Here is a 1,153,433-nt window from a genome sequence, read left to right as displayed (position 1 = left end):
CAGCTCTTGATCATTGGACCAGCTCAAACGAAAGAAGGAGGAAGAGTCAGCAGGACACGGCTGGCTCTGATTCTGGCCATTACAGAGACACTTAATGAATGTGAAAGATGCCTTGGCAAGCCTCTCTCATTCTGGGTGAATGTGCATTGTGCCTGCCGATAGATCAGTTGATCCACTTAAACAAGGGCACAGATTTAGACCAGGCCCCGCTGGCATGCCAGAACCTCTTCAGGCACTTGCTCCTCAGTGCACTGCCAAGGCCTCATGCTTTTTGACTTAACGAACCTGCAAGCACAGAATGTGCCTTCAGGAAATCTGACTGGATGTAAGGGAAAGAAAAAGAGGAAACTCACAAGGAAGGCAGAGAGAAGGAATCATGCTGCCATCAAAGCATCTTGGACCGGAGGGATATTTGCAATGAGAGTACAGTGTCTTTATTTAATCTGTTGAAAGGCGAGACAGGTGTCAACATACACACACAAAACAAGATTCTTCTATTGGCCTCAGGGGCCGTGACATCTGCTCTTGAAACCCAGGCAGAATTTTTCCTTGGACCTCTCACTGTGAAAGAAAAGGTTGCATTTAACAGTGGAGAAGATGTCTGAGAAATATGCATGCTGTTGGTCTTGGGTTTGAGACTTCTCAGTGGTTGAAAGAGCTTGCAATCCTTTGCAGGTGTTGTACAAGGGTGTTGCCTATTTTCACCCTTGAAACATGGGCTCTGCCTAACATTCCTCCCTCTTTGCTAGGTTGCTCCCTTCAATTCCCATGCGGAATTCCCACCCACAAAAAAGTTTGCTTAATCTTTCGCAAAACATAGCCTCTCTCAACTACCAAAGAGCATCTTCTTCATAGCAACACTTGAGGAAGGATGGGGTAGGGGCTGGAAGTATAGTTGACATGACATTATACAACACAAAACTGATCTGTTGTGCCTCAGGGGAACTAAGAAACATCTGCTTTATACAACTCTGATGTGAAAGACATCTTTAGCATCTGTCCACCTCTAATAATCTTGCTGATCAAGGCAAAAACAGACCCCTTACCTGATGAAGTTCACGGCATGTAATGCCTTAAGAGAGAATATTATGAAAATGATTTACAGGTGGTACATGACCCCAGTCAAGCTTGCAAAAAATTATCATTTGCCCGATAATAAATGTTGGAAATGCAAAGAAAATGAAGGTACATTCTTTCACCTTTGGTGGACGTGCCCAAGGATTAAGGCTTTCTGGGAAATGATTTATAATGAAATGAAAAAGGTGTTTAAATATACCTTCCTGAAGAAACCAGAGGCCTTTCTCCTGGGCATGGTCAGCCAATTGGTGTAAAAGAAGGATAGAACTTTCTTTATGTATGCTACAACAGCAGCAAGAATACTCATTGCAAAGTACTGGAAGACACAGGATCTACCCACTCTGGAAGAATGGCAGACGAAGGTGATGGACTATATGGGATTGGCAGAAATGACTGGCAGAATCCGAGACCAGGGAGAAGAGTCGGCGGAAGAAGATTGGAAGAAATTTAAAGGCTACCTACAGAAATATTGCAAAATTAATGAATGTTAGAATGATGTCGGATAGAAATTAAGTGGTTTCCAGCTGTAATGCTTTAAGAGAATATGGAAAAAAAGGTTTAGAAATAGGTTAAAATTTATTAATAAGGATTTGCTGAACTAATAATTTGAATTGGAATACAAAAAAGGGAGGTATGAGGAGGTCTGGGAAATAAGTTAATGAAAAATAAGTAATGGAAACTTTATGTGTTTTTAATTATTTTTATTTTTGTATTTTTGTTATTATTTTTGTCTTTTTACTTTTTGATTTTTATTGTATTATTATTAAAAACCTTAATAAATATTCTTGGGGGGGGGGAAACAGACCCCTTACCTGAATGGGGGTACAACCAAGAAGGATGGCAAGTATTAATGTTTGACCCAACATTTGAGGAATTTAACCTAGGGACAGATGAATTTGTCAATTTTTGTTTTTCTTCCTCCACCGCAACCCAGTCTTAAATTCAGTTCCTCATCTACACCTGTTTAAGATTGTTTACTTTCTTAAAAGCCCCTAGTGTGTGCAGATTTCCGAATGCATTTTTGCCTAGCATACAAACAAGAGATTGAGGAGGGATTTCATTCCGTTTTCGTTTTAATGAGAAACTACCTAATTTACACTACCAGAACCAATGCACAAACCAAAACACAATCATCCTTTGAAATTTGCGCTTGTCTAAATTTTGCAGTGCTGTTCTCCAATCAAATTACTATTATTCATTATGTTCATTAGTCCCCTTTTCCACACTAAAAAGGTGACTCAGTGCAACTTACAGAAATACAGAAACAAATGCTAAAAGCAAGTTGGACCCTGGCTGATACTATTTGTGATCAGTTGGCAGATTGCAGTACAACCATTACAATCAAGGTGACCACTGTTTGCGGTGACTGGCCCGAGGTCGCCCAGGGAGCTTCATGGCCAAGTAGGGAATGAAACTCTGGTCTCCCATGTCATAGACTGACACTAGCATGATTCCTGTTGTTATCAGTGATATGCTGTGTCCCTGCTTCTCTGTGTTTCTCCTAGCAAGAGTCTAGATCTGCTACTAATTTGTTATAGTAGGTACTTCTACTATTCCTTTTTGTTAGGGACGCGGGTGGCGCTGTGGGTAAAAGCCTCAGCGCCTAGGGCTTGCCGATCGAAAGGTCGGTGGTTCGAATCCCCACGGCGGGGTGCGCTCCCGTTGCTCGGTCCCAGCGCCTGCCAACCTAGCAGTTCAAAAGCACCTCCGGGTGCAAGTAGATAAATAGGGACCGCTTTCTAGCGGGAAGGTAAACGGTGTTTCCGTGTGCAGCTCTGGCTCGCCAGAGCAGCGATGTCACACTGGCCACGTGACCTGGAAGTGTCTTCGGACAGCGCTGGCCCCTGGCCTCTTGAGTGAGATGGGCGCGCAACCCCAGAGTCTGGCAAGACTGGCCCGTACGGGCAGGGGTACCTTTACCTTTACCTTTACTACTATTCCTTTGGGGGGGTAATGCACCACACATAAATCAAGTTGATACTGTACTATACACTAAAAACAAGATTAAAAGCAACCTAAGAAGGCCAGATATAGATGATAGATGATAGATAGATGATAGATAGATAGATAGATAGATAGATAGATAGATAGATAGATAGATAGATGATAGATAGATATACATAGATGATAGATAGATGATAGATAGATGATAGATGATAGATAGATGATAGATAGATAGATGATAGATAGATAGATAGATATAGATAGATGATAGATAGATGATAGATAGATAGATAGATAGATAGATAGATAGATAGATAGATAGATGATAGATAGATAGAGATAGATAGATAGATAGATAGATATAGATAGATAGATATAGATGATAGATAGATAAAATATAGAGCTGCTGTGGAAATATGGATAACTGAGTTTAAGATTAGAACAAGTAGAAACTGAGAGAAACCAGAATGAGCAGATTCATCCATTCCTAAGCACTAGATATATAATTATTCAACATGTAATTATTGTATTACTGGGCAAAAGTAATAGTCTAGACCAAGAGCAACCAATCTGGTGCCCTCCACCTGTTGTTGGAGCACAATTTCCATCTCCCCTGACCTGCTGGCTGGTGCCGTCTAGAGGGCACCACATTGACTACCTCTGACCTAAATTTCCCAAATCTATCCCTATCTAGATCTATTCATCCTATTACTCCAAATATAGACGTTCTGTATCCATATCTACCTATCTTTATCTAGTCCTATCCCAATCAACGTTTTCCATATTTATCCCTATCTAGAACCATCCAGACCTTTTGCCATTCTGCTACCCTGATCTAGACTTTCCATTTCCATCTATCCCTATCTCTACCTCCCCTGGTCAAAACTTTCCAAATCCATATCTATCTATCCCCATCTAGATCTACCCCTGTTCTACTGCCCCTGATCTAGACTTCCCCATATCTAGATATCCCTGTCTAGTTCTACCCCAACCAAGACTTTCCATATCCGTCCCTATCTAAAGGCATCTAGAGATATCCCTGTTCTGCTACTTCTGATCTAGACTTCCCCACCCTCTCTATCTATGTAGATCTACCCTTCACAAGACTTTCCATATTCATATCTATCTATATGCATATCAAACTAAATACATGAATCATCAGTTTGCGGGGTGGGGGGTGGGGTTAGGTGGGAAAGATAAATGATTCACAGCGCAAATATTCAGAGTGATTCATTGTTTAGCTTCTCACTCCAGCCTAAGTAGCTGAAGCTGTCACAACTGATGAGCATTGCTTTTAAAAAAAATGGTGCGTGACTCTAGAAGAAACCACAGATTAAATTGTGTACTTTGGCTGAGGCTGCAGAAAACAGTTCTCAAAAATTAAGACAGGTATAAAGAAGTTAATTACAAAAGCATACTTTTCCACAGCCCCTCGCCTCCATTTGCAAGTAGGCATTAGTTGCCCAGATTTCACTGTATCCAATGGACAGGATTTCCCTCTGTGCGATATTTGTTTTGCTGCCTAATGGATTAAAGCAGAGAAGCTGGTCCCTGAGTGAAAAGTTCTCCATCCTCTTTAGGGGGGAAAGCAAAGCTTTATGGTATAGCACAGGGGTCCCCAAACTAAGGCCCGAGGGACTCGATTATCTGGCCCACTGTGACCCCCGCCACCTGCCGCAACCGTCCGTTCTTACTGGCACTGCGCTGCGTGGCTGCCCACTTCTGGGCTGGAGGAGCACTGGAAATAGCTTGGTCACATGTGCAAGCGCAAGCATTATTTGCACATGCGCAAGCATTATTTCCGGTGCACATCCGGGTTGGAGGAGGCCTGGGCGCATGCACACAAGCTATTTCCAGTGCTCCTCCAACCCAGAAGTGTGCCGGAAATAGCGTGTGTGCACGCGTATGGGCACGTGCTCCCCCACCCTCTGGCCCGCCGCACGATCGGCACTGGAAACAGCGGCCTGAGGCACGGTAAGTTTGCTGACCCCTGGTATATCACGTGTGTGAGGCTACATGTCGGCATCTCCAGCTGAAGGAATGTCAACATCTGAAGCAAAATCTGACAAGGCTTGTGCCCGATCCCCCAGAAAGATGCTGTCAATCAAAATTAGACAGGTGGAACCGGCAACAATGTTGCAGTGTAGTGTTAAGGGGTTGCAACAGCTCAGACCAAGCAAGTGGGGCAGGGAAGGTACATTTGACCAAAACATAGAATGGGAGGGCTGGGAGACAGGGCTAGTCCAGCTGAAGATAAACCAGAGTAACTCGCTCCACTGGGGCTCCACTGACTAAGCCAATGCCCCTGTAAGTCCCCCAAAAGGGGGTGTTCCAAAGGTGGGGTGGTGGGACCAGAGAGTGTGAACCTAGCCACTGAATGGGATTTGGGGCTGGTGCAACTTCACACCATTTTACCTTACACCAGTTTGCTTTATGCCAGATTCCTCTGCGTAGAATTTGCTCCCTTAGAGGTTTGCTGTCAAGTAACCAGTGCATAATTTTTGTGAAATAAGCTCATGCCAACCACTCTATATAATGTGCCATTTCCTAAGAATGTATCATTCCCAGTGGCGTAGCGTGGGGGGTGCAAGGGGGGCCGGCCGCACCAGGCGCAACATCTGGGGGTTAGGGGCAAATCCACGGGTAAGGGGGCGCAAATTACTTGCCTTGCCCCGGGTGCTGACAACCCACGCTACGCCACTGTCGGGAGTAAAACGTAAGTAAGAGAAGCCTCACTGAAATAAACAAATCTGTGGAACAGCCGATTAGGGCTGTGCTTGGAGCACACGGTTGATTCGAATCGTAGCCTTTTACTGAGGAACATAGACGCGGGACCTCATCCCGGTAGATCTACTCACAGTCAAGGGATCCCCTCGGGGCAGAGAGCTGCGGAATGAGCCAGCTACCAACCACCCCACCAGTGGCATAGCGTGGGGGGTGCAGAGGGGCCGGCCGCACCGGGTGCAACATCTGGGGGTTAGGGTTAGGGGGCGCAAATCCACGGGTTAGGGGGCACAAATTACTTGCCTTGCCCCGGGTGCTGACAACCCACGCTACGCCACTGATCATTCCAATGTAAGAATGCATCAGACCAATGGTCCTTCTGGTTCAGCATCCATTTTCCCAGATAGGCCAATCAGATGCAGCAACAGCCATGGCTGCTTACCCTCAGGTGGCACCCAGCCACTGTGATGGTTCAGAATTTATCTGGTTAAATTCCCCTGGTGTGTGTCACCTGCTAACGTCAGCTTACAGAAGCTGGGCGGAGACAGAAGCTTTTAGAAGCTAAGAAGGAGGAGTTTTTCCCTGTACTTTCACTTCTCTCTGTGTATCTGAGAGAGAAAGACGTGCCTTTGGACATGGCTGAAAGAAGCCCTGGACTTTAATGCTGTAATGTATGAATAAAGAGCTGTAAATAGACAAACCTGTCTATGTGTGCTTACAAGAAGCAAGACTGCTTTACACGCTGTGCTTCTACTCTGCTAAAAAGCCGTGACTGAAAGGAGAGACAGCAGGAGTTATTGCGCAGCTTGAGAGGAAGCCTGCCGGACCGCTGTAGGTGATTGATGCTGATCGTAAAGCTGTCTGACGTCGCGGCTCTATCGATAAGGCAAGATCGATAGATATCTCCACAGGTTATGGAGTGTCAGAAAACGCTCGTAAAGCAGTCGGTGTGAGCCTCAGGAATGCTTTGAAGTCAGCGGTCTGCGGCTGAGGAGCGCAACGGGAGCTGACTGGGTGCCGGAGAGCAGATGATTAATTGCCTGCTTCCGAGAGACAGTGAGAGCCTCTGATACACAGAGAGCTGGAGCTGAAAAAGCAGCTAAAAGCTGGAAGCTGAGACGCAGCTGAAATATCGTTTCTCCACGGAAGGGAAGGCCGGAGGAAGCTGGTACTGAGTAAGTACAGCTTGGGGCACCTTGGGAGAACGGGAGAAGATGGCTGAAAGCCAGAATATACCGCTGGAAAAGCTCACTCTAAAGAGTTGGGCAACGTGGTCCAGACAAATAAGGGGATGGTTCCTGGTCGAAGGGCTCTGGGAAGCAAGCCAATGGGAGCCAAAAACACCCCTTAGCCGGCCAGCAGCTGGAGCAGGTGAAGCAAGCTGTGGGGCTGTGTTGGCTGAAAATAGCCAGAGGCTGCATCAAGAGCTAGAGATGCTCAGAGCATGCGTTGATGCATCACTGAGGCCTCATTTGGAGGGCGTAACGACAGCGTGGGCTGCCTGGAATTTGCTGAAGGGCTTGTGTGAGGCGTTAGCGAAAGGCCAGAGTCCTGGAGGAAGCCCTGGAGAGGCAGAAGGATGCCCAGAAAGCCCAATGGGGGCTGAGACAGTGTTGGGGAGCTGTTGCAATGCTTCTACACGTCTGTGTGATGGACTGAGTCCTGGAGAAGCTGGACTGGCAGGCCCTGTTCCCGATGTCTTAGCCTCTAGGAGCGCTAGTGAGCAGATCGGGGGGGCGAAGAGTTCCAAAGGCGAGTTTAAAGAGCTTTCGCTTTGTGCTGAAGCAGAGAAGAGCTTCAGGGGGGGCCAGACTGGTGGAAGGCACCGTTCCAGAAGGAGGAAGGCCAGACCAGCTGGGAGGAGCCCCGGGCAGTGTTTTTCCACTGGAGTTCAACGTCGGCGTGGCAGTTGCCCCCACCGGAGCAGAGAGCCGATGCAGAATGTTTGCAATGACTTTTCCCATGGGAATCAGGGAGGTTTCCATGGCAACAGGCCTGGGAAGACAGGCAGGCGTGGAACTGAGCCAGGTGGTCGTGGTAAACAACAGGAAGAGTCTTATCAGGTTTCTGCGAATATGGCAGTGTTTGAAGACGGCCGAGTGGAAAATTTCCAGCTCAGCCTTGTAATAGACTCTGCAGCTAACCGCAACATGGTTCCAGAGACCCCTGCAGTCGAGAGGTGGAATTGCACAGCAGTTCCGAAGGGACAAACTATTAAGTTCGCGAATGGACAGAAAACTAGAGTTCGCAAATGCACTAATGTCTATCTTTCTGTTTTACAGGAGACGGTGGATTTTTGTATTGTTCCGGAAATTCATCACTGTTTGTTATCTGTGCCTTATTTGTTAAGTAAGGGGTTCAAAGTTTGTTTTGAAAATGATGTCTGCACAATCTCCAGAGAGGGGAGGTTACTGGCCAAAGTGCAGAAGGGACAGAATGATCTTTTCATTCTTAAAACGTCTCTTGGAGGTGAGGGGAAGGTTGAGAAAGCACAAGCGTTGCGTGCTACAGTTCCCAACCAGCGTGCTACAATTCCCGCTCATAATGTTACATGTGCATGCGTATGGCATCAGAGAACAATTCATGGGTCGGTAGAGGACTTGCAGACTCTGCCCGAGGTTGCCACGGGGTGTAGGATTCAAAATTGTGGAAGTGCCATTGATTGTGACACTTGCAAGCAGGCAAAGGTGAGAGGGTGCAGTTACCCAAAGATGGAACGTGTGGCCACTGAACCTTTTGAGTTGGTACACATAGATTTGGCCGGTCCTGTCAAGGAACCAAGTCTAGGGGGGGCCAGGTTTCTCCTAACTTTTTTGGATAATTTCTCGCAGAGTTCCTGGGCTCACGGTCTCAAATCCAGGGAGGATGCAGCACAGCTGATCAAGAGCTGGATTGAGGGGGTGGAACAGAGGTTCTCCACCAGGGTTCAAGCGATCATCAGTGACAGAAATGCTGAGTACACTGGTTCTGCGTTGCAGAAGTTCTTGCAGAAAAGAGGGATACGCCACACAGTTAATTCACCCCAGCAAGGGGGGGGCAGAGCTGAGGAGTGGAGCTCTGGTTAAGGCTGCACAGGTGATGCTGAAAGAAGCCAGGTTGCCTCCTGAGTTTTGGGTGGAGGCTACTAGGGCTGTGTCATTTACCTGGAATCGTGTCTACAACTCACTGGTAGGTGACACACCGTTCTCTGTTAAATGGCCGCAAACCCCAGGTTCACTTTCTGCGGACTTTTGGGACTCCTGCGCTTGTCGCTTTGCCTAAGGCTTTGCAAGGGCCAGATGGAGCCAAAGTCCAGAAAATGATCTTCTGTGGGTATGAGCCAGATGCCCGTGCATGGCGTTTTGCTTACCCATCAGGTGATCAGAGTAAGGTGCTGATCAGTAAACACGCTGAGTTCTTAGAGGAGGAGGTAAAGTCAAAGACTCCTGTCAGGCGTGATGTTCTCTCAGATTGTCTCTCTGACCCAGAAGACAGTTCTGATGAGGCAGAGGAAGAAGGGGCTGAGGCTGCTGATGACGACCAGGTCACTGACCAGGGTCAAGAGCAGGATGTGGCATCTCCACAAGCTGTTATGAGACTGCCCAAGAGTGCGCCTAGTTCTCCTGTGAGTGTAATGGAGAGGATTCGAAGACGCTTTAAGTCAGAGAGTGAATCCCATGATGCAGAGGATACACCTGCTGATCAAAGTGAGTCAGAGGAAACACCTGAGTTTGTGCCTAGGAGGTCCAGTCGCACAACGAAAGGTATCCCACCAGAGAGGTATCAGGCCACAGGTGCGTGGGTAAGTTTCGCACAGTGCGATTCTGAGAGCTGTGAGGTGGTTCCACAAATGCCAAACAGGTTTGCCAAGGGAGGGCACAAGGCATTGGGGAAGGGATCGATCTCACAAGGTGTTACTGAAGATGTTGCACAGGTATCACGCAGGGACACAAGGGGGGGTGTGATGGTTCAGAATTTATCTGGTTAAATTCCCCTGGTGTGTGTCACCTGCTAACGTCAGCTTACAGAAGCTGGGCGGAGACAGAAGCTTTTAGAAGCTAAGAAGGAGGAGTTTTTCCCTGTACTTTCACTTTTCTCTGTGTATCTGAGAGAGAAAGACGTGCCTTTGGACATGGCTGAAAGAAGCCCTGGACTTTAATGCTGTAATGTATGAATAAAGAGCTGTAAATAGACAAACCTGTCTATGTGTGCTTACAAGAAGCAAGACTGCTTTACACGCTGTGCTTCTACTCTGCTAAAAAGCCGTGACTGAAAGGAGAGACAGCAGGAGTTATTGCGCAGCTTGAGAGGAAGCCTGCCGGACCGCTGTAGGTGATTGATGCGGATCGTAAAGCTGTCTGACGTCGCGGCTCTATCGATAAGGCAAGATCGATAGATATCTCCACAGCCACATCCTGCAATTAAAACTGTATGAGTAGCATTTGGTAAATGACTCTTGGTTAAGGAGTAGACTTTACTCGTTGCAATCACACACGGAGATGCTTGTAGAGTAAGAAAATAGCAAAACAGTGTATTGTGGGGAACACATCACTTGGATACAGGGCCCAATACATTTTGGCACCCAAGAGGACCCACAAAATGGTGCCCTCCCTTTCTGCCAGGGAAGAAGGGGTGATCTACATCAGGAACAAAGAGGGAATAAAAATCTTCATTGGGATCTGTTGCCCCTGTGGATCCTGCCGCCTAAAGCGGTCACCTCACCTTGGCTCATGGTGGGCCAACCCTGCTTGGATAGGAAAGTTTCTAGTTTTACTGTAACTAGACTGGAGAAGACAAAGTCAGCCATGCTTGCTCCTTGTTTTTCAGAAGCTGACTCCAAGGTGACCTCTCATCTTGAGGTCCAAAAGGAAGGTGTGAGGAAAAGGAAGTTGTAAAAGGAGTTGTAAGCTGTATCAGTTTAACATTAAAGAAATAGAAAGGCTGGTTCAAGAGGTTAAAGATACAAGGACAATCTGGGAATCTGAAGGCCCCTAACTCTGTGTCTTGGGACGCGGGTGGCACTGTGGGTTAAACCACAGAGCCTAGGACTTGCCGATCGGAAGATCAGCAGTTCGAATTCCCACGACGGGGTGAGCTCCCGTTGCTCGGTCCCTGACCCGGCCAACCTAGCAGTTTGAAAGCACATCAAAGTGCAAGTAGATAAATAGGCACCACACCGGCGGGAAGGTAAACGGCGTTTCCATGAGCTGCTCTGGTTCGCCAGAAGCGGTTAGTCATGCTGGCCACATGACCTGGAAGCTGTACGCCGGCTCCCTCGGCCAGTAAAGCAAGATGAGAGCCCCAACCCCAGAGTCGGTCACAACTGGACCTAATGGTCAGGGGTCCCTTTACCCTTTAACTCTATGTCTTAACCCATGAAAGACCCTCTTCAACCTGAGTTGCAAACTTCCAACAACAGTTCCCTCCCCCTTTACCAGAGCCCTGTACACTCTCAATATCTCTCTCCTCTCTCTCTCTCTCTCTCTCTCTCTCTCTCTCTCTCTCTCTCTCTCTCTCTCTCCATACAATGCCATCAGAGGTTGAGAGAAGAGAAGAGGTGCCTGGTAGCTGTTTAGCAGCTTTGCTCTCAATAAAAAGGGCAATAACTCTCACAGAGAACGAGAAATGGAGTACTGATGAAAATCACTTCAGATAACGTCTTATTCCGGTGCACCCTCAGGACAAACTAGCCTACAGCTTCTAAACTCTTCTTGAGACTGTCATGTTATTCTGAAGAGGAGCAGCAGAAGTTAACATCAATGGATGTTAGATTATCATAGCGGATATCAGTTGTAGCACAAAGGAAGGTGCCGTTAATATCATAGCTTAATCTTTTGAAGGGACATAACACAAATGCTCATAAGACAGGGCTGATAAAAAAGTGCCTCTCCACAGAGCTTAGATGTAGAGATGGCAACCAACTTGGATGGCTTTCAAAGAGGATTAGACAAATTCATGGAAGAACATGTGATCAGTGGCCACTAGTAAGGATTGCTATGTTCTCTCTCTGCTGTCAGAGGCGGGATGCCTCTTGGTACCTGTTGCAGGTGGGGAGAGCGCTCAGGTCCTTCTTACAGGCTTCCCATGGGTAACTGGCTGGCCACTTTGAGACAAGGATGCTAGACCAGATGGGCCATAGGTCTGCTCCAGCAGGGTTTTCCTTATGTTGTTGTACTTCAACACATGCATCCAGCCACTGGGTTCCATGCAGTCTTTTCTTTCAGTTAAGAGCAATCCATCAACAAGGGTTTCACTGAGATTAAGGGGTTTGCATCAAGTAACTAGTCTGGGTGCCTCATCTGCTGAAAATGAACCGAGCATGCTCAGAACATTATTTTACATCACTTTTTTGCCTGTTCAAAACACATTTACCCTTCTTCAACCTAGTAGCCATCAGACAGTGGAGGCTGGTTGATTAGGGCCAACTGCCCCACCAAGCACAGTTTGACCTCAGCCAGCACCACCTTCCTCCTTACTTGCAACCCATAACTGCCTGCTAGCTTCCTACTCCTTTAGACTCAGCAGAAGTGGTTGGCTCTGGTGCTCATTGTCTCTAGTGCCACCTACTGTTGGCCTCCCTGCCTTCTGCCCTGCAAGTCTCAGTGGGTGCTCTCCTCCACCACTCTCAGAGCAGCTAAAGCCACATGAGAGACGTTTAAAACTTCATCATTATAGGAACAATCCCATTGAAACTTGCAGAAGAACAGCTGTAAGAAATGTCCATAAGAAAAATGAAGGTCACAGTCGCATTAGGTTAGAGCTACAACCCAAAAATATTGTTGCATGCCACCCCTGTCTCTGAACAGTGTGAGATTTCAGGGGTTCCAGGCACTTACTCAGGATTCAGAAATTAGGCACAACAGAGGCTATGGTGCCTTTATGATATATGGTTTTATTTACATGTATCTGCAACATGAACCAAGATGGAGGGATTGCAAAGCATGCACATCCTATGAGTGTCTGGCTTCTCCCTTAAGGTCAAAAATGGATTCAAAGGACAGCAAAAATCCATACCCTGTGCCTCTTGAGTTCCAGCCTGTCACCCCCATCTCACATGGAGTTCTGCCCCTCCTTCTGCTTCTCGCTGCTAACCGACTCCAAGGACCTGCCTGCAACCTACATCATTCAAAGTTGAAGTCCTAAACCTGGCGTTTGCCTCTGCCCACTAGCACCCAGCCCTTGGATGGTTTTCTTGATGGACCACTGTTGGTTTTTGCCCACTGCTAATGGTCCATCCTGCTAGCTCTGCTAAACTGTCTTAGCTTCTTAGCATAACTAAATCCAGGAGGATTAATCAAACCTTGGTTAATTCTAACTTTTACTAAATTATGGGAAGGATCTGGCACCCGGGAATTCTGACTTCCCTCAAACCCGTTACAATATATGTAATATATTGGGGAAATCTAAAAAGATATTTGCTAATGCCTGCCAAAAAGACCTGTCAAAAAGGCATTGGTGTTGGCATCAGATGAGTTTCTTTAGAGAAGACATTCCAGAAACAGAGCACCACCACCAAGAAGGCCCTATCACAGGTCTCCCTCTGACTCACCCCTGAAGGCAGTGTGAGATCCCAACATAAGTCTCTGGGCAGGATTGCATGGGAGCATTCTGAGCCAGGAAGGTTGCCAGGGAATAGCTTTTCAGTTCAGAATAATCTATTAATTACAAACTGGACCAATTTGTATTCCAAATCAGGGGCTATCTATGAACTTCAGCAACAGCAATAATTCTCACTCTTTGGAAAGTGGCTGCGTATAAACCACACATTTAAAGCACATCCCCCGCCCCAAGACTCCTGAGAAGTATAGTTTACCCCCCTCACAGAGCTACAATTCCCAGCACCCTTAACAAACTACAGTTCCCAGGATTCTTTAGGGAGATGGGCTTCAAACGTATGGTGTGTAAACAACCATGCCTTCCCCCAAAGAATCATGGGAAGTACTGCTGCAATTCCCAACACTCTTTGGTTCCAAGGAGTCCTTGCAGAAGGGTGGCTGTGACCAACATCCTCTCAGCCCTGTATCAGAATGCAAGGCATACGTACGTGAAGTTCTGAGCTACTGAATCTTCTTGTGCAGGCAGCCTGTTGTAGAACACTGAGCCAGGAGAAGGCTTCTAATCCCACTTCTTATTTATTTTTATTACCCAGCAGAAAGCTCGGCTGATGAATGCCTCCCTAGCTCCTGCTGCTGTGAGATACAACAGCAGGTAAACTGCAGTCAGCAGCTCACTCTGACTTCATTCTGAGCTCTCCCTTTGCACAACCCACATGTCAATAAAAGTCCCCCCTAGCCATAAACCACACGGCAATCAAATGGAAGCCTCCCTTGCTTTATTAACCCCACAGGGCTTTAAAATGCCCCTGCAGGAGTGGAGATGAAGATGTGGGCAGAGAGAAAAGGAGAAGGAAGTGGATCTATGAAAGAGAGAACATATAATAACAGTATTTTTAAAATGGTGGCAAGGTTGCCAGCTTACCAAGGGGGGCAAAATGCACCCTGGTCTGCTCTTGTGCTTTTCACTGTAACTTGAATCTCAGCAGCCTCAGGAAATGTGGTTTTCATAGCATGGAAATTAATGCGGCCACCTGCCACAGCCTGTATGCTAAACTGCTATGAAAGGTGTAGCTGCAGAGGCTGGCACTCTTAGGCGGCGGTGGCAATAAATCCATCTCCTGCCTCTTCCTCTCACTCCCCCACCAACCCCACACAGAGAGAGGGGAGGCGTATGGAGAGGGAGAGAGACAGCATTGGGGTATTTGTCTGGAATCTTCCATGAATCTAGCATTTCATTCTATGGCTGATTCATCCCTTTCTGAAACACCCAAGCAGGTTTAGTAAACAAGCAAAAATGTAACACGCCATCTGTAGTGTGGTTTGCTTCTCTCACTGCCCCGCATTCCCAGCTATGCTTTTAGGAGGGTGAATTTGCTGTGCCCGCCAATAAAGAATCTGGCTTGGGCAATGTCACGCCAGTTTTCACTAGGGAAGGAGAAGCTGTCGTTCCTGGGAGTCTCATGCCATGCTCTTCGGAGATATTGACCAGGGTGCAGAGCCTAGAGAGAATTGCCTCGTAGGTGACAGCTTTCAGTTAAGAAGGAGTGCTTCATTACCCAGGGATCTCCAGGTTTCTTAAATTGCTTTAGACCAGAGCTGGAGAGCCCTTGAGCCCTTCAGCTGAAAATTGCCTTCCAAGGGTCAAATGCCAGTAGTAGATGGGGCCAAATGTAAACGTGTGCAGGACAATAGATGCAATGTAGACCTTTGTATCATAGCTTACCTTCCAACCATGCAAAGGTCAGAGGTTCCTACACATCTCTCCTTCCTCCTGCCAGGCCAGCAAGGGGCATTATCACAGGTCAAGGACAGACAGCCAGAAGCACGCAAGGAGGATGTGATCTCTAGGAAGATTTCAGAGGGCTAAATAGAAGGCTACATTTGGCCCTAGGGGTCTGAGTTTCCCAACTCTGCTGTAAGTGTTAAACCTGATTAATATGCCTCAGAAGGGTTTCAATAGGTAACTGAACCTGTTATCCTGTTCACAGGTTCATTGTGGGATGCTTTCTATATATATACACATACCGTATTTTTCACTCCATAAGATGCACTTTTTTCCTCCTAAAAGGTAAGGGGAAATGTCTGTGTGTCTTATGGAGCGAATGCCTACGTATGGCGGGGGGGCTCCTGCTGCAGTCGCGAGCAGAGGATCCATGGTTCTCCTTCCTTCCTACCTCCGTGGCTCGCTTTGAAGCAGCAAAGCAGGAGAGGTTTTGCTTACACGGGCCACAATGGCACAAAAACGTGGTTACAAAGCACGGATCCACATGGATTCTCAGGATTTTTGCATTGGGCTACCCCAAACTCACCAGCAAATCACATGTCTGTGGCCAAAGCATGTACCACAAAAATCATACATCCACTGTTTCGTTCAGAATTTTCTTTTTCTTGTTTTCCTCCTCTAAAAACTAGGTGCATCTTATGGTCAGGTGCGTCTAATGGAGCGAAAAATACTGTACATTCCATATTGGTCTAAATATAAGCCTCATTTTTTCCCCAAATTCTGACCATGGAAAGTGCGGCTTAAATTCACGACCTTACAAAAACGGGCTTTTATTATATCACTGCTGAAGCAGACACATAGTAAAATGGAAGAAGTATGAGTCCCTGCAGAATTTTAAGGGAGCGGTTTATATTCCAGTATTGTCTTTTTTCCCTTCCCCCTCCCCCTTGAATTTTAAAGGTGAGGCTTATATTCGGGCCAATACAGTATATCCATAATTTCCACAGCTCAACCCAAGCTCAGGGCAGCTTGCAACCTGAAAAAAATACATAATCGCAACATAAGCTAGGGCTGTCAAAAGCAACTTTCGGGGTGTCCTGGTTTTTACTTTTTGAAATATGGCAATCTTAAGTGTCAGAGCCACCCGAGGTCCCAGCTCACAAGAGACCCGACTCCAATCCAGTTTATATACAAAAGCCTTTATTGAAGAACATTGCTGGTTTCACATTCCATCTCCGTGGCTCTACGTCTGTGACATCAGACCGCCGAAGTACCCTCTGAATCAGTACCGCCCCTGCACCAGTTTAAGAGTCTTGTGCTGGACCACCTCTTCCTCTCTTTCCTTTTCCGCAGGGTCTTTCTGCCCCCCTGGGCTCCCTCCCGTCGGGACTCCTCAGAGGCTGACTCCTCTGACGCCTGTTTCCCCCCTCCTTCGTGCTTTGGGGCCAGGCTCCTCCCCCGGACTTTCCTCACTTCCGCGCGCCTCCACATTTGAACTTGGCGCGCGTACGTTGCTTCTGACCTTCCTCTCGACCGCTACACTGCTCCCGGTACTACTCTCCGCCCCTTCCGGCAGGACGTCTTGCCCCGATCTCCTTCCCCTGTCTGCTTCCTGTTCTGCTCCCTCTGACACACTAGCAACTCCACCCCCTTCACTCCGTTCCGGTGGGGAAGCCGATTCCGACCTCCAACTCCCCCTGGGGATTCCCCCTTCGCTCCCCTGCTCCTGACCGCCTCCCCCTTTGGCTCCCCTCGGTCTGATCAGGAGGGCTTCCTTCTGGGAGTCCTCTGACTCACTGGACAAACTCATGAACGACCTTGGGTCATTGTCATCCTCTTCCTCGTCGCTCTGGGATTCTTCCCCCTCGCTCTCTGTCTCCTCCCTCATCTGCTCTTCTCCCCCTGAACCCCTGACATCCATCCCCCCCTCGAAGCCCCCCCTTCCCCCCTCCCGCCCGTCGGGTGCAGGTTGTGGGAGCTGCGGCTCTTCGGAGGTGGATTCGGGATACAGGTTGTCTACTTCAATGTCCTCTGCTGGCAGTTCTGTGTATGTGTGTTCGAACTCGGGCTCTTCACCCAAAGTGTTCTCAGTCTCCGCTTCCATCGCTACTTCGTCTGGTGCTGCCTGCCAAGGCCCCATCATCCACCTCTTACGCCAGTCCTCCTCTGGTTGCTCCTCCCACCAATCCGAGGGTAGTGTGTCCACCCCCGAACACGATCCTCTGGGCGGGCTCGATTCTGCCGTTCCTTCCTCGGTGGAAGAAAAGCCCCGGAAAGTGCTATCTGAAAATGTGGGCGTGAAGAGCCAGTCATCAAAGTACTCGGCTGGCATGGGTCTATGTGGGAAAAGTGCATGGAACTCGTCCTTCAAAAGAGGTTCGTCTAAAGCGTAGCCCGGCACCCAACTATTGGCAGTGGCTGGGGTACCCTCTCTGGCGAGAAAGTATTCAACTCCCTCTGCCCCCCATCTTGAGTCCAGGATTTCTGTGACCTCGTTGAGTGATTCGGCCCTAGGTGACCCCCCCCCTTGGGTGACTCTTTGTGTGGGTATGGTACTGTGTCTGGCTCCTGAAACCTGTGCGGGGCTTTGTAGGGGGTGAGCACCGACCTATGAAAGACCGGGTGCACTCTGGAGCCTTCGGGGAGGGCCAGTCGAAACGCTACGGGATTGATCCTAGCCTCAACTTGGTATGGCCCTAGCTGCCTGTGTCCCAGCTTCTTCTTGGCTAACGACTTGGCTGGCATCGCTTGGGCTGCTAACCATACCCAGTCCCCCACCTGGATGTCCTCCCCCGCCCTTCTGTGTTTGTCCGCCTGCACCTTATAGGCTTGTTTGGCTAACTCCAAATGCCTCCGCAGCTCCTCGTGCACCTCTTGCAGCTCTGCTGCGAACTGGTCTGCTTCTTGCGGCACCCCCTCTCCCGCTGCTACAAGCCTCGGAAAGGTTCTGGGATGACGGCCATTGTTCGCGAAGAACGGCGTCACCCCCGTCGACGCGTGCTTCGTGTTGTTGTAGGCAAACTCAGCCATCGGCAGGTAGTCCACCCACGCTGCGGGTCGCTGATTGGCGTAACATCTCAGGTACTGCTGCATGATCGCGTTGACCCTCTCTGCTTGGCCGTTGGTCTGTGGATGTCTCGCCGACGCTAGGTTGATCTCGACGTGCAGGATACCGAGAAGCTTCTGCCAGAAACTGGAAACAAATTGGCGCCCCCTATCGGACAGGATGGACTGCGGCAGTCCATGCACTCTGAACACGTGGTCGATGAAGAGTTTGGCGGTCTGTTCAGCTGTCGCCACCTTGGCACAAGGAATGAAGTGCGCCATTTTGGTGAACAAGTCCACAACCACCAGTACCGCTGTCTTGCCCCTGGAGCTGGGCAGATCGGTAACAAAGTCCAGTGCTACCCTCTCCCACGGTTGCTGCGGCGTCTCCAGCGGTTCCAGCAACCCCGCTGGCTTCTGGTGCACTGGTTTGGACCTCTGACAGGTGTCACACCTGGCGACGTAATCCGCCACCTCTCCCCGCATCTGGGGCCACCAAAAGTCCCTGGCCACTAGTTCTATTGTCTTCTCCTTGCCGAAGTGGCCCGCACTGGGGGCGTCGTGCAACTGCTGCAGAACCTTCGCACGGAGCTCGTCGCTGGGGACGTAGATGGCACCTTTGCGAGTCAACAGCCCGTCTCATAACTGGAACTCATCGTCTCTCTGTGAACCCCTGCGCAGCTCCTCCATCTTGGATTGTGCAAACTGATCCACTTGCAACGCGCGTCGCACCGCGTCCAGGTCGACTGCGATGGCAGCGCACGCCCACGCCTGCGGTGCAAAAATGTGCTTGGCTGCTATTGGTGGCGACTCCTCAAGATACTGCGGTTTTCTGGAGAGCGCATCGGCTATAACGTTGGAATCCCCCGGGATGTATTCTATTCTGAAGTTGAAATCTGCGAAGAATTCCGCCCAGCGCATGTGTCTTTGGCTCTGGAGCTTCGCTGTTCGCCAATACTCTAAGTTCTTGTGATCCGTGCGGACCTGCACTGTGTGTTTGGCTCCTATGAGGAAGTGTCGCCACGCTTTGAAAGCTGCGTGAATGGCCAACAGCTCCCTGTCCCATATAGTGTAGTTTTGCTCCGTCTTGCTGAGCTTCCGGGAGTAAAAGGCACCAGGTCTCCAATTCCCTTGCGGATCTTCTTGCAGGAGGACGGCTCCAACCGCTCTATCAGACGCATCGGTTTCTACTCGCATGGGTCTGCCGGGATTCACGTGCAGCAGCTGCTCTTCTGAGGCGAAGAGGCTTTTGAGCTTCCGGAAAGAGCGCTCCGCCTGTTCCGTCCAAGCGAACTTCTTCTTCTTGGAACTAAGAGTGTCCGTGATTGCTGCCGTCTCCTTTGCAAAACCTCTGATGAATTTGCGGTAGAAATTGGCAAACCCGATGAATCTCTGGACTTCCTTCCTATTGCGTGGGCTCTTCCAGTCCAACACCGCGCGGACCTTGATGCTGTCCATGGCCAGTCCCTCGTCGGACAGCTTGTAGCCGAGGAAATCCACCTCCGTCACATCAAACTGGCATTTCTCCAACTTGGCGTAGAGCCTGTGTTTCCGTAGCCTCTGCAGGACCTCCTTTACGTCCCTGTCGTGGGCTTCCTGCGATTCCGAGAAGATTAGGATGTCGTCGAGGAAACACACACACTTCTTGTAGAGGAGCCCCACCAGCACGTGATGCATAAAGGCCTGGAAGACATGGGAGCCATTTTGGAGACCAAACGGCATAACTCTGTATTCATACGTGCCCAGAGGCGTGAACATGGCCGTCTTCCACTCATCGCCCTCCCGGATACGGATGAGGTTGTACGCTCCACGCAGATCCAACTTGGTGAAGATCTTCCCCTTATGTACGGTCGCTAGGAGGTCGTCAATCTTGGGCATGGGAAAGGCTTTGGGCTTAGTCATTCTGTTTATGGCCCGGTAGTCCACAATGAGCCTTTTTTGGGGCGTGTCCTTTTTCTTTACAAAGAAAACAGGACTGCCCCCCACTGCTTTGGATTCCCGGATGAATCCGCGCTTCAAATTGTGCTCTATGAACTCTCTGAGCTCTCGTATCTCGTCCTCAGACATGGAATACAGCTTTCCAGTCGGCAGCTGCGCCCCCGGCACCAGGTCGATCGCACAGTCGTAAGGCCTGTGGGGCGGCAACTTGTCCGCTTCCTTCTCGCAAAAAACCTCCAAGAATCCTTCGTACTTGCGAGGCACTGCCTGCACCATGCCAAGTTGCAGCTGCTGCTCAGGCCCCTCCTCCTGGCTGGACTGGATGCAATGTTGAGCACAGTACGATGAGCAGAAGATGATCTGCCTTTGGTACCACGCTACAGCTGGACTGTGCCTCTCCAGCCAACTCATGCCTAATACTATGGGCATGTCTGACAGGTGGGTGACATTGAAGCTAATGACTTCTCGATGATGGCCAATCCGCATCACCATGGGAGGCGTCTGTTGCACGACTTGCCCTCCTAGCAATTTCCTGCCATCCACCGTAACCACGTTCAGGGGCGTTGTCGCGGGCAGAAGTGCTATGCAATGCTGCTTGACAAATTGCAGCCCCATAAAATCCGCGTTGCTCCCCGAATCGATCGTGATGGGGACTTCCAGGGTGGTTCCATTCGGCAACTGAAGTGTTGCAGTGAGCTGCACCGCTGGCTTGGGTGGTAAAGGGTCTGTGCGTTGCAAAAACGCTGGGGACTGCTCTACAGATTCGCCTGGCTGAGCCCCAGCAGCTCTGTTTCCAGCCAGGCACTGTCATTTCCCTGAGGTTGTTCTTCTTGCATCACTTCTGCTGCCACTGTTGCTAAAGCTGCAGTATGCTTTTGGAGCCTCCGGGGGCACTCTTTCGCCATATGCTGTGCACTGTCACAGATGTAACATTTCCTGGTCCCTCTAGGAGGCTTCGCTTTTACTGCACCGGAAACAGGGGCTCTGGTTGGTGTCTGAGCCCTAGCACCACCAATTTCCATCGGCTCTTCTCCCTGTCTCCCCAAAGGCGAGGGATGTGCCTGGCCGAAATCTCTGGGGATAAAAGGGGGGGTCCTTGCCGGTGCACGCGCCTGGTGTCCTTCCCCCTCATGCCAAGGGCGTTCCTCGTGTCTTACTCCAATCGCAAGAGACCTCTGTACCACGTCTTCTAGGGTCTGAGGTCTGTCTCCCCTGGCCAGTTCATCTTTTATGGGGGGGCTGAGACCTTCCCAGTACAAATCTCTCACAGGTTTGCAATCTTTCTCCCAGCCTAATACAGTCAATAGCGCGAAGAATCTAGAATGATACTGACGTACTGTGGCTTTGCCTTGCCTCAGTCCATGCATCTCCTTGCGCGCAATATCAAGATCTACAGTTGACTGGAAACAAGCATCCATCGCTTTAATAAATTCATCAGAGTCTCGGCGGGCAGGGCCATCTTCGCGCCACAAATTGCGCAACCAAGCTCTGGCTTCCCCATGCAAATGCGAAATTATAAATCCCACTTTCTCTTCCTCATCTTTAAAATCATTGCGAAGCAAATGCAGTGCATACAAGACGTCTGCCCTGAAACTAGGGTAGTGCTTCAGGTTCCCATCGAAGTGGGTAACTAGGGTGCCCCCCCGCCTTCCAAGTCCAACTCCCTCCGATCTGGAGCCCGGGAACCCTGCCCTGCTTGCATGCTCCCACCTTGCTTGCAGGTCCTGGCAGCGCTTCTCCAGGTCGTCATTCTTCTTTTGAGATGCAATGACTGCAGCTGTGAGTTCGGTAACCTGGTTCCCCAGCACCTTCAGCTGTTCCTCCGCACTCATGGCTGCTACCGTTGGTGAGCTTTGCAAAAAAAAATTTTGCGTTCTTTGGGAGGGTACTTACTGTCAGAGCCACCCGAGGTCCCAGCTCACAAGAGACCCGAGTCCAATCCAGTTTATATACAAAAGCCTTTATTGAAGAACATTGCTGGTTTCACATTCCATCTCCGTGGCTCTACGTCTGTGACATCAGACCGCCGAAGTACCCTCTGAATCAGTACCGCCCCTGCACCAGTTTAAGAGTCTTGTGCTGGACCACCTCTTCCTCTCTTTCCTTTTCCGCAGGGTCTTTCTGCCCCCCTGGGCTCCCTCCCGTCGGGACTCCTCAGAGGCTGACTCCTCTGACGCCTGTTCCCCCCTCCTTCGTGCTTTGGGGCCAGGCTCCTCCCCTGGAATTTCCTCACTTCCGCGCGCCTCCACATTTGAACTTGGCGCGCGTACGTTGCTTCTGACCTTCCTCTCGACCGCTACACTGCTCCCGGTACTACTCTCCGCCCCTTCCGGCAGGACGTCTTGCCCCGATCTCCTTCCCCTGTCTGCTTCCTGTTCTGCTCCCTCTGACACACTAGCAACTCCACCCCCTTCACTCCGTTCCGGTGGGGAAGCCGACTCCGACCTCCAACTCCCCCTGGGGATTCCCCCTTCGCTCCCCTGCTCCTGACCGCCTCCCCCTTTGGCTCCCCTCGGTCTGATCAGGAGGGCTTCCTTCTGGGAGTCCTCTGACTCACTGGACAAACTCATGGACGACCTTGGGTCATTGTCATCCTCTTCCTCGTCGCTCTGGGATTCTTCCCCCTCGCTCTCTGTCTCCTCCCTCATCTGCTCTTCTCCCCCTGAACCCCTGACATTAAGCAATAAACAAAACATTTTAAAAATATATACAACCAGCCCAAAAATAAAAAGCAGTCCCAACGAAAGAAGAATGGATACAAAAACTTATGGAATATGCAGAAATGGTGAAACTTACCAGAAAAATAAGAGTTTATATTTAAAGTAGATGAATAAATGAGTAAGTGAATTTGGAATATGCAGAATTTTTTTAAAAAAAAAAAAATTAAGGAGCCACAGAAAGAGAGGGAAGGAAGTCGAGTTTCAAAATGATTGTAAAATTATTGAATTATATAGAATTGTAAATCATATTTTTTATAATAAAAAATACACAACCAAACCAAACAATTTCCACATAAATCACAAGATCTGAAATAAAAATACAAAAACCCAACAGCAACACACACACCCTCAAACATCATCCCATCCCAGGAGTCTGTGTAGCAGCCTTAGTTTTGTAGCTGGAGTCAGTCAGGGCTCCACTCTCCCAGGCCAGGTGGGAAAAAGCCTTCCAGGATTCACAGAATCACAATGAGATGATCTGAGACCTGGATTATGTGCTTTATATGTCCATCTCAAGCTCAGCAGTCCATTTCCTGCTCCCATGATTCAGTCTCTTCGGACAGATTTCAGAGCTAATTGCAGCACTGAGCCACTAGACTTGCACACTCTGACCTCTCTCTCCTGGTGGTTTTGCTGGGGGATCTGCACGCCCCACCAAGGAATATCCCCGTGCCCTTCGTATCACCTTTGCACATGTACATCTACCAAGGGGCAAATGGTAATTAAAAGAACTGGGGTCTATTTAATTACTTTCCAAGGTGAGATTGCCTGACAAATTGAACCTAATGGAAGGGAAGGAGTAGCTGGGGATTTGGCATCCTAGTAACACACGTTGTCTATATTAGAGAAAGACGAGAGAGAAAGAGGCTTGTTGTTCTAATTAGCTGGGGATTCTGCCAGCATTCAGATCAAAATGAAGTTGCATTTCAGATGGGAATGTAAATGTACAGGGTGGGGTTTGTGTAAATTTTACCACTTGTTCAGACACTTATCGTTCTGAGCATAGCCTTTTAATGCCTCTGCATTCTTTCAAACGATTGTGTAATGACACACTCAGAGTTGCATCCAAGGTTGGCTGCATTCGTACAACAGTTTATTCCATTTCCATAGTACAGTTGAGCTTTCACGTGATGAAGAAGACACTTTTGGAAACCTAGCAGAATCTAATGAAAGTTCAGCATTCATTTCTGCGTTAATTGCTTCCAGGAAATAATCATTTCCCAACCCCTTTAATCCCCAAAACTGGTGGAAGTAAAGTGACACAATTTGGGATGGCATGCAGTTGTTTTCTGATGTTTTCATGGGGGAATCTTGGGGGAACCAAATAATTCATGTGTGGAAAGGGCAGGGGAGTCGTAACATTGTCCAGTACTGTTCAGTGTTCCACACCATGCCCAATGGTGTGGATGAAATTAAGCATGACCTGATGGTATATTGGTCAAAAAGCCACAGCCCCACAATGCACGAATAAAGTAACAGAAGTCCCAACATTATAATCAGGGAAACTAACTCAGTATTTCCTACCTCTGAATTCATATTTGGTCCTACTCAGGCTAGACCCATTAAAATTAACTGACATGACTAATTTAGATCCCTTAATTTCACCGAGTATAATCTGAAGAGGACTTATATGTAAATAGCACTGCCCAGAATTCATATAAACTCCTTAAGCAGCCTTCCTCAAGATGCCTCCATCTGCTTTGGACTCCACCTTCCTGACCATTGGTATTGTTGGCTGTTGATGGTGGGAGCTTGTGTTCAACAACATCCTCAGTATACCAGTTTAGGGAAGGCTATTCTAGACCAGTAAGGTTGTTATCTGCCCCCAGTCAGAGGAAGGGCTGAACGTTGGTGGTAGAGCATCTGCTTTGCATGCAAAATAATGGCACCTTCATCGGCCACCATTGCCATCACAGAGAGAAGCTCCATGACTGAGACCTTTATTGAGAAGTGCAAGGATGCCTTTGATATCTGTTCTGAATGAGCCTCTGGCTTCTTCCGAGGGAGAACAGTTTGCATTTTACACCCTTACACCTTCCTGGCTACAGCAGACATGGATTTCCTGGGAGCAGAAGAAGACTTTGGCCCCATGACTGACGCCTGCAAGTTTTCCACCCTCAGTTTTCTCCTCCCGCCCCAGCCGTAATTGAGAAAATCACCAGCAATCAGAGGAAGTCAGCTGTGCTGAGACCATAATGAAAGAGGGCTGGAGCAGCTGTGCTACATCTCTGCACAATTATCCTCCCTCCGCCTCACTAACTAATAACAGTCCCCAAGAAGAATAAGCCTCGCCATGCCTGAAATGCCTCCGGAAAGGGGGTCCGGTTCCCCGCCAGGCCTGCTGCGGAAAGTGGATAGCACTGAAGCAAGAGGCTTTTCTTTCTTCCTTCCATCATCGATAACAGGTGTCAAAATATTGGGGGTGGGGGGGTGAGGGGGAAGAGGGCCAGCCCATGAGCCAAGGGCACTCATGTGGCAAATAGCAGGAGGGAAAGACTGTCTGAAAGGCGTGGAGGCCAGTCGAGGCAGCAACGCAGGCAGAGGGTGGAAGAGGAAAATGGCTATTCCCCCCAAAGCAGAAAAATATCAGATTTCGCACCACTGCCTCTCTCTCTGTTCCATTCCTTTATTGCAAGGGCTAGTCAGTGGGCCTTTGCCAGGCAATCTCTTTCACCCTGTACCCCAAAAAGCACACTCCAATTCAGGAAGGTTTGCACAACAAGCACCATTGTAATGATGGCTTGTGCATAGGTGAAGAACATTTTTTTCGGGGCAAGGGCCACATTCCCTTCTGAGAAACCTTCCAGGGGCCACATGCAGTGAGAGGCAAAAGTGGATGGAGGCCAAAGATGGGTGAGTGAGTGTGTGCAGAAATGAGCCCACTGTGCAAAGGTAAACTTTGCATCCTTTTGTGAGGGACTGGGCAGAGGAGTGGCGAAGACCGCCTCCCCTTCCTGACCCTTCCAGGGAGGAGGAAGAAGAAGTCAGTATAGATTTACAAAAGGGGTTTGCAGGAGGTCACAGCTCAGAGGCAGATGAGAGGGAAAGTTGGGAAATAATGGGAGAGGAGGAGCAGGCAGAGACAGAGCAGTAGCTGGCTGACATGTTGTCACTAGAAAGCATTCCAGACCCTCCATCTCCCAGTACCTAGCAAGCCTTAAAAGTAGGAGAGCAAAGAGCTCCAAGACAGAGGGCACGTAGCAGCACCCGTAGATGAGATGATAGACAGGGGTGGGGTGGAGATTCACTAGAGACAACACCTTTATCCAAGAGGCTGGGTTCTATAGCCTCTCTCTGTAAAGTTTGAAATAAAAAAGGTTGGTAAGAAACTTTCCCTTGTCTTTATATTTTCCTGGGCAATTCCTGACAGCAACCTGACACCATTGCTCTGTCCACTTTTGCCTCTGCCCCCACAAACCCCTGGCACATGACCTCTGGATGATTACCTAGAAATGTCCCTCAGGCCAAAAAAAAATGTCCCTCACCACTGCCCTAGGGTGTGCCTGTTCCTCTATGCTTAGCTCAGTGGAGCAGTTGGCTATTGCCATGGGCCTTGAGCAGGGAGAGCAGAAAAGATGCTTCCTTAAGAAGCTTAATTGCATGAGCGTTGATGGTGTCTGATGGCTGGTGGCTACTTAGCTGCCAGACACACATGCTTCTGTTTGCTTGGGGGCTGGCGAAACACAGTCTGGCAGCTGTGTGGAAGAGAGGGGCTGGTTTCAAAGCTGGCGAGTGAGAAGGAGCCTTGGGGCAGGAGATGCAGCAGTGTGCTGTTGTTTTCAGGGGACCTGAGGCTGCATATTTGGAAATAAGGAGCAATTATAACACACTGATAGGTCTTCTGCATTGTCTCCTTAGAAAGCAACTGACTCCAGACAGCTCTGCCCCAAGAACTGGAAATGTGGGAAGCCACGAAACAGTATATTGTCTCCCAATCAGGAGGTTAGTGCTTGTTAGCTTCCTCCTCCATCAATAACAAAAATCCCATTTACTCTAAAGAGATGCATCTCCGGTCTGTATTGGAGGCAGGAAGAAAAGCCTGTAGATGTACATCTGTATCAGCAGCGTGAAGCCTGTATAAATCACAGCGCTGTTATCAGGGGTAAAATTAGCTCCTGTTACTGACAGCATCTATCACTCATTCCTGCTCTAATCTCTACCATGGGAAAGATTTACAAGCAACTGATGAAAGAGAAAGGCGGGGGAATCAAAGGCATACAGAAGGGAGATGGGGGGAAATGTGGGGGGGGTTGGACAGAAAGCAGAGATAACAAAAGTATTTGCTAAGCCAGAAGAAACAAACAAGCGGGGAGGGGGGGCGATTACTAGAAAAGAGGGGATCGTTATCACACAAGATTATTTTCTCTTAACCTGTCAGGCCAACTGTCTTTGAAAGAACCTGTCAAAAAAGCATTAAATGATCAGACTGAGCACTCTTCCATTCCTCTGTGTGTGTGTGTGTGTGTGTGTGTGTGTGTACGTGTGTGTGCATGGAGAGGGGGTTTGTCCCACGAGATCTCACAAGTGTATTCCTACAAGTTCGCTCCTGTGCAATGCTATTCTCTAATGTGTACCGACCCCCCCAAAAAAAAAATTTATTTAAGAGAATGTTCATACAAATGCATGTATTAGTGAAAATAACATACAAGAATGCATTATGTTCGGGTAAACCACCTGCAAAAGATCTTAGCTGCATGCAAAAAATGCTGGCGAATCTTCAGAAATTTGCTGCAGAAATGTGAGGAACTGAATTTCAGATTGGGAAAATGAAAAAAGCAAAACAAAAAATGATGGATTTGTCCATCCTTATGTAAAAATTAAAAATTAAGGTCTTATATATATAACAAATGTTCATAAATGTACCAACCAAGCACGCACATAGATATGTGGACCACATGTCTGGTGCAGCACAGGAAGACCATCCTGAAAGCATTTTGACTCCCAAACTGACCAAATGTTTTCTCTGCAAGGAAGGAGGGGATGAGGGAACCTTCCCATTGTCTCAGGAATTGGGTAATCACCATCTCAAAGGAATGGCCAGACTACCAGGAAAGGCAATCAGATAAGGCATTATCAGTTAACCTGGCAGACAGGAAAAACAACGACATTCAAATTTCTATTGTAGACCACCTTTTCTGTGGTGTATGTATGATGTATGGAGGCGTGGTCTTGAGCTCCAGGGAAGGCAATTTAAAATGTCTATATAAGGGCAGACACACTTTTGTTCTGAGTCCTCCTCCATTCTCCTGGGTGTGGGGGGGGGCACACCTGTTGCAACAGTTAATAAAGATCAGGTTTACGAGCTGCTTTGCTTCTCAATATTCTCTGGTTGGCCTCTGATATTTTCTCCTACTGATGGAGAGCCTACAAAGGACTCTATAAGGGCTCTTGTGTCCCCCATAAGGGAATAAGGGCAGATTTTGTTTACAACACTTACCTTCTGTAAGAGTACTCAAGACTACCCAATACCAGCACCTTCCCCTCCACCCCATGTTCAAAGTGTGGCGCTTGCTATAACAACTTCAAGGTAAGTACCGACAGCTTTTTTCTTTTTTAAAAGCACTGATTAAAGTTAAAGGTAAAGCGACCCCTGACCATTAGGTCCAGTCATGGCTGACTCTGGGGTTGCGGCGCTCATCTCGCTTTATTGGCCGAGGGAGCCGGCGTACAGCTTCCGGGTCATGTGGCCAGCATGACTAAGCCGCTTCTGGCAAAGCAGAGCAGCACACGGAAACGCCGTTTACTTTACCGCCAGAAGGTAAACCTATTGAAGTAGACCTATTGATCTACTTGCACTTTGATGTGCTTTCAAACTGCTAGGTTGGCAGGAGCAGGGACCGAGCAATGGAAGCTCACACCGTCGTGGGGATTCAAACCGCCAACCTTCTGATCGACAAGCCCTGGGCTCTGTGGTTTAACCCACAGCGCCATTCGTGCCCCTGCTTACCTATGCCTACTTACCTATGCATAATTATTCAGAAGTAAGTCCCTGTAAGTTCAATGGCAAGTGGATATAGGATTACAGCCGAAATGACCAAGTTTCATGGGTTTATACATGTTTGAACAAGACATTGTAACACGCACGAGAGGGAGGGGGGGGGGAGAGAGAGAGAGAGAGAGAGAGATGCTGGGTGTATAATGAGATCATGTATGCTAATATCCAGTAATACAATTTTTAGGCAGATAATGCCATTTCAGCATTTTCCCCTTAACATCGTTATTGATGGACTGACTTTGCACGAGTCAGGCAGTGAATAACCTTCAAAGATTCTCTGGGAATGGCATGGAAATTAAGGTGATACTTGGACTCATGTATCCTCTGCTATGTGTGGTGTTGAAATGCTTCGCTGTCAGGTAACATATAGATCAGAGGCAAATGGAAGTGAAAATCAAACACATATCTCTCTGGTATAGGTTTTTTTTTTAACTGCTTTATTCCCAATGCCAAAGGAACTAGCAGTGGTGATTGGCATCCAATGGAACTGGTAGGGCAGAAAAGAGGGAGGCCACCAGTAGGTGGAGCCAAAGCCAATGACAGAGGGAGCCAACTAATTTCAGGTTTTATCCTCCTGCTCCCTGCTGAGTTCTAAAAGAAGCAACAGGAAGACTAAGGAGGAGGAAGCTGGCAGCCCAGGGCCACTCCCTGGACTGGTTTAAAGTGAGAAGGAAAGCAAGTGAAGACTGGTGAAGGGTAGACAGAGGCTGGTGGGGCTGGACCCCAGCTATGCAGATAAACCAGCCTTCACTGGGAAGCTAGCTACAGATGAGAAGGAAATGGAACAAGTACTGTAAATTTAAATTAATACGCAGCTTACGGATGCAATCCGCTCAAAATGGAACGCTTCAACATGCATTGGGAAATAATGTCTTGGCCCACCCTGTTCTGCTAGTTTTCTACTTTGGAGCATTTTAATGCAATATATTAAAATTTAAATAAATTCAATATGATTTAAACATGAGATACACCACACATTCTGCTGCATGTGATTAGATCAGGTCAGTGGCTCTTGGCATGCCAGTCTCAGTTGCCACAGAAATACAGTCATACCTTGGAAGCCGAACACCTTGCGGTTCAAATGCTTTGGCTCCCGAACGTCGCAAACCTGGAAGTGAGTGTTCTGGTTTGCAAATGTTCTTTAGAAGCTGAATGTCCGGCGTGGCTTCCGCAGCTTCCGATTGCATGCAGGAAGCTCCTGCAGCCAATCAGAAGCCACGCCATGGTTGCTGAACATTTTGGAAGTCGAACGGACTTCCAGAACGGATTCCATTTGGCTTCCAAGGTACGACTGTATAGGAAACTGCCATATACCAAGTCAGACCTGGACGTTCTGCATGCAAGGCAGATGCTCTACCACTGAGGTATAGTGGCAGTCCCTTATTCTGCACACACTAGCATTTATCTGTGTGCAGAATTACATTGAAACAAGGCAGTGGATTCTCCTAGACGTTCTCCTAGACCAGCATACAGACTGCCCTCTGCAAAGAGTGGCAGACCAAAAGGTCCACATTACTCTGCCCCCATCACAACTTGCTTGTCCTAAGCCAACCTTCCCCAATCTGGTCTTTTGGACTTCTACCTCCATCAGCCCCAATTAGTGTGGCTAATTATAAGAATAAGAATAATTTATTATTTGTACTCCACCCATCTGACTGGGTTGCCCCAGCCACTCTGGGCAGCTTCCAGCATACAGTATATAAAAACACAGTAAAACATTAAACCTTACAAAGCTTCCTATGCAGGGCTAATGGCCAGGGCTGGTGGGAATTGGAGCCCATGTCATTGGGAGGGTACCAAGTTGAGAAAAAGTTGCTCTAAACTACCATTGGCATTTCTGGACCTTCAAACAGGATTTAGAGTGAGCTACACGCAAATCACATTGGGACACGGGTGGCGCTGTGGGTTAAACCACAGAGCCTAGGACTTGCCGATCAGAAGGTTGCGGTTCAAAACTCCACAACGGGGTGAGCTTCCGTTGCTCAGTCCCTGCTCCTGCCCACCTAGCAGTTCGAAAGCATGTCAAAGTGCAAGTAGATAAGTAGGTACCACTCCGGCGGGAAGGTAAACGGCGTTTCCGTGCGCTGCTCTGGTTCGCCAGAAGCAGCTTAGTCATGCTGGCTGCATGACCCGGAAGCTGTACGCTGGCTCCCTCAGCCAGTAAAGCGAGATGAGCACTGCAACCCCAGAGTCAGCCACGACTGGACCTAATGGTGAGGGGTCCCTTTACCTTTACTTACACGCAAATCACACTCTTGGTTAATCAAAGCTCATAAATAGCTCTGATTGTGCGGATAGCTCGCCTTCAGCAGCCCCGACTTTTGTTGGAGGGCTCTGTGTTAATTCGAGAAGCCATTCATCAGGCACGGGAGCAGGATGGCGAGAAGAGTGATATTTGCCAAAAGTGGTTTGGAAATTTCTAAATGGAGCAGGCAGCATGGAGAGAGCCAAGATGGATCTCTCTGTTAGAAAGGGCTGTGTGCGTAGGCTCAGTGCCCACGTCTCGGTAATGGATGACTGATGTACTCATGGTACGGCAGTGACAATCAGAGAGGTAAGCTATGTGTCTCTTCTTTCCTATGTTTGTTTAAGGATACAGATTCACACAAGAATGTGGTTTTAATGGCTAATAGAAATTTTGCATGGATAGACTACATTTTGATTACAGCTGAGCTGAAGTGTTGTCTTGCAGAAAATTTGGGGCTTCACGGGAGGTGAAATACCCTCCCTTCCACTCCCCAAAAAAGTGCAACTGTTAGAGCTATACACACACACACCAATCTGAAGGATTTTTTTGGCATAGCATAAGTGTTCATGCTGACCGTTAAAGCTCTAAACGGCCTCGGCCCGATATACCTGAAGGAGCATCTCCACCCCCATCACTCAGCCCGGACACTGAGATCCAGCTCCGAAGGCCTTCTAGCAGTTCCCTCACTGTGAAAAGTGAGGTTACAGGGAACCAGACAGAGGGCCTTCTCGGTAGTGGCACCTGTCCTGTGGGACGCCCTCCCATCAGATGTCAAGGAAATAAGCAACTATCTTACTTTTAAAAGATATCTGAAGGCAGCCCTGTTTAGGGAAGTTTCTAATGTTTGATGTTTTATCATGTTCTTACTATCCTGTTGGAAGCTGCCCAGAGTGGCTGGGGAAACCCAGCCAGATGGGCGGGGTATAAATAATAAATTATTACTATCATCATCATCTAAACTGGGGAGTTTATATTCCCAAACCTGCTGATTTCCAGATGCTTCTCCAACATTAGACACCACATCAGGGCAGTGGGTTCCTCTTACTGCGACACTTAGGTCTAAGTTCCCGCCCCACTCTTCCTATAGAAGTCTCCTCTTGAATGGCAAACTATTCTATTCTCCATAGCTGATGAGAGTACGTCCAGTAAATCAATTCCTGGTCCTTCTGTTTTCAGAGGTAAAATTTCCATTTGCTCTGGCTGAGGAGTGCTGCAACCTGCACAACAGGTTTGTTTTCAAAATGCTTTAGTTCCACAGGACTAGAAAATCTAAATGAAAACAGATTAATATCTAGGGGGCCTATGGTGGCTCAGATACAGCATGAAGGGCCAAATAAAATAACAAATGTACATCAGAAGTGGGGAAGACCCAACCTATGAGCCCTGCCTCATCTTAGCCTGTGGGGTCTGGGGGGATAGTTTTGTCTGCTGGATCCAGTCTCCTGTTTTCATTTCATTTTATTTAAATTTATATATTACTGGCTTGCCAAGTGGGCATACACACACACATCTGCTGGGAAAATGGTGAGAGATTGTTGACTCATTGAGGAAGAAAGGAGCATTTTTCTTGAGCTCAACATTTTCACACTTTGGAGTTCAATTCATTTAGTTGTTTGTTTATTTTGTATCCCTTGCTTATAGCGTCTTGCATCAGTTTTCAAAAAATATATTAATTCTATCCCCTAGGGGCTCACAGTCTAAGGAACTTAAATGGATTTAGAGGACTCAAATAGACCAAACGAAATCAGAAAATGACATTGCATTTATTAAATGTCATTTAATAAACAAAGAGTAAACAAAAGATCTATTTTTTAAAACAATAATCCTAAACACCTATACTGCACTGTAAATAACCTGCCCAAATAGTTATCCAGGCAACAGTACCTTTTGAAGGCAACCACCATCTGAATGCCCTGTTATTATTAATTTTACTTATTTATCACTGCCTATGGATTATCTCAAAGCAATTTCACAATACAATGAAAACACATATAACAACTGAAGCTATAGAAACAGTTTACACAATAGCATACACAGAAACATTAAAAACCCATTCCATGTCTAGAAACACTTACAATTACTGCACATATAAAAATTATTTCAAATCCAACATAGACACTGTATGGGATAAGAATCTACACTTAGAAATCTTCCTGAAATAGGAAAGTCTTTAACATACATTCTGAGGACAGCAGGTACAGTGGTACCTCGGGTTAAGTACTTAATTCGTTCTGGAGGTCCGTTCTTAACCTGAAACTGTTCTTATCCTGAAGCACCAGTTTAGCTAATGGGGCCTCCCGCTGCTGCCGCACTACCGGAGCACGATTTCTGTTCTCATCCTGAAGCAAAGTTTTTAACCCAAGGTACTATTTCTGGGTTAGCGGAGTCTGTGACCTGAAGCGTATGTAACCCGAGGTACCACTCAACTGATATGTAATGGCACAGTTCCAAAGGTAGGTGTCGCTACACCAAAGACATGGTTCCAACACCTATATTTGTAAAAGAGGTGGGAACAGAGTTCAGTCTCAAGTGATCAAAGAAATGCCATCAAAGAGAGTGTATACCTGCACAAGGTGCTCTGTAAAAGGTTGCTGCTGTTCATGTGCAAATGTAGATCACGGAGGCCTAGTGCAGTTCTTCTTTTCTTAACAGCTTGGCAAGGGGGAGGGATTTTGTGCAAAGAAATAGCAAGGAGGAGGCATGCTTTTTGTTATTCTGAGTATATTTCACTTTTCCTGCTGAAAATACACATACCCAAATGTCTTCCCACAACACCATTTTAATTATGTATTGTTGAAGTTTTAGCTAAGTCACTCCTCCATTGCCTCTGTTATGCCTAGGGATGGGAGAATCTGCCGATTTTGATTTTGTTCAATTTCTCATTTCCCCCAATCAGTTCTCCCCTTTTTATGTCAGTTTGTGATTTTTTTTTAAGTCCTCATGAAAATTCAGCAGCATATTAATGCAAATTTCTTCCAAAACCCATTTGGCCCACTTTGCAGATTGATTTCCCCCTGCATAACGTGTTTTTGTATACTATTTATATGCACACTTTACCCTAGTATCTGTGTTTTTGTACATACTACTTGGCTGGAGTACTGCATCGCAAAATTCAGGGAAATGCAAATTTGGAAGGATGGCTGTATTTTTGTTTCAGAAAGGGTGGATTAGGTAGGTTCCTCTTAAACAGAGAACTGAATCTAATCTCTCCCCCCCCCCCCAAATCTCTAGCTATGCCTAACTGTGTGATAAATGGATCAGGTGCTGCAGATTCTCTCCCTTCGCCTGGCTTCCTTGCCTCTGTCATTTCTCTCCCCCCAGCCTTCCACATGCTCCCCAGCCTGGTTGGAAAGGAAATAATTGGTGGTGCTTTGCAATGGTGGCAGAAACAGTGACGGATGCTGCCCTCTCAGCAGATGAGTGCTTTGTCTATTGTTTCCTGAGGCTTCATAAACAAAGCCATTTAAAAAAAAATCTCATTGGAGAAAGCTCTGGTGGACCTAGCAAGGCAACCAACATAACTTCTTTAATGACCCTCATTTTGTCGGAATTAAATCAAACCTACTGAATAGTTATGCTTCACCGAAGAAATACACTTGGCTCTGTGGACACCTTCTACTTCTCCAGGATGCATGGCATTAGGGCCCCAGGTCGTGATCACAGCACAGGAATAAGGAACCGGCTTTAAGAAACCACTAAATACTGTACTAATTGGGTTCAGCCCATATGTGAGAGAATCATAGAATCATAGAGTTGGAAGAGACCACAAGGGCCATCGGGTCCAACCCCCTGCCAAGCAGGAAACACCACCAGAGCACTCCTGACATATGGTTGTCAAGCCTCTGCTTAAAGACCTCCAAAGAAGGAGACTCCACTACGCTCCTTGGCAGCAAATTCCACTGTCAAACAGCTCTTACTGTCAGGAAGTTCTTCCTAATGTTTAGGTGGAATCTTCTTTCTTGTAGTTTGGAACCATTGCTCCGTGTCCACTTCTCTGGAGCAGCAGAAAACAACCTTTCTCCCTCCTCTATGTGACATCCTTTTATATATTTGAACATGGCTATCATATCACCCCTTAACCTCCTCTTCTCCAGGCTAAACATGCCCAGCTCCCTTAGCCGTTCCTCATTAGGCATCGTTTCCAGGCCTTTGACCATTTTGGTTGCCCTCCTCTGGACACCTTCCAGTTTGTCAGTGTCCTTCTTGAACTGTGGTTCAAGAAGGAAGGAAGAGCAGATTGCCAGACTCAGAGGACTAATTTTGACTCGGGGAATAAGCTGTACCAGTCTGTAAATGGGAAGCATGAATATGACTGAGTACATCTCCAGTGCTAAAATAACCTTCACCTGCTCCCTGCTCCTTTTAAAAGTAAATATCTGTCTGTTGCACCTGCAACCTTAGCAAACATGGGACCAGGATAGTTTGAGGCAATTACACTTCTATAAATCTACCCACCATCCTCAGTTTTAATTCCTGCTGGAAACACTGATAAGTTTGGGGAGGAGTCACCATGGGCCAAATCACAGGGACTTAGACATCATGAGAATCTCCATTAGCAGTTATTCAACAAAGATGTAAACCAGGGGGGAGCTCCTGCTCATAGTTCATCCTTGATATTCCAGCAACCACTGCCAAGAGCAAGACAATGGTTCTCCATCTGTTCCTGCCTCCTCCAAGTAGATGGAGATCATCATTTATATACCTTGAGGTGCCCATCTGCCTTCACTTTTAAAAAGATGTGGGAGATGCAGTCACAGAGGGTTCAGAAGGTGTGTACACACAATATGTTGAATGAGTGTACAATTGATGTACACAAATAGTAAAGCGCTACACGCATGTAGTTATTCACATGTAACATGTGTGCAGTCTGTGTAGCTCTGTACACAAATAGTAAGGCTGTACACTCATACTTGTAACATTTAACAGATGTAGTGTGTGTATCTGTGTACACAATAGTGGAACTGTACCAAGTCAACAAGTGCACACTCTTTCACACAAAGACTTAGACATGTGCAAAGACTTCTTGCAATTATGTTCAGGGTACATGTGTATAAGCCTAGGATCTCTGCTTACAGCTGTCAGAAAAAGGGGCTTATTAATTATTACCCAGCAGGAGAATCCAGATAATTTCTTTTGCCTCAAAATAGTCAGACCAGTGACAATATAACCTCTGTCAGAAAAAAGTCAAGGAGGAAGAATATTTTCTTTTATAAAATAAATTAAACTTTCTCTCCATATTTTCTTTGTGATGAATGGAGACAGTTCAACTGGCAGCATTTTCCTAAGAGTTGAAAAATTAGACAGAAAAGCTCCGGAGACACAATTTGGTCATCGATCATCCTCTTTTCTCCCCTTCATCTTGAGAGAAGTCATCTAATAGCGACATCCTTGACTAAGATTTAAACAACAGTCATTCCATCAGAGATGGAGAGACCTGACTAGCTTCCTTAAAAAGTAGGGGAGACACACACACACACATTTAGGAGTCTGGCTTTCAGTCACCAATGGACATATTTTGAAAAGGGGGAGGCAATATTTTTTCCATAAGGTGAACTTCAAGAACTTCCACATATTTTGGGACGACAACTTCTATCTTTCCTAAGATAGGAAAGATGAGAAACCAACTTTAAAAAGTTTGCCCATCCTTTGGTGGTAGAATTGGTTAATGTAGTAGCCACCACGTGCAAGGATGGGAACCTCAGGCCCTGGGGGCTGAATGTGACACTCCAGTCTTCTCTATCATCCCCTCAGAATTCTTCCCTTCTCATAAACCTTGTGAGCTCCAGATGCCAGTGTTGCACAGGGCCAGAGCCAACAGTGGCCAGAGCAATCAATGTGAATGTTATCTTTGGAGATGTCGTGGTCCTCAAGGGGACTTCTCAACAGGGAAGCAGGAGGACTTGGTGGCAGAGCCACTTGGTGTGACTCTAACACCACTTTCCATCAGTGGAGTGCACTCCACCTCCAAGGAAACACCGGATTGGATAGTGAGTCAGCCATGTCAATGTCTTAGACTACACCTAACCATGTACCTTAGAACTCTGTCATGGCACAGCCTTGACCTGTAAGATAACCTGTAACCTCGCTCAACATCTCAAAGAGTGATCATGTGCCTGTTCAAAAAAAGACAACAAAATGACAATGTAAGTATGCAGGGGACTGGCAGGGCTCTGAGGGTTGTGTGGCAGAGGCAGGGGAGGCAGATGATGATCCAGGAGAAAGGCTTGGCAATTTATAGGGTTTTGTACTGTTGGGATATCCAGATAGAGCGGTCAAGTCCAACACTTCCTGTTTGCCAGACTGGGCACACAGAGGAATGTGGCTCCAACAAGGGAGTACTTCCTGTCAAACCTATGGGAGCCATATACACCCCTGGGTGCAACCAGGTAGATGGACGTGACCTAAATAGAAGGCTGGGCATGTAGCCATTCTCCTCTTGGCTCTCTTGATCTTCTCTCTTCTGCTGTTCATATGCTTCCTGCACATGGTTCATCCGTAACATCCATAACAAAAGATGTAGGCCCATGTTGTAAGCCTGAGGCTTAGCTCAGACTTCTGTTCTCTTCAATCTAATCTACAGAATGTGCCTGTTACTGCATCTTAAGCCTGCCTTCCGATTGCTACTGAATGTGAACTAACTGTGAGTAAACTTTATTCTTATTTTAAGAGGACTTTTGTGTTGTTATTGTTTGAAGAGGGAAATAAGGAAGAATCCAGGCTGCACTAAGGCATCCTGGATTGCTTCATCCGGGACTCAGCTACATTAGTCAAAAAGCAGTGTTTTGAATGCGTTATAAACATGCAACACCAGATGGCACTGCAGAGTAAAAAAATAAAATCTATGCTTTTTCCAATAGCATTTTTCTTTTGTTATAATGACTTAATTTCTGACTTATTTATAGCATTTTTCCTGTGTGTAGATCTGCCCCAAAAGGCTGAAACCAACTATCAACAGCTTCCTACTTGCTGCGAAGGAATGCGCTCTGCTCTACGCCCACTAATGTGAGTAAGGAAGAATAATATCTAACTAATATATCCTCTCCTGCCTTCCATATACATTCTTGCATGTACTACGTGGGAGGCAGGAGCCAGAGCTGGAGGAAGGGGAAGAGTCAGAGTAGTCAGAGATAGGGGAAGAAGCTGCAGGATGTGTCAGAAGTGGAGGAAGAGACTGTTTCTGAGAGGGGAGGGCTGGTAGAATCCCTTCCATCTCCTTCCCCGGGATGGTCTTGTAGAGATAGGCACAGTGGCAACTTCCTTGCAGGAGAAGTCACAGGTGGCTTGCACACACCCCACCAGGTGAGAGTACTTAAGTTCGGGTGGAGCCATTGTCACACTGTGGTTCCAACAGTCCAACACAGAGCAAAATCCTGGACAGGGGATGCCAGCTACTTAACCACCAGAAGCATGTGTTTGTGTGTGTGTGTGTGTGTGTGTGTGTGTTCTGGGCACCTTAGGAGCTACTATAAGTGTGTGCTTTGTCAATAAAGAATTAAACTAGCTGCCGTTTCTCCTCATTGGGCTGGGTGTGCTTAGGACAAGCACCAGACAGCGATCAGCTTCTAACGCAATTAACAAACCCTTGCCAAGTGAGTCAATAAGAGCACTTCGTCAGCCCATAATAACTCTGGAGAGTATAAGAGGAGCCTGCCACCGTAATGCCTTTAATTGTCTTTAATGTTTCATTAAACACAATTAGATGCAAAACGTCAACTGCGCCATTTGTTGTGGCTTTAATTACGCAAAGGGCAAGATATAAGAAGATTTGATTAACCCCCGTGTTTGTCGAACACTTAGGGGAGATACCCCCTGTTAAAACAAGGATTTTTTGAGGCTGGGGAAAATGACACAGGCAATGCCATCAATTTGCTAACGATTTCATGGCGTCCCCACTTTTCAGGAGGTGAACACCAGGACAAACTTTTAGCACCCAAAACCCCTCAGTGAGGTTCACTGCCCTCATTTTGTGATGGCTCCTTTTGTTACAGATATACTGGGGTGGGGGGGTTTCATGCATTCACCTAACTACCTGGAATAGATCCAATGGAATCAATGCGCCAGGCTAGCAGGTTCATTAATTTTGATGGGTCCACTCTGAGTAGGACTTAGTTGGCCATGGTCTTAGGTGTTGCATTCCAGATGTTGCAGACCACAGCTCCCTCATCACCCTTGACCATTGGCCATGCTGGTTGTGGCAGATGGGAGTAAGAGACCAGCAACATCAGGAGGGCACCATACCGACTGCCCAGGGATGCGGGGGGGGGGGTGAATTGAGAGGCTGCATGCTTCAATTATGCATTAGTCCCTAGGGACAGACAAATTAGTCTACTTCCATGTCATGTCAATTTTTTGTTCCCTGTAATAATATTTCCATCCTGTTTCTGCATTAATCTGCTCGTTTTAAATAAATAAATGCAATTTGATACAATTACACTGTTTAAAAATTGCATTTTTTAAAAAAATGTATTTGAAACTAAATACATGCAAATGTCCTTTAAAAAAAATTAAGTGTTAGCAGAGGTATTACATATTTTTCTTCCAAAATATTAATTCCTTCAAATATTTCAGTATATTTTATTTGAGCTGAAAATTGTGGCAGAACATTTGGGAAGAGAGAAAGCTGGTGGGCAATCAATTTCCAACCCACACTGTAGTCTGCAGGCGATGCATTCCTTGAGGGACAGATCTGCTGCTCCTGTGCATCCTGCCACCCGAGGTAGTTGCCTCACCTAGTAACCATGTCTCCACTGCCAGAGGAACGATGTCTCATGGGTGGGCAGAACACTGTTGTGCTCATGCTGTGCTCGTGAGTTTCCCATTAGAGCATCTTGTAGGCCACTGTAAGAACAGGATGCTGGACTAGATGGGCTATTGAACTGATCCACCAGGCTCTTTTTATGTTCATTAAGGGACATGCTATCATTGGCATTGACAAGATTTCCTCCATTCAGTGCTGGTGGGAGTCAGTGAGGTCTCTTTCAGTTCTGTGATTCTTCCATTCTCCAGGACATGTGGGGCAGGGATTCCACTGACCAGAAGGACCTATATACTGTATGCCTCTGTGTAAATTAATTGCCAGACATTGGCTGTGATGCCTGGCAGTTGCTGCTTATGTTCCTTCTCACCAAACAATTCTTGCCACCCACTTCTTGCTCACTTGCTGGGAACAGTGCCAGGCAGGCAAGCAAGGAAGTAGGTGTTCCTCCTCTTCACTGTCATTGCTTGCTTGCTCACTTTCCCTGGCTCAGAGGAAAATGGGAGGCTAGAGAGCAAGCAACAGTGGTGAGAATCAACAGGCATGTGAGTAAGGAAGAGGGAGAAATTCATTTAGTTCATCATTTAAGGTGAAATTCCCAAATTCACACTTAAGTGAGGCACAGACTGAAACCCAGCTCTCCTTTGAAATCTGCAGATTCTCCAGATCCTGTGGTTGCAGATCTCCAACCCAAAAATGTGTACCCCAAAAAATGGATAGATTAGTGAAAATAACATACAGAAGTGTATTATTTCAAGGAGAAATTGCCTGCAAATATGCATATACCTGCAAAATTGTGTCCTAAAACATTATGCATGCACACACACAATATACAGTAGTTATTCACTTGCTCCCTCTGAGCTTGACATATTTGGTTTCCCCTATCTCCCCAGAACCACGATGTTGTCATACACAGTGGACTAAACTTGGAGTGCGGGGAGAGGAGAGCACATGACAGGAAGTGAATCTGGCTGAGTCTGAGTCTGCCTCTCAGCAATGTGGCTCTGTGATCTTAACCCCTTCACATCATGCTAACCTGCAAAAATATACATTGTTAGATTTGGTGGCAAATCTCCCATGGAACTTCACTCACTCCTTCTTCCCTGGCGAAGAAGGGGCATTATTTTGTGGTTCACCTCAGGCACCAAAGTACCTTGGGCAGGCCCTGCCTTCTCTGCCCATTGCTCATATTCAGTTGAGACTGGTACCCATTGGGACTGGTGGAGCACATTCCAGGGAGCCCTGGAAGGAGGGAGGCTGATGGGGAGGTTGGTTGAGGGCAGACAGAGACTTACTTGCCTCACTTGCCCTAAAGGACTAGTCTCCACTGCTCATATCCTCCTTCTCCACCTCCTGCATTTAGCCTCTTTGGGTTTCCATCCCTTTCCCCCAGCAAGAGTGTTTTATATTCCCGAGTAGCAACGTTAAAGATTCTAGCCTAACTCAAAGTGACAAGAGTGTCTGTGCAGGCTGGGGACTCCGTGGTATTATTAAATGTGCACCTCAGAGCTATTTGGGGAGGGAGGAAGAGAAAACTCACCAGGGAAACATATCTTAATTTGTCTCCTTTCCAATTACATCATCAGTCTTTCAACATTCTGTTTTCCCAGAGATAACGCTCTAAATAGTTCCATTAAAGCAGATGGGTGTGGGATTTATCTCCGCCCCCCCTCGGTGACTCTTGTCACCATCCCTACTGTTCTATTGATCTTCCAAGAAATGAACTGCAGTATAAGCAGAACGCAGTAATCCAGGCAAAGATGGAAGGTGACTCCACACATTATGCGGCTGCAGACCTGTTTCCTGCAGCCACAAGGATGCTTGGCAGGGAGGGGCAGCCAATCCCAGTGGAGTCTAGTCCATAACGGCCAACAGGGCACTGCCACAACAACCTCAGCCTGCCCTTGGCCATGCAGAGGGTGGCACTGCCTGTGGGCTTCCTCCTCCTTGGTCTCAAGGATGCCCTTGCAGAACTCGGCAAGCAGGAGGATAGAGACAAAACTTGAATGTGTTAACTCTGCCTGTCATTGGCTGTGGGCCTGCATCATGGCTCCACCTACCGTTGGCCTTCTTGCCTTCCACCTTTGGCTGTCATTGGCTCTGGCTCCACTTACTGTCAGCCTCCCTGTCCCTACCAGTCCCAATGGACATCAATCACCACTGGCCAATCCTTTGGACCATTTCACACATTGCATTGCAACAAACCAATGTTTGCCATTAAGTGTGTTGTCAACTAGAGATACAGGAGGAATTGGTTTGGTTCACATTTCAATGTGAACCTGCCTAGTTCAATGGTTTCTGGATTAATTTACAGATTGGAAAGCAGCTATTCATCAGATCACACACTTCTCCAATTTTTTGCCGAGCAGTTCAGCCCCAACCCAAATGTGTGGAAAATGCATATTTCATGGGGAAATGCATGCAGAAACGTGTGTTTAAGGAGAAAATGCATTGAAGAAGTATAAGCAATTCATATTTTAGGAGGAGAATGCATACAAAATTCATATAATGTGCTTACCTTAAGGGAACGTGCATACAATTTAAATTTTTGTGCCTTAAAAAAAAATCCACCAGAAAAAGTGGGATGGAATGAGCATGTGCAAAACTGACCTGGAATGAAAACAGACTGCTCTGCCCATGTTGCCAAGCATTTACTCCTAAATGAGTGTCCATGGTTTGAAACACAAATGCCCCCTCCCAATTGTGTCCCCCATTCACGAGCAGCAAAATTGGAGGGAGGGATCTCACTAATTAATTCTTCTGAGGGAGGAAAACATTCTCCCATTTCTTTTAGGGGCAGGTTGGGACACTATCACAAACAAGTGGGAATACAAAGAAGGACTGGGTTGCCAACACAGCAGCTCTCTGAAGATACTGGAACCAACATTGGGGCCAGGAGGGTTAAAGAAAATGAAAGACGCCATCCCCCCACCCCCCAAAAAAACCCTGGTGTTGCCCATGGATCTGATCAAAACTCATAGAAATGATCTCAGGGTGATGGGTGAAAAATAACTAAGACTACAATCCTAGCCCCGTTGAATTCATTTGGAATTATTTCTGAGTAGACATGAGACTGTACTGAAAATGAATAGCTGATTTCTCAATACATGGTTTGGGCATGTATGATATTTCAGCATCTCTGTGGCATCCGTTCGGCTTGGTTGGTGCTTTCTGAACCTACCATGTGAAGGGCTCAGTTTTTGTCCAAGAGGTTATCACAGAAAGGCCAGCTAGAATATCCTTCAGTAATAAAGTGAATTACTATGATATTTGACCCATAAGACCAGAGATATTTTGAGCACCTATAAGATACGCTGTAAACTTAATTTGTCAGGCAGCAGCAGCTGCTAAAGATATCACTCCTGGTGAACTTAACTTGTGATCAGCCACAAAGGAACACTCAAACACTGTCAAAGTTCCCCCGCTGTTTCTAAAATATACAGGCGTGTTTTATGGACACAAGCTTTTCAAGCATCCTGAGTTAGCTGTTTGACTCACTTGTGCAAAATGTGTTTGTTTTCTGTCTCTAGAGAGGAGCAAAACAGATATGGGTCTCACTAGGAGGAAGGGTAAGAAATAAATTTAAAATACAGCAGGATCCTGAAAAAACATTATTTGAATTTCTGCTGAAATTAGGGAACATGAGGAATTGTTATATACAGTATTTGGCTTGTGGGTATAGGGCTGGAATTATTCAGTTTCAGGAATTTGGACAGCCCAGGAACAAAATCATTGAGCATGCTTAGAGCAGGATAACTGTTAAAAACTTGTGTTGTTTGTATGTGTGTGTGCTATTGTATTACCAACCTTACTGTATGCTTGTGAAACATGGACCACTTATAAACACCATCTCCAACTCCTTGAAAGATTCCATCAACGGTGTCTCTAAAAACATCAACGATTGTTGGACAGGCCATGTTGTGCGGATGCCTGATTATCATCTTCAAAGCAACTACTCTATTCCGAACTTTAAAATGGAAAGTGTAATGCTGGTGGTCAACAAAAGAGGTTTAAAGACTGTCTCAAGGCAAATCTAAAAAAATGCAGTATAAACACCAACAATTGCCTGTGAGTGCTCCAGTTGGAGAACAGCCTTTATCAAAGGTGTCATGGGCTTTGAAGACACTCAAACTCAGGACGCAAGGGAGAAACATGCTAAGAGGAAGGCACACCTTGCAAATCCACACCGTGATCAACTCCCACCCAGAAACCAATGTCCCCACTGTGGAAAGACATGTGGATCCAGAATTGGCCTTCACAGTCACTTACGGACTCATTGTTAAAACCATGTTTATGGAAGACAATCTTACTTGGCTATGAGTGATCGCCAAAGAAGAAAGTGTTCGTTCTACTTCAGTATCTTGAGCACAGTCCAGCTAGGACTCCTTGTTATTGCAATGACTCACACCAAAGGCTTGTCTAGTCCAGCATTCTGCTCCCACAGTGACCAATCAGATGCCTGTGGAAAGCCCACAAGCATGATCATAGAATCATAGAGTTGGAAGAGACCACAAGGGCCATCGAGTCCAACCCCCTGCCAAGCAGGAAGCACCATCAGAGCACTCCTGACATATGGTTGTCAAGCCTCTGCTTAAAGACCTCCAAAGAAGGAGACTCCACCACACTCCTTGGCAGCAAATTCCACTGTCGAACAGCTCTTACTCTCAGGAAGTTCTTCCTAATGTTTAGGTGGAATCTTCTTTCTTGTAGTTTGGAACCATTGCTCCGTGTTCCGCTTTTCTTCGTGCTAGTCAACGAGTTGAGTATCAGTTCAATTCATACTTAATTTCACACACACACACACACACAAAACCCCCAACCAACTTGCTCAAGCACCTCTACTTCCAGATGGCAGCTGGTGGATGGAGGGGAATCTGGTGGAGGTGGTCCCTCAGCAGAGCAGATGTAGTGGTCCTGCTTCCTTGCTCTCACTCTGCTGTTGCCTGATAGAATGCCTGCTGCCTAGTGATAGCTCATGGAAGGAGCCAGATGGAGCTGGTCCTTAGCAAACTAAGTCTAACTCTTCCTTCGATGCAGCCACATTGCGTCCTTCCTTGCTGGATTCTGCCCTACATTGCTGCCACAATCTCACAGACAGCATGCTTTGTATATCAACACCTTGGTGTCTGCACAGAGCTAGTAGATTGCAAAGTTACTGTGTTCCATTGTAGTCTCTAAACAGACTGAGAAACAGCACGTATGTGTCACACAAACTTTGTTTTTGCTTCTTCTGCTGTTGTTGTTTGCTCCCCTGCATATGGAGGAAAACCATCAATCCTCACCCCCTCCTCTTCACCCGATCACAGCTCTTTCAGTTGGTACTAGCCTATCAGTAACAACAGTCAACAGAGCCCCAAGGAGATCTTGCCAAGCCAGTTTCTGACAGCCAGTTTATTTTGGAGAGGAATCCATGAGCTTCTTTCCCCTCCACATGCAATCTTGCTTTCTTTCATGAAGTTCTTCCTCTTAGGTTTTTCTCCAGCTTAGAGATAATGGAAGTGCCAAAGCCTGGGGGAATGGAGAGAGGAGAGAGAAACTGCTTTTTAAAAAAATTCAGAGCATCAGTTAAATAGCTTTTTCTGAACTGCTTTGGTTAGCTGCAAAAATAACTTCAGAGGTTATTGGAGGTAATGATGTCAAGTGATTGGCACCCGGAATCAGCTGTTTCAGCAACCTCCTTTGAAGGTGCTGCCTAATGCAGATCCACTCTGATAAGTGCTGACAGAGAGCCTTGCTTGCAAATGAACCATCAGGATTCCCTTTAAGCTCCCAATTGTTCCTTTGCAGCCATGCCCATGCTTGCCTCATATATGCCTTCAGCTGTGGGGTCTGGAAAGCATGGCATGTGGGGACAAATCTGGACCTTTTCCGGATCTCATTGGGCCAAAGGTTCCTGTGCTGGTCCTGTGGGTTACCCGAGAGGCGAGGTCCAAGTCCGGTCTGTGGTCAAAGGTACAATGTGGAGGCAGTCTGTAGTAGCTGAAACTGGGTGCAGGGCAGGGAGTTGGGTTAAGTCAGGAGCAGGCATGCAAGCAGGGAGCCAAGGCGGGTCAGGAGCTCTGGCAGAAAAACAGGACAGGGTTCAAGCAGGAACTAGCAACCAACAATGTTGCTCCCCCAACTTGGGACCTGGGCTGGCCAGCTTTTATCTGCCCCGAGGCATAGGGCGGCCCTGATCCTCTGGTGACTCGCCTCTCCTGGCCTGGAGGCGAGCACTCCTCCTGTGGGAACTTAGTTCCCTCTGCCTCTCTGCCCTGAGCCTCTGCAGCTCAGGAGAGGCTGGAGGGTTACCGGACCCAGAGGCAACCTCGGCTTCCCCTGACGGGGCTGAGAGTGGAGCACCTGCAGGCAATGGGTCCTCCTCACCTCAGGGGCCAGAGCAGACTCAGCTGGTGCCTGCACCTGAGGATCCAGCACAGGTGAGGATCCTTCAGGCTCATGCCCCAGCCCCGGCTCAGCTGGTTCTGGAGGCGGGGAATCCTGTGCAGGCTGGGATCCCTCAGGTTCAGCATCCAAGTCCGAATCCCAGGCCATCACAGTTCCCCACCATTGACGTAGACGACACTGTGCTATCTATTAAATCATGGAATTATAGAGTTGGAAGGGACCATGAGGGTCATCTAAGCCAACCCCCTGCAATGCAGGAATCCTTTGCCCAACGTAGAGCTTGAACGCATGACCCTGAGACTAAGAGTCTCATGTTCTACCAACTGAGCTATCTTTGGATGGTCCATTGTTCTGATGTGGTACAATGGGTGTGGCCTGGGAAGGGGATGTGTTATTGACAATGCAAGAACTGGGACCACGTCAACAAACAACGGAACCTTCAGCAAACCTGGGAGAACAAGTGCTACTGTACTATTAAGGGCAGAAGTGGAGAAGCTCAGGCCCGAGGGATCCCACACACACACACCGGGCCCCAGCCCTGCCTCACACCCTCAGGTGCCTTTGCCTGGTTGGGCATACCATAGTGCCTCTCACTTGCCCAGATAGAGAAAGAAAGGGGTATGTGCAGGGACCTCTGTCTTTTGCTGGAGTGTCAGATCCTCCAAGTCTCCCTATTTTCCAGGGACAGTCACGGTTTCTGATTTGATCCTGGAATGTCCTGCTTTCCCTTAGGATGTCCCTATTTTAATCAGAGAAATTTTGGAGGGTATGGTAGGACAGCCCTATTTTCCTTGGAGAAATGCTGAAGGATATGGAGTTATGCGACTCCTGAGCCAAGGAGATAAGTAACTATACAACCTTTAGAAGACACCTTAAGGTAGCCCTGTATAAGGAAGTTTTGCTAAAATGTTTGATGTTTATTATGTTTTTATTTTGTAAGCCTTCCAGAGTGGCTGGGGCAAGCCATTCAGATGGGCAGGGTATAAATAATAAAATTACTATTATTACTATTATTATTATTATTATTATTACTACTACTACTACTACCACTACTACTACTACGGAATAGGGCATCACTATTTTCATCAGAGAAATGTTGGCGGGTATAGAACGTAAGCCAGTTTATACATGTAAACTTTTGCCTCTGGCCCCACCCACCACCAGCATGCGGCCCCTGGAAGGTTGCCTGTGAGGCAATGTGGCCCTTGAGCTTTAAAAAGTTTTTCTGCCCCTGACGCAGAACCAGCCTTTGGAGCAGAGAAGCACACCCAGCAGATAGCCCCAAGGTCATCATCTGTGCACATCAAAGAGAACAACAAAAGTCAAATGAGTCATTTGTGCTGCCGTGAGCTTGTTCCATTAACCCAAAAAATGTTGAATTGTGTGGGGTGGGAGTGGGGGAACCATGAATCTGATTCCTTTCCGAAAACGGAGCGTTTGCTTCACGTTTAAGTGGTAATAACTGAGTTTTCTATTCCCAGGGGTAGGCGCTTTACTTTGAAAGCAAAGATGTCAGAGTGAGTTCAGCCTCCCAGCTTGATAGATTTAAACGTGGCCGATGACTAACGAGGCCCGCTGCGGTACAGATTACTGGTGTTTATACAGCTTTACGGAGGAAACTCGTAAAGTGCTCTTTAGATGAAATCAGTACATATTTGCACATTAACGTAATTTAATCATAATACTCACATTATCACTTCACTCTCAGCAGGGGGGAGGGGGGGCCAAGCATGCATTAGCAAACACAGAGAGAATTCTGCTTCCATTTCTAGACTAATTGCAGGAATATACGTGTGTGTGTGTGTGTGTGTGTGTTTTCCCCCCTTCACGTGTTTGTTCCCAAAATATTTTTTAAAAAAATTAAATTTCAGAGACAACAGAAACATCTAATCAGGCTTTTACTCTAAGTGGGAATGGCTTCTCTACAAACTGGTTTCAAGCAAAAGAGTTTGCAGAAAGCCAGTTCTCTTAACAGCAATGTTTTCTGCCACCAAAGAATGAGTCAACCCAAGGAAGGGCTGCGTAGGACTATGTATCAGTTTCAGGCAACCCTTTTCACCCTGAGGCCCACATTCCTTTCAGGGTAAGCTTCTGAGAGCCATGTGCCTGTGGGGGGCATGGCCATTGGCAAAAGTGGGCAGTGAATATCAATCATACCTTTGTACAGTCGGCTAGTTTCTACACACTCAAGCCACCCCTCTCTATCTTCCCTCCAGGCATGCAAGAGGCCAGGCAAAACCACTGAGGGTGCGAGAAGGTGGGCTAGAGAAAGTTTTGAAGACCAGATTGTGAGACCTGGGGCACAACATTTTGCCCTCAGACCTGAGGTTCCCCATCCCTGCTAGGTATAAAGCGAGAGAAGATGCTTCCCTGGCCTAATTTCCCATCCTATGGCCCCCTAGACAGGCATCTCAGGGGCAGAGGATACATCAGAACTCACTCTCTGAAATTATTACTATTATTATTGTTGTTATTGTTATTGTTTTATTTGTAGCCCGCCCATCTGACTGGGTTGCCCCAACCACTCTGGGCAACTTTCAACATATATGAAAACATAATAAAACATTAAACCTTAAGAACTTCCCTATTATACAGGGCTGCCTTCAGATGTCTTCTAAAGGCTGCATAGTTACTTATCTCCTTGACCACGGATGGGAGGGCTTTCCACGGGGTGGGCACCATTACTGAGAAGGCTCTTTGCCTGGTTCCCTGCAAATTCACTTCTCACAGTGAGGGAACCTCCAGAAGACCCTCAAGGAGTGGAGGTGCTCCTTCAGGTATACAGGGAAAAGGCTTTCTAGGACATAAGACAGCCACCTCCAACTTCAGAGAAAATGGGCACTTCCATATTGTTGACTTCTTTGTGGGAGGGATTCACAAAATCCAGCAAATTCAACTTCAACAGCAGTTCTCTGGGAGGCCTTGCACAATGAACTCCCTTCCCCTTGCAACAAGGAAACTGATAGGGAAATGCATTGGAAAGTGTGGGGTGACATTTTATTTGACACAACACCATCTAACCTCCCCACAAACAAAACAGAAAGAACCCTGACCTAAATGCTTCTTTCACACCTCATGTAATGTGCAGAGCCTGGGGCATGGCTGCCAAGGGCCTTGGTCCTGCACCATCACACAATGATCATATGTGATGCACCCAGTGATTTATTTTTTTAAGGTGCCAGTACTCACCATGACATGGGTGGTGCTGTGGGTTAAACCACAGAGCCTAGGACTTGCTGATCAGAACGTTGGCGGTTCGAATCCCTGCGACAGGGTGAGCTCCCGTTGCTTGGTCCCTGCTCCTGCCAACCTAGCAGTTCGAAAGCACGCCAAAAGTGCAAGTAGATAAATAGGTACTGCTCTGGCGGGAAGGTAAACAGCGTTTACGTGTGCTGCTCTGGTTCGCCAGAAGCGGCTTAGTCATGTTGGCCACATGACCCGGAAGCTGTACACCGGCTCCCTCGGCCAATAAAGCGAGATGAGCACCGCAACCCCAGAGTCGGTCACGACTGGACCTAATGGTCAGGGGTCCCTTTACCTTACTCACCATGAAGCTGTTACAGTATGTGCCACACTTTTAACACGGGGCAGGGAGGTACGTACGCCAGCGGGGTACTGGGAGCACCCATGAAAATTGGCACAAGAACAGATCTGAATTTGAGAAAGTCTTTGAACTGACTGTCAGGTAAGAATAGAGGGTTGGCTGTGCAGTCCCTCTTGGCCCAAAGATAGACAGGGAAGGTGCCTGTTGTTTGCCTGGCATGGTGACTAATTGATCAGAACAAGTTGCAGAGCTGCTTGAAACATCAGGGTTTCAAACTGCAGTCTGGAGTCATTTGTGTGCAATCAGTATTTGTGACATGTTTCTCCTCCTCGGCGTGATTCGAAATGGGGCACAGGATAAATTTGTTGCACATGCACCAGAAGCCATCCTGAAGACAATAAAACAAGGTGAGGTTCAGGAACCCAAGACAAAGCATGCTGCTGAAATGAAATGCCACCATTTGTCATCTACAGGATAACAGGAACCATAGGGTGGGAGAAATGTAAGGTGGAAATTCAATCTGTCATTTCACAAGTATGCCTAGTAGGGCCGGCCCACACTCACTTTAGCCAAATCCAAGGTTCGGTTTCAGAGGTGGGGAATGTCATGCATAACCTTCCAGGGGCCACATGACGGTGTTGGGTGCAGCAACAGTGACTTTTATCTTTGTACAGTAGGCTACAGTCCAGCCGCACAAAAGCCAGAGGTTTCCACATTTACATCTTTCCATGCAAGCAAGAAAGAGGAAATAATTTAGTCCAAGAACACATTCCAGACACATTCCGGGGGGGGGGGGATATGGCCAGTGAAGGGTGTGGCCTGGGGAAGAAGTGTGGCCTGGGGTGACTTCCAAGGGCCAGATAAATAGTCTTGGAGGGGAGTTGCAGTCCAAAATATCTTGTTGGAGAAAGAAGAAGATTTTGGATTTGATATCCCGCTTTATCACTACCCAAAGGAGTCTCAAAGCAGCTCACATTCTCCTTTCCCTTCCTCCCCCACAATAAACACTCTGTGAGGTAAGTGGGGCTGAGAGACTTCAAAGAAGTGTGACTAGCCCAAGGTCACCCAGCAGCTGCATGTGGAGGAGCGGAGACACGAACCCGGTTCCCCAGATTACGAATCTACCGCTCTTAACCACTACACCACGCTGGCTCTCAGCTGGCCTAGACTATGAACTTTGACCAGGGAGACCTGTCTTCAAACCCCCACCAAGCCATGAAGCTTACCCTTATTATCTGATTATAGTTATATTTTATTGTATGGTTGAGTGGGTTTTTGTTTGGGCCTGGGCTTTTGTAGGGTGTCTTTATCCATAAGTGTTTCTGGGGTGGTTTTGTCATCTGCTGTGGAGACAGGTAGGGTTGCCATATTCTTTAAAAAAAGTGAAAAACCGCACACAAAGGTTGCTGAGCTTTGGGGGCGGGCAAAAAGAAATGAGTTTTTGAACTACTTTTAATGAAATCTGGATGGAGTCCGGATTTTCCCAGATGTTTCCGCATTTTCCGCCGTGACGCTGTTTACTTGATTTGAATACAGGCTGTGTCTAGGAAATTCCAGACATACGGCAAAGTGGAGTAGAGTTATAAACGTCCTGAACAGGGAAAGTGTCAGGGGTAGAGTTTTACCTGTATCTCCAGTTAAAAGAATCAGGTAGCCAGTGATGTGAAAGACCTGTGTCTGAAACCCTGGAGAGTTCCTAGCAGTCAGAATAAACATTGCAGAGCTAGGCCATTTCCTACGATCCTGAAATAATAAATTCATTTTAGTTATGCATGCAGGGCAGGGCCAAGACCTGGAATGGAATGTCAGGCCACTGACAATAGGTTAAGGCTTGGAGAACAAGCCCCTTGTGCACCCATAGCACTGTGCCTGAACCCCCCTCTTATAATACTAGTTATGGGGCATCCAATGAAGCATAGTCAAATTATAGTATCACACATTTTAAAGGAAGGAGGGTGGCGCTGTGGGTTAAACCACAGAGCCTAGGACTTGCTGATCAGAAGGTTGGTGGTTCGAATCCCCATGACGGGGTGAGCTCCCGTTGCTCAGTCCCTGGTCCTGCCAACCTAGCAGTTCGAAAGCACATCAAAGTGCAAGTAGATAAATAGGTACCACTCTAGCAGGAAGGTAAACAGCGTTTCCGTGCGCTGCTCTGGTTCGCCAGAAGCGGCTTAGTCATGCTGGCCACATGACCCAGAAGCTGTACGCTAGCTCCCTCGGCCAATAAAGCGAGATGAGTGCCGCAACCCCAGAGTCAGGGGTCCTTTACCTATCACACCTTTTGATGGCTTTAAAAGAGGATGGCACAAATCCCCAAAGCTATCAATTGCTACTGGTCATAATGGTGATTTTCTGCCTCCAGTGTTGGAGGAGACTGCAACTGCAGTCAGGTCTTGCCTTCTGGCTTCCCATAGGCATCAGATCAGCCACTGAGAGAACAGGATCATGGACTAGATAGGCCATTGCCCTGATTCAGCAGGGCTCTTCCTATGTTCTCTGGATTAAGAGGACTCATCCCATCTCTTAATCTGTACTCAGATATTTGGGGATGTTCCCTAAGGCACCAATGCAACTATTTTATAACAATATGAGAGAGAAACCCCAAAGTCTGTCTAGCTATCAAATGTCTTGCAAAGCAAATGTGGGCTGTTCCTTTGCTGTTCCTATTGTTTTTTCAAGTCCCAGCATCTTCTTTATTATTATTATTATTCTTTATGGTGGAAGGTGGGTGGAAGGGATGTAAAATACTACCCACTTTAGTCTTTCAAGGGCCTGGAAATCGAATTTGCCCTTTCATGCATCGGGTTCCATAAATTCCAGAAATACAAGGACAGAAAAATCAATGCTCAAAAGGGATGGATCATTCTCCTACCTACCCACTGGAAGAGATGGCTTGAGTTGTATCAGATCTGTCAATAAGGTTGGTGCAGCGTGTCAGTGTTTCAGGGAGAGCAATGCCTTTTGTTTTGGTGGGGGAAATAGAAGCACTTGTGCAGGGGAAACACTGTAGGAAGAACATGGCCGTTAAAAAAAATAATCCTATGGCAATGTCCACCATTATCTGATCCCCATCTCTTAGACCAGGGGTGGGAAACCTGTAGATCTCCAGATGTTGCTGCATTTCAGCTCCCACCACCCCCAACCCTTGGCCATGCTGTCTGGGGCTGATGGGAATTGGAGTCCCAAGAACCTTTGGAGGGGCCACAGACTCCCCATCTCTGCTGTCAACCTTATCAGACGTTCTTTCCTGTTGTAGTTTAATCCCAAATTGTGGTTGTTCAGTGTCTAGCATGGCCAAGAATAGAGATGGGGAATCTGTGGTCCTCAGGATGCTGTTGGAATCCTATTCCCAATCATTCCATCTAGCTTGGCCAAAGCTCAGGGATGATGGAAGTCATAGACCAACAAATTCTAGAGGGCCACAGATTCCATATCACTGTATTGAATTGTTATACTTCCTATCTTCAGGGAAGTTGCTTTCTCTGCTGATGCACCTGTCGAAGAGCTTAATTGCACTGTGGAGAAGGATTCTCAATGAGTTCTAGCTAAGGCAATGCTGGGGAACATGTGATCCTCCAAGTGTTGCTGAACTAGAGTTCCCATCAACCATGAGCATATGACAGGAGTGAACCAGCAGTAAATCACACTGTGCATGCTGGAGTTAACCCTTTATTATTAAGAACAGGATCTGCACAGACTTGGCAGAATATCAGGCTTAATGAGCACAGGAACTCATGTCCAGTAGGTCTTACCCCATGGATCAGTTGATGAGACTAAAAATCCCTGCCTCCCCACAGCTTCCTAAGTCCCCTCCTCCCCTGGGTCCTTCTCAAGCAATCTGAGACTATGCCAACGGACCTGACTTTGCTCCTCCAGCTTCGTACTTCTCCTGGTCCTGTATTCACACTTTCCGCAAACAGGAACATTTTTATAGACTTTATTTAGTTGGAGAATTCTGCATAGCCACATTTGAAGAAGTGAAAATTTTGAAAAATTGAAAATTTGGTTCTTATATTGGTTCAGGAATTGAAGATTGGGTATATTTGCATTAAAATGCAAACCAAAGCAAACTTCTCCCCCATCCCTACCAATGATTATGACCCTTGTCCAGGGCCCTTCATGCCACAAAGTCATCTAAGCGTAAGAACTTTGCCATGCTCAGATACTCCCTCTCCCTATCTCATGGGCCAGGAGGGTTTGCATCCAGTGGCAGCTGGATCCTTCAATCACTGAATTAATCTAGCCTCCCCCCACCCCAAAGTGAACACATTTGTATGGAGCAAGTCACTCTGCATTCATGTTTGAATGAAGGCCAGACTTTTTTCTCTTTTAAAGAGGGGGTAAAGAAAGATCAGCCTTTGAAATAAGCAGTCTCACTCTGAATAACACACACTGCCTCTTTCTAGCGACATGAATTGCAGATGAAACACTACAAGTGTCTCCTGGAAGTTCTGTTTCTGATCTCATCCGGGGCTGTTGTTCCAGCATGCTCGCCTTTGATATGCAAATTTCCTTTCCCCCTGCCCCCACTTCTCGACTGAAGCACTCGATGTAACTCATGAAATGGTAAACCTGGGAATTCGCCCAGGAGACACGGAGTGTAAAAATGCAAATCGACAACTCTAAAATTGATGAGCATGTACGCGGACTGCTTACAAGATGTGTAGTTTTGGTCTCCATGCACAATTCTAACGAAAGGATACCCACTCCATTTTGTTAATGCTCTTGTGGCAAATAAGTTTAAATGAGGGCTGGAAAGGGGACAAATCCTGGAATGTCCATTCTTATATTTTCTGATCCTTTTTCAGCATTTATAGGCAGGCCTGCCAAAGTATAATTTGCATTCACTTAGGAATGACCGGACTTCTTCTCTGAGAGAATCTTACAGAGATGGTTTCCTGACCCTGAGAGTCATGGTATAGGTATGGTATAGGTGGAGGGAGCGGGTAGCACTGTGGTCTAAACCACTGAGCCTCTTGGGCTTGCTCATCAGAAGGTTGGCGGTTCGAATCTGCATGGTGGGGTGAGCTCCCATTGCTCTGTCCTACCTCCTGCCAACCTAGAAGTTCGAAAGCATGCCAGTGCAAGTAGATAAATAGGTACCGCTGTGGCGAGAAGGTAAACTGCATTTCTGTGCGCTCTGGTTTCCGTCACAGTGTTCCATTGCACCAGAAGCGGTTTAGTCATGCTGGCCACATGACCAGTAAAGCTGTCTGCAAACAAACGCCGGCTCCCTCAGCCTGAAAGCAAGATGAGCACCACACCCCATAGTCGCCTTTGACTGAACTTAACTGTCCGGGGTCCTTTATCTTTATGATTCTGGGTCCCTTAGCAGGTTTTTGTCTATGATTAAACACCACTATATAACTGGTAGCTGAAGGTATGAACTGAATCTATTAAAAAACATTGCATTCAAAACCAGATAATACTGTATTCAACTTTGGTGGTTTCACTGGCGTGGTTTTGCAGTACCAAGTAACTCCCCTGGGGGAGTAGTTTATTTCATCCATATGGGATGTGGAACCTCAGGCTCAGAGGCCAAATGCATTCTCTATCTGGTCTATATGCCACATACATGCATAAATGGCTTCTAAGTGGTTTCCAAGTATAAAACCAATTATAAAATTGATACATAATGGAAATATGCACTAGAGCAATTCCATCAAAATCACTACAAATATCTTTAGTTAACATTTGCAATAAGACAAACTTGATTTAAAGAGTTAAAGGAGTTGAAAGAATGATTGGGGGGGGGAGATCAGGAAGGTCAAGTTCAGGGGAGTGCTGGCCTAAACAGAACCTGCAGAATGCCAGTACTGATGGGGCCTTGCTTTTTTCAGCAGAGAGGGCATTCCACAACACTGGTACCATTGGTGCTGTGGCTCCTTTAAGAGCCAACACTGGGTGCCCACCGGTAAGAGCTGCTTTATTCAGCTGGGCCATCATTAGCTTTATTAAACATGACCTGAATTCCCACAGGTCTTCCCCCTGCATTTCAAAGAGGTCATGCTTGAGCTCCTGAACAGATTATGGGCTGCTGGCCAGATATCTGTAGACTCAGGAGCTGCTCAAGCGCTGTCCTGCTCTCCAGCTAGATCCAGGCAGCAGCAGTGGTCAGCATCCCAAGGTTATTCTGCATTTCCCTAATGGATCTCCATGCATAATGAATTTGCTCATTAACAGATTGATTGGGAGGAAAGAGTTGGCTGCTAAAGCCAAGGGTAGGTCTTCAAGGTTCCTTAAGAGACTTGTGATTGATGACTTAATGGGACCCAGTCCTGCAGATATGGACTTCAGGAGGGTTACCTGGGTCAAACCCCATTCTGGTGCACTGGACGTTTTTGTGCAAGTCTCTCCACCTCCCCCCACCTATAAATTCATGTATTTGTGCTGAAATTAGAGCTACACCGAATATTTGCTGGGCCTGATTTTGGAGAAGAAATGAGCCACTTACATGAGGCAGACTTTTCTTTTTACTCTGGACACCTCATTTGCATCAAGATTCACTTTGTTTCACCATTATTTCACCCTATGGGTGTAGTGCTTCTATGCTGTCCCCCCTCCCCAGTAGCTGCTGCTTTGTCACTATTGTGTGGGTGACCCTATCATACCTAGCCAGGCAGCTTTCAATGAATGGGATGTTGTTGCAATGCTATATAGCTGACAGGATTCGGCGAAGGCAGAGATGGGGAACCTTTTCCAGTACATAGGCCACATTCTCTTCTTTCCAATGAAGGCAAAATTTACTTTTGCGAAGTATGCTAATTTCTACACACACACACACGCCCATCTACCTTTCCAACTGGGCAATTGAAAGGCATGATCAAAGTTCAAGGACATATTCCAGCCAGGCTAAAACCCTTGGGTCAGTGATGGGGAGGAAGGGAATATGGCCCAAGCAGAGTCTTGTGATTGGAAGAGAAATTCAATTCAGTTTGCATTCAAAAGTGATCCAACCTAATTCACGCTTTCTGTAACGATGCACTAACTGAAATGCATCCTTCCTTTGAAATTTGCAGTTCTCTGAATTTTGCAATGCAGTTCTCCAGTCAAGTAATGTGTACCCCCCCCCCAAAAAAAGAGCACACAGTGGGGCAAACTGCATACAAATGGTGAAAATAGGGGTGATTAGGACCATCAGAATGCAAGAGGAGCCCTGCTGGATACAGGCAGTGGACTATCTAATCTGGCATCCTGTTCTCTCAGCGGCAAAGCAAATTGCTGAAGGAAACTTTTAAGGAGGACCCAAACACAAGAACATTCTTCCTTCCTGTGGTTTCAGCAACAGCTTTGCAAAATAAAAAATTGCATGCAAAAATGTGTATAGCAGGAGAAATTTGCACTAAAATGCTGGTGAGTTTCCACGAGTCCTTAAAAAAATAAATCACAAATCAATGTGGGAATGTGGAGAACTGAATTGCCGTAGGGGAAAAGGAAAGCCAAAATTGACAGATTTTACCAACCCTACCTAAAGGCGGGATAGAGATGTTTGGTGGGATGCCCTTGGTCCCCAGTTCTGATGTTTGCCACTTGTGTATTAGGGGGCCCAATTGCTTCCATACTTTATTCTCCTCCTGCCCCCACCCTCAAACACAACACCCCCTTCCCTGCTGACACAAACCCCCCTCCAATCTTCCCTTCGTACCTCATAAGCTGAACAAACAACCCTTCTCCTGCAGGTCTGTGTGGGCAAAGTTAATTATCTCCAAAATAGCTTCCAGAAGCCTCAAATCAATTTATGAAAACAAAAATTAACTTTCCATATAAACATAATTACAAGGAAACAACAGTATCCCAAGCGCTGGTATGAGTGTTCTTCTGGAAGCCGGGAAGAGAGCCAAATGAGTTCATTAGGCAATGTAATTAATAACACTCTCCCCCTTGCTTTAGGAAGCTGTTTATGGTCCTCGGAGCAGTTTAAAAAAAAGCACTACACAATTGACAGGTTTTAAAGGTGTTTCAGTGATCAAGACAGTGGCTTTTCAAAGAGGCAGTGTTTTTTCGGGGGGGGGGTGCAGGGGTACACATACCCCTGAATATTTTGTGAATTTAGGTTTGGCCGCATTGAGGGGCAGTATTTCAATATGAGTAGGAAAATGAGAGTACCCCTAAACATTTTTAAAGAAAAAAAGCACTGGGTAGATGAGTTTTTGTAATTTGGAGATATCCAAGAGGCACTGTCAAGCTGAGACAGACATCCTGCCCTCTTCCATCTCTATTACAATATATTTCTTTATTATTAGCAGTATACCTACCCTGTCCTTTTGCACAAAAATTATGTCAGAGCAGCCTTCAAAAATCAGTCATTACCATCAGGTACACAGTCTAAAGGGGTCATGGCACAAAAAGAAAAAAGGAACAGGAGGGAGGAGGGAAAAGCAAGCTCAAGCACACAACCTCTTCAAGTTACGGTCAGTGCCAATGATGGCTTTGGCTTTTTAGCCTTGGATAAAGAGCAGCCCCTCCCCGGAAGCTCTCTTCCTCCCCCAGATCAGATCAAGAGAGGAGCAGGTGACAACATCCAGGCAAGAAAGATCAGGGCAGCTCCTGACACAAAGTTCTTCCTTCTGAATATTGCTAATTATGTAGTACATCAGGCACCATATAGCTCAGTGATATAGCACCATTCTATTCTCTCAACAACCCAGTAAGGAATAGGGATGGTTGGATTAGTCAATTTCCATATCTGATCTGTTCTGTTGCATTTTGGGCAGGGCTTGGGGGTGGAGGAATCAGAACTACACAAACACATAATTAATCTTATTTAAAGTATGTACTCTTCTCCTAGAGTACACATTATATGCATCATTGTACACTTAGCCATAATAATAATAATAATAATTTTTATTTATACCCTGCCCTCTGCAGCCAAGGCCGGCCTCAGGGCGGCTAACAAGTAATAATAAAAACAAGTTGAATGAATACAACTTAAAAACAAGATTAAAATACAACAATTAAAATACTGAAACATTAAAATATTAAAATGCAGCCTCATCACAGGGGGAGAAAGGAAAAATGAAAAAGAAAGAGGGGGAGGGAATCAAACTGGCTCCAAGCCAAAGGCCAGGCGGAACAACTCTGTCTTACAGGCCCTGTGGAAAGAAATCAGATCCTGCAGGGCCCTGGTCTCATGAGGCAGAGCGTTCCACCAGGCCGGAGCCAATGTTGAAAAGGCCCTGGCTCTGGTTGAAGCTAATCTAATTTCCTTAGGGCCTGGGACCTCTAGGGTGTTGCTATTTATGGACCTTGAGACTCTCCGTGGAGCATACTGGGAGAGGCGGTCCTGTAGGTACGAGGGTCCTAGGTCGTGAATGCACATCTCCCTATGTGTTTTTGGTATGGCATTGCCAAAATTGACAGAGTGGCAACCAAAGGTTCTGTGTTCCAATCCATGTGTTAGTCTGGGAGGTGCAAACCAAGGTGAGAACCAAATGAAATTCTCCTCCTTCCCTGGGGAGGAAAGATAAGCTGAGAGCATCAAATACGATGGGGCAAGGATTGTAGCTCCACGTCAAAACATCTGATTTGCATGCAAAATGCCCAAGGCTCTACCCATGGCATCTTCAGATAGGGCTGGGAGAGACTCTGACTGGAACCCTACACTAAGTCAGTGTAGACAATACCGAACCAAATGGGCCAATAGCTTGACTCAGTATAAAAGAACGTCCCATGTCACTAGGGTATGTGTTACCAAAGGTAAGCAAAGTGAGTATCTATAGCCCAGTGTTCCCCAACCTTGGGCCTCCAGCTGTTTTTGGACTACAACTCCCATCATCCCTCGCTAGCAAGACCAGTGGTCAAGGATGATGGGAGTTGTAGTCCAAAAACAGCTGGAGGCCCAAGGTTGGGGAACACTGCTATAGCCTAGCGAAAATTCAAACCCAAAATACCTGCTCAAACTCCAACATCCTCATAACTCCAACATCCTTTCCTATGTGTTCAGCAAGGCTGGATCAACATTGATCTCCTAAAAGTTTTTGTTTTGTTTTTGTCTTTTAAAAAATATATTCTATACAGTGGTACCTCAGGTTACATACGCTTCAGGTTACAGACTCCGCTAACCCATAAATAGTGCTTCAGGTTAAGAACTTTGCTTCAGGATGAGAACAGAAATCGTGCTCTGGCGGCGCAGCAGCAGCAGGAGGCCCCATTAGCTAAAGTGGTGCTTCAGGTTAAGAACAGTTTCAGGTTAAGAACGGACCTCCGGAACGAATTAAGTACTTAACCCGAGGTACCACTGTAATGCTTAATGGCAGTTTTCTGTTGCCAGTGGCTCACTGCTCTGCAGCGCTCCCCTGCTATTGCATTTTAATAACGCATTTTTAATGTTATAAGTGACAAGTGTAGATCCGCCCCAGCATGTGAAAACTAATGAATGGAAATGACTAAATTTTAATTATTTTGTATGCCACCCTTCATCTGAAGATCCCAGGGCAGTTCACAGCATAAAAACACAAAATAAAAAAACATAATACATAATAAAAACAAGAGCAAAACAAACCCATAACCCCCTCTTCCACAAACACATTATGTCCATTAAAAGCAGTGGGTGTGTTCCAAGTAGAACTTAGTTTGAGACTAAGTTGTTGCCCATGATGGCTCTGTTCTATGTCCACAGTATATTTTGGGTATCATTTTCTCAGAATCACAGGTGGGGAGAGTTTAGTTGCACCCCTTTTCTGCTTGGGGGCTTACCATAGGCATCTGTTGGGCTGCTGTGTTAACAGGATGCTTGGCTAGATGGACCATTGGCCTGATCCAGCAGAGCTCATCTAAGGTTCTTATGAATACAATCCTTGGCTTTGTTTGTTTTTCAACTGCTGAAGAAGCAGGGCATCAGAAGTGATTCCCTTTTTCACCCATCAGAGAGATGCAAGGTAGGAACAAATCTAGGTTCCTTTATCAACCCCCTGATAAGGAGCGCCTCTCAGGAAAGCATTTGTTAATTACCACTTTCATTTGCTGCATGGCCTACAGCTCCTCTGGAATACCCTCAATTAATTCCTTGCACCACTGGTATTGCATTTGCCAATAACGAAGGACACACCGAGTGAATAGCTAAGTAGCATGTGATGGAAAACAGGCAACTCTGCAGCTGAGTTAAAGATTCCCTCCCCCTTCACCCAAGTACACCACAGTAGAGCAAATTAATCAAAGCCAGTGTGGTGTAGTGGTTAAGAGCAGTAGTCTCGTAATCTGGTGAACTGGGTTCGCTTCCCCGCTCCTCCACATGCAGCTGCTGGGTGACCTTGGGCCAGTCACACTTCTCTGAAGTCTCTCAGCCCCACTCATCTCACAGAGTGTCTGTTCTGAGGAAGGGAAAGGAGAATGTTAGCCGCTTTGAGACTCCTTGTAGTGATAAAGCAGGATATCAAATCCAAACTCTTCTTCTTCTTTATAGGTGGTCAGTGGAAGCCAGAGATTGAATTAGAAAGGAAATATTTGATCAGGAAGGGATGTGTAGCTGCTTTTTCTAACACGCGCCAGAATGTTAGGGTAGGATGCTGACTTGGGTTTTATGTTTTCCCAGCTTCCCCATTGCCAAATGGTGTTGTCTAGTTGCTACCAACTCTGGTGTTGCCTGGTAGTGAGGCAAAGGAGCTGTCCAGCAGACAAGAAGTAAGATTCAGAGTTAGGTTGTTGAAACAGCAGCAGAAGCTGTGCACTCGATTAGCATTTATTTATTTAGTAAAGGTAAAGGTACCCCTGCCCATACGGGCCAGTCTTGACAGACTCTAGGGTTGTGCGCCCATCTCACTTAAGAGGCCAGGGGCCAGCGCTGTCCGAAGACACTTCCAGGTCACGTGGCCAGCGTGACGAAGCTGCATCTGGCAAGCCAGCGCAGCACACAGAAACGCCGTTTACCTTCCTGTCAGTAAGCAGTCCCTATTTATCTACTTGCACCCGGGGGTGCTTTTGAACTGCTAGGTTGGCAGGCGCTGGGACCGAGCAGCGGGAGCGCACCCCGCTGCGGGGATTCGAACCGCCGACCTTTCAATCGGCAAGCCCTAGGCGCTGAGGCTTTTACCCACAGCGCCACCCGCGTCCCGGGTTATTTATTTACTTACTTACTTATTCCCCCCCCCCCCACTTTCTTCCAAGTTAGTATTCAAGGTGGCTTACAACATTTCAAAAACCTAAATTATAAAATACAAACAAATGAAAACAAACCAGTTAAACACATAATTAAATTACATCAAACATGTTTAAAAGCAGCAATTAAAAGACAGTTTGCCCCGATTGTAGCCCAGTGATCAGCATTGTCTGCAACTCAATTGTCTTTTTTTTAAAAAAAAATGATATTTATTGAAGTTTTACAAACAAAGATAAAAAGTTACAGAACAAGGAAAAAGAAAATATAAAAAATAAAAAATAAAAAGACACAAAAATGCAAAGAAAAATACAAAATACATGGAAAATAAAAAGGACAGTTAAAAACAAATTCATCTTTTCATATCTTATATTTCATTTACTTATTTCCCTGACCTCCTCACACCTCCCTTTTCTGTATTCCAGTTCACATGGTTAGTTCAGCAAATCCTTTCCCTCTTTATTTTTATCCTACCTCTAAATCTTAACAAATTGTAACTTCGTATTTTCATCTAATTATCCATCCATTTTTACATATTCTCTTTAACCTTGTTACTAAAACCATTTCATTTCAATCCAACATCATTTTAAATTTCATTAATTTTACAGTGTTTCTGCAAATAGTCTTTAAATTTCTTCCAATCTTCTTCCACCAACTCTTCTCCCTGGTCTCGGATTCTGCCAGTCATTTCCGCCAATTCCATATAGTCTATCACTTTCATCTGCCATTCTTCCAAGGTGGGTAGATCTTGTCTCTTCCAATACTTTGCGATAAGTATTCTTGCTGCTGTTGTGGCATACATAAAAAGAGTTCTATTCTTCTTTGGCACCAATTGGCCGACCATGCCCAGGAGAAAGGCCTCTGGTTTCTTCAAGAAGGTATATTTAAATACCTTTTTCATTTCATTATAGATCATCTCCCAGAAAACCTTAATCCCTGGGCACGTCCACCAAAGGTGAAAGAATGTACCTTCAGTCTCTTTACATTTCCAACATTTATTATCAGGCAAATGATAGATTTTTGCAAGCTTGACTGGTGTTATGTACCACCTGTATATCATTTTCATTATATTCTCTCTTGAGGTATTACATGCCGTGAACTTCATACCTGTGGTCCATAACTGTTCCCAGTCAGCAAACATAATATTATGTCCAACATCTTGTGCCCATTTTATCATAGCAGATTTCACCGTTTCATCCTGAGTATTCCATTTCAACAGCAAGTTATACATTCTTGATAGTGTCTTAGTTTTAGGATCTAACAATTCTGTTTCCAATTTTGATTTTTCCACCTGGAAGCCAATTTTTTTATCCAAATTGTAAGCCTCCCTTATTTGATAATAGTGAAGCCAGACTCACACTTTGTATTTTAATTTCTCAAAACTCTGCAATTTCAGTTTGTCGCCCTCCTGTTCCATGCAACTCAGTTGTCAAAGACCCGTCTGAATAGGAAGGTCTCAGCCTGCCAGCAGAGGGACAGCAAAGAGAGTGCCAGTCTAACCTTTCTTGGGAGGCAATTCTACAATAAGGGAGCAGTCAATCTGAATCCATTGGTTTGGTTTCTACTCTCTGGAGCAGCAGAAAACAGGCTTGCTCCATCTTCCATGTGACAGCCCTTCAGATCTTTGAAGATGGCTGTCATAACATCTATTGGTCGTCTCTTCCCAGGCTAAACATACCCAACTCCTTCCACCATTTCTCATGAGGCTTGGTTTCCAGCCCTTCTCCACAGCTTGTCATTTTCCTCCTTAAACTGCAGTGGTCTTCTTACAGGCATAAGGCAACATGCTTGTTGGTGAACCAGAGAACACCACAAAGTACTGAAAACAGAACAAAGGTGCAAGCAAATTTCACAGCAAACTGTGACTCTGTTGATGGGGAAAGAGGAGAGAGAAGAAAACAAGTCAAAGAGCACAGGATGTTTGCAAAGATCATGCCTGATAGAGCAAGATTACAGTGTCCTTGAGGCCTATTGTGATTTGGGCTTGCAAAAGAAGATTACTGTGTATCTGATCCGCAAGAAGGATTAGCAGAGTTTGAAGCAGGAGGAACTGAAGTGCAATACACCCAAAGGTGAGAATGCAGGTGGAAGGTTACAGCCGATCTCTTACTAATGAGAGCTGAGATTTGTGTCAACTAGATATCGGTTCCAGCCAAATGTTCCCTTTTAGAAAGAGCCTTTTTGCAATCTGTGCAAAGAGGCTTCCCATTCCATAAGTATCACACCCCCCAAAAAAAATCAATATTGGTTGTGCAAATGCACATTCCAATTTGGTAATTCAAGCATCTGAAATAATTAGCGGCGGGAGGCCCCATTAGCTAAAGTGGTACCTCAGGTTAAGAACAGATTCAGGTTACGAACGAATCTCCATAACGAATTAAGTTCTTAACCTGAGGTACCGCTGTACAGTGGTACCTCGGGTTACATACGCTTCAGGTTACATATGCTTCAGGTTACAGACTCCGCTAACCCAGAAATAGTACCTCAGGTTAAGAACTTTGCTTCAGGGTGAGAACAGGAATCTGGTGCCAGCAGCGGCGGCAGCAGCGGGAGGCCCCATTAGCTAAAGTGGTGCTTCAGGTTAAGAACAGTTTCAGGTTAAGAAATGGAGAAAATGAAGGATAAAGTGCGAGACTGGTTACACTACGCTCAGATCAAGGAAATCTTTAAAAGTGACAAAAAGTTAGGATTCCAGGTGGAGAAATCGAAGTTGGAAACAGAACTGTTAGAACCTAAGACTAAGGTACTTTCAAGAATGTATAACTTGCTGTTGAAATGGAATACACAAGACGAAATGGTTAAGTCGGCTATGATAAAATGGGCACAGGACATTGGGCATAACATTATGTTTGAGGACTGGGAAAGGTTGTGGACCACTGGGTTGAATTTTACTGCATGTAATGCTTTGAAAGAAAATGTAATGAAAATGATATACAGATGGTACATGACCCCAGTTAAACTTGCCAAAATATACCATTCGTCAGATAACAAATGCTGGAAATGTAAGGAAAATGAAGGAACATTCTACCACCTCTGGTGGACCTGCCCTAAGGTGAAGGCCTTCTGGGAAATGATATATAATGAGTTGAAAAAGGTATTTAAGTATACCTTCACTAAGAAACCAGAGGCCTTCCTCCTGGGCATTGTCGACCAGAAGGTGTTAAAGAAAGATAGAACATTTTTCATGTATGCGACAACAGCAGCAAGGATACTACTTGCCAAGAATTGGAAAACTCAAGATCTACCCACACTGGAAGAATGGCAGATGCAACTGATGGACTATATGCAACTGGCGGAGATGACTGGCAGAATCCGAGACCTGGGAGAAGAAAGGATGGAAGAGGACTGGAAGAAATTTAAGACTTATTTACAAAAATATTGTGATTTAATGGAATGTTAAAAAAGATGCTTGGTTATAAATAATTGGCCATCACTAAAATAGATCAGGAAATGATGATAAGAGAGATTAAGAGAAACAAAGTTGAAGGAGAATTATTTTAATGTATTTTATTGGTATACAAGTTGGAAATAAGATGATAATTTGCTTGACAAAAATTTATTAATGATGTAAATGGGAGCGGGAGGCGTGAGGAAGTTCAAAGATGACATGAAACTTTGTTAAAGCAAAACAATACTGTTTATTATTAATGTACTTTTTTTTCTTTAAAAATCTTAATAAATATTTATTAAAAAAAAAAAAAAGAATGGACCTCCGGAACAAATTAAGTACGTAACCAGAGGTACCACTGTATTTTGAAGAAGAAGAAAAAAGATCGAATTCCTATGCCCCACAAACAACCCAGAGATGCATTTTAAATAAAAGGACACATTCTACTCATGTAAAAACACACTGATTCCCAGACCATCTGCAGGCCGGATTTAGAAGGTGATTGGGCTGGATCCTGCCCCCGGGCCTTAGTTTGCCTGCCTATGTTATACATCAGTCTTCCCTAACATGGTGTCCTCCAGGTCTTGCTGGAATCCAGTCCCCAACAGCTCCAGTCAACATGATCAATGGACAGGGAGGATGGCAGTTGTAGTCTAAAAAATCTGAAAGGGACAAGGGGAGGGAAGTGTGCCATATATACATGCATGTATGATGTTGTGATCAGATCCCCATCTCTTTTCCCATCAGTCTATGCTCCCAATTTCTAGTAAACAGCGTGGTGGTCATCCTGAAATGCGCCTGCGATCAGCCTTCGTTGGATTCCTCCCAGCTCTCCTGTGGATCTTGTGCTCCTCATTGTTGATACTCTAATATGATTCTCATTATGCCTTGTTATAGGAAAATTGAGTTTCCGCTGAAATCTGCAGTGCTGACTTATTAGTGCAAGTAACCATGCTGCAGAAGCCATTGCCGCCGCCCCGCCATTGCACAAATCAGGCAGCACCAGATGGCATTTATCAGGATATTGACCATAAATCTTTGCAGTGGAAACTGAAGAAGAAAAGGGAAAAGGCATAATTGCTCATTAGTATCGTACAGGCCCTTGCTTTGTATTTAGAAATTAGCCCGGCACAGGCTGGCATTTATTTTCATTAACTGTTAATGCTAAAACAAAACAAAACAAAAAAAAACCCTGCTCATTGTTCTCTGCGGTGTCCTTGTTACTTACCATCCCAAAGCAAGTAAACAGTGGGAGATCACAGTCTCATTTACATTGGGGCAAGGCAAGAGGAGCTGAGGGAGTAATGTTAAAATACACTATTCTATTTGGGACAGGAGTCACAACACACTCCAATAGTCCTATTTAACAGGGGTAGTCATTTTTAAAAGCTATTTTCTGTCCCTGGTAAGTGACTGCCCTATTTGCCCCACTTTTTTGCTCCTCCTTTTTAGATCCCTTGCTAATAATTTGGGAAGTGTGACTTCCTAGGTTCTGATCCAAGGTCCCGATCATAAAACCTATAATACATAAAAAGAACTTTGCTAAATCAGGCCAAAGGCCCATCTAGTCCAGATTCCTGTTCTCACAGTGGCCAAACAGATATTTACGGAAAGCCTGCAAGCAGGACCTGAATGCAACAGCAATCTTTTCACTTGCGACTCCCAGAAACTGGTACTCAGAGACACACTACCACCAACAATGGAGAAAAGCTATAGGCATTGTGGCTAGTAGCCATTGATAACTTTATCCCCCATGAAATTGTCCTATCCTCTAGGTTGGTGACCATCAATCCACATCATCAGTGTGTCCTGAATTTTCCAATATTCACCTTAACCGAATGCCCCTGAGTTCCAGTATTATGAAAGTAACACGAAAGGAGTTTTGCACAACTACAGGCCTTGGGCTTAATGGATTTTCTGAATCACATTAAGGCGCCACCAACATTGGAGGGGGGCAGTGTGCACTTGTGGAATGTTGAGGAAAGTGATGTAAGAAGTAAGAATATAGGTGTTGTTGGTTGGATGGCATAACAGTTTCAGTGTAGAAGAGGTTGAACCAATGCAAACATGATTTTACTGTAAAGAGCAGCCTCTTGGGTATTGTAGATTTTTGAAGGGATATTCACTGAGACCTCCCTGTGCGCACAAAAGGAGGTACTAGAAGGTCCCCGGGGCACCACATTGTTTACGCTTGCTTAGCAGATGATCCCATCAAGTTCAATAGGGCCTAAAGAAGCATGGTGACCATGATCTTCATCCACATGGGCTGCACACACAATGTCATGGACTGGTTGAAAGCAGAGGAATGCTGGGAGGCACCAGCTGGTGAACCCCCCAAGGGAAGAAGGCTAAGGGCCTGGGGATTGATGATGGGACAATGATGAGAGATCACAGGGAGTAGTCTGGGAGGAGGTACCAGAAGCTGAAGAAGTAACAGGGTTTAGTGAGCAGGGAGAGTCTATGGCAGAGAGAAGTCTAGAAGCAGAAGCGGAGGCAGAATCAGGAGACGAGGGAGGCCAAGAGGCAGAGATGAGTCAGGCTGGTGAAGAAGCCAGGGTGTGACAAGTTCTCCTCTCTTCTGGTCTCCCAGAACCAGGAGAGGCATGAGGAGGGAGGAGCAAAGACAAGTGCCCTGGCATAGTCTCAAATTGCATGGGGAGGGCCCAAGGAGGGAGGCTGTTGGAAGACCTTCAGTCTCCACAACTCTCTCATAAGGGAGAAGAGTTGCTACTGAGAAGAGTTGCTGTGCTCATTGGGCCTGGCACTCCTGAGCAGACCTTGTTTCTTCGAATAGAGGGTTAACTTCACTTACTCTGTATGATTTATTGCTGGCTCGCTCCTGACACACAAAAAGCAATTTTCAGAAGGTGGTGGTCTCTCCTTCACTGGAGGCTTTTAAAGAGATGTTGGATGGCCATCTCTCAGGAATTCTTTAGATGTGATTTGTGCATTGCAAGAGATTGGACTAGATGACCCTTCGGTTCTCTTCCATCCCGATGATTCTATTATTCTACCTCCAAAATCAACCAACTGAACCCATTTAAATAAAATAGTTTTTTCTTGGTATTGAAATGGCATCAAAGGAGAAGGCCAGGTGAATTTCCCAGGAAAGGTACTGCTAAAGTTTGGATGTCATTGCAGGAAGACCACTTCCCACCTAGCTACCAACCAGATTTCTGAGAGTGGTGGGACAAAAAGAAGATCTCATCTCCCCAATGACCTAAGAAAAAACTCTTATGGAAATGTATCATTTCCCACTTAGATGTTCCCGTGTTAGATACAGCTTCAGCATTCACTGTCAAACCTCCTTAGAAGCTGGGTGTAGACAGGATAGTGGTGCCTAGCACAGGACTTCTAGTCTGGATGCAGTTGCCAAGGAAACCACTTTCTTTGCCGTTGCATTTCCTGCATGTCAATGTCGCTTTGTGTCTGGCTTTTTCTCAGAAATGCAAAATAATCTGTCTCTCCGCAGAAGTGTTTTTAGAAAATACAACATGTTGGAGACATTTTTCTTTTACTATAAAAAAGAGAGAAATGGAGAGAGGAGGAGAAAGAAAAGAAAAGAAAGAAAAATGGGTCAATGAATGGGATGATGGAACAGCAGGATTCCTTCTGCAGAAATCACAAGTGTCAAAGCCTTGCTTAAATTCTGTTGATTTAACACGGCAGATTTATGCTTGTTAAATCCAACTTGGAAAGCGAAGTATTAGTAACATAGAAAGCTGTCTTATAACAGGGCAGAACATTGGTTCATTTAGTTCAGAATTGTCTACATTGACTAGTAGCAGCCTTCTGGCATTCCTAGGCTGGATCTACACTGACCTGTTTAACATTATTAGAACAATATAAAATACATCGTTCCAAAATGTCACAGGGCATACTTGTAAAATAAAACATTCCTTACCTTTTTTTTTTATCAAAACGACTATATCCCTGGTCGCTGGTGCCCTCTGGTGTCACATTTCAATAACACATTATGAATGTTAAAACTAGAACCACATGTGTCCATATGGTTATTAAAACCATTCCTTAACCCTTCCTTAATGTTAAAAACCATGAGTGTAGATGCGTCCCTAGACTTCATTCCTAGCCACACCTGGAGATTCTGGGAGCTGAATCTGGGGTGTTATGCAAACAAAACAGGTGCTCCTCCACCACAGAGTTACAGCCTTTCCTCTTACCAGGCCAACACTGAGGAATTCGCGTACCAGGTGCTCAAGGCATCCAATGGATTGAACCTGTGACCTGCTGCATACAAAGCCAATTGCCTTAACACTGAGCCACAGCCCTTTCTCCTAATCAACCACAAGGGGCAGCATCTCTAATACTGGCAATCCACCAATCAACTAGTATATTTATTATGAATTATCTCATTATTCTCCCAAGAAACATAAGGTAACATGTATCATTCTTCCCCTATTAAAAAGCCAGTCAACCACAGTTTCATCCAGAGTTGGAGTGATCAGCTTCTGAGCATGCACTGTCAACATCTGCCAGCTTTAAGTGTCTCATGCACTGAAAGTAGCCCACGCAGGTGCAAAATCAGTACACAATCTCATCACGGTCTCTGTTTCAAAATTCCAAGTCAAGGAAGCAAGCTCTCCTTGGAATCCATCTGGCCATTATGAGCTGGCAAATTGCACCCCAACCATATGTTCAATATATTTAATCTTAGGAAATCAGAACTATAGCTATAGCTATAGCTACACACACACACACACACAGTACAGCACAAATACAACAGGTGGAGAGAGAGAAAAGAATGTCCTTATGTGTTAACCATAAGACAATAAGAATGTTCCATCAATCCTAATATAAAGAGGTCCATCGATCCGCATATAAAGAGGTCTGAATGCCCAAACTGATGTCCAAACAAGATTGATGATTGTAAGATACACATTCCAATGTAGAAAGGGCAGTAAGATCTTCAGACCATTGAGAAATGGATGTGTTTTTCCTTCCAGCCTTGAAGTTTAAGTTTCATTGAGGCCATAAGGGCTTGAAGGATCCGCTACAATCCTGAATTTAGGAGGCTGAACTCACACCCCCGATTTACCCCTCTAGCCATGTTCCATCTCTGTATTTGTTGTGTTCAATTTCTGATTATAAAAGTGCTCTTGCATTTCGTAGAGCAGCAAGTGCATTGATGGTATGATAAAGGTTAATGTGAGGGATAGGCTGGTGATCTTTAAATATCTAAAGGACGATCATGGTTAAAAGGAGAATTGCTTGTCCTACCCACAGAGAATACAGAGAGCAAAAAATAACTGCTGTTAAAGGAAGGGCAGATTTAGGAAATTCCTCCCATTTGTATTGCGAGATTTCTATCCTACCTTTCCTCCAAAGAGCTCAAGGTGGCATCTATAACTCTCTTCCTCTCTATATTACCTCACAACAGCCCTCTGAGATAGGTTAGTCTGAGTGCTGGTGACTGGCCCAAAGCCAGTGAGCATCTTGCCCAAATGGAGATTTGAACCCTGGTCTCCTGGGTCCTTGTCCAGCACTCAGTCTAAACACTGCACCGTGCTGGCAGAACTCCATTGTGGAGCTACTAGTCAGCTAGAATCCAGACTCCAGCTTGGAGCTTCAAACTGCTCCCTCCTGGAATGTTTCACAATGTCATTCCTTGCCAGAACGTCCTCCTGCCAAGAGCGCTCCTTTCAAGAAGAGGTGGGGTGGAGAAGCAAGCGAGTGCAATATAACGGATGGAGGAAACTCCTATTTTGCACACTGGAAATGTAGGGAAGGGTGAACAGATTGGAACTCTGTGACAAGTGAGTCATTATCACACAAAGCAAATAGCTGGAGATCCTGAGGGTTTTGCCAACATCACCCACGCAAGTTGTCTTCCTTCCCAGGGAAGAGAGGCGGCACCAGCACATTTCCCAATGGGCTGTTTCTTATCTCTTCGAAAGCAAGGATGGAGAACCTTTTCCAGTCTTGAGGACCGCGTTCTCTTCTGGGCAGCCTTCCAGGGGCCACAAGCCAGTGGTGGGTGGGGCCAGAGGCAAAGGTTGGTAGAGAAACAGCTGCAGATGTTACCTTTGTACAGCACAATCGCAAACCCTTCTCTGTCATCCATCCTGGCAGTCAAGAGCTCAAGGACACATTCCAACCAGGCAAAAACACTCAAGGAGGGAGAAGGGTAAGGTTGGTGTAGGGTGCAGCCTGGGAAAGTGGCCCCAATGGCCAGAAAGAGAATTTGGCTCCTGAGCCTAAGATTCACCATCTCTGCTATAAAACACCCACATTATTTAGGAGGAAAGACACATACAGGGACCGCAATACTTGTATCCCAGTAGTGGGTGGGGGAAAGAGCTTTCAATGCATAATATGCAGCTGTGCCTCTGATCCTCTAGGATATAATTACCTCCGCTGAGCCTCCCCACCCCACCCCCCCACTACTTCCCCCTAGAGCTGCCTTTGTAGCTATTATGAAATTTCCAGCTTTTCACATCTCTGTCAATTAATGGGGAGCTATTTATCCTTCAAAAAAAAACCCACCATTTGGTCCTTCAGCTCGGGAAATAAAATCACACACAGAGTTGTTTGTGATGAGGTCAAAAATTTGTTTAGAAATAAAAAAGAGCATTTGAATGAAGGTGGGGAGTCAAGTCAGTAAGAGTGAATGGATTATGATGTATCATTTGCTTTGGTTTACGATATTTATCATTCCTTCCCAACACACACACACACACACACACACACACACTTTTAAACCAGTTAGCCTGCTCAACCCAAACTTCGTCCAATATAACATTGTGTTTTGGAGCTAATTATTACACTTCATCATAATCACCCCAGGAGTGTCTGGATGTCCAAATGGATTTTAGGGAATACCTTCCCATCCCTTTTATTTGCCCCCCCCCATCCTATGCTCAGGTTGTTTCTATGTCTAAATAAAACAAAAAAATCCTGGACACCACAATCTCTACTAACCTGAGAAACAATACAAAAGGAGCCGTCCTCGCTGACAGCTCTGAACATGGAGGTTTCTGATCTTCACATCAAGCATCTTGGGTAATTCCAGTGGCACCTGAAACAGAAATGGCAGTCTTGATTGGTAGCAGTGATAATTCTCCATAGGTAAAAAGATAAAAGGTAAAGGACCCCTGGAGGGTTAAGTCCAGTCAAAGGCGACTATGGGGTGCAACTCTCATCTCGCTTTCAGGCCGTTTGTCCACAGACAGCTTTCCGGATCACGTGGCCACCAGGTCTAAACCGCTTCTGGCGCAACAGGACACAGTGGCAGAAGGCAGAGCGCACAGAAATGCCATTTACCTTCCAGTTTCACTGCAGCCATTCGAAATAGTGCGGGATCAACTCTCCAGGGAGGTCCTGAGCTTTGCGAGGCAAAAAAGAGGTTATGCCAGGGCTCCGTGAACCTCAAAACCTGAGGAGGCGACTATGGGGTTGTGGCACTCATCTCGCTTTCAGGCCAAGGGAGCTGATGTTTGTCCACAGGCAGCTTTCGAGGTCACGTGGCCAGCAGGACTTAAACCGATTCTGGCGCAACGGGACACCGTGACAGAAGCCAGAGCGCATGGAAATGCCATTTACCTTCCTGCAGGAGCGGTACCTATTTATCTACTTGCACTGGCATACTTTCAAACTGCTAGGTTGGCAGGAGCTGGGACAGAGCAATGGGAAGTCACGGGAGCCTGCTACTAGTTAAATATACATAGACTTTCATGCCCATTCGTGTTCTGCACATGTGCTGTGGCGAGTATGTTCTGCAAACAGAAACTAGAAATCCTAAGTAGTTAGAAGCCCTGGAAGGATATTCTGAGAAACATATATAATTCATTTTCTGGGACACTTATAGCATTGCTAAATACACATTGTTGCCTTTGGATATGAATATGGCTTTGCATTCAGCAAACTAAAGGAAATCCTTTTCTTTCCCCCCCACCTCCTTCCTTTCCCCTCTCTCTCTCTCTCCTCTCTCTTTTTTTAAAAACATTTGCCCGAGGGACACATTCTTTGTTTTAATTTAACTGAACGCCCATTAATTTTATAATAGAGAGTGAGGAACTGGGCGGGGGGGTGGCAATATACAGAGGGAGGGTAATCTCTCAGCAACTTTATGACATATGGAAGCACCCTGAGAAGGATTCCCCCCTCAATACAATCACACAGCCTACCTCAAACACAAGGGTAGCTATGGAAGTAATATTCACCAAGAGAATCTGGAATCTGTGTTTGATGAGGGGCTTGTGGGAGTGGATGATAAGTTACTTGATTCTAATTTCACTTGTGCCCCCAATGCTGCAGCGGTGTGACTGGCCTCAACCAGATCATAGAGTTTGAAGGGACCCCAAGGATCATCTAGTCCAACATGACAGATGGTCACCCAACCTCTCCTTAAAAACCTCCAAGGAAGGAGAGTCCACAACCTCCAGAGGGAGACCATTCCACTGTCAAACAGCCCTTACTGTCAGAAAGTTTTTCCGTATGTTCAGTCAGAATCTACTTTCTTGCAACTTGAAGCCGTTGGTTTGAGTCCTTCCCTCCACAGCAGAAGAAAACAAGTTTGTTTTTTTTATTGATACAGCAAGAAAACAGAAAACACAAATACCAAATTACACACAGGAATAACAATAGATACTGAATTTTCTTAACAAACAATAAGACACGAATTGGTCTTAACACTAAAGACCCAACCTCCCGTCTATTCCATATTTCGATTTCATATAACTTATTGCCAGTAGACACTTTTATTATTAAACTTTTTCTTAATATATCTTAAGTCTTATATCTGCCTTGCAACTATTACTGAAGTTCCTCAAATGCTGCAACCGAATTTAAACTACTATATTTATATTTCAAATATTCTTTGAAAACCTCCCATTTTGAAACATTTTTTAAAAAAAAAGTTTATTCCCTCTTCCATGTGACAGACCTTAAGATATTTGGCTATCATATCTCCTCTCATTCTCCTCTTTTCCAGGCTAAACAAACCCAGCTCCCATGGGGATTTAGTGCTCTTCCAGCAGAGATTCAGCAGGCATCCTCACATTTGACTCTCAGGCATCTCTTGAATATCATTTTTATGCAGTCAAACATATGCAGCTATTTATATAACTATTTTTGAATAACCCAGTGGTTCCCAACCTTTTTTGGCCATGCGCCACCTAAGCATCTCTAAAACCCCGCTCTCTCTAAAACCCATGACATATAATTTTATTATTCAAAAAGTGAATTCCTATTCATGTGAAGGAAGCCTAAAAGGCCATTCACTGTTAAAAACTCATTCTCAAATTGCCCCCATTATAAATCAAATCGCCCCCTGTGGGGGGGGGTGCCCCACGTTTGGAACCATGGGAATAACCAGTCATTTCAATCATTCATTTGTCATGGTGTTTTGTGTTCTATAGTATACTTATGAGAAGTGCCTGGGATTTTTTAGAAACCAAAAAATATTGTGCTTTTTAACATGGACAGTGTAATTTGTGAGTTTGGTCCCATTATGCCAGGAAGTTGGGTGAAGTCATGCCGAACTTATTTTGGTCATCCATCTTGAGACAAAATGACCCCTAGCATTCAAATATCAACAAAGACTCCCACATTGGGAACCTCATGCTGAGGTGATATTTCGAGAGATAGCTGAACCTAGACCCCAAACCGGGTGCTGCACCACCCAATACTTCTCTTCCATCTCACAGTTCTATATCAAAACAGGCTTTTGCCTGGGGGTGATGAAGGTGGTTATAAATATGCTTCCATCTGCTCACTCCCAACCATGAATTCATTACATCCATCTTCTAGTGGGGTGGAGGTGAATCCATCCATTTTTATTTTATATATTTTGATTTAAATGATTGAGAAGTTGTTTTGTACTTTGAACCTTTGTAAGTTGCTTTCAATGGGACACGGGTGGCGCTGTGGGTTATACCACAGAGCCTAGGACTTGCTGATCAGAAGGTCGGTGGTTCAAATCCCCATGACGGGGTGAGCTCCCATTGCTCGGTCCCTGCTCCTGCCAACCTAGCAGTTCAAAAGCACGTCAAAGTGCAAGTAGATAAATAGGTACCACTCTGGCGGGAAGGTAAAGTGCGTTTCCGTGTGCTGCTCTGGTTTGCCAGAAGTGGCTTAGTCATGCTGGCCACATGACCCGGAAGCTGTACGCCAGCTCGCTTGGCCAGTAAAGCGAGATGAGCGCCGCAACCCCAGAGTTGGTCATGACTGGACCTAATGGTCAGGGGTCCCTTTACCTTTAAGTTGCTTTGAAAGTTTTATTGTAAAAAGCAATGAATTAAATGCAATAAATGGTGGTGATGGTGATGATGATAAGGAGGGACCTTCTGTCCACTGACATGGAGGGCACTGGGGGGGGGGAGCAGAGGGCCAAGGGCCATTTCATATCTTTGCATGTCTTTTAGAGATGCCACTGCTAATTGAACAGGTGACTATAAGCTTATCATGAAAGAAAGATGTGCAAGTGATGTTCTTCTTAAAGGTAAAGGGACCCCTGACCATTAGGTCCAATCATGGCAGACTTTGGGGTTGCGGCACTCATCTCGCTTTATTGGCCGAGGGAGCCAGCGTACAGCTTCCGGGTCATGTGGCTAGCATGACTAAGCCGCTTCTGGCGAACCAGAGAAGCGCACGGAAATGCCATTTACCTTCCTGCCAGAGCAGTACCTATTTATCTACTTGCACGTTGATGTGCTTTCAAACTGCTAGGTTGGCAGGAGCAGGGACCGAGCAATGGGAGTTCACCCCGTCGTGAGGATTCGAACCACCGACCTTCTGATTGGCAAGTCCTAGGCTCTGTGGTTTAACCCACAGCGCCACCCGCGTCCCGATGTTCTTCTTAATAACTAAAAAGGGGAGAGGAAATCTGTGCCACACCAGATGCTATTAGGCTACAACCAACAGTCATCCCCAATTGTTGCCTTTGCTGGCTGGGGCTGATAGAAATTGGAATCCAACAACATTTGGAGTTGCAATGTCCCACCACCAAAACAACAACAACATGCTCCTGGTTTAAATTTCCTTGATCAAATACTCTGTGATGCCGAGGATGCGATGTTGTGAAATCCTATCCAAGATAAAGTATTGGATGAAGTGGCACGTCAGCCTTGGAGACAGCTTCGGAGCAACAGTCCAGATGAACAGAAGTTGAATTGTAATGACAGGACCACACTGCAAAGAGAGCCATTTGGAATGTCTTTCCTGACCAAAAAATTAAGGCCAAAACAACCAATGCAACCCATGCCAAATAAAACTCCCAGAACACTTTGCGCATGCGAGTGTAACTTGAGATCTGGTTTCATGAGCTCGTTTTCTCTCCCTCTTTTCCTTCTTCTGGGATGACATCACCAGCTTCTGGATGAAGAAGTCTCAAGAGGGTAAGCAGTATACGCACTGCAAGTTTTTACGATCTGTCTGCTTTCATTTGTGGAGGAGGGGAGCCAGCCTCTCTACTCTCCAGAACAACAAGCTGAATTTCTCCTTTGGTGCTACTAAAGCTGAAGACAGAAACTGGAATCCATTTTTTAAAGATTGTGGAAATAGTACTGGGTGCCACTTTAGTGAAGGTGCCACATGTCTGGTATGGGCACAATAAACTTACCCCCCCCCCCAATGGTGTAGTGGGGCCAGTCTTGATTTCACCATGCCCAGTCCTACTAAATTCCTAGAGCAAACCATCTATGCATTCAACCGTAAAACAGGCAGGAGTTTTGCATTCCCGTCACTTCGGAGAGCTTAGAGTAAAAAGGCTGAAACAGGCACAATTCACAAGTTTTAACAACCTGAATATTGGATTCTTTATTCAAATTTCCATTAGCAACCCTTTGAGAACATTGCATCCAATTAGCTATCGTTTAATTTGCCTTAATTTGATTTGCCTTAATTTAGTGCGAGAACATGTACGGCTCTGCATTTAGGTCAGGTTGGCAGGTTATGCTAAATCCAATTCATTCTTGCTTAATTCAGTTTCTCTCCTTGATATTAAAATAGTGAAGGGGACAAAGAAGTCAAATCCAAGGACAGGCTGGCCCTAGCTAGAGTTGGTGCTCAGGTGCAGAGGTCTGAATATTGTTTGTTTGTTAAGCATTATGGATATTGATATTAGCCAGCCCCCCCTTGGTGATCATTATTTGCTCTTCAGCAGATTAGAATTTACAGATAGAGATAACTATATTTCTGGCACCACACTTTACAGGGCATTTCTGTGGATGTTTACTCAAAAATAAGAGCACATAGGGACGCGGGTGGTGCAGTGGGTTAAACCACAGAGCCTAGGACTTGCTGATCAGAAGGCCACAACCCCAGAGTCTGCCATGATTGGACCTAATGGTCAGGGGTCCCTTTACCTTTTAAGAGCACATAGGACTGAAGCCTTAAGTGAATTACCACTAAAACATATTGACTATAAGAACAGAAGAGGAGCGCTGCATATCAGGCCAACCTAGTCCAGCATCCTGCTTTCAGAATGGCCATTCAGATGGCCCAATGAAAAAGCCCAGAAGCAGGAATAGAGACCATTTGTCATTCCTAGCAGCAGGTATTCAGAGGACTGGGAAGTGGGTGGCGCTGTGGTCTAAACCCCTGAGCCTCTTGGGCTTGCTGATCAGAATGTTGGTGGTTTGAATCCCCACCATGGGGTGAGCTCCCATTGCTCTGCCCCAGCTCCTGACAACCTAGCAGTTCGAAAGCACACTAGTGCAAGTAGATAAATAGGTATCACTGTGGCGGGAAGGTAATGGCGTTACCTTGCATTCTGGCTTCCATCATGGTGTCCCGTTGTGCCAGAAGCAGTTTAGTCCTGCTGGCCACATGACCCGGAAAGCTGTCTGTGGACAAACGTCAGCTCCCTTGGCCTAAAAGCGAGATCAGCACCACACCCAATAGTCGCCTTTGACTGGACTTAACCGCACAGGGGTCCTTTAACTTTTACCTTTTTATTCAGAGGGATACCACCTTCCACAGTAGAGGGAGAACCTAGCCATCAGGAATTTGTCCTCTCTTGAAGCCATTCAAATCAGTGGTCATCATTGCTTCTAGTGGGAGCCAATTCCATTATTTAGCTATGTCATGTATCGGTACTATTATTAACAACGAAAACCACAAAAACTTTCGTTTCCTGCCCATCACCAGCAGGCCCTGGGGTGGGTTACAAAAAAAATTAAATTCAGAATTAAAAGTAGTTAGAAGAAATTACAGTCACAGGAACACATGCATCTCAGGTGTCAAAGGCTGGGGTAAAGGGGTGCATCCTCAGCATTTGCCAAAAGCAGTATAGTAGGAAAGCCAGACATACCCAGGTGCAGAAGGCATTCCACGACTTAGGGGCTGCCACAGGGCTGCCGCCACCACCATCCTGAACTTCTGAGGGATGTGGAGGTTTGTTAGATAGGCATATGATAGGAGCAGCTGCTGCTGTAAATTTGCTAGAGAGAACTCTGAGAGACACTCCCACTGTGCCCTGACAAGGGGAGGGCATTGCTACATACAGTGGTACCTCTGGATGCGAACAGGATCCATTCCGGAGCCCCGTTTGCATCCTGAGTAGAACATAACACGCGACTGAGTGTCTGCGCATGTGTAGGTTGCATTTCGCTGCTTCCACGCATGTGTGTGATGTCATTTTGAGCATCTGCGCATGCGTGAGCAGCGGAACCCGGAAGTAACACACTCCATTACTTCTGGGTTGCTGCGGAGCGCAACCTGAAAATACTTAACATGAAGCTACGTTAACCCGAGGTATGACTGTACAGTGCTTTTTTCCAAAAAAACCCCACAAAATTTAGGGGCACTCTCATTTTGACTTAAGAAAATCAGCATTTTATAGTTCAAATTGGGGGAAATAAATACAGTAAATGGACTAAAGTACAAAGAACATGCATTACCTCATATTACAAAGCTGACAGCTCACAGTAACTTCCACATTGGCATGAGGTTTTATGCACTAACATCTTCCCAATTCCACACATCCACATTCTACACTGCTTCACACATTAAACACTCGCTTTCGTCTGAGACTCAGGAACCACCGGGAAAGGAAAGGAAGCCGCCATCGGAGGTGGTAACAACAAAACTGACCAATCACCGTGCTAGATTCCAACTCCTACTTCACACAGTAAACGCTCGCTTCCATCTGAAACTCAGGAAACATTATGACAGAAAATGAGGCCACCATTGGGGGTAGCAATGGAACTGACGATTCACTGCGCTAGAGAAGAAACTAAACATGTTAACATTTTTAGTTTCTTCTTCCATTAGATTCACAAAATGTTTAGGGGTGTGCGTACCCCTGCATACCCCCAGAAAAAAAGCACTGGCCATATAGATATTCTCCTTACCTGCCTGGGCACATCCTCTTTTGCCTCTTACCTGTTCATCTCCTCAACAAGCCAGAAATGTGAGAATGATCTGCTAAGTCTGAGCTCAGACTCCATCCTAAACTAGACTTAAGCCTTTCTTTGTAACTGAATTACCATTTTAAGCCTGCCTGAACAAAGCTGCTGTTTCCGTTACTCTAAAACAGAACACTCTGCATGAGTAAATGTTATTTTTACCTTTTACAAGACTGTTTGTGTGATTATTGTTTTAAAGGGGGTAGAACCCACTCTGCCTTAAAGCATCCTGGAATACTTAAACTAAAAGGCTATAGTTACAGATAGGTAGCCGTGTTGGTCTGCCATAGTCAAAACAAAACAAATTCCTTCCAGTAGCACCTTAAAGACCAACTAAGTTAGTTCTTGGTATGAGCTTTCGTGTGCATGCACACTTCTTCAGATACCAGATAAAGGGCTATAATGAGCCTATCTAAGCTTCCTTTTAGGCTGCAAATGGATGTACCCTGCTGAACTCACAAACATGAGGAAGGACGGATAATATCTAATAAATATCTCCTCTCTTAGCATCTATGCACATCCCTACAGAAGGGCCCCTCTCCTGATCATCATACCTGGGATGGTCTGTAGGGATGGAAACTGCCTTTCAGATATTTGGGGCTGAAGTCGGTCAGTGCTTTAAACACTAGTGTGTAGGTAAAGGTAAAGGGACCCCTGACCATTAGGTCCAGTCGTGACCGATTCTGGGGTTGCAGCACTCATCTTGCTTTATTGGCCAAGGGAGCCAGTGTACAGCTTCCAGGTCATGTGGCCAGCATGACTAAGCCGCCTCTGGCAAACCAGAGCAGCGCACAGAAACGCCATTTACCTTCCCGTTGGAGCGGTACCTATTTATCTACTTTCACTTTGACGTGCTTTTGAACTGCTAGGTTGGCAGGAGCAGGGACCGAGCAACGGGAGCTCACCCTGTCGCGGGGATTCAAACCGCCAACCTTCTGATTGGCAAGCCCTAGGCTCTGTGGTTTAACCCACAGCACCACCCGCGTCCAAAAACACTAGTGTGAGCACTTACTTTTCTCTGTCCTGAGTCTTCCAACCATCAGCTTTGCTGGGTAGCCCAGAGTCTGTAGCATTATGAGAGAAGGAGTTCAGCTTAGACTGAGCAACAGACATCTATCACAGGCTTTCTTCAGTCCACCCTCTGGTCCTCGTTCTGATCCAAACCTCCCACAGGCAGCAGCAGGGTGAAATCAATGATGCTTGTGATTGAAGAACCAGGACACCATTCCCTTCAGCAAACAGGGAGTTAATTAAATTATGGCACCCTTGTCATCAGCTGTGAAATTTCTACCTGCAAATTGTGCCAGCTTTAAGGAACAGCAGACCTTGAGGCCTTGTTATTCATTTGGGGGGAAAGGAAGAAATTTAAGTCTGATTTATATGTGCCAAGGATCTCAATAGGGTACTCTTGGGTCTGGTGTACAGTCGCTTTCCTTCAATTAACCTCCTTGGCGTAGAGGGAGAGGAGAATGAGACATCTGTTGAAAACCCAACCCCAGCTCGAAAAAGACAGCATATTTCAGCTTGAAACCAGCTCTTGTCTCCGTTAACCCTTGGCCAGCAGGACCTGCCAAGTTCTCAGCATGAGATGCCTTGCGAATGACGGAGACAGGCTACAGAAGGAAACTTAATCACAGACAATATGGTGAGTCAAAGGAGCTTTTGTAGACTTCAATCATCGCCTTCATTCTGGGGGAGGATTTTGCAGCCAGCTTGCCCAGTGGTTTCTCAAATTGGACATCCTCCCCTCCATCAGTATGCAACAAAACTGGAGGCATAGGAACTCCGCCTCTAAGGCTGTTATATGTGAGGGAGCAAATCTGGTAGCTGCAATGGCAAAATGATATGAATAATGATACAAGATAACTATGGAGAAATGAATAAATGTTGGAAGTTTAGATAGTAAAGGGCTATGCATGGAGTTGAGAAAGACAGGGACCTCCAAATTCTCAGACTGTCTCTATATCTTTAACTTCTTGAGCTGACCTCTCCAACTTCTCATTCTTTAAACTGATAGGACTCAGCTATACAGCTGCAAATAAAACGTTTTAGGTGTGTTTTAGTGCAATATACAATGTGACACTAGATGGCGATGCTGAGCCTTATGGAAAATTCAATGTATTTTTAAAAAATGCTTTTTTTAAAAAAAAGCATTTTCAGAACAGTTTTGATATGTAACTCTGGATGTCCCTAACTTGTCTTAACCCATGCGAAAATCCTCTTCTGCAAGCTGAGTTGCACCTAAACCAGGCATAGGCAAACTCGGCCCTCTCCAGATGTTTTGGGACTACAACTCCCATCATCCCTGATCACTGGTCCTGTTAGCTAGGGATGATGGGAGTTGTAGTCCCAAAACATCTGGAGGGCCGAGTTTGCCTATACCTGATCTAAACATTCACTTAGGGCCTAGTGCATAAACATACAAATTTGCCTTACACCGAGACATACAATTAGTACATCTGCCTCAGCATTGTCTACTTTGACTGGCAGTGGCTCTCCAAGATTTTAGACAGCTGGGAACTGATCCTGAGACCTTCTGCATGGTCTGCTGCTGAGCTACAGTCCTACCACAAATGAGAACAGCATATATGCCATTATTTTAACAATACACACTATATTATCGACCCGAAAGCTATATTTAAGTTGAAGCAACCCCTCTTGAAAATTAAGACTGCACATTTATCAAATGTGACCTATTAATTTTTACAATGTGTTAAAAGGATCTTTTATGAGGTCTGGCGAGAACGATCGAAGAGGAATCGCCCACTTTGATGACTTTAAATGTCAGCAAGGATTAGCAGGGCTGGGTAGGAAACTCTCCCTCAAAATCGCAAATGGGTGAAGAGGCAAGTTCATTTCAGTTACTAATTCTGTTAAGCAACAGCTATAAAACAGTAGTGTGAGGGGGAGGAGAAACGGCGGAGAAATTGGCCTCAACATGTTACACAACATGAATGTTACCCATCAATGAAAGCGTTTGGAGAATTACGAAAGGATTTGTAAATGCCATTATAGGAGTTAATGCAGAAAGTTGCTGCTTTTTTTAGCATAGGGGAAATACGGTAACAGACATGGGCATGATAAGAAGTTTATAAACAAAAAAAATCTCCCTCTTGCTGATTTATTAATGTTTACACAGCTTACCAAATCTGAGTGGGAGCTCCCACTAAGATTTGGTAAGGTAAAGATAAAGGGGCCCCTGACCATTAGGTCTAGTCGTGGCCAACTCTGGGGTTGCTGCACTCATCTCGCTTTATTGGCCGAGGGAGCCGGCGTACAGCTTCTGGATCATGTGGCCAGCATGACTAAGCCACTTCTTGCAAACCAGAGCAGCACACGGAAACACTGTTTACCTTCCCACTGGAGCGGTACCTATTTATCTACTTGCACTTTGACGTGCTTTTGAACTGCTAGGTTGGCAGGAGCAGGGACTGAGCAACGGGAGCTCACGCCGCCGCGGGGATTCGAAACGCCGACCTTCTGATCGGCAAGTCCTAGGCTCTGTGGTTTAACCCACAGCGCCACCTGTGTCCCTCTTAAGATTTGGTAGCCATTCCCAAATCTCAGAATTTCCTCGATATTTTCCCATCTGCCTCTTGTTCCTTCTCTGTTTGTCTTCCCTCCCACAAAGCCTATACACCCCACCCACAACACCCAAAAGATGATCACACAAAATGCTTTTAGTGTTGTAGGTGCTTGATCCTGTACTTCAACTAAGGACCTATAAACATATCTAAGGTATCACATAACAGCATATAAATATTGTATTTTATATTTTAAAATATCATTATTTATCTTAGCTATATTCCTCGAAGGAGCTGGAGGTTGCATAGGACGTTCCTCTCCTCCATTTTATCTTCACAACAGCCCTGTGAGGTAGTCAGGCTGAGAAATGTTGACTGGCCCAAGGGCTTGGTGGCTGTGTGGGGATTTGAACCCTGGTTGCCTAGATCCTAGTCTGACACTAACCACTAGCTATGCAACATGCAACTTACCTATGTTCCATCTGTGATATATTCTATGCACCAGCTTAATGTCAATAGGGAGTTCCAGAAAATAGGAGCAGCTGCTCTAAAGCAGCGACTCCTTACAAATGCAGAATGGAAATTGTATAGCACTTTGCAAAAATGGAAGTTCTGCAGATTAAGTGTGTGTGTGTGTGTGTGTGTGTGTGTTCATTCATACCTTCCAACATCAAACAAAGTGCAACAGAAACATCCTTGCTTCTGTTAATTTTTTTTTTTAAGAAAGAAAAGAAGAAAGAAAGCAGAACCTATTATCGACACTAATAAGACAGCGGTGAAACTAGCATGTTCTAATTACTCGGGTCAGCAGTGGAAAACTGGAGACAAGGAGGATGTTTTTACAGGGAGACCTTGGCGTTGGAGCGTGTAATCAGCCAGGCATAGCGGCATATTTATGTCAAGATAAAAAGAGGAAAGACAGAGCAGACACCAGTCCTGGTACATGATGATAGTGACACAGGTTGTCAGCAGACAAGAGGAGAAAAGGTTCTGTTTGTTTGAAGCGGGACCCACCAGCCAAGATGACACAAAGGCTTTAATGTATTCTGCAGCTACCCCAACCTGCTTTGTCTAATTAAAACTGTGAGCCTTTGGGATATGTGTAGGAAACTGTGTTCCTCAAGCTCTGTTAAGCCTTCTGTTGATATTGCAAGATGCTGCAGTCAACACCGTAAAGTTGAGCTGTAGATAGAGTACAAATCTAAACCAGGGAAGAAATATAATCCCCTCCCTTCCTCTGCTCATTCTAAGCCAATTCCATTAAATTCTCACAACATTCCATCATGCCGTAGTGCAATGCATAAAGATAAACTAAAATGGAAGTACAATATTCAGCCTTTCCCAACCTGGAGCCTCCCAGATGTTGTTCGACTCTAGTTCTCATCAGCCCTAGTCAAGAATGGTGGGAGTTGGTGTCATAGCTGTCAACTTACAGATTTGAAAATAAGGGACCAGCAGCCTTGAAAATAAGGGACCTGCAGCCTCACCTGTTCCAGGCACTCCAGTCTTCCTGTCCTCCTGCAGTCTGGTCAAACTCATGCTGGTAGCTTCGAGAACACTGTCCAACCAACTTTGTAACCAGAGGTTCAACTGAATAGAATCTGAATCACATGCACTACAAGGCCTATGCAGCCTCAACCTAAGATGGCTCCCCAACCTGGCTTTGCACTGCAAAGTTTGCAGCAGCACGTGCAACAAAATGGCGTCCAGCATTCAAAAAATCCCTCAGCTTGCATTAACTAGCCACACATAAGGCATGCAAGCTCCACCCCCCAGTTGTTCTTAGACTTCTTATTGGGTGAGCAACACAGTCAAACAACACAGTTGGCCGGCAGGGAGGGAGGGAGAGGAGCTGCTTCCTTTGAAATTTAAGGGACATCATTTAAGGGACATTTAAGGGACATCCATCAATAAGGGACAGCAGCGGGACATGGAGCTGGAATAAGGGACTGTACCTTCAAATAAGGGACACTTGACAGCTATGGTTGGTGTCCAATGACATCTGTAAAAGCAAAGGCTAGCCAGACCCCTCACTGGCCTTGCATCATATCCTCTTTGGGTAGAATGTGTCCTTGAACTCTGATAATACCTCTTTGCTTGCAGGGATGGAAGATGCAAAGCATCCTGCTCACATACTGTGAGCATGTTGTTTTGGAAAGCGTGAATCAGGACCCCCTTTAAATGTCGGCTGAATCAAATTTCTCCCCCATCCCTAGGAGAAACTAGCCTCCTATACAAAGGTAATATTTACATGAATTGCTCCGCCTACTTTTGCCTCTGGGCCCCACCAAACATGTGTTACAAAAGAAGGGTCTTCACCCGGGTCTCTTTTTGGGACCCTGCTTTCCAAAATTATCTGGACACTATTCTTTGTTTACCCAACAAGGTTTTGGTTCCGTGTTTTTTTGTGTATGTGTGTTTTAAAGAATCAATAGCTGTTTACTCTGTAGATTATCTGGATTGAAGCATTTCAGCTGAATGGATAAATGTAGCAATTTCACATTTTCTGATCCAGCAGGCAATTTTCTGTTGCATTTTACTCCTCCCTAACCCTGCAATCATCGCCAGTGTATTAAAGCTGGGATTGGAGCTGAATTGATCCAGTGTCCTTCAGCAATCAAGCAGCATCTCTGGCATGTGTGGCTCTTCCATTAGTGCTCCTCATTACCCAAGCTTTCATTGGGGGGCTATTAAGGAATAAAATAATGCCGATCCCAGCTAACAAAATCTGTGCTTCCCACTTGCAGTGAAATATACCAGCAGGAAAGGAAATATACCAGGCAGCAAACATTAGTCAGCGTTTTCCATCCAACAGGGAAGCTTTGTAAGACTAGAGCTTGTGCCTATCCAATAAGTCTGAATGCAGAACAGACCAAAGGAAAGTTTCAGAAGTGGGTTTTGCATGGGATAAAACCACAGAGCCTAGGACTTGCCTATCGGAAGTTCGGCAGTTTGAATCCCTGCGACGGGGTGAGCTCCCGTTGCTCGGTCCCTGCTCCTGCCAACCTAGCAGTTTGAAAGCACGTCAAAGTACAGGTAGATAAATAGGTACCGCTCTGGCAGGAAGGTAAACGGCATTTCCGTGTGCTGCTCTGGTTCGCCAGAAGCGGCTTAGTCATGCTGGCCACAAGACCCGGAAGCTCCCTCTGCCAATAAAGCAAGATGAGCACCGCAACCCCAGAGTCAGTCACAGCTGGACCTTACGGTCAGGGGTCCCTTTACCTTTACCTTAAGGCAAATAGAGACCTCCAGATTCCCAGACCATCCCTGTATCTTTAACCTCTTGATCTGACCTCTCAGCTCCTCATTGCTTAGACTGAATCCTCTCTCTGGTTGAATTCTGCTTTACAGCTTTCACCTCCTCCTCACTCTTCTCTCTCTGACCTCAAAATGAGAGCTCATCTTTTAACTATCCTTGAGAGACAAAGGAGCAAGCATGGCTGCTTTGTTCATCTTTATATTAGTTAGTTCAGTGCCGTAGCTTTACGGTGGGGGGGGTCCTAGCCTGGTTTTTTTTTTGCCCTGGGTGAAGCTTCTAGAGGAGCACCATTGATGCTCCCAGCCTGTAAGTGTGTACAAAAATGCAAGGGGGTGCCAAACTGGGGCTGGATCTACACTGGTCAGCAAAAACACTTTTAAAACGGTAATATAGCTCTCAGTGCAATTGCCCATTGACAGCGGATCACTGCTCTACAGCGCCCTCTGGTGTCACATTTTTATAACATATTTTTAATGTTTTAACTGGCCAGTGTAGATTAGTGCCGGGTCTTTGACCCGCGTGAAATAAAGCCTAGTTTTGCCCCTGGTGAGTTAAACTCGAACCAGAAACAATTCTATCCAAGTTATGCATCTCCTACAATAAACAGCTTTGTTATTTATCCTACAAGCATCTCTGTGTGCATGTGATCACAGCAAGTGAAGTTGGTTCTCTAACCAAGATTCACTAGCTTAACTGCTGATTGCTCTGCGTACCAAATGGGATTCAATGGGTGATTGTGATCCCATTAAGGAAATATTTATTCACACAGCACCAACTTAAACTAGGTAACTTACTCCCACAGGGGGCAGTGATGGCCACCAAAATGTTGTTGTTGTTGTTTAGTCGTTTAGTCGTGTCCGACTCTTCGTGACCCCATGGACCAGAGCACGCCAGGCACTTCTGTCTTCCACTGCCTCCCGCAGTTTGGTCAGACTCATGTTTGTAGCTTTGAAGACACTATCCAACCATCTCGTCCTCTGTCGTCCCCTTCTCCTTGTGCCCTCCAACATAGAAGGCTTTAAAAAGAAAAAGGGATTTGACAAATTCATGAAGGACAATGAAGCTATCAGTGGCTCCTAGCCATGATGGCTATGGTCTGCCTTCACTGTTGGAGGCAGTTTGCTCCTGGGTACCAGTTGCTGGAAACCACAAGAGGGGAATTGCAGTTACATACAGATTATGCTTGCTGGCTTCCCATAGGCATCTGCTTGGCCACTGGGAGAAAAAGATGCTGAATTCAATGGGACTTTGGCCTGAACTAGAAGGCTCTTCTTATGTTTTTGAGTTCTTATGCTTCAGCAGAGGTGCTACATATCACTCAATGAAAAAAGAGGGGCACTACAGGCAGCAGACATTTTCATTTGCACTTGTTATAGGAAAAAGCTACTCCTTTTCCCTTATGGGGTACCCAAGAGCCCATATAGAGTCCTTTTGTAGGTTCTCTATTAGCAGGAGAAAATAACAGAGGCCAAGCAGAGAATGTTGCGAAGCAAAGCAGCTAGTAAGCCTGATCTTTATTAACTGTTGCAACAGGGTGTTCACAGCCACACACGGGAGGCAGGAGAGACCCAGAACAATGGTGTGCAATGCCTTATATAAGCTTTTTAAATTGCCGCCCTGCAGCCCAAGACCACCCCCCAATACATCATACATACATCACAGAAGAGGCGGTCTACAGCAGAAAACCTGTCTGCCAGGGTACCTGATAATGATCACTGATTGCATTACTTGGGCAGTCCCATTCCTTTGTGGTGGTAAATACTCAGTTCCTGAATCCAAGTCACAGGCTCACCCTTTTCATAAACAGATACCCCTTAAGACAGGATTTGTCAACAAAGAGACAATGGGGATGCTTTTCCATTTCCTTCCTCCTTGCAGAGAAATATTTGAGGGGACTGAAAGAGTCAAAATGGCTTTAGGACTGTTTTCCTGTACTGTTTCCAGACATGTGGTTTATATATTTATGTATGTGTTTGCCTTGTACAGTTATGAATATTTATTTTATATATAAGACCTTAAAATTGCTACAGCACACCTAAAAAGATATGCTCAAGTACCACAAATGTTCAAAAGAGAACACACATACCATTTCTACAAGTAGTGCCTAAAATCATTTATTCAGGTATATATTAAAATCTTTTTGTCTCACCATTTCTGTTTCTAGCAGGACCTGCAACTATTCATGATTTTAAATTAGAAAATGCCTCCTCACAAAAAAAGTTTAAAAAACCACATAGTCATACATAAGGCTGTAGCCAACAAATGTTTTCTTACAATAGACCCCCTGAAATTAATAATAATAATAATAATAATAATAATAATAATAATAATAATAATTTTTATTTATACCCCGCCCTCCCCAGCCAAGGCTGGGCTCAGGGTGGCTAACAAGCAATAATAAAAACAAGTTGAATGAATACAACTTAAAAACAAGATTAAAATACAACAATTAAAATACTGAAACATTAAAATATAAAAATGCAGCCTCATCACAGGAGGAGAAAGGAAAAAGGAAAAAGAAAGAGAGGGAGGGAGGGAGGGAATCAAATTGGCTCCAAGCCAAAGGCCAGGTGGAACACTCTGTCTTACAGGCCCTGCGGAAAGAAATCAGATCCCGCAGGATCCTGGTCTCATGAGGCAGAGCGTTCCACCAGGCCAGATCCAGTGTTGAAAAGGCCCTGGCTCTGGTTGAAGCTAATCTAACTTCCTTAGGGCCTGGGACCACTAGGGTGTTGCTATTTATGGACCTTGAGGTTCTCCGTGGGGCATACCGGGAGAGGCGGTCCCATAGGTACAAGGGTCCTAGGCCGTGAAGGGCTTTAAAGGTCAAAAGCAGCACCTTAAATCTGACCCTGTACTCCACCGGGAGCCAGTGCAGCTGGAAAAGCACTGGGTGAATATGCTCCCATGGCAGAGACCCCGTGAGGAGCCTCGCTGCTGCATTCTGCACCGGCTGGAGTTTCTGGGACAGCTTCAAGGGCAGCTTCAAGGGTAGAGCGAATTACAGTAGTCAAGCCTGGAGGTTACCGTCGCATGGATCACTGTGGCCAGGTCGGGGCGGGAAAGGTAAATTAAGACTGAAATATTTCCTCTTCATTAATTTCAAAATCCATTAATTTTACTTTGAGTAGATCTCACATTGGATACAATGCTGAATCTTTCTCTCTCTGAAGAATGACCCAGGAGGGTCTGGAACACATTGGATTAGTAAGTATCTATTGCCTACTCCATTGCTTTTTCCAATATATATATAAATAAGCCCAATGCTTTGTCAGTGTGTGAGAGACAGTACTCACTGATATAGAGTACCATCACCTCTTTATTTATTTTTTATTTTGTTGCCCATGGCAGCCTATTTGTGTTGGCACCCATGGTACAGTGGTACCTCAGGTTACATACGCTTTAGGTTACAGACTCCGCTAACCCAGAAATAGTACCTCGGGTTAAGAACTTTGCTTCAGGATGCGAACAGAAATCGTGTTCCAGCGGCGTGGCAGCAGTGGGAGGCCCCATCAGCTAAAGTGGTTAAGAACAGTTTCAGGTTAAGAACAGACCTCTGGAATGAAATAAGTACTTATCCCTAGGTACCACTGTACTGTTAAAGCTATGGTTTTCCCAGTAGTGATGTATGGAAGTGAGAGCTGGACCATAAAGAAGGCTGATCGCCGAAGAATTGATGCTTTTGAATTATGGTGCTGGAGGAGACTCTTGAGAGTCCCATGGACTGCAAGAAGATCCAACCTCTCCATTCTGAAGGAAATCAGCCCTGAGTGCTCACTGGAAGGACAGATTGTGAAGCTGAGGCTCCAGTACTTTGGCCACCTCATGAGAAGAGAAGACTCCCTGGAGAAGACCCTGATGTTGGGAAAGATGGAGGGCACAAGGAGAAGGGGACAACAGAGGACGAGATGGTTGGACAGTGTTCTCGAAGCTACCAGCATGAGTTTGACCAAACTGCGGGAGGCAGTGGAGGACAGAGGTGCCTGGCGTTCTCTGGTCCATGGGGTCACGAAGAGTCGGACACGACTAAACGACTAAACAACAACAAACCACTGTACTTTGATCAACACATGACTAAGAGGAATGCATATTGTACCACCACCACCTCGCCAGATCTGTATGCAGTCTTTTTGGTGATGCATCTATTGTTTCTTTATTGCATTTATATCCCATTTTTTTCTCCAAGGAGCTCAATGTGATGTACATAGTTCCTTGCCCCCCTCCTTATTCAATCCCCACAAACAACCCAGTGTGGCAAGTTAGGCTGAGAGGCAGTGACTTGCCCAAGGTGAGCTTGATGGGATTTGAACCGTGGTCTGCCAGGTCCCTAGTCCAACACTCTAACCACTATCCCACCACTGGCATTCCAGTGGATTGGAGCCAATTGGAGGCTAGATGAGCCTGACTCTTGCAGAATGCAGCAGTTTCCCATGTTTCTGTGCCTGCTATTGGCAAAGCAGTCTCTGTGATGGATTCTACAGCGTCAACACAGCAATAGCCTCGGGCGAAAGCATCTTCCTTTGACAGCACGGGAATGTTCTCCTCACATCCTGTCAACCCCCCCAACAGCAACAATCTGGCTAGGTAATAACTGCCAGAGTAAAACTGCATGGAACTATATGACCAATGCCTCCAAGGCAGTAGGCAGTTCCAAGGCAGTAGCTCTACAAAAGCAACTTGTGGTTCTTTTTAAAGAGCTGTGCATGTAAAAATTGCCTGGCAAACAGAGCATTGTTTTCCGAAAGAACAACAACAAAAGCCTGGTTAATAATTAACAGCCTGCCAGCTAATTAGCATTCCCTCAGGTAGTTGGCTACAAAATGCCTCTTCCCCCACCCCCTCCAAACTATATCCAAAAACCAAATGAAGGATGGAATTTGGTTCAGTGTACATTTAACGGGGAATCTACTTATTTCCCACTCCCCAACACAATAAGCAAACTGAAACTCGGACTCCCTTCAAAATCCGAGCATCCCTGAATTCTGCAGTGAAGTCCTCCAACCAAATCAAGGATACGAAAATGTGTATAATAGGGGAACTGTGTGGATATATAAATGCATATATTAGTGACAATAACATACAAAAATGCATTATATTAAGGTAAATTGCTTACATATTAGATTGAACGGCATGCAAACATTGAGAAATACTAAAATGGGAGGGGGCCACCAGGTGGCGTATTGGAAGATGGCCGACAATAACATATCTCCGACCCATACGTGGTAATTAAGAGTCTGCTATGGGAAGTATGCAGTCTTCCTACCCCCCCCCCCAAGGAGATGGGGGGCTGCCTTGCCAGCGGTGTCCACAATGCCCCCCGGATTCGAGAGAAGGGGGTGCCAGTCACTTGGCACGAGCCCTTGATGAGGTCGGCTCTTCCTGACGCTGGTTCCAATCAGTGTGTGCTGGTTCGCTTTAGCTCGGAATTATAATTGGAAACATATGATTGGAATGAAGCTAAAGCACATACATCAAGCAACGTTCGGGAGATAAGTCTGCTGATTAATGGATCTCTGTGACCGGAGTGACGCATGGATAAATAAGTCAAGTGAGGAACCACCATTAAGAGACTGGTATGTTTGGAATGAAAAAGAAGGGGGGGTGGAGGAAAAAACTTTTCTTTTCTTTACATTATGTGATATTAATAACCATCCACCCCAGAAAGATCGTTGCGTTTTATTAATCACAAGCAGGAATTCAAGAACTGTGTGGAGTGGATTATAGTTAAAGAGATGATTGGTAAACAACGAGAACGGAGGAAAATTTTATGACGCAGCTTAAAATGGCATCTCGCTAAGACAGGCTTGCCTGAGAAAGAAAGACAGGGTCGAGGAGAATCAGGACCATTGGAATGAGAAGGATGGTTGGAATGTGATCTTAACCTGACAGAGCTCTCCTGATATACTCGGCAAGCCTGAGAAAATTAAAGGACAGACCGAAGATAAAAATTTTATGGAAGCGTGGAATGGCGGCTGTCCCTGAGTGATATGATCTTTGGAGAGTGTAAAACCCACACAGAGGATGTCTGTCTCTAATCCGCTTGTGAAGATTATCAGAGATCGCAAAGAAAGGAATATATGATAACAACAAGAAGATGAAGAAAGTAATAAAGGACTATCTGGATTGAACTGGATAGAACTGTTTAATTAAAGCAGCAATATAAGTGATGTTTGGACTCGTTCGGAGCTTGATGTATGGGTACCCCCAATAAAATTTAAAATTTGGCTGTATAATTTGGAACTAATGTGATTTGGATAATATGATGTGATTGGCCTGTTAATAAAAAATATTTTTTTAAAAAAGAGAAATACTAAAATGGCTGTGCTTTTACAAAATAAATCACACAAAACAACGTGGAACGCTGAACTTAAGGCAGGAGAAATGAGAAGCTGAAAATGAGAATGAGAAGCTTAGACTGAGTGCTTACATAGCAGCTAGAAGCTCCACCCTGGTTCTCAACAAGACCTTGATCTGGGTAGGTCAGGGATGGAGAACCAGATGTTCTTGGACTCCAACTCCTATCAGCCCCAGCTAGCATGGCCCATGGTCAGGGATGGTGGGAGTTGTATTCTGGCAACATCTGGAGTGGTTGACCATCATTGGGGCAGGTGATTAGATGCATTTCCCCTTACTCCTGAGTAAACTCACACAGAGCTATCCAGACACATTGCCCAGGGCCCTGAAGCTGAGCATGGAATGTTGTTTGGTGCAGGAAAATGGAAAAGACTGGCAAAGGCATGACTGGGAAAGAACCCTGAGCTCAGCAGGAGCAATCCATGCTGCAACATCTTGTTACAGGCTCCCCTTTGTGTGATCTAATAATAATAATAATAATAATAATAATTTTTATTTCTGCCCCACCCACCTGGCTGGGTTTCCCCGGCCACTTTGGGTGGCTCCTATACGGCCCCTTCTCAAGTACAAACATGGTTATGTATCTTTGCACCAAAGGGAAACTGTGCACTTGGAGGAAGGGGCTCTTTCGCCCCACCTCTCCTTCAGCCATCACTCATGACAGCAGGCTTTGTCCCTCTTATTGCATCTTCCATCTTTCCTGCTGAGGGCTGCTTATTTGATCTTATTTGGAACTGTGTGCTGCCTTCTCAGGCTGGGGGGGATCCGTCAGTACTTATTTGCCTCAGCATGGTCTTCTCCATTTCAGGCGCGAGTGTAATTTGGTTAGGCTCTCAGGCAACTGTGTGTGTGAGAGAGAGAGAGAGAGAGAGAGAGAGAGAGAGAGAGAGCGTGTGCATATGCATTTTTGGTTCCTGTGCAGAACTGTGGAATGTCCCCTCTGCTTCCTACTATAGGGAAATGCTCAGTGGTTGAGCATTTTTTGCATGTAGTGATTTCCAGCCTCTGGCAACTCCAGGTAGAGGGAGGAGAGACCCCTGTTTGAAATCCTGGCGAACCATTGCCAGGAAGCATAGACACAGGTCTCTCTCATCCCTACCCGGTGTCAAGGCTTCAGGGAATCCTACCCCTCTCATGGTGAGATGCCAAGAAGCAGAAAAACAAGAAGACTTCTTTCTTGGTACAGTGGTACTTCGGGTTACATACACTTCAGGTAACATACGCTTCAGGTTACAGACTCCCACCCTGCACTCAGTCTCACCTGTGGCTCCTAGAAGCTGTCAACATGGAAGGTGATAGACGTTCCATCGCTAGAGGTTTTTAAACAGTGTTTGGATGGCCATCTGTCATGGATTCTTTAGCTGGGGTTCCTGTATTTCAGGGGGTTGGACTAGATGTCCCTTGGGGTCCCTTCCAACTCTGCAATTCTACCATTCTGTGAAATGGGAGCCCTGGCATCCTCTCTGCTCAGCCAGCCACCTGCGCTGCATACTGGATTGAGCCAGCCCTGGACAGCTCCGGAAAAAGAAGGAAATCCCCTATAATCACAGCCACTTACCCTTGAAATTCAACTTGACTCTACACCTTTTATGTAATCATGTAAGTAGTTCTTCCCACAGAGGCAGCTCCTAGGAGCTTAAATATTTTACAATTGCATGCAAAAGTGCAAATCTGGGGCAGACACTCTCCCTTTGAAGTGCACTTTATGCGCAGGTTTCGGCAGCATAATTTGCCGCGCGGTCCAACAGGTCAAAGGCAAGAGGGGGCCGTTTCTCTTCCACCACAACCATTCCCCCCCCCCCGGTCTGCTTTCAAATTATTTACACAGCTGCTCCCAGGTATTACTTTCTAAATTGCACCCCAACAGCCCATGTTGTGTCCATAGGTATGTGCTACTTATGTCCGCCTTTTATAAAAACATAAAAGGGAAATTGCCTTTTAAATGCGGAGACAAAGAAGAAGGTTTTTGTTTTTTTTTAATTTGCCTGGCCAGGAGACCCTAAAATGCAGCTTAAAAAGATTAGACTTATATATCAAAAGCACTTTTTAAATATACAGAAAGCGTTTACCGTATTTTTCGCTCTATAAGACGCACCAGACCACAAGACGCACCTAGTTTTTGGAGAAGTGATTTTTAAAAATTATTATTTGTATTTTATCTTTGTAAACCACTTAGAGGCTGTTGCAATTAAGCATGTTTTGGTTTTTTAAATCTTGTATCTTAATGTTGTGAACCACCCTGAGATCTGTGGATGAAGGGCTGTATACTAATTTAATAAATAAAATAAATCTGTTTTTATTTCTCTCCCTCTTACTAACACATTAACTGTTTCATTCACTTCCTGCTCTCTGTGGACTTGAGGGGGGGCACTGAGCCCAGGGCCGTACATAGGGGGTGGTGAGGAAGGCCCCTGCCAGAGGCACAGGCAAGGGGGGCACAAAATCGAGTAAAAGAATATGTCCATAAAAATGTCTATAAATAAAAATATTCATTATTGCCTCATAAGAAAAGGTTTTATCAAACTGAATGGGTGGAGAGGAAGGTTGAGGAGAAGAGGAAAGAAGAGCTAATTTGTCCATGGCTAGGGTCCGCAATCTGGGCAATTCTGCCAGGGGCGCAACATCATCTAGCTATGGCTCTGCCTGTGCCCACCTGTGGCTAAGAGACCCTGAGACCCTACCTATCTGCAGACTCTCTTGCCAGAGTGGTGCATGCTCTAGTTATTTCCCGCTTGGACTACTGCAACGCGCTCTACGTGGGGCTTCCTTTGAAGGTGATCTGGAAACTGCAATTAATCCAGAATGTGGCAGCTAGACTGGAGACTGGGAGTGGCCGCCAGGACCACATAACACCAGTCCTGAGAGATCTGCATTGGCTCCCAGTACGTTTCCAAGCACAATTCAAAGCGTTGGTGCTGAACTTTAAAGCCCTAAACGACCTCGGTCCTGTATACCTGAAGGAGCATCTCCCCCACCCCATTGTTCAGCCCACACATACAGATCCAGCGCCGAGGGTCTTCTGGTGGTTCCCTCATTGCAAGAAGTGAGGTTACAGGGAACCAGACAGAGGGCCTTCTCTGTAGTGGCGCCCACCCTGTGGAACACCCTCCCTTCAGATGTGAAGGAAATAAGCAGCTATCTTATCTTTAAAAGACATCTGAAGGCATTATTATTATTATTATTATTATTATTATTATTATTATTATTATTATTATTTTATTTTATTAAGTTTTAACAATAAAGAAATTATAGAGCAACAAATAGGAAAAAAACACAAGAAAAATACAAAAACACAAAAATACAAAGTTACAAAATACAAAAATACAAACATTTAACAAAAAGGGAAAAAACCCGCAAAAAAACAAAAATCCCTCTTTTTTAATTTCTCATCTTTGATTAACTTGTTTTCCTGACTTCCTCACGCCTCCCTTTTTTGTATCCCTTTTAAAAATTGGTTCAGCAAATTCATATCCTATTAGTTTATCCTTAATTGTTTTTCCTCACATATTATAGCTTCAAATTTTCATCTATTCTCAATCCAATCTTACATTTTACCTTGTTGCTAGAACCCCTTCATTTCATTTCAATGTCATCAACATTCAGAAATTTTACAATGTTTCTGTAAATTATTATTATTATTATTATTATTATTATTATTATTATTATTATTTATTATTAGCTGGCATCTACATTTCTTTTCCTTTCCTAGCTGCTGCCCACAAGCCAGCCATGTGGCTCCAGAAAACACGTGCACTCCAGGAACATAAACCATCTCGCCCAGAGAGATTTATGTGTTCTCTCCATTTCCAAGTAGGAAGGGAAGAGAGGCGGGGAACTCTCTTCAGGTGTAATGTTCTCAACAGCAGCTCAGACATAAAGCCTTGTAAATTACATGTTTGGAGTTCCTCGGGGGCTGCTTCTCTTTTTTCAGCGCATCAGGCTTTCAAGCTTATCCTTAAGATCTCTGTAATCATTTCCAGCTTCCCTTTGCAGTCTCTGACTAGATGAGGAGGGTGGGAAGGGTGCAATGCTCAAAGGCATCACCCTTGGCACTTGGGATCCAGGCCTTCATTTGCGTGCATCCCCATCTGTATCATTCCCAGAGCCTACATCATGGCAACTTCTTGACTTTCTCTCTGGGAAGCTCAGGTGTAAGCCAGCACCTCAAGATTTGATGGGAAGAACAGTGTACGAAATTAATATATGCAAGTCAAGTGGCCGCTGAGACCATATAACACCAGTCCTGAAAGACCTGCATTGGCTCCCGGTATGTTTCCGAGCACAATTCAAAGTGTTGGTGCTGATCTTTAAAGCCCTGAACAGCCTCAGCCCAGTAGACCTCAAGGAACGTCTCCACCCCCATTGTTCAGCCCAGACACTCAGGTCCAGCTTTGAGGGCCTTCTGGCGGTTCCCTCACTGCAAGAAGTAAGGTTACAGGGAACAAGGCAGAGGTAGTGGTGCCCGGCCTGTGAAACGCCCTCCCATCACATGTCAAGGAAATAAACAACTACAGTGGTACCTCTGGTTATGAACATAATTCGTTCTGGAGGTCCATTCTTAACCTGAAACCGTTCTTAACCTGAGGTACCACTTCTGGGTTAATGGAGTCTATAACCTGAAGTGTTTGTAACCTGAGGTGTTTGTAACCTGAGCAGTGGCGTAGCGTGGGTTGTCAGCACCCGGGGCAAGGCAAGTAATTTGCACCACCTAACCCGTGGATTTGCGCCCCCTAACCCCCAGATGTTGCGGCCGGTGCGGCCGGCCCCCCTGCACCCCCCACGCTACGCCACTGAACCTGAGGTACCACTGTATCTGATTTTAGAAGACATCTGAAGGCAACCCTGTTTAGAGAAGTTTTTAATGTTTGGTGTTTTAATTGTGTTTTTAATATTCTGTTGGAAGCTGCCCCGAGTGGCGGGGAAACCCAGCCAGATGGGCAGGGTATAAATAATAAATTAGTAGTAGTAGTAGTAGTAGTAGTAGTAGTATGCACACACATGTGCAACATGCATATGTCTTGCAGGGCCCCTAGCTCAGTGGGGGAGCTGGGACTGGGCAGGTCTCGGTTTCCATATTCTGCCCGTCCCTTGCAGCTGTCAAGTTAGATTCCATTCTATTTCCATAATGAGGATTATTGCAAGCACTCCATGGAGAGCAGGGTGGGGAACCTCAAGCCAGAGGGGCATAAACAATCCTCCAGTCCTCTTTGTCTGGCCCTTGTACTTTCCCCAGGCCATAGCCTGTCTTGCTAGGACATAACTCTCACTGGCACTGCTTTGCATGTTCCTTGGGTGTTTTTGCCTGGCTGGAATGTGTCGGGGAACTGATAGCACATCTTGCTTGCCAGAACAGAGTAAGAGGTGAGCCTAGCCAACTGCACAAAGCTAAGACTGTGAACTGCCCCAGGATCCTCAAATGTAGGGTAGTATAGAAATTTAATAAATAAAATTTAAAAATAAAGTAAGTAAGATGTACATTAATTGCTGTGCCTGCTTTAGCCCTGCCCACCATTGGAAGCATCCAGGGTAAAGGTGGTTGAATGCCCAAATGGGCAAATCTGAATGGAAATTCAGTTTGGGGACACTTCATTGCACTCAATGGCATTGAAATGTATGCACTTCCAAGTGTCCATCTCAGTAGTCAGAGGAGGGGTGCCTCTGTGATATCACATATGACACATCTTTTTCTGGGGCAAGCAGGTAGGGTAAGGCAAGTCCAGAAATTCAGCCTAAATAGTGGTCACCAGTCCAGGTAGCACAGGACCTTGGAGAGCTCCCTATGGACAAGCCTGGCATGAACTCTCTCAAAGTGACCCATTACCTCTGCAGCAGCCAGCAGTCTTCTGAAGACTGGCTGGCTTTTTGCTCCTCAGAGGAGGTGGAGCTACTAGAAGGTAGCTGTTATTTAAAGGGCCATTGTCCTGCTCTGTAGTCACGGGCTCCTACAGAACGGAGGTAGTGAGGGATGTAGAGGAAGGGGTGTCTTTTGAGCTGGAAGAGTTGGACAAGGCTGTATCCTCTGGCCTGGATGAACCAAGAGTTAAGGATTAAGGCTGCCCAGATACTGCTTCCTCTTCCTCTAAGTCTGCCTCTGAGTTGGGTTGGGAATCACGGGAACCTGACACAATGTTAGTAGACCACTCCCTACCCTCTGCACCATCCTATATCTTATCCGAACTCACTTACAGTCTTTGTCTGAGGCTCAATGTGGAATCTGACTCAGGTACGATGTCCAAAGGAAGCACAAGCCATACAAGAAGGTGCCACATAGAACAACTGTTTCCTTTCTATGTTCACTTTGTGAAGACTAGAAAGTTGGCAGACAGGCAGGTAGGCAGGAAGATGTCCTCTAAGCAATGCCATCCAAGATTATACAGAATCCAGGTTCAATTTGAGTAACTCTGTCTTCCTTTGCTTTGGAGCCAGGGTCACATACGCACTTGTTAACTCTTACTGTTTGTCTCTTCTGCTAGACTATTCTTCTGCCACAAGGAATTTGTCTAAATATATGAGATAGCAGACATAACTTATTACCAACAGATTTTCATGAATTATATATGCCTTGCTGGGGGCACTGATGATAGTATACACTGTTGGGGGGGCAACTATTTGCTCTCCAAACACTTTCATAGTTCCAAGGAAAGTGGAAATTAATGAAGGGCTATCTTATTCCCTCCCCTTTTCAGCTGCAAAGTGTATTTATTTAAGAGAAGGAGGGTCTTAATGCTTTTCAAGCTTGCAACAAGCGAGTCATCTAAAACTTACTTGCAGTTGTGGTTCAAATGATTTGTAATCAGTGGGGATTAAGAAGAAACGAGGTGGGATTTTCTTTTATTTTTATACCTGTCACTGCTAAAGAATGGAACTTGGGGAAATGGAAGTGACTGAGTCTCACTTTGGTGGGCCATCCTGCTGGGTGGAAGGCAAATCTATCCCAAAATCTTATTGCCCAGAGTTGATGTCAGAGGACTGTATCATTGGGCACCCGCTGTGGCCCACTACCCAATCAGGGGACTGTGGCCAATACCTGAAGGAGGATGGGCTTGATGGAAAGGGAGACCCTGGCAGCCTTTGTGTCTTCACACAACTGCTGAGACAATACCTGCCGTAACTCAGCCAACAGGGAGCTGTCCAGGGTCCTGGATGACCTTGTCTCGAGTGGAAGAGGTTCTGGTAATTGTCACCACTCCCCCCCCCCATGAGCTCCAAAGCCCAGCAGATCAGGATAAAAATCCAAGGGTGGGAGAACTGTGGAGTAATAGAGCATTCGTGTCACCTTGGGAACAAGCTCAGATAGTTTAGAAGTCTGAACTCCAAGAAAGAAATTCAGAGCAGATGAAATGCTGAAGCGACCCTGTTGCAGATGACAATGCAGGCCAGTGACAATCACATTGAAGCCAAACTCAATGCTTCTTCCATATTCAGTAAGGGACAGCTGAATCAGGGGCATGGAGAGTTGCCATGTGAGCAGGCCCTGAGACAGAAGGCATGTGCTGAGCCATTGCACTTGTAAAGGTTTCTGCCTGAAGAAAGTGCCGTCACTGTTGGCATGTATTAGGGGCTTGCGATGCCATCAACAATTCATTAATGTCTTCCTCTCCTCTATTCTGATTGTCTTTGTCTCTCCTGGATAACTGCAGGGGCTGAAGTGAGTCATCCAGCCAAGGAAGACAGCCCAGTGTGCTGTAGCCAAGTGACAGTTCAAACCTATGGGAAATCTAGTAGTGCATGGCGGCAAGGGATGCATTTTCCATGACACATTTCCCGGATGCGCATGCCACTCCAAGCCCATCTCTGCCATCTCTGGCAAAACATTATTGCGTTGACTAGCGGAGCAAAATGTTTTATGTCACTCTGAAAGGAACTGACACGGCTGGAGATTTAATCGCTTTGGATTCATCTTGGCATGACGCCACTTGTGCGTATAAATGGAGCATTTAATGTTTAATGTGATGCTGTGACTGCGCAGTGACCTTCTCGCTGCATTTGCATGTCGGGGATTTCTGACGCTCTGTCACTACAAGCAGCATTGAGAGATACAATATGTAGTGCGGATATCACCAAGACCCTTGCAACTTGGTGCGAGAAGGGGAAGGACTAGCTGCTTGGAACTTCCTAATAATGCATACACACATACACACATATCAAGACACTTTGTGTGCTCAGCATTTTTATTTTTTATTTTTTAAAATGCTTTTTATTAAATTTTCAAAAACAAAATCAAATAAAACATAAACTCTTACATTCAACATTTTCTTTTTTCTTTTTTTATAATAAGTTTTTATTAAATTTTCTTTTACAAATTGATCAACACAACCATGTTCTCAAATTTCCAATTTTTGTACTTCCACCAGCTCCTCCACCAATCATCGATATTTTCTATTTGTTACGCATTTTCGATATATTATATTGCCAATTAACATTCAACATTTTCGTATTTTCTTATTTACCCTGTGCTTTGTCACGTTCAGACTTCCTTCCTTCCCTGCTTCGGCTTTCACAAATTAATGTCCACTCTTGTTGTTGTTGTTTAGTCGTTTAGTCGTGTCCGACTCTTCGTGACCCCATGGACCAGGGAACGCCAGGCACCTCTGTCCACTCTTACAGATTCTTATTTACACTCCATCCACATCACAAGATTTATGTTAACCCTGCTACAGTTTTTAAGTTTCTACGATTATTCCATATATACACAACAAATTTACTCCACTCCTATTCAAACTTTGTTACTTTTTGGTGTCTAATCTTATAAGTCATTTTCGCCAACTCAACATATTCAAACATTTTTGTCTGCCACTCCATTAAAGTTCGAATCTCCTGGGTTTTCCATTTCTGGGCCACGAGAATTCTAGCGGCAATCGTGGCATACATAAATAACTTACAATCCTCTTTTCTTACTTCATCTCCTATTATCCCTAGCAAGAAAGCTAGGTTTCTTTGGGAATGTGTATTTAAACAGTTTTTTTCATTTTGTTACATATCATATCCCAATTTTTTCCCATTTTTTTGCATGTCCACCACATGTGGAAAATTCACCATCCTTTAATTTACACTTCCAGGCATGCTTTATTGCTCACTCTATACATTTTTGCTAATTTGACCAGGGTAATATACCACCGGTACATCGTTTTCTTTTGAGGTAGAGCATGCTCTGCATTTTTAAATGCTCTATGAGCATGAGGAATAGCATAAGGAAACAATGGAACCCTTTAAAGCCCTGCATTTTAAAAATGTTTTTCAGGTCCAAATGATGGCTCCATTTTCTGATGGTTTCCCCCCCCCCCCAATTAAGAGATTCATAAGCCTTGCCTGGAACTGCTTTCAGTGACATCATCATGTAGAGAAATCAGATTGGCTATGTGCCGTTTTGGCATTGTCTTCTCCCCCGCACATCTGTTTAGAAGGGATCACCAATGCGACCAATTCAGGAATAAGGAGCAGCAACCAGAGAAATCAATGATGCTGAGCAGAATCGAAAATACTGGAAAACAACCACACAACTGAAGGGTCAAGCTAGGCATAATGGGGTTGTCATTCATGTGTTCAGCCCATTCACATATAAAACAGGTGGTCTTACCATTAAATAAGCACATGGAAGAGGAGTGTCTCTCCCCTATTGCACCTGATGTCCTCTAATTGGTTGCTTTAGCTATTTTTTCCTCAGTTAGTTCTCTGTTTTGATAGCAGAAGTCAGCCAGGAACACAGAAAAGTGTCTGGAATATCTGATTTGGGGGCATTAAAGGCCCAGGAAGATGAGGGCTTAGCACCCATCTCCCAAATTATGAGGTTTGTTTGTTGTTGAGTTTTTTTGCTGGTGAAGACCTCAACTCTCACTTTTATATCATCCCAAATGGAATACAGGAAGCTGCCTTAAACTGAGAAGTTGAGAGGAACCAAAATAGATATTCCTAGCTGTCTGGCTTGTGGGTGTGATTCTTAGAAATGGGACCATGGGAAAAGATTTTCTCATGACGGACGTACTCCTATTCTGGCATTCTTGTGTACAAAAGCATGAATAGTCGGCCTGTAAAGAGAGATGAAATTGTAGGGCTAGACAAGACCTTGAGAAGATCAGATGAGAATGAGCAGCAAGAATATTATTGCCCCAGAAATGGAAACAAGAAGAACTACCTACGATTGAAGAATGGAGAATGAAATTAACGGAATACGCAGAACTGGATAAATTGACAGGAAGGATCCGGAACCGGCGAGACCAGAAATTCACTGAAGACTGGACTAAATTTACAGATTATATGAAAAATGTATGTAATGATCAGATAACGTTTGTAAGTTTTCAGGAAGTTTTGTGAAAATTAGTGGTAGGAATATTACATAAAAAATAAGATAGAATAAGTTACTATTATTGTGTAATATTAATAAAGGAATGTGAAAGAGGTGAATAAGACGGAGAATTATCAGACGTGCTGATGGAAGTCCAAAAGGTTGATGTTGGTGATAAATTGGATGTATTATTTGCATAATTTTATATTGGAAAATTAATAAAATATATATGAAAAAAAGAGAAGATCAGATGAGAATGATCAGAAGATCATTGCTGGATCAAGCCAATGACCCATCTAATTCAGCATCCTTTTCTCACAGTGACCACCCAGATTTCACTGGGAGGCACAAGAGCACTGTGTCTCCATGCAATTCCCAGAAACTGGCATTCAGAGGCATGATGTTTCAGGTTGGTTGTTGAGAATGGATTTAAATTACTGTATTTTTCGCTCTATAAGACGCACCAGACCAAAAGACGCATCTAGTTTTTGGAGGAGGAAAACAAGGGGGAAAATATTCTGAATCTCAGAAGCCAGAACAGCAAGAGGGATCGCTGCGCAGTGAAAGCAGCAATCCCTCTTGCTGTTCTGTCTTCTGGGATAGCTGTGCAGCCTGCATTTGCTCCATAAGACGCACACACATTTCCCCTTACTTTTTAGAAAGGAAAAAAGTGAGTCTTATACAGCAAAAAATACAGTAACTGCTGGAGGCTCCAGAGGATGTTACAGAGTTTGCTACTGGAGTGCAAAGCAGTTCCTAAATATAATGCATTTTGAGTATGATACTTTCACTAATACAGGCACACTTTACCTCCAATATATGCATTTATGTACAGATTACTTGGCTGGAAAATCTCCATTGCAAAATGTCGGAAAGTGGGAATTGAATTTCAAAGGATAGCTGTATTCCAGTTCTCCCATTGCTTCAGAAAGTGTGAATTAGTAGGTTCACCCTTAAATGCAAACAGAATCAAATTTTTTCCCTTACCATCCCCACTGGCAGCACCTCTTTAGTGTGTGACTCATGTTTGCACCTTTTCTGCATGGAAGTCTTGTTAAACACTGGGCCTGTGATGAATATTTAAAGTGACAGTAGGACCAATACAAGTGTTCCTGCAAATAGGAAGGCAGGAGGGAAGATATTTTAACCCTGGGAGTTTTCTGCTATTCGTGTTAAGCTTGACTAGAAAGATCTCTGTTCAGGGCACGTTCCGTTATGAAGCCTTTGAACTGTGGCACACACGACTTCGGTAAAATCTGTTGCAAGATTTTTCTTTCTGATCAAAGCCCTACATGCTCATATAGTTCTTTGCCTCCAAACGATGCCTACAGGACCTCTGGAGAATAGCTTTGTCCGCTTCTAGTTCAAAACAGGGGCTTATTGATGTGAAAACACATCTTCCACACATGAAACAGCAACTCCAAGATGTAAGGTGGTACATTTCATAAGCCTGCAGGTCCCTAATATTTATCAAGATCTTTTAGGCTGAACTAAGCAAACTTTGGAAGCATGCAAGAGGCAAGTATTTTGCCTAACAATAACTGTATCCTGTGGTTATTGAGCACTGCATTTGAGCATATGCCTCTCAAGTAGCATACATGAAACTCACAAAACTAATTCTATTTTGCAACCTGTTTTTCTACCACCTGGGCAAGAGGATCACTGTTCAAAGATCCATGTGCCCTTTTGACATTCAGCCATTTCTGATTCCCCCGCTGCATTTGGAATATTGTCAATTGCATCCTTCAATTAGAGGCACCAAATATATGTGAAGGTAGATGATAAATAGAGATGGTAGATTAGATGGATAGATAGATAGATAGATAGATAGATAGATAGATAGATAGATAGATCATCTTTATGCTGCATCATGGGTTTTGTAGTTTCAGGAACACACATGCCCTGGAAGTTATTCCCACTCATGCATGTTGACAGGAATTGGTTTGATTGTGAACAAGTACAAATGTTGTAAGAACAGAATATCAGAAAACAGAATAATATTGATCCTGGGACTATATGGAACTGGCGGAAATGACTGGCAGAATCCGAGACCAGGGAGAAGAGTTGGTGGAAGAAGATTGGAAGAAATTCAAAAACTATTTACAGAAACAATGTAAAATTAATGAATGTTAAAATGATGTTGGATTGAAATGAAACGGCTTTAGCAACAAAGCTAAGAAGAATATGTAAAAATGGATAGATAATCAGATGAAGATACGAAGTTAAGATATAGAATTAAGATAAAAACAAAGAGGGAAAGGATTTGCTGACTTAACTATGTGAACTGGAATACAAAAAAGGGAGGTGTGAGGAAGTCAGGAAACAAGTAAATGAAATATAAGACACTAAAAGATTGATCTGTTTTTAATTGTTTTTTTATTTTTCATGTATTTTGTATTTTTTCTTTGTATTTTTGTATCTTTTTTCTTTTTCTTTTTCTTTTCTTATTCTGTAACTTTCTTTTGTCTGTAAAATTTCAATAAATATCATTTTAAAAAAACAGAATAATATTGATCCTGGTATTGCATGAAAGACTGGGCATGTTACTGGCTCCATGTTATTCTTGGCAAGTCCTGGGTGATTTCAACCCTCAGTCAAAACCCTCGATCCCATGTGTAGCTTTGAATCCTAACCAAACTGACAACTTCCCCTTCCCTCACAGAAAGTTAAGCCACTAACTGTTTATTTCCTTAAACAGCCAAATACTTTGACTCATCACATCAGCTCAGCCAGTATCAAAAGCAGTATAGATACATTCTGTTTTCATCATGATCACAGGGGCAAAGAATCCAGTATGTCTACAACATTTGGAGAAAGGAAGAGAAGGAGAGTTCATTTTTAACGTGGAAAACTGTAACACTCTGGGATGAGACTGACAGCAATAAAGACTTTATTGGAGCTGAACCGCTTGTAAATGTTCGCGTCTGTTCCTCGTGGCAGATGTGCCAGCTTTTAAAGCTGTCTGGCATCTTCACTCACTTCCTCCTAAATGTTTTTCTTCCTCCTTGGCAGCGCTTTCAGGTCGGAGCAGGTGAGTTTTCCTTGCCAGCTGCTCAGATTTTAATACAAGCAAGGATGAAGGGAAACAGGTCAATAAAAGCATTTGGCTCAACTTGTAGCATGGAAGCTGGCACTGAATTACACTACAATCTTTCTAGAATAAAGTGATGCCCTACACAGCTTTCAGGTTCCGTTGCTTGCAGAACACATGTGATTTTTCTAACAGCAGTATTAATACCACCAACACAGCCATCACCATAAATCTTCCCAAACAAACAAAATGGGATAGTTCTGCCCCTAGGATCATACAATCAGAATTTTGACAGCGAAAGTCACATCAGTCATAACGTTTTCCAGTAGGGTTGCAGCAAGACCAACAAAGGGGAGTAAAAAAGAATCATTTCCCACTCGCTGTGGCTGAATTTATGTTATTCCACACCATTCATTTCAATGGGGGCACGTGGGATGTCATAAATAACATACTGAAAAAAATTGAGGACTGAAAAGAATGACAACAGCCCATCCTCTACCAGTTACCTATTTTTCTACTGCCATCTCTGCCCCCTATGATTCCTGTTGTAGAAACCTCAATATAAGTAAAGTCCATCCTTGTGAGAGAACCACTGAATTCTGAATTCTGGCAGAACCCATCCACTCAGAAGGAGATTTTCCCTTTGTTTTAAATATTCCAGCTCATCTGAGCGCTTCGTTTGCTGCCCAACTGGGAACGTGAATAAACTGAAAGTGTGGAGTGTAAATTAGGGAAATAAATATATTTCTCAAATGATTTTAGCTCTCTAAGGGGCAAAACAGGTTGAATTGCCAAGAGGAAAAGGCGCTCTCTGAAGCAAACCACAAGCCAGGCTCCACCTTCAGGCAAATAGACAAAATAATTCTGAAGCAAGCCTCATCTGCCAGCTCCACTGTGGTTTCCATTTATACATCTCATTCCCACCCACCTCTTCACCTCAAACACGTCCCTTCATTTCTCCCCTCTCTTCCTGATTTCCAGATATATAGAAATCCATATTGCCAAGCCACCCCACATCCCCCCCCCCTCAGTAATTTAGTTTCTCCGATAAAGAAATTCAGCTGTGATACTTATCCAAACACTCAGAATCTCATCCTGCCTGGCAGGCAGATATAGAAGCCCAGCTGCTCAAAAGGTAGTTCTTAATTCAACAGCTTTGAGTCCCAGCTGTGCTTTATCCAAATAGATAAGAGAGATTGTGGCCACTTCACAATCGCTGCTGCTGAAATACGGGATTGATGGGCTCTCTCTGATCTCCCATCCTTCACTGGAAGCTGCCTTATACGGAATCTGCAGTCTGCACTGACTGGTAGTGGCTCTCCAGGATTTCAGTAGCAGAAGATACTCCCAAGCCTACCTGGAGGTGCTAGGGAAGATTGAACATGGCGCCTTCTGCATGCAAAGCAGATGTTCCACCACTGAGCTATAGTCTTCCCCGGCTTTCAAGGCAAGGCCCGACTGACTGCATGGTTCGGTCCATGTCAGGGGCTGGCGGGACACTGTGGACTGGTGGCTGGGTGCTGAGGAGTGGGCACTGGGAAAAGGGGGGGGGGTTGGAGGCTGACTTGGAAGAAGGGATCAGTACAGGGCCGGATTTAGGTTTGATGAGGCCCTAAGCTACTGAAGATAATGGGGCCTTTATATGTCCAGCTGTGCTTTGTCAACAACAAATTGTCGCTGTTTTTTGTGTTGAATACATGTTATATGGTAATTTATGGACCTAATAAGTATCTTAAGGAAATCAGCCCTGAGTGCATTCTGAAGGAAATCAGCCCTGAGTGCTCACTGGAAGGACAGATCGTGAAGCTGAGGCTTCAATACTTTGGCCACCTCATGAGAAGAGAAGACTCCCTGGAAAAGACCCTGATGTTGGGAAAGATGGAGGGCACAAGGAGAAGGGGACGACAGAGGACAAGATGGTTGGATAGTGTTCTTGAAGCTACCAGCATGAGTTTAAAGAAACTGCTGGAGGCAGTGGAAGACAGAAGTGCCTGGCATGTTCTGGTCCATGGGGTCACGAAGAGTCGGACACGACTAAACAACAACAACAATAGGTATCTAGGGACGTGGGCGGCGCTGTGGGTTAAAACACAGAGCCTGGGACTTGCTGATCAGAAGGTCAGTGGTTCAAATCCCCGCCACAGGGTGGGCTCCTGTTGCTTGGTCCCAGCTCCTGCCCACCTAGCAGTTCGAAAGCACAAAGTGCAAGTAGATAAATAGGTACCTCATCAGCGGGAAGCTAAACAGTGTTTCCGTGCACTGGTCTGGTTTGCCAGTCATGCTGGCCACATGACCCGGAAGCTATATGCCCAATAAAGTGAGATGAACGCTGCAACCCCAGAGTCGTCCGTGACTGGACCTAATGCTCAGGAGTCCCTTTACCTTTAATAGGTATCTAAAGCCATTTGCACATAACAAATAGGAGCCTACACAACACAAAACACTGTTGCTGTATGTAGGTTTTATTGTATTTGTTTTTTATCTTATATTTTGGAAATGTACACCCAGGTTTTTTTCTTTAATTTTTTTGGGGACCCCCAAGAAAGTGGGGCCCTAAGCTATAGCTTGTTTAGCTTATATGTAAATCTGGCACTGGATCAGTGATCTGGAGGAGCCTGTAATAGCTGGGAGACGAGAGTCAGAGGCAGGAGATGCTGCAGGATGGGAGAGTGAAGAACAGGTACAGAAGGAGGCAGGGATAGCTTATGCTGGCACAGAGCCGAGGGCTTCCGCTCCTCCTCCTCCTGGCCCCACCTCTCCTGCCCCACTGTCTCCCAGAACCAGGAGTGAAGTGGGAGGAGCAGAAGCAGGTTACATGCAAGCGGGGTCTGCGCCTGCTTGTACACAGCTAAAATGGGGGAGATAAATAAGCCAAGGTCAGAGGCAATGTCTCTCTGATGCCTTAACTGCCTCATTGGGTGCACACCTAGAAGTAGCAGAGAAATATACTGTAGGACTGATGGACATGCCTTTCCCTAACTTGAAAGTGTATTTTTGACAATAAGTAGTTAATTTCTCACTCTGGACATTCTTGCCTTACAGCACTATGACAGTCCACCATCCAGGTGCTTCAAAAAATATTTGGGTTTCATGTCCCTGATACTTCAGACAGGAATTCTGAAGCACGGGAAATGTGCGCTTCAGTTGGACTCTGCCTTAGGGATCCCACAGACTTCAAGCCATCCTGGCATTTAGTCTGAGAAAGAGCAGTCTGCAGAATCCACTGCATAATTTTACCCCAAACCCCAGAGCACAGGAATGGCATGGTGGAGGAAGAAAAGTAGGGAAGCCCAGCTCCAATACATTTTTCATAGCAGGAGCACTATATATTTTTCAACAAAATATGTAAGATTCATGCTAAGGATCAGTGCTCACTAGTGTTCTGTTGAAAAATATCGGCTGATGAAGACTATTACGAAACAGTAGCATCATTCCAGAGGCAGGCTTTTGAGATGTCTTCCTTTGAAACTTTTGAAAGACTATTGAGAGACTTTACTTTTGAAACTTTTGAGACGTCTTCTGTTGAAACTTTTGAAAGACTATTGTGAGACTGTCCTCAGACATCTGTTTTGAACACATGGCTTGACGGTCCTCACTACCACTCTGTTATATTGTACATATGAACTTTGATTGGCTTAGTCCTATAATTTGAACAATATCATTATTCTATTATATATTTTCTACTAACTATTAGACTACGTGTTGTGTTTGTATTGTTGCGATTGGTTCTTATTGCAACACAGGGCTTTGTTTTTGGATTATAGGCTGGGGCTCCATTTCAGAAGTCACATAACCCCTGCTTGGTTGACAGCTGACAGCAGCAATAGTTGACAGTTTGTTTCTGGGCTGAGTAAAGGTGCCCACATTAGTGTTTAAGGTCCTGAACATCTGAAGGATCATCTCCTTTCCAACAGACCCTCTCAGATGTCACAATCAATGAAGGTCGGTCCCTCTTGGTAATTCTACCAACCTCAGAACCTCTGAGGCAGTGGCTTGGGGGACAGCATTTTCTGCAGCCCCTAAGCTGCGGAATTCCCTCCACATACCTTCATATGCTGATGGTGGACTTTCATCTTTCGAATTTCAGCAGCACCCTGTGCAAAGCCAAAATTTGGCACCTCCAAACTTCCATTCTCCATGTGCACTACAACATAGTTGCGGTGCCTTATGGCGCCCCCCTAGAGTTGGTGCCCAATACAAGGGAACTGGTCACATTGTCCTAAATTTCCCTCTGCCTCCTCCTCCTGTTTCTCCTCCTCCTCCTCCTCCTCCTCCTCCTCCTCCTCCTCCTCCTCCTCCTCTCATTGAAGCTGCAACCACTTTGGCATTTCTCTATTGCAAATGAAAATCTATATGAAAATCCTTTAGATAAACACACCTACCCAGTTGTGTTAGCAAAGTGGATCAATGGTGCTTAGAGCAAACCCTATGGGTTCTATACCCAATGTGGCTAAGAGTCACTTAGTGGTATAATTGTTTCGATAGCAAAATGCTTTGTGGCAGTGGAGCGTTGTGGTACAAGGGATCACAGAAGCAGGCTGCTGGTAACCTTTCCACACAACAGATTGCTCAATCCGTTGCCCCATGGTTTTCCCCTGGTGCAATTGTTGCATGGGATCCCTCTGTTGCCCAACATTCCATCATGCCTTGCACTAGCAGAGAATGTGGGGTGCAGCCCTCTGAAATCAATTACTATCTAAAATCCCCATGGGTCTCCTCTATGCATGATTAAGACTGGATCCATCCTAGCGAGCCTATGGCAACCCAGGCACAATCTGATTCCTCTCTTTCTTTCTTTTAGTCTGGGCTATCCAGCTTGCAAAATGGAACAAAGAAAAGAGATGATGATAGATTAGGTAAGAGATTTAGGACAAAATATAATGTTTGAGGACTGGGAAAGATTGTGGAAGAAAGGGGTGAAGTTCACCGCATGTACTTTGTTAAAGGAAAATATTATGAAGATGATGTGTAGATGGTATTTGACTCCCGTAAAATTAGCAAAGATGTATCATAACTGTGATAATACATGTTGGAAATGCAAAGAAAAGGAAGGAACATTCTTTCATATGTGGTGGACCTGCCCCAAGGTGAAAGACTTCTGGGGAAAGATTTATAATGAATTGAAAAAAATGTTGAAATATACATTTATAAAGAAACCAGAGGCCTTTCTTCTTGGAATAATAGGTTCGCAATTGCCCAATAAAGATGTTAATCTATTTTTGTATGCCACAACTGCAGCTCGTATTCTGTTAGCTAAAAAGTGGAAAACTCAAGAATTCCCAACAGTAGAAGAATGGCAGATGAAGATGATGGATTTTATGGAGCTAGCTGATCTAACCGGAAGAGTCCATGACCAGAAGGAGGAGGAACACCATGAAAAATGGAAGAAATTTAATGATTATTTAGCTAAACTTGTTAAGCTAAAATAACTGGAAATAGCGTCCAGATATTCAATGGGCTTAGGATTGTACTTATGTTAACTGACAAAATAATATGTTTAATACAAGAAGGAAAAGATTTAAAGATGTTAACGTTTACTCTAAAGGGTATTAAAATTGGGATTTGGAAAACCGTTATAAAGATATGCAGTGAAATTCAACTAAGGGGAAACGAGGAAGTCATTTTACAAAGTAAATAACTGTTATTTTCAATAAGGTTAGGATTTATGTTTGTTATGTTTTGTTTGTTTTATGTTTTTGTTTGTCATTGATATTGTAAAAACTAATAATTTTTTTGCAAATAAAAAGGAACAAAGAAAAGAGAAGCATCATCTAACAGGAGGCCTGCGGGAAAGAAATGTCTTTCTTGCCACATTTGCAAAAGTTTTCCATGAACACTTGGCCGCAAGAATAAGTAGGTATTCTGCGGTTTGGGTGGCTGTTGTTGTTTCTTGTAAGTGAGCGAGGAGATATGCACCTTGGCATGAGAGAGAAAAAGAGTGTATGTGCTGGAAGACCAGAGGGGGGTTTACATAACCCTGGGAAGGTGTTTAATCTGACTTGTTGACATTCAGATCTGGGGAAACAGCTAATGCTTATGACACTCGGGCAGAATAATACCTGGAGTAAGCATAGCAGAAGCTAAAGGGAGGTGGCAAAGTGACATCATGGGTCTAATTGTATTGGGGAAATGCTAGAAGAAGAATCTCTGCACACATAAAAGATTTCAAGTTCATCCCCCCTTCCTGGAGTGCCAGGGAATGTATGCTCATCTTTGCAAACACAATGTTCTTCGGAGAAGAGACCGTCAGAGACTTCCCTGTACAAATTTCTTTATTTACCAGTAGGGATGAATAAAGCATAGAATTATAGAATTGCAGAGTTGGACCCATGGGTCATCTCGTCCAACCCCCTGCAACCATCACAGCTAAAGAATATCTGGCAGGTGACCATCCAACCTCTGTTTAAAAACCGCCAAGGAAGGCTAATCCATCACCTTCCAAGGTAGCCCGTTTCACTGTTAAATAGCTCTCATGAATCTGCTGGTTTCAGTTTCTCATTTTTACACTTTTAAGTTCACTTTTCCACATTGCTTCATGTCTGTGATTTTTTTTTAAAAAAAAAGGTTCCCATGAAAATTCACCAGCATTTTAGTGCAAATTTCTTCTAACGTGTGAGTGTGTGTAGAAACTAGAGGTGAAATTGGTGATAGACTACATGGGACTGGCAGAAATGACTGACAGAATCCGAGACCAGGGAAGAGAGACAGCGGAAGAAGATTGGAAGAAATTTAAGGACTATCTTAGAAAACATTGCAAAATTAAAGAATCCTAGAATGACGTTGGTTTAGAAATTATGTGGTTTCCAGCTGTAATGGTTTAAGTAAATAGAAAAGAAAAGTTTAAAACTAGATGAAAAATAAGGGTGAGGATTTGCTGAATTAATAACTAGAAATTGGAATACAGAAAGGGGAGGTATGAGGAAGTCGGGGAAGTAAGGTACAAGAAAATAAGGGAATGAAATTATACTTGTTTTTTTTGTGTGTTTGTATTGCTGTTATGTTTTGTTTTTAATATAATTTTTGAAACCTTAATAAATATCTATTAAAAAAATAGAAACTAGAGGTGAAATTTACATTCGTCCCTCCTCCCAGTCTTGCCTCTGTCCCTGCCGACACTGGCACTTGAGCCCTGCCAGGTTGTCTAGAAGGAAATCAAAACAACTGGGAAGCTATCCTCCTCAAGCTCCACTGACCAAGAACCTGACCCTCCTAAGAAGAAAAACCTTGAAATGATGTCAGGTTTATTTTTACTTCCTAAGCAGTCAGTGGCTCACTTGCACGAAGTGCTAAGAGGCAGACATTCCCAACTGATGGCTGTGAAATTCTTTCTGTCTGCCCTTCCTGTAACCTCACACAGGGGGTCCCTTTCATTCCCTGCCTGACCTTTAGCCTGCAGGAGCCAGAAGAAGGCTCACAAAACATGTTGAACAACAGCAGCTCGTATTTTGGCAAAAAAAAAAAAAAACCACAACAGAGTACAGAGAACGATGCAGATCCCATCAAAGAAATGGAGCGATTGTTCTGCGTAGAGAAGGAAAGAAAGCGGTGAGATATTCTGAAGTTGTAAAGCGGAGCATGAAGAACACAAAGAACTTGTGTGCCGTTTGTCTGAGAAGTGAAGCAAAAAAAATGTGCCAGAGGATCTGGTAAGACCTGAGTTTAGGAACCTTTTCTAGCCTGGGGGCCATATTAGGAGTGGTAGGAGGGGTCAGAAGAATGTAAATTTTTATTGTGTGTAGTAGGCTGGTTTCTGCACATATCCCCATCCCCCTCTTTATTATAGACCCATTGTCTGGATAGCTCAGTTGGTTAGAGCGTAGTGCTGACAGTGCCAAGGTTGCAGGTTCAATCCCTGAACGGGACAACGGCATATTCCTGCACTGCAGGGGCTTAGACTAGATGATGTGATTCTATGAGACATCCTCAAGAGGCAAGAGGCATTATCAGAGTTCAAGGACACATTTCAGCCAGGGAGAAACACTCAAGGAAAAAAAGAATCAGGACCAGGAAGGGGTGTCACCTGTAGAGAAAGCATGTGACCTGACGTGTCCCAGGGGCCAGAGGGAGAGGTCTGGGGGGGGCTGCTTTTGGCCCCTGAGCCTGTTTTCCATTCCCGCGTTAGGCCTCAACTGCAGTGGCGTAGCGTGGGTTGTCAGCACCCGGGGCAAGGCAAGTAATTTGTGCCCCCTAACCCGTGGATTTGCGCCCCCTAACCCTAACCCCCAGATGTTGCGCCCGGTGCGGCCGGGCCCCCCTGCACCCCCCACGCTACGCCACTGCTCAACTGCAAAACTGCAATACCATCCTGGTTTAGAGGGGAAGGCAGGGAATCCTCCTTTCATCTCCACACTCTTCCTGTGCAGCTTTCAAGGCTGTTAGAATGGATATACAAGTTAATAGACACGAGCGCATTCCTAATTAGGACACGCTCCCCAGTTCCACACACTTGAGCAAGCAGCAGCAGTGATATTTTGCATCAATCATTTCTTTCAAACCAAGCACCTAGTAAGATGAGTAGGACTCTCCTTCTGGGTAACTGGAAGCAGATCAGGAGCTGCTATAGGATGATGGTGATGATGCATTAAGCCACATCCAGGCCACCATGCATTTAAAGCACTGTGATGCAACTTGAAATAATCCTGGATTTCCCCATAGAATTCTGGGAGCTGTAGTTTGAGTGATGATTTTCGGAGTGGTTTTAATATAAGTGGGGAGAGCAATGTTGCACTCAGGTCCTCCTTGCAGACTTCCCTCAGGCATCTACCTGTAGTTGGTCACTGTGAGAAAACAGGATGTTGGGCTAGATGAGCCATTGGCTTCAACCAGCAGGACTTTCTTTATGTTCTTATCAATGCACAGAGGAAAGTAGTGGGAAGACGGATTCTCCCACCAACCTTTCTTGATCACCTCTGCATGCCTTAATGGTTTCTTGCATGCAGAGCATCAGAAGATGGCTCAGCCCAACCTGCCTCTCAGGGCTTCCTTTAGTTATTTATGTAAGGAAAACCTCTAAAGGTCCTCAGAGTAATGGTGGAATACCAAAGTTTATTATTGTTCTTGATGTCTATGTATTTCAGTAGTGAGGAACCTGTGGTGAGTGAAGTGTATTTGCCTTTAAATGCAAGCTGGATTGAATTTTTTCCCTCCACCCCTAAACTGGAATTGGAGTACGAATTCAAATGTATAGCAGGCATCCGTAAGCCCAGAAAATATATTCACCATCAACATTCACAGAAGAGCTGTTGTGATCATGTCTGTCAATTTCATCCTGGTCCCATAATCCACTCTTCGCGTGGGCCTTGCCCTCTCTGTTAGAAGTGGGTTCAGTAGGCAGAAAAATAATTCAGATCTATAAAGCCCCCCCCCCCCCAAAAAGGAGTCAATCTATTGATCACATCCACCTGGCTCTTTTCTGACACACTGTTCTCAAGTCTGTTATTTACTTGGTTGAGGAGTTCCCATCATTTCAGCTGAGAGGGTTTTCCAAAAATAATAAAATAAAAAGTAGTTTTTAATGGGGGTTTTTCCACAGCATCCTGCCGATTGACGGCTTTCCGTGGAACCGTTCACACTGCAATTGCCTGGTCCCTAGTTACAAGCCATCTCTGCACGTTTACTTTGTCACAAGTAAACTCCCACACATAGCAATAAAGCTTAAGGTAATGACTTGTTCGGTACAAAGCTAGCAATTTCCTGTCAGCTCAGTTTACAAACGGCTACCTCTCGGGTTAATTTTCAACTGTGGCTTTGGTAGGGAAGCTCTTCAGGCACTGCTGTCATTGACGCTTACCCCCTGAAGCAAAATCTAAGCCCAAAGTTTCCTATGGGGAGAATGAAGGTGTCCATGTAACCTACTATACTGTAGGGAAGCCATCTATTGGAAGGGCCTGTCAACAGACAGTCCTCTATCCATAGGCATCCTCTGCATGCAGGGGCTGTCCATGCAAAGTCCGGCATAAAGATCAAGAACAATATGAAATTGCACATACCTGGACAGCAGACTGAGCAGGAACATTATTAGAGAGTGTAGGAAGGCGTCCATTTCCATTGCAAACCATGTTAATCGCATGCAGTGCTGCTTCTGTTCCATTGCAGTTCGACTTCCAACAAAAACTACATTGTTCATTCCACTCTGGTGGGATTTTATGTAATTAATAATGTAATTAAGGGACGTGGGTGGCGCTGTGGGTTAAACCACAGAGCCTAGGACTTGCCAATCAGAAGGTTGGTGGTTCGAATCCCCGCGATGGGGTGAGCTCCCGTTGCTTGGTCTCTGCTCCTGCCAACCTAGCAGTTTGAAAGCACATCAAAGTGCAAGTAAATAAATAGGTACCACTCCGGCAGGAAGGTAAACGGCGTTTCCGTGCACTGCTCTGGTTCGCCAGAAGCGGCTTAGTCATGCTGGCCACATGACCCGGAAGCTGTACGCCGGCTCCCTCGGCCAATAAAGCGAGATGAACACCTCAACCCCAGAGTCGGTCACAACTGGACCTAATGGTCAGGGGTCCCTTTACCTTTACCTAATAATGTAATTAATTACATTGCTCTGCACCATTCATATCAATACAAAGGAAATGCACTGCAAATGGGTGTGGTCAATTACTTGTCATTTGCTGACTGAAAACAACCACAGCAAATACCGATTGCTTTCACTGAATTGGTTTGTGTTCTGGACGTGGCACAAATATGCAAACGTTGCCAATATTCTCTCCAGATTCGTCAGGATTCTCTAACCTCCTTACACCCAAGTTAGCTGTTCACAGCCTTTGCCACTACAGTGAGATTTGTGGTGTTTTGATTTAATTGAGAGTAATTATTTCTAAACCTGCATCTATATAAATCAACACAGGCAAATGTTATGCAAATCGGTGTCCTCTCTTTTTTTTTAGGCAGATGTGGTCACCCTGGGTCTGAACTGCCTTTAAAGCAATCTAGATGGGCATCGTATGGCAGCTAATGCCATAGTTTAACCAGTGGAGGCTGGTCCATTATGGCAAAGCTGGTACTGCCCCACCAATTCTCCTTCACTCACCACCCCTGCCCCTGCCCACTCTCTTACTTTCAACCAATCAGTCTGTCAGCTTCCTTCTCTTGAGTCTCAGTGTTGCCCTTGTAACACAGGGAGGAGGATGGGAACCAAACGAGAATGTGTTGGGTCTGCTTTGCCTTTGGCTCTGATGTCTGACCCCATCTCCACTTGGTCTCTTGGCTTTCTCTCCCACTGGCCCCGAATGAATTATTTATTTATTTATTTATTTATTTATTTATTTATTTATACCCCGCCAATCTGGCTGAGTTTCCCCAGCCACTCTGGGCGGCTCCCAATCAAGTGTTAAAAACAATACAGCGTTACATATTAAAAACTTCCCTGAACAGGGCTGCCTTAAGATGTCTTCTGAATGTCAGGTAATTGTTTATCTCTTTGACATCTGATGGGAGGGCGTTCCACAGGGCGGGCGCCACTACCGAGAAGGCCCTCTGTCTGGTTCCCTGTAGCCTCACTTCTCGCAATGAGGGAACCGCCAGAAGGCCCTCGGTGCTGGATATCAGTTTTCAGGCTGAACGATGGGAGTGGAGACGCTCCTTCAGGTATACAGGACCAAGGCCGTTTATGAACACTAGACACCACAGTCTTTAGCTGTGTGCTGTTAGAAAAAGCCCTGTTTTTTTCTCTTCTGAGCTTTCTAACTCGCCCACTGCACATCTGAGGGGGGAAAGCCCTTTGATAGACATAACAAAGATTTCATCTGTTCGCCTTGGAAATGTGGTAAATTAAAAAAAAAAATCAAAGGCAGGGAAGTCTGGCAGGTGTTAACCTTCCCCCAAAAGGATTGGTAGGCCTGCACCACCACCTTACGGAATCAGTGAGTGCCGAATCTTCCAAACAGACTTCCTGTTATTTTTAAGGATGTGATAGAATTAAATCTTTGTAAAATGTCTGCCACCGCCAGGCAGGAGAGCCCATTAATCAAAAGACTGGGCCTCTCCCCAGTTGTCTAGGCCAGGGCAAGGCAGCAGTTGATAAATTACACCTGGAGGTAACTCATAAATCTGAGGAGTAATTTTCCTTTTATGAACAGGAGCCAGCGAGGAGAAGGATTCTGGCTGCCGAATGCATTTGGCTTGGAGAAGCATGACTGGACCTGGCTTCCAAGCCAAGGGCGGCCTCCCGAAAGCTCTCCCATACACATTTCCCAACTGAAGTGCCACACATTCCAGCAGTGTCACCTGCAAGAAAGACATAATGCATAAATGTGATGAGTGTGTGTGTGTGTGTGTGTGTGTGTGGTGTCAGGCGGTCGGTGTGTCCTACTTTAACAGATAACAGCAGGGCATCCCTCTGCTTGAAGGGTTGCCTTGTCCCAAGTCCAATTAGATAAAGGAAACTAAGAGGAGAAAGGCAGGAAGAGCCTTGAAACTGCCCATCAGCATTTAGCACCTGGGCAGCAGACTGAGCAGAGACGCAGATCAACTGGTACCCGTCTTAAATTAGGGCCGCATGAACTCAGAGCTATAATTTACAGCACCCTTAATAAGCTACAGTTCTGAAAATTATTTGTGGGGAGCCACGGGCTTCAAAGATGCTTCAAATGCATTGTGTGGGTGTGACCTTCAACTTTTGACTGCGTTTAAAGCCTGCTGGTATCCTCTTTCCTGACTCATGTGTTTGTTCCTGAACCAGGCTGCCTATTAAAGAGAGACAAAGTGGTACTTCCTGGTGCATCTCGCCAAGCGAGGTCAAGCCTAATGAGGTTTTAATTGTCTTGTTATATCTATTAAATCTCTATTATGCAAGCACAGGCTCTCTTCAGATTATCTGCATGTTATAATGTGCTTCATAAGAAATATCTCTTAAGAATTCATTAGCAGCGTTTCCGCTTGCAGAACATCTCTGGAAAGAGAGAGCTGCCCATAATCTCGGTTAGCAAATCTAGGGGTTTGGATCTAGGATTATCATCTGGCTAGAAAGAAAAGAAAAGAAAACAGGCACTAGTCTAATGCCTTTGAACATGCAGATCTGCCAAAATCAGTGAGTGAAGTTTTTCATAGGCACAGAGCTAAGCAGGATCACTGGCTGACTGCTGCAGATCAAAATAAAGAATACAGTAGTACCTCAGGTTACAGATGCTTCAGGTTACAGACGCTTTAGGTTACAGACTCCGCTAACCCAGAAATAGTACCTCGGGTTAAGAACTTTGCTTCAGGATGAGAACAGAAATCGCACGCTGGCAGCGTGGCAGCAGTGGGAGGCCCCATTAGCTAAAGTGGTACCTCAGGTTAAGAACAGTTTCAGGTTAAGAACGGACCTCCAGAAAGAATTAAGTTCGTAAACCAAGGTACCACTGTAGTAGTAAGTAGAAACAGAGATTCAGTAACAACAGGACCCAACCAAATACAGTGGTACCTTGGGTTACAGACGCTTCAGGTTACAGATGCTTCAGGTTACAGACTCTGCTAACCCAGAAATAGTACCTTGGGTTAAGAACTTTGCTTCAGGATGAGAACAGAAATTGCACGGTGGCAGCGCTGCAGCAGCAGGAGGCCCCATTAGCTAAAGCGGTACCTCAGGTTAAGAACAGTTTCAGGTTAAGAACAGACCTCCAGAATGAATTACGTTCTTAACCCAAGGTACCACTGTACATGTAAAAGCATAATAAAAACAATAATGCAGCCAATTACATGACAGCAGCAAGTACATTATCAAATACTATCCAGAAAATCAAGGTTTTAGCTTGCTGTTAAACCCCAGTTGTGAAGGATCCAGCTGAGCCTCCCGCAAGAACACAGAAATATAGGAAGCTCCATCTGGTTCAATATTGTCCACACTTACTGGCACCACCTCTCCAGAGTCCAAGGCAGGGTTCTTTCCTAGCCATATCTGGAGATGCCAGGGATTGAACCAGATACCTTCTGCATGCAAGGCAGATGTCTAACCACTGAACTATGGGCCATCCTCAAAGGAGTTCCATAATCTACGGTAGGTGCTACCCTGAAGAAGGACCTGCCTCTTGTAATAAAGGCTGAAGGCATACAGTGTAGCCTCTCAAGATCAGCAGAGTAAATATGGCCATATGACAGGTAGTGGCCCGTTCATATGGGAGTTGGTGGCCTTTCAGCTACTGTGGCCCTAGTCCACTGAGGTCAGAGACAGGGAACCTGTGCCCCCCCCAAATGGAGTTGATCTCCCATTAGCCCCAGCTAGCATAGTCAGTAGTCAAGTATGATGAGGAGCTATAGTCCAGCAACATCTTGAGGACTACAGCTTCTGCAACTCCAGCTGAAGCGTTATAAAAATCAAAAACAGCCTGGAAACCAAACAAGAGCCAATCAGGTTCTCACAAACTTGGAGATATGTGTTCCATAAAGCATATTCCTTTTTATTATTTATTTATGCATCTTCCGGTTTACAGTTTACATGCATTTAACATCTTAACATTTACAGTTTACATGCATTTAACACATGAGAGCCAGTGTGGTTAAGAGTGGTGGACTCATAATCTGGTGAACCGGGTTCACTTCCCTGCTCTTCCACATGCAGCTGCTGGGTGACCTTGGGCCAGTCACACTTCTCTGAAGTCTCTCAGTCTCACTCACCTTACAGAGTGTTTGTTGTGGGGGAGGAAGGGAAAGGAGATTGTTAGCCACTTTGAGACTCCTTAGGGTAGTGATAAAGCGGGTTATCAAATCCAAACAGCTGCTCTTCTTCTTCTTCTTCTTCTTCTTCTTCTTCTTCTTCTTCTTCTTCTTCTTCTTCTTCTTCTTCTTCTCATACTCCTATATCGACTTCCCAACCTATCCTTCACCGACATCCTATTTCCCTTTCTTTGGTTCTCTACATCTCCTTGGTTCTTCCATCCTTTTTCATCCCCTCAATTCACTTATCTTGTCTACTGCTGACCACAGGTTTATCCCCACTTGCATATTTACCATAATGCCATCTCTTTCTAAGCATTCTCCAAGACAATCCCACTCGCATCTTGTTTTCATTTCATCCCAGTTCCTTATTTTCATGCTCGCAAAGCTCCATAAATTCTATTAATTTATGCAGCCACTGCTCCTTGGTCGGGGTAGCCTTTTCTTTCCAGTTCTTTGCATAAACTAATCTTGCGGCCGCTGTTGCATATAGAAACAAACTCTTAACTTTCTTTGCTATCTCCTCTCCTCATACAGAATAGTCTAAGAACATAAGAAGAGCCAGTGGCCCATCTGCAAGCAAAGGAGATGATCTACCGCTGAGCTACACCCCTTCTCCAAACCTGATTCTGACATCTAAACCCACCATTGAATTCCAGAGCCCACCAATACAATCATACATGTACAGAGACTTCAGGTTGTGTTTTTCCAGGTTTCGGTAGTCGTGCATGTGCAGAAGTGCCAAATCGCAACCCGTGTGTGTGCAGATGCAGGTTGCGAACGTAATCCCTGCAGGATACACATTCACAACCCGAGTCTGCGCACGTGCGGGTTGCAAACGTGCATCCCGCACAGATCACGTTCACAACCCAAGCGTCCACTGCATATGGGGGCAAATGGCCACTCTTCAAAGCAAAGGAAGAACAGGTCCCATCTCTTGCCAAGGGCATTTCTCTTTCTCCCTCGTATACAAGCTTCCATGCAATAACCTGTTTTCGACTCTCTGTGTCCTCCGCTTGCAGCCTGCAGAGTGCCATCACACATCAGTGTGAACCGGCAAGGGAGAGGAGCCCTTTGGCAAGCCACTGTGAGATTTCATACGGCTTTCAACTCTTGCTCCCACTGCAGTAAGGAGCCATTCTGGCCTGCAAGCTGCCTCTTTATGCTTTAAAGGGCAGACTGGGGGGAGCTACAGACCTCCGCTGTGACTTCACACAGCGCAGGTAAAAGGAGCAGTTGAAGTGTGCTTTGCTACGAAAAAGCGAAGAACAGGGGAAACAGCCTCCTCTTTCCCCAGGAGTGCAATTAGCATTTTTTAGATTGGAATAGCTGGATAGCCTGTCTGCACCATTTGCCTAAGCAAAAGGGCTTGGCTCTCAAGGAACTTGCCATTTAAGTTTGGACAGAGGCAGAAGTGGGACATGGGCCTTTTGCCAAGTCAGACAATTGGTCTATCTAGATCAGTATCATCTACACTGACTGGTAGCAACCCTTCAGCATTTCAGACAGGGAGTCTCTCTCTGAGCCCTCCCTGAAGTGCCATTGGGGATTGAACATGGGACCTTCTTCCTCACAGGAACCAAATCCAGAGAACCGTGGGTTCTTGGGCACCCACAGTAATAGAAATGTGGGGGCCGGGCACCCACAAAGTCAGTGAGAAAAGTCAGCAGGTGGCAGCGGTGCTGCCTCCAAGAGAGAAGCAGTTCCGCTGAACCCTCCACAGTCAGCCAGTGAGGCACCCCCTTTTCCAGGGGGTGGGACCCAGACATGGAGGCAAAGTCTCTCTGCCTCTGAGTCTGAGTTGCTCACTGCAGAAAAGGGAGAGAAGGAGGAAGAGGAGCTGCCGCCGCTGCAACACAGACATGTGATATCACACACACATGCCTGTACATAGTATGTTTGATGTCACACACACTACGTGCTGGCGTGTGCATCTGCTGTCACACGCCCACATTGTGGTGGTGGGCACCCACAATCCTGAGGGCAAGATGGCACCCCTGTTCTGCATGCAAGGTAGATGCTCTACCAATGAGCTATGAGTCTTCCCCACGGAGGAGAGGAAGCTAAGGAAGGGTTGTGCCAGGGTGTTGAGATGAAGGTGAGAAATTACACCTAGGCTTGCCGATCAGAAGGTCGGCGGTTTGAATCCCCGCGATGGGGTGAGCTCCCATTGCTCTGTCCCAGCTCCTGCCAACCTAGCAGTTCGAAAGCACACCAAAAAGTGCAAGTAGATAAATAGGTACCACTCCAGCAGGAATGTAAACGGTGTTGCCATGCGCTGCTCTGGTTTTGCCAGAAGCGGCTTAGTCATGCTGGCCACATGACCCAGAAAAACTGTCTGTGGACAAACATCAGCCCCCTCGGCCAATAAACCCAGATGAGCGCCGCAACCCCAGAGTCGTTCACGACTGGACTTACTTAACTGTTAGGGGTCCTTTACCCTTTTTTATGTTGATGCTTGTGGGGAGAAGATTATGAAGAGAAGCTACAGGTCAGCATTCTCCACTATGGCGCCCATGGGCACCCATGTACTCACAGAGGTCTACCCTGGTGCCTGCAGGTTCCCTGGCCACAGGGCATGCTGTTTGGGGTTAATGAGGGTTGGAGCTCCACCACATTTGGAGGACCATGAGTTCCCCATCCCTGCTACTATAGGGTCTTCTGCCCCTTTGGCCTATATATGGCAGTGTGCACTTTGTGAGCAACCTGCACTGCTGGTCTTACATGCGGCTCGTCCTTTTCCTGTCTCTGTGGGTCTAAGCAGTCAATGTTCTAATTCTTTGTGACTTCTTCCAGAAGCCTTTCATCACACCCCTGCTGGCTCTTTGTTCGGTGCCCACAGAGACACCTACTGGCCATCAAACCTGCTGCAAGCAACAACAACAAGAAATCTCATTCTGAACCCAACGTCAAGATCTGAAGCTGGATTCCCAAGATATCTTAGAACGGTTCAGAGCAAATGTTCTGGCTCACTACAACACCGGTACTTTTAAAGGGGGTGGGGGTGGGAGGAAGCCTGTGCAGACTTTGCAGATGCAACTTGGCAGGCCTAGAGATTAAACCAACACCCCAGCAGGGCCCTTTTTATGCTACATCAATGCACTTCTGAAAAAGCTCCATAGCTGAAAGCTATTACAGCATGAAGTGGCTCCTTCATCTACCTGCTCCCTCCAGATGAAAAGACCTGGCAGTTTCTAGATCCTTTGGAGAGAAGGAGAAAATAATACTGTATCTAAAAAAATTAAAAATCCTAAACCAGATTAGCACTATAGTCATGCTGTTAATTACGGGTCATTTAGTTCTGTTAATCAATAGGCAGGCTTCTTTAACCAGCTAATTATGCTGAAGTGCTTCCACGCCAAACAGAGTGCACGGCTGATTATTAACTGAGAAAGGATAACACTTCTCTGTGTAATATAAGCCAAAGTCCCACTGCTTATGCAAATGCTACAGCCCAGGATCAGGGCATCTAGAGATGAGATAATTGCCCACACAACCAACCAAATGGGCAGATTATGTCCTTATGAGCTGAAAGCAATGCTCTGGAATTGTTAGAAATAGAAAGATACTGGTATTTATACATGGATATTGCAATTTGTTACTTTCTAGGGCTCTTCATGCCCCTCCAGACTTCCAGACAGAGGCAAAAACCTCCTGCTCAATCTCAGGAGCCACTATGCCAAATTTGGTGGCAATATCTTCAGAAGTGTCCAAATGAGCACAGTTTGGAACAGTTTGGTCCACCATCTTAATTTAAAAATGCATTAGACATTTTCCAAGCATAGGGCAAAACCAAATCCTCCATCTTGGCAGCCACCACTCTCCTTCCTTGGAGATTTTTAAGCAGAGGTTGGATGTCCATATGTCATGGATACTTTAGCTGAGATTCCTGCATTGCAGGGGGTTGGACTACAGTAGATGACTCTACAATTCTATTATTCTAAACTAGGCAACAATTAGGCATACTAATTGACACAGTTTGCAATGGTTTAATCCAGGCATAGGCAAAGTTGGCCCTCCAGATGTTTTGGGACTACAACTCCCATCATCCCTAGTTAACAGGACCAGTGGTCAGGGTGGGAGTTGTAGTCCCAAAACATCTGGAGGGCTGAGTTTGCCCATGCCTGGTTTAATCCACCATCTTGGTCCAAGATGGCAACCAACAATATCTGAACATAGACGAAAAATGGCTCCTCCATCTCAGGCACTGTTGTGCCAAGTTTGCCAATGATATCTCAAGAGGTACTGAAATGCATGCCCATGAGTTTTTATACCACAAATGCAAATGTAGATGTTTCAAAGTTTTCCATTGCTGGACTATTGAAATCCAAGCTGCAGCAAGCAAGCTTTGAAGTTATCAGTCCTCATATTCAGTGATGACAGTTGTGGGGAAGCCTGTACAGGTGATTTAATTGTTTTAGATATTTCTTGATATACCTGGGGTTTGCTAATAAAGCTATCAAAGGTAGTTACCATCAGCACATCCCCTGGCCGCAAATTCCATTCATTAATTACTCACTGTGCACAAAACTAATTCATCTGGTCCAAGGTAAGTCAAGATGGTATCTTCCAGATGTGGTTGCACTACAAGTCCTATGTGCAGACATTATCAGATCTCAAGGACACATTTCAGCCAGGCAATAACACCTGAGTATGGTCAATGTGGGGTGTGGCTTTCTGAGAGCTCCAAAGAAGTGTGGGGGCTGCACTGGACCAGAGCTTCCCCACTCCTGCCAGACGCGTTTGTAGACTTAGACACACTTAGATACATTCCCACCTAAGAATCAGGCTTTGGGATGCTTGCACATCCCACAGATTTGGTACGGTCTACATTTCATCACCATCCTAACCTGTCATGATCACTTGCTTGCATCCCACTGTTAATCATCTAATCTTCTTTAAATGCCTCCAGTACCTGGAGTAAACAGGTGCTAGAAAAGATCCCCTCACAGCCCATTAACCAATTAACGCTAATTGTTGCCATTCCAGTTAAAGACTAATGAGGATGCAGTTTTCCTTTCTTTGCGGGGAGAGGAAGTCCCTGGCAAATGAACACACACACATGCACACCCTATGCCTTGCTAAAAAAAAGCCACTGCCTGCAGAGGAGGCTGGGCCATTAGAGCAAATGGGGCACTGCCCCACCAGCCCCCACCTGCCCGCCTCCTTACTTACAAAGACCGTAAAGGTAAAGGTACCCCTGCCCGTACGGGCCAGTCGTGTCCGACTCTAGGGTTGTGCGCCCATCTCACTTAAGAGGCCGGGGGCCAGCGCTGTCCGGAGACACTTCCGGGTCACGTGGCCAGCGTGACGAAGCTGCACTGGCGAGCCAGCACCAGCGCAGCACACGGAAACGCCGTTTACCTTCCCACTATAAAGCGGTCCCTATTTATCTACTTGCACTTGGGGGTGCTTTCAAACTGCTAGGTGGGCAGGAGCTGGGACCGAAAGACGGGAGCTCACTCCACCGCGGGATTCAAACCGCCGACCATGCGATCGGCAAGTCCTAGGCACTGAGGTTTTACCCACAGCGCCACCCGCGTCCCCAAAGACCTTACTTACAAGGAATTTAGGGGTTGGCACTGCCTGCCAGCTTCCTCCTCCTTCGTCTGAGCATGGTCTCTCGTAGGAAGATGAGCACAGGATGAGTTGGCTCAACCTGTGGCTGGGCCACCCAGTGCATAGAACCCCAGTGTTTTTGCCTGTTTGGAATATGTCCTTGAACTCTGATAATGCCTCTTGCTTGTCTGGAGGGAGGCAAATTACTGTGCAAAGGTAATGTTCACATGCATTGCTCCACCCTCTGGCCCTGCTCACCACTGACATGTGGCCCTTGGAAGACAATGTCGCCCTCAGGGTGAAAAATGTTCCCCACCACTGTGACCCAGGAAAATCTGCTGCTAAAGCATTCTTGTTATAAAAAGGGGAGGAAGCAGGAAAGTGACACGTTTTTTAAAAAAAATGAATGAGAAAACAATATCCCAATCTACTCTTGATCACTTTTTCGGCTATTCTTAAACTGCTTGCTATGCAATCCAGCACCCGGTGGGGAGGCAGTGGGATTTCATTTCACCCAGGGCAGCAAAGCAAACAAACAAGCAACCTCAGAGTGGCCTGGATAATCACACTTCTGTCAGTTATGATCTGCTTTCCATCATGTTCATCCAGTTCATGTGGCAGGCCTGTACAAATTTAGCTGCGAGCTACTAGCTTCTGTTACTCGTGCACTGAGGCCCTCCATGCTGAACATATTGCTTTTCCACAACAGGAGCAGAGAGATGCACTCAGGGAAATGGAGACGGCGGTTGCCATTTGCACAGACATTCCATCTGAGGACGCGATGAAAAAAGCACTTTCGTGTTTTATTTTGTTTGGGGAATCGATAACGTTGGATGCCCACCCAGGTTGGTTTGATTTCAGCTCTCTTTTTCTCTGCAGGCCTAAGATGGCATGTAGTGAAAATTTCTGCAGTAATATTCCTGCCACGGTTTTCTAACACCATGAAGAGGGTAAATCTCTCGTGCCTGTTGAAAGCAATTGACAGCACCTTTTATTACCTTGCCCTGCATCCAAACATCAGTTCTGTTTACTTTCTGCCCTCCAGCAATGGTACTCCTAGTTCAGGGGTTGTGGTTGTTGTGGGTTCATTCCTCCCCCTCCATTTTTTTTAAGGAGAGGGGAAGGCAGAACCAATGGCATGGATCTAAGCAGCACCTGACTTTATGAAGCTTTATTTGCACTGCTGTGAACATGCACCATAATTCAACCAATGGTAAATGATGTTTTCCTCTCCAGTGACCACTCCTCCCAAAAGAAACAAAACAGGTTATAATTACACAGTTTTTTGCTAATGTTAGTCCAGAGGTAAATTCACACCGACAACATGTGTGATTACTTTGCAGTAGGAAGCATGGCTATCAGCTGAAGTGGGTTGGGTTCTAGCTCCCATCAATCCCAGCCAGCAAGCCAATGGTTGGGGATTATTGTAGTTCAACAACATCTGGAGTGCTCCCCATGAGCGACCCTGGTCTCTAGAGTCTGGTAGGTTGGCCTTTTGGTTCTCTAAGCAGGGAAGCAGAATCTGTTTCCTAGAGATAACTGGTGCACTGGTCCATCTCCTCAACTGTGTTGGACGCTTGGGTGCAACTCAGCTTGCATAAGAGGGGTTTCACCTGGAAGTAAAACAGAGTCAGGGACTTCCAGGTTTCCTAAACTATCCTGTATCCTTACTGCCTACCAGCGTGCCCCCCCCTCTTTCTTGTTGTTAGACTGATATATCAGGTAGCACTTCACTTTACAACTTCCTGCTACCCCTCACACTTCTCTCTCAGACCTCAAGATGACAGCTGTCATCTGAGAGAACTAAAGAGCAAGCATGGCTGCCTTGTTCTACTATAGACCTGTTAATTAGACAAGAACAAGGAAATTGTCTGCCCAGGCATAGATTTCCTTCAATAAACTGCTTGTGTCATTTTCTTACCTATAAGTATCTGTGGGTGTTATTGGAAAAGGTAAAAGTCTGCCCTCTAACCAATATTCACTTCCTTAATACAGCCATACCCTGCATACCAAAGGAGTTTCAGTAAGTATTCGGAACAAAATAACACAACAAGACACCTACAATGTCCTCTGCCTTCTGCCACAAGCGAAGAAAAAGCATGAGTCACATTTTCCAGCCCTCCCTTAACCATGAGCCACCAGAAATCTGCCAACCAATAGATGTCAGCACCTGTGGCCACCAGATGTTAAGGAGCTTTCAGCAGCCATTCTGACCCTGTTTAAAGGACCCCTGATGATTAAGTCTAGTCACAGACAACTCTGGGATTGCTGTGCTCATCTCGCTTTACTGGCCAAGGGAGCCGGCATTTGTCTGAACACAGTTTTTCCGGGTCATGTGGCCAGCATGATTAAACCACTTTTGGAACACTGAAACCAGAGGAGCACACAGAGACGCCATTTACCTTCCCACCGGAGTGGTACCTATTTATCTACTTGCACTTTTTGGTGTGCTTTTGAACTGCTAGGTTGGCAGGAGCTGGGACCGAGCAATGGGAGCTCACCCCATCATGGGGATTCAAACCGCAGACCTTCTGATTGGCAAGCCCAAGAGGCTCAGTGGTTTAGACCACAGCGCCACCTGCGTCCTCTGAAAAGGATATTACAGAGCTGGAAAACATTCAGAAAAGGGCAACCAAAATGATTAAGAGTCTGGAGCAACTTTCTAGTTGAGAAATCTAAAAGCTTTCAAGGCTTTTTAGTTTGGGGTCATTGGGCTAATCCAGCAGGGTCCTTGTGACGTTGCTATGACGGAGAGCGAGAGAGCAGGATGTCACAGTGACGCTCGCAGCCTGAATGGCAAAAAAAGAAAAAGGAAGGGAAGATGGTGCTTAGCAGTGTTTACCTGCTCCAATAGTTCTCCATCCCAGGACGGAACGCTGCAAATAAACCCCAGCCTTCATTAGACAGGGATGGAATTACGTGGGTTAACAAAGTAATGCTCCCAGTTTCCTTTTGCATTTTAAAAGTGGCTGGAGACCTATAAAATCCCTCTGAATCTTATTAAAAAGTCTCCTGCAATCATTTTTCATTCTGCAGACCCAGTTGAGCTGAACTAATAAATTAACATGTTATCTGCATGGGTATCCATTATAGCTTCAAAAGGAATGTTATTAGAGGCAAGAAACTGGCAGTGCAAGTCTCGAGGGCCACGAGAGCAAACACAAGGCAGAGATTGCGGGTTTGGGAAGCTCAGCCTTGACAGGTTAATTTGGATGTGCTTCCATTAGTATGGGAAGTACTTAGGGCTAAGGTCTTCAGCATGATGCTTGTGGGAACCACAGCACACTCAGAGGCACCTTTGGGGACCTGTCGAGGCCCTCTGGCCTTCCCAATTTGTCATTATTATTTTTTAAAGCCTTTTTTAAAAGGGGTTGTTTAATGGGGTGCCTGTTTTGAGGACAGTTTCCTGCTTTTTCCTCATTGTTTCTGGGGGGGGGTGTAAGTGTTTTGCCTGTGTTGAGCATCACAAGTTGTTCTTCCGTGAAAAGCATATTTTGTGGCACCCACAAAAGTTTATCAGATTTCCTTTTTTTAAAAAAAAAATATTTATTTGAAAATGTGTGTTTAAATCTATGTTTTGTAAGATAGCTTACAAAAGAGAACCATAAAACAAATATAAAAGGGATGAAAAACATCAGAAATAAAAGCAATTATCGTAGCAACAATAAAAAAAATGCAAAAAGCAGTAGATATAAAATCAATTAAAATCCTGGAAGGTCTTTTTTTAAAAAAAATGTCTACAAAGTGGCTCTCTGGGCAACTCAGGTGGCGGCATATAAATTATGATGATGATGATGATGATGATGATGATGATGATGATGATGATGATGAAAGCCTACAGAGTGGTAGGGATATTTAAAGAAGGACCTCTGCTGCCAGACTTTTCCAAATGTGCTCCCCTGGGCCCCCAAAACACCCAGATGGCATTGACTCATGACAGGGCCTCGTCAGTGGTGGTTCCCCATTTGTAGAATGCCCTCTTTGGTGAGCCATATATGACTTCCTCATTGTTGACTTTCAGGAGAAATTTAAAAACATTCCTGTTTACTCAGGCATATAAATGTCTGATGGATATTGCCTGTGACAATTGTGATATCAATAAGCATGAGGGCATGCTATTGCCTTTAAATGCATTTAGATGTTCTAAATATTTCTACACCCTTTTAGATGGTTTAAAATGGTTTTTTGACATGTTTAAATGAATATGTTTTATATAGCCTTCCTTTAAATTGTACTGTTTAAACATTTTTAAATTTTGTTTTTATTAGTTTTCACATTATTATGGAGCCACAAAGACAAGTAAACAATAACAAAAATTCAACAATATATCCAGTTAAAGTCAGGGCATAGAATATCTAAACATTAAATAATACACCCAGGGTAAAATTGGGACAGCCATATTTCTCTAGATGGCATGGGGGAAGATACCTGTAAATCTGAAACTAAACTATATGGAATAAAATTCCACCTTACTTTGTAGAAATGATCAGGATCTTCCTGTCCCTTAGACATTTGTAACACAATTCTTTTTTCCTGCAATTGCAGATATCTTTATAAGGGCATACTCAGATTTTTTAAAATGATGTCCACTGATATGCTATAGAGATCCTGGCAGCTGCCAATGTCCATGTTTTAACATTTTGATGTTTGCCAAACTGGACTCCTTGGGGAGGACGGGTGAAATACAAATAGGCATTCTGTGGCACCCACAAGTGGTTCTTTATAAAATGTTTTTTTGTTTTTTTAAAAAAATATATTTTTATTAGTTTTTTAACATATCATTTTCAACAATTATGAAACATACTTTTATATCTTATACAATTTTTTTAGACTTCTGTCAATCACATCGGAAAATTTTCCAATCTTTTCCACTTAATTTACATTTCTTACTTTCACTATTACTTTTAAGTATCATAACTAATGTCTCTCTTCTTTATCTTCTTTGCAATATTTCATATATTCCTCCTTACAAAACTTCTTGTAGTCCTACTAGCGTAATTTGTTGATTACAGTTGCTCTTCAAATTGTTGGTATATTTATTCCAATCTTCTGTGAATCTCTGCTCCCGCAGGTTTCGAATCCTTCCTGTCATCTTATCTAATTCTGCTAATGGACTAATTAGTCCATTAATTTTGTCTTTATAAAATAGTTTTTAATAAGGTTTGGAACCCCTGACTTAGCAAGCTACGTATATAAACAAGCAATTGCCTAATTTGTTGTTGTGGTTGTGACAACAGATGAAGCCTGGAGCTCTTGCAGACTAGGTTATTGGGCACCTTCTTTGGGAAATCAAGAACGGAAGTGTCAATAGTTCAATAGTCCAACTCAGAGCACTTTCAGTTTCAAGGTTCAAAGGGGCTTGATTGGACATTTTCTGAGTTTCAAAACTGATGTCCTCTTATTCCAACCCACTTCCACTGGAGGAGCAGCAGCTACAGCTGCAAACATGTCTGTAGGTTCATGGGAGTTCGGGAAATAATAGAGCTAACACTCACAACGGTGTGGGGAGCATTTTTTGCCTCTCATAATTGCTGGCCCTTTTCTGAAGCCTGGCGTTATTTGCCCATTGGTAGAAATGTCATGTGTGTTTTGCAATTTGGAGTGTTCTTCTCCCCCTCTCCTTCGCAGTGGGAGAGAAGCCCAGTTCTGAGTCTTGGAAGTGTGCCTGGAAAGCCTATGGCATGACCTTGGCAAAGGCAGGAAACAGATAGTTTGGCAGCCTCCTCTAGTGCTGCTTCTGGATAAGCAAGGATGTGTTCTGCCTTCCCCTTCTGTTCATCCATTCATGCATGCCTGCATGCATCCATGCTAAAATGTGTGCCCTGCCTCCTGGCTTTCCTATAGGCTTGGTGCAGAAACATTGACAGGGGTCATACAGTGCCAAACCTCATGATCTTCCATTGAGCGTATGACAATGAACTGCCAGCCCAGGACACAAGAAGAATGGCCAAAGGTTGCCATTCCCAGTCAAACCAACAGACCATCTCATCAGCACTCTCAGCCAACTTTGCCCTGCCAAGATCATTTGAGCAGACAACGTGTGCAGGAGATCAGCTTGTGTTTGCAAGCTCACATCAACAAGAAAGGCAGAAAGTTAGGTTACTTTGAAGTTAACTTCAGGAATCATTTTGTAAGAGAATCTGGAGAAGACAGAAGCATTTTTTTTTTCTGAGACAAGCACCTCTGCAGGCTCATTTCCACACTACCCACAAAGCTATAGCCTTTGCTGGCTCCACGCTAATGAGCTCCATCCATGTATTGTGTGGAACATCTGCAGGAGGAAGTCTGATCATGTATCAGCTCTTCCCTTCTGCTGAATGCATGCAGGATGGAGCAAGCATTCATAGAAAGCTGCCTTATCCCAGGTCAGACCACTGTCCATCCAGCTCAGTATTGTCTTATGCTTTCTGGTTGTAGCTCTGCAGGTTTTCATAAAGGGGACATTCCCAGTCCTACCTAGAGATGCCAGGGATTGAATCTGGGACCTTCTGTGCACAAGGCAGATTTTACTACTGAGCCATGTCTCTTCATGCATTCGTGAGTGTATGCAGGGAGACTTCTGAATCGAACTAGAGCAGGGGTGTGGCACCCCTAGTTAGACACCAAAGATGCATTTTATTTTCTCCAACAAACCACACAGTGGTGTGTACAGTGGTACCTCTGGTTGTGAACAGGATCTGTTCTGGAGGCCCATTCACAACATGAAAAGAACGCAACCTGCAGCGGCGCGTCTGCACACGTGCGGGTTGCAATTCGCCACTTCTGCACATGCACGTGATGTCATTTTGTGCGTCTGTGCATGCACGAGCGGCGAAACCCAGAAGCAAACCTTTCCAGTACTTCCGGGTTGCCACAGGACATAACCTGAAAGAATGTAACATGAAGCGGACATAACATGAGGTATGACTGTACTTAGTTGCAGCATGCCTATGACACTTCCTCTGGTTTTCAAATGTACCCTTAAGCCTGAAAAAGGTTGGTGACCTGTGAGCTAGAGTGTTTTCTCTCGGAGGTCAGTTTACCAAAGTTATTCAGGGAAAGAGAGTCTCTTCAAATCTAGATGGGGATAAGTTATTAGTGTGTGTTGGTGGTGTTCCTTTTAAGATCAAACTGCTTTCTAATAGTAATATATAGATATTTGTTGTTTCTTTCTATCATTTGTATCATTTCTGTTAATCACATTTGCTGTGCACTTTGGTTGTCTGTATCGACATGTTTTATCAATAAAGTCATTCTGCTTCATTTCATTATATTGCTATATATTTGACAGTGCCCCTGATAAAAAAATTAATTAAAAAGCATTAGGTAGAGTAAAGCATTTATTTGTAGGCCTACAGCTGCAGTGGGGAAGCTGTGGCCCACCAGATGTTGCTGGACTCCAACTCCCATTGCATCTCTGGTGTTATGGAGTGGTTAAAGTGACAGACTAGGAGCTGGAAGACCAGAGTTCAAATCCCCACTCAACTACGAAGCTCACTAGGTGACCTTAGGCCACTCGAACTCTCTTAGCCTGGGTGTCAGGCATAGACCAGCACAAAACAATAAGTCACTAGAGGCCAGGGGAATTAACTCTTTATTCAAGGAAACAATCTGCAGTTCCTGCCTAGCGGTCTCAGCAACTCTTTCTAGGTGGTCCTGCCCCGATGAAGCAGTTGCAGCAACTGGACTTCCCCACCTTTCCAAAGTGCCCACTAGTCCTCCTCCCCTCCAAGGTCTTTCCCACACAGTCTCAGGCTGTATCTGCACACCACCCCACTCTGGGGTTTCATTTCTCTGTGTGTTCTAGGAGACCAGAGGGAAGGGGAGCTGGTCATATCAGGAGGGTTGGAGACCCTGCTTTCTTCAGAAGCCTACCTCTCTGTCTTCTGGCTCCTCTCCTCTCCAGCCTCCACTTCCACCTCAAAGTCTGAACTGCCCTCTGCCACAGTCTCTTCCTGCTCACAAAACCCTGTTACCTCTTCTGCTTCTCACACCTCCTCCTCCCAGTCTGCTCCCTCTCCTCCTTCCTCCTCCTCCTCATCGTTGACCCTCCAACTCTCCTCGGGCTCTGAGCCTTCTTCTCCTTTGGGCTTCCACAGCTGGTGCCTCCCACCACTCCTCTGTATCCAGCCAGTCCATGACACTAAGCTACCTTATGGGCTTATTTTGAGGATAAAATGAGGCGTGGGGAGAACCATGCTTGCCCCTTGACCTCCTTGGATGGGAGGTGGGATATAAATGCAGGATATAAACGTAATAAATAAAATGAACCCCCCCCCTTGCAAGGTGTCAAACCTTTATTTTTATTTTTTAATGTATAATTTTAATTACATTTTCTGTTTTACAATTTAGAATACTCATTTAAACATCCTTAAAATATCAATGACTTCCCTTCTTCTCTTTCCATGGTTCATTTTGCATATCATAAATCCCTGCATACTTTACATAAACTAAACCATTCAGTATTCCATTACTACATCCATCAAAACTTATTTACACTGTTGAATTTTTCTTAACGCTGCCAACATTTTCAAGTGTACACAATTCCGCCCCCCCCCATATATTCAATAAACATTTTCCAATCTTCTCTAAACGTATGTTTTTCTTGTTCTCTTATTCTATATGTTACATCCACAAGCTGCGCATATTCTATCGGCTTAAATTGCCATTCTTCTTTAGTTGGGACCTCGCTCGTTTTCCATTTAGGGGCTAACAAAGCATGGGCCGCAGTAGTGGCATACATAAACAACCTTTTTTGACACCTGGGATTTTCCATCTGAATTATCCCCAACAAAAAGGACTACTGGGGGGAGGGTTTGGGAAAGTACGTTTAAACATTATTTTCAATTCATTATGGATTATTTCCCAATACTCGTTTACCCTTTTACAGGTCCACCACATATGAAAGAACATTCCCTCAAACTCTTTGCATCTCCAAGGTGTCAAACCTTTAGCGTAGCAGCACCTGTGCTGGCATCAGAACTCCCTGCTTATTGATGCTGGGCTGGCACCTTCACTATCCTGTTTTAGACACCTCCCAGCGAGGAGCCCCCTGCTTCAGGGGAGGCAACTGGAAATAAGCTGGGTGCTAAGCCAGCACCAACACTATCTCTACCTCCAAGGGCACAGAGACACCAAAGCCAAAGTGAGCAAGCTTCACAGAGCCAACCCACTCAAGTCAGTGTCCATTTGCTTGCCCACTCAAAGACTGGCAGCTAGCCATGCTAAGAGCTGTGCCTGCCTCATTCTTTGAAAGGAAGGGGAAGGGGCACATTGTTAGATCAACATCTTAGCTCACGTCTATTCTGCTTATGGGACGCAGTTGGCGCTGTGGGTTAAACCACAGAGCCTAGGGCTGGCCAATCAGAAGGTCGGTGGTTCGAATCCCCGTGACGGGGTGAGCTCCTGTTGCGCGGTCCCTGCTCCTACCAACCTAGCAGTTCGAAAGCACGTCAAAGTGCAAGTAGATAAATAGGTACCACTCCGGAAAGAAGGTAAACGTGTGCTGCTCTGGCTTGCCAGAAGCGGCTTAGTCATGCTGGCCACATGACCCGGAAGTTGTACGCCGGCTCCCTTGTAGCCTTATTGGAGTTCACTGATTGGGTCTGCGTTGCTCTGGGACAGGAGGAAGGAAGTCAAAATTACACCGAGTTGGTTCAAAGAGTTTATTCTGCTCTCCGGATAGCAGAAGGCACTTGCGTGATTAGTCCACAGCAAGTCCAAAGAAATGACAAGTTTCATGCAGTATTTATATCCTCCAGGCACCCTCTCCCTCCTTCCAACCACGTCAGCCTATGTATGCAGGTTGACATCACATATGTTCCTGCTCTGGTACTCTCAACCATAAAAGGGATTTCCTTCCTGCACTCCTGACCATAAAAGGATATTCCTGTTCCTACTCCTATCTTGGAGCAAAAGGTCATGCTCTGGCGTTAGTCCCAGACTTGGGTCTCCCCGTCATTTGTGGTCAGAACATAAGATATGTCTGTGTCTGTTCTACTGGTAAAGTCAAGGCCAGTCTTGCCGTCAAACTGATAAGGGAGAGAGCTGTGTTCTTGTTTTGCATTTGCTCAACGGCTAAAGTTTATGCATTTTAGCTAAGGAGAAATGGGGATTTTGGTGCAGTTTAAAAATGCCTGCACAGTCAGTTTTGGGTTTGGGAAACCCATTCCTTCACCCTCAGTCAATAAAGCGAGATGAGCGCCACAACCCCAGAGTTGGTCAGAACTGGAAATCATGGTCAGGGGTCCCTTTACCTTTACTTTTATTCTGCTTATGTACTTGCTGCTCTTTAAAACTTCTGCCTTGCCTATGTGCCAATCTGATACACACGCTAAATCCTTGGGCACAAACAGAGCTGGGTGTTCGAGTTCTTCCTCTGGCAGCAAGGGCCAGGACAAAACCTGCCACTGTGTAATCTATAATAACAGGCCCAAGTGTGTGGGAAGGGAACCTGTTCTTCTTCCTCAATTCCAGTTCATTTCAATACAGCCTGCGGAGGAGACATTCTCCACGGATGCCGCGCTAAGAGGCCAAATGTGGGCTTATTTGGTAAAAATTGATTAAATTTGTCAGGTGAATAAAACCCTTTATTGAATTTACCTCGTTGAGTACTGGCCCCATGTGTTTCTGGGTTTTTTCATTAGGGCACCACTGCATTTGTCGGAAGTCATTAAGCATATCATAAGTGAAACATCAGGAACAATTCGGCCAAACCGCAGTGGAGACCCTCCCCTGAGAGCAAGCAAGCGTTGCCTGTGAAGCCAGGGCCAGCTCAGCCTACTTTGGCTGGCTTGGATGAAGATTAATTTGGCCTCTCCCTCTCCTGTCGTGCTGAATGCAAGGGGAGGGTAATTACGTCGCCCGAGGGCAAGTCCTCTTTTGCATTTGCAGCTTTGCAACCAGCTTTCTCTTTTGCTGCACCTGCCTCTGCAAGGCATAGGAGAGGCATTTGATTGAGTTTGCCCTTAAAAACAAACCTACCCAATTCAAGCTATCCAAAAAAAGAACATGCACCAAAATGCAACCGACCTTTCGAAAAATTGCACTTCTCTGAATTTTGCAAGGCAGCTCTCTAGCCAAATTAATACGGACATAATCATGCATGTTGTTGCATGCCACCCCAATCTCTGAGTGGTGCAAGATTCCAGTAGTCCCAGGCACCTATCCAGGGTTTGTGCTTCATTGGGGAATGAGGGAAAGCAGAGAATGCCATTTCTTTAGGATATACAGTGGTGCCTCGCTAGACGAAAAGAATCTGTTCCGCGATTCTCTTCGTCTAGCGGTTTTTTGTCTTGCGAAGCAAGCCCATTGACAGCTTAGCGGATTAGCGCTACAGCGGTCTAGCGGCTTTCAGCGATCAGCTGTTAAGCGGCTTATCAGCGGAACAGCTGATAAGCAGCTTAGCGGCTTAGGAAAAGGGCAGAAAAAGTGGGGGGGTAACCCGCGGGGGGACGCAAGATTTTTTCATCTTGCGAAGCAACCCCATAGGGAAATTCGTTTTGCGAAGCGCCTCCAAAACAGAAAACCCTTTCGTCTAGCGGGTTTTCCGTCTTGCGAGGTGTTCGCCTTGCGGGGCACCACTGTATGTATACAACCTGAGCCTACGATGGAGGGGTTCTCAGCATTAACGCCCCAAGATAGTCTTGTTTCTCCCGTAGCCACAGCCTTGGATTTAAACCAAAATCAATCTCTCTCACTTCCCAGCTTTCTGCACTGCTTCTAGCCCACATCACTGCAACTCTAAACTCAGCCTTTGTCCTTCCAACTACCTATGAGTTGGGAGAAGGACTCTTCCCATTTGCCATCTCACACTTACTTTATTTATTTATTTATTTATTTAATAAATATACTGCCCTAAAACCGCAGGTCTCATGGTGGTTCACAGAACCCCTTTTGTTCTCCTAATGGCCCATCACTCAGGGAATCACCTCATTCGGAAACTAACCTGGCTTATATTTTAACACTTGCTGGATCCAGGAGTTAGAAGGGACTAGTCCATGGGTAGGCAAACTAAGGCCCAGGGGCTGGATCCGGCCCAATCGCCTTCTAAATCAGACCCGCAGACGATCCAGGAATCAGCATGTTTTTACATGAGTAGAATGTGTCCTTTTAAAATGCATATCTGGGTTATTTGTGGGGCATAGGAATTCATTCTTTTTCCCCAAAAAAATATAGTCTGGCCCCCCACAAGATCTGAGGGACAGTGGACCGGCCCCGTGCTGAAAAAAGTTTGCTGACACCTGGTCTAGTCATACAGCCTGCTCCCCCAAACTCAACAATATCTTCATGAAAGCAACATACAAAAATTCATTATTTTAAAGTAAATTGCTTTGCAAAAATGTGTACCGTCAGGCAAAAGTGCATATAGACATGCATATGAGAAATTTGCATTAAAATGTTGATGAACTTTTATGAGGACTTTAAAAAACCCCAACTACTAACAGATATGAATTTAAGACCGTAAAAAAGAGAAACTGTGAGAAACTGATCTTGACAGATATGCCCATTCCTCACCCAGGTCCACCCACTCTGAAGAGACAGCCGTACTCAGATTTTAGTTTGACATTTAAGGAAGGGTCCTCAGTCCTGGTCCTCAAGATTCGGGACAGATCAAATAAGGTACTTCTTCATGCATCACATAGTTACGGAACTCACTCTCACAGGAGGCAGTTGTAGTCAGCAACCAAGATGGCTCTAAAAGAGGATTAGACAAATTCATGAGAAGAGGCCTATGGAAGGTACCATGCTCTGCCTTGGCCTGATCCAGCAAGCCCTTCTTCTATTTCTTATATTTCTTTCCCCCCCATCTTTTTAATATTTATACCCCGCCCATCTGGCTGGGTTTCCACAGCTGGGCGGCTTCTCACAGAATACTAAAATACAATAACCTATTAAACATTAAAAGCTTCCCTAAACAGGGCTGCCTTCAAATGTCTTCTAAAAGTTTGGTAGTTGTTGTTCTCTTTGACATCTGGTGGGAGGGCGTTCCACAGGGCGGGTGCCACCACTGAGAAGGCCCTCTGCCTGGTTCCCTGTAGCTTTGCTTCTTGCAGTGAGGGAACAGGCAGAAGGCCCTTGGCGTTGGACCTCAGTGTCCGGGCAGAACGATGGGGGTGGAGACGCTTCTTCAGATATACTGGACCAACACTTTGAATTGTGCTCGGAATGTACTGGGAGCCAGTGTAGGTCTTTCAAGACTGGTGTTATATGGCCTCGGCAGCTGCTCCCAGTCACCAGTCTAGCTGCCGCATTCTGGATTAGTTGTAGTTTCCAGGTCCCCTTCAAAGGTAGCCCCACGTAGAGCGCATTGCAGTAGTCCAAGCGAGAGATAACTACAGTATGCACCACTCTGGCGAGACAGTCTGCAGGCAGGTAGGGTCTCAGCCTGCGTACCAGATGGAGCTGGTAAACAGCTGCCCTGGACACAGAATTGACCTGTGCCTCCATGGACAGGTGTGAGTCCAGAATGACTCCCAGGCTGCGCATCTGGCCCTTCAGGGGCACAGTTACCCCATTCAGGACCAGGGAGTCCGCCACACCCACCCACCTCCTGTCCCCCCAAAACTGTACATCTTGTCAGGATTCAATCTCAATCTGTTAGCCGCCATCCATCCTCCAACTGCCTCTATCATTTGCTCCAGTATCTTGGACCCTATTGTCCTAAGGTTGCCTGGCCCTGGTGGCTGGGATGATATCCTTCTCTAGAGGAACTCCCAACTAGCCAAAAGCCCCAGAATTCTGCCGCTCTAGACAGCCACATTTGTGGCTCTTTGGCTGGGCTGTTCATGTTCATGCACCTATCTGATTGAAGCGTCTTGAGATAGGAAAGGGAGGAGGAGAGAGAGAGGTGCCAAAGAGAAATTGGACTGCAAAATAATAAGGAACGCAATAAAATAAAAATAAGGAGAAGGGCTGTGAGGGCGGACAACAGCATCAATATTTCAAGCGCAGTCACAAAGTTGAGCAGCAAATATTTGCATCCGCAACATTTCTCATCATTGCATTCAAAGCAGCTCCCTCTCTAGATATATATTCAGATATAATTTCCCTCTTTTCTTCCATTCCCCTTCTCAGGGCTGAATGCAGCTGACATTTGGTGCTCGGGGAATTCATTTCAGCCGCCCCAGTCTGATTTCTAATTATGATGCAGGAGGCACAATTATGTCGTTCCTATGGGATGCTCATTATATAGCACATATCAATGTACCGCAATCAGGCACGTTTGTTGCTTGGGGTGGGGGCCAGAGCAAGCATGCACAGCCCTATTTGTGACATTTCCCGTGGACTCCCAACACCAGCTTCTTCCATGCATCAGCAAACCGAAGGCAGGGTGGCATTTCAATTGGCACGCAGTAGAATATAGGAGGACGTGGGTGGCGCTGTGGGTTAAACCACAGAGCCTAGGACTTGTTGATCAGAAGGTTGACGGTTCAAATCCCCACGACAGGGTGAGCTCCCGTTGCTTAGTCCCAGCTCCTGCCAACCTAGCAGTTTGAAAGCACATCAAAGTGCAAGTAGATAAATAGGTGCCCTTCTGGCGGGAAGGTAAACGGCATTTCCGTGCGCTGCTCTGGTTCGCCGGAAGCGGCTTAGTCATGCTGGCCACATGACCCAAAAGCTGTACGCCGGCTCCCTTGGCCAATAAAGCAAGATGAGCGCCGCAACCCCAGAGTCGGCCATGACTGGACCTAACGGTCAGGGGTCCCTTTACCTTTAGTATATAGGAAGCTATCTCAGAGCACTGATCCATCTAGCCCAGTTTTGTCTACACTAACCGGCAGGGGCTCTCCAGGCAGGAGTTTTCCCCAGCCCTACCTGGAGATGTTGTGGATTGGCCCTGTGGCCTTCTGCATGCAACACAGGTGCTATACCACTGAGATACAGCCCCTTCACCACAGAGGCAAGGGGGCGGGGAGAGGAGACAAAGAAAAAAGAAGCTTTGTGGATCTTTTGGGTCATAGTGAAAACCAGTTTCCAGAGAAGGAGAGGGGCTGAGCAATTGCCTTCCCACTGAGGCCAAATGTGACGCAGACCCTCTCCTACCACCTTCCTCACAATGTACCTCTGCATCTGCTTGCATCCATCCTTTGTTGTCTTGGCCTCTTTTCCTTATCTACATTTAGGGTCAAGTGTGAACATTATCAGAGGTGCACAACTGCAATGGTCAGGAGCGTCGTGTCCTGCTGGAATTCATGGGATCACGCAAGGAGTGTTTCTGACCCCCTGAACAGGGAGGACAGGACGTATTTATTTATTTTAAAGTATTTACAGTGGTACTTCGGGTTACATACACTTCAGGCTATATATGCTTCAGGTTACAGACTCCACTAACCAAGAAATAGTGCTCCAGGTTAAGAACTTTGCTTCAGGATGAGAACAGAAATCGTGCTCCAGCAGCGCGGCAGCAGCAGGAGGCCCCATTAGCTAAAGTGGTGCTTCAGGTTAAGAACAGTTTCAGGTTAAGTACAGACCTCTGGAACGAAATAAGTACTTATCCCTAGGTACCACTGTACTCATTTAAACAAATTATCTACTGCTTAACTTCAAAAGCCACTCAGCAGTTTACCAAGATAAAATACATTAAAACCAACTATAACAGGCTTCCTCAAACTCGGCCCTCCAGATGTTTTTGGCCTACAACTCACATGATCCCTAGCTAGCAGGACTGGTGGTCAGGGATGGTGGGAATTGTAGCCTCAAAACATCTGGAGGGACGGGTTTGAGGAAGCCTAAACTAAAACATCAAACTTTGGTTTGAATGTCTGCTGGAATTATTATTATTATTTAAATCTACTGTAGGTAGTGGAAGTTCAGTAGGGAAGGAAGGGGCCTGTCCAACCTCAACTAGAAGGAATTCCATAAAATTGGGCCTGCAATGCTAAATGCACAGCTCCTGGTGTATATAAGGCAAGCCATGGGGGGCCAAGGCCAGTGTCTCCCCTGAAGGTCTCAGTGACCAGGCAGGGGAATGAGAAATCAGATGGTTCTTGGGATATCCAAGACCCAAATTGTTAAGGTGACTTTGGGCTCCCCTTTTAGAAAGGATGCCCAAAGCCGTAAGCCGTGAAGAACACAGGAGAACCCCAAATATTTTCTGAGTGTCAAATGCAAAGCGCTTTTGCATACATGTTCTTGTGCCTGCTGCTGACTACTGGACTTGACCTGTGACAGCTGTTGTACCATCCAGGAGCTTTGAGTCACTCAGGCCCATTGGTTCTTATCTCCGCACTGAAAACTCTGAAGGCAGACATAAATCTGAGTCCTCCTTGGGATGGTTGAGATGATTTTAAATTGGTTTTGAATTCTGAATTCATTGTGACTGACAACAGCAGTGTTATGGGAAAGAGATGGAGGGCTGCCTAGGCTGGAGTTCAGCTTTCCATAGAGTTTTATGGGGGCCTTAAAGACAGGCAGACTGATCGCGGCCTGAGTCGATTTCAACAGATACAGGAGAGGAAGATGAGTGATAACTTGTGGGTGAGCAACTGTGCCTGGGGTTCATGTCTGACAGGAAGCAGGTAGCTGTTGTTACCTTGGGACAGGATTTTCCATCTTCAGGAGATGAGTCAGATGGGGAATAGCATCTGGGGTCACCCCCAGAAACATGGGGAAAGGGCCGTGGATCAGTGGCACAACATCCCTTTTACTTAAAACAATATCACTGCCTTCCGTTTAGCAGTGTGTTGAATAAACTGATCTGGGAAGCCACGGAAGATGTCTTGAAAAAGACTTTGCATGCTTGCTGTGGTCCCAACCCAAGCAAGACATAAGGCAGGAATGGGGAAGTTTTTTGGCCCAGTGGGTCAGATCTTTCATCTCCCCACCCCCACCCCATAGGCCAACTTTGACACCCCATAGGCCACTCACCTGCCAGTCACCTGGTGTCACTGTTAGCTTGTAGGCTGGAGGTTCCCTATTCCTGTCACAAGGGGGCAGCAAGAGAGAATGGAAGTGATCCAAGCATGAGGGGGTAGCAAGGGAGAGTGGGCGGAGTCCTTCAAAAAAGAGCAGAAGACCGTTGAGCATATCTGGGCAATAGTTCATATTTCAATTATAAAGTCATTAACCTTTTTCCTCGTCTCATGGGCACCTTGTCAATCCTGTGTAAGCCTGCTGCTATTTTCTGGTTATTTCAACATAGTCTACATGCAAATGAATGCAAAAATCTGGTTCACTTATTCTAGAAAGTAGTGAAGAAATGCTAGCGAAAAGCGGGGGGGTATTAAAAATGAGAGCAACAATCTCCTTTTGTGTCAATTGCAACTTCTTGGCTTCGCTGCTATGGTTACCACTTTGTTAATTTTATCTCTATTTAAAAGAAAACAATAACAAAACACCTTTTGAAATGTTTGAAGTGCTGAAATGTCATCTCGCCTGAATATGAAAAGATGCCTGTCTTTCTCTGAAAATAAAGGGCCCATCTAGGAAACCTGCAGCAGAACGGGAGGGGGGTATCTCTTTTCTGATGTGCTATTCTTCCCCTCTCTCCCGCCGCCCAATCACTGCTCTCTACCATGAGATGATCTACAAAACGGGCACAATGTCAAAAACCGGTATGTGAAATCAAATGAGATGCCAATCAATAATGCCACCCTCCCTGTTCTCCAAGGATATATGTGTGTGTTTTTCTCATTGGATTTTATGTTGTTTTTGCAGCCGTGGAATTGCTATTCTTCCTTAACATTGGTGGTATATAGTTTGCTGCAAATAACATAAAGAAAGGCAGGGGAGAATCTGGGTTGCATCCAACTAAGTACAGTGGTATGTTTGGATGTGAACGGGATCCGTTCCGGAGCCCCGTTTGCATCCTGAAGCATCTGTGCATGCCACAATTCACCACTTCTGTGCATGCGCGTGTCGTCATTTTGAGGGTCTGCGCATGCGCGAGCAGCAAAACCTGGAAGTAACACGCTCCGTTACTTCTGGGTCGCCGCGGAGCACAACCCGAAAATATTCATCCCAAAGCTGCTTCAACCCGAGGTATGACTGTATAGAACCGTTGAGATGAATGGACTTTGGTTAGACATGCCCATTCACTTCAGTGGGGCAACTCTACGTAGGACAGGCATTGGCAGGGCAGAACAACCCATGAAGCAAGATGAAGTTGCTGCCTGGGGCAGCGGAATTCACAAGGGCAGCAGATGCCACTGCCACCACAGAGCCAACAGCAGCTGCAACACACTCTTTCAAGGCCGGATCTGCCGTTTCCTCAGCAATCTCCCTACCCCACCCCAACAGCAGTCTCCGAGTGAATAGGAGACACTACTGGTGCCTTCCCAGCCCCTGTTTGCAAGACTGATCTTTATTTCATCCTCCCCCCTCTTTCTTGAGGTAGTTCTTCACACCCTGGCCAGGGAGGAGCCATTTTGTGATTTGCCTCAGGTGCCAAAATGTCTTTGGCCAGCCCTGAGCACTGGATACAACCCACAATCACCAAGTGCAGTGGTGCCCTCAATTTCCAGAAAGGAAGAGGTGGTGGTCAGACTCGGTTCTCACTTCTAACCCAAGCATGCTTTGGGGGTCCTATTTCTTAGTCTTTTACCATATTTTTGTGTGGTGGTAGCACTCCTGTTGCAACCCACCATGGATCAGGACTAGGCCTGGATGATGTATCAATACATCGCCCAGGACCGGCTTGAGGGCCAGAGCATAGTGACACATTCACCCAACAGTATATCACGGGGTGGTTTTGCTTGCAATATACTGCCGAGTGAAGGCACCATCATGCTCTGGTACTCAAACCAAGGGAGGAACGAGCAGTGAGGAACTGTGGTCAATGGAGTTCGTTCCTCCCTCAGCCTGCCACGTGCTGGCAGCAGAGGGAATCCCGCTGCCGCCAGCGCCCAGAGAACAAGCTCTATTGGCCCCCTTCCCACAAGGCTGCCACCACTCCCACCAAAGGGCTGGGCCCAATGCAGTTTGTTCCTCCCGCCATTTTTCAACATCATAATGTATCACTGTATCACAGTGTTTGGCTGGCGATACAATGCAATTTGGAAATGTTGATATCGCCCAGCCCTAATCAGGACACAACCCACCTGGGGTTATGACCCACCAGTTGAAGACCAGTAAATTAGACAAAATTCATGGAGGATCTGCTCTACCTTCACTGTTGGAGGCAGTATGGTTCTGAATACCAGTTGCCGAGAATAACAAGTTGGGAGAGTACTGTTACACTTAGCTCCTCCTTGTGGACTTTCCATCAGGATCTGTTTGGCCACTGTCAGAACATGATGATGGACTAGATGGGCCTTTGGCCTGATCCAGTAGGGCCCTTCTTATGTACTTATTCCAACCAGGCAAAGAACACTCAAGCAAGACTAGTGATGAGTATGTTCTGGAAAGATGCGGTGCAGTTGAGGATGGGGTTGCCCTGGGCCAAGTCCCAAGAGCCAGATAGAGTAAGTCTAGAGGGCCTTACTTGCTTCTCAAACTATAGATTCCATGCTCCTGGCTTTCACAATTGTGTGCCACACACACTCTCACCAACAGCTCACTCCCTAGGGAGCATGATCTGGTTAATTTTGTGATCACATGGTGGCAAATCCTCAGAAAAGCCTTGGGGTTCTCTATGAGTGACGAATTGAAGGTATCAGAACTCTCCAGGACCTTTGAGCTGCCACTGAGGGTGAGCCATTGGGATCCTGTCAGGATGAACGGGAGTTGTTTCTATACAGGACTATACCCTCCAACATTTCTCTAATGAAAATAGAGACGTCCTATTCAATAATAATAATATTAACAACAACAACAACACCCCACCCATCTGATTGGGTTGCCACTGTGTGTGGCTTCCAACATATATAAAAACATAATAAAACATTATACTTAAAAAAATAAATTTCCCTATACAGGGCTGCCTTCAGATGTTTTCTAAAGGATGAATAGACACTTATCTCCTTGACTCGGGGACTCGGGGGGGGTCACATAACTCCATACCCTCCAATATTTCTCTGATGAAAATAGGGACATCCTAGGGGAAAGCAGGACATCCCAGGATCAAGTCAGAAACCAGGATGGCTTCTGTAAATCTGGGGCTGTCCCTGGAAAATAGGGACACTTGGAGGGTCTACAGGACTCAGTTTTGAAGCAAATTTTGATCCACACAACAATGACCAAGGAGGGGGTCAGGATGGGAGAGCCATTTGTTCACAATTGTTATTCAAGGACACCATCGGCTTCCTCCTCCTCCTCTGTCTACTTTGCATGGAACAGGAGCCACACGTTAGGTCAGAGGCCTAGCAAGAGCCTGAGGCTAAACTAATTATTGTGATTTGCTCGTCTTCCGTAATTAATCGAGGGAAAGCTTAAGGCTGTTAGCAGCTTTAAAGAAAGTAAATCTGAAGGGCCAATTAATTAAAAGCAGCAGTGTTTAATGAGGACCTTTTGCTTCCCTCGTGTTGATTGTTATATTTGTCAAGAAAGTTACCATTTCCCACTGTCTGTCAAGATCTCGTCTGAGCTTGTAAAACAGATCTTCTTAATGCCTGGGCGCTTTAACCACTTGACACAGGGAACAAAAGCTTTCGATTACAAAGCAGTTTACAGAGATTATAATGGAATGAACTACGACCACACTCCTTTCCCCCTACCACATAGGCACACGGCACACTTTTTCAACAATCAATTGAAGGTAACAGTTGAGTTCAAATGGGAAGTGTTAAGATCAGAATGTCAGTCCTGCTGGCAGAGATAATGTCCTGCAGCAAATGACCCTGGAGATGGAGTTGCCAGAACTTCAGCATGCAGCTAAAATGACAGAAATGATTTCTTGGAAATAGGAGGCAATTTTCCTTCCTTCCCAAGTCTTACATACCATGAACACTCGATACAGGGAAAGAGATACACCCTGGAGTTATTTTGGCCCAGTGCATCTCAATCTTTTTAAACAAGAGCCATGGCCTTTTGGCAGAACCTAATACAGTGGTACCTCTGGTTACAAACTTAATTTGTTCCAGAGGTCCATTATTAACCTGAAACCGTTCTTAACCTGAGGTACCACTTTAGCTAATGGGGCCTCCCACTGCCACCAGCGCGCAATTTCTGTTCTCATCCTGAGATAATGTTCTTAACCTGAGGTACTACTTCCGTGTTAGCGGAGTCTGTAACCCAAAGTGTTTGTAACCCAAGGTACCACTGTACCTGCTGGGACCTACTGTTGAAGGATAGGTAATTTGTTGTTGTTTAGTCGTTTAGTCGTGTCCGACTCTTCGTGACCCCATGGACCACAGCACGCCAGGCACTCCTGTCTTCCACTGCCTCCCACAGTTTGGTTAAAATCATGCTCATAGCTTCAAGAACACTATCCAACCATCTTGTCCTCTGTCGTCCCCTTCTCCTTGTGCCCTCCATCTTTCCCAACATCAGGGTCTTTTCCAGGGAGTCTTCTCTTCTCATGAGGTGGCCAAAGTATTGGAGCCTCAGCTTCAGGATCTGTCCTTCCAGTGAGCACTCCAGTGAGGGCTGATTTCCTTCAGAATGGAGAGGTTTGATCTTCTTGCAGTCCATGGGACTCTCAAGAGTCTCCTCCAGCACCATAATTCAAAAGCATCAATTCTTCGGCGATCAGCCTTCTTTATGGTCCAGCTCTCACTTCCATACATCACTACTGGGAAAACCATAGCTTTTACTGTACGAACCTTTGTTGGCAAGGTGATGTCTCTACTTTTTAAGATGCTGTCTAGGTTTGTCATTGCTTTTCTCCCAAGAAGCAGGCATCTTTTAATTTCATGGCTGCTGTCACCATCTGCAGTGATCATGGAGCCCAAGAATGGGTAATAAAAGAAATAAATAAAAAAGGATGGGTAATAAATGTAATAATATTGGCACCGTTGAGGTACCTGTCGCTACCTCATTGAAAGGCGACACTGCAGGGGCCCTTGGACCAGCTCCTCCTCTTTGCTGTCACTTCCTGTTTACTTTCTTGGGTGGCTACTTACACATCACCAAAAAGGGAGGGAATGCATCATCGTAAGACAGGGACACAAATTTATGGAGAAAATGCTTGTGCTAATGTGTGTTTGCATGTAAATTAAGAAATAAGAGGCTGTATCCAGGCAGAGGGCCTTCTCGGTTGTGGCGCCCACCCTATGGAATGCCCTCCCATCAAAGAAATAAAAACTATCTGACTTTTAGAAGACATCTGAAGAAAGCTCTGCTTGAGGAAGTTTTTAATGTTTGATGTTTTATCGTGTTTTTAATATTCTGTTGGGAGCCACCCAGTATGGCTGGGGAAACCCAGCCAGATGGGCGGGGTATAAATAATAAAAATTATTATTATTATTATTATTATTATTATTATTATTATTATTATTAGTCTGCTCGCATTAAAGCTCACCTGTCTGCTGGCACAAAGACTTTTATGCCAGCAGACAGGTGAGCTTTAATGTTGAATGCGCAGCAGAGGAATCCAACACAACTGTTGTGCTAGCGCAGGGGTCAGCAAACATTTTCAGCAGGGGCCTGGCCCACTGTCCCTCAGACCTTGTGGGGGGTCAGACTATAAGCCATCCACCCCACCGACTCCCCCATCCCTTCTCCACAGCACCGGACAAGCCCCAGTGGCTGTGTCTTGCAAGCGACAGGGGCTGGCGGTGGCAGTGGCGGTGGCAGAGCTTGAGTACTGCTGCTGCTGGCACCAACAAAGCCCAGCCCCCTTCCTCCTCTAGGGAGGGCAGGGAGAAACTAGGAGGAGGGAGGGAGGAGGAGGCTCTGTGTGAGGGAGAGGGAGGGAGAGGGAAAGAACGGGCACACTGGCGATCCACGCAGCAATTCCCAGACTGTCTGCGGGCTGGATCTAGAAGGCAATTGGGCCTGATCTGGCCCACAGTCCATAGTTTGCCGATCCATGTGCTAGCGGAATATCACTGGTGCTGTTGATTGTGCAACAAAGTTACCAACAACCTGCCTATGCATTCTCTTGCACAACAACCTTCTGCTTAGCACAAAACATTTCACCAGCAGAACAACTATACCTACCGCTGAGTGGCTTTGAATATGTGTGATATTGGATACAACCCAATGATTGTGACTGAAGTCCATTGATTGTAATGGGTATACTCTGCATATGACATAGCTGGAGACAACCCAATGATTTCAACACATAAGCAATGTATCTCGCTACAGTGGGGGAGACTGTGGCCAGGTGCACCTGTTCAATGTGATGTCCAGGTGCTCACTGCTGCTGGACAAGCTGCCTCCTGCTCTTTATCTTTAAACCAAATTTTGACTGGGCAGCCCTGGGAAGGACTTCTTCCAATAGAGGCATGTGCTCTGCCAAGAAGGGTGCATGCTAAAGAAATATAGGTAAAGGTAAAGGGACCCCTGACCGTTAAGTCCAGTCATGGCCGACTCTGGGGTTGCGGCGCTCATCTCGCTTTATTGGCTGAGGGAGCCGGCGTACAGCTTCTGGGTCATGTGGCCAGCATAACTAAGCCACTTCTGGTGAACCAGAGCAGAGCACAGAAACACTGTTTACCTTCCCGCTGGAGCAGTACCTATTTATCTACTTGCACTTTGGCGTGCTTTCGAACTGCTAGGTTGGCAGGAGCAGGGACTGAGCAACAGGATCTCACCCCATCACGGGGATTCGAACCGCCGACCTTCTGATCAGCAAGTCCTAGGTTCTGTAGTTTAACCCACAGCGCCACCCTAGTAACATGTCAAACAGCTTCCAAAGGCTGCATTCCGAGGGCATTTCCCCACATCATTTCCTTAGCTGTTATTTTGTGTGATCTTTCACACAACATAAAAGACATTTCTGAAAACGTGGAAGTTTAGTGTGCATTTCTGGGTTAACTGTTCCCAGGAAAAAATCAATTTGCAACATTATTAACTCAGGAATTCATGGGTGTTTCATGCTGTAACATCATGTCACAAAATTGGAGGCAGTTTTCCAGTATAAAGTTCTTTTCCACAGCTTCAAATTTAGTGTGACTAGGTGGTCTATTGATCAAAACGCCATAACGCAACAGGTACTGCAGTGTCAAAGCAGTGTTAGAAAGCAAGAAGGAAGCACTGGCATTATAACCAGTAAAACTAACACAATAAAACCCACATCTAAATGAAGCCCAAGTTTTAACAAAGTACCCATTGAGGACAAAAAAATAGGGACTGCCCCTTGTAAACAGGGATACGTTTCAGCTCTCCCTTCCAAACACTGGAATCTCAACAGCCTTGCAGCACAGATCGCTTTGTGACACGACAGAATCAGCCAGGAATTGATGGGTTAGTTGACCTTATTTTAGCCTTCTGGTACTCCAAATTGCTTTAGAGTGCATTTTAATTATGGTGTGTTATTAATTATGGTATATTTTAATAACAGCATGCAATTGGTTTTTCAAAATGTTTTGTAAACTGCTTAGATGCTTATTTTTGCATTAAGCAGCATATAAATTACTAAATGAAAGCAACAGCAATAACAACTCTGGACAATGGCAACGACTGAAAAGTTGACGCACCAAAGAAAATGAGTGACCTGACAATCACTTGACATTGCAGAGCAATGATGATGATGATGATGATGATAGTAATAATAGCAACCTTCAGTTTAGCAGTGTAAAAATGAAACATAGCAGTGATACCCTGGCTGTTAATTAAGTTCAGAGATCATCTGTGCTATTGTACTGTTCAAAATAGGAAGATGCATTATGCTGAGTCAGACCGTTGGTCCATCTAACTTAATATTGCTGACACAAGCTGCGATATATTTTCTTATATATTTAGCAGGGTTGTAAAAAGCTTAGAAGCTGGAGCTACCCCAACCCCACCCATCGTCTGTCTCATTCTAGCACTAGCGTTTTATTTTGTTTTTTAAAGGTAAAACACGTGCGAGTCCCAAAGAAAAAAATGTTCCTTACTTACAGTTACTTCATATTCACAAGGTTGGCTTTGGGTTCTGATTCTACATCGTGGGAAGAGGTTTCATGGCTGATTCATGCAAGAGGGGAGAGGGAGAGCAGGAGGAACAGGCAGAACTTAGTGGGCAACCACAAAGTATATTTTCCATGACTAACTGTCTGTCTTAGCCCTGCCTTCTATTAACTAGAAGCATGCAAGGTTGCTTATACCCAACAGATGCTGGAGAATGAACCTAGGCCCATCTGTTTACAAAGCAGATGTTCTACCACTGAGCTACAGCCCTTCCCCCAAAATATTGCTTCTAACATTCAAAATGTATGTGGACCTTAGAAGATGGAGCAGCTGCAACCATGGCATGGCAGTTTTCCTTCTTCTCCAAGCCCCCTTGTAATATGCAGCCCATGTACTCTGAGACCAGCTTGCCCCTCATCTCTGAGCATCTCTTAATGGTCCCAGCATGTTCTCTTTCCACCTGCACTTTGCTGCTTTAACACAAGGCAATCGACATGTAAATCATAACCCTCCATCTGTTCCTAACTTGATCACATGTGGTGGGGGAATTATAATAAAATGGTGCTCCAGGGAGTTCAAGTGCCTGGCCCATGCTCTCTGGCGGAGAGTGGATCTTAATTGCATATCCAAATCCACTGTTTTCTTTGCCAAGGTCCTGTGGTTCAGGAGGGATCAATCCAGCTGTCAGAGTCCAGCAGCAGCTTTCTAATCCAGATTATCTAAGGCCTGGCTGTCTGCTCCTCTCCAGTTTGGAAGCACAATCAATGATGCAATGTTATTCCTTCCTTCCAGGCAGCAACATAAAAAAAAACACCCTCTGATGCAGAACAGATAAACAGAGCTTTTCACCCATCATTTTTAAATAATAAAGCAGGCAGACTAAGACTAAACTGTAAAGCAGACTGAATCTCTATACAGCAGAGCAAATCTGAAATGTTGGCCTTGATTTTCAATATGTGATGGGTGGAGAAAATGTTTTTATTTTATTTTCCAGTGTGTTTAATCCATTATTCAAATACAAACTCACTCCAGTTGAGAGACGGGGAGAAGTTCAGGGCCTTCCTGAAACATTGAGCAAACCAAAATTGCATATACAATATGTCTGTTAGGAGAAATGTGTGCTCAACTGCTCAAATTTTACAGAGACTGATTGGTTATTTAAGGGGTGAGGTGATCATCCAGGTATCCTGGTCCCAAGCTGTTTGGGCTTTAGACACCAGAACCAGCACCTTGGTAGCTAATTGGCACCCAATGCAATTAGGTGCAAATATATGAGTTTTGAGATCCTGTTTAACTATTAAGGCAACAACTGCTGTCAACAGATCTCTTCTTCTCTATTACTTTGTCTAAGCTGCTTTTCAGCCATCTAAGCTAATGACTATCACTGCATCTTGTGATAGAGAATTCCATAAATTAATTACTTCTGGGAAAAGCATGGAAGTCATGCTTTCAAATATCAGAGGTATCAGGGCAGGATGTGAATCCTAGGTTCAAGTGTGGGTTGGTTTTCTTAAGAAAGAGAAAGAAAGAAAGAAAGAAAGAAAGAAAGAAAGAAAGAAAGAAAGAAAGAAAGAAAGAAAGAAAGAAAGAAAATGTCTCTGTTAGTGGTCCCCCATGGCTCAACACAGGCCTTATAAGTACAGTGATACCTCAGGTTACAGACACTTCAGGTTACAGAAGCTTCAGGTTACAGACTCCGCTAACCCAGAAATAGTACCTCAGGTTAAGAACTTTGCTTCAGGATGAGAACAAAAATTGTGTGGCGGCGCAGCAGCGGCGGGAGGCCCCATTAGCTAAAGTGGTGCCTCAGGTTAAGAACAGACCTCCAGAACGAATTAAGTTCTTAACCCGAGGTACCACTGTACTAGAAGATGTGCATTCAATGTCGTGGGTTCAAGACTCCATAACTCCCTCCCAAATGAGAATAGATACATGACCTTCCAGGTACATGACTTAATACTTTCTAGTTCCAGCAGACATGTCAAGATAGGTACTCCTCTGCGTGAAGGAATAGAGAGAATCAAGAGTCATGATTAAATCACAAGACATATTCCAGCCAGGCAAAAAGGACAGTGAGTGGGATGTCTAGCAAGAGGTTGTGGCCCAGGGAGAATATCAAGGACCAGACAGAGAGGTTTGCAGGGCCACATGTGGCCCCTTGGGCTTGAGGTTCCCCACCTCATTGTAGGTCAAATGACATAGGGCGCATCCCATTCTTGAGAAGAAGAAACCATGCAAAAAGTAAATACCTTTGTGGGTTTTATGAATTGCCTATCAAGAGTGAATGCATTGCATGCATGGAGAATTAGAGGCAAACATCTCCGTCTCCCCTGCCATAAAACACACCCAGGAGATGCTCAGCAGCACGTTTGCAACTGTGTCAACACCGAATTCTTCATTGCTCTGCACAGTGAAGATAAGTGCCAGACTCAGGCATCATGTACTCTTTGCTGTACAATAGAGAATACTTTGAGAAGTACTCCCTGGGGCACTTCAGTCATCACCGTGCAATGAAGCACAATGAGACATGTGAAAAGCCTTGGCAGTTGTTTTATGTCTGATTGGTGCTTTCATGAATAGTGGCATCAGTAATTCTTCCTTTATGTTGATGGCTGAGAAAACTCCAGCGACTCTTAATATGCTCAAGAGGTTAACCCTTAATCTGCTCAGACATCTGGCAGTCTGCTCCAAGTCCCTGAAGAAATTAGGATAGAAGCTGGGCTGAATCCCCCTCCCCACAGATTTCTGCAAGGCTCTCTCCCACAGGACCCTCCATCTGCTAAAAGATGGGTTTTGCCTCTGCTCGTGAGTTTGCCCTCGTGGTATTTTTAAGTGGGGCAAATCTTTTCAAATCCCCAGGAGTGGGAATTCTGAGAAGGGAAGGGGGAAGGGGGGGAGAGATAAAAGAGAAAATAAAGGGAGAAAGATGCAGAAAAGGAGAGTGGGAGGGAAGGAATGTGGCAAATACACGTACTACACAAAGGCCCCACTATCCGAACACAATACATTCTCAGGAAATGGTTTGTTAGGCAAGTGTTCACATAATAAGCTGACGATTTCCATTTGTTCCTATGGGAAAATTTCTAATACGTTCCCAACCCAGTGGAATTTTGACCACAAAATGATGAAAAGATTGTGGAAAACTCAGGAAAACCCTCTGAAACCTTGCAAAAGGCAAACTAGGAGGGGGGGGAGACATATTATTTCTGACCTCTCCCCGTCTTCCATTCCTCTCTCCCACCATGGTTTCTGGCGAAACAGCTGCCACAGACCATCAAAGCACAAAAAAGTAAAGCTTATTTATGGCTGCTTATTTGTTTACAGTACTACACACAGGGCTGGCTGTTCGGATCTCTGACTCTGTGGTTTGTATTGCAAGGTTTGGGGTACTAATGTTTGGATAAGTGAATTTTTGTATAATGAGCATTTGGATAGCGGGACCTGTGTGAACAAGAACTCAGGGACATTCAATGAAACTAAAGGTTGGGAGATTCAAGATTCAGACCAGTGAAAGTACTTATTCACACAATGCATAGTTTTGCTATGGGATTCGCCCCCACAAGAAGCAGTGATGGCCGCCAACTTGGATGGCTTTAATTAGACAAAATCATGGAGGAGAAAGCTATCCATTGCTACTTGCCATGATGACCATGCTCTGGCTCCATGGTCAGAGACAGTTCCTGGAAACCACAGGAGAGGAGAGTGCTCCTGCGCTCAGGTTCTGCTTGTGGTCATGCCACAGGTATCAGGAGCAAGCTTGTTTTCTTCTGCTCCAGAGGGTAGGACCTGAACCCCCAGATCCAGATTACAACAAAGGAGATTCTGCCTTTCTGTCAGTTAGAGCTGCTCCACAGTGGAATGGGCTGCATTGGAAGATGGTGGACTCTCCATCATTGAGGGTTTTAAACAGAGGTTGGAGTGCCAACTGTCAGGAATCCTTCAGTTGTGATTCCTGCATTGCAAGGGGTTGGACCCTTGGGATCCCATCCAACTCTTTGTTGTTGTTGTTTTGTCGTTCAGTCGTGTCCAACTCTTTGTGACCCCCTGGACCAGAGCATGCCAGGCATGCCTGTCTTCCACTGCCTCCCGCAGTTTAGTCAAACTCATGCTGGTAGTTTCGAGAACACTGTCCAACCATCTCGTCCTCTGTCATCCCCTTCTCCTTGTGCCCTCCACTTTTCCCAACATCAGGGTCTTTTCCAGGGAGTCTTCTCTTCTCATGAGGTGGCCAAAGTATTGGAGCCTCAGCTTCAGGATCTGTCCTTCCAGTGAGCACTCAGGGCCGATTTCCTTCAGAATGGATAGGTTGGATCTTCTTGCAGTACATGGGACTCTCTAGAGTCTCCTCCAGCACCATAATTCAAAAGCATCAATTATTTGGCGATCAGCCTTCTTTATGGTCCAGTTCTCACTTCCATACATCACTACTGGGAAAACCATAGCTTTTACTATACGGACCTTTGTCAGCAAGGTGATGTCTCTGCTTTTTATGATGCTGTCTAGGTTTGTCATCGCTTTTCTCCCAAGAAGCAGGCGTCTTTTAATTTCGTGACTGCTGTCACCATCTGCAGTGATCATGGAGCCCAAGAAAGTAAAATATTTCACTGCCTCCATTTCTTCCCCTTCTATTTGCCAGGACGTGATGGGACCAGTGGCCATGATCTTAGGTTTTTTGATGTTGAGCTTCAGACCATATTTTGCACTCTCCTCTTCGACCCTCTACAATTCTATTATTCTCCAAGGCTCTTCCTAACAGGCTCTGTTGCAGACCTTTCGTCCATGAGAGTGTGTGTGTGTGTGTGTGTGTGTGTGTGTGTGTGTGTGTGTTTTAAATCCAGCCCAGAACATTTTGAAATTATTACAGTCCACTTGCTCTGTAATTATAAAAACCTGAAATTACTTTGAAGCTTCAGCTATGCAAGAGGAATGCTGCAATTACTCCACCAAGCCATTTGCAACCTAATTATCTGCGGGTGTCATATGCTTATATTTGCGCATAAATGGGAGCCGTTTAAGGGCGAGCCATGACCAAAAGTATACCTCCAGGCTCCTCCGTTAATATGCTTGGCCTCTTGAAACGATCTCCAATAAACTAAGAAAACAATAATCATACGTTACACACTGCTTTAATGGTTGGCTCTGCGGCAGGGGTGCTTCCAGTTGAAGGAAACCCAAAGAGGGGGAGGAAAGAAGGTTAGTGAGTTATAGCTCAGCAACACTGAAGTTATTAGCACTTGCATTCTGGTTCAAAGAGAGAGTAATATTCTGGCAAGTAGAACAGGCTCAGTGCTCTTGTATCTCCTGAGAGTTAACCTCTAATTATGACTAAGGGCATGTACTTGCCGAAAACTCACAACCAAAGGCAGGTCTTGGATGTGCTTATTTATGCCATCATATCCCTGACAACCCCAAAGGCCCCATGGAAAGATTACATGGATTCTTTGCCTAACCACAGAGCAGGTGTAAGTAACTAGCCATGCCAGAGAAGGGTTTTTGTTGGCATATAATACCCACAGAAACACTGGTTCACCTGTATGGGAAGGTCGCACCCAACCAATTCTAAATGGAGCTACACGCCCCTTAAAACAGAGGTGAGAAACCAGGGCTGGATCTACACTGATCTGTAAAAACACTATAAAAGGCTGTATTAAAAAGTTATATAACTCTCAATGTAATTTCCTATTGCCGACAGATCGCTGCTCTGCAGCGCCCTCTGGTGTCACATTTTTATAATGCATTTTTAACGTTATAACCAAGCCATGTAGATTCTCCTCAAATCTCTCTACCTAGTTCTCAGAACTTCTTCCAGGCCACACCCTTCAGTCACCCTGCTTAGCGCCCCAAATGCTTTTCCCTGGCCTGATCGTGTGTCTTGCTTGCCTGGATGGAGGTCAGAATGTGTGTGTAGAAACTAGCCTAACCATACAAAGGCAAAATTTACATGGATTGCCCCGCCTCTGGCCCTGCCCACCACTGACATGCAGCCTTTGGAAGGTTGCCTTGCAGGAAATGTGGTCTTCAGGATGAAAAAAGGTTCCTTATTCCTGTCTTTAAAGGATCAGGTTCATAGTTTGGGGATGCACATTGCTCCAGCTTTGTCCATTGAGGGACAGATGGCTTCTGAGGCAGAGTGTCTTCCACCAGTTGAGGCCAGTTGAGCTGCAACCTTTCCTGAACAGAGATAGTCAAAGATAAATGAGTCGAATGCATTTAGAACCAGGCACTATCCTCAACACCACACCACCCCTTTCTCAGCATTAAATCTAGGAGAAAGTACAGACTTTCAAAAAGAAGATCTTATCCATAGTTTTTATATTCTTGTACATAGGACTGGTATTTTAGGAGACAGCGGTATAGAAATACTTTTGTAAGGTAAAAAAGCAAATAAAATTTCTTCAAACTTCTTGTGCCATCCTTGAATCATATAACACTAACACCTCAAGGGCAACACGTTGGCTACTCCTGAGACAGAGCAAAAGCAGAGTCATTCGCTACAAAGCAGCATATTGGATGCCCACATAAGAACCCCAGAGAGAATCTCTGCACCCTCAAGGTGCCTCCAATCAATTATTATCTGCCCCTCCATAACAAGGGTCGTCAGTCACTTTTCCCAACTTTGACAGGCATCTCGAAAGACAGAGAGGTCCCTCCATATTTCCTAACCATTCAGTCCCATCAGCTGATTTTTCCAACAGGCTGATCAGGCAGGTTGCTGTTCTATCACCCAGCAATGTCATCAAAGAAAGGAGGGAGATATAGGAATTAGTCGTCATTGTGGACACACTCACACGTACACACCATCAGTACTCTCCTATATTATGTATACAGCTTGGAACCAGGAGACCTGAAAGATCATCTCTCCCATATGTATGAAACTGATCACCTAAGCTCTGCAGGTACCATTTTATCAGAAGCCCTGTTCTGCACAAAACAGGAATTGGGAACCTACCCTTTGGAATTCTCTCTGGTTAAATATTAGATTGGCACCTCGTTTGTGGTCCTTTTGGCACTGACTGAATACTTTCCTTTTCCAACAAGTGTTTCAAGTAGAGCTCTGTCCTAGTCTTCATCAGTATTGACATTTATTTTTAGATGTATTACTTGTTTTATCATTTGTGTGTCTGCTGCCCTGGGCTCCTTTGGAACATAGGGTGGAATTTCTATTGTTGTTGTTGTTGTTATTTGACCCCCTTATGAAAGCTGATGGCAAACAGTCTTTGGCAATGCTGTTTTTCTATTACACTTGAACGCTTTGGTTTTCCCAAGGGACAGGAAATGGGTGTGCTGTATTTCTTTAACAATATATGCCACTTGAGAAAGAATAAAAGTTAGTAATTGTTCCCACGGTGATACTCCTCTTTTAAAACTTAATTAAAACCCTTTAGTCGGCTTGCCCACCCCTGCCTCCTTCGTCTCTCTCCTCCCATCTCTGCTCTGCTCGCCGTAAGAACATGTTCCTTTCAGAGTGGGAAGATTAAATACACTTTCATGTTATCCAGAACAAATTAAAAATTAAACAAAGTCATTTAGCTGCTTTTGAAATACGCCTTTTGTGTTTCCACACTTTCTGTTGCCTGTCATTTGAATTGGAAAGCAAACAGATGTCCCGGCGTGCTTGAAGGCACAATCGGGCGGAGATACTGTTAAAAATAGCTTCAAATAAATCCTCAAATCTAAACAATAATGTTACAGGTAGCAACAAGGAAGGGAAGAACAATCTGGCATCCGGCTTCCCTATCCCAACCCTGTGTGGTATTGTTGTGCAAAACTGGAGATGAGAAAGAGGTTTGCACAACAGTTTATCTCAAGTTCATTTCAAAATCCTGTCATTTTGCCTGTTGATGCAACTTTGAACCAGAGAGAGAGAGGGAGGGAGATAAAGATAAGAGTATCACAACTGACATAAACAGAACTGGCGAGGGTTTGCAGGAGTCTTTGGATAAGGTGGCTGTGAAAGACAATGCAAACATGATAGCGTTACTCTTGTTACCTGGTAGAAATTCTCCCAGATTTGCCTGCTCTTTCAGTGCCTGGCAGCACAACCCAGTGTGTTTACTCAGAAATCGTTTCCAATCAAGTGGAACGCAATACCAATTCAACATAAAGTTCCATATAATAAAAATGTAAGACCGTCATCACGCAGCCCACACTGGAGCATTTGCAGTGCTCTTTTTCGGTGGGTGGGGTGGTACTCAAGGGTACGCAGTACTGGCACCTCCCCCTCCCCGCACCAATGTTAACTTATTACTGTAATAACTTCATGGTGAGTACCAGCACCATTTTTTCTTTTCTTTTTTTGTAGTACCACATCACAATCCTGGATTTGCATGAGGTCTAGGCAAGATAGGGGACCAAAGTGAAGACACATTGCACAAGAGCAGTTGGCATGGCACAGGATCAGGAAGGAAGGGACACTGAGAGGGGGAAAGTGGCTGATTAAAACAATGGCAGAAGTTTGAGCAAAGTACCTTCATTATTTACCGCACGGTGTAGTTAGGATTGCATTTGCAGAGTGGAGAAGCTGCCACAGGCATAACTCAGAGAAACTGCAATCAAGTATGTACTGGGTGCAGTGGAAGGCTTTTGTCAAGCCTGCTTTCAGCAGAGGAGAGCCCAGGGAGGAGACCCTCTGAGCACCAGAGAAGGTTTCTATGGATGCATGTGTGACCGTGGGCAGCACACTGGCAACCCCTGTTTCAGGGTCTGGGTCCGGATAGTTTGCCTCAATCCAGACTCTACCTTTCACCCCGTTTCAACGACCAGTCATGTAACAGAAACCATCGAACTCATTATTGGCCTGGGGAGAGAAGATCCAGTGTCAAGTCCAGGATTTTGGGAGAAGGGCCTTGGGCAAGGCACCAGAAACCAGAAGGAGCCAGTGTAGTGCCTATCAAATATTGTTTGATACCAACTCCCATCAGATCTAGTCAGTTTGGCCAACGGTTGGGTTTATAGGAGTTTGAGTCTAAGGTGTCATGCCTAGCCCTGGTGCCAGACATTGAGTCCTTGGAGGATGAACCAGACACGACACCGGTCATAAAACTTGAGGAGCAGGCATTGGTGTCCTGGAACCAACAGCGAAGATCCCCTTGAGGGACCTTCCCACTGATGGAGGGAGAGTTTTGCTAAAGAACCCTTAGAGCTATCTGAGGAAGGAGTGGAGCCACCCCTCAGTCCAAAAGGTCCTGGCCAGAGAGAGATAGCATAACACACATCTATGGACCTAGAGTCATTGCACAGCTAATATGTACGGGGTCTACTTGTGAATAGGGGTGGCTCTGTGACGTTAAACCACAAAGCCTAGGACTTGCTGATCAGAAGGTCAGCAGTTCGAATCCCCACCGTTTCTCGGTCCCTGCTCCTGCCAACCTAGCAGTTCGAAAGCATGTTAAAGTGCAAGTAGAGAAATAGGTAGCACTCTGGCAGGAAGGTAAATGGCGTTTCCGTGCGCTGCTCTGGTTTGCCAGAAGTGGCTTAGTCATGCTGACTAAGCATGACCCGGAAGCTGTACGCCGGATTTCTCGGCCAATAAAGCAAGATGAGCACTGCAACTCCAGAGTCGGACCTAATGGTCAGGGGTCCCTTTACCATTTACCTCCTTGTGAATAAACAATATCTAGAACTTCTTTGCTCTCCACCTCCTCTTACTTGGCAGAAATACTGGCTCAGGGCCTTCAAAGCATATCTGAAGGTTCAAGGAGACATATACAGGCATTCATCCAGGTAACCTACTTCCAAGGCATTCAGCCCTGCCTCAAACTGAGCTTACACATGCGATGAGAAAAATGAAGCAGAGAAGGAGGGGGAATTAAATTAATCTCCTGGGTTTCTCCACCCTCCCTCTCAGCAGTTTCTCCTCATCCTGTCAGGGCCCCCCACAACCACCCCCTCCAGCATGCTCACCAGGAGCCCAAAATCCCAGCAGGAGAAATGGAGTCATTGGGCATTAGCTAGCAGCTCTAAACTCATCAAGGGTGGGCGGTAAATAGATTTGATTAATATTTATCATTTGTGTGTTATAAATAAATGATGCTGGTAATGTGAAGCACAGTTCACTCCCTTAAGTCTTGGATGCTCAGAGATTCAGTATGTTCAGAGGAGCTGAGGAAGAGAAAAAGAAAGAGAGAATGTTTTGTTAATTCTCTGGAGCCTTATTTGGCCACTGCTCTGTTAGGTTGTTCATTATGCTGTTGGATTGTTGATTATGTTGTTGTGCATTTCACCACCAACACCCTGCCTGACCCCCCTAACTTCTGCTAAGTAGCCACTTCAGTCGTCTGATGAAGTTCCCAGAAAAAAAAGACAAAATCATGTTCTGCTTCCAAGCTGCATTCATAGAAAGAAAGATGCATGCCAGCAGGAATGTCCAGCCAGGGACATTATGGATTTTTCAGGCACTCGAGAAGGCTGCAGCGTGCAGGCTACAGGTTGTATCTAAGTGATTCATTTAGCAGTGCATTTTTTGCACTAGTGGAAGACGTTTGCTCAGTGGGAACCACAAGTACATTACCAAAGATGGTGTGGGATAACCAGCCTCATATAACCAACATGCTTCAGTCCAATTAATGCATGAAGGGGTTAAGACCATTGAGTAAACTACCCTGCCAGGTTCACCTCGCCTTGGGAGGAATTAGGTAATCAGGCCTATTATTCGCTCCCAGTCTAACTGAGAAGCTCAGTGTGTGAGGAGGTCTGAACTGGCTGCTTGAAGCCCAGACCACATGGCTATAACAAGCCACTCTTGAGTTCCTATACCAATTATTTAGGAGCTTTCAGCGCATTGCAACTAAGTCAGGTTTTATGGCCTGTGCAACTTTTATGACTGATGTATGGGAAAGCACATAAACCATTGAATAGTTTGTAAGTAAACCATTTTTAGCTTACCAAACATGTCATTTCCCCCATACACTCTGTAGGAGGGAAGTTATTTTAAAGGTCTATCAGCCTATATTTCCATGTTTTACTTGGCATCCAGGAATTCTCCTTTATACAGCTCTTTTTGCCTTGCTGCCAACAGATGGAAGTGCAATGGATTGCCTATCAATAATCAGCTGTTGCAACTGGAAGCCCCTGGACCCCAGGCCAGGGAACAGACAAACCACCAGCAGCTCCTCACAAAACCATTGATGGCCTGAGATAACTATTGAGGCAACTTCTCCCCTACCTTCCCTGGGGCTGCTGGAGAACTGCATGCCTTTTGTTTCTCCAAACATGACTCTACAGTGTTGTGTAAATTTATCAGTCAAAGCCAAGTACCCTGTCATACCACTTGTGGGTAGTACATCCTTCTGCATCTTTCCAGTGTAACCCCAGCTCCATGTGTGCTGCCTCAAGGAGGTGGTTTATCAGATTCTTGCAAGGGAGATCCTTGCTGTGCCTTCTAAATAAGGAGAGCAGTGCACTTTTGTCATGTGGAGTAGAGAAACATCAGTAACTATAAAAAAAAAATGTGAAAATGCCATAGCTCACCATCGCCATCTAGTGCCACATTTGTATAATGCACTTTACAACATTCTTAAAACGTTTTATTTGCAGCTGTATAGCTGAGTCCAGGGGATCCTCTTTAAACTTGGTTCCATTTCTGGGTTTTATCTGTTGACTTGAGACCAACAGCCAAACTGTTGTCTGCGGCTCTTTAGCTAGCTAAATTTGCTTATCTTCTCTTTGCTGAAGTATATGATATATTTGACTCCCCCCCCCCCACTGCTGCCCTCTTCTTCTTATGAAGCCAAGATAATAGCATATTCCCACTGATTAAACTGACATGGATGTCAGGTATGAAAAAGCTGGTTCATCAGATAGCAGCCAGACAGGTGTTTCAAGGATTTCCTATATAAATAATTCAATAGAAGGATTAGTATAAATCCATAATAAGAACATCGCTTGGTGAACCGTAGTTATGGGGATGAGTGTATGAAAGAGAGAGGGGGGGACTCTCCTTTTCACTGATATAACTTTGGTTTCTAGTGACAATAAAAAGCGGCCCCTGGATGGGTGCATTTGGGGCGCTCCATGGCTCAGTGGTGGGACATCTGCCTTGCATGCAGAAGGTCCCAGGTTCAATCACAGCCCTGGTGGGGCTGGGAGAGAACCCTGTCCAAAACCCCAGAAATCTGCTGCCAGTCAGTGTAGACAATACTCAGGGAATTGGTGTGAAGCAGCTTCGTTGAATTGCAGAGTTGGAAGGGACCCCAGGGGTCATCTAGTCCAAACCCCTGCAATACAGGAATCTCGACTGAAGCATCCATGACAGATGGCCATCCAACCTTTGGATAGAAACCTGAAGTGAGGCCACAACCTCCTGAGGGAGGTTCCTGTGCTCCATCTTAGCACAGATACGCCATGCATCTTAATCCCTTCTTATACTACTCAGTGGCCATCTGAGTAGGTGGAGCCAGAGCCAATAGAAGACATAGCCAGCCCCTGACTGGTTGCGAGGTTGGCTGAGGACAGACTGAGGTTGGTGGGCCATTTCCCCAAACAGACCAGCCTTCACTGTATCTCCCCATGATAACGCTTTGCTTAATTGCTGGTTGTAGTCTGGTATGCCACAATGGCAGCAGTGGGGAGAGGGAGAGATGGGGAGGAAGGAAGAACAGGCGACTTGCAAATATTTGTCTCCCAACCCAATCGTTACTGCATATTGCCATAAACCTTGGCATAATTTATTTTTATTTGACCCATGAAAAGCTTTGGAGAATGCTTTCCTCATAAATGGCTCGTAAAGTCTGACAGGAACTAGGCCTCCCACGGCTTTTTGTGACCAATATATAAACATGAAACCAACTCATTCAAGCCTCCTTTCCCAACTCCTTTAATGCACGCTTTATGAAAGGAGGAAATGCCTGTGCCTCCCTGAGGAAGGAAGGCAGTTTCTGGGCCTAGCCCTGTCTGGACCTGTGTGTGTGTGTGTGTGTGTTGCTTTCTGATGAACGCTTCTCAATAAACCTCTGCTTTCATGACAAATCCCTTTCACGTAGCCTGGATTTGTTTCCTGGATTTGCCGTATCCACAACATACATTTAAAACACTATGATACCACTTTAAACAGTCATGGCTTACCTCAAAGGATCCTGGGAACTGTAGTTTGTTGAGGTGCTGAGAGTTGTTAAAAAGGTAAAGGACCCCTGACAGTTAAGTCCAGTCATGAACGACTCTGGGGTTGCGGCGCTCATCTTTCTTTACTGAACAAGGGAGCAGACGTTTGTCCACAGACAGTTTTTCCAGATCATGTGGCCAGCATGACTAAGCCGCTTCTGGTGAAACCAGAGCAGCACATGGAAACATCATTTACCTTCCCGCTGGAGCAGTACCTATTTATCTACTTGCACATTGACGTGCTTTCGAACTGCTAGGTTGGCAGGAGCTGGGACCGAGCAACGGGAGCTCACCCCATCGCGGGGATTCAAACCGCCGACCTTCCGATCAGCAAGCCCTAGGCTCAGTGGTTTAGACCACAGTGCCACCCACGTCCCTGAGAGTTGTTAGGAGACCCCTATTCCCCTCAAAAATTGACAGTTACTAGTGGCTTAACAGTCAATCCCTCTTCGCAGGGAACTCACAGAACTGATAGGGGTCTCCTATCAACTCTCAACACCCCTCACAAGCTACAGTATGCAGGATTCGGGGGTCTGCTAGTTTAAAGTGGTATAATACTACTTTGAATGTAGTATAGTTTGGGCCCTAACAACAGGGGTGTAGCATGGGTTTCCAGTGCCCGGGGCTGCACAGAGGGGATGGGTGAGAGAAAGGGAAACATACGGAATGTACATGTACATTCAACAGCCTAAGGTGCCTGTGTCACCCAGGAGATCGCAACTACAGAGATAAGAAAAGAAGAGTTGTTCCGTTGTGCTGGAGAGGTCACTTCCTCGTTCGCATGGAGAAGCCATTGAGCACGTACCTGTATTCAGGCAGCACCGGGTGTTGAAATTTTGTGTCTGTAACAAATTTTGCTTCGGGGCAATTTCCCCTGTGCTCCCCTCCATGATACGCCACTTCCTAATACGCTGTTTCTTTACAATTCCACCTTTCTCAAAAAATGTGCTTCGCATGAAACAGACAGTTGCTTTGACATCCTTGAACAAAGGCAGAGTATGGAGTATGGAGAAGAAGAACTTTTGCATTCTCATATGCAAACAGACAAACATGGTTATTTTATCCAAGGGACAGCTCAGTTGGTAGAGCATGAGACAATCTCAGGGTCATGGGTTTGAGCCCTGCATTAGGCAAAAGATTCCTGCATTGCAAGGGTTGGACTTGTGGTCCCTTCTGACTTTACTAAGTTTCTAAGGATTGCTCATTGTCACACTGAGCGTCAATAGCTGCCGGAGCTGTCATCAGCTGCCCAGTGTGGTGAGCCACTGAACTACAAGTGACTCCTGCCTATATCCAAGCCCTGACAGTACAGGAGAAGCTTCTAGTATGGTCAGCAAGTCTCAAACAACAGTATTATGTTGGAGAACATGCTGGAGATTGGTGGCTCTGCTCAACTGTGTCCCAAGCACAAGGGATCCTTCAGACTATAGTTCTGAGGGTGCCTGGCATACATTCTAAGGATTTGAGCACCCTGGGAAAATCTTGCTTCCCATGGTCCCCCATACAAGAAATGCTGCCATTACCAGAGAGGGAGGGAGGTACAGCTTTCTGGAGAAATGCTGTTGCTTCATAATGCAGCCCAAGCATTATAAGTAGGAAAAATGGGTTTTATTCCAGGCCCAATATTCAGAGAATTTCAGTGGTGTTACTAAACGGGTTTTGTGGAACATAGGGGTCTCACTGTTGCAGAGACGTAGTTCCGATATTGCAACAGAAGTGAAGATAAAATAAAATGAAGGAAACAAATAAAATGATGGTGAAGAAGGAGGAGGAGGAGGAGGTGGGGACAGAGCTATAGACAATATGGGTAGAGCAGTGAATGTAAATTTGTGGCAGTAGGCAACTTCCTGTGCATACTCAGACACCCCTCTCTGCTCTCCATCCACAGAAGCAAGAGGCATGATCAGAATCCAGCGACATATTCCAGCCAGGCAGAATCACTAAAGAAGGGCAAGAGGTAGGACTGGAGTATGGTCTGAGCAAAGAGGATGTGACAGAGGATGGGGTGGCCTGGGAAGAGTCTAAGGGACCACAGAGAGAGCCCCGGGGGTCCATATTTGGCCCACAGGCCCGAGGTTCCTCACCTCTCATTTAAAGCATAGACGCCATGTGAGCTAACAGCAAAGTTTTGACAGGGAACGATTCTTGTTAGCAATGAGTAGTGCTGGTTTCTTTTTCTTTTTTAAAATGATGCTAGCAGGAGTACCACTAGTTTTTTTAATTTCCCAGTGTCGTTGGTTTTGGACAATGTGAGAATATGAGAGAGACACAAATTTCTCCATCTGTCCCTTAAAAAATATATCCTGTAGAAAAATCCCATCTGAATTTGTTTTCCATTGTAGTGACATATCTCCCTACTATTCACCTGGAAAATGGCCAAGAAAAATTGGTGGGTGTATTTTTAGCTTTACTTTAATCTTGCCCAAGCACAGTGGCAGATTGCAACCCTTCTTAGTTTTCCCCAAACCCGGCTGTGAGTTACGCTACTAAGAAAAACATACATATATATAAGTCAATGGCTTTGGATTGATTGCCACCCCGGAATGATATGGAGATGCTCTTAGCAGCTAACCCATTTCAGCTATAGGAAATTTGATCATATGCATTTCATTCTGGGTGTCGCGTGTAAATGGGAGATACATTTGTCACCGGGTAATACATTCAGAATTAACAATAAGTACTTGTCAAGTTTTGGCTGCAACCGCGAACGCAAAAAGCCTACAGCAAAATAAACTGTCAGATCAGAGTGTTGTTAAAAGGGATTAAACCTATTCGAGAAGGCGGAGCAGCAGCAAAGCTTTTAAGCTTTTTCCTTATACCTGAAAGATTTTAAAGGCAGATCCAGACAAAGGCTGACACCGCAAAACTTTTCTTTTTAAGCCGAGTGTTCCTACCTTGCTCATAGGATGGGTGAGCAACAGATCTGACAAAAAATAATAATAGCCTGGTTCCTTGAAATGCCGCAAGCTGAAAAACCTGTTTGCAATCACAGGTTAAGAGTTTGGGCATCCAGCCAAGTTAACACACACTGGAGATGGAGGAGAAATACAAACTGAGTTTGCATTTAAAGCAAACCTACCTAATTTGTGCTTTTCTGAACAGTATGCAATCCAAAACATAGCCATCTTTCAACATTCACACTTCTCTGAAATCTGCAAGGGAATTCTCTCCAGCAAAGCAATGTGTACAAAAATGCATGTATTAGGATATAGTGTGCATTAAAATGCATTGCGTTGGGGGAAATTACATACAAAAATGTGTTAGATTAGCGGAAAGCGCTTTATGAAAATGTGTACATTAGGCAAAATCATATGGGGGGGAATGTATTTAGTAGGAAAAATTGCTGATGAATTTTCGCGAGGAATTTTTAAAAATAATAATAATCACAAACTGAACTTAAGATCAGGAAATTGAGAAACGGAGTGAAGCCACAATGGACAGATTTACTCATTCCTCCAACTGTACAACAAAGTCAACAAATCAGAGTTGTGGATTCGAGCACTACATTGGGCAAAAGATTCCTACATTGCAGGGGATCAGACTAGATGATCTTTGTGGTCCCTTCCAACTCTAAAATTCTATGATTCTATGTGGTTTATTTGGCTGTTTTATAAAACCTGCAAAGCCAGTTCACTCCTGATTGGGCAAACTTCTCAGATTTAAAAATGGTTCAGCATCCCCCACCTCAAAAAAAAAAAAAGACAATCTTGATATGTTTCAACATGCATAGTTTCTTCCCGTTGACACCAATGTAGAGATGGAGGGGAAATTTAGCTACAACCAGATTTTAAAGTGAGTTGACCTAAAATGCACTTTCCTAAAAAATATATATGCAAACTGATGCACAGCTGCCTTTGAAAGTGCACTTGTCTGGATTTTGTGATATAGTTCTGCAACCAAATAATGAGTTTATTAGGGAAACGCAGGTACAGAAATGGATATATTAGAGGGGGGGGACATTAAATGCAACTCTAAGAGGTCTACTGAGGCTGCAGTTTTGTGTGTTTGTGTTTTTGTGTGTCTGTGTGTGTCTGTGTGTGTGTGTGTGTGTGTGTGTGCACGCACGCATATAACTTGATTTACTGGACGGTTGATTAAATTTGGATAGCTAATCACACTGCTGTCCTTAAAGACCCATTTTTGGTGGGCGGCAAAAAATTAAAAATTAAAAAATGAAACAGGTGGGGGGGAGATGCATCATTGTGTTTGCGAAAAATAGAATATGAAGCGAGCCCAGCGCCATTCTCGACTTTCACAATGATCCCGAGTTACATCAACAATGGCACAAGAACAAAGGCAGCCACTTCCCCCAGTTCCTGCTCCAATTAGGGATTTGAAGAAATGGAGATTGCACCTCTTTATCTCGTTCTTGTAACATAATCATTGTATTTTACATCTCACGAAAGAAAGGGGAGGGGGGGAGAGAGAGGGAAAGAGGCCTGCCAAAGGACATTATCTGGCTCTGGGGCATACATCAGAGGTGATAACATCGTTCTTCATGTCAAGAGGGATGATCAAGGCCTGCCTGTTTTATCAGCGATTAGCCAGGGAAGAAAAGCTGTAGCCAGGCTGCCGTTGGCAAGTGGCCAGGCCTTCTAGAAGTATTACCATCACAATCAAAAGGGGGAAGGCAGCGAATATTTCTCAGCCGGGTTAGAGAGCTTCACAGGTGTGCCTGAGGGACTCTTGCCTTTTGTTTTACCCAAGATCTGAAGATGGAAGACGGGAGCCCTTTTTTTACCTGAGGAACACAATCCCTTTGGGAGAGCTGCTGGAGGATTGGGGGGGGGCGAGCTCATAGAAGGTGGGGCCAGAGACAAAAGTGGACAGAGCAACACGAATCACTTTTTATCTTTGTACAGTAGGCTACTTTATGCTCACGCTCCGTCATCATCCACTCATGGAAAGCAAGAGGCATTCTCAGAGTTCAAGGACACGTTCCAGCCAGGCAAAAACACTCAAGGGCTGGTGCAAAGCAGGGCCAGTTAGATGGTGGCCTGGGAATAATAATAATAATAATAATAATAATAATAATAATAATAATAATTTAGGTTGGCAGGAGCTGGGACCAAACAACACAGCTGGCATGTAAGCCTATTGGAGAGAACAATGTTAAGAGTTATTGTTTTTTTAAGTGGCACCGGAAATATAATTGATTCACAAAAAGTAAGTAGATTTTGTCTTGACTTCTATGGGTTGTTTGAATCACAAGATGGGAATCAGCTTCATAGGGTTAGACTTTAGAGAAATATGGTCCAATTTGCACTTCAAAGCAAACTTACCTATTTTGTACTTACTGAAACAATATGCAAACTGGAGAAAAACAGCCATCCTTCAAAAATCAATTCTGAATTTTGCAATGTAGTTTTCCAGTCAGGTAATGTGTACAAAAGCTCATGTACTAGGATAACATGGGTAAAATGCATGTATTTCTGAGAGCAATATACAAAAGTGTTATATTAGAGGAAATTGCTTTTTCAACAATGTATTTATTAGGCAACATTGCATATAAAGAGGTGTATATTAAGGGAAATGGCTGGCAAAGTGCTTATGAATTTCCATGAGGAGAGTTTGCAAGCTGATGTGGAAATGTAGAGAACTGAAGATAAGAGGAGAAAAACCAAAAGCTGAGAGGAACCAAAATTGACAGACTCTCCCATCCCTAGTTCTGGGTACAAAAAGGTTTGGCTCCCATGAGAAAAGCAATGCGTTACATGACTCAGCAAGCAGTCAGGGAACTAAGTTCCCATCACTGCATTAGTAATTGAGACAACGGTGACAATCTGTGCGAAGGAGCTGAAGTGCACAGCATCATCACCCTTTGGAAGCCAGGAGCCTGTGAATCATCTGAAGGAGGTAGAATCAGAGAAGGAAGCTTCAGGCAGATCATCGTAATCGAACAAAGATCTTTCTTTCTTTTCAAATGGCTACTTCAAAAAAGTGTGTTTCTGTTCTGATGCATCACCCAGGGCAATGGTGACTCACCAAGTAGCCTCCTACAGGAATGATCACTTGCATCTAGTTTTGGTCAAAATCCAACCATTTCATTGGGGTGGATCAGAGGCCATCAACCTGTTGTGGACAGTGGACACATCTGGGATTTTGAGAAGGAGCCATGTTGCGTGTAGGGGTCGCATAACACAAAATGGCTGCCATGGAGTCAGTGCAAACAAGAACTAAGCAGGAAGATCAAACACTCTCTCGTTCATCATTGATTTTTGAGGGGATGTCTACTGAGAACTTTCATAGGTGCTATAGGAGCTAGTGGTGGGTACCACATTGCCGACCCCTGGGCTACATAATGTTCCCCCCTCCCTCAAAATACACATACATATAATACAAGGAGTCATCTGGTTGGATATTGCTTTAATGACACTGTTTTTCTTTTCATGGGCTTCGCTCCATGACAAGTCCCACTAATGATCACATATGCACAACACACACTCAGGAAATGAGAACAATCTCCTACATCTCTCTTTCAGTAATTTTTGGCACTCCTGATTAATGTGTTTGCTTAGTTGTTTAAATGGTAACAATCTGACGCGTCCTTGTTCTCTCTTGCCCTCGTTTGCCCTCAGTGATGCCACAAAACCAAATTGGATCAAGGCACATATCATTTCCACAGAATCTTGAAAAACCATTTGAGGGAACCTGGAAGCACATTTCATGGGTGACAAGAATGGTGGTGTGACTGAAACACAGTAGAAAGGAGATGGATTCCATCCGTAGAAAATTTTTGTCCTCAAGTTCTCATGGAGTCAGTCTCTTGTTACGGAAACTGCATCTCCCCTTTCCAGGGCTACACACCTTTAATCATGAGCCTGCCTAAGCTGATAAGCAGAAGGAGGAACATGGAGAGCTTCACTCCTCACAGTCCCATCAAGCCATCTAAAATTGGGCAGTGTCCAACAGTAAGCAGTAGGGTGGACTGAGACTTCCTCAGCCTGGCTTAAGGGTGGGTTAAACCACAGACTAGGACTTGCCGATCAGAAGGTCGGCGGTTCGAATCCCTGTGACAGGGTGAGCTCCCATTGCTCTGTCCCTGCTCCTGCCAACCTAGCAGTTCGAAAGCACATCAAAGTGCAAGTAGATAAATAGGTACCGCTCCTGCAGGAAGGTAAACGGCGTTTCCGTGAGCTGCTCTGGTTCGCCAGAAGCGGCTTAGTCATGCTGGCCACATGACCCAGAAGCTGTACGCCGGCTCCCTCAGCCAATAAAGTGAGATGAACGCCGCAACCCCAGAGTCGGCCACGGCTGGACCTAATGGTCAGGGGTCCTTAATTTGAATTCGGCCTCATTGCCGCTGCATTGCCTCCCCAACACCAGCCCACATCGTCAGCCACGCCACACCTTCCCAGGCTTACCTGCAAGGTAGGACTGTAGCAAGGTGAGTGATTAAACAGCAACCCTCAGCCTATTGTTTATGGTAGTGGTGGGGGAACAATTGCTGCCCTTCGTTGCAATCTTCCAGAGGCCATGTGCTAGTGGTGAATGTGGCCAGAGGAAAAAGTGCACAGAACAATGAATGTCACCTCTGAGGGTCTTCTGGCGGCTCCCTCACTGCAAGAAGTAAAGTTACAGGAAACAAGGCAGAGGTCCTTCTTGGCAGCAACTGTGGAACGCCCTCCCACCAGATATCAAGGAGATACAACTTTAGAAGACATCTGAAGGCAGCCCTGTATCAGGAAGTTTTTAATTTTTGACATTTTTTTATATTTTCATATCCCACGACTTCTCTCAGCTCATGAAAATTTCAGGCAGGACAGCAGCCCTACTTGCAAAATGGATGCTCTACCATCGAGCTAATATTCCTTTTATTAATTATTTCACAACATTTATACACTGTTTGATTGTGGGGCGACGGAACGCTCAAAGCAGTTTACAAAAAGGCAAAACAAGAAAATAGAGGGGGGAAATTGCAGCAATACTTTAAAACATGCAAAAGCTAAACTATGAAAACAGATTAAGATTATATCAGCTTTCTGAACACCTGGATAAAGGTAAAGGTAAAGGGACCCCTGAACATTAGGTCCAGTCATGACCAACTCTGTGGTTGCGGCGCTCATCTCGCTTTATTGGCCGAGGGAGCTGGCGTACAGCTTCCAGGTCATATGGCCAGCATGATTAAGCCGCTTCTGGCAAACCAGAGCAGCGCACAGAAATGCCACCCACGTCCCTTGAACACCTGGATAGGCTTGTCTAAATGAGAATGAATTTTGCAGGCACTGAAAAGAGTACAGTGAAGGTGCCTGCTTGATATCAATAGGCAGGGAGTTCCAAAGTGCTGTCACACTAAAAGACTTACCAATGCAGAACAGGTATTATGTGGCACATGCAACAGTCCCAGTTCCACAGATTGAAGCAGTTGAGGGAGTTATAATGGGAGAAAGTGATATTGTGGGTAAACTGGTCCCAAATTGTTATGGGCTAAATATGCTACCTTGAATTTGGCCCAGTAGCAAATTGGCAGCCCATGCAGATCTCTGAGCCCAGGTGTTTTTTATTATGCCCTCTCCCTGCCCCCTCTCCATGAAACCCAAATTTATCTTAGCAAGCAAGCCAGCAGGACACCATGCTAGCAGCCAGCATGGTATCAGCAAGCATAACACTCAAGAGTCCACAGAACAAACCCCAGGCAGCTATTATGCTGCAATGAGCCAGGCATAATAACTCTATGGCCCTTTATTTAAAAAGCATACCTAGCTGCCTAAATTAATAAAGACATCCTCCCCTCTTCTCAGTTAATATTATTGATTAGATCTGTGTAATGAGAACGGATAGGATTTCAATTTTGGCATGTTAACCTGATTGCTGGAATAATTCAATGCGGATAAGAAAACATCACCCAGAGTCAATTATGTTATGGCTTGTTAAGAAATGTTGACTTTGAAAATGCTTCAAGGGAATACGGAGCTTTGCATCAAGATGATTTCAAAGACATCCCTGACTTGCCATCAAATGAGGGTTTTTGTGTTTCTTTGTGCGTGTTTCTAATTTAAGCCGACTGGTTGATGCTGTGAAAATAAAATTAACCTCCAGCTTTGCTAATATAAAGACTAGCATAATTCCCTTTACTTCTGCTCCCTGCTGAACAAGGCCCCCGGGTATTCCGATCTGAGCTGGGGTCAGATCTGAATAACTGCTAGATACTCCATTTTCGAAATATGGGGAACGGGTGTTATTATTTTTTTGTCGCTCCTGCCTTTAGTACATCCTGAAACCATACAGAAATATCCTGAAAGGATAGTGACAAGCTGGAAGGTATGCAGAGGAGGGCAACCTAGTTGGTGAAGGGTCTGGAAACCAAGTCTTTTGAGAAATGGTTGAGGGAGCTGTGTCTGTTTAGCCTGGAGAAGAGAAGGCTGCTCCCTGCCTTGCAGGCCTTTATCCACTTGGCCTGGGAGGGCAGGGCCTTGACTGCGTCATGACAAATCTGAGGCTGTTGAAGAGGCCAAAGACCATCTTGGGTGTGAGTCCTGAAAGTCATGCTCTCTGCCTTGCAGGCTTTTCCCTACCTAGCCTGGGAGGGCAGGGCCCAGACTGACTCCAGCTACAAAAGCTGAGTCTGCTGAAAAGACTCTAGGGTTGGCGTCCTGTGGGGAGGGGGTATTGCTTTATCAATATTGATTTTTGTAGCTTTACTGTTTCTGCGGAAATTGTTCTATTTGGTTGCTCACTTTTTAATGTTTTATTTACTGCTTAGGACAACATTTGTTGTGTTTTGAATTGTGTGATTTTTCTTTCCCCGTGTTGGAAGCTGCCTTGAGCATGGTTTTAACTGTGGAAAGACAGCATACAAATAAAATGATGCATGCATGCCATTTTCAACTATCTGAACAGCAGCCACAAGAAAGATGGAGCAAGCTTGTTTTCTGCTGCTCCAGGGGGGAGGACCCTAATCAATGGATTCAAATTACAAAAAAGGAAATTCTAGCTAAACATTAGGAAGAACTTCCTGTGTTTTGGTTGGCATATTGTTCCAGAAACAGCATATCAGACAGCTTTACCTTTAAATGCAAACTGATCAAATTTATTCCCCTAACCCTAAACTGCATAGCTGGCTTACTGCAGTGTGAAGTGATGAATTTCAACATCTCAAGACTAGGGGCAGCGTCTAAGAACATTAAGGCCAGAATTTAAAATGGCACTGTAACTACACTACTGGTTCCACTTAACATCTAGCTAATAATAATAATATTAAAGCATTTGGTGAACTCAGAATATTCCTCTCTGTCATGTGATGTTTTAGCTGGTTGTGATGTTGGTCTTCCAGTATAGGAGAAGCCTTGGGGCAGGGAAGGCTTTGCCAGGGGTCCCCTCAAACACAGAGGTGACTCTTTCTTATCCAAAACTTCGCCATTTCCTCCTTTCTCCTTTTGCTAAAAGGACTGCCAGGAAACAAGAGAGCCTCTCACTTCCAAGAGAATTTGGCAAAAGATGGAGACGTAATTTCTTTTTAATAACCGTAGCAAACTTTAGCCAAAAAAGAAAAAAGAAACAGAGTGTGAACAGTCCTATTATGTCAGCAGTGAAGAATGAGGCCTCGTTTCAGTATGTTATTAAATTATTATTGTAGCTGAATCTTTTTACAAATGCCATAAAACCATTTATTCCAAGACCAGAATTGCTGTCTTATTGGGACTGGGCAATGTAGCGAATTCAATTATATATCTCAATGAGGGATTGAACAGACTTGCCTTTTGTGAAACTATACAGATTAGAAAGTCTTTAAGCCAAATCTATGAAGGAAGAATGCAAAAGCTATAGCGGGAACTGACATTTACTAGGTATCACTATAGTGCTCCCAAATTAAATTAGCTGCATTAAAAATTACGAATTTCTCAAAATGACGGTCATTGCTTTCCGTATTGCCTTTCCTCTTTGTTCATCCTTCTTCATATATATGTCCTTCTTTATCCTGACCCTTCTCCAGGAGTCCTCTGTAAAGTAAGACACTTGAACACGGTACCGATTCACATGTGTAAAAGCAAGTTCTTTGAGGCAGAAGAACTTCCTTGAGCTTTTTTGCCTGGCTGGAATGCACCCTGGTGCTCAGGTTCCAGCAGGGCCATCTTAAGCATATGCAGAGCAACAGCAGAGGTGCCAGAGGAGGAGGTGGCAGCAGTGGCATAGCGTGGGGGTGCAGGGGGGCTGGCTGCACCGGGTGCAACATCTGGGGGGGCACGCTCGCACTCGCAGCTCTCTGCCCCTACCTGGCTCACTCACTCTCTCTCACTGCAGTGCTGGCTGTGCGAATCCGATCCGAGCCGCCGGGTCGCCGCCCACTGTGGAGGGGGTGGGTGCCAGGCGTGTGGTGCGGAGAGAGAGCGAGGGACTATCTGGGGGAGGGACAGTGCAGCGGCCGCCCAGCGCAGCGCTGAGCGCAGGAGAGAACCACACCAGACCAGCCCAGGCAGCAGCAAGAAGAAGCTGGCAGTGGCGGCAGGTTAGGGGTTAGGGGGCGCAAATTACTTGCCTTGCCCCGGGTGCTGACAACCCATGCTACGCCACTGGGTGGCAGCAGGGCAGGGCTAGACCAGGCGCCTGGGGGTGGGCAAGCAGAGCCCAGTGCAACAACAGTCAAGCCTGAGGTGGTGGCTATGGCAACTGAGCAAAGCGGGGTGCCTCATGTGAGCAGCATGCATTGGGAGGGCCTCTCAACAGCCCACCAATCCCAGGTGTGCAGGAGGGCGGAGCCGGTTGGCTGCCTCAGCGCATCGCTTGCCTACAGCAGAAGAGCTGTGGTGCTCCAATGGGCTCGGCTCCGCTCGGCAGTGGCTGTCAGCTCTTCCCAATCCCCAGACTCCAAATCTCGGCCCCGGACTCTTGGCCTGGCGCCCCTGAGAGCTCGGCACCCGGATGCCTCACACCCCTAGCACCTATGGGTAAGACGGCCCTGTGTTCCAGTTTGAATTAGTAGGGTTCATCTAAATCTTTTGGACCAGCAGCACCAAGGAAAAGGTGCTGGAAACCAATCAGGTTCCGGCATCATGACTAGGCCTGAACCAGAGCCTGTGTACATTAGATGGACAAGGGCAGTCCCTCAGTGGTAGACCATCTGCTTTGCATGCAGAAGGTCCCGGGTTCAGTGCCTAGCATCTTCAGGAATGCCTGAGATAGCTTCCTATCTAAAATCCTGGAGAGCCACTGCTAGTCAGTGAAGGAAATCCTTTCAGGATAAGGCAGATTCCTATATACCTAAATTAGTGTTTCTCAATCCAGGGATGCCTGAAGTGCAACCTTTGGAGTCCATAACCTCAGAGCCTGTGCACCCCGAGGAACCAATCTTTTATTTTTTAAAAAAGATATTTATTAGAATTTTCAATATTAATACAATAAAAATCAAAAAGAAAAACAGAAAAAATAACAAAAATACAAAAAATACAAAAATAAAAATAATTAAAAACACACAAATTTTCCATAACTTATTTTCCTTTAACTTACTTCCCAGACCTCCTCATACCTCCCTTTTTTGTATTCCAATTCAAATTGTTAGTTCAGCAAATCCTTATCAATAAGCTTTAACCTACTTCTAAACCTTTTTTCCATATTCTCTTAAAACATTACAGCTGGAAACCACTTAATTTCTATCCGACATCATTCTAACATTCATTGATTTTGCAATATTTCTGTAAATAGTCTTTGAATTTCTTCCAATCTTCTTCTGCCGACTCTTCTCCCTGGTCTCAGATTCTGCCAGTCATTTCTGCCAATCCCATATAGTCCATCACCTTCATCTGCCATTCTTCCAGAGTGGGTAGATCCTGTGTCTTCCAATACTTTGCTATGAGTATTCTTGCTGCTGTTGTAGCATACATAAAGAAAGTTCTATCCTTCTTTGGCACCAATTGGCCTACCATGCCCAGGAGAAAAGCCTCTGGTTCCCCCCTGAGGAACCCATCTTTTAATGCCAGGAGTCCATACCCCTCCTGTTGATCCATCAGCGTTGGCAATGCTGTTGCAGGGTACCCACAGAGCGGAGTGCTAGGCTCCAGGCCAGAGTTCTGTTCCTTTCAAGTCTTCTACTTCTCAAGGAAGTGATGTGTTCTGAGAGGAGGAGCCAGACTGTGAAGGCTTTGGCCAAGTCTCACTTGGAGCTCCCCTTGGTTCTGAAACTCCTGGCCTACCTCACCACAGCCTTATTTCCCTAGGGCTCCAGGTCAAGAGCAGGACAAGACACTCACAATTTGTAACAGATAGTCTCAATACTTGCAGAGTAAATGGATACAGCAGAACAGTGGCTAGAGACCAAACATGTGGGGTGGTGAGTGCATCAGGCTAGGATTGGAGGGACCTGTGTTCAAACCCCACACAGCTATGAACCTCAATTGGTAGCCTCAGGCCACATTTTCTCTCTTATCCTAAACCAGAGGTGGGGAACTTATTTCAGCCCGGGGCCAACATTCCCTCTGGGTAGCTTTCCAAAGGCCACGTAAGGGTTGGAAGGGCAAGCGGCAAAAGCTAACAGAACAATGGATGAAAGTTTTACCTTTGTATTGTAGTCTACCCACTCAGATACCTCTCTGTATCCTCCATCAAGGAAGAAAGAGGCATGATGGGAGTTCAAGAGTGCATGATAGCCAGGCAAAACCACTCACAGAGGGTATAAAGTAGGGCTGGTGATGGGTGCAGACTGTCAGCTATGGAGACCTAGATGGCTGTGGCTCCCAGGCTAGAGGTAGACTAAACTACTTTGCAGTGTTGTTGTGAGAATACAGTGCAGACATAAAAGCATGCTTACTGCTGCACTGGGCTCATTGGAGGTAGAAATGTAATAAATACAGAAATGATAGCCAAGGAAGGCCTCAGGTACAGCTCCTAGGCATGAGACTAGGGGTGTTGCAAATGCACCTTTGTTTTCATCTGTGAAGCCATGGAGAGTAGGGAGGTATTTAAAGTTATGTGATAACAACAGAGATCTGACCCATCTTGTTTGCTGAATCCCCTTGAACAAAACATACTGGCTTTGTATGATTGAAACACCTTTTTAATATTCTACCCCACCACAAACAGAGAGAAAAAGACGTTCTATATACTTTGTGAAATTCCTCCAAAAGTCACTGTTGTTGCCGTTGCTTGAGATTTAAATATATGACCTGTAAGGAGAAGGAAATTTATTTGAAAAAAAGCATGTGGCAGATCTGACAAGGTGTTTGTGATAGAGGGGACTATGATAAATGAGGTGCATTTTGCAGCGTGAAAAATTTCTTTAGCAATGTATTGTGAAAGTGGATCTTTAAATGCTACGTGGCTTAGAAACTTCACATTGGTTTTATTCAAGACTCCTTCCACACTGTGCATAGAGCATAAGAGCCATTGAGATCTCAGGGCACATCAGAACATGAGCTGATGCCTCGTACCAACAGAACATTTCTTCATCTAGCTCACGGGTAGGCAAACTAAGGCCTGGGGGCCGGATCCAGCCCAATCGCCTTCTAAATCCGGCCCGCGGGTGGTCCGGGAATCAGCGTGTTTTTACATGAGTAGAATGTGTCCTTTTATTTAAAATGCATCTTTGGGTTATTTGAGGGGCATAGAATTTCATTCATTTATTTATTTTCCAAAATATAGTCCAGCCCCCCACAAAGTCCGAGGGACAGTGGATTAGCCCTCTGCTGAAAAAGTTTGCTGACCCCTGGACTAGCTCAACTTTACCCTATGCCTCTCTACAAGCTCTGTGGCTGCCCTCAGGTGGGGTGGAGAAGACATTCACATGGGTGGGTGTGTCCGTCAGTTCCAGTTTCTAATTTTTCCAAAGTTCCATGTCAGTTAAAAAAAAGTATTATTATAGAGTCCTCATGAAAGCCCAACAGTATTTCAATGTGCATTTCTCCTAATGCACATCTTTTTGTATGGGATTTTGCCTAACAGACATGCTTTTGCAAGCATCTCCCCGTACGCCATGTTTTTGGGTATGTTGTAAGAGCATAGGAAAGTAACAAGAACCTTCTGAATCAGGTTAGTGTTCCATCTAGTCAAACATCATGTTAAAACAGTGGCCAACCAGAGAAGGGATGACCATGGGGAGGAGCACAGAGTGGAGAAATGCCATGGAGCATCTGCAGCAGCACAAGCGGACGTCTTCATCTGCACCAACAAAGCATGGCTCTCCTGTAAGCTTCCAACAGTTTGACTTCACCTCTGAAGGTGCACTCCTCCGTTGTTTCCCAAGGCAGAGGGATGCCAACCAAGCAGATCCCTGTGGGATGCCTGCAAGCACAACAGCACTTTTGCTTCTGGCGGTTTCCCTTCTCATCCCTGTCTTCAGCATCTCCGACACGTGCTAAACTGTACATAACAAAAAACCAGGTGTTGTGGGGAGTGGGGGTTAAGGGAAAGGGAAACTGAGAATGTTCATTGGCTACAGAATGATGGCTGACAGTTGAAGGATGAGAGTGGAAAACCTGGGGGGGGGGGTTGGAAAGAAATGGAATGGGTGGAATTCTGAAAAGAACTCGGCTGCACTGCAACTTATAAATAACAATCCTGTTTCCCCCAAGAAATAGTTTATGAATACTTCCCACCAATGTGCTTTAAACCAAAGCCTATCCATCATGCTGTGAAGTCTTAAGAGAAAAGGGACAGAAAAAATGTTTGTACATCTAAGCCAAGCTACCAACAGCACCCAGTCCCACCAGCACCATCAAATCATCAGCATTTTAGATTCGTCATGCTTTCCTAAATGCCAGCATTTTTCTGGATCCATTCCCATTATCATGCAGGGACACGCAACCAAAATCGGTGTAATCTCCAACACAGCATATTGTCTCCCAAACATCCTTCCTTTGCCATGCAAAGGGGTTGCAATGAAGGTTTTTTTAAAAAAAGAAAAAAGTGTCTAGATGCCAAAACGAAGAGGAGGAGACTGAGTGAGCATCTGTAGCTTTTTGAGCTCTGAATACATAGATGCATTCGTGCTTACAGCTGTCTTCAAGTGGTGTTCGGGCAGAGGTTGGCAAATATTTCTTTAAAAACTCTTAAGAATGGTTTGAATGCATCCCTGCAGAAGCAAGTGATAAATCTTTGCTCAGAATGTACTGCGGAAAAACTGTCTGTTGAAGCGGACAAACGTCGGCTCCCTCGGCCAGTAAAGCAAGATGAGTACCGCAACCCCAGAGTCGTTTGCAACTGGACTTAACTGTCAGGGGTCCTTTACCTTTACCTTAAAACTACAAATTAATTTAAGGAGGATAAGACAACCCTTCCAAACAACCTGTTTATCAAGTATTCATCCTGATTTCTTTGCCCAAAGCTTGCAGGGAGTTTAGACAATGTTGGCCATTTCTTAATAATCCATTCTTATTTGTTTGCAGAGAGGTTAGATGATGTTGTGTCAACTGATGGTTTCCCCACATTTTCCAATGGATTTCCCCACAACTTTACTTATTGGAAATAATCTAATTTTGTGGGGAGGAGGAAAGCATGTTTGTTGCTCTCAGGTGGCTAGGAAGGCCTTTCTGATTCACTCAGTGGTGGTTGATGCCCATTGGACTGATGGGGTGAGATGCCAACAGGAGGGGGAGCCAGAGCTAATCACAGGCGGAGCCAACAAACTCCAGGTTTCTTCCCTCCTCCTCGTTGCAGAGTCCCACAAGGGCACCGCTGAGGATGAGGCTGACAGCCAGGGACACCCCCTTGAACTGGTTGTAAGAAAGAACGTGGGAAAGTGAGGGCTACCTGAAGGCAGACTGACCTTGGTGGGGCAGTGACACATTTGCCCGAAGGGACCAACCTTCACTGGGGGGGGGGTTGAAAGAGGTGCCCACTGAAGTCACCTTGCCGATCCCTGAAGCCACCAGCCCCTGCCCAGTGCAAAAGTGACAAGGTTGTGCTTTTTGTCAACTTAAAAAGATCTCAGGAAGGAGGAGGAGGAGGAGGAGTTTGGATTTGATATCCCGCTTTATCACTACCCTAAGGAGTCTCAAAGCGGCTAACAATCTCCTTTCCCTTCCTCCCCCACAACAAACACTCTGTGAGGTGAGTGGGGCTGAGAGACTTCAGAGAAGTGTGACTGGCCCAAGGTTACCCAGCAGCTGCATGTGGAGGAGCGGGGAATCGAACCTGGTTCACCAGATTACGAGTCCACCACTCTTAACCACTACACCACACTGGCTGTAAGATAAACTTGCAGGTGCTGGGCCTCCCCATCAGCCTTCCGCGATATAAATGCAGATTTGGAAAAAAACAAGAAAAAAGCAGGACAGAGAAATTGTCTACATCAGAATATTGAAGTGACAGGCTCTCTGCCCCCCCCCCAAAAAAATCCTCCAGTGCAGAGGGCTGCCAGCCACCCCCGCTGGTCAGCTCCAAGGACTTGCTTGGCTTTGCTCACTGCATCAGCTGTCACAGCAAATTTTTCACAGCGAACTTGCTCTTTGGGCAGTCCATTAATTTTGTTTTCTTGCTCTCTTTTTCGAGCTCGGACAAATGCGACGCAACACATCATTTCCCCGAACTCCCAAGCACAGATTTCTCCGTCCCCGCTTGAAATGTATCTCACATGTACCTCCCTCAAGGACCAGCCTATCGGACTACTAAATCTTGTAGAACAGCTTCTCTCTCTCTCTCTCTCTCTCTCTCTCCCCCCCCCCCTTTCCTTGCTGCAATATTGTTGTTGCAGATCTATGCTCCGAGAGCTGCCACCGCACTCTCCCTAGTGGGCAGCAATGAATAATGTATTCATTACTATTCAATACAAACTCAAAGCAACAGAGGAAGCAAGAGGGAGACCCCACGGGTCACGAAGAAATCATTTGCTTCACTGCCGCTAACCCTCAGGCCCTTTATTACATTTGAAAGCACAGTATTTTCCCCCTCTGAGCGTTAATTCCCTTTGCTCCTGCACAGCTTGCTTGCTTGCTTGCTTGGGTTGGTGTGTGTGTTTTTTTAACATTAGAATTGCCTGCACAATAGGCTAGGGAGCCAGTGTGAATGGGGACAAGTCTTGTAATAGTGAGGGCGGGGGAGGGCATTGAATGGCAGAGGGTGAAAGGGAAATGTAATTCATGGCAGCTAAGGATTTCAAGAAGGAAGGAGCTTCTGGTTTGAAGCAGGGTGTCCACTTATGCACAAAGAAGAAGAAGAAGATCTGCATAGCATCTGCATATGTTAATTTATGGGCATAGGTCAGCCGTGAGGAACCTCTGGCCCATGGGCCAAATGTGGCCAACCATCCTCTGCATCCATCTCTCAGACTTATAGCTGTGACAATGCCTCTTGCTTGCATAGGAACACAGGAAGTTGCCTCATACTGAGTCAGACCATTGATCCATCTAGCTCAGTATTCACCAGCAGCAGCTCTGCAGGACTGCAGACAGGGTTTCCTCTCCCAGTCCCACCTGGAGATGCCAGGGGTTGAATTTGGGACCTTCTGCATGCAGAGCAGATGTTCAGCCATGGAGCTATGGCCCTTCCCACAACTCTGTTGCCTAGATAGTGCTGGAGAGCCTCTGGCTTCTGTGTGGCTGGAATATTGTCTACTGTGCAAATATGAGAGTCACAGCCTTTGTCCCACCCACTTTTCCTTCTTGAGCTTGCAGATCAGAAGGTCGGTGGTTCAAATCCCCATGAGCTCCCATTGCTCTGTCCCTGTTCCTGCCAACCTAGCAATTTGAAAGCGCACCAGTGCAAGTAGATAAATAGGTGCTGCTGCAGTGGGAAGGTAAATGGCGTTCCCATGCGCTCTGATTTCCGTCATGGTGTTCCACTGTGTCAGAAGTGGTTTAGTCATGCTGGCCACATGACCTGGAAAGCTGTCTGTGAACAAACGCCAGCTCCCTCGGCCTGAAAGCAAGATGAGCGTCGCAACTCCATAGTCACCTTGGACTGGACTTAACTGTCTGGGGGTCCTTTACCTTTACCTACTGCCTGAGACTGTAAATCTCAGATTCCTGCATTGCTGGGGGTTGGACTACATGACACTGATGATCCCTTCCAACAACAATTTTATGATTCTGCGGTTCTATGCTGTCCAGGTAGGTCTGAAAATGACCCTTGCCTGAAACACTCATTGTAGACAACAGCTTCCTGTGTTTCTATGTGTGTTCATGAAAAGGACCCAAGTTCTAGAATACAAGTGTGGGAGAAAAATGCCTCTCTATCCGCATTCTCCACATGAGTTCCAGAGAACAAGGTCCAACGCCAGCAAACTTTCTGAGCTTAGTAATGTTGGATTTGTGAACTCAGCTCCTCCAAGGTTTCCCTGTAAAAATCAAAAATGCTTCGTCAGGACTAGAGTGCCAAATGTCACACAACCAGGAAGTCAGAAAGCAATGGTGGGTGGAGAGTGAAGGGGGAAATAAACTATTTAAAAATCCTGGAATTGTTGCTATCATGTAACTCTTCCCGTAGATTTAAATCACCCCAGCAGGGACCGCTTATACTTTCTCCTTAATGAAATAGCTGCCATCTATTATGCCAAGGAACGAATTTGTCAATGCAACTTACCAAATTACAAGCCCATAATTCTAGAAACATTAAGCACCTAACAGAAGATGCAATAATTTAGCAAGGAAACTCTGGCTCAGAAGAAGTCAGTCGGAGCTTTGCCAGGAATTTCAATGGAGCAGTCTCTCTCTCTCTCTCTCTCTCTCTCTCTCTCTCTCTCTCTCTCTCTCTCTCTCTCTCTCTCTCTCTCTTTTTTTTTTTTTTAACTGTCTTGATTGCTCAAGCTCCCATTGCCAAGTGCAGGCATGCCAGCTCTTTAAATTTAGCACAATTCTCATCTTTGTCAAGGCGTTCCTTAAAGCCCTAGCTCCTGAAATAATAAAAGTTCATCTCGCCTAACTGCCCTGTTCAAGGCTGAATACATCAGCGCTCAGGGTTGGTTGGAGTCACCAGGAAAGAAAAACAAAATTAGAGATAAGAAGTGGAAACTGCAGCAAACTATTGCAGAATGGAGTGCTCCTGTTCAGGATACTCCATTCCATTCCATTCCATTACACACACACACACACACACACACACACACACCAGCATTCCATGAATGCTGAACCTGAACCATCTTCATCAGCCTGTCTTGAGGGAAGTTACTACAGATTTTTGGGGGGACGCGGGTGGCGCTGTGGGTAAAACCTCAGTGCCTAGGACTTGCCGATCGTAAGGTCGGCGGTTCGAATCCCCGCGGTGGGGTGAGCTCCGGTCATTCGGTCCCAGCTCCTGTCAACCTAGCAGTTCGAAAGCACCCTTAAGTGCAAGTACATAAATAGGGACCGCTTTATAGCGGGAAGATAACGGCGTTTCCGTGTGCTGCGCTGGTGCTGGCTCGCCAGATACAGCTTCGTAATGCTGGCCACGTGACATGAGTAGATTTGGAGGGCAGAGAGAGAGGGGAAACCATATATATATATATATATATATATGCAGGTTTTGGTGTCCTCGGGTGTCTTCCCGTGTAAAAGTTGGGGTGTCTAGGCGACGTTTCGACGAGGTCTCACTCGTCATCTTCAGGCTGGTGCTTTCGGCTTCTTGTTACTGGAACAGAGCAGGATCTCAGTGTTTGAGTTCCTATAAATACTGTTGAGGGGGTGTGGTGTATAGCCTCCAATGTTCTGGGCAGAGAGGAAGTTCCCAGGCTAGTGTGCCTTTTCTTCTTTTGTTCCTTAATTACTTGAGGGATATCCTGAGTGATTTCTTGAGTGATATCCTGAGTACCACTTAGGTGGGTCATTAGGTGTGGATTAGTTGCTAATCCACACCTAATGACCCACCTAATCCACAACTAATCCACACCTAATGACCCACCTAAGTGGTACTCAGGATATCACTCAAGAAATCACTCAGGATATCCCTCAAGTAATTAAGGAACAAAAGAAGAAAAGGCACACTAGCCTGGGAACTTCCTCTCTGCCCAGAACATTGGAGGCTATACACCACACCCCCTCAACAGTATTTATAGGAACTCAAACACTGAGATCCTGCTCTGTTCCAGTAACAAGAAGCCGAAAGCACCAGCCTGAAGATGACGAGTGAGACCTCGTCGAAACGTCGCCTAGACACCCCAACTTTTACACGGGAAGACACCCGAGGACACCAAAACCTGCATTCCTGTACCCGTGAAAATCTACGAAAGCAAATATATATATATATATATATATATATATATATATATATATATATATATATATATTTGGATTGTGTGACCCAGTGGATACAATCCAATTATATGAGATGGAGATAGACAGAAGAAGAGAAAAATGGAGATGCCAATAGGGCACAGCCTTATTATAGATCTCCCTGTCCCTACATCGGAGCCCAAGCCACGGTCCTTCGGTCAAACACATCGCCTCTTTCGAAGATGGCAGGAAGCTATTAAAGTTTAAAATGCAATCAAGTGCATAGTGGAGAGGTCATTTTTCCCTTCCCCAACTATGTGGGAGCTTGAAGGCAGGGGGGAAGAAACTATTCCGCAGACTGGGACAAGATGACAGGAGGAGAATATATCCAGCTAACCAAAGGAAAGGTAACCCAGCAAGAAGCAGTTGGGTTTGGTGGTTAGAGGTAGATTTGCTCCAAATGTCCCTATTTCTCCAGGACACAGTCTATTCACCAGTCTCTGGATTGATTAAGTCACTTTTTAAAACCATTTTTGCCTTTTGGGAATGCCTTGTAAAACTGTTGCTAGCTGGAACCTTTCAGAGTCTTAAAGATACCACTAATGGGATTAAAGAAAAAAAAGGTAAAGGACCCCTGACAGTTAAGTCCAGTCGCAGATGACTCTGGGGTTGCAGCGCTCATCTCACTTTACAGGCCAAGGGAGCCAGCATTTGTCCGCAGGCAGTTTTTATTGGTAATGTGGCCAGCATAAGCCGCTTCTTGTGAAACCAGATAAGCGCACGGAAATGCCGTTTACCTTCCCGCCGGAGCGGTACCTATTTATCCTCTTGCACTTTGACGTGCTTTCGAACTGCTGGGTTGGCAGGAGCTGGGACAGAGCAACGGGAGCTCACCCCGTCGCAGGGATTCGAACCGCAGACCTTCTGATCGGCAAGCCCAGGAGGCTCAGTGGTTTAGTTAGTGGTATCACTAACAGGATTCCTGGATTTAAATAGTTATTCAGCAATGAAACTCATAGAGGGTACTTGAGCAGGTGACATCCTCCCCCCCTTTCTCCATTAACTTCTTCACATGGCTGTTGTGGGACTAAAATGAATAGTGGAGAATAACCATGTACATCCCCTGCCCCCAAGTTCCAGGAAGGACAGGCTGGATATTTTGTAATTTATATATAGATATATCAGTTAGAGTTGGGGTAAAAATGAATGAATAAAAAGCGGGGGGACACTGCAAGAAAAAAATGTTGTTCAAACCGTGTGAGTTATGACCTTCTTTCAGCCACTGATTGAATCACTGCAAACTTGGACACCGTTCTTATTTTTCCTGAACTGCAGCCCATCCGGCTCAGAAGTAAGGTAAACGCAGGATATTGTCGAAAGTTAAAGCTGTTTGTAGGAACAGTGTTTGTCTTGGCACCTTTGAGCTATGCTAGATCAAGTTTGTCTGGCTGCAAGAAAGAAGTCTGGGAGAGAGAGAGAGAGAGAGAGAGAGAGAGAGAGAGAGAGAGAGAGAGAGAGAGAGAGAGAGAGAGAGAGAAGTACAATTTGACATAAAGAGTCTCTTTACTGGAATTGCATTTGTCCTGCCCAAAAATTCTGGCAAACTGCCCTCCTTGAAAAGATGTCTCGAAAACTAAAAGTATTTAAAGGGCAGAGCTCAAATGACTGTGTGCCTTGATTTTATTTCTTATACCAGTGGTTTTCAACCTTTCTGAGTCCACGGCTCCCTTGACCAACCACATTTTTTCCACAGCTTCCCTGTGAAAGCCACTTACACCGAGGTTCCTATTACAGGCACTGGCGGACAAAGGTGGGGGTGGGGGCAGTCTGCCCTGGGTGACATCCAGGCGTGACATCAGGGCCGCTCCCACCCCCACCCTCCAGGACGCTCGGCACTCACAACTCATCCCTGGGACACTCAGCGCTTACCACACATCCCTGGGACGCTCGCCACTTGCCATGCACACCCCGGGACGTGTGCCGCTTGCCGCACGCCCCCTGATGCATTCCACGCCCCCTGGGACGTGCGCCATACACCCAGATGTACGCCACTCCCAGTGCCGGAGCAGGTAGCTTTGATGCTGATTACAGCATCCGTGTAAGTGTGGATTTGCCCCAGCCCCATTCTGCCCCACCTGTATCTGGTGCCAATTTTGTCATGCGTGTAAGTTAGGGTTACCAGACATCCCCAGTTCCCAGGGACAGTCCCTGGATTTGCAAATCTGTTCCCCGTCAAATTCCGTCCCTGGAATATCCCCAGATTTGCAAATCTGTCCCCGAGAAACATGGCAGCGGCACCCTCAGCCTCAGGAGGAACCAGCCTTGTAGTGCAGTTTGCTCTGGCTGGCTTCAGGAGCTGCTCACTGCCGTGGCGCCCACCATTTTTTCTGCGCCACGGCAGTAAGCAGCGAGCAGCTCCTGAAGCCAGCCAGAGCCAACTGCACTACAAGGCTGGTCCCTCCTGGGCAACAGCTGCCCGCCCGTGACTCCCGAGCCTCCCCTGATCTGTCAAAACAAAGGGAGAAGGAGATTGGGCCCAGGGTCTTTTGCCTCACCATCCCCTCTACTGACTCCCTGTTGCTACTCAGCTAAAAAAAAACACATAGTGTCCCCGATTTCATTGAAAAAAATCTGGTAACCATAGAAGTGGGAACGCATGTGTCGACGGGAACCCACTCAACACCACTGCTCTGCTGAGCTGATACACTCCACATGGCAGTCCCAGCCTGCCTTCCCCAAAATGAGTGTGCAGAGTTGGTTTGCCAACAGGCCTAGTGCCTAAAGCCAGCTCCCTGTAGAGCCCGTCCTTGGGGATCTTGCCATCTTCCACTCTGTGGACATGACCTAGCCAGCAAAGAGGTTGCTGTAGAAGTCTAGAAAGTTCTGTACTTCCAGAGATGCATTTGTATGAATGCATAGGCTAGCAGCTGCTCTGCTTGGGACTGAACCTGAGACCTTTGGTGTGTAACAGAGATACTCTACTACTACGTACACCTTGCATGCCCTAGCAGACACCCAAAGGGGGCTGTTCAGGCTTTGCCTTCCTTAGCAACTTCAAATGCTTTGAGGCAGAGAAGCAAGTTTCACCAGGGGCCAAGCTGGCGACCAGTTCAATCTCCGGCTCCTGCTTGATATTGAACAGATCTTTCTTTTTAAGGAGCCAGGCTGCCAAGCCAAGCTTAGCCAAGCCTTCTGCCTCCTTGCACAAAGCAGGAGCAGAGGCAAAATGAAGCAGAGTCGTTGAGCGCGCCGGTGTTCCACGCACCAAAGTGGGTCAATGCAAGTGGCACCTCGCCCTTTGAGGAGTATTAAGCCAATAAATTTCTGTAAGCAAGAGCACTTGTAGATAAAATGCTCATCCACCTTCCCTCTCTTGTGCAATAGAAAGCTTATTAGAACTGGGTCACCTTCCAAGTGTAGAAGGGAGCAGATTGCAAATTGGCAGGTAGTAGAATTCTTTCTAAAGGGCAGCTTCCGTGACCAGGCACCTTCTTTCAGAGAAATCCTTTCTCTCCCAGCCTTTCATATGCATACCCCTGCTGTCCGTCTGGCTCAAGGGCAGGGAGCCTTTTTCAGCCAGAGAGCTGCATTCGCTGGAGGGGGATTTCCTGGGGGCCACATACCAGTGGTTGGTAGAGCCAGGGGCAAAAGTGTCTGGGGAAGGGGCAAGGATACAGTTTGCTTTTGTAGAGCAGGCTGGTTCCTAGACACACTCATCCTCAATCTTCCACCTGGGTAAGCAGGAAGCAATATCAGAGCTCAATGACAAATTAAAGGTAAAGCTAAAGGTACCCCTGCCCGTACGGGCCAGTCTTGACAGACTCTGGGGTTGTGCGCCCATCTCACTTAAGAGGCCAGGGGCCAGCGCTGTCCGGAGATACTTCCGGGTCACGTGGCCAGCGTGACATCGCTGCTCTGGCGAGCCAGAGCCGCACACGGAAACGCCGTTTACCTTCCCGCTGGTAAGCGGTCCCTATTTATCTACTTGCACCCGGAGGTGCTTTCGAACTGCTAGGTTGGCAGGCGCTGGGACCGAGCAGCGGGAGCGCACCCCGCCGCAGGGATTCGAACCGCCGACCTTTCGATCGGCAAGTCCTAGGCGCTGAGGCTTTAACCCACAGCACCACCTGCGTCCCATTCAATGACAAATTACACCATGGCAAAAACATTCAAAGAGGATGCAATGTAAACTAGTGAGATGTGTTGCCTGAGGAGGGGGGGGTCCGAGAGAGAGTTTGACGCCCTCCCGTCAGATGTCAAGGAAATAAACAACTATCTGACTTTTAGAAAACATCTGAAGGCAGCCCTGTTCAAGGAAGTTTTTAATGTTTGATGTTTTATCGTGTTTTTAATACTCTGTTGAGAGCCACCCAGAGTGGCTGGGGAAACCCAGCCAGACGGGCGGGGTATAAACAATAAATTATTATAATAAATTATTGTTTCAAGGGCCAGGTAAAGAGGGATAGAGGGCTGCTTTTGGGCTCTGGGCCCTTTGAATTCCCACTGCACAGAGGTATGCTTGGCACCTTCATTGTAGAGCTTTCATCAAACTCAGAAGACACACTGTTTTATACTGGCTTTTGACACCTGAAATATATATGTCTTTAGGGCCCACCTGTTTCTTTTGATTCTAAGTTGTTCAAACCAATTTAAATGTTTTATTTTTACATTGTTGTAACCTGCTCTGGGACGTTGCAGCGAAGGGCGCATAAGGAACATCATCATCATCATGAACTTTTAAAGGCATTTATAAACCACTTAATACTTTTACAGTATTGTTATATTTTTAAAAATAACAGCCAGCCACTCCCCTGAGTGCAAATTCACCGGAAAATGCACACATCTCTCCAACATTGCAGATCTGTGTTATTTTAGGAACGACCCAGAAATGACAGAGAACTGTATCAAATGCTGTGTTGTTGGACTCCTGCAGTACCAGCCACATGGCAATTGGTTATGGGAAAACCGATCACTGTGAAAACAGGATGCTGAGCTAGCTCGTTCACTGGCCTGATCCAGCAGGCTCTCCTTCTGTTCTTATGAGTTGTAGCCCAACACCATCCGAAAGACAGCACATTTGACTTCCCTTGCTATATACTAATAGCAAACACATTCCCTGAGTGCACAACTGTTTGCGGCTAAGATGGTACCATACATGTACAAAAGGAAGATATCAGAAACCAGAGGCCTTTCTCCTGGGCATAGTTGGCCAATTGGTGGCAAAGAAGGATAGAACTTTCTTTATGTATGCTACAGCAGCAGCAAGAATACTCATCGCAAAGCATTGGAAGACACAAGACCTACCCACTCTGGAAGAATGGCAGATGCAAGTAATGGACTACATGGAAATGGCGGAAATGACTGGCAGAATCCGAGACCAGGGAGAAGAGTTGGTGGAAGAAGATTGGAGGAAATTTAAAATTTATTTACAGAAACACTGTAAAATTTCTGAATGTTGATGACACTGAAATGAAATGAAGGGGTTCTAGCAACAAGGTAAAATGTAAGATTGGATTGATAATAGATGAAAATTTGAAGCTATAATATGTGAGGAAAAACAATTAAGGATAAACTAATAGGATATGAATTTGCTGAACCAATTTTTAAAAGGGATACAAAAAAGGAAGTCAGGAAAATAAGTTAATCAAAGATGAAAAATTTAAAAAGAGGGATTTTTGGTTTTTGTGCTTTTTTCCTTTTTTTCTTTTTATGTTAAATGTTTGTATTTTTGTATTTTGTAACTTTGTATTTTTGTGTTTTTGTATTTTTCTTGTGTGTTTTTTCTATTTGTTGCTCTATAATTTCTTTATTGTTAAAACTTAATAAAATATTATTTTAAAAAAAACAAAGAAAAAAACAAACAAAAGGAAGATATCAACAGGCTTCCGAAGGTTTGCAGAAGTACAGCAAAAATCCGAAAAAGTGAAAAAAACCCGAAACAGCCCTATAAAGACCGAACAAGCTCAGGATGGGTTGGGGGCAAATGAAAGAGAAGAAATGGAATGGTGTATTTTGGAAAGGGGACTGTCTGGCTAGTGGGAGCCCTGAAGAGGAGCACTCCGCTCCACAGCATTTTGTTGCAGCTCCCCCTTGTTCTCCCACATTAATTGACAACCTTCCAGTGAACCTGTTGCAGTGTTTAGATTTTGTTTTATTTTTTGCCTTGGGGAGGGGACCTCTGACTTTCTAAAAAAGCAATGTTGGTGCCCAGCAGGGGTCCTGAAATACATTCTCTCTCCCTTATGCATACACAGACAGCCTTTCTTGAATGGGAGGAGGGAAAGCAAAAGGGAGAATGTGTGCTGGGTGGGTGAAAGGCTTGCTCCATAAACTGCTAACAGACTGGAACTGGCAGCTGGCAACGGGACACAGCGGGGAGCCCCACTGTCTAACGACATCAGAGGGAAGGTTGCCTGGCGGAGGCAGACAGAAGCCAGATTAGCTATGCAGCCCGGACAGCTAGCTCTCATTGTCTATGCAAGGGAAGCAAAGGAAGGCCGAGGGAAATGGCAGTTCAAAGGTGAAAGGCTTGGCGGTGAGTGGCAGGCCCAGAATAGCAACCTAGCAGGGGAGAAGGAGGGGTGGCGTTGCAAGGCTTTGCAATAAAGACAAGGCCCTCCACAGTTACAGGGGGTGCAAATTCAGCAGGTGGTGACACTTTTAGCTCTAATGCAGTCTTGGCAAAGGGATAAGCAGAACCGGTTGAACCTGCCTCCCTCTGAGGGCTGCCAGGGGGGAAAACATTTGATTCAGTTTGCATTTAAAGGCGAGTGTACTTGATTCAGGAAACACAGCAATCCTCTGAATTTTGCAGTGCAGCTATCCAGCCAGGTAATATCTACAGGGGGAAAAGCACCTTCCAGGGTCAAGTGTGCATTAAAATATGCCTAAATTTATGAAAAGAACATACCAAAAGGTGTGCTGCATTAAGGGAAATTGCTTTGCCGTCTTTGTTAGGGAAAGTTGCACATTAGACGAAATTTGCACCGAAATGGTGATGAATTTTTCAGGATGGCCTTCGGCAACGTTGTCTCAAGCAATTCTTCTCTCACGTTATCCCGTGTCTTTTCCCTTTGCTTTCCTTATGACACCAAGTCCCTATGGGGAGAGGATTTGTTGTGCAAGAGCACAACTTGAATCCTGGGGGAAAGGGGTCCCCAAGCAATTATCAGCATTCTTAGCAAACTACAGTTCTCAGAGAAAATCTGCATCAATGACGCAGGTGAGTTTTCAAAAAGACTTTAAGAAAAAAAAGATTGCTGCAGAAATGTGAAGAGCTGAATTTAAGACTGAGAAACAGAGAGAACCAAAACTGACAGGTTTATCCATCTGTAGTCCCATGGCGTTGGGCTTTAAAATCAGCATCTTCAATTTAAGCCTGGAAATGCCCTAGCCTGTCCATCTATGAACCTCACACCAAAAATTCGCCCCTGCTACAATTAGATATTTTTAAATAAAAAAATAACAATGATAGAGAAGAACTTATTAAACTCTTCATGAATTGTTGCTGAACAACTAGAAAGCCTTGCAATCCCTGCAGTCCTGACACTGCCTTCCCAAAACCAGGTAAGTAGGCATTGGGTTTTGGGAAGGAGGCATGAGGGCTCTAGGCCCCTGCCAGAGCCTTGCATCTCCTTCCCAAAGCCTGGCACCTCACTTAGCCAGCTTTGGGAAGGCAGCGCAAGAGCTGGTGCGTGTGTATCAAATTTGGGGCTCACTCATGCACACACTCAAGTGCATGCATGCACAATCCAGTATGCAGCCTGCAGGTTCCGTGTCAAAGTACTGCTGCAGCCCACTTGGTATGAAATGTTGGACCGCCTTGGGTTAGACGATAACCAGTCTTTATTGAGCATTTGTTCTGAATCATTTTCAGGGTGGCTATATGACAACATGCATTCAACTTGATTTGCTTGCACGGGGGCATAGGCCTTCCCATTAACCATTTGTACACTACACACTTTTCAATACATTTCCCCATCACGTTCCTAACGGCAAAAAGTCTGTTTTCTGCCTGTGTGTGTATCTCCGGTACCAGGAAGACAAAGCACTTTAGTCCACTTCAGTTGCACAAACCTAAATTCACATTATATGCTTGAATCCCTCCTGCAAAATAGTGACAGTGTGTGGGGATCCTCCGTCAGAAGTCAGTCTTCCAGTTTAATGCACCTGGAAAAAGCAAGTTAAACCGGCGAATGTGGGAGGTTATGACACCTATTTTCTTAGTAGTGGCTTGTTAAGATATAGGGAGATAGCGGGAGTACCATGCTGTTGTTGAGATCTGAAGAAGCATTACTGAGCCTTTAATACAGTCATGCTGGAGGTGGAAAGGGAGGGGCAAATCCCCATGCTTTTTGGCACTGAACACCACTGTGTCCCGCCAAACACTCTGTTAAAACTAAGTAAACGTCTTATGAAAACACCTGCCATTTGCATTATGTGTTAAGGAAGCTGCAGTAAAAGAACAAACACAATTACCAAAAATTCAGCACTCCCTCTCCTTCCCCTGCTCGCCCAAAAAAAGAGGGGGAATAGAGAAAATCCCTTCTTCTGTCAATCATCTCTTCCAGAGTCACACATGCAACACAATCCACAAGCTGGACCCGAATACACTGAAATTTCTGTGCTAAGCGGGAGTTGGGGCTGGATTGCCAGAGGATGGGTCAAGTTTTATGAACTTGAGAACAGCTTTGGGAGGCATGTAGGGATGGAGGAGAAACTTCGGCTCACATTTACCAAATTCACACTTCCCGAAGCTCAGCCCTCCTTCGAAATTTGCACACCTCTGAATTTTGCATTGCAGTTATCCAGCCAAGTGATATTTACAACAAAGCCTATCCTAGTGTGCATTGAAATTCATATATATTATATTAGGGGAAATTGCTTTGCAAATATGTGTGTGCTAGGCATACATCAATGTGAATATTAGGAGAAATTTGCACCCAAATGCTGATGAATTTTCATGTGGGCTTTAAAAGGGAAAAAAACGACAAAGTGATGTGGAAATGTGGAGAAGTGAATTTAAGATTGGAAAAATGAGAAACCAAAATCAACAGATTTGCTCAGCACGTACAGTGGTACCTCAGGTTAAGAACTTAATTTGTTCTGGAGGTCTGTTCTTAACCTGAAACTGTTCTTAGCCTGAAGCACCACTTTAGCTAATGGGGCCTCCCACTGCTGCTGCACCGCTGGAGCACGATTTCTGTTCTCATCCTGAAGCAAAGTTCTTAACCCGAGGTAATATTTCTGGGTTAGAGGAGTATGTAACCTGAAGCGTATGTAACCTGAAGCATATGTAACCCGAGGTACCACCGTACATGCGTAGCAATGGGGTCACTGAGTTTACTCTTGAGTCCCAACCAATATATTTCCTTTAACAGCCTCTCCTTGCCTTCCTTCATTATCCCCTCTAGCTTCAATGTTCAGACAGTGAGTGCCAATGCTAATTTACGCAAAATGGCACCAAACAGACACACTAACATGGAGGAGTCAGGTGGCTTGGGAGACCCGAAGATCTGCAAAGTGCCACCAAAAAAAGTCTTTAAGGAGGATTAAGGAGGGGGTAATCCAAACCAGTCCAATTTGGGGTGTGCTCAGTAGCCACAGCATGCTTAATGACTGACAGATGGAGGTGAGGCATGAAAAACCAGGTGGGAGGGGATGGGAGTGACTGGAAGGCTCCACACTGCAAAATTTTGTTCAGATCCCAACAGGCCATGGCCCTGATCCAGCAGGACACCTCTTGTGCTCTTAGATTGGAACCCAATATATCCCACCCCTCTGTCTCCTAAACACCACACAGGTCCTATAGGCTGTGGTTATTTTGACCATCTACTTGACAACACTGATGCATATCAGTATACTTAGCACAAAGATGCCATCTTCTCTAAGGCACAAGGTGTTTTCAGCAACCTATACTGACATGGGGACGGTGGCAGGAGGAAAGCCGATTGTGTGAATTGGCAGGCGGCCAAGAAGATTTATGTCAAAAGGATCTAACCACAAGTGAATTGATAATCCTGCCTGCGGTTGGAATTGTCATCCTCTTTATCAAGGTGAGGGGGAAAGCTAATACTGTTCTACTCGTCCTCTCCCACTCGCCCCCATTCATCTTTTAATTTCCAGCTTGGCAACTGTATCTGCTAGATTGAACATAGCCAAAGGAATGGTTTCTCCATCCGAGGCCAGCCTGAAAGTGAGCTATTAAAGGCTTTGCCTGTGTCCATAGCACAGAAGCTCATTGCCCCATTCTCCTTGTGGAAAACCATGCAAGCGTGAGTGAGCACTGCTGCTCTTTGCTATGCAAATGTTGGTGTTAATTGCACCAAAATGAGAAGCATATTACTTAAATCAGGGCACTCTCCTGAAGGGTATTGGTGTGTGTGTGTGTGTGATATTTTGCCAGATGTTGCTTTATGACTGTGGTTTAATACCTAGCCATCTGTTTGCTTCGTTATTCCATCTCAGCTTTTGAATTTTCACTGCATCTTATCCACCTCCTCTTCTTCTTTTTTAAATAATAATAATAATAATAATAATAATAATAATAATAATAATAATAATAATGCTGCACAGTCTTTTATCTCTTTTAGGCCTAAAGGATGCAGAGAAAAAGAAAAAGCAAGAACAGGGAAATAAAACTTCCAGGAAGCAGAGGGTACCATTGTATTTTAATATTCTGTTGGAAGCCACCCAGATTGGCTGGGAAAACCCAGACAGATGGGCGGGGTATAAATAATAAATTATTATTAGGTAAAAGTAAAGGGACCCCTGACCATTAGGTCCTGTCGCAGACGACTCTGGGGCTACAGCGCTCATCTCGCTTTATTGGCCGAGGGAGCTGGTGTACAGCTTCCGGGTCATGTGGCCAGCATGACTAAGCCACTTCTGGCGAATCAGAGCAGCACACAGAAACACTGTTTACCTTCCCGTCAGAGTGGTACGTATTTATCTACTTGCACTTTGATGTGCTTTCGAACTGCTAGGTTGGCAGGAGCAGAGACCGAGCAACGGGAGCTCACCCCATTGCGGGGATTCGAACCGCCGACCTTCTGATCAGCAAGTCCTAGGCTCTGTGGTTTAACCCACAGCGCCACCAGTGTCCCTTTAAATTGTTGTTGTTGTTGTTGTTGTTGTTTGCCGTGAGACAAAAAATGAAAACAAGAAAGAAAGAAAGAAAGAAAGAAAGAAAGAAAGAAAGAAAGAAAGAAAGAAAGAAAGAAAGAAATTCATTTTCTCCCCCACCCCACCCCTCTTTCCCACCCAGAGATGTAGGAGAATTCTGAGAGAAAGAGAAATGGAAGCAGAAATTTCCATTGCCTGGTTATTTGTCCCATGCCCTGAACAGAAATCAACCACCCCTGCAGAACCCCACCCTGAGTTATGTTTTCTTAGTCACACTAGCCTGTGACAGAATGTTGGAGTAGAGGAGCAGAATGTTTGGGAACTGGCAATTGGAGTAATGGGACCATCAGTGACATAGTACTTGGAACCAATTTCTGCTCTTCACTTGATTCCATTTAGGAATTCCTTGTTCGCAGAATGCAGCAGGGAGGGCAAGGGAGAGCAGTTGGCCAAGGTCAGCCCAGGGCATCTACCTTCCAGGCAAGACCTGAAGTAGATCTCTTGGGCCCAACACCCTGTTTCCCTCTATCAATCCCCCTCTGCTTCCTTGCCAGCATTAGAGCTGTCGGAACAAGAGCATCTGCTTCAGCTTAGTGTTAATTCACTTAGTTTGCTTGTTTAACTAAGTTGAACTGCTCCTTTGATTAGTTCCATTTTAAGCAAAGTTTAATCAAACATCTGAAAGTAAACAAAATCAAATTGAACTAATTGAAGTAAATGGGAGTCAAATTATGGCCTCGTTAAGCAAGTTAAAGCAAAAGTACGCAAAGCTGGGTTTTCCGCAAATGTCGAGTTGCGGCGCAGATTTAAAATTTGGGAACTAAAGAAACCAAAGCTAGAAGCCAAAGCTCAAAGAGAGATGGGTGCATTCATCCCAACCTCTGGCTGGCATATAGCACATAGCTGGAAATATCAGCCAAACTGAGCATGGAAGCTTTGGGAAAGAATGGGTTGCTTCTAACTCATTTTTGCTCTGAGTAGACCCACTGAAATCAATGGACCTAAGTAATGTCTGTTGTTTCAATGAATCTAACACTGGAAACAATCCTTTGCATGTAGGGTGATCATATGTACTATTTTACAGAGGACCATCCTCTGTTTGAAAGGATGCCAGAAGACTACCCTTTATTTGAAAGCATCATATTTAATGAAAGCATCATATTTGTCTAGTCCAAAACCAGCTTAAAATAAAGAAACCTACTCCTGCAATTGCCCATCAACAGTTAACACAAGACTGAACAGGCATGGAGGTGACGACCACAGTCTTCACCAATACAGTGAAATATATAGTATTACAGTAATTATTTCTAAATGGGTCTAAATCAGGCATCCCCAAACTCGGCCCTCCAGATGTGTTGGGACTACAGCTCCCATCATCCCTAGCTAACAGGACCAGTGGTCAGGGATGATGGGAACTGTAGTCCCAAAACATCTGGCGGGCCGAGTTTGAAGATGCCTGGTCTAAATGGTCTATGGCCCTACAGGTGCTGCTGGACTCCAACTCCCATCAACCCCAGCAATCATCATCAAGGTTGATGGGAGTTGGAGTCTACCAACATCTGGAGGGTCACAGGTTCCTCATCCTTACAAATCCTCTTTGGTCTTCTTTGTCTTGGTGATTTACAGGCAGCCACATTGCAACAGGCCCTATAAGATACACTCCCTGGGAAATCAATGCCCTTAATTAGGGGACACCCACTGCCTTGCGAGACATCTTCAGGAGAAGAAAAGGCTAAGGAGTTAACCCAACACAAATCCAGAGTAGAGTCCCTAAGAAGGTTGGATGGCGCCTTGCATGCCTCCTTCCAGCAACTCCTGCAGCCAAGCTGGGGCCAAACGTAATGCTCTGTTTCCTTTGGACCACATCAGCAAGGTTCTCCAGCAGTTTGACTTCACCCCTGGAGGTGAACTCCATTGTCTCTCAAGATGGACGGATACCAACAACAATTTGGGGGAAGTGGGAGAGATTTGTTAAAAGGTTGCAAGTTTTTGTTGTGCCTCTAGTGCACATCAATCTGTTTCCATGCACATGGAAATTAAGGATGGTGCGTTAAATTTGTGGCCCTCCAAAAGGAAGGCAACACATCGCCCCCAGTCTCTGATTTTGCACTGTTCACCTGCGGAGAGATGCTCTGAACTACTGATAGCCTATCATACAGCAACTATTATTTAGTAAATCATTTTAACCAAAAGACCCAGACCCTTTTGGATTTTGAATAACTGGATGATAAGGTTTTTGTAGAGTGGCTGAATGCAGCAGACATCAGGCTCCAAGGGGTCTGCAACAATTGTTCTATTCAGTTATACAGCATTCGTGAATACGGAGAGTGCGTTGTTCAAAGATTGCAAGCTCTAACACCAATCTGCGTGCGTTCGAACTCCTGAATGGAGGGAATGGAGTTCATTGCCTCTGCCTGTCGTTGGCCTCCTGCTTTAAACCCACCAGTTCCAATGGAAACCAGTCACCGCCCATTCCTACCTGTAGGCAGAGTGGAGGCTGAGCTAAGCATTCTCCTGTGATAAGTTTTGGCTTGCAAATCACAGGCAATGATTAGGGTTGGGTGAATCTGTCAATTTTAGTTTATATCCATTTCTTACTTTTCCAGCCTTACCTTAAGTTTGTGGGGTGAGAGTTTTTGTTTCGTTTTTTAAGGTGAAAATTCATTTGCATTACCCTATGCATTTCTCCATGGGACACGGGTGGCACTGTGGGTTAAACCACAGAGCCTAGGACTTGCCAATCAGAAGGTCGGTGGTTCAAATCCCTGCGACAGAGTGAGCTCCCGTTGATCGGTCCCTGCTCCTGCCAACCTAGCAGTTTGAAAGCACGTCAAAGTGCAAGTAGATAAAAAGGTACCGCTCCGGCAGGAAAGTAAACAGCGTTTTCATGCGCTGCTCTGGTTCGCCAGAAGCAGCTTAGTCATGCTAGCCACATGACCTGGAAGCTGTACGCCGGCTCCCTCGGCCAATAAAGCGAGATGAGCGTCGCAACCCCAGAGTCGGCCACGACTGGACCTAATGGTCAGGGGTCCCTTTACCTTCAGCTTTTATGCATTTCTCCTAATATATTGAAAGCAATCTCCCCTGATATAATGCATTTTGGTAAATTTTCACCCCTGCGTATATATACTTTCTTTCGGGGTACACTTTCCTCTGGTGTGCATAAATTGCAGAATTCGGAGAAGTGTGGATTTCAAGGGCTTTTTTTGGTTCAAGCATTGGTTTGGGAAGTGCAAGTCAGGTATTAGGCATTAAAATGTCAACAGGAAAAAAATGATCTCCCCTCCCTTGTGAGTAGTGGATTGGACACCTTCCCCTGTACCCGAAGGCACTAGGCTAGCTTAGGAGGCACAGAGTGGGTTAGTTTAAGGGGGATCAGGGGAAATGGTGGTGGAACACAGAAAGTTGCCTTATGTGCTGAGTCAAACCAATGGTCCCTCTTAACTCAGTACTGTCTACACTGGCTGGCAGTGGCTTTCCATGATTTCTGGCAGGGGTCCTTCTCAAATCTACTTGGAAGGGGGTTGAATTAGGGACCTTCTGCATGCAAAGCAGATGCTCTACTGAGCCATGGCCCTTCCCAAAGGAGAAGCTGGCTTCTACAGAGTCAACCTGTTGGTCCATCTAGCTCAGTATTGTCTCCACTGGCTGGCAGCAGCACTCTTGCATTTCAGGCATGGGACTCCCCCATCCCTACCTGGAGATTTCAGAGCTAGAACCTCAGACCTTCTACATGCACATCTACCTTCTACCACTTAGTGGCTCGTATTGCCATCTCTTGATGCAGCTGCCTGCATCATGAGTGAGCTGCTCCTGAGCAAACCCCGCTGCATAGGCAGAGGATGAGCATTTCCAGGTTGCAAAGTGTGTGGGATTCCTAGTTAGAAGAAATAAATTAACCTTCCATCGATTAGGAACCGAAGGCCTGTCAAGGAATCTGCCCCAGCCGCCCCGCGGAACGGACACTCAAATTCAATAGCAACAGCTCTCTGCAACCTTTTAAGTGCTGACAACAGCTTTTAACCCTGGCTCACCTATTCATTCCGTGTGTTAATTAAGGGCTCCGCAGCCGGGGAGGAGAGAGAAGTCAATTAATTAATTGCATCCACACTCACTGAAAGGCACACGGCAGAAAGCAAAAGGAACTGGTACCGTAAGAGGTGGTGGTGGTGGTGGTGGAGTCTCGCCTAGGTGACTCTCAGAGATATTACTATCAGTGGCTATCTTTCACAGCATCCAGATCTTCCGAGGCGGCAACTGGCCTCCTTTCACCAAATGCTGCAGGGAAAGCAAAAGAGGGTGGCTCTCTCTCAATCTGCTTTGGAGGTGCCCAGAGCCATACTGCTGGGAACTATGGGAAGCAGAGCTACGGACCAGAATCTTAGAGCAGGAAGGGAGCTTGAATGGCTGCCCAATGTCTGCATTAATACCTTGTGCTAGGTGGACCAATGAGCTAGGTGGACCTTGAGCTAAGTGGACTAATGGTCCAATCTGGTATAAGGCAGTTTCCTAAATCCCTCTCTGCTGCTGATGGCAGAGTAGCCTATAGTACAATACACAAGTCCAAAGTCCTATAACATTTGTCCACAGTCAAGGAATCAGCCTGTAAAGGCATTGCAGAGAATGGAGCCATCCTTTTGCTGTTTGATGTTATTTTTTTTTTGCGCCCCCCCCTTTCCCCCCTCCTTTGGTGGTTTCACTTTATTTATTTATTTATTTTCTCCAGGAAGCTTAAGTAACCTGCTGAAGTGCATTAAAACGCTCTTGCCAAGCCCTCGTTTATTGTAAATATAACAGCAAATCCATTGTAAACAGCAGCAAGAGGCTTGTGGGAACACATTCATCAAAATAAACGGCTCTTGGAAAGGAGAGAGAGAGAGAGAGAGAGAGAGAGAGAGAGAGAGAGAGAGAGAGAGAGAGAGAGAGAAGTCCTCTGCTCTGCTTGTTTAACTAGCATTGCAGCTCCTCACCACGTAGCTGATTTCCAAATACACAATTTATTGCCATGCCCAGATTTGCTTAGGAGCTAGGATGACACTCCTCTGGGGCTACTTTGAACATCCAGTTAATCAAAGCACAATGCCAACTCCGATCATATTTACAATCTGGCAGGCAATTAGTCGATAATAAATAAATAAAAGCGGGGATCAGCGGGGTGAAGACAAATGGCATTGTTGTGCCTGTATCAATGGGCTTATAGATTCCAAAAAGATGTGTCAGTAAGCGCTGCAGAGAATAAATATTTATCAATGGGAAGTGTCATTCATATAATATGATAAAGTATCTTTAGCCATGGCAGAAAGAAAAATTTAAAAAAACAAACCAACCCAACAGCACACTAGATTAACCACCTAATCATTCCCAGAGATGGGTGGAGTTTGGAGGCAATTTCGTTAGCCCTGCCAAGCTACCGCAGGAACTTAAGGTGAAATAGGTCTCTGCATTTGGTACAGGAAATCGATAATAAAATGTTTCAGCAGCCCAGAATAAAGGCATGTGGTGTAATCTGGATCCACTCAAAACCAACAGGATTTTTGTCGTAAGCTTCAGTGGGTGCAAAGTCACACCCCAGGATCTCCGTGGACCCATGGCCATTGTGACAACAGGATGTGGGACAAGATGGGCTAGGAGTCCTAGGATTGGTAGTGGGATGGTGGTGAATGGTAAGAGGGAGAAGATGGGGAGATATCAGAAGCTGAAGAGGTAACAGGGCTTAGTGAGCAGGGAGAGTCTGTGACAGAAGTCCAGAAGCAGAAGCAGAAGCTAAATCAGGAGAGGATGGAGGCCAATAGGCAGAGATGAGTCTAGCTGGTGAAGAGACACAGATGTCTCCCTCTTCTGCTGCAACAAGCTCCTCTCCCTCTGATCTCCCTAAACTAAGGGAAGCATGAAAAGGACAGAGGAGACATTAGTTTCACACAGGAGCAGTTTCAAATTGCTTGGGGAAAACCCTGGAGAAAAAGGAACTTGGGCACCTATAGGGAGGTAGGGACGTTCAGTCTCAGCAACAACTTCTTGGGGGCGAGAACTACCCACTAGAGATGTGTTGCTGGGCTCATTTGGCCTGACACTCCTGTGCAGATCCTGTTTTTGCTAATAAAGGGTCAACGCCAACTTTCACAGTGTGATTTACTGCTGTCTCGCTCCTGTCGGGACCTCTTGATGAGATAGCATCTGCTGGATGCAATGTGCAGTGATTCATCGGTTATATAAGGAATGGGTGATCTTTTAGATAAGGTAAAGGTAAAGGGACCCCTGACTATTAGGTCCAGTCATGGTCGACTCTGGGGTTGTGGCACTCATCTCGCTTTATTGGCCGAGGGAGCCGGCGTACAGCTCATGTGGTCATGTGGCCAGCAGGACTAAGCCGCTTCTGGTGAACCAGAGCAGCACACGGAAATGCCGTTTACCTTCCCGCCGGAGCGGTACCTAGTTATCTACTTGCACTTTGACATGCTTTCGAACGGCTAGGTTGGCAGGAGCAGGGACCGAGCAATGGGAGCTGACTCTGTCTCGGGGATTCGGACCACCGACCTTCTGATCAGCAAGTCCTAGGCTCTGTGGTTTAACCCACAGCACCACCCGCATCCTGGTCCTAATCTGTATAGGACTTTGCACATCTGTGCTAGCAACTTAAAGCTTAACCTAGAAGCTACCTGGGAGCCAGTGCAATTCTTTCAGAAGCTGCAAAACATGGTGGCAATAATGTGAGCAGGGTTTTTATTATTATTTACATTTGTATTCCACCTTTCCTGCAAGCTCAAGGTAGCATACATGGCTCTCCTCCTCCCTATGTCATCCTCACGACAACCCTATGAGGTAGGTTAGGCTGAGAGTGAGTGACTAACACAGAATCACGCAGTGGGGTCCATGGCTGAGCAGGGATCTGAACCCTGGTCTCTCGGGTCCTAGTCTAACAACCCAGGCACTGCACCACGCAAACACTCTGCGGTTGAATATTTTGCACTAGCTGAAGCATTCAGGCCAACCTCGAGTCTTTAAATGCAAAGCAGATGCTCTACCACCGAACATCTTATAAGAACTCCAAAGCCCACGGTTACACCACGGGGTGGGGGGAGACCCTGGCACTAGCTGAAGGAGGCAGGCAGATGTTCTCATGTTTACAGCGGCAGGCAGACACAGCTCCTCATTGGGCGGGAGCTTTCCTTCCCTCGGGGCCTGTGAGTGGGAAGATAGACAAGGAGTCTCCAAAAAGGGATCCTTCCTATGCTTGCACATCGCTACCCTGCTACTGAGACCTGATGAAAATTTAAATGCTCCCTTGGTGTAGAAACCCGCCACTGTCCTCCCACTTGTTGTTACATGGGCGTTTGGCAACATTCGATGCATCAGCATGGAAATGTGTCGAAGTACCTGGGAGCAGACACTCCCAGCTGCCTTACAAATTAAACCTCTGCAGGAAAGGCTGTGCCAATTCTTTGCAGTAGCTACGCAGCCAAGGCATTTGAGAGGAGAGAGAAAGAGAGAGCGCACATCTGAGCAGCAAACAGGAAGTCCTCAAATTTTGGTTTCCAGCACTTATTCCCATCACTGGGGCCATCAGGGCAGGACATTTGGGCACAAGTCCAATGGATTGTGCAATATTGTGCCTTGCATGCAGATGGTCCTTGGTTCAGCCCAGGAAGGGCCAGGATAGATTCCCTGTCTGAAACCTTGGAGAGTTGCTGCCAGTCTGTGTAGACAATACTGAGCCATATGGACCAATGATCTCCCTATTTGTTTTAATCTCATTTTGAGGGGTGCCTCATTTTATTTTATTTTATTTTATTTGCACCACATTGCTGCATGCCTGGCAATAGCATCTATAAATATATAGATGGTGAACTAATAATACACATTGCCATCTTTTAAAAAAAGAAAGCACTCTTTCCTGGCAAATCATTAAAACATTTGAAAGCATTCCTGTTTACCCAGACATTTGGTAGAATGTTTTTAACTGCAACGGTTTTAGTTGTTATTGCTTTTAAAATATTTTAATCAGCTTCAGAACGTTCTTGCTTTGTTTCTAAATTGAGTGCCTGTTTGCCACCCTGGGCTCCTTGGGTAGGAAGTGTGAGATTTAAATAAAATAAACAAATAAATAATAAGCCCAGCGTCTAAATTACCAAGGGACGTGGGTGGCGCTGTGGGTTAAACCACAGAGCCTAGGACTTGCCGATCAGAAGGTCGGCGGTTCGAATCCCCGCAACGGGGTAAGCTCCCATTGCTAGGTCCCAGCTCCTGCCAACCTAGCAGTTCAAAAGCACGTCAAAGTGCTAGTAGATAAATAGGTACCACTCCGGCGGGAAGGTAAATGGTGTTTCCGTGCGCTGCTCTGGTTTGCCAGAAGCAGCTTAGTCATGCTGGCCACATGACCCGGAAGCTGTCTGCGGACAAATGCCGGCTCCCTCAGCCAATAAAGCGAGATGAGCACCGCAACTCCAGAGTCGCTCATGACTGGGCCTAATAGTCAGGGGTCCCTTTACGTTTACCTTACCTAAATTACCTAAATGGCAACACCGATTTCCCCCTTCCACAGACCTGGAGCTGTATCTTGATAACTGGCTGGGCATTGCAAGTGGGTTGCGGCGCTCATCTCGCTTTATTGGCTGAGGGAGCCGGCGTACAGCTTCTGGTTCATGTGGCCAGCATGACTAAGCCGCTTCTGGCGAACCAGAGCAGCGCACGGAAACGCCGTTTACCTTCCCACTGGAGCGGTACCTATTTATCTACTTGCACTTTGATGTGCTTTTGAACTGCTAGATTGGCAGGAGCAGGGACCAGCAACGGGAGCTCACCCCGCCACAGGGATTCGAACCGCCGACCTTCTGATCGGCAAGTCCTAGGCTCTGTGGTTTAACCCACAGTGCAACCCGCTTCCCTGTATTAAGCATAAATGCATACAAAAATGTATAAATTCAGAAATTAACGTTAAGCAAACAGGAATGTCCTGCGCTCTCATTTAACTCATAAATTCAAACAGCAGTGGCACAAGACACCCAACTGGCATCAATGCAGGTGAATCAGAAAAAGAAATGCACCAGTTTGAACATGCCCTTCAAAGTACATACGGAGGAGATTTTTAAAAAGCAGAAGAGATAACCTCTGCTGAGGGTGGCAGACAGAAGGCACATCAGCAAACAACTCCAGAGCACTCTGAAGCAGCCAGCCAGACACCTGCCTATCTAGTGTAAATATCAATGGCATATTGTGGTGCATAACCCAGCTGTAAAATGTCCCCATGTGGTCTGGGAAATCCTGACAAGGTGCAGGTAGAAGTCTCCTTTTGTGAAGTGGCTTTAAAAAACCACAACAAAATCAGAGTGTGCCAAGTATTCCCTGGCTTTAGATGCTAGAAATCTAGGCAGGAAAAACAGATGTCTAACTCCCCCACAAAAAAGTAAGATTTTGCAAGTATTCACTCCTTTGAAAATCCCACTAAGCATCATTTTTACTCTGGTTGTTGCAGTCGCAGTGAGTGCTACTCCCTCGCCGCCTGCCCTGCCCCCCCCCCAAGCTGTTGATCTGCTTTCTTCTTGGATTAGTAACATAAGCCGATCCCACCCAATCAAGGATCACAGAGTGAATGGGCTAACCGTACGATGCTACATATTAGGGATGGAGGGGAAAAATGGTTTAGTTCACCTTTTAAAGAAAATCCACCCAAAGCTCACTTCTTGGAACAGTACACAGCTATCCTTTCGATAGTCACACTTCTCCAAATTTTGTGATACAGTTCCCCAACCCAAAAAGCCACAAGTTTTGTATTAGAGGAAAGTGTGCATAAAAATGTCTATATCAGCGAAGACACCTTCATCTGCTCTAGCCGCAACAAAACATGTCTCTCCTGTATCAGTCTCTATGGCCACAGCAGGTGCTGCAACCTTCCAACAGTATGACTTCACCCCCAAAGGCACACTCTCTCCTTTGTGTCACCCAGGAGAATGCAGCTGTGGCGATAAAGAAAGTAGAGTCATTCCGTTGTCTGGAGAGGTCGTTTCCTGATTCACATGGAGAAGCCGTTTTCAATGAAGCCCAGTGACAGAAGTGCACAGCTGTATTGAGGAAGCACTGGGTACTGAAATTTTGTACCTCCTAACAATTTTGTGTCCGGGGCAACCACTCCTATGCCCCTCCCATGCTATGCCACTGGACGGTCCTGCCACCAGCTCCTTGCTGCTGCTACTTGCCTGCCCCTGCCCCTTCACAAGCACACACATCAGCTGCCTCTCTGCCTGGTGGTGGAGCTTGCCCTAGGCAGCACTGAGAAAACACAATGTAGCTTAAATTCAGAGGACTCTAAGTAGCCCGGCTCAAGCCTGAGTGCAACTAGACAGAAACACACACACACACAGAGAGAGAGAGAGAGAGAGAGAGAGAGAGAGAGAGAGAGAGAGAGAGAGAGAGAGAATCATACACAGTTGAAAAGCAAATGCTCTTATTGAGAAAGGTTATTAGGGTGTTCGGGAAACAGCTGCAGGCCCAGATGTAGAAATGATTGCTCAGTTAAAGATTTCTCAGCAGAAGATGGCTGTTGAATAAACCAGTGCGGAGCTTCAGAAGGGCATTTGAAGGAGCTGGATTCCTTAAGGCAGAACACTGCACAGCCAACGTTTCATTTCTAGTAGCGGAACAAAATTGCAAACAGCTGGTGGAAGATTTTTTAACATTTCTTTCAGATGGGATGATATTGCTTTTTATTTTTATTTTTTTAGCAAACAAACAAAAAACCAGGCAGTCATACAAAAGGCATTCTTTTTTCTCCCCCACCCCTATAAATAGCTAGCACTGATAAACTCACATCCATTATGTGAAAACAACAGTGATCTAGATGCGGTAGTTCTTACTCATTTCTTAAAATTGTACTCTCTCCATGTTCCACAGTATGCTCTAGGGCAGCGGTTCTCAACCTGTGGGTCCCCAGGTGTTGTTGGACTACAACTCCCATCATCTCTGAGCCCTGGCCTTGCTAGCTAGGGGTGATGGGAGTTGTAGTTCAGCATCTGGGGACCCACAGGTTGAGAAAGGATGCTCTAGGGCTTAGGAACCTGTTGCCCACCAAATGTTGTTGGATTCCAACTCCCAACAGCCCCAGCCAGCATGGTCAATGGTCAGGGGATGCCAGGAGTTGCAGTCCAACAATATACTGTATTTCACCACGTAATGGTCACATTTTTCATGCTGATTTTTCTTTTCAGAAAGCTGAGGCGCAACCATTATGCGAGGAAACAATTTTTATTAATGAACATAGTTATGTTTATGTTGCTCATGGCAGCTTTGCCCACCCACCCACTCCCCTTGCACCTTCAGCTGGTACAGAGAATGCACACTGCGAATGCCCTGAGACAACTGTGTGGTAAATGTCTTGGGACTGATATTAGGGACCCAAAAAGGGGGGGAGCGACTATTATGCTAGTATTGAGGGCCGCAAGTTCTGTGCCCCTGATCTAAATCCATGCAGCTCTCTGGGATTTCAGGCAGGGGTTTCTCCCAGCCCCACATACAGATGCCAGGGATAGATCAAGGCATGCCTGCCCTCCCTAGCAGCTTGCAGAGGCTTCTCCGTTGATTTTACAGTGGGGATGGAACATAGCTCACTGGTAGGCCACCTGCTTTGCATGCAGAAAGTCCCAGATTCAATCCCTGGCATCTCTGAAATCCTGGAGTGATGCCTACAATTGATGGACCAGTAGTCTGTCTCTGTATAAAGCAGTTCCTATGTTCCTTTGGCAAACAGGGATAGGGTCAATGTCTACTCCAGGCTGAGGAGGATCCCAAGTCAAGACACTCTCCATGTCCCTCCTTCCTTCAGTGAGTTCTCATTGTAACAGATCCAGGGGGTTCTTGTAAGAGGACCTTTGTTTAGGGGTGGTGTGGCTCCTCAGCAGATGCCTGACATGTCTGCTCTTGACCCTGGTCCTAGATGTGGTGCTCTAAGGATCTGGATCCCAATAAATGCTTTCCATTTATTCCATTTCCATGGGAGAGTATACTTTCAGGAAAGGCCTTCCTAGACATTTCCACATAATTTAAAACAACAACAAGAACAAAACGATCACAACTGCATTCTCCATTCATGGGTATTCCCTTCCACAGAAGGGAAGCTTCATCGTCCGATTAATTATTCATTGCAAATTAGGCAGTCGGCTGTAGCAGTTTAAAAAATTTTGCAACAGACATTTGTTTTACCGACTCGTAGCCGGGATGCAAAATCATTCTACACAGTGGTTGTGTTTGGATGCATAAACACTTGGTAAAGATGAGTGAAAGTGGAACTCTGTTGGCATCTTGCAGACCAGCGAGGGGGGAAAAAATCAATGAGTTGGTCTTTAAAAGTACCATTTGCAACCCACTCCAATTATAACAACCTACATTCTTCATATCACAAAGATGTAAACCAATGAAGTGTTTATACTATTGTTATAATATGTTCTTCTATAACAACTCCCTTTGGAATCCTCATCCCACCCATCCTCTGCTTCATTTCTGCAGAATATCTATTTGTTTTCAGATGGGGGTCATAAAGACCCCCTGCAAGTTGCTCCACCCACTTTTGCTTCTGGACTTGCCCATCACTGGTTTGTGGTCCTTGGAAGGTTGCTCAGAATGGAATGTGGCCCTCAGGGTGGAAAAGTTTCCCCATCCCTGCCTCATAAGAGCAAGTTGCTCAGTTGGAGCTCTCCGTGGTGCTGTAGCATCTTACCTGCCTTTGCTCTGTGGGTTCCTCCATGGAACCTCAATAAGATTTTTTTAAAAAACACAACACCTTGTATTAAAATCATTCTTTAAAAAACAGCCTGGTGCACAATGAACTGGGTAACTTTTTAAATCTATCAAATGGTGGTTTAATTGACAAGTGCAACCCAGGAGTAGACAATGCGGTGCTCCGCAGATGTTGCCAGACCTGGACTTCCATCTGCCCCAATGTTCAGCTAAAGAATCCCCAACAGATGACCGACCAACCAACCTTTGTTTAAAAACTACCAAAGAAGGAGAGTACACCAACCGTCCAAGGTAGTCTGTTCCACTATCAAGCACCTCTTTCCCCCAGAAAGTTTCTCCTAACATTTCATCGGAATCTCCTTTGTTGTGGTTTGAATCCATTGGTTCGAGTCCTACCCTCTGGAGCAGCAGAAAACAAGTTTGTTCCATCTTCCATGAAACAGACCTTAAGAACTCTTGTTAGAAAGGCGAGGATTTACTGCAATGTATTGTTGTGCTTCTTGCCTGTATTTCCTAGAATGCTTGAAAGGAAGGGAGCCTTCGCTTCACCAGCAGCAATTGCATGCTGGAAGCCAAGCGAGACTGCCTTTTTAGAGGGACACTTCAGGCAGAAATGGAAACATATCATATGCTCTGATTGGACATGGTTTGCAGCTGTAATGCAGAAGTAGAGAGAAGCAAATATACCATTTCCTATCTCTCCCACCATTCGCTCCCACCTCAAGCCCCCGCCCTGGGCAAACACACAGGGTTTTCTTGATCTTATCTTTACCTTTCACAAAGCCTTTAAAAGCCATCTGTAGGGATTTGTAAAGGCTGTTTCTTGTTTCAAATAAACTGCAAAAGTGATCTGTATGGAACAGATGGAAACAAATAATAAAAAAAAGCTTATCAGGATGCCAGGGAGGGGAGGGTGTGTGTGTGGAGGTAACACTTGCTACATTTGGAAAATATCAGATATGAGTTAGCAGAAATGTTGCCTATGAGATGCACCAAGTTGGCGCTTGGCCAGCAATTTCCTCTCCCCCATAATAAGCCAGAGTGCTCCACAGCCACTTGAGATGGATGAAGCCATCAATTTTGCTTTCTCTCTTTCTCATTTCTGCACTCTTCATTTTTCTGCATCACTCGCCATTTCTTTTTAACATCCTCATTAAAACACATCTGCATTCCAGTGCAAACTTTCTCCCAATATATACATTTTTGCAAAGCACTTGCCCATAATACAGTGGTACCTAGGGTTACAGACGCTTCAGGTTACAGACTCTGCTAACCCGGAAGTAGTACCTTGGGTTAAGAACATTGCTTCAGGAGGAGAACAGAAATCACGCAGTGGTGGAGCGACAGCAGTGGGAGGCCCCCATTAGCTAAAATGGTACCTCAGGTTAAGAACAGTTTCAGGTTAAGAACGGACCTCCGGAACGAATTAAGTTCTTAACCAGAGGTACCACTGTATACTGCACGTTGCATATTATTTTTCACTAATATCTGTATTTTTATGGTGGCTTCACTGTACTGTAAGCATTTTTGCACACACTGTTTGCTTGAAGGACTGCATCTTATTATTGGGAGAAGTGCACATTTCCAAATATAACTTTTTTAAAAAAATTGCAAATAGTTTCAGAGAGTGCAAATTAGGTAGGTCGTGATTATTGGAAGAGTGTGCCCTAAGGTATCCAAAGTGTGCAGTATAAGGTTTGTAAATCTAGATACAGAGCAGACTTTACCTGTTGCAATCAGGCTCAGAGAGATGCTTGTAGAGTGAGTGAAATAACAAAGTCTTTTATTATATGAAGCACATAACTTGGACCGAAAAGTTTCCATTTCTAACCTACCTAACTAATCTAGAGAAGAACAAGGTAGCCGTTGCTTGCTCCTTTGTTCTCAGAGGATAGCTCCAGCTTGACCTGTCATCTTGAGATCCAAGAGAGGAGGAGGAGGAGGAGGTTGTAAACAGGATATATCAGTCTAAACAACAAAGAGATAGAGAGGTCAGCTCAAGAGCTTAAAGGTACATGTATATCCATAACCAAAATAACTTTATTGGCTTCTAAATTAGTTTCCAAAGACCAGAGCTGATGGGAATTGCAGCCTCCAACATCAGGCAGGCAACAGATTCCCCATACACATTGGGAAATGCCTTATACTGTATCAGACAATTTGGGCTCCAACTAGCTCAGTATAGCCTGCACTGACTGGCAGCAGCTCTCTGGGGGTTTCAAGCAGGGGAGATGTCCAGGATTGATCCTGGGATGTTTATGCAAAGCAGATGCTCTGCAGCCCTTCCCACAAGGCAAAGGTAGTGCTGACCCATTAGCACAAGTTTACTCCCTAAAAATTAAGCTGAGCCATTTACCAGACTACTTTGGATTGCCTTCGAGACGTTATTAGGGAGCTAATTAAAACAAAGAGACGTCTTTGGTATTCAGAACTCATAGTGCATTTATTCAGCAGCACTCAAGGCAAAAGCTGGAGAAAAAGCCATTGATGACAAAGCACCATTCTTCCTGGGATGGAGGAGGGATGTCCACTCTGCTCCTTGTTACACAAAGGATTCTCCTCTGATCTAAATATACTGGCAAAGATGAAAAGGGGTTGCTGTCTTTCCTTGCCTTAAAATGAATGGGAAAGAGAGGGAGGGGACTTGGGAACTGCTCATAAACCAAGGCAGCGGGGTGATGGGAGTGTCCTGGGAAATGATAATATAAACTATGAAATCAAAAGAAGCATCCCCCACAAAACACAAAATCTCTTAGGATTTACATAACACAAAAGGAAAAGCACACATCCAGCAGAGTTTCAGGGGCTACGTGGGATCAGGAAAATGCCTTTTTTCTTTTGTTTAACTAGCCTGAGGCTGCATAAACACTTTACATTTAAAGCACACATTCCAAGGATCCTGGGAACTGTAGTTTACCACTCAAAGTGCTGCAAATCCCACTTTTCACGATTCTTTGAAAAGGAATACTATATGCTTTGAATGTGTATGCAGACATAGCTTGAGTGTGTTGGGGAGTGTTATATACTGACTGTGCATCCCACCATCAGTCTACTGCATATTTCTAAATTACACCTATACATATTAACTGCATGCAGTTGAATGAAGCGGCAGAGGCAATGTGGTGTAGTGGTTAGCATGCTGGGATAGGGTAGAAAGACCCAGATTCAGTTCCTCTTTCACCCATGAAGCTCACTAGGTGACTTTGGGCCAGACAATACTGCCAGTTTAACCTACCTCACAGGGTTATTGTGAGGATAAACTGAAGGGGGGACGAAAGAGAAGCATGTATGCCACCTTCAGCTCTTTGGATGAAAGGTTTGTTGTGTCCAACTCTTTATGACCCCATGGACCAGAGCACGCCAGGCACTCCTGTCTTCCACTGCCTCCCGCAGCTTGGTCAAACTCATGTTAGTAGCTTTGAGAACACTGTCCAACCATCTCATCCCCTTCTCCTTGTGCTCTCAGTCTTTCCCAACATCAGGGTCTGATCCAGCAGGGTTCTTGTGTTTTTTTAAAATGTTCTTATGGACCTTATTTAAGGTCAGGGCTGTAGCTCAATGATAGAGCAACTGCTTTGCACGCGGAAGGTCCCATGTTGAACCCCCAGTGGCATCTTCAGGTGGGCTGGGAAACAAGCCCTCTTTGAAGCCTTGAAGAGCTGCTACCAGTCAGTGTTGACTATGTTGGGCTAGATCAGCCAATGGTCTAGAGAAGCTTCCTATGTCCCCACGTTTTATGGAGCCCCTAGAACTCCCCCTGGTGCCCCTGAACTCTCCTGCATCTTTGCTCTGGGCAAGATAGAAAGGTCACAAATAAAGATGTAGCACCAGGCACATCCTTTAAGTCCCAGTCTTGTTTCTCCAGGAGGCCATCTCAGCCCCCAGCCCATTATTCCAGAGCAGCCACCATCACCTCAACGGCCTTCTTCTTGCCTCTCTAAAGAGCACCGTTATTCTTGCATCCCTCAAGGTCATCCGAGTTTGTTTGCAAAAGGCTCCTGCATCATAAAGTGGCATTTTAAGTACACACGCAATCTCACCAGCACCCAAGGTCACCGTGCGGAGTCTGTCAAGGGGTGAAGAGGGCAAAGTGCCTGATTCCTCTCTGAAATTGAAAACGCTGCCCTTCCCGTTGGTTCCTTGAGGGCTGTCACGAGACATACAATTCAGCTGTTAACTGAGAGGGAGGAAGAGGAGTGTGTCTCGTATATGCACCGGCAGGTGGGTGGGTGTCTGGTGGAGGGAGGGAGGTTGTTTAAATAGCTGTGAAAAGCACGGGGTGTATGTTTTACCCAGAGATATATTACACTTGATTAGGCGATGCGCTGGAGCGCAAATGGTACAACGGGAGACGGACGTGCTTAACTAGCAGTTCCAGCCGGCTCTCCGGTATCAGGAGGTCAAGGGAAAGATTAACTGTATCTGACTGCCATGTCAAAACGCTCAATTGGAGTGTTTATAAAAATATTACAAAGCAGCAAACTAGATGCCACGGACAAGAAGGGTAGATTGATATACCACGATGCAGCTCCCTCCCCACCGAAAGCAACAACAAATCCATGGCGATTAGCAAGGCCTTGTTTGCAAGATGCTGCAGCCAAAAGGCCAGAGGAAACCCAGCTTCCCAGCAGGATTCTGCAGCAAATGGAACAGAGAGGGAGAAAAGCCATCTCCACTTTCAGTCTCTAACCTGGGCATGGTAGGAAAGAGACAGGATACCTGCAGCCCTCCAGAGGGCAGGATTCAAATTGCCAATTATAGTGGTACCTCGGGTTACATATGCTTCAGGTTACATATGCTTCAGGTTACAGACTCCGCTAACCCAGAAATAGCACTTCAGGTTAAGAACTTTACTTCAGGATAAGAACAGGAATCGTGCTCTGGCGGTGTAGCGGCAGCAGGAGGCCCCATTAGCTAAAGTGGTGCTTCATGTTAAGAACAGTTTCAGGTTAAGAACAGACCTCCAGAATGATAATACATTAAAACATCAGTCATTAAAGACTTCCCTAAAAAGGGCTGCCTTCAGATGTCTTCTAAATGTCAGATAGTTGTTTATTTCTTTGACATCCGATTGGAGGGCATTCCACGGGGCAGGCGCCACCACCGAGAAGGCCCTCTGCCTGGTTCCCTGTAACTTCACTTCTCGCAGTGAGGGAACTGCCAGAAGGCCCTTGGCGCTGGACCCCTGTGTCCAGGTTGAATGATGGGGGTGGAGACGCTCCTTCAGGTATACTGGGCCAAGGCCATTTAGGGCTTTAAATGTCAGCACCAACACTTTGAATTGTGCTCGGAAACGTACTGGGAGCCAATGGAGGTCTTTCAAGACTGGTGTTATGTGGTCTCGGCAGCCGCTCCCAGTCACCAGTCTAGCTGCCGCATTCTGGATTAGTTGTAGTTTCTGGGTCACCTTCATAGGTATCCCCATGTAGAGCGCATTGCTGGACTACAGCTCCTACCTGCCGCAGTCACCATGGCCAATAGCCAGAGATTATGGGAGTTGTTGTTCAACAAGATATAGAGGACCACATCCCTGCCATAGTGGCCAGGAGATTGACAGCACAATCCCATACACATTGATTCAGAAGTAAGCCCCAGTGGTGCATACTCCCAGGTATGCCACCATATGTTATAGACATAACATTGTTATAGACATAACATTGCCATTGGAGATGCTGGCTGGGAATTATGGGAGTTGGGGCCCAACAACATCTGGCAGGTCCCACATTGGGAATCCCTGGTTTAGGACTATGATGCAATAGCACAGAGAAAGAGAGACCTGGATCCCAATTGCAGAGTCGTCTGCCTCTGGAGCTAAGACAACCAGCTTTAGAAACAGCATACACATTAACTAGTTTTAGGGAGTTTTACCCAATACACAAGCATTGTTCCAATCACACAAAAATTGGAGAAATTAATTCCCCGCCTCCCCCCCCAAAAAAGCAAAGAATGTACAAAGAGAGACAGACTATAATTCTGGAATTGACAAGGCCTGACTCACCAGTATTAACTGGCCTATATAATTATGTCATGAGAGTGCTTTAGGGAACAGACAGTCTTAACACAGGAACCAGATCCTTTGAGTAGAACAATAAAAAGAAGGAGGGGAAACCTTGAGGGAGGTGACTTTCATTTTCTTTTTTTAAAAGAGAAAGAGAGAGAGGGGAAAGAAAAGAAGCCAGATTTAGTACTGTTCTAACTTGCAGGCTTCCCTTTCAAAAAGGTAATTGCAATGCATTAGTGTGCCAGAGAATGTTCCAAAGCATTTCGGTGAAATCTCTTTTGCTTTCACGGCCTCGGGACGCAGATGCCAAAACAACAAACAGCTGAAATCCAATTACAGTGGAATATTCTGAAGCCCATTTCCATCTGTAATTTGTTAGTCTGCTTAAACATGCAAAGTGATTTCGCTCTCATGCGTGGGGTGCCCGGCTTCATGCGTGCCGGAGCTCACACGGCAGACCACTTTAAATTTTAAATGGTGGCACCCGCCACAGATCAGGATGATCCTCTGCGGTTCCTATAATCAACTGTGAACTGTGTGCTCCAGTTTCAAGCATAAGTCCTGAGGGATAAAGCCAAAGGCCCATCATAGTCCAACATCCTGGTCTCTTGGCAGCCAACCAAGTACCTATAGGAAGCCCACAAACAAGACCTGAGCACAACAGCAACTTTCCCCACTTGCAATTTGCAGCAAGTGGTATTCAGAGAAATTTTGCCTCCAACAGAGGAGGGAGAACATACCCATCACAGCTACAGAGAGCCTTATCCTTCACGAACTTTTCTAATCCTCTTTTAAGGCCACCCAAGCTGGTGGCTATCGCTATGTCACAGAGCAAACCAAGAGGCAGGACAGTCACGACTTAAAGACAAAACCAGAATTACACCAGATCTCAGGTAGATGAAGGCAAGCCCAGGAAAGCTGGGGCCATTGCATGAGAACGTGAGAAGACTCCTGCTGGGTCAGGGCAAAGGCCTATCTAGTCCAACATCCTGTTCTCACAGTGGTCAGCCAGGTACTGACAGGAAGCTCACCAGCAGGATCCAAGCACAACAACACTCTTCCCATCAGGATCTTCAGGGCATTCAGAGAATTCACACTGTTTATAACTGTCATGGTCGAACATAGTCATCATATGCCATCCCCTCCCATTCTGTCCTTTTTGTAGTAGACATTGATAACCTTGTTGTTGTTGTTGCTGCTGCTGTTGTTGTTGTTTAGTCATTTAGTCGTGTCCGACTCTTTGTGATCCCCTGGACCAGAGCACGCCAGGCACTCTTGTTTTTCACTGCCTCCCGCAGTTTGGTCAGACTCATGTTAGTAGCTTCGAGAACACTGTCCAACCATCTCGTCCTCTGTCGTCCCCTTCTCCTTGTGCCTTCCATCTTTCCCAACATCAGGGTCTTTTCCAGGGAGTCTTCTCTTCTCATGAGGTGGCCAAAGTGTTGGAGCCTCAGTTTCAGGATCTGTCCTTCCAGTGAGCACTCAGAGCTGATTTCCTTCAGAATGGATAGGTTTGCAGTCCATGGGACTCTCAAGAGTCTCCTCCAGCACCATAATTCAAAAGCATCAATTCTTCAGCAATCAGCCTTCAGCTCTCACTTCCATACATCACTACTGGGAAAACCATAGCTTTAACTATACAGACCTTTGTCAGCAAGGTGATGTCTCTGCTTTTTAAGATGCTGTCTAGGTTTGTCATTGTGTTTCTCCCAAGAAGCAGGTGTCTTTTAATTTCGTGACTGCTGTCACCATCTGCAGTGATCCTTATCTCCCATCAATTTGCCCAACCCCCTTAAGAACATAAGAAGAGCTGGCTGGATCAGCCCAAAGGCCTATCATAGTCCAGCATCCTGCTTCAAAGTGGACAACCAGATATCCATGGGAGCCCATCATCAAGAACAGAGAACAAGAGCTTTCTCCCCGCTTCTGATCCCCAGAAGAGCAGCCCTCAAAGAAACCCCAAACCCTAAAAGGTGTTTGTTTGTTTTTTGGTCTCCAACTATATAATTAATTTCAAGAAACAAGAATCAATCAATTGGGAAATTCCTTAGTTGCCACTCAAGGTTGTTGGTTTTTTAAAAAATTATTAGAGTTTATAAATAAAAATGCAAATATTATTGTCAAATACCATTATTTTTAAAAAAACATTAATCCGGAGGCAGAAAAAGAGAAAGAAAGGAAGGAAGGAAGGAAGGAAGGAAGGAAGGAAGGAAGGAAGGAAGGAAGGAAGGAAGGAAGGAAGGAGACGCAATCCACTCAAAGTTTTCATTATGGGCCAAGCTGCCACTCGACATCAGCCACAAAGACATCAGAAGCCTAAAAGTGTTCTCTCTCGCTCTCGCTCTCTATTTCGAAATCCTGGTTTATTGATTGAACAGAAACATAACAGAGATGTGTGCCTGCTTCCAGAGACAGGCAGCAATGTAATTCCTTCAGCTCCCTGTCATTCAAAATTGGTCAGACTGAAGGTCACAAGAGTGAGAGGAGCAAATCCTGTTCTCGCGGAGTGCTTTGTTGAAAGGGAAAGTGCTGGTGCAGCATTGTGGTGAAGAGGCTGAACAGTGACTCAGGAAGCTGCCGGTTCAAATCCCACCTCAGCCAGTTTTCTTAGAAGAGCAGTTTTTTTCTCTCTCTCTCTCAGCCTGCAATATGGGGGAGGGGAGAGATAATTGTACTGACTTACAGTACAATTGTACTGTACTGACTTATCTTACAGAGTTGTTATAGGATTACAACCAGGTGGTGGCTTCTAAACATCTGAAACTCCCTAAACATATGTTGCATTATTTTGTTGCATGAATTAAAATAGGTGTGGTGAACATGCAGTCCTCAATCTAATTTAATGGGGACGGAAGGAGGGGAAATTGGGGAAATCCCAGACAAAAGGAGCAATGGAAAGAGGAAAGTTCTCTTCAAGCTATTGTTTCAGACCTCTGGTGTCACAGACTGGCTAGACGCAAAGGAATGATGGGAGGCACCAAAGGGATAAAGGTTCAGAGCTCGGGGAGTGGTGGTGGGACCACAACGCATGGTCAGAGGAAGAAGATGGGGAAGAGCAGGTGTCAGAATTTGAAGAGGTAGCAGGGCTTGGTAAGAAGGGAGTGTCTGTGGCAGAAGGAAGTGCTGAAGCGGAAGCAGGAGAGGAGGGAGGCCAAGAGGCAGAGATGAATCCGGCTGGTGAAGAAGCCAAGGTATCTCTCCCTCCTGCTGCAACAAGCTCCCCTTCCCACTGGTCTCCCAGGACCAGGAGAGATATGAAGTGGTAGGAGCAAAGACGCACTGCTATAGTCTCAGATTTCTTGAGAAGTACCCAGAAGAGGAGAAGACTTAGGTAGCTATGGGAAGGTGGGAACCTTGCCTCATAGGAGCAAGACCTACCTAGAAGAGTTGCTGTGCTCATTGTGCCTGGTGCTCCTGTTCAGACCTTGTTTCTTCCCATAAAGAGTTAACTTTGCATGCTTTGTTCAATCGGTGTGATTTATTGCTGGCCGGCTCCCTGACATTTGGCAAGAGCGATCGGTGGCATGGCATTTGCTTCTGGGTCCTGGTGTTGGCCTTGAGAGGACTTGGATTCAGACGCGGCATCAGTCACACCACCCAAGGAGAAACCCTCAGCCAGTGATAGCTGGTGTCCACCGAGACTGATGGGGCAGAAAGCCGGGAGCCCAATGAAAAGTGGAGGCAGAACCAATAACAGGCAGAGCCCAGGAATTGTTGTTTTGCCTTCCTCTTCCTCCTCCCTGCTGAGTTGAGACCAAGGAGGAGAAAGCTGACAGGCAGTGCCATCTGGACTGGGTTGGAAGGCAGGTAGGTGGGTGCTGGCCCAGGATGGGCAGAGCTTAGTGGGGCAGCACCCCAGTAGCCCTAACCCTCTGCTGCCCTCAACACACCCTTAAATGCTGCTCTGGTCTGGGGACATGGTTCTCCCATCATCCTCGGAGTCTAAGGAGGAATCTCTCACAGCCTGTCCCGCTTCCCAACCATGCAGCTTCATGAGACTACATCACTTTAAAGATCACAAATTTAACAGCAGGGCAAGAATTCTTCACATACAAGTCTGTGTGTCTCAAAGAGACACTGCTGGAGTTTTTCAGCTTTACTGCATTCAGAGTTCAACTATATGTGAGATATGGAGGCTAATGATGGCTACCAGGCATTATTTATTTATTGCATCTGTTCCCCACCTTTATTCCAAAGAGCACAAGTTGGAATACATAGTTCTCTTCCTTCCCATTTTATCCTCACAGTAACCCTGGGATGTGGGTTAGGCTGAGAGGCAGTGACTTGCCCAAGGACTTCATGGCCCAGTGGGGATTTCAACCCCCAGTCTCCCACGCCCTATTCTGACACAAATCAAAATGTTTATTCGGCTTTACGCCCATCATGAAACACAACACAACAAAACAAATCAAATAAAACAGCGGACTCGTTCTTTCACACAAACCGCTACACCACAGTGGCTCTGTTCTGCTTCCACTGTTGGATGGAGGGTGTTTCTGAATACCAATTCCTGGAAATTGCAAGCAGGGCAGAGCGCCTTTGAACTCGGGTCCTGCTTTCAGGATCTGGTCAGCCACTGTGAGAACAGGATACTGGACTACATTGGTTGTTGGCTTAATCCCACAGGGCTCTTCTTATGTGTGTGTGTGTGTGTGTGTGTGAGAGAGAGAGAGAGAGAGAGAGAGAGAGAGAGAGAGAGAGAGAGAGAGAGAGAAAGAGAGAGAGAGAGCTCACCTTCTTCTCCTCTCCCCGCCCCCTATCAGTGAGCAGGTAAACATTATCCATTTTATAACAATATAATAATAATAATAATAATAATAATAATAATAATAATAATAATAATTTATTATTTGTACCCCACCCATCTGGCTGGGTTTCCCCAGCCACTCTGGGCAGCTTCCATAGAAACCAAAAATACAGTAAAATATCACAGATTAAAAACTTCCCTGAACAGGGCTGCCTTAAGATGTCTTCTGAATGTCAGGTAGTTGTTTATCGCTTTGACATCTGCTGGAAGGGTGTTCCACAGGGTGGGTGCCACTACCGAGAAGGCCCTCTGCCTTGTTCCCTGTAGCTTTGCTTCTCGCAATGAGGGAACCGCCAGAAGGCCCTCGGCACTGGACCTCAGCGTCCGGGCAGAATGATGGGGGTGGAGACGCTCCTTCAGGTATACTGGGCTGAGGCCGTTTAGGGCTTTAAAGGTCAGCACCAGCACTTTGAATTGTGCTCGGAAACGTACTGGGAGCCAATGTAGGTCTTTCAAGACCGGTGTTATATGGTCTCGGCGGCCTCTCCCAGTCACCAGTCTAGCTGCCGCATTCTGGGTTAGAATTAAGGCAACTGGGTGCTGCAAGGGAAAGGAAAGACACCAGCATAGACTTCTCTCCAATAAAACCGACAGGGAGGGAGGGAGGGAGGGAAATTGCCATGGTTCACTTCCCAATGTAATCAGTCAAGTTCAAACACACAGCTGCGATGAATGGCAAGCATCCAAACCTTAATGCAGCAGAAAGCGGAACCAGTGTTTGAAGAGGCTGTCCCCCGGAGGAAGAGGGTAACAGAGTGCACGAGGGAGCGTAAACCATGAAGTCAGCAGTCTGAAGGCCCTGACTGGAATGGCTGCTAACTGGCAAGAAGAGAAAAAGAAAGAGAGAGGTCTGGGCAATAAAGATGCACAACTGTGACCTCCACATCTTTGGATGGGGGGAGTTTCCTGTTTCCCCACCAGGCTTGCAATTAAAGGAAGGAGCTCTCTAGCATACGTGCCAAATATTTCATAGGTTCTCCTGCAAGCAAGCAAGGAGCATCTTCTGTGCCCCTCTTCCATGTGTTCAACTTCTTGGAAGATATACTTGTCTCTTCCACTCTTTGTCCGAATGATTTATCCCTGCCATACACGACAATGCATCTGCATGTATGGCTCTGATCATAATCGTTCATGTGTTCACTTTTTGCACTGATGATGGAGATATTCCTACAGTTTTCTTGAACGAACAAACAGACATTCATACAAGAGTGGCTGCACTGTGGTGTGGTGTGGTGTGGTGTGGTGTGGTGTGGTGTGGTGTGGTGTTGCCAGCTTTAAAAGTGAAGATGGGTTGTTTGTACTAGTTGGTTCAGCTACTGACTCAATAGTTGAGTAGATAATTCATGGCATGTCTTCCCTACTTCCTTCAGGCGGAGGCTTAGATCACCTGCCCCTAAGGGTGGAAAGATCTGTCTATTTTGGTTCTCTCAGCTTTTCATATTTCCCATCTTGAATTATGCTCTCCACATTTTACAGCAGTTTGTGAATTAAAAAGAACAAAATCCTCAGGAAAATTAATCAGCATTTTAGGATGAATTTCTTCTAATAAACACACTTTTCTTTGTAGTTTTGACTAATGCATTTTTGCAAGCAACCTTCCTTAAGACAATGAGTTTCCCTCCATCCCTAGAACCATCAAGTTGAGTTTGGTGAAGGTATTTTGATAGGTAGCCACAAGCCTATGCCCCCAAAATGGGCAAATTCACATGGAAGTGATGTTTCAGTTCACCATCTTGATTCAAAACAGCATCTGATGTCCAAACAGCAACAAAATCCTCTACCGCCACCTCCTCAGGCCAAATTGGTGATCTTGAGAGGTATCTGTCCACATAGCGTACAAACATACAAACGGGCAAACCATTTCCCAAAATATATAGTACAGTAGATTGCAAACTGTTTCAAGATCTTTGATGATAAGCGGCCTGTAAGTGGAAATCATAATATAAATAGAGCATTTTCAGCCACTTTAATTGGGCAAACCTCAATTTCTGGTGGGTGGTTGGATCATTCCTAGGTATTGCTGACAGCCTGAAAGTCACCTTCCGCAGTTAACCTACCATGTCCAAATACAACATGACTCTGGTACGCTTGTATGTTCATAGGACCCTCTTCCCACTTTTCCATGGAAGGAGCAAAGACCAAGTTATGACCAGAAGAGAAGGAAGGATTCCACTGTCACTGTCCCCAGCCACCCTGCATTGACCTCATGGAAGACTCATGAAGACTGCTTAATCTTAAAACAGCATGAAAACAGCTGAACATAACCAGCAGTTATGGTTAGAAGACAGTCACACTGAGTCCAGCGCAACTTACTCCCAAGTATGCATGCCTAAGGGATCACAGCCTTCAGCACCAGTTGTTCACAACATGGATCGGGAACCTAACATTTTTGACTGCTAAAAAAAGTCTCCGTGCACATAAAATGTTTAGAGACTTCAGTATGTAGCTGCCGTTTTTTCTGATAGCCTTGTAAAAACTGACTCCCTCCAGGCAAATCCTCGTTTTGACAGACAGGGGCGGGGGGGGGGGGAATTACTCTCTTCTGTGCTGTTTGTGTTGCAGCAATATGTTGCTGTTTGGGTTTTTTGTTTTTTTTATCTAGAGCTATCAGCTGGAGACAAGCCCCTTTTGTGTTGAACAGGGAGCAAACGTCAGCCCAAAACGCACAGAGATAAAAGGCAGGGGCTTCATACAATCAAAGACGCTTTGCAAAATCTGGCAGGCAGAAACCTGGCCAAGAGCCCTGGAAAGTCAGTCATGAACTGCTGACAGCCAGACCTAGATTAACTTCGATGCTGAGTGTCAGTGGAGACTGGTCCTTTAGGACACATGGGGCACTGGCCCACCAACCTTGGTCTGCCCTCCGCCTGCCAGAACCTGCCTGCCTTCCTACTTGCATCCAGTCCTGGGGGAGAGAGTGATTTGAGGTAACTTCCAGGTCCATAGCTCACTTGGCACACAGACGGTGTCGGGTTTGGCTGCTGGCCTCTCCAGTTAGCAGGCAATGAACAAGCTGAGTTTGAGAGCCTGGAGGGCTGGTGGCAATTCTAGTAGACAACCCTGGGGTTAGATGCAGTGCTCTATTATGGCAGACAGGGTGTTGCCCTCTCTAATTTCAGCCTGCCTCCTGGAGGGTATCTGGGACGCGGGTGGCGCTGTGGGTTAACCACAGAGCCTAGGACTTGCTGATCAGAAGGTCGGCGGTTCGAATCCCCACTATGGGGTGAGCCCCCGTTGCTCAGTCCCTGCTCCTGCCAACCTAGCAGTTCAACAGCATGTCAAAGTGCAAGTAGATAAGTAAGTACCGCTCCAGCGGGAAGGTAAACGGCATTTCCGTGCGCTGCTCTGGTTCGCCAGAAGCGGCATAGTCATGCTGGCCACATTACCCGGAAGCTGTACTCCGGCTCCCTCGGCCAATAAAGCGAGATGAGTGACGCAACCCCAGAGTCAGCCACGGCTGGACCTAATGGTCAGGGGTCCCTTTACCCTTTACCTTTTACCTTGGAGGGTATAGACAGCAGTGGAGCAAGCCGATTGGGCGCCTGGGGTGGCGTGCATGCCCTGTGCCCAGGGGCAGGACCAGCTACCCGTGGGGTGGGGCAGGATGCTCTATGGGGCCTCTGAGGAGTCTGCCTGCCTCCTCCCACTCAGCCACCCTACAGCTGAAGACGAGAGAGTGGGCAGACTGTTTGGGGCAGCACGGAGCCTGCGGGCGCCCAAGCCACTGTGTCACTCCCAGGAGAGACACATGGCTAGGGCACACAGGCCCCGTGGTGAGTACCGCCCAGCATTTTGTCACCCCCCTGAGTGGTGACACCCGGGGTGACCCACCCAACCACACACACCCTTCTTCCACCCCTGGGTATAGAGTTACCCCTACCCCTAAACCCCGTGAAGGTAGCTCTGTATAGGGAAGTAGTGATTCCCAGCATCCGGTTTAAAAAAAGAGAGATGCATTATTCAAGGGTACATTCCAGCCAGGCCAGTCGCGGCCAATGGTGTGTGTGAACTGAGGAGAGTTCTGAGAACTATAATTGATTGTAGGCTTGTTCCTGTATTCAAAATTGATTTAAAAAAATAAATAAGGAAGAAACACAGACATACTTCAAAATTTGCGCTAATATGAATTTGCAGCGCAGTTTTCCAGCTAATATGTATATGACGAGAAAGCATGAATAAAAACAAATATAAAACCCAAACCACCAGAATGCCTGCATTATGCAAATCCAGTTGAAAAAAAAACACATAAATGTAATAGGCCTTATAGTAACAATTGCAAAGTTATTTACTAGAAACTACTTCTCAAAAATTAGATGCAGCTTCTTCTAATGTCAAAATCAACTTTGTGACATAATATATTGAAAAGTAGCTTTTCAGTTGATCACCAGGTCCAGTATGTAGAAAAGAATGTACCACGGGACTGACAAAATAGGATTTGTATTTTGTACATAATGAACTTGGTGATCAACTGAAAAGCTACTTTAATATATTATGTCACCAAGTTGATTTTGACATTAGAAGAAGCTGTATCTAATTTTTGAGAAGTAAATAACTTTGCAATTGTTACTATATGGCCTATTACGTTTATGTGGTTTTTTAAAAAAAAAATTGAATCTACTCATGAAAATAGCACACAAAGTGCATTATATTCGGAGGAATGTGCGTTAGTCAAAATGGCATACCAAAAAAACGTGCTCGTTAGGAGTAATTTGCATTAAAATGCTTAAGAATTTTCCTGAGATCTTTTTTTTATGATTATTTAAAAGAAATCGCAAATTGCTGTAAAATTTGGTAGAGAACCGAATTCAAGATGGTAAAAACGAGAAGCCGAGAGCACTGAAATGGACAGATCCTTCCATGCCAATTGACGGATGGGTTGCGCAACTGAGGCATCTTGCAGAGATCGTCCACAGATCCCTACGGAGACTATACTCCATAGCAACCGTGGACTTGCTGCCATGCAATCTGCAGAATCACCCTGAGGGTTCTAAGGTATAAATTTAGGAACAAAAGCTATTCATGCATAAGTGCAGCGGAAACCAGATCTGTCCTGTAGAAGTTAGCCTGTTGGCATAGCTTACACTTGATATACCCAGGGTAAGTTACAGAGGATATGGACTTGAATTTCCCCTGCTCTGCTCCAGGATGCTGGGGCCGGGGGGGGGGGGTGTTTCTAAGCCACCCAGGAAGGGTATTAAATTTCATCCAGCCCAGCCTCATTGTAAAAGCCCATTAAGAACAATTGATCAGCTGCTCAGCGCAACAAGCCCAGTGACAATAGAGAAACAGGGCCGCATTGTTAGGCTAATGGAATAAATAGGTTGGCGCTTCTCCCCTGCTCAGAGAGAGAGAGGGGCCGGGCGTGCCCAAGGGAATAGATATAAAACTCCGAGCAGCATAGATCCATAATTGATGTTCGCTGCTATAATAAATACAATTTAATGGCTAAGCTTCAGATGGTTTTAGAATAACAGCGTGCTAAGCTAAATCCTGTTGAGAGGGCAAGGAGGAAGTACTTGATCTCGGTACCGTAGGAGAGAAAAAGAAATGCATTCTCTTGTCATTAAGGGCTGGAAATATCTGATTAAAAGGGTTAGAGGGGAAACTCCCACTGTCACTGGAATACCCAACACAGCACCCTGAAGTCACCCAGCTGTTTACCAAAAGGAATTCCATTGGCGGAATGGACTCTTTCATCAACCACACACTATTAGTAGTAGTAGTAGTAGTAGTAGTAGTAGTAGTAGTAGTTTTTTAACCTTAAGGTCCCATGGTGGGTTGGAGCAATTTAAAAACAGTAAAATAATTTTAAATACAGATAAAAGAATATGATGTGATATATACTTGTGTGTGTTGCATAAAAGGTAAAGGGACCCCTGACCCTGTCAAAGAGAACAAAAACTACCAGACTTTCAGAAGACATCTGAAGGCAGCCCTGTTTAGGGAAGCTTTTAATGTTTGATGTATTACAGTATTTTAATATTTTTCTGGAAGCCGCCCAGAGTGGCTGGGGAAGCCCAGCCAGATGGGTGGGGTATAAATAATAAATTATTATTATATTATTATTATTATTATTTATTACCATTAGGTCTAGTTGTGGCTGACTTTAGGGTTGCGGCGCTCATCTCATTTTATTGGCCAAGGGAGCCAGCATACAGCTTCCAGGTCATGTGGCCAGCATGACTAAGCCGCTTCTGGCGAACCAGAGCAATGCAGGAAATGCCATTTACCTTCCCACCGGAGTAGTACCTACTTATCTACTTGCACTTTGATGTGCTTTCAAACTGCTAGGTTGGCAGGAGCAGGGACCGAACAACGGGAGCTCACCCCGTCGTAGGGATTCGAACCACCAACCTTCTGATTGGCAAGTCCTAGGCTCTGTGGTTTAACCCACAGCGCCACCTGCGTCCCATGTGTGTTTCATATTTGTGTGCATATTTGTGTGTGTGTTTATCAGGTATCAAAGGCAGGGCTGGATTTTGGTTTGATGAGGCCCTAAGCTACTGAAGGTAATGGGGCCCTTTATATGTCCAGCTGTCCTTTGTCAACAACAAATTGTCACTGTTTTTACCTATATACAGGTATCACTGTATATAGAAATGAGCAAACCAGTGATATTTTAGGGAGCAGGCTAGCAGGAGGGGCCCATTACTTACATCATAGGAGCCTACACAACACGAAACAATGTTGCTGTATGTAGGTTTTATTTTATTTGTTTTTTATGTTATATTTTGCAAATGTACATCCAATTGTTTTTTTCCTTTGAAAAGGAGAGAGTGGGGCCCTAAGCTATAACCTGTTTAGCTTATACATGAATCCAGCACTGATCAAAGGCCACAATAAAGAGGTACAGTGATACCTTGGGTTAAGAACTTAATTTGTTCCAGAGGTCTGTTCTTAACCTGAAACAGTTCTTAACCTGAAGCACCACTTTAGCTAATGGGGCCTCCCGTGCAGCTGCCACATGATTTCTGTTCTCATCCTGAAGCAAAGTTCTTAACCCAAGGTACTATTTCTGGGTTAGCGGAGTCTGTAACCTGAAGTGTCTGTAACCTGAAGCGTCTGTAACCTGAGGTACCACTGTACATCTTCAGCATACAATGGAAACTACATAATGAACTCACCAGGTGCACATTTGTAGGGAGGGAATTATACAACACAGCAGGCAGTGTGGGCACAACCCAGTACATATCAGTACATACTGTTACATACGAGTAGCAGCCAAAGGCTTCTCAGTGTGGAGGTCACTGCCAGTAACTGAAGCAGTTTACAATAAAATAGTATAATCTTACATACACACACACACACACAACCGTGTCAAATCATTTACATAAAAAACAAGAAAGCAAATGCACACACAATATTCATCTCCATAAAAACAATATAAAGTCAGAAAGCATTACTAAGCGGTGTGATGCAAAATCCCAACCGACATAAATGCCCTCTTTACCCACCCGCTCACCCAGTCTCACTGTCGCCATCCGTCCCACCCAACCGCTATGATGATAATAATTAATAATTTTATTATTTGTACCTCGCCCATCTGGCTGGGTTGCCCCTACCACTCTGGGCGGCTTCCAACACATAGAAAAACATATATAAAAGCATCAAGCATTAAAAACCTCCCGATACAGGCATCTTCTAAATGTCATAGATGGTCATTCACTGCTTCCTCCACTCTCTCCCTACCTACCAACCAAGCACTCCTGCACAAAGAACTTGCACTGAACAATATTGCAACCTGCACACACAGGATGGCTGCCAAGCACGCCTGCATAATGTCCTTTCCCCAGCTCTGAAGCACTAATGGTCTCCTGCCCTGCCCAAATGCTTCTCTCCCATTCCTCACTAAGGAATTACCAGAGCAGGCTCTTGCCCTGGCAGAGGGGGAATATAAAAATTATTCTGCCCATGCGCTCCCAGTGAGATGCAATACTTGGAGTGTTGGACTATGAGCTGGGAGACCGTGGTTTGAATCCGCACTCAGCCATAAAGCTGACTGGGGACTCAGCTACATTTGTAAAGATAAAGCGCTTTATATTTGTTATAACACTGTGACACCAGGTGGCGCTGTGGAGTCCCGTTTTTCGACCAACGGGATTTCCCTGTATGAAGTTTACAATGCGTTTAACTGAATCGCTTCTCTGATGTGTCTAGATCCAGCCTGGGCCAGTAACTGTCTCTCAGCCTAAACCTACCTCCTAGAGTTGTTGTGAGGAGGTGGTCTAAAATAAATTAATAATACAGTGGTACCTCGGGTTACAAACACTTCAGGTTACAAATGCTTCAGGTTACAGACTCCGCTAAACCGGAAGTAGTACCTTGGGTTAGGAACTTTACCTCAGGATGAGAACAGAAATCGTGCAACAGCGGCACGGCAGCAGCAGGAGGCCCCATTAGCTAAAGTGGTGTCTCAGGTTAAGAACAGTTTCAGGTTAAGAATGGACCTCTGGAACGAATTAAGTTCTTAACCAGAGCGCTGTGGGTTAAACCACAGAGCCTAGGACTTGCCGATCAGAAGGTCGGCAGTTCAAATCCCCGCGACGGGGTGAGCTCCCATTGCTCGGTCCCTGCTCCTGCCCACCTAGCAGTTCGAAAGCACCTCAAAGTGCAAGTAGATAAATACGTACCACTCTGGTGGGAAGGTAAATGGCGTTTCCGTGCACTGCTCTGGTTCTCCAGAAGCAGCTTAGTCATGCTGGCTACATTACCCGGAAGCTGTACGCCGGCTCCCTCGGGCAGTAAAGTGAGATGAGCGCCACAACCCCAGAGTCGGCCACGACTGGACCTAATGGTCAGGGGTCCCTTTACCTTTACCTTGATAAGCTGATGAGTGGATGACATAGCACTTTGTCCTCTAAGCAAAGTATTTCATTCATATATATATATGGGGAACACAAGATCATGGGCCTTGCAAAAGACCCCTGGGACACCCCTGGGCTATTCCCTAACAACCTCCTGCCCTAGGGGGGAAAAAGGCTTTTGTCTGTTTCACTTCTGGTGTGTGAACCAGCACGACTTCCTTATTCTGGGCAGTCAGTTATTCTATAAATCTCCCTCTCTTGTTCATGTTGACGTTGCATTGAAATCCAAGATTGGAAATTGAGGGATCGGGGAATATTTCCATGCACACTGTGTCATTGTGGCTCTGTTGCATTTTGACACACTTTGCTAGTATAGCATGGGGGTGTGAGTTTGTATGTGAGAGAGACGGTCTGGGGAGGAACAGGAGGAGGACGAAGCGCTGATTGCATCATGCAGAATTACGTCATAGCCTTATAGATTGTCTTCTGAGACAGGCTGTAAATCCCATCACAAAAGGGAGAGGACAAGAAAAAGAGAGAGGGTCTCTTCAGCACATGAAATAAAGGCTTTCATGTTCAATGGAAGTACAACCTTGTGGGTTTTCTCCAGCTGCGTTCACCAACAGCAAAGCCAATCAGGGAGCACACAAAAAGCTCCTTGTTTGAATCAAGATGAAAAGATGGGTGGCCCTCCGAGCCTGCTGAGGATTTGCAGGACTTAACTTATTTTTTCATGTTTTATAAATAAAAAGCACTTGAGGACTGGCTCAGCATCCTTTTCTTCCCCCCTCCCTCCCCCAGAAATAAAATAAGCATATGGCACTCCTGTATACCAAGTCAGATCATTGGTCCATCTTACATTGGTCCAAGTTACAGGGAACCAGGCAGAGGGCCTTCTCAGTAGTGGCACCAGTGGCGGAGCTTCATGCTCCGGCACCGGGGGCAGAGAGCAGGCAGGGGTGGGGCTGGTGTCCGTCCAGTGGGCAGGATGCGCCGCCAGCAGAGGCATGGCACATGTCCTGGGGGTGGGGCGTGCCGCCTGCGGGGACGGGGCGCCCAGCACAGGCGGGGGGGCAGCTGCGATGGCACCCTGGGGATCGCGCTACCCGGGGCGGTGCACTCCCGCCGCACTCCTCTTTGTCCGCCAGTGAGTGGCACCTGCCCTGTGGAACTCCAGATGTCAAAGAGAAAAACAACTACCAGACTTTTAGAAGACATCTGAAGGCAGCCCTGTTGAGGGAAGCTTTTAATGTTTGATGGACAATTGTATTTTAATATTTTGTTGGAGCGCCCAACTTATTTAAAGGGCTATGTTGTTGGACATGTAACACCATTGGTCTAATGGAAGTATGTGAAATGTAACCGATATGCTTTTGTGCCTAATTGAACCATTACATGTAGTGCTGTATATAAGGAAATCATTACGATTGTAACTAACGCCTTATCTCGGTGGGGAGGGGTGTTATGTACTGAAGTTCTCACCCTGGGCCAACAGGGGGATTCTGTAGATAGTTATGCAAATAAGGGATCAAAAGTGACGTTCAGTGATTGGATAGTTTTAGAAAATTGTTACAGTTACATTGTTCCGGGAGCTCTATATAAGCAGGCTGACTGAACCCTTCAGTTCAGTTCTGTCCTGGCCTGTGAATAAACAAGAGCTGTTTGAGGAATCGCTGTGTCGTCTGATATGTTCATCCACAACTTAACAAATATGGCTCTCCATGACTCTCTCCAGGCCACACCTCTTCCCCAAGTCATACCCCACACCAGTCGTGATTGCTGAATGTCTTTGTTTGGCTAGAACGTGTCTTTAAAGTGCATGGATACCTCCTGTTTGCTTGGGAGGGTTTGCTTACCAGGGAGGGTAGAAACCCCTGACTTTGGCCTAGCTGAAATGCAGTCTACTGTACAGAGGTAGGAGTCACACCCATTGCCCAGCCCACTATTGCATCTGGCCCTGCCCACCGCTCTCATGTGGCTACGGGAAGGTGCCCACCATGCCTTGTGGCCCTTGGTCTGCAAAAAGTTTCCCAACCCTGCTATAATATATAGGATTCTAGCAAACAATTGCCAAGAAAGAAGGGGGAGGGGAGAGGCCAGTTCTGTGGTCTTGCTGAATCTCAGGAAATGTTTTATTAGCAGACAAAAATGGACGCATTCCCAAGGAAGACTTCTGCGCCACTTGGAGCCGGAACGCACTGAAGTCTCTGGCTCAAGCATCTTGTCATCAGCTCTAATGAGCTAGCTGAGAGGCAATATTTTCCCCCCCTGAACTGAAAATGCACTGTGACAAATTCTGGATCAAGGACACTGACCATGTGACAGCGATTATCATCAGCCTGCAGAGTTGATTAGGCATGAAAGCCAGCATGCTTTGTGCATGGAAACATCAGGCTACGTCTACACCACAGAAAAAGAAGGGGAGGGGGCCCATTAGCGGGGCTGATTTCCGTATCACGAGGTGGAGAGGTTCTCCGCACTCCATCATGAATGGGCCAGGGGGAGCGGGGTGGGTGGGGGGGTGTATTCTGGATGACCCAGTAATTACAAAGCAGAGTATCAAAGCTATTCACTGAGAAAGACTGAAGAGTCATTCACAAGATCATAGCCTTTTTATCTGAGATTAATTCATCTGCTTTTTCAGCTCACCAGCACAGAAGAGGATCTTGCCACTCCAACTCTTAAAGGGGCATTCTCAAGTTCACTTACAAAAGGCTGAATTCACATGAATAAAGACGGTGTCAGGTACTTCCAGTTATTCAGAAGGCATTGCCTATAGCTACAGAAGAGCACAGCTACAAGTAGAGATGAGGGAGGTTTTGACTCCCTTCATGTTCTGAAACAATGTGTGAAGCAATAGGCAGCCATCCTTCAAAATCCACACTTCTCTGAATATTGTTACCATTATTATTATTATTATTATTATTATTATTATTATGATGATGATGATGTTCTGAAGTTCTCACCCTGGGCCAGCAGGGGGATACTGTAGATAGTTATGCAAATAAGGGATCGAAAGTGACGTTCAGTGATTGGATAGTTTTAGAAAATTGTTACAGTTACATTGTACTGGAGCTCTATATAAGCAGGCTGACTGAACCCCTCAGTTTAGTTCTGTTCTGGCCTCTGAATAAACAAGAGCTGTTTGAAGAATCACTGTGTCATCTGATATGTTCACCCACAACTTAACAATTATTATTATTAACCACCCTTCACAGTGGAGGTTGAAAAATTGGAATCTGTGCCCACCTGCTGAGAATCCTTGGTAAGATGGTAGATGGTTCAGGGATGCAGACTGAACTCAAAACAAAGAGTGCCCTCTCCACTGCTCTAACTTGCCCGGAGTTGTGAAATACCTTCAAGGCATCCCTGCCTTGTCTGGTGTGGAATGCATCACTCACTAGGAAGTCTTGAGATGCTCAATTATCAGAACCACACCTTGTGCCATCATCTGACAGACAGACATTCATCCTTCCTTCAGCACCTAATTTAATTTAGTCAAGGTGAATCCTGCTCTGCTGCTGAACTCTCTCCTGGGCTAATCTATTAACAATGTGTTACAGTCTGTGCAAATCTGTCTGGCATGTCTCTCAGCACACTTTTCCCTCCTTTTATTCCTTCCCTTCCGTTACCTCCTAATCACCCCTGGAAGGCAAACCAGCTCTCCAGCTATCCCCATAATAAATACCTATTAGGAGGATGTCAGCTCCAACCCACCCACCACCAGCGTCCCCTGGGAGTTCTCCTGCCTTTTGACATGGCAGAAATATAGCAAGTGGAGAGATTGGAGAGATAGAAAACGCGATGCCCTCCAGCTCCAGACATTGCTAGACTCCAACAAACTTACAGGTGTGTGGACTGCAAAGTGCATGCCCAAGATCAGCCTTCCCAAATACGGGGGGGGGGCAGGTGTTGTGGGGGGGATTCCCTTTCGGGTTTAAGTATGGAGGCTCACATCAAATTCCCAGTGGGTCAGACTTTATTCAATAATACATTACAGGACAAAGCCCAGAGAGTCTGCAAAAGCTTTCCATTAGGACACATACTGTACTGGTAAAATATACATCATCTTGGTTGTTTCTTGCTCTTTCCAGTCACCTCCTGCCATTCCCACCATCTCTCACCCAACCACATTCCTTGGAAACACTCAACTCAATTTTTTTAAATTTTATTTATTTATACTTTTCAAATTTATACATTTCACTAATTTTATACATTTCGACATTTCAAAACTTGACTTCCTTCCCCCTCTTTCTGCAGTTCCTTAAATTTATTTTTTATATCTTCTGCATATCCAAATTAACTTAGTTTGCTCATTTATTCATCTTCTTTAAATATATACTCTTATAAAGCTGCAGCTTATTACAATAATCCTGGCAATGTTTTTATCTGTTTATAATGCATCTGTAAATATTCAATAAACCATTTCTATTCCTTTATTTAAAAAAAAATTATTGATTTCTTATTATTCCAGTAAGTTTCGCCATTTCTGCATATTCCATAAGTTTTTGTATCCATTCTTCCTTTACTGGGACTTCTGCTTCTTTCCATTTTGGGGCAACTCAACTCAATTTTTTTTACTGTATGTGCAAAGCCCTCCTTGGACCTTATCTGGAGCTGGTTTTTCACTATAACATTCAGCTGTTTGGTCACCCCTTAACTGATTCCTACCAGTTTTGTAGTCAATTCATATTCTTTCCTATGTGACACTGGCCTCACCGATAACAGAAAATCCACCACAGTTTTGCTGGACTAGATCTTCCATCAACCCCGGTCAACATAGCTAATGGTTAGGGATGATGAAAGCTGTAGTCTAGCAACGTCGGGGGGGGGGGGAATACAGGATATTCTGCCCTAAATAATTTTTGAAAAGAGCCAGGTGAGTTTCCTTTTGGATGAAAATTCTCAGGGTGCAAGCGCACAGAATCTCTGCTCTCTGGTTGCTACCCATCTAACTCAGCCAGCAAGGACACCCAGAGAAGGACTTCTAAAGAAAGGTTCACCCACTAGCTGGGTTCCTTCAAAAGCAAGCACGTGATATCTGTGCCTTTACAAAAGCAACTTGGTCCCAGGAAATAGGGAGCGTTGCTAAACTGTGTTTAAAGGAAGAAGGAGAAGAAGAAGAAGAAGAAGAAGAAGAAGAAGAAGAAGAAGAAGAAGAAGAAGAAGAAGAAGAAGAAGAAGAGGGGGAGGAGTTTGGATTTGATATCCCGCCTTTCACTCCCTTTAAGGAGTCTCAAAGCGGCTAACATTCTCCTTTCCCTTCCTCCCCCACAACAAACACTCTGTAAGGTGAGTGGGGCTGAGAGACTTCCAAGAAGTGTGACTGGCCCAAGGTCACCCAGCAGCTGCATGTGGAGGAGCGGAGACGTGAACCCGGTTCCCCAGATTACGAGACTACTCTTAACCACTACACCACACTGGCTCTCCAAGTTGAAGCTTGGCTTGATATTTACAGTCCAGCATTTCTGGTGAAACAATTAAAAGTGGTGTACAGTAAAATAGTTCAGAACAAAAATAAAGCAAGCAAGAAGTCGCGAAATGAACAGCAGTAAAACAGCAGCTGTTGAAATATTTGGCAGATCAGACTGGCGGTGAGCTGTTCAATCATGGAAGAGGCTGCCTCAATGGCTTGTGGACTCTCCTCCCTGGGGGGTTTTTAAGCAGATATCAGGTGGCCATCTGTCAGGCATTCTTTAGCTCTGATTCCTGTATTGCAGGGGGTTGGACTAGATGACCCTTTTGGTCCCCTCCAACTCTCCAGTTCTGTATGATTCTGTCTTCTTAGGCAGCATGCTGTGCTTTTGTCCACACACACACACATGCCGCCGCTGCTGCCTCAGATCAGCTGACCACAAATACAGCTTCTACATTACCAAAATAATTCCACTGAGCTCTGGAACTAGCCCCTTGAACCAGACATTGAAATCCCCCACTAAGGCTACTGGGATACATACATACAGCCGGGTCTTAATTCTACTGGATCCGCAGCAAAGCGCCACAAGCTAAGCTTTCCTTGGAAAACTGAAAGAAATAAGTGCAGGTGGGGAGAAAAAAAGCCCAGGCTTGTGATTTCAAAAGGCAGGAGCTGAAAACACACGCCATTCTGCCAATCCTACCTTTTATCCTTGCTTGATACAAGTTAAACATACTTAAGCCTTCTCCACTTTCCTGCAGTCAAGCTCCCAGCGCAAAGTTCAATTACTCGAGCAGCATAGACCAGCCGGCAGCTAGAGGAAGAGAGGAACAGGAAAGGAGAGAGAGAGAGAGAGAGCACTAAGCCCAATTGCTCTCAAATAAGCATTTCACCCTTTGCCGACATCCTGCTTCCCCACGGTGCCGAATTAAAATGTAGAAAGCATCCATAAATTGCAAATGTAATTCACCCCTGTCAGAGACGCGGGTTTCCATTCACTCATCTGAGCTATCTTCCGCCAGAAAAAAAATTAATGCAGTTAACTTTTGCTGGATATTTCAGTTCATATAAAATGAGGTCAAAGCAACAGGCCCCACCACAGCTAAACCCAGCTCTGGCAGCAAGCATGGCACAAAATAACCCTTAACTGGGGGTCCAGCCAATGTTTCAGGGCTCATCCAGACTTCCCCTTGTCCCACTGCTTCCTCCCTCCCTGGGGGAAACCGCTCTTTAGCACTCAGTCGGAGCAAACGGCAATTAGGATTTTCTCCGGATTGACGTTTGCTCTGATTTAGCACTAAAGAGTGGGTTTTCCCTGGGAAAGGAGTAGGGCAAAGAGGAAACTGTTTCAGACCCATGTTTTCTAGGCACAGGGCAAGCCGGTGAATGAGGCAGTGTTGTTAGTGGGTCTCAGAGAAGACCCATTAATGGGCCCAAGTTAGTCATGGGTTTTTTTGTTTCAGTGGGCCTACTCTGACCCACACCTGGATACAACCCTTACATGCAGAGCCAACCCAAGGCATTTCTCTGCCAGAGGTGAAAAACAAGATGGCATCTCCTTCTATTCCATTTACAGAACCTGACTAGACTGACAGGGAAAACTTTGACACCTCACTGCACCTGAGGGCAACATGGGTTGCCAGTCAAATACCTAAAATACTACCTTCCATAATATCAACCATCTTGGGTCCTAAAATCAGGAGGGGAGGCTGGGTTTGTGGTGCTATAGCTAGTTGGGTGGTGTCCAGTGGTGCCAATTCATGACAGGGCCTTATCGGGGGAGGGACCCCGCTTGTGGAATGCCCTTCCCAGAAAGGTGCCCCTGTCTCCCTCCTTATTTAACATCCAGGAGAATTTCAAAACATTACTGTTCACCCAGACGTTTGATGGCTCAATGATACTGTTCCTAGTGCCAGTGAAATATTTGCTGTGAGGGTATTGTTTTCTTCAATTGTATTGCTTTGCTGCTCTATAGTGTGCTGCCAAGGGCTCCCTTGGGAGGAAAGGCAAGCTAAAAATATATATTATAACAGTGGTACCTCTGGTTATGTACTTAATTCGTTCCGGAGGTCTGTTCTTAACCTGAAACTGTTCTTAACCTGAAGCACCACTTTAGCTAATGGGGCCTCCTGCTGCTGCAGTGCCACCAGAGCATGATTTCTGTTCTCATCCTGAAGCAAAATTCTTAACCTGAGGTAAAATTTCTGGGTTAGCAGAGTTTGTAACCTGAAGCGTATGTAACCTGAAGCGTCTGTAACCCAAGGTGCCACTGTATTATTATTATTAATAATAATAATAATAATACAGGGGTCAGCAAAGTTTTTCAGCAGTGGGCCAGTCCACTGTCCCTCAGACCTTGGGGGGCAGACTATATTTTTTTTGGGGGGGAATGAATTCCTATGCCCCACAAATAACCCAGAGATGCATTTTAAATAAAAGGACACATTCTACTCATGTAAAAACACACTGATTCCCGGACCACCCATGGGCCGGATTTAGAAGGCAATTGAGCCACATCTGGCCCCTGGGCCATAGCTATCAACTTTCCCCTTTTCTTGCGAGGAATCCTATTTGGAATAAGGAATTTCCCTTTAAAAAAGGGAAACGTGGGCCTTAGTTTGCCTACCCATGGATAAGGGGGTGCAGAACAGGCTCTGTGGCACATATTTCTGCCTCCCATCATCCTTGCTGCTGTTTCTCACCACCAGCAGCATCTGCTGCCAGAGGCAACCACCTCACTCTGCCTAATGGTAGGATCAGTCCTACTTAAGAAGAGAACCAGTGGATTCCCCCCCATCCCCGGTGGTTTTAATCCCAAATCCCACCTCCGAAACAGGAAATGTGCCCCCATTTGGGGAGAAAACATCTTCCATTCGTAGTGGAGAACTGATGGGTGCAGAAAGCATCATAGGTGCCAACTCCCTGGGGCCCTGGGTGACCAAGCACCCACAAAATTCCCCATGAAGGGGCCAGGCACCCACAAATTTCAGGGCTGTGAACGCTGCACGGCACCCACGGCCCTAGGGACCCATGGTGGTGGGGCCAAGTTGGCACTCCTGGAAAGGGTTAAACATCCCAACCTTCGCTGCCCCACATGTTCCCATTTTATGGGAGTAGACAGGATAGAGATCATGATTTTGCTGGTTGTGAGGTCTAAATCTACTCTCAGGCAGCTGTAGGTTCAAGTCTGGTGTTTTGTTTTTTACAAAGAAAAAAGAAAAAGAAAGAAATTTAAACTACCACCTTTTGGGGAATGGAGGGAAAAGATAGGATTTATTACTTTTTAACAAGTGCTGTAGAAAATCCATTTCATGAATTTATAAGGGAGATGGGGAAGGGGAGAGGTGGCGGTGGAAGGGGGGGTGGAGTTGTCAGTTCAATAAATTCTCCCCGACTGCTCCTTTGAAGCGAGTGGATTTGGGCCTCTGGATGTCATCGCACAGGCTTTTATCCAAACGAGCTGTGTGTTTTCAATGGAATGACTTAAAAACACCTCAAGGCAAAAGAAGGGGGGGGGAGAGATGGATGGGAGAAGCAGAGCCTGACAAAAAGACAGGCGATCACGTTGACACTATTTTTTGAACTCCTCAGTTGAAGGGGTTTAAAATAAATAATTATTTTTCCATTTTTAAAAATTACATTCCCTCAAAAGCAGGCCCACAATTTTAGTATGCAGCATTTGCTAATTAAGACAACACTGATGGCAGACCAAATTGTATATGTATATTAAAATTGGCTAATGTATCACTTCATCTTGGTCCCTCCTAGGGATGAATGGATCGCCATATTCCCATCCTATAATGCTTTCATTTTTATTGCTGTTATTCATTCATTCTTTCTTTCTTTCATTAGCTGCTTACTACAAAAAGTGACACAGTTTTAAAAGCATGCGTAAGTTTTAAAATACCTCAACCTAACTGATTATTATTATTATTATTATTATTATTATTATTATTATTATGCTTACATGCCAAAATGGCTTCTAAGAGGTTTATCCTTTAGCCAAAAAAAGGCTCTCATAGGGGCTGACAAAAATGAGTTCTAATGCGACCCCTGTTCTCAGGCTCACAATCTAAGAAGCCATGGCACGCCAGGAAAAAACAATAGTTGGGAAGAAGGGAAAGCAAGTTCAAGCACATGTTCTTAAATATATAGTTCTACAAGTCACAGCCTGTGTCAGTGGTGGTTCTAGCCATCTTGCCTTTGATAAAGAGAAGTCCCTTCCCTAAAGCCCTCTTCCTCCCCCAGATCAGATTCAAGAGCAGAGTTGGGGACAACGTCCAGGCTAGGAAAAACCAAGGAAGTTCTCGCCATACATTACTTCCTTCAGGCAGCGAACAGCAGGGACAGCCCTGATTAAAGTAGAGTCTGGCCCCTGAGACACACTGCCCAATGGTAGGGCCGGCACTGATTGCAAAGGGTGCATTAGACACCCAAGCAAGCGCCTCCATCTTTTCTTTTGCTGCACAGACCATAAGTATCAACTAAACAAAACAGGCATCCATGACAATACCTGGTGAAATTACACCGATCTTGCCTTTCTCTCTTTCTCAACTTCCTTTACTATTTTGTCAGGAGAACAGCCTCCAAAAGCATCCCTCTCAATCACAACACAAATTTCGGAGCAATCAAAATATCAATCAATCACACACTGCATCTTTATCGCAGCTGTTAACGCGAACAATTGGAGAGCAGACTTGAGCAGACAGAGCGCTGGAGGGAATGATTGGAAAAGGAGCGCCTGTTATGTATTCAGTGGTCTGTGTTTGCCTGAGCTTGAGTCTAGATCAAGGATTCTGACCCCTTGTGTTCTGATTCAATACATGATATCCAACCAGAGAACATTTCAGGATTTGGGCCACTGCCATTGGCCCTTAAACTCTGATTCATGATTCGCAGCTTGGAAGTTTAGACAGCCAATCACGTTGGGAGTGGGAGTGGCCCAGGCCTTCAGAAATATACAGTGGTACCTTGGTTTGCATACGTCTTGGTTTGCATATTTTTGGATTACAAACACATCAAACCCGGAAGTGTGTGTCCCGGTTTGCAATTTTTTTGGGATTACAACCCTTTTTTTTTTTTTTTTTGGATTACGAACAAATTTTTTGGGGGGGGCCCATTGGCGAAAGTGCGCCTTGGGTTACAACCTGTTTTGGTTTACAAATGGACCTCTGGAACAGATTATGGTTGTAAAGGGACCCCTGACCGTTAAGTCCAGTCGTGGCCGACTCTGGGGTTGCAGCGCTCATCTCGCTTTATTGGCCAAGGGAGCTGGCATACAGCTTCTGGGTCATGTGGCCAGCATGACTAAGCCACTTCTGGTGAACCAGAGCAGCGCATGGAAACACCATTTACCTTCCCGCAGGAGCGGTACATATTTATCTACTTGCACTTTGACATGCTTTCAAACTGCTAGGTTGGCAGGAGCTGGGACCGAGCAATGGGAGCTCACCCCGTTGTGGGGATTCGAACCGCCGACCATCTGATCGGCAAGCCCTAGGCTCTGTGGTTTAACCCACAGCGCCACCCACGTTCCTCATAAACCAAGGTACCACTGTATATAAGCAGTTGCTTTGCCCCTGCTGTCCAGTTCTGTTAGTTCAATAAAGGTTCTTGCTGTTATCTCTGTGTCTTGCCTCCTGGGAACCCGCCTACATGTCAGCGCCCATCTCTGAGATTGTATCTTCCATTTCGTCCAGCATCTTGTCCTCACAGTGGCCAGATGACTATGGGAAGCCTGCCAAAAGGATCTTGCAACACACTTGTGGTTCCTAGCAACTGATATTCGGAGACATACTGCCTCCAAGAGTGGAGGAAGAACAAAACCACCATGACCAGTAGCCACTGATAGCCAATGTCTGGATATAACCTGCAGGCTTTCACTACTGCTGGATCCTTTTCACTGGAGTAAACCAAGGACCTTCTGCAGGGTATGCACATGCCCTGCAATTGAACTATGACTCATTCCCAAGCAAACAGCTGAACCCCAAGGCTTGCTGGGGCTCCATGCCAGAGGAGCAGATTTAGCCCTTCCCTGTCCTTGCCAAACAGCTGATTGGAACAACTGCTGATTGAGTGACAGGGTGACACAGATGCACGTCTGGATTGGGGCCAGCAGCTATAGCAAGTGGCAGATGGGGCTGAGTCTCCCATGTGCTTTACATCACTTGCAGATGGATACTCTGCATGGTTACTTGGAAGTAGGGGTGGACAGGTCAATGTTGGTCCTCTCTGTTTATTATTATTATTTATTGAATTTATATACCGCCCTATGCCCGAGGGTCTCAGGGCGGTTCACAGAATAAAATCAAGATATAAAACCGCAAAATACATAATGAAAATAAATACTACAACCCACTAACCCCCCCCACACACACACACAAACACATTTTTAAAGCGCATAGGATGTAAATCAGATCAACCCAAGGCCTGGTTAAAAAGGAACATTTTTGCCTGGCGTCTAAAGGTATATAATGAAGGCGCCAGGTGAACATACCTGAGGAGCCACTGCAGAGAAGGCCCATTCTCGTGTTGCCACAAAAGAAAGTTTATTGCTTTCTTTCTCCAGTCTTAAATTCAGTTCTCCACATTTCTGCAGCGAATTGCTAATATGTTCATTATGTAAATCCTCATGAAAATTTGTCCCAAGCCTTATGAGGAACAATTGGAGAGCATGATTAGCCGACGAGAAGACTGGAACGTGTTATGACAGTCACCTTCAAAGACCTGGAGTTCTGGCACAGGGAAGATGGGGCAAGCTTGTTTTCTGCTGTTCCAGAGGGCAGGGCCCAAACCAATGGCATCAGACGACAAGAAAGGAGATTCCAACTAAACATTGGACAGAACTTTCTGACAGTAAGAGCTGTTTGACAGTGAAATAAATGACCACAGAAAGCAGTGGCCTCTCCTTCACTGGCGGCTATAAACAGGACTGGATGGCCACCTGTCAGAAATTCTTTAGCTGTGATTCCTTCATTGGGGTCCCTTCCAACTCTACAGTTCTTACAGAAATGGGGAATATTTTTGGTCAGAGGGCAACATGCCCTTCTGAGCAACCTTTTGGAGACCATATGCCAGTAGTGGGTTGGGCCAAAGGCAACAGCAGGTGGGTCAATAGATATAAATTTTACATTTGTACCCGTAGGCTTGTTTCCACACACACTCTTTCTGTCCCCCACCAAAACACGAAAAAGGCAGAGCCAGTGAAGGAGCATGTCCTATGGAGAGTCCCAAGGCTCAGACAGAGACGTCTAGAGGGCCAAATTTGGCTTCTGCTTCTCCACCCCTACACGGACAAACAGTTGAACAAGGCAGTTTTCCAATGTCCTTGCATGCCCAGTCCCATTTTTTTCTACATGCACATTTTGCCTGAGCTGGATTGAGGAAGAGAAGAAAAAGAGGAGGAGGAGTTTGGATTTGATATCCCGCTTTATCACTACCCTAAGGAGTCTCAAAGTGGCTAACAATCTCCTTTCCCTTCCTCTCTCACAACAAACACTCTGTGAGGTGAGCGAGGCTGAGAGACTTCAGAGAAGTGTGACTAGCCCAGGGTCACCCAGCAGCTGCATGTGGAGGAGTGGGGACACGAACCCAGTTCACCAGATTACGAGTCCACCACTCTTAACCACTACACCACACTGGTGAGGAGGTCCCTGAACGAGTTGGCCCTTTGCAGATCTGCTCCTGCTTTCTCGGGCTATTAAAGCTGATGTTTTCCCCAACTTCCCACCCTCTGCTACATGGTGAGAAACTCCTCTTTGCAAATCCAACTTTCATCTGCAGAACCAGTTCCGTCAATGGAAATGTGGCTATGTGCCTTTTGTTTTGTTTTGTTTTTGCAAAGTAAGCCTGCTGCTAGCTACTTCCCAGCTCCCCCCCCCCCCCCGCACGCCGCCATCCCTCCACCTCCCCACCTCTATTTCCAAGTTTTAACTATCAGGTTGTTTCCATAATTAAATATTTATCTTGGCTTTTGCTACAGTGTCATGGAAACATTGGCTAACAATCAGCAGGAAAGGCAGAACACCCTAGATTTAACCCTCCCCCTTTCCCTTTTTCTCCTTCTTCTTTTTGTTTTGCTTTAAAAGACTTCTCGGGCACGAGGAGGAAGAGGGTCTCACCGGCATGGAACTCGCAGCCTTTCCTGGATTTATGGGGCTCTCTTTGGTATTTAATAAAGGTTTGTGTTTTCTGACAATAAAGAGAAGCAGCTGTCACGCTGTTCACACTTGGCGAGGTGGCAAGACAACTTATCTTTGTTTCCTCCAACGGCTTTCATGCGCTCCCGTCTCTCAGCCTCTATCCTTCAGCCAGGGAACAGAGAAACCAGCACTTTGCAATTGGAGGAGGAAAGAAAGCAGAACTCCACAGCCTGTTTCGATTAGTGCAAATTAAGCTGGTTTTGAAACACGCTCCAATGCTTATGGGGATTTTTGTAAGCCCTAGGGAGTCTAGTCCCAGGTGGGCATAGGATTGCAGCATTATTTAAAGGCAAGGGCATTAAGATTAATATTTTTGTTTGATCCACCACACGCACATCATATTGGTAATTACAGTGGAATTGTCTCTTCCAGTTATGTACACGTATTTGCTAAACCTCAGCAATATTCTCCTGCAATCATGTTCCATGTCTCTGTTGCTTCCCTTCTGGTATTCCTCTCCCTCTCCTCTCTTTCTTGTTTGCCTTCTGTAAAGAAAAAAAACCATTTTCTTCTCATTTTAAAACTTCTGTAAAAATGTATATGAAAAAATAAGGATTGCAACATTAGATTTTCTTGCTTCCTCTGAAACAGGGGTGAAGAGCCTTGAACCAAAGGCATTCCTCCTGACTTCTGTATCACAGAGAGAGAGAGAAAGATTTTCACTATACATTTAAGGCACTCTTATATCACTTTGGCGTTTCCGTGTGCTGCGCTGGTGCCGGCTCACCAGAGCAGCTTTGTCACGCTGGCCACGTGACCCGGAAGTGTCTCCGGACAGCGCTGGCCCTCGGGCTCTTAAGTGAGATGGGCGCACAACCCTAGAGTCGGACACGACTGGCCCGAACGGGCAGGGGTACCTTTACCTTTACCTTATATCACTTTAACAGTCAACAGTACCCTCAAAGAATCTTAGGAACTGTCATTTTTTAAAAGGCCCCTCCCAGACTTGGGACAATGCAGGTAATTTGACTAGATAGCTACCTCTCAGAGTCTATAAAATCCGTTCTAAGGCAGGAGGTGTGACAGATTTGAAATCCAGGGTTTTGCACGGCACCTGTGAGATGCAGGATTGTGTTCTTTGACTTGCCAGAAGAGCAGTTTTGGACCTGTGCTCTTTTCTTCCACAGTCAGCTGGCGGAGCTGGCTTCTTGCTCTCCAGCTGGCACTCGGGACACTTGCCCGGCCACATTCCTGACAGTGCTGCAAATCATAATGCAAATAGAATTTAAGTGTACGAGAAGAGCCGTACGGGATAAGATTCAAGCATCCCATTGCCCCCCGGTGGCCCCTTGGAGATGCCCATAAGCAGGGCATAAGGGCAATAGTCCCCATGGGAACATAGAAAGGGTACAACCAAGTCAGACTGCAGGTCCATCTAGCTCAGCTGGCAACATCTCTCCAGGGTTTTAGACATGGAGCCTTTTCCAGACCTATTTAGAGATGTTGGGGGTTGATCCTGGCACCTCCTGCATGAGAATCATATGCTCTTTCACTGAGGAAGGAACATAGGTAACCCTTTCTATACTGAGTCAGGTCTTGGTCCATCATACTGTCTGTCTACACCAGAGGTAGGCAACCTAAGGCCCGGGGGCCAGATGCGGCCCAATCACCTTCTCAGTCTGGCCCACAGATGGTCCGGGAATCAGCGTGTTTTTACATGAGTAGAATGTGTCTTTTTATTTAAAATGCATCTCTGGGTTATTTGTGGGGCCTGCCTGGTGTTTTTACATGAGCAGAATGTTTCCTTTGATTTAAAATGCATCTCTGGGTTATAGGAATTCGTTCTTCTTTTTTCAAAGTATAGTCCGGCCCACCACATGGTCTGAGGGACGGTGGACCAGCCCATGGCTGGAAAAGGTTGCTGACCCCTGGTCTACACTGACATGGCAGCAGCTGTCCCTTGATTCAGGTGGGGTCTCTGCCTGGAGATGCCAAGGACTGGGCTTGCGACCTTCTGCAGTGTGGGGGCTGTGGGTGCTGTGGCCCTTCCCCCATTGTTAACCCCCTGCAACCACTGCCCTGGGAGTTTCTGACACCTGAGGCGGCAGCTTCACCCCAACTTATGAGTGAGCCGGCCCTGCCAGCGGCTGGTATTCAGTGATATATTCGCCCGTCACATGGAGGTTCCACAGAGCCTCTTGCCAGCTTGTGCTGCTTCAACGATGCCAAGCCAAGACTGCTTCCTCGAGGGGAGAAATGAGCAACATGCACTTGTTGTGCTATGAAGTGATCCTGCAGGAAAGCCACAGGAGACTGGGGGGTCTCCCAAGGGATCTGGAACATTTATACAACCTGCTGCCTAGTAACATCCTCACCTTAGGGGACACAAATCACCTTGCCAACCACCAAGCACCAATATCAGTCGGCCTAGTTAGAACATAAAGCACCTCTCGCTCCTGTTTGCACCTCTGTGTTACTCTCTCTCACACACACCCAAATTCCCAGTCTGTAGGCGCATTGCTGAAGTTCAAGCGCATCTGGGTTTTAATCACTACCTGGATGCAGGGATTTGCCTAGGAATCCCATGCATACCTACTTAAGCTCTATAGAAGAAAGGTGAGGTATAGGGGGAATAAATTCATAAACCGCTAATTTGTTTGTGGGTGGGAAAACCTCTTTTTTACAATCAAGGGCTGCATTCCCTTTGGGGTAATCTGCCAGAAGGCATAAATGCAATGGGCTGAAGGCAACGATAGGCAGAGCCTCCCCTTTTCTCTCTCCGCTACCCCTCTCCCCCCCCACACACACACATAAGTTCCTTTTGGAAATGCTATCTCTCCCCTTCCTTCCCAGTGGGCTGTTGGTAAAAGGTAAAGGGACCCCTGACCATTAGGTCCAGTCGTGGCCCACTCTGGGGTTGCGGCGCTCATCTTGCTTTATTGGCTGAGGGAGCCGGCGTACAGCTTCCGGGTCATGTGGCCAGCATGACTAAGCCGCTTCTGGTGAACCAGAGCAGCACACGGAAACACCGTTTACCTTCCCGCCGGAATGGTACCTATTTATCTACTTGCACTTTGACGTGCTTTCAAACTGCTAGGTTGGCAGGAACAGGGACCGAACAACGGGTGCTCAGCCCGTCGCAGGGATTTGAACCGCCAACCTTCTGATCAGCAAGTCCTAGGCTCTGTGGTTTAACCCACAGTGCCACCCGCTTCCCTTTTCCCAGTGGGCTGTTGCAGGAGGGACAAATTGCTCTTGTCTGAGGTCTGAACTGAATGATTGCAGAGGATCCACCCCCTATCCTCCTCTTCCTCCTCCTTCCATTGTCAAGTCCATTACAGCTTCCCCACCCCATCCGTCCCCCGCCCCACCCCCATCTTCTCTCCTCTCCGGTTTGAAAGCTGCAGGTTGCCAACCCAGGCTTTAGAGGATCCTACAAGGCAGCCCCGTAAAAGCCGCAGATTTCCTTCCATGGCAATGGCAATCATTCCCTTGTGACCAGGCCAAAGTCAGCAATCAATCTTATAGCTAGACTCTGCAAAACTGGCTTATTAAGCAAATACAAGGGGAGCTGTTGGAGCAAATAATTGAAGGATAATATGATAAAAAGCCTCAGTATTAGTGATCAGAGGCTGTACAAATTGGCCCTGTGTAAGAGATTTGGTTGGTGCATGAATCACCTGCTCCATTCTCACATGGCTTTGGGATGATTTTGGTGATCATCTGTATCACGGGCGGGCAGACTTCAGACATCTCAGATAATTTTTTAGTAGACTTCTTCCCTTACGCCAAGAGGACAGCAGGGGCAAGGCAACTGCTTATATACATTTCTGAAGGCCTGAGCCACTGCCACTCCCAACATGATTGGCTGTCTAAACTTCCGAATCATAACTCAGAGTTTAAGGGCCAATAGCAGAGGCCCAAACTCTGAAATGTTCTGTGATTGGATATCATGTATCGAACCAAACACAGGGGCTCAGAATCCTTAGTCTAGACTCAAGCTCAGGCAAACATGGATCACTGAATATATAACAGAGACAACCCCCTCTCTAAAATCCCAGAGAGCTGGTCAGTAGACAGTATTGAGCAAGAAGGACCAATTCATTCTTCTCTGCTCTAGGAGACCAAGGAGGAGGGAAGTGGATCATAGCAGGAGGGGGAGATTCCCTGGCTTCTTCAGCAGCCCCTATGAGTCTAGACTGCTCTCTGCCACAGCCTCTTCCTGCTCACTAAACCCTGTGGCCTCTTCTGCTTCTGACACCTCCTCCTCCCAGTCCGCTCCCTCTTCTCCCTCTGACCACTCCTTGTTGTCCCTCCACCAATCCCCAGGCTCTGAGCCTTCATCCCAGGGGGTTCCCTTGGGGGGGTTCCCTCAGCACCCAGCCAGTCCATGACACCCACCACCTGATGTTGTTAACATGGTTAAAGTGGAAAGCCCTGAGTTAAAAACCTCACTCATGTAGTATGCATGGCATAACCCAGGCATAGGCAAACTTGGTCCTCCAGATGTTTTGAGACTACAACTCCCATCATCCCTGACCACTGGTCCTGTTAGCTAGGGATGATGGGAGTTGTAGTCCCCAAACATCTGGAGGGCCGAGTTTGCCTATGCCTGGCATAACCTATCCCACGGGATTGTTGTGAGGATTAAGATAAAGGGGGTGTGCAGGTGCCACTCTGAGCTAATAAGACTGCAGACCTATATAAGCTTACCTGGGAGCAAGCCCCATTGAATTTCATGCTGCTGTGTACTGAGCAGTCTGTGCTTCAGATTGCACTCTAAATGAATACATAGGATACGTTCCTCTGGACCTCTCCCTGCTCAGAAACACACGGCCAGAGTTATTGTTAATTCTGACATCTGGCTTTTCAGGAAGATGCATCTCTCGCTGCGCAAACGCATGCTGACAAACCAAGGTTCCTCTGTGTATTTTGGTAAATCGCAATCCATTATGAAATATATATCCTCCAATAATGAAATGCTACTCTCTATTCCCCCCCTCCACCCTCTTTTTTATTATTATTAAGAGTCATGACAGATGCTGTCCAAGCATCAAGGGAAATGTTTTCCAACTGCATTATTTTTCTGTAGATTACACAGCTACCTTGTTTATGCATTCCTAATGCTATCCTCTGAAGAATGAACACTTTATGAATGTAGACCTAACTGGTATTACTGTGTGCACTCAATCGTATGGATAACTAAAATAAAATAAACATAGCTGAATAAACCAGGCTGCATGACCCCTGCAGGCAAAAAAGCTGAATACTTAAACCTGCATAATATATGTTATTATTTTTATTATTAGTGCAATTATTATTATTTTCCATTTCCCCGCCCCCACTGCAGCCTTGTAAATAACTACCCACTATGATCAGTAGGGGACGCGGGTGGCACTGTGGGTTAAACCACAGAGCCTAGGACTTGCCAATCAGAAGGTCGGCGGTTTGAATCCCCGCAACGGGGTGAGCTCCCATTGCTCAGTCCCAGCTCCTGCCAACCTAGCAGTTCGAAAGCAGGAAGTGCAAGTAGATAAATAGGTACCGCTCCGGCAGGAAGGTAAACGGCGTTTCCGTGCACTGCTCTGGTTCGCCAGAAGCGGCGTAGTCATGCTGGCCACATGTATGCCGGCTCCCTCAGCCAATAAAGCAAGATGAGCACTGCAACCCCAGAGTCGGTCACGACTGGACCTAATGGTCAGGGGTCCCTTTACCTTTATGATCAGTAGATTTCCAAACCTCTAGAGAAGAGCTGGGGGGTGACTGCCGAGGGAGGGGGATGTTATGAGGGAGATTTTTTGAGGCTGAGAATTTGTTCATAAAGCAAATCATAAAATAGGCCCTGCTAGGTCATGTCAAAGGCCCATCTAGTCCAGCATCCTGTTCTCACAGTGGCCAACCTGATGCCTATAGGAAGCTCACAAGCAGGACCACTATGGTGGTGATAGTCAGCGACTGATATTCATACTGCCTCCAAGGGAGAACATAGTGATTGTGGAAAGAGCCACTTGATAGCCTTATTCTGCTCCATGGATTTGCCTAATCCTCTTTTGAAGCCATCCATGTTGGTAGCCACCAATCCCTCAAGTGGAAATGAGTTCCATAGTTTAACTATGCACTGTGTGGAGAAACCCTTCCTTTTGTCTGTCCCAAATCCATCCAACATGCAGCTTCACACGATGCCTGCGTGTTCCAGGTAAAGGTAAAGGGACCCCTGACCATTAGGTCCAGTCGCGGACGACTCTGGGGTTGCGGTGCTCATCTCGCTTTATTGGCCAAGAGAGCTGGCGTACAGCTTCCGGGTCATGTGGCCAGCATGACTAAGCCGCTTCTGGCGAACCAGAACAGCGCACAGAAACGCCGTTTACCTTACCGCTGCAGCGATACCTTGCACTTTGATGTGCTTTTGAACTGCTAGGTTGGCAGGAGCAGGGACCGAGCAACGGGAGCTCACCCCATTGCGGGGATTCAAACCACCAACCTTCTGATCGGCAAGTCCTAGGCTCTGTGGTTTAACCCACAGCGCCACCCGTGTCCCTTTTGTTTTCCAGAGAGAGGGATAAAAACTTCTTACGGCAATGTACACCCATATTCTCTTATACAATCTGCACGTATTATTACCTTAAACATCAGTGCTGCATTTTTATTATTATTATCATTCCATCTTTTCCCAATAAAAGGGTGGGGAACCATGAGAAACCAGGAGACCTATCATTTATAGCGTTTGAGAATGTTCAGCATCTATTGCAGACATTATCCCAATAATTATATAGCTGCAAGATTATACAAATTAAGCGCATTAGAATACATTCGCTTATTCTGCATAAAGAATGGCAATTCTCCGAGTCAAGAAGAGGGGCAAAGAGTGGGGCAGGGTGCTGACCACCCTGTCCCCTGCTCTTCTTTCCTAACTCACTTAACGGTAGATCCTGTGTCATCAGCAGCCAGCATGGCTGAGCATCTGCCGGGGTCCGTGTACCAACAGGGGGCCATGCACTGAGGCCCCGCAGACCAACTGTTGGTGCAGGTCTAGCCAGGCAGAGGCAGCGAAGGGCAGCACCCCAGCAATGCAAATCTTGTGCCTGCAGGCTGCCTGCAGTCTCCTCTTCTTTCTTTTTTCAAGTGAATTTTTATTGTTTTCCTTACATATTCTTTTCCAACAAATTGTAATGGCACCATACATTCCCTTTGACTCTGCCGAGTCCCCTCCCTCTCCACAACTGGTATATTTATCCTCTTTCCATCATGCACATCATTCTCATATTAGTACTATTATACACTGGAGGTATTATGTCAATCCTGCTAGTGTCTTGACCTCTTTACAATTCTTCTTTAAGTATTCAATAAATTTACTCCAGTTATTTTGGTATCTTTGATCTCCCTGGTCCCGGATCCTCCCTGACAGTTTGGCAAGTTCTGCATATTCTGTCAACTTCGCCTGCCACTCCTGAATAGTTGGTATATCTTGTACTTTCCATCTTTGGGCCAGAAGGGTCCTCGCGGCAGCTGTAGCATACATGAACAAATTTTGATCTTCTATTTTAATTTCTGTTCCTATTAAGCCTAATAGACACGCTTCCGGTCTTTTGGGGAAAGTATATCTAAATATTTTTTTGAGTTCATTATAAATTGATTCCCAACATTTTTTTACCTTATCGCAGGTCCACCACATATGGAAATAGTCGCCTGCAGTCTCTTCAAGGCAACCTGCTGGGTGCCACAAGCTGGCAGCGGGCAGAGCCGAGGGCACATGTGGGCAGAGCAATACATCTCAGTTTTCCACAGTAGGCTAATTTTCACACACATTCAAACACACACACACAGCCCATCCTCCACCCAGACAAGCACAAGGCATTGTCCAGCTCAAGCACACATTCCAGCCGGGCAAAAACACCTAAGAGTATAAAGCAGGGCTGGGGAAGGGTGCGGGCTGGGGAAAAGTCTCAAGGGCCAGGGAGAGGGCCACATTTGGCTCCCAGGTCTGAGGTTCTGCACCCCTGCTGTAACCGGGCACATGAGGGATGGGATGGCATTGCTTTGAAGCGCCCTCTCTCCATCTGGGCTCCGTCCTTCACAACAGGCCCTCGGGAGCAGCGGGGGGGGGACCACACATTGTGTGGGCTCAGGCTCGATTCCTGGCATCTCCAGGCAAAAGGGGGGGCACACAGGTAAGAGGGACACCAGAAGACCTGTGCTGGGAGAGTGAATGCTGCAGGACTCAATAGACCATGGGTAGGCAAACTAAGGCCTGGGGGGGGGGGCGTATCTGGTCCAATCGCCTTCTAAATCTGGCCCGCGGATGGTCTGGGAATCAGCATGTTTTACATGAGTAAAAAAAGGTAAAGGGACCCCTGACCGTTAAGTCCAGTCGTGGCCAACTCTGGGGTTGCGGCGCTCATCTCGCTTTATTGGCCGAGGGAGCCAGCGTACAGCTTCCAGGTCATGTGGCCAGCATGACTAAGCCGCTTCTGGTGAACCAGAGCAGTGCACGGAAACGGCGTTTACCTTCTCGCCGGAGCGGTACCTATTTATCTACTTGCACTTTGACGTGCTTTTGAACTGCTAGGTTGGCAGGAGCTGGGACCGAGCAACGGGAGCTCACCCCGTTGCGAGGATTCGAACCGCCGACCTTCTGATCAGCAAGTCCTAGGCTCTGTGGTTTAACCCACAGCGAATGTGTCTTTTTATTTAAAATGCATCTCTGGGTTATTTGTGGGGCCTGCCTGTTGTTTTTACATGAGTAGAATGTGTGCTTTTATTTAAAATGCATCTCTGGGTTATTTGTGGGGCATAGAAATTCATTCATATTTTTTTACCAAAATATAATCAGCCCCCCCCCACAAGGTCTGAGGGACAGTGAAAAAGTTTGCTGACCCCTGCAATAGACAAATAGTCTGACTGGGTACAAGAAAGTGGTCTGTGTTCCTCTGCCTCCTTGCAGCTGGGCAGCTAATGGCAGAAGTGGCAAGAAAAAGGCATGGAAGAATTGGAAGCTGCCTCACACGTGGTCAAACTGGACATCCATCTAGCCCGGTGGTTCTCAAATTCCTTTCCTCTTGGCCACACTTTACGAACAAAAATTTGCTTGCACCTCACCCAAAAAATGTATAGATAGGAAAAATAAGAGGAAACAAAAAGAAACAACTCCTAGCAGTGCTTGATTTATAACATAGAAGACTACTACTTTATAATATGATCATGTGACATCCTGAAAGTACTGTATAAGCCAATGCAGCTGCGTAAGAACATAAATTATTCCCTAAATGTAATGATCAACGAGCCTCTTTCATATGTACCTTATGTATATATACAAACTCAGTGATAGGTGAGAGCTTGCATGCTCACATGCTCTCATTTTGAAAAACTATCCAAATTCTGCAAATAATAATAATAATAATAATAAAAATTTGATACTATACTATACTACACTGAAATGTTTATTTGATTGTCCTTTGCTTTACCTTTGTGCACTGTGCTAGTTTCCATATAGCTCACACCCCCTTCTTCAGCCTTCATGCCAGCTATCAAAAGGCCTTACCAGAGTCCAATAATTTGTTCCAACCTGCAGAGGATGAGGGGGAGGGGATACTCAGTGAAGGTGTGAAGCCAGGCATGTGAGGGGTGGGGCCTGAGGAGAGTGTCATGGCCTGAATGGAGAGGCTCAGAGGCCTCAGGTTCCCCAACACACACCCCAAACCCAGCCCATTAGAGCCTGCATTGAGCAGCAGCCCACCTCTGTAACTGTGAGGACTAGCCACTTGCTCACATTTTTTACAAGTAGAAAGATAAAATGCTCAGGATGCAGCGCTCTGCTCCCAAGAACAGAGGGAAAAGTCCCTGACCAAATGGTATGGGTTAGGAAAGTGGGGGGGTGTCCTGCACCCCTCTCCCTTTATAGTTAAAGACCCCCCATACACACACACTGCTTAATATATGACCTGGACAGGTAGGGAAAACCTAGCCAACAGCATCGTATCTAGTTGGGCCTCTAGATGACAACTGCTGTTCAGGCTGCAACGTGATAGCAATCTGCCCTCTTGAGAGACTCTTAAGGAGAGGACAGTCCTTGAGGAAGGCAAGAGTCCTTGAGTTCCTTCTCCGCTCTCGCCATGCTCACCTTTCAACAGCATCTCTTTCCAGTGAAGCATGCCACTCCTGCATGCTTCAGTTTCCTTTCCCGTGTCCCGCTGGCCTAGCTGAAGAGCTGTTGATGGCAACAGATTAGCAGGGAATTCTGTAAGGGGGATCTGGTGTCAGGCAGGTCAGGGCTCCGTCCACTCTTGCGGAAAATGCTGCTCAACCGCTCTGCCCAACAACGTCATCCAAGTGCAATGGACCTTTACTGACGCTGGCTGGCTGGATAGGGCCACAAGATGGAATGAGTACAGGTAAGCAGAAAAGGGCACCCCGACTCCTCCCTGTGGCTGGCATGCATGGGAATCCACTTATGTAATGAGAGCCTACAAGGACACCCATTGGATGCTGCTTCATACTGAGTCATCTAGCTCAGTATTGCCTACACTGACTGGCAGCAGCTTGCCAGTGTTTCAGACAGGGGTCTCCCTCAGCCCTATCTAGAATGTCCAGGGCTGAACCAGAAGCCTTCTACATGCAAAGCAAATGTACTACCTCTGAGCTAAAGCTCTTCCCTGATTTAAGAGGGACACAGAAAGCTGTTTTAAACTGAGTCAGGACTTTGGTCCATCAGTGTTGTCTACACTGGCTGGCAGCTTCTCCAGGATTCCAGGCTAGGGATCAAATACGGCACCTTCTGCATGCAAAGCAAATGCTCTACCACTGACTTGTTCCCCATTTGAGTCAGCCTTGGAGTAGTGCAAGGAAGAAGTGTGAGATTGTTGATATCATCCTCACTATTTGTATTGGTACCACACAGTACCTGGGGATGGGAAAGAAATGTGCTCAGCTCACATTTTAATGTGAACCTACCTAAGTCACATTCCCTGAACCAACAAAACTCACGCCTTGAATTTTGTGAAACAGTTTTCCAACCAGAAAGCGTACACACACAAAATGCGTATCTTGGTGGCAAAAACCACATTAAGGTAAATTGCTTGCAAAAAAAAGAGAAAAGGTGTACATGTGGCAAGATTGTGCACCAAAAATGCATACAGCAGGAGGAACATACCCCCTGCCGAAAAGGCACGTGCATTTGCATTCAGACTTTTTAAAAGAAAAGCATTTGCAAAGCGATACAGGAATGAGGCATATATAAAACTTTAGGGTGGAAAAACGAGAAACTGAAACGGACAGATTTGCCATTCCCTGACTGTACCCACCGAGAACCGTTATAGGCTGCCAAGTGTTTCCACTTCCCTCCGCAGGAAATAGACAGAACATTCTCCTACACACAGGCTCTCACATTGAAAGGCATGGCTTGCCCCGGCCCTGCAGCCAGCATGAAAGGAGGAGGAGCACATGACTGAACAGCCCACATGCTTTTCCTGTCCATGGCAAACTGTTCTGAGGCCTACTGCGTAACACCGCTGAAGCACAAAGGAAATGGTTGGATGTGAGGGTATCTGACAAACTTCTTGGGAGAGGGTTAGGCAGACTCATACATTCATAAAAGTGCAAGTGGGAACTGCAAAAGAATTTTGCAATGTTGAGTTGTTGTTCGGAGTTCCAGCCAGCCAGCCTTGCCTTACCTGTCGGAGGCAACTTCCCTATGTAGAATGGTTGCAGCTTTTGGAGCCTTTTAGTTTAGAGGGAAAGCAGGTAGGAGGTGGCACGGTTGAAGTCTCTAAAACGATGCATGCAATAGAGAAAGTGGCTAGAGAAAAACGTTGCTCCCGCTCTCATGATGCTAAAACTCAGGGACATCCAATGAAAATTCAGGACAGGCAAAAGAACGTACTTCTTCATGCAGCGCACTGTTTAACTATGGAACTCGCTTCCACAAGAGGCGGTGATGGCCGCCAACCTGGGTGGCTTTCAAAGAGGATTTGACAAATTCGTGGAGGAGAGGGCTGTCAATGGCTGCTAGCCCTGATGGCTAAGTTCTACCTCCACAGTCAGAGACAGTATTGTTACAAAAGTTGGGTGCTGTCCCCCACTCTCTGCAAGACCCAAGGGGATTCCAGGCACTCACACAGGGTCTGTCTTCCTTTGGAGAATTGAGACACATAGCAGAGACTGCTGTAGCTTTAAGAAATACAGTTTATTCATCTATTTGACCTTCAGTCTGTGTGGAGGGGGCTTCAGATCTTACAGCAGTGTCATTTCAAGAGGAGCTTGTACCCCACAGCAGTGCAGCCATGGAGACGAAGACATCTCTCCCAGCCAGCCTTCAGCCAACCTGCCCAAGATGGACCCCAGTCTTTCTTCCTCCTTCTTCTTCCCAGAACACCCTGCTAAAAACTTTCCTTTCCTGTCCCCTCACACCCAGTTATCCTGGCAGCCTTTCAAACCCCCAGTCGCCATTCACAGGGCAAGGGCAGAGGGCGGTTCTCTTGCATTGCCAATGCGTCTCAATGGCCCTGTATTGATGGCCCAGGATTTTAAATCTACTGCTTTTTGTGTTTTTACTGTTGCTACTATAATTGCTTTTATTTCTAATGTTTTTGATCTATTTTATATTTTTTTATGGTTCTCTTTTGTAAGCTATCTTGAAGATCTAGATTTAAATACACATTTTCGTGTGTGTGTGTGTGTGTATGAATGAATGAATGAATGAATGAAATGTCTCAACAACAGTTGTTTTAAATTACTTTCCTTTGCCCCAAGTGCTCAGAAAAAAATCTGTCAAAATCTTCAGTCATTTTAAGACTAGCAGTAGCCCCCTAGGTTTTCAGACAGGGGTCTCTCCCCGATGTCTCATGATATCAAGAATTTAACATAAAAACATCTGCATGCACATTGTGAACTTCCATAAAATGGCCCAAAACAAAAGAATTAAGAGGAGAACTTGCTTTTGACAAAATGCATCTCCCAGCTGCCAGGGTCTGCGGCAAAACCCATGGCCTTTGAATAATCCTTGGACAATTTATTTCAAGCAGAAAACCCATTGCCTGTTTTGTTTTTTTGTTCTTGAGAGGTGCGGGAGGGGGAGCTTGAAATCACTTTCAAAAACAAGCTTTTGTAACCTCAAGTGCCTTCTTGTGTATTCTTCAGCGTTTCACACTTTTGACGACACTTAAACCTGATGTTTAATCAGAAGCCAAGCGAAGAAAATGGGAAAGCTCAGGAAAGGAAGCTCAGTTTCCATTCCCACAGGAGTATGAATTATATTTTTCTCCCGTCCTCACTCCAAGGAGCTCTGAGCTGTGTAAATGGAGACTCTCTGACCACCCACCTTTTTATTGTCAAAGCAACCCTCGCTGGGCAGTTAGGCTGAGAGGCAGTGGCTGTCCTTGGGAGGGACGACTCGGTCAATTTCAGCTTCACTCTGTTTCTCCTTTCCCCCTGACTTTATTTTGCTTTTCCACATTTCTGCACCAGTTTATGTGGGGGTTTTTCCAATTAAAAAAAACACACACATGAAAACTCATCAGCATCATAGGACATGTTTCTCATAATAAATGCATTTCTGTATGCAGTTCTGCCTAATAAGCGCATTTTTGCAAGCAATTTCTTATCACAGAATGCATGTTTAAATATTATCCCTAGTAATACGTGCATTGTATTTATGCTTTCCATTATCATGTAAATTTTACCTTCCATACAGTAGGATAGTTTCACCAGCTGGGGGAACCCCAAAGGAAGAAGTCTGATACCAGGGCATTGGTGGTGGGACAATGATGAGTGGTCAGAAGGAGAAGGAGGAGCAGACTGGGAGGAGGAGGTGTCAGAAGCTGAAGAAGTAACAGGGCTTAGTGAGCAGGGAGAGTCTGTGGCAGAGAGGAGTCCAGAAACAGAAGCAGAAACTGAAGCTGGAGAGGGTGTAAACTAAGAGGCAATGAGAAGCACAGCTGGTGAAGAAGCACAGGTATCTCCCCCTCCTGCTGTGACCAGCTTTCCTCCCTGTTGGTCTCCCAGAACCAGAAGAGGTATGAAGAGGGTAGGGCAAAGACAGACAAGATGAAGGAGCCTCAGATTGCTTGGGATGGGAGGAGGAGGAGGAGGAGGAGGAGGAGGAGTTTGGATTTGATATCCCACTTTATCACTACCCGAAGGAGTCTCAAAGCGGCTAACAATCTCCTTTCCCTTCCTCCCCCACAACAAACAGTCTGTGAGGTGAGCAAGGCTGAGAGACTTCAGAGAAGTGTGACTAGCCCAAGGTCACCCAGCAGCTGCATGTGGAGGAGCAGAGACACGAACCCGGTTCCCCAGATTACGAGTCCTCCGCTCTTATCCACTACACCACACTGGCTCCTCAGAAGGGGAGGAGGAGACTTAGAGGGCTGTGGGAAGGAGGGCACCTCCAGTCCTCACAACTGCATCATTGGGACAAGAACTACTGAGAAGAGTTGCGGTGCTCACTAGGCCTGAGCTGTTTTGTTTCATTGAATAAACTTCACTGATGCCTTGTTGGGAATTGCTGATCTGTTCGATACCCACCCTGACTATGAAGGTGCCAGAGCAGGGTGTGGCTGACCATGAGTGGTGCAATCTTGGAGAGAAGACCCAGACCTGGAAAGCTACATTTTAATTTTCCACCGCTGCTGGAGAACCACCCAGCTCTGTGGCACTAACCCTAAACTCATTCCATTTAGATACGTCTGTTCCTGCGCATGCCACTAGATACAAGGATGCAAGGCTTTCATTTGTTCACAAGAGGAGATGGCTTTGCCAAGACTAGTGTTCAATATTTGAAATATGGGCTCGAGAGAGAGAAATAATCTGTGTAAATGAAAAGTAACTCTATCAATGATTCACGTGCTCACCATCTATGCGAGCCCCAAATCTATTTATGACTACTCTGGGGAAACGTTCTCCTTCTTTCTGGGTGGCATTTCGTCCTGATCAGCCCCCATGGCACCCTCAGTCCAAATTAGTTTCTCGTTCCGCCTTCCAGCGTGTCTTCTTCTCATGCTGCCTGTAAATATCCCGGCCACCCCTGTCTGCAATAATTTCCCTGCTACCAAGAAAACATTTGCCACAGACAGATGTTTCCATAATGTTTTGAAATACTGATGAGGGTTCAACGTTAAGATTCACACTAGCAAGCCCTGGCCTTTTTCAGATCTACAAAGCCAGTGTGGTATTTTCTGGAGGGGAAAACTGGGGGGGGGGGTGGAACAGGGGTGGGGAAGCATCAATGGGGATATAAATAGCCACAGAGGATTCTTTTAATCGCTGGGAGGGCAGTGTAGATTTTTAAAAGATAAAAGAATCGAAAGCTCTGAACCATCTTTGCTGCCTCAAGACTTAAAATCCATTCATTTGCTGTGGTCTAATTGCAGCACATCTTCCCCATATTTTAGTGTGTCAGCTGACCCAGACTGGCCTAAGATACTCTGCACACCAGGGCAAAGGAGAGGGTCACAAACACACATATACAGAATCCAACCAGATTGGCAGCTGAATCTTAAACATTATTTTCAGTTATTTATTTACAGCGTTTATACCCCAGTCGTGAGCGAAAAAAGGCTGTCAGAGCAGCTTGCAAAACAAACAAACAAATAAGCCAGTATTAAGTCCTTCAGGCTTGTGTTTTTAAAAGACATGGCAGGCAAGGAAAAAGGAATAGGAGGGAAGAGGGACAAAGTGAGCTCAAGTTTTTAAGTTGTAGTTCTTATAGCGTAGGTAAGAGTAGCAGCTTCTTGCTGGTGTCAGTGGCAGTTCTGAGGCTTTCCTGTCTGTCACACCCGAGATCAGAACCCAGAGCACAGGAGACAATAGTGTCCAGGGCTAGGAAGGCAGGGCAGTTCCTACTGCACAGTCAGAGCTTTGAAGGCAGCATCCTCCCAGATGGGGGTCTGGTGGAGTGCTGCCTCTTCCCTTGCCAATGTCAGTGGTGAGTCTCACTGTTTTATTCTCTCCAGATGCACTTTTCAGATCCAGTGGCAGAGATGGTGACAACACCCAGGTCAGGAGGACCAGGCAGCTTCTACCACATGGGGAGGGACGATGGAGGCTGGTGACCTTTGGAACCAGTGGGGTGGAAGGCAAGGAGCTCAACAGCAGGTGAAGCCCGAGCCAATGACAGGCAGAGCTAACTCATTCTAGTTTTATCCCTATCCTCCTTTCCTGATGACTTCTACAAGTGCCATGCTGAAACCAGGAAGGTGACCAGGTGGTGTCACCCCTTGGACAGCTTGTAAGTAAGGTTACAGCAGACCCAAATAGGTGGGGCAGTGCCAGTGTTAGAAACTTAGGTATATCAGCTAGGTGCCAAATGGCACCTGAAATCTAAACGGAATGTCACCAGGGGCCTGGAATAGATGTCCCTTGTGAGCTCTTCCAATGCTACAATTCTATGATCCTATGATCTCAGCTACAAAGGTCCGTATAATAAAAGCTATGGTTTTCCCAGTAGTGATGTATGGAAGTGAGAGCTGGACCATAAAGAAGGCTGATCGCCGAAGAATTGATGCTTTTGAATTATGGTGCTGGAGGAGACTCTTGAGAGTCCCATGGACTGCAAGAAGAACAAACGCATCCATTCTGAAGGAAATCAGTCCTGAGTGCTCACTGGAAGGACAGATCGTGAAGCTGAGGCTCCAAGACTTTGGCCACCTCATGAGAAGAGAAGACTCCCTGGAAAAGACCCTGATGTTGGGAAAGGAGAAGGGGACGACAGAGGACGAGATGGTTGGACAGTGTTGTTGAAGCTACCACCATGACTTTGACCAAACTGCAGGAGGCAGTGGAAGACAGGAGTGCCTGGCGTGCTCTGGTCCATGGGGTCACGAAGAGTCGGACACGACTAAACGACTAAACAACAACAACATGATCTCAGCTACATGGCTTGACTGCAGCTAGCTTCTACAGCAATTCACTTGTTCCAGTATGCAAGGAGGAGAAACACACACAGTGGAAATGGAAATGGTATTAACCATGGACGAAGGCAGAGGCTTTTAATTTGTGGTCTGTGAGTTCCATTTGGGTGGCCTGTGGATTGGCTGCAGCACAGTCAAATATCTCTGTCATCAGCCCTGCACTTACTTTCCTTGATGTGATGATGGAGGACTAAGTTGCCCGGAAGGGGTCCATGATTTGCGCAGCAACACAAGACACATGTCTTTTTGCTGTGCACGAGTCAGCTGACCCGACAGAGATGTCAGGCGCTGTCAGGGGTTCAGGAGTGGAGGCACAGGGGAAGGAGGAAGCGGAGAGCGAAGGGGAACAATCCGAGGGCAGTGTAGGTGAGGAAGACAGTGGGGCAAGAGATTCCATGAGTCTGTCCAGTGAGTCGGAAGATTCACAGAAGGGGGCACCCATAGCCAGAGCAAGGGGGTTCCCGGGAGGGAGGCACCAGGAGCAAGGAACCAGCGGTGACTCCCAAAGCAGCAGCTGGAGATCGGGACCAGCTTCCCCACCGGAGCATAGCGGGGGGGGAAGGGTCCCACGTGTCAGGGCCGGCTTCCCCTTCAGGGGAAAGAGAAGATGAGTCAGGACTGACCACGCCCCTATCGCTGAGTGAGGGAACAGAGGGGAAGTCAGAGCCAGCTAGCCCCCCCCCCAAAGGGGGAAGCAGTGAAAGGAGCAGCGTAACGGTCAGGAGGAAGGTTACCGGATGGGCGCGCAAGCCAAGTTCAAATGCACAGGCGTGCGGGACAGCCGGGAGCGCAGACTGGGAGCCAGGTCCTAAAGCACGCCGGAGGGAGGGGGAAGAATCCGCGGACTCTTCAGCATCAGAAGAGTCCAGAAAGGGCAACACCCCAGCGGGCAGAAGGACCCAGAGGAGAAAGGAGCAAAGGAGGAGGTGGAGCAAGGCTAGGGTCTTGAACTGGTGTCTGGGGGGAGGAGATTCAGACGGAGCTTCAGTGGTCTAGGGTAGAGACGTAGAGCTGCGCGCCGCGGCTTTGGAATCGAAACTGAACCTTAATAAAGACTTTTGTATATAACAAGAATTGGCGTTGGTCCTCTGTGAGCTGGGACCTTGGGCAGCTCTGACAGGCGCCAACCAGATACCCAGAAATCTCGACGTAGTCGCAATTGGACCCGCACCTAATCCTCTACATTTCTTGTCAAGCTGGCACACTTACACAGCTAGCGATGTCACCTTGGGCTGCTGGAGGGAAAGGACTAAGGATGATGGAAGCTGTTTCTTTTTAAAATAAAAAAATAAAACATTTTTAAGGTCAGTATCATCCATCCACTTTGCAAACAGGCGATCTGACCTTTCAAATTGGTAATGTTTGTCAGTGTCCCCATTGAGAGTTTGACCCAGGTGGTTGTTTAAATGTCACTTATGGCAAAAACTAGGGGGCTGGAAGCTGTATAATTTATAATTCTGTGGGGGGAAACCTGCACTTTTTATTTGACAGGATAATGCACCATTCAGAACTGCTAATGAGACTTATGGATGCCTTGTTAGAAATGTAAAAACCTATCCGGTACATATCGTATCCGGTCCCCTCATATCGCAGCCCCAGCGGATAATTGTGCAGCAGGAGTCTTTGTGGTATTTAATTCATTTATTTATAAGAAATAACAAGAAGACCATGTTGGTCTCCTAGGCTAAAGGGAAATGTGTCTCGCGGCACCCTGTGGTGAACCTTTAATAAGCTGTTTATTACAAAGTGGTGTGAGCGATTGTGGGCGACAACCTACCGTATTTTTCACTCTATAAGATGCACCCGACCATAAGATGTACCTAGTTTTTAGGGAAGGAAAACAAGAAATAAGAAGCCTCCTGAGCGAAGAGGGAGTGCTTCTCCCTCTTCCCTCAGGAGGCTTTTCGGGGCTATCCCTGAAGCCAGGAGAGCAAGCCTCCTGGCTTTCCCCTGACCTCCCGCAAGAGCCACGTGCTCTTTAAAGGGAGCACAGCTCTTGGGGCATTTTAAGGGAGCACAGCTCTTGGGGCAAAAGCCAGTGATAGCTGAGCGAAGCCTCTGCAGGACAGCGGGATCAAGGCTCCCCGCTGCCCTGCGGAGGCTTCGCACGGCGAAGCTAGAACAGCGAGAGGGAGCGCTGCGCAGTGCTTCCTCTTGCTGTTCTAGCTTCTGGCTTAGCCCGCAAAGCCTGCATTCGCTCCATAAGATGCATACACATTTCCCCTTACTATTTAGGAGGGGGAAAGTGTGTCTTATAGAGTGAAAAATACGGTACTTCTTTAAATGCTGAGTTGGCATCGAAGAAACCAAGATGGAAAAGCTGATCAAGAGGAAATATCCCCCTCCCCCGTTTTCCTTCTCTGTTTTGCCCCCACCCCTTGCTTCACTGCAGTGAATAAGTGCAGTCAGACCTGCACCAGCAGCTGCTACTTGCAGGAGGTTGGGGAAGAGACTGACCACCATTTCCCTCCCCAACATTTGCCTTCTGCTGCTGCCAGCCTCCTGTGGAGCAAGAATATGGGAGCCAGCTGTATGTCATCTAGCCTGGCAAGAGGACTCCTTCTCTCTGAACTGTATTTAAGCCAGGCTCCTTTAAGTACAGGAAGACCTAGACTGGAAACTTTGTCAGTTAACTCTTGTTGTATTTAAACCTAGATTTTCTTCCTTTTTTGTAATATCAGATTTATATTTTGTTTGTTAAATTGTTGGTTTTTGTCATTTGGAAATTACTGGCATGCTCTGCAACTTGCATATTTATATTTGGGTGTTTTGGATGCTTGCTGTATGATGCTCTGGGCACAGCTCATTGTGGAGCCAGTGTGGTGTAGTGGTTAAGAGCAGTGGACTCGTAATCTGGTAAACTGGATTTGCTTCCACTCTCTTCCACATGCAGCTGCTGGGTGACCTTAGGCCAGTCACACTTCTTTGAAGTCTCTCAGCCCCACTCACCTCACAGAGTGTTTGTTGTGGGGGAGGAAGGGAAAGGAGAATGTTAACCGCTTTGAGACTCCTTCGGGTAGTGATAAAGCGGGATATCAAATCCAAACTACTCTTCTTCTTCTTCTTCTTCTTCTTCTTCTTCTTCTTCTTCTTCTTCTTCTTCTTCTTCTTTAGAAGTCAGCTCAATTGGTCACAGCATTTCTCCTCCCCGTTTCTTCATTTCTTCACCTCTGTCAAACCACTAACCCACAGAGTCACACTCAAGTACACCAGGGAGAAGGAGATTCCGGCGAAACACCAAGAATAACTTTCTGGCCGTGAGAGCTGTTCAACAGTGAAACAGTCTCCCTCAGGAAGTTGTGGACTCTCCTTCCTTGGAGGGTTTTAAGCAGAGATTCGATCACCATCTATCATGGATGCTTTAGTTGAGGTTCCTGCATTGTGGGAAGTTGGACTAGATGACCCTCGGGTCTCCCCCTTCCTAGGACTTGCCGATCAGAAGGTCGGCAGTTTGAATCACCACAACGGGGTGAGCTCCTGTTGCTCGGTCCATGCTCCCACCAACCTAGCAGTTCGAAAGCACGAAGTGCAAGTAAATAAATAGGTACCGCACTGGCGGGAAGGTAAACAGCGTTTCCGTGTGCTGCTCTGGTTCGCCAAAAGCGGCTTAGTCATGCTGGCCACATGACCCGGAAGCTGTACGCCGGCTCCCTCGGCCAGTAAAGCGAGATGAGCGCCACAACCCCAGAGTCGGTCTCTTTACCTTTTTATGATACCATGTTGCATGTACAGCTGCCTTGAGACAGGCAGGCTCCCATCTTTGCAAGAGAGCAATGTGAGTCTCCAGGCAGTAAGCTGTGGTGTAAAGGCAACAGAGCAATCGGTTGGCAGAATGGAAAGAGAGGAAGAGAGGGCAAGATGAGCACTCTGCCACCGCCACCACCAGAGCACCTTCTCTCCATCCAAAGATACATTTCAGTCAGTTAAAAAAAACTCAAAAGGGGTGCAAAGAGGGGGGCCTGAGCCCCAACAGAGGGACCCAGAGAGCTGCATTTGGTGCCTGAGCCTGTCTGTGCTCTTCTCTATCTGTGCTCTAACCCAGCACCCTTAACAAAGAACAATTCCCAGGGGATGCATTTTTTTCCCCTGGTCCGCCTCGGGCAGCAAAATGTATTGGGCCGGCCCCAGCATCAAGCTTCCAGGCTCCACAGAAATCTCATCCTTCCTTGCAAGTGATGCTGCAGTCACTTTAAGTAGTCTGCATGCTGGAATGAAATGAGAGAAGGCTGGGGGGAAGGAAGGAGGGAGTGAGGGAGGGAAGAGTAACCAATCTCCCCAAAGAATGAATGCTAAAAGCAAGAAAGCCATATACGCTGGGACGGGAGAATTATGGAGCCTCTTTGCCTCTCCTCAGAGGATCCAGAGAGCTCAGTTTCAAGCCCAATGTAGCAATCAAGGAGAGGAGAGGGAGCCATTATCATAATGCACAATAGTATTTGAGAGAGCTTTTGAAGTTTTCGACTGAGATGCTATAATTAAGGGGAAACAATCAAGGCTCGCCAGTTGCCATCTGAAGCAGAGAAAGGAAGACATCACTAGCTAAGCTTTCCTGGGAGATAATGAAGAGAGAGAGAGAGAGAGAGAGAGAGAGAGAGAGAGAGAGAGAGAGAGAGAGAGAGAGAGAGAGAGAGAGAGAGAGAGAGGCAGACAAAGCACAAGAACCTGGCTACAGCATTCTTTATTTTTTTCCTTCCTTGCAAAAAAAGTAAAAGAGAATGCCCAGGTTCCACAGAAGTGCAGAAACCTCTGCTACGTATCCACAGGAGGTTTTCGCATTTGGATTTCCATGCTCTCAAGGCAAATATTTTTTAAATGTAGTATAAGCACTGATAACTGGGAAACACTGGCCTGCAAGTGCATCAATTGGAGAATAGCCTTCACCAATGGTGTCATGGACTTTGAAGACGTTCAAACTCAGGAGGAATTGGAGAAACGACCTAAGAGGAAGGCATGCTTGGTAAATCATCACCATGATCAACTCCTGCCCGGAAACCTATGTCCCTACTGTGGAAGGACGTGTTGATCCAGAATTGGCCTCCACAGTCACTTACGGACTCACTGTTAAGACCATGTTCTTGGAAGACAATATTACTCAGCTATGGGTGATTGCCAAAAAAGAAGAAGAATGCCACGCAAGAAACACAGAACTGTATTCTCTATTCACTAACACAAGGGATTTTGCATGAGGTGACGGGGGGGTTTTAATGTTGGGCAACAGTGGAATTCAATGCAACAGTTGCACTAGGGGAAAGCTCAGCACACCACAAAGTTATGAGCAACCTGCTTGTGGATTCTCTTGTACAGGGGTCAGCAACCTTTTTCAGCCGTGGGCCGGTCCACCGTCCCTCAGACCATGTGGTGGGCCGGACTATATTTTGAAAAAAAAATAAATGAACAAATTCCTATGCCCTACAAATAACCCAGAGATGCATTTTAAATAAAAGCACACATTCTACTCATGTAAAAGCACACTGATTCCCAGACCGTCTGCAGGCCAGATTGAGAAGGTGATTGGGCTGCATCTGGCCCCCGGGCCTTAGGTTGCTTACTCCTGGTGTAGACAGTCCCCAGTAAGATAGACCAAGACCTGATTTAGTATAAAAAGGGGCTACCTATGTTCCTTCCTCAGGAAATGAGCCCCCAGGCCTTAGGCTCTTGTGCAACAATGTCCCCCTGGCTCAAAACATTTCGCTAGTGGAATGAGTATGCTATACATCAGGAAAATTCCCAACATGTCCTCGTTTTCAGCTGTAAAAATGGCATCAGGAGGGAATTTTGCTGAATTAGCAAAATTAAGGGAAAACCTGGATGTATGGCAACGTGATGGGAAAAGCTGCAGAAATGGCTACAAAAGCTTAAAAACACTATTTTGGGGGGAGGCTTCCTAAAACGAAGCTCAATAATTTTGGGGTCTTCCTAAAAACTTTGCAGGTGTCAGAAATTTTACTTTTTGAAATATGGCAAGCCTAGTATACAGCTATATTATTCACACAAACACTGCAAAGTGACTTTAACTCAGTGCCACACTGGATACAACCCATATTTTTGAATTATGCTGTTTCTTTTGGTCATTTGAACAAAAAAAGTGGGTCTGCTGTTCAAATCTGGGAGAGCTAGTGAATTGCATGGAGAAGACAGCAATGTCTGGCACCCAAAGCTCTGTCCCGTCCCCCCAAAACCTCCCCCCTACCTCTCTACCCCGCCCTCATCGATCTTACTCTGCCCCATGGTAAGTCTGGCCCTGTAAACAGATGCCTCTGCAAAGAAGGGTTCCTTGCATTCATAGATGGGACAGAGAGTCCAGTGAGGATCCTGCCAGATTCTAGAGGCTTTATTTATAACGCCCTCCCTTCTCCCTGTGCTGGGATGGTCTCCTGCTTGCACTCTTGGAGAACTTCAAAAACTGTGCATTTCTTTGTGCACAACCGCTGCTCAGCTCTTGCAAAAAGATTTTACCTAGCACCTCTCCTCTTGAAAAGCTGCTCCCAGTTCTCTCACCAGCCAATAATCCTGCTCAGGTGACCTCTGTAAAAGCTGATTGTTGTTGTTGTTTAGTTGTTTAGTCGTGTCCGACTCTTTGTGACCCCATGGACCAGAGCACGCCAGGCACTCCTGTCTTCCACTGCCTCCCGCAGTTTGGTCAAACTCATGTTTGTAGCTTCGAGAACACTGTCCAACCATCTCGTCCTCTGTCGTCCCCTTCTCCTTGCGCCCTCCATCTTTCCCAACATCAAGGTCTTTTCCAGGGAGTCTTCTCTTCTCATGAGGTGGCCAAAGTATTGGAGTCTCACCTTCAGGATCTGTCCTTCCAGTCAGCACTCAGGGCTGATTTCCTTCAGAATGGATAGGTTTGTTCTTCTTGCAGTCCATGGGACTGTCAAGAGTCTCCTCCAGCACCATAATTCAAAAGCATCAATTCTTTGGCGATGGTCCAGCTCTCACTTCCATACATCACTGCTGGGAAAACCATGGCTTTAACTATACGGACCTTTGTTGGTAAAGGACAAACTGATAGCCATTGAAATTAAGCTGTTTTCTCTGCAGGGCACATTGCTAACACACTGCTATATGTTTTATGCTGACAGTCGCTGCCTCTGCACCAAGGGATTCTGGGACGGCATGACATTCCCAACAGGCCGACAGAAGTATCGCCCCCACAAACACTTTGTGTGCTTATTTTAAAACACTCAAAGGCTATAGCTCCCCGCTGCAGGGAGAAGCCTTGCCCTGAGCCCTTTGTACTGAACTTTTGACCCTAGGCTAAATAAATCTTCATTACAAAGAAACATGCATCACTTTGCTTGGCTCTAGCTAGGAAATTCCTTGATGCTACTGTTTGGTCAACACAGAAACCACAGGGCAAGAGAGCAGGGACACATCTCTTCATTTATTTAATTTACTGCCATATATTTATGAGTTGCCATATGTCCAGAATTTCCCAGACATGGCCAGGAATTCATTGGCAAAATTAGTGTCTGGGGGAATTTCGAAAAATCAGAATTTGGGGGCGATTTCCCCCCAAAAAACTCAACAACTGTTGTGTCTGGATTTTTACTTCTTGAAATATGGCAACCCTATAGCGCTAGCTCAGTGCCCCACCTGGAATATTGTGTCCAGTTCTGGGCTCCACCATTTGAGAGGAACATTGACTGGCTGGAATGTGTGCAGATGAGGGCGACCAAGATGAGCAAGGGTCTGGGAACCAAGCCTTATGAGGAACAGTTGATGGGGCTGGGTATGTTCATCCTGGAGAAGAGACCACTGAGAGGTGATCTGATAGCTGTCTTCAAAGGGCTGTCACATGGAAGATGGAGCAAGCTTCTTTTCTGTTGCTCCAGAGGGTAGGGCCCAAACCAATGGCTTCAGACGACAAGAAATGAGATTCCAGCTAAACATTGGTAAGAACATAGAACATAGAATCACAGCATTGGAAGGATCATCTAGTCCAGCGGTTCTCAACCTGTGGGTCCCCAGATGTTGTTGGACTACAACTCCCATCATCCCTGAGCTCTGGCCTTGCTAGCTAGGGGTGATGGGAGTTGTAGTTCAACAACACCTGGGGACCCACAGGTTGAGAAAGGTTGATCTAGTCCAAGCCCCTGCGATGCTGAAAAATGCAGTTGTCCCTTACAGAAATCAAACCTGCAACCTTGGCGTCATCAGCACCATGCTGTAACCAACAGAGCTATCCAAACAGCAAGAGCTGTTTGACAGTGCAGTGGATTTCCTTGGAAAGTGGTGGACTCTCCTTCACTGAAGGTTGGGTACCCATCTATCAGGGGTTGTTAACTGCAGAGCCTGCATGGCAGGAGGGTTGGACTTGGGGTCCCTTTCAACTCTACAATTCTACAATTCTTTTATCATCAGAATGGCTAATTAATCAAGTAAATTTAAGTAGCAAAGGATGCCTGTTGAATCTCTGCTGGTAGATTGATATTCCACAGCATGGGGAGCCAGTGACACTAAATGCCCAACTTTAGGCTGAAGCCTCTAGAAAAGCTGTGTGGTCATGCTGCAACTGAAGCAACAGATAATTAACCCAGAAGTCTGGCAGCAAGCTGTGGCAAACCACAAGTCACTGGCATCACTTACATCAGCACAAATTGTTGACAGGCAGGCATGGATTGTGAGAAACAGCTGCGTGGGCTGTTAGGAGTGACCAGGAGGTGGGACTAATTCAGCCCATAGGTGAGAGTTCCCCCCATTGCTTTATTCAGCTCTTATGGCAAAATGGATCAAACATTGATCTTGAACAGAGATGTTGGGTCCTCCTGCCTGTTGGCTGCCTCTGCACAGCTGCATTTCAGGAGAGAAAATTGGGTAAGGTGCGACTTCTTCCTGGGCACTATTGGGGCAGGATCCCATTTAGCAGAACGAGCAGGGGGGGGCTCAAAATGCTGCAGAGATGGTTTCACCATGTTGGCCAACATAGTTAACCAAAGTAATGTGGTGCCTGCCAGATGGTGTCAGACTACAAATCCCCCCAACCCTAGACAGCACGACCAACAGACAGGGATGGATGGGAGTTGTAGTCCAACAGCATGGGGCAGGCACCACATTCCTTTGGTTAAGTAACAAACTATGTTGGCCATATTCCTGCCTTGCAGGGGGTGGATTAAATTATCTTCAGGGTTCCTTCCAACTCTATGATTCTATGAATTTAAGATTTGGGAAATGACAAACCAAGAAGCACGGATTTGCACATCCTTAGAAGTGTTAAATTCGACATCCGTTGCCTGTCCGGTCCGCCCCTCTATGTAGGATGCAAGGAGTGGTGCCATCTTGCCCTTTGCCTCAGGTAGTAAAATGACTTTGGCTGCTCGGAATAGGCTCCCAGGTTCTGCTGGGATTTTAACACTTCATGAGGGTCACGTGCAACACACTTCATCCCAGCTCTTTCAGTTTCAGAGGAAACAGTCAACGCCTTCTGCGGGTCAGAGGGATAACATCAATTATATCCTCGCGAAACCGAGTTGTCTGTCTGTGTGAAGCAATCTGACAGTTACCACCATTAACACAAAGCACACTTTCCCTGTAATGCCAGACACCTTGTAACTGACAAAAGACATCATTTTCAGTTTAAGTGCAACAGAGAGTGGGAGAGGGAGAGGGAAACGGAATTAGACCTGTGTAGCTAGCACAGAAGAGAGATTTAGACCACATATAACAGATCACACACTTTAGCGGCTAGTAAATATATAAAAGGATGTCACATAGAGAAGGGAGAAAGGTTGTTTTCTGCTGCTCCAGAGAAGTGGACACGGAGCAATGCATCCAAACTACAAGAAAGAAGATTCCACCTAAGCATTAGGAAGAACTTCCTGACAGTAAGAGCTGTTTGACAGTGGAATTTGCTGCCAAGGAGTGTGGTGGAGTCTCCTTCTTTGGAGGTCTTTAAGCAGAGGCTTGACAACCATATGTCAGGAGTGCTCTGGCGGTGTTTCCTGCTTGGCAGGGGATTGGACTCGATGGCCCTTGTGGTCTCTTCCAACTCTATGATTCTATGATTCTAACTAGTGAAGGAATGTGGCCCTCCATGCCTGTCTGCCTGGCCCTGGAGACCCTTCATGGCCCAGATCTTTTCCCAGAGGCCTCACCCTACAGTACCTCTGCTTTGGACCTACCAAAGTCCCATCAAGTCCAACACTCTCTTTCCACAGCGGCCGATCAGAAGCCCATGGGAATCCTTGCAAGCGGAAATCATTTGCCCTGAATTCATTCTCTTGTGGGGTGTTTTATACATCTTATTGATACACTTTAAGTCACATCACATTTTGGAATGCATTTCCCCATCACTTTTCTGACCTGGAAAAATAGAGTCGATTTATTACTGTTATTATCTTAAGCGGATTTGTTGCACTAGGGCAACAGAGCACTTCAATCCAGTATAAATTTGAGTACGTTGTTGTCAGCAATCTGCTGATGACACACAGCTCCACTTCTTTGCATCTGCAGGTGTGCTGGACCATTGTCTTGCCTCAGTAATGGAAGAAGAAGAAGAAGACGAAGAAGAGTTTGGATTTGATATCCCGCCTTTCACTCCCTTTAAGGAGTCTCAAAGCGGCTAACATTCTCCTTTCCCTTCCTCCCCCACAACAAACACTCTGTGAGGTGAGTGGGGCTGAGAGACTTCAAAGAAGTGTGACTGGCCCAAGGTCACCCAGCAGCTGCATGTGGAGGAGTGGAGGCGCGAACCCGGTTCCCCAGATTACGAGACTACCGCTCTTAACCACTACACCACACTGGCTCTCATGGACTGGATGACAGCCAATAAACAGGGGCTCTTCAGCCCTGTAGAGCATTCAATGTGGGGTTCCTCAGGGTTCAGTTTTATCCCCTTTGCTGTTTAACATCTACAGTTCTACTTCTCCTTTTCTTGTCTCTGTAGTGGGCTGGATGAGAGCCAACACACTGAAGCTCAATCCAGATATGACTGCACACTGTTAGTGGGAGGCTCCCTAGACCGGATAGATGGGAGGTTGCCTGCTCTTGATATCACCCAAGACGGTAAGGTCATAGGGAAGGAGCTAGACAAAGAATGATCCAAGAAGTCCTCAATTGCAGAACAGGCGGATGATAACAAGCAGTATGTTACAACGGCTGTGAAGGCGGATGAAGGCTGCAGCAGATAGGGATCTACCGGTTTGTTGTCACTACTTCATGCCATTGGAACAGAGCCCTACTGCAAAGACTGTGTGTTGGTCAGCATGCACTGATCCACACACATAAAAAAAATTCACGCACAGGCGTCTTCCAAAAACCCAACCGAAACCCCAAAAGTCCCATGGCAATCGGCAAATGGTAACGGGAGCAGGATCGTGAAATCTGGAAGCCCCTAGTCATGAACCAGCACATGGGCAGTGGATACAGATTCAGTCGTTCTGACTCAAGGAACGAGGCAGTTGAGCGGCTCAGCAGCTGTATCCATGACTGAACAGCCCTTTTTAGGATCCACTCTGCTCAGCCCGAAAAGGGGAAGGGGCTAGAAAAGGTGCCCTAAACATAGTGTGCCTCCCTTTTCCCCTAACTGGATTATCATGCCCAGTGGGGTCACCACCTAGCGGTCGTAAAAGATACTTGAACTTTGGAACATGGAATGTACGGACTTTGTCAGATAACACAGACAGCGAGCGCCCTGAACGCAGACACTGGCCTGTGAGAGCTCCAGTTGGAGAACAGCCTTTACCAAAGGTGTCATGGGCTTTGAAGACACTTGAACTCAGGGCGCAAGGGAGAAATGTGCTAAGAGGAAGGCATGCTTGGCAAACCCTCACCCCCAGCCCGGAAACCAATGTCCCCACTGTGGAAGGAAGTGTGGATCCAAAATTGGCCTCCACAGTCACTTATGGACTCATTGTTAAAACCGTGTTTATGGAAGACAATCTTACTCAGCTACGAGTGATCGCTGAAGAAGAAGAACACTCCCTCTGAAAAAGTGGGTACACAGCTTGGGGGTCACTTGAGCCTCAGGTCGCTTCAGTGGTGCAGAGTGCCTTTCATCAGCTTTGAACATATAACACCAATCCAGAAGGTAGCAAGGTGAGAACTAGCCTTTTCTGTGGTGGCCCCCTGTTTATGGAATTCTCTCCCCAGGGAGGCTCGCCTGGCACCTTTGTTACATATCTTTAGGTGCCAGGCAAAAAAATCATCGTCTCCCAGGCTTTCCGCTAATGAAGCAATATGTGGCCTTTTAAAACTGGGGGGTATTGTTTTTGTTTGTTACTATGTTGTGTATATTTGTTACAGGTAGGTAGCTGTGTTGGTCTGCCATAGTCGAAACAAAATTTAAAAATTCCGTCCAGTAGCACCTTAGAGACCAACTAAGTTAGTTCTTGGTATGAGCTTTTGTGTGCATGCACACTTCTTCAGATACGCTGAAACAGAAGTCACCAGACCCTTATATACAGTGAGAGGGTGGGAAGGGGTATTACTCAGAAGGGTGGTGGGAATGGGTGATTGGCTGATAGGTGTGGTAAACCTGTAGATGACTGTTAACAACTGCAGTTGGTCTTACAGGAAAAAGCAAGGGGTGAGATGGCTAAAAATAGCTTTATCGTGTATAATGAGATAAGAATCCAATGTCTCTGTTCAGACCAGGTCTCTCCATGGTTTTAGGTTTGGTAGTAAGTTGCAATTCAGTATATTTTTGTGTTTTTATACTGAAATCCCTGTGATCCTCGGATGAAAGGGTGCTGTATTATTATTATCTTTTAAATAATAATTGTGTAACCTTCTATTTATTGTACCCACTTGATTCCCTCCAACAAAACAGTGGCAGTCTGGAAGCAACTTGAAAAAGTGGGGTGAATGAATGAATAACAGGAAGGTGAATAAGCCCCCTGCAAGCAAATTGGGATGAATGCTCAATAAACAGGCCACCTAGAGAAACCCACCATCCCTGGACAACACATTCACACACCATGGAGGCATGCCCAGTGTTTAAGCCTGCGGATCCTACGACGTTTTAGCTTTATCCACTGGTTTTAGAGCTGCCTTGGATTTTATCCCAGATTTGTGAACTACAAAAAGAAGTGCCTTGCGGCAAAAGCTGTACTGGTCTCTATACAGTACAACGGTTTTGTTTTGACTGGCAGCTGCGGAGGATGACATCACACTATCATTCTGAACTCTGGCTAGCTGGGGAGCAGAGAGAGGGAGGGAAGGAAGGAAAAAACAGGTTTGTTAAATTGCCCAGGGAAAAGTGGAATGAGGAGGGGGAGGACTGCTATGTTCAGCAGCTAAAAATCAATGCTAACTACAGTTGATTCTCTTTCAAGTATTCCTCAATAGCTTATTTATTCAATGGAGAGAGCTTTTTACAATAAAAAAAAAATCGCTTAACAACATGGTTTGAACTATGTCTACTCAGAAGAATGTCCTGCTGAATTCTCTTACTCTTAGGTAAGTGTGATTAGGACTGCAGCCTAACTAAAAAGAAATTAATGCACTGGAGCTCTTTAAAGTAGGACCCCCTCCCATAGCTGTCAACTTTTCCCTTTTCTTGCGAGGAATCCTATTTGGAATAAGCGCATTTCCTCCTTTAAAAAGGGGAAATGTTGACAGCTATGCCCCCTCCCCTTTTGATCTCTCTGAAAAAGCAAGCCACATAAATTCCAGAGCAAACCACAAAAGTGGTGCAAACCTATAGCATGATATAAGCTTGTCAGATGTTTGGACTACAACTCCCATCATCCATTACTACTAGCCATGCTGGCTGGGGCTGATGGGTGCTGGAGTCCAACAACTTCCAGAAGGCACCAGGTTACAGGGAGGCTGCTGTGTACAGTACTGCTGGTGGTTGCTTTTACCAGAGCACAAATACATCTCCTCCAGGTTTTATAATGTAATGTTCTCAGTTAGCATGTTACAGCTGTGTAGACTAGGGGGCCACATTCACACCCTACATTTAAAGCACTATTGTAACACTTTAAACAGTCATAGAATCCCCCAATAGAATGGAAGGCACAGCAGAGACTGTTGTGGCTTTTAAGAAATATGGTTTATTGACCTACACCTTCAGTCTTCATGGAGGGAGTCCAGATCTTACTGCATGGTCATTTCAAGAGGCAGCAGCACAGGCTGCCTGCAGCCAGCCTGCCCAAGATGGATCTCAGCTCTTCTTCCTGCTTCTCCTTCCCAGCAACCCTTGCTGAAAAACTCCCTTTCCCTGTCCCCTCAAACACACATTCCATCTCCTTGGTAACATCTCACTCCCCAACTTTTCTGGGATGGCCCATCAACCCATTTTGTCATGTTAAGAGATATACTCTTTGCGAGGCCAGTCAGTCTGCTTTGCTTAAGCCAGCCCAGGGATTCCCCGTCTGGAACAGCTTTGGAACTTGTACTTTAATCCATATCCCAATTAATCAAAACCCTAGTCTTTATTCATTGCTAGGGGTGGGAGGGTGCCTCCCCCTAAATCTATAACACCTAGAGTAGAAAATTTTAAGTAAAGGCTGGGTGGGCACCTATCAGAGGTGCTGTACCAGTTTCCTGCATTGGCAAGGCGTTAGACTAGATGGAATTTGAGTCACCCTACGTAGGTGGCGCTGTGGTTTAAACCACCTCACCGCTTGGACTTGCCGATTGGAAGGCCGGCGGTTCGAATTCCCATGACGGGGTGAGTTCCTGTTGTTCTGTACCAGCTCCTGCCAACCCTAGCAGTTCAAAAGCATGCAGTGCAAGTAGATAAATAGGTACCACTCCAGCGGGAAGGTAAACGGTGTTTCTGTGCACTGCTCTGGTTTCACCAGAAGCGGCTTAGTCATGCTGGCCAATGACCTGGAAAAACTGTCTGCGGAAGCGGACAAATGCCGACTCCATTGGCCTGTAAAGCAAGATGAGCGCCGCAACCCCAGAGTCATTCGCAACGGGACTTAACTGTCAGGGGTACCTTTACCTTTACCTTTACAACCTTTTGTGATTCCAAATGACTTTGCAGGGGTATCTGGCTGGCCACCACTGAACTAAGCAGAGCCATGGTCTCATACAGCCTAAGCAGTCCTTAACCATGATTCCCCTGTCTATTAATCCCCTTATGTCCCAGCAAGTTGACAGTTATGCCACAGAGTAAGCTGCAGTTATCTAGTCAAATGATCATTTAATGGTCTTTATTTCACAATTTCTTTTTTCTGCCTAAAGAAAATTGATTCCTTGGTTTTCATGTTCGGGGTATTTCGTCGGGCTGTGATTATGAAGCAAACGGGATGCCGTTGCATTGATTCACTAGGCTGCACGGTTTATAATCTTTCCAGCGTATAAGGAGCCCTAAAAAAAAAAATCTTGGTGCCGAAGAAGAAGAAGAAAAAGAAGAAGAAGAAGAGAAAAGATGTATGCTTATTTGTTTTCTAAAGCACATTCCACAACATGATCTCTTGCTTGCACAAACTGAGCCTGCATCCAATCAGCTTCGTTATGACTTGAGGAGATGGTTCAGCGTGTAGAAAATGATCTTCTCCAGCCCATTAAACTTTAGTATTTGCAGATATTCAATGTTTTAATCCGAGGAAAGCTCTTCAAACCTGGTTTTGTGGAAATGATGTTCCTGTCTCAGTCCTGTCTGAACATTTCCAGCTCGTTAAACCCGGGGATTTGAATCCCAAATGCTCAGCATTTTGGTAACTCCTAGTGCCAATTCGGTGTTGGGGGTTGGGAAACCCTTGGAAAATGTACTCTCAGTGGGGAAGGCCCACCTTTCTTACCCATCCCCATTAGTTTCCTCGTCTCATAGAATCATAGAGTTGGAAGAGACCACAAGGGCCATCAGGTCCAACCCCCTGCCAAGCAGGAAACACCATCAGAGCACTCCTGACATATGGTTGTCAAGCCTCTGCTTAAAGACCTCCAAAGAAGGAGACTCCACCACACTCCTTGGCAGCAAATTTCACTGTCGAACAGCTCTTACTGTCAGGAAGTTCTTCCTAATGTTTAGGTGGAATCTTGGACTCAATCAGTATTATATCACCTTCAACAGAGATACAGGAGGATGCTATTAGGCATGGACCTGAGCTGGACCATGGACCATGGACCCATGAGGCTGAGTGAAGCAGTCACCTCAGGTGGCAAACTGGGAGGGGCAGCAGATTCAAGAGGTCCAGGAGCACACTGCCCACTGTCTCCTGCACTTGCTGCCCACCACAGTTCCTCTCCAGCCTCCTTTTTCTCCCCCGCTGCCTTCAGCATGCCGGGGCTCCCCCAGGCCAACTCCAGCACACCTGCCAAGTGCCTTGGAAAAAATTGCATTTTTAAAATACATTTTTACTGCTGCACGAGATCTGGAAAAGTGCAGGTGGGGCGAGAGGGAGGTTTTGGAGCACATCCCTGACTACGCCAAGCCCTGAATTTAAGACTGAAAAAATGAGGAATTGAAAGAAACCAAATGAACAGATTTCCCCCTGTCTACATTATGCTACTGAATTTCTTGGTGAAAGGACTGCTATTTTTGCAGTTTGAATATTTATATATTTTTGTCATTCAGTGGCATGTGAGATGCTAAGCATCTGCGTGCTTGACCAAAGTTTTGCTGATTCAGTTTGAGGTATTCACTGTGCATCCTACGCAGGTTTACTCGGAAGCAAGCCTGGTGCTTACTCCCAGGGATGGGTGTGGCGAGGGGTTGGCAGCAACAGGCCCATGATTCAAATGTGCATAGTATTTTCCTATGCTATTTTATATGTATAGAGGGCAAAGTAAGATGCTGAGTGGCTGTGATCTTACCAATACAGAGCAAAGTCAGGTGAATAGCTCAGTGACAGAACACTTGCTTTTCATGCAGAAGGTACCAGGTTCCATCTTTAGCATCTCCAAGCAGGGGTGTCGCAAGGGGGGGTTCAGAGGGTGCAGTCCGCCCCAGGTGTCATGCCTAGGGGGGTGACAAAATCCCCCTGGGCAGATTGGCATGGCGGCACTCACACCCCCGGCAGGTGGATTTTCGCAATTGGCATGATCGTGGTTGTCAAAATCCGCCCGCTGATCGTGCAAATACACTTGGCGATCAGCCTGGCACACACACATACCCCCGGCGGGCAGCGCTCGCATCCCCAGTGGGCGGTTTTATGAGATCGTAAGTCAGATTTATGCGATCGTTGGGCAGCGCTGGCACCCCTGATGGGCAGTGCGATCAGCAGGTGGATTTTCACAACGACACGATTAGCGGGCGGATTTTCACTGCAATCACAAAAATCTACCCGCCAGGCAAGCGCCACCTGCCAGGGGGTGCAAAAAAGCTCAGTAACCCTGGGGAACCTTCCCTAAAAAAAAACTCAACAACTTTGGGCAATATTCTCAAAAATTGCAATGTGAGGGGGAGTGACCAAAAAATTTCCACACCTTGCTATGCCTCTGTCTCCAAGGAGGTCAAAGAGATGCTCCTGTCTGAAATTCTGGAGAGCCACTGCCACTCAATATAGACAGTGCTGAGCTAGGTGGACCAATGGTCTGACAAGGTACCTTCTTATTAAGGGAAACAATCTGTGCTCCTAATAATTTTGAAAAGAGGAAGAGAAAAGAAGAAGAGGAGAGCTCAGGCTCATCACAAAAGACCCGTGAGTCCCCACAAATGTCCCTGCACCCAGAAAATTGCACAGAAAGGATTGCAACCTTATTGTCTGTTTGGAAGCTAAAAAGAATCATATTTCTTCCACCAATGATGTCTTATATATTTGCTTACTTGTGTGATTTTTTTTTAATTTTCATTTTACAAAATGGTACTATTCTTATATCAGTCAGCTGGTCTTATTGCAATGCAAAAAAAAAAAAACCCAGCCAGTACACACCAAATCACAAACAATTGGAAAGCGACAGTCAGCGCTGCTCCTTATGTTTTGTACAAAGTGTTGCAAATAAAATAAGTGGCGCTGCCTTTCCATGCTGATCGCATCAGGAAGCCATGGGGCATCGCCAGGATCAACACATTTATCAAGGCCCATAAACATTTGCGGACCAGAGTTCGTGTCCTGAGATGCATGAAATGTTATCCTCAGTTGCAGATGTGCACCTGAGGGGTGGCAGCGGTGGGACTGTAATCAGAGGGATACAGAATGTGAAAAGGTACAGGCAGTAGCAATTCAATTAGAACTACACTGTATGCAAGATTAGCACAGTGACCCTTTGCAACAGCAATGATAGGTGATAAAACAATCAGCTTGGTAATGCCGAGTTACAGTAATTAACATCTGTCAGAGGCTAGGAACACATTTCCAAGTTGATGCGCCTGCTGACGAAACCCTGCATGTCACAAAGGCTTCTGGGTAGTGGTTGCTTTCCAAAATAGTATTGTAATTTACATGGTAGTTTCTCTTCAAATTAAGTATTAACAAAAGGGGACAGGAAGTCAAACCTCCCCTCCCTTATTTTTAAAGTTAAACAGTGAATATGTAACCATGCGCCTCTGAAATTTTGGAAAGTCGTGAAACATGATCCAGCAGTTATCAAACCTTTCTGTCGTTTACCTCAATAGAAATACAGTGATACCTTGGGTTAAGAACTTAATTCGTTCTGGAGGTCCGTTCTTAACCTGAAACTGTTCTTAACCTGAAACGCCACTTTAACTAATGGGGCCTCCTGCTGCCACTGGGCCACCAGAGCACAATTTCTGTTCTCATCCCGAAGCAAAGTTCTTAACATGAAGCACTATTTCTGGGTTAGCGGAATCTGTAACCTGAAGCATATGTAACCCGAGGTACCACTGTAGTAGAATACACAGAGATTGCAACAATTCAAAGCCCAGGAAAGATTTCCAGTTTGATAGCTCAGCCCCATGTTGTTGACAACAATATTGCTTTTTTGTCTCAAATCTTTCTGATTTTCTTCTTGTTACACATGTGTTTGTGTGTATCTGTGTTTGTGACAGTAGTCTGTATGTTCCTTAGATTTCATTATTTTTCCTGAAAAGCTTTGGATGATGAAAAGGTATGTTTTATGGGCTGGATAAATAGACACAGGCAAGTGTCTTGCTGTGCTATGCCTTCCCACCTGGGAATAGAACTTGTTGCATCAGACTTACTTTCTTGTCTGTGCAGTGGGAGAATATTAGCCGGGGCTGTGTGCACCCTTGGCTTAAAAATCTGAACTCAGGACACGAAGGTAACCTGAATTCTCTGACCTGCACAGTTTTGCAAATTAAGTAAATATATATTTGTTTTGCATCGTTTATTATTCTGCAGCTTGTCATCAGGGGAGGGACAAAGTTCTCTGCAGATTCTCCTTCTGAGACTTCCCTGGGCATTGCTTACTCTCCAGGCAATCTTCCCTCCCTAGAAACGTGGTTTTTCCCCCTCTTCTTTCTTCACTGTAGATAGAGTTACTAGTGGATACTGAAAGGGACCAAATATGCAAAAAAATCAAAAAGAGGGAACTGAAAAGCATTGGGCATAATCCATGTTAAGGTGGTCACAAGAACAAATCTGTGCCAAATCTTCACCAGAGAAGGAAGCATTATGTCAGGGGTAGGCAACCTAAGGCCCAATCACCTTCTAATTCCAGCCCACAGACGGTCCTGGAATCAGCGTGTTTTTACATGAGTAGAATGTGTGCGTTTATTTAAAATGCATCTCTGGGTTATTTGGGGGGCATAGGAATTCATTCATTTCCCCCCAAAAAATATAGTCCAGCCCACCCACATGGTCTGAGGGATGGTGAACCAGCCCACGGCTGAAAAAGCAGTAGTGTAGGGTGGGTTGTCAGCACCCGGGGCAAGGCAAGTAATTTGCGCCCCCTAACCCATGGATTTGCGCCCCCTAACCCGTGGATTTGCGCCCCTAACCCTAACCCCATATGTTGCGCCCGGTGCGGCCAGCCCCCCTGCACCCCCCACGCTACGCCACTGTGAAAAAGGTTGCTGACCCCTGCATTATGTGCTTCTTTTAAACTTAATTCTCCCTCTCATGTCTACAACAATGTTTTACAGTGCAATCCTGTACATGTTTAATTGTTCTTAATGGTTGCTTTTTTATATGTGCTTAGCTTTTTCTGTTTTCGTTGTAAGTCGTCCAAGAAAAAGGCAGGAAATGACAACAACAGCAGCAACAATGGCAACAACAACAACTTCTATGAGAGAGGGATTGTTTCCAACTTTGCGGGTGGTGGGTTAGGCTGGCCTGCTTCTGTCATGCCTGGTCCCAAGCTTTTACCCCAGCCCAAGTTTAAATGTTGGTGCAAAATTGCTTGAAGATATTCAGTGGGAAGTGATCTACAAATAAACAGCAGTAATAGCACTAGTAATGGTAAAATATAGGTGTGGATATGGTTACATCATTTTCATATGTGCAATTGTTTTTTATTTTATGTACAGATTTTTATTGTATAGTTTTTATTTACTGTATAGTGTTTAATGCTGGTGCTTTTTCTATGAAGTCATTCCGATATATTTGAAGGGAAGCAATTCATGAATCAGATAAACAATTAGCACTAGTAAATGTATTAATGACCAATCAATGATTGCAATTGTAATAACCATAACTGCAGTTGTTGTTATGAGCAGCATTTGAAATAATAATATATAGTCAACCGTAATTATACTAGATACGGATATTACAAAAAAAAATAGCAGTCAGCCATGGTGCTGCCATAAACAGGTCTCTTCGCCCTGCTTTTTTGCAGAACAGGCTCCATCCCCAAGATTTGCACATGGGAGAGAAAATCACTGTTCACCCACATCTACCCCAACAAAGGGCACCCCTTTCCCTTGCGACAGCAGGTGTGGGAACAGGTGGCAGCAAATCTCCTTCTTTGACCAGGCACTGTGCTTCCTTTTCCTCCCATCTTTCATCCCTTCTGTGTGTCAAAGCAAGCACTCCTGCCAAACCTGCTGGCAGCCAAGGAATCTTCTGGAGGCTCTCGCCCGCAGCCAATCGAGTGCCAGGAAACTCTCTGGAACCTATTGCCAGGAGACTGGTTCACGGCTGACCTCAGCTTGAGTATTCACAAAGCACACTCGTGCTCCATTTAGAGATGACGAAGTGCAATTTCACCTTGATTAACATGTACATAATGTAGTGAGAAATGCGATAACAGAGCACATTTCTCTTTTTTTAAAAAAAAAAATATGGATTGGTTGTTAGGGCTCCAGTGCTTCAAACTACAAAAGGAGAGAGATCTAAATCCACCTGGCAGATTCTGCTACTCAACAGGCTTGGTGGGAAGACATAAGAGTAGCTGCCGCACTGAATCAGGCCGTTCCTCTGTCTAGCTTAGTACTGTCTGCACTGATTGGCAGCAGTTCTGCAGGACTTCAGGCAGGGGGTGTTCTTACCCAGAGATGCCAAGCAGTAAACTACAGTGGTACCTTGGGCTACATACGCTTCAGGTTACATACGCTTCAGGTTACAGACTCCGCTAACCCACAAATATTACCTTGGGTTAAGAACTTTGCTTCAGGATGAGAACAGAAATCGTGCAGCGGTGGCCTGGCGGCACCAGCAGGCCCCATTAGCTAAAGTGGTGCTTCAGGTTAAGAGCAGTTTCAGGTTAAGAACGGACCTCCAGAATGAAGTTCTTAACCTGAGGTACCACTGTAGTGGCCTTTTGCATGCTTTACCACTGTGTTATGAGTAGGGCTGGATGAGTCTGGCAATTTTAGCTGCAAGGAAACTCTGAACAGAGAGAACTAGCACAGACTGGCAGGACACATCTCAGGGGTTTTAAGAGTGTGCTAAGTTCAATTTCAGATTAAATTGAGTTTTACCATATTGCATCAAAGGTTTTATATAATCATTGTATTTCATGCATTCATTATTCATTGTTCATTTCTACTTTACTGCCAATATATCTGGATTTTTGGGGGGGGGGAGTGTATTTGAAAGTTGTCAAGGCTAGTACAATGAATTTGCTGGTGTTTATAATGACTATCAGACACCTTTCCCCAAAGTAATTTCCCCTAATGTAGTATATTTCATACATTGGTTTCACTAATACGTATTTTGATGTATATGTTTCCCCTAATGCTTGCATTTTGTTCACATTGGTTGAAGAACTGCACCACAGAAATTGGAAGAATGCAAACTTCAAAGGATAGTTATGTTTCGATTCATGTATTGGTTTTGAGAAGTGCAAATTAGATAGTTGTTGTTTAGTTGTTTAGTCGTGTCCGACTCTTCGTGACCCCATGGACCAGAGCACGCCAGGCACTTCTGTCTTCCACTGCCTCCCCCAGTTTGGTCAGACTCATGTTTGTAGCTTCGAGAACGCTGTCCAACCATCTCATCCTCTGTCGTCCCCTTCTCCTTGTTCCCTCAATCTTTCCCAACATCAGGGTCTTTTCCAGGGAGTCTCCTCTTCTCATGAGGTGGCCAAAGTACTGGAGCCTCAGCTTCATGATCTGTCCTTCCAGTGAGCACTCAGGGCTGATTTCCTTCAGAATGGATGTGTTTGATCTTCTTGCAGTCCATGGGACTCTCAAGAGTCTCCTCCAGCATCATAATTCAAAAGCATCAATTCTTCAGTGATCAGCCTTCTTTATGGTCCAGCTCTTACTTCCATACATCACTACTGGGAAAACCATGACTTTAACTATACAGACCTTTGTTGGCAAGGTGATGTCTCTGCTTTTTAAGATGCTGTCTAGGTTTGCCATCGCCTTTCTCCCAAGGAGCAGGTGTCTTTTAATTTCGTGACTGCTGTCACCATCTGCAGGGACCATCTGCAAATTAGGTAGTCTCTCACTAAAAGGCAGACATAGAGTAGAATTCAACATATGCATGCAGGGAACCAGGTCCTCATCAAAATTCATCAGCTTATTAGCATTAATTTCTCCAATACACACATTTTTGCATGTAATTTTACCTAATATCCAGAGTTTTGCAGAGCAATTTCCCCTCAATGTAATGCACTTACGTTATTTACACTTTAATGCACACTTACCCTAGTATATGCATTTCTGTATCAATTGGCCGGAGAACTGCATTGCAAAATTCAGGAAAGTGCAAATTCTGGCTGCACATTATTTTAGGAATTGTGAACTGGGTATGTCCGCCTTTAAATGTGAACTGAAACAAATTGTCCCCTTGAAGCATCTCTGAGGGAGCAGTGCTTTATGAACAGTAAACTAGCACTACAAGTTGCAAATGCAATCCTTCAGTCTAGAAACTGTTGGAAGTTTGGGTGCAACACAGCTTGCTAAAATGGGTTTGCACGGGTCATGAGAGACGAAGCAGCAGATTCCCAAACTCTTCCTGTAACTTCATCTCTATGCTGACATCTCTCTATCTCTTGGATGTTTAGACTGATGAATCTTGGGTTGCATCCAGTTTGACAACTTCCTGCTTCCAGTGAAGAGTCTTTCTCTGGACCTCACAGTCAAGCATGTCATCTTTGTTTCTCCAAATACAGTAGTACCTCGGGTTAAGTACTTAATTCGTTCCGGAGGTCCATTCTTAACCTGAAACTGTTCTTAACCTGAAGCACCACTTTAGCTAATGGAGCCTCCTGCTGCTGCCATGCCGCCGGAGCACGATTTCTGTTCTCATCCTGAAGCAAAGTTCTTAACCCGAGGTACTATTTCTGGGTTAGCGGAGTCTGTAACCTGAAGCGTATGTAACCCGAGGTACCACTATAGTACCACTATAGTACTAGATAGTTAACTATGACTATAGAACTCTTTCCTATCAAGAATTTGTTGTTGTTGTTTAGTCGTTTAGTCGTGTCCGACTCTTCATGACCCCCTGGACCAGAGCACGCCAGGCACTCCTGTCTTCTACTGCCTCCCGAAGTTTAGTCAGACTCATGTTTGTAGCTTCGAGAACACTGTCCAACCATCTCGTCCTCTGTCGTCCCCTTCTCCTTGTGCCCTCAATCTTTCCCAACATCAGTCTATCAAGAATATACCTCCTTTAATAAGCATACGCTTTCTTATCTTATACCTAGTCTCGGTCTAATTAACTTTCAACTAAAGGTGTGCTCTGAGTAAGGATTAATTTAATTCAAGTTTACCTCTACTGCTGCAAATAGACTCTATACCAGGCTTCCTCGAACCCAGCCCTCCAGATGTTTTGAGACTACAATTCCCATCATCCCTGACCACTGGTCCTAATAGCTGGGGATCATGGGAGTTGTAGGCCAAAAAACATCTGGAAGGCCGAGTTTGAGGAAGCCTACTCTATATGCTAGCACAGACCACCAGTAGCAAGCTAAGATTGTTGCTCATGAAGTCCAGTTTCACGCATGGCGGTGGTTGTTTTTTTCATCTGCCAGCTGCCAGAGTGGGGAGGGGAGGGGTCTTCATTCAGTAATTGAGAACATCTAGCAAACACAGCAGTTCAAAGAAATAAAAATTGTGGTGAATACGATACAAATGCCTTAGCACCTTTTATCATAAGAAGCTTGACCACTTATGAAATTATTTTCACACTCCATGGTCAAGTTCTCTGGAAATCTGTCTGGGGAAAAAAAATGCCTGCTACTAGAATTGCCTACTCTAAATTAATTTTTTTTTTACTAGCTCTCCTCTTTTTCTTTTTTAAAGCAACATCCACTAATAGAGTGGAAAAAGTTAATGTACAGCAAATACATCATTTTACAGTATATGCTTTCTAGGTCTCTAAAGGCTTAGGTTCTTTTTAAACACACAAGTACTACATACACACACTATTTCAAGCATCCAAGTTTAGCGGAGGAAAGAATATGAAGGTACTTATTTATAGGAGCAAGAATTTGGGGGGAAATTATGGTTGATCATTCAGCACTTAAGGTGAGCTCCTGCTCCCTTTTCTTAAGCCTGCTGAGTGGGTTTGCTCTTTTTAACTTTCTCATGCATTGAAGTGACGCAGTGTTGCCATTAATGATATCTCCGAACCCTTCTCTGGATGAAGGGTTTTGCAAGCAGAAATTCACAGCTGGATACAACCCAATTATTATTAATCACAAGATCAAAACTTTATAGTTATAAGGCTGTTCTTCCTCAGAGATGTCTGTGATGTCGACAGTTATGCTTAGGCTTACATGGATTGGGTGCAATATTGGTGCAAATCAAATCCCCATTCAGCCATGAAGCTCACTGGAAACCCTTGGAACAGTTTCCCTCTCTCAGCATTACCTACTTTGCAGGGTTGATGTGGTGACAAAATGAAGGAAGAACCAGGCATACCACCCTGTACACAGTCAAGCCTGGATAGGTCAGTATGGGACAGCTGCAAATTCCTCCATTGCAGGAGGTTGCTGATGTGGTCCACAGGGAAGCCGAGCAATATGTTTAGAGCAAGCTTGGCTGCAGGAGTTGCTGGAAGGAGGCATAAAAGGCACCATCCAACCGCCTTAGGGACTCCCTCTAGATTTGTGCAGGGTTTACTCCTTAGCCGTTTCTTCTCCTGAAGATACCCTGCAAAGCAGCGGAGGTTTAGGAACAGAGTTTTCCTTCTCCTAGATGAGCTACCTTCCCAGGTTGATGAGCCCCATCTGCTCCCCACTTCTCTCTATGGTGTTCACGGGCGATCGAAGTCCCGGCAGGGGACGTCAGGACCAGGGGCAAGATGGCGGGGTGGGAGCATAAACGGGGGTCTAGAAGCCAGGAGTCAGGAAACTAAGAGTCTGAGGGTCAGAGAGCCAGGAGTCAAGAAGCCGAGGGTCTGAGAGGCAGGGAGCAAGGAGTCACGAAGTCAGGGGTCCGAGGATCAAGAAGCAAGGAGTCAAGAAGCCGAGGTTCAAGGATCAGGAAGCAAGAAGCCAAAGGCAGTGTGTTGCTTTGGCAAAGAGCTGAAGGGAAATGCTGACCTTATATCCCTTCCCAGCTCTTGCCACCAGGTCCTGTGAGTTACCAATCGGCCTCACCTGTGAGGCCATGCCTTGCTTGTTCAGAACAAACTTAGGAAGGCCCCAGTCCTGCAAAGTCCTATTGGTCACAGGGCCTGACTCCTGCACGCACACCTGACATACAGCATGTGCAGAAACTGCCTTTTTGATTGCTGGTCTTGTCTGCTCAATCTGCCAGAGCTTGTCTTTGCATGCAGGGGAAGTCCCTAACTCCCCAAGGGTTTGAGACCTATCAGCTACCCTCCCCTTGCTTAGCTGGCCAGTTGAAGCCATTCCCAGGGGGTGGCGTTGTTGGATTCTGACTGCTTCTAGGAGCCACAGGTGAGAACTGAGTGCAGAGTGGGGACCAAAGGTGGACAAACTACCCCAGGAAGAGCACAACATGTCCCCCACCAGAGGTACTACCCCTCCACCTCCCCTACTCTCCATGAAGAGTACTCTCCCCCACCTTAATATCTCCTGTATACTGAAAGGTGCTTTATAATCCTTAATACCCATGAATGGTGTTCAACTATGCAGGAGTGCTCTGCATTTGCTTGCTTCCTTTTCCTCCTTAAACTGGTTAGCTTTCCTCATTATCTTTGATGGTAAGTTTTTTGACAGGGAATTAAACTTCGTTTAAGCTGCTTGTCGGATACCTTGCAAACATCAGCCTTGGCAATAACGTAACAGTAACAAATGAATTGCGCTTTGTTACTGTTGTTTAAGGTGGGGCGTGGGTGGTGCTGTAGTCTAAACCACTGAGCCTCTTGGGCTTGCTGATCAGAAGGTCGGCAGTTCGAATCCCCGCGACGGGGTGAGCTCCTGTTGCTCGGTCCCAGCTCCTGCCTACCTAGCAGTTCGAAAGCACGCCAGTGCAAGTAGATAAATAGGTATCGCTCTGGCAGGAAGGTAGAGGGCATTTCCATGCGCTGCTCTGGTTTTGGTCTTCAGTTGCACCAGAAGTGGTTTAGTCATGCTGGCCACATGACCCGGAAAAACTGTCTGCAGACAAATGCCAGCTCCCTCAGCCTGTAAAGCGAGATGAGCACCACAACCCCAGAGTCGTCTGCAACTGGACTTAACTGTCAGGGGTCCTTTACCTGTACCTTTTTACTCTTGTTTAAATATTAAGCATTAAGGACTAACAAAAAACAATAACTCCACACACAGTTAATTAATAGCAGGTTCTCCTCCAATCCAATCAATTTTTATTCTTTTGGTAGAAGACAAGGATTCTCTCTCCACCAAGCTTTTGTCCATCCATCAAATTGAGTTTACACAGTGATATCCATCATATTGTAATTCCAGGTGAATGGAAACAGATCAGAGGGAGTGGAAATGGACAAGGGTTTAAAACAGACAATCGCTGCCACAAACCTGTCACTCTTGGCTACTGCAAAGGCTGGTCATTCAGTTTCATAATGGCTACATTGTTGTTGTTGTTTAGTCGTTTAGTCGTGTCCGACTCTTCGTGACCCCCTGGACCAGAGCACGCCAGGCACTTCTGTCTTCCACTGCCTCCCGCAGTTTGGTCAGACTCATGTTTGTAGCTTCGAGAACACTGTCCAACCATCTCGTCCTCTGTCGTCCCCTTCTCCTTGTGCCCTCCATCTTTCCCAACATCAGGGTCTTTTCCAGGGAGTCTTCTCTTCTCATGAGGTGGCCAAAGTACTGGAGCCTCAGCTTCACGATCTGTCCTTCCAGTGAGCACTCAGGGCTAATTTCCTTAAGAATGGATGTGTTTGATCTTCTTGCAGTCCATGGGCCTCTCAAGAGTCTCCTCCAGCACCATAATTCAAAAGCATCAATTGTTCGGCGATCAGCCTTCTTTCCATACTCTCTTCCATACATCACTACTGGGAAAACCATGGCTTTAACTATACAGACCTTTGTTGGCAAGGTGATGTCTCTGCTTTTTAAGATGTTGTCTAGGTTTGCCATCGCCTTTCTCCCAAGGAGCAGGCGTCTTTTAATTTCGTGACTGCTGTCACCATCTGCAGTGATCATGGAGCCCAAGAAAGTAAAATCTCTTACTGCCTCCATTTCTTCCCCTTCTATTTGCCAGGAGGTGATGGGACCAGTGGCCATGATCTTCGTTTTTTTGATGTTGAGCTTCAGACCTTTTTTTGTGCTCTCCTCTTTCACCCTCATTAAAAGGTTCTTTAATTCCTCCTCACTTTCTGCCATCAAGGTTGTGTCATCTGCATATCTGAGGTTGTTGATATTTCTTCCGGCGATCTTAATTCCGGCTTGGGATTCATCCAGCCCAGCCTTTCACATGATGTATTCTGCATATAAGTTAAATAAGGAGGGAGACAATATACAGCCTTGCCGTACTCCTTTCCCAGTTTTGAACCAATCAGTTGTTCCATAACCAGTTCTGACTGTAGCTTCTTGTCCCACATAGAGATTTCTCAGGAACCAGATGAGGTGATCAGGCGCTCCCATTTCTTTAAGAACTTGCCATAGTTTGTTGTGGTCGACACAGTCAAAGGCTTATGCATAGTCAATGGAGCAGAAGTAGATGTCTTTCTGGAACTCTCTAGCTTTCTCCATAATCCAGCACATGTTTGCAATTTGGTCTCTGGTTCCTCTGCCTTTTTTAAATCCAGCTTGCACTTCTGGGAGTTCTCGGTCCACATACTGCTTGAGCCTTCCTTGTAGAATTTTAAGCATAACCTTGCTAGCATGTGAAATGAGTGCAATTGTGCGGTAGTTGGAGCATTCTTTGGCACTGCTTTGGGATTGGGATGTAGACTGATCTTCTGGCCACTGCTGAGTTTTCCAAACTTGCTGGCATATTGAATGTAGCACCTTAACAGCATCATCTTTTAAAAATTTAAATAGTTCAGCTCGAATGCCATCACTTCCACTGGCCTTGTTATTTGCAGTGCTTTCTAAGGCCCATTTGACTTCACTCTCCAGGATGTCTGGCTCAAGGTCAGCAACCACACTACCTGAGGTGTACGAGACATCCATTTCTTTCTGGTATAGTTCCTTTGTGTCCTCTTGCCACCTCTTCTTGATGTCTTCTGCTTCTGTTAGGTCCTTTCCACTTTTGTTATGGTAATCTTTGTACGAAATGTTCCTTTCATATCTCCAATTTTCTTGAACAGATCTCTGGTTTTTCCCATTCTATTGTTTTCCTCTATTTCTTTGCATTGCTTGTTTAAGAAGGCCTTCTTGTCTTTCCTTGCTATTTTTTTTGGAAATCAGCATTCAATTTCCTGTATCTTTCACCATCTCTCTCGCATTTTGCTTGCCTTCTCTCCCCCGCTGTTTGTAAGTCCTCGTTGGACAGCCACTTTGCTTTCCTGCATTTCGTTTTCGTTGGGATGGTTTTAGCCTCCATCCATAGTTCTTCAGGCACTCTGTCCACCAAATCTAAATCCTTAAACCTGTTCCTCACTTCCACTGTGTATTCATAAGGGATTTGACTTAGATTGTATCTTACTGGTCCAGTGGTTTTTCCTACTTTCTTCAGTTTAAGCTTGAATTTTGCTATAAGAAGCTGATGATCTGAGCCACAGTCAGCTCCAGGCCTTGTTTTTGCTGACTGTATAGAGCTTCTCCATCTTTGGCTGCAGAGAATATAATCAATCTGATTTCTATGCTGCCCATCTGGTGATGTCCATGTGTAGAGTCGTCTCTTGTGTTGTTGGAAAAGAGTGTTTGTGATGACCAGCTTGTTCTCTTGGCAGAACTCTATTAGCCTTTGCCCTGCTTCGTTTTGAACTCCAAGGCCAAACTTGCCAGTTGTTCCTTTTATCTCTTGACTCCCTACTTTAGCATTCCAATCCCCTATAATGAGAAGAACATCCTTCTTTGGTGTCATTTCTATAAGGTGTTGTACGTCTTCATAGAATTGGTCAATTTCAGATTCTTCAGCACCAGTGGTTGGTGCATAAACTTGGATTACTGTGATGTTAAAAGGTCTGCCTTGGATTCGTATCAAGATCATTCTATCACTTTTGAGATTGCATCCCAGTGCAGCTTTTGCCACTCTTTTGTTGACTATGAGGGCCACACCAGTTCTTTTACGGGATTCTTGCCCACAGTAGTAGATATGATGGTCATCCGAACTGAATTCACCCATTCCCGTCCATTTTAGTTCACTGATGCCCAGGATGTCAATATTTATTCTTGCCATCTCATTTTTGACCACATCCAACTTACCAAGGTTCATGGTTCTTACATTCCAGGTTCCTATGCAATATTGTTCTTTACAGCATTGGACTTTCCTTTCGCTTCCAGGCATATCCGCAACTGAGCGTCCTTTCGGCTTTGGCCCAACCGCTTCATCAGCTCTGAATCTACTTGTACTTGTCCTCCGCTCTTACTCCGCATGTTGGACGCCTTCTGACCTGAGGGGCTCATCTTCCAGTGTCATATCTTTTATATGCCTGTTGTCTTTGTCCATGGAGTTTTCTTGGCAGGGATACTGGAGTGGCTTGCCAGTTCCTGCTCCAGGTGGATCACGTTTGGTCAAAACTCTCCACTATGACCTGTCCATCTTGGGTGGCTCTGCACGGCATAGCTCATAGCTTCTCTGAGTTATTCAAGCCCCTTCGCCACGGCAAGGCAGTGATCCATGAAGAGGAATGGCTACATACATTTTGGTAAAAAAATAAATATATACATCTGAATTTCACAAAATAAGGAAGCTTTTTAGCCTACAGCTTTTCAAAACCTAGCAGCAGTCTTCTTGAGCAGTGACAATGAATGGGAAGTCTCTCTTTTTGAGACTGAAAAAGGCTGAAAGATGAGGAGTTCAGCGATGCAAGATAGATAATAATTGCAACTGCAATTTGGCTGGGTCAAAGTCTCCAGGCCTTGTTTGCGCTGTGGAGATTTGCAGTCATTCCTGTCAGTTCTCTAGCACATCTCACTTTCCGTCCAAAGAAAATGTGCAGATTTCTTACTGCAAATGGCCTGGAATATATCCAGGCACGGGTGTGAAGCTGTGGGATTTGGGTTAGGTTGATTCTTTTTGCCGTCTGCTTCCATGGGCCTTGGCACCTATCCTAAATGAGGAGCTTGATTTAGGGTCAACAGATAAACTGTGCCCCCAGAATGGAAGAAGAAGAAGAGTTTGGATTTGATATCCTGCCTTTCACTCCCTTTAAGGAGTCTCAAAGCGGCTAACATTCTCCTTTCCCTTCCTCCTCCACAACAAACACTCTGTGAGGTGAGCGGGGCTGAGAGACTTCAAAGAAGTGTGACTGACCCAAGGTCACCCAGCAGCTGCATGTGGAGGAGCGGAGACGCGAACCCGGTTCCCCAGATTACAAGACTACCACTCTTAACCACTACACCACACTGGCTCTCCAGGGGCATAGGAGGAGAAGAAACTGACCCCTGGGGGACTTCAGCCATTCAAAACTTGAGTTCATCCAGTGAAGCTGAATGATGGAAGATTATGCACAGACAAAAGAAAGGACTTCACACAGTGCATAGATTAACTATGGAATTTGCCACTGGAGGTAGTGATCGCTACCAACTTGGATGGCTTTAAAAGAGGATTAGACAAATTCATGGAGGACAAGGCGGTGAATGACTACTAACCATGATGACTATGTTCTCCCTCCACTGTGGGATTCAGAAGTGGGGAGTGCCCTCTTGTACTCAAGGACAGCTTATGGACTTCCCATTGGGGCACCACTGCTGTGAGCAGTGCCAGATTTACATATAAGCTAAACAAGCTATAGCTTAGGGCCCCACTCTCTTGGGGGCCCCAAAAAAAATTAAAGGAAAAAAAAGATGTACATTTCCAATATATAAGATAAAAAACAAATAAAATAAAAAATTTGTTATTGCCCAATGCCAATGTGTTTGCATTATTAGGTTTGTTATGAAAATAATAATAATTTTAATTTAGAGCTTAATAATTATTTCACTATTAATATACTACATCTTAATTGTATTTCACTTTTTTGTTATGCGCAAATGGCTTTAGATAAGTATTAGGACCATAAATTACCATATAGCAAAAAACAGTGACAATTTGTTGTTGACAAAGGACAGCTGGACATATAAAGGGCCCCATGACCTTCAGTAGCTTAGGACCTCATCAAACCTAAATCTGGACCTGGCTGAGAATTGGATGCCGGACTTGATGGGCCTTTGACCTGATAAACATACCTGTCAGGGATTGGACTCAAAAGGGCGATATGGAGGAGGAATGGTGGAGATCACACACACACATACCCCTTCTCCTGACACCGCAGAAGAGGGATGCAGCATAGATTTACAACAGGGACGTCCTAAGGAAAAGCGGAACATTCCAGGATCAAATCAGAAACCAGATTCTGTAAATCTGGGAGTCTCCCTGTAAAACAGGGACACTTGGAGGGTCTGGATACAGGAGGTTTCTCCTTGTGAAGTTGTGGACGACGTGATGCAACGCTATTGTAAATGTATGGTGCAAGTGTGACTTTAGATGTGACACAAGGAAATGGCTCACTGTTAAAAGCTAAGTGAAGTGGCCTCCCCAAATTCTCCACACCATTTATGGGCAGTAACAATGGGAGAGGGCATTTCCTTGAATATGAGAAGTGGAGCGACAATCTTCCAACAGTTTTCATCAGAAATCTTTATGCTGAAGCATTTTGTCTCACATGGGCTACGTACTCACCCTACATTTAAAGCACACTACTTCCTGTAAAGAATCCAGGAAACTGTAGTTTGTTACGGGTGCTGGGAATTATAGCATGGTAAATGACCGTGAGAGAGCCACATTCTTGGGCCTGAGATTTCCATCCATTTTAACTGGAACCTTCTGCATGCCAAGACCCCGTAATAATCATTTGAGGCCCTTCTTCGTGTGCCCCTTCCATGAGAGGCCCAGAGGCTGGCAACACGAGACCGGGCCTTTTCTGCAGTGGATCTCCATTTGTGGAATTCTCTCCCAAAGAAGGGGGGACGCAGGTGGCGCTGTGGGTTAAAGCCTCAGCACCTAGGACTTGCCGATCGAAAGGTCGGCGGTTCGAATCCCTGCGGCGGGGTGCGCTCCCGCTGCTCGGTCCCAGCGCCTGCCAACCTAGCAGTTCGAAAGCACCTCCGGGTGCAAGTAGATAAATAGGGACCGCTTACCAGTGGGAAGGTAAACGGCGTTTCCGTGTGCGGCTCTGGCTCGCCAGAGCAGCGATGTCACGCTGGCCACGTGACCCGGAAGTGTCTCCGGACAGCGCTGGCCCCTGGCCTCTTAAGTGAGATGGGCGCACAACCCCAGAGTCTGTCAAGACTGGCCCGTACGGGCAGGGGTACCTTTACCTTTACCTTTACCTCCCAAAGAAGGCTCGCCTGGCACCTTCACTACAAATATTTACGCACCAGACAAAAACTTTCCTTTATAAGCAGGCCTGTGGCCATTAACGAACTATGGACCTTTAGAAGCAGGTGGGATGTTTTTAATATATTTTAATGTTTTTAATGTATTTCCTCCCTTGGTTTTAATGATTCGCGGGGGGGGGGGTTGTGGTTTTGTTGCCATGGGTTGCCTTCGGCAAGATAAAGTGGCTAACAGATTTAATTCATGATAATGATTTAATTCATAATAGTGATAATAATTAAAAGGCCCCAGACTGCTCCATCAGCCTTCCGCTACAACACAAATTAAACAACTCTGTAAATCTGTGATTTATCTCTGTATTTCTTGGGCATGGCATTCTACTACAACACAAGAGGAGAGACTCTGATCTCACTGTGATGGAGCGCCTCAAATCAGAGGACGGCAATGCTGCCCCTCAAGATCTGCACATTGTGGGGTGTGCATGCCATTGTCTAAACAGCTGGTACCCTGCTACCATGGAGACACTGTTTAGTTTCTGAACAAGGAAGCAAAACCAGGCCATTAGACATGCCGGAGGATCTGGAACAGGGGCCAATTCAGTCCCCTCTATCTGGCCCTTGAGGCTCTCCCCCAGGCCACACCCCCTCCTAAACCACACCCCTCACCAGCTCTGCTTTGCAGCCTCCTCAAATGTCTTTGCCTGGCTGGAATCCGTCCTTGACATTGGCTGCATTTACCTGACAGTTTGTTCCATTTTCACAACGCTAGTCACTCATTTCCACATTGCACTTGAGCTTTCACACAAAGTAAAAACCACTTCTGGAACCGTAAGTGGAATATGGCACACGTTCCGCTCTCATTTCCGTTTTATTTGCTGACTGATGGGTGCTGGAAGTCCAGCAGCAACCGAGGGCCACGAGTTCCCTGCTCCGCGGCCTGTGCTTGCAAATATGCCTTGCGTTGCTAACACATTAAATGCAACACATTTAAGTGTGTGTCTAAAAATGGGATGTGTGACATGATCCTCATTGGCAAAGGAGAGGTGGACTGCGTGCCCAGGCTCTTTGCTCTTATTATTTCTCACACCCTCAGGTCTTTGGATGTCAAACAAAATGCACAGCAGCTGGCAATGTGGGAACCAAGGTGAACTGCCAAAATTACTGGAGCAGGAGAGCAGAGCACAGTTTGCGAGGAGAAGCAGGCAGGGGAGAAATGCTTCACCCTTCCCTATTGGTTCTCCCCTGCCAACTGTACCCTGGTCACTGCTGATGTCCCTAGACATTATTTGCAAGGGAGAAACAGTACTTAACTCTGGCTTTCTTAGTAGAAATCACTCTGGTGGAGGGTGTAATTTGCAGAGGGGAAAGGTAGCAGCAGGAGGTGAGGGTTTCTCAGTTCCTAACTGCATCCACCTCACTGTTTTGCAATTGGGACAACCTGTTTATTCAGCACTCACCCCAGTAATAATGATAATAATTTTATTATTTATACCCTGCCCATCTGACCGGGTTGCCCCAGACACACTTCCAGCACATAATAAAATGTCAAACATTAAAAACTTCACAATACAGGGCTGCCATCAGATGTCTTCTAAAGTTGAGTAGTTCTTTATCTCCTTGACATTTGATGGTAGGGCGTTCCAAAGGAAGGGCGTCACTACCAAAAAGGTCCTCTGCCGGGTTCCCTGTAATTTCACTTCTTACAGTGAGGGAACTGCCAGAAGGTCCTCAGAGTAGGACCTCGGTGTTCAGGCTGAACGATGGGTGTAGAGGCGCTCTTTCAGGTATACTGGGCCAAGTCCATTTAGGGCTTTAAAGGTCAGCATTAACACTTTTGACTTGTGCTTAGAAAAGTACTGGGAGCCAGCGTAGTCACCAGTCTAGCTGCCACATTCTGCAGTAGTTGTAGTTTCTGAGTCACCTTCAAAGGTAGCCCCACGTAGAGCACATTGCCATAGTCCAAGTTGGAGATAACTAGAGCATGTGCCACTCTGGCAAGACAGTGTGCAGGCAGGTAGGGTCTCAGCCGGCATACCAGATGGAGCAGATAGGCAGCTGTCCTGGACACAGAATTGACCTGTGCTTCTCAAATGACTCCTAGACTACACACCTGGTCCTTTGGGGACCAGAGAGTCCTCCACACCCAACCCCCCACCCCTGCCTCCGGACGCTCACACAAAATTTGCTTGCACAAAATTCACATGCTGGTTAGAATATGTCTTCATTGAATGTTTGTTACGATTGGTTTGCAGTCCTGACTTACCTGCAGGTTGTTTACGCGTCTTCCTGTTAATCATTTCTTCATTCTACACTTTGTGCAGTGCTGGAGAAATGCATTGGAAAATGAATCTGAAAGAAGTCCCCCTTTTAACGACGACAGCAAAAGTAGATTTGTTGTGACGGAACAACAGAGCAGCTTTAATCCACTTTGAAGGTGGAAACCTAAAGTTCTTGTGTTGGTCTCCTGCAAAATACTGAGTCAGGGGGCATCCTTATATAAACTGTATTATGCTGTGGCAATAATGAATGAAGTTTATTTTATGTCTTAAGTGCATGTAAAGATTCCCTACACTTTGGCTTCAAGGTCTAGTTCCTTCACCCTTTTGATGACCCTTCATAGCCTTTGCAGGTCAAGCATTGCAAACCTCACGGACTTTTCCTTAAAAAAAAAAAAAGCCTTCTGAGCCAAAACACTTCAAAGACACAGGCAGAAATGGTGACTGAGGAGGGAAGGGGGAGGAGGAAATCCCATCTCATCTGAGAGTCCAGCCAAGCCCATGAGCAGATAAATGGCCAGTTCCTGCTAGGCTGCAATTACCAAAGGAAGTGGTTAGAGAGTCAGTTGTCTTTCTTGCTTAATTGAGCCCGAAATGATTATAGGATTTGTTGCAGGACAGATGACATTGGAGGGCATGTGTGATTTTGGGCTAAGCTGCACACAAAACGCCGATATGCCCCCTAACAGACTGAGGAGCACAACTTCTGCCTCCGCTTTCAAATTAACACACTCAACGACACGTGCTTGTCGAGTGGCGAATACAACGAGACAGGATGGTGCGTTTCTCTAAGAAGGGCCTAGCGTTCAACACTCCAGAATTCCCAGCTTTTAAAAAAAAAAAAAAATCTTGAAGCATAGGGGTGAGGAAACCTTAAAGGGGGGGAGAGGGCAATACAGCCCTCAAGCTTTTCTATGTAGCCCCTGGGGCTCCCGCCAAACCAGCTCCCCAGGCTACATCCTCTACTAGCTCAGCTTGTAACTGGACAATTTAGTCTGGGGAAAATTATTTCCCAGCAGTCTCACATATGTGGTCAGAAGCAGCACAGAGAAGTGATATTTCCTCCCATGCTCTGGTTTGGAAAGCAAAACAGCAGTAATATTCTGAGCTTGCAAGTTTTGGTAATTCCAAGTGTATTTGGCCAGCGTAGCATAATTACTATAGGACCAATCAGCGAGTCAGTTGCTCCCAACTTCAGAAATGTACCTCTGCTGTTTTTGTTTTTGTTTTTGTCTCACCAAATGGAGGGAGGGTGCCTTAAAGCAAACTACTGACCCATAGCACACCAATTGCGGTGTGTGTGTGTGTGTGTAACAACACGCTGTCCTACCTTGCAAGTCTGTTTGGATTCCGAGACACCGCAAGACACTTTGAACACCCTGACATGCTGCACAAAGCTAAGTGCTACTATTTTTAAATATCAATCAATCAATCAATCAATCAAAGAGTGTTACTAATTGCCTAAGGCACCGTTAGCAGAAGTGAAATCTGTAAGGGTTTTTGAAACAAAACAAAACAAAACAGGAGCTCTTTTGTGTTTTTGAATAAAAATAGTTAAGAGCCTAGCATTCAAGTGGAGAGGGGAAAGGGAACCAACAAGAGATATTGACTGCTATCCCTTGGGTATGTTTTTCTAGATATCATCTTCCCCTGTTCCATTTCTTTTCTATAGATCTGGTTCTAGACATCCTCACCAACCTTATCTAGATTATAGGAGTTACTACTACAACATAGAAAGTCTCAAACCAAAACAGGCGCTATGTGACTGCTCCGGACGACAAATACTGGTGATGGCAGAGCTCTCCAAACATTTCCTGGGGTTAAGATGTACCAAATGCTTACACTCCAAATGAGTTAATGCAAAATAATTACAGCCCCGGGTCCAAACCCAACTGCCTGCATAAATTAGAATCCTAATTCTAATAAACATGTACCAACCAGGTACGGGGGGGGGGGTGTAATATTCACCCTTATTTTAACTACTTTTGTTATTTGCATGCTGTTTACAAGCAACTTGCCTAACAAGGACTTGAGAACAGCAGCAAAAACCAGCCTATGAACCTTGTGTCTTGAGTAAGGAAAGCCATTTTTAGTTCAAACACAACCATTGATCAAGATCTCAATGAGCAAGACTTTGACCTCTAAATAAACAGAAGCCACACACCTCAACTCAATCCAATTATAAGGAGAAATAGGTACACCTGTTGAACAGCTTGTCTTTATGCCTCAAGCCTAGCCCTTTTTACCCAGCATTCCTTATGGCTGCTACCCCACCCCCCTTTAAGCTATATAAAGGAAGAAGAAGAGTGCTTACATCTATAGCCAATGATTTGCTCCTTGCTTACTGGTTGGGAAGGGGAAGATTACTATAGGATGCTACTTTATACCAAGTCAGAATGGCAAGGTCCATTTAAATCAGCCTTTTCTATACCAACTAGTAGCAGGGAACAGGATTTCAGGTGGATTCTCTCCTAATCCTGGCAGGAGATCTCACAGATTGAACCCAAGACCAACTGTATGGAAAGCAGTTTCTAGACAATAGAGCCGCATTCCTTCCTTGGACTGGTAAGTCGTTACAACTGTATAGGACTCTGAAGTTGATCACAATCTAGGGATGGGGTGTTTTTGCAAACTAGCTATCTGCTATGCAGAAAGCTGCTTCTCTTTCATAATAGCCCCAAGCTTACTTTTTTAAGTCCCTGGGGTTTCAGAGGGGTTTATTTCCAAGGAAATGTGTATAACTCCCATCCACACCAAACATTTAAAGCACTATGATGCCCACTTTTAAGCAGTCATGGCTTCCCCCAAGAATCCTAAAAAGTGTAGTTTAAGAGTGCTGAGAGTTCTTAGGAGGCCCCTATTTTCCTTCACAAGGAATGTGGGTGGCGCTGTGGGTTAAAACACAGAGCCTAGGACTTGCCGATCAGAAGGTCGGCGGTTCGAATCCCCGTGATGCGGTAAGCTCCCATTGCCCGGTCCCTGCTCCTGCCAACGTAGCAGCTCGAAAGCACGTCAAAGTGCAAGTAGATAAATAGGTACCACTCTGGTGGGAAGCTAAATGGCGTTTCCATGCGCTGCTCTGGTTTGCCAGAAGCGGCTTAGTCGTGTCGGCCACATGACCCAGAAGCTGTACGCTGGCTCCCTCAACCAATAAAGTGAGATGAGCGCCGCAACCCCAGAATCGGCCACGACTGGACCTAATGGTCAGGGGTCCCTTTACCTTTACTAGAAGACGGGCTGCAGGACCCAAGGGACAAGGGCTCCACTCCACAGAAGGGTCTTACAAAGGAGAAGTTCTGTCTGAATGCATGAAGTCCCCCAAAGCGTAAAGGTGTCCTAAGGATAGAAGCAACCATACAAGGGCCCCAGACCCGTAACTCAAACCGTGAAGACAAGTCTCTTCAGTGGTGCCTAGTGCCCATTAGGACTGATAGAGTAGACAACAGGGAGCCCAACAAATATAGCCAATGACAGGCAGAGCCAACTAGTTGTATCCCCATTCTCCCTGCTGAATTCCATAGGGGCAGCACTATTTTAGACTGGGGTGGAAGCTGTTATGTAAACAAAATGAAACAAAACTACCACTCAGTGAAGGAATGAGCAAATTGCAAGGTAGTGGTTACCTCCCCATATGAATACTGACCTTAAATGCTCCTGTTCTTCCCCATGGAGTATTATTAATGACTACAGCTGAGCATTAGGTGTGCTTTTTACCCCTAACCTGACTGGAGACCTCTCCCTTACGAGAAAAATTGTGGAGTCTCCTATGCCCCCTTCCTTGTTGAGGTGGCTGTCAATGGCATATAAAAAAGATTTGCAGTGTGTCAGGGTTTGTGTAGTAGTATTATCTGTCCTCCCCAAATGCTTGCTTGCTTTTATTGTAGTTTGTTTTCCCCACCCCACTCCCCCATTTAGCTAGCTCCAGTATCCGCAATGGTTAGCTTGACGTCTTCTGAAACAAATGTGCCGCTCTATACAGTTGGCAAGGCGAGGAGGTTGTTACTTCTCTTCCCCCCCCTCAACATTTTAAATGTCTCCTTTATTGCAGAGGAGGGTGGGTGTAATCTTGACAACTCTCCCCATGAGGAAGGGAAGGAAAAGGGTAGTATTTCTCTCCCAGTTTCAGACACCTCTGTTATAGCAAAAAATTGCAATGGGTAGCTTGGTTGTGGATATCATCACCTCCATAGGATTTATTTTTTTTTTGCAAAGAATTTATTCTTCTAAATACCAGTTATCACCAATATTGTAGGCTGGGGTGTGTGTGTGTTTTGCTTTTACTCTCTTCTCCCCCTGCTCGCTTTTGTATTTTCTCAAATTGCAGCTAAATAAAAGAGGCAGGATTCTTCTCATTCTGCAATTCTGTAAGATGTACTTGGCTCCCGCAGCAATAAAACTGGTAGCACATTTGCAAAGCTAAGCAGTGTCAGTTATGGTTTCAAATTGGATGGGGAGCGAGTTGAGATTACAGGGGGTTGGACTTGATGACCCCTGGGAACCCTTCCAGCTCTACAATTCTGATTCCACTGACAGTGGTGTCCTCAGGGCAGGACACGGTGGGGCAGAAATCCAAGCTGCCCCCCCCAGCAGAGTAAGTAGGAGGGCCTCTCAATGGCCACACACCTATTGAAGCCAGTGAAAAGTCCAGGGTCCGCCTCTCCTGTAGAGACCCTCACAAGTGCAAAAGTCTAAAATGACATAACTGTCCTCTGAGTTCAGTGGGATTAAGACTCTCCGGTTAAGTGATGGCAGCCTGGGATCCTTCCAAGAATTGCAAGATGAAGGAAATGATTGCCATGAGGAACCTACAGAGATTGCAAAGGGGGTTCAACGTGTGTGCGTGTGTAGCTTGACACTTTCATTAATTCTTTCCCCTCTCCTAACGTGTTTTTTTTGGGGGGGGGGGATTCAATTTCCAGGAATTGCACGATTTTGCTTGCCTTCCCCTTTTGGATACAGAAACGATTGCAACCAGGGAGGATGCAGAAATGCTAAATGCAAGAGGCGTGTGTTTTGTGTGTGTGCGCGCGCTTGCCCTCCCCTCTTTTCACCCTCTTTCCCCAACCTGGGGACACACACACACACACACACACACACACACACACCAATTACCATTTCTCTTTTACCTTCCCCCCCCCCCGTCCGCCTTTTGACGCGGGTCCTCTTAACCTTTCCTCCCCTCCCCTCCTTGGGGAGTTGGTAAGGTCAGCGAGAGAGCGAGAGCCCGGGAGGTTTGTTGGAGGGGAGTTGGATTGGGGGGGGGGGCGGGTTGAAGAGAGAGGGAGTGCGTGCGTGCGAGTGGGAAGCGAGCGCGCGCGTGAGAGAGACACACAGAGCGAGCGAGCGAGGAGAGAGAAGCCGCCGGCTCGGGGCCTGCGCCGGGGAATGACGCGCAGCTGGCAGCCCTGCTCATGCGCGGCCGGCCGGGCGGTGCTTAAAGCCTGAGCCTGCTCGGGAGGTGGGGTGGGGTGGGTGGGGGGAGAAGAAGAGGAGGAAGGAAAAAAAAAGAGGAGCGAGAGGGAGAATGAGAATGGGGCGGAATGCGAGCAGGAGAAGCTTGAGGGAGAGCAGCAGCAGCAGCCGGCGCCGCGGCGCAGCAGCCTGAGAGAGAAAGAGAAGCGGGCGCGCGAGGGAAGGAGGAGGAGGCGGAGAGGCAGGCGCAGCTTCTCCGGGTGACAAGGCAGGCAGGCGGGCAGGGCGGCTGCTGCTGCTGGTGGCGGCGGCGGCGGCGGAGGGAGAGGGAGGAGGGTGGCCGGCTTAGGGAGAGGCGGAGAGGCTCGCCGGCCGCGGGTGGGAAAGTTGGGGAAGGAGGGGAGCAGCCGGGCCCGGCTGCAGGAGGAGGAGGAGGAGGGGGCGGCGAGCTGAAGGGGGGCGGCGGCGGCGGCGGCGGGAGGATCAGCAGCAGCAGCAGCAGCAGCCGCCGAAGAGGCGGAGGAGGCTGCGCCAGGGAATTTCTCTTCGCCTTCCTCGCAACAAAGTTGCGGCGCGCGCGTCAGCGCGGGATCCGGAACCCTCTTGTTGCCATTTTTCGTCTCTCGGCAGGATTCGAACCCGGGGCGGGGCGAGGGAGTTAAAAAAAAAGAGGGGGGAGGAGAAGGGGGGAGGGTTCGTCGCGGAGGAGCAGCCGCCGCCGCCGCCACTACCACCACCACCACCGCTGCTTCTGTTTCTTCACATCGGCTCTGCTGGTGTCCTGGATTTATTATTTTCCTGGATTCGACCTCCTGGATTTGTCTCTTGTGTTTCAGTTTTTTGGGGGGTGATTTTTTTTAAAATAATTTTTAATTTTTTTTGGACGGGGTGTGTGTGAGTGGGGGGGTAAAGCTTGGCTCGTTTCTCTCTCCCACCAGATCCGAACTGGAGATCAATTGCACTGTTTGGCTGCGTGGCTTGCCTCTCTTTAATTTTTAATTTTATTTTTGCAAGGGAGGGGGAAAAGATTTGTCAAGGTCACTTCGCCTGGATTTACATTTTTTTCTTTTCTTCTGGATCTCTTTTAATTCCCCCCACCCACCCCCTTCTTCCTTCTCTGCCCTCCATCGGATCACCCTTTCCTTTCCACCGAGGTCTGCTGGATTACATTTCTCTCTTCTATTCCCCCCCCCGCCCCCCCTCCCGCCCCCTTCCTTTGGATTTTATAAGCCTGAAGGAGAAGAGAAAAGAGAGAGAGAGAGACAGGCTGGATTATATTAGGGTGGTATTTTAGAGAGAAAAGACCCACCACACTTCGATCTGAAATAAATTTTTGAGGTGGTTTTTTTGTGTGTGTTTGTTTTTGCTTCTTTGAAATGGATGGGAAAATCAGACAGAGCAGGAAATCTCGGTCCCAAAGGGACCGCGTGAGGCGAAGGGATCCAAATGGCAGGGACCGCCCGAATCAGAGCCCTTCCTCGGCATCCGAGAGAGAACACAGCCCGGGCAAGGAGAATACCAGCCAAAATTGCCCAAATCCTAAGAGCCAGGCTTCTGCAGCCAGGAACGCCAGACCTCCGAGGCGGAGGAGGCGAGAATCCAGCTCTCAGGAAGAGGATTTAATTGATGGATTTGCGATCGCCAGCTTCAGCACGATGGAAGCCTTGGAGGTAAGGATCAGAACGGGTTGCTCTCTTTTCATGGGCTTATGTTATAGGGATTTGGGGGTGGGGTGGGGAGGGGGGAGAGAGCGAGGGAAGAGCTTGGGGTGTATCTGTTGGGTTTGGCTGGATCCAGCCATCCACCCCCTCCCCTTTTTGCTTCCTTGTCAATATCAATTAACTTCTGGCACATGAGCGATGAGTATTCAAGCCTGGAGGAATAAAAGGCAAGAGGCGTTGTTGGGTCTGGAAGCCTGTGCCTTGTTTGGGGTGTGCAGATGTGGTCCTAAGGTGCAGAGCCTCTGGCTGTATCCTGGGTGTACTTGTTGGGGCCGCTTCTCCTGAGTTGATGTGTAGGCCAAGGCATGTGGTCTTGTGCTTTACTTTCCATTTGAGCTGATAAACCAACTTGAGTTTGCTCAGAGCTGGTTTTCAATGTTTGTTTGGAATTCTAATTGGCTGGCGAGTCTGTGGGGAGAAGTACAAAAAGTTCTCGGTTTGTTTGGGTGGTCTTGTCCCTTTGGCATGTTGGAGGCAGGGTGTCACCAGGCGTGTTTCGAATTGCTTTAAATGTGTGTGCACTGCTGCCCAAGTAATTTTCTTTTTTGGAAATTGAAATCTCCCATCTTTTTGGTTTGGTGTTGTCATTTCCCCCAGATGTGTCTCTGGAGAATGTAAGAACCGAATGGTTAATGTTTTTGATTTTGTGTGGATGAGGAACAGTGGTGGAAGGGGAGATGTTCTACGAGACAATATAGATTGGTTTCTGATTTAAAAAAAATGTTTTAAAGACTTGCAGATATCAAATAGATTTCTAATCGCTGGTGAACTATATTTTCTTGGTGTTAATCAGTTGGCAAAAAAAGTAATTACATGTCTGACTTATTGTGAAAAACGTTTGCTGTGCCAGTACTGCTTGTTTTGTCTGAGTGAAGTTAAAGAGAGCAGAGAAAATTTTAATGTGTTCAACGAGACTGTGACAAGCTAGGGGATTTTGGGTGTTTCTTGGTGTTTTTTGTGTGTCCTCTTGATATGATGGGAAAGTCTGAGGCGATAAGAGACTTTCTGGTAAGTGTGTTGTTACCCTGTTAAAGTTAGTCATTTTGTCCACTCTTAATATGCTTTTCTAAAAAATTAAAAGTTGGCTGGTATGTTTACTCACGTTGGGTACCTGACTAATTCACAGGAGTGAAGAGTTGGTTTGGATGTCGGCAGGTTTACTGTTCATCAGTGAATATAACATGTTGGCTCCAAACTTTTTCAGCGATGCACTGTGAATATGTGTGGGAGTCCATGGGTTGCATCTTCCATCAGTCTTCTGGCTACTGTCTCTCGTTCTCTGGAACACAAGTTTCATTTATTGTACCAAGTTTTACTTACTTGTGAGGTGTCTCAAAGAAAATGCATATCCTAACTGCTATGGCTTCAGACTCATTTAAGTGTTTCATTTTTTTTGTTTTTAAATCCTTGGCTTTTTTGTTTGTTTGAAATCTGAAATTATTGGAGATTTAATGAATGCAGGAAAAGGCTATACAGTATTGTGAAGTTCATGCATGAGATTATCTGGCAAAAGATTATTCTTTGAAGAAGCAAGTTTCATTGTACATCATGTGGTCAAGACCCGGAGCCAAGACTTTTTTTGGAGAGCGATTCAGTTGCCTTTCCTTCTTAGTGGTGGCCCCAGACCTCATACCTACCTTTGTCACATTTGCTTCCATTTGCTATACCTGTTTTCTGCTAATGTCTCTCACTTTTTCCTGGGCATTGACATGAAACTTGTCAGGCTCTGAAGTTCAAAGCCAGCTGAGCCAATGAGCCTTCAGAATTGTCGTTGACGAATAGACAAATCTGTTACCTCTTTGGGGGATGAAGTATGTCTTGATGGTTGCTTCACTAAAACCTTCTCTCCCCCCCCCCCCCACTATGTTACAGTGATGGTCAATATCCCTCTGCTTGCTCCAGAGGAGAAACATACAAATGCAGAAGGAAGCCATGGAAAATAGTTTCCATCTGTCAATCATGAATAGCTGGAATACTGGTGGCCTTGCTTGTGGGGGTGGGGGACACAAAACCAGCTGGGGGAAAGATTCCCGCTAATGATTCTCTGTGAAGTACAAGGAGAAAAGCCATAAAACAGGCTTCCAAAACTGCTTCGCCATATGGTAATCTGTAGATGCTAGGTAGCTCTTCCAGGTGACTGGATATGGAAGCTCTGGTGGTGGTTGAAAACTGAGAGAGTTGGCTTTTTCTTTCAAAGTGGCTAATGCGTGTAGATGAACTAGTACCATTTAGGCCTTTCTAGCAAGACTGTCATAAGGTAGTGACCTAGATAAAACACCCCACTGTAAAAACAAGCAACTTCATGATTCCTTTTTAGCTAGTGTGATGGAGGGGCTTTGGATTGGGGAGGACAAATTTTGGTGTCTGCACAAGCCACCTTGTCTCTTGGGTGTTTAATCTTTGAGTCCTTTCAGTCCACGCCTGTTCTCTCTGCTCCTTCATCAGCCTTCCTTTAACCTGGAGCAAGAGTGAACATCTTCATTTTGGTTGAAGTCTTATTTCATTTTAGACATTCCTTCCCTGGTGGACTGTATTGAGGGCTACTAATTGGTGTCTCATCTGGGCCAGATCTGTTCAGTTTAAAGCAAGGCTGCCACACTTTCAGACTTGTCCTGGGACCAAAGTAATGTATGGGAAGGTTCTGTAGCACCACACAAAGTATGCTAACTATTCATCCTGTGACTTTTGACTAGAGAGTGATGCTCTTGCAATTGGCAAGTAAGAAAAAAAAGTTCCTGCCAACACAGAATCATTTTGTCCAATGACATAATCCCTTGGTGGCAGTTTCTCTATGTCAGGGGTCAGCAACCTTCTTCAGCGTGGGCCGGTCCACTGTCCCTCAGACCATGTGGTGGGCTGGACTATTGTTTGGGGGGGGGGAATGAACGAATTCCTATGCCCCACAAATAACCAGGAGATGCATTTTAAATAAAAGGACACATTCTATTCATGTAAAAACACGCTGATTCCTGGTCCGTCCACAGGCCAGATTGAGAAGGCGATTGGGCTGGATCCGGCCCACGGGCCTTAGGTTGCCTACCCCTGCTCTATGTAGATGCTGCTTCTGTTTAGTGTTTCAACGTTAGGATAGTTATTATTCCCATTTTAAAGATGAAAGCATCGACTCTTACAGAGCAGTTTGCATAAAGATGTCCCGCTGAGTTCAAAGGTCGAAGTTGTGTTAGTGATTCAGCTAATGTTGTTGTGTGCTAGCACACCTAGTCTGCTTCACTTGCATGCAGACACACACCTCTGGTGCGGTTATGGGTTCCAACTGGGGCTGGGTGGATGTAGGTTCCAATCTCCCCATGGCTATTTGTTTATGTATTTAACTCACTCACTTCCTGCCATGGAATTCAAGTTGATATATGTCAGTGTTGCCAGATAGGTACCCTTCCAAGCGCAGCCCAGACCTAGACCTCATTCTGTTCCCTGGAGCCACAGGGTGACCTTGGATCCAGTCACTTTTTCTCAGCCTACCCTACCATGCAAGGTTGTGAAGATAAAATGGGGCATGGCCTTGTGTGGTTCCCTGACATCTTTGGCAGAATAGTGGGATGAAAATGCAAGCAGTATAACCTCTTTGCCTTAAAGTCTGCCTCACAATGTATGAACCAACCCAGGCCACCTCCTTTGTGTGTTCTCTCCAAAAGGAGCTGCGGAGGGTGTCAACCCAGTCAGTTGGGCAGGATACAAATAATAAAGTTGTTGTTGTTATTGACACGAGAGTGGGCTTCTTCAGTGGTGCCTCCCCATTTGCAATCTCCATCTCTGGTTAGGGATCAGGCCAGGAACATTCCCATTTTCCCTGGCTCATTGGTTTTTAATTGGGAGGGGATCTCTATATGTCGGCAGCCCTTAATTGTGCTCAACCTTTGGGTTGTATGGGCTCTTGTCCCTTTTAGTTTTTTAGTTCTTGTTTGCTGCTTTTTAAAAAAAATCTGATTTTAATGCCTTGGTTTCGTTTTTACTGTGCAAGTAGTCTTAGGCACGCTTGAATGCAAAAACGTGACTGATGGATATCATTAAGAATAATAAATAAGCAATATTTTCTAGCTATGATAAGCGTGGACACATTTCCCTGTACCGTGGCAGAGTGGTTCATGGGTTGTGCAGAAACTGGGAAATTTGTGTGGGCAAGTAGCCTGGTGCGGAAGTGACCCTCTTAATCCACACGACAGTGGCTTTGTGAGCACTGTGTGCTTGTAGCTCACCTCTATCAACATTCAAGAGAGCACCTTCATTTGCAGCATCTTGGGTTTTTAATTGGCTCATCAGAATAAATAGGATAAGCAGAATTCGCTTGTTTCCTTTCATGTGTTGAGCGGGGGAAGAGTGTCTGCCGTACTCAAGGTGCTTTCAGAAGCCAAAGTGGCAATCTGTGTTTGTGTAAGATGTGCGTAGGTTTTCTTCGTCTTTTTAAATTCCAGTAACAAAGCAAAGCAAAAATCACCAGGGACACACCAGTGGGTTTTTCCTTACCAAGGAGCGCTGGTGCTTCTGAGTGGGGGAATTGCCAGCCAGGCTTCTGATGTTAACATTAGTAAAGGGGATTACCAAGACCAAAATCTCTTAAGCTAACATATGCCCAATTTACGTCATAGTCCACAATTTTGTTTCTTAAAAAAAAGAGAGACTTGGTGGGGCTCATATTGACAATGTAGAGATGTTTTCCTGCTATCCCTCTTAGCAAAAAAAAGTTAGCCACATTTCTCAGCAATAAGCAAGCCTTGTTCCACCTTAGAGACTAGTAAATTTATTGCATTCGCATTATGGGCCTGCCGTCCATTTTATATAGGATGCATGATTTATTTTGGTGTGCAGGTCAAAAGCAAATACGTACGTACACAAAAGTTTAGACTCCAAAGAAAGTTGAGAAATGGACCAATGTGTTTGTGTGGGGCGAGGTCCCCATTCCAGTCCTTGGCATCTCCAGCTAAAGTGTCTCCAATCTGCTGGTGATTGAAAAGGCCTCTCACTCCCTGCCTGGGACCCATGGAGAGCTGCTGCTGGCCAGAGTAGACAACACTAGCCTAAGTGGATAAAGACCCTCCTTTGGTATAATAAGGCAACTTCCTAAACTCTTGATAATGAATACTTGTAGACAGAGCAGAAAAGCTGAAGTCTCCAGCGCTCCTTTTTAAGTGGGTCTTCCCCATGTTCATGAGTTCGTGTCATAATTTTCTTTGGCAGCTGAGCTTGAATGGCTGTGCACATGGCAGTCTTTCGTGCTGTGTTCTAATCTTGTCTCTGTGCACCACTTTTTTAAAAGTTTGCTTCTAAGAACCAGCGATTAGGAAAACAGAGGAGCTGTATGGCTTGGGTTTCCCCTCTGTAAGTTCTAAATTGCTCTGTATGTGTGTGTTGAGATGGATATTTGTGGTGTTGTAAGGATGGAAGGTACGTTCTATTTTATCTCAAGTTCAGTATTGGGAATTTCCCTTGTCTCTGCAAAGTTACCACAGTAACCTTTAATGTTCTTGAAAGTACAGTGTTGTGTGCATTCCTTTTCACACAGCTATTCACCCTCGCAGATTTGAGAAATCCAGAGTCTTATAATTTTCTCAGGCTTCCTTGGGAGTTTACAGTATTTATCCTTCCCTCCCGGTGCTTTCAACCAACAGAGGTGACTAGACAATTAGGAACCAGAATCAAAGTGTAATCTTAAGTCTTGGTTCACTACATTGCGACACAGTTCATCCCACTCAAAAGACTGCAGCCTTAAAACCTTTAATTTGTGTAAGGTCCTGGCAGTTTGGCCATGCATGTGTGAATGCTTAGACAACTGCTCAGCATACAAGTAATTGGGGAGAGGGGGCCATTCTAGAGACATGGACATGCATATCACATACATACCTGCAAAGGAGTTTTGAGTGAATGGAGTTTCATGCAGCTAACTTTAACTGGCTTCTGCACACCTGTGTGTGCCTACCTGACATTCATCAGTGATCATCTCTTCTAAAAGATGGGAATGGCAAGACCTGAACTTGTTCATTCTAAATATATGTTCCTCACACCATGAAAGTAATTATCCTCCCAAATAACAGTGATCATGTCAGAGCTGGTTGGGCAAAATGCAGTTTTATAGTGTTTGGTGCCTTGGGAAAAAGCTATCCTTTGGGATTTCCACTTTGCAGGGAAGATTCTAGGCACTGGGACTAAGAAACCTGTCAAAAACCGAGAGAGAGAGCTTGCTTGCAGAGTCTGTGGGAAAGGAATTAAATTGTAGAGGGGAAACTTGCAGAAAAGAACAGTTAATGGCAGTGGGAGGAGTGAACACTGAGGATTTGCTCCAGGGACTTGCTTTTAAATGAAGAAGTAGCCTCCTGGGTTATGTGTAAACTTAAGTAGCCATTTTGAATTGCTGCATTTGAATGACTAGCAATAGGGTTGTGTGCACCTTAACTAGATCGTATGCCAGTTTGCCTTGGGGGCAACATCTTCAACATCTGTATCAGAGATTACCGAGTGAGTGTTGGTATGTAAAATTTAAGAGCTACAAAAAAACGATTCAGGCAGTACATTTTTGGTACTGCTTTTGGTGATAAGACTTCCTCTAGCTTTACAGCAGAATCCGTCAGGCTACATGGCCTAAGCTTAGCAGGAATACAAAGTTTTCCGCCACGCCAACAAGGCGCACCTCTTTCTGAATTATTGCAACCGGCCTCACAGCCATTCTCATAACTTAAGACTAGGTGCAATCATGGCGGTTCTGCCTCTCCCCTCCAAAAGTGTAAAAATAGCACTAAAAAAAGGAAGCTTGTCAGAATAATTAATTGGATGTTGGAAGGGAAAGCAGTAAGAGAGCTGTGGAACTGGTATAGCTTTGTACGGTGGTCTCTTGCAGTCAACTCAGCACATTTTAACAAAGCTCCGGATTGTTTTTGTTACAATTAAGTCGGGGAGTGGGTTTGTGTGTGTGCGTGCCTTGTGATTTGACCACAGGCCCTTGTGCAAACAGCTTTCTCCTTCTAACCGAGTGTTTCCTGTCTCCGCTGCTTGGGGTGATCAGGTTGTCTGTGGGATCCGCGCAGTGGTGTCTTCGTACAGCCAGGGTGTTTGGCAGAAATGACCACCACATAAATTAAAAATAAAAATGGAACAGGTCACCAGGGTGCCTGCAATGCTGTGGCCTATGATTTGAGGCAGGGCCGGCCAGCTGTCTCAAGCAGCAGTGGTTTCCAGTGAGAGATCACAAGAGTCCTGGGAGATGTTGCCAGCACTGCTTTGCCATGCAGCCCAGGTAAGGGAGACTTTGGTAGCAGGGCAGGGCGGCCGTTTCTCATTTAGTCTCGGGTGGCAAAACGAGACCCCCTGCCCCTGATTTGGGGAAGCTGTGTGTCAGAGTGGAGGAGAGCCCCAAGAGTCAGAAATACTGTACTTTTCTCTCCCAGCTTGTAGCTAAGGTTCCAAGATACAGACTTGGGAAATAGAATAGGAAAGAAAAATAGCCATGGAAGAAGCATTGTCCATTGGAGATGGTCAAAGGCCTGGAAACGATGCCTTATGAGGAACGGCTAAGGGAGCTGGGCATGTTTAGCCTGGAGAAGAGGAGGTTAAGGGGTGATATGATAGCCATGTTCAAATATATAAAAGGATGTCACATAGAGGAGGGAGAAAGGTTGTTTTCTGCTGCTCCAGAGAAGCGGACACGGAGCAATGGTTCCAAACTACAAGAAAGAAGATTCCACCTAAACATTAGGAAGAACTTCCTGACAGTAAGAGCTGTTCAACAGTGGAATTTGCTGCCAAGGAGTGTGGTGGAGTCTCCTTCTTTGAAGGTCTTTAAGCAGAGGCTTGACAACCATATGTCAGGAGTGCTCTGATGGTGTTTCCTGCTTGGCAGGGGGTTGGACCCGATGGCCCTTGTGGTCTCTTCCAACTCTATGATTCTATGATATTATGGAGATAGGTCTAGAATAGTGGTGCCCCCCATTCCCAGTTTTATCTTCTCAAAAACCCCGCAAAATTTAGCAGAGAGAAGGAGCAAGCATCATGAAGGTTATATCATCACGGAGCTTTTCAGTCTTCATTCAACGCTTTAATCCAGGGTTGGCTAACCCATGAGCCATATCTCCTTGCAAGAAATTTAGTTTGGGCCACAAGACACCCTAATATTTGTGTTTGTGTGTGTGTGTGACACTGAACGGTCACTCCCAGGAGTTGAACTTGAGTCAATGCAGCCCTCAGTCCAGAAGAGATTAGCTACCTCAGCTCTGATGCCACTCACTGCTACTGAATTTGATTTGGAGGGGGAAGTCTTACAATCGTAATGAACATTTTCAAGGTGAATTTGCTGCTCCTTCAGTAGCACATGCTGTTGCTGGCTAAACAGGTGTTTGTTGAGCCTCAGTAAAGTGCCTAAATTACCAACGGGATGCCTATTTTATTTTCCTAACCTCTGTGAGTCACTGGGCAGGCATACTCCATGACTGGAAGATGCATGGAATGAACATTAACTCGCTCAGAGATGCAGTGGGTGTCCTCCTTGCTGCATGGGGCTGCTGGTTTCAATATGGCATTTATTCATGGCTTGTGGCCTGCTAGCAGTTGTCTCATGGTACACAACCTGGTTGCTATGACTAGCACCTTTATCCGCATTGTGGCTTCCCCCAGAGATTTATGGGAGCTGTAGTTTTTAAGGGTGCTCAGAGTTGTTGGAAGAACCCTATTCCTCCCAGAAAACTTTCTGAGTTTTATGGTATTCAGAATACTTTGATAGACAGTCCCTCTCTCTGCCCAGGGACATCTGGGAGGTTTAGCTGTTTGTGAGGGGAACTGGTGTCTTCTGACAGCTCTGAGCTCCTTCAGCAGACTACAGTTCCCATAATTTTGCAGAGAAGGCCACATTTGCTTAAAGTGGTACAATATTGCTGTGAATGCAAAGTGCAGATGGGGCCTGAGGGTGCTTGGGATGCAATTCAGCGCTAGTGCTAAGTATCCCGCTACATAATCTAGAGCCTGTCCTGTTTCTTTATGGCAGCCGGGAAAGATCAGGACAGGGAAACATGCAGTGAACCTGCATGAGCTCATTTCTAAGGCCCTTTTGTTTATTTCTTCAACTTAGAGTTCGATTATCTTGTGCTTCACTTCCCAAAGAAGAGAAGCTTGTTGGGAAGAAAAAATAATAGAAACGTGCTCTTGAAGAGCAGAATTTCACCCAGTTTTAATGGCAAACCCATTGGGTAGGGCAGCATAGGCCTGTAGGTTTTTAAAAACGTGTATCCTACACTCAAGGTGACCTCCAAAGCAGCATGTGCTTTCCTTGTTCTCTTGGAATGTTTGCAGAACCCGTGATCTGTTGAAGCTGCCTCATAGCAAGTCCATTTAGCTCAGTATTGACTAAATTTGACTGGCAGTGGCTGCTGTAATCCAGCATCATCTGGAGGGCAGTTGGTTGGCCAGTCCTGCCATCTGTGCCCTTCCCAGCGCTCTCTGCTGATGCCAGGAATTGCCCCTGGTATCTTCTGCATGCAAAACACATGTTCTAGTCCTTGGGGCCACTGGTAACATGGCAACCTGGGAAGCTTTGTGTCGCTGGGTTTCAGTTTTCACGGAAATAGTTCTGTGCACGTTTCATGCATTCTTCTGTGGCTCTGCTCCATCTGATCTAGTATTGCCACCCACAATACACTCACCACTCCAGCGCTGCAGCCATTGAGTTAACTCTGTCCCTCATGATTGCTGCTGTTTGCCGTTTCCTGTCAGCCGGCCCGGTGGGCATAAGAAGTTGGAGCAGAGCCTGACCGCAGACCTTTGCAGCAAGCAGCTTCTAAAGGTGGCACAGTGTTCTAAATTAGCCAGGCGCCAATCGCATTTTGCACCTGGCTATCCACTACTTGCGACCAAGTGAAGATGCCTGGGTGCCAGGGAGGTGCCGGACATCTCTACCATCTGGAGGTGCATGCCTGGGAATTATTGGATCTGGACTGTTTTTGCACATGAACAACCCATCCTGTAGAATTCTATCCGTTGTATTTTATCTGCACAATCTGAATGAATGTCAGGAACCAAAATGCTTTTTCTGTGCAGCAGGAGCAGTGAACAACCTTATAGTTAATTGTTGTAGCTTGCCTTCATTTACCCTGCCTCACTGCCCTCTTCACAGTTGTGAAGAATATTCTTGCATTATGGACGGTCCATGTCACCATTAAGAAAAAGAGGTCGGAATAGGCCAATATAAATGTGGACTGTCCCTGGATCAAGTGACTTTTCTACTTTAAGTTCTCAAAGCTCTTAACCTAGCTCAAGGTTGTCATCTGAGCTAGCCAGATGTTTAACTGAGAATCAGTCACAGCCAGTCCATCCATTTGAAAACTCAGATCTTAGAGCAGTCTTGCCCCAAAATGGCAACTACATATTCTGTTTTGGTAACTGTAAGCTTGATTTAAGGAGGCGTTGGCGCACCAAAGGTGGGCAGCCCCTTGCTAATGCAAGGCTTCAGCTTAGTGGTAGAACATCTGGTTCACATGCTTGACAGTGCAAGATTCGATCCTTGCCTTCTCCAGCTAGGGCTGGGGAAAAGACTGCATTGCCTGAAACCCTAGAGAGTCTCTTGTTAGTCAGGGTAGGTGGGACCCCATGACTTTGTCGAAAACAACTTCCTGAGGTGACCCTGGCAGGACTAGCTGCTGGACCACTGCAAGTCCCAGTGGTGGAAAATGGGCTTACTGCAAATCTAATTATGCAGGGAGTTAGTAATGAGTAAGGATCAAGGCCGGCTGCCCGTATTGGGAATCTATATCTCATCAGCAAGACCTCCTCTTATGGCCTGAACACAGCAAATATCAATGGACATTGTTACATGAGAGTGAGCCATTGAACAGGAGTCCTTTTTTTAACGTCGTAATGAAGTGTAACTCTTCCATAGCGAAGAGCCTCTGTGTTACACAGTGCTAGTTGCAGGGCAATGTCAAGATGTATGTTAATTGCTACTTACCCTATAGCTAGAAGGGGAGGTTGCCCAGTGATGTGAGCACTGCCTTTATTCCATTCCTTGAAACATGCGCATCACCCTGGAAAACTCCTGATGCTGTCACACATTCCTTTCTAGCTTCCTATCATGGCAAGCAAGAAGCATTGTTGGAGTCCAGTGACACATTCCAGCCATGCAAAAACAGTTGTGGGGGGTGTTGCAAAGAAAGTCCAGTAAGAGTCCACATAGCCAAAAAAAGCCTAGAGGGACACATTTGGCCCCAGGGATTGATGTTTCCTATCACAGCTCTGAAGTCTCCATCTAAAGAGAGTCAGCTTCTAGTACCCTGTCACACTCATAACACGATCAAGGAATGGAGCCCACGTTGGGGCTATGCAGGTGACGAGGGCAAGGCTTTTTAAATGGGGAGCCGTGAGGTCCTAGTGAGGTTTACATAATAATAATAATTAATAATTATACACCGCCCTCCCCAGCCAAGGCCGGGCTCAGAGCGGCTTACAAGCAATAATAAAAACAGGTTGAATGATTACAACTTAAAAACAAAAGAGGTGCACCTCTTCCCTTCATGCCTTGATGTGGGAGATTAAGAACTTGAACATGGCCTTGTGGGCACTGTTGAACGTGCAGGGGAACGTTGCCCCATCTTACCAGCGACACTCCGTGGCTTGGTCCTTACTGACAGGTAATCCGTAGGTGCTATGTGTTCAATGAAAAGGGTACAAGAGCCCTGGAGGATCTGATGGAAGTCTTCTCCAGTCGAGCATCCTGTCTCCCATGGTGGCCAATCAGATGCCTATGGGAAGTCTGTAGGCAGGGCACAACGGCAATAAGTCTTGTGTTGTTCCCTAGCAACTAATTTTCAAAAGTCTCTGATATTGGAGGTAGGGTACAGTTGTCATGACCTGTAGTGACGGATAGCTTTGTCATTCCCCATGAATTCCTCTGTAAGGACAACTAGAATGGTGACCCTCACAGCTTGTGGCTCCAGATTCCATAATTTGGTAACGGTGTGTTTTGTCTGCAAGAATACATAAATGTGTGCACCCTGTTCTTCAAAATGACGGGCTTTTTTGCTAGTTAATTTTTATAAGCCCTCCTTGTTTGTTCTACTGACTGGCTGCTGAAAACTTGATGAGTCTTCCTGGTGTACTACTAAAGAGATATAATTGCGATAATGGCCCCTGCTGAATACTGCAGTATATTGTGGCTTGTTCAGAGAAGCCTACGGAAAAAAAAAAGGATAAAGTTGGCTCAGTTTTAAATTCAGTCACTTTAACTATTCATAATTAGGATGGTGAAGAATCTGCTTCTGAGTTTCGCTTAGTATTCTTGGCTGTGCTTGCCCAGTTGTGTGCACACTTGAGAGAGAGACAATTCCATTGGCAGCTGGACTGGGAGCAAGCAACAATTGCTTCCTAGTGAGAGACTTGCCAAGTCTTCTTTGGAGGTTGTACCTCCAATATGTAGATTCATGGGGTAGTGTGGAGAACATAGCATAGGAACATAGCAAGCTGACATTGGTCTATCTAGCTCAGTATTGTCCACCTTGACTGGCAGTGTGGTTCTCCTGTTCTCCTCTTCTTTTTTCAGTGTACTAGTGTTTAGGCCAGTGTTTGGTTCTCCAGCTATTTTTGAACTACAATTCCCACCATCCATGACCACTGGTCCTGCTAGCTAAGGGAGTTGTAGTCCAGAAGCAACTGGAGACCCAAGTTTGGGGAACACTGGTTTAGGCTGTCTGGGACTGCTTCATGACATAATAAGAGATAAAAATGTGGCTTTCAGGACTTTCTGGTTTAGGCAAAAGGAGAGTAAGAGGTGATGTGAGACAGGTTCCTAAAATTATACATGGCACGGAGAAAGGTGTATGGAAGTTTTCCTCACTCCCAACATGAGAACTTGGCAGACATCCAATGAATCTGCAGGTTGGAAGATTTGGGGCAGATAAAAGAAAGGACTTCTTTGCACAGTGCATAGTTAAATTTATGTAACTTGCTCGCACAGAAAGCAGCTTTGGCCACCAACTTGGATGGCTCCAAAAGGGGATCAGACCATTTCATGGAGGAGAATCCTGTCCGTGGCTGCGAGCCAATGGTTCCTGCAGGGATCTGGTTGTCTGGCACTGCACTGCATAGGCCATTTGCCTGATCCAACATGCTGCTCTTAATGTTCTTAGATCTTACGCATTTTATGTTTTGTCCTATGCACTGCATTTAAGTGACAAGTCACAACATCCTGTAAGCGGCGTTCAAAATTCACCAGGTGCCAGACACATTTTGCAGATGGGTATCAGCCAATTGCAACCAAGTGGAGATGCCCAGGTGCCAGGATGGTGACTGATGTCACTACCATCTGGAGGCGCATGCTTAGGGATCCTAGGATCTTGACTGTTTTCACACACTAACAACACATCCTGTAGAATTCTGTCTGTTATATTTTATCTGCACAAGCAAAATGAATTTCAGGAACCAAAAAGTCGTATTGAAAGAGCTGTGTGGTCCCCAAATGGCAACCAGGTATTCTGTTTTGGCGATTGTAACCCTGGTTTAAGGAGCCATTTGGCACCCAGCTTATCTGAGTTTCTAACATTGCCTGTTAAGTGTATGTTGGTTACAGTATTGTATGGTTTTGGGTTTTTTAAGCGCTAAAGTAGCAGGTGCTGGGAAAAGATTTTGGACCACTTCTGTGATGCCCCTATACTACTATCAGTTGCTAACAATTCACTCTAATCTCCTGTGTTCCTTCATTAACAAACCTGTCCAAGGCAGCCTTCCCTTCTGTCATTCCCTTAAGGGAACCTCTTTTGAGTACTGGCCCTCAGCTGCAAGCAAGCATGATTGCATGCGTCTCTTGAATTCCTGCTGTCAGTCCACCCTGTTCCCATTTTGTACTGTGTCCCAATTGTAATAGTGCCAGACTTGGGCACAAATGTTAAGTCACTATAAATTACATTTGAATGCCATTGCTGTTTCTCAGTTGTCGATTATTCTTTACCATGATCTTTAAGCAGCGTGCTTCCCTGTTTAATCTTCCAAAGGGTCCTGTTCATGATTTGCTACATTGCTTGTGCTGTATAAATGTGTTGGTATATGTTTGTACATTGCTGGTGAGCAATGAAGTCTTATTTTAAAAATTCTTTAACACCATAGGCACAGCCCATGCCTCAGTGTTCTGTGGTCAGTAACACCTGTTCCCCCTTGTAATTGCATGTTAATGTTCCTAGTTTATCATAGTCTAATGTATAAATGAGTTTTTTTATCTAGGTGAAATGGTTCTTGTAGTAGAACTGTTTTCTTTCTTTTTCTTTTAGTAGCAGAACATGAGAACATTTTTAGCAGTGCCTCCTTGCACAGAATGAGCCAGAACACTGGTTGACTGGGAACAGTCTATCTTTTGGGAGAACACCAGATCATTGTCTTAAACACAAATAAACAAAAAAAATATTCAGTGAGCAGACTTGCTATCCACACTTACAGTTCATTTTCTCTCTGTCTCTCTGGCAAAGTTATTCTAGGCTATTGTTAAAATCAGACTTCTCTCCTGGATGTTTATAAAAAGATCTAGATGCTATTTTTGCAACTGTGACCCAGCTTGCATGTAATGCTAAGCCATGGTTTCTCAAGCAAGTGTTTGGAGAGAAGGTCATGGCCATTGTACTTGTTCCCTTGTCCTGCTGCTGTCCACTCTACCCAGGGCTAAACTGTGGTTTGGCTTGTGTTGCTTCAAACTCTGACTCATGGTTTGCCTTGCTCCATACAAACTATGACCTGTGAATCAAAGTGTGTTTTTGGCTCACCAGTCTCTATTTATAGCAGGGATGAGAAATCTGTGGCTTTGCCAGTTTTGTTGGACTCCAGTTCCAATCAACTATAACCAGCATGGTCACTGGGCAGGGATGATTGGAATAGCACAACACTACATTTTAAAGCTTCAAAACACAAGCTCAGCATCACTCCTTTTGGGGGGGGGGATTGTGATTTGAGGAGAGGAAGGGAACATGCAAATAGCAGTGCACTTAAGCAGAGCTTTTTGAACAGTGTGGTTTACCAGGACTTAGTTTGAGACAATCAGATGGAAATGGGCTTGGCTAGAGTAAAAGTTGCATTGGTGAGGTTGCAACTTTAGAACAGGGGTCAGCAAACTTTTTCAGCAGGGGGCCGGTCCACTGTCCCTCAGACCTTGTGAGGGGCCGGATGATTTTTTGAAGGGAAAAAAATGAACGAATTCCTATGCCCCACAAATAACCCAGAAATGCATTTTAAATAAAAGCACACATTCTACTCATGTAAAAACACGCTGATTTCCCGACTGTCCACGGGCCAGATTTAGAAGGTGATTGGGCTGGATCCGGGCCCTGGGCCTCAGTTTGCCTACCCATGTGTTATGGTGGGGATCACAATGATTTCCAGAGATGCTGGCTGCGAAACAGGAATTTACGCCACCGTAAAATGCAGCTCGGGAATCTGCTTTACATGCAGAATGTCTCAGTTCAATTTCCAGCAACCGAAGGTGGAACTAGGAGAGATTCCCTGCCTGAAATCCTGGAGAGCTGTGGCAAGATGAGGTAGATGGACCAATGGTCTGACTCTGAGTAAGCCAGCTTGTTATATTCCTGCATGTAATGGTAGGGAGTTCCAAAAGGTAGCTACATCACACTAATGGTCCGCTTCTGACATTGTGCACATTGGTCTTTATTGGAAGTTGGCCCCTGCATGTTACCCTCTCCTGCAGAACAGTGATTGGCTGGGTATATAAAGGATGAGACTATTTTCTCAGGAATATTCCCACTTTGCACTGTGTGTGTTTGTCTATGCATGTACGCATGCATGGGAACAGAGTATTGCAGCCCTGCTTGCACAATAACTGCACATTTGAGTTGTGAACATTGATCCTATTGGGATCATGCCCAGTGTTCTGTCCCAAAGCTGGAAGTCTCAAGAGCTTTACTTTGCTTAAAAAAAAAATGTAGACAGCTCAGTGCTATCCTTATGCCTATAATCTAATGTGGGCTTCTGAAAATGGAATTGTTATGGCCACTTCTACTGGGCCCTTTCTGATATGGAGACACGGTGGTCTTCCTTCTCCTGATTTGTTAGAGGGCATAGAAGTTCCATTCTCACCCAGCTATTTGTTAAAGCTTGAGTAGTTCTATCTTTGCCCTCCCCCCCTTCTTATAAAAATGATGAGCTAAAATAAGACCCTTTACTTTCTTCAGCTGTTGGTGCCTTTGAAGGCAGACAGCTAAGCCTTGGCTAATGTGGTGTCTTTGACTTGGGAATCGACTGTGGCTTTAGTCTGGATGCCTAATAGGGGAAGGCAAACGCCCTTTAAATAGCCACCCCCTCCCCAGCCTTGTCCAAAGCACATGCCCACCACCGCGGTAATTGAAGGGGAAGATTGAAAGATGCTACAGAGTCAAAGAGATGGCTTATGGAATCAGTCAGACTTGGTATGAAATAATTATGGTGTTTTGACAGCCTGTTAATAACTCACAGCCATTGGAAGAAATATAATTGCAGCGTTGTGAGTTTCCTGGCGTTTTCTGTCAGATTTGTAAAATTAAATAAAGGCTGTTGAAATCCATTAAAAATAGTTGGGACATTGTGTCTTGGAGATGATGGGCCACTTAATTTTTTCCCCTTTTTAACCTTCCCATTCCGATTCAGGTTCACGGCATTTCATTCTGGGGCTGTTTTGAACATTTGTTAAAAGCCGTTGGGTCTTTCAGTTCAATCTTTGGAAATCTGTAGCTTCCAGGGGGGTTGCCTGGAGGTGGCCGAGAAGCTTGTCTAAGGGAATGCAGTGGACGTTAATCCTCTGGCACGTAATGTAAGAGAAGAACCTTGTCACCTGTAATGATTAAAATCCCCTGAAGTGTTGCCAGCATGTACTTTAGGAATTGTATAATTATATGATTATTGAAAGAGACATAAAAGGAAATCATGGCGCAAAGAGGGAGGGGGGACCCAAAGGGGGGGAAAGTTCAAATGTATAAAGAGGAGCTCAGGATTTTGCCTGCGCTTTCCAATTACTTTGTGCAGTGTCTAATAACAAAGAGGAATAAAAGGAGGTTAGTCCAATAATTGCTTTGTATCAACATCCATTTAATAAAAATTGTGGGTGGGTGTGGGGGGAGGAAATGATGAGCTGATAACACATGAGTTCCAGTGGCGACTTTCTGCTCATCGAACCGAGTGCAGGGTGATGCCTTTCTGGGGCAAAAATGAGTGGAGGAAAGAATGTGAATTTTGCTTAGTAGGCTAGTTTCTACACATGCTCAAGCATACCCTTCTCTGTCCTTTGTGTGAATGGGCAGGAGGCATTCTCAGAGTTTAAGGACCCATTTGAGCCAGGAGGAAACACTTGGGGTGCAAAGCAGGGATGCTGGATGTATGTGGCTTGGGGAGACTGCCAAAGGCCTTTGGACCTGCCCACCGCCCCTTCACAGAAGCAAACTTCCTATTAATGCAAATAGCAGGCAATTGAGACAAGTCACAGTAGTGGCAGAGAAATAGTTGCAAACGGAGTAGTATGGTTTCTGATTCTTTTTGAAACCCTCAGGATGCCAGCTGTTGGTGTAGAAAGGTGTTTTAAGAACTACTTGGCCATCCTTCTGATGCTCACTTTTTGGCTAATGGGTGGTGCCAGGGTGGTGCTCCTTTGTTTTGTGGTTAGTGGCAGAGCATCCTTCCACTCCCTTGGGCAACGTTGGGGCAAGATGTACGTGAATGGGATAGCAAAAACTTGAGCTGTAGCTTTTTCCGGTCCAAATTGCCCACATCTGCCTTGAGAAAAGGAGAACAGAAAGTTAATTAACACTTTTCTCTTTTGATTCTCTTGTCTGCCTTTCTGCCGTAACCTTGAGCAAGGATTTTTAATTTGCTGTTTGCTTTTATCTAGCTGTGAATAGCATGCCACGATGCATACATACATGACAGAATGAGAGCATTGCCCCCCTCCTCTTTACGGAGCAAAAAAGTTGGTTAGTTGTGAGCAGAAACTGACTTCCTGTTCAGCCACATGTGTGTGGTGTTGATTAGAGCATGTGGCCACTGGTTTTTTGTAGTTAGTTCTGCCCAGTTACGATTTAAACATTCAGGGTGCACTTGGACATTAGGAATAGCATTTCAGTTTTCCTGATTTTAATGCTAGCTCTCTTCTATCCTGTTTTCTAATTCCCCTTTCACTCAGCAGCACCTGTTACATTGTGGAACTGTGGCTTTTTGTCTGATGTGCGAGCATGTCACGCTATCTTTCATTCACACCAGTGGCTGTGGTGTGACACAGCAGTGAACACCATTGGGCAATGTTGCTGCTCCCACACCATTTCTGCACATGTGTGTTTCTGTTCCCCCATGAAAACTGCAGGAAGAAATTCTACCCAAATTTCATCACTTTACCCATGCGATTTTCTGGGTTGTAAGGGGGCTGCAAGCATTTTTTCCCCTAGAATCAAGTAACACGGACACGAACCATATTCCACCTGTTTTCCAGAAGTGGCTTCTACATCAGGTGAAAGATAAAATGCAATGCGGGTATTAATTGACAGGGAAATGGAATAAACTGTGGTGTGAATGCAGCCTGGATGGGGCCAACAAATGGCAACCGGAAGTGGCTCATTGGGTAGGCAGTGCTCGTAATTAGCCAGGCGCGTTTTGTGACTGGCGTAGGTCCAGTTGTGGCCACGTGGAGATCCTCTTTTGCCTCTGGTGCCACCCAACATTGGAATGTGGCCCACAGGAGGTTGCCCAGAATGGAGTGCGGCCCTCGGACTGAAAAAGGCTCCCTACCTCTGCTCTACACTGATTGGCAGCTTTCCAAGTTTTCAGACATTCTCCCTTCCCAACACTATGTGGCAGCGCATGGAGTGCAAAGCAAGTGTGCTCCGCTACTGAGCTTATGGCATCTATGACTTCCCAAAAATGGGAAGTCTGGAAACGGCCAGGAGAAGCTGGCTGCATGTTCTGTTTGTCATTGTGTCCTCGGCTAATGTAATTAGGCACCTGCAATTGGATTATTGGGCTTGTTTAATGGCTTGCGCAGGTATCCCTCAACAGTGCGCGCTCATCGTCTGCTCTTTACCTTGATGTACCCACTGGTGTGTTTACTGTTGCCAATTAGCATAGTTATTTTTAGAGGCAGCTTTTGCAACTGGTATCAGCTAGGGACTGAATGCAACAGTTTTTGTTTTTTCTTATAATTATTTAGGAGTGCAGAGAAGAGTTTGGTGGTGTTGTTTTTAAAATTGCATGATTGCTGTTGAAGCCTTGAACGTGGAGAAGAGTAATTTTGGTTTGAAGAGCTTCCACTTGTCAGCAGTAGGTCATGCAAGTAAGTCTTTCTAGTTTGTGTTCTTTGGGAGGTCTTGTCCATCTCCTTCCTGGCTGCCCTTGTTATAACACTGGTGGTATATTGTGAGGTTATACCATGACTCTAGTGAACTGGGTGGGGAAGAGAGACTTCAGCACATCCTGCTACCGTTTGAGGTGCACCAGCCCCAGGGCACAAGTGGTTTTTCTCCATTGCTGCACCAAGCCTGTAGAACTTGCTGGTGCAGCAGATCTGCTTGGTCACATCTTCACTGCCTCTCAGATATTTGGGTCTCAAGCTGTTTGGGGATTTAAAGCTCTCATGAGCATCTTGAATTGGGCCAGGATACGAACTGCGCTCTAGGCAGCTGCCTAGTTGTCCCAGTGATAGCACTGGCCCTCATCCCACCCCCAAAATAGCAACAGTTTGGAAGCAAACTGAATGAACTTGCATTTGCAATAGAAGACAACTCCCCCCTCCATTTAACTAGAGCTGATCTTGAAGGACCTTTATCTCTTGGAGAAGAGACTGAAATCAGAGAGACTTTTTTAATGTAAAAATCATATGGGGCTAGGGGGTTTTTTTGGGTTGTGGTGGTGGTGGGGAGAAACACTGTTAAGGACAAGTAAAAATATCTATCTAGTTGCAGAACCACACACATCCCTTGCCTGTACTTGCACAGCCTCAATTTAGCATGCTCAAGACTCTCGTGACCCACCCAGATCTGTAAATAGTCCTTAAGAAATATAGTTTGAGCCCCAACTGCAGTGTTTTATGATAGGCATCTGGCTGCCAAGAAAAAGATTTGGCCGAGTATTATTAACAACGAAGGTATTTAAACCATCGACAATTCTGATCCTGATGCTCATTACAAATACAAATTTCAAAAATTTCAAATGAAAACTGGCTGTGGTAGGTATTAACCTTGATGCAGACACCAAGGCTGATGCTGGTTGGCATCTGGGAGCTGTAGCCCTGGTGACTTCCAGTGACAGTCCTGCCGCTGTTGCAAGTTTCTACTGAGAAAGATATTTGAGCCAACAGCTTCAGGAATGAAGAGCCTGGAGGATATGAAATTGTGCTGTGAGATTTCATTCGTGCTGCTGTCGCAACAGGCTCACAGCAACCTGGCTGGAAGCTTTTAAGACTGTGGAGTAGAATTTTAACTGCTCTGAAAGCTATCTGTGCATCTCCAGTGCGTTTTTCAGAGTTCTTGTCTGGCGGGCTTGCAGCACCTTGATGCCTCGTGTCCTCCAGTTCTCTTGTGTTCAGCCACTGAGACGAGCTGGGAAGCCTCAACAGCAGAAGGAAGGAGGAGTGCATTGAGAGGCAACAGATAGTGTCTGCTAGTGCTTAAAAACCGTGTGATCTGTCACCATTGCTGGGTAATTCACAAGTTCTCATGAACAGAGGTGTGTTGACAGGCAGGAGCAAGCTGCTTTTAATACAAGAGTAGGTATATATTTGGATCCATTACTGCTCATGCTGGGGGTGTCTGTCTCTGGTAGCAGGTCCTGTCTTGGGGGACGCTCCACAGGGGCAGGCTTTGCACCCCGAGTGAGGATAAAATTTAGTGTTCTCAAAATGAGTAAGGTAAAGGTAAAGGGACCCCTGACCATTAGGTCCAGTCGTAGCCGACTCTGGGGTTGCAGCGCTCATCTCGCTTTATTGGCCGAGGGAGCCAGCGTACAGCTTCTGGGTCATGTGGCCAGCATGACTAAGCTGCTTCTGGCGAACCAGAGCAGCACATGGAAATGCCGTTTACCTTCCTGCCTGAGCGGTACCTATTTATCTACTTGCACTTTGATGTGCTTTTGAACTGCTAGGTTGGCAGAAGCTGGGACCGAGCAACGGGAGCTCACTCCGTCGCGGGGATTCGAACCACCGACCTTCTGATCTGTGGTTTAACCCACAGTGCCACCCGCATCCCTCAAAATGAGTAGGTACCCATATAAATATAGGAATATTGCTACTTTGTGTTCCCTCGGCTTGGTGTCCTGTGCACCACCCTTCAAATCTGGTGTTCCATTGTGTGTTTTTGACAACATAACTTGTGCATTTCTGGTGGATTTATTCTGCTTTCTCATTTGTCCTGTGAAATTTCCCAGTTCTGCCAGATTATTTCTCTCCACAAAAGTGGAAGGGAGAGGGGAAACAACATCTACCCCAGAATGTTGGTGGTATGAAAAGTTACAGGAAGGATGTGAATTGGTCAGAAATGAAGCTGAGTGACCTCCCCAAAATGCCTGCATGGCCCAAACAGTATTGGGAGCAGTAGGGGGTGGCCCAAGGTGTTTTGGCACTTGAGCCCGGACCCCAAGGAAAAAGGAGTGTGGGAAGAGCTACATCAGGGGAAATGGGGGCAAAGGAAGATCGGTATCTGCTCCCCCAGTGGATCCTGCCGCCCGAGGCAATTGCCTCACCTGGCCTGGAAACCAAGATTGCATATGACTGGCCCAATAGTATCAGGAGTACGAGTAATAAATGCACAAAAAGGGATGTATGGAAGAGCCCTTGATGTGCCAAGAAGAGCAGAATTCACCTCCTGCAGTTCTTCACGAGAGTTGTAGTAAATTTCTTGGAAAGAGCAAAGTAAAGGACGATTGCAACGGGGAAGGAGACCATTAAAGCAACGGATTTTGAAAGTGGTGGTGGTGGTTTTATTACAGCTTTGAGGGAAGGAGATTTCTTGGCCACCTTTGAGCCTAAGCCCACCCCCCCCACCCCTCCATTTTAACAAGCTTGCTGATGGAATCACTGCAAATTAAAAACAGTGATGTTGGTTTTTCCCTGTACACTTGGCTGCCTGTGGTTGTTTTGAGATTTTTCCAGCCTCCATTTGACAGTATTAGTTGTTTTTGCTCTTGCAGATCACTTGATGGGGAAGAGTTTCTTCCCCCCCCCCTCACGCCACATATTCAGTGTGGAATTTCTGCAAGATTTGGGGTGCAGGTTTGCTGCTTTTGTACTCCATGAGATTCAGGGTCCATTTCTGTACAACGAAACGGCTAGGTGAGCTCAAGACAAGTTGACTGTCCAGTTTACCAGGGTGTGTTGGGGCCTTCAAGCGTAACGCATCCTAAACTGAGATGGGTTGCACCGGTAGAATCCACAGTGCTTTGAGAGCTAGGGTGTAGGCAGTGGTTTCCAAACTTTTTTCAAAGAGGGCCAGATTTAATGAAATGAAGGGCTGCGAGGGCCGGCCAAGGTTGTTGACCTTTTTTTAGGATTGAAGTTTGAAGCTGTTGATGTAATGGCTGCAGGGCCAGATTAAGCAGGCCTGGATTACGCCCCCGAAACGGACCGGACATGCCTGGTGTAGTGGATAGGAGGTGGGATAAGAACTAGGGTGATCTAGGTTCAAATTCCTCCTCAGACTTGAGACGAGGGGACTTTGGCCCAGTCACAGTCTCTTAGCGTAACCCAGAAGTTTTCAACATTTTTGAGCCCACGGCTTCCATCACCAAGTACATTCTTTCTACGGCATCCCTCTGGGGCTCAGGAGCCTAGTTACGTCACCCCTTGCCTGCAGAGCCAGCAGCCCCTCACCCCTTTTCGAACACCTCCCTTGTGGAGTGTTCCCTCAGCCTCCTCTCCTCTCCCCTCTCCTTGGGAGTCCTCTGGGCAGCCACAGCCGCCGCCCCTGATCTCTGAGCTGCCTTCCCTGCCCCAAAGAGAGATGCTTTGTCACAACTGCCCCACAGGGGCCTGGGAAGCACCAATTGGCCAGTTCCAAAGACACCATCCACCAGGGAAGCTTGTAGCCAGGGCTGTTGCAACAAACAACTATGCAAGCCTTTGGGAGGCAGAGAGGTGAGAGGGCATCAGAGGAGGGAGGGAATGGCCATCATTCAAGGCACCCCAGGGTGCCACGGCACACTGGTAGAAAACAAATGGCTTAACCTATGTCACAGGGTTGTTGTGAGGACAAAATGCACCAAATCTCCATTATGCCCTTCCCTCCCTTGTCTTTTGCCTAACCTAAACAGACCCAAAGTTGTAACCTCCTCCCACTTTTCTTTCTTAAGAACTTGGATTCCCCCCCCCCCCATTTCTGCGTTAATGAGGAAAGCAAGCAGACCTCCAAACAACTGTAATTAAATGCATGCTTGAGATCACTGTTGCAAGCTTTTGTTCCCAATACCTGCCTTGCTCTGCTCTTAACACGCAGGGCGAGAGTGTGAACTGGTACCGCCCACAGACACCTCGGATGCTGACCTTGTCAGCATTTGCTTCTGGGTGTTGTGTGTGCAGTAAAGAGGGCTGCCACAAGAGATTACCACATCTGGGCAGAATGCATTTTTAATCCAAGCGTGTCTGTGCCAAATCCCGGCTCTGGCAACGCAGCTGCGTTCATCGGGTGACACAGAAAGGGAAACAGAACAGCTGGAGGCAAGCCAAGGTCTCGGGGAGGGGGGAAAACAAGTAGGAGGCTTGAGCTTTGATGATGCGAGGCAGGGTTTAACCCCAGAGCCTGCTGACTTATTTCCGAGCAAGCTCGCTAAAGGTTTACGGTACTCTCCTGAATGCAAGGCCCACTCCAGATTCAGCAATTCAACAGCGCTGGCAGTCTTTGCAGACCCGGTGCTCAGACTTTGCTAGATGCCAGATGCAGTTGTGCTCTTGAATGTGCGCACCGTGTTTTCCCTGAGCTGTGTTAGCCAGACCTTAATAGGTGGTTGAGCATGGATAACCAGGCATTTTCCCGTAATTGAGGCCTCTGAGAACTTGTACAAAACAGCTTATCATGGGCACAGGGAACCCCAGGAGTCCTAACTCCTAGAAGCTGTTTCTGGAGCATTCCCCCTCCGAGTGGCTGATGGAGAAAAAGAGAAGCTCTTCCTTTCGCCTCATTTAAAACCCTTTTTTGAACCTGCATTTTGTATGTTGTTCTTTTACGCACCTACAGACTCTTGCTGCCTCGTCTGTGCTAATACACTCATGGTAGGGGGAATTAAGGATCTTGGGAAGCTGCCTTTGTACCAAACCATAGCTGTCAACTTACAGATTTGAAAATAAGGGACCAGCAGCCAAAATAAGGGATTTTCAGCGCACAGGTATGTTCAACTTCTGAGCCCCTCTGAGCCAAAGGCAGAAAGCCCAGCCAGCAGCCAAACAAAGCCTCAAACAGTTGGTTCCCACAGCACAGCAACCCGGCAAAGGGGATGCAGCAAGGAAAACCACCGTCACCTCTCCGCTGGGAAGCGCTGAGCAAAGGTGAGCCCCCAGGCAACGCGGCCGATTTGATCGGCACAAGGCATGCAAGCTCCACCCCCCCAGTCGTTCTTAGACTCCTTATTGGGTGAGCAACGCAGCCAAGCAACACAGTTGGAGCCTCCCTCCTCCCTGGCCAGCAGGGAGGGAGGGAGAGGAGCTGCTTCCTTTGAAACCCAGGAAATTTAAGGGACATCCTCAATAAGGGACAGCAGCAGGTAACGGTACTGGGATAAGGGACTTTCCCGCCAAATAAGAGACAGTTGACAGCTATGTACCAAACCAGACCATTGGTCCATCTAGCTCAGCATTGCCTGCTCTGATTGGCAGAAGCTCTTCAGCAATTGACAGGGTTTATCCCAGAGCTACCTGGATATGCCATGGATTGGACTTGCAGGTAAAGAAGATGCTCTACCACTGAGCTACAGCCCCTTCCCCTTAATAGGGATTCCTGCTATTCAGAGAATAGCAGAATCCCTCTGCCTCATTTCCAGAAGCAGAGCAAAACTAAGGGGCCTCCCCTTTCTCAGTGGAGCAGTGATGGAGGACATGTGCCCCTCCAGATGCTGTTGGACTCCAGCTCCCCTTAGCTCCAGCCAGCATGGCCAATGGCAGGGGATGATGGGAGGTGTATTTTGACAGCCTCTGAAGGGCTGCAGGTTCCTTGCCATAGATGGACATTGGAGGGCAAGGTAGTGAGTGCACGATCTCATCTGGTCTGCCAGAGGCAGGTTTCAGAGTGTGTGTGTCTGTGTCAGTGTTAGAAACTCAGATATCTAAGCTTAATCATCAAATGGCACCTTAAACCTAGGTTGCGGTCGTCACAATGGAATGTCTAGGTGCCATTGATTATTGTTTTTGAAGTGGAATTTTTTATTATGATTACTTTTATGATTTATGATTATGATTAATTCATTTTTTATACTGATTTATATTTTAAAGAATAAACAAGTCAGAGCAGTTTATAATGCATTAATTCATCAAATAAAACTATCCAGAATATAACAAAATCAAGCTTCAAGGGAAACCTTTCAGATCCTCCTATAAGTGACGTTTTGTTTCCCCATATTTATTTACCTACTTAAATTTATATAGCTGCCCCATAGCAGGCGTAATCTAGGAAGCCATTGTGGTGGTGTGGTTGGAGTGACAGACTAGGACCTGGGAGATCAGGGTTCAAATCCCCACTCAGTCATGAAGCTCATTGGGTGACCTTGGGCCAGTCATAGACTCTTAACTGACCTCATGGGGTCATTGTAGGAATTAATTGAGGGGGGGAATGCTGAAAAATGCTGAAAAAAGGGGGGTGGGTGAATCATGTACTCCTTGCAGGAAAAGGTAAGCGATAAATGCAGGAAACAAGCTCTTCTGCTAACCTGCTTGAGAAAGCTGGAGGGGCCGACAGATGGAGAGGTCAGTTGTCCACCTGGCACCCAGAGATCTCCATGTGGTCACAGCTGGACCCGCGCCAGTTGCAAAACGTGCGTGGCACCTTGGGAATTTTGAACTCTGTTTAAATTTCTAAACACCAAGTGAGATCTATTGGTTAGAATGCATGCTATGTCAGCTTTTCAGTGGGATCATGGTGGGTTCCTCTGTAAGAACAGAGCTGGTCACATTGATCTGTTTTCGTTTTAGGGTTGCCCAGGAGTCTCCGATTTCTTTTCTTGGTTGGCGTTAGCTGTCATAATGAGCTAATTCCACAAGCAGGAAAGACCTAAGACTACTTTTAGAAAAGACTAATAGTTGCCACTATACGAAGACTTGACTATCTGTTGTTGGCATTGCAATGTGTTTGACCCTAGATTTGTTGATTTAGTTAGACTAGAATTCCTTATGTCTCCTTCCTGAATAGGGGAAGCTTTATTTGAAGCCAAGTTGCAATGTAACAGTTAATTGCTCAGGTATAACAAGCACTAGAGAAATAACTATATTTGTTTTTAATTAGTGAACATGGGTAATGAATTAATTGGTTAAACTGTTAAGTTGAATTTTGATCCCAAAACTACTGTGGCTTAGATAAATCAGTGGTAGTTAATTAATTTTACTCAAGTTGTGTGTATGGGCTGAGATTTGGCTGGCTTTGATTTGTAAGAAATTGTGGTTCAGATGGTCTTAATGAGTATTGGGGGTTAGCTGGTATAATCTTCATAATTTAAACAAGTTGAAAATGCAATAACATAAAAAAATTGTGTTTTATTGGAACCCATGGCCATGAATGCCAGAAGTATTAAGAACTAGAAACTAAATATAACTGAGAGAAGGAATAACACTAAGCTAAAGGAAATTCAGAATGTTATGGTAACTAAGCTAAACTAATGTAAGAGATGATTAAATCTGTAGTGAGGTAACAGGGAAAACTGCTTAAATGTCCAGCCACTCCAGAGGGGAATGTAGATGTTATGGACAAAGGCTGTTAAAAGTTAATATTAAATTAAAAGCTAGCAGGTTGGTTTCAGTAAAGATGGGCAAATTAAATAAGGAGTTTACTATCAGATTTTGAGTGTGAAGAAGTACAGTGGTGCCTTGGTTCCCAAATGACTTAGTTGTCGAACAATTCAGTTCCCGAACACTGCAAACCCGGAAGTAAGTGTTGCGGTTTGCAAACGTTTTTCGGAAGCCAAACGTCCAATGCGGCTTCCGATTGAGTTCAGGAAGTTCCTGCAGCCAATCAGAAGCTGTGCCTTGGAAAAAATGAAAGAAGGGGAAAAAAAATTGAGGTCTAAACCAAAGTCTCATGAGATCTTGAGAGAAATAAAGTATTACCAGATGCAATATATGGAACTGATGAATCAAGAGATAGAATGGAAGATAAAGCAAATGAGACAAAAGACATTTGAATCAGCAGACAAATGTGGGAAACGTCTATCATGGCAACTGAAAAAGAGGCAAAAAATGAACATCGTGACAAGTTTAGAAATGGATGGAAAGATTATCCACAAACCTAATGAGATAAGTAATTGTTTTCAAAGTTTTTTCAGGAAATTATACTCACAAGGGCCAGTTAACGAACAAGAAATAGAAGAATTTATTAAAAAATACGGATTACCAAAAATGTCAGAACAAAGTAAAATGATTTTAAATGAGAAAATAACAGAACAAGAAATAGGGGGTGCTATTCAGAACATGCAATTGGGAAAATCACCAGGACCAGATGGTTTGACCGCTAAATACTACAAAGCACTGAAGGAATAGATAGTACAACCACTGAAGGATGTCTGTAATGAAATTCTGGAGGGGAAAAAGGCACCTGAATCGTGGAAAGAGGCTTTTATTTCACTTATACCGAAAACTGAGACTGACAAGAACCAGGTTAGAAACTACCGCCCTATATCATTACTTAATGTGGATTACAAAATTTTTGCAGACATTTTGGCAAAAAGATTGAAGAGAGTGTTGTTAGGGGAGATTCATAAGGACCAAACTGGCTTTCTTCCAGGGAGACACATGTCAGACAATGTGAGGAACATTATAGACATTTTGGAACTGTTAGAAGTGGACATTAATAGGAAGGCTGTTTTAATTTTTGTGGACGCGGAGAAAGCCTTTGATAACATTTGCTGGAGCTTTATGAAGAAAAATCTCCAAGGGATGGGGGTAGGCCAAGGTTTTGAAAACGGTATAGGTGCAATATATTCTAAACAAAAAGCAAAGTTAATTGTAAATAATGTGGTAACGGAAGAAATATCTATAGAAAAAGGTACACGACAGGGATGCCCAATATCCCCTTTACTTTTCATATCAGTTCTGGAGGTTTTGTTAAACATGATTAGAAGGGACCAGTTGGTCAAAGGAGTTCAGGTCGGAGTTAGACACTACAAGCTAAGGGCATTTGCAGATGACCTAGTATTGACCTTACAACAGCCAGAAACTAGTACCAAAAGTGTATTAGAATTAATTGAGATGTTTGGTCAAGTAGCAGGATTTAAACTGAACAAACAGAAAACGAAAGTGCTGGAAAAAAATTTAACAATTGAGGAAAGAGAGAAGTTTCAGAGTGAAACAGGTTTGGTAATAACGAAAAAAGTGAAATACCTGGGGGTAAATTTAACATCTAAGAATGTGAATTTATTTAAGGATAATTATGAAAAATGTTGGACAGAAGTAAAGAAAGATCTAGAAATATGGTCAAGGTTGAGGTTTTCCTTGTTAGGCCGAATTGCTGTTATTAAGATGAATGTATTGCCCAGAATGTTATTTTTATTCCAGACGTTGCAGATTTTGGACAAGATGGACTGTTTCAAGAAGTGGCAGAAAGACATATCAAAATTTGTCTGGCAGGGCAAAAAGCCCAGAATAAATTTAAGATTTTAACTGATGCAAAAGATAGAGGGGGCTTTGTCCTGCCGGACTTAAGACTCTACTATGAATCGGCAGCTTTTTGCTGGTTGAAACACTGGCTACTTCTTGAGAACGCAGACATTTTGGATTTGGAAGGGTATGATAATAGCTTTGGTTGGCATGCATACTTATGGTACGACAAGGCAAAAGTGTATAAGGGTTTCAAAAACCATATTGTTAGGAAAGCATTATACAATGTTTGGATCCGATATAAAGATTTGTTGGAAAGTAAAACTCGCAGGTGGTTGTCACCAATGGAAGCTAAGGAGGTGAAAAAACTTAACATGGAGTCAAAATGGCCAAAATATTGTGAAATTCTAGAACAAGACGGTGAAAAGGTCAAACTTCAGAGTTATGAGAAATTAAAGTCCAAAGTACGAGATTGGTTGCATTACCATCAGATAAATGAGACATTTAAACAGGACAGGAAAATAGGATTTCAGAAGGAGAGGTCAAAATTAGAAACAGAATTGCTAGAACCCAATACTAAGAACTTGTCAAGAATGTATAATTTGCTGTTGAAATGGAATACACAGGATGAAACGGTGAAATCAGCTATGATTAAATGGGCACAGGATATCGGTCATGACATTATGTTTGCGGACTGGGAACAGTTATGGACCACTGGTGTTAAATTTACGGCATGTAATGCCTTAAAAGAGAACATAATGAAAATGATCTATAGGTGGTACATGACCCCAGTCAAGCTTGCAAAAATTTATCATTTGCCCAATAATAAATGTTGGAAATGTAATGAGACTGAAGGTACCTTTTACCACCTTTGGTGGACATGCCCGAAGATCAAAGCCTTTTGGGAAATGATCTATAATGAAATTAAGAAAGTCCTTAAATGGACTTTGACCTAAGAAACCTGAGGCTTTTCTCCTGGGCATGGTTGGCCAATTGGTGTTAAAGAAGGATAGGACGTTTTTTTTATGTACGCCACTACAGCAGCAAGAATCCTTTTGGCAAAGTATTGGAAGATGCAAGAACTACCTACTCTGGAAGAATGGCAGACAAAGGTGATCGATTTCATGGGATTGGCAGAGATGACCGGCAGAATCCGCGACCAGGGGAAAGAGACAGTGGAAGAGGACTGGAAGAAATTTAAAATATATCTTAAAAATTGTTGCAAAGTTGAGGACTGTTAAGATGTCAAGGAGTAAGAAACAGAGAATTACAGCTGTAACTAAGAAATTAAAGAAAATTTAATGAAAGGGAATTAAATAGTTAATTGACTGGAGGAGTTGCTAAAGAAATGTAAAACAAGGATGCAGTGAAAGGGAGGTATGGGGAAGTCAGGGGAAAGAAGGTATATGAAAATAAGAGTAAGAAATTATACATGTTTAAATGTTTGTTTGTTTCTATTTTGTGTTTTGTTTGTTTTTATTATGTGTTTGAAAAAGAAATAAAAATTTATTTATTTATTTTAAAAAACAGAAGCTGTGCCTTGGTTTTCGGACGGTTCTGGGAGTCAAATGGATTCCCAGAACGGATTAAGTTCGAGAACCAAGGTATCACTGTGGTTGAGAAAAATAAGTGACAGTTTAGAAGACACATATAATATGAGTAGGAAATACAACACCCACAGCAAATTGCAGCCAACTGTGTCATTGTCAAAAGCCTTTTTGGCAATGGCTAGCAAAATTGGGAATGGTGAGTATTTGATGTTCAAATCCAGAGTAAACAGGACACGTTTTTGATGCCCACGAGAGCAGCTATTCTGAGATCCTATTGTTCCTTCCAGAGACTGAACTTACCTTTGGTTTAATTCTTCTTTGCTCCATTGCCATTGCCTGTGGTTAATGAATGTTTGAGTGACGATGTCATAATCAAGCTGTATAGATACGCCATCATAAATGGTCCTTTGTTTGACTTATTCTACCAAACGCGATCTTTAAAAGTTTCCCTTTAGTGGCACTAAGTTCTATGCACTATTGGCAGGATGAATGTGGAATAGGAATGGGTTGGTGGAGCGATTTGAAGTTGGAATAATGTTTTCTTTTTACTCATGAAGGAAGCTATAGTTGGACGAATTTTCTGAAGGGTTCTGTTTTTCAATAGTGTTAAGTATATGCTGGGAAACATTTTAAGACCTGCATATGGTACGTATTGATATGTCACAAAAAGAGTAACAGATGCTCTTAAAAGAAATGTAAAGCTTAGAAAAACAGGATAAGCAAACAAGATAGAAATAAGGAGGGGGACACAGAGCCTACTATAGATAAGCTGAAGATTAGCAGATGCTATGAAAACACATTTTATTGAAATCAAGCTGGGTAGTGGATTGACAGAAGCAAAATATACCCCAGTACCCCCAAATTAAGGGAGAACATGTCATCGCTCCAGATGATGAGAGATCAGAATTTTGTAACTGTACTAGACTTGATGAGAAATCAAATTCAAGTAGACAAAACAAGATATTCCTGTCCTTTCCGAAGGATTTAAGAGAGTTGTGTCCTATTCAATGAACTTTGTAGAAAAAAACAAGGCATCAAATCCAGATAAAAGTATAATTTTTTTAAATAAAGAATTTAAAGATTGGACTTTTTATTGTTTAAATAGCAAAAAATGGGAAGTGTTGAATAGAGGTGGATAATAATACTGCTCATCCACCCATCACCCTAAGGTGGGTTATGGCAATTTAAAAATTCAAATCCTATCAAGGGTGCAACCTGTCCTCCTTTTGAACCTTGAACATTGCAATAAATGTAATAGATATAGCAAATTATGTGAAGTATTAGGTGATCTGTGACATAGTTTACTAACATCTCTCTTTACCCCAGGCCTTTGTCCGATAAATAATCTATAGCCTGTTAAAAGCAGGAGGAAGGGGGGAGGGGACTGTTATTATGGTTTTTTTTTTGGTATGCTATCTATTATTATGCTTTTATTATTATGGTCCATAATAGGCTTGCCATATGTCAGGGAAATTCCTTACATGTCCTGGTTATGGAGGAATTTTGCTGAATTGGCAAAATGTCATGGGAAACCCGGATGTATGGCAGCGTGATGGGAAAAGGCAGTGGAAACAGCTCAGAAAGCTTAACAACTTTGCGGGTGTCAGGAATTTAACTCTAGGCTCCGTAACATGTGTTCTAAATGTAAAGCACCCTGGAATCTTCTGATATAGGGTGCTATATAAATCATCATCATAATAATAAGATAATAAAGGTAAAGGGACCCCTGACCGTTAGGTCCAGTCGCAGATGACTCTGGGGTTGCGGCGCTCATCTTGCTTTACTGGCCGAGGGAGCTGGTGTACAGCTTCCGGGTCATGTGGCCAGCATGACTAAGCCACTTCTAGCGAACCAGAGCAGTGTGGTACCTATTTATCTACTTGCATTTTGACGTGCTTTTGAACTGCTAGGTTGGCAGGAGCAGGGACCGAACAACAGGAGCTCACCCTGTCATGGGGATTCGAACTGCCGACCTTCTGATCGGCAAGCCCCAGGCTCTGTGGTTTAGACCACAGCGCCACCCGCGTCCCTATATTAAGTTAATAAAGAATTGCCAAAAAATCTGTATATGTTTGCATTACTCTGTGGAAGACTAGAAACTGTTAAATTCAGGCATACATATTTTAGCAGAAAGCAGCTAGAAGGGACTTCATAGATTGTATGGTTATGAAAAATGATACCATTGGATGGAGAATAAAGCTCCCCGCCCCCTTCTAAGACATATCCAAGAAAGCTAACAGCAACATTAATGGAATTTGATTTTGTATCCAGCAATTACCCCAGTCGATTCAAATCAGATTATAGGTTTGGGTATAGTTGAGAAAATGAAAGATATAATTAAGAGGATATTTGTGGCACTGTAGAAGGACAAGGATATAAGACACCTCGGGGTAGAATTATTAAATGTTGCTGGTGGGTTTATTAAAGGCAGCATGGATCATTTAGGCAGAAATGGATGGTCAATACTGAATTCCTCAAGTTTGGGGAGAATTTTCATGGCAAAAATTAAAGAGACGACGGCACCACCGCCACCAAACCCCTTGGGTATTAATGTTAAGAAAAGAACGGGGGGGGGGGGGGAGTCTATTCTTCCTTAAACCATTTCATGTGGAATAATAAGGCACCAATAATCAGTTCATTACTCGAAGGTATGTTAGCTGCTCTCGATTATTGGGACTCCGACCAAAACATTGTGGTTTGTCTTCGCTTCCTAACAGGAGTGCTTCAGTTTGGGGTGCCAGACAGCAATGGTCCCCCTGATCCAGGATACTCCATTACATATCTCTTGCTCCTGCACATCAAATTTACTTTCTTTTCCTTTCCCCAATGGCGCTTGCCATTTCTTAGAGCAAAATTTCAATACCGCTGGATTGTAATTAGAACCTCTTAAGTGGTTTACAAAAAAAACACACCATTAAAACTTATCATTTAAAAATAGGTATATATTTTTTAATAACCCAGAGTATATTTAAAAACAACTGTTAAACTTTTTTAAAAAACAACAGCAACAACACATGCCAACTTTTACATGGCTTGTCTGAACAAGAAATTTAGCAGGTGCCTAAAACCGCCGGATGTCAATAGGCAGGGATTTCCAAAGTAGGGGGTCCTGCCATGCTAAAAGTTTAAATTTTGTACAATTGCGAAATGAATATTTTGTGGCATCTGTAACAGTTTCACAGATTGCAATGGCCGAGTATGCTAATATATGCCGGCCATCACTGGTGCTGATTAGGGTACAGTGGTACCTTGGGTTACATACGCTTCAGGTTACATACGCTTCAGGTTACAGACTCCACTAACCCAGAAATACTGCTTCAGGTTAAGAACTTTGCTTCAGGATGAGAACAGAAATCATGCTCCGGCGGCGCGGCGGCAGCAGGAGGTCCCATTAGCTAAAGTGGTGCTTCAGGTTAAGAACGGACCTCCGGAACGAATTAAGTACTTAACCCGAGGTACCACTGTATTTTACCCCAAACATGTGCAAACTTCAGGGGTTCCCCTTGGTACTAAAGCACATCTAGAGCACTGTAGTACCACTTTGGCAATTCCCCTCCCAGAGCTACAATTCCCAGATTTTGCTGGGGGAAAGGGTTGGTTGTTAAACCACTCTGGAATTTTAGATCTGGAATATAGTGCAGGATATTCCTCAAATAATTTGATTCAGGATCATGAAGGTTTGTTAAAATCCTCCAATTTAAGAATGCGGGATATAAATGCAAAAGCGATTTGGCAGCAGCACAGCTTCTGGCTTCTGGCTTCTTTAATATACTACATAGATTTCTCTCTCTCTCTTTTAGATGCCAGAGAGAAGTAAGTAATTTACCGACAGGGAAAAGGGCCAATTTAACAAGTTATTGATTTACATATTGTGAGCAGATTTATGACACATTCTGATGTGAGGAACAAAATTCGAAGCTTGTATCCTTTCTTCCTTCAATACTAGCAGACGAGAAATGTGATACCCACAGGGATTGTGACACACTGAGAGCGGATGGAGTTTGAAGTCCGGTTTGCTAAACTTTTAAATCTTGCAGAGGTCTCTATTTAAAGAGAGAGACGCTTGACTGATGCTCTGAAATGATAAATACAAGTAAGATGAGAGATTGCAAAAGTATTGTGTTGGTTGATTTATGGAAATACATGTGTAGGAGAGGTACCAGCTGTGTGGAAATAAAAACTTTAATAAAATAGTATTCAAAGGCAAAAAGGGGAAAAAAGAAAAAGTAATGCCAGAAGGGCTTATTGGAGATACCAAACAAAAGATACGGATTTTAACACTAGCTGGCGTTGTCAAAACTATAAGAGGGTGTTGGATGGAGATATTAAAAGATATCTGGGAATAGAATGGGACAGGGCAGTAGTCTAGTACTTAACGCACAACTAGGGGGGTTGTCGTTGATGATTTATTATCCACTCTTCACAACAATTTAAAATGCCACATTATATAGTGGAAAAATCATGTGTTATGTTCAGTGTATCACTAAAGTTAAAGGCACAAAGCATAGCAGTACGCTTGTCTGCTGACAAGATGTTTTGCTCAAATACAGCCGCAACACATGGCTAATGAATATGGTAAATGTATTATTAGTAGTAGTTAGAATATAATCCAAAATTTACAAATCATAAACATCATTATATAATGTATGTATAAGCCCATAAACAAGAAAGTCAACGTAATGAATTGCTGTCAGGGAACACCACGACGCAGGCAGAATGCTTTTTAGTAGATAATGTCCCACAGTATTGTATTTGTATTGCAACGCAGGGGTTTTGTTTTTGTCGCACGATAAGATGTTTTGCAGCAGCAGATCATGGTTGCACAAGAAAATGCACGAGCCGATTGTTGGTGACTCCATTGCATGAGTTTCTGCTAGTGCGGCTGCTAGACTGGATTCCTCTGAACAGATTCCTATGAATCTTTAAAATAAACAATTAAAAATAAAAGTAAGAAATGTGGTTATTGGGGGGGGCACACACGTTAGCAGTAGTCAAAATGGTTAAATGAAGTAGGAAAGAAGCCACCCATAGAATAGAATATGTTCAAACTTTTGTTTTGCCTTGTTCATGCATTAGATGGTTGAAGGACCAGATCCTTGAACTTGTTTGAAAGGCAGCTGGTAGCCATTTATTTCCTGTGCAAAAGGAAACAATTCCAAGGAGGAAATATGGGCTCAGTTGTTATGAACAATGCTTCATACTAGGGGTAGGAGTTTCTCTTGTGATCAGACCATCAATCATTCTGGTAGGGGCTGATGGGAGCCTGGAGTAAACTTCCGCCTGAAATGCTACAGTTTCCTTGTCCCTAGATTGGTAGATCGTCACGAATTCACACACTTGACGTCTTTGAAAGGGTGGATAGGAAGAAGCAATTGCTTACTTACATCAGCTGAAAACAACTTTTCTTGCGAATTAATGTACAGTATATGTAGTTGTTGGAGAGCCTGGAGTAAATCTGACCCAATGAATCTGGCCAGGATCAAACATCTATAAGAGATGCAATGAAGCTTGACTCTGTCGACAGTGGACCAGTGCTCTAAATGAGCCAGGAACCAGGTGTGTTTTGTGACTGGGATGGGTCTTGTTGTTACTACATGGAGATGCCAGGTTGGGAAACAAAATGTCACATAGGATGGGATCTGAAATATTTTCATTGAAGCTTGAATTTTTTGTATTTTGGTTTTATATGATGTTTTACTGTGTTGTAAACTGCTTTGGAATTTGTTCTTTAAAATATAAAGTGAAATGGAAACAACAATAACTACTACTAGTAGTAGTAATAATAATAATAATAATAATAATAATAATAATAATAATAATAATATCCCATCCAGGGGGGCCAGGACTTCACCTAGATACTATATTGTGGTGACTGCAGCCTAGGTTTAACGTGCCATTTGGTGATTAGATTATCTATCTGAGTTTCTAACACTGGTGAACCTAGTGGATTAGCACTGTTCTCTGGTAAAAGTCAAAATCTGAACATAAGGACATTGATGATGATGGTTTATGTTTCTTTATTACTCTCCCTTCGCTCTAAGGTCCCAGGACGAGTTATAACAGTAAAACACAATATAAGAAACAGTTTAGGACAAATTAACAATCATAAAAAATAAGGGTGGTGGTTGCTAAAAACATATACCTCAAGAGTCAAAACCCAGAGTAAAGAGGGCAAATCTTCAGCATTCTTTGGAAGCTGTACAGTGAAGATGCTGGGCGCACCTCTCTGAGGAGTTCTGCGACTTAGGGGCTGCCACAGAGAACGCCATGCCCCTTGGGTGGAGGAACTGCCAAGGAAACCTTTGCTGATCTTAGCACTTGAAAAGATCTATAGGGAAGAAGGCCAGCTTTCAGATGTTGGGGGCCTGGGTTATTTAGAGCTTTAAATGCTTAACGTGAGCACCTAGAATTGGGGCAGATGTTTTGAAACAGTAGCTATATGAGACCTAAACGGATTCGAAGCCAGGAATGTGGCTGCTGCATTTTGGACTGACTGAATTTTGCAGTTGCCTCCAAGGGCAGCCCCACATAAAAGCGCATTGCAGTAATCTAATATGGGAGTTAACAGAGCATGGAGTATGTGGCCGAGTTGTCTCTGTCCAGTTATTGCACCCATTAGGTTAGAAGCTCTCAGGCTGAAGCACACTCTCTCTTTCTCCTCCTTTCTGTGTGGCCTTTTTATTGAAATATATGCAGCCTATACAAATAAATGCCAGCACTCTAAGCTTTGTCCTGAGCGTTCTCCGGAAGCTAATTTGCTGCCCTTCAGCCAGTTCTTGGCTGTGCCTCTCTCTGGCTCCTAGCTGCCAGCTCCAAGTACTGCAGTGGGCAGCCAGACAAGCCGTCTCATTGACACAGTGAGGCCACTTGTGTATGTAGTGCTATACAGATTTCGAAGTGGATCTAGCGGGAAGATATGGGGCTGCAACTGCAGTCTAGCTTGTTGATGACTTGGGGCCACAGGGAGCTTACTGCCGCAACTGCACTGGCTATTGGGGACAATTCATGCTGTTTGGTTTTGCTCCCAAAAGTCCTGGAAAAAGGATGGGGAGCCCGTGGCCAGAGAAGATGGGAGCTTTAGTCCATGAACTTCAGGAGGGGCTGCAATTTCCCCTTCTCTAAAAGGTAGTGTTGTAACATAAGATGATAAAAATCCCTGCAGAATTAGACCCCAAAGGTCCATCTAAACTAGAATCCTGCTTCCCAGGGCAAACTTGATCGAATTTTCCATGACCAGCCTTTAACAAAACCTTTGGGGAGCAGCAGATTGGCCAAGGCTGGTCTTTAATTATCCCCCTTTTAAAGTGTGGCGTCGAGAACAAGACGGAAGTCAATCTTCCATGGCCCACCTGAAAGAACCTAATATAATCCTGCCATTTTCCTGTGATCTCTGCCTTAGCAGGTAAAATGTAAAGCATTTTTCACACTCTTGGTAGAGTCCTCATTTTCACCTGGGCATATCCCTCTTATCACGCTGTGAATCTTCACAGCAGTCTGAGATGCTAACTTTCCAAGGGGGGGGGGGGCTGAGGCTTAAAATGTTCCATGCTAGCGGCTGGTCTGCCTTTTTAACTTTACACATTCCGTTGCCCCACCACACACGTTAATTGGAAGCCACATAAATGTATTTCATGGCAATAAAGCAACTATGCAAAAAGATTCTTCGCATATGGTGTTGGTTTGAGTAGCTCTGATGGTCTCTGGCATGGAAAAAGAGCTGAGTGACTTCCTTTATAACATTGCATCAAATGAATATATCCGCAACCAGTGTTTCCTTTTGTTGTAGTGCTTGGTTTAAGCAATACAGTGGTACCTCGGGTTAAGTACTTTATTTGTTCCGGAGGTCCGTTCTTAACCTCAAACTGTTCTTAACCTCAAGCACCACTTTAGCTAACGGGGCCTCCTGCTGCTGCCGCGCCACTGCTGCCCGATTTCTGTTCTCATCCTGAAGCAAAGTTCTTAACCCGAGGTACTATTTCTGGGTTAGCAGAGTCTGTAACCTGAAGCGTATGTAACCTGAAGTGTATGTAACCCGAGGTACCACTGTAGATACTGCAGTTCACTCATACAGAAGGTTCAGAAGTACATTATTCTTATTATTTTAAAAAAGCTTGGGTGGCCCTGAATTCCTTTTAGTAAGAATATTCTGACTTTCCTCATTAAGAGCTTCTCCAGGTAGCAACCAGCAACAGAGCAGATAGATGGCTAAATTGCTGCATAGTGCAAATGGTAATCTTTGACTCAAAGACAGGGGGTAGGGAACTTGTGGCTCTCCCAGATGTCATTTGACACCAACACTCATCGGCCTGGGAGTTGTAGTCCAGTAACACCTGGAGGAGCACACTTTATCCATCACTGCTCACGGAGAAGAAGCATATCATAAGTACAGTGGTACCTCGGTTTACAAACCTAATCCGTTCCTGAAGTCCGTTCTTAAACCAAATCCATTCTTAAACCGAGGTGCGCTTTCCCTAATGAGGCCTCCCGCCACTGGTGGCCTTCCACCGTTCAGCTTCCGTTCGCAGACTGTAGTAAAGTTTTCAAACCGGAACACTACTTCTGGTTTTGCGGAGTTCGTAAACCGAGTAGTTCGTGAACAGGACTGTTCTGAAACTGAAGTACCACTGTAGTTGAATATGGTAGCTAGATGGCTCCAGTGTGCTATGCAGCCAGTGTGGCATAGTGGTTAGAGTGCCAGACCAGAACCTGGGAGACTACAGTTCAAATCCCCACTTAGCCATGAAGCTCATCTTGGGCCGGCCATTGTCTCATACACTGACCTACCAGTGAGGATTAAATAGGAAGTAAAGGTAAAGGTAAAGGTACCCCTGCCCGTACGGGCCAGTCTTGCCAGACTCTGGGGTTGTGCGCCCATCTCACTCAAGAGGCCAGGGGCCAGCGCTGTCCGGAGACACTTCCGGGTCACGTGGCCAGCGTGACATTGCTGCTCTGGCGAGCCAGAGCTGCACACGGAAACACCGTTTACCTTCCCGCTGGTAAGCGGTCCCTATTTATCTACTTGCACCCGGGGGTGCTTTCGAACTGCTAGGTTGGCAGGCGCTGGGACCGAGCAGAGGGAGCGCACCCCGCCGCAGGGATTCGAACCGCCGACCTTTCGATCGGCAAGTCCTAGGCGCTGAGGCTTTAACCCACAGCGCCACCTGCGTCCCAAATAGGAAGTAGAACTGTGTAAACCTTGAGCTCTTTGGAATAATAGGTAAAGGTAAAGGGACCCCTGACCGTTAGGTCCAGTCGCGAATGACTTTGGCGTTGAGGCGCTCATCTTGCTCTATTGGCCAAGGGAGCCAGCGTTTGTCCGCAGACAGTTTCTGGGTCATGTGGCCAGCATGACTAAGCCGCTTCTGGTGAACCAGAGCAGCTCACAGAAACGCCGCTTACCTTCCCGCCGGAGCGGTATCTATTTATCTACTTGCACTTTTGGCGTGCTTTCGAACTGCTAGGTTGGCAGGAGCAGGGACCGAGCAATGGGAGCTCACCCCGTTGTGGGGATTCGAACCGCTGACCTTCTGATCGGCAAGCCCTAGGCTCTGTGGTTTAGACCACAGCGCCACCCGTGCCTACCCCTTTGGAATAGTGGGATATAAATAACTAGGTAGTGTATTGTTTTGCATATCCTGCTCCTGGAGAAGGAGCAACACACTGGAGCAGCCAGCAACACCCAGAAATAGAGCATTAGGAGCAAGACTGAAACCATAATCTAATTTTAAAAAAATGGAGTTTGGAAGATGGGAAAAGGTAGCACAGTGACCAGTACGCATGGGGCAGTATAAATGCCAGACATATAGGATTGATTACAATGGCAGACTTGCAGAGTTAGCAACAACCTTCTTTAAACCTTGGAGAGAGATACCTAGTTGAGGAAAGTCTGTAATATTGAGATAACATACCTGTCAAGGCAGGTGTCAGGAGCCGATCGGCACTCACTCGCACAGTGCCCCGTGAAGTTAGCTCTCTTTATTCAGAGAAACAAAACAGCTCAGGAGGCCAGGCCTAGTGAGCAGAGCAGCTCTTCCTGGTAGATCTTTGCCCCAGTGAGGCCGCCGTGAGGACTGAATGTTGCGTTAGCCTGTTTAAATAATAAAATTACTATTATTTATTAAAAGCGCAACTTTTCAAGCCCTGTCGTACCAGTTTTGCATAGCTAACAATCAGTATAAACAAGAGCTAGATATAAAACTCTGTTATCATGAAATCCATATGGAAGTATAAACCTTAAGGCTGGGTGGGCCTTCCACTTTTCTCTGACAAAGTTAATAAAAGTTCCACTACTCTCTAGCAAAAGTGTCCTTGTGTTCTGTCCATCTTGCCTGCCAACAACTTGTGGGTTAGCTTTCCAGTGAGGACTATAGGCCATGCTCTTCCATGCAAAGATTTTTTCTAATAGTATTTTTATTAGTTTACACACACACACACACACACACACACACACACACTCTACATTAAAGAAAAAGAAACATAAAATGAAACATTTATATCAACTGCATACGCAATCAATATTAAATCTACATTGTGGGATTACTTCCCTCTACTCCTTCCCTTGGTTCCTTTGTATTATCTTCATTCTTGCATGTCAATAAAATCCATGCAAAGACTTTAAAGTTGAGACTTTTAAGTCCTTTCCTGAAGTTAGCAATGGCCTGATGTGTTGGGGGAAGAGTGGCAAATCGACTTTAGTTGCACAGCCTGAACTGGCTGCTGTGCGTTTGCATCCCACCTGAAAATGATGGCACCCTGGAAACCCTTCTGCTGTGGAGGGCTGGATAAGTTATGCGTGCAGCACATTCACAGGATAAGCAAGTTTCCATTTGCGTAAACAAAAGAGGATGCAAATGCCACCCAAGGAAAGTGGCTGGTGAGTCACCAGCGCTTCCTGCAAGCTACCCCCTTTCATTTGTGTTTCATGTTAATGAGGTAATTCATTACCTTTATATATAAAGGTTTGTGGCTACAATTGCTGCTTAAGTAGCTCTTCTCTCCAGGTGTTCAGTTGCAAGTGCCAAAGAGGCTCTGCTGATCAACGCTCTCTTGTTTTCCTCCCGAAGCCTCTCTTTCCGTGCCTTCTGTGATCTACTGTCATGCACCAGAATGATTAAAAAACAACAGCAACCCTTCCCTCATTAATTCATCAAGAGGAAAGTGGAGACAGCGGCAGAACAAAGCCAGTGTTTTGCCTTTGACGGGGGGGGGGGGGGCTTGATGTTCTTGTGACAACTTTCTCCCCTTTTGTGTGTATGAAAGCACTTCATATCACATTCCGTCTCCCTGCAAGGAAACTTCCACTCGCTTATGCATTCAGAATTCGGAAGAGAAGTCGGAGACTTGCACATCGCACAGCTTACTACCCAAAGCGGTGATTTCTCTTCCTCCTCCCTGGGTTCTGAATCGTGAAGAAGCACCAAAATGATGCTCCTTTTCATAGCTTGGGATTTATAGGCCCTTTGCCTTTTAAATCTATGACCTTTTAAATGGGGGTGGTATTGTTTTTGGTTTTTTTACCGTGCTATGTGGGTTAAACCACAGAGCCTAGGACTTGCCGATCAGAAGGTCGGCGGTTCGAATCCCTGTGACGGGGTGAGCTCCCATTGCTCAGTCCCAGCTCCTGCCAACCTAGCAGTTCGAAAGCACGTCAAAGTGCAAGTAGATAAATAGGTACCGCTCCGGCGGGAAGGTAAACGGCATTTCCGTGCACTGCTCTGGTTCGCCAGAAGCGGCTTAGTCATGCTGGCCACATGACCTGGAAGCTGTACCCCGGCTCCCTTGGCCAATAAAGCGAGATGAGCGCCGCAACCCCAGAGTCGGTCACGACTGGACCTAATGGTCAGGGGTCCCTTTACCTTTACCTTTTATGTATTTTTGTGCTTTTCTATACCAACCTTCATCCAAAGATCACAGGGTGGTTTACAATATAAATTAGTTAATTAAATAAAATATGCATAAAGCTTTTTTCAAAATATTCCCAAGCAAAGAGGGGGGAGATGGGAAGCAGGGCCGTTTCATCAGTTCTCTGCGAAGACTAGCATCATCTGTCACTAAATTGTTTCCATTCCAGCTGGTCTAGCTACTATTGAATACCAGAACTTGTTTCCTCCCTCCTCTACCCTCTCATCCCTTCTTCCTTTCGTGTCATGTCTTCTAGATTGTAATCCTGTTGCCATGAATTTGCCTTGGTTTTTATTTACCATGTGTAGGGAACATTGTGCACTTCAGTAATACTAGGCAGATCTCTGTCTTGGTTTTCTCAGCTTTAGCTAATATAGGTTTCTTGACTAAATAACCTGTTGCACAGAACTATGTTTTAAAGGCCTGACCCTGATTTAGAGGAATGCTTATCTATGATTTGATGAGTTCCACCTGAGAAGAGAATTCGCACTGTGATTCAAGATGATGCCGTGCATGTGTTTAGAAGGCACGTTTTGCTGTGTATTTTCTGTCTTTGCTGTTGTGGAGAAGTAGTTCAGTGGAACACTTTCCTTATCTGTTAGGCTGCCCATTTGTCAAATGGAGAAGTTACGTTCTGGAGATCGTTAACAAAAAGTAGGCGCTATTCCACCTCACAACTCTAAATAGGCGATGCTAGTTTATTTATTTCATTTGAAAAAAATTCTACGCTACCAATATTCAGGGAAAAGAAACTGATATGGTGTTAAAAGCATAAAATCAACCATAAATTTAGATCTATAAAACCAAGTTGTATGGCATTCCTGGAGGTAACCTAAAAGATCATCTCATTCCTTAAATACCCAACGGATCACTACACTTTGCAGGAGGAGGGCATAATGCAGGTACCATCCTATCAGGAGGTCTGTTCCATATTATGTCAGAACTGAGTCTTTAGTGTACAAAATCCCTTTGGAATTTCCTGCTGTTACATATCAAGCACCCATTGTGGTTGTGTTTTTGGTGCTTGTTGGAGAGTTTCCGCTATCCTAGTTGGTTATCAGCATTGTATTAGTTTGTTTCTGTGTGTAATTTTTAAAACTGTTTTATGCATGCAAGTGTTTTATATGCATGCCTATTGTATTGAAAAATTGCCTCAGGAAGCATCGTAGGAAAGGATTCATACATGCTATAAATAACAACCACCTGGTTCCCAAGCTGTTCAGGGCTTTGTATGTAATACCTAATAGGAAATACCTTAAACTTGGCTTGGTAGCAAACCTAGAGTTGCTTCATTTTCAATGACGTTGACAAGAGCTGAAGCTGTTGAGCGCCACATAATTGATTTTAATGTATAAAAGGTTTGATAGGGTTTTTGCATTCCCCCGGCATTATTGTATTTTGGATGCGGTGTTACGGCTTGAAACAACAATAGCTCTGCAAAACAAGCTAACGTGTAAGAAATGGAGCGTAAAACATTCAAGTGACACATCATGGGCGTCTTGTCCGATGCTTCCTGTGTGCCACTCTGCCGTTGAGTTGATTTGCAGAAAGAATCTTGTTTCAGAATCCCAATGAGCATTATGGATTAGCTGGTTAGTTACACTCGGCTGAAGCTGAATGTTGGAAGATTTGGGGACAGCCAAAAGAGACTTCGCGCAGCACAGAGTGGAACTTGGAGGTTCGCTCCCACAAGATGTAGCCATGGCCATCAACTTCGACGGCTTTGGACAAATGGATCAAGGATAAGTCTATTAACAGCTACTTGACGCAATGGCTATGTTCCTTCTCCACCATTGGGGACTGTTTGTCTCAGAATACCATTTGCTGGGAATCGCAGATGTTGTGCTCAGGTCATGCTTTTGGGCTTCCTCCAAACATCTGGTTGGCCACTGTGAGAACAGGATGATGGACTAGGTTAATTCAGCTAATTAAAACATCTTTGGCCTTATTTTTGTTTGTTACTATTTTATGGGCGTTTTAAAAATCGTAAACGCCTCCGTGATCCTCAGATGAAGGGTGGTATAGAAATTGAATGAATGAATGAATGAATGAATGGGACCTTGGCCTCATCCAGCAGGGCTCTTATGTTTTCCTAGTTCCACCAGGGCTATAGCAACAGTAGAACAGATCAGAGCACCCCAGTAAGAGCATCAGCTACTTCTAAAAGAAATAGCAAAACTAGTCAATCATCTCATGTGGTTCCTAAGTTTTATTCATTTACACATACTTAATGCTGACACGCTTTGGGGGTTGTTTGTAATGTGTGTTAACTGCTTTGGGCCTCTTTATTTTTACATGGAACGGTGGGATAGAAATGTTTGCAATAAATAAGCGCAATGCATTTTGAAAACACATATTTCGCCCCTTCAAGGCAAGTCTGAATAAATGCACTTCTTGCCTCGAGGGCATCCCTGAATCAAGCTGGAAAAAAAGCACCATAAAAGGGGGGGGTGGGCTTTCCAGGACAGGCACCACCTTAACACTTAATTGGTATACGTTGTGCGGGATGTCATGGCTCCTACCTTGTCTTGCCCCCTGATAATTCCCTCCTCCCTCTGGCTCCCGCCCCTTTCCTTCAAAAGTAATTCTCCATATCGCTCTGCTCATCACGCGGCGTCACAGCACAAGGGAAACTCACAAGCTGCCTTTTCTTGTCACATGAGATTTGAGCCGAAATGACAGCCAGATAGAAGCAGTTCTGACAGCGGGGAGGGGAAGGTGGTGGAATTCTCTTCCCGGCGCTGTAAGGCTTTTTGAGGCATCATGATAACACACAAGTACCTCCTAGTTGCGATCTATAGCAGCAATGCTTTTCAAAGTACAGATTCATCCCTCGCGTCAAGCAAGCTCTGGAAAGGGGGAGAATGAGGCAAGGCAAATTGCAAGCTGCTTTTTAACAGAGAGGGAAGGAGGAGGAATTGATTCTGGCTTTGTTTCTGCTACTGCTTGGGCAAGGGGGGGCCAAAGACCCCACATTTTCTACCCCCTCCCTTTAATTTCTTCGAAGTGGCATGTGGGCAGCCTCTCCCTGCAAGCTGGCTTAATTTACCCAGTGCTGCCTCCTTATCAGCCATCTCCAGCCAGATGTTGCTAAAGGGCAGCTGTGGGTCCTCTTGTTTGAATGAACCCAGGGACAGATATATATATATATATATATATATATATATATATATATGTATATATATATATATATATATATATATACGAAAGCAAATATATATATATATATATATACACCATGTTCTTGTACAGTAAGCCCGCAACTTGCACACATTTAACTTGAGTGCATTCAGCTTTACGTGTTTGGCAAATTTAAAAAAGGGGAGGTGGGATTAAAAGTGGTCTGGGTTCTGGAAAAAAAATGACTGGCAATCACATCTCCAGCCAGATGTTGCTAAAGGGCAGCTGTGGGTCCTCTTGTTTGAATGAACCCAGGGACAGATATATATATATATATATATATATATATATATATATATATATATATATACGAAAGCAAATATATATATATATATATATACACCATGTTCTTGTACAGTAAGCCCGCAACTTGCACACATTTAACTTGAGTGCATTCAGCTTTACGTGTTTGGCAAATTTAAAAAAGGGGAGGTGGGATTAAAAGTGGTCTGGGTTCTGGAAAAAAAATGACTGGCAATCACACCAACCGTGTGTTTTGACTATACGTCATTTTGGCCTTATGTGCAGCCCCTGGAACGTAACCTCCATGTAAGTTGAGGCTAACTGTGCTAAGGAAGGTAGAGAGTGGCTCGACTGGTTTTTAATTGTGCTGGTTTTTGTAGGTGAGACAGTGAGTTATATAGTGATTAGAGCAGGGGTCCCCAAACTAAGGCCCGTGGGCCGGATAAGGCCCAAGGGACTCGCTTATCTGGTCTGCGGCGACCCCTGCCGCTGCCTGCTCTTACCAGCACTGCACTGCGTGGCTGCCCACTTCTGGGTCGGAGGAGCACATGCGCAAGCGTTATTTACACATGAGCAAGTGTTATTTCCGGTGCACATCCGGGTCGGAGGAGGCCTGTGCACATGCGCAGAAGCTATTTCTGGTGCTCCTCCAACCCAGAAGTCTGCCGTAAATAGCATGTGTGCACACGTATGGGCACACGCTCCCCTGCACGATCGGCGCTGGAGACCCCTGGATTTGGTGACCCCTGGATTAGAGTGTTAGCCCTTGGAAACCACAGCTCAAATCCACACTTGGCCATGAAGCTCACTGAATGACCTTGGGCCAGCCACTGTCTCTCAGCCCTCTTAGTCACGATCAAATTCAGAAGGGTGGGTGGCAACCATGTATATGCTGCCTTGAGCCCCTTGGAGGAAACGCGTGATATAAATAAAGAAAAATGTGCCATAAAGATCTCTGATAAAGACTCAAGACGTGTTGGGAGCTTTGCAGCAAACTCATTTCAGTCTTTTGCTTCCTCTAAAGGGTGCATGAATAATAAAGCTCTGGCGTGCTGACCAAGTAGCGAGCTTTGCACTATCTGCTGCTCAAGCGGGGTAACACTATACCGGCCAAGACTTCTGCGCCAGCCGATCTCCCAACAGGACGCGCTCTGTGCTGAAGCTTACTTGGAACAAGCCGAGAGAATGGGGGGCATTGTTCTTCCAGCCACAAGACTTGCACAGTGTAATGTCAGGCGGAGCCTTTCTGCAAGAGGGTTTGCTCCGTACATAAACCCTCTACCCACCCACTCCCCCCAGAGTGCCTGGAACAAAAACTGAAATAGCTGTTCTCCACTAACATATTTTCTTAGGTCTCTAGATGGAGAAGCTTGATAGCAGTGAACCTTCATAAATTTCATCTCTCTATTTTTATTTTTTTTAAATTAATATAAATTAAGTGGAAGTTGTTCAATCCAAGTTCAATCCCCAGCGTCTTCAGGTATGGCTGGGAGATACCCCTGTCCAGAACCCTGGTAAGCACCTGACCCAATATAAAGCAGCTTCCAATGTTCCTGCCTTGAATAGGTAGATCCGTGATTGACAAATGCTAAGCGTGGCTAGAGGCTCCAAAGAGATCGCTCAGGAAGGTGCCGTCAGATGTCAGCTACAGATGACACCTAGGCAGCATAGAAACGAAAGGCACCCATGGGTGCAGCTGCTGGTTTAAATTAAGGTACTGAGAATTAAAGTTATTCTTCTCTATGCAAGTGGCTGGGAAACATGGGCTTGAAATGCCAGATGCAGCCATCAAGACCTGTCTGTTTAATCCTCAGAACTCTCACTCACTGCCCTGCCTTCACCCTTGGGATGTGTCCTGAACTCTACCAATGCTGCTTGCTCTACCAAGCGAGCCTGTTTTCTCCTTCTCCCAGAGGGTAGGACTCGAACCAGTGGCTTAAAGTTACAGGAGATTCCGACTAAATATCAGGAAGAACTTTCCAACAGTAAGAACTGTTCGGCAGTGAAACGGTCTCCCTTGGGAGATTGTGGACTCTCCTTCCTTGGAGGTTTTTAAGCAGAAGTTGGAGGGCCATCTCTCATGGATGCTATAGCTGAGATTCCTGCATTGCAGGGGGTTGGACTAGATGACCATTGGTTCCCTTCCGACTCTACTGTTCTATAATTCTTGGTTGCCTGCATGGAGGATAAAAAGGTAAAGGGACCCCTGACCATTAGGTCCAGTCGTGACCGACTCTGGGGTTGCGACGTTCATCTCACTTTATTGGCGGAGGTAGCAGGCGTACAGCTTCTGGGTCACATGGCTAGCATGACTAAGCCGCTTCTGGCGAACCAGAGCAGCACACGGAAACGTTGTTTACCTTCCCACTGGAGCGGTACCTATTTATCTACTTACACTTTGACATACTTTCGAACTGCTAGGTTGGCAAGAGCAGGGACCGAGCAACAGGAGCTCACCCCGTCGCAGGGATTCGAACCGCCGACCTTCTGATCGGCAAGTCCTAGGCTCTGTGGTTTAACCCAATGCGCCACCCGTGTCCCATCGGTATTTATGTGGAAACTAACCCTACTATAGTGAAATTTACATTCATTGCTCGGCACACCACTTCCATGCGGCCCCCTGGACGTTTGCCGAGATGGGAAGGTGGCCCTCAGATTGAAAACAGTTCCTCAGCCCTTCTTTCTGAGACTTGTGGTTAATCACGTTTTGTTTCCAGGATGTTCCAGCTTTTCTAGGAACTACTTGCAGAGTAAAAACCTAAAAAGATAAAAATACTGCCTGTTTTGCAAGCCCTCCTCTTACAGAACCTTCCGTGCTCATTTTTAGATTCCTGCTTTAGTACAGCGGATATCTAATCACTTAACCCGCAATGTCAACACCCTGTTATAAAAAGGGCAAGTTTTATCTCCAGTGAATGGTTATAACAGCTAATAAACTGGTCTACAGGGCTATAAGGAAGTGGAAAGGTTGTGTGTGTGGTAATGTTCATTCAAAGTTTCTTTAAGGTTTTGAAAATGCACATTCATGTGCCCGCAAGGTTGGCATCTGTCTGTCTTGCGAGGCAATGGAGGAGTTCTGCTTTGCGAGTGAGGTTCAAGCTGTTGGAAGGCTGCATCACCTGCTGTGTCTGTAGAGACCGATATGGGAGAGACACGTTTTGTTGCAGCTGGGGCAGTCGAAGGCATCCAGTTGTGCCAATGCAGATGCACCATGGCGTTTTTTCCCTCACTGTGCTCCTCCCAGCGGTCATTCCTCCTCTGGTCACTATTGTGGATACAAGACCTGACGGACTGTCTCCAGGCGCTGTGGTCATCTGCAAGGGATACCCACGCGGTGGGGTTGATGTAGCCGGCCATTATGTCATGTTTACAGACATTTTTGTAGCACAGAGCTGGCCTGCCAACAGGCCTGGGGCCTGTAACTAGCTCCTCGCATGCAAACAGATAAGAAAAAAGCCCCTACTCAAGGTTCCTCAAGGGTTACCCAGGACTGTGTCCTCTGTACAGTGATGATACCTCGGGTTAAGTACTTAATTCGTTCTGGAGGTCCGTTCTTAACCTGAAACTGTTCTTAACCTGAAGCACCACTGTAGCTAATAGGGCCTCCCGCTGCCACCGTGCTGCTGGAGCACGATTTCTATTCTCATCCTGAAGCAAAATTCTTAATCTGAGGTAATATTTCTGGGTTAGCGGAGTCTGTAACCTGAAGCGTCCGAGGTACCACTGTATATTGTTGGACTGTGACTCCCATCACTCCAGACTGTTGACCATGACATCTGGGGCTTATGGGAGCTGGACTCTAACCATGTTTGGAGGGCGCCATTTGGCTACCCCTTCTTTAGGGTGATCCCCGGACCTGATGATCCTCACCCGCAGCATAGCCCCCTCTTGAGCATCCCAAGGGACAGATAAGAGAGGCCTTTGGGCCACAGATTCCTCCACTCATGCTCTAAGCCATCTTCAGCAGGCGGTTGTTCATTCATTTGGTCATCTCAGATATAAGTTTAATCAATCAACTTGAATGACAATCAATCAGGCTAACTACAACCTTTTGCATTACACACATGCTCAGAATCCCATCATCCTTGGCCACTGGTCCTGCTAGCTATGGATTATTGGAGCTGTAGTCCAACAACAGCTGGAGACCCAAGTTTGAGAAACACTGCCTCAGATGCTCATCTGGCCTTTAGGCCAAGTCTCAGGAAAACAGGAGGAGGTGCATAGCAAAATCTCTTGACCGAGATTTAGTTTCATTCCATTCTGACCAAGGGAATGAAGCGCTTGTCTGAATGAGTTGGCGGAGCCAATGCATCTTGAACCTTCCTGCAGTGCAAAATGTGTCCAGTCTTCCACAAACTGAATAAGCAGATAAGGGAGTGGGGGAGGTTTAAGTTTTGATACCCAGCAGATGAAGATAATTTTTCTTGCAGAGCTTGGAAACGGGGCAGCAGGGCATTTTGTGCGACTGACCTAGTTGCTCAAAACAGGAGCGGCGGCTTTTGCCGTCTGTGAGTTAAAGAACACCCACAGAATCAGCCTGAACATCTGTCTCCGCTTTCATGGCGCAGTTTTTTTTTTTTTGCATTCCTTTCCTTTCCTTTCCTCTCCTCCGCTCTCAGCATCATAAGAAGCCTTAGTGCAAGGAGGGTAATTTAGAGCGCTGGAGGGGAAGAGGCATGGTGAAAAAGCCTATCTAACCACATGCCCCTACTGCCGGGTGTAGCAGGGTGGAAGAAGAATCCATTAGAGTCATCGTTTCCTTGAGCTAGCTAGTCAGAGCCTCCGTTTCCTCCTTTTTATATGAAAAAAGAAGCAGCGAGTGCAGGTTCGGCTAATATTTATGTCATCTGGGAGGACGAGACAGAAAGCGCTATGAATCTGCAGAACGCTTAACTGTAATGCCTGGAGGGGCAGTAAGGAAACTAAAGCACTAAATCAAAATCCTGCTGCAGCCGTAACCCAATAATGAAAATTTCATAACCACTGTTATGCAGTCTCCCAACTAGGCCGGCTCTGGGGCCTCTCCTAGGCGGCCCGTGGTTTCGTTGTTGTTGTTGACAGTCTGTTATATTATATGCTAGTAGTTTGCCGCTCACGTTAGTTTCCTGCCAGAAGTGTTTACGTGTCGACTATTCTGTTAACTTGTAGAGCACCATCTGGGTACGTGGAGCATTGGCCGTGGGCCACAAGTGCCGGAGGAAGTGCGGTGAGGCTCCTAGCCTTTTGGCCAGAGCATGCCGTTATTGGGACTTGTTACCAAGGACAGCATCTTATGCCAGCACTGGTATTGGGCACATGTATATTATTGCTTTTAGCAGGAAGCCACAGCTTCACCCATGGGGCGGGGACGCTTTTGCAGACCAAGGGCCACATGCCCACCTGGGCAAACATTCCAAAACTTGCATGCCAGCTCAAGGAGAAGACCCTGGCACCCCCAACTAAAAGGATTGGGTGATGAGACAGACCTCTGCCTGGTTCACCAGAGAGTAGATAACTCTCTGGACAACAGGAGCAGGCGTACAAACAGCCTTACCAGGTGTAAGGCTGTTTCCGTTGGGTTGTCTCTAGCTAAGTTATACACAGAGCAGACCCACTGAAATTAATGGGTCTATGTTGGTTGTTTCAATGGGTCTGCTCTGAGTAGGGCTAACACGGAGGCAGGGATGCGGGTGGCACTGTGGTCTAAACCACTGAGCCTTTTGGGCTTGCCGATCAGAAGGTTGGCAGTTCGAATCCCCGTGACGGGGTGAGCTCCTGTTGCTCGGTCCCAGCTCCTGCCAACCTAGCAGTTCGAAAGCACGCCAGTGCAAGTAGATAAATAGGTATCGCTCTGGCAGGAAGGTAGAGGGCATTTCCATGCGCTCTGGTTTCCTTCATGGTGTTCCATTGCACCAGAAGCAGTTTAGCCATGCTGGCCATGTGACCCTGTGGACAAACACCAGCTCCCTCGGCCTGAAAGCGAGATGAGTGCCACAACCCCATAGTCTCCTTTGACTGGACTTAACTATCCAAGGATCCTTTTCCTTTTCCTTTACCTGACACGGAGTACAACCCAAGAAGAGTACAATTTGCAATAGAACAGCTGTAACTCTGTGGCATGCTTAAACGCACACATACACGCCACCTCAAGCTGCACCTCACCCTTGCACTTTCACGAGCAGACAGATTTATGTGCCTAGTAAAAGCTCAGTCGAGGGGTGCGATATAAAGCGACCCATTATGGGAGTGTTTTTCCTACGTGCACCCTGATGCGAACTCTTCCAAGAAGCCAACCTGTCCGTGCCAAACGATGCATCTAAACTGGCCCTTGGGGAGTGTTACATCGGTGCAGAAGTTCCATCCATTTTAAAATCTTTCTCCCCTCCCCACTCCTTTAGCCTTGAAAGAATTCCTGTTGCGGATACCTGGTGCTCCATTGGCTGCTCCCAGTGAAAAATTCATATTGGGAATTTAATGGCTGTGAAACTAAGCTGTAGAGACCCTTGTACTCTAAAGACCACCACCCCCCCGTCCCCCAAGCTCAGGCCTCTTTTGCTTAGCTCTGCTTCATCTATTGAAAATAATAATCTAGTCGAGGCTGATTTCTCTTCCTCAACTCAAACAGCAACCGCTTTGCACAGGGTATATGATTACCCCTTCGCCCACTGAATAAGATGGTGATGAATAGTGATAAGGAGGAGGAAAGAGAGTAATCGTAATAAAATAATTATCAGAAAATAAAAATAAAATATGAAACAGCAATTCGTGGCATTTGTATGGAGCTTAATCTTCGTGTTGCATGTATTATATGTGCCATCCTTACTGACTGATTTTATTTTGCTTGCTGTTGCTCAAAGTGGCTTACAACAGACATCCACCTGCTACCAAATACAAATAATTTTTTTTTTAAAAGGAGCAGGGGTTGGGGGAGAGAAAGGCGTTTGCAAAACATGTTGAGGAATTCCAAGAACAATTTTAGCATTTTAGCGAAGACAGAGTAACACCAACATTGCAAAAGAAATGATATAGACTTGAATACGTAAGCACACAGCAGGAAGAAAGTTAACAGACAATAAGGTTCTCGCTGTCTTACGGTAGAGGAGACCCAACAGTCAGGAAGGTAGTTTCTGCATCTGCCGTAGGCAGGTGTGACGGGCAGATGGGGCTTATTAACCTGGGAAGGTAGCCCAACTAGGGGAAAGAAAACTCTGATCCTAAACCTCTGCTGCCTTGAGGGATATCTTCAGGAGAAGAAAAGGCTGAGGAGTAAACCCTACACAAATCCGGAATGGAGTCCCTAAGACTACCGTCTTGTTTGCCGCCTCCTGGCAACCCCTGAAGCCAAGCTGGTGCCAAACATATTGCTCTGCTTTCCTTTGGACCGCATGAGCGAGGCTGAGAGGGAGGGTCTTGTCGTTTGGGCAGCCCAGGATCTCTTTGACACTGATATGAGAGGCTCAGGGTCACTCCAGGCTAGTATTTCATTACAAGTCTATTCTGCCACAATAACAGTGATGGATTAATACAAGCTTTTAATTGTTCTGCTACCACATTGTTGCTGTCTGGAAGGGCTATGGCACAAGAAAAGTGGGGCAAAAACCCGAAACCAGAACTTTTGTTATACAGTATGGGAATTTATGAGTTGTCAACAGACTATGCACTGACTTGGATTGAAGTAGTAGTAGTAGTAGTTGTTGTTGGAAGCCAACTGTCTCAAGAGACAATGAAGTGTTCCTCTGGGGGTGAAGTCCGATGACTCCATTAGCAGTGACCTTCCCGGGGCACAAGCCTGGGCGGTGTGGATAGAGATGGTTGGCATGGTTTAAAGTGAACCAAGGCTGAAATCTCTCGCCCTGCTTCCCCTGCATTATTTAAAATGTGTATCCTCTTCCTTCCCTATTCTACACCATCCACTGGGCATCTAAATGTCAACATAAAGGTAAAGGACCCCTATTGTATAAATATATATATATATATTTTAAAAAAGGTAAAGGACCTCTGACAGTTAAGTCCAGTCGCAAACGACTCTGGGATTGCAGCGCTCATCTCACTTTACTGGCCGAAGACAGGTTTTCCGGGTCATGTGGCGAAACCAGAGCAGCTCACGGGAACGCCGTTTACCTTCCTGCCAGAGCAGTACCTATTTATCTACTATTTATCGACATGTTTTCGAACTGCTAGGTTGGCAGGAGCTGGGACCGAACGGGAGCTCACCTTGTTGCGCGCGGGGATTCGAACCACCGACCTTCTGATTGGAAAGCTGAGGGCTCAGTGGTTTAGACCACAGTGCCACCCATGTCCCAATGTCAGCATAATACAGATTTTTTTAAAAAAAATCTGATAATACAGATTTAAAAAATAATTGCATTGACAAAATCAGTGAAGAAACAGAGCAAGAGAAATTGGTATTTGGCTGTCATTCCCAACAGCCTCTGAAAGAAGAAATGTTCTTGTCTCCATTAATAGGGGGCAGTCAAGGGTCTTGTGGTAGGGGGCTCCAGAATTTGGGTGCAACTACCACAAAAGGCCCTGTTGCATGTAGCCTATCAGATGGGAGGGAGGAACTCTTTGGCTCACATGGGAGAAAGGGATGCTTCAGAGATCCTGCTGGCAGGACATTTCAAGCAACCCAAAGTCCTCCAAGTGATGTTGGGCTCACAGCTTCCATTAGCTCCAACTAACATGGCTATTGATCAGGGATTATGGGAGTTGCAGTCCAATAAACATCTAACAGGAATTCCCTGTCCCTGGGCTAGCAGCTCCCCAGTTTTAAAACCCTCTATGGATGTAATAAGTGGCTAACTCATTCAGTGGGTTTGTGCACAAAGTATCTGGACACGCAGAATGCCTCTAGTATATTTTTTCCCCTGGCTGAATGTGCACAATTTGCTTTGTTCTTAATCCCCTAGGATTCTTGGTTACATTTTTTATTATTATTCGCATTCTTGTTTTAGAACATTTCTTCCCCCTTTCTCTCCTCTCTCCTCCACTCCACCCACCCCAACTTGATATGCTAGTTCTGATGCTACTTAACATGCACTGTTTATTTTTAGAGCGAACGGCGTCAGGCAGATTTGTACTCATTGTCTGCAAAGGCACGTTTTGGCTCCTCCAGCACAGTCAGGGAGAAGACAATATTGGGTGATTGTGCCTGTGCAAACCTCAAAATGATTTTAATTAAACCATCGCAGCAGCTCTTGCAATGCCAAAGTTGTGTTCTGAGTGGCATGTTGCATGCACAAGCATTGTATTTTGTGTGTGTGTGTGTGTGTTTTGAAGCAACCCCCCCCCCAATATTCAAATAACAGTCAATCAAGCCACACACCCCCACCCCCTTTGGGGATTGCAGGTGTTCTGCAAGAAATCGAATCTGATGTTGTTTTGCCGCCTTTATTTATGGCCCCTGAAAAAAATGAGACGGAGAACAAAACTCTTGCTACCTTCATTAAAGTGAACCCTTTGCTCAGTCTCAATTTGTGTGTCAGGATTCCTGTCTCTCCCTTCCTTCCGCCAGACCTCCTTCTCTTCCCTTGTTTGTTTAGGTTTTTAATTTGTTCTGCTTGGTTAATCCGGTTTGTTTGTTGGTGGCACAAGGAGCTGCTTTTTAAAATTTATTTATCCCTGGGGGGGGGGGAGCGAGGCTTCTGTTCACTCTGGAACGCTTAGAAACAACTGGAATGCGGGTGGACGGATTTAGCATGAATATTGCAGAGCCTCACTGGTGTCAACCAAACGGGGTATTCCTGTCGTTTTGCATGACTGTTGCAGGTGTATCGATCTCCGGCTAGGGAAATCTTGCCTCTTCTGTGAATTTAGTAGGTGGATTTTGGTGAAGCTGCCCTCTCATAGTCTTGACCCACTGCTCTGGGTTGCATTCACTTGCCTGAGAGGGTGGGGGGTTAGGTTTCCAGAAAGACGATCAATACAAAGTGCTGTACAAATACAAAATGTGGGGTGCATGTGCAAATGCGTCACGCATTTGTTTCATTTATGAATCACTTCCCTTGAGGCCCCCCAAAGCCATTTACACTACAACAACATATGCAAAATGCATACATATGTAAGACAGTCAAAACAATTGCATATATAAAAGTGATGGTTAAATAAAACCCCAATTTTTTTTTATATATATATATATATATATATATATATATATATATATATATATATATATAATATATATATATATATAATATAATATATATAATGTATATAAACGGATTAGAACAGCAGCAGGATATACATAAAATCATTTCAAATCCAAGACAGATGCCAACTGGGAATAAAGATATTAGCTTATTGACAGAGGAACGCCTTGAGCAGGTGCTGAGAAAACCTGTCTGAAGTGCAGTGGCAGGGAGTTCCAAAGGCCCTAACCCAACACTGTGTGGAGCAGTTCTAGTGATAGGATGGTATCTGCAGGATGCTCTCCTGGCAGAATGTAGTGATTGGTTGGCTACGGAGGGGATATGGCAATCGTTTGGGTGTCCTGGTCCCGAGCTGAATAGGGTTTCGTACACCAGTGACGGCACCTTCAACCATGCAGCATAGAGGCTTTACACCCAGGGTGACTTATTTTGGGGGGGGCAAGGGCCACATTCACACTTGACTAACCTTCTGAGTTTTGCTATGCCAGCAGTGGCTGTCACCCACCCACCCCACTCAGGACACACACGGTTCAGCTGATCTATCTTCTGCCGTTTGACATCTCCGTCACGATTTTCTCTAAACTGAAAAGTCCTAAACACAGCAACCTTTCCTCCATCAGGGATTCACTCCATCTTCTTGATCCTTTCAGTGTTGCCCTTTTCTGAACCTTAATATTAGAAGATTAAGGCTGCAATCCTACCTACGATTGCGTAGGCGCAAGCTCTGTTGAACTTAGTGGGATGTTTGAGCAAGCATACCTACGACGGGGCACAGTATCTTTGGGAACATAGAAAGCAGCCTTACGCCAGCTTAATATTCTTCGTTTATCTAAGCACAGTATCATCTGTTCTTAGAGGCAGCAGTTCACCATGGTAAAAACTCATCCTGCCCACTAATTGCTTCCTGATCCCTCTAACCATTTATGGTGCCACTTTCTGACTTATCCTAGGGCTTTTCCCATGCAAAACTCCACCACTGAGATACAACCCTTTCCCCAGGATGGGGCACAATGCATTGTTTGCTGGTAGGACACTATCCAGATTATTCTTCAATAATCTGTCTTCTCCTGCCTGCTCCCCCATTATTCCTTGATGGTTCAAAGTCCAGGCATGGCCAAACTTGGCCCTCCAGCTGTTTGGGGACTACAGCTCCCATCATCCCTAGCTAACAGGACCAGTGGTCAGGGATGATGGGAATTGTAGTCCCGAAACAGCTGGAGGCCCAAGTTTGGCCATGTCTGGTTCAAACGTTTGAGTCTCCTCCTTGCCCAGGTGGAGATTGTTCCATGCCTTAGGCAAGTAGATGTCTATACTGCTCTCTCCACTGTTTAAGTCAGAAATAGCGCTTGTAAGTAATGCATCTGACCTCAGGGATTTCTCTTTCCTCATCCACCCTGTTCGTTGCAATCATGTTTGAACGATGAAATATTAATAAGAATTCATTTTCCTCCCCCTGTTCACTTCCTTGGCCTTTCTCGAAATCTCTGGATAACTTCGCTAAAACCTTGACACAGAGCCCTTGAGCTGCTGAGTTTGAAGCAGTTTCCGTTTGTGGCAAAAATGTGAATAGCAGAACAAGGGAGCCTGGCTGCTGAGGTTTCCTAGGTCTGGGCTTCTCCAAAGTTGAGAGATTTGCTGCAAGTCAAAGGGAGAAGTGCCTGCCCGCAGCTTTGACTTCTGAAATTCAGTACCTATTAATGTCCCTGTTACCTTCAACAAAAAATGCCCAGGTGTTGTTGTGTTTTTAACTCAGACGTGCAAGTTCTGATTTGAGCACGGACATTGTAAGATGCTACCTTTAACCAGGTTAGGGTATTGTTCATCTAGTCCAGGTTACTGAATCCCTTCCCCCATTCATATAGCTCCTATTTAACTGATTGGTATGGAAGGCTAAGGTTTGAATGTTTTCCTCTTGCCTCACACCGTGTATTCAGGATTGTCCCACACCAGTACAGTGGTACCTCGGGTTACATACGCTTCAGGTTACAGACTCTGCTAACCAAGAAATAGTACCTCAGGTTAGGAACTTTGCTTCAGGATGAGAACAGAAATCGTGCTTCAGCTGTGCAGCGGCAGCAGGAGGCCCCATTAGCTAAAGTGGTGCTTCAGGTTAAGAACAGTTTCAGGTTAAGAACGGACCTCCGGAACGAATTAAGTACTTAACCCAAGGTACCACTGTACTCAGAACTGAACTCTTGGAGTCCTGGGGTGCCTTTTGTCTATCTTCGACTCTGCCTGGGTCCACATGTCTAGAACATTTCAGCCTGAGGACCACATTATGCAAATTTTACCTTTTTGCAGTACGCTGGTTTCTATGCACGCACACACGCATAAAGACAAGAGTTTCAAGCACACATTCCATCCGAGCAAAAACCCTTCTTGGGTTGCGAAACAGGACCAGTGAGGGGCATGGCCTGGGGAGACTTCTGAGGGCCACATAGAGAGACCTAGAGGGCCGCATTCAAAACCCCAAGCCTGAGGATCCGCACTCCTGTTCTTATTTTCTGAACATTATTGCTTTGCTTCAGCCTTCCCCCAACCCTCTGCATCAGTACTGGAGGTGAGGGCTTAAGGTATAAAGAAGTGTTGCTGCTTTAAAAATATATATAAATCTGAAGATGCCCACTCTCTCCCCCTTCCCTTTTTCTGCTTTTCAGATATAACCTTTCAAGCCGACAGGATGTTATTCAAATATAAGCCTTTCCTTTAAACTGTTTGCAAAACTCCACAGGGTCTGCAGGATATTTGTTTAGCAACAATACATGGGAAAGCGTGTTTCTTTCATATATATATTTTTAAGCTGCTGGGTGAAATTCTCAGGTCATATTACAATAGCTGTTTTGATGTTTGTTTTCTGTCTTACCCTTTTTGCTAGCTAGGTAGAATGCCCTTTACTCGGGGGAATCTGACAGGGCTGTTTGGGCAAGGCAGCTGTGCTCTGAATTCCAGTAAGGAATGAATGAATGAATGAATGAATGATAGTGTTTGTTCCTTCTTAGGATGATGGACATTGGTGGACTCCAGTTCCCATCAGTCCCAGCTAGCCTGGCCAGTGGTCAGAGATAATTATCCAGCATCTGGAGGTCACCACATTGGCCAACCCTTCTTTAGCATACATTGCCAACTCTGTGCACAGAAGATCAGAAGGCTTATGTTCAATGTCACAGTGTCAGTTCCTGCTACCCAATCTGCATTGTCCTTGCTTTTGGGTCTTTCCCCCCTAAAAGAAAAGAGGCATGCAGGGAGACCAGACCATCTTTTTGAATAATGGCCAAGCACTGCTTGGCAACTGAAGTAAAGCTCTCTCTCTCTCTTTTAATCACATGGATTTCCTGCTATGAAACCAGTGAGATGGAGATAAGGGAGGAGATGTGTGGGGCTAAGGAGCTTGATGCAGGCAGTGACTAGCAGGCTTTAAAAGAAGCACAAGGGAAGGAAACCCATTAGCATGGGAAGAGAGGAAGAGAGAGCCCAGCAAACCACCAGAGATGCAGGCCCTGTTTGTGTTTTGGCAGGAGGAGCTGAATGGAAGCTGTTCCGAGTTAATGTTCTCAACAGCAAGACGCAGCCGAGGTCATGTTACAGTTGAGTCAATCACTGGGCGTAAAGAGCAGCTTTTGCTTTTTCCTCTGCCTCTTCTCCCGCCTGCCTCCTCCCCCCCCGGGGGGGGGGGCTTCTTCTTCTTCTGTGCTAGACCTTTGGCAGACTTCTGTTTTGCTCTGTGCCCAAACTTGGGAGGCAGACTCCAGAGATGTGATAGGATTACTAACCATTTTAAAAGGGACTTGGGAGATGCAAGATCTTTGTGTGCTGGTAATATTGCAAGACCTTGGTGAGTACCCACTAAAATTGGCCTGGGAGCTATCAAACTATCTATCTAAACAGTGGTATTTTTGGGTCAGCAGCATCCTACGTCCTAACTCTTAAGCAATGCTGGACAATGTGCCACCATGAGATTGACATGCGCATTTGTCTTGCGCGCATCTGCAGAATCTTTTATCGAACTGGACATATATCTTGAAGGGTGGTGTACAAATTTACCGGTAATTGATGAGGAAGATGAGGATAATAAGAATTTAAATATGTATAAGACAGTGAGGAGCATGGATGTGACTCTTAACCTTTGTTAAGCTATATCCCAGCCATGCAAACACCAGTGGTTTCACACATCCAGGCAAAGCAAGAGGCATTGTTGGACAGTTCTAGGACGCATTCCAGTTTGTCAAAGGGACCCAAGGAGGGAAGCGAGTGTGTTTTGTGCCAGGGGACGTGGCCTGGAAAAACGTAGTTGTCGCGTTGAGAGAGCTCAGAGGGCTCAAACTCCAAAGAGCCGTGCAGGGGGCTGCATTTGGTCCCTCTGGGCTTGACACTCCCCATGGCCGAAAAAATGCAAACCAACGAACTGGGAGGCTGTGAGATTGCCCTTCAGGCAAGGATTGCGCTCTTAATAACTGTGTCACAGCAGCTTGATCAATGTCTGCACTTAGCTGTTTTCTTCCAGGCTTCTGATCACATGGATCCTGCAACACTGATGGCAGCCTGACTGTTGGGTGGGGCTAATTGCCAGGGGGAAGGGTGTAAACTGCTGGCTAGGGGGGAGAGAGGAATGTGGCTTGCTTCAGCAGGACCCCGTGCCCGATTTTCATTTTTAATTGAATGGGGGGTGCTGCTATCTGGGAGAGGTTTGGGGAAAGAATTCATCAGCCAGCATCAATAAGAAAAGCCCAGACCAAAAGCTTACCTTCAGCCCAAGAGCCACGGTTGCTTTTGGGCAACCTAATGCGGGGGGGGGGGGCACACAACAGTGGGTGCAGATTTTACCTTTGCACAGGAGGCTAGTTTCTGCTCTCACGCAAACCCTTCTCTATCATTCATGTAAGTGAGCAAGAGGCATTGTCACAGCTTCAAGACGCATTCCTGCCAGGCAAAAACACTCAAGGGGTGTGTGTGTCAGTGCAGGGTCTGGTCCAGGAAGGAGGGCTTGGTCTGAGGAGATGCCCAAGGACCAGAAGGACCTTTGAAGAGCTGCCTTTGGGCCCTGAGCCCAAGGTGTCCTACACCATCTCCCAGTCAACCAGATAACGAGAAGCCAACCAGCAAGACATGAGTATAATAGCTCAGTTGGTGAGAGCGTGGTGCTGAAAACACCAAGGCTGCAGGTTCGATCTTCGTATGGGACAGTAGCATAGTCCTTCATTGCAAGAACTTAGACTTGATTGTCCTCAGGGTCCCTTCCAACTGTACAGATCTATGATTTTATGAATAGCCTCCCACTGCGGTTGTGATTGGCATTCACAGGCATTTAGTCTCTGATCCTGGAAGTAGCACATAGTGATAACAGCTTATTAGCCCCATGCTCTGTAAATTGTCAAATCTTGCTTTAAAGCCATCCAAACTGGCACCCAGTGTCACACCTTGGGGCAGCAAATTCCAGAGCTTATTAATATTGCCTGTTGATTTCGACAGGAAGGTAGTTGGGGATGGTGAGTTCCAATGGGTTGTCATATAATAGGGGTTGAGGAACCTGTTACTGAACTACAACTCCCACCATCCCTTGCAGTTGGCCACAGGCTCCTCACTCCTGATCTGGAAGGCAAAGTTTGGAGTGTGTGGGAGGGAATGGGTAGACATCATACGCAGGTTGTCATAAGTCTGTGGGAGCCATTTTTCAAAAGCCGCCCTCCAGCAGCAGCTATTTCCTGCCTCCATAAAATGGATGTCGAAGTGTAACTTTTCGCATGTTTTTATGATAGTGTATATTAACATACCTTAATATAGTAATGCCAATAATGGTCAAAATAAGCAGAAGTTAACAAGGAGCTGGGGTTGTGCAGCCCAAAATAATATTTGAGAAACCACAGAAAATATAGCCACAACCCTAGTTGACTGTCCCCTAAAAGACAGCGTTGAATTGCATCTGGCCCAATGCTTTATTTGGGCACGGGACATGGTGTATGATGGCTCCTTCGTGCCAGTACACACACAGCAGCAAAGGCCAAGTTTTAAACTCAACAGATGAACTCTGTGTGTGTGTTTCTGCATGTGCTGATCTGGCCCTACGTCTGTTCTGAGTGCCAGTTCTCTCTCTGTCAACCTAGACTACAAAAACACACTCTGTTCCCATAGGAGATTTTGTAAGTGCAAACTGTGGAACAGGGGCAGACAACGTGTTTGGCACTAACTGCCATGTGGGAAATCAATCATGAGCTCAAGGACAGCAGTTAATTGCACCTGTAATTCATGTCACTGTAATTTGCATTTCATTCCCTTTAACCTAGGGAATGCCAAACTAAGGTGGATGAAGTTCTGCACTCTATGCTTTGAAATAGTTGCCCCTTTTATGAATAGAACATTTTAAAAAGAAAACCGTCAGTGTCCTTGGAGATGGTCGGAGTAGGAGGTGGAGGGTGGAATATTTTGGGTTATTGTTTGCACTCGAGTGGGGGTGGGAGGGGCCCTTTAGACTTTTCCGTTCATTGTTTACTTGCAGTTTTCTGACCTCATCCCATATGTGACAATGCATTTAGGTTTAATAACATGAACACACAATTCCCTGAAATATTATATGCAGTGGATGCTCGGGTTGCGATCGTGATCAGTGTGGGATACACGTTCGCAACCTGTGCATGCGCGGGTTGGAATTCGGCACTTCTGCGCATGCGAGACCGCCGAAACCTGGAAGTAACCCGTTCTGGTACTTCTGGGTTTCCATGGACCACAACCCAAAAAAACGCAACCTGAAGCGGCTGTAACGCGAAGTATGACTGTACATTGGTATGTTAATGTATCTCAGTTAGCGTAGATGCAGCCATTAAATGTCTTTGCAGACAAGAAAGTCTTTAACTGCACTCTCACAAAATGTTTTGTTATCAGAAATTGTTAATACATGTTTAATTTGGTGTTTACAATAAAAAATGTTGGTGCCATACTTTAGTTTTCAAAACCAAAGCCAAACTTCAAAAAAGCAAAATTAAAAACATACATAGGCAAACAGTAATGACTGATAATTTAAAGAAGAGAAAACATTTACCAGCTCTTTAATTATTATTATTTTTAATAGCCCATTGTGTTGATATTGGGATTTTTTTTCCTCCAGAGGGCAGATTAAGGACAAACAAGCCACCTATACCTGTGATGTCCTGTTAATTACTGCTTAATTACTTTTTATGCTGCTCATGCTCTCAAAGTCTTGTAAGGAGATTATTGGAATTGACGTCCTGTTGGTTGTGCATCCTTTGCCTGGTTAAAGGTTTCCATGGTGATTGGCATAGTGGTGCTTCCAAATGTTACAGAAACAGGCTTGATAATTTAGGCAGGAGCAGGGGGGGTTTGGTTGCACAGGGGAGAGAACAAGATTAAAAGCTCAATTAAGGAATCCGATTCCAATATTTTGTGCTGATTTTCTTTTTGGGGGTGTGTGCTTCTTGTTGTTGTTTTTTTAAAAAAAGGAAGCTCACCTGAGCATGCATCCTATTAATAGACAATGGGGAGGGTTTCTTTAAAAGCAGACCCACAGATCCATAAAAGTATAGGTTTGAACAGACCTGAGAGCATTTGGATGGAGTTTGTCTTGTGTTTGATCTTCATATCTGTGTTCAGGGTTGGAGTGACATGAAAGAAAACATAACCACTGCCACCTCCTGCCAAATCCTTTCATTATGTGTCTCAGAGAGCAGGGTTTTTGGCTTGCACTGAGGTGCATTTGATTTTCAAAAGGTTTTAGTCAAAGGGGTCCAGGAGTTGGGTGAATGTGCAAGATGTCGCTGTGTATAGAACACATGGGTATTGCACTCACCCCTCCTTGTGGTACGCAGGTCCTTGATACACACACACACACACACACACACACACACACCCCACCCCACACTTTCTGTCACAGTAATAGCTAACTTGCTATCATGCATCTATATGAGTGTGTTTTTTTAAAAATGTTGAAATGCAGGTGCAGAAATAGAATAAAAATTCAAGATGATTAAGTACATCATTGAGAGAGAGAGAGAGAGAGAGAGAGAGAGAGAGAGAGAGAGAGAGATGCAAGGTTGTACCTTATCTTGAAAAGTACTGCTTCAGAACATTTTTTGCACAAAGTCGTCATTTGATTTGTGTAACGGCTCCTGAGGTGGGGGGAGAGAAAGATTTAGTTAATAACTTGGCATCCCAGGTGTTTCTGATCCATTTGAAGTTGATGGTACAGCAGATTTCTCCCAGTACTAAGTGGTGAAGCACATTCTGTCGGTTGCTAATGAATTCAATGCCAAGTCAAAAGTGTCCATCTGAATATCATCCTTTATGAATTCCTATGATGTTTTTTGGAGGATCGTGCAAGATAGGATAAATGGTCTCCTCATAAAAATCTTGAATTGATATCTCTCCAAATGATTGAATCAAAGGGCACAACCAGATCATGTATTAGAAAGCTGCAATGTGTGATAGCTTACATGCATATATTGTACGAGTTTGATACAAGATAAAATTCATGCATTATCTATGCTTGGCTCTGCGTGCAGGAGGTTCTAGGTTCAGTTGTCTCCAAGTATGGCTGAACAATATTGCTCCGTGAAATGCTGGAGATGCTTGAATGTAAGCCATTGTAGAGACTACTGAGCTACATGAAAGATGGTTCTCACTCGGTATAAGGCAGGTTCCTATGTTCCTATCAGATTCATTGTCCTTTAGTTCATTGGTAGAACATTTGGTTTGAATGTAGATGATCCCAAGTCCAATCTCTAGCACAGGAGTCAGCAAACTTTTTCATCAGGGGGCCTGTCCACTGTCCCTCAGACCTTGTGGGGGTCCGCTCCATTGGCTCGTCCCTGCGGAGGTCCCAGGTGGCACGCACCATGCAATGTGGCCCATTGTCAGAGGCCAGGTCGGCGGGCAGGCTGTGCACGTGGAGCGCCAGGCAGGCGGCGCGCAGCTCACCCTCCAGCTGCTCCAGCGCGGCTGCCGAGCACACCAGCAGCAGCAGCAGCGCCAAGCTGGGTGCCAGGTGCGGGGCCAGCAGACGTGCCCGTCACAATGCCCATGGCACAGCCCAGACCCGCTGCCCAGCCGCTGGCCTCTCCTTCCATGGCCATGCTGGGTTTACTTCCTGCAGCCAATCCGAAGGCGCGCCAGGGTTGCGGAAGTCAGTCTCCATGAGGTGAGGCGTCTGCGGCTTCTTTTCAAGGAAACGGTGCACTGGTTTAGCTCAGTGCGGGGACTGACCGAGTGGACGGCAGGGTCCGTGGGCTGGATTTATGAGCGTGGTGGGCCGTAGTTTGCCGACCTCTGCTCTAGCATCTCAAGGTAGGGCTGGGAAAGGCTATTTGAAATGCTGGAAAGTTGACTTGCATGGACCAATGACCTGATCCTGTATGAGACAAGTTCCTTTGTAGTTCACTGTGCCCTCCTTGCCAACAAGCCACCCATTGCATTAAAAATCAGGCATGCAAACATTCAGAGCTCATTGGAAGCTCTAGTACCAGGTATCTATAAGGACTCTCATATGAGACTGTCCAACTTTTTATATTATTTAATGGTTTTTCTATCCTGCTTTTTAGGGTATATATCAGCTGGGGTTTCTTCACTTCTCCCTCCCTTTTATTCCAACGCTGCTGCCGCTCCCATCTTCCGTAAGACCAAGAGCTCACTGCTTGAAAGTTGCAGGCAAAGTGAAGTTATTTGTATGGGTGCTTGTCAAGGAATGTCTGAGCATATTTCATTTTTCTTCTTTCCCCGCAATACAACTTGTTCTTGTTTTTTATGATCCTTTTGCCGGAAGCTGCCTGAGAGCTGGAGTATGAAATATAACAACATTTGCATTGCTTCATGAAAGCACCAAATTGAGATGCATTGACGCTTTTGCCAGGAAGCCTGGTAACATTTTTCACATTCCTACTTAGTGAGAGGCAAAAGCGCAGGAGAGAGACAGAGACAGAGGAAATGAGAAAGCGAGAGAGACAGAGACAGAGACAGAAAGTGTAGATGTAGCCTGTTGTAACATCTCAAATATTCACTAAAAATACCACTGGCCTAATCCAAAGCAAATGACTGGAGACGAAAGAGGATTTTTTAAAATACAAAGGTTGCAAATCTTGTTAAGAAATTACTAAATTTTGGTAGGGGTGGGTATAGTGATGGAGAATTAATCCAGAAAACTATGGGGTGCCTGCCTGCTATAGGATTGGCATCTGCCAGAGCCATGGGACAAGGGACATATTGTTGTATTAATGCAGAGATGTTATACTTCCAGCTTTTGGGGAAATTTAATATTTGACCGTGAAAATGGTAGTGTTGCTACTAAGATTTGCATGGCACTTGTGAATGTGTAAACTAGGTTGGCATCCTTCTGTCTCAGAAGATAATGGAGGAGGAACTGTTGGGAATGGATTAGTCTTCATCATATTATGAATGTTAGTAGCATGAGAAGGCAAGTATTTATTATCTGCAAGCTTCCTTGAGCTGGGGTTATTGTTATTATTATTAATCTGGAATCAACAATAGCACTTGACATTTGTGAGTTTACATTTCAACTTGGTGAGTGCAGTGTTGAGATATCCACTACTTCTCCTGAGCCAGCAGAAGAGCAGGAATTCTCCCTATCAGTGTGTTGAGCCTTGAAGACCTTTGGAAAGTACCAAGAGCTCCTGCTGCTTCCTGAGCATCTCTGAGGTTTAGCACAGGAGGGGTGAGTCTTCGCCTTTCCCAGCAGTCCCCCTCCCCACTCCTGTCTCCCTAGGCCTGGAGCACAGTATGACATTAAAGAAGTCCCTGACCTTCCTGTGCAAGGGATGTGGCGGCTGGGTTGTGCTGAGCAAACATCTTGGCTGGTTACCAAGGCCAGCCAAAGTTTGTGGACCTCCTGTTCATTAATAATAATAATAGAACATGCACAGCTTGTCAAGACACTGCTAATGAAACTTCCTCCTCCCCCAATCTGAGGATTGTATGGTGTAGTGAAAGGGGAAATCACATGTGTGTACAAGTCTGTCCCAATTTTTCAAACTCGTGTCCCTGCTTGCTACTGCAAATTCCCTATCCGCCTGCCAGCCCAAGGCTTGTTCAAAATCCCGATAGCTATAGCGTACCTTAACAGAATGTTGCTTTGTGGCTGGTGTTAAGAGGCAGAACACACCCCACAAAAATTCATGGATGTGTGTACATGCATGAATGTCCCCTTTTAGATCTCTCTCTCTCTCTCTCTCTCTCTCTCTCTCTCTCTCTCTCCCTCCCTCCCTCCCTCCCTCCCTCCCTCCCCACCCAGCCATGTTGGTCAACTTGTGTGAGCCAATTTTCAGCTATAAAACCACATTGAAACTCACAACAACAAAGAGCACCAGCTATTACAGACATTGATTGTTACCTTAATCGCCTGCATAAGCCTGGCAGCAAAAGCATTCATTAGCTGGTATGCTAATAAAGTTAGGCACAAAACATACTTTTACTCCCTGATCTACATCTTCAAAGGAACATAGGACACTGCCTTCTTCCAAGTCAGGCTGTTGGTCCATCTAGCTCACTATTGTGTATTTCAACTGGAAGCAGCTCTCCAGAGTTTCAGGCAAGGGTCATTCCCTGCCTAGGTTGGAAGGGTCCAACCCTTTGCAATGCAGGAATCTTTCGCCCAACATGGGACTTTAACCCACAACCCTGAGATTAAGAGGCTCATGCTGTACTGACTGAGCTACGCTTGGGATTGAACCTTGGATCTCCTGCCTACAAGACATGTTCTCTACTACTGAGCAATGGCCCTTCCTCTCCTGGCAGCAGTAGTAGTCAGCCGGATACTGTTGGTTGTTGGACTCCAGTTCCCATCATTCCCATCCAGCATGACCAGTGGTCAGGGATGATGGGAGTTGCAGTCCAGCAACATCTAGAGAGTGCCACTTTTGCTACCCAATGATCAGGATGGTGATATTTATGGCCCAGGCAGCATGATTTTGTCTGGTCAGCAATCCTAGTGAGAGAATCCTCCAATTTATCTGCTCTGCTTTTCCAGAGAAGAAGTAAGTTGTCGTCTTCGTAGGCGGAGACCTCCTGTGATTTGCTGGAACTGACCTTTTTCCTGGCAGTGTTAAAAGATCCTGGAGTATGCAGCACAAGGCTAAGATTCAAACCACCACACACACACCCAGTCCATCTCCTTTTATAAAAGTACCTCCTTTATTCTCTTTCACTTTTCTTGATAACGGGTATTAAATTGCATTGGGAGTTGTTAAGCTCCAATAATAACAAGCTCACATGAATGTGGTTTTAGGACACACTGTTCCTTAAAGAATCTCGACGGGTCTTGAAAGCTTATAATGTGTGTTAAACTTCTGTTTGGCCCACTGAAAGGAAGATCAGTTCGGCCTGTTCAGGCGAGATAATACATTCCGAAGTGTGCCTAAATTCCGAAAGTGGCATTTTTAATTGCTCCAAAGTGAGTTAGAGCTGGGAAGTAGTGTGCTGGTTCTTAAAACTCTTTCCTACTCACTGTTTTTCTCCCCCAAGCTGCTGTTTCAGGTTTTCTGACAGTTTGAATCTGCAGAGCACCCCAGAAAAGAATGCTGAGAACTATAGCTTATACCTTGCAGACCTACAGTTCCTGGTACCCTTAACAAATGACATTTCTCAGAATTCTTTGCTTGTGTGCGGGGCTGGAGAGAAATCTGATTTAAATGTTTGGTCTCTTTTTAAGATTGGATTGATAATAGATAAATTAATTGGATATGAATTTGCCCGAATTAATTTTCAAAAGGGATACAAAAAAGGGAGATGTGAGGAAGTCAGGAAAATAAGTGAATCAAAGATGAGGAATTAAAAAGAGGGATTTTTGTGGAGGTTTTTTAATGTGTTTTTTCTCTTTCCTTCTTTTTCTAAGTTAAACTTCTGTATTTTTTTGTATTTTATAACTTTATATTTTTGTGTATGTGTTTTTTTTCTTTTTCTGTTTGTTGTTATTCCTAAAATCTAATAAAATATCATTAAAAAAAAATTAAATGTTTGGTCTCTGCCCTACATCTCTACTCTAAATCATAACCTGGAGAAAGTCCTGCTGGATGAGAGTACAGAAGCAACAGCCCATCCTCAGCCCTTGGGTGTTCACCTAGTGTTCAGAGGTACATAGCCCTTTAGCCATTTGCGGTTCCTTTCCCAGGCCCCATCCAGTTTGTCCAATCCACTTTTTACAGCTGCTTAAGCTGGTGCTCATCCCTGTACTCTGTGACAGTGGAGCACCCAACATAGAATCATAGAATTGCAGGGTTGGGAGGGACCACGAGAGTCATCTGTTCCAACCCCCTGCAAGGCACGAATCTTTTGCCCAACATGGGGCTCAAACCTTCAACCCTGAGATTACCGACTGGGCTATCCCAGGTATGTTCTGCATTATGTCAGGGAGTGGGGAACTTCAGCCCTAGGGGACAACTGTGGCCCTCAAAGCCCATCTTTCTGGCCCTTGGGGCTATTGCTGCTCCACACTCCTCAGAGGCCCTGCTTTTCACCCTCCTTGAGTTTTTCTCCCTGGGTGGAATGTGTTGAACTCTGTTAATGCCTTTTGCTTGCCCAGATGGGGGGAGCAGAACTCTCTCTCTCCCCCCCCTCTCTCTTCCTCTCTCCCTCTCTCCCTCTCTCTCTCTCTCTCTGTGTGTAGAAACTGTACAAAGGAGAAGCTGTGCATTGCTGCTGTGTCCATGTTTGCCTTTGGCACCACTCACCACTGGAAGTGTGGCCCCCAGAAGGGAATACGGCCCTTTCTTATGAACGCAGCTGTTGTTGACATTTCAGTGTTCGTATCTGCAGGCCCCTTTGTTAGTAGGAAACAGAGACAGCTTTGCAGGAGTCCTTCAAAAGCCAGCAGTGTCAGCTGCCTCCTTATTCACAAAAGTTCCGAAGTGATTCCTCGCTTTGCGTTCTTGTTAATCTGTCAGAGTGCTGCTCTTGCTTCGAGGCTGCTAATGTAAACCATGTTAATAAGACAAAACAAGGAGTTGTGCTGTGCTGTAGGCAGCGGAGAGGGCTGGTCCTTGCGTTTCCTAGCAACGCCTAGTGTGGAGATCTGTCGCTCCTCCTTTCCAGGGGGGGCGGGTGGGGGGGACGGGACACACGCCATGCCTTGCCTAGGCCTCCCTCTCTCTTTTCTGTCGGGCAATTTCTGTGCAAATGGCGTTGGGAGAACTAGTAATTTGCATGGTGTGACTGCCACGAATCAAAAGTGTTCACAATATGTATCAGCAAAATCTAAATGCTGGCATGTTAATATTGCGTAAAATGCAAGTCTTTCAGCATAGTAGGGGACTCAGCAACTGGTATTTCAGAAGCATACTGTCTCTGTCTGCAGTTGGAACATACCTTTCTGGTTAGTAGCCATTAATAGCCCCATTTGCCATGCATTTTGCCTAATCCCCATTTAAAGCCAATCCAATTGGTGGGCGTTGCTAGCCCTCGGGGAATGAATGAAGTTTCACAGTTTAGCTACCTGAAGAAGTTGCTTCTGTTGTCCATCTCAACCTTCCAACGTTCAGCTTCGTTGGAAGTCCACAATTTCTAGTTGTTTGAGACAGGGTGAAAAATGCATGGTTTTTATCCATCGCTTCTGTCAGTGTATAAATGCTTGCCCTCTCCTCTCCACCTCTGTTCACAATAGCCCTTTCGTACGCTAGGCCTAGAGAGGGTGACCTTATGGCGATTGATCCAAGGTCACCCTGTAAGCTTTGTGGCTGAGTAGGCATTTGAAACCCCGATCCCAACAACTCCCATCAGCCCCAAGAAGCATGGCCAGTGGTCTGGGATGATGGGAGTTGTAGTCCAGCAACGTTGTGGGAAAGCAAGCTGGGATGATGGGAATTGTGGTCTGCCAGGTTGGTTCAAAGACACATTCAAGCCAGGCAAAAGCACTCAAGTAAGGTGTGGAACCAGACTGCAGAGGGTCAAGGCTTAGGGAGAGGGGACATGGCATGTCAATTTCCCCAAGGACCAAACAAAGAGGTCTCAAGTGATGTATTTGGCCCCTGGGTCTGAAATTCAGTACTTCTGAATTAGAGGGTGGATTCTTTTACAAAACACAAACACACACACATTTACACACACACACACACACACACACACACACACGTGTCTAGCATTTATCATGTAGTGCTTTTGAGTGTCCAGCACACTTTCTTGATCCTTACAACAGCCCTGAAAGGCAGGAAGACGATGGCGGAGGGCAGACTGAGGTTGGACCAACTCCCAGTGCAAGCCCAAGGCACACTGGCATTGTCTCCATATTGCAGATATATCAGCTTGTCTAAGAGTGCTTCTACAGAGTTGTGTGTTAGAGATGCAGATTGAACTGAGGACTTAACTGCCTTTATACTCTTGGTCACTACAGTATCCCAGCCAGCATATCCTGGATTGATAGGTCCTTTGTGTTTTGCACCATATGTGTTCAGAAGAGTAGGAATATCTCAATTTGCACTAGGTTTTGTATCTTTGCTTCAACAGCAGATTCCTTTGTGCATGTTTCATTACGTCATAGCTCCACATCTCCCGTTTGGCCAGGTGAACCCCTTTCTTCTTCCAACAGAATTTCAAATACACTTAGAACCTAAGGTGTCCTAATGGGCTGAGCTCTCTTCCTTTTCCCATCCCACCAACCATCTTCAAATATTTCAGCAGCTGTGCTTGGAGCTAAACAGTACTTTAGCTTCCCAAGGAATTCAAGATGGATCCCACAGGCTGAAATATTGCTTTGTCCAAGCACTCTGCTATGTACTACTGGTTTGAAACAGAGTACAGGGAGCTATTTTTCAAATGCTGTGGTTAAAAAAGAGCTTTTATAGTAGCTCAGACCTGCCAATAATTTATCTTTCCCTACCAGCAGCTTCTCAGGAGTATAATCATTAGAGTTTGTATGTGGTACTATCTGGATCCATATATAATATTTCCAGCTTCTGTTCCTACCCTGATAAACTCCATGCTTATGATGTGAACCCTCAGTATCAATATGACGTGGCACCGCTTGAGTTATAGCATGCATTGCAGCTTTTTCACCGTCTATGGCAGGCTTCCTCAACCTCTGCCCTCCAGATGTTTTTGGCCCACAATTCCCATGATCCCTAGCTAGCAGGACCAGTGGTCAGGGATGGTGGGAATTGTAGTCTCAAAACATCTGAAGGGCCAAGGTTGAGGAAGTCTGGTCTATGGCTAGAATGGGTTATTGTTTTTGGAAGTACAACAGTGGGGATCATTCAGTTTGTAAGTGAAAGGTTAATAGAGGAAGCTGACTTTCTGTTTGCTTGAGGACCAACCCTACCATTAGGCAGAGGGAGGGAGGGGACAGGCATGGTAGCTGGGTGATGGTGAATGTCTCACACAGTCTCTCCATAATCCCATAAATTAGCCTGTCCTCTGGTGCCATGGAGGACACTGTCTTGTCACCAGTGTTGGAAGTAAGATTCGACTTTAGGTTGTGTAAAGGTAAAGGGACCCCTGACCATTAGGTCCAGTCGTGGCTGACTCTGGGGTTGTGGGGCTCATCTCGCTTTATTGGCCGAGGGAGCCGGTGTACAGCTTCCGGGTCATGTGGCCAGCATGACTAAGCCGTTTCTGCTGAACCAGAGCAGCACACGAAAACGCCGTTTATCTTCCCGCCAGAGCGGTTCCTATTTATCTACTTGCACTTTGACGTGCTTTCGAACTGCTAGGTGGGCAGGAGCAGGGACCGAGCAACGGGAGCTCACCCCGTCACGGGGATTCGAACCGCCAACCTTCTGATCGGCAAGTCCTAGGCTCTGTGGTTTAACCCACAGTGCCACCCATGTCCCACTTAGGTTGTGTACCACCTTGCAATATTTTACATACAAATATAGTCTATGAATATGTTCATAAACCACCTGTTTCCTTGCTTCTTATTTGCTTCAAGCAGTAAAATGTCTCAGGTTGGCCCTGCAAAACTTACATCTCCCAAAAAACCTAAACCCATGCAACAGGCATGGGTAAACCTTTTTCAGCCTAAGGGTCACATTCCCTTCATGGCAACCCTTTGGGGGGCTAGCAGTGGGCAGGCGCAGTGGCAAAAGTGGGCGGTGCAGCAATTTTTAATTCAACCCTCTTGCGCAATAAGTGAATTTCCACACCCCTCACTGTCTTCTATTCAGGCAAGCTAGAAATGTTATCAGAGTTCAGGATCACATCCCAACAAGAAAGAAACACTCTAGGAATGTGCAAAGCACAATCAGAAATGAGCATTGCCTGGGAAGAAGGGCGGTCTAATGGTAGGGTGCTGTAGCATTTTCTTATGTCAGTCTTGGGACCTTACTGCATGTTGTAAACTTAGCTTCTCAATGAGAGAGCTTTAGGGCCCAATTTGTGAGAGCTTTGACCCTTTTTGTGCCTCATAACAGTGCCATTTTGAAAATCTGTTATAGTAGTAGTAGTAGTAATATAATTTCTTAAGAGCGGCGGCCTGGCCTATGAAACATGCATTGATGGCTGTGCTTTCAGAAATGGCGCACTTGCTTCTTGGTAAGGCTGTTGAGCTCCAAGCGCTTTCAATTAAATCCCTGTTCTGAAGGTTCCTGAACTCATTCCAAAGCTCATTTCCTACTTCATCAGGAAATTGTTTTGCTGCCTTATTGCCTGAGCTGCAAAATAATCCAGAGCTGGGGGAAAGGCTGGTGGAAGCACTTCTCTGCGGTGTCCTGAGCAGTCGGTACTGAAGGTGGACCTGTAAGATTTGAAGAGATGCTTCTTCTTGTTGCGTAGACACCCCTGTTTCTTGTTTCCAGTGAAAGAGTGAATTATGGATTTGAAATACTGCTATCCAAAGCAGATTTAAGTGCCTGTAGATGCACTCCTTAGAAAGCTTCCTGAGATTAAGTGATCAAATAAAACCATTGAAGCAGGAGAAATGCAATACCCATAAGATAAAATCTACTTCACCCCTCCCCCCCGGGCAACTCACGGCTGGTTGAATTCCATTTCAGAGGTCTTGAACAAAACGTACAGTGCTTAAAGTTCTCCTAAGTCCAAGTACACTGCTGCAAAATGAGTAGCAAATAGTTTTGCAAAGGAGTAAATTATTCAGATTTCGAGTTCAATCACTGGGGAGCAGGGATGGAGGAGAAATTCTAATTTAAATATGAACCTATGAAATTTGCATTTTTTAAAAGAGTGCATGAACCGAAATCCAGCCACCCTGTCGAATTCAAACATCTATGAATTTTGCAGTGCAATAAACTATGGTATGGTGTGCATAGAAAAATACATATTTCTAAAAAAACAGAATACAAAAATGCATTATCTTCAGGGAAATTGCTGTGCAAAAATGTGTCTATTAGGTAAAAGTACATTCAAACATGTGTGTTTGGATAAATTAGCAGTAAAACACTGATTAATTTGCATGAGGCCTGTGTTTTGAACCCTGAGTGGTATACTTCCTGGGGTGTTGCAGTGGAACAAGGAAGACTAGACTCAAAGCCACACTCAGCTATGAAACACTCTGATTGTCCTTAGGCCAGCTGCACACTCTTATCCTAGGATACCCCACAAGGCTGCTTCGATAATAAAATGAATGCAGTGGGGAGAAAACGTATGCTCTCTGCGGCCCCCCTTTCTTTGGAGAAAGGTGAAATAAGTGACATAACTGGTTGTGCAGACTGAAGAAAATAGCAGTCAATCCCCAGAGGTGCTAATAGGTGGAACTGGAAAATTACTGGAAAACTACTATTATTTTTCTTCTGGGACTCCACATTTAAATTCTTCCCTGGTCTCCTTGCTGGCCCTAGTAGGACCAACTTGGCCAGTTAGCCCTGTAATCATTTGATGTCTACTGACTGGGGTCCCCACCCCCCCATCACCCCTGAATTTTTGGATTTTATTGATATTGTTGCTGCATTTTATGTTGTATTTTATGCTGTTTTAAAGTCACATTTTAATCAATGCTTTATATTTGCTGTTAGCCGCCCTGAGCCCGGTTTTTAAACTGGGAAGGGCGGGGTATAAATAAAAAAAGTATTATTATTATTATTACTTCTTACAAATGCCAAAATGGGCTTCTAAGCAGTTTACAAAATATGAAAACGAGCTACAGAAACATTAAAATATGACCCTCCATAAATGGACAATAAAACAATCCTATTAAAACACAATCACTTGACTTTGCTGGTCTGAGGAGTTTACTCTACCTAACCTGAAATACCTGCAGCATCTCCCAGGGGTGCCCCAGGTATGGACCCCTCATTTTTACCTCCTTGTTTTAGCCTTCTAGCACTTGACTTAGGGACACTTCCACAGCTGGGTGGCAAGTTTATGAATTGTACGTTCCACGTCTGGAACTGGGCCCTAAGAATATGAGTGCTGCTGAATATTCAGAGGGTGTGTGGCTTTGTGGTAGAGCATGTGCTTTGCATGCAAAAAGTTCCATGTTCCATTTCCCAGTATATCCAAGTAGAGCTGGGAGAGATCCTTGCCTGAAACCCTGGACGGCCACTGCTGGTCATTATGCACAATACTAGATGAATCAGTAGCCTGACTCAGAATTAGGCAGTTTCCTTGTGTCCCTGAATTACTTAGGCAAAAGGCTCATGCCAGTCGAGCACTTTGCTTTCCACAGTGGGCATCCACGAAGCTCGCAAATAGTGCACAAAGGCAATAAACCTCTCCTGTGGCTGTTCATTGGCTGCCCCCTTGACAGGACTGAAGGGGGGCGGAAATGGGGAAGAAAGACACATATTTTGCAAGCCATTCTTTTGCTAGCTATTGCGTATGCTGTAATTGGACTCTTTCGAGCCAGGCTGTCTAGGCTTGGCTGCATCCGCTGCGAGCAGACAAGTGTCAGCCCTTAATTCTATTCTGTCTGTGTCACTGAGCTACGACATCTCATCTCATCCTGTTATATGGAGACTTAAGAAAAGATAGAGGCATCAGAAAGCTGCCAGGAAGCCACAAGGGCCTGAAGCCACTTTGCTACTGATAACCTTCATTTTGGATTCTTTGAGCAGGATGTGGAGATTTTTCTCTTCTGCATCCAGATAGAAGGAGGGTGTGTGTGTGTGTAAACTAGCCTACTGTGCAAATGTGAAATTTACATTCATTGCCCCACCAACTTTTGCTTCTAGCCCTGCCCCCTACTGGCATGTGGCCCCCAGAAGGGAATGTGGCCCTTTAGCTGGAAAAAATTGCCCAGCCCTGATTTAGGAACAGAGGTCATATTAGCCCGTCCAGTTCAGTATTGTCTATATTACAGGCACAGGCAAACTCGGCCCTCCAGATGTTTTGGGACTACAATTCCCATCATCCCTGACCACTGGTCCTGTTAGCTAGGGATCATGGGAGTTGTAGTCCCCAAACATCTGGAGGGCAGAGTAAGTGCAAAACACACACGTAAGAGATGAGGACTGTTTTGCAGGTAGATAAATGAAAGGCTGCCTGAGATCAGCTGCACAAATTGGATGTTCTTGTCTCTTGTTGAATCAAACGGCAGATCCATCCAATCCAACATCAAGCAGCATCTCTCTCATGCTGCTAAACCCAGCAACTTGTTGGCACACTGCCTCTGAACTTGTGGATGGAATTGAGGAAGTGCTATAGCATCTGCTTTGCCTGCAGCAGGTCCCGGGTTCAATCCCCGGCATCTCCAGATAGGACTGGGAGAGAACTGCTGCCTGAAACCCTGGAAAACTGCTGGAGATAATACTGAGCTAGAAGGAGCACTGTGGTCTGATTCAGCATAAGGCATCACCCCATGATTTCTACCATGGGGAGTCTGTGTTTAGCAACAACGGCTACTAGTGGTTGCAGACGCATCTTCTCATGAAGAAGGCTCTGGGCTGATTCCCCTTGTAAGGGTGAGTCTAGATCAGCCTTTCTCAATCTGTGGATCCCCAGATTATGTTGAACTACAACTCCCATCACCCCTAGCTAACAAGGCCAGAGCTCGGGGATGATGGGAGTTGTAGTCCAAGAACATCTAGGGACCCACAGGTTGAGAACCGCTGGTCTAGATTGTCACTCCTTTGTAGAAGGGATCCAAGTACATATTGTAAACTCAGATTAAAAGTGATTGCACAATTAAAAGTGGATTGTTGCCCTACAACAGGGTTATACAATGTAGTGCCCTCCAGATGTTTCTGGACTCCCAACTCCCATGAACTCCAGACAGCATGACCAGTGGTTAGGGATGATCTTCATCAGAGTCCCAACAACATCTGGAGGGCAACCCAGTTTGGCTTTTATTCCTGCAACCACACTTCCCCTGTGCCTGGAAGACTGCCAGGACATAGGTTTTAGCCTGGTAGCCTAAGTTTAATCACAGAGCCTCATTCGGAATCTGTGCCCCTTCCAAAAAGTTCACTTAGACTTCAGAGGATGGGGAGGAGGGGATGGTTTTGGTAGCCTATCTAGGTGGTTTTTTTCCTTCACTTATTTGTAGAGAAATTGCAGAGAAGACTCCTGGTTTTAAATGCTTACTTTGTTTTTAAATAGAACCCTGAGACCCACCAAACAGGGCCAGACGTGAAGTGGTGGCTCAGGAGATGGAGCCCCTTAGCTCCTGTACGTTTTGAGCGAAGTACTGAGATGACCTACTTAATCCAATACAAATCTACATTTGACTTCTTTTTTTAACAGATCGGAGATTCTAATATTCAGACTAGAGTTGAGTTACTGCAGATCAGAGATTCCAGGTCTCTAATTCAGAAGGGAGATAGCCTCTTTTGTTGCTATTTTTAAAACTCTTGCTGACCTGCTGCAAATCATGCAGGGATCTTCCTTGAGATCCTAATCTATCTTTTCCCTACCCCCAGTCTGAAAAGATCAGGTGAGAGCTTTAAAGGGCAAAGATTCATGACTAAAAATTGAAAGGGTGTGAACCCATACTTTTGGCTTCCCTGTGGCTCGAAACATACTGTATAGCAGTGCTAAATACACTTGCCTGCCAGCAAGTCCCATTAGACTTCGTTGGTGTTAAATCTGAGTAGACCTGCCTAGCATTGTGCTACAAGAGTTTTCCCAAGTATTGCCATGAAGGCGATAAACTCTGTCGTGCAGCAATTGTAAGAAAAGCCTCATGCTGATCTCTTAAAATACAAGCAGTAGCTCTCTCTAGCACGGCCCCCATCCCTTTCCTATGATTTTTGGCATGCATTTTAAAGAATAACAACCAAATTATTGGAAGACCAGTGTGAAACCTGGTGGTTTTGTTTCCCTGCTTCCCACCAGCATTGATAAGTGGTGGGGAGCTCTGTCTAAACTTCATCTGAAGGCTTAGATCAATACACCGTGGGCTTCTACAGGCATCGGCAGGAAGGAAAGGATACTTAACTTTAATCAGCCAACCAGGCATTTTGCTCTAGCTGCTCCCAGTTTCAGTTTTCTCAAAGTAAACACCAGCTAAATTTCTGGGCAAGTAACCACAGAGGCTGGGAGCTCCTAGCAGTGGTCTAATCTAATCTATATTAGGCCCTCTCTGTTTTCATTGTGGTTGGAGTAACTCTTCACATTTGGCACAATGCGCTTCCTTGCTAACACTTGAAAAATTATCCTGTTCTTTCCCCCCCTGCAAACTCCATCACTTTACAAGAGACACAGTAACTGATCTGGAAGAATATTCATTCTTGCAAAAAAAAAAAAAAAAGTGTTGCGTGAACCCCCACCCACCCAAAAAGAGAGCAAATACAGCTATGTAACTGAAATATTCCCTAAGCCATTTTTTTATCCCTTAGCGTGTCACAAACAATTCATACAGGGAAGGCAGGCAACTTACATGCATGTCAACCCTCATTCACTTTTCTGCTGCGAAAAGCCTCGTCTGTGTTTCATAAACATTTCACCGAAAAGGCTTTTGATTTTCTTATCCCAAAGGAACTGTCACTCCTCAAGTTGACTCCACTAGAGGTTGCCATCCAGTATACTGCCTGTAAGTGGTGGTATTTACCGTATTTTTCGCACGATTGGACGCACCGGACCATAGGACGCACCTAGTTTTCAGGGGGGGAAATCAAGGAAAAAATATGATCCCCCCCCCCCGCAGCTCTGGGAGCAGTGGACAGGTTGCACGCAGCCTGTGCGCTACTCCAAGACCTTCTCCCTGCTTTTGCGGGAGGTGGCGGAATTCCCCCACCTCCCGCAAAAGCCCACAGGAGCCCCGCTTGACTCCTGCAGGCTTTTCGACCAGGAGGGAGAAGGGACTGAAACGGCCAGTCAGTCCCTTCTCCCTCCTTGGGCAAAAGCCGCAAAGAGCTGTGCGCTCTTTAAAGGCTGCGCGGCTCTTGCAGGCTTTTCTGCGAGGTGGGGGAATTCCCCCACCTCCTGGAAAAGCCAGCAAAGCCGTGCAGCCCCTTTAAAGAGCGCACGGCTTTTGCCTGCTTTTGCGGGAGGTGGGGGAATTCCCCCATCTCCTGCAAAAGCCCGCAGGAGGGAGAAGGGACTGACTCGGCCAGTCAGTCCCTTCTCCCTCCTTGGGGAAAAGCCCCCAAGAGCTGCGCGCTCTTTAAAGGCTGCGCGGCTCTTGCAGGCTTTTCTGCGAGGTGGGGGAATTCCCCCATCTCCCGCAAAAGCCCACAGGAGGGTTGGAGAGTAGCGGGAAGGCGTCGCGCGCCTTCCTGCTGCCCCCATCCTCTGGGGCTGGCGATGGGGGAAGCGCTGCTTTCCCCCCCGCCAGCCTCAAAGCCGGGTTGGAGAGTAGCGGGAAGGCGTCGCGCGCCTTCCTGCTGCCCCCCATCCTCTGGGGCTGGCGATGGGGGAAGCGCTGCTTTCCCCCCCGCCAGCCTCAAAGCCGGGTTGGAGAGTAGCGGGAAGGCGTCGCGCGCCTTCCTGCTGCCCCCCATCCTCTGGGGCTGGCGATGGGGGAAGCGCTGCTTTCCCCCCCGCCAGCCTCAAAGCCGGGTTGGAGAGTAGCGGGAAGGCGTCGCGCGCCTTCCTGCTGCCCCCCATCCTCTGGGGCTGGCGATGGGGGAAGCGCTGCTTTCCCCCCCGCCAGCCTCAAAGCCGGGTTGGAGAGCAGCGGGAAGGCGTTGCGCGCCTTCCTGCTGCCCCCCATCCTCTGGGGCTGGCGATGGGGGAAGCGCTGCTTTCCCCCCCCCCCCCGCCAGCCTCAAAGCCGGGTTGGAGAGTAGCGGGAAGGCATCGCGCGCCTTCCTGCTGCCCCCCATCCTCTGGGGCTGGCGATGGGGGAAGCGCTGCTTTCCCCACCGCCAGCCTCAAAGAGCAGACTCTCCTGGCTTCAGCGGAAGCAACGCGAAGCCTCTTTAGCGCAGGCTTCGGAGGCTTTGCCTTGCTATCGCTGAAGCCAGGGAGCCTGCATTCGCTCCATAGGACGCACACACATTTCCCCTTCATTTTTGGAGGGGGAAAAGTGCGTCCTATAGAGCGAAAAATACGGTAATCAGAACTCCCCAGTGGCACCCTACACAATTTAAAATAAATACTCTGTTGGCCAACTCGTGCATTTAGCTTCTGCCTCTCCCTGAAGTCTTTCAGAGGGGTAGAAATATTTAAGGATTCCAAAAGCATTTTAATTTATCAGAGTCAAATCCAAAAATTCATTTTGGATTTTGTGTAAGATGCCTTTTGTACTTTTACAGAAAGGTGGAGTCATAAATTCAATTGTCGTGCTACTAATAATGGCACTTAAAAATCTCAAACATTGTGTATAGTGATGCTCACCAGAAAACACCAAGTAAAAAAGTTACTTACTCGTGAGACACTTCTCCAGGGTTCAAAGTAGGGAACAAAAGTTGAAACGATAAGGCATTAGCAACAGAAATGAAGCAAAATCATTCAGATGTTTGCCATGAAAACCACTGTAGTTTCTTGTAAACGGCAGCGAGAGATTTTCAAGCTTTTTTTGTCTCTTGAGTGAGGCCATTAGTCTGCCTAGTTCAGTGTTCTCTGCACGGACTGGCAGCAGCTCTCCAGCATTTCAGATGGTGTGCATTCCCTGGAGAATGCCAGGGATGGAACACAGGTGCTCTACTGCTGAGCTATGTCCTTTTAAGCTGGTGGTTTCCTCTGCTGGGGTCCTCAACAAAGTTTCCCCCACTTAGAAGTGGCCTTTTGTTCTTGGGAGCAGAACCTTGTGGCACATTTGCTTCCCCCGATGTGGGAGGTTGTCCATATGCCAAGTGGCGCTGCTGCTTTGCTTTATCGTTTTTCCCCTTCCTTGGGAAAATGATCTGGTAGAGGGTCTGAGAAAAGCAACCAGGCAAAAAGCCATGAAGTGCAGCTGGTGTCAATTTGCAATAGCATTTTGGGGAGGGGGGCAGGAAGGGGAGAGCGAGGAAGTTAAGAAAGCACTTGGAGTGGTATGTACATATATGTAGTTTGTGCTACATGCGTTTTTGCACCCAAAGAACACAGGACCATCCTGTACCCAGCAAGAACTATGCGGTCTCACTTGTCATTCATTCCTTGGGGAAAAAAAAACATTTTCTAGCAACTGAGCTTTTCTCTTTAACAAAGAAACACCAGCAACTAGGATCCGTGTTGCACAAGACTGTAATAATTGAGAAGGGATGCACTGATACAGGCCTTGCATTGATTTAATACAGCCATACCTCTGGTTAGGGGACACAGGTGACGCTGTGGGTAAAACCTCAGTGCCTAGGACTTGCTGATCGTATGGTCGGCGGTTCAAATCCCCACGGCGGGGTGAGCTCCCGTCTTTCGGTCCCAGCTCCTGCCCACCTAGCAGTTTAAAAGCACCCCTAAGTGCAAGTAGATAAATAGGTACCGCTTTATAGCAGGAAGGTAAACGGCGTTTCCGTGTGTTCCGCTGGTGCTGGCTCGCCAGAGCAGCTTCGTCACGCTGGCCACGTGACCTGGAAGTGTCTCTGGACAGCGCTGGCCCCCGGCCTCTTAAGTGACATGGGCGCACAACCCTAGAGTCGGACACGACTGGCCCGTATGGGCAGGGGTACCTTTAAGACCTTTACCTCCGGTTAAAGATGCTTCAGGTTGCATTTTTTCAGGTTACGGACGCTCCGAAACCTGGAAGTACCAGAAAGGGTTACTTCCAGGTTTCAGAGGTCGCGCATGCGCAGATGCGCCGCTGCGGGTTGTGAACGTGCATCCCGCACGGATCACGTTCGCAACCCGAGCGTCCACTGTAATCTGAACAAACACAAACCCCTGTGTTGCAAAATGTAACAATCTACAAAGATGCAAATTCAACATGCTGGCTAATAACTGTTAGTGAATATATAATTGGTTGTAATGTCATTCAAAATATACAAATAAGCCACTTCAAAATGATGTATATATCATACAACACATCTCACAAAATATACAAGTAACTACAAGTAGTTATATATATCAGAGTCAAACAAAGAACCAATCAAATCAATGAATAGCGAGGAACGCCAAGCCGTCTCTCAAAGGAAGACGTCTCACAAAAGTCTCAAAGGAAGACGTCTCTCAGAAGCCTCAAAAGGACAGTATATACTCTGCATATACTCTAATCTATATACAGTGGTACCTCGGGTTAAGAACTTAATTCGTTCTGGAGGTCCGTTCTTAACCTGAAACTGTTCTTAACCTGAGGTACCACTTTAGCTAATGGGGCCTCCCACTGCTGTTCTGCCGCCGCCGTGCGATTTCTGTTCTCATCCTGAAGCAAAGTTCTTAACCTGAGGTACTGTTTCTGGGTTAGCGGAGTCTGTAACCTGAAGTGTCTGTAACCTGAAGCGTCTGTAACCTGAGGTACCACTGTAACTACTCTATATAACTACTTGCAGTATATTTTGTGAGATGTGTTGTATGATATATACATCATTATATATTCACCAAAAGTTATTAGCCAGCGTGTTGTATTTGCTTTTTTGTAGATTTTTGCATTGATATAGGCTAGGGATGCCCTACATGGTGCTCTCCAGAGCTTGCTAGACTACAGCTCCCATCATCTCTGATCATTGTCCCTGCTGTTAATGGGCATCATGTTGGCTGCCCTTGATAAAGGCAATCCACTGTTTATTCAGGGTGCTGGCATCTCTCAAACCAGCTTTTTTCAGATGGAGATGGTAACGAGTAAGGCTGCTTGTCCTTGAGCTCTGCGGTCTGTCCTTGTTTTAATTTATTTTATCTTGAATGGTTTTAAAGCCAGTTGGACCAGCAGCTAATGATAATTGCCACATGCAAGCAAGGAACATATCTGTTTTTATCTGTATTACTTCTGCGTGGGCTTAAAAAACCACATATTTTAAATGGAGGACAGGCGATAGGGGGGCAGCTGTTTTGGCTCAGCTGCTGATGAGAAATGTTTAGACGTCCATCTTGACTGAAGGGTACTCCACAGTTTTCACATGGTTATTACATAAGCACAGGCCTACAGTACTTCAGATAAAGCGCCCAGAACTCCTTTGCCAGATTTAGTCCAGAAATCTGTGTTGGACTATTGTGACACATCAAGGAAGACGCTGGTATTGGCAAAGCAGTTGTGGGAAGATAAAGTTGATAATGTCTTACATGGACAGCCCTGGAGATGCCTTATCCCAACTAAGAGGTTTTGCTACATGCTCCTTTAATGAAAGCTTAGCTACCTGGTCAGTTGATCTGGACTTGCTAGGAAGTGATCTACCGTATTTTTTGCTCTCTAAGACTCACTTTTTCCCTCCTAAAAAGTAAGGGGAATTGTGTGTGCGTCTTATGAAGCGAATGCAGCCTGCGCAGCTATCCCAGGAGCCAGAACAGCAAGAGGGATCGCTGCTTTCGCTGCGCAGTGATCCCTCTTTTTGTTCTGGCTTCTGAGATTCAGAATATTTTTTTTCTTGTTTTCCTCCTCCAAAAACTAGGTGTGTCTTATAGAGCGAAAAATATGGTATATGCTCCCAGGCAACCCCAGCTTAATCCATATAACAAAGTGTCATCCATGTACATTGAGCATCTTGACATAAAAGACAGCAGAGACTGAAAGTTCCTCAATATGGGGACTTTTACATGACCAGTGTCTCCTGTTTAAACAAACAGCAGAGGGTATGTTTAGTAGAATTGACACATTAGAAAAGGAAGTTTTGGCTTTGAATGCCAAAATTGCTACACTGGTTTGGTTAGTGGAGACAGGAATTCTAACTGTAGCCCGTAGGTTGAGACCCTCCCATGCAGAAACTGAGTTTATTGATGGTTTGAAGGTACATCAGAGATGGAGATAGGTCTGAGTTCACCAAGTCCCTATCAAATTCAGCAACCAAACAATTAAATTACACCCATCAAGATTGGAACTTGAACTCAGAAACATTCTTTTACGCCAGTATGAATGTTCATGAGATGGACTTGGAGGAGTCCTTTTCCATTCATCTCTTTACTCCTTCAGATACAAGGCTACTGATAGGGGATGAGTATGCTAATAATCCACTTGCTACATTCCAAGGAAATGATCTGGGTCTGTCACCTAATCTAATTTGTACAAGCTGGCGTCTTTCGATGGAACTCTGAAGGCTTCAGGGCAGCTCTCCACATTTCCTGCCCTATAGCACAGATGGGAGGAAAAGGCAGCGAATGATGGCTTAATAAACATACTTTGAAAGCTTGTGAATGAGGGGGGTGGTCATTCATAACTGACCAGTGAAAAAACCCAGCAGAATAATTAAAACAGAATCTGAACTGCAAGCAGGAATTCAGTCCATTGTAGGGGTTTCCCTGGGTTTAGGAAATGGTTTACATTGTAAATACCTGTCTAATTTTGGCTAGAGAACTAACCTTTCAGGATCCTGATGTATGGGATAAATTTTGGTCTCTAATTCATATGTTCGCTGACAGGGAGCTGTTTTTCAAATTAAAAGGTGGTCCAAATAACCTGTACTTACTAGAGAAAAGGAATCACAGTCTGGAAAGGAGCAGAAAGTTCTTCAGCTATAAGACTCCTGCCTTTGTCACCTATCCAAATAATATCCAGATACATTCCAATAGACAAGAAAGGAATATCAATTACTGTATATTGGCCTGAATGCAGGTATTGGAAGAGACATCTCCAGGTTAGAGGCCTCAAACTCCTACCCTGCTAGCAATCTACTTTCCAGAGATCAAAGGGATTATCTGTTAACAAATGCTCAAGATAAGCCCAAGGACTCTAGGTAATTATAGAAAAGCAAATTATGATACCTTCCGCTCCCCTCTAAGGTACAGTAAATGACTAGAAAACATGTAGAAAGGTCTTAACATTCTTTCTTGGAACCCAGCAGGTTGGGATAATAAGGAGGCAGATAAGAATTTTATTAGGAATCTTTCTTTGCTATGTGATCATCTCTCAAACCTTCCCTTTTGGGGTAAGGTCATCATTATTATTTAAACAGTGACTTAAAATACAACTTTAAAACCAGGTTAAAACAATCTATGGTCGAAGTGGTAGATGAACCAGTTAGTGTCTCTTTCATGTTTGTGGTGTTATAGACTCTCTCTCTCTCTCTCTCTCTCTCTCTCTCTCTCTCTCTCTCTCTCTCTCTATCTCATGAATACATTCCATCGCTTGGATTTATTTTTTTTAATGGTTATTTTTAAACCACACATGAAAATTAGCATGCTTTAATATTTCCATATACAGTGGTACCTCGGGTTAAGTACTTAATTTGTTTTGGAGGTCTGTTCTTAGCCTGAAACTGTTCTTAACGTGAAGCACCACTTTAGCTAACGGGGCCTCCTGCTGCTGCTGCGCCGCTGGAGCACGATTTCTGTTCTCATCCTGAAGCAAAGTTCTTAACCTGAAGCAGTATTTCTGGGTTAGCGGAGTCTGTAACCTGAAGCGTATGTAACCTGAAGCGTCTGTAACCCGAGTTACCACTGTAATATGAACATATAAACAGCAAAAAAGTACATCTATTAGCTACATAAATTAGATAGGATACTTATCTACAATTTTTGTTGCCCAACCAGCAAAGCTCTCTTAGGTCAGGATAACCAGTGCTGGGGGCTGAAAATCTTACAAAACCCCATTTCTGCCTACTTGTGAGCCAAACTGAGATACCTAAAATTAGGATGTTTTGGTCACCGGGGTTTGGCAGAGGATGACGGGTGTGCCGTGTGTGATTAACAGAACTTCGTTTGGCTAATGATATATTTAACAGAATGATTCACATCAGGGTTGCTAGCATCTGTTTGCAGAAAGTAGAGGGCCCCCATTTCCTAACCATTTTACAAAAAAATAAATAAAAAAAGATCTCCTGCTATTAATGCCTTGGTTTTGATAACTTTTAAAAGCATAACTATTAAAACTAATTGGCTGATCACCACTTGGGATGCTGCTGCTAATAGTTTTCTCTTTTTTATTCTGCTGGAATGCCTGATGGCTGCTACGAAAGGAACGTGCACAGCTTGTAAAAAGCCCAAGTTACACACGCTGCATTAAAACACACACATAAACACACACACACACACAAAAAGGGGGTAGCCATGTTGCTCTATTAAGAAAACAACCAGCAACAGCTCTAAATTTCACAGCTGGGCAATCTAATACAGTGGTACCTTGGGTTACAAACACCTCGGGTTACCACCTGCTAACCCAGAAGTAGTACAGTGGTACCTTGGGTTAAGAACTTAATTTGTTCTGGAGGTCCGTTCTTAACCTGAAACTGTTCTTAACCTGACTTAACCTAACTTTAGCTAATGGGGCCTCCCTCTGCTGCCACACTGCCGCCGTGCAATTTCTGTTCTCATCCTGAAGCAAAGTTCTTAACCCGAGGTACTATTTCTGGGTTAGTGGAGTCTGTAACCTGAAGCTTATGTAACCCAAGGTACCACTGTACCTCGGGTTAAGAACTTTGTGCCAGGATGAGAACAGAAATCGTGTGTGGCAGCAGTGGGAGGCCCCATTTGCTAAAGTGGTTCCTCAGGTTAAGAACGGACCTCTGGAACGAATTAAGTTCGTAACCAGAGGTACCAATGTATATACTTTGGGAAGTTGTTGATTTGTTTGTTCTCTAAGCATTTGGACATCTTATAATGAATTGTGCATGATAGCTCCTGATGTCAATTTGAATCAATATGGCGGACAGAACATTTCAAAATGGCGCCATTTTGAACCACCAATTTCAAAAAACTTTTTTATTTATTAGCATTGCCAAGCAGTGTTTGGTACAGTACCTTTACCAGGGAAAACAAAAACATCACAAAATAGTGGCAGGGTCTTGAGTTTATTAAGCAAAGAAGAGAGGGGGAAAGACGGGGGGGGGGGTTTGAACAGAAAAAGGCACCAGTTAGGCTGAATGTCGTAGCGATAGGGTCAGTTTTTAGACACTGTTCCAAGATGGTAGGTTGCAGGCTGAATCAGTCCCTGACACATGCTACAGGTTACACACCTAGGATTTGGGCATAAAGAAGCAACAACTTCCCCTTCCCCCATTATTTTAAAACATAAAAATCCGCCCTACTCCTTAAGCAAAACAGGGAGGTCCCTGGTCAAGGTAGAGAACAGAAATTAAGAGAAAACTGCAGTCATTGGCCTGGTCTGCACATAATACTGTAGCACAGGGGTCAGCAAACTTTTTCTGCGGGGGGCAGGGCAGTTCACTGTCCCTCAGAATTTGTGGCGGGTCGGACGCATGTGCACGCGCCTATGCCTTCCCTCCCTCCTTCCCTCAGAGACAGAGCGGCTGAGATACCTCCACTCACCGCATTCAGATGGAGTGGGCTGGGCTGGGCTGGGCTGGGCTGGGGAGAGGGCGCCCCATCGGTGCTGGATCTTGGCTTGCGTGGAGGGGCTGCAGCCATCTCACCAGGAAGGGCCTCTACCCTGGGGTGTCCATGACAGTGGTGCTAATGTGTCATCGCTGAGCAGCACAGAAGAGTCCTCCTCTTTCTCTTCCTCCTCCTTCCTCCTTGCAGGCTCTCTGCTCCAGCTTCTTCCCTCCCCTTCGCTTCTCCTCCCTACCTGGAGCAAGATGTCAACAAGGCGCCCTTGCCCTGCGCCTCGCCCCAATTGGAGCAGCGAGTCTTGGGAAGGGTCGCCATTGACCACCGGCTCACGTCAAACCAGCCTATGGAGAGGAGGCCTGAGGTTGCTAAGGCTTCAGATTGGCCAGCATCACAGAAGTCTGAGCAACCTCACAGCATGCTAGGCGATGTAGTCCTGGGGGGAAATCGCAAAAAAAATGGCGCCCAATTTTTTTTGGAAAAAGGCGATCACACCGATCCAAGCAGCAATTGCAGAACCGTTCACGGGCCGGATCCAGAAGGCAATTGGGCCAAATCTGGCCTGTGGACTGTAGTTTGCCAACCCCTGCCTTAGCATGAACTTGCAGACTCTGGAACAGGAGATTGTACTCCTCCCATGCTGAGCTGCACTAAGCCAAGCCATGTCATGCCTTGTCCAAACCTGAGCTCGTGGTTTAGCTCTCTGTGGGCAAACTACAAACTGCAACTAGAGTTTCTCCTACAGGAGGACTAAGACACAAGCTCAGGTTTGGATGATGTGCCAAACACCATGACTTGGCCTAGTTTAACAGAGCAGCAGAACAGCTGGGATGGCACAAAGAGGCCAGAATCTCTTTTCCAAGAGTCCACATACACATAGCATGCACCTGCTAAACCATGGTTTGGCTTAACGTGACATGCAAACCAGGCCTACATATTAGCAGAGCCGGAGATTATTTGGGGTTGCGTACTGAATTACAAAGAGTTGATTCAGTATGATTTTTGTGTGTGTGGCTGATGCAGTTTTATTGGCTAGCCAACACCTCTCTAAGAAGGAAAGGGAAGCGAGCATCAGGGAGCTTGTAGGACTAAGGCTCCTTTGACTGGAAAGTTTTATTTGCCCATAATTGTAAGAATACGATTCTGAGTTACTTGTGCAAATTTTCCAGTTAGGCGTCTGTTTTAAGCAGATTAGGCAAAACCTATGGTGTATAGGTGTATCGGTGACTATTAGCAAGTGGCCCAGCTGGGTCCTTTTAGACCCTAGACATAATGATTACGCAGAAACACACTCCTTTGGAGTATGTATTACTTTAGCTGAGAAGCACACAGAACATTTCTCTTCCCCCTGCTATGCCATGCTCTAAAACTGTGTCTGCATCTCTCATGTTAAAGCAAAAACGACAACAACAATAGTTTGCCAAGCCTGTATTAAAAACAATAATTATTAGTAATGATAATATGTGTGCACGCACAGCTTTCTCTCAAATCATAGAAGCATCATGAAAGCAAGAATAATGTTGGGTTTGCTTCTGCTACCCTGATGCTAAACACATTGCCTTGGAAATAAGCACCATTTTGTTGTAGAGAATGATAATTGATTTGTTGCCTCTGTGACCATGTACATGCCTGATCAGGCACCCACTGCCTACAAAATGAATTCAAGAAAGAAAGGATGTTCTGGTGACTCGGACTTCGCTCTGCATGCCCATTCCTGACCAGACGCTTGATGAAGGGACTGTTAGTTGCAGCTCCATCATCTGCTCTTCTCTGGGTGGTGGGTTCTGGATTATTGAACCAGAGTCCAGCCTACTCCACCTACTATTAGTACTTGTGACTGTGGAGGGGCCACACAACAGTGGTACAACATCTGTTTTGCATGCAGAAGGCCGCAGGTTCAATCCCTGGCATCTCCAGGTGGGGCTGGGAGAGACCCTAGCCCCCAATGTGAAAACCTGGAGAACTTCTGAGCCAGATAGACCCAAGAGTTTGAGTTGTTAGAAGGCATCTTCCTATGTTTCCATGATGTCTCCATGTGTTTTAACAATATAGCTGTCAGACTGATGTAGAGATGGTGCACAACTGCATTCCTACCTGCTAAAGGCCCAGCTTCAGTCTCTCCCCCCATACATTGCCTCTGCATTCCACGCACCGCCTTCAAATACAAATTAAAGGGAGTCCCTCTTTCCTTTTCCTCATTCACGCTCGTTCGTTTGATCGCTAGATTTGGGAGAGATGAGCAGAAATCTCAAAGCTATTTAAAAGGATTAGAGCTGGCCTGTGGGGGTTTTAGCAGAAGAATTAGCCAGCGGAAATCATCTTTTAGTGCATGGGTCGGAAAGCAAATGGGTGGTATTTTAGCCTACATTTTGTAGGAAGCCCAAGACACTGTTTCCTTTGTCAGCGAGTCTGATTTGATGAGGCTGTGCCGCTCTTGAGTTCTGACCTGCTCTCGGGTATGATTGCTGCCAGCTTAGCAGCCTGCGTGTTTGGTGGAAAATGGAGAGAGACACAATATTCTTGGGAGGAGGGTAGATGGAGACTAGGAGGCATAACAAGGAAAGGGGACATTGTGCTCAAACTCCCTGTGGTGGGAAGCTCACTGCCTGGAGGCTGGTTTTAACATGCCCCAACCCAAGATGGCACAGACATCCCTGGGACAACAGCAGTTCACAAACCAGTGTGTGTTGAATGAAAGCGCCCATATGAAAAACTACACACCTTGTGCTGCAAAGGGTCTTTACACCCACCCACAACCCAGGGAGCATGTTCTGAAAGGGCATCTGTTCGCTGTGTAAACGGCAAGAACTGAAGCAAGGCCTTCACGTAATGGCATTTCCATACAACTTTTGGAGTGCATGTGTGTGTGTTTGTCCAACCCTCCTGCAATTAATTTCTGGTTTGCAGCCAATCTCATATGCTGGCCTCAGACAAGGCAAGGGGGGGGGCACACAAAAGCCCGGCCCATCCCCTGCTCAGGAACTTGGGTGGGGTGGGGGTGTCACCCATGCACATCTTCGCAGTTGCAGTTATAGCAAGGATCTTGGTTTAAGAAAAAGAAAGCAAAACGAACAACAGGATACCTGGGAACGAGACCATGGACACTGTGTGTGTGTGTGTGTGTGTGTGTGTGTGTGTGTGTGTGTGTGAGAGAGAGAGAGAGAGAGAGAGAGAGAGAGAGAGAGAGAATACTCACATCCCTGCTTTTGTCTTTCATGACATTAAGTTCATAGGCAGAAGTTGTGCCATATGGAGCTAAATCATTCATCATTCATCATGACTGGGAGCATTAGTATTCTTAACACAAAGGACCACATCCTCTGCCAAGAGACTGTCCTTTCTGTGTATGTATATTATATACTGTGGTGGTGGAATGCAGGCAGTTCCAGGAGGGGAAGAGCCCGTTTGCATCTGGTCCCAGCCAGGTCCCTGGAAGAGTCCTCACCTTTCGCTCTTGGGAAGTGAGGTAGCTTTTAGCAGCCTGTGCCAGGGATTCCATTGCAGTAGCAAACAGCTGAAGAGTGAGAGAGAGATCACCCTTTTGGCCACAGGAATACGATACTGAGAATGTCCCGCAGAGTTTGTTGCTACATGGGAAACTGCACAAAACATCTTGTTTGTTTATTAGATTTATAAACCGCTTGATTGAAAAGCTCTCTGAGCGATGTACAAATAACATGGATGCAAGACACTGTTAAAATGCACTGTCCAAGTGAAAACAAACGAACTTAAACCATGCATCAATCCAAATACATGTAGAACCATTGTGACAATATTTAAAAAGAGGAAAATCATTAATACAGCCAAGGTAGCAGGGTGCTGTTCATGAAAGCTAATCCCACAAAGCATTTATTAGCCTTGAGGTATGGTTTACTTTGGGCATGGCAGGTATAGCCTCACCTGTTCTCTACCTGCAAAGCGGGTTTTAGTTACCCTTCTGACATGGAAACTGCAGGCCCATTATATGACAGTGTACCTGGTGTTTTCCTCCCACCTCTTAATTTCTTTTTTAGAAACCTGACATGTATAACCATCATGTCAGGGCTTCACAGCACAGTAAATGCTTTTTCACATTGCCTAGGAACTTCCTGTGTTTGACTATGCGGTTCACGTTGCGGCTGCAATGGGATCGCCTTACTGTGATGCAGCGGTGTCTGCTGAAGCGGACAAAAGGAGCACGTTGCCTTTCTAAAAATAAAACGCTTTTCCCTGACTACTTCAATTGGGGGGTGGGGAGAGTGAGAGAGAGAGAGGAGAGGAAAAAAACTGGCACACAGGCATATTAAGAGACTGCTTTTTACCAGAATCAGAAACTCTTGCCTTAAAAAAAAAAGCCAAGGTTTTATTCTCACCTTCTGCCTTGCAAACTACTACTTCTTTTTGGTATAACAGCAGTTGCATTTCTTGGTTCTTGTCAAGCTGTAACTTCCACTTGCCTGCTCCCAGCTACCTCTTGTCTCCAGGTACTTAAGGGGGGTTGGGGAGCTGAGAATTGCTGAGCAATCTGTGGTGATGGAGGCAAAAGAAAAACCCATGAGAAGCGGAGGAGACAAAACCTTGAAATAAGCAGTTGTTGGGAAAGGCATTTAAGCCTCACACCAGTCAGTTCTGTTTTATTCTAGGTAGGATTGGCACCTGCCACTCATCTGTCTGGCTGCTCCTTTTTTTTCCAGCTTGCAAATATATCTCAGGGAGCTATCACAGTAAGAGTCATATCTCATGTTTGATGGGGCTGTATCTCAGTGGTGTAGAACACCTGCCTTTGAATTGCAGAAGGCTTCAGGTTCAGTCCCTCACTGTAGGGGCAATCTATCTGGAAGACAATTGTATTTTGAGGAGTTTAGTGATCTGATATGGTCATTTCTTCCTGCCAGGGACGCGGTTGGCACTGTGGTTCTAAACCACTGAGCCTCTTGGGCTTGCTGATTGGAAGGTCGGTGGTTCAAATCCTGGTTACGGAATGAGCTCCCATTGCTCTATTCCAGCTCCTGCCAACCTAGCAGTTCAAAAGCACACCAGTTCAAGTAGATAAATAGGTACCGCTGCAGTGGGAAGGCAAACGGCATTTCTGTGTGCTCTGGTTTCCGTCACAGTGTCCTGTTGCTCCAGAAGCAGTTTAGCCATGCTGCCACATGACCCGGAAAGCTGTCTGTGAACAAACGCCGGCTCCCTCGGCCTGAAATCTGAGTTCCACAACCCCATAATTGCTTTTGACTGGACTTAACCGTCCTGGGGTCCTTTACCATTACCTCTTCCTGCCTCTGTTTACTTCCCCTCTATCTCTTGTTCTGCTCTTTGATGGCTGAGAGCGGCCTTTAATGTATAATCTGGTGGACGGAATAAGTGATAATTGCAGGGTACCTTCTGACCTTCTTTTGTGCTAGACATTGTTTGGAAGAATGTGGGGTTTTGGAAGAGGGGGCTAGCTAATTAATAATCTGCACTAGCTAGTGGCACTGTGGGTTAAATCACAGAGCCTAAGACTTGCTGATCAGAAGGTCGACGGTTCGAATCCCCACAACAGGGTGAGCTCCCGTTGCTCTGTCTCTGCTCCTGCCAACCTAGCAGTTCAAAAGCACGTCAAAGTGCAAGTAGATAAATAGGTACTGCTCCAGTGGGAAGGTAAAGGACGTTTCCATGTGCTGCTTCGGTTCGCCAGAAGCGGCTTAGTCATGCTGGCCACATGACCCGGAAGCTGTACGCCGGCTCCCTCGGCCAATAAAGCGAGATGAGTGCCGCAACCCCAGAGTCAGTTATGACTGGACCTAATGGTCAGGGGTCCCTTTACCTTTACCTTTACTAGCTAGTCAGGCAAGACACGTAGGCTAACAGACTTAGTTAGCTATAAATCAGATGGTGTTGGGCAGGACTTCTGTGAAACTCATGTACAAACTCATGGCCAGAAGGTCCTGCAACCTGAGGCTGCCTGGTGGTGTTCCTTTGCCACTTCTTGACGGCTTCTCAGTGGCAGATCGAAGTCCTTGCTTGGTAATGTATATAATGCTTGCTGTTTAGAATAAAATCTTCAATCTTCTTGTGTTTGTATTGCTTCTGAATCTTATTAAAAAGAACCACCTTGCACCTCCAGGTAGGGGTGGGAGGGCTCCCTGCCTGAAACCCCAGAGAGCTGCTGCCAGTCAGTGTAGACTGTACTGAGCTAGATGGACCAATGTGCTGCCACTCGGTATAAGGCAGCATTTGGGACTCTTTAAGGAAAACGCGAATAAGAGGTGATATGCTAGAAAGTTATGAAACTATGCATTGCATGGAGAAAGTGGGGGGAGAGAGAGAAATATTAAAATCAGTTAAGATCAGTATTATTTTAAAAAAATCAAAACAAATTAAAATCATCACATAGCTAAAAACAGAAATTACTTGCAGTGCACTGCAGTTTGTGGGGGCTCCAGTTCTCTCTCCCCCCCACTGCCAAACTAGATGCTGAATAGCATTATATCTTGTTTTCGTAAGACATGTTTTCCCTGTGAAAACGACACTTCAACACAAGGAGAGTGTGCCAAGTGCATTACTTTGAACCTCTCATTATACTTGAACTTGGGACCATCCAACGAAGCCGAATGTTGGAAGTTGCAGGTTCTGACACCTGGGCACCCAAAACTGGGTCTGCTTCTTCTTCTTCTTCCCCTTGTCACGGAGGAGACTTTCAGCCAGAGAGGTAACATAGATGATAATTTGCATTCTCTTCCTGCTCGCTTCCTACCTCATCTGGCTAATGGAAATTGTATGGAAGGGAAGAACAGAAAGGGTGCTTTAAAAAGAGGAGGCTTAAAGCTGCGAAGGTAACATGCATTAGCTTGAAAGCACAGGTCACTGCCCAGGCTCATGCAAAAGCAGTAAAACGTTGCAGAGAAATGAAAGTTGACTTAGTGGGGTTAGAACATTTTAACGCAGCAGTGTTAATTTCCATGTTTAAACCTAAGGGAGCCCTTTTGATCTGAGCAGCCTTTGGACAAGCTCTCTGCCCCTCCTTCCACAATCATATCATATTGCTGTAAATGGATGAATGTGTAATTATCGGAGGTGGCATTTCCTAGTTACTGCAATAAAGCGTTTGCCCTCTCGTGTTAAAACACCTGCATTTTTGCTCCCTGTTCTCAGAATTGCATACTTTGGCACAGGTCCCTGATTTGAGACTCTTGGGTGACGAGGCGACGGCTTTGTGGTATCTTTGTTTTATTGTACTCTTAGCTGAGGGATTTTAAAAAAAATGAATCTCACACTGGCCTGTTTCACCCATTACTGTAAGCCATGGTTAGGAGTAGGAGCAGAGCCTGGGGGCTTAGCTGTAGTTCACCCCCAAGCTGAAGATCTGCAAAAAATGCAAACCACTCTCGAGGCTCATCTGTTCTTCCTGGAGCTTTTAACTATTTGGTAAATTAATAAACCAAAGTTTAAGCAGTTCTCTGCCAGACATTTCAGTGTTAACTATGGTTTGTGTTAACCATGGTTAAGCATTGCGTATGAACCACACCACTATCTCCAACCTGACCCCCTGAGCCTTTCCCCCTTTAGGGGCCTAAGATGAAGTTTGTTTTATATTCTTAAGAATATAAAAGAACTCTCCCCTGGCACTTCTCAGTGTGCAAAAAGAGAAAGGAACATGATATTGGTGAAGGGAAGCATTATTTCACTTCTTGGTCTTAAGGGAGGGGGTGTCCCTTTTTCACATCAAATGAACATTTTAACGATTAATAGCTAAGTCTTCTTTGGAGCTCTTGACCTGAGGCCAGAGAAAATGAGAGGCTAGAATCTAATCTCTCTCTCCTTTCCCACTCATCCACCCACCCCATCTGCTTCAAAAGAGGCGAAACTCAAAGCATTAAGGATTTGCTTCAACACCTGTTTGGCTACTCAAGAAAAAACAACCACAGAGCCTTTCCTCCTCCTCCTCCTCCTCTTCCTCCACCTCCACTCCTCCCGATGATTAAGAAGAAACATATGGCAATCCCAGGGAATGGAAACCGATGCCCATTTTGCCTGTCTAATCAATCAGACTTGTTAACAATCAGTGCCGTCGCCTGTGTGCTTGATAAATAATAGTGCCCATCGAGTTTGTGTGTGTGTGTGTGTTTAATGTAATAAGGTGCTCTTGCTTAATTAATGTGTGTGCATTGGCTAGGGTTGACTTTGAGAGCTGGGTGGTGTCGTGGTTAGAGTGTCCAGCCAGGGTGTGGCAGACCAGGGTTCAAAAACCCCACTAGGCCATGAAGCTCACTGGGTCACCTTGATATCTCTTGGGCTTCCAAACAGGACAGAGGGGTTGTGGGGCATGACAGCGAGCCACATTTGAACCCCTGAGCTAGCTTTTAACACTCCACTGCTGCTCAAAGCTATCCCAGCCTAACACGCCTGAAAAGGACTGGTGTCAGGACAAAATTTAGGAAAGGAGCGGTATGGACCTCTTGCCTGCCAGAAAGCAGTACAGTGGTACCTCAGGTTAAGTACTTAATTCGTTCTGGAGGTCTGTTCTTAACCTGAAACTATTCTTAACCTGAAGCACCACTTTAGCTGAAGCACCTCCTGCTGCCGCCGCGCCGCCGGAGCACGATTTCTGTTCTCATCTTGAAGCAAAGTTCTTAACCCGAGGTACTATTTCTGGGTTAGCGGAGTCTGTAACCTGAAGCAGCTGTAACCTGAAGCGTATGTAACCCAAGGTACCACTGTACCAATGTGGGGAATCTGAAGTATGTTCTCTGCTTTACTAGTAGTCTGCTGTTAAGAGAAGGGTGAAAAAAATACAAGTATCTTAAGTCTGAATTCAGCGTTCGTACCCTGCCAACACAACACTGCTTATCAGCTAAAACATATGTTAAGCTTGGCATTAGGTGTTTCACCTGGCCGCTCATTTAATTAAAAATGTTGTCCCTTTGAGGGAGGTGCTGGTGACCTGCTGTATATACATGCAGGTGTGGAAGCATACGCATAGGCAACACAGAACTTCAGTTTGAATAAAACAGCTTTGTGGAGCGAATGAGGCAGCTCAGAAGCCTATGTCGCCATCGTTCTTGGGACTGTGGGCGCATTTGCAAACTGGATAAACTCTCGTTGTCACAACCTGCACTGCAGCTAAATGCACCCTGCAAGCTGTTCTACTGGCTACAATAAAATTCTTCTTCCGAGCCTAATTTCAGAAAGGGGAGAAGATCTTGTAGGTGCTCCAAAAAGGCCTCTACAGTCCCACGTTGCAGCTGTGCAATCTAAAGGGAAGGGGAAAATGCTGGGCAGCTGAGATGGAAAGCAAAGATGAAGCGTCTTCTGTCTCTTGTGGAATTCTCTCAAGCTTTGGGCGGGGGTACAAGGGGAAGGAAGGAGGGGGGTGCTGTGATAGTGGGTTTTCTGCAGTGGCAAAGGACTGGGCTAGATTGTGAGATATCTTGAAACTCTTAATTGCAAGAATGGAGACTCGGTCAGACATGGGACAGATGCAAGATCAGAGACCCATCTGTAGGGAGCCTTCTTGTACTGAGCTCAGACCATTGGTTTCTCTTGTTCAGTATTATCTACAAGGGCATGAAGCAGTTCTCCAAGATTTCAGATAGAGTCTCTCCCAGGCCTAGCTGGAGATGCCAGGGATTGAACCTGGGACCTTCAGCATGCAAAGCAGATGCTCTGCCACTGAGCTACTGCCCTTCCCTAATCCATAGTGTACAGGCATCCTGGATGAGGTTCAGCTGCACAATTCTCTGTAGATGCTGCTTTTTGCTCCAGTTACAAATGCCTGCTCCCTATTTATTACCTTTATATTCCCCATACCCAACAGGGCTTAGAACCAAGAACTCGGTCTTGCTCAGATATGGCCAAACTCGGCCCTCCAGCTGTTTTGGGACTACAGCTCCCATCATCCCTGATCACTTGTCCTGTTAGCTAGGGATGATGGGTGTTGTAGTCCTAAAACAGCTGGAGGGCCAACTTTGGCCATGCCTGGCTCTGTCTAGTTGACTCAATTAAAAAATGCAACACAGTTTTGAGCACAGCCTCTGAAGTCCTGTAGTTGAACACTCCCAGGGCTCAGTCCCTCTTGTCCCCACAAAAAAGAGAGCTGAGAAGGATTTCAGTTTGAAGATGCCTTGTGTTTGGACTCATGCACCAAGTAGACACCCCAGTCCAAGAGGAAGCTTCCATTATATGGAGGCCATGGCCACATGCAAAACAGCTCCCTTCAAAGCTCTGTTCTTAGGGCACATGACGCATTGCTGCAATTTCAGAGTTTCTCTTAGTGGTAGGCATCTCTCATTGATGTGGCCACTTCTTCGCAAGCTTTTCCATAAGTAGCTGGTCAAGTGCTTTGACCAAAGCTTGAGGAACAGCCTTGTAGGCTTGTGGAGATTAATTCTCCTCCTTGAAACTAGATTGTCAGGTTATCCCAACAGCACTCAAGCCACTTGTGATTCCCAGCAACTGATAATTAAAAAGCCCAGTGCTTTTTTTCAGGGGGTACTCAACGGTGTGCAGTACCGGCACCTCATTTTGCTGTTGTTAAAAAGTATGGCACCTACTGTAACAACTTAATGGTGAGTACTGACACCTCTTTTTCTAGAAAAAAAGCATTGCTATTGCCTGTGACAGCATAAGTAGAAAATAGCCATGGTGCCCAGGATGCACATCTAATCTTTGTTTAAGTGACTTTTAATGAAACCAATTTTTCTTTTAAAAAATGCACAAAAGTACACCTTTCTAAAGGTTCTGCCATAGCCCTTACCTTGCTGAAAAGGCAAGCCTTCATTTTATACTGTAAATTGGCTTGCTTCTTAAGCAGCTGCTCCAAAAATACCAAGAAACCTCTTGTTCTTCCCCCATGCATGTAAGTTGGATGCTCAAGGCTATTGCAGCCACGTGTTTCCTGGATAGCAAGTGATTAGTTCCCTCTCCAACATAGGAATGTCAAATGCAGAAGTCTGGATAAACAAGGAAGGTCCCGGTCAGTGGTAATGCCAAACCGGTATTAATGGAGGGGCCATATTTACAAGCTACGTAGATGAAAGGATAGTCAAAATGGAATGGATGGTGATAATTTGGCGCTCCCTATGGGTGGTGTGAGAACTAGTTGAGCTTTCGCAATGGTGCCCTCCTTTAGCAACCCCAGTTAAAGAGGATTCCTGTTTGCCAAGTTATAATTACTTTTATCTCTCCATCCTCTGTTTACTGCAGCACAATTAGTCATTTTATTGGTACCGCATAGTGACAATGTTTAGTGAGGAGTATAAAAAATCTGCAATGCTAGGCGCCTTTCTTTATTCACAACATTCTGAAGAGCTGGGGGGGTATGCTAGGAAAATGTTTAGATTGAATTGCATTGAAGTGTTTTGGCTGGGTTCTTTAAAATGCATCTTTCTAGGCAGGCTGTATTAGGAGCAAAGTATCCTCCACCCTCCCCTCCCTTGCCATCACTCACTTGCATGCAGCTAAGGATTTGCAGAGAGCAAATGCTGGTATATCGGCAGCCATGCGTTGACAGTTTCAGAAGCCTCTTCATTTCTCTGAAGAGGAGATTAGTATTAGGCTATACTGGAATAATCCCAGGTACCAACAATTTCAGTGCTGGTACCTAACACAGGCCTGTGGCCCTTCCAGGTGTTACAGGATCACAAGTGACATCACCTCTAAATAATGGCTGATGACAGTTGTAGTCAAACAACATCTGGGTCAACGAAAGCTTTAGACAGTTGAGTTTCAGACAATGGCAGATACTACGGGAAAGCAGCATTAGGAACCTGCTGGATCAAGCTGAAGGCCCTTCTAGTCCAATGTCCTATTTTCACGGTGGCCAACCAGATGCCTATGGGAAGCCCACAAAAAGGAACCGATTACAAGAGTACTCTTCTCCCACTTGTGATTCCCATTGAGTGACATTCAGAGGCATGCTGCTTCCAACAGGAGAGGTAGAACAGAACTATTGTGGCTATTAGCCCTTGTTGGCTTTTTCCTCCTCCGCGAATTTCTCTGATCCTCTTTCAAAGCCTTCCAAGTTGGTTGTCATCGCTATATCTGGTGGGAGCCAACTCCACAGTTTAGCTCTTTGCTGTGTGAAGAAGTACAGTCATACCTTGGAAGTTGAACGGATTCCATTTTGGAAGTCTGTTTGATCTAAAACGTTCAGAAACCAGGGCGCACCTTCCAGTTGGTTGCAGGAAGCTCCTGAAGCCAATCAGAAGCTGCAGAACCAGTGTTGAACGTTCAGGTTCCAAAGAACATTTGCAAACTTCCGGGGTTGTGGCATTTGGGAACCAAAAGTTTCAAGTCACAAGGCGTTCGACGTCCGAGGTATGACTGTACTTTTAATTCAGAAAGTTCCAGGATGAGGAGGCTTCATTGAGTTTTTGCAATATGAGAGAGGGAGAAAAAAGCATTGTTTCAGCTGCAGCCCCTGCTTTATGCAGTGAGAGTCTGTTTCCGCTGGTGGCTGGGTGTTGACCAGGCTTGGGCATTGAGATTAAATGACACCGCTGCTCATTTGTCGTCGTCCCCCTCTCCTCCCCCCCTCCCCAAACCACAAAGCAAAACAACGAAAAAGTGCAACTCCTTCATCTGGCTGATAAATGTTTATGCAACAGGAACAGGCTTCCTGCCAGCGGGGGGAGTTGACAGGCAGGAGAGGCAGACAAATTGGAACAAGTCATTAAAAACATGCCACTCCAAAGCTGTTTAAATCATCATCATGCGAACTGTGAATTTATTACAATGCACGCTCCTCAGGGGACAGAGATCTGAAAGGGCTGTTTGTAAACATGTAAAACAATAAGCGTTTTTTCTCCTGCAGTGCTGGTGATGGAGATCTTGCTTGTCTAAACAAGACAGGGATGTGCACACAGGCTTGCCTCTCACCTGAGGCCAAAAGTCTCTCTCGGTGGGTCAGAGAACAGAACATTTAGCAAAGCAAGCTCTTCTTCCTTTGTTCTTCCCCAGCCATAAAACAACATAAACAACAGACTTGTGCGTCTCGGAAATAGCAAGGTGGATTTTCTTCCTTTCCAGAAGACCTGCCCCTGTCTCTTGTGTGCACACGATAATTGTGCCAACTGGTGGTCTACAGACCACAGGTGGTCCATGAAACCCACCCAGGGGGTCCGTGGCACTATTCCCATAACAAAAACTACAATAGAGATACCAAGATTTTCAAAAGCTTAATTGGGAACCACTGGTGTAAGGGAAAACTGGAAAAAGCAGGACAATTGACATTTTGGAACTGAGCAAACCTGGTGCAGTAAGACCTAGTGGTTAGCAACTGAGCCCCTCAGTCTCCAAGAGGAATTGTAATTGCCATACATTGTTAAAACGCAACCCCAATGGTTGCCTTGCCCATTAAAGATGCTTTGGAGAAGTATGTGGTAGCAGCTGCCCATTCACTTGCCTTTCCGGCTTGGCCCAATCCACACCATCTCCAGAGGGAGAAACATGCAACAGTTGACGCTTCTTCTCAGGTAAGGAGTATCTCAGGTGAATGGGTACCAGCAGCAAGGGAAAGGAGGAGCCATATCAAAAGGGAGCATCTTTCCCCATGGTGGGGAACCTCCAGAGCTCTGTGTCTGCCCCCCACAGTCTTCTCGGTCATGCCCTTGGTAGTCTTGCTTTGCACCCCATGTGCTTTCGCCTGGCTGGCACATGCCCTTGAACTCTGATCATGCCTCTTGCTTGTTTGGATGGAGGACAGAGAGGTATGTGGGTGAAAACTAGCCCTACAACACAAGGTTAACATTTGCATTTCCTGTTCCACCAACTTTTACCTCCAGCCCTTCCCACCATGGACATGTTGCAATGCTCAGAAGGGAATGTGGCCTTTGGTCTGCAAAAGGTTCCCCACCCCTGAGCCTTTCCATAAGGTGCTGGGTCAAGCCCAGAAGCCCTCGCAAGCTTTCAGAGTTCATGCGTTTCAAGTAAATTCTTGTTGACGCTTCTGCTGCTGAACAGAATGTCGGGCGAAGGAGCTGGTGACCTACAGATGAGCGGCTTTCATTCCCATTACCCTGCCCTTTTCATGCCTTGCGTGAAATATGAGTGGGGCAGGGCGACGCTTCATGACACCAGCTGGTCAGCCCTCCCTCCATGTTTTCTAGGCCAGGGCGAGGTCACACTTGGCAGCAACTTGAGATAAGCGTGCTGGAGAAGTCTCCGAAACGGACTGCATTGATTGGAAGGGAGGGGAATGATTTATATGAAATGGGAAGTCAAAACAATAGTTCTGTGCATACTGATGGCTTGTCCTAAAAAGCCTTCTCATTTAAAACTTCCAGTAATTATTTTTTTAAAAGATATTTAATTTTGATAATACAGTGGTACCTCTGGATACAAACGGGATCCATTCCGGAGCCCCATTTGCATCCAGAAGGGAACGCAACCCGCGTCTGCGCGTGTAACGATTCACCACTTCTGCGCATGCGCATGACGTCATTTTGACTGTGCATGCGCGAGCAGCGAAACCTGGAAGTACAGTGGTACCTCGGGTTAAGTATTTAATTCGTTCCGGAGGTCCGTACTTAACCTGAAACTGTTCTTAACCTGAAGCACCACTTTAGCTAATGGGACCTCCTGCTGCTGCCGGGCCGCCGGAGCACAATTTCTGTTCTCATCCTGAAGCAAAGTTCTTAACCTGAAGCACTATTTCTGGGTTAGTGGAGTCTGTAACCTGAAGCATATGTAACCCAAGGTACCACTGTAACGCATTCCGTTACTTCCGGGTCGCCGCGGAGCACAACCCAAAAGCGCTCAACCTAATGCAAGTTCAACCCGAGGTATGACTGTAAACTTAAAATAATAATCTGTACATGCCTGCAGTTTTTGCTTACAGAAGTAACAAGTAAGGAGCAATGCATTCCATACCAGAACAGCAGCAACAATAATTTATCTTGTGAGCAAATCCAACCAAAAATACATCTGAGAGCCCTGGGGGCCATGGTGCACTGCCGCTGCAGTCAAGAACATATGCAGTAACAGGAAACTGTATTTCAGAAGATTTATCCTTTTGCCTGCGGTAATTAATTAATGGGTATCAGAATTTTAAGCATGCAGGAGTTTGGGAAGCTTTGAGAAATACTTCACAGTGAGACACAATGAAAGATTTCACTAGGTCTCACATCACCCTCCAACGGATTAGTACAATACCTCTACTTTAGCCCTTTAGGCATCTCTCTTGACTCCTTTTTCTATACTAGGGAGGAAACTCTGTCTTAGTGGATAGCACCTGCTTTGCATGCAGAAGATCCCAAGTTCAATTCCTTGTTGTTGTTGGCATCTGTCTATCTCCAGCTAAACAGATGAGATCACTAGTGACAGGAAAGACCTGCCTCTACCTGAAAACATGGAGAGGTACTTCCAGAGTAGACATACTAACCTACCTGGACAAAGTGTGTGTGTGTAGAGAGAATCTTCTCATTCCTATCTATCATTCCAAAGTTTGGAAGGTGATTGCCAGGGAATGGTTGGACACAGAGGAATCATGGGAGAAACCAGCTGGAGAACCACCAAAGGAAGAAGGGTCAGAGCTCTGAGATTGGTGGTGGGATGATGATGAGTGGTCAGAAGGAGAAGACTGGGAAGAGGAGACGTCAGAAGCTGAAGAGGTAACAGAGCTTAGTACACCAGGAGAGTCTGTGGCAGAGAGGAGTCCAGGATCAGGGCAGAAGCTGAAGCAGGGGAGGAGTGAGGCCAAGAGGCAGAGATGAGTCTGGCTGGTGAAGAGTCACAGGTGCCTCCCCCACCTGCTGGAACAATCCCCTCTCCCCCTGGTCTCCCAGAACCAGAAGAGGCATGAGAAGGGCAGATGAGAGGTTGGTTTCACTCAGGCACAGCCTCTGGTTGCTTGGGGAAAACTCTGGAGGGGGACTTAAAAGACTGTGGGGAGGCAGGGACTCTGAGTCTCGGCAACTGATCTATGGGGTAAGACCTAGCGGGGATGAGATGCTGTTCTCAATAGGCCTGGCACTCCACCAAGTCTGTGCAGATTGTGTTCTTGTTAATAAAGTGTTAACTTCAACTTGAACAGTGTGATTTACTGCTGGCTTGCTCCTGTCAGTGACCATAACAGAGAGGGGCCTTTCAGTGGTGTCCCCTCAAGCAGTGAATTGCTCTCTGTAGGGGAGCTTCCTGGCAACCATGTTGTCCTTTTGGCATGAAGTGCTTTAAAAAAGAAACAAAAAAACTGGCAGGCATTTTGAGATTCTGTTTTTTCAGTTTCTGTGGTGTGGCTGGTGGCTTTAGCTTTCATATTTGCTACAAATTGTGAGCTTCTGCAATTTGGATAGTGCTGCATTAGATTGTGTAGGTCAGAGGTGGGGAAACCCCTTTCAGCCCTGGAGCCACATTGCCTTCTGGGCAGCATGCCAGTGCGTACATGTTTGTAGATCGTACTAAATATAGCAGAACACGAAGAGCCCTGCTCATTGCTCCCCCTTGTTTGTGCATGGGGGGGGGGGGCTGCCAAAAGCCCCTCTAGCCTAGCACAGTGTTCTCTAAGTGGCCAACCAGATACTTCTGGAAAGTTTGCAAACAGGGCCTGCCTGAGTGCAAGAGCGCTCTCTCGCCATTTGTGGTTCCCACAAAAAGACATCCAGAGGCATGCAGCTGCAGCAGTGGAGATAGAACATAGCCTTTGTGCAAAGCAGGTGTATTGATGGGTCATCGCGGACCATTATAAAGATTACATTCATGTTGTTCTTGTCTTGAACCAGTTTCCTGGTAGTCACCATTGGCAGCCAGGAATTCCATGCAAGCCAAGTGTGTGAATTTCCCTCTGGGTGAGGGATTGTGCTGTCAAAACAGACACAGAGCACTGAGCAACGTCCCTGATGCTGCCATCTGAGTCAGCCTTACCTGAGTCTGCCATATATCTCCATCTCTATCATCTCTATCTCTATCTCTATCATCTCTCTCTCTCTCTCTCTCTCTCTCTCTCTCTCTCTCTATCTCTATCTCTATCTCTATCTCTCTATATATATCTCTATCTATCTCTCTATATCTATCATCTATCTATCATCTATCTATCTATCATCTATCTCTATCTATCTATCATCTATCTATCTATCTATCTATCTATCTATCTATCTATCTATCTATCTATCTATCTATCTATCTATCTATCTATCTAATCTATCATCTATCTATCTATCTATCATCTATATCTATCTATCTATCATCTATCTATCATCTATATCTATCTATCTATCTATCTATCTATCTATCTATCTATCTATCATCTATCTATCTATCTATCTATCTATCATCTATCTATCTATCATCTCTCTGTCTCTATCTCTATCTCTATCTCTATCTCTATCTCTATCTCTATCTCTATCTCTCTATCTCTATCATCTCTAGCTCTATCTCTATCTCTATCTCTCTCTATCTCTATCTCTATCTCTATCTCTATCTCTATCTCTATCTCTATCTCTATCTCTATCTCTATCTCTATCCCAGAGTACTTCTGGGCCCAAAAGGACTTTGGCAGCACTTTCTAAAGGGGAGTGCTCTTGTAAATGTTTTAAAGGGAGGCGATGGGGAAAGGTTTGTTTCAGCTGGAGGGTGGGAGAGAAGAATTAAGTCAGGGGTCAACAAACTTTTTCAGCAGGGGGCCTGTCCACTGTCCCTCAGACCTTGTGGGGGGACAGACTATATTTTTTGGGGGGGATGAACAAATTTCTATGCCCCACAAATAACCTAGAGATGCATTTTAAATAAAAGCACACATTCCACTCATGTAAAAACACGCTGATTCCTGGACCTTCCGCAGGCCGGATTTAGAAGGCGATTGGGCCAGATCCGCCCCCTGGGCCTTAGTTTGCCTACCCATGAATTAAGTTATTAGGGCAGTGAGAGAGGAGTGGAAGCAGGGAACACAGCAGAGCTTATAGCTCGCAAATTGTTTTACTCATCTGTTTGATTTTCCTCACCTACTTTGTGTAAGTGGGTTCTGTCTTATGAATGAAAAAAGTGTGTGAGTAAAAACAGGCTAGCAACTCATGGAGCTTCATAACAAGGCTGTGTTGATTTCATGCTGATTTGGGGTGGGGGACAGGGACATCCCACTTGGTGCTATCAGTTGACAATGAAGCAAATAAAGAAACAGTCCAGTAGAGTCCATCTTCTTAACCAGAAGAAGAGCATGCCATTTCTCTGTTGAATGTCGGGGTGACCTGGAGCCATCTTGGCCTGACAATGATGGATAAGCATAATTCCAGCAAGTAAAATATAATTATGGATACAGAAGAACAAGACGCTGTGAGAAAGATATAAAACGATACTGTATGGCCATAAAATGTGCTATCTGCACGAAGGCCTGCCAGGATTTATAGGATAGGCAATAATTCTATCGTATATGATTTTTTTTGCCTAGGTTTTCTGCCTGCGGGTTTAGAAGTGTGTTAACTGGCTTCTCCGCTACAGTCGTACCTCGGAAGTCGACCGGAATCTGTCCCGGAAGTCCGTTTGACTTCCAAAACGTTCAGAAACTAAGGCGCCACTTCCGATTGGCTTTATAAATATGTAAAATATAAAGTCAGGGTTTAAAAAGTAAAGCCAAAATATTTTTATACCGCAAAGATACAAAAATTAATGCACGTGATAACTTTTTTTGGAATCAGTGTACAAATAAAAAGAATGCCCTAAGGCATTAAAATCAAACTGTAATATTTCAGTGCACAGAGGTTGTCTAACTTATAGCCTTCTAGAACTAGTTTGACTTCAGTTCCCATCATCTGTGACCACTGGTCATGTTCTGTGTGGCTGATGAGAGTAGTAGAACATCTGGTTGTCACAGGTTGGTCGCTCCTGCTTAAAAGCATGTCTTTTACTAAGCATTGATGGCAGGCATAAGAATTTAAGAAACGCCCTGGATCAGAAAAAAGCTCTGTCTGATCCAACCTCGTGCTCCCACAGTGGCCAACCAAATGCTTATGGGAATCCTGTGGGAAGACTCAAGTGCCCACATTCATGGACAGACTTGCCTTCAGTGGTGGAAGGAGAACATAGCCAGTAGTAGTCATTGACAGGCTTATTCTCCTCCATGATGTCGTCTGATCACCCAACTTGGTGGCCATAAACTAAACTGCTTCTCCCAAACAAATCGCAGGTGGGAAGCCAACAACCAACCTTGGCTTCCAGATATGACTGGAGATGCCAGAGACTTGAAAAACCTGTGCCCTGCCACTAAACCAGGAAGCTGGCTTCCTCCAGATGATGTTGGACTCCAGTTCCCATTGGCCCCAGCTAGCATAGTCAAGGATAATGGGATGGGAGCAACAGCTGAAGGCCACCATGTTGGCCAATCCAGCCCAAAGCTATAGTCCTCCTCCGTCTGTTTGCTGAGCTATGGTTCCATTTGATGGATGTGTTTTTTGAACCCTTGGGTCCTCTTCAGTGGTTTAGAAGTGATGGTTGTTAATTTTCCAGGAATGAAGTAAGTTGAACCAGACTCTTTCTATAAATGCATTCATCCACTCTGAGGCTCCGTGAAAGGAAGTCACCACTTTGAAAATGAATAAAGCTCCTTTTATCATATCTGAAGAACATGTGGGGAAAGAAGATCCTATTTCAATTCTTATGTCAAGAGAGAAAAAGAAAGAAAAAGGGTGCTCTTATCAGTAGCTAGAGCCTAACATCTTAAATCACGCTTTCTCTTGTGTTTCTCCTTGTTCTGTTTTGTCAGTCCAGCCCAAGTCTATTTGTCTTGGCTGTGAGCCATTACAAATGTCAGAGTCTACAAAATGCATTAAGCACAAGAAAGGCAACATTTACTGAAATAGAAATTCACTCAAGGAACGACCCAACAATGAAGCAGTTTTCTCAAAAACTCAATTAGCAGAACGCTAAGTGTTGACCTCAGGTGGCAAGTTTTCCATTCCCGTGTGTGGATGTGTAGAGTGTTTTGGTGAGATTTAAACGGCTGCCAAAGCAAAATAGGATAGCAAAATAGCCTCTTTTGTTACTGATTGTCAGGAAACGCTCCTGTTTTGGTGCAATAATCTTATTACGTGTTCCTCTCCCACACTTTTAGAAATTCAGATATATAATCTAATTGCCAAATGGCACCTGAAACCTAGGCTGCAGTCACCACAATGGCATGTCTAGGTGCCGCCCCCATGGGATTTTGTTTGTTGTTGTTGCTGCTGCTTCTATATTTACAGTGGTGCCTCGCAAGACGAAATTAATTCGTTCCGCAAGTCTCTTCGTCTTGCGAGTTTTTCGTCTTGCGATGCACGGTTTTCCATAGGAATGCATTGAAAATCAATTAATGCGTTCCTATGGAAACCGCCTTCCCCCGACCTCTTCTGGCGGGCGGCATTTTAAAATCGCCCGGGACAGCGGAGGACTTCTCCGCTGTCCGGGGCGATTTAAAAGCCCCTGGGAAGGCAGGCAGGGGGGACAAAGACTTTTGCCCCCCCCCCCCGCCTGCCTTCAGAAAAGGTCCAGGACAGGCGCGGACCTCTCCGCAAGCAGCGGGAGCGCTCCTTGCGGAGAGTTGCAAGCGCGCCCAGGCTTTCCCGCCCCGCCGCCGGGCTTCGGGACATCGTTCCGATGCCGGGCGGCGGGGGGAGGCTTTCCCGCCCCGCCGCCCGGCTTCGGGACATGGTTCCGATGCCAGGCGGCGGGGGAGGCTTTCTCGCCCCGCCGCCCGGCTTCGGGACATGGTTCCGATGCCAGGCGGCGGGGGGAGGCTTTCCCGCCCCGCCGCCCGGCTTCGGGACATGGTTCCGATGCCAGGCGGCGGGGGGAGGCTTTCCCGCCCCGCCGCCCGGCTTCGGGACATGGTTCCGATGTCAGGCGGCGGGGGGAGGCTTTCTCGCCCCGCCGCCCGGCATCGGGACGATGCCCCGAAGCCGGGCGGCGGGGGGAGGCGTTCCTGCCCCGCCGCCCGGCATCGGGACGATGCCCCGATGCCGGGCGGCGGGGGGAGGCTTCAAAAGCCGTCCGGGGGCTTTTAAATCGCCCCGGACAGTCCCGGGGCGATTTAAAAGCCCCCGGTTAGGCAGGCAGGGGGGGCAAAGACTTTTGCCCCCCGCCCGCCTTGGGAAGAGGTCCTGGACCTCTTCCCAAGGCGGGCGGGGGGCAAAAGTCTTTGCCCCCCCTGCCTGCCTTCAAAAGCCGTCCGGGATAGCGGGAAGCGCTTCCCTGCTATCCCGGACCGCTTTTAAAATGCTGGCGGTGGGGAGCAAAGCCTTTCGCCCCCGCCGGCCTTCCTGGACCTCTTCTGAAGTCCGGAGGGGGGAAAAAGGCTTTGCTCCCCACCGCCAGCATTTAAAAAAAGGTCCCCGAGATTTCCCTATGGGCTTTCGTCTTGCGATGCAAGCCCATAGGGAAAATCGTCTAGCGAAGCGTCGCAAAACCCGAAAAACCCTTTCGTCTTGCGGGTTTTTCGTCTTGCGAGGCATTCGTCTTGCGGGGCACCACTGTATTTCCTTTTTATACACTGCTTTATATTGTAAAGGACAAATCTCAGAGTGGTTTACAGCACATTAAAACATCAAATAAAACAATCCAGAATTGAACTAACTCAATAGAGAAGGCTCTGAAATATTCAAGAATTCAGTGAAGGCCACCAACTCAGATGGCTTTAAAAGAGGATTAGGTAATTGCTCTACCTCCACACTTGGAGGCAGCGACGCTTGTGAATACCAGTTGCTAGAAACCATGGGAGGGGAGAGGGCTATGGACTAGCTGGACTAGGTGGGCTATTTGCCTGATCCAGCTGTCTATTCTTATGTTCTTATACTCTGCCATTGAGCTGGAGAACAATCAATTGTGATGCAGTCCCAAAGGCTGGTGAAGCAGAAAGGTCTCTCTCCTGCTCTTCCAAGAGCCAGAAGGTAAAGGATAAGGTAAAGGGACCCCTGACCATTAGGTCCAGTTGTGACCGACTCTGGGGTTGCGGTGCTCATCTCGCTTTATTGGCCGAGGGAGCCGGCGTACAGCTTCCGGGTCATGTGGCCAGCATGACTAAGCCGCTTCTGGTGAACCAGAGCAGCACACGAAAATGCTGTTTACCTTCCCGCCGGAGCAGTACCTATTTATCTACTTGCACTTCGACATGTTTTCCAACTTCTAGGTTGGCAGGAGCAGGGACCGAGCAACGGGAGCTCACCCCGTCGTGGGGATTTAAACCGCTGACCTTCTGATCGGCAAGTCCTAGGCTCTGTGGTTTCACCCACAGCACCACCCGCGTCCCAAAGAGCCAGAAGAGAGGGAACCAAATCTTCCATCTGTCCTGGGTGTGGGCCCACCCCAGCCCCCATTCCTGAACTGTGCTGCTGCGCCGCTGAGGGGCATTTTAAGTCACTCTGGCGCCGCCAGAGCAAACATGTTCTATGGTTTTGTCTCCTTCCTCTCTCTCCCCCCCCCCCCTCGTTCTCAGCAGCCATAGGATATTACCGCAAGCTGGTTTCCATCTCCTGCTTTAGTCAGCCCGCAGTGCGATTCATTTCTGTGCTTGGATTTCAGTTTCTAAAGCACTTCAGGCCGATAAGCGTTCCATTTAGTGTGAGAAAGAGATGTTGCCGTGCTGCTAGCCAGCTGTGAAAATACTAAAGAAATGACAGTGTGGCTTTCCAAAAGCGAGGGAATCGGTAGGCAAAAGATGAGAGATTGGGTTTTCTCCCCCAGGGTTTCCAGCGAGAGAAGGAACCAGGGTAAGGCTTCCTAACCCCCAGCCCCTTTCCCTTTTGAACATGGGGACGAAAAAGGCCAAGACTCGAAGGGTTAAGCGGAAGGGATTCCGCCTAGAAGGCTATGACTGCTCATGGTCAGCAAGCCTTTTCTGAGCCACAGATAGGAGCCTAAGAGGCAGGGTAACCAGCGTAAAGTGCAAGCCATAAATTATGGAGGCACCGCAATAAATTGGAGAGATTGCAGGTGTGCTTTGGTGCTGAAGTCTATTAAATCCGTATGGCTGAACATTTTTCCTGTGCCTTCTCCGCTTCCCTTTTGAAACACACACACAGAGTGAAAAACACAAAGCCTTTTGGCTTGGCTTTCACCTCCCCGAATTCTTCGGAGTCTACATCACAGTGTTTTTAAACAATGTGGGATGTGGCAAGAGGCTGATGGTATTAACAGAGTGCTGGGATTTATTGGCAGATTGACAATCTGATACATTCTCTCTTCTCTTTTTATTCTTTCTGCCTCCCCCACCCCTTCTTTGCCACAATCTGACTCCCCTCCTCCTGTCTTTTTTTTTAAAAAAAAATCATTCATAATAAGGGATAGGGAAAGAAACTCCCAAAGTAACAATAAACCATTCTCAGGAATTTCTTTTGTGTGGAGCGCACTATCCGCTGCTAAATATGCTTTTAGAACAGGCTGCCATGTTCCACCTCTCCCTCTCTTTAAGTAATAGACTGTGTGTGTGAACTTCTAATTTTTAAAAAAAATATATAAATGGCTGTGGTGACTAGGTGTAAAACATGCTACTGCTTGGAACCCTTGGGTCCGTATGTTTACAGTAAGGTAAATGGGCATCTACAATGACAGTGGGTGCATTTAGGCATGGGGTATATTGTGTTAGTATTCCTGTCTTGCTTTCTAACATGACTTTCACACTGCAATTCCTGTCATGTTCTGGAACTGTGACTTTTTGAACAATTTAGCCTCTGGTGCTGGATTTCATTCACACCAGTGAGTGGGGTGTGACACAGCAACCAACATCATCGGACAACATCACTATTCTCCCACCCTTTTGCGCACATGTGTGCACTTCTATTCTCCCATGATTCCCATATGGAAACACCAGGAAAGAATTGTATGTCGGTATGTTGCTGCTTTACTTCCATGATTTTCTGGATTAAGGCGGCGGCAAACCGATTTTATCCGGAGTCAAATAGCACAGAAACGAGTACCAAACATGTACAACTTCCCATTCTTTTTATGGAAGTGGCCTTCCTGTCATGTGAAAGCTCAAATAGGTAAAGGTAAAGGGACTCCTGACCATTAGGTCCAGTTGTGGCCGACTCTGGGGTTGCAGCACTCATCTCACTTTATTCGCCGAGGGAGCCGGCGTACAGCTTCCAGGCCATGTGGCCAGCATGACTAAGCTGCTTCTGGCGAACCAGAGCAGCTCACGGAAACGCTGTTTACCTTCCCACCGGAGTGGTACCTATTTATCTACTTGCACTTTGACATGCTTTCGAGCTGCTAGGTTGGCAGGAGCTGGGACCAAGCAACAGGAGCTCACCCTGTCACAGGATTTGAACTGCCAACCTTCTGACCGGCAAGTCCTAGGCTCTGTGGTTTAACCCACAGCGCCACCCACGTCCCAGAAATCTCAAATAAAATGTGGAAATTAACAGAGAAACATTGAGCAAATGGAATAAACCGTCCCATGAATGCAGCTGTTGACTCCAAAACCATGTATTTGTGTGTGCCTCTCATAAAACCTTGTGGGGGGCACTTTCTCTTCACCATGCTGGGAGTCAAGAGTCTCCTCAATGCAGTGTTTCTCAAACTTGGGTCTCCAGCTGTTGTTGGACTACAACTCCCATCGTCCCTAGCTAGCAGGACTTGTAGAGATACAATCCATCTGGACAGGCAGCATCTCCAAGCAGGTGTGAGAAGGACTCCTGTATGAAATCCTGGAGAACTGCTTCCCATCAGTCTGAATACTTAACTAAATGGACAATAGTCCTACTGTTGCATTCATCTTCCAGAATGCTAGTTAGCTTTGCTGTCCCAGTTCCTTTAACACTGCATCTACCTGTGGCTTTTTGATGGATATCCCACCATGCCACTTGAGATATTCACTCAGCAGACATTGTTGGGGATGTTTCCACTCTTCATGCCCATGCATGATTCTGCTCCTCCATGATTCGCCCATGAAAATGGCAGGAAAGAACCATAGGCCTGGGATACCACTGCAGGTATACTCGGTCCAGTATACCTGAAGGAGCGTCTCTACCTCCATCATTCCGCCTGGACACTGAGGTCCAGCGCTGAGGGCCTTCTGGCAGTTCCCTCGCTATGAGAAGCCAGGGAACCAGGCAGAGGGCCTTCCCGGCAGTGGCACCCGCCCTGTAGAACACCCTCCCACCAGATGTCAAACAGAAAAATAACTACCAAACTTTTAGAAGACATCTGAAGGCAGCCCTGTTTAGGGAAGCTTTTAATGTTTAATAGGTTATTGTATTTTAGTGTTCTGTTGGAAGCTGCCCAGAGTGGCTGGGGAAACCCAGCCAGATGGGCGGGGTATAAATAACAAATTATTATTATTATTATTATTATTATTATTATTATTACTACTACTACTACTACTACTATTACTATTTGTCGCATGGTGTGATCCATGAAAACAGTGGGGAAATTGCAGTGCAAAGCTCTTTGGCATTTTCCAGGTGAGAAGGATTGCAGGAGGATCATCTCTGGAAATAACCAAAACACGGAAATGAGCACCTGAACCTCTGCTTGATTTCCAGAAGCAGCTTTTGCATTGTGTGAAAGATTTGCATAAAATAAGCAAAGGAGTGTTGGGGAGACAGAATAAAGTTCTGTGTGACTGCAGCCTTGGTGGGAGGCAGCTTCCTGCATTAAAGTGTCCCCCGACTCCCACCCCAACCTTAAAAAGCTGGTTGCAAACCAGGACCTATTGTTTGATTATCGCTGCTCCCTGTCTCCTGAACATAACGATTCTGCCTGCCCTTGCTCCCTGACTCCTCAGTAGAACGGCTTGTGCCAAGTGATCAGCCCATTAAAATTCTTCCCATCACCCCTCCACCCGCTCCAGTTCGTGCAGATTAAATGGTTGTAAGCAAGCTTGCTGCGATGACTGACTCTGCACTCATTCAGTCCCCCCCCCCCGACCCCCACGATGAAGTGTGGCACCATCTGGCAAATGGACAAGTTGGGAAAGATTGATTGGTTCATAGAGAGCCCCATTCATTTTCTCCCTCCCGGTTTTGGACAGGAAGCAAATGTTTTTAATCAAATCTATATGTTGCTAAAGCATATTGGATGCTGAAGGCATGCCAACAATTACGATTCTTCGCTCTCTTCCCCCCCCCCTTTTCTCTGCTTCCTGTGAAATAGAGTTATCTTCTGCCAAAGTCCCATTAGGTGGGCTTCTGGGAAAAACAGCATTGTGGTGGCCATTTCCTCAATTTCAAACACATGCTTAGATTGGGAATAAGGATCTGTGGGTTATGGGGATGTGTTTGCATGGATAAGGATGCATGGTTGGGCGTAAGGGGAAACATCTATTTGCAGGACCAAAATAGCTCTACTTTAGAACATTTGCATCCCCTGCCAAGACACACTCTGAATATTCTGAAGTGATGATATTTATATAACCTCAGTGTGTGTGTGTGTGTTTTGCAAGCACTTGGGGTGGTTTATAGAATCACAGAAATGTTGAGTTGGAAGGGGCCTCTTGTAATACAGGAAACTCAGCTAAAGCATCTATAACAGATGACCACCCAATCTCTGTTTAAAAACCTCCAATGAAGGAGAGCCTGCAACTTCCCGATGCAGACCGTTCCAACTGTTGTTTATACTAGGGGTTCTCCAAAGTGTGGTCTGTGCACCACCAGTGGTCCATGAGCTTCATTCAGGTGATCCATGGAAGTTACTGGGAGAGGAATAGGAACATAGGAAGCAGACCATCTAGCTCAGTGTTGTCTACTCTGACTGGGGGCAGCTCTCCAGAGTTTCAGGCAGGAGTTTCCCCCCACACCTATCTGGAGATGCCTGGGATTTAACCTTAAAGCCTTTTGCATTCAAAGCAGATGCTCCACCACAGAGCTATCTTCTTTGGCGATCACTCGTAGCCGAGTAAGATTGCCTTCCATAAATACGGTTTTAACAATGAGTCCGTAAGTGACTGTGGAGGCCAATTCTGGATCCACATGTCCTTCCACAGTGGGGACATTGGTTTCCAGGCAGGAGTTGATCACGATGTGGATTTGCCAAGCATGCCTTCCTCTTAGCACGTTTCTCCCTTGCGTACTGAGTTCGAGTGTCTTCAAAGCCCATGACACCTTTGGTAAACGCTGTTCTTCAACTGTGGCTCACAGGCCAGTGTTTCCCAGTTGTCAGTGTTTATACTACATTTTTAAAGATTTGCCTTGAGACAGTCTTTAAACCTCTTTCGTTGACCACCAGCATTACGCTTTCCATTTTTAAGTTCGGAATAGAGTAGTTGCTTTGGAAGACGATCATCAGGCATCCGCACAACATGACTGGTCCAACGAAGTTGATGAGAGCTATAGCACTCTGTTTCAGAGTACTAAAGCCATAGCTGGTGGCAAGACAGGGGGAATGAGTTGGGGGTGGGGGAAGAGGCTGACCAGCTGCCGCAACACCAGCATCATTTTATTTGGTTGCTGACTTCCCATAGCTAAAGCCATGCTCCAAGCAGCTTACAACATGAACCAACTTGTAAAAGTAGCCATAAACAATAAGTAAAACACGCCAAGAAGTACACAATTTCCACAACAACTCTAATAGGAGCTAAAAAATAAAGATACAAACAACAACAACAACCCACCCAAATGGTGCAATGCTCTGTTTCAGCATACGTCAGCTCCCTGTGGTCTCCCTCCCTCTCCATTTATCTTTCTGCATGCTGACCACTTTAAATTTCAGAAAGCTCTCAGGTATTTCCGCCACTTGGTGGATCCATTTCAAACTTGCTACCTGCCTCTCCCCACCCCCCAACTTTGTGTTTCAAGCACACTCAACAGCCCTGAGTAGTGTTGTTTCTGCATCTTGAGTGTCCGATCAGGTACTTGTGGTAAGCCACAGAACTTTAGTTGTGTTGTGGGGGTGGGGAGCAGGCTGGGAAAACCTAACAGGGGTTCAAGTGTGAGAGCTGAACATGTTCAAGTATTTGAAGCTGCAAAGAGAGAGGCGGTGGCAGCAGGGGGAGGCTTCTCTTACCTTTGCCTTTGAGAGAGAAAAAACAAACACTTCCATACTTGAAGGTCGTCTAGGCTGCGTGGAGAGCTCAAGATGTTAAGTGGTGGCACTGCAACGCTCTTCTCTCCTGCGTTTCTTCTTTTAATCGGAAGAGGTCTCGTTGCAAACAGAAATCATCTGGAAAAAAGCAGAGATGGAAGCTATGATACCATTAATTCAGAGGCTGTTGATTCCCCCCACCCCGGCTGCCTCTCCCGTTTGCTCCTTTTGCATTCTTTCCATTGACTTTTCCCCCACCCAAAAGAGAGTCAACCTGCCATGCTTTGTGTCACTAGCTTATGTGATTAGAAGCAGCCTGAATCATTTCGAAAAGCCGATAATTAGGCTTATTTTGAATGAGAGACCTGGCCTTGAGGCTGCCTTGGCACGTTGGGCATGAATTTTGAGGCTGTTAAACTTGATAATCCAGAGGGGAAACAGAAGCAAGGTCTCCAGAGGACACACCTGCCTGAACCAAACCTTTTATCAGCCCTGTTTTGCACCCTCCTTCAGCTTAACTAGAATGTTCCTTTGAACTTGGAAAATGCATCTTTCTAGCCTGACTGGAAGGTGAAAATGGGTGTGGAAGCCTGTGTAGAAAACAGCCAGCTTCTTGGCTTCTTCTGGCACCATAAAAGCACAGCAAAAATGCCAGACATTTAAAACTTCCCGATACAGGGCTACCTTCAAATGTTTTCGAAAAGTCGTATAATTGTTTATCTCGTTAACATCTGATGGGAGGGCGTTCCACAGGGTAGGCACCACTACCGAGAAGACCCTCAACCAGGTTCCCTGTAACTTCACTTCTTGCAATGAGGGGACCGCCAGAAGGCCCTCGGATCTGGACCTCAGTGTCCAAGCTGGATGATGGAGCTGGATACGCTCCTCCAGAGGAGGAGCCAGAACCAACATTGTGCTTGCAAACTGGGAGCCAACGTCAATCAGATTTTTATTGGTCAACCAAATGCAGATTATAGCCAAGAACAAAAGCATAATACAGCACATAGAATTAAAACATTATAAAGCATTTCACAGAAATTGCAGAAAACTCCAGGCACAAGGCAGGACTCTAGGCCTTTCCAGAACTGAGAGGCTTTTAGTGCAAACTTTGCTGTGTTAAACAGAACTGGTTTGTTTGAGCTAGACAGCCAATGTAGATCTTTTAGGGCAGATGTTATCAGGTCCCATCAGCCCCTCCCAGTCACCAGTCGAGCAGCCGCATTCTGGATTAGTTGTAGCTTCCGAGTTTTCCCTTCCTTGCAACACACCTTTAACATAAGGTAAAGGTAAAGGTACCCCTGCCCGTACGGGCCAGTCTTGACAGACTCTGGGGTTGTGCGCCCATCTCACTTAAGAGGCCAGGGGCCAGCGCTGTCCGGAGACACTTCCGGGTCACATGGCCAGTATGACATCGCTGCTCTGGCGAGCCAGAGCTGCACACGGAAACGCCGTTTACCTTCCCGCTGGTAAGCGGTCCCTATTTATCTACTTGCACCCGGAGGTGCTTTCGAACTGCTAGGTTGGCAGGCGCTGGGACCGAGCAGCGGGAGCGCACCCCGCAGCAGGGATTCGAACCGTCGACCTTTCGATCAGCAAGTCCTAGGCGCTGAGGCTTTAACCCACAGCGCCACCTGTGTCCCTATACACCTTTAACATACCTACACCTTTATTCAGGGTTGCAGAGTTTTGTTAACTGGGGGTGGCAAACTCCGCATTTCTCACCCCATCTCCGAGACTCTAAGCAAAATAAACCAGCCTTGCTTATAATGGTGATGCAGCCACAGACCTCTAGGAACCTTTCTCAGCGGTTAACGTTTTAAGATAAAGGTTTTGGAGGAGAGGACGGGAACCGCTGAACTGGCTGCTCGCCTGTAGGTAGGCATATTGCCCTTGCAGGGTTCCTCGCTGTTCTTTCTCTGTAATTTGACATAAGCGACGCAGCGTGGAATAGGTTTCGGAATGGTCCCAAAGTTGCTCCTTCCTGGTGGCCCATTAAGTGCTTAGACCTCAGACTAGCTGTTGGAGGAGAGGTCATCTTCCCCGCCACCCCCTTCCCCAGGGAAACATTCAATGCTCATCTCAAAAGGAACAAAACAAACCAATAAAGATGAGCCAGTGAAGCTCTGTGACAGAGTAGAAGTGGGTTCGAATCCCTGTTCATTCAACAGATGTGTATTAGGTGACTGAGCCAGCCATTCTCATTCTCTCTCTTTTAAACCTACCTCAAGGGGTTGTTTTGAGGGTAAAAATGGTGTGTGTGGGGGGGGTAAAAATGGTGTGTTTGAAAAACACTGATTTAAGCACTAACCTGGTAGCCATGGAAGCTTATAGGCCAGTAGTCAGGTTGGTGGGGGAAGCAAAAAGCACTTTGCTCTCTTTTCTATGCCCAAGTGAGTTTCTCGTAGAGGTGGATGCCCTTCTACAGGTCCAGCACTGAAATCTAGGGAGGAGTTGGTGGAGGGACAGAACTCTCCATCCCACTTTCCCTACCAGCCCTCTTAAAGGTAAAGGGAAAGGTACCCCTGACCGCTAGGTCCAGTTGTGGACGACTCTGGGGTTGCACACTCATCTCGCTCTAGAGGCTGAGGGAGCTGGTGTTTGTCTGCAGACAGCTTCCGGGTCACGTGGTCAGGAGCGGTACCTATTTATCTACTTGCACTTTGATGTGCTTTCAAACTGCTAGGTGGGCAGGAGCTGGGACTGAACAACAGGAGCTCACCCCGTCGCAGGGATTCAAACTGCCAACCTTCTGATCGGCAAGCCCTAGGCTCTGTGGTTTCGACCACTGCGCCACCCGCATCCCACCAGCCCTCTTGCAAGGCAGTAATATAGCTGTCTGCTTGTCTACCATTGCAGGGTAATAACTTTCATGAGCTTATTTACAAGGCTAGACTGAAGGTGGGTCCAGGGATCAAGAGGAAGCTGAAGACCACTATTTACCGTATTTTTTGCTCTATAAGACTCACTTTTTCCCTCCTAAAAAGTAAGGGGAAATGTGTGTGCGTCTTATGGAGCGAATGCAAGCTGCGCAGCTATCCCAGAAGCCAGAACAGCAAGAGGGATTGCTGCTTTCGCTGCGCAGCGATCCCTCTTGCTGTTCTGGCTTCTGAGATTCAGAATAATTTTTTCTTGTTTTCCTCCTCCAAAAACTAGGTGCGTCTTGTGGTCTGGTGCGTCTTATAGAGCGAAAAATACGGTAGATGAGTGTCGTATTAGCATGCAGTCTATTACCCCTTCCTAGTTTTTACCTTTTCCCTTTTGGGCTGCCTCCACTATTCCAGCCCTACAGAGCCTCATCATTTGAAAGAATGGTTTCCTGATCTTTATTGCTCTCCCATTCTTCACCTGTCTTCCAAGGCAGGCTAGAAAATGAGGATATTCTTTTTTATCCCTCGGCAGAAAGCTGTTATTAAGGTAACTATACTCTTGCCTTGCTTGGAGCCTCTGTGGAATCCCTAATTAGCTCCCACTTCATAATAGGCTCCTGGTGGTGCTGATGACTCAGAGGCATAATCTTTCTTGGCTTTGAATGTCTTCCTGAGCCCAGAAGGGAAGCTGCAAAAAACACGAATGTCGCAGGCTTTGGACTGAGCCGCAGCGAGCTGAGTGACAGCCTCCTCTTTCCAATTTCCTCCTAATGTAGTTCCATTGCGCATCCATCATGACATTATTCGCCTCCTTCGAGAGCAGAGTGGCCAATTGCTCACAGCCTCTTTTGTGGTGGTGTTTTTCTTCCTACAGGCTTCAGGTGGAATTTCAGAACCAAGACTCACTGTTTCTGGGGGAGGGCCCTAGGTCAGCGGTAGAGCTTTGAAGGCTCAATCCCTGCTATCTGCAGATAGGGCTGGGGGGGAAACACCTTTATGAAATGCTATAAAGTGCTGCTGCCAGTCAGTGCTGACAATATGGAGGAAATGGAACAATGGTCTGATGATATATGGGAGCTCCACTTCAGGTTCTGCTGCATGCATATCTGGTTGTCTTCCTTTTTTTGAAAAAGCACTGAATCCTGCTGCTGTTTTTTGTATAGCTGATTTGAGCATACTGTGAGCTGAAAAAATGAGTGAGTGACTAGCATTGACCCGTCACCGTTCCTCTAGTTCGCTGGAAAACTGGATTGGCTTCCTTGACAGCTCATTGACAGGACAGTACATCAGCGGAGAGGCCCTTGTTTTCACGCTCTCACTATTTTTAGTGCCTCTGCTGAGCTCATTCACAGAAGGGTTGCCTGCTTACATGCACATGCCACCTGTGAATGATTTCTCCCTTTACATTCTGTTTAAAAAAAGATGATTATAAAATGACACCATTGGGAGGGAGGAGCCATAGAACCGTAGTTGGGAGGGACTCCCAGGGTCATCTAGTCCAACCCCCTGCAGTGCCGGGATCATTTTGCCCAATGTGGGGCTGGAACCCACAGCGCTGATATTAAGAACTGCATGCTCTACCGACCAAGCCAATGTGGCACTGCTCAACCATTGTTGGACTCTAGCTTCCATCAGCCCTAGGTAACATGGCCGCCACCTGGGGATGATGGGAGCTGCAGTTCAGCATCATCCTCATCCCTGTGTTACCTTTCTCCTTTGTGATGTAATGAGCGGCTAGAATGCCCAGGAAATGGACATGAAAAAGGGAGCCCTCCGATTGAGGGCTACTCTAAAGGGAGTTCTGAACAGCCTTAGTTCCGATTACAACCTTCAAACTTGTTAAGAATCAGCACGTCGCAAAAGAGAATTGATAAGTTGCTGCTGTGCACCGTAAATGGGAATCTTAATTGTTACCTGTAGGAATAGGCAACTTTCGCAGAATGTTCCCAATAGTGACATGCTCTTGTTACGGTGGAACCTCTTTAAAGCAGAGGAAACCAGTTGGTGCCCTCCAGATGTTGATATGGACTACAACTCCCATCATCTCTGACGATTGGCCGTGCTGGCCGAGGATGATGAGAGTTGAAGACCTAAACATGTGCAGTGCCACATTGAGTACCCCTGCTTTAGAGTAATTCTCATTTGCACATGTGTGTACGGAAAAAAACCTGAAGAAACCTAAAGGCTAGTAACCATGGTTTACTTATTGACACAGACTTTCATACTCCTCCACCCTACTTCTTTCGTGTTTTAATTCTTCTCTTTCCTTCTTAACATGCCTCTGGGAATGTCTCTTATAAGCATCAAGCCCAGCCTGAAATATGGCACTGCCACTCACCCGAAGAGCTTAAGGAAAGCTCTGCATAGCCTTAACCATGGTTATTGTTCATTCTGGCAAGCTGGTAAACCGTGGTTGAAAAATAGACACTTTTCCCTATAGATTGGGTAGGGGGCACAGGAAAGGATCCCCAACTTGGCTTTTCAATAACCACAGTTAGTAGAGGACCAACACTACAGCTTTACCAGCTGATCAATGACAGGTGGATTTTTTATTATTATTATTATTATTATTATTATTATTATTATTATTGCAAGAGTTCAAATAGGGACATTGCTAACAACTGGAGGATTCTTAAGTTCCAGCAGGGTGGAAAAATGTACACTAATTCAAGACCAGGGAATGCACAAGAGAACTCTGCTATTGCAAAGGAACGAAGTCAGCTTTTTTGATATGTATTTGTTCCCTTGGCATCCGTTTAGCATTGAGCTTGTTAAATAAATCCCTGGAGATCTGAGGGATACTCTTAGCAGCAACAACAACAGGAAGAATATGCTATATAAGGATTCTTCCCCTTTTGCTCTCAGTGAGGTTATAATACCGGACTGAAACGGATAGGGGGGGGAGCAAAAACCATTCAATGGGGTGCAAAGATATACAAATCAAAATACACAACCAATACAAATATTATTTAAAACATTCATTTTACCATGGAACTGGTGTCATGTCAACATCTGACTTGGCTCGTTTGTCAAAGTTCTCTTTCTGTAATACTTTCCTTTTGAACAACTCATGCTGTTTGCATAAATAGCTTTTCATCTGGACAAGCAAGGAATAATAGAATCTTATAATTGTAAAGTTGGTTGGGTCCCCAAGGGTCATCTAGTCCAACCCCCTGCAATGCAGGAATCTCAACTAACGCAAACATGGCAGATGGCCATCCAAGCTCTGCTTAAAAACCTCCCAGGCAAGGAGAGTCCATCACCTCCCCAGATAAACTGTTCCACTGTCGAGCAGCTCTTACGGTCAGAAAGTCCATCTTGATGTTTAGTTGGGAATGTCTCGTTAACTAGACTGTACTCTTCTGGCTCAGTGGTGCAGATTTGCTCCATAATTTTCACACGTTTGCCAAAATGCGTCCTAATAACGAAAAAGGGAGTCATTATCTTGCAAAAGGGATGGGGTGGAGAGGCTGTTTCAGCTCAGGTGAACACCAGAGCATTTTTACAGGCTCACTGTGGGATGTGCAGGAACTCTTCAAAGATGTTGTGTTCCTTGTTTTGTTAGCTTGCCATCCCACTCCTTGACTATAATTGAGCAGATGTCTGTTAATCTTTGTGAGACGTTACCTTGCCGGTTTTATCAAGTGCAACGCAGAGGACAGATGTTTGTTTTCTTTGGTTTCCCTCCCCCTCCCCACTTTTCCTGTCTTGCTCTCACAATTGCTTGTGGTGCTTGTTACAAGATTTGCATATGCTTAACACAGACAGGTGGCTTCAGACTGAAAATAAACTTGCTGTTTTAACTTTGCTGCTTTGCTCACATGCAGAAAAGCGAAAGGCAGGCATGAAGGCATCAGGACACAATTTCTTTGCAAATCGGTTTGGCATGCATCTCAGACAAAGTGGGATCCATTAGCATAGCATTTTTTTAAAGAGAGCTGGATATGTTTGAATACAGTTTGTACCAGAAATCCCCTCCGTGCTTTTTGAAGCAGATGGTTTTGTGGAAAGGACCAAGGATTTCGGCAATCAAGACAGCAAACACAGCATTCATTGCCTTGGACTTTGAACTGTTGGGCTGGGACCCCCGACTGGGCTACTAGCTAATTTGCTGGGGTGGGGGAGGCACAATTCAGAGGTAAAGGGAAACCATGATTTCATAGAATCATAGAAATGAAAGGGACCCTGACGGTCATCTAGTTATTGTGCTTTTAATATTTTGTTGGGAGCCACCCAGTGTGGCTGGGGCAACCCAGCCAGATAGGCAGATGATGATGGTGGTGGTGGTGGTTGTCGTGGTGGTGGTGATCCAACCCCTGGGAATGCAAGGATCTCAAACAAAGCATCCATGACAGATGGGCATCCAACCTCTGCTTAAAAGCCTCCACCGCCTTTCTAGGGAGACTGTTCCACTGTTGAACAGTTCTTAACATCAGAAAGTTCTTCCTGATGTCTAGTCAGAACCTCTTTTCTTCTCATTTAGATCCACTACCCTCCAGAACAGGAGAAAACATGTGTGTTCCATCTTCCATGTGTCAGCCCTTTAGATAACTGAAGATGGCTATCACATCTCCTCTTTTCCAGGCTAAACGTACCCAGCTCTCTCAACCATTCCTCATAAGGCTTGGTTTCCAGTCCATGTGGGTAATACTGAGGTAGATGGACCAGAACTGGAGACAAGTTGCCTCTGAATACTAGTTGCTGGGGAAGAAAAGTGGACGAAGCCTATTGCTTTCATGTTCTGTTTGTGGGCTTCCCAGAGACAGCTGAGATGCACGTGTTTCTCCTTGTCGTCGGAGTTGGGCTAGGCTGTGCAGGTCTGGGACTAGTGTTTGGATGTAGCAGTGGACTGGACGAGAGCCAATAAACTGAGATTGAATCCCAACACGATAGGAGGAGGGGGTCACAGCTGCAGTTGCGGACTGCAACTTCCATCAGCTCCAACCAAGATGGTGAGCAGTCATGGATGATGATGGGAGTTGGAGTCCAATAGCATATGAAGGTCTGTAGATGCATCTCTGCATGTAGCAGCTGTGGTTTGGGCTCATTCGAACCTTCTGAGCATTCTTCAAAGTAGCCCCAAGTACAGTGGTGTTGCTTCATTACTGGGGCATGAATAACAGAGGCCAGGGTATATTTGTCAAGGAGAGGCTACCCTTAAGTGGTGAAAAGGCATTTTGTGCCATTTATGCTGCATATGAGGTAGTAGGGTGGATGGATGTCCCTGTCTGTTCGGTCATTCCAGATCCTATGATCATATTTTCCTCTTATTGGGAAATATTTTATGCACTGCAGTGCATTTCAACCAAGCGAGTGGAGTGGGGGGGGGTACCACTTCTAATTGATGCTTAATAAGGATTAATACTTGTAAAGTAATTAAAATGAGCTCTGGAAGCACTTCTGTCCCTTTGGTGCTGCCAGCTTAATGGGCCATTGTTTTCGGTCTGTTAGCTGTGCCCTTCAGCTCTTCTGCAAAGTGTGCTAAAGCCCTTTTTAATTTTATTTTTTTGGAATTCTGCTCCGAGATTAGTATTATTAAATACGCACGGATTTAATTTTCTTTAAAGTTTAGTTTTAGACATTATTTTCTCTTTTTCCTCCTCCTCCTCCTCTTCCTCCTGCTTCAGTGTTAACCATTATAGGATGTCGGCAGGAATTATTACAGCAAAGGAGTCAGCCTCACAGTTTCCTTTCTTCCTTGATAAGTAGAAAATTACAATGTCTAACTTTTTTTCCTGCCTGGAGATTAAGTGTCCTTTAGGCGAATTAGCCCACATGGGATTTCTTTCACTGCCATGGGAGGGACCACTTACTGGCTGGGAGCATCCGTTCAGCTAGTGCAGGGATGGGGAAACTTAGGCTGAATGTGGCCCTCTAGACCTCTTTATCTGGCCCAAGTGGGACTCTCTGAATGCCACACCCTCTGTCTCGAGACACACTCCTCACTGGTCCTCCTTTTATGTTTTTGCCTGGCCGAAATGTCCTGGGACTCTGAATGCCTCTTATTTACCTGCATGGAGGATAGAGAGATAGGTGTTCAAGTGTGTGTAGAAACTAGCCCAGGGGTCGGCAAGCTTTTTTTGGGGTGGGCCAGTTCACCGCACTACAAACCTCCTGGTGGGCCAGAGTGCCTGTGCGTGCATGTGCACAATGCAGAGGGGGCCTCTCCCCCCCCAGGCCCTCCTGTCCCCCTGCCTACCTGGGGTGCTTTTGGGCTGTTCGTTCCTCCTCCTCCACTGATGACAGCGGCAGAAGCGGAGGAGGAGGAATGAGCAGTCCTCCGTCGCCGAAGACAGCCTCTGCCGCTTGCAAGGGCAGACACAGGAGCTGCGCTTGGCAGAGCGGCGGTGGCACAAGCGGCGGGGGCAAACAGCTTGCTCCGATGAGGGGCTGCTGGATATGTGCTCGGCCAGCTCACCCCAGCCCCCTTCCTCCTCTCAGCCACACGCAGCAGCCGCTCACCCATTGACCAGGGCCTCAAACCTTAGCAGGCGATTGGCCGGCAATTTGCTACACCAGGAGGAGGGAGGAGGTTCTGCTGTGGTGAGGGGGGGATGTCGGCAGGAAAAAAATGGTGCCCGTGCCGCAACCCCCCCCCAACAGATTCCCCTCGTCGATCCACAGATCTGGCCCATGGGCCTTTGGTTGCTGACCTCTGAACTGGCCTATGTGAACATGTGTTTCTCTGTCCTCTTTTGTCTCTGGCCCTGCCCACCACTGGCATTTGACCCCCCCCCCCCTGAAGGGAATGTTAACCTCAGGCTCTAGTGAACGGAACCAGTCCTAGACCAAAAGGCACTCCATGCTCCCTCCATATGTCCACATCTTTACATTTTGAGCATCTCATTGTTGTTTTATTGCATTTTTAGTCTGGGTGTATCGACTGGAAGGCTATTACCTCTGGTGGGGGACATGCTGTGCCCCTTTGGGGTGTAGTTTGCCCACCTTTGCTTCCCACCTTGCACTCAGCTCTCACCAGTTGCTTCCAGACACTGTCTGTGTGCAGCAGTAGCCACATCACGGGAACAGCTAGCAAGTTACCGGCTAAACCAGGTGAGGATGGCTGGTGGGTCTCAAACCCTCAGTGAGTTAGGGGCTTGCCCTGCATGTGAAGACAGAGTCCGGCAGATTGAGTTGATGAGACCAATAGTGGGTCCAACCATCAAGAAGGAGGAACTGATCCTAAACTTCCTCTGCCTTCTTCTCTTTGAGAGAGGAAAGGGCTAAGGAGTAAAGCTTACACAGATCTGGAGCAGAATTCCTAAGACGGTTGAATGGCACCTTCTGGCAACTCCTGCAGCCAAGCTGGTGCCAAACATATTTCTGGGTTTTCCTTTGGACCACATCAGTGAGGTTGAGAGGGGGGTCTTGTCGTCTGAGCAACACAGGACCTCCACACATACTGCCCAGGCTTGTGCCCCAGGATGGTCACTTCAGTGCTGCTAACACAATAATTTGACTGCACCCCAGGAGGCACCCATCATTGTCTCTCAAGACAGATGGGTGCCAACAACAACAGTCTGGTTCACAAATCTGATGCACAGTCTGCATGCATGATTTATCCCTGTTCTATGAAAATGTTGTACATTTTTTCTGAGAAGAACAATGGGCAGGGGGAGAACATAAACACAGCACTGCTTAGGGAGTTGCTGGTATTGCCAGCTTTAAAAATTAAGAGGAGCAGCTTGTGCTGTTTCAACTGTGGAGCAGATAGTTGAGCCGACTGCAAGATTGTTAACCGGAACTGGATATTTTAGGGATCAAGCTGCAGAATAAGGAGCTCATTTGATCTAAATTGAGGCATCTTGGCAAGCTGTGGTTAAGGATGTGTGAACCATGGTTTGGCACAGGTCACATTTGACAAACCACGGTCTAAGAAGCCAGAAGAGAAAGCATGGTTTGAAGTGGGTCTGCACTTCTGGTTTGTTTTAACTTATCATTTCATATGATACCTGAAAGGGTAAATATGGGTTATAGCAGTAACACAGTCGGCAGAGACTGCAGCATCATAGGAATTAGAGTGCTGAGCATATGATAAATAATAGCAAACAAATTTAAATCACGCTAAAGAGAGTTCTCAGTCCATGGTGAGTTCTAAACTGTAGTGAATAGAAAACCATGGTTTGATGTGTTGTCTGAGTTGACCCTTAGGGTTGTATTCAGCCATGTCATAATCAGAGTGGACCCATTGAAATGAATGGATCCAATTTAGTCATGTGCATTAATTTTGGTGGGTCTGCTTCTATGGGTCACCAGCGAACTGGTGTTGGATACACCCTTAGTGGCGTTTTGTTAGCTCTGTCAACACATCCTTTTTCTGAGCACAGTCTAGGAAAGGCAATAAGAATAAATAGATGTTCTTATTTGTGAATAAAGCACCATTGCTTGCAATCTGTGCATTTCCTGCTCTTGAAATCCAAAACTCCTGCTGAGTGACATCATTGGGTCAAGGAAGGACAAGGGAGAATTAAAATGTCTCATGCCGAAGAAAACAGTTGATGGAATGGCTGTTTTTGCTTCTGGAAGTAGCTTCTGTGTCCACCTGGGAATGCATATTCTGCTAATGGGAAATCTGCCCCTAGTAGTTAAATGTTGAGCAGCAGAGAGGAATCAAGAGTTGCTGTTTCTATGCTATTGCAAATAGAGTTGACTTACAACTTATGCACATTTAATTGGTGCGAATTCAGCTCTATGCACTTGGCTAAAAAACATAAAAATATATTTAAAAATGGAGTGGGCATCTGGGAGTGGGGGGAAGTCTGCAATCCCACCCACCATTGCAGTCGCCTTGGGAGAACATTCGGAAGTGCAGGGAGAATGTATTCTGACTGTACACGAGTTTGGCTTTATCTGCTATTCCCGGAACATAACCCTGGCCTAAGTTGGGAGTCAGCTGTACACATTTGAAATACACTTGCGTGCACAAAATTGAAACCGGGCTGTTAATAAGAAGCTGTTTACCTGGGTACTGGCATAGATCAGAAGAAAAGAAAGGAAGATATAATGGCCAGACACAGAGGTGCCAACTTACAAGGGTGATGGGGGTGGGGGGTGTCATGTGTGACATCAGGACGTTCCGAGGAGCCTGGGGCAGAGCTAAACACAGTGGTCATGCAACTTTGATGGACAGAGGCTCCTCCTCTGCTTCCCCTTGGCCCAGCCACCAGGGGGAGGCTGCTTCCACCATTCCTTCCCCTCCATGGCACTGGAACCATGCCATGCTTGGCTCCATGTTCAGCTCTGTGCTCAGCCTCCACCGCCCCATCAACATTGGGGGGGGCAGCCCTTCCCGAAATATTTTTGGGGTTCCAAAACAGCCCAGCCCCCAGGACTTGGTGCCCCTGACCAGGCGGATCCAAGAGTAACCCTCCCCTTTTTTTCAACGATCCCACCTCTTTCCCCTTGCATTAACATATTTCGGAAAATAGAAAACTGCCTTACACCAAGTCGGTATTGTCTGTGCTAACTAGCAGCAGCCTTCCAGAATTTCAGGAAGGGATCTCTCCCAGCCCTACTTGGAGATGCCAGAAATTGAACCCGAGACCTTCTGTGTTCAAAGCAGTTGTTCTACCACTGAGCTGTGGCCCTTGGCTTTCATTAACCCAAGGAGTCTTGTAGTGTACTCCTTTAGGAGGGAATGAGATTTGTGAAGGCTCTCCTTTCTTGGCAGAGTGATGCCAGGCCAGTTTTCCCGGGATATCACTGTCAGAGTGCAACAGACATCAGTGCTCGCAAGGAATTGTATAAGGATAAGGTGAACCAAAAGGGCATAGCAAACATGGATGATGGGTAGCTAAGTTCGACTCACAGCTCAGCTGCCATTTTTATTTATTTCATCTGTCCGTAGTTGGGTCTTGCGAGGTAGGGAAAGCAGCAAGGTTGACTAGTGGCTACAGAACGGCGAGCATCTTCCTATGAAGAAGTCTGGAGATGAACAGAGGCCTTACTGAGCCTCTGGACCACTCCTCCTATGCTCTGGAAGACTGGAGAGTCTTAAGAGGCCAACTCCCTGGCCTGAAGATGGGCGCTTGACCAGTGATGTGGGGGTAACTTCTGAAATGCAGGTTCTCGTCATGAGACCCTTGCCCATATAACCCCCTCCCAAGCTGTGCCTCTTCTAAGACAACAGTCTCTCATCCGACCTCTCAGGGTTGTTGTGAAGATAAAATGGAGGAAAGGTGTGATATAAGCATATTCATACTAGTAACAAGCACTTGATCACTTTGTTGTGACATTTCGGTTGGGGATAATAAAAGTGCTTCCCGATTGTGCATTTTGACACACCCTCTCCCCAACCCTAAACACCCCCCACCCACCCCCCAACCAAACTAGCATTCTAGCCCTCCAGTGTCCGTGCTAATGTAATCTCTCCAACTGAGCTGGTAATGGGAATCCTATGAAGGACATTTCCGTTTACTTAATTAATACTCGCTTGCACTTTCCACACAAATTGCAATGGCTGGTGGCTGGTGCAAATAAATTATCTACCTTAATTAATTAATAATTAAGGAACAGCACTGCAGGTGGTGGTGGGGGAACCTCAACTTAGCAAGCAACCCAAGGTCGGATGGATGTTGGGCAGGTGGGGGGAGGTGTTTGTAGGTACACATTCTGTTTCTCTGGTCATGGCTGTTGTCACAACGGCTGCCTTGGGTAAGCTTTTTGGAATCCACATTCTGCCATTTTTTTTAGGGATGGGGGAAGTGGTGGATAACGGGTTAATGGGTTTCCCCGAGGGATTCCTGTGCATGGAAGTTGAGCTCATCAGGAGCTGTCCCAATGCATTTTCTGGTCAGGGTCACAGACCACTTGACTCCCCACTGCTGCCAAGAAAAGAAATAGCCCTGTGAAGTATTTCCATAGGGACTAATTTAGAACATCTCTCCCCCCACTCTATCTCTCCCTCGCTCTATCTTCCCCTTTGTTTGGCTTGTTGGATAGGTTTCTCTCTGAGAGAGGCTTATTTATTTGGCATGCACAGGCGTTGGCAAATAGCACTCCAGGAGATGATGTCACCACCCCTGCTGTGAAAAAATGTGTTGGAAAAAATGTTGATGCTTGCTGCTTCCCTCCTTCCCTCCCTCCTTCCCTCCCTGCCTGCTTGCCTGCCTGCTCTACACCACTGCAAGGAAGTCTCTCCTGGAAGAAGACCTCTGCATGTTCTCCTGCAAGTCCTGCCTCTGGCTCTCTGTGGGTTCAGGTTCTGCAAACCCTTATTCATCAGCTCCAGCATTGGCGATCTGCTGACCAACAACCTCTGGCTTAGGACCAGGAGCCCAGTCCAGTCCCCCCCCCCCCAGCCAGTTGCACAGCAGCCCTGGACTTGGCCAGCTCATCCTAGCTTGAGGCTGGGGCGATGACATAATGTGTGCTTTCCAACCCAGTACAGTGGTGCCTCGCAAGACGAAATTAATTCGTTCCGCAAGTCTCTTCGTCTTGCGAGTTTTTCGTCTTGCGATGCACGGTTTTCCATAGGAATGCATTGAAAATCAATTAATGCGTTCCTATGGAAAAAGCCTTCCCCCGACCTCTTCTGGCGGGCGGCATTTTAAAATCGCCCGGGACAGCGGAGGACTTCTCCGCTGTCCGGGGCGATTTAAAAGCCCCTGGGAAGGCAGGCAGGGGGGACAAAGGCTTTCCCGCCCGGCCGCCCGGCTTCGGGACATCGTTCCGATGCCGGGCGGCTGGGGGAGGCGTTCCTGCCCCACCGCCCGGCATCGGGACGATGCCCCGATGCCGGGCGGCTGGGGGAGGCTTTCCTGCCCCACCGCCCGGCATCGGGACGATGCCCCGAAGCCGGGCGGGGGGGGGAGGCTTTCCCGCCCGGCTTCGGGACATCGTTCCGATGCCGGGCGGCTGGGGGAGGCTTTCCTGCCCCACCGCCCGGCATCGGGATGATGCCCCGAAGCCGGGGGGGGGGAGGCTTTCCCGCCCGGCCGTCCGGCTTCGGGACATCGTTCCGATGCCGGGCGGCTGGGGGAGGCTTTCCTGCCCCACCGCCCGGCATCGGGACGATGCCCCGAAGCCGGGCGGCTGGGGGAGGCGTTCCTGCCCCACCGCCCGGCATCGGGATGATGCCCCGAAGCCGGGCGGGGGGGGGAGGCTTTCCCGCCCGGCCGCCCGGCTTCGGGACATCGTTCCGATGCCGGGCGGCTGGGGGAGGCGTTCCTGCCCCACCGCCCGGCATCGGGACGATGCCCCGAAGCCGGGCGGCTGGGGGAGGCGTTCCTGCCCCACCGCCCGGCATCGGGATGATGCCCCGAAGCCGGGCGGGGGGGGAGGCTTCAAAAGCCGTCCGGGGGCTTTTAAATCGCCCCGGACAGTCCCGGGGCGATTTAAAAGCCCCCGGTTAGGCAGGCAGGGGGGGCAAAAGTCTTTGCCCCCCCTGCCTGCCTTCAAAAGCCGTCCGGGATAGCGGGAAGCGCTTCCCTGCTATCCCGGACCGCTTTTAAAATGCTGGCGGTGGGGAGCAAAGCCTTTCGCCCCCGCCGGCCTTCCTGGACCTCTTCTGAAGTCCGGAGGGGGGGGAAGGCTTTGCTCCCCACCGCCAGCATTTAAAAAAAGGTCCCCGAGATTTCCCTATGGGCTTTCGTCTTGCGATGCAAGCCCATAGGGAAAATCGTCTAGCGAAGCGTCGCAAAAACCGAAAAACCCTTTCGTCTTGCGGGTTTTTCGTCTTGCGAGGCATTCGTCTAGCGGGGCACCACTGTACTGAAAATGCAAAAGTAATTTTAAATGGAAGCTAATTGGGGCAAATTTGCACACTCCGTTTTCGGCTCAGTAGAAGGCACTGTGTAACTGTGTCAATGGAACGGGATAATGCTGATAGTCTGGTAAATAAGATTACCTCCCGTCATTAATGTGCTATGCTTGGAGAGCAGGGGGGTTTTTTTGGTTTTTTAAAAAGCCACATGGCTGTTTCTGCAGCCCGTTGAGAAAATTCATGTGCTGCCTTGAATCTAAAAGCAAAGCTGCATTTGGATCTCGGGGAATACAAAACTAGTTGAGATATCGGTTCAGGATATAAATCTTATCTGGCCCATGAAATGCAAAGGGATTAGTCTTGTTCCGTATGAAGGATGACTTGCTGTGTCGGGGAATTACTTTAAAGCGTTAATTCAAGACTGGAAAATCTCAGTGAGATTTTGAGCTGTGCCAGGCAGACGAGCTAAATCAGCCTCCCCCCCCCTTTTGTGCTTCTTTGATTTAATTTAAACAGAAGCAGCCTTGGGCAGGGGCTATGATCCGTCTAAGCTGGTGGTTTCCAACATGGAATACTTGCTACCATTTGGGGGTACTCAAGTCCTCATCAGGGAGTAATTGAGAAGAATAATTGCATGGTGGCCTCCAGCATCACCACAAATAACTCCAGTGTGGCGAGTCTTCTAGCACTGGGAGGACTGCGGGGTATAAGTTGGAACAGGTGATGAGGAAAACGCAAGAAGGAATAGGAGCCAAAATACAGGGAAACTGAGAATACACTGAGCAGGGTAAGGAAGTCCTATGCTTATTTGAGATCGCCCTGACTCATAGCATGTGTTTAGGTTTCCCAGCTAAACAGAAGGGGGAGTCTGAGAATCAATTAAGTCCCAAGAAACCTTGGAAGAAGTAGAGCAAACCTGAAGGTGCAGGTACATAATTTTGGGGTGCTTTTGAACCATCATTGTCACTTAGGAGTGCCTTTTGAAAGCTTCAACTGTGGCCATTCCTGGGTAGAGAAAGCCTGAGCGCTGCAGTTCATGCTAAAAGATTGAATTTCTGTAGTGTGTTTTATGCAGGGTTGCCCTTGGGTCTGGTCTGGGAGTTAAAGCTAGCGCAGAATGTTGCACCTAGACTGGTGATGGGACGAGACTACCATCAACATAAGACACTGGTGTTTAAGACCTGCACTGTCTTGTAAGGTAAAGGTAAAGGGACCCCTGACCATTAGGTCCAGTTGTGACCGACTCTGGGGTTGTGGCGCTCATCTCGCTTTATTGGCCGAGGGAGCCGGCGTACAGCTTCTGGGTCATGTGGCCAGCATGACTAAGCCGCTTCTGGCAAACCAGAGCAGCACACAGAAACGCTGTTTACCTTCCTGCCAGAGCGGTACCTATTTATCTACTTGCACTTTGACGTGCTTTCAAGCTGATAGGTGGGCAGGAGCAGGGACCAAGCAACGGGAGCTCACCCCGTCACGGGGACTCGAACCGCTGACCTTCTGATTGGCAAGTCCTAGTCTCTGTGATTTAACCCACACCTAGTGTATAAATCCCTGGTTTAAAAAGCCTAGAATACCTTAAGGACCGCCTTAACCTGTATGCCCAAAGTGGGGAGCACTTATTAGTGGGTCTCTTAAGCGCAAGAAATTAGACAGATACCATCCCTATAGAGTTTCAGGTGCCTATTCAAACCTTGTTTGTTTCAGGGGACCTTAGCACCGTCGATGCTTCTCAGATGTTTCACTTTCTTTTTTTTTGAGATGTGGCATTCTTGAGGTTTTAAGTTTTGCAGGTTTTACAGTATTGTTGTACACCACTTAGAGACCTCCATGTTAAAAAGCAGGGTATAAATTTGTATTTAGTCCAGCATCCTGTTTTCCATAGAAGCCAATCAGATGCCTGCAAGAAGCCTAAAAACAGGACACTAAAGCAATAGGCCTATCCTTGCAACTGGCATTCGCAGGCATGGGTAGCGATTGATTGGCTTATCCTCCCTGAATTTGGCTAATCCTTGTTTAAAGCTACCTGTACTTGTGCCCATAAACCACATCTCATAGTAGAGAAATTAATCGTTTAACTATTAACTGCCCCTTTCTATAAGGATTTCCAGGCACCTCCTGTAGATTTATTTCCAATTTCTTACTCCTCTTAAAAATATTCTACCTTTTGGTGAGGTGAAGAGGTCAGTATTGTTTGTAGATTTTTATCTACTCCTTTGTACCTCTCTTTGAAGTTCATTTTCCATTGTCTTCTCCTTGTTTTTCACAAGCCTCACTTAAAAAGGTAAAGGACTCCTGACAGTTAAGTCCAGTCACAAACAACTCTAGGGTTGTGGCACGCATCTCATCTCGCTTTACTGGCCAAGGGAGCCGGCGTTTGTCCGCAGACAGTTTTTCTGGGTCATGTGGCCAGCATGACTAAGCCACTTCTGGCAAACCAGAGCAGCACTGGGAAACACCATTTACCTTCCCGCCGGAGCGATACCTATTTACTTGCCCTTTTTGGCGTGCTTTTGAACTGCTAGGTTGGCAGGAGCTGGGACCGAGCAACAGGAGCTCACCCCGTCGTGGGGATTCGAACTGCCAGCCTTCCGTTTGGCAAGCCCTAGGCTCAATGGTTTAAACCACCCTTTTTATAAACCTCACTTACTAACCCATAATTTACCAGCTGATACCTGAAGGTGATGGTGGTCTTGGTGTGTGTTCTTCTGTAGAGGAGGGGGTTATAAAAAGTGGAACAGGTGATGGAATCTCCACCTATTTTAATTTTTGTGACTGGCACCAAAGATTGCAAGCCATTGGCTTCTTAATGCAAGTATTTTTCACTTCACTCTCCCTGCCTCTGCCTCTGCCTCCCCTCACAAATGCTGTAATAGCTGCGGATCAGAGCACCGTCTAGTCCCCTCCGGCAGTTTGATGTAGGAGACGAGGAATAGCTTTCCTGCACTTGAAAGAGAAACGCATGAATCACTCTTAAGAACTATTCTCACTGAATTGTCATTTGAAGACTTTAAATCTTGTTTAATAACGTGGGACTGAAGGGAGAATTTATATGCATACAGAGTCTAAACCCTCATCCCATGGTCTTCGAGAGAATACCCTGATGGATGAACCCATAATTTCAGATGGCTGGAACCGAAGCGGTATGGGATTATTCCTGCACCAGGTGTCACAGTGCTTGCAGTATTGCTCATCAGTTGCTCACCTGGGGATTGGCTGTGGACCTCATTTTGGCATTGAATTAGAGGTGAAAGAGCTATGGACATGTGGCAAACCTTCCTCACAGCTTTTGTCATAACCTGAAGATGCACCTCTTTACTCCAGTATTTTGAAATCAACTGAAGGCTGCCATCCTGTTCCATAAGTGGAACTTAATGCAAAGGGAGCATCTAATCCATGGGTAGGCAAACTAAGGCCCAGGGGCAGGATCCGGCCCAATCACCTTCTAAATCTGGCCCGCAGACGGTCCGGGAATCATGTTTTTCCATGAGTAGAATGTGTACTTTTATTTAAAACACATCTCTGGGTTATTTGTGGGGCATAGAAATTGGTTCTCCGCCCCCCCCCCAAATATAGTCTGGCCCCCTACAAGGTCTGAGGGATAGTGGACCGGCTCCCTGCTGAAAAAGTTTTCTGACCCCTTATCTAATCAGAACCCGCTTGTCACATCCTACAGAATTTAAAAATAATTCCTAAGCTCTGTTCCACTTATCACACTAACGATTTTGTCTGTTCTTTTGTAATTGTAAATTGTATTGTTTTGACCCACCCTGGGAACTTAAGGTGAAGGGTAGGCAGGGCAGGTAGGAAATATTGCAAATAAATAAATGTGGGCTTGCTATCTGGGGGTAACAAAGAGCAGACGAGCCAAAATACTAGCTAAAAGCCAAAAAAGTGGGGGGCTGCACCTGTTGAACTGACTGACCTGACTCAGGAAATTTGGGTTCCCAGGCAGTCAGAAAGGGGAAGCTAGTCTAAGTTAAACTTGTATAATACCCCATCTAATTTGTGGTGGTAATGGAATGTTTTGCACACGTTCTTTTTGGGTTCTCTGAAAGCAGAGTATTGCCAAACATGTTTTGTGAATATATGATTCAGCTTACCTGCCTCAACAGTGTCCCAATATTTTGATCAAACATTCATTGACAGTATATTGTTGGGAGTTTCTTCGACAGCCTCTCAAAAGGTTACTCCTTGTGAGCAGCATATGATTTCTCATTACAGCAGGCATAGCCAACATGGTGCCCACAAGATGCTGTCAGAATATAGCGCCCATCAGCCCCGGCCAACATGGCCAAGGGTCAGGAATGATGGGAGCTGTAGGCTAGCAATATCTGGAGAGCATCGTCTTGGCTCCCCCTGCATTACAGGCATAAAAATACTCAAAATCTTTCTTGGCATACAGCTTGCTTTCCCCCTTCAGCAGCCCACAGGCTTTCCCTCTCAAAATGAATTTCATGGTTGCCCCTGGCAACCTTTGAGGCCTAAATTTCCTGCGCCATCCTTGGGCACTAGCGCTGAGTTAGGCTATTGGGCTTTCCCAATCCATTCTTAGTTCATGCCCTCTTATCCTTGCCCGTTTTTCTTTCCTCTTCTGACTGAATCATGAAGTCTTTTTCCTTGGCACGAAACCCACAATTGATGTCTCTGCAGAATGCGAGCTCAGACCAGCCGAGAGACTCCTGTTGTCGGTTCCAATTTGGAGAGAGGAGGGTTTTTTAATTTATTTATTTAGCTTGGTTACTGCAGCAAGGCAAAGCAATAGCTCGCCAGCCTACTGCATACTTGCTGTGTTGTGTTTAGAGTTGTCAAAGCCTGCTTTAATATTAACACAGCATATGTGTTTTGTTTAACCTCTGGTTTCTGAGAATGATCATAAACTGACTGCATTATTGGTGCATTGCCAGATAACCTTGGGAAACGGTCAGAGCCCGTAATTACCTCCCCATTTAACACAAGGCCCTTTCTCTCTCCAGACTTAGGATGGTTTAGGATTTTTATAGGGAATTTAAACTCTGGTTTGGAAGGGAATTCTTTCTGAATGCAGCCAGTAATTTCATAATTAGCTCTTAAAATTACAGAGTAATAAAAGTCTGAGCGTCATTAAAGATCAGAAGCAGCGGAGCATCTGTCTTGCATTCCTTCTTTACTGCTCCGAGTCTTGTTCCTTCTTGCTTCCATCAAAAAGAAAATTATTGGGAAAGCAAAAGAATGTTTTGAATTTATGCTTTTGTTCAGAAATATATTTTAATATTAAGATGGCTGCTAATCCAACCGCAAAGAGATCCTTCAGGGCAGTGGTCTTCAACCGGTCCACACCCAAGACCCACTTTTGAATGTCACTTTCGATTTATACTTAATAGTGCTAATATTGCACATTATTAATCCTAAAATGAAAGCTCACATAGCAATATACATAGTGTTATCTCAGCATTAATGAATACAGTGGTACCATGGGTTACATACGCTTCAGGTTACATACGCTTCAGGTTACACACTCCGCTAACCCAGAAATAGTGCTTCAGGCTAAGAACTTTGCTTCAGGATAAGAACAGAAATCGGGCTCCGGTGGCGTGGTGGCAGCAGGAGGCCCCATTAGCTAAAGTGGTGCTTCAGTCTAAGAACAGTTTCAGGTTAAGAACGGACCTCCGGAACGAATTAAGTACTTAACCTGAGGTACCACTGTACTAGTCTTTCAATGTGGCAGGAGAAAGACATGAGCATGCAGTTAATCCACAAATAGTTATCTTATTTAAAAAAAATGGTTTGTGCCTTTTTCCTGCCACATTGCAGCACTCGTGGAAATGGATAAAATGGGCATCTCATCAAAAGAATGCGGCCTAAAACTTTTTTTTTTTTAATGACTTCAGAAACATGACAAAAGGCATCCCAAGCGGAACAGGAGACTGTGTGCTCCCAAAACAGAATAAATCTGTATTTTAAAGGACAGGTAGCAACACTATTTGAGAAGCCTCTCTAGCTCCTGGCCCTCTTGAGAACATGAATGGGTGTGAATGTAAAACATTGGTCTCTGTCTTGATGCTCCTCCAGGATTCCTTTTTATTGCACACTCATTATGATTTGTGCTCATGATCACATGTGATCCTGCTTTTAAATACTGTTTGTGCCTACAAAACCTTTGGTGTGGTCCCACCGCTTCCGATCAATACATACCCCATAACTTCCTGTTGGAATTTACTAACGGTTTGTACCCCAAAACAAAAAAATTCCTTCCAGTAGCACCTTAAAGACCAACTAAGTTAGTTAGTTCTTGGTATGAGCTTTCGTGTGCATGTACACTTCTTCAGATACACTGAAACAGAAGTTTCCAGACCCTTCTATATAGTGAGAAGGTGGGGAGGGGTATTACTCAGAAGGGTGGTGGGAATGGGTGATTGGCAGATAGCTGTGATGAGCCTGTTGACGACTCTTAACGACTGCAATAGGTCTTACAGGAAAAAGCAAGAGGTGAGAAGGTGAAAAATGGCTTTGTCATGTATAATGAGATAAGAATCCAATGTCTTTGTTCAGGCCAGGTCTCTCCATGGTTTTAAGTTTGGTGATAAGTTGCAATTCAGCAGCTTCTCTTTCCAGTCTATTTCTGAAATTCCTTTGTAGTAACAGCTACTTTGAGATCTTGTATAGAATGTTTGTACCCCAAGCATTCTTGGTTTATTTTCGTCCCGCTTTTGATGTCCCGCTTTGGCCTTTCCAATCAGCGGCACTAATGCACTATAACCGTGTCAGGAACATGTTGCAGAATGCACCAGCAACAAAGCACCAGTCTGGATGGGCCCCTAGACAAGCATAGGGACTTTAATTTTGCTGGCAAGGGCAGCCCCTTGTTTTGTGCATTTCATTTTTCCTCCCCACCCCTGCCCCATGCCTGGAAAAGAGTTGTGATGTGTTGAGATGAGGTTTGTACTGGAAACGCACCACCCTGCAATTGGAGTGATCTCGTTACAAACGAACAGCCCAATTAAATACAGAGAAGCCAAGTTAAGTGGAAGCACTTGCCTTTCTTGGCCAATGGATCATTTACAAAGATGATCGTATTGTCAGGCTTGGAAATGCACAACCGCTTTGTCTGGCTTTCATTTTAAGTGTCACCCGATGATCTTCTGCAAATTTTCTTGAGAACGCGTAGTCTAATTCAGACTCACCTATGTGTTTTTATGACAACGTAATGGGAATGTGAGGGGGACGCAGGTGGCGCTGTGGGTTAAACCACAGAGCTTAGGGCTTGCCGATCAGAAGGTCGGTGGTTCGAATCCCCCGACAGGGTGAGCGCCCGTTGCTCGGTCCCTGCTCCTGCCAACCTAGCAGTTCGAAAGCAAGTCAAAGTGCAAGTAGATAAATAGGTACCGCTCCGGCGGGAAGGTAAATGGCGTTTCCGTGTGCTGCTCTGGTTTGCCAGAAGCGGCTTAGTCATGCTGGCCACATGACCCGGAAGCTGTATGCCAGCTCCATCGGCCTATAGAGCGAGATGAGCGCCGCAACCCCAGAGTTGTCCGTGTCACGGGTACCTTTACCTTTACCTAATGGGAATGTGAGATTTGGAGAATGATGCCTGGGCCATAGAATCTGCAAAACAGGATGAGACTTCAGTAACCTTGACAGATGGCTGTCAAGCTTCTGCTAAAATGCTTTCAGAGCCTGCCACCTCCTGAGACATGCTGCTCTATTGTCATGAAGCTCTTACCATCAGGCAGTTTCTTCTAGATGCGGGAATCATGTTTGTTGTTTCTCCCCACATAAAAAACTTCCTTCAGCCAGAAAACTAACAGAGCAGGAGGGAAAGCTTTGTCACAGCCCTTAGCCTACTGTGGTTATTTTTCTAGCCACAAGAGAGTTTTCACACCAGTAGCCATTAAAAAATGTTATTTCCGTTCTCCCTCCCATGCAGCCTGAAATGGGCAGTCCAACCTGCCAACCCTGTTCTTCCGCATGTGTGCATCGGGTTTACATTTGGGACTGCAGAGCCAACCCTTTTTGGCAGTGACCTGCCCTTTCTGGGCCAGTCTGCCTGAAAGATCCAGCCCAACCCTCTGCTCCTATGCAGTTTCCATTCATTTCAATGGAGCTTGTACATAGAGCTGGACTGCATACACTGTAAGCCTCCTATTTTTGAGGAAGGTGTAAGGCAGGGATGGGGAACTGTGTCTCTCCAGCGGGCTGGATCCTCCTACCCCACATCAGCCAAATTTTCCAGGTGGGCAGGGCCGCCCGCCCACCTGTCAATCAGTTAACCTCCAAGTGATGCCAGCTGATGATTGTCAGGATTTCAAAGCACCCATTCTTCCAAAGAGCCCTTCAGGCAATGACTTTGAGCCTGCTTTTTCTGGCTGTGCAATCGAGTTCCCCGTGGGGAACTGGGGTAAGATGGTCATGGGGCTGATCCAGCTGTCATAAGGTCACTGCCCATCAGGTGAATGGGCCAAATCTTGCGCATGGTTCAGAGTTCCCCCACCCCTGCTGTAGAGAGAGGGTCACAGCTCAATGGTAGCACACATGCTTTTCCTTCAAAAGGTTCTGAGTTCAGTTCGCATCATTCCTAGTCAAAGTGGATCAGGTAGCAGAGATCAGTTCTAGTGCTTTATTACAGAAAGGGGTAGACTCACAGCAAATAAGCCTGCCAGGTCTCCCAGCCTTTTCAGACACAGGGCAGACACTGCAGCAAGGAGATGGCTTGCCTGCACACAAGGGAGCATTTATACCTTCTTTGTACACAAACCAGCAAATGTCACTTCACCTGACCAGATGAGGGCATAGGTGGCAAATGCCCAAATCTTACAGGTAGCTCCCCTTTCTGGGCTCAGAGCCCAGCACCCCAAGCCCCCAGATAAGGATAGCATCAAAGCAAGCCAATTAAACCCACATCAAAGCAAGTGAATACCAACATATTTGGTTGTCGAGCTCATGGCTACGACAACTACCAATTATTTGCGGGGTTATCTTGACTACCAAGATGGTGTTTGCTTCTGGAACAGCTCACCTTTGTTTCAACACAGGCGTTGAGAAGGATCTTTCCCAAAGATGCTGCCAGCCAGTGCAATCTGTACTGACCTGGAATAAGGCAGTTTCTTAGCTGGTTGATTCATGGATTAAACTGATTAAAGCTTGCAGCCCTAATACCGCCATAGCTGGATAGTTTTTTTAGTTCATTTGATCCTGGTTTCACTGAAAATTCACATAAGATGTGCAGTAGCCCAGAAAATTACATCGGGTGATTGTGATTTCACATAATCAGGCCTTCCATGTCTCTCAAAAGCTGCCCCAGTGACATGTTTTTCTGGGGGAAGGGCTGTAGCTGAGTGGAAGAGTATTTGCTTTGTATAATAATAATAAATGATAATAAATTTTATTTATACCCCGCCCTCCCCAGGTTCAGGGCGGCTAACACCAAATATAAAACGATTGAAATACAACTTAAAAAACAAGATTAAAACACAACATTAAAATGCAGCCTCATTTCAGCAGGAACTCAAAAACTTTTGGGGGGATGAAAACGTCAAGTCTTCACATGTAGAAGGTCCCTGGCATAGGGCTGGGAGTGACATCTCTCCCAGAAATCTTGCAGAGCTTCTGCCAATCAGTGCAGACAGTGCTGAACAAAAAGGACCAATGGCCTGACAGTGTAAGGCAGCCTCCTACGTATGCCACTTAGAGCCGGAGTAGACTTGCTATGCCCTGGCTGCTGACATTGTAAAACTTGGCAGGCCCTTGACCTCCCCCCCAAATGAGAAGTACTCTCCTGGACTTCCTCTCCAAGCGGCTAAAAGAAAGCAGCGACACAGCAGATGTTCTCCATCTTACACTGTGCGGTCTGAGCAGACCCTGAAAGCCGAGCGGAAACATATATTAGTGTTAATTATTAATGATTATAATCTCACCACGGTTATTAGTGGTATTTATTATTTACTTTCAGCTGCTCTGCCTTTCTCTGTCTCTCTCTCCCAAGCTCGGCTGGTTCGCCTTGCGGTGCTCTGCAGAATTTATGCTATAGTAAGCATTATGAATGAAAGGGGCTCTCAAATATAAACAAATGGACAAGCTTCTTTGCAAGGCGAGGAGGAGGAGAGGGAATTTGTGTGTTGGGTAGATAATTCGAGAAACAGGCCAAGACTTGTTCTCGGTCGCCTCTGTTCTCAAGCAACCAATTCTGCTTGATGGAAGAATGATTTAAAAGCTGGGAATCTAATAATCAGTCTTTTGGCACCTCAAAGTCTTAAAAGTCTTTTGGCCGCCTAGAGTGGCTGGCTGGGGTATAAATAATAAAATTATTATTACTATTATTAAACAGATTTTTTTGGGGGGTGTTAGTAAAACATCTGGATGGTAGCAGGGTTAGGAAGACTGGCACCAGGCATGGTAAAGGAGCCCAGATTTGAGTTTCCTGAGAGGCTTAACATTCCAGTCTGTGTCTTTATTGGAACTACTGTATTCTAAACTGTGTGTTGTTGTTGTTGTTTTTTAATGGAATTGTTTTTATATTGTTTTGTTCTTATATATAATAATTAAGATCGTACTGACACCTCTGGATAGTCATTGCTTTTGCTGCACATTCCTGCCTGCTGAGCTGATTCATAAACTATTAAGACAGATTCACTTGTCAGATAATGCAGCATAACTCATTCTTGCCTTTGTTTATTTGGCGGGGCTCCTATATGTGTGTGCTTTCGCAATGTGCATACACTTTCGGGTTTTTATAAGCCAGCAATTTGTTAGCTGATCTCTTTGGAGACTGTTAACAAGGGTGGTGGGGGTGGAACCTTCAACTTTTTATCAGCCTCATGGCTGGTAAAACTTCATGGTTTATTATAGTTGTGGAGGTTGTGAGAAACTGGAGCTCCTCCCGGTTTCTGTAAGAGCTTAAGCACTGAGAATTCATCAAGAAGAAGAAGAAGACTCCTAGGTACATTTTGGTTTGTGATTAAGAGCTACATCTGATGGTTATCATACCTCCAGGTGCAATTTTCTCTAGGCATGTGGAGGCAGATTTCAGGGTTTCACCTGCATTTCCAGAGTGCCAGCTTCTTCTCCAGGATTTCCAGGTTAGAACCCAAACTGAGTGATCCAAATCAAGAGAGCAATACGGCTATTCTTCAGTATTTGTAGCGCCCACTCTGAGATGTCTATCTCTGTTCCTTGACCTACAGAGACTTCTTCTGCTCCGTGCTACTGGGCACTGCTCAAAGGATGGCTGCTGCTTGATAACTGTTGAAAGGGAGGGTATAAATATCTTAAAATAAATTAGAAGAGCTTGCCCCCGTAGCAAATATTACACAGTTGTGGCTTTTTTTGCTCTGTTAATCCTGGATTTGCTTTTTAAAAATCGGCTGTGCTTTTTCTTCTTTGCTCTTTGAGGGTCATAGAGCTAGCAGCCGAAAATGGAGCAAATGTTCAGCACACATGGAGGTGTTTTATCTGTGCAAGGTGACCACCTTAAAGGACAAATGAGGGCATATTTACATAAATACTGCACATCACATGCTAATTTATAGGTCTAGATGCAAATATAGAAGCAGTTTTTGTAATTTAAATTGCAATACAGTAGTGGGGAAAACTGTGACCAGGCGAGTTGTGTGTACCTGCTCAATCTGCTGTCCAGCTGCTCATCGTTGATGGGCAACTTCAAAGCATCTTCTCTCCCACCGTAGGGTTCTTCATCTTTAAACAGGACTGGCAAGCAGAACAGAAGTGGGGAACCTGGTTCCTCCCCCCCCCCCATGTCACTGAAATACAGTTCCCATCAAAAGCTGCAGTAAAACCACTAACACATTTTTGCAAAAGCTAAGCAGGGTCTGGTGTGGTTTCAAATTAGAGTGGGGGTCGTGTGTTGAGATTCCTAGATTGCCGGGGTTGGAATAGATGACCCTTGGAGGTCCCTTCCAGCTCTACAATTCTAAGATTCTATGGTCCCTTATCACTGGCCGTTTTGGCTGGGGCTGGTGTGTTTTGCGAGTCCAAAAACAACTAGAGATTCCCTATCCATGAAATAAAGAACTGTCCTCTGTTGTTTATTTATGGTATGGCCTCTCACAAAAGCTGCCAAGATGATCAATGGAACAAGGCAAGTTTTCCCAAACTTGAGTCTCCAGCCGTTTTTGGACAACAATTCCTATCATCCTTCACTGCTGGTCCTGCTAGCTAGAGACAATGGGAGTTGTAGTCGAAAAACAGCTGGAGACCAAAGTTCGGGGAACCCCGGAACAAGGAAAGCAGGCAAAGTCTGCCTTATGGGATGTTATTTTTGAGAATCGGGGAATTTTGTTCTTGTTGCTCTGTTTTTGTGTGTGAAACCGCTGCACCAAACTCTATTCTCCTTTTTTCCTTCTGCCACGTTGTCCAAATTGTTAAGGGGTTTCACATACCCATAAGCCTGGCTAGTAGCTAGTAGTTCTGTCCCAGCCAAAGAGATGGAGCAAAGGCTGGCTTGTAGAGGAGTAATGGAATACAGACCTTGTGGCTTATTTCTTCCTGCTCTCTGTTGCCTCATTCCCCTCATTCCCGCAGGCTTCGGCTCCTTTCCCTGGCCTGCTGTGATGTCTAGACATTAGGAGTTCAAAGTCTCCAGTGCTCCCCTCCTTCAGAGCCAGCTATTAACACATCCCCTACAGCCTTGGAGGAAACAGTTACGTGTAGTTGTATCTAGCAGGAGTTAAATTTCTTGGGTTCTGCTTCTTCAGTTGTGTTAGACTTGGAACTTCAGAAACGCCCCTTGTTTCTAGTTGTTCACAAGTCAATATACATGTACTGCTTTTTATCACACTGTGTCTCTTGTTAATCACACTGTGTCTCTTGTTATACCTCCTTCATCTCTTTGATTGTGAGAATTGCTCTGCTAGGATTGATTTAAAAAATTGGGTATTCACAGTCTGAGTTTAAGGGCTGCAATGAAAGTTGCAATGGAGTGAAACTTTTCTTTTTCGGCGGTGGAGAAATGTATCTTAAAAGGTGTCCACTGTGAGGAATATTTTATTTTATTTTATTTTAACCCACTAGAATGGCAGAAACATCGCTTTAAGGGCTTCCGGATAAAAGAAAACCCCCTCCTCTGCCGCCTTTCTGAATTGTTCTCCACATTTCACCATCTGTGAATGGGAGACTCCATTAAATATAAACAAGTTCAGATGGAGTTATCTAAAATAAAATTGCAATTTGATTGATTACAAATTCTTCTAAAATAATTATGCCTCTAGCATTTGACTTGATAGCCTCTGACTATTCTGTTTCCCATAAATACTTTATATTGTTGCTAGTTGCAACTTTCGCATTTAACATGAATTGACATATCTTTGATAGAAGGCTCTTCACTCATTCTGTCAGCTATCTATGTTTGTTTCATTTTCCAGTTGAGAGACAGACCCTCATAGCTATCCCACAGCCCTGTTTTGAGTGCTAGGGAACAAAAAGTGAGTCTCATGCTATTGGCTTTTGTTTATGTTCTGTAAATCAAGACACTTTCTTGACAGAAATAAGGTGGGAAAGGAACGGTATGCTTTTCTTTATCAAGTAATCTGCTACACTTAAAAATCTTTTTTACTGAGTACCAGGAGTTGCATCATATAGAGAGCGGTTTCCCAGATGTGGCTCTTGAAATAAGTGTGCAGATATATATACACAGCCTCTAATTAAGATTGAAGATGACGAGTGAGACCTCGTCGAAACGTCGCCTAGACACCCCAACTTTTACACGGGAAGACACCCGAGGACACCAAAACCTGCAGCCTCTAATTAAATATACATCATATAAGTTACTGACAGTTAATTATAATTCTCTGTAGGCCATTTGTCATTTATTTTACCCTTGAGGATACTGTTATTGCTCCAGAGTTTTGGAGACCCAGGAAAGGGAGCATTAGGATACTGTCTGGAGGAGAATTAATTTCCCACCCTGGAACTTTCCTTAAATGACCTGCAGCCATTAGTTGCAAAATTATTGTTTCAAAGAGGCGTGGGAAGAGATTTTTTGAGTTGTTAAACAACCTTTTCAAAGAAGCCAAGTAATTCGTTGTCCCCGAGAGGGGGCAATGACAATAAAGATATTATTATTATTATTATTATTATTATTATTATTATTATTATTATTAAGTTGCATTCTAATCCATGTTAGTTGGTGTGTGTACCAAAATGTGGTGATCACTCCTCTTTCATATGTGACTCCTCATATATTTGCATATTCAGATTCAAGAAAACATGGATAGGCCATTTCTGAACCCTTCTAGTTTAACCACTGGGGAGATACCACACACAAAATGAGACGCAAACTTGCATAAATGTTGCACATGCTAATTTATATGTATTGGATCAGACTTATAAATTGATGTTATTTAAACAGATAGACCATAAAGTGGCATGCCAGCTGCTAACTGTTGATAGACAGCGAGGGTATTTTTGCTATCGCTTTTTATGGTTCTTTATCTTTAAATTGGATTTGAAGTCTATCCACTGGGTGGTAGAGCCACTTTCTCGCAAGTTGGTCACTGTTGCTTACCTGGAGGAAGAGGGGCAAGGCAGCGGGGAGGTTGGTGTGGTGCGAACACAATCTGAAGCCCCCGCAAGTGTGTCTACACTGTTCCAAACGCCTTGCTGCCTTGCCTTTCCCCTCTCTTTCCCAGTAAGCAACAACGACTCACTTTATGGAAGGTGCTTGCCATGCCATCCAGCAAGCCACTTCTCAGCGGGTGCCTCCAAATAATGGCCATGAGCCTAATGGTTAGAACAAAATAATTAAAAAGAACTATAAAGAGAGTTAAAAAGAAGAGAAAAGGGAGCAGATTGTTATGGTTTATATTAGATGATGAAGGAAGTTATCAAAGAAAATGGATTTGAAACTTGGTTAAAATATATTGTATTTTTGAGGTATGTTTTTATTTTTGCTGTTCGTTTTGTTAATATTGTTACTTCTTTTCTGTTCTTTTTTATTATTTTCTTTTTTCTTTTTTATTTGTTATGTAATCTATATCTCTGTGTTATGTTTGTCTGTCAGCACATAAAATAAAATCATTAAAACAACAACAACAAATAATGGCCATGAGCTTGAAGACAGGGTAGAGGGGGAGAGAAAGTGCTTCTCTCTCACTCTCTCAAAATATTTTATTCTTTTTCCATATTGAAAATTACATTTTTACTCTACAGTTGTATCCCAGTTCAACAAAAGTCGTGACTTCGAGCTCGATGGTCATAACCCAAATTGCATGCAATTACCCAACTGCATCCTCTTTAACATGTTTCTTAATATATTCTGCCATTTTCTTACACTTCAAACCCTGCTATGGTCTTCGCATGTGGGGAATACAATTTTAAACAAGCCATAAAGGGTTTCCAGTCTTCTTTAAATGATTCTTAATTTGTGTCTCTTATCAGTACAGTCTTATCAGTTTTGCCATATTTGCGTACTCCAAGATTTTTATCAACTGTTCTTCCTTTGTGGGTGTCCTCCCTCCCTCCCATTTCTGTGCATAGAGAATCCTTGCTGCTGTAGTCTCATACATAAATATGTGAGGGATATAATGAAAATTATTGTTGTTGTTGTTGTTATATCGACTTTTCCCAAGAGGCCAGAATTCTTCCTGCTGGGGCTACTAGACAGAGAAATCCCAAATAAACTTTCTCGGTCTCTCTCTCTGTTGATTTTTAGTATTCCGTAATCTTTATTTGTGTGCACAACAAGGCGATTAAAGAGTGTTACAGAGCAAATAATCTCTGCTAAGTGATCTTGAGTTGCGGTTGGTATGAAGCGGACTTGGAACTGGAGGCAAATACCCCCCCCCCAGCTATTGAAGCAATGCCCACTGTTGAGAGAAAAGCCTCCCCCCCCCAAAGAAGAAACGAACAGGGGAAACTTCCCAAACCTGCCCTAGTTAGGAAGAACCAGGAGGGGAAAGGAACTTCCCTTCTGCAGTTGTCTGAAGGCTACAAGCTCTGCATTGTGGCCCAAGTTTTCACCCATCATTGACTCTATCCCGACAGCTGTCATAATGTTATTCTCCTCAACAGCCTCCTTTGTTTTGTTAGGAAATTATTTCAAACATTTCAGCTCTGATCCTTTGAGGAGGAATTAAAGTTTCGGCAGCTGGGCCGCGTTTCTCCTCTCCTCTCCTCCCTCTCCCCACCCCCCTCCTTTCTCAAATCCTCCACATTAGCTAGGACTTAATTACTTTCTAGGTCCTGAGGCCCAGCCAGCCCCGGAGAGGAGCAGGCCAGAGGCTTCCCTTTTCTCTGGCTGCCTGCTGAGTGATGTGCTAAGTAAGTGGAAATGATAATGCCATGGGACAAAGCAGCTGTAATAGACTTTCTGTGGTGTGAGCGAAGGAGCCTTTAATTAGAACTGAAGGTCATGCTTGCGGAGGGATATGGTTCAAGAGCCCATGCAGTTTGTCTTGAAGGCCTTGGGGTGTGTGTGTGTGTGTGTGTGCATTTTGTGTGTGAGTGAGAGAAAGAAAGAAAAGCAGTTGGCAATGATACAGAGGAATAATTGCTAATGAGGCGGCATTGCGGACTGGCTGGGAACAGGATTTTGGCTTGTGGCAATTTGGGGAGGGGGCTTCTATGGAGGCATTGCGTGCAGCGGCGATTCTTCCTGCCCTTTTATTTTTATGAATCGCACGAGCCCTTTCCGGAGGCTCTCCTCTTAGAATCATAGAATAATAGAGGATCGTCTAGTACAGGGGTCTGCAACCCGTGGCTCCGGAGCCGCATGTGGCTCTTTTACACCTTTGCCGCGGCTCTGGGGTGGATACTAGTGAGGGGAGGAGGCGCATTGTGCGCCCCGACACTCCCCACTGTGGCGGGCACTGTACTGGCTGTGACGTCGCATGGAGGCGGTGCGTGCGTTAGTCTCGCACCATCCCGACGTCACCTTCCCGCCCGCCCGCCCGCTACATTGTAAGGAGCATGTACGCTGGTCACTGCATTGAAAGGGGGCATGTACGCTGGTCACTGTTTTGAAGGGGAGTGAAGAACACACACACACAAAAAGGTAACTTGTTAATTTAACGTTTATTTCTATGAGGAGGAGTAATTCTGAGAGGTCAAACAAAGAAATAATTAAAAAGTGACAAAAAAGTTATTTTTATAATGACGAGTTTTGTGGCTCCCAGTTTTTTTTCCTTCGGAAATGGGTCCAAGTGGCTCTTTTTGTCTTAAAGGTTGCAGACCCCTGGTCTAGTACAACCGCCTGCAACTCAGGAATCTTTTGCCCAACACGGAATTCGAACCCACAACCCTGAGATGAAGAGTCTTTTGCTCTGCCAGCTGAGCTATTGCTCAGCTTGTTGTCCTGCTCTTGGGACATTCAGTGAGTGGGTGGTGGTGCACAGTTGCTGCAAAGGATTGCTTAGGAACTTAGAAAGCTGCCTTATTGTTGTTGTTCAGTCGTTTAGTCGTGTCCGACTCTTTGTGACCCCATGGACCAGAGCACGCCAGGCACTTCTGTCTTACACTGCCTCCCGCAGTTTGGTCAGACTCATGCTGGTAGCTTTGAGAACACTGTCCCACCATCTCGTCCTCTGTCGTCTCCTTCTCCTTGTGCCCTCCATCTTTCCCAACACCAGGGTCTTTTCCAGGGAGTCTTTTCTTCTCATGAGGTGGCCAAAGTATTGGAGCCTCAGCTTCAGGATCTGTCCTTCCAGTGAGCACTCAGGGCTAATTTCCTTCAGAATGGAGAGGTTTGATCTTCTTGCAGTCCATGGGACTCTCAAGAGTCTCCTCCAGCACCATAATTCAAAAGCATCAATTCTTCGGCGATCAGCCTTCTTTATGGTCTAGCTCTCACTTCCATACATCACTACTGGGAAAACCATGGCTTTAACTATACGGACCTTTGTTGGCAAGGTGATGTCTCTACTTTTTAAGATGCTGTCTAGGTTTGTCATTGCTTTTCTCCCAAGAAGGAGGCGTCTTTTAATTTCATGGCTGCTGTCACCATCTGTAGTGATCATGGAGCCCAAGAAAGTAAAATCTCTCACTGCCTCCATTTCTTCCCCTTCTATTTGCCAGGAGGTGATGGGACCAGTGGCCATGATCTTCGTTTTTTTGATGTTGAGCTTCAAACCATATTTTGCGCTCTCCTCTTTCACCCTCAATAAAAGGTTCTTTAATTCCTCCTCACTTTCTGCCATCAAGGTCATGTCATCTGCATATCTGAGGTTGTTGATATTTCTTTCGCCAATCTTAATTCCGGCTAGGGATTCATCCAGCCCAGCCTTTCGCATGATGAATTCTGCATATAAGTTAAATAAGCAGGGAGACAATATACAGCCTTGCCGTACTCCTTTCCCAATTTTGAACCAATCAGTTGTTCCATATCCATTTCTAACTGTAGCTTCTTGTCCCACATAGAGATTTCTCAGGAACCAGATGAGGTGATCAGGCACTCCCATTTCTTTAAGAACTTGCCATAGTTTGCTGTGGTCGACACAGTCAAAGGCTTTTGCATAGTCAATGAAGCAGAAGTAGATGTCTTTCTGGAACTCTCTAGCTTTCTCCATAATCCAGCACATGTTTGCAGTTTGGTCTCTGGTTCCTCTGCCTCTTCTAAATCCAGCTTGCACTTCAGAAAGCTGCCTTACACTGAGTATAAACATTGGCCTATCTCACACCAGCAATGTTTCTCCAAGGTTTCAGAAAGGGTTCTCTCCCAGTTCCTACCTGGGGATTGAACAAGGCACCTTCTGCATGCAAAGCAGGTGCTCTACCCACTTGAGATACGGCCACAACTTTATGTGCATCTGTGAAGAGCTGCTCATAAACTTAACACACACAACACTTTCCACCAGTGTTTCTTGCTCAAGACCTTTTCCCACTTTCAGTTTGGCTGCTGTTGACTCTTCATTGCACCAACCTAAAATTAATTTCCAGCTTTGTGTCCATGTAAGGACTTCCAAACTTTTGTTTTTACTTCAGCTGTCTGGCTTGCAAGGGTTATTCTGGTTATTCTGCTAAGCACTGGAGAAGTAGGTATACAAAACCACCAGCTTTATTTTTTCTAAAACATTGAAACTGGGACCCGCTGCTGGGACTGGGACCCCCTTCTGAGTCGTAGCCTGACTTGAGAAGGTTGCAACAGTAATATGACCACCACCGTACAAATAGTGTAAAATTAAAAACTGGATCTTCCAGTGCATGTTTGGGTGTTGGTCTGAAAAGCTTAAGGACTGTTGTTCTAAAGCACAGTGGCTATGAGGTTCTTCACCCCAGTAGTTCTGGATGCAGCCTAACATCTGTTTTGCACTCAGCACAATCTAACCTTAATGTTGGGATTCTCTCTGATCCAGACCCCAGTGAGGCCTCTGGAGAGGAAGAGGTTCAGGCCCTATGGAGAACCCCACTCCAAATGAAGACCTCCTCAGTAGTCCACAGGCAGCCTGAAGAGCCTTATCTCAGGAATGCCCCACTTCCCCATAACACCTCCAACTCCATCCTGGCTCTTGAATCGATCCTTCAGCACCCACTCACCCATGACCTCGAGAGCAAAAGTGGCAGTGGATCCGATGGGAAGCCCAATGTTTCTGGAGAAGTAATGTTTAGTTGCTAGAAAGCTCTATCACCAGGGATCTATTGGGGTGGAGGGAGAAGAGCCATCAAGCAATGACTCAGCAGAGGACCAGACAGACTAGATGTTTATTATTGTGCTCAGTCTAGACACACCACTGCTGCTCCAGAACTTCCCAATTCCGCTCCAGCTCTTCCTCACCTTGGGCTCTAGCTTTAACCCCTATGCCAGCTGCTGGTCATAGATACTTCTTCACTTTCTGCAGAATCTCGAGTTTTCCCCATCAAGTCAGGTTTGTTGTTGTTGTTGTTGTTCCTCTTTTTTTTTCCTTCCTTCCTTCCTTCCTTCCTTCCTTCCTTCCTTCCTTCCTTCCTTCCTTCCTTCCTTCCTTCCTTCCTTTTTTCTTTCTTTCTCTTTGCTTAATATCTGGCCTTAATATGTGGCACTCAAAAGCTTGCTCACTACTTTATGCCATTTTTGTTTCTCTATTAAAGATATTAATCTTTTAACTCATTGCTACTTGTGTCTTATGTCTGATCCGTGCCTCGTGTCAATTGACCTTTGCGTGCTGGAAACAATTTCAGACCTCTCCATTGTCTAACACAGACCGTGTGTGTACAGAGCCTATCTCATGGGATAATATTCTGTAAAGGGAGGCTTACTCTGTATAAAACTGTAGTCATTAACGCGTTGTTGAGTTTTCTGTTTGATCTGGAATGGAAGGATGAGAAAAACAGTTAACTTTATATTCATAAACCATGGTGTGTGTGTGTGTGTGTGTGTGTGTGTTGTGCTTCTGCACACATTTCTTATTTCTATGTTGAAAAAATAGCAATAAAACGTTTTTTCTAAATAAATAAATAATAGCAATAAACCCTAGTAGTAAGAACTGAGCAAGCAAATGCAGTATTTCTACATTCACAAGTGCAAATACTCTCTAGTGAATTACACCACTGATAGCCCAATGGTTACAGTTACATGTGTTTGTTATGGATGTACATAATCACAGCTGGTACTCTTAACCAAATCCATTCATACTGAGCACTATCCTGCAGCTACAACTGTTATTTTAACCCTCTTTTAAGAACTGCTGAGGCATGTCCTCCAACTGTACTGATTTAACTTAACAGGTGCAGCACCTATTTTCTAAGTTTTCAATTAACACCCCCTCCAAAAAACAACAACAACATTTCAGTTTAAGATATTGTGTTCAGGACTTCACTCAGGGTCCAAAATGCTGGGATATCACAGCCGTTAGGGCTAAATCCTTAAGAGACACTTTATTTAAGCAACAGATGTAAGGCATTGTATCCTATTCTTTACTTCTAGCTTAGCCCAACACCTTGGAGCTGGCTGTGGCAGAATAATGAACTTTAAGTCCCTGATTTGTCTGTTCACTGGAATAGACATGATTAGGATCTTCAGACGCATCTTCAGAAAAACAGCCCGAAAAGAGTTTTTCAAACCTTTTTTTTTAAAAAACAAAACAAAACAAAATACACACCCATGGCAGGAGCAGAAGTTATCATTCCATGTTGCAGGTATCCTGCTTGCATGTTCTCGAACGTCCCGGTAATCCAAACTGGAACATTTATTTTTGTGTGTGCTGAGCTCTCACAGGAGCCAGCTGACTCACACCAGAGCACAAGACCAAAAAACGCATGCTTCTTGACTTGTGCCAGACCCCTCCCCCCCAAAAGGAACATTCTAGGATCTAATCAGAAGCAGGGCATGGCCTCTGTAAGGTAAAAGGTAAAGGTAAAGGCCCCCTGGACGGTTAAGTCCAGCCAAAGGTGACTGTGGGGTGCAGCTTTTGGGCCAAGGGAGCTGGCGTTTGTCCACATACAGCTTTCCGGGTCATGTCACCAGCATGACTAAACCGCTTCTGGCACAACAGGACATCGTGATGGAAACAAGAGTGCACGGAAACGCCATTTACCTTTTCGCCACAGCGGTACCTTTTTATCTACTTGCACTGGTGTGCTTTTGAACTGCTAGGTTGGCAGGAGCTGGGACCAAGCAATGGGAGCTCACCCCGTTGCAGGGATTAGAACCGTCAGCTTTCTGATCGTCAAGCCCAAGAGGCTCAGTGGTTTAGACCACAGCTTCTGTAATTCCAGGATGCTCCGCTTAAATCGGGACGGGTGAGCAGTATGCAACTGATAACTAATACCATCCATGCAGAATGACGGAATGCAGTTTTCCTGCACGCCCCACTTGTAAAATCTCATTTTAAAACTTAAAGTCCATTCTTTAGCTTGTGTACCCAAAACTGGTTGAAGAGGCTTCCTTCAGTGAACACTGCCTCAGTATCTGTTACGTCTGTGGCAGCCCCTGACACTCATGTCTTTAGGTCCACAAATATGAAAGCCTCCACAGAAAGTTAAGAAACTCCTTCGGCTGTTCTCGCCAGCCCTAATTACGCCACCAACCTCAGAAACCCTTAACATTCAGAGTAATGTGAGAAATCCTGGCAGCTTGACAAAGTAATAAAACTATTAATCCTTGCTTGGAGCTATAGAGGCACCTAACTTTTTTTTCTTCTTTTAACGTCATCACTGGTGTTATTAACTTGTGGCACTAAAATACTGCAGAACGCTCTTCAACATCTGACAGTATTTAAGTTAAGGCAAGGCTCCGTGTTGGAATATATGAAATAATAAAGATGAGTGTGTCTTTACAGAGCTGCATGTTATCCTCCCTTCTTCATATAAATTGGTGTAGGGAGAAAGTTTCTCAATTAATGGTCAAGGCACTCCAAAAACTGGAAGCCAGATACCCCGCATTTTATAAAATAAGTAGTGCTTGCAAAGTATGATGCTATGAGTTGCTGTTTTCTGGAATGCACGTCCGTGGTCAATGGCTACCCATATTTGGAATCTATTTTTGTAGCGGTGTGTGTGGGGGGGTGCCTTTTGTTAGTGTGAACTGCAAAACTTTTGGTTTTTTCCATGCAGCACATTTTGTCTCTAGTGCACATCAGTGAGTGTGCAGGAGCAGTAAGGTACCACATAGTGCACAGTCTACCATTCCACTGGTGTTAGAAACTGAGATATGAAAGCTAGGAGCATCTTAAATCTAGGTTATGGGCGCAACAACGGAATGCCTACACACGCTTTTTTTAGAACGAGAATGCAAAGCTGAAAATGAATGAACTGCAGCTAAAATATTATGTTCATTTTTCACATGGTCTAGGCCTTTCCCCTGCCCACCCACTCCTAATATCTTCTCCAGTCTTCAGAGTAGCTGGAAGTGGGGAGGCAGAAAAAGGTCCCCCTTTCCTTCCACTCTGCAGCTTTAATCTGAAATCTTAGGCGCAGTACTGTGCCCAGAGCTCAGAAACTGCTCGCTTCTTGGCTTTGAAAATGCAACAGGCCAGGCCATGGCAGAACAAATGAGTGCACGGTGGAGCCGAGCCTTGCACAATGTGCCATCTGTTTATTTCTTTCACAGTGGCTTGCAACAGCGCTCTCTCTCTCTCTCTCTCATAATAATTAATTGGGGGCACTCATACGTGGAATGTTTTTTATTTTTGTTCCTTCAAGGAGCTCAGGGTGGCATACTTGGTTCTCTCCCCCCACCTGCAATTTTACCCTCACAACAACCCTGTGAGGTAGGCTAAGCTGAGAGAGAACATAGTTTCATCTCCAAAGGCTTGTCTACAGCGCAATTATCGCCTGTTGACTGGGTTGGTAACCAGATTGCCTAAATACATACTTCATATTGGCTTCTTGAAGCTTCATATTGGCTCTTGAAGTCTTCTTCATAGCTTGCTGCATCTCAAGCCTGCCATCTGGGGCTTGGGGCTTTATCCCACCTCCATGTCTTGACAGTCTACATGTTACAAAGGAAAATGTCCCTATGGGACAGCTGCCTATTCCTACATTGCAGGGGGTTGGACTAGATGACCCGCAGGTTCCCACCCAACTCCGTTGTGCTCTGCTGCATGTCCGTTGGATGTCCTCAGCCTTGTGTGCTTTGTGAATAGATGTTTCCGTGTGGAGTTGTGATGCTGTGCCTGCTTGCCCCCCCCCCCCAACTTAAGATAGAAAGAGACAAAAGTTGGAGGCAGCAGTTATGTGAAGCATCGGTGGTGTTTTTTTACAAAAACCATGCCCAATCCCCTCCTCAGTCAATGTAGTAAAAGGCACAGGGCAGGAATGTTTGAACTGGAGCTACCAAAAGAAAAAAAAAGATAAGTGATGCAGGCTGGTCTGTTAGGGCAAATGGGGCACTGCCCCACCAACACCAGTCTGCCGTCAGATAATGCCCATCTTCTTACTTGCATCTGATCTGAGGCATGGAACTTCCTTCTCCTTCGTCTCAAGTGTCGCCTTGGCAGAACCCATTTGGGAAGACGATGGAAACAAGATAAGAATTAGTAGGCCGTGCTTGCCGCTGGCTCCTCCTCCTCCTCCTCCTGTTCTTTCTGTCCTCCAGTCCCAACAGGCACCACAGTTCCTATAGTGCCTACATCCCCAGGAGATGCGGGTGGCGCTGTGGTCTAAACCACTGAGCCTCTTGGGCTTGCTGATCAGAAGACCTGCAGTTCAAATCCCTGCAACGGGGTGAGCTCCCGTTGTCCGTTCCCAGCTCCTGCCAACCTGGCAGTTCGAAAGCACGCCAGTGCAAGTAGATAAATAGGTACTGCTCTGGTGGGAAAGTAAACTGCGTTTCCGTGCGCTCTGGTTTCCATCACGGTGTTTTGTTGTGCCAGAAGCGGTTTAGTCCTGCTGGCCACATGACCCGGAAAGCTGTCTGTGGACAAATGCCCTCGGCCTGAAAGCGAGATGAGTGCCACAACCCCATAGTTGCCTTTGACTGGACTTAACCATCCAGGGGTCCTTTACCTTTTTACCTACATCCCCAGCATAAAGTTCATTGGCAGGCAGAAAACAGAGGAATTGGAAGCAAGTAGTCCTAAGATTGGCAAAGCTGGAGTTTTTGAAGATTCTTTTAAGCAAACCAGCGACCTCCTGGTTGCCATTTTGAACTTGGCCACCTGTGTAATTCATAACCTCGTTATTTCTTAGGCTGACACGTGTGTGTGTTTGTCAAAGACGAGTTTTCATCTAACGATATCTTCCTGCAGTTCTTCTTTTGATACAGATATCTCCCTCTTTCTTTCTGTCCCTCTCCCTGTCTCTCTCTCTCTCTCCCTTTGTTTCAAATTAGCACCGTAATTAAAGCCTGAGATCCTGCTGACTGCTAACCAGTAATTACTGTACAGTGAAAGGGAGAAACATCTGTCAAAGCTAGGATGAGATAACAGCTGTAATTGATTGCCACCTCACGGAGCCTGACCACCAACAGATGGTCGGGGCCAGTTTTTAATAAGCAAATGCAGCGGCAACTGTTGGGCCCACCGAGTCTCCTCGGAGGTGGCCCTGTGCGAATTACACCTGATCGGAAAGATGCTTTCATTGCATCTTTTCCAAAGCACTTTCCCTGGACTCCAGCGGTGTGTGTTGTGTTCACTTCGCAGGGAATGAGACAAGAAGGGGAGGTGCGAAGAATAGGACCTCAAGTGGTTTTTCAGTGGGAATGGACTTAGCATCACTGATGGTTCAGCAGTGACCGAGGCCCCTGATAAGGATCTGCTTGGCTTCAGGTCCACAGCAGAGGAAAGAAATTGTCACCAGAAAGGAAAACCCCTTCCTAAAAGGGTGTGCCACATCCCTGTGGCCTCCGTAGCAGAACCTTGTTCAGTGCATTTGTAGACTTGCCCCTGGGACTGAATTTCCTGCTGCATTTGAGAATTTTCAGTGCTGCGACTCAGTGGCAGAGAACCCATATGTGGCCCTGCAAGAGCCCCAAGGGCCAGATAGAGAGAGGCTGCTTTTGGCCTCCTGAGGCCTGAGATTTCCCATCCCTGCTGTTATAAACGCCCTGTGTTTCTGCATGGAACGCTTGAACGGTACACTGGTGTGGAAGGGGGGAGCGGTCAGGTGTTTCTTCATTGTCTCTGGTTTATTGGTTCACCATACACAGCAACCCCTGTGCCCTGACCTTGTTGGGAAGAGCTCCCTGCGATGCCACGTAAAACAGCAGCCTGCATTTAAGCTGTGCAATCCGTCATTAATGTGGCTAATAAATCACAGCGTAAGAACAAGAGTCTTGGAAGATTAACATCTACAATCAATTGGGAATTACAACATTGGCTCTCATAGCGCAAGCTGATCGTTAAGTCCTGGGAAATTTATTGCCTTACAAATCTGCTTCTTAAAAAAAAAAAAAACCACAAGAAACGAATTTGTTTGTTTTGAAGTCTCTGTAGATCGTCTATGTAGCTGTTGCTTTTTTTGGTTTGGGGCAAAGGGTCAAATAATAACAGTTCTCATCCCTGAGACTCTCTCTGCTGCGAGGTACGACATGAGTTTCTGTTGTTTTTGCTGTTGAATCCTACTTAAAGAGATACAGATTTCCTCTGATTCCTTCCTTCCTTCTGACTTTCAAAATCCTTTTAGCCTGTCAAAGGATATGTTAAACTTGTCAGGCGGTTTTACAGGAGGCGGGAGAATCATATCCCTGCAGATGGAATAAATTGCCTTTCAGTAGGTTTCGGCAGATAGGTTGTGTCATGGAGTCTCAGGGGTTATTTACTGTCCTCCTTGTGATGCTGTAAGTCAAGGATTTCCAAAAATTCTGCCAGTAGATGCCTAGAGGCTAAGCTTTCTCCCTCTTCCATCCAGCTACAGAAAGGAATGGTACCACTACTGTCATGTTAGAGGGGGCAGACCTTTTGTTAGTGGGGCAGAACCTCTGCTTTCTATGTATTTGTATTGATTTGGGGTGGGGCAGGTGCCGCTCCTTGCCCCCTGCCCAGTTACGCCCATGACTACTGTGCACTGTCAATCATTTCAGGCAGAGATTCCTGCATTGCAGGGGGTCGGACTAGATGACCCCTGGCGCCCCTCCCAACACTTCAGTTCTTTGATTCTGTGATCCTATACTGCTACGGATCTAAACATACCGTCCCCTCTACACATACTTACACCCCCTGGGTGGCAATGCAAGATAGTGGGGTGACTTCCCTCGGAGGGGGCAGGATTTGGCCCAGAAAGTGGCAATCACTGATTTGTGTCCAACCTTATAACTGCTGTAAAAATAATACTTCTGCCCCTTTGCCCCAATATATAAATGAGACAGAATCAGGGAGGAAGGTCCACCGGGCAGATTGGAAGACTGGGTTTTTTTTTTCTGATGATGCTTTCAGCTTCCCAGAAGGGAAACAAGAAAGCTTATTAAAACCAGGAGGTTTCTCCACCAATCCCCAGTACTGGCAGCTAACATGCAGAGCAGGGGTGGAGAGCCTTTTTTTCTGTCCGAGAGTCACATTTCTTTCTGGGCAAGGTTCCAAGGGAATGTTGTGAATGATGGGTGGAGCATGGCCTGTACATTTTACATTTAGCACAAAACCTCTTTGCACAAAACTAGACACGTGTCAGGCTCATTTCTGCACACACTCCTCTCTGTCCTCTGTCTAGGAACCATAATGCGTTGGTCAGAGTCCAAGGACATATTTCTGCCAGGCAAAAACGCTCAGGGATTTGAGCCAGTGAGGGCAGGGCTTTGAGGACCAGATAGAGGGGGCTGCATTCAGCCACTAGTCTTGAGGATCTTCGCCCCGGCACAGAGTGAGTCCAACGCCTTACTGAATTGCAGAAACCCGAAGGCATGCACTGTCTTTCAGCCTTGCGTTGCCATTCAGCTTCTCAGCTCTCCTGAGACTAAGCACCCTTCCCAGATAATCTGTTGGAATTGCCAGGCAACATGGCCAGCAGCAAGAAATGGTGGTCGTTGCAGTTCAACCGCCCCAGGAATGCCATAGTTCCCTTCCATGGTGTAGACCGAGCTGAACGGACTCTGCATAATTATTTTTACCCATTTATTTATTAAACTTGTAGGCTATTCTTGTACAGCACGAAATTGCAGTATTAAAAAACACAAAATAAAATGTAACAACAAGAAGAACAAACCAAGCAAACCAATAATTCTACCCCCTTCCCACAACACATTTAAAAGGGCATCAGATGTCAATCAAATCAAAGGCCTGGTTGAAGAGGAACTTTTTCATCTGGCACCTAAAGGCGTATAATGAAGGTGCCAGCCATAACTCCCTGAGCAGAGCATTCCACAAACGGGGAGCCACCACAGAAAAAGGCCCATTCTCATGTTGCCAACCTCTGGACATCTCTTGGAGGAGGCACACAAAGAAGAGCCTCAGATGAAGATCTCAGGGTCTGGGTAGGTTCATATGGAGAGAGATGGTTCTTGGGATATTGCAGTCCTGAGCTGTTTAAGGCTTTCTAGGACAAAGCCAACACTTTGAATTTAACCCAGAAACTGATTGGCAGTGCAGTGCAGTTGGGCCAGGATAAGTGTAATATACCCAAACTGTCTTGCCTTGCACCAGTTGCAGTTTCTGAAACGTCTTCAGAGGCAGCCCTACGTAGAACACGTTGCAGTAATCTAACCTAGAGGTTACCAGAGCGTAGACGACAGTAGTTAATCCGCCCCTGTCCAGATCGCGCATTAGGCAGATTCCTGCGAGAAACACTCACAGTCCTGCACGCCGGGCTGCAGATCTTCCAAGCGAGCAGCACCTCGGGGTTAATGTTCTGCTCCTTTTGGCATTTATATGCATGCCACAGTGGTGGCGGCAGCAACCGGCAGCGCGGTTGACATGGAGAGGGCCCTTTGTGCTCCCAACTCCCGCGTGAGCAGTAGGTCAGTGAGTGAGTGAGGCTTGAATAAGCAGCTCTTGTCGTCTTCTGTCGCTCTGATCCCTAGAACAAAACCGGCATGCGAAAGGCAGCGGGGCAAGGCGAAGGCCTTCTTAAATGTCACAGTAATGTCAGCAGCGGAGGGAGCCGAGCGGCTTCCAACTAGCAGGAAGCCTTTGTAATATTTATAGAAACAGAATTGGTTTAAAAATACATTTGCCTGTTAGGAGGTTTTTTGGAGCCTCTACAGAGCCTCCTCTGCTGTTGTGAGTTGTTGGTTTTTAAAAAAGTCTTCCTTCCCTTTTTCCAAGCATGGAAGGCAGGCAGGCAGGCAGGCAGGCAGGCAGGAAGGAAGGAAGGAAGGAAGGAAGGAAGGAAGGAAGGAAGGGCAATTTATGAATGCCATGCAACCGTGGTGCATTGATGCAATTGGTGCTGCCCATCTTGACGTAAATTATGGAAAGCAACCTCCCCAAAGTTCTCAACCAGCAGCTTATCTTAGTTGAATCCTCAGCATCTCCAATTAAAAGAAAGAACGTTAGGAGATGATGAGAAAGGCCCTTTCTGTCTACGATCCCAGAGAGCTGCTGCCCTTCAGGGTAGACATGATTGGGTCTGGTCAGAGGTAGAGAACCTGATACAGCTCAGCTGGAAAAGATCGCTAATAATGGAAGGTCTATGAGAGGCAAATCAAAACTCACGAAGCATTATGCAATTTGGCATCTGTTAATTTTGTCTGTGCAGCAAAAAAAAATTGACACATGATGGCGTCCACAAGATAATCTGATTCGCCTGGCTTTTCTTTTTCCTTTATGTTTGACGTGCTCTTTAATTAGCCAGAGCACCTTCTCATTGCAGCTTTTTAACCTGTAATGGTGATCAGAAAGAGCAGAATCTGTTATGAAACCTGATCTCAATTCTATTGCTTTGTTCCGTTTTTTTGATTGGCTTTTCTTTCAGTACTTCCTGATGTATATTACCTTTTGCTGTGGCATAGTAATCTGATGATAACCTTTTGTTGTTGTTGTTGTTGTTGTTATGGAAAAACCAAACACATTACTAGTTTCAAAAAGGGAGATAAAGAGACGGGGAACCTGGGGAGCTCCAGATGTTGGGCACTATTGCCCAATAGTAGTCAGGGGTGATGTGAGCTGAGGTCCAACAACATTTGGAAGCCGGCCTGGCCCAGGACATTTTGTCACTTCGTGCAAAACAGGAAATGACAGATGTGCACACTCCGTTGCCCTCCGTTACCCCTCTGCCCCCCTCCTCCCACCACCATCTCTGTGCAGGAGGCAGTGAGCAGTGTGGTCCTCAGAAGGCCAGATCTGCCGCCCCTTCGAACTGCTTCCTGCCTTACTGCCTGAGACAAATTCCTCACCAAGCCTTATGAGTGGGCCAGCCCTGTCTAGAGGCATCCCTAGCTTAGATGGACTCATCGTCTGACTTGGAGTAGAGCAGCGCCTGCGTGTTTTCTTCAACCATTTTTTGCCCTGCGACCTTAGAGGCCGCTTCCAGCGAGGGGCAGCTTCCCTTGTGACTTTTATTTGCCTTAATTTCAGTATTCACGCCCATTTATTCTACAAAATCTTCATGATCAGAACTAAGGGTGTTGCGCTAATAACTTGCCCTTTGCATCTGTGTCGGCTATTTGTGTTTCCGTCACAGTTTAATTAAGAACTTTGTGATTATAGAAAATAAAGTAAGGCAGAACAGAAAAGAGGGTGGTATCCAATGTAAGTTTAGTCTGAAATAAATGAACCCAAGCTAGTCAACTGCATTAATTTTAGATGTGTTTCCTCTAAGTAGTGCTAACACTGTATGCAACCCCCAAGCAATATTTATTTACGGTGGTACCTCTGGTTACTTAATTCGTTCTGGAGGTCCATTATTAACCTGAAACTGTTCTTAACCTGAGGTACCACTTTATGCTAATGGGGCCTCCTGCTGCTGCCGCCGCACGATTTCTGTTCTCATCCTGAGGTAAAGTTCTTAACCCGAGGTACTACTTCCAGGTTAGCGGAGTCTGTAAACTGAAGTGTTTGTAACCCAAGGTACCACTGTATTACATTTATATCCTACATTTCCCCCAAGGAGTTCAGTGTGGAGTAGAATTTTTTCCTCTTCCTCATTTTCCCCCTCACAGTAACCCTGTGAGGTAAGTTAGGCTGAGATGATGTGACTGGCCCTGTTCGCCAAGTTCCTAGTAATGAGACCCTAATTACCATGCCACTCTGGCAATCATAAAAAATCAAGTTATCAATAAAACTAACTGCAATCTTAAAAATGTGAAATTCTTTATTTTTTTAAAAAAGCAATAGGATCCTATATTCATAAGGAACCCCAAATGTCATCTGTTCCAACCCCCTGCAATGCAAAACTACAGCCAAGAAATCCCTTACAGATGGCCATCGAGTATTTTTTATAAACCTCCAAGGAAGGAGAGTCCACCACCTCCCAAGGGAGTCCGTTCCACTGTCAAACAGCTCTTACCATCAGAAAGTTATTCCTGGTGTTTAGTCAGAATCTCCTTTCTTACCGCTTAAATCCGTTGGTTTTGGTCCTACCCTCTGGAGCAGCAGATATCAAGCTTGCTGCATTTTCCATGTGACAGCCCTTCAGATTTTTGAAGATGGCTGTCATATCACCTCTCAGTCTTCTCAAGACTCCTTCAACTGTTCCTCATAAGGCTTGTTTTTCAGGCTCTTGGACTTCTTGGCTGCCCTCCTCTGCACACATTCCAGCTTGTCAATATCCTTCTTAAAGTGTGGAGCCCAGAACTGGACACAGGTGCTGTCCTGACCAAGGCAGAACAGAGAAGTACAGTTACTTCCCTTGAATGTTAAAGGAGCATTAAACTATTTGAAAACCATAGCCTACAAAAGATCTCTGAAGTAGAAATAATGTGCAGGTTACCCAAATGCTCACTGTCGTCAACATGTGGAAAGGCTTTCTAGCGGTTTTGCGCACAAGTGTGCTGAGAATCCTGGAAGAGCTTAGTGTGTCCAGAGCCAAGCTGCACACTGACATGCGAATACCTTCCTATGTTAACTGTATTTTTTCCAGGTTATTCATCCTGAGGCATGAGGTGCCAACCACTTCAGCTGGCGTAACTTCAACCAGCATTGCTTTCCCTCTGCCAGAAGTTTCCGAGGGTGTCCATCAAGCCCTGGCATCCATCAAATCAGGGGAAAGGCAGAATGGTGCTACATTCTGCTCAGTAATCCCATCTCATTCTACCTCCTGCACCACATAGTGCCAACTGGCTCCTCTGCCTGCTTGGAGTGCCATAGTTTTCACCCATCAGCGGGTGGCTAAAGCCATTAGCCTGAGCAGGCAGGCATAGGAAGCTTAGTTACTTAGAATCCCAGAGTGCCTTACACTGGTGAAATCCAGGGCCATTTGCATGCAAAGCAGACATTCTGGCACATGGCTATGACTCTTCCCCCCAAAATCTATCTTTAAGGACATAGGAAGCTGCTTTCTACCAATGGTCCATATAACTCAGTGTTGTCTACACTGCCAGTCAGTGTCTCTCCAGGGTTTCAGAGGGGGAACATTCTCAGCCTTCTTCCAGGAGTTAACCCTCATGGCCTCTTTTGCTTGTTGTTTTTCTGTGTACCCACACTGCTACACCCAGCACTTACAGGTGCATCCATATGTAGACTATTTCACTGGCAAACCCATGACAGGAGCGCACAGTTGTATTTGGGCTGCATGGTCCATTTCCTCACCCAGACTGGGAAGGAGGAGACTTTCTTCTGAGAAGAAACCATTGGCTGCCTTGTTGGGTCAGTCGTGGCACTGTGTTCCCTCCTCCCCTCTCTTCTCACCTTGCACCTTGTTAATAGGCTGCGCTTGGCGCTAGTCACAAAGCCCCTTCTTGGAACCGATTTGAAAGTATGCAAGTGTCCACATGTGAGATAGAGACAGCAAGAGAGGAAGAGGCTGTATAAGTTTGTTGGTGGCAAGGGGTGCCTTTCTCCAGATTCAGCGGGATTGTCAATAATGTCCCTTCCTAATAAAACGGGATCTTCATGTGGTCATTCATGTCTGTCTCACCTCTGGATTAGATTACGGCAGGGGTAGGCAACCTAAGGTCTGCAGGCTGGATGTGGCCCAATCACCTTCTCAATCCCGCCCACGGATGGTCTGGGAATCAGCATATTTTTACATGAGTAGTATGTGTCCTTTTATGTGATGGGATAATGAGCTGTTTGTGCGTAAAAGCTTGATCCCTCTGGTGTTTGGCTGGTCATCCAAACCGAGGCACTAACGGAGCCTCCCAAGGCGTGACTCCGTTAGTCGCTGGTAGTATCTGACAGTGGGCGTCTACGAAATTTACTCCAACATAAAAGTTGTTTCACGGACATGCACCTTCGTGACTCTCTACATGACAGCTTCCGGCGAAGGGTGGGAGTTGCCAACGGGGGTCTTGTTACCTCTGCACTATTCTCACTAGAAGTATCCCAGAGCCCTCCCTCCTCCGACTCCCCTTCTGCCGGAGCTTCTGCTCTCCCCCTGCTGGTTCCCTCCTCCGCTGCAGAATCTCTCCGAGTCTGCTGGAGCCCCGGCACCAACTCTCTTTCCGATGGCAGTTCCCTGACATTTTATTTAAAATGCATCTCTGGGTTATTTGTGGGGCATAGGAATTCGGCATAGGAATTCGTTCATTCCCCCCCCCTCCCAAATATAGTCCAACCCACCACATGGTCTGAGGGACGGTGGACCGGCCCATGGCTGAAAAAGGTTGCTGACCCCTAGATTATGGCAACGGGCTCTGCATGGGGTTGCCCTTGAAACGGGGATGAAAATTGCAACTCAGCACAAAATACTGTCGCTAGAGGCTGGTGTGTGTGTTCAGCCTTGTGAGGGCCCCTCTGAGCATTCTTTTCATTGTACATTCATAATTATTCATGTATCGGATGCTATTGGGGTGGTCATACGACATCACGATTTCAGTACTGTTTCCATCCGCAATAGTTTTGGGGCAATCATAGTGCTTTATTCCTAATCCATGAGCGTGCAATAGTTTCCTGCTAACATCACATTTCCCACTTTTTTCATTTTGCCAGTGTGTGTGTTTGCAAGGGGGGGGGGAGGTTTCCCTGCTTTTTGTGCGCTCTAGCCCCTCTGGATAGCAATAATGTGGAAGCACTGGGGAAGCATAGCAGAACGACTAATACTGCAGGTTAATATTATTATATTGTTGTTGTTGCCAAATACACTCACAGTAAAATAATGCCAGCCAGGGGGTGGGAACTGAGTCTTATCAGTTTGGTGTGATCTGCAGTCACTGCTGGTTTGTTTCATGAGCTAAATCCATGATACTGGTTTCAACCTTTAAAATGTTTTGTGTGTATGCACATGCGGATGTTTGTGTGTGTGTGTGTGTGTGTGTGTGTGTGTGTGTGTGTTCATATAGGTAACAGCAAGGAGGCTTGCGGCTTCAGTACCTTGCCACTGCAGGAATCACTCAGGTTTTTGTCAGCCTAGGAGGAGGCAAGACCCCATTCAAAAGCTGCAGCAGCTGCTGCCAAGGCCTGGATGCTGCGGCTACTAAATCATTTGGAGACGCGCTGCAGCCGAGGGGTGTCCGGATCAGCCTTTTGTTGCCATCGCTCAGCAGGCTCTGGACGGAAGCCAGGGCTGCAGGCGGCCATTGTGTGCATAGAGACGCACATCTGCAATGGAAGGCGGACGCTGCTCTCAGCTCCCTGAATGGAACTTTTGTAGCGGGTGTTTGTTCCGGGTTGCTGTTTTTCAAAAAATAAAATAAAAATAAATAAAAAGGGCCAACCAAAAGGGGGTGGGAGGAGTAGAAGGCTGGTGAGCTATTTTTATGATGCAAACAGGCTATTTAGGTTTCCGTCCGTGTTTTGTGCCCTGGCTTCTCCTGTGTTTAACTCGCCTACAAGCTTGGAAACTACCACCACTACCTACCCCCGATTTTAAGGCGGCGAGGGAAGCTTGAGTGGAACCCTTTAAAGAACATTTTAACAGTCTACATCATGGGTAGGCAAACGATGGGCCGGGGGCTGGATCCGGCCCAACCCCTTCTCAGTCCGGGAGTGGGAATCAGCGTGTTTTTACATGAGTAGAATGTGTCCTTTTATTTACAATGCATTTCTAGGTTCTTTGTGGGGCATAGAAATTCAGTCATTCCCCCCCCCAAAAAAATAGTCCGGCCCCCCACAAGGTCTGAGGGACAGTGGATCGGCCCCCTGCTGAAAAGGATTGCTGACCCCTGGTCTACATAGATGCTGTCTGTTTACAGGCCCAATGCAGCGGGTTAGAGCAGAGCCTGGGGGCCACATTCCATTCTGGCCATGACCTGGGGGGCCAGGTGGGTGGGTGCAGAGGCAAAAGTGGGCAGAACAACAGATATTACCTTCCTTTGTACCGTAGGCTTGTTTCTGCACCAGCTCCTGCCTTCCATGCAGGGAAGCAAGAGGCACATTCCAGCCAGGCACAAACACTTGGGAGACAGGTTGTGCTTGCAGACTTCCCCAAAGGCCACTGTGAGTAGAATGTTGCTGGACTAGATAGGCCTTTGGTCTGATCCAGCAGGCTCTTCTTATGTTCTTCGGGGAATTGGATAAATTCATAGGGCTATCATTAGCTTTGTTTAGTCGTTTAGTCGTGTCCGACTCTTCATGACCTCATGGACCAGAGCACGCCAGGCACTCCTGTCTTCCACTGCCTCCCGCAGTTTGGTCAAACTCATGCTGGTAGCTTCAAGAACACTGGCCAACCATTTCGTCCTCTGTCGTCCCCTTCCCCTTGTGCCCTCAATCTTTCCCAGCATCAGGGTCTTTTCCAGGGAGTCTTCTCTTCTCATGAGGTGGCCAAAGTATTGGAGCCTCAGCTTCAGGATCTGTCCTTCCAGTGAGCACTCAGGGCTGATTTCCTTCAGGCTGGAGAGGTTTGATCTTCTTGCAGTCCATGGGACTCTCAAGAGTCTCCTCCAGCACCATAATTCAAAAGCATCAATTCTTTGGCGATCAGCCTTCTTTATGGTCCAGCTCTCACTTCCATACATCACTACAGGGAAAACCATAGCTTTTACTATACTAGCTACAATTCTTCCTCCGCTGTTGCAGGTGGTTTGTCTCTGAATCCCCAGAGTTGCTGGGAATCACTGGTGTGGAGAACAGCTGGTGCTTGTGGGTTTCCCAGAAACATCTGGTTGGCCACTGTGAGAATGGGCTGCTAGTCTTTGGCCTGATCCAATCGCTAGGCTTGCTGGGATAGCTCCGTTGGTAGAGCATGAGGCTCTTATTCTCAGGGTTGTGGGTTGAGCCCTACGTTGGGCAAAATATTACTGCATTGCAGGAGGCTAGAGGTCCCCTTGTGGCCCCTTCCAACTTTGCCATTCTACGATTCTGTGATTCTTCTTATGTTCTTTAGCCACGGGCCTTTTGGGACCTGCTCCAGGTTGCCTTTTTTATGTCAACAACTTGTATCTCCCAGGATATCCTGTTTAGGGGTTTTCCCCTCTGCCCACAATTTGATTTATTCCTGCAATTCAGTTTATTCGACTCAGAGTTTGTCAAAACTGTTTCAGCCTCTCTCTCTTCCCCACCCCACCCCGCCTACCAATCATGTTTCTTTCCCTGAGGGCGTTTTGTGGACTTCCAGTGAAGAAGGATGAGACATTTATGAGTTCTGTGTTATTTTATCAAATGTTTACTTGTTCTAGCCATGGGCTGCTAACAATGATTTTGTCAGAAACAAAGATATATAAAAAAATAGGACTGGGGCCATATACTGTATTAAAAAGTAGCCAGTTCACCGATAAAACAAACAAACAAACAGAAACTACAGTGGTACCTTGGGTTACATACGCTTCAGGTTACAGACTCCGCTAACTGAGAAATAGTACCTCGAGTTAAGAACTTTGCTTCAGGATGAGAACAGAAATCCTGCTCCGGCGGCGGCAGGAGGCCCCATTAGCTGAAGTGGTGCTTCAGGTTAAGAACAGTTTCAGGTTAAGAACGGACCTCCGGAACGAATTAAGTACGTAACCAGAGGTACCACTGTACATACCTTTAAGCAGCACATGCCACGGGATCACAATAAAGGAAAGGATCACAATGAAGAGTGCAAAAGGATGTGTTTGTGTCTCACTTTGAATCCAAAAACATACAGGTCACACCAGCCAGAAAGCTAGACAGACTCTTCTAATAAATCCTGTTGCCTTCTAGACATTTCTGGACTCTGGCTCCCATCCCTCCCAGCAGCATGGGACACTGGGAACTGTAGGATACGTTCAGACACGTTTGACCGATATGCCAGCATGCCATTCTAAATGTCATTCATACCAGTGGGCGTGGTGTGACACAACAAAGGTCACTGGTCAGCAGTGCTACTCTGGGTCTAGGGATAGCTCAGACAGAAGAACATGAGACTCTTAATTTGGGTGTGGGTTTGAGCCCTATGTTGGGCAAAAGATTCTTGTATTCCTCGTAGTCCCTTCCAACTCTACAGTTCTACGGTTATCACCGTATTTTTCGCTCTGTAAGACGCACCAGACCACAAGACGCACCTAGTTTTTGGAGGAGGAAAACAAGAAAAAAAACATTCTGAATCTCAGAAGCCAGAACAGCAAGAGGGATTGCTGCGCAGTGAAAGCAACAATCCCTCTTGCTGTTCTGGCTTCTGTGATAGCTGCGCAGGCTGCATTCGCTCCATAAGATGCACACACATTTCCCCTTACTTTTTAGGAGGGGAAAAAATGAGTCTTAAAGAGCAAAAAATACTGTATCTCCTTTTCCACACATGTGCGCATCTATTCTCCTGTGAAAATAGCAGGAATACTGCCCCCAAAGTTTGTTGCTTTGCTCCTACAGTTTTCCAGGTTAAGGTAGCTGCAAATGGTTTGTTCCCACCCCACCCCACCCCACCCCTCCCCTCCCCACCCCTGGGGTGAGGTTGCACAGAAATGAATGCCAACCCATGCGCTGTGATCCATTAGTTTCCTGGGAGTGGCTTTTACATCACGCGAAAGCTCAAACGTAATGCAGAAATTAAACAGAGAAATAGCTGCGAAGTAGAATAAACTGCTGTGTGGATGCAGCCATTTTCCAGCAGCGTCTGGAAGGCACCAGTTTGGGGAAGCCTGTTGCAATGGAGCACAAGGTAAAACCATAGACCCTGGCAGTATCACAGGCAAGATGCATGTGTGTGTGTCAGCTTTATAGTATGCCTGTGCACTGAGCTGGTTCTGGGTTTGGAGGGAGGGCAACTCTTGGGGAAACAGGCCTCTGGTTCTGCCCAGATCTGTCAGGCTTGCAGTTGCAGTTGCGGGCCACAAGGTCTAACCACTCTAGATTGGAATGGGCGGGCATTGTGGATTGTTGAAATGGCGGGTGGGCTCAAACTGAGAAAAACAAAACGAAACTGAACAACCCCCCTCCCCCCGAACAACAATAAAATTATGTTTTTTAAGGGAATGGCAGTGGTAGCAATGTCTGTTTACATGTTTTCAAAGAAAGCCGTTCAGTGTCCTGCTCTAAGTCAATTTCCCCGCAACCTGGAGGATAAAACTATCAGTTGCTATGTTCCACCTCCTTTTTCTGAGGTGTTATGCTTCTGAATACCAGTTGGTTGGAAATCACAAGAGGTTGATTGCTGTCGTGTTCAGGTCCTGTTTCCAGGCTTCCCATGATCTTGTCCCATGGACAAGATGCTGATCTAGATCCATCAGGCTCTTCTGATGTTATGGTCTAATGCCCTCCAGGTGTCCTGGACTGCATTTCCCATCAGCCCCAGCCAGCACAGGTTTGGGAAGGTTGATCTAAGTTGACCCCTTCGTCTGCAGACCGTAAATTGGATCAATTATCTAATTTAATCTCCTTGACTAATGGCACTGCAGGCAGATTCCACTGGCATAAGGCAGCCTGGTTTCCCCCATATTAGCTCCGAAAAAACACTCCTGGTTCGCTGCCTTCAATTACCTTTTATCCAGCACACCCTTCGTAATGCTTTTTATTCTCCAGCTTGTCTAGCCCTGCAGTTTTTAAATCATACTTTCATGACCCATACAATATTTCACATAAAATCTATTGCCTGTAACTCAGTTCCTTGGTTTTTATTGGATTCCACCACCACCTGAACCCGAAACGTTTAAGCTTTCATATACCCATTCACGACTTTCTTTTCTTTTTTAAAATGTGTGAAGTTCCTGAGATCAGTTTTCACTAGAGGAGCCCACTTATTGTTAGTTCACTTGAAGGATTTGGATAATAGCAAGCAGGATATGCAGGCGATTCAATTAAGGGTGTAGCACTGCTTTTTTTTTTTTTGAGCCTTTGTGAAGACACTTCAGCTTGAGACTGAAAGGTGATAGAGCAGTATATCATGGATAGGGAGGGGGCCCGTTAAATTCATGTCATGTAGACATGCACTCTGGGACAGGGGTGTCCAGACTTTTTTCAAAGAGGGCCAGATTTGATGAAGTGAGGGCCGACAATTTTGCCTGACGTTCTTTGAACCGTTAAAATTAAATCCAAATTAAATTAAATGCAAATTAACTATTTTATGCAAAGTTTATTGCAAACGGCATACTTTTAATTTTGTCACATGGATGACAAATCTAAACAGGTGTTAAATCACTCTGCCTTTTATATCTGAAGGCCAGATTTTTTTTTGGGGGGGTGCAAATCCAGGAAGCTGAAATATATGTCAGGAACATTGTAAAGTACATTACATATTATTAGTAATAAAAGTTGTCTGTCAGCTTTTAAGTTTGAAAAATACAAACAGGAACATAACACCAAGTTGGCACAAACCTCTTGATGAGGATAGTAAACAAACCAGCAAAATATTGTTAAAGGAAGTTTGTGTGTGTGTGTGTTTGTCTCCCCCCTTTTCTTCCCTCTCTCCTAGGAGGTGGGAGAAGGCTGTTCAGCATCCCAAAGGGATGCAATTCCTATGTGATTTAGCTGCGATTCCTGCATTCCTAGGGGGTTGGACCACATGACCCTTTTAAATAATGTTATTTATAAATTTTTAACAAAGAAGCAATTCAACAACATTTCAGATTTGGCCATCAGTCATTCCACCTCCGACTTCCTCTCCCTCCCTTCATGGTCCCCCCCTCCTATTATAGTTACACTTATACCTTCTCCTTATCTCACAACAAAAACAAAAACCGGAAAAGTTCACCTGCACTGCTGTTCTTAATCAAATCCTATTTGCATTCTAACATTTTTACATGGAGTCTTCAAGTATTCTGCGAACATTTTTCGATCTTCTTTAAAAACCAGTTTCTTTCTGTTCTCTTAATTTTTAAATGTCAAACCCCTGCCAAACCTACCAATTTCAGCTGCCATCCTTCTTTGGTTGGTTCCACCTCATCACGCCCTTTTAGTGGGTATAATATTTGTTCTGCCATGTGGGCTAGATGACTTTTGAGGTCCCTTCCAACCTTAAAGTTCTACGATTCTATGAGAAGGGAGACTATATGGCAGAACTGAGGTTGGAGGAGACCCTTCTCGTTTTCTCCTCTTCATGCAACTGTTCAGGGTAAATCCTGAAGGGTTTATATTTATGTTTTCTGTAGACCTTTGCCCGTGTTCTCTGTAAAAGGGCAAAGAACAGTGCTGGAACGAGGAGAGCCTGGGCTGAGCTGAGAGGTGAAACATGAAACCAATTGTCTATTAGTCTAGTCTATCCTAGCGCTTCTCAGTGGTCTAATCCTAGTCTTCCCCTCTGCAGTGTACTGAGTGTACTTCCAGTACCTTCCCCCTTAGATGTTGGATTATCTTTGAGCGTTCCATGGTTTCACTGCATTTCAGGTAAGTGTAGCTGTTGGGACAGGAATAGATAGCTTATTCTAGGGGACACATTGGGTGGCCAGGGAGCTGCTGTACTGAAATAAACACAGTATATTCAAATAAGCAGAGTTTATAGCTTTCTGTCTGCGACAACAGAAGCAGCTTTCGTGTGGCTGAGCCTGGTATCCATCTCAAAATGTCTTAACCTGTCTCATTGCCTGAACCAACCTTCCCATTGTCTGATGTCCTCAGGGTAGACTCCAACTCCCACCAGCCCCAATCAGCATAACCAATGGCCATGGAAGTTGGAGTCCGACAATGTCTGGAGGACCTTGTGGAAGGTTGGGCTTGAATCACAGTAGGTGACCCCCCCATCCCATCCTCTGTGCTAGACACCGAATGCACAGAAGGATCTAGACAATCTTTTTCTAGATTGCTACTCTGAACTGGGTGGTTTGCCTTGTTGTGCCGTATAGTTAAATCATGGTGAGGGAGAGGGTGGGGTGAGCAATGGGACCCCCGTCCCCCAAAGGGGTTACTCACACCCTGGCCCTTCACCTCTGTAGCTCCTTGTCCTCTTCCTAACCCAAGAGCTTCCCCCAACCTCTCATTTTCACTGCCTTTCCGGCCACATCTGCTTCCTGCCTCACTTGCATTGCGCTTGTAGTGATGTATGGAAGTGAGAGCTGGACCGTAAAGAAGGCTGATCGCCGAAGAATTGATGCTTTTGAATTATGGTGCTGGAGGAGACTCTTGAGAGTCCCATGGACTGCAAGAAGATCAAACCTCTCCATTCTGAAGGAAATCAGCCCTGAGTGCTCACTGGAAGGACAGATCGTGAAGCTGAGGCTCCAATACTTTGGCCACCTCATGAGAAGAGAAGACTCCCTGGAAAAGACCCTGATGTTGGGAAAGATGGAGGGCACAAGGAGAAGGGGACGACAGAGGATGAGATGGTTGGACAGTGTTCTTGAAGCTACCAGCATGAATTTGACCAAACTGCGGGAGGCAGTGGAAGACAGGAGTGCCTGGCGTGCTCTGGTCCATGGGGTCACGAAGAGTCGGACACGACTAAACAACTAAACAACAACAACATAGAACACTGGAAGCTGCCTTCAATGCAATCAATAGAATAACAGAATCATAGTATTGAAAGGGACCATAAAGGGTCATTAAGTCCAAGAATCTTTTGCCCCACGCGGGGCTCGAACCCACAACCATGAGATTGAGTCTCATGCTCGACTGACTGAGCTATCCCTTCTTCTAGCTCAGCTTTGTCCACAGTGACTGGCTGTGACTTTCCAAGATTCCAGGAAGCCCTACTAAGAGATGGTGGGGATTCAAGCTGGGGCCGTCTGCATTGCAAGGCAGATGCCTCTCCACTGAGGTACGATAGCGCTTCGTCCCACATGGCCTGTGGCTTATAAGGAGGCCTCAATGGAATTGGCTGCCTGTGGGTGCCAGTTTGCAGCTGCATCTGTGGTTGGACTTCTGCTTCCCTTGTGGTTTCATCCCTGACTTAGACTTCCACCTTCTTCTTCCAGCAGAAGAACATAAGAAGGGCCTTCTGGATGTGGCCTGTCTAGTCCAGCATCCTCTTCTCACAATGACCATTCAGGTTCTTGTGGGAAATCTGCAAGCGGGACCTGAATTCAACAGCACTCTGCCCTCCTGCAGCTTCCAGCGACTGGCATTCAGGAACATAACTGCCTCAGACTGTGGAGTTGGAGCATAGTCAATGGGCTTCATAGCACCAGAATCCTGTGTTACTGCGGGGCTGTTGCCCCCAGTATCTCCAAATATATCTTTTTCTAAAATGCCCAGTGGTGGAGTGAACTGTTGAAAACATCTTTTACATTTTGACCCCCTTAGTTACAGCTTTACGAGGTGACGGGAGTTGCTGTTTTTTAATAGCGAGTAGCATTGTTCCGTTGCTCCCAAATTGCTAAAGCAATTTAGTGACTGCAAATGGAATAAAACTGCCTGTGTATATATATAAAATGTTTAAAGATCACCCTGACCTTGTAAATCCTGTTGGTTTCCACCCTTCCTTTGCCTCACTGCAAATGTGGAACAATGCAAACAGTGGTATTGGGGGTTTTTTGGGGGGTGGCGGCGAGAGATAAATAGCTCTAATTAGCAACTAGCAGCTATAAGACATGGGGGGAAGTGTTTGCTGCTGATGCCGAATTTGATTTAGCCTCTGTTGGGCATGGTACAGACATTTAGCTGTCTTATCTCGCCGCGTTATGAAGATGACATTAAGTAAAATATCTAAATGTCACGAGGGATCTCTGTGCTAACAGCCGCCGCCATTTGGTTTAAAGTACACGATGCACATTAGGAAGGCAAGCCGCATTTTGGGGGATTATTGCCGGTTGGAGGTTGAATGAATCTTCACATCAGAGGTATTGAATGTCAGAGTTCAGCATGTTGTAACAAGGAGCTCCTGATAAGTTCCTTAAAACTCATGTCAGCTTAAATGACGACAAGAGGAAGGGTAGTTTGACACAGGGCTGGATTTTATTTTTTGTTATTTTTGCACAAAGCGCAAGCAAGGTGGGCATGATGATAATGATTCAAGGGACAAAAGGTGTCAGTGGACAAGCGCTGTTCCTTTTTTGTGCATAATCTAGTAATTAATGTTATTTCTTTCTTGTTGTTTTTTTTAAATAAATATTTCTTAATTGACAATCATCTAAAGATTCCAGGGTGGTGCAGAGAAGTGTGAATTACAGTGGTACCTCGGGTTACATACGCTTCAGGTTACAGACTCTGCTAACCCAGAAATAGTACCTCAGGTTAAGAACTTTGCTTCAGGATGAGAACAAAAATCGTGCAGCAGTGGCGCAGCGGCAGCAGGAGGTGCCATTGGCTAAAGTGGTGCTTCAGGTTAAGAACAGTTTCAGGTTAAGAACAGACCTCTAGAACGAATTAAGTTGTTAACCCAAGGTACCACTGTTCATTAATTCTAACGGTGCTAAAGGGAGTTAGACTAGATGACTCTTGGAGTCCCATCCAACTCCATAATTCCATGTTTCTATAGTTTTAAAACTTCAAACCAAGGAATAAACATGCTGGAATGCAACAAGACCCTGATACTGAATAAATGCCCAGGATAGTTAGGAATAGAACATAATTGCAAATATCTAAAATCTCTTCATTTCTGATTGCTAGCTTTAGGTTATTCGTGGTATTACATTTTTTTGGTTCTTCATTATGTATTTTTCTTTTACGTTTTGAAGCAACAGCAGCTGCCCTTAGGGCAGACTGAGTTCCATGAAGAAATGTGCCGCAATAACTTTGTGAGTCTTTTAAATGAGAGTAAAGCAACAATGCTTGCAACAAGTTACCTGTACAGTGGTACCTCTGGTTACGAACACTTCTGGTTATGAACGATTCAGGTTATGAACTCCACTAACCCGGAAGTAGCTGCTCCTGATTGCGAACTTTGCCCCAGGATGCAAATGGAAATCACGCGCTGGAGGCCCCATTAGCGAAAGCACGCCTCAGGATAAGAACGGTTTCAGCTTAAGAACGAATTCAGTTTGTAAGCCATGGTACCACAGTACAGGGGTGGATAGAGAGAAAGATGCAACCAACTCTTCCCTCACTGATTCCTTCTTGTGTTGATTGTTGATTACACTTTATTTCCTTCCTGCTGCGTCTCTAGCTCAGTTAGACCTTTTCTGAACCTCATGACACCATTATACCACATGTACGCTTGTATACAGGGACGCAGGTGGCACTGTGGTCTAAACCACTGAGCCTCTTGGGCTTGCTGATCAAAAGGTCGGCGGTTCGAATCCCCGCGACGGGGTGAGCTCCTGTTGCTTGGTCCCTGCTCCTGCCAACCTAGCAGTTCGAAAGCACGCCAAAAGTGCAAGTAGATAAATAGGTACTGCTCCGGCGGGAAGGTAAACAGCGTTTCTGTGCGTTGCTCTGGTTTTGCCAGAAGCGGCTTAATTGTGCCGGCCACATGACCCGGAAAAACTGTCTGCAGACGAACGCCTGCTCCCTCGGCCTGTAAAGCGAGATGAGCACCGCAACCCCAGAGTCGTCTGTGACTGGACTTAACCGTCACGGGTCCTTTACCTTTAACTTTAAGCTTGTATACAGAATGGCTTTGTTTGCTAGGAGTAATAAAACTTATGCTTCTGTATTCTCAAAACCAACAGTTAATCAGACTATTTATTTTTTGCAACCCCCTGCTCCCTCCCTCCCTCCCTCTCTCTATCTACACACACACACACACACACACCAATCCCCAACATTTTAAAGGTGCTGTTAGACTTGTGCCCGGGGAGGGGGGGTGTCACTTAGGTGCTGCTGATGTAGCGATTTGACTTCACCTCCAGAGGCACACTCCATTGTCTCTCGAGACAAATGGGTGCCAACAACGCATACCCCAATCTTGAAGCAGTGGGAAATTTCAGTAGCACCAGTGCATGGTTTGGTTTCTTTGGTATGAAGGTTACCAGAGACTGTGATGCCTTTGTGATTGACGGCTTTATGCACACATATACACAGGCTGAGCATAAGATGGAGGGGCGCTGAGCAGCAACAGTCCAACAGATCTTGCTCCCCCCATTAGTTTTTGTTTTAGCACAGACAGCTAGTCAGGCATTTGCCGTCATTTCCAGATGAGCTGTTTAATGAGCGTTCAGCCTCATTTGTTTGTGGGTAGATTAAATGACTTTGCATCAAAGCCAGTGTTATCCCACACTTCCCTGATTGCAAGAAGGAGGAAGAGGAGGAAGAGGAGGAAGAGGCGGAGGTATGTTGTTCAGGAGCTCCAAATAAGCTTTAATTGTGTAGTCTGAATTTTCTGGGAGGTGATTGAATCCCACCCCAAAATTGCGACAGGTCTGGAGCATCTTCCCAGCTCTAGGTGAGACTAGCTCCTGGCCTGTTGCTCTCTGTACATGAGTGGTTCTTAAAGGGTGTGGCAGGAGAGGAAGGCAAGTGTGGTAGGAAGATTCAAAGAAACATTTAAACATTTCAGTGTAGTATAGTTAGTGTGTGTGTGTGTGTGTGTGTGTGTGTGTGTATGTGTATGTGTAAGAGACTTGTTTATACAGTGGTACCTCGGGTTAAGAACTTAAATTGTTCTGGAGGTCCGTTCTTAACCTGAAACTGTACTTAACCTGAGGTACCATTTTAGCTAACGAGGGCCTCCCACTGCTGTCATGCCACCGGAGCACGATTTCTATTCTCATCCTGAAGCAAAGTTCTTAACCCGAGGTACTATTTCTGGGTTAGCGGAGTCTGTAACCTGAAGTATCTGTAACCCGAGTTACCACTGTAATTATATTTTGAGAATGATTCAGATTCTTCTTCAGCTGCATTGTTTTATACTTTCTGAATGTCTCGTGATCATGTTATAAAGTGGTTGTGCTCCATGTTATAAATCAAGTGCTGCTAGGTGCTATTTCTTTTTTGCTTCCCGTTGTATTTCTTATCAATGAAAAATCCCGTGTGGTGCGAGCAAATTTTTATTCTGAAAGTGTGGCCCACCATCCTTATCCTATAAGTACAGTGGTACCTCAGGTTACATATGCTTCAGGTTACATACACTTCAGGTTACATACTCCGCTAACCCAGAAATAGTGCTTCAGGTTAAGAACTTTGCTTCAGGTTGAGAACAGAAATCGTGCTCCGCCGGCGCGGCAGCAGCAGGAGGCCCCATTAGCTAAAGTGGTGCTTCAGGTTAAGAACAGTTTCAGGTTAAGTACGGATCTCAGGAACAAATTAAGTACTTAACCTGAGGTACCACTGTAGTGCCAAGTTGCTACAACACCAAACTTAACACAGCTACTTCTCTAGAACAGTTCCTATTGGTAGAAGGCTGGAGTGCCAATAGCAGATTAATGCATTTTATCATTGTCATACAACATCTTGGGCTTTGATGACTGTGGAAAGGTGATCAGAAAACTACAAAACACAGAGCTCTTGGCCGGCTGTCAGGGTAAAAAAAAAGAGAGATAACAGCAATAACCGGAACTGCTGGCTGGCAGACAGGAAGGCGGGCAACACCGCTAAGGGTTGCTCAGACAAAAGGTTTGCAATTAGTCCTGATAAAAGCGCCACATACGCATTAGCAAGTCGCTTGGCTCTCTCTTGGCTTGATTCTATAATCTTTCCCAAGCATCTCAGAAGAACGCCACATCTTTTGTTTTGGTTCCCAGGGTGACTTGTAAATTCCATCTTGCCGAGACCCAAGCAGGCAGCTAAGCGCCCCTGGCTGCAGATTTCATTGCCTGCCCCTCCCCCCGCCCGGAATTAATTATTTCTGTGGCTTTATTGTGCTTAAGGAAGGGGGGGGAATCATTATGTCTGAATGGAAACTGTCTATTTTGTGTTCATTGGCGAGAAGAGCTTTTGTGGTGCAAACTGGTGTCTCTCTTTACCCTAGAGAGGAAGCCACCACACCGTGTTTCAGTCCATCAGGATTGGGACCCTCCTGCGTTTCTGCTTCTACCCTGCTCCCTTAAATCTTATCATAGATTGCTATCCTTATCCTGATGTAGAAAAGCCTTTGTACGTTATGAAAAGTGGTCCGTTAAAAAATAGCATTATTACTCATTCAATTCAGAGGGAAGCAGGGAGGAATCAATTAAGGAATTAGGCAAACCATACAGGAAACTAGGTGGCAATATTTTATTTTTTATTTTATTTTTTAAAAAGGTTCTCCCAACTTAATTGGTAATAATTAGGCTTTTGTTCGCAAGTAACTAAGGTGTAAGAAATATTAGCATCATCATTCTTTGAAGCAGAACGGTTTTGCTATTGAGAGCCTCCTATCTTTTTTCCTTTTTTTTAAGCACGTGTTTCTGGCTCGGATCAGAGGGACAATTATGAGATGCTCCTACCATATTTATTAGGTTTTTAAAGGGCTGTTGAGTGCAACACATTAATCAAATGGGAGCTGGCTGAAAAATACAATGACTTTGGGCACGAGGCTGAGCCAACTGGCTGGGGAATAAACAGAATTGGAGTTGCAGTTTCCACTGCACTGCTTCTCTCCAAATGTGTCAGGGTTGCAGACCCACGAAAAGCCCCGGGCAGTGACCTCCTGGGATGTTAGGAGTCCAGCAATGTGGTCTCTGGGCAAGGCCAGCATGGGATAAGACAGCATCCCAGGCGAGGAGCATCCTGTTGTTCACCTTTTTTCATGTTTTTGATGTGCCCTTTGAATGCAGAGTTTGTCCCTTCCATCTAAGACAGGGGTCAGCAAACTTTTTCAGCAGGGGGCTGGTCCACTGTCCCTCAGACCTTGTGGGGGGCCGGACTATATTTTGAAGGGGGGGGGATGAATGAATTCCTATGACCCACAAATAACCCAGGAATACATTTTAAATAAAAGAACACATTCTACTCATGTGGAAACACCAGGCAGGCCCCCACAGATAACTCAGAGATGCATTTTAAATAACATTCTACGCATGTAAAAACATGCACATGGGCCGGATTTAGAAGGCGATTGGGCCGGATCCGGCCACCGGAACTTAGTTTGCCTACCCATGGTCTAAGAAAACAAATTTGCACGCTAAGATCTGTAGATCTGCATTTATTCACCCCAAACGAACTCTTGCTGTTTGTTTCAGCTGTTGAGTGGGTAAATTAAGTAAATACAGCGGGTCTGTCAAGGCAGGACTTTGGGACAGAGGAGAAGGAGGGACTCCCAAGCTCTGCAGGCATGACTTACCACATTTTGAACTGGTTCAAGCCTATACACATTGCCAGCTAGAAAGTGGGGAGGTGCAGAAGTTGGAAGAATGGGGAAATGGCAACTCAGGAGAGGGTTTTCTCCCTTGGAGCACCTCGGTTCGGACACTCTCTTCCCTCTCAGTGCTGCGATTAAACACGAGGAAGAACTTTCTGATTGTAGGAGCTGTTCAACAGTGGAATGGACTACCTTAGAAGGTGGTGGAGTCTCCTTTGTTGGAGGTGTTTAAACAGAAGGTAGATGGCCTTCTGTCAGGGATCTGTGACTTCTGTGCTGTAGGGGCTTTCACTTGATGACCTGTTCAACTCTACAGTTCTATGATTCTGTGATTCAGTGTCAGGGGTCAGCAAACTTTTTCAGCAGGGGGCCAGTTCACTGTCCCTCAGACCTTGTGGGTGGACCGGGCTATATTGGGGGGGGGGAGTGAACAAATTCCTACGCCCCACAAATAACCCAGAGATGCATTTTAAATAAAAGGACACATTCTACTCATGTAAAAACATGCTGATTCCTGGACCACCCATGGGCCGGATTTAGAAAGCAACTGGGCCGGATCCGGTCCCTGGGCCTTAGTTTGCGTACCCATGTTCTATGTCCTCCCACCCCACCCTGAAACCTCTTCCAGTAAGCGGCTTGGAGAATGCAAGGCCTTTAGCCTTTGACTCGATAGCTCCCTTCCACAACATAGCGTGTCCGTGACATTCCCCGATGTGCGAAAGGTCAGCCTCTCCTGGCCTCCAGGACAAATCCAGCCCCCCCCATTACGTTTCAACTTTCGCATGGCTGAACCAGTTCCCTCCTGGATTCCAGCGCTAAGCTAGCAAATTGCTTCTTCACTTCTCTCTCCTTTTTTGTTTTTCTTTCCCTCATCTCTGGATTAGAAAGAGTATCATGTATTGCTGGCTGAAGTAAGGAATCGGATTACTGACATTTTAACCCCCCCCTCCCTTCCACCCCAATGTGAGCTCCAGATTGGCTCCAGAGTAAAGCACCTGTTGCAATAAGAATTAGAGAGGATTAAGTGAAAGGAACTTGAAGTTACAGCGGTTCGTTTTCCTTGAAGCCACATCATTCTTTTGCTTTCTGTTCTTTCGGTTCACTACCCCAGTGGGTCTTTAACTGCTGTCTTGGCCAGTCTCCTTATCTGCAACTGGGGAGGGGGGGAAGTCTGGCTGTTTGATCTGTGCATCATGTGGTTGTCGGCTGTGAGAAACGAATTCTGGACTTAGACAGGTCGGGAATGGGCCAGGGGTGAGCAGATCCAGAGGGGAAAGTGGTGTGTGTGTGTGTGTGTGTGTGTGTGTGTGTGTGTGGATGTGATTCATTCCAGCCACACACAAGTGAGAAGTTTCTTTGACTCTCCATCCAGGCAAGTAAAGAGGTTCAATGACACTGCTAGCCTGGCGAAATCTCTGGAGGAAGATGCACATTTGGCCCCTGGGCCTGAGGTTCCCCACTCCGACTCACCTCACAGAGCTACAATTCCCAAGAGCTTGCTGGGAAGAGGGATTTATTGTTCAGCCGTTCTGAGAATTGCAACCTAGTGAGGGGAATGGAGGCGGGGGGGGGGGACTCTCAGCACCATTAAGAAATCACAGTTCTCAGGATACTTTGGGGGAAAGCATTGCCCGTTACCAACAAGTGGTATAATAGTGCAGGTGTAAACCTAAATCTGGACGCAGGTGGCGCTGTGGGTTAAACCACAGAGCCTAGGACTTGCCGATCAGAAGGTCAGCGGTTCGAATCCCCACAACGGGGTGAGCTCCCGTTGCTCGGCCCCTGCTCCTGCCAACCTAGCAGTTCGAAAGCACATCAAAGTGCAAGTAGATAAATAGGTACCAGCAGGAAGGTAAACGGTGTTTCTGTGCACTGCTCTGGTTTGCCAGAAGTGGCTTAGTCATGCTGGCCACATGACCCGGAAGCTGCCAGAAGTGGCTTAGTCATGCTGGCCACATGACCCGGAAGCTGTACGCCGGCTCCCTCGGCCAGTAAAACGAGATGAGCGCCGCAACACCAGAGTCGGCCACGACTGGACCTAATGGTCAGGGGTCCCTTTACCTTTTTAAACCTAAATCTAAAAGCTGCTACCCATTTTGCTGCGAGGCCGGCCAGTTGATCTTGCATGTGTCACACATCTGAACAGGCCTTACAAAAGGGAATTACAAAAGGAAGAACCATGGCTAACATTGCAGCAAGAAGCACTGTCCCGAAATGAGTTATGGCCTTATTGGAACAGTTTTTATCTTCACCCCCCCCCCCCGGCTGCCCTCTGCATATCAGCCAAGCCAACTGTGTGCCATATAATAATTACAACATTGATAATGTTGTCAGGAGCAGCTGTGCCCGTTTTGCCATAGTTTCTAACCCTACATTATTTACTGCTGGGACTTGACACTATACTATGATGCCAAAAAGCACGGGGGGGGGGGGGGAGACTGCGTGAAGAGAAGAAAGTTTTATCACAGCAGCGGAGTGAACATGCAACACACCAGCTGTGTGTTATCAAGACGGTCTCCAAAGTGTGAGTGGAATTCTGAAGGGAAGGCCTTCCATTTGATGGTCTTTATCTACGGCTCCAGATTTCTGTTTTTCTTGCCATTTCTTATAAAAGCTTCCCCTGCAGAAAAAAAATCGTTCCCAGTAATTTAGCACCTTTGGTATCTCACATTGTTTGCTGCCTGATTACAGAAAACTCTCCGCGTGTGAGGTGTAGTTCTTTGGAAATATGAAGACTAAGCCAACATACATCTCCCACTCTGAGCATGGCTAGTCAGTTTGTAGGGCATGGCAGTGGAATCTCAGGTCCAGGCATAGCTGTCAACAATTGCCTTTTTTTAAGGGGAATTCCTTTATTCCGAATAGGATTCCTTACAAGAAAAGGGAAAAATTGACAGCTATGGGTCCAGGGGCCAAATACGGCCCGGCACATTTTTCTGTTTGGCCCTCTTATCTCTCCAGAGGTTTTGCCACTCATCAGGCCTGCTTTTAACCTTCTTCCTGTTTTTGCCAGAAACGAATCTTTGGACTCTGATAATGCTTCATGCTTGCCAGGATAGAGATCTGTGTGAAAACTATCCGACTGTATAAAGCTAAAATTCAGATTAATTGCTCCTGGCCCCACACACCACTAGCAGGCGGCCATTGGAGGTCTTGCAGGCTAAGATGTTTGCAGGCAGGCAGATATTGGTGGTGAACAGGGGCCAATTGTCCTACCGGCATCAACCATACTCCCAACTGCTGTTGGCACATTCCCTCTCTCATTCCCAGCAAGGCTTCAGAGCGAGTGAAGGGGGTGGGGAGTATACTTGTTCACAGTGCTTTGTTATGAGCCCACTTAATGCTCTCTCTGTGTGTTTTAACCACCATTTTGGGGGGCATATGCTGTGGAGAATTCCGAGGGCCCCCTGGCATGAGGTTCTCTGCCCAAAAAGAAACCATCCCAGAATGACTATCTGTTCCTAGCTTTTCTGGGCCTCTCGGGAAGAAAACTCACATTTTGTTCAAAGCCAGCTTTCATCTACAGATTAAACAATATTTAATTTTAATGAAGAGAATGAACTACAGAACCATCTATTGTTTAAAGAGGGAAGGGGGGGAGGAAACCCCGACGCTCTGGTTTTTTTGGCTGTTGCAATGTTAATAACTTGCTATTATGGACTGGTCCAGCCAAGCCATTGTTGGGACTTGTTCCAAGCCTTTTAATTTGATCCTGCATTTGCTGACAAATCAAAGTGAATTGGCTGTGTGCTTAACGCACTGTTGCCGCCATACAAATGATGATAGGAATCCCAACGATTTTTAATCAGGAAATACTGTTCCTGAATATGTTATTAAAATCTTCAAAACAAAGCCTCTCTAACGTTAATGGACAGGGCATGCAAGTAAGTGGTCAGAATCACAATCCTAAAACACAGCTACCCATTGAACTCAATGGAACTGGCTTCTGAGTAGGATCGCACTGCAGACCCCCCATTTCTGACATAAGGCTCTGTTACCTTTTCATCCAGCTGGCATGGACATAAGGATTTATTTATACTAGCATTTAAACCCCAGTTTTCCCGTACGAAAAAGGAGCCACTCAAAGCTGCCAACAAAATAGAGAAATAAGCATTAAAAATTATAAAAAGGTAAAGGTACCCCTGCCCGTACGGGCCAGTCGTGACCGACTCTAGAGTTGTGTGCTCATCTCACTCAAGAGGCTGGGAGCCAGCGCCGTCCGAAGACACTTCCGGGTCACGTGCCCAGCGTGACGAAGCTGCACTGGCGAGAGAGCACCAGAGCTGCACACGGAAACGCCGTTTACCTTTCCGCTATAAAGTGGTACCTATTTATCTACTTGCACTTAGGGGTGCTTTTGAACTGCTAGGTGGGCAGGAGCTGGGACCGAACAACGGGAGCTCACCCTGCCACGGGGATTCGAACCGCCGACCTTACGATCAGCAAGTCCTAGGCACTGAGGTTTTACCCACAGCGCCACACGCGTCGCCATTAAAAATTATAATCCACCATTAAAACACAACTATATAAGTGTGTCAGTTTGAAAGCACATCAAAGTGCAAGTAGATCAATAGGTACTGCTCTGGTGGGAAGGTAAACGGCGTTTCCGTGCACTGCTCTGGTTCGCCAGAAGTGGCTTAGTCACGGTGGCCACATGACCCGGAAGCTGTACGCCGGCTCCCTCGGCCAATAAGGTGAGATGAGCGCCGCAACCCCAGAGTCGGTCACGACTGGACCCAATGGTCAGGGGTCCCTTTACCTTTTATATAAGTGTATATGTTGAATATATTGGGTGTTGTTTACTCAGAGTAGACCCATTGAAATTAATACTCGTTGGTATTGTTTCTCTAATGGGCAAGCCTAAATATAGAATGCTTTTAAAAGATATGTGGCCTTGTGGTTTGTAGGCTGCTTAAAATTGAACACACCCCCCCCCCGAAAAGCTCATGTTATTTAAGCTAAAAAACAACAACCACCCACAAATTTGGTTAAATGAACCAATGAGTGACTGATAATGGCATCTCTAAATTCCTGTTTAATGGACCTTGATACATTGGAGTGGAGTGAGTGGGAATCTCACTCATGGAGCAAGGAGGAGCTGCATGTTCTTTATTAAGAACACCATAGTGCTCTCTCTCTCTCTCTGTGTGTGTGTGTGTGTGTTTTCTCCTTCTGCAAATCATTTCCCAGAAAATTAAGAGAGCTCAAATTGCTGCTAATTTAACCAAGTTAAGATTGCAAATGAACAATCCTTTTTTTAAAAAAAATAATATTATTATTATTTGACAAAGTGAATGGCTCACGAGTATTGTGCTATTCAGTTCTCCCTCCGCTCCCCAGCCTTTTTTGCACTGCATTATTATCCCAGTTGACAATAGCTTGTGCACTTCCAGAACAACAAAGGAGGAGAAAATGAAATAGATTTACATAACCAAGTTTACACTTAATCAAAGGCATGCAAAACCCCATTTGCGCCTAACTTGTTCTCATCATGCAAATTGTTTTTTTTCTTCCTCCACATTCTTAAGCTGGAAATCAAGCGCCAACATTTTACTAGGCAAATCTAAAATGTATTTTCTTCTGTTTTTGGCCTGCCGGTAGCTGACACACACTCCTGTCCTTGGCCTTCACAATAGCCTTGAGATGCAGAGAGTGACTGACTCAAGGTTAAAGGTAAAGGGACCCCTGACCATTAGGTCCAGTCGTGGCCGACTCTGGGGTTGCAGCACTCATCTCGCTTTACTGGCTGAGGGAGCCGGAGTACAGCTTCCAGGTCATGTGGCCAGCATGACTAAGCCACTTCTGGCGAACCAGAGCAGCACATGGAAACGCCATTTACCTTCCCGCTAGAGCAGTACCTATTTATCTACTTGCACTTTGACATGCTTTCGAACTGCTAGGTTGGCAGGAGCAGGGACCGATCGAGCAACGGGAGCTCACCCCGTCGCGGGGATTTGAACCACCGACCTTCTGATCGGCAAGTCCTAGGCTCTGTGGTTTAACCCACAGCGCCACCTGCGTCCCGACTCAAGGTTACCTGGTGACTAATCAAGATCTGAACCGGAGTCCAGCACCTTAATCACTGCATAACACTGACTCTAAAAGAACACTTGTTGCAAAATTGAGGAACCTCCAGACTAACCATGAGCTGTAACCAAGGTTTATCCCATGGTTTTTGACTTGTGGTTTATCCAGAGGGCTAAACTGCAAGCCCAGGTTTGGGTGATGAGCCAAGGCAAACCCTGGCTTAGTTTAATGCAGTGGAGCAACAGAATGGGTGGCGGAGCAGAAAGGTGGCCTCAATCTCCTCTCTGAGAGCTAGCACACTTGTGCTAACACATGTTTTGGCTTTGCATGCAGAAGTTCTCAGATTCGTTTCCTGGCATCCCCAGGCAGGGCTGGGAGAGACGCCTGTCTGAAATCCTGGAGAGTCGCTGCCTGCCAGTGCCAGCAGTACTGGTCTAAATGGGCCAGTGATGTGTCTCAGAATACAGGCGAGTGTCTCGTACTAAGAGAAAGCAGCTTGTGTGTGTCGGGGATCCACTTTCAGGCAATATTCTGGTATAACTTTTTTTACGCGACTGCTGTTTCTAAGTTTTGGAAGCTATCCAACCATCCAAGACACACACACTCTCTTAAATCAGCTTTAAGCCTTCCTTACAAATAGGCTTCTTAGTTTTGCTTTTCCTCTGAAGCAAGGGGAGTGCAGAGGCAACACCTTTCCAAAGCTCCTCTTCTCCAAATAGCATGGAGAAAGATGAACAGGCTAATTGCTGCAGGGACATAAAGAGCACAGCTCTAAGCCCCCTGCCAACACTAACCTCCAAGGAGGGGTGGTTAGTTGGGTTTTTTTGGTGCCAGGGAATATTCTGGGAATCAAACAGACCAAAATCCCCAATTGCAACTGCTGTATGTATGCACAGTTAACTTTACAAATTCAAGTCTGCAACAGAGCCATTAGCCATTGGCCATAGGAATTAGCAGTTGCCTGGAAGTGATGAATCACAGAAACAAAGAATTGTAGAGTTGGAAGGAACCACAAAGGTCCTTTGGGGATCATTGTTGGAGGGTGTCCTCCCTGGTGAAATATGAGAGGCCCCCCATCTGTACTGGCATTCCACCGGCTCTTGAAAACACACCTGTTTAGGCAAAACACTCCACCCAAACTGAACTTCTTGATCCGTTTTAATTGTCAATTGTACAGTATATTTTAATATGAGCATTCTTAAAGTTTTGTTGAAATTGAGAATATAATTTTAATTAAGGGTTTTATGATTGATTTTATGCTTGTAAAACACTTGGAAACCATTCTAGCGTGTGGGCAGTATATTAATTAATTAATGTCTACAAGGGAATGTGTGAATCGAAGACAAGAGTCTTTTTGAGGGTGCCGTAGAGGTCTATTTCCTTCTCTTGAGTTCACTAAGGGATTCTTTGTGGCAAAATTCCTTTCTCTTAAGAAATCCACCCTCCAGACCTCTTTGTCAAGAAATCCCATTCCTTAACCATCCATTCATATCCCCCAAATAATCCCTTCAAAAGGGAGTTATTACAAGCCATTCTTTTTCTGCCATCTTGTGTTAATGACTCTCCCTCTCTTGCAAACCATCATCTTAGTTCAAAGTACCTCTTGGAGGGCTTTTGATGAGCTGAACTCAATTTGCTCAGGGTTGGTAATGTTAAATTGGTATTTGGTTTCCATTAACCTGCGCTGTAATATCTTGTCGTTAGCAGGGGCCTTGTATGGGGGGAGGGTCTCACAATCGTTAATTCCTGAAAAGACTGTTTATCCTCTCTTTCCCCAGCTCGCTCTGTCCCCACCCCCACACCCACCCCAACACGCAAAGGTGGTTTTGTTTCCTGCTCCACGCATTTTTGCAGTAAGCAACCCAGAGCCCTTGTTCTGTGAGTAATGGGAGGTTTCCTGTCAGCCTGGTAGTACTGAATGGTGAATGCATTTAGCAAGAGTGTCTGTTCTGCTCTGCCTTTAATTAGAGTTAGCTCATTGGCAAGGTGTTTTCATCACTGTAATTGCTTGAGAGAGCAAGGCTCGATAATAGAAGCATAGCTGCAAAGTGGCATTTGAATGCAAACACTGAAATGTAGCAGCAATCAACTTTGCAGTGTGTGGGAAAGTGGGGGCACGGGCTGGAGAACAATACCAATTTCACAGGCTCCCAGCTTAGCCAGGGACCATTTCCTGTATTCCAGTACCTGCCCCATATAAATCTCAGCTCCTCGTTAACATTCGTAGTAGAAGGGCTCTCCCAGAAGTCCTGTCTATTGAGCATTCATCCTAATTTGCTTGCACAAAGGTTATACTACATCTAGTCTTTACTGACTATTCATTCTGATATGTGTGCAGGACGATTATGTGACAGTGAGCATTCATCCTGGTTTGTTGGTGGGGAGTTCATACGTCTTCCTATTATTCATTCAGCCCACACTTTTCAGAGCAGGTCCTCACCGCGTTCCGAACTGCAAAAGGTCTTGTAGGGTTTTTCTAAGTGGATTTGTTGCTCTAAGGTAGCCTTTATCAACCTTGGGTCTCCACATGGACTGCAACGCCCATCACCCCCTAGCTAACAAGACCAACACTCAGGGATGATGGGAGTTGTAGTCTACAACAGCATCTGGGGACCCAGAGTTGAGATGGGCTGCTCTAGGGTGACAAGAGTGTTTCAATCCACTTTAATTGTGCTACCCTAAATTTTTGGTGTGTGCTTGAATCCCTCTCTGAAACTCATGACAGTCCAGAGGCACCCCATGACTAGACTTGTTCTGCTGCTCCTTCCCCAAAGAACATAGGAAGCCAACTTACACAAAATCAGGCCACTGGTCCATCTAGCTCAGGGCTGCCACTGAGCTACGACCCTTCCCCATCTTATCTGATCATGATGCCCATGATCATTAAGGTGCCAATACAGGGCCCAGCCTGCCATTTCACATGTGGCAATTATGCCCTCTCCCCTTGATCTGATCTCTTAACTGAAAGGTCACAAAAACCTGAGGAAGGTACAAAGCAGGGCTGCTGAGATGTATGGCCCGGAAAGGTTTTAAGACCTGAGGAATGTTGCAAGGGCCAAATGGTGTTTTTGCCTGTGCCTTTTGAGATAGACTTGGTGGCAATTTGTGAGAGACACGAAAGTCCCTAAAGTAAGCCCCAAGAGTTTCTCTTCCTCTCTGTTTGTGTTCTGCTAGCAGCTGAACACATTTCTCTTTTAAACAAGCCTTTAATTCTCTCACTGCTTAATTTAATTTATTGATTGTTAGTCTTGGCTCCTTGTGCTCTTGCTCTTTGATGGTACTTTTAGTCTGGCAAAAGCTGTGTTTTAAAATGTATACACCAACTTGTTATATTCGTGCGAGAGTGAATGTCAGGGACAAAAACAAATTTGTTGAGAGATGGCTGCGTTTTACTTCTTTTTGGAACCAAAAATTTGCGGAAGATGGCAATACCATTTTCATTATTGTCTTTCGTTTAATTCTGAAGCATATTTGTTATCTCCTTCCTTTTTCATATGGCAGTGTAAGAATCCTTTTATCCTCAGTTAATTTTCTCTGCATATCTAAAGGGTGGTATACAACTAAGTTTTACTCAGCATAGAGCCATTAATTTCAATGTGAATCTTGTTGGAAAAAAGATTAGCATAGAGCAGGCCTAGGCAAACTCGGCCCTCCAGATGTTTTGGGACTGCAACTCCCATGATCCCTAGCTAATGGGACCAGTGGTCAGGGATGATGGGAGTTGTAGTCCCAAAACATCTGGAGGGCCGAGTTTGCCTATGCCTGGCCAAGAGAGGGGACATCAGCTTTCACTTCAGAAACAAAATTTCTTCAGTTGATAAAATGTGAATTAGCCTTCAGTTGAAATATTCCAGGACAATTTACAGTAGGTCATGAACAGTGTTTGAAATTTCCCAGTCACTAGGTGCAATTTGCGACTGGCGCGGGTTCAATTGCAACCACATGGAGATCTCTGGCCCCTTCAGCAGGTAAACCGAAGTGCTTATTTGCTGTATTTAAATCACACCTTTTTCTCCAAGGAAAACATGGTTCACCCCCACTTCTTATTTAACCCCTACAACAACCCTGTGAGGTGGGTTATGAGGCTCTGAATGGCCCAAGTTCACCCAGTGAGTTTCATGGCTGAGTAGGGATTTGAACCCTGGTCTGCCAGGTCCTAGTCTGACACACTAACCACTACACCACACTGGCTCATAGTTTCACACCCACCCAAACCACCCCTACCCCCAGTCCCCTTCTCAATTTCAGTGGCTTGGGTGCACAGACTTCGGGGCGAGCGTCATTTTAGCTTCTTGCCTAGTGTTCCAACTCGCCACTGCACCGTCCTCTCAACAATTCAGCTCCTATTTTTTGCTCTGTGGTGGAAACCATGTAAATAACATTCGGAGCCAAGTCGCTGACTCTGTTTCCAGATGACACCCTCCTGAGGGCTTAGTTACGTAAGGCACTTGGCTGTGAAGCTGCTTGCCCGTCTCTCTGAAGGAACAGGCATTCGATGACAGCCGAGCTGCATTCTTTGTAGCAAATTGATATTTTCTACACACCAGGTGCTGTGGAAGAGCCATCTATCTATCTGTGCACTTGACTTTTGAACAAGGAGCCTTAAAAAAAATTAAAAAATGGGGCCAGAGATTCCTTGCAGAGAAAAATTGTGGGATGGAGGGGCTGTTCTCAATTTCTGCCTTTTATCAGTTTACTCCAGTGGACATACAGAGAGTGGCTGTAAATGTACCAACAAGGAAGTCAACTGAAAGTTTATTAAAATAAGAGTCAAATAGTGGGAAATGTGTAAATCCTCATTAAGAACTGCAAAGGCACGATGTAATATAAACCGTGAATTATATATATTAAAGAAATTAGTACGCCATAAATTAGGGGGTTGTTAATGCAGCACACACAGGTGCCCACAAAAGGTTTTAGTAAATATCCTCTCAAAACTGCACAATGCATGAGAGACCTCTAGCTGAGTTCCTGCTTCCATGGCTCAGCCTCTACATAGAAAGCTTTGCATGAAATGCCCACATTTCATTGGAGGTCAGGACAGGACAGCCACCCTTCCTTCCATTCTGAGATGAGGCGAGGTATAGAAAGTTTATCTCTGTGAGCAAGCACACACATACCCCATACACCCACAGTCGATGGGATGTGCACCTGCACCATTTTGTTGCCCCATCTCTTTCTACTCTTTTCGATGTGGCAGCCATTTTGTGGAATGTCATGGGCTCCACAGCAGCCATATTGTGACTGGCGCTCACGGCACTTTCTTGCAGTTCCAAAATGTGTCCACTGGCCTAAAATGGGTGGCAAACCCTGCTAAGTCCCCTATTTTTGTCTCTGGTCTGTGCTTTACTTTTTTAAAAAAATAATATTTATTATTTTCCAACAATTTAAACACTACAAAAGTGTTTGTAATAGCCCTTTGTAATAGCAGTTTTTCAGAGCGGGGGGGACAACAAACATTACTTCTGCACACCTTGAGGTTCACCCTGAGTACGCTGGTTTCTCCTTATTTCAGTGTCTCTGTTTTGGATCTAGTCCTTTCAGTGATCAAAACTTGAATTTCCTATTGCAAGGAATGATAAATAAAGGGCCACAGAAGTCAAGGGAGAGAGACTGTGGCCGTCCAGAGGCTGCTGAACTACAACTTGCATCAACCCTGCCTATCGACCATATTGATTGGAGCTGTGGTCCAAAATATCTGGAGATTACCAGGTTGGGGATGTTTTCTATTCAGGTTCTCTGCCTCGGTGAGGTCCAGAGGCCAGAGGAGGAGGAGTTTGGATTTGATATCCTGCCTTTCACTCCCTTTAAGGAGTCTCAAAGCGGCTAACATTCTCCTTTCCCTTCCTCCCCCACAACAAACACTCTGTGAGGTGAGTGAGGCTGAGAGACTTCAAAGAAGTGTGACTAGCCCAAGGTCACCCAGCAGCTGCATGTGGAGGAGCGGAGATGCAAACCCGGTTCCCCAGATTACGAGACTACCGCTCTTAACCACTACACCACACTGGCTCTCTACACCACACTTTTGAATGTGTGTAGTCCAAAAAGATGGGAGCCTTTCTCTCTGTGCTATGGATTGATGAATATGTTGTTGTTGGACTAAAGCTGCCATAACCTCTGGCCGCTTGACATGCTACTTTTCTGGGAAAGTATTTCCATTTGCTAGCTGCTGGAAGCAATGCCGGAATTAAGACATTAGCAGCCAGGACCGAATCTTAAGGCACCTGCCCTGCATGGCCACGGAAAAGAACCTTTAGGTACACACGCCAAAACGTCCCCCGCCATTTATTGTCATTTTTGCAAGAACCGTTGAAAGGAAAATAAAAGCAGCACAAGGCTGCAGATCGATACAAAACGCAAGAGGCGACGTTAGCGAAACACAAAAGAACCAATAACAATAATTTTATGAAATTAAAAATTAACCGCTGGGTCATAATTTGCTAACCAAATCAATCCAGTAACAAGCTAATCATGAGCACCTTTGCGCAGGCGATAATTGAAAGATAGGTCATTAGTCTAATAACAGCAACAATTGGTCTAAAATTGTCTGTGATCAATAAACACTTTTCAAAGGATCTTCTGGTGGCTTTGTATGGGGTGAATCGGACTAATTGCCCGAGTTACAAAGCAGGAAAAGATTGCATGAATGCCTGTGGCTTAATGATTACTTAATTTCGCAAATCGTTGAAGGGTTAATTTATATATATATATAAAATATGTCTCCAAAACATCAGTTAACCTGCTATTTTCCAGCTTCCTCTACCCAAAACCTCTCCCCTCCTGCTAAATCCGTCTGTCAATCCTTCTATTAACCTCAGTTCACTGAGTCCTGCTCCATCGTTTATCATCCACACAACACGAGGGAGGTATGAGTCAGCTTATGGAGCAGAACCTGTAGAGGAGTATTTGAGACTGTTAGAAGAGAGGGTAAATGGACATGGAGTATTCCAGAGGAGGTCCTGGCTTCCAGCTAATCAATACTGCAGGTACAATTTTGCATTGCATGTTGCAAATTCTGTTTAGCAACCCTTGGACAGGAAGCGTGCTGAGTCTTTGCATTCCTTCTCTCCCTCTGTTCTTTCACCTCCCTGAAAAAGAGTTCTCACACTATTTATATTTTGTATATGTGTGCTAATTTCTTTTATTCTTTTAATGATGACAGAAGAGCCTTTCACGGCAGTCCAGAGAGTTTGTTCTAAATGATGTATTATTTATCCAGTGGATAATGAGCCCTCTGTCAATATGTCTTCTTTTTAAAGGGTGTGTGTGTATTTCTAGCTACCATTTAAATTCACACTCCAGGACTACTTAGAATGTGCAATACAGTGTACATATGTATTTAGGGACTTGTGTGTGTTTTCCTTAATAGGCAATCCATCTTCTTTCTGTGTATTTAGGGACACTTAAATCTGCTGTTGAGTATTCCACATTATGTCTATGGTCTGAGAGCAATATACAATTTTTATTGTGTTTTGGAGGGAATGTGTGATCAGCAAGCTGCTTGTTATAGGGGTAAATCTGAATGATCTTTGTGATGCAGCCAAATATAGCCCCGCTGTTTAGAATTAAGCCTGGCCAGGACATCAGTTTATATCTTGGGAATGGACCAAAGGGAAGGGGGGGTCTGTCTCCAGTCTGTTTTACGTGACTTCCAGTCAGGTTTTGGGCTGCAGCATGGTGGGATGGGTATCCCCAAACAGGCCATACCAGAATCAATCTTGCCTTCCCAGCACATACCTCCTCCCATGTGACTGGGCATGGCTAGTCAGTGGTGAACCATCTACAGAGGTACCTCGGGTTAAGAACTTAATTTGTTCTGGAGGTCCATTCTTAACCTGAAACTGCTCTTAACCTGAGGTACCACATGGGGCCTACCGCTGCCACCGCACGATTTCTGTTCTCATCCTGAAGCAAAGTTCTTAACCTGAGGTACTATTTTTGGGTTAGCGGAGTCTGCAACCTGAAGCGTCTGTAACCCGAGGTACCACTGTATTCTTGCTGCAGGCTAATACAGTTCTGCTGTTTTGGAATTATAGGGGTTCCTGCATATAGCGATTAGAATGGGAGAACCAGGATTCAAATCCTCACACAGTTATGAAAATCGCTGGGTAGTTGTGAAGGTAAGATGGGTGGAAGGAGAGTTATGTACCTAAGCTCTCGGAAGGGAAGGCTGTAGATCAGTGCAATGCAATGCAATGCAATGCAATGCAATGCAATGCAATGCAATGCAATGCAATGCAATGCAATGCAATACATACAGCAAGAACAACAACCACCCAAACTTTGGGATTATGGGTTGTTGTAGTGTGCATATGCAGCTTTTCATTTCATTATCTTCAGGTCTTCATAGCTGGGGTGGGTGGAAAACAGTTCTAAGATCCCCCTCTGGAAAGCAACTGGGGAGCATAATACAGTGGTACCTTGGTTCTCAAACGCCTTGATACTCAAACAACTTGGAACCCAAACGCTGCAAACCCGGAAGTTTGTGAACATTTTTTTGGAAGCTGAACATGCTCCATTTTGAGTATTACGCTTCCGATTTGAGTGCCACACTTCCGATTTGAGTGTTACGTTGAGGTCTGTCTGTTTTTTCTATTTAATTTGCGTTTTTGCTTTTGCAGCTCTTTTTTGTTTTGTTTTTGCAACTGTGTGGAACCCAGTTCAGCTACTGATTGATTGATTGATTGATTGATTGATTGTGTGACTGCAGTACATTGTTGATTGCTTTCATGGATCAATGGTCTCGTTAGATAGTAAAATCCGTGTTAAACTGCTGTTTTAGGGATTGTTTTTAAAAGTCTGGGATGGATTGATCCATTCTGCATTACTTTCTATGGGAAAGCGTGCCTTGGTTTTGGAAAGCTTTGTTTTTGAAATGGACTTCTGAATGGATTAAGTTTGAGAACCAAGGTACCACTGTAGTGTTCTGGTGTCAGTGCAGCTCTATTGGAAGATGGCAGGACCAAGATATGTCACTCCATTAAGACTTAATTTTCAGCCTTCTATCCTGTCACCCTTAGCTTAGAAGAACCACAGTGTCATGTGCTTGGTCTGAATGTGCTTTGGCTTCTATTCTTATTTATCTGGTATCAAAAAGGAAGTCATGATGTGTTGCTCTTCCTCTCCACTTTAGGAAAGATTGGCTTGCAGAGATTGGCATGCATTATTTTTCGGCATGTGGATTGTGTGTGTGTGTGTGTGTGTTGTTTTATCCCCAAGGTTACTTAAATGAAAACAAAGCCTCCTCTCTTCTTCTGGGGTTCATGTGTTCTTTGCCCTTGCCTGACATGCAGATAACCATCGACTTGCTGCTGTTGAGCAAATTAGAGGCCGCCGTCAAAGGCTTTGGGCTCAGATTCAATCTCGTGTCCTGGGTCATTCTCCTTTCTGCAAACGGGATGTGCATTGTTAAGAAAAGTATAGTTGAAATTACTTCTGGGAGGAACGTCGGAAGCCGCCTTTGTCACCCAGGCTTGCACTAGCTGGTTGTTGCTTGCAAAGCACAGGGTTGCAGGACTTTGCAAGCACCAATAATCAGTGGACTGGCAGGGCTTGCTAAGTGCTGTACAGAAGGACTTTGCAGGCCTCCTTTGGCCCAACCTTGCTTTTACCTGCTAACAGCTGGGCATATATCACATCAGGTGCAGAGCAGGTAGACCTGGATTGGTTAAAGTGGGCAGAGGAGTTGTGGTTCTCAGCAGCTGGTATTTAGAGATGTTCTGCATCCCAACAGTAGATGTGGAGCAAAAAAAAAAAGGGAGAGGGAGGAGACTCAGGGAAAGCATCACTGTGGGTTCTGATGGGGCCCTGGCATTCGACCAAGGTTCCCTAGTGCTGATTCTGGACCTCCTTTCTATTAAAACATCTGTCCCCCTTTGCAAGTTGTCATGCTTGCTCTTGCTATTTCAAAGAAAGAGAAAAGAAAATAGTGTGCTCTCCTCTGATGTTCTTGGTCCTGTCCCCAGTGCAAGAACTGTACACTAACTGGTTATGGGAGTCTGACTTTTTATTTATTTACTTGGGTTGCTTACAGCATTCATAACTTGCCCTTTAGCCAACAAGGTTCTCAGAGCAGCTTACAAAAAGAACCACTAGGGTGGTCCCTGCCCTCACAATCTAAAAGGACACAGCACTAGAGGAAGAGGGAAGGGGCAGGAGGAGGAAAAAGCAAACTCAGGCACTAGTTCTGGACAGCTGACGTCATTGGTGGTTCTAGCTACCTTTCCATTGAATAAAGAGCAGTCCTCCCCTTGAAGAACTCTGCCTACTCCAGATTTAGGTCTAGGATCAGAGCAGGCGATACCCTCCAGACAAGGAGGATCAGGGCAGTTTTTCCAACAGAGTTTCCCCTCACGGATTGCTGCAGCCTAAAATAATGTAAGGGCAGGGACGCGGGTGACGCTGTGGGTTAAACCACAGAGCCTAGGACTTGCCGATCAGAAGGTCGGAGGTTCGAATCCCCGCGACGGGGTGAGCTCCCGTTGCTCGGTCCCTGCTCCTGCCAACCTAGCAGTTCGAAAGCACGTCAAAGTGCAAGTAGATAAATAGGTACTGCTCCGGTGGGAAGGTAAATGGCGTTTCCATGCGCTGCTCTGGTTCGCCAGAAGCAGCTTAGTCACGCTGGCCACATGACCCGGAATCTGTACGCCGGCTCCCTCGGCCAATAAAGCGAGATGAGCGCCACAGCCCCAGAGTCCGCCACGACTGGACCTAATGGTCAGGGGTCCCTTTACTTTTACTTTACTAAAATAATGTAAAAGCCATTTGCCTAGGGGTAGATGTCACAGGGGACAAATATCGCACACACTGAGGTTGTCTGAACTGCAAACTGTGCAGTGCCTGCTTTCGACATAACTTAGGGCCGACGGCGACTGCTCTGGGACGCTTTCTAAACAGACAGTTGGCCTGCTCAGAAAGAACTGGATTGCTGCAGTGATTCCAGCCAGCAACAATGCATGCCAAGTTTTTTTCATTTGCAAAGGAAAGGGAAAGTTGGGAGGTATTGTAGCAGGGGAAACAGTAGGCTGCTCCTTGGCTACTCCAATTTGTGTTGAGCTCACAACCTGCATTTAAAGCAAGGCTTCTTCTGCTGGAGCCCTGAGATAGAAAGTGTTGGCAGTTCTGCAGGGTTGGCCCAAAACATTTTGGCACCTGAGGCAAGCCACAAAGTGCCAGGAACAAGGGTGGGAACAGACCCGCAGTGCCTCTGATTGGCCAAGAGGCTGCTGTAGAGGTGGCATTGGGTGGGGAGCTGCCAAAGAGATCTGGCCTCCAAGGAGTGCCACAAATGATGTTGCCATGGTGGCAGCGGGCGATGCATTTCTTGGAGGCTGGATCTGCTGCCCCTATGGATCCTGCTACCTGAGGCAGTTGCCTAACCTGCCTCATGGTTCGGCCGGCCCCGCAGTTGCACCAATTCGCTCAGTTCTGGCAGCAAAGGTTCATAAGACCAAATGGCTGGGCTGGTGTGGATGGTATGGTATTGCTCACAAACACTCCAGCTGTGCCACTGACATGCAAGGAGGGTTTGCAGACTTGTGAGCAAGAGAGGCAAGCGAGAGCAAGGCTCCTCCAACCCAGGACCATGGCAGGGCTGCTGTGGTTTTTCAGAACAGCAGACATGGTAAATCCTACCAGATGTGGCTTCCCTAGCAGGGGCATCAAGCCCTAAGCAGTAACGAGCAGGTGAGGGAGCTGAATTGTGACTGTACTGATTTGAGCTAACCAGCCAGTTCTTTGGCCTCAGGCTTCTAGTATATCTTGACTGCTCCACTGGGTACTCAGTGGGTTGGGGTGTTTATGCAGAGAGCATGCTGGAGTTCGGAGGAAAGGAAAGTCCAAAAGGTTTTTGCCTGCAACCAGCAGCTATAAAATGGGAGTTTAATGTTGTCATTTATCTCCCCTACTGCTTCACCCAGTGCTTCCTAAATCCCTAGTGCAAGAGTGGAAAACATTTTTTTTGCCGCATTGCACCCTGGGTGGCAGCGGGTGGGGGGCACATACTGGTACTAATGGTGGGTGGGGCTTTCATCCTTGCCTGGGCTGCTGCTTATCTGGTTGCCCAGACCTAGGACTGCTGGTTGACTATCCTGTGGCACTCATCCTGCCCTGTCCTTGCCCAAAACAGGACAACAGATTCCCCATCGCTGCAATACTCAAACCGCTTCCACCACTGAAATCCATTTGTGATGCACAGCATGCAACTAAACCTGCTCAGTTACAAATGGCGATAAGAGTAGGGTGGTTTTTTTAAGGAATGCCAAATAATGCTACCTCTCAGGCTGCAAAGTTCTGCTCCCACAGATGACTAAACACACAGATGAAAAGGGAAATGTAGAAGAAACCATTTGTCCGTTGGTTCATTCCCTCATGGGTTACAGAAAGCCAAGACGTGTTAGCTTGCGCTGATGTTGGGGGGGGGGGGAGAGGCTGGTTACCTTACTGATGGCTGAGCGTGTTCTCTTTATTTTTATCCTGACAAGCCTTTTTGTGCTCCAGGGCATGTGTAAGAAGAATTAAATGCAACCCGTCAGAGTCCTCTGCAGGTTAAGAGACAAGAAAGATAGTGCAAAGGGATTAAGGATTAAAAGGTGGCAGGGAAGCAAGCTACAAGCAAGGGTAGAATTGGTCTCTTCCGCCAGCTAAATATTTATGAGGGGCTGCCTTGGATGATTGCAAAGACTTCCTGAGGTTTGTGTGTGGGAAAACATCAGAGGTCTGATTTGCTGGCTTCCAGGGAGTTAGCCCAAAGGTACAGAAGAAGTGATTTCTGCCCAATTTACCACATTTGCAAATAGGCGGTAATAATATAGGGGAACTTGGGGCCCTAGGAGCCAAATTCACTCCTCCAAGTCTCTCGGTCTGTCCTGCAGGACTTTTCCCCAGGCCACACTCCCTACACACTTGACTGGCCCTGCTTCACACATACCTTGAGTGGTTTTCCCCACTTGGAATGCATCCTTGAACTCCGATAATGCCTCTTCCTTACCTGGATGGAGCCTAGAGGTGTGTGTGTGTGTGTGTGTGTGTGTGCGTGTGTGTGTGTGTAAACTAGCCTACTGTGCAAATGTGAAATTTACATTCATTGCTTCACCCACTTTTGCTTCTAGCCCTGCCCCCTACTGGCATGTGGACCCCAGAAGGGAATGTGGCCCTTTGGCTGAAAAAATTCCCCAGCCCTGATTTAGGAACAGAGGTCATATTGGCCCGTCCAGTTCAGTATTGTCTATATATTACAGGCATGGGCAAACTCGGCCCTCCAGATGTTTTGGGGCTACAATTCCCATCATCCCTGACCACTGGTCCTGTTAGCTAGGGATCATGGGAGTTGTAGTCCCAAAACATCTGGAGGGCAGAGTTTGCCTATGCCTGGTCTATAACAGAGTTCCCCATTCCTGCCGAATGGTATTCTTTATTAACATAAAATTTTTAAAATGCAGTAATAGTAATCAAAGTTAGAAAACATAGGAGCAATGCACAGGCTGTGTTTTCCAAACGGAGAGCATATAATGTAGAAGAAGAAGAAAACAACAAAGCTTATTGTGAATGCACCATTTGTGAATTATTTCTTTCTGCAGTAGTCAGAGACCACATATTCTTGTACCAGAATGAGCAGTTTTAAGTCCTGTAGTGTCTTCCATTTCTGGGCCAGCACCCACATACAAATTCCCTTAGACCAGAAGCTTACTGTTTGATCACCTCACAAGTTCAAAAGGACAAGTTGTGGGGAAACTTGAAAGGGGCATTTCGTTTTTCATTTTCACTTCTGCAAAAAAGTAATATAAAATAACTTTAAAATAAACAACATATCAAATAAAGTAATATTCAATAATCCATTGGAATATAATAACCCACATTAAAATTAATTCTTAAAATATTAGCATGTAATAATTAATTAGAAATTCACTCTTTGCAATTGCAATACTATATCTATCTATCTATCTATCTATCTATCTATCTATCTATCTATCTATCTTCAGAACCATCAGTCCAAAATGCATATTTAATTGCACAAGTGAAGTACTGGTAGCAGGAGGCAGACTGTAAAACTGTTCCCGTCAGCCCCGGACAACAAGGCTAATGGCCAAGGATATTGGGAATTGCAGCTCAGCAACATCTGGAGGGTCAAACGTTCTCCCACATCCGATTTACACTGCATAGGGGCCTGGCAAGAGGCTCTTCTGCTCCCAACACACTCCTGTGGGAGCCCTGGAAGTGAATCGGCCCTTGCGAGTAAAGGAGGGGTGGCCGTGCACTTTATATGAAAAGAACACTTCTCTTTTTAATGCGTTCTTATTTGTTCTGCCACTTAATTTAGCGAGGAAAGCTAGTCCCACCACGCATGGCTTGGCAGGCAGGGTTAGACAGAAGGCTCCCTAACCAAGCAGGATCAATAGAGACAAAGGCTGATTAAGACTATGCAAGTAATGGGGCATGCCTTGCGCGTTCCTTTAAACACTCCTGCCGTTCCCATTTGGCGGACATTGTTCCCTTTGCACTTAGATTATCTTTAATGTTAAAGGAATCCAATTCCATCATGTTAAGTTTGCCCTGCGGAGCGGAGTGCGAATGCAAGATGCCGACTGCTTCAAAGGCACAGGCACGCTTCAACCTCCTTGTGGCTTTTTTTGTTTTGTTTTGTTTTCAGTGGAGGTTTATTAGAAGGGCTGTTTGGTTTGCAGAGGGTCGAGAACTCCCAATTTAATTTGGAGGAGGATGCTGTTTGCCAGAAACAGAGAGAAGGAATAGGGTGGTGGGAGAGCACATGCCCTGGTTCAACGACCCCTGGAATATTCGGCTAAAAGATCTGCTGCTGGGAAAGGCCCTGCATAGCCACTGTGTCATGAGCCATGGAAGGGATGGCCCAATCCTGAGGATGGGTGGGAGGAGCTCAGAGAATTGGGGCTTGGCAACCCAGGAGGAAGATCCTAGTGGGTTGGGGAAGCCAAAGCAGAACCCCAAGAAATGTCTGGGCCTGAGGAGAGGACTGGTGAGGCAGGGCGTAAGGAGCTGGATCCAGAGGGTTGGTAGCGAATTGTTCTGCTCCTTAGATATTGGATTCCTCTAGCCAGGCATCTGTCCTGGACTGGCTGGATGCTGATGAGTGGTGGGAGGCACAGCCCGGGGAACCCCCAGGGGAAGAAGGCTCGGATCCAGGGGAGTTGTGAAGGGACGGCGATGAGTGGTCAGAGAGGGAAGAGGGAGCAGACTGGGAAGAGGATGTGTTGGAAGGAGAAGAGGTAACAGGGTTTTGTGAGCAGGGAGAGGCTGTGGCGGAGAGTGGTCCAGACTTAGAAGCACGAGAGGAGGTGGACCAGGAGACAGAGATGAGGCAGGCTGCTGTGAGCAGCTCCCCTCCCTGCAGAGGAATGATGTGGGTGGAGCAAAGAGAGACAAGATGAAAGAGCCTCAGGTTGCTGGGCAAGAAACCAAAGGAGGAGCCTTAGAGAGCAGTGGGAAGGAGGGACCTTCAGTCCTCGCAACTGCCTCATTGGAGCAAAACCTACTGGGAAGAGTTGCTGCTTTGGTTTCTTTGAATAAAGTGTTAACTTCACCAACCCCGGGTGTTTTATTGCTGATCTGCAGTGGACTCCAGACCTCCTGTCAGTGAAGGGCCTTGCCCTTATTGGGGAGGTCAGTCGGGTACCAGTCAACTCTGACTACACTGCTGTCAAACAGGAAATGGTAAGACCAGCATAAACAAACTCCACAGGTTCAACCCACTTGGAGGAACGCCTGTTCACTTGCCCAATCCCAAGACTCCAGCCAACTCCAAAGGAAGGACATGGCACTGTTGGATCAGCATCTTTCTTGCGCTCAGCCAATGCCATTCACCTGCTGGACCTTGCAACGCTTGCCTATGTATCCATCTGATTTACACATTAAAGATTTCATCAGAAACAGGACTGTGCATGCTAGGATGCCCTGCTTAGCAAGAGCAGGTGATACTGGGCTAGGCAAGGGGTGCAGAACCTCTGGCCTGTGGGCCAATCTTGAAACAATTCCCAAAGCTTCCAGGCAATAGGGATGCACTGTTAAACCACTCTGAGAATTGTAGCTCTGTGTAGGCAGTGGGGGTCTCCTATCAACTTTTCAGCGCCCTTAACAAACTGCAGTTCCCAGGATGCTTTGTGGGAAGCCATGTCTGTTTAAAGCAAAGTGGGTATACATTTTTAAATACAGTGGTACCTCGGGTTAAGTACTTAATTCTTTCCGGAGGTCTGTTCTTAGCCTGAAACTGTTCTTAACCTGAAGCACCACTTTAGCTAATGGGGCCTCCCGCTGCTGCCGCATCATCGGAGCACAATTTCTGTTCTCATCCTGAAGCAAAGTTCTTAACCCGAGGTACTATTTCTGGGTTAGCGGAGTCTGTAACCTGAAGCGTATGTAACCCGAGGTACCACTGTAAATAAAAAGTAGAAGGCAATGTTGTTATAGGATTGGAGGCATCCATAGCAATCGACTTAGCATCCCTTGCAGGCTAACCCTGGGTACTGCTCATCTAATAGGCCTGCCTTTTATTAATTTCCTTGGAGGGGCTGCTGATTGGCAGTAGACAGGTTGGATTTCCAGTTTACCAGGCAGTTTTGTTGATGCTGGAGCAAGGTCTTCAGCTGGTTATTTTTAGTGCTTTGAGGCTGACTGCCAAGAGGTCATTGCTGCTGCTGCTTAAAATGATTTGGAGTTATTATTATTACTATTATTAATGATTTTATTTTGCAAATTCCATTGCTGGCTGTGGAATTTCAAGTGCCAGCTGTCTGTCTTTGGGCTGGTGGATTGTCTTGACACATACTCCCTGTGATTTGTCACCACCAGCTCTAGCTTTGCCTTGGCTGTGACAGACATGCTTATCAGCATCTGACAGGGAGGGAGGGAGCGAGTGAGCAAAGTGACAGGGAAAGCCTCATTACTGGCAGCCTGGGAAACACTAAATTCACATTGAGATTGCTGGCTTCCTCCTCCCTCAGACCTCCACTCTCCGGTAAAGCTTATTTCCCCAGTGGCTGCGTCGGCTCTCAACTTCTTCCATCCTTCCTGTTAAAACTCTGACACAACATCCATGGGCACAGTTGTGCCCGCTGCTGCGTCCCATGGTGCTCACAGGAAGGTATCAATAAATATCCCCTCAATAAGTGCATGAGAGACTATTGGCTCTTCCTGCTTAGCTCCTGTTTGCATTATCTCGGCCTCTCCTGCATGAAATGTAACCCCTTAATCATGCCCACATTTCATTGGGTGCAAGGATTAGACACCCACGCTTCCTGAACAAAAGACAGTTCAAAGAGCTTCACTCTGTGAGCAAACACAGCGGTGGCTGATGTAGGAGCCTTTTGCCCAGGGGGCACGCCTTTACCCCATTTTGTGGTCCCATCTCTTTTTCTGTTCCTGTAGATGCGGCAGCCATGTTGTGTTGTGCCATGCCCAGCCAGCAAAATCTAAATGTGTTTGCTGGTTTTAAAAAGATTGGCAGCTCCTGCTGTCTAGCATTTCCCATCCTTCTCTTCTCTTAAGCCTTGGTGAAACTTATATGGTTTGGCTGTGCCCATGCAACGCATACCTGCAGTAAAAAGGTATAGGGACCCCTGACCATTAGGTCCAGTCGTGACCGACTCTGGGGTTGCGGCGCTCATCTCGCTTTATTGGCTGAGGGAGCCGGCGTACAGCTTCCGGGTCATGTGGCCAGCATGACTAAGCCACTTCTGGCAAATCAGAGCAGCGCTCGAAAAGGCTGTTTACCTTCCCGCCGGAGCGGTACCTATTTATCTACTTGCACTTTGACGTGCTTTCGAACTGCTAGGTTGGCAGGAGCTGGGACCGAGCAACAGGAGCTCACCCTGTCGTGGGGATTCGAACCACCAACCTTCTGATCGGCAAGTCCTAGGCTCTGTGGTTTAACCCACAGTGCCACCTGCGTCCCATACCTGCAGTAGCTTTCCACTAATAAAGGGTCCCTTTATTCCAGATGGAATCTCCCTTGTATAAGTACATAAGCTGGCATGAACCTTGCATGATGCAACCCTGATGTGACAAGTGCACATGCAACTTTCTCCCGCACGCATGCAAAAAATACACCACGGAAATCACCAAGCACCTGTGAGATTCACCAAATTTCCCTAGCCTACCCTGACGCAGCCTAGTCATTTCCCCAGTGAGTGTCATTTCCCAAAAAATTGGGGGGGGGGGAAACATGGGCAAGGTACTTCCAGTGAGACTCTCCCCCTGAGCGTACCCATTTTCTCCTTGCCACTATCCTTTTGCTTGTCTTTTTCTCTAGGCCCAGGGCAGCTCTAGATGTCCCATTCGTTCAGCATTCTTCCTGGTTTCTTACATAAAGCTTACGAGGAGGTTAGACTTATGTTTGGCATTTGCTGAGGTTTGATTTGTTTCTGAGGTGGTTATGAGCATGGTGTTTACATTCCTTACCGTGACACGAAGGGATGATGGCCGCCAATTTAGACAGCTTTAAAAGATTAAATGCATTTGTGGAGGTTGTGTGTGTCAATTGCAAATAACCGCGATGCTTATGTACTCCTGCAGGATTAACAGCAGCATGCCTCTATGAGTTGCTGGAGAACAACAGCAGGAAAGGGAATATGATTAGCTTGCAGGGCTGGGCTAGAGTAGAGAGGCCTTTGGTCTGATCTAGCAGGGATTCCTGCAGGCAACCTGTTGGTTGAGCATTCATCCTGAGTTGCTTGTACACAAGTTGGACTACATCTGGTTTTTACTGAGCGTTTGTTTGCGGGGTGGTTACCCAACAATGGACCTTCATCCTGATTTGCTTGTGGGGACGTTTACATGTTTTCCTGTTAATCATTTGTTCAGCCCATGCAGTTTCATTATATTTCCCCCCACTTTTCGATTGGATTTGTTCCACGAGGGCAACAAAGTGCTTTTAATCCACTTTCACTGCGCAAACCTAAAATGCTGGTATGCGATTGAATCCCTCCTGCGAAATAATGACAGTCTGGAGGCACCCTGGGTTGGCGCTGCCTCCCAGAGAGCAAGACAGAGAGAGAAAGAAAAGGAGGGGGAGGACAAGGGGTGTGGCGGTTGCTGCTCCTACAGATGGGTGAATATATCAATTTCAGCTTCTCATTTTTCCGTTCTTAAGTTCAGTTTCCCACATTTTCCCATCAGTGCATCGTTATTATTATTTTAAGACGTCCTCATGAAAATTCATCAGCATTTTAATGTACATTTATATTTTTCTGCATGCACTTTTGCCTCAAATAATACACTTTACATGCTGTTTTCATGAATGCACATTTTTTTAAAATGCACACTGATATATGCATTTTTGAACAGTGTGATTCAGCAGCAAAAAAAAAAGGTTACATCAACAGAAGTATGGTGTGCTAAGTGCCAGTACCACTCTGTTCTCCCTTGGTCAGACCCCAGCTGGAGTTCTGGGTCCTGTCCTAGGCTCCAACATTACAAGTTGGAATGTGTGCAGAAGTGGACAACCAAGATGGTTATGGGTCTGGAAGCCAAGAATTATGAGGAACGGTTGAGGGAGCTAGGTATGTTTAGCCTGGAAAATAGGAGGCTCAAAGTGGCATGGTAGCCATCTTCAAAGATCTGAAGAACTATTATCACATGGAATATGGAATTGGAATCCATCCGAACTGATGGATTCAAATTACAAAAAAGGTTGTTGTTGGTGGTGTTTTATATTTATTTATACCCCACCTTTTCCCCCTGACGGGCCGGCTACTTACAGATAAACATAAGAATTGCTAAAAACATATTGTAATGGTTATAGAGGTTGCTCGTGCGTAAGTTGCCGCCACTCTTGGCTGGGTTGCCTGGTTAAACCTTTTCTGTCTGGACAGCCCTTCACTTCGTGGCTGTTTCAGTCGCTAGCAGAATCCGTCAGTGGGCGTTTCTTGAACTTCTTCCAGCAAAGAAGTTCTTTGACGCCAAGTCTACGCCTACTTTCCCTCCGCGGAAGTCTTCTGCGCAGGGTGGGTGTGGGTAGCGGAGGACCCGTGCTCTCCCCGCTGGTCTCCGGCGAGGAGTCCTGGAGCCCCCTCACCGATTCCCCCATCTGCCCCCCTTTATCCCTGGTGTTACGCTGATTTCCTTCCCCAGCCGATGAGCTCCCTCTCTCCCTGCTGGGCCCTTCTCCAGCATCGCTTGGGAGCCTTGTCTCCACCTCTGACTCCAATGTCAGTTCCCTGACACATATATTCTGACTAAATATTAGGAAGAACTTTCTGAGGGAAAGAGCTGTTGGGCAGTGGAACAGAACACCTCAGAAGGTGATGGATTCTCCTTCATTGGAGGTTTTTAAACAGAGGTTGGGTGACCATCTGCCAGGGATAATTTAGCCATGATTCTGGCATTGGAGGGAGCTGGACTAGGTGACACTTGCGATCTCTTCCAGCTCGAAGGTTCTGTGGTTCTAAGTGCAAATTTGTCAGGATGGCTGGGTTTCAGTTCCTGCATTGTTTTGAAAAGTGCAAACCAATTCAGCTTTCTATCCCCACTCCTAGCTCCTCTTCTCCTTACACTCTCCTACTTGGGTGGGCTTTGGCGGGTGCCTGGTGATGCCTGCTCCCTGCAGCCCCACTTCTTATGCAAGGACTTGCTTGTCCCACCCCCACTCCCCATGTGAAAAATCATGCCCTGTGACATGTCAAGCTATTTCCCTACTGCTTTTCTTGTAACGTTGAAAGAAGTAAACAATATAACAACGCATCACCATTGAAATACAAATCAGCCCAGAAGACTTCAGGGAGAAGGCAGTCCACGTTCCCAGTGTGTCTCTTTGGATGCACAAATTCACTCTTAGCCTTGCTGTCCTGGGAAGGAAAATAAAATACTTCCCCCACCCCACAATGATAGATGCTTTATCGTAGCAGTAAACAAACCTATGAAGTCTTACATGGGTTTCTAACACTTTAGTTGGAGGTTGCATGCGGCTTCTGCAATGAATGTTCACAACTGTGCTCTTAATATTATTATTATTATTATTTGTTTAAATTTTCAATTGAATTGTCACAGGCTACACTTTTTTTGGCCTTCGATTGTCTTTTTAACCCACTGCTGACATTCTCTCTCTCTCTGCATATGCACAGACATCTCTCTCTGTATATATGCACACACATACACTCTTGCTGGGACGCGGGTGGCGCTGTGGGTTAAAGCCTCAGCGCCTAGGGCTTGCCGATCAAAAGGTCGGCGGTTCGAATCCCCGCGGCGGGGTGCGCTCCCGTTGTTCGGTCCCAGCGCCTGCCAACCTAGCAGTTCGAAAGCACCTCCGGGTGCAAGTAGATAAATAGGGACCGCTTACCAGCGGGAAGGTAAACGGTGTTTCCGTGTGCGGCTCTGGCTCACCAGAGCAGCTTCGTCACGCTGGCCACGTGACCCGGAAGTGTCTTCGGACAGCGCTGGCCCCTGGCCTCTTGAGTGAGATGGGCGCACAACCCCAGAGTCTGGCAAGACTGGCCCGTACGGGCAGGGGTACCTTTACCTTTACCTTTTACACTCTTGCTAGTTGAGGATAATATTTATTACATCTGATGTTTGTTTGTTTGTTTCTATACCACTTTATATTTTTAATAAAAATCTCAAAGCGGTTTACAGCATATTAATCAATCAGTCAATCAATCAAATCAATCAATCAATCGATCAATCAATCAATCAATAAAACAATAGCCGAGCGATTTTCCTCCAGCCTAATGAGGAGCCTCTTTTGTAGAGCTGGTGAGTGTGGGCCTCACCCCTAGGCCAGGTGGAAAGGGCCTTTCAGGGAGCAGCCTTCATGCCTTGCAGCCAGCCGATATTCCTCCCGGGTTGTTGTTGTTGTTGTTGTTGTTGTTATACCCCACCCATCTGGCTAGGTTTCCCCAGCCACTCTGGGCGGCTTGCAGCACATAAAAAATTGTAAAACATCAGGCATAAAAAAAATTCCTGATACAGGGCTGCCTTCAGATGATGTGAGTTCTAGTCAATGAAAGCTTATGCCATAGTAAAGTTGTTGGTCTTTAGGGTGCCACAATATCCTTTGTTATGTTTGCTGTAACATCCTATTACCACGACGACCCCCTCTACAACTTAGTCACGGCATACCATATATGGAAGACAAGATAAATCTGTGTCTGTTATACAGTAGACCCTCTACTTACAACTGCCTCCACTTGTGGACATTCCAAGTTGTGACCACGGCAAACCCGGAAGTAACTGGCAAGTTTGCTGCCATTCGCGCATGTGCAAGAGCAGGCAATCGCCGCCCGTGCCTGCGCACAACAGCGCCTCTCTCAGCGACCCATTTCGCCATAAGGACAGGCCTCCGGAATGGATTGTGGTCGTGAGTAGAGGTTCCACTGTATATAGCCCCATATCTGTTGAACTTCTAGGCACAACCCCATAGCCTTTTCCTCATGTTCATCTGTTATGGCAAAATGAACAGAGGGGCTTGAAATACCTTGAAAGCAGCAAGATGCTTTGTTGGTTTTCTTGTACGGTTACACTGGGATCTGCTTTTTTTACCTGCCAAGCTTTACTGCCTAGGACAGCTGCTGTATTGGCCCAAAGGAGCCATTTATCTCTTTCCAAATCAAACTGAAGCTTGCTGTTGCTGAAGATGAGGTTGAACATTTTTCAGCAGGGCATTTAGAAGATGTGCCAGTTGCTGGGAATCACAGGAGAGCGCTGTTGCGCTTGTGTGCTGCTTGCAGACTTCCCACAGGCACCTGATCGGCCCCTTGTGAGAACAGGATGCCGCAGTAGATGATAGGCCATTGGACTGATCCAGCGGGGATCTTTCTAGGTTCTTCCCAAATTGATCCCATTTCACTGGGCAGTGGAAGAATTCTGGCAGGCTGGTAATGCTCAGCTTTAAAAAAGCTAACAACCCACAAACCTTTATTTAAAAAAGAAAATCCACATCCAATTCTCAGGGGTTCTCTGCTGCTGTCTCCTAGTATGGAACTGCAACCTGCTCATCCTTACTCTCCACAATTGCCACAGGCTTTCCCACTCCTTTTGTGAAACAGGGCATTGATAGAAGACTCCTATGGCTTATAAGTCAGCTCCACGAAGGTACCCTTGCTAGAGTGAGACTTACTCCTGCGGGCGACCTCACTAATTTGATACCAATAAACAAGGGAGTGCGCCAAGGATGTATATTGGCTCCCTGTCTATTCAACCTATTCATCAGCAACATGCGAGCACCCCTAGTTAACTCATCTCCAAGTACACACGCACCTAGACTTGCGGATTACCGCTGCCCACTCCTTTTATATGCGGACGACGCGGTAATTCTATCTTATACACATGTTGGACTAACCAGAGCTTTGAAGATCTTTGCCACGTATTGTCAACTCAACCAATTAACCATCAACCATGCTAAATCCAAGATTCTGATTTTCTCCAGAAGCCGGAGATTATACGAATGGAAGCTTGGTGGAGCAAAAATAGAGCAAGTCCTAAAATTTCAATACCTAGGAGTTATTTTTCAACACAATTTGGGGTGGAAAGCTCAAATTCAACACCTTCTTAACAAGGCCAAAACTCTGTCATATGCGCTCCTCCGATTCTTTTTTTCGGATGGAGCTTTGCATGTTCCCTCGGCCCTAAAGGTGTTCAAGGCAAAAGTGGTTGCCGTGCTTGCTTATGCTGCCCCGCTTTGGGCCATGATGACAGATCTTGCTCCTCTTGAGACACTGCAAAATCAATTCCTACGTCGGCTCTTAATGCTCCCCCTGTGCGTAAGCAACGCAGCCATGCGACTAGAACTGAAGATCGCATCCTTAGAAACTTGCCTGTGGAAGCAAGTCTTCAATTATTGGTTATCATTGTGGCATAGATTACCAAACCACTACCTTGTCCAATGCTTATGGCGAGATGAATTCTCTAGCCTTTGGACTAGTAGAATTCATGCCAAACTCCTGAGCTATGGAATCTCTCCTTCAGATTCCTTAAAACTAGACCAAATTACTGCTCAAAGACTGATCCGCCAAAGACTGGATGACATCGATCTACAGCGAAATTATATGCTGGGGGGAGGTGTTTGTTTGCCCCAGAACATTGGTATCACTTTAACTTACTGCGTTCCATCATACCTCTCCTCCCTTTCGACTGTTGCCCATAGACTGGCCTTCACCAAAGCGAGGTTCAACGTTTTTCCCTCCAACGTCCTGAGACATAGATTCTCAAAGGGCCAAGCCCCCGCCACGTGCGAATGTGATAAGGAGACGCCGGAGTCGCTCCGGCACATCATATTCACTTGCCCCCTGTTCAATGTGCCACGGGCAAATTTGTTGGGATCAATCATACAGAAACTAGAAGGTACCCCACCAAAATTCCACCTTGCTCAAATCTTGCAGGCTAAGGAAACTCATACGACCCTGAAAGTGGCCAGGTTCCTGGTCGCTGTCCTTACCCAAAAGCGACGCCAAGGAGCACTACAAGCTAACTAAGGCGTAGTATGCCATTCTACTTTATAGTATTTTATTGTCATAGTGGTGTTTTAGCGGCTGTTTTTTTTTTTTCCCCACGTGCACAAGCTGTTATTTATGTGTTGTTTTTACCTGTATGGGCCTACGGCCGTAATAAATATTGTTGTTGTTGCCTTTCCCACTCCTTTCTATCAAACCATCTCTGGTTCTCATGCATTGGAACAGGACCCATGTGTGGTGGGCTTCCTCCTTCCTTTCTGCCAGTAGCAAGCGCTGATGCTAATCTTTTCTCTGTGTGCTGAAGGGGGATGGAAAATAAATAAATAAAAACCGTGCTTTGCATGGCAGGGGGATTTGATTTCAAAAGACAGGCACTGCTCCCTTTCCCTCTCGTTGGGAAAAGTCCAGATTGCTTCATCTTGTGCGGCATTAATACGAGAGTGCAGCTAATAGGCTTTCCCTTGGGGTGTATGTTACAGGCTGCACAAACGTTCCCTTCAGAGGCTGGCTTAAGAGAAATTCGGTAGCTGCTTCTTGTTAAGTGCATTCCAGCTTCCTTATTTGACTGTGCCACAATAGCAGGAGTTTGGATATCAGAGCGACCCTGCCAGAAAGTATTGGCGCCAAGGCTCGCATACGCAACCAAACAACCACAGTGAATAGTTTTATTATGCTCCAGGTGTTAAAGAGACCTGCTCCTGTGTTTCTTCTTCAGCTTTCACCATCACCTCACGTCTTCTCCCCTGTTTTGCAAAAGGCGGCAGTCCTCAGAGCCATTAAGTTACCTCATACAGATGCAGACTCTTTATCTCCTGAGCACAGTACTGTCTGCTCTAACTAGCAGTGACCCCCTTTGGCTGTTCCTCCCCTGAGCATCCTTAGAATGTTCCTATTTTCATCAGAGAAATGTTAGAGGGTATGGAATTATGTGATTCCCCCAGGGCAAAGAAATAAGACAAACTTTAGAAGACATCTGAAGGCGGCCCTGTATAGCGAAGCTTTTAATGTTTACTGTTTTATTATGTTTTTATTGAAAGCTGTCTGGAGTGGCTGGGGCAACCCAGTCAGATGGGTGGGATAATAATAATAATAATAATAATAATTAATAATAATAATTAATAATAATAATTAATAATAATTAATAATAGAATAGGATGTCCCTATTTTCATCAGAGAAATGTTGGAGGGTATTGCATACTCCCTACATCTACACGTTTAATATTATTTTAACATCTCTAATTTTAAACTGTCCGAGACTGATCAGTTTTAGCTTGCACTTAGACTTTTGAGGGGGCTAGCTTGGTTTGTGTTTTTCCTCCTTGCATTCTTTTGAATTTGCATATGTTTGTGTGTGTCTGTGTCATATATATTGCATAAATATATATCTATTTTTTTTTTAAATAATTTTTATTAAGGTTTTCCAAATTAAAACAAATAAAATCCAATTCATAAACTTTTTCCAATATCCAGGACTTCCCCTCCCCACCCCCTCTTGTGTTCCAAATCTTCCAAAAAAGCAATAATATTCAACAAATTCTTATTCCCAAAATACACTCATCATCAATAACTCAATTTATCCAAATTTCCATCCCCTAAGGTCGACCTATTCCCTTCCACGAGTTCCCCCCTTTCAAATATAGTACAGATGAAAATAGAATAAAAACAAACAATAATTTTACAACCTTTGGATTCCAAATTTCCCTCCCCTCTTTCCCTGTTGCGTTCCTCCTATCCCTCCACTTCTAATGTCTTCCTGATGAACCCACATTTCACTAAACCCACATCCCTCTGGTTCTTTACCGGTCTTTTTTTTTTTTAAATTACAGATGTCCAATCATAGAAGGAGTCTATCAAAGGGGGCCCATTTCTTCTATCCAGATTTTTATATCCAGGAGTATAAACTCCAATTTTATATCCATAAGCTTGTCAAATCTGGATATCCCAAATGTTCCCACTCCAGTTCTGTCCAGTTCTTGTTGTTTCCTTGTTCTTGTCAATCACTCTCCTCCTTTTTACTTCCCTGTTCCCTCGCAGAAATGTTCTTTTTCCAAAGGCTTCTAGTGTCTCTACAGAGGCTTGTTATTCAGGAGCAAAACATTACATCATGTTCCTTTCATTTTTCAACAGATTAATCCATTGTTTCCAGTAAAGTGTAGGCCTCTGTAGACAAAATAATGTTCCATTTCTGCAGTTTCCCAGGAGATTAAAAGTTCTATCCAACTGTTCAAGTTTCCCGTCGAAAACACATGCAATGTCCCTCAACTCCTCTAGGTGGATTACAATAACAAAGTTCCCTTCCAGATCACATCCGCCAGTCCAAATAACTTATAAATCCTTATTTGAAACAATTTATCTCCAATTTATAACAAATGTAACCGGCAAAGTCCTCATAACAAAGTCTCAATTTCATTCTTCCGTTTTGACAGCTCTTTGACAGCTGTCAAAACCTCCGTTATTCTTCTCCAGGCATTTTCACGAATCGCTCCAGGGATTCCGGGGGGGTTGCTTTTTAATACGAATTCCACTTTTCTCCTCCAGCTCAATCTTATAAATTTCCCTCGTGAAGTTGCTAGTTCGGCAAGATAAGGTTCCTCTCGATCTTAGTTATCCAGTCCTTTGTTTTGGCTCTTCTACAATTTGGGGGGGGGCTGACTTCCTTTTTTCCACCTCCCCCGTTCGCTCCAAATTCTAAAAATTTATCCCTCTTTTTAGTCCATATTCCAATTACTCACGGGTTCTTCTTTTGGGTCCAAATTTTCAATAGAAGAAGTCAGCGCTCTCCGCCGGATGGCATGCGGCTGCGCTCGGCAGGGATAGCAGAGGACTCAAAGCACCACGCTCCTCCCCGGCACCCGATCCGTAGCCTTTAAAAAGGCTCCTTCACGAATCGAGAGGGCGCTGACGGTGCCAGCCGAGTCTCCATGTCCACGGCCTCCGTGGCCGTGGTTTTTAAGGGTCCCCGCATCGCCGGTGCGGTAGGACCCAGCCCCTGCCGAGCAGGCTCCCTCCGGAGCTCGGAGGGAGCCCGCCATTCGGCGATGGCGCCGACCCGGAAGTCAATATATATCTATCTATATCGGCACTATGGGTGGCGTACCTGGGGTGAAATCACAGTAGCACCTTCTGCAGCTGTGTTATCATCATCCCTGTGTTTGATCCCACTTTTCCTCTAAGCAAGGTTGGTTGCATTGTCCCCGTCCCCCCCCCCCCAGCAATAATCCTGTGGTGTAAGTTAGGCTGAGAAACACTGACTGGCCCAAGGTCATCCAGTGAGCCCCATGGCTGGGTGGGGATTTGAACCCTGGTCTCCCAAATCCTAACCTAACACACTAACCACTACACCACATGCTCACAAGCTGTGCATCATAGTAGGCCGGCCGACAACAAAACCGTAGCTTGGGGTGGGGGGCAGAGGAACCCAAAACCTGGCAGGCCAATGTTGAGAGTTCTGATGGGCAGAACCATGACAGACTACAACAGCAAAAGCCTTTCAAAATCTGGATTTTACTAGCTCCCCCCCCCACCATATTGTTTACCCAAAAACCATATTGTTGACCTAAAACCATACTGTTTTCCTAAAACAGACTACAAGTCACACACATAGTAAACTTGCTCATTATATGAGCAAAACAATTTACTGGAATCTATTTTACAACGGTCCTTGTCATAATTTAAATACCAGCTGCGACCATGTACTGAGTCCTGGGCTCCGATTCTAGCCACAACATTGTTAATAGCAAGCTTAAATATGTTGGCTGCCTCAACGCTAATGGAGAAATTTGTCCAGAATGCGCCTTCCCTTTCCTGTCACTTATTTTTGGAGTTGCTTTGCGTTTGTGCCGTTGTTCTAGCTTGGATTTGCCCGATGTGTGGCTATCAGTAGAAGGAGCTTGCACCCTCCCGAATCTTGGAGAAGGAGAACACTTTGTCCTTTGTTTGCATACTGTCCTCCTGAGAACAAGCCAGTTCTGTGTTTTGGCATGCCTTTGTGCTTTAGTATTCATTGCTGCTGTTCCATGCATCAACAGAGAACAGAAACAGAAATTCCCTTTTTCCAGAACACTCGCCTTACAATCCGGAGGAGACGTTAACAGGAAATAGGAACATAGGAAGCTGCCTTATGCCGAGTCAAACCATCGGCTCACATTGCTTTGCATTATTTACGCTGACTTGACAGTGACTGTCCAGGATTTCGGACAGTGATCTCTCTCAGCCCTACCTGGAGATGCCGGGGATTGAACCTGGAATCTTCCACATGCAAAAGCTGCAGCCTTTCCCCCAAACTTTGAGAGGAAGAAAGTTGCAGTGTTTCCCCCCTCTCTGTAACAGAATCCTCAGATAGGGGACAAAGAGGGAAATAACCTTCCTCTATGTTAACGGCGTTTCCGTTAACGGCGTTTCCGTGTGCAGCTCTGGCTCGCCAGAGCAGCGATGTCACACTGGCCATGTGACCCGGAAGTGTCTCCGGACAGCGCTGGCCCCTGGCCTCTTAAGTGAGATGGGCGCACAACCCCAGAGTCTGTCAAGACTGGCCCGTATGGGCAGGGGTACCTTTACCTTTACCTTTTATGTTAATCAGACAGCAAAACAACAATGTTCAGGGACTGTGGAACTTTTGATCAAGTTCCCATTAAGGCAGAAAAGCTTGAGTCTGGGCTGCACCAATTTAGACTGCATGTGTCATCTCACATAATGGAATACCCTTCCATAGAAATAATAACCAAAGCACTCGCTGTATAGGGAATTATATATGCATAGGTAACAGTATGGTTTGGAAACAAAATAAAAAAATTCCTTTCAGTAGCACCAGCTATCACTGCCAGACTACTTTCCTGCTCTCTACATTGTCATCTTTATTCTTATTCTCTTTTCTTTATACATATTATATGTATTCTCTTTTCTTTATACATATTATATGGACTTTCATGTTTGTTCACCCTCTTGCTGCTGCATATCTTTCTGCCCAGGTCCTTTTCTCTATGTTCCTTCATGCTGTCTTCACCTCCCTGGTTCTCTTACTCTCCTTAACAGTGGTGTCCAAACTTTTTTTCAAAGAGGGCCAGATTTGATGAAATGGAGGGCTGACCAAAGGGCCAACTAAAGTTGTTAACTTTTTTTTAGGATTGAAATTCTTGAGCTTTTTTGTGCTTTTACCCCAAAGTTGTTGAGCTTTGATCAGGAGTGCCCAAACCTTTCCCAAAGAGTGCCAAATTTGATGAAGTGAACATGCATGAGGGCCGATCAAAATTGCTGAGCTTTTTTTTAGGACTGAAATTACAATTTTACCCAAAGTTGTTATTAAGCTTTTTGTTTTTTAGGATTGAAGCCGTTTAACCTTATTTTTAGGATTTAACCCCAAAGTTTTTGAGGTTTTCTTAGAATTGATTGCTGAGCTTTTTTTTAGGATTTTACCCCAGGACATATACTGCCACAGGGGCCAGATTAGGCCCCCGAAACAGTCTTTGGACATAACTTCCTTAAGCCCTAAATTACTTTCTCATGGTACAGTTCTATATGTCTCTACTCAGAAGCTGAGTTTAATGGGACTTTCTTCCAGGTATGCAAGACAAGTGTAGCCTAATTTTCCTGAAGTTCACCAGCATAGCTCCCTACCATTGGAGTGCATTCCTTCCGCTCCTTCTGCTGGTGCATCTGATAAAAAAAAGACTTGCCTCTTCCCTCTTTCAATTAACTGAGCTCACCTTTGCACCATACCACTTTCAACTAGCAGATCTGCAAGTCCCAGAGCAGTTTAACATAACCATCAATCCCTCTTCCCAGGGAATGCTGTGAACTGTAACTCTGCGAGAGGTGTCTTCTACCGACTCTCAGAACCCTTAACAAACTACAGCTCCCAGAATTCTTTGGGTGAAGCCATGACTGTTTACAGTGGCATGGCACTGCTTTAAAGGTATAGTGCAGTTATAACTTGATTTCCTCTCTCCCCACCTTCCTTTTGGGGCTGCAGTAGCTAGATACCTTTACTTGGTAAGTCTCGCTGAGCTTGGTGAGACTTGTTTCTGAACACATATGCATAGGGTTGAGCTGCTCTTTAGACTGTAAACCTGAGGACAGGGCATGTGCCCCATTTTCCCTTTAGATACACCACCTAGTTCTTTGCAGGCACTCCAATAGGGCTTTCTCAAGAGTACCCACTTTATTGATCGTGGATATGTTCTTAGACTACAGTTTCCTTCCACCCTGGTCAGCATGGCCAGGGGCCACGGATTATGGGAGTTGTAGTCCAAGAACCACCTGGAAGGCAACACGTTGGCTGTCTCTGGTCTACCCTGTTGCGTCCCTTCCTAATCTTACAGATTCCTTCCTTTGGTCCTCTAACAAGAAGAAGCAGCAGCAGCAGCAGCAGCGATAAAAGCCCACAAACCTCCTCCCCTGTTAAGCGGCAGATTAAAGTCTAGTTTGAGGTTCTGTTGGGAAAGGGGAGGGGATGAGAGGAAGGAAATACCTTTTGATTCATGTATTTATCATGCTGCCTCCAGCCTCTCTCTCCTCTCTGCTTACAAAGAGCAGGCTGGCTTTAAAAAGAAAAGTTGGCCTTGGTGTGTGTGTGTGTGTGTGTGTGTGTGTGTGTGTGTGTTTAAGCCTTTAAGAGCATAGTCTCTGGCTGCTGATAAAGCAGAGACGCTCCTTTGAACTTCACAGTGCATGGTGGTATTTGTACTCACACGCCTTCGTGTTTACATGGCCCCTGGCCAATCGTTCATAGATACCCTCAGATTCTATCCCTGATGCCCCCTATCTCCATTTAAAGCAGCTCTATAAACTTCCCTTGTTCAAAGGGATCCTTTAATCTCTCCATATTTGACCCTGACACAGACCGGGCCACCCCCCTTCTCCCCCTCCTCCTCTGCTTTTGCAGGGTTTATTTTTTATTGTTTGGAACCGGCGGGCTCCTCCCAGTCGTAATCATTGCGCCCCAGTGTCCACTCGGAAGTTGGTGGCTCCTTGTGCGTCAAGTGATTAAGATTCACAGAAATTAGAAGCCTTGTCCTGGGGGGAGGGGGAGGAACCTGCACTTGGAAATACTCAAGCCAGCTCTCCTAGCCTGTTAGCAAAGGGAGGGATGCATTTGCCAGATAAGGCCCACTTAGTTGCTTAGCAACAGGCTCTGGCGAGATGGAGATTGGAGAAGGAAGGCCTGCTGGGCCCACTTATGGAGATTCTCCTTGGACTGTCAATCTGGAGAGGCAAACTTGGGCAAGTTTATTATTACTATTATTATTTCCCAATTTCATTTGCCCTCCTTGAGGTGATATAATAATAATAATAATAATAATAATAATAATAATAATAATAATAATACCTCATCAGGCCCAGGCAGAGAGAGAGAGAGAGCAAGAGAAGGAGCTCGTTATTCACATTTTTAAAAAGGTGTTTAAGAGGGCTAATGCTCTCTGAAGGGAGTTGGTGTGCCGGTAGTTGCGATGTGGGCCCTCCTGAGCACCCACATTCTGCCCTCCAAGAATGTCAGAATGGGGCAATGAAAAAGCCCTCCGTGGTTTTTTGGTAAGTGGTGTTCCTTGTGTGAGGGGGTTTGGAGGTTTGGGGGTGTTTTTTTTGGTGTGTGTATGTGGACCTGAGCCACGGGCTCCATCCCCCAAATTATGTTGTTGTTGTTGTTGTATATTTAATTATATCCCACCTTTTCCCCTTGGTGGGACTCAGGACACCTTGCAGATAAAAATAAGAACTACTGAAAAACAACTGGTAGAGTTAGAACTGTGTGTGTGTCTGTATCGGCATCCGACTGTCTCGGGAGACAATGCAGGAGTGTGCCTTTGGGGGTGAAGTCAAGCTGTAGGAAGGTTGCAGCACCGGCTGTAGAGACAGAGACATGTTTTGTTGCAGCTGCTGCAGATGAAGTTGCGCTGCTGCAGATGCACCATGGCGTTTCTTCTCTCTGCACTCCTCCCAGCGGTCATTTATTCTCTGGTCCAGTTCTGGGTGCCTCAATTTAAAAAGGATATTGACAAGCTGGAACACGTGCAGAGGAGGACAACTAAGATGATCAAGGGTCTGGAAACCAAGGCTTACAAGGAACAGCTGAGGGAATTGGGTATGTTTAGCCTGGAAAAGAGGAGGCTGAGAATTCATAGGATATTAACCATCTCCAAATATCTAAAGGGCTGTCACATGGAGGATGGGGCAAGCTTGTTTCCTCCTGCTCTGGAGTTTAGGACCTGAACCAATAGATTCAAGTTACATGAAAGGAGATCCTAATTAAACATCAGCGGGGGGGGGGGCAACTTTCTGATAATAAGAGCTGTTTGACAATGGAATAAACTCCCTCAGAAGGTGGCTGATTGTCCTTCCTTGGAGGTTTTAAGCAGAGGTTGGGTGACCATCTGTCATGGATGCTTTAACCAAGATTCCTGTATTGCAAGGGGTTGGACTAGATGACCCTTGGAGTTCCTTCCAATTACAATTCTATGGGTTTATGATTCTGTGACAGCGCTCTCCCTGTGATTCCCAGCAAGTGGTATTCAGACGCATACTGCCTGTGACAAGCTCAGCTTCACTTACCACAGGAATGAGGGACCTCTGGTCCTCTTGACTTTTATGAGACTACAACTCCCATCATCCTTGAACATTGGTCTTGCTGGCTGAGGCTGATGATGGTTGAAGTTGAACAATACTTTGAGGAACCAAAGTTCCCCATCCCTTCCTTACAGGAGTGTAGGTGTTGTTTTTTAAAGGATTACATGAGTGATATAATTAACCGCACATTTGCCATCCTGAAGGTAGGGCAGGACACAAATGGGAAAGAGAATCAAAAGGAAAGCTATTGATTCTTCTTCTTCTTCTTCTTCTTCTTCTTCTTCTTCTTCTTCTTCTTCTTCTTCTTCTTCTTCTATACCGTAAATCATCCTTCTATCACATGAGTCCCGAGGCGATTTCCAAATATACCATAAAATAACTAAACATAGTTTCTAAAGCAGTGCAAAAAGACCTAATGGCAGATTTTTAAAGCAATAAAAAGTTAACAGCTGAGGCCTTTTTGTCCAGCTGCAAGAGGTTGCCCAAACAAAAATGTCTCCAACTGTTTCCAGAAAGAACAAATAGCAGGTTCCTGCCGTTCCGCAAAGGTTTCACCAAATGGGTAGAGCAGCCACACTGAAATCCCTGCTCAGAGTCGTTGTGAAATTGTCTTCTGATATTTAGGGACTTCAAGCAGAACCTTGCATGAAGTATGCACTGGTGTTGGCAAAGGCCAGTTTCTCAGTGGTTGCATATTTTGATTATTTAGTATACTTGTATCTTACACTTCCTCAAACAAGCCCGGGAGAGGGTAGGTGGTTTTCTATCTCCTCCTACCCACCCCGCTTTTAGCGGTTGGCCCAGAGCAGGCTTCCTCAACCTTGGCCCTCCAGATGTTTTTGGCTTACAACTCCCTTGATCCCTAGGTAGCAGGACCAGTGGTCAGGGATGATGGGAATTGTAGTCTCAAAGCATCTGGAGGGCCGAGGTTGAGGAAGCCTGGACCAGGGTCATCAGGTAAATGCATTCTCTGCTTAGTGCATCAGCCCATAATACTGTGCTTTTACATTGGGATTCTAGTGAACTTGACATACAAAAAAGTCCTCCTGCTGCCACGGAAAATGTAGCCCGTTGCTAGTGCCTGTACCATTTTACAGGGTCCTTCTTTTGCTACTTCTCAATGCGATCCTATATCTGGGTCTGGTCCATCTTGCGTGGCCCTAGGAGTTTGTGTAACGCATGACATTCTCAGGTGGAGAATGGAGTCCTTATACGCAAACACACACACACACACACACAATTTCGTTGGAGATGTCTGGCCAAAATCACAATCTTTAATTCCCTAATTAAAGATTGTGATTTTGGCCAGACATCGCCAACGAAACATTAAGCATCTATGAAGCACTTAGGCAAAATTGGGACTGAAAGCTATACATGGCACCAGCTGGCGTGGTGTTAATGAGACACAGTTGTTCTTCTTGAGAGAGACGCTCTTGTAAATCAGTGATTCGAGATGAAGCCTGGCTTGGGGTGGGGCGGGGGAGGGGGGAGAGAGAGAAGAGAGAGAAACAGCAACTGCATGGCAGCTTTGCCACTTTGAAAAGAATAACCTCTGCTTGCTTTCTCTAAAATTGTCGGTCTCCTTTGGCAAAGAAGATATTCCCTTAGTCCTCCCTGGTGTGCTAATAAACAGTTTTTAGAAGCAGTGTAAGTGTAAATAGAATTTAATAGATGGTTTGGGTTACTGGATGCAGCATGCAAGGCTTTTTAAATGACAGCGGAGTCCTCAAGGAGAGAGCGAGAGCAAGCAGAACCTTGCCCTGTGCCCATCTTTGGATGTCAAGATAACAGCTGGGCGCCTGTGGACACTTACATAGCAGTTCTAAAATCACATAGCTTGAAATGGATGTCTGGTAAACAACTGGTAATCTGCTAATGACCCTCAGTGCTTTCCTATTGAATGTGTGCTGTCTTATTAAAAGGCAGTGTGCTAACAACTCTGTAAGAGAATAGCACCTGCAACGGGTAGGCAGGAACTGATATAGCTGCGAAACATTACGTTTCCTTTTCTCTGCTGGAGGTTCTGAGCCAGGGAAGTTCTCAGATGATGCTATCTGCCATCACACCCTGTTTCCAAGTCATAACCTGCCCACATAGCCACTGTGACATCGTCTGGGCAAAACTAGATCCAATGCTCAGCGCAGCTGGGAGTCAGGAAAACAAAATGGCAAAGTTATCCAAATGTTGCTTAGGGGTGAGTGAAACAGAGGGCTGCCATTTTGAGACTGTTGGGTATCATGTCTTGGTCTGCTCTCATTCTGAACGTTAGCAAGTCAATGCTTCATCTAGGAAGAGGTGGCAGATCAGCAGGAAGAGCATCATAATAGGAACTGGATTTGTCCTGTCCATTTAACTTGGTATGGTCTACCCTGGCTGGCAGTGACTCTTCGGGGTTCAGACAAGGAGTCTCTCCCATTCCTACTTGGCGATGCCACAGATTGAACCCGGGGCATTCTGTTTGCAAAGCAGATGTTTTACCACTGAGCCACAGCCATTCCCCTAGTGGCTCTCTGGAGTTTCAGACAGGATCTGTCTCTGTGTTACCTGGATTGAACCTGCCAGGGGCTGAACGTGGGGCTTTTTGCATGCAAAGTGTGTGCTCTGCCACTGACCACCTGACACCTAGACAAAATGTGAACCTGGGGAAATTGTCCTGTATGGTATCACAATTCTCTTGAACTCCACCCTCTAACCTGAGTTAGTACTGTTAACCTTACTGCTCTTTGCCTACCTTTGGGCCAATAAGAGGGTAGAGAGCTGGAACAGTGCAGAATACACATTAATGGGAGTTACGGCAACTTTGTGAAGCCAAGCCAAGGCCAGATCCATTCAAGGGATACAAAGCCCCTCATCCTCATAAATAATGATAAATATTATTATTAATTAAATTTCTAGACCACCCCTTCTCTGAGAATCACAGGGCAGATTGCAATATCAATTTACAAAGATATGTACCATAGTAACAAACAAAAACAATACCCCACACACAGTTTAAAATGCCATAGATTGTTTAATTAGCCAAAGGCCTGGGAGAAGAGAAATGTTTTTGCCTGGCACCTAAAGATCTGTAGTGAAGGTGCCCGGTGAGCCTCCCTAGAGAGATCATTCCACAAATAGGGAGTCACCACAGAAAAGGCCTGTATTTGTGTTGCTACCCTCCAGAAATCTCGCAGATGAGGCACACGAAAAAGGGCCTTAGATGTGGAACTCAGGGTCTGGGTGTCAATTAATATGGGGTCCCTGAGGTATCGCTGTCTACCCTGACTTGCAGTGGCTCTTCAGAGTCCCTCCCAGCCATACTTGCCGTTTAAGGCTTTATAGGTCAAACAAGCACTTTGAATTGGGCCCGGAAACTAATTGGCAGGCCAGAATTGGCATTATATGCTCAAACAGTCTTGCCCTGGTGAGCAACGTGGATGCTGAATTTTGCACCAGCCGAAGTTTCCAAACTTTGGCCCACCACATCCACTGCAACAGCTGCAGATGTAAAGGAGAAGTAGAGCTGTGTGTCATCAGCATATTGCCAACGAAGTGAGTTCTCTAGGGGAAGAGAAAAATTGTACTGGAAATTTTTCCTGTGCATTAGGCTAGTTTGCATATTGGGCAGAGGGGGGAGAATCAGTTTGCAGCAGAAAATGTTCTGATGTCCTAGAGAGTGATTAAATTTAGCATGTTTGTTTTACTTGTATTTAGTAAACAAAGCTAAAAACTTTGAAACTGCCAAGCATGCCTAATAATTGCCTCTGCAGTTGGCATCCATCCCCTGTTGCTAATGAACTTAGGAAACAGAGCATTTTCCATGGAAAAATAAAGCACTGGGAAATGTTGCATTTTGGAAAATTTTCAAGCCCACATTTAATGTAGGAAGCACATAGAAAAATTGCTAGCTCTAACCTAACTAATCTTGAGAAGACAAGGGCAGTCCTTTGTTCCTTTGTTCTCAGAGGATAGCTCCAGCGTAATCTCTCATCTTGAGGTCTAAGAGAGGAGAAGGAGTTGTAAGCAGGATGCCACCTAAGGTGTATCAGTCTAAACCAGGGGTATGCAAACTAAGGTCTGTGGGCTGGATGCGGCCCAATCCCCTTCTCAATCTGGGAATCAGCGTGTTTTTACATGAGTAGAATGTGTGCTTTTATTTAAAATGGATCTCTGGGTTATTTGTGGGGCATAGGAATTTGTTCATTCCTCCCCCCACCAAAAATATAGTCCGGCCCCCCACAAGGTTTGGGGGACAGTGGACCAGCCCCCTGCTGAAAGAGGTTGCTGACCCCTGGTCTAAACAACAAAATGATAGATTCCTAGCTCTATCTGTCTTAACTCTATGCAGAATTCTCTTCTGCAAGCCGAGTTGTGCCCAAACTTCCAGCTGTAGGTTTGCCTTTAAAAGGGAACTGAATCAAATTTCTCCCACATCCCTGGCTCTCTACCTGCCTTTTATTCTTTTGCTCCCATCTCATCTCCCAGCTCTTTGTTTTGGCGTGTTCTCTTTGTTTTGCTTTTCCTGCCTCCCCACATAGTTCCATGTAGATAAATGAGCTGCAGCGTTACATGAGTGTGTCTGCATGCGTGTTTTATATAATATAATTTGCCGCCCCTTACATCAAGGTGTATGGTCTCTTGTTACAGTCCAGGGAACTGTTGGAGCAATAAAGCAGCCTTCATTGTGAGAGGTTTGACTTTGTGCCCGTATGTGATGCATTCTTCGGGGAATTATTGTATTTCATGGCTGCATTTTAAAAAGGAAAACTCTAAAAATAAATGGAAGGCAGCAGCCCTCCTGACTGTTTAATGTGGCGAGATAATAAATTGTCGTGCCATTTGTACCTTTTAGTTGAATGACGCAGAGTTGTTTAAAGAGGCACGCAGAGGGACATAATCATAAGTTTCTGAATTCATACTGAATGTAACTTTATGTAATATGTACTTAGCACTAAAAGTGCTTCAGGAGACGGGTGCGGGAAAGTGTTGCCAAGGCAGGACTCGCTTAGCATACCTCTGCAGGCTCTTCTGTCACAGCTACTGGGCAAAGTTCCAGCTGTGGTGGTGGAGTATAAAACTCCATGGAGCTTGGGACCAGGATACCTAAAAGATAGTCTGACCCCATATATATCCAACCCATCACGGCTCTGTACAGCTGAAAACTTCCTGCAGATACCATCTTAACAGGAGGCCCATTCTGTGCAATGTAGGAGTCAGACCTTTAGTGTTGTGGTGCTTATCCATTGAAATGCCCCCATTGCATGTCTTTCATTTTTCTGGCACCAACTTTTCTGCTGCTCCAGAGGGCCTAGGACCTGAACCAGTGAATTCTAATCACAAAGAGATGAGATTCTGACTAAACATTCAGAATAACCTCCTGACGGTTAGAGATGTTTTTGACAGTGGAACTGAGAGTCTTGGAAGGGTTTGCCTTCATTGGAAGTTTTTCAACAGAGGTTGGGGGCCATTTGCCTGGGATTCTTTAGCTGCAACTCCTGCATTGCAGGGGCGGGCAACTAGGTAACTCTAGGGAACCAAAACTCCCATCATCCCTAGCAGCTGGCTATTCTGGCTGGGGATGATGGGAGTTAGAGTCACGAGAACATCTAGAGCTCCACAGCTTTCCCAACTCTACTCTTGAAAACAGAACAGAGGGCTCCATTATTTAGTGAAGCTGGCCACTCCCTTGCGGGACCTGTATTGTTTGGACCAACCTTCTCCTGTACAAATCTGCCCACTTCTTGAGATGTTCAGCAAAAAGCTTACTTTTGCCATAGGTGATAAACCTTTGGTAGTGAACCTAGGTCCTAGAACTTCTTCTCCCTGGAATCCATCTAGCCCGCATGCTTACTGGCCTTGAGGCACTCTGCAAACTCATTTTTGTTGGACCTGCAGGTCTTGAATTACATGTTGCTTGCCTGGGTTTACTGCTTCATTTTTTAAGGTAGCTTCATGATATATATTTAGATTTTGGGTTTTCTGTTCATCTTAGTTGTGTTGAAGGACTCTTGCGGAGGACAACACCCTAAAAATGTAATTGCAAATAAATAAATGAAAACATTGAACAAGTGAAGCTCCTTCTGTAATGAGTCCGACCAGATTTTTCTGTCCTAGTAGTACCTAGTCTCCCTAGCTCTTCTTAAAAGCACCAGGCAAAGATTTTTCCAAGCCTGCTGTGTAAGATCCTTTTTAACTGGAGAGGAATAAGGATTATTCCCAGGACCTTCTCACGTGCAAATCCACTGTGGTGCAGTGATTAGCAGGTTGCAGAGACCTGAATTCAAATCCCCACTTGAACAAGTTATTACTTCTCAGCCTAAGCTACCTCACAGAGTTATTGTGAAGATAAAAAATGACTGGGAAGAACCATGCAATGCCGCCTTGGGCTCGTTGAAAGAAAAACAGGATAGAAATGAAAATAAATAAAACTTGGGCTGCACCATGAGGTTATATGTTCTCATTTCTTGCAAGTAAATGGGTAAGTGGATGGTATTACAGATTGGAAGCAAGGCTCCTGCTGCTCCTGAATTTATAGATTCATAGAATTGTCGAGTTGGAAGGAGCCATGAGGGTCATTTAGTCCAACCCTCTGCAATGCAGGAATCTTTTGTGGGACTCGAACCCACAAGCCTGAGATTAAGAGCCCCATGCTGTACCAACTGAGCTGCCCCAGAGAGAAGCCCCTTCATAAGTGATGCTCTTCACCTCTTCATCTATTCATTACCAACAAGCTGGTGCTGGCTATAGGCCCAAATTTACAGTGGATGAACTCCAGAATTGGGGAGGATGCTGTTTAGCACCATTGTTGACCGTCTCAGAAGAGAGGTCAAGAAGCGACTGAGAGCCTTTTGTTAGTGCCCTTGGAAATGCACGATGATGTTAGCATAATTGTAGAGGCAGCAGACAGTGGAGTTTGCTGTTTTGGTGCCGGGGCCCTTCTATCTGGGAACGCTATGGCATCTATAAGCTGTAGAGCAAGAGTGGAGAACCGTCATCTGTGTTCATTGGCCACGTTGGTCTGGGGTTGATGTGTGCTCAGCCACATCTCCATCCCTGCTGTAGAAGAACCCTGTGATGCACACACCTAGGACTCCCAGTTCAGATCTCACCCCACTGCTAGGTAGCTTTGGACAATGCAGCTTTGGAGTGCTGCAAACATGTTGGAAGGTTGGAGAAATAATCTAAAGGCAGCCACCCAAGGATTCTGTGTGTGGGTGCTGGGCCTGGAGGCTGTGGCTGGCTAAGATAAGACCTGTTAGCAGGTCACAGGTTCCCATTCTCTTTTCCCTCCTGCTTCAGGCTGTAGGGAGGTATCAAGCGGAACATAGGAAGCTGCCTTATAGGTCCATCTGCTTCAGTGCTAACTGGCAGCAGCTCTCTAGGGGGGTTCCAGGCAGGGAACTTCCTGAGCCCTGCCTGGTGATGCCTGGAATTGAATCTGGGACCTTCAGCATGCAAAGCAGATGCTCTGCAGCCCTTCCCAGTTGAACCCAGTACCAAGCAGCACCACCATTGTGAATAACTGCCCTGGTTTCTCTTTCTGTCTTTATACACTCTCCATAACTGGTCCAGCTGATCTCTGAGCCCCTGCTTTAAAAAGAGCTCCAACCCAAAGCATCATTTTTTTTAAAAAAAGTGAACATGCTATCAAAAGATAGGCAGGCTTGGCCTTCTGGTGTCTAGTTGAATGAAGATCTCTCTGTCTCTCAGCTTCCGCGCAGACAGCCAAAGCCAGGCAGGTTGGGTCTGGCAATATGCTTCATTTCATCTACCTGCAAAAGGCGCCCTGGCTCGCCTTCAATCATTTAAGCTCCCTTGCTCCCTGACACGCTTTTCCGCTGTCAGTAATTCTGCGAGCGCTCGCCGGGCATTTACTGCCATCACCAGAGGAAATACTGATGGCTTAAAGTGGGATCATTTCCTTTCTGACGGACAGCCGGCACCTGTGGGAGTTTTAATAGCCGTGTGGAGCGCCTGTCAGGAGGCAGTGCAGGAGATGTGAGCAATCGCCCTGCAGTGAGGTGCTTGCAAGCTGTGAGAGCCTACTGGGAGACCTGGGAATGGAAAATGAGCAGAGAAAAGAGGGGAGGGAGGAGGAGGAGTATATGCAGCTGCAGCAGCAGCAGCGGATTTATAAGAAATCTCTCTCTGGAGGGATCTGGGGAATGTAGCTGGGGAAATGTAGCCCCCCCTTCTCTTTTAGGCTTCCCCAGAATATATATATCTTTTCTTATACACTCAGTCAGCATCCCTGCTTAGCTCCTCTCACTTGCCTGGAATTAGTGGAATGAATGGGAAATCCCAATTTTCTTATAGATCAGAGACACCATATGAGCCTTTAGGGCAGCGATGAGGAACCTGCGACCTTCCAGGTGTCTTTGGACTTCAATTCCCATCAGTCCCAGCCAGCATGGCAAAGGGACAGGGATGAGGGAAGTTGAAGTTCCAACAACACAAGGAGAGCCACACACTCCCCATCTCTGATTTAGTGGTTCTCATTGCAGCCTTGGGTAGCTGTTGGCATCCCCATCAAAGAAATAGCTTGCATGGGATGACAAAATATGGGGAGGGGCATTAGGTCATACTCACTATTCCTAGCATTGAAAGCACAATGACTTAGCTGAATTATGCAAGGATTGCACTGAGTCGGTTTCCTACAGCTTGAGCTGCAATAGGAGGATTTGGTAGTTATGTGGACCTCCATTTCCAATGGCACTCACCACTTGAGTATGCTATTGAAAGGAATGGTACTCAAGGTGAATTGGAATCAAATGAATAGTTGAACTGCTTTATAGGTTTTTAATGTGAAAGTTTCCATAGCCAGAATTATTATAGCAAAAGCTTACTTGGCAGGGACACTTCCCTTTTAAATATATGTTTATTGAACAAGTTTCCTGAGATTTTAGCAGTGCAGGTGAGGTTTCTACGGGTACATAAGTGTATTTTGTGCCACAGAACGGCCCTTTGGGAAATCATATTATTTTGGGGTGAACCTTTTGAGCTAAATGAAAATAGATATGTACCAAGGTACCAAGTTAAAATAGATGTAGCATGGATCTTGTTTTCAGGAGCCTGTGGTGCAATGAATCATAGAATCATAGAATCAATGGATCAGTGTGTCTGACTGTTAACCAGAAGGTTGGTCGTTCAAGCTCACCCAGTGACACTTGTGGGCACGATTCATGCATTGCAGAGGGTTGGCTAGATGACCCTTGGGGTAAAGGTAAAGGGACCCCTGACCATTAGGTCCAGTCATGGCCGACTCTGGGGTTGCGGCGCTCATCTTGCTTTATTGGCCGAGGGAGCTGGCGTACAGCTTCCGAGTCATGTGGCCCGCATGACTAAGCCACTTCTGGCGAATCAGAGCAGCGCACGGAAACGCCATTTACCTTCCTGCTGGAGTGGTGCCTATTTATCTACTTGCACTTTGACGTGTTTTCGAACTGCTAGGTTGGCAGGAGCAGGGACCGAGCAACGGGAGCTCCCCCCTTCATGGGGATTCGAACCACCGACCTTCGGATTGGCAAGCCCTAGGCTCTGTGGTTTAACCCACATAATTCTATGATTTCGAATTGTCTGGTGAGGGCAGTCATTGCAATCCATCATCTGACAGGTAGGACATAGGCACCACCACTTCTGTAGTCCTTCCGTATATCCAGGTCATTGTAGGAGGGAACGGGAAGCAGGCGGAGAAGAAAAATACCTTTTCATGGTGCCAGTTCTCAGTTTTTTTGCAGCAAAGAGGCCTGGAATTGGGCCCATTGCTGTTGCATGCTGCCAGCAGGGCTGACCCCATCCCCCCCAAACCCCTGTCCCAATTGGGGGTTTTCTGCTGGCTACTGCAGAATCCCCAGTGAGGGAACCCAGAGAGGACTGCTGGAAAACACGTCGCCCTCGTCCAAACCACCTCCAACATTGCTCTGCCCAATACTGGAAGATTTTTCCTGTTAAACGTGTAATAATATTATAGCATTAATTTGCTAAGCTGCCTTTCCTTAATAAACTAAACTAAACTAGCAGCAGAACAGTCATGGAGCATCATTTAAACACCAGAGCAGCCAATTAAAAAGCCTTGAGGTCTGTTTGTTTTTTAAGGTTTTAACTTGTCACCAAAAAGTCAGCAGAGAAAGTGCCCCCTGAATCTGTTTGGGGAGGTCATTGCAAAGTTGGCTCATCATCAGTGAAAAGGCCTGCTCCTCTCTGACAGCCACCCGCCTTGCCTCACAAGCCTGGGGAGAAGAGCCTCAGAAGATTACGACAAAGGTCAGGCAGGCTTCCACGAGAGGAGACTGTCCTTTACGTAGCTTGCCCTAAGCTTGCTTAGGGCTTTCAAGCAGCTTTGTATTTAAGGACTCACCTGGTCGCCATGGGCGACAAGGAATTCCATGCAGGCGAGGTACATGTACATTCCATGCTGGCAAGCTTAATGGGCTGGCAGAGGAGGACCTGAGCACCCATGTCCCACCTCTGGGCCCAGGTAAGAGGTGTCAGAGGAGGGAAGTCCCCTTCCTTCGTGATCAGTGTAGAAATGCAACAGCAGCTGTTGGAGGATATAAAGGGCTCCCAGTTCCCTTCCTTCCCTGACAGGGTCCAGCAGGCTAGTACATTTTTTTGCAAAGTAGTAACACTTCTGGGCTTTTCTCGCAATGTTGCTTTAAAGGTTCAAACCAGCACTTTGAATTGAGCCCAAAACAAACTGGTATAACCAGTGTGCCCTGTGTTAATCTTGCAGTCATGTATTCAACCAGCTGAAAATCCAAACTGTCTTTAAGGGCAGCCCCACAATGAGCATGTTACAGTAGCTGAGTATAGCTGGTACCGGAGCACAGATAGTGGCAGCCAGGATATATACACACACAAGGGAAGGGAATCCCTTCTGTTTTTCTTGTTTGTAGGGATTTTTGACTAGTATTTCCTGCTATGTATAAATATAATGAGATTACGTTAAGAGAGTGGTTTCCATGTGCATAGTTTATGCTTCTGTTAGTGACTCTGTGGGCTGCTTAACTGTTGCTTTGTGGGGTGGTGTGGGGTGTGTGTGTGTGTGTGTGTGTGTGTGTGTGTAAAATGTGTGCGTGTATAATTTCTCAAGGCATTCTCCCCACCCCCTTATGACAGCTGTGTAAAACACAAGCAGATTTCTTTGATTTAAAGCAAACATGGGGTTGTATCCAAGCTAGAGTTGACCTCTTCCAAATTAATGGTCCTAAATTGAAATGTGTTAAGCCAGGGATGAGGAAAAGGTGGCCCTCTGCTGATTCTCATCAGCTTCAGCCAGCATGACCAATGGTCAGGGATGATGGGAGTTGTAGTCCAACAACATCTGGATGGCCAGAGCGTCCCCATTGGTGATTTGTACACAACAGTAAATTACTTCATGCCATGGCTGTGTCAGGAACAACTTTGAGTAGAATAGTTTCTTTGAATCTCTTTTTGTATTTTAGTATTGCACACCTGCAAGCCTGCTTGCAGCTTCAAACATCTTAACCTTCCCAAAGCTGTCAGTTTATCAAGCAGGGCATCTTATTTTGACAGGGTCAGAGAGCAAAAGTCACACTGTTTTTAAAAGCAAGACATAGGCTGATCTGGAATATGTCAGCTGCCGTTGTGGAAATGTTAAGGCTGAGGTTAAGGAAATGTTGTGGTGCTGCAGGGTGGGGAGGGGAGAGGTTTCTTCCAGTGGAACTGTATGGCTAAGATTTAAAAGACCAAAGGTGTGATATTCCCCATTTAGCTATTGTTCTATTTTCACAAACAGATTCTCTCCCTCTCCCTCTCCCTCTCTCTCAGCTTCTTTCAGTATAATCAACTTCTTTTAAAATTGAGTTTGTCCACCTGAAATTGTGATTTTGGATAATCACTCTTTAAGATGTTTGTTCAAAAGGCTTTATTATACATTGAAGAAATACGTACATCTCTTCTAATTTAAACTTGTTCAGATTCAGACTTTATTGTTCCTTGCCTAACATTGATGGGCACTAGATATGGCTGAACTTCAGCATCCCTGACCATTGGGCATGTTGGCTGGAGCAAGCTGGAGTCTTAAGAGCATCTGGAGGTTTCTCACCCCGATTTATAGGGCAGGCTGTAAACCAGCAAATGTTAGCTGCCGCTCTGGAATTCCAGTTCTCCAGTTAACCGCTCTGGAAATGAATATGTGGCTGTTCCCACTACAGCATTTGGTCAAATACACATGGCCTTAATGCTGTGAGCTTCCTCATGTGATGACTGAAGCAGAAAGTGCTGGTCTGCGCACTGTAGTTAGACAGTGAAATCATGACTCTCCCAGCCATGAACTGTGCATTGGGACTGCTAAAGTAGATATAGTCATGGCACACGCTTCTGCAAAGCCCCAAGGATATTACTCCTCCTTCACGCTCTGGAATCTCAATAAGCTGTGTAAACAGAGAAGATTAGGGAAGGGTTTAAACCTGGGCTGAGCAAACAGTGAGATTTCTGACCTGTGAGAAGCTATTGGTGGGTGGGAGGGTGGTTGTCTCAAAGCCAGGGCCTCCAATTAAAAAAGAACAAAATGATTTCTTACTGATGGATTGCAATAAGCTGCGGTCTTGAGTTACGTCCCTTTACATCTCATGGAGCCACAGTTAAGGTACATATATAAATGTCGTATTCCTGGAAAGCATAGGATTGCATCAGACAAGCTCCTATGGGAAGCTGCCCAGTTCATTGTATGAGTATCAACAGCCAGAGCTCCCAGGTGAGCATGTAATACATTTTTTGGGTATCATATTTTGTCCTTGCAACAACCCAGCTAGTGTGCATTTGCATAGGTTCTTCTCTGATAGCAGGGCATTTTCATGCACCTCCTTTCTGATCCATTCACCTGGGCATTTTCAGCACACATTGGTCAGTCATGGCAGCGGAGGCTGGTCCTTTAGGGAGAATGAGGCATTGCTCTACCAAATTCAGTCGGTCCTGTCTTCTTACATACATTCAGTTGGGGGGGGGAGTGGCCCTGGCATCAGGGAGGAGAAGGGGGACCAAACACAATTAGTTGCCTGTGCCTGTATTGGCAGAGGGATGGGGTGCCCTGCTCAAGTCCCTTGCGATATAGCATCCCAGAGGAGATGTCCCTCTGGAATTTTAAACACTTCTTTTAGGAGGAGAGGATATTGCCAGCTGCTGGTTGAGTCTGTTTTCAGTGTTTTTAACATTTTATTGTGTTCTGGCTGCCGTGACACTAATAGAGCTGTTGTTCTAAAATGCCATTAGCTGACGCAAGAGTGTTAAACTGAGAAGCAGGTTGGAAATATTTAAGTAAGCAAATAAATACATTGAACTTTAACCAGGAAAGCTGCCTGATAGACTCTGTGATCATGGGCTTGCTTTATCTGTCTAAATGCCACTTGACATCTGCCAACCGGAGGCAGCAGGGGTATTGCCATTGTTGTTGTTGTTTCATTTATTTTATCTCTTTTACATTGTATTCTCACAACAACTCTGTGAGGTCGGTTAGAATGAGCAATAGGTGACCAAGTGGGGATTTGAACATGGGTCTATAGTTGGATGCTCTAAACAGAGCAAACTACAACATATATATGTGTGTATGTGTGTGTGTATGTGTGTATATATATATATATATATATATATATATATATATACACACACACACACACACACACACACACACATATATATATACATACACATATATACATATATACATATAAATAAATTTATATATATATAAATGCTAAGCAGCACGGCACTGAGACAGAGCCAAAGCCCCTGTTTGCTCTTTTAAGACTAACCAGTGGCTTCTCCAGCCCTCCTGACTCCAGCAGTGGGTTGGAGGAATCCTTTTGTTCCAAATAAGCAGGGGGGGGGGACTTTTATCTCCAGTTTGTGGTGCTTAGAGCTGAGATTGGAGATAAGCCCCCTGACTGCTCTTTAAGAGTAAAAGGCAGCATTTCTTCCCACACCACCATTGTGTGGGCTGGTGTGTCACTTTCTACAGCTTGGTGGCCAGATGTGGCTTGAGGTCTATAGGTCAGACACAGAGCTGTCTTAAGCATATGCAGCGCCGGGGTGCAAAGATCTGCCCGGTGCCCCCCCTCCGGTTGCCCAGTCCCAGGCGCGCAGGAGGGCGGAGCCGGCCAGCCAACTCAGCTTCTCACTGGCTCAGTTGCACCCCAACTTGCGGTGCAGAGCTGCCCACAGCAGAAGAGCCCGTCGCGGCACTCCGACCGACGGGTGGGCTCTTCCCTGGACTCAACTTTCAGGCCCCGGACTCTTGGCCTGGCACCCCTGAGAGCCCGGCGCCTGGGTGCCCCGCACCCCTAGCGCCTATGGGTAAGATGGCCCATTCTAGTCTAAACACAACACAACACTGACTGGTAGGACCAATGCAGCTCATACTGAGAGAGAATTTCTCGCCTAGAGTCATCAAGGGAGCTTCACGGCTCACCCGGGTTTTCAATCTGATGTTCCCCACCATCAAATTCAATAAGGAGTGGCTGCAACTGACCAGTTGTCGTTTGGTTCTGCTTGCGAAGTTGTCAGGCTGCACACAAATACATGGGCAGTCTGAATGATCTATATAGCCTATAGTCATGTTGCACAACAGTTCTTGCCATGCCTTCTATATCCGTGCTTTGCTTGCAGAGGAATGGGGTTTCCCTCGCCAAAAAAATCACTTTGCTATATGACCAGATGCTGTATAAATGAATTAGCTGCTTGCAGCAAAATAAAATGTCATTGTAGGTGATAATGAACCGCTCTAAAATGTCAATGTGTATATAGCTTTGCTGTGCCTGCCTAAATAAATAAATAAGCCTTCTTTTTTCCTTTTCCTTTTTTTTTTTTTTTTTTTGGTGCTGAACCTATGTGGCCCCTTATGCGTGCAACGATCTGTTAATTAAAAACTGGGGGGGGGGGGGAGAAAATAGCATAGTGCAGCCAGCAGGGCATTTCATCTTAGTTCCTAGTTCTTTGCTTTCAGGTTTCCATGGACTTAAAGAGTGCAAAAGCGAGCACGAAATGAACAAATGGGTTTCTGTTGCAGCCTCCAGTTTGTACCGAGACTGAATAGAGATGTCGCTGTTATGTCTGGGACAAAAAGGCAATTGCAGAACATTTAATGTACTTTAAAAATTTTTAAAAAATGCTTGCAACCTTTTGCAGTTCACTATCCTCTCATTGTTCCTGGATAAGGTTGTGGATAATAGCATTACTTCTGTTCCGTAGATGAGATATTATATAGCTTCTTGCATTTCTGATGATATTTTATTTTATTATGTTTGAAGAGAGCTCATACAGTGTAGTGTTGAGTGTTGAGATTGGCCTAGGAAGACTTAGGATGGGGAACCTCAGGCTGAATGCGGACCTCTAGGGTGCTCTGTCTGGCCCTTGGAATTTCCCCAGGCCACACCTCTCAGTGGGTTTCCTTTTCCCCCTCCTCGTGTGCTTTTGCCTCATTAGAATGATCTCTGACCATTCTTCCGGATTGCCCAGGAGGGAGGGAGGAATTTGAGTACAAAGGTAAAATGAACATGGGTTGCTCCCTATATGTTTGCTTCTGGCCCACCACTGGTATGTGGCCCTCTTAAGGTTGATGCTCTCCAGTTGAAAAGGGTTCCCTACTCCTTCCATATGGTTTTCTGGCTCTGCCCCTGGTTTATCATGGTTTTTTCTTTATTTGCTGCATGTTGTACAGACAAGCAAGGTACTTCACCTTGCAGTGAATAAGGGAATATGGAGGAGGTCCAGGGTGCCATTTTGATTTTCAGTAAAGTCACATATAGGCATCACTCTGGTCTCTGTCTTTGCTCCTTCCTCTTCTCCTGTGTCTTTCTCAATGCTTCTTCAATGGCAACAATATTTTATGGTTGAAACTGTAGAGTTGAAGGGGTCTTGTAGGCTAAGCAGACTAGCTTCCCGCTCAGTGCAGGAGACCCAGAACGAGAGCCTCCCCAACAGTTGTCCCCCAAACAAATTCTATGTGAGAAATCATTAGGAAAGGAATTGAAAGTAAAGTTGCCAATATCGTAACACCGTTATACAAATCTTTGGTATCAACACATTTGGAATAGTGTGCGCCAGAGGCGAATAGTGCAGAGCAAGATATTTAAATGTAAATAGGTGTTTTAAATGTAACAGGGGGCCAAGTGGTCCAGATTAAAACAGTGGGAAAGCGAAGTAGCCAGTAGTGTTTTATGAAATACCTTTTTTTCACTTCCTCTTTCTGATTTACTCCTTTTTTTACAGAAGGACATGTCATTGAAGCCACAAGAGAGAAAGGAAAAATGGGAGAGACATCCAGGAAAGAAACCCAGAGAATCTGAACACTGTGTGTCAGCTGAGCCAAGCGAAAATGGCCACAATAACGATGCCATGAGTTCGGGGAGAGAGACGGATCGAGGGAAGGAGAGGGTGAAGAAGAAAATCCCCTTGAAAATCCACACGCAGGTAGGACAAAGGTTATCTCCCATCTTTGGTGTGGGTGGTTACTTGGGGGGGGGGAGGAAAGTGTTAATGTTGTTATTATTTGCTTACTGCTGTTAATATTATTTGGATGTAATATTATTTGCATTGAACTTAAGATTCATACAGATGTTTGTGGGTGTGTCACACTCGGGGAAATTGCGTAGCTTCGGCTTGTTTCGTTTGAGTTGCGTTCCCCAGTATTGGGTCCCCAGATATTGCTGAACTAGAACTCCCGTTATCCCTGACCATTATCCATGCTTACTAGGGCTGATGGGAGTTGGGAGCCCACATCATCTGGAGTGCCATAAGTCCCCCAACCCTGCTTTAGAAAAGTGTTTATTTCAAGAATTAAGTGTGGGGAGGTTGGGGGTTCGACTATTTTGGTATTTGCCATTTTGTCTCTCTGCTGGCTTAGTTTCACTGGTGCACCTGAACATATCTGACGCAAATTATCTCAGTTGTTTCTTGTGGCTTACCTTTTAACAAAATTGGTGGTGTTTGTGGCCTGGCTATGGCTTTCAAAGTTCCAAATGTGAAATCCACAAAATACTTCTTACTGCCTGTGGAGAACCAGACTGTAGGTAGTTGCCAATGCAATAAATCGGAGTCAAATTCTAGGAAGGAAATTGAAGCATCTCCTGGTTCATTTCGGGACCAATTCAGGCAGCTGGTGCGTATCTTTGTAGCTCTTCACAGTTTGGGACTAGGATATTTGATAGTTTAGCCTGCCTTTGAGTTGAGATCATTGTCTGTGCCCCTCCTTCTGGGAAAGGGCCTTCTTGGTGGTGGTGTTCCAGAGGCTTGCCTTTTATCTTCTCCCATGTCATTTTCTGAGGTATTTTAATTGTTATTCTCCTGTGTCTAGTTACAAGCTGCCCACACATCTAGTGGTTTTACTGGGGTTTTTTTCTTATGCCTTGATTATGATTGCTTATGGTTGCTCTTTTTTATATTATTACCCCTCTTGGAGTTATGTTTTTTGTTGCTGTAAGCACTCCTGGGAAAATGTTGCTTTTGTTGTGGGGGAAGGAAGAATGGAAGGGCCGGGTATGAATATTTGGTAATACAATAGGTTTGTATCCTACTCAGAACAGTCCTGTTGCAGTTAATAAACATAGCTGACTTACGTTCCTCAATTTCAACAGGTCTACTCTGATTAGAACTTTATTGTTTTTATTTGTTAAATTTATTGGTCACTTTTTTACCACTGCAACTCAACGCGACAGAGTATTTTAAGTAAAAAACTAACACATGGACATAAACACACACACACATGTAAAGTATATATACATCTGTGTGTAATGTATGTATATATACATACATTAAAACCAGCATTGAAATCAACAACAAATATTAAAACATCCCACCCATGCGTAAAGGACCTAGGCAGGTAAAAGCCAAAGACCTGCCTAAAGATATGTAACAATTGCACCAGGCAAGCCTACATTAAAGTAGACAAATAACAAATTACAAAAAGGATCAATAAACCTTTATCATAATCACATGTCAGATTTTCTTTTGTGAATGAAATAAAATGGTTTCAACCAGTTTATAATAGCCAAAAATCAAATATAGGGCTTGTGGTGTATTTAAACAAGGCTTAGATCAACTCCACAGATGTTCAGTGCCCAGGGGTTCAGTGCCTGGCACCCAGAAACTTATGACACAGGGGAGTCTGGTACCCACAAACTCATAACATTCCACTTCCTTGCAGCCTAAGGAAAGCTATTTATTGGCAGAACACAGTGGGAAGAAACTGAAAGAAACAGGGGGATGAGGAGGTCTAAGAGTGAAGTCTTGCTCCTGTCCATCATAATACTGGACAGATTACTACAGGGTGTTGAGAGGGGTTATTTTTAACTATTAAGTAAGAAACAGCAGCCATAGTTTAGGCTAGAAGTGTTTTCCCTTGGTGACCCCGCCATGTTGAAAAGTGTGTGTGTTTGCAAGGTGCATCCTGTCCTGTCCAGAAATGCACCGTGCTAGATGAAGCCAGCTCTAGATATTTTCTAAATAAATTGAATAAAACCACTTAACCCACTGAAAGATATATTTGAAAAATGAACATTAAGAGGAGCCATGCCTCTTGTAAAGCAAGAGGTGTCATGTCCTCCATTGTGACACATTCCCCTACTGAGTGACTTGGCTGAGGACTTTGGGAAGAACAGCTATTTGTGGATAGTTCAGGTGATAGAAGGTGATCTTTTACAACCCAAGTATTTTTTTCCGGTTCTATGAAGAAAGATTATTCATCTAAAGTGTAAGTAGAATTCCTAATTCTTTCTGGATTCTGCTTCTTTGGCTGTCCCTCAAAATTTAGAAACATAGGGAACCAGGTCATGGTTATATTAAGTTTTAAAGATTGTCCTCAGGACCACCTTAGATGCTTTGAGGGAAATGACTTGCCTTCTCCCTTGCGGGCATCATCACAAGAAAAGGCCCGTTCTCATGTTGGATATAACCTGTGGGAACTTGCTGGTAGGGATGTGGGACAAATATGATTCACTTGGCATTTAAAGGCAAGCCTAGCTAATCCATACCTTCCAAAACCATACACAAATCAAAACACAGCCACCCCTCAAAATTCGTGTTTCTCTAAATCTTGGAATGCAATTCTCTAGCCATGCAATGTGTACAAAATGTCTACATTAGTGAAACTAATGTTTAAAAATGCATTTTACAGAGGGAAACCGCTTTGCAAATATCTGAATAGGCAAAATTGCATACAATTATTATCAGGAGAAGTTTGCACTAAAATGCTGCTGGATTTTGATGTTTTTATTTTAATTGAAAGAATTCAAATTGGTGTGGCAATGTGGGGAATCCAAACTTAAGAATGGAAAAATAAGAAACAGAGAAACCAAACCTGACAGGTTTGCCCATCCCTACTTAGAAGCTGTTGAGTCCAACAACCTGCTCAAAGCAGTATCTGCACTGCTGGGTGCAACTGCAACGCCCCGACATATGTGAGTGTGTGTGTGGTGTGGTTTACAAACACAATTTTCGTATGCTTTCTGTGATTCGGCGTTCTCCTGTGTGGTGCCTGGCGGCGAATTTAGAGCTGTAAAGAGAGAGAGAGGCAAGGAGTGCTGGAGAATGTGAGAGGCATACCGATTTGGGCTGTTCCCCCTCTCCCCTCCCTGCTCGAGGCCTCCAGCCGTTTCCCCCATGCATTCAAAATTTGACAATGCATTTAACAAACTCCTGAGATGGCAGTAGTCTAGCCTGCCAGTCATACACAATGGGGGCTGCCCCAGCAGCCTTTGCTTGAACTAACATGTTTGTTCAAAGCTAAGGAGGTGAAGAGAGAAAAGCACCAGGGGGGTGGCAGGCCATTTATCACTTACAGCTGCTCATCTGGGATGTTTGCAGGGGGAACTTGGTGCTCAGTCATCAGCTTGATAGTTCCATGGCTGCAGAAGCAGCATTTGTATTGCTAACAACAAAGGTTTCCTCACTTGCTGTCCCTGATAAGAGAGAAAAGCTGGGCTAAAATAGCCTCCAGAAATTCTCCACCTTATCTGTCGGTATAGAAACTGGTGAGTGGGGGTGGGGGAGATATTTTTATTTTATTTTTTAAAAATTAGTATATTTAAAAAAAACAATTAATAGGAAGAGGTGGGGAAAGGAGCAAAGGAAGGAAACACACATAGCCTGCGGGGGCCACATTCCCTTCTGGGCAACTTTCCAGGGGCCATAAGCTGGTGGTAGGCAGATCTCCCTTTGTTTCAGTGTTGCCCTTCCTGAACTCGTTGGGGAAGAGGATGGAGACCAAACTAAAATTAATTGGCTCTGCCTGCCACTGGCTCTGCCAACACCACACCACACCTTTAAAGTACAATTAACACACTATTAAAGCACATAGCTTCCTCCAAAGAATCACGGGAACTGTAGTTTACTGCCTCACAGAGCTCCAATTCTCACCATACTCAACGAACTACAGTTGCCAAGATTCTTTGAGAAAAGCAATGTGGTTTAAATGCCTTTTACATGCATGCTGTAATTGTGACCTTGTTCTTTTTCCCTTCAGCCCTACCAGTCTCAATGGGAACCAGCCAGCCCTAAACCTAGGCCTCATTCTGGGGCATTGGGCATGTGGAAAATGGTGGTTACAACCGCCGATAAAGATTGCTGAAGATAGTCTATGAAACTGCTCTCTATTTTTACATAAACAGTACTCCACACTGCAACATTTTGTTGCAGATCCCACTCGGTTTATATATACAGCAGAACTTCATCAGGCTTGCCGATGGGGTTTTTCTTACATGTTTTTAAAGCGGGTTTTCCACCTGGTTGGTTTTCACCCAGAAGCACCCTTTAAAAACAGCAAGCAATCCGTTGGAGGCAAATCTCAGACTAGCTTTCTCCCTCCCAGTTCAGACACTGCCTGATTTGAGAAACATGCAGCTGCTGCTGGCACCCTCTCTGCCCTTTTCGCTTCTCCTTGACTGCTCCTCCTGCAATTAAGCATCCTATATAGAACTGTAAATGCAGCCCGGCAGGAAAGAAAGTCTTAGCTAAGCTGGTGAAGTTCAGCTTAAATGTAAAGGCAAGCGGAATGGAGGAAAGAGGGAGTGGGAAATAGTGTTGTTCCAACTAACTCCTTCAGCTCTACGCACTTTTCAGTGGAGAAAAAGACAACATCTGTAAGCACCTCATGACCAAGGGGGCAGAGACAGAACCTTGGGGACTTTGTGTACTCCAGGGGAAGACCTCAAGGGCCCCATTGCGCCCATAGGCACTCTGTTGTTGACCCCCTGCTTTAAAGACTAGCAAATTGCATCTGTTGAAGTGGAGCGAGTAGCCCACAAAAGGTTATGCCATAGCAAATTTGTTAGTCCTGTGAGTTTCATTCAAGAAAATGTATGGTCCTATTTGGTTGCAGTGGTGTCTTTTTCAAAGAGGGACAGATTTGATGAAGTGACGGGCCGTGAGGTGAAGTTGTTGAGTTTTTTTAGGATTTTACCCCAAAGTTGTTGAGGGTTTTTACCCAGGAAATAAACTGCCACGGGGGCAGGATTAAACCGACTGGCAGGCCGGATTAGGCCCCCAAAACGGGACTTTGGACCTGCGAGTTCAGAGCTTTCAAAATGGCACCCAGCAATGTGCCTGTTTCAGGGGGGTCGAGGAGGGTGGTGTTCTCCATTGTTAAGTTCTTAGCTCAGCCTGAAAGCCGCTGCCACATGCTCTGAAGTCACAGATGGCTCTCTCCTGTTCGTTCCTAGTAATCTGCAAGGCACAGAGAATTCGCAGCTGCCTAAGAAACCACTGGGGAGCCCCAGCACAAAGTGTTGAAATGGGCAATACAGTATTTAGTCATTAAGGCCGCTCATCTAAAGAACTAAAATAAGGCTCATTTCAATCAATAGCAATCTGTTTGCACTGTCAGGAACTAATTTAAAAATCTGCTTTAAGTCCCGGTTAGGCATTTTGATGCTGAAAGCAGAATACAAAGTGCAGGGGAACTGTTGGGCATGGTGCGGCGGTGGCAGCAGGGAGGGAGTTAGAAAACAACCGAGTAAGGGGGAAACCCTGTCATTTTAACAGAGCTTATCCTGGTGTGTTAAAGCTTCTTACTGCCAGCCCTGAGCACACAGCTCTGCGGCACGTCTATGCGAAAAAAAGAAGCAAGCGATGCTTGGCTTGCTAAATACATGGTTCTTCCTCATTTAAGCATTTGTTTGAAGGGGTGGGACAGCGACATTGAGAGGAATAGCAGCAGGTACAGGTTGCCTAGGGAGAAAGGGGCTGTTTGCATTGGTGTCCATTATGGGGGTGGCTTTCTTTCTTTCTTTTTTTAAAAAGAATATTTTCTAGAACTTGAGATAGGAGGCAAAATGTACAGGCTCTATTCTTTTCCATTTTTTTCTGAGAAACTATCCTGCCGCCTCCCCCCCCCCCACTTTCATTGTTTTAATTTTTCGTCATTCCCTCTATCTCTGTGAAAACCCATAGATGTTTGCTTCTGGAGATGGCATTTCAGGGGCTAAGGGTTCTCCCTGCTACACATCTGGGCCTACCACATCCATTTTCCCCATGCTAGAGAGTAGCATGGTTGCTAAGCAACCCCTTCTGGGCCTAGCGCCTCCTGTCAGGTTAGAAGAGGGAGTTGGGAAATTTGAAAGGTAGGGCCCCATCTGTCAGGCATCCTTTCCCATACCTGAGTTCTAGTTCTAGACAGGCCTGAATAATTGCTAGCTTTAAAATAAAATAAAAAATCAGAAGGGAGAGCAGCTGTGTTGACTTTACCCCAATAGCCTTCGGTGCAACATCAGATCTCTTTTCTACATGCCACTGTATAATCCAGTGAACAGCACAATCTTACATACGTCTACTGAGAAGTCCATTTGTGTCCTGTGCTCCCTTATAATGGAGAACCCACAGCCATAGCCCAGACCAGCCCAAGACATTTTTCTGCCTGAGGTGAAACAGAAAATGTCCACACAGATTACCCCGCCATGCAACCTGACAAGCACATTGATAGCTACCACCTCCTATAATCTGAGGTGCACCCTCTTCATCCTTTTTAAATGTATTTGTTCATTGTTGTTGAACACATGCTGAGCAGCGAATTGGATTTGATTATTTCAATAGTCTGTTCCAACCCTAAAATGCTTTGATTCCAATCGGAACGAAAGCCCCAGTACTTTGCAAATTAACCGCAGTTTGAGGACCTTGCAAATGAGAATTTTTACTTGGGTGAAAAAGGACCTATGATTCAGAGGAGCTTACCCCCAGGAAAGTGTGCATAGGATTTGGTTGTTTGTTCCTGGGGGTTTAAAAGAAAACCTTGACCCGCCCAGTGCCCAAACCCAGACACATGACTTTATCCAGAGCATCCTGGGAACTGTAGTTAAGGGTGTTGAGAATTGTAGCTACATTTCCCAAAATTCTTTGGGTAAAGTCATGTGCTTTAAATGTATGGTGTGTACACAGCCTGGGACTTCCAAGGCTGCCCAGTGAACTTTGTAGCCATGTGCACACACTATATACCTTCAGTGCACACTTTTGAAGCACATTGACACTCAAAAAAAGTATGTTCACATTATTTTTCCCCTCAGAGTTAAAATTCCCAGCAAACCTTAACAAACTACAATGCCCATAATTCTTTGTGGGTGGTAAATATGCTTCAGATATGCTTTAAAGGTATAGGGTGTGTACAGCCATAGTCCAGTAGCGTTTATGCCAAGGTCTTGGGTAGAGATAGGTCTTTCTCATCACCTGTTACCTGACGCTTTTATATGGAGTGGTCAGAGATTGACACTGCGATGTTATTCATGCAAACCACATGCTGTGCTACTGAGATATGGCCCTTCCAGATTCAATTCAAAATTGTGAGCCATCAATTTTGTGAATAGGAGGAGAGAAGAGTTGTTGAACCTCTGTTACACTGCACAAAAATAAAATAAAATAAAAGCTTCCTTTTGACGGAACCTATTTTGCAAAACACCTTTAACACCCGTGCCTGCTCATTAGCTGATCAGTAACAAACTCCAAACAGGCTATGGTTCGTCAAATACGGTCCCAGCCCTGGAGCAGTGTCTTGAAGAACAAAGTGCTCTCTCTCCCTCTCTCTCATCCTCCAAGCAGCTTTCTGTGTAGACATAAAATGGATCTCATTACTATGACTGCTTTGAAATGAGGAGACAGAAAATTTTGTTGCTAACAACTTTTATGACATCAGGCTCCATAAAAAGGTTGTTGTTGGTCATTGCTTACATTATTATAAAAGAAGAGCTAAATGGTTTGTAATTTAGGGAAGCAGATTTAATTACATGAAGTAATTTACAGAAAGCCGTAATTGTATCTCAGACTCTCTCCTTCCCTTGGATTTAATTGGCAAACTCAGTACACCAGCCTTGCAGTCCCCCCCACCCTCTTTGTTGTATGCAAAATCCTTTCTTTATTTGGGAGGAAAAGGCAGGCACCTTCTGTTATGTCACCTTGGCCTCAGATAATAAGAAAACAAAAAATAAACAAGAAGTTAGCAATTGAATAGGGCTGGCTTGTTTTGCAGGAAGATGCTGCACCATGATGTTCAGCTGCTCAGTAGTTGAAATGGAAGAAATTAACTTGCTTATAAATGTAGAGGCCCTTTGAGTTCTCTCTAGTAATTACAATAGTTCTGAGTTAACTGGAAAAGCTTGTACGAAACACACTCAGTCCTTTAAACTTGGAAACAACTGGAGCCTAACAGAATTTTCCTGCTAGGAATGCATCTACTTGATCATTTTTTAATATCTCCCATCCTGGTCCCCTCCAGAAAGTTTGGACCACAACTCCCATCATCCCTGACCACTACTCACACAGACTGGGGAAGACCTGGAACGCCCTCCCATCAGATGTCAAAGAGATAAACAACTACCTGACATTCAAAGACATCTTAAGGCAGCCCTGTTCAGGGAAGTTTTTAATGTGTGACATCTTAGTGTATTTTTGGTCTTTGTGGAAGCCACCCAGAGTGGCTGTGGAAACCCAGCCAGATGGGCGGGGTACAATTTTTTTTTTTTTATTATTATTATTATTATTATTATTATTATTATTATTATTATTATTATTATTATTATGAGAGTTGTAGTCGAAAGTGTCTGTCAAGCATCAAATTGGACAGTGCTTACAACCTTAAAAACAACAACCAGTTTTACAGTAAGGTACATAGTTCCATATAAGCAGCTACCTTAGACAAGGTTGGACTATTTGACCATCTAGCCCAGTATGGCCTACTACTCTTGCAGCAGTTCTCTGGGCAGAATGTATTTTCCATCATCCCATCCTTTTTTAGATGGGATTCCAACAATTGAACACGGAGCCTTCTTCATGAAAGCCATGTCCTGTACCACTGCTTTATGGCTCTTCCTGTTAAGGGCATGATCATTGCCTGTTGACTGTATATGTTATAGAATCACAGCCTTGAAAGGGATATTGGAGGTCATCTAATTTAACATGAATTCTCAATGCAGGATTCAGCTACACTGACCGTAACAGATGGCAGTCCACTTCTGCTTAAATACTTCCAGCAAAGGAGAGCCCACCACCTCCTGAGACAGTCTCTTACCATTAGGGAGCTTCTCCTAATGCTACAGCAAAATCTGCTTCTCTACATTTTTCATCCATTAGTTCTTTGTCTTGCTTTTTGGAACAACACAAAACAATCCTACTCCATCTTCTGCATGACTACAAGGGGTTGACCCATTGTGATGTCACAGTGCATTTGTGCAAACGCCACATCGTCCTTCCCAGAATTTGTATTGTTAGCAAAGTTCTTCAAATATAATGCAGATGGAAGAAAAATAGTGTATAATTTGAGAAAGGAGCAGCGGCATTCAACTGAAACACTCAGAAGAAAAACTCCCTTAAAACTACGCAGCCAGTCAAAACAGGTACTCCCTCAGTGAAGCTCATGCCACTCTTCATCGTTGCTAAGCAACACCCCACTTCTTGGAGCATAGATGCAGTAAGCGATTAAATAATAAATAGGGTTGTTCTGTGTTCTCTCCTTCATGGGGAACTTTAAGATACCACGCAAAAAAAAAATAAAATCTAGCTGTGGAGCTATGATACTGCAGCTGAAAGTGCTCTCTTGAGGACAGGAAGCTATTGGGAACCGTCCAGGGCTGTGTGCTGTGGCAGTATTATTAACCTCAAGCATTCAAAAGATCTGTGTCAACTGCAACCACAAATTATAGGATGGGATTAAAAATAATGATAGTGTTTAGGGTGGGGGGGAGGGAGAATAATAGTCTGAGGTTTCTTTTCTCTGCCTCCCTCTCTCCCTCTCCTCCTGCCTTCTGAACCTTTTCACTTACATTCAGCTGTGCAGCGGCTATAAGCAAAGTGCTGGCAGCAGCATTCTTTAGCCCATTGAACTGTGGTGCATCCATTTGTGGAAACCTTTAAGAAAAGAGAGGCTGTGTTACAATCTACTCTGGTTCACAGTGGATTAAAATGTGCTCTTGAAGGAAGTGGGGGGGCATATGGCCTACAGGTTTCTGAAGTGCTACCCTCCATCTACTCTCATGCCTTGAGTTGCCCTGATGTGTCTTGACCACAGTTGTTAAGAAAGGATTCTTTCTCTAATGATGGAACAGATTCTCAAGTGAGGCTTGACTGGTCCTTCCTTCCCTGCCTTTTATGTTGGCTTTAATCCAACTGATTTTTGTTTTTGTTTTTTATTTTATTTTATTGTAATTTAGCCAGTTAGATTTTTAAAGTCATGTTTTTAGTCTGCTGTTAAGGACAGAATTAACACCACCCATTTAATAATTCTGTATGTGGGGGGGTGCTTACTAATCTTTCTATCTTGGAATCCCAATCACGATTTATTTATTTTAAATATTTTCTGTTTTAAATGCTTGGAATGCCAACTTTGCAATGATTAGTATTTGTTTATGTAAATATGTTTTTTATATACCCTGTTTTGTGGGGTGGAGCCTATGTTATTATTGCTGAATCAATATTTTTTGGGGGAAGAATCAGGGCAAAACAGAGAATTCAAATATAATGCAGCAAAAGTATAAAGCCTCACTAAAGATTCAATTATTTATTTATTATTATTACATTTATATTCCACCTTTCCTCCAAGGAACTCAAAGTGGCATGCACACTCTCTCTCTCTCTCTCTCTCTCTCCATTTTGTCCTCATAACAACCTTATGAGGTAGGTGAGGCTGAGAGAGAGGATGTTTCCGAATGCAATCCACCCATTTTCTGGAAGTATTAGACAGCGTTGCAACAAACACGTTGCAGTGTATTTTTCCACCAGTTTCCTTATTGCAAGCAAGTGAGGGCTTGACCACCTTAATGTCACTTGATTTGATAGGAGAAGCTTTGATAGCAGATTTTGGAATAATTATCTTTTGTCAGTACAGATCAAAGCTGAATTAGGAATCTTTCTCTTCTTCCTACCTTACCCCTACTAACAGTCTATCACTGACCACCAAGATTTGGTCAGATCTAACATCCCTACTGGAGCAGATTTATACTTATTGTGAGGATTTTAATGCCCAAATTGAAGGAACTGCAAAGGGTCTCTTGCTACCGTTAAGGCTTACACTTGGAATATATTTTCCTAACCTCACACTGTTCTTTGGACAAGAAATATAATGCACAGGGCCTGAAATTGTTGGAATTCGTATTCTAGCCTAATTTATTTATTCTTCGTGGTAGTCCTGTAGACATATCTAAGGGTCAGTGCACTTATTTGAACAAACATGGTAGAACTGCTGTCAATCATATTATAGTCTCTCCTTTATTCATTTTTGTGAACGTCTTTGAAGTGTTAGAATGAACAGAAAGTGACCATTTTCCAATAGCAATGACCATAGTATGTCCTTTAGAATGCATAGCAGCAACCAACTCTGCAAGAGTGTACACAGCTATGGCAGGTGTGAAAAGGCTGAAATGGTCTCACAGACTGAGAGTTATAATCTCACAGTTATAATCTGACAAGCTTCCATCAACTTTTTATGAGCAGATCGCCCAATCTCATTGATGTCTTTCCACAAATTCTCACAGAGCTCAGGCCTATTTGATAACGTCAATAACTACACACAATCGACACGTCTTGGCTGGTTTGACGTGTCAATGCAAAGTGCCTAAGAAAGTTCTGGCTAAGACAGTTAGGGATTTGCATAAGAATCCATCAGGAATCTATAGAAATATTGATCAAATGTAGATTGGAAAACAGGAGTCTGAAGTGAGTTCACCATAGGAATGGAAGCTTCTACCTCTACCTCTGATTGGGTTAAATATTTTCCCAATATATTTGGTGGTAAGTTTGGATAATCATATGTACCAGCAACCTTCCTGAATGGCAACTAGCCTCCGATAGTGAGATAAAGGCCCTTATTTCCTGCCTGAAATTAAGTAAAGCCCTTGGAGAAGATATACCATATTTGTCCGTGTATAAGACTAGGATTTTTCCTAAAAAATTATGTCCAAAATTTGGGGGCATCTTATACACAGATAGACCTTTCCCCATTTTCTTAAATTGGAGTCCCCAAAAATAGGGGGGTGTCTTATACCTGGGGGCATCTTATAGACTGAAAAATATGGTAGTTGCAATTGAAAATATTCAACCCCCCATTGCAAATTGGGTTCATTATCAAAATTTACAGACTTTCAGCTGTTTGCAATGGGCAAACCAAACCAAACCAATTGAAAGTTACAATTTCAGTTGATTTTGGGGGAACCATTTGAAGCATCCATTGTGTTGAGCTATTTCAATTTCTTCTGTTTGATTTGCTCATTGCAAACAGCTGAAAGTCTGTAAATTTTGATAATAAACCTGATTTGGAATGGGGGTTGAATAGCTTCAATTGCAACTGTATGCTTCCACCTGAGCTCTATAAGAAATACTTAGAATGGTGGGTGCCTATCCTAGCTGGCTTATTTAACATTGATTTTATTTATTTATTTATTTCCTTGTTTGTTTAAAGCTGCTCTTTAGCAGCTTACAAATCACCAAAAAAGAGAGAGAGAATCCTTGCCGTCAGGCTTGCAAGGCATGACACAATAGGAATATTGATTAGGAGGGACCAGGAGGAAATAAGCAAATGCAGGGTCAAGTTGTTAGTTGCAAGTCGGAATGGAAAACCTCAATAAGTATTAGACGAATTCATGGAAGATAAGGCTATCAGCAGCTACAAGCTATGATAGCTATGTTCTGTCTCTAGTGCTGTAGGAGGCAGTGTATCTCTGAATACCTGTGCTTGGAATCACAGGAGGAGGGAATGCTGTTGCATGTCAATCCTGCTTTCAAGCCTCCCACAGGCATCTGGTTGGCTGCTGTGAGAATAGGATGGACTAGATGAGCCACCGGCCAGAGAAGGCAGGTTCTGTTGTTCTTCACACAGTGCCTATTTCAATTGGAATCAGTACCCACAGGAGGCAGGGATGTCCACAGACTTTGATTGCTTTGAAAGAGCATGAGACAAATTCATGGAGGATGACACTGACCCAGATGGATCTGTTCCACTCCACAGCTGGAGGCGGTATGCTTTGGAATGGCAATGCTGGAAGCTGCAGGAGGGGAGGGTGCTGCTGAGCTCAGGCTCCACTTGTGAGCTTCCCGTGAGCATATGTGAGATGCTGGACTGGATGGGCCACTGGCCTGTTCTAGCAGTCGTTTCTTAAGTTAAGGAGAGGAGGCCATTGCTGGTCTGACAGAGTAGTCCTATATCCCTTCTCTTCACTCCTCTGTTGCAGCCTGATACTCTAATGACCGCTGGCAGGTGACAATTGTGGGAGGGAGAAAACCAGCTTTTTAGCAGAACTAACGTTGACCCTGTGTCTTCCTTTCTTCCTTCCAAAGCGGGATATCAAATCCAAACTCCTCTCCTTCCTTCCTTCCTTCCTTCCTTCCTTCCTTCCTTCCTTCCTTCCTTCCTTCCTTCCTTCCTCTGATGCAGCTTGATGCAGTGGCTGCTATTAGCCACCCCTGATCTAAGGCAAGAGCCCTCAACTTTGTCACTCCAGATGTACCTTTAGCCCAAACATTGTTGTTGTTGCTGTTGTTGTTGTTAAATTTCAATATCACACTTCATCTGAAGATCCCAGGGCAGTTTACATCATAAAACATGTATTTAAAGACCCGCTTTTAAAGCTTACACTATATATTTTTATGGTGTTTCACATTGTTGATTTTAACCGTCTTTTTAATTTTTTCTGTAATATGCCAGACAATTATGAACTATTTTAATAAAATAAACAAGGTTTATTTTATTAACTGTAACTAGATATCTATACATACACAAATACTCTCTGTATTTATATGTAATCTTAACCATCTTTTGAATGTTTGTAAATACCTGTTTTTTTAATCGAGAATTTCTAAGTTTTACGGTAATTTATCTTGTTGGAAAATGCTTAGAGGCTTTCTTAAAATTAAACAGCATATACATTATGTTAAAATAAAACAAACAAAAGTGGTGACAGTGCTGCTGCTGTGACCCACTTTAGGTCATGCCAGGAATCACCAGCATGAATCAGAGGCCCTCCAGATGCTGGGCTCCAACTCCCATCAGCACCAGCATTTTTCAGGCTTGATGGGAGTTGCAGCCCAGCCCTGCAACATCTGGAGGGCCACAGGCTCCCAGCCACTGTGGCAGTGAGTGACCCTCCCATCCTTCCTCCGTAAAGTTATATTTGGGGGAAAGGATATTACCGCTATGGTGAGAGTGCCCCTGAGAGAGAATAAATCTCCTTTCTCACTCTGTAAAGAGAACAAACAGTACATCTGTTCCTGACCAGTGATCCCTGTTTCCCCTAGTGCACACACACACACACACACACACACACACACACAGTCCTGTGAGGAAAAGCAGTGGTTCTGTATGTCTGAACTGGCACATCATGAGCTACACCGGAAGAGAGGAAGAGAGAGATGGTCCTAGCCAGCTCTTGTTTAAAGCCTTTTAATGATGTGGGTCTGACTCTGCTGGGTTTTCTCACAGAAGCGTACAAAAGAGATGCTTGTTTTCCAGCGCTCGGTGGTGCTTGCGTTGCAAAATGCAGCTCGAGGCAATACTACTGTATTCCCACTTCCCTCACACCCCACACCCCACACCCCTCCTCCTCCTCCTCCATGCATTTCCATTTCCAGAACTGTGATTCTTCAGGGAGCCAATTTTCATACTACTAACTGATGGATGGTTTACATGAACTGTTGAGAATACACGCAGCTTGACTAAGCACATCTCTTGATTTCAGGACATCTTTTGGGTTAAAAAAACAACAACCCACACCCTCTGTTTTTCATGTGCAAGGTTTTCTAGCAAGGTTACTTGTCACCACAAGGGCAGTGGGGAGATGATGCCTCTGGGCTATTTGTTAAGCAAAGTCAGCTCTCCAAACCCTCTTCTGTACGAAGTAGGAAGACCTGGAAACCAGCTGAAACCATTGGGGAGAGGGGGAGTCACAACATTCCCCTCCAAGAACAAGAAGGATTCCTGAGGGTGAAGATGCTTGTTTGTTGAGCAAATGTTTAGCTTCGAGTTAGAAACATTTGTGTCAAAACAACAATTGTGTGGCATCAGCAACAAATTTATTATAGTATAAGCTTTTAAGGACTAGGGTCTGTTTCATCAGATGCTTGATAAACATTGAATATTGACATGAGCTTTAATCTAGGGTTCACCTTATCACTGATTTTGATTATTTTTGAATATCTTAAATGGGTTTTTTTCTGTTTCATTTTTACTGATAATTTTATTGTTTTATTCTTTTTGTAAACCGCTTTGATCTAGCCTGGTTTTATTACAACCAATTGGGAAATAAATAATTTTTGGGAAATAAATGTTATCTGCCTAAGTTGGCAGGTATATACATATATGCACAGGAGGGGGGGAGAGTGAAATAAACTGCAAAAATTACAGACCGTAACAACCGTATTAGAGCATAAATGTATGTAAAACAATTACAACGACCAATCCCATATCAGTGACTGTGATAGCACATACATTCTAGTGTTGGTAAGCTATTTAACAACAGTAGTGGGTTAACAACCCATTATCTCAATTCAGGCTGCAAGTAATAGATTTGAACTTGCTGTTCCCAGAGGGGCAGCTATCTTAGGGTGCAAGCTCATTGATATCCCGGTTTATTGCACCAAGCTTTAGGGTTGGGGGATTTTGGATATGGTGGTCTCCTTTCACCCCACCTAGAACAGCTCTGCCAGGCTAAAGTCACTCCACTGGCACTGAGTTCCCCATTCCGCCTGCTGTTAGTAAAAGTGGTAGCAGCCTGAAGAAAACCCAGAAATGGAACATTCTGAGCAGTGTTCGAAATTCCCCAGCTGCCAGGAGCGTTTTGCGTGGGTCCAGTTGCGATCATGTGGAGATCTCTGGATGCCAGGTTGGCAACTGACATCTCCATCTGTCTGGCCCCTCCAGCTTTCTTAAGTTGGTAAGAAGAAGAGCTTATTTCCTGCATTTATATCCCAACTTTCCTCCAAGTAATACATGGTTCACACACACACCCCTCAGTTAATCCCTACGATGACCCTGTGAGGTTGGTTAAGAGGTTGTGACTGGCCCAAGGTCACCCAGTGAGCTTCATGACTGAGTGGGGATTTGAACCCTGATCTCCCAGGTCCTAGTCCTGTTACTCTGCAAAAGGGGTTTTAGTTCACTCCAGTTCTCCATGCCAAATGAAGACATACAGCGCATGGAAGGAACTTATTTTTATTCATGAATCTGCATGAGTGGCCCAGAGGATCGCTCCAAAAAGCTGGGCTGAGAATACAAAATTCAAGACGCTTTTATAACTTCTGACTAACTCGTGAACGATCTCTTTCGAGCAATATAACTGGGTAACAAAACGTGTGGACAGCTCATGCATACGTTTTCATTGGTTTGCAGAAACATGTTCTTATCTGCATGTGCAACACCATGGCAACAGGCAGTTTTAAGCAAAGTTTCATTTTCTACTGCCAGTCTTTGAGTTACTCTTTTTCTTCCTTTGAAGTTCTCCTGGTCTTCTTCTGAAGGCACTGCTGTTCTGTGCCAACAGATAAGGAAAGCGAGGAGGACCCTAGACGGCTTCTTTGCTAGCAAAACATTGAATTGCAGCTTCTATTCACAGATGGGGGTGCAGAGAGAAGAAAGCTTAAACTTTCAGGTTTAAAAGGACAAAGTGTTCTCAATGCTTGTTTTACATAAATGACAGAAATGATCTGATTGATACTGAGCATCTCTGGCTTTGGAATTTAACGGGCATAGCATTGTATTAATTCTAGAAAACAAGTGCATTACATTACCTTAGCTAGCCAACATCAGAATTTAGACACTTTAAGGCTATTTGACCACTGCTTGCAGCTCACAGGTCACATGACACTCACAGCCACACGTATGCCCACAGATTTCTTACCTGGCAACCACAGTGCCTCACACCTGCTTAAATTGGACATGGAATAAGCCTTTTGTAGCCCATAGAAAGCTTTTCTAAAACCTAATTGCAGTGCAGGTGCAATTTCAGGGGGGTTATAATGGAGGGAGGGTAATTGTGCCACTCATGTGGTGCCCAAAACCATTCATCTGCTTTGCACATGTGTCCACAGTCTCCCAAAGGTTGGCAACCCCTGGCTCTAGTTGCTCTTTCAGTGCTTAAAATGCTGGAAGCAAAGTTTGGTGCCATCTGGGGTGGAAATAAATCAGGTTTTAGGTGTTTAGAGTAAGAAACAAAAGGGAAATCTGTGTTAAGATTGCTAGACTACAGTTTACCATCTCATGTCTGTGGCCTTTCAAGTCAGCAAGACAGAAGGTTAATTAATGCAGACACCATGTTAATTAGATTACACATAGGCCTTGCTGGTGCGGGTTCCAGTTACAAAATGTTCCTCAAGGGACAAAGCAATAAATTAAATCAGTTATCTTTGGAAGTATAAACACTAAGAGTGAAGACATGCCCATATCCCCAGTGCCTTCAGGATAACAGGCATTGTAGTTTTCACTATAGTTTTTAAAGGGCATAGCAGCATTTTTTAAAAGAACTTGAAAATGCTGAATGTGAAGTTTGACCCAGCAAACAAGTCACAATAAAACACTGGTTTGTGTAACATTGCCAGTCACCTTGAGCTTAAAAGCATAAGAATCGGAAGGCTCTGATGTCCTACAAAGGTAAAGAACTATATCTATATTGCAATAATTATTTCTAATTGTTGGGATATTTTGCCCGTGTACAACTTCCTTTGCAAAATGACAACCCGCCCACAAAGAATAAAATAAGTTTTTACTCATTTATATGTGTGGAGTATTGGCAGAAGATTAGGAGATAGGAGAGCATTATCAACTATGGTGTGGGTTATTTCTTGCATTGATGCTTCAGCCAATTTTCCATATGAAAATTGCTGACAGCACAACAGGCATTAGAAAGGCTAGTTGCCTAGTGCCTGAGTGCCTTGAATTGTATTGTGAGCTTTTGCATTAATCCTTTGGAGTAAGAGATTTGTTAACTAATTTTGCAGATTGAACTGCAATCCCTTGCAACATATATTTAGATCGTACAGCCCAAAGAGTTGGAAAAGAATCAGAATGCCATCTCAACCCCACAACGAAGTGAGCCTCCAAAAGTAAACATAGTATTGTAAAGTAGACACATAACTTAGTACTGCTATCAAATTTAGTTACTTCCTCCTGCTGCTGTTTGTGTGTGTGTGTGTGTGTGAGAGAGAGAGAGAGAGAGAGAGAGAGAGAGAGAGAGAGAGAGAGAGAGATACATACATACATACATACATACATACATACATACAGAGATACGTGTGTGTGTGTGTGTGTGTGTGTGTGAGAGAGAGAGAGAGAGAGAGAGAGAGAGAGAGAGAGAGAGAGAGAGAGAGAGAGAGATACATACATACATACATACATACATACATACTACTGAAGAATACATGGCAATTTTCCTCCTCTGGACTCCAGGATACAAATGACTGAGTAGCAAATAATGCATGATATCTTCAATCTGATTGTACCCAAATATACATTTCTGTTATATAACTGAGTTTCCAAGGTATCTCCCATCCAGATATACTGAGGGCATCTGCTGGAACCTAAGATCTGTCAAAGCTGTCAAAGCTGGGTAAATGTCATTGTCTCAAAATATTGGGGCACGGAATGATTAATCTTGATTTGGGGGTACCATATAGAAAAAAGCATTAAAAATGGATGTTCCATCTTGATTAGCATTGTGATAAAAAAAAATCCCAGTTCCTAAGAGTATGTGGACTAATAGGTAGACGTTTTCCTGTTCAAATATTATAAATCCTTAGTGCATCTTGAAATGTAGGTGCTCAACTTCCAAGCTTTGATTGCTCCAACCTGCAAAGCTTAGTAAGATTGTGGTCCTCCAGATCATTAAATCTGTGCCAGTACTAAAGTATGCTGAATCAATTCTGGCTGTAAACAGTAGAAGCCTCAGTTCAGCCCTGAGATGGGTGGATGCGGTCCCTGGGGAACGCCCCAGTGTTTGCCTCCTAAAGTTGGATGACTGGTTATCAAACTTAGTTACTCTCCCCATATACACACACTTTGACCTTGTGTGTATGTGTGAGTGAGAGAGAGTGTGTAATTGATAACTGGTTTGAATTTTATTTTATTTTATTTATTGAATTTATATGCAGCTTTTCATTCAAACAAATCCCAAAGTGGCTTACAAGCAATAAATAACGATTGCATACTAAAACAGAATACAACGTCACAAATACACATACTAATTGCATACTAAAACAGAATACAACATCACAAATACACATATAAAACAATTAACAAATCCAACAATTAACCAGACAATTACAATCTATAAAACACTACTAATAAAGCAACAACTAAAAAATGATCTAAGCATCACAGTTACAGAAGTTATATTATTAACATGGCATTTATAATCTATAGAACAATAAAAACAATAACAATAACAGCGTTTAGATGATTATTATTTAGTTGTTAAGTTCATACACATACTCCCCATGCTCTGTGACTCATAATTGATCGTTCAGTTCATTAAAATACACATAAAATACACTTAATGTCCACTGTTAAACCAGCATTTGGCTGAGAGTCCTCAGTTGGTGTCGTGGTGGAAACATTGGATATTGACCGGGTTGCCTGCCCTGATGTGGAACTCACCCATATCGCTCTCGGTAATCAGGAGGTGCATTCCAAGAAAGTCCAAAATGAGCTTGTCCCTCTGGAATGGCGAGTCACAGCTGAACTCTGTGCGGAAGCCAACCAGGAGGTCCAGCAGCACCTTCATGCTTAGGAAATGCTCACTGTGCCATGGCCCATCCACCAGCAACTGCTCCATCTTCTTCAGCTGCCCCTTGGCTAACATGGTGGTAGAAGAAGAGGATGGTGGAAGGAAGCAGTTCTTCACACAACATAGGCAGCTGGAATCCAGCACTAGCATAGGCAGGTGAAGAAGAGGACAGGGAGCCTGCCCCTTTCATATAGTTGTGTAGAAGAGGGTATTTCAGCAGGTGTTCGGCTATTAAAGGTGCAGGAGCCCTGCTCCCTTTTGTATCTGACCAATATAGGTGAAAACTCGAGATATGGTGGTGGCTACAAGGTTAGATGGCTTTAACAGAGGACTAAACCAATTCATGGAGGAGGGAGGGGATCTTTCAGGAGCTCTTAGTCACGGTGTCTAAACAGAATCTATAGAAAGACTCCCAGACTTTGCGATCTTTTGAGGAGACCTTTCTCTTGGCCCCATCAGCTCTACAGACACATTTGGTGATAACACAAGACAGGGCCTTCTCCATGACTGCTCCCAGATTGTGGAACTCAGTGGAAAGCTTGCCTGTCCCCCTCTCTTTTTTCTCTTTTCTCTTTCTTTTTTACATATTTTTTATTAAAGATTTCTTGGTTTACAGAAGTATGCAATGTCTCTTTTTTCAAGTTACATTTTCTACAGATCAGTTTCATTTGTTGGGACATTAGTGTTACATTAGGAAGAAAAGGGGGAAAGAGGTGGAGGGGGGCATGGTGAGTGGGGTGGGGTCAGGTGGCAATGTTTCTATTCTACTTAATGTATGTGTGGGGTTTTGTGTCAGCGTTGCTTGTGCGGGTCCTCTTCACTATTCATTTGTGTTCCTTTGGTGGTGAGAGAGGTTGGGGTTAGCCTAGGGTGCGGTTGTTGGTTTGTGACTGGCTGTCGTGAACTTTGTTTTCATGTGTGAGTGGGGTGTGCGTGTGTGTTTTTGAATCAGGTTAGCCATATTGATTCGTATGCTGTTGGCAGATTCTTGTTGTTGTCTTGTTGGGCTGTGTATGTGATAAAGGGGAGCCATACCGGGGTGGAGGCGTCTTCTTCTATTTATCCCTGTGTCAGTTTCAGTTTATTGGTTAGTTTTTCTAATAAGGCTGTTTCCCATAATATTTGATACCATTGGTCCATACTGACTCCTGATAGGTCTCTCCAGTGTCTGGCTATGATGTTTCTCTCTCTTTTTTCCTTTTTGCCAGCCGTCAAATATTTCTATTTTCATGCCAACCTTTGGCCTCTTACTGCCTGTTGTGGCAGAGTCTACTGAGGGCTGATGTTGTACATTCTCTCTCTTAAAAATCAATCCCTCATCCCAGGGAACTCTGGGAATTGTAGCTCTGTGAGGGGAGTAGGGGGTCTCCTAACAACCTTAGCAACCTTAAAAAACTTCAGCTTCCAGAATACTTTGGGGGAAATCGTGGCAGTTTAAAGTTGTATCAAAGTGCTTTAAATGTAAGCATTTCATTTTCCCAACCATACACCCTTAGTTACTTTGCAAATTGTGTGTGTGTGTGTGTGTGTGTGTGTGAATTCATAATTTCACTTCAAGCAGAGCACCAGTTTCCTCTTTCCCTAAATTGTTCAAAATGCACACAGGAGTAAGGGGTAGGAGTGGGAGACAGAGAACAACAACAACAACCTTAGCAAATGTGCTCCGGCAGCCTATTGTTCCAGCCAAATGGAGAGAATAAAAGATAGTGTTCAGACATAGCCTATCCGCAGCAGCAACCAGGGACCTCTGATAAATTGATCAAGGGACTCATTTGACCCGAGGCTTGCCTGTTAGAGAACATTGTTATAGGCACGTTGTAATCACAAATGTAATAAAGAGTCTGCATTGTCCTAAGGAAAAGAAAAGGAACATGTTGTGTAGTTTGATTTTATTGTGGGAACTCAAATTACTGTCTGCTGACCTGGGGTCATCTGAAATAAGTTTTTAACCCCGAGGCAAAGCCCCAAAGTCAAGGAGCTTTCAGATGGTTCTTACCTGAACCTTTTGACAAAATTACTAGCTCGGATTGTTCGCTGAAAGAAGAGGTCGTGAAAATATGAGGCCATTTTGGCAAATTATTTCGGCTGCAAAAGGGTAAAACCTTTTCCGCTGAGCCTAGGGTTATTGAGTTGTCTTGATGTGGGAGAGAGAAGGGTAGCAATAGGAACATAGGAAGCTACTGAGTCAGAGGACTAGTCCATGTATTGCCAACACTGGCTTGCAGTAGCTTTCCAGGATTTGAGACTGGGGGCATTTACACCTGGAGGTGTTAGGTGTTGAATAGGGCCTTCAGCATGTGAAACAAGTGCTCTACCACTGAACTATGGTGCTTCCCCTAAAACTAAAATAGGATTTCATTCCTGGTGGTTTGTAATAAAGGACTGCTTTACAGACATAGGAATCTGATTTATACTGACAAAGACCAGAATGCCTACCTGGAGATGAAAGGGATTGTACACCTTCTGCATGCAAAGCAGATGTTCTACCACTAAACTACAGTTGTACCTCGGAAGTCAAACAGAATCCATTCTGGAAGTCTGTTCAACTTTCAAAACGTTTGGAAATCAAGGCACGGCTTCTGATTGGCTGCAGGAAGCTCCTGCAGTCAACTGGAAGCCGCGAAAGCCTTGCCACACGTTCAGGTTTCAAAGAATGTTTGCAAATCACAATGCTCACTTCTGGGTTTGCGGCGTTCGTGAGCCAGAACGTACGAGTAGCAAGGCATTCAAGAACCAAGGTACAACTGTATAGTCCTTTCCCCAGCTTGTAGATCTTGGGACTTCCAATTCAGCAGTTTTTTGGGGTTTTGTTTTTTTCTTTAAAAAGACAGTTAAGAGACACAGAACACCAACACCAATGGGAATTTACAGTATCTGGGCCTGGAGAAATGGAAGGAGGCTGAGCTCCTTGGAATTGGAGTTCCAGTAAATAAAACTCTCTTGGAGGGTCTAATAATGCTTTTCTTTGCAAATCGATTATTTGTTCTTATCCCCTCAAAGTAATTTGCTGTTAAATTAAATTTAAAGAAATCAGCAACAGACAAAAACTTGAATGCTTATCCAACTATATCTTTTAAAAAGAATAAGTCCTACCTACCCCACTTGAAGAATGAGTAAAACAAAGGCCTCGGACATAATCTATCTATCCTCCCAATCAACAACCACAAGCCTTGGTTACATAAGGATATGTTTGCCTGGCAGCTAAAAAGAGACATCGGTAGCAACAGATGTGCTTTCCTGGAGAAAATATTATACAAACAAAGGGCCACCACTGAAAAGGTCAACAAACCTCTGCACCTTCTTTAAAGGGGGTACATGAAGAAGGGCCTCAGATGATGAATGCAGCAGTGTCCATAATTTAAAAAAAATATTGAAAGAAACTATTATTGTTTTTGTCAAGACCAGAGGCTTCCAGATGGGGAAATGGTTTGGCTGGAAATACACTTGAGCATATAATTTGTGGTGTTCCTTCTTTAGTAACCTGTTCTCAGGAGGTTGCAGGGAAATGCCACTTCTAACCAGTCGAAGGAAAGCTCAGTTGCCACACAACCTTGAAACTGCTCCACCTGGCCACGCAGCCCTGAATCGTAAAACGGGCATTAAGCTGATTTGCAGTTTAGGAAGGAGGCTGTCCAAGGGCTGCCTTGCCAAGGGATAACATTTTCAGCAGCTCAGTGGAGAATTAATGCCATCTTCCAGCCCAGCTGTGTTTGGCTTGGTGCTGCCTTTTTAAGTGGGTGCTTCTCTAGCAATAGCTTCCTGAAGATGATACAGAAAATTGCCAAAGGGGTAAAGGAGCTTCTCTGTGACTAGGGAAGGAGGAGAAATTTGATCCTGTTCACATTTAAAGAAGAAGCTGCCAAATTTCCACTTTCTGAAACATGAACCAAACACAGAACCATCCTTTGAGATTCACACTTCTCTGAATTTTTGTGGTGCAGTTCTCTTCCCACATAACGCGCACAGAAGTGCTTATACTAGGGTAGAGTGTACATAAAAATGCATGAATCTAACATATATGTCAGGAAATTACTTTGCAGAGATGTGTGTATCAGGAAAAAATAGCTGGTGTGTTTTTATGAGAACTTTTTAAAATAAAATTGCAAACTACTGTGGAAATGGAGGACTGGATTTAAGATTGGAAAAAGAAGAAACTGAGAGAAACCAAGCTGACAGATTCAGCCTTCCATTTCTGTGACCCTTCGCTAGGAGTGTGTTAAAAATTTGATCTGCCTCAGCTTCACATCTCAGGACAATAGGGTATCTTTTATTGATGAAGTCATCTTTCATCGGCTGTACCTGAGCTTGAGCTGTCCCACCTGAATGCTTTTCGAGATGATATTATGGTCACTTTGATTTGGCTAGCTGCCTGTTCTGTGAAATATTTCAGCCTTGCTTTCACAGGAGTTAGTTTTCAAACATCACATCTTTGCTTCCTGACCCAGCTAAGAGCTTGAAAGCAAATTCTAGTCAGTCGTAAAAGAACAAAGATGAAGGTTTTAAAATAAGCTTTAGCGGTCAAAGGATGTTGCTAATACATTTTATATTAAAACGTTTCATGGTTTATATTTCTGATGCAAGGCTTAAGTAACACCATGTGCTTGGATGTGTGTTGGCTGCAGTAGAGTTTTTCTTTTTAACCCCTTCCATATCGCATTCTCAGTCATTCCTAGTCACTTTAACGAAGGCTGAGTTCAAGGACAGCCAAAGTGACTACTGATTAATGGGGCATTATAGCTTAAGCAGGGTTTTCCAGACTTGGTTCTCCAACTGTTTTTTGACTACGATTCCCATCTTTGACCACTGGTCCTGCTAGCAAGTGATGATGGGAGTTGTAGTCTATCAGCAGCTGGGGACCCAAGTTTCGGAAACCCTGGTCTTTATTATTCTGAATGGTAGTAGTAGTAGTAGTAGTAGTAGTAGTAGTAGTAAGCCCTTGTAGCCTTTTGGCAGATGTTAGCTGTATTTAAGAATATGGTTAGACAAAATGCCCTTGCCTAGGGATTCCATTGCTTTTGTCGATAGCACCATTTATCTTCTCCATGGTGCCAGCATAATCTTACCTGGAGTTTTGATTCCTAGCTGGCTGCGGTCAGCCCTAGCCTTGAGTGTTGGCCACCCCTATTCTGTATGTAAGAGAGCTCCCAAGATACCTCAAGGAAGGGAATAAAGTTTCTGGAAAAGATTCTGCACTATTTCTGACATTTTGATGGAATTAGAATCTGCGCCCCATATTCCCACACCGCAAAGCATTTGGGTAATCACCTCACTACCAAAAACCTTTAAGGCCACCTAAGACTAATGGTGCTATAACCTTGATTAAGGTTTTGAGGGCAACCTGGTGATAAAGTTTCCCTTTTCCTTTTTGCCATCCTTTACTCCGTCCAGTTCTGTGTGAACCAAGGGTGCAAGTGCTGGGGTTTTTCTTTCTCTCTTTCCAGACAGCTCTCTGCAAATGTTTGACCTTCTAGTTCCTGCATTCATTTTTATCCCGAGACCCTTTGATCAGTTCAGCGAAGCACTACAGACAAAGCTAACTGAGCTTCCTCTCTTGCAACAACTACATTCAGTCATTTAGATTTGCTTTGTGTTCTTTCCTGGCAGTACTCTGTGTTCTACAACTGTGCTGCCTTATCTGCCAATACCAAAAGACATATCAATATGCAGACTTATACCTGGCAAAGGAACAAAACCGTTGTGGCTCCGTTTGTGTATGCTCTGCTGCTGCCACCTTGCAAAGTGTTCAGGGCTCTCCATACTGGCTTAAGTGACTATTTGTAGCACGAAATGCAAGCAAGAAGAGGCATTCGAGCTATGACTGGAAGAGTAGGGAAATCAAAACGTTGCTTTGAGAGCTCTAAAATGGAATCGTGTGGGTGCTGTTTGCCGGGTGGGAGTGGGGGTGGGGTGAATGACAATAACATAAGGAATCGCACTGAAAGCAAAACTCTACCAAGATGCCCCGGGGGGGGGGGGGAACATCCACTCTATATAAAGAATAATTCCTATGGGACAGAGACCAAAGGAAGAACATGTTCCTTTGGGGAAAGCATTCTGTTAAAGCATCTAAAGAGAAAATGAAAATCACAATTCTCCCTCTCCCTCTCTTCCTCTCGGCAGTAACAATTCATTGTGGCAAGGTTCAACCAATAAATAAATGCACCCATTCTGGGTGCGTGATAATTCAGGAAGGATGCCAATGTACGCAGAGAGACCTGAGCTAGTAGAGGCTGGTCCATTAGGGCAAATGAGGCGCTGCCCCACCAGCCTTACAACCAGTCCAGGGGGTGGCATTGCCGGTCTACTCCCTCCTGCTTAGTCTCAGAGTTGCCTCTTGTAGAGCTCAGCAGGGAGGAGGATGGGGACAAAAATGAGAATCAGATGACTCTGCTTGTCATTCGCTCTGTTGCCACCTTACTGTTGGGCTCCTCACATTCCAGCCAGCCACTGACCATAACTCAATGGCAAACGTCCACAGGTTCTGGTGTTATGGGGGGATGGAGAAAAGCTTTTCTCTAGCCTCTTTCTCTATGCCGTGCATAATTGTAATACACTTCTTCCAGCATGTCACTCCTTGCCCACCTAAGCTGAAAACCCCCCGATGTTGTAACTTCTCCTCATAGGGAAGTTTCTCCACACTCTTATTCCCGTTGGTTGCCCTTTGCTGAACCTTTTCCAGTTCTACAATATCTTTTTGGAGGTAAGGTGGACCAGAACTGTACACAGTACAGTGATGCCTCGGGTTAAGAACTTAATTCGTTCTGGAGGTCCGTTCTTAACCTGAATCTGTTCTTAACCTGAAGCGCCACTTTAGCTAATGGGGCCTCCCGCTGCCACTGCACGATTTCTGTTCCCATCTTGAAGCAAAGTTCTTAACCTGAGGTACTATTTCTGGGTTAGCAGAGTCTGTAACCTGAAGCGTCTGTAACCTGAAGCATCTGCAACCCGAGGTACCACTGTATCTCCAAATGCGGTTGTAGTATTCTATAAGAGCATGAGAAGAACCTACTAGATCATGCTAATGGCCCATCTATGTTCTCACAGCATCCTGTTCTCACAATGGCCAACGAGATCTGCCTGTGGGGAATCTGAGAGCAGGACCCCTGAGCACAAGAGCACCCTCTCCTCCTGCAGTTTCCATCAACAGACATTCAGAACCATTGCTGCCTCCAACTGTGGAGGCAGAGAACAACAGCCTTCATGGCTAGTAGCCATTGATAGCCTTATCCTCCCAGAATTTGCTTAATCCTCTTTCAAAGGTACCTAAAGACAGGCTATAGAAGTAAGGTGGATGTGTTTTTATCCTAGCACACTGGGTGCTCTGGTTTCTGTTTGCTCCTCTGCCAAAAGCTTTCTGGGTTGTTTTTTAAATGGGTTCTTATTTTTAATTAAAGGAGATTAAATTCTCATTTGGCTGGTTCATTTAGATTGTTTTATTCTAGTTTTATATCCACCTTATTCCAGCATGAGTTACACTAAACCACACTAAACCTCTTTTAATCCAGTGGGTTTAACAAATTGGGTTAAAAAGGGTTGTTGTTGTTTTTTAAAACAGCGCTGCTTAATTGTTCTGCTTTTTTTTTGCCTCCTGGAGTCCTCTGTATTGCATCCATTGTTAGTGCTACTCAGAGTAGGCCCAATGAAAATAATGGGAGTGATTAATTTCAGAGTTTGTATTTTTAACATAGCAGGATATGGCTTTGTCTTCTTAGAAAACCTTTGTGGACTATAATTTATCAGATGCATGAAGTGTTATTATTGGAGGGGGGTTAGGCAGAGATGGATAGATGTATGGATAGATAGAGGAGAGGGAGTTGTAAACAGTGAGGTTGGAAGAAAATGAAGTGCAGAAAATTACATGATTAACAGTGGCCATTCATGAAAAAAGTTGTTGGTAATGCATACATCTTGAGGATGCGGGTGGCGCTGTGGGTTAAACCACAGAGCCTAGGACTTGCTGATCAGAAGGTCGGCGGTTCAAATCCCCTCAATGGGGTGAGCTCCTGTTGCTCGGTCCCTGCTCCTGCCAACCTAGCAGTTCGAAAGCACGTCAAAGTGCAAGTAGATAAATAGGTAGCGCTCCAGCGGGAAGATAAACAATGTTTCTGTGTGCTGCTCTGGTTCACCAGAAGCGGCTTAGTCATGCTGGCCACATGACCCGGAAACTGTATGCCGGCTCCCTCAGCCAATAAAGCGAGATGAGCGCCGCAACCCCAGTCAGCCAGGACTGGACCTAATGGTTGGGGGTCCCTTTACCTTTTTAATGCATACATCTTGGTATTGGTAAGCCAGTTAACACATGGAGGGCAATAAAACTCAGTTGTCCTAATTCAGTCCACAAGCGATTGCTCTGAACCTCTTGATGTGCTGTAAATGAGCAGTTTCACATTGCAGTTTCCCTTTGCAAAGGCCACCTTAAAGTCAGTTCCAGACAGTCCCAGGAGGTTGAAATGTCCACACACACACACCATTTTTATTGTTGTTGTTGCCATTTCTGTTATCAAATTTTTGTCCTTTTATTATTTTGCACAGAGACTCGCCTGCTGGGCCTATATAGAGTGCAGAAAGACATTGCTGGTAGATAATGGCATAAGTTAGACTGAGCAAGTGAATGAATCCCTGGCATTGTGGATGCTGCTAGGCCCTATCCCATGGGTATATCTGGCCCAATCGCCTTCTCAATCTGGCCCGCGGACGGTCCGGGAATCAGCGTGTTTTTACATGAGTATAATGTGTGCTTTTATTTAAAATGCATCTCTGGGTTATTTGTGGGGCATAGGAATTCGTTCATTCCCCTCCCCCCCCCCCAATATATATAGTCCAGCTCCCCACAAGTTCTGGGGGACAGTGGACCGGCCCCCTGCTGAAAAGGTTTGCTGACCCCTGCATCCTAATGCTGTCAAAGTACAAACAAGGACAGAGATGGTGTCAGCTTCCATTGGCCTCTGGCCATAGCTCAGTAGTAGAACGTCTGCTTTCTATGCAGTAGCTCCCAGGTTTAGACCCCAGCATTTCCAGGTAAGACTGGAATCCTGGACAGCTGCTACCAATCAGTGTAGACAGTACTGAGCTAGATGGACCGACGGTCTGACTCAGTTTAAGGCAGCTCCCTATTATATTCCTGTGGTCTGTTGATGGTGGCAAGTAGAATTAGGATGGGGAAACTCTCTGTAATCCATTACAGGGCTGCCACCCAAGGCCTCTGGGACGGAAGAGTCATTGTCCAAGATCGGTTCTAAGCTATTGATTATTGTTTTGTATGGGATGAGTAGCAATTATTAATCCCGGTTAATAATAATGAATTATTGTTTTGAATTTCAGCACTAATATTAATTCTGATGATGATGATGGTGATAATAATAAGAATATGGTGCCTATAAGTGTTGCTGTATAGAGTACAAGGGAACAAGATCTCTGCCTCAATGAGCTTACAATATAAAATTTGGCATGGTGGGTGGGGAGAGAAATGGGGCACCCCAGTTACGCTTGTAGGGATAACTGTGTGGTTCCTTTCTTTACCAATGTTTATCTTTAAATTTATTACATTTTTAATTACATTTATATTCCACCACCTTGCCCTATATATGCCCACTCAACCACTTTGGTCTGCAGAATATGTTGCTCTTTTCTTGCAAATCTTAATGGAGTGACCTGGGAGCGTCTCCCATGCTCCCTTAGTAATGCATCACAATTTACCACCATTAAAAAGAGGTCTGTTGCAGGGAACTTAAAGTGGTAAATACCACAAAAGACATATACTTTTTTTTATAGCCAGATGTAACCTGATTTTCTTCTTAGGGACTCATGCCTGCTTCTCTTGAGGCAGGATCAATTGTTCCTTTCCCCCTCTTTTCTTTCCTCTGCCTTTGTGCTCCATTCTACTCATTGCCGTGTTCCTGGAGAAGGGAGGGGGGAATTGGTTAACTGTAATAAAAGCAAGAAACACTTGATTCGCTGTGTGCAATAAATTATCCACTCCTTACCCATTGAAACCTCTTCCTGGGGAAACTTGAATCTTCTTGCTGCAGATATATAGATGTTATTTGACTGGATGCGGTTTGGAAAGGAATCCTAGCTATTAAGCAACGTATTGAAAATGATTCCACCTTGCCTATTGTGGAATTGAAGGAAAGGTTCAGACTCAAAAGCTAAGAGGCAATTAGCTCAAGTTCATGAGCTCACCATTTTCTGGCCTTTTATCTAAACTGCCTCCACTTAAAGCCACTGGCAGCACGGGAAGGACGATAGATGGGCCCAGGCAATATAGTGATGCTAGCCCAGAAAGTGTTATAAATTGTAAGGTGCAGATGTGGCAAATTTAACAGTTTCCTATCATGATCATGGGTTCGTCGTGGTGCGTGGTGTGTGTTTATTCTTCTCTCAAGTGTACTTTAAGAAGAAGTGGACAGTTTATAGAGACGGTGTGCCCCAGTGCTTATAAGCACAGAGCTATCAGCTGGAGGTCGTCTCTTCCTGCTATCTTATAGCTGTCGCCTTTAATGGAACATCCAAGTAGATTAAAAGCAGCAGCAACCGCCAATCAGAATCTAGCTGAGACAGACAAGGAGGCAGTCTCAAGGAGGGGAAAAGCCAGTGCAGGCTAGCTCTTAAAGGCAAATGGAAAACTGCCCCACCAACCACAGTCTGCCCTCAACCATCCCCATTGGCCTCACTCCTTACTTACAACCATCACTAGTTTCCTTCTCCTCAGTAGAACTCAGCAAGCAGGATGATGGGGGCAAAACCAGAATGCACTGGTTCTGCCTGTCATTAGGTCTGGGTCCACCTATTCTTTGGGTTCCTAGTATTCTGCCCCAGTAGTCACAGTGGACCTCAGCCACCCCTAGGAAGAGCTGAGCTTTTTTTTTGATGGTGGGACATGTGTCTTCCTAAGATCTGCCAGGAGATGGTGAGGGGCCTGGAGACCAAGCCCACTAAGGAAGGGTTGAGGAAATTGGATATGTGACTTAAGAGGCAATACAAGTGCCATCTTCAAATATTTGTAAGCCTGTCACATAGATGATGAAGTGATTTCTGTTGCCCCACACAGGAACATAGGAAACTGCCTTATACTGTGTTAGAACATTGGCCATCTAGCTCAGTATTGTCCACACTGACTGGCAGCAACTCTCCCGGGTTCAGACAGGGGACATTCCCAGTCCTGCTTAGAGATGCCAGTGATGGGACCTTCTGCATGCAAAGCAGATGCTGTACCACTCAGCTATGCCCCATCTGGAGAGTGAGATTCCAATGAACGGGTTCACATTAAAAGAGAGTGGAACTTTGATTAAACTTCAGGAAGAACCTCTCCTTTTAAAAGGAAGGCCATGGATGAGAGATGCTGTTGCAATGGACTTGCTCCATTGCCAGGAGTCAGAAGTAGGTGATTGTGATTCTGTGCTTTATGATTAAGTGTGGGCATCTTCCACAGCTGTTCAGAAAGGGGGACAGTGGTGTTCTCCCTTCTGGCCAGTGAAGGCCTACATCAAGAAGGAGCTCACATCCCCAAAAAGAAGGTCTTCTCTGGCCTTTGAAAATGCCAGTCATGTGCAGGACACTTCCATTTGACCTTTTTATTGAGCATTCTTTAGATGACTTGGCTACATAAAGGATAGTTGTTCCAGTTTGTTTGCAGGGAAGTTTGATGATAAAGTCACTTTCCTTATTGCAAAAAGTCTTGGGAAATCAGGTTTGTTGCATCAGAACTCTCAATCGGCTTTAATTTCACAACCTGAATTTGCTGGTATGTGATTGAATCTTACCTGAAAATAATGACAGTCTGGAAGCTCCCCCAGTTTCAGAAAAGTATCATTAAATAAATAAAGCTTTCAGTCTGGGTGCTTGTCCTTGGGTGCTTCAGAATTGCCAAGTTTGGACCTTCCTACTAAGACTGTCCTTTTTTCATGTCATCTGCTTTGACAATGTCATCTTACCCTTCTTAGAATAACTGTTCTAAAAAGTGTGACTGCGGTAAATGCAAATAGATAGGTATGGATATAGATATAGATGTGGATAATATTACATTTATATCCTCCAAGGAAGCTCAGGTTGGCAATCCTGTGATGTAGGTTAAACTGGCCCAAGGTCACTCAGTCAACTTCATTTGTGGTCCTATAACCTGCGAGGCACTTTCCCCTGCAGAAGAGTTTATGGAGCAGGAGAAAGCTGATCATGGGAGGGCTTGGTGATGGCATTGGATAACACCTTACCTATCAGAGCAGGTGTGCTTTGTTTTTGCATCCTGCATATTGAAGTGATAGCCTCTCCTTTGCTTCTGAAGTGGGCATGTTTGGACTTGCCCACACCGCTAGCAGCCAAATCAGCAAGGGGCTATCCCTGTTCAATCAAGTTAAATATGGAAGGGGTGGGTGGGTGTGTATACCAGAACCCTTACTTAAAATATATGCAGCTAGGCTTAATGGGCCAGCTCTTTGCCTGCAGGCAACATGTTCAACCCCTCAGTTAACCACCACTTAGCATTCCCAACATGAGCAAGGTTTGTAATCCTTGACTTGTGATGAAATTCTTGGTACATCATCCACTACCTTGAGGGCCCCACAGTGTCACCTTTGTACACTTCCACGTTTCTCCTTTGAGCAAAAAAAAAAAAAAAAAAAAAGCTTTGCAGACATGTGACAGCAGCAACATGGGAAGTTGCTTTCTGCAGTCAGACCATTAGTCCATCCAGCACAATATTGCCGTGGCTGTCCAGGATTCCTCATTCAGGGGTCTCCCCCAGCTGCAGGTTATGGGAATCGAACCTGTCGGTTCTTTCATTTTCAATGGGAGAGAGAATCCAGCCATTCTCGCAGAGGACGATGGATGAATTTAATATGCAGGTGGGCTGCGTCTCATGCCCTTTCGTAGGGAGAGGAGACTTAGCGATCTAATAGGAGTTTGTTCTCTCTTAAGCTCTTGCCGCCCTGCTTCCTGCCAGAATAGATTTCTCTCTTTTGATGTTAGTCAAATGTTAACAAATCATTGAAGTCAGAAATAAGGAGGGAGAAGCAGAAGGCAAGGAAGATACCACTGCCGGCCTTAACACTATGCTTTGTGGATATATATATATATATATATATATATATATATATATGACATCAGCCCTCCTGCAGGCATGAATTAAAGATGAGAACTTAATAAAACTTGAACAGGGAAAAAGAGGGAGGAGAACCAAAATCTATAACATCTTCATTTCTGAGCAGACAGCACCACCTTTGCTTCGGCACAGTTTCCCTCTCAGTGCTTAAGAAAATCCTCGTGTGGTCTGCGAATCAAAAGTGCCCTCTGCTGGGTAATTCCGGGATGAAGGAATATTTCCAGAAAACATTTTCATTGTTGGCATCTGGAGTTGCTGAGGCTTTTTTCCCTGCCCCTCAGTGGAGAGTAGCTGGACTCTGTCCAGAATCCTCTCGTTGGTTTTGCCATTACGTGCCCAGTCGGTGGGTTAATACATAACCTATAAACTAGCATTGCTGTTGTTAGTGAATAAAAACAAAATCCCAGATCAAGCTTGAACACGGTGGCAGTTTTGAAGCAGGGGAGGCTGGAACAATAGGGCGAATGGAGCAGGTGCCATAACAAACTGCACCAGCCCCACTTGCCTGCCTTTTACTTACAGACAGTCCAGGGGGTGTCACTGGCTGTCAAATTCCTCCTCCTTAGTCTCAGTGTTGCCTTTGCAAAACTCAGAAGGGAAGGAGAGTGGAGCTGAATCTAGGATCAGTTGCCTCCATCTGCCCTAAGCTCTGACTCCACCTGCCGCTGATGATGATGATTTATTACATTTCTATACTGCCCTTCATCCGAGGATCACAGGGCGGTTTAAAATATCAAAACACAAAAATACATACCGTGGTAACAAATAATACTCCCCAAACACAGTTTAAAAGGCCGTATATTATTTAATTAGCCAAAGGCCTGGGAGACAAGGAATGTTTTTGCCCAGCACCTAAAGATGTGTAATGAAGGTGCCTGGTGCACCTTCCTGGGGAGAGCATTCCACAAGTGGGGAGCTACCGCAGAAAATGCCCATTCTCATGTCACCACCCTCTAAACCTCTTCTGAAAGAGGCACACAAAGAAGGGCCTGCAATGATGATCGTAGGCTGCCCCTACTGTTGGTCTTCCTGCCTTCACCAACCACCACTGCTGAAATGTGTTCTGAAGAGGAGGTCACACAAGAGGTTGCATAATGACAACGACTTTAATACAAAACGGTTTGTGGAAGGAAAAACCATGCGTTAAGCTGCTGCCTTGAACACAGAACAGAAACTATAAAAGCTTGGTGCCTGAGCACTGACTCAGGCAGTTCCTGGTTTGGAAAAACCAGGAGGGCTTACACTCTACAGTAGCCAAGATTGCAAAGGACTGAACTGTTGCAGAATGGTAGAAATCTTAGGATGATTGAGAGGACCTGTTCATTTTGTAATAGCTAATTACGTATCTCACCTATAATATAAGAACTCTTGAGTTTGGGTCTTCTCCATCACCATTTCCTAGTCTGCTGCATCCCTGCTGCCTTTCATGAATTGGATCACAACCAGGAATCTAAAGCAGCCTGCACAGAACATACCTCCCTTTTCAAACCATCAGTGCCTCCAGATCTGGAACTATCTTCCCTTTGATATTAGGAAAGAAACTACCTTTCTCCCTCCCCCCCCCCCCTTTGGACACTGCCTAAGTTGGTAGTTTTTGGTCGTTCACTTGGTAGTTCTTAAATGGTTCAGTTGCAGCTCTTAGTTCATTCTGCAATTGGGCTAAGTATGATTTTGTTATTGCCATTTTTTATTATTTTAAAAAACATGTTTTAATATGCCTTTGTTGCTCCCTGCCCTGTAAACTGAGGATAAGGAACAGCTTATAAATACTTTGAAATAAATTTTGAAAGACTCCCTAAAGGAAATATTAGTGAGGCCCCAATATACCGCATGTTCCTTCCTCGGAAGAAGGGGAGGAACGTGTGAACAAGAAGTTTGTGAGCTCCCCATAAGCATCTGGTTGGCCACTGTGAGAGCAGTGGCTGAAATAGCTCAGCTGGGAGAGCATTTGACAGATGATCTAAAGGTCCCTGTTTCGATCTTGGCTTTCAGCAAATCCTTTAAGGGGAGAGATGTAGCTCACTGGTAGAGCACTTGCTTTGCATGTAGGAAGTCTCTGGTTCAATCCTCAGCATCTCCAGATAGCTCTAGGACTGTCACCTTGTCTGAAACCCTGGAGAGTCACCGCCGGTCAGTGTACACAACACTGAACTGGATGGTCTGACTAGGTGTACGGCAGCTTCCTGCAGTGGCAGACTTTGGACCCTCAAATTTCAGTGGTGCCCTGTGTGATGCTAAAATTCGGCACACTCCCCTCTCTCTCACTCCATTCTACGACATTGTTGTGGTGCCCCCTGCAGTGCGGCCAAACCAGTCACACTACACTAAAACCGCCTCTTCTTCCCGTGTTCCTAACGGGAGACCGGGCTCGATGGGCCTCTGACCCGATCCAGCAGCAATGCTCTTCTTAGAATCCTAAGATGTCTGCATTCTGAGCATGCCCTGAGTATGTGTTCAGTTCAGACAGTCAGAATACTGTCTGCCTCTAACACAGAGAGTTCCTCCCTAAGCCTGGAAGTAGTGCAGTCCAAATACGGCTTATTTCCTACCAAACTTTAATCCGTTTAGACCTTCTCCTCCTCTCCAGTGTCTGAATGCTGCATTCCTAATGGGTTTTGTACTCTTAGGAACAGGCCTAATCGATTTCAAGTCAAGCTAATATAATTCCACCTCCCTTCCAGGTCTAACAGCAGAGGAGAAGTGCAATCTTGGGGTTTTTTTGTTTTTTTAAAAAGAGGAAACACCCAAGCCTCTGGCCAGATTGTAAAAAAAGGGGGGGAGCTTTTTTAAAAAGGCACTGTTCGGTGCATTGGCAAGCAAGCATCATCCAGTGGCGGTGGCATTGTTTTCAATGGGATTGGGTTTTAGCTGTGAGCTAGGCTAGAATAACAGACTAATATTGTACACAAAGTTTGGTGACTGGGAGTGGCCGCCGAGACCATATAACACCGGTCTTGAAAGACCTACACTGGCTCCCATTTCCGAGCACAATTCAAAGTGTTGGTGCTGACCTTTAAAGCCCTAAACGGCCTCGGGCCAGTATACCTGAAGGAGCATCTCTACCCCCATCATTCTGTCCGGACACTGAGGTCCAGCTCCAAGGGTCTTCTGGTGGTTCCCTCACCTCAAGAAGTGAGGTTACAGGGAACCAGCCAGAGGGCCTTCTCAGTAGTGGCACCCACCCTGTGAAATGCCCTCCCATCAGATGTCAAGGCAATAAGCAACTATCTGACTTTCAGAAGACATCTGTTTAGGGAAGTTTTTGATGTTTGAAGTTTTATTGTGTTTTTAATATCCTGTTGGAAGCAGCCCAGTGTGGCTGAGGATGCCCGGCCAGATGGGTGGGGTATAAGTAATAAATTATTGTTGTTGTTGGCTGGGGTATAAGTAATAAATTGTTGTTGTTGTTGTTGTTGTTATTTGCACCTGCAGCATGTAGAGCTGGGGGTGGGATGCAGCTAGCTAATGACAAGGTTACAGAGCAAACTTCATCATCAGTTAAAGTTTTCATCTGCATCCAATATAGGGTGTTAGTTAAAGTCACTTACAGGTATATGTGTCCTGTTGGCGAAACACTTTGCAGTAACTTTCTACTAGCACAGAATTCCTGTGTTGAATTCCTCTGTCGCGCAGCATTTAGCCATGAGTCTTGCATGGCAGGGGGTTGGACTAGAGTCCCTTCCAACTTCCAAGTCTACAATTCTATGAACATTCAAACTTAGCCATCTAGCACAAGAGTGGATGGAGAACATTGGATATAGCATATTGTTTTTCATTCTGTTCGCCCCACCCAAAAAGGCAGTTTTCCTTCTCAGTTGCACAAAAATATCAGCACATGAAGTGCTGGAGTGAGGCCACAACTTTGAGGCAGAAGGCCTCAGATTCAGGGCCCAGGCGGGTAGGCGGTAGCAGGTCTTACCTGACTTTCTGTCATGGGCATCACTATGGCATACTGGGAGGGGGAGCGGGACGGATGAGGGAGTGGCGAGGTCATTGCAGTGTAAACACACTGGGAGAGCCAATCAGATGGCCTGTATGGTTCTCCCCCTCTCCATTTTATCCTTCCAACAGCCCTGCGAGGTAGGTTAGGCAGGGAGATGGTGACTGACCACCTAGCAAACCTCATGCTAAATGGGGATTTGAACCCTGGTCTCCCACATCCTCTTCCAACAATTTCACCTCTACACCATACTGGCTACATGGAAGCAGCAGCTATTATGGAGAAGCTTGGTGGGGGTTTTCCTGCAGTGTGAAAGAGGAGAGTTGGGGGCAGGAGCAGAGAATGGGTGGTGGTGGTGAGAAGGGGAAAGCAACTGCAGGTGACTGTGCACAGTGATAGACTCTTTTTTTATGCAAAAAGGAAAAGAAATAGAAATAAATATTTTTGGACACACCAAATGAGGAAGGATGTGAATATTTGCAGTGCAGTTTTGATAGTAACTGCGGCTTTCATGGGCAATGGATTGCTTTCATATCAAGGCAACACAGCCTGACCTGGGTGGCTCTGTGGGTACCGCAGAGGTGCTGTGGGTTTGGAGCAAAGGTCAAACAAATTACCACTTCCTCTTTTCTTCACTTTCCCAGTGTGTGTGTGTGTGTGCGCGCGCGCTTCAGCCAGCATTAGTCCAGTGGGAGCAATGGCAGCTAGAGACATTTCAGTTGATTGAATAAGATGGAGAAATTTTGAGTAGACAGCAGCTTGTTCACTTACAGCATCTTCCTCTTTTTTGTCACAGCTGATGGGGTGTTGCCTTGTTTTATTCTGCAAATTGTCCTCATATTCCTCAGTGAGGTAATGTTTCATTTTTACTTAACAGAATGCATTTTTGAAAACTACTTGTTTTTGTTTAGAGAAGTGGAACAGAGCCACATACCTTTCATCCATCCCCTCCCTCTTTGGTTTTCAGAAAAGTTTGATTCGTTTTATTCCTCAAAGATTCCAGATATAAACAGGAACGTGTGTTCATTTACTAGCATGTTTTACTCAAGGAGGAAAGCATATTGGCTTTCCCTCTCTGTTCTGTTCTTGCCAACAAAGAATACTTGGTCTTTCTGAATGAATTAAACTCTGTGGGACTTAATTAAATTTATCCAAGATTCCTAAAGGAGCTGCATAAACCACTCACTAGGTTCCCATGACCCATTGGCTTATCTTATCCACCATTTCAGCATGGCTATTCTATTGATTGAGGGGTGGTTTGTACATTACTACTCCTATATACTAACATTTTCTTTAATTTGCTTTTTCAGACCTGTATGAAATTCTTTAAATGTATAGGCTTACAGTCTAATAGGCATGACAGGCTTACAGTCTAATAGGCATGATATAAAAGGAAGAAGGGAGAGGGAAAGAAGGGGAGAAGAAAAACAATAACTTTTTTCATAGTGACATCAGTTTTTCTTTGCCTCTGGCAGTAGGTACCTGCCAATCCTAGTGAATTGAGCCATGCAATACATAGGAGCTCAGTACAGCGTTGCCTTCTACTGAGCTAGACCATTGCTCCGTCTAGATCAGTATTTATTGTCTGTACCAATGGTTCTCCTGGAGCAGAAATGGCGTGGAACCCCTGAAGAATGCTCACAGACCACAATTTGGTAATTTGTGGTCTTTACTGACTGGAAGCTCCTCTTCAGGGTTTCAGACAGAAGTCTTTCCCCAGCCCTACTTAGAGATCCCAGGGATTAAACCTGGTGTTTTGCATGTAAAGCAGCTGATGTACCAGCGAGCTACGACTTCTCTGCTACAGGCAAGTGGAATAGCTTCTAATAGATGACATTAATGGTATTGTTTATCATGGGGGTAGAGAAACTCTGGCCTCTTATATATTGTGGGATTCCATGTCCCATCAGGCCCAGCCAACATGGCTGATGGTCAGAGATGATGGGAGTTGTTGTCCAGCAATAGCTGGAAGATCAGAGGTTCCCACTACTGCCATAAGGAATATGAAGATCAAACAAGAAAATCAGAGAAGATAATGTGGTGTAGTGGACTAAGTAGACCTGTGTTCAAATCCATGAGCAGCTGTGCAGCTCCCTGGTTTCCCATTCAGCCATCTTATGTATGCCATCTGGCATTCCATTGACGGAAGGTGAGATGTGATTGGGTGAAGGGGTGGTCCAAAAGATGCCTGAAGTGGTTCAATTCCAGAAACTAAGCAAGTCCAGACCTGGTCAGTATCTGGATGGCAGGTTGATTAGGAACCTCAGACTGCTAGCTCACCCCTGATGTTAGCAGGGCTGCTTTTTAAAAGGAACAATAACAAATTCTGGGATGTTGTTGGAAACAAAAATGGCAATGGGGAGCACATTCCCCATTTATTATCAAGGAAGGCCCACAAGGCCTCACATGAACCATAGCAGGTGGGGCACCAGGTGGCCCTTTGCCAAAGTACCTTTCATCCTAGCGATGTTCATGTTTGAATTCCTTCAAGATGGGCTTGGAGTCAACTACGAGAGGTCCCATCAATATTGGCATTCCACCGTCTCTTGAAGGCACACCTGTTTAGACAAGCATTCCCCTGATCTGCTGACTTGAACCTCCATCTTTAATTGCTGTTTTAACATTTTTTTATGTTTGTGTCGTATTAATCAGCTTTATTGTACATTTTAATTGTGAATGCTTTTTAATGTTTTGTTAAAATTGTTTTATAGAGTATAGTATCATTGATTGCAATTGACAGTACACACACACAAGCATACACACATGTGCAATTGACACATATATTCCAAATTCTGCTCTCTCCCCCCATGAATTTTGTGCAGCTGGAGTGTCCTTGCCTTAATTTTGAAATACCAGTAGGAACTGATATAATCAAGAATCTAATCTCCTGCAGATTGAGCTCCTTGCAGGTTTGAAGATTAGCAGCTTTTGGATTTGCAAAGTGCTGTGCTTCATAAGTGGCAAGCTCTTTTTCCCTGAGACCTGCAGCATGTTAGTGGAGTGTGTTAAGCACATCTTCAGAGGCAGGATTCTCCTTGTCAAGACTACTTAACGGGCAGTTAAAACAAGTCACTTAAACCCTTCTGTGGCTGCTGTTTATTGAAAAGTGCTTGGCTCTCCAGCAAGCAAAGCTATTAATATGCTAAACCAGACCTGTGACTTAATTCTGATGCAAATAACTTATTTTAAAATCAGCATTGGATGAGACATTCTTCTCCTTCCCCCACCTCTCTGAAGATTTTTCTGCTGCTAGAATAGCCTCATTTCAGATGCCTCTTGTGGCCTCTCTTTTTTCTTGGAAGGCTGCCCCCGCCTCCACAGACACTCTCTTGGTGGTTCTCGCACTCCTGTTAATAGGTCTGCTGCTCCTTGAAATTGCATCAGGAGGTCAAGCTGCCAAGTGGACACCCACTTATAGTTTAATATGAGGTTAAATACAGGTGATGGTGCTTGAGAATCCCAGCTGGCATTTCTGCCCAGATGTGATTGTCATAAAGTCATTGCTAGGTGAGTATAGTTTTCGTCCTGCTGTTCTTTTAAAAAGTTAGGAGGACCTGGGCCCCGTTTTCCTGAGGCACTGACTGCCCTGGGAAGACAGGCAAACTAATGCAGGTATTTTGGAAGAAGCAACGATCACTAGTGTCAAAGCATTGATTCTTCAACATCAACTTCGTTGGACTAGTAATGTTGTTCGGATTCCTGATTATCGTCTTCGAAAGCGACTACTCTATTCCGAACTTAAAAATGGAAGGCATAATGCTGGTCATCAACAAGAGAGGTTTTAAGACTCTTTCAAGTCAAATCTATTTTTTTAAAAAAGTAGTATATATACTGACAATTGGGAAACACTGGCCTGTGAGCGCTCTAGTTGGAGAACAGCCTTTACCAAAGGCGTCATGGATTTTGATGACGCTCGAACTCAGGACAAAAGGGAGAAATGAGCTAAGAGGAAGGTACGTTTGGCAAACTGTCACCGTGATCAGCTCCCACCCAGAAACCTATGTCCCCATTGTGGAAGGACCCGTGGATCCAGAATTGGCCTCCACAGTCACTTATGGATTCACTATTAAGATTGTGTTCATGGAAGACAATCTTACTCAGCTATGAGTCATTGCCAAAGAAGAAAGAAAAAGCCTTTTCTGTGTTCCCTTTGCAGTCTCTGTGATCAATGCTTGCAAAGATCAGAATGGAGGCCTAATTCATGAATTAGGAACTAAGGGAAGAGCCAGTGTGGTGCAGTGGTTAGAGCAGGGAGGGAAAACCTGTAGCCCTCAGGTTTTGGAATTGTTGGAAGTGTTGTTTTCTTGTTGTATTTATGTTGCTTTTGGTTTTATGGTTTTGTTTTGTGTTTACATTGTTTTATCAAGTATTTTTGTAAGCTATCCACAAGACTTTAGATTAATGGGACAGCATACAAATGATGTTAATAAATTAAATGAAATACAGTACATTATATGATGAATATCATACAAAACATTTGTCATTATATGACAAGTGGCAAATCACAATACTGTAGGCTGTGTGCAATGTTAGTAATACTCTGAGTAGACCCAATAAAATTAAAGGGCATTATTCTGCCTTGGTCAGACTACACCTGGAATACTCTGTCCAGATAAGAATGTTGACAAGCTGGATCATGTATAGAGAGGTGTAGCCAAGATGATAAAGAGTCTGGATACCAAGCCTTACTTATGAGGAACAATTGAGGGAGTTGAGTATGTTTAGCCTGGGGAAGTCATGTCATGTCATGTCATGACATGACATGACATGACAGCCATCTTCAAAGACCTGAAAGGCTGATGCATGGAAGATGGAGCAAGGTTGATTTCTGCTGCTCCAGAGGGTAGGACTCCAACCAATGGATTCAAATTACAAGAAAGAAGGTTCTGACTAAACATTAGGAAGAACTTCCTGACTGTAAGAGCTGTTCATGGAACAAACTCCTTTGGAAGGTGGTAGACTCTCTTTCCTTGGAGGTTTTTAAACAGAAGTTGGATGGCCATCTGTCGGGGATTCTTTGGCTGTGGTTCCTGCATTGCAGGGTGATGAACTAGATGAACCTAGGAGTACCTTCCTATTCTACAATGTTATGGGTAACTTAGATCCCTCAATTTCAATGGGTGTCCTCTGAGTAGAACTTAACTGGATGCAACTCTGTGCTTTTAAATGCATTATGAGATATTTGGACCCATGGGAGCCACAGGTTATTTTTGGAAGAGTTGGGAAGTCATAGTGGTGCCCGGGCCAAGGATGCCCTCTTAATCCGCAAAGCATCTTTTGGGCCTAGACTCACACAGGCAGCAGCAGGAGATGGTAGGAGTCCTGACATGCTATCAGGAATGGAACTGGAATCACTGAAGACTGTGGGTGGAAGATCACATTTGTTTAATGGGTCCCCTGTGTTTAAAATCAAACAACCCACTTTGCATACATAAAATTGATCCTGCAGGGGTTGGGACTGGCACTGGAATCTTCATTATGGATATATTGGTTGTTTACCTGCAGGGAGATGGTGGGGTGTGTCCAAAGGCTCGAACAATTTCCAGGGCTTGGTTCCATAGGTACCTGCAGGTATTCCTACAAGTATTCAAAGCATGGTCTATCCTACTGCGCCTATCTTTCTTATCAAAGACTTCCTGCATCCATGTAATTAAAAATTACACACGGGTGTCTCCCCCCCCCCCACAGCTTTGTTTTTAAAAAATATGTACCACTCTCTTCTTTTGTTATAAAAGGGGGAGGGATTGGCCATTAGCAGCTGAGTCAAAGTGTTTGTTCATTCAGCTGTTGAAGAGTAGCCCATCTATCTATTAATAAAAGGGGTGGGAGGGCAGAGAGAGGGAGAGAGACGAGCACATTTCGACCATCTGTCTCATTTATTGTCTTTTACCAAAAGCTACTTACAAGCCATTATAATAGCTAACTTAAGGGAACATTTTCTCTCCCCCACCCTTTCCCCCATCACCATTTATGAAAGTCTTCCCCCTTTTTCTAAGTAAGCTTTTAATTTTAATTTAAAAATGGTTTCAGGATTGGATCCAATTATGCATGCTGTTGTTTTCTGTTGTTTTTAAACAGACAGATACAATTATTTGCGTCAAGCTCTTGGTTTTGGGGTTTAGTATCTACTGGATCATTTCCCCTTCCATGGGTTTCTGAATTTTCAAACGCATTGTGAACTTGCAGTAAAATTGTTCTGGAAATAGATTTCATGTGGAATGATTAATAAATGAACGTATTCGTCCATGGCCATTTAGAGAAATCAGGCCGGCAGCACACATTTAAATGAAAGTTGGTGGCTGATATCTGCAGTTCTGCTTCTACCTTTTAAGGAGGTGGTTGGGTCTGATTCTTTTTCTTGAAAGGTACTTGCAGGGAAGGATCACAGCTCAGCGTTAAAGCACAGACTTTTCATGTAGAAGGTCCCAGGTTCAATCCCTGGTATCTCTTGGGAGGGCTTGAGAAACACCTGCTCAGAAGTAAGTCCAGTTCAATTCAATGGGGCTTACTCCTGGTAAATGGGGTTAGGATTTCAGCTGAAATCCCTGGAGAGCTGCTTCTACTCAGTGTAGACCAGTGGTTCCCAAACATTTTTGGGCCACCGCCCCCTTGGTGCCGCAAACTCATCCCCAGTGCCCCTACCCTACCCTATAAAAAGTATAAAAATAGGGGTTTTCTCAGCCTACTAATGAATATAATTGCACAACAAAATTCAAAACAATAACATTTAATTGCACATTTCTTCAAAGTTCAATTAAAACCATTTAATTATTTCAACAAAACTGATGGGCCCTCTATTCGCTCCTCCCTCCTCCTCATGCATTCCATTTGTATATATCATTCACTTAGAGGTAAGTTATTTAAGAAACCACATGCAAATAGTGAGATCAATTTTAGGCATTAGGTAATAACATGTGTATTGTCTTAGCAGATTACTCTAGAACAGTGGTTCTCAACCTGTGGGTCCCCAAATGTTATTGGACTACAACTCCCATCATCCCTGAGCTCTGGCCTTGCTAGCTAGGGGTGATGAGAGTTGTAGTTCAACAACATCTGGGGACCCACAGGTTGAGAAAGGCTGCCCTAGAGATTGCCATGAGTGAACAGCGATGGCCTTGCCCTGTTGGTGTTTCTCAAAATTGTCTTTGTTTCGTGTATCTTTTAGCGCCTTAAGTTTTTCCACGTGTGCCATATTCCAGGCCTTCTTGTATCGTGCCCCCATGTCAAATCAGCCGCCGCCTTCCAGGTTAGAGAATACTGAGCTAGATGCAGGAGTAGTCGGTGGGCCTTATCACAGCGTTATCACTGTCACTTACCAGGACAGGGCAGATGCAGGGCAGGACAGGGCAGTGGCGAGGTGGGTACACTGGTGGAGTCACTCTGGCACTCCTGCCAGTGTGCCTGCACCACCTCAACCTCGGGACCACCCTGTCCTGTATATGCACCAGGAATGCCGCTGTTGGGATGCTGGCTCCACAGTGCCACACTGCCAACTGTTCCTGGATAGATCTACACTGGCTTGCTCACATCCACAGAATGGAAGATGGCAGGTTCCCTGAGGACATGTTCTACAGGGAGCTGGTTTCAGGCACTAGGCCTGTTGGCAAACCAGCTCTGTGTTACAGAGATGTCTGCAGACATGACATGTAGGCTGTATGGGACGATGGCAGTGCCTGGAGACAGTCAGGTCATGTATCTGCAGCAGCAACCAGAGGCGGAAGGACTGCCGGGAGGAGCACAGAGAGAAGAATTCTGTGGTGCACTTGTGGCAGCCTTCATCTACCCTACCTGCAATAAAGCCTCCTGTATCAGCCTCTGCAGCCACAGCAGGCACTGTAACTCTCCAATGGTTTCACTTTACCCCCGAAAGCACCCTTTCCTACTGAGTCCAAGACAGAGGGCTGCCAACAGTCTGCCTCCCCACCCAAAAACATTCCTTCCAGTGAATGCCTAAGCACATTCCTTTTCCAAAAGCTTCTCTACAGGTGCAATGAGCCACTTTAATGTTGTAGGAGAGTCTTGGGCATGGGTCGGGGAAATTAAGTTCAAGTCCTGGCCCTGCTAGGAAGCTCGCTGTGTGATCTTTGGCCCTTTCTTTCATAGCTTCAGAGAGTTGTCGTGAGGATAAAGAGTCTCCATGGATGTCACCTTGGGCTCACCGGAGGACGGAAAACATGCAAACGCAGTGCATAAAATTCAGGATAGGATTTCTCCTTGCTTGTTTGAGCACTTGAGGAAATATTTGTTTCTGTACTTTGCTTTCCCCTCTTTCTTGTTATTACTATCTGGTTTTTAACTGATTTTTGCTCTTTTTGTGTTTTATGATGTTCTTTTTAGCAACAAGTAAAGCAACAAATAAAGAATAATATTATAGTAATATAGTTTTCAGCCCAAAGGACATAGCCAAGGTTAGAACTGTGAGTCAAGTAAGCTCTGAAGACAGTTATTTTTCTCCCAAAGTGCAGAATTTATTTATTTATTGAGGCAAGTGTTTCATGCTTAAGGAATTAAAAATTAAGGGAAGGCCTCTTGAATGCCAGGGTTAAATTGCCAGAGACACCGCAAAGATTTTCAATTGGCAGTTCTGTGTGAAACATTCTTGGAAGGATACATGGCATTTTGTGTGTGTGTGTTTACCCGTTTCACCCATTCATCTTAATCATGTGGTTTTGGACTCAGCCACTGGAAAAAAAATGTCCTGTATGAATCAATTCCACATTGATTCTTAAACCATAATCCCAGAACCTTCTGTCAAAATTCAGACTGTGTTTTATTGTGCCCTGATGGTTCCAATCCTGCCTTCATGTGTAAAGAGAACAGGAAGCCACTGCCTTAAACCACACTCTGCCTAGCATACATTCAGTTCATTTACCCATTAAATAGCATGTCCCCCTGCCACAGCTCTTTAGCTGCTTCCAGACACTCAATTTTTAAATAATATCCTGAGCATTCATTCAGATTTGTTTGCAGGGGAGATTACCAAGTACAAGACAGCTTCCTGTGTTCCTAAATATACTTGACTGCCTATGTGTCATAAGCGGCCAAGTAGACAAGTCGTATAAATTACCGTTATTCATTCTTCCTGACCTGCTGCCCTGGCCTTGATCAGGGAAGTTTGCATCGCTTCTCTGCCCTTACTCATCCCAGTCACATGTGAACTTGTTTATTGCAATGTAAAATCTTTCTTCACCACTATTTTTTTTCCTGGGAATTCTCTCTTTCCAAGTTCAGTTGGTCTAGGTTGACTCAAGTCTTGAGATCTAACACAATCAGAAGCTAAGGTGTGTGGCAGCAGGATTTTTTTCAAGTACAATGAGCCTGCAACTTAACACACATTTAACTTATGCTCATTCAGTTTTATGCGCTTGGCGGAAAAAAAAAATGAATTGAGGGGATGCTCATCAAATTTGCAGATGGCACCAAACTGGTGGGGTAGCTAATGCCACAGAAAACAGATCCAGAATTCAGAATGACCTTAGCAGTTTGAAGAACTGGGCCCTAGGTAACAAAATGAATTTCAATAGGGACAAATGTATGGTTTTCCTCTTAGGCAGGAAGAACCAGATGCACAGATATAAGATGGGGGGGGGGCACCTGGCTTACTAGCAGTACATGCGAAAAGGATCTAGGGGTCTTGGTGGACCACATGCTTAGCATGAGTCAACAGTGTGATGCAGCAGCAAAAAAGCAAATGCTGTTCTAGGCTTCATCAACAGAAATATAGTGTCCAGATCAAGGGAAGTAATGGTACCACACTATTCTGCCTTAGTCAGACCAGACTTAGAATACTGTGTCCAATTCTGGGCACCACAGTTTAAGAAGAATGTTGATAAGCTGGAATGTGTGCAGAGGAGGGCAACCAAGATGATCAAGGGCCTGGAAACCAAGCCTTATGGGGAATGGTTGAGGGAACTACAGTAGGTATATTTAGCCCAGAAAAGAGGAGATTTAGAATAGTTATGACAACCTTCTTCAAATATCTCAAGAGCTGTCACATGAAAGAGGGAACAATCTTGTTTTTTTTCCTGCTCTGGAGGGTAGGACTCGAACCAGTGGCTTCAAGTTACAAGAAAGGAGATTCCGACTAAACATCAGAAAGAACTTTCCAACAGTAAGAGCTGTTTGACAGTGGAACAGTCTCCCTCAGGAGATTGTGGACTCCTTCTTGGGAGGTTTCTAAGTAGAGATTGGGTGGTCATCTGTCATGGATGCCTTTATTGTGATTCCTGCATTGCAGGCGATTGAACTAGATGACCCTTGGCGTCTCTTCCAACTCTACAATTTGACAATTCCTTCCCATGTATTACAGTCCTAATCCTGATCATTCCCCATTTATTTAGCAGAAGGGAAAAGCACTAAATATTTTAAATACAGTTGTGCATTCAGTGGCATGTCTAGTTAGTCTAGACCTATAGTCTAGACCTATAGTCAATTCTTAAATAGAAGAAGCGAAATTAGTTTGGAGCTACAATGCACTCCAAATGTAGACATTTACATGCATTTGATTGTGTCCATAATTTGGGAGGGTATCATTTAAATGCAAAAGACAGAACCTCCACCCAAGATTAGATGCCTATTTAGAAACAAATAGGAAAACCAACACTGGTGGGTAAACTCACCCTTTTTCGTTGACTCACCTCTCCCTTGAATTGGGATGAGGAATAATGGGATCTGAGGGCTATTATTTTTATTGCAGGCAACAGTCTACTTTGTTGGATGTCAGGCATGTGGTACGGTAAATGTCAGAAATGTGATGAATGTGCTCATTGATGAGCTACTCCTGGGATTTTTTTAGGTCCAGCAAGAAACGCTAGGAGACATTTGTATTATCAGGGTTGTATTGATATTTACACCTGCAGCACAGTAAATGCCTTTATTGATTGAAATAAAGGGAGGGGAATTTTCTGAAGACAGCTAAGTTGGCTTTGCTGTTTTACAGGTGAAGGTCAGAATTTTCTAAAACAAACTTCCATGGTTTTTAAAGTTCTGAATTCTTATCAGTGAGTGCCATTGCATGCCATAGAAGTAAGCATCGGAAAATACATTTTGTGTAATTTGAAAACTTATATAATCCTCTCTTTTTTTAATCAACCTAAGTTCCAGTAAGAAAATACAATTTACTGTACTACTTTTATGTTTCTTTTCTGTGGGGTCATAATAGCCACAACACTATACCAGGAATAGCCAGTGTGGCACCCTCCAGATGTTGCTGGACTCCAGATGTTGCCAGAGGGCTGATGAGAGTTAATCAGCCCCAGTCAGCAGAGGAGTGGCCAAGAATGGTGATGGTTTATTAACTTATATACTGCTTACTTGCCAAAATGGCTTCTAAGCAATTTACAAGGGTACAACCAATTATAAAATATATATCCAGTTTACAGGGGTAAAACCAATTATAAAAAATATATCCACACATAATTAAAAATACACAATAAATCGCTTCCATCAAAACATTAAAACAGTGAAAACATTCTTAAAATAATGGAATTACAGTACATCAGCTTCTGATCTATAGCATGGATGGGGAACCTATTGCCTTGCAGTGGACTACAAATGCCATCATACAAAACTATTGGTGATAATGGGAGTTGTAGACTATTATTTATTTGCTTATTGCATTTATATCCCACCTTTTTCTCCAAGCAGCTAAAGGCGGCGCACATGGTTCCCTCCTCCTCATTTAATCTCCACAACAGCCCTGTGAGGTAGGCTAGGCTGAAAAGCAGTAGCTGGCCCAAGGTGACCCAGTGAGCTTTGTGGCCAAGTAGGGATTTAAACCCGGGTCTTCCAAGTCATAGTCTGACACTCACACCGTAACACAGTATCTAGAGGGTCACAGCTTCCTCATCTCTAATATTTAAACCCAAGTTAAACTGAACATTTTCTATGGCCTGCTAGAATGGTGCTTGATCAAAAAGAGAAAGAAAATATTGTGCTATTTGACAGATAAAATTGAACAAAGTCCTGAACATTCGACGTTCCCTAATTGTTCTAGTCCATGGCAAAATCAGGGCTTGCTGGCATCTTACAGGCCTGACTTGTTAATATTCCACCAGAAGTGATAAGATAAGGCAGTGGAAATGACCCTGAATTTGTACCTTTTTTAAAAAAAATCAATAAGATTTCCAAATTGAATAAACTGTCATGTCATTAAATTATTATTATTCTTTTTGATGTTTGATATTATGAGTTCAGACTTGATAATTTTCAGCTTTTCACTCACAAAAAGGCAATTGTTGTTTTTTGTGGGTAGATGATCTTATTGCTATCTTTTTTTAAAAAAAAATACTATGCTAGCACTTCTCTTTTAGAAATAAAACAAGAGCTTACAATTCCCAATTTAGGGAAGCACAGATGACGTATAAGATGCTAAAATTATGCATCCTGCCTATTGTAAAGCCTGTCATATTTCAACAAAACCCCAATAAGCTACTTTTGTGTTCTCTGAAACTTTTGATTAAACTTCCATGAGGTTTGGGAGACAGTTGGGTTTGGGTGCTGAGCTGTGGTTTGTTTTAACCATAGTTTACTGTACAAGCTACAATTAGTTTTGCAGAACATGGGAAGCTGCCTTAACACCAAGTGAGACTATTGGTCCATCTAGCTCACTATTGTCTACACCAGAGGTTTTCAACCGTTTTGGTTCCACAGCTGCCGTGACCAACTATGTTCTTTCTGAAGCACCCCTGTGGGACTCAGGAGCCCAGTTATGTCACCCCTTGCCTGCAGAGCTAGCAGCCCCTCACCCCTTTTTGAACACCCCCCCTCGTGGAGTGTTCCCTCAGCCTCCTCTCTTCTCCCCTCTCCTTGGGAGTCTCTGGGCAGCTTCAGCTGCTTCCCCTGGTCTCTGAGCTGCCCCCCCCCCGGCCCCAAAGAGAGCTGCCTCCTCACACTGCCCCACAGGGGCCTGGGAAGCACCAAATGGCCAGCTCCAGAGGCATTCGCCTGGGGAGCTTGCAGCCAGGGCTGCTGCAACAAACAGCCATGAAAGTCTTTGGGAGGCAAGGGGGCATCAGAAGAGGGAGGCTTGGTTTTCTCCTTGCTCTTCCTTTGTTTTAATTTGCTGGAAGCCTCCCAGAGTGGCTGGGGAAACCCAGCCAGATGGGTTACAGATAATATGTTGATGTTGTTGTTGTTGTTGTTGTTGTTGTTGTTGTTGTTGTTGTTGTTGTTGTTGTGTTCTTGTGGCCAGCTGAGAGTCTGGGTATTGAGAACCCCCCAGGCTTGGGCATAACATGAGAAACCATGGTTCATGCAAACAGAGATCCATAAGCCAACTTCATACCATTTTTTTTCATATTCTGGTTTGTTAACAACAAACTAACCATAGTTTGTAGACTGTAAAAGCAAACCATGGCTTAATGTTATCTGCAAATCTTGCCCGTGAGTTGATCCGGCTCAATCCTGTCTTCCACCTGGAAATAGCTCTCTAGGATCTTGAGTCTTTCCTAGCTCAGCTGTCAGTTGAATATCTGTTAACTGAAGATGGCAGGATCTGAACTTGAGACCTTCTGCATGCTACTACTGAGCAAGGGTGTCCATTCTTAAATTCTGAGTGATTTTTCAAACACCAGCCCATGGTTGCATTTTTTAAAAAAAATATATGTGTTGGCTGCACAGTTGCAGAATAATCATAACAGAATACCTGCTTCATGATGGGATAATTCAGAGCTAATCAGCCATGCGAAAGTACCGTTAGTCTCTGTGGGCCTCGTTTCCATATCTGTAAAATGACAATTGTGACAATTGGAGCAATTCTGGTCTCCCAAGAGTGCTGTGACAGGGAACGTGTTAAAAGGCTGTCGCCTCAACTGTGTTTCAGTATCTCATTAACAGCGCAGTAAATCGGCAGTACCGAAATCATCGGATACGTTAGGTTGGCCACTGAATTGAAATGAACTAGTTAACATTCTGTTTCCCCGAGGAAAGATTTAAGCTCTCCACAATGCAGCCATCTCAGCCCTCCTGCAGGAATGAGATGTAAGTCATGGCTCCAGATCTTTTGCCCATTTGGGAATTGCATCCTTACTGACCAAGAAATACTGCCTGATGCAAAATATTAGAGGAAATATGGGTCACCCGTTGTGTGATAATTAGCTGTGGAAGGATCTAGGATTGTGAGACTTTTTAATAGGGCAAACTGTGCCATTTCCTCCTCCCCTTGGGTTCTCACTAGCATAGATTGAATTTATATTTTTCTCCCATAGGAAGCAGGTAGTACAATATGAAATCTGGAATTGAACAAAGGGAGTTCAGACATTGAAGCCAAGCAAGGAGGACTCCATATCTGAGCAATGAGAGAACAAGTGGCAAAGGCCATAGCTTAGTGGTAGAGCATCTGTTTATATGCAGGAGGTCCCAGGTTTGATCCCCAACATTTCCAGGAACAGCTGGGAACGTCCTCTACTAGAATGTCCTCTACCAGAAACCTTGAAGAAGCTGCTGCCAGTCTGCATTTGGTGGGGTGTCCTCCTGCTCATTATGCTGCGTGGAGCTCTGGACTACTTCCCCAAAGTCTTTCCCCCATAGTACCACTGATGAGGAGGAATGAATGAGAGCCAAACTACCTGTGACATTGCATACATCTTTGCTTGGAGTGGCTGCTGTCCATTGGGACTAGTAGGGTGGCAGGCAGGCAGGGAGAAGTATGCCGATGACAGCATAGTGTGCACACACTCAAAGGATGACCTCCAAACCACCCAACTGTAAATATCTTCACAGAAGCTTACGGAAAGCTTGGCCTGTTGCTCAACATCCAAAAAACCAAAGTGCTGACCAACAAGCACAAAACAACCCCTTTGCAGCGCCACAAATCCAACTCAATGGTGTAACGTTGGAAAGTGTCAACCACTTCTCCTACCTGGACAGTTATCTTTCCACAAGGACCGACATTGATGCCAAAATCCAGCATTGCCTGAGCTCTGCAAGTGCAGCTTTCTCCTGATTGAAGTGCAGAGTGTTTGAGGACTGGGATATTCACAGGTGAACCAAAATGCTTGTTTACAAAGCTATTGTACTACCAACCTTCAACTTAAAAACGGAAAGCGTAATGCTGGTGGACAAAAAAAATAAATGGTTTAAAGACACTCTCAATGCAAATCTTAAAAAATGTAGTATAAACACTGACAACTGGGAAACATTGGCCTGCGAGCACTCCAGTTGGAGAACAGCCTTTACCAAAGGTGTCATGGGCTTTGAAGATGCTCAGAGTCAGGACGAAAGGGAGAAACGTGCTAAGAGGAAGGCATGCTTGGCAAACCCTTACCGTGATCAACTCCCGCCCAGAAAACTATATCCCCACTGTGGAAGGACAATCTTACTTGGCTACGAGTGATAGAAGAAGAAGAAGAAGAAGAAGAAGAAGAAGAAGAAGAAGAAGAAGAAGAAGAAGAAGAAGAAGAAGAAGATAGACGAGCCAGCTTATTGTAGTTTTGACTCCCCCCCCCCTTGAGTTATGCTTAATGGACTGTTTGCAAATAAGGAGGCAGTTCTGCAAGGTGGGGGAGGGGTGTCTGGCTGAGGGCAGACTGAGGTTGGTGGTGCAGTGACCCATTCACTGTAATGGAGCAGCCTCCACTGGCTTTGAATTTAACGTGCAGGGTGTTGTTGTTTTTAAAGAAATGTAAATTGCATCAGCAGGGTGTGTGTGGATTGAGAATTATTGTGACTGCGGCAGGTGAGGGTAGGTGGTTTAATGCTTTGCTCCTCTAGTGCAGACCTGGGAATGTGGGGGGAGCAACCTCCTTTAGTAAGAAGGAGCTCCCCCTCCCCCTGGAGCTGCTTGAGAGGAGCCATTTCCATCAGGAGTACAGCAACAGAGGGAAATGTTGAACCTTGACTCCCCACTTGCTGATAACCCTGATCCTTATTGCCCCTTTCCAGCAGATGGTATCTGGACTCATTCACCATTACCTTGTTTGGCCCAACGAAGGAAGGCAACTAGTAGCAGGAGAACAGAATGCTTGTCTTCCTGGGCTTACAGAGAAATTTAATGTGTGAAGCTCTTCCCTACCAGGAAAACCTTTCCCTGCTAAATTGGCAGGCCAGGCTGCTTTGCTGGGCAAAGAAGCAGGGGCGAAGGGAAGGAGGGAGGGAAGAAATAAGAAAAAAAAAGTCAATTTGCTTCTGTTTATCAAAACTTAGAGCAATACACAACACACACACACACACACACACACACACACATTGAGTTTTTAGCATGCCATGTTTCCTTTGTGTCAACAAAGGCCAGGTTTTTATTGCTTCATTTTCATGGGAGGTTTGTGTTTATGACTTCACAGCACTACAATTCCTTTTACTCAAGCTAAATTTAACCCTGCCCCGATAACAGCAGCAAACATCGTTAACCCGTGTGCATAAAGATGACACATGCAAAATGTTTGTGTTTAAAAGGAAAATGTGCTCTAAGCCATATGCTGCAAGTTCCCCTCCTGGTTCTTTGTCTGGCAGAGGTGAAATCTTGAGCCAGAGTGAATCTGTGCCAGTTTGCCAAGAAACCTTTATTTGGGATAGGCTTGGTGGTTGGGCATTGTTATGCGACCCTGCAGTCAGTCAAGAATAAGAGAGGCTATCAAGCCAGAAGGGGTATTCATTTATAGGTTGTGGCTCACTGGTTTGATAGCAGAGGAATGTAGGAATTCAAATCTTGGTCCACCTAGTTCAGAATTGTCTACACAACAGCTGCAGGTTTCAGAGAGGGAGTCTTTCCAAGCCCTACCTGGAGACACCTAGGATTGAACCTGAAACCTTCTGCATTCAAAGCAAATTTTTTACCATGAGCTATGGCCCTTCCCCTATGATCCATCTGGATTGCTTTAAACACTTTCCTGCCATCAGCCATAAAATGCTACATGCATTTCGTCTGGCATCTCTAGATATACTATTTCTGCCTTCCCTCCGCCCTTCTGTGTGTGCACCTTCTCTTTCCTTCACAAGTCAGGAAGCTCAGAGGAAGGGGTTTAGCAGCTTTAAGTGTACTCTGAGCAGCATTAAGCCCTTTGCCCCTGAAATCCCACTTCTGCCTAGGCACTACAGAGAAGGAAGCCTCAGCAGTGTGGTGTTGTGCAATTGGTATCCATTACTTCACTTATATGGGGCGCGGGTGGCGCTGTGGGTTAAACCACAGAGCCTAGGATTTGCCGATCAGAAGGTCGGCGGTTTGAATCCCTGCGACGGGGTGAGCTCCCATTGCTCAGTCCCTGCTCCTGCCAACCTAGCAGTTTGAAAGCACGTCAAAGTGCAAGTAGATAAATAGGGACCGCTCCAGCGGGAAGGTAAACGGCGTTTCCGTGCGCTGCTCTGGTTCGCCAGAAGCAGCTTAGTCATGCTGGCCACATGATCCGGAAAGCTGTCTGCGGACAAACGCCATCTCCCTTGGCCTATAGAGCAAGATGAGCACGCAACCCCAGGGTCCATCACGACTGGACCTAATGGTCAGGGGTCCCTTTACCTATACCTTACTTCACTTACATACTTCCGGAAATCAGCAGCCTTCATAGTAACAGGCAAGCATCTGCTCAGCATTCCCTGCTCCTAATCAAAAAGGCTCCAAGATCCTCTTCCATCCTCCAGGACAGTGGTGGGGAACCTTAGGCCAAATGTTCTTCCCACACCTGGTTTTTGAGACTCTCTGCAGGCTTGCTCCAACTCTCGAGTGTTTTTGCCTGGTTGGAATGTGCTCTTGAATGCTAAAAACGCCTTGTACTCTCCTCAATGGAAGATAGAGGGATTTGTAAGCATGTGTGGAACTAGTTTACTGTACCAAGGTAACATTTGCATTTGTTGCTCCTCCTACTTTTGCTTCTGGGCCTGGCCCACCACTGCCCATGGCCCTTGGAAGGCTGCCCGGCAGGGAGTGTGGCCCTCGGGCTGAAAAATGTTCCTCATCCCTGATCCAGGAATGTCGGCATTATGTAGTTTGAGCCTCTTCCAGCCCCAACTGGAGATGCTTGTGATTTAACTGGGGGCCTTCTGCATTCAATGGAGGTGTTCTTTCTGAAAGTCTGGGCTTCAGACAGGCTTGTGATCCCCATGGCAGCCTCCTCCCACTTCACATATGTGCCTGAGCATCACTCTCCTAGATGTCTGAAGACTGGAACATGACAATTTAGGGGCAAGCCAACTATCAGCACAGCTGGATGTCTTGGAAAAGCAAGGGTACCTCCTTCTGCATTGAGCTGAACGGAGAGAAAATAAAAAATCTGAATTCTTCTCATCCATCCCTCAGACATATTTCCATAAATCACCCCATCAGTCTTACTCGGTGGTGGCTGGTGCTCATTGGAACTGGGAGGCAGAGAGTCTGACAATCGATGGTGCCAGAGTCAATGAGAGGCAGAACCAACTTTGACCCCATCATCTTCCCGGTTGATTTCTTCAAGAGACTGAGGAAAAGAAAGCAGGAAGGCAACACAACCCCCTGAACTGGTTGCATGTAGGCCAGTGAGGACTGACTGAGAGCAGACTGAAGTTGATGGCTCTAATAGACCAGGCTCCACTTACTTAGGTGTGTGTGTGTATCATTTGCAGCCCAGAATATCATTCACACCACTGAGGTAGGAATGCCCCAGAGTGAGACGAGTATTACATCCCCACTGTCACAAGGACACAGCAGGTATGAAAACACCCAGACCCACCCAGAAGAGCAGCTTTGAAAGCATTATAACTTTCATTGGGGAGACTTTTGAAGCAGCATTCCCCAACCTGGTGCCCTCCACGTATTTTAGATTGCAGCTCCCATTAGCCCCAGCCAGCACAGTTGGGCTGATGGGAGCTTCAGTTCAAAATACCTGGAGGGCACCAGGTTTGAGAAATCTGCTTTAAACTAATAATGGCATGATAATGATAATGACATGACATGGTCTTGGGGCTCCCTGAAGCACCACTTTTGATTGAAAGCAGGCAAACCGCAAGTGGTAACAAGACACTGGTAGCAAAAGGCGTTATGTGTGTTTTCCTAGGCTCCCTGCTAAGCTTTTGACACAATAAGTAGCATTGCTCCATAGGTTGGGCTACAGGGTGCAATTGCCCTGCAATAAATATGTGTTTATGGCCTACCATAAATGTTCACAGTGACAGTTTATGGCACGTAGATTGGGTGCTCTGAACAGCAATTGCCTATATTCTGGATTTTTCCTGTGTTCCTCTAGTGGTAGCCGAAGTAGACATTTAAGAGCTCTTTTCCCTTGGTGTGCATTTTGCCAGTCTCAGGTGCTCTGGCACACAGGGGAAAGAGCCAATGTCCAGGGCCCTTTCCAGACATTTGGAAAGTGAATCCTGTTCCGACTCACATTAACTCATTGGCACCCCCATTGAACATTTGGGGATACAACAGTAGAGTAGTGCCTGACAAGGTATATTATAACAGAATAGAATATTAGAAATGCACCAAACTGTTTGTGTTAGCAGTGAGTACGTTGCTTCCATTATAGGTAATTCCTACTGTTACATGTGTATACTTCACTCACAGTCACGTTGTGTCATAGATTTTTTTGTAGTTGTTTGGTTTTCGTTCATGTGGTTTTTCATCGTTGCAGTGAATCGTGGAGCTCGTAGTTGTAAAGTTGCATAAATGGAGTTTTTGTTTTAATGAGTATTGACTCAAAAGAAACAAGAGAACCCATAGTTATTAAAAAGAAGCAAAAGATGTGCCTCTGTATCCCATGAGGTGGTGAAATTCATAATATAACCTGTAATTCAAGATTGGTTGAAAGGTAAATTATACGCTTTGGGTTATAAGGAAAAATAGATTTGCTTAGTGGATGTTTATGGAACTTACTATGACGAGTGTTCAGCTGTAAAATCTGATACTTGAGCTGGGTAATCTTTCCTGAAATTCAAGATACATTTTTGTGATTAAAACCATGAAGACATCCTATTATTTTTTATAAGCACATTAACTCTTGTAATTTAAACAGATTAGTTTGCATTTCACATGCCAAGCGCATGCATCATGATTTATTAAGGGAAACAGTTTTCCACATCTGTTTCTGTTTCTTGATTCATTAAATTTTGATTGAAAAAAAAAGTTGTAGGAAAATCCCACAACACTCACCAGCCAGAGTGATTGCTTTTCTGCTGCTTTTGTCTGTTTGGGATTTATCTTTCTCTCCATCTCCCCCCTCCCATCCCCTAAATGAAATGAAACAAAACAAGATTCAGTTGATAGCCTATAAAATCTAGAATTCCATGGCTTCTAAATTTCAGTCAGGTTCACACTTGCTGTGTCTAGAGGCTGCTGAGTTATGGCCATTCAGCCTTGAGAAAGATGTGCCTGTTTTTTTTTGTGTGTGTGTGTGTGTGTGTGTGTGTGTGTTTGGGTTTTTTGATGTGAAAGAATTTGAGGCCGTGCTTTCTTTTAGAAAGCATGTCACTTCACACACGTCACGGATCTTTACTCACAACAATGCAAAATTCTGTATTCTGTGTCTTCCTGTAAAGCATATACTGTCTAATTGTACATGATTCCTCCAAATCTGCTTTAAGGTCTCAAGCAGACGCTGGCAGACAGCACACCAAATGTGCTTTCCTTGTTCCCCTTTGATAAGCCTGTTGTGTTTGTGGTGGGGTACTTAGAGCAGGGGTTGGCAAGGTTTACCTCGCCTGGGCCAGTTCACTCCCGTGGAGATCGCTCTGTGGGCCGGATCGTGTCTGCGCATGTGCAGACGTGATTTCTGGGGCCGTGGAAGCGAGTCCCCGCTCCATGCTGTGCCGGTTTAGTGCTGCATGCGGAGACTCACCGAGTGGGTGGCTTGGTTTGGGGGCAGCTTATGGGCCGTTTCAATGACCCCTGTGGGCTGCTTGTGGCCCATGGGCTGCAGGTTGCAGACCAATGACTTAGAGAAAGTGATTCACTTAGAGTAAGCATGGACCAGGGAGAGAAAAGTGCCTGTCTATCAGTGGTGGCGAACCTCTAGCTCATGGGCCAGATTTGACTTGTCAGGCCATTTGCTCCAAACCACACCCACCAGCCCCACACTTGCCTTTGTGCAGCATGGTTCTTTTTGACACACTCACCAAGTCCTCTCTCTGTCCTCCATCCAGGAAACAAACAACCAGCACCAGAACTCATGAAACATTCTAGCTAGGCAAAAATGCTCAAGGAAGGTGCAAAGCAGGACTGTGAGCAGGTGTGGCTGGTGATGGGTGTGTCGCTAGGCGAGAATCCCAAAGGCCACATTCAGGGCTTGAGGTTCCCTGACCCTGAAATAAAGCTCAAAGGCCGCTCAAAGTGACCCTTGAGTATTGTCCTGCCTTCTTAGGTTATAGCACCTGGCTCTGGTGAAGGGAAAACCACAGAAGTGGACGGGTTGTGCCGACCAAGTGAGGAGGGAGGTCACAGGGCACCTGCTGATATCCTTTGAATAATGGGATTCTCTTAAGAGCTGGGGATTCTCTTAAGAGCAAAAGAGTCCTAGCAGAGGAAAGAAATCAGCAGCTTGAGGAGAAGAGACTTCACAGGCTGAAAGTGGAAACAATGTGCACTTGGTCTCAGTTGTGGCCTGGTAGAGTTTTAATTGCTGAAATTACCTTGTTGGGAAGCCTTATCAGCTGCTGTTCTACTGATTGTTTGGTTTAGATAAGCGCTGAAAAAACGATAAAGCTCTTGATAAGGTTCTGCCGATTACAGCAACCAGTTGAAAAGTGTTTCCGCTTCCTGGGAGTGGAGTCATTTTGGATCTTGCCTGGATCTTTCTGTTTTTTTCTCTCTCTCTCTTGTGGAATACTTTTCGCTCCCTTCCCGTAAGTGAGTTTAAATTGACCTCTTCAAAATGTATTTTTATAAATCCTCTGAATGCCCCCCTCCTTTGCATGTTTTTTTTAGGGGGGGAATTATCTTGTTGAAACAGATGCTGATAGTGTGGCATTTAATACAAGGTTGATTCTGCTGCTTTTCTCTGTTGCTTACATGGTTTGACTTGCCAGTACAGCATATAGTAGTGACTATAAAGTATTAGAATAAGTTGTTAACTATAGCGATGCCATGGCTGCTCCTAGTCCATGTTTTGGCATCAGAAGTAGGTTGTTTGTGTAATCGACAAATAAATCTCCATTGCTTGAATCCATATGTCAGGGTTCCCTGCTTGGGAAAAATTCACTTGCAAAGTGGAGAGTGAGAGTGTTATGATTTCGTCAGGATCCCTTGACATTTGCAATGAGGTAGGGAGTTGTTTGTTAGTGTTGCTGTTTGGTGTTTTTTTTTGGGGGGGCGGGTCTCTCTCAACTCTGAGATCCTGAATCAGAAATGGAGGCAACAGCTAGACAAAGTTTGCTGCTCAGCTCCTACCATTTGGGTCAATGCCTAATTATGCTCTTTTGTCAGGCAAGGAAAAGAGAATAGAATAGAATAGAATAGAATAGAATAGAATAGAATAGAATAGAGGGAATGGAGTATCATTCCTGGTTTTGTTTTTTGTTGTTTTAAATAGCTCTGTAATATTCATTTGAGCCAATCTTTGGGCTGTGACAGTACAGCAAACCCCCTCTTTACTACTGCTTAATTTTTTTGTTTTTATGAAACAGCTCTGGGATAGAGCCGTCAATAATGATGTTTTAAAATATGGAATTTATGCGTTGATCAAATGCTAGTCCTACTCAAAGCAGGCCAATCGAAATTAATGGACATAACTAACATAACAAACTTGCATACAACCCTGTATTTTCTAGTTGATTTTCAATTGTAATGATGATTTTTAGAGGAAATTCATTTGTTTGGCTGTTTAACTGTATTTTGCATTGTGAAATTTTCCTTGTATTTTTCAAGCTGGTCTTTATATATAATTTTTATTTTATTTTATTTTATTTTATTTATTAAAGCATTCATATACCGCCCTCACAAAATACAGCAACATAAAAAGACACACAGGGCCATTAAAAACAGTACAGAGCAATCATTAAAATGACTGAATTTTCAAGAATTTTTTTTTAACAGTCATGTTGTTGTTGTTGTTTAGTCGTTTAGTCGTGTCCGACTCTTCGTGACCCCATGGACCAGAGAACGCCAGGCACCTCTGTCTTCCACTGCCTCCCGCAGTTTGGTCAAACTTAACAGTCATAGAATTTGGCTTTTTTTGTCTTTGTGGTTCACTAAGGTAGGGATTTTATAGAGTTGAAATTGAGTCATCTAGAGGGGCAGTATTTGTTTGTTTTGTTTCTATTTTTATTATGTATTTTGCATTTTTATGCTATGAACAGCCTTGAGATACACAAATTTAATAAAATTTAATAAAAACAAAAAAACAACAGAGAATTCATAGCTGGGAGCTGAATTTCAACTCTAGTCTTCTAGATCAGAGTTCAGTGTACTACCTCTGAAATGCACCATGGAAAAGTGAAGACAGGAACCATTGGTCCATCTAGATGAGTATTGTCTGTGCTGACAGCAATCATTCGGGGTTGAGGGTAGTCTCTCCTGGTGGAAATTGGAGCTTTCGCATGCAAAGGAGTTGCTGTACCTCTAAGCTATGGATGGCACTTCCTCACTTCCACGCTGTATGTCAGGGTTGCTAACATGCTACCCGCCCAACTACAACCCCCACTATTGCTTAACCTTGCCCATGCTAGTTGGAGCTGATGAGAGTTGGAATCCTATAATTTCCCCCCCATTCTTACACAGGCTTGGGCAGCTGCAGCTAACTTATAGAGCAATCCAGTGGATATCTACTCAGAAGTAAGTCCCTTTGAACACAGCAGACTTGCTTCCAGGTGAAGTGTTCATTGTGTTCAGCCCACCCAGTAGATATGACTGTTTCTTCCTGAGTATTACTGTGCTAGTAGCATTTACATGATTCCGTTTGCATTTTTACTGTGGAAGAAGGCTTTGTATAGAAACCCATTTGACTCATGCCTGCAAGATGCTTTTTAATAGGTCTTTGGGTTTTGTTGAACCCTCCAGCCTTCTAAATAATCACAGCCATCAAAGGCCTTGCACTTAAATAGCACCTTAATGCAAGGATCGTCAAGGGCTTTGCAGATGTTAAGGAAGGAATGTTTGCCAAAGGCAAAAAGAAAACTCAACAAAATGATAGAGAATGTTTCTCAGACACACTTTTATTCCCTTCCCTGCTTGTCTGTAGAGAGCTACTATGCCTCACTCAGATGTTCCTAATCTTGATTAAAGTTTGACACGAACAGCACAGCCCAACATTTGGCAGGATTCAGATCCAAGGCCAAATTGCCTTGCTTGCAGTTGAGAGAAGAAAACACAGTTGTATAGTTTGTCTCAAGAGTATGCCAGAGTAATCTTCCCTATGTTCTTGTTTCCATTGACTAAGAACCCTCAAATCTGGTTACCCACAAAACCAATGAAAACGTTTTGTGCTATATTATGCTACAGAACCTGAGATTTGTGCCACCAGTGCCTACTGTAGCATTAAATTGGGTTTTGTGGTTAGTGGTCCAAAACCCAACATTGTCTATCTTCTTCAAATCTGTCCCACTGTTGTGTATGCTAGTTTTGTGCCACAAGCCTGGGTTTGGCGTTGCCACTCACAAGTGTGCAAATGGGACTACTCTGTGGTGAGATCCTAGTGACTACCCTAAAAACAGCATGGTCATATCTTGTCCAAATTTTTGTGCTGCTCTGTACCCCAAATTTCCAACACCGCTTGTGAGCATGCAACAGGCATATCACCTGGTGACCCCTAGTGAATACCCTAAAAATGTCACATCTTCTCTAAACCTGTGCTGAACCTTTGATTTTTGTTCCATTAGTCTCCAGTTTCTTATGCCCCCAAGTGTTCCACAGACATACCCTGTAGTGATTGCTAGTGAGCACCCCAAATACAACATTTATGTATCTCTTTTGAACCCGTGCCAAAGTTTTGTGGTGTTTTGCGACACAAACCACAGTTTTATTCGAATGTATAACTAAACGCCTTGGCCTGGTTCACACATCATGCTAAGCTAAACCATGGTTTAGCAGGAGCTTGTGAACATGCTCCTCCTCTGGTTGTACTGCTGCTTTGCTTTACTAAGTTAAGCCGTGGAATGTCCTCTTCAACAGTGTTAAATTCCTGCCCCCCCTTTTTTTGTTTCCAGTGAAACCACATAGGCTGGACCCAAAGCATCCCACAGATAATTGTATAATCCCCCCCCCCCCCATCTGCACTCCAGCTTGAGTTTTTTGTGGTGGCGGCTCCATAACAAAGGCTTGGCTCTTAGCAATGTAAACTATGGCTAAAGCCATGTTGGTTTGTTTAGATATGCCAAGGAGTGCTGCTTCTCTCCCGCCTCCCTTTCCACAATGGGGACTAGGCTACCACACACAGCTGGTGTTTCTAATCAAGCACAGATGTGTATTGGGATCTCTCCCATCTCCTGGAACATTTAAATGGAGATGAATGGGGCTTAATCAGCTATAAATAACAGCATGCCTTGCCTGTGGATCACTAACCTTCTGCAAGACTCCCACAGGAGGAGGGTTAGGTTTAATTACTTCAGCTGACTGCAAACAACAAAATAATCAGGCTCTGGATCAAGTGCCAAAAGGAGGGAGAGGGATTAAGAGGTGAAGTAATAAAGAAAGATAAAGATCTAACAGGCTGCCTGGGGTGGTGGGTCCTGCCACCCAAGCAGGGGACCCCTTGGGGATTGGGAATGCATCCTCCTAAGCACTAGAAGCACATGGAGAGGTTGGCAAAAATGCGTGCACAGCCCTTTACCCCAGTGCTCTCATGCAGTTGCCCATCCTGAACTCTGCTTCCAAGTAAAGTCTTGTCTGGGGGAAATCCTGGATTCAGATAAACACATTAAGAATGCAGGAAGCTGCCTTACGTCAAGTCAGCACATTGGTCAGTCTAGCTCAGTATTATCTACAGTGAATGGGACACGGGTGGCGCTGTGGTCTAAACCAGTGTTTCCCAACCTTGTGCCTCCAGCTGTTTTTGGACTACAATTCCCATCATCCCTTGCCACTGGTCTTGCTAGTCAGGGATGATGGGAGTTGTAGTTCAAAAACAGCTGGAGGCACAAGGTTGGGAAACACTGGTCTAAACCACTGAGCCTCTTGGGCTTGCCCATCAGAAGGTTGGTGGTTCGAATCCCCACGACAGGGTGAGCTCCCGTTGCTCTGCCCCAGCTCCTGCTAACCCAGCAGTTCAAAAGCATGCCAGTGCAAGTAGATAAGTAGGTACCGCTGTGGCAGGAAGGTAAACGGCGTTTCTGTGTGCTCTGGCTTCCATCACGGTGTCCCGTTGCGCCAGAAGTGGTTTAGTCATGCTGGCCACCTGACCCAGAAAGCAGTCTGTGAACAAATGCCAGCTCCCTTGGCCTAAAAGCAAGATGAGCGCTGCAACCTCATAGTCACCTTTGACTGGACTTAATCGTCCAGGAGTCCTTTTCCTCTCTCTCTCTTTTTTTACCTATCTACACTGTCTGGAAGATGCCAGCTTTCAAGATGCCGCCAAATGCTGCAACCTTTCCTCACACGGGAGTTGCTCCACCTCCTCAATCATTTTGGTTGCTCATTTCTGAATATTTTCCAACTCTACAATGTCCTTTTGGAGGTGGGGTTCTCAGAACTCCCAAGTGTGGTCAAACTTCAGATTTATACAATGGCATCATGTTATCGGCAGTTTTATTTTTACTTCGTTGCCTAATGAATTTAATGGAACTTGGAGCCCAACAACCTCTGAAGGGCCACTAGTTCCCCATCCCTGAAGTAGACAGTACCTGCCCTTATGGATATGTGGTTAGATCATGTATTACAGGATATTTTTCATCCTTATAATCATCACTCTTCCTCCAAGCAAAATTCTAACTATAAAAAGTGCACACAAATCTTTAAAATAAGTGGGTTCAAAGGAAAAGCTGCTGTTCCCGTGTGTGTGAGGGTGAGATATAATCAAAGGGTTGTTCTGGAATCACTTCCCTCCCTCTAGTTGGGCAGTGGTGCAAAATTGCATTAATCATGTACGTGTAAATATTTTTCAGCTCCTTCTGTTGATAAGCAATTTCAGACTGGTGACTGGTGCCATCCAAGAGCTACTAGGGTGCTGGGCAAAAAATGGATGAAAACCTCTTCAGTCTACAATTGCCAAAAAAGAGAGAAAGTATGGGGCATAGTTACTAATTCTGGCTGCTTTATCACTTGCTGAAGAACACAGCCTCTGTCAGAAGGCGTTTAACTTATGTTATGTCTGTTCTCGTTCACTGACAGCCAGCGAGGCACAAAAGAGGCAAAATGAGACGCAATGCCCATCATGAGTCTCCCCCCCACCCTTACTCACTGTGGTTCGTGGTGCATTGGTGCCACTTAGTGGGGGGAGAACTGAACTGAAGTTTTCTCAAACTGGGTGAAGGCTTCCCCAGCAGGGGCTGAGGGAACACGGCATTCTTTGAGCTTTTTGTCCTTCTTATCTAGAAGATCAGGTGACTCCAAAGCGTAATTCGAAGACATTTCAGGGTGAATGTCTGGTTATTCTTGATGAGAGCCTATACTATTGCTGGCCCTCATATGAACCATTGTTTTGCTGAAAATTTCTCCTTCTCTTTCTCTTTGTAAAAAACTTCATTAATAACCTCCCCAAAATGCTTTTGGTCCTGTTGCTGTGAACGCAAAAGCTGTGTACACATTAGACCTTAAAGCACATTCAAAGCACCTTCTTTCCCTCAAATAATTCTGGGCCCTGTAGTTTTACCCCTTAGGTAATGTTAAAGGTACCCCTGCCCGTACAGGCCAGTCTTGCCAGACTCTGGGGTTGTGTGCCCATCTCACTCAAGAGGCCAGGGGCCAGCGCTGTCCGAAGACACTTCCGGGTCACGTGGCCAGCATGACATCGCTGCTCTGGCAAGCCAGAGCCGCACACGGAAACGCCGTTTACCTTCCCGCTGGTAAGCGGTCCCTATTTATCTACTTGCACCCGGAGGTGCTTTCGAACTGCTAGGTTGGCAGGCGCTGGGACCGAGCAGCGGGAGCGCACCCCGCCGCAGGGATTCGAACCGCCAACCTTTCGATCGGCAAGTCCTAGACGCTGCGTCCCTCGTTTTACCCCTTACAGAGTTATAATTCCCAGCAAACCTTAACAAACGACAGTGCCCAGAGTCATTTGTGGGGGGGATGTGCTTTGAATGCACTTTAAATACGTATGCAGCCTTGTGGAGTGTTTTGCGTTGTTGTTCTTGTTATTATTCATACCTCAACAACTGAGCATCTGCTTTGCATGAAGAAAGTGCCAGATTTAACCCTCTGCATGTCCAGGCAGAGCTGGAATAGATCCCTGCCTGAAATCTTTGGAGATCCACTGCCAATCAGTGCAGACAATATGGAGCTAAACGGACCTGATGGTCTGATTCATATAAGGCAGCCCCATCATGTTTGTTTTTTTTCCTCGGCTGACCTTAATAAAAACCACTAAATCCTGTGTTTACTTTATAAAAGGGGAACATATTTACAGATTCTGAACCTTCTGATGGGCAAGGCGATAGTAACAAAGCCCAAATCTTAATTAAGTAATAGGATCTGACAGGCTGTGTATTTCTAGATGTGCACTGCAGCCTCTGGGAGAGAGTCCAGAGGGCGAACGCTCATAATAGTCTGAGATGTGTCTTAATTGCTCAGAAAGGAAGTGGATATTTGTCCAGTCACTTTTTCCAAGTAGAATATAGATATTCTAAGAAAGTTAAATCCAACATTATTTTATTTTTGTTAAGGCAGCTGCACTGGGCTTAGAAAAAGATTCTCCAAATACAATTAAAGTTAGGTTGGCAAACTCTGTGTGATATCCACCTAAGGCTTCAACCCTAATCCCACTTAACTGGGAGTAAGCCCCACCCAATTTAATCTGATTTACTTTTGAGTGGACATAAGTTACAGGGCTGTACAGTTGGAAGAGACCCCAAGGGTCATCTAGTCCAACCCCCTGCGATGCAGCGGGTTAGTCATATTCAGAGTATAACTAACATTGGATATCCCCTGTTGTTTGCTTGTCTTCCATATATAAATGGAAGATCAGAATCACACAAGATTTCTTCCCACTCCACCGTTGCTTATACATACTAGAGCTGGTATAACATGTCAGAATTTGACCAGTGGAGTGGACAATGGGGGCCAATTCCAAAATGAGAAGAAGGATGTTGTGTGTGTATCACATGGTTTGGGCAGAGGAGGGGGCCTTATGATGGCAATACAGTGGTACCTCGGGTTACAGACTCTTCAGGTTACAGACTACGCTAACACAGAAATAGTACCTTGGGTTAAGAACTTTGCTTCAGGATGAGAACAGAAATTGTGCAGCAGCAGGAGGCCCCATTAGCTAAAGTGGTACCTCAGGTTAAGTACAGTTTCACGTTAAGAACGGACCTCCAGAACGAATTAAGTTCTTAACCTGAGGTACCACTGTAACAGTCCTGGTGAAGAGGATAATGTTAGCCAGCGCCCCACTGAGGCTATTGCCAACATCTTTTAAAGGTTTTTTTTAAAAAAAAGAAGAAAAAAAATTCCAACTGTGCAAAATTCAGATCCCTTTTAATTATCACATGTTAATCTGACCATTTGGGCAAACAAGAGACATTATCACAGTACATTGACACATTCTAGCCTGGCAAATTCTTAAGAATTTTGCCAGGCTAGAATGTCCATTCTTAATGTCCATTCTATCCATTCTTAAGGAACTCAGCCCTGTGTGCTCACTGGAAGGACAGATCGTGAAGCTGAGGCTCCAATACTTTGGCCACCTCATGAGAAGAGAAGACTCCCTGGAAAAGAACCTGATGTTGGGAAAGATTGAGGGCACAAGAAGGGGACGACAGAGGACGAGATGGTTGGACAGTGTTCTTGAAGCTACCAGCATGAGTTTGACCAAATTGTGGGAGGCAGTGGAAGACAGGAGTGCCTGGCGTGCTCTGGTCCATGGGGTCACAAAGAGACGGACACAACTAAACAACAACAACACCCTGGCAAAAGCAATCAAAGAGGGTGCTGAGCAGAAATGTGACTCAGGAGAGTGTGTGGCTTGGAGAGGAGCAGATAAGAGAGGCCTGTGGAGCTACATTTCTACACACACTAGGCTAGTTTCTCCACCCACCCACATCCACCACCTCTGTGCTAAATCCAGGCAAGCGAGAGAGATATCAAGAGTTCAAGGGTACATTCTTGACGGACAAAAGCACTCAAGCTAGGTAGAAAGGGCTCAATGCCCACATTTGAGTTCACAGGCCAGATATTTCATTCCTCTGCTCTTGGGAAATAAAGAGTTCCATAGATATGGGTCCACCAATGAGATCCCCCATCTCTCATATCCAACATTCTAACTGGCCCTAAACCAACATTAAGTTGAAATCAAACACACCTTATTGCTGGGGAAGTCTTGTGACGCTCTGTTTTAATTCCGTGCACTTCTGTTTGCTTCCCAGTATCTGCAAGCAATTCAGTCCCTCGTGCATCTGCCTGCCACAGCTAATGCTTGCTGGTTTGATCAAAACATTTGGTCACCTGTAGACGGTGCAAAAGTCCTAGGGGCTAACTCAATCTTCCTTTTTATCTGTTCTCTTTCTGTGAATCCACTTAAGTTGACAATTGCCCTTGATAAAGACCTTTATTTCAGTGTGCCAAGCACCCATTCCTTATAAAGGCTACAGAAGAGTTTTGGATGTTGTTGTTGTTGTTGTTTTTAAAGCACACATTTCTGTCTTGCACACACACCAGAGGGCACTGTATGGCATGTTGTAACATAATAAATAACCTCTTAACCTGCTTAGTGCTTTATGCTCAATAGCGTGTTTTACAGCATTACCTGGAGTCCTTGAATACTAGTTCCCATGGCAACCTGATATAGCGTTTTTATTCTTTATTACTATCACTGTTTTATTGCTGCCTTGTTCAAATGTGCTGTCATCTTTATTTTGCTTCAGTGCTATCCTTGTGTGTGCGCCTGAGATTGAGAGAGGGAGGAAGGGAGTGAAAGAGCACTGCAAATCTGTTTCTAGAAATTATTTTAGAAGTAAGAAGGTGATCTGTCATCTCTGTATTAAATCTCAGTTCAAGCGTTGACACAAATTGGGGGTAGGAGGACCCCCACATGTAGAAAGAGACTGACAACCTGAATATAGATTAAGGCAGGTGGTTAAATTATGGCATAAAGCTGCACAGAACCAGTGAAAAATGAATTTTGGGGTGGGGAGGTGATAGCTATTCTTACGGATGGAAGAGGGGAGGGGATTCTATTTCATATTTGGAGCCTAAATGCTGTGATGTAGATGAGGATTTTTGTAAATTGTATAGGGATCTGAATCTCCAAGGAACACAGGAAAAGGACCCTCTACCCAAACCATTTGTTATCAATTAGCAAAAAAGGGGGGACCCACTCTGATTGCCAGCTTTACAGTGAGTGCATCAGTATGGTCAGTTTGCATACAACACACAATAACTTGTACACATAACTTCTTGGTAGCATCCACCCTGGATTGAAATAGTTTCACCCTGTGGGAGTTCAGGACAAGGGCTGTAGCACAGAGCACATTCCTCAAGTTCAGTACCTGGTATCTCCAGGTAAAGACTCCTGTCTGAAATTCTGGAGAGCTGCTGCTTGTGTTTGTAGACCAGCAGTAGGCAATCTGCTGCCCTCCAGATGTTCTGAACAGCAACTCGCATGATCACCTCCAGCCAATGTGTTCAGTAGTCAGAGTTGATAGGAGCATCTGGAGGGCACAACTGGTTACATTAAGCAGACAAAGTATTTGCCACTCAACCATTTCCATGAGGTCTAGTGTCATGGCACTCCAAAAACTTTATGAAGGACTATGAATTCAATCATAGCACACATGTTTTACATATAAGCATTCCAGTTCCAGTCTCTGCAATCTCTATATAGTCTGTCAGGTAGCTGGACCGTGAAAGACTTTGGCATGAAATTTGGAGAGCTGCTCTCAGTTAGCATTTAGAGAGGTCTACAGTTGGTGCTTTAAAAGTAAATCAACATTCTAGTGCCAAGGTAAACTTAAGTACTCCAGAAAAGCTGGATGTTGCAGTTAGTATAAATTTTATGCAAATTTGCCTGATTTCTTTTCCTTTGCTGAATATATTATGCTTCTGTCAGTCAGTTTTTATTTTATATTCTTTATTTAAAGATTTTAAAAAATACAATTGCACAGAGTAAGATAAGAAACAAAAAAGAAGAAAAAGAAAATAAATAGTACCCATGTAGAAAATAAAACAGAACAATGAAAAGGACGTATATGAATGTTTTTCATGCTCTATTTCCAAAGAGGCAAAGCTGTTAAACAGCACTGTGACCCTCTGGATGTTGGGCAACACCTCTCATCATCTCTGACCATTTGGCATACTGGCTGGGGCTGATGGGAGTTGGAGTCCAACAGCATCCAGAGTGCAACAGGTTCACCACACCTGCTATATGATAAGACCTATCCCCAGCTATGGTCCTAATTCATATTAATATATTGTGAACTCATAACCTGTATTTGCACTAACTTCTTCCTCTTGCAATATTCAGTGAAATATAGCGTGCTTTTCTTCTTCTTTTTAAAATTTATTTTATCAGTTTTAAACTATACCCAAAAAGAGGAAAGGGGGAATTCCCTCCCCTTAATGAAAAAACACTAAATCCATCACATGCAAGGTTGCACATACAGTCTGAGTTGCAAAAACTAATTTCAAACTCCATATCCGAAGAACAATGGAAAATGATTCATTTAAAAATGTATCCAGAAACAAACATACAATAAAACTAAGTATAAATATAAGACTGTGTTTTCAAATTAAAATATTGGAAGATAATATGGATATTTTGATGTCTACTGGTACAACCAGGATGGGTAAGGTAAGTCAAGAGGGGCCAGCATGTGACTTCAAATGAGTCCGCCGTGATAAATCATCCACTAAGTCTGCTTTGTTGGACCAGCTTTTATTGTAATCCAAGAGCCCAACTTTACTCCTGTGTAAAAACAGAGCCACAATTCCATTGCTGGGCTATTTCCATTTTCACCGCTGCCAAAAGGAACATAATCAAACCATTTAAACATGATACCCACTTTAATATCTCATAAGAATTTGTTTCTGTTATTGATTCATGAAGTTACATTTGGTCCTGATCAGGGTGGATTTGATTTAAATCAAATTGATTTAAATCACTAGTCAGTAAGACTTGATTTAATTTTTTTTTAACAGAAAGACTCATTCTTACTGGTATAATCGTGTAATAATCATATAATGAAGGTGTCATTTTTGGAATAATAAATTTTCAGAGTAGTTTTTACAGTTATATTAAAAATTACTGATTTGGTTATACTACTACAAATACATAACACCTTAAACTGAGTTTTATCACACATGGAAAACTTAAAACCTTATTTCCTGATGAATAGCCTTTGGACTGTAATGTAACTTCAATAGAAAACTATCTTTAGAAAGATTTTTCCTCCAAAAGCTTTTTATTTTAAAAATCTGATTAAAATAAAAAAAAATCCAATTTAAAATTTTAAAAATCTGATTTGGGTTTTTGGGGAAAAAATCATTGATTTTTATCCACCTTGGGCCTGATGTCTTCAGTGGGCCCAGCTCCTTGACCAGGGGTCAGCAGCCTTTTTCAGCCGGGGGCCGGTCCACCGTCCCTCTGACCATGTGGTGGGCCAGACTATTTTTTGGATGGGGGGATGAACAGATTCCTATGCCCCACAAATAACCCTGATATGCATTTTAAATAAAATGACACATTCTACTCATGTAAAAATACGCCGATTCCTGGACCGTCCATGGGCTGGATTGAGAAGGTGATTGGGCCGCATCCAGCCCACGGGCCTTAGGTTGCCTACCCCTGTCCTTGACACTGCTGTGCATTTGCTGGCCCTCTGGCCCCAATTCACATCGCTGCTTGAAGGGGGAAGGGGCAAGGCAGGGAGGGACGGCTGCTCCTTCTGCATGTTTCTGTCACTACTTCTGTGTTGGGGGCAGCAGCAGAGTCTGGGGACTCTGGAGTTCAGCAATGGGGGCCCTCTTGCGATGTGGCCCTTGAACCCTGAAGCAGACCCGGCACCCATCAGTAATGGCAATAGTGTGCAAGGCCCAAGATGCTGGTCAGGGTATTGGAAAGCAGGGCAGGTGACCCTTTGCAACTCAGGAGGGGGCCAGATTCCCCCATGGAGAACTTTCTAGGGGCCTTATGCTAGCGATGGCCGGGGCCAAGGGCAGCAGGGAGTGGCCTAACAGATGTGGCCTTTTGTATAACATTCCAGCCATGTAAAAAATTGAAGGCTTTATCATGCATATTCACACACCTCTCTTTGCCGCAGTCAAGAGGCACTGCCACAGATGCATTGCTTGGGGGGAAAGCACTTGAGGAGGGTATGAAGGAGGACCCGTGAGGTCTGTAGCCTAGGGAGAGTCCTGAGGGCCATTTAAAAAGGTATGGAGGGACATTTAAAAAGGTATGGAGGGCCACATTCCTCCCATGGGCCTGAGGTTACCCCATGCCTGTTGTAAAGTCAGAAGCAGCACCTCAAATCTGCCTGCATTTAAAACAGATATCCTGAGAAGTGTGTCAAGGGATGCTAATCCTTACGCCTGTGTGTGAATTCCACATTGCCAGATGGATACGTATATCTGGGAGAGCTGGCAAGGCTAGATTTTGCTCTGCAGAAGAAAGCGTGGTAGGGAGGCAGGACGGGTGGAGGGAAAACATTAATCTGAAGTTACCCATGTCGAAAACGCTCGCTGTGAAGCCGGGCCTAGACAAGTGACCCCACTGGAAGGGCAGCATTGCCTGGTGTGTCATCCAGCGATAACCAGTTGTGTGTTTTACTTGCGAAGGGATGTGACATGATTTCCGGAACGAATGCATTTAAAGGCAAGCACTGTGTTCCTGAGAATGATAGAGCCAGTGGAGTGTTAACCGTGGCACTCTGATCTTGGACTTGCAGGAGCTGGCTGGTGAGCCCCAGATAACACATATCTGCTGAGCCACATGTTAGGACTAATATGGATTTTGGTGTGTTTCTCTTGCAGCGAGAATCTCCCTCCCTCCCTCTCTCGCGCACACATTTCCCACACTTCTAGGTTTTCTGGCTGTCAAAATATTTGTATTTTCTTGGCTAGTCCCTCCACAAATATATAAATACACATCTGATTGCTACTGTTCACCAAAATACAGCAATAAGTTATAAGTGCTCCTACGACAGAGTGAGATCTAGGGTCAGGGCTGCCTCCTCTCCTATTTCGGGGAATTGAGAGGCATCATTTGGAAAGGCATAAATCATTTTGAGAACAGTGGATAGATTTTTTGGGGGTGTTGTTTTTACGGCCCGCTTTTGAAATCCTTCATTACATCTTGTGCCCAGAGGCAAGGAAGATGCTACGAAAGCAGAGAATTCACTTGAGTGTCTTGAAGAACATTTGTGCCCTTGAAGCAGGATCTGGCAAGTGTTTATGCATCTCCTTCAGTAGGAACATGCCTGCCTTATATTGCACCAGATCATTGGTACATCTATCTCATTATCGTCTGTGCTGACTGGCAGCACCTCTCCAGGGTTTCAGATGGGGATAATTTTCCAGACGTACCTGGAAATGATGGGGATTGAGCATGCAAAGCGGAAGCTCTGGCACTGAGTTAGGGTAGGTGCTAATACAGGGGTCAGCAAACTTTTTCAGCAGGGGGCCGGTCCACTGTCCCCCAGACCTTTTGGGGGTCCGGACTATATATTTTCATTGGAGAAATGTTGGGTATGCTATTCCAAGAACTAAAAGGGGGGGTAGACATTCACCCTAGCCCACCCAAAAGCCATAACAATGTCAAATTAATGTGAGCCTTCAATATGTTTTCTGAAAGCACAGAATGTCCGAATCAGTTGATTCTTTCTTAGAAAGTGGCTGCAGTGTCAGGGGTCAGCAAACTTTTTCAGCAGGGGGCCGGTCCACTGTCCCCCAGACCTTGGGGGGGACGGACGGACTATATTTTGAAGGAAAAAGAATGAACGAATTCCTATGCCCCACAAATAACCCAGAGATGCATTTTAAACAAAAGGACACATTCTACTCATGTAAAAACACGCTGATTCCCAGACCATCCACGGGCCAGATGTAGAAGGCGATTGGGCCGGATCCGGCCCCCGGGCCTTAGTTTGCCTACCCATGTGCTAATTATCACTGAGTGTTCTTCATAGAAAGGTAGGGATCTAGTTTTCCCCTTCCTGGAAATGTAGGTGGATAGAGGAGTATTTAAGGTCAGATTTGGAAGCAGACAATCCAGACATCTCCACGAAGTGTTGAATTGAGGTGTGGTGGAATGGGGAGGAGTCTGTAGCAGGCCATCTACTCAAATGTCTGCTCAACACCTGAAAACAAGGATAAAACCAGTTCACCTTTATTTGTAAAGCTGTCAACACTGACCCACACAGCCAGAGCTTTGTTAGTGTTTCTGAGATGTTTGTGTGTGTTTGATTCAGATAAACATTTACAGCACCCTTCTCCAAACTGGTGCCCACCATAAATCTTGGAATACAAGTCCCAACCCTCATGATCAGTGGTCAGTGATGATGGGGTATCTAGTTCAACGCATTAGGAGGACTGCAGTTGGGAGAAGGTTGATTTATAACATCCGTGTTCCATTTGCCGATTGCTGCATATCTGAGTGATTGTGATGGGATGAATGCATGCAGATTTATCAGCCTCTGCAACATGGGTAAACTATGAAGTGCAAACCATGTATCAGAGCCATGGAAAGACCTTCAAATGCTAGGAAGGTGCAGTGAATGGAAGCAGGCGCTGAAGGCCTTTCTCACCTGGTGCACCGTTTGATATAGGGAGCATAGGAGCCCCTCTCCGTAATCTGAAACAATACAATCCAGACAGAGGTTTACAACCAGGTGGGAATTAGACCATGAGTCCTTCATGGTTCAGTGACAGATCACATGCTTGGAATGTGAAAGGTCTCAGGTTCTTTCTGTGGTATCTTCAGATCAGGCTGGAAAGTTTACCTGTCTGAAACCATGGCAAGCCTCTGTCAGTGAGTGTAGACTAGTGGTTCCCTATCTCACTCCCCCCCCCCAGCTTGGACCACTTTAAAATTGCCAATGGTTCTGGCAGACCATGATTTTACTCTTTGTTGTCGCAGTTGCAGTGCACTGTGCTAAATGCTGCATGGTTTTTAGTTGTGTTTAATTGTTCCCTTCCCTTCTTATATTTCATTTGGTTGTATTGCAGAAGAAATCAAGGAAGCAATAAAAATACAATTAAAAATAAAGTTTAATGGGGATGTGTTGTGGGCCACCTGAATGAACCTCAAGGATCACAGTTTGACAATTCCTGGTGGAGATGATGCAGAACTGGATGAAGTGGTCCAGTTCAGTATAAGGCAGCTTCTTACGTTCCTGCCTGTCCTTTAAGGAAAACAGTGGTTTCAGCAGAGCTATTGCCATTCATAGACTTTACTACAGTACAGTCCTTCCACAGATACCATCTCTGGCTTAAACAGCATTGTCACACGTGAGTAGCTCTCAGTGAACTTGGTAATTGTGAAGAGCACGTTGTACGGCAAAGTCTTCAGCCCAGCAGTTGGAAGAAGCATTGATAATTAAGCAGCACCTAAAATATCATTTATCTGGCAGAAGCATCTGGACGGATTCAAATTTAATCTACAACAAAGATGATTCTCAGTCTGGAATGAAATGGAGCTCTTAGAAAAGGTGGTGCATTTGCAGAAAAGCCCCTGGCTTTGAAGGGGAGAATTATAGTGGTACCTCTGGTTAAGAACTTAATTCATTCTGGAGGTCCGTTCTTAAACTGAAACTGTTCTTAACCTGAGGTACCACTTTAGCTAATGGAGCCTCCCGCTGCTGCTGCGCTGCCACCACACGATTTCTGTTCTCATCCTGAAGCAAAGTTCTTAACCCGAGGTACTATTTCTGGGTTAGCGGAGTCTGTAACCTGAAGCATCTGTAACCTGAAGCATCTGTAACCCAAGGTACCACTGTATATCCAATTTAGTGCTAAGTTAAAGCCACTTAGTGGTACACAGTACTTGCACCAGCAAAACATCATAGCGCAAGGGCATGCAGTCAGCAGATTGCTGGTAACTTTGTTGCGCAATAGATTGTGCAACAAGTTCCTGCTAGTGCAACCATCACATTTGGTTCCTCTGTTGTGCAACATTAAAACTTGCCTGTCCTCTAACACAAGAACCCTTGTGCTAACAGGCAAATAATGCAGGATACAACCCGCAGTTTATGAAAGAGCATTTGCTGCTACGGTGTTGTCTGAATAAACAGAGGTCCCGCTATCCACCCACTTATTATGGGAAAATGCACTTATCTGAACACAAAGAATTATAACCAAACCTTGCTACACACACGGCTGATTCAGATATGCAAACAGACAGGGTTTGCCTACTTCCTTACTTGTTTATATTTTGCTGGTTGACTGCAGCCATTTTGGGGCAGCAGCTACAGAGAGAAAGATCGGACAAATCAGAGAGCAGGAGAGACAGATCAGTTTTTCCTTTGTCTTTCTTTGGCTGGCTGCAGCCATTTTAAAAAGAAACCCTGGTGGGAGCAGGGGGTGGGGAAGAGATCACGAATTAGAAACGTTCCCATAGGAGAGTATGAAAATCATCAGCTCGTTATGGGAACGCTTTTCTAACAAACAATTTTCTGGTAACGTATTGGGACGTGCATGCACTCTACTACCAGTATAGCTTCTGGAAATGCAAAGCAACAAGATTAACGTTTCTAGGAAGCTGCATTACACCAGATCAGACTGTTAGTCTGTATAGCCCAGCATTGTCTGTTCTGACTGGCAGCAGCTCTCCAGGGGGCAGAGAGAGACAAGTCTTTCCTTTCTCCTGCTACTTGAACTTTTTAACTGGAGATGCCAGGGATTGAACCTGCAAGTGAAGCAGACTCTCTGCGTCTGGTCACTCACCCCCCCCCCCCAATTTGGCCCAGGGTGCAAGTAAAGCAAGCAAGCAAGCAAATAAATGCATGTATGTATGTATGTATGTATGTTGTGTTTAAAGGCAAAAGACTGAAACACTTCAGACTGGTATTCTTTCAAGGCCATACTGTAGATTTAAGACTATTGTTGTTATCATTGGTAAACCTGGGTCTATGCATTTCCTGTAAAGCTCACTTGCTGCAGACAAAGTTAAGGTTCTGCGAGACCACCTTGTAAAATTGCTATATGTCAGCTCAGGTTTCGCAAAGTGCATCTTAACACGGGGCTCGGCTATAGTGTTTGCACCCAATCAGAGACCTCCTCCCTTTCTGTAGTTTTATTTCACATTACTGTGCTCAGAGTGTGAGATAGACCTTATTAAGATCGAAAATGAGAAGGTATCCTGAACTCAGATGTTGACTTTGGCTTGTTCTTTATGTAGCAGTCTGATGGAAACGTAGGTTCAGTGTGACATAAAAATCTGTTCTAGCATTTTGGAAAATGATTTATTTTGAGCAAACATGCTTAAATACCCTGCTCCAGTTTTTCACAAAATGGAGCACAGATGGGGTTAAAAAAACAAAACGAAATAAAAAAACCCCTTCTTTGTCATGCAAAAAGCTCTGGGTATTTAGTTGGAACCACTGCTTTCTAAAATGACTTCTTAACTTTTAAAAAAATATCCAGTATAAAGGGAATGGGGTGGCTTAGTCCTGCCACTAAATCACTAAGGAGCTGGTGTTGCCTTGCATGAAAAATGCCTTGGATTGCCTTGGATTCCATAGGAATGCTGTTCTGCTTAGATCTTTGCTTGCTCTCATTTAGCTCTGAGGGCTCTTGAGGGAGCTATCAAAGGAGGCAATGGACAGACAATAAGAATCAAGTTCCTCAGAAGGGGAGAAGGGGAATTGCGAGTGGTGTCTGGGGTGACATCACGCTTTTGGACTCTTTCCTCCTCCAAATTCGGATCAGACTTAAGAAGACAAGAGATGAAATGCCGTCCAGGAGGCTTTCTGAACAGGAAGAGCCTTCAGACATCAGAAGAATCTTTTTTAATTACAGGCAGAGAGTGATTCATTCAGAGGTTTGCATCTGCGTTGCATTAAAATATGAAATCCTTCACATATTGAAGGTATCTCTGTTTTCCATCCTCACTTGGCACCAGTACAGCTGTGTTTCATGTTGAAGCACTGCAAGGCCTACCTTTCAAGCGTTGTGGGCTGCTTGCTTAACCCCTGCACACGCACCCTGTGTCACTTTTATATCTTGCTCCCCCACCACAACCATTGTCTGAAGGAGTGTCTTGGCAGACGAAGGAGGGAGTAGCTCAGCTGGTAGTGTGTGGGACTCTTAAACTCAGGGCCATGGATTTGAGCCTCATGTCGGGCAAAAGATTCCAGCATTGCTGGAGTTTGGACTAGTTGACCCTCGTGGTCCCTTCCAACTCTACAATTCTGTGATTCTTTGCTGTTGCCAGGGTGTTGGGGGGTAAAGCAAAGGACCCCCTGGGCGGTTAAGTCCAGTCAAAGGCGGCTATGGGGTTGCAGCGCTCATCTCGCTTTCAGGCCGAGGGAGACGGCGTTTCTCCACAGACTGCTTTCCGGGTCATGCGGTCAGCAGGACTAAACCGCTTCTGGCGCAACGGGACACAGTGATGGAAACCAGAGCGCATGGAAACGCCAATTACCTTCCCACCACAGCAGTACCTATTTATCTACTTGCACTAGCATGCTTTCGAACTGCTAGGTTGGCAGGAGCTGGGACAGAGCAATGGGAGCTCACCCCGTCATGGGCATTCAAACCGCCAACCTTCTGATCAGCAAGCCCAAGAGGCTCAGTGGTTTAGACCACAGCACCACCCATGTCCCATGTTGGGGGTTATCTAGCCCCCAAATGTATGGCACAAGCTTTCTATATATGTTTACTCAGAAACGAGTTCTACTGAATTGTATGGGGTTTAGTTCCAGGTCACTCTGCATGGGATTTCAGCTTAACAGAGCAATCCTAGCAAGTTGGAGTAGAGCAGCAGCCCCACTGAGCTCGATGGGGCTTGAGACTGCAATCTGGGGAGTAAGTCCTATTGAACTCAGTAGGACTTATTTTTTAGTAGTCATGCATAGGACTGTGCTGCTGTTTCAGTTAGCCCTACCCAGCTAAGGGGGAGTCCAATGTAGCCTTAGTTTAGCAAGACCATCAGTTAGAAAAGCAAGGGCTTCACTGTGTTCCCTGCTACCTGCCCACACACACACACACACACATTCCGCTATGGAAATTTTCTCTTTGGATTTACTTTTTAAAATCTAAGTAAAGCCAGTACAAGGTCATAATCATGAGGAACACTCTATTTGGTGCATACGCTCTCTCTCTTTTTCTCCTTGTTATACCTTTTTAATTTCTTTTTTTTTATATTATTTTTAGCAAGAGAGCAAGCCGAATGTTAACAACAAATTAGAGCCAATTAGGTGTTTTCAGTTTTCATACATCAGTTCTGATTAGCTCTGGGGCCTCTTCCTCTCATTGCCGCTTTCCAAGATGCATTAGGCCTGTCAGATGCAAATTGGGGGCATCAAAGAGCACTGGTGCAGGGTTAGTAGCCGGCCCAAAGTACAAATTGCTGTGCCTTTCCCCTCAATGCATTTGGTGCCAAGTGCAAATTATGTTTAAAAGGCTACATTTTATTTGGCCAGCCCATGTTGATCATCAGCTGTGAGGTTAACCTTCCAGCTTTGCCAGCTGGCTTTAAGGCTGGAAAAAGAAACACCAGCAAAGGAGGATTCCAAGCCCTGTAAAAACTTGGAGGTGGTGCACACGGGCAGAATGATGTGTGGGGAAGGAGGTCCTGATGCGTTTGCCAGAATGAAATCTGGAAGGAGCCAGCTATGATGCTGGCGTTGTGTGGAGCTTTTGGTATCGCGGAAATCTTGGGGTTTCTTTTATTTTTTAATTTTTTTTTAATAATTTTTATTAAGGTTTTCCAAATTAAAACAAATAAAATCCAATTCATAAACTTTTTCCAATATCCAGGACTTCCCCTCCCCTCCCCCTCTTGTGTTCCAAATCTTCCAAAAAAGCAATAATATTCAACAAATTCTTATTCCCAAAATACACTCATCATCAATAACTCAATTTATCCAAATTTCCATCCCCTAAGGTCGACCTATTCCCTTCCACGAGTTCCCCCCTTTCAAATATAGTACAGATAAAAATAGAATAAAAACAAACAATAATTTTACAACCTTTGGATTCCAAATTTCCCTCCCCTCTTTCCCTGTTGCGTTCCTCCTTGGGGTTTCTTTTAAAGACAAAACGCTCACGGTTTTTGTTTGGTTTTTATCAAGTCCATATACCACTTTCTCCTCTAAGGAGCTCAAGGTGGTACTCATGATTCTCCTGCCCCCACCCAGTGACACTCCGGCCTTTATATTCTAGCCCTTTTGGATGTGGAAATGTTTGATGACATTTCAGAAGCCAGAGGGGCACCCGCCTGGATTAATCCCTAGTGGTTTGTGCTCTGAAGCAACAACCTGGTTTCTTGCAGCACCAGAAGCAAGAAAGAAAGGACTTATGATAGGGGCACAGGAAAGGTGCATTTGGCGTGCTGTCTGCCAGCTTCTGCTTTAGACCTTAGAGTTGCTAGACTATACATCCCATTGTTCTTGACCACTGGCCATGACGACTGGGGCTGATGGGAGTTGGAGTCTGACATGTGGAGGACTACAGGTTGTAGGCCAAAGGCTATTCAAAAGACAAAAGGTATTTGTACTTGCAACAGTGGCGTAGCGTGGGGGGTGCAGGGGGGGCTGGCCGCACCGGGCGCAACATCTGGGGGGCGCTCGCACTCACAGCTCTCTGCCCCTACCTGGCTCACTCACTCTCTCTCACTGCAGTGCTGGCTGTGCGAATCCGATCCGAGCCGCCGGGTCGCTGCCAACTGTGGAGGGGGTGGGTGCCAGGCGTGCGGTGCGGAGAGAGAGCGAGGGACTATCTGGGGGAGGGACAGTGGCCGCCCAGCGCAGCGCTGAGCGCGGGGGAGAACCACACCAGACCAGACCAGGCAGCAGCAAGAAGAAGCTGGCAGCGGCGGCAGGTTAGGGGTTAGGGGGCGCAAATTACTTGCCTTGCCCCGGGTTAGGGGGCGCAAATTACTTGCCTTGCCCCGGGTGCTGACAACCCACGCTACGCCACTGACTTGCAACAAGGGCTTTGTTGTTGTTGTTGTCCACATTTCCTCCAAACAGTTGAAAGTGGCATACATACTCCTGCTGCTGCTGTTTTATCCTTACGACAATCCTGTGAGGTAGGTTAGGTAGGTTTCTCTGTTCCCTTGGAACAGCATCTTAGCATTTTGTAAAACTGCCATAGAGGATAATGCCTGTTATATTACTCTGTACCCACTTTACAAAGTTCCTCGTAGAAAAATAACTACTGGAGTTACAGTGAGTTTGTATGATTTTTCACCGTTTGATAATGAGAACGATGTTACTTTTCGTGTCTCTTTACTTGTGGTGGCAGCCAGGAAATTAAGAGCTAAATTTGTGGTTCAGCTCTGTGTGGCTTTTGTTTTCTGTTTGGTTGTGGCTTATAGCTGAACAAATAAATTATTATGTATGTATACCAATGTAGGGTTGTTGCTTTTTAATTCCCCTCCCAGAGCCAGCTCCAAGTTTGAAAAGAGCCTTGGCAATGTGCCCTCAGCTGACCCCTACAGTGGGTTTACCTGGTGATGCCACAGGGGGAAGCAGTATCTCGTTCAGTGCTGGTTGGGTGCCATTCTAATTTCTCACAGTCCCCTGAGTTATTTTAATTAACCTACCCTAACATGCTGATAGGATGGTAAATTTATCTTGTAACCTTGCCTTCAGCTCCTGGAGTAATGTGGAAAAATAAAATGTAACTAAATAATTACCATATTTTGTTTTGTTTTGTTTTGTGTGTGTGTGTGTGTGTTTGTAGCTAAAATCTGCATGACCAACTAGCATGAGCTCTTAAATCAGATCCAAGTAAAAGGATTGTTTTAGCCAAAGAAAGCAAAAATCAATATCTCTCCCTGACCCACTTAAGCTGATTTGAGTGCCCGCAAAAGTGGTTGAGCTACTAATTGCACCAATTTAGAAAACGATTTAGCTAAGTTAGTTATTAAATCAATTTGTCTTCTGGGTTTAGACTAGAGGCTGTCGTCACTGGTACAACCTTCCGCTCTTAGCTACCCAGCCACTTTCCCTCTACCAACAAGTGTGCCATTCCTAGAGGGAGGTTTAAAGTCATCAGGAACACACCGTATTGCTGGAAGTGAGTCTTCAGTCTGAGACAGAGAATGGGTCAGGGACTGTGACAAGACTGGGGAAGTCTCAGGTCTTCCTCGGCCTTTCATAGTGGAGCCCTCTGAGTCAGAGGATGGAATTGACACATCCTTGGGTTGGGGCGCCAGTGGCACCCACAGGTTCCTGTGGTAGCAGCACTACCTGGGACATGCTCTGCATCTATCCCCTCCAGGTGTGAAGTCCTGCGCTCCAGAACTTGGCATTTTATTTATTTACTACAGGTATTTCTATACAGTTAGCTACCTCTTCCAAAGTCTGTTTAAAAGAAGAACTCTAAAACACTCTCAGTGCTTCCTATCAATAGTCTGTATGTTTTTAAATGGTTTTGGGGTAGTCAATCATGTTTTACTCAGAGCAGATCCATAGAAATTAATAGACTTAAGTTAGTCATGCTCCTTCAATTCAGTGGGTCAGCATTGAAATTGATAAATGTTGGGTACATCTTTTTCTTTTGGGGTCTGTTTTCGATTTGGAGGGCATGTATTGCTGCTTCCCTTCCAGCCGCCTCCTTACATCCTTGAGGTACTACTTCTAGATTTTGTTGTTAAGTCATTTAGTCGTGTCCAGTGTGTCCAATCAAGGCAATTTGCCAATACTGTCATTATAGGATTGGGAGTTGGTTTAGACGAGGGTCCCAACCCAGCCTGTGTTTTTGTATCTGCAAGACCCTAGTCTGTAGTAGAGGGAACATGCCAGGCTGGTCAGACCAGTTTCTTTGTTAAGTTGATGGCCGTAGCTGGGCCTATAAGCATCATATCTACATGACTAAAGAGTGACCATGTTGCCATGGAGACAACTGGCTGATGAATCTTTTCCAGGATGGGGTAGGCTTCCTTCCTTTTTCTCTTTTTTTGAAGAACAACAGGATATTTTAATACAGGCCCAAACTTGTATTCAGGTGACAAAAATATAGTTCCTGTATTGTCAGTTTGGTATTTGGTAATACCTCCTACTCCTTGTTTGAATTATTTGGATGTTCACATCTCACTAGTATGTTCTCCTCTTCCTCGCTGTTTAATGGCTTGCAGGACACGACTGCGGCTCACTCCTCCAGCCCAAGCAGCATGCTTTGATTAAATACCTGTGGGGTGGGATACATCAGACAAACACACAGAGGCTCAGCCTGCGCAAAGCCTTCGCTATCAGCCTCTCCCCCTTGTTCCCCCCAACTGTAAAACAGAAACCATGAAGCCCTTCCTCAGCAGAGTTGTTGTAAAGTGTGAATGCAACAAAGAATGTAAAGCACTTAGCAAATTAAGCATGCTGTGCAAATTATCAGCTGCAGCGTAAATGCATAGGGAGGGGGGAACCTTGAACCCTAAGAGCAGCTTTCCCTGCCCAAAGGCAGTGCTTTATTATTAATTAACCAAGGATTAATCAGGCTGGTTAGTACTTAGTAGCTAGGTTTTCACAAATGTAAACATCTCTCCCCGCGCGCGCGCACACACACAAACACACGAAAGAAACTTAAATACAAATCTTTCTGTTATCTGTGGGTTTTTAACACCCCTCTGGACCTCATTCCCAGGCTGTTTTGAAGACCGCACTTTTCTCTTACACTTTTCTCTTGCCTTTGACACCCGTGGAATTCTCCCGACCCAGCTCCAGCTAACTGCACTCCCCTAACTACAATTAAAATGTTGACACCTGGTTTAGCTTTGTAGATTAGGATTTGATTTTCTGTAATTATATGTTATCGCTCACATTCAGCAGCAATTTTGCCTTCTGTACAGTATGATAACACTTATTAATTCAATAAAAGAAATCAATTCACAGGCAATTTTAAAAAAAACAACCTTAAAAAAACCCCACTGTAGCACCTTGGTAACTTAGCAGCTACCCAATCGGATTAAGCATCTGACTCTGCGTCTTGTCATTTAATCAGTAATGGGTGATTACAAAAGAGGATACACGTCAGATGTTAATTAAGAGTTGCACAGTTTGGGACCAGGAGGTTAACAGTGCCTGTTTTGTTATGATGCCGCGCTGAGTATAGCTGATATTTGACTTTGCACTTAAGGATTATTTACAGTAAAATGGAACGATAAGGACATTTATTCTATCTCTTTGTTCCGACCAGATATACTGAATTCCTCCTTGATGCCATGCCATAGTACATACTGGCTGATAATGGACCAAAAGCACAATGTTTGATTGTGACATTGCGTGGAGGCAATGGTGTGTGTGTGTGTGTGTGTGTGTGTGTGAATTTGGGAACACAAGGCAGTTTATCATTCAAAATGCCGCCCGGGATTAATTTCCCAGGGTTCCTCATTCCTTTGGCACTTCCCTTCAGCACCTTCCTTTAGTGAATTCCTTTAGCGCCTTCAATGGCTTTTGAGAGCCAGTGGGATTTAGTGACCTTCAGGCCCCTAGGTAGAAATACAGCTATCCATGCCTTGGAACTCTCCTAAGGCCAGGGGTGTCAACTTGAATAAAAAATTGGGGGGGGGCAGGTAAGCCGCACCCCACAAAATCAATGACATGATGCACACACACCATTTGAATGGCATATGCCCCCCTCAAATATTTTAGGGGGCACAAAACCCCTGGGACCCTAGGAGTTGGCTTCTATGCCTCAGACCACCCATCTCACCAGCCTGCTTTGCACCCTCCTTGAATGTTTTTGCCTGGCTGGAACGTTCTTGCTTCTTGCTTGCCTAGATGGAAGACAGAGAGGAGAGTGTGCATGTGTGGGTGGAAACTAGCCTAGTGTACAAAAGTAAGATACACATTTATTACTGCACCCCACTTATGCATCTGACCCTGCCCATCACTGGCATGTGGCCCCTGGGAGGTTATCCAGAATGGAATGTGGCCCTCAGGCTGAATATGGTTCCCTGTAGGCTTTTTTCAGACATATATATGTGTATCCAGTGTCAGAGATTGCTGAATATTGACCCAGTGTGTAGCAGCTGTGGAAAAGGTGGCATTTATAGAGGATAAGGCTATCATCAGTTTTTATACCTGATGTTAGCCGCCCTGGGCCTGGTCTTGGGTGGGGTATAAATAAAATTAAAAAGAAGAAGAAGACGACGAAGAAGAGGAGGAGGAGTTTGCATGTTAAAACTGATACATGCTCCCAGACTATCCCTATACAGTGTTACCTCGGGCTACATACGCTTCAGGTTACATACGCTTCAGGTTACAGACTCCGCTAACCCAGAAATAGTACCTCGGATTAAGAACTTTGCTTCAGGATGAGAACAGAAATCGTTCGGTGGCAGCACGGCGGCAGCGGGAGGCCCCATTAGCTAAAGTGGTCTTCAGGTTAAGAACCGTTTCAGGTTAAGAACTGACCTCCTGAATGAATTAAGGTCTTAACCCGAGGTACCACTGTACTTTTAACCTATTGGCTTACTTCTGTATCTCCTTGTTGCTTAGACTGATTCACCTTAGGCTGCATCCCACTTACAACTTCCTCCTCCTCACATTTCTTTTTCAGACCTCAAGGTAAGAAAGAGGTCATCTTTATTTATTCAAGAACAAGGGAGCAAGCATAGCTGCCTTGTTGTTCTCTGAACTAGTTAGTATGAGTGGAACTACAAACCTTTTAAACCATGTTATGTGTCTCCTGCAATAAACAACTTTTTTATTTTCTTACCAACAAGCATCTCTGCCTGTGGATGTGATTGCAACATGTAAAGTCTAATCTCTAACCTAGATCCACTACCCAAACCCAGCTCGCTGTACACACTGTGTTTCAGTAGGTAACTGACCCAGTTATCAGAATGGAATCAATATATCTATCCATACTTCCTGTCAAGGATGTGTTTTCCCAACTTGCTAAGTGTTGGAACACCTAAGAAATTGCGAATACTTGCTGAGTGTGTTTTAACTTTCAGCGAACTATGTATACTGCAGGTCTCAGGACAAACAAACCAAAAGGGAATAGCAAAACATTAGCATTTATCATTTGGGTATAAGGAACTGACCATAGCTCCACAGGATGCAGTCAGTCGGGCAAGTTTGACTAAGTGGCAGAGGACGAGCCATAGATCAACAGTAGCACATCTTTCTTTTGATGCAGAAAGTCCCAGGTTGAAATTCCAGATATGGCGCTGCCAGTCAATGTTGACAACACTGAGCTGGATGGACCAATATAAGGCAGCTTTTTATGTTCTGTTCCCAGTTTAGTAAGGGTTGGAAAGGGTGCTCTCTCTCCCTCTTTCCATATTTTTGCTTTGAGGGTGAATATTTAGGAAATGGGTTAAGTGCATTCTCTTCCCTGCCTGCCTCTGTCCCTCAAAACTCACTGGTTAAACGAGAGGAGGGGAGTCGTACCCCTCCTCCCCTCTGCTGCTTGCAGACATTTCACAGCGATAGCGTCATAAATTTGTTTCATTTTGTTGTGTTTTGCTCTCTTAGCAAACAGAACAAAGAGGGAAGTTTTAGCCCCGCTTAGAAATACATATCCATTTAAAGCAGACGATAAAAGAAAATGGTTTAACAAACAGAAATGATCTAAAATGCCGACATTCCCCCTCGTTTGAACAAATCCACTGGCTTTAAGAGACGCACGCCTCACGTTCTGAAGCCATTTAATAAGATTTAATGAATATTCTCCCTGCTAAATGAATAGAGTATGCCCTAAAGCTTTCTTGGTTTAGATGTTCCTCTGATGAAAGATTATGAGCAGAGTGACCAATGAACAAGCAGATCGGAGCCAGCGCTTCCTAGTTTACAGCTTCACTGGAACTGCTTTGCATCTGTCCTCTTCCCATTTTATTTTGTGCAATTCGGTAGATAGCAGCTTTCGTCCTACATGCTGGCAAACACCATTAGCTTTGTTCATTGCATCCATACGGTTGTTCAGTTGCCCCTCGCAGTCGTGTTTGTCATATAAAGTGTTTTACAATTCTCCACCTTCTCCTCCCAACCCCCCCCCCCCCGTGAGGTAGGTTAGAGCAAGAAAAAATAGAAAGGTTTTCAGTTATTACAATTCTTAGCTGGATTCCTGCATTGCAGGGGGTTGGACTAGATGACCCTTGGGATCCCATCCAACCTTCCAATTCTATTGTTCTGTTCCATTTCGCCGAGGGCCTTCTGGCGGTTCCCTCATTGCGAGAAGTGAGGCTACAGGGAACCAGGCAGAGGGCCTTCTCGGTAGTGGCACCCTCCCTGTGGAACGCCCTCCCATCAGATGTCAAAGAGATAAAGAATTACCTGACATTCAGAAGACATCTTAAGGCAGCCCTGTTCAGGGAAGTTTTTAATATGTAATGCTGTACTGTTTTTAACACTGATTGGGAGCCGCCCAGAGTGGCTGGGGAAACTCAGCCGGATGGGCGGGGTATAAATAATAAATTATTATTATTATTATTATTATTATTATTATTATTATTATTATACTCACAACAAGCCTTGAGGTAGGTTAGAGAGGGGTTACAGAAAGAGAGCCAGAGGGAGAATGATCAGAGGTCACCCAGAAAAGTGGAACCTGGGTCTTTCCAGCTCTAGTCCAAGCCCCTCTCAAACAAAATTCCTGAGTGAATTTTGCTGATACTCCTTGGCAGCATTTGGGGGACAGGTGAAAAAAGTAACAGGGCTTCTGCATTGTAAAGGGGACCATGCTTCTAGACCCTGGGATTTTCTTTCTGCTGCACCCACTAAGGACTGTACATGATGGGTGGAAAATAGGAAACCTCAGTCCTCTGAGGTTAGCTATATAATCCGGATGGTTTCTAATCCCAAAGTTTTGTGCCCAAGAAATAGTAACTCTTTATCCAGGACTTATGGTGTATACCAGTGAAATATGAATCTGTTTTAGTCTTTAGCCATAGCCCTCAGCCATAGAACAAACGTGAAACACTGAGCACATCTATCGAAGACTTATTACTATCCCCTGAAGTCTGTTTTTAAGCCTGATAAACACATAACCCACTTTTAAAGGAATAAATCTCCACCAACTGTTATATAAATAACAACCAATACAAATGCAATTTTAAAACGTTAAAACCAACCACAGCTCATAATAATATTTCTTTTTTTAAAAAAGAAAAAACTCATACACCCCAGACAGAAACAATCTGCCCAACATAAACTAAAGCCTACTATTAACAATTCACCACGCTGTCTCAGCAGTGCTCTCAAATTTGCCACAACCGCAGAAAACAGAACCACCTCACAAGTGGCTGAGTAAAAAGAAATGGAAAATTGGGGTGAATGGGAGACAGGATGGAATGGTAGCCTATTGAAGGGCATGGCCGACTGGCTGGCACCCTGAACAGGAGTAGTTGACTGTGCAGCTTTGTCTTGCAGGTCCCACTCAGCATCTCACTGAGAGGTGTGCATATATTTCATTTGTTTATTTTATTGCATTTCCATTCCACCATTCCTCCGAGGAGCTCAAGGCATTGTTCTCCTCCTCCTCCCCATTTTATTCTTGCAACTACCTTGTGAAGCAGGTTAGGCTGTGAGTTCATGACTTGACCAGGGTTACCCAGTGCGCTTCATAACCATGGTTCAAACCATGGTTTCTTAGACCCTAGTCTGACTCTTAACTACTACTCCACACTGGCCCTATGTGTGTGAGAGCAGGGGGTTGGGGGATAAAGAGAGAGACTGTTTGTGCATGTGCAGACACAAGGAGTTTGGTGTCCATTGTGTCAGCAGACTAGAGCCTGCCCACATTGTCACACCAGGTGTTCGCTGTAGCCGGACTGGCATCCCTCCAATAAAGCAATTCTCTCTGCCATGTGTAACCCACAGATAACAGCTATCTCTCTGCAGAAATAAATGACACATGGCCATTGACATTAATTCAGACGGACAGACTGTCAAGTTTGCAGTTTGTTATATGGTGATTGGGCTTTTTATATATAAAAAAAATTACTTGTAACAGGATCCTTTGTGTGTGTGTGTGAATGCTTGGTTTGGATGTGGGCAGCTGTTTCTTGAGCCGCAGTCTCTGCTCAAGTTAGCACGGAGCCTTCAGAAAAACAGTGAATAAATACCCTTGGAATGCTCCTTGGATCTGGGGGGGATTATTCCTTTTATGCATTTATTCTTTTATCAGGTCTAGAACAGTTTCGTTGCCAAGCTATACACAGCTTTAGCTTGCTGCTATCAGAGAAATAATGCCTATTAGTAAATTCTGTATTCTTGTCGCCTTTATTTCCCGTGGGCCTTATCTGCAGGAGATGGATCTAAGCTCACAAAATACCTTTGTGTTGAGTGAACTGTTGGGGGAATTTGGACAACCAAGCTTAATTCTCTGGTTTCAGCGTAGCATATGTTAAGCTCCCAGGAAATGTTTGCCGTTGCCTGATCAAGTCGGTGATGAGATAGTCAGAGCTACTCCAACCTGGAACAGAGTCAGACCATTGGTGCATCTTGCTCCATATTGTCAATAGTGACTGAGAGGAGCTCACCAGGGTTTCAAGCTCCACTTGGGAATACCAGGGATTGACCAGTGGATACTCCACCACTGAGCTGGTTTCAACAGAGAGCAAAAACACTATATACCTGCATGTTGCCTTTTTATCACTCCACTCAATCTATTGAGGACAAAGAACTCTAAAACTGTTTTCACTGTCAGGCCTCAGCTCTTGAAAGATCTGTATAGTCCTCCTGCCATTGGCTAAGATAGTGTGAGGTCACGGAAGCTCAGATAAGTGGGGCGGGGCGAGAAGCACAGGGGTACAGCATGTGGAGATAGGAGAAAAAGCCGAAAGGAGGCTAACTGTTTTTAGAGCTGAGGAGAAAAAGGAAAAGAAACAGCAAGGAATCCAGACAGACGTAGTAGAGGAGTTTCTCTGACCATGTGTAGAGTGCATAGGTAACCAGAGCTTTCCCACATACACATCTGGGATTTGGGCCTGCCGTACACCAAACCACAACTTCCACCAAAACTCAGAGAGCATTAAGCAACTACAGAACTACATTCTTAAAATAAATATGTCACCCTACTGCCCCCCCACCACCACCAAAAAAATGACCATTTTGCAGTAAATGGGGTTGTTTCCCTGGCCTAGGAAAGTTTAAGTGACATTCATAATAAGTTCAAAGACACAGCCAGTTCTGACCTACCATAAGCTCCCCTCTCCTACAAATGACATTTCAAGACTTTCAGCGTTTCTCAAATAGATTTGGAAGGATACAATATAGATTTTAAAATGCACTGTTGATTTAGTTTAAGCTGTGATATTAAAGGTGGATAAAGCTAGAAATCAGCGCTCACCTTCCAAGGTCGTGATTTCTTAGTTCGAGGTCATTTTTATATTCATCAGCAAAGTGAAGAGTGCAGCATTCAGCCAGTGCCTGTCTCACATGCGGCTGGCATCTCTCTAGTTGTGGCTGTAGGTCAGGGCACCTCGAGTTGGACTAAGGCTTACACAAACCCAATAGGTTTTGTGGCAAATATTCCTAGCTTTCCCACCCCTACCCCCTGGTTTTTTGTACCCCAGGGCAGTTTTGTTTAAAATGGGAAGGAAAAAAAAATCGACCATGCTGGGACAGCTTCTACGTTTCAGGAATTTGCCATTACTCTAGGGTAGAATCATTCACCCTCCCAACCCACAAAAATACAGTGGTACCTTGGTTTGCATACATCTTGAATTACTAACACGTCAAACCCAGAAGTGCGTGTCCCAGTTTGCAACCTTTTTTTTTTTGGATTACAACCCTTTTTTTATTACAATTTTTTTTTTTTTGAGGCCCCATTGGCGAAAGCTGTTTCACAACCTGTTTTGGTTTACAAACGGACCTCCAGAACGGATTATGGTTGTAAACCAAGGTACCATTGTAAAATAAACCAGGTTCTCATTGCAGTGTTGTAGCTGTTTCCGTAGACTTTCATCTCACAACACTAATCTGGGTGCTGAGAAGTGAATGATCCATTCCCTTGCCTGGCAGATTTTATTCTCTTACAGCCAGGTCTGTAAATCTTTTCAACAATTTTAAGGCAGGCGTAGGCAACGTGGTGCCCTCTTGATGCTCTTGGGCTGCTTGCTAGCTCCTGCTTCCAACAAAGGTCCAGTTTTCATGCAGGTGGGGGAACCTGTGTCTGGCTTGTCCCCCGTGAGTTGAAGGTGAGCGCTGCTATGACGGAATATTATTCTATACACAAAATAAATAAATTGCAAGGCAAGCGAGCATATCAGGACACTCGGTTCTAGCATACCAGTTCTTTTTGTATAATCCCAGTATACCCAGTTTCTGAGGAGGGGGCTTGTTTCCCAAAATGGTAAATCATGCGGTTCCCATATTCCGTGTGAAGTTGTTCAGTCCAGGGACAGATTTCACCACATCAGAAACGACTAGGGCCAAAGTCCTTGCCCCAAAGCTGCTTGGGAGGAAGCTCCACTGAATTCAATAGAATTTAATTCCAGACATGGTTTGAATTGCAGCTTTAACCTATGACACTCTGTCTGCATTCATACCACACATTTAAAACACTATAGTTCCACTTTGAACAGTCACAGCTTCCCCCAAAGAATTTGGGGAGCTGTAATCTGTTAAGGGAGGACGCGGGTGGCGCTGTGGGTTAAACCACAGAGCCTAGGACTTGGCGATCAGAAGGTCGTGGTTCAAATCCCCACGACGGGGTGAGCTCCCGTTGCTCTGTCCCTGCTCCTGCCAACCTAGCAGTTCGAAAGCACGTCAAAGTGCAAGTAGATAAATAGGTACCACTCTGGTGGGAAGGTAAACGGCGTTTCTGTGCACTGCTCTGGTTCACCAGAAGCAGCTTAGTCATGCTGGCCACATGACCCAGAAGCTGTACATCGGCTCCCTCAGCCAATAAAGCAAGATGAGCGCCACAACCCCAGAGTCAGCCACGACTGGACTAATGGACCTAATGGTCAGGGGTCCCTTTACCTAATCTGTTAAGGGAGCACAAAGCAAACAAAGGCTGCTCACATAGATATCTGGGATTATAGGGCAGGTCTTCTGGTGCCAGGAGGTGTGGCTTCAGCTATGATTTGGCTCTCTGACTTCCTTTTCACTTTTTTTAAATTAAGCAATTTAGTTAATTTATTTCTATTAGCCATACATGTTTTTAGACTGGAGCGACCCACCCATTAGCTTTGGAGAGGCAGTTGCCTCAGGCGGCAGGCTGGGGACAACTGGGAGGGGCAGCAGATCTGGGCTCCCAAGTGGCGCGCGGCTTGATTCCTCCTGCGCTTGATGCTTGTGGCCAGTGCTTGAGAAAAGCACAGCCATTGCTGCTGCTCTGGCTCTTCTCCTGCCTCCTTTATTCCTACACTGCTTCCTTCAGAGCACCTGGCCTTCTCTGGGCTGCCTCCAGTTGCCTCAGACAGTCGTGGCGGCAGTGAGGAGGTGGAGGCAGCAATGATGGGGAACTCCATTTTCTGGTTTGCGACAAAATGTCATGGGCATGTCCTTGGTTTAGAGCAGGGTTTCCCAAACTTGGGTCTGCAGCAGCTGTTGGATTACAACTCCCATCATCCTCAGCTAGGAGGACCAGTGGTCAGGGATGATGGGATTTGTAGTCCCCCAAAAACCTGGAGACCCAGGTTCGTTAAACCCTGGTTTAGAGCTTGCCCACAACTTAGCTTTCACCCTTTGGGGATGGTCACCCACCCATGAATCATGTAACTGTTGTATCATCATTGCCTCCCATCAACCCTAACTAAATTTTTCCTGTTTTGCCCTAATCATGTTGACTATCCCTAGTGTGGACATGAGTCTCTTCAATAGTGTGACTTATCTACACAAGTAATAAGTTAAAGCTGCTCCATGACACATTATAACTATGTGAGTGCTCTGGTGTGTGTAACCAGAACCCAAAATGGCTCGAGGATATTTTGTCTATGTGCAGTGTAAGTAGATTAGATGGAGGATGCTTTGCTGTATATGGCATAGTATTGCCACAATGTTTCAGATACAAACCCAGAATCCTAATACTAAAGGACACGACGGAGTTGTGCTGTCTTCTCTAGTTATATAGAAGTGTACAGTCCTTAAATAAAACATTTGCATACTGTTTTGTTGAGAGCCCATGCTGCCTCACCCGCAAAGTGTTGTGCTTGGGTGTTGAGAGACCCAGTTTCTCATAGCTAAACAACCGAACAGCAGAATCAATCAAGCACTGAAGTCCCTGGTGACTTTAATGTGCTTTGGCATCTAAGCGTGCTTCAGCTACCTGTCCTTCAGTGTTTAACCTGAGTCCATTCAGTCTGCTTCATAAGTCATGGTAGACAGGGGCTTGCTTTGTGTACATGCAGTGTGGGATCTCTTCCTCTGTACACCTCCAGGGCATGTACAAGACTTTTCACCATGTCTTCCTGTCTACATGAAAAAAATAATGCAGTGCAGCTGCCATTTAAATGTACTGAAAACCCAACGTATGAAGCAGCCCTGATTTCATTGGCTAATAGCACTTGCAGCATGATCCCTGTCACATTTACTCAGAAGTAAATTACATTTTGCTCAGTGGTGCATATAAAGGTAAAGGTAAAGGTACCCCTGCCCGTACGGACCAGTCTTGACAGACTCTGGGGTTGTGCGCCCATCTCACTTAAGAGGCCAGGGGCCAGCGCTGTCCGGAGACACTTCCGGGTCACATGGCCAGCGTGACATCGCTGCTCTGGCGAGCCAGAGCTGCACACGGAAACGCCGTTTACCTTCCCGCTGGTAAGCGGTCCCTATTTATCTACTTGCACCCGGAGGTGCTTTCGAACTGCTAGGTTGGCAGGCGCTGGGACCGAGCAGCGGGAGCGCACCCCGCAGCAGGGATTCGAACCGCCGACCTTTCGATCGGCAAGTCCTAGGCGCTGAGGCTTTAACCCACAGCGCCACCTGTGTCCCTAGTGGTGCATATACCCTCCCACATTTCTCTGATGTAAATAAGGACGCCCCAGTCCATAATGATAATTTTACTATTTATACCCCACAAATCTTACTGTGTTGCCCCAACCACTCTGGGCAGCTTCCAACATGTATAAAAGCACAATAAAACATTAAACATTTACAAAGACTTCCCTATACAAGATTGCCTTTAGAGAGCTCGGGAGTCAAATAACTCCATGCCCTCCGACATTTCTCCAATGAAAATAGAAACATGCTAACATTGCTAACCCTCTAACATTTTTCCAATAAAAATAGGGATGTCCTAAGGAAAAGAGGGACATGCCGGGATCAAATCAGAAACCAGGATAGATCAGGGATGTCCTTGGAAAATAGGGTCTGGTGGTGCTTTTCTCCCCAGTAGATTTGTTTTGGACTAACAGCTTTTTGCGGCCTTCCCAAGCTGGTGTCTTCCAGATTTTTCATTTACTTTTGCCTCTGGCCCTACCCACCACTCGCATGTGGCCCCCTGAAGACTGCCCAGGAGGGAAAGGTGGCCCTCAGGCTGAAAATGCTTTCTGATCTCACCCAGAAAGTCTGCCCTTACATGTGTCTAGCACCAGAGGTTGCAAAAGTGTTCCATAAGCAATGGCCCTTGATCCATTCTAAGGAGGTTGAAAAAGATTTTACAGCATATCCTGTGTTTTCTGACATGACTGCAGCCGCTCTTTGCAAAAAGGAATCCTATTTCATGACAGATCAAGAGCAGAGAGGGATGGAGCTCAACGCTTATTTGAAAGGCAATCCCTAGTAAAACAAGAATTTGCAAATGTGGCGTGTTCCTCATATAAATATAATCGTGTGTTGCATATAACTACAAAAGAGCATAAAGTTTTAATTATGGCCTAAATCTACTTCTTTAGCCATGGGGCTCACATGATTAGCAGTAGGAGGGGGGAGAGAGAGCATCTGGAAAGGTTGCGTGGAACAGTTTTCCCACATGTTAAATTTTATACGGAACAAATTATTAAAATGCCAAACCTCAGGAGAAAGATTGTAATGAAAAAATTAGCACTCCTTTATCAAGGCTGTTGGTGATTTGCCTTGTGACTCTGTCTAAAATTTGGGGAGAGGAAAGCAGAAAGGAGACAATGGAGGTGGCTGAATACACATTATACGTCTGAAGTACATTTAAAGCACAGGGCTTCCCCCTAAAGAATTGTGGAGATTGTAGCTCACTCCTCACAGGGCTACAATTCCCCCCACCGTCAACAAACTACATCACGATTGCTGGCAGGAGTGAGGCCTTGGCAGCATATAACACCTGTGATCAGAGATCTGCACTGGTTGCTGATCTGCCAAGAACCCTTACTATATTGTCATTTTATCCCACATGTGTTCGCTGAGCCGCTTTGATCAGTGGAATTGGCACTACTTCAGGAGCTACATAATACCCATTCCGCATGTGTAAAGACTTGATCGTTTAGGCAGTGCCTAAACCTAGGAACTCACTGCCACTTGATATCAAGCAGGCACCTTCACTGTATTGTTTTCGGAGCCTGCTAGAAAGGTTCTTGCTTAGGCAAGCCTGCCCAGAGGTTTAGAAATGTTGGTGTGCATTTTAATCTGTTCAGTATTTTTGTATGTTTTAAAGTATTGTATTCTCGCCCCCACCCTTGATACAGATCCCTGCCTGGGAAAGAAAAATGCATGTGCCACCCATGACCACCTCGCAGCAATAAAATATGCTGTAGCCCCACACCCACAGAAATTGTAAATTGCCCTGAAAATGGGGTAGTGAAATTGGACCCTCTTCCAAAGGGGAACAAAACTTTCCAGAAATTGGAGACTCTGGTTCAGCACAACACTAACAACCCTATACAAAGTGCCCTAACCACACCAAACTATGAATTAAAGGAAGCTAATGAAAAGATTGGACGCGGGTGGCGCTGTGGGTTAAACCACGGAGCCTAGAACTTGCTAATCAGAAGGTCGGCGGTTCGAATCTCCGTGACGGGGTGAGCTCCCGTTGCTCGGTCCCTGCTCCTGCCAACCTAGCAGTTTGAAAGCACGTCAAAGTGCAAGTAGATAAATAGGTACCGCTCCGGCGGGAAGGTAAACGGTGTTTCCGTGTGCTGCTCTAGTTCGCCAGAAGCGGCTTAGTCATGCTGGCCACATGACCCGGAAGCTGTACGCTGGCTCCCTCGGCGAATAAAGCGAGATGAGCTCCGCAACCCCAGAGTCGGTCACGACTGGACCTAATGGTCAGGGGTCCCTTTACCTTTACCTAATGAAATGATTATACATCTTGAAAAGCCTTCCTTTTCTTCTAGCTCACATCATTCAACTTTTTGCAGAGCCATAGCTTGGGGGGGGGGGGCTAGCCGTTTTTTGTTTTTCTGTAACCAGGAAGCTAGTTTTTTCCAGGGACATCCCTGATTTAGAGAAGCTGCCCTGGTTTCTGATTTGATCCCGGAATGTCCCACTTTTCCTTAGGGTGTCCCTATTTTCATTGGAGAAATGTTGGAAAGTATGGAGTTATTTGATTCCCAAGCTGTCTGAAGACAATCCTGTATAGTGAAGTTTTTGTAAATGTTTAATGTTTTATTGTGTTTTTATATATGTTGGAAGCTGCCCAGAGTGTTGGGGTAACCCAATAGGATGTGTGGGGTATAAATAGTAAAATTATCATTATGGAATGGGATGTCCCTATTTTCATTGGAGAAATGTTGGGTATGCTATTCCAAGAACTAAAAAAGGGGGGGTAGACATTCACCCTAGCCCACCCAAAAGCCATAACAATGTCAAATTAATGTGAGCCTTCAGTATGTTTTCTGAAAGCACAGAATGTCCGAATCAGTTGAGTCTCTCTTAGAAAGTAGCTGCACAGCCAGGGGTCAGCAAACTTTTTCAGCAGAGGTCCAGTCCACTGTCTCTCCGACCTTGTGGGGGGCCAGGCTATATTTGGAAAAAAAGAAAGAAAGAAAGAAAGAAAGAAAGAAAGAAAGAAAGAAAGAAAGAAAGAAAGAAAGAAAGAAAGAAAGAATTCCTATGCCCCACAAATAACCCAGAGATGCAGTTTAAATAAAAGGACACATTCTACTCATGTAAAAACACTCTGATTCACAGACCGTCCACGGGCAGGATTTAGAAGGTGATTGGGCCGGATCCGGCCCCCGAGCCTTAGTTTGCCTACCCATGGTTTAGGGGACAGTGGAGAAAAGGCCCTGCTTTGAGCCCTCATACATCTCAACCTTCCCCAGGTGGCAGAAGAGCTGCTCTTCTGATCTGTTCCTAATGCTAAGGGGGAAGATACCCTGGTATGCTGGGCACAGTCTGTTATCTGTTAAACATTAGTTTCTGGGTTTGTTTGCGTAAAATACTTGCATCACTTCCTTGGAAAGATTTCACCCACCCCCTCTCTTTCCCTCCCTTTCACAGGTGCTGATTTTAAAGTGTAACTCTGTAGATTTTCCTAGGGACAGATTAAATGGAAAGGTCAACTAAAGTAATACTTACAGGTAGCCCGATGCAAATTGAGGCACTCACAGCATGATTATGTGTGATTAACAGGAGCTGCATTGTGCAAAAGTGGTTATTATAACTAAATTCTTCATTTCCTGCAGAAACTTCTGAAACGGCAATTGTCATCATGGGAAAAGTAAACACTTCTGGTCTTTGCCAAAGAGTGTCAAAGGGCAGTTGCCCTGTATGTTTCTCCACCTGCCCCACCCATAATTTCCTTCTTTGAGAGAAGAAATACCAGCTCCCTTTGCCAGTTTAAAAACATTAATTTTTGCAATCATGCCTCGTTTTCTCCTGAGTCTGCTCTCAAATCCAGATTTAACAGCTGATGACATGTAGCACCAGCAGTGTGCTCTCAGCACTGGCTGTGTGAGGTGCTGATTAATAATTTGAGCTGCAAATCTTCTTAGAAGCACCAGGTGGAACCTAAATTGTCCATCAGAGGCACCCGCCTTCTTCCTAAGAAACTCCATCGTGATGATCTTTGTAGTGGCTCGTGTTTAATTCCCCACCAAAGAGATAAGTCTGCAAGAGGGGAGAAATCTGAAAGGCACACCTGGAACAAGCAGGGCAGATGGTTAATATGTAAAAAGTGTAGAAATTGTGTGCTATGGACCTGCTGCAGAACTATGGAAATGTGCACATCCCCCCCAAAAAAGAATCCTTCTCACAGAACTACGATTCTCAGCACCCTTAACAAACTATAGTGTCCAGGATTCTTTGTGCTTTCAATGTATGGTGTGGATATGGTGTAAGTCAGACCATGGGCTGTTGTGCTCCATGTGTGGTACAACACATGCCAGGGGTTTCAGGTCCATGGAATGCTAATGCTAGAATCGTGACAGAGCTCAGGACATGGTAAAATGTGAAGCAGCTGCACTGAATGCTTCCCAGGTAAGCAATTTATTATTGTTATTATTTTAGCTTGCCTGGCATTGCATTCAAATTGGGCCTGTGAAAGAAGCTGGCGAGAGGTGAAAATATATTACTCAATTGGAGGGATTCAGGAATTAGATGTGCTAGTTTGTGTGCAGTTCCCTCGAGTTCACAAATAAAATTAGATGGGCTTTCAAATTAAAACCTATAGGAAGGCAAGCCTGCATCTACTGCATCATTTATCGAAGCATTGCTGTAATATTTTAGGGAAGGGAATGGTGGAAGTGGGGTGTGTGTGTGTGTGTGTGTGTTATGTGTGTGCTATACCAAGTGCATTCCAAACTTCTGCAGAAGGCTTCAAGTAGTCGAAAGCTTTTAAATACAGATGGTGGAGGAATTCCCGATGGGGAACAGGCTTCTATTTCAAACTTAGGTTCGTTTTCTCTCCCCCACCCTCCCCCTCCTTTTCATGGCAGGCTTTGACAGATCAGAAGAAATTTTCACAGCTTGATGCAGCTGGATTCTTCTTTGGCATGAACGAAAACATCTGGCCCCCAAAACAGTGCCTTTTACCAAAGGGCCGAGAAAACATGCGCACACATCTGTTGTGCGAACATATTTCCCTGTAAACTCAGATGTTAATTGCTTTGTTTTGGGGAGGTAACACAGTTGGCTCTCTGAGGCAGGCTGTTTCCCATCGCCCTGTGCTAATGGTTTCCTTTAACACTGATATTGCTTTGATTTGCAGATTCACAGGTATAATGTGGGCGGTATTTAATCTAAAAAGCACTAGCAGAAAAGTGCGCTAGACAAGGCAGATGCATGCCTGCTGTGTGGCAGAGAGATATTCAGCTGAGGTCAAAATATGCAGGATGGAGGGATATCTCTGTATACAACACAGGGCACTGACAATTTGGTATTAAGTGGGGAAGATTTCAGTTGCAGGAAGTACAGGTGAGAATGGCCTGAGCTGGGCCCTACCACCTAATATTTGATTGTACTGTAATAGGACATTCTGTTAGGAATTACAGATACGCCTGACTCAGAATCCAAGTCTGGACAGTATGCCCTATGATAAACAGCAATATTATATTTATGATTGTTATTCCCCTGCTGCCATTGAGCGAATATATCTACTACAGCAGTAAGGCTACCGCCATCCCTTGCTACATGGAAGATGAAGGGAAAGATCCGACCTCTGTGGTAGAACATCTACTTTGCGTGCAAAACAGTCCTAAAACACAAGTGAGCTAGCCTGTTGAATTTATTTCAAGGTGAAAACTAGAATGTTCACTTTAAACCGTTGGTTGGATATTTAGCGGCCAGTTTGGTGACTGCCAGATTTTTGAAGGGATTAGAAGGAGCGCTTCCTATGGCATAGCACTAGTGCATTTAGGGTTTTTCTTTCTTTCCTGAAAGTACTCAAGGGTACGCAGTACCAGTATCTTTTTTCCTAGAAGAAAAGCACTCTATAGTACCAAAGGATTTGGCAGATGGCTTTGAATGAAAGCTAAAATGGCAAGGGGGAGAAATGAAAAGGCCACAGACAAATTCACAATGGAGTGGAACTGTTTGGTTACGCATAAGAACAAGATGGACCACAAGGGATTTCCTACCGCAGCATGTATAATCTTTTGGCTGGTTTGTTTCCTGATATTGGGCTGTTTTTCTTGTGCAGAATAACTGGGACTCTTGCTTTCCTTTGCTGTGTTACAGTAACTTGGCTTTATTCTGTGCTGCGACTTAGCTACTAAGGGTTTCTTTTGCTGTATAAATGTTGTTCTTCAATCTCTAAGAAGAAAAGCATTTTTATTTTTATTTTATTTTTTAAAGAAGGTCTCCGGTTCTATCCCTGGCATATCTTGGTAGACCCCTGTCCAAAATCCTGGAGATCTTCTGCCAGTCAGCTAATTGGGGGCCAGTGTTCTGACTCACTATAAAACAGCTTCCTAATAGACAATCTCTGATCTTTTGTGGAATACACCTGCGAAAACAAAACAAAAAGCCACCAGTCTTGGGGGGCCCTGTGGCATTAACTTGTTCAGATTTATTGACAACAGTCTAGTCAGACGTCACATCGAAAACCAGCTGAAGCAATGGGCAGTTGTGTACACTGTGATCCTAAACACATTTCTTTCTGTCTCTTTCCCCTCGTGATGCTGGCTTGCGGCCTCCGAAAGGTTGCCCAGAAGGGAATTTGGCCCTTGGACAGGAGAAGGTTTCCCAGCTCTGCCTTACGATGACAAAGCTAGCAATTAGTTTCAGACGGTATGCTGTGTAGCAAGATTTAGTAGTCAGTCCTAGTGGCTGGAGAGCAAAGTCCGATCCCCCCCCCCCATTTGCACAGTAGCAGGACATGAATGGTTGGTGTCGAATCACAGCATCCCCAGCATCCAGCTTTCCCAGCTTTTGTTTATTCCCTGGCTCTTTGGGTAATTCAGCTGATCCGTTTTCTATATTAAGTGATAAACAACAATTCCACAGGGCACCCGTGCATGTCCTTATCGCAGCGCGACTTCGGGGGGTGGGGGGACGGATGACAAAACGTGTTTCCTATTCCTCAGCCGTGAATGTTAATCACCAAGCAAAACACAACAATAATTAACAGAAACAATTGTCACCCCCTTTTTAGCTATTCAGGGCAGAACATTATCAAGTGACTTCACCTGAAATGCTGGGGCATAAATAATTCATGTGGTTCAGGGTGTCCCTCCCTCCCCAGCAGGAAAAAAACAAAAAAACCAGGATGTGTCCCTGAGGTATTCCGGGGAATTTGTCTATGTGATTCCTAATGGAGCCAGCTTTGTTATGAGAGCCCAAACACCTCTATGGCAAGAGTGACGTACGAAGCATCGCTCCTCACTCCTGTCTCACAGAAAGTATCCACGGCAACTGTCTTTCATAGGGATGGGGAACCTCAGGCCTAGGGGCAGAGTGTGGCCCTCCAGCCCTCTTTGTGGCTCTCCTCCTCAGCCACACACCCTCTCCTCAAATGACACCCCTGACTGGTCCTGCTGGGCACCCTTTTTGAGGGTTATTTTGTTTTTGGCTGGCCTGGTTGGAGTGTGTCTTCAAACTCTGGTAACACCTCTTGCTCACCTGGATGGAGGATAGAGAGGTAGGGGTGCATGCAATCGGTAGGATAAAATTTACATTTGCTGCCCCACCCAGCGCTGGCATGTGGCCCTTGGGAACCCTGCCCAGAACGGAACGTGGCCCTTAGTCCTCTACCCCCTGGTCTAACAAATCATAGGCCTGTTCCTCACTGAGGTGGTAATCTCAGATTGTTAGGTGAGGGCAAGCATGATATAATAGTCCTCTATACAGTAAGAATCCTTGCACACGAGTACATGAAATAACAGTCGTGTGAAGGACAGTTTGAGCTTGTCGCCAAACCCTCCTCTCCCCACATTGGCATTGTCTTGTTTTTTAGCCCTCTGTGAGTCAGAAGACAACTTCATGAAGAAAAGGAAGCTCCTAGCTCCATATGTCCACCTCCCAGCACTCTGAGAGCTGCAAAAGGAAGATAGTGGCATGCCGGAGATGGTAGGGGCTTGCCAGCACGCTCCTGTTAGGGCTTGAGTCAGGCATAGGTCTGCAACAACAACAACAAAAAACCACTCAAGGCCAGTGAAGTTAAATATTTATTCAAGAAAACAGGCCACAGCTTAGGCCTAGTGGTCTCAGCAACTCTTCCTCGGAAGTCTTACCCCTCTCTAAGGCTCCTCTTCTCCCGGCTTTCCCCCACGCAGTCTCAAACTGCATCTGCACACAGCTAATCTCTGTTTGCTCTTTTTATTTATCTCAGGGGCCGGCAAAGTTTTTGTGGCTTGGGCCAGTTCATGGTCCTGCAGACGCCGCATTGCATGCGCAAACACTATTTCCAGTGCTCCTTCCAGCGCAGAGGAGGCACGTGCAGCTTCCCATTGGCTGCAGGAGCTTCCTGCAACCAATGGGAAGCCGGCCAGTGTCACGGAAGGCGGTCCCTGCTCTGATCCGCTCCGGTTTAACGCGGCACACAGGAGCCAACTGAGTGAGCAGCGAGGGTCCATCAGCCAGTTAAACAACCCTCATGGGCCGCTTGTGGCCCATGGGCCTTAGGTTGCTGGCCCCTGATTTATCTGGATTCTTCAGCAGCGTCTTGACCCCTCTCCTCTCCAGCCTCTGCTTCAGCTTCAGAATCTGAACTGCACTCTGCTGCAGACTCTTCTTGCTCACTCTGTTGCCCCTCCAGCTTCCAACGCCTCCCACTGCCACTCCCCTGGACCTGAGCTTGGTTCCCCAGGGGGTTCCCAGGCTGGAGCCTCCCACCACTCTTCTGCATCCAAGCCAGTCTACGACAGCTCCTGATCTTCCTAGCTTATTGTGCTTACAAACAGAATGTCTGCCTTATACCAGGTGAGACCACTTGCCCATCGGGCTCAGGGTTGTCTATGCTGCCTGGCAGCAGCTCAGTCAGGATTCAAGCAGGAAACTTTCCCAGCCTTAGCTGGAGGTGCCGGGGATTGAACCCGTGACCCTTTCAATGCAAAGCAGGTATTCTAACCCTGAGGTGCAGATCCTCCCACTCTTCATGTACTACACCCCCTCTTGGTGTGAGGCAAGTTATTTTTAAATGGAACAGAGAAAATTGCAGGGAAAATAAAATACAATTTATTTTCATAGATTTATAGCCCACTTGTCTTCCACCATGGAAACGAAGGAAGGTGACAAAATTTTGCTTCCCAGGAAGTCTCCACAAGGGCGGAAGAAGGGGGGGTGCGGTTGGGGTGGGCCGCCCCGGGTGTCACCACTGAGGGGGGTGACAAAATGCCGGGCGGCACTCACCACGGGGCCTGCAGCGCGCCTGAGCCACACGTCTCTCCTGGGAGAGACATGGTGGCTTGGGCGTGCACAGGCTCCATGCTGCCCAAATGGTCCACCCGCTTCCTCCCCCCCAGTTGTAGGGCGGCTGAGTGGGAGGAGGCAGGCAGACTCTGGGGGCCGGGCAGTGCACCCCGCCCCTATGGGAGGGTTGGCCCAGGCGCCTGAGCAGCTTCCTCTACTGCTGTGTCTCCAAGCACTGACCAAACCCTGACGTGCTCAACTTCAGCAAAGTTGTGGTCTCATGTTCTTTCAGAGCAGACCCAGCAGAACTAGAATCAACTGTGGTTATGAAATGGTCCGAGAGAGGCTCGTCTGTGTTCTTTTTTTTTGGGGGGGGGAGCATCAAATCCCTATTTGTCTCACAGAACTACACTATTCAAAATTCCCTGGGAAAAGGCATCAACTGTTAAACCTCTCAGTAGATTGTAGCTCTGTGGGGGGAGTTCCCAAAGTTCTTTGTGGACAAGCCATAACTGTTCAAAGCGGCACCACTGTGCTTTAAATATAAAGCGCAGATGGGGCCAAAGAGAGACAGCTAGAACTGGGTGAGCATGGCAGCAAAAGGATCGTTCTGTTCAAAATGTCAAGCATTTGTCTGGCATTTTTTTTGCTGTATTTGTGATCGGAATATGTTGGACTTCTGTTTAAACAAGAACCCTTTTATATATTAGCCAGTCTGTATAGCAAATAATCCCCCCCTCACCTATTTGCACAAGCACATACAGACATATTCCACATGGAAGCTTTATAAGCGTGTCCATACAGATGTGTGCGTTGGAACTAATAAAATCTTGATAGAATATCAGGAAGGAAACCTGCCATTTATTGCAACAATTTTTACTTCTGTAGACCAGATCTTTCCAAACTTTTCATCTTGGTGACACACTTTTTAGACATGCATCATTTCGTGACAAAGTAATTCAGTTTCCCTAGCAAACTGGAGGTTAAACCAACCCCTTTCCAGCCCTGGGAGGAACACGGAGAGTGTTTGCACGACACACCTACACATTGCATGTCGTGACACACTTTGGAAAGCTCTGCTGTAGACTCTTGTCAGGGGAACAGCTTGTGTGTTCATAACAAGTTCAAGGTCCCAAAAGCTAACATAAAGCAAAGTCAGTTTAGATTCTAGAAAGAATTTTTCTCAGAATATATAAGATTTATGAGTCAGTAACTTGGGTTGATTTCTGTTATTGGTCTCCCATGCCTCAGACATTTGAGTATTTACACACTAGGGGCCACGTCTTCAGAATTTTCATAATTACAAAAAATATAACAAAAGTTAAGTAGTCATAAACAGTGCATGAAAACATCTCAGTAAGTATATTGTTACGGGCTTTGGGGGCTGGTCTGGATGATATCTGTGGGCCCCAACTAAGGCTGTGATTGTAGTAGAGGAAACTGGTCAACCCAGTTTCTTTGTAAGATAATGACTTAGCACCCACAAGAGAGGACCCTGGTGGCTTAGAGACAAATGGCTAATGCCGTGAGCCCTTCCATCCTATGCTCAGGATATAAAACCATATATCTTAAAGACACTGCAGTCTCCATTGACGTTCATTCTAAGGAAAGCAAACCCCTGGTAAGCGCTTGCGCTCATTGAGTCTCTTGCCACATTCGAGTATGTGCAGCAATATATTAAGATTAGACAACAACAAAGATCTAACAACAAAGATACAAAAATACCAATGAGAACAAAAATTGTCTCCAAAATTAAATATTGACTCCAACAAAATGTCCTAAATAATACCTCCACCCTGATAGTCTCTCTCTAGGGATCCTCCTGAGCAGTACATCTTCCACGACTCACAGGTAAGAAGCTAACGCTGCAATCCTAAATGACTCACTCAACGCGAAGCTAAAACTGTGGTCCTAAATACACATAATGGAGAATAAGCCCGTTGGATGCAGTGGAGCTTTTTTCTGGGTCCATTTGGGCTGTAAATGTATAATGAGATGCTGTTATAGTAAACCAGCTTGAGAGCAGGGGAAAGGTTTTGGTATTTGCATATTCTTCTGGCTAGGATTGAATGGTCAGACCTGATGTTCAAGGCTTCTTTTTTTTTAAAGACATCAGAGGCTCAGATGATCTAAATGTTGAGCTTATTAGCATTTCAGTATCACAAATACATAAATTATGTTTGAAAATTTTAAATGGTAGAATGATAGAAGTGGTGGATGTCCTTGGAAATACATTTTCCTTATGTTGAACAATTATATTCTACAGCTTTATGTAAATGGTTCCATAAGGCAGCAGCATATTGCCTCTCAATGACCTAGAAGTTTTGAGCTGGATACTTTCTCATTTATATTTCCAATGCTTTGTGACTTTTTTATTATTATTTCAGCATATATTTAAGTAAAACCCCCCCCCCTGATTTTTATGTGGTATCCCTTTTGCAGCCCATGTGCTGAGCTAATTGTATACATAGAAACTGTGGCATTAAGCTAATAGACATTACTGAAATAATAACTAAATAAATCCCCACTGGAGAAGGTACACGAGCCCCTTCTCAGTGTTCTGCCTCCAGGGGAAATACAGGCCATAGCACAATGGTAGAACATCTGTTTTGCTTGCAGATGGCCCCAGGTTCAATCCACAGGATCTCCAGGTAGGGCTGGAAATTGTCACCCATCTCAAATCCTGAAGAGCCACTGCCAGTCAGTGTAGACATTACTGAGATAGATGGACCAACAGACTGACTCGGAATTAAGGCAGCTTCCTGTGTTCAGAGTGCTCAGCTACAAGCCTAGGAACCTACCAAAGTTGTTGAAACTTTGCTTGTGATGTAGCGCTCTGGCAAGATGCAAGCTCCGCTGGAGGTGCATTATTGTTGTGATGGCTGTGAGATGTTTATCCTCTTCCTCCCAAAGGGGGATGGATCCCAGGGCAGCAAATAAAAATTAAGAATATATTAAGAATGATTTATTTGTTTATTCAAAATTAAAAACAGTAGAGGCAGGCTCAGTTGACTTTAGATTCTGCTGGATCAACATCTAGCCTTCCCCAGAAGCTCTAAACTGGAATCTCTCCTTGGTTCTGCAGAGCCTGACTGCTTTACCTTGGAACCTGCTACCAACCGATGTTGCTGTGTGATATCTGGTGGAGCCCAGGGCCACGCCCACACTATATATTTAAACTATAAATGTATGGTTTAATCATAAATTTTAATCTGGCACTGCTCTCAAAGTAAATCAGACTGAGGCCCCATCTGCACTATGCATTTAAAGCAGTATCATATCACTTAAAATACTAATGGCTCCCCAAATACTCCTGTGAACTGTAATTTGTTAAGGGTGCTGAGAGTTGTATAGAGACCCCATATTACTTTAAAGGAATGGTTTAACAATCAATCCCTCTTCCCAAGGCACTCTGGAAATTGCAGCCCTGTAAGGGGAAAGGGAGGGGTTCTTCTAGCAATTCTCGGCACCCTTTGCAAACAGCAATTCCCAAGATCTTTTGGGGAAAGCCATGACTGACATCATAGTGCTTTAAACTTTTGGTGCAGATGTGACCCAGGTCTGTCTTAGTGGAAAGGGCTTGTAGCCTGGCCAGAGTACGGTAAGTCACTGACTTCTTTTAAGTTCTGGACCTGAAAGAGGAAGGAACAAAATTCCGGCTATTGTGATCAAGAGATAGAAGCTGGATCACCGTCTCTAGTGGAGTTGCTTCCCAAATCCCCTCTTGTTTCAGCTCAGTCTCAATTACTCTTAAGCACGTATTTTATCCATTATGCATTTTGTAATAATCTCCCTGCCAGCTATCACTCCTCAAGTCAGTCTCACTGGACGTTGGCTAGGCTCTGTCTACCTAAATTACCTCCAGCTGTGCTCTGCTCCATTTGGCCCCTAGCCTCCCAGAAGCCCAGCAAAAGGAAGCAGGAAGAGCCTGTTTGCCAACCCATCCATCCAAACACGGCTTGCTTCCCAATCTAAGCTCTTGTATAGACTGTGCCTGGGTTCTGCTGTGCAAAGCCCTGTGTCCACTCAAACCTTGGGAGCTGCCCGTGACACTTCTTGATCCAAGTCCAGGATTCCAGATCTTCTTAGTATAGCTCTTTTCCAGATGTCCGTCTATGTTTGTGTGTACACACATGCTGGGATTTTTTTTTATTATTATTCACAGCTACTAGCATTTGATGAATGACTATTCATTTGCATCAAGGAAACACATCAGTAAATTGAAGGATAGTTTTTCTTCTTTGGTTCCGTAACATTATGAGACGTCGCATCCTGCATTTGGAAAATTTAATATGTATATTAAATTTACAGTTGCTTTGAAGATCCCAGCTGTTTGATATTAGCCTTTAATAGATGGTATCTTTATGTGTAGATGACAGCAACATTAAAGCTGTCGGTTCTCATCGCTTCCCTGTGTGATGTTGGGGGGAAAACACTGTGTAAACCTAGTCTAGCTTGCTCTCTGAGTCTCATACTAACACATCATCTTCCGCCTTGCTCAATTCAACCTCAGTCTATCAGTGGCTTGTGTTGTATTTGATAATACTTGCTTCCCAGTAACCAGACTTTTAAACATGGGTGGGCTCAGGCTGTTCGGAAACACGTGTTATTCCACGGGTTCCCCATCCCTGATTTAAATACTAGCCTGGTATCCATAGGTGAAAAGAAAATCCATTTGGGCAAGTGAGTGGGTTGACAGGGGAGAGATGGAATGTCCCCTCCTCCGCCCCCAGCTTATAAAAATGGTGGAATGTTGCAGGAGGGATAAAACTTTCCTTCCTTCCTTCTCCTGTTGGTCCCCAGTAGGGATGTAAGAAGGCATCATTTTCCACTCCAACCTCTATGCATCACTGCTTCCGTTCTGCTACAGTTCATCTTCCCTTAAAAACTGCACAAGTCAACTTGCAGTCCACTGTGGTGAAATCATGGAACTTATGTGATTTGCATAATTATGTTGTCATTACGTTACTCCACCTCATCCGTTTCTGTGAAAAGGAAACACAATGCAAATGGGGTGTCTGCAGTAAACGTAATCAACTGCATATTTGTGGACTGAAAGGAAGAACAACGGCAGATACCAATCGTATTTGCTAGATTGATTTCTGAACATGGGACACATAAATGAAGTGAATGCAGTGGTACCTCAGGTTGAGTACTTAATTCGTTCCGGAGGTCCGTTCTTAGCCTGAAACTGTTCTTAACCTGAAGCACCACTTTAGCTAATGGGGCCTCCTTTTGCCGCTGCGCCACCGGAGCACAATTTCTGTTCTCATCCTGAAGCAAAGTTCTTAACCCAAGGTACTATTTCTGGGTTGGCGGAGTCTGTAACCTGAAGCGTCTGTAACCTGAAGCGTCTGTAACCCGAGGTACCACTGTACAGGCAGTTTCCGTTCGTATTTCCCTAGCCCCCAGTGTAAGGATAGAGCTTGTAAATGTGGACTCTCCCTTAATGTTAAGGACTTGGCAGTTTGAAGACTTGCCCTGGATTCACATGATCCAGACAATTCCTTCGGCCTCAATTTTCAGTTCTTGCAGAGGGCTTTAGAGGCTACTCCAAAGCTTCTTTTTATAACGCTACTCTTCATTCTTGGTGCTTGTTGTTGGACCTAGAAACATTAACACCCAGCAACCAAGTAAAGATTTATACAGAAATAGTAACTTTGGACATATTTACAAGACCACACTCTTCTGCACAGGCTCCAATCCCTGAGGCAGTATTTGATACCTAGAGCCTTTTCCTATCCCTTTTGTGTTGTGTCTTTTAGAATGTAAGCCTGAGGGCAAAGACTGTCTTGTTGTTGTTTTATTGATCGTAAAGGCACGCTGGGAGCCTTTTTAGCTGGAAACACATGGGATAAAGAGGCTTTTTAAAAGTGGTTTCCTGTGGGAAAGTTGGATTGTCTTGTATCATCTATCACAGAAGATCCCAATTCTTTTTGGTCCTAATTTTTCACCCACCTGGGAATTTTCTTAGCAAAATGTTTGATGGGTGCATCTTGTGCCTCCGGACTTCCTAAAGCAGCGTAAATGCTGTGTGTTTCATAATATGTTTGACAGATCCGTAGCTACAGGGGGTGGGAGTGGGAGCTAGCCAGTTTTTTTTGCTCCAGGTGAAGCCTCCAGAGGGACACCATTGAGGCTCCCACTGTGTGTGTGTGTGTGTGTGTGTGTGTGTACACACAAATGTGCATGGGAGATGCCAAACTAGTTCTTTGACCAGGATGAAATAAAGTCTAGCTTTGGGTTTGAAGCAGTTTAAGGCCTATTTTCAGACACATTTCAGCCTGAGGCCCACATTCACTCAGGAGCAAACTTTTAGACTAGCAGTGGGCATGGCCAGAGGTAAAAGTGAGTGGAACAATGGATGTGAATCTCTTTTTTTTTTTGCACAATAGGCTACATTCCATCCCCTCAATTTAGATCCATCAATTTAGAAAGATTAGTCTCACGTTTCGTGATACCTATGTCCAATGCATGCTACAGTGATTGGGTAGTCATCCCTCTTGACTGGTGAGATCAGAAGGCACACACATCTACAGACCTTACTTAGAATTGCAGGATTTGCCTTTTCATCGGATTTAAAACAAAACAAACGTCCACGCAAGCATGCGCACACCAGAGTCCTCTTTCAATCATAAAATCTTCAAACCATAACGTTTGATTTCTACACACCTGCCCAAATACCTCTTAGTTTCCCATGCAGTAAAAGCACTCGAGAAGGTGCAGAGCAGGGAGATATATTTTTTAAAATTTATTTATTCATTCATTCATTCATTCATTCATTCTATACTGCCCTTCATCCTAGCATCACAGGGCAGTTTACAATATAAAAACACAAAAAATGCATAACCTAGTAACATACATGATCCTGGTTTTTGGCTCATGCTCCTAGGTAGTTTGTTCTATTTGTTTATAAGTGAGCATGGTGTTGAGCTGTTACACCAATCACTTATTTTATACTCTTGTTCAGGAAGTGCATTATTTAAAGAATTGGAATTCAAATTCATGGTTTAAATGTCTCTTTCCCTTTGGAGGTTTAAAAAGTGGTTTCAGTCACCTTGCTATAACTTCATCTGGCCATGCACTGCATTCTATGGGAATTAAGCAATGTTTACATTGACTACACACTCAGACAGTGTACTAGGACTTTAGCTCCATGACCACCTTTTTTGCAAATTTAACTGTCAGCTGCATGATCCATCAATTTAGAAAGATTAGTCTCGTATTGTGTGATACCTATGTCCAATGCATGTGTTTTGCAACAGTAATTGGGTGTGAGGTGTGCTCTGTTTGCAAACATGCACGATGCATATCCCTGTTGACTGGTGAGATCAGAAGGCACACACATCTACAGACCTTACTTAGAATTGCAGGGTTTGCCTTTTCATTGGATTTAAAACAAAACAAACGTCCACGCAAGCATGCGCACACCAGAGTCCTCTTTCAATCATAAAATCTTCAAACCGTAACGTTGCTTTTTCGTGCTACATATCCTTATTGAGAGGGGAAAAGATTGCACCCTTAATTCAAAGGGAATGTTGCCCTGTGAGCCAGAACTCAATGAAATGTAAGGAGGAGAAATTGTGGAAAAGGGCAAGCAAAGAAAATCAAATTGCAGTGTGTGAAGCGATTTAAGGAGGGACCTGGGGAATACATAATCTCCAAACTGCCAAGTTAGAGCACGTATAAAATATACAAACAAGGCTGATATTTTTCCCAGTTGATCTCATTATGAGGTATGCTTGGGATAGATAAATTCTGTTAGAATGCATTAGGGCTGGATTTTCAAGGAAACAAGTCAGATGCAATATGATTCCATCTTGTTTTGACACATAGGTCCTTTTTTTTTTTGTAAGAGTCAAAGAAATGCATTTATAAAGCCAAATGGTTTTGTTTGCTTCGAGCTTTAAAAATGAAGGCAGCTCACTGACTTTTACCACATTCTGGCAAGAACAGGCATTTATAATTTTGGCACCTTCTGTACATCAGCTGAGCATAGTCTGCCACTTAAAGCTCGCCTGCTCAAAATCTTCTGACTCAACTGTGGGTGCAATTCTAATGACTTCACCTGCACAATAGGCTTTCACCTAATTTCCTAGATATTTTAAAGTAGACTGGGCACTCGTAATGACAAGGTGTGTGTATTTAAATCTCCTAATGTTAGAAAAGCATAGGGGCTGCCAGGGCCATCTTACCCATAGGCACTAGGGGTGCGGGGCACCCGGGCGCCGGGCTCTCAGAGGCACTAGGCCAAGAGTCGGGGGCCCGAGAGTTGAGTCTGGGGAAGAGTCCACCCTTCGGTCGGAGTGCCATGACGGGCTCTTCTGCTGCAGGCAGCTCTGCACCGTACGTTTGGGGGCGACCGAGCCAGCAAGATGCTGAGGCAGCTGGCCCGCTTCGCCCTCCTGCGTGCCTGGGACTGGGCAACCAGGGAAGGGCACCGGGCAGATCTTTGCTCCCCACATATGCCTAAGACAGCCCTGGGGGCTGCATTACCCCACAAAAAGGAAACGTAGACAGGGGGATAATTCCATAGTACTGGAATATGGGGTTATCCAATGGAGCTAAAGAGTGAGGGGTTTGGAGGAAGCAAAAGTAAGTGTTTCTTTACACAGTGCATAGTTCAACTATCGAATTTGCTACCACAATCTGTGTTGGTGGTCCCCAGCTCGGATGGCTTTAAAAGGAGGGTAAGGCGATTAATTAAACAGCATTTTCGTGCGCTCTGGCTTCCATTACAGTGTTCCGTTGCGCCATAAGCGGTTTAGTCCTGCCTTGCCTCTTGACCCAGAAAGCTCCCTCGGCCTGAAGCAACATGAACGCTGCACCTCATGGTCGCCTTTGACTGGACTTAATCATCCAGGGGTCTTTTACCCAGTGGTGTTTTTTCCCCTAAAAAAATGTTTAGGGGTACTCTCACCATTTTATAGTTCAAATCAGGGAAAATAAATACAGTAAATGGACAAAAGTACAAAGATTCACAAAATGTTTAGGGGTATGCGTGCCTCTGCGTCTCCCCAGAAAAAGCACTGCTTTTACCTTAACCTTTTACAAGTCACAGTGGCTATGTTACCCCCAATATCAGAGGCAGTGTGGCTCTAAATACCAGGTGCCCTTCAGGAGATCTTGCTGGTTGGTCACTATGGGAGCTGATCACGAACATTGGAAGCTGCTTATATGGAGTCAGACTGCTGCTCCACCTAGCTCACTATTGTTTAGACCAGGTATGGGGAACCTTTGGCCCGTCAGATATTGTCGGACTCCCAACTCCCATCAGCCCCAGACACCATGGCCAGTGGTCAAGGTTGATGGGAGTTGTAGTCAGGGGCAGCCTGTTCCGTTTCATCACCTGAGGCAAAACAGGAATTGCTGCCTCCTGCCCCCCGCCACCACTCCTGCCCTTTTCTGCCGCCATGTTCCTGCTCTCGCTAAACTCAGTGGGAGCCAGAATGCTCCTCTAAGTATTACTACTTGGCTTCTCCCCTAGGTGGTAGGAAGCCTGATCAGCAACATGGCTCACGGGAATGCCCCAGTTCTCACCCAACTTGGTGTGCGCTGGGGCTCTTCTCCAAGCATTGCCACTCAGCTTCTCCCCCGGGGGCAGGGAAGACGGGTGGCAACACCGTGTGCTGGAACGCCGCCTCCTCACCAGCAGTGGAAGTAGTTGGCCAGGTGGAGCATCACCTCTTACACTTCTGCTACCTGAGGCGGCTGCTTCACCTCACCTTATGGGTGGACTGGTTCTGGCTGTAATACAGCAATATCTGGAGGGCCACAGGTTCTTCTTCCCTGGTTTGAACTCACTGGCAGTAGCTCTGTGTCAGGGAGGGGCCTCTCCCAGCCCTACCTGGAAAGGCCAGGGACTGAGTTTGGGGCCTTCTGAGTGCAAAGCAAATGCTGTACCGTTCCTTGTATTCTACCTGACATAGATAAGATTCAGCAGGACTCTTCCTATATTTAGTCCAGGGGTCAGCAACCTAAGGCCCATGGGTCACAAGCGGCCCGTGGGGGTCATTTAACCGGCCCACGAGCTGCCCCCAAACCAAGCCGCACATTTGGCGAGTCCTCGTGCAGCGTCTGCGCAGACACTGGAAATCACTGGCATGCACGCTCACACATGCACGTGATCTAGCCCACAGAGGGATCTCCGCTGGAGTGAACCAGCCCAGGCAAGGTAAACCTTGCCGACCCCTGGTTTAGTCCCATTTGTGACTCTTGAGAAATGTTATGACTATATACACGAGTCAGCCCCTGCTAGCATGAGCAGTGATCTGAGATGTCAGGAGCTGTCAACTTCCAAACTGGGTTACCTCATTGTGCTCTGGGTGGGGCTGCCCTTGGAAAAGACTCAGACACTTCAATTGGTCCAAAGTGCAGCAGCCAGATTACTGGCTGGAGTTCCATTTCGATCTCATGAAACAGCTACTCTAGTTTCCATTTGTTTCTGGGCCCAATTCAGGATGCTTGCAGTAGTGTTCAAAGCCCAGATACCTGAGAAAGCACCTCCTTCCCTACAGAGCCAGTAGTCTTTTCTGCCTTCAGAAGTTTGTGGAGGTGGGGCCCCAGGAGAGGGCCTTCTCTGCAGCAGCCCCTAAGTTGTGGAACTTACTCCCTACAGAGGTACCTCTAGCTAGCACATGGGTAGGCAAACTAAGGCCCGGGGGCCAGATCCAGCCCAATTGCCTTCCAAATCCGGCCCATGAACAATCCGAGAATCGGCATGTTTTTACATGAGTGGAATGTGTGCTTTTATTTAAAATGCATCTCTGGGTTATTTGTGGTGCCTGTCTGGTGTTTTTACATGAGTAGAATGTGTGCTTTTATTTAAAATGCATCTCTGGGTTATTTGTGAGGCATAGGAATTCGCTCATTATTTTTTTCAAAATATAGTCCAGCCCCCCCCCCCCAAGGTCTGAGGGACAGGGGACCGGCCCCCTGCTGAAAAAGTTTGCTGATCCCTGCTCTAGCACCCTCATTATGCAGCTTCTAGTGGATGTTGAACATGCACCTCTTTGCCTTGGTTTCTGGCTTGAGGTGTATTTTTTTAGGACCCAGCTTATTTCTGTAACTATTTTTTATTTTTTTACTTTTAAATACTGTGTTGTGTTGTGTTGTGTAATGTTGAGTTTTAATGCTGCAACCCACCCTGGGATCTTAGGGTGAAGTGCAGGTAATAAATTAAATGATAATTAGTAATAATCCAACAACGTTTGCCCCTACAACAATAGTTGGGAGAAAAATGCCTCGCCTGGAAGAATCCGGTACACATTTTGTACTTGTCTCCTTTGTAAACTTTGCGGTACAAAGATTCTGCATATGCATTATCTCATGGGGGCAGGCACACAGTTTCCCTCACCTGCTTTTTTTCTCTCTCTCCTTTCTGCTGCAAAACAAAAAGGAATCTTCCGGAAGTTTTAATTGTGATACTTTTTTAAAAAAATTGTATGCTAAGAATCAAACTTTATAAAGTGCTTAAAAAAACAAGCAAAAACAGATGGATGTGGCTTTAAGAGAGAGATGGAGGGGGGTCAGGGAGGGAGAAATTGGGGTGGGGGAAGAAATCCCACAGCCTGTTGTAGCAGCTGTAGCTTCAGATCGTGTAGAAAATGAAGGCAGATGATTCAATTTGGCCTGTGCCCCAAGTACATTTCCAAATGCTTCTGTGTGTGCGCAAGATAATGAACAAATATATTGAGATGGCACAAGATCAGTTTGAGTTTGCCGCTGTGCAAGCTGCAGAGCTCCCAGTAGGAGTGAACTAGCTTTGGTAGGTTAATGGGGGTGAGGGTCGCTGAGCCCAGCACCTTTCAGAACAACTTAAGAAAAGAATTTGTCTCCTTTTGCCCCAGGGCTCCCAGTAGCACTCGAAAGGGAGCTTTTGATAAATTGAAGTGTATTTATTAATAATGAGCAAAAAGGGTTGGGGTGGGGGAATGCTTGCAATTTGAAAATAGATGCAACCCTAAATAAAAATAATCTTTCTGATGACCTGGGACCTGGGAGGAGACTCTTGCTTTAACTGGAGAGTCAAGCTGTTTGGATGAAATGGAAGTCAGGTGGTGGTGGAGGCAGAGATACTCATATGTAGTGCTAAGGAAGGGGGACTGGGTTTTTGGGGTGAAAACACTTTTCCATTTCTTGTCCTTTCCTGTTCTTCCCAATCCACTCCAAATAAATAAATAAAATAAAATAAAATAAAATACTGTTCAGGGAAGAACAAAGAGCCATGGCAGGAAAGGAAAAGGAAAGCTAGAACATAACAAGCAAAAGTTATGGCTGGAATGAGTTATGATGTTTAATCACGGGACATGATATCCAATGGCATGTGACTCATGATTCTTGGCTGGCACGGTGGCTTGGGATTACTCACAAGTACCTGGAGCCTGTGAGCAGGTTGGAACGGTTCAAGCTTTGCTGGTTTCTCCCTCTGGTTCACATAGGATTTCGTGAATCAGGGATAATAGCAGATGATATTCATTTTATTAACCAGGAAAAATTCAGTCTAGGTACATCTGCTTATATTCACCTGCTCGTGAATTCCTGGGCAATCTTTGGCCCTGCAGTTGTTGGTCTCCAGTTTCAATCAGCCTCCAATGATCAGCCATGATGGGAGTTGTGCTTCAGCAACATCTGGGGACACGGGTTCCCATCCCTTTAAAAAAGCATTATTTGCTAAACATGGTGGCCTCCAAATATCTTAGACTGCACCTCACATCAGTAGTTGTAGTCTAAAACATTTGGAGGGCACTAGGTTCACAAAGGCTGCATTAAAGCTTTATTTCTCTGGTTGTTTTCTATTGGCTTTGTATGGCGCTTTTGTCCACTGTTTGTTGCATGCATCTTCTTCAGTTTCTAAATCTCAATTCACTTTCCACCACCGTCTCAAATTTTGCTGTGGACAAAATTGAACCTCTATAGTGGTTTTATACAAATATGATATTAGTCCTTTTGGCATTATATTTTCTTCCACTATTCCCCCCCCCCCCCACTTCTATCATAGGTCTTTGTTTAAAAGGACCTTAATTGTTTTTGAACATTTCCCAATTGAATTTGCATCTCATTAATAAAGGGGTTGTCCATCTTTGTGAAAATGTTTCAGGTAGTACAATGGGTTTTCCTTCCACATATTTATATTATAGGCTTTATATTTATTCTTGAAAACCAGGAGGAACTGAAATGGAATAGCAGGTGAGGGGCCTAGGACCAGAACCTATGCCCATTTGGTTCAAATCTTGAAAGACACCATGTTGGTGTTAAGAACATAACTGCCCTCCTGGATCCATCATACTCTTGCATTCTATTCTCACTGTGGTCAACCCAGTGCCTGTGCGCAGGTCCTTCTTTTGGACTTTCCATAACAGCAGTCCTTGTGATTTCCAGCAACTGGCACTCAGAGGCATACTGCCTCTGATGGTGGAGGCAGAACACAGAGTTAGTAGACACTGATGGCCTCATTCTCCATGAATTTGTTTAATACTATATTGAAGCCTTCCAAGTTGGTAAAAAGGTAAAGGGACCCCTCACCATTAGGTCCAGTCATGACCGACTCTGGGGTTGCGGCGCTCATCTCGCTTTATTGGCCGAGGGAGCCGGCGTACAGCTTCCAGGTCATGTGGCCAGCATGACTAAGCTGCTTCTGGCGAAACAGAGCAGCACGTGGAAATGCCATTTACCTTCCTGCCGAAGTGGTACCTATTTATCTACTTGCACTTCGACATGCTTTTGAACTGCTAGGTTGGCAGGAGCAGGGACCGAGCAATGGGAGCTCACCCAGTCACAGGGATTCGAATGCCAACCTACTGATCGGCAAGTTCTAGGCTCTGTGGTTTAACCCGCAGTTGGTAGCCATCACTAAATATTGTGGCAGTGGATGTAAAGAAATGTTATGTAAAAACATTAGGAGGGAGCTGAACCTGGGAGAATCTGCATGCAAAACAGGTTCTGCCATGGCGGAGGAAGATGGGGGCAGGGGGAGCGCATTGCACCCAGCAGCGCGATCACGGTGGGGTGCCATCGCCGCTGCCGCCCACCCACCCCCACACTGGGTGCCACACTGTCACAGGCGGTGTGCCACACCCCCAGGATGTGCGCTATGCCCCTGCGGGCGCCGTGACACCCCCCCAGGATGAGCACCACACACCCCCAGGACATGCACCAGCCACACCCACGCCTGCTCTCTGCCTCGCGGTGCCGGAGCATGAAGCTCTGCCACTGCATGGAGCTACAGCCCTTTCCCTAATAAGAAGCTGCCTTCTACTGAGTCAGACAAGTGGTCCATCCAGCTAGGTATTTTCTACACTGACAGGCAGCAGCTCTCCAGGGTTTCAGGCAGGGTCCTCTCGCAGCCCTACTTGGATATGTCAGAGATTGGACCTGGGACCTTCTCCAAATGACAGGGAGATCTGTCAAATTTCAAGCAAGCAAGGATCAGCTTTGAAGAAACAAACTTCATTTACAACACCCAGCTGTGCCAAGGGGTACCCCCGAAACCAGCACATCCCATTTAGCAGAACAAGTTGTCCTCCTAGTTCAGTCCTGCGTGTGTCTCATTAAGATAATTACCAATGAATTAAAGCAGGTTGGCTCAGTGCACTGGCGGCGGGGGTGTGGGCTCCCCTGCTGGCAGGCAGCAGGTGTAAATGAACAAGATCTGTCGAAAAGGCTGATGACCCTCTTAATTCACGGCAGCAAACAGGGGACATAGGTACTGAAGCAAGTTTTCATAATTGATATTTACTCTGAAAGGTTAATGGCAGCAGTGATGCTTCTAATTTGCTTGCCCACGCAAGACCTTGTTAGGTCAGATTCTCTCCATTTACTTCTGTGTGTGAATTGGAAGTGCACAGTTGTTTTTCGTATGCAAACTTTGGAAAGAGGAGAGACAGCAAAGAGATGACTGCCCTGCCCCAAAGCACCTTCTCGTGTCATCTGATTGAAATAAAACCGTAAAAGCAGCTGAGTTAATGAAGATGGAGCAGAATTTCATCAGGTCCACATTTCTAAAGTCAACTGACCTATAATTTCCCATTCCCAAACATAGAGGTAAATCATAATGCAGTTATCGATTGGATAGAGCACCTCTTCAGATTTTTGTGACGATGGGTTTGCTTGTTTTTTAATGCACACTTCACAATGAGAATGCATATATAAATTAGTATTTTAGGGAGGATGCATAGAAAAAAATATCCAGAAATGTGTGGGGAGGGGCATGGGAAATAGAAAATGCTTCTTTTGGAGGAAAGTGCATACAAAATTGTGTATACAGTGTATATGATTTAAGTGCACATTTTGTATGACTTATGAATGCATGCAAAACTGACACAGAACAAGGTAATCCATCCATCTCGTTAGTTAGTTAGATAGTTAGTTAGTGTGTGTGTGTGTGTGTGTGTGTGCGCGCGCGCGCGTGCATGCATGTGTAAAGATGTATATAGATATGTATGTGGAGGGGAGGAAGGGAGGGAGGGAGGGAGATTAATTGGGGATAGATGTCCCATGCCAGTTTTACATGCATAACTTTATTTCTCTCTTCTGTGGATATAAATACAAAGGAAGCTGCCATAAACTAAGACAGAGAATGTGTCCATATGATGCTGTTGAGAAGGAAATGTGATATGGAGGCTTCTCAGCTGCAAACGACTTTGCACTTAGCCATGCTTACTGATAGCTTTGAAGTAATTACAGTGGTTCCATCTTTGCAGAGGAGCTGGTGTGTGGGCGTGTGCATGCGTGGAGCTTGCAGTTTGTGCTCTGGAATCCCATTAATACCTTCAAAGTGTGTAGACTCTGCGCATGGGATGGGCAGGACTAAGGTCACAAGCTGAACACATGACCTGCATGCATATATTTTGAATCTGTGTCTTGAAGCTTGCTTTCTTATATGTCATATAATGCAGCGTTACTTAGCCTGACAGCAGTTCTCTAGGATTTGAGACAGGGTTGCCTAAGATGGAACCTGGGACCTTCTGCATACAAAGCATATGCTCTACCCCAGTTTTCCTATTTCAGCTCACACCATGGTGATGAACTTAGTAGATAGCCTTAGGCAAGCCACTGTATTTCAGGCATAGTTCAGTGATGGGGTCCCAGCTTTGCGTACCGAAAAACCCAGGTTTGACCCCCAGCTTCTCCAGGTAGGTCTGGGAAAGACTCCCTGCCTGAGACCTTAGAGAGCTGCTGCCAGTTAGTGTAGACAGAACTGAGCCCAGTGGGACTAATGATCTAATTTGGTATAAGGCATCTTCCTTTTAATATTCTAACTCCCACCCCAGCATTTAAGTGCTGAAAATAGCTGTCACTTTTGTAGTGTTGCTGTTCTTCCAAGGAATACTATGTGGGACCTTCCACATAAATGAAGATTGAGCTTCTCTTTCAGTACCCTGCACTCACTTATTCTGCAACAGCCTGTCCTTCTACTGATTTAAAAGTTGGCAGTGTGTCTGCATCTGCATGTGTCTCTGTGTGTTCCTTCAGTTAAAAATAGGCCAGGAATAGCATAATTGCCCTACAACCTGTTATCAGCAGTTGAGTACGAGCCTCCCCAGTGTGCAAAGTGTCAGGCTGTGTATGACATGCTATCTTAATGTTCACGCACATGCAGGCGCATTAGAGCCAAAAATGCATCCACACCCACCCATCCACCCCACTCTCAAATATTTAAATACTGGTGGGAGTGGAGCTGAGTTCGGGAAGATGGCAACTCTAGCAATTCACACTAAGAAGGAGTCTCCAAAATGCAAAGACAGTGATACACCAGGGACTAGAAAATTGGAGAAAGTGCTTAGCTCTGTGGTAGAGGATGCTGTTTGCCTGCAAAGGTCCTGGGTTCATTCTCTGGCCTCTCTCATTACAAGGATCTTAGTTAGCAGGGCATGCAAGACTGACTGCTTGAAATGCCAGACAAATAGACTGGTTTGGTATAAGTATAAGGCCATAGCATCCTGTGTGACAAACAGGGTTTGAATATATGAAAAATGAGGTACTGCTGTTTTAAGTATTGTCTAATCTCAAAGGAGATGTTAGGGTGGTTAGGCTAGCATTACAATCCGTGGGCTAGGAGACTTGATAAAGCAGCAGAGAGCAGTTGGCTTTGTTAAATGAGTCTCCTCCACAAACTTACATGCAGTTGCAAAGCTCTGTAATGCCATGGTCCTCAACATGATGCCTGTGAGCGCAAGTGTTCCCACCAGTGCCTCCTATGACTCCCACAAAAGGTCTCAGCACATACCCCTCAGAAATCCAGTGTTTGCTAGTGCTCCTGTTGAGGTCCTTGTCTCACTGTGGAGCCAGGAGATGTGTAGGGCCACCAGTATGATTGTGCCTGAGTATTGTCACTGATGCTGTGCTGTACGCAAACCTCCATGGTACTCCAGAGACCTGTGCATGATGAAGAAGGAAGGTCAATGGCAGGAGCACAGTTGGTGCGAATTCCAGTCTGAGTTTGACCAGCACATTCTTGCACCTATTGATGGTGGTGTGGAAAGCTTACTTTTCTGCTACCATTGCATCCTCTAGTAGCCATCCAGTAATATTATTCTGTATGGCGAGTGAGCTTTCTTTATCTAGCCAGCAGAGCAATGCTATTCCATCCTTGAAGACATGCTGTAGTAATTCTGCCCATACAGATCTGGGCAGAATTAGATGCCACAGAGTGAGTCTGGAGAAGGTATCCAGAGCATCATTGGGTCTGGCTGTACTGTATCGGTTTCCGTTGTTATGGTGTGAGGATGTGAATACATTTCTCAGAGGGGTTCAAACTTGACCCCTTGGTCCTGCCCATCTTGACTTACTAGATTTAGACAAAGGAACTTGACTGAACGGGTCATTCCAGGTGTGTGTTGGCTACGGTGTTATCTTCCTGGAAGGAGGTAGAGATGTGTCCCTCATTTAGGGTCCTGGGCGCAGAAGTCCTAAACAACTATCTCCCAGTGGGAAAGGGGTTATCTAGACCTGTTCAATCTGGCTTCAGGCCTGGTCATGGCACCAAAAGTGTCTTGGTCACCCTGGTTGATCACTTACATCAGGTGAAAAATGGAGGAGTGATCCCCTGCTCATTCTTCCTCACCTCTCTGTAGATTTTGATACTGCTGCCCATGGTATGCTTCTGGAGGGAGTCTGTGAAGTTGGGACAAAGGATACACAACTTGTTTTATGGTGGTTCGGCTTCTAATGGTTGCTTCTCCAGAATAGCAATGGGGACATTACTTGGAGTCATAGGAACTACCCTGTAGCGTTCCACAGGAATGCCATTTAACACATGCCATTTAACACCAATATGAAGCTGTCGTGAGAAAACTTCAGGAGATTTGGAGTGAGGTGTCACCAACATGCAAATAGTATGTAGCACTCTCTGTGACATCTGAATTAGGAGAGGTGGTTCAGGTGCTAGATGGGTGCCTGTAGGTGATGATGGGCTGGATTTGGCCAAAAAATTCAAACTGAATCTAGACAAGATGGAGGTGTTATATGATCTGAATTATCGTGTCCAATAATTGAGACAGCTTGCTCTAGATAGAGGACTGTGTCTCTTTGGAAGCAGCAGGTGCCTAGATTGGGGTTACTCTTTGATCCCGTACTGCTACTGAAGGCTTGGACAACATCTGTGTCCAAGACTGCCTGTTTCCAGCTCTCGCTAGTTTGCCAGCTGTTGATGCTTTTTGGATTGAGATGACTTGGCCACTGGATTCCATCCTCGCATAACTTCCAAATTAGATTGCTTCAGTGGACTATGCTTTGGAAACTGGTTCAGCTAAAGTATCTCTGAAAGATGGCCATCCTACCTCTGTTTTGAAACCTCCAATGAAGCTGTGATTCGTGCACTGCAGGGGGTTTGAATAGATGACCCTTGCCATCCCTTCCAACTCTACAGTTCTGTGTTTCTGTTAAGAACCCCAAACACAAATATAAATGCAAAAGACCAAACATATTTTGACCAAAAAATCTTCTTCAGTTTTCGTTAATGTATGAATGTCAAATAGCATATGTGCGTACATATTCATACACCAATGACAACTGAAAAAAATCTGTTTAGTCTTTTACACTTAAGTTTTATTTATGAATACATTTGTGTTACAAACCTACATTATTTTACCAGTATCGTTTTATTTTTCTGATCCCAATTTATTTGTTGTCATTGTGTATGTTGGGAGACACTTCTTTCGTTTACTCTCCAAAGGGCCTTACAGCATATTAAAAATGAACGTAAGAAAATTACAATACCGTACTGACACAATCCTACAAAAGCACATGCAAGTCATTAAAAATATACAGAATATAATATGTTTGCCCAGAGAGACATTTGGCCACAGGTCCCTTTCAGACAATCAACTGCCCCCATTTTTCTTCTACGATGGTGTAGAACAAGGATTAGAAAATCTGTGGCCTCAAGGGCAATATGTGTCCTGTGGCCTAATTTCATGTGGCCCTAGGCCTAACTGGGTGCAAGTGATAAGGTGGAGAGAAGTGTGGGGCAGCCAGGAAGAGGGAAAATGTGCGCTTTAGGCTTCTGGCAGTGGTCCTGCCCTTTTTTCCCCTCCCCCCCCTTTTTTAGTTTCAGTTCCTCCTATTGGCTCCAGCCACAGCCACTGCTGGCTTTCAGCCCCCAGGAAATTACCCCAAAGAGCATGGGTAGGCAAACTAAGGCCTGGGGGCTGGATCCGGCCCAATCACCTTCTAAATCCGGCATGCGGATGGTCCGGGAATCAGCATGTTTTTACATGAGTAGAATGTGTGCTTTTATTTAAAATGCATCTCTGGGTTATTTGTGGGGCATAGGAATTTGTTCATTTATTTTTTTCCAAAATGTAGTCCGGCCCCCCACAAGGTCTGAGGGACAGTGGACTGGCTCCCTGCTGAAAAAGTTTGCTGACCCCTGCCAAAGAGCATGTAAGCCATTGAGAGAGAAAAAGTTACCCTGCCACTGCCTTAAGAACACGGTGGGGCTGTGCCTTGCGCCCCAGATGAGCTTGAGCGCTGACTGGTGGTGAATGAACTGAGAGGGATTTACTAAAATACCTGTTTCAATGGGATGATGTTTTTTGATCACTGCAGATGAAAGTCCCCATGAAGCGAAGTGGCAGGAACAGCGAGGACGATAGCATCCGGGAGGCCACCAGCTCCCAGCTCAGCAGCTCCAGGGACTGCCTCAGCGATGTGAGTACCACTGAGAAACGGGCGGCGCTGTGTTGTGGCAATTTCATAAATCTCGCTGAACAAACGTTGGCATCCAGAGGTCACTGTGTAATAACTTTCTCTCCCCCCGCCCCCCCCCCATGTCATGATTGAGTGTTATGGCATAAGTGGCTGAGCTCCCTTGCAAACACTATAATCATAGCGCAAATAGTATGATAAGTGAAAGATCAGAGGCAGGGAAAACAAAACGGAATTGTGCTTCCTGGGAGCAAAAGATGGCTCAAGATGATTACTTTGAGGGGGAAAATTGGGGGGGGGCTGGGGTGTACGTGAAATTGTTTATGTGCTTTTTTCTACTTAAAAAAACAACAACTGTTGTTCCAATTATTCTGGGCTGCATGGGTGAGCTTACCTCTTCTGATGCCTCCTGTTCTGAATTGGGGGCTGGGGTAGATTGTGATTAGTGGGGTAGGGTTAGGGGGTGATTGGAAACGCTGCTTTTGAATGAAATGTTATGATAAACTCAATGCAAAACGACGTCTAAGTGTATAAACACACAAATGGGCTCTTTATTTTATTTTTACTTTTTTTAAATCACCAAGAAATCAATGGAAGTGCTGGGATAATTTTATGTGAAGGCTTTTTTGTGTTAGCAATTAGCATTTTGCCTTCATTAAAACATGATTTTTTGCTAATTAGGACCTTCCCCCGTTAGGAGAGATTTAAATGACGAACAATAATCAAACACTGGCACGAGTCATGTCTGAAATATTAAATTTAACATTTCAATGGTGAGCCACGGTTACAGCCCAGAGAGAGTGGGGTTTTCATGTTCCGTTCTATTAATGTGAAATATGCTTCATAACTAAAACCTGTCACAGGAAAAAGCAGCTCACACCAGCCAAATTCAATTGGACAGTTAATTTAGCTTTAAAATTGAAAACACTACCTCTGCTTCAGGATGCAAAAAAGGAAGGGGGAGGAAGCCTTTGATAAGCATAATGTATTTGCTATTAAGGCTTTCAGAGCTCATTCTCCTGAAGGAGGAGAAGAGGAGGGGAGAGAGGAGGGGGCAAAATGGCTCCCACAAATGTGTTTAAAAGCTGAAAGTATTTATTAAAAATGTCAGCAGAAAAGTGCTTTTGGCAGATTAAAGCGGGATTCAGCTTGACAGCTCTGACAGCAAAATGTGATGGTGTTGGTGTTGTAGGGTGTGCGTGTGGAATTCACTCTACATGTTTTGAGCAGGAATGGGGTGCTATAAACATCCTGTGTAGTGTGGGAAGAAATAAGAGGGGTGGGGTGGGGAAATCCCATCCCTGTACCTCTGATCTGATTCCAGGGAAAATAAAACGTGTGAATCGGAAAGGAAAGTGAGCAGGGGGAAGGGGGAGGTGGATTTGGCATCTTTGTGGTAAATGATTTTGTTTATCCAGCATTGGTTTGGGTTTGGGTAGTTGTTGATGCAGTTGTGTCCCCCCCCCCTTAAAACAACAATGGTTTCCTCTTCACCCACACTATGCATGCAGCAGCTACTGAATGGCTTCTCTCCCTCCCTCTTCCTCTGTCTCTCTCACCCACACCAAAAGGTGTATTTATTCCAACACCCTGTTTACTCTAGGAGGCCCACAGACAATAGCCCTATTCGGTTCCTCAGCAGTTGGTACTTGGGCATGTGCGAGATACAAATTTTAGAGGAAGTGTGGAGACCATACCACAAGGAACGAACTGAACAAAGAGCCAGGGTGGTGTAGTGGCTGGAGTGTCAGACTAGGACTGGAAGACCAGGGCTTTAAATCCCCAGTTGGCCACAAAGCTCATGGGGTGACCTTAGACCAGTCATGCCTAACCTACCTCACAGGTTTGTAGTGGGGATTAAATGAGGGGGGGGGGAGAACCATGCATTCCACCCTGAGCTCCTTAGAGGAGAAAGGTGGGATAGAAATGCAATTAATAAATGAATAAACTATTGCATGCATTTGGAGTGAAAAGGCCCACCAGAAATCTGTGTTTTCAACTACCTCAGGGCCTGGTCTGTACCTCCTGGCCTGGGCGTGGTAGGGCTCCAGACTCTGGTGAACTGGAACACAGACTGGATTCCCCTTAATGTTCCGGCATTCTGCCTCTGATCTTGGATGTGCAGATGTTGATAATAATAATAATAATAATAATAATAATAATAATAATAATAATAATAATAATTAATATTATTATTATTTTATTTATACCCCACTCATCTGGCTGGGTTTCCCCAGCCACTCTGGGTAGCTTCCAACAAAAGATTAAAAATACATTAAAACATCAGTTATTAAAAACTTCCCTAAACAGGGCTGCCTTCAGATGTCTTCTAACCATCAGATAGTTGTTTATTTCTTTGACATCTGATGGGAGGGTGTGCTTAATCCTATGTTAAAGCTACCTAAATGCACTCCCCCTCTCCACAAGTTGTTCTGTATGCACATACATGTGTGTACATATGTGTACACACACACACAGAGTTAGCAGATTTGCAAAGCTAAGCAGGGTCCAGTATGGTTCCAAATTGGACCGTGTGCTGAGATTACTGCATTGCAGGGGTTTGGACTGGGTGACCCTTGGGGTCCCTTCCAACCCCACAATTCTATGATTCTATGAGGTAGGGTGAAGCAGCCGCCTCAGGTGGCGGAAGCGCAGGAGGCAGGGGCCCCCCTGCCCCACTGCTTCTGCCACCGCTGGAACACGCCCCTCGTGACAAGTTCAGCGAGAAGGGGCATTCCAGTGGCAGCAGAAGTGGTGAATCATTGCAGCAGAGCCATTTGGCTGTCCCTCTGTCTACTCATATACATATGCTTGTGAGCAGGTGTGGCATCTGCTGGAGCGCTGGGGGACCGAGGGCCCCCCAAATATTTCAAGGAGGGGGCTGAACCCCCTCAAAATTCCCTGGTGGCTGTGCACGCATGCTGCAGGACATGCTCACATCACACACATAGTTTCCCTGCTAACATACTGGCACTGTACTGCACAACATCCTTAGAAAAGGCAGATTTTTCCTGTCTGCTTCTCTCTGTGTGTCTCTTTCTCTCTAACAAACACACACACACACACACTCCTGGGAATACCAATTTTACATTTTTAAGTAGCCTAGTCACCTTTGGTGTGCTCACCCTTCAAGGATTTTTTAAAATGTTGCCTTTTTTCTTGATTCAGGCCACGAATGCCTATTGATTTATCTAGTTTTATGTTACAGGATTTACATACCACTTAATCACCAAAACATTGACGTGGCTCACGTAAAACAATATAAAACACACATTAAAAAGTACAGATGTTCAAAACAAGTTGGCCTAGAATAGGTAGAACTTGCCCTAAAATGTCCATTTCCGATCTCTTTCCTCCTTTTCAATAATTGGGTCCTCATTAATTTATTTTAGCACCATCTCTTAGGAAAAGCTCTGCTGGATCAGGCAAGAGGCCCATCTAGTCCTGAGTCCTTTTCTCACAGTGTTCAACTAGCTGCTTCTGCAAGGCCTAAAGTAGGACCCAAGTGTAACAGCACTTTCCCTACTTGTGATCCCAAGGATCTGTGGCTAGGGACCATGGACAGTTTTCTCCCCATGAATCTGTCTAATCCTTTTTTGGAACCATCCAGTTTGGTGGCCATCACTCTATCTTGTGGTAGTGAGTTCCATGTGCGCTGTATGAATAAGTCCTTTCTTTTGTTTGCCCAGAAAGGATTGTGGCCCTCCAGACTGGAAAAGGTGCCTTGCTCCTCAGTTAAAGAGTCTTGGGTATCAGGGCTGAGAATGGTGTCTGCCTTAGACCTTGGACAGTTGTTGCTAGTCAGAGTCGACCAAAGATGGGGAACTGTTGAGCTGCAACTTCTACCACCTCTGACCATTGTCCATCAGAGCATAAGAAGAGTCTGGTGGATCAAGCCAAAGGCTCATCCTGTTCTCACAGTGACCAACCAGATTCTTAAAGGAAGCTTGCAAGCAAGTTCTGAGTTCAACAGCACTCTGTTTCCAGCAACTGGTATTCAGAAGCCAGAGCCGTAACTACGGGTAGAGGGGCACTAGCCAGGTTTTTTGCCCCGGGTGAAGCCTCCAGAAGCATTGCTGCCTCCAACAGGAGAGGTAGAACAGGATGAGCCTTTGGTCTGATTTAGCACTGCTCTTTCTTCTTTAGCCCTTGTGTTCTTGTCAGCAACTTGCCACACCTATGCAAAAATCCCTTTTTAGTCCCTGTGACACGTGGTTAAAATATTATCCAATGTAACTATTGGTAGAACCACCAGCTACTTTTACGAAAACGTAAAACAACAACAAAAAATCCTCTTCCTCACAGTTAGGCACATGGTATTAAGAGAGAATTAAAAGACAGAATATTCCTGTGCTTTATTTTGATTGAAATTAAATAGAGGGCGGTTTGAGGTGGTCCCGGGAGGGAAAGAGGGTGTTCTGTTTTGCCTCCCACCCCTCCCTCCCTGCTCCTTGTTCCATAATTGTCCTAATCTTTCCTGATGTCCTGAACAGTGTAAAAAATCCACACAGAGCCGTACATAATGGCTTTTAAAAAAGGGTTTATCTTTTTCTTGACCCATCAGCTTAAGAACTGCCTGCGTTTTTTAATGGATTTTCTCCGTCACTAAATTGAATGGATCGTTCCTCATTATCATTTAAATAGGACCCTCATTCCCCACAAACACAGAACATTTGAATGTGGTGGTAGAGCTGCGTTAATTTGAAATGTATGGAAGATGGGGAAGGGGAGGGAAAGGAGGAGAAGGCAGCCGCTGAGTGTGGAATTGCTGGATGTAATTGTCATGGATTCTCAATTTTGTTGCCCCCAAGATGGGAAAATAGACTAATAATTGTCTCCCAGCCCTAGTAGAATAGTTGCCCTAGTTAGCTGAAGCTAACACTCTAATTGTCATGGGGGGCATCTAGATGAATGAGGATGTATGCAGGGCACAGCAAGGGCTAAATTGAGTGATATACTAAGGCAAAGAGCAAATTGGCAATTATGGACCCAGTCGAAAAGGTTGGCAGGTGTGCAGCGTTCTCATGAGCCCTGAGGGGGAAATTGGAAATATAAAATATCAACCATAAATACCAGCTGATTAGGAAATATGTTGCAAGAGGTGTTGGCCACTTTGGATGGATGGATGGAGACATAGATAAGAGTGCCGGGTGTTTATTTAACGTTTTAAAAATAAAAAAAAGTCAGAATTCACAGACTCCATTTTAGGCTCTTTTTCTTTCACTCATTCTAGCTCTCTTCCGTCAGGTTGGATGAAGTGACTTTTAAAAATGTTATTGGGGGTAAGGAGAAATCTACCTGGCCGCTAAGGAGTGGAAACCAGAAATTATAAGAAATCATCCTCAACTTTTATGGCTCAGGTTTAAATTCTTATTTAACAATGATGCCTGGATATAGGACCTCTTAGGTGGAGAAGATAGAAGGCGAAATAATTGGGAACGTGTGAATGGCTGGCTGTTTGTCTGTGAAAAAGAGAGCGATAATGTGAGGGGGCACTGGACCCCCCCACCCCATATTTGGCTGTGGGCCTAACTCACTTTACAGAGCAACAATTCCCAGAGTATGAGAACTGCAGCTCTGTGAGGGCGTTAAAAAAAGGTCAGCAATTATGGTGGTTTCCTAAAAGCTCAATTTTTCAAATATGGCAACTCTATGTGAAGGGAATAGGCACCCCTTATCATACTACAACTCCCAGAATTATTTAGGGGAAGTCATGACTGTTAAAGTGGCACAATAGTGCTTAAGGTGTATGGCATAGGTGTGACCTGGGCTGGGTCTGAGCCTCAGAAGACTAGGCCTCACCCTACCTGAGCTTCTCCCTCCAGGGATCACTCACAATGCATTAGTAGTTTTCTTCTCCCTGACCATCCCCTCCACCTCATCATGTTTTTTTGTCCTTCTTTTCTTTTCTTTTCTTTTTCATTTTTAAAAACCAGGAGTCATATACTTCCCAGCGCTTTAAATTCCTTTTCACTTTAGAGTGGCTGAGGAGAAAGGGTTGTATGTTTTGCCAAGGATAACAACATTGCGTGGCTTCTTTTGTTTGTTCATGCACATGAACTGAAGTAGAGAAATGACATTTCAGAGTTTCCTAAGTGTGAAGACACTAACAGGGGCTGCCCCATCTCTTGTGGTTTCCAAGGTCAGGCCCTGAACTCTGAGCGCGGCTAAGTTTTTGATGCATTCCTGATGCTTGACATGTCAGCCGATATTCCTCTGGAAACATGGGAGAGGGACTGTGTCTGCATGGCCATGGGGAAAAGAAAAGCCCTTCTGTGTAGGGGATCTCATCCTCCTAGCCGCAGATCCTCAATTTAAAGCGGGTATGGTCTGGAGGGAAGAGTTGCTGTCTATCTCCATTGCTTAGAAAGCTAAATTCCCAGAGCAGAGACATGACTTGGGCTGGGTAGGCTGACAGGAAGTTTGAACTTTGTCACATATCAATGCAACAAGATCTTTAAAATGCATAAGCTACCTGCCACCCCTGGAGGGGGAAAAACATGGAATGAATTTTCCTAAATGGAATTTTGCAAAGGTAAGACTATGAAAAAAGCCTCTTCTCCATGGAGCTTGTAGCTTAAAGTTGGATGAGGGAAGAGAAGAGTAACGAGGAAGAAGTTTAAAATGTATGATGTCCCCTCAACTGTATTATTTCTGGCAGGGATAACCAACATGGTGCCATTCAGCTGTTGTAGATTATGGCTCCCATCTGCTCAGCCGGTATGGCCAGTGGTCACAGATGATGGGAGTTGTAGTCCACAGCATCGGGAAGGCACTGCATTGACCACCCTGCTTTGTCTGACATTTGGTGGAAAGGTAGGATACATAGTTAACAAGAAAATATAAAAGTAAAATAAGGGCCACTTCATTTATTTATGTTCCTAGGCATATACGTAGCAGGTGGGATGTGGTTTGTCATGTAGGGACACTCCTCCGGGATTAGTGCAAATTGGCCATATTGCAAGTGAATTTTAGGAGGGTGCTTCAGATATAAACAGCCAGTTGTCAAGACTGGGGCAACTTTGTTGGATGCAACTCTCTGCTTCCTACACAAGGTACTTGATTGAAAGCTGTGTCAACATTTTATTTGGGTATATTTCTTGATACCTAAGCACAGACTTGAATTTAGTGGAGCTTGCCTTTGCACACTAAATCACATTCCCTTTTGTTTTGCTTTTTTGCTTTCTCCCAGACACACAGTGCAAAAATACCTACATTGCATCTTATTATAAATGAAATAACTTGCCATAGCTGCTTGTAAAACATCAGCTTTGAAACCCCCGCAGTTCAGCTCTGCCTTTACTAGCAAGTTCTTTTCTCTCTCCCTTCCCCCGCCCCCTCCAAATTACAAGCAGAGAAAGTTGTTGGTTGTGGATTCCCCCCCCCTTTAAGAAATTGAGGAGAGATCTTGTGGGTTGTTGGTTTTTTTTAAAAAAAGACCAAAATTACAGACTGAAGGGATGTCTCAAGAGCCTTGGTAATTGGATAATGAAGCCTTTTAACTCTTAAGTCCTCAGTGGGTCAAATTCAGCCCGGGTTGGTAAAATTACCAAAAGGCATCTAATGGCTCGTCTACATGAAAAGAACTGTTGGTTCCTTTATGGCGAGGTGTCTGCAGTTATGAAGGCGCCAGCACATTACACTTAATGGTAATTGGTACCTTCTCTACAGGAGGGAGGCCAGGAACCCTTTTGGTTAAAGAGGCTGAAGGAACATTTTGCACCTTAACTGCTGATTCTCTGAATCCTGGCAGATGATAAGTCACTCCTAGGTTTGGGGTTTTATAGGCACTGGGATGAATGAGTGACATGGTTCCTTTCCACACCAGGGAGAGGAAAATATGCATTAGACAGAATATTATTCACCCAGGTTGTTTGGTTCCTATCTAGAGTTGCTATGAGAGTGTTGTGGGGCCTGATCATGAGAAAATGATTCCCGCACTGCTTTGGTAATGCATGAATTGCATGGGTAAATCTAAAGAATGAATCAGGTTCCCCTCCCCTTGTCTGTGGCCCCATCTGCACCATATACATTAAAAATACTATTATGCCACTTTAAACAGTAATGGCTTCCCCCAAAGAATTATGGGAACTTTAATTTGTTAAGAGTGCTGAGAGTTGTTAGGAGATCAGGCGCCCCCCCCCATTCCCCTCACAGAGCTACAATTCCCAGAATGGTTTAACATCAGTTCTTCTTGCCAGGGAACTCTGGGAATTGTAGCTCTGTCAGGGGAATAGGGATGCTTTGAGGGAAGCCACGACTGTTTAATGTGATATGATAATGCTTTAAATGTATCATACTGTTGGGGCCTGTGTCACTTTCTCATGTGGTCACCAGAGGTCTGCTCTGTCCTGTATGCAACATTGATCTTCAGGTCATTTGTTTTAAAAAATGCTTTAAAATACATAGGTTGAGCTAACTAATTCAGAGTAGCTCATTGAAATCGATTATTTCGAAGTAAGTTGGATGCAATCCCATGTTTAAATGAATACTTTGTTGCAAATTATGCATTTTTTTAAAAATGACCTATGCACTGTGTTGGAATATTTGGGGAACTTTAGTCCAGGAATTGTGGATCAGGTCAGTTTGTTCTGGAATAGACACAGACTGAATTCCTCAAGCATCCCTTGGTAGTACTAATGGAAATAATTTTCCAGATCGTTTCTACCCAGCACATTCTTTTTCCTTTTGGATTGGCTTCAGTGCGGACTGCGCTTTTTCTTTTCCTTCTTTTAAAAAAGAACTTTATGTAAAGCAAGCACACGTTTGTTTCAAAACTCGTCAACGGCACTTGATGTGCAAGAAGAAGCATGTATGGGCTTTTCTGGAAGGAATGTTTGCTCTCAGTCAGTCCAACTGCTGGAAAAGGTTTTAAAGAGCTGGATCCACAAGAGTTCACCAGTTTTACTAGCTTTACACAGGCAATAACAAATCCAGTTCTAAAGGAAAGCATCCAGTGCTGAGTTCCAGGAAATGTTAATCTTAAACAGGGAAAATATATTCATCTTCATGGGGAACTTTTACCTCTGAAAACTCCAAAGAAAAGTTGCATGTGTTGCAAAGTATTGTGCCAATTCTACCTTTTAAAGGACTCTGCAGGCTGAGTTTAAAATCCCAGCAGGGAATTAGGAATGAAACAGCTGGATTTTGTCCTCCTCCGCTCCCCTCTTTTACTTAAACCTTGTAATTTCAGTCTTATGTGTATTTGCTCAGAAGTAATTTCAACTGATTTAAGAACCACAATAGCCAATGACCCATCTAGTTCAGCATCTGGCTCTTACAGTGGCCAATGGGAAGTCCCGTCCCGTTCCCACGCTATAGCCCGAAAATCAGAGCCATAATTGCCAATACAGTTAACAAACTACAGTTCCCAGATTCTTTGGGGGAAGCTAAGAGTCGGACACAACTAAACAACAACAACAATGTGCTTGTGAGAGCCAGTGTGGTGTAGTGGTTAAGAGCGGTGGACTCGTTATCTGGGGAACCGGGTTCGCGTTTCCGCTCCTCCACCTGCAGCTGCTGGGTGACCTTGGGCAAGTCACACTTCTCTGAAGTCTCTCAGCCCCACTCACCCCACAGAGTGTTTGTTGTGGGGGAGGAAGGGAAAGGAGATTGTTAGCCGCTTTGAGACTCCTTCGGGTAGTGATAAAGCGGGATATCAAATCCAAACTCTTCTTCTCTTCTCTTCTTAAATGTATGATGTGGATTAGGGATGGGCAATAACTGTTTTTCAATATCGCAATATATTACCAGCTAAACATCGCATTGTATCAATATATCACAGTATTCCTTTGTCCTCTCCCACAAAAGATAGTGACAGGCACCAACTTGGATCTTTTTAAAAGATAGTCCATGTAGAATAAAGCTGTGCTTATTAATATGTCTTTATGAGTGTTAACTCTGAATACCACTTCCTGGAAGCCGCAGTGGGGAGAGTGCTTTTGTTCTGAGGTCCTTCTTTCAGGCTTCCCAGAGGCAACTGATTGACCACTGCTGGGCTTTGATGGGTCGTTGGCAGCAGGCTCTTCTTATGTTCTAGGGGTGTCTCATACATATTCAATGTACATTTCAGTTTTGAGTGGCAGTCTAAAGAAGATTTAAGAACTTGGTTCAGCTTGCTGCCAACTTCATCTCCTTTTCTTAACCCCATCGACTAGTTGACTCCATCTGGTCATTCTTCTTCACTGCATGACAGAAAAACCATGTCCATTTCGACAACATGAGTGAATATGACAAAATCAATAAAAACATTTTGGAACACTGCCATGTTGTAAAGTAGGTTTGGAAGGGAGGTGATGGGAATCTTGCATTTTGACTAGACTTGTAAATAGCTGCATAATGGAACCTGTATTGGATATGTGTTAGCCTTGAGTGTTTGCTTTAATATCTTTTAAACAGGTCTAACCAGCAATAAACCAGGCTGACATGCTATTTCCTTTTACTCGCTCTCTGTCCTGTTAACCATTGATAGTTTTCAACTGAAGTGGCTGAAGTAAAGCGGAAATATTGCAAAGAACAAAGCTTTAAAAGGGTTACAAATTCTGAATATTCAAAACTGTCAGCTTGGAAGACAAACCAAACCAGGTGTTGAACTCTTGTCTAGGCTGTAGCATTTGGGACTGCAAGGGGGGAGGTGAAATCAAATATTCTACGTAAAATGGGAGGTTTCTAGCCTCACTTTCTCTTTGGCATGCTAGTTTATATGTTAAAGATTTCCCTCTTTCTCCAATGTGGCAGTATTCAACTATGCAATTATTACACTTTAAAGTGGACCAGTCCAGACAATAGTAATCTCCAGGGATTTTCTTTTTCCTCCTGGTGTTGGAGCAGAGTACACTCAGTATGAGCTTCAATAGCCCCACAATTGTGCCAATGTTATTCCAGCCCTTTAGCTGGGTTCCTAAATCTGGATGCTGGACTTGAAAATAGTTTCCTTGGTTCTGTGGTTTATTCAAAAGGTGGTTGTTCCTCACCTGGGTAACAAACAAGGTGGTGTAGAGGTGAATTCTTACCACAATCCCCCTCCCCTTTTCTTCTTAAAAAGGTGACGTTAGCTTAATATTAAATTTCATAGAACTGTAGAGTTGGAGGCACCCTGATGATCATCTAGTCCACCCCCCTGCAAAGGGATTGGACCCGCATCCTTGGCATCATCAGCACCACACTCTAACCAACTGAGCTATTCAGGCATGTTGCTTTCTACTGAAAAGCCCTAAAGCAATTTGCAAATAAAAGAAAATATAATACAGTCAAACCTCGGTTCTTGAACGGCTCCATTTTCAAACCTTTCGGCTCCCGAATGCCGAAAACCTGGAAGTAAATGCTCCGGTTTTCGAACGTTTTTCGGAACCCAAACTTCCGACGCAGCTTCCACTTGAGTGCAAGAAGCTCTTGCAACCAATTGGAAGCTGTGGCTCAGTTGTCAAACGTTTCGGAAGTTGAAAGGTATTTCAGAATGGATTACGTTCAACAACCAAGATTTGACTGTAATGAGTTAACAGTAGAATATAATATTGTTGGTATTGCATAAATGCCAAGAAAAATAAATGATTGTGTCCAGTGTTTGTCCTACTCAGAGTTTTTTGTTGTTGGCATCTGTGTGTCTCAAAAGGATTGTGCCTCCTGGGGCTAAGTCAAACTGCTGGAGAATTACAGTGTCCACTGTGACTACAGAGACCAGTAACTTGTAACTGCTGCTTCCCACATTGTTTTAGCTGTGTTACTAGCTCCAGAATGACCTCTCTGGGGCACAAGCCTGGGCAATGTGCATGGAGGACCTGGGCTGGCCATATGACAAGACCCCCCCTCTCAGCCTCGCTGATGTAGTCCAAAGGAAAGTAGAACAATGCATTTGACAACATCTTGGCTGCCGGAGCTGCTGGAAAGAGACATACAAGAAGCCATCCAACTGTCTTAGGGACTCCACTCGAGATCTGTGTAGAGTTTACTCCTAAGCCTTTTCTTCTCCTGAAGATGTCCCACAAGGCAGTCCTAACTAACTTAGGTCTATGAATTTTAGCAGGTCTAGTGAGTAGGCCTTAATTTGATACAACCCATAAAAGGGGTTGGTGCCTGATGGGTAGGATCACCTTTAGCACAAGTTGTACAAGGATTGTAGTAACTGAAAACATAGAAAGGGTTACTATAGGGATTGGGCCTGAACTATAGAACCGAGTAGGAGGTCCCAAATTAGATCCGTAGTCTATAGAATGCCCCCAATCCAGTCTCTGGTTTCACAAATGGGAATGATCTTGGGAGAGCGAGAATGCATGGTACCTGGCTAGAATTAATTCAGTATAAGGCAACCCATTATATGCTAACCAGCTCCCCGCAGTGATAGATTTTAGAGGAAGCAGCCTCCTATTGAGTCAGTCCATCACTGTTTTCTGGACCAGGGGTAGGGAACTGTGGCCTTCCAGATTTTGCTAGACTACAACTCCACACAACCTGGCCATTGGCCATGTTTACTGGGGCTGATGGGAGTTAGATGAAATTTGGAGGGCCATAGATACCCTACTACCTCACCTGCACTCATTGGCAACAGCTCTCCATGGTTTCAGACAGGGGTCTATCTCAGTTATCTACCTGGATATTGAACCTGGGACCATCTGCATGTAAAGCATATGCTCTACCACTGAGCCATGAACTTACATCTCCTATTGCCTAGGAAAGACCTGTAGCTGAGGCTTCATTGCTGCGAACTGTAGAAGATGATCACTGGGCTAGATGAACCAATGACCCTACTATGTAGCAGTCTGCTTTATGAAGCTATGCATGTTCAAGGGCTATTGGGCCTGCTTCCTTGGCAAAACCTGAGTCTGTCTTCAAATGAGACCTGCATGTAAATCTGCATCTTTTTACAAGTGTGGGGTGATTGGCAGCAGCATTCCTGGATCTTGATAAGAGTTACCTAGGAAATGGCACTTTGCAATTGCATGGAGAGGGAAACTTGCAATTTTTCGTGACATTACGCATAACTCCCTTTGTTACTTACACTGATGTACCCTTTCTTTCCACAGAGTTCTGCTCAATCACTTTCAGGAAAAGGTTATTCGGTAAGTCACCTTATAGCTAATTATTCGATTTCACTTCTATCGCTGTTTGATTGTGGAAGATTACATTACCTGTTACATGTTCATGTACGCTGTGGGAATACAGAGCATGCAAAAGAGGCTTTGAGAAAAGCGCAGCCACATTGCTAAACCGCCTCTCTCTGCATGAGAGAGTATTAAAACAGTTTGTTTTCTGAGCCTCTCCAGTTTTATTGTTCTGCTTTTCCATTCATGCAAACCATGTATCTACAAATCCAAAGATCATAGATTGCCTGCAGCATACCTTTGACTTTCTCGGTGTAAGGCCAAATCAGCCTTTTATTGTCCCATTTTGCCACGTTACATTTTATGTCCAGTTGAACATATGCACATACATTTGACTGTAATGTTGGCTTCACCAACTCATGTGAATTCTCTCCAACTCCAAAAATGGAGAGGAAAGAATCAGTCAGGTGTGATGGAGTTCGCTTGAATTTGTTTTTGCCTGAAAATGCTTGTACAAAGGTGTTTTTATTCCGGAAAGTAACAGCACTTACAGCCTACAACCTGGGCTTGTCATTTCTGAAACAGGCTTGCCTCAAAAATATTGGCTTATTTCAGACATACTATTTGTTATTTGATTTTTTAAAAAATATATTTTTATTAAAGATTTCTTGGTTTATAAAAGTATGTGCAATGTCTCTATTTTCAAGTTACATTTTCTACAGATCAGTTTCATTTGTTGAGACATTAGTGTTAAAGTAGGAATAAAATGGGGAAAGATGTGGAGGGGGGCATGGTGAGTGGGGTGGGATCGGGTGGCAATTCTACTTACTGTCTGTGTGGGGTTTGTGTAAGCGTCAATTGTGTGGGTCCTCTTTACTAGTCACTTGTATTCCTTTGTTGGTGAGAGTGGTTGGCGTTGCCCTAGGGTGTGGTTGGTTGTTTGTGATTGGCTGTGGTGAACTTTGTCTTCATGTGTGAGTGGGGTGGGTGTGTTTTTCTGGATCAGGTTAGCCCGATCGATTTACTAAACCATAGTTTGGTGTTAAGTGAACGAGTCTTGGGGTTGTGTACTCACCCCTCTTGCAATCTAGTGTTCTTTGATCCTGAGTTGTTTCAACAAATCACAGTTTCTCTAAATTGCGGGTGGGGAACCTGTGGCTTTCTAGAGATTTTTGTACAACAGCTCCCATCATTCCTGACCATTGGCCATTCTGGCTGAAGTTGATGGTAGCAGGAGTCCCAATTCCTGATTTAAACTAACCATAGTCCACCCCTCAGTTTGTATGAAACAACAGACACTGGGTAGTTTCAAACAGGAAACAGATACTTTTGTTCTTCTCACAGCCACTCTAGAGCAGGAGGGGAAGTGTATGGGCCTGGGGCTTGCTACTACTCTCGTACGGTCCAGTGTTATGTGCAGAATGGGCCATAAAATCAATTTTTGATGAAGGGCAGAATAAAAATACATTTAGATAAACATTCTGACTTTCAGATTTTGACTTGCCAAATGTGCAATGCCATGTGATAAAACCAGGTTCAAAAATGTTTGCAACAACATCAACAACAACATTCATAAATATCTGGCCATCAACTCAGAGTTACCATAGTGTAATTTTGGAGCTGTTCTTGATTCTTTTATTCCTTTTTTTAATAAAAAAAAGTAAAAGAGCATTCTGTATCCAGGTGGATTGCTACTGAACACATACTTACTAAGTAAATAAATAGTGGTGTAAGAACAAGGTGGTATTCTGTAATTCTACCTACCGGTATACAGCTGGAACTGTATTCGCTTCCACCTGTATTTTGTAAAATTGCTGTGGGTGGTTGCTCATTCAGAGGGAAGGGATGAGATGGTTTGAAATCATAATTGCCAGATAAAGCAAATATTGTCTGGGTTTTTACTTGTGCTTCTGAATCTTAATTTTGATCATAGTAGCTTTCTTAAAAAGAGAAGGAGAAGCGAATAGCACTGAGCGAAGTGAACCAAAGCTGACTGCCAAATAGCATCAGACAAGTCCTGTCTCCTTTTGACTGCTCTCACTGAAGCCTTAAATTAATTCCCTTGCCAGTGTGAAAGAGAAAGAGAGAAGGAAATCTTAATTCCTTTTAGCATTTCTAATTGCCAGTAGTAACTATGGTTGCAAAAGCTGTAACTGGAAAAGGTCTGTGTTGTTTACAATTCGGGGTACATATTTCAGATGGCCAGTGCTTGGAATGATTCCTGGATGGACTATCTTGGTATGGTGAATGGCAGCAGCACAACCTCTCACAGCATCACTCATCATTAAGTGTGGTTTTGAATGTTTTTAGAGAATTCTTGAGTCTGCAAGATGGACATGATTTGCATCTGGCGGGAATTTTGAAATCATTGTGTCTACCAGGGAAACATTCAAGCTTATCTCCTGATTTTTTTATTTGGGTGGGGGATGGCTTTTTCCCTCAAGCACCAATTGCCAACAGTATGCAAAGCAGAATAATTGTGGTCAGGTTTTCAGTTTATGTTTGAGTGACTGAATGTAAACCTTTTGCCTTGGGCTGGTAGTGATACATGTGGGAGGAACAACTCCACTTGTAGGGTCTCTCTCTCTCTCTCTCTCTCTCTCTCTCTCTCTCTCTCTCTCTCTCTCTCTCTCTCTCTCTCTCGTGTGTGTGTGTGTGTGTGTGTGTGTGTGTGTGTAAGAGAGAGAGAGAGAGAGAGAGCTTAATGGGAAAAGGTCAGAGGCCTTGCCACCACCCTGGTGTTAATAAATCATGGGCAGGCATTTTTATCTCCCTTCATGAGAAGTTCCTTTTGATCTGCTGAACAAACAGGCATGTAGAAGTATAGAGCTGTTTATCTGAAAGCCACTGGAGTTCTGATAAGTTTGTTTCTTGATTGCTGGGCTATAAAGAGATTGAGTAATAAGCACTGATACCTCAAATTGTGGTCTGTAGAGATTTCACACACACCCCAAAGTGGGCTGTGAGCATTAGGGTTCACCCATCACCTGAGCATAATGTGTGTTTGTGTGTGTGTGTGTGTGTGTGTGTGTACTTCCTTGATGCAAAAAAAAAGGCATTTCATGGGCCTGAAAATGTTCTGCCAAACCATAAAACATTACCTTTTTCATACTGGGTCTTTTTTTTATTTGTCCTGATTTTTGTTTTGTTTTGTTGCTTTTGTTTTCATTGGTTTTAAGCATCTGTTTTGGTGGTACTTCATTTCAATAAGAGTGTGATCCTTCTTGTTGATTATGCAGTTCAATTGGTCAAGAATCGTATAGCTAGTATGGTGATGTCACAAAGCCAAGTCAAAGTGAGGGCCCTCACTTGGGAATAGGTGAATATTTTAATATAGTTTTGCAGTCCCTTTCTCCAAAAATTGCAAAAATGGATATTGTTTCCAAGGGGGTAAACAATTTCACATAACAATCCCCTCATCACCACCACTTCCTTTCCCACAACTTCCATTGCTTGTGAAATTAGAATTCAGCATCAATAAGGAACCTGGTAAGTTTCTGCAAGGTAGGAAGAATTCAGTTTGTGTGTGAGTGTGAGGGAATTAAGATCATAGCTTGTTTCCCCCTCACCACCTGCCAAACACATTATTTCTTTTATTTTCTACATGAACTAGTGTGTATAAATTTGTTCTTAGTAATCTGAGCCATGGGGCTGTTTTGAATAGTGATGAAAAATAATAAAGGGAAATGTGCCCAGTTCATCTTCTGTGAAAAAGTACATCATTTGTCCCGTTGTCTGCTGTGGCAAAATTACATAACTTGCTGAATTTGCATAACTAATCACATAACATACTTAAATTAGATTGTTATCACGTTATTCCATGTCATTCATTTCAATGTAAAGGGAATGCAATGCACTTGTGATCCAGAAGCTACTGTTATTGCAGCATTATTGCTGACAGGCGTGAGACACTTCAGCATGTAACACCTGTGCTCAGAGACTACACAGGTTGCTGATTTGCTACTGGGCCAAGTTCAAGGTGTTACTATTAGTATATAAAGCCCTTAACAACTTTGGACCCGTTCACTTGCAAGATTGCCTTATCTCATATCTGTCTACCCAACTGCTGCAGTCTTTGAACTGGCACCGTTACAGGTGCCTCAGAATACATGATCCACATTTCTCAGAAAATCAATATTTTAGTGTGGCAGCACTCACCCTCCCTGCCTGTTTCGTAAAGAGGAGACTGAGAGCAGATAGCCATCTTCAGATATCTAACGGGCTGTCACATAGAGGATGGAACAAGCTTGTTTCCTTCTGCTCTGGACGTTATATGACCCAAACCAGTGGATTGAAGTTAGAAGAAAGGAGATTCCAACTAAACATCAGGAAAAACTTTCTGACAGTAAGAGCTGTTCGACAGTGGAACGGACTTCCACGACAGGTGGTGGACTCTTCTTCCTATAGGTTTTTAAGCAGAGGTTGGATGGCAATCTGTCATGTATGACATAGTTGAGATTCTAGCATTGCAAGGGATAGACTAAATGACCCTCAGGATCCCTTCGAACTCTACAATTATATGATGCCATGACATCTGGCAGGCCTCTTCCATGTGCCATTTTCATTGCCTGCTATCCAACCTGGGATAGCTCAGCCAGTAGAGCCTGAGACTCTTAATCTCAGGTTTGTGGGTTTGAGCTCCGTGTTGGGCAAAATGATATCTGTATTACTGGGGGTTTGACAATATGAACCTCATGGTCCCTTCCCATTCTACAGTTCTATGATTCTATGAAAAACACATATGTTTAGGCAAGCCTACCCAGGTATGTATAATGTTGGCATGCGTTTTAATTTGTTTTTAGTTCATTGTTAATTTTAATGACTATTTGAATATTTTAACGGTTTTATTGATAATTTTATTGTTTTGTTCTTTTTGTAAATTGCTTTGAGTTTTTTCTTTCTTTCTTGCAATCAAGCAGTATATATATTTTATGCAATAGATAAATGTTCATTATCACAGTCAGTTGGTGGCTCCCAATTGCAGCATTCCTGGTATAACACATTCAAAGCCAGTCCTATATATTATATATTGTTCCATTGTAATGTACATTGTAACTGTACACTGAAATGTGTAAAGCAATATTTGTTGCTGTTGAAATATGGAGTGAGATAAACAGGGCCATTAAGTCCAGAGTCTAAAACTACCCATCTCCACTGTTAGGTCTGAGAGGTTGAGAAACTGCTGGTGTACACAATGTGTTGCTTCTCCATTAAACTACCTTCTGCCTGATCATGGGCCAGCTGTTGAGGAAGCTGTTTACTTCTGGAGTTTGGCACTGTTTCTAAATGGATGTGTCATAAGGCAAGAATCCATTATTTCTCTGATGCCACCAGGTCTAACTACCATTCAATTCCATAAGGAACTCTGAAGATAATACAGGGGGGGTTCATTCTTCTGATATTTTGGGGTTAGGTTCATTTTTTTTGTTTGTTTGGGTTTTATTTTATTTTTTTGTCTCCTTAAGTACCAAGCCACTTTTTTAACAGTGGCATTCTCAAGGTCCCTAAAATATGCTGCTTCTTGCCAGACATTACCTGCAAGAAACATAGCATAACATGTAGAACTTGAGGGTAATCACAGTTACACATGCAACTTTTGCAGTTCTACATGATGTGGCCTGTCTGCATTTCGCACAGAGCCAGATGAAAAATATCATAATACAAATGTACTTATTTATTTTATATAGCTAATTCATATATTGCTTCATAGTTCAACAAAAACCTCTAAGTGGTTTACAAATCACAAGAAAAAGGAATCAGTATAAGATTTTGTTTAAAAAAATTCCACATTCAAAATCAAACAACCTACTAATAATCATAATTACACACTTTAGTTAACATAATAAATATATCTAAACAATTTACAGAAAAAACCTTGTTGTTTTTGTTAGTTGTGTCCGACTCTTTGTGACCCCATGGACCAAAGCACGCCATGTTTTCCACTGCCTTCTGAAGTTTGGTCAAACTCATGTTCGTAGCTTTGAGAACACTGTCCAACCATCTCGTCCTCTGTCGTCCTCTTCTCCTTGTGCCCTCCATCTTTCCCAACATCAGGGTCTTTTCCAGGGAGTCTTTTCTTCTCATGAGGTGGCCAAAGTATTGGAGCCTCAGCTTCAGGATCCATCCTTCCAGTGAGCACTCCGGGCTGATTTCCTTCAGAATGGAGAGGTTTGATCTTCTTGCAGTCCATGGGACTCTCTAGAGTCTCCTCCAGCACCATAATTCAAAAGCATCAATTCTTCGGGAATCAGCCTTCTTTATGGTCCAGCTCTCACTTCCATACATCACTACTGGGAAAACCATAGCTTTAACTATACAGACCTTTGTTGGCAAGGTGATGTCTCTGCTTTTTAAGATGCTGTCTAGGTTTGTCATTGCTTTTCTCCCAAGAAGCAGGCGACTTTTAATTTCGTGACTGCTCCTTCATGGATCACTGCCTTGTCATGGCGAAGGGGCTTGAATAACTCAGAGAAGCTATGAGCTATGCTCTGCAGGGCCACCCAAGACGGACAGGTCATAGCCGAGAGGTTAGAGTAAATGTGATCCACCTGGAGAAGGAACTAGCAAGCCACTCCAGTATCCCTGCCAAGAAAACTCCATGGACAAAAACAACAGAAAAAGCCTAGGAACCACAAAAACCATCAAAGCATGCATCAAAATTCAGTGTAATTACACTATCATAAAATACAGTATATCATCAAATACATATTTTTTTAAAATAAAATCTAATACAGTCACCAAAACCACTTAGCTTACACATTCACACTATGCAAAGTACACCTTCACACTACACAAAACTAATCCAAACACACACAACCCCCACATTCACAGTAACTTTAGTCTCCTTGTACCCACCTCATCACTCCATCCACTCAATTCTCACTTCAGTGAAACACCTCTTTACACACATTGCGAACTGATATACATAAAGGCGCTTTGTTGATTTCTTTTACAACTCTGCTTTGTTGCTCCTTCCCAAAATGCAATCTCTGTGCATCCTCAGTGCCTATAGAGATTGCCTTTAGGGGAGCCAAGCAAACAAATCTTAATCCAGAAAAGACTAAAGTAATGTTTGTTTGTTTGTTTGTTTTAAATTGTATCACATTTTTCTTTAAAAAACAAAACAAAACCCCAGTTCCTCTAGCAAAAACAGAATCAATAAACAACAGAAACAATAAATAAATAATATAATTGCCCCCCAAGTAATACAATGCCGCTCAAATCATGCTTGTCTTAGAAAAGTAACTTCATAACTTAGAAGTATAACTTGATAAGGCCCAGGATGCTCTACCGTTGAGCTATGGCCTGCCCCTAGGAAGCAAGCAGCCAGGAAACAAAAGCTATGGGGGAAGAGAACCCAGGTAGCAATATTGGGCATTGGCACTGCACTCCTTGCTCTTGATAGGACAGTCTGGAGTCGCTATATGCTATTAGATACTGCTTGTATAGCCTCTGCAGGGGAACCATAAAGACTAGGAGAATGCAAAAATAAAATAAAAATGAAGCAGAAGCTCTGAGGCTGCTGCTGTGTCCCAGGCCTAGTGCCAGGCGGAGTGTTCTCTGCATTATGCAAGTAGACATGTGGACCCTGCTACGTCTCTCATAAAGTATATTTTGGGTTTATTGGTTGCATTAATTCTCTTTCAAAATAACCTCCCTCTGTTTCCAATTAAACTGTGTTCTGCTTTTAATAATGATCAATTGTCCCATAAATTGTCACTCATCCCCAAAATCACACACACACACGAACACACACACACACACACACACACAGAGAGAGACTCCCCTTCCCCTTAATCTGGGTATCTACATCAGTCTCAGTATTTTGAGGCATTGCTAAAGGGCTGTTTTGCTGAGGCAGATGCTTCTGCTGGTAATAGATATACAACACACACACACTCCTTTGTTTATTATGCCTGAGCATAATTGGATGATTTTGATTTACATAAACCTACAAGTTTTCATGCAAATGTAGCCTTTCTGACATGGTGATCTTCTTGAAACCCTTCAAGGCGTGGATGGTATGTGACTCCTTTTCTGATTTCTTTTTTTTTTAACCACATCATTTTAAAGGGAGGAAGTTGGGGCAGGGAGAGGGGAACCTCATCTGTAAGCTGTATATAAAGAAAGCTACTATGTTAAGACAAGCAGATCTTCACAAAGGCTCCCAAAATTCATTGCTGAAGGTTTGCTGTGGAATTAGATAGCTCCGTTCAAGACAACGATGGTTGTCTAGTCCAGCTTCCAGCAATGTAGGCATATTTTGCCCAAAGTGGGGCTCGAACCCTATGACCCTGAGGTTAAGAGTCTCATAGCAGAGAATAAAAGCCAAGGCCTGGAAAGGACACCAATTTGCATGTACTAATTTGTATATATAGAGAGTGGTATTCAGCTAAGCTGTACTCAAAGCAGACCCATCAAAATTAATGAGCATGGCTAAGTTAAAGGTAAAGGTAAAGTGACCCCTGACCTAACGACTCTGGGGTTGCGGTGCTGATCTCGCTTTACAGCCGAGGGAGCCGGTGTACAGCTTCCGGGTCATGTGGCCAGCATGACTAAGCCACTTCTGGCAAACCAGAGCAGTGCACAGAAATGCCATTTACCTTCCCTATTTATCTACTTGCACTGCATGCTTTCAGCTGCTAGGTTGGCAGGAGCAGGGACCGAGCAACGGGAGCTCACCGCATCACAGGGACTTGAACCGCCGACCTTCTGATTGGCAAGCCCTAGGCTCTGTGGTTTAACCCACAGCACCACCCGCGTCCCATGGCTAAGTTAGGTCCATTAATTTCAATGTGTCTGCTCTGAGTAAAACTTAATTGAATATCAGCCATAGATGCAACTTTAGATATAGTCACTGCTGTTTAAATAGAAATGCAGTACATCTCAGTGATCTCACCAGAGTGGAGGTGGCTGTGACCAAGTGACTTTGCATGCCTTCTCAGTTTGCTGATGGGCAGCTTCAAGGCTGCCCTTCTTTTCCCCCTTCTTGTTGTTATTTATCTTTAAACCCAACTTGGGCCAGACAGCCCTTCAAAATGAGGAATTCTTTAAATAGAGGGTTGTGCTCTGTAAATTAGAATGCATGGGGGTCGACACTTATATGACCTACTATCACATGTATTGCCACAGCTTACCAGGAGGGTAAGTTCAAATAAACTGGTGGGGCCAATCAGATGTTCCCAATGGTGTGTTTGCACCCTGCTGAATGTGCCTCTGCCCATAAGCAACAACGCTTATACAGTAATGGGAGGTTGGTTAAATGCCACCACTTTGCCCTGCTGGTACTTACTGATGGCCACCTTACCTTTCCTTGACAGTAGGTAGAAAACGTATGAGGATCCTATTCCTCTAGAAGCTCTTACTGCACCTCTCCTCCTGCAAGCCCCCCCTCCAAAAAAAACCACAGAATGGAAAGCCTTGGCAAACATGGCTTTCTTCTTAGGCGGGCTGCGTGAAGGGTGGTATACCTTGAGGGATGTCCATATGAAGAGACAGGTGTTAAGCTTAAATTATTGTAGAAAGCACCCTGTTTTGGAAGGAAGGCCCTCTACATGGACCTAAAGTATGTGCTCATGGGAGTAACAGCAGTCGCCAGCACACTCCTGATTGGAGAGATGTTTATTCACTTCAGCTGTGTCCACTGTAATTTGTTAATCTTTTTTCATATTTGAATTTCATCCCCTATCCATTTGCTGTGCATCTTAGCTGCTCTCTAAGCAAGTGTAACCATAGTTTCTGGCCTTCATTCTCCCTCTTAAGTTCTCTCCTAGCCCCAAAAGAAAATAGAAAAGTTGTGGTTAACACAATTTGCAGGAACAAACGTATTTCCACACCCAAACCTTTCTGCTAAGGTAGAAAGGGAAGCCAGCAAACTTGCCCCCATCAAACAGGTACGGTTGGGTCAGTGCTGTTTTTAACACCACTGCGTATATGCCAATTCCCATACAATGTTAGTTCAGGCAGTGCACGTTAATACCTGCCTCAAATCAATGCTGACCTTTGAACAAGTGCTGGTGCAGACACAGACTCTGAGAATGATGCGTCTTACTTGTGTGTGTTGCTTGCCCTCTCTCTTTCTCTCCTAAACAAAAGCATTACAGGAAGCAGAAGCAGCCCTCCTTTCTCAGCAAGCCAGCACTGCTATTTGATGTTGCCTCTAAAGCAGGCTCAGGTGGGGTTAGCTGAGGCTTTGTGTTTCCCCATTTATTTCCTGCTGTCCAAAGTCCGTGTTGTCAACGTGAGCTATGGCCACCCAGGCAAAGGTTCTTGGTACCTAGCTTCTTTTTCTGCTAATGACACAAAGGCAGCCATGGCCTTTTTGTTGTACACATGCTGTGACATACTCATAATAGGAAATTAACATGTGGGGGTGCCATGTTTTGCTAGTTTTTGTTCTGTATTTTGCTTTTCCCCACCACCACCACTTCAGTTTCTCTTCCTGTGTTCATTAAAGTTGGAACAACACTGGACAACAGCAGTTGAGGTTGAGCAGAAAAGGGGTAAATGGTGTGCTGTGTTGGCCTATTTAACTATGAAATGAAAAGGTTGCAAGAACAAGGGAAATACCAGAGGCAGAGACTCTTGGAGAAGGGCCATAGCTTACTGGTAGAACATTCTCTGTGCACGCAGAAGGTCCCAGTTTCCAATCCCTGGCAGAACCCTGTCAGCTATTACCGTTCAGTGTAGACAACACTAAGCTAGCTCAACCAACAGTCTGCTTTGTATACATTATCTAGTTGCAATTCTCACACCTGTAGGGGTTTAGCTCAGTGGCAGAGCAACTGCTTTGCATGCAAAAGGTACAATGTTCAACCCGTGGCATCTCTAGGTAGAACTAGGAATGTCTGCTGCCTTAAACCCTGGAGAGCCATTGGAGTGTAGACAATACTAAACTAGATGGACCCATAAAGCAACTTCCTATGTTTCTGTGCAATGGTTTTGTACCGCAAAGAACAAAAGGGGCATCTAGACTGTTCAGTAAGTGCATTAGCAAAGGATGCCCATCATTTCTATGTGCTAAGATAGTTTCCCAAAATATGAGAATCAAAGTGTAATAATAATACAATTTCCCTGGGGAAACTACAGGTGTCTTGCTATTCTAGATTACTGCAAGTACAAAAGAAATTATATGAATGAGAAAGGTACAGTAGTAGATTTATCACATATATGGAAAGAAGGTTCCGGAGATTTAGGCTGCACGAGCACCATACATTTAAAACACCCCCCAAAAATAATAATCCTGGAAAATGTTAATAGTACCAGGAGAGCCAGTTACCTGTTGAATCTACGGAGAGCCTCACTAAGATTCGTTTTTACTGAGCTGCATTTTCAAGCTATACATTGGACCCAGGAGGCGATTCTCACCTTATCGAACATCCAGGAAAGATATCTCTGCATGCCAGAGAAAGTCCCATGGTAAACGGTTCAGTCACCCTTTTTGCTTTAGTGGCCAAAAAGATCAGAAAGAAGACATAACAGTGAACTGGACAGGAGACATAGAGATCTAAATAGAGACTTTAATTTGTGGCGCAGCACCCCTTTTGCTTCCTATTTCTTTTGGTTTCAGATTTGTCCTGGCCAATGCTAGTACAATAAAGTTATTTGGATTGGATTGGTATCAGGAATTATAGTTTAGAGAGCTGCATTTCCCAGGATTCTTGGGCAAGGGGGTTGCTTTAATGTATGGTGTCCCACATATGCATGATGTGGCAATATTGAATCATTGAGTCATCATCAACATCACATCTATTCTAAAGCGCCCCCCCCCCCACATCTGTAGTTTGAAGGGGATTTATTCTAACCACCTTGTTCCTCTTTATTTTTAGACTCAAGACTGAGCTAAGATGGCTGGGTAGAATACACAGTTGAATTTCATATCAGTAGTATCAAGACTTGGAAATAAAGGAAGTCACTAGTAGCAGGTTCAGTTAGTTAAACACTGCATATTTTATAATTAAAATGTTTATGTACACTGTTTATGTACACTTGTTTTACATATAAGGAAAAAATTTAATGAAAACAAATGCTTAAAGCAATCACAACAGAAATGTGTATATGGGATATCATAGACTCAAAGAATTGGAAGGGACCACAGTGGTTCTCTAGTCCAACCATCAATGCAGGAATATTTTGCTCAACATGGGGCTTGAACCCAGACCCTGAGATTAAGAGCCTCATAGCAGAGATTAAAAGCCAAGGCCTGCAAAGGACAAGATAGAGCTTTAAAAGTAAGCCACCAGCATTTTGAATTGTGCTCATAAATGGGTCAGGAACCAGTGGAGCTCTTTAAATTTTGGTGATACAGTAAGCTCGCGACTTACTTGCTTTTAACTTCTGCACATTCAGCTTTACGTGTGTGGCAATAAAAGAAAAGAAAGGGAATGGAAAAGGGGTGGAGCTCGAGGACAAATGACTTTGGCAATCACACCCACCATTGAACATGGATGACTGTAACCAGGCCCTGTGTGTCCCAGTGAGGCCACGCCTTGACACAAGCAGCTTTGGCTGATGAAAGGCAGTACTGTATATGTCACTAAGGCCACTTGACTACTAGCAACAGTGCATTCAGTGCATGGGGTTGAAAGTAGGGATGTGAAACACTATACTATGTTGGGAGTGCAACAGCAGGGATCATTCAGCTGTAACTTAAGGGTTAATTCTCTTATCAGTCAGCTAACCATGGGGTTGGGTTGAGGTATTGCTTATAGCAACCAGGCAGAGTGGGAGGGTCTTTCTGTTAAGATTTTTATCCACCCAAGCTACTCAGGCGTTTCCCCAACACTTTCATGGGGTAGCACGTGCTCTGATTGGCTGCGTAGTGCTGTGTTTTCCCTCTCTATGGTTGGTTGAATGTCTCCCTGCTATGTACAAGGCCTAAAGTAAAAAAGACAAAAACTTCTCTGTTTCTTTCTCCTCAAGTTAATACAGTTTCAGTTTGTTCAGTTTCCTCAGAATTTTCACTCTGGTCTCCCGTCTGTATTATTTAAGTGACTTTGTTGACATGTCACAATTCATCCCCACTGCATCTTCACTTCCTGCTGCTAACCATCCTATGTTGAAATGGCTCACATTATTATCAGCTGTGAGGCTCACAAGCATGGCAACCAGGAAGCCGAACAGCTGTTTGGTTACTGTGAACCCCATTGTTTGGAAAAACGAATCTTCTGGAGCTGCCAGGCTGAGTTCATGAGGCAGCTCTTATTGCCAGCTTCAAAAAGCTAGTCTAAGCTTTCCCAGCAACTGCTTGTCGCTGTTGTGCTCACAGGCCCTCCAATTACAGCTGCTGCCTCATCTTTGCAGCCCATCCCTGGGCAACAGTTAAAAGAGACATTGTGGTTTCATAAAGCTATTTTTTTCAACTGGTTTTTTTTTTTTTAGCTCTTTGGTAAAAATGTTGTTCATTAACAGAATGGCTTCACAACCAGCCTGCTGGCGTGGAAAAAATCCCCCTGAGCAGTGAAGCCAGGCAAAATGCTGAATGGGACACTGCCCTACCAACCTCAGTCTGCCCTTAATCACTTGCCCACCTGCCTGCCTTCTTCCTTCGAAGCAGCCCAGGATGTGGCACTGCTTGTCAGCTTCCTCTTCTTTAGTCTTAGTGTTTTCCCCTTATATAAATAAGAGAGGATGATGGAGACAAAATTAGAATTAGTAAGATCTGCTTTCCATTGGCTCTGGCACCAACTACTGTTGGGCTTCAGTTCCTGCCTTCTTCTGCCTTGCCAGCCACAATGGGCACCAGCCATCACTGCCCCTGAGCTGCTTTCAGTTGCACCCACAACATTTTAGTTTGTATACTCTTTCTTTTGATAGGAATGTATCTGTACGGCATGCCACAAGGGTACTTGCAACTCCAGGGTCTCTTTAAAACCCAAACTCATTCATTACCCTGAGAGAAAAAGTGGAGGATGGTGGGAGGAGTCCTTGCACATAGCTATATTATTAACCTCATTCTTCAGCATCAAAAACTTTTATCTAGGGAAAGATGCTGAGCTTTGTATTCCTGCTCTGCTTGCATCTCTCGCTCACCTATCAAGCACATTAGCTTTGTAGGTCTGGAGGCCTTTCCAGAATTTAAATATATGTGTGAACAATTTTACTTCGAATTCTGAACCTAGAACAATCCAATTGTACATGTCACATCTTCATTTATTTCTGCCTGCAGCTTCTCCCAATAATTTTTGTGTCCGAGTTTCTGATTTTTTGAAATTGTTGTCTTCCACATTTTCTCTTGCATTTTCCAGCTGGGATTTATGGTGCAAAGGGAAGATGTAATAGTCAAGATGCTACTAAAACAAGCTGGTCAGGCATGAACAGAAGTGAGGAGTAAGTCACAAGAGAGCTGTTTTGATACTACACATTTTCCTCCTTGTTAAATCACCAGCTTTCCTTCCCTCTAGGTTCTCACAAAGGGCTTGTTGTTCACCCTCAGGAGACATAGCCTACAGTAACAAGTCTGCTACATCTGCTACTCAGGATGTATATTTAAGAGTCGAGTTGGATGTAACAATCTTAGTAAGAGTCACGACATGACTCTTCTCATGAAGTATGAATGCTACTTTGCTACTTGCTTTAGATGCAAACTTGACCACTGGTGCAACTCTGAGCCTTGCCCCCCAATCGTACTTCAGGCTGCCTGTTTGCTTTCTTATACCAGGTATGTTGCCTATTTAAGAAGATCCCTGTGGATCAGACCAAAATCTCATTTAGTCCAACATCTTGTTCTATGGGAGGCTCAAAAGTAGGACCTTAGTGTAACAGCACATCCTGCCCTGCTTGTAGTTGATGTTGAGAAATACCCTTCCGCCAACAATGGAGGTAGAACTAACCATTGGTAGACTTATCCTCTGTGAAATTGTCTAATCCTTCTTTAAAGCCATGCAAATTGGTGGCTATTGGCAGAGAACAGTGGGGTTGCTGTTGTTTTCAATAATTGCACACCAAATGTATTTTTTTAAAAAAAATATATAGCTTTTTTAGGCATGGGGAGAGACTTTCCGGCGCAATGGTGTGTTTGGGAAATGAATGCAGAGTTGACAGTGCAATCCTACTTGTGACTACTCAGATGTAAGCCACTGTTGAGTCCAATGGGACTTATTCCCAAATAAATGTGTGTTGAAAGCTAATTTCAGCCAGGGTCCTAAGGTTCCAATAAAGAGGATAGTACTCACACCCCCACACCCCGCAGCACATGCAGAATGCCACCTCCTCCCTTGTGTATAGTCTCAGCTACCAGCCTTCACCAACCTGGTGCCCTCTAGATGTATTGGACTACAACCCCCAGGCTTGCCCTGCTGAGACACTCCAGGCACTTTGAGTACTTGGGTCATGTAAACAATTGGGAGTGGGGGGAGGGGCGCCAATACTATCTCCACTAAGATGCTAGTTTTCCCCCTCATCTTATTAGGGACAGTTTACACTGAACTACGTACTTGAAAATAATTAGCAGCGCAAAGTTTACTCACTTTGAATTTTCCCTGTGGATTTTGTTGAGTTAAACTAGATTGATGATTGATGATATATCCAGATTGCTCTGCTTTGAATACAGTTTTGCAACATTTTCCGAAGTGTGGTGAACTGCAAGCATTCCAGAGACCACTTAGACCTGTGGTCTTCAGCTTTTTAAAAAATTCAGACGTACTTTTAACTGCAACAGTCAACAATGAACCATTTCTTTCTTTCTTTCTTTCTTTCTTTCTTTCTTTCTTTCTTTCTTTCTTTCTTTCTTTCTTTCTTTCTCTCTCTCTCTCTCTCTCTCTCTCTCTCTCTCTCTCTCTCTCTTCCACTTCCTTTTCAAATTTCTGCCATTTCTCTCTTCATGCAGCCGAGTTATGATTTCACCAAAAACATTTGGTTGCATGTATTTCAGCCTAATTCCAAAATGGACTGCAGCTAGGGATCGAGTCCAAGTGCCGGCTGGTGAGGATCAGAAGGGCAACAGACATGGTCAGAAATGGACCAGGGGTCACACACTGAATCAGGCAGATTAGGATCAAAAGGCCAGAGGCTAGTGTGGAATCAGCTAGGCAAAACTTCAAGTTCCAAGACCGCAATAAAAGGTAAAGGGTGGCCATAGGCAGATGTTAGGTCAAAGCTAGGCAGGCTGGCTTTTATTTTTCACTGTAAGGACTAAATCTGAGACGAATTTTTAAAGGGTTGTTTTGGTGCAAAACAGGGAGTACCCCCCCAAAAAAAAAGTTTATTGAAAGACATTCTGCAGACATTTTTGCACAGTTTTGCTCTTGTTTGTTGCCCTTTTCATTTGTCAGTCAGTTGTTTATAGCCAGTGGACATCACAATAGCTCCTTTCAGTTCCTTTGACACTTCTCCGCTTTCCGTTATCTGTATGATCCCACTGATCAGAGAACATGTATCCAGCATGATGATGTCACAGTGCCTCCCAGTGGCATAGGGAACCCCGGTGACACCTGGGGTGGGTACGCACAATATTGCATGCACACAGCTCCATAGGGTGGGGCATCCCGGGGGCTGGGCGGCCTCTGGAGCTGCATCCCTGCCTGGTCCCCTCCACTTGGATGGCAGTGAGGGGGACATGACATGCGTGCACGCTGCCTGCAAAGCAGTGCGGGGCTGAGGTGTTGTGTCCCTCCCAGGCACCCTTCTTCTGGAGGGCAGCTGAGGGGGAGGTGGCAGGTTAGGGGCTGGAGGGCCCTGCACCTTGGGGTTTGGTGTGCCACCCCAAAGTAAGTGCCACCCAGTGTTCCCTGCCCTTTTCGTCGTCCCCCCCTCTTTCTCTGCTACTGCTGCCACTTAGCTAATCATGTCCTGTGTATGTGATGAGACGTCAGGCCTTGGCCTAACTCAGAGATGCACTGTGGCTGGAGTTCAGCTCAGATGCAAGAGGATGAGGATCAGAAGAGCAACAGATGTCCGGAGTTCAGGCACCAGCTCAGGAAGATGAGTAGCAAGTGCAAAGTTGAAGCCAGGCAGAATGTCAAGTTTCAAGATCCAGAAGTAGATGTGGAGTGAAATGCAGGCAAGAATTAAAATGTGAGACAATAGTCAGGAGAAGACAGCAGGAGAGTCTTCCTCAGGACTCTTGGTTGAACTTGGCTTGGCGGCAAGAACTTTTTAGGGCTTGGTGTGCCCTGATTGAGTTGGAGTGTCAGCTGACGCTATCAAGCTGGGAGGGCAGCTGACTCTCCCCAGCTTGAACTGCAGCCTATATTACATATTTTCCCTAAAACCTAATCTGTCTGGCCTCCTGAGGACCCAGAGCACAAGCTGGTACTTCAGAAGGTGAAGCACTGCAGACCACAGTTCAAAACACACACACATACACAGAAGCACCTTACAGTATGCAAGTATTATTTTGGCATTTTTTCTCTTTCTTTGAACATTCAGTCTTTTCACCTGACAATCAGCAGCTGTGGAAACATGATTAAAAATAGTAGTTCCATCTCTGGTGCAATTTCCCCACACTTGTAGATTGCAATATATATATACACATATATACATATATATACATACATACATACAATCTCCCCACCTTGATTGGCTCTACTCAAATCAATTTGTGCATGTGTATTTCTGGACAGAGAGAGAGGCGTATCATGACACATTTTAAGAGTGTCATCTCTGTCTTGCGGTGAATGATCACTGCTAAAAAATGAACCACAGGGACATGTTTCACACTAAGCAGTTGTCTGACCATCTGAAGGCGTTTCTCTTCCTGCTAGCGTTTCCTCTCTGAGGTTGCATGTGACCGTGAGAGCAGTGAAACAGGAAGTTGTAATTTCAAGCCTCTTTGCTATCAGCATGATATCTGCGGTCAGTCCCCTGACACAGCTTGCGGCTGGTTTCTGGTTAGCAGAGAGACACTTTTGTGCTGATCTGGCATCAGTTCCCACCTACTTAATCAGTTAAGCTGTGCAGTTGAGTAGCGTTTCTAGTTGCCTTGTGGATTCTAGTAATGGTAAGGACGAGATATATTTGAGTGGTTCTGACAGGAATAGCTGGTCACTCCAGAGAGGCTGATAAAATTACATGAGCACTCTCATTTATGTATGGAAGACATTTGCGTTTAACCTCCCACAGGGTTTTACAGTGTGGGGTTGGAGATAAAATACTTACCGGTATCTTATTTCTGCAAGAGTTGCTTGGTTAGTCCGCTTCAGCAGTACTGAACAGAAGCCCTTCATTGGCTTGGCTTGTGTTAAGATGCAAAACTCTTAAACCAACTTCATGGACCAGGTGGATAGCCAATGGAGTACCCTCCAAATGTTGCTCAGCTCCCAGCAGCCCCAGCCAGCGTCGTCCAATGGTCAGGGATAATGGGAGTTGTAAGCCATCGACATTTGGAGGACACTGTGTTAGCTACCAGTGGTCTATAGCCTATAGTGGCATGGTTAACTTCTCAATTGACAACAAAGATCTAAGACATTGATCTTTTGGAAATAGCACAATTTGAGCCATAGTGCCCAGCACATAGACTTTGAGGATATAAAAGTTTGTGACATCTCAGCTCAGTTGTGGATTTTCAGGCCATGAAACAGCTTTGCCAGCCAGTTTCCTTACACTCCTGGAATATTTAGCTTATCCTACTGCTACATTGCTACCGGTGCAGATCCCAGCAGACTACTGTGAACAGATCTGATTGAGACATACAGTGGTGCCCCGCAAGACGAACGCCTCGCAAGACGAAAAACCCGCTAGACGAAAGGGTTTTCCGTTTTGGAGGCGCTTCGCAAAACGAATTCCCCTATGGGGTTGCTTCGCAAGACGAAAAAAATCTTGCATCCCCCCGCGGGTTTTTTTCGCTTTTTCGCCCTTTTCTTAAGCCGCTAAGCCGCTTATCAGCTGTTCCGCTGATAAGCCGCTTAACAGCTGATCGCTGGAAGCCGCTTGACAGCTGTAGCACTAATCCGCTAAGCTGTCAATGGGCTTGCTTCGCAAGACGAAAAAACCGCTATACGAAGAGCCTCACGGAACGGATTAATTTCGTCTTGCGAGGCACCACTGTATAATAAAGGATATTGTAGAGTTGGAAAAGTGTGCAGAAATGGACAACCAGATTGAGAGAGGAAGCCTTCTGGTTTATTGAGCCCAAGACAAAAATTTAGCACAGGTTAAGAGGCAGCACCCACCTTTTTGTGGGATGATGGAGTGTCATCTGTAATTGAAAGAAGAGAAATCAAGAGAAGGGACACTTTGTTCATTAGAATGAAGAGAAGCCCAAGTGACTGGATGGAAAGGAGATTTTGAAAGAGGCGTGCTTTCTTGATTTTCCAGTAAATATTTAGCACAAATGTCATCCCTGTATGAAACCATTCAACACAGAAATTATGAAATCAATATTCCTGGTTGCATTCAGTATCCTCTAGAGCAGGGGTAGTCAACCTTTTTATACCTACCGCCCACTAATGCATCTTTCTGGATGGTAAAATTTCCTTACCACCCAACAGGGCACGATGGAAGGAGGATTCAGCTTGTGCCGTAGAACCCCCTACCGCCCACCTAGAATCTTGAAACACCCAGCAGTGGGCGGTAGGGACCAGGTTGACAAGCCCTGCTCTAGAGAGCACCTTCCCTGTCCATTAAACTTGAACTGAATTATTTCTTGCAACTGCTAAGGTTCTAATCCTATTCTCACCTACCCTACTGAACTCAGTGGGGCTCGAGTAGACATAGGGTTGCATCCAAGTAAGTTTTACTCAGATTGAAGTTATCTAGTGCACTGCAGGTGTGCTGACCCCCTGTGATTTCTCCAAATATAGGAAACTCGACTGCATAATTTGTGATTGCCCCCTTGAAATTATATGCCCCATTCAAATTAATAGATGTAAATTAGTCATGTCCCTAACTTTCAGTGGGTCTTCTCTAAATAAGACTAACAAGCCATTTGTATTGTATTGAATAGTATTGTATTGTATTGTATTGTATTGTATTGTATGTCTATTTGCTTTAGAGTAAAGCTGGAGGAGACTGAACTCAATCAGAGCATGGGTTTCATAATTCATTCTGAGTGGTTTCCCCTGGCGAGGACATTTGTTTTTGAAATACATTTAGGAAACTGTTTGTTAATGCATCTTTCTTGCAGACATTGGTTTTCCTTCTTTAAAAAAATTACCTGTCTTTCATAACCATACAAAACCACAACTCATTGTCCATTTACTTGTGACCTATTGGCTCTTGATAGCCTCAGCTTTGAACCTCTTATTTATATGCTTTTGCTACCTCTGCCCTGCCAGCTTTCCTAGTCAAATTGTTTACGGCTCAAAGCAATTTCCTTCTGTGGCACAGAGCACGTCTGGGATATACAACATGTGTTAATTTAACAAAGCAGCTCTTTGATGCTGCTTTAATTTTTTAACAACAGCTCAGAGGCAATGATGTACAGATTATATAGTGTCAGTTTCCCAATTAAAGTTTTACAGGAAAATACTCTGTGTTTGCTCTGAGGCGGTTTTGAACGCTTCCTTCCGGCACTCATGCAAATGAAAAGCATACGATTGCAAAGCATCCATTTGAAACCTTGAAATATTTATTGAGGCTTCTCTAGAATACTGAAGCAGGAATCTTCCTGTAGGCTTGTTGATGTCTTTCATTTGCATATATTTTGTAATTAAATGTCTGGAAGCTTCTAGTTTATTGTGTTTTTTTAAAAAAATAAAAAACCCAGTAATAAGGTATTTACCATGCTCATTGTAGAATTCCCTTGGAATTTGAACTTAGGAGGGAGGGGGGCACAAAGAGACTGTGTCTGAAGTGCCTCCTGGTAAATAGAAGGTTCCCATTAATTATGGTACAAAATTATGATGGGATGAATAATAGCCTGCCTGGTCTAATAATGTTGCTTAGATTTACAGACACAGAGGAGACAGTCAGTAAAGCAAGGCACATACCTTGAGGCACAACGAATTTGGAAGTGAGAAGATGCCAACAAATTATTTATTATATGTTCAGCTTCCAATTCTCCTTGTCCTTGTGAGGGTGGGTCCACCACTCCAGTGTCCAACCATGTGAAGGTGTTCTTTCTATTGCTGGCTACAAGGATGAGGAACAGCTATTGCCTTGCTAGGTCCGTTCCCTTAGTGAGCGCTATTCTAGAAGGTTGCAGGCTCTCCCCTTCCCCTCTCCAGAGACTGATTTGTTCTTTGGGCCTATGCTCAACTAAGTTATACTTAAAGTAGAACCATTGGCTTTAATAGACCCAACTCACACAGATCCATTAATTTCAATGGGTCTGCTCAAAGTACGACTAATGTTCAATACAACTCTTCATTTCCACCAGCTGACATCTTGAATGTGATGGAAAATCCACAAATATTTTCCAATGCCAGGGTGCCAAAAAGGCCATCTGCCTCCCCTTCCAGAATGACACACTGTTCCATCTCCTGGCCAACAATCCTTTCGATCGGTTTGAGCCTTACTAAATGTGCATCTTCTCTTTGGAGCCTCATTTCCGCATGTTCACGCAGCTCTGCTGACACCCTTGTGGCGTCTGCTTACTCTACTTGTACTCATTGAAATAGTGGCAACTGTTGTCAGCACATGTGTGTCTGTTTCTGTCAAATATTTCCCTTAAAATAGAAAGCCTTGCCAGACATGGCAAAGTGAGCCCTGCTTTCTCCAGAAATAACAAAAACATAAACATAAAACTTCCCTGCTTGCCGAAAAAATGAAATGTGATATTTCAAGAAATTCTATGTTGTAGAATGGAAGGTGACAGGTAGGGAGCGCCAAATTTTGGCATTGCACAGGGCGCTGCTGAAATCTGAGACCCCAAGGTCTGCCACTGTTCAAGCAGTATGCACAAAAATAAGGAACCCACTGTATTGGTACATACACAAAAAGAAAGAAAAAACAGGGGTTCGGGCTAGCATACAAAGAATATATGGCAAGCAAAGTACAACAAATGTATTCGTCATAATGTACCTGCTATGATAAGGCATACAGTACATGAAAGCGGTACTCCAGAATCATCAAAATAAGTACAATATTACAATTAATATTTCCATTATCTTCGAGGCAAGGGAATTATTGGGAGCGGGGGAGCAGCTGTAGCAAACAGGACTGGAGCCCGGTGACCCCAGTTTTGAAGAGAAACTCATCATTCAGTTGACATTATAAAAGAAAATGGTAGTAACCCAAGCCAAACAATATAGTGTAAACTTTTCCAGACCATGACATTTCCAAATTTCTCTCCTAAGTGTAAGAGCCAGTGTAAGAGTCTTTGAGAGCCAGGGTGGCACACTGGGTAAGAGTGTTGACTGGAGAGACTTAGTTTCAAATCATTCTCCCTCAAAATGACTTAGGTTCATTCTCCCTTGCTGCCCCTTATGTATGAAACTGTTTCCCAGAACATCTATGTGAATGTCACCTCTCATTTCCTTCCAAGCCTGCCTCTCAAAGACCCACCTTTCCCATCAACCGTTTGGCACACCCTCCTAGTAGTTCCCATGCCCATTATCTCAGTAGACCTTACAGCAAGGAGGACAGACCTGTGGCCCTCATCCCAGACTGTTTGCTGTGGGGCTCTTGGGCGCTGCAGTCTAATATCTGGAGGATTGCAGATTCCCTACCATACAGTGTGAATCTATTAAGTTGGCCAAGATCAGTATCTTACAGCAGGTAGGGGTGGAACTGGGCAGAGCGGCCTGAGGTTAAGAGAAAGGGGCTTGCAGAAGACCGCAGACTGAAGTGAAATTAGAATTGGGTTCACAATTTAATTAGCTAACCAATTGGTCTCTTCACCGCTGCAGTAGCTTGAAGTACAGCAGTATCTGAACAGACCCCAATATATCAGAGAGAGAGAGAGAGAGAGAGAGAGAGAGAGAGAGAGAGAGAGAGAGAGAGAGAGAGAGAGAACCCACCAGGAAGGAGATTCACAACACAATAAGGAAATGACTTCTAGGGATTTACAGAAAGGGTAAAGAAAGGAGTCTGTGCTACATATATTTATAAAACTCTCTTTGTGAGGAACTGGAGTGTTGTGATCACAGAAGAAGTTGTGAGAGCAGGAAAATGTGGCTTATGGTTTTCTAAACATTGTAAAAGTCAGGATTATTTTTGGCATTCTATTGATCCCCTTATTACCATTTGTTTTTATTAAACAGACATCTGTGAGCACCGCTGTACTGCAAGCGCTGTCAGTGACTCAATTATGCACCCATGTTTTATAGCTTGGTAGGGAAAAAATGTACTCTGGAGGGCAACTCAGCCTGAGAACAAACATTTTCATTAGCCATTTTGAGTGGGGAGAGGGACAGAATTAGTTCATTGTTTTACAGCATGTGCTTGATATTATTTTAGTCATTTACTGAAAACAAAAAAGTGACATCCTCTGCCTGCTAAAGCTGAAATCTTGGAAGGGTTATTGTTTCCTAATCCTGCATATCAACACAAATCAAAGGAAGGTTTGTGAATAAGATACTGTATTTGGTGTGGGCACTCGGCAGGTTTTCTTGGACACAGAGGTTTTCCATTGGGATTTCCACAAACATTTCCCACATACCTATTATCATACACAATATTATGTACCCCCTGCATTATGGGGGTTTTATATCACACCCCTTGTTTCCAAGTATTAAAACTGTTCTGAACATCAGGAAATAATGTCTGTTGGTGATGCATTGTTTTGAGCACTCCTGGATGTCTAGCAACATCCAGTGTAGAGTTCATTAGAAATTTCCTTCCATTAAGTAGCTGGAGACTTTCAGTTTTTCACACTCGAATCCTCAGAACTTAAGTGTTCTTCCTGTTTAAAAATCTTCAGGACTGAAGTGTCCCTTCCTGTTTAAAAATACGTGTCTCAAAGAATCTGCCTCCTAACATTTTGCTCCTCGACATTTTGATCTTCAGCTTTAGTTTAATATTGTTTCCAGGTGTGGAATTAGTGAAGCAAAGAAAGTTAAGCAGGGAGATTGAGCTTTAATTTAGAAATTCTGTTCCTAATAAACTCCACTCTAGCTGGGTATTTTGGCCTATATAAGATTGCCTCCTCTGCCTGAAAAGGGGAGGGGGGGCGGATCCTGAAAAACCTCTCATTGTGCTAAGGTGGATGGCCTTTAAATAAAAATAAAAATCCAAAAAGCGTTTCCCTCTCCTTCCTTGCTGCTTTTCTGCTTTTCCAGTTTCAGTTGGAGCCCTTGTTGCTAGTTCACAGTCATCTTTTGATGGCTTAAAATGATAATAGGCAGTGTCAAACGCCCTTGTAGATGGAGGGGGTTATGCCTCGTCCTTTCTTCCCTTTTTTGCTCTCCCCATAAAATCCTTCCCACAATGCATTTGAGCAGCTTGCAGGTGTTCCTGCCGCTCTGCCCTCGCACATACGCTGCAAATTAGTAACAGAAGCTAATGGCCCAGCATGGGGCCATCAAAGGACTGACAATTCCAGCTTTTCCAAAGGGCCCTTTATGTCAAACCCCCCCATGAGACCTGTCCAGCTGAAAAGACTATTTGTCTGTCCCTGTGTGCGGCCCTGCTGCTGCAGCGAGGCCTGCTGCTTCTGGCCTCATGCTGAGACCCTGACTGTTGCCGCTAGCAACAGATAGAAATCACTGTTAAACACAGCAGGGCCCACAACACATCAATCATGTAGTCTAAGATAAAGGCCTGAGGCCTTTGGCCCTCTAGTTTGGCTATTTCTAAATAATTTCCAGTGGCTGAACTTGCTATGGTGTAAGCTGGGTAATTCAGTCCAGAAAACTTAATTTCAGTAGAAGGGAGTGGGGGGGGGGGATGCTTTGATTCTTAAAGAAAGAAAGGGGGGCGGGGAAGAAAGACTGTTTTTGTTCAAATGTTGCTTGTTTCAAAAGGAGGAATTTAACTGATGAAAGAGGCACTGTGAAAATTTCAGGGGAAGAATAATAAATAACTGTTCGGTGGTTAAATGCAAAATACGCCCAGCAGGCCACATTAATGGTCTGAGTTTAGTAAGTTGGTTTGTTGTTGTTTTTAAGGGTGGGGCACTAAATAAACTCCACCTTCCTTCTAGGAAATGTCAGCCCTATCAAGTATTTAAATATATCTGGACTTTTATTAATTTAAAAAGAAACCAATATCTCATACTTAATATATAAAAATAACATCATCCCGAACCTTGCATTATTAAAAAGATTTATAACCAGATATCGAATTACAGCTTTTAACATTGGCTGGCTAATATATCTCCTCCCTTCCCCCTTCTTTGGTTCCATCACATCGTATTTGTAAATGAAAAACTAAATAACTTTGACAGTAGCAAATTTTCTCCTTGGCACAGCTAATTCCTCATCCTGTCTTAATGTTCTGCAGCATAGCCATGAGAAATTATGATGCTCAAAGTCTGGTGGTTGTGGATTTTGTTCTTCCAAGTCACTAATCCTTCAGAGGAGAGATGATTGAATGCAATTTAGCTGTATTGCAGATTTGAGTAACATGAAAATGATAAAATCTTTTGATCATTAATATTGACCAACTAGTACATATTCCTCCCAAGGGTAGTTATTTTCTCACTGTTCTAAATTTGGGGCCACTAAATGCATTTCTTAAATATATTCACATACAAAGATTCTGTATTTTATTATTTATTTTAATTCAATTTAATAGTGCTTCTCCACTACAAAAAAGCTTCAAGGTGACTTACAATAGACACTAAAAATAATAATAAAATATCCTAGACCTAGCAATAGTAAAATAAAGCTACAAGGCCAGATGATATAGTAATACACAATTAAAGCCATGAAAAATCATTACATGTTAATTAAAACCTCAGGTAAAATAGCACAGAAGTAATCTGGCACCAAAACTGTAATAATGAAGGCACCTCGGGAACAGGGAACTGCCTTATACCGAATCTGACCATTGGTCCATCTAGCTTAGTATTGGCAGCGGCACTCTAGGGTTTCAGGCAGGGAGTTCCTCTCAAGCTACATGAAGTTGTTGGGGATCAAACCTGGGACCTTCTGCATGAAAACCAGACACTCTATCACTAACCTATGGGGAAGTTGGTAAAATGTGAGTTGGACAAGGCAACCATTAGGTGGATTTGTAGCTGGTTAACTGACCTAACCCAAAGAGTACTCATTCATGGTTCCTCATCATCCTGGAAAAAGGTGACAGGTGGGGTGCCGCAGGGTTCTATCCTGGGCCCGTTGTTGTTCAACATCTGTAAAAATAACTTGGATGAAGAAATTGAGGGGTGGCTCATCAAATTTGCAGATGCCACCAAACTGGGAGGAGTGGCTGACATTGCAGAAGACAGACTTGGGATTGAAGATGACCTTAAAAACTGTAGAACAGGACCCAAACTAACAATTTCAGTAGGAACAAATGTAAGGTTCTACTGTATACCAGTGGTGGCCAAACTTGGCCCTACAGCTGTTTTGGGGCTACAGTTCCCATCATCCCTGACCACTGGTCCTGGAGGGTCAAGTTTGGCCATCACTGTTCTACACTTAGGCAGGAAGAGCAACTGCACAAATATAAGATGGGGGACACCAGGCTTACTAGTAGTACATGTGAAAAGGATCTAGGGTCTTAGTAGACCACAAGTTTAGCGTGAGTCATGTGATGCAGCAACAACAAGCTAATGCTGCATCAACAGAAGTATAGTGTCTAGAATGAAGAGAAGTAAACATACCACTCTATTCTGTCTTAGTCAGACCACACCACACCTGGAATACTTTTTCCAGTTCTCTGGAACACAATTTAAGAAGGATATTGACAAGCTGGAACATGTGCAGAGGAGGGCAACCAAGATGATCAAGGGTCTGGAAACCAAGCCTTAAGAGGAACAGTTGAGGGAGCTAGGTATGTTTAGCCCAGAAAAGAGGAGATTGAGAGGAAATATTACTGTATAGCCATCTTCAAATATCTAAAGGGCTAATACATGGAAGATGGATCAAGTGAACCAATGGATTCAAGTTTCAAGAAAGAAAATTCTGACTAAACATCAGGAATAATTTGACAGTAAGAGCTGTTTGACAGTGGAATAGACTCCCTTGAGCAGTTGTGGACTCTGCTTTGTCTGTCATGGATGTTTTAATGGAGATTTGTGCATTTCAGAGAGTTGGACTAGATTACCCCTGGGGACACTTCCAACTCTATAATTCTATGATTCTTAGAATCTCCCTGTGGAGTTGGGCCTGCCATACCATTAGGCAATGTGAAGCAGCTGCCGCAGACAGCAAAATGTACTGCACTAGCCCTGCTGGAGAGAGAATTCCAGAGTCAGGTTGTCACTCCAGGAAGCTCTAAAATCATTACAAAATGAAATTTGCTTAAATTTTGTCTATGCCAATTTATATGAATAGATATGCATCAGAAATATTCACTATAATTATACAGGTGGACAATATATATTGATGGACAATATATTGATGGACAACTTCAAAGCCTGCTACATTTCCTTCTGATGTTTCTTTATTTTTAAACTGGATAACCTTCCAGATAGACTTCCTCAAATAGAGAACTTCAAAATAGGGCACAGGGCCACCCTAACCAGAAGCTACCCACCTGAAGGTGGTGTATCTGGAACAGGCCCTTAAAATATTGATATTTTTGTTAAGAGCATCTGTGCTCTTTAGCCAAAAAGGCTGCCAGAATGGTATCCTAGAATTGTAGAGTTGGATTTAGGGGCATTATTGATCAGCAACAGCACATTGAATTATTCCCATAAACAAATGGATAAGCAATGAGGTTATTTCTGTACTGGAGAGATGCAATCACTGGTGAGCTCCACTTACCATCTAGCAACCCACATTTTGAACCAGTTGAAGTTGCTTAACACTTATCGGGGTCAACTTCATGTGTAAAAAATTGAGTAATCAACTGAGTAGAGTGTCACGTGCATCCAAGGAGAACCTCAGGTGTTAAATATCTTATGACATTTGCAATCGAGGAGCAGTGTTTGCTTGTGCAGAAGTCCCAACCTAATTCTTAGATTGCAATCTGTACTTCATCCTCAATAGAAGCCCCATGAAACAATGAACTGATTTTTGAATAAAGGTACATAGGATTAAGCTTTAATTTTTTTTAGATAGCTGCGTGTATCAAAATTGTTTTAGGTACATCATGGTGTAGCAGTATTGAAGGGATAAAAGAAGCCAGACACTTTCATGTCAGTTGGTGGCCATTTATTACACATGTTACTATGTCTGGACTTGATTGCATACCCTTTGTTAAAACTATGTTCATGGGTATCATAACTCCTTTGGGTGAAAAATAGATGGTAAACAAATAGGAGCAGAGATCATATAATAGAATTTGAATAAGAATAGTCATCCAGCATCTAATAATAGGAGGGAGGATATTTACATGTTTTTCTTTATGGATGTTATTGTGTCCATCTATTGTGTATTATTGCAAAATCAACAGAGTAGTTGGGGGGATGTTTTTGGAACTGGATAGCTTATTTTTGTCTGATAGGACAGCAGTCCCTTAATTTACATTAGATTTTACAAAATCCCACCATAGGCACTTCACTTACCCTTCTCGCACCAATTGCTCTTCTTCTTGTTGTTTTCACAGCAAGGTCCCTGTGGTTTCTTTTCCTCCACATATTTTCTAAAGAATAATGTAGGGAATGACAGAAGAGGCTGAGTTAAACAACCCAGAGGGGTTCTCATCTTCCTTGGTGCTAACTTTATATCCACACTCATTATGTGAATAGGCTGGTGAAATGTTTCTCGTGATAAATTGGAGCTCTGCATAGGTTATACAGGCTGAGTTCAATTTTCGGTAATGGTATACAATCATCTAGATTGTTATGTTCAATGCATGGAGCAGTCCTTCATTTAGAGATATTTGAATGCATAAAGCTCTCTAAGAAACATTGCCATAACAAATTTTCTTATTTGAAGGCGGTGTCACAGTACACAAGATTATCCACCTTCCTTCCTTCCTTCCTTCCTTCCTTCCTTCCTTCCTTCCTTCCTTCCTTCCTTCCTTCCTTCCTTCCTTCCCTATTTTGTTAATAACCTCACAAAACATACCTTTCATCCATGCAGTTGCTTGATGAGAGTTAAAACCACAGCACCTAGAAGGGTGCATACTGATAGGCAAGAGATAGATGGTCATGTTTGGTTTAGGCCATTATCATTCATTGTGAAACAAGGCTGTGTGCTCTTCAGTTGAGCTATGACATTCATATTTCAAGCAAAGTCAATTCTTGTTAATAAAGTGATGAGTAACAGCAGCCTAAGCTTCACGCCTGCTAACCAAATGCATTCCCGATACTTAATAAAGGATATTTTCTGGCATAATTAAAATATAATACTATGCTTTGGTATCCCAGGCTCTTCACCCTCTGAAAGAACATAATTTGATCAGTTTCTACATTACAGGCACAGCTCCCATACCACACTGCTCCAGTAAGGTTAGATCACTTTGTCAGTCCCTGTGTAGTGTAGTGGTTAAGAGTGGTAGACTCGTAATCTGGTGAACCGGGTTTGCGTCTCCGCTCCTCCACATGCAGCTGCTGGGTGACCTTGGGCTAGTCACACTTCTTTGAAGTCTCTCAGCCCCGCTCACCTCACAGAGTGTTTGTTGTGGGAGAGGAAGGGAAAGGAGAATGTTAGCCACTTTGAGACTTATTCAGGTAGTGATAAAGTGGGAAATCAAATCCATACTACTACTACTCCCCTTCTTCTTCTTCTTCTTCTTCTTCTTCTTCTTCTTCTTCTGCTTCTGCTTCTGCTTCTGCTTCTGCTTCTGCTTCTGCTTCTGCTTCTGCTTCTGCTTCTGCTTCTGCTTCTGCTTCCACATTACTTTTTTTCAGGAGTTGTGTCCTCCAAATGTTATTGGACTACAATTTTCATCATCCATGACTATTGGTCATGCTGGCTGAGGCTGATGGGAGCTGGAGTCCCAAAACATATGGAGGGCACAACCTTAGCTACTCCTGTCCTAAATGGCCTTGGACTTGGGTACCCCCTTTATGAGTTGGACCACAGAGGAGACCACTTGCCACTCCCGTAATGTAAATAGTGTCTCTTGTCTTCTGCTATTGGAACAATCCAGCACAACCACTTCCCACTGATTTCCCATCCAACCTGCTTTGTGTCAGCTCATATCCATGGCCTGCTCCATCTATGTTTGCCAACTACTGTGTATTGGTGATCATTGTCATTTTTGCAGTTTTATAGTTTAGTTTATCTTTGAAGCCTGGAGAGAGGTATAGAGGGTGTGAGCATGAGCCTTTTCAGTGGTGGCTGACCACTTGTGGAATCCTCTCCCCAGGAAGGCACACCTGGCACCATCATTATCTATATGTAGGCACGTTTCTTTACACCCAGGCTTTCGGCCTTTAATTTGAAGAGTATACTTGTGGCCTCTTTCTTGCCAATTTTAGTTGTGTGGGTTGTGTTAGTTCATCACACACACGTGTTTCTAGGCTTTCATTCTGTTTCAGTGTTTACATATTGCTTTACTGTTTGACTTACATGGGTTTTTTGTTTCATGTGTGAACTGAGTCTGCTCGCAAATGCATGTGACAAGAGGGTGCACACACTCTTCGCTTTACACATTTGCTGTGCTCTGGTCAAACATCTGAAAAATGGTTGTGAAGTTAAAAATAAAAACCTGTGCAAGATGTGGGCAGGCAGACCAGGATTGTTAGCATTATCTGCTACAAGATATCCCTCTTCTCCACTGCGGTAGGGTTATGGCCCAAAACACATCAGAATTCACTGTCTTTCATGAGGGGGAAAAATGGTGCAACTGATGGAATTTGTCATCTACTAGAGTGGGCTTAACTCCTGAGATCCTCAACTGTGCTTTGCGAAAAAGCTAGGTTTCTGAAACAGTCTGCCAGCCTGCTCTAGCTGGTTTACGAGACTACACTGTTGCAGATGCTTATCCTTCTGAGACTGTCACGTTAACCTTCAATTTAAAATGCAGCTTCTGTGACTGAAAACGGCTTTGAACTTCAGGTTGATCTTGCCATCCAGCATGTTAAAAATTCAGGCTAAATTGCAACGTTTGGAAGCCACAGACCATTGATTAAAGAGTTGCTTCTCATAAAACTGCTCATTAATGTTCTGTGCGCTAGTCAGAGTTTGCCAAAAGTTTGTGGTCTTTCACCTCCTTCTCGCTCCCCTCCCCTCCCCAAATCACCCAGTTCTTTACCACCAGCACTACCACGATCCTCGCCTGCAAGGAGGAATGAGTGCAGCTCTCCTGTGGCAACCTCAAACTTACACAGCCCAGGCTCATCCTTTGATCCCTCCTCACAACTTTATTTCATTATCCCTTAAGTATAAGGAGGAAAGTTAATGACATCATAAAACCCAGAACTCTATAAAAGATGTTTCTGCTGATTTACTGCCAATGTACTAGAAGCATGTCATATAACTGCCCATTAAAGATGGTGAGTTGCTCTCCTGCCTGCAGCTTTTCCTTATCACCAGCCCTTTTATTTATGACCAGATTATAGGGGGTGGGTGTGCACCATAAATCACAGAGCTTAGTTTTTATGGCACATATAATTAACCCTTTAATTATTGCATTAAGGCAGAACTGTGTGACTTTCATATATATATATATATATATATTTGCTTTCGTAGATTTTCACGGGTACAGGAATGCAGGTTTTGGTGTCCTCGGGTGTCTTCCCGTGTAAAAGTTGGGGTGTCTAGGCGACGTTTCGACGAGGTCTCACTCGTCATCTTCAGGCTGGTGCTTTCGGCTTCTTGTTACTGGAACAGAGCAGGATCTCAGTGTTTGAGTTCCTATAAATACTGTTGAGGGGGTGTGGTGTATAGCCTCCAATGTTCTGGGCAGAGAGGAAGTTCCCAGGCTAGTGTGCCTTTTCTTCTTTTGTTCCTTAATTACTTGAGGGATATCTTGAGTGATTTCTTGAGTGATATCCTGAGTACCACTTAGGTGGGTCATTGGGTGTGGATTAGTTGCTAAAGTCTTTGTGTCTTGACCTCTTGAACTTTGTGAAGAGTTTTTCTGAGAAGATGGCTGTACTGCACTTAGTTGTGCTCTGGCTTGGCTTCGTGTATAGGGGCGAGCTGTGGTTTTGTGGCCTGTGTCAGCCAGATCTGTGTAGGGATTGCAGGGGGGTGCAGCATCCGGAGGTGCCACCATGGTTTGGCTACTGGATGGTGTCTGTAATTTATCTGTGGAGAGGGTCTGGGTTTGGGTCTGGTGTGGTTGATTGGTGATGGCGTTCTGTGTGCCTCTGGATCTGGTGTCAGTTTTTGTGGGGAGGATGCTGCACCCCCCTGCAATCCCTACACAGATCTGGCTGACACAGGCCACAAAACCACAGCTCGCCCCTATACACGAAGCCAAGCCAGAGCACAACTAAGTGCAGTACAGCCATCTTCTCAGAAAAACTCTTCACAAAGTTCAAGAGGTCAAGACACAAAGACTTTAGCAACTAATCCACACCCAATGACCCACCTAAGTGGTACTCAGGATATCACTCAAGAAATCACTCAAGATATCCCTCAAGTAATTAAGGAACAAAAGAAGAAAAGGCACACTAGCCTGGGAACTTCCTCTCTGCCCAGAACATTGGAGGCTATACACCACACCCCCTCAACAGTATTTATAGGAACTCAAACACTGAGATCCTGCTCTGTTCCAGTAACAAGAAGCCGAAAGCACCAGCCTGAAGATGACGAGTGAGACCTCGTCGAAACGTCGCCTAGACACCCCAACTTTTACACGGGAAGACACCCGAGGACACCAAAACCTGCATATATATATATATATATATATATATATATATATATATATATATTCACAAGGATTAGCATGTTCAGGATACAAAGGTCCTGGATTTATTTTGCTTCTTCTTTTTAAACATTAGATCAGTGCATCTAATCTATCTATGCATTGCAAGTAGTTACATGCAGAAAAAAATGGTACAGTCCTCCGACCTGGAACCAGGAACCCTTAAAGAAGTAAAAACAGGCAAACAAACAGTAAGTGGCAGGACATTCCTACCTTGGGACATCTTGCTCAAATGTGGAGGAGTAAGGTGAGAGTACCTTGCTAACGTTTGTTATTCTAAGGCTAAGTACATACAGTACATTTATAGCACATTATTTCTCCCAAAGGGACGCGGGTGGCGCTGTGGGTAAAAGCCTCAGCGCCTAGGGCTTGCCGATCGAAAGGTCGGCGGTTCGAATCCCCGCGGCGGGGTGCGCTCCCGTCTTTCGGTCCCAGCGCCTGCCAACCTAGCAGTTCGAAAGCACCTCCAGGTGCAAGTAGACAAATAGAGACCGCTTACCAGCGGGAAGGTAAACGGCGTTTCCGTGTGCAGCTCTGGCTCGCCAGAGCAGCGATGTCACGCTGGCCACGTGACCCGGAAGTGTCTTCGGACAGCGCTGGCCCCTGGCCTCTTAAGTGAGATGGGCGCACAACCCCAGAGTCTGGCAAGACTGGCCCGTACGGGCAGGGGTACCTTTACCTTTACCTTTTTATTTCTCCCAAATAATCATGGGAACTGTAGTTTAGCCCCTACCTAGCAACAATTCTCAGCACTCTTAACAAACTACAGTTCCCACAATTCTTTGGGGAAAGTCACATGCTTTAAATGTATGGTATGTAAATAGCCTTACTTTAAGTAGAAATGAGCCACTTCTCAGATGGGAATAGCCAAGCAGGCTAGTCCAGCCTTGATCTCCTGGAGACATTATCAGATTTTAAACAGGGTGTAGTAAACACACAGTTTCTCTTGTAAGGAATATGAAAATGGATTCAGCTCTATAACACAGGGCCCATACCTTACTGTACATCTGGATTTTGGCTTAACTCTAAAAGTTCATACTTGCTTGTGATGCTGTTCATAATCTTTAAACATGAGGAAGTCATAGTACTATTCACATCAGCTGCAATTGTCCATACTGTATTATCTTTCTTTGCTCCTGGAAAGTCACAATTGTTTAGGATGATCATGTTTCCTGCTATAAACAAGACAGCCCTCTGCTTGAAGAGTCTGCTCCACCATGAGCCATGCTGACTCAGATGGCAGATTGGGAAGGTCTCAGATTTTGAACCCAGCACCATCTCATCTGCTGACTTCAGGACCACTCATGAGGCACAACTGATGCTGCTTTCACCTGTGAGTCCTTCCTGAGAGCAAAGATTTGTGGGTGAGTTTGGCCAGAGAATATCTGTACTACCACTGCTTGAAACAATGGTGGGAAATGACCACTTAAAGTTACCTTGCAGCGAAGTGGTGGTGATGCAGGCATTCTCCGGGCCCTTTCACCCACAATACCTCATTCTCAAAAAGGACCACTCAGAGCAAAGCATAGAAGGCCAAGAGCAGGAGGATGAGATGTGGCAGAAGAGATGGTAGTGGTGAAATGGTCCCCATATCAAGTGGCTCAACATTGTCTACCCTGACGGGCAGCAGTTTTTCATGATTTCATGATGGGGGTTCTCTCCCAGTTGTACCTGGAGATGCTGGATATTGGACCTGGAACTTCCAGCATGCAAGCCAGGTGCTTTACCATTGAACTACAGCCATTTCCCCAACCAGGAAAGCAGACTGAGCAATTTGAAGGCTTGGATTGCTTAGTTGGGAGAGCATGAGACTCTTAATTTCAGGCTTGTGGGTTTGAGCACTACAGGGGATTGGACTAGATGACCCTTGTGGTCCCTTCTGAATCTACAGTTCCTTGATCTTTGAAACAGGCACATGGTTTACCTGATCATAGTGTTGTGGTGGTTATAGTAATTATAGTAATTAATTCTAAATGAATGCTTATACAGTGGACCCTCTAGTTACGTACCGTAACTTTCGGGTTACGAACGCTGCAAACCAGGTTTCACCGCATGTGCCATATAATTCCAGGTTTCACCGCATGTGCATTCGCAGAAGCTCTCAATCAGTGAGAGCCAGTGTGGTGTAGTGGTTAAGAGCAATAGACTCGTAATCTGGGGAACCGGGTTTGAGTCTCCGAATGCAGCTGGTGGGTGACCTTGGGCCAGTCACACTTCTTTGAAGTCTCTCAGCCCCACTCACCTCACAGAGTGTTTGTTGTGGGGGAGGAAGGGAAAGGAGAATGTTAGCCGCTTTGAGACTCCCTAAGGTAGTGATAAAGCGGGATATCAAATCCAAACTCCTCTTCTTCTTCTTCTTCTTCTTCTTCTTCTTCTTCTTCTTCTTCTTCTTCTTCACGCCCTGTGTGTGCGCAGAAGCAGCGCCTCTGCCTGTGGACGTTTCGGGTTGCGGCCGGACCCCCAGAACAAATTTAATTTGTATCCAGAAGGTCCACTGTACATATAAATTAATGTATGTAAATGTTATGTAAACATCTATCTTGGGGGGCATAATACACTCCCTACTGTTTTTGTTTTGAGTGATATTTTTATGATGAATCGCTAGGTGAAAATGAAAAGTTATGTTGCATATCTCACAGGTGCCAGTTACTTTTGTTAAAATCCCACCTATCAATTACCCAAACTTGGTTTCCCAGATTCAAAATATGGTACTGGGGAAATTTCCTAGTACTGGGTAAAATATGATATCCCTGCAATAAAAATACACCCCCCCAAAAAAAAAATCCTTGAAATGTGCACTTCAAGAGGGCATTAATGGCTCTAAAACCTGCTCACTCAACAATCGTTGTGGACAACAGTTGCTCAGCAAAATTAAAAAGAAACCAAAGCCTTCTATTTTCGCCGTGGCCAATTTAACTGCCGTGCACAGCATAGTTACCTCTGCATTGATTGCTTTCGCTGAGAGTAAAGAGAAGCATTTCATAGCAAGTTCAGCGTTGTAATCCTCACCCATGAATTTAGAATTTCATCATGCAATATTGACAGCAAGCCACAGGAAAGCTTTATCGGAACAAAAGTTGTCATAAATTGATAACAGATCATCTTGCTTTAGTCCAGCCAGGAAAAAGTGGCTCATGGATTTTCAGTTTCTTTCTCTTTTATTTCTTTGGCACATGGACAAAAGGTTGTTGGGGGGGTGGGGAGGAAAAGCAGCCACTTATATTGCTGCTTTTGAGCTCTGTTTTCCCTTTGTGTGTTATGAAACAAGAAAGAGTCCAAGCAGGGAAGTTATAAAGAAAAATAATTGAGGAAGGAAGCTAGGAATGAGCTCCCAGAACTTCGTTGTTGCTGTCATGATTTACGTAGCACACACCTCCCCTCTTGCCAACACTAGGAGAATAGGCTTTGAGAGGAATAGCATTTTTTTTTTAAAAAAAGGTAAGGTGGCTTTGCATGCAGACCAGATTGTGAATTACTGGATTCTTTAAACCAGACATAGGACATCTTCCTAAGGATGTCTTCAGATAGAGGGCTCTCCTATAAGGCAAGATACATGGGCACCCAGACAGCCCTCCAAAGAGAGTACTGGCCTTGGTAGAGTTTGACAAAAGCCACCCTACTGCCATGGAGACCCACAGGTGTAGGAAAGGATCTTCCTAGTGGACATTTTGCTGACGGTCACCTGAAACCTGAGGATGGTCCTGGCACCTTTCCCCTGAAAACTAAGGCCCTGCAACCAGTTGAAGTAGTTTTCTCGAAAGCTATTCAAATCATGAAGGCTGTTGAAAACTGAAGGTGGGGAAATCCTGTTTCCCAAGCAAAACTGTCTAAGCCGGAGCTTTCCAAGCTTTCCATGTTGGTGACACACTCTGAATTCGTGACACAGTAATTCGGTTTTACTAACAAACCAGAGGTTAAAGTATAACCCCTTATAAGAGATATGGACACATATTGTGTGACACACCTACACACTGCAGCCGACACACTAACGAGTCACAACACACAGTTTGGAAAGCTCTGGTCTAAGCATTTAACAATGAAACTTCCTCACTGTGAGATGTTTACCTAGCATGAGAGCAAAAGAAAATAAGAAAGCAAAGTATGAGTGCTGTTCAACAATAATAAAATGCTCTCTATTTGCAATGTAAGAATTCCTCAATTAATTCCATACCTCGAATAATACATACCCCCAAGCTAGCCATCTGCTCAAATTTAAGCTGGAAGATAATAGATTTGGAAGAGAGGACTGTAATTATTTGCTAGGTGATTCTGATTAATTTACAAAGTAAAGTGCTAATACTGATCACATAGTACCCCCTTTGGGCCAAGTGGAAATTGCATTATAGCAAAAGGAGGGAATGTAAATTATAGATGGCAAACCAAATCTTGCAAGCTCATTGGACAGTTTTAATTATGGATGGCACACAATTTTGCAAACTGATTGAACTCTTTCATCATGTTAAGGCACTAATGAATAGCTGAACCATGGTGTGCTTTGTACAACTGACACTAGTGGCCAAAATTGTGGCAAACCTTTGGAAAATATGTATTTCTGAGGTTTCATAGAATCATAGAATTGTAGAGTTGGAAGGCACCCAAGGGTCATCTAATCCAAACCCCTGCAATGGTTCATAACATCAGTCTTTTCTAGAATAATGCCATAAAATTATGTCATTAGAAATATAATCTAATGCAGAATTTAATGGAAGAAACTTTATTCTATCAAAGGTTATAGCTAAATAAAAGACCCTATACACAAAATAACCATGATAAGGAGTATTTCATAACTTCCCACCATTTCTTTTGGTACTTAGTGTGAAACCTTTTGCTGCAATTACAGCCCCACAAACATGTTCCATGGAGTAAACCAAGGATTTTAATTTGTCAGGTGTTATAGTGTGAAATTGGGGGACGCAGGTAGCGCTGTGGGTTAAACCACAGAGCCTAGGACTTGCCGATCAGAAGGTCGGCAGTTCGAATCCCCGCAACGGGGTGAGCTCCCGTTGCTCAGTCCCTGCTCCTGCCAATCTAGCAGTTCTAAAGCACGTCAAAGTGTAAGTAGATAAATAGGTACTGCCCCAGCGGGAAGGTAAACAGCATTTCCGTGCGCTGCTCTGGTTCGCCAGAAGCGGCTTAGTCATGCTGGCCACATGACCCGGAAGCTGTACGCCAGCTCCCTCGGCCAATAAAGCGAGATGAGCGCCGCAACTGGACTGGACCTAATGGTCAGGGGTCCCTTTACCCTTTATAGTGTGAAATGTAGATTGTATGATTGCTTCTGCCAATTTGTGCTTTATTCCTTGGTTGCTTCTGACTAATAAGTTTCTTTAACCGGCTCTACATATTTTCTATATATTTCTATATTTTCAATGTAAGGGCTATTACATTGCTTTCTAGGTGACCAGCCAACTCTTTCCACTCTGTTTGTCATTGGTCAGTTTTGAGTTAAGGAAATCCCCTTCCTGTTATGTAAGGCAAGTTGTGCTTTCATTTTCTGATTATTTGGCTATAACTTTTGATAGAATAAATAGAATTCAGCACAGGCTGTTGCATTACATTCTGCATTAAATTATCTTTTAAATTATATATAAGTTTTGAATTACTGCAGAAGTTTTGGACTGTAACTGGATTACAGTTTTTAGCTGTAACTGTTTTTAGAATGGTTTAATTGTTTTAGTATGCTTGTTGCTTTTAAAAAGAAAATGTGGGTGTGCTTTCTACCCTGGGCCCCTTTGAGAGGAAGGTGGGTGTCAGGGAACTGCCATCTAAAGCGCCGGGGGCGCAAAGGCTCACTGAGGTTGAGAGAGGAGTAGCAGCGGAAGAGGGAACCAGTAGAGGGCGAGCAAGAACTCCAAGGGAAAGTGAGTCGGAGGGATGGCTCAGAGACGCTTCCAGCGAAAACAGTGGGGAGGTCTCAGGACCTCCTATAGGGACACCCACACCTCGCCGGAAACTGTCACGCCGAGAGGCCAGACGACGTGTTTCCGTTAAAGAGCTTTTATGTTGGAAACGATTCCGAAAGCAGCCACTTTCGGATTCTACTAGTGATTGACGCAGCCATGCTGGAGGGTCTCCGTCACAGGCAGAGGTTTGAAAACCTGATCAAACTCTGAGGGACTTGCATTTTACGCACAAGCAGCTCATCGTCCCATCACAGCAATCCGAAAGTCACCGAAAGCCAGCTTGTGCAGGGAGAAGCATCATGAGCAACCCAGCCGGAACCGGAGGAGCAGGAGCAGCTGGAGGGGGTCCAAGCCTGGAAGAAAGGTACAGGGCGTTGGAGATCCAGTTGGCGCTGCAAACGGCGAGGCTTGAGGAGAGGAGGGCTCAGGATGCAGAAAAGGGAAAGGAGAAAACCACCCCGCTCGCCAGAAAGGTGCCAGGATTGGTGCAGAAATTCGGGGGGGATCCCAGGAACTATCATGCCTTTAGAACAGAGATGCAATACGCTCTAAACTTGCAGTTTGATGACTTCCCCGACGAGGAATCGCGAGTGGCTTTTGTGATTGGCCATCTCGAATCCGGGGCGAAAGATTGGGTTAGACCCCTGATGGCAGCGAATAATGAGATCCTAAAGGACACGAGGAAGTTTTTTCGTGCCATGGACCTGATGTTTTCCAGCGATATTGAGCAGGGGGTGGTGCGAAGGCAGTTAATGGCTTGCCAGCAAGGAAGCAGATCTGTCCGTGAGTACTGGACTGAGTTTACTATGCTGATTCATAAATTGGGGTGGGACCTATCGGCGGAGCCCATCCAAATGCTTTTCGAAGAGGGGCTTTCTTCAACCGTCAAAGATGAGCTTTCCCGGGGGCCCAGGGCGGAGTCTATGGATCAGTTAACCAAATCTGCGCTGTGCATAGGAGCGCGCCAGGAGGCGAGGGCTTTGGAAAAGCGGGAAGGGAAAGGAGACCGTTGGAGGGAGTTCCGCATTCCAGACATTCCAGAGCCACCTTTCCCGCCGGCAGAGCCGATGGAAGTTGGAACAGCGCGGGCGCGCGCAGTTTCAAATCCCAGTGAAGGGCGGAAGAAGGAGGGAAGGAGCGCCAAGAGATGTTATCTCTGCCAACAGCCAGGGCACTTTGCCAGAGTCTGCCCACAAAGAAAGGAATGGCAAGGGATGGCAGGAGCTGTTGGGGGAAAGGAAGAGGAAGGCAAGGAGCAAGTAAAAGCCAACGCCTGGCTGCCACAGTCGGGGCACAGCAGCCAGGCCAAAGAGCAGTGAAAGTGCCCATGCCGGAACCTCCCAGACCCGCTTTAGTGATAGAGGTGTTACTAGAACTGCCAAACGGACACCCACTAAAGATCAAGGCGCTTTTGGATTCAGGCAGCTCCTGTAATTTCATGAGTAAGGAGTTTGCAGCTGAGCACCAGATACAGACCATCCCTTTAAGTAACCCCTTGCAGGTGACTACGATTGACGGCAGAGAGCTGTTGGGGGGAGAAGTTAGCCAACAGACTGTCCCGATGATAATGAGGGTGGCAAGGCACACCGAACAGATAGCGTTTAATGTGGCCATCCTGGGAGGAGCGCCCATCACCGACTGCCTCAGCAGCAAGAAGAAATTTGTTTGGACGGCAGAGGCGGAGCGAGCCTTTGAAGAACTGAAAAGGGCTTTCCCTCGGAAGAACAACTTCTGCATGTGGATTTACGAAAACCCATGAGAGTGGAAACCGATGCATCTGACCGGGCGGTAGGGGCGGTCCTTCTTCAACCGGGGAGGAGTGCGTCGGAGTGGAGACCGTGTGCCTTCTTCTCGCGGAAGCTGAATAAATCCGAGAGGAATTACACGGTGTATGACAGGGAACTACTTGCCATTCACGAAGCATTCCGGAGGTGGAGACATTTATTAATTGGGGCACAACACAAGGTGCAAGTGTGCACCGACCACAAGAATTTAGAGTATTGGAGAACAGCTCGAGTGCTCAACCAACGACAAGTGAGATGGGCACAGGAATTCTCCAAATTCAACTTTGAAATTTGTTATGTGCCAGGCCCAGAAAACGTCAGGGCGGACGCGCTCTCACGCAAACCAGAGTATTGGGAAGGGGAGGGGGTGATCGAAGAGAGACATGTCATCCCTGAGGACCGCTGGGTGTGTGGGGCGGCGCTGGTGGGGCAACGAGAACTGGTAGAGGAAACGGAAAATGATGAATATGCACAGGATAAGCTCAGAGGTCTCAGGGGGGAGGGCAAGAGCCCCGGAGGTTTTGAGGAAAGAAATGGGGCATTGTATTACAAAGGGGCACTGTATATACCCGAAGGTGAATTGAGGGGGAGAGTACTCAAGCAGTTGCATGATAGCCCCACGGCGGGACATTTTGGACAACACAAGACCATGTGGTTGGTTACCAGGGAATTTTGGTGGCCTAAGGTGAGGGAAGATGTAAGGGAGTATGTAAGAGGGTGTGACCAATGTCAGCGAGCCAAAGGGGAAAGAAGGGCGCCGGCAGGGTTATTAGAACCATTACCCACACCAGAACGGCCTTGGGAAGCGATATCAATAGATTTTATGACGGATCTGCCAAAGTCCAAGGGGAAAACAGCCATCATGGTAGTAGTAGACCTGTTAACTAAGATGTGCCACTTTGTAGCATGCTCACATGCAGTCACAGCGGAAGAAACAGCGAAGTTGTTTGTAGAACACATCTTTAGGTTGCACGGGGCTCCCTTGAGGGTGATCTCAGATCGCGGCAAACAATTTACTTCCAGGTTCTGGAGGAAGCTCATGAGCTTGCTGCACGTGGAAGTCAATTTTTCAACTGCCCGGCACCCTGAAACCAACGGGCAGGCGGAAAGAGCAAATGGCATTCTTCAACAATATCTGAGGTGTTATGTCAATGACAGAGAGAACGATTGGGTCGAAAAGTTGGCGTTGGCAGAATTTGCCTACAATAATGCGGAGAATGTGTCCACAGGGATGAGTCCCTTTTTGGCAAATTACGGGTGTCACCCCAGGGCATTTCCAGGGGAAGGAGGGGAGAGATGGAGCGTCCCAGCGGCTGAACATTTTGTAGAAGAGATGGAAGCGATCCATCATCAGCTCCAGCTCAACTTAGAAAGGGCTAAGGCACAATATAAGAAGCAGGCAGACAAGAACAGAAGGGAAGGTGAAACCATAAGGGTGGGGGATCAAGTGTGGTTGTCAACCCAAGGGTTGCCGTTCAAAGGGGGTTGTAAGAAATTGAGGCCCAGAAGATTGGGACCCTTTGAGGTCATTCAGCAGGTCAACCCGGTAGCTTTCAAACTCCGATTACCCAACCACATGAAATTGCACCCAGTGTTCCACAGGTCGTTACTGTCACCATACAGGGGGGGACGTGAAGGGGAGTACGTCAGGGGACCAGCCTTGGAAGAGAGGGAACGCCGCAACCATGTAGCGGAAATCCTCGATTCCAGGTGGAAGGGAAATCAGGTGGAGTATTTGGTGGCGTGGGAAGGGGAACCGGAGTCAGAAAACACCTGGGTGAATGCAGAGGAAGTCAATGACGAGGTTTTAACAGAAACGTTCCACCAAAGGTTCCCGAGGAAACCTCAGCCGATAGCAAGGTTTAGGAGGGAGTATTTCGGCACCACCGATGAGGAAGAGGAAATGGAAGGGTTCGCGGAGTCGGAGTTGGAAGAGGGAGTGGACTCCGATGACGAAGATTACCGAGAGAGTAGGAACAGCAACAAGTGGAGGGAAGTGTTCGCGACGTCGGAAGACGAAGGAGGTTCTTTCAGGGGTTTTACCTCCTCACCGCCAGTAGGGGAGGAGACGGGAGGGGGTGAAGGGAGCCCTGGAGGGGAGGTGGATGTCAGGGAACTGCCATCTAAAGCGCCGGGGGCGCAAAGGCTCACTGAGGTTGAGAGAGGAGTAGCAGCGGAAGAGGGAACCAGTAGAGGGCGAGCAAGAACTCCAAGGGAAAGTGAGTCGGAGGGATGGCTCAGAGACGCTTCCAGCGAAAACAGTGGGGAGGTCTCAGGACCTCCTATAGGGACACCCACACCTCGCCGGAAACTGTCACGCCGAGAGGCCAGACGACGTGTTTCCGTTAAAGAGCTTTTATGTTGGAAACGATTCCGAAAGCAGCCACTTTCGGATTCTACTAGTGATTGACGCAGCCATGCTGGAGGGTCTCCGTCACAGGCAGAGGTTTGAAAACCTGATCAAACTCTGAGGGACTTGCATTTTACGCACAAGCAGCTCATCGTCCCATCACAGTGGGGATATAAATTCAAAAGATTACTAAATGAATTCACACTCAGCATGGCTAATGGGCAGGGCTGCTGACTGTGGTCTAAAACCTACGAAGGGCACCAGTTTGGAGAAGGCTGACATATTTTAAATCTGTTTATTTCACCAAGGGTATTTTTTGTCCAACAGTGGAAATCAACAGAAATACCAAACACTATATCATAGTGTGTGGTTGGGTTTTTTTGTACTTGTTCGTTAATTATGGATTCAGAGCAAACCCATTGCAATCAATGAAAGGTTACAAGCTGATACTTGAACTGGTTACTCTCCTGTTAGAGAGAGACAAAGACTTTATGTCTAACAGGTGGAGGGGAGTTTAATACAAACATCAACCAAATAATCTTGACATGTACCTTGATGTGGTCAATGAACCCTTGATCTTTGCCATCTTCTTCCTCTGAAATTTTGCAAGTACTAAGTTTGCATTAGTTTGCATCTGACCATTTTGCATGTGAATATAGGTTTGCAGAACATCAGTCACCTGATCATTTGTAAGCAGCTTCTAATCCCCTGCAAATTTCTCTTTTTGATATAGAAATGAGACCTCTGAACCCACAGTAACTTAAATTGCAATTTACCAGATGTAGTTGGATGCATTAGATTTTGAAATTTCCCAAGTTAAAAGTCCAAATGGTTTTTTGCATTAGAAGATTATTACATTTAGATGCAACACCTTAGCAATCTACTTTTGGTAAATAACTGTCCTTGATGCAGCAATAGTGACTCTTTGCATATTCAGTAGGAATAAAATTACTGTGAGGAAGAGTTTACTGCTTTTAGGAATTATCTGCTTTTAAAGTTGTTTGCTAGAGATAAAAGCGAAATTTGTATGCTTTTGTCCTATACATTGTTATCATCCCCCAGTTTTTCAAGGTGATATTAAGGTTGACGGGGAGACCATGTTCACTCACAATTCAGGAATAAGTGGATAGAATTCTTCATACGGTAGGAGAATGCTCACTATAACAACCACATTTTATAATAGTAGACCTTTCTGTCCCCTCATTCAAAGTGCATTAGGGTTGATTCTGCTACATTAATTGTGGCTGCTTCTTTCACCTGTCAGTTCATACATTGCTTTCCAATGTAAAGTGTGTCCTGGGCACACAAATATCATGCCAGGTATATGCAGATATATACATGTGTGGGAGACACTAGACAATATCCAAGTATTTTCTACATTCAAATGGGACTCCTTAATAACAGATTACTTTCAGATTTGTCCCTTAAAGTTACATTTTAAAAACCACAGCATTTCTGGCCATGACCTCTGATCTCTGTCTTTGATTTGACCATCCCTCCCCGGTGATTTAGTTAGTTTTTATTCTTAATTTAACTTTTTACCTAGACTCATAAAATTGTAGAGTTGGAAGAAACAAGGGTCATGATGTCCAACCCCCTACAATGCAGGAATCAAACCTTCCCTAATTGTCATAGCTGAGGGCAGCAAGCAGAGAGTAGATGAGGCTGTCATTTTCCTTTCTCTCAGTTTGTCTTTTCTTCCAGTCTTAAATTTGGCTCACCCATTTCCACATACATTTCTCTGTGTGCTTTTCAAGCCAGCGTGGCAATTTGTATGTCTGGTTAGAGAACTGCATCACAAAATTTGGAGAAGTGTGAATTTCAAAGGAGAGCTGTGCTTGTATGATAAAAGTGGAATTAGAGCAAATTAGAAGTGTTTGTCTAGCCTAGATGTTCATAAAAGCAATGCATTTATTCTGATATAATATTCTATAATATATTAATGTATTCATTCTCATGATTTGATAAGTCACACTAGTATTTTCCTTGCTATTTGTTTGTACTTCCTATTCTTTCAGGGGTGGGGGAGATGTTAAATAAAATAATAAAAAGCAGAGCTGCATTTGGGTTTGTGTATTGGTTCAAGAAGTGCAAATTTGGTAAGTTCTCATTAAAATACGAACTTTCCCCTTAATATCTGATTTAATAAGACTCTGCATATTGCAGTTTCAGGGTGGGGGAGATTCATTCAATACATGTTTCATGAAGCACTGCTATGCCAATGGACTACAGCATAGGATGGGGAATGTTTTTGATGTATATTTTTAAAAAACAGCTGGTGTGTTTCTACCAAATTTGATTTTATTTGGTACAGATTACATGTGAATACTCATTACTATTAGTCCTATTTGCTTCCGTGAAAATAATATTCCCATTTTCTTTATTGATCTTGGATCAACTGATCTTGGACTTTCTATGTTGTAAAGTAATATCTAATTGTGCATCACAGATCTATAATGGTGCCCTTAAGCTCTAGTAATGCCTCTTGCTTGTCTGGATGGAGGACAGGGAGGGATGTGGGAGTGCGTGCAGAAACTAGCCTCAGGACTGGTCCACCCTTGTTCCTGTTCCAGATCTTCACTCATTCCTTCTTCTCTGGCTGTGTGTGTGTGTGCGGAGGTGGGGTCATTTTGTAGTTTGCTACAGGTGCAAGGGACGTGGGTGGCGCTGTGGGTTAAACCACAGAGCCTAGGACTTGCCGATCAGAAGTTCGGTGGTTTGAATCCCCGCAACGGGGTGAGCTCCCGTTCCTCGGCCACTCTGACCATTAGGTCCAGTCGTGGCCGACTCTGGGGTTGCAGCGCTTATCTCGCTTTATTGGCCGAGGGAGCCGGCGTACAGCTTGACTAAGCTGCTTCTGGCGAACCAGAGCAGCGCACGGAAATGCCGTTACCTTCCCGCCAGAGCGGTACCTATTTATCTACTTGCACTTTGACGTTCTTTCGAACTGCTAGGTGGGCAGGAGCTGGGACCGAGCAACAGGAGCTCACCCTGTCGTGGGGATTCGAACTGCCGACCTTCTGATCAGCAAGTCCTAGGCTCTGTGATTTAACCCACAGCGCCACCCGTGTCCCTACCTTTACAGGTGCCAAAATGTATTGGGCCAGCTCTAACTAGCCTACTGTACAAAAATGAACATTGAATTTGTTGCTCTCCCAACCTTTGCCTCTTACCCTGCCCACCACTGGCATGTGGCCCTTGGAAGCTTCCCAGGATGGACTGAAAAAGGTTTTCCATCTCCAGCCTCTTAAGCTTCCATTGAGCTTCCTTTTAAGCATTCAAGAGTCTAGGAAATCAGCCAGTGGATCCCAACTTCCTTTGCTTTATCTGCAAAGATGGGCAAAAAGTGCCATGTGCCATCAGGTTGCACATTCATTGCTCGCTAAATGATTACATTGCTGTAAGAGGGCCCAGGCAAAGCACTAAACGTGTTTGGCGTTCAGACCAAAAACCAGCTTTAGCAATGGTTTGGTTAAAGAATTCCCTGGATTTAATTGTTTAGAGACAACTGTCTTCTCCACAGCAATGTTTATACAACTGTCTTCATAGCTAATTAGACATATGTTCTTTGTCATCACCACAGCTTTGCTGGTGACGTTACAGTCGTTTCCTTCCTTGATGCTTCCTACTATTTGTCAGAAGGCAGTTTGGAAAGATACAGTGCACAGACCTCCTCACAAAATGGCTGCGTGCGATTCAAGCAGAGCGCTTACCGTGATCCTTGATTAAATGCAGCTAGTCGCTTATAATGTGATTTCTATAGCTTTCTGGAATAGCTTTCTTTTTAAGGGTAAAATATAATTCCCTTTTCAGTCTGTTTAGTTCTTCATTAAGATCACATAGCTCCTCTCAAAGTTTATGAGAAAAGGTGTTGCTTGATTTCACTTTCATCAGCTAATTTTAATTATTCACACCATTGGCTTCATTAAGTCAAAGCATCCATAGCATTACTTGTGAAATGATGATCTACTGAAGACGGGCAGGGGCCAGGGCTGGGGGGAGAGAACGGGGGCGTGTAGAGAGCAAACCCAAGCCCTGTCCGTTTTCGAAGCAGGAATGTTGGAACCCCACTTCAAGTTTATGGTCAGATTTCCTTTGCTGATGGAAATTGGATCCCCTGTTCATTTTGCTGATTGGCTCTCTGCAGTGAGATTTAATACAGCATCTGCTCAGCCAACCAGTCCAATCTAATAAATGGACCCGTATGTCTCATTTTGTAAAGGCTATGTAGTAAGGGCACTACTCTGGCACCTAGATTTCCAGGAGACATAAGGAAGTTTTTATTTTCTGTTACAGCGAAGCAGTTCTCACTTATTATTTATTAATTTATCTTGCAAATGCTGTTTGCCTCTTTTAACAACAAAAAATACTGTCAACCCATTAAAAATTATTATTATTATTTTAAACCCAAAAATACAGCTGCAGGGATTGCATCACACCAATATTAAATCCTGACCTAGCATGGATGGTGAATGTTGGGCATTCTCTCCATCACACAGAGTCTTCTAGGAGTCACAGTATTTCAGCTTTCTTTTTAGGGGCTTTGCATTAGCACATTCAGTGTAAGGAGAATGTGGTGTATGACCTGACACGCCCCCTGAAAAACTCTGCACTCTGCTAGGAATGACTCTACCAGCTCAGATAGGAAATGTAGCCTGCCAAGCTAATTGCGCATTTTGGTAGTTTTAAAAAAGATGTATGTAAACAGTATTGAAAGCCTGTCCAAATTATTCCCAAAGCTTGTGTGTTTTTGAACTTCTGAGTGTTTTACTCTCTCTGAGACTGACAGTTAAAATGTTGCTGTTAAAGCAATAAGCAGAATTTTCAGTTTGCTTGTCAAAACAAAGAGCATTTTTGCCGCAAAAGAGTGCAGAGAAGCACCTAACAATGGAAAACACCTTTCAGAGGAACGTCTTCATTATACAATCAGCTTCATACTGTAATCACCTCGTCCAAGAACATGTGTGTTATTTCCCCATAATACTTTATTGCAAGCGGACATTAAATGAATGCTAAATGGCCTGCAGGATACCTGATTTTGATGCCAAAAGTTTTCAATAGTATTTAAGGTGAGGCAGATGGAAGGTAGAGCAATGGGCAGAGGATAACCCATGGCTCGTGAGCTGCACATGACTCTGGAGCAGCTCGAGTGTGTTTTTTAGAAAGCTGGGGGGGGGGGAATAGATTGGGTCATTCCCTCTATTCTGCCAGTGCTGGCAGAAATGAGCCACCGAGAAACAAGAAGGGAGACATGCTCAAGGAAAACTCAAGGTCTGTACTGTAGACATGAAAAAAAGTTTTTGAAACCTGAAGAAGACACCATAGGCATACCCAGGATTTATGTTAGGGGGGCAGGCTTCAGTTAAGTATTTTTTATTGATTTACTTGAGGGGGGCAGCTGCTCCCCCCCTTGTCTATGCCTATGGAGGACACATGGCCTTGATGATTATGTTCAGTATCCATCAAATGTGGGTGGGTAGGTAAGATAAAGAGAGAAAGAAACAGCTTTAAAGTATCCTGCAGGAGGGCTTGACTGACTGGCAAGTATATTCTAAATAAGAGCACTCCAATTACGGGTTGAGAAAAGTCCAATTTATACATGTTGCCCCACATGTAAAAGTTAATAAAGAAATCCCTTTTGCACATGTGAGCTCTAGTGGCTTCATGCCTTTGCCCTGGCACTCCTGGAGTGTTCTGAATGTTTTGTTTAGGGGCAGGGGTTGTTGCTGTTGTTTTGTATATTGATTTTAAAATTTCTTGTGATTTATGTGGAAATTGTTCAGTTTGGTTATGTATTTTTTTAATGTTTTGTTTATTGTGTATGACTACCTTTGTTATGTTGTAGTTACGTATTTTTTCATCTTGACAGCTGCCTTGAGCATGGTTTGAACTGTGGAAAGGCGGCATATCTCAAAAATAATGTATGTATGTATGAGCTGCCCCTGTTAGTTATATGAAGCCATCCTAGCCTTCATGATGTTAGATACGGACACGTTTTCCTGTAGCCTCATGAGTCTTACCTAGACGTTGAAGCATACAGTCCCACTTTGCACAGATGTACACAATTATCCATAAACTAGTGCTTCGTTCCAATTTATGGGAACACCTTCAATCCCCCCCCTTTTCTTTTCCTAAACACTTCTCATTTAGAGGACTGCTGTCCACTGTTACAAATTTTTGGCATTGAGGGTAATGAGCTTGATAAGGCGCTTTAAGCCTTTAGGTCAAAGATCACATTCCAGAGTCCCTCCACAGTTTTCTGTTACAACAGGGATGGGCAAGCTTCGACCCACAGGACAACCTTGGTCTGCCAGGGGTTCCAGCTTGGCCCGTGAAGCCATCTTTCTGAAGCCACAGCCAGCTGTCAATCAAGTGGCATTACCTTGATGGGCAGGTAATATTAGTTGATCCTTGGAGGGAACTAGAAAAAGCAAGGCTGAATGATGTCATTGTGGCATCAGCTGATGGACACCTCAAGCATACCTGTCAGTGTTAGCCCATTGTGGTTGCAGGGGCAGGAAGATAAAAATTTGACCCACTAAGTCAAAAGGGTTTCCTCTCCCTGTGTTACAGGTTTATTTTTTCTTACGCGAAGCATTGCTGAGCAAGCGTTACTATCAGAAAAGGTGCAGGGTGTTGTTGTTTTTTTAAAAAAATAGTATGAAAATATCAGAATCAGCAGTGTGAGTTTTCTATTTTCTCAATAATAAATACAACACACAACAAAGGCATGAACTAGCAGTTGTTAATACGTATATTTTGAGCAGATATATGCTGTTTAATCCCACAAAAGGACAGCCAGCATGCACCTGCTTTAGATAGTGTGTCTTTTGGAAAGAAATGTAAGTTCCTTCCTGCTGAGCTTTTCCTCCCTCCCTCCCTGTGGCTTAAATGGTAATATCTTCATTGGGCACTCAAACCCTTCAGTAGTATCTCCACTTCTTCCACTGCGCTCCACCCCACACTCCAAGCCTGAACTCAGAAAGATGCACAAGTGTGTGTGATGTGTACAAAGTCAGCCCTGATGTAGTTCCAAACTAAGCTCCAGCTTCGGAGGGAATTTGCCCATATGGTTTGCCATATTTGTTCTCCCACTTCTCTCTCATTGCAGTGTTTGTGTGCTAGATGCAGATTGTTCACAGATTGTGTAGCCATTTGTGCACAAATATTTCTTGGCTTGGCTTTAAATCCTACCACCCCCAACTTCCCTTCCTTTTACTGTTATGATTTTTGATCATTATTTTTTAAGTTCAGCAATGGGTGATAAAAAGGTTTGGGGGTTTTTTAAATGTTTTATAGGCTTAAGCGTTCACTTGTCTTATGCCAGCCTAGATTTCTCTACTCTAGGGATTGAGGAGCGGTGTCCCTCCAGACGTGGTTTGCCTACAGCTGCCATCATCCCATCATGCCATCATCCCATATAATTTTAAAATTAACTTTCAAATTTTACAATTTCTTTTAAACAACAATCAGAATACACCTCTCATATCCATTGACTTCCCACCCACCCTTCCATTGTGTTTTTTATTATCTTACAGAGCTGCTATCTTACTTATATTTTGCCCATTATATACATTAATTATAAAATTATTAAACTGCAATTCTCATCTGCTGCTATACTTCAAATCCTTGCATACATTTTAACATAACCATATTTTTTTTCCAAATATCACACAAAACATTTCCATTCTTTAAAAAAAAATATTCATTCTGTTCTTTAATTTTCGCAGCCAGTTTAGCCATCTCAGCATATTCTGTCATCTTCATAAGCCAATCTTCTTTCGTTGGGACTTCTTCTTTTCATTTTTGCGCATAAACTATTATTGCCACCATCATAGCATACATAAAAAAATCAAACAATCCCTTTGGAAGCTCTGGTCCAGTTACACCTAACAGAAAGACCTTACTGGCAGCAGTTCAACATTGCTTTGTTGTGTTTTTAAACTGGAGATGCCATCTGTATGCAAAACAGGTGTTCTACCACTGAGCAAGTGATCCTCCGCAGCATACAAAGCTGCCTTATACTGAGTCGTTGCTCCATCCCAACTAGCATTGCTGTCTCTGACTGGCAGCAGTAGCAGCTGTCTGAGGTTTCAGATAGGAGACTTTCCCATCATCTTCTACTTGTCATGGTTAGATCCAACATTTCAGGGAATGGGTGCAGTTGGCACACTAGCCTTTACCGTGCACTACCCTTTACTGTTCTGCCTTACAGGGTTGTTGTAAGGATAAAATAATGGAAGAAGGGAAGCAAATGTGTGCTGCTCTGTGCTCCTTGGAGGAAAAGGAGAGTGAAATAAATAATATGGCTGCTTTAGGGGAGCCTTAATAACGGCATCAGCCAATCCCCACTCATGTCTCAAATCTAGTGACCAAAGGGCAAATACCACCATGCTTAACAGACTTGGAATCAAATGATCAGGAATAAATGTGAATTTTCATAGGTGAGCAGCAACCAGGACTTGCCCAGCCACTCAGGTGCAGCCCATTTTTATAGCCACAGTTCCATGCACCTTCCAAGAGTTCATGGACAGTGTTCTCATAACACATACACATATTAAGCTTTTTCAAGGTTTGAACTTGGAAATAGCAGTGAATTTTGTTGGATGTTTCTTTCTTTCTTCTTCACACGTAACCCTAGATGTTTTCAGATGTCTGCCATTTGATGTCTTGACCTGTTCAAAACTATTGCACATATTTTAAATGCTGCTTTAATTTTGCCAAGATTTATTCATAGTCAATTTCCAATTATTACTTCTTTCTTTAATGGCTTCATCTGGAGAGCTTGAAGCTTTTCCCTAGCACATCATTTGGTATTCTCTAGCACTATAAAATTAGTTAGAAAGTAATTTTCTTAATTTGGTTTCTTGCAACAAAATAAATGAAAGATCCATCACCAGCCAAACCTAGGGGACTTGGGGTTTTTCCCTTTATTAAAGAGAAATGATAATCTATAAAGTTAGAATGTGGCTGGGGACGAATATTAACTAGAAAAAGGCTTATCTACCCTAACATCATTGAGATGGTTCAGCAAGAAGAATTCCCCCATTGGTAGCAGTTTATGTGTTGTGCTTGCAACACTGAAGGCACTGAAACACGTGTTTCTCCTTAGAAGGAGGAGAGACTATGAGCAGGGAACAGGCATAGCCAAGTGTGTCCCAGTCATCACGAGGTGGGGCCAGAGAATACTGGAAGTTTGCCATTTCCAAGTTCCTAGGCCTCATGCTAATAGACAAAAGCTCAAGAATTGTGTTGGCAATTTAAGTGAAGTCCTCTTTTCGCATCACTTTTATTTTTTCTGTTTTCTTAAGATGCATTGCTGTACCAAGCCTTTTCTGATAACACCATCTGCACAGCCAGTGGTTTCCTTCCAGTATTCTCCTCTTTCTTCCTGGGCAACAACATTCAACAGGAAGCAGTGATAGGAAAAAATTAAGCCTATTGCGTGACAGTGAAAGCTGCAAATAGAGCCTTGTTTACTGCCTCCATTGCATCCTCAAGTCCAGCAGAGTTTTTCTGAATGGTGGGTGGGTTTGACATCTTACTCAGCAGATGAAACTTTTTTGCCCCCAGAATCCTGCTGCAACTTGTTTGCTAAGCACTTTAAGCATAAGATTGCTCACCTCCATGACAACTTAGGCGCCCTTGTTTTGACAGGTCCTAATGAAGTGTCCATTGCACTGTCTCGTCAGATTTTGTAGAATTATTTTCAGCTCTCAAGGCCCAGGGATGAGGTGAAGGTTCCTGTTAAGTGTTCAGCCAGCCACTTACCCTCTCAGTTCTTGCCCATTATGGCAGAAGTGGGGTGTAAAGTTTATAGTGAATGCATCGTTAGGGTGGTGCCTGCTTCCCTGAATGAAGTGGTAGAGTAGCTACTCGCTAGAAAACCCCCCACAAACCCCAGGTATTTGAGAACTGCCACTTGGTTGCAAAGAAACCCCCCTTTAAGGCAAGGTACTTGAGAGGATGGTGGCAACCCAGCGCCAGACACACCTGATGGAGATGGGCTATCTTGACCCATCACAATCTGTTGAGGAACCTCCTTTTGAGCTTCTGGAAAGCTCCAGAGTTGCCCAGAAGCCACTGGTCTAGACTGATCAGAGGGCAAAGAGAGTTTTGGGTTGCTTAAATACACAAAGAAAGCCATTGGTTTACTTTATTGTTAAGAAAGTGAATGGCTAGCTAATCTTATACTAAAACTCGCTCTATCCTCTCCTCTCCTCTCTCTCTCCCCCCACCCAATTTACAACCTGGGCGCCCAAGGCTGTTTCAGTCAGTAACTAGTTTTTGCAGGAGACTGGTAGCCTTTGGCACTCCCAAGATGGCAGCTGTTGCCCACCGGCCAAATACTTCTCCCACTTGAGCGATTGTGTGATTTGTAAATAGCTAATAGGTTGGCAGGGGCTAAATTAACTGCAAATTGACAATTGAATTGTAAATCATACAACAAAACAAAAAACAAAACAAAAAATCTGCCATAGTAATTAACAAGATATTTCCATAAAGACATAATTACCATTTTGCTGTTTGCCGGCTTCACACTTGCCTTTATTCTATCTAGACAAAGCTCTCTACTTTCCCTTTCTCCTGTCCTCTCCTGGCAGAGCAAATGTTATTGTTTTTAATCCTTACATTTTTTCAAGCTGCCTTTGTTATTTATGGGTTTTGTGTGGAGGGGAAATAAATTAATAGATTCAGTTCCTTTTCCTCCATCCTCTATTTTCTGTCCCTCTCCCACAGGGGGGTATGTGACCATTGCTTTTGGCTCTCCCCACCCCACAATTTTTTATCTTTTTTAACTGAAGAGATAGCATCTTACTGTTTTGTTCATGTAAGCCCAAAACCTACCTAGATTTTGTCACTTGCAGTCAGTGGCTGTGCTTGGTTCCCCTCCCTGCATCTCCCTAAGCTTTCTGATCTCAGCTCTCCCCCCTCCACAACTCTCTCTCTCTCTCCTCTCCTAGCCAAGTGAAATAATATCACTGATTAGTTCTTATCTTTTTGTCACACTCCTGCCAGGTATGGGAGACCAATTGATTTATGTATGTGGCATCGTACTCTCGATAGTGTCATAATTTACCACTAAATATTGCTTTGACACAATAGTTTTGTAACAAATACCTAATACATATTGCTCTGCCTTCCCCCCTCCGCCTCAAATCAGTTTTTGAATTAATGGAGTGAGACTCCCTCAATTCCGAAGGATCTCCGTGTCAGTCAGCCGTGTGGAGGGTTGCAGAATACCAATCTGCCACTCCCCCCCCCTCGCTTCTTTTCACAGTGTCACCTTGACACTAAGATGGCTCCTTCCCTCCCCACTCCACCCCCCCAACTTTACAGGCACATCCAAGGGTCCCTCTGTTTTCCCCCACCCACAAACTCTCCACCCTACATCCTTTCACATGTCGTCAAATTAGGCAGTCCTCCACTCTTTGACGAAGAACGTCACTTTTGCTCACAAAGGCCTGACTTGATTTATTAGATAAAGGAATATGTTGAAGGGAAAATGTTGAAGCATATACACCCTCTCTCTCACACACACATCCTTAAGCTGAGCCCCAGAGCTTCACAAGAGGAATTCAGTTGTTAATTTAAAGAAATAAATATATAAAGCTGAGTGGCAGCTAATGGGGATATTACCGTATATATATATATATATATATGGGCTTGGGCGATGAACAAAGAGTTCACCACCCTTGAGCCTTGCCTTTAACAAACTCATCCACAGAAACTGAATGCCATTGAAACTGGCTCTGCGCTTTTGCAAAACTCTTGTTTTATTCTGCTTAAGAATGGAGAAACAAAGCTACGGGCCAGGTTCATGGCTTCTGTGTTGATAATACAAATCCCTGAACAACTTGGGTCCAGGGTATTGTAAGGACCTCCTGAGCACTTATATCACTGACATCATCCAGAGGGGCTCTGTTAGTTCTCCCCATGTTATAGAGGCCAGATTGGCTTCAGTCCAAAGTCAGGCATTTAGTGTTGTCCATCGCACACCATAGCAGGAACAGTCTTCCAGCAGAGATTCAGCAAGCATCCTTGATTTTAACTTTCATGCGTCTCTTGAAGACTTTTTGATGTATCTAAAGGGGTGTGCCATGGCTTTCCCCAGTGGGAATCGAAGAATTCTTTATTACAGATCCACCTACCTGTCCCTCTCCTCCTGTACAGACCTACAGTTCCTTGGGAAGAAGGAATTACTGCTGAGCTATTATTTTAAGTAGTACAGATATGCCCTTTGAGACGCACAGTTCATTTTGGCAGTCTGGCATTGACCTTTATTTGAAATGCTGCAGAGATATGATGAAATTAAGGAGTGTGCCTCCTATATATCAAACATATATTCTGTACATGTATTCCTTGAATGTAGAGCAGTTTATACATTCTGAAATAAACAAATGAATACTGAATGCATAAGGACTGCAAGGCTGGGCTAGGCTGCGTTATGTGTGCATTTCTAATCCCCCTCCTCACCAAGAAAGGTCATGTAGACAGAACATTGGTGTGGTGAAATGGTTAGAGTGTCAAACCAGGACCTAGAAGACCAGCAGATCTATGGGGAAATAACAAGGGGGAAAGGGATAGCATAAAGAAAAGAGAGAGGAGAAGGAGATGGAAGAGAGATAGAGAAGTGGCAGAAAGAGAGTGAAAAGGTGGTGGCCTTACCTGTCTTTCTGACCATGTCCTTTTTTTATTCTGTCTCGCCACCACCAGTGGGATTGCAGTCCTCAACAGAAAAAGACTGCACACTCCTCTGCTATTTTAATATCACATGCATGAATCTTAGGTCATTGTGCTTTCCGCTTCCTCCTCTGGTGTGGCCGCTTTGAGCAGATTGGAAGCTTTTGCTACTTTCAATCAACTGTGGCTTATTGTTACTTCCAACCTGTAACTAGGGTTAATATTGCCTATGGTTTGGGGAAACAAGCCTGGATTGTAAACCATGATTTGAACCTGGCTTTCTCCCCTACTCCCATATTTAAGAACTAACTACAGTTCATCTGGGTTCAAACTAAACAGGTAACTGTGGTTAGTTTAAATCAGGAACAAATGTTTCTCTTCGCTACCTTGCAGCCAGAGGAAAAGAAAGAAGGTTGCAGCTTGAAGACCTGAGACTTCTCTATCTAATGCTGAAACATAGTTTAGCATTGCATTTGAATGAGGATTTCACATTGCTTTACAAAATATTTATTGTCTATCTCCCTCCCTGTCCCTGTCCCCACCTCAAACACATACAGTACACCACACTCTGACTGCCTAACACTGCACTGTATCTCACACAGCTTACCAGCATTTCGTCATGTGTAGACATTTACAATTATTGCCAGCAATTATTTGCATAAATGTCCTCCAGATACACTGTAGTTTGGCACATGGAAGAGAGCAGCACTTTGAACCAATGGGCATATTTTACCTGCCTCTTGCTGTACAAGATGAGGTTCATAACAGTCATAATGATTTAACTACTAGGCCAGCTGGAGTTTTGCATTTCCATATCAGAGTCTCATGGCAAGATGAATGAGTGTAACTGTAAGAAATTCCTTCCATTTTCCCCCCAGAGCTCCTCAATTCACTCCAACACAGAGCTGCTGCCAAGTCCCAAACAGCACCTCTCATTCCTTTCTGTGATGTTATATCTCTATATAAAACATCTCCCCGTGTTCACAAATCCAGGCTAATCAGATCAAGAGACTGGTTTTAAGATATGCCTCAATTCTTTTTGGAAGATAAGTTTCACAAACCTCAGGCTATGGAAGAAGTCTAAATCAGATTCTCAGCTACTTATCGAAAGGGGTGTCTGGTAGCTCAGATAAAAGAGAGCAGGGTGAGCTGTTGGTGTCCATTATGGTTGGTGCCCATTTGCATGTGGAAGGTGGGAAGGCAGGGAGACCAACAGTAGGTGGCGCAAGAGCCAATGACAGGCAGAGCTAACTAATTCTAGTTTGATCCCCATCTTCCTCTCTGCTGGGTTCTACAAGGACAACGCTGAGACTGAGAAGGAGGAAGTTAACGAGCACGGCCACCCCCTGGGTTGGTTGTTAATAAGAAGGCAGCTGGTTGAGGGCCAGCTGAGGTTGATGGGTCAGTGCCCCGTTTGCTCCAGTGGCCCAGCCTCCATTGCTTGGGGTGTTCCCTGTAGGCAAAGGGTAGCCAACATGATGCATTACAGTTGCTGGACCTGTAGGTAACAGATAAGGGCTGGCTAAGGACCAGCTGAGATTGACAGGTCTGCTGTTAGTAGAAAATGGTTTTAGTTCCTCTAATGTAGATTGATATAATTATTTTATTTCTCATTCTGGTTAACAGATGTTCCTTTTATACCAGATTAATTCAGGATTTAACAGCCCCCCGCTAGCTCTGTAGTCACATCGTAGGGAAGGGAAACATATGTCCTGACAGATCAGACCACAGGATTCATCTAGTCCAGAGCTTTCCAAACTTTTCATGTTGGTGACACACTTTTTAGACATGCATCATTTTGCAACACAGTAATTCAGTTTCACTAGCAAACCGGAGGAGCACGGGGAGGAGTTCACGTGACACACCTACACACTGCAGCCAACACACTCTTAACATGTCGTGACATACAGTTTGGAAAGCTCTGATCTAGTCCATCAGCCTGCTTCCCACACTGGCCAACAAGATTATTCATGTGTAAGCAATCAGGCAGCCTGATGGTGGAGGAATGGTGGAGAGGGGCACACTGTCAAGCACCACCACATATGGCAGATATATGCCCTCAGTTTGAGGACAAAGGACTGAAGCAGGGGGGCTTTTCTATTTGTGGACGCTCCCCATGTAATTTAGAACCTGATTGCATAGATACAGAAGGCTTCTCACTCCATACTTTTGAGCTCAGACTGGGCTGTAAACAGGATGTAGGGGACACATCAGACTGGGGTGGGTCTTGGCGGTGCACTTGTCATGTTCTGTGATGCAGCGAAGTCCAGACAGGGTGTAATTCAAGGCAAGGCAACACAAGATGGGACATGGTTAAGGTGGGATATTAGACAAGACAGGGTTCAGGATGTGCTCTGAGGAACACAGAGCTCTGAGGTTGCTCCAGCAAGGAGCATACTGCAACTGAGCCTTTATACAGCAGAGGCAGCTTAATTGTTATCACTGCCTGCTCTGCAAGGTGCTGCTTAACTCAAAGGGGGCAAGCCTTCTCCCATAATCTCCAACTGTGAGGGGAGGAAACCTCAGGTCTTCCTGGGTCTTCTACAGTAGGGGATGACAGTGCCACATCCTTGGGGAGAGGGGGCTCTGGCCCCTGGAACTGACCTAAGAAGCACTTCTTCCCCTTCTGCTTCAGAGTCGTCATCCCCTGAAGAATCTGATTCCACTCTCCACTGGCAGAGGGAGGGGGTGTGGTGAGGTGGCTTGCCCCGGGTGTCATCCCTGAGGGGGGTTACAGTGCTGCTATGCCCCCCCCCTCGGGATGTTCTCTGGAGGCGGCACCTCCCCCCCCCGGACGCTTGCCGCAGCTAGCTTCGCCTCTGCCACTGTCATAACACTGCCCTCATTTGTTTACTTGTGAGTAATCTGAGCATCCAAATAGGGCTAAGTTGCTAGCCCACTTATTTTGGAACCTGAGGCAAAGAACCCCATAAGCAGTTCTCCCCACCCCTCAGCAGTAAAAATACAATAATAAATTAAGTGACTAAGGACTTGCTGCCCTTTCATGCCAACCAAAATCAGTCACCTGAGACAGTCAACTCACTCTGTGGCAGGACTGGCCCGACTGCCACCCACCAATGCTTTTTCCTGCCATCAGCACTTGAGATAGATGGGGCTCTATAACCTCAAATAAATGCAGACATCAAAACCTCCCACTCAAGAGTGTTTTTGCAACTTGTCTGGATTAAGTGGTTTGTGCCTTGCAGGTGAAGTCATCATCACATTATTCAGCCTAGTTTTTTAAAAAAATAATTTGGTCAAACCTGATCTATGCCCACTGTGTGTAGCCATTTGGCGGGGGCGGGGGGGTTGCACATGCTATCTTTGCACATCTGATTTTTCTTCATTTTTCTCTTCCTGATGGGGAAGAGATGAGCTTGTCCTTGGCAATATCTTGCTAGGCCTGCTGATAACAGCTTAGGGCTGGACAGAAATAATAAAAGGAAGTGAAACTCGCAGAATGGAATCTGCCCAGAGTTTATGATGCTTCCTCTGTGCTCAAAGGATTGTATAGCTACATTGTGCTAGGACTTGGGTGTCAATCAAAAGGGGGGGAGAGAAGGAGAGGGTGGTTTGTGTTTTTCAAAAAAAACCTTTTTCTCCTACGGGGAAAGAGCCTCTGATTCAAATGTGAAGAAAGAGGGATGTATCTTCAAAATAACCAAAGGGCTATCAAAGAAGAGAACAGCATGCCAATCGTTAATAAATCGACGCCATTTCCAACTGCAAAGATCCTTTGTCAAATCTCCAAATGTTTGCAGATAACGGGCAGAGGTGTTCCTTCCACGGGTCTAAATGAGAGATGAGTGGCCTCTGGGCTGGGAAGGGAAGAAAACACGAATCGTTAGAGCAACGGTGATGTTCCTCAACTGATAAGGGGGACTGAAATAAAGCATTTGCCTCAGGATGTGCTGCTTGCTTATACAGTTTGGTGGCTCAGACAGAAAGTAAAGGCTGTAGTGATTTATCTTTGGATTTGCTAAGGCTAAAAACAGTGGTATAGTGGAACGCAGGAAAGCAGAGCATTGAGACTTCTTTTTTTTAGGAGTAGGAACAATGAGATCATCTGTTGGAGCCCCGGAGTAATCATAGAATTGTAGAATTGGAAGGGACCCCAAGGGTCATCTAGTCCAACCCCCTGCAGTGCAGGAATCTCAATTAAAGTATCCAAGACAGATGGTCTGTAGATCTTTCTTTTGTTATAGTGCTGTGAAAGGACAAATGGGCCACTGCCCCACCTACCTCAGCCAGCTCTCACCTGCTTTCCTGATTTACACCCAGTCCAGCAGGTTGGCACAGCTCTGAGCATTTTGCCCCAATGAGCACCAACCACCCGCTGCTCTGGTGCAGGGCTGAGGAACCCTTTTCAGCCCAAGGGCCACATTCCCTTATGGGTAGCCTTCTGAGGGCCATATGCCAATGGTGGGTGAGGACAGAGCCAAAAGTGGGCGAAGCAAGAAACGTGTGCTTTAACTTTGCACAGTAAGGTAGTTTCTACACATAGTCACACACACCCCTTTATGCTCAACACAGGCAAACAAGAGTCATTGGGGGTTAAAGGAAGCATTTCAGCCAGGCAAAAATCTGAGGTGCAAAGTGGTCTGGCCAGAGGGTGTGCTGCCTGGGGAGAGTTCCAAGGGCCAGGGAAAGAGGCCAGGGGGCTGCATTCAGACCCCTGAGGTTCCACACCCCTGATCTAGTGATGAGGTTTCAAGGGTGCTTGTAACAGATGAGCAAGGAGGTATTTTGGAGAAGGGGAAAATAAGCAGATGCTGCATGCTTCTTTCCTTTTCATTGATGTGGTTCATACTTTACAATATCAGTTGAAATAGTAAGATTGCAAGATGGTTTATGGTTCTAATTAGAAGCCAATGGTTGATTTCCATTGGTGTCAGATATTTTGCTGTAAGCTTGCTGTGTTTCATAAGGGGAACATAGGCAGTGAGTGAGAAGTAAGCACCACTTAGTTCAGTGGAGGTTATGCTATAGGGGCTGACATGATGAACTCTTGCACTTCACAGTTCACCACTATACCATTGGGCTAGAAACCAAGCAAGTGAAGCTCTTAAAACAGCACCAAGAAGCAGGGGTGTAGCCAGGATTTATGTTGGGGGGGGGCAGGCCTTTTGTTAGGGGGCAGAACCTCAGTTTGCTATGTATTTTTATTGATTTAGGGGGGCAGTTGCCCCTCCCTGTCCCCCCTTGGCTACACCCATGCACAAGGAGTTTGCCACCACACCAAGAGTAGGCAATCATTCTCTCAAAGTAAGTAGTGAAATGGGAAAACCAAACAGCTAGCCTATGAAGTATTATCAGATCTTACATTTGAAGACAAAGAGATAATAGCAGATAATTTTCTTGTTTGCTGGCGACTGCTTTGGTCAGATCCAGCTTGTTCATCCAAAATCTGCAAGGTGACTGTAGTACATAGGCGTTACAACAATCTAAGAACACAGAATGACAGAGAACAAGACCATTAGTAATCCTCGAGCGTCAGGTCCTCAAGGTCTGACAGGCACTTGCAAGGAGTGGAGAGTCAGTACATGGGAACAAAGGGAACAGTGAGGAAGTGGAGAAGAAGCGAAGAGAAACTGTGTGCAAGAGAAAGGGAGTGGCTCAGAGTAGGAGTTGTCAGTTTATATTGATCCATACTGGTTTTTAATTTTTATTTTATTTTATTGCCTATTCTATTCTATTCCATTAAAATTTAAATTCCATATTATACAATAATAGTTCCTTTAGCACCCATCATGTCACATTGCTGAAGAAAAGGTAGAAAATCATTAAGTGGTCTGCCCAGATGCTCAGAAATGTTCAAGTGGTCTTTGGCAGGGAGGAGTTTTTAAGAATCTTAACGATCTGTTTATGCTAAGATGAAGCCCTTTCACAAAATGTTTTATTACTACAAATTCGGTTTTTGGTCTGCCTTTTTATATAGCTTATTTTGAGTTGGTTCCTAATTCTATATATACAATGTTCAAGTGAAAACTGGAACAAAATGCTTCATTGCAGAGTGCTTTGTTCAGGATTTATGCCGGCCATGCCCTTTTCCACAAGTACTTCATTCCGTTCCACAAGAGCCAGTCAGCATGCCATGCCCACTGTCCATGCTCAGTCTTCTATGGGCTGTTTTTAGGAAGTTTCCCCAACTACTGTATGTGGGGATGCAAATCTTTGGGTTTTCCCCAAGCCTTCTTCTTGAGCAAGGATTGTGCCATTGTGGTTAGAGAACTGGGTTTGCTGTTAGTATACTTGGTGCTGCTTTTAATTTGGTTTTGTTTTCAATTAAAGCACAGATTATCACAAAGGGAAGAAAAATTATAGTCTTAAACAGGAGCGGCTCCAGAAAGAAAGAAATAAAAACTAATTTTGAAGAGGATGGCAAAGACCATTGTTCTGGGAGCAAGGATTTAAATTCATGCTATATAGGACCTTAATATATAGTACTATGATTTATAGCTGTGGAAGCAACCTGCTAAAACTATCTGTTGGATAATTTTAAAAATTATTCTTGAAGGTTTGCTTTTTTCACTCTGACTCCAGGAAGAATGTTGCACTGTTGCAAAGATGATATTTTGAGTGTTCGGTATCCACATTGACAAGCCTCTGGGTGTGGAAATCTAGCACTAGAGAGAAGACCAGGCTAGATCTTTGTTGTGCTAGCTTTCCCTGTACAGGGAGTTTTTTTTAAAAAAGCGGGAGTACTCAAAACATACGGCTTCTTTTATTTTCTTTGTGATTTGATTGTTCCCCCCCCCCACAAACAGACACTTGTGAAATCATAGGATCTGTTGACTATAAGCTTTGTCTAAGTAACATGCACTGTGCTGACTCCTGACATTGCTGCCTGCACTCTGAAATTGCTCACTAAAATTATAGCATTTAGACAGAAAAGAGAGAGAGAGGAAATAGCCCAAAGTTATCAGTATTATCTCTTCAATCTCAAGAATCCTAGTGTCTTATCACTCAGGGAGCTGTTGAGCAATTCTCCACTTTTTGTCTTTATACAAGGCGAAACAAAACAGCTGGGTGCCTATGTGAGGAGCCTTCATTATAATGCCAAAGTAATTAAGAGGTGCTCTTAAATGATAACTTTGCTGAGCTTTCAGATGTTCCCTAAGCAGAATGCTCGCTTAAGGAGGTAGCGTACTGTAAATGTTATTGTCAGCGTAGGCTAATTGCTACCCTACAAATCATAAAAGTTTAAGGCAGGGGAAAAGGACCACAGGGAAAATTCTGCAATCAATAAGATCAGATTAGTGCTGCAAGCTATCCAAATATTAAGAATGCTGACCGAGCTCTTAGCAGTTTCACCAAATGTTTGAACTGAGACTACTTTGTCGTTATACAATTGAACTTCAGTTTCAATTGTATATGAAGCTATCATGCACCAGACTTCCCATCCTTGCAAAACAGCAGCTGGTGAAATGCTGCAGAAATTCTAAAAATGTAAAGGTAAAAATACCCCTGACCATTAGGTCCAGTTGCGGACGACTCTGGGGTTGCGCGCTCATCTTGCTCTATAGGCCAAGGGAGCCGGCGTTTGTCCGCAGAGAGTTTTTCCGGGTCATGTGGCCAGCATGACTAAGCTGCTTCTGGCGAACCAGAGCAGCACACGGAAACACCGTAAAACGTAGTAACATCAAATCATGCTTTTGATGGATATTACTATACAGTACATTTCTAGATAATGCCAGGAGAAGGACCATGAATCAAGAGTAAGGTATCTACTCTGCATTCAGAAGGTCCAAGATTCAGTCCCCTGCATCTCAAGCTAAGCCTGGGAGAGACCCCTGCCAGAAACCCTGGAGATCTGCTGACAGTCCATGTAGACCAGGGGTCAGCAACCTTTTTCAGCCGTGGGCCGGTCCACCGTCCCTCAGACCATGTGGTGGGCTGGACTATATTTTTTTGGGAGAAAGGAACGAATTCCTATAACCCAGAGATGCATTTGAAATAAAAGCACACATTCTAACTCATGTAAAAACACCAGGCAGGCCCCACAAATAACCCAGAGATGCATTTTCTATAAAAGGACACATTCTACTCTTGTAAAAACACGCTGATTCTTGGACTGTCAGCGGGCCGGATTGAGAAGGTGATTAGGTTGCCTACCCCTGGTGTAGATAATCTGACTCAGTGTTTGGGAATTTCCTTTGTTTCTAAAGGAATTGGGTTATGTTTATGCCTCCATCCGCTTAGAAAACTAACTGGTGGTGAAGTTGCACATTCTGAACGTTGGAGCTCACATTAGGAGAGGGGAGCTAGTGACTTGCTTTTAAAAAAAATCTTGTTTTTCATCATGTATTTGTGCTTTTATGCTATATTTTTATGTTGTGACCACACCTGAAGGGTAGTATAGAAATTTAAGGGGATTAAAAAAAAATATCCCCCATAGTCGCATCCCAAATAAGAGTCCCAAAATTAATGTAGTATTATATATACACATGCCCAAAGAGCAACAGCACATAGTATAACACACCCATTGTAACAAGATCAGCATGACTGTAATCCTATGCACAGTTCCCTGGTGTAAGCTCCATTGAACTTAGTGATGCGTCCTTCTGACTGCATCAGTTCAATTTGTAAAACACATCACACTTTAGCCAGATTAAATGCAACCTTTCGTTTTTAATTAGAAATGTAATCTTGCAAAGAAGTCTTGCCATTTAAATTGCTAGTGTGAATACAATCAACGTCAAAATAGAAAGAAAGAAGTATCCAGCCTTGGTTTAATTATTTTCCTCGTTTTCTGACATTCTGTATGCTAATCTGTAACGAACAAACTTGAAAGCCTCATTATCTCCTCATTCACTTGCTAGAGCAAGGGAGGTATGTCAATTACCCAGGCTGCTTCTGCTGTGAATAAAGTGGCAGAACTGTACTCCTCTGTCCCTCCTATATTGCACTACTGAATGCTATATTAAGCTGTGGTTTGATAAAGTCTGGAAAATATGAGCCATTCAATATTTTCTGAATGGCTGAAAGTCTGAAATGTTAGATGTGTGCGATGAATTTGGTGTGGCTAACATTTATATTGAAAAGCAGATTCACTTTATTTCCCACCTTTCCACCCACTCATATATTACTTTGAAACTCATCTAATATGGATTGATTGATTGATTGATTGATTGAATGTGTTTGCAGCCTAACACCCTTCAACATTCCCAGGGCACAAAGATCTAAAAATCTCAATAAAAGCAAACGAAACTGAAATGAAGAAAAGAAAAAGAAATAAAGAAATAAAGACTGCCACATAAAAGCAGTCAGCAATAATAAGACAAAGACAGATCAGCCTAAAAAGTGGTCAGCAGGTATATAATGTATGATTAGAAAGCCTTGAAAAATTAAAAGGTCTTTGCCAGGCACCAAAAGTATTATTATTTATTAAATTTCTACCCTGCCTTTCCTGCTCTGTGAGCTCACCCAGGGTTTTTGGTTTTTTTTTGTATCTTGGCTTTATACTGGAATCCCTGCTTCAATAGCATACATTGTTCACCAACAGGTTTTGTGTACTTAATTGTGAATGAAACCTCTGTGTGGTACAGATTTATATTCTCTCCTATTCTGTTTGTCTGTATTAGAAGTTAATGGAGTAAGTCGCAGAGCAATCCAAACCCCAGCCAGTCCAGCCCAGTGGTGGGGCGTCTTAGTAGCCACCACCCCACCTACAGCCTCATCATGCATCCTGGCTGAGACGGAAGGTGGAGGGGAGGCAAAACCCTGATGTGGGCTGCACCAATGTGGAACGGCAGTCATGGCCAGTCCTGATCCTGTCGAGTGATAGCAGTGGGGCCAGCTTGGGATTCAGCAGATCCCAGATGGACTGACCATCTCACCTCTCAAACATCCCAATCCAGGGCAGTTCTGGATTTACGTATAATCTAAATAAACTGTAGTTTAGGGCCCCACTCTCTTGGGGGCCCCAAAAAAAATTAAAGGGAAAAAAAACCTGGATAAACATTTCCAAAATACAGTCATACCTCAGGTTGAAGTAGCTTCAAGTTAAGTATTTTCGGGTTGCGCTCCACGGCGACCCAGAAGTAACGGAGTGTGTTACTTCCGGGTTTTGCCGCATGCACAGACGCTCAAAATGGCATCATGCGCGGAAGCGGCGAAACGCAACCTGCGCATGCGCAGACACGCGGTCTGGACACGTTTACTTCAGGATGTGAATGGGGCTCCGGAACGGATCCCATTTGTATCCAGAGGTACCACTGTATAAGATAAAAGACAAATAAAACAAAACTTACATACAGCAACAGTGTTTTGTGTTGTGTAGGCTCCTATGATGTAAGTAATGGGCTTCACCTGCTAGCCTGCTCCTTAAAATATCACTGGTTTGCTCATTTCTTTATATAAGGTGCCTACGTTCTGCATGGATTGGTTGCATGGCAACATGTGCAAATGGCTTTAGATGCCTATTAGGTCCATAAATTACCATAGAGTATATATTCAACACACACAAAAACAGTGACAATTTGTTGTTGATAAAGGGCCCCATTACCTTCAGTAGCTTAGGGCCTCATCAAATCTAAATCCAGCTCTGGTCCAGGGTCTCCCTTTTGGCCTTTGGAAAGAGGAGCAATGTGTTGTCAGAGTGGTGCTGGCATCACTCCATGGCTGGAGGTTGGCAGAGATGCTCTGGGCTTGCCACCCCATCTGACTAACCCTTCTCAGTGTGCTGGACCAGAGGTTTGGACTGCACCTTCAACCTTCACAACAAAGCTTTATGCCTTTCTCTCACTCTTTCTGCGACACTAAACAAGTGATCATAAGTTGGCTCACATCAGGGATCCGTCACCACCTCCAGAGCTCAAACATGCACACAAACAAAAACCTTAAAACATTTATGCCATGGATCTTGGGTACCTCAATATTTTCTTCCAGAGAAACTGACACTTCAAGTGTAATACAGCCAAGTGCACCATCTAATAAGGCTGTATAATTTTGATATAACAGCCCCGCTCTGTTGTACTATTAAAGCTTTAAAATATTAATGCTCGTTAATGGTGTCACTCAGCCATTTTATATGATTAGTTTTAAGCCTCTCTTGGGTAGGCAAGAAAGGGGAATTTTTAATGAAATGTTCCCTGCTCATCTGACCCGCTGTATTACCGCATGAATGCCATTTTTATGAGGCAGGTTTATGGCATTCATTACTCTGCTCCTTGAGCCACTTCATGGCTGCTGTAATTTTTAAAGAAGAGATAAAAATAAGTCAGTTCTTTCCTTGCAGTCAAGAAGGACTGCATTTCTAGCTTTGACCTTTAAGCTGTCATGCATGGATTAATCACATTTCTGCTGGAAATTGTTTTAGACTTAATACTAGCCAAGACCTGATTAGCTTACTTGCGTTGCTGGCCATATCTTAACAAGGTTCGTCAGTCAGTGACTCTCCCAAGAATAGTCTCCTTTTCTACTTCCCAGGGATGGATGAAAGTCAGTTTTGGTTTCTCTTCGATTTCTCATTTGCACACTCTTCAAGTTCACCTCAGTTTGCAACTTAAAAAAAAAAATCCTTACAAAAATTCATTAGCATTTTACTCTTAATTTTTCCTAGTATACGCATATTTGTGTGCAATTTTGCCTTTATGTACACATCTTTGCGAAGCCATTTCCCCTTACGTAATGTGTTTTTGTATGCTATTTTCACAAATATATGCATTTTTATGCACACTTCACCCTAGTACATGCATCAGTGTACAAATTACTCAGCCAGGGAACTGCGTTGCAGAATCCAGAGAAGTGAGTATTTTGAAGGACGTCTGCTTTTTGGTTCACATTTTGTTTTGGAACGTGCAAATTAGGTCACTTCATCTATAAATGCAAACCGAATCTAATTTCTCCCCCATCCCTACTGCTTGTGTGTGAGTGATGCTCTGCCGCTGTGCCATGGCCCTTCCCTTCAAGACCACCCTCTATGCTACATCCAGAAGCTTACTGGACTAGAAGATGAATGTTACTTCAACAGTGCCTATGGAACAGCATGCTGCACTGCTTCTAAGGACAGCAGCTTAGCTGGTGCAGGGCAGACGTGGGGCACATATCTCTGTCCTCAGGCAGGTGGAAACGGCCGGTGTGTGGGTGTGTATGACTCAGAAGGAACAGTTAGCAATGCTGCTGAAGCTGAGTGCCCCCCCCAGCATCCGCTGCCTGAAACAGTTACCTCCCTCTGCCTAATGGTAGGACCTGCCCTGCTAAAACAAAATCAGATTGTTACAAAACAGGGTCTTTAGAAAAGCAGACGCTGGAGCACATATGCAGCCTAATTGTTAATTCAGAGATGGCAAGGGCTTTAGCTCCATGGTAAAGCACTTGTCTTGCATGCAGGAGGGCCCAGATTCAGTCCTCAGTGCCCCCATGCAGTACTGGGAACACCCGGTGCCTAAAACCTTGGAGAGCTGCTGCCAGTCAGTGTAGACAGTATTGACCTAAGTGGACCACGATCTGACTTGGTATAAGGCAGCTTCTTAGCTATGAAGTGTCGTGGTTACACATTATATTTCAAGCGCAGAAGAACCATACATTGTTGATACTGGCTGCAGTGTCACAGTGAGCTGTTGCTCTTTGGATTTTGTGTGTCAGGCTTAAACCTCTGCATTCCAATGCCACCAACCTGGAGCATGTAAGCGTATCCAAGGTATATCCCCCCAAAGCAACAGACACTAACTGTGCTGTTCCCCTCTTCAGTCCATCTCATTAATATGATTACCTGGCCGTTTTGACAGCCCGCAATGTGAAGCACAGATTATATAAAGTCATTTTAATAATCAGATTGATAAATGAGTCGCTATTTCTCTCCTTTGCCAGCTTTCCTTTGAACTGTGTGACATTTTAGAAGGCCCTTTCCTAAAAGGCATTGGGGAGGGGGGAGAATGTTAATTAGAAATGAGATTGATTTGCCTCTTTGATGGCCTGTTCCAGTGAGCCTCTGCAACTGGGGAACGAATACTTTAGGTTAGGAACAACAACAACAATTTACACAATGGTATTTCCAACTGAGGCTGCATACACACAATGCATTTAAAGCACACAACATCTCTCAAAGAATCCTGGGAACTGCAGGGTGCTGGAAATTGTAGCTATGTGAGTGGTAAACCACAGTTCCCAAGATTCTCTGGGGGAGGGAATGTCTTATGCTAAAAATGTCGGGTGTGCATAAAGCTACTCAGAGCACTCCCTGTGAAACTGATGGACCCAAGTTAGTCATATACCTTAGTTTCAATGGGTCTACTCTGAGTAGGACTAGTATACAGTCTAGATTATTTAGAGCACTTTGCATATACCATCTCTGTCATCTTTACAACAGCTGAGTCTGTTTTGTTTTTCCTCATGTTGCAAATGTGTGTCTGTGGTGTTCATACATATGTATTCAGGCTGAGATGCAGAGACCTGTGGTCCCTAACCACTAAGTGACACCAAGTATAGAGATGTGCTGTTTTGCTGCTTTACAAGCTAACCAAAGATAATGTCCTGACAGAGTAGGTCAGGCTTTCTTCTTTGGCAATAACTACCATTTACTTAAAGGGACGCGGGTGGCGCTGTGGGTTAAACCACAGAGCCTAGGACTTGCGGATCAGAAGGTCGGCAGTTCGAATCCCCGCGACGGGGTGAGCTCCCGTTGCTCGGTCCCTTCTCCTGCCAACCTAGCAGTTTGAAAGCACCTCAAAGTGCAAGTAGATAAATAGGTACCACTCCGGTGGGAAGGTAAACAGCGTTTCCGTGTGCTGCTCTGGTTCGCCAGAAGCGGCTTAGTCATGCTGGCAACATGCCCTGGAAGCTGTACGCTGGCTCCCTCGGCCAATAAAGCGAGATGAGCGCCGCAACCCTAGAGTCTGTCACAACTGGACCTAATGGTCAGGGGTCTCTTTACCTTTACATTACCATTTACTTGCCCAGTCCTGAGACTCCATCCACTTGCTAGACTAAGAGCTCTTACTACCTGCCAAGCTCTTTAAATGGAAGATGCATCGGGCATATCATTTTTTGGATCAGCATCTTAGCCAGCACTTAGCCAGTTAATTATACCTTTATAAACAATCTAACCAGTGCTTTAGCCTATGTACTATCTGATTTATGGATTGAACACTTCGGCAGAAATGGAACCGGGAGTCCTTTGTCTGGCACTTAAGTTTTTGATGGCCATATTGCAAGCATAGCAGTTGCAGCATTTTTAAGACTTGCCTCCTGGATACTGACTTTTCTTGCACTCAAAAATGTTCATGCAGTGACTTCCTTTTCAGTTCAACAGCTCCAGTTTTATCCTGACTCTACCTGCTGCCAAGGTAGCAGTAAAAAGGCTTGTCTGTCAAAAGGTCGCAGAAGCTTGATCTGATTAGTATGGCCTCTGAGCACCTTTCTTTCATGTACAGGGAGGAAAGAAAACCGAGGCAAAGCAAGTTCAACTCACAGAGCATGTCTCTCTATTCATCTGTTCATCTTCCAGTCGTGGTTTATGCCAACAGTGCCCTTCTGCATTCTACATTGGACAGACAGGCCAGCCTCTACACAAAACAATAAATGAACACAAATCTGACACCAGAAGTGGCAGAAACCCCAAAACAGTGGGGGAATGTTTCGGCTTTCCAAGGCACTCTGTAACTGATCTTCAGGTGGCCCATTCAGAACAAATGAGATTAAAAGGAAGAACACAATTGAATTGCAATTCATCAAGAAGTTCAGTGTCATCACTTTTGGGTTAAATCAAGACAAAGGATTTTTTTAAATATTAACTTTCATTTGCAAGCCTTCCTCTTCTGTTTTTGAGATACCATTTCTCAAGGGCCAACGTATTTCATGATTAGAAATATAAAATATTCTGCAGCCTTTTTTGTTGTTCCTTTTCTCCCTTCTCCCAATACCTGTTAGTGTGGTTGTCGTGGATCAGTGATGGCCAAACTTGGCCCTCCAGCTGTTTTGGGACTACAATTCCCATCATCCCTGACCACTGGTCTCGTTAGCTAGGGATGATGGGAGTTGTAGTCCCAAAACAGCTGTAGGGCCAAGTTTGGCCAGCACTGTCGTATTTAGACATAACAGAGCAAGGGCTTGTAGTTTTGTGTGCTTAGTTAAGGATTCACTGGCACTGGTCTGCTGAGTATGCAGCTCAGTAGAGAGGCAGCAGCAGCAACTACAGTGGGTAGTCTTCAGTAGTTCAGGAGCAATTTTAACATCATCTATAGCTGTCAATTCACTGCCAACAGGCCAACCTAATGGATCAGCTGGTTGTTGTTATTTTGTGCAAAGGGACAGATAGTCAATTATTACTTGGAGCTGATTCCCCGCCCCGCCCCCTTGTATTTACAAGTGTATGGTCTTAGGTGGCAAGGTTGAGCCTCCCTTGGGTGAGAGATAGAGAAGAGCACATAGTATTTGCATCTGAGATGAGAAGTGGGGCGTGATCCTAATTGATTGTGCCCACTGTATTTCTGTGTTAGCCTCATTGTAAATGAAGAATGACACCATGTTTGGGGGGCATGGGGTGGAAGGGGTTCAATGCTTCAATGCTGGTGGTAAGAAAGAAGAATTGGGGAAGCAAGAGGGGAGGTACATCAACACTTTTGCTCCTGCTCCCGTGCCTCCTCTGACCAGGATTTTGTGAAGCCTGTTAACCTTCCTCCAAGCCAGTGGTAAATATCTTTTAATACCTGTCAATCTTTACCTGTCATAGCTTATTAAACCTAACCAAAGGAGATTGACTGGCTAGCTCAGAGAGTGATTAATGGGAGGGAGAGGTGCTGTGAGCCCTTTAAAGAAATGAGCTATCTTCCTAACTCTTGGTTTGGAGTTGGCTCCCCCCCAAAAAACACACACACAACAACCACAGTTTAGATCATCCTTTCCCAACCTGGTGGCCTCCAAATGTTTTGAACATTGTCCATGCTGGATGGACCTGATGGGCAGAACAGTTTGGAGAAGACTGGCTTAGATGAACCACAGTTCGTCCAACAAGCTGCTCTTAAGGAATCATGGGGACAAAAGCTTCTGTTCTCCTCTGCATGCCTGTGTTAGAAGGAGAGACAGAAGGCAGAAGCGTAGGAGCCCAACTTGGGGGGGGGGGCAGATGGTCTTCTTTCTGTAATGCTAAACTATGGTTTAAGATGATATCTGAACCAGCCCTGTGACTTCAGGCAAATCACCGTTCTCCACTCCCACAAACCTCCCTCCCTCCCTTGTTGTTAGGAGAATGATTCTCCACTGCCTCAAAATCCTTGCAGGAAGACCTAAGAAACAATGTGATAAACAAAACTGGGCGTGATAACCCAGCAATTTAATTGGAATGGCTTTCCTGTGCTTAGGGTATCATGGCAGAGTCTCAAGGAAAAACTATAAATTTTGGCACTTTTACACGCCTTAGGTTTCCAAACTCTCTTTTATGTTTCATTGAAAATGACAACACTAAATTACACCGTCTGAACAGATCTCCTTCTCTCCGTGTAGCTGTGACAAGAGCTTGCCCCTCATTTCCATGCCACGTGCTGTGCCTTGAGACATACTCAAACCTCCACTTGCCTCTCCAATTACATTTTCCCCACACCACCCCAAAAAGTCAAATGTGCTTATCAATGGTGAAGTGTTCCCATTGACATGCAGCTCACCATAATTCCTCCTACTTAATGCACATCACCTATTAGAGAGGGACATTTGGGGCAATGCACTCTTCTGTATTGATGTGTGAGTTATTGCTGCTCTTTAGCAATTTACAAACTATTATCACAAGCCCCTAGCAGCCCACTGCTTATACTATGCACTTGGAAGTAGAAGCCTTGGTTGCTTATTTTAAATCAGTATATGCATTCCTTTTACCAAACCTCTTCAAACCTATAGAACACATATCCCACACATACCCAGAGTCTCACAAAATCCAAATGTTTTTTCAGGATTAGATGAGTGAATCTTCTCCTTCCTCAGTTAGAATGTCTGTGAACGTTCTTTGACGTCACACCCAGCAGGGCAGCATGAACCAGCAGTCACCTCTCCGTAACATTTGCCCCTAATTGATTATTTCACCTGAATTCACACTAAGGCTGTTGAGAACAAGTTCTGAATTTCTCCATGTTAATAATACAGCAGTGAAGCTTCTGGCCCAACAGGAGCCAAGAATTTTTTCCTCCTGATATGACTGACTCTTTCTAGACAGAACTAAACTCTTCATACTTGAAGAGTGAAGATCAATATCAGACATAATTGGTACAATCATCGCTGCTAGACCCAGAAGGGTAATGAATGCACACCATTAAAAGCCTGCTTTTGTCTAACTAAATGCAGCATCTCATCTGTGGGGCTCTTTGAAGACCTGATATTTCTGCAGTTTCCTTTTAAACCCTAGTTAGAAACTATACCTTGCTGATTGATATGCAGGGATCCATTTAGAGCACACAGAACTGCTTAAAAAACGAGTGCCTGATTTCCCAGCCACGTGACAATAGTGGAATTGAATTGGGACCAGCCAATCGGAAGCTACCCAGTTTCTGCCTTCCCCTTTATTTCCAGTACAACAAGCTTTAGGACTTCCTCCCAAAGCACTTGTTTAATTACAGCTTCAGGAACATAAAGCCTGTTATTATTTTAATGGAAGGAGCTGGGAGTGAAATAAAACCGAGCTGGGCCCACGTCTTTTCCTGGCAACTTGTAATTTGGCGGACGCGGGGGGAGGCGGAGAATGGAGGAGAGATTGGGAGGGGTAACACCTGTTCAGTGGGGGATCTTTATCTTTTTCTTTTTATCCCTCCATTAATTTATTTTACAGTCTTCAAACAGATATCCAGATGGGAAGTAGTGGCACTCAGGGCTTCTCTCTCCTCAGGAAGTAGAGTCACTATATAGGTCTTTTATGGCAGAGAAATGCAAATGTAGTTTCTCTACCCTCCTGGTAAACCATAAAGTGTGTCCATTCCAAACCCCAAACGTCAGCATCTGAAATGAGCCACATATGGCTGCTGGGGGAATATCTGGTCTGAGCATCCACGAAGAAACGTCTGCAATTCTCTCTCCTTCCAGAGCTCCTCTTATCCTCGCTCAGCCCCCTAAAGCTATCTTCCAGATACAGCATTACTCTGTCTCCTAGGGAGAAGCCTCAGAGCCAACACTTCCCATCTGGATATCACTTTTTCTAATCATTTTGGCAGCGGTATTCACTTCCTGTGCTCTGCATAGAATTCGGGACTGCCTATACCGCCTAGATTTTTCTTTATTTCCATGCAAGGGCAAACAACCAAGCACCATACGTCTGTCATTTATTTAGTACAGTTACTCCACCTTTCATTGAGGCCTCACGCCTCCTTGTTCCTACGGATACACAACCTGAGGCATCTTTCTAGGCTACATGACAGCAGCAGGACTGCCAATATTTTTTTTTGCTGGATGCTGGTTTAAAGCTGCTAGTGAGACCATGGTGGATCTCGTTGCCTCTACACCAGCTCTGATTGTGTATAACAGATGTCAGATGCATCAGAAGTGGAGCCATTGACAGAAATGCAAAACCCAGGAAAGTTTAGCAGCACCCTGATGGGGTACAGAAAGCACACCAATCAATGCTGCAATCCTACTCCCTATGGCATAGATAGCCAGTGAGGTGCCCTCCATATGTTGCTGGACTACAACTCCCATTATCCCTGATCATTGGCTATGCTGGCAGGGGCTTATGGAGGTTGGAGTCCAAAAAAACATCTGGAGGGCACCACGTTGGCTATCTGCACTAAGGAGTGAATATTCTTGATCACAACGGGGCTTGCTGTATACATGTTCTGGCTGGATATTTTCCTCTACCATTAATATAGCCATGCCATGAGTCACTTCACCTGTTTACTTTCTGCAGGCCAGGCTGCTGTTAAAAGTACAGGAGTGGGGCCAGTTGAAAAAGTGAGGGGAAAGATCACATCCATGTACCATACCTTTCAAACACTCTTATACTTACTCTAACATGGCTTTCCCTAAAGAATTCTGGGGAAATCATTTTGTTAAGGGTGCTGAGAGTTGTCAAGAGAGCTACGTTTCCCAGAGTTTCCTAGGCAGAGAGATTGTTGTCAAATTACTCTGGGAATTGTAGTTTTGAGGGGAGAATAAGGTCGTACCTCCGCTTACGTATCCCTCTGCTTACGTAAACTTCGGGATACATAAGTGGCAAACCTGGAATTATATTTCTGGGTTTTGGCCGTGCACGCATGCGCAGAAGTGCTCTACCACTGCATGCGCAGAAGCAGTCCCTCTGGTTGCGGAAACCTCGGGATCCGACCGGAGCTCTGGAATGGATCCCGTCCGCAACCCGAGGTGCCACTGTATAGGGGACTACTAGCCACTCTCACCACGCTTAACAAACCACAGCTCTCAGGATTTTTGGCAGGGGCGGGGGAGGAGTATGGCTATTTAAAGTGGTATCATAGTGTGCTAAGTCTATGGTGTGGATGTGACCAAAGTGCCCCCACTTCCTGTTTTCTCCACCTATTCTGATCTCTACCTCCAGATCACTTTCCTACCCACACCAGGTCCTAGGAAGACCAGCTGCCACTCCATAGGAAGGCAGGTTCCTTTGAACTTAATAGTTCTCCGAATATTATTAATATGCCCCAACTAGAATTTGGTGTTTGTGTGTCCAAGATTGGTTAACCATGGATTCTTTTTACTGGACCTCTCTCTTTGTTAAAGCTGCAGATTTTGGTTCCAGATGTTTGAGCTATTTTTCATTTGGCTCACAAACAAGCCACCCAAAACATTCTACATAATGGCAGGGAAACGGCTTTGCAGAGCGCCTCTGTGATGCAGAGAGACAGTCACTCATATTCCTTCAGGGAGGCTCTTTCCAGATGGATATTTGTCTTCCAAATTGTTCTGGGAGTCATGAAAGTGGTGACAAAAAAATAATAGGTTTTTCTTCATTAGGCACCAAAGCATCTTCTTTTGACATGGTTTTATTGGTGTATTCATAAGCACTATGGATGCATTATTCTGGTTTGTTTCCGTCCCAGATCAAAGTTATGGGTTTGTCTGTTCAAATCCAAGATAGCACTTTTCAAATCTGCTGGATTCATTTGGTTGGGTTGTGGAAGAGGGCACAGTTTTGGCATTTCCTCTTTGGGAGATTCACTTTGCCCCTTCCTTCGATGGCCATGTGGAAATATTTCTCTTCGAGAAGACGCTCGGCCTTCCTGTAGGGTGGCTGTGTGCCCTGCTTGGCAGCCCTTTGTTTGAAGGAGTTATCTTTTTAAAAGGCTGTCTGGTTTAAGTCTGATTCAGAGATAAAGAACCTTAAGATGCTGGGTGACTGTGAGAATCTAACACAGGGGTAGGCAACCTAAGGCCCAGGGGCCGGATGCGGCCCAATCGCCATCTCACTCCGGCCTGCGGACGGTCTGGGAATCAGCATGTTTTTGAGTAGAATGTGTCCTTTCATTTAAAATGCATTTCTGGGTTATTTGTGGGGGCTGCCTGGTGTTTTTACATGAGTAGAATGTGTGCTTTTATTTAAAATTCATCTTTGGGTTATTTGTGGGGCATAGGAATTCGTTCATTATTTTTTTCAAAATATTGTCTGGCCTTCCACATGGTCTGAGCGACGGTGGACCGGCCCACGACTGAAAAAGGTTGCAGACCCCTGATCTAACATGAGGCAGCATGTCTCCTGTCTGGTGGGAGTGTGTGTCATAAGAACATAAGAAGAGTCTTGCTGAATCAGGCCAGTGGCCCATCTGGTCCAGCATCCTGTTCTCACAGTAGCTGACCAGATGCCACTGGGAAGCCCACAACCAGGACCTGAACACAACAGCCGTCTCCCAACTTGTGATTCCCAGGAACTGGCATTCAGAAGCATTTACCGGTACTGCCTCTGGCATTGGAGGTCGAACCATCAGGATTAGTAGCCATTGATAAGCCTTGGCTACTAATCCTGACACCTCAGGCCCAGGGGCCAATGCCACACTCCGGGGCTTTCTGTCTGGCCTTTGATACTCTCCCCAGGCCACTCCCTCCAGAGCCACACCCCTCACCAGCCTTCTTTGCATCTTCAAGTGTTCTTGCGTGGTTGGAATTTGTCATTGAACTCTGACACCTTCCTTTCCTGGATGGAGGATAGAGAAGGGTGCCTGAGTATATAGAAACTAGCCTACTATTCAAATGTAAAATTCCCATCTCTTGCTCTGCCCTCTGTTGCCTCTGGCCCCACCAAACACTGGCATGTCCCATCGCCCCCCCCCAAAAAAAAAGGTTGGCTGGAAGCCCTCTTGAGTTTAAAATGTTTTCTCTCCCCACATCTATCCTTCATTACTTGAGGCCGCCGATAATTTAGTCTTGCTTTGCATGTCCTAAATTCCTTTCAGGGAGGATTGAATAAAAATGCAATCAATGAATGAATAAACTTAAACAAACTTTAAACAAATAAGGCTAAACACACAGGGACAGAAGAGTTCTTAGTCAGACTTTACTTAGCCTCAATCTATACTCTGTTACTTGAGACTGCTGGTAATTTTGTCTTGTTTTGCAATTTGTCATCCCATTAGACCAAATTAGAGTCAGACCTTTCCACCCTCTCCCCCAGCATCTGGCTTTGTGGTCATGTAAATCTCAAAGAGGGAAATTCCACTTGAAGGTAGTAGTATGAGACTCGGGCAGTATAAGTCATCAGTGATTCAGCCTGCTCAATCTGGTTTCTGAATAATTTTGGAGGCTTCAATGCAACAACAAAACCTGACACCCCTCCTTTTATAAGAAGACAAGGGAATTAACCCTCTGAGCCATACTTCTTTGTGAATACCCGCTGCCACACAATTTAGAGGTTGCCTGAAAATCACACTCAGAAAACATCATTGCAATTTCACCTGTAAACGTGCACTTGGAAGAGAGATAAAGAAGTAGAGAAAGTGTGTTAAGGGGAAGCCAATCCATGGAAAATCGTAATCTGAATCCCAAGTTATGCAGCCAGTTGAGCAGTTTATTGTACTGTGGAATAAAATGCTTCTATTATTTTCTCTGCAATTGATTCACCAGTGGAAAGTTTTCTCCATTTTAAATTTCCATCTTTTACTTTCATTGCTGGACCAGAAAATCAAACTAGACTTATAAAACCATAGGCCTCCTATAGGTATATGGATCTTCTATTGGCTTGACTTGAGCTGTTTGTTTCAGTCCCTCAGCTATAGTGACGGAGCCCTCTTAAGCTCTACCACATTGCTGTTCCAATCATGTGTTCTGGCATCTAACCCTACCTATATGCACATTATTGTTATTTTTTAAAGTATGAAAAATATTATATTCCACTTTTCTGGCCAATGCGTGTCCAAAGTGGCATAGAATCAAAACAAAAGATAAAAGTAATACAGTCTAAACATAATGTAAATTACAGCAATGTAGCTAGAGAACCATCTTCTGCAAGTGGGGCAAAATACATCAAATTAGATTGCCTGGCCAATGGGATTGTTGCAAACCCTTTATTGTTGCTTGTCATAACTGTTAAGTGGGACCTGCAGCAAAATATTGTAGTGGTGGGGTGCTCTGTTCAGGCTGCTAGCCAGCCAGCATTTTTCAGGATACTCCACTCCCCTCACTCTCATTTTCCATTCCCCGTGAATCCCCATAGAACTCACTCGCAAGTCAACAGGCAAGGCTGCAGATAGACTTAGAATGGTCTGCAGTCTCTTTGTAGATTCTGGTCCATACTGGGGCACCGAGCCCATGCAGCTGTGCTCCAGAGTTTTTGTATTTGTTGCTGTATTGCCATCTAGTTCTGGGACTCGATGTTGGACTTAGTAAATCAAAGTGAAATGTATGATGGTTCCTGTAAAGGTAAATCATGCTGGCTGGGTTGTTACCTAAGTGGCATAAAGCACAATGATTTGTATGCCGTTGTCAGCTGTGCTTTCGGATCCAGTGTTTATCTCTCTCAGCATGGAGTGTGCAGATAGATAAATAAATAAAGCTGACTGTAACGCCAGCCAGAGAGCAGAGAGACATGTGCATGACCAAAATTTATACCAGTGGTTGTCAGAGCCAGCTCCTGTGTACTGGAGGGTGGATTGAGGTGAGTGAAGCAAAGGAAGTGATGATATGTAGTAGCAAGCAAGATTGAGCCAGGATTCAGTGTGGCCTATTAGGACGGAGAGGCTTCGTTGACTGTCTTGATTGGTCTCCTTGAAACTCCTTCCTTTGGCCAGACCTGGGTGGTGGCAATGTAGGTTAAATCCCTGCCTATCATCCTGCAGGTTCCCGGTTTGAGATCCACCTTGGATGTTATCAACACTTTCACTGGATGATATCTAAAATGTTCGATATGCTTAGCCCTCTGAACTGTCCTTATGCCATCTTTCACTAGGCTTGCTTTGCACCCTCCTTAGGTGTTTCTACCTGGCTGGAATGTGTCTTTGAACTCTGATGGTACCTCTTACTTGCCTGGATGGAAGGTAGAAATGGCTGTGCTGTATGAAGGGGGAAAATATGTTCGTTGCTTTGCCCACCTTTGCCAGCAGCCCCATCCACCACTAGCATGTGGCCCTCAGAAGGTTGCCCAGAGGAGAATGTGGCCCTCAGGCTGAATTTTTTTTCCACCTTTGATTGTGTGTGTGTGGGAGAGAGAGAGAGATTTCCAGTGTTGCTTTTCTTGGTGGAGGCAACATGTGCCTTGGGGAGGTATGTGAGCTTGGGTCACTATGCAGGGCACACACACACACACACACACCTCACATAAGGCCTTGGGTGTTTTATACACTTCTCAGGAAAAATGTGGAGGAGTCAAGAGGGAATTGTGTTGCTCCCACACTCTTCAAATCACCCTGCCTTTGTACATCTGTCATAAAACGCACCCCAAGGTGGTTGTTATGGAGTTCCCCAGCTGAGAACTGATTAATGCCAGACGAAGCCAGAGACCCTCAAAACACAGTCCCTTTGTTAGAGAAAACAAAGGCTTTTTGGTAATTGGATTCACATTGAGGAAGGCACTTAAAACAGCAAAGTAACATGAAAAATCTGCCAGGTTATGTCATAACTGCAAGAGTGGGTGTTTAGTCATTTTAAAAGAGAATGACTGGTCCTCTCCCTTTCTTTTTACTAGCTTGCTTTGGTATATTGAAATGGGAATTTTTACTCTCCTCCCCTGTCAAATCCCCACTCGTATGCATCAAACAGTGAGTGTTTCTAGGCACTGAAGACATTGGAATAGCAAGCAGGTCACTGGGTCTGTGAACAGTGACAAACTGAAGAGATGTTTTTACCCATTTACAAAGTTCTGCAGTGCATGAGAAATGGAAGCTGCTTGCCTTAAGGCTTTAGATTGGACAAAAGTCAATCTCTGCATAGCAGTCAATGCTAAACCCCATTTATTGGGGTTGTACATAAAGCTCTCAACTTCTGAGCGGCCCAGCCAGGCATCTTTTATATAACATGATCCCAAGCAAAGGAAATGGATGTATTTGGGAGAAAGGACCTAATAAATACTGACCTTAAGGAGAGACTTGGGCTAACTCCTAATCTCACTGAAATAGTGCTTTGCTCTGCCTTTGAGATCCCGTTAAAATTGCTCTGAACATTCGTAAGCAGCACTTGGTAAGTAGAAAAATGTCCAAAGGCATATTGGATCATAAGAAATGAGACTGGGTTAAGGTGACCAATTACACATTGCACCAAAAGAGGAAATGTGTCACTATAAAAGCAGAGAAAAGAGGACACTGGTTTGCATAAAATTTCCATATACGTAGTAATTTGTGTAGATGCAGCTGTAGAAATAGTTACCATATTTAAATGGAACACAAAGCTTCTCACTATAGTATGGAAGACTGTGACCAGTTGACCTTTGGACCTGCATAGTCTCCTGTCAATATAGAACTGTTGATAGGCAACTTCAAGGCCCTTGATGTCCCTTCTTAGAGTATACAAGAGAACAAGAAAGAGGAAAGGCATAATGTAAGCAGGTAAGAAGAGCCCTGCTGGATCAGGCCAATGGCTCCACTACTTCAGCATCTTTTTCTTACAGTAGCCAACTAGATGCCTATGGGAATCTTTCACAGGACCTGAGCAGAACCTGAGCACAACAGTCTCGCTTCCTGTGGTTTCCAGCAACTGCTAAAACCGTAGCTTTGCACTTCAAAATCAGTTTGTGCTGGAGGTGCTGAGGGTAAAGGGCAAGTGATATTAGGGGCATAGGAATCTGACTTATACCAGTTCAGACCAAACTGGTCCATCTAGCTCAGTATTGTTGACCCTGATTGGAAGTAGCTCCCCAGAGTTTCAGACAGTAGCCTACCTGGAGATGCTGGGGATTGAACCTGGAACCTTCTGTTTACAAATCAGATATTCTACTATTGAGCTATGGCCATTCATTTTAGTGGAAAAGGGTAAACTTCAATAGTCATAGAACTGTAGAATTGGAAGCAAACCCTCGGATCATATAGTCCACTCTTATTTGAGTAACACCAACTTGCATGGTGTGATTTACTGCTGGCTCGCTCCTGACACAAGGCCAGTGAGGAATATGGCCTGGTGATTGTCTGAAGAGCCTTGGAGGCTCACATTTTGCCCCAATCCCTGTAGTTCCACATACCTGGAACAGACAAAACTGGGCTAGACAGACAAATAGGCTGACATGGCCTAAGGCATGGGAATAAGGCCATAACGTAGATTGGGGAAAGGCCCATAACTCTGTATCAGAGCATCTGTTTTGCATGCTGAAGGTTTCAGGTTCAATTCCTGGCATCTCCAAGTAGGGTTGGGAGAGATCATTGTCTGAAATCCTAGAGAGCTGCTGTTGGGCAGTGTAGACAGTACTAAGCTATATATAATATGTTTTGTGGCTTTGGAGCCATAGATGGGGCTGTTTCTTGGTAGCACAAGGGGAAGTCTGAGAAAAGTTGCCTCTGTTTTCACTTGAGGATCACCACAGAGCTCCACAGTGAGCTTGCTGACAGCTTTCCATGTCTGACTGCCTCCCTGGTGTTGCATGGTGCCACCAGATGTGCAAGAGATAAGCCCCTCCTGCCCGCACTGACGACAACAGCGCCTTGTGCTTTGATTGCTTGTCTAAAACTAAAATTCAATTATTCAGCGCAGGCAGGCTTTGCTGTGACACAGAGGGTTAGGAATTAATGTTAACACTGTTTCTGGTTAAGACTTTTTGTGTTGATAAATAATTCATAAGGCAGTTAGCTCCTCTCTTTTTTTTCCTGAGTCCGACAACACAAGAATATATTAATACAGTAGACTCAGCGAAAGGTCAGCCCTGAATGGTGAAGCATCTGAGCCATCTTTTATTCATTTTCTGACACAGACTCATTAATTATTACCACATTTGAAGGTCTGCAACGGGAAGAAGCGCTAATGAGAAAAAGGATATTGGGTTTGATATCTGACACCCGCTCTCTGAAATGACTTTGGGGGGGGGGAGAGAACGCGTACTTGCTCAGCTAGGTATGATGCTGAGCAGTGTGTCTTAACCAACAGGCTGGCTTTGCCGGAGAAGAACGAGGGACGATAGAAGCAAGCACAGATGTGCATTGGGTGTGCGTATGCAGAGGGACCATAGCTCAGAAGTAGCGCACTTGCTTTGCATGCAGGTCCCAGGTGCAATCCTGGCATCTCCAGTCCAAAGGATACTGAGCAGGGGAAATATCTTTACCCAAGACCCTGGGAATCTGATGCCCATACTCGGCTAGCTAGACAGACTGTTAGTCTGGCTTGGTGTAAGGCTTCTTCCTCTATTACCTGCAAGCAGCCTTGTATCCAGTGTTGATGAGAATTCTAAGAAACCAAAAGAATCAGTGCAGTTCTTAAAGGTTCGGTCCACCATCTTGAATCCAAATGGCATCAGAATGTACCTAAACATAGATGAAGAATCTGCTCCTTGATTTCACGAAGCATCATGTGAAATAGGATTATGATATCTTAAGAGGTGTCCAAATACATAGGAAACAGATGGACAAAGTATGTAAAAAAATTAACCGGATTAGTCAAAAAATCTGAACTAGAACAGAAAGTAGTTACTGTTTTTGCTGGGTGAACTGGAATTAGACATGTTAAGAATTTGAACTAGAACATATTATGCCATATTACGAAAGATTACAAAAGTCCACCCCTAATTACCACCAGTCTTCTCCTCAAAGGATCTTTGGGGAGGATTCCCAAGGGTTGAAAGGCACTGGTGTGTAGACATTTACCTAAAGATAAGCTGTCTTCAGACAAATTCTTGACTTTCTAGAGAGACCAAACAATGGACAATGATGGTAGTCATTCTCCCAGAAGGATGGGCAACCACTGACATACATTTGGATCCTGCCTGCACTCAGCCTTGGACTTTGATGCTGGTGGAAACCAGGAACAGATGGTCCAAATGAGAAATTCCAAGGATTAATGGCAATTTGCTGGTCTCCAGAGCATAAGAACCACTGCACAGCTTTTTTTCCAAGGCAATGATGAATGATGCACAGCTGCATTAAAACAGCTGGATATTCTGACAGGCCATCCAACATGCCCTTTCTCACTTGTCCACCATCCCTCTTTTTGATGGTCACTTTGCTAAACAAAAACATGCATATTTCCTATAATCAGACACTGGCTCCTTAAAACAGAAAATTGCCTTCTCTAAAACAGGCGCAACGTTGAAGGGATGGGCTGGGCTGTGAAAAAAATATTAGCATGTAATGTAACATCTCCGGAAATGTAGTGTTTGCTACAGCTGTGTATAAATTTGTTTAATGGGTGTCTTAACTCACCATCAGACTCATAAAGGCAGCCACTGTAGAGGCTATTAGGCTGCAGTAACTTAATTGCTCGTTAATTGGGTAATTAGTGCTTTGTTTTGCTTTAAAGCCTAAACACTCATAAAAAGTGAATTAGCTGAGTAAACAAGAATGGAATTTTCATGATATGCTGTCCAGGTTATTGCACATAATTAATCAACCTTTTATTATAATTCTTTCTTTTCCTAGCAGTTGCATCAGGTAGGCAGATTGGAGAGGAGAGTTACAGAATAAAATAAAGCCTTAAGAGACCTCAGGAGAATGCACACATTTTTATAGATCTTCTATTTGAAAATAAGTAAACTTCTTTATATATGACTTGGGCCCATGGTACAGCCCCATATGTGCCAGAGGGTAGAGGAGGAAACTTTCAGGTTTGAGATTGTTGTGTCAGGATGCCAGGTGTTGAAAGGTAGTTTGGTGATACCACACAACAGACCGGGTTGCTACTAGTATGATCTGCATGGAGATACAAAACAAAAACTGGAAGCCTCTCCTGATATATCACCACTGTTGGAGGCAGCATGACTCTGAATGTTGGTTGATGGGAATCGCAAGTGGGAAGAGCGCTGTTGCACTCAAACCCTGATTGGGTGCTTCCCAGAGGCATCTGTTTGATCACTGTGGGGAAAGGATTATGGACTAGATGGGGCTTTCGCCTGATCCAGCCAGCTTCTGCTTATGTTCTTAAGGGGATTAGACAAATTCATTGAGGATAAGGCTATCAATGGCTACTAGCCATGATGGCTATGTTCAGTGTTGGAAGGAGTGTGCCTTTGAATAGCATTTGCTGGAAATCACAAGTGCAGAGAAGACTGGTGCTCAGGTCCTACTTGAGAGCATCCTGGTGACATCTGTTTGGTCACTGTGAGAACAGAATGCTGAACTAGGTGGGCCCTTGGCCTTATCCAGCAGAGCTCTTCTTAAGTTCTTATCCATTGCTATATGCAAAATGCAATAGGGGGATCAAATCACTGAATGTTTCCTCATTCATTCATTCATTCATTCATTCATTCATTCTTTTCCCCCAACATTCCTGTACATTCTTAACTATGCTAGAGAAGTTACAGATAGGTAGCCGTGTTAGTCTGCCATAGTCAAAACAAAAAAAATTCCTTCCAGTAGCACCTTAAAGACCAACTAAGTTAGTTCTTGGTATGAGCTTTCTGTAGAAGTGTGCATGCACACGAAAGCTCATACCAAGAACTAACTTAGTTGGTCTTTAAGGTGCTACTGGAGGGATTTTTGTTTTGTTTTGACTATGCTAGAGAAGCTCCATTGTGACATAACAGTTTTGATCTTTCCCTTCACACATATACAATAAGATGTGTTTGGCCTGGGCATGCATACCCATGGGTGGAAACATTATTTGTTTGTGTAGGGCCCCTTCAGACTGGTGTCTTATTACGAGTGTATTTTGCGACATGTTCTTGACACAGTAATAGTATGTTAGTGGTAGATTTATTCTGCCTTAGTTTGTTCTGTGATGTTTCCCTAATGTGACCACATTACTGCTGATTAGAAGGGCTAAAGGACAACGAAAGCAAAACAAAAATGAAGCAGAACATTTGTGGTGTAAAAAGTGACATGATTCAGCAAGTAGTTATGGGATAAGCACTAATTGGAAATGAGGCAGTGTGACCACCCCAAACCTTTTACAGTCACAAACAGTATTAAAAGTGGGAATCAGATATGAGCAGCCCAATGGGGGTTCATGGCCACAGAACATCATGAATGTGCAATAAAAGGATGCCTGGAGGGCCCCTTTTTACCCCCCCCCCCATTTTACAATTGCTGCCTTTGAAATCCACTCATGTTAATTTTTAAAAGAGTGATTTTCCTTTTTATGGCTTCCCCTAAAGAATCATGGGAACTGTAGATTACCCATCGTAGGGCTACATTTCCCAAAGCCTGCTGCCCTTCAGCTCTGCAATCCATGGACAACTGTTCTGAATAATATTAAGTCCCTGAGTAAACATTGCATTAAAACGGTTTTGGCTGTAGCTTCTAAAGTGAGAAGAGACCACAGTAAGGTGAGATCTCGATGTATTTGTCTTTGGTATTTGTGGTTGCATGTCAGTGTATATGAAAAAGAAATTGTGATGACATCAGACCGCTGTCACTGGAGCACGCTTTGAGGTTTTACCCAGAATTATGCTTAACCACAGAGACAGTTCAGCTGCAAGCTAATAAGTGGAGTAGACAGTGAATTTTCACACATACAAGACTTGAGAGTTAGAACAATGTTTGTCATATCTTTCATATCTTTCACACATACCCACCTCAGAGTCCTACCCATTACTAAGAGGAGTGCATAGGAAGTAGAAAGAACTTATACTCATTCCCCAGATCAACAGGATTCCTGGTTTGCAGAGCTAGGAAAAACCTCTGGCTGAGATCCAGGAGAACTGTTGCCAGTTGGTCCCAGAACCTGTGATTGCTGGACTACAATGGCTCCAGCTATTATCAAGATAGTTGAATCTTCAGTTACATTACCCCCAAAGTACCAGATACTTGGGACAAATAGGAGGTGTCCACATTAGTGGACTTGGGGTGCCATTCCAGTATCCAAACACACATTGCTGCTGTAATGGCTGAAAGAAATGTGAACATTTTATTCCATTGCTCCTTCTCCTTTCTGTAGCCCCCTGCCTGGTGTTCTCTCTCTACTGCAGGGCTGAAGTACTGTGGGAGGTATTTGGTTCTTCAGGTTCACAGCAATGTGCCTGTGAGGGTTATGATCCTGTCCCTCCAAGCCCTAATTCAATAGGTGGCTGTTCTGGGGACGCCTGCCTGTTTTACTCAAGACTCGGTGGTCTGCTGATCTCCAGCAGCAGAGTCCTGAACCTGGTCCACCTCCTTAGCTGAAGACTCCACAGCCTCCAGCTGAACCATAATTGCTTCTGGACTCTTGGGGTCATGACAGCGGTAGAGGAACAAGATCAGGTTTCTAAAACTCCAGAGGAGGCCTATGTGAATAAAGCAATCTCTCTGCTCCAGAAAGCTCCTTCTACTTGTGAAGTGTCCATGCTTCTCCATGCTTCCTCTTCCACAAAATGTTCATTGCATGGTTCGGGTATGAGGACCCCTCTTCAGTCCTAGGGCTGCAGACCTGTGGTGCATGGGGCCAGAGGCAAAAGTGGATGGAGCAACAACAACGGTGACTTTCCCCCTTGTATGGTGGGCCAGACAAAAGTGAGAGGTTTCTTCCCACACTCCCACGTCCCTCCCATCCATGCAAACAAGCAAGCAAGGGACATTGCTCTCCGGTATGCCCCACGGAGAGCCTCAAGGTCCATAAATAGCAACACCCTAGTGGTCCCGGGCTCTAAGGAAGTTAGATTAGCTTCAACCAGAGCCAGGGCCTTTTCAACTCTGGCTGGTGGAACACTCTGCCTCATGAGACCAGGGCCCTGCAGGATCTGATTTCTTTCCGCAGGGCCTGTAAGACAGAGTTGTTCCGCCTGGCCTTTGGCTTGGAGCCAATTTGATTCCCTCCCTCTCTTTATTTTTTCTTTTCCTTCTCCTCCTGCGATGAGGCTACATTTTAATATTTTAATGTTTCAATATTTTAATGTTGTATTTTAATATTGTTTTTAAGTTGTAATCATTCAACTTGTTTTTATTATTGCTTGTAAGCCGCTCTGAGCCCGGCCTTGGCTGGGGAGGGCGGGGTATAAATAAAAATTGTTGTTGTTGTTGTTGTTGTTGTTGCCAGAGTTCAGGGACAGATTCCAGCCAGGCAAAAGTACTTAAGGGAACAGAGCAGGGCCAATGAGGGGCATGACCTGGGGAGAGTCCCATGGGGTAGATAAAGAGGGTCACATTTGGACCCTAGGCCTGAGGTTCCCCACCTCTGGCATTATTAAGGAAATACTTTAAAAGGAATACAGCTTCAGCATATTGGTAAACTTGCACAGTAGCAATAAAATGTGCATTTCTTGCCTAGAAAGTTGAGGAGGAGGAGGAGGAGGATCTCCAAATTGGCTTTCTTGGGGAATGTTGGAAATAGGGAAAAGCTTTGTCCTGTTCCTCTGCCAATCCCTGGGCCTTGTCAGTAAGAGACAGTCTGGCAGTCCGATGTTAGTTATGGCTCCGGTTCTCTGGCATATGTAACATAACTGCGATTTTATATGTCTAATAAGTGAAAATAAGTTTTCTGCTTCAGAAGCAGTGGAAATAATTACTTAAATAAATCTGAGATAGTCTCAAAGAGTAACTTGATAGAGCTGCTGCATTTGGGGCTGACCTGGTTTGACCTGTGGCCAGTGACCTTCTCTTGTCCTTCATCCAAACCAAAAAGTTTTTTTTTTAAAGAATCCGGCAGCAAACATCCTCAACTCTGTTTGAGTAGCTCTAATTTACATAACTTAGGTAGGCGTAAAAGATGAGGAATGACCTTTTCAACATGACTTCAGATATTAAAACGATCTTACAATCTTATTATCATGAGAACATTTCGCAGAGTATTAAGCTCAATAAATTACCTTTTCCCCAAGCTGATAACCCTCGATCCCTCAGGGGCAGCAGCAGCAATGATGTTGGTTCACGGCCTTCTTATTTTAGCTGAATTGCTTAATTGGTATGTGTTCTACATCCCAGATTGAGTATTTGGAGCGCAAATGAAGGTTAGAACCTTTGTGCTAGTTATCGACGGGAGGAAAATTGATTCATGCTCAGGAGTGTGGTTGGGAGACGGTTCACCATTCTCACTTGGAAGGCAATATCCTTCCAGAGGTAGCTTTTTCCTCTCCTCTAATTCTTTTTTTTTTGCAAAAGGTTATTGCAGAAGGGAAGTACACTCTGCCAGAGATTAAAGGCCCCTGGGAGGCTGCTTCCCCTGCCTCCCAGGAATAACATCAACAACTCTCAGGAATATGAGAAGGGGTTGTTGCTGCTTGCCTGCAGCAGGTCCCAGGTTCCATGCCTGTCATCTCCTGGTAGGGCTGGGATTGGTTGTGAGTCATAGAAGGCAGACAGTTGGCTGACCGCAGACTGAGGTTGGTGGGGCAATGCCCCATCACCTTAATGTTGCAGTTGTCTTTGTGGCCTTTTGCACGCCTCTCCCAGAATGGGCTGATTCATACAGCCCTTTCATTTTATGATACATTGATGTCAACACCAGGCGACTTCTCTTGCTCTCTCTGCAGGTGATGAGCTGGCTGTGCTTTGACACATCTCCAAGTCACAGATCTGCACCCAACTTGCTTTGCAGGGGCATATATCCTTGTGTGCTGGAGACATGTTGAAACAATCTCATGACCATTTCTCCATCTGGGAAAAGTAACTGAAGCTGACTTTGCTTTCACAAAAATTAGCTCAAGATGGCTGTGTTAATTGGCCTTAAGTAAACAAAACTGAGACATTTTAGTCTCTCCTCCATTCTTGGCCTTCGTGAAGAGCTCTGCAGGTGGAAGGGAAATGGAAATCTACAACTGACACCCCAAAAAGACCACTCCAAGGAATGCCGCCAGCCAGGCCGCTGGGGGCGGCCTTATATTATGTAATTCTTCCACCCAGGGAGGGAAAAAATATTGGAAACAAAAAGAGCTCTGGGCAGGAGAAGAGAGAAATCAGTTAAACTGTGCCAAATGTCAGTGGGACATTAAGTGTTGATTCCAGGTCACAGGCCCATCTTAACTAGTGGTGCCTTATTATGTGCTCTTAAGTAGCTAGCAGTGGGAAGGATCAGCTGCCTTGCAAAAATAAAATACAAAATAATATTGGCCAAAGCTAGTGTTAATTGGTAGCAATGATGCTTTGGGGGGTTACGGTTCAGCATACTAGGCCAGGAAGGGGGGGGGGTGAGAAGCAGGATCACATTAAATCCCTTTTAACACTAAAGCCAGACAGAAACTCTAACATTTGTGTGTAAAACACTTGTGTTCATTAGTTCTTTTCCATTGCTTTTAAATGTCAACATCTTGCACTGTGGGTTGTTAATCTTCTAAACAGAAAACGGAAACCAACATTAAGGATGGGGGAAAGCCATGATAGAAAATCCCCATGAGCTCTTAAAATACCTTTCTTTCTGTCTATCTGTCTGTCTTTCTTTCACTTGTAGTGAAAAATCTCTGAGCTGGTTTGAGCCATAGGCCTTGTCTAGACTAGGAATTGATGTGATATTAGATCTTATTATCTCAGGATAAAGCAATTATGTATCAACATATGCTAACATTTTATCTATCTATATCATCTATCTATCTATCTATCTATCTATCTATCTATCTATCTATCTATCTATCTATCATCTATCTATCTATCTATCTATCATCTATCTATCTATCTATCTATCTATCTATCTATCTATCTATCTATATCTATCTATCTATCTATATCTATCTATCTATCTACCTATCTATCTACCTATCTATCTATCTATCATCTATCTATCTATCTATCATCTATCTATCACAGATTCAGTGGTGTCATTGGGTCCCCCCACCCAATTATTATTATTATTATTATTATTATTATTATTATAACACCTTCACCTGAAGTTCACAGGGCAATCTACAATATAAAAACACAAAATAGAAACACAAAATATTAATATAATAACAAAAAATATTAGTATACCTCCCCCCCAGACACAAGTAAATGTTTAATAGGTTAATGGCCTGTTTGTGCTTGGTGCCTAAAAACATGGAACAAAGGCACCATATTTTTGCCTAACACCTAAAAATAGAGAGCATTCATTCATTCATTCATTTTAACTTACTAGTCACTTGCCACCTAAAGGGTCTTACAAACAGCTTACACTGAAAAATAATGATGATGCCAGGTGTGCCACCCTGGGGCTAGCATTCTATAAATGGGGAGCCACCACTGAGAAGGCCCATCTTGTGTTACCAGCCTTGGCACCTCCTGCAGATGGAGCAAATGTGTTCTCTTGCTCCAAAGACCAGGACTAGAACTACTGTATGGCAATTTCAAGGCTAGATGCCTGTTAAGGATGTTGCAGTTGCATCCCACATTTGATTAAGCAGGAGATTGGTGGATTTGATGGGGCTTGCTTCTGAGTAGCCATATATAGGCTTGCACTGTGAATCTGACATTATAATAATATAGATTTACTAGCAGAGGGGGGATACCCAAAATCCACTGCTTCTCACTTCATGTTTCTGGCATAAACTTGGGTAGGAGGGTTCTCCTGCAAATGTCACCAGTCTTTAAGCTATCAGTTAATCAGAATAAAAACTGACATTTGTCAGAACACTTGTTTCTTTTAAAGATAGAACAATATTTTTAAAAGAAAAGGAAAAGCTTGGGAAAAGGCTTTTACTGTCAAAAAAACCCCACCCCATCAACCCTAGCTTGTACTAATCTTGGCAGCCTTCCATTTTGCCAAATCCACAAATAGCAGCTTTGTGAACTGGCCTTTTCATCACCCCCAAATCAAAATACAGAAAAGGAGCACAATATTGAAAGAAAGAATTGTGCTCCTTTTCTTTATTTTGATTTTGGGTTTATCAGTATCAAAAGAGCACCTTAGATATGTTTTTTTCATGGGGAGGAAATGCAATTTAGCTTTCCCCTCTGAGTGAAATATAATATCCATGTAGTCAAAAATTATCCTGTAGCTCCCTTCAAAACCAATGGCCTTATCATAATGCAACTGAGCATGTAATTTGCCCTTTGGATATGAAAACTGACATAAAAGACAACTAAATGTGGTAAGAAAAGGTCAGTGACTGGCAAGTTGTCTAGGAATCATGTCTTCATTCAAAAGCAAAATATGCATCTGCCCTTCATCCCCCTTTTCACAACTGGCTATTATCCAAGAGTGTGTGATTCTAGGCAAGACTTGGGAAGCAGGAAGAGGCTATGTTGCCCTTCGAGGGCAAGCTTATGCGGTTCCTTACTTTCATCTTGGGAGCCACAACCATGGGTCTTCCAGTGAGACTAATGGATAATGCAAGAAGGTGCCTTATACAAAGTCAGGTAATTGGCCCATCTAGCAAATATTGTCTCCTCTGATAGACAGCAGCATTCCAAGGCCTTTGTTCTCTCCCAGATTTGCCACTGAAGATTCAGTCTAGGGCTGTGTGGATGGCAAAGCATGCATAGCTGTCAAGTGTCCCTTATTTGAAGGGACAGTCCCTTATTCCAGCGCCATGTCCCGCTGCTGTCCCTTATTGATGGATGTCCCTTAAATGTCCCTTAAATGATGTCCCTTAAATTTCAAAGGAAGCAGCTCTTCTCCCTCCCTGCTGGCCAGGGAGGAGGGAGGCTCCAACTGTGTTGCTTGGCTGTGTTGCTCACCCAATAAGAAGTCTAAGAATGACTGGGGGGGGTGGAGCTTGCATGCCTTGTGTGTGGCTAGTTAATGCAAGTTGAGGGGTTTTTTGAATGCTGGACGCCATTTTGTTGCACGTGCTGCTGCAAACTTTGCAGTGCAAAGCCAGGCCGGGGAGCCATCTTAAGTTGAGGCTGCATAGGCCTTGTGGTGCATGTGATTCAGATTCTATTCAGTTGAACCTCTGGTTACAAGGTTGGTTGGACAGTGTTCTCGAAGCTACCAGCATGAGTTTGACCAGACTGCAGGAGGACAGGAAGAGTGGAGTGCCTAGAACAGGTGAGGCTGCAGGTCCCTTATTTTGGCTGCTGGTCCCTTATTTTCAAGGCTGCTGGTCCCTTATTTTCAAATCTGTAAGTTGACAGCTATGAAAGCATGTGCTCTACCACTGAGCAGCAGGTCTTCAACTGTGCTTGTAGAGCACCATAGCTGAACCTGGTGCTATCAACCTAATTCTGGACTGGCAAACTAGCCTATGCATTTGACTGTAGGTGTGTGGAAACGACATCACTGGGACCAGCCTTTCCTCAACCTTGTACCCTCCATGTGTTTTGGGCAACTCCCATCATCCCTGGCCATTGGTCATGCTGACTTGGGCTAATGAAAGGAGTCCCAAAATTTCTCAAGGATTTATTTAATCCAGTAGCACATCTAATATGTTATCATCTCAACATTTGTCAGGAAGGACATTTTTATTCCCATTTCACATACCAGAGAACAGAGCAGTAGCGACTTAACCACCCTAGCAATCCAGGTCCAAACAGGGTTTTGAAACCTATTTGCTCTTCGTATGGATGGGCTCTCTGTAACTCATTGGTAGAGCATCTGCTTGAAATGCAGAAGGTTGCAGGTTCAGTCCCTGGAATCTCCAAGTAGGGCTATGAGAGACACCTGTCTGGAACCCTGGAGAGCTGCTTCCAGTCAGTGCAGGAAATACTAAGTTAGATGGACTGACTTGGTATAAGGCAGTTGAATATGTTGTTCCTAAGTCCACATCTACTGACCAAGGCACTGGGCTAATGCAGACTCTCGAAAATAAATAAACTGTACAACTGCCTTTTAAGATAGAATGCTAGTCTTCCTTAAGAGCATTTGACATAATGTGTATATGCCCCAGACTTAATTCCTGACTCAAGCCTGTATATCAGTGTTTACATTAAAAGGCTTAAAGTTACTTAGAGGGAAAAATGGAAGCAGCTCACACTTTCAGGAAATAAACTTCAAGATTTATCAACAGCAGAACATTTTCCTCCTACCTTAAAGTTCAAGATGCCAAATCCTGAAAGCCACTCAAAAGCTTCAAAAGGCAGATGTGCTGTGCCACTATGGTATTATTTTCCTATGGATTAATAGGCATCAGATAGCATAAACAGAGGAAGTGGTCTGGTAAGGGAAGAATAGGGAACTGGGATTTGACATACTATAGGTCCAGTTTTGTTTGTACCATTATGACACTATTACAGCTGCTTAGCCTGCTCCCTGTGGCTCATTTTATCCCATCTGTAAAAAGTAAAATAAGAGGCAAAAGTTCATCATACATGCATTACCCTCACCTGATGTCTCAAAGCGGACCAGGACTTTAACTGTGTGAGGAGGAAAACCAATTTGTGGCCAAGGCTATTGGCATGGTCATATTTACTGTATGAGGAAAACTACTATTAAAATAGACTGTGGGTCCTTTTTTATTTTAAAAGAACAGCTGTAACAACACAGGGAAGATCAGAACCATAGGTTTGTAGTGATGTCTTTAAAAGGGGATTAGATAAATTCACAGACAATAAGGGTGCTAGTCACATTCATGAATACCAGTTGATGGGTTAACATGGACAGGAGAGTGCTGTTGGGCTTGAGTCCTGCTCGTGAGCTTTCCAGAAGCATCTGGTTGATCACTACCACCTCCAGTCCTCTCTGTATTTCCCTTGAGACTATCCCCAGGCCATAACCCCCTCCCTAGCTAGCCACTCTCTTGTCTCCCAAGGCTGTGCCACACACTTCTTGAGTGTTTTTGTCCACCTAGAATGTGCCCCTGAACAATGCCACTTGCTTCCCTGGGTGGAGGACAGAGAGTGGTATACAGAAACTAAACATTAGGAAAATGTTGGAATGAAGTTATATGGCTTTAGTAGAAATGTTATATGGAATTAAGCACAAATAAGTATTATAGTATTAATGGAAAATAAGGTTAAAATATGTTAAGATAATTATATGACAGAAAATAGAGAAAGATGGAAAGGAATTGCTGAAACAATTAATAGAAGTGGAATACAAAAGGGGAGGTGAGAGGAGGTCGTTGAAACAAGGGAATGAAAGATAGGGTATTGAAATGGTATGATGTATGTTTTAAATTGTTTTTGCTCTGTCTTGTTTAGTTTATTGTGTTAATGGTGTGTTGTGTATTGTTTATATATTGTATTGTATTGTTGTCTTTTTATTTTTTATTTTATCTATTTCTTTTCTTTTTCCTATTTGTAAGGTTTAAAAGTAATAAATATTATTTATAAAAAAAAGAAACTAAGCTGCTGTACAAAGATACCCTTGTTCTGCCCACTTTCGCCTTTGGCCCTGCCCACCACTGGTATTTGTCTCATGGAAGGTTGCTCAGAAGAGAAGGAGTCCCTTGGGCTGAGATCGGGTTCTCTGTCGCTGCCTACTCTTAGGGCATCTTCCCCAAAACTTTCTGCTTCCACTGAGCAGAAGTGATCTTTCCCCTGTGTGTCGAATGGAGTGTTATTGCCCCTTATATATACCTCTGGAGAAATACATATATGAACTGTGAATGAAAATTACCACAGCTGATAATTACCGCTTTCTGTGGGTGGAATTCGGTTATTTATATGGGGCCTGGGAGAATAATTGAGATCTCTTCACTAACCTGTATGTTTTGCTTTTTATATATAAAAACACACACACGTATTGGTTAATGGAGCATTTGCATATTATCAATGTGCTTAATCAACACTAAGGCACCTTCTGTGGTTCATGTATAATTTGAAGATATGTGTTTTAATTCTAAGCCCACCTTTGAAACCCTTTTTCTGGCTAATTCCAGCTCGTAATCCCTTTGCATCGATCATATGGAATTTTCCAGCCTAAAATCTGCTTTCCATTTACTTTTCACCTTCAAATTGCAGTTCCCCAAGGTCCTTTATGGAGAACTATAAATTGCAGATAGACCTTCTTTTGATTCTTTTTTTATTCACACTTAATATCTTGCACAGTTAGCGAGCCCTCAGGAATTGCCATGTGCCCCCTCCCCATTATAACCAGGGTGGTAATAAAGTGGGGGATTTACAGAAAACCCTATAAAAGTGTGTGCAAGGGTAAATTGTATTTAGGCTACTACTGGGGAGAGAGGCATGAATGTACAATTATGAGAAGGATGTCCCTAAAGAGAGATTTCAATCCATCGCTATAGTCTAAATCCTCTATCTTGTGCTGCAAAGGTAATTGAGGCAGAGAGGAGATTTTTTTTCTCTCCTAAAGAGATTATATTACCCGTCTCCTCTGTTGATGGATTTTATTGCTCAGGTTCACTGAGAGTTTTATTATTGCATTACTTAATCTGTTTTTGAGGTTTCTGAAACATTTTAAATATAATAATGAGTTGAGCTGTGTGCCTTCTGCTGTGTCCTTCCTATCTTATGGAGATGGGATCTATGGTGCTTTTAAACCTGCCTGTTATGTAAAACATATATATATATCTTGGCTTTGAAAACCTCAAGGAAGCAAGGGTTAAAAATTCAGCTGCTGTGGTTCACTTCCCTTAAAAGAGCATGGATGGAGAATGAATTTAGTATATACCTTATTGTTCATGTTGGGTACTAACCTTCCTCTTCCACTGTCAGTGAATAGCCCATTGTCTGAATTCCATATGGAACTGGCTTGTTCATCTGACACCTATCTTCATCTGTCCTCTTATGAATAATTTGTTCACTGCAAGATTAATCTCATTTTAAATGTCTCACTCCTGAATGAGAATTTATATTTCTAGGCTCCTGGTACAGTAGACTGGCAGCCACACAAAAGTTAGGTGTTCAACACACACCTCTCTACCCATCCACCATCCAGGCAAGCAAGCAAGAGACTTTATCACAGATCAAGGACCTTTCCAGCCAACCAAAGGACACCTTAAAACTTAGGTTATGGGCGCAACAATGGAATGTCTAGGCACACTTTTTTATAACAAGAATACAAATCTGAAAATGAATGAACTGCAGCTAAAATATTGTGTTCATTTTTCACTTGGTCTAGTCCTTCTCCTGCCCACCCCTCTAATATTCTTAAGAGGGTCTCTTCTCCAGTCTTCAGAGAGTAGCTGGAAGTGGGGAGGCAGAAAAAGGTCCTCTTTTCCTTCCACTCTGCAGTTTTAATCTCAAATCTTAGACGCAGTACTGCGCTCAGAACTCCGAAATTGCTTGTGCTAATGAAATTCCCTGTCGCAAAATGTGCCTAGAACAATGGGGGTTTCGAACACTGGTTGAGATTTGCAAAGGTACTGCTGAAGGAAGGCACAACTAGAGACCTGTTGACTGGCTTTTCTAAAAGAAATTACTGATCAAGTACTGTATGTGGAAGCTGTAACAAAACAAGAACAAAAGGAGGAAAATGTATAATTGCTAGAACAGATTCTTTACACATCCACATGCACACACTCACACTTTTCCAGAAAGAGCCTGTGAGTGACCACCTCTTGGTTCCTGGATATTAAAAATAGCAGGAGCCTATGACTAAATTTAAACCACATGACTTCTCCCAAGGAATCCCAGGAATTGCAGTGTGTTAATGGCGCTGGGAATTGTAGCAATGTGAGGGGTATGCTTCAATTTCCAGGATAGTTTGGAGGAAGGTATGTGCTTTAAATGTATGGTGTGTATGCAATCCATGCATTCAGAAAAGCTGCTGTGCACATTTATGTGGGAAGCAAGCACCAATGAATCAATAAAGACAAATAAGGTCAGTACAACAGATGCCAAATCAGTTTGTGGTTTCCATGTAAAGGCAACCTTCTTTATTCTTGAGGCTGTTTGGAAAATGAGCAGCGAACCACAGCAGTCCTTGCTTTTTTTAAAAAAAAAACAATAAAATCCAAATTGATCAAAGCAGGATTCCGAACAAAGCATCCAAATTTAGCAAGCTTATACTGAAAGCAAAGAGTAGTGTGTTGGACATGGAAAAAAACATGTGTCGCTATTTACCTCTGTGAAATGTTGCAATGTGATGTCATGGAAACCGGGCAATGGCCATGTTTTCCCCAGTAGATAGTAGCAAGACGATGCTTGGCAATTAGGGGTGCGGGGAATGGAGGCTTGGCCACTGGACTGCCTTGTCAAGTTTGCAGGTGCTCTGCCTCTTTCGTCTAAGAACAAACTGCCCAAGTTTCAGCGTACAGCTGCAATCTGCTCTGCTTTCTCTGGAGCTCTTCCTGTTTGTGGCAAATGTGTGGGAGGCTGGATTTTGGTTCTCATGAAAGTGAGAGAGGGTGAAAGAGCCAGGGCACATCACACATGCAGCTGCTGAATAAGCCTTCCCACTGTGGTATCATCCTGACACACAACCACAAGAACAGTGTTTTAAGCCTTGGTTTGCCAGCTTTACTCGGGGTGCCAAGTTGTGCAATTGTTTGTGAGTTTGGTGCTGTTTTTGCTTATGTGCACCCTCCAAGGTGCTGAATGGAAATCACAGAACCGTGTAGCCGTTTTTAAGAAATCTGTGTATATTATTTTTGTGAGTATCTTAAGGCAGTTTGAACACATTTGTACTAAACTAGCAGTTCCATCACATAAAGTATCATCCTGACCTTTAAATAAATGTTCTTTCACCTCTCTTCAGCCATTTTCTCAAACTCCCAGTAACTTCACTGAACTTTTAACTAAATTGTTACAAGTTTGAATCTTTCATTGTAAGCTCATGGCTTCCCTTATGAAATGTTATTCCTATAAAGATATCATTGTTGTTTTGAATCTCCTTCACTAACAAAAGTAAGTCAAATAACACAGATTAGGCTACCTATTTTGAAATGAAATAAGCAGTAGAAACAAATTATCTATTTTGTGTGGGGTGGGAATCTTTAGTTTTGTGTGTGTGTTTTGGAAAGCAGCTAAAAATCTGAAATATTTATTTTTGTTGGTCAGGATAATTTTCAGTTTATTTATTTGTTTGTTTATTATTTAACATTTATATGTTGCTTGATTGTAAAACAAAAAGCCTCTAAGTTAGAGCAGGGGAAGCCAATGTGATTCCACCAAATGATGTTGGACTGCAATTCCCATCATCCCAGAGTGATGCTGGGTAAGGCTGGTGAGAGCTGTAGTTTAACAACACCAGGTTGGCTACCCTGAGCTAAATTTGTAAAGGCTGTTGCCTATCTACTATGCTCTGAAAGTGTCATAGACAATGGCATGGTCAAAGAGAAGTTGTCTGTCAGATTGCAAAAAGGTTGTGTGGTTGTTCTGTGAGATGAACAACCAAACCTGGAGCAACCTGGACTACTATGTGGCCAATCAGGCACCTATTAGTTCCTCAGGTCACCTGGTGCAGCTAGGCTGCCAAACAGCACCACATTCTCTATGTGTGGATGGTGGGCACCAGATATCCTACCATCAGTTGCAGGTAGGCTTTCTAGCCCCCTGCTTTTCAAGCTGGCATTATAATCTTTTGCTGGCTGTCACGTAGTTTGGCTCTTTGCCCTATTGCTTCCTCCCCAAGTGTTTTCAGCCAGTTATCTCACTGGTTTGGATACTGCTTGGGGAAGGACCAACATATCAACAGCCAGCCACACAGAGACACAAAAGCACTTTTACCTCTCCCCCCCCCCACTTCAAGTGCAATCTGTTTATGAGGTTCTTCTTTTTGCAGCCAAGATAGATCAGCCTGTGGTTCATAAGGGTTGATGGAGAGGAAAGTGAGGATATGCATACATTTCAAATAGTGTGTGATTGCATAAATGCGGATGTCCAGGGAATGCTGCAGCAGTAAAGGACAAGTGGCCAGGAGTGATAGATTTGAGCTTGTTGAAGGCGCAAAGAGTGGAGAATGGTGGTTAAGAAGGCTGTGCTTCATCTCTTAAGTGGCTCAGTATTGCGATGTGAAAGCCTCAAGTATGTGGTTAGCTGAGAACATTGCAGTGGTTACAGCTGCAGAGAATAGTTTGCTGTGTGTGCTGAAGAGGAACATGTTGAGGTTAAATGCACTTGCTTTTACCTTGTCATTAGCCCAAGATAAGGAGCTGGTGAAACCAGAAGGCCTGTTTACTAGTCTTTTAGTATTTCCACCCCACGGCATTGAACATGCTTCTTCTACTTCTTCACCTAGGCAAGTATGTTTAAGAATCAAGACTGTAGTGTAGTAATTACAGCTAACTTGGAAAGGGACGTCAGGAACACTTGTGGTCTTTTTGACTTCTTTATAATGTGCACAAAAGCCCTTTTTGGCTATTAGGGAGAGAAATCTGCTATTTTTATTTTTATTTAAAAAGCAACAACTTGAAAAATGGCAGGATTTCTCTCCTTGATTGCTTTGCTTTAATGTTACCACTTTCAGATCATACCTATCAAAGAAAGCAAATTTATTTGCCCCACACCCACAAAAACTGTATCCAGCCACGCTGAACAACCTGCTGCCATAGCCTTTTGGACTTCTTCCTACATGTCATGGCTTGCATTCCAAGATCCTCTTCCATGCCGAAACAACGGTCCCCAAATCCTGCCAACCTAAACAAGTTGTCATTCCCAAGTCCTAATCTTGATAGAGTGGAGGGGAGCTCCTGGCACACAAGCAGAAATCCTTGCACTGATGGGACTCGATTGTAGAATGCTGCCCTTTGAGCTGACATCTCTACAGAGCAGCTAAAGGCCAAGTAACTCCTTGCAAGACTTGGGCTCAGGGTGCTTTTACATCAGGAAACATAACTGTGGCTGAGATGCATTTAGCCAGTGAATAAGTGTTGGCGGTGGGTGTGGGTGGGTGTGATACGTGGCCTTTGCTTCCTGACCCACCTGACAGCTGTCTTTAAGGCTCGGCTCTTACTCTGTAAGTTCCTCTGGTCCTCTAGAGCTGAACTGTTTGACAAGAAAGCCAAAGCATAGCACTAAGGTTTCCCCCTGCTCACAAATTTTTCATTTCTTTGTTTGAAAAATGCTTCTTAGGGGGGAAAAGGGGGGAACCCCCTCTTGTTATCTCTCCTGTAAAGCATAGTAATTAACATTCACTTTGTTGAGGGTGGGGAGAACCTTGTCTTGTTTTTGTTGAAGCTTAATTGCTTTGCTGATTCTTATCGTGTGTGTGTGTGTGTGTGTGTGTGTGTGTGTGCGTGTAAGAGAGAGAGAGAGAGTTCCTGAATTCATAAGAAGTTGCCTTACACTTAATCTCATCATTGGTCCAGCTAGTTCAGTATTGTCAACACTGACTCACTGACTTGAAGCAGTTCTTCAGGGTTTGGGTTTGGGTACCTTCTTATACCACTGAGCTATGGCCCTTCCCTTAGTTTGAAGCTGCCTTCTACCATTTAGTGCAATATTGTCTGCACTGACTTCCAATGGGTCTCCAGGATTTCAAACAGGATCCTTTCCTAACCGTACGTGGAAATGCTGGGGATTGAACCTGAAACTTTCTGCCTGCAGAACAGTGTTCATTTGGATATTTTAGACTCCCTCCACCTACCCACATTTTTATTTTTAACTTCTGCCGACCTTGGGGTTCTCCCAAGCCTGCTGGTACTTTTGTCTTGTGCATGGATGTTGCCATTTGGGGCTAAATAAGGATCCACATTCAGATAACTGAATTTCATATCACCATATATACCGGAGTAGTCGTCTTAAGAAGAGGCTGCTGGATCAGGACAATGGCCTGTCTGGTCCAGCATCCTTTTCTCACAGTCACCAATCAGATGCCTGTGAAAAGCCTTCATGCCAGACCCAAGCACACAAGCACTATCCCCTTGTGTGGTCTCCAGCAACTAGTATTTGCAAGCATTAATTCTTCCAGCTGTGGAAGCAGAGCAGAACTATCATTCAGCTTGGTGACCTCAATATGTGTTGGGCTACCATTCTCATCACCCATCACCATGTTGGTTTGGGTGAATGGGAGTTGGGCATCATCTTGGATACCTGTGGTATGCATGATGCCCCTACAAAAAAACATCCAGGGGTGTCTGAGGTGGGGGAGGAATGTTCATGCTCCCTTCCATGTGTATGGGTGAGATCAGGAAGATGTATTGTTCTTTCTAGCCCGTAAAGTTAAGAGGCACTTTGGGCAAATCCAAACCATGCATTTAAAGCTCATTCAAATAATAATAATAAGAAGAGGAGTTTGGATTTGATATCCCGCTTTATCACTACCCTAAGGAGTCTCAAAGTGGCTAACATTCTCCTTTCCCTTCCTCCCCCACAACAAACATTCTGTGAGGTGAGTGAGGCTGAGAGACTTCAGAGAAGTGTGACTAGCCCAAGGTCACCCAGCAGCTGCATGTGGAGGAGCGGAGTCGCGAACCTGGTTCACCAGATTACAAGACTACCACTCTTAACCACTACACCACACCGGTTTCAAAGTATGTGACTTCCCCCAAACAATCCTGGGAACTGTCCTTTGTTAAGGGTGCTGGAAATTGTAGCTCTGTGAGGAGAAAACTACAATTCCCTGGATTCTTTGGAGGGAGCCATGTGCTTTAAATCTGCATTGGGTGTGCTTTAAATGCATGCTGTGGAACTGCCGTAACAGATTTGTTGTGGCATCAGCTTGAAGTGATGAGAGCCAAGGTTCCCACTCCTAGAAGAACCCAGGTCCAAGTCTCCCTTCTGCCAGAGGTCCTGACAGCCTTATAATTATTGACGTGCTCATATAATGAACAATAATTGATCCCACAGCTGCTTTGGTGCCGCTCGGCCTCTTTCTTCCACTTGTCAAGTCGCTCCTCTTTTGGCTAGCAGAGCCTCTTCAGGGAAACCCTGAATTAGAGTCGCTGCAGGGAAACCCTGAATTCAACTGCCTTTTTCAAGCTGCGAGGAAAGGCTGCTGTCCAAACCTTTGCTCTGCCTCCCACTCCTTAGAAAAGTTGGTACTAATTCCATGCTCTGCAGCTGAGCAAGCTTCCACTCTTCCCATGAGGCATTATGCTGTATCTGCAGTAGGTCTCTCTCTCTCTCTCTCTCTCTCTCTCTCTCTCTCTCTCTCTCTCTCTCTCTCTCTCTCTCTCACACACACACACACACACACACACACATTGTAGCCTCGGAATCAATAGTGCAAGTAGCAAAATTGTGATGCCACATCTAAGGAAAAATACAATTTGGTAACCAGGCTGATGTCCACTGGTTTTGTCTTGGGAAGAAGCCTAATGGGGCTGAGGGATCTAACATAAAGGGCAGCCTGCTGGATCACGCCAATGGCCTGTCTAGTTCAGCCTCCTGTTTTCTCACAGTGGCCAACCAGATGCCTGTGGGAAATCCGAAAGCAGGACCAAAACACAAGAGCACACTCCTCTTCTGTTGTTTCCAGCAACTGGCACTCAGAAGCATGCTGCCTCCAACAGTAGATGAAGAACATAACCATCATGGTTGGCAGCTAGTTTCTGGGAATGCTAGTTTCTGGGAATCACAGATGGGGAGAATGCTGTTGTGCTTAGGTTTTGCTTGCACATTGGAGCATCTGGTTCTAAATGGGCCCTTGTCTTGATCCAGCAGGGTTCTTCTTATGTTCTTATTGAATACTTAGGGAAGTGCAAAAAATAATAATGAAGGCTAACTCTGTTCTGATCTACATATTAGTTAGGGAAATGTATATCAGTTGGATGCTGCATGAGAACAGAAACTTGGTGGGTAACTATTTTCCTTTAAAAAATAATAACACCTCCCCATACATCTTAGTAACTTTTTTTCTTTAGCTGCAATAATTAGTTGATTCATCAAAGAATATCAGAGCAGACGTCTTTAATAGCATGCCTTGAACCTAGTCCTTGGTGGAAATGAATATGCTGATTATCTTCATTGCACTAGTCTCTCTGGCAATCCACTAAGGAGGAAGACAATTGGAACTCTGACAAGTCGCTATTAATTTGTTTTAACCAAAAAGGAAAGGAAAAAACCCCTCACCAAGCAAGCAAACAAACAAAAAAGAAAGGAAGAGATAAAATATACACTAATACTAACAATTAGTGTTAAAAGATTTTGAGGGGGAAATATTAATATATATTTTTAAAGTTTCAAGATATATTGTTTTAGTGGTTTTGAAATATGCAGATAACCATAAAGGGAAGGTACCAGTTCAGTCCTATTCTTTACAGAGCACTAATTTTATTTATTTTTCTTTACTGTTTTTAACTTTTTTAAAAAAAAGCTATATATATCTTACCATCAACATCCTCTTAATTAGTTACACACCTGGTTTGCAGCAAATTCATATGATCCCAGTTTTTGGCCATGGATCTGGGAGTTCTGAATTCATATTTCTTCTAACCCAGAACCTGATTCCAAGTTCCTCCTACTTGTCCACAAACTCATCCACAAATTCATGGGTAACCTTGGTCCCTTGCCGCCCCCTCCTCCAATTCTCTCATTCTCTCTCTGTCCCTCTTTCCATCCACATTCTAGCTACTTATCTGTAGAATGACCTGTAATGACCTGCCTCACAGGGTATTGAGAGGATCACTGAGACAAGCATGATAAATCACTTTGGGCCAGTGTGAGGGCTATGGTGACGATAATGAATGAAAGTCTCCTGGAATATTTGACTACTAGTGGTTCATATCTGCAGCAGATCCAATCTTTAGTATCTACATTTCCTTGCACTTAGAGCAGGGATTGGGGACGTTTAGCCCTCCAGTTGATGTTACGCTATTGTTTATTTATTTAAAGGATTTTATTTGCTGCTTTTCACTACAGTGTGATCCCAAACCTGTTTCCAACCCAAAGAAAACCGACATATCAGTGAAAGCAGAAGCAATGGTTAAAAGCTGCCATAATAATTCACTGCATCTACTCTAACGTAGTTGAATACAACCCATAGCCTTTAAGCACCAAAGCAAAGTCAACCAAGTCTTCCAAAAGGCTGGGAGAAGAGGTGAATTTTCATTAGGTGATGGAAGTCCATCAAAAACGCAGCACTCGTGACTCCAAGGGGCCATAAAGTCCCCGTCCCTTTTCTTTACACAGCAAGCAATACTTCCGGTAGGAAAAGAAGAAGGGCCCCCTCTGCCAATCGGAGGAACTCCAGTTTCCATCTATCCTGACTGTTGGCCACTGGGCTGATGGGAACTGGAGTCCAACTACTTTAGCATCTTGATATTCAGGTGGCTATTAAAGGCCTTTTTTGTTTCAGAAAGGCTTTCCCCAGTGTGACCCAGTTATTTTACGAAATACTGTAGAAGATTGATTTATTGGGATGTGTTCAACTAAGTTTTACTCACAGTAGACCGAGTGAAATTAATGGACCCAAGTTAGTTGTGTTCATTTATTTCAATGGGTCTACTCTGAGTAGGACTAGCATTGGATACAACACATTTTTTCAGCATTTGTATCTTTTATATTTTATCTCATTTCATTTTATTGTGCACCACTTCAGTAGCTTTTGGCTGTGAAGTGGTTTATCAATCTATAAAGCAAACAACTAGCTGGAAGGCAAAAGGTTCCTCACCTCTGCTTTATAGCATGAGGTCCTTCAGGTGCCAGATTTTGTTCCCTTTGGGTCACTCAAGCACTTCAGAGGTGAAGAATTGTCTTTATCCCATACGGACTAAAGTCCCATCCCCCCCTTGTGGTGGCATCAGGACCGCCAAAATGGTAGGCAGCTTGCCTTGATTGACAGTGCCATCCTGAAGGTCGTTTTGCTCAAAGCATTTGAAGCAAGACAGATGTGTCTTTTCTCTCCCCTCCCCATCCTTACTCTGATTAATTGCCTCATTCAATTTCAACTCTATTGCAGTTAAACATTAATTCAGTAGGACTTAATAATGCATTCATTTATGATCTTGCTTGTGCATTAATGACAATGATTTGCTATTTTTTTAATTATAAGGATTCGTGCAGTGCGCATTTTACATCCACTTACTAGAGAGGGGGGAGGAATACTGTACACTAGGGTTCTTTTATGCCCCACAAAATAAATGCTCCAAGATGCTTTGCAAAATATTTGCAATTAAATATTTGACATAAAACCCTGTATGCCTGCCAACTTGGAGTTTTAGCACAAAGCAATTGGAAGGAGATGTGTCAAATCCTCTCTTCTTTCCACACTTATCTTTGTCCATGTGGGGAACCTAAGGGAGCACATGGCGTTGTTACTGCTGAGCTTAGGTCTGAGTGAGGTTACAGATAAACATCTGTGCACATTTCCTTACAGACCCTCTCATGTGTTAAGGAGTCAGAGGGGTGCCCTCTTCGTAGTTCCACCACCCTCAGGATTTTGGGGGGCAGCGGCCTAGACGAGAGCACTCTGGGGGACAGCCCCTAAGCTGTGGCACTTACTCCCCACAGAGGTGTGTCTGGCACCTTCATTACATAGCACTCAGGTCTTTACCTGGGCCTGTGGCACTTTAGGGCCTGCCTTATTCGCTAAATTGTAATTTGTTTTAACTTTTTAATCATTGTATTTTTTAATTGTGTAACCCACCCTAGGACCGCAAAGTGAATGGTGGGTAAGATAACAACAGCAACAATAATAAGTCAGTAAGATATCTAATAAACACCGATGATGCTGACAGGAAATATCAGAAATATAATTATTAATCACAATAAACAAATAATCCAGTTGCCCCAGCCAAACCTGTGGCTGCTTGGTTCCTCTTCAGCCCCTCTGAAAAAGAACTAATTCATTTCCAGTTCAATTCACAAATCTTTCACCTTGGCATCTACCCCACCCAGGATTCAGAGAGTTACAAGCAGCTGTGCTGAAGCATAAAATATACTTTAAGAGATGATAAGAAAACATCAGAACACACACAGATGCACACACAGTATAATGTCAGCAATTGCTTTATTTATTTTTTGCAACCATGATGATCAGAAAGGTAAAAATGATAAATGCAATTATCACTATCAAACACAGAGTTAAGTGTGATCAAATCTCTAATTATAGAGATAAATTATTGGATTCAGATTAAAATGGAATTGAATTAAAAATCACCCAAACTCCCCCACAAAATAACTTAGAATTACATCTAAAGGTTGTTTCTATGATTTCTGGGTGAACTGAGACGTTTGAATTAGTTCAGTGAATTAATTAATCTTCATTAGTTCAGTGAATTAATTAATCTTCATTAGTTCAGTCCAAAAACTGCCTGTGTTGTGTCTGCCTTCTCCCGAAAGTCAGAGTTGCCCAACCTTTCAGCAGTTGGGCTCCTGTCCCTTATAGGATTGACAGGTGGGGCTTTTCAAAACTTGGTAGTACGATGACATTGCATTACAAGTTGTGCTTCCTGAAATTTCCATTTCCACAGGGGCATGTACATGTCCATGTTGGCTGTACATGGAACTGGTGGTGTCCTCCTTGAGTGATGGGACAACAAAAATGGTGTCTTAAATGCTGATTTGGGGAGTGTAACAGAAACTGCCTTATTGCTCCCTTTGCTAAGCAGAGCTACCGAGCAACAATGAGCCTTCACATTTGTGGCTGTCCTGTATTGCCATTAATACTGCACACGGTTCCTGCTAGCATAATTACTTAGTGTAGCTTGAAAGGTCTGATCACCTACAGCTAAAATGACAGTTTAATGGGGATTACAGTTTTCCAGCTCAAGTGTTCGGCAGCTTTAATTAAGCAGGAAAAGGCCAGATTGGTGGCAGAGACAACATCTCTCTGTTGGATGGCATCCTGCTTCTGTCCTGAACTGTCTGTCTGACAAAAGTGACATGCTACATGCTTTCAGCTGGCTTCTTTCTGAAAACTCTAGTTACCTTTATTTTCTTGGTCGTACTCGTGCCATCTTCTCTCTCGCCCCTGCACACATTTGTTGATACATTTCCCTGCTCTTTTAAGGTCTTTCCTCTTTCAATTAGGCATGTCCTTCTGATTAAAGAAACCTGGGTCGATTAATTGTGCTAGATTTAACGGATAAGTTGATGGTATCTGCATACATTTGCTAGTGTATATGCCATAACTTTGAATCAAAGCACATATTTTCTTTATGGGGCTTTTTACGATTTTGTATCAATGTGCTATAGCAGACCACAATATAAAAAGAGGCATTTCTCTACCAGGTGTAAGAGAAGGGATATAATGTTTATTCTAAGATGGTATCATAATTGGAGGAGACTTTGGCTCAAGTAGTAGATTTCTGCATATTACTAGCCTTGGCTTCTCTGTCTTTCCTTGCTGCTTTCTGACTCCAGTTTCTCTCTTATTAATTTTTATTTATCCTCTTAAAAATTAAAGTGTTTCATAATGCCTCCTGGGTGCCCTAATCTATGGGCCAGCATGTGTTTAAATCTTGGCACATTTTATTTACTGATTTGGATTGCATTGGGGGCATAAATCGAGCTAATCTAGAAATTCTAATTAGTACTTTACATCTTCAAAGCTCTGTACAAACATTAGCTAATCTTATATTAATCACCCTGAATTTTATACTGACTTGCATATTCTTTGTTGTGTGCTGTGCATTACAACCTTTCACACTGATGACCAGAGCTTTGGAAATACTATGATAGTCCTTTGATATATATATATATATATATTTAAAAGATTAATCAAAGAATTCCTGTTTATTCTCTGTGGTGTTTTGGAATTATGGGGTGTTATTTTGCTTTCTCAGCTGCTAAGGCAAGTGTGGTTCCTAAAGAGTCTCCTACTTCCCACTTTCTTCTGCTTCTGAGTAAATATCTTTTAAAGGGCTGTAGTTGGGAGAATGCCCAGGGACTGAGGCCCTTTTTTGAAAAACTTACTTTTTAAATTAAATTTCTTAAGAACTTTGTTTACAGGACAGTTGAGCATGCTGTCCACACACTTAATTTGCTCAGAGGCAATTTAAGCCATGCTAGCAAGAGCCAGAGTTTTCTACTCTGAAAGTCAGTCCAAATTTGTATCATTACACATATAAATTAACATATGCAGATTTATGCAGATTTGGAGTGTGTGCCCCGTTGTTGTTGTTGTTGTTTTCAGTACCTAGCAACATCCCTTCTTTTGAATATTAAAGGTAACAGAAGGGTCAAGGAGGGAACTTGAGCAACTGTCTGTGCCACTTACTCCCCACAGAGATAGACAACATGGTGCTTTCCAGATATTGTTGAACTACAACACCCATCAGCCCCATCAAACATGGCCAGTCATCAGGGATGATGGGTGTTGGAGTCCACCAATATCAGGAGGGCACCACGTTGTCTATCTCTGTTATAGAGACATGCACCACACATTGCAAACCATTTGTATATAAAGGCAATACAGTGAAATATCGGGTTACTTACCATCCCTCCTTACGAACGCTTCAGGTAACAAGCTCCACTAACCCGGAAGTTGGTGTTCCGGGTAGCGAACTTTGCCCCCGGATGTGAGCGGAAGTCGTGTGGCAGCAGCAGGAGGCCCCATTAGCGAAAGCGTGCTTCACGTTAAGAACAGTTTTGGGTTAAGAACGGGGCTCCGGAATGAATTAAGTTCATAAACAGAGGTACCACTGTACAACTAAGCCACAATCCTGTAGTCCAGGGGTCGGCAAGGTTTACCTTGCCTGGGCCGGTTCACTCCAGCGGAGATCCCTCCGTGGGCTGGATCGCGCATGTGCATGAGTGCACACACCTGTGATTTCCAGTGTCTGCATAGATGCAATTTCCAGCGCCGCAGAAGCGAGTCACCACGCTGTGCTGGTTTAGCGCAGCACACAGAGACTCGCTGAGCGGGCAGCTCAGTTTGGGGGCAGCTCATGGGCCAGTTAAATGACCCCCCATGGCCCGCTTTTGGCCTATGGGCCTTAGGTTGCCGACCCCTGCTATAGTCTTTTACCTGGGATTAAACCCTATTGAACTCAGTGGGACTTACCTTTGAGTAGATATACAGTTGTGTTGCTGGCAGAGTGACTAATTGATTACAACCATTTTGATCAGAAAGTTGCCACCAATTAATTTGATAACAGATGTCTGAGTGATTTTTAATATAACTACTTGTGACAACTGCAGATGGCAAGAGCCACCCTTTTATAATTCATATTGCACTGAAATGCCAGGGTGGCTACTAAGCAGTCTACAATGATAAAGCTATATAGATGGACACACAATTTTTTAAAAACAGAATAAAACAATTTCATCAAAACATTACAACAAACATCCACAATTAAAATATACAATTAAGCAGCACAATTAAAACAGGAGATTCAAGTCAGGAGATCAGAGAAACATTGGTCTAAACAGGTATGCATGTGTCTTCAATAGCTGGTGGAATGCCAGCACTGATGGCACCTCTCCTATTTCACCAACGAAAACCCCTGCCTTGGTGATACCCAAGTGGATGACCATCAGGCTGTGACAAAACTATCTGAGTGCCATTTGGTGATCTTAATGCACTTACCAGGCAATGGAGGGGAAGGCAATTTGTCTTGTCGCTCCTCAGATGACTCCCTGGCACAACTCCTCATTCCCAAATCATGACCCTGCCTATTTCCTGGTTGAGTGCATTAGGTGCAAATACACAGCAAGGCATTGAAGGGGGAACTCCTTGAGTATTGCAATACAGATCTGAGCACCTCTTCTTTGTACTACCTCAAACTGCAGTCTAGACTTGCTTGGGTGTATCAATCAAAAATGTCCTTAAGGTTAAGAAAAAGTTAACACTGAAGAAATCACATGCAGCTGTACTGGTGCTTCAGAACAATATTTATTTGCATTTTTTCACCTATGACTTGGAGATGTGTGACATGTATATCAGATACTTACCTAACTATAGTCATTGATTTATGTCCTGACTACAAGCTTTCCCCCAAAGAATCCCAAGAACTGTAGTTTGTTAAGGTTCCTAAGAGTTGTTAAACAGGTAAAGGACCCCTGACAGTTAAGTCCAGTTGCAGACGACTCTGGGGTTGTGGCGCTCATCTCGCTTTACAGGCCGAGGGAGCGGGCGTTTGTCTGCAGACAGTTTTTCCGGGTCATGTGGCCAGCATGACTAAGCCACTTCTGGCGAACCAGAGCAGCACACGGAAACGCCGTTTACCTTCCCACTGGAGCGGTATCTATTTATTTAATTGCACTTTGACGTGCTTTCGAACTGCTAGGTTGGCAGGAGCAGGGACTGAGCAATGGGAGCTAACCCTGTCGTGGGGATTTGAACCGCCGACCTTCTGATCAGCAAGTCCTAGGCTCTGTGGTTTAACCCACAGCGCCACCCGCGTCCCCTCTGAGAGTTGTTAGGAGGTCACTAAACCCCACACAGAGCTACAGATTTCCCTGGGAAGAGGGATTGTTCGTTAAACCACTCTGGGAATTGTAACCCTGTGAGGGAGATGGGGGGGGCTTTACTAACAGTTCCCAGCACCCGTAACAAACTACAGCTCCCAGGATTCTTTGGGGAACCCATGACTGTTTCAAGTGGTATGATGCAGCTTTAAATAGGTACATTGAGGATGGATTATTATAACCCTTTCTACTTGGGGCTGCCTTTGAAGAGTGTCCAGGCATTTCAGTTAGTACATAACACAGCTGCACATCTTTTGACTAGAACCAATTACCAAACTCCTCTGTTACATCATCTGCTGGCCTGTTTCTGGGCCCAATTCAAAGTGCTGATTATAACCTTGTTTGTCCTATATGGCTCTGGACCAGAATACTTAAAGGACTGCATGCTTCCAGGCTAAGTTGCCTGTTCCCTTAGGTAATTGGGAAATATCTTTGTTGCATGGCCCCTCAATGTTTCAGCTGCATTTGGCAGGAAAAGGGGAATAAGCTCTTCTCTATTGCTTGATCCCTGGTTTATATATATAGAGAGAGAGGTCTCAGTGCAGCTCACACAACAAAACCAGAACATGAAACCACAAAATATATAATCAAAATAAAAACAACAACCCAATAACCCCCCCCCCCAAAAAAGAGCCACATTTTAAAAGATGTCAATCAAATCAACCAAAGACCTGATTAAAAAGGAACGTTTTTGCCTGGCACCTAAAGGTGCATAGTGAAGACGCTAGGTGAACCTCCCTGGAGAGAGCATTCCACAGACAGGGGGCCACTGCAGAAAAGGCCCATTCTCATGTTGCTACCCTCTGGACCTCTCGAGGAGGAGGCACACAAAGAAGGGCCTCAGAAGATGATCTCAGGGTCCAGGTAGTTTCATATGGAAAGAGGTGGTCCTTGAGGTATTGCGGTCCTGAGCTGTTTAAGGCTTTATAGGTCAAAAAGAGCACTTTGAGTTGGGCCAGTGCAGTCGAACCATGATCGGTGTAATACGCTGAAACCATCTTGCTCCGATGAGCATCCTGGTGGCTGAATTCTGCACTAGCTGAAGTTTCCTAACCGTCTTCAGAGGCAGTCCTATGTATAACACATTGCAGTAATCTAACCTTGAGATTACCAGATCATAGACAAGAGTAGTTAGGCTATCCCTCTCCAGACAGGGCCCTAGCTGGGCCAGCAGCCGAGGCTGATGGAAGGCATTTCGGGCCACTGAGGCCACCAAGCAATGAACCTGATCCTTCAGAGAAAGTGTAACCCCATCAAGAGCAGGCGATCTCCCACCCATCTGGTTTAGGGAATCACCCACTAACAGTGCCTCAGTCTTATCTGGATTGAGTTTCAGTTTGCTGGATCTCATCCAGTCCATTACCAAGGCAAGAAACTGGTTCAGCACTTCCACTGCCTCACTTGCAGATGTAAAGGAGAAATAGAGCTGAGTGTCATCAGCATACTGCTGACAATGTACTCCAAACCTCTGAATAACCCCACCCAGCGGTTTCATGTAGATGTTAAGCAACATGGGGGATAGGATTGAGCCCTGCGGAATCCCCCACTGAAGGTTCGACGGGGCTGAAAAGCACTCCCCAAGCAACACCCTCTGGGAACGACCCTCCAAGTAGGACTGGAACCACTGCAAATTGATGACACCCACTCCTAGTTCGGAGAGTCGCTCCAGAAGGATACCATGATTGATGGTATCGAAAGCCTCTGAGAAGTCAAGAAGAATTAACAGGGACATGTTTCCCTTGTCTCTTTCTTGACAGAGGTAATCATATAGGGTGACCAAAGCAGTCTCTGTGCCTAAACCCTGACGGAAATGGATCCAGAAAACCAGTTTCTTCCAAAAGCGCCTGGATCTGGTCTGTGACCGCTCACTTCAGGACCTTGCTCAGGAAAGGGAGATTAGCAACTGGCCAATAGTTAGGTTTTCCAAATCCAGGGAAGGTTTCTTAAGGAGTGGTTTTACCACTGCCTCCTTCAAACAGGCCGGGACCACCCCCTCTTGTAAAGAGGCATTGATCACCTCCCTGGCCCAGCCCGCTGTTATCTCCCTGCTGGTTTTTAATCAGCCAAGAGGGGCAAGGGTCTTGAGCACAAGTGGTGGCTCTGACTGATCCGGGCACCTTGGCCACATCCTTGAGCCTTACTCTTATAAGAGTGTAGGTGCTTATGAGCTGCCTAGAGTATGTCAGATTGAGGCAGGAAGATGAGCACCTTTAATAAATCAAAGCACCAATAGACTGGAGGTGTCTTTCATCCCCACCCCTCAGGCTCCTCTCTAAATTCAGGGGAATTCAAAACAAATTTGCAGGTTTAAGGAGAACTGCTGATAAGGAATGGCTGAAATTAATTGTGCTTGGCATAGCTCTGGTCAGCACCCCCTCTCAAATTATCTGTATGCACTCTGTCTTTACTGTGAAAGTACAGAACCCTTTCTGTAATAGATTTTTTAGTAAATTATCTGGAATGCACAGGAATCAGATTTCACTTTCCCATACCACCTCAGGCATCAACTACATGCATATATGGTCCCTTAATACAGAGTTCTCTGTCACTGCAGGGTTTTACTTGTGAATCTGCTGCAAACATGCTCTAAGATGTTTTATATGAATAAAACTTCTTGCAGCCCACGGTTTTTAGCAAGAGTTCAGCATAGGATATTCTCGTAGTCCCTTAGGCAGCAATAACCACATTCATCTGGCTTATTATTATTATTATTCAGCCCCTGATATTCTGGATGGGTTTTCATTTCAGTTGACAAGGAAAGGAATATCTCTGCCCCTTCCCAGCTTCATCATGTAGGCTCCTCTTCTAATAACATCAAACAGTCTGATTCCACCGTTAAAGGCAAATTAAGTTCTCCTGTATATCAAATTAGCTCTCTGAGGGTGGCATCAGCTTAGTTTCTTTTATGTTTAAGTCCTAGTTCTCTAATCTGTTTCTAATTCATTCTGTTCAGCAATTTTGCATTTCTGTTTTAGTGGGAGCAATGCTGATTAATTCCTTTTCATGACATCTATAGCTGCATCCTAGATTAAACCTGCTCTGATACAGAGGCTATCATTAAGCGTTAAATATTCTTGCAAGGCTACTTTAATTTGATTTAACATCAGTGGATCATTTAATACAGAGTCATTAATTCTCCATCTTGCGGCAAGGCCACATTCTGGCGGTGCTTTTAATCACAAGATTATTGTGGTATGATTTGGGAGGGATATGTTTCATTCATATATATATATATATGAATACACACACACACACACACACACACACACACAAACATCTTTGGAAACATTATGAAAGACCAAGTTGCCAAGGAAACAAGGCAGAAAAAACCCTATTAATTTCTGGCAATATTATGTATCACTTTACATATGCTGTGTTTTTTTGAGAAGATCCTGGTTTAATGAGGCTTATCAAAATAACCCTTAAAATGTTTTCAGAAACCACTTGCAACTTTATTTCATTCATTTCATATGCACACAGTAGATCCCTTGTTCACCTTTTAATACTCATTTAGTGGAGTGAACACGTCCTTCAGAGATGAGTATATAATGGAAGCCTGTTTGGAAGCTGTCTTTCCTCCTCCTCCTCCTCCTCCTCCTCCTCCTCTTCCTCCTGAGCTCCGCTGCCCCCAGACATCAGTCAGCTGAATAAAGGTGCTAGTGAAAGATTAATGTTAATTGACAACTGAGGGAATGTGTCAAGAACCACACAGCCAAGCTCCTAAGGATTTGAGGTTGTCCATAGCAACTCCATAGACATAGAGCCTTTCACCTGCCTGCCTGAGTCACATGGTACCAAAAAGGCACTAGGCCATTTTCCAGGCCTGTTTGGTGTAAGGTATGGATGACTGAATGTACCCTGTCATCCCAAACAGGGCTGCTCCTACAGGAGAGCCAGTGTGGTGCAGTAGTTGAGAGTGTCAGGCTAGGACCTGTGGGACCAGGGTTCAAATCCCCACTTGGCCATGAAGTTCACTGGGTGACCTTGTCACTACTGCCTCTCAGTGTGAACTACCTCTCGTGGTTGTCGTGGGGATTAAATGAGGAAAGGGGAGAAATTTATGCCACGTTGAGCAGGTTGGAGGAGAAGGTGGGGTATTGAGGCAATAAATGAATAAAATAATTAATTAGGCAGAGTAAGAGTCTGGATGCGGATGCGGGTGGACAGGACGCGGGTGGCGCTGTGGGTTAAACAACAGAGCCTGGGACTTGCCGATCAGAAGGTTGGTGGTTCGAATCCCTGTGACGGGGTGAGCTCCCATTTCTCGGTCCCTGCTCCTGCCAACCTAGCAGTTCGAAAGCACGTCAAAGTGCAAGTAGATAAATAGGTACCGCTCTGGCGGGAAGGTAAACGGCATTTCCGTGTGCTGCTCTGGTTCTCCAGAAGCGGCTTAGTCATGCTGGCCACATGACCCAGAAGCTGTACGCCAGCTCCCTTGGCCTATAAAGCGAGATGAGCACAGCAACCCCAGAGTCAGACATGACTGGACCTAATGGTCAGGGGTCCCTTTACATTTACCTTAAGAGTCTAGACATCGGAAAAGGCCAAAAAAGAAGAAGTGAGAGTTATATCACTACACTCAGAGCCAGTGTGCCTCACAGGTGGGCAGAGTGCTGTTGTGCTCACACCCTGCTTTTGGGGTGCACTTGGTTGGCCACTCTGAGAACAGAATACTAGACTAGATGGGATCTTCTTAGGTAATACACACCTTTATTTGCAGGTGTGGTGGGGGGCAGTGTCACTATTTGCTGCTCTTCCTCAAGCAGCAAAATGTCACATGAACAGCTAGGATCCAGTCACAGCAAAGGAGCATCTGAAGAGCTTTGGAAATGTATCAAGCTCCAGCTGTTACATAAGAGAAATCCATCTAGTCCCATGTCCTGCTTTCTATGGTGGCTAACCAGATGATTCTGGGAAGCCCCAAAGTTAGAAACAACTCATTTTTGTTGAGGAGCTGATATTAAGAGACCTAACTATTTAAGAAGAGCCACCTAGGAGAAGCTGATTTAAAAAAAAACCACCCAAAAAACTATTTTAAAAAACTCACCAAACAATAAATTATTTACATGAGAACGGGCAGATTGGCTGAGAAGAATAAAATAGAAACACAACTCCCCTAAAAAGAGCTCTATAAGTATTTGGGTTATATCCAAAGCTAGCCATTCTTGGAGTAGACCCATTGAAATTAGCAGGCATGGCTATCTTAGGCCCATTAATTTAAATTGGTTCACCCTTAATAGGACTTTGTTCTATACATTTCTTTATTTCTAATTACATTATGCATTATTCTGAAGTAATTGTGTGCATGGGTGGCAGGGAGGATTGGATTGCATTCAATAAAGCAGGAGTGGGGAACTGACAGATCCTCCATATTATATCAAGTGATTCAACTTCAAAGAAAGAATAGGGAGCATACGCATAGGTGCGCTCAGGATTATTCCTTTGCATCTCCTTTGTGAGGGACACATTTGGCCCCCAGGCCTGAGGCTTCCTGCCCCTGGTCAGGGGAGTGCTGTCAGCAGTCCTACCGAGAACCATGGGTTGCTGCAACTAGTCCTGAGAGCTCCTGGCCTTAGCAAGCATATTAGTAAAGGGAGTTGTCCATTTTTATGGAGGAGGGGACTCCTAATCCACTGTTCGGTATGTAGCACATCATTTCATTCCCTAGAAAGTGAGATGCTGGGAACAAAGCAAAGGGTTAAACCCAATTTAGTGCTGAGTTATAGTCACTTAGTAGATTACTCACCGAGATCCACCTCTGAGAGTCTTCTGGTGGTTCCCTCGCTGCAAAAGTGAAGTTACAGGGAACCAGGCAGAGGGCCTTCTCGGCAGTGGCGCCCTCTCATCAGAGAGATCAAGAAGATCAAGAACTACACAACTTTTAAAATACATTTGAAGACAGCCCTATATCTGGAAGTTCTTAATGTTTGGAATTTTATTATGTTTTTATATCTTGCTGGAAGCTGCCCAGAGTGGCTGGGCAGGGTGTTGTTGTTGTTTCTGCTGGAAACTTTGCTGCACAAGAGATTGCACAATCTGTTGTGCAATGGGTTTCTGTTGTGTTGGGCTCCTCTGTTGAGCAACATTAAAACTCGCCTTTGCACTAGTGGACGGAGAACATTGAATACACCCATTTGTTCCTAGCATCTCCTCACCTTCCAGGGTGGTGGGCCATATAATTTTGGCCCAGATTTTGATGGCCTCACGTCAGTAACCTTAGCACCTTGTCTTCATGTCCCATATAATGAATACAACCCTGCCAATCAAGACACTCTGTTTTATATCACTTATTACTAAATTGAAAATGGTGTTTTACTACAGTAATAAAGGCCTGGTACAGCGCGAGGTACATTTTTATACAACTCTATGAACTTTGTCATTGAAAACATTATAGCCTTGAATTTGAGAGCACAGTGGAAAGCTATATAATTTGATTACCTATATTAATCAACTAGAGTACAACATATAAAACCAGTAATGCATAAGTCTGACTGGAGCCAGATAACCCTCTTGTGCATCTTAGAAAGATTTATTTTCAGTAATATAATTCATTTGACATGAAAGTATCATAATTGCTGTTGCTAGGAAGAGTTCTTTTTTCTTTCTTTCTTCTTTTGGTTAGGGAAAAATAGTTATGGTTTCAAGAGCAGCTTCTTCTGTTAAATCTCTGCATATGAAAAATGGTGTCAAGGAATGGGGAAACAGGCTCCTTGTTGTAGTAATTGTGGCAGTTTTTCATTAAGTGGCTGAGCTAACAAAGTGGTCCAGCCTGAATTATATTTCTACTGCATGAAAAAGAAAGCAGTGTGGACAGGGGAGAGTTTATAAAAAGTGTCAAAATTCAGTATCGTCTTTCGGTCCCAAGGGTTAGAACCAGACCCTTTCGGGCCGCATGCAGACATATCTGTGACTAGGAACAGTTGGAAAGTTTTTCTGCTGTGATGTGAGCTTGTAAAACTGTTCTGAGCAAGGGGAGGGAGTTTGCTTTTTAACTGACATGCGCAACAGCCACTCAGCACTGAAGCACAGCCCTTCTGGCTGCAAATAGGAAGAGCAGGTTTCCTCTGAGTGATGCATGATGCAAATAGCACATGGTCAGCACTATGGCTGGATCGTGGCCCGAATGTCTAGTTTTAATATATCTATTGATCATTTCCCATATCTCTATAAAATAAAATAAATGCAAGCATTTTTAAAAATGCATTTACCTGCCTTCCGCAAAGATACTTTATTTTCACAAGGTTGTTTCATCTTACAGGTTATAAGCAAATTATGCACTATATAAAGCTTCATGGACAGCACTGCATTGACACATCTTGGGCCCTTGTGCTGAAGGGTGGGTAGAAAAACTAAATAAATAAATAAATAAATAAAATGAAGAGGGCTACTGTGTGTGTACATAACAGGCTTCACAGTAGCCATTCAAACAACCACCTAATTCACAGCAAGAATTCCTTTAAGCTGAGTCTCCTTAAGCGCAGGCCAGGAATAAGTGTGAGATCTGTGTTCCTGTCAGCAGATTAAAACTTATTAATGCTTAGAGGCAACATGGGTTTTGTTATATATAATGTTGCAGCTATTCATCCTAGAATGCATTTAAACTTTTCTTGGCTCTCTCTCACTGCCTGTCATGCAGCTCTGTTTGGGACTTCATTAACATATTTATTCAGCAGAGAACATGTTTAGTTGTTTTTTTTCTCAGCACAAGGCTATTATGAGCTGGCAGGAAACTGCTGTAGGAAATTTCAGCAATACAAAAAAGTGCACTTGAAGCCATTAATATTATCCTTATTAAAAATGACCCTCCTTCCTTTAAGAAAATATGCTAAGTCAGTGGCTGTAGAACAGGCTGAGATACTGTGACTTAATCTTAGGAAAGTTTATTTTATATCATAGGACAAAGAGCTGTATTTCCCCCTCTGTTATCATGTTATCAGCTTCTTGCAGGATGCTACTTTTCACTGCCCAGAGAGAGTCATTTTAAAATTATTGGTTTCCCATCTCATCTTCTTTAACCACATTAATTTCTTTTATCTCTATCTGACACATAGAAGGGCTATACTGTATAATTTCAATGTTCTCTATCACACCAGGAGTACTAAATAACAACACATCTCAGTAATCCTTACAATCCACTGTATATTTTGGAAAGTTGCTTGTTTGTCTGTTGGTTCCCTATAACAGCTGCTAGTTCCCTTTAATAGCAGGTTGTGCTGATTGCAAGCACACCAGCGGGGGAAGCAAGGCTCTGTTGAGCCCTACAGGAATGCATGTGCGGTCATTGTCACTGTGGGTGGGACCAGATTGTGCCACATTTATACAAATGTCAGCATGAACAAATACTTCCAACAAACTCAAACAAATCCTATTACTGTATGTGCCTAATATGTTGCATTCCAGAAGTACATAAAACAGCCTTCCCCAGCCTGGTGCCCTCCTTATGTATTGGATTACTGCTCTCATCATTTGTGACTATTGGCAATGGTTGCCGGGGCTGCAGGACACCAAGTTGGGGAAGATTAGTAGAAAAGCTGTATATCGTAAATTATTTTTTGCTTTGCCTATCCTTCACTAACAGCACTCCTTCATTTTGACACTGGTGCACATTCTCACGTTGTGACAAACCATTCAGTTGGGACTTCTAGTTGTTTTTAGTATTTTGCAGACAAGATTCTGTCTGATTTGACTGTAGCCTATGCTAATCTTTGATGCTTCACTTCCATAGAACATTTTAGTAACTAAAGAAAAAGAGTTGAATTTATGAAGCTACAGTACAGGAGAAGGTACCATGGTGCCCTCTAGATTTTGTTGGACTCCTATCAGCCCCAGCCAGCATGACCAATGAGTCTAGGATGAAGGGAGTTGTCCAACAACTTCTGAGAAGCACCATGTTGGCTATATCTAAATAGTTTACTCCATTAGTTTTGCTAAAACAAATTTATGAATGGGTAAGCGTTCATGAACTAGAATCCATGTCATCAGATGTATGAAGTGTTATCTATGCTTGGCAGATATTGAACCTGTGGCACTCCAAATGGTGTTGGTCTGTAACCCCCATAATCCCAGGTCATCGGCCATGTTGACTAGAGCCACTGAGAGTCCAGTAACGCCTGGAGGCCCAAATTCCCTGTCCCTGATGTAGAGGGAGAAGATATAATAGAGTGTAGAGAGAAAATTACTGGTATATTGTAAACTGCCCTATGATCCTTGGATGAAGGTCAATATGAAAATTTAATAATAATAACAAACATTTTTAACAGTAGGATCAGACAATAAAATACAAAATGTGCAGTTTATGGCAATTCAACTAAAGTCAAAATCTGTGCACAATAAACATGTTGACAATGCTATCCATAATAGCATCAGCTGCTGATAGCGCAATTACCCAAATATCCTAGCTAAATATTGTTTTTGGTTGTAGGGGTGGGGAGGTGTATAGATGAGGGCAGGACTTGTCTGAATGGTGCAGCAAGAACTTTTTAAATGTTGAGCCCTGTGGTAAGATACCATTTGGACTTTGGTTCAGACCAGGGAAAGGAATTCATCTCCGTTTCAGGCAGCAAAATGTATTGGGCCTGCACTGTTGTCTAATCATTTTATCTCGGGTTAATATTTAATGAGTGAGGCTATCCAGTTTCCCATCAATCTTTCCAACCGCACATTAGATTTTTTTCTACAATCTCTTAAACCCATTTAATCTTGCTACACTTCTGTTGTTCAAATTGACACATAATTCTCCCATCCTCTTTTTGTGTGTGGCCAGATCACAATCCCTATCCTTAGTCTCAGAGTGTAGCTTGGAAAACGGTGTGGGGGGGGGGGTAGGGAGGAAGGCTTAGGTTTTCATTGTGCCTCAAGTGTACACTAAGGATTGCTTCGTTTCATCCTGCTTTTTATTCATTTCCCTAAATTTCCCAGGAGCCCTGTATGGCTCATGAACCACAGTTTGGCCACCTCTACCATATCTCTATTTCTCTATCTATATATCTCTGTTCATCCATCCATTTATTATCAAATCTGCAGACTTCTTAGCATTTTTTAAAGGACTGGCAAAACCGCCTGTCTTTAGTGTGGTTTATGCCATTGATTTTCAGTTGCTTCAGAACCTGATTCCTTATACCCTCAAAAATAATACTAGCAATATTATTTTATTAAAGCTTCCGCAGGTACAAGAGCATCCACCAACATTGCCCTATAGTAAATTAGAAGCTGCCACTCATTGTCAGGGCTGGCATTGGACTTCAGAGGGCCCTTAGTACAGGGCCACAAGTGGGCCCCCAACACACACAGACCCCACACAATGCAGCTGCTGCAGATGGCTGCCATCCAGAAATGGCGCTCCTACCCACCCAATGCTAAAACAGCCACCTGGGAGCCTGGTGAACAGCGCAGTAAGGGTCTTTCTGAGCTGCTGTAGCCCTTTGCCAGTGGCACCAGTAACCAACCTGGCCTACCACTGGCACCAGGCGCACGCACGCGCACACACACACACGTAATAGAATCCCCTATCTTATATAATTTTTTTAAGTATAAATGATCTACTTGTTAAATCCCAACAATTACTTTCCGGTTCATTTTCTCTCGCACACACATGCTCGTCTTTTCTTTTCTTTTCTTTTTTGTTCAGCCTCCTAATATTTCTGCCTGAATTCTTTCACGACAGAAGCAAATGAAAATTACACCGTGGTTTTTAGGTCTCTGTTTCCTGATTTTTGCTTGTCATGTCATGAACTTCCTCAGAACAGTGAAATGGCAGCCCATCTCCCAGAGAGCTCCAGACTAGAATTTCGAAAGTTGTCTTGTTAACAGCTTGTCAGGAACCTACATTTCAGTCTCGCTGAGTTTATATCATGCACGCAAACAGACACACATTTGTGGGGGGGGGGGAGTTGCTGGAAATTATGATTTTTACAGGTTCTGACATTTTTCTAAAGAACTGGAATGCTCAAGGCTGCTCCCCCCACCCCTGTCTGCCTCCCTTAACAGGCTATGCTGTTTGGGGTAATATTCTGCGTTTGCAGCAACTGAACATCAGAGCAACATTCAGTTTCTTCCCTTTAAACATGTTCTTTGAATTATTTAAGGTGTTTTGATGTAGGCTAGAATTTGTAACAAAGTCCTCCAGCTTTTATCCTAACAAAAAATCAAAAAGGTTGAAGGGTTTTTCTCCCCCTCCTTCCCCTCCTCCCTCCGCTGCTTTTCTCCCCCCTCTGCTTTTCCTCCCTCCTCTCTCTGCTTTTAATAGATCCTAGGTTGGAGCATCAGGGGACTTCCTTTTATGTTGTACAGCATGAAATGACTTAGTCAGGGCCTTCCTGATTAATTTATGAAGACTAAGGAAAAGAGAAGAGAAAAGGGGGCTTGGAGGGGGGGTAGGGGAATACGGAGGCCCGTTGGGAATCGACCCCTAGCTGTAGCAGATCAACTCACTTTTGTGGAATGAAAAGAGACTTTTAAATAGTGTTTTTTAAACCGTTGGCTCCTTGACCCATGGAAGTAACACAAGGAGGCAGCTTTGGGGGTGCAGAGACAATAATAGAGTCCAAGGAACTGCTTCCTGTGCAAACACTGGGCCTTTCCTTTCTCTCTTTTTCTCTCCTTTTTATTTTTTTATTGTTTTGTGCTAAAACAGTGGTGGATTGGAAGATTAACATGCTCTGAGGTAAAAGGGGAATGGTAGAAAATCCACCCTAATTTCCCTCATGTAAGACACATCGGGGGGGGGGGCAGAGAGAGATTTCCCTTCTCTCAGCTTGCAGGTGACAGCTGTTGGTCACTTAACAAAATGGCCTCCACAACAACACCCCCACACCCATTCACACACCTTTGGCTCAGCCTGCACCAGCCATGTTGATGCATCATTGCCTCTCAAAATTAGTTATAGCGCTCAGGGCTATCCTCAGTTGCCAAATTGCCACCACTAAGATTGAAAGAGGGGGGGTGAAAGAGAGCTCAGTTTATACATGTATAGTGCTTATGACCTCCGTCTCCCAGCCAAATGCTGAGAAAAGAAAGGGGGGAAGTGGTGAAGGAAGGAAATTGCTACCCTGAGGCTCAGTCTGTTTCTTACAGTTCTACCCCTACCCCCCACCTCCGCCCTGCTCCCCCTCAGCATTCGGAAGCCAGAGCTGGTCTAGCCATGGGGAGGCCCTGGACTCATTTCATCAAGCTGTCAAAGAGCTAGTGGAGCTAAGAGGACTCTCTCCTGCCTGGGGCAAGTTCAAGTCAACATTCAATTTCCTCCCCCTTCCTTTCTTCCTTTCTATCTTCTCTCTCCCTCCCCGAGCCCCCCACCCCGCAAAAGCTCTTGGCTAGCTTCTACGCTTCTCCCTGAGCTGCAACAGCTCACAGTTTCTTGCCAGTGGGGAAAGACTCGGGGGACCTTATAAAGGACACAGTGGCAAAATTGCTGCAATAAATCAGTAGCCCTTCGACACTTGGCGGAAGCTCAATGTTTTGGCAGTTTCTTCCTTCTTTTTTTGTTTTTTTGCGTAAAGCCTCAAGTCCCATTAGTGGGCTTTTCTGTCAGCTTGGCTCATGATAAAGCTCCTTCTTCCCATCTTCTTAAGCAACACCCTGCAGACTTTAATATGGTGCCAAACCTGAGTATGTGGCAGAGGGACCCAACACCCCCTCACATCCCTTATACACACAGAAACACACACACACACACGCACGCACGCACCCACACACACCATGCCACCATTGCTACCACCCAATCATTGTGAGGTGCAGGGAGCAGGGGGCTCCATCAGCTAGGCCTCAAAACCATATGAACCCCAGGACCTGTTCAGCTTTAGAAAATGCAAAATAGCAACAGACTTTTATGAGGAAGTGCAGAGTGCCTTTTCCCTGCTGCTTTGTAAATGCAACTAGTGCTCACATACTTCTAGAGTTCCGAAAGGAACGGCCTGCAGCTGAAGCCTGCTTGAATGTTAGGGGAAGACCCATAGCTCAGTGGTTGGAGTATGTGCTTTGCATGTTAAATCATCAACACAATCCCCTTCATCCCCAGTTAAAAGGTTCAGATTGCTAGGGATGGGGTAAAACTCTGCCCGAGACTCTGGAGAGTAGTAGCCATAGTTGCTCTGAATGGGCAGATAGGGCAGATAGTTTGAAATGATATAAGGCAGCTTCCTATGTCTTGCCACTAAAGACTCATCACATAATCCCAGATTTGGGGTAGCTGGAAGGGAGGAACGGCGCTCCGCACATGTTCAGAGACACTTGTGTTTGTTTAATGGCTGCATATTGGTACAAATCAAGGCCTATGCACTCACCTCTGGAAATAGCTTCATTGTAAGTTTGAGTCTGATGTTTCTTTTTTCGAAAATTAAGCACCGTAAAATGATACAAGGGTAGACTGAGGCATGACTCACGAGTCACTTGTGTTCTCTGGGCAGTCCAACTGTCGGTCTTGAATAAAAGGATGTCTAGGTTTTTCTTTCTTTTCTTTTAAGTCTCTTTAGGGGGACGGTAACTATGTAGGACAGCACATGCTTTGTGCTCAAAATCCTGACATTTCTAGTAAAAAGGAGCAGGTAACAGGAGCTGCAAAAGGCCATCTTCATGAACCCTGGAAAACAGCTTCCGGTCAGAGCATTGGTCTAGAATGATGAATATATAGCCTATCTAATGTAAGGCAGCTTCCTAGAACTTTCCAGTTTGCACATGCAATGATTGGGCAGAAGCGGGAGCTATATGTAAGCAGATATTGTGTCAGGGAAAGTTGGAGAGTATTTATGAAACTACGTAACACACTTGAACCTTGGATTCCACAGACTGAAATCTCAATTTAAACCTTGCCCAGTGCCAATGCACATTTTGTCCTCACTGCCACTGAAAAGGGTGATGTCATGCCTCAGCTCTCAAACGCCTTAAGTACTGGTGCAAAGGTAGAGGAGTTTGGCCCCATGTTCTCCAAATCAACCTAAGGGATGGCCTTGCTCTCTGAATTTGCTTCTAAGACTGATCAAACAAAGTGACTTTAACTTTCTTCCACACCAACCACCTAAGGATGCTTAGCCCTCACGCAACTGCTGTTTCTGACTAGAGCATTGGCCTTCCACAATTAGGCTACATGGCACCTCAGGTGGATTGCAACAATGCCTGCATCACTGCTTTCTTCCGGCCTTATAACTTGAAAACTGAGCTTGCATTTTGCTTCCTCTTATTGGCCTAGGCCTTGGGAGTGCAATTGCACCACACACACACCCGGGGCATGCACTCATGGGTTCCAGGTGGGTCCACAGATTAAGAGTCTCATGCTCTACTTGACAGAGCTATCCTGGCTAGTTGAAAAACACTGCTCTGGAGGACATTAAGTGACATTGGGCTACAAGGATCCATGCCAAATCTGTCTGTCTGTCTGTCTGTCTGTCTAGCTAGCTATTTCCAGTTTGCATATAATCATTGGGCTGTCCTCGGGCTAGTCCAATACTCAAGGGTTTGTTTAATCTCTGATTTGGTGAAGCAAGTGTCTGTGCTTTTTTAGGAACAATGCAAAGCCCTGTAGTTGTTTCCGCTGGCTCCTTAATGCCTGTTAGCTACTGCTTGCTGCTGCAGGCAATGCTCCTGGTATATTGCCCCAAAGCCTTGCTCAGTGCCCCCATGGGCCTCAAGCACTGCAGCTATAGCCACCTTTGCCTCCCCCCCATCCAGCTGAGAATCCATGGCACAGTTTGAATGTATCTGCATTAAGTGGCTGTGCAAGTACCTGCCTTCCAGGCAGCCCCAAACCTTTTCTGGTTTTAAATATTTAACACTGATTCTAGTAATATATGCATATGTGAAGTATATGTCTGCTGTATATTTAAAGCAGCAAACTATGTTGTTGTTTTTTTACACAGTGATTCTTCCTACATTACTTTTACAATGCTTTTATTTTCTCTCTTGCACCATCTGAGAATCCTCTGTAATCTCAAACCTTGCTATATAAACGGTTTACTTTCACTGTGGTATTATAGGACTGAGGACTAAGGGAATAGATCTGGACCATGAAAGAAGATGAAAAAGATGAAATTTGGCTTTTAACAAACAAGTCTTGTCCAGTAGGATCAATAGCTATGCAAAGTGGCACCAATCCCTCTGTGTAGCTAACTGAAATATTGTAAAAACCCTGATAATGTTCCCCACTACCTGAGATACTTAAGAGGCAGAAGAGGAAATATGTAATTCATTTGGTTTAGATTCCATTCAAATATAGTATTGGAAAATGCCAAGGTCACTTAAATAATGCAAATAGAGTCCAGAAAACAAGGCCGCCTGATAACACTTCAGTAATGAAAGTGAATGAAAACTATGCAATTTGAGAAGAAAGGAACAGAGAGGTTTTGTTTTGTTGTTCAGGCCTTGTACGTAGCAGGGTGCTATTCAGCTAAACATACAAAAGAAAACTCCCTTAGAACTACACAGCCAATCCAGACGCTTGCTACTTTTTGTGAATATCATACCACTCTGCTTAGTTGCTATAGACCACCTCAACCCACCCCCCTTCTTGGTTAGTTGACTTTAAGATTAACAGAATAAACACCTACAAACTGATTGATCCCTGCTGTTGTACTTCCAAGATCCATAGAGAGAGAAGATAGTACTGCTATTAATCTGAACAGTACAGAAATGCACCCATTCAGCAATTAACCACGATTAAACAAAAAAGGCTGTTTAAAATAAGCACAGGAATGAGTTTATTTGACCATTGACCATAACAGAACATAAAACAGAATACTAAATCATAATGCCACCAGAAATCAGGCTGTAAACAAAGAATTTGTAACCTAGCTTAGATTAACAAGGTTATTTAATGAACATGAAAATGTATTTAAGAATCATGGTAAAATGTGTAAACTTATGCAAAAGTTGCATATACTGTGCGTAATAGAATATTGCTATATGTGTCAAATATATCTGTATAGGGTTGTAGCCAATGTTAGTCCTACTCAGAAGGCACCCATTGAAAATAATAAGCATGACTAAAGTAGAGCCATTGATTTTAGTGGGTCATCTTTGAATATAACTGTAGTTGGATGCAATCAATAGAGCCTCTTTCACAGTAGCCGATGACATGGCGTAGCAGGAGGGCTCACCTGACCACCTAACACTAAGTTGTCTGCTCCTTACTCTGATGGTGGGTGGAGTGAAGCAGCAGGGAGTGTGGCATGGTCCAAATGCACCCAACAGGTGCTCAAGTGGTGCGCTTGCATTGTGGCGACCTTTTTGCCACATCATCCCTCTCCTTCCCAATAAGAAGCCGCGTCTCAGCTGTCCAGAGGTCAGGTGAGTGCTTGCCATGCCTTCAGAGGCGGCCCTTATGATTATCCAGTGACCTCCCAGTATGCCCTATATTATAACCCCCAACAAGAGGCCAGTCTAAGAGACTGTTTTGGATTACTGCCATCTCCAGCTTTCTAAACATTTGCTACTAATTCTTGCATTGTTGTAGAACGTTGTTTGCTCTGCACAACTTTGGAAGATGTTTCAGCAAAGGTACTTTTTGCTATCATCTTTATTGCTCTCTACAGTAAGGAAAAGCTTTTGAGGTCATCTAGATTCAGGCAAAGTTACATTTTTGTCACTTGGTAACTGCACTATTCATGGGTGCTCGAGTATATTATTTTATAATTTCTATTTTAAAAACTGCTGGTTTTATTCATATTTGGTGGGGGGGGGAATTACGACAATTCAAGCAGCTTGAAATTGGTTTACTTTTTCCTCTTAGGAAAATAGTACCTTCAGACAGTGTTTTTTTCTGGGGGTATGCAGGGGTATGCATATCCCTAAACATTTTGTGAATCTTAAGTTTGGCCTCATTGAGGGGCAGTATTTCAATATGTGTAGAAAAATGAGAGTACAGTACCCCCAAACAGTATTTTTTTAGAAAAAAGCAATTCCTTTAGACATTGTTGCTTATAAATCAAGAAGGTCAGTGCAACTTCTTGAAAATCAGAAATAATAATTAAGGTTTAAATGAGGTCCAAATCAAGGCCTTTCTTGATTTTCAAGGACACTTGGGAACTCTAATACGGGAGTCTCTCTTTCTCTGTGTCTCACCCCTAGAAAGATCAGCCTTGCCTTCACTTCCAGGGCACATTTGGCAGCAACCAGCTCGATGATAGCAGATCAAGCAAACTCCAGAAAGTATTGTTTGTTTGGGATTTCATTTTTGAAAAGCTTACTTGCCACTAGCAAGATTCAGGCTTAAACCTGCCTCTGCCCCCAAACTGTTTTTACAAAAAAAAAGAAGAAGAAAAGTGGGGCAATTAGGATCTCCTTTGCAAACATTCTTGGTGGAATTAAGAGGCAATTGGCACAACTCTGCCAGTAATCCCTTTACAAGCCTTTATGAACACAACACAATAGGCTGTTTACAGATTTACTTATAGACCTGGCGTGTTAACAGGCCTGTAGGAAAATTCAGGTAATTGAGGCTTTTGTCTTTAAATGAGCCCCCATAGCTGTCAGCGGTTGCCATTCCTCACATTTCTTTAACTGTGTATTTTGACAAGGGCTTTTGTCCCATTGACAACAGCTGCGTGGGAGGTGAAGATGTGGAGAGCTTTCTCTTCTCCCTCCACCCTTTAAATTCCTTCATGGCTCACATTCTGTAAGAAAAGCTTGTTGCATGGCTTAAACCAGCAAACTTTCGCCTTGGTTTTTGTTTCCCCACTCTTCTGAATGTGCTGCTTCTCTGGTTTTCCAGATAATAGTTGCACAGCAGGATGACTCAGAACCAATTTATTTCTGGGGCTTGGGTTCTCATGAATTACACACACTCAGGAGGTGTTGGGCACCAGCAATATACTCCAGTATATTAATATAGTTTATTATTATTAGTTATTAAATTTGTATACTGCCCTGTAGCCGCAGGTCTCACCTAGTTTACCCCTTTAATGTGTGTGTGTCTTCAAATATTCTCTCCTATTCCACGTTCAAAAATTCTTACCAAGGGTTTTTGATGATACAGTGGCAACTTCAGTAGACCCAGCAGATCTACCTGTAATACACTTGTTTGCACACATCACAATAAGCTAAACTGTAGTTTATTAAAACCATGTGGATGTGCTGGTTCTTGGGAGTAGTTTGTGCGCACTTTGCTCTTCCCAGTTTCTTTTAGCACAGTGTGGCCTGGCAGCTAAGCAAACACAATATATATGTATATATATTCCATTCCCTTTCCCCCAGCTGCAAGATGTCTATGACAAAAGTGTCTCTCACCAAATGTAAACAAACGGTGGGAAAGACTATGAATTGAAAGGTGAGAAAATAGATGTACCTTTCCCTGTTTATCTGTTTGCTTTGTAACACAAAAATCTTAATAAAAACTAATTAAATGTGTGTGTGTGTGTGTGTGTGTGTGTGTGTGTGTGTGTGTGTAGGGAGAGAGAGAGAGAGAGATAAAAAAGATAAAAAGTTGTGTGTAAATTGAAAGTGCACAGGGTAAAATAAGACATGAAAAGGGGGGAGAAAAAGAAAAATACATAATACCCATATGCAATACAAAAGAACCTTATAAATATTGCAAGATTGTTATTGTAATTATCCTATAGTTAATGTAATACAGTGTTTATAAAAATGAATTCCAAACATTTCTTTAAAATTTCCATGGCAAGTCTATGTTTACATGTGATGTGTTCCTGTGTTGCAAATTTGTACGTATCTTCTATCTATTCCAGGGGTCGGCAACCTGTGGGCCATGGGCCACAAGTGGCCCACAGGGTCGTTTAAACGACCCACGAGCCACCCCCAGACCAAGCTGTCTGCTTGATGAGTCCCTGTGTGCTGTGCTAAACCGGCACAGCGCAGAGCGGGGACTCGCTTTTGCAGCCCCGGAAATCGCGTCTGCGCAGACGTGATCTGGCCCACAGAGCGATCTCTGCGGGAGTGAACCGGCCCAGGCGAGGTAAACCTTGCTGACCCCTGATCTATTCATTAAAGGGAGCTGCATTTTAATTTTTTCCAGTTCATCAATACCTGTCCGTTTGCCATAGTAGAGGCACGGAGAGTCCACTCATATTGTCCCTTTCTTAGGTTCCAAATATTGGGTATATACGGTAATTCAGAAGGATATTTTCCTCAGCAAATTTAAGATTATTCCATACAGTTGCATTGATTGTCTCTATTACCCTCTGCCAAAAATTTACCAATGTAGGACATTGTAAGAACATGTGTTTTAAAGAACTGTTGTCCCTGTTACGTCTTCAGCAGCTAGATGTCTTAGATAGCCCTTCCATAAATAAGCGTAATGTAGTCAGGTAAGTTCTGAATATTATTTTTTGCTGTATAAGTCTTAGTTTTGCCCACAGGGCAAAACCTGGGTACAGATTGTAATTAAGTAAGAGAACTAGGGAGGAGTGGCTGATTTGTATGGTTCTAATAAACAATAGTACAGTGGTACCTCAGGGGGGTGGTGCTGTGGTCCAAAGGCCTAGGGCTTGCCAATCAGAAGGTTGGTAGTTCAAATCCCCGCGACAGGGTGAGCTGCTGTTGTTTGGTCCCAGCTCCTGCCCACCTAGCACTTCGAAAGCACGTCAAGTGCAAGTAGATAGATAGGTACTACTCCAGTGGGAAGGTAAATGGCGTTTCCGTGCGCTGCTCTGGTTTGCCAGAAGCAGCTTAGTCATGCTGGCCACATGACCCGGAAGCTGTCTGCAGACAAATGCCGGCTCCCTCGCTCTATAGAGCGAGATGAGAGTGCAGCCCCAGAGTCATCCGCGACTGGACCTAAGGGTCAGGGGTACCTTTACCTTCACTGTATGGCTTTCTGCGACACGCAAAGCAGGCCCAAAGCAACAGTGTGTTGTGGCATCTTAAAGACTCATAGATTTGCTATGGTATAAAACTTTCATGGATTCCAGCCCACTTCATCACTTGCAAGTTCACCTTGTGTCCACAGAAACTCATGGCGTAACAAATGTGTTTGCCTTTAAGGTGCTACAAAAACCCTCATTGCTTTTGCTGCAAGAGACTAAGACAGCTACTCCTGGAGAATTTTACAGTATAAGATCTCTCTTATTAATTATATATGCTGGTGGAATATACATTTCACTACTAATACTAATAATATACACATAAATAATAATATTTATATGATAGAAAATGTTCCTGGGTATCAATAGTTTAGATACATCTTGTTTTAAATGTGTATCAGAAGTTAAATGGTACATTTGCTGTTGTCCGCAGAATGCATCTAAACTGACACATCCATTTAGAGGGGACTGTTCAAGAATAGGGAAGAAAAAGGTTCTATTTCCTTGGCAAGCAATGTATGTCCTTAAAAAAAACAATGCAAAAACCCACCTCTCCAAAGGATTATGGGATAGCTTCCCATAGTTCAGTGAGGCAGGAAAACAAATCAAAGGAAATCCAGGACTAATCACTCGTGCCCAGAAAATTTAGTCTGCAAACAACACAGAAATTATCTACTTAATCCAGAAGCAGATCAAATCCCTGTTAGTCTTGTATTAAAAACTGTACATGAATGTACTTAGACAGTACCACATGTTTGAACCAGACCACAAATTTCCCTTTTACTCCTGCTGAGGAATGCTCTAGATCTTTTTTCATTCTTTTTTAGGGAATATCAATCATAAGAATGGTTAACAAAGAACATGTTAAAGTACTATAACATGTACATTGTTAACCATTCTTCTGATTTGTGTCAATTAAAAAAAGATCTGTAAGGTGAACCTACTTAAAGGTAAAGGTAAAGGTACCCCTGCCCGTACGGGCCAGTCTTGCCAGACTCTGGGGTTGTGCGCCCATCTCACTTAAGAGGCCAGGGGCCAGCGCTGTCCGGAGACACTTCCGGGTCACGTGGCCAGCGTGACATCGCTGCTCTGGCGAGCCAGAGCCGCACACGGAAACGCCGTTTACCTTCCCGCTGGTAAGCGGTCCCTATTTATCTACTTGCACCCGGAGGTGCTTTCGAACTGCTAGGTTGGCAGGCGCTGGGACCGAGCAGCGGGAGCGCACCCCGCCGCAGGGATTCGAACCACCGACCTTTCGATCGGCAAGTCCTAGGCACTGAGGCTTTAACCCACAGCGCCACCTGCGTCCCCTGAACCTACTTATGCTATTGTAAATATTGCTATTATTAATGTGTGTTCTGTGTTTCTTTGTTCTTCGTTGCATTAAAGAGTTGCAGCCATATGGCATTTTCTGATTATTATTTTTTCCCTTAATATTTTTAGTGTTCTAAATGTCTTACATCAGGTATGGGGAAACCTTTTCATTCCAGGGGCCACATTTTCTTCTGGGCAACCTTTTGGGAGCCACCTGCAGGTCAATGTGAGGCAAATGGGAGCAGAACAATTAATGTCCATCTTACCTTTGTTTCTACACACACTCATGCATCCTTCTCTGTCCTCCATTGAGGCAAGCAAGTTTTATAGAATCATAGAATTGTAGGGTTGGAAGCATCATCTAGTCCAATGTCCTGCAAGACAAAGCAAGACCAGTGAGGGGTGTGGCTTGGGGAAAGAGGATGTAGCCTAGAGAGGAAATGTGACCTGGAGAGACTTGAAAATTCACTTATCCAAATGAGAGGAATTAGTACCCAATCCTTGCTATACACATTGTAGATTCAGATATTCGAACAACAAGCATTTTTTACTTCATTGTTTACTTTTTGCTGGTTGGCTGAGGAATTGAGAGGGAACAATAGGACCGGGGCTGTCTTAAGCATATGCACTGGGGTGCAAAGATCCGCCCGGCAGCCCACCCCCAGGTTGCCCAGTCCCAGGTGTGCGGGAGGGTGGAGCTGGCTGGCCACCTCAGCATTTCGCTGGCTCGGTCGCCCCCAAACTCACGGCACAGAGCTGCCCACAGCAGAAGAGCCCACTGTGGCGCTCCGATCAATGGGCGGGCTCTTCCCTGGACTCAACTCTCAGGCCCCGGACTCTCAGCCTGGCACCCCTGAGAGCCTGGCATCTGGGTGCCCCACACCCCTAGATGCTATGGGCAAGATGGCCCTGAATAGGACAAATCAGCAGTTTTCCTGGGTTTTCTGGGGGGCGTGATGAGCTGGGGGGGGGTTCCAACATTTTGTGGTCAGGAATGCATTAGAAAATTTCCCATAGGAATCAATGGAAATTGTTGACTTGTTATGCAAATACTCACCTAACATACTCTTTCCATAGACCTCATTGTGTTTGGATAACAACAATAATGAACATTTGATGCCCTTTCTGGATACTCAGAATTAGCTGCCTGAGGCAGCTGCCTCACATGCCTTCAGACAGTGGAACATGCCTTCAGGGAAGTGGAAATGGCATGCAAATAACTGCTCCTAGGTTTTAGAGGTCTTTCTGTCCATTCTGTCCATTTTGATAGAAGCAGACGTCTAGTATCCCTCAGAGGGAGAACCAGTGTAAGATGCCAAAGATCAAATCTCTTCCCCACTGGTTGCTAGTGCTTTGACCGCAAAATCCAAAGTCAACTAATTCATATCCTCTGTCTAAAATAATGTAACTTGAGAAGCAGCCCTTGGTGGGCAACTGACAAAATGTGCCATAATATATTTTCCAGGGAAGATGAGATTCCCTGTTTTAATGTAGAAACCACCCCCCTGCTGCTTTTGAGGTCATTTTGTGCCCATAGAGAAGGCTGCAATAGCTTCATTTGTACTTTGCAATGGTAATGTTTTCTCATCTCCAGCCAGTGAGATCTATGCATCCCTAAACATTCCAAGGTGTCATTATCCTGCCATATGTACAGCTGAAAATAGAACTATTCCATTTTCAAAGCCAGCAAGTGTGTCCAATGTAAAACGACTGCCACCCCTTCTCCTTCTTGACTTTATGGGTTTTTTCCCATCTAGAAAATGTTTTAAGAACTTTAGTCTCCTAAGATTTTAAGCACAGGAGAGCAACTGTACTACAAATTGATAAACTTGAGACCAGGTTACTTAAGGAACTGCATTGCCCCATATATCCTTGCCCAGGGGTGGAGGAAGGGGAGTGCGGTGGGTGCGGGCCACCCCGGCTGTCACCACTGAGGGGGGTGACAAAATGCCGGGTGGCACTCACCGTGGGGCCTGTAGCGCACCTGAGCCACGCTTCTCTCCTGGGAGTGACACAGTGGCTTGGGCGCTCACAGGCTCCACACTGCCCCAAATGGTCCGCCCACTGCCTCCCCCCCAGCTGTAGGGTGGCTGAGTGGGAGGAGGCAGGCAGTCTCTGGAGGCCCCCGCAGTGCACCCCGCTTTTGCCCTGCCCCTGGGCGTGCCACTTCCTCTGCTGCTGTCCTTGCCAGCAACTGTGCTCCTTAGCTCTAGGGGACTGCTGAGAGTATTGCATGCCCCACAGTCTTAAGTCTTTTGTATTTTATATCACTTCAACAACGGAATGAATAAAGATAGCTCTTTCCCTGTAGAATCACATTGAAGTGGGCAACGCTTTCTTTCTGTTGAGGGTTTCATTCCCTCAAAGGCATCCTGGCAATGGATAGAAATCATACAGCCAGCATTTTTAGTAAGCTTTCTACTATGATCCCAATAGAGTCGGATTCATGGAAGTGTGACCAGTTCGGTCACACTGGGGGGGGAGCCTTGGGGGTGCTGCGGGGGGCGCGACAACCACAGTATGTTGTAGAATGGAAGGCAAGAGATGAGGGCGCCAAATTTTAGCATCACATAGGATGTCATTGAACTTTGAGACCCCAAGGTCGTCCACTGATCCCAAACCTGAACAGTAACAGCCAAATTAGGTTCCACATGTCCCCAAGTCAATATATATGTATTTTGGATTCTGTGTCCCAATGTACCCGTCTAGACATTGAATCAATATAGTAAAGTCCCAAATGGACTATGAGGAGGATCTGTAGAAGAATCTCTCCAAATTGGCTAACTAGTCAACAGAACAGCAGATAAGAGTCAATGTTTATGTCTCAATTTGCCCTTACAGACATTGAGATGCTTCTGCCATTCTGTTGCCCAGGGAGCCAGTTTGGAAAAATCCTTTTTGAGATCCTCACAGTCCACTCAGGATTTCACTGTCCTTAATAATTTGGGTCATCTGCACAGTTTGCTACTGCAAGCTATGGTATTCATTTCTAAATCCAAATAATTTATGAACAAATTAAATTGTCCTGATCTCAATACAGATTCTTAGGGATGTCCCCACTGGGTGTTAAAGCCCACTCTCAGAACAGTTTCCAATACATAGGAGGAACATTTGCCTTCATATGCCATGACTGATATGCTAGGAACTTTTAGTGAAGGACTTCATCAAATGGCCTTTTACCCAGCCCAAAATATCTCACTTTTCCAAATGCTCAGGGCAGCTAATGCCTATCTACTGGGATGTTTGTGTATTTATCCAAATTTAAATAGCATTATTTGGGTATGTTATTTTAGTTCATGTTAACATGCTGAGATTATTTATTTCAATGTTAAAATAGGGAATACGTTTTCAAAGGGAAATGATGTGATTTGCCAGGGAAATTCAAAATTCTGGTTGTATTGTAAAAATAAAAATGGAGGGAGTCTGTGACATTTTTTATTGATATTACCTTGTGTTTCTTTCACAAAGATAAGTTTATTATTATTAATTTCATAGAATTTACACACCTCATTATCTACATGCTTACCAATACTCTCAAAGAATTCTAAAATTCAAATAAATGTGGTTATTGCAGTCCCTTCTAATTGTGCTACATATCTTATGAGGCCCTTAGTGCTAAGAAGGTTTTGAGTTGTATACATTGATGTGTATAATTTCTGCATCTTTTCATAACAGAGTCTTCTATTTCTTTCTTTTTAATCTACAGTGTGACAGTGAGAGTGACATTGACGATAAGGTAAGTCCAAACGTCCTTTCCTTTTTGTTTTGACTCTACTGCCTTCCTGAAGCTTGGAAACTCTTTTTCCAGGAAAGTAAGAGGAAACTATCTGCTTTTATGCCAGATTTTAGAAATAGTGATTGCTAAACCTCAAATGCTTTGGGTCACTATACAAGATGTCTTTTCCCTTGGGCTTTACTATGTACATAAAATAGGGTTTGTTGTTGCTAACATGACGACCTTCTTTGATTAATGTGCTTTGATTGGAAGAGCACTCAAGACTGCAATAGCATTCCTATCATGTTATTTTGGAGGAAGACTTCCCTCAGTAACTGCTTGAAAGGCAATATTTTATTTATAATGACTTTTGAATATGTCAGTTTTCGTAATGGGTTTCGAAGATGGACAACCAATCTTTGCAGATGATGTTGTAACTGTCAAGGTATATTTTGGCTTCATGCATACATATTTATCATGCAGCAAAGATTTTTTTACCCCTGACCCTTTTGCTTGATACTCGCATTAGTCATTGGGAGATTATAGTCAGATGTTTGGGATGGGGAGAGATGAATGTATGGGTTCTTGTTTAAACCCAGTGACCTCCACTGACCTAAAAATGTCCCACCTATAGAAGAGGCAAGTTTAATTAACATCACTAAACTCTGAAGCACTCCCACTGACTGCAGTGAGACCACTATGAGACTATGTTGAATTCCATTGTGAGCTTCAGACTGACATTGTGTTAAAAGAAAAATTTATTGCCTGTAAATAAATAACCTTCAAGTTCATCAGATATTAGTCTCAAGCCATGCTGACATTTACAGCTGCCTTGGTTCTGTCTTTGAGTGGGCTGAAGTTTTTACTGCAATTTTTGAAGAATACAATTAAAGTAACATTCAGACAAAAAGGGAGTGTTAAAATATGGAAGTTGTTTTGGCCATATAAATTAGAAATACAAATATATTGAGTTGTCATAACTCTCAAGAAATGTTGATCAAATGTTTTCATATCTATCTTCTTTGCACTCACATCAATACATTTCCAGTTCAGATAAAGACAGGAACTACAAATTGTTTGTTAAATGCTTTTATTTAATTAAAACATTTCTCTCCCACTCTTCACTGCAAAAACAATTCCAGGGTGGGTAACAATAACATATATACAAAACAGCGTAAGTGACAGCATAATACAGGTTAAAACAAGGCAAATGAATTATAAATGAACCCAGGAAACACCAAATCTGATATAACCAAGTCTTTACCCCGCACCAGAAGTTGAATAGCAACACCACCCTTTGTATCTCAGAAGGAAGGGAGTTCTAGAGCTGAGGTGCTGCCACCTCGAAGGTGTTGCATGGAAGGCACCATATTCCCCCTCCAGTGTTGAAGCACTGTACATTTGGCTGGCTGTCATGCATGTATATTTGGTAGTAAATTCTCAAAAAGCAGGAAGATTAACCCCAAGAGGGGCTTGCAGTTGGGCAGCTCCACACCATTTAGCTAAGGTACCCAGTTTCTGCCATGCATCACTAATGTCTTGGGATGGAGATAATTTGCCTTGGAACCTCTTTGGCATCCAAAAAAGTCCAGAACGATATACGGTAGTCGTTGAATGAGGCACAGTCTCAGGGTAGTGGAGGACGTTTTCATAAACAAGAGTGCTGTGAACCACTGCTTGGGTAGAACGGGTCCTACCTTTTACAATAAAGTACCAGCCCCTCACTTGGTCATAGCACAGATAACAATATAATAGAGTGTCATTTGTCAAGTCCCTTCCATAGAAGCTTCAACATTCATCTCTCCAATACACAAAAACAGAGAAGATTCTTGTAGAACAGGGGTTGGCAACCTAAGGCCCATGGGCCGGGAGAGGCCCATGGAGGCCATTTAACCAGCCCACAACCTGCCCCCAAACCGAGCCGCCCATTCGGCGAGTCCCTGCGTGCTGTGCTAAACCGGCGCGGCTTGGCGATTCTTTTCTGCGGCTCCGGAAATCACTTCTGTGCATACCCAGATGCCAGAAATCGCGTCTGCGCATGTCCATGGTGCCAGAAATTGCTTCTGCACCTGCCCAGACACCGAAAATTGCTTTTGAACAGGCGCAATTTTTGGCATCTGGGCATGCGCTGAAGCAATTTCCGGTGCTGCGGACATGCGCAGAAGTGATTTCCGGCGTTGCACTGCATCGGTCCAGCCCACAGATGATCTCTGCAGGAGTGATCCGGCCCATGCCCGGTAAGCCTTGCCGACCCCTGTTGTTGAAGCTTAAATGCTAACAAATTTCATGATCTAGGGCTTTATCAGAGGCAAGAAGTATTATTTGAAAGAGGAGGCTCGAGTCCTCCAAAGTTTACGCCACAATAAATATTTTGGTCTCTAATGCAAGATTTAAAGTATTTAAAAGACAGTGGAACCTTGGTTCTTGAACGGCTTAGTTGACAAACAAATCGAAACCCGAATGCTGCAAACCCGGAAATGAATGCTTTGGTTTGCGAACTTTTTTCAGAAGCCGAACGTCCAATGCGGCTGCCGGCTATTGTTTCCGGGGCGCCTGCACCAATCGGAAGCCGTGCCTTGGTTTCTAAATATTTTGGAAATCGAACGGACTTCTGGAATGGATTAAGTTCAAGAACCAAGGTTCCATTGTAAATGAAAAATATTATTTGGGGGAAAACAGCTTTGGTGGTTGGTTTTCAGTTAAACTAGGAATGGGCAAACTGGGGTCCATGCTTCTGTAAGTCTCAACATCCTTTAGAATTCCACTTTCTCATCTTACAAAGACTGGGTGAATTCCAGAAAAAGTTGGGCTGACTTAAGTCACAGAAAGGTGATTAACCTCATAGTTAAACCCTTTTGATTTCAAATTTCCTTTGACATGTTCCCCATCTCACTAGCTATCAGTGTTGCAGATATCATTTTGAATGGTGGGATAGTGGAAGCTTTGTGCAACCCTCACTGCTGAACAAGATATCCACCTCAAAATAAAATAACAACAACAACAACAACAACAACAACAACAACAATAATAATAATAATAAAGTTTTATTTAAAAAATCAAATTATAAAACTAACAGAGAGATGCAGAAAATTTGCACATCTCCAAATTTAGAATTGGGTTGTCATTTGGCTTAGAGAGTTATAAAGTGTTTCTGTTTGACCTCTGCTAAAACCACAGGAGGTAAAAAATACCACAAATGCAGGAAGATACCTGGGAAGCCTACACTAATAAAGCAGATTTCCCCCCTCTGTTCAAAATCAGGAAAATGTATTTTGCCTTTCATCCTTTCACTGCCTTCTTTTAAAAGTCTTGCTGCATGTTTAAAGTTGCCCCAGATGAAATCACAGATGTGTTTTGACACATAAGCCATAAGAGAGGGGGCTGGATTAAGCAACAACAGCTTGTATTATGGTGTGTGTTGATATTTTTTCGGTTGCCACAGTCAAGTAGCTGAGGCCAAAAGGGGAAGAGGGACTGATGGGGCTGAGTCTACCTGGTGCAAGTGCAACCATTTAACGCCGATGTGAAGAGCTGTAGTGGCCTGGGCTAGCATAAATCCATCACAGTATTGGCACGTCCAGTGTCTGCAATGGGCAGAAAGCACTGCCACCCCCTATTTATCTCCCAGCAGTGGTGCATGAACTCTTCCCTTATTTGGTTTGCATATATTTTATGTTAGCTTTTGTGTTAAAATTTCCTAATCTGTTGGCAGCTAAGCTCCACACAGCTTGGTGCCTGTTCTCACATCAACAGTAGCGTTCGGACAGTGGAATGATGGGTGCTTACCTGTAGTAGAAGTCGCTGCTGCTTACTGAGAAGGGGAGGAAGAGGGGCAAGGTGGGAAGAGATCCGCTCTGTGCAAATGCATCAGTAGAAGAAGCACAGCGTTGGTTGCCTCTACCATCTGAAGTGAAGTGGGTGTTGGGCAGAGAAAGAGTCTCCACAGTGATGGCCCCTTGGGAGCAGAGTGCCTTCTTTCAAAGGGCTGCCCACTTTGTTATACTTAAAGTTTATTTTCCCAGGCTCTCAAATATTTGAGCTGTGGCCGCCTGATCTGCAGCTTTTTACCTGTTTGTTTTGGTGTTTGGATTGCTTGAGCGTTATTGCGTGGCTCTATGGAGTGAACCGACTCTGGGAGCCTGTGGCTGAAGGAGAGTATAGAAATGTCTAAAATAAATACACAGAAAGTTTCTCATAATTTAATTAAGAAGACATCGCGAAAGAACAAATGTACACAGCACTATCAACAAGCGATGAAGTCTAAATAAACAGACGGATAAAAGCAGCAGCCAGCACCAATCACCCATTAAAAGCCTTGGAGAATGAAAGGATCTTAACCTGTCATCTAAATGATAAGTGTTGGTGCCTGCCAAAATTTGTAGCTGCTGCTTGGTAGAGATGGCCAGGAACTTGCTGTGCCACACAAGTAGCTGTTCTCTGCCAGAGCTAAGTTCTTCTGTGAAATGCATTCTTTCCCCCCCCCTTTTACGTCTCTCCATATTATTCTTTGCCGTGTATATTTTAGGTTTCTGTCTGCCCCGTCTAGATTCCTGATAACAGAGGGTAGTGTTACATGGCTGAACATGGTGAGACTCAATTCCCTCATATTATTTCCGACGCTGAATCACAGTATTTCTCGCATTTCCCCAATCAAAGAAGGCAAAAAAGCAATCATTTAGAAAAACTACTTGAAAGATCTGCCAGTCAATGCTCAGATGAAGTTGTAAGTGACATGTAGTTTTAGTATACAGCTATGCTATTAATGATTATCTAAATTACACTGGGTAGGCCTGGCTAGCAGCATTACATCTGAGACTGACGTTTGTTAGATTAGGTTTGACTTCACCTTGTAGTGAAGAAATTGAAATCTGAACAACATTGATTAGCTTTCAGAATGTGGGATCTGAGGTTACCTTCAGAGGAAGCTGCATTGCGTATGGCTTGTAACCTAACTGTCCTTCTCAGAAAAGGAAGAATATTATATCATTCTGTACAGATGATATTTGAGAGCAGGGTGGGGGGTGGAGATGGCCGTCACGCTTCATTTCAACTTATGGACTAACCAACGAGCCTTTGCACACACAAAAATGAAGAGAGAATGCCTCTGTGTCTTTTCTCTGTATTGCTTTCTTGATCTGTAAAGACAAAAAGCAAGGCATCAGTTTCTCTAAGTAGGTCTCTGCCTCTAAACAGGACTATATTCCATGACAGAAAAGACAAATGCATGCATCACATCACTCTAAGTAGAGGTCTGAGCCTTTGCCTCAGTTCCTGGATGCAGCAGTGTTTTGGCAGGTGATGCTGATCTGTTGCCTCATGTGCACCTGCCCTAGGCCACATACTGTGGGATGCAGGGGTGCCCATGTGCCCTGGAGACCTTAGAAAATAATGTTCTCTAAAGCCTGGTGTTTACAGAGGCTTGGAGACTGATGTCTTGGGTCCCATTCATGCCTACAGCCCAACCAAACCTTGGTCCTTCCTCCCCCCCCCCCCAGAGTGTCCTGTCTTTTTCTTAATCTGGTTTAATAAAGGATGGGATGAAAGAGTTCACAGGTACTCATACTACTGCAATACCAGCTGGGATCAGAGAATGGGCCAATAATTGCAGTATTAAAATTTTGTTCCAATTGACTGTCAGTGACAAATCTGCTTGGCAGATCTTCTGTCTTGCATTCAGAGTGTGCCCACCTTTTTTTGTTTAAAACAAAGGAAAATGTCAGGGAACTGCCATCGGCTCAGAGGCGAGAAACAGAAGGGCAGTTGTGTTACAGGGAGCCTCCGAAAATCTTGCGAAGCAGTTCTTCTTCTGGGGGGGAGGAAAGCCCCACCTCCAGTGGGGAAGAGGTGCAAGGACCAGATGATGCTGGTGGGAGCCTTAACACCACTCCTGGGCAAGCCGGACAGGAGGGAAACACACCCTTGCCATCACCCATCCTGCGCAGTAGTAGAAGGCGCAAAGAGGGAAGGAGAAGGCTGGGGGTAACGGAACTCCTATGTTGGGGGAGGTCCAAAAGACAACCACTCTCGGATTCTGCTAGCGATTGAACCAGACATGAGCTTTGGGGCTCTTCACTGTAAATAGTTTGCACCAAAATAAAGCCTGTAAAAGACAGGTTGGAGTCCTGCCTGGTTACTCTCGAGCAACTGCAACAGCCATCTGACAAAAGGAGGGAGAGCTTTATTGATTTTGAGAGAAGGTGTTTAGCAGAATATGGAGGTGCTTTTGTTTTGTTTCCTAGAGCAGAGGTTTTCAGCCTTTTTGAGTCCATGGCTTCCTTAACCAACTACATTATTTCTGCAGCACCCCTCTGAGGCTCAAGAGCCCAGTTTTGTCACCCTTTGCCTGCAGAGCTAGCAGCCTCTCACCCTTGTTTGAACACCCTCCCTTGTGGAGTGTTCCCTCAGCCTCTTCTCTTCTCCCTTCTCTTTGAGGGTCCTCCAGGCAGCTGCTATTGCCATCCCTGGTCTCTGAGCTGCCCCCGCCCCACCCCAAAGAGAGGAGCCTCCCAGAGGCACCATTTGCCTACGGAGATTATAGCCGGGGGTGCTGCAATAAACAGCTGTGCAAGGCACAGACGCAGGAGGACGTCAGAGGAGGGAGGGAAGGAAAGAGAGACAGAGGCCAGTGTTGCCTGTGCCACCCCTAACCATCATTCAAGGCATCCCACGGCATACTGGTTGAAAACCACTATCCTTGAGCATCTAGGACAGCGTTGCATGGGGCTGTAGCTCAGTGGTAGAGCAGCTGCTTTGCATGCAGAAAGGCCAGGGAGTGTTCCCTGCCTGAAACCCCGGAAATCTGCTGCCTCTCAGCGTACACAACACCGAGATAGATGAACAATAGGAAAGAGCCTCCTATGTCTTCCCTCCGTCCCTCCCTTGTTTTTGCTTTGCTTTTCATTTGCCTCAGAGGGGGAAAAGAGAGGGACTCCCACTTTGTCCGGAGATCTTCTGCAGCACGTAGCAGTGACGGTGGCATTGCTCTGACGGCCCATAAACATTGCTACTGAAAATATATACTTCCTTTACTAGCTACAACAGCATTAACAGACAGCAATTACCCTTCATTTTCAGGAACTATAAAGTCTCCATTAATTCAAGATTTATGTAGTTATAGCATTTAGCACAGGAATAACACCACAGAGAATTGGTTTATACACATGTAATGAGAGAGCTTATGGCATACTTTAGTGAACATTAACATAATAGAGTAATATAAACCATCAACAGTTCCTCTTATTGTCTCTTACCTGCTTTAGCGTTCAGATGAAAAGAGGCGAGCAGCTTGGTAATGCGCTCCCGCTAAATGGCATTCTGCGAAAAGCCAAAAGTCAAGTTGCGTAAAACATGGGAATGACTAATTCCTTCTCATCATTATTCCAAAATGTTGCTGAGACTTTTGCTAATAACAATGTTTGGAGCAGTATTAAGTATAAAATGTGGGATGTGGGGCGGTGGGGGGGGGGGGAGGGAGAACCTATTACCTTCCCTCAAAGTAATTCAACATTCGTGCTCTTTCATTCTTGGGCTCCCAACTGCTGCGAGTGAAATTATGGGTTGTCAGTTTAATTGTATGGACCCAGAGCATAAGCGAGCTCTACAAATCAAGGGTTAGATATCAGGCATTTCTTCATTTACTAAATAAGACACTGAGGAAGGAGGGGTAGGGGTGCAAATGGCATTGCACTTCTAAGTTAATTAAACGTTCGCTGCATATTTATGCTGTGGTTTGATTTTGTGTTACAATGGTGGCAGGAAAAAGCTTAAAACCTCAAGTAGCTAAGACCTGGAGCTGAAACGAAAAGGGGTGGGGTTCTGTGTGCACCTGCTTCCCACCAAAGGCAGCCCTTAGTTTTCAGTATTAAAGTTTTTATGACATGGCAGCCTCATATCATGGACATGGACTTTGGCGTCAGATAATTCAGTGTTTTTTTAGAAGATTCATCCACCCCTGTGTAAGAGAGGCCGAGGAACTGTATTATGTTTAAGGGAGCTCGAAATGGTAGCCCTGTGAGAGGGTAAACTACAGATTTCGGATAAAATACAAGTTGGAAATACAAGTTTCCAGCATAATTAATAGGATCAGAGGCCAGAGCAGGCATGGAGAGACAATTTAACCCTTTCCTCCCTTGCTGTGGTCCTGAGGCAAATCCCTCTTCCCGTTTGCATTGGGAGGAAATTCCTCCCTGGGGTAATTGTTGAAATGCCTAAACACATGATGGTTTAATTGACATAATGCCTAAACACCAGTATGTGGCAGCTTCTCTTCAGTGGCATCTGGTCAAAGTTTGGTACTGGTTGGCTTTCCTGAATAGTTGCCCCATGGTTAGGGACACAGGAAGCTGTTTATACCACTTGAATTCACAGGTCCATTTGCTCAGCATTGTCTGTACTGACCAGCAGTGTATCCTCAAAGGTTCAGGCAGTGAGGCCTTTCCCAGCCCTCCCTAGCTATACTACTGAGCTACTATGGAGTCTTTAAAAGGGATAGGTCTTTCTTTCTTCCTTTCTTCCTTCCTTCCTTTCTTTCTTTCTCAGAATGATTGGGATTTAATGGATGAATCAGGTTAAGCTCATATGATTAATTTATTAAGATTTTTCTAATAGGATAACCACCCTACTTTGAAACCATCCTCTGAGCCATGACCTACCTGTGCTCCTTTAGGGTGACATGGAAGAACCTTTAGAAACATGATGTTTTTCCCTAAATGGCACAGCCCTCTGTGCCGGATTCCAGACACAATCTTTCACCCATCAAAAGAAAATTTCAGGCATCTGTTCCTTTCAGAGCCTTACAATTCTTGTCCTTTTCTCTCTCCCTTTTATAACTTCTGCTCTGCTGGCTTTGGTGTCCAAGCCTTAGGATACCAGTTTCCATCGGTGAGGAAAGTTCGTGGCTCTGTGGGATATGCTTTAACATGGGAAATGCTTTATGGCTGGAAAGGGTAGTCTGAAACACTGGATAGCTGCTGCCTCTCAGTGCAGGCAGTATGGAGCTAAATGGACCCAGTGGTCCGACTTTATTTGGTATAATGCAGCTCTCCATGTTTCATGATCAGACGGTTCTCCAAAGACACTGGGCTGCCTCCAGTATTCCCTGCCCATTAGTGCAAGGACTAGCACTTTTTAATGTGCAACAGAGGAATCCAACGCAACAGTTGTACTAGCGAAACTCATTATGCAACAGATTGCACCACCTGTTGTGCACCAAAGTTACCAGCAACCTGCTTATTACTGTTTCTTCCTCTCACCAGTGGAACAAGTATGCAGCTAAGTGAATTTAACTGAGTGCTCATAACTGAGTATCATAAGCATTAGCCTTTTCCTCCTGCTCCCAAAGTGGCTTACAAATATCAACGAGAAGACAGTCCACATCCTCAGGCTCAGAGCCTAAGAGATGTGAGGGGAAAGGGAAAGGGACGGGGGGGGGGGGAGTTCAGGCACTAATTTTTAATTACAGAGATATTTCAGCAAATATCAGGAATGGAAAAATTTGCAGATGGCCAGAAATTGTTGGTATTTCAGCTGAGCAAATGGAGAAGCCCTGCAGTCCCATCTCTCTCCCTCTCTCCCAGCCCAGTGGAGGTCCTTAAGGGCAAACCAGTCCCTATCTGCCTGCCTTCCTGCTTGCAAGCAGTTCAGGGGCTGAATTACTTTCCTCCTCCTTACAGAGGCAGAGCTATCTGCTCCGGGACCCAGAGCGGCACACATGCTGTGCACCCACCCGGGGGCGGGGCTAGCTGCACAAGGGTGGGGCGAGCGTCCCAGGGGGTGGGGCGGTGATGTCACCCCCATCAGGGATGACACCCGGGGTGGACCGCACCCACCGCATCCCCCTTCCTCCACCAGTGCCTCCTTAGGGCTCATCCAGACTTCCTTTTGCACCACTCCTAGGTACAGGTCTGCACTTTAAAGCTCAGGTTGGCATTTGCGCTGATTCAGCAGTAAAACACGGGTTTTCCTGGGGAAAGTGCAAGGACAAAAAACACACATATTCTCGGACACAGAGCCTGTACCTACAGAGGCGGCACAAAAGGAAGTCTGGATGAGCCCTGAGTCAGTGTTAACCCTTGTTGACCTCAGCCTGGAGGGGTGGGTTGGAAAAACTAGATTTAGTTGGCTCTGCCTGTCTTTGGCTGCATCTTCACTTACTGTTGGGCTTCCTCCCTTCTGCTTCAGTGGGCACCAGCCACCACTGTCACAGCCTGATGGAATATGTTACTGTTGCCAATAAAATTATTTATATACAAAACTGGGAACTGAAGGATTGCCTGCTGAATGTGCCGTTGTGCTCTGAAAGTATACTTATCTACTGTATTTTGAAGGATTTCAGATCACAATTAGCGAACCCTTTTGTGATATCTTTGGCATCCCCTCCCTAAGAAGATTTACCAGGCCCGGACACTGTATTGCTATAGTCATCCATTTGAAACATGACCATTTCTGAAAGCTTTTAGTGGGGTGGAGTAGATTTATATTTTGTTGTAAAGTGCCGCTACTCTCTGGGATTGGTTTTTGTAAGTTATTCATATGTATTCCATTTGAAATTAAGATTGTATGTTCTTACATTATGTTATGTTGTTTTTTATATAAGCCTCGATAGTTATATTTATAAAGAAAGGTGAGGTATCAATTGCAACAGCACATTTTTGCAGCTGACAAATTGTCTATCATTTGTCATACTTCTGTTGGAAGAACAAAGTGAGCACCTTCCTGTCTCTGCTTATTCAAGGCACCTCAATGAGCATTTCCTGTTCTCTGATTCCTCTTAGCGCTGCAAGAATGTGTGTTTGGTTTTAGTGTCTTCATAGGCACACAAAAGGGAAAAAATCACACACAGTTAAGGTATGTGATCCTCCTGAATGGAGCAGACTTCCTGGCTCCTAAAGATTAAAAAGTTGAGAACCCAGAGATATTAGCTGAAGGACAAAACAATAAGAGTTAGAAAGCTGACATCTGTTTAATGCCTGGATAAAGGTGGCTGGTTTAATAAAGGAGAGCCTTGGTTTCACAGATGCAGCAGTGTCTCCATATTGAAAACATCTGTTTTCTTTATTACATGGTCACAATATTATGTTTAGAGTAGCATTGTAGCCTTTTAGTGACATAATACTGTAAACAAGATGAACATAATAACTATAATCACTCGGGAAGGATTATTCTAATTCAATTTATTTGCAGTGCACTGACCACAAATAAAATTTTAAAAATTGCAATATGTAAGAAGACCCCTGCTTAATCAGACCAGCGCCATTTAATTCAGCATCTTATTGTCATGGCAGCCAACCAGATACCTGTGGTAATCCAGAAAGCAGAACCTGAATGCAACAGCACTGTTTCCACTTGTGATTCCCAGCAACTGGTACAGTGGTACCTCGGGTTACAGATGCTTCAGGTTACAGACTCCGCTAACCCAGAAATAGTACCTCGGGTTAAGAACTTTGCTTCAAGATGAGAACAGAAATCTCGCAGCAGTGGCGTGGCGGCAGCAGGAAGCCCGATTAGCTCCAGGTTAAGTGGTGTTTCAGGTTAAGAACGGACCTCCAGAACAAATTAAGTTCTTAACCCGAGGTACCACTGTATTCGGAAACTTATCCAGTATTTAGAAGCTTATCCAGGTCAGGAGGACCAGGAGCCCATTGCACTGAGCTTATACTCTAGTTCTATCCAACAGGTATAGTTGTATATGTGACATTCTCACCAACTATCCTCACCCCTGCTGGCTTTCTACTGGCATATCAGTTGTTGTTGTTGACTGGGATAATTTATTTGGGTGCTTGTGATTTGTTCAGTCACAAGGGCCTTGGGTGGGGTGAGGAAAGTAGCCTGCTCTGACCTCACCATGCTGTCAAAGTTCCTCAATTGCTCGATTTGCTTTTTGCCAACTCAATATTAGTTAAAAAGTGAAAAGTTTATTTGCTGTCTTGGAGTGGGTTCGGTTGATCTCTGTGACCAAGTGGTCAATTGCAAACTCAGCTTTGATGGTCTTATTGGAAGAGTGGCTGCCGTTCCGGAATATAGCAGATGTTTGACATGGATGAGGTCCTGTATTCTATCCTTGGCACTTCTCCAGGTAATAACTACCAGGATGTATACCTGGGGAAAATACAGAGTTGTGTGCAGACAATTAGCTGGCTCTCCATAAGGCAGCCATTTTTCTGACTGCACAGTGACTTGCAACAATGGAGTTCCTTTGTGAACCCAGGTTTGTCAACAGATTGGCTGCCCTTCTTCAGTCTAATTGGCAAGTGTTGCTGCTCATATGTCATAATAGCAGCAAAATGCATGCTTGGTTGCTAGAATGCCTCTGAATACCAGAGATCTGCAAGGGATCAACAATGACAGGGAACCGTTGCCTTTATACCTTTCTTGACTCCCTGGGAGCATCTGGCTGGTCATTTTGAAAAGCCGGGTGCTGTGCAGTAGATGAACCTTTAGTTTGATCCAGTAGGGCTGCTCTTCATTCATAAGTTTGCCACTACAAAATAGTTGCAAAATGTCACTGGCGCTGTTGGTAATGGACATTGGAAGGATATCCAGAGTTAAATATGGGCAAATGTCTAGTTGGCTTTAAAAGAAGTGGGCATTGGAATGAAGCACTGAAATAGCACAAATGTGAGCTGTTTTCATCAGAAGATTGGGAGTCTGCAAAGTATTGGCATTAATGTTGTACTAAGTAGCATTTCTCTATGTTTGCCCACGTCGCTATTACTTTGCTGCTGAGAGAAGAGGAACCTTTGCATCAACTCCCTGATCAATAATCCACTGCTGTTGCTTTTTTAATGCCTCTAAATACATATACGCATGATGAAGAGGAGCTGTCTGCAGAATCAATAAAGCAGATTTAGAAAAAAGAGAGTAGAGGAGGGGAACCTGAAAGCTTATGTTTATGTGACAGGCCCATGTTGAGAAGGGAGGTAACAGTGCTGTTGTTGTTGGCATCCATCTCTCTCAAGAGGTAATGGAGTGTGCCTCCAGCGGTTAAGTTAAACAGCTGTGTTAGCACTGAACTGACCTCCCGGGGGTGCAAGCCTGGGGGGTGTGCATGGAGGACTGCCCGGATGACAAGACCCCCCTCTCAGCCTCACTGATGTGGTCCGAAGAAAAGCAGAGCAATACATTTGGCACCAGCTTGGCTGCAGGCATCTTGCACAATCTGATTTTTATAGGGTTTACTCCTATACAATCTGATTTTGTTTAGGGTTCACTCCTTCTCCCAAAGATATCTCACAAGGCAGTGGAGGTTTAAGATTAGAGTTTTCCTTCTCCTAGATGGACTACCTTCCCAGGTTAATGAGCCCCATCTGCCCCTCACGTCCCTATATATCACATGCAGAAACTGCCTTCTTGACCAAGTGGTCTTGTCTTCACATGCAGGGGAAATCCCTAACTCACCAAGGGTAACAGTGTAAGGCATGGAAAACAGGAGTAAGACAAACAAGCTCAATTTCAACAAGTAATCCCCATCATCCTTGACTAGTGGCCATGCTGGCTGGGGCAAATGAGAGTTGTAGGCCCAAAGATATGGTGGGCACAAGACTGGGGAAGGCTTCCTCAGATGCCTTCTGTGTCTCCCACTAAATGAGGTGATGTGGGTGGTTTCTGTGAAGAGGGCCTTTTTGGTGGCAGTGTCCTAGTTATTGAAGGCCCTTCCCAGAGAGGCTTGTCTGGCACCTACGTTGTAGTATTTCTGGTGAAAACTCACCCCCTGGCCAGCTTTTCAATTACATGTGCTCAGGGCTTTTTTCCCCAGGGGGAATTCACAGGAACTCACTTCTGGCAACTCTCAGGTGGGCACTATTGCCATTCTAAGAGAATGAGGGAGGTGTTCATGGTGAGTTTCAGCACCTCTTTTTCTAGAAAAATAGCATTTTGTGTGCTATAGTATACTTTGAGCTGTTGGCACTAATTTACATGTAACTGACATTGTCACCTTATTCTGAAGAAACCTTTTGTCTGTGCACATAACCCCTTCTGTCTTTCCTCCATGACATGAGCGTACATGCCAGGAAGTCTTCAGTTAATTATAGTTCCTGTTCAAACCAGGAAGCATCCAATTAACCATAGTTCCCCATTTCATCTGAACTTGGAAACAATAGCCACCAGTTTCGGAGCTAGGCAGCATAGAAATTCTAGCTTCTTCCAAAATTGGTAACCATAGTTTCCTGATTTCATATGAAATAGGATTGGAAAACTATGGTTAGTCACTTCCTGGTTTAATCATAGCTCAAGCGGACAGGGCAGCATGCATGTGGAAAAGGGTTGGTCATATCTCAGGGTGTTAATCCGAACCAGATCAGTCACACATTCCTTGCTTAAAACTGCCTCCACTTTCCTCCCTTCTGGTGTCGAGTTTTAGATCGCAAGTCCCTCCAGGCAAGGACCCTTGCAATCTTTAATGTCATGCATACTAGGGTGGCTAGCTATAAGAGAGGTCAGGGCTCCTGCACCTTTTAATAGTTTTGTAGAAGAAAGATGTAGCTTGCCAGGTTTACACTATATTAACAATATAATGATTTCAGTATTAGTGCCCAATTTATAGAATTCCCTTCCCTCTCCTGTATGGCTGATGCCAACTCCCATGGTGTTTTCTGCTCATGTATTTGCCCTGGCAATTGAAGCAGTCTTCGTAGCAAACAGTGCAGTGGTACTACATCACTTACTTGGCCTCCTTCTGGTCAAGCTGTTGCTGTTGACTTTAACTCCTTTTGTATTAATTTTAGTGTCACTTGCCCTAAGATTGCCTTGGCAATGAAAGAGCAGGTGCCTAACATTTAAATTAGCATATTTACTATTCAACATGTGTGTACCACTTCAAAAAACCCCAGAAAAGTAAAAAAAGCATTTTAAAACATAATACAGTGTAAATTCCACATTCAGTACTATGCAATGCTACTAACTCCACATTTGAAGTGACCTAGTTAAGCCTCAGTGCCTAGGACTTGCCGATCATATGGTCAGCGGTTCGAATACCCGCGGCGGGGTGAGCTCCTGTCTTTCGGTCCCAGCTCCTGCTCACCTAGCAGTTCGAAAGCACCCTCAAGTGCAAGTAGATATAAATAGGGACCGCTTACCAGCGGGAACATAAACGGCGTTTCCGTGTGAGGCTCTGGCTCGCCAGAGTAGCTTCGTCACGCTGGCCACGTGACCCGGAAGTGTCTGCGGACAGCGCTGGCCCCCGGCCTCTAGAGTGAGATGAGCGCACAACCCTAGAGTCGGTCATGACTGGCCTTCGGGCAGGGGTACCTTTACCTTTACCTTTTAGTTAAGCAACAGTAAATATCTCCAAACATAAGTAATGAAATATAATCAAATATCATTAAGGCACTTGGACTCAAATGTGAGTCATGGACATTAAATAACACAGCCATGGTCAGCAGAAGATAGCCATGATCATTTCTGCCATTAGCAGGCTGTGAAACTAAACCTCAAGTCCCCCCAGCCCATTTTTCTGAAGGGTGCCTCTCCACATTTGCAGGCTGCTTTAAAGGTCCCTCTCCCAAGGCTTCCTGTATACCTGTGTCAAAACTAGTTGAAGGCCTTTTGCCTAAATCTTTGTCAGCAGCTGACTTAATTTGTGGCTTACTGCTCCTGACAGTTTATTGAGGAAGCAAAGCGTGCCTTCATCTCCAATAATAAACAGCCCACCCACAGATACTTTGACAGAGTTAATGGTTTTTATACAAAAATGGACAGACTTAATGTTTCGGCTGTAGCAATCATCAGTTCTGATCTCCTTAATGAAATTAGATTAAGTGCACCTGGGAAAATGCTGAGACGGCACATTGCCTTCATCACCTCCTTTAATTTAAAACCAATTTGTGGGGAAAATATTCTCTGAAGCTGAGGGATGCAGCAGGAGAAGGGGGGAGTGAGGGGCAAAAAAGGAGATTTTAAAATCTATCTGGATAGCTGCTGGCACTTTTAATTCCTTTCCCCAATGACAATGTGAATTATTAAGTCTTAAGAAAGGAGAGTTTAAAGACTCATTCGCTAACCCTTCTTCTGCCTTTCATAGAGAAGGGGAAAAATACATTTAAAGTCACGTCCAAGGACACAGCACTGCTCTCTATGTGTTTATTTTGTTTTCAAAAAGGGTAGCTGTAAGTTTGCCTGCCATGATCTCCCTCTCCCAATTAGGAAATTGACCTCATTGGGGCCAAATATCACCACCATCTAACAGAAGCAGAGAGAGAAGTGAGGGGCAAGGAAAAACCTTCACTCACAGACTTACCTTCCCTCTCTCTAGGGAAATAATTGCATTTCCCCACGTCCACAGTGGCCCAGTTCACAAACCATGGTAAACTATATTTAATAGAGGAAACAAATGCTCACAATGGATCTGTGTTAACAAGTAGGTTGGTGATTTGAGCCTACCCAGGGATGACTGGAGGGGGTTGGGCTAGATGACCCTTAGGATCCCTTCCAATTCTATGGTTCTGTTATTGTATTCTTGCTGCCTTAGTGTTATATTCAAACCAGGGTTTGTGGTATGCTTACTTCCAGTTCAAGTTAGGAGGTGCTAAGCAGGTGTGATTCATTTATGCACTTAAGCATGCTTTATGGCAGGGGTCAGCAATCTTTTTTAGCTGTGGGCTGGTCCATCGTCCCTCAGACCATGTGGTGGGCCAGACTTTATTGGGCGGCTGGAGATGAACGAATTCATGCCCCCTATGCCCCACAAATAACCCAGAGCTGCATTTTAAATAAAAGGACACATTCTACTCATGTAAAAACATGCTGATTCCCAGACCGTACACGGGCCTGATTGAGAAGGTGTTGGGCCGCATCCGGCCCCCGGGCCTTAGTTTGCCTACCCCTGCTTTATGGTTTACGGAGACATGCAAATGTGACAATTGTAATTTGAAATCAGGAAAAAATACATCCTCCCAAACCAGAAGCATGCTCTTGAAGTTCCCAGTTTTGATCCCAACACACAAAAAAGCAAAATTTGCACACCTGATACATTATAAACGGATTGTCTGGACGGAAACAGGAGGAGGCACCCAGGCCATCTCTTAACTGCTAATATCATCTTATTCTGCTCTTTCATAAGCTTGCTAGAAACATCAGCAGAATGTTTTACGTTTGCTTGTTTGTTTTTGCTTTCAATGAACCACTTGCTAATCTTTATTGGTTCCAAAGTTCCATTCAGAAACCCCAGCCTTAGCAACCTCTCAAACTTAGGACGAATGGATAGTTTATACATTTTATATTGACTGGGCAGTCAGTGATGATGACATGCTCATCCCTGCAGGCCACTTGACAGTGAAGGATTATAAGCATTGCCAATATTCTGTGAACTCAATTGTATCCCTGCTTGCCTTCACCTAGGTCCTTTAGAAAAAAGAGTATTTCCAAAGACGGTTGTACTTAGACTGTTAACATCCTAAGAGGAATATAGCCCTTCGTTCAATCCCTCTACCAGTCACAAATATTTCACTGCAACTCAGTGATGGTCTCAAGCCTTTGTACAGTTCCACCCTGGCACACACACATTTCTCATGCAATGTTAATTAGTTTGCAGATATCAAACATGCAGTGAAAGGGCTGCCCTGGCAGCTTTCCTTAACCTGATACCTTCTAGATAATTTGGACATGGATGGAAGCTGTAGTTCAAAACATCCAGTGGGCACTAGTTTGAGCAAGGCTGTCCTAAAGTTTCATTTACTGTCTGCCTATTTCCTTTTGAGTAGCAGTTGGTATCAATACTCCTTTATTTTATGGCCCAGAATAACAGCTCGGTAATTAGCAGAGTGTAATGCAAGTCATAGTGCAAGTAGAGAAAGTCAATGGGGTTTTATTGAAGCAGTAACTCTATGGCGGACAGGGAGTGTTTGCTCTCCCAGCCAAAAACACTTCTGCTTTTCTTATTATTTACAGGCCGTGAAGTAATTCAGGCATTACTTGTTCCTCCTCCTCCACATGTCATAAGGACATTTATTGCAATTATTTGCAGTAGCTTGACTGTGTGAACCTCAGCTCTGATAGGCCATTTCTTCTTATCACACCAACCAATTACTTAGCAAAGGAAGACAGTCTACAAGGTGTGAGGCTTCCTGTAGGGTGAGCAGGTTTGTCAGGTTTCCCTTTGGTTCAGGAGTTTCCTATGGGTGTGTTCATATTGCCCACTAAATAGGCAATTAAACTGGTGCTTTTTGGTGCTTTTCACAGCTCTTCCTCCACGCCATTCAGGCCAGCACAGCTTCATTTTGTTTGGGTTCACACCATGGGACGGGCATGGCCATAGGAGCCAACTTCTAGGGCCCGAGGGGTCTTCAGCTCCCCTAATTAAAATATTATTCAGTTATTCAGGTTGCTCAGGTTAAACCTCATAATGTATACCTACTGTATTTTTCGCTCTATAAGACGCACCCGACCATAAGATGCACCTAGTTTTTAGAGGAAAAAAATATTCTGAATCAAATGTTGTTGAAGAGGAAGGAGGAGGGAGGCAAGACGAAGCGACACTCTTCAGTGATGCAGGAGGAGGAAACGTAGAGAGAGCCCTTGCGGAGCCCCTTGCATTCCTCCTCCTACTTCGCTGAAGAGGCGCTGCGCTCTGCTGAACCCAGCAGAGCAACAGGGAGAGCTGTGCAGCGCCTCTTGGTCTGCTGGCTTCCCAGCAAAGCAGGATGAGGGATGGAAGGGGCTCCATAAGCGCTCCCATCCGTCCCTCATCATGCATCGCTGTGAAGGCATCACAACAAGAGGTGCTGCGCAGCTCTCCCTGTTGCTCTGCTGGCTTCAGCGATAGCTGCGCAGCCTGCATTCGCTCCATAAGACGCACACACATTTCCCCTTACTTTTTAGAAGGAAAAAAGTGTGTCTTATAGAACAAAAAATACGGTGCAGTGGTACCTCAGGTTACATACGCTTCAGGTTACAGACTCCGCTAACCCAGAAATAGTGCTTCAGGTTAAGAACTTTGCTTCAGGATGAGAACAGAAATCGTGTTCCGGCGGCACGGCGGCAGCAGGAGGCCCCATTAGCTAAAGTGGTTAAGAACAGTTTCAGGTTAAGAACGGACCTCCGGAACAAATTAAGTACTTAACCTGAGGTACCACTTATTTTCAGTGAAGTACATAGCATGTCAGACATGCTTTCACTGACAGCATTCTTAAATTCATGCATTAGATATGGGGTCAGCAACCTTTTTCAGCCGTGGGCCGGTCACCATCCCTCAGACCATGTGGTGGGCCAGACTATATTTTTTTTTGGGGGGGGAATGGACAAACTCCTATGCCCCACAAATAACCCAGAGCTGCATTTTAAATAAAAGGACACATTCTACTCATGTAAAAACATGCTGATTCCCGGACCGTCTGTGGGCCAGATTGAGAAGGCGATTGGGCCGCATCCGGCCCCCTGGCCTTAGGTTGCCTACCCCTGTATTAGATAGTCTTTAGCCCTTCTTGGAACTTGAGCAAAGCTTATGATTTGTCTTTTTGAAAGGGGTGGGGGGCAGCAGTCAGAAAAATAACAGCAGCAAAGAATCTTAATGTTAAAGCAGGTCAGCTCTGAGGCCTAATTAAATTGACAGTGCCATTTATAAAATGAAACCAAAAAGAGAGAGCAGGCATTTAATTTAAATTACCTTTTCAGCATGAAGTTATTCTAAAGTTCCTCTTTAAGAATAACAAGTTTGATTGCATTTAGTGGGTTATAAAACATCCACAGTCCTGCGTGAGCCACGCTGCATCGCCCAGGTGTTGGAGGAGGCCAAGAAAAATGCTAGGCTAGGTTTGGAGTGAGTTTTGTTTGGAGTCTTGAAGCTGACATGTTGTTCTACAAAAAGTCGCACACAGAGATCTGTATGTAACAGTTTTTCTACAGATTTTTTTAAACAACAAACTAGTCAGCCAGACTGCAGGGATCAGAAATAGTTGTCAGCCACATCCTGATTTATTTGACAGTCTCTGTAATAAAATAACTATTTGTCTAACTCTTCCTGATTAGTCTGAAGCATTCTGCCAAGACTAAGAGGATTGACTAGTCAGGAAACCATGACTGTTTTGGCTTTTTGAAGGCCTGTGATATTTGCGCATATATATATATATATATATATATATATATATATATATATATATTATCATTAAGTTTGGCATTTCAAAAATAATTCACCGCTGTGATGTGGACATTTTCCACACCACCAACAAAGTCTATTAGGGACAGATTTAGCAATTTTTCCCTTTTTAAAAAAAAAAAATAAAGATCACTCCAGGAAAAAAAATTGCTTGCAGATGTATCCTGTAAAAATAATTGTTTTTCACTGGATTTTAATGTTTCTTCAACTTTGTAAACATAATGCCTAAGTGGTTTTATTCAATAAACGTGACCCACGCTGTAATTGCTTGCATATTGTTGGCCCTTAAATAAGGAGCAGATTTTGATCAAATGACTGCATAGCGTTGAAGTCGCTTAGGTTACAGCCTTTGGGGTAAGCAGGAGATGGAAAGTAACCCAGCTAAGAAACCATGGCTTCAGAAATTAAGACAAATGAGCTTTTTCACTTCAATTAGTAGATTTCCTCCTGTCCTCTCCCCTCTTAGATCTGAAGTTTCAAGAGATATTTTGCTTAGGTAAATTTAAGCGTCTTAATCAGCACTTTTAATCAGAACTAAATCGCACTGTATTTGATGGTACTTATTTCCAGGTAAATGGGCATGGGGTTGCAGTCTTACACAAGCTAACTTAGAAGCTGGTCCCATTGAGGTTTACTCCCAAGTAAACACACAGGAGCTTGCAGCTAAAATGCCTTAGCTACTCTTGAAAAGGCATGTGCAGGAGACTTTCCTTTTCTTTTTGAAATGCCTTTCTGCTAAGCAAAACAAAGCCAGTACGTGCTCATGTTGGGAACAAAGGAATGTATGTTTCTTTTACTTACGGTTGTTTTGTTTTTTTTAAACATATTTAAACACCTTAGTATTAGAAAGTACTCAAATGAGGCTAAAACATAAACAAAACAAAAGCCCACCAAAACTATTATGGTTTAGAGGAAAATGGGGGCGGGAAGAAAGAGCATTAAGCTTAGGCAAAATGTCACATGAGAAAAACAAATGCTTGAAAGAATAGCAACCTAACACTAATTAGATATTGCATGTCAAGTAAGAAGATGACTTGCAAAGCAAAAAAAACAAACCAACAAACCACAACTTATAAAATGGAAGTTCAAAAACAAGCAAACAGAAACCACATGGACACTCTTTCCTGCACGAGATGCATTTGGTACAGCTCTCAGTAGAAGGATTAAACCCAAACACATTACAGATTTCCTTGGCGGAGCTCTCGTGAGTGCCGTGGGAGGGATAAGTTGCCCACCATTTTCTTTATCCTCTTTGTTCATTGACTGTAAAACACTGAGAGCCATCATCTGTAGTTGGGGCTGGAGTCGTTCAGCATCTCTGCCCGCTAAGACCTTCAATCCCTGAAGGATGATCCTGTGTATGGAGAAAAGGGTCACTGCCAGCCCTTCTTTTCCCATCAAGCCAAAATCATACATGTATTTTTGAAGCACTTAGACCTTTACTTGGGAATCTGTCCCCCACCCCACCTGGTTTCAGTTAATGCACGAACCGTCATTCAGAATGCATGTTTCTCTCATTTTAAATGCACCAATGTGACAGCACAAAAGGATGGGGCAAGTTCGTTGTTATTTATTTTCTGATAGGACATTACAGAAATATCAGGATGATATGCAACATTGAAACATAAGACACCATTTAAAAACAATGCAGGTAACCATTAAGAATGTCTGTCTTAAAATTTTTTAAATTAAATAGGCCTGCTGGCAGGAAAAAATTCTCCCTCTCTGTTGAATCTCTGCTGGAAGCGTGTTCCTCAGCATAGGCCCATGACATTAAATGCCAGACTTTAGCTGAGGTATCGCATGTTGTTTGCTGTCTGCCCCCATCAGCAGTGTAGTCACAGCATTCTGCACCAGCTGTAGCTTCTATATACTGTATCAAGCTGGAAGTTAGTTCCTTTACTCATTTACTAGTTAGGGAGCTGAAGTTGAGCAAGTAGTAAACAGCCCAGGACCTCAACAAAAAGTGTGCAGCTGAGTTGGTGTGTTGGACCCTGGTATTCAAGTCTGGTGCTATCTCTGTTGATTGCACCAGACATCAAATATTCATTCTGTCACAAATGTTGCCATCAGGCGTTTTAATACCAATAGCATTCCGTCCCTGTTTTATAAGCCTCCTCCCACCCCAGAGATCAGTCCCTGTTCCAACATTACAGCTCAAGTGATCCCAACCAAGTAGTGCAGCTGCTTTTACACATCGTTTAAAACATCCACAGAAATACATGCCTTGTACCTTTATTACACATAAGGGGTTTGTCAAGCGCATTGAACTGATTGGATGATTGAGATTCCTGGTCTGATCAGTCGCCTTCCTTTTTATTTTTCCAAGGCTGCTGCAGGGCTTAATTTGAGCCAGGGCCATTCCCCAGAACCTGTTTTCAGTGCCAGGATCAGCCATGGGACATGCACTCACAGGCATCTGCATTCTCTTTAGCAGAAGATTCCATCCTGAAGAAGAGATATTATCTCTCTGACCCTACAAGTTTATTCTCTCTCCTCACTCCCCCCACCCTCGCCTTGATGCTGCAAAGTCCTCTTCTGGAAGCATGTCCTAGGATATTACAATAGAAACATATCTTGAAGCATTGCAATAGATCCTAGTTTTCCTCCTGTCAGGCCTCACCAGGGAAACATAACAAATCTCTCAGCTAGATTTATGCAGACAGTTCTAAGGGCAGAATTACACACACTCTGCTTTTGCTTGGGAGTTTTGGGGCTGCGGATCCAAACATTCAGCTACTGAGAGTCTTTTTAATTGCAGAGCACTGGGGTAGAGTGCAAGCTTTGCATGGGGACAGTCCTAGGTTTGGTTCCTGGCACCTTCCAGTTAAACAAAAGCAGGGACAGCTAAGATGGCCATGTGTCCAAAGACATAGCCCTTCTGTCCAAGGACACCCTGCTTTTTGAAGGGCTGTCTGCTCCATGTTTGGTTTAAAGACTAGGAACCTCTCTGATCCTGACCGCCTCAGAAAGAAACTTTGCAACTACCAAAGATACGCTGGGAATCCTATCCCCTATAAGGTACCTAACAAAATGGTGCAGGTCTTCCTGGAAGGTTTGCAATTAAAGGAATATTTGTTGTTGTCAGATCTGTTTGTATAGTCTGCAGGGCAGTCGACTATGCTGTACAGATTCTACTTCCTGATTTGTACATGGGCATAATCTAGCAGAGTAAGGAATACCCGCATATCTGCCTCAGAGCATTTTGGAAGGCAACACATTCAGTCTGGCCTTGGTAAAAAGTCTGTGGTAGTTGACCACTGTCAAGTTCTTTAGATTCAGCTATATGTTCTGACATACTGTAAACTCATAGCTCTTGGTGAAAAGGATGAACAGGCCCGCAGGTCACCCTAGGCTATGTCCCACAGTCTTTGTTTTAGTTGTTAGTGCCCCACTGGTGTTTTTCCCCTGCAGTGCTGCTGTTTGGGTAGCGCTTTGGGGATAGAAGTCTAGGACCCCACTCAACTGAATGAGCTGGAGGGCCTCCCGACACAGCAGCCCTGACTTATCACATTTGGAAGTAATGAAGCAATACACATTAACATCTAAAAATGGTAAGACCATTAAGTCCGCAGTCTAAAATTGCCTAACAGTGCCGCTGATCACCTGGGAGACCCACAGAGGTAGTATATTAATTTACTACCCAAGTCTGCAGTGAATTAATTCATTCCATCAGCTGTGTGGTGCCCCGACCACCACCAGGAGAAGAGATTTTCAGTGACAAGTGCCCGGATATTTGAATTTGGCCTCTCTGTAAATACAGTGTGAGAATCTCAGTTTTATCACACCACTGCCTTAGGGCATGAGGTGGATTAAGTGGGAAGGCATCCCTTGTTCCAAATCTATGACCAGTGTTTTAAAAGCACTGCTCTAAAAGGAAAAGGAAAAGCCCAACATTTACATAAGTAGAGCTTTTGAACCTCAGAGAGAACTCTTGTCACAGCTGAGTTTCTGCCTTTGATCCTGAAACTGCCAATCCACAGCAGGAATCCCTATTGAGCTACCTATCTCAGGTGCTTAGTTGCTCTTTATTACCATAATACACGAGAACATCAGTATCATGGCTACATTTATCCTCACAGCATCCTTGTAAATGAGGAAGGAAAAAGCTGGTGACTTGCCTAAAGGCAATCTCAGTGTCAAAACTCGAAAGGCATCTGTCTTGGTGTTAATGTTCTCCAGCCAATACTATCTAAGCATACAGATTAATCCGGCAGAGCCTGACATGATTGGATAAAGCCAGTGAGGTCACTGTCAGTGCTGTTAACCAAGGCCTAAGAGGAATTGTTGTTGTTGTTTAGTAGTTTAGTCGTGTCCGACTCTTTGTGACCCCAAGGACCAGAGCACACAGCAGAACATCTGCATTGCATATAAGATGCCCCAGGTTCAACCCCATAGTATGCTATGCCATTAAAACAATGGCATAGCAGCTGATCTTTCTGCCTGAAACTCTAGAGAGCTGCTACCAGGGTTTGATGCATAGGTCATCTGACTTGGTACATTTCTGAGCACAATTCAAAGTGTTGGTGCTGACCTTTAAAGCCCTAAATGGCCTCAGTCCAGTATATCTGAAGGAGCGTCTCCACCCCCATCATTCTACCCGGACACTGAGATCCAGCGCCGAGGGCCTTCTGGCGGTTCTCTTCGAGAAGCCAAATTACAGGGAACCAGGCAGAGGGCCTTCTCAGTAGTGGCACCCTCCCTGTGGAACGCCCTCCCACCAGATGTCAAAGAGAACAACAACTACCAGACTTTTAGAAGACATCTGAAGGCAGCCCTCTTTAGGGAAGCTTTTAATGTTTGATGTATTGCTGTATTTTAATATTTGGTTGGAAGCTGCCCAGAGTGGCTGGGGAAGCCCAGCCAGATGGGCGGTATAAATAATAAATTATTATTATATTATTATTATTACAAGGCAGCTTTCTTTTTCCCTACGGTGTTAAATGGAATACTTGGTGCAAGGGTTTAAGGGAAAAAAACATTTGAGCTGCTGGATGTGGCATCCGGTGTAATGAAACTGCATAGCGTGCAAATTTGTGTGCCCAGCCCTGTTGAAAACAGCCCACCAAACAGTTGCTAAATGCTTCATGAAGAAGACAGGAGAGGAAAATAATCATTTTTGGGCAGTAGCTGCAATCTCTATACAATCTCTGTAAAAGTGCAGGGCTAGAGTTTACAGCAAGGAGTTCCTGTAGGAGAGATGCTTCGGTTGACAGGCTCTCCCTCCAGTTGGAGCAGAGACAGTTGCACAGAATAAGGTCATGCTGGAGTAATTGGATTATCTAATAAATAGCTGGACGGGGGCCTGTGACATGGAGTGAAGGCTTGCAAAGCACAGCGGCTGTTTTTTAATTGGTGCTTTAGCCTACTGCTGGAAAACAGAGTGATGCTGAGAGAAGATATTTGCAACAGCAGGTTCAGTGGTAGTGCTGTTGTTCACACAGCACTGAAATTTGGGCGATACAAGTACCATTGCAGTGGGGATACAGTTATACCCTTGTGTACTGGGAGAAGTTTGGCTGTCCATAGGTTTATAGCATTTGTATGCCACCCTTAGGCATAAAGTTATTTGCTTTGCTTACAATAAATAAGTTAAAAGGGGGGGATACAATTAGGGCATTAAATATAAAGCTACATAAATGAAAAAATAAAAACTTTCACTGCACTCCCAAAGTAAAGAACATAACAACAGCCCTGCTGGATCAGGCCAGTGGCCCATCAAGTCCAGCATTCTGTTCTCACAGTGGCCAACCAGATCCTTTTGGGAAGCCCAGAAGCAAGACCCAAGTATGAGAGCACTCTTCCCTCCTACTGTTTCTAGCCACTGGTATTCAGAAGCATTATGGTCTCCAACCTTGGAAGCAGAGCATAGTCATAATGGCTAGTAGCTCCTGATAGCCTTCTCCTCCATGATTTTTTCCATCCCTCTTTTAAAGCCATCCAAGTTGGTGGCCATCACTGCCACTTGTGGGAGCGAATTCTATTGTTTAGCCATGAACTGTGGGGGGAAGTATTTTCTTTTGACTATCCTGAATCTTCCAACATCCAGGCTCATTAGATGTCCCCAAGTACCAGAATTAGCACAGAGAGAGAAGAACCTATCTCTATCTGCTTTCTCCATGCCTTGCATAGTTTTATATATTTTTGACCCAACTCCTTTTACTTGCCTTTTCTCTAAAAGTCCCAAATACTGCAGCTTTTCCTCATTCTCTATCCCCTTGATCATTTGGATTCCCCTTTTCTGAATCTTTTTCCAACTCCACAATATACTTTTTGATGTATAAAAGGTAAAGGACCCCTGACAGTTAAGTCCAGTCGCTCATCTCACTTTACTGGACGAGGGAGCCGACGTTTGTCCACAGACAGTTTTTCTGGGTCATGTGGCCAGCATGACTAAGCCTCTTCTGGCGAAACCAGAGCAGTGCACAGAAACAGAGTTTACCTTCCTGCCGGAGCAGTACCTATTTATCTACTTGCACTTTGATGTGCTTTCAAACTGCTAGGATGGTAGGAGCTGGGACCGAGCAACGGGAGCTCACCCCATCACGGGGATTCGAACCGCTGACCTTCCAATCGGCAAGCCCTAGGCTCAGTGGTTTAGACCGCAGCGCCACCCGCGTCCCTAAAAATTCTGCGCCCAACCGAACCCACGACCCTGAGATTAAGAGTCTCATGCTCTACCGACTGAGCTAGCTGGGCATTTTTTATGTAAGGCGACCAGAATTGTGCACAGTATTTCATGTGCAACTGCGCTACAGATTTGTATAATAGCATTATGATATTGACCTTTTTATTTCCAGTCCCTTTCTTAATGATCCCTAGCATGGCATTTGCCTTTTTTTCACAGCTGCTGCACACTGGGTCAACACTTTCATCAAGCTATCCATTATGACCCCAAGGTCTCGCCCCTGGTCAGTCACCTGCCCAACCAGTTTATAGCTATCCTTGTCTTTTACTGAGTTTAAGCCGAACTGAAAGCTGAAACTTTCAGCTGAGTCTTTTTCCCCCCAACATACATAAAAAGCCTAACCTTTTTAACCTAGGAAAACTGAGGGTGTTTCTGAAAGGCTAAGGCCATTCTTTTAAAATCTTAACTGACCCTTTGGCTAGCTATATCTATATTAGCTGGAACTATATATATTATTTTAGCTTTCTTTTTACTTGGAGTTAGTGAAACTGAGAAGCCCTATCTGCCTAAGTGTTGTGTTTTTTTAAAAGGCCTGGGTGAAAGGGAAGATTCTCGCTTAGCAGCAAAAAGACCACAGTGATGGGAAAGGCTGTTCCATAGCTGGGGTGCCACCAGGGAAAGAAGTCCATCTCCTTGGTTGTGACCTGTTGCACTTCATTTCAGATTCCAAGGTCAGGGAAAACCTGGGCAAAAAAAGATACGATTTCAGAAGACATCTGAAGCAGCTGGTGATTGCTGCTTCACATATGGCAGAGGGAAGAGGATTCCACAGTACAGGGGCAACATCAGAAAATGCTTTCGGGTAACTGCCCTATGATACTCGGCAGGGTGCGGTACCATGAGTAGAATTTCCCCAGATGATCTGGGTGATCTTACAAGTCTATACAGGGGGTGGTCATTCAGGCCATGGATGGAACTCCATGATGGAATTCTATGCACATACATGAGAATCCCCAGTTGGTCTTTGGTCAAAGCACTGAGCAGACTCAGCCCTGATAAACTTCAGCAATCTTGTCTCAGGAAGGGGAGCGCAGTGGCAGACCTTGGGCTTTAAAATGTCAGTGGCGCCCTGTGCAATGCCAAAATTTGCCCTCCCCCCCCATTGTTCATCATTGTTGCAGCACCCTCTGCAGTTCTCTCGGCTCAGCGCCCAGTGCAGGCAAACCAGCAGGGGCCGAGGAGATACTCAGTATGCCATCCATGAAGGTGAAGGTAAAGGACCCCTGACAGTTAAATCCAGTGGCAAACGACTCGGGGGTTGCGGCGCTCATCTCACTTTACTGGCCAAGGGAGCCGACATTTGTCTGCAGTTTTTCCGGGTCATGTGACCAGCATGACTCTGGCGAAACCAGAGCAGTGCACGGAAACACCATCCATAGCTCCTTGGAATAAGAGTGAGCTAAATGCAGAATCAGTAAATAGATACCAAGAGAGTCAAATGAGCTAAAAAGCCCCTGACACTATCTATCTATATCTATCTATCATCTATCTATCTATCTATCTATCATCTATTTATTTATTTATTTATTTATTTATTTATTTATGCATCCTTCCTTCCTCCCAAAGGAGCCCAGGGCAGCAAACAACAAGTGATAAAACAATTTTGCAATAGGCGCCCAAAAACAACAACAGGGATGTTGCCTGCATAATATTCAAGGAGGAAGGAATTCCAAAGTTTAGTTGCCACAACACTGAAGGCCGCTCTATTGTGGAACGGACCTCCTGATAAAATGGTTTCTGCAGGAGGCCCTCACCTGCAGAGTGTGAGCTGCACCTGCATGTTAGTGGCACTTGATCCACATCTGTTTTTAATCCCATAAAATAATATTGTAAACAGTGGCTGGGTTGATGTCTCTGGAGAATGGATTTCATAGTTCCATAGAGAGAGGTGGTGACCTGAAAATGACCCATGTTCATCTGCAAGAGAGCATTTATGGAAAACTCCTCCAAATGTATTGTTTGGTTAGGCAGCCTTCCCCAACATTATGCCCTTTGGATGTTGTTGGACTACAACAGCATAGGTCATATTTAGGGGTAGTGGGAATTGTAGTCCCAACTTTCTGGAGAAAGCTGAGGGAGAGCAACCTGCACAAGGGCAAAATCGATCTGCACATCCTTATATCACTTCACATGTGAACCAGTATTTGGCAATTAATATAATATTTTTATTATTTCTTAGCCTCCTTGCAGAAAGCAACACTTTTGGCATATTAGCATCGGGAACAGTCTACCTATTAAAAGACCACGGCCTTTTATGCACTGCCCTCGAAGAGGAAATGCACCATAGGAAAAAAGAGGATGCACATTTAGAAAGAGTTACTATGATTTAAGAAGAAACGCAGTCCATCTCAGCATAGTGGAGAAGGCTGCAGCCAGTCAACTTCTGTGCATGCTCAGACTGCTGTCCTGGTGAAATGTAGGTGGGCAGCTTCAAAGCACCTGCTCCCTTCTTTGGGTTCCTTAGCTTTCAGCCACACTTGGACTCGCGACTCTTCAAATAAATAACTTATTGAAATAGAGGAGTCTCCTCTATATATTGGGGCACACGGCCACCCTGTGTAAAATAGCTTAGTTTGTTAGTCAACCCTATTGAAATTGTTCTTGCCTCATGAATTTGGTCGTAAATTTGGGGTAGTTTTTTTCTGCTGTGTAAAAATGGTTGTGGGTGGGGAACCACTTTAAAGGATAAATTAACAATGATCATTTTCAAAGAAGTGCTTTGGGGAAATAGAAGAAAAGCGGTCGTCTCCCTCCCCCCTGTCAACACACACACACACACACACACACACGTTCTCTGACAAGTGTGGCGCAAATTATTCATATGACGCTTATAAACCATTTGAGGTTTGAGAATAAAACAAAACATTGAGGTGTTAGTAATATGAAGTCTCAGTTCATGGCTGTTATTAAATATGTGGCAAAAAGGGGGAGGAGGCCTCATTTGCTTTTACTGAGGTGGAATGGGGGGGGGAGTCAGTTACAAGCCCCAAATAGTTCAACTGGTAGAACTGTGAATGTGTTCTGTTCAGTTTTAAAATGACATTCACTAGGTTTGAGATCTTACTATTAACCAAAGCGTTTTAACAAAAGCGCCCAGGCACCTGTTGGGGAGAAATAGCAATAGCCTTCGTGAAACAAGACTGATTTCTTTGTACGCTTACAAAGGCTTTGCTTAGATTTCCACATAGATGAAAACAAATGTTCCATCGTAAATAACACACACGCCCCCTTTAAATTTGGCTGTTCTCCTTCAGGCCTGAAATGCACTGGAGACCCCATTCAAGTTTCTGGGACAAAGGGTCAGGGTCAGAAGGTCAGGTCACTCTGCTGCATTTGAAAGTTGGCTCCTAAATGCACATGGCATCCACAAGACACAGAGGCTTAATTTGCCAAATCAGATGGATGGCCTCTGCTTATTCCACTCCATCATGCCCAGCCCTGCTGTCAGCTTTTACAGTTATTGGGTTGGTACCAATCAAATATGCACAAAGGAAGGAGATCAGCAACAGTCTCTCTCTCTCTCTCTCTCTCTCTCTCTCTCTCTCTCTCTCTCTCTCTCTCTCGTTGCATCCTTATAGTATCTTTGTAATATTTGTTTTATTTACAAAAAGCACCATAGCATACATGGAAGCAAGCAGGCACTCCTGCTACAGGCAGCCGTATCGCTCCAATAGCATTTTGGGCTGCACACTCAATTTTACCTAACTCCAACCAAAAGGTCTTAGCTCTCTTGTTTTGTCTGCTTCTGTTACTCTTCCTTTCAACTTCTAAGTGCTGATTCTCACCCACAATTTGCCAAATACTCCTAATAATATAAAAGGAGCCTGCCGCATCAGGCCTGTGGCCCGTCTAGTCCAGCATCCTGTTCTCACAGTGCCCAACCAGATGTCTATAGAAAATCCACCAGCAGGAGCCGAGATGCCAAATTTAAATGAAGTCATTTATGTCTCTTGTTCAATATGTGTAGTCTGTTTCTTTGTTTTGATACAGCAATCGTCCATACTATCTGTTTCCAGTGAGATATATGCGGGTCTTCCTGTCCTTTCCAGTTCTGTGCCACCAGAAGAAAAATAGTCAGTTCTTTGCAATGGAGATCAGGTTGTACTTCTCTGAAAATGGGGTACATTCCACATGTTGACCTGTAATAAAATTTATTTCCATTACTGCACTTTGCCACACTTTGGGTCTTGCTACTCTTCTTCAGACACAATTGGTTCAAATTAGTTAAGGGGAATGAAGCAAAGCAGACTTCCAGACTGTCTCAGAAGTAGAAAAAAAAAAGAATTTAGCTCTTCTTTGAATAGATTAATCCTGGTTGTTCCTGGTTTGGAGGCACAAGCCTTTAGATGCATCAGTCCAAATAAAACATTTCTAGTGCACCTTTGGGATATTTTCTCTCACACATTTTCTCTCTTACCCAACTTTCTTCTGTTGGAGTAGCAGCAATGGACATGGAGAACAGAGCCAGGAGGTGCAATCCTGACTCTCCCTCTTCTGCAGCTTAATTCTATACAGGTATGTTTTCTGGACAGATCTGCAGAATAGTTGGGATTAGGCTGACTGAAGGGGCCCAGGCAGCATGGCCACAGACACATTAAACCCCTCCTCTGTTGGATAGTTAATGAGTCTCAAAGGTTGGACTGTCTTGCAGGACCAGTAGGCACATAGCCTCTCAGGAAGCCTTCTCAGGATTCATGTTCTCCCCTGTTGCATCCTCACAGCAGTGTCGTTTGTTATGTGTGGATTAATGTGTGGTTTAGACACTTTAAAGTCAGTCCTTGTGCAGTAATTTTTTAGTTCAGAGCAAAGATTTATGATGAAGTTGTAAACCATTTAGAAAACCAATGAGGGGCTAAGGGTCCCTTGCAGTCCTATAATGTAACAGCACTTACTTTGGCCACTACTGTACCTGGATAATCCATAAAGGTAACACAGCAGTTACAAAGCCCAATGGTGCTAACTAATAAAAATAAACTTAGCTGAAACCCAGGAGCAACTCTGGGACCCTATAACGTGAAGCTTAGGGACCCTAATAGCCAGGTGTGTGTATTTGTACAGTACATTGTTTTGCTTGTGTACAGTTTGGGGTGCTGCAGAAACAGGCGGCTATTGTTTAAGGATGGGGTTGTTGTTTTTTGTCACTTCGCTGAAACATTCCTTCTTCGTGGGGTTGTACCAGATTTGCCACATGGGGCAAATGTACTGGACGGGAAATGTGCTTTTTGGCCTGGCTCCAGTTATGAAACTCTTTCCTTTCTTAAAAAGCCCCAAGTTGCTAAACCAGGGCCTTTGGAGTCTATAAAAGAAAGGGCTATTTTGCAGTATGCATGCACCACCACTGCCTAGCAAGCATGGGGCTGAAATAATTCTTAGAGAAAAAGAGAAATAAACGCAATGAAAATTGGATCACGGTCAACTCTCTTTGTTGGCTGAGCAGCCGCCAAAGGGGGTAGGATGAGAGCTCACAAACAAGTCGCGCAAACCCTATTGTGGGAAGGAACGCCTTCCGGCAACGTAATTGTGATTGGATGGAAACCATTTAAGAACAGACAGTTTTCTTTCCTCCCTTGTAGTAGTCTTACTCCCTAACCACATTAAGAAAGCGAAATGTTGTGGTTGGTAGAGAGCACGATAGAAAGGGGGAGGGTAGAAAGAACATGCACTCTCAGGGGGTGAGGTTGTATATGGATATTCTGAAATAGCTGAAGGCAACACAGCTTGAAACTTAAGAATTCTGCCCCCACCCGGATTAGCTGCTTGGCCACAGAATCTGTTTCCACATCACGGTATCATAGTGGGTCCCAGCTCAGTAGGACGAAGGCAGAGACAATCCTGGCTGATGGGTATCTTTACTGCCCAGTTGGCCATCCTGCTGGGCCAAAAAGAAAAAGAAAAAACATTGAGGAGCCAAACTTGATTGTTACCAGCTTTTGCAATGGGCCTATTAGCCGGTTTGTCCTGAGGTTATGGAATATTGTAAAACTGTTTATAGGAAAAGAGTGCAAAAGTCAAGAAGATTTTATATACATGCAGGAATTTTGTAACAGCAAGGGGAGGGGAAACCTTCACACATTTGTAGACTTGTTTTAACAGGCAGATTTGTGTGGCATATATCTGTTGTGCATATTCTTAATTTGCTTTTTCAGTAAGCAGTGCAGACACAGTAAGTTATACCCAGTGCTTTTGGGGGGGGCGCAGGGGGACGCATACGCCTAAACATTTTGTGATTTTAAGTTTGGCCTCATTGAGGGGCAGTATTTCAATATAAGTAGGAAAATGAGAGTACCCCTAAGCATTTTTTAAAGAAAAAAAGCACTGATTATACCCAAAGGCCACAACCTAGAACATGGGTAGGCAAATTAAAGCCCGGGGGCCGGATCCAGTCCATTTGCTTTCTCAATCCAGCCTCCTGACGGTCCGGAAATCAGTGTGTTTTTACATGAGTAGAATGTGTCCTTTTATTTAAAATGCATCTCAGGGTTATTTCTGGGGCATAGGAATTCGTTCTTTCCCTCCCCCAAAAATATAGTCCAGCCCCCCACAAGGTCTGAGGGACAGTGGACCGGCCCCCTGCTGAAAATGTTTGCTGACCCCTGACCTAGGATGACTGTACTGTATCAAAAGTTGGACATATTCAGTGCAGACCTACTGAAATTGATGAACATGACTAACTTAGGTTGACTAAATTCAGTAGGTTTACTCTGAAAAAAACTTAGTGTGCTTCTGGACTGCCATTGTTTTCCGGTGGGATTCAGCCACATACTGTACTGGTGAATTTGGGGCACATATTTAAAGTAGGTTTGGTGTTCTTGCACAACAAACCCAAAGACCCAACTTCTTGAAATACCAAAAGTAGTGGGGAATGCACTGCAAAGTGTGGGATAACACTCACTGACACCACATCATCTAACTTCCTTGCAAGCAAATCAGAATGTTTGCTTGTTAAATAACTAATGTTGCCTAATCTCCTTGCAAACCAATCAGGATGAACACTCAATAAATAGGTCCTCTGGAAGTGCCCTTAGCTAACTACAATCCAATGGGAATCATGCAACAGTTATTCCGGCTAAATATTCTGTGGCCCCAGATAGCATTTTAATTGGCTATACAGAGGGTTTTTAAAGGTATGGCTGGGGTTGGTTGTTTTAGATTCTTTCATTATTACATTTTATATTCTTTATTACCGTATGATGGCTTTGTGTTCAGCTCGTTATTATGGGGGTTTTACATTTCAGTATCGGAGGGAAGCCATCTTGGGAGAGTAGGGAGAGGAGAGTTCTGTTGAGCTCAAGCCCATCTCACAGGCTTCCCACGGGCATCTGGTTGGCCACTGTGAGAACAGGATGCAGGACAAAATGGGTCTTTGGTCTGATCCAGCAGGCCTCTTATGATAATAATAATAATAATAATAGTAGTAGTAGTAGTAGTAGTAGTAGTAGTAATAATAATTTTTATTTGTACCCTGCCCTCCCCAGCCAAGGCCGGGCTCAGGGCGGCTAACAAGCAATAATAAAAACAAGTTGAATTAATACAACTTAAAAACAAGATTAAAATACAACAATTAAAATACTGAAACATTAAAATATAAAAATGCAGCCTCATCACAGGAGGAGAAAGGAAAAAGAAAAAAGAAAGAGGGGGAGGGAATCAAATTGGCTCCAAGCCAAAGGCCAGGCAGAACAACTCTGTCTTACAGGCCATGCGGAAAGAAATCAGATCCTGCAGGGCCCTGGTCTCATGAGGCAGAGCGTTCCACCAGGCCGGAGCCAGAGTTGAAAAGGCCCTGGCTCTGGTTGAAGCCAATCTAACTTCCTTAGGGCCCAGGACCACTAGGGTGTTGCTGTTTATGGACCTTGAGGCTCTCCGTGGGGCATACCGGGAGAGGCGGTCCCGTAGGTTACAAGGGTCCTAGGCCGTGAAGGGCTTTAGAGGTCAAAAGCAGCATCTTAAATGTGACCCTGCACTCCACCGGGAGCCAGTGCAGCTGGAAAAGCACTGGGTGAATATGCTCCCATGGCAGAGACCCCGTGAGGAGCCTTGCTGCAACATTCTGCACCCGCTGGAGTTTCTGGGACAGCTTCAAGGGCAGCCCCACGTAGCGCAAATTACAGTAGTCAACCCTGGAGGTGACCATCGCATGGATCACTGTGGCCACTGTTTCATAGATGAATCACACTTGTCAGGGAACTGCCATCAGTGCCGGAGGGAGAGAGCAAAAGCCAGAGGGATTATATAGAGCCTCCAGGGATCGGGAGAAGCAGCTCCTCTTCTGGGGAAGAGAATAAACGCAGCTCCAGTGGAGAGGGGGTGCAGGAGTCGGATGTGGCAAGGCAGTCCCACGACTCCTTGCCTGGGACAAGCGGAGAAGGAAGGGGTCCTCCGCTGCCCACGCCCTCTCTGCGCAGAAGGCTTCTGCGCAGAGAGGGAAGGCAGAGACTGGGCGTCAAGGAGCTTCTTTGCTGGAAGAAGTTTAAGAAACGCTCACTCACGGATTCTGCCAGCGATTGAGGCGGCCACGGGTGAGTGGCTCTCCAGACAGATAAAGTTTACATTAGCAGCCAGCCAGGGAGAGGTTTGCCCTGCTTGCACACGAGCAACCCCTTGGAAGCCTAACAACACTGTTTCATAGATGTAGAACTGTAGTGCACAGTGAGCACTCAATCCCTGTGTTGTCTTCTTTGTTGACTCAAACTAACATGGATCTTGAGTTTTACCACCATGATTGGCCAGTCTTTAGTAGATTTGGAATTTTTAAAAAAGTCTATCATATAAGGAAATGACCTGACTACAACAGGTTTTATTTTTTCAGCGACTCCTACAATAACCAGCCTAGTCATGTTCAGTGCTAAAGGTGGGTGGGTGCATTTATCTTGGCTAAAGTCCTTCAGACATTGTTATCTAAAAGAATGGCAATGTCAAATTGGCAAAACACAGTGTACCATTTTAGCCAACATTGATGCATGGTAACGACAGAGACCTAATGGATTTTAATATCCCAATTTTCTATGTTTCTTCTGTATTTTTCAGTTTCCCTTGTGGTACCTGTATGCTGTATAAGAACTGTGTTAATACCACGGGGAGAAAGACATGGGTCTCTTTTTGCAGCCTTGTTAGAAATATATGGTGTTGGACATGTCATGTAGTATGAACCTTTCTATGCATGTTTACTCAGAAGTAAGTCCCATTATTGCATGGTGACATACACCCAGGAAAGTGTGCATATGATGTACACACAAACATATTCATAATGAGAAATTAGAATAATCTTGAAATATGGAACTCATTGGGACTCATGAGACTTAATTTGGCCATTTTATTTGGATGCCCCCTAATTTGGCAGTCCCACCTTCATTTCCCCCCTTCTACACCTGGCAGCTTATTTTTTGGTAAGCAAAGACTAAAATGGCCACATGACCCGGAAAAACTGTCTGCAGACTAACGTCTGCTCCCTCGGCCAGTAAAGCAAGATGAGCGCCACAACCCCAGAGTTGTCTGTGACTGGACTTAACTCTCAGGGGTCCTTTACCTTTACCTGTGCATTTTAAAGGTGTGTCAAATGTGTGTGAGAGCCAGTGTGGTGTAGTGGTTAAGAACGGTAGTCTCGTAATCTGGAGAACCGGGTTCGAGTCTCCGCTCCTCCACATGCAGCTGCTGGGTGACCTTGGGCCAGTCACACTTCTCTGAAGTCTCTCAGCCTCACTCACCTCACAGAATGTTTGTTGTGGGGGAGGAAGGGAAAGGAGAATGTTAGCCACTTTGAGACTCCTTAAAGGGAGGGAAAGGCGGGATATCAAATCCAAACTCCTCCTCTTCTTCTTTAATGCGTGTTGCATATGTGACCAGTGTCTGACCATTTGCCCATCTAGCTCAGGGTCTCCCTCCACAGGTTCTTTGTTAAAGTCTGTTGAAACATGGACGTAGGAAAGGAAATGTCTCTAAACAGATGAATACCTAAACCCAGAGTTCCCAAACTGAGCTTCACTCAGGTGCTTCTGAATGTCTGTGGATTTGTGGATAAGAGATGGCACATCCATCACATTTCCTATTCACATTGATTTTTAATTAGATTTGTATTATTTCTTTTATATTGTATTGTATTATAATTTGAATTATATGGACTAAAGTAAGTGTGTGTGTATCATCCCCCTGGAATGAAAAACTGTGGACCAGCCTTCTCTGAGTATGTTAGGACTGGTTTACATAGCCCCTTTAAATGCTAATTTTCCAAATTCACTTGGGCTTGCCCAAATGTTGCCAGTGGGCTCACATCCTTACAATTAGCTCACTTAAAGTGATGCCGCTGGTGTGCTAAAGACACTTAAAATTAGACCCAGAAGTTAGGCAGTTAATCTGTAAAGCTCAATAAAGTCCCTTGTTTCATCCAAGGGTTGTCAGAAAATTCGTTCCACATCTGTACAGAGAAAAGGAGGGGGGAAGAGAGAGAGAGAAAAGAAAGAAGCGAGGTGTAAACTGCCAAGAACCATTTTAATGATGGCTGGAGAAAAAAGGAGCCAGATGGCAGGCTCTGCTGTGGCTGCGGTTGGTATTTAACTGCTTTTTTATTGGAAAAATATGGGGTGAAAAATTGTGTGGGACTCATTAGGCAGCCTGCTGCGATTCTGATCAGCTTGCCAATCTGTTCTGCATGGCAAAGATCCAAACGTCCATAAATTTTGAGCAGCGGCTTATAATCTATGGCTTGGAGCTTGTTAAATCTTCTCTTGTTCCCCCCGCCTTTCCCCGTTTTGGTTCACTGCTTGAGCTTTCTTTCTTTCTTTCTTTCTTTCTTTCTTTCTTTCTTTCTTTCTTTCTTTCTTTCTTTCTTTCTTTCAAAGGAGCCTCAAGGCTCAAGCTGTGTTGCAGACACAAAAAAAGCAGAGATAGATGGAAAGGACGCAGAAGATTCTACTATCACGTTCCACTGCTGCCTCCGCAGATAAAACTTCTGTAACATCTTATATAGTCCTAACGAATCCATTCTCCAAGCCTGGGTCCTTATGCAGCTAGTGTGACACCAACCAGATATAGGAGAGAGGAGGTATCAGCAGGTTCAATGAGATCCAAAGTATTCAGACATATCCCCACTCCCCCCAAAAAAAACCTTTAAGGAGGAAAACATCCTCAAGTGGGATAGCCCATAACGGCCCAATCAGGACTAGGGCATGCTTAATGGGTATGCAACACAGATTTACTATAGAGGGAGCAATGAAATGCAGGAAAAGGGGAAGGGCTGCAGCTAAGACTAGTGCATCTACTTGGCATGCAGAAGGCCCCAGATTCAGTCCCCAGCATCTCCAGGTAAGGCCGGGAGAAAATCTCATCTGAAATGCTGGCAAGCCACTACCAGTCAGTGTAGAACATACTGAGCTAGATGGACCAGTGGTCTGACTTGGTATAACACAACTTCCTTATATGTCCCTGTCCTGGAAAAGGATATGGTTGGCTTGCTGGAAACCTGAACACTCCCCACTGCAACATTTTGTTGTAGGTCCCACTTGTAGGTGTGATATTTCTCAGTCTCTGCATATTGAAAAGCCAGTTCCTACTTTAGGCGTTTGCATTGCCAGGATGGTTTTTGGAAAGTTTCCCATGCTTATGCGCACATAAAACTCTCGTTTGCTAGAATGGGTCATGGCCTCAATTTGTTAAAAGATGATCCTTCCGTGAGACGGAGGCTGGATTGCTATGATCCAGCTTGCAAGATGGTTTTGGAAGCAGCAGCTTGAATGGATGACACATTCCCATTGAACGTGTTCACATGTCTGCTCCTGTGGGAATCCTTCCAGGAGCTGTCACAGAGATGCAAAATGTTACATCAGAAATGGCCTCGGAGTGGAATAAGTAGCATCTGAAAAGTGCCTCTTTTGCTCTGGCACATTGCAAACCCCACCTCCCCATCCTCACTTTTCATCTTCAGAAAGAGACAGAGCTCAGATAGAAAGACAAAATGGTTGTTTTGAAAGGGTTCTGGCTCTGCTCTGTTTACCTTTTTTTTTTTTTAATGAAACAATCCCAAAGTGAAAGAGATGCAAATTTTAGAATATCATAGCTGGAAGCAAAGTGTTATGATCACAGAGTGACTGTTGCTCAGGGGAGCCAGCAAACTGCTAGCGGAGTTTTAATTTTCCATCCTAATCGTGTCTGGATTGTGAAGGATCCTAAGAGGAAACATAAAGCTTCCTTTCTCTTAATATTTGCATATTAAAGAAATCAGTTTCAGACAGGGGTACAGGGAGGGGGGCAGGGGGGTAAGAGGGATTTCAAGAAGCCATTGAGACATGTTTCCAAGTAACGCAGACAGAGAACTACTGAGCTGCAACTTCGCAGACACACTCCCCACATGTACTTTTAAAAGAGGGGGGGGGGAATGGAAAATATGCTGTCCACATTTTTGTCCTGAATGGATACACATTGGTTTTGAAAACTTTATGGAAACCAGAGGCCAGCTCTTTAAAACAATGCAGTTACTCACATATGCACTGCCTGAAAATGCCTTGGCGTTTCTCTTCAATGATTAGAAATTGCAAACTGCCGAGAGTTCACTCTTTATAGCATTAGGTTTTACAGTCATGATTTACAATCTACATACTTGGAAGTAATACGTAGTATATTCTACTTACAGCTATTTCTGTTTTACAGATGACTTACCCACCTACCTCCTCCAAAAAAAATGTTCTGACCTACATAAACATTTGGCCAGCCCTGCCCAACTGCATGTAAAAAAACACACCAGTGTTATTCACCTAAAAGGAATGGTTACCATCAGTGGGTAATTTGTTAACAGAACAGCTGAACTGTCCTAGGCATGCACACACACTAAACAAAGGCTGAGCCAAATTTAGCATGGGGAGGAACTTCTTTTATGCTAAAATTTTCATCCCATTTGAAACAAACCCACTCAAAATGTGGCAAAAAAAGTGTTCATTCAGGGTGAGGGTATAATTTATTGCTACTACTCTGATTTGTCCTTGTGATGTCATCAGATAGCTAAATCTTATTGGCTATGGCGTGCCACAGCATCATCACACTTGCCATGTGATCCCTGATTAGAGATACACAGAGAGACATAGTATTTTCAGAAGACTGTAAGTAGAGTGCTAATCCTAAAATTTGCTTGGAAGTATGCCTCAGAACTGGAATTTCTCTCTAATAAATAATGTTCATAGCTGCACAACCTAATCTAGGGCATCATTGTTTAGATTAAAATAACCAACAGACAGCTAGCTTGGATGTTGAGAATGTTGTAAGGATGGCTCATTCATCCTCACACTGGCCTGGATTGTGGGACAGTGTCCAATGCCCAGATCTGGGGTTCCCTAGCTTACTACTACTACTACTACTGCCTCTGCTGTCACTTTTCATGTCCAAGTCACTGCTGGTAGTCTGACTCGTTGCAAGATGCGTGGAAGGAATCAAGAGATGTCCCAGATTGTTTGTGTGGATTGTTTCAGTGGAACAATAGCATATTGGGGAAAACTTCCAATGGGGAGGGTTTTATAAGCATTCCTAATATTAAAGGAAAGTTGGAGCAGCCACCATTGCTCCAAAAAGAACTAGTGTCAAAGGTTAGGAATCACAGACCAATGTGACTTCTTGATGGGCCCCAGGCAGCCTGTTCTTAGTCAAGAAAGGCATCTTTATGTCTTGAGGGAAAGGCTAAATGAGCTGTGCCAGGGCTGCAAGAGCCAAAGATGGAGAGGTCTGTATTATTCCTTTAATAGTCTGGGTATTTTCTGTGCTCTCCCAGTAGGAATTACTGTCTGAGGAATCATCTACCTTTACAAGGAAACTGCCTATTTTCTTGTCAGAATAATAAATAATTTCATGTAGGGATACTGTGTAAATGCACACTGCCATCTCTGTTTTACCCTTCCCAGAAGGGTAAAATGTGGACACACACGCGCGCGCACACGCACACACACAAACACACACCTCTTTTTTAAAAAGGATAGAGGAATTTGAATCCTGAGCCACCTAGCCTTTTTATTTTTAAAAAAATCCTGCCTCTGTCTTTCCATCTTGGCCAGAGACAACCACTCCTTCCCCACTTTAATTGTGTGGACCTGGATTTTCTCCACTTGGTGTGTGCATGCGTGCACAGTTTTAATGGAACACACCACAGCCCAACCCCACTCCTGCCCTTTGGCACACTCTGCATTCTTTACAAGTAACAGTGGGACTGTAAACTTTCCCTCCCTCCCGCTTTCCTTTTATAACTCGCCTTTCGTGTGTATAGCCATGAAAACAGCCTTAGCACGGCCTGTCTAGGAATGAGTTCCATGAAAACTCTTGGCTGTTCACCAGGAAAGTGTTAGCATGGCACGCCTGTCACTCAAAAGCAAGCCTGAGCTGAGTAGCGCAGGACAGCCGCCAAGCCCAACTCGGGGTTTTTAAGAGAGGGAACGAAGAAGGCAGAAGCTGGGGTTGTTCTAACTTGTTGGACTTGCTATGCAGGTGGGAAAGTGGGGGTGGAGAGGCAGGGAAGCATTCCAGGTCTTCAAACTGACTTGGCCAGTAGCAAATTGGCTTCTATTTTGTGCACCACCTTCCTCCTTTTATATCTATATAGGGAGGCATTATCGTCCCATTTGCCCTAGCAGTGGGAAGTTCAAATGCAGCCTGTCAAAGGCTAAAATGCACATCACAGTAGCATCCCATTTCTTTGAAAGTGGCTCACAGATGAAGAGTTATAAAGCAGTAGGGTGGGGACAATTTCAGACCGAGTAGCACAGACACAGTGTCTCCAAGTGTCCCTGTTTTCCAGGGAGGTCCCTGATTTAGAGAAGCCATCCTGGTTTCTGATTTGATCCTTGAACGTCCCACTTTTCCTTAGGACGCACCTATTTTCATTGGAGAAATGTTGGAGGGTATGGAGTTATCTGAACCCTGAGCCGTCTGAAGGCAAACCTGTATAGGGAAGTTTATTTTTTAATGTTTAATGTTCAGTTATGTTTTTTATAAATGTTGGAAGCTGCTCAGAGTGGCTGGGGCAACCTAGTAAGATGTATGGGGTATAAATAGTAAAATTATTATTATGGAATGGGACGTCCCTATTTTCATCAGAGAAATGTTGGAAGGTATGCAGACGGATGGGATGCTCCTCCTCCTCCTCCTCCTCCCCAGCACCAAGATTCAAATAACCAGAAGAAAAACAATATGGGGGGAAAGGTTTGGAGGAAGACAGCAGGCAGGGGAAAGTTCAGCAGGTGTCTTTTACATCAAGCCCTGGATCTCTTACCTTCTCCACCACCAGAGAGAGAGCTTACACAGCAATTTCCCCTCTAAATCTCAGCTTCAATTTGCATCTATACATATAAATCAGTACAGGGGTCACCAGCATGGTGCATACAGATGCCCAGGCACACACAGAGGCAGAAGTGCCAACTTAGGCCTGCGACCGTGGGTGCCGGGTGCCATGCATTGTGCATGGTCCTGACACCAAAATTTGTGGGTGCCTGGTCCCTTCATGGGGAATTCTTTGGGTTCTCAGGCACCCAGAATGCCAGAGAATTGGTACCTATGCACAGAGACCTTCCCTTGCACCAGCAAGTTCCCCTCCCTCTGCTGGCATTAGGCCTGAAAGAAGCATTTTGTTGTAGCCCATGGGCCCAAAGAAGATTGGGTAGCCAAATTTGTGCTATGAACGTTTTCTTTTTCTTTTAAGACATAGCAGTGCCCCTTTCTCAGGAGCCAGCTCCCTCTCCAGGGTTTCTAAAAGTTAAGTATCTGCTGGAGGGGGGGGGACTTGTTTCTTCTGTACATACATATAAATAAATGCACATCCATGAACACAAAGGCGTGTGTGCCGCTTGCCATGTCACATATTGCAGATGTTGAGGTATGTTTTGAATGTTGATAGCATATTATCAGGCCATTATGTTTATCTTTAGTCAGAATAACAAACAGTGCCTTGGCTTTTAAATCAGTGGAAGGTGGGCTATAAATACAGCAAATACAAGAGACAGCATAGCCTTCAGTAATGCATAATAAGCAGGGGCTCTGACAATGATCTTTGGTAGGAGAATAGTGGTATTACAGATATGTCCCTATTTTCAACTGTGAAATGATGGAAGGTATGAAATGCTGCAAAATGCATAAATTATTCAAATTAAGCCAATTTCCATGCAATTTATTATTTTGCACAAATTACAATAAGACAATGTATATAATGCACTCCAGAGGATTGTTAATAGTAGTAGTAGCAGTAGTATTTAATATGTCCCTCTCTTACACTCCCCATTGTATTCTAAGGTGCTTTGTGCAAAAGAGAGCGAAGAAATCTGCTCTCGGCTGTGCATGTAAGCCAGATTTTTTCTGTGACAAGCCTTTTTGGATCTTTGGGCCATCTCTTAAGACAAGAGGATCCAGCATTAAGCAACTTACTCTGCCACAAACAATAATCTTCCAAAAGGGCCAGTTCTGGCAAAAGAACAGAGGATGGAGGGGGTGCAGTTTGATTTGTGAACTGAATAAAGAGGATATCTTTGGAAAATAGGAAGCTGCCACATACTGAGCCAATAACAACAACAACAAAAAAGTCACAGGAGTTAAGAATTATATTACTATAAACATGTAGACAGGCTGCTATGTGAGCAACATTGCACTTTCCCAAACAATACAGCATATGTAAACAATAACACAATTCTCCAAATGATCATAGAATCATATAGTTGGAAGGGACCCCAATGGTCATCTAGTCCAACCCCCTGCAATGCAGGAATCTCATCTATAGCATCCATAACAGATGGCCTTCCAACCTCTGTTTAAAAACCTCCAAGGAAGGAGAGGCCATCACTTCTTGTGGGATTCTGTTCCACTGCTGGACAGCTCTTACTGTCAGAAGGTTTTCTGAATGTTTAGTCGGAATCTCCTTTCTTGCAACTTGAAGCCATTGGTTCGAGTCCTACCCTCTAGAGCAGGAGAAAACAAGCATGCTCCTTCCTCAGTGTGACAGCCCTTAAGATAATTGAAGATAGCTATCACATCTCTTCTCAGACTCCTCTTTTCCAGGCTAAACATACCCAGCTCCTTCAAGCGCTCCTCATAAGGCTTAGTTTGCAGACCCTTAATCATTTTGGTTACCCTCCTCTGCACATGTTCCAGCTTGTCAACATCCTTCTTAAATTGTGGTGCCCAGAATTGGACGCAGTATTCCAAGTGTGGTCTGACTAAGGCAGAATAGAATGGTACTATCACTTCCCTTGACCTGCACACTATACTTCTATTGATGCAGCCTAGAATAGCATTACTTTTTTTTTGCTGCTGCATCACAGTTGACTCATGTTAAGTTTGTGGTCCACCAAGACCCCTAGAACCTTTTCACATATGCTGCTAGTAAGCCAGATGTCTCCCATCCTATATTTGTGCATCTGGTTCTTCCTGCCTAAGTGCAGAACCTTACATTTGTCCCTAATGAAATTCATTTTGTTTGTTTGCACCCAGTTCTCCAATCTGTTAAGGTTGTTTTGAAGTCCCCCATGATTACTATTTCTCTCCTTTTTGAATATTTGGTAATCTCTACTCTAGTAAGACATCATCCAGTCTTCAGTCTGGCTTGGTGGTCTATAGCAGACAGCCACAGTAAAGTCACTGTCGTTTCTCTCTCCTACAATTTTTACTCATACACTCTCAATCTGCTTTTCATGTTCCAGGTTATGGATTTTTTTACAAGTGTACACATCCTTTATATATAACGCTACTCCTCCTCCCTTCCTGTTTCATCTATTCCTTTTGCACAGGTTATACCCCTCAATTCCTACATTCCAGTCATGAGCCTCATCCTACCAGGTTTCTGTAATGCCTACCAGGTTGTATTTGCCATCCTGTATTAAAAGCTCCAGTTCATCTTTTTTGTTTCCCATACTCTGTGCATTTGTGTAGAGACAACTGAAACTATGATGCAGGATTGAAACTCATTCTATACTTCTTCAACAACTGGAGTATGTTACTGCCTCAAATTTTCTTAACGGATTTTTCTTCCTTTCAAAGAAATATCATTGCTGAGAGCCCTGCTGAATTCTATTACGTGCTTCGGTGCATCTCAGTGCAACCAAGAAGGTTGCAACTCCAAGCACTGTGGTCCAGAAATGAAGACTTTTCATTCATCAAGCAGGGGTTATAATATATAAAAAGCTGCTGAGTCAGACCTTGGATCCATCTAGCTCGGTATCGACTGGCAGCAGCTCTCCAGGGGTTCAAGCAGGGATCTCTCCCAGTTGGGGATTGATTGAGCTACAGCCTGATTGCAGAGAAATGCAGCTCTCTGCTAACATTTCTACTACTGCATAAGTAAAAATGTGATTCCAGCATCTTCCTCCTTCCTAAAATCAATTTAAAATATTCTCGTCCCTCTTATATTTTTTCTGCCTATGCATTTTTTTTGTCATTCTCGCACCTACCTACCTGCCCACCCACCCATCACAATACCAACCCTCCCTTAAATTCATATTTGTCCTGGTAAACGAAATGGCATGTACTGAGACAGGTGCATGCATGTGCATGTGGCAGAGTAACAGGGATATGGGAGGCGGGGGTAGGAGAGAGAGAGAGAGAGAGAGAGAGAGAGAGAGAGAGAGAGAGAGAGAGAGAGAGAAGCGCAGCATGTTGTGTCATTAAAAAGTGCCGTGTATTACCCGGCAGCCACCCCATCTGCTTTCCATGGGCATCCCAGGAGAACTTGGCGATTATGAAGGAATTCTCGGAGGCCATTACTGGGAAGAGGAAAAAAGGCTTGCTGCAGACAGCTTAATGGACTAATTTGTAACTGCGAGAGCAGGAGAAATGAGTTGTTGGCCGCGTTTTAATTTGACAGCAAGTGGCAGAACGAATGCTAAATGTGATGAGTGAGCAGGCGCGTTTGTTTCCCCACTGCACTTTGCTCAGGCCTCTTGGCTCTCCCAAGGGGCCTGTCACTATTATTTTTCCCTTCTGCACTGACTTGAAGAGGATGGGGGAGGGCAAAGGAGGCAGAATGTGATCAAGCAGACAGGGCTCGGGGTATAATTTCCTACGGATGTTATACAACCAAGAGAGATTAAATGTCTAAGACTTTGATGCATGGGCACATATTGTGTTTAGGGCGCTGGGCACCTGTACATAGCGCATGCTTAGAGCGGAATGCTCCCCCCAATTTGCAGGGGTTAGAGTGGCATAGGCATGGGTTATAAATTGTGCGTGGTTGAGTCCTTACTTTGGGGATGCTGGACAGTCCCAAAGAAAACTGTCCTTGTCTTCTCAGAACAGAGGAAGCTGTTTTATACTGAGTAAGAGTCCCTTGGTCCATCAAGCTCAGTGTCATCTACACAGATTGGCAGTGTCTCTCTGGGGTTTCAGGCAAAGCTCTCTCCCAGCCCTATCCAGGCATTGAACACTCTGCCACTGTGCTAAGTCCTCTCCTTAAATCAGTGGTGTCCAAACTTTTTTCGAAGAGGGTCAGATTTGATGAAGTCAAGGGCCATGAGGGCCGACCAAAGGGCCAGCCAAAGTTGTTAACATTTTTTTTAGTTGTTGAGCTTTTTTAAGGATTTTACCCCAGCAAATAAACTGCTGCAGGGGCCGGATTAAACCGACCAGTAGGCTGGATTAGGCCCCCCGAAATGGACTTTGGACATGCCTGCCCTAAATGAAAGTAGGTTTTCCTATTGCAGCATTTTTTCTGATGTAGTGATGTGTGGGTGTATTTAGGAATATCAAAAGCTGCCTTCAGAGCATTAATCCAGATCAGTATTTTCTACACTGAGTGGCCACAGGGGACATTCCCATCACTACCTGGAGATGCTTGGGATTGAATCTGAGACCTTCTGCATGTGAAGTGAATTGTCTACCACTGAGACTTTTTGCCAGGACAAACATTATTGTTGCAAGTGGGACCTACAACAAAACCTTTCCATGTAAAGTGTGGCTTCCCCCATACAGATACTCCATTGCATTCCCCGTCCTGCCTAGGTTTCTACTTTTCTTCCACTAGTCGTTCATTTTGTGGCCACTGAGGATGTTCAGTCCTTGTTGAGCTGTGTTGAGTCTCTTCTGCACAGCCAGCTTTTCCCTTAAATATACTTTGATCTGCTGCAAATTTTGGGACTGCTCCATGCCTGCTGATGCCTCCATCTTGTTGATTTGGCTATCCAAATACTGGCACTCACCTCTGAACTTCGGAATTAGTGGGAGCAATTAGCACTGTCATTGGAGCGCCATATGAGTTTAATTTGATTAATCAGTTAAATTTGCATAAACTTGAATATTTTACTCATATGCAGGTAAATCAGTCATACCCTGTAACACCTGTTTTTATACGTTGGTTTTATACGTTGTGTTTGTAATAAATATATTACATTTAAACAAATCATTTTGAAGTGAAAAGAAGTATTTCACATACATGTTGCAATAGGTATAATTCTAGAGGAGGCATTCCCTCCTATTTAGAAAAGAAGGAGGAATGCCTCTTTTAGCAAGGTACTTCCCATCTGCAGTATTAATGAATACCTGTGTGGAAATGCTGCTGAATTAATTAGGATGCCTTGATTAATATAATCAATTAAACCTTGCAACTCTATTATTTGCATTTATTTTATTCACATAGACATAAAACTGCAAAAAAAACATAGATCTCAACAGAGATGGTGCACTTAAAACACACGCACACACTCCTAAGCCACATAAATTATACTTTTAACACACGTTCATAATTTAAGGAGCAAGAAATGCTTCTATATTATCTGTACCACTAAAATAATTATTGCTCCATTTCGAATACATCTAAACTATTTTAATTAGAAGATACTCCTTGCTTTATCCAAATGAAATTAGTCAGTTTCACCAATTTCCTCAACTAAAAGAGGAGTAACAAATATCCAGGCTTCTGCAATTCCTGTCATTAGTCCTGACAACATATTTATTCCCACCTTGTTGTTTATTGTCTTCAGCACATTATCAGAAAAAGGCGGAGCAAATATACCACTGAATAAAGGAGTGATTCATGCTGTGTCCTTCCATGCATGTATAGCAGTAGGATGTTGATAGTGGAGGTCCTTTGTTTGTTTCTTTTTCCAGGGGTTTTCATCAGAACCCCCTGCTAAAACTACAAATCCAGATTAGGGGGTGGGATTGGACAAGGTGCTCTCAGTATGGCCCTCCAGGTGGCCTCATCTTCTTCCCCTCATTGCTGTACTCCCACTGAACATTTGTTTGCCTCTCCCTCTGGCCCCAAACTATACCACCTCCCAGATGGAGGCTAATGTGTGCTGCTTTCCTCCTTTCCTCGCTCCTCTTCTTGCTTGTTTGGGGAGGACAGATGAACAGGCAACAGAAGCGAGGAGGTGGAGGCTCCTAGAATTGGCAGGGGGGTCTCAGCAGGTGCCTGATAGTGCCAATCCCCAACATTGGCCTTCTTGGAAACTTTAAGAAACAGCAACCATTGATCGGCTAAATAGACTCACCCTCCAATTCTGGGGAGATGCTTAGTGCCACAACTGACATGAAGCCAAAAATAGAATTGAAAACTGGATGGTCCAATGCTTATCTGAACAAGGCAAGTCCATCCATCCTCTGCCTTTTATGGCAAATCTCTCTCACACACAAAAGATTATCACCAAGTATTAGATATTCAAAACTGGTCCAAAGTAGGTGGCTTTCTGGCCAGCATTTCTCCAGGATGCTATGTAGGCAGAATAACCCAAGTCTTACCCAACCCCAGCAAGCCTCCTAGTTCAGAGTTGATTTGCAATTCTCAAAAACTGTGGGTCTTGCCAGCTGTGTGTACAGTGATGTTAATTAGAGAGTAAATGTGTGCAACATTATGATTTTCAGGCAAGCAAAACAAGCAAGCTATTGCTTCCTCACTGTGCAAATAAATAAATAAATCAGGGTATTTCAAAGCATATTGACACCCCCTCCACCCCCCAAAAGAAAATCTTTTCCTGATTAAATTCTAAGTGGTTATAAAAAGTGGGGAAAGACTGCCTCCTTTTAAGGATGTTGTATATTTTTGGACGTCTGTGGAAAGGAAAACAGAAATACTGTTTGATCCTAACTCTCTTTATTGCATGTATCCTGTTCCTGGAACACCCTGATGTTATGAGACACGATTTGATAAGGACATATTTTTATGTTCCTTGTGTTAGCTGGTTGAAACGTATCCTGGAGTTCCTGTCTTTTACAGGGCAACCACAAATTATATGCAGCATATCAAGCTAATGTTCAAGATAAGGCTATCAAGGAGACTTACAGCAGTTCAGAGGGGAAACAAAAACAAAGCACAAGGTACAACCATCTTGGGACTGTACAGTTTCATAACACCCCTGCCCAGCTCTTCTCAAAATAAACTTGTGTTTTCTTAATGTTCTCAGGGGGGAAAGCTTGCTGGTGTTTGGTTTGGTTTTCTCAAACTTTTTTCCAAGAAAACTCAGAGAAGCCAAATCCTCCTCACCAATTCCTGCTTCTTCCCAGCGACTAAGTTTTGAATTGGACCTTGAGGCATAAGAAACTACAAGTCTCACCCTGGCTGGAAATAATATCCAAGTTTTAAGGTGTCAGCAGTGCCCACCAGCAGCCTTGGGAGGAGGGGATTGTCAGAAAGGGTTGACTGGAATATTTTATACTTCAGCACAGCAGTTTATAATATTCTATTATGTGGGGAGGAGAGGATTGCCGAGAATTATTTGGAGGAACTTGAATTTTGTTGCAAACCCAACTAGCTTGTTTCGTAAATGGACGAATGTGAATGGGAATTAGTTGTGGAATTTTGTGGCAATGTTGAAATTGAAATGGAACTAGGTAAAGGGACCCCTGACCATTAGGTCCAGTCGTGGCCGACTGGGGTTGTGGTGCTCATCTCGCTTTATTAGCCGAGGGAACCAGCGTACAGCTTCCAGGTCATGTGGCCAGCATGACTAAGCCGCTTCTGGCGAACCAGAGCAGCGCACGGAAATGCCGTTTACCTTCCTGCCGGAGTGGTACCTATTTATCTACTTGCACTTTGACGTGCTTTCGAACTGCTAGGTTGGCAGGAGCAGGGACCGAGCAACGGGAGCTCACCCTGTCACGGGGATTCGAACCCCTGACCTTCTGATTGGCCTAAAAGGGACTTTCCAAGCTCTGGTCATTTTTAAAATGAAAAAGGAGTCATGCCCTTCAAGAAGTAAGCTTAAAAGAAGAAGGTACTTATTGGAGTGTTTTAAAGGCAAATGTGAAGGAACTAAGAAGTGGTCACAAAATTGCAAAGGAACTTTGTACATGCATAATAGGGTGGGGGGAGTGGACATGATGAAGGGAGCGCTCTATATAAATCTCTTATGAGAAGAAGAAGCACAGATTCCAGTCTTTCTGGGAGTTTACTGTGTTTCTACCTCTCATCCAGAATAAAATGTTACTTGGAGGAGCTTCTACCCGTAAGTTGACTGACTCTCGCTTACTGAATTTAAATGGTTGCAGCCGTTTATCTCCCCAGTCTTTTCTTTTACAATCGAGGGACTCGTATGAATTTTATGTTTCAGTTTTACTGACAAACTCCAACCCTAAAAATTCAGGAACATATGGGTAGGTTCCTTTCTGTAGTCCTAGAACACAGTAAAAATTTCTGTAGTCCTAGAACAAGTAAAAATTGCCTGTATTTTTGATCCTGAATTTCGTTATACCCTTCTTTTAAAAGGCACCATCTGCTTGTTGTTTATGGTCAATAGACCCAAATAACCCAAACTGCTTACTCAATCAGAACAGCCACAGCCCTCTAGTAATTTTTTTTTAAAAAAAATTCATTGTCACTTCAGCTTCTTTTTTTAAAAAAAAACCACACACACTGTTTATCAGCTTGCACAGATGAAGCTTTAAAGATGGGTTGCTGATGACTAAAGATGCTCGGAGGTTATGCCCTAGCAAGCTAGTTAGCCAGGTCCTTGCTTCCCAGGTTGCCGATGCCTTTAAATCCAGGGTAAGGCAGTGTCTGTTGCTCCCCACATTTCTGCTATTTAAAGCAGTTTCACTTGTCAAGACAGTAGGGCCCCTCCTGCTACCGCTGCTGCCTCATTTCTTCCCCCCTCTCTCTCTCTTTACCTTCCAGCTCGCTGCCTCTGTTCCTGGGGGCCTCGGGAGGCTTTAACAAGCTCTAGATTGTTAGTGACAGTCAGACACTTTAACACTTAAAGTAGAAGGTTTGATTTAATCGCAAGGCTGTCATTTATTATTTGTCTGCTGTGTTCCGCTGGGGCGCCCGCTGATCAACTGCCTGCTCCCAAGAGTGCTTTCTTTTCCTTTCCTCCCCACCCCCCTTTTTTTGTTATGTCTAAATCCTCAATACAAATTGCAGAGTTTCTGCATCTCCCAGTGGGACCCATTACCGCCTGTGGGGCATTAAGGATCATTAATAGTGCTGTCAGCAAGCTAGCCAGTTGGTTAGCTTCTCATAAATAGGAAATTAATCCATCTACTTCATTAATAATGCCGAGTGTAGCTATTTTGTTGCTTTCGGTGTAACGGAGGCCCCAGTTGCATGTATGTAATGTGATAAGACAGGACTCCAAATTAGCATAGAATGTCTGATTCAAGAGCACAGGCTCAATTACTTAGAGAAATGTTGTTTTAGGTTTTTTTGGTGTTTTTGTTTTTGTTTTTACAAAGAAATATTATTGCGAACAATTTTAGACATCCTTCAGCAACAAGGGGTGCTTCCAGATGACCTATACATTGACCGTCATCCTGATTTGTTTGCAGGGAGATCAGACAACGTTGCCTGTTTATTGGGCATTTGTTCCAGTTCGTTTGTGGGGAGGTTAGATGACACTGCATCAAAACAAGCTTTATCCCATACTTTCCAGTGCATTTTCTTGTCACTTTCCTTATCTCAAAAAGTCCAATTTTGGGAGGAAGCAGGTTTTTTAGGAACATAGGAATCTGCCTTATACCAAGTCAAACCATTGGTTCATCTATCTCAGCACTGTCTACTACACTGACTGGCAGGCGCTTTCCAGGATTTCAGATGGGGAATCTCTCCTAAGCCTACCTGGAGATGTAGGCGATTGAACCTAAGACCTGTAATGCAAGGCAAATATTCCCCTAAAGTCTTCCCAATCAACTACAATTCTGCAATCTGAATTTGCCAGTATGCAATTGAATCCTACCTAAGCATTATGACTGTCCAAGTGACCAAGTTAAAATTGCAAAAGGAGGGGGGGATAAGAAGGGTCCCAGTTGACTTCATTGTTGTTGTTTGATTAGAGAACGTGATTTGTTTTAGTGTGTTGTTTTAGTGTGTTGCCATGAAGAAGCAGAGGAGGAAAAGAAGGCTTCCAAAACGTGAGGCAACCTTACCCAGGAACAGTGACAATGCTTTGTAATTAGGCTGAGGCTCAACACATCATATTCCTCCAGCATTTCCTGCCCTGATTTTATAACTGTAGTCCTTGAAGGATAATTAAGACCTTGAAGGAGTTGCATGGAGCTCTTAGTTTTGAAGGAGGTTGAAACACAGATGAAAAGAAATAAATGGAGGGGGGAGCTTGGTCACCAACCTGCCCCTGTGGTGCAACGCATAGTGCTCAGTCAAACTGAACGTTCCTGACACTGTCAGGAAGCATGTCAGCAAAGGTCACAAGAGCAGTGCAGTTCTACAGAAAACATTGAAATTAGTCCATACTTGTTTACACAAAGATACAGAGCAGTCAGCCCATCCAAATGGCTACTCCCCTGGATTTTAATCAACCCATCCATTAATAAATAGGTTAAATTTAGATTCAGGTACAAATTGCTAACCTTAATGAGTGTGCAATATAAAACAACACAGGATGCCACAAAATGATGCAGTGTGAAATGTTCTTGTTCAGTGTTCCAGCCAGCTAGCCATGCCCTTTTCTGAGATACAGTGTTCCTCGGGTTAAGTACTTAATTCGTTCCGGAGGTCCGTTCTTAATCTGAAACTGTTCTTAACCTGAAGCACCACTTTAGCTAATGGGGCCTCCTGCTGCTGCCGTGCCGCCGGAGCATGATTTCTGTTCTCATCCTGGAGCAAAGTTCTTAACCTGAAGCACTATTTCTGGGTTAGCGGAGTCTGTAACCTGAAGCGTATGTAACCTGAAGCGTATGTAACCTGAGGTACCACTGTGCTCCACTCCACCCCACCCACCCCAAATGCCCAGTGGCAGGAAACGTAGGGTCAAGAGGGATGGCAGAAGATGTGGAGCATTTAACCACTGTACAGCGCAGTCTTGCACATGCCTACCCAGAAGTAACAGACCCATTGAATGCAGCAAGACTTATCACCCAGGTAAGCATGTGCAGGATGGCAGCCATAATTTCACAGGAGAGCACAAAAGCTGGAGCCTCTGTCAGAATTTGGACTCTCTCAGCTTTTGAATTGTTTAATTGTATGTTTGTAGCTCTTGTCATTATGTTTAGGTGACGTTTGTTTAAAAACTGTGATGCCAGAGAAGAAAACAAGTTGTTCATGCTGCCTGCTAAGTATAGCGCAAGGAACAATGGTTTTCTGCTGTAAAATATGTAGATCAGGACTGGGGAACCTGCAGGCCTGCAGGTGCTATTGGACTCCAGCACCCATCAGCCCCAAGCATCATAGCCAGTGGTCAGGGTCGATGAGACTGGAGGGTCACAGGCTCCCTAGCCCCAATGTAGACATTGGTTATTAGGGGAAACTTTCCAGGTTAAAAAAAAAATGCAGCCTAGCAATAGAATAAGAAGGCTGGGAAAGATCTGGAGCCTTCATTCTTGAAAGTTTTCCAGAAAACCCTGGGCATGCATTCATCAGGAATCCATTAGGGATAGTACACCTCACAATAGGGTAGGTGTGCATGTGTGTACAGTGGTGTCCCGCAAGACGAATGCCTCGCAAGACGGAAAACCCGCTAGACGAAAGGGTTTTCCGTTTTGGAGGTGCTTCGCAAAACGAATTTCCTATGGGCTTGCTTCACAAGATGAAAATGTCTTGCGAGTTCCTGCAGGTTTTTCCCCTTCCCCCCCTTTTTCCCAAGCCGCTAAGCCGCTTATCAGCTGATCCGCTAAGTCGCTAAGCCGCTTAACAGCTGATCCGCTAAGCCGCTAAACAGCTGATCCGCTAAGCCGCTAAACAGCTGATCCGCTTAGCCGCTAATAGCTCTAAGTCGCTAATGTGCTTGCTTCGCAAGACGAAAAAACCGCAAGACGAAGAGACTCGCAGAACGGATTCTTTTCGTCTTGCGAGGCACCACTGTATAATATATACAAAAGCTGACAATTGGAAGTCATTTAGAAGTCCTGTTCCAAATAATCCCACATTTTGCTACTAGGAAAATGGCAACAGTAAGAGAGTAGGTGCTTAAGCACTGCCAGAAAGAGAGGACAGACAGAATGGCATAAAATGGCACAAAAATTTGTGTATGCTAATTTATATGTGTAGTTGTAAATTTAGAAACAATAACTATAATTTAAGTAGAGATTCCATGCATCTTGCCATAAAGTGGAAGAATGTGTCCAGATGACCTGTGACCTGCGTATTGAGCATTCATCCTCATTTGTTTGCAGGGAGATGAGGTGACGTATTTAAATGCACTACTCAATAAATATAAATATATAAAATATAAAAAATGTATGTCCCATTCTTCTGGTGCCTACACACCACTCAGGGATGCTGACAACACTTAAAACCAACCATAAAATGCAATTCAAGTCCCGCCCAAAACCCATGGTGTAATAAAAACAGTACAGCAGATTTAAATAAAAGCACTCAATAATTTAAAAAAAAAAAACCTGATCTATGGGACAAAGCAAATGCCTGCCTAAACAGAAAGGTTTTTGCCATATGGCAAAACACTGCAAGAGAGGGAACCGGTCGAATGTCCCTGGGCAAAGAGTCCCATAATATATTAATGCATGTACCTATAAAAACTGCAAAGGGCGAATACCAGAGTAAGAGGCATTTCCCTTTTCTCTTATACAGACATGGAATGTGTGCACCATCTGAAGCCAAAAGAAGCATTCTTTCTGCTTCAGAACTATATTTTTATAGTTGCATAAATTTAATCAACCTCTTAAGCTTATGTGTTTAAGCTCATTACATGACTAAGGTTTTTTTAAAATAATAATAATAAATAAATAGAGTGACAGCTCTATAAATTACTCTTAGGCCCGTCATAGTAAGTGACAGTTTGCCTTAAACCATGGTTTTCTTGTGATTTCACTTGCCCCCTGCCATTCAGGTTCTTGCACGGCTTCCCTTTCACTCTCCCCCAACCTCTGTGCAGTGGAAACAAGCCATAATATCTCTTGTCGTATCTTCCAAACCCAGACCGTGGTTCAGGGGTGCCAACTTGAATGAAATATTGTGGGTGCCCAGGTAAGCCCCATCCCGCATAATCAATCACATGACATAGTGTACACAAACCATCTCAATAGAAATGCCCATCAACTGGGGGGGGCTCAAATATTTTATTGTGGGGGCCAAACCCCCACGGCCCCTAGGAGATGGCTCTTATGCCATGGTTTGTTTGTAAACCAAGTCAAAAATAAACTTATACACGTTTGCTTGAAACAAATGAACAAATCATGGTCTGGTTTGGATGACACAACAAACCATAACATGGCTTGCTTCAGTCATGCACCGGGAGAATGCTTCTTTTGCAGGGGAGGGGCAGGAGAGAGGTACATTCACAATTAAACCAAGGTTTAAGACAGGCACCCCCAAACTCGGCCTTCCAGAAGTTTTGGGACTACAACTCCCATCATCCCTAGCTAACAGGTCCAGTGGTCGGGGATGATGGGAATTGTAGTCCCTAAACATCTGGAGGGCCGAGTCTGGGGGTGCCTGGTTTAAGATAATCTGTAGTTTATTGTGACGTGCAAACAAGGCCTTTGACTGAAATCCTATACCCACTACACCCTGGGAGTTGGGCTGACTCCTGAGTAGGGATGTATGGGGCCATACTGTTACAGAGGTTTGTTTCTGAGCACAGAATACTAGGTTGTAAGACTACAAAGAAAAATCGCAACACTATTGGGACTTTAGCCGGAGATGGTAACCATTCTTATTATTTATTTCTGTCCTGGGATAGAGAGCTTAAGAACGATGAGGATGAAAAGGAAAACCTGGGTTGTGGTTCCCCCTGTAAGGAAATGAGAAACACAGGTTTGGAAAGGATGCCAGCTCTCAGATCGAAAGACTATTTTTATTCTCAGCATGTCCAAATGGCTTGGGCATGTGATCCAAAGTTTGACTTGTTTTGTTTCATTTTTAAACAGACTAACAGCACAGCCCTGTGCATATGTACTCAGAAGTGAGCCCCACTAAATTCAGTGGGGCTTACTCCCAAGTTAGTGAATATACAATTGCTGCCTAAGGCTGCAGCCCTATACCCACTTATGGGATTTAATCCTTGAATTCAATTAAACTTAACTTCTGAGTGCCTATGTATATGATTTATTCATTTATTTATTTAAAAGCATTTATAAACTGCTTAATATTTTTTTAAAAAAAATTCTTAAGTGCCATTCATTGTAAAAACAATAAATAAAATAATAAAAATTCCAGCACAAAACCAGCAAACCAGTGGTTATATAGAAGCATACTAAAACCGGAATTCAAACAAATAAAAATATGGTCTGATCTTATCAGTCGGGGAAAGCCTGGGCAAAAAGATACTGGTAAGTCTTTGCACAATGTTTGGAGCAACTGATGCTTGGGTTGCTTCATGCATGAGAAAGGGAAGGGCATTCCATAGCTAGGGGCAATAGTGCCTGTTTTCGGGATTCGTCCTATGGTATTCTCTAGGGTGCAGCACCAGAAGTAGAATATCCCCACCTTATCTAAATGATATGACAGGTTTGTGCAGCAGCAGGCAGCTCTTCGCATACATCCTTCCAGAATGCTTTATCCAGCATCATGGCCAATGGTCAGGGAGGATGGAAGTTCAGCAGCATCAAGAGGGCACAACATTGGCTACCCCCTGCTGTAAAATACAACAGGGAAGCAGTACCTGCCTGTATCTTTTTAAAATATCCATAGGAGTAATTTGCCAGGTGCAGCTTTCTGGTGAAAAACATGTTTGGGGCCCCCTCAAAAGAATGCCTCTTGCCCTAGGAAAGAATGATAGTACTGGGATGGGAACATTAAACAAAGCAGGTGATGAGATTTGCAGCGTCGTGACATGCGCAGCCCCTCATTTTATCATCACAACAACCACGACTGGATTAAGCATTAAGCAAAATAAGCATGGTGTCAAGGGAAGGAGGGCACCACAAAAGATTCCCATTGCCGGATTTACCATATGGTGCAGCTGAGCAAAAAAATAAACATTATTTATACAGCTATACAGGTTTTGTTCCATTTCAAAAAACAAAATTTTATTTTACGGTTTATTATTGTTTGTATTTTGAATTATATATATATGGGGGCACCAAAATCTTTTAAGTGTTTAAGGCCCCTAAAGGTCTTGATTCAGCCCTGATAATAACCTGGAAGAGAGACTAACAGACCCAGAATCATCCAATGGACCTATTGACTGAATGGGGATATTGAACTCAAGTCCTCAAGGTCCAACACTGGATTCACGACATTTCCCTCCCTCCAGTATCTTTTTGCCTTTATGTCTTCTTCCCAGAAGCATCTGGCTGGCCACAGGTGCTAGACTCAATGGACTTTTGTTCAGATCCAGCCAGGTTCTTCTTATTCCTACAGTGCACAGATGAGGAACCTGTGGACCTCCAGATGCTGCTTCAGTCCATCTCCCATCAGCCACAGCCGGCATGGCCAATGATCAGGGATGGTGGGAATTGCAGTCCAGCAATACCCAGTTGGCACCAAGTTGGTTATCCCTGAGTTAGCCCATTTTTGTGGCTGCCACCACCTCTCTTCTTCTCAAGAGGCCTCTTTATTTTAGGTGGAGTTGTGCTTTTCTCTCATTTGCACCACGGTGGGATGAGTAAGACTAAACAGGAGTCTCTTCCACCACTCATATTAGATTAATACGCTTTTCTTCTTTCTCCAAATCACACCTCAACTCAAGAGTTCCAGAATGGGAGGGGATCTGTATATTATTGGGGAACTGGCCAGCCCGACAGTTGTTCTTGGATGCCTGCTAAGGGCAACTTCCAAATAATCCTTGGCTACCCTGGTGGGGTAACCTTGTCAAAGGGCTGACAAGTCTAGGTTGAGTAATATGCGGCGATGAATTCTTTTGGGAGATGGGAATGTGTGCGCAAAGCCAGTGGTGAAACAAGCCTTTAGAACTTTCAGTTAAATTAACTTTAATTTAACCTTCTTCTCAATAATAAAATGCTTTGGGACTTTGGCCTTTAGAGACTTTGGCAGGGGGAAACACATTTTAATTGCAAACTGCAAGAAGGGACTTCTCCAAATGTGTTGAAATTGTTAGATTAAAGCTTTCCTCTCCTTCGACCTTTCTCCCTCCCCTCCCCACTCCATTAAAGACCAAGCCTGCTGTAAACAATTTATGGCATTCTTAAAGGAAGCCAGATAATCCTGACTGATTTGTAGCCCTTCCTTTATTGCCTTGCCAAACTTTGCTTTGTCATTTCAGGCTGGGGGAGCGAGGTGCTGGTGGTGGAGGGAACAGACATAAGCACATATGTTCAAGATTCTGATTCCTTTTTTTATTATTTGCACACAAGATTGTGTGTGTTTAAGATATACATGATGTTTAAAGGCCATTTCACAGAGCACAGTTTCCCGACATGGGTTTACACAGATTAGGTTCCTTTTTCTTAAGTGCACATCAGTGTGTAAAGCCTGTATGCCTGTATCAGTTTTGCCATGTGCCCATACATGCATTGCATTAAACATCCCAGTGCATGTGATGAGTGAAAACTGTTGGTGAACCCATTTCCTCTACATCCATATAGGGGAAAAACATTAGCAACCCTACAGTGTATGTGTGTGTGCGCGCGTCTGTGGAGTGAGGGTGGGGGTTGGGAACCCAGAGTTGAATAATTTCTCCTTTGGTAAGAAGTGGCTTTTAAAAATGGGGTGTAAAACACACCATTAACGATTTTACAATCGCTCAACAAATCAGGCGACCAAACCTTGAGGAGAGCAACACTCCACATTAGTGTCAAAATTGATGTTTAGTCATGTGCAACCAGGGTGAAATTGGAAGAGGAAAGGAGCCAGGGAAAGGAAAGAAAGGAGGAGGAAAGGGGGGGGGGAGAAAATTCTCCTCTTCTGTGTCTCTATCTCCCTCTCTTGTTTTACAAATGTTGTGCTCCCTCCCTAGGGATGATAAAAAGGCTCATTTCCACATCCATCTCCCGTACAGATTCTAGCGCTACACATGTAGCTGGGAAACATAATCCTCCTTGTCTGTGAGGTTGTTTGATGGCTTTCAGATGCAATCTGTGACAATAATGGGAATACTCTCTGCAACATCTTCTCTCGCCCACACAGTTTAGCATGTTGGTGAAATCAAAGCAGATCTCACACTGCAGCCCTCGTGACCAAAGTCCCAAGTGACCTAGATAGCAACAGGTGTGATGTTTGCGTGTTGGGGGTTGTGCAAAAGACAGCAGTCCCTCAGGGCATCAGGTGAGTTATTGGAGATGGCTGTCAGTGACCCAGGCTGCATAATATGCCAGCCTGAGGAGCAATTGTGTTGCTTCCCAGTGATGCTGGTATGCAGTTGATGCCAAACAGGAGCCTGTTCTCGTGTGTGTGTGTGTGTGTGTGTGTGTGTGTGTGTGTGTGTGTGTAGAACTGCACACAGTCTCCCTTCCCAACGGGCTATAGTGTCTGGCTATAGGCCAGCATAGTAGGTTCTCAAAGGTGTATTCATGGAAATTTATGAAAAGATCCTTCAGTGACATATACAATGGACATTTGGTGTTTATTCGGTATGGTTGGGGTAACGCTTCAAATTAAGAGTCAGTATAATATTGGGGCACTCTTAAGACTGGAACTTGGGGTCCACCCAATGATATTTTTTTTGGCAGCAAATCAAGGAATGGGGAACCTGTGACTCTGGTTGTGGCTGTAGTGCATCTCCCACCATCCCTGACCATTGGGCATGCTGGGTAGGCTAGTGGGAGTTGAAGTCTAGCAATATCTGGAGAGCTGCAGTTTCCCCACCCTTGTTCTGGAGAGGGATCACTTCTCACTGAATCAAAGGGTAGGGAGAAATTGCCAGGCCATTTTTTCATTATTTTGTTGTCATCCTTTTTTTTTTGTGGGGGCGGGGAGTACACTTCATGGGTTGGGAACGGAACTCAGTGCTGCCACATTCTCCTTGCATCTACCATCCCTCCTCTCCCCCGCCCCCAGTTTCTAAAATGCCCCAGAAGAAGTCAACATCATGTTATAGTATCTTTCTCGGAAAGTTAGAACGAAACAAATGGCTAAAAGTAGCAAGGGGACCACAGATGTTCCACGAACCTGCCTGTTAGTATCACACCCCTGAAATACTGAAGAGGGTATGCAGTTATGCCCACCCACCCCTTTTCCACCTTAACCTCCACCCCAAATTAAATCCACAGTTTCAGATTATTTTAAAAGATCAGCACATCATTCATTGTATCTGCAGCAAATCTCGCAGACTCTCTCTTCTTTGCTTCCTAAAGTTTGCACCTGCTTCCAGCTGAAAAAATAACAGGAGAGAGTGATGGTGGCACATTCTCCTGGCTCCTGTTTGTTAGCCTCCCCGCCCCCAATAGCATTCTGACCTTTCAGCTGCTCAAAATGCGCTTACAACACAGCAAGTCCCAATTCTTACTCCCCACTGTTCTCCAGCAGTCGTCTTTGGTGAAAACCAGATTCAGTTTGCTTTCCTCTCTTGGTCACTGCAGGCCCCCTCTGACTGATTGATGACTTGGTGCTAACAGGTTCCAAAGGGAGGCCTGGTAGTCAGTTGTTCTCTTCCAGAAGATGGTGACTGTGACACAGATCCTCGAGGGTATAGGAAAAGCGAGTGATTAAAGCACGGAAGCTATGGGAGCTGAAGATGGACAGCTCTATCAGCACCACACAGCATCCCTTGGGGCAGGGGGTGGGAGAGGAGGAAACAAATGAGGGAGAAATAAATAAAAGAGAAGTTCCCCAAGGAGCTGCTCTTCCCACTTATAAGCCCCCGGCCCCCACATTGTCAGCTCAGAAACCTACACAGGAATTGATTTGTGTGTCCTGGTTTCCCTCACCAGTGTTTAATGTTGATTAATAATTATTGAACAATGAGATAAGAACTGTGGTCTCAAAAACCTCACTTTTTTTCTTAGCTTTTGTTTCTCTACTATGAATTCATGTTGGGGACAGAAGGGGGAGAACTTGGGTCTTTTTGTTTGAGGCTTGGAAAAGGCTTGAAAGAGTAAACAGAGTGTGTGGTCTGTTGTACTCCACCCCCCACCCTTCCTCCAAACCCAGCTTGGATATTGCTTTATCAATACCCTTCTATCAATAAGCAGTGAACAAACAAAGGTCTTTCCAGATTTACTAACTAATCATAGAAAAGTGTTGACAGGGCTTAAAGGATTGAGTGGTCAGCCCCTAGTAACTCATTTTAAGCATCTTTACTTGGTGGATTGGATTTTCTTTGGGAAAACGAAGTTGCTTATGCTCTCCTCCACTCTACCCTCTGACATTTGCTTTTGCATCTACAGCTTTGCATGGTGATTTTTTGTGCCAGGGGATCCAGGATCCAGCCAGAAATCTCATGATCTGGAACCTGGTAAACCATGCAGAACTATATCCATTTAAGTCTCAGGTGGACAAATGATATGAACCTACACAAGCAGGGGTGTAACAGAGGGGAAATATGGGGCAGCACAGCCCCAGTACTTTTTTTTTTTTTTAAGAGCAGGAACAATGACTTCATCCGATGAAGGGGCAGGGTAAGTAGCGGGTCCTGCTTTCACTTGCACACGAATGAGTTGGTGAAACTTTCAAATATGTTTGGGACAAGTTAGCAGAGAGGAGGACAGAGAGTGAGGAAAATAATCAAGCAGAGGATGGCTATTGCTTTCTTTTTCTTTGACAGGGTTCCTACTTCATACTAGCAGCTTAAATGACAATGCTTCCTTGCAAGATTGCTTGCATTTCTGAGTTAAAGCTTAAAAGGTTGTATTTGAGCTGGTTGAAGGTATTTTGTTACAGCGCAGTGTGTTTTGCAAGTTGAACCTCTGCAGTCATAAGTAGGAACTTTCACCTAGTAAACTATACAAGGCATTTCAGCCACACTGATCCTAAAAATTGAACGTTGTGCTTTTTACTGCTGCTTTTTGGGGGAGGCATGCATGCATTAAAATGGATCAATGCCTGCAGTTTGGGACTCTTCTGTGGGGCATGGCTGTAGGGGCTGTCAAGATGAGCACCTGCACTTCAGGGTTTACCACGACACAACCAGCTATAAGGCAGCCACCTACGATTACTCTGGAAGTCATATTCTGCTCCTCCTGTCGCTTTCCAAAAAGTGTGAAACCGCAAAGGTTCTTTTCAAACGTGGCCTAGAGACAGGTAGCTTCTCCCTCCTCTCACATACATTAATGTCTCTTTATTGAAGTCAATACCAATTTACACCATCTGGGCCCGTTCTGTTTGTTTGACTGTTTGATGTCTGGTTTTGCCTTAACACTCAAGATAAAATGGATAGGTTTGAAAGGCTCCCCTCCCTGTCTCCCTGGCAATTTCTTGTCATGAAATTCCTCTATTTTCACTCGCTGCTCCCCTGCTGGCAGCTGCCATCTGTAGCAATATTTCTCCTGCCAGAAAGATTGGCAAGCAAGTCCCTCTTGTGCCCACATCAGCTCTCCCTCGCTGACAGGATGGGTGCTTGAAGAGTGGAGCTTTTCAACTCTCAACCCCCCCCCCCCCGCTTCTCTCACTCCTTCCCTCATATGTTCACACTCTTGCAGACAATATGTTATCTTGGACAAGGCTGCTTACTGCTTGCTCAGAAAATATCAAAGACTGAACCTCTGCCCATCCAACACTCCCTCCCTATGACCAGGAAGACTGTAGGAGAATTGAACGCCTTGTGTTACATCAGAAGCTGCCATATACTGAGTCAGGCCAATGGTCCATTTAGCTCAGTAGTGTTGGCACTGACTGGCAGCAACTTCCAGGGTTTCAGACAGGGGCCTTTCTCATCCCTACCTGGAGATGATGTGGTCTTAACCTGGTACCGTCTGCATGCAAAGCAAATGTTCTGCTGCTGAGCTACGGCCCTCTTCTGTAAGTGAGGAAAACAAAACAAAATGACACCTGTGGTATCCTTTTGCTTGACAATACTGTGTAGGCTGCAATAGGCTGAATTTCAGATTCAGAGTTCAAAGCCTTTGTAAGGCCCCCAAAGTCAATATCCACAGCCACCAACTCACCCCCACCTCCCGCTTCCAGGTAGCCCACCTCGGCCCCTCTTTTTCCACCCTGACTCATAGTTTCTTACATATGGTGCACCACTGTGATCAGTACCTTCTCTGTCCTCATAAGAATACCTAAGCCACAGATAATGTTTAGAAGTCACACCTCTTTACCCTGGCCCTTCTGATTGCAATCTGTTTTCACTGTTGTTAATTCCGAATTTTAAATTGTTGTGGCCTTTCCTGGGACATGCTGGTAAAGGCCGGGTAATAATAATATTGTTGGCATCCGTCTGTCTTTAGAGACAATGGAATACACCTCTGGAGGTAAAGCCAAACCACTGGAGAATCACAGCTCCTGCTGTGGTTGCAGAGACTGGTAACTCCTAGCTGCTGCCTCCCAAATAATGCATTACTTCAGCCAAGGGTGCATAGGAGGCGGCATTTGCTTCCTCAATGTACTTTACACTTTTGCCAGAAACTTCTAATTAAAAGACAGAAAAATGGGAAGATCTGATTGCCAGTCACCCATGTCATATCTGCTTTGACCCTTAAATGCCAGTAGAATCGATTGTCCCTTTCCTTACTGCTATTTGAAGGATGATCTGTGAATATCAGCACATGTTTTTAATCCACAAAGAAGTGTTTTATGCTTATGCACATATGAGCAGATGATTGATATGTTTATGCTTAACAAAAAACAGTCATCTGCTCTTTCCTTTTAACTTGAAAGAATCCCATATGGAAAGCAAGCCATTTGGGGGTCTCCAGTAGGACATTGCAAATTTAGGCTTCAGCGTAAGGAGTTGTCAGTCCCTTTGAATTTGGTGCTGGCTTACATCACTACTTACATGTTCGCAAGCATAGCCAAAGTTCAGCACTCCCCATACTCAGCAGTGCCCCTGCCCTGCTCCATCTTGAGATTCCTGATTTTGTGGCTAGCTTTGTTCTGTGGTCAGCCTCTTTCCATGCTTATCCTCTGCTGTGTTCTTGATAACAGCCTAAGGCAAGGATGGGGAACCCATCACCTGCCAAATGTTGTTGGACTGCAACTCCCATCAGCCCCAACCAGCATGTTTGATGGGATGATAGCAAAATCTGAAGGGTCACAGGTTTTCCCACTTTTGGCATATGGTTTTAAGGGCATGCATATTTTCAGTTAAAAATGGGAAGCAGAAGAGAGCCCATTTTAAAATCAACAAACATAGTTGTTGCTGTTGCTGTTGTTGCTGTTGTTGTTGTTGTTGTTGTCATTTCTGTCCTACCTTTTCTCTGAGAAGTTCTGACTTACATGAAGATTGCTCCCTGTTTTATCTTTAAAACAAACTTGTGAGGCAGGTGGCTGAGCTGCAAGATATCAGGTATTGGCTTAATATCTCCCCAGTCCAAGTTAATTTCTAAATCCATTACATCACACTGGAACTACAATCATTTGCAAACATAGAAAGAAGTAAGTCCCATTGAAATTAGAGAGCCTTACTTCTAAGTAAACATGGTTAGGATTGCACAGTAAGGCTGCCGTCGCATGCATATTAACAAGGGAACATGAATACCATTGAGCTCAGTGGAATTCAATTCTTAGTAAATATACTGTACATTGTTAGTCTCCTGCTTGAATTGGTCATTTGCAAGAGAAGGATTCAGATTTACTCCTGTTGCCATAGGTTTGATTCCTGCCACTTTCTGATTCCTTCCCACTGTAGAAGTGGGTGATTTCAGGGCCTACTTTTCAGGTAACACGTTTGTTGGACAATGTTTATCCTGCCATTTTTCTCATTAAATTCAATATGGCTACTAACATATATACATATATATATATATATATATTAAAGAGAATAAAAACATAGTAAAAAGCCAGTGCCTGTTTAATAAACAAACAAACAAAATTCTATATCCAGTGTTCTCTCCTTGGCTAGCACAAGGATTCTTGCACTATCAAATGGGTGAGTTTTGATACTGTGCAGCAGAGGCTATCCAACACAACAGCCGCTCTAGTGGAAACTGCTGTGCAACAGATTGCGCAATCTATTGTGCAACATTGTTACCAGCAACCTGCTTATGCGTTCTGTTGTGCAACAACATTCCACTGGCACAAAACATTTCGCCAGAAGTATACCAGTAAGTGACTTCAGCTCTACATTGGATATAACCCAATCAAATCAGCCTGTAATCCCAAGCAATAAAAGCTGTCTAGAAAGTCCATTGACATGAAAGGTATCTCAAGGATGCAGCTTTGCTGCAGACTCATCCTGCGTGTCATTCCCCTCCACTGGGAACATGGCTCCTGTGTCCTCTGGTTTTGCAGTAACGTACCACCAAAACCAAAGCTCAGAAAGTTCGTTTGCAGACCCACTTTAAAAGAAGTTGTTGAAGTCTGCTCACTGCAAGTGCCTGACCGAAATGAAGTGTCTCACATTTCACCCAGTACTTAAAGCTTCCTTGTACAAAGCTGCTGAAACGGCTTGACTTGGCCACAAACTCCATTGTTTTTCAGCAAGCGGCTGGTGGTGGGGTCTCTGTAGAGAGAGTCTAAGTCTCTCTCTCTCTCTTACTCCCAGCTGTCAAGGAAACTTGAGGAGGCATTCAAATGAGAGACACATGGATGTTTATAATTCACAGTTTTGCCATTGTTGTCACCAGAGATTTGTGCTTCCTGCTTGGTGACGGGAAAAAGGAAGGATAAAATTGGTACCATAACCCAGCCAGACATAACTCGTTTGAAAGATGGGCCTCCAATTATTTACTTAAGGAAATAGTGGGAGATTTATTAATAACCTCTGGCAACTTAAATAGCTCTAGTGATTTCCATGTGTGACCTGAGGCCTCCTTCTTCCTGGCTGATTAGACACAAAAACCCCGACTAAAAAGAGCTGACCTGGTTGGTTTTCAAGGGCTCTGCTAGTTAGCTCCCAGATCGTGAGGCCTAGGAAAAACAATGTCTGTCGGGGCCGTTATAAGGTTCTCCGCTACAACAGGTTTAATCTTACCCTCTGATTTCAGAGGAAACGGTTAAGTAGGAGGGCTGGGGGGGGGGTTGGAATGGCAATGAAGTCAACATAAGAAACTAATAACACAACATACATTTTAATGTGAGCAAAAAAAGGGAGACCATTTATTTTTTAGCCTATCACTGCTTTTCAGATATTAATTTGACACTGTTACCTCTTGGAAAGAAATGAAAACATACTACCACTGGAAGTGTTGATCTACTTTTCTGCCACTTACATACTGTATTTACCATCCTTCTATATATTGTTTTGCGGTGTTTAGCTACCCCATAGATGCCCATCCTAGGGGAAAGGTGAGGTTAAAATTCAGCAAATAAACCTGGTCTGTGTGCACAGAAAGTCCTTCCTTCCACTGAATTGGAAGGTCCATGTGTGCATAAGCCTTAGCCTGCTTCTGTCATCACCATTTTCCAATATGAAGTTGTTCCAATGTTTTCTGGTTTTGATAGATCTATAGAATGACATTTCAGTATACTTCGACTTGTTCAGAAATACCTGATGTAGTTTTACTGGAATTACTTTCAGAAAAGCTTGCAGGGTGAGGATTTGTTGGCCTCTCCCCCTACATCCCATGACCCCAAATTTTGGCAAGTTGTACAGATAGACATATTGAGCCTTTGACCTGCACTCTTCCTCCTCCCCCAATCCCTTGAAAAGACGTGATTCCTTGGAAGGCTGCTGCCATCTTCACTTGCTCTTGACAAAGAGTATTCCTGTGTCTTCCAGTGATTCCCTTTCCAATACAAAATGGCTTTGCCAGATGTAGACTAAATCAGGAAGTTTGGTGACCCTGATGCTTTCTTGAGGAGCCTACAGCATAATCCTTCATTGCTTTGCATCTCAGTCAGTTTTTGCTTTCCCAACAGTACATATTTTGGAAAGTCCTTCCATGTCTTTATCAAAGAAAATAAGTTGTGTTTATGGAGATAGATTTGATTGCTTTATTATAGTACCAAAGCATGGTGGGGAAGCATTGATTTCCAAGGCATAGTTGGATAGTATCATAACCCACACCTGGGAATCATGCACTGTACAATAGAGGACTCAGAGAAGGGTGAGGCTATGGCTCCATTGCTGGAAGAAGAACTGCCAGACCTTCTTTGGGACTTTTCCAGGTGGAGGATACAGGCCTTTCACCCTCCTCTGATTCGGAAGAGGAGTCTCCCACACTACCCCTCCTTAACTCCCCAGTCCCATGGGAGCTGGACTGCAATATAAGGCAAGGGCTCTTTAGCAACCCGCCAGCTCCTCTGGGGAGGTGGGGCTTAGTACACTACAGATCCACTCAACATATATAAGGATTCATGATCCTGTAGTAGATGGTTGAAGAGACAACAGTTTGCATGGCTAACTCAGCAGGATTCTGGGAGCTCTCCAAGGTCCTGCAGGTGCTTTCTTGGATTCTTGCTTTGAATTCCTGACTCAAACGATTGACTTTATGCAAAACTGCTGGGCTTCCCCTGTGAGCCTCAAGATCTCACAGAACAAGACAGAAAGCTCTTGATGCATCAAGCATGCTGAAGCAAAGCAGGTCTGCACATTTATCACATATACCATATATGGCAGACTTAATAACACCCATCCATCAGGCAGTTGTCTTATATCAAGTTCTTCCTCAGCATGCCTAAACCTGCATACGTTCTTATTCAATTCAGAGGGTGGCATTGGCTTTCAGCTTCCAACTCCTTACCCTCTGTGTTGCCCTTAGTGGGACTCGGCAGGGAGGAAGGTTGCAACCAGAGTGGAGTTGGTTGGCTCTGCCTGTACCTGGCTCTGACTCCATCCATGGTTGGGCTCCCTGCTTTCCACCCCAATCATTTCCCAAAGGGCACCAGCCACCAATGCCACTGCCTCACCCTTTTAAACAGGAGATGCTGGGGACTGGATCTGGGAACTTTTGCAGGCAAAGCAGTGTGCTGCCACTCTGCTGTGGTCTCTCCCCATAACACTAACACATATCGGCTCCTCTGAGCCCAAAGTGAATATGACAGCAAAGAACAGCAGGCCTCTAGAGTCTGCCTCTCCTCTCCCAGGTTCCCCGAGTGACAATGATGACAGTACTGTGTGCTTTCCATTTTACATTTGCTGGATCTGAATGCCAACTGTGACCTCCTTTCAGGTTGGCTACAGGAATTGGGGCCAAGCTCCTCCACTTAAGATGAGTAGCTGCTTCCCCAAATTTTATAGTAGGGAGAAAACAAGAAACGCCGAGCAGTAATTAATGGCAGAGGGAATAGATATCATTTACACTGTTGTCCTTGTCTTCTTGTTTCTTTTACGCCTACACAGCCATGAAATTTGCATGTTTATACAAAACATTAGATACAATCGTTGGCTGAGGAAGCCTTTCATGAAATATTGCTGAAGAAATGGTGGCATTGTGTCCCTTGGAATGAAATAAATGCCAGAAGTCTCACCTTTGCAAGTGGGATTACTGGTTCTTGGAAGAGGTTTGTTTTTAGCTCAGTGCAATAAGCAGGTTGTTCGGTTTGCTTCTTGTTGCAAAGGCTTCAGTTGCTTAGGTTTTTCTTTGCTCCTTGGGTGGAGCCCTGGGCTCGGTAGTACTCTCAGCACAGGACTTTGGGGTGGAAATCCAGTGCAGAATGAGCAGGAGCCCCCCCCCAACAACAACTAAAGTGCAGCAGGACTGGCTTACCACAATTTGAAGTAAGTTAAGGAATAGGCATTACCATGTGAAGAAAGGCTTCCCACCTCATAAGACCACTAAGTCAACTGATAAATGCTATGGGGAAAATGAGTAGATTGTGTTTGTAGATAAAGCTATCTGTGGCCATGAGCTGCAATGGCTACGTTCTACCTCCATTGCCAAAGGCAGTATACCTACAAATGCCGTTTAACTAGGAGTCAGAAGTGCAGAGAGTACTTTTGCACTCGGACATCTGACTGACGACTCTGAGACCAGAATGCTGGACTAGATGAGCAATTGCCTTGATCCAGCAGACTCTTCTTATGTTCTTGGGTGCCCAATTATTAAAATCATTGTCCTGCAACAGAGCCTGGTTAGCCTAGCCCCATCTAGTCTTTCCTCAGCCAAAATGGCTTTGGTCTCTATTGTCGGGAGGGGGGGCAAACCACAGGCTTTCTGCAGACCACCTGAATGGAGCTCACAGACCACAGTTTGAGAACCTCTGTTATTTGGATTTTTATTGAGGTACTGCTGGCTCCATTTAGATGAGCACTGCCCGTAGAAGTTGACAGAAATGATTCAGTTGGCTTCTGCAAGATTCTGCAAATGGATGTTAGCTATGCAGAAATACACAGCTAATCAACAACAACAGCCTTATACAGAAAGCAAAAGATTCTCATTACGGATGGTTAAAAAAATCTAACTACATTCCTCTTCTTTCTCATTAATATGGCAGTGCTGGCATTATACATTTGTTGCCTTTTTAATGAATATAGGGTTCTCCCCTGGTGTTCCAATTAGCAGATGCCTTTAAATTAGATTTTCTTTTCCCTTTCCTTTTAAAATGAGAAAGAGGGGGTGGCTTTTCTTATTTGGTGTGTAGTTTCCTGCTTTTTCCTAAGCATCAAAGAATTCTTTTTTTATAATAGCTTCAGAGACTATTTCAAGATAAGGGAATTCTTTTCTGCGTTGGTCATGTATAAGCTTCCAAAGGAGCAAGATCAGGGGGAGCTGTAACTATGCATGGCACATGAGTATGATTGGCAGGAGTGGCATTCACCAGTGATTATACTAATCCCTGTTTACGTGGAGTGTGAGTCCAATGGAAGGTGAACAGCATTACTAATACTAGCTTGTGCATATTTTGATTGATCGGTAAGATTTCTTATCTACCCTTCACCATAAGGTTCTGGGTCAGGATTGTGTGGTGCTATACTCGTTGCAACAGTAGTATAATAATCTCTTGTATATCTCAAAAGCTATGATGAGAGAGCTGTATTGGTTGCCAATATGCTATCAGACCAGGTTCAGGGTTCTTGTGTTAATTCACAAAGCTGTAAACAACTTGGGCCTAAAGTACTTTGAGGACTGCCCTTTTTGGTTTTTTGGTTTGGTTTTTTTTTAATGCTCCACCTCAGTGACTGAGGACTTCTCTTGGTGGTCCCACATAACTGCATGCCACCAAACCAAGTCATCATCTATTGTGACCTGAAGGTTACCTCTCTCCTCCTCTTCTCATGAAACCACAAGAACCAATACATAGCCATCCAACATTCACGCTTGTCTGGATTTTGCTATGAAGTTCGCCAACTAACTGATGTTTACAAAAATGCATATGGTAGGTACAAAGTATGCATAAAAATGAAAACATTTTTGAAAATAACATACAAAAAAATGGGTTGTATTAGGAGAAATTGCTTGCCAAAAACATTGTCAAAACTGCATACAACATTGTGTTTATTAGGAGAAATTCGCACTTAAACCCTGAAGAATTTCCATGAGAGTTTTTTAAAAAAAAAAAATTTGCAAATTGCTGCAGTAATGGAGAGCAGGAGTTAAAATTGGAAGAACGAGAAGTGGGGAGAACCAAAATTGACAGATCCTTCCATCCCTAATTCCAAGGCCCTCAAGTCTGATATTTCCTATCCTTGACACACACACACACCCCACATGAATTTTATTTACCGTGTATCCTGCCCTTCCTCCAAAATAGGAGACATGGCATTCATATTATTAATAAATAAATAAATAAATAAATAAATAAATAAATAAATAATAAAACATTCTAAAAACTGTTAAGAATTTTCTCTTCACCTTTGATTTCAGGGTTGCCAAGAACAGTATCTTTCAGCCATTAAATGTCCCCCCCCCCCCAAATAATAATAGAGACAGCTGCACTTCACCAGGAAGGACATTCTACAAAGCAGGGGACCACCACTGAAAAGGCCTTGCCATGGGTCAATGTCAACTGGGCAGTCTTCTTACATTCAGATAGCAAGGCTGGTCTAGATACACCAATGGCCTGATTCAGTTTAAGGCAGCTTCATATGATCAAGAAGTGGAGGGCTGGTTGGCATATTGAATCCATGTGTGCAAATTGGCCCTGATTAAATATACAGTATGTTTAAACATTTATATAATAATAATAGTAGTAGTAGTAGTAGTAGTGGTAGTTACTTGGAATGGAAAATCTAACTCTGCTTACAACATTTCTCTGTCTGTCTCTCTCTACCCCAATCGTCTCAAGGCCAACATGACAACCTTGAATAAGTGCATTTTTTTGTCCTGACAGCCTCTCCACTATAGGAATGCATTCCTGCTTTCAATGAGAAAGTCAATTAGTGCCAGACTTAAAGTTGCAGCCTCTGTGTGAAATGGACCAGTAAAGTGAAAGAGGGTGTGAAATTAATCAGGCAAGCCAGAGTCAGGCGAAATGGGTTGGCTAAGTAGCCCAATGACTGTAATTACTGATCATTGCAATAAACCCCTGCCCCCCCCCCCACTCATTGTATTTTACTTACTTACTTACTGCATCTCATTTATTTATTTGTTTACTGAATTTGTATGCTGCCCAAATAATTCAGTCCTTTCTGGGTGATTTGCAACTTATTAGAAAATACAAAATACAATCAAAACTTCAATAAAACAATAAAACCAATTACAAACAATACAAAGCAGCAGGAGGGGGGAAACCATTTAAAAGCCAGCGTAAACACAAAATCCCTCCCCTCTTGATTTAAAGCCATAGGTCACTAGGACAAATGGGGCATTGCCATCCAACCACAGTCTTCTCTAAGCCAATGCCCACCTTACTAGTTTCTTACAGCCAGTGCAGAGGGTGAATGAAAAGGAGTTTGTCCAGCACCTAAAGAATAACAAGTTTGGCACCAGATGAGGGAGGAAACCCATAGCTGGAGTGCCATAGCTAAAAAGGCCTTCTCTCTGTTTGTCTATCTAGCTTAATATTGCCTACTCTGACTAGCAGTGGCAGTTTTCTTTTGCAGAGTTCTTTCTTAACATCTGCCACAGCCGCAGATCTCATCATTCCTGAACCATTGACCATGCCAGTTGGGGTGATGGGAATTGGGAATCCTAGATGCACAACAAACTACTGTTCCCAGGATGCTTTGGGAGAAGTCATGGCTGTTTAATATGGCTTTAAATGCATAGTGCAGACAGGCCCTGTGCTGGGCAAGCTGCAGTTAATGGGGGAAAAGGGGAGGGCAACAGGCTTTCCCCTGCAACAAGCTTCTTCCTTCTGCAACCCTGTGACTGTTTCCTTCCATTTGATTGACATCTTACGGGGCAACATAAACACTTGAACAAAGGGAGTACCCCCACTGTATCTTTTTTTTAAAAAAAGCAAGTGTGCACACATAAATATATATGCTAAGGAAGTGGTTATAAATGGCTTGATTTGTAATCAAGTAGGGAATTTGTCAATGACTTCAGATGTGCTCTCCATCCATGAATGTTACTGCTTCATCATGGATCTAAAAGAGTGGCAGGGCAGAAAGGCAGAGAGAGTTTCACCCCTAGAAGGATTCTAGAATACAAGTGTGGCATGTTGTGGACGTGTCCTTCTGTCAATATAGCATCTCTCCCCCTGTGTTGACCCCATGTCTCTGACTTCCAACCCCCTTGCTTAACGATGACAAATGGAGTTATAATATTGGTTGTTGAACCATAAGCAGCAGGCAAATGTGCTTCTGAGAACTACCATTAAGTCCCTAAATGGATTATATATATATTTGGTTTAGAAACCTAATATTTAATATTAGTATATTCTCCAGTGGTTGGCTTTATTTCTCTTGATAATCTATTCCCACTTCATTTCCTTTTTAGTTTTCTAAACTCATTAAATTTTTTCATATCACAAGTTATATTCTCTTCCAGACAAAATGAAAGACGTCCCTTCTTTTTCTCTCTGTCTTTTGGAATGTGTCTAATTTTTAAAACCCCCCCTCTCTTTTTTTTATTTTGCTCCCAGACTGCAGAGGGTTGACAGGAGGAAAGGGAAAAACAAGGAGATAAACATTCTTTTAAATGATGAATTTTAAGGTCGCTTTACGAGTCAGGCGGAATTGCTAACCATATTGAGGATTGTAAAAAGCCTGTGAAAGGCAGCATAATAAATGATGCTTGAAATGGCATTTGTTGTATGCAACATCGGAAGCTTACAAGGTGTCTTTATGTACATGTTGCTTTGGTCAAAATTGTATGTAGCAGCAGGCCTCTGTTTACAACGAGATCTGCCCCAGTCATGTGCAAAGCATGGCAGGGGCTAGTTTTAAGAACAAAGGGGGTGCAGAGTGAGGAATAGCACAGCTACTTACCCCTCTGCAGTCCATCACTCAGATTCTACCTCCCTCCCCTCAAGCAGGGCTCTGATCATGGAAGTAACCATGGCAGGGTAACCATGGCAGGGAGAAAGGTATTTGAGGAAGGGATCACTCTCCCCCTCCCTGCTCTGCTCCAGCAGTGGAGGTTGGTGTCCATGGGGACCAGTAGAGCAGAAGGCAGGGAGCCCAAACAGTAGGTGAAGCCAGGGCCAATGATAGGCAGAGTCAAAGCCAATGACAGGCAGAGCCAACCAATCCTAGGTTTGCCTCCATTCTCCTCCCAGCAACACTGGGACTAAGGAGGAGGAAGGTGACAGTCAATGCTGCTCAGCAGACTGGTTGCAAGTAAGAAGGCATGAAAGCAGAGAATGGCTGAGGCAGCTCGTGGTTGGTGGGGCAGTGTCCCATTTCCCCTAATAGTCTAACAGGGCTCTAGGACCCTGCCAGAGCCTCACACCTCCTTCCCAAAGCAAGGGAGGGCATTAAGTGACCTCCCCTCCCCCCAAAAATCCACTCTTTAGCACTGAATCAGAGCAAACATCAATTTGGTTTTCTGTGGATTGACATTTGCACCAATTCGGGACTAATGAGTGGGTTTTCCAGGGGAGAGCTATGGGGCAAACAGAAAACCACTCAGACCTGTGCCTAGAAAGCATGGGACATATGGAAAGCTGCTCGGATCCATGGGACAAGCAGAAGTGTAGATGAGGCCATACTCTAAAGGGTTGTTGTGAGTTTAAAATGGGTGAGGAAGAAAGGGATGCCACCTGGAGCTGCTCAGAGGAATGGCAAGATTAAAATGCATTTTTTTATTTATACTGTGCTGTCAAAGGATATGAGAATTCACAAAATACAAGAGGGATTCTCTGCCTCAGGGAGCTTGCAATCTAAAATTTGACACAGTGGAGTCAGAGGACTATGAGTTCATTTCAGCTCTGTGTGATTAATCTTCGTTTCAGTAGGCATGGCCTAGAGGCTAATGGGTTGAAGAAATGAAGGAATGAATGAAAATGTAACCCAAGCACATCTACAGGTTTAGCATTTATATTGTACTATAGAGTTTCGAAAGCATCTCAGTCGACGTCTAGTAATTCTTACCAGAACCCTATTCAGATAGGTCTGTATTCTTATCCCGAAATTACAGTGGTACCTCGGTTTAAGAACAGTCTGGTTTAAGAACGATTTGGTTTGGTGTCTTGGTATGAGAACTTTACCTCGGTCTAAGAATGAAATCCAAGTAATAAAAGGTTACCAGCGGTGGGAGGCCTCATTAGGGAATGCGCTCCTCGGTAGAAGAACGGTTTTGGTTTAAGAACCGACTTCCAGAATGGATTGAATTCGTAAACCGAGGTACCACTGTACAGACTTTGGGATGAAGGACTCAGCCACTTAATAAATCGGTGGCAGAGGTGATATCTTCGGATATTCAAGCCAGGCTGCAAAGGAAGATCCCTTCCAAAAGCATGTATCAGGAGCACTATGGAGTCGTTCGTGGTTGTCCCCTTGAAAGCTAAGCCTGCTGTCAGTGCCAATCAGCTGATTGGCGCTTATAGCAAGTCCCACTTTGGGCAAGGAACAGCTGTACTACAGAATTCCTGATTGGGAACTCCATAGTGCGGTCAATCCCTGTGGGGCTTGCTGTCACTGCGAAGCAACTGACTAATGGTGACAGCAAGTCTTACTTGCTGAGAAACAATCAGGAGCTCACTTTAAGGCACCCAATTGTTCTTTTGCAGCTGTGCCTTTACCTGACCCACACCTGACATCACACGTGACATCAGATGTGGGTCAGGTAGCCTTGCTGGACAAGTTAGAATTGCATCCATGTTTTCCTCTAGATATTCATGGCTACATTGACCTCAGCATTCAAAATATGCAACTTAGGGATTCCAGTATCTTTTTTTAAAAAAAGTTTTGTTATAAGAAACAAGTAAGATTCCAAAATAGCATTAACAGTTTAAATACATCTAATCAGTATAGCTATATATAAAAATGCATGATAAGAGCAAATCCAAAGTGCAAATGTAATATGATTTCCATATTACATTTTTGTGTTTCTCTCACATTTAGGTCATATTGGAGACTATTCTTAAAAGTAACATATCCCAGCTCTGAACTGCTGTTAAAAATTTGAATGAACAATCTGTGAGTCCCATATCCATGGGTACCAGGTTGAGACTGTGTCTCACCATCTTCCTGAGTAACAAAAACAAAGTCACTCCAAGTTGTTGAGAATCAGCCTTTGGGTTTCTTAATGACTGTGTTGGTTTCTCCACTATTGCCAAGTTCCATAGTTTGGTGTGCCAGCTCTGAGTATTCAGTCCCAAAACATTTTTTCAGTGGCGTGCAATAATCACTCACATGCTGCCAAGCATAAACATCATCAAATCCTTCGAAGGGGCTTCCACATCATCATCAGATAATATGGGCAACAAGCAAAGGCTTTAACTGTGGAGGAGCAGATAATGAGGATTAGCTCAGTAATGACATCATCCCAAAACACATCTACTGAAGGACATTGCCACCACGGATGAAAAATAGGAGCCTCCAAAGAAACATTCTTTCCAATACTCTGGTGATCCCCCTTCCTGGATGCAGCCCTGGGAGCCAATATCTTTTCACTTTTAATGGACCACCTTCAGCTGTTTTGAAAGCTTTCATGCACCAACATTGCATTGTTCCTCAAGTATAAGAATTCTTTGGAGTTCAAACGCAGTTCTAACAATGCTCGTTACCTTCCTGTTTGGTTGCCTCTCACTCACATAGGCGGTGGATGGCTTTTCCATTTCCACTTTGCTTTGCAGCGTTCAACATCATTTTCTTTGATAGGGTACCATTGGTCAGCTTTCAGGACCTGTCATGTCTGTTTAGAAGGGGCCCAGTCTTTGCAGGCCTCCTTCCATTTTCTCCCACTATCCGTAATGTCGTTTTGATGAGGACAGAGTCCTTGAGTGCACTGTGCTGTAAAGAGGATTCATTATTGCAACAAGTCTATTTTAAGCCAATTTCCATCAGGTTTATTACATCCTGTGAATTCATTACACTTCTGTTCACCTGTGTTGGAGGCATGTGACAGAGTTATCACCCTTCCTTGCAGAGGGCAGGGATGGATGGCTGAGTGGCTCTGTTTTAAGACCTAATGGCCTCTTATTTAATACAGTTTTATCTTCATCCTCCCTTAGCAATCATCGCCTTAAAAAATATAATCTCCATTATATCCATTCTGTTCTCTGCTGCAGAACAAATCAATGCTCCTCTCTGGCGGTTTGAGATGGTTTAAGTGTGTTGGAAATCTGAAGGAATCAATTGCACCCAGGTGCATAGAGAGGCATGTAAGTGGAGGGTTCTTTCTCCCCCTAGAGAGAAATGGCTGGCAAGATTGGCTCCTGTTCTCATGACACAGCAGCTTTGTTTCAATTTCGTCCCCTTCAAAAATATAGCTGTGAGTGCTAAATCTTCCATGCCTGACTGCAGAGTGCAGAGACCAATATAAAGTTACATTTCACTTTGGACTGACAGGTGGAAAGCCATAATCATGTCCCTTTCTTCATGATGAATGATGAATTCTCAAGATATAAAGTGGATCCGGGATGGCCACACTGTCAGTGAAGAGTACATGCTGGTGACTTCAGATAAGAAGCAAGCTTTTCGAGAAATGCCCTCTTTTATACAAATCACGGTTGCTGAAGATTCTGGGACACTGTTAAAATAGGTTTATGCCACCAGGAGTGGGAGAAAGGACACAAATTTGTCCTCATTGCAGAATACTAAATTTACCAGCTCTTTCTTTTTTGCAGGATGTGTCCCATGACAGTCACTGATGCAGCTCCCAGCTTATCCAGGGCCTCATTATGGCTCCAGTTCTGTGTTTTGTTATGAATACACTGGAACCTCTGGATACACACACCTCTGGTTGCGTATCTTTCAGGATGCAAATGCGGCAAACCCGGAAGTATTTCTCCGGGTTTCTCCCTGCGCACATGCGCAGAAGCGCTAAATTGCACTGCGTGCATGCGCAAAAGCGCTAAATTGTGCCGTATGCATGCGCAGAAGTGGCACCTCTGGTTGTAAATTCCTTGGGATCCAACTGGAGCGCCAGAATGGATCCCATTCGCAACTGGAGGTACCACTGTATGTCAGTGTTATATTAACGAGGGATAAATTTTCCAGCAATGTTCTATACAATGGCTAGACACTGTCCTCTGAGTGCACCTTTGTGGCAGACTGAGATGTCTGCTGATGGTCAAGTCTACTTGAGAATTGGCAACCCAGACTGCTGTTTCAAATGGCCGGTTCATGTACCTATCAACAATTAAAACAGCTAGGTGTCCCAGCCTGCCAATTCAGGTAGTGGGTACAGCAACAATTCATGAGAAAATCAGTTTGTATGTAGATGCTACACCTGACATTTATAAAACAATGAGTAGAATCTGCAGCAAAACGTTGCAGTGTGGAATGCTCCTGTTCATTCAGCCAGCCATGCACATACCCCATTTCATTCTCTCTCCTACCTGGTTTTTGATTATTTTTTTCCCTCCCCCCCCAAGCATTGTGTGGGTTGTTGTTTCTTGAACATTTGCAAATCTTGAGGTTCCCCCAAACCTGATAATGCCTCCTTCTTGTGCATGGATGGTGCTGTTTTGATTACATTAGCATCAGCACTCAGCTTTGAAGTTTGGAAAAAGAAGAAAATGATGTACCAACCCACAAAAATCCTGGTCTCCAACATCCTTTCCTTTACCAAGAAGTGATAAAGCAAGTGATCAAAGATATCTGAGCACCATCTTCTCTTCTTAGGTGTGCATTTTTGCTTATTCAAACTGCAGACTCTCAAAGCAAGACCTCAGAGACAGCACTGTAAGGGGATTGGTCTGTTTCCCTCTTAACCAGAGTTTCCGTCTTGCAAAGCAGCCAGCTCTCTCCTTTCTATGGAGAGGCAGCCAGCATCTAATCAGGTTTCACTCCTTTGTTGTAGCTATTGATCCTCAGCACTGTAAGATGCAAATAGCCAAGCCTGACAGGATTCAGGGTGTTTTATCATCAATGGAGAGTAATTATGCTTGGCTGCACCAATATTGGATTGTTAAGCCCCAGGATAATGCGCAAGGTAAAGACATTTAGAAGGCAGTCCACCTTGGGAATTTGTGTAAATGTGATGGATAGAGTGAGAGAAGGATAGCTGAATTACAGCCCTCAGGGACTGACAGATGCATGAGCAGAGAGGGAGGAGGGTGGATGTAGCCTTGATGATCTTGCAGGTGGGGCACAAGATAGCACTGCTGTTGATGCTCAGTCCCAACATGGACGCAAGGCTATAATTTTCCATTGCTACCTAATCTTAGCAATGTTCCATGCATTTGAGAGGGAAACATGCACTCCAGAAATTGCTGATGGAGTGGTTTGGCAAAGGCTGTGCAGATTGCTGTTTATAATGTGTTTTGTTGAAGTAGTAGTGCTTTGGCCTGGGGAGGTGCAGGAGTGGGGTGGGCATGCTGGGGGCAAGAAGGGTTCGTGCCTTCATGGTGATTTAACCCAGCAGATGTGGGAAAAAGGTGCAGAAGAAATGAGTAGTGGTTGAACAAAAATATTTAGACCAATATTTAGATAAGAAGCAGGCCATAGGTTTTGGGCAACAGAAGGCACCAGGGACCTCTGTTTAGGAAAGGTTGCATGGGTGCATGTCTATGTGCTCAGGTGTGGACACTGTACCTCTGCACATTGTGTATGTCACAGGTATTCAGGAGCCCTTAAGTCCAGTGTCAAGGGATCTCTTGTCTAATCCTCTTTCTAACTCCATACCAAGTAGGAATACAGACTGAGAAACCTTAGTGATGTACAGTAACGTATTCTTTTATCCATTTGGTGCAAGCAGAAAAACCCAGAACTCACCTTGGGCACTCACAGCACATTCTGAGGAATCTCTCCTGCTCTTGGTTTTGCACAGAAAAGAATGAAGGAACCTGTCACCCACTATAATAATAATAATAATTTATTATTTATACCCCGCCCATCTGGCTGGGCCTCCCCAGCCACTCTGGGTGGCTTCCATAAAAACCAAAAATACAGTAAAATATCACACGTTAAAAACTTCCCTGAACAGGGCTGCCTTAAGATGTCTTCTGAATGTCAGGTAGTTATTTATCGCTTTGACATCTGCTGGAAGGGCGTTCCACAGGGTGGGCGCCACTACCGAGAATGCCCTCTGCCTTGTTCCCTGTAACTTTGCTTCTCGCAATGAGGGAACCGCCAGAAGGCCCTCGGCGCTGGACCTCAGCGTCTGGGCAGAATGATGGGGGTGGAGACGCTCCTTCAGGTATACTGGACCGAGGCCGTTTAGGGCTTTAAAGGTCAGCACCAACACTTTGAATTGTGCTCGGAAACATACTGGGAGCCAATGTAGGTCTTTCAAGACCGGTGTTATATGGTCTCGGCGGCCTCTCCCAGTCACCAGTCTAGCTGCCGCATTCTGGATTTGTTGTAGTTTCCGAGTCACCTTCAAAGGTAGCCCCACGTAGAGTGCATTGCAGTAGTCCAAGCGGGAGATAACCAGAGCATGCACCACTCTGGCGAGACAGACAGCAGGCAGATAGGTTCTCAGCCTACGTACCAGATGGAGCTGGTAAACAGCTGCCCTGGACACAGATTTGACCTGTGCCTAGATGCTGATGGGCTGCAACTCCCCTTGTTCCAGACCATTGTTCAGGTTGACCTGCACTGATGGGAGGTACAGTCCAACAACCTCTGTAGGGCCCACAAGATTCCCCATCCCCAATATAGAGGTTCCCTTTACATGTATATTAACCGTTTTTTGTCTCTTATACAATTGGAACTTAATTGTACTCAGTAGGTTAGGCCTCATTCCGATGTCTTCCACCGTGGGAACATAGGAAACTGCCTTATAGTAAGTCATGCCATTAGTCCATCTAGTTCAGTGCTGTTCACACTGGCAGGGGTTTTCCAGGGTTTCAGGCATAGTGGTCTCTCCCAGCCTTACCTGATGATGCTGAGGGTTGAACAGGGGACGTTCTGCATGCAAAGCATATGTTCTGCCGCTGCCCTTCTTAAGTGAACAAATCACATTGCTGATCTCGCTCAATGTTTCATTTTCGTTTGGGACATACTGAGTCCTTTCGTCTGAGCCCTATGATGTGTGTGAGAGAGAGACAGGTGGCCAGGGAACACCAAAGGACAGCCATGTAAACGTGTGACTAACAAACAGGAGCTTTTTAAAAAAATCAATCTCAAGTGCTCAGCAACTTGCGGTAAAGACCTTCTAAATGGATAAATAGCAGAGTCTTGTATTGACATAAGAATCTGGCTAACCTTTGCAGAGTCTGGTGCATGAACTAGCTAAGCTGCCCTCGCTGTGGGGGGGAAATGTATCTCTCTACAAAGATGCTGTGTTAGCTAGCTAATCCCCAGCTCTGATCATTGCAAACCTGTAAGTAGACAGGGAAAATCTCCTTTCCTGGTTGTTATTCATGCCGAGTGAATCTCATACCTGTAAAATAAAATAAAAACGTTGAGCCTTTTTTTTCCAGGTATCTATGAAATTTTCAAGATGGGTTGTAGGTAAAAGGGATTTTCTTGTGAGGCAACTGTGACAGGCAATTCCCAGAGAAGGCCCATCTTGACACGATACTTGCCTTCAAAAATGAGAATTGTATTGCAAAGCTGTAACACATTGTTGTCAATCGGAAATTTTGATTTTTAGTAGGGACAGGACTCCAATGCATCTCCTTGGCTGTATTGCAACTTCCCGCAGCCTGGTACCCTTTGGACTAGAGTTCCCATAAACTCCAGGCAGCAGGCCCAATGGTCAGGCATGATGTGAGATGCAGTCCAACATATCTGGAGGAAACCACGTTGAGAAAAGGCTTCTCTAATCACTGTGCCACAATCACTCACAATGGAAAATATGACATGATTCTCGATCAAATTGAGCTGAATCCTCATATTTCTTTGTGGGCAGGGTCTGCAGCAGTAGCTGATCGGAACATCTTCTAATGGAGAATCGCTGTTTGCTGCAAGATTGACAGGTGGTAGCCCCCACCATTGGTGCTCTCTGGCTTTTCAGATGCCTAAGCTGCCTCTCCATCGCTTCATTCTGGTGACTACCTAAGTTGCCTTTGGAAATGGAAGAGAGTGACTGAGACTATAGTATGCACTCATGCGCTTCTCTCCCACAAAATAACTGTCCCTTCATACTTTTTTGGTAGTACCAAAGCAAAGAGGAGAGGTACTTGCAGGAACTCACAAGTGGGGAGAGCTGCTGTTGCATGCAACTCCTGCTTGCAGGCTTCCCATAGGCCAAACCAGATGGGTCTTTAGATGAATAAGTATACAGTTATTCTATTGCTGTTTGTGCAATACAGTACTACATTTGGAAGTTGTGGCAGTTGCCAGTACAATAATGCCAACCTAAACTGTTGCATCAGCATAGCATTTGCAAGTTGATTTGTAACTCTAGCACAGTGCTGGTATATTGCACTCCATCCTGGGACCGCCTTATAAAAGGCATGTAAATGTCTCTAGCCTGATCTGGTGCATGGGGAAAGCGGTGGTTTTTTTAATTTTAAAAAAATGTAGAAGATACCCCTATGTATAAAGATTTTTAAAAAGTTATTTACCACTCTTGAATTGATGTCCTGAACTGCCCTGGTTAAGGAACATACTGTAGAAAGAATATATTGCAAGTTATAAGAACGTAAGAACATCATCACGGCCTGCTGGATAGAACAGTGGCCCACCTGGTTCTGTATCCTGCTCTCACAGTAGCGATCCAGCTATCTGAACCACAAGCCGGTGCCAAGTACATCTCTCCCCTCCCACAGTTTCCAATGACTTGTATTCAGAAGCACACTGCCTCCAACATTGCAAGCAGAACATAGTCAGTAGAGCATAGCCATCAAGGGTTAGTAGCCATCGATAGCCTTATCCTCCGTGAATCTAATCCTCCTCTAAAGCCATCTAAGCTAGTAGGGATCGCTGCCTTTTGTGGGAGAGGATTCCATGTGCGCTGTGTGAAGAACAGTCCTGTAACAAATGCCTTTGGTTATGCCAGAATGTGGAGATGGAAAAATTAAAGCAAAATCTGTGGAGCAAAATATTAGAATAATGGCAAAATATTACAGCAGAATTATGCTGTAATGGCACAAGTCCTGTATTTATTGGTGGGTTATTCCGAGGAGTTATTGTCCACTTTTGCAAAAGATAAAAAAAGAAAGAAAAGCTTTTGAAAATGAGGCCTAATGCCCTTCACCTTCTTTGATCCAAACCCTCCTGAAGCTGCCCCATTCTTCCATCCCATCAGGGTTCCTTCTTTCCTGTTCAGTTTGTCCTCAGTTTTTCCTGGATTTTAAAATGCCCCCGCTTTCTGTGGAACTACAGAATAATTGGAAGGGGCAGTGCTTTATTTTATTTTTTCTGGGTTGTATGGTTTGAGGGAAATAAAGTTTCTCCCCTCCTCCCAGCTTGTCCGAGAACAAATTGGTAGGCTTCTGACGTGTGTATGCATCGCACAATAAAGCTAGAACCTTAGGAAGATGCGGATCTATCCAGCCATCTTAAACCCCACATTTTATGCATACAGCATGAGTGTACTGTATACGTGCATATCTATTAAATGTAAAACACATGTGTGTAATTGTATTTGCCATACCCTGCACCAAAGTAGTTATTTCTTTTTATTGGGAAAATTGTTAGATTTGATGGCAGTATGTAATTAGTAGCTTGCCAGCCCTAATTACAGGCCTGTACTCCAGCAGAACTGATGTAGTGTTTCTGTGTGTATGGTGTACCACGAAATAGGAGTTTGGAAGGGTGCCACATTGCTGGATCATCATATATTTGCCATGGCGAAAGGCTGTTGCTACAATAGTTTATGTGGTGGCGGGAGTGGGAAGCAAGTGTTGCGCGTATTGCAAACTAGAAGACTTCCTTTGTTAAACGAACCACAATTGCCAACCACAAATTACAGCTTCGCAAACTGTAGATTTTAAGCCTGGGCTCTTTGTGTAAACAGAAGTTTCTTTGTGTGAGTGAGTGAGCGAGCAGAACTTTGGGGTGGGGGTGGGGAAAGCCTCAGTCTGTTTGGTGCCATTAAACAGAGTTACAGTGTTTGTTTAAAGTGTCAGATCCAGAAGCTCAAGGCTCTAGAAATGACAACGTTTCAACAGAGCAGCTATATTGCAAGCTGCCATCTCAAAAAGCTTTCGCCCTCCAAGTGTTGGTCAATGGATGTTCAGCAACATATGGGAGAACACCAGGTTGACCTACCCCTGCTTTAGTTTCTTGCAAACCGTTAACACTTAAAACCTTAATTTTTTAAACAAGTATTAACAGTATTAACCATTAACAAGTAACAAAAACATACAAATAAAACACAAAATCAATAGCTTGGTGGTATACAAAGTTACAAAGCACCAGAACAAATGAAGAGAGAGAAGCTACTACCAAACACACCAGCTCTAAATTAGTTGCCAACGGCAGACCTGAACTGGCTCACCACCACTGAATCAGACCAAACTGAAGAGGGATGGTGAGCATTTCAGTGCACTCATCCTGATTCATAAGCATTGGAGTGACCACCATGTTCTAATAAATATCTCAGATTCTATTAACCTGTGGTCTTTGTTGTGTTAATTTTTCCACTAGTGCTAAGTTCCACACCTTATTCCATCAGCCACCCATTGTAAACTGGGGTCTAGGGTGGTATCCAATATGCTTGTTATTTTAGCATAAGGGTTTACACAAGTGCAACGGAACTCTCCGCCCCCCACCCCGGTCATCCACCTCCCCTAAATGTGTTCTGGGATTTCTTCCAGCCCTCTAGAGCAGATCTGGGGAGGGTACTGGGCATGTGTGGGAACAACTTATTTAGCATTAGTGTGATGTAGTGGTTAGAGTGTCAGACTAGGACCTCACAGACCAGGGTTCAAATCCCTGCTCATCCATGAAGATCACTGGGTGACCTTGGACCAATCACTGCCTTTCAGTCTAGCCTACCTCACAGGCTTGTTGTGAAATGAGGAGGGGGAGAACCATGTACACCATCTTGAATTCATTGGAGAAAAGGGAGGGATATAAATGTAATAAATACATAAAATAAATAGCCTTACATTGGATGTAACCTTATGGTTACAATGATGGGCAAATGCCATTTTACGGAATGGTTTTGTGATAGAGCAAGATCCATTTTATGCATGGATCCATTTTATGCATGGATCCATTTTATGCATGGATCCATTTTATGCATGTATGCATTCTGCAAGTGAGGAAAAAGGCCTTTGCTTACCTTACGACATGAAGAGCTGCTGTCATTTAGAGTGGACACCAATGAGCTTAATGGACAAACAGTCTGACCTGGTATAAGCCAACTTCCTGTGTTCCTACGCTGGTTGGAGGAACAGAGAGAGGACAAAGCAGTCTCTTCCATTGACAACAACTTGATCAAATGGAAGGAAGTCAGAGAGCGTGCTTGTCTTTAGCCACCCCTCACCCAGTAGCATCTGACTGGACCTTCCAGATCAGGAAGATCCAGGCCTGCCCTCATGATTTCCAGGTTAGAATAGCCTTCGGTTCTATCCCTTAGCCAGTAGTCCCAGCAGTACAAGGAGCCAGTACCTGATCCACAGGGCTCCCTCTTTAAACCCTTCAGCTCCTGAGCTCATAATGTTGTGTCATCACTACTGATTGACAGAGAACCAAGCAAACAGAGCAGCAGTACCATTGGGCAGATCTGGAAGTGGCTCATATATATGTCGTTAGGAAGACCTCTTTGGCAATCCATAAATAGCTGGCACAAATCGACAACACCCAATATGTTTTGTTTGTTTGTTTAACATTTATATACATAAGGCGGTCTCTAAGTGGTTTACAAAATAGCAGATACCGTATGTATGCATAACAAACAATGAAACTGAAAGACTACAATGCAACACAATAATAAAATCCGCCCCAAACAAGCAGCACATTTTGTAACATCACCTCTATAGGGTTCGGGGTCCCCTTTTCATCCTCCCTCATGCCAAGGCACACCCCGACCCACAAAATACAACACTTCGCCCTGCCGGCACATATTAATCACACCCAAATCCTGCCTTACACAAATCATACAATAGCAGCCAGTCATTCAGTATCACTCATCACATTCTGCTCCCACACCTCATGCACATCCATCAGTACAGACAAGCACACCACCCACCTGGGCACTCCATTATCTCCCACTCAATCATCAACCACTGTCACCAGTCACTCCTTCCACTTAACAAAAATGTACCGCTGTAATGTAATGTAAAGTAAATGTAATGTTTTGGTAATTTCTTCTAATGGTCTTGTAAGTGGCAGGAGAGTGCAGCAAGGCAGGTGTGCCAAACAGTAGGATACCTAGTAACCTCAGCGCAGCACTGTGGGAAGTGGTGGACTCTCTTTCATTGGAGCTTTTTCAACAGAGGTTGGATGGCCATCTGTCAGGGATTTGCTAGCTATGATTCCTGCATTGCAGGGGGTTGGACTCGATGACCCTTGGGGTCCCTTCCAACTCCACGGTCTTGTGAGAATTCATCGTGGCTTAGCATATGGTTGCTAGCCTCTATCCGAAATAAGCAACTGTTGTTGTTGTTGTTTTTAGTAAGCCCATAGGACATAAGTGAAGGGTATTGTGCACTGAAATTATTTCTGGAGAAAATGCAAGCTGGAGCCATAGGGTTCTGCAGAATGAAACATGTCGTTAAAAATCTCTTTATGGTGGGTAGAAGGAAATTGACTGCTTAACATGAGAGGTGCACTGTGGTTGCACCCAAGGACTTTTTCTCTGAGATTGCCTTCTATTACCTTGCAGATCATTAGCGTACCCAGCATGATTTTGAAATACATCATTTTGGCAGCGGCAGCAAGCTGAGGATGGGTTTCTGTTAATATCTTGCCTTTAGTAATACATATTTCCTCATGCAGAGTGCTAACGGGAAATGCAATTTTTATTACACTGGACTTAAAAACAAAGAGGCTTTGATGTTTCACTTTATGTGTGTCGCTCCTGCCTCTCACAGTCACCGTCATCCTATGTTTTAAGAAGCCGAAACGGCTTTGGGCCCAATTATGCAGGCCACTGTAAACACCCACAGGAGGTAGAGCCCTTTATATAGAGAGGTGGGGGGAGGAAAGAGAGAAAGAAATAATGAAATTTGGATTGAAACAGAAGATGGAGAGCCTTGATGTTACCATTTGTGTGCTCTGGGAAGGAGCACTTGCACATATGATCACCAGGCAAAAAGAAATCGCTTACCCCCATGGTGGCTTTCTCCCTGCTGAATTCACCACCTCAACTGGTTGCTTCAGTTTGGATCTCCCATTCTGTTTGATCAATGCAGCTACAAACTCACAAGCCAAATAAACACCACCAGCAGCCCCCACTATCTATTTGGCCCCCAAACAATTGAGCTTGACGTTTCTTGCACATTTTAAATAAACAAAGAATCTTCCATGCTTGACTTTTCAGCCACCGATAGCATATCCATTGCAATGCAGTTTACACAGTCAGATAGGCCGGCGGGTAGCTGGAAGTGCATTAGGCAGGTGGCCAGCTGCTAGAGCCCAAATTAATACAGAGGAGATGGGTTATCTTGACTGGGCTGACTGACTCAGGTGACCACAGATAGCAGGTGGTCCTAAGTACTAGTTTCGCTGCACTAGATAAGGTATCCTGCTGAAATGTCAGCTCCAGCTTCTCCCTCCCTCTCCAGCATTCATCAAGAAGAGCAGGATGTGAACTCCCCCCCCCCCCCCGCCACCACCCCGACGGCCCTAGCTGGCTTGTCAGCTCTATTGATGGAATCAAAACATGGTGAAAACAATATTTTAAAAGGCCGTCTAAGGGTCAGTACACACACGGCTGCTGCTTGGAGGCCATTTTAAATCACTTCCCTTTGGTGGCTGCCTCAGCACGGCAAGCCATTCATACAAAGCTGCCTGCTGTGCTGTGAAGCCTCGTGCCACTTATTTCTACCACCACAGAAATGTAGGTCTGTGGTGGCAGTAGACTTCTTTGCATGCCAGGTTGTGCCAGACAAACAGCTTGCATTGAGGGAGCAGCTGTTGTGGAGCACTGTATTAGGAACATAGGAAGCTGCCTTATACTGGGTGAAACCAGTGGTCCTACGGTGACTAGCAGCAACTCTTCCAGCTTTCAAACAAGGGATCTTTCCCATCCCTACTGGGAGATGCCAGGGGGTTCAAATCTGGGACCTTCTGCATGCAAAGCCAGTTGTTTGTTTGTTTGTTTGTTTGTTTGTTTGTTTACAATATTTACTAGCAAGCTTTAAGGTAAAATACACTCCCGCGGTGGCTTCCATATGATAACTGATCTAGAAAACAGCATCAAACTGATTTCAGAAGCCACCACACGGTGGTAACCTTTTAAAACAAAAACACATGCATATTTATATGTTATAAGAATTATCCTAACCGACCCGCATAATAAACCAGTTTAGAAGCAGTTAAACCAATTTAAAACTAGCAAAAGGTTTGCAACCAAAGTTTTAAAAAACCAAATTGAGCCACAGCACCATAATGCGACTTATTCTTATGCATCAGCCCCAATGAAGCAGAGTGTCTTTTCTGTGTCTCCCCTTCTTACCTCACTTTTACACTTGACCTTCCATAGAGACAAGGGGATCTCCCAGAGGAGGATAAAAGGGGAGCTTATTCTGGGACCGCTCTGCTACCTGGGGTCAATTTACTATATCTCATGGGTAGGGATAGATGGATCAGTCCATTTCACGTCTGTGTCTTTCTAATTTTTCCAGTCATAATTTTAGTTCTCCACATTGCTGCAGCAGTTCACAGTATTGATTTATTTAAACTCATGGAACTTTATATGCGTTTTAGTGCAAATTTCTACTAATATATACATTTTTATATGCAATTCTGCATAACAAACATTTTACAAAGCAATTTCCATGTGTGTTTCACTAATAATGCACGTTTTACCATACAATATGCCGTGTACATATTACTTGACTAGAGGACTGCACTGCAAAATTTGGAGATGGGCAAATTTTGTAGGTTTGCCTTTCAATGTGAACTTAATCAAATTTCTCTTGCACCCCTATTTAGTGTGCATTCTGAATTACGCATTGCACCCTGGTCTTCCTAACTGCCTGAAGATGGGTCCTGAAGGACTAAGTTTGACTCCCTCCACTAGCTGCTCCCTTTCTTTCCAGCTTCCAAGCCAACCTGCATGGCCTGTGCATACAAAGATTGATCCAATGGCTTTTTTGGGGGGGGGGGTTGGTAAACAAAGAGAGGCACCTGGAAAGTGGGCTGTGTATTTTCAAGGTTCACAACAGATGCACAAAAAGAACAAAACAAGCAGCGATTGTAGATAAAAATTGCCACTGCAAGAAGAAACAGAAGCAGCTCTAAAGATCTGTGATAATTAGGAGACTATAATCATACCCTGTATATGTTACAGTATACATCATTCCAAAGACTTAAGAGGAAGATAATTTGGGTGGTCATTTGCAGATAGTCCAAAAAGAAGAAATGCATCACCCCCAAAAATGGGTGAGGAGAGACTAAAACAGATGAATTTGTATAAAATTTGCATATGTATATACATAAGTTTAGAAATAATTACATTCTACATAAAAATGCAATATATCTTTCTATAGTGGAAAGACTGTGACCAGGTGAATTGTGTGCCTGCTCAATCTGCTGACCAGGTACTCCCTGTTGATAGACAACTTCACAACCTCTCCTTTCCCTCCTTATTATGGCCCTTTCTTCAAACTGGACTTGGCCCAAATTGGCTTTCAAGTAGAAGAATGTCCTCCGTAAAGCATAGCACATGGTCACCCTAAGGCTAGTCCACTAAGTTATTTTAGAGCACACAATGGAGTGCTCTTGAAGCTGCTCATCAGATACTTCCCAGCCATACAAAACCAGGGATGAGGAACCTGTAGCCCTCTAGATGTTGCTGAACTGCAGCTCAGCCCCAGCAAGCATGGACAATCACCAGGGATAATGGGAGTTGTAGTTCAGCAACCTATGGAAGGCCATTGGTCCCTCACATCTATTATAAGACATAGATGAGGAACTTGTAGCTCCACAGATGTTGCTGAACCACACAGTGGCACAGGGGCGGCACGTGCAACCTGTAGTCCGGCAATATATAGCGAGGGCAACAATTTCCCCCTTCTTATCTTTTACCTTCTTTTCTTTCCTCCCTTGTCTAAATATTACTTTGAAGCAGAAGGAATAAGCACAGCAGAGAAGAGGAACAGAAGGGAAAATAAAGAAACATGTTCCCACTTCAGCAAAGGGGTGGGGACATATAGAAGAGAAAGAACAGCCCTAATGAACATTAAAACAATGAATAGCTAATGAAATCCTAATACACAAATAACGGAATAATAAATATATGTATTATAAATACTTGGTATAAGTCAATAAACAATGACAGAAGCGAAATTAAGCATCATCTGTGGTACGAAGGCTTCATAGCACAGCTGACGAGTGCTTCTGTCATTGTTTAACACATTTTGCCATATGTTCACTTCATTCGTGCTTTATTGAATTTTGCCAAGTATTCATATTACATATATTTATTTTTCCATTTCATGTGTATTAGGTTCCATTAGCTATTCATTTAATGCTTATCACGGGGTGCTCCTGTTTAGTTTTCTTCCCCCCAGTATGAATAAACAGCTATAACTATGGGGAGGAACCATAGCTCTAGGGCAGAGCATCTGCTTTGCATACAGGAGGCATCATGCTCAATTCCTTCTCTCTCAAAAGGATCAGGTAGCCTATGGCTGTCTCTGCCTAAGCAGAGAGCCACTGCCACTCCAAGAAGGCAACATAGGGAACTGCCTTATATGAAGCCAGGCCATTGCTCTACTGCAGCATGGTCTACATTGACTGGCCACGGCTTTCCATGGTTTTATACAAGGGGCATTCCCAGCCCTAACTGGAGATGTCAGGGATTGAACCTGAAACCTTCTGCATGCAAAGCAGTTGCTCTAACACCGAGCTCTGGACCTTCACCTGAATACTGGGCTAGATGCACCATTATTCTTCCCTGTTGTAGTGCAGGTTTCCTTGTTCCTCTTAATGCAGGCCTAGTCTAGTGTGCCACTACAGGTCTAGTTCTCTGGGCCAAATGAGATATGATGCTATAAACACCGAACAAACTCAGTCACATAGAAATAGTGTTAAGGGCTCCATTTTAGCAATGAAGTGAACATGCAGGTGAGAGGAGCTGGTCCCAGGGCACAGTCTGACCTCAGAATGCCAGACACAACAAACCTCCTGGAATAAGTATTGAAATAATACTAACGGATGTCCCTCCTTGTACGCTCAATTGCCATTTGAGGCCCTGATATAACCTTGTGTTGTGAGGCTGGCATCAGCTAGGGGTAAGGCCTTCTCTCATGTGCCTCATGTTCTGTGGAATGCCTTATGGAATGAAGCCAATCCGGTCCCATCACTGTTTCGCTTAAGGTGGCTGGTAAATACCTGGTTCTTTACAAACTCCTTTAGTTAATAAAGTGACCCACCGCTGGCTTAGATTTTTGTTTTATCTTCTGCTGCTGGAAGTGTTCAATCTTCCAAATATTGTTATATAATTTTTTTAACCATGTGATGAGATTTTTTGTGTGTGTGATTGTGCTTTGTTTTACCGTTTTTCATTATTGATCTGTTAGCTGCATTAAGGTGGGATAGTAAATGTTAAAATGATGCCTTTGAAATTAAATAGCCAACAGTACGCTTCCGTGAATGGAATGCAGTCACTTCAGACAGCTGCCTCCATAATGCCCAGTTTCCCACCACAGTAGCAACATTTTCAAAGGAGAAAGCTCTTCAAAGGGTCCTGAAAACAAATGGTTAATTGAGCAGAAGTGAATGGGTGTTTATTCATGAAGCTGAGCTGCCCTAGGCAAAAGCAATCAAGCCACCTCCATATTCTAACACTGCCACTAATGAGAGCCATAGCTTTAGCAGTCCTGAGACTTGAGAACAAGAACAAGAAAGATTTCTAGATCATTTGGTCTTCCTGAACATTTCCCCACCTTACTCCACCATGTGAAACACAAAGACCCCAAATGACTGACGCAAAGCAGTGGTTTTCCACCTTTATGTGCCTCCCTGGTTAAGCATTTTCTTGTTCTGATTTCAACACTTAGATATTTTGAATGCATTCATTCCCTCAAAATAAGGCTGTGCTGTGGGTCTCCTCCACCCACCACTCCCCTTCCGAATACCGTATTTTTCGCTCCATTGGACGCAGTTTTTCCCCTCCAAAAATTGAGGGGAAATTTGTATGCGTCCTATGGAGCGAATGCAGGCTTGTGCCATAGAGAGGCTGGTGCCGGCATGGAGAGGCTGCACGGGGCTATGGCTTCTTTAGCCCTGCGCAGCTTCTCCTGGCAGGGAGGGATTGCACGGGGCTAAAGAGGAAGCCAAAGCAGCCAGTGGGTTCCATCCCGCTTGCTGCCTTGGCTTGTTCCATAGCCGCACACAACACCTCTGGCAGAGAGAGGTTGTGCGCAGCCTGTACGCTGCTCTTTGGGGCTGGGGGGGGGAGATTTTTTTAATTGATTAAAAAAATCTAGGTTAAAAAAATTGATTAAAAAAAATCTAAAAACTAGGTCCACCCTATGGTCCAGTGCGCCCTATGGTGCGAAAAATACGGTACTCTTGTGTTCTGCCTTTAAAGGGATGGTTTCAGCTTGAGAAATTCATGCTGATGGGGAGGGTTTCATTGGGTGACCTTGGGCTCCTCATAGGGTTGTTGTTGTGAGGACTGCAAGGAGGATGAAATCTATGTACGCGTGCCATAGGCAGCCCTTTGCAGGAATGATGCTGTTCATGGCTTTGCTACAACCAAAGCTAGGTGTGTGTGTGTGTTTCATTGTCTGAATAAATCAGTGCATCAAATTATTTATGCTTGAACTTAACATATGTTAATTTTAGTTAATTTGATGACTTCATGATTTCAAAATAATAATAATTAAAAATTGCAGTATGGAATATATACTGCTTGGGTTTCCTTTTATATTAGGCTTTGGCCTTTCATGCTTATAATCCCAGCCTGGCCGTAGGGCAGTGCTAGAGACTCAATTACATCTTCCATTCCCCTTTTGAAAGAACATGCTGAGTCCTAGAAATGCCCAGGAATAAGACCACCTGGAAGAACAAGCCATCTTCTGAACAAATGGCACAGTTGTCCCATTGCAGCATCCCTTCAAGGACTATTAGAGACCCAAGTGAGCGTCATCCTCCTAAGGAGGGGAGAGGTTTCAGAAAAAGAAACCTAGCAAGTAGGTGGAGGAAACTAAACTGCAGCCCCAAGTGCTTTGGGGTTTTGGATTGCATTTATGTCAGGACAGCTCAGGCAACTAGGGCTCCCAATGATGGTCAGCTAATTAGAAGAAGGAGAAGGAAGCAGCCACAGCAATGGAGGCTATGAAGAAGTATTTTCATGGCTTTGCTATATGGCTTAGGCTGAAGACTTCCATCCATCCTGTTCTAAACTACAGTGCTTTCTGCAGTGCCCAACCAGTCCAAGAGTAAAAATAAAAACCTGCTTATTTGATAGCCACTTCAGAGTTACTCCTCCAGCCTGATGCCTGACCACCCAGTGTGAAGGTGAGAGGTTAAACAAATACCACCCGGTCTTACATCTAGATTTGTACATTCAAAGCTTGGAGAGATCTCTTAGGCTGCAACCTCTGTTGCACTGTTGATTCTTCAATGCCTCCTGTCATAGCTCAATAGCAGAGCAACATCTTTGCATGCAGAGGGTCCTAGGTTCAATCCCTGGCATCTCTAGGTAGGACTGGGAAAGACTCCTGCCTGAAACCCTGGAAAGCCAGTCAATGTATGTAGACATTACTGAGCAAAATGGGCCAATGGTCTAAGTGTAAAGATGGTCAATGGTCTAACTATGATCCTATGCCTTTGCAGAAGATTAGGATGCTGCCCTTTGGTACCTTCCAATTTTTTGCCCTGACAGTAAATGCAAGAGGCAGGTCCTGTTTAGTTGTAGCCTCCATACATTGCTGTTTCTCCCCTATTGAGATTTCTGCAGCAGAAGTGAGAAACCTGCAGCCCCCCCCCTGAAGATTTTGGACTATGGCTTCCATCCTCCCAGATCATTAGCTAAGCTGATGTCATGCTGGCTGGGGCTGATGGGAGCTGGGCCACAGGTTCCCCATCGCTGTTCTGCAGCAATAGGATTCTTCACAGAATAGAAATGCATCAACGTCAAACCAGGACACTCAATCTAACTTTCTCATTGACCTAAGCTTCCTTGGAATGTTTGGAACTATTGTTGGGTTTCCCAGGGATAACCCAGGAACTAAATCTCCAACTAATTGAATGCAAAGTCAACAGAATCTTGTGGCACCAAACAAATTTTATTATGGCAAAAGCCATCCAATGCATGAAGCGTAATGTTCAGTTGCAGAAAGGCAGAAGGGTATTCAGTATGGTAATGGGAGGGAGAAGTCATATGCAGTGAAGTCAGAGGAGAATGAAATGGAAAACACACAGACAGTGACAATTCAATTAGAAGTAGAATGTATGTAAAAACAAAAGCATAGTGACTCTTTGCAACAGCAGTGGTAGGTGATAAAACATTCAGCTTGGTAATGCTGAGTTAATTAGCATCTGTACTGGGAAAGGAAACCATAGTCTTTATTCAGACCCAAATGAATAGAATTGAACCTCTTGATGATTTAGTGGTTTCCCTTTGAAATTAATTTCTTCACTGGAGCATTTTCTCTAATACTTACATGTAAATGGCTGCTGTGAGACATCTCTTTTAATTTTGTTTCTCATTTGTACTTTTCTTTATCTGTTTATCTGCTTTAGCTGTGTCTTGTGAGTTTCTTTGGTGTTGGGGATGCTGGTTAGGACTTCTGTGCACTCATTAGGAGGTTTAAAGGCTGGAATTATCTGAATATTTTATATTTTTATGTTTTTTGTGTTTGTGGTCTTATTGAAAACAATAGAACATATGTGCATATGTATAAGATGAATTTATTTCTTAAAATCAGTGGCAGTAGCTGTACTTTCCAAGCGTATTAGCTCAGTATTATCTACACTTACTAGCAGTGGTTCCCTAGGGTTGCAGGCAAGAATCTTTCTCAGCCCTACCAGAAGATGCCAAGGGTTAAGTCTAGGACCTTTTGCATGCAAAGTATGTCTGCTACCATGCCTGAAAGGAATGGCAGACTCCAACTGCAGCACAATCTGGAACAGCTAGATGTGAAAGTAAGGTCCAAATTTAGTAGTAAACCAATCTAGCAAAAGAAATACATTTTAGGTGTTAATTTGCAGAAACTACAGGCCTACATGTGTGTTTGTGACCCTACACAACCTTGGCAATGGTAAGCTCTGAAGTCATCAAGGCTTAATGAACATGGAAGTCATTTTTCATGATCGCATTTCATTTCAAAGTCAGCAATTATACATGAAATAGCACAGCACACCGTGCTATAAATACTTTGTGTGTCTGTGAAACACTGGCTGCATTTACACGTAACACAAAGTTACAGAGTATGGTTTGTTTAACTGTGCTAGCCACAAACTGCATGCTGGTGCACACAGCCCAGCGCTTTCACTCTGCTCCTCTGTTAGTTAAGCAGGGAAACAAACCATAGAATGGCTGGCATAGCATTATGCCTGAACCAGAGCTTGTGGCTTGTTTCTCTCCAACCAATTGCAACTGGTTGCAAGAACAAATCCAGGACCGCTTCTTGGACTGGATTTAAATATGAAGGCAGGCAGGTGGGAACTGGCTGAGGGCAGACTGAGGCTGGTAGGGCAGTGGCCCATTTGCCTTGATAGACCAGTCAACCACTGAGTTGCCATATTGTAATCCAGAGGTGGGGAACCACAGGCCTGGGGGCTGAATGTGACCTTCCAGAACTCCCTGTCTAGCCCTCAGGACTGTCTCCAGGCCATGCCTTTTCTCCCCAAACGTCCTGTTTTGTGCGTGCACACACAGCTTGAATGTTTTTGCCTGGCTCAATATAACACTTCTTGTAGCCCCTGGAAGGCTGCCCAGAAAGGAATCTGGCCCTCAAGCTGAAAAAGTTCCCCTACAGTACTCCTTTTCTAACCTGTGAGGCTCACAGGGAGATCTCATCATAACCTATCTCACAGGGTTGATGCAAGGATCTGTGAAGCCTTTGGTCCACTAAAAAGCACTGTATGGTAAAAAGGATGACTAATACTCTTGGCTTATGTTGCTAAAAGCAAAGGTCTATTGATATTACTATTGTTGTTATTATTATTCTTTCCAAAGCTACTCACCACTCATTTTCATGAGGTCATTGCATAAGAAGGTGATGTGATCATAACTGTAGGCTTTTGCCTAAAGTCAGTAGGAATGTGTTTGGTACATAGGGGACAGCAAGATCTTCCTTCCTCCTCGAAAGATTTATATTAAAAAATTCCAAACTGAAAGACGTTTCCCCTCTATCCTCCCCAGACGGCGAAGCTTGACCCTTTTGATGTTTGTATTTACAGTTTGCTCTCATCTGGATGTCATTTGTGACACCAGTTTTCTCCTTCCTGCAATCGCTAGGTCTTCCTGTAAAACTCATTTTGAATTTGTAGGCCCAGGCAGCTTTCTGTGCTATGGCAGGGCAATCTATTTAGCAGACCGCTAGTAGAGCCATAAAGAAGTACTCTAGAGGTCACACTGTGTGCTCTTGTAAATTTATCCCAAATTAACCCTGATTGGCATCCTGCTCTCCCACCGTAAAGAGACAGATGTGGACTCCTTCCAACATCTGCAGTTTCATGAGCAGCCCTGCCAATAAATTCAGGAACCTCAGTGACCTGGACTTGGGTAAAGGGTTTCAGACACTTTTACTGCCCAGCAGTGACTGGGAACCTTACAGTGATTATTAACTACATTGGAACCGTCTTGTTCAAGAAAACTAGATTTGACATCAATATTCCGGTCCAGGGTAATAATTGTGGCATGTGTTTTAATGCATTTGATTTCATCTTTGGTTGTACACGCATATGAACAAGCTGTATCTCCTTTGTTTACATAGGCTATGTAGACAAAATATGAGTGGCACAGCAGCAATTACTGGAAACCTCTATCTGCCAGGTGTCCATGCTTTGTGACTACCTGGGCCAGCATTTCTGATGCAACAGCTACATCAAAATGCCTTTTCCATTGCTGGTTTATTTATTTTTGGGGTTTTAAAAAAAATTAATTTCAAGGGTTCTGTGCCACTTTGCAAATAAGTATCAAAAGCAGTGTACAACAGTAAAATCGCTTCAAGATATTTTCTGAGAAGTGATTCATAAGTAAATACATAAATTTAACCATGTACTGTACAGATTTCATAAATATGCAATAAAACTGTAAACATGGAATTATTAGACAGAGGAATTGCAGTCCCATAAAATGCTTTGTGTGGACAGAAATGGTGTTAATTGCTGCAAAAATACATCACTGAAGATGCTCACCACATCAGCACGGTCTACAAAAGCATAAACAAATGACCTCAAATAATAAAAATAAGATATCAACAAATAAAGCAGGGGGGAAATCAAATTGCAGCAAACAGCATAAAACGAACTTCAATCAAAAGTTTTTTAAAAAAATTAATGTCACAATGCCAGAATGAATCAAGAACTGGTGCCAGGCAAGCATCTCTCTAGAAGGCATGCTAAAGGCAGGGCAATGCTATTTGATGTAAGGGCATGTACAATGAGAGAAAGGGATCTTTCAGATATCTGGGATTCCGATCCTTTTGGGACTGTAAAGGTGAGCAGCATCCCTTTGAGCTTGGAAACCAAAGTTTCGCCATTGCACTTGCAGAAGCATTTGCAATTATCCTAGTTAGCAGCCCAACAGCTGTAGTTTTGCAATTTGGGAGCAGCCTTCAAAGGCAGCCCCAGGTAGGATGTATCGCCATAGCCTTTAACTGCACAGAGATCAAGGAAACCAGAAGGATACATTGGATGAAGGTTATGGAGACATGTTCCCAAGGGATTTCTTCTGCTCTTTGTCTTTCATCTGAGCCAGATTCTTTCATTTATCATTGTCTTGGAAGGTGATGGGAAGCCAAAGATATGCAACCCTCCCTCCAATTAGTTACAGGGGATCAGGGCCGGCCCACCCATGAGCCAAGGTGAGACATCTGCCTCAGATGGCAGGGTCTATAGAGGCAGCAGATCTGGCCTCCAAGGAATGCATTGCCAGCTGCTGCTCCTTGGAGGCCAGACCTGCTGCCTCCCTGACAGCCCCCTCCTCCTTGCCACCTCTACAGCAGCCTCTCTTTCCTGGGGAGGGAAAGAGAGACCATTTTGTGGTTGGCTTCAGCAGCCAAAATGCTTGGGCTGGCTGCCCCCCTTTGACCAAGACCTTAAGGCTGGGCTGCAACGTTGTTGGGTTCATTTGTCCAAATTTTGCCTCCCTTTATTGATTGAGCAGCAGTTCTCCCCCCCCCCCCCCGTTAAACTCTGACACAAGGCTGTGCTTGAGTTGCAACACGTCCTCCCCGCCCGCCCCCTTTCCAGCTATAACTGAGATAACAAATCTGGCTCTGCCTCCCAGCCCCCAGAGGGAAGGGGAGGACGCAGCTGGGGTGGGAGCGGGCGAAGGTTTGTTCTGGAGAGCGGGGGGGGGGCGGTTAGGCGACTGTAGACTAGCTGCTGCTGTGCCTGCAACAGGGTCCACCCCAGCCTCTGGGCGAGGTGCGGGGACACACACAGAGGATCTGCTTCTCTTGGCTGGATTACTCTCGCCTGGCTCTCCTCTCTCCCCGTCTCTCTCTGCTACATTTTAGTCGCTCGCAATCGCCTGCGCGCAGAGCAGTCGCCGCTCGGAGCGGCTTTGCTTAAGAAGCGCTAGCTGGGAAAAGGGAACCGCGGCGGGAGGAAAGCGAAGGGGATCCTCGCTCGCTCGCCCGCCTGGGCGTGTTGCTCCTGCCGCCGCCGCCGCCTCCTCCTCCTCGGGAGGAGGGGAAGGAAAAAGACAGAAGCAGCTTTTGAGGTTTTCCAAACGTCTTGTTGTTCTTCTTTTTAATTCATTCCTCCGCCGCCTTTATTTTTCCATGGTTGGGAATAATGGCTACCAAGACTTGAACAAGAAGAAAGAGAGGAAGAAAGAGAGGAAGAAAAAGCGAGACCTCTCCAAAGCCGGGGGGGACTTGTCTCTGGCTGTGATGGTGCCTGGGGGGCAGCTGTGACTTGTTTTTGCTTTTTTATTGTTTTTGTTAGTTGTTGTTTTTTTTAATTCCCCTTCCCCCCCCCCCCGCCAGCTCGTTGCTTTATTGATGCCGATCGGAGCCGCGTTTCCTCCTCCTGTTCCTTCTCCGGCTATGATGACCCCGCAGTCTGGGATCGGAGGGGGGGAAATGATTCCTGCGTTTGGCTTTTGAGCGGAAGGTTTTGCTACAGTTTTCTCGTTGCCTTCGATTGTGGTGGTTTGATCTTCTGGGTCGAGAGCGGGGTGAGAAGGAAGGAAGGAAAAGGAAAGAAAGAGGAAGCGAGACCAGCGAAGCAAGTGGAGAAGCAAAAAAAGGAGGGGAAAACTTTATTTTCTTTTAAAGGCACCTTTAATACACACACATAAATATATTTTCCGTACTCTGAAGACCTGCGTTTCTCCCTCCGGCGCCCACCTAGAATTTGCCTGCATTCAAGCAACGGGGGAGCGACTGGAAGCAAAGCGAGCAAAGATACAACACATACATGTGTGTATGTCCATATATCTCTCGCTCTTCCTTTTGCAAGAAATAAAGGAGAGACGAGGGAGGTCTGTCTCCTCCTCCTGCCGCCGCTTGCCTCGGCAAAGGGATTGTTTAGTCGGCTGGAAAAGAGAGCGAGCTGCCGGGCTCTTTCCGATCCTCTTTCGCTCTCCCGCCTCCGCCTGCAGGGTGTTGTAGTTGCCGCCGTCCTTGTTGTGTGGATGGATGTTCCTTTGTGCCAAAGAAGCTGGCTTTCCCTTGATCGCCCGCCGAAGCCGATCAAACCCATCTCGCCTATGGATTAAAGACTTGATCCGCCAGCCCCCACCTCCCCACCCCCTCCGTCTCTCCCTCGATCCGCGCCTCGCGCGTGTGAGTGTGTTTTGTGCGCGCGCCTTTGGGGAGGCTTCCCTTGTTCCCTGCGCTCCTCTCCCCTCTCCGCCTTGTGGATTATCTCTCTTCCCTTCCTCCACCGCCAAGTTGCCAACTGTGCTTTTGATTGCATTTTAAAGACCCGCCTCGCTTGGACAGCAGCGTGGTCGGGGAGGGGGGTAAGTAAAACAATAGTCATATTAATGACGACGCGAATGAACAAGGAAACAGCAAGCCGTTTGGGTTGCAAGGTGGGCCGGGGAGAGGGGGAGATCCACGTTTAATTTCCCCCCCCCGCCACCATCCTTTTAAAAAAAAACCAAACAGCCGGATCGGTGCCTTTTTAGATTTCCCCTCCTTTTTCTCTCTATCTCTCTGGTTCTTGGCAAGCGCAGCTGGGATTTGCTCTGGGCCCCAATTGCGAGCAGGACAGGCGCAAAAGGGAAACTGCCGTGTGTGTCTGTCTGCGCGCACACACACTCTCTGCCGGTGAATTGGTCTTTTTCTTCTCGCCTGCTTTCGGTGGAATTGACGAACTGGTTACATTAGCTACTCCCCGCCGTTTGCCGTATTTTCTTCGGTCTTTGGCTTCCTTTCTCTTCCCCCCCACCCGGCCGTCCTTTATTATTAAAATTGCACTCTTTCCACCTCCTCCCCCCCACTCCAAAAATGGTATTTGTTGCGTTAAGGCACCAGGACAAACTGAATAATAGCGAGATATTGCTGAGGAGGACACTGCTTTTCCAGTTGTTGTTTAAGTGAGCGGTAAATATGTGACAGTTCTCAATACAGAATCTTAGCAATTGGGTTAAAAATGTATTCAAAGCAGAGCTTTTAAAGCAGTGGAGGCGTTCTGAAATGATGGGAGGCTAGCCTGCTCTGGGAAAGTGAGCATGTCCTCCCCCCTCCCAAAAAAATACCCATTATAGATGTCTGCTTTCATTTTGTACACAGCACAGGAGGAAAGGGGAAATATTAAACTGTGAATGGTTGCCTTCATGGGTGGAGGGGGGGGCAGGGGAAATCCAGACTATATTTTCCAGAGCAGAAGACCAAAAAAAATTGGATGAATCTGGAACTAACAAGGGTCTGGTGTAACAACTTGAAACACCACAAAAGGAGGTGATTGGCCCACTCAGTGATGCTTGTCTCTGTTTAAAATAATAATAATACCAACTTTGAGGCAAGCCTGGAGGTCTTCCAGGACAACTTAATTCCCAAGTGAGTGTTCTTGGAAACAGCTATTACTGCCATTTTAAACCTGCACACTTGCTAGGAAGGATGTCTGTCCCGCTGGGTTCAGTGGGACTTAAATCTGAATAGTTTTGTGAGTGCGATATATGTGACTTCTCAGACCTAGCATGCACATACTTTAAAAACCAAAGCGTCTGGATTTAAGCTGTGTTTAGCCACATTGGAAGTCAATAGGATAAATTTGACTTGAAAAATAATTACCAGGATTTAAATCGGGTTTTGAATGGCGCATTAAGAGTGCTTAGAATTGGAGCAATTGAACTGGATCTTGTGCCAAAGTTATTGGGAGTTTAGCTGAAGGAGCTTGCTTCTGAGTTAGATGCATATGGGATGGGGTTTCAGCCTTGCAGATGGAATGGAGATTGTGAAAATATCAGTCTCTTTGGGATGTCTGGTTTCCTTAGACTTCTGGAGAAGGGGGCAAATGTGTTGGGGTGTATGGAGAATGTTTAGGATTCTGGCAGAGAAAGTTGTAAAACCGAAATGACTACAGCAAGAGGGAATGAGAAAAGAAACCACAGAAGCCGAGACAAATTTTCTCTCACATCCCATTAGCAGATTCTTAGCATGCTCACACATGCACACAGCCCTGTAATTCACAAAGGTGTGCTTCACCTTCTCAAAGGGAAGATGATAACCTGAGGGCTGATAGTCTGGAGTCCTAAACTAATGAATTAAATTCTTGTTAAGATAAACTGAAGGAACTGACATACATGAGAGGCGCTGGATGTGTGAAATGAGGCAGTGGATGTTTTAATATTCCATGCTCGTGAAACGCTTTTTCATTTTTCTGCCTTTTGTCTCTTACCCTTTTCCACGCGGGCGTACACACTTTGCAGTTTCTAAATCTAAGTTGCAGATCTCTTGGGCAATTTCTTTGGCAGATGTGGCATTGTACTGATACGTTTCATGTTTACTCATCCACACAGGTCGGTAACATAAAGCACAAAGGTGAAAGAGGCTTGAATTTGTAAAAGATTAGTATTAACTGAAACACAAAAGTTGAGAGTAAGATCTTTAAGTAAAACAAGATAGTAATTAATTACCACACCGTGTGCAGTTTTGTTTTTACTTTCCTTGTCCAAGGTGGGGGTTTCAGCGTAGGGAAAAAAATCAGCTCACACCAGGTTAACAAGTTAAAAATGATCTCCAGGGACCTTTCCAGTATAACATGGTGTCAGTGGGATCTCAAAAGCATTCCAAAGCTAGGTGAATCACATTAGCATATTAATACATAAATAATGCTGGTTTTATTAGAAATTCTGGATATCTGTAGTATTTGTGTGTATTTAATTGCTTTTTGCACTGACTTTATTCTGTCAGCTGCCTTTTATTTTATATGAAAGAAAGTCAACAAATGTTTTCGCAAATGATAAAATAAAGTAATAAAATATGCATTCCAGGCTTGCAAGAAAAGCCATGGTTTCATCTCCTGCATTTGGAACTATTAGACATTTAAAAGCAGCTCTTTTAAAAGTGCAAATTTTGTAGTGTGAAATGAGCTTTTCCCCATCACTGAGCAAACAGGGCCATAGCTCAGAAGCAGAGCATCTGTTCTGCATGCAGGTCCCATCCCCTGTATCTTCAGGTAGGGTTGGGAGATGCTTCTGCCTGAAATCCAATGGATCTGCTGCCAGTCTGTGTTGACAATATTAAGCTAGATGGGCCAATGGTCCTATTCTGTATAAAGCAGCTTTCTGTGTTCCTTTGGTTTTTGTGGCTGCAAGAAAAGCAGAAACCTTGGTAGGATTTGCGGGGGGGGGGGGGAGGATTTTAAGTAAAAAGTAAAAATTGGCCACCTCGCAGGAATGAAACATTTAAAAGGAATGACCAAGTACTGTACTGCAGAAGCTGCATGTGTGTGCCTCCGAAATGTATATTTCATTCCTCTGTGCATAAATTGTGCCAAAATCCTATTTTACTTTTTTTTTGGGGGGGGGTGATAAACTGTTTCAGTGGGGATGTTTACAGAGAGATAAAGGGAAAAACATTTGTTGTTCCCATTGATTGCTGAAGGGGTCATGAAAGCTGCCTATTATACAAATCCTGAAGCACTGTTTTCTCTACAATGGGAGCAGGAATTATTTACTGTATTATCTACTCTTGGAAGAATGTCTATCTTAGCTGGAAAAGATTGTTAAGGTATTATATGCTAGCCGAACCTGCCGGCTCTCATTCCTAAGAAGTTAAACCTCTGGTCATCCCTGCTCAGAATTTTACTCCAGGGGTTTATGTTTATGCATTAAATCCGATTTTCTCCGCATACAGACTTAGGTGGCAGAAAAGCTTTGTTAGGACCTTGGTACATTAATGTCTTAAAAATGCTATGCTTTCCACACCATATCCGCTTGGCTTTCTAAACACAGTAAGATCAGCCACAGTAGGATCTCAAACCTGTTCTGTTCACCTTTCTTTGGGGAGAGGGGAAACTAGGCATTTTAATGTAACTGGATAAAGTAAGTCTTTTATATGGATTTCTGTTTAGGCCTGACACAGATATGATGGTAAAGGCAGTTTGTGTGCAGCAAGGAGTACCAGAAACTTTTGGAGCTGATTTTCTGAAAATTCACATCCATAAATGCAAACCTACCTTCCCTAAGTATATGCAATTCTGTGGTCTGTATCTGGCCACTCTACATGAGAGAGAGTGATAAGTTATTTTGCATGAAGACTGCTGAATGTGAAATGAGAAAATAAAATTTGGCAGAGAATAGACATATTTGGCTACCTTTGCAAACAAAACAACCTCAGAGAGGTATTATATTGATTTTTATCAGAATATTATTGTTGAAGGAGTTTTGCTGGAGAAGACATGAGAGCCTGGGGTTCCTAGTTCAAACCTTGCTTCTGCCGAGAAATAAATATTCTTGACTCTTAGCCATCCATGAATATTACGAACCTCTATAAAAGCCTTTGCACACTCTCTCTCTCTCTCTCTCTCTCTCTCTCTCTGTGTGTGTGTGTGTGTGTGTGTGTGTTAAACACTCCCCAAGCACATTTTTTTCCTGCTGTAGATTGCATTTGCATCTGTTTTTTTAGCTGTCCTCTCATTGTTACCCTTTGAGACAGGTGTGTGAGAGCAGCACCTTACCTCATCCTTGCCATCACCATTTTTGCATTGCAAATGAGTTTTTCCTTTGTGGGTGTGATGGTAGTGGTGATTGGTCTTCATTAGCTTGTGGTGTCAAAATATTACACAAAAATAGCCAGTCTTCCTTAACATAGATTTTTCTGTTTGAGCAAGAAATGCAGGTCTTCTTTTTTTAACCAGTACAGTACTTGGGAGCTATGTCTTTTTAAGCCACCCTGTGTTGTCTTCCATCATACCACTCACTGCATGCAAATGTTAACATAGATCACCTTTCTGCATACGCAGAATTAAATGCACACAAGCTTTTTTTCATGAGCTTTCCAAGGAGAGTTATGTATATAATGCTCTTCATGGAGCATCTCCAGACAGAATAAAACAATGTGTGTGTATATATGTGTCTGTGTGTGTGTATTTAATGCAAATACAAAATGTAACAGACCTAAAATTTGGCGTGTTGTGCGAATCAAGCCTATGGCTGCTCGATGCTGCATTGTGCCAGTGAATAAGCTGGGACCAGACTATGGTTCAAGTCACAATGGTTCTTATCAGGCATTGCACCAAACCATTATTAAGGAAACTTAATCATTTATCCTCACAACAATCCTGTGAGGTATGTTAGTCTGAGAGACAATGACTGGCCCAAGATGAGGTTTATAGCCAAACAGTGTTTAATCTTTTTTCCCCCCAGACCCTAGTCCAACAAGCACTTAAAGCCACAACCCCCATACTGGTTGTACTGGTCCAACACACACTGTTGCTCCATCTTGCTCACTGGTGTCTACTTATGCTGGCAGCGGTCCCTCCAGAAGGGAGCTCTTTTGTAGCCCTGCTGTGCAGGATCTGTACACCTAGTGATATCCAGAACTGAACCATTGTATCTGCCATCCCCTTATTTTGCAGCTCAGTTATATGCTTCCTGCCTCACCTCCCAAGAAGTCAAGCGCAGAATCTGCTTTGGCATCAGTATTCACATGGTGGCTTCCTACATGTCAGCATGTCCAGAAGGCAGCACAGTCTGCTTGCATGTCAAGGATGCAGCCTGCAGAAGCACCATTGTATGTGTTGTCCCCTTGGTCACCTGTTTATAAAGATAGTGCAAAGCAGTGAAATTCAATGACTGGCTATAGAAATACAGACTGGCAGTGTACCAAGCGCACATGGCTACGTTCATTGTGCATATCACATTGCTTATTTAAAACTGCCAATAGATCAAGGGACTCCCAAGGTGGACAGATCATTGCTTCTTAAGAGTATTTCACTGTTTGGATGGGACCCTAAGATCAAGCAAATGGTTCTATCCAGAAACCATTTCCTAGCTTGATGAGTCAGAGGATGTAATAAGCGAGAGAGGAATTGTCCTTACCTAATACCGCTGTATACCTTACCTAATACCCCAGAATTTCTGTGTCATATAAGGAGAAGCATTGTCTTGAAATGTCTATGCACACGAATTTATATCAGTAATGTCCATATGCAGTGGGGGGTTGGGGAGGGGATGCTGGAGGTGGAGGTGTGGAGCCATTAGGGAGAACTCTGTTAATGTGCAATGATGTGTGTTTTGTCAGAGGTTTGGTAATCATTTTATTTTGTGTATGCACACACATACACACAAATCTCCCAAGATGGCAGAATGACAAAAATCTTAATTCTGTGTGACAGGCTTAATGCTGAAGATACAAAACATTAAAGGCTTATGCTTCTGTCTCAGCTTTCGTTTAGTTATTTCAGTTTATCTACTGCAGCTACAGTCAAATGGAAAGAAAATCCCTGTATTACCCGGCAGTAAAACTCGGCCAGTTGTGTCCTTACAGGGGCAAAACTTGCTTTTTTGCATTTATATTTATTGTATTTATAGTCTTTCCCCCCTTGTTAACTATATATTTAAGCCCCCAAGTACTGTTTATGTAACTTGTTGGGTTTAATGAATCATCTAATCTAAACGCTGCTGCCTTACACCTAATCTGCAGAGTCACCCAGTAAAGGGTGCATCAAATCTTGCATGGAAAACAATATGATATTTGATATGTCTGCCTATTTTTGTAGATATTCAACAATGTTTGCATTAATAAGACTTTAAGTCTTCCACCCCTTATTTCCTCAGCTCACTGATGGCACTTCTGTGTTGCCCTCTAGCAGGGCCTCTTAACCTCTTTAATGGAAGCTGAAAATCCAGGCTATTAAAGTACAGCATTTGCTGTTAAAAGTGGATTTAAATATATTCAGACCAGCAGATGAATAGGAGCTGTAAAAAAATTTCAGGCAGATGAGAAAATACTTCCATCTGAATGCTAATTTAATACTCACAAATTCCTCTCATTCCAGGAGCATCGATAAAGCTTGTTGTCAAAAGAGGAGTAAATGGGTGTTTGTGTTTCTTCATCCACCACCCTAGAAATAATTTTATTTAAAAATACCATCACCTTTCATTCCTTTTTAGGGGCACACAAGTAGCACAGTGACCTCTGGTGGTGGTTTTGGTAATGATGACCTCCATAGCTGTGCTCCTTTTGATAAACAGTACTTGCTGTTGACTTACTTAAATTTCCTCATCAAATCACATTTTTAAAAATATTTTATTTTTGCAATAATTTGTATGCCATCTTGTGGTTACTTAAGTACATGACAGTATCACAAGTATATATGGTTTGCTGATTATCAGAAGGCAGGCATGTGATGTGTTTTTTCTTTTCATGAATTGCCTAGGTGACACAGAGTTCCTGATGCAATATTGAATCATGGGCTTCTTGTGTCTTCAGGCTGGAATTGGTCAGGGTCATGGCTGTATTGATTACCTCCACAGAATCGTAGAATTGTAGAGGTGGAAGGGACCCCAAGGATCATCTAGGCCTACCCCCTGCATTGCAGGAATTCTGCCCACATCCGTCCGCTCAAACCACCAAGTTTCTGATTAACAGCCAGACATAAAGAGTTCCTCTTTAAGAGCAGCAGGCAGGTTTTTGTAGACTATAAACATTAATCCTATGGTGTCCAATTTGATGGCCTTTGAGACCCAGTTTTACCAGCTCGTCTTTTGAATACCCATGCTGTGCTCCTAGTTAGGCTTAATAAATGAGAAATAAGAGCGGTGATAGAAGACCCAAAACTTCATGCCATATTTGTATCAGAAAAATCACGAAGGCATAGACTTTTCAAGTCCAAGACTGAGCAGTGGTGCCATAATGAACAGAGGAGTGCAGATCCAAGACATTTTTTTCAGAGCAGGAGTGATGACATCATCTGCCAGACGGTCCAAGTGATTGTGGGAATTTCTTTGCTGTGACAAATGAATAAAGTGATAATGAAACTTTCAGGTTTGTGAGTATAGAGGTCAGAGAATGAGGAAAATAAGAGGCGGTTGGATATTTCTTTTCTTTGGCAGGATTCCTTCTTTGGGCTAGCAGTTTAAATGACAACACACCTGTGGAAGATTGTTTCCATTCTGAATTAAAAAGCTAAGGGTTGCAGTTCAGCTTCCAAGAACCTTTTGTTTAAAGCTAAGGCTGTTTTGCAAGCTTAAGCCTATATAGTCAGAAGTTGGAGCTTACTTGCAGGATACTATAGATAGGATTGCAGTCCCTGGGTATTATATGTTCTGCTGCTCTTTGATCTATGTATCTCTGCATATGTGTGGCGATAATGGATCCACGCAGCTGCCTGCATATTTTGAAGTCTCGTTGCAGCTACTGGGGCTGTCATGATGCAATATTCACCACTACAGCACAGTTCCAGACAGCACATTTTAAAAACAAACTGGCTTTCAGGGCAAGAACATTTATGTTCAGACCACTTTCCACAGCACTTTAGAATGTCTGTCTGTCTTCACCCTTAGTGAAGAGCAGAAAGAACCTGATAAAAACAGATCTGTCCGTAGGCAGAGTAATTGGAGCTGTGGTCGGACTATTTCATTACCCAGATCTTTCTTTGTGTGGTGTACATTGTGTTGTTCAAGCAGTTTTATATTATTTTCCCTTCAAATTCTGTAAGTTTTTTTCTTCGAATTTAAACCGGACTCCTTTTGCTTTCTGCCTTAAAACAGCAAAACAGTATTTCTATAGAAATGGATATTCTCCTGCAGCCTGCTGTAAACTCATTTAATTCAATTTACTTGCATTTAAGATGCTGAACTGAGAGGATCCAGCTGGTTTAAATCCAAGTTTTGTGGTTTAACAGGGTTGGTCATCTAGAAAAGGGACAGCAAACCTATGGCTCTTAGGACTGTAGCCAGTGCTTGCCCTACTCAGAGTAGAACTATTGAAATTAACAGACATAACTGACTTGGGTCCATTAATTCCATTGGGTCCACTCTGAGCAGGACTAACATTTGATACAACCCAATGTATTGTAGTTCAGGGACCACAGCTCAATTATAACCTTAAGCTTTTCATACAAAAGTTCCTGGGTTCAATCCCTGGTCTCATCTCAGATTGAGGGTCTGAGAAGGACCTCCCTTGATCTGAGACCTTGGAGAACCAGTGCCAGTTACAGGGGTTAGGCTGAGTGACCAAACTATGGGAACTTTGCCATTGGAAAGGACCCAAAATATCATTTGGTCCAACCCCCTTCCAATGCAAGATGTCTGCTATGGCATCCAGCCCCAGCTTAAAAACATGTCTTCATTCTGAGTGTTGTTTGGGGGGGGGGTCTTCTTCTTCTTTGTCGTTTCCATTAAGAGGAAACAGTCTGGTGTCCTCACAGGAAACGCAATACAGGAGTAGGTCCTGTGTGCATTACAGAGAGTGGAGCTGGCTCTCCTTCCACAACCTTCTGTATACTAATAGCGAACTCATTTTCCATTCTCACATACACACCATACATTTAAAGCACATTTTTAACACTTTAACAGTTCTGGTTTCCCCACAAAGAATCCCTAATTCCCAGCACCCTCAGCAAACTACAGTTCTCCGGATTCTTTCTTGGGTGGGGGAGCTGTCACCGTTAAATTGCTTTAAGAGTACTTCACATATATAGTGTGGATGTGACCCAGGTGAGGTTCCTTATGTATCCAAAATGGCAACATCCATGCACAAGTAGGTGGTATCGGCCTCGCAGGGAAGCCCAAAGGTTTGCAGAAGTAGAAAAAATACTTTGAAAAATTCTTTGGGCTGGTGTTGAGAACCCAAAGTAGTCCAGTGAGGATTGAGCAGGCTCATTGTGATCAGAAGACGGAATGGAATATCCCAGGAAAAGAAAGTGGCTGGCTGGAATCCTGAACGGGATCATTCCATGCTGGGACATCTTTTTGCCAGTCTGATTTGTTTCTTTGAATTGCACTCAGCTGGAAGGCTGGGCTAAGCAATAAATAACAGAATGCCAGTCTAACATTGTTGTGTGTGTGTGCGTGCGTGTGTTTTTAAAAAAATCTGTCTGCAAGGAAAAATTAATTTCCTTCTGGTGCTGTTGGAGGCATGTTTTGAACACTTAACAAAACAAACGGCAAGCGAAAGCGGAAACATGTTGTGTGTTTAACCTGCTATTCTCCCTTGAGTTGTTGGCAAGAGAGTGAAAGATTGTTTCTTTTGTGCCACTAAGAGACCTCCAAGTGGCTCCTTAGTCCAGAGTGTGTTGGTCCTAAAGCAGTTGTGTGTGTGTGTGTGTGTGTGTGTGTGTGTGTGTGTCTTCAGATGATTAGAAATCCTCCATAAATACCTCTTCAACACATGCCTCCCTTAGAACCGTATGATTGGCTCCCGAAAAGCCTTCCACGAAGGCTGCACTGTAATCCTTTTATGTTACTTCTTCAGTGGAGATTACGCAGCAAGAAATAATTAGGAGATTAATTTTCACCTGTCACTGCCAATAATAGATAACCTTGATACAGTGACAGGGCTAGGATTGTGGGGGAATGGAAAATCATTTAACCCTGCTGTGCTGGTAGCAGAAGGCCAAAAAAAAAAAAAAAGGTTAGTGAGAGAAGACCATTTTCGCTTGACTCTGTCAAATGTTGTAGATACACTTTTGTAACATGATGGAACCAAGGAGTTCATAGTATGGCAGTCAGCAAATGGTGTGTTACTCATCCCTACATGTATCCGGTAGATTTAAGTGTCCAGAAAATACAAGACAGGTGTTGCTGAGTTTTACATTTCCATCCCCCTGTCTGGCCAGGGGTTTTTTTGGTCCATCCAACCAAAACAATTCCTGTTGGTTTCAGTGGGGTTCATGCCCCAAACTCTGGTCCTAGGGTTGTATCCAATATAGTGCAAAGTAAGAGTAACTTTATCCTGTTCTACTGGTGAAATATTTTGCACCAACAGAACATGGCTGCACCGGGGAATGCATAAGCAGGTTTCTGGAGCTTTGTTGCACAATAGGTTGTGCAATCAGTTGCACAACAAGTTTCACCTAGCACAGCTGTTCTATTGGATTCCTCCGCTGCTCATCATTAAAACTCACCTGCCTTCTAGCACCACAGAATGTTGGATCCAGCCCCTAAGACAGAGATGGGAGATGGAGAAGGGTGTTGGTGGGGAAGACTTGGATATTGATTACCTTCTGCACCCTTTCTTACCGTGTCTTGAGTATTTCTCTTTACACACTTTGCCCTCTGTCAGTGAATTAAATTACTATTAAATGTTAATCAGTTGCTGTCATCTCCCTGGGTCTGTTCAGTTCAGTGGAAGAGTTTAAGGATGTTTCTGGATAGTGACTGTGGTGCTTTTGTGGTTGGCAGCTATTGGCACAGCTGAAGACCCAGCTGTCTTGTGTACTGATATTAGCAGGATCAGCATGGATGAGCAAGTGGGAAATAATGATGGTTGATATGACTCAAAATCTAAATCCAGTGGTGGCTGGTGACCATTGGGTCTTTTAGAGTGGAAGGCAGGGAGGTCAAAAGTAGCTGGAGCCAGAGACAATGATAAGCACAAGCACAGACCATGAATGATAGACAGAGCCAACTAGTTCCAATTTTGTCTCCTTCTTTGTTGAGCAAAGAGGAGTTAAAGATGAAGGAGCTGATAGGGTTGGTTGTAAGTCGAGTTCGTTTTGAGAGCCAGTGGTAGTGTAATGGCGGCTAGAGTATTGGACTATGGTCTGGGAGACAAGGGTTTGAACTTTGCACTTGGGCAAAAAAAAATGAGAGGCACAAATACAAGATGGGTGACACCTGGCTTGAGAGCAGTACATGTGAAAAGGATCTAGGAGTCTTGGTTGACCACAAACTTGACATGAGCCAACAGTGTGACGCAGCAGCTAAAAAAGCCAATGCAATTCTGGGCTGCATCAATAGGAGTATAGCATCTAGATCAAGGGAAGTAATAGTGCCACTGTATTCTGCTCTGGTCAGACCTCACCTGGAGTACTGTGTCCAGTTCTGGGCACCACAGTTCAAGAAGGACACTGACAAACTGGAACGTGTCCAGAGGAGGGCAACCAAAATGGTCAAAGGCCTGGAAACGATGCCTTATGAGGAATGGCTAAGGGAGCTGGGCATGTTTAGCCTGGAGAAGAGGAGGTTAAGGGGTGATATGATAGCCATGTTTAAATATATAAAAGGATGTCACATAGAGGAGGGAGAAAGGTTGTTTTCTGCTGCTCCAGAGAAGCGGACACGGAGCAATGGTTCCAAACTACAAAAAAGAAGATTCCTCCAAAACATTAGGAAGAACTTCCTGACAGTAAGAGCTGTTCGACAGTGGAATTTGCTGTCAAGGAATGTGGTAGAGTCTCGTTCTTTGGAGGTCTTTAAGCAGAGGCTTGACAACCATATGTCAGGAGTGCTCTGATGGTGTTTCCTGCTTGGCAGGGGGTTGGACTCGATGGCCCTTGTGGTCTCTTCCAACTCTATGATTCTATGATTCTATGAAATCCTGCTCACCCATGAAGCTTGCTGGGTAACCTAAATGAGGAAGCATGTGTGCCACTTTGAGCTCTTTGGAGAAAAGGTGGGATATAAATGCAATAAATAAAATTGTAAGTAGGAAAGCAGGCCGGTGGGGACAGGTTGAGATTGGTGGGGCAGTGCTGCGTGTGTCCTAACCTTCCGCTGTCTAAACCTCCATGATAATAGGCATTGCTTCTCAGCTCCTGGATTATGTGTGCGTGTTATCATCACACTGTACAGCTTTTCATACACTCCAGTGTACAGAAGCATCTTAATATAATCCACAAGCAGAGAGGGATAAGTGTGAGTCATCCCAGGGTATAGCCTGAAGATATATGATGCAGCAAACTGAAGCTAAGCAGGTCTGGACCTGGCCAGTGCTTGAGTAGGACACTACCAGGGAACCTTCATGTACACTGCTTTGAGTTCCATCATGGGAGTGGTGCATTAGCAATTTAAAATAATAGTATTATGACAGCGGAAAATGAATATGGCAACTGCTGTTAGAAACCACTGTTGTAAGCCAGAGCATGCTGACAACCCCACCACCACCACCACTTATTTACATCATAGCCCTGAGGATGTCATCTCTACTGCGGCAAAGAATCATCTTCCCCTGTAGAAGATATTTTATCATTTCTGTAGCAGTTTCCCTCATGGACTTCATTTGGTCTCAGTACAAAAGTAGTTATGCAGGACATGCCCAAGTTGAATATAGGAAGATGCCTTACACTGAGTCAAACCACTGATCCATCTAGTTTAATATTGTCTACACTGACTGGCAGCAGCTCTCTAGGGTTTCAGGCAGGGCACACTTCCAGCATGCCAGGTATTGAACCTAGGACTTTCTGCTTTGCAAAGCAGACACTCTGTCACTGAGTTAAAGGCCTTCCCCTTAGTTGTATATTGCAGGGCAAGGTTTGCCAGCTCTGGCTTCCTCATCCAAGTCCATCCATTTACCTGTTGTACCAGTAGGACTTTCTGATCTCTCACTGCAGACGTAGGGGAACCTCAGACCATTCCAGACCTCTGGCGCTGGAAAAACTCGCCAGGCCACACCCCCTCAGGCCACACCCTCTTTCCCCCAGCCACACACCTCACTGGCCCTGCTTTGCACAAACCTCCACAGTTTTTGCCTGGCAGGACTGTGTCCTTGAACTCTGACCAGATTAGAAACTAGCCTACTTCTTTGCAAAGGTAAAATTTCCATTAATTACCCCACTGACTTTTGGTCCGACCCACCGCTGGCATGAAACAGGTTACCCATCCCTTCCTTACTGTTATCACCCTTTTTCTGTGGCCCTCCCTACACTGCTAATGTACCACATCTGGCAAAATCTGATCAGGTGTGCATTGGTAGCAAGAGATGTATTATTCTGCATCTAGTCTTTGCTTCCTTTTCCATGAGTCCATTGTCCTCTTCTGATTCCAGGCTTGTACACAGCTAGGGGGTGGGGTGGGGTGGGGGAAAGATGTCTAATGAAGACAGCTTTATTAGGCCCTGTGTAGCCTTAAAGCCCCCCCCCCAACCGCCGAATGCAGCAACCCTCTAAAAGTCACAGAACAGCTAGTCCTGGGGATTTTCTGAGAAGCCGAACCTTGTCTTTCTTCTTGTCCCTTTCAAAATTAATTGCCTCCTCAGTTCAGGTAGGCTTAAAATACATCCAGGAATCTGAGGCTGTTGAGCAAAAGGAAGGTAATTTGGCGATGGGGGGGGGGAACCTTCTCTTTCTCCTCCTTGCCTCTTTTGTGCTGAAGTTTAAATCTACAATCTGTTGAGAATGTAATGGGAAACCAGCCTACAGAAAATGCCATTATTCATATCATTCGTAGCTCATTTATTTTATCTGCAATAGCAGTGATAAGGCAAGCTGCTTGGCAATGCTGATAAGCAGGGGAAATATCTTAGAGCTATTTGTAAAAGTTAAAGCAGATCTTGGTACAGAGAGATAGTGGGATGGGGGGGAGGGGACGGGACGGGACTGACAAGCTTTTTGGCAATCCACTGTGCTGGAAGCTAATAAAGATTTTAATGGGGAGGCCTCATTAGGATTAGGCAGAAGATCTGTTATCTCAGATTTACACAACATAAATGGTGAAGCAACACAGAGTTCCATCCCCCACCCCAACCTCCTTTCTGTGCTCGCTAAATAGTGCAGTAGAATGGAAAATCTTTTAAAATTCAATTGGGCTTGCTTGCTGCCAGGAGCCATTGGCAGCTGTTTGCTGGGCGAAGGCAGAGGAAGAACCTAGGAAGGCATTTGCAAGGAGAGGCTTAGGGGACGTGTGACGAAAAGGAGGATCCCAAAGTTAACTCTTACAAGCTGACATAAACAGCTTGATACATAAATGAACATTACATAGGCTCAAATGGAAATTAAAAACGAAACAATGTGGAGTAGTTTGTTTCAGAGCAACAGCAGTGTATGCTGACGAAATGTCAGCAGTATAGACAATTATAACTCAGGAAATATCGAGAGAACCCAGATGCCTTTTGCCCTTAGTCTTCTTCCTTGGTGATCTCTGTCCTATGTTCATAACCACTGTTCAGCATAAAAACAAAATTGAATCTGCAAAATCATAATTTTATATAAGCAAATCAAAACCAAAGCATCACTTGTAAGGATAGAACATTATTATTATTATTATTTTTAAAAGAAGTGAAAAATAAAAAACACTAATTAATTTTTTTTAAAGTATACCGTATTTTTCGCTCTATAGCACACACTTTTTCCCCTCCAAAAATTAAGGGGAAATGTGTGTGCGTCCTGTGGAGCGAATGCAGGCTCCTTGGCTTCAGCGATAGCAACGCGATGCCTCCGAAGTGCAGAGGGAGTGCTCCCTCCGCGCTCCGGAGGCCTCACGTTGCTTTCGCTGAAGCCTAGAGAGCAAGAGGGGTCAGTGCGCACCGACCCCTCTCGCTCTCCAGGCTTCAGGGATAGCCACCTGAAGCCTTCGGAGTGCAGCGTGAGTTTCCGCTGCGCTCCGGAGGCTTCGGGTTCCTTTTGCTGAAGCCAGGAGAGCAAGACTCTCCTGGCTTCAGCAGAGAGGGAGAGCTGCACAGCGCCCCTTCAGCGAAGCGGGAGGAGAAATGGAAGGGGCTCCGTTTCTCCTGCCACTTTGCTAAAGGGACGCTGACCAGAGAGGGGGAGATTTTTTTTTTCTTGTTCTCCCCCTCTAAAACAAGGTGCGTCCTAAGGTTGGGTGCGTCCTATAGAGCGAAAAACGGTAATTTAAAAAGAATAGACCAGCTGGGGCTTTAGCAATATTTATCTAATCACAGATATGTGACTACTGTATTGTTCAATCAAGTGGGCCGGCTATGGCAGTGGCTTTAATTTGCCTTAAACTGTTTTTAATGCAGTATTTTATATTATTGTAACCTGGAAGGGCGGGTAACAAACCTAATAATAATATGCTTTGCTTGTTAAAAGCCACAGGTACAATCCCCAGCCGTTTTAGGTAGGACTGGGAAATACACTGGTTTGAATTTGTGGAAAGCAGTTCATACAATAATACTGAGCTAAATGGACTCTGTATAAGGGCATCTTCAAATGTGCAAACCTTATCTCACTATCTTTTATCACTAGCTAAATAATCATTTTGCACCCTCTAAGGTACAATGTACCCGCTTCTGCAATAGGGAAATATATGCTTAGACATCTCATTTCACTTAAACACACCATTATTATTTTTTGTTTTTCTCATTCCTCATCTTCTTTGATCTGACTCTGCATCACCCAATAGCACCTCTTTTCAACCCTTTACCCTTTCTAAAGCCATTGTAATATTGACTTATCAACCTGACAGTTTCTTGGGATTCATTCAGAGTGTGCTGAGATAATGGAAAAATATTCACATCCATTGAGTTGCATTGTAATTTCTTTCTTTGTCATGTGTGATTCCTATTTTACTTAACTGGTGTACTGAATATTGTGTTGGGCCACTTTTATCATTGACATTGGCTTCTAGTATACCCTGTGTTAGAGCAGAGTCAAGTTAAGGCAAAGCTGTCAAACTTTTCATTAAAAGTCTTTATGCATAAAGAGGAACCTCTCTCCATGCCTGTACTTTTAAAGCAAATACTTGCAGATTCACCTTGAAACGGTGACTCTTTTAAGGCCATTTAAGCAGAGCCGATTCATTTGTTTTTATCTAGTTGTCAGACCATCACGAAACACATTTTAGCAGTACGAAGATAATGTCAACAGAAGTTAATTCAGACCCAGATAAACTACAACATAAACTTACAACAGCAAATTTCTATGGCAGATTGCAATATCCCCCCCCCTTTTTTTTTTAAAAAACAGCAAACTCTTTCCCTTGCTTTAATTAATATTAAAATGAAATATTAAAATGAATGGAAAGGCAACTAGACAAACCACGCCTCTTGGTTCTTCCTGGTGACCGGGATGACTGCTGAAGGCCTGAGCAGGGGTTAATAGAAAATGTCCACTCTCTAGGCCAGTTTTCGTCATCCCTGACCATTGGCTAAGTTGACTGGGGATGGTGGGAGTTGTAGTTCAACAATATCTGGGGGCCCAAGATTGAAGAACATTGCTGTAGGTAATAGATATTGCTGTTGCTGTTGTGGAGCCTCTCAAAGTCCCCCCACCCCCATTCTAGCTACCCATACAATGAGCAGTGGAGAACAGCCTCATGCAGGGATTGCCAAAAGCCACTTCTCTGCGCAAAAAGTCAACTATCATTATGTTTGGACAGTACAGAGCTAAATGAACCAATGATCTGTGTTCCTAAAGGAAACCCCACTGTGCCAGCAAATGGGACCAGGGCCCTACCACCAACTCAAGTTGTAGCCATGGTGGTGCCCTCCAGATGCTGTTCGACTACAATTCCAATGTCCATGATCATTGGCTGTGCTGGCTGGGGCTGATGGGTGTCAGAGTCCAACAACAGCTGGGGGCACCACATTGGCCAGCCCTTTTCCTACTCAAGAGAATCCACAGACCATTGGTTAGTCCAGTTGACTTCCTTTGTGGTATCTTCACAGAAGTCATTGCACTCACTTAATACATCTTGGAAGCCTTTTCAAACCCTATGTTTGACCTTTTGTAGTACTGAAGGCACAGCAACTATGCTGAATCCAGCCGGTGTATGTCTGGTCGGTGCTTAAATAACAGAACGCCTGGAAATCCTGTGTATACTTATTTGACCTCTGTGGAAGAAAGGCAGGATAGAAATGTAATAAATGTTAATGATAGGGACCACTCGCTAGCCAAATTTGCTTCCCATTTTATTAGTTAAACCCCTACCTCTTTCAAAAAATGAAGGGGCAGAGGCGGACTCAGATCCATGAAATGACCCCCTTTTCCCAAGGTGAAAAAGAGATTTCTGTTAAAAGTGTTTGATTGTGAACAGAACTTTTTGTTTTGTCTGTAGAACTCAGCGGACCTGGAGCTGCCTCGTATCAGGAGTGGTTTGGTAGCAAGCAAGGTATGAGATCAAGTCTCTCCAAATGGGCATCTGGGGCTGGGTGTGTGTGTTTTGCTTTGGGATGCCTGAACTGAGTTGCAGTCTCTTCTTCTGCTTTTGTCTTTCGTTTTCTTTCTCTAGTGCAAAGTTGGGCAGCCAAGGCCCACCAAGTATCGTTCGACTGCAACTTCCATCAGCCCCAGCCAGCATGGAGAATTGTTAGGAGTGATGGGAGTTGTAGTCCAACAAACCTAGCAGGCCACAGGTTCCCCCAACCCTGCTCTGGCGCTTCCTTTATTTCTGTTAATAGGCATGTGCTCTTTTGTATGTCCCCATCCCTGCAATTCTGCAGCTCCTCCTCCCCTCCCTTCCCCCAGCTATGCTGCCAAGCTTCCAAATTCCATTGTTTTGCATCCAAAAAGGGCACACGTGTTATAAAATTTCATTTTCCAACTTAATTGTACAATTAGAAGAAGAAAACAAATTAATATTGTGAATTGTGCTTTATAGACTTCCATGGCTAGGCTTTGTGTGTGCATGTGGTTGGGGATCACTTTGTTGTTATTACTGATGGGCTTATCCAGGCCTATCCAAACCGTACTATTTGCCTGTGGAAATATTACATGCTGAAGTATGTTCTACAATGCTTGAGGATCAGAGAGTCTGTCATAGTTTCACTGTAGGGTTTCAAGAAATAATATTTTCAAGGCAAACTGAGGATGGCAAAATCCAGAGTTATTAACCTCATCATCACCATCATTTATTTATTTATACCCCGTCTGGCTAGGTTTCCCCAGCCACTCTAGGAGGCTTCCAACAAAAGATTAAAAATACATTAAAGTGTAGGCAGGGGTTGCGTGGATTCTGCACATTGCAGGTTTCCAATGCAAGTGAAATTAAAACCATAGAATCTGTTTTTATTCGCTGCTGTGCTGTTTTTTGCTTTACATTTGTTCTGGATTTGTGTTCTTATTTTCATTCTGTAGTTACAGGCTGCCTTGAAAAAATGTTCTGGGTTTTTGTATGAGACATGGTATAAATATGAACCAAATTTAAACAGCAATTAGATTTAAAAGAAAAACAAAAACTAGAAGTTTTTTTTTATTTTAAATTTCGTATCCCACCATACTTGCATCGTGGAATTCAAGGCGGCATATAGAAGATTCACAAGAGGTCTTCCATTCAGGCAGTTACTATAGACTAAGAACTACTTAGTTTTAGCATGTTCATTGCTTTGTGTGCTTTCAGACTGTAGCCCTGTCCTTGGTGGATGAGACCTGCAACAAAATGCTGCAGTGTAGAGTGTCCCTGTTCAGGAGTCACAGGAACATAGGAAGATAGCTGGCCATTCAGCTCTGTATTGCCTACACAGACTGGCAGCATCTCTTCAGGGTTTTAGGCAGGGAGTTTCTCCCAGCCCTACATGGAGGTGCTGGGGACTAAACCTGGGATTTCTGCATGCAATATAGATGCTGTACCACAGAGCACTTTCCCTGTCCTTCCCAAAGTCCAGACACCCCATTCCATTCCTGTTGCTACTCAATTTCCCATATCTCCCCGTAACAATCAATCAACATTCTGTGATCACTGAGCATGCTCATTCTGATGTTTAGGGGTCCCCCCAAAAAAGATCTTTTATCCTTCTGTAACCCTTGAAGACCCATCAAGCCTGCTGAAGACTCTCTCTTGTGCATGGGTAGAGCTGTTTTAGTTTCATATCCAGAAGCTACTCGCTGGGTGAGGCAGAGCTGCTATGCCCATGTAGCAGGGGGGTTGGTGTGGTGCAAACACACTAATTGAGCCAGTGGGACACCCCTGCCAGTATGTTTGCACCACAGCAACCTCTCTGCTGCCTGACCCGCCTCCTGGTAAGCAACAGTCACCCACCTGCTGGGAAGCCTAGTGTAATGGCTCCTTCCGCACCTGGAGAGCCTCTGCTGTTCATAACCAACAGCACTCACCTCCAAACATTGGAAATCAAAGGAATAATGCAAACTAAGCCCGATCTTTTATTTATTTATTTATTTATTTATTTATTAAATTTGTATACCGCTCATAGATCTCAGGTCGGTTCACAACATAACCATGGAAGACTTGCTTCATACTTTGTGAGTTTAAGGAACTCTCCCCACCCCCATTTTAATTTAATCAAAATGCTGTCATTGATTATAATTTGTGCATTCCCCTTTGCCAAAGGAGACTGCCAAAATGAATGCTTAACAATGATTAGCTATTTACTGTGGTCAATAAAGGAGAGGGGATGTGAAAAGATGAGTGTAAAAGGAGCAAAAGAGGAAGCTAGTTTAGATGGAAGAAAAAAACAACACGTACGCAAAAACACAATCTCAGCTGGAGAATTCACTTGCCTGTGTCTTTGATTCAAAGCTGGAGGTACATCTGTTATTGGAGAAGAAGGACCTCCTGATTGCCCAGCCGTTGCAAGAAAATTAAACCCAGCAAAAACAATAAAACAAAAGGATCTTTTGTTCTGCTTTTTTGACAATAATGTAGGAGGGTCACTGTTTCAGCTGACAGCAGCCCTCTCTCTTGTGTTACAGTCACATGTTCCGGGTCAGCAGCAGGGCAAAACCTTGACACTGTTACTGATGACTGGAACTACGTTAAGATAATTATTTCCCTTTATCTCTTTGCTGTAAGCTCATGATAAATGGAATTCTGGGCTGGAAGGAGCATATCCCCCCCCCCCAGCTGCTTATTAATGCAGGCTTACCCATTCAGACTAGGGCAAGTCTCTCGCCGGCATCTGTGTTGGCTTCAAACCTCATTCTGGGCAAACAGGCATTGGGGCCTAAGGCAGGACCACAACACTAAACTCTGCCCAGGTGGTGGAATTGTTATACCCGGTGCTGAATCATTCCCAGGTGACTTGTGGCAAACGCCTGATTCGTGGTTCTGCCTAACAAACCTGCTACATCTCGTTCATGGCGACCGACTGGATTTCCTTCAAGGAGGAAGAGCATGGGCACATTTAAAAAGCATGCACGCCATATGTGCATTGCATGTGGTCATCCTGCATAAATCCATTTTGCTGGGTTTACACATGGCATTAAGCTGTTCTAGGTTATGGCTTCCTTAGTGCACATATGCTGCTTGCACATGCAGCAAAACAGGCACATTGCACACACCTTCCTCTGTAATCCATCATGTTGCAAGTGGCTCTGAACTAGTAGTTGCCAGCATGGTGCCTATGAGTGCCAAGATGCCCTTAGTGTCTAACGCTGATGCCCGCAAAACCCAAAGCACTCCCTCCCTCAACTACCCAGATGTGTGCCCATGGGCCTATAAAGGTTGATGCCCCCTGGCCTGAGCAATTCCTTTGCAGGTTAGTTGCTGCACTTAGCCTTTCCTTTACGCTGTGTATACCCTCCATTGACCTCTGTCTGTGCTTTCTTGCCCATAACAGGACCCCATAGAACGTGGGATACAGGCAGGTCAGAATATGGTCCTCTAGTCTTATCTTAGTCTAGTGCAGGGGTTGGCAACCTAAGGCCCATGGGCCACAAGCGGCCCACGGGAGTCATTTAACCAGCCCACAAGCTGCCCCCAAACTGAGCTGCCCGCTCGGCGAGTCCCCACATGCCGCACTAAACCAGCACAGCATGGTGCAGGGACTAGCTTCTGTGGCGCCGGAAATCGCATCTGCGCAGACGTCAGAAATTGTTTCTGCACAGATGCTGGAAATTGCGGGTGCACGATCCAGCCCACGGAGTGATCTCCACTGGAGTGAACCAGCCTAGGCACGGTAAACTTTGCCGACTCCTCTAGTGGCTAGGAAGGTAAAGTGAAAAAGAATAATCAGGTAAAGGTATGGGCAACCTTTTCTCAGCCAAGGGCCAAATTCCTTTGAGAGTAATCTATGAGGAGGTCACATGGCAGGGAGGGGTGGGCAGGGCCAGAGTAAAAAGTGAGGTAGGGGCACCCTGTTTTCTCTCTCCCTGACTCTCTTTTTGATACCCCTTCCCTTTTTCCTTCCCACCCATTGGGCTGGCAGGGGAGGGACAGGTTGCTGTCACCCGAGAGACCAAACCAATTTCTTGCAGAGAGCTTTTTGATTGACGGGTGCATGGAATTAGGCTGAGGTTGACAGGTGGCCAGCCTGCAATCTAGAGATGGTTTACTGGGAAAGATAAACCGAGGATCATTGAGGTCTGCCAGTCCATCTTCCAGCCCCTGCTCGGCAACTTTACAACTTTTGGGCGTGTGTTTGTGTGCGTGCACGCATGCTGTACAACACCCCCCCCCGAAATGTAATGTGTAAAAAGGCCCTGAGGTCTGCTCCCTCTGAGAATTCTATGTACAGTCAAGAAGGGTGGGGTTCATAGTTTTAGGACACTTTGTTCTTAGCATGAGCAGCTAGTACAGTTTTCACCTCCCTGCTCTCAAAGCATCGTATGTGGATGTTATCCTATATGTGAATCTGTGGTAAGATTCTGAGATGAATTCTCGGAAACTACAGATGTGAGGGTGGATAAATTTGTGGGTTGAACTTCATTCTGTCGGTGAGTAAGCAGAAGCACATGTGATTCTCATATCCAAAGATAAAAGGTTTCCTATAGAGCAGGGGTGGGAAACCTCAGCACTGGGGACCAAGGGCAGTCCTTGGTCATGCCCCTCTCCAGTCCTGCTTTGTACCCCAGGTGTTTTTGCCTGGCTGGAACATGTCATTGAACTCTGATACTGCCTCTGGCTTGCCTGCATGGATGATGGAGAGGGGTGTATCTGAATGTATGTGAATGTAAGCTACTGTGCGAAGGCAAAATTTAGATTTGTTGCTCCAACCACTACTGGCGTGTGACCCTGGGAAGGTTGCCCAGAAGAGGATGTGAAAAAGATCCCTGGCGCCTGCCAAGGAGAGTTCTGGGCTTTTCATGACACATTAATTGTGGCCCATTAACCCACAAATTTGGATTAGATTTCCTATAAAACAAAACATTGTACATTGATGGAGATGATTTGAGTGTTTTAGTTTTTGAATTGCATTCTTGCTTTGTTATCTTAAGGCCTTTTTTCAGTATGTGCCTTTACTTTCAATGGCCATAGGCTAATAATAATAATAATATATTTATTTATACCCTGCCCATCTGGCTGGGTTTCCCAAGCCAATCTGGGCGGCTCCCAATCAAATATTAAATACGCAATATAGCATTAAACATTATAAACTTCCCTAAACAGGGCTGCCTTCAGATGTCTTTTAAAAGTAGGATAGTTGCTTATTTCCTTGACATCTGATAGGAGTCCTCCACACCAGCCCGCCCCCTGTCCCCCAAGAACAGTACTTCTGTCTTGTCAGGAATAAACCTCAATCCATTAGCCGCCATCCATCCTCCAACCACCTCCAGGCATTCACATAAGACCTTCACTGCCCTCACTGGTTCTGATTTAAAAGAGAGGTAGAACTGGGTATCGTTATGATGATTATTATACCTTAGGGGTGGGTGTATACTCAAAGGTCCCAAGAATTCTCAGTTTTACCATTCTAACTCTTGAGGCAGCCAAACTGGTACACTTTCAAGTATTGTGGCTTACAACTTCTCTGACTCGTCGCCTGTTCTGTGACAGTCTTGTAAGAGCCTTTCTTTGCATAAATAGGATGCAGCCATTTGCCTTCAGCAGTAAACAGGTTTTGCAGACCTGTCCTGCACCGTGCTGTGGCCTTTTCTTCATGTTTTTAGCTTCAAGCTCCAGCGAAATGTGACTGCCACAACTTCCTTTTATAACAGCTTGGTCATCTCCCAGAAATTATGCCATAATGAGCTTTGGTTTATATGTTTTACCTGTCTCCTCATTAAAGTGCTATCTTTTCAGAAGAGGCGCTTTGTGTGTTGAAATATTGCATGCTTAAAATGAAGGCAGGTTTATAAGAATTTAATGTACTTGGGAGCCAAGGTTTTGCAGCTTTATGGCGTGGATGTTGTAACAAAGGACTTTATGGGTAGGGTGTGCTATATTTTACCCAAGCAGTTGCTCAAGGAAGGGAAAAGAAAAAGAAAAAGAAACCTTAAGCAAAAGCCTTCTGGTCACGCAGGACAAACTCTCTGCACTAAACAGCCACACCCATTTGGACTGAGCCGGTATTAAATCCATTGGTCTTAAACAGCTATATATCCTCCCTCATGTTTGAACCCCCTGCTTGCTTGTTTGAACATGAGGCTGAAGATGTAGTGAATAATTGAACCACAACCATTACTGGTTTGCTATTGTGAGAGACAGCTGACGTGCTGTATATCAGCATTCAGTAGGAGCAGGGAAGGTGCCTTATATCAGGTTGACTGTTCCTCAAGCTCAGTGTTGTCTGCTCTGACCAAGTTCCACTCTCCAGGGTCTTGCCTATCATCTGCTTTCCTGATCTTTTTCTCAAATGGAGATGTCAAGGACAGTAGTGGCCAGCATGGTGGGGTGGGTGGTGCTCCCCTGACCTCAGTCTGTAGTGTTGCTGCTGCTTACCAGGAGGTGGATAGAGAGGGGAGAGAGAAAGTAGGCATGGTGCAAACTCAACAGTGGGAGTGCTGGATTAGCTCAGTTGGTGCATTTGCAATGAGCCCACCTCGTCCATTCCTCTCTACCTCACATTAAACAATAGTGATGTGGCTGACTGGAGGTCATGTTAGCTCTGCTGCCTCACCACACTTGCTGGTTGAAGACTGAACCTTGCATTCATTCATTGAATGAATAAGGATTCATTCAAGGCCATGTGCTCTACCAGACTACTCCTGAGTTATAGTTCCTCCATTTAATGTTGCGCGTTAACCATATAACACTAATGGAAGACCACTGTCCCACTCGCCATGCAGGGTTTGTGATTGTTCTTTGTGTGTAAGAGACTCTGACATGTTGGCCTCCTGTCTGCAGTGGTAGATTCCAGACGCAGCTTTGCCATCTCAGTGAGAACTAGGTCTAATTGGAAAAGAGAGTGGAAGGGAAACCTCCAGGGTTGATGTTGTCAAATTTTCGACAGAGGCTACAAATGGTAGTGGCAACTGCACAGTTCCTCTCTTAAGAGATATCAAAGGCTTTGCACACACTGTTATCTGACAGCTGTTTTAACACTGTTGACAAACCACCTGCCTTGTTTTAATTAACTCCTATAGGGAGAGTGCACATGACCTGCAGAAATCAGACGCACTTAGGTAGTGGGAAAGATGTTGCACCACTGGAGGAATGGGAGACACCCCTGGTGATTGATGTTCTGTAACAACTGGCATTCATACTTGTAAGAGGGACAGTCTACAAATGGTACCATTACTAAGTTCAATGTGCTGGTTTTGCTGTATATACAGTTTTGAATCAGGGTACCCTTAAAAGATCATTTTACCCCTCTCAGTCAGTCACTGTGCTCTTGCAGGCAGTGTTAGAAACTCGGATATATAAACTAGGTGCCAAATGGTTCCTTAAACCAGGGTTATAGTCGCCAAAAAGGAATGCCTAGTTGCCATTTGGGGGGGTCAGATGGCTTTAAAGTCCTATTTTTCAGTACGACTTTTGGTTCCTGAAATTTGTTTTGATTGTGCAGATAAAATGCCACGGATTGAATTCTACAGAATGTGTTGTTGGTGGGTGAAAACAGGCACGATCCAAGGATCCCTAGGCATGCACCTCCAGATGGTGGAGACGTCAGGTGCCATCCTGGCACCCGGGCATCTTTACTTGGTTGCAAGTGGTCGATAGCCAAGTGCAAACTCTGCCTGGCAAATTTTGAGTGCTGCTTGTACATACCATCCTATTAGGAGGCCTGTTTCACATATTTTAGGAATTGGGCCTTCATTATGAAGGACCTACCCTTTGGAATTCCCTCCTGTTAACAATTAGGCAAGTGACATCTATGTTGTCATTTTGGTGCCAGCTGAAGACTAATGCCAAAAAATACCTTTCTGTATCGGAATTGTTTTAAGACATTTTAATGGTTTCTCATTAGTGTCTTTGCCACCCTGGGCTCCCTTGGGAGGAAGGGCAGGATATAAATTAACTTATATCATTACTCTTGCTATTGTTATTACCATCAACAACAATTTATCACTGGTACTTCACTGGTGGAATTGACCATTTTTTATATTAAAAAAATAAGTCCCACTTGCCATTTGCTGTAGATGCCAGTCTACACACTCTAATGTAGTGATTATCATGTTTGTCTCACATGAAAAAGGTGTCCAGTTCCTACTGCTCCATAGTTCTGTGGACTCCAGTGTAAATGGCGCTGCTGCTGGCTGGGGAGGTAGGGTGCATCTCTTGCCACACCCACACTATACATAATTTAAAATAATATCATATCAGTTTAAACAGTCATGGCATCCTGCAAAGCATACTGGGAACTGTAGTTTGTAAAGGGTGCTGAGAGTTATTAGGAGAGCTGTATTCCCCTTACAGAGCTATAATTCCTAGAGCGGTTTAACAATCAATTCTTCTTCCCAGGGAACTTTGGGAATTCTAGCTCTGGGAGGATAATAGCGGTCTCCTAACAACTCTCAGCCACCTTCCCCCATGGACAAACTTCCAGGTGCCATGTACCTGTAGTGGGTGATGCCAGAGGCAAGACTGGGTGGAGCAGTGGCTGTAACTCTTTAACAGTAGGCTACATTTGAGATAACAAAATTCAGAGATTTTTACATCCCTCCTGCCAACATCTTTCTTCCATCCATACAAGCAAGAGGCACTATCACAGTTCAGGGATACATTCCAACCTGGCGAAAGTTGAGTTTTGAGGGCAACAGGGAGAGGAGGCTGCATTCAGCCCACAAGCCAGAGGTTCTCTATCCTGGTTATACTGATTTAAGATGAGGCGTAAGTTAGGTTATTGAACTGCCCTTATGGAATATTCACACAACCAGTTTGCACAAGTGTATCTAGTAGTGGATTCAGTTTCAGGGTTCATCTGATGTACGGATTCATGTGTGATCTGGTGCCAAGCTTCCCTTTCCTTGCATCATGAAAATAATTTTGCTGTTCCTAAAAGAGAGATCTCTGTTTTTATGTAACGCGGGGCATCGCCATATATGACCCTGGGTCCTCTTTGAAACTCTTGCCCCAGTCCTACCAGTGGTGGATTTCTCCTTCCTTCATTTTCTGGTCACTTTAATGCCTGAGAGATCTGTCATAAAGACTGCAAGATACCCTCTTTTTAAGGTCCAAGGGTTCTGCATTGTTGTTGGTGTGCCAGCAGATTTTCATTGTATTTCTCTGCAAAACAAAACACCAACCCTAGCTTCATTATAGGGAGGGAAGCATATGGGCCTCATTAATGAAGAATTACTGTGCTCCATCTCATTTTTGCAGCTCACATGAGGGAAAGGGGAAAAGGAAGGAAGAGGAGATATTTTCTGTTCTTTTGCTTATTCTTTCCCCTCAAAGAGAGGGAGAGAGAGATGCCTGCCAGCCTCTGGCTCTCTAAATTGGTAATGGTTTCTGGAAGGCATCCAGGCTGTTGTAAATATGAACTTTTGTCAATATTCCCCAAGCTTCCATGGACTCTGGGGTGGGCTTTATTAGCTGAAGGTCACTCCATTATGTTCCCCCCTCTCCTGAGACCTTTGATTCTTTTCTGAAAAGGACAGCCGCCATCCAAGGCCTCAGAAGCCAGCTTTCCCTTTAGCAGTGCTGGAGCTGATAAGCCTAAGGCGCATATTTCATCTATCCTCCACTGCTCTGCAAAGACAAATGGTATTTATAATCCTGGTTTCTTCTGGCTGAACAATGGCAGAGAGTGGTGGGTGGGAGGAGAGAGGGAGCGTATGTAAACACACACCCCCCCCCCCACAGATACAGGCACACCGAAATGACTTATCTTTAAGCCCCTTCATCCATTCAGAGGGCCTCAAGGTCTTTGCTTGTGACACCTTTGCAGTCACAGAGGCTGCCCCATTAGGGCAAATGGGGCAGTTCCCCACCTGCTTGCCTTACAAGCAGTCCAGAGGGTGGTCCTCCTGGCTGTCAGCTTTCTCCCCCTTAGTCTCAATGTTGCCTTTGTAGATCTTAACAGAGAGGAGAATTGGGGGGGGGGTATAATTAAGAGGCTCTGCCTGGCAGTGGCAATAGCTCTACCTAGTGTTGCCCTCCCTGCCTTCCACCCCACCAGTTTCAGTGGGAACCAGCCCCCACTGGAGCCAGTAGTGCTGTTCCAGCCCCCACCCCACTGCCAGCATATGTCCATTCAATTAAAAAGACCCACACAGTTGGGCCCCCACCCATATATTTGAGTCCTTTAAATGGTGTCCCAGCCAGGAGAAGCCACTGCCAGATAACTGGCCCCCACCCAGCTACGGAAATCTCATTAAAGGATTGCCATATTGGCAGAGACCGGGGCCAGATATTAATTTAAAGCCAACGTGTGTTTAAAGCAGGGGTGGCTCCGTTAGACGGCACCTCCCATCAGCCCTAGTTAGCAACACGAGTGGTCAGGGATGATGGGAGCTGTAGTACAATTTACATCTGGAGGGCCCCCCATCCCTGTTCTCTAAGCAAGTGCAGGATTTCCATTCTGTTCAAGGAGGAAAAGATGATTTAAGGGGAGGAGTTGCATGCAAACAAGTGGAAGTGAACGAGTCTTGGTAGTGTTAGAATTGGATCAGGTTACTGGAGAGGAGGCAGCAGGTGTGAGTGCGGGAAGCTGAGGTCGCAAGGGACTTTTTGCTGTTAAAGAAGGTAGATGTCTTCCTCTCTTTGTAGAATTTCCTAGCTTATTACTGTACACTGAAATTGGGAATCAATCAGGCTTTGGTGGAGAGGAGGGAATTATATTAAGCTTGAAGGAAGGGGGAAACACGGGTGGCCATCAGAGTTTGTGGGAGGCGGGGGGGCAGTTCTTGCTTTTTTCTCTTCTGTAACATTGTGGGTTCTCTTTAGCATGGGATGAAATTCAAAACTTTTGTTTGCTCTGTTGGAAAACTTAAGAGCTGCTTTTCTCAAGCAGCAGAGTAATGGGGATGGGCTGGTGGGTGGGAGAACAGCCTGAAATTGGATGTGTACGTTCATGAAAAGGAGGATTTTTATTTTTTTAACGCTAATACCCTCCATTGTTCTGGTGGCTGCACTCTTTGTATTGCTTTACTTAACACAAACAAAGAACCCATAACCACTGCGGTAAAAATATAATCCAAGCATTTTAAGTCGAAACTTGAAAATCCCACATAAAGGTGTGTCTTTTAAAGAGCAGTTTAAGATTTGCCTAAACAAGCTCAAACAGACTGTGCTAAAGAAAAGGAATACCTGGTGGTGTTCTCTAGAAAGGTATTGGGGCATAGGGAAAGGGGTGTATATGTGTGGGTATTTTTCATTTATAGCCCACCTTTTTCCAAGAAGCTAAAGGTGGTATACATGCTTCTCCCCCTCCTCATTTCATCCTTAAAACAACCCTGTGAGGTAAGTCAGACTGAGAGGCTGTGATTGGTCCAGGGTCACCCAGTGAGCTTAATTGACTGAGTAGGATTTGAACCCAGGTCTCCCAGGTCCTAGTCTGCTCCTCTAATCACTACAACACACTGGCTTTCTGTCATTCGGAGGCAGCACATAGAAGCAACAAGGATGACTATTAAGGGGTTGTCATTGAGGACATATCTGCACAATACATTTAAAGCACCATTACACTATTATTATTATTATTATTATTATTATTATTATTATTATTATTATTTAGGGAAGTTTTTAATGTGACATTTTAATGTATTTTTAATCTTTGTTGGAAGCCGCCCAGAGTGGCTGGGGAAACCCAGCCAGATGGGTGGGGTACAATTGTTGTTGTTGTTGTTGTTGTTGTTGTTGTTGTTGTGGAAACCCAGCCAGATGGGTGGGGTACAATTGTTGTTGTTGTTGTTGTTACACTTTAACAGTTATCCTGGGAACTGTAGCTTGTTATCTGTGCTGACAGTTGTTAGGAGCCCCCTATTCCCCCCACCCCCAATAGTGCTACAATTTGCAGAGTTTCCTGGAAAGAAGGCTTGATCGTTAAACCAATCTGGAACTGTAGCTCTGGGAGGGGAATAGAGGTCTCCTATTTTTAAAAATCAATTTAAACAAGGGCATGAAACCAAAAGTCAGTGCAGCTTTGAAATCAGTGGTTAAAATCTGCTAGTTTGAAAGGTTCAGTCCACCATCTTGATTTCAAATGGTATATTCAATTGTATCAAAACAGAGATGTAAACCTGCTCCTTGATCTCAGGAACCATCATGCAAAATTTGGTTAGGATATCTTAAGAGTTGTCAGGTGCCTAGCGAACAGACAAACAACTTTCCAAAACACATATATTCCTTAGAGACTTTTTTTATTGGTCACAGACTTAGCCACAGTAAATTGTATATCTTTCTAAGCCAGTTTTACTTGCTTTCCAGCATTTTCAGTATCTTGCAAAGCCTAATCTTAATTAACATATCTTGTAGTTTTATAGATTGAAGAAACCTTTAAAAGTAATAAAATTCAACGAAAATGTCACATTCTTTAAAATAATTAGGTCAGTGGGAAGACTTGGCTGTAATAGCCAATGAACAGAGAGCCATTCCAGAAATAAATGCTTCATAACCTAGCAACATTCTTTACGTGCTTCTTAGAAGTGTTTGAGAAACCAAGGGGTCACTTCTTTTGCCCAGAGTGCATGTTCCTTCTTGCACCTGAACAGGGAAACAGGAAAGCAGGGAGGAGAACAAGGCTGAGTGCTTGTGAGTTCCTTTCAAGAGCTTTGCCCTGAGGGCATCCCTTAATGAGCCATCTCATTCTATCCAGCTCCAAAAAGAAGACAATAGTGGCAGGTGCTTTCCATTGTCCTTGGGCAACTTTAATCTTGATCCATTCTTAATCATCTCCAAGGATTAGGAAAACAAAAGGTCTTAGCATTAGTTCTCTTCCACTCCCAAACTTCAGGTAATTCCATTCACATGTTGCATCTCTGAATCAATTGCTGTGCTTTCCCCTCCCTACACCCCCAGACATATAAACAGAAGGGGGTTAGGGTTATGTTGCACCACACAAGTGTTCCTTCACACTTGTGCTGGGAGTGGATGGAGCTATTGGAGGAAATTGGTCCTTCTCCTTGCGCTGACCCAGGCCTGTCTTGTTGTTCAGCCCAGCTGTGTTTTGATCTTGGAGGGTTGTTTGAAGATTAAATTGAGACATCTTTTGTTAGTATTAAGTGCAGTAATTTTGAATCTGCTCAATGTTATTTAAGTGTTGGAAACGTTGACTGCCTGGCCCATAGGCGTCTGAAGTTGCCATTATGCAGCTGTGCTGCTTCCAACATTTGTGATAAATATGTAGGCAAATAAAGAGTGCAAAGGCATGCTCTAAAATCATTTCCATTTCCCCCTCCCAGATCTCCAACTGTGCCTCCTGCCCTCCCCTGTCATTTAACTTTTCATGTAAAAACTTTCTTCAAAATCAGTACAAAGAAAGTATTAGTGTATGGCCAAGCAAAGAGTAACAGCTGAGCCTGTTGGAGGCTCAGGAGTAGGGAGCATGTTCTGCATACAGGAGGCCCCAACAGAGCTGGGAAAGACTCCTCTGTCCGAAACCCTAGAGCTGGCACCACTTAGCTGAGTTAGATAGACCAGGCATGTCCAACTCCCAAGAGACTGCAATCTACTCACAGTATAAAAAGACCAGCTGTGATCTACTCATTGTCATTGCCAGGAGTTGTGGAACATTTTGGGGGGGAGGGTTGGCCAAAGTTGTTGAGCTTCTTTGTTTTCCTTTTCTTGGTTGTACTTCATGCCACAATCGACCTGGGACACCCCTACAACCGGCTGGTCGATCGCAATCAACCTGTTGGACATGGCTGTTGGACCAATCGTATAAGATACCTTCCTGTGCTCACTGCTGGTTGACTCTGAGTGCCATTCAGTAGCTATTCCACACACACAATGGGAATGCTTTGGGGGCAAAATCACTTGGCTGGTTATTTCTGTGCAGCCCTTGTGGGACAGGCAAATCTCAGAAAAATTAACTTCATGCTGTGTTAAGAGTGGGTGCCTCCAGACTGTCACTCCTTTTGGTTGAGATTCAATCACATGCCAGTAAACTCAGATTGCACAATTAGAGTTGTCCTGTGCAACAAGCCCACTTCCCCCTAATACCTGACGTTTTGTGATAAAGAAGGTGAGTGGAAAATTCACTGAAAGTGTGGCAGAACATTTGCTTTGATGCAACGGCATCCGACCTCCCTGCAAACAAATAAAAATCTTCATTAAATAGCCAACATCGTCCCATCTTCCTGCAAACAAATCAAGATGTCTCTCTGTGTGTATATGAGAATTCAAGTGTATATGAGAATGCAAGTGTTTTATATGGGTTTTTAATGGTATGGTGTATTTATGGTTTTGTTTTTAAATGTAGACCTCAGTTGTGCATGGGAGTGGTGGGAGTGGTGGTGCAGGCCAGCTTGGACCCTGTGGTGGCCTGTGGGCCAGAGGTTCCCTACTATGTGCTAGGATAATCATGCTAAGAGTTTTCACTGCAGGAGACAAAGGTAGAAGAAGATAGAAGGGTGAGAAGCTGCCCTTTGGAGACATACGTTAAGTGGAGTACAGCGGTACCTTGGTTTACAACCATAATCCGTTCTGGAGGTCTGTTTGTAAACCAAAACAGGTTGTAACCCAAGGTGTTCTTTTGCCAATGGGGCCTCCAAAAAAAATTTGTTCGTAGTCCAAAAAAAATGGGTTGTAATCCAAAAAAAGGTTGCAAACCAGGACACGCACTTCTGGGTTTGACGTGTTTGTAATCCAAAACGTATGCAAACCAAGACGTATGCAAACCAAGGTACTACTGTAGATCGGTCATGTAAGGTAGCCATACTGAGCCTGAGTTTTTCCCCCAGCACAGAACCTTCCAGGTCAGGTTTCAGAATGAAGCTTATTGAGCCTCCCTCTTCCACCCCCAAGGGGCATGCGTGCAAAGTTATGCTGCACCGCCAGCTTCTTTGCCTCTCTTGTGGTTTAGAAACAATATGAAGTTCAGCAACGCTATCCTTTTTATGTGGGCTAAGCATACAATATATTTGAAGACATAATAGTGCTGCTTGCCAAGAAGGAAGAACAGCCACAATAAATAATGCTCCACCTTAACTGAAAAGCTCCTTGCTTAGTGCACCTTCTGCTTTGTTGCCTTCAGGCTTCCCATTGGCGTTTTAACACTCTCACACTTAGAAGTCACTAGCTTGGCAGTTGGTGATGGTTGCAACACCTACAGTTGTTTTCATTACCATCCTTCCCCTGGAGAAGAAGTGGCACAGAAACCCCAGGTTCATGCTGTGTACGTGTCCCTACTGGGCATTTGTCATGTACACACACGTTCCAATCCACACCCCTTTATTTTTGCAACTCTGTAAATCTGGGCTACCCAACAATGCACCCCCCAGATATTGTGGGCTACAGTTCCCAGGGTTCTCGAACAACAGCCATGCTAGCTGGGGCTGATGGGGAAAGTAGTCCACAACATCTGGGGGGGCACCATGTTTGAGTACTTGTGTGCTTTTGGCTGCAGTTCTGCTAAGGACAGGAGCCACACAGGCAGATGGGTGGGGACAGAGCAAACCACAGCTCTGGCCATATCTGTTTTTTCTTCCTTCTGCCCCTCCCCCCATTTAAAATTGTCTTGTGTTAACATGCAAGAGCCGTGCTGCCGATCTGACTAATGGCGCCTGCCACATTGCAAGTATGCAGTCATTAGTTGGTCCAATTCATGCGCACGGAGCTAGGCGGGCAATGTGTAAACGCATGGGGACGCAAGAGAGAATAGGAGGCTGGGCTGGGGAAGGAGGGAGGGAGGGGGAGCCCAGTAATATAGTGACAATGCAACATAAGGTAGTTGCGCTGGAAAACTTTCTCCTTCATTAGCAGGGATCTGTTGAGTTTCTGCTCACATTAGGGTAATTAACACTAGTACAGATTGTTGAACATCTGTGCAGTTTAACTATATGGCTGGCTCCCAGGCTTTTAACAAGGTTGTATGGAGCCAAAAGCGGAGCAGAATGCAAAGCCCACACAGTATTCATTTTACCAAAATTAGTATTTCTGGATGAAAGCTGATGTTGCAGCATGACAAGGATAATTTTTTCCCCTCTGCTCTGGTCCGTTGCCAAATTGGCTAATGATCTGAGATTAGTGTTAATAAATGTATATTTTTAAAAGGGGTTTTTTTGTTACTGTTCTGAAGTGGAAGCTTCTTTCCATTTTTAAACATGTTTTTTTTCTTTTAACCTACGTGGGTGTTTTCTGTTTTAATATGCTTTTAATGATCTACAAGGAAAACCCCTAGAAGAAATTGCTCTTGGAGCCTCTGCAAGGGGTGGTTTTTTTGTTTTGTTTTTTGCTTGCTGGGATGTATCTGTTTTATGATCTTGACAGCAAAACTGCTGTTTTAATTTTTCTAGTCTTGTAAATGCCTGTACGACTGCATCTAGCCGTTGCTGTGTACACTGGGAATGGCTTGTTTAAGTAAAGAATATAAACGGCTCTGTGTTGCAGCTGAGTACCTTTGAATGCATATGCAAGATGGCTTAGAATTAACAGCTGAAAGAGATCGAGCAGTTTTGCATCCATGGAGGTCTTGTCAAGCCCCCTGAGGAACTTAAAATAAGCATTACAAGAAATAGAAGGTTGCAGCTGAAAACAGCGGCTCCATGTTGAACAACCACTTCCAGAGTACAGCATTTCCCATGTCCTGACACCATTGCACCATTGGCTGCAGCAGCCAGGGATGCAAAGCCACACACACATCAGAAACATAGCATGGTAATGTCCAGCTGTGCAGTGTGTTGTACGAGACATTGCAGTGTGGTGAGAAGCTTGGCACAGGGCTCCCATTTTTTTATTGTGGGCCAGCAGATCAGCATTTAGGTTTAAGACTGATATGCCTTGAGGTTTGATCTGAAGTCTCAAGGTTTTAGACTCCTCCTCTGGGTCTCTAGTGAAAGATGTAAAAACTTAGGTTAAGGAGTCAGGGTGATGGGGTTAGTAGATAACTCTTAAGAGAGTTTGTTGTTGACCCTACACTCTTAAACATCAGACTGCACCCTTGAGCCGCCATTTACAGCCAGGCTTTGCCCCCTGAATCAACATCCCATATGTTTAGAGACTACAAGGCTACAGTATGCCCCTTCAGCTCTGACTGCAAGGCTCAGCTTCCTGGATCTCCCAGGGATGGAGCTTCAGGAGATCCTACGTAGGATGAGAGCTGGTCCTTCTGTGCAATCCCCATCAATGCGCCACATACTACTGCTGTTATATTGGAAGCAGGCAGTGTAGTGGAAAGCCATTGCACACAAATGGAAACAGCTGATTTGGGTCAGGGTTGGACACTGCCCTTGCAACACACAAAATGGTGTTTGACCACAGAGAGGTAGTTACTTCACCCGTCTCTGAGTATCTGGACTACTATAGCAGTTGCAATATAGTAGTAATAATTTAGAACAGGAGTGCAACAGATGGCCAACATAGCAGATCAGATCCATGCCGACGGCAGTCTGCATGCTTGCTGCTTATGAGGTGAATTCAAAAAGCACTGCTGTTGTTGGTGTTAAGCTTATTTGGAGGACAGAAAAGAAAAAATAGCTATCTCCCACTTCGAGCACATATGGAGCAAATTTGCTAGAAGGATGAAGTAGAAATGTAGATTTATATAGTCACATTTCCCATGAGACTAATTCCCTTAACAGCCTTGGATTTGACAGTGTACACAGAGAGGTGTGTGTGTGTGTGTGTGTGTGTGTGTATAAATTGTAGAGTTGGAAAGGACCCTGTGTGTCATCTGTTTATGCCATTCGGCTGTCATCATGCCAGAGAGGTGAAAAGCCACGTCTAGAGAGTTTGAGAAAGACAGTGAGGTCCACTCCATGCAATACACGAGTAACTGAGCAAATAAAACCTGACATAACAATTCGTGGACAACAACTATATCTGAACTTGACAGGAGTCAATATCCCTCTGTGAGCCTCCTCAGCTCCAAACCATTTGCGGTTATCTGACTGTTTTCAGAAAATTGTTTTAGCACTGCGCTTGCCATATTGATGCCTAGAAATGCCAAAGGTTTTCCATTTTGAATAAAAGCATTCCTTCTGAACTGCATCCCCATGGAATGTGATAAATTTTCCATGCCAGCTCAACAATGCGCTATCAACCAGGCATCAAGAGTTCAAACACTGGAATCTACTTTACACTGAGTGAGGCCATTGGTTCATCTAGCTTGGTGTGATCTACACTGAGTGGCAGCGGCTCTCCAGGGTTTTAGGGGGAGATTTATCCCAGCCTTACCTGGAGATGCTAGGGATTGAAGCTGGGACCTTCTGCGTGAAAATCAGATTATCTACTGGGCTATATAGCTTTTACCTTGCTCCATTTACTTTTGAAACGTTGAGCTGGGGATTTTGTTGGAACCTTAGGTTTTGATATTTGGAGCCACCTTTATAAATGAAGAAAATTATATAAGGGATTCCCCACCACCACCAAATATATTTATACACAAGGAAAGAGTTCTTCATTCTTGGGCCTCCAGGCACTGTTGGACTACAACTTCCATCACCCACTGTCAGTTTAGCCAGTGGTCAGGGATGCTGGGAATTGTAGTCCAACACTTTCACCTAAGGTCTTTCAATGAAACTGAATGTTGGGAGATTCAGGCCAGACAAAAGGGAAGTAACAGGATGCATATGACATTCACTACTGCAAGATGTAGTGATGGCCACCACCTCAGATGGCTTTAAAAGAGGATTAGACAGATTCATGAAGGATAGGGCTATCAATGGCTACTAGTCATAATGATTTTTTAGTATCTTCCTTTGGTTTCTGGGGAGCATAAGTGAGTATGTGGGAGTCGTGCTGTTGTGCACCTGTCCTGATTGTGGGCTTCCCATTGACATCAGGTCGGCCACTGTGAGAAGAGGAAGCTGGACTAGATGGACCCTGGGGGTGTTCCAACAGGGCTTTTCTTACAATGTGGACTGTCTGCTTAAGAAAAGCCTGCATGTAAACAGCTGCTGATGTGTAGGCTTCCCCTGTACTGTCATACCTCTAGTTGCGTTAGGTTCAGGTTGCAGATTTTTGGGTTGCAAACATGCCAAACCCGGAAGTGTATACTTCTGGGTTCCGCCGCCTGCGCAGAAGCGTTCTGTGTGCTTCACGCATGCGCAGGAGTGCTCTGCACACTTCGTGCATGCGCAGGAGCGCTCTATTGCGTCACACACACACGCAGAAGCGGCGCTCTACTTATGGACTTTTTGGGGTGCAAAAGGCACCCCGGAACAGATGGCATCTGTAAATAGAGGTACCAATGTACAGAGAGTCTGTGCCCATGGCTTGTATCCAAGAGTAAAGCCACTGAAATTAATGAACATCAGTTAGTCATGGCCATTAACCTCAGTGAGTCTACTCTGAGTAGGACTAGCTGATACTACAGTGATACTACTTGATGTACAGTGGGGACAAGGCCAGCAATGTTTTCCATCTAATTGCATGATGCTTTCCTTCGTGTAATTCACTTTTGAAGGCACTCATGGTGTACTGAATACCCACAAAGACTGGAACCAAAAGGTTGCATCCAACTAAGTTCTAGAGTAGTACTATTCAGATTAATGGATCTAAAGTTAGCCATGTCCATGAATTTCAATGGGTGTGCTCAGAGTAGAACTAACATTAGATAGAACCCAAAGTACAGAAATGTCACAATGACAATACAGAAGTGTTCAGTCGTAGCACCAAGGATTTATGTAAGCAAGTCAAGCCACGAGCCCCTTCTTATTCTAAATTAAGTTTAGTCCTTTAAACTCCCCCCCCAGGATTCATGAAACAAAAACATTAACCGAGTCCAGGGCCACAAATGCAGGTTTTCAGATGGGGAGATGACTCCGTAAGGTGTTTTTTTTAAGCCTCGTGGTTTGACTTCAGCGTAAAAAAACAAGTAAAAGGCAGATATGAAGGAGGGAGAGGTTATATTGTGGGGAGGATTAGGGCTTTGCTCCGTTTGTAGAGGAAGTGAAGAGAGAGTAGTATGGAGGGAGATGCATTGTGCACTTAGGCCGACAAAAGGAAGAAGCTGAGTTGTAAAATGAAACCCGCAGTATTAGCTGCGTCCATCAACTTTGCTTGCCAGAGAGTTCGGTTTACGTTCTCCTGTTGGGGAGTTGGAAGCTGTCATGGAACAGTTTATATTCCAGCCTGCTCTGGCCTTGAATTATGCATGCCCAATTTATCATGCCCCCAGCTGAAAAACTAATTATGTCCCTGGGATATATTTACTAGAAATTGTAGTCTGCTGTGGTGCGGTCCCCAGGGTGTCCAGAAAAGCAGATGAGTTGGAAGTTACTGCTTGGTCCTGCCGCCCACCCTCAAGCAACTTAGCTGTGGGCTTTCTGAATAGGCCTTGGGATTGTTGATAAGACACTTCTTGTTTTGTTTTGTTTTGAACGTTTCCTCACTAAGGACTTCTATCCCTCTCGTTTTCCCATCTCGTTTTCTTACGCTGCATCAGACATCAGCAGCAGGCATGCGGCTCTCAGCAGTTTGAAATATATTAAAACAAAAAATTGCAGGGATACGACCATGAGAGATTTGCTAGAGGAAAATGGCATGCTGTGTTCTGAAATGTGGAACATTGCCTTCTCTAATGTCTTGTGCTTGGCTTTTGTTGTCATCTAAAAGTCTGCCCTCCCTTGAAATTATGAGCCTCTCTTAATCGCCATCATTTGAATGATGAATGGGAGGCAGGCTTTATTTCCCCATCGAGAAAGGAATGGTGCTTTGTTTTTTAAGTGCATCATCCCTGCAAGTGCAGTGACTGGCAAAAGGGCACAGAACGCCCCCAACCCCAGTTCTCAAGGAGAGGCTGTCATCAGTCAAAATCTGCCCTTAAACATAGAACGGAACCCTGGTGATCACCAGGAAGGAGGGGGGATCATACTCAAGATTAAATTAATAATAATTTCAACTCTGATCAGGATGTTAGAAATATAGAAAGCTGCCTTATACTGAGTCAGACCATTGGTCCATCTAACTCAGCATTGTCCACATCGACTAGAGCGGCTCTTAGGAGTTTCAGACAGGATACAGCCTTACCTGGAGATTTCTCGGATTGAAACGGGGACCTCCTGTGTGAAAAGCAGATGCTGTACCACTGATCTTCAGCCCTTTTTCAACAGCAGGAGGCTTTGGGGCAAGAGCAGGCAACCTGGTACCATCCAGATGCATGTTGTTGGGCTACAATTCACATAGCCCAAGCCAGCATAGCCATGCTGGCAGCAGTTGGTGGGAGTTGCGGTCCATCAACATCCAGAGTGGACCAGGTTGCGTACCCATTTTCTGGCGTTGACTTCAATGACAAAAGCAGTGAGAGCAGGTGGGGGACATTTTAGCAAGGCCAATGGAACAACATGGTGGTTCCACAAGTCTCCATCCTATAATAAGCACACTTTCCTCTGATGGTAATAGGAAAGCTCCGTTTAAATGAAACCACAGGGAAAAAACCCACTTCTTGTCAGTGTCAAATGAGGCAAAATCTCTTAAGACCATTAGTTGCCACTTTCCAAGATGGCAATTTGATCTCTAGATAGCCTACGACCATCCAAAGAAGCATGTTAATGGAAGAGGACAGATTACTCTGGGTTGTCTCCAATGTTGTGTTAAGTTAGACATTTAGTGTTCTGCTGGATAAACCTTTTGCACCAGCAGAACGTTGTTGTGAAAGAAAATGTATACACAGATTGCTGATAACTTAGTTGCACAACGTATTTCCACTAGTGCAATTGATGTACTGGATTCCTCTGCTGCACAACAAACTCATCTATCCACTAATGCAGGAACCCTTATGCTGGCTGACAATATTTGTAATTTATCTGGTCTCATAAGCTCCTCTAAGCAGCTAAGGGGATGCAGCATCATAGCTGAGGTGAATTAGTGGTGCAATTATGTAATTTTAGATTCTGGACAGTGGTCTTATGGGCCAGTGCAATGTGTGGTAATGCATATTACTTCACTTATGGTAAGCTCACCCTGCTGCGTTTGGGGATCCTCTTGCTGAGTGTCGCCTTGGCTTCCTGCCCCAAACTCCTGCCCTGATGTCACTACCATGGTCAGGCCTTATATGGAAATTCTTGGGAAACTATTCTAATGACTATATTTCTTTAATGCTGCGAATTATAGCCAGGATTCTATAGAGGGGGAAGGAAACAGAGATGGGAATGGGGGAGAATATGAGCTCTGCAGAGCTATTATGTAATAAAAATAATAATTCATTATTAAGTCTTTTTTTTACAAGTGACACACACTTAACTGAAGGAGAAGACAGCACAGGAGAAAGCTTGAACTTGCATCTTTATAAGTCTTCTGGGATGCTTGCCGGCTCCAATTCATCTGGAGAGGTTCACAAAGTTCCGTATTGTGGTTTTTAATTTGGCATTGCTTGCCTTTACAGAAGCAATGCTGAAAAGCGGCAGTGTGGGTAGAGAAAAGATATCTGTCCAAGTAAATTGAAACCAGTATGTGTGGGTTGGGGATCAATGAGTCTCCATAGAGCAGAACAAAGTTGGAGAACCTCAGGCCTAGAGGCCAAATGCGGCCCCCAATCATTTTTGTCTGGCCCTTGGGACTCTTCCCATGCCTCACCCCTCATAGGTCCTGCTCCACCTCCTCCTTGAGTGCTTGCCTGGCTGAAATGTGTCCTCACACTGTGATAATGCTTGCTTGGATGGTGAAAAGTTGTGTTTCGAAACCGCTGGATGCAGTCTACTGTAGCAGAAGTGAAGAGATGCACCTGTTACTCCAGGCATGTTTTTATTTCTGGTCATTCCCACTGCTGGCATGTGGCTCCCAGAAGGTTACCCAGGAGAGACTGTGGCCCTTGGGCTGCAAAAAAATGTTCCTCACTCCTGGAATGGAATTGCATATTTTATTCTACTCCTGGCCTATATTTCCCCATGGGATACCTTCCAGGAAAAAATGCCAGTAGTAGGCAGGACCAGAGGCTGAAATGGACAACTCAACTAATGTGTCTCTTACCCTTTGGTACAGTAATGCAAAATTCTGCACAGGTGCCGGTGTGTTTGCGCACGCACAGCCCTCCATCCAGGCAAATGGGAGTCATTGTTTTGCAGTTCAAGCACACATTCCAGCCAGGGAAAATCTGGCCTCGGTGCTAGAGTAAGCTGCTTCTCATGAAAGTATCTTCATTTTTTTCAGACACAGGACCCACTTTTAACCCAAACGGGCATTTGAGGACCCATTTCTTAATCTTTTACCATATATTTGCTTGGTGGTAGTGCTCGTGTTGCGATGCACCAGTTGAAAAACAGTGGTCTAATGGATAAGATGTCTGCAGTGCATTTATTTATTTATTTATTTATTTATTTATTTATTTCCTCCCTCCCCCTCCCCCCCCCCGGTGAAAGCTACAGAAAACTATAAACAGTGTTAGGATCATGATTTCGTATGGAAGAGTTTCGTATGTTAACGATTATTTATTATTAACTCTGTTTTACCATATGCACCTACCTGGGATCTTGTTTGATGAGGAATGGAATTGAATGAATAAATGCTCTCATGGAGCATGTGCTGGAGAGGGATGCTAACTGGGGACAGGGGTGATATGACCTAGGGATATCACCAGATAGAGAGCCCCAGGGGCCAGATAGAGCGATCGCTGCCATTGATATGGAATTTTAAGGGTCAGATGGGATGGCTCCCTTTTTATATTGTCATGCATCCATATCCCTTTGCAAGATATGGCTTTAACCATTAGTTTAGAAGGCTCTAAAAGGAGATTAGACAAGCACATGGAATATAGCTTGATCATGTGGTCAGCTTCAGCAGCCAGCAGGGGGCTGGTGGTCCTGCCTTCATGCTCTGTGGGTTTTGCAGAGGCATCTGGCTGAGCACTGTGGAAAATACAATACTGGGCTAGATGAACCACTTGGTCTGATGTGTTTGATTGCAGGAGTCAAGCTATGAACGCAAATGTCAGCAAGAGAGAGAGAGAGAGAGAGAGAGAGAGAGAGAGAGAGAGAATATGTGCAGTGAAGGCAGAATAAGAAATAGTGTTGAGAATAGCTCTCTTGTATTGTAGCCTTGTGGTAGTCAAGAGGAAAGAGGGAGGCTGGGGAGCAGACTCAAATTGCACTTTCCCCTGTGATAGCGATTTCAGTGGTAGCCAGATAGGCGTCTGTGGATACTTTTGCCCTTTCATTATTCAGGAATGAGACACATTAGCGAGTCCAAGTTAGCACTCCCTTGCTAGTGGCTCTATTAGCTTGCTTAATGATCTTCCTAGGCTTTAAATATCTACAAATGGGTATTCACAAGAGCTTGAATTTGGGAATTGGCCAGACACATTGCAGATGTCCCCGGCAAAGCCACCCAGGCTCTACCTTCAATTTCCTTTTCACATACCAAGGAAATAACCCAGCAATTTCATGCCAAGTGAGAAAAGCACACAACACTTCAGAATGGCAAGCTTTCCTCATGTTTCTGAGAGGCTGCTTTCACCCCCTGGAAAGACCCAGCCGTGCCTCTTGTGGCCCTCCCCATATTTCTTTCATTGTTTGTCCTTTGGGGTTTCCACTAGCTTTGCCTGCCGGCTTATACTTGTCGCTCTGTCTGAAACGAATCCTAAGTGAGCCAAAGACTTTTTCTTTTTTTTAAACATACTGGGCTGAAGGCCTTTGAGCAGCCTTAGATGGGGCCTTGGGCTGAGGATTTGGCTGCAGAATGAAAACATTATTCTATATACTAGTAGTGATCTTAGTACAGTGGTACCTCGGGTTAAGTACTTAATTCGTTCCGGAGCTCCGTTCTTAACCTGAAACTGTTCTTAACCTGAAGCACCACTTTAGCTAATGGGGCCTCCTGCTGCTGCCATGCCGCCAGAGCATGATTTCTGTTCTCATCCTGAAGCAAAGTTCTTAACCCAAGGTAATATTTCTGGTTTAGCGGAGTCTGTAACCTGAAGCGTATGTAACCCGAGGTACCACTGTAATTGAAGTTTTAGGAACCTGAGAAGAGCCTTGCTGGATCTGGCCAAAGAGTCCATTGTTAGAAACTCAGATATGTAAGCTAACCGCCAAATGGCACCTTAAACCTAGGTCATGGTAGCCACAACAGAATGTTTAGGTGCCATTTTTTACAATTAAAGTTGTTGTTGTTGTTTTCATTCATTTCATTTCAACACCACTTTGTATTTTGAAGAAAAAACAATTCAGAGCAGTTTACAATGCTTTAATACAGCAAGTAATCCAGAATAAGACAATTTCAAGTTTCAAGGAAAATATTTCAGATCCGTCTCTCAGTGACATTTTCCTTTCCCCACATTTATTTACCTACTTAATTTATATAGCTGCCCCATAGCAGAAGTACTCTAGGCAGCCAGTGTGGTGCAGTGGTTAGAGTAGGACCTGGGAGATCAGGGTTCCAATCCCCATTCAGTCATGAAGCTCACTGGGTGACCTTGGAGTCTGTCACAGCCTCTTAACCTACCTCACAGGGTTGTTGTAGGGATTAACTGTGGAGGGGGTTGAAGCATGTACTCCTTGGAGTAAATAAGCTCTTCTGCTTACTTGCCTAAAAAAGCTGGAGAGGCCAGCCAGGTGGAAATGTTAGTTGCCATCCAAAGATGGCATCCAGAGATCTCCATGTGGTTGCAGTTGGACCTGCACCCGTTGCAAAACGCATCTGGCGCCTGGGAGATTTTGAACGCTGCCGAAAACCTGTCATAGGTCAACATTCTGTTCTCACAGTGAATATCCCATCAACTGATACTCATAGCTAGTAGCCGTTGCCAGCCTTTAGCTCCATGAATGTGTCTAATCCTCTTTTAAAGCCATCCCTCTTGGTGCCCATCACTGCGTCTTGTGGGAGTGAATCCCATAGTTTTAACTATGCACTGTGTGAAGAAACTTGGTTTCCCTTTGGTCTGTCCTGAATGCTAGCCTTCTTATAGGCCAGGGGTCAGCAAACTTTTTCAGCAAGGGGCCGGTCCACTGTCCCTCAGACCTTGGGGCCCAGACTATATTTTTTGGGGTGTGTGTGTGGAATGAATGAATTCCTATGCCCCACAAATAACCCAAAGATGCATTTTAAATAAAAGGACACATTCTACTCATGTAAAAACAGCTTATTCCCGAACCGTTCACAGGCCAGATTTAGAAGGCGATTGGGCCGGATTCGGCCCCTGGGCCTTTTTTCCCCTACCCATGTTGTAGGCAAAGCAACACCATGCATACCCAAGATTGAGAGGTATCAGCAGACTGGGGGGCAGCACCAAGGCTTGTGATGGGCAGAGAGCTAGAGAGGCGAAAAGCCCTTAGGGTGGGCAGCATTGGAGCAGCACTATGAAGACTGAGCACGCTCAGTAGATATGGAATCCTGACTGGTTGTAGGGCTGGGGCAGAAATGGAATGGAGTGTTGGGAGTCATGAACAGGGAACATTCTACAGGAAGTATTTAGGAACATAGAAAGGCGCTTTGTACTGACCATTGTTCCATCTAGTTCAGTGTTGTCTGCACTGGCTGGTAGGAGCTGTCCCGGGTGTCAGAATGAGGACATTCCCAGCCCAACCTGGAGATGCTGGGGATTGAACCCAGGCTCTTGCGCACACCAGGCAGATACTGTACCTTTTAACTATGGACCTTCCCGTTTATCAGTGGTGCTTCCAGTGTTTGGCACCCTTACTTACATAGTGGAATCATGTGTAAGGAGTGAGCCAGGAAATTGTCTAAAACATGCATATTTGTAGCATCAGTGCAGGCCAACAAAATATCTCTTCTAGCTGGGCTCCCAGAATTTCCCTGAAGTTCATGGATTGGCAGGTTTTCTCACTTGCTTAAAAAAAATATGGCTGAAAGCCTCAAAGCAGTTTCCCAGAGATTTTTCGGTCCTTAAATCTTTTGGTGAGCAAAAGAGAGTTTCTCTAGGCTTTGGCAGAAATGTGTGGATGCTTTCCTCATTCTCTAGGAATTAAGAGATGGATATGATATCTGGTTGGAACAGTGTGGAGGTGGGGGATGATTTTTTGCCCTGGTTAAAAAAGGGGGGGGGATTTGAAGAGTGGCATCCCCTTTTTTAACAGGCTGTGAAGGAATTTAGAACGGAAGGAAGCAAACGTGCGGGATCTTTGGTCCTCCAAAGAGCACCCCTTAAAAAAATTTGACATCCTCACTGCCAAGTATTTCTGAGGCTGCTGAAAGCTTTCCATTTGTGCTGGAGTCTCTTTGTTTCTCTCCATCACAGGCAGCAGAAATCCTAGTGCCCCCAAGCTTCAAACAAGGACTTCACGCTGTCCTCGCAATCTGCCTTTATGCAGCGGAGTGTGGAGGCTTCTAATTACGAGGCCGAGATGCTCTGCGGGTGGGGAGGCATGCTGAGCCCCACAGCCGCGCACCTGATTATCCATTGCTGAGGTCCTTAGAAGGGTTACTCCTGAGTTTAAGCCTGCTCGGCAAGACCCCTAATTATACGTTTCCCTGCAAGTTGCATTAAAAAGAGAGAGAGAGAGAAAGAGAGAGAGAGAGAAAGAGAAATTGTTGAAAAGACAAAGGACAGAATAACATTTCCTCCTGCGGTCTTTCCCTCTCTCCCCCACCCCACAAACCCATACAACACACACATATACACACTCACAGACACACACCACCTCTTGCCTGCTGAGCCCAGAGCTGCTTTTCACGCTCGACTTGGTGCAAGCTCTGATAAAGCCATTGAAAGATGCAGCAGGGGTACACAGCACTCCCTGGGATGGAGGGAAGCTGAAGGAAAATGACCCCTTCCCAGGTAGACAGAGCCTGGTACTGCTGGCTGAAGGAGCTGCCCCGCAGAGCAGAATTAGAGAAGAGATTAAGTGTTCTTTATTGTTTTGCTTCACCTCCTAGGGAGCAACATAATATAGTTCTGCCACAGCAACTCCCCCTCCCCTCCAAAACACCCTCCCCCCCAAAAAAAAGAGTTCCATCCACCTTCAGCCAAACCTCCTGGAAGCCTGAACGACTACAGATAACACATTCAAAGAGCAATAGTCCTTCCCTCATGGCTGCCTGCCTTTCATTTTAATCTCCCCCAGTATGAAAAAACAACAAATTAAAAATTTAAGCCTTGCAGTTGAATGGCACACAAGTTGTTCCTTGCACCATGCAGTTTCCAAATACATCAACAATGTGTATGTTCTGTCTCATTCACATCCAGTTGTTTTTAACTTGCACACTTCTTCGATAATGGCGCGATTTGGGGCACAAAGTTGGAGAAGGTGGTTTTTTAAAATTTGTTTTGTTTTGTTTTTAAGTTGCTGGATCTGGTCAGCTTGTTTGTATTGCTCTGTACAATATCCTGTGGATTGCTACTTTCATGTGTATTACCTTACTTAACGCTATGGTTATTTGTGATTGTTCCTATTACTTGTTTTGGATTTGTTATATTTATTGCATTTGATTTGTTGTGGCTTTTGGCACAGTATTGTGGGAAAGTGCCCTGCAAATAAATGAATGGTGATGATGAGCAGTGAAAGCTTGTAAAGAGGGGTCTTGTTCCCCAACTGTAGAACTTACTTCCCTTGGAAAGCTGTCAAAACCAGAGCCATGGGTGTTTTCCAGAGGAACATTTTCATTTACGATGGCAGTTGGCAGTTGGATTGGGTCTAAGGTTATTTTAGTTGTCAGTTGGCTTGTGCTTGTATATTTTTAGACATTTTTACATTTTTAAATGTTTCTTGGATTGCTGTCATCTGCTTCCATCCTAAGCAGAGGGTAGGGTTTCAGAAGCTGATGTGCCATAGAGGTTCCAAGTGGAGCAAATTTCATTGTGTTTCAATTTGGGTCACATCCATGCTGCACGTTTCAAGCACATTTGAAGTGCATGGCTTCTCTAAAAGAATCCTGGGAACTGTAGCTCACCAAGGCTACAGGAATTGTTTCTCTGTCAGGTGTAAACAGGGGCATCTTACCCATAGAGGCTAGTGGCGTGGGGCGCCAGGGTGTCAAGTTCTGGAGGGTGCCAGGGAAGAGGCGGAGGCTGGATGTGGCGCCTCCCAGCATCAGCTCACCACCCTCACCTACCTCCGCCATGCCATGCCGAAGCAACGCCTCCATCTGCCGTAGCCACCATGGCACAAAGTGGCCAGCTGAGCCAGGAAGCACCACGGCCAGCCTCCGCCTCTTCCCCGCCAGAGGAGCCGCCCTCCAGCCACTGCACGCCTCCTCCAGCCCTGCTGGCAGTGCCGTCCGCCCTAAAAAACTCTGAGAAATAGGGGGTGGGGTGCTGCCGGAGGGAGCTTTGCACCACGGCACCGGATATGCTTGAGACAGCCCTGGGTGTAAACTACAAGTTCCGACATTCTTTGATCTACAATATGGATGTCATCCAGACCACAGGGGTGGCTTTGCGAAGAAGGAGAAAAACTTTCATGCAGCATGTTTCTTTTTGACACATCTTGCTGCTTGTGCACTTGTCATTCAGAGCTGCATGGAATGGAAAGATGCCCAGATACACAAATCTGTTTTAAAATACAGTGGCAACTTAGTCCTGATCATACAACCCATATTATAGGTTAATTAGACAAGTTGGAGTGGGGTGGGAACAGACTAGCTATCAAAAGTGGAAAGCAGAGACTCCATAATTTTGGAGGCTCCCTGCATGCTTTTAGACCTTGTCCCCAACCCAGCCTGTTCTCGTGGCGATATCCCATGGGGTCTGCGAGTAATGATCCTCCAACCTCTGCTTCATTTCTTTTCCCCGCTGCCCTCTTCTTCGCAGCAGCATTTCCAGGAGCGATGTTATCATGGAGAGGCTGTGCCTATCGGAAAGCATGCGGCAATGCACTTGAGCAGCTTGGACTTGTGCTTTACCGGCTTTCCTTGGTTGGTGCTTGGTGTACTTAGAAGCACCTGGCGGCAAGGCATTGGAGCATAGTCGCTTTTCGCTTTGCCGTTTTGCTTCGTCTACAGCAGGGGTCGGCAACCTAAGGCCCATGGGCCACAAGCGGCCCATGGAGGTCGTTTAACCGGCCCACAAGCCGCCCCCGAACCGAGCCATCCGCTCGACAAGTCCCCGCGCACTGCACTAAACTGGCACAGCGTGTCATGCAGACTCACTTCCGCGGTGCCAGAAATCGCATCTGCGCAGACGCAGATGCCAGAAATCGTGGGCATGTGCACTTACGCACGTGCGCAATCCGGCCCACGGAGGGATCTCCACTGGAGTGAACCAGCCCAGGCAAGGTAAACCTTGCCGACCCCTGGTCTACAGAGGCACATTGCACTCGGGGTTTTCTAGTCTTTCACATTGCATGGCAAATAGGTCTTATTGGTGGGAAGTGGAACACATGGCATTGCAGACATTTGCTGTGCTTTCTGCCCCCTATTTGCTTATGGTTGTGAGTGCCTTATGAATTGTAGGCACCTTTGAGAAGAGCAACAGGAAAACACATACATACATACATACATACATACATAAAACCATTATTATTATTATTATTATTATTATTATTATTATTATTATTATTTTAAGGGAGTGGAGGTGCTTGTCTAATTTCTAATTTCCCATAATGTACTTGGACTTTGTGTGTTGGATTTTTGATAAGCTGGTTCTGGAATTCACAAACAACTGTCTTTCCCCTGCCTTTCCTTATCCACTACCTGTACCTGATGTGGACAGTACAATGAGGCAGCACGGCTGCCTGGTTCTGTGGGATGACCATCGTGTTTCCCAGACTACGGACTGTTAGGTCGCAGAAGCAGTGGGAAGGGGTTGCAGAAAGTTAATAGAAATGCTGACCTGAGTCACAGTACTTTTTAAGAAGGCCGCAGTGCAGCTGCGTAATCAGCAAGGTCTGTTTTCATTTTGTTGGCCTTCGCCACAGAACCTTGCTGAGAGTGGGGTTGTGGGTAGGGGTTATCTCTGCTGGAGGCATTGCATTTGGGACCTCGACCTTCTTATCCACTTTATTTATTACACACATGCTTTGATCTTCATTTGAAGAGCTCAGAATAGTTAACATGGGGCTCTGCGGTAATCTTCTATGCAGACAGTTTACAGGGCTTAACTGGTTGGATTGTGTCATGCTCCTTCTGAACATTCACTGAGCCACCAAGAGAGTAGCCAGTGTGTAGGTCCAGTCTGTGGTTCTGAATATATTAGTGATGGGGGGCCCAGCGTCCTTCTTGTGCTGTTGGATGCCAACTCCCATCAGCCCCAGCCAACATGAGTAATGGACAGGGCTGATGGGAGTTGTAGTCCAACAGCAACTGGAAGACCTCAACTTCCTTGTCCCCACTTTAGAAGGTAGTCTCCAGAACTAGGATTAACTTAGTATAGCAGGGGTGGCTAGCCTGTGTTTTTTAGGATGCCATTGGATTACTCCTGTCTTCTCTGACCATTGGCCATGCTGGTTGGCAGCTGATGGGATTTAGATTATCTGGAGAGCCACTGGCAGTGGGACTTGGTCCAGTAGGGCAAATGGGGCACTGCCCCAGAAACTTCAATCTGCCCTCAACCAGCCCTCACTTGCCTGCCTTCTTCCTTACAAGCAGTCGGGGGGGGGGAGTTGTGTCTTATCAGCTTCCTTCTCCTTGCCCTTGTAGAACTCAACTGGGAGGAGGATGGGGACAAAACTAGAATTTGTTGACTCCTCTGGCTCCATCTACTGCTTAACCTTTCTGCCTTCCTGCCCTGCCAATCTTAATGGGCACCAGCCATCATTTTATCCATTCCTGCAGTGTAGAGTTTATCTGTGGGTACAAAAGTGTTTTCTGATTACACACACACATGTGCACGTGCACAGTTAAGCCCTTGTTGGTGAACCACTAGGGAAATTGTCATGAGTCATCCTTCTAGCTCAGTAGACAAGGATATGCTTTGCTTGCAGAAGGTCTTCGATTTGGTCCCCAGCATCAAATCAAACTAAAGGAACAGTTAGCATGTAATAAGGAAGACCTTTCTTTGCTGGAGGCCCTGGGGAGCTGCTGCCAGCCAGAGTACAGAAGATAGTGTGATGGAAAGTCCAGTGGTATGTTTTAGTGAACTGCTACTTTTCAAGTCCCCTTCATGGATCACTGCCTTGCCGTGGCGAAGGGGCTTGAATAACTCAGAGAAGCTATGAGCTATGCCGTGCAGGGCCACCCAAGATGGACAGGTCATAGTGGAGAGTTTTGACCAAACGTGATCCACCTGGAGCAGGAACCGGCAAGCCACTCCAGTATCCCTGCCAAGAAAACTCCATGGACAAAGACAACAGGCATATGAAAGTTATGACGCTGGAAGATGAGCCCCTCAGGTCAGAAGGCGTAAGAAATGGAGGCAGTGAGAGATTTTACTTTCTTGGGCTCTATGATCACTGCAGATGGTGACAGCAGTCACGAAATTAAAAGACACCTGCTCCTTGGGAGAAAGGTGATGGCAAAGCTAGACAGCATCTTAAAAAGCAGAGACATCACCTTGCCAACAAAGGTATGTATAGTTAAAGCCATGGTTTTCCCAGTAGTGATGTATGGAAGTGAGAGCTGGACCATAAAGAAGGCTGATCGCCGAAGAATTGATGCTTTTGAATTATGGTGCTGGAGGAGACTCTTGACAGTCCCATGGACTGCAAGAAGATCAAACGCATCCATTCTTAAGGAAATCAGCCCTGAGTGGTCACTGGAAGGACAGATTGTGAAGCTGAGGCTCCAATACTTTGGCCACCTCATGAGAAGAGAAGACTCCCTGGAAAAGACACCGATGTTGGGAAAGATGGAAGGCACAAGGAGAAGGGGACGACAGAGGACGAGATGGTTGGACAGTGTTCTCGAAGCCACAAACATGAGTCTGACCAAACTGCGGGAGGCAGTGGAAGACAGGAGTGCCTGGCGTGCTCTGGTCCATGGGGTCACGAAGAGTCAGACACGACTAAACGACTAAACAACAACTTTTCAAGTCCATATCCCTGGTTCCTCCTGTTGTTTTCCAGTTCCACACATTTCTGAGGATCAGCTTGGTCCCTTTTGTCTTCCAATCCCAACTGACAAGGCAAGGTCACATGAAGTAGAGAACAATGTGCACGAACCACTGTTGCATTTTACTGCTTAAATGATCAACTAGTCATAGAGCATGATACCATCATGCCTCTTTAGACCGGTCACCAAGGGGGAATTAAGTAGGACTCTCTCTCCTCAGACATCATCTGCTGGGCATGGCTCCAAAAAAAGAGGCATTTTGGCCAGTTAGAACATGGTGCTCTCCACATGTTGTTGGACTACAACTCCCATCCTCCATCACCACTGGACATGCTGGCAGGGGCAGAGTTACATTCCAACAATATCTTGAAGGCAAGACATTGACTACCGCAGCTTTAGAGAAAAAAACTATAAAGCAATTCTTTCCTTTCCTTCCAGCACTGATTGATTAGGCCAGATATATTCCCCCCTCCTTTTTTTTTAACACAAAGAAAGCACTTAATTGAGCTAAATATCTGGTTTAATTGCCTGCGTAACTAGGATTGTATAAAACTGATACCGCAAGATTTCCTTTTGTGTTCCATTGCCTTAGTGACATTCATTCAGATTAAGTAGCAAACACCAAATCAATATAACACCATAGCTGGTGGGAGTGTAGTCTTTGTGGCCTTTCTAGTCTGTAGTGGGATTCTGCTTTTCTCTGCTTTTTGGCAAACAGGCTTGTTGAGCAGAGATGTAACCTCTAATTGTAAGGGTCCTGGCAGAATCTTAAAATCCTTTCATTTTTTTGGAAAGAAAGCTTTGGTGGGTGAACTATTGAGAACAGTCTGTTGCCCCCTGCTTCTCTGAGGAATGTCTTTCCCCACCCCACATGCCCCAATACCTCATAGATTTTTACTTTGTACATGCATATATATGTAAGTAAATATATACAGGAGAGAAAGCTGCACATATGTGTAATGTATGTGTTAATCACACAATCATCAATCATCTTTGTGGGAAGTGAAAGCAAGGAGCCTTATCTTTTATTATTATTTTAACTCAGCTTTCATTCACTTGAGGTCAGGACGGTGTATAGTGAAGGTGGCAATGCATTTTTTCTGTTGACGGATAAATTCCCTCTGACCTGAGCTCCTCAGGGCCCCAGTATGTTGAGAGTGAGCGAGGTCAGAGCTGACAATGGGCAGAGCCAAAGACAAAAAGTCTTCTGGATTAACCAACCTGGAATAAATTCTGTCCTGCTTCACTTTCAGCCGTGGTTTAGAGTAAATTTCACAATCATTTGTGGGTCATGCAAATATTAGACTTTGTAGGTCTGATGGGGTTACTGTCAAATAAACTATACAAAGGATTTGGGGTGGGGTGGTTGTTTTTTTAGTTCAACAGTCATTGACCCTCTAAAGTTCATTTAAAGCGCATGGCATGCTCCAAAGAATCCTGGGAAATGTGGTTTATTCAATCACAGAATTACAGTTCCCAGTGCTCTTAACAAACAAAAGTTCTTGGGATTCTTGGGGGGGCAGTGGCAGGGCTGCTCAGTGAGTTTCACAACTGAGTAGGGGTTTGAATTGCACCTCATGCAACGTTCCAGACACTCTGCTGCACCAGTTGTCTCTGCGACTTTGCTTCAGTTTGAGTTTATTAAAGTGACACTGTGCTATCAAAGGAGACGCTAGGTTCCCTCGAGGGAATAAACATCAGCGTAAGGAACAAATAAATAACTTCAAAACATTCTACTTTCTGAAACAAAACCATCTGGCCTTCTGTTGGATTGACTGTGCAAAAAAGGGGGGAGGGGGAATTGCAACCCTCTTAATGTGTGGCGGCTGTTGCATATGGAATAATATATATAAATATTTATAGAGATAAAAGGGAATGTAAACCAACTAAAGGATGCCTGCTCGGTAAAAACCAAGCCATTTCACGCACTTAGCATAGTATGTGCATTGAACAGTGAAGTCAGCGCTGGTTTTCTTTGGTGAGAGAGGGGGCAAAGCGCCTGTTTTCCTCTGTTTCAGCCGCTGTGTGTTCTTGGTGTTGGACTTGGTCCTGACAGATTCAGTCAAAATTCAAGCTTGAGGTTGAAATAAAATAGGATGGTGGAGAATCTTAAGGTCAGATGCAGGCTTCTACTACTGTTAACTGGGAATAATTAAAAAGGACATGCCTTCTAGGATAGCTTTGCCCAACCTGGTTTCCTTGAAATGTTTTGGATTACAGCTCCCATCAGCTTCAGCCAGCATAGCCAATGGTCAGGGATGATGGGAGTTGTAGTTTAGCAACATCTCAAGGGCACCAGGTTGAGGGAAGGTTGCTCCAGGGCAGTGGTGGACAGAAAGGTAAATCATGATCTAAACATTCAGTGGGTCATAAAGTAAGCAAAAATGTGGGCCTCTCAAGACTGAAGTCCACCCATCCCTCTGCACTAGAGATTGCAGTAAAACGGGAGGCCAACCTTGTGTGCTCGGGACAGAGAAGATAGAAAGTGGCCTTATACCAAGTCAGTCTATTTACATATCCTGCCTACTATTATTTACTCTGACGAGCAGCAGGGTGGCTTTGATGTCACCTGCTACCTGATGCTTTTAACTGGATGTGCCAGAAAATGAACCTGGGACATTCTGCAAGCAAAGTACCGTATGTGCTCTACCACTCAGAAAATGGTCCAGGGATGGGGTTCTTGTAGTCCTTCAGATGTTGCTGGACCCCAGCTCCCATCACCCTTGACTATTGGCCATGCTGGTTGCAGCTGATGGTAGTTGGAGTCCAGAAACATCTGGAGGGCCAGAGGTTACCCATTCCATCTGTAGTGTGTCTCTCCAACGCACATGACTAACCCTGCTAGCTTGGCGATGGGCTTTCAAATATTGCGCTTAGTAAAGTAATCAGAGGCCACTGTTGTAATGTCTAAAAGCCACACTGAGTGCCATGGGTAGAACAGGGCGGAATGTACACCAAAACGAACAAACAAATGTTAAAGAGCACATCAATCTCATATGTTTCCCACAATGCATTGCAGTAGTTTTCATGCCAATGGCCATGCTGGCTGGGGCTGCTGGGAATTGTAGTCCAAAATATTTGGAGGGCATCAGCTTGTGGGTGGCTGTGTTACAGAATTTTGCATGGGGGGAAAATTAATCAGAGGCACAAATTGGATGTACTCATTGCAGAAGACGAGTGCAAGTCAGGCACCTCTTTGAAAATAATATTTGTGAGTTTGAGTTTTCCTCCTTCTTACTCCTACATCCGTTTTCGCCCAAATGTGTGTTTTAAGATGCGTGGAAAATAGCTTTGACTTGAGTAGAAATCTGGCTTTGGCTCACTGGGTAGAAAATCGTTCCTGTTCCTACTTCAGCTGCTCTGAAGATGCTGAGATGAGCTTGTTGTAGCTGCTGGAGTGCTTAAGAAGCAATCAGTGAGGGAGGCAGAGGAGCAATGATAGTAACCTAGCAAGCTAGTGACTTTGGAGAAGAGAAATGATGAGCGTACAAGGCCAGTGTGAAAAGGAGAATCCTATTTTCCGCACTCTGCCCCAGCACCGTAGAACAGATGGGTTGACTACGGGGTGCCAGATCCATCAAGGTATAGCTGGCATTATTTTTAAAAGACCAGCGATCAATTTTGACTTTCAGTTGATGATGACTAGGATTCCAGGGGGAGCGTTGAGCGATGGAGGTCGTTAGCTTGGGAAACCAGCTTTCCTTTACTATATAGAGCCATTATTCGCCGTTTTGTATCCTTGTCTTTGCAATTGTTAACCGCAGAGATATTGTGATTGTGTTAGAGTCTCTGCAAATTGTGTCTCTTTGATTCAGTGTACATAGAGGGAAAACAAAGTTAGAGTACAAATACTCTTCCAGTATGTATTATTGAGACCCAGTACTGGCAGGTCTGATGTCAACTTGCAGCATTCTTGAACAGGCCCTTGCTGACACTTTCTCTGGGACCCTATTTTATCTTTGCTCCAATCTGAGCAGCAGGTATCTTAAGTCCGGGGAAACTGCCTTTTCAATTTTCTCACAATGCCCCGGAGCATCGGGCACTCTGGGAAATTTAAAGGGTGTCTCTTTCAGAGTGCCATCACCATGGCCTCAGGGTCCCCACTGATGTAGGAAGAGACTCACCAGGGTGCAGTTTGCAGAAGGCCCCGCCAAATATTGATTCAGTCCTGAGTCATAGGCTTGAAAGCTCTCAATCCAATTCTGAATTTAGCCACAGCCTCCCTGGATGACCTCATGACAGACCACAATGTTTCAGCACCTGTTTTATGACATTAAAATCAGAGCTGTAATGTCAGTGGTGAGGGTGGTTGAGAAATGCATTGTAAAACAGCTTGCATGTAAAATACGCAATAGAGATGGTTATTTATAATGAGAGTAGGTTTGTGCAACCGCTTCACAGGTTTCATTTGATTCTTTTAGGGGCACCTTTAAAATGACAATGCTGTAGCTCAGTCAACAAGATATGTATTTCAACAAATCATAATGGTTAATATTGGGAGTCCAAAAGGCAATGCATGTGAAACTCTTATTTACATTCCTTTTACCCTTACCATTATTGAATTTTATCTTTATGCAGTAAAGCTTTGGTGTGGGATCACAGTTTCAGAATAAACTGGTGATGATGAGGAATCTCTGGCCCATTAACTTTGTCTAATGGACATTTTAGACATTAATATATTTTATGTGATGGCTGTTTTGTATGATGCTCACAGAGCAGCCTTGGAATTGAGATGCTTGACGTGTGTTAATAGGGTCACAGCATACATTCAGCTTGTCAGCAAGCTTCCCATCCCCTGACTGCAGGTAGAATGAGAAGGCTATATTCTTCTTGCACCATCAGGTCAAGGGTACAACTGGCAATACTCCCCAACTTCCCATGCTATTTTAAGGTTTTATCAGAGCATGGGAAATTTATTTTTAAAAGGAACTGATTCCAGTTCACATTCATTGCATTTAAAAACAAACTAATTCTGTTCCTGTTCAGTTCACAGTTCGTGTTCATCCAAATTATCACTGGCAAAAAAAATGTCAGCATTCAGAATGTTACAAGCTTCTGTGCTGAAGGATAAAATATACTTAAGAAGACTAAGGGAACATCAGCACATACACTGTGAAATGTGAATGGTTAGATTTTGCTTTTCCAACCAACAATTAAGCTTGAAGGCGCAAAGAATCTAAAAAGAAAAAAATTGTGTAAAAGAATGACCAGGGGTTGTGAAATCTACTCCAGTGCTTGGAATGAGCTTGTTTGATTTAACCCAAGTTCCCCAAATTAGTTAATAGATCTCTGAGTTGCAACTGGAAGAAGTTCCTATAATCTCCAACCTCTGTAGGTGTCCCTTGTTAAAAACAATTTACTTCTTACTTCCCAAATTACCTTCAAAGACATAGCTGCAAGTGGTCTCACCCAATTTTTCCAGGAGCCAGCAAATCTGGAGTGGAGTCCCTAAGATGGTCGGATGGCACCTTGTACGCCACCTTCTGCCCAAGCTTGTGCCCTTGGTAGGTCACTTCAGTGCTGCTAACTCAGCGGTTTGACTTCACCCCCAGAGGCACACTCCATTGTCTCTCAGGATAGATGCCAACAGCAACAGCAATTCACTCGAATAGCAAATACATGTTGCTTCAGACTAAAATTATTTTGATTCAAATCTGACCCAGCATTTGACAAAGCCACACTTCTCTGTGTACTCTGGACACAATTCAAGTAAGGCTGAAAACTGGAAAATTATTAGCTGCTGACTCACAAGAGCTTGCTGGACTCTGAAATGATGTCAGTATAAAAAGAGAGAAGTAAAGGGTCAAAAGCATGCAAACTACATTTAATAGGGTTCCTGGGCAAATATTGTAGACATGTTTCTAGACACTTCACTGTTGGCAATTGGCATTTTTTCTCCGTCAGTGTTGCTATTGAAGTTAGTCATGTATTTATAGTTATATGACTGCTACCTATCCACAAAATGTTGTCCCCAAGAGCGAAAGACCAGCAATGGAGAATTTAGACTTTTTGAAGCAATTGCTGCTACTAAGATATCTCTGTAATTACTGGGTCTCTCAGGCACCACCTGTGGTATTGTTTAGCACACAAACATCATTAATTTAGCCAGGGTGGGCTATTGGAATTGCATTTACAGTTGCGTTGAAGCTTTGCTTGATAGTACTGTCATGTCAATGCAGTAACAGTGGGAGTGAATCTTATCGGAGGGCATATTTTAACTGGCTTCTGTTGTATTTTCCAGTGCTGTACAGCCCTCAGTGCCCTCCCTCATCCTGCAATCTGTCACCATTTATGCCTTTGTTGTCACTTTGCCTGTTGGGACACCAAGCTTGTAACTAACACACATACACACACACTCTCTCTCTAATAATAATAATAGATTCGTCTGGTATGACTTGTTTTTGAGAAACCCATGCTGTGTTTTAGTAATGAAGCATCCTTTTCTAAGTGTACACAGACCGACTGTTGAATTATCTGTTCTAGGACCTTTTCTGGTATTGATGTCAAGCTGATGGGTTGATAGTTACCTTGGTCTTCTCCTTGGGTCTTCTGTTTCCCCCTCTTCGAAGATGGAGACAAAAATTGGCCATTCTCCAAGAATTCTCAAATATTATAGACAGAGGCTCTGAGATTACATCTGCAGTGTCCCAGAGTGTACCTCATCAGGCCCTGGAGATTTGAATTTGTTTAAAGTAGCTAAGTGTTCTTTTCCTAGATTCAGGTAGGTAGCTGTGTTGGTCTGACACAGTCAAAATAAATAAATAAATTAAATGATTGTCCAGTAGCACCCTAGAGAAGGGACGCGGGTGGCGCTGTGGGTTAAACTACAGAGCCTAGGGCTTGCCAATCAGAAGGTTGGCGGTTCAAATTCCCGTGACGGGGTGAGCTCCTATTGCTCGGTCCTTGCTCCTGCCAACCTAGCAGTTCGAAAGCACAAAGTGCAAGTAGATAAATAGGTACCACTCCGGTGGGAAGGTAAACAGTGTTTCCATGCGCTGCTCTGGTTCACCAGAAGCGGCTTAGTCATGCTGGCCACATGACTCGGAAGCTGTACCCCGGCTCCCTTGGCCAGTAAAGCGAGATAAGCGCCGCAACCTCAGAGTTATCCGGGACTGGAACTAATGGTCAGGGGGCCCTTTACCTTTTTAGTACCTTAGAGACCAACTAAGTTTGTTTTGGGTATAAGCTTTTGTGTGCATGCACACTTCTTCAGATCTGTGCATGCACACAAAAGCTTATGCCCAGAACAAACTTAGTTGGTCTCTAAGGTGCTACTGGACAATTTTTTAATTTATTTCGACTTCTTTTCTTGTAATGGGCTGCAGCTCCCTCCTTGCACCATTTATTCTATTCTCACCAGGCTGGGCACCACTTTCCTTTTTGGTGAAGACAGAGGCAAAGTAAGTATTGAGTAGTTCCACCATCTTTCTGTCACCCTTACTTGATAACTCTGCATCAAAGGGCTAAAATAGTAAAAGCTGTGATGCTGCACCATAAACATGCACACAGCTTTATTATCTCCATAAGATGATATTCCTGCCCAGAGGGAGTTGCTAGCTGCATGTGGTAGCATGGGGTGAGCACTGGGAATATAAAAATAGCAGCAACAAATATAGTTGTATCTTGAGAGTGCTTTATAATAATTATAATTATTTATTATGGTTTCCATTGTTTTCCTTCTCTTGTCTTATAGGTGTTATGTTCACATGCCTGAAAAGGCAATGTTTGCCCATTTTAGGTTTCATGACAGCTGCAAGGGAAATAGGATGAAATGAATGATGAAAGGGGAGATTGGATGAGAGATTGAGCCTGGGTTTGGGGGACTGTGAAGGAGATGAGGCTCACCTCTCTGTTCAGTTATTTTTCTAGTATGGTGTCAGCAGAGCATCTGGAGATGAGGATTTATTAAGGGGACCGTTAGTCTGGCTATATAGAGAAAAGTGATTAAAAAAAAAAAAGAATAGGGCCAACACGACCTTCCATCCACTGGCTATTTACATATGTAGATTTGTATTTCTATTGGTGTGTGTGTTTGCATCTGTCCATTACAATAGATTTAATGTAATTAAATCAATTAAACATTGCTCATTTACAAGCAATGAGGTTGAAAAACAAGCAAGAAAAGAGTAAACAGTGATGACAACAGTACAAAACAAGCCTGGCAGAATTTTCTATAAAGAAAATGAAATAAGGTTGGAGGTATTATGTTTAAAGTAGTTCTTTGAAGATGGGGAATAAGGGGTTAAATTTTTGGAAAAATAAAAATGGTAAGAGAGGACAAGAAGCCCTGTTGTTCTGGAGTCAGTTTTTCTGGATTCTTTTTGCCTGTGCTTTGATGGATGGGATTATACTGTCAGAAATTTCCCACAGGACAGCCATCATACGACTATATGTCTTTTAGAATGCAGGTGGGGAAATCTCACAATTGAACATATTGAACACAATTGAACATATAGTCCTGCATATACTGTTCAATGTTATCACAAGAAGAAGATAATGACTCTGAGCTAACCTCTCCTTACCATGTGTTGGAAAGGAGCATTCAGAGATCATCCATCTGTAGGCTGGAAGTTGTACATTTCTTGTACGGTTGTGTTAATAATAATTTTTATTTTATTTATTTTAATTTATACCCTGCCCATCTGGCTGGGTTTCCCCAACCACTCTGGGCAGATTACAGCGTATATAAAACATAGTAAAACATCAAACACTGAAAATTTCCCAATACAGGGCAGCCTTCTAAAAGTTATGTAGTTCTTTATCTCCTTGGCATCTGAAGGGAGGGTGATCAATAACAATTTTATTATCACTTGACTTTCCTGAATATGTAGTTTGACTCTTAGATTGTTTCTCTCACTCAAATAAAAATAAAAATTGGAGGTTAACTTGGACAAAGTAGTTAAAGCGCAATAAAACCACAAGCTAGGACTGCTGTACACCCAAGGAAAGAAATGGGAGAGTACAGAAGACTAGTTTCTACACATACTCTTAATACTGTACCTCTGTCCTCTGTCTAGACAAGCAAAGAAGCATTATCAGAGAAAGGACACATTCCAGCAAGGTAGAAACATTAAAGGAGGCTGAGGAGGTGAGCAGGTGAGGAGTGTGGCCTAGTGAGAATCTCAAGGGCCAGACAGAAAGGCTTGGAGGGCCGCATTTAGCCCTCTGGCCTGAGGTTCCCTTCCCCATGTATTTGGGCGGGAGGAAGAGGAAAAATATAGAACAAGTGGCTCTTTCTAAGGTAATTCTGGAGAGAGTGCAGAAGGCAAGCTAATACAGTGGTACTTCGGGTTAAGAACTTAATTTGTTCTGGAGGTCTGTTCTTAACCTGAAACTGTTCTTAACCTGAATCACCACTTTAGCTAATGGGGCCTCCTGCTGTCGCCGTGCTACCGGAGCATGATTTCTGTTCTCATCCTGAAGCAAAGTTCTTAACCTGAAGTACTATTTCTCGGTTAGCGGAGTCTGTAATCTGAAGCGTACGTAAGCTGAAGCGTATGTAACCCGAGGTACCACTGTAGTCAGTGACTAACCAGTGACAGTAACGGAAGGAGAAGGAAAGAGAGAGAGAGAGAGAGAGAGAGAGAGAGAGAGAGAGAGAGTTGCACGGGTTCAAGAAAAGGCACTTCCAGGGGAAAGAAGGTGGCCAGAGAATAGGGGTGTGAAAAGGAAGGAAAGGATGGAGGGAGGAAAAAAGGAAGGAAGGTTCTATTATAAAAAGTAATTTAATAAGGAGACTCACACTGCTATGACTAATAGACTAATATACTTTCTAATCCTTGGCTCTGCTCCAGCGCCTCCAAAATTCTGCAACTGGATTGGTTAGGGGAGCTGGTGTGAACCGCTGGATTGGAAAACCCTGCAGCTGGATTGGCCGGTGTTGTTGTTTAGGTCCGCCCTGCCTTTACACCAAACTGCTGAAGGACTCCTAAATGTTAGCAATCAGGAAAAGGAGGAGGGTGACTGAAGGAGCAGTGACTCCAGACACCCTGCCTTAAGTTTTCTCTGCGAGGGAAGGAATTGTGTTTTTTGTGGGGGCATCCCCCTGGATACAGGGTTGGGACGTAACAGCGCACGTTGATTCCTTATTGGATGTTTGCTTGCGCAGGCTTGCGTCTGACTGGTCACCAGAGACTGAAAAGGGATTTCAAAGAGACTGATTTGATTAATGATTATGTGTGTGTCATGGGGCAAAAGGAGTGTGGGCTCTGGCTGAGGGAATGGCAGGAACAGGGGTGCCCAAGGATAACGTGAAGAGAAATATCCTCTGAGGGGAAAAAGCCGTGCTCCTATGAATGGCTGAAGCGATCTGTTAAAACTATTGACCGTGGTGCACAGCAAGAGGTCCCAGGTTGTTTTTTTATGAGGACTTTAGCTTGGCTTCTCTCCTCACCCCGTTAATGCTTTAAACAGCATTATGTGTTTAGCAGTTATTTGTTTAAGCACTCTCCGCTGTATTTGAAAGCCCTATGTGAAGGAAAATTGAGTGGAGAAGAGGCGAAGAGGCGGCCCCAAGCGTGGAAATGAGGAGAGGCAATATGAGAGCCATGTGGTGGTGTAGGATATTGTCTCTTGGCATGCAAATAAGGCTTGGTGTTATTCAATACACTGTGCTGTACAGGGGCCTGTGAGGACTCCCTCACACCTGGTATTAAATCAGCAGAAAGTCTTCCACCTTCTGTTGCTGGGAGTTATGCTCTTTAGAGCTGGGTTCGACAGTTGTTATTGCAATTTTGTTGTGCTCTTTTGATTTACAGCTGTTTTTACGACCATTGAGACAGCCACAAATCGAGAAAATCTCATAAAACAGAGAGTAAACGTCTCCTTCCAGAGCCCAGGCAGAGATTTTGGCATCCGCACTTATTCCATAGAGCAGGATGTGTAAACAATATTGTGTCCCCTGAGTGGCTGATATCAGTTCAGTTAAGTGGTAACAGCTTGAAAAATGCATTTCTCATATATTAGCGGTAAAACTCGAAATGGGCCCCCGGGCTAAAATAAATTGGTGACATTTTGTAGCAGAAGGGGGAACGCAGAGGGGGGGAGGAGAGGAAAGGGCAGGAATTGGAAATGCACGGAGTCCCAGCTTTGAAAGCAGCGGGACTGGAGCCAAAAGTCAGATTCATTTGCATTATTTCAGTATGAAAGTAAATGGATCCACCACACTTTTGTTGCTGAAGCGTCACTCGTAATTGGTTGACAGATTGCAGGACTGCTTTGGAAGGCAACAAAACAAAACATTTCTTTCAAAAGGATGTAAGTTGAGAGATGCCGTGTACGAGCAAGAGATCAGGAGTGGCCTCTTTATTTCTGTTTTTCTTCTTTTTCTTTTGTAGCTCAGTGACAGAGATTATTTTTGCAGAGCTGATACGCTATATTTTTGTTTTGCCCCTCTAGAGCATATGGCGAGTAGTTTATTTCTGCTCTCCTTTCTGCTGGATTGGGAGGAGCAGCAACCAGGAAGAAAGTTATTTATTTAAATATTTATAAACCACACTTTCATTTTTAAAAATGCATCAAGGTGGTGTACACCATACAAAATGACAATATAAACAGCAGTATGTACTGATTGGTGAAAATTCACATTGTGAAAGCCTGTTTGAATAACACTGTCTTTAGGAGACATTTAAAAGAAAGTAACTGCCAAGCTTCCACTGGCAGGTAGTTCCACAGGGCGCGGCCTGCCACGCTAAAGGCTTGGCCCCTGGTAAAGGCCAACCAAACCTCAGGGACCTGATGAGCCACAATGGCTGCAGCAAGAACATTGTTGGACTTCAGCTCAGTTGTAGTTTCATCTGAAGGGTGCCATGTTGGCAAGAGCATGTTGGGAGAACCACAACTGTATTTCTAGTGGTTGTCAAACTGGAGTCTTAATTGGTAGCATGGCCCTTTTCATTCTTTGCTGAATGACTATTTATTTCCTCAGGACCACCCAGGAGCAGGGAGAATCTTTGGTGATGATTTCTTGTTTTCTTAAGAGGTTTATAGGCCACCCTTCATCAGTACCCATACCTGTGCAGGCTACAGCATAAGATAAATTATATAAACAAGCAATTAAATAAAACAGTAAACAAATTTGTCAAATCATCAACCGAGAGAAGCAGCAAACAGCAGCAGAGTAGACCAAACCCAGCACTAATTGAAAGCATCTAAAATCCTTGGGTGAACAAGAACAGTAGTAAATCGATGAGTCTCTTGGGTGGCAGTAGTCCTGAGCTAGAAACCAAGGCTGATGAGCTATTGTGGACTGTGAGCTCTCAGTTTACAGAACTCTCTTTGTGTGCAGAGAGAGTGTGGGGAAGGGCTGTAGCTCAGTGGCAGAGGCATCTGCTTTGCACACAGAAGACCCCAGGTTTGATCCCCAGCATCTCCAGTTAGGGCTGGGAAAGAATTCCTGCCTTAAACTCTGAGTGACTGTTGCCAGTTAGTGTAGACCAGGGGTAGCCACATCCCTGACCATTGGCCATACCTGGCTGGGGCTGCTGGGAGTTGTAGTCCAACAACAGCCTGAGGGCACCACATTGACTATCCCTGGTGCAGACACTACTGAGCTAGATGGACCAATGGTCTGACTCCATATATGGCAGCTTCCTATATTCTTATGCTTCAGAAGGAAATGAGGTGTGCATTACAACTTAAAGTAGTGGTTATGTGCCAGTGGTTTCTTGTTACGTGGGCTTCCAGCAAATACGGCCAGTGTTTTTCAGCTGCCATGCAGAATTGTAACCTGGGAAGAGTGCCGCAGCTTAAGGGTGTTCTGGAGATAGTGGAATGGAAGAAAGTTGAAACCTAAATGGCAGGAAAATCTCTTATAATGACTTGAGCCCTGCAGATCCTCGTTCCAGCTACAGCCAAGAACCCAAAAGAGCCAAAAAGGAAACAGCCTGTGCTTTCTCCCTGCCAACACCAGTACACCTATCCAAAGATTTGGTCATTGTTTTGAGCCATGGGTATGAACTGTGTGCACTCTGTGGGACCCATGTGCTCCCAAAATGCATTGTTTATTATTTATTATTAACTGTTACATTTATATACTGCCCTATATCCGCAGGTCTCAAGGCAGTTCACAGGATAAAATTACAATATAAAAACACAGAAAACATAATCAAAATAAAAAACAGAAATAACCAAATAACCCCCCCCCAAAAAAAAATACAGAAAAATTGCCCCTCTCCCTTCATTCCAAATCAAACATTCAGAAATAGACCTAAAAGGCAAACACTGCACAGGAGAGGAGTTGTTAGTGAAGCTGTCAATATGATCAGGAAGTTTGGGGATTGTTATTATTGTTATTATTTACTAAATTTCTACACCTCTCTTCATCCGAGGATCATAGGGTGGTTTACAATTAAAGCACAACAGTGCATAGCATAATAACAAACAATAACACCCACACCCACCCACCCAGTTTAAAAGGTCAATGATTGCTTAATTAGCCAAAGGCCTGGGAGAACAGGAATGTTTTGGCCTGGTGCCTAAAGATATGTAACATCTTTAAAACAGCACAATTAACAGAAGAATAAAATATTATCATAAGCACAGAACATATCTGATGCTGTTGCTAGGAATCCTGCCAATGATGGTTCATGGTGGACGACGATTGTGGAAGCACAGGCTCAATGACCTGGGTCTGCCCTAAGAGACAGCCAAGAAGGTCGGTCTCTGGCATCTTCAGTAGTCTCAGCTTTTGTAGCTGGAGTCAGATAAGAGCCCCACTCTTCCAGGCCAGGTGGAAAAAGGCTTGCAAGGCAGGAGCAGGTCTTCCCAGTCTCACAGCCATGATAAGCCAACTGTATCATCACTTGGAACTGCACATTGTCCACAGAGAAGGGAGCCCTAATGTAGATTGTGGCCTAATTTGTTTTGAAGGCTGCTCGTATCAAGTTTTATTGACTCAGAAATATGTCAAAAGTGAGTTGGGGGATGCTGAGACTTAGTCTGGATTTGGAGGTTTAGGGGTGTGTTACTATGGAAACTTACTTTGGGAAGCTTAGTATGTGGGGAAAATCCTCTCAGAATGCATCGCAACTGCAAGAATCCAAAATTCCTTAAGAAATTGGATAGATGGGGGCCTTCCAGAAGCACACTGGCTGATGGGAAAGTGTTGGCAGCTTTGGAGTAGCAAGGAGGGAGTCTGAGCATTTTCTTAGAAAGTGTGGCAATGGGTGACACCATTGAATACCTTTTGGAAACTGGAAGGGGTATGAGCATTGAGCATCCTGTTGATTTCTCAGGTGGGAACTAAGAACACCATATCTTACTGGTCCTGATCCCGGGCCTTGATTTTTGTAGTAGAAATTAAATAAGCATTGGCTTTTAAAACATGGAGCAGCCTCTAGATCAAACTTGATGGATTCACACTGCTTATTAATAACACTGTGGCATAACAGGTGGCTGCAATATGAAAATGCAAGGCTTGTTGAAGGGCAAACTTGGCTGAACCAAAAGGATGTTTCTGCATAAACATCTCAGTGTTATCCTCCTTTATATTAAATTGGGCCTCTTTTTAAGGCGTCATGAAAAGAAGTTACCGTATTTTTCGCACCATAGGACGCACTTTTTCCCTCCTAAAAAGCAAGGGAAAATGTGTGTGCGTCCTATGGAGCGAATGCAGGCTTTCGCTGAAGCCTGGAGAGCGAGAGGGGTCGGTGCGCACCGACCCCTCTCGCTCTCCAGGCTTCAGGAAGCTATCCGCTAGGAGTGGGAGACCCAGCTCTCCCACCGCTAGCGGAGCGCTGCATTAATCCCGAAGCTTGGGGCGTGCGGAGCTCAGCGCGCCCCAAGCTTCTGGGTGCCGGCAAGGTCTCCGCTAGCCCTGGGAGAGCCCCGCGACGTCGCCCGGCTCTCCCAGGGCTAGCGGACCACTGCGCTAATCCAGAAGCTTGGGGCGTGCGGAGCTCAGCGCGCCCCAAGCTTCTGGGTGCCGGCAAGGTCTCCGCTAGCCCTGGGAGAGCCCCGCGACGTCGCGCGGCTCTCCCAGGGCTAGCGGACCACTGCGCTAATCCAGAAGCTTGGGGCGTGCGGAGCTCAGCGCGCCCCAAGCTTCTGGGTGCCGGCAAGGTCTCCGCTAGCCCTGGGAGAGCCCCGCGACGTCGCACGGCTCTCCCAGGGCTAGCGGACCACTGCGGTAATCCAGAAGCTTGGGGCGTGCGGAGCTCAGCGCGCCCCAAGCTTCTGGGTGCCGGCAAGGTCTCCACTAGCCCTGGGAGAGCCCCGCGACGTCGCACGGCTCTCCCAGGGCTAGCGGACCACTGCGCTAATCCAGAAGCTTGGGGCGTGCGGAGCTCAGCGCGCCCCAAGCTTCTGGGTGCCGGCAAGGTCTCCGCTAGCCCTGGGAGAGCCCCGCGACATCGCGCGGCTCTCCCAGGGCTAGCGGACCACTGCGCTAATCCAGAAGCTTGGGGCGTGCGGAGCTCAGCGCGCCCCAAGCTTCTGGGTGCCGGCAAGGTCTCCGCTAGCCCTGGGAGAGCCCCGCGACGTCGCACGGCTCTCCCAGGGCTAGCGGACCACTGCGCTAATCCCGAAGCTTGGGGCGTGCGGAGCTCAGCGCGCCCCAAGCTTCTGGGTGCCGGCAAGGTCTCCGCTAGCCCTGGGAGAGCCCCGCGACGGCTAGCGGAGACCTTGCTGGCGCCCAGAAGCTTGGGGCGCGCTGAGCTCCGCACGCCCCAAGCTTCGGGATTAGCGCTCCGCTAGCCGTGTCTAGGCTGCGGATAGCAGCCTGCTTCCCGGAGCGTCGGGCGCCCTGAAAGCAGAGCTCCCGGCACTTCGGGAACACACCCGCAGCGTGGGGACCCTTGCAGGAGCTCCCCGCAAGGCTCCCCACGCTGCGGATAGCAGCCTGCCGCCCGGCGGGTGGGGCGCCCTGAAGCAGAGCGCCCCTCGCGCCAGGCATACATCCGCAGCTTGGGGAGCCCTGCAGCAGTTCCCCGCAAGGCTCCCCAAGCTGCGGATAGCAGCCTGCTTCCCGGAGCGTCGGGCGCCCTGAAAGCAGAGCGCCCGGCACTTCAGGAACACATCCGCTGCGTGGAGAGCCTTGCAGGAGTTCCCCGCAAGGCTCCCCACGCTGCGGATAGCAGCCTGCCGCCCGGCGCGAGGGGCGCCCTGAAGCAGAGCGCCCCTGGCGCCGGGCAGACATCTGCAGCGTGCAGAGCCCTGCAGCAGTTCCTCACAGGGCTCCCCACGCTGCGGATAGCAGCCTGCTTCCCGGAGCGTCGGGCGCCCTGAAAGCAGAGCGCCTGGCGCTTCGGGAACACATCCGCTGCGTGGAGAGCCTTGCAGGAGTTCCCCGCAAGGCTCCCCAAGCTGCGGATAGCAGCCTGCCGCCCGGCGGGTGGGGCGCCCTAAAGCAGAGCGCCCCTCACGCCAGGCATACATCCGCAGCGTGGGGAGCCCTGCAGCAGTTCCCCGCAAGGCTCCCCAAGCTGCGGATAGCAGCCTGCCGCCCGGCGGGTGGGGCGCCCTGAAGCAGAGCGCCCCCCGCGCTAGGCAGACATCAGCCAGCCCCACAAGCTCGGGGGACAGCAGGGAGGCGCAGCGCCACTATCCCGCTGTTCCTCGACCTGGTTCGGTTTCCCTGACCTGCTTTTGGGGGGGAAATAAAGGGGAAATTTTTTTCCTTTATTTCCCCCCCAAAAAACTAGGCGCGTCCTATGGTCCGGTGCGTCCAATCGTGCGAAAAATACGGTATTTCACTAAAGGGAAAATTGTTCTGTATATCACAGCACTGTGTTCAACATATTAGAAATTACTCTCTGGAGCAAGGTTGCTGCAGCCTTGCAGGGGAGACATCTAGAATCATGAGGTCTAGGTTGTTAATTAACTCTTTTTTTACTGCCATGATGTTCTTCCATTGCCCTCTAGCCCACCGTCCCCTCCCTCTCCCTGTCCCTCAATCCATTAGCTCTGCCATCTACTATCTCTACAAAATCTGCTCCTTTTACTATTCTGCCTCTCTCGCTGTCTCTTTCATTTGTAAGGCATCTCCACCCTCCTGAGAGATTTGTTCCTTCTCTCCAGCAGCCGCTTGCAGTGATAAAGGCCCTCAGACTGCCTCTCTCTGATTAATCAGCCTTTGGGGAGCCTCGATAGGGTGTTAATTTGTAAACTCTGTGGACAGGCAGCCTGTGATAAGCCTCAACAGCTGCTGCACGTCTGCCATGGGGGATGGCACAGATAAGGCTCTAGCCTGGGAGACGGCCAAAAATATTTGGGAGCATTGAAGTAGAAAGGAGCAAATAACTGGTGGGTGGGTGGTGAGCTGACCTCCTCCCGCTGCAAAAAACAAAATCATTTTAGTGGGGCAAGCGGAGAACAAGCAAAAGTTCATTGCTTTGTTTTCTTTAATTCTGCGTCTGGATGAAGGAAATAACATATACTCCTGGACACAGAGTGAGACTCCAGGGCACTTGCACAGCACTTCAAGAATTACTGGAGCCTTCCTTGAGATCCTCTCCGCTAAGACGCTAGAGTGTACGGTCACATGATAGGGACTGCTGAGTTATAGAATGCCCCTTTAGTCAGTTTGGATGTTCCCAGCAGAAGGGCAAGCGATTACAGTTTCTGCTGTCATGTGCATTCCAGAGGTCATCCGGGGCTCTCAGATCTCACAGCGGGGGACATCCTCAAGGATTCTCTTTGCATGTTTGACTGGAAGTGGGAACAGTAGAATCAGCCATCGCTCATGCTCGCTCTCCCAAGCTTCCCATGCTAGACACACTGCCTCTGAGTCATACCGAGCATTCTTGCAGCCAATCTCCAGAGCGGTTTAACAGTCAATTCCTATTCTCTGGGAACTCTGGGAATTGTAACTCTGTGGGGGGAATAGGGTTTGTCTCACACCTCTCACCACTCTTAAACTATAGCTCCCAAGATTCTTTGGCGTAAACCATGGCTGTTTAAAGTGGCATGATACTGCTTTAAACATGGACACAGATGGGGCTCCGAGTGCCAGCTTCTTTAGCTGTTCACACTTCATTTCATTTTGCTCTTTATACAACAAAAATCAATTCCAATCACCATCAACAACAACAAACCCAAGCAAAACACATACATATACAAATAAAATGCAGGTTACCCAAAAGTCTGGGTAAAAAGGAAAGGTTTTGCCTGGTGCCTAAAACTAGACAAAGGGTGCTGAGTGCCAAGCTAACTTGATGGGAGACGGTCAAGGAAAACTCTTGACCCGTGAGACAGAGAGTTAACACAGCAGTGCCTTCAGGAGCAGGGAAGGGAGAAGAAGTTTGTGGGGCTTGATGTCTCAGAGTAGGTTGCTACCAGGCCCAGCATTTGCCACCAGGTGAGAGTGGTGCCTTGTTGCTTGGGCTTGGCTTCTATCAGGTAAATTCCACCAGACTCATCCTGTTTGTGCTGCAGCTGCTGACTCACTCTTCTCCCCACCACCACAAAGAGGGAGAGGAGAGGATAGGGTCTTTTATTAGGGATGTACCTGGCACTCCCCATTCCAACACCACTCCTGCTTTACGTTGAGATGTTGCCCGCTGCCCTCTCCTTTTAAATTGGCTGCAAGGCTCACTGCCTCTTCTCTGTTGGTTGCAAGTGGCTCCTCCTCACTCTGCCTGAGTCACAAGGAAGCCTGGGAGCTGCAAACTGCCCTAACTGTGCTTGCTGCTGTACACTCACCTTGCAGTCCTGTACCCCTTACCTGGGACTCAGCTCCATTGACATAAGTGGGACTTGCTTCTGAGTGTATAGGATTATGCTGTTAGCATGCCTATTTTTCACTATCAGATGTTGGGTAATATCAGGAGAGGAAAACAAAGAATGGTGACTTCCATAGAAAAGAGACGTAGTTAATGCAGGTATAGTACAGGTTTTTACTGCCGTTTTTAAAGTACTTCATTGCAAGCTGGAGAACAGAAAACACTAGTAGAATGGCTTAGAGACATAAAATTCAAAGGGTTAGCCTCTCCTTTTTTCATAATAAAGGTAAAAAGGTAAAGGGATCCCTGACCATTAGGTCCAGTTGTGGACGACTCTGGGGTTGCGGCGCTCATCTCGCTTTACTAGATGAGGGAGCCGGCGTACAGCTTCCAGGTCATGTGGCCAGCATGACTAAGCCACTTCTGGCGAACCAGAGCAGTGCACGGAAACGCCGTTTACCTTCCCGCCGGAGTGGTACCTATTTATTTACTTGCACTTTGATGTGCTTTCGAACTGCTAGGTTGGCAGGAGCAGGGAACGAGCAACGGGAGCTCACCCCGTCACGGGGGTTCAAACTGCTGACCTGCTGATTGGCAAGCCCTAGGCTCTGTGGTTTAGACCACAGCGCCACCCACGTCCCTTTCATAATAAAGAATAACTGCAATTTCCCCCCCAATGCTGGGCATCTAACCTAATGCTACTACTTGCAGATTAAAGGGGGGAATGTTTTCTTTCAAATAAGCTGGCAACCTTTCTCCAGCTTGTACACGCAACCCTGGGAATAATATAGATGACAAAATTGTCATGGGAATGGTACTGCACAGCTCCTGGAAGGCTCCCAGCAGTCATAGGTTGAATTAACTTAGCTGAACTCGCCGATGCTACTCAGGCATTGGCCATATGAAAAGGACACTGAAAATGCATAGAACCTGCAAGTCATTGGGCAAGGGCTGAACATTTGGGTAGATGGCAATTGCACCTGCAGTTGCACCGTACTTAGGCTTAATAACAGGCTGAGTTGCTGTAGGCGTAGGGGATGAGAAGTAAGGAGTTGTGCCAAAGTCTTAATGGAAAAGATGGTTTGTAAGGAAGGATTTGAGGGAAGTAAAAAAACCCAACATTAATACCACCCTTGTTCTGGAAGACTACCCTTACCCAAACATAAGCCCCATTGAACACAGTGGGATTTACTTCTAAGTAAATATGCATAGAATCATGCTGTTAAGCCACTTAATGAGCTGGCTTAGGGGATAATGACGTATTACATGTAAATGCGTGTGACAAAGTGACAAGAACAGCTAGGGGAAAAAACAGAGGAACACTTGCAGCCGAATTTAGAGTACCGGTTTCTCTGCCCACTTTTTCCCCTTTGCCCCCTTCAAGTGGAATTTTCCACCTGCAGGGTGCCTAATGTGTTTGTCTGGGGCATTGTTCAAAACACATTTGGAACCTTGTGGTGAGTGCAATTTGGAGAAAGAAAGAAAAAAAGCAGACAGTGAAAAGGTTAAGTACCCTCTGTCTGTCACTTTTCCACTTAAAATCCCCCTCTCCAAAAGCCGGTTCATATAAATGGTAGCTGGACCCAGCTGCCTAGTACTAACCAGAGCACTGAGAAAAATTTAACACAGGGCTCAAGGAACCAACCCCTCTCGCATGGGCATTGCACCTGCACAGGCTAAGATTATGCGGAGTGTGTTTTCTGTATTTCAGGACATCAAACTATTCAGTATAAAGAACCCACTCTTAATATGTCACTTAATTTTGAACTGATGTAGCATCTATTGCATAACAACACACACAACATTTTTGTACAGCAGACAAATAACACTGAGCATATTAAAACTGTAAATAAATTTTATTTTGTCCCCTTTCTCTCTCCCTCTCCCACACACACACACACACACACACTCCCTCTCTCTCCTTTAAAATACAAAAGAAATAAAATTTACCAGAAATTCAACCTAGATTTGTCTAGCAGGAAATTTATTTCTTTTTCCAGTTGGCAGTACACATGGAAAATGAAAAATAGATCAGGAACAGCAAGGAGTAATGTTGTGTGAATATCTGTAATGTGCACGCATCTGAAAGCGGTATATGTTTATGCAGATCAGTGTCCCACATGTCTCTTTTCATGCAGCAAATACATATGAAACAAAACTATGCTTCAATTATATATATTGGCTAACGTTTCAAAACTGAACAATTTGAGCTATTCAAGCGTGAGTCAGAGTACCTGGTGCTTGGATTATTGGGGATGAAATAGTTAATAAAATCTACAAAGCCACACTCCTCTTGTCCCTCCAATTTTAGCCACATAATCCCACTGTAGTAGTAGTACTTGCTTTTTTAGTAAGGAGGGAGATAAATGGGGGAGAACCCTCTTAATCTGAGCACTGATTTAGAGCCATTTCGATAGGTGGACTCTTTGCTTTATATGCTATTCTTCCATTGTACATCTGTATATGTTGCACTTGAAACCTTCTGGGATTGCAGAAACACTTTCAAGCCAAGGATGAGAGCAAATGAGAAAGCCATTCAGACATTTTTCACAAGTATCTTGTCTTCCTGGTGCCTGGTGCTTGGTGGTGCAGCACTTTCACTAGGGGAAATGATTCTGGACGAGCAGGATTTTGGTGCTCCTATAAATAAGCCGAAAAAGATGAAATGAAATGAAGGTTCCCCTGCAGGTACGGAGATAGCAGGAGGTGCCTAAAATGAATTGCTTGGCAGCATTGCCCTGGCTCTTTTCCTTTCCTCCTCCCCTCCCTCCTCCTCTTCATCTTTTGCCAAGTCCCGTCTGGCAGGCCATTACAATGATAAATGCAGGTACTTGGCAAGGACCACAGTTGGGAGTTTGTTGTAGCATGCCAAGCCCTGTTTGGCATTCTCTGTCAGTGCCAGCGTTTGCACTCTTACTCAGCTTGACAGAAACGAAGATATGAGGTGTGATTTTATGTCCACATCCATCCTGTGCAGAGGGGTTGGGGAGAGAGAGAGAGATAGAATGAATGTCGTGATATGATGATATACAAGGTAGCTGTAGCATTCGAAAGACAACCGTCTGCCACCTTTCCTCCCCTCCAGCCCCTGCTCAGCAGTTACCTGTTCCCTTCCTTCTTTCCCCCTTCCTCAAAGCGTTTAGATTTCCAATACAGTTCATAAAGTTCTGCACTTTCTGTTCCTTCTGCTTTCCCAGCAAATATATAGCCAACTAGATAGTTCAGCTGAAGAGCTTCAGCATGAAAGGATAAATATTCAAAATGCTGCAATAATATTTTGCAGATCTTGTTCATACAAATTGTTGCCTCTGCGCAGAGGTGGGAGCAATGACATAGACTCCTCAGTAAAGAGGCCCTCCTAGTTCTGAATAATTTCTTCATGACAACTTCATTTTACTATATTTATATCCAGTCTTTGCTTCAAGGAGCTCAAGAGGACATCCATAGTTCCCTCCTGTCTCTCATTTTGACCTTGCAACAGTCCTGGGTCTTTGTGTGGCACAAGTCAAGGATGTACCTCTGTGGATCAAGGAGTGCAGCCAGTGTGGGGACAGAAGTAGAGACAGTGTGGGGCAATTGTGAGAAACCTGTGGTGGCCCTCTAAATGCTGGACTGCAACTCCTTCTCCGCTTAGTGATGTTCATATGTGGTGTAGGTGGCCATGGCTTAGGGAAAACAGCCTCACAGACCCAGTTGCAACCTATGCTGGGCCCAGTTAGCCCTGTGGGCTGGAGGTTCCCCACCTCTGCCCTAGGCCCAGTCTGAGGAATTGCTCAGAGAGAGCCAACAGAGAGTGAAGGAAGCTGCGCCATCTTTTCACTCTGGTCAGAGTCACACTGCGTGTTCAGAGAAGGCATCTGAAGAGGTGACAACATGAAGAAGCAGGAACTCCAAAGCCAAGAGGCTCAGGGGCAGGGCTGGATTTAGGTTTGATGAGGCCCTAAGGTACTGAAGGTAATGGGGCCCCTTTATATGCCCAGCTGTCCTTTGTCAACAACAAATTGTCGCTGTTTTTTGTGTTGAATATTCTTCTTTGGCGATCACTCGTAGCCGAGTAAGATTGTCTTCCATAAACACGGTTTTAATGATGAGTCCATAAGTAATTATGGAGGCCAATTCTGGATCCACACGTCCTTCCACAGTGGGGACATTGGTTTCCGAGCGGGAGTTGATCACAGTGTGGATTTGCCAAGCGTGCCTTCCTCTTAGCACGTTTCTCCCTTGCGTCCTGAGTTCAAGTGTCTTCAAATCCCATGACATCTTTGGTAAAGGCTGTTCTCCTGTTGCTGTATGTAGGTTTTATTTTATTTGTCTTTTATCTTATATTTTGGAAATGATGTTGTTGTTTAGTCGTACATCCAGGTTTTTCCCCCCTTTGAATTCCCCCCCAAGAGAGTGGGGCCCTAAGTTATAGCTTGTTTAGCTTATGTGTAAATCCGGCACTGCTCAGGGGGCTCAGCAGAGCTCCCCCAAGGATGTGTGGGCCTCGGCAGGTGCCTAATGATGGTGACACATACATCCACCCCAATGTTGGCTGTGCCCCTGATTGACCCACAGTCAGTTGTACACACATGACTGTTAAGGGACAGTGGCTATAACTTTCAGATAGTCTTGATCCAGCTGTCACAATTTAAACTCTTGACCCTGTTGCTTCTGTTCTTTTCCTCGGTGGCTCTGAAGTTCAGCTGTGTTCTTTCCATCTATCCAGCAGCCTCTCTCTCTCTCAACATATCCAAGAACTGCTGCTGCTGTGTCCTCCCTTGACTTGGATCCAGCCGAGTTGGGTCACAACCTGACACTCTCAGCAGGGTTATGTGGGAAGGATGTGTGCAGACTCTGGCGGTGGGAAAGGCAAAATACCTAAAAGGGAAGGATGGTTGGGGAATAACGTGACCTGGCCCATTTATAGCGAGATGTCAATACAGTGTAGGCTAATATTTTAATGGGATAAAATTAACAGCGAAAATTGTACAGGTCTGCCACAGTTGCCAAAGTAAACCTTTATGGGGCTCCCTCAGTAATTGTAGTCTTTGACATCAGCTTGGCATCCAGCTACAGAGATCTATCTACACAAGAAGAGATCCAAAACCCCGGCTTTCTTTGAAATATTCTCCCTTCAAAAATATTTACACACATGGTAATTGCCTGCTAGAAACAGAGCTGGGTGGGAGAGGGAAAGGAGCAAACCAATCTGTTTCACCGCTAAGGCTGCAGGCTTTTCTTCTGATGATCTGTCATATTCTTTGTCAGGGAAAGAGGCAAAGCACGGCAAATGGCGGCCTGATAAATAAAATTAGTGCCAAGCAGAAGAGGCATGTAACATATTGTGAGCCATTGTGATTCACTTGTACAGAATGTGGAGCATGTACTTGGTTGGTGCTGGTTCAGGGTGGGCTTCTGAAATGGATAGAGTTCTTTGCTTCCCAGAATATTGTAGGGATAACATTCTGGAAATTTGAATGCCTATGAAAAGTGCAGAAACCTCAGTTTGCTCTTCACCCAATGGTAATATTATGGATAGTAGGTCATGTGGCCCTGCTGCTTCTTGCCCCACAGCCATGGTTAACCTAAATACAGCAAAATTGTCTTTGTGGTCCTTTTCTGGTGTGTTTGGCTACCAAAAATCAAATTTGCACCGCCATTTCTGAGGTAATCAAGTCCTCTCTGTAAATGTCCCTAGTCTCACGTGATTGAAGGACCAAAGTGTACTTTTGCCATAGTTATCCTGCCTCAAACAGCATTCCTCTGTGTGTGTGTGTGTGTGTGTGTGTGTGTGTGTGTGTGAATATAATATTTACATTCTATTACTGTGTGCCTTTGCTCTGATACATCTTTGCCAATTTCTACCTCTCTTTCACATCCCGTATTTATTTATTTAGTAACATTAATGTGTTCCCTTCCCTCAGTGAATTTACAATCTAAAAATGGTAACTGCTGGCTGCGGTGGGGATATTTAGCTCCATATATTATTGTTGTTGTTTAATTTATTCACCACTTAGTTTATAAAGCGGCACTTAAAACACACAATTAACAGTTCCATCAAAACATTAAAATGAACATTCACTATTAAAATGTGCAATAAAACAAGCCCATTAAACCCAAACAATACTTAAAATAGTCAAAACAGCAGGGAAATGGTTTAAAACAATGAGAGCAGAGTCCCATGGTAAGAGGTCTTGAATGTTATAGCAGGGAGGAGGAGAAACCACCTCAGGGCAACCTGTCATAAAGGTAGCACACAAGTCGAAGGAAAAAGCCAGGCTCCTCAGACTTTTGTTTTGCTGATAGTAATAACCTGGGCAGTTTTCCTGGGGGACAATTTCATGCAAAGCCCCTCATGTCTGTGAGCACTTGGGAAAGAATGGTGTGATTATTAAGACCCAGCATGGGTTTTTCAAAAACAAGTCATGCCAGATGAATCTCATTCCTTTTTGTTAAAGTTACAAGCTTGGTGGATCAGGGGAATGCTGTGGACATGGTGTATCTTGAGTTCAGTAAGTTGACAAAGTTTTCCATGATATTTTTGCAGAGAAGCTGGTAAAATCTGGGCCGGACAATGTGACTGTTAGGTGGATTTGTAGCTGGTTGACTGGCCCAACCCAAAGTCTGCTCACTAATGGTTCCTTATCATTCTGGAAAAAAAGTGGGGCGCTGCAGGGTTGTGTCCTGGGCCTGTTGTTTATAGCATTTTTATAAACAACTTGCACGAAGGAATTGAGAGGATGCTCATCAAATTTGCAGATGACACCAAACTGGGAGGGGTAGCTAATGTTTTAGGTGACAGAATCGGGATTCAAGGTGATCTTAACAAATTGGAGAACTGGGCGAAAACTTAACAAAATGAATTTCAATAGGGACAACTATCGCGTTTTCCGCTTAGGCAGGAAGAATTAGCAGCACAGATATAAGATGGGAGATACAGTTTTCACCACTCGTGAAATGAGAGTAACAATGGCCTCTTTTAGAACTGTGTAAGTGGACGAGAAACGAATCACAACCAGCTTTGCTTGTTAAAAGGGCCAATAAAGCCGTAAAGGTAGGCAGGAATTGGGGTGTGAAAATATGGTAACCCATGTGTTTATGTAAGTTGTCGCTAATATAGTAGCTGCTGAGAAATTTTGGGCTGGTATTTTGATTTGAAATAAACAAGGATGCACAAAGTTGTGTTGTAAGGTCTTTTTGGCCGTGTTTAATAGACACAGCTGGGACCGTTCCTCCCTGGATGCTGTCAGCAGAACCAAGCTGAAGGGGAGCATTCATAGCTGAAGAGGCCTCCGCTGCCTGTTTAAAAGAAGAAGAAAGAACACATTTTTAATTCACTTGCTGAAGAAGATGGAGGGGAAGGGGAGGAAATGGAAGCAACATCTTCCAAGAGGCCGCAAGCCTCTGAGCAGAAGCTGAATCATGAAAGCAGGGCTAATGGAGGGAAAGGGTAAGCCAAGCCGTGGGCCTTGTAGGCGGCTCTCTAGGGAAGAGAACGGGAATGCAAAGGGCCTCTGTCGTGAGGCTATGATAACAGCCATGCTTGTAGGTCAGACATCCTGTTGTTCCCCAGGGCACCGGGTCAGGCAGACTGTTGCTTGCGGCTTAAGGGGAGGAGGGATATCTGGGCCGCTACCTTAGCTCCAGAATTGCAGGTACTGTTTATCCCAGCAGTGCTCTTGCACTGCATTCTGTAGAGTGGACTCTTTGAGGACAGGTGGGGGGATTTATGTTGTCTATTTGCGGCACTTAAAATATAAATAGGAAACAAGTTGTTTTCATTGTGCTGAAGAGTGCTTTTAAAGTGTTTGTGGAGGGCTGTTTAACTGCTGTATGAAAGCATGGCAAACATACCAGAATTGCTAAAAATTATAATAATAAGTATTCTTCAGTCATCTGTCTTCCTTAATCCCATTTTCTTGTCTTCTTCCCCCCTTTCTTTCCATTTTTATTGTTCCTCTCATATGCTTTTTCTCATTAGTTCTTACAGTCTTTCAAAGGGTTTAGGGTTGGGGGGTATTTGCTATGTAGGATAGTTTAATTTATTTCCTTTACATACTTGATGCAGCTTTTAAATGTGCTGTTTTGGTTGTTCTTACTGTAGTTTTAAACAGGGTTGATAGAAGTTGTCGTCATCATTAGGATGGTTAAATATTGCAGAAAAATGTGAATGTGTTCAAAACCAAGACAGTGTACATAATATACCTTTAAAACACATTTCCTTCCCTTAAATAATTATGTGCAGTGTAGTTTGTTAAGGGTTGCTGGCAATTGGATCTTGATGAGGGGTAGACTGCAATGCCCAGAATTCTTTGAGCATAAGAATATGTTTCAGTATGCTTTAAAGATATAGTGTGTACACCGCTTAAAATTTTATGGTAAGAGGAAATACTGGGTGTGGGGAGCATCCGATGGTTTTTTCCTGTACAACCAGAAGGAGCTTCTGCACAACTGTCATTTTACCAGGGACACTGAATGCTACTATCCATTGAGTCAAGTCTCTTCTTCCATTAACCTACAGACACAATTCAGATTTTATTCATGCTGTTAGCAGAGAGCAATAAACATGGCAAATGATTCCAGATGACTCAAGTGGGTGAGCCAAGCTGTGCTCCACAGGGCAGATAGTATCCTAATTAGCCTGTCTGACCTGTGGGAAAACACTGTATGTTGGCATGTCCAATCTTGAGTTCGATGCAAAATGTACATGACCTATCTTTGACAGCCTTTGTTCATTCAGGAAAGGCCTGTTCAGGAGAGGACCATTTGCAGTGGGTAAAAGATGGGTGCAGCACTTCTAGCTTATTTCTTCCTTATTCCAAACCACTCCCTTCCAGACCATCTTTTCTTCAGGGTGTGAGGGATGGACTAAGATTGTTCAGTTACTATTGTGGCCTTGGGAATTGTTCTGGGGTTTCCTGTCTGCCAGCCTCAACTACAGTAGCCTCCTGACTATTCAGCTGCCAACTCAAAGCCTGGAACTCGATCTGGCTCCTTAGCTGTTACCTCTGCCGCTTCCAACTCTCTTTCTGGATTGCTGCTGGATCCAGGGGTCACAACAGTTGCAAAGCATTTGTATAGCAGTAACTCTGAGCAGGGCTTTTAGTGTGGCTGCCCCCCTTCTGTGGAGCAGCATTTGATAAACAAGCACCCACTATCTGCACTTTCCAGAAACAATTGAATATATTTTTGCACAAACTAGCCTTCCTAGCTGAATGATTAGGTCCCTTCCACTTGTGTCTACTTGGCAATTTTTTTATTTGCTGTTTGTTGGTTTTTAAATCGTTTTATTGCATTTTGCATGTCATCTTGAGATGTATGTAAAGAAACAAACTAAAAAATAGCAGCATATGATTGAAGGTCATTCTTATCTGTAGAATACTTGTTGCTTAAGGAAAGAGGAAAAACATTGTCCTTCATTGCCTCTGGTAGTTGTTTTGGGAGTCTGTAATTGTTAATTTGTCACAAGGCTACACTTTTCATCTGCCTGCTGTTAGATTTAATCAAGAGAAATGAGCTAGAAACTCTGGGCTGATTCACACATGGTTTATTCAACTATGGTTTATTCAACCATGGCTTGTTTCATCATCTGAACCCTGCCCAGCAGTTTGTCATCTGCTAACAAACACTATCTAAAGTATTTATGTTGTAACCTTGGTTTATTTGACTATGGCTTAGCTGTATGCTCTAATTCAGCCCCCTTCTATAAACATGGTTTTTTGGCCACGCCACATACTAATTTACATAGGCACGAGGCAAGAGCTTTGGAGAAACAAACCATGGTTTGTCTTTGGGACAACACATGATTTGTTTAAAAACAAGCAAACATGACTTAGTGTTATGTGCAGACTAGGCTTCTATTATGCCCCAGTGTACTTATCCTTATGAAAAAAAGGAGTGTGTTTTCTAGTTCATGGTTTCCTCTATGCTTTATTAAAGCAAACACTATTTCAGCTGTGATACTATTTCAGCTGTTAGAGGCAGTTGAAAATCACATACTATAGAGGGTTCAGTTTGTTGTATTTACCTTGGGAAGAGCAGGGTCCCATGAGAGCTTTATATTTCCCAAGAAGGAAAAATGGATAGACACATGGATCTAATTCATAGCATTTCCAGTCCGTTTTGGAGCTGAGTCTTCTATGTAGGTGACTGCTTGCTGTGTGGGAAGTAATAACAGTCAGAAGATGAGGCCAGAACATAAAAGCAGTGAATTGAAGTTGTTGGCCCTTCCGGGAAACAAACTTTTAAAAAGATTGGGAATAAGAATATGTGGCAAGCCTCCAAACCTTTTGAAAATAAGCTAGAATGTGGATTTTTGTGTGTGCCTTTTTAAAAGTTCTTCACTATTTGGTGCTGAGCTACCTTGAAGGCTGTCCTTCATCGCCTTCAAGTGTGTCCCATTCCATCTTGTCTGTTCTTTCTACAAAAAAGAAATTTCAACCCTTAAAAAAAAATCCCAGGAAAGAAAAGTTTCCCCTCCTGCCCTTTTAACAAACATGACAGCTTTTGTGAAAAATACCTTCCTTTGGATCTGGTGTATAGAGCATGGGGGTGAAAATAAGGAGCAGTCAGAGGGAAGAAGACAGGCACCAAATGCACCATCAAAAATAGAATTATCTTCCATCCCAAAGCTTTGGGCTGGACTTGTCTGCCTGCATCTACCAGTGGATGGCAGTGACGGTGGGAGCAGGGGGTGGGAATCTCATACAAGCAGCAAAACACGCAAGGGTACATGAAACCATTCCATGCCTTGTGCCCCATTTTATAAGACTTTGCTACTGGTAGCTGGGGAAGGGTGGGAGGAAAGGGGTCTACAGAGTGGAAGTCAATGAATTATTTAACCTTTCAGCCCAAAGCATCTTAGGATCTGTAGTTTGTTAAGGGCACTGAGAGTTGTTAGGAGATCCCTATCCCTGTCCCAGAGCCACAGTTCCCAGAGTGGTTTAATAATTAAGTCCTCTTCCCAGAAGACGAAACCTGAGTAATTGTAGCTCTGTGAGGGGAATAGGGATCTTCTAACAGCTCTCAGCAGCCACAACAAACTATTGCCATTATAAGAGAACAAGTGGTGAGTTCCAGCACCTTTTTTTCTAGAAAAATAACACTGGCCTTAGTCCAGTAGAGTGGCCAACACAGGCCTTTTGGTGCCTAAGGCTGAAGATGCCTCCCTTCCTGTGTTGTAAAAATAGGATAATACATTAAATAGCTGACAGATTGGTTCCCTTTGTGGACACCCAAAGCTACTGCTTGAGGTGTTTCCTTACTCTGTCTACAAAAAGGGCTCAAGTTTTCCAACGTCTTTGGAATATAACTTCCCTCATCTCCCTCCTTTCTACAAACAAATGTAAACAGATTGCTTAGGGTAGCAGTAAAGACAGGAGGAGAATTGCTATGGGCTGCTATTTCTTTAAATGGATTTCTCTATTGGATAATAAACACACATTTGTTTCCTATTTTTCTGCATGGTCCACATGTGTCCCCCCCCCCCCGTCTGTGGAGATACCCCATTTCCAGGGCATTCAAACCTGGGAAAACGCAACTCTTCCCCTAATGTCACATTTGTTGCTATTGTGGCTGTTGTGCAGAATGTGATTATGCTTATTTTGTTTGTGAGGTGCAGTACAAGTCTTCCCTTCCTCATTTGCACTACCATTTATGAAAAGTCTTTTTTCAGATTTAAAACAAAGGTAAAGGCAGTGGCTGTGTTCACCCATCACACTAAGCCGTGGTTTAGTGCAACATGCACAGACTAGAACCAAAATAAGTGGCTTGGTGGAGGAGAGAAAAGCTATTGTGAGTGTGTGTCTTGTGTGTTCCTGCTCCCCATCCCCTCTCCTCCTTCTGCATGGCCATGAGGGAAAATTTAGAAGCTTCTGCTCTTTGTTTTGGTTAACTGTAGTTTGTTATATTATCTGGCAGGATAAACTGTGATTAACTATGGTTAGTTTCAAGGCAGCCAACCGCTAACAGTAGCTTATTGAAACTGACTATACTTAATATTAACAATGATTCCTGGTCCTGACAACATGCAAACAGTGGTTAATGTAAAGCAGAAGCAAATGAGGGGGCATGGGGAGTGCAGGTGCCCACGGTCTACTCCAGCTCATTTCTGCTTATTGCACTACCATGGTTTAGCATGATGTGTGAATTCAGCTTCCTGTTTAGGAGTTTGCATCTGGCTCAGTTTTTTCTTTTAAAAAAGTAAAATAGTAAAGCTATTGCCTGCCCCCTCTGCACATGTATTACATGATGTAGGGTTTCAGTTTTGGTAAGCGAACAATATTTGGATTTATGTGTAATCATAATATGAAGCTTTCATGTAGGCCTGTTGAAGGCACCACAAAATACATTGCCTACATTAGCAATATCAAAGACCTACCATGGACACTGTGTGTTAAATGTGGTGAAATCGGTATTGTTCTAGGGACAGATTTTTCTGCAGGAGCTTAACTTCATTGTTAGCGTATATGTGGGTGAAAATCCTTTGTATTGGACACTGCAGTTATTGACCGAGCCGAGCCTTTAGTTTTTGTATATTCTTCTTCTTTAAATATCCCTCCCCATGTCGCTTTTGGTCCTTTATCCAAGGTTCAGAGGGTAAGGTTTATTGATGTTGTCTCATTCTGCATTGTGCACTGAACAATTGAACAGTTTCAGTAGATGAGTCCATTGATAAATCACACACACACAATCAAGTAACACAATTGGAACTGAAGGCTACCAGTGTTGTGCACAATCATACAAGATCTATCAAACTACAAGAAAGAAGATTCCACCTAAACATTAGGAAGAACTTCCTGACAGTAAGAGCTGTTCAACAGTGGAATTTGCTGCCAAGGAGTGTGGTGGAGTCTCCTTCTTTGGAGGTCTTTAAGCAGAGGCTTGACAACCATATGTCAGGAGTGCTCTGATGGTGTTTCCTGCTTGGCAGGGGGTTGGACTCGATGGCCCTTGTGGTCTCTTCCAACTCTATGATTCTATGATTCTATGAACACTGATGCGCATGCATGCACAGTTGACTCAGATATGAAAATTCAGCGATACTGGTATACTGATTATGCAGTGAACTCCATGTTGTTGTCCTTCCACAGAAGGAAGGCAGGATGCTGTGATGCAGTGTAATAAAATAATTCATGGTTGCTGCAAATTTGCAAGAGTTCCTTGCATGCAATGCAAATGGGGAAGGGAACTGGGACATCTGCAAGAACTAAGCTGTTGTGTGACTTGTGTAATGCAGTTCATTATCAAGTTAAGTGAATCTAGATGGCTGCTAACAGAAGCAGTTGATCTTCTTGGTTTTTTTAACTAGAATCCTGAGATACACTAACTGGAGGCAGGTACAAATATATGCATTTAGGATTAAATGATTCTGATCCCAGGAATTTGTTTTGAACACCAGGGACGAACTGAGTGCATGTCCTTCCACAGAAAAAGGCACTCCTAGTTGCACACATGCAAACACCACTTCCTTCATTTCAGCAATATAATCTGGGGGTTAAGTCATAATTTGGGGGTAGAACCCAGTCTACTTTCTGCCCTACCCTATTCTATCTCTTCTTGCTAGTATTCTGGATGCAGCTGTAAATAATAAGCATGTTCAAGTTTTAAAACAGTCTATACACACACAATGTAAAATTGATGTTAAGCTTTTGACCTGGTACTGAATTAGCAGGAGAAGTGGGACTGTCTGTGGGGCACAGCAAAAAGTGTGTGTGTGTATTGGCCCCCTTTAGCCTGGGATTTAAATTCAGCACCAGTCAGTCTAGTGCCTGGAAGGTGTTTGCCTGTACCCCCAAAATAAAGGGCATCTAGAAGATCTAGTGAAAACTCATTGTTTTAAGGATTTAGATGCTGTAGGTTGCAACCGTTGTTAATCCTACTCAGAGTAGACCCATTTAAATTAATGCACATGACTAACTTGAGTCCATTAATTCCAGTAGGACTCAGCTGGACACGACACCGTATGTTTGCTCCTTAGTTTGTTGATAAAGAAATAGGTTGGTTGGGTAGACGGGGGCATTTGAGGTTTTTTTTTTTTTTTACAGGGAATGGGAAAAGTGAATTGTCAGGAGCCTTTTTAATATGCTTGTCAGCATCACAGGGCTGGTCTGCAGTAAATAAATAACCAAAAGCTTGGCTAGGAATGGCGACTGACCTTTGTTTCACTTCTGCTGCAAAAGATGATTTAAACATAATAACCCCGAAGCAGAATTGCATCCACAAGAGATGCTCCATCTCCCAAAGGATTTCATGGGTTATTTTGTTCAATGACCAGAGGCAACCTTTGGGGGAAATGTATGGCTAAACAGTTCTTTATCTTCTGGGTTCTGCCTCATCATCCACTGGTTGTTTTTCCTTCTCTCTCTCTCTCTCTCTCTCTCTCTCTCTCTCTCTCTCAGGCAGCTGCATTCAGTAAGATCCTGCTGCTTGTAAGCCCTTGTCACTCAGAAGTAACTCTTGATAGAGAGTATTCTTTTTTTACTGCCTGTAAAAGGCCCAGCCCAAAGGCCATTGAAGCAAGGAAAAATAAGCTCCCATTGATTCCGGTGATCCTTTTGGGTCGGGGCCCAGCATTTTAGCAAGTCTGGTTATGTTTCTCTGTTGTTGTTGTTTTTTTTTTTTTGCTTCCGAAATCTCTGGCTATGAAATATGCAGTGTTGCAGTACAATTCACAAGACACTTAATAATGCAAGCTTTCCGAGGAGTGGCAGAATAAAATCAATGATGTTGGAAAGAAGATCAACTTAGCTCAGCCATGAGTTGAATTAAAAAAATATATTAAAAAAATTAACCACAGATCTCAACTCTTTCCTGTTAGACACACAGCACAGGCTGCAGTCTTTAACACATTAGCACTGCAATCTAAACCCTCTCTGTGCCATGCTGGGAAGGAGGGTTTGGATTGCATGGACCTGCCCCTCTCTTCCCAACCTCTGGCCATCGAGTGATGCCATTGTCACTCAGCCAGTTCAGCCTCATTCCACTTAGCGAACAGGTAGACTACGCATAGGCAACCTTCGGCCCTCCAGATGTTTTAGCCTACAACTCCCATGATCCCTAGCTATCAGGACCAGTGGTCAGGGATGATGGGAATTGTAGTCCAAAACATCTGGAGGGCTGAAGGTTGCCTATGCCTGAGGTAGAAGTGCTGTTCCTGACAGCAGCCTATGGAAAGCCTTCTGGAGAAAGGGGTGAGGCAGCCCCACCACTATCATATGACTGCACCAGGTCCAATCTGGCCCTGATTGCTATACCAGCTTGAAGCTGGTTCGGCAATTTGCCTGCCCCCTGACTTAGCAGGGCTGCAGGTATGGACACTCCATTACTTTGCTAATCCTTTCCAGATGGCGACTTAAGTTTGAATTTCACTCTTACTCGGGAATAAGCCTTGCAAATTCTTTCATATCATGGATCTAGCCCACTTGGAATAGTGAAAACTTTTGTCTTGTGAAGGAATTTGACTACATTAACAACTACGTTAGGTAAAAACAGAAGACCCACAGGCTACTCTGTTACCCTCTTTCAGGCTACCCTCAAGTACCCTCTTTCAGCAGCACATTTCGGAATAGTATTGTACAGTGCAATCCTTGAAAATAAGCAGGGCTGTCAAGCAGTTAGGGGATTTTAAGTCAATTAATTGTTCATATTAGTTTTGATCATCTAATCAACCAATAGGTCAAATTTGCTTTTGAGTGAAAAACTAACAGTTCTAAAGAAAATACGCTTTCTTGGCTTTTAGATGGTGGCTTATCATCAAATGGTATTCTCTACTGCCACACGGAACAGGAATGCCTCTTTTAAGATGGCACTTGCCATCTGAAGTTGTTTTAAGGGCAACTATTAAAAATAATTTAAATACACCAGCCAGTTAATCTGGGGTCGCTTTTCAGTTAACTGAGTACAGCAATAGAATAAATATCAGAACCCCAAAATAATGACTATTTACCCTTTATATTTGCCCCATGAGCTTTTCTTGTTTCATGGAGTGGGAAGAACCCTTGAAAGATTTTATTTAAGAAAACCTTTATGTACATGGATTTTCCTTTAAAAAAAAAAACAATGCGCGTTTCTATTATCCTGGCTGAAACCCAGTGCCCCTGATTACCATGAAGCTGTTTACAAGGTTTAGGTTAATTGGATTTCTTAACTACTTCCCAGGGCAGAAGTTACAGCATGGCTGGAGTTCAAAAAGCAGAATACAGCCTGGATATAAATGGGAGAAAGCAGCTTTGTTAATAAATCTGCTAAGCAGAGTGGTGAGGGAAGAAATGAGAGGGCCTGTGTTTTGGTACAATATAGGCCTCTTTTTTCTATATCTCGGCCACTCCCAGTTCTGTCCTTCCTTATTCGACAAGAGATAAGGATCCATCTCGATACCTTGTGCTTTCAGTGGGAAGAATAATTGAATATAGCTTATGTGTTGCATGGTTGCCTCAATGGATAGGAAAGATATGAGATCAGGGCCCAGTTTTCTCATTCTTTCTCTCCTCACCACCTTCTCCATCCTTTGCTCTTTTTTTAATGGCACAACATTGCACCCTCCAGGTGTGACACATAACTGCAGTCTTCGACCTCAGACTGATTTGTTTTGTTATTGCTGTTGGGAAATCATAAACTCTCATTTAGTTAACCCTCTTTCTTTTGTTCTTTTCAGGCTTCTGAAGGCTCAGAGAAGCTGTTCTCCCCTACAGCAACTAAAGGTAGGTAATTTTGAAGAAATACTTCCCTGATGTTTTGTTGAGCTGCTTGTTGTTCATCTGAAGACATATTTCCAGGGCATGAAAACTACAAGATGCATTATCCATCCAGGTATAACCAGCAATACTGGGCTTAAGAGGCAGGCTGAGCTTTGGATCGCTCAGTTTGCCCTGGAGAACTCTGCCCGTTGTAAGATATCTCAAGAGGCAACGCCCCATTGATTCCTTTTGCCCACTCTTTTCTCCAGGTCAGCCATGATTTTGTTGTTGTTGTTGTTGTTGTTGATTACGTCATTGGTGTAAAACTACCTTGTTCCGACCCTCAAGTGGATCATGCTTTTCCAGCCTAGGGCCACACGAGTGGAGGCGGCACCCTTCCTGCCATCTTTCTAGGGTTTTCAAGGGAGAAAGAGAGAAGACAGACACATGCACAAGGGGTAGACAGGCACACCTTTTATTTTACTTTATATATATTTATGCAGACATATCTATAAAAAATTAAATGAGCTTTTGGAGGACTTTTCCGGGATCCTGAGTCATCACGTATCTGTTGTTGTGTCAGCTTGCTGTGGATTTTGTTGTAAGTTTTTTCTTTCCTTACAAAGGTGGTAGTATTTTATTTATTTATTTATTTATTTATTTATTTATTTATTGCTGCCAATGTGAATCCTACTCTGAACAGACCTGCTGAAAATAGTAAACATGATTAACTTAGGTCCATTAATTTCAATGGGTCTGCCCCGACTAGAACTTAATTGGTTACAACCCTAAGACTGCAGCCTTAATGCATGCTTAGCTTCAAGTGAACCTATTCTGAACACAGCAGGCCTGTGCTCCAAATAAACATGAATAGGATTTGAGTGATTTTGTGGGTCCCGATACCTTTTCTGTTGAGTCTGAAAAGGTTGACAAAAGACTTTTTCGTATTTATTATTTTGTACACAAAATGCCTATATTTGAAGGTGGGAAAACAAACTCAAAGCAATAGGTAACCATAGGTTTCCAGTGGGCATATCCTGGCACGTGTTTTGTTTTCCAGTATGGCTTTAACTGTCCACAACCATGAAATGGGCTTGGTTCAAATGGCTTTCTGCCAGATTTGGTCCTCTTCCCTTCCCCAGCCTTGCTCCCTGCCAGGAAACAATCATTAAACATAAAAGTATAGAGAGGTCCTCATCTGAGGGTGGTGAGCAGCGGCTGTTTCTTTGCTGTTTCTTGGCATGAGGCACCGCAGACATTTCTTCCTGGTGCAAAGGGAGTGAACTGTTCACTGCTGAGGCCTTTACAATATATCCTCCCTGTGAATAAATCAATGGACAAATAAGAAAAGGCTGTTTGTTTTGGCACCCAGCTTTCACACACATTGGTCTCTAAGACAGTCTCTCTTTCATATTCTTTTTCTCTCTTCTTTCTCTCTCTCTTTCCCCCCACCCCCTTCCAATTTTCTGTCTGAAAGACAAGCCATTTACTTCAGGCCACATAGGAAACAAGGTTGCTTGAATTATGGACTCCAAAAGGTTAATAATTCAGGGTACTGAGGCTCTACAGCAGGTGTAGCCAACGTAGTGCCTTCTGAATGTTGTGGGCCTGTAACTCCCATCAGCCCAGCCAGTGTAACCAATGGCCAGGAATGATGGGAGCTGCAGTCCAACAACAACTGGAGGGCGCCATGTTGGCTACCCCATTCTCTATGTGGTACAGCTCCCTCCTTTCCATCAGCACCCAGAACCTTAAGGAACCTTGCCTTGGAGCTACCTATCTCTTTATCTGCTGCTTTCTGTACTTGAAGCTCCAGAAGTATTTCTAGGAGAGGGGTGGGGAATACCATGCTGGAGTCCTGTGTGGCCCTGCCACTGCTCCATCAAACCTGGCCCACTTGGTACCACTCCTTGTCTTTAGCCACAGGTGCTGCTTCTGTAAAGGAAAGTGCCTTTGAGCACGTCCAGCAGGGCTTTCCACTTGCCACTGAGCAACTGTCCCAAAATACTTAGGATGAATTCCTTCCGGGCCCTAAGGTGTGATTCCCATGCAGGTCTGAGCCTTGGGGCCTCTTTGTTTAGAAGTTAAATGCTGTCCCCTTGACCGCATTCTGAGGACACCGTCCACAGATTTATTAAGGGACTTCTCACATTCCACTGCTGAATATCATGATAGTATTGTGCTGTGTGGGGTTTCAGGGCTGAAATCCCTTGGGTCTTTCATGTGTTGGTGTTTTGCGGCTGCCACGTGTATTTGTGGCGGGTTCCTCTTAGCCACCCCATCCCAAATGTCCCTTGCCATAATGCTGCATGACCATGAAGCCTTGCTCAGTAGGGTGTTGTGCCATCACTATTCTAGGGCATTCTGAGCAAGGAATATTTCTTACAGAGACATTGAGCTGCCATTTATTTTCTAGACCCAATTCAAAGTACACATGCTTGTAATTAAAACCCTAAGCGCTTTAGGCCCCATATATCTGATAGACCACCTCCTTCCCTACAGACTCTCCTGGGTGTTAAGATCAGCTGAGGGCCCTCTTGGTTGTTCTGGCCTTGGTCAGAAGTTCAGGGTGGTTGCAGCCCAGAAGAGAGCATTCTCTCCGGCAACCCCCAAGTTTTGGAATTTCCTCCTCCACAGAGGTGTGTCTGCTACTTTCTTTATATAGCTTTTCGTGAGTACTGAAGGGGCACCTCTTTCCCCCAACACCTGAGATGTGTGTTCGGGACCCACTCTATTCCTGTGACTATGATTTATTTTAACTGTTTTTGATTCTGATTTTAGGTTATTGTAACCTACTCTGGGACTTACTGGTGAAGGACAGATAATAATAATAAATGGGGGGAGGAGATGAGGGGTGCCGTCCCTTTCCCCTAAAGCCCTGTCCACACCGCTAGCATGAGAAATGTGCTATGCCACTGGTGTTAGATATTTGTTTGCATCATCCACTGGGCATTGCAATTAGAGTAAAAAAAAATCAAAGATATGTATATAAACAACTAAGCAGGTAAAATTACCAGACTAAATTAAAACATAAGTCATTGCAATTTGTGTGCTGATATAAACATAGAAACACCACTGTGCAGATGAAATTGCCAAACTCAATCAGAATTTAAAAATTACATAGTTTAAAACTCAGGGCACTGCAGTTTTTGCTGCCACCAGCTAGTCTTTATCTCCAAGGAGAAAAGCCATGTAATAAGCGCCTAGACTCCCAGGTTGAGACTCTAAAAACAAAGTGATTAACTCTTTATGCAAATCTCCACACAAAGAGACAAACAACAAAATATCAGCTACAGTTTTGACACTGCCATCTCCACATGGACATATCCAGTTTTGTAATGGGATTCTCTTATAATATGTACTGCCGAAGGCAGGCATATTCAGTTGTGCACTCAATAAATTATATTCAGGTATGTTAGATCTTGTTGATAACAATGCTACCGTATCAAGAGGACTAGCTGGGTAACAAATCGTACAAAGGACTCAATTTTCTCATTGCAGACAGATTATTTTCAAGCAAACATTGCCTCAGTATGTCCTTTGCTTTGTTCAAACCTAAATGTAATAACTCATGTGGTGATAGGCCAAAGACATAGCCGCTGCTGGTGGCTCACCTGGAAAATTACAGAAATGCCTTTCTTATTTTTCCACCTGCAAATGGGACAGCAAAATAGGTGGGGGTAGATAACAGCTGGCAGATTTTGGCTTGACACTGTTTTTGTACCTAACTGACCTCACTTTCAGTGCTGAGGTCCAAGTGTTGAAAAATGTTCCTGTCTTGCACTCAAACGAGCCTTGTAGATTTGCATGCTGCAATAATTAATATGTTTGTTGTTGTTTGTTGTTATACTTGCTTAATATTTAAAAATCAATAAATATATATTTAAATGGCCTAATAGATAAGATCCCCAAATTTACTTCATGGAAATCATCATCATCCTCTGGACTGATAGAGGAGTGATGAAAAGCTATATTTCTAGGTAGGGTGAGAAGAGGGGGCTTCACTCATCTACTTGCCTGCCTGGTTTCTTAGATCAAGGATTCCACCTCTCTCATTCCAGCCCAGCCAGCCACTCACTTGTAGGCAGTTCCTGGCCATTAATGGCTAACAGACTTAAATATAAGGTTGCCTCAAAGTCTGGTGCCCTTCAAGTGAAAAAGCCCTACCAAAGGGCTTTGAGTCGAGTAGCCAGCTCATACAGTAACTCTAACATCTTTGGTGTTCTACCGTAAAAAGAGCCAATAAATCTCTGATTTTAAAGTGAGCTGTGGCTACTTCTTGTTAGCATTTTTTTACTCCTCTTTTAGAGAGGATGGACTCTCTGAGCTTTAGACTATCTAAATAGAGTTTCCAAATACTATGACTTTCAGAATTTCATGTTGGGAATCTTAGGTGACGTACCCATGCAGCAGACATGTTGCCCCCAGTTCCAGTCACCACACAGGCAGATTAAGGTCCAAATAGTTTACCGCTGCAAAAGATAAAAGCTTCAGTAATACAGTTCTGGATATGCATACAGCTTGTAGGCTTTGCAGATACATCTAAATACTAATAATTTCTGTTGCTCCAGCAATTTAAGACATAACACAGACTCGCTAATGAGTTGACATCCTATAATCACTTGGCCGTTGCCATAGTAACTAGCTTGGCTGACCAGGCACCTGTTGGTTTTATTTCATATATAGGGTGATTTATGCCCATGAAGGACGTTGACTCTTTCCTCCGTGTCCAGTTCCTCAAACATTTCAAACTGGTTTAACTTTCATAAGTGTCCTCCAAGTAGCCCTGCCTAAGCACCATAGATTTGTGACGGAGCAGGGAATCTCTTGTCCCCTTGCAAAACTACAGCCCTTAGAGTTCACTGGGGCAAACAGCTGAGCCGGGTTTTGAATTGGTATGTTAGCTTGGACATAAATGAAGCTCTGACGGCAAATCACAGTAGTTGGCAGTCCTTGCTGCTAACTGCCAAAATTGCATATGGTAGAAGTAGTAGTAGTATTTGATTTTGACCTATAGACACACACACACACACACACATGCCAAAGGTTTCCACACACCCTTTCCATTCACTGCCTTCACTGGTATTAAAGTCTGATGTGCCGTCACTTCTTGAAGACTGTGGACCACCCAACCCCAAAAGAAAAAAACCTGTAAGGATCTCTTCACCATCATCTCTTTTAGCATTGTCCACTGGATGTATTAAAAGGATCGTCATTGTTCCAGAGCATTTTAATTCCATAGAACTTGATAGACACCCTTTACTAGGGAGAAACCCCAGCTTCTTAGAGCTACTTAAACCCTTCAGAGTAATGGGCTTAAAAAAGAATCTGACCAGTCAGTACAGCCTTTGCTGAGCAGAAACCACTTTTCCTCAGCAGGTAGCCTCTAATTGTCAATGTGGGATGATCTGCAACTGCCTGCCCATGTGGGCTAACAGCTTGCAATCCTTTTGAAGTCTCTGCCTTTTATTTTATTGTCTTTTTTATTTTGTCTTCCTGGCCACAGAATAGTGCCTCAGGCCAGCAAGAGAGATTTCTTGTTAAGAGGACTCTGAGGTTTTGACTAGCATGTCTGATCCAGGAAAGAGACCGTGTTCTTTGGAGATCAGGGCTGCATAATTCTGTTGCCTTAAGGGGACTGAGTGTTTTCCTATGTTCCCCCCACTCCCCTTTCCTTCCCTGCTGTGCTAAACTGTCATAGTAAATCATTTTAAAAACTAGAAATGCAAAACCTCCAGAGATAGGGCATGCTGCTTCAGAATGGATACCTTATTATTTCAAGAAGGACTTGGGGGCGTGGGAGGGTTTGGAAATGGATGGTTACTTCACCTGGCTCCCGGCAGGCTTCCAGTGAAGTGGAAACTAACACAGGCGAAGCTGCTCTCAGCATATACAGTACTCTGCAGCCTTCTGTTTTTGTCTAGGGAAATGAGCTTGGCGGAAAGAGATCCAGGCTATGCCCCCGCTGCTGCCTGTGGTCTGACCCTGGGCAAGTTCTTTTGCTTCTGCATTTCCTCTGTTCCTCCCCACTTGTTTCTCTTGTCTTCCTTAGAGGCATGGAATTCGCCAGCGAGATGAAATATTTTATTGAGGCCAACCAGTAATGGAGATTGCTAATTAGATTTCCTTTTGGCCGGGAGTGGGTGGTTCTTGCTGGATCTCAGTTTACACAAATGAAAAGTAACCTGGAAAAAAAAATCAAATGAAAACAGTCCGTCATAATTAGCAGCTGTTCCAGCACTTCGTCTGAAATCTAAATGTGTGGGAGCCATCCCTTTCAGGCCTGGCTTTTAATGGTCCGAGTACTATATTGCCTGATTAAAGCTTGATAAATCTCTTAGGCAGCTGGTTGACCAAGTGCAAGAAGTGGAGGCACAGAATCAGGGAGTCTCTTTATGTGGAAAGTAAGGAGAGCTGGTGTGGTGTCATGAAACAGGACAGCCCCGGTTCAGAACTTTGTTCAGGTATATGAAGCGCATTGACCTTGGGATGGTTACTATTTCTCAGCCTAGCCAACTTTACAGGGTTGTTTTGGGGATAAAATTTGGACAAGGAAAAAATAATAATAAGCAGCCCTTACTTTATCTGCCTTCTCCTGATTTTTAAAGTCCAGTTCCATTTCACAGAAATTGTAGGTACATTTCTTTGAATGCTGTGTATGTGTGTTTTTGTGTTGTATGGTAGCCATCCCCATCGTTTGTATCTGTACATGGTTTCATATTCCTATGGAAGACATTAAGGCAAGATAGATAGAGAAGTATGTGTTTCTCGTGTTGTAAGAAATGCTGCAGATACATTTGCGGCACAGATATTTGTCTGTTGGTCTCTAGAAGATGTGAAGCATCCTAGGGATGTGGAATTTCCACTCTGGACATCATCTTATCAGAGTGTCTCCTTGCTGTGTCACACTCACTTGGGTTCCAGTTTGCATCCAACTGGGTGAGAGACTCTCAAGAACCGAGGCACGCCATTCTAAGTATGTTTGGGACTGTTATCCAGGGAAGGCTTATTCATACTGAAAGAGTGGACAACCAAAATAGGCCATAAGCATTCATTGCTTTACATCACAATTCTGTGCATGTCAACTCACATACAAGTTCCACTGTGCTCAGTGGGGCTCACTCCCCAGTTGTACAGTTAAATAGCCTGGATTTTTTCATATTGATCATAGGGCCCGGCTCCTAAAGCTGTAGCTCCATCACTGTTCACTGGTCCATTGTGGAAGCATAAGAAAAGTGCTACTAGGGCAGACCATAGGTCCATCTAGACAAGTGCTCTGCTTCCCACAATGGCCAATAAGATGCCTCTGGAAAGCCCACAAGAAGGTTTTCAACCTCTCTTCCTAATAGTTGCTCACCATCAACTGGAATTCAGAGGCATAGAATCCCAAACATGGAAATCTCCATGTTGAGAAACATCTCCTCTCTGGATTAGTGTGATCTCGTGGCAGTGAATTCCATAAATCAATTCCTCACCTTCTTCATATTCTGTGACTGCACAGCTGGTCACATGAGGACCTAAAGCAGAGCGGGGGAACCTGCAGCCCTCCAGATATTGTTGTCCTACAACAACAACAACAACAACAATAACAATAACAATAACAATAATAATAATAATAATAATAATAATAATAATAATTTATTATTTATACCCCGCCCATCTGGCTGGGCCTCCCCAGCCACTCTGGGCGGCTTCCATAAAAACCAAAAATACAGTAAAATATCACACATTAAAAACTTCCCTGAACAGGGCTGCCTTAAGATGTCTTCTGAATGTCAGGTAGTTGTTTATCGCATCTCCCATCTTCCCTGACCAGTGGACTCAGTGGCTGTGGCTGATGGGGGCTAACAACATGTGGATGGCCATAGGTCCCCTGTCTCTCTTCTGACAGTACTTAGATCTGCAGCTCAGTCCTGTACATTAGCACCAAGATTCCCTGCACCATTTATTCACCGACTCTCGCAACTCATACCACTCTTCTGTTAAGGCCCAGTGGAAAATTCACAGCCCCACACTGAGGTTAGTTTTCAATCGGTGCCGTTTGTCTCATGTCAGGAAAGCTCAACTTACATGGGCAAAAAATGTCATCAGGACCAACAGCTGAGGGAGAGAAGCAATTTATGGTTTTAATATCAACACCAATCTAGTATTGTCTAAGACAAGACAGCAATATCGAACCTCTCCGCAACTTAACCCAGCCGTCGCCAGCTGAGTATTTTCCACTGTTAAGCTGGTATACAGTGTTCCTTTGTAGTATCAGGGTGAAAAGTTGAGTTGTAAACATTTCTGCACTCTCTGGTGGGTGGCAGGTCTGTTATTTTAAGGTTATTGGGGTACGCTGCTACATTCCTGTCACTGGGGTGAGAATAAATAGAAGCAATACTGCGGGAGATAGAATGTACTTAATTATTTATTTGAGCATTACAGACTGAAATTGCTTTTTGATTTAAAGCGTCCAAGCCACGGCTGCGTTTTTGGAGTTGAGAGAGAAGCTACGTGCTCATCCCATTACCTAGGGTAGCATAAATGTCTCTGTGCAACTGCCATTCCTTGGTAGAATTGGTTCATTTCCTGAAAATATTTCACATTTTAAATGCAGCACAATTAAATATTCTGGAACGTTAACAGCGTGTGAGGGCTTAAAAGGGGGGGAGGGAGGGAGGGAAAGCCCTTAAACAATAAACAATTTCTTCTCACTAGTATAAATGTTATAGAAAGAATGGTTTGTTTTCTTTAATTATAGAGTATATATTGGGAGGGTTCTGAGGGGGTCTTGTAACGAGGAGAGAAAAATAACCAACATGCACGGTTCTGCCTCAGCAGACAAGTTTTACATGTTCGGTTTGTGTGAAAGTCAATTAAAAGAGGCTATCGGGTTATGAGCAAAGGCGTTTTAATAAATAATTCCAACCTTTGACTAATAACAGTTTATATTACCTTGAGCTAAAAGAATTTTTAAAAAGAAAAACTGAATGGGCTCTTCATCTTTTCCCATGATTGTTTACCTTTCCCTCTCATTCGTTTCAATAAACATTTGCTTCTGGCTAGACTCCCTTTGTGCTCCCGAGTTTAGATTTACAGTTCAGTAAGGGCCGCAGCTCAGTGGCAGAGCATCTGCTTGGCATGCAGAAGGCTCCAGGTTCAATACCTGGCATCTCCAAGTAGGGCTGGAAGAGAACCCTGTCTGAAAACCCTGGAGAGCTGCTGCCAGTCAGTGTGGACATAAATCATGTTATTTATGTAGCTCTAGTACTGACCTGCCCATGAATTACACCAGAGTGTGCAGCCATCATCTGCAAACACGACGCCCAGCAAAACACTCACTGCTGTTATTGAAAGGCAAATGCATTCTGATGCTTTGTGTATTTGTAACTCTCTCTCTTTTTTTTAATGCCACTGGATTCTCTGTTCCCTGCTTACCTTTTACACTCTTAGAGCCACACGCATAACTTTTGAGAAACGGTTTGACAAGTTATCAATATTAATCTGCCTTTAGTTGTATAATAGCCCATTAGGGATTCCTGCAGGCAGGCAGAGTAACCCTGTGCTTGGTGCAGGTCACTGGCGTAATAGAGGCCAGACCAGCAATTGACAAGTAATTTGACAAGTCAGCGGGGGGAGGGAAGCTTTGGGGGTGCCCAGATAAGAAGAGGGGGGTACTGGAGTTTCCCCCCCATCGTCCAGGTCATCTTGTGTTTCCTTCTGCTCAATCAATGAAAGTGATCAATGCCATCACAGCACACACTTTAATTGCAGATGGGTCCAGTTTCCCTTTTGTGTGCAACCCTGATGCTGTCTAAAATTCTTGTGAATCAGTGATTTCCTTCTTGTGGAAGTGAGGTCAGCTGGAGCAGAGAGAATACTATTAACAAGCTGCCGTCTCAGCCCCCCTGCAGACTGATGCACAGTTCTTTCCCCTGAAACCTTCCCCCAATCTTGGAATCATGGGGCGTGCGGTTGATGAGCAGGAAGCGCTCTCTCCCGATCAATCTGTGCGGCGAGCAGTAATAGTTCATTCTCCACAGCAATCCCAGGGTTGACATGTGGTATGTTTCAGTAATTGATTTTTATATTAGCTTCATTTTGAGATGTGTAAATCCCTATATTGCTCACAGCAGCCTGTCCTGTCCTATCCTGAGTGAATGAGGTTGGATCGTGGGGGCATCCTTCATGCCCTGACAACTCCTGCAATTTCATTTTTGCGTATAATTCATCCTAGAAATGCACACTCATGTGTGCACACACACACACACCACAGTATAAGCTTCAGCCTCTGTTTATCTGATTGCTCTTCTGCCTGAGATTTACAACACTGTTGATGCTGTTAATTCCACACCTTTCTACTGTGAAAGGACAAGTTTTTTCAAAATGGGAGACACAGGCAGTTTCGTTGCTGCTGAAAGATGCTCGTTCCTCGCTGCCGCCATGCAAGAGCATTGTTTGTGGGCTGATGCATGTCGTTCCTAACATGGTGTGGTTTCTACTGTACTTCGCTGCAACATCGCCTGAGTAGTATTTGGACAGCATGGATTAAACGGGTGGTTGTTGTAAAACAAATCTATAGACCACTTCACAGCATAAAGCCTTCATAGCGGTGTACGTGGCAAAAACAGAATAAAACACAGTGATACAAGCAACAGAAACAATAAAATCATTACAACAAACTCAATCAACAAAACTGTCCATACAGTCTCTGAAAACAATGAAACAATTTCATCAGATATAAAATTGATCGTGTGGAACATTCCTGCTGTCAGTGATACACCTTCCTAGATACCAAAGGTGCAGAAATGGAGCAAGCAACCTGGATTTGTCCATTGTGTGTAATTATGTTCTTGAATCATGATGGCAGGGCCTGCCCTGTTGTTGTTGTTTTTGTTGTTGCTGCTGCTGCTATGCTTATATTTATTTATATCCCACCTTTTCCCCTGACAAGAACTCAAAAGTGGCCTACAGCTAAAATAGAAACAGCTAAAAACATAGGGGGGAAATCATTAAAATTCAATTAGTCATTAATAGAATGTTTATGTGTGTGTATAAGATCTATTACAACATACAGATCATTACAGTAAAAACAAAAACCCAACAGCACCAGTCCTTTCCTTAAAAATAGTCAGTTCCCCAAAGCCTTTTGGAACAAGGAAGTTTCTACCTGCCAGCGGAGGGACAAGGAGGGAGCCACTCTTAATTTCTCTAGGAAGGGAAATTCTGGGAGCAGCCACTGAGAAGGCCCTCTCAAGAGATGAGGCAAGGTGAGATTTGGGGTGTCATAAAAGGGCTGCAAATTATTATTTACTTTTGTAATTTTACTCAGAGTTGGAGACATTACTGTGAGATTTTATGCCCCAATTGCCAGAACAAGTTGACTGATCTTGACTTTGGTTGGTGTGTGTGTGTGTGTGTGTGTGTGTGTTTGTGATTGCTGCATTGCCTCAAGCAGCAAATAGTCTTGGACAAGCCCTGCCAGCGTGACATTGGATCCAAATCCACATTTGGGTGTCTGAGGTTAGAAAAACTGCCCCATCCCAGTAAAATCAAAAATAGTAAATTAAATTAGTTCAGTATTTAAACACTGTGTTTTTATTGTTTAAAATTACCTTATGTGCACACAATAAAAGTCAAGCAGGTTTTAGACTTTTTAAATAAATTAAAAGGACAAGAGGTTTTGACTCCTCAGTGGAGTTAGTTCCAGTAGCAATTCTACAATAGCCGTGAATAGTTGTGTACATTGTGTCCTTCTCCTACCATATGTGATAGAGAGCAGCTTTGGCTGTGAAAATTCTGTCCTGCCACTTTAGTTCTAACTATGGCTTATAGTTAGTGGTGGTTTGTGGTCACATAACTACTAACGATAGTTGCACTGAATGCAGGTGGCATATCAGCCACGGTCCAAACTCTGTTATGTGTAGTGTAGGAATCTTACTGGGTAGGGTCTCGTAGCTTCATGTGCTCACAGGCAGGACTTCCATAGTCAGCTGGGGCGAGTGGAGCTCTGCAAGGGGGTTGGACTAGAAGACCCTTGGGGTTCCTTCCAACGCTATAATTCTGTGGAGTGCAGGAGACACTCGCCTGGTGTCACCCAACAGTGGAAGAGCCCTGCTTGCTTGCACAGCTCTCGGTCACAGACATTCTGTGCTTTAATAATAAGCAAAGCTGTCTTTCTAGTAGACCCATGGACAGATGTTTTCATCTTTTAAAAAAACCCACAAACAGACCACCTCTTTGGTTCCAAATGTTTGAATTCGAACGCATTCCTGCTTCAAGCATTTACTTAGCCAAGGAAATGTTCTCCTTTCCTCACCCTGTGGGCCTGTACTGTTAAAGATGCCACCCAGGTGTCTAGCATAGATCAGCAGCTTGCTGAGTCTACTTCTGTTGCTGCTGGCAAGGTTGCCTTTGTGCTTTCCTGCCAGGCTTCCTATGTGTAATTTTAAACAAACAGAGCAGGGTGTTGTCATTTTGGAGGGGTTTCCCATCGAGCGGTGTTAGATGGTATGCCGGCAGGCTGGCAGACTAGGTTGGGGGCTTTATTTTATTTATACCCAGATGCATATTCTGTCCGTCCCCCCGCCTCCCTCTCTTTTGTGAACAAGACCAGTCAGATCTGATTTCTCCGAAGCTTTGACTGGCACCATTGCTGATTGCCCATGAAAATGCTTGAGCTGCCAACAAGGTTGCAGATTTCACCGTCCAGCCATGCCAGAGGAACTGCTGCTCAGAAAAATTCCTGACATCGTTTCATATTCTGGGCGCTGGGCAACAGTAAACATATAAGCATGCGCTCCCTTTGCATCTGAAAAGTGGGGCAGAGAGAAACCGACATTTCTCAAGTTTCCGTTTCAGAGAAATCCATGGTTGGGGCACACCCCCAGACCTCATGCAAGTCTCATTTGCTTTGCCTCGTACTGTGAACTCTGCGGCTACCTAATGGGAAACTGCTTCCCTCTGTCCAGTTTTGGAAACACACCTCTTACTATTTCATCCAAGAAGCACAACATGCCTGCTGGGGACAGATACACTGCTAGACCAGTCTGTGTGTGCGAGAGAGAGAAAGAGCCTGCTTCCCTCCTCTCCTCCTCCTAGATCACCGCTGAAAATGCACGAGCCAGCTATTAAATAATTAACGTGCCCAATGGGACGAGGGGAATCAAAAGCTGTTGTGTTCCAAAGTTTTCTCTGGCTCTGAAAAGCACAGTTCACTGTGTATTCTGGCACCTTGGAGCGGGATTTCACCCCCCCCCCCTTCTGCTCCCCTGTTATTATCCCCTATGTGCGCTGGACCGGGAAGTGGCGTTCCCAGCCCAGTGGGGGACGTCTGTTATTTCAGACCAGGAATGGAGGGGCAGCCTGTTGCCTGATTGATGTTTGTTTTTCATGGACAGACACCAAACGTTCATTGGAGCAAGGGAAGGCTTGAGGAACGGAGGGGGAGCGAGCTCTCTTAAGGAGCTATTGTGCTCACATGCCCTCCTCTTTCTTGACTTCTGTGAATGTCTTGGCTGTTCTGCTTGGGCTCTGGTGACTTAAATAAAATATACACACCTTGGAGAGATTTCAGGAAGGGCTTTGTTGGGTAAGGGAGCGAAGGAAGAGGAAAAAGACAATCCAGTTTAATTTTACAGTAATTAATTTCGCATGTGCTCTCTTTCCCACTGGTGCCTTATTGGGTTTCAGAGAGGAACACTGGAGGCAAGCAATGATTTGTGTGGAGGAGCCACACAGTGTAATGTCTAGCCCGTTCTAACTCCTGTGGCTTTTTGAACGCATGGTACACTTCAGCTTTGGTTTAGGAAAAGGGAGTTGCCTGTGACACCAATGTAGAGTGGGAGAGAAGCAGTTTGAGGCAATGCCCCACTCACCAGGCCTGGAATAGGCAATGTGGGAAGAGCATATCAGATTTAACATTCTGCAAGGCCTGCGGATTCCAACTGCATCCTGCCTCTCCTTTGGGTCTGGTGCCTCTTTTGTCCTGTCTGGCAGTAGCCCTCTCAACTCAATTGCGGGTTTCCATAGTCACAGTCCTTGTACCATTGCTTGCGTCAGAAGCCAAGCATGATACCATAAGCAGGCTGTTCCAAAATACTAGAGTGCCTAGGCCTTGCTTATTTGCCTCCACCTTAAAACAGGTTCCCTGAATGCCTGAGCCAAAACATCTCTAAGCATTTAGGCATCACTCGATAATGATGAGTTGTAAGAATTTCCTGTCACAGACCTGTAGATATTTTGCATAGTGTTTTAAAGCTATTTTAAGTGTGTATATTAAGCCCCCATCATAGATATTTGTTACCCATACCCTGGTGCATATTTCAAATTGTGGATTAATTACAATTTAAGTATCCTTTTCTACTGTCAACTGAGGTTAAACAATGGCAAAAGGGGTTTCTCCTTCCATCCCTCCCTCTTTTAGTCTGTTTGTGGCAGTTTTAATGAGCCTTAGTGATTGTGAATGTAGAACCAGATTGTGGTGGGTATATTGATTAAGTAAAGAAGAATTTTTTAAAAATGTATGCTGTCTTTGCATCTAGAGATGCAAGAGGCCAGTAACAAAGGCAACTGTTCACTTTCAAGTGTTCCTGTAGGACATAAATATTTTAACAGTGCTTGCATATTCGGTTCCCAGGGAAAAGGGGGCCTTGGTATTTATGAAGCTTGGGTATAGTGATGAAGGCTGGCTTTTATATCCTCCCAAAGAGATTGGTTGTAGCCCATGGAATTCAGGGACATTTAGAAAGGACACCTTTTAAATAGGAGTTTTGAACATTCTTTCCTATTCCAACGAAGTTCAGGATTGATTGAGGATATTGCAATTTTCTGTTTGCATTTAGTACTGTAATATTCAACCTGAAGCAAAGAGGAAGCGTCACATCAGAAGGGATTGTGCATACCTGGTTGTGGAAGTGACATGGTAGATGCTGATGTTTGATATTTGTCCTCTGCATTGCTGTGCAGATTAACAGAGGCATAGAAGAAACACTGTCGTATCGACATCTCCAGAAATCCATTTCAGAACTAATGTACGGAAGTGCCATAGTGTAACTTGCTTTTCTAGAAGAGTAGTCATGTTCGCCTGTAACCAAAACAGTAAATATTCATGTGCCAACTTAAAGACATGTCAATGTATTGTGATATTCCATATGTACCCAGTGGCCTGGATAGTTGGTTGGTAGGTAGGTAGATATTTGCATCAACCACTAGCCTTTGCATATTTGGGCATCAAATACAAACAGATACAGATAAATTAAAAGACCAGCAATTGCAATTTGTGTACAAAATATAAACAAAAGAACACTACTAAGTAGAAGAAATTGCCAAGGTCAATTAGAATTTTAAAATTAGGCAATTTAATACTCCAGGATTGGTAGAATATATATTATAACTTTCACTGGAACCTAAGATGTCCTTCAGATCTACACACACCCGGCTCAGACAAAATTACTTGGCATGATTTATTCAAAATGCTATGGTTTAGCAGCAGCAGGTGGGCTTCCAAAGGCTCTGTATAGTCACTTTGGCTTCAGAGAGGAGAAATGCAGGGGTTGTGGTTTTGCTCTGAGTCAGTGGCCACTGGCATTTGAGGCACCATTGACATGACTATCTGGCATTTGAGGCTGCGGAGACAGGGGAGGTTGTGAGATGTCTATAGGGGCAAGGGCAGTGTTAGAAACTCAGATATATAAGCTAGGCACAAAATGGCACCTTAAACCTAGGTTGCGGTTGACACAACAGAATGTCTATTCGCCGGGGGGTTGAACTAGATGATCCTTGGGATCACTTCCTACAATTCTATGATTACTATGATCTCAGCAACACTGCTTGACTGTCGCTTGACCTTTATCATGAGAAGGACAAGGGGAAGTGTTAGCCTGTTACTTCAGACGATCTCTCAGAATACCATTTTGACCAAGGTATCCTCCTGGACCAATTTAGCAAGATGGGTATTGGAGGCACTGTATTACAGTGGTGCCGTTTGTATCTTTAAGGTCATGTTCATAGAGTAGCACTGGGTGAATGTTCCTCCTCGTTTGTGCTATGGGGTTCCATATCGTACTGTTCTCTCCCCAGTGCTATTTAATATTTATATGAAGCTGTTGGGTGTGGCCATTAGGAGTTTTGGAGCGAGGCGCCATCAGTATGTTGATGACACAACAGGTCTACTTCGGCGTAACATCTGAATCAGGAGAGGCTGTGAAAGCTTTGGACCAGTGTCTGGATGCAATGGTAGACTGGATGAGGGCCAATAAATGGTGTTTGAATCATGGGAAGACAGAAGCTGTTTGGGCAGGTGGCTGTTCTGAAATTGCCTGTTCTGGATGGGGTTGTGCACCCTCTGAAGGTGCAAGTGCATAGTCACAGGTGTCCTCTGTGACTCAGAGTGCCTTTTACCAGCTTCGTCTAGTCTACCAACTAATACCATTCCTGGACAGGCATAGCCTTACCACTGTAGTTCATGCATTGGTAACCTCAAGGCTAGATTACTATATGGGGCTACCATTGGGTCTTGTTCGGAAGCTCCAGTTGGTGCAGAAAACTGCAACCAGATTGCTGATGGGAGCATCTGGTGGAGAACGTGTGACACCATTGTCAAAACAGACTGCCCTTCTGCTACTGAGCCAGGTTCAAGGTTCTTTTTATTGATTTACACAGCACTGAGCCCTATGGGTTCACCTGAACCCTTATATCCCACCTAAATCTCTTATATCATCTGTGAGAGCATCCTTGGTCATTCCCAGTAGATGAAGCTCTTTTTGACATCAACAATAAATTGGGCTGTTAGTGTCATCAGCCCAGTCCTGTAGAACAAAAGAAAGACCATTGTGCCATGGCAACAATTTTGCGAGGCCAATGAGGTGGTAGCTCTTTCAACGCTTTAATGCTCGCTCTACCTTTCATTTCAAAACAACAGCAACAACGTCCAGTTGTTGAATGCTGACACATCATAGCCGGTTTGCTGCAGCTGTGCCCTACAGGTGCTGCTCCACAATCTTGATTATAATCACTGCAATTCTGAGTATATAGCCTTATCCTTGCTGAGGTTGTTTCCCTCAGCCTGAAAAGTAGGGTGTGGGGTGCAGAAGGGAGATTGGCTTGATTTCTCCCCTCCTTTTTCCTTTTTCTTTCAGCAGTGAAAACAAACCACAATGAAAGAGTATTTGGAAGCCTCAGGGCTTCTGGTACCACAGGAGAAGCTGGGAACCCGAGTCCTACATTTACCCTTCAGGGAGCCAAGCAGTTAATAAAATTTGACTGTAAATGTGCAAGCAGAGACTTGTCTTTTTCCTTGATGATGCAGGAAAGGTACTGTAGCTGTCTTCCTCTTTTCTCAGATCTGCATCATCCAGATGCACTGTGTGGTGATATTCTGAACCCACACACCAAAACAGCAGGTGTGCTCAGCATCTAGAGCTACATCTCTGCGTGCTCAAAAAGGCTGTGCAAACAAATAATTTTATTTTCAACATTTCCTTTAAAAATAAAATTATTCTACCTTTCTTAGCCACTTGATAATTTCTTCCTTTCCTTTTTTCTAATCCTATCTTGGTCCTTTTATTATTATTATTATTATTTAAAGGAAAGTAACAAAGGAGGGTAGAGCAACAAGAATTCTTGTTTTGGAATTCATGAGGGATGAGCAAGGACAAGAAATACCCAAGGGGAGAGGAGTGTTAAAATAAGTTGTTTTGTTTCTTTCCTTGTAGAGCATCAAAATGCCCGAGGCGTGAAGATACTCTTCAAATTACATTTTAACATTTGGATGTCTTGTTTCTAGTATTTTATTAAACATAGGGGAGTCAGTCCCAATAGTCAGAGAGGAAGAACATGATATACAGTGGACTTCAAGCATCCTGATTTGGAAATCAGAGCATGGCTTGTTTCGGAAGGAAAAGAGGAAGGGCTTGCTTCTTATCCTGAAAAGAAATAAGCATACAATATTTTGACCAAAAGGATGAGCACATTCGGTAGAGCCCCCAGGTTCAGTCCTTGGTATCTCCAATTAAAAGGATCAGATAGGAGGTAATGGAAAAGACCTCTGAAGATCTTGGCAAGTTGCTGCTAATCTGTGTGGCTATGTGAATAGCTAGTCCAACCTCATATGAGGCAGCAGTCTCCCTACGTTTTCTATGTGAAAGCTGCAATGAGGCTGAGACGGTAATGCTTTGATTCTGTCCCTGCTTTGTCATCTTTGAAAAATAATCGCTTGCGTTCTGACCGCTTGCCATCTGTGAAATGGAGGAGCCCTTCCCTTCTCAGTTCAGTTTTAAAAGCACAGGCTTTGGAAAAGCCATTCGTGTTACGAGATTTTGCAGTTCTTCAAATGCAAGGGGAGAGCAACTTCATCGTGTTATTCACATGGCCTGCTCACATGCTTGTTGTTGGCACTTCATCATTCTTATTCATTTATTCATGCACAAGAATCCTGTAGCAGCTTAGGTTACGACAGGAGCAGGCAGCCTCTGAGGTGCCCATCCGCCATGTGGAGGGCATTGGGTTTCAGGAACGGTAGAATCACAGAATTGAAGAGTTGGATAGGAACTCTAGTCCAGCCCCCTACAATGCAGGAATCCTGCCCACAGCCATCCTTGGGTGGGCTTGAACCACACAGAGCCATTGTGCCACGTTGTTATTAAGTGTTTGGGTTAAACTTCCTAATTTTCTTCCAGCTAACTGGGTAGCGCTGTGGGTTAAACCACAGAGCCTAGGACTTGCCGATCAGAAGGTCAGTGGTTCGAATCCCCACGGCGGGGTGAGCTCCTGTTGCTCGATCCCTGCTCCTGCCAACCTAGCAGTTCGGAAGGACGTCAAAGTGCAAGTAGATCAGTAGGTACCACTCCAGCGGGAAGGTAAACAGTGTTTCCGTGTGCTGCTCTGGTTCGCCAGAAGCAGCTACCCACCCTAGCTGAGGCTAGTGTTTAAGCCTCTCCTAATAAGGCTCATATTATGATTGCATGCTAAGGAAACATTGGTTTACATGTCAAGAGGACTGCATGTCAAGAAGGTGGTTTGCTTGTCAAGAAATGCTGCAGTTTTCAGCCCTTTAATGCTTGGGGAACCCTTTGCACATGAACTTACCTGCCAAGTATAAGGTACTTACTCAGCAATACTCAGCTGTTCAATCCCACAGCCTTACATCAGAGGGCTTCAGTAGGAGCTGCTTCCAGGGAACTACCAACAAGGGAAGACTGTTTACATTGTGGGCTTTGAAATATTCAGCTGCTACCGTTGCCTTGTATGGCAGCAGGGAAGAACAAGATCAGGGGTCAGCAAACTTTTTCAGCAGGGGGCCGGTCCACTATCCCTCAGACCTTGTGGGGGGGGCTATTTTTTTGGGGGGGTGAACGAATTCCTATGCCCCACAAATAACCCAGAGATGCATTTTAAATAAAAGGACACATTCTACTCCTGTAAAAACACGCTGATTCCTGGTCTGCCTGCAGGCCGGATTTAGAAGGCGATTGGACCGGAACCAGCCCCTGGGCCTTAGTTTGCCTACCCGTGAACAAGATCAAGGGTAGGAAATGCTGCCTGAATAAACCTGGTTCCATATTCCTATTGTTATTTATTAATTTATATACCACTTAATGCCAGGAAAGGCTTCCAAGTGGTTTACAAATTATAGAAGTATATGAACATAAAAATATAAACACACATCATTTAAATAGCCAATGAAACAACCCCATTGAAACAACATAGTATTGTAAATGAAATAAGTGGTTCTTCAAAAGCTGACTGAACGCCAGTGGTCACACCATGAACTTTCTGCTCCTGTACTGGATTTGAGTGTGATTTTATACTGAGGATCTTTTTCAAGCTTCCTTTGCAGCGGTTCTCAACCAGTGGGTCCCCAGATGTTGTTGGACTACAACTCCCATCATCCCTGAGCTCTGGCCTTGCTAGCTAGCTAGGGGTGATGGGAGTTGTAGTTCAACAACATCTGGGGACCCACAGGTTGAGAAAGGCTACTTTAGAGCTTTTGGGGACTTTACAGCAGTATATATGTATTCCAAATAAATACTCAATTCATGGTGCTGGTGATGCATGCTAGGACTTTGAACTGTGAATGTGTTCCAAACCTATCACAGAAGAAGCCCGGACTTGATGAGCAAATTGTCTTGTAGATTATGAATCCTAGGACTAAAATGCTTTTCATACCTTGGAACGCTGCTTGAAGACCAGTGGATGAGAGGAAATGGAAAGAAGGAGAGCCATGCTATCCGACAGCAGATTTATATATTTCTGCCCACTCTGCCCATGTATGGACTTGCAAAGAGGCAAGGAGGGCAAAGCAATCAGAAAATGAGAGAGTTGCTGCATTTTTCTGCCCAAGGAGCATGATACTCAAGGAACTTGGTTCCCAATACTGCATGATGAGACTGAATGTCGTCAAGGCACACACACAGAGCTGCTTAAACTTTTTACCCAACCACTTTACAGGCCTCCCCAGTGTAGTCCAAAGAAAGACTATGAAATCTGATTTGCCCAGCAGAGATCAGCTCCCATTGCTAGAAGCTGCCTCTGATAAGATAAGAGAGACAGATTGCATGGATTGTGTAAACTGGATTACCTATATATTTGTAGCGGTGGCAACACAAGGTTGCTCATTCCTGCTTTAGAGCAAGATAGTGTGGTTTCTCCAAGGCCATACAGGCCAGACCATAATGTGAAGCTTGGCCTCCCACATTCACCCAATACTCTTATCTGCTCTGCCATATCAGCTCCTTGAATGTTCGTCTCAATAAGAAACACAAATTCAGGCAACCGTTTTCCCTATACCTGCAATGAGCATGTGATAACACCTTATACTGAACTAGACCATTGTTTGGGACCCCTTTTAGCCTGAGATGCCAACGACTGAACCTAAGGCCATTCTTCATGCAAAACGTGTGTTCTGTCACTGAACTGCTAAATGGCTTTGATTGTCTCAGGACTCCCTTGGAGGTTGTGGACTATTTTTCACTGGAGGTTTTTTAAGCAGAGGTTGGATGGCCACCTGTCATAGATGCTTTAGTTGGGATTCCTGAACTGCAGGGTGTTGGATGAGATGACCCCCTTGGGGTCCCTTCCCACTCTTCAATTCTATGATTCTTTATTTGGGGCAGGGGGATCCAAGAAAACCAGGAATCCAGTGCAAAAGAGTCTGCAGACATCGTGGTTTGCTCAGATTAGATTTATGTAGCTTATTCAAAGGACTGCATAGTTTAATTCTAGCTGGAATCATTTAGACCAGTGTTCCCCAACCGTGGGCCTCCAGCTGTTTTTGGACTACAATTCCCATCATCCTTGACCACTGGTCTTGCTAGAAAGGGATGATGGGAGTTGTAGTCCAAAAACAGCTGGAGGCCCAAGGTTGGGGAACACTGATTTAGACAACCAAGGTTTCTTGAAAAATCATCTCTCTCGCGTAACTTGCAGGGAACATTTTGAGCTGCAAATGAGAAATGGGCTTTTGGAAAGTATAGGAACATGGGCAGGGGCATAGTGGGGGGGGGCTGCCAGGGCATTGGCCCCAGGTGCATTTTTTTAGGGGGTGCTGCACATTTGGCTCCTCACACCATCCTGCCAGCCCTGCACTGCTTTACAAAGCCGGGATCTGATCTGAAGGATTAGCCAGGTGAATCATTCAGATCAGATCCCAGCCTCACAAGGCAGCTCAGGACTGGCAGGGCAGCGTGTGAAGGACACAACACCTTCTATTCCAGCCTCGCCTTTGCTTTTGAGGCTGGGATCATAGGGCACATGGCTGTTGCATCCTTCTCATGCCGCCCTGCCAGCCGCAAGCCACTTTGCAAGGCTGGAATGATCCAAGGGCCATGTCAGCTGGCTGGGATTCCCACTGCACATGTGGTGCAGCCCAGCCCCACTTGGCTCTGGTGGGGGGAGGAGGTGCTTCAGCAGCAAAGGCTGGGCTGCTGTGGCAGGCTCTGTTCACCCTCCAGGCACTGGCAATCCATACTACGCAGTTGCCAATGGGTGTAGCACAACAGTCACATAGCCTTACATCAGACAACATAGCAAGATGGGTTGAATTTGCTAATGATGAATGGTAGAAGAATTATCTCAGAACCTCAGGATGTAATGAAAACAAACAGTAGCCTGGGTAAGCAGCCTTTGAAGGGCTATATAATGAGTGCATTTACTCACAGCTTCTGAGTTCAGCATACTGTTAATTATCTTACCATCCAAGCTTGTCATCCTGTTTTCTCAGAACTGAATTTTAAAAACTCTGGTATTTTCAAATGTTTCAACCAAAACATAATTTGTTAGCTCATGCGGCAAACAGCTGATCCTACTTACAACTTGTACTTAAGAGTGTACCATTCATATTGCACTGAAATTATCATCCTGAGACCACTCTGGGAGCCCAAAACAACTGGTTTTCCAGCATGTTCCTTTCATCCAAAATAAATAAATAGGCATCAATTTACTTGGAAGTGCATTCTGTGATTATACTTTAGCCAGAAACCTTTTATTTACCTTGCACGCTAATGTACTGTTATTTTTCTTGGTTTACCAGTTGGGAACGCAGTCAGCATGGCCAGAGTGCCCACCTACTTATACTTCAGACCCTGTCATTTGGGATGTGAAAGAGATTGTTTGTTGTTGCTGCTGGAACTGCTACTTGCGGATTTGGGGGAGTAGTTTGTGGGAAGCTGTGATCCAGCCCAGGAGCAATCTAGTGGGCTGTGTCAGAAAATAAGATAAAGATAAGCCAAACATACGACAGGCACTCAGCTGTAGAAGACTGGGCACCCAGAGTTAACAATAAGAAAAGGCCCATTTCTTCCAGCATCCTCCTGCAGACAGTAGCCAGTCTGATGCCTCTGGGAAGCCCTTGAGCAACCCTTGAAAATAGTAGCCCCCCCTCCTGCCGCTGTTTCCGGACATCTAGTGTTCAGGACACCCTACCTCTGAACTTAGAGATTCCATACAGTAGCAGCCATTTATTGCTTTATCCTCCCTGAATGCATCTAACTCTCTTTCTCACCCTCACAAAGAGCTATTTCGAGTTTTCTTGCTTGTAGTTCATGCAGAAGGCATGTGTGGTGAATCTTTAGCCCTCTGTGTGTTCTGGGACCCTAAGTTACAGCAGCCCCAGGATGATAAGAAGTGGGTGCCAATCTGAAGGGCCATAGGTTTTCTAAATTTCCTGTGTACCCTACGGAATAAACATGTCAAGGAGAAGGTTCTAGGCTAGCCTTTTCCTCATTGACATGCTAGTGTGTGTGTGTGTGTGTGTGTGTGTGTGTGTGTGTGTGCGCGCTCGCGCTCGCACACACGCATTCAAACATTCAGCAGCACAATTGATTCTGAAATGTCAGGTGGCGTTTCTGCTCAGGTGTTTGAGAGTTTGCATTACACTAGCACCTCCATCTTCCTGGGAAATACATTTACAGGGAGAATGCGTTTCTCAGTAGTGAGTTGCCAAAGACATCGTGCATCCTCATTATGCCATTTTTAAACAAATGTTTCCCAGTCTCCTCCGTTTGTTGATAGCTGCAAGTATATCCTGAACTTGCTAAGTTGAATTGAGGCATCACAGCAAGGAACATTTGTCATGATCTTTCTGGTTCATCCTTTTGGATCGAATATTTGGTTGCCATGGGAACTGACTGCAAGGGGCACATACAACTTGGTGCCTTGTTATGTGTGTAGTTAAGTTCCAGCTTTCCCTTTGAGTGTTTTAAACACTGCTGTTTTTAAGAGGCTAGTGGATGGCCTTGTCCAGTCCGCAGGATTCTCAAACATATTAGGACTCTCTACAGAGCACAAACAGTTAATAGGGAAGACATGAAGGGTTCTTTGAACCTTTACATCCAGATTTTGAGAAGTCCTGAGTTGCATGTGTGTACAGTAATAGCCTGGTATACATGTGTTTCTGCAGATTGCAGCTGGGGCACCTTTGGTCGGCCAGTTGTTGCCGAACTACATCCCCCATCAAACCCAGCAAGCATAGCTATTTATCAAAGCTGATGGGATTTGTAGTCCCCACCTCTGAGCTAGAGCATCTAAAACAGTGCCTTCCTCTTATTGGTATAGTTTTCGGATATTTCTGTACTCTTGACTAGGCCTCTGAAAGCACAGGGCAACATAATTTTGCTGCCATCCTATTCATGGTGCTGCACATCTGTTGGATCCAAGATCCAGAGGCAGAAATGTAAATGATGATAGCACTGTGCCAGCATTTTATTGGATTACAAAACAAGCAGCATAGTTAGGGCTTGATGCTGGAAAGGAAAACACTTCTGCAAGTTTTTTAATAAAGGCCCAGTCTGGGTGCCTTTTTCTTTTTTTTTTTTAAGTATTAACCATCAAAACTCTGGAGAATTTGAGGGAATAGCATGGTGAAGGGAAGGAGAGTATGATTACACAGAGGTAGCTTTCAGCTCTATATGATGTTACGCAGCTGAGTAAACATGCCTTTCCAATTTTCTCAAAGAAATGTTGAGATCCATAATGAGACCAGAGGTGGTTATTCATTTTCAAAAATTCAAATAAACATCCAACCTACGACGAAACTCAATTTGTCTAAGGTGGCAAGAGATTGTAAAGGGTGCGACCCTGTATTATTTATTTATACAATTCCCACTGCATCAGTGAAAGCTTCAGTAATGACAATATTTTAAATTCAAGGTCCATTAAACTATCTTGCCTTTCTCCAGTAATTTTTTCCCCATCACTGCTTCCTGGCAGAACAGGTTTCTCTCCAACAAAATCCTTGGCATACCTGCCTGGCAGTATCATTGCGCTATCATTAGAGCCTTGTGGTTTCTGACCTTGCCCCAACATAGCTGTTCCCAAGCACTTACTGGTCAGTATATCAGGTTATAGAAACTGGATGCAAATCACTCTAAGCTCTCTTCTTTCTAACATAGTTGGCAGAAGCTTTTTACTTCTCACCTTGCCCCAGGACATTCTTGCTCATCATTTTGCAGAGCTACTAAAACCAGTAAGAAGTCTAAATGCATATGAAGAGCTGCCTGGAAGCAGCTGTCCAGAGTAGCAGCCAGAGGTTTCCCACCACCAACTTACTTGATCCTTTTAATTGGGGGTGCTGGGAATTTCACTTGGCACTCTCCACATACAGAGCATGTGTTCCACCACTGAGCCAAGGCCCATCCCTCTGTAAATCAGAGAATAGCAGTTGAGAAAGCAGAGTCCTATGGCATAAGACCAGCAGTGTAGGTCTAGTCCATTGACTGATAGATAAGTTGTTGTTGTTGTTGTTGTTGTTGTTACGATTATACCTTAGACTTATGTCTGTCAGAAGAGGGCAACTAAGACGATCAAGGGTCTAGAACCCAAACCTTTTGAGGAACAGTTGAAGGAGCTGGGTATGTTTAGCCTGGAAAAGAGGAGACTGAGATGAGTTATGATAGCCATCTTCAAATATCTCAAGGGCTCTCACATGGAAGAGGGAACAAGATTGTTTTATCCTGCTCCGGATGGTAGGACTCGAACCAATGGCTTCAAGTTACAAGAAAGGAGATTCCATCTAAGCACCTGGAAAAACTTTCTGACAGTAAGAGCTGTTCGACAGTGGAACAGTCTCCCTCGGGAGGTTGTGGACCTTCCTTACAGGTTTTTAAGCAGAGGTTGGATGGCCATCTGTCATTGGATGCTTTAGCTGAGTTTCCTGTATTGCAGGGGGTTGGACTAGATGACCCTTGGGGTCCCTTCCAACTCTACAATTCTATGATTCTATGGTATGTGTAAGTTAACCATATATCATAAAGGCACCACAGTCTCTGCTGTATCTCATTTCCAAAGGAAACACGAGCCCTGGGTAAGTGCCTAGGCCCCGCCGCTCTGAAATTGGTGGTGGCAAATAACAATATTATCTGCTGCTTGTTGTTTCATGATGAATCCTACCTGGTCCTGGTGGATTAGGAAAGAGATTACTCTCTGCAATCTGTTTGCAAAGACTGATGTTAATGCCTTAGCTTCAACATTTACAAGACATATTGGCCTGCAGGTGGAGCAGGGGATCTTTATGGGGTTTAAGGAGAATAGATACCTTTGCTTCTATTTGAGAGTGAGTGATGATTCCATTGCCTCTGTATGTATCTCCCAAAGTCTGGGTGCTAGAATCTCAGAATACTGCCTATATCATTCTACTAGAAATCCATCAGGCTTTTGTGATTTGGAACTGGACAAATATATAATTACCATTTGAATTTCTTCCAGCTGTAGGGGGTGGGGAAATCCCTTTGTATTTCTGAAATATGAGTTGGTGTGATGCCATCCAGGAAGTTTGCAGTATCTGTGTCACTTGGGTTAATCTCTTTGGGATATTATTTTGAATAAAACTGTAGGAATTGTGTATTTATGTCTGGCAGAGTGACATGAATTTTGTTCTGTGCATCCTTACTGGCTGGAGTAAAATGTCATCTCTTCAGAGGTTCCAGACAATGTGCCAGGAACTTCCTGGCACACTCACCCCTTTAACAGTAATGTTGTTTTATACATGCCAGCATGAATTCCACAGGGGAACAGCATAGTGTCTGTTTAAATCATATTTGGCTTGTGTAGGTCAGCAGTTTGATGTGAGGCATAGTGTGTCAACAGAATTATTACCTGTTTTTCCCTGTTCTTGCCATTGTTTGTTTTGCTATTTATTTTTATGTGGTTGCATATGCTATAATAGAGCCTCATATATATAATACATATATGCTTTACACCAGGCATGGCTAAACTTGTTTTTGGAACTACAATTCCCATCATCCCTGACCACTGGTCCTGTTAGCTTGGGATGATGGGAGTTGTAGTCCCAAAACATTTGGAGGGCCAAGTTTGGCCATGCCTGCTTTACACAATTCTCATGTTGTGGTCTTGGAGAATAGTGAGCCTTCATTTAAAGAAACCTTCAACCCCCCCCCCCCAACTCTTCTCCATTTTCTTTACAAACACCAGTTCACTGAGGAGGTACAGTACATCTTCGGTTTCCATCTGTCTTCAATTCTGGGAAAGTTATCCAATTGGAGATACGTGATCAGATATGGCGATGGTATCAATAGAACTAGAAATGGTGAGGATTGGGTGTTTGTTAAATCAGCAACTATCTTTTAAAGGAGTTGGATAATGCTTTCATCTGATTCTCCCTTGGAGGTTGAGGGCAGAGAGGCAGGTAACTAGATATTCCTCAGTAGCATTCTTTTTATCAACTTTGGGTGGCATGATAAAGTGATTATTCTCTCGCCAGGGAAACAGAAATAGAGACCAGCAGTTTACCACTTTAAAGGTATGGTAATCCTCTGTCTTTAGAGCTCACAGCAGGGTATATCAGGAGGATGAAGCAAGCCGCATGGAAAGCTGTGGATAGGCAGCCGCTCACGACACCGGAAGTTTCATTTCCCCATATTTCTAATTGGATGTGGATAAGTGGTATGATTCACATCACAACTTGAGACAGCCACCTTCCCACCTGCACACCACTTAGCAAAGATTGGCATTGTTCACCCTCCAGGTTGTGATGGCAATGCTGGTCATGATTGATTGTGAATGCAGAATCTAGATACGGTAGTTATTCCAGACTATTTAGTTTGGGATGAAAATATGTTAATTTGAAGTGTTTTACATGAGTTGCACTGTTCTGGCAACCTTTTGAACTTTGGGGAGATCTCTCACTCCCCTGTACTAGGGAACTGGGTGGAACAGAAAGGAAAGAAAGAGCTTTGAATGCTATGTTAGGAAACAGACTAATAACCATGTAGTCATGTTGCAGTCAATCAATTAAGAGATAAGTGTTGTGCTGTTAAAGGCTTGAGAGAAATGCTGTCACGGGAGGTTATTATTAGATGTTTATCTGACCAACTCTTGTTAGTAACCAGATAAAAATTAAGCATCCTATGCCTTTTAAAACCTCCAATAAGAAAGGTGGGATATATAATCCTCTGGTTCTGGCCATAAATATATCATATTGTCATTCATGTCATTCAAAATTTGGGTAAGTTTTTTTTGTGTGTGGTGGGAACAGGAAATCCAGTTCTGTTATACAATTTGTAACTAAAATCCTTTAAAACTAAACTGTTGGAATATAAGCTTCATGTCCCCAAAAACATAGCAGCATGAACATGGAATTTCATGAATCTTGTCATTTAATCTCCTTCCTCCTAGAGGAAAATAAATAAACCCAGAAGATAAAATTATGGAACAACAACTATAAAACAAACACTACCAGTTTCACACATTGCCAATTTACACACTGTGGGTTGTATCCAACCAATTTTTATTCAGAGTAGTGTCACTAAAATTAATGGACCCAAGTTAGTCATATGTTTATTAATTTAAATGAGTCTACTCTGAGTAGGACTAGTATTGGATACAACCATATGCTCTCATAGGATTTGTAATGCATACTTCATACATTCCTTATTCTTGGGTTTTATTAACTTTTAGTTCACCTGGAATGATACAACACAGAAACTTCAGAATGGTGGGTTAGGATAGTACAGAAACCAGGACTGAGCTTCATACAGATAGCAGAAAGGCACGGCAGAGATAATGCAAAATTAATTAAAATGTCATTCTAATTTTTTTCTGTCTCTAAAACCTCTCCTCACCCTCCTTTATTCCTTCTCTGAAAATTCAGACCTCCTGCGTATTGTGGTAGACAAACCAAGCTCTTTATCCTATTACCTTCCTGTGGTCTGATTTTGTCATCAATGAAATTTGTTAGAATTCAGCAACTCCACTCTAGTTCTTTCCAAATCTGTCTTGACAGACCCAAGGAGAACCCACAAAGGGTAAGAAAAATCAATGTGACACTCCTCATTGCGGTGAGCCAGCCGCCTGCGGCCTGAACTCATCTTGATTAGCTTCATGGCTTACGTCCATCGCTACTTAATTGGCTGCCAATAGCTTTCCTAATGAAGGATGATAGATGGAACACAGAGTTTGCTGAGAAGGATGAACCAATCAGAAGCTGGCAGGAAGGAAAGCCTGCAGCAATGTGACCATCATGAAGATTCCTGGAGGTTAAGCAGCGTGGCAGCAGCTTACATCTTAGGGCAGCTTCACTTGCTATTGAAATTCCTACATGGAAGGCATTTCAATATAGTAAATATCATGCAACCTGTGCATATGTCTTAATGCGTGATAATAATGCATGTGCATTTATAAAGGAACTCCAGTTGGCCCCAACATTTAAGCAGATCATAGAATCATAGAGTTGGAAGAGACCACAAGGGCCATCGAGTCCAACCCCCTGCCAAGCAGGAAACACCATCAGAGCACTCCTGACATATGGTTGTCAAGCCTCTGCTTAAAGACCTCCAAAGGTCTTTAAGATGATAGAGAGCAAAACAAAACCCACAAAAACACCCACATGTGCAAATATCATATGTTACTATCAGCATGTGGGTTGCATGTTACTAAAGCATTATGCAGTCCTTCGGCTGCCTATACATGAGCAAGAGTCAAAGCACATGGGGAGGACTTTACACCTTTTGCCAGTCGCTTTCCAGGCCTCTGTGGTGTAATCACCCCTGATGTAGTCAAAGGAAGTCAAAATCCAATTTGCCTAGCAGAGATTAGGTCTCACTGCCAGATGTTTACTCAGATGCACTGAAGAGTCAGGCTGCATGAATAGGGCTTGCTAGATTACCTGGGGTGGATTTTGGGCACAGCCAAAGGCACATACGTACACTATACTCACCAGAATAGTGGAAGGATCATCCACTATTATGCTGTGCATGCAGGAGGCCCCAAGTTAAATCCCTGGCATCTCCAATTACAAATAGCATGTGATGAGGAACACACTCAACCTGAGCCCCTGGAGAACTGTTGCCCATCAAAGAAAACAATATGTGGCTAAATAGATAGGTGCATTTGTCAAAAACATTAGAAAGTGGGGAGGGCATGAGGAGATGAACTCAACCCAAAGGATGTAGTGTCTTATTTTAAAGGTATGTCCATATGCTTCCAGAGGTAGCTAGTGCTCATTGGGATTGGTGGGGCAGAAGACAGGGAGCCCAAACAGTAATTTAAGCCATAGCCAATGACAGGCAGAGCCTGTCATTCTTTTTGTTATGTCCCCATCCTCCATCCTACAAGAGTGACAGCGAGACCAAAGAGGAGGAAGCTGGTTATCAGTATGAAAGCAGGAAGGTGGGGGCTTGCTGGGGACACATTGAGATTTGTTTAGGCAGTGTATGCTCCTCAAGATGACAAATACAAAAATTCCAATGAGGATGTCTATGGTAATGGGAATGCTGCTGTTCTCTGGAGTGCTGAACCTCCTGTGTTCCTTATGCCATTAAAGGGGGAGGAAGGGTTGAGTAGGCATCATCAGTTGGAACAGAATTGCTGCTTTAGTCCACACTGGGTTTTAAGGCAGCCTGGCAGATCCGTTCAGTGTAGCAATAAGAAAAGGATTTAGCATTTAACCTCTTGAAATTAAACCAGGTGTTAACATCAGTAGCTCAGTCTTATCGGAGCTTTGCCGGAATAACAAATTGTGATAAATGTACAGTTGTGTCTCCTGATTGACCTTGGGAGACGGATGGTGGTTGTGTGGGGGTTTTCCTCCTCCCACATGCAAGAAATTAGCTGAGCTTTGACAGATGCCTGTTTATTTTGAAAAGTGTTTATTTGTTATTCATTCACATTCCAAACAAGGACAAGTTCAGACATTACTTTTTCAAATGTAAGAGTTACTTGTATTTCTCCTTATATTACCTTTGTGGCGGGGTGTGTGTGAATCATAGACTCATGCACATCCTTGAACCAATATGAATTCTGTAATATACTGGTCTGACCTTGAAGAACTACCATCTGCTAAATTTGTGGTGGGGGGGGGCAGTGGAGAGAGAGAGAGAGAGAGAGAGAGAGAGAGAGAGAGAGAGAGAGAGAGAGAACGAACAGCATGCCAATTGAGCAAGCTAACCACTGCCATGCCTCTGACCCTCTCAAAAACTCTTCCTTTACACTGATGTAGTTTTTAAGTGACATTCTGAAACAGCCTTTTCTTTCTCTTCTTTTGGCTCTAGTTACATTATGGGCCACCACTTCTTCCCCATTCAACTGTGTCTCTCATGTCTCACTTGGAACCCTCTTTCTGCAAAATAATTCTGAGAGCACTGCCATTTCCCACAATCCCCTTGAGCAGTGCAGCTACGGCATCATGGGAAAAACAGAATGGCAGATGCTGGGAGACTGCTACTCACAGAATATTTGCCCCTCCTTACTGTTAAAAAGATGGGGATGCAGGTGGCACTGTGGGTTAAACAACAGAGCCTAGGACTTGCCAATCAGAAGGTCGGTGGTTCGAATCCCCACGACGGGGTGAGCTCCCTTTGCTCGGTCCTAGCTCCTGCCAACCTAGCAGTTCGAAAGCACGTCAAAAGTGCAGGTAGATAAATAGGTACCACTCCGGCGGGAAGGTAAACGGCATTTCCGTGCGCTGCTCTGGTTCTCCAGAAGCGGCTTAGTCGTGCTGGCCACATGACCCGGAAGCTGTACGCCGGCATCCTCGGCCAATAAAGCGAGATGAGTGCCACAACTCCAGAGTCAGCCACGACTGGACCTAATGGTCAGGGGTCCCTTACTGTTAAAAAGTGTGTGTGTGTTTGTGTGCATACTCCTCTGTTGTGTTACAAGGTCAGCTCACCCACTGAGGATGCTTTGTCAAAGGGTCCCTCAAAACGGCCCTGTCCTTCCATATCCCAACTCTGCAATGGGTTCTGCCAGGGGAAAGTTCGGGGTTAAGAATTGAGGTCACTCAGTGGCTCATTTCCAAGGGAGCATTGCCCCTGCACGCACACGTCTCAGTTTAGTAAAGGATATATTCCTCCCTCCCTGGGTGGTTGTGTGTGCATGCATCTACATCTGCTTAAGAGAACAGATGGCCTAGTTTGTTTGCGTAAAAAGTGGCTCGAGTTTCAGCTGAAGAATGGCTGCCTTCAGGTTTCCCAAAGAACAGTCTGTTCTATTACGATGAGCAGTAATTGCTCTTGGAGGTTTGTGCTATTGATCAAGTGCTGTGGGTTCAATTTTAGAGCAAAGAGTTGTGTTTGGGATTTAATTGGAGTGATTAATAACTCACAGCAGTGGGGCAGGAATCAATATGGATTTCAAACAGCAGAAAGTAGCATATTTTCCTGCTGTAATGTGGCAACTGACAGTTTGTTATTTGCACTTACTTGACTAATTAAAAGCACGACATCATTTGATATATAGGAGCGCTGTGTCTTTTTAAAAGGTCCAGACATTGGCCTGAATACTTGAATAAGGTTGGATTTTAAAAATGCTTCAGTTACTTTAAGAGGGTCTAAGAACCTCCTCCTCTTCCATGTATTGTTTTGCCTGCGCTGCATAAGGCCCTCCTTAGTAAATACAAAAAAGCTTTTGTATCTTTTTGTGGTCAAGGCTATAGATTGCCTCTTACGTCATTGGTCAGGCTTAAGAGCAGGACTGAAGGGATTTAACTCTGCTGTGTTTGATCCAATGTTAGAGCCCAAGATTAAAAGCCTGCATGAAACTTCCAATCTCATTACAGAACCAGCATCCACAGTAGGTGCCTTGGTTGAAAATCCTGTTTCGGTTTTGCCTTGGACCACTGCCAACAGCCGCCTTGCTATGCAAATGTACCATGACTTACTTTTCTGGGGATTTGAACGGCAATCCTTACCTTTATTTCTTGGCCCCGAACCTTCAGTTCAGGGCCCATTTCCATTCATCTTTTTGTAGCTTTGGCATGTCGCCATGCATGCTTACAGCTAACACTCCTAGATATAGCATGTCAGAATCCAGGAATCAAACCATCTTATTAAAGAACCACAAAAGCAACAAATCACCATCCTGTGGATTCGGTTTTAACACTGTCGGGGTCCTTTTCTGCAAAGAAATTCGCACTCTTTGTGCTGGACATTTTCCCAATCCAATCAAGCTTCTTCTTTTTTTAGGAATAAAGAACTCTGAAATGCTTCAGTTTTCTATAGTGCCTTGCCCCAAAGCTGCTTGGTGATGGAGTTGCTGTCCATTTAGGTTGCAAACATATTTAATTGTTCGTTGATTCAAAGGTAAAGCTTATAAAGAAGTGATACATATTTGATCGTTGTGACACATAATCCCAGTGGGGTTTAAGATACTTTAGTCTGCTCAAGGCAGCTAATGCAGATGGCTTAGGCTGGGACTACCAAGCACCACATGTAAAACCCATTGAATAAAACAAAGTTTCAAGGGGGCAGGCAGTAGGAATTTGAGGAAATGGTTTAATGGTGGGCTATTTGTTTGTATATTTATTGGCAATGATTTGTCTGCCGTTCACCATAAGGTCCCAGGGCAGATGATGACAATATAATATTCAGCTACAGTGGTGCCTCGCAAGACGAAATTAATCCGTTCCACGAGTCTCTTCGTCTTGAGGTTTTTTCGTCTTGCGAAGCACAGCTATTAGCGGCTTAGCAGCTATTAACGGCTTAGCGGCTTTAAGAAAAAGGAAACAAACTCGCAAGAACTCACAAGACGTTTCGCCTTGCAAAGCAAGCCCATAGGGAAAATCGTCTAGCGAAGCAACGCAAAAACCGAAAAACCCTTTCGTCTTGCGCGTTTTTCATTTTGCGAGGCATTCGTTTTGCGGGGCACCACTGTATGAAGCAAATGAATAAATCTATGACCATGATAAAACAAGTAAAACTGTTCCAAATGCATAAGTTCAGTACAAGAGGTGAGTCCTGCAAAACAAAATAAGTTGATTGTCTAAGGCCAGGTGCATCTTCAGCATATGGCGTAAACTGCAGGGCAAAGATGGTAGGTCAGGGGTAGGCAACCTAAGGCCCGGGGGCTGGATACGGCCCAATCGCCTTCTCAATCTGGCCCATGGACAGTCCGGGAATCAGTGTGTTTTTACATGAGTAGAATGTGTGCTTTTATTTCAAATGCATCTCTGGGTTATTTGTGGGGCATAGGAATTTGTTCATCCCCCCAAAAAAAATATAGTCCGGCCCACCACATGGTCTGAGGGACGGTGGACCGGCCCATGGCTGAAAAAGGTTGCTGACCCTTGTGGTAGGTACACCTCTGTGCCAAAGGAGTTTCAGAATTTAGGAGTTGCCACAGAGAAAACCCTCTCCTGGGCCACCGTTCCCCACACATCATAAGGTGGTGGAATTCCCTCTACTGATGTTAACGTCCAATTCCGTTGGCAGCCAAGCTGGTGCCAAATGTATTGCTCTGCTTTCCTTTCAACCACAAGCAGTGTGACCGTCATGTTTGGGTAGCCCAGTCCATACACACTGCCTTTTGCCCCAGATAGGTCATTTCAGTGCTGCTAACGCAGCAAAAGCAACATAGGAGGCAGCAGTTATGAGTTACCGGTCTGTGCAGCCACAGCAGGTGCTGTGATTCTCCAGCAGTTTGACTTTGCCCCCAGGGCTGCACTCCATTGTCTTTCTAGACTGATGGATGCCAACAACTTGGAGCAGGACTGGATATAACTCAATAGCATTAATGTGAACACCTTGAACGTCTTGAATTGGGCCCAGAAATAAATTGTGAAGCATTCTTTTTCTCTTTGAGCAGATTGTCCACAAGGGAAGCTCTCATTTAACATGAGGCTTTCATCCAGTTAATTAAATAAATTCATTTAATCATAATTTTTGTGACTAAGCCAATAGTTTTGAATAAAAAGCACTATTTGTTTCTAGATGGTGCATGTATATGATGCTGTGTTAGAAGATGTTCCTGCCACCTGCAGAGTTCATTTTAAAAAAAGAAAATAATAATTAAGTTTTTGTTTTTTTAAGGAGGAGGAATTGTCTGAATCAGGTATCCTTTTAGTAAACTTAAAAATTGGTTTAGTTTATCTAATACACCTAAACCTTAAAAGGGTTTTAATTGATTTAGAAATTATTAAAGTAAAGATTGTGGCCTTAATTTAAAATCTGGTATGTTTCTCCAAAAACCACATGCTCCTACATAGTGTCATTTAAGTGAGTGGGGTAATTCTAAAATACAGTCTTCTGAAGCATGCAGACTCAGGGTCCTAATTCACTTAGGTGATTTTGAAAGCTGTTTTGAAAACCAGTATGGGGTACTGGCTAGAGTGTTGAAAAACTCAACTTTAAATTGTACTCGGCTATTAAGCTCCCTGGGTGGCCTTGGGCAAATCACACTCGCTCATTCTAACCCACCTCAGAGAGTGGTTTTCAGGCTAAAATACTGCTCTGAGCTACTGGGAGGAAGGGGAAGGTGCAGACGTAATAGAGATAAACGGTAGCCACTTTCGCATCACAAAACACTGTGCAGAAGTCTTGAAATTATGTTTTTTCAAAACCTGGGTGCCTCCGAAGAGAAAGAAAACGGGTGCACTTGGAAGCAGATTCCAAGGACCAAGCTGCCAGCCCTTTGCCACGGTTCCTTTCCTCAAGAAGCTTGAAGGCTTGTTACAGCCCCAGCGTACAGCAATCTAGCAGGTTAAATGACTTGGGCAACACAGTTTATTAAAACTGGCAAGTGCTCGCTCCAGTTCTTTTCCTGATAGTCAAGGCTGTCGGAGAGAATAATTGACAGTGGCAGCTGTTCTGAGGGTGTTTTAGATTGTTGCAAGACGATTTGACTTGACAGACAGCTCCGTACCAACGAACTGAAGTGAGAGAGGCTGGATCCAAGTCCTTGCGGAAGGAGCTTCCTGTTGAAAAAGAGAGCCAGCAAAAAACCAAAAAAATGCTAGGAAAGGCCTACGTTTGGATCTGGTGACGCTAGGCGTTGCAGAGCGCCCTTTGCTCCAAATTGTGATTCAATGTTTGTTTTGTTTTCAAGATGTAAGATGCTGAATGTTGTTTGATACCTAAATAGTTGTGGAGTACATGTAAGCATAGGGCTGTATCCAACTGAGTTCTACTTAGAGTAGACCCATTGAAATGAATGTCCCTAAATTAGTTGTGTGCATCCATTTCAGTGAGTTTACTCTGAGTAGGACTAGCATTGGCTACAGCTCCTATGATCCAACTGTCCATATTTTCTGACCCTTATTTTCCAGAAACAATCCTATTTTCTGGCACCTGTTCCCGGTAAACCACTGTCCATATTTTTGTCTTTGTGGGCTGGCTTGCAAAAATGTTTAGTGTGAGTGCTTAATGTTTTCATTCTTCAGGGTTCATCTCCCCTCTGTCCCAGGCTCTCTAGAAGTTAATTTTACACACTGCAGCTTCCGAGGTATATTTTAAATTGCTGATAACATATTGAATGTCTTTCTCAAGTATAGCCAGAAAAAGCAAGCACTTTCTCTTCAGACTTTGATGAGCGGTCTGTCGTAGAATGAACAAATACAGCAAACACCAACAAATAAGAGGTTTCAGGAATGTCCAACGGTCTGAGGAGGGGCTTGGGTAGTGTATTAGAATTGGGGTATTGCAAGTGTTGGAGAATGAAACCACAATTGCAGGGGCGAGTTTGACCTTCGTTGGGGGAAATAGGTACCATTAGCAGATTATTGTGCATTTACCTGTACTGCTGTTCATGCATGCAAAATTTACTGCTGTTCATGGATGCAAAATTGCCATATACTGAGTCAGATCATAGGTCCATCAGACTCAGTATTGTTTACAGTGACTGGCAGGATTGCAGACAGGTGTCTCTCCCAGCCCTATCTGAAGATGCCAGGGATTGTACATGGGACCATCTGCTTCCAGAGCAGATGTTCTGCCATTGATTTACAGCCCTTCCCCTTGACCACCAGTTCTAATGCCTGCTATGAACCAGCCTCTCACGTTCAAAATCAGTCTTCCAATTGAAGATTTACATGGGTTGTCCAAAAGGGTCTGGTGAGCAGGTTTGCTTGCTTAGTTTGGCTTGGCTCACTTGCTTAATCGTTTTATTAAACAGACCCCTAATTATTGGACTTAGATAAAGGAATTGAAGGGGTGCTTGTCAAATATGTAGATAACACTAAGCTGGGAGGGGTAGCCAATGTAGCAGAAAGATAGAATCGGGTTTCAATATGATTTTAACAGATAGAAGAACTGGGCCCAAACGTAACAAAATGAATTTCAATAGGGACAAATGCCAGGTTCTACGCTTAGACAGGATGAATCAGCAGCACAAATATAAGATGGGGGACATCTGGTTTTGCCAGTAGTACATGTGAAAAGGAGGTGTTAGTAGACCACAAGGTTAACCTGAGACAACAGCAGCAGCAGCAAAAAAAAAAAAAACACCTGATGCTATTCTAGACTGCATCAACAGAAGTATAGCGTCCCAATCAAGCCAAGTAATTGTCCTACTCTATTCTGCCTTGGTGAGAGCTTACACCTGGAGTTCTTTGTCAAGTTCTGTGCACCACAATTTAAGAACGATATTGACAAAGTGGAACATGGGAAGTGGAGGACAACCAAGGGTCTGGAAACCAAGCTTTATGTGTAATGGTTGCAAGAGCCGGGCATATTTAGCCTGAATTAGAGGAGACTGAGAAGAGATATGATAGCAATATTCAAATATCAAAAGGGCTGTCACATGGAAAAGAGAACACGCTTGCTTTCTGCTGCTCTGGGGGGCAAGACTTGAACCAATGGCTTCAAATTACAAGCAAGGTGATTCTGACTAAACATACAAAAAAAACTTTCTGACAGTAAGAGCTGTTCGACATTGGAACAGTCTCCCTCTGGAAGTTGTGGACTCCTCTTCCTTGGAGGTTTTTAAGCAGAGGTGGAATGGCCACCTGTAATGGATGCTTTAGTTGAGATTCCTGCATTGCAGGAGGTTTGCCTAGATAACCCTCTTTGATTCTATGAAATAACAAAACCATTCAAGGGAAATTAGAACCTTAACATTAATAGTGGTTATTGTTCTGTCTACAACTGCAGTGATACCTAAATAGCGAGATAAAGATTGATTTTCAAAAATTAAGATACTTCTGCGTTTCCAGTGTCAGCCTTAGACTTTTTGCACTGGAAGGGAAAAGCCAAAATTACACACACATTTGCCCTTTTCTGCTTTTGAGTGACACTGTTTTTAAAACACAATATAGAGGTGGGGGTTGGAGTTAAGGAAAAAGTGGTACCCCCTCCAAAATCTCCCACAAAAGGCAGCTGCTCTCTTTTGCTTCCCAGAAAGATTAGTGTTGTACTTGTCATTTTGCCTAAATGCAAAAGGGTCGTGGTACTCCAGATGCCGTATTATTTGGACATTTCTCAAACATCTCCAATGATTAAAGGAAAGTTTTTTTAAAAAAATCAAGCAGCACAACTTGGGCAATAAAAAGTGACTGCCATGTTTGGTTAATTCCTCAATAAACATTATGAAAAATATGCTACTTTTGGCATTTTGTTATGGAAGAGTGGTCTTAAAGTAAATACATTCTAAAAAGAAAATAATGCAAAGTTTCAGCAAGTCATTAAATAACTAGCATATCCCTTACTCTGAGAGAATATAGGATGCTGCCTTATACAGTGGTACCTCGAGTTAAGTACTTAATTCATTCCGGAGGTCCGTTCTTAACCTGAAACTGTTCTTAACCTGAAGCACCACTTTAGCTAATGGGGCCTCCTGCTGCCGCCGCGCCGCCGGAGCCCAATTTCTGTTCTTATCCTGAAGCAAAGTTCTTAACCTGAAGCACTATTTCTGGGTTAGCGGAGTCTGTAACCTGAAGCATATGTAACCTGAAGCGTATGTAACCTGAGGTATCACTGTGCTGTATTTTAGCTTCTCAGTTTATTCTTCTTACACTTGATTTTAGTGTTTGTTTTTACACTGTAAGTTGCTCTGAGTCACTTCTGTAGGGTGAAAGCAAATAAATATTGGCAGCTACAACAACACTGAATCAGACCATTGATCCACCTAGTCCAGTATTTGGTATTCTGACTTGCAATAGTTCTCCAAGGTCTCACTCTCTCCCATTTGTCCTACTTGAGATCCCTTTAAATAGGAGATGCTGAGAAGTATGCCTGAAGCATTCTGTATGCGAGGCATAGCTCCAGTATTGAGCTATGAGCCCTTCCCTAAAGTTGATCCAGTCCAGCATGTAGCATGCTGGCCCATCTCTGTGAAAAGAAACACCAAGCCAGGCAGATGTAGCTACAGTCTTCATTAACCATCATGACACTGAGCTTTACTCCTGGCAGACACCATATCAGGGCCAAGACCAAGAAGCGTTGGGAATTAACCACTTAATTCTCTTCATAGTGCCAGGCTGAAGATACACTGTTTCATCACCATCCATCCTACTTGTGCCCACTGCCATTCATCCACATCTGCCCTCTCTATTCTGATAAACTTTGGGAGGCACCAAAGGGCACCTTGCCTATACCTTCTTCAAACCTGGGCCCATTCTTTGACCAACTGCTAGGGTCTTCCTTATGAGCTCCAGGATTTCTTTATAGTAAGGCACAGTGTGTCAGAAGCTATAAATTTCAAAGTCACCCAGGGCAAAGGGCAGGGTGTCTTCATATAACATCTGACAGTGGTCATGCCACAGCCTGCTTTTTTCTTTGGCTATCTAGTAGTAACACCAGTGTAGTCCATTCTTAGCTGTGTGCTGCAGCTACAGTAGTTTTAAGGAAGGGGCGAAGGCCACACACACATTGCAGAGAGTAATAGGTAGTGCAATCCAGGGGGATGCAGAGGCACAGCTTTTCCTTTTATCAAGAAACAAGGAAGAAAATATTTGATTCTTTCCAATCATGATTTTGTATGCATTTATAAACAGATTGCAAAGAACATGCACCTCCCAAGTGAGTGAGAGGGAGAAAGGGCTGCAGGTCTGGAAGTGATTTTGCCCCAAGTGTTGTTAACTCAGCAACTGCTTATAGGAGTCCTCAAAGAGCAGCTTTTGTGGATTTTAATCTCTTGCACTTGAGCAACACTTAATCAGCTTTGAAGCAAATTCCTCTAACAGAACAGGTTTAATTTGTGTCAGGCCCTTTTCTGGGAGGGGCACTGTGCTCAGTCTACTGGTGTGTATGACATGTTGGCGCATGTCATTTAAGAGTGGCAGGAGGGGGTACCAGTGGCAGGGAAAGACTTGTGCTTCTCTCTCTCTCTCTCTCTCTCTCTCTCTCTCTCTCTCTCTCTCTCTCAAGTTTAGAGCCAGTTTTAAATACCCCAAGTTGGTTTCCCATCAGCTGCACTCAGCAGTTTTCCTTTAGACTTAGCTAAGCCCTTGAAGAATTTGCTTTCTGCTGAGAAGTCAGCATAACAGGCTAGCTAGCGTCCATCCTCCGCTCACAAATCTGTGGAATCTTAAATCAGAGTTACTGAATGTCCTTGAAAGTAATAGCATAATCCGCTTTGTGCACTTCTAAGTTAGGATAATAGTTTTTGTTCATTATTTCTGTTCAGACAAGTCAAGTCAAGGATCTTGACTTCGGGGCATTTTGCAAAAGTGTAAGGCCTACAGTGAGCCAAATGAACCAATAATTTGACTTGATAGAAGGCAGCTTCCAATGTTCAGAGGCATTGCAAAAGGAGGCAGCATATTCCTCATTGCAGCACATATTTATGCACACCCTCTTGGGTTAAGCCATAGATTTGCTGCAGACATCAGTAGGGATAGTAGATATTTTAGGAGCTGGCACACATGATTCCCATGCACTCTGCTACATAGGCAATTTACAGGACTGAAGCTCCTTAGCTTTGACCACAAAGCTGCATCCCATATGAGCCTCCCCAGCAGCTGAAATCTCTAGGTGCCATCACCTGTGAAAATTAGGAGACAACCAGAGATACAGTGGTACCTCCAGTTATGAACAGGATCTGTTCCAGAGGCCCGGCCGTATCCCGAAAATTCCATAACTGGAGGACTGCTTTTGCGCATGCATGCGCCGCCGCAGAGCGCTTCTGCGCATGCGCAGCAAACCCACTTCCAGGTTTGACGCAACCAGAAAGTTACATTACCCAAAGGTAACATAACCCGAGGGTCCACTATATTACATTTACTGTGGTGGCACTCTTTTAATGAAACTCCCTCTAGATTCCCTGGTAGGGATGGAAAAGGAATCTGTTTTAAATGACTATATATGGAATTCAGCAGTTACAACCCAGCTGAGCATTGCATATGTGTTATACATAAACATTATTGTATATTATTTACATGTATATACAAAAATTATATCCAAATAATGTTCCTATTTTTAGTGGAGCTGGTTAGAAAACAACCCTCTTCTCATCCAGATCAGGGAGTGAGACATGAATTGGAAAAAGAATTTGTGTGCATAAGCCCAACACTGAGATTTCTAGAAAATCCCATCCCTACCCTCTGGTGCCTTCTCTGTCTTACCTTTTTTTGGACTAGGGGAAAATCTGCCCTGTTTATCTGGGCTTTTAGTGGCATAATTTAAGTATTGGTTGCCTTTCCCCACCATCTTGTCTGCTCAGTTGCACTTAACGACATCTTGCAACTGGTTTAAATGCTGCCTTTTTATGCATTACTGTGTTTATGCATTGGCATGCTTTTATCTTAACTGCTGCATTATTTTATTATTGTTCTGGTGGGGGCGTTGTGAACAGGTGTAAAGCCACTGAGAAACTTACAGGTGTTTTTTTCTCCCTCTGTTGTTTCCTATTGGAACTGGATGCAGGCTCAACTCCCACAATTTTGGCTTTGGCTTTCATGCGATGCATGGCTGTTACTCAGTGGGACCTGGTCTACAGGGCTATCTTCTTCACGATGGTTCTTCCACTCTTGGCTGTGTACGGCTTGGCTCCTGGTCTTCATATTGTCTCCAACTTTCATGCCCTTATCAAAGGAGTAAAGTACTTAGGAGGAGGAGTGCTGCTGCGGTTTCAGCCTTATTCAGAAAATACAGCAAAGCACGTCCAATAAATTATGATAGCTGGGCATCCGTCTCAAGGCTAGCACCCAGGACATAGGCCCCATTCATGCAGCGGATGAGATGGCCTTGTATGCCATTGTTCTCCCATGTGTACAATAAGAATTATAGCCTTTTTATGCCTTACAGGAGTGTCACAAGGACAAATGCATTAATGGTTTGGAAGTGTTCAGATATTGCAATAAAAAGAGGCAGGATCACATAAGACTGTGTGATGAATACCTCGTGGGCTGTTGTACACAAATGTTTCTATAATGAGAGACTGTTATGCCCTTTGTTAAGGAACGTTTTGCATCCTGGGATTCTAGTTAGAAAACAAGCAAAGTCAGCATGCTAAAAATAGTGGGAGGGGGACAGTGTTGTGTCTGGTTGTGGGGGGAGTGGGAAAGGGCTAATGCGATCTAGCCTTCAGTGTGGCTCGGCAGATACACAAATCATTGTAAATGTCAGATACTCTGTGAAGGAAAGAGCTAAGCTGACGTGAGTTCAGCTTTAATTAAGGTTGAAATATTGGAGCTGACTCTTGAGTCTTAGGCAAATTGGCTCAGCCTGTTATCATGAGGCATGAAAATTAACTACTCTAGAACTTGGTAAAAATAAACACATTTCTATCATTGGAATGTTCCAGTATAGGGTGGTGAATATCATGGTTGTTTATATCAGGGGCCAAAGGTCAACATCTGACGCAGAGTTTGCTAAGTGGTCTGCTGAGGCCCTCAGCCATTTTCAAGGAAAATAGGAAGCTTGAGAACCGCTGGTGCAGCTGATACTAAGTTAGATGGACCAATTCTTTTACTCAGTATAAGTCGGCTTCCTGTGCATTAGCATTGCCTTTGCTTATCAAATCATGAAGGAACATGCCCAGAGGGCCTCTCTTCTTTATGGTAATTTTACTTGTTCTGGGACTCTTGTCACATCAGTGAAAAATTGCTCATCAGGTTTTCCATGTGGAATGCTTATGCCGATTCATTTGTAGCAAATCTTTACTGATAGCTGCAGTGGTTGTGTGCAATGGCGTTAGCCACGTTGAATCATGCTCAACCTCCACCTTCAGTTCTCAAGTTGGAGCTGTTTGGTTATGAATAGAGAGTGCCAATGACAGGTGGTAACAGTAAGACACCAGATAGGTGCCCACCAAGATACTGCAGCCTGATATCTGTGGGTTGCATGATTGGCAAAGTTAAAATAAGGGGGTGGGAATAAACACTTCCCAAGAGATTGTGTTACTGGTACTTTCATGGGACCTTCTATTATAGCTGTTGGCATGTTTCTGGGTCCCCCAAAGTATTCGAGATTATTAAAGCTACATTACTGTACATGGCTACTCTTCTCGTACAGCATCATTCTCAAACCACCCAAATAGGCATCACTGAATTTTTAATGAATCATTTAAATCTGTTTTTTTCCGTCATAGTCTTTGGTCTATTCGTTGCTGAGGTGGGAAAATGGTGTTTGAGCTTTCCCAGTTCAGACAGCAGGTAGGAGCTCACATAACTATCTGAATGGTGATCCATATCAGATAAACAATTGCTGTAGGAAAACTGGTTCTCCACAACTTGCTCATTTTCTAAGCGTTTTTTTGTATGGAGGAAGAATGCTGTGATTGAAGAAAAATCTCACCTTTTAGGGAAGAACATTCTGTCATATTGGACAGATGGATGGACGAATCTTTCAGATGTGGCTTCTCATTTTTCCAGTCTAAAATTCAGTTCTCTAATTTTCTTATCTGCACCCCCATACGCAAAAAAATGTTTTAGGTCCATAAATTTTTATATTGTTGTAAACTGCTGATATATTTTTATGATACAGCAGTATATAAACATTTTTATAAGCATAAATAAATAAATCATACACATTTCTTAGTGCATTTCCCCCTAATATATACAGTGGTGCCTCGCAAGACGAAATTAATTCGTTCCGCAAGTTTTTTCGTCTTGCGAGTTTTTCGTCTTGCGAAGCACGGTTTCCCATAGGAATGCATTGAAAATCAATCAATGTGTTCCTATGGAGACCGTCCGGGGACAGAGGGGAAGCGCCCCTGGACCTGTTTAAAGCAAGGGGCGGTGGGGAGAAGATTGCTTCTCCCCGTTGCCTGCCCCGCAATCTCCGGGGACAGAGGGGAAGGCGCGCGCCTTCCCCTCTGTCCCCTCTTTTGAAGCAAGGTCCCTTTGAAGCAAGAAGATCGCTTCTCCCCGTTACCGCCCCTTGCTTTAAACAGGTCCGGGGACAGAAGGGAAGGCGCGTGCCTTCCCCTCTGTCCCCGGAGATTGCGGGGCTGGCAACGGGGAGAAGCAATCTTCTCCCCGCCGCCCCTTGCTTCAAAAGAGGTCTAGGGACAGCGGGGAAGACGCGCTGTGCTTCCCCGCTATCCCCAGAGCTTGCGGGGCAAGCTTCGTTTTGCGAAGCAAGCTCATAGGGAAATGCGTCTTGCGAAGCAGCTAAGAAAACGAAAAATTCCTTCGTCTAGCGAGTTTTTCGTCTTCCGAGGCGTTCGTCTTGCGGGGTACCACTGTACTTTTTAAGTTGAAGAAGAACAACACAGAATTTGAGGTGTGGAAATTTCAAATGAGATTCCTGCATTGCAAGGGGTTGGCCTAAATGATCCTCAAGGTCCCTTCCAATTTTACAATTCTATTATTTCAGTATGTGAATTGATTCATGTGGTTAAATTAGGGGATCCCCCATACCCAGCAAGAATTAGGCATAATCTCATTTATCAACACCACAAATTTAAGGAGTGGGTCTTTAAATTCCCATTTTACAGGTTGGGAACCAAGACTGAGTATTCCAAAGCTCCCAACATGTCCTTGGCTAATGTGGGAGTTCAGGCAAGGTCCAATCTTTGGTTCACTGAATAAGTCTGGCTCATTGTGGCCATGGCTGAATGAGTATTTACATCAAGAAAATGTTTGCTGGGGAAATATATTTATGTAGCTGCTAGTTACCATGCCACTGAAGTTTGATATATTACATACAGATTCTTTTTAAAAATTACAGCTTTTGAAGGGCCAGCCAAACAAAAAGTGTCCTTGGTGCCATTTATATTTATTATCAAGACCAGAACTGTACGTTTTAATAAAATGCACTTTATTGGGGGGTGCAAAAATCCAAGGTAAATGTGAGCATTACTGAAACTGACACAGTACAATGTTAGCTGTCTAGAAGAGCAGTGGGCATTCCTGATGGAAAGGAAATGTGTGTGTCTTAAATTTTGTAACATATACCTGCAAAGTTACCCACTTCCAAGCAGCTCTTGTCTAGTGTTGCTACTTATTTCTACCTAAAATGGAATTTGGTGGTAGACCTGGCGAGGGAGCGGTGTCGCAAGTGAAGTCTAAAATAGGATGTTAGTCTCACTGAAGAGATACTAAAAACCAGTTTTGGAAAATTCAAGCGTGGTGGTATGGGAAAGGGGAACTCTGCAGTTTTATAATGTCTATTTAAAAAACAAACAAACAAAACAAATGACAAAACACATGAAGGGTAACAGGGCTGTTCTATTATTATTATTATTATTATTATTATTATTATTATTATTATTTATTTATTTTTAAAAAGAATAGCCGTCAAATGGGATTCAAAGAACTAGCAATCATCAGAATTCTCTCCTATAATCTGTTTAAGAGCCAGTGTGGTGTAGTGGTTAAGAGCGGTAGACTCCTAATCTGGGGAACTGGGTTCGCGTCTCCGCTCCTCCACATGCAGCTGCTGGGTGACCTTGGGCCAGTTACACTTCTTTGAAGTCTCTCAGCCCCACTCACCCCACAGAGTGTTTGTTGTGGGGGAGGAAGGGAAAGGAGAATGTTAGCCGCTTTGAGACTCCTTAAAGGGAGTGAAAGGCGGGATATCAAATCCAAACTCTTAACATAATCAGCATTATATACCACACTGGGCAAATCTTGACTTACATTTTCAAATAGATTGGTTGTATTCCATTATCTAAGGAATGGTACCAGTTCCCCAGTGAATTTCTTACTATAAAAGAATCTGGGACAGTTAATATAATGTCAGTTTACTTCAGTTCTCTGCCACCATTTTTTCTGCCGTCCTCCTGTTGAAGGCAGAACTTGCTTCTTTCCAGTTGCTTAGAACCACGTGAGCCAGCCATAAGAGATGCAGCACGGAGAAGAATCCCTGGGCCCAACCGAGGGAAACTTGACCCAGCCTCTTGTTCTATACCTCAGTTTGAGGGGACAACAAGGGATGCTGCAATTGGATAAAAAATCTCTGTGTCAATGGAAAAAACAGCCATGTAAATCCAGAATTCATGCCTGAGCCCTTGAGATGGTCTTGGCGGTAAATAACAACATGCTACTGCTAGACCAGTGTTTTTCAACCACTGTTCTGCGGCACACTAGTGTGCCACGAGATGTTGCCTGGTGTGCCGTGGGAAAAATTGAAAAATTAGAAAGATTTAAAAATAAAGTATTTTATAATTTTTCATATTTCTGTTTACTTACTATTTCATAATAAAGTAATTATAAAATACTTTCTTTGTGTTTCTTTGATTCCTATTCAAGAGAATTACTTTATATATAGTCAATATAGGCACAGAGTTAAATTTTTAAACATTTTCTAATGGTGGTGTGCCTCGTGATTTTTTTCATGAAACAAGTGTGCCTTTGCCCAAAAAAGGTTGAAAAACACTGTGCTAGACAATACGCTTAAAATCCTTTCCACCTTAGCATGCTGAGATCCAAATGCATCAACCAGAATGTTTTACCACATAACTTTTGCCTTGTTCCTTGTTCTTGAAGGTCCAGCCTTGAATGACAAGGCCGAAGCGAAAGCAGGGAGCATCCCCAAGGTGTCCGGGCTGGAGCGCAGCCAGGAACTGAGCACTGACGTGCCCTTTGTGCTGCCAATCCACAGCCCCCCGCCGAACACTGTCGTAGTGACTTCCACCTCCTCTGCACCCACGTCAAGTGCTCGGGCAAGCCCGCTGTTGAAGAAAGAGCCATTGATCTCAGCACCAGCACCACCAAGACTCACCCCTCAGCCGCAGCCTCGGCCTCAGTCGCAACCTCAACCTCGACCTCAGTCACAGCCTCAGCTGCTGCCTGAGCTCCGGACCCAACCTCCAAGCCACATCCCCCCTCCTCTCAGTTACCCAGGGCTTCACCAGGTGGCCCACAACGGACTCAATAATATCAGGTGGGTAGACCGTGCTCACTTAGTGCTCTGATCTCTATAATCTTCGAGTGCAGTGATGGGGAATCTCTTGACTCCAAGTCCCATCAACCCCAGCCAGTGTGTTCAGTCCAGCAATAACTGCAGGGCCACATATTGTTGTGATATGGGTCAATTCCCATTTTGTTCATGCTTGCAATTACTTATTTCAGAAGGAGACAATGAGGAGTGGTTTGTAGTAGTCTTCAACAACAGGAGATTTAGGACATTGTGCCTGAAAAGTGTATTAGAAGACGCTGGGGTGGGCAGGGAATATCTCAAGACATGTTGAAGAGGGAGGAGAAGCCCAGTGATAGCTTATGTGAAAATGAAACTGAATGTCATTCAGGGGTTGCTACCCTAGCTCAGATTGGGAACATCCCTTGGGATCTCTGCTGGATAGTAGATGGGTCAAAATATCTTTGACGGTGTTTTACACTTTTACAAATGCTTTGGTTATTTTGCAGTTCTGCAACCTTTCTAATGACACTTTCTCTCCCCACTCCCTGCATTTTTTTTTTATTTCCACAGCAGAAGCAGCAGCGCCAGCAGTGCAACAAGTATTAGCCTTCCAAAACACCTCCCCATCTCCCCCCAGATCCCTCCCCATCATTCCTCCGGCCCAGCGCTACCCCTCTCCATCTCTAACCTTGCTGCCTCGCATTTCCCTCTCAGATCGCAGTCCCAACACCAGCACCATCCGGCCATGTTTGCCACCCCTCCTACGCTGCCACCTCCTCCAGCGTTACCCACCAACAGCCTTGTGATCCCTGGTCACCCCGCAGGTAGGTCCTATCATCCCTCATCTGGGTTTTGCACTGAGATTGATTCCCCTTGTCACGCTCCGTAAAACCCATTGCTTGCAGGGTGTGGTTAAGGTGAGGCAAAACCAAAAGGAAACCACCTGCTCTGGTGGTCTTTTAAAAGCAGCAGGTACATGATTGTAACTGGTAACAGATACTAAACTAGACCCCCAAGACAAGTATTCACTCTGTACGTTGCCCATGAACCGGAGAACATCTCCTTCCGGAGAATGATAGGAATTCAAGCGGAAGCCATCCCCCTAAATCAGGGGGTGCCCTTCTGTTGTTGTGGACTATGACTTCCACAACTCCTGACAGATGGCCATGTCGCCTGGGGCTGATAGGAGTTGCATTCTGCAACATGTGGAGGGCACCATGTTGGCTATCCCTGCTCTAAATGTTACAGAGGGGCAAAAAGAACGAATGAAAGTAAGCCTTTTAAAATAGAAGTGTTTATCTTTCTGTTGAAATTGTGTGTGTGTGTGTGTGTGTGTGTGTGTGTGTGAGAGAGAGAGAGAGAGAGAGAGAGAGAGAGAGAGAGAGATGGTTATATTAGAAGTGGCTCAAAAATATGGGAGGAAAAAATGAAAAGAGAAGACAGAAATGCAGAGCATGCTGTCTTGCACCAGGTCAGCCTAGTTGTCATCTAGCCTGGGATTGTCTCCTCCGAGTACCAGTGCTTCTCCAGGGTCTCAGGCAAAGAGATGCCTTTTCTGTCATCCACTCCCTGATTGTTTTAACTGGAGATGCCAGGTATTGAACCTGAGACCTTCTGCAGGCAAACATGGTCTCTAGCAGCAAGCTATGTCCTTTCCTGAACTGCACATGAATCAAATACAGAGGCCTCCTACACCACCAGGCAGGGCATTTCACAACTGGGAGGCCACCACTGAAAAGCCCTGTCATGGGTCAGTGCACTGGGCAGCCACCAGCACCATCAACAACAAGAAGACCTTATCTTGTGGTTCCACTCTTGGTGTTGGGTGCACAACATTTCTTTGGAAACATCCCCACATTTCCCAAACATACTTCTTATTTCTTTTTTCAAGAGTTTTCCTCAGTAATTTTGCTCTTTGCATTCACTTGTTGCTTCACCATCACACAAAAGAGAACTGCAGTGCTCTTTGCAATATGTTTTCAGTTGCAGAGCAGATTCTGGAAGAAGATCCAGTTAGGGAAAGGAGCAGAGGGTGCATTGTCCTGTGAGACATTCCTTCCACTAAGGAGGGAAGAAGGAATTTGCATCTGGGAGAACCCTGAAGTATAGGCACAGCTGAGCAAGCAAAACTCTCCTATTAAAACCCAGGATAGCAGGCAATAATCCTACCAGAAAAAGACAAATGGATCCCATCTTCTATATGTGTGTAGTAATGTCCTGTGCAATTTTTTTCAGATAATCCCGCCCCCTCTACATATCAGGACACTTTCTGGAGGGGACGGGGAGCCTAGCAATCACAGATGGTTAATAACTTTTATTTTTTTCCTAGCTACATTTCAGAAGTTCCCTGTATATCCTTAAATATACATACATTTCTGCTTCAGCCTCTGAAACACACCGTTTAGTTTTCTCATTTGCCCACAGCTGTTCCTGTGGCAGCTGGAGATTTCTGTGGTGTTTTCACCCCTTTTGATCTGGCATTTGACTCTGTAACTAACCCAACAGGGATTAAAGTGGACACACATTTACACCAACACCCCCTTTCTGTTTCCTACAAAATCCAATTAACAAACAAGAAAGAGGGTAGGGGATTTCTAGCTGTTGAAAGCAGTGGTGCCTTCCATTTTGGAAAGTTCCAAACGTAAAACATGTGAAAAGGGAAAAGGAACTGGCCAAATATTGCTTTAGGCTAAACCATCTGATCAAGGAACTGGCTTCAAGCTGTTGTCCGAGATTCCAGAGACTGAGAAGCTGGAGTAACTTGATTGTATGTTAAAGGCAAAAAAGGCTTAGAAACTTAGTAGAAAAAAACTCCTAGAGAATGTTATAACTAGGATCACATCCATACCATATATTTAAGGAACAAGGCTTCCCCCAAAAGAAACCTGAAAACTAGTTTACCACTCACAGCTACTCTTTCAAGCACCCATAACAAACTACAGCCCCCAATGATTATTTGGGGGAACCATCTGCTTTAAATGTGATTTAAATGTATGGTGTGGGGCAAAAATGGTAGAAATATCTGCCACAGTTCGAAGCTGGTTTGCAAGCCAATGTTTTCATTCTAACTGAGGTTTGCTGTTATGTCTGAATTCACAAACCTTTGACCCACCACAGTCAGGGCCGGGGCTCCACCTCAGGGGGCTGCTGCATATCATAGAGACAAAAATGAACTTGAGAAACTGAGCACTGAGCAGGTGGCATATAAAAGCAGACAGGCAGCTGTGAACCACGGCTTAGCTGCTCAACACATAGTGTGGTTATAATTCATACCTTGGTTTGGCATGATTTCTGAACCAAGACTTTACAGTGGTGCCCCGCTAGACGAATGCCTCGCAAGACGAAAAACCCGCAAGACGAAAGGGTTTTTCGGTTTTTGCGACGCTTCGCTAGACGATTTTCCCTATGGGCTTGCATCGCAAGACGAAAGCCCATAGGGAAATCTCGGGGACCTTTTTTTAAATGCTGGCGGTGGGGAGCAAAGCCTTCCCCCCCCTCCGGACTTCAGAAGAGGTCCAGGAAGGCCGGCGGGGGCGAAAGGCTTTGCTCCCCACCGCCAGCATTTTAAAAGCGGTCCGGGATAGCAGGGAAGCGCTTCCCGCTATCCCGGACGGCTTTTGAAGCCTCCCCCCCCCCGCCCGGCTTCGGGGCATCATCCCGATGCCGGGCGGTGGGGCAGGAAAGCCTCCCCCAGCCGCCCGGCTTCGGGGCATCGTCCCGATGCCGGGCGGTGGGGCAGGAACGCCTCCCCCAGCCGCCCGGCTTCGGGGCATCGTCCCGATGCCGGGCGGTGGGGCAGGAATGCCTCCCCCAGCCGCCCGGCATCGGAACGATGTCCCGAAGCCGGGCGGCCGGGCGGGAAAGCCTCCCCCCCCCGCCCGGCTTCGGGGCATCATCCCGATGCCGGGCGGTGGGGCAGGAACGCCTCCCCCAGCCGCCCGGCTTCGGGGCATCGTCCCGATGCCGGGCGGTGGGGCAGGAACGCCTCCCCCAGCCGCCCAGCATCGGAACGATGTCCCGAAGCCGGGCGGCCGGGCGGGAAAGCCTCCCCCCCCCGCCCGGCTTCGGGGCATCATCCCGATGCCGGGCGGTGGGGCAGGAACGCCTCCCCCAGCCGCCCGGATTCGGGGCATCGTCCCGATGCCGGGCGGTGGGGCAGGAACGCCTCCCCCAGCCGCCCGGCATCGGAACGATGTCCCGAAGCCGGGCGGGAAAGCCTCCCCCCCCCCCGCCCGGCTTCGGGGCATCATCCCGATGCCGGGCGGTGGGGCAGGAACGCCTCCCCCAGCCGCCCGGCTTCGGGGCATCGTCCCGATGCCGGGCGGTGGGGCAGGAACGCCTCCCCCAGCCGCCCGGCATCGGAACGATGTCCCGAAGCCGGGCGGCCGGGCGGGAAAGCCTCCCCCCCCCGCCCGGCTTCGGGGCATCATCCCGATGCCGGGCGGTGGGGCAGGAACGCCTCCCCCAGCCGCCCGGCTTCGGGGCATCGTCCCGATGCCGGGCGGTGGGGCAGGAACGCCTCCCCCAGCCGCCCGGCATCGGAACGATGTCCCGAAGCCGGGCGGCCGGGCGGGAAAGCCTCCCCCCCCGCCCGGCTTCGGGGCATCATCCCGATGCCGGGCGGTGGGGCAGGAACGCCTCCCCCAGCCGCCCGGCTTCGGGGCATCGTCCCGATGCCGGGCGGTGGGGCAGGAACGCCTCCCCCAGCCGCCCGGCATCGGAACGATGTCCCGAAGCCGGGCGGCCGGGCGGGAAAGCCTCCCCCCCCGCCCGGCTTCGGGGCATCATCCCGATGCCGGGCGGTGGGGCAGGAACGCCTCCCCCAGCCGCCCGGCTTCGGGGCATCGTCCCGATGCCGGGCGGTGGGGCAGGAAAGCCTCCCCCAGCCGCCCGGCATCGGAACGATGTCCCGAAGCCGGGCGGCCGGACGGGAAAGCCTCCCCCCCCCGCCCGGCTTCGGGGCATCGTCCCGATGCCGGGCGGTGGGGCAGGAACGCCTCCCCCAGCCGCCCGGCATCGGGGCATCGTCCCGATGCCGGGTGGTGGGGCAGGAACGCCTCCCCCAGCCGCCCGGCTTCGGGGCATCGTCCCGATGCCGGGCGGTGGGGCAGGAAAGCCTCCCCCAGCCGCCCGGCATCGGAACGATGTCCCGAAGCCGGGCGGCCGGGCGGGAAAGCCTCCCCCCCCCCGCCTGGCTTCGGGGCATCGTCCCGATGCCGGGCGGTGGGGCAGGAACGCCTCCCCCAGCCGCCCGGCATCGGGGCATCGTCCCGATGCCGGGCGGTGGGGCAGGAAAGCCTCCCCCAGCCGCCCGGCATCGGGGCATCGTCCCGATGCCGGGCGGTGGGGCAGGAACGCCTCCCCCAGCCGCCCGGCATCGGGGCATCGTCCCGATGCCGGGCGGTGGGGCAGGAAAGCCTCCCCCAGCCGCCCGGCATCGGAACGATGTCCCGAAGCCGGGCGGCCGGGCGGGAAAGCCTTTGTCCCCCCTGCCTGCCTTCCCAGGGGCTTTTAAATCGCCCCGGACAGCGGAGAAGTCCTCCGCTGTCCCGGGCGATTTTAAAATGCCGCCCGCCAGAAGAGGTCGGGGGAAGGCTTTTTCCATAGGAACGCATTAATTGATTTTCAATGCATTCCTATGGAAAACCGTGCATCGCAAGACGAAAAACTCGCAAGACGAAGAGACTTGCGGAACGAATTAATTTCGTCTTGCGAGGCACCACTGTATCATGCAGCTGGGCTGGGCCAAAGCCACAAGAGTCATGCTGATATCTATATGCAGGGGGTGAACCAATGTTTGGAGGCAGCAATGGGCTGGATGTGGGCCACTCAATTGAAACTGAATCCAGATAAGACAGAGATGCTGTGGGCTGGCAGTTTTTGGGTCTAGGAATTGGTGAGGCACCCTGTTCAAAATGGGGCTCATTCCTCCTGAAGGAACAGGAACCTTGAGGGTACTTGAATCATCCAGTTCACTTGAAGTCCAGGTAGCTTTTGTGGCTAGAAGTTCCTTTCCTCAGCTACAGCTGGTCTGCCAGCTATCTCCATTCCTGGACAGAGATAGTCTAGCCACAGTTACCCATACTCTGCTAACTTCAGTGCTGGGCTACTGTAATGAGCTATTGTGAGAAGCATGGGCACAGGCAGGGAGGACAGCTACCCCACCCCCAAATCAAGTAAATCTATTAAAAAATACTTAACTAACTGAGATTAAGACTCACCTACCCCAACATAAAACCTGCCCTCCCAGCATAAATCTTTGATAACTGTCCTGAAGTTGCAACTTGTTCAGCATATGGTGCCAGGGAGTGAGTGGGCATAACATCAATTCTTGGTTGCCTATTATTTTCCAGGCTTAGTTGAAGGTGCTTATGCTGGCATTTTCAATGCTAGGCCCAAATATCTCTTTCCATTCTGACCAGTCCAAGTTTTAAGATCTGCAAGGGAGATCCAGGCCTCCCAAGGGGACGGGGGGGGGGGAGGTTTACTGGGAATTTGTATGTTTGGGATCAGTGCCACAGTCCTTTAATTTTGGTTTTTTCATGCTATTTTTAGGATTATTTTTTTTGTTAAGTTTGATTTTAATGTTTCTGTGTCCTGGAACCTTCAGGTGAAGGACAGTTTATAAGTACTTTTAATTCAATTTAAATAATACTTTAAAGTGACTTTGAGGTACAAGCTGGATATGTTGTTGCCTGGATGAGTTCAGCAAGCAGAAGAAACTGTTTCTCTCACCAAAATGTCAACAACACAAGTTTCTTCTAATATTTATAACCAGGCCTGACCAATCAAGAGGCTTCATACTGCTGGCCAATCACAGGGGTCAGTCTTGCACACCCCCATTCCTTTTCTGTTGATGAAGGAGCCCCTGAAGCTCATATATTTTACAGGAGCTCACTAGGCTTTGTTCCAACCCCAGACCTTGATGTCCCCAGTTCAAGCCCAGAGTCCTGACACCTGTTGTATGAACCAGGAAATCTCTAGTCTGTGGTTGTGACCAAAAAGTTGTGAATGCACTAGGTTTGCTTAGGTATGCCTCTCTCTCTAAACCTCAGACCATATGTGCAATATGAAGATAGAGATACTAATGCGTTTTAGAAAGCTATTGCAAGGATACAGAAAGATAATAGGTTTAATTAGTGGAGGCTGGCCCACTAGGGTGAATGGGGCTTCCCCACCAACTTCCGTTTGCTCTCAGGCAGCTTCCTCCTTCTCCTCAATCTTGGTGTTGCCTGTGTAGCACCTCCCTCATGGGGGAAGAGGTTGGGGATAAAGCTTGAATTGGATCTGATTGTCATTGGCTCCACCTGCCCTCAGCCTCCCTGCTTTCCGCCCTACCAGTCCCAATACTCAACAACCATTGCTGTATTTAGGGAGAAGTAGAAGGCATGCTTTCATTGCATATGGTTCAAGCACTGGCACCATTAAGTTAAAAGGATACAGAGCATGTGCTCCAGCACAGACGCTGGAAATCAGTTCAGCAGGTGAGGGTAACAGTCTCTGAAGAAACCACTGTCAGCTGCTTTAGATAACAGATGGACAGTGTGTGTTCCGCCTGCCATGTTGCATTCCTGTTACAATCCCTTGGTTTAACTGCTTTGCCACTGCAGTTGCTGCTATTTGTGGCCCCCCCCGACACTCACTTTTTGTTCTCTTTGCTGATAAAGACGAAGCTGCTGTGTCACACTGAAGTCTGGAGTCAGCTGCAGATCCACCAGGCCAGCTCCAAGTCTTTTAAGGAAACTCAATACCCAGCTGCCCACTTTTAAATCCATTCCTCTCTGGCAATGCCCCACGGGGGAAAAACAAATTGGATTATCTTTAAGCTAAACAGAAGTATCCGGTGTCTTAAAACAGGGCAGATTCCCCCCCCCCAAACACACACACACACATTTTTATTCTAAGTTAATAATCAATACATTGAGAGAAAAATAGAAAAAAAAGTTTGCCCTAGTAACACATAAAGCAGGTGGGGAGAGGACCTTAAAAATAAAAGGTTAGGTTATAAATAATATTGTAAGTAAACAGAGCAAAAGCAGAGTATGGGGGGAACTGAACACACTCACCAACCATAACTTACCTTCCCAGAGTGTAGAGAGCGTTCATTTGCCCTCAGCCACTTACCCCTGCTGTATACTGATTTGTGTTAACCCGAGTTAAAGTTAAGCAGTCTCTTTGTTGTGACATTTCATTTGGCTCTTGCTTTTCCCTTGTAAACTAGGTTTTAGCTATTTATAATGGGGGGGGGGGTTTACCCTGGATCTTGAGAATGAATAGTCTTTACCCTCACTATCATAATTTACTGTGATCACTGTTTATTATTACTGCTAAATACTTCCTTTAGGGGAACACCACTTGCTTTGCGGGGCTCCTGTTCTTGAATTTTACACCTCAGACACCTACTGAGTACTGCAAGCATTAAAGCATCCTGAGGCCTTCCAGATACTGTTGGACTCCCAACTCCCATCAGCCTCAGTCAGCATGACCAAAAATCAGGGACAGTGGAAGTTGTAGTCCAGCAACAACATCTGGAGGGCCACAGGTTCACCAGCCCTGCTTTAAAGGAATAAATGGTGGCATTCATTTATTTATGATATTTATATCCCACCCTTCCTCCCAAGGGAAGCTTAAATCATAGCTGTAAATTGGTCTCGCTTACTAATTGAATGGCGGGACGCAGGTGGCGCTGTGGGTTAAAGCCTCAGTGCCTAGGACTTGCCGATCGAAAGGTCGGCGGTTCGAATCCCTGCGGTGGGGTGCGCTCCCGCTGCTCGGTCCCAGCGCCTGCCAACCTAGCAGTTCGAAAGCACCTCCGGGTGCAAGTAGATAAATAGGGACCGCTTACCAGCGGGAAGGTAAACGGCGTTTCCGTGTGCGGCTCTGGCTCGCCAGAGCAGCGATGTCACGCTGGCCACGTGACCCGGAAGTGTCTCCGGACAGCGCTGGCCCCTGGCCTCTTAAGTGAGATGGGCGCACAACCCCAGAGTCTGTCAAGACTGGCCCGTACGGGCAGGGGTACCTTTACCTTTACCTTACTAATTGAATGGCTTGGCAGCAAAAGACTTGATATAACATTGAAAAATTTAACCTGGAAGACAGGTTAAACATTTTTATGGGCTGCATCCAACTAAGTTCTACTCGTGAGTAGACCCATTGAAATTAGTGAACCTATTTGAGTCGTGCCAATTAATTTCAGTGGATCTGTTCTAACATTGGATACATCCCTATCAATGTTAGAAACTGGGATAGAAAAGCTGGGAGCCAAATCATTTCTGGGACCTGGGTTGTGGGCGCCAAAACAGAATGTCTACTCACCATTTTGGGGGGGGGGGTCGGTAATATTTTCTGCTTATTATTCTGATAAGCATTAACTAATACGCAATTCACATAAGAGACACATTGTTAATATCACATTTTTAGCATAAATTGTTAATACGTGTTTAATTTGGTGTTTACAATAAAAATATTGGCACCATACTTCAGTTTTCAAAACTCTGTACTCTTTATTGTTAAACTCCTTAACATATTGTCTATCCTTAATGTATACAGTGGTACCTCGGTTTACGAATTTAATCCGTTTCTGAAGTCCATTCTTAAACCAAATCTGTTCTTAAACTGAGGTGCGCTTTCCCTAATGAGGTTACTCACCACAGGTGCCCTTCCACCATTCGGCTTCCGTTCGTAGACCAAGGTAAAATTCGCAAACCAGAACGCTACTTCTGGTTTTGCGGAGTTCGTAAACCAAATAGTTTGTAAAAAAGGACTGTTTGTAAGCCAAAGTACCACTGTACTTTGAGGCTTCAAAGCGCATACATTTAAGTACCGTAATCCTTGAGTGTCAGCCAGGTGCAAAGAAAATGGCACCTAAAATCTTTAGGCACATAATTCACCTGGCGCCCTGCTAATTTTGAATCCTGATCCTATGTGTTTTATTATATTAATTATAATTTTTGAATTTTTATAAGCTTCCCTGGGAACCTGTTCAATTGTGGGGGACAGGTTTGTGGGTGTTTTGGGGTTTTTGTTGTTGTTGTTTTTTTAAAAAAAGGAAGGTCTACCTTTGTATTCATGTTTTCTTTTCTTTTCTTTTTTACAAAAAAATATTATCGTTCAGCAGTTCCTCCAGCCCTTAAATCCACAGTACACAAACTACAGGTCCTTTGCTTCATAAGTGGCAGTGTGCTTGAGATTTTGCTACGTGGAGATTATATATGTGTATGGAAAATGTCAGTGTGAAATGCTTCTGAATGTAGAGATAGACATGTTGGTGGGGTGGAAAGGAAGATGGGGAAAGTTGATGACACCCTCCACCCCTCACTTAGGGTCTAATAAATCCTATCATGAATGTTTTTTGGGGCTGGGAGGAGGGATGGGGAAGGGACGCTTTGTTGATAACGCCCCAGTATGTTTTCTGCTGTGATGACTCATGGTGTTCTCTCTTGTCTTTAGATACCAGCCTGTTGATATCATTCAACCAACCAATCATGTATTGCCAGCCTCATTCGGGGATTCTGATTGGTACTTTGTCACAGGCATCTCTCTTACCTCCACCAATGAGTCCTCACGTAGAAAACCACCACAGCATGACCTGCAGAAACAGGGAATGCCAGGTGAATATCTTGACTCTTTTTCTTCTACGTCTTTTGTGAAACTCACAGGCCCTTGTGCCCTTGTGTCTTTTCCCCGTCCCCTCTCCCTCTCTCTCTCTCCCTCTTCTAGATCACGAGCTGCTCAGGCAAGAGCTGAATAATCGTTTTTTGGTTCAGAGTTCGGACAGGACCGGTGCCTCTCTTGGCCCGGTGCCGCTGCTGAGGGCGGAGTTCCACCAGCACCAACACACCCACCAGCACCAACACACCCACCAGCACACATTCAGCCATTTTCCATCCAGCCTGCCCCAGATGCCGCCCACTGCACCTCCCCTGGTGCGTACCCCCTCCCAAAATGTGAGGATAAGTAGAGACACCTCGGGCCAAAACAACCATGCCAGCACCAGCTCTTTGAGACGGACACTTTTCTGTGAAAAGTGCACCCTCGTCAGGATGTGTTTGTTTAAAGTTGCGACTTTCAGTTGCATTGTTTTCAAACTAGTATTTAATAGAGTGAGTTTCCGTAGGTTGCAACCTGCTGCTTCTTCTCAGTGGGCCCCACCACACTGCTACTTTTCTGCAAACCCTTCGCCAAGTTCAGTTTCTAGAGAAGGGGGTGCGACATGTAACGTGGGATGGTCATGCAAGTTTTCTCCTCTTAGGCATTTCAGGCAGCTGACATAATAGCATCTGGGCATATGGGAGGCAACATACAGGCATGATTTCATATATCTCACACACTTATTGCAACATGGGCAATTATATGCGTACTCCTGCGTCGTCCCCCCCAGAAAAAAAGCACTGGATATTCTTATATCCAGTGCTTTTTTTCTGGGGGGGACGCAGGAGTACGCATACCCCTAAACATTTTGTGAATCTACGTTTAGCCTCATTGAGGGGCAGTATTTCAATATGAGTAGGAGAATGAGAATACCCCTAAACATTTTTTTTTAAGAAAAAAAGCACTGCTTGTATCATAAAAGTAAGATGGGAAGGGCACACCACAGATAAGCATGTGCGACTGTGACAGAAAGGGCAGGGTGTAAAAATTTCATCACCACTGTTTTGTATGCCACTTTTCCTAGTTAAACCATGCTCAAAATGGCTTATGGCATGAAAAGATTTACATAATTAGAAGAATACAACATTTTTGTAGTCACAAACAGTAAATAGAAACAACTCAGTAGGTATACAATAAAATCAAACAATCCCCACACACTTCATAACAGCAGAAATATATCCAAAATTAAATATTGACTCCAACTAAAACTCCCAACAATAGCATCCTGAGCAGCAGGTCCTGCAGGACTCACAGGTAGGATGGTCTTTGGGCCCTTAAGCAGAAGCAGCAGTTGCTGTAGCTGGTCTCGCCGGCACCCTTCCCAGGCCAAGTGGAAACAGGCCAGCAAAGCATGGAGCTAATCTTGCAGGACTCGCAGCATAGCGAGAATCTTCTATGAAAGTAAGAGTTGAGAGGGCAGGAGTTAGCTTTTATTGCAGTAAGTTGATTGTTTTGTTAACACACAAGAGAGGTCAACATCATTGTGCAATAGACCTATGGCCACACCGGTTGATCATTCTGACTCCTGCCTTGCCATAATAATTTGCCTGTGCTGCTTGGTTTCAATATTTTTGCATCGTTGCCATCTATTGCTTATACCACCCACTCACTAACTCAACATTTGACTGGGCAACTCAAGACACAATAAATACATGCCAATTTTTCAACATGGGCTGTGCTTGCTTATGGCAAGGGTGAGGTGCTTCTTCAGGCTTTAAGGTTGTTTTACAGTTTCTTCCCAGAGAGGATATCTGGAACATTCAGGTTGTTTTTAAATAATACCATTCACCCATGGCTGAAAGCTCCACCCCTTTACCAACTTCTCAGAGCCTGTCATTGGCCGTTCCATCAAGGGTTTGTTTGATGGGACAACAAAACTTTAGCAGGGTCCCAATCCTGCAGAAAAGCTAGAGCTTTTCCTGGTTCCTTGGCTCTCAGGTTTTACAGCAGTGCCACTTGGTTTTGCTCCTTTTGTAAATTCTCCAAACAGCCTTTTTTCACACAAGGCAATATTTTGGGGGTTTTTTTGGTACATTGCATAAAGCAAGATTCAATATTTTCTCTCTTTTTGAAGGAATGCACTGCTTTCTTATATAGCGAAGCAGCAAATGTTCCAAAACAGGCATTGTGGGGCAAGCTCATAGGAAATGACATTTCTTGCCTTTCTTTACCACACTGGCTTGATGGTATGACGACATTGTTTGCTTCTAATCCCCTTAACTGCAGGACAATGAGAGTGATTTCTGCCTCCCCCAATGTCCATCCGCAGGTGTTTAAGCAACGTGCAAATACCTCCCTACTCCCCTTCTTTCATAAAACAATCTCAGAACTTTTCCTTGAAGGCCTGGCATGTTGTTTAAGAATCCTGATATCTGATCTTGCTGGAAAAAGAGTTCCCTTCCTGCCCACCCACGCCCTGTTGATGTCAAGCTGAAGAGTGAAAACAGCTTTGCCGCACCCTCTTTTGTTGTGCTTGAGCTCCCATCTTCTTATATTCCACTAAATGGGTTTATTAATCCTAATGCCAGAGCGGGTGGCGTTGAAACCGCCAGCTGCATGTGTTTTAGTAATTTATAGTATTTACACTGGAGGGTACATGACTCCGGTAATAACTGTAATTAACACAATTGCAAATCTGCTCTCCTGTATGGAGGAGAGCACACAACAGCTGGCTTGCTGAACGAGTGGCATTTCAAAGGGGTCATTGCTCACCATTCTGCGCCTTCCCCCAGCACATCTCCCTTTTGCTTAAGATTGGAATGTGCACATTCTTCACGAGGCATGGAAAGAATACTGATGGGGGCATAGGTCAGGTGCACAGTGCAAGGGGACAAAACGCCAGGACAGAAATCATGAGGGTAGATCCACAGTGGGTGGATCTATCTTGCAATCCCGTCTGATCTTTCTTACGCCTTTTTTCAAGGAGCTGGTTGAGCTAAGTAAGGGCTGTGTGATTTAAAGAAATGAGATGACTGCTTGAGTTCTGCTCCAGCACATACAGCTGTATCATAAAATCTAACTTTTAGAAATGATTTAGGGTGTTGACTGGCTTCTTGAGGAAGTTTGTAGGTGATGGTAAAGATTTATGTGCTAGATGCCTGAACTTGCTGCTTCCCCATTGCAAAGGTGTAGGTTTAAGAGGCTGTGAAGTTTGGAAAATATACACGTGCCCTTAAAATAAACTCCCCACTGCCACCTCCCCCCAAAAACCACACTAGCTAAACTGGATCTTATACACCTGGGAGCATGCTTCATTGTGCTTAGATTGCAACCCAGTGCTGAAGAAATATATTCTCATTTGTTTTTGTCTTCTCTTTTTCTTCTAGTTCGACAAGTACGCTCCCAAACTTGATAACCCATATTTTCGACATTCCAACGTGAGTGCATTTCTGGGTTTGGGTTTTTATTTTTATTTATTTTTATTTGGTTTTGATTTCTATGTTTGAACTTGCTGGTTGCTTTCCTTGCATGTATTTGATGTAGCAAGCTTAACAACAACAACAACAACAATTTATTATTTACACCCTGCCCATCTGGCTGGGTCCCCCCCCAGCCACTCTGGGTGGCTTCCAACAAACACTAAAATACAATAACCTTTAGCTCTTGTCTCATGTTGTTGTTTTTAAGTGAATTCCCTTCCCTTAAGTTTATTTTTACCTACTACAATAATACCATAAAATTCCTTTAATTCAAGTCATTCATCAAATGTTCTTCCTCTGATTCATTGTTGGTTGCTGCTTTCTGACACCTGTTTCTCAGGCTACAGTCCTATACCTATTTGCTTGGGAGTATTGCCCATTGAAACTTGCTTCTGAGTAGGATTGCAAAAGAATTGCTAAGTCTGTGTCTGTACAATACCACTGCTGATTCTGAGCTGGAACTCACATGAATACCTCTTCATCCAAAATCATTCCCCACACATATAAAAACGAACATATCCAGAAGAAGACTATGCTAGAACCCTTCTCATTGACAACTAGTCTTTGACGTGAAGGAGTTCTGAATCATGTGAGCTATAGGCTGAAGTGTTACAGCCCAGCACCTGTTATACCACCACAATGAGAACTAAGCTAGCGTCTTCCAGTCTTCATACATCTTTCTTCAAATTTAGTGACTCAGGCATAATGCAGTAGTTCAGCTGTAGACTAGCCAGGGCTAAGTAAAGGGGCTCACTTTTGTCCTGTAGTTAGAAAGTGTTAGAAGACCAAACAGGCATGCACCAAGTCACTGAACAAGCTCGGTACCAGACAAGGCCAGCAGAGTTAAAATTGGATATATTTTAACTCTGCTGGCCTTGTTCAGTACTGCTATTCCCTAGGAATAGATCTGTCACCATTATTCTCCATTTTATGCATTTTTCGTTACTTATTTACTGGACATAGCTCGCCTAATTCCAATAACTTGTCTATAAGATTTTTTTGTCACTTTCGGCTCTTTTTTCTCTCCAAATTTAGTGTAGGTGTTCTGAATTATTGATTCTGTCATCCATAGTGTATGCACCACCTCCTGGCTTTATATCCTCGGCACATTTGATAAAACTATATATGTAAATCTCTAATTATAAGATTGAACAAAAGTGGTCCATGGGCATAATAGACACTTGTGAAATTCCAGTTGATAGCTCTTTCTGAGATGACAGCCATGCATTGTAATTATTTCTTAAGCTGATTCTTTCAGACATTTGTGAATCCATTCCACATAGCCACTGCTGTCTAGTCCAGTTCTGTTCAGTTACCCTAACAGAATGCCACATGGAAATGCGTTATCAGCTTTCCCGACATTGTGACAACTCATTATCAAAATCTTCTCTCAAGATGGGAACTAGCTTGTACACCAAAATATCCTGCCAGTCCTAAAAAAGAAGATTTCTCACCTGTCACTTCAAAAGCACTCATTGATAAGAAGCCAAAAAATGATGCAAACAGCCACTGCCATGCTAGTGTCAGAGACTACTCTATGCAAAAGCAATAATGGCATGTCTGGTTGTTGTTTCTTTAATTGGGCCAGTTTTGTCACAGTAAAAATAAATGAGCTTTCACGCTAAACATGATTCTTCAGCCAGTCATCCTGATATAAAGGATAGTGTCTGAATTCAAGCCTTTCAGCCGCACTCTAAAATTGCTTGCCTGTTGGTACACTTACTGCCTGCCCTTGCTCTGCTTTTCCTTTTTATCAGTTGCTGCATCAGAAGCAGCGTTCTGGGACCGCATACTGTGGAAAATTAAAAGTGTGTGCTGATAATAGTGGACTTCATGGTTGGCAACTGTGGTAATTACCTTGTAACTGGGAGGCAGATAAAGATTAAAGATCCCAAGCAGGCTGCTTTCACACTTGCTAAAGTGGCATGTTTTGCAGGAGAGCTATAATAGCAGAATTAAGAATGGTAGCAGAGGCTAATTTCCCCCCCTGGTAAAAATGAAAGCTTTCCATTCTTCTCAAAAGAGCATCCGTTGTCCCATGGACCTTTTGCTTCTTATAGACATCTATTGGAAATATATCTCCCCCCTCCACCCCAGGAAAGCATTTAATGCTTTCTTGAGGACTGGCAACCCCACCTTAAATATGTATGTAGAAAAGAGGCTTGACAGCTGTTTCTACAGTGACATCCTGCTCTGGCAAAAGCAAGACCATTACAAAAAGTTTCAGGCTGTATAATCAGGTGCATAAGCAGAGCTGTGCAGTTCTGTGCAGTTGGACAGCAATCCCAAACACAGAATTCATTCTGAGAATCTCTGCTTTCGTTTGTTAAAAACAACAACCAATTTTCTAACACTTAATGCTCCGAAGATAAAACTAAAAAATATATGGATAAACTACAGTAGTGGCAGGGACGCGGGTGGCGCTGTGGGTAAAACCTCAGCGCCTAGGACTTGCCAATCGCATAGTCGGCGGTTCGAATCCCCGCAGCGGGGTGAGCTCCCGTTGTTAGTTCCCAGCGCCTGCCAACCTAGCAGTTCGGAAGCATCCTTAAGTGCAAGTAGATAAATAGGGACCGCTTTATAGCGGGAAGGTAAACGGCGTTTCCGTGTGCTACTCTGGTGCCGGTTCGCCAGAGCAGCTTCGTCACGCTGGCCACGTGACCCGGAAGTGTCTGCGGACAGCGCTGGCCCCCGGCCTCTAGAGTGAGATGAGTGCACAACCCTAGAGTCTGTCCAGACTGGCCCATACGGGCAGGGGTACCTTTACCTTTTACAGTAGCGGCACACAGCAGGCCTGCTCCCATTGTCTAAGGATGGGAATGTAGTCTTTAGAACACCGCATCCTTCTCTTTAGGTCTCTCGAGCTGAATAAGGAAATACTCTAGTTCAACAACTAGCTTGCCTTGATGGTGTGATGTCCAGGGCATTGTATAATGCTAATGCAATATGTCCTTCATATCACAAACTGATTGTGGTAGCCCTTCCTGAACACCTCTTGCTGGTGCCATGATTCCAATGAAGGATTTTGTAGGTGAACTGTAGGAAACTCTTTTGAGCCCAAGAGCCACATTTTGTCAAAGGGAACCTTCCAGGAGCAATATCACATTGATGGGTTGATGGGTGGAGAAAGAGGCAAAGTGGGCAGGTCAATACATGTGACATAATAGGCTGCATTAAAACTATGCAAAAGTGAGTAGTTTTCTACACACACACACACACACACACACACACACCTCTCCATCCAGGAAATGAAAGGTGTTATTATAGTTCAAGGACACATTCCAGCAAGGCAGAAGCACTCAAGGAGGGTGCTTCTATCCATTGATAGACCATGAGACTCTTAATCTCAGGGTCGCGAGTTTGAGCCCCACGTTGAGCAAAAGATTCCTTCACTGCGGGAGGCTGGACTAGATGACCCTCGTGATCCCTTCCACCTCTTCAATTCTGTTATTCTAGGGTGCAGAGGGGTGTGACCTCGGGATGGGGCAAGGCTTATAGAGATTCCCAACATCCAGCTAGAAAGGCAGATTTAGGCTCCTGGCTTAAGGTTTCCCACCCCTGATCCACAGTAAGGGTAACATTTGTGTTTCACTAGAAAGGCCGCATTCATTTTAGTGCTGGGAGCTGCTTAACACACTGGGTAAATTCACCCTCGATACAAACCAAGTCTCTCAGAAGCAGCCAAATGCAGAAGACTTGCGAGTTACTCAGAAGTACAAATCTCTTTAGAGATTGGATAGCAGGTCACCAAGCTCGCAGTCAAAATATTTGCAAATGTGATTTGAGTGAGTGCATGAAAATGGAATATTTCTTTAACGATACAGCAAATTTAAAGTGGGTGTGTTGTTCGTTTGTTAAAAATGAGCTCTTGAAGGAATCATGAGTTAGGCAAGCTCCCCCAGCGTCTAACCAATAAAGGGGTTGAAATTGATTTGATAATTTTTGTTTTGGAACAGGTTCTTACGATTTGCACCAAACTTGTCTCTCACATCTGTTAGTTATCTGTAATGTAATCACCTCTCTCCTTTTCTCTCTCTTCCCACGCCCCTTTCCCCCTTCCTAGTTCTTTCCAAGCTATCCTCCAGCAATGCCTGGGATGCCACCTCTGCTTCCACATTCAGGTCCTTTTGGGTCACTTCAGGGAGCATTTCAGCCGAAGGTACAAATTTATTATGGTTTCATTTTTTCCACAGGCTCATTTTTGTTGTTGTTGCCCATACGAAAGAAAGCATGATTAAAATGTAGCTGCAATATAAACACACATGTATTTCTTGATCAAATTATTATTTTCACTAGGCACATCTGTTTCCCTTGTGCAATTTGCTTGATAGTTAAAGAAAGTAGCTCCCTAAAGGCCTACCCATTTTTTTTTCAGGGAGGGAGGTAAAACCTCTTGCTGCTGCTGACGTAGGTCTCCCTAGTACCCAGGTAGCCTTTGTGGTTCTCTCCAGATATTTTGGACTCCGTCTCTCATCAGCCCCAGTGTTTGAGGACTGTGGAAATTGTAGTGCAGCAACATCTCAAGGGTACTACACTGCCTACTTCTGCCCAAGTCATATTCTTTAAAACAGGAGCAGGGATCCTTTGGCCCTCCAGATGTTGTTGAACTGCATCTCCCATCATCACCAACAAGCATGGCCAATGCTAGGGGCGATGGGAGTTGTAGTTCAGCAAAATCTGGGGGGCCAAAGGTTCCCTACACCTGCCTTTAAAAAATAAAGGAATGTGTCATTGCACTCAGCCCCTCTCTTGCAAGTGGCAAGAGAATTGGGGGTCATTTGGGGGAAGCATTGACTGTGCTGACCTAACACAATTATTTTACTAGAAGCTGCATGGGTGATGTTAGTGGGCAGCAAGCAGGTCTCCCCAATCGCTTCTGGATTGGGCTCCACAGCTGCTTTGCAGTACCTTTTTTCTATAGGCAGGTATTTGGGGAATGGAGCTCTTTTTCTTCTTGTGAGTATTTTATTGTGTGTATACACTGTAAGAATTCTGGATGTGTGCACATGGGGCAAAAATAGCCAAGTGCACAGTCTGTTTGCATGGTGCATTTGGTGCTTTTTGCATTGCATATGGGTACACAATAGGGTGTGCATCAGTTCTGTGTGAGGGTCTGGGTTTGTTTGTTTATTTTGCTAAAGCACATCCATGGAGAATTAAAAGATTCCTTTCAGAGGTTTTTGTTTTGTTTTAAATCCTATGTTGCTTTGCTCTATCCAAAAAACAAAGCAGAACCCTTCAGAACTCTGCAAACATTTCACCCACTTTTGTCAAACAGGAAAGTGTCATAGCCATTTTTACATTCCCCATTATAGTGAATGGGGAATGCAAAGCTTCATTTTATACAAAGTGCCTTTGAGCCTGAATTACAGACTGAAATGCAGCCTGTACAGTTGACAGTTTTAAAACACACAGATATAAGGCGAATCTTTGGGCCCATGCACACACCTACCATCCAACTTTCCCCCCTTTACACCTCTGCAGCAAAAGATACTGTGCGTTCCAAATGGTTCTGAAACTGCAGCCACTCTCAAATCGGTCATCAGACAGCTGCAATGAAACTCACCAGCAGAAACTACACCATCTGTGAAACTGATCAGCTAAGCTGCAGCCTCTGTTTGCAATTAGCCTTTCCCTTACCACTGGGTAACTAGCATCATATAGGGAAGCCAAGTGAAAATAATGTAGGCAGCCCCAACTGTTTTGTAGAAATGTGGCTTGGAGGGGCTGGAATAGATGCTGGCTGTTTATCAGAAGAGAGTGCTACGCTTCAAATAAGATTTTTTAGAACTTAAGCAAACGCAATATGTGCTTAGTCAGATTAGCCTGTGTGGCTTATCTGTTCCCATCCCTGTTGTCTCTTGCAGACACTCAAATCCTGAAGCAGTTTTGCAGACATGTCAACTGATACTTAAAATTCTGGATATCATGTTTCTATTAACACAAGAATACAGCTCATAATGGACAACTTCTGAAATTGCTGTGCAGAAGAAAAAGGCCACATTATTCTGCAGTAGGGCTTCTAGTATTGGTGTAAAGAGATGACTCCATGCTCTGGAGTTGGAAACTGGTCCAGGCCAAAGCAGTGGTATTGCTCCACTGCTATTGCAGAAAACCCTTAACAACCCAACAAACAAAACAGAGATTTTTTATATTTTTTTTAGGGAGCTGAGATCACCAATAGCATAGTAGCTTTAGGCTTCTGAGAGTGACCCTGTACCCCTTAAACACTGGCAACCCCCCACCCAATGTTAGCAAACAAAGAAACTTACCGGTACATATAGCATGGAGGGTGGCCCTAATGGTGTTGTAGTAGTAGGCTCAGCTAGTTTTTACTGTTTCTCTTACAACGTTTGTTGCTTAAAAGCTCTCATGGTGCCAGGCTTGAGATTCCTTTCTTTCCATTTGTAAAGTTCTTTATAGAAACATGAGCAATGTCATCCGAGCTGTAAAAAGTAAACCCCACTGAATTCGGTGGGACTTAATCCTGGGTTAGTGGGTATAGAATTGTAGTGTAGGATTGTAGATTTTTAGAAGGGCGAGGAAATGCAACCCCCCCAAAGCTCCAGCGGCTTCTGCAGACATATCTCCATGCAGAGATAAAAGGAAGAGCATTTGCCGAAGAGGCAGCTTCGCTATCTGCGTTGCAAATATACATAAAATGTAGTCTGCAGTTCGAACGATAAGCTTAGGGTTCAGGTGGAGCCTTTCTTTTGTGAACTTGCATACATGAGTGGGAATTCAAAGGCATTCCTGATCTTAACCTAACTTTCTGTGCATTTATTGCCCAAGGAGCTTGTGGGGCAGTTCCCCCCATAGCAAGCCTGTGAGGATTGGTTAGACTGAAAGATAGTGAGTGGCTTAAGGTCACCTAATGAGCCTTTTGATTAAACAAAGGTTTGTTCATAGGCTTTCCTGGTCCAAATCCAACGCTCTGTTTGCTGTGACACAGTGGGTCTGATTTTGAGCTGTCCCTCACTGGTTGTAACCCTGTTTACCCTCTGCTGGCATGTGGAGGATGCGTGCCCAAAGGGATGATCTTTGTACAGCCATTTCCCCACTCAGTTTTGTGGGTTTGGAGGAAGAGGATGCCTCCAAACAACTGTGGTTGCCACTTCCTTGCAGAACCAACTGGATTGACTCAATCAGGGGTCTTCATTTCTTGATGGAGTAATGCCAGTTAATACAGCAGCTTCAAAACCTTTAGGACAACAGCTAATCACTAGACCAGGGGTAGTCAACCTTTTTATACCTACCGCCCACTAATGCATCTTTCTGGATGGTAAAATTTCCTTACCACCCACCAGGGCTCGATGGAAGGAGGATTCAGCTTGTGCCATGGAACCCCCTACCGCCCACCTAGAATCCTGAAACACCCACTAGTGGGCGGTAGGGAGCAGGTTGACAACCCCTGCACTAGACAATAGTCATCCTTTGGTTTTTGTCTTTATTACCAAGCTGTTTCATGAAAGGAGCTATCTTATGCTAAGTCAGACCAGTTGTTCAGCAAACCTAGTGCAGTCGTTGGGACTTTGAATCTAGTTTTTTGCTATTTTTAATTTTCTTGTTTATATATTAATTTTGCAAATTTGTGAGCTGCTTCACAGCCTGAATGCACGGTTCTTTGCTCCAGATTGCTGTTTTCTGCTTGATTTCATCATTAGATGCACACCAGCAATATAGAGTGGGCCTAGGGATTTCTTGCAATTTCATGTAAGCCACTATTTAGAAGGTAGGAATTTGACCAGAAAAACCACCCTCTTCACACCTCATAAAATTGGTCCAAGACAACCACTGTTTTCTATATTCTTCTGCAACGTGCTCCAGCCATTGTGAGACTCCATTTTATGAGCACAGTCCAGATAAGATGAGTGGGTCCCCAATCCCCACCCCAGTATTATTGCCAGGTTTGAAGGGCCCTGGTCAAGGTGCCGCCCGTGAGGCTACCTTCCCCCCTTGCCACCCTGTCCATTTTCTCTTTCCACCCCCCATGCACCCTTGCATGGACATAGCCAGGATTTCTGTTGGGGGGCGAAGCTTTGTTTTTTTGGGGGGGCAGAATCTCAATTAGTTAAGTATTTCTATTTATGTACTTGATTTAGGGTTATGTCCATGCGCCCTGGTCTTTCTGCTCCCCTGTCCCATGCCACCTTGGTCACTCCACTCCCCCCACTACCTGTGCTGCCTTATTGCTCTGCTCTTCTCTCATTTCTCTCCCGTGTGGCCACTCCACCAGAGTGGCTTGTGTTTTCTTGTTTGCCTAAATGGGCATTAAGATGCCTTGGTTGGTTCAGTTTTGAACTGAAATGGTGGGATACTGGTGTTCTTAAATAGATGGAACTCTGACAGCCTTTTAGGGCTTTTATCTAGTCAGTTTGAGTTCCCCCACCCCACCCCAGTTCCCAACAACCAGAGGCAGCTGGTTGTATGAATGTAGTCAGTGGATAAATTATTTCTGAACGATTCTGTACCATAGGGATGGGGGATGTTTTATTGGCCTGAGGGCCACATTCCCTCATGGGTACCCTTCAGAGTGGGGAGCATGTATCAACTGTGAGTGGGGCCAGAGGCAAAAGTCACACAAATAAGAAATGTAACACCGGCCTTTGGGTGGAAGGCTGCATTCTCGGTTCAAAGACATATCCCTTTTTTATAATATTTATTAAGAATTTTTCAATACATTATAAAAAACAAACAAAATAACATTTACTTTTACAATAACCATATTTTCTTCACTTCTTTGGACTTCCTCACATCTCTCGTTCCTGCGTTCCAAATTTTTCGAGCTTTACCCAGCAATTTATTACCTTGTATCAATTCTTAAATTAAAGTTTCCCAATTTTATACCCCTGATTTCAGATAATTTTACCCAAACCTTAAAAGCTTAAACTTTGACTTCATGTTTATCCAAAATTTATCTTATCCAATTTTTCCATTTATCTTCATATTCCCTTTAACTAGTTTAATGGAACCATATTGTTATTAATCTTACATCTTTCTTAACATTCATACAATTTACAATACTTTTGTAAATAGTCCTTAAATTTTTTCCAGTCCTCCTCCACGGCCTATTCTCCCAGGTCTCGGATTCTGCCGGTCATTTCTGCCAGTTCCATATAGTCTATCAGTTGCATCTGCCATTCTTCCAGTGTGGGCAAATCTTGAGTTTTCCAGTGCTTGGCGACAAGTATCCTTGCTGCTGTTGTTGCATACATGAAAAATATTCGGTCCTTCTTTAACACCCTCTGGCCGACAATACCCAGAAGAAAGGCCTCTGGTTTCTTAAGGGAGGTATACTTAAATACCTTTTTAAACTCATTATATATCATTTCCCAGAAAGCCTTAACCCTAGGGCAAGTCCACCAGAGGTGAAAGAACGTTCCTTCAGCTTCTTTACACTTCCAACATTTATTGTAAGACAAATGGTATATTTTTGCAAGCTTGACTGGGGTCATGTACCACCTATATATCTTTTTCATAACATTTTCTTTCAAGGCATTACATGCCGTGAATTTCAACCCAGTGGTCCATAACCTTTCCCAGTCAGCAAACATGATATTGTACCCAATGTCTTGTGCCCATTTTATCATAGCTGATTTGACCGTTTCATCTTGTGTATTCCATTTTAGCAGCAAATTATACATTCTCAAAGACATATCCCAACTAGGCAAAAGCACCCAAGGAGGACACAGAGCAGGGCAGTCAGTGACATGGCCTGGGGAAAGTCCCAAAGGCCAGCAAGAGCTGTGTTTGGCCCCAAGGTTGTAGGATCCTCACCCCCTGCTGTACTGTGTGTACAGGAGATGCATAGCAACAAAATTGGCTAGTCTTCTCTAACAGCACATGAACCTTCCCCAAGGGGGAAAGCAGTCCCCCAGATTTACAACATTGTGTTGCTATATTTGACTGAATGGGGAGCATGTGGACGCACCTAAATTATCCACAACTTGCAGCGATAATGATTCATCTCCTTGGAGAAAAGATAAAGCTGAAATCCACACAAATCATCCTAACCTTTTTCTTCTCAAACTTTCCTCTTCCTCCCATGTGGCTGCCTTAAGCCCTAGATCATCATGACAGACGCATTCGGTGGCTGACCGTGGCATAATGAATTCTGTCCTCCTTGCCCTGTGAAGCAAGGAGTTTGTTTTTGTTTCCCTCCCCACTTCTCATGTCACTTCCCCGAGGCCTCATATGTAAATCCCCACCACATGAATCCAACCTGACTGCAAACTTCTTAGCTACTTTCCCAAAGGCCATTTCTCATGAGCTAAGAACTTGAAAAGGTCAAAAGTATTCAATTTACTTTGCCGAAGGAAGCATTTCCATCTGTCTTCAGGGGGACAGAAGGACCAAAGGGCACTCTATCACTCACACTATTAATGTGATGTGACCTTAAAATGCATCATAGCTGTTATTTTTGCCTCCCTACCCATCAGTTCACAAAAGGGGCCTGACAGCCCTTCCGCTCATGGGAGAATCTCCCCCACCCTCTCCTTTGCACACACAACTCAGGATTCTTTCGTTGCGTCCTTTTGTTCTTTTTCTTTCAACTTTTAAAACCATCCTTGACCTCTCATACTTAAGTTACAGAAGTATGTTTGCAGGTTGCTCCTTAAGCCTCCTTGTTTGAAATCTGACAGCAATTTGGCCCGTTTAATCGGTTAACTGCCTAGCTAGGGAATTAGCCAAACTTTCTGCACTCATCTTGAAGAACAACAGGTGCAGTGCCATGGGAAGGAAAAGACTGATTGCTGGCTCAGAGCCCCATTCCATCCAACAAGCCAAGACAGGTCTCTCCTGGGACCGATCACGCCAAGTTGGAGGTATAACCTCAGGGCTTGGTTAACTACTGTGCAGAATTGCACCCCAGGCAAAAAATTAAAAAAACACCTTTTGGTGTTCTATCCAATCATACGCTATAGTATGATTTCTGGTTTTCCTATTTCCTCATAGATTTACAGGCCGTTTTTTTTTTTTTTTAAAAAAAACCTAGTTGCAAAACAACAGCCTTTAAACATGCACAGTTGCATCCATAAACAGCTATTGCTCCTGCTAAAATAATAGAGGAAATTAGCAAGGTTCCAAGGCAAATGGACGTACAAGCTCAGTGGTGCAATTTCACATGTATAAAAGGCAAATGTGTCTTCAGTGAAGGAGGGGCAGCATTGTTGCTAGGAAGAGAAGAATGCACAAGAATATGTGCGCTCATCTCCCTTTAATGAGGCAAAATCTTTTTTGCACAAAGAAGCCAGAAAGTGTAGCACACACCATGACTTAGATGTAGAATGGGCTCCACCACCCAAAGCTGACAGCTAAAATAAATCATTTTAAAAAATTATATTTATGTCCAAAAGAGAAAAAAAAAAAAAGCAAAACGAATGTGGCTGCTTCTAAGGGTCTAGTCTGGGGCCAGATGCAACCTTCCTAGGACTGTACCTCTGTGCACCCCTAGGCCACAAACCCCTCACCCAAACTCTCAGGCCTCCTGCTTACCTGGATGAGAGGTGGGGTGGGATGTAGAAACCCCTAACTTTTGTACAGGGCTGCCGCTAAGTCCCAGCTCACAGAGGACCAACGCCCAGTGGATGCTATATACAAAAGTCTTTATTGAAGTTTAGTCTCCATTTCCAAGTTCTGGGCGCGCAGACCCACGTCTTGACGCTAGACCGGCTAAGTCCCCTCTGACTCACTGCTGACCCCACACCAGTTTAAGATTATAGCCCGGCTCCACCTCCTGCGCTGTTCCTTTCTTCGCTGGGTCCTTCTGCCCCCTGGGGTTTCCTCCTTCCTGGACTCTTCTGACGCTGACCCCCCTGAGTCTTGCCCTTCCTTCCGGCGGGCTTTAGGATCTGGCTCCCTGTCAGGACTCCCTGCTGTGCCGCTCGCCTGTACATTTGAACTTGGCGCGCGCGCCCAGCCGGTAACCTTCCTTCTGACCGTTTCCCCGCTTCCTGATGTGGGCGTTGCCAAACCTGACTCCTCTCCTCCCGCTGGTGGTGAGAGCACTGGTCCCGACTCCTGGGACTCCCCCTCCCCACTGCGCTCTGGTGGGGAAGTTGGTCCTGATTTCCAACTGCTGCTCAGGGACTCCCCGCTGGCCCCTCCCTCCTGGGGCTTCCCCCCTGGAACCCCCCTCGCTCTGGCCATTGGCGCTCCCTTCTGTGAGTCCTCCGATTCGCTAGAGAGGCTTGTGGAGTGACTCTGGCCACTGTCACTGCCTGCTCCCCCTTCGTACTCCTCCTCCTCACTCTCCATTTGCTCCCCCTCCTGTGTCTCTCCTTCTGAACCCCTGACAATCTGGAACTGTACAAAGCAAAGATTTGCATTGGTTGCTCAACCAGCTTTTTGCCTCTGCCCCCCCTTTAGCATCTGACCCCCAGAAGGTGGCACACGAGGGGAATGCGGCCTGCAGACTAATAAAGGTTTCACATCCCTGGTTTCTAGCCAGTGGCTATATGGTAACTGAGGGAAGAGCACTGAATGTGGCACAAATTACCGTGAGGCAGCTGCTTGGGGGGTTATGAAAGGGCAGCAAATTGCTATTCACTTTTATTATTGTTCTTGTATTGATACCACCAGGGAGGGGGAAAGGAGCTTGAGAGATGTTCAGCCTCGGCTGCCTAAATATCTTAACTGACCCTGGTTACTGCACTCCTTGACTGTTCTGAGGGTGCTTTTTGCTGTTCCGCCTGAGGCAGCAAATTGCTTCCGTTCAATCCTGCAGAGTATGATGGGTCCCTATCCCGTGATGAACCTATTCAGAAGTCAACATTCAGAACATTTGGGACATAAACGTACAAAGCATTTACCATCATACACTCTGTTTCCACTTTTGTACCACATTTCCAAGATCTCTACAGTCGTGAGCACTGAAAGCTTTTACAACTGGGATTCTCAGGATAAAGCCTATGCACCCAATTAAACATGCCAGGGGGTGAGAACGCCTCTCTCATCCCCACCTTGGTCAGAAAAGGATCTGTCCCTAGCTCTGCCACTTACTGAGCAAGTCATATCATTTTTTGTGAGCATCTCATTCTGCAACAAGGGACGCAGTTGGTGCTGTGGTCTAAACCACTGAGCCTCTTGGGCTTGACCATCAGAAGGTTGGCGGTTCGAATCCCTGAGAGGGGGTGAGCTCCCGTTGCTCGGTCCCAGCTCCTGCCAACCTAGCAGCTCAAAAGCACGCCAAAAAGTGCAAGCAGATAAATAGGTACTGCTCTGGCGGGAAGGTAAACGGCGTTTCCATGTGCTGCTCTGGATCTGGTGTTCTGTTGCACCAGAAGCGGCTTAGTCATGCTGGCCACATGACCCAGAAAAACTGTCTGAGGACAAATGCCGGCTCCCTTGGCCTGTAAAGCAAGATCAGCACTGCAACCCCAGTCATCTTTGACTGGACTTAACTGTCATGGGTCCTTTACATTTTACATTCTGCAACAACACAGAGTGAATTAAAAGCAGCCCTACTTTCATCCAGTTCAGGAGCCACTCGCTTATTTATGTAGTGACAGCAAGTAGGCAGCCAAAGGAGTTAGTACAACACATGTCCTATATCCCAAGCCCATAAGAAGTCTGGCTGCAGAATTCAGAACCAGCTAAAGTTTCCACGTCTCTTCAGAGGCAGTCCCACAGGCTGTTAGCAATAATCCGAACAACAGTCAACTAAAGCATGAATCACTGTGGCCAGGCTGGGAGGTTCCAGAAAAGGACAGAGCCCGCGAACCCATTTTGGTTGTGTGAAGGTGCTCCTGGCTACAACAGAGGCCTAAAAATCCAGGCCTAAGGCTTAGGTCCACGAGCACCAAAGAGCAAGTATGATTTCTCATAGGGTGTTTAACTGAAACCCTTCCTACAAAAACATACTAAGCTACCATACTAAACTTAACTAACTTTGCATATTTACAAGCTTTATGTTTTAACAGGGTCGCATTAAACCATGGCTGGAGCAGTGGAACCTTTATTTATTGTCTTCTCCTTTCATTGCAGACTTCAAATCCTATTGACGTAGCGAGTAGGCCTGGAGCAGTACACCATACTCTTCTGCAAAAGACGCCAGGGGTATGTAAAGCACGTGAAACCTCTGTATCTTGTCTGATTCCAACTAAAGGTTCAGCCCTCTAAAAATCAAACATAATGTATATTTTTCCTGCAGAAAAAGAGAGGAAAAATGGCACAACCTTTGGCTGTGCTATTGCTTCCCAGACTCGGGTTTTCCTGAGTAGAAGACTTAAAAATGGGAAATGTTATCATTATGTAAACAAAAAACCCTTTGTTATATTATTGCTGTGGTTGTTTTTTTTAAATAAAGCAAGATGGAGAAAGAACTGGATCCTCAGATCTGGTTAGCAGACCCGAATTTTAAGTTAATGGGTAAATAGCTGAACCGACTGGACCACATAAATTTATGTTTTGAGTCTTGCTTGTTCTCAAACTGGATAGGGGGTTCACCAAATGTGTTGCACCTGCACTATTCCAGTGCAAGCAGTCATGCAAACTATTGTGCCAATTTGGATGGCTTCTAGTAGTTGACTTTGAACTTGAAAGAATCCATGTTCTTACTTGCTAGCTGCTTTTATAAAGGCATGTTTCCATCAGTGCTAAGACTGCAGGGCACCCTTTGGCACTTTCTAACTTGGTGCAAATTAGTGGAAGGCGGTTTTCCTCCGTGACAATTCTCCTCTGATTTATTTTCTCTGTTTATTGTCATCTATTCTCTCAAATTAAATTCCTTTTCCTCTGTATGACTGAATTTCCAAGACTGATCTGTTTTTCCACATTTTCCTTAGGTGTCTGACCCCTATCGGGCTCCAGTACGAGTAAGTAAGGTTTGTCAGGGATTTTTTTTAATCTACCTTTTCTTAAAATATAATTTGTGTAAATGTAAAAATGTACATGCATGTGACATAAATCTGTCTTGGCACTTCCTTTGAAGTTGATTAAATAATACTCTTGATTCTTACCTTGCATTCACTTTCTGCTTCAACTTTCCAAGTTAGCCCAAATTCTACAGTAGGAAAAGCTAGATTCTGCTACCTGCATACATTATGTAAATGAAGCATTTGCAGTGCTAAACAAATTTTCATGATTTCAATCACACAGTTTCTTAGAGCCTGCAATCCAAAGGAGGCTTCTCCTTCATGAATTAAGGATGAAAAAATCAATACATGTGCAATCCTCTGGATTGTGGGAAGAATAAAATATGGTTCTCCCGACTCGAGCTTCTTTATATGTTTATTTTATATATTTATCAGGCCTATCCATGCTCTTTCCTCTCACTTAATAAAGGGATTTTCCATTGAGAGTGAAGAAGAGATAGTGTTAGTCACCATGGCTGTACCTCTGAACACAAGTTCCAGGGGGGACAACAGTGACAGACAGTTACTGCCTTCATGTCCTGCTCCTGAAAATAAGATGGTGAACTAAATTAACTTTGGCCTGATCCAGGAGGGCTCTTCTTATTCATGCACCATGGTTTTAATACTCTCCCCCTGCCCCTTAAATTCAACAGATCAGCAATGGTGTGATTGTCCTTCATAAGCAGGAGCCTGTTTTTCAAAAGCCTCAGAATAACAAAATGCTTTACCTGTCTCATAAGGGAGTAAGGGAGGCAAATACTGGGGGGGGGGGGGGGAGGTTGTAAATGAAGCCCATAGGGGCACCTAACCTAAAAGGTCCCTGTACCTTGAGGATGCTAATCTTGCATCCAAAACACACATGATATCCTGAGCAGGCTTCACTAACAGATCTTTGAACAGGGTGGGATTGCATCATATGATCTGATGCTCTCCAAGCTCCACAAAGGAGGAATTTGTTACAAGTAATCTTCCCTCACATGAAAACAATACTGCATATTTTTAAATTATACAAACCAAATCAATATCCAGCACTGTGAATGACTAGTCATTTTAATTATTATATTCTATTAAATTTCAAAAAAATTCACATATACACTCCAAAACATTTTTTCTTTGGGTTTTTTTTACTTTTCCACCCATTTTCCGTGGTGTTTCTCCCCCCTTGATGCACTCAATCTTCTCTCTCTTATATCACGACCACCGTACAATCTCATTCCTTCTGTTGTTCATAGTTCAAATCCTGCTCACAAATTTATCATACTACAATATTTCTTTAAATACTCCCAAAAAAGGCTTCTATTCTTCCACAAAACAATCATGAATGACTAGTCTCTTTTTGTGAGCTGAGTATTGTCAAGGGGAAAAAATGGCTCCAGATTGCTGGTATTTTAAGTTAAACCTCCATTTTTAAAATCCATTTGCTTGCAGAAGCCTGGCAAGTGGTGTGCTGTTCACGTACAGATTGCCTGGCAGATCTACCATCACCAGCAGAAGATAAAGGTAAATGAGCATATTTATTCAGAGATGATGAGTCTTTCGGCTGACATGATGTGTTCCCACTGCTACTCCCACCTGATAAATAAGTAGCTTCTCACGGTGTAGCTTTTGTTTGTAAGGTGTGGAATTAATTAAGCCTTTCTGTCTTTTAACATCTATCGTAGAGCTGTAATTGGTTGTGCTTGTCTGGTGGGGCAGGGCAGACTGGTAGCAAAACGAGTCAAAGGTATAAAATATGCAACCGAAAGGAGATCAGCTGGGAGGCTTGTGGGGACGGTGGGGGCGTACGAAGCACGCGTGTTTAATATCATTTCCCTTCTGCACTAGTACCTCCTGTGGAATATGGAGTGTTATCCTGTTCAGAGTGAAATGAGCGGTACGGTGAAGGACATTTTACAAAACATAGAGCAGGCGAGTAGAATGACAGTCATTGTGTCAGAGGTGCTTGGGGTTTTTTATTTTGCGGTATTGTGTGGAGGGGAGGGATGGGGGGAGACTGGAACTGGAGAGGTGAGAATGTTAGGGATAGATGGTTCACCTTTGCCCAAGCAATTCGTCTAAAGCCCTTAGAATCCGGCACTTGGAAGATTCCAGGTGTCAGTTTTCAAGGCACTTAAATCTTGAGTGATCTCAGTGATGCTAAAGCCACTTCTCACGGGGGTTTTTATTGAGTCAGAGGGGAGTTAAATTCCACACAGAGACCCAAAGTATGCTAGCTAGAACATCTTTTATAATATGCATCAATAAGCGCAATCAAAGCCATAGACATTTCATTACCATGTTGCAGAATTTTGGTGAAGCTCTTGGAAGGCAGTTACGAATATTTCGGGTGATATAGGGGAGGCAGAAGTAGTGTCCATGCAAATGGGGAAGTCCATTAGCAGGTATTGTTAAGAGGATGTTCTTAGCTTCTAACAGAAGAAACTAAACAATAGATCGGCCACAACACTACCTGTGCTTCAAAATCTTGGTTTAGCAACAACCACGGATACAAATGCTTAACACTCTGTGGTCAATTAATTTCTGCCGAAGTTTTACAAGGCACGTGTATTTGGGAGTTGCAGAACCACAGGATCCTAGATGCCTTGAATAGATGCTTTGATTTAAGAGCCAAATTATTTGTTTTTATGCCCCTCTCTTCATTATCATCACCACAACCACCTTGTGCTTTGCTCATTAATCCATCACAGGTATTTACTGCCATAGCTAAGTAACTAGTGTCAGGGAAAAAGGCAGAAATGTGGCCATTCCACAACGTGTTACAGAAGTGGCAAGTATCCCTTCATTTTAATAGAGCTGGACTGCACACGTTAATCAGGTTCAATGAGTATACCGTTATTTTAAGCAGAAACCATTTAAGAGCCACACACTTTGGTAGCAACTAATAAGCCTGGAAATGGCTCAATCTGCTTTTCTAACAACCTTCCATACTTCAATATTACCTGCTTTACAGTCTTGCTGGAGTGGTTAAGGTACACTAGCTTTTATATATTAAGGGAGTGTCGGAACCAATATGTTCAGCAGCCAGAGTCATAACTCAGTGCCCAACCATTTCCTTTGCATGGTTGAGGTGCCACAGCTTGACTTCCTGATGCTCTAGCTACATGCTGTCAGGTGGCTGGGCTGAGCAAGACCCCCACCTGAGGCTCTTTAATAGTAGATACCTTACTATGCTGATTTTGTGTAAGATAGTTCTTAGTATCAAACATAGTTTTGCTTGACAGTCTGGGTGGAACTAGACATTACAGGCAATGTGCAGCAGATGTCAAAAACAGTGGCTCTGTGGCTCCTTCTCCCTGCCGCCTCTCCAATTAACGTATAATAAAAATTGTATGACAGGATAATCATCGTGCTGAGAGTTTCCCCACCCTTGTAAAGAACAGTCAGTGGAGTGAGGGGGAATCGAAGTGAAATGTCATCAGTTCATGTTTTTCGTTTTCCTACCCCAGGGGTAGCCAGTGTGGTGCCCTCCAGAAGCTGTGAACTGGAGCTCCCATTGTCTCTTTCCATTGGCTATGCTGTCTGAGGCCGATGGGAGTTGGAGAACAGCAACATCAGGAGGGAACCATATTGATTACCCCTGCCTTTCACATAACCAGGAGAGGAAGAAGAGAGGTTGCACTGCTCCTTTTCGTAGCAGCCTTTCAGCTCCCGCAAAGTTTTGTTTATTATTCCATTACTTATGCTCTCTGCGGTCATGGAATATATGCCATCCTTTCATAGGTCATTTATAGCTGTTCTCTCTTATGAGGAAAGTATGAAGCTTCTGCTTAACCTCCAAGGATACACTTGAGTGTCCTCCTAACAAATGGGCACTGTTTTCGCACACTTGTTTTTATCAGCATGCGAAAGAAAGCTCTGTCCTCAAAGCATATTGAAATAAACGGGGCTGTGTAGCACTCTGAATGCAGGGAGCAGATTCTTTCCTCATCCTCTTCCTTTTCCATGAGTCTTTCATGCTGCGCTTTCTTTGCCCCAGGAAAGGGATAGCCTCCACAAACCTCTGTCTTTTTCCGTCTCTCTCTGTGAACTGAACTGAAGCAACCAAGCATGCGACTCTTGTCATCCAACTCTTTGAGGGTTAGTTCTGTCTGCAGCTTTCAGCCTGTGGAATATGTTTGTGCCGGGCTGAGGCTGCAGACTGATCCGAGGGGCGCACGACTCACTCAGCATATCACATTGCATTCTCCTGCTGAGTTAATGCCATGGGGCTAAGAGCTCATTTCAGAACTTATTCATGGAGATGGAGGAGGAGGAGGCAAGCAGGCAGGCAGGCAGGCAGCTGAGAAGCTGTGGAGTGAAATGGCCTCATAGAGGCTACTGTCAGAGCATGACTCTCAGTATGAGACCACAGATGCTGCCATCACTCTGGCTAACTCTCCCTGGCGGTGCTAACGCAGGCGTGAAGTATGAGCCCTTTTACTGCTTTCCTCCCCCCTCCCCTTTTCTCTGTAGTAAAGGAAAGAAAAATGTATAATGAGATGTTTTTTTGTATCCTTTGACAGCAAATGCAACTGGATCCCCACAAGCTAGAGATAGGTGGGAAACTTGACCTGTTCAGCAGACCTCCTGCCCCTGGTGTGTTCCCAGGGTTCCATTATCCTCAAGATCTCGCCCGGCCACTCTTTTCCACCACAGGTGAGGAGGAATGAGTGTTGAATAAGTATGGACACATGCGTTTAATTGTTCCCTTCCCCTCCCTTTTATTCTGTGCAAAATTTAGTAATCATTAATACGTGTGCAGACATGGTCAGAAAGCTTTCTTCCTCTTAAGACCACTAGTTTTATAAACATTGAAGCCTTGGGGCCGAAACACCCAATCACCCAAATGGCCTGTGCAGACTCAGGTTTGGCTGGATCCTTTCCTACTTCACAAATCAAAGTAATTCTCTCTCACACATTGTACCTAAAATAAGAATAAATGGCATACAAACTTAAAACAGACGAAAGGGAGGTATGGGGAAGTCGGTATATGTTTAGTGTTGTGTATGTTTCTGTTTTGTGTTGTGTTTGTTTTTTATTATGTGTTTGAAAAATGAATAAAAATTTTTTTTTATAAAATACAAACTTAAAACAGACACTGTCTCAATGAATTCTGAATATTGTCTGGCATAGATTGCTAATTTCTTCCAGAAGCCTAAATTAGTAAACATATTTTCAGATGGCTATGAGAAGACAATATGGAGGATGCCCATTCGTATCTCCAGTGAGAAGGGATTTCCACAATTGGGGTGCTTTGACAGAGAAATAGATCTATTAAGGCTTCAGCTCTATGCATACTTCTTGGGAAATAAGCTCCACTGAATACAGTCGGGATGTATAGGGTTGCAGAGCATAGGCAACAGATTAAAGGACGCCTTTATTTCAGTCCCAGATAAATGACCCAACCCACCTGTGAGTATATTAATCACAAGAGAGATTGGACTGTAAATCTCAATAAAGTTGGTTATCGGAGGAGAGCAGGATGAACAAACATTGTGGCTCTTATAGAGAAATGAATAAATCTTTTACTTTACAGTATCTAAGGCTTTCTAGTCACTTTATGGAACAAGAGTATAGTTGGGGTGAATCATGGTTTCTGCCGTATTGCCTTGTTACTGCAAAAAGACTTAAGTTATCTTAGGCCCACCTGGCTTTGGGATGAATGTTCAGCTGCCTGGCAGACATTATATTTAATAACTCCCCGACAGCCCACAATATTGTCCCTGGCTTTCTCCAAAGGATTTCTTTCCTTTTCTTTTTTTTAATTCTTATTATTATCAGCCCCATGTAGTCAAGTTTGTAAGCTGTCTCATTTGAAGAAATCTCCCATCCGTTATACACCTTCTGAAATCCTACAGGATTAGAGAGATGACAGCCTCCATCCGTCTCAAAGCAGTCGAGCAACTTGCTATGTTTATAGATAACACCGCGTCCCGCTAGCCATGGCAGCTTTTCTCTCTGGAGTTTCCTTAACTCGTTTTCTGGTTGCTTAGAGCCAATTCACTCGATCACTTTTCAGTCATTTCATGGTGAGCCAGTGGTTTCCACATCATGTTCCTAGGAACCCAGAGGTTCATCAGAATGCTTATCAAGAGCACATTCCTAACTGTCTTCCCCTGCAACACACAGCCACTGGAAAAGCTTGGGTATATTCTAGGGCAGACAGCTTAAATCTGTTTGTACCCAAAACTGGCTCCAATTTGAGGGAACTCTTGGCAACATCCAAACCTAGGCCAACCTTCTCCTTTTCACTAATGAAACCCACTTGCTCCTGAGCAAACAGTAGAGTCTAGATATCCCAGAATGTCTCACGCCACTAGAGACTGCCTCTCTAGAATATGAGCTTGCATGCTTGGCCAATAACGGACACCAACCTTGGTGTGTATCCATTTCAGGCATTGTACTGAATGCACAAAAAATGATATTCACGCCTCTGGTGTGCAGACACAGCTGTGCAAAATCTCCTGCAAGAATAACAAAAATGCAAGTTATCAAGTCTGGAGACTTTCTTGAGACAGAGACAGATAGAACAGAACATGTAATCCAATTTCTAAGCGGGAACCTGTAGTCCTGCTTCTACCTGAAAACAAACGTGAAACAATCCAAGGTGATTAATCATGGAGTTCAACTTTATGTGTTCTATCTCTTTTTTTTTTTTAATTTTTATTAAAATTTTTCCATAAAAAACAATAAACAAATCCATTTATATATCCCATATTTTGTCTTGTTTGGACCTCCCCCAACTTTTCTGACAATCGTTCGTATTTCAAATCTTCTCTTCACATTCCTTGGTTTTATATTGCCATTAAATATTATATTTCTATCCTTACTTGCCTTTTGACAATACTCCTTCTATTTTCACAAAGCTTCTTTAAAACACGCTAGCGTTGTACTGTCCTCACATATACTTTCCAAATACTCTGTAAATTTCCCCCAGTCCTCAATAAAATTCTGGTCCTTTTGGTATCTAATTTTCCCTGTTAATTTGTCTAACTCTGCGTAATCTATTAATTTTAACCTCCATTCCTCCAAGGTCGGAACCTCTTCTTGTTTCCACCTTTGGGCTAGCAGTGTCCTTGCTGCAACAATAGCATATTGAAACAGTTTGCAATCTCTCCTACTGATCTCCGTTCTTGTTATTCCCAAAAGGAAGGTTTCTGGTTTTTTAGCAAAGCTATATTTTAGCATTTTCTTTAATTCATTGTATATCGTCTCCCAGAACCCCCTTACTTTTTTACAGTCCCACCACATGTGCATAAATGTACCCTCCTTCTCCTTGCACCTCCAACATTTATTACCGGTTTTGTACATTTTTGCCAATTTTGCTGGTGTCATATACCACCTGTAAACCATCTTCATTACATTTTCTTTTAGTGTGGTGCATGCCGTAAATTTCAAGTTCTCATTCCATATTTTCTGCCAATCGTCGAAGTCTATATTATATCCTAGATCTTTGGCCCACTGAATCATTACTACTTTCACTTCCTCATCTATTGTGTGCCATTCCAGCAAAATTTTGTACATTTTGGAAATTGTTTTGGAGTCGTTGTTCACTATCTCTGTTTGGTATCTCGAATCTTTTTCTTTATACCCCTTTTCTTTCACATCCTTTTTAAACATTTCATTTATTTGGTGGTAGTGCAGCCAATCAAAGACATGCTCTTTGACTTGTTCATATGGTTTTAATCTCCACTTTCCTCCTTCTTTCTCTACTAGGTCTCCATAGGTAATCCAGTCACTTCTCATATTAACTTTTTTGACTCCCATGACCTCTAGTGGGGATAGCCAATGTGGCACCCCCCCTTCCAATATGTTTTTATATCTGTCCCAAACTTCCCATAGCGATTTCCGGAAGATGTGATTTTCAAAAGTTTTGTATCCCTTCTTCTTTTCTTTCCAAAGGTACGCGTGCCATCCGAATCTGTTGTCGAATCCTTCCAAATCAAGGAGTTTTGTATTTTTAAGTTTAATCCATTCTTTTAACCAGCAAAGACACGATGCTTCGTAATATAACTTCAGATCTGGCAGGGCAAAGCCTCCCCTTTCCTTTACGTCTGTTAGTAATTTATACTTGATTCTCGGCTTTTTGCCCTGCCATATGTATCTGGAAATCGTCCTTTGCCATTCCTTAAAAATCGCCACTCCTTTTAGTATTGGTAGCATCTGAAATAAAAACAACATCTTTGGCAGCACTAGCATCTTGATCATTGAGATTCTACCCCAGAGGGATAGTTTTAGCCTATTCCACACTTCCAGGTCCTTCTTAATTCCGTTCCACACCGGGGTGTAGTTATTTTGGAACAAATCAATATTTTTTGGAGTTAGCCATATTCCCAAATATTTAACCTTTTTAACAATTTCAATACCTGTTTGTTGCTGCAATACCTCCATTGTTGTTTTTTCCATATTTTTAGCTATAATTTTGGTTTTTTCCCTGTTTATTATAAAACCTGCCACCTCCCCAAATTTTTCAATTTCCTCCAAAATCTCCCCTGCAGTCTCCAACGGATCTTCCGCCATCAGAACTAAGTCATCAGCAAAGGCTTTGACTTTGTATTGGTTTTGGCCTATTGTCACCCCCTTTATACTTTCCTTTTTCCTTATTGAATCCAGTAGCACCTCCAGGACCAGCACAAACAATAGTGGTGACAACGGGCATCCCTGTCTAGTACCCTTGGAAATCTTTATTTCCTCTGTTATCATATTGTTCACTATCAACTTCGCTTTTTGCTCCGTGTATATTGCTTTTATTCCATTAAAGAAGTCATTTCCCATTTCTCTCTGCTCGATGTTTTTCAGCATAAAATCCCATGCAACATTATCGAATGCTTTTTCAGCGTCTACAAACATCAGCATTGCTTGTTTCTCATTCCTTGCAGACAGATATTCTAGAATATTTATTACATTTCTAACATTGTCTCTCATCTGTCTGTCTGGAAGGAAACCCGCTTGGTCATCGTGAATAATTTCTTGTAGAACCTTTTTTAATCTTTCTGCTATTATTCCCGTAAAAATTTTGTAATCCGTGTTGAGTAATGAAATTGGTCTGTAATTCTTTACTTGAGTTAAGTCCGCGTCTTCTTTTGGGATAAAAGTTATAAGTGCTTCCTTCCATGTCTCTGGGATTTCTCTCTCCTTTAATATGTTGTTCATTACTTCTTTCAGTGGTATCAACAGGGATATTCCCAATTCTTTGTAATATCTTGCACTAAAGCCGTCTGGTCCTGGGGCCTTTCCGTTTTTCAGTTTTTTTATCATCGCTCTTATTTCCCCTATGTCTATCGGGGTGTTCAGCCTTTCTTGTGCTTCTGTCGGGATCTTTTGCACCTCTTTCTCTTTTAAATATCTTTCTATTTTCCTCTTATTATTCTTATCTTTCTTTTTATATAGTTGTCTATAATATTCCAAGAATCCTTTCCTGATATCTTTGGGGTTAGTTATCTCTGTTCCTCCCACTTCAATTTTATTTATTGTGTTTTGTTGCTTCCTTTTCTTGGTCAGCCAGGCGAGCCATTTTCCTGATTTGTTTGCGAATTCGAAGTTCTTTTGTCTCAGTTTTTTAATGTTCCATTCCACCTCCTTATTTATCATCATTGCAAACTGGGTTTGTAGAACCTTGATGCTTTGCTTAATTCTTTCGCTGTTTGGGTTCTTGATTAATTTTTGTTCATTTTCCATAATTTGTTTTAAAATTTCTTTCTTTTCCTTCTCTCGGTTTTTCTTCTTAATCGAATTCTGCTGTATAAAGAAGCCTCTCATCACTGCCTTGCTTGCGTCCCACACTATATTCATCCTCGTTCCTTTATTGCAATTGTCTTCAAAATATTCTTTCAATTTCTTCTGTGCATCTTGCACAACCTTTCGATCATCCAATAAGTAGTCATTCAGTCTCCATCTGAAAGTTTTTTCTTCAAATCCTTTAATTTCTAATTTGATGGGACTGTGGTCTGAGATAACTCTCGGTTGAATTTCTACTTCTAGAATTCTTGGCGTTAATTCATTTGATATCCAAATTTGGTCGATTCTAGACATTGACTGATTTGGTTCCGAATAAAAAGTGAACTGTTTCTCCAGTGGATGTCGCAACCTCCAAATGTCTATTAAATTACAGTTTTTAACCATTTCAAAAAAAGTTTTGGGTAGTTTTCCTTCTTTTGATCCATTGTTTCTCAATCTATCCATCTCTACTGACACCACTCCGTTCATATCTCCCATTACAATTATCTTCTGATCTGCATATTCCAACAGTTTTTCTTCCAGATTCTTATAAAAATCAGTTTTATTTCCGTTAGGTGCGTAGATCCCGACAATCAATATTTTCTCGCCTTGCCAATTAATTTGGACTGCAATAAGTCTTCCTTCCTCGTCTTTAAAAATTTGTTGTGCTTCGATTTTACTCCTTACATATAATATCACTCCCCTCTTCTTCTCCCTATCTGATGATATAAATTCGTTTCCGAGTCTCTTATTGATCAAAATCTTTCTGTGTCTCTTTGCTACGTGTGTCTCCTGTAAACAAATTATGTCTAAATTCTTCTTCTTTAAGAGATGTTCCACCTTATTCCGTTTCTTTTTTCGTTCAGTCCATTCACATTCCAATTCCATATGTTTAAAGCCATATTTTTTCCAAATTAGTTAATTTAAATAATAAGTTTTCCTAGGTTTTATAATCTTTCCTCCTCTTCTTCCTCTTCTTCCTCCTCCTCCTCCTCCTCCCCCTCCTCGTCCCGTTGCTCTCCGTTCTTCATCTTTGCGGTAGTACCTCCGGTTGCTCCTTTCCCTTCATCTTCTTCTTCTGCCGTTAATTCTTTATACTTTCTTTGGAACTTGCCTATCTCCGCTGGGCTGCATAGTCGGTGTCTTTTGTTCTTATAGGTAAAGGAGATCCCCTCCGGGAACTCCCATCTGAATTCTATGTTATTCTTTTTGAGAATTTGTACCAGTGGTTTATAGGGGTCTCTCCGCTTCAACAGTTTAATTGGGATGTCTTTAAAAATAATTATGTAGAAACCATCTATGGACAGTCTTTTTTCCCTATTTTTTTGTAGAACCAAATTTCTCATATCTCTATCCTTAAATGTTATCAAGCAGTCCCCGGGGTATTTCTTCGCTTTGGTCGTTCTTACCTTCATCCTAAAGGCGTTCTGAATAGAGTTTGCCACTTCCACCTCTTGGAATTCCAACCATTGTGCCAGTTCTCTTGTTAATCTTTGTTTAATATTCTCATTATGAATTTCAGGTATCCCTCTCATCCTTAAATTAACTTCCCATTGTCGAAGTTCATTCATGGAGATGGCATCCCACATTTCTTCTTGTGATTTGTTGGATTCCATGAGACCCGCCCTGATTTTGTCCTCTTCCCGTTTCAATTCCCTCATTTCCAGTTTGGTCTTTTTCATTCCCTCCTCTAGCACATGGGTTCTCTTAGATACTTCTTTAATTTGTCCTTTCAATTCATTTACCGTCTCATCTATTTTCTTATCCATTTTCCCAATCTTTGCATCTAATTGTTCTATTTTTGTTTCTAAATTCTTTTCACTCTGCCTAATTTCACCAAACATTTTCAATATTTCAGATCTAAAATCTGTTTCTTGTTTGGATCCCTTTCTTTCTCCCGGTGTCCCCCCTTCGCCACTTTTTTTCTGTGTATGCGACATTTCACCCAATTTAATCAATGACCCTCTTCTAAATAAATCAGTTATTTGTCCCCCTTTCCACCAAAGAGTCCAATTAGTCCCCCCTGATACAATCCTCAATGCCCCTTAAATTCTATAGTCTGTTATATTTTTGAGTCTGTTTTTGGTCCTATTGTAGTTGTGTCCAGTAACCAATCTCCCTAATCAAAGTTCCTTCTTCTTGCCCCCACTTGGGCTAATCCACCGATTAGAATTATTGGTTATCAGCTTCCAAGTCCAAAATCCAGAGTATCAGTCCAATCAGTACTTAGTCTTGAATCTTCCTGCCACCAATCAGGCTAATCCATATCATGTATTATGGGGCCACCCTCTTAAAATTTTTGTTCCTTCTTGGTCTTCCTGCCCTCAATCGGGCTAATTCCCATAAAAGTTCGGGCTAATGGGGTGTTCCGGGGGTTAAGCAACAGTAGGTTGAGTCCCAATTAAATTTCTTCCCGACAAACAGGGATCCCACCTCAGTAGCAAGTTTTCCCAAAGAAACCAGAGAGACCAGCCGAAATCGGACGGCAAGAATAATAAAAAAAAAGAAAGAAAGAAAAAATTATGTGTTCTATCTCCATTGATTACTAGGGCTAAGCTGTGTTGGCTATCTCTGCTTTTTTAGCTATTGCTTTTCTTCTGCCTTTTAGCTCCAAACCTGGGGGCTGATTCACAGATGCACATACATCACTTGACTATTCTGTAGTGGATTACCCTAAATTAAAAATGCGGTCACAGGAAATTACCCTATACCAAGTTAGACTGTCTAGTTCTCCAGGATTTCAGGCTGGGTTTCCCAGCCATACCTGGAGATGTCAGGGATTGAATCTCTGGCATTCTGCATGCAAAGCAAGTGATGTACTGCTGAACTACAGCTTTCACACATACATGTAATCACTTGGTGGAGAATCACAAGAGGGGAAGAGTGCTGTTGCACTCAGATCCTGCTTTCGGACTTTCCGTGGGCATATGGTTGGCAACTCCGAGAACAGGATGCTTGGAGTACATTTGCAAGTGGCCCAATCCAGCAGGCTCTAGGCCTATTGTAATTAAAAGAAGCAAACAAAAACTGAAGTAGTCACCTGACCTTTCTTCCCTTTTCCACTCCAAAAGTTAGAATGACAAGTTTCAGAGCAGTCCATTTTAATCTCACACCTACAAATTTGAATTGCCCAAGACTACACCACTTCCATCTTACTGAAATGGCTAGATACGTGTTTATAACTAGGTCTGCTCTGCATTGTTTGTAAGAGTCAAAAGGCTTTCATCCAACAAAGTTGTCCCATTCACACAACAATTTATGCTTTGCACAGTGGAGTTTCCCCTCCTTCTCCTGCCTCCCCCTCAATTCCGTCCTGACCCACCTGAGATGGGGGGGAGGTCCACTGCAGAAGATGAAGTGTCTGTGCAAAGAGACAACTTTGTTGAATGCTACTCCATTTCTTGCTACTTGTTCACACTTACCTGAACTGCTGCCAACGTTTGTTTTAGGAATCTCCACGAAGAGAAAGAGAAATGGAAATGACCAGAATAAATGCAAAGTACAAGATGTAGATAAACTTCAAAAAGTTGCAAGAAGGGAGGGAGGGAGGGGGAGAGAGAGAGCCAAAAGTTTACTGAGCATGATGTACCATTTATCATCTATGCATCCATGCTTTTTAACTTGCATATCAGATTCTGCCTAATGCTGATAAAAGGGTGCTGGTTTGACACTCCTCCTGCTGAGTTGAAATCCTGCTTCACCTCACATAGCAAAGTGCAGTGTTAGAGGAGCCACAGAAAGGCATGCCAAATATATATATATATTCCACCTCCATTTTCCAACAGGAATAAGAGAAAAATGCTTCCCTCTCCATTTTGAATGGCCTTCCCTTTTCCACTAATGCCTGTGCCATGATCCTGTTCATTTGAAGTCTCACCATATGATAAATTAAGAATAATAAAACAAAACCCACATATGACCATTCCCAGTGTGAGAGCTGCCCAACTTCTCTTTTGGCCTCCTGTAAACTGCATTTTGCATGACTTCACAGTATGTACTGTAGGAATATTGTGTTTGATCTTGGAAGGCATTTCCCCACATCTGCTAGATTTACACGATGGTCTTCTAGCAGCCAGGAGGGGTGTGGAAAGAGCTCCAGCACGCAGCTGACTGTGAATGGAGACAACACACTGCGTGTCGGAAAGCAGATTAATGAGAAAATGATAAGGCTAAATATAAATATACATACATATACATGGGGTGTGGGGGTGTGTACCACACACCCCATCTCCTTGATGGGGATAGATTGGAGAGAACCCAAATTTTTTTCAGATTTGTTGGATGTTAGGTGTTGTGGGATTTTTCAAGCCCAGTAAAATTCTGCCTGGCAAACAGGAATTCTCAGCTAGTTGAGCAGGAGGAGGAAATATCACTCAACTGAGGGATGCTTAGTTGCTGGGCCCTCCAAGTCCATATTTACCCATCCCACGCCAACAGAACCTGTGCTCAGAAATGCCTTACTCTCATGATTTTTGTAACTTTCACAAAATGCTTCTTCCCTGCCCCATACTACATGAAGCATTACCAGAAATATCATTTCTCCCAACTATTTCTCTGCAACCAAAATACCAAAAACGACACCTGGAACCCCACATCAGCCAGTAACCGGAGCTGATGATACTAGTACTGTAGAGTGCTGGGAGGGAAGGGAGTTTCTGCTTCAGATCACACATCAGCTACAAATTCAAAGTGGCCATAGGCAACCCCTAGGGTTGTATTCAACATAGCATTAAGGAGATTGCATTTCTGCTTGCCTGCTGGAATGATCTCCCTTCTCCTCTCAGCACACTGTTTTGGAGGTTCTCCTGATGCACTGGAACAGATTTGGGGAGCTGCACTGGCTTCCACTCACACAATGGGTTAGTTCAACATGGCCCCAAATCACCTTACCCCAATTTGTCACATGCGGATACTGGTCTACCATTGAATGCTACCGCAATGGCTGCTGTGAAAGCACTTTGAACACACGAAATCATGACATAAATGTGGTGTTGTCATGAAAGCTTCACTTCATGACATCGGCCTGGCCCCGTGTTTGTCTGTGTATGTTGCAATGGGTCTTGCGCACGCACACTTACAGACACAGAAAGTGATCCAGCCTACCCAGCTAATATGCCAGTTCTTAACTTGCTGCAGCCACATTGGTGCCACTCTGCTTTCCTTTGGACCGCATCAGCGAGGCCAAGGAGGAGGTCTTCTTGTCTGGGCAGCACAAGACCTCCATACCTACTGCCCAGGCTTGTGCCCTGAGGAGGTCGCTTTAGTGCCAACTTCAGTCCCCAAGGCACACTCCATTGTCTCTCAAGACAGACACATGGCAACAGCTAGTAGTAACACTCAAGAGTTGACCCATTAGGTACTTTTTTCTTCCTGTGAGTATTCTGCTGACATTTTTAAAATACAAAGGTCTCTTCTTTCTTGCATCCACAGGCTCTGCCCACCCAACCGCCACTCCTTTCGGCCCTTCGCCTCATCACAGCAGCTTCCTGCCTACTAACCACTTGGCAGGTAGGTGTAAGTAAACTCTTTCACCTTTTATCAATAATGCTTTATGTGTGTCTTGGCTTCCTGTGCATTAGCAATGTTTTATAAAAAAAAATTGTATAGAAGCAGAGCAGGAGTTTCAGCCTCTACAATAAGGGCAATGCCTAAGCAACATTCCCCACAAGAAATCGGATGGGAGGGGGTGCTGTTTATATAAGAGAATCGGAAGAGACAGAAGTATCCTCTTAAGCTGCAATGATTTTCAGGCTGCCTTCAATATACATCTGAGAAAAGTTTCAGAGATAGCAGTTTTATGTCAAATCAGATTTAATTACCACTGGAAGATCCACCAGTGTTTCCAAGAAACCCAGAGTGGCAATTTCTGTCCTTCCAAAGCTGAAATACTTGGGTTGTGTGTCCTTTTCAACTGCAGAATCCTCCATAATAGTGTTACCAGTTATTATTTGCCAGGCAGTACAAGAGAGCCATGAGTTTTTTTCTTGGAAAAACTCGAATGTTTAAAGGACAGAAGAGAGAACAAGACGGGCATTGTATCTCCCAACAGGACATGCAGGACTGATAACAGGGATGAATCAGCTCAATTGTGCCATCTTCCAGTTTTTACAGGGCTGGCAAGGAAAAAACGAAAACATTTGAAATCACCAAAGACAAATATTAGCTGGTGCACAAATGGCTTTTTTTTGTGCTCCCTAGATTGTCCCCTGGAGGTTTGCTGAAGATCAGGGTGGGCAATGCAGGGACTGTACACAAGCTCCCAGAGCGTGTTCTTCACTACACACCATGAACTAAAAACCAAAGAATTGCCTTGTCAGATTTGACCAAAAGGTCCTTTTAGCCTCTGGCCACTCAGGTATCTCTGAGAAGCTCACAAGCAGGACATGACAGGGATAGCCATATCTTATTGCTTTGTCTCCAGCATCAGGTTATCAGAGATATATTGCCTCTCAGTTTGGAGCTCCCTGTTTTTAACTCTCCTGGGCAGTGGCCATTGTTGCACCCAGTGCTATTTTTCTAGAAAAAAGATGTGCCGGAACTCACCCTGAACACCTCCCTTGTTCTCTTATAATGGCAGTGGTGCCCACCTGAGAGGTGCCTCTGAAAAAAAGCCATGGCTGCACCCATCCTTGTATTAATTTGTCAAGTTAGAATTCTGATAATCTTCATCTTGATTTCTTTAAGACACTTTCTTGCCCTCATACTGGAAGAAGCAGATCTGAGCAAGTGATTTGAAGTTTGCTATAACGTTTTCACTGCTGAGCAAGTCACCCATCTCTGTTATAGATAGAAACTCACACTTGTAGCTGTGTTGACTCATTCTGATTTCACATTGGTAAAAACTGCTAGCCAACACATGAGCCTTTTCCAGTTGTTACCAGTATGGGGCAGGCAATGGAGTACAGTAATTCACCCACACTGCTAGACCAATTAAACTAATCTGAGTCATCCACAAATCTTCCCGGTCAGTCAGTCAGTGACCAGTCAGTCGGTTGCAGTCTCTCATGGAGTTTGCTGAGATGGTGTGAACTCAACTCCTAGATAATCCTTTACACATTATTAGAGCTATCCATTTAGGGTTCTGGGGTTGACCAAGAGGTGCTACTATATTCATGCCCATAGTATGCCGTTGTGGGGAGTGGGGCTGGTATTGGGTGTCTGTGACTCTCACTCTTGTCCATGAGTAGTGTTTTATAACTTAAAAGAGTATTTAATCAGGAGTCCAGGTCATGGTGCCATTTTCACTGGTAACTCATTAAAAGAAGAGTATACAACTCACATATTCTGCCTATTTGTTCTGCTAGAGCAAATAGTATGTTTTTGCCCATGGTTTCCTCTGAGGTCAAGCAGCCCTTTGCAGAGTTTTAGCAGCTCTCAGAACATGTGGGTTCCATAGGCAAAGGACAAGGAAAGCAAATAAAATATACAGTTAGATGAAAATAGCTAACACATATTTCCAGGGAATGAGGTGTCAAATTAATGCAGTAACTCTTTGATGTGGGAGTTCCTAGGTTATGTCAAATTTTAGCTTCATAGTTGGGCCTATATAGTGTAATGAAGGCTGTACTCCTAGACATGCTCACCTGGGAGCAAGTCCCTGGGGCTTGCTTTTGAGTAGACATGCATAAGATTTGTTAGCCTACATAATCCAAAGCAAAGGGGTAAAAAAAGCCACTTTATGCGTGCCTGAGTTTCCTGCATTGGCATCTCCTCCTATCTGTTTGCCACCTCCCCGCTAAAAAAATAATCGCAATCACGTCAGAAATCAGCTTTCAGCTTTTCATTTTGTTGTTGCTATTCCAGGTGGATCGGGTATCAGCTTGGTAGCTGTGCCCATCAATTTTGGCTCCTGGGCTGTTAACTTTCAGCTTCCCTCTCGCTTGGCACGCACAGAGCTTAACTCCAGCACCTGTTTTGCAGAGCAAGTTCTCAAATCCCTTCTCCATTTTTAACACGCTGGGAATTTTCTGTGCAAAGAACCTTGCAGTGAGAAGGATCAGCTTAAAGTCTGGCCTAATCCTACTTGGATTCAGACCATTAAAATATATATATAAAGAGGGGGAGGGGAGAGAGGGGTGCATTTCATTCTCCAACATTCTTGGCTAAATGCCGGCTAAAACCCTGTTTGCCTTTCCAGATCCATTTAGCAGGTCAAGCACCTTCAGCGGCCTTGGGAACTTAGGCAGCAATGCCTTTGGAGGATTAGGCAGTCATACTCTGAGTAAGTACTGGCTGGGTTCTGTAGACAAACCTCCTCTCCAGAGAAACCACATGCTCACATTGAAAGCAGCTGGTGGTAGTTTGTTTAAAATAGAGCAAAACCTTCATTTCCTAACCTCCATTCTCCTTTTGAGAACAAAACAAAACACTGCACCTAAGTGTTCCAGGTCTCTGTGGCAGGAGCTTTCCCATAATTTGTTCCCCCACCCAGTGGCAACCATACTTGGTTGCTTGCCCTCTATTTCCAGAGAAAACAGGGGCCAGTAAAACCTTAATCTCCTTAATCTTCTTCGCGTGTCTCAGAGCCACTTCTCTCACTGTTTGTGAAAGGCATGGAGTCACCACAAAGAGCCCTGAAAATGCCATTTTGGAGAGAGGACATGCTAACTCTTACCATACATGCGTCATCTTCTCTCTTTTTAAGGGTTTATTCAAACACATCAAGCTCAGATCCAACAGGGGAAAAGAGCACTAAATGGGTGCTGTGACACATTTCTCGGAGCTGAACACCTACGATCCAGGAGCACTAGTCATTTTATTTGGAGGCAGGAAAGATTATAGACAGCTAAATTCTCCTCCTCCTCCCAGTACTCAAGGTAGCCAGATGGCTTCTGCACTGGACTTTTCAGTTCTTTGAAGCACCCATGTGAAGCACTGATTTTGCATCTGTTTCCCTGTTTCAGATCACAGCTAATGATTGGTGCTCATGCAGTGACTTTTTGTACTATTTATTTATTTCACAACATTTATATACCATTTGATTGTAATAAAACCTCAAAGTGGTTTTATTCACATGAATAAAAGCACAGGGGGAAAGTACATCAAGATGGGCTATTTATGTAGCTTTTTCAAGATACTTCTATGGGAAGCAATCATAGGAACATGGGAATCTGCTTATTGAAGCCCATCTATCTTAGTATTGTCTTAGTATTGACTGACAGCAGCTCTCCAGAATCTCAAGACAGGGTTGTTTTTCCAGCCTGACACAGAGATGCCAAAGATTGAACCTGGGACCTTTCATATGGGAAGCATGTGTCCTGCAACTGAGCTTAGGGCATTTCCATTGGCTAATCCAGTGCAATTTACTGCTTGATGCAATTATGTCCTGCACCAACAATTTGAGTCCTCCACCAACCCTTCAGGTGGATGTTTAGCAAAGCAGCAGGGAGAAAGCGAAATCTGCCTTCTTGTTGGCACTATGGGGTCTGCATTTAGTCACAGTCTTAAAATGGATTGTGGGAAATGACTTGTTTACGTGCTATTAGGCACTGTTTCGAGGTGTACTTAGGACTGCTGAGAAAGAAACAAGCAATGGTTGAGCCCCCATTTTTTCACACACTAAAACCTAGTGCTACTCAGATTCATCTCCATCCTTAGGCAACATTTCTATGTTCCTTGGGAAATGGAACCTAAACTGCTAATTGCATTGAGAGCATCATACAAAGATGGGCAAGGATATTTTAATTTCAGTCTTACGTATTTATGGCCTTCAAACTGTCTCTGTGCTCCATAGAGCAAATCTGCATATTCCAAATTTAGATTGTAGTAGCACCTTGAGACACAAAGGTGATGCAAGACGATTCACTAAGCTGAACCAACCTTTCTGGACAGAGAGCCTGCTAGATTGGTACGCATTACACTGGAAGAAGGGAAGCTGGTGGGGGTGGGAAGAGTATTGTAACATGCATTGTCTCTTGCATAATGTATAAAATTGCTAGAAATTGTTGCTTTGTATTTAGTCAAAGATTCACAATGAAAAAAATGTGAATTTTAAACAATGTTGCATTATCTTGTACGCCTTGAAAGTGGCACTCCATTACTTTTACACACCACAGAACTCAGTGCATTCTAGAGGTTGGTTTCAGAATTAAAAAGAGTACCCCCATTTTCTTTTTCTTAAAAAAGTTAGCTACACGCAGAACACAGTTGCTGATGGGAGTTTTTGTAGAGGAGCATTGTTGGTGAACTAATCAGATTGACTGATTTATGCCCAAGGAGATTTGCTACATTCAAGCTCAGCCTGTTCATTCCCTAATCAAAGATCTCAACTCACTGCTTCCCACTGCAGGTGGCTGATCGGTTTTAACTAGCTGCATCCTCTTAGTTAATCTCAGTGGCTGTGGCAACAGTGCCAGTTGAGCCATGGATATCACAGCGGGGGAAGCAGGGTGATTTGGGAGTCACCTCTTATCTTCAAAGCAAACGGCCTCATTACTTCCACAAAGTTACTCAGATCTGCAGTTAGCCTTTTTTCTGCAGAGACTTTAAACAGCTACTATTTCATTCCACAGTTAATTACTGTTTTTTCAGTGTCTCTCTCTCTCTCACTCTTTTTATATTATCCAGCCTTGAAAGGATAACTGAGCTCATAATTGGCACTTGTGCAGAACTTATTTGGGACAAAAAGTCTTTTGTTCGAAGAGGGGCACACAAAGAGAACTAACCTAGTCTTTTCCCCTTTCCTCCGGATTCTAGGTCACAATAGCATTTTTGCTCACAAAGAAGGACCCAACGTCCAGAGCTTCAACAACCCCCATGAGCCATGGAACAGGCTCCACCGGACGCCACCATCCTTCCCAACACCTCCTCAGTGGCCAAAGCCCGGCGACTCCGAGCGAAGCTCCTCTGTGACAAATCACGACAGAGACCGGGAGTCAGAGAAGAGAGAGATATCTTCAAGTAAAGAAGACAGAGATAAGGACAGGTGAGGAGGGGAGGCCACCTACTGCAGATCGGACAGAGTGAAACATACCTCTCTGTAAACGGATATGTTCCACTTAGAGTGTTATTAAGCAGAACCACGTTAGAAATCTCATATGGTGTAATTATTAGTCAGGAGCCTGAATCCAACCTTTAAAGTGGTGTGGAAGCATCATGGGGTGTATAGTTCGCATTTGCCAGGGGTGCGAGGCCTGTGAGTATTCCACTTGCTGCTGGACTTCAACTCCCATCATTCCCCAGGCAGCATGGGAGCTGAGAGTCCAGTAATAACTGGAGGGTGGCAGGTTCCCTGTTAGTGATATACAGCAAGCTTTCCGATTGGCCAGTTCCCCTTGCTATCATATCGATCCAAAAGGAAACGTTTGGAGAACATAATGAAAAATTGCCCGATCTACACAGTGAGCTGCTGCGGGTAAAAATCAGGCAGTCACATGGTGAGTTATTACAATAGTTTTGCCGCCATATGCCGTAGCATGCTAACTGGCCCATAAATGGGGTGTAAAGGGAGGGGGAAAGGCATGAGGATAGGAACCGGTGGAAGAAGAGACAGGTGAGCACAACTCAGCTCCTCCTGAAAGGTTTCTGGTCAGGAGAGTGAAGGTGGCAGTCTCCTGGGTGCTGCTGCAATGTTCTCCTGCCAGGCCCTCCAGTAACTAAGGAGAGAGAGAGAGAGCGCTAGGATATCCTTTTATGCTCCACCTATGAAGGGAGCACCATTGGCCCAAATTGGCCCAAGGTTTATATGCCAGCCAACTTGCTTTTCATCCTTCTGCTCAGGTCCCCTCCTGAAAGTCATCTGATCCCTGTGGAGCTGGGATCCCCATGCTTGTGGTGCCCGGGCTCAGCCTCCCCACTGTTCTTGCCTCCCATCAACATCTGGTTGCTTCAGCAACTGGTGCCACCTTGGATACCGATTTGGCATTGCTGATGCTATAGCCAACATTCGTCCCATGAGATCCATTAGGAAGTGTATGGTCAGCAGAGCCCAGACTTCCTATATGGCTTCTGAGGACTGCCCTTTGAGTCAACCTGTAGCAAAATCCTGGTGCAGGAACCCACTTGGCCCTGATTCACAGCATCACGTAATTTGTATAGCTACCCAGTATGTGTTTTTAATGGAAATTTTGTGGGTTTCTGGGGCCCTTTTTCCCCTGCAAAATGTTGGGAACTTCTCTGATTTCATAGAATTGTTAAGAGATGGAAGGGACCCCAAGGGTCATGCAGTCCAACCCACTACAATGTAAGAATCTCTTTGCCAAATGTGGGGCTCGAACCCGCAACCCATGCTTTTAATATCGTCTTAAAAGCATGAGTGTCAGTGATGTGACTGTGCCTTGATCTTTCTCAAAAGGAACCCAGCAAAACACAAAAATATTACTGGCAGAGTAAAGTTAAACAGATTTCATAATAACTCACCTGGCATATAGTTTTCATCATTCACTCTGATCACAGCAGTTGAGTTTCCTAAGGAAATTCAACTGCTGTGATCAGAGTGAATGATGAAAGTTAAATGCCAAATAAGAAAGGGTATTTGAGGATACGTAGGTAAAGTTTCTGTGGTTCACCATCTGCTTGTTTGATACAGGATGTTCAAGGATGCTGGCATCACTTGATTAGTTAGAAGACTTTAAAAAGCTCAAGGGTCTGTAAGAATTGGATAGAAGCAGTAGCCTTGGGGTGATTGGAAAAACTTCCAGGCCCAAATAGACAAACAAATAACTATTAAATCTATCCAGAGTTGCATAGTAGAGGACATTTTTTCCATGTTAATCTTTCTGAAAGCACCCAGCATTCAGCATTTCCAGACAATGTGACATATTGATTATTACATTTATATCCCACCTGTCCTCCAAGGTGCTCCAGGTGGCATCAGCGGTTCTCCCCCCCCCCTCCTTTTATCCTCAAAACAACCCTGTGAAGTAGGTTCAGTTGAGAGGTTGTGACTGGTCCGAGGTTACTTTGTGAGTTTCATGGCTGAGTGGAAATTTGAACCACGGTCTGATGATGAAATGACAGATACCTTTGTTAAATAATGACGGTATTACCAAAGATGCATAAAAATAAGACAAAATTGTTAGAAGACAGCAACATATTCACAATATGATATATTTTCCTGCAGGGACCTTTTGGATAAAAATAGGCATTCAAATAGATCCTCGCCAGCTTCAGCCCCAGTGACTCACCAGATTAGCAACCTCATTCGCAGCAACAGTCAGACCTCCAGTGATCTCACTAGGCAAGTTGGACTCAGTGAAAGGGAAAGGCCTAAAGAACCGGAGAGAGATATTTCTGACCGGCTGAGGGAACCTCCTCCAATTGTGGAGCACAAGATCAAAGAGAGCCGCTCCCCAGTGAAAGAACCACCAAGCCATGAAAAAAGATCCTCAGAGGACAACACAAAGCCAGTAATCCAGTCCGTATCTCCCTATAGCAAACCTGCACTGAGCGAGAGTTTAAAACTTAGCAATCTAATGAACAAGGATATTGAAAGAAAGCCAGAGCTTCCAGCAGACCTTCAGAAGATCAAGAACGATATCAAGGTCAAAGAGGAGCGCAAGGAGGACAGTGACGTGCTGGTTGTGAGCTCAGAACCGTCACAGCATTCCAGAACTGTGGAGCACCCACCACCACCTTCTTTGCATGGGTTACCATTGCCCCATACGATGGCAGCCACCATGCCCATCTCCATGGGCGCTGTCCATCAGATGAGCAATATGAATGTCCTGGATCGTAGCAGAATGATGACCCCTCTAATGGGCATGAATCCATTGCCGGGAAGGGAGCGACTGCCCCATCCTGGGTTCTCCTGGGACCCCGTGAGGGACCCATTGCGAGATGCCTACCGGAGCTTGGACCTGCACCGTCGGATGGACTTTCAGCTCCGCGCTGATCCCATCCATAGGTTCCCCACCGCCGCCGGGTTCTATGACCACGAGCGCTCTTACCGAGACAGAGAACCCCACGACTACAACCACGAGAATCTTCTTGAAGCACGGCGTGAGCAGGAGCGACTCAGGCAAGCGGAGGAGAGAGAGAGGTTGCACTTACGGGAAGAACTAGAGCGTGCCAGGATGCATCACTTGCACTCGTCCCCCATTGAAAGCCACCTGGCCCATGTGCCATCTTTCATGCCTCATCTCAGTGGGATGCATTATCCCAGACTCAGCCCCTCGGCTGCCATGCACAATGGAATCTTGAATAGGAACCCACCAACAGCCGCTTTGAGTGCCCCGCCCCCTTTGGTACCAGCTAGTAGTACAAGACCATCCTCCCCCCGCCGGACTACGCCACTCACAAACTCTGAATCGAGAGACTATTCTCCTTCTAGGAACCCCAAAGAAGTAGAGGCACGATAGTCCCTAACAAACAAACAAACAGGATGAATTTTAAAACTCACCTGTAAATATAAAAGAGGGAGGGGGGAAGAGACCTTTTAAAAATGCACTGCTGTAAACTTTTTTCTTAACTGTAAAATTTGTAGAAATTAAGCACAGTTCCATAAATAATTGGGGAGCGGGAGGGTTATAGGTTACGAACCTTCCAAGCAAATGGTTGCTGAAAATTGAAATTTAATATATAGGTCTTTATTTCTTCGTTTTGTTTTTGCTTCTGTGCTGAGTTAAAATATTACCAGGTTTGTACATTTTTTCCCAAATGTGAGAAGCATTTTTAATGAATTTGTATTTTTTGTTAAATTTTGTGTGCTCTTTATTTACATAAAGAGCTTTTTTTTTTTTAGTTTAAATTTTAATGGCCTCAGATCCTTAAGTAAATACAAAATACACACCCAGGGTTTCTGAAAGTATTATTTATGGAAATACTGTAGTTTTGTACAGTCCACTGTGAGGTTCCCGAATTGAGGCCACTCACTTTCTCTTGGTACTTTGGAACTGAAGTTACAGATATATATTAAAATAATAATAATAATAATAATGTACAAAATTGTTTGGTTTTGCCTTATATTATGGAGAAATGAATTTTTTTTGACTTCTTGTTTTAAACAACAAAAAAGAAAACAATATGTAAATATTCTGTTAATATAAATGTACACCAATATTGAATTCTTAACATAGGTAGACTTTATAAAAAATGGTTTTTAGAACCACTCTCTGGTTATTTGTTAACATTATTCCAACGCATCATTGTCACTGTCTTTTAAAAACAAAGAACCCCAACTATGGCACAAAACCTTCAACTATGCAAAATAACTTGGAGGCAGGTCCTGGTTGATGTGAGGGTAGGCAAAAAAACATTTACAAAACTACACACATATACCCAGAAAAACCACCCCAGATGCATTCAATGTAAGCATGCAGCTTCGTAGGAAAAGGGCGATCGTTACGGGAAGAGGAAACTTGTTCTACCGCAAAACAAACCCTACAGTGTTTATCTAAATCATAATTTCAATTTTTGTTTTGTGTGCATAACACACGGATGTTCAATAAACGTAAGGAAAAGATCCAGGTTATCTTATTACTGAAGTTTCTGCTACACAGACACAACTGATACAGCAGTATGCGACAAATCTATTTCTCTTGGCCCCACTTCTCTCCCCTGCCAGAGAGTGGGGGGAGTGGGCTGCAGTCCTTTGTTGATGTCAGGCACCTGAGAAAGGAAGCACTCTCTCCTGTGGATCCCTATGGGTTTATAAAAATATGAGGCATTGGGGGAAAGAAGTCCAAAGGGTTAATTTAAGATACTTGACACGTTCACCTGTAGTTTGCAATGACCACAGTCAAATGCTTGTTTCCATGTGAGTTGGGCCTTGGACGTTTGGAGTTGTGTTGCTGCTGCTTTATTTGGCCACCATTTGATTTATACTATTACTTTTCGTATGTGAATTTTGCTATAGCTCAGTTCAACGGGGCATATACAGAGTCCCTTTTATTAAAAAAAAAAAGCTGCAGTCCCTCAAATTTTTCATTTGCAGGAAAAGCAGAGTAGGGAGATGGAACCCCCAAGTGGAAAACTTTAGACTTCGCTTAGAAGGGGCTCTGCACAGATTTGGATCAGAGAAGGAAAGTACCGTACATATACAGCCCCTAGTTGTATTTACACCAGACCAGACCAGACCCCTCATCCTGCTAAGGATATATATGGGCATTGTGCCCCTTCCTTCCTTCCTTCCTTCCTTCCTTCCTTCCTTCCTTCCTTCCTTCCTTCCAAATATATATATATCCAGTATTCACATTTTTATATTCTGGGTTTCTGCTTTCTAGTTAATTCAAACATCTGCTGATGTTTTCTTCTCTTGACTCTGTATTTCCTTTCCTTTCCTTCCTCCCTACCCCCACCCGGCAAATATCCTTTTCCCTGCCTTGTAATTTTAAACATTTGGTTTCTTTGTAGATCATTGAAGATAAATACAACATTGATTTTGGATGAAAAAGGTAGTTAAGTGTTTGTGTGTCAGATCTAGTCAGAGCAACTGCCGGGAGGGAGAGGGAGAGTAAATGGTTTATTGATGAACGTGCTCAGCCTATTAACGCCACTAAACCTTTGGCGAATTTGGACCATTAAAGAGTCATGTGGCTCAGCTGAGCATCTGCTGGTTCTTCGCTTGCAGTCTCCCTGGTTCAAAGATGCTCATGGCCCATGTTGCATGTGGGAGAGTCGTGGAATCTGGGCAGAGTTTTGTGTGCTACATGATGTACCACGCCACACACGGGTGAACGGGTGGGGAGGCACAAAAACCATGTATCTGTCCCCGTTCACCTAAGCACAAGTTTCCAATGAACGGGGTTTGGGGGGAAGGGGGCAATTAATCTTAAGTTACCTCCACCCAAAAGAATTAGACACAACCAGACTGGATGGACTTCCAGCTGCTGACCCCCTCCTAAAGGACATCTAAGAGTAGCCTCACCTGTTATGCAGTTGTATTCAGACTGGAGTGTGGGATGAGAGTTAACTTGTCCTACAATTCCATTTGGTCTAATTTGTGAAGTAGATAAAATTGGGAGGAGGTGTAGCAAGAGATAGACACTAACGGCGGCGAACTATAATATACACCATGTCCAGCCACCTTTTCTACAGTTCTTATCGTAGGCATTTGCTCTGTGTTTGCATTATTATTACCCTCTGCAAAGAGAGACAGACGTGAATTCACAGTGCAGGGTTCTCACAAAAAGAGGGTGGCGGTTTTTTTAAGGGGTGGGGTAGGGGTTTTTTTTTTTGCAGGCTGAGCAATTCTGCATCTGGAATCCGCTTAGTTTTTTTGCCCAAGAAAATCCTGAAGGAAATCAGAGAAACTTCAAAGGACATTGCCCCTGCTGAGTTCACAACCCCGTAAAGCTGCCACGATCAATATTTTATCAGCAATACGCCGTTTTCTAGCAACACACTGTGTTACAAGGAAGAGAGGGGCTGCGTGTGTCTGTGTGGAAATGACAAGGTGAAATTACAGACTACCATTTCAGAACATAATGGAAAATCCAAACTGTGGTTTGAGGCCTTAACTGATGCAAGGAGGGGGGGTGAGAGAAAGAGAGCAGGAGGGGCCTGTAAAAAAATAAACCATCAAAGCCACATGCAAGCTTAAGAAAAGGAGTTACCTTCTGTTACTTCTGGCACCTGCTGTTGAAAGAGCACTTAAAAGTAATCTGTGCAGACTGATCCTTTAACATGTGCTGGCAAAGCTTGCAAGTGAGGTCACTTTACAAGAGTCTCTCCTCCCTCGGGCTTACACAGTTATCCCCTCCTTTGCTGTACTTTAACTAAAACATGTATCACGGGATTCAAGATACGTGCAATTTGAGGCCCACTGGTAGACGGTTTGTTTATGTATCTGGGTGCAATCTTGTTTTCATTTTGTGTTCATTTACCGGCACTTCCGCGAGGTCCATTTTGACTTTCAAGAGCTGCGGCAAAACTCTCACCAAACAGCCCCTGACCGGAGCCAGCCCCTGAGTAATGAGCACTGGAAGAACTTGTGAAATAGGACACGAATGCCACCTTGCTAATTATTTATCAGTTCGTCTCTGTTAGCAGTGAGGTTGCCAACTGGCTGGGCACAGATTGCCCTGCCTGGCTTTTCAGTCCGCCTGGGTTAACTACTGGCTCCACCTGCCAAAGCCAATTAGCTGAGTCAGCCTGTTTGCTTGTGCTCAGGCAGCGCAGATCTCTTTGCCACAAAGGCACCTCCAAATACTCCTTTCCTCTACCAAACAGATAACCAACTCTGTGGTGATGGAGCTGCCCTACCCCAGACCCTGTTGCCTGCTGGAAAACTTGCTGCTAAATCAGAGTTCCTAGCAGGGTCTGCGAATGACCATTTTCCAGCAAAAAGGTGGAATCGGTGGCTGGCCCCTTTTCCTGGCTAATGGAACGCTGTCACCCAGTGGGATGTGAGTGCCATCCTTTCTTGCAGAAGGGCCGTGTGGTCCCTTTCAGTTTTTTCTGTTGTTCTCGCGTTGCTGGCTGAAACATTTGATCCTTTGGAGCACTTTGCAGGAGATGACAGGGAAAGGTTGGCTTTTCACCAGCTGCGCCCAGGAGCTCTATTACTGTGGTGGCGAGCAGCCGACATCCTGACAAGTGACACAAGGATTACCGGTACTCCTCCAACAAGAAGCAGCTGGAGCAGCAGCTCCTGGAGAAATCCCGATGCCCAGCTGTCAACACCCTGGCTACACACACACACACACACAATATCTCTCCTCCCAAGGGAAGACAAGGAGCAGTCATAGGAGACAACAGCCTATACACACACACACACACACACACACACACACACATCCCACAGTGTGCATTTTATTCAGGGAGGGCAGGATGAGGGGACATGATGGAGCAGTGCATGCTTTGGGGTAGGCAGTTACACTTCACATTTCATTTCAGTCAGGCACATTTTACTACAGGCACATGCTAACTAGATCTTCGGAGTGCCAGACTGTGTTTTACAACAGGAGGAGGGAGATTTGCATGGCACCTAGGCGGCAGCAGCGGCGAGAGGATGACGAAAGAAGCTCCCTCCTACCACCAGCAGCCCAACCCCACAGGGGAGCCTCAAGACAGGGGAACTATGGGGTACTAATTGTAAGGTTGCCATACGTCCAGAATTGCCCAGACATAGCCAGGATTAGGCCATCAGAACCGGTGTGTGGGGACAAAAATGCTGAAATGTCCGGGGGGGGGGGGAGAGAGAGAGCTCAACAACTTATTTTGTGTCCTGATTTTTCATTTTCACTTTTTGAAATACGGCAACCCTAACTGAGATTAAATTAGAACAGAATAGGTGTTGGAAGTGACCCTGAGAATCATCTAGTCCAACCCCCTGCAATGTAAGAATTTGCAGCTGTCCCTTATAGGGATCAACCCTGCAACACTTGTGTTAGCACCACGCTCTACCCAATTGAGCTATCTAGATGATACAGAATTGCAGAGTTGGAAGGGACCCTGAGGATCATCCAGTCTGACTCCCTGCAATGCCGGGATATGCAGTTGTCCCATACTGGAATTGAACCTGCAACCTTGGTGTTATCAGCACCATGCTCTACTGGCTGAGCTATCCAGGCTCGTCCTTTACATGCTTGCCTTCTACAAGAAGGGTGCGGTAAAAAATCAAAGGATATAGGAAGCTGGCTTATAGAGTCAGACCACTGGTTTCTCCCTCCTCTCCTCCTCCTCCTCCCCCCCCCCCCCCGAAGCTCATTACACTGTCTGGGAGCATCTTTCCAAGGTTTCAGACGAGGGACCATCATGCAGCCCTACCTGGATATGTCAGGGATTGAACTTGGGACCTTCTGCCTGCAAAGCAGATGCTCTGCCACTGAGCTATATGATCCCTTTTCCCCTACAGCCCCTTCACGGGCAGCTTCAAATGGTACAGTCTTTGTCACTCTACAACATGCTCCACCTGCTCATGGGGCTGCTCAACAGCCAGAGAGGACACATGCACCTAAGCATCTGAAATCCATATCCAAGCTTTGTTTGTGGCCCACACTGTCAAAGACACATGCACAAAAAGCCATTCAGATTATAGCCACCTCACTTGGCAGGCCGACAAAAGCTTCCGCACTAGCTCACGCAGCCTCTCCCCCCCCCAAAAAAAGGACCTGCACCTCTGCACTCGCACTAATAATGGATTGGTTTAATGGGCTGCCAAACCAGAGAGCAGCCAAAACTAACAAAAGTTTATGATCCTGTGGTCTCATTTACAACAGGATAACGCAGCAATAATTTACTCGATACTTGAGTGGAGAGAGAAAAGTTATGGTCATCACATTATTTATATGTATTTTTAAAAATACTTTTAATGGGAAAAACACTGATGAGCCTTTTGGCCCATTAACTCCCACCATTGTTTCAAGCGACACAGCTGTCAGCTCAGCAGGGTGCCCCCCCCTCCCAGTGCCGGAGCTGTAGAAACAATGGCTTAGAATATAACACCAGAAAAGCTTTATGGGGTAGGGGAGGAGAGGAGGGCTGTGTTAAGATTCCACAACCATAGAGAAAAATGGCTGAATATATATGGGAAGCAACATACTTGAAGAGAGACCACCACCACGCATGTGTATTGCACCCAGCAAGACCCACTAAAATAATAATAATAATAATAATAATAATAATAATAATAATAATAATAATAATAATATTTATTTATATCCCGCCCTCCCCAGCCGAAGCCGGGCTCAGGGCGGCTAACAACACTAAAACAGTGCAACATTATAAAAACATTATAAAAATTAATTAAAATCAAAATTGATGGCAACCATAAACCATAAGCATCCTAATGAACCAGGTGCTGTGAATATGGTGAATATGGTGGAAACAAGGGCAGAGCCAGTCCCCTAAAGAGCTACATGGTGGTATTGCATGCAACAACAAAACCGACAGGTAAGTTTGAGGGGATTGCAAATTGCTAACAAAAGCAACAATAAAAATGCTTCCATCGAGGGTAGGGTAAAAATTCACTTTTTAATCCAAACCTCCCTAATCCTCAATTTCCGTAACAATTTTGGAACTGTAACACAGCCTTCGTTTGAAATTTGCACTTCTCTACATTTTGTGATGTAGTTCTCTAGTACCAAATGCATATACCTCCGGTTACAAATGGGATCTGTTCCGGAGGCCCGGCCGCATCCCAAAAAATTGGTAACCGGAGGACCGCTTCTGTGCATGTGCAAGCAGAAAGCCCACTTCCGGGTTTGCCGCGACCGTAACGCAAAGATTCCGTAACCTGGAGGTTGCGCAACACGAGGTACCACGGTATAGGAATGGTGAAGCACACACTCAAATGCATGTATTTGTGAAAATAACATACAAAAACACACTGAGAAATTGCTTTGTATAAGTGTGTACAGTGGTACCTCGGGTTAAGTACTTCATTTGTTCTGGCGGTCTGTTCTTAACCTGAAACTGTTCTTAACCTGAAGCACCACTTTAGCTAATGGGGTCTGCTGCTGCCGGAGCACGATTTCTGTTCTCATCCTGAAGCGAAGTTCTTAACCTGAAGCACTATTTCTGGGTTAGCGGAGTCTGTAACCTGAAGCGTATGTAACCCGAGGTACCATTGTATGTTGGTCAAATTTGCACACACAAAAATGTGTATGTTAGGAGAAAGTCATGCTAAAAAGCTGGTGAGTTTTTGTAAGGTGTTTTCGAAGAAAAAAAATGTACAAGATGATGTGGAATTGTAGAGAGATTAATTTAAGATTGGGGAAAATGAGGGTCGGAGAATGACAGATTCACCCATCCCTAATAGTGATTGAGATGCACTCCCACACATTCCTTCTTGAATCCTGGGAAGCATGATGAGAGGAAAGAACGCAAAGCTTCATCGTGACATTATTTCACAAAATCACAGAATCACAGAAAGAGAAATGTGTGTTGCTTTTCTCCCCCTTTTGGAAAGCTGTGCTGGTGTGTCTGCAGACTGTTTAGAGCCTACTGGAACAGACTGCCTGAAGCCTCCCTCATCAGATGTTTCCCTTCATTCTGCTGTGGTTTTTTAAAAAAAATAAAAATACAAGGCTGTTGTACTTTTTAAACAAAGGAAAACACTTCTGCACAAGCGCTTTGGAGAACGCTGCTCAGAGGTCATCTCCCAGAGCTGTAAATTCATTAGTCTTGTCTCCTTGCAAGAGAAAATACTCCACCATTCCCCTTCCCTTTTGGCCCTTCTTCTTCCCTAATTAAAATCAAAATTATTTCCTCACCAAAAAGGCCATTCCACATTCATTCATCTCCATTCTTTTTTCTGTTTGGATAAACCATGCTACAGTATGCCAAGGGTGCCACATAAACTCTTTAAATGGCCACACTGTGTGTTCTCACTAGCTAGGCAAGTCATGCCTGGCTATTGATGCAGAGGAGTGGTTTGAGGCACCAGCTGGGGAAACCCCCCCCAAGGGAAGATGGCTCAGAGCCTGGGGGTTGGTGGCGGGACAATGATGAGTGGTTCAGAGAATGAAGGAGGAGCAAACTGGGAGGAGGAGGTGTCAGAAGGAGAAGAGGCAACAGGGTTTAGTGAGCAGGAAGAGGCAGTGGCAGAAGGCAGTCCAGAATTAGAGGAAGAAGTGGAGGCTGGAGAGGAGGGGGGCCAAGAGGCAAAGATCAGGCAGGCTGCTGAAGCAGCCAGGGGGATTAAAATGTTTAAATTTAAAAAAAAATCTTGTGTTTTCTTAAATAGGGGCGGGTTGTAGTTTTAAATAAATGGACTTAGGATGTGCTTGGAAAAGAGAGGAGCTCGGTAGAGCAGGATGACCCAAATCACAGTGGTTCTGGGCAAAGGGAGGGATGGTGTGGAGGGTGCAGCAGGCCAGATAAGGGGCACACGGGACAGGCATTGACTGTGCCATGTGCCAGTCCCTTTTCCAACCTGGGAAACTGTGGCTGTCCCATCAGCCAGCCCTCAGGTCTGCAGCTGCTGTTGCTGAATGCCAGGTTAGCTCTGAGTAAGACCTCTCATATCCATTATCTGATTATGGATGCGGAGAGGCTGATCTGGTCTGTATCACTGAGACTTGGGCAGGTGAGCAGGGTGGAGCTGGTCTCATCCAGCTGTGCCCACCTGGGTACTCGGTGCAGCATCAGGACCGACTTGAGGGTCAGGGAAGGGGAGTTGTGGAATCTAGAGTGTGTGTTCCTGGTGTTGGGCAATTGGGACATCTTAGGTATTCTGCTGGTTTAGCGCCTACCTCACTGCTCAGCAGTCTCCCTGCCTGAGCTGACAGAACTGGTCTCAGAAGCAATGTTAAGGACTCCAAGAATGCTGGTTTGGGGGGACTTCAGTTTGTTGGCTCTGAGCCTGATTGGAGGTTGCCCAGCACACACAGCGCAAAAACTCTGAGGCTTGTTTTGATTTTTAAAAAGGGGGCTTATCTTATTCAGAATAGCCAGGACAGGATAAGCAGGTCTTATCTTATCACTGCCTGTATTGATGTCAAGGTTTAAAAAGAGCTTGGGGTTCTGCTACATGGAGCAGAACGCCTACACCGATAAATACTGATAAGGCAGCCCTAAACAGCATATTCCTTCTCTGCAAGATAGACACGACTCAGAACAGTATCCATCGTGAAATTCTACCAGATTCTCATTCTCTCTCTCTCTCTCTCTCTCTCTCTCTCTCTCTCTCTCTCACACACACACACACACACACCTCTACCTCTCCCCCTTTGCTTCAGCTAATTTGCTTCATCTATTCAGGCTGCTGCAGCTTTGGCCAAGTATCGAGATGGACACTGAACACTCGGCAAACAGTCACATATACCAGTCAAGCAACTGAATTTTGCATCAAGTCCGCAAACTACTGTATTTTTCGCCTCATAGGATGCACTTTTTCTCCTCCAAAAATGAAGGGGAAATGTGTGTGCATCCTATGGGGCGAATGCAGGCTTTCGCTGAAGCCTGGAGAGCAAGAGGCATCGGTGCGCACCAACCCCTCTCACTCTCCAGGCTTCAGGAAGCTATCCACAAGCCTTGCAAGCCCGGCGGGAGTTCCCGTGGGCTCACAAGGCTTGCGGGCAGCAGCCTGCAATCCCGGCGAGTGTCCGCAAGCCTTGCGCGCCCGACGGGAGGTCCCGCCGGGCGCGCGAGGCTTGGAGTGGCAGCCTGCCGCCCGAAGCACGCGGAGCCCTCCGGAGGGTGCCCCGTGCTTTGGGCAGGTGTGTGCAAGGCTTCGGGCGGCAGCCGCGGCGGGGGGGGTTTTAATTCACCCCCCCAAAAAAAACCCGATGTGCGTCCTATGGGCCAGTGCGCCCTATAGGACGAAAAATACGGTAAGTTACATAAGTGAACTTGCTGCTTTGCCACGTTGACGAAGGTGAGAAAGGAAAGGAAAATCTCAAAATCTCGGATACAAATATTAGAACAATCTGGGATGCCAGCAAAGCGTAGGTTGAAATTACATACAGCAAAGTGCAAGAAAGAAAAGTATATGAGAGAGGAAGCTAGAAGAAATAAGAAAAGAAATAGAAAAGAAATAGCAATTAAAACAGAGAAAGGAAGAAATGCAAATTGATAAAATAAAGGAAGGCGGAAAAAATATAGATAATACAGAAGAAATAAACACATGTTTTATATAGCACTTCAATAAATTATATACAGTGGGAAAGGAAACAGAGGAAGATGTTATAAATTATTTACAGGACAAATAGCTACCCAAGATTGGGAAAGAAAAAATAGAGTATTTAAATGCGCCAATATCTTCGCATGAACTGCACGAAGCAATCTCAAAAGCAAAATAAGGCAAAGCACCAGGCCCAGATGCGCTCACGGCAATGCATTACAAAAAAATGGAGGAGGCGATAGCAACCCCCATGAAATCACTTATAAATAGCATTATAGCAGAAGGGAAAACCCCTGAGTCGTGGAATTTGGCACATATTATCATAATACCAAAGCAAGACAAAAATAAAGAAAATATTAATAACTATAGACCTATATCCCTACTCAACAATGACTACAAAATATATGCCGATATTCTGGCCCAAAGATTGAGAATAGTTTTGAACAAATATATTAATCAAGTTCAAGTAGGTTTCCTACCAGGGAGGAAGATGTGTGACAATGTAAGACTAGTGGTTGATTCGATCGAATACCTAGACATGAATCCAGGGAAAACAGCAGCTTTTGTATTTATTGATGCTGAGAAAGCTTTTGATAACATATCCTGGAGATTTCTTGAGAAAATATTGGAAAGATTAGAGCTGTGAGTATTGATATTAAATGGAATAAAAGCAATATACCAAGACCAAAAGGCCAATCTGGTAATTAACGGTGAGATGACAGAATATTTCCCCATACAGAAGGGAACAAGACAGGGGTGCCCACTTTCTCCTCTTTTATTTATATTAACATTGGAAGTATTAAATGAGGTTATAAGAAATGAAGAGGAAATAAAAGGTATAACATTGGGCAGGAATGTGTACAAAAGCAGAGCATTTGCAGACGATATGATAGTAATGGTGGAAAATCCGATAAATAGTATAAATAAATTGTTAGAGAAGATGGAAGAGTTTGGAAAGGTAGCAGGATTCAAATTAAATAAAGATAAAACAAAGATAATGGTCAAAAATATGAATGAATTAGAGAAAAAGAATTTAGAATAAACAAGTGGCTTGCAAATTGTAAAAAAGATAAAATATCTGGGGATTTATATAACAATGAAGAATATTAATTTGTTCGAGGATAATTACATAAAAGCTTGGAAGGAAATAAGAAATCAATTAGAAACTTGGCAGAGATTAAAATTATCAATGTGGGGGAGAATTTCTACAATCAAAATGAGTATATTACCAAAAATCCTTTTTTTATTCCAAATGATTCCGGTAATCAGTAAATATGATATATTTGAAAAATGGAAAATGGACATATCCCAATTTGTATGGTAAGGGAAAAAACCACGTATAAATATAAACTGTTAACAGACATCAAAGACAGGGGTGGATTTGGACTTCCGGATTGGATAATTTACTATCTGGCGGCATGCTTAGGATGGATAAAAGACTGGGTCATGCTAGACAAAACAGTGATTCTAGATTTGGAAGGATGGAACAACCGCTTTGGATGGCATGCCTATTTAATTTATGATAAAGTGGCAGTAAACAGGGACTTCCTGAATCACATAATCAGGAAGTCTCTATATAAAGTATGGGCAAATTACCGATGGTTGTTAGAACCTAAGATACCATGATGGATATCCCCATTAGAAGTATTGGCAGTGAAAAGAGTAAATATGGAGAGGGACTGGCCAACATGTCAACAGTTATTAATAAAAGAGCACGGTGAGGTAAAAATAAGACCTTATGAAGAGGTTAAGAACTATTGTAACAGCTGGCTACAATATCACCAGGTATTGCATATCTTCAACCAAGATTTAAAAAAAAGGATTTGAACAAAAAATATCAAAATTACAAAGTGAACTTTTTGCAACCAAATAGGGAAATAATATCAAAAATATACGGCTTGCTCCTTGAATGGGAACTGAAAGATGAGGTAATAAAAGAACCAATGATAAAATGGTCACAAGAGCTGGGCCAGATAATTCACCTAGATAGATGGGAAATGCTATGGAAAACTGATATAAATTTCAAAGCATGCTATTTGATTAAGGAAAACATAATGAAGATGTTCTACTGCTGGTACCTCACTCCAGTAAAACTATCAAAGATGTACAAAAAACAGTCAAAGCTCTATTGGAGATGCAAAACAGAGCTGGGGAAGATGTACCATATGTGGTGGGGGTGCAAAGTGGTGAAACAATTCTGGATTATGATACATGAAGAGCTTAAAAAGATATTTAGGAGTTCAATCTCTAAAAAACCAGAGGCATTTTTGTTGGGTTTAGTATCGAGTGACATCCCCAAGGATAAAAGGAACGTATTCCTTTACGCAACCGCAGCAGCCAGAATTATAGCGGTGAAAAATTGGAAAACTGATAAAATACCAGAATTATTAGACTGGAGAACCAAACTTCTCGAAGTTGTGGAGATGACAAAATTAACAGCAACAATCAGAGGCGGCTCTAATAAAAAAATTAACAAAGAGTGGGGATGCATTAAGGGATACATGAAAAAAGTTAGTGCTGGAGCTTAAAAATTAATATGTAAAAGTTTAAAAGGTGCAACCTATCTCCTTGCACCTTTTAAACTTTTACATATTAATTTTTGGAATAACGAATAATGTGAGTAACACAACAATAACAAAAATAATAGTAGGTAAAGAAGATTGCACACAGCTGGAGAGAAGCCCTGGGTTGTGGCGGAGGGAGGTGAAGGTATTAATTGAAATTGTTAAAGATTGGCATAGGATTTAAGAGACTTAAAATAAGGAATTAAAATAAGGAAGAAGTAGCAAGAAGTATCAAGTAAAGGTATCGGAGAGGAGATCAGTGTAAATGAAAACATGAGACTTATGGTTTTGCTATATATGATTTTATTTTGGATTTGTCTATTGTAAAGAATGTACATTATGTGAATAAAAAAAAGAAAGGGGAAAAAAGAAAATCTCAAAATCTTATAGATTATCACTATGTTATAATTTATCTGTCTTGGTGGGACAGCTGCAAGTATTCTTGGGTGACACAAACTATTCATTTTTTTTAACAAGAATTATATACTGCTTAGTCAAGAAAAGCCTCTGGTTCATATAAGGTATAGACATAAAGTATTCATAAGAAAACACTAATAAAATCAAGCTTTTAAAAACAAGTTTCCAATCTGGATTCACACCTGGCTTTGGTCCTGATGGATGGCTTCCATTAAGGGAGAGCGACCTCGCTCCTTGATTTTGGGGTTCACTATGGCTTTTCGTACCATTTCATACTATTGCAAAATGCTTAGAGGTTTTGGTTGATGAAGTGTAATAAAAATATTGTTAAATCAAATAAATACATAAAAGCAAAAAGCAACACCACTTTTATTGCCTTGCCCATTAAGGAAGCTCCTCTACTTAGCTAAGTTCAAAGTCAATTTCACCTTGCACTTGCTATTTGCCATGGCACCAAGTATGACACAGAGGCCCAGACAGTGAAAGACCGATTCAGCCAGGATTTATGCATGCAGCAAAATGAGGAAGAGAATGAGGTGCTTGTCCCGAGAGAGTGGAGTAGAGTGTTCATATCATCCGATATAGCAAGGACCCAGAAGCGCTCTGGTTTGGGGTCGGTATATCACTCCTGATTGAGAGCTTAAAGTACAGTTATGGTTAAAAATGGCGGCTCCTTCCATCTGTCCAGGGCCAGTTCCATCTGGTGCACCAGCTGAGACCCTACCTGCCCACAGACTGTCTCTCCAGAGTGGAGCATGCTCTGGTTATCTCCCACTTGGACCACTGTAATGCACTCTTTGCGGGGCTACCTTTGAAGCTGACATATAAACTACAACTAATCCAGAATGCGGCAGCTAGACTGGTGTCTGGGAGTGGCCACCAGGACCGTATAACAATTCAACGTGTTGGTACTGACCTTTAAAGCCCTAAATGGCCTCGGCCCAGTATACCTGAAGGAGGAACCACCCTCATTGTTCAGCCCAGAAACTGAGGTCCAGCACCAAGGGCATTCTGGTAGTTCCCTCACTGTGAGAAGTGAAGTTACAGGGAACCAGGCAGAGGGCCTTCTTGTCAGTGGAACCCTCTCCATGGAACGCCCTCCCATCAGATGCCAAGGAGATAAAGAACTACACAACTTTTAGAAGACATCTGAAGGCAGCCCTGTGTCGGGAAGTTCTTAATGTTTGACATTTTGCTATTTTTGGTTTTTTTTTATTAAAGATTTTCTTGGTTTACAAAAGTTCAAACCTTGTCTCTTTTTTTCAGGTTGTACAGTCTTTCTTACAAATCAGTTCCATCTGTTATGAGACATTAGTGTTGAGTACTACTATGTTTTTATATGTGCTGTAAGCCGCCCAGAGTGGCTGGGCGGGAAACCCAGACAGATGGGTGGGAGCTAAATAATAAAATTATTATTATTATTATTATTATTATTATTATTATTATTATTATTATTGCTGGCACAAATAACATATAGCATTTGGCTACTCTGGGAGACCAAGACCACCTGATGCACATCCATCCGCAGGGCTGCCTTAGGTGCTGGGGTGTGGGGCACCCGGGCACTGAACTCTCAGGAGCGCCAGGCCGAGAGTCCAGGGTCTGAGAGTTGAGTCTGGGGAAGAGCCCGCCCGTCGGTCGGAGCGCCGCAGCAGGTTCTTCTGCTGCGGGCAGCTCTGTGCCACGTGCTCAGGGGTGACTGAGCCAGTGAGATGCTGAGAAGGTCGGCTGGATCTGCCCTCCTGTGCACCTAGGACTGGGCAACCTGGGGGGAGCGCTGGGCAGATCTTTGCACCCCGCCGCTGCATATGCTTAAGACAGCCCTGCTCATCCGTAACAGCTGTGCCACAGACTGGTTGTGCAATGTGCTATGCTGAAGAACTGTGGGGGGAGACGCCCCTAGCCAAATGCTTCCACTACCCACAGAGCACAACAAGCTGCTCCGAAGAAGGATGGATCCTTTTCAACCAGGAATGTTGGGTGGTGCCTTTGACCACACCAGGCAACACAGCACTGTGTTGTCTATAAGGCCCTCTGTGAAGATGCCACGGCCATCAGCCGCCACTTGATTATTTTTACTAGAGATAGAGATTAAAACGGGTTCCCTTGTGCATGGAAAGCACCTGAGCAGCAGCTTGACACCAAACAACACAGGAAACTGACTCAGACCATTGGGCTCAGTGATGTGCACGCTGACAGTGCCTCTCTAGGGTTTAATGCAGGGAGTCTTTCCCAGGATCACCTAGAGGTAGAATCGCAGAGTTGGAAGGGACCCCGAGGGTCATCTAGTCCAACCCCCTGCAATGCAGGAATCTTTTGCCCAATGTGGGGCTCAAACTCATGACCCTAAGGTTAAGAGTCACATGCTCTACTGACTGAGCTATCGCAGATGTCAGGGACTGAACCTAAAACTTTATGCATGAGAAGCAGAGGCTCCACCGCTGAGCCATGCTCCTTCCTACAAGGGTCAAGGAAGCCGATTTGCTAATTTGCCCCATGCCAAGCTGGACAGGGGAGTTTATAGATGCTGTAGATGATGCAGTAAATACGAGGCATTTTCCCGTTTTGCTGAAGTCTTTAGAAAAAATGGTAACCTTTTACTGGCATAAATAATAAATGTGGCGCATCCCCACCCCGCTTACTTTTCGCCTCCTTGTTATTAAAGCAATAAAGCAATTTCAAAGGTGTGGTTAGCACGAGTTAATAGCATCTCCAGGGGATTCCTGCTACCCTAGGAGATTTCTTAATCTTGTTTTTTTTTAAAAAAAGGGGGGAGGGGGCAGAAGACACCCTTGTCATGTCATATGCCATTAGTTAATTTCAGAAAGCATCTACAGGGCTCCCCCCATTCATGTGTTACACAGAGAGCAGGGCAAGTTAAAGAGAGATAAAAAGCCATCGTAATCAGGTCAGGAGATGCTTCCAGGAAGAATTTTTCTTTTTCATTTCCTGCAAAAAACACAAATCTGTTTCACTAAAACAGTATTGGAAGCAAAGGCTCTTTCAAGGCCACCTCTGAAACGGAGTTTCCTAACACAGTACTGCTTCCCCAAAAAAGGCTCTGATGCAACACACAGATAGCCCAAATGTCTGAACTTGGCATCCTCAGAATCACAGCAAAAAACAAAAAACAAGGACTAATCCTTAGGGCTACAAGTCTTAGGGCTACATTTTAAAAGGAAACCAGCAGGTCTTAGCTGATCTTATGGAAATGCAATCTTTTAATGATCCTGTGACCAAATAAATCCAATTCAAAACCTGACCTCGTGTAGACAATTGCTGCACATGGAAGTTCTACTTTTGACAAACAATTTGCTCTCACTGGAAGGGATGCTCATTTTTTCCCTTTGGTCATACAGTCATAATGTTTCTAAGGATTCCTTTGTATTCAAATGATATACTGCCTACTTTTTATGCCCTTTATGAATAAATGTGTTGAGGGCTGGGTGTGTGTGTGTGTGTGTGTGTGTGTGTATGCATTTGTATGCATGTATGCAAACACGCTTCAGGGGGGAGGTGCCAAACTGGGTCTTTGACCCGGGTGACAGAAAGCCTAATTTCGGCCCTGACAACCCAGCTCACGACCACCAACAACACCTTTCCCTTTTTACTCCCCTCTTCCTCCAAGCAGCAATAACCTGCGTGGAAAGAAGCCAACAAGGGCTGTATGTCTCTGTGGCCCCTGGGTTTGAGATCCCCCAGCTCTGCTTTACAGCAACAAGGCAGCAACAAAGGGTTTCTTGTGCTGCTGCAGCTTAATCCTGCAGGATTGGGGTGGCAGGCAACAAGCGCCTCTCCTCCGCCTGATGGAGCGGCAAAGAGACACGGCACATCATTTACAGGGAAAAGAAGGTGACTTTGAGGCAGTCATCAGCTTGCCTGGGAGTGTCATTGAAGGAGATTCTTAAATTTGTCTTGACAGAGGATCCGGCTGTATGGACAAGTTCGCTGCCTGCCACAAAGAATAACAGGGGAACTTGTCCATTCCAAACCACCCCCAATCGTACTCTCACAGTTTCCCCATTGCCCCTTCCTGACAATGTCTGTCATTCCAGCATGCCATCACTGGGAATTAATGTTGGCCTGGGGTGGCGAAGCACACACTGACATTAGACTCCAACAGGCCTTCATTTAAGGTAATTATGTACCAAAGAGGCTCTACCTTATCGCTGATCTCTTGTTTGTTTTCTTATTGCAACAGGCCTCCCAGATTCCTCAACTAATACCTTCCTCCCCTTAAGACTGATGGATAGGGAAGAAACACCCCCCACCCCCAGTAATCCACAAACATGTGGGGGATGGGACTATATGAGAGACCCCTGCATATTTTGGGTTGATGCCTAATCCTCACTGGTATACCTTTGATGCACTACAGAATGCCAGTATGAGGCTAAAGTGATAAAACAGGAGGAAAGCAGGATTCTGCCTTCTACAGAACAAAACAATTGGTCAGTTTGGCTCAGCATTGTCAACACTGATCGGCAGCAGCTCTCCAGCATTTCAGAAATGGGCCGTCGTGTCCCTCCCCCCTGCAGCTTACCTGGAAATTTATTTATTTAATTAATTAAGTTTCTACACCACCCTTCACCCGAGGATTGCAGGGCGGCATACAATATAAAACACACAAAAATACACAGCATAGGAACAAAACGGCCAACACCCACCCACCCACCGTATTACTTCTTCATTAAATTGGATGGAGGGTGGTATAGCAATTCTATTATTATTATTATTATTATTATTATTATTATTATTATTATTATTATTATTATTCAACAACAACAACTGGGATATTCTGCATGCAAAGCAGATGCTCTACCACTGAAGCTACTACAGCTCTTCTCCTAACAAGAAGCTCCTTTCTACCAAGTCAAACCATAAAGCCTCGTATTGTCTACGCTGAGCTACAGCCCTCACTCAAATCTTCCTCTCTTTTAAAAATGCAGTATGCTCTCACATGCTGAAGCGCTTCCTATGCAGAAAATTTGTGTACACCTTAGAATTTAATTGGGGGGGGGGGCACGCAGGGCAAATGACTATGCTTAAATGACTTGCAGCATACACTGCAAGTACAAAACGCCTTTCCCTATTGTTATTTTAAAAGCAGCATTTCGGCACCAAGGGGTAGAGTCAGGAGGCTGATGAAATGTGCACATTATACTAAAAGGGGAGAAGATTAACACCTTGGCAACTAAGGAAGCTATACATTAGGACAGAAATGAAATTCAAGTTGCAATAGAATGGCAAAAACTGCATCTCTGAGGGGGGAGAGGAAGAATAATCTACAATCCAGATGTTCGCTAAGCAGATGAAACCTGGAAACGCTAAAAAGGAGTCCGGAGGTGAAAACAAAAACAAGCTGCACTTGTGAGCAGAGAGATAAAGCTAGTTTACTGTGGGGGGGGGGCGGGGGGACCCAACCATGCAGTCAGCTTGGTAAGAATCTTGTTTTCAGTCAAAAGAAAGGTTTTCAACAGCAACAAGAAAGTTGTAATACCTCATTTCAGAAAAAAGGATATCAGTAAGAACCTGAAACCATTTATACTGATTTTAATGTGTTTTTGGATTGCTGTGACCCATCCTGGGACCTTGTGGAGAAGGGCAAAATAGATAGATGATAGATGACTGATAGACAGACAGACAGACAGACAGACAGACAGATGATAGATAGATAGATGATAGATAGATAGATGATGATAGATAGATGATAGATAGATAGATAGATAGATAGATAGATAGATAGATAGATGATAGATAGATGATAGATAGATGATGATAGATAGATGATGATAGATAGATGATGATAGATAGATAGATAGATAGATAGATAGATAGATAGATAGATAGATGATAGATAGATGATAGATAGATAGATAGATTAGATAGATGATAGATGATATAGATAGATAGATAGATAGATAGATAGATAGATAGATAGATGATAGATAGATAGATAGATTAGATAGATGATAGATGATAGATGATAGATGATAGATAGATGATAGATAGATAGATAGATAGATAGATAGATAGATAGATGATAGATAGATGATAGATAGATGATAGATGATATAGATAGATAGATAGATAGATGTCCTAGGAATTTCAGGTTTCACTTTAATAAAAACCAGTTTCTCTCCTCTACAGTGAAGGGAGACTCAAAGTGTGTGGACAACATAAACCCCTTAAATTAAGAACAGGCTTTTTTAATTTTTAAAACCAGAATACTTCCCCAACACTTAACTCTGACCCTGTACACCCTCCTGTGCCAAAAACCTCCAAAAGAAAGAAGCCTCATAAGCATTTAGAGCAAAAGATTCTGCTGGATCAGGCCCTAGGCCCAACTAAGTCCATCACCCTGTTCTCAAAATAGTCAACCAGATGCCTACGAGGAGCCCACACGTAGGCAGTGACGCAGCCACTGAGAGCAAAAGCATTCCCCCCCCCCCTTGCAAGTCCCTGCAACTGGCATTTAGAGGCACGGCTGCCTCAAACGCAGAGAAAGAACATAGCCTTATCCTCCTCCTTTGGAGTGCAAAGGCTGTTCTAGCCATCCCAGGTGGTCCTGCCAAATTGGGAAAGCCCTTTACATCACCTGCTGTACCGCAAGCACCAACCCTGACAAAATGCTGTGCTAGACAGCCACCAACAGCCCTATTGAGGGTCTTCCTTGAATCGCTACACGACTTGATAACAGCTCCACAGCAGCCCAAGCAGACATCGCTGGCCCCTTTGTGTGCATCTCCAATGCACCAGGCTCCATTTTATTTTTGCAGCTTGCCATTAATGCATGTCAGTCCAGTTGTCAGTCTGGAGGCTCAAGCTTTATTTTGCAGACAATCGGGGTAAAATCCAATTTGAAAAGAAAGGCAAAAGCTGTAGTTGTTAGAGAGGTGTGATAATGAAAGCCGTTGTGGCTTCCTCCCCCCCTTTTCCACAGTTTATCTGTAAAACAGCCTGAGGGCTTACAAAGAGTTTACAAGAGCCCGGGAGGGGGACGGCTGGAGATAACAGTGGCAGGCACAAAGCAGCTAAACTGAAATCTCTAAGTTATCTGCCTGTGCCAAATTTTCAGACAGAGAAAATGGGGGGGGGGGGAGAGAGAGAAATAGAAATGCTGTTCCTAAAGACCAACATTGCCATCTAGTGTCAAAGCACTACAGTCAGACTTCGCTCAGCTTTGTAATCTGAGGTTATCACTAGACTGTCACCTTGTGACAGTTAAATTCCATCAGCCCCAGTCAGCACCCATGGCACAATAGATACAGTGGTACCTTGGGTTAGGTAAAGGTAAAGGGACCCCTGACCATTAGGTCCAGTCGTGACCAACTCTGGGGTTGCGGCGCTCATCTCGCTTTATAGGCCAAGAAAGCCGGCGTACAGCTTCAGGGTCATGTGGCCAGCATGACTAAGCTGCTTCTGGCGAACCAGAGCAGTGCACCTTCCCGCCAGAATGCTACCTATTTATCTACTTGCACTTTGTCGTGCTTTTGAACTGCTAGGTTGGCAGGAGCAGGGACCGAGCAACGGGAGCTCACCCCGTCGCAGGGATTCGAACTGCCGACCTTCTGATTGGCAAGTCCTAGGCTCTGTATAAACTTCATCATACCCTCCAGCATTTCTCCAATGAAAATAGTGATGCCATATTCAATAAAAACAACAACAATTTTGACTGGGTAGCTTCCAACATATATAAAACCATCATTAAACACTGAAAAACTTCCCTATACAGGTGTCTTCTAAAAGTTGTATAGTTACTTATCTACTTGACTCAGGGGTAACCCCATAACGGTAAAGGTAAAGGACCCCTGACAATTAAGTCCAGCCGCGAACGACTCTGGGCTTATGGCGCTCATCTCTCCATATCTCCATATCTCCATACCCTCCAACAATTCTCCAATGAAAATAGTGACACCCCAAGGACAGAAACCAGGAAGGCTTCTTTAAATCTGGGATGGTCCCTGGAAAATAAGGAGACTTGGAGGGTCTGCTGGTGCTTGGGGGTGGAGGTGTGGTCCCAGACCCATCCACTCTGAATGGAGTCTTACACCTGAGTAAATAATTGATGTTATGTCAACTGGAGGGAGAAAGACTGTTTCCCCAAAGGTATGGCCCCACTAACGGCCACAAGAACACCATACATCTAAAACGCCTGGTTTCCCCAAAGGATTCTGGGAACTATAATTTATAGAGCTACAATTCCCCCCACACTTGACACACTGCAGTTCTTGGGATTCTTTGGGGCGGGGGAAAGCAATGTGCTTTAAATGTGGATGTGAATCCGGATATTCTTCAGAAGTTCTCCTCTGAACCCCCTCACCTTTCATAGCAAAGTACCTGGCTTCCAAGGGCCTTTTTCTGCAGCGGCATCTGAATTATAGATGTAATTGACAATACCAGTTGTTGTTGACTCACTGACTGATGTGATGGACATGTTTGCCCTATTTCAGTAGCAGTTGGTGACCAACAGGCAGAGCAAGGCAGAAAGTTGGTGGCGCAAAGGAGATTATGGAGTGGGGGGGGGGGGGGGTTACAGCGCAAATTAGCTAACTTTATCTTCGTTCAGGCCCAATCAGGGTATCCACAAAAATACTTGAAGGATGTCTCAGAAGGACTGGCAACTTTTTGTAAACATTCTCAAGTCCATATAAGAGCTATGACATTAGATGATGCCATTGATGGTATTTCCACCACTTGGGAATAAGCTGTTTGCTATGTCAAATAGCCCTTCTTAAACTTTCTCTGCGCAATAGCTACTAATTATTCTATCCTTTTCCTTCCCAACACTACTGGTACCTTTTTTAAAAAACAAAACAGGAATACTAAAAAAACCCCTAAAACACCAGGCAATAAAAAGTCGCTTATAAAAGTTGTATGTTGCTTGAAGTAACAGAGTTAACGGATAAGCAGAAAATCCGAACAACATTAGTTCACTGGACAAGTTCAATAAAATCCAGCACTAACGACGTCTAGCCCATTCCAGACTGCTTTAGCATAGAAAAATCTATATGAAGGGCCAGAAAACAACCTAACAGCTGCCCCCAAGGCATCTACAATATAATAAAATACTAAGGCTGCAATCCTAACTCCACTTAACCAGGGAGTAAGCCTTACTGAAGTCAATAGGGTTTACTTCTAATAGACATAGTTAGCATTGTGCTGTGGTGCTACAATCCTACAGGCACTTACTTTGGAGTAAGTCCCACTGAATCCAGCAGGACACAAATGCAGGTATAGAATTCTTGCTCTTGTTTTGCAATTCCTTAATTTGCCCTGGGTGCTGCTCAGCTTTCCTAAACCCTGTTCTATGTATGAGTCAAAATTCATTCCTGAATTTATTATGCTGCTATGAAAAGCGCAGTTGCCCTTTCCCAAAGTTAGTTTTTAAAACCTTACACCACAAAAGAGAAAAAGAGCTCAATTAAGCAAGTACAGTCAAATATTAACAGCGCAGCCTCCACACAAGCTAAATTAGTAGAAACAACATTACACCTGCTCTTCCCACCCCCCAAAAAACAGCTTTAAAAAATTTTCCCCACGTCCCTCTAGCCATACCATAGTATACCACCATTCCTATAGAGCTCTATTTACATATTACACACAAACACACATATATATTAGAAGTAATAAACACCAGAAACTCACAGAGCTGAAGTTAGTATCATGCTTCTTTCGCCTGCTGTTTGCAAAAGGAGGTAAAAACCAGCACAGCCTCAAAGAACAGGTGGCAAATTCATGCACCTGATTGGTTGGGAAGGACGGTCATTATCTCAACCAAACCTTCTAGCACCTTCAATGAGTTGCTGAGGTACTCCTGACTGACTAACCAAGGGAGAAAAGCTAAAGGGGGAATTAAAATGGAGGCACAATCCTGCTAGAAGGATTTTTAATTTGCTATTTAACATAGCAGGTTTGGTGACTTTTTTTTTAACCCTGGAAACAGGGGTGGGAACTTAGTGATGATTGCAATTGGCTGTGCTGTCCTGAGATCATTGGCCAGCATAGGAGATGGACAGAAATAACTCCCAGCTAGACTGGTAAAGAAAAAGTTGTTATGTGTGATATAACATTGTGCCACCAGATGGCAACGTGGAGTCCCATTTTTCTCTACCTGTTTTCCCTGTTTAAATGTACTGTACAACGCTTCTTTGAGGTGTCTAGATGCAGCCTAAATGGGATATAAAACGCATTGTATATGACCAGAGACTGGGCTATAGCTTTGTGGGATTCAAGGTTTAGAAAGATTACTGAGTTTTGGTGTTCTTCCGTGTTGTGTTGTACTCTTATTTTATTCTTATTTATTATTGCATATATACCCCACCCTTTCTCCAAGGAGTTGAAAGAGGCATATACGGCTCTCCCGCCTCCATTTTATCCTAACGACGACACTGAGGTAGGCTGAGAGACCGTGACTGGCGCAAGTTCACCCAATAGCTTTATAGGCAAGTGAGGAGTTGAACCCTGCTCTCCCAGGTCCTAGGGTGACACTCTAACCACTGCAGCACACTGGAAGTTGAATACAGTATGGGGGACAGGAAACCAAAGACCTGACCTTGGAGGGGGGTAACCCTCCAAGCTTCTCTGTTTTTCTCTGTGGCCCCTAAAAGGCTGTCTAGGAGAAAATGTGGCCCTCGGGCTGCAAAAAGTCCCCCACTCCTGCAGCTCAACTACATGATGAGGTGTAAATGAGATGAATAAAGAAAACCTGCCAATAGCTTCAACCTCAGATCTGAGAGCTCTATCGTGTTAAATGTTATAGCAATATCAATTCTGCTTAGAGAGATATATTAGAAGTCTCTTTATTAAAGGCACAGGATCACTGGCCTGCGCCAAACTAGTCAAAACTATCTAAAATAACGCAGGCACATGTGTAGATGCCTTAACCCTGGTTTGCTTGCTTTGACTGACTGTTACCGTAAATACAGTGGTACCTCGGGTTACATACGCTTCAGGTTACAGACTCCGCTAACCCAGAAATAGTACCTCGGGTTAAGAACTTTGCTTCAGGATGAGAACAGAAATCATGCAGCAGCGGCACAGCAGCAGCAGGAGGCCCCGTTAGCTAAAGTGGTGCTTCAGGTTAAGAACAGTTTCAGGTTAAGAACGGACCTCCGGAATGAATTAAGTACGTAACCAGAGGTACCACTGTACTCCATTTGCTCACCTCTAAAGCAACAGTAGCTTATTTGTATTTCTTTGTATGGGTCCTCTGGTGGCTTAGCATGACATGCTATGCTAAACCATAGTTTTACTGTATCTTTACCCAGGTTAAAGGCAACAAACATGTTTGGTGCTAACCATGGTTTAGTGCTATGTCTGCATAACATGGGGAAAGGTTCGCTGTTGGTTTATGCCTGCTTTGAAGTTGTCAAAATACATATAGAAGTGCTGTGTATAAAATCCTAAATGGAAGTAAGTGAAAAACTGGAAGCCATTCTGTGGGAAATAAACTACAAGAGCCAGTTTTAGGTGGGCAGGCCGCACTGGAAGCAAAGGCTGGAACATCGAGCCTGCACCAGAGTAGACCAGCTGGTGTGAGAGGAAGTTTGCGCCAACAAGCCAGTTGGCAGGAACTGCCTATCCTGCAAAATCCAAAGGTGAGAAGCAGAGCCACTGTTGCCAATCAGCAAATTGCTTGTCAGGCCTTTAAAATTACATGCCTTGCAATTGCTTGGGGAGCCTGAATCAAAAAGGCATAATCTGCTGTTGGTGTTCTCTAATTAGTTGTTTTTAGAGCACCTACTATTGACACAGTGCCTTTAGAGCTTTGTGAATTGCTGTAATGACACCCATTCCCTATCTCTACAGCTTGCAGCCTTATCTTTTATGCCAAACAGGGTGGGTGTTCAGCAAATACTTGGCTCAGAAGGCCATTATAGGTGCTTGCGCTGTGTTAAATCATCCCATGAAAGTGCCAAGTAAGAATCAGGGTGTTAATCTTTGTATCTGGATGATTTCCAGATCTACAAACGAAGCTGTGCCAAAAATTTCCAACCACTTGCACAGCATTTATGAGATAGAATGGGTGTGGGGGTGTGAATGGTAGCTTTGGGGGCCTTTTACAGCGAAATATCTGGAATTATTACTATGGGAACTCTCTCTCTCTCTCTCTCTCTCTCTCTCTCTCTCACACACACACACACACACACACACACACAAAAGCTCTTTAACAAAAAAAAACCCCAATCAGATTTTTTCCTACAACAATCCATGCACACAGCTCAGTAGAACCCAGACACCCAGCTACTAAATTCTTTCTAATTTACAGAGGTTGTGAAGTTCTGACACAAAATCTAGTGTCTTAGTGGTAGAGCATATCCTTTATATGGAAAAGATGCCATGTTAAGTCACCAGTATCTCCAGTTAAAGGTTCGGAAGTCTCCTGCCTGAAACCCAAAACACTGCTGCCAGTCAGTGTTAGATAAATGAGGGAAAGCGGAAGACACAAGATCTACCCACCCGGGAAGAATGGCAGATGAAGGTGATGGATTACATGGAACTGGCAGAAATGACTGGCAGAATCCGAGACCAGGGAGAAGAGTCAGTGGAAGAAGATTGGAAGAAATTTAAAGTTTATTTACAGAAACATTGTAAAATTAAGGAATGTTAGAAGGATGCTGGAATGAAGTTATGTGGTTTTAGCAGTGATGTTATAAAGGATTAAGTAAAAATTGATTGTTAATTGGTGAGAATGTAAAGTTATATTATATTAAGATAAATTACTAAGACAAAAACAAAGATGGAAAGGATTTGCTGAAATAGTTAATTGAACTAGAATACAAAAAAGGGAGGTGTGAGGAGGTCAAGGAAACAAGCAAATGAAAGATAGGTTATGGAAAGATGGATTTGTTTTTTAATTGTTTCTATTTTTCTGTGTTTTCTTGTTTTCTTTTTTCTTTCCCTTTACTTTTGTAATTTTTTGAAACTTTAATAAATATTATTTAAAAAAAAAAAGATAAATGAGGGAAAGCTCCCCAATTCTTCCTTGGATGGACACTTTATCCCCAAGAAAGGGATGCTGGATAAACACTGCATCAGGGTATGACTCCATTTATTAAAGCCTCATCAACGATGTGCTTTGAAGGGCAAACTTCTGGGCTCATACTTTCAAAAGGTTGCCCCGAACAATATAAATTCTACAGCTTTTATCTTCTTTTGCTACATCAGTATAGATGTGAGTTTGTCGAACATTCTACCTCCAGGGCCCATTTGAGATGACTGAGAATTATGGAGGCCAATCAGTCACAAAATGGTGGCGCAAGGGCAAGAGCCAATCACAAAATGGTGGCAACTGGAGGCTTAGTTTGGCATAATGAGCTGACATCGTTTTGCGCTGGTATCTAATCCCATCTTTGGGAAACGCTAAATTCTTTTTTAAATTGAATTCTCTTTGTCCATAGCTCAGCTTTCCTCAAGCGAATTTCAGACACGTGTTCTGCTTTAGGCAGTATTTGCTGATCTGGAAAGGGCTTTTTCTTTTATATTTTCCCTTCCTGCCGCTGCATACCACTCAAAGCATTTTTACCCATCTCCTGTAATTTCTCCTCCCATTTTCCTTTCACTCTCACCTTGTACCTCCTGCCTCCCCACCAAACAAACAAAAACTGCCAGTTTATTTCATCCCTCCTCCTTGGTCCTTTTAAATTCACTTCCGTAACAGCTTTCCTCCCTTTCCCCCTTCTTCTGTCCCTATATTGTTTATTATTATTTATTATATACCGACCTTCATCCGTAGATCTCAGGGTGGTTCACAGCACAAAAATACAGGGTAAAAACAATAACAAAACAAAACAATAACCCCACCACCACCCATTTTAAATGTCTTTGTTCTTTTATTTTTACTATGTCTGTTGCCTTGAGCCTCTTGAGTGCAAATATGTGGCTTATTATCAGGGCCAGCCTGGTAAATTTTCTCGTAAGATGTCCCTATTTTCATCGGATAAATGTTGGAGATTATGGAGATAAGTAACTACGTAACTTTAGACCTCTGAAGGCAGCCCTGTATAGGGAAGTTTTTTCATGTTTAATATTTTATTATGGTTTTTTTTAATATGTTGGAAGCTGCCCAGAGTGGCTGGAGTGACCTAGTCCGACGGGCAGGGTATAAATAGTAAAATTATTATTAGGGAATACGGCATCCCTATTTTCACTAGAGAAATGTTGGAGGGTATGGCAGCAGCAAGGGCAACAGTGCAGTGTTGGCAGCGTGGGGAGGGCAGTGGTGCAATGGCAGGGACAGGAAGAGGGCAGGGAGTGGTTTGAATCTGCCCCCTGAGGCAAATGGCTTTAACTTGCCTCATGCACAGGCTGCACCTAATAATAACAATATCTCCACACTCATCGTTCAGCCCGGACACGGAGGTCCAGCTCCGAGGGCCTTCTGGCAGTTCCCTCACAGCAAGAAGTGAGGTTACAGGGAACCAGACAGAGGGCCTTCTTGGTAGTGGCACCTGCCCTGTAGATGTCAAGGAAATAAACAACTATGTGACTTTTAGAAGACATCTGAAGGCAACCCTGTTTAGGGAAGTTTTTAATGTCTGATGTTTTATTGCATTTTTAATATTCTGTTGGGAACCGCTCAGAGTGGCTGGGGAAGAAATAAATAAATTATTATTATTATTCACTGTCTAGTTTCCTTCAGCACCTCCACCCATTTCTTCTCAAAGATGTTCCTTCCCTCCTCCTATGCTAAACTCCTCAGCATGCCAGGTGTTACTCTGTGCTGGCACCTTTCCAAACTAGCCATGCCATAGTGTTTTTGGTTGGGCAGATTGAGCATGCTGAGTGAAAGGAGAGCGTTTTTTTGTTTTGCCTAAGTTGTTGAGCTTTTGGAGGGAAATCACACAAAAAATGCCATTTTTGAGCTATTTTTATGGAAAATCGGCAAAGAGATTTACCCAGACATTTACCTGATTTCTGCCCGGACGCTGCTGCTGCCGACTGTTGTATTCTGGATATGTCTGGGGAAATGCAAACGTATGGCAAGCTTACTCTTGGTAGCTCTGTTATGTACTGAGTTGAATAGGATCCAAACTACAGCAGTCTGATTGGTCCTAGAACAATAGGATCCAAAATGCAGCAGTCTGATTGGTCCTAGAACAATGCAGCAGTATGATTGGTCGGCAGGAGCCACCCAATCCAGCTCCAGATAGAAGTGAATCCACAACCTGATTGGCCTACAGGAGAATTCCGGAATTAGCCAATCACGTGCAGCCCATTGTGTAAATAATGTATATAAAGCAAATACTTTGAGGGGACATTCATTCCCTCCTCACCACTATGAGCTGAATGTTGTTGTTGTTGTTTAGTCGTTCAGTCGTGTCCGACTCTTCGTGACCCCATGGACCAGAGAACGCCAGGCACCTCTGTCCTCCACTGCCTCCCGCAGTTTGGTCAGACTCATGCTGGTAACCTCGAAAACACTATCCAACCATCTCGTCCTCTGTCGCCCCCTTCTCCTTGTGCCCTCCATCTTTCCCAACATCAGGGTCTTCTCCAGGGAGTCTTCTCTTCTCATGAGGTGGCCAAAGTACTGGAGCCTCAGCTTCACAATCTGTCCTTCCAGTGAGCACTCAGGGTTGATTTCCTTCAGTATGGAGAGGTTTGATCTTCTTGCAGTCCATGGGACTCTCAAGAGTCTCCTCCAGCACCATAATTCAAAAGCATCAATTCTTCGGCGATCAGCCTTCTTTATGGTCCAGCTCTCACTTCCATACATTACTACTGGGAAAACCATAGCTTTAACTATACGAACCTTTGTTGTCAAGGTGATGTCTCTACTTCTCAAGATGCTGTCTAGGCCTGTCATTGCCCTTCTCCCAAGAAGAAGGCGTCTTTTAATTTCGTGGCTGCTGTCACCATCTGCAGTGATCATGGAGCCCAAGAAAGTAAAATCTCTCACTACCTCCATTTCTTCCCCTTCTATTTGCCAGGAGGTGATGGGACCAGTGGCCATGATCTTCGTTTTTTTGATGTTGAGTTTCAGACCATATTTTGCGCTCTCCTCTTTCACCCTCATTAAAAGGTTCTTTAATTCCTCCTCATTTTCTGCCATCAAGGTTGTGTCATCTGCATATCTGAGGTTGTTGATATTTCTTCCGGCGATCTTAATTCCGGCTGGGGATTCATCCAGCCCAGCCTTTCGCATGATGAATTCTGCATATAAGTTAAATAAGCAGGGAGACAAAATACAGCCTTGTCGTACTCCTTTCCCAATTTTGAACCAATCAGTTGTTCCATATCCAGTTCTAACTGTAGCTTCTTGTCCCACATAGAGATTTCTCAGGAGACAGATGAGGTGATCAGGCACTCCCATTTCTTTAAGAACTTGCCATAGTTTGCCGTGGTCGACACAGTCAAAGGCTTTTGCATAGTCAATGAAGCAGAAGTAGATGTCTTTCTGGAACTCTCTAGCTTTCTCCATAATCCAGCGCATGTTTGCAATTTGGTCTCTGGTTCCTCTGCCTCTTCTAAATCCAGCTTGCACTTCTGGGAGTTCTCGGTCCACATACTGCTTGAGCCTTCCTTGTAGAATTTTAAGCATAACCTTGCTAGCGTGTGAAATGAGTGCAATTGTGCGGTAGTTGGAGCATTCTTTGGCACTGCCCTTCTTTGGGATTGGGATGTAGACTGATCTTCTCCAATCTTCTGGCCACTGCTGAGTTTTCCAAACTTGCTGGCATATTGAGTGTAGCACCTTAACAGCATCATCTTTTAAAATTTTAAATAGTTCAGTTGGAATACCATCACTTCCACTGGCCTTGTTATTTGCAGTGCTTTCTAATGCCCATTTGACTTCACTTTCCAGGATGTCTGGCTCAAGGTCAGCAACCACACTACCTGGGGTATATGAGACATCCATTTCTTTCTGGTATAATTCTTCTGTGTATTCTTGCCACCTCTTCTTGATGTCTTCTGCTTCTGTTAGGTCCTTTCCACTTTTGTCCTTTATTATGGAAATCTTTGCACGAAATGTTCCTTTCATATCTCCAATTTTCTTGAACAGATCTCTGGTTCTTCCCATTCTATTGCTTTCCTCTATTTCTTTGCATTGCTCGTTTAAGAAGGCCTTCTTGTCTCTCCTTGCTATTCTTTGGAAATCTGCATTCAATTTCCTGTATCTTTCACCATCTCCCTCGCATTTTGCTTGCCTTCTCTCCCCCGCTATTTGTAAGGCCTCATCGGACAGCCACTTTGCTTTCTTGCATTTCCTTTTCATTGGGATGGTTTTCGTTGCTGCCTCCTGTATAATGTTACGAGCCTCCATCCATAGTTCTTCAGGCACTCTGTCCACCAAATCTAAATCCTTAAACCTGTTCCTCACTTCCACTGTGTATTCATAAGGGATTTGACTTAGATTGTATCTTACCGGCCCAGTGGTTTTTCCTACTTTCTTCAGTTTAAGCTTGAATTTTGCTATAAGAAGCTGATGATCTGAGCCACAGTCAGCTCCAGGTCTTGTTTTTGCTGACTGTATAGAGCTTCTCCATCTTTGGCTGCAGAGAATATAATCAATCTGATTTCGATGCTGCCCATCTGGTGATGTCCATGTGTAGAGTCGTCTCTTGTGTTGTTGGAAAAGCGTGTTTGTGATGACCAGCTTGTTCTCTTGACAGAACTCTATTAGCCTTTGCCCTGCTTCGTTTTGATCTCCAAGGCCAAACTTGCCAGTTGTTCCTTTTATCTCTTGACTCCCTACTTTAGCATTCCAATCCCCTATGATGAGAAGAACATCCTTCTTTGGTGTCACTTCTATAAGGTGTTGTAAGTCTTCATAGAATTGGTCAATTTCAGTTTCTTCAGCACCAGTAGTTGGTGCATAAACTTGGATTACTGTGATGTTAAAAGGTCTGCCTTGGATTCGTATCGAGAGCATTCTATCATTTTTGAGATTGCATCCCAGTACAGCCTTCGCCACTCTTTTGTTGACTATGAGGGCCACTCCATTTCTTTTACGGGTTTCTTGCCCACAGTAGTAGATATGATGGTCATCCGAACTGAATTCACCCATTCCCGTCCATTTTAGTTCACTGATGCCCAGGATGTCAATATTTATTCTTGCCATCTCATTTTTGACCACCTCCAACTTACCCAGGTTCATGGTTCTTACATTCCAGGTTCCTATGCAATATTTTTCTTTACAGCATTGGACTTTCCTTTCGCTTCCAGGCATATCCGCAACTGAGCGTCCTTTCGGCTTTGGCCCAGCCGCTTCATCAGCTCTGGACCTACTTGTACTTGCCCTCCGCTCTTCCCCAGTAGCATGTTGGACGCCTTCTGACCTGAGGGGCTCATCTTCCAGCGTCATAACTTTTATATGCCTGTTGTCTTTGTCCATGGAGTTTTCTTGGCAGGGATACTGGAGTGGCTTGCCGGTTCCTCCTCCAGGTGGATCACGTTTGGTCAAAACTCTCCACTATGACCTGTTCATCTTGGGTGCCCTGCTCGGCATAGTTCATAGCTTCTCTGAGTTCTTCAAGCCCCTTCGCCACGGCAAGGCAGTGATCCATGAAGGGGTGAATAAAGAGCTGAATAAAGAGCATGAAAGCTGAATAAAGAGCATGAAATCCACTCTCGATATATTTCAAGCTCCATGACCCTCAAAGGTTGTGGGGAGATCATGGTCTGGGAGAGGGCTTTCTCTGTGGCAGCTACTAGGTTGTGGAATTCCCTCCCCACAGAAGTGTGTCTGGTACCTTCATTATATTCTTTCCTCCTATTTGGAAGACGTGCCTCTTTATGTTGGCCTTCTGATGCCTGAGATATATATTTTCAGGGCCCACCCTATTCCTGTGACTGAAATTTTTTTATACTGTTTTAAACATTGAATTTTAAATTTTTTTCATCTGCCCTGGGACCTTATGGTGAAGGGAGGGTAAGAAATCAAATTACCAGCAACAGTAGTCATAATATTAATCGATAATTTAAAAAACACTGAAGCACATAGCCTGGTTCTCTGAACATAAGTATATAGGGAGCTCTCCTTCCAGATGCATCTTTGCCTTGCCTCACCATAAGCAAAGACTGCCCTTAGTAGGGCCTTATCTCTGTTGAACCTATTTACTCTGGTTGTTAGCAGACAAATGCAAGAGATTGAGAGGCCAAGAAAATCCAGGTTAGACTGCTGGAAGAGGGAGGGGTGAAGGATAAATCTGCTCTTAAGTGAAACTGACTTTTTATCTCTCTGTGTCTTCCTGCTGACACTACATTAGGGAGGTTGACATCAAAAATCCCCGGAGGTCCAAATCCAATTTGAAATCAAATGGAAAAGACCAGCCTGGGAAGGACAAGGATGAATTGGTTCTGCCACAAGAAAAATTAGGACAGAAACAGGTTTATCTCCAACCAATCTCTTAAATAAACTGCCTTGAGGTTTTAATAAGGGGGTCATCCTGATCCGATTTTTGAAGCGGAACGGGGACACAGAGCCTGAATTGACCCATCTGTATAAGCGAGTTGCTGGCAACATGGTGCTTTGAGAGTACTGTGCCATATTTAGAATGGAGGCAGGCGATTCCTTGATGCCTGCAATTTGTATTCACGGAGACAGCTGCGGCTCTGATTAACATACCATCACTTACAAGAAGGTGCCTTTCCCTCTATCCATCTGTCAAAAACCGCAGCGATCAAGTACTCTTGTGTTCACCAAAATTCAAAACGATGAACGTCTGGCTGCACATCGCCACCAGATGAAACAAAAATAGAAACTGGAGTCTCCAGGCCTTAATAGACCTGCCTTAATCATAGAACTGGCTGCCATTTATTTTAAATAGGAGCCTCTCTCGTGGCAGAACTAAGTAGAGCCTCACTTATTGGCAAGTGAAGTAGCTGCAGAATGCCTGCCAGTTCAGTTAGCTCTGACAGACTTGATTCAAAGGAAGAAGAGGAACAGTGCAGTCCAAACCCTGTATATTCAGAAGTAAGTCCTATTGTAAGTGGGGTTAGGATTGTGGCCTTAGTCATAAGGTGGCATGTAGAAGGTCCCAGGTTCAAATCCCCAGCATTTCCAAGTAGGGCTAGGAAAGACTGTATGAAACACAAGAGCCCCTGCTGGCACAATACAGAGCTTCCCTCGGTCAGGCCTCGGTCCAGTATACCTGAAGGAGCGTCTCCTCCCCCATCGTTCAGCCCGGACACTGAGGTCCAGCTCCGAAGGCCTTCGGGCGGTTCTCTCACTGCGAGAGGCCAAGTTACAGGGAACCAGGCAGAGGGCCTTCTCGGTAGTGGCGCCCGCCCTGTGGAACGCTCTCCCATCAGATGTCAAAGCGATAAACAACTACCTGACATTCAGAAGACATCTGAAGGCAGCTCTGTTCAGGGAAGTTTTTAACATGTGACATTTTAGTGTATTTTTCATCTTTGTTGGAAGCCGCCCAGAGTGGCTGGGGAAACCCAGCCAGATGGGTGGGGTACAAATAAATTATTATTATTATTATTATTATTATTATTATTATTATTATTATCCCTGTTCCCCGCAAATAAGACAGTGTCTTATATTAATTTTTGCTCCCAAAGATGCGCTGGGTCTTATTTTCAGGGGATGTCTTACTTTTCCATGAAGAAGAAAATTATTGTCTAATTGTGAGTCAGTCAGACTCCGTCAGGGCAGAACAAGGCTTGTCCTGGCGGCAGCACGGGCTCTCTGATTTAAAGAGACCTTGCACTGCCTGAACAGCTCCAGCTGCACTGCAGCCAATCAGTGAGCTGTGCGGCGGCACCCGCCACTACGGTCCAGAAGAGTCAGACGCCTTACGGTAGCTTCGGGGGCCTTATATTCCAGGGAGGCCTTATTGTTATGTACTGAAGTTCTCACCCTGGGCCAGCAGGGGGATACTGTAGATAGCTATGCAAATAAGGGATCGAAAGTGATGTTCAGTGATTGGATAGTTTTAGAAAATTGTTACAGTTACGTTGTACTGGAGCTCTATATAAGCAGGCTTACTGAACCCTTCAGTTCAGTTCTGTCCTGGCCTGTGAATAAACAAGAGCTGTTGAAGAATTGCTGTGTCGCCTGATATGTTCACCCACAACTTAACAGGCCTTATTATAGGGGATGCCTTACTTTTGGGGGAAAACGGTAGATGGCACAAAGGTATGACTGTGTAAGGCAGTTTCCTATGTAAGCCACAGACTGCAGCCATAGTGTGCACCCAACACATGCCCAATCTGCTTATTCGTAAGAACAATGTGGCTTGTCTTCTAACCTGCTTGCTATGTACAGTTCGAACTGTTTGTTGTCTTCCCCAAGAGATCCTTAATCCCTTAACATGTAAGCAATTAAATCATTTCCTCCACATTTAGGATATGGTTAGCCACAAACCTAATATTCGTTTGCATAAAGCTGTTTTCAAACTCAGTGTTCTAATGTCCTTCTCTCTCCCCCCCCCCCAAATCCCCAGAGCTCTACAAAGCTCAAGATTCTTTGTGATTAAATGTGAAAAAAGCCCCCCGTCAACCAACATTTTCAGATTTTCAATTTTCTTTTTGGCCTCCTGGGGTTTTAATATGAAATCTTCCAGCACGTGGAAGCCATATAGCATCCTGAATTACGGCCAGTTTTCTTTTTAATGGCCACAGCGGTGTATTTACTAGTTGTGACCACACACACAAAAACCACACACACACACAAAACCCAGTGCTCAGAACATCACTAAAGGATGATGGGCCCAGCCTCCCAAAAGAGAAAAAATAAAAGGACAAGGTGACAGGAAGGGAGCCCTTGGCTCCAAACTAAATGAGCTGATTCTTCCTTGCTCATGGAAGCAATGACACCCAAATAAGAAGGAACTAGAGACTTAAAAAGATTTGAGTTTGTATCAAAATAGAAAGGGGCTGAAATAGTCTGTTAGCAGAGGAAACAACAAGCTTTTATTTTTATGCCATTATTAATCCATATTGTTTTCTAAAGGTACTATATTGCTCTTTATTTTCACATTTAATAATATCGTTATATTCTATCTAAGGCTTTTTAAAGGGTTTACAGTTAAAATCTTGAGTGTGTGGTCTTTTATCACTGGTTATTATACACTTTACCTCCTTTCTCACTGGGCTGCTAATGAGCAAATAAAAACCCTGATTAAATGACAAAAATAACATCTGCCACCAACGAAGTAACTGTTTTCTAGCAAATCTAAAAGGTTATTTGGTTTCTTGATCTCCCTTGCTATGTTATGTCTGTTTTCATTTGCTAGCTGAGTATATAAACTTCCGCTCTCTGCTTTTGTTCTTCTGTTGCATTTTGAATTTTATTGGAGCTTTAGTTTGTTTTCATTTTATTTCTAACATTTAAATAGACACATCAGAACAAGAGTTCTATGGGCAGTTCACCAAGTGACAAAAAATTGAAATACATTGTAAAGCAGTAATAAAAACAACCTTGAAATATAATTAAAAACGCTATTTAAAATTGCCTTGGGGGACCATTTGGTGGGCCAAAAGGCAGGATTTTTTAAAGTACTTATAATAAAACAAAAATAAAAATTCTGTCAATTGAATAACAATTGACTTGGACCAAGAAAAGACAGGAGCAGTGGGTAAAAAGAAAGAAAGAAAAAATATTGTCTTTGTACCTCTAGTTCATAAAAGAAAACCACTCTCAATAGCCTGAATTCAATTACTCGGCAGCCAATGAGAGGGTCGCAAAGCAACAGCAGAAACTCCCCTTGGGATTTGGCTTCTTTAACTCCTGTCATATTATTCCCTTTCCCCGCCAATGGAGGAGACTCACAGCAGCTGCATTCGAGAACCGGAAGAGATGTATTTGATTTCTAATACATGCCTCTTTGCGCATGGAGCAGACGTAGAGATAAAAATGAAGAGGGACATACTAAACCGGCTAGTCTAACCCATCAAATTCATTGATACTTATTTCTGATTAAACATGGTTCAGATTGTGCTATAAATGTTTTTGTTAAGCTGCTTTGAGACTTTTTGTTGTATGTAGGGTCTGATAAACTGGATTTCTGTAATGCACTTTACATGGGGCTGCCGCTGAAAGTACTCAGGAACTTCAACTGGCTTAATAATAATAATAATAATAATAATAATAATAATAATAATAAATACCCCGCCCATCTGGCTGAGTTTCCCCAGCCACTCTGGGCAGCTCCCAATCAAGTCTTAAAAACAGTACAGCGTTAAATATTAAAAACTTCGCTGAACAGGGCTGCCTTCAGATGTCTTTTAAAGATAGGATAGCTGCTTATTTCCTTTACATCTGAAGGGAGGGTGTTCCACAGGGTGGGCGCCACTACCGAGAAGGCCCTCTGTCTGGTTTCCTGTAACCTCACTTCTCGCAATGAGGGAGCCGCCAGAAGGCCCTCGGCGCTGGATCTCAGTGTCCGCACTGAACAATGGGGGTGGAGACGCTCCTTCAGATATACAGGACCAACGCCGTTTAGGGCTTTAAAGATCAGCACCAACACTTTGAATTGTGCTCGGAAACGTACTGGGAGCCAATGCAGATCTCTCAGAACCAGTGTTATGTGGTCCCAGCGACCACTCCCAGTCACCAGTCTAGCTGCCACATTCTGGATTAATTGCAGATTCCAGGTCACCTTCAAAGGTAGCCCCACGTAGAGCGCGTTGCAGTAGTCCAAGCGGGAGATAACTAGAGCATGCACCACTCTGGCGAGACAGTCCGTGGGTAGGTAGGGTCTTAGCCTGCCTACCAGGTGGAGCTGGTAGACAGCTGCCCTGGACACAGAATTAACCTGCACCTCCATGGACAGCTGTGAGTCCAAAATGACTCCCAAAGAGCTGTAGCTATTTTTATTGTACATGTACTTATTTGTATTTTTAAAACAGACTTTCTATATGTATATAGTTTTAATTATTTTAATGTTTGTTTTCTAATGATCCCCCCCACCCCCACCCATTTTAAACAATTATTGGTTTTATCTCTAAGCCCCTTCCCCTTCCTGGCTGAAGCCCTATGGTTTTTATCTGTTCCAGGTATGAGGCTAAATAACTCAGCTACTTCCACCTGGCTTGATTGGTATTACCGTCACTTGGCTGTAAAGCAATCAACCCACAACTGGGCCATCTCCAAGAATAGGAGTGCACCTGCAAGCACTTAAGTCTGTATTAAATGAAGGGTTAATTGCACAATGCTACCTAAAAGGTAAAGGACCCCTGACAGTTAAGTCCAGTTGTGAACGACTCTGGGGTTGCGGTGCTCATCTCGCTTTACTGGCCGAGGGAACTGACGCAGACAGTTTTTCCGCAGACAGTTTTTCCGGGTCATGTGGCCAGCATGACTAAGCTGCTTCTGGCGAAACCAGAGCAGCGCACGGAAACACGTTTACCTTCCTGTCGCAGTGGTACCTATTTATCTACTTGCACTTTGACATGCTTTCGAACTCCTAGGTCGGCAGGAGCTGGGACCAAACAACAGGAGCTCACCCCGTTGTGGGGATTCGAACCGCCAACCTTCCGATTGGCAAGCCCTAGGCTCTGTGGTTTAGACCCCAGCACCACCCTCGTCCCTTTTTCAATGCTACCTACACCTCCTCAATTACAATTCTTCAACATTTCCACTACAGGCTGAGAAATGCTGACAGGCCCATGGTCACCCAGTCAGCTTCATGGCTGAGTGGGGATTTGAACCCAGTCTCCAAGATCCTAGCCCAACACTCTAACCACTGCACCACATTGGCCCTCATACATAAAATATATCAGTTATAACATACCATACATTTTAAAATCTATGCGACTAATAATCATGCACTCTAGTCAGACTGTCCCCTCCCTCTCACATGGCCAAACTTTACATTTTTTACTCATTTGTTTTAGTATTTTAAAATTGCCTTAGGTGCTATGACAGAAAGGTGGTACGTAACTGTGATAAATAATGAGGCTTTTTTCATTCTGTATGAGACATTCAGGTGTATATAGCACATAACACAGTTACAGAGATTTACAGAGTTTCCAGAAGGATAGCTGTGTTACATCACAATCATAACCATAGCTACTCAGAAGCAAATCCTATTGAATTCAGTGGGGTTTACTCCCAGGTAGTAGGGCTAAGATTGCTGTATTATGGCACCTAAAATGAAGGGTGGGAAACCTCTGGCCCTCCAGATGTGGTTGGACTAGGGCTGTGTGTATACTATACATTTAAAGCACATTCATAATACATTCTTTCCTTCAGAGAATTTAGTTTAACGTGCAGAGTTACAATTGCCTTCAACCATTAATAAGGCAGCAACCAGAATTCTTTAAGGGAAGCAAGTGCTTTAAGATTATAGCATCCACACAGCCAGCATTGGCTATGCTGGCTGGGACTGGCTGGAGTAGAAGCTGGACCACTTCTGGACCGCCCAAAGCACTGGAGTCTACTTCTCCAGATACCCAATAATCAGCTTTAGCAGTTATGATTAAATTGACAATTGCAGTGGGACAGGAATTGACCTAAATTACCTGCATTGAACATTTTAATGAATTGTAATGCAGCGGTACAAAATTAGAAATTCCTTTGAAATTCCTTGACTCGAGGTCTTGACGAGCCCCCAACCGCTTTGTTGGTACAGAAACTAACCTACTATGGGAGGGTGAAATCTGCATTGATTGCTCTGCCCACCTTTGCCTCTGGCAGTTTTATGTGAATATATACTAAGCATAAATGTCACTAGTAGACATTAACTTAGTAGCTTGACAAATACAGAAATTGGCCCTAGTGCTTCTGCATATTGCAGTTTCCAACTTAAAAAAAAAAGTTTAAAGATACAAGATGCATTTTAATCATGACACTTGGAAGAAGATTCCCCAGACCTGTATTAGCAACCATGTACTCTTTTTAGCCCCCCAGTTGTGTTTAATTACTATGTCATATGTATATTGCATTGTTTTAGCAGATTTTAATTCACTTCTCAGATTCAACTGTTGCTGTTGTTTTTAATTGTTTGTATTAATAGTGTGTTTGTGTATTTCACAGCGACCATCAATCCCACCCAATTATCTGTGGTGGGTGTATAGCTGCAGCTTCTATTGGCAAAACCTCTATTTAAACCCCAAACTGGCCTTGTGTATCAATCCTTCACAGAGGGATGCATGTATGATATATATAGAAATATATATAGATACAGATAGATAGATAGATAGATAGATAGATAGATAATGATTTTCAAAACAGACTTTATGGGCCTTGATTGTTTTTTAATGATTCTTTCCAGTTTCTAGTAAGCTGCATTGAGCGCCTGTCAGTGAAAAGGGCAAATAAATAATAATAATAATAATAATAATAATAATAATAATAATAATAATAATAATAATAATAATAATAGGCAAGGACTCTATGGTAAGCACAGCGAGCGACTCTCTAGCTGCCGCCCGTGCCATAGATAGCGCCGCCGCCATCTTCCTTCCGGTCCCCTTTCTCCTTTCCTCTCTGCCGGCCTCACCCGCAACCCTCTCTATGGTGACGCTCGAACCTAGACCGGCCAATGGCTGGCCAGAAGAGGCCTGGCGAGCTCCGCCCAGGGCCTGATCAGCTGAGGGCTGGCAATGTCTGTTGACAGCAGCAGCCTCAGCGGCAGGACTCGGGCGTAAGAGGCTGGTGGGGCTGGTGCTGCCGGGGGGGGGGGGGAGGGAGCTCAGCCTGTGGGGCAGGGGGTGGAAGGGGACAGGAAGGAGAGGGGGCTGAGTGGGGCTCTCTTCTCCCCATTGCTCTCCCTCCCGGGCTGGGCGGTGGGGGAGCGAAGGGAGGTGGGATCCTGGCGCTGTGAATATGGGGCGCTGTGCAAGAGTTCCTCCAGTCTTGGCCCCACCCGCCTTGTAAAGGCCCCCCCTTGCTCTCACGGGCTCAGCTCTCCCCCCAGACCTCGCAGAGGCCTTCTGGAGGAGCCTGGATGCCACCAAGGGGGAGGTATTTGGCACAGGCCCCTATTATTTCTTCTTCCTCTTCCCCGTTTTCCTCCCCACCCTTTTTTAAAAGAAAGCTTTTCTCCCACACATACACACAACCCCCTCCCCCAGTTTCTAAGCCTAAAGGGAGGTGGTTTAAAAAAGATACTTAGAAACGCAACAGAAGGCGGAGGAGTTGAGCAACTGAGGAAACTGCAAAGGAGGAAGAACCACCCACCGCCCAAAGGAGACGCTAAGCAGGAATTTACAGGGTTAAAGCCGAGATTCTGAACAGTTTTTTTTGGGGGGGGGATTTAAGCCCCCATTGACTTACTGCTCAGAAGGTGGGGAGGCAGGTGGGAGTGAAAATGCACTCTACAGAGCTGCTGCTCCCTCCCCTCCCCTGAAAAAAATATTTTATCAGACGGTAAGATTTTACTGCAAACCTACAACACGTGCTTCCTCAGGAGTTCGTTTCTTGTTTTGTCTCATTGCAACTCGCATGCTGCTTTTCTCCCCAACCCCGCACCCCCCAGAAAAACAACTTAAATTGCAATAAGCTGCCAGTTGGAGCTAAAATGAAACTTCCCCCACCTGGCTGCTTAATTTTTCTTTTCGTCCCAAACTCTACAGATGTGAATCCAGATGGAGCACTCGGAAGTCAGAGGACAAATACAGCAGCAAAGGCAGCGGAAGCCTTGGGGAAAGCTGATCCGCTTGGGGGCTGAGGAAGCCGAGCCTCACCTCTTGTTGCTCAAGAAAGAGTTGACAATTGGGAGGAAAAAAGGTATGGTTCCAGAAATAGTCGTGCAGTGGATGTGTGGGCTATAAGATGGCAGAGAGGTATGCAGAAGCTGTCTGTTCAATCCCTTGTTTATAGTTTTCTACCCAGCCATAGGGAACCCACAGTTGAGGATTTTTGTGTCTCTGTGTTGGTATTCTCTTAGGGTGAGCTGAGAAGGCTTTCTTAGTTTCTTGTTAATAATCAACAATCAACAGACTTACAGCTTTATGTGGAAGGGCCTGTTTTTATCTTGCTTCCTGTTTCGTACACTAAGCTGTTTTGCTTTTTATGTTTTTGAAAATAAGCTAGGACTTGTTTTACTTTCTCAAGAAAACTCCTTTATGAGTCAAGGAACATGGGTAATACATTTTTTCTAAGTTGACATAATACTCAATTTTTCTGTGATTCACAGCTGCAATATTTGATTGCTTTTGCAAGACATCTGCATTTCAGAACATTGTTTTCATTTCAATTTTTTTATATAAAAAGGTGAAAGATGCTTACCATGCAATCTGATACATGTTGCTTTAGAAGTAGGCCCCATTAGACATAATCCCAGGTAATTGCATAAAGAATTGCAGCCTAAGTAGTTGTTAGGCACATGTTGTACTAAACCCTCCAGCTTGTATGAAAGAATAGTAAATCATTATAAGAACTGTCAAAATTGTTGATGTGGATACAAGTTCTGACTTAATCTCTCCACCTGTGCTCTTTCACTGATATAATTAATGAAGCCTTTCTCTGTAAGATGCTGTTAGGAAATGTTTCCTTATTTTATAAGCTGCTTTCAATATATATCATAGAAGAAACAGACATGATATACAAATGCAAACACATGAAAGCATGAATACAAATATAGAAACTATGATCATGTATTAAACATAAAATCTAGAGTGTTAACTTGTGAACACATCCAAATAACGTGTATGTTAAAGCACATGGCTCCCCCGCAAAAAAAAAAAAAAGGTAGTGTGGAAATTACAGTTCTTGGGATTTTTGGGGGAAAGCCATGTGCTTTAAATGTGTGGTGTGCATGTGACCGTTGCATGATGTATGTTCTCTGATGGGAAGATGGCCTTTCAGAGCCTGATTGATCACATATTTGCTTGGCATAAGTCCTCAGACATGTAGTGGGACTTACTTCATGGTCAAAAGAGTGTTGTGGTACCTTAGAGCCTGAAACATTTATTATAGAATGAGCTCAGTAGTGACCAGTGAGGTGGCATGGGTGGAACTCCATTGCTCTCCTGGCTTCTCAATAAAATGGTAAGCTGGCACTTACTGAGACGGAAAAGCATGGCACTGTGCATCGCAGCAGAAGCACTGGATTGGCTTTGCCACACAGCACTGAGCACTCCATGCCTTGACTCTCCCTTCTCAATAATCGCCAGTGGCCTGCTATGTTCAGGAAGTGGGAACCTCACCTGTGCTGCTTCACTTTCATGGACTAGCTCATGCTATAATAAATTTGCTAGCCTTTAATGTGCCAGAAGACTTTTCATTGTTTTTGCTGCAACAGACTTACACACTGCTATCCTTATGGAAATTATTTCATGGTAAGTACTCTTATGATGACAGACTTAGATATGTAGTGCTGAAGGGTTTTTTTGGGGGGGGATGGGGGATGGGATGTAGTTAGACTACAGTTCCCATCAGCCCCATCCAATAAGCCATAGTATGGAGGGTATGTGGCTGGAGAAAGCTGTGATTGGCTATGCTGGAATTCTGGTGATATATGAAAAACTTGTCCTGGTTTTGAAAACAGATGTCACAGATTTGTGGAGGGTGGGCTATCAAATTATTATTGTCCGTGATAGCAAAATACAAACTTCATATGCAGAAACAGTATATTCCTGAGGAGCACAAAGTTGTCCCAATAAAAGGGGATGGTCAGCCTTCTCATACCCTGTGTGTGAACATCGCAGTGAGGCCAAATTCTTCCAGAAATATCTGCAAATCTAATGACACTATCATTTTTGTCACAAAGGTTGCGACCTGTCCTTTCCTGGCAACAAACTGGTGTCTGGAGATCACTGTAAAATAAGGGTGGATGAAGAATCTGGTCAAGTATCACTGGAGGATACCAGGTCAGTTTCGCCTGAACCCTTTCTGCTTTCCCTGCCTGGTTCTGTTGAGTAAAATGTTCTGGTTAAGTGTCCTGGCTGTCCTTATTTTACTACAAGGCAATATGTTGATATTTTCTGCATCCCGCTTCTCTCTTGGGACCTGTCCAGCTTGCACACTTAAAACCAGATTTTATTTTTTTTATCTGCTTTCCCCATGGAAACTCTAATTTGGTGAGGGTAGTGATTATTCCATCAACAAATCCTTAAAATTGTTAACTGAGGTTGCAGTTCCCAAGATTCCTTGGATGGTAATGACTCGATTGCGCCTTAGGTTGCCTCAAGCTTGAGACCCTGTGGTATTAATTCCCGCCCCTTTTGTGATGTCAGAGCTTTTAACTATTTCTAGTGTTCTGTTCCAATAGAAGGGATTTCCATAACTGCCCTGATGTTGATTTTGTGTGTGTGTGTGTGGGTCTCTCTCTGATTGCATACACTTTCCTGTGTGCCCGACTTGTGACATCGCCTCTCTTTGAAGTAATCTGTTCAACTATTTCGACATCATCTTGCAAAAATGAAAACAGGCCATAAGAGAGTAAGAGGTCTCACAGGCTTTTGTAGCTAGCAAGCTGCCAACATTATTACAGCCAAAGTACAATCTGTTTTGCTGGCAGGGCAATAAAAGATTTGATGGAGAGCATTAGTAATTGGAACACTTACAGGTAGGGTGGCCCAGAAGAATTGGGTATGGAATAGTCACAGACACATGTGTAATCAATCGGATCTCGATCCAGCTGAAGCCCAGATTTACATGAATGGGCATGGCATCCAGGCTTTGCCCGGATCTGGTACACAGCCCCTACACTTGTCTTTCCATCTTAAAGATCCATCAGTACCCTTTAGAACAAGGGTGGGAAACCTGTGACCCTCCCAATGTTGTTTCACCACAGCTCCTGTCACCCCTGACCATTGGCAGTGCCTTTCTGTTTGTTGCTAAATGATTAGCTTTCCAGCACTACCAAAACAGGGTTGGGCAGCCTAATTAAAGCTACTATCCCATACACGTTTGCTTGGGAGGAAGTTTCATTAAAAGAGCTGGTGTTTACCTCTGAACAAACATGCATAGGATCAAGCTGTAATGTTAAAAAAAATAAGCAAGAGAAATGTTTCCAAATTTAGCTGAGATACCTGTTCTATATTTCTCTTGCATCTTCCCTCACCCCCAATTCTCTGTTTAGGAAGCAGCTTTAATTTGCATTTTTACTGCAGAAAGTCAGCAGTTTGCTAAATGCTTTCTGTTAAAAAAAAAAAGTACTAGGATTATTTTGCACATGAATTGGGAGTCTTATGTTTGGGGGAAGGGGATACAATTTCTTTTAGAAGGCCCATAAAATTAGCATTGGGAGCCTTATGCAAAAGCAGTGAACCTTTTTGCAGTTTCCCAGTTTGCAGAAAAGGTTTCCTGCTTTCTGGATCAAAAAGGCTAGCAAATGGTTTTCCTCACTTGGCAACTCCCTCCCCCCACTTTTCCCTTAATCAGCAACTGTAAATGAACAGGGTCTCTCTTGTCTTGCAAAGTTGCTTGCCCTTCTTCACACCCCAGTGAAAAATCCAGTTTGCATCTTGTTAAATTGTGCATTGAGTAAAAAGTGTGTTAACTCTGGTGTTTCCGAATTCTTGCTATCAGACTCTCTGGGACCCCAGGGGGATGAGGCAAGCGGGCTTTTTTTGAGATCAAAGCTCTGGAAGAGGAGGGAGCAGAGCAAGAGTGGGGGGTTTTGTTCGGTAATTATATTATCCTCTTTAAAATGCCGTCCTATATTTCCCCCAGACTTTAATTTGGATTTACACTTTCTATTTGTCAGGTTTCTTGCATAAATCTATATTAAATGGGGATGGATATAATACAGGATGGCATTTTGATGAGGAAGATAACATGTGGATGCTCTTGGGGGGCGAAATTTCCCTCTGTCTCCCCCTTGCTGTTTAGGGTCAGCTCTTCTTACCCAATTCTAGCACTTTCCCTTCAGTGTCTTGTAAATACAGGCTTTGTCCACCTGATGGCAGCAACGGCCGTTTGTGTTTCTTAAATAGGCTTTATCATCCAGACTTTGATATCAATCACTGTGTGCAAGAGCTGCTGCTGTTCTGAGGACGACCTCCTGCCCTTCTTCCCCAAAGAGCCTGGGCGATAGAACATTACAATTTAAACTAAGATTAAAACATTTAAAATCAATTTAAACATTAAAAACATCTAAATCGTATAAAACCGTCGCTCTTGCAGTTTAATAATTGTCCAGGCTGCCAGGAACAGTTATCTTTCAACCATCAAAATACCTGGGTGAATAGGAATGTTATAAAATTCCCGCCAAAAGCTAATTGTGACCTGTTAAGTAAAAAAATAAAATAGTAATCATATTAGTTGACTACAGCTAGGGTGACCAGTTTAGGCATAGCTAAATAAGAGGAGACACATTGTTTTAAAAAAAAAGGGACTAAAGAGGACACAGATTTACATATGCTGACTTATACTGTGTAGGTGCCAAATTAGAAACAATCGCAGTAGTTTATTTTTTTAATTTTATTTATGCTTTTCAGGTTTATACATTTCAATAATTTTACAATCATTTTCAAAACTTGACTTCCTTCCCCCTCTTTCTGCAGTTCCTTAAATTTATTTTTAATATCTTCTACATATCCAAATTAACTTAATTTGTTCATTTATTCATTTTCTTTAAATATATATTCTTATGAAAGTGCAGGTTATTACAATAATCCTGCCAATGTTCTTATCTATTTACAATTTATTTGTAAATATTCAACAAACCATTTCCATTCTTTTATAAAAAGTTTATCTTGATTTCTTATTTTTCCGGTAAGTTTTGCCATTTCTGCATATTCCATAAGTTTTTGTATCCATTCTTCCTTGCTTCTTTTCATTTTTGGGCGAGTAACATTCTTGCCGCTGTAGTAGCATACATGAATAAGTTTCTGTACAGTTTAGATAGTTCTGTCCCTATAATATTTTTTTACAAACGCTACTTTAAGCATCCTTTTCAATTTGTTATATATCATTTCCCAGAATATGATATAACAATCGCAGTAGTTAAAATAAAGTACATCTTGCCATAGTGGGGAGGATTGTGACCAGGTGAGCCCTGTGTGTGCTCCGTCCTCTGTCTGAATGCTAGCTCTGACTAAGCTGGTTTAAATGAGATTCCTCAGGAGGTGGTGGGCTCTTCCCCACTGGAGGTATTTAAGCAGAGGCTTGGATAACCATCTGGGAAGTTGTCATTGCAAGATTCCTGCAATGAGTAGCAGAGTTGGACCACATGACCCTCAGAGTTCCTTTCAGGTTTCTGGTTAGCCACTTATGTAGACCTCCTCTCTCTTGCCCACCCCACTCCTAATCCCTTGTTACTCACCAGAAGGCCTTGTTTGTATTTTATAGTACTAATGGAACGGTTATTAACAAACAGAAGGTGGTGAAGAAGCAGACTTACCCGCTACAGACTGGAGATGTCATCTATGTTATTTACAGGAAAAATGAGCCAGAAAACAGTAAGGGGATTTTGCTGCTGCTTCTTTTTTTAATGGGCTTCTTTGGCGCAGGGGCTGATGGGTGGGAGATCTCTGGGTTAGAGCAAGAAGAGGGAACCTGTGCCGACACCACCCTCTGACGTTGCCAGCTTACAATTCCTGGCACCCCTGACCATTGCTCCTGCTGGCTGGGGCGGATGGGAGTTGGAGTCCAACATAATCTGGAGGGCCACGAGTTCCTCACCCCTGGGTTAGTGTGTGTGTGCACATGTGTGCAGAAACGAAGGAAAAAAATATTTGGCATTTCTCCAAGTGAAGCTTATATGGGATACACTCTTGTCCCGGGCCAAAAGCCTAGCCATTAAAGAAAGCTGTGGGCCACATGGCCAAAAACGTGAGGGGTTGTCTTGCCATCCTCACCACAACCATGTGAGGTAGATGAGGGAGTGTGTGTGTAAAAATGGCCTAAGGTCATGGAGTGAGCTTCATGGCTGAGCAGGGATTTGCACCTGGGCCTACCCACTCTTATGCCAGTGCTCTCACCACTAGAACACACTGGCTTTTGTTAGATTCCAGCACTAACAAAAAGTGAAGCACACAGCTGCTGCAATGGGGCTGGTTGGGAGGAAGCAGGGAAACTGGGGTAGCAGACTGCCTCCTGCCTCAGAAATGGTGCACTTTGGAAATGGAAGAGGGGGTGTCAGGGAGGCGTCTGAACCTCCCCAGGCAGTTGTCTTTAGGGAGACCCATCTTTGTTTGAAAAATTCAGGACAGGAAAAAAGGAAGCACTTCTTCATACAACCTGTAATTAAACTAGGGAACTCTCACAGGAAGTAGTGATGGCCACCCACTTTGATGGCTTTAAATGGTGCAAAGCACAAATTTGTGGAGGATAAAGTTCTCAGTGGCTACTACCCATGATGATTATGTTCTACCTTAGCTGCCGGACACAGTTTGCCTTTGAATGCCAGTTGCTGGCAATCGCAAGCGGCAAGAGTGCTATTACACTCAAATCCTTTTTGTGGGCTTCCCATAGGCATCTGGTTTAAGAATAGGATGCTGGACCAGATGGGCCATTGGCCAACTTATCTTCTTACCTGTTGGGAACCATTGGCCTTACCGATTTTCTCTCTCTTCAGATGTTGCATATCTTTATGAATCCTTGAATCCAAAACAGGACCCAGCTAATGAGCCAGTAGGTAAGTAAAAGCGATTAGCTCAATGCCAGTGGAGGCAGGGGAGAATGAGCAGTGAAGATTAGCTGCATCCCTTTTAAAGCTGCCGGGCTCTGCAGAATCCCGTTAACAGAGATTTCTCTAAGCCTCTCGAGCTGTTGAGGCAGCACCAGAGAACGTTCCCCCTTGCTCCCTTCCCCTCTGCAGAAGCCACTGTCAAAAGCATGTGCCATATGACCAAAGATACCTCAAGTACCAGACAAAGCGAAGATGGGACCTCAGCGGCATTGCCACCGTCGGCTAACCAGGCTAGCTATGACGAACCACAGCCATCCACTTCCACGTCGAACCTCTTTAATGCTGCTTCTACCTCTCTCGCTGAGGCCATATCCACGGAGCAGGATAATCCTTCAACATCTGGTAAAGTCTCAATTCGCTTCGCCCCATGTGTCTAATGATCATTTCACGTTGGCCTTCCTGCTGAAGCCTAAGCTGTTCAAAAATTGGGGGTGGAAATCCAGAATAGTCTTTGGAGAAGGAGGAGTGCCATTTTTCAGGTTTTCTGTATACCCCAAGACCAGGGGTCGGCAACCTGCAGCCCATGGGACAGTTTAACTGGCCCACGAGCCGCCCCCGAACCAAGCCGCCCACTTGGCGAGTCCCCGCCTGCTGCGCTAAACTGGCGCAGTGCGGCGGCAGAAATTGCGTCGGCGCACGTGCAGGTGGTCCAGCGATCTCCATGGGACTTGACTGGCCCAGGCAGGTAAAACCTTGCCAACCCTTGCCCAAGACCAAGCAAGTCCATCTATTATAATAGGGGGCGGTTCTACCCCTCTATATTGGCCAAACGAGAAATACCGTAGCTGCCATTGCTTGCCTTGTGTACAGGAACGCTTTCTGCTGATGTGCTGCACTTCCCTTTCTTTCTTTTTCTTCTTTTGGGGGCAGGGTCGCAACCGTACACCTTTATTCCTGCACCTTCCCTGCCTGGCTTAGAACCATGTGGTCCAGAAGCATCACTTAAACACAAGCAGCCAAATGTAAATACTGAAACTTCTGACACTTCTTCAGGGGATAAAGAGAAAACCGTGTCGGCTATGCCCAAGTTGAAAAGCAGGGATGAAGAGGAAGCCCTGGAGCCTGCCAGGAAGAAAATAAAAGCAGGTTAATAAATAACTGTTACTACTTTTTTAAAGAGGTCTGTGGTCCAAGATCTGGCTGGCTTCCCATCCTAGTAACTTTGGGACTGTCCCTTACCTCCCCACAACTTGCCATGCAATTTATCTTCCCTTCCCTGAAACCCCTTCCTGGTGTAACTTCTGCAACCCAGCTGAAAGGTGCCACTGTTTCCCCAGCCTTGCCTGGGAAGATCCCCTGCAGGGCATGGAGAAGCTCCGCGCCTTCAAAATGGGCAGGGAAGGCTTGGGCAGCATCTTGTTTGTTGAGCAACAATGTCTTGGGTTCCACTGTGTGTGCCAGCGCTGTGATGTGTGTTTCCCTCCCGCCCCTTGCAGGTGGCGATGCCAGCACGTTTCTCCAGGTGATTCCTCCAAATGTATGTGCAATTAAAACGGGGACCGAAGACACGAAGTCACCAAATGTGAAGCCAGACAAAATGGAAGAAACACTCACCTGTATCATCTGCCAAGAGCTGCTGCATGACTGTGTCAGGTAAGGGGGGGCGGGTGTCTGTGGGCCAGACCAGAAGTAATGGCAGTAGGCCAATGTCTTTGAATCAGTTCACCGCTGAGTTCCTGTATAGAGTATGCATGTGGCGGGGGATTGAAAATGCATTAGGGGCAGGTGAGAAGGGGAAATGGTGGGGAACTGTTCCCCCCTGCGCACACTTGCTCCCCCCTGAGCTATTTTTCTCCCAGTGAGAAAATGTTTGCTGGTGGGAGAGCGAGCACTGAGAAGCAGACACACACAGGCAATCACAATGGAACTTTGTATACTCCAGGATGGATTGAGTTCTCTTGCTTCCAATCACCATGTTCCGCAGCTACATTACCTACCCTTTAAGAGCATGGAGCCCAATATTTGGTGGGTTAGTTCAATTTGCTGTGTGAGATTCATCCCCCGCCCCTTGGCTCTTGTTACCCCTCTAGGGTTGCCAGGTCATGTTGCTGTGGCGACTGTAGAATTCACAGTGGACAGAACTCACTTTGCTGTGGGGTCTAGATCTAGCAGTTGTTTGTCCCCTTGGGCTTCCCTCCTACCAATAACACACCCCTTTGTTCCTGATTCTGGGCCCTGTCTCTTGTTTTGCCCCAGCCCCTACTTTGTGCTTGGCTCCTCCCTTCTTTTAACTCCGTGATTCCAACATCCGGTTGTTGCATTAAGTTCTTCCTCTCCCCACATCCCATTTCCTTTCACTGCCCAGTCTTCTGAGCGGCCTCCCTAGCTCTCCTCCCTTCTCTTCCTGCTCTCCTGCCCCTGAAAGTGCAGCCCCTCTTGGCTCCTTCAGAACACCTTCTCCACATCCATCCCTTGTTGCATCAGTTCCGCAAGCCAATGAGCATTCCAAGCTACTGTGCTCGCTCAGCCAACCATATTCCATGGTTCTGCTGCCCTGGGAGCAATTCAGCAGAGCTGTCTGTTTCAGCACCAAACAGAAGGTTGAGGATGGGGAAAATGACGCCTCCAGCAGCAGAGCGCAGAGAGGCAAGACTGAGTAGGATCCAGCTCCTCTAACCCATGCACATCATAGTTTTAAAGCAGTCTTATTGGTCACGGGGAATTCTTGGAACTGAGGTTTGTTACAGGTGCTCTGTGAAGGCAGCAGCTTTGACAAACTACAATTCCCAGGATTCTTTGAGGGAAGCCGTGGCTATTGAAGTGGCACAGGGGTCTCTAAATGTGTGGTGTGGATGCGGCCAAAGCTGTCGCTGATTTCAAGATAGTTGAACTGATTCCTTTTTCCATATGTGTTGAAATGCATTTGGAGCCGACATAAAAGCCCAGAACCTTTGCTGCCATTTGATTATGTGGATGAAAGCCATGGGATATTGTTATACATTTTGCGAACACAGATTAAAATTGCAGCACTGCGAAATCAGTGAACACGCAGCCAGCAGGAGTATAAACACAGCCTGAGATGTAGCGTTTCTGATCCTGCAGACAATGGTTTGGTGTGCCGGGAGGAAGTCTTGCATTTGCACACTTACTCTTCCCCTTTCCTCCTGCCTGCACATTATCAGTTTGGTCAAACCACAGTTTGATGACTTGAGGGAACACTCCGGAGCAGGGTTACAAAGCAAGAAGATAATAATAATAATTAATTTATTATTTGTACCCCGTCCATCTGGCTGGGTTTCCCCAGCCACTCTGGGCAGCTTCTAACAAAGATTAAAAATACATTAAAATGTCACACATTAAAAACTTCCCTGAACAGAGCTGCCTTCAGATGTCTTGTAAATGTCAGGTAGTTGTTTATCTCTTTGACATCTGATGGGAGGGCGTTCCACAGGGCGGGCGCCACCACCGAGAAGGCCCTCTACCTGGTTCCCTGTAGCTTTGCTTCTCGCAGTGAGGGAACCGCTCACTGTGAGTAGGCTTGTTCCTAAGCCCTACAAACCATGGTTTGCATAGAATGAGAAACATCACATTTGATTGTAGGCACATCCTCCTGCTCCTCCTCTCCATATCAAGGTTTCCCCTTTTCTCTCCAGCTTGCAGCCCTGCATGCACACTTTCTGTGCCGCTTGTTACTCAGGATGGATGGAACGCTCCTCTCTCTGTCCAACTTGCCGCTGTCCGGTGGAACGTATCTGTAAAAACCACATTTTGAACAATTTGGTGGAAGCTTACCTCATCCAGCACCCAGGCAAGTTGAAAACCGTCCGCAGATATTTGTTGTTGATGCTGATGATAGATTTACATGGCTCTTTAGAGAGAGGGGCGGGGGGACAAGTCCCTGCCCAAAGGAGCTCGCAATCTAAAAATTGGTCACACCAGAGACCACAGTTGGAGGTGGGGGCAAACACTATAGCGCTGTAATCAAGTGCAGGCTAACAAGATGAGCTGCATTCATTCGGAAATAGTGAGTCGACTCCACTTGCACACAGTGAATTTATTCAGTCATTTGGTAGCTGGGGATACCAAACACATCAAGGGGCTTCCGAGAACACATTTGGCTAGCCCCACCCCCAGACACTGACGTGCATGCAAACCATTCCCCTCGGCTGACACGATTGGCATCAATCTGTGTGCATGTGGATGTATTCAAATAGGGCTCCCTTCACTAGAAATTGCATCTCCATGAATCGAGCCCTTCCCAAGTGCACAGGCACACATGGGTGAGCCTGTTGCAATTTGTGCGTTGGCTAGGTGGGTGTGTGGATTGGTGGTGGAATGTGAGTCAAAATCTGGAATGCAGGGCCAGCCAGGCGCGTTCTCTGAAACCCCTTCCATGCATTCAGTACCCACACATACCAAATGACTGAACAGGGCTTGCTCATGCCTGTGCCTCTGTTCCTATGTAAGGGGCAGGTGGTGCTTGTACTAGTCTTGTAGCCTGATCCAGTATGCCTAGTGCTAGGCTTTGCATGCACCAGCTCAAGTGCTGCAGCAGTGGGAGGTGTGGGGCACAGGGCTAATCATATAATGTATGCAACGAAGACTCTCCAGATCATTGGTTGGGCCATTTCTTCAGGTTGTCGTCTTGTGGAGTGGTTGGGTTCAGGGAAACCAAAGAAGGATGTCAAAAACGGCAGAGGGATGAGTTCTAGTGCTTTCTTAAAGGTGTAGACTCACAGCAAATCAGCCTTCCAGGTCTCCCAGCCTTTACAGATGTGGGACTGCAGAAAGGAGATGGCTTGTCCACTCTCAAGCAAGCATTTATACATCCTTTATACACAAAGCAGCACACGTCAGTTTGGCCAGAACCTCCCATCAATCCACCTGACCTTAAGAGCAGGGGTCAGCAAACTTCTTCAGCCGTGGGCCGGTCCACTGTCCCTCAGACCTTGTGGGGGGCCAGATTATATTTGGGGGGGGGGAATGAATGCATTCCGATGTCCCACAAATAACCCAGAGATGCATTTTAAATAAAATGACACTTTCTACTCAAATAAAAACACGCTGATTCCCGGACCGTGCGTGGGCCGGATTTAGAAGGCGATTGGGCTAGATCCGGCCCCCGGGCCTTAGTTTGTCTACCCATGCCTTAGAGGCTGTAGGTCAGGGGTCACCAACCTACGGCCTGGGGGCCAGATAAGGCCCGAGGGACTCGTTTATCCAGCCTGCGGCAACCCCCGCTGCTGCCCACTCTTACCGGTGCAGTGCGGTGACCCACTTCCTTGTCAGAGGACACGCTCTTTCCGGTGCACATCCGTGTCAGAGGAGGCCCATGTGCATGCACACAAGCTATTTCCAGTGCTCATCCGACCCAGAAGTGCGCCAGAAATAGCGTGTGCACGTGCATACAGGCACACACTCCCCCGCCCTCCGGCCCGCTGCACACAGGCACACACTCCCCCGCCCTCCGGCCCGCTGCACAATCATCGCTGGAGACACCAGCCCGAGGCAAGGAAAGCTTGGAGACCCCTGCTGTAAGTGGCAACTATCCAAGGCTTACTGATAGTTCTGCTTTCTGGTCTCAGAGCCCAGCACCCCAAGCCCACAAATAAGGATAACATCAAAATAAGTTAATTAGCTTCATACACGAGTTCATTGTTACAACTGCCAATTAATTGTGGGGTTATCTTGACTACCAAGAAGGCATTTGCAGAGCTTCTGGAACAGTTTGCCTTTGGTTCAACACACGTCTCCACCCTCATCCGGTTCCTGATTCTAAATGCATCTGTTTTTGCTACCCCTGGAGAGAAAAGGCTGCAATCTGGGCTAGGTTATCCATTTCCAGCCAGGCACCAGAAAACTGCAGATTGAAGAGCTGCTGGTATCTTTATCATCAGCCAACCCCATTATCCTGTGAACCACCCTGAGATCATGTGAGGACAGACGGGGTATAATAATAATAATAATAATAAATAATTTGTTATTTATACCCTGCCCATCCGGCTGAGTTTCCCCAGCCACTCTGGGCGGCTCCCAATTGAGTGTTAAAAACAATACAGCATTAAATATTAAAAACTTCCCTAAACAGGGAAATCTAATAAATCATAATATTAATAATCCATTCATAGCTCCTTCTGCCCTTTAGAGTGGAGACAGGATACCTGATAGACTCCAATTCCCATCAGCTTCACCTAGCGGGATGATGGGAGCTGGAGTCCAGGTTCCACATCTCTGGTTCTAAGGGAGAAGCTGGAAACCTGGGCTGTGATACTAACTGCCGGTGACCATAAAACAATGCCATAGTTGTCTCTCACTTTCATAACTATTTACGAGCCAGTGTGGTGCAGTGGTTAAGAGCGGTGGACTCGTAATCTGGTGAACTGGGTTCGCTTCCCCACTCCTCCAAATGCAGCTGCTGGGTGACCTTGGGCTGGTCACACTTCTCTGAAGTCTCTCAGCCTCACTCACCTCACAGAGTGTTTGTTGTGGGGGAGGAAGGGAAAGGAGATTGTTAGCCGCTTTGAGACTCAGGTAGTTATAAAGCGTGATATCAAATCCAAACTCCTCCTCCTTTTCTTCCGTGCATTTGAACTGAAAGCCACTTTAAGAGCCAGCATAGAGGACTTCCTGGATTCCTTGAAAGTTCTGTGACTCTGAAATGATCATGGATGCATTTTTGAATGTAGCTTAGGACCAACTCCTGGTCAAAAGGCTAGTTGAGTTTCCTCTGTTTGTAGATAAGTGTCGCAATGAAGAAGATGTGCGAAGCATGGATGCCCGGAACAAAATCACTCAAGACATGCTTCAGCCAAAAGTGCGGAGGTCCTTTTCGGATGAAGAAGGAAGTTCTGAAGACCTGCTGGAGCTGTCTGACGTAGATAGCGAATCCTCTGATATTAGGTGAGCGTGGTTGTGGCAATAGGATTTTGTGGGACTTGCAGCCTTGCTACCAGGGCGACATTTTGAATCTGGCCTTTGAGACGCTTCTCAGGCCATGGTGATTCCTTCAGTGCCTTTGCTTGCCTAGAATTTGCCCTTGAATTGTGGTAATATCTATTGTTTGCCTTGACAGAGGAAACTGTGTGTGTGCGCAAGTTTTTTATTGTAGCATGGTTGGACTGTACTAAGCTAAGAATTGCAGCCATTGGCCTGCTGTTTTTTTTTCCTTAGGCTCCCACTCACCACCAATTAGCATGCGTCCCCCAGAGGGCTTCCCATGAAGGAATGCAGCCCTCGGGCTGAACTAAGTTCCCCACCTCCTTTGAAAGATTACTATTCCACTTTTTTGCCTGCCTACATACATCTTAGGTGGCTAACAATAAGAGGAAAAATTAACAGATAAGGGCCCTGCTGAATCATGCTAAAGGTCAGTTTAGTCCAGTAGCCTGTTTTTCCCAGTGACCAACTTGAGGTGTGTGGGAAGCTCACAAAGAGGACATTAATAATAATTAATAATATTTATTATTATTAATACCCCGCCCATCTGGGCAGCTTCCAACAGAACACTAAAATACAATAACCTATTAAACATTAAAAGCTTCCCTAAACAGGGCTGCCTTCAGATGTCTTCTAAAAGTTTGGTAGTTATTTTTCTCTTTGACATCTGGTGGGAGGGTGTTCCACAGGGCAGGTGCCACTACCGAGAAGGCCCTCTGCCTGGTTCCCTGTAACTTGGCTTCTCGTGGCGAGGGAACCGCCAGAAGGTAGTATTCTTCTCTCACTACTGTTGCCCATAATGAATGTTCAGGGACATGTTCGCTTCTCATCCTGGGCATTATATCATAGAATTGTAGAGTTGGAAGGGACTACAAGGGTCATCTAGTACAACTCTTCAACGCAGGAATCTTCTGCCCAACATGGCACTTGAAGGAGGCCACTGATGTAAAAAATTCCTCTCTTTGGGCTTGTTGCTGCTGCAGGAGCTACTCGGCCTTCTGCTCTTGAAAGGGTCCACAAAAGCCATGAAAGAAATCTCTCCCTCTCTCTCACGCTCACATCTCACCTGTGTGCTGCCTATTAAAGAGTGCCAGGATTACCTGATGTTTTCATCCCAGTCAGACAGTCAGGGCCATGCCCCTCTTGAACTTGAGCCTCTTATGATCGTTTGCTGTCCTGTACTTCAGCTTTGCTGTCCTCATGCCCTGCTTGAGTTTCTCGGAAGCCACGGTTGAAAACAAGATGTGGGAATTCCTGGCCCAGTCCGGTGGGGGCTCTTGAATCTGATTGAATTCACTTTGGCTTTCACACGAGTTCCAATAACCTACCTGCACCCGTCTTTTCAGTCAGCCATACATTGTGTGCCGACAGTGTCCGGGGTATCGTCGGCAACCCATTACGGCCATTGCCTCCCCGGGCCAGGAAGGAGAAACGGAAGCCCGGCAGCCCTTGGGGGATGCCCCATCTACCTCTGCCAACTTTCCAACAGGTCAGTGTGGTGAAAGAATGCAGTCAGTGGGTGGCAACGCGAGGCCTTTCCCCATGGAAAAGTGTATATAGCCAGAGTGTCATGTTTGAGCATCTTGGCATTCTTTGCTGAGGGTGTTATATTGATTTTTCATAGGTCTGCCTTTCAAGCACACAGCTGGATCAGTCTTTAGGGAAGGGCCATGACTCGGTCCCAGGTTCAGTCCCCAGCATCTCTAGAACCAACTTGGAGGGATTCCCTATCTGAAATCCTGGGTTGCTGCTGGGACTCAGCATAGACAGTACTAGCTAGATGGACTAATGAATTTATATTAATTGATAATTATATATGAGTAACTTTATATTACCCAAACTTTGTGTTTTTGTAATATTTTGTTTAAACTGACTGTTTTTGCTTCAGCTTTTTGTACACGGCTTAGAGATATTTTTAAAATATTAAGCGAGATAGAAATTAAACAATCAAAATCAAATAATCTGCAACAAGCAGGGCTTTTGTGCCAGTTGCACAGAGCTGTCGGTTGATGCAGAAAGGGTTCGCTAAAAGTCTGAGTTACCTTGGATTGGGTGGCCCCTGGTCCTGATCCTGACCATTGAGATTCTATGAAGCTCACTGTCCATGCCCTGTTTTTATTCCAACTCTTTCCGTGTCTCCCTGTCGTTTTCTCCCAACCTAGCTGTCCAGGAGTATGTGTGTCCTTCTCAAGGAAGCCACGTGATATGCACTTGCTGTTTCCAGCCCATGCCGGACCGCAGAGCAGAGCGTGAACAGAATCCGCATATCGCCCCCCAGCAATGTGAGCTAGTAGTCGGTTGCCTACTCTGTTAGGCATTTTTGCTGTTTGTTCCAAACTGCTGTCTTTTGGATGATTTTGCCATGGAGGCGTGAGGGCAGAGTTAAGCCAGCAAAGGGTTGGGAAGTATTCTGTTTTTTAAAAAAAATATTAATGACGATGTGTACGTTTGCAACAGGACAGTCTATATCAGGCACCCCCAACCTGCAGCCCTCCAGATGTTTTGGCCTACAACTCCCATGATCCTTAACAGGACCAGTGGTCAGGGATGATGGGAATTGTAGTCCAAAACATCTGGAGGGCTTAAGGTTGGGGTGCCTGGTCTCTATGTTTAAATAGATATCACCACCCAATTCCTTCTCCTCGCATGGCAGTGCGTGAATTCCTTTGGGATTCAAATAGTGGGTGGCTGCTACTTGTGGATAAATTTATGTAAAGGGAGCTGGGGGAGTGTGCAGTATGAAGAACTGAAGAGGGAGTGTAAGCCCTTCCTTTTTCACCAGTGGGGTGAGTGCAGTTTCGCCTTTTCTTCCCGCTGTAGGAAGAGCACTGCAGAGCACCACTTCCCCATCCTTAAGGGAGTTACTCCTCCCTTTGTTTCTGGTCCTCTGCCTCCCCTCTTTCCGCTTCCAGTTATTCTACTTGGCTGATCAGGAAGTGATGTCACTTTGGGGAGATGCTACCTGTATGCTCACCCCCAACGTCCTATAAGTCGTGGTTGGTTGGCTGGCTGAGTGAGGGTGAAGATGCTCACTGTATGCAACAGATATAATGGGAGTGTGTTCATTGATAGCTAATAGGGAATTTGGGGTCCTTTACTACTTGATATTCTGGATGCCTGATGCCACAACATTTTCTCTGCTCTCTGTGTTCACAGGCACCATCTGTCTCCAACCCTTCTGTCACTTGTACTGGGGTTGCACTCGCGTGGCATGTTTTGGTTGCTTGGCACCATTCTGTGGTAGGTTGGCCCACTGTCTCGCTCCAGGAGTCCTTTTTTTTTTTTTTTTTTTGGCGGAATTGCTATTGACGGAATTTTCTCAAAAACTCTTGAGGAATTTGGGAGCACTGACCATTAGAAGCTGAGACAATTTGGCTCCCAGCAATATTAGCAAACCCATGAAATTTCTCTTAAGCTGTTTGATACATACCTTGGTAAATGTAATCAACCTTAAAGTGTTTTTTCACAACCCAAGTTGGCCTTGGCGTATTTTAAAACACAGTCCTGGTTGAGGCTGTAATATTTTACTAAACTCACCCTACGGAGAGAAGCCTCTGTCTCCTTGTGGAGGTTACTGGTTCAGACAAACTGTGCAGGAAGAGGTGGCTTACCATAGACAGTGATGCCTTTCTCCAGGTGGGAAAGAGCACTGCATGTGAGAGGGTTGGAAGGAAGCATTCCCAGAGCGTGCACTAAAAAATATTCTTGGAGTTGGCAACTTCTGCAGGCAGGTGGAGGCTTCTGGTCTCTGGGAAATCGAGGCCCCTGAACAAAGCTAAATTGTGCTCCCCAGAAGACCCTGAGAAGGGTAGATTCAAGACTTGGGGTGTAGAGAACCATGAATGAGATCCACGATGGCTTCCATTTGTAATGTTCCAATTTCTGTTCATGCATTCTAAGCTCTGTCTGACTATGCTGCAATGCACAATCCCTAATGTGGACTCCAGTGGCATCCTTTTTGAGAACTTAAGAACAGTCCTGCTGCATCAGGCCAATGGTCTGTCTGGTCCATCTTGTTCTCAATGTGGCCATCCCAATGCCTCTTGGAAGCCTGAAAGCAGGACGTGAGCACAACAGCACTCTCCCACTTGTGACTCCCAGCAACTGGCATTCAGAGGCTTCCTGCTTCCAGTTTTGGAGGGAGAACATAGCCATTGTGGCTAGTAGCAGTTGATAGGCACTTTTTAGCCCTTGGTTGAGCATGTTACCTTCTGCAGGAGGGGATTCCCATGCATCCAGTTTCCAGCCCTTGACATGGAAACTAATACTTCTGATTTCAATGAAGCCAATATTCCAGTTCTGTGAGCTTGAAATCATGACCTCTAGGCATTGAAGGTCATCCTTGTGGTGAGAAAAGAGAAGACGCCTCTTGGGTATTTCAGAGCAAAGATAATTTCCCCTCTCTTTTTAATTTCCTTACAGAAATAAATCTTGGTGACAAGTGTTTAGATGGCGTCCTTAATGGCAATAACTATGAATCGGATATTCTAAAGGTATATTCAGTTTTAAAGTATATCAGTTGAGAGAATATAGCTGCTTTAACCTAGTTTGCAGAATACATTTTTACTACTTTCCATGGGGTGGGTGGGTTGGTCAAGTTGTTTAGTGCATCTCTTTTACATGCTGCTGACTACCCTTTTCTCTCATCTGAGGATTACCTGGCATCCAGGGGTTTAACATGGAAAAATATGTTAAACGAAAGTCTCCTAGCTCTTCAAAGAGGAGTTTTTATTTTACCAGGTAAGCCCCATCTTTTCTCTCTGACTTGAGCTTTCCAGAGGCATATCTTCTGCATTGTGCACTTTCAGGGAAGCAAATTACACATCCCCATTTGTACCAACCCAAGCTTGATCCTATCCTCTTCAGAAACCAGGTTTCTATCTCCACCAGGTGAAGTAGCTGTGGTTAACCTGACAGAATAGGCCTTTTCAGTGGTGGCACTCTGGTTATGGGATAGCCTTCCCAGAGATGTTGGCCTGACACCATCTTTGTGGTCCTTTCACCAAGACCTTTCAAATAACTTACAGCAAGCATATGTACTCTTGACGAGTTATTGCCTGTTTAGAATATTTCATGAAATGGCTTTTTTGGCCCCTGACTATCTGCAACTCTGATTCCCCTCTGCCCTCCAGATTATCGCATTACTGGAGAAACTGTTCTCTGTTACTGTTGTGGCCTCCGCAGCTTCCGAGAGCTCGCTTATCAGTACAGGCAGAATATTCCTGTTGCTGAATTGCCAGGTACGGAAAAACTGTATTTGTTATTAATTCATTCATTCATTCCCTACCTTTCCCCCCCACCCCCCGGTTTATAACAAAAGCCAACAAACAACATTAGAAATAAATCAGTTTTAAATAAAATTGGAAGCATTGGTTAAATAATTCTATCTATACTTCCTGAGTGATTCAGTAGCCAGTCAGTCTGTGTTTTGAGATGGCAATTAGCTGTGTCACACCTACAAAAAGTTGCTACTGTTCTGAAGTTGGGAAGGGCAGGTAGAGGCAGCAGTACTCTGAGCAGTTTTAGATGGCTGAGGGCTGCCAGACCCCAACCCATGTTCACAACTTTACCCCTAGCATATGTGAGCTGGAAAGTATGTCATTTGTCCTCGTTGTAGAGAGAATCTTTAAATCTTATACCAAAGGGCAAAAGAGACCTACAGTAATTCTCTCCCATTATTTCTCTTCCACAATACAAATGTTTTGGAGGACTATTCATTTTGTTCTGCATTGCGGCTATATTTATGGTGTGTGTTAAAATTCCAGGACAAGACTATCCCATGTGCATATGCATCAGTAACAGCTTAGCGTGCACTATGCTAGCATTAAGTTTCAGTATTTTAAAATGCATGTTGCTGTTGCTGTTTCTATTATATCTTCTTAAATTTCAAAAATTTCCACCTATACATGTTGTTGTTTGGTTTGGTCCCCCAACTGATAATCTACTTACATGGCTTTGCACTTGCTACCAAATAATTGTCCGCACCTTATTTTAGAACAACAACAATGATTGACTGATTCGCCCACCCACCCGCCCTCAAATCTCTCTGCTTTTAATTAACGTCAATTGTGCATCAAATGTGTTGGTGTTTTTTCTTACAGTGGCTGTCACGTCACGCCCTGATTGCTATTGGGGGCGCAATTGCCGGACTCAGGTCAAAGCTCACCATGCAATGTGAGTTGCCCCCGCCCCTACCCTCACCCCCTCGATACTTTTCTATAGGAACTTAAATCTGTGTGCATTTCAGGGTCAGGGTAATAGTTCCGCCAGAAAAAAACGCATGCATAACTTTTTCTATACTTCTGACGAGAGATCATTTCCCTCCATGATGCTAACTGTTCCGCCAGCACTGGAATTATATGCTCTGTGCACCTAAGCCCAGTCAGCATTCTGGTAGCTGCATTCTGGACCAACAGAAGTTTTAGAGTACTCTTCAAAGGCAGCCCTGTGTAGGTATTAGATATTGGTTGCATTCAAGAATAGCACTAAACCCTGTTGCAAGAATGAAACTAGCATCTCCTTGGGCTTGCGTGCCTGCTCTCCTGTCCTCCAGTGCAGAGATACAAAAAGGTGATAGAAAGTTCCTGCCTTAGATTAACCACAGCTTATCATGTCACTGAAACCCTAAACTGTGGTTAGTTTTAAATGTGATTAGTGGAAACAAGCCAACTTTGAATTAAAGGTAAAGGTAAAGGACCCCTGACAGTTAAGTCCAGTCGTGAACGACTCTGGGGTGGCGGTGCTCATCTCGCTTTACTGGCTGAGGGAGCCGGCGTATGTCTGCGGACAGTTTTTCTGGGTCATGTGGCCAGCATGACTAAGCTGCTTCTAGCGAAACCAGAGCAGCACACGGAAACGTCGTTTACCTTCCCACCAGAGCGGTACCTATTTATCTACTTGCACTTTTTTGTGTGCTTCCGAACTGCTAGGTTGGCAGGAGCTGGGACTGAGCAACGGGAGCTCACCCCGTCGCAGGGATTTGAACCGCCAATCTGATCGGCAAGCCAAAGAGGCTCAGTGGTTTAACTAATCATAGTTAATATTAACTTTTGGACTACAGAGCAAACTACAAGTAAATTCATTCACATAGCACAATGCTATGGTTTAGTGTTGCATTCAAACCAGTGCATTATTTCAAAACAGCTAATAATTTGAATCTAGTATGTTTTAATATTAATTTATCAACAACAAAAACTCCTATCTAATGTGGGAAGGAAACTTGACAGTGCTAGCTCACTTTGAACATTATAAAAACATGAGCTGCCCAGAAATTTGCCCAGGGGCTATAAACAGTTTCAACAGTTCACATGTGGGGTGGGGATGATAGTGTTTTTCTTTAGATTTGACATTAACCACCCTAAAAATGCTAGCCTTCACTTAAAACCAAAAGGTGGGGGATAGCACTCAAGATTATAAAATGGTGAGATAGCTGGGATTTGTTCGCTGGAAACTGTGTCCAGGAAAATCCAGAAATTGAAAGGCGAATTTTGTTAAAAGTAGCTCAACCCCCCCCCCCCAAGAAGAAGAAGCTCAACAACTTTGCCAAAAAAAATCGTATCAACTGTTGTTTGCTTGTTTTCTATCGTGTTTTTTTAAATTTTAACTCAAGTCTTTTGTTGTTCCAGGAAATTCAATCACATCTGTGAACAAACACGATTCAAAAACTGAAGGTGTTTTTTGAGGCATATAACTGGCCTGAATACTCGCAGCCTGTAAGAAAGGAGGGGGAAATTAAATCTGCAATACTGACCGTACAGTTATTGTTTCATTGTTCCCTCATAGCAGGGAGTTGGTTACCCTTTTTACATCAGATGCTCTGGTGTATTTTTTTGATTTGTAAAACATTTTCACAGTTTATGAGCAGGTCAGTGTCTTTTTTTCCTTTTCTTTTCCTTCAATAGACAGTGTGGAACAAGCAATTCATTCATGATTAGTCTGCCCCTGCTTCATCATGTTTTTGACTTAATGACATCATCATTGGACTGAAGGATTCTAATGGCATTGAATAAAGTAGGGGGAGTCTACACTGTGTGGCAGTAATTGCGCTGTTCAAATATATTGAGAGCTATTGTTTGTGGGGTGAAGTAGGACTACAGGGTGGGTGCAAAAAGTTGCTAGGCAAGCGATAAGCTCCTTCTTGAAAAATAGATGGGCAGCAGTAGTTATCCACTCCACCCAAGTGGTACAGTGGAGGACAGTTGGTGCTGTGTCTACACGGTCTTGCTAAGGGGATTGGTTGCATGGCCCTTCAATCAACATGGCTGTCAAAAAAGATCACAGCTGGATTTGGCCTGGCCCATTCAGTTGTCACGGGCGACTTGTGATACCCTGCCCTTTCTTGCAACATTTGCTCCTGAGTGCTGCAATGCCCAATCAGCGCAGCTGAAATGCACCCTTTTTATTTGTGGCGGTGGTGAGATAAATGGGAGCAATCTCTCTTTGTTTTTGGTCAGGTCTTTTGCTTTCCTGGAATCCCTGGGGCTCTGCTCCCTTCTCCTCCCCTTAGATATGTTTGCTTTTCAGTCTTGGGACCAGAGCAAGACAGTCCACCTTCTTGTTTTGATATCCATTGGACTTTTGAGATCAAAATAACAGTAATCCTGGACCTCGTTTTACGAAGCGAATGTGTTCATGCAAGTCTTTCTTTTCTTTTCTTTTTTAACAGCCATTGGGTGAGAAGTGGAGGTAATATTTTAGAGCAACCCCACCAATTGTTGACATTTGCTGTCCCCTACTTACAGCTGTTACACTGGAGACTTGTTATTCCTTACCCTAGACCATAAAGGTGGTCTCTAGGTTGTTGTATGGAATGGGCACAATCCAAGCAAAGTCAATAACTTTTAAAACAAAACAAAATTCCTTCCAGTAGCACCTTAAA

At 44.7% G+C, this 1,153,433-nt stretch overlaps 2 protein-coding genes and 7 long non-coding RNA genes across 21 annotated transcripts; 3 read left to right on the top strand and 6 right to left on the bottom strand.

Annotated features, from left to right (window-relative positions):
- The first annotated feature begins 122,490 nt into the window (after positions 1 to 122,490).
- On the top strand, positions 122,491 to 123,819 carry LOC309359621. The gene is made up of 2 exons (XR_014163863.1): positions 122,491 to 122,662; positions 123,361 to 123,819. It is a non-coding gene; the product is annotated as an uncharacterized lncRNA (long non-coding RNA).
- An 82,901-nt stretch (positions 123,820 to 206,720) lies between these two features.
- LOC309359645 lies at positions 206,721 to 210,878 on the bottom strand. Its single transcript, XR_014163889.1, has 4 exons — positions 210,809 to 210,878; positions 209,746 to 209,823; positions 209,253 to 209,372; positions 206,721 to 206,871 (listed from the first exon to the last, which is right to left on the bottom strand). It is a non-coding gene; the product is annotated as an uncharacterized lncRNA (long non-coding RNA).
- A 90,042-nt stretch (positions 210,879 to 300,920) lies between these two features.
- FBRSL1 (fibrosin like 1) lies at positions 300,921 to 1,091,172 on the top strand. 8 transcript variants are annotated; one of them, XM_081893242.1, is made up of 21 exons: positions 300,921 to 301,413; positions 535,115 to 535,315; positions 657,339 to 657,440; positions 670,457 to 670,492; positions 805,032 to 805,061; positions 922,028 to 922,081; positions 990,242 to 990,287; positions 1,036,780 to 1,037,176; positions 1,037,723 to 1,037,976; positions 1,047,872 to 1,048,077; positions 1,051,129 to 1,051,179; positions 1,055,285 to 1,055,380; positions 1,065,208 to 1,065,279; positions 1,066,008 to 1,066,046; positions 1,067,505 to 1,067,576; positions 1,067,901 to 1,067,984; positions 1,070,579 to 1,070,711; positions 1,081,203 to 1,081,286; positions 1,083,910 to 1,083,993; positions 1,086,468 to 1,086,696; positions 1,088,833 to 1,091,172. In XM_081893242.1, the coding sequence occupies exons 1-21, from the start codon at positions 301,120 to 301,122 to the stop codon at positions 1,090,067 to 1,090,069; spliced, it is 3,801 nt and encodes a 1,266-aa protein (XP_081749368.1). In that variant the 5' UTR covers positions 300,921 to 301,119; the 3' UTR covers positions 1,090,070 to 1,091,172. The 8 variants fall into 8 exon arrangements, with proteins under 8 accessions (XP_081749368.1, XP_081749373.1, XP_081749370.1 ...); XM_081893247.1 differs by having other exon boundaries at positions 1,047,872 to 1,048,098; XM_081893241.1 differs by having other exon boundaries at positions 300,922 to 301,413; positions 1,047,872 to 1,048,098; positions 1,066,008 to 1,066,037.
- Positions 385,210 to 388,749, bottom strand: LOC309359651. 2 transcript variants are annotated; one of them, XR_014163895.1, is made up of 3 exons: positions 388,716 to 388,749; positions 385,812 to 385,938; positions 385,210 to 385,579 (listed from the first exon to the last, which is right to left on the bottom strand). It is a non-coding gene; the product is annotated as an uncharacterized lncRNA (long non-coding RNA). The 2 variants fall into 2 exon arrangements; XR_014163896.1 differs by lacking the exon at positions 388,716 to 388,749 and having other exon boundaries at positions 385,812 to 386,496.
- LOC309359627 lies at positions 537,772 to 545,063 on the bottom strand. 2 transcript variants are annotated; one of them, XR_014163869.1, is made up of 4 exons: positions 544,311 to 545,063; positions 542,784 to 542,927; positions 538,681 to 538,800; positions 537,772 to 538,394 (listed from the first exon to the last, which is right to left on the bottom strand). It is a non-coding gene; the product is annotated as an uncharacterized lncRNA (long non-coding RNA). The 2 variants fall into 2 exon arrangements; XR_014163870.1 differs by having other exon boundaries at positions 544,389 to 545,054.
- Positions 693,857 to 696,757, bottom strand: LOC309359653. The gene is made up of 2 exons (XR_014163898.1): positions 693,954 to 696,757; positions 693,857 to 693,902 (listed from the first exon to the last, which is right to left on the bottom strand). It is a non-coding gene; the product is annotated as an uncharacterized lncRNA (long non-coding RNA).
- Positions 1,035,890 to 1,047,021, bottom strand: LOC309359628. 2 transcript variants are annotated; one of them, XR_014163871.1, is made up of 3 exons: positions 1,046,184 to 1,047,021; positions 1,044,790 to 1,045,806; positions 1,035,890 to 1,036,228 (listed from the first exon to the last, which is right to left on the bottom strand). It is a non-coding gene; the product is annotated as an uncharacterized lncRNA (long non-coding RNA). The 2 variants fall into 2 exon arrangements; XR_014163872.1 differs by having other exon boundaries at positions 1,044,796 to 1,045,806.
- Positions 1,091,173 to 1,129,585: 38,413 nt separating the features above from the next.
- Positions 1,129,586 to 1,152,579, top strand: CHFR (checkpoint with forkhead and ring finger domains). 3 transcript variants are annotated; one of them, XM_081893340.1, is made up of 18 exons: positions 1,129,586 to 1,129,741; positions 1,130,673 to 1,130,826; positions 1,132,811 to 1,132,910; positions 1,136,338 to 1,136,447; positions 1,137,566 to 1,137,625; positions 1,137,809 to 1,138,021; positions 1,138,673 to 1,138,765; positions 1,139,116 to 1,139,272; positions 1,141,273 to 1,141,427; positions 1,144,357 to 1,144,519; positions 1,145,902 to 1,146,044; positions 1,146,718 to 1,146,837; positions 1,147,712 to 1,147,795; positions 1,148,978 to 1,149,048; positions 1,149,208 to 1,149,295; positions 1,149,688 to 1,149,795; positions 1,150,657 to 1,150,729; positions 1,152,181 to 1,152,579. In XM_081893340.1, the coding sequence occupies exons 2-18, from the start codon at positions 1,130,685 to 1,130,687 to the stop codon at positions 1,152,221 to 1,152,223; spliced, it is 1,923 nt and encodes a 640-aa protein (XP_081749466.1). In that variant the 5' UTR covers positions 1,129,586 to 1,129,741; positions 1,130,673 to 1,130,684; the 3' UTR covers positions 1,152,224 to 1,152,579. The 3 variants fall into 3 exon arrangements, with proteins under 3 accessions (XP_081749466.1, XP_081749464.1, XP_081749465.1); XM_081893338.1 differs by having other exon boundaries at positions 1,129,587 to 1,129,741; positions 1,138,550 to 1,138,765; XM_081893339.1 differs by lacking the exon at positions 1,129,586 to 1,129,741 and adding an exon at positions 1,129,801 to 1,130,061 and having other exon boundaries at positions 1,138,550 to 1,138,765.
- On the bottom strand, positions 1,138,643 to 1,140,618 carry LOC309359629. The gene is made up of 2 exons (XR_014163873.1): positions 1,139,617 to 1,140,618; positions 1,138,643 to 1,138,741 (listed from the first exon to the last, which is right to left on the bottom strand). It is a non-coding gene; the product is annotated as an uncharacterized lncRNA (long non-coding RNA).
- Positions 1,152,580 to 1,153,433: the final 854 nt, after the last annotated feature.

The sequence above is a fragment of the Podarcis melisellensis genome (genome assembly GCF_964234715.1).
Source record: "Podarcis melisellensis genome assembly, chromosome: 16".
NCBI classification, from domain to species: domain Eukaryota; kingdom Metazoa; phylum Chordata; class Lepidosauria; order Squamata; family Lacertidae; genus Podarcis; species Podarcis melisellensis.
This window is presented reverse-complemented; position numbering and strand designations above follow the sequence as displayed.

What these genes read in the sequence shown, in the direction of transcription:
- FBRSL1 (XM_081893247.1), top strand. Translation starts at nt 301,120, where the DNA reads ATGGATGGGAAAATCAGACAGAGCAGGAAATCTCGGTCCCAAAGGGAC. An exon ending in CATATTTTCGACATTCCAAC is followed by an intron (nt 1,051,180 to 1,055,284) that starts GTGAGTGCATTT and finishes CCCCCTTCCTAG; the next exon opens with TTCTTTCCAAGCTATCCTCC. An exon ending in ATCACCAGCAGAAGATAAAG is followed by an intron (nt 1,067,577 to 1,067,900) that starts GTAAATGAGCAT and finishes CTTCTGCACTAG; the next exon opens with TACCTCCTGTGGAATATGGA.
- CHFR (XM_081893338.1), top strand. Translation starts at nt 1,130,685, where the DNA reads ATGGAGCACTCGGAAGTCAGAGGACAAATACAGCAGCAAAGGCAGCGG. An exon ending in CAGGAAGAAAATAAAAGCAG is followed by an intron (nt 1,138,766 to 1,139,115) that starts GTTAATAAATAA and finishes CGCCCCTTGCAG; the next exon opens with GTGGCGATGCCAGCACGTTT. An exon ending in ATGAATCGGATATTCTAAAG is followed by an intron (nt 1,149,049 to 1,149,207) that starts GTATATTCAGTT and finishes CTCTCATCTGAG; the next exon opens with GATTACCTGGCATCCAGGGG.